This window comes from Elephas maximus, chromosome 5 (genome assembly GCF_024166365.1).
Source record: "Elephas maximus indicus isolate mEleMax1 chromosome 5, mEleMax1 primary haplotype, whole genome shotgun sequence".
Lineage (NCBI taxonomy): Eukaryota > Metazoa > Chordata > Mammalia > Proboscidea > Elephantidae > Elephas > Elephas maximus.
This window is the reverse complement of record NC_064823.1, coordinates 119,243,021-120,390,810: the sequence shown is the minus strand read 5'-3', so window position 1 is coordinate 120,390,810 and position 1,147,790 is coordinate 119,243,021. Positions and strand designations below refer to the sequence as shown.

Sequence of the window (1,147,790 nt, the reverse complement as noted above, 5' to 3'; positions counted from 1 at the left end):
CTTCTTTCCAATCCTCTGGCGATTGCCTTATTTCAGGCCCTTGTCATCTTTGCCTGGACTGCAGCAGTAGCACTCTAGCTAGGCCTCCTGTCTCCAGTTTCTTCCCTCTCTAGTTCATCTCCTTTACTGATGCCAAACTGATCTTGTGACTCTTGCACCTAGAACTTTTAAATGACTAAATACCTGTAGTATAAAGTCCAACTACCTTAATGTGATATAGAGATTAAACGTGTGTGTGTGATTTTTTTTCTGCTGCTCGTTTGTTCACACCCTGGAGTGTAAGTAAATTATCTTTGTGCCATAGAAAATACTGCTTTCCTATCTCTCTCAAAGGAAGTAATTAGAGTTTTCTATTGTGAGGGCCTGAGACCCCTGGAGCAACCAGAGCCTTTGTCATGGACATGGGAACAGAACAAGACTTTCAGTGTTTGAGGGTTAAAAATGGAGAAGCAAAGCTGGTTTTCCACAACAGGCATGTGATAGGCTGAGCTAGACATGTACTGTCTCTCCCCTGGGATGCTGGATTTTAAAGTTTATATGGAGGAGTAAATACCAAGAAAAATGTGAAAAAGAAGAATGGGAGGGAGTACTTACTTGAGAAGAAACTGGAGGCCCTGGTAAGCAAATCAAACTGGGATTGGACTAGGACTAGGTCCCCCCGCCTCAAAAAAAAAATCATTGGGATAGAATAGAGAATCTAAAAATGCTAATCTAAAGGTTACTAAGGTTACTGGTTTGAACTCATCCAGTGGTACCAGGGAAGAATAAGGCCTGGCAATCTGCTTCTGTTAAGACTACAGCCAAGAAAACCCTGTGGAGCAGTTCTGCTTTGTAACTTGTGGGGTTGCCACAAGTAGATATTGACTGCACTACAACTAACAACAAAAAAATATGAGAATTTAATACACTACAATGGAGGTAATTTGAATTAGTGGGGAAACGGTGTCCATGAAGGGGGGTGGGAATTGGGCCCCTACCTTATATAAGACACAAAAATTAATTGAAGATGGATTAAAGACTTAAATGTAAGAAACAAAATAAAATAATATAAATTCTGCAAGAAAATTTAGGAGGCTACTTGAAAGCGGCAGAAAGGATCTTGTTAAGAAAATTCAGAAACCAGAAGCTGTAAAAGAAAAGAAAAACATACATAAAAACCAGAAATTTTATGTGGCTAAAAAGAATCAATAAAAAAGTCAAATGATAAGTGATAGACTTGAATATACCACCGATATTGCTAATATACAAAGCAGTGGTACAAACTGACCAAAAAAAGTAAACAGTCCAATTAAAAAAAAAAAAAAAAAATGGAAAGGCAGTTCACAGAAAAACAAATCAATAGGACCAAAAAAAAAAAAAATTTTTTTTTTGGTCCTATTGATTTGTAGATGCTAAAGTAGACAAATAGTCCAGTAAACGTAAATGAACGAGATGTTATTTTTTACCCAGCTGACTGTCAACTATTAAACAAGATCTTAATGACATCTCTGGCTGGAGAGAATGGTTGAGCAAGGGGAGAATTATTCTCATACATGACTAATGGAAATTTGAAAGGTTACAACATTTTTATAAACCAACCTGGTAACATCTTTTAATATTAAAATTACACCATTTGTTTCATCAATACCACTCCTATGAAACAAGCCCATAGAAATAGAAGCACCAGCTGGTAAGAACATACCTCCAAGGGTGTCGGTCGAACAATGTTTATACTGATCTCAGCCTGAAAAAAAGTGTATAGCCATCAACATGGAAATGGTTGGATTAAACTATGGTGATCTACAGGGTGGAATATTATGTAATCAATAAAAATATTGATTTCGAGCTATATCAATTGAAATGAAGGGGTTTCTACAGATTTTGTTGAGAAAAGCAAGATATTGGAAATATCACACTTCTGTAAAATGAACAATGACAACATACATATATGAGTATGATTGATTAGAGACAAATATTGAAAAATAGATATCAGGATATTAACAAGGTTAAGGTAGGGGGATGCTTAGTAATAAGGGTTGAAAGAGGAGGATAAAAGGAAGGGAGCCAAGCATAAAAGAAAGACAAAGAATTGCACCAAAAAAGTCCAGTGTTTTCATATATAAAGAAAAAAATTTAAAGAATTTTAAAGATTTACCTTTTTCGCAAAGCTTCTCCTGTACTTCCAGGTTGTTAATTACTCTATCCTTTGTGTCTACAGCTTGTACTGATTTCTATATTCACATTTATAACACATTTAAAAATTGTAATTTTAAAATATACACAGCTGTGTCCTCTCCTGGATTGGGAGCTCTTGAGGACAGGAATTGCATCTTATTTGTCTTAACTTTCCCATTACCAAGTTGGGTATACAATAGACACTTGATAAAATAATTTTTTAGTGGAATTGAAGTCTTTTTTGTTGTTGATAGGTGCAATTGAGTTGGTTCTGACTCATAGCGACCCTGTGTACAACAGATGAAACATTGCTGGGTCCTGCGCTATCCTTGCAATGGTTGCTATGCTTGAGCCCATTGTTGCAGCCACTGTGTCAATCTATCTCTCCGAGGATCTTTCTCTTTTTTGCTGTCCCTACACCTTTCAAGCATGATGTCCTTCTGCAGGGACTAGTCCGTCCTGATAACATGTCCAAAGTACGTGAGATGAAGTCTTGCCATCCTTGCTCCTAATAAGAATTCTGGCTGTACTTCTTTCAAGACAGATTTGTTCTTTCTTCTGGTAGTCCATGGTATATTCAATATTCTTCACCTAAACCATAATTCAAATGCATCAATTCTTCAGTCTTCCTTATCCATGGTCAGCTTTGCAAGCATATGAGGCGATTGAAAACACCATGGCTTGAGTCAAGTGCACCTTAGTTCTCAAAGTGACATCTTTATAATCGAAGTCATAGAATCAGCATATTAAAAGAAAAATTTATAGAACTTTTAGCTAGCAACAAAATATTAGTGATCTAAGGGAATGTGTAATAAAAGCAAAATGTACACTAATTTTTAGCCAATAATTTATGTAAATTGGGTAAGTGCAGTAATAATAATACAGTAAGTAAATATGAGGGAAGTAAAGACGAAGATGATAGAAGTATTGATGTATTTAAATTGTGGTGCTGACAAAGAATATCAAACATATTGTGGATTTCCAGAAGAATGAACAAATCAGTCTTAGAAGAAATATAACCAGAATGCTCCTTAGAAGTGAGGATAGGAGACTTCAGCTCACTTACTTTGGACACATGTCATCAGAAAAACCAATCACTAGAAAAGGACATCATGTTTGGTAAAGTGGAGGTTCAGCAAAAATGAGGGGAACCTTCAATGACATGGACTAACACAGTAGCCTCAACAGTGGGCTCAGACATAGCAATGATCATGAAGATGGCCCAGGACCAGGCAGCATTTCATCTTGTTATACGTAAGGTTGCTATGGGTCAGAGCTGACTGGACAGCAACTAACAACAAAATGGACTTGGGGATTATGGGAGATGTAATAAAATATCTCTTTCCTTTTTACACTTTTTCCTTATTCAAATCACAGAAACCCAAGTATAATAAAATTTCTACTTTATACCATGAGCTGCTTGGCATGTGCCTTAATCACATTTAAAAACAAATGGCTCACCACAGGGTGGAAGCACAAAGATTAGGATTATCTGGAACTAGAACACAGATCTTCAAATGGGGGAAAGGGCATTGCCTCCATGGGACCCAGAAGAACAGAGAAGTGTCTTTGGTTCAAAAATATTATTCCATATATCTATTGTCGTATGCAGATGACACAAACTTGCTTGATGAAAGTGAAAAGGACTTGAAGCACTTCTTGGTGAAGATCAAAGACCACACACAGCCTTCAGTATGGATTACACCTCAACATAAAGAAAACAAAAATCCTCACAATTGAAGCAAAAAGCAACATCGTGATAACAGAGAAAATAATGAAGTAGTCAAGGATTTCATTTTGCTTGGATCCACAATCAGCGCCCATGAAAGCAGCAGTCTAGAAATCAGACAACACACTGCTTTGGGCAAATCTGCTGCAGGAAATCTCTTTAAAGTGTTAAAAAGCCAAGATTTCACTTTAAGGACTAAGGTTTGCCTGACCCAAGCCATGGTGTTTTTCAATTGCCTCAATTACATGTGAAGGCTGGACAATGAATAAGGAAGACCAAAGTAGAATTGATGCCTTTGAATTATGGTGTTGGTGACAAATATTGACTGTACCATGGACTGCCAGAAGAAAGAAGTCTGTCTTGGAAGAAGTACAGCCAGAATGCTCCTAAAACAAAACAAAAATCAAACCTATTGCCCTTGAGTTCATTCCAACTCATAGTGACCCTACAGGACAAAGTAGAACTGCCCCATAGGAAACCTCCAATGAGTGCCTGGGAGATTCCCACTGCCGACATTTTGGTTAGCAGCCGTAGCACTCAACCACTACACCACGAGGGTTACTTGGGATATGTTATTAGGAGGGACCAGTCCCTGGAAAGGGACATCATGCTCGGTAAAGTAGAGGGCCAGAGAAAAAGAGGAAGACCCTCAATGAGATGGATTGATACAGTGGTTACAGCAATGGGCTCAAACATAGCAATGATTGTAAGAATGGTGCAGGACCGGGCGATGTTTCGTTCTGTTGTACGTAGGGTTGCTATGAGTCAGAATCAACTCAAAGGCACCTAACAACAACAATGTTTTCATTATTTAAGCTACAGAAGCAAAGCTAATGAAATCTTGGCTAGTAGGGATACACAGAATTCAGTGTGAAAGCTTTGAAGGAGGCCTGAATTAAAAAAGAAAAAGGTTGACACACTAGGCAAGAAGAAACAAGAGTGGGATGCAGTAACATAAACTATAAAATGATTCAGTATTTTTAGGAGACAGTGAAAGTCTGATTCTTCTTTGGGTCTTGGGAACAACATTTTGACAATCCCTGAGTAGTCCCTTTCTGGCTATAAGCCAAGGAAGGGTTTTCTTCATCCCTTTCTTGTGGTTGGAGCCTGCTGGCCTCAGTCGTTTACAGAATCATAGTTCTACTTGCAGATTCCCAAGTTTAGAAAGTTGATACATAAACCCAAAGCAAGTGAATTGCCTTGTTTCAAGATCTTGAAGATTTGAAGAAGGGCTCTCCATCCCCACCCCCTGAGAGTCTTAATCAGATTGAAATGAATTCCAGGCCAAATTTGATGCTATGACCTTTGTTTTCTTAATTAATAAGTACTACACTTGAACTCTTGCAAGGGCTGAGATATGACCCATAGGTGTCCCTGTAATCCAGACAATGTGACTACAGAAAGGATTTGTCTTGTTCTGCCCCAGCTACATTGAATTCTTAATGGCTGCTTCTGTGAGAAGTAATTTAAGCTGTAGGAAAATCTGAGACTTCATACGTACTATAGCTGTAAAACATATAGCAATTCAGATTCTCAAATCTGATAACTGGGCCAAGATCCAGAGGCCAGCTAATGGCAGAGAAATGGCTGACATCCAGGTGTTCGTTGTCTCAGGAGTGGACTCTGAGCATTTCAATTCCTATCGTCTTGGGCCACTGCTGTTGAGGCAAAGTTACAGACACCAGCAGTTCTGTCTTCTCTTGAGGACTGGTTCTAACATTCGGTTCAACCCTTCTTAAGAGAATTAGGCAGTAATTTATACTATTCTGAACCATGTTCTGCAAATGGGACAAGTGCTTTACAAAGATTTGGGATGAGAGAGAATAAGAAGTGGAATAGCTTACCCTACTTTAACAGGAAACAAAATCTTTCCCAGAATTCCCAGAAGTGCTCCCTTTATATCTCATTGTCCAGAACTTGGTCACAGGTACAGTCCTCAACCAGTCATTGGCAAGAGGTGTGGACTGACATGATTGGTTTTAGAACTGTCAGATTTATTCCCTGGGGCTAGGGAAACCAAAACCAAACCTGATGCTATCAAGTTAATTCTGACTGCAGCGACCCCACGTGTTTCAGAGTAGTATATGGTTTTCATTGACTGTACTGTTGCAGAAAGGTCCCTGGATGGCACAAACAGTTTGTGCTCAACTACTAACCTAAAATAAAGGTTGGCGGTTTGAAACCACCTGGTGGTGACAAGGAAGAAAAGTCTGGTGATCTGCTTCTGTGAAGATTACAGCCAAGAAAATCCTATGGAGCAGTTCTACTCTGTAACACATGGGGTCACCATGAGTCACAATCGACTCACCAGCAACGAGTTAGTTTTGGCTTTTTTTTTTTTTTAATTTTTAAAATAATTTTTATTGAGCTTTAAGTGAACGTTTACAAATAAAGTCAGTCTGTCACATATAAGCTTATATACACCTTACTCCATACTCTCACTTACTCTCCTCCAATGAGTCAGCCCTCTCCCTCCTTCCAGTCTCTCCTTTCGTGACAATTTTGCCAGTTTCTAACCCTCTCTACCCCCCATCTCCCCTCCAGACAGGAGATGCCAACACAGTCTCAAGTGTCCACCTGATACAAGTAGCTCACTCTTCGTCAGCATCTCTCTCCAACCCATTGTTCAGTCCCTTCCATGTCTGATGAGCTGTCTTCGGGAATGGTTCCTGTCCTGGGCCAACAGAAGGTTTGGGGACCATGCCTGCCGGGATTCCTCCAGTCACAGACCATTAAGTATGGTATTTTTATGAGAATTTGGGGTCTGCATCCCACTGATCTCCTGCTCCCTCAGGGGTTCTCTGTTGTGCTCCCTGTCAGGGCAGTCATCGGTTGTGGCCAGGCACCAACTAGTTCTTCTGGTCTCAGGATGATGTAAGTCTCTGGTTCATGTGGCCCTTTCTGTCTCTTGGGCTCATAGTTATCGTGTGACCTTGGTGTTCTTCATTCTCCTTTGATCCAGGTGGGTTGAGACCAATTGATGCATCTTAGATGGCCGCTTGTTAGCATTTAAGACCCCAGATGCCACATTTCAAAGTGGGATGCAGAATGTTTTCATAATAGAATTATTTTGCCAATTGACTTAGAAGTCCCCTTAAGCCATAGGCCCCAAACCCCCGTGTTTTGGCTTTTTTAATCTTATAGAAGTGGATCACCAGGCCTTTCTTCCATGGGCCCCAGGGTAGATTTGAACCACTCACTTTTCAGTTAAGAGTGGAGCACATATTCGTACCACCTAGGGCTGGGGAACGGGTCCACTTTCCTCATCGCATTGCTACACTCCCAGTACCTGAACAACAGCAGGACTCTGTTGACAAGGAAGATTTTGTTGGGAGACCAACAGTGTGGGTCATAACATCATTGGAAAAAAAAATAGAAAATTTTGCACTAATTACTTCAGGTGTCCATATATCACCTTTTATATAAGAGGAAAAATACAAATTTGTTCCTATTTAACAAAGCAGACAGCAGCCTTGAATGGGGAGCAAAAACTATTCTCTAGGTTCAAGCTCTAACACGTATATGTTGCAAGTAACTCAATTATAGACCCCATCGTTGACCATGAGACCAATCAACCCATTGTAACATACAGTTGGTTACTAGAGCCAGACGAAAGTCTGAAACTTAAACACTTTAATCGTTTTTCCAAGAATGTGACTGCTTTGGTAAATTAAAAAAGAAAACAGAAGGGAGAAAACTAACTTTAAAAGTGAAGGAAATATTACGCCAACGTGAAAATCAGAAAAGAGAAACAAACTTAACGAATGTTGAACAGGACTTTGAAACTATATCCATTAAAGTCTTCCAAAATGACTGCAAATTACCAAGTATTACCAAGTTATGAGTAACACAAATAATGTAAAATGAAAGGCACTGCCGCAAAGGTTAAAATATTAGGCTGCGTTCAGTGCAAGTGATTAATTCTCTTTTTGAACGTACAGATACAATGTATATATGTGCACACACGCATACACATAGAAATGTGTGTGGTGTGTATATAATTTTATTGATAGAATACCCATTTATCTTAGCACCACTAAAATAGACAACAGACACATATTTACTGAGCGTTGCTTTGAAACGTTGCCTAGTTATCACTCTGCCTAGAGCATCCGTCTGGCTCTGTCAGTGAAGCAGCGGGGTGCCAGAGAGCTCTAGAGTCCTTGGCATTCAGAAAGCTGGCTCTGAGCAAAGGCTGCAGCATTATACCCATGTGAACTTGGGCAAATCTTAATCTTGGCAATTCTCAAATCCTCAGTTATAAAAGGGGAACAACATCTCGTGACATGCCTGGTTCAGAATAGATGCTCCCAACACGGTAAAACCAAAAAACCAAACCAGTTGCCGTTGAGTCAATTCTGACTCATAGCGACCCTATAGGACAGGGTAAAACTGCCCCATAGGGTTTCTAAAGAGCGCCTGGTGGATTCAAACTGCCGACCTTTTGGTTAGCAGCCCAACTCTTAACCACTACGTCACCAGAATTTCCCCCAACACAGTAGTTACCTTCACATTTGCTAGGAGCAGCAGCATCATTTGGGGATGCATTAGAAAGGCAGAGTCTGGGGTTTTACCCCAGGCCCACTGCATCAGAAACTCTGGGGGCCCCAGTTAAAAAATAGACAAAGGATATGAACAGACTTTTCTTCAAAGAAGATATACAAATGGAACGTAAGCACAATAAAAGATGCTCAACATCATTAGCCTTTAGGAAATGCAAAGCAAAACCATAGTGAGATACCTCTTCACACTGACTAGGATGTCTATTATCAAAAAAATAACTAGAATTGACAAGAATGTGGAGAAATTGGAACCCTCGTACTTTGCTGGTGGGGATGTAAAATGGTGCCTCCATTGTGGAAAACAATTTGGTGATACCTAAAAAAATTCAACATAAAATTATCATATGACTCAGCAATTCCACTCCTAGGTATATACCTCAAGAATAGAAAGCAGTGACTCAAACAGACACGTGTACATCTATGTTCATTACAGAATTATTCATAATAGCCAAAAGGTGGAAACAACCCAAGCATTCATCGACAGAAGGATGGATAAACAAAAAGCGGTATATACATATACTGGAGTATTAGTCACCCATAAAGAGAAATGAAGTTCTGATACATGCTACAAAATGGATGTACCTTGAAAACATTATGCTGAGTGAAATCAAACACAAAAAGACAAACATTATATGATTCCATTTATATGAAATATCTTCTTGTTAGGTTATTATTGTTGTTCTTGTTGTTAGGTGCCATTGAGTCAGTTCCCACTCATAGTGACACTATGTACCACAGAACGAAACACTGCCTGGTCCTGTGCCATGCTCACAATCCTTAGTATGCTTGAGCCCATTGTTGTAGGCACTGTGTGAATTCATCTTGTTGAAGATTCTTCTCTTTTCCACTGACCCTGTAGTTTGCCAAGCATGATGTCCTTTCTCCAGAGACGGATCCCTCCTCACGACATGTCCAAAGTATATAAGATGCAGTCTCGCCATCCTTACTTCTAAGGAGCATTCTCGTTGTACTTTTTCCAAGACAGAGTTGTTTGTTCTTTTGGCAGTCCATGGTATATTCAATATTCTTCACCAACACCACAATTCAAAGACATCAGTTCTTCTTCCATCTTCCTTATTCATTGTCCAGCTTTTGCATGCATATGATGTGATTGAAAATACCATGGCTAGGGTCAGGAGCACCTTAGTCTTCAAGATAACAACTTTGCTTTTCAACACTTTAAAGAGGCCCTTTGCAGCAGATTTTCCCAATACAATGCTTCTTTTGATTTCTTGACTGCTGCTTCCATGGGTGTTGATTGTGGATGGAAGTAAAATGAAATCCTCTACAACTTCAATCTTTTCTCCGTTCACCACGATGTTGCTTATTGGTCAAGTTGTGAGGATTTTGTTTTCTTTATGTTGAGGCATAATCCGTACTGAAGGTTGTGGTCTTTGATCTTCATCAGTAAGTGCTTCACTTCGTCTTCACTTTCCGCAAGCAAGGTTGTGTTATTTGCATAACGCAGGTTGTCGATGAGTCTTCCTCCAATCCTGATGCCGCATTCTTCTTCATATAGTCCAGTTTCTTGGATTATTTGCTCAGCATACAGATTGAATAGGTATGGTGAAAGAATACAACCCTGACACACACCTTTCCTCACTTTAAACCACACATTATCTCCTTGTTCTGCACAAACAACTGCCTCTTAATCTATGTAAATGTTCCTCATGAGCACAATTAGGTGTTCTGGAATTCCCATTCTTCGCAATGCTATCCATAATTTCTTATGATCCACACAGTCAAATGCCTTTACATAGTCAATAAAACACAGGTAAACATCCTTCTGGCATTCTCTGCTTTCAGCCAAGATCCACCTGACATCAGCAATGATAGCCCTTGTTTCACATCCTCTCCTGAATCCATCCTGAATTTCTGGCAGTTCCCTGTCGATATACTGCTGCAGCCACTTTTGAATGATCTTCAGCAACATTTTGCTTGCATGTGATATTAACGATATTGTTCGATAATTTCTGCATTCGGTTGGATCACCTTTCTTGAGAATAGGCATAAATATGGATCTCTTCCAGTAGGTTGGCCAGGTAGCTGTCTTCTGAATTTCTTGGCATAGGTGAATGAGTACTTGCAGATCAGCATCCCTTTATTGAAACATCTCAGTTGATATTTCATCAACTCCCGGAGTCTTATTTTGCCAATGCCTTCAGAGCAGCTTGGACTTCTTCCTTCAGTACCATCGATTCCTGATCATATGCTACCTCTTGAAATGGTTGAAAATCAACCAATTCTTTTTGGTATAATGGCTCTTTGTATTCCTTCCATCTTCTTTTGATCTAATAATTAAAAAAAAATCATTAGGTGCCCCCAAGTCAGTTCTGACTCATAACAACCCCCGAGTACAACAGAACAAAATACTGTCCAGTCTTTCACCATCTTCACAATTTTTGCCACTCACAATTTGAGCCAACTGTTGCAGCCAATGTGTCAATCCGTCTTGTTGAGGATTTTCCTCTTATTTGCTGACCTCTACTTCACCAAGCATGATGTCTTTCTTCAGGGACTGGCCCCTCCTGATAACACGTCCAAAGTAAGTGAGAAGAAATCTCTCCATCCTCACTTCTAGGAGCATTCTGGCTGTACTTCTTCCAAGATAGATTTGTTCCTTCTTCTGGCAGCCCATGGTATATTCAATATTCTTTTCCAACACCATAATTTGAATGCTTAGATACTTCTTGGGTCTTCCTTATTCATGGTCCAGCTTTGTATGCATATGAAGCGATTGAAAATGCCATGGTTTGGGTCAGGTGTACCTGAGTCCTCAAAGTGACACCTTTGTTTTTTAATACTTTAAAGAGGTCTTTCACAGCAAATCTGCCCAGTGCTATAGGTCATCTGATTTCTTGACTGCTGCTTTCATGGGCATTAATTGTGGATCCAAGTAAAATGAAATTCTTGACAAATTCAATCTTTTCTCTGTGTATCATGGTATGGCTTATTGGTTCAGTTTTGAGGGTTTTTGTTTTCTTTATGCTGAGGTGTAATCTGTATGGAAGGCTAGATGTAGCCTTTGATCTTCATCAGTAAGTGCTTCAAGTTCTCTTTGCTTTCATCAAAGTTGTGCCATCTGTCTATTGCAGATTGTTAGTCAGTCTTCTTCCAATCCCGATGCTGCTTTCTTCTTCATATAATCCAGCTTCTCAGATTGAATAAGTGTAATGAAAAGATACAACCGCGATGCACGCCTTCCCTGATTTTAAACCACGCAGTATCCCCTCTTCTGTTTGAATGACTGCCTTTTACTCTACATATAGGCTCTGCATGAACACAATAAAATGTTCTGGAATTCCCACTCTTCACAGTGTTATCTATAATTTGTTATGATCCACACAGTTGAATTCCTTTGCATAGTCAATAAAACTCAGGTAAATATTTTTCTGTGTTCTCTGCTTTCAGCCAAGATCCATGTGACATCAGCAATGACATCCTTCATTCCACGTCCTCTTCTGAATCCGGCTTGAATTTCTGGGCAGTTCCCTATTGATGTACTGCTGCAACCATTTTTTGAATTATCTTTAGCATAATTTTACTTTTGTATAATATTAATGATACAGTTCAATAATTTCTGCATTCTTTTGATCACCTTTCTTTGAAACAGGCACAAATATGGATCTCTTCCAGTTGGTTGGCCAGGTAGCTGTCTTCCAAATTTCTTGGCATAGATGAGTGAGTGCTTCCAGAGTGCCATCCATCAGTTGAAACATCTCAGTTGGTACTCTATCAATTCCTGCAGCCTTGTTTTTCACCAATGCCTTCAGTGAAGCTTGGACTTCTTGCTTAAGTACCTTTGGTTCTGGATCATGTGCTACCTCCTGAAAAGGCTGAACATTGACTAATTCTTTATGGTACAGTGGTTTTGAGTATTCCTTCCATTTTCTTTTGATGCTTCCTGTGTTGTTCAATTTTTTTGCCCATAGAATCTTTCAGTATTGCGATTCGAGGCTTGAATTTTTTCTTCAGTTCTTTCACCTTGAGAAATGCACTCTTCAGTTTGTCACACTGTGGTGGCTTGTGTGTTGCTGTGATACTGGAAGCTATGTCACAATTATCTCAAATACCAGCAGGATCACCCACGGTGGACAGGTTTCAGTGGAGCTCCCAGACTAAGACAGACTGGGAAGAAGGACCTGGTGACCTACTTCTGAAACAATTGACCAGTGAAACTTTATGAGTAGCCGAGGAACATTTTCTGGCATAGTGCCGGAAGATGAGCCCTTCATGTAGGAAGGCACTCAAAATACAACCGGGGAAGAGTTGCCTCCTCAAAGTAGAGTCGACCTTAATGACATGGATAGAATAAAGCTATTGGGACCATCATTTACTGATGTGGTATGACTCAAAATGAGAAGAAACAGCTGCAAATGTTCATTAATAATCAGAATGTGGATTGTAGAAAGTATGAGTCAAGGAAAATTGGAAGTTGTCAAAAATGAAATGGAATACTTTGAAGATCAATATTCTAGACATTAGTGAGTTGAAATGGACTGTATTGGCCATTTTGAATTGGACATTCATATGGTCTACTACGCTGGGAATGACAAATTGAAGAGGAACATCATATTCATCGTTAAAAAGAATCTTTCAAGATCCATCCTGAAATACAGTGCTGTCAATGATAGGATAATATCCATATGGCTGCTAGGAAGATTAGTTAATACAGCTATTATTCAAATTTATGTGTCAGCCACTAAGGCCAAAGATGAAGAAATTGAAGACTTTTCCCAATTTATGCAGTCTGAAATTGATCAAACATGCAATCAGGGTGCATTGATAATTACTAATGATTGGAATGTGAAAACTGGAAACAAAGAAGGATCAGTACTTGGAAATTATGGCCTTGATGATAGATATGATGTGCAAGATTGCGTGGTAGGATTTTGCAAGGCTAACGACTTTTTCATTGGAAATACACTTATTCTTCACTTAATGACTATCTCATTATCCGACATTTTACATTTATGTCAAGAGTAAAAAATCTACTACCCAACTATTTTGTGCATTAATAACGTACTTCTGGCAGTAAAAAATGCCAAGGTGTGAGGTGCAAGTAATGTTGGCTGTGATGGTTATGGTTACAAGTCAACTTGGCTGGGCCATGATTCTCAGTGGTTTGGCAGTTATGCAATGATATAATTTGGCAGTTACATAATGATGTAGTCATACTCTATTTTGTGATCTGATGTGGCCATCCTCCAATTTTGCGTAACGCCAATTTTTGCATAGCAATCTGGTCTTAGGAACTTAATCATGTCTATAAGTAAGGAGTGGATGTACCTTTTTTCAACACCGTGAATGGTGACTATACATATGTAACTTGCCAGATGGAATACACAGGAATCAAATCAACTATATCAGTGGAAAGAGATGATGGAGAAGCTCCATATCATCAGTCAGAACAAGGCCAGGGGCCAACAGCGGAACAGGGCGTCAAATGCGCCTATGCAGGATCAAGTTGAAGCTAAAGAAATTTAAAACAAGTCCACGAGAGCCAAAGTACAACTTTGAGTATATCCCACCTGAATTTAGAGACCATCTCAAGAATAGATTTGACATGTTGTACACTAATGACTGAAGAACAGACGAGCTGTGAGATGACATCAAGGACATCATACATGAAGAAAGCAAAAGGCCATTAAAAAGACAGGAAAGGAAGAAAGACAAAAATGGACGTCAGAAGAGACTCTGAACATGGAATAGCTAAAGCAAATGGAAGAAATGATCACATGAAGAGCTAAAGATAAGATTTCAAAGGGCGGCTCGAGAAGACAAGGTAAGTATGAAGTACATAGAACTGGCAAATGCATAGCGACAAAAATTTATTGTGGTAACCAGGGGTGGTTGGGAGGTGGCAAAGTGGAAGTTAAAAGAAAAGAAAAAGGCAAGGGCTAGCAGTCAGTGTCCTAATAGGCTTTTTGGGGGATTCTGATACATTAAAGTTGAGAACCACTGATGAAAAGCCTGGGCTTTTAGCCAGATTGCCCAGTTTTGAAACCAGCTTCACTTCCTACTCTCTGTGTGGTCTGCAGGAAGTTACTCAACTTCCCTATGCCTTAGTTTCCTCATCTGCAAAATGAGGATAATAGTTTTATCTATCTCATAGGGCTGCTGTGAGAAGCATATGAATTAACACATGTGAAGTGCATAAAATGGGGTCTAGCGCCCATAAGTGTTTAATAATGACAACTGATATAATTAATTATTAATAGCTCTATTATAGTTCTTATTCTTTTATGAATATTTCCAGGTCAAGGGCCATTTGGGGTGACATGGCAGGTACACTGTGATGTTGTTTTGATATCTGTCTTAGTTATTTAGCGCTGCTATAACAGAAAAACCACAAGTGGATGGCTTTGACAAACATATTTATTCTCTCACAGTTTAGGAGGTTAGAAGTCTGAATTCAGGGTGCCAGCTCCAGGGGAAGGCTTTCTCTCTCTCTGTCCATGACAGCATCCTTGAAACTTTCTGCCCTTCTGCTCTGCTCCCACCCAAACTGGTTTGAGGAAACTTGAAAGCAGCAGAAACGTATGAAAACATTTGTCTTTGCCAAGAAATTGCTAAGCCTTGCCATGTTGAAACAGTCAGTCAGCTGCTTAACTCAGATCCTGTTTGAACTATTTATTTTATTGCTGGTTTATTGTTTGAGCTGGTTCTTATAAGTTTAATTTTATTTTTAATTTTTTTAAATTTGAGAACCGATTCATAAAAAAAATAATACATGGATTTTCTAGGGGAGAATATTCACAAAAAGTGTTTTTAAAGGAAAATATAAATCACAATTCCTGGATATAGGCAATATTCTATTCCTTGAGCTGGTTAGTGGTTACATAGGTGTTAATTTTGTAATATTCCACCAAGCTGTTCATTTATGCAATTATATATATCTGTGGTGTATTTCACAGTAAAAAGCTGGGACAATGCATAGGAACGATAATTAAAAGAAAAAAATCCAGAGCCTACAAATACATCTAGAGAATCACTGTCACTGATTCTGACTATTCCTCTTCTTCTTTCCTTTGCATATATCTATGTATTTATTATGTGCTCATTCGTTCAACCAGTATTTATGGAGCACTATTTTTTTTTCTTATTGGGTTAGGAGCCCTGATGGCACAGTGGTTAAGAAATCAGCTGCCAACCAAAAGGTCAGCAGTTTGAATCCACCAGCTGCTCCTTGGAAACCCTATGGGATAATTCTCTGTCCTATAGGGTTGCTGTGAGTTAGAGTTGACTTGATGGCAACAGGTTCGGTTTTTGGTTTTACTGGTTTGGCAGTTTGAACACACCCAGAGGCACCTCAGAAGACACGTCGGATGATCTGCTTCAGAAAGGTCACAGTCTTGAAAACCCTACGGAGCAGTTCTACTCTGCACACATGGGGTTGCCATGAGTTAGAATCGACCAACAACAACAAAGAAGGTAATAAGTTGAATGGAAAAAAAAATCTTCCTTGGAATTTTCTATAACGTTATTATAGATTCTTAGAATTAAGATTATTGGGTCAAAAGACATGACTGTAGTATCAAAAGTTCTTAGTTGCAAGCAAAAAATCCAACTCTGATTCATTTATGCAGAATTAAGTAAGTAATTTTATTTTATTGAAAGACCAGTGAGCAGTGTACAGAATCTCTGAGAGGGCCAGAGAACTAGGCTTGAGGGCAACCCAATCCAGAACAATGCCTCAGATCATACAACAGAGCTGGTCATATGAATAATATGGTCACCACTGTGGGGCAAGGCCCTACAGTTTTTACTGCAGATAATTGCAGAGCTTGGGCATTGGTCACAGGCCCAGGACCACTTCCTCTGCTGCCTCTGCTGCTGCCAACTTTGCCAGCAGGTATTCCACAAAATCTCTGCATCTGGCTCCAGGTCAGGGCCAATGTGTCTATTCCAAAAAAAGTCACCAAGATGCTTTCATGAAATGTTGTGCCAATTTGTACACCCATCAGCAGAGTATTTGAGTGCCCATTTCATTGCACCCTCAGTTGCTATTACTACTTTTACTATCTGCATTCACCTTCTTGATAATCTCACCTGGCTTCATGGCATTAAAAATTGCTAATTCCAAATTCTTATATGTCCATCTTGATCACTCTCTGATCTGCAGACTCGTAGATCCAACTACCTTCTTCACATATCCATTTGGATGTCTAATAGACATTTCAAACTTAACATGTCCAAATACCAAACTGATATTCAGATGCCCAGCCCCCTCCACTGCAACCTACATCTCTCAATTGTCGTCTACCTTCAGTAAATGTCAACTCCATTTTTCCAGTTCTTGAAGCTAAAAACCTTGGAGTCATTCTTGACTCATCTCTTTTATCTCCCGTCCCAGGTCTGATCCATCAGTAAATCCAGTCAGCCCAACCTTCAAAAGATAGATGACTCCAACCCCTTTGCACCACCTCCACCACTATTACCTGGTCTTGTCTGGATTGTCAAAATAATCTCCTAACTGGTCTCCTGGTTTCTGCTCTTGAGAACCTCGAGTAAGAGTGATGCTGTTAAAATGTAAATCAGCTAGGAGCCCTAATATGTGGCATAAACAGAATACAAAACATAGCTAACAATGCACAAACACCAGAAGGGAAACTAGATAACTAGGAGCTCCTAAAAGTTGAGCACTTACGTTCATCAAAAGAGTAAAAAGACAACCTACAGACTGGGAAAAAATTTTGGGTATGACATATCCCATCAGGGTCTAATCTCTAAATCTACAACATACTGCAAAACCTCAACAACAAAAAGATAAATAACCCAATTAAAAAATGGGCAAAAGAATCTAGGATACTCCACTGGTCTCACCACTTCAGGAGCCAGGAAGAATAAAGAAAACTAAGGTACAAGGGAAAAATTAGTCCAAAGGACTAATGGACCACATCTACCACAGCCTCCACCAGACTGAGTGCAGTACAACTAGATGGTGTCCAGTTACTACCACTGACTGCATCAACAGGTATCACAATAGAGGGTCCCAGACAGAGCTGGAGAAACATGTAGGACAAAATTCTAACTCAAAAAGAAAGACCAGACTTGCTGGCCTGACAGAGACTGGAGAAATCCTGAAAGTATGGCTCCCAGACACACTTTCACCTCCGTAACGAAGTCACTCCTGAGGTTTACACTTCAGCCAAAGATTGGGTGGGCCCCTAGGACAAAAAGAGACTAAAAGGCACACCAGCCCAGGGGCAAGGACTAGAAGGCAGGAGGGGGCAGGAAAGCTGGTAATAGGGAACCCAAGGTTGAGAAGGGAAAGCGTTGAGATGTTGTGGGGTTATTAACAAATGTCATAAAACAATATGTGTACTCAGTGTTTAACAAGAAACTAGTTTGCTCTGTAAACCTTCATCTAAAGCACAATAAAAAAAAAAAAAAGAAAGCAAAAAAATGGGCAAAGATATGAACAGTCACTTCACCAAAGAAGACACTAACATATACAAGAGGAAATGTTCACAATCATTAGTCATTAGAGAAATGCAAATCAAAACTACAATGAGATATCATTTCACTCCAACAAGGCTAGCATTAATCCAAAAAATGCAAAATAATAAATGTTGGAGAGATTGTGGAGAGACTGGAACACTTACACACTGCTGGCAGGAATGTAAAATGGTACAACCACTTTTGGAATCAGTTTGGCGCTTCCTTAAAAAACTAGAAATAGAAATACCATACCATCCAGCAATCCCACTCCTTGGAATAAGAGCCTTCACATGAATAAATACATGCACTCCCATGTTCATTGCAGCACTGTTCGCAATAGCAAAAAGATGGAAATGATCTAGGTGCCCATCAACAGATGAATGGATAAACAAATTATGGTGTATTCACACAATGGAATACTGCTCAACAATAAAGAACAATGACGAATACATGAAACATCTTACAACATAGATGACTCTGGAAGACATTATGCTAAGTGAAATTAGTCACAAAAGGACAAATATCGTACTAGACCATTATTAGAAGAACTCAAGGAAATGTTTAAACACAGAAAAAAACATTCTTTAATGGTTACAAGGAGGGAGGGTGAGGGGAATTCACCAACTAGATAGTAGACAAGAATTATCTTAGGAGAAGGGAAGGACAACACAATACAAGGGAAGTCAGCACAACTGAACTAAACCAAAAACTAAGAAGTTTCCTGAATATAACCACTTTGAAGGACAGAGTAGCAGGGGTGGGGGTCTGGAGACCATGATTTCAGGGGGCATCTAGGTCAATTGGCATAACAAATTTTATTAAGAAAATGTTCTGCATCCCACTTTGATGAGTGGAGTCTGGGGTCTTAAAAGCTAGCGAGCGGCCATCTAAGATGCATGAATTGGTCCCAAAGCACCTGAAGTAAAGGAGAATGAAGGACACCAAAGACACAAAGAAAAAGCCCAAGTGACAAAAGGGCCACATAAACCAAAGACTTCACCAGCCTGAGATCAGAAGATGGTGCCCAGCTACCATCAATGGCTGCCCTGACAGGGAACACAACAGAGAGCCCCTGATAGAGCAGGAGAAAAGTGGGGTGCAGAACTGAAATTCACGTAAAAAGACCAGACTTAATGATCTGACTGAGACTAGAGGAACCCAGATGACTTGGCCCCTGGATTTTTTGTTAACACAGAGCTAAAACCATTCCTGAAGCCAACTCTTCAGACAAAGATTAGACTGGACTATAAAACATAAAATAATACTCCTGAAGAGTGTGCCTCTTAGTTCAAGTAGATACATGAAATTAAATGGGTAACTCCTGTTCAGTGGTGGGATGAGAATGTAGAAAGGAATAGGAGCTGGTTTAATGGACACAGAAAACACTGCGTGGAAAGGTGGAGTGTGCTGTCACATTATAGGGATTGTAGCTAGGGTCACATAACAATATATGTATAAATTTTTGTATGAGAAATTAACTTGAGCTGTAAACTTTCACCTAATGCACAATTTAAAAAAAAAGAGATAGAGAAAGTGTAAATCAGATTATACCATTCTCTCCCCAAAACCCTCCAATGGCTTCCTGTTTTATTAAGCGTTAAAGCTAAAGTTCTTACAGTGACTTACACCATTTGCTGTCAAGTTGATTCAAACTTATGGCAACCCCTTGTGTTGCAGAGTAGAACTATTTTCCATGGGATTTTCATGGTTGTGACTTTTCAGAAGCAAATCACCAGGTCTTTCTTCCCAGGTGCCTCTGGGTGAACTGGAGCCTACAATCTTTTGGTTAGCAGCTGAGTGTGTTAACTATTTGCACCACCCAGAGACTCCTACAGGGCCCTAGATCACCTGGACCTTATCCCTTTTCTCTGACCGTATCTCCTATTCTCTCCCTTGCTCACTCTTGTAGCTGCTCTGCCTTCTTGCTGTTCCTTAAACACAGCAGCCACATTTCTGCCTCAAGGACTTTGCACTTTCTGGAATCTCTATGGAGAGGCCCTTTTCCCAGATACCTGCGTGGCTCACTCTCTTGCCTCCTTGAGTAACTTACTCACCAGAAGCTATCCCTGGCCGCTCTGTCTAAAAGGTCATTCCCCAGCCCCCACCCTAGTGGCTTCCCCCTCCCGGTCTTTATTTTTCTCTTTAGCACTTATCACCACCTAACATACATATTTCATGTATTTATTTTGTTTATTGTTTGCCTCCGCCACTAGAATGAAAGCTTAAAAAGGGTAAGATTTTTGCCTGCTTTCTTCACTGCTGAAGCCCCTGGGGCCTGAACCATGCACATAGGCCTGCTAATATTTTTTTGTCAAATGAATGAATGGTTTGACAGGGAAAGAATCTGATTTTAATTTAAACGTATTTAGTTATCAGTGATACAGAACATTTTCTCCAAAAGTTTGTCAGTCATTTATATTTACTCCTCTACGTTTTGTCTATTCATGTTCTTTGGCCACTTTTAAACATTGGGATCCAGAGACAATGCTTTCCTACATTGCTACCAGCTCTCCTTGAACATTATCAACTGGTATGTGGTATATATATTAAAGAGATTAAACCCTCTGCCATATTTTATATGATTTTTTTAAACAAAAAAATTAACATTTTAATGTAGCTAAATCTATTATCAATTCTTCCTCTGAGGTGAGCTTAGCCTTAAAGCAACAGCTTTTGTAGGTCTATCAGTTTCCTTGGAAATTCACCCTGTTTACCTGGCTATGCTAGGCCCAAGATGGAGTCACTTATGCTAAGTCTCACATCAGAAACCTAGCTAGTTTCTATTTCCTGTAAATGCCTGACCTTCCCAGAAGCAAAAACTCAAGTCAATCAATCAACTCTCTCGGAAACGGAAACCTAAGCTAGGACTTGCTTGCTCAGTTTAACCTAGTTCAAAATTTCCCCTTGATCCCCAGTAAGGAAAGAAAATGCTCGACAGTCAATCCAAAATTTGCCCAGTGTAGCTTTTTTGTTCCTGTGTGTCTGTGCTTACAACAGCCCTTCCACTTGGTATGGTGCTTTGTGTGGAACTCTTGTCTGACTTCCAGACCAGATGTCCCCTGATTTATGAATTGAAAAATAAATCTTACAAGTTTGTATGCAAATTTAATATGGCAGAAATTTTAATTTTTAACAACCTTCATCTTATTTCCAGAGACCCCTCTGATGCTTTTTCATCTGAAACTCACCCACCTGGGGCCGATGAAAACGAGCTGTTTTCCTTCAAGGAGTAACTTCCCACAGGCTTCTATAGCAATGACCACAATGGATTTTCCCTCATGAAATCGTAATTATCAGGAAATGGTCATATGGATTTAACATTTTTATGGTGTCCTAGGCCCCATTCTCACCTGACTGGCTTTGGGCTGTGTGGCTGATGGATTTGCTTATGAGCCTCAGGTCTATTTCAGCACCAATGTGTTGTTGTTTTTGGTAGGTGCCATTGAGTCCACTCTGACTCTGGTGACCCCATGCACAACAGAACAAAACACTGCTCAGTCCTGCGCCATCCTCATGATTGTTTCCATGTTTGAGCCCATTTTTGTAGCCACTGTGTCAATCCATCTCATTGAGGGTCTTCCTCTTTTTCGCTGACCCTCTACTTTAATAAGCAATGTACAGAATTATATTGTTTTCTAAGCTTCCTCCTATCCATTCTCAAACACCAACCATTACCCTAAATAGCTACCCCTACTCTAACCAAGGGAACCCTGGTGGTGTGGTGGTTAAGACCTACAGCTGCTAACCAAAAGTTGGTAGTTTGAATCCAAGATGCTCCTTGGATACACTATGGGACAGTTCTGCTCCGTCCTACAGGGTTGCTATGAGTCAGAATCAACTTGAAGGCAATGGATTTGGGTTTTTTTTTTTTTTTTTTGTACTCTAATCAAACAAGTCCCTGGGTTGTCTAAATGTTTAACATGCCCAGCTACTAACCTAAGGTTGAAAGTTCGAGTCCACCCAGAGGCGCCCCAGAAGAAAGTTCTGGCAATCTACTTCTGAAAAATCAGCCATTGAAAACCCTATGGAGCACAGCTCTACTCTGACACACAAAAGGTTGCCATGAGTCCGAATCAACTTGATGTCCACTGGTGGTATTCCAACCCCAAACTGCTCAGTGGCCCCTGGGAAAAAGATGAGAAAGCAGAGACATAAATATTTAATTAAGGTCCTAAAGTTTAAACATCTCATTGTAAGTTGCCGGTGAGCCTGTTCCGACTCATAGCGACCCTATGGGACAGAGCAGAATTGCCCCATAGGGTTTCCAAGGAGTCGCTGGTGGATTTGAACTGCTGACCTTTTGGTTAGCAGCTGAATACTTAACCACTGCTTCCACCAGGGCTCCATATACCTAGTCAAAAACCAACCAAACCCAGTGCCACAGAGTCAATTCTGACTCATAGCGACCCTATAGCAGGGTGATATTCAAAATATTTAATGACTAGCATTGCAAACCTAGGTGTAGCAATGTCATGAGAAGAGTGAAGTCATGTGCACATTGGGAAAGGTGTAGTGTTTGGGGTGAACCGCAGTCAGGAGCAATTTTATGAGAAGGCAGAAGCAATTTACAAAGCAGCCTGGAACAACCATCTTTGAAAAAACAGTTGCCATTGAGTCCGACTCACACGGACCTCCTGTGTGTCAGAGTAGAACTGTGCTCCATACGGTTTTCAATGGCTGATTTTTCAGAAGTAAATTTCCAGGTCTTTCTTCCAAGGTGCTTCTGGGTGGATTCAAACCTCCAATCTTTTGGTTAGCAACCAAACATATTAACCATTGTTTGTACTGTTCAGGGACTCAATTGCCTATAGTGACAGGTTACAACATTCAGCATTCCTTAGGATTTTGAGAAATCTTTGGGAGAAAAATAGGTTTCCTGCAAATATATAAGGTGTGGTTTCCAATTTTTATTGCTTTGATGATGATGGTATTAACGGAATGGGTGAGCCTAGAAGAATGAAAATGTTTGGAATGCTTGGCATGGATACATTGAACAACCAGAGGAGGGTTGAAGAACATCCTCTGTAGAGTCAGACAGAGCTCTAGGCGTTACTTTACAAATGAAGTAACCTAAATCAAGCCTCCTTCCCTAAATCTCCTTAATCTGTAAAATGGGTTTAATAACAGCACCTACACCCATAGTATAGTTGTGAGGATTAGGGGAAATAGCACAGAGAATGGAATGTTCGGTCATCTACAGGCGTTGCTGCAGAAGGCAGTGACATCATCACCATCCTCATCACCATACTGTCTGAAGCATTTTGAGCCGTTAAAATTAAAGCCACAGAATAAAAGCCCAGGGTAGGGATGCTGGCATATTTCCTCCTAATCCCCAAATGACAGAGGAAGAGAAAGCAATGCTGCAAATCAGGAATGGGAGAGGCCAGACTAGAGAGCTATGAGAAAGCTGCTGTGGGCAGGGCAAAGGACTCTGAGCTCAGGAGAGTCCTCAGGATTTAAGGCAAGGAAATCACAAAAAATCACCGACAGTTTAATTTGACTTTAGGGAAGAAGAGATGTCCTTGGGGCAAGGGCTTGATTGGCCACAGACCTGATAAGAAAACTGGGAAGGAAGTTAATGGTGGTTATAAATGACCAATGGTCATGACAAGAAGCACCCCCCTCCACCCCTACAACACTCCCTCCCCCCCAAATAAGAGGGCTTCTCAATCTATCAAATTTTATGCCTTGCTTTTTTGTTACCTCCCCCAAAATTTAAGGTGGTCAAGGGGTAGGGCTAATCCATTTCATTTTTTTTTAAATTTATACAGTGCATCATCCATCGATCAGTTTGTGATACTGTGGTGGCTTGTGTGCTGCTATGACGCTGGCAGCTATGCCACCAGTGTTTCAAATACCGACAGGGTCACCTATGGTGGACAGGTTTCAGGGGATCTTTCAGCCCTGGAGGCGCAGTGGTTAAGAGCTCGGCTGTTAACCAAAATGTCAGCAGTTTGAATCCATCAGCCATTCCTTGGAAACTCTATGGGGCAGTTCTACTCTGTCCTATGGGGTCACTGTGAGTTGGAATCGACTCAACAGCAATGGGTAAGAAGGGCCTGGTGATCTACTTCATTAAATAAATAAATAAATTTTCCAAAAATTAGCCAATGAAAACTCTGTGGATCACAATATAGTGCTGGAAGACGAGCCCCCAAGGTTGGAAGGAACCGAAAATATACAGTGGCCACAACCATGGCTTCAAGCATACCAACAATTGCAAAGATGGTGCAGGACTGGGCAGAATTTTGCTCTGTTGTGCGTGGAGTCACCATGAGTTGAGGCCAACTGGACAGCAACAACAATGATTGATTGAAACATTTTCTAAATAATTTTGGTCAGCACTGGTCAGTCAAGGTGAGCTGAGGGGAGGCGAGATGAGGTGAGGTGAAGCAAGGTGAGGTATGTATTCTCATGACCTGCTGGAGGGAGTGTAAATCAGTAAAACCTCTTTGGAAAGCAACTTGACAAGATGTCTCAAAATGTCTTAAAAATGGCCATCCATGAATGCAAACTTTGGAGCTGTATCCTACAGAAAAGATCAGAAATTTGGCCAAAGAAAGCAGCTCCAACAGTAATTAACAAAAAGTACATAGGAAGAAGACTATAAAGAAACTCAGAAAATTTGAACAGTTGTTATATCTGGGTTTTGAAAAATTGCTTTAAAAATTTTCCTAAATGTCCCCCAGTGTTACTTATATAATAAGAAAAATATATTTAAAAATAAACCCATTAAAAAAAATTTATTTCCTCCTTTCCATTCCTCATCTACCTTCCTCCCTTTGCAAACCAAGGACCTAGTTATTCTGGTAATGACAGGGACACGATGACCTATTGTGAATTCTGTCCTTGATCCTTCTCTCCTCCTTTGTAGATTTTGCTGTGGGCTTTGGCCTGGGAGTAGACGGCTTCCTCCAACATAGATGTGGCTCTCCAGGGTGTGCCTCTCAACGGCACTGGTCCATGAACACCCTGCCCACGTTGCTTTTCATCAAAGCCAAACTAGGCAGGTCACCTTACCAGCAGGGATACTCAGGGCTTAACTCAGCATACTTTGTTTAGAGTTCATCTTGTTTCAGGGATACTGCAGTAGAGCTGGGATCTAGGGGAGAAAATGAGGATATTTTTCTTCTCTGGCAATATTTTTCTTTAGCAAGTTAAATCATACTTGGTTTCTTCAACTGGATGTATTTTGGCTGATAATGACCTGTTTAGTTTCATAGACCAAGGAGAACAGTGTGGTTGAGCTGACATTTTGCACAGGGGAGGTTCATTGATCCATTCATTCATTCACAGCTATTCATTAACCACTTCTGTGTCAATGACTGTCCTAGGCACAAGGAATATAGCTGAGAACAAACCAGAAACACTCTGTCTTGATGGAGCTTATGTTCTAGTAGGGGTGAGAGTCAATAGTCAACGTTGTTGTTGTTGTGTGCTGTTGAGTCAATTCCGACTCATAGTGACCCTGTAGGACAGAGTAGAACTGCCCCACAGGGTTTCCAAGGAGCAGCTGGTGGATTTGGACTGCCGACCTTTTGGTTAGCAACCTGAGCTCTTAACCACTTCACTACCAGGGCTCCTAATAGTCAATAGTGCAACAATTAAAGAAAATTTGATATATTCTATAGAAAATAGTACAAAAATGAAGAAAAATTAAGCAGGGTAATGGAAACAGAGAGTGATGGGATGAGGTGTGTGTGAAGTGAGAGAAGTGTTCCTTTAGACAGAGTGTTTTGGAAAGGCCTCTTGCTAAAGAGGCACTTGAGCAGAGACCAGAAGGAAGCGGGGCAGTGAGCCATGTGGACATCTGGAGGAGAAGAATTCTAGGTAGGGGCAATAGCAAGACCCCAAGGAAGAGCTTTAGAGGCCAGTATGGCTCAGAGGTGAGGTAGGAGTGTTATAGGAAGGTCAGATCATGTGGAGCTCAGCAGACCATTATAAAAACTCCGCCTTTGACTCTGAGTGAAATGAGAAGTCATTGAGGGTTTTGAGAAGAGAAGTGGCACATCTGACTGTAGTGGTTCTCATCCGTGGTTACACAGTGGGGTGTCCTGGGGAGCTTTCGACAAATCCCAATGTCTGAGTCCCACTTCTAGAGATTCTGAATTAATCGTTCTTGTGCAGCCAAGGTTGTGAACTACTGATTTTAAAAACTACCCTGGCTGATGTGAAGAGATAAGACTAGTGGGGACATGGGCGGATACAGGGAGACAATCAGGAAGCTGCTACAGTACTCAGGGGAGAGATAATGTGACTTGAATTTGGATGTAGTGATTCAGATGATGAGGAATGGCTGAATTACAGAAATAATTTGAAGGTAGAGCCCTAGCTCCATGTTGCTGCTATGGGTGAGGGGGGTAGTAAGGGGTGTGGCTTTCAGGACTCAGTATTAATAAGCATCTTGACCAACAGACCTAAATCCATATCTTCTAATCTAGAGCCTACTAGTAATAAAGGTGGTTTTTGTGGGCTTCATATTTACTGTGTTATTTCTCAACTTGCTTAGAACCTGGATGGGGAAAAAGGACGCTCTTTATTGGAAGAAACTCTCAGAGACCCATAATGAGTCAGCGTATGTATATGTTTTTCTCCAACCACATTCGTCGGCCCGAGAGCAGTTGCCAAATTGGTGGTGAATTAGACCTTACCAGGCTTGGGGCTTTGCCGGGAAGGTGATAGGGGCAAGGAAACTGAAGATGTATGTAAGGGAATGGTAACAACGATACACTATGACATCTGAGCTGGGAAAGGTGGCAGTTGAGAACATGGGGTGCAGTGGGAGTGGTAGGACTAATGGACTGTGGATCCTGGAGGAGTCGAAGAAATTTTAGGGTCTGGGTAAAGAAGCAGTAAGCTGGGAAGATAAAAGTGAGTGGTAGCTGAGATGCCTGAAAGTAAGATTATAAAGAGGCTGTTGGTAATGGCAAGGTCTAAGGTATAACCTGGAGCTGAAGGAGGACAGAGGACAAAATCCTCGAAGGAGTGGAGAAAAATGAAAACGAAAAAAGTGCTGAATTTGGAATCGGAAATCCTGAGTTTGAGTCCCAGTTTATTCACTGACTACCTGGACAACCTTAAAAAAGTCCTACACCATCCTGACCCTCCATTTCCTTGACTGTAAAACGCCATGGGTGATGGGAGGCCTTAAGTGACATAACATATGTGGAAGTGTTTTGTAGTCTGGAAAAATACTGTCTATGCTGAGGATCGTATCCACTGGCCAAAAGATGCAAAATAACCTTTCTGTTGTTAGGGAGGAAACCCTGGTAGCATAGTGGTTAAGTGCTACTGCTGCTAACCAAAAAGGTTGGCAGTTCGAATCCACCAGGCGCTCCTTGGAAACTCTATGGGGCAGTTCTACTCTGTCCTATAGGGTCGCTATGAGTCAGAATTGACTCGTTGGCAACGGGTTTGGTTTGGTTTTTGAGTAGTTAGAGAACCAAAGTGAGAGTCAGTAGAACTCTAAACTTCCAACCTCTGGGACACTAAATAAACTAAGAGACTGCCAAAGGGAAATAATAAATCCACCAAGTTGATGACTCTTTGGGACTGTCCTGTTGACAGTCTTTCTGGCTCTTTTTCTGTGGTGAATAGTTCTAAAAGTAGGATGTTTGATGACTTTATTCCCTTTTGTAGATAAAAGAAGTGGCTTTGAGGACAGGGAGTAGGCATAAGAACCGGGAAGACAACGCTGGTTAAGTAATTTAGTCTTTCAGTAAAGGAGTAACTGCTAGATTTATATTGTGTTGGAAGCAGTTTTCTTCAATTGTTTTCAAAGAATTTGATTTACTCTCAAATACAACCACTAGGAAAACAGGGATGGAGAAAAAGCAAACGTAAGAAGGAAGCTATTGTTTTGGAATACTTTGCTGAGAAAAGTCACAGCATACTTGCTAAAGAAGCCCACATGATATTAGGATATAGCATCATAAATATATATAATTTTTTTGGCTTTTTTAAAATTGTATGTTAGATGAAGGTTTACAGAACAAATTAATTTCTCATTAAACAGTTAGTATACACATTGTTTTATGAAATTGGTTAACAACTCCACGACGTGTCAGCTCTGTACCTTCTCAACCTTGAGTTCCCTGTAACTGGCTTTTCTGTCCATTCCTGCCTTCTAGTCCTTGGCCCAGGGCTGGTGTGTCCCTTTAGTCTCATTTTGTTTTATGGGCTTGTCCAATCTTTGGCTGAAGGGTAAACCTCAGGAGTGCCTTCATCACCGAGCTGAAAGGGTGTCTGGGGGCCATACTCTCAGGGTTTCTCCAGTCTCTGTCAGGCCAGTAAGTCTGGTCTTTCTTTTTGAGTTAGGATTTTGTTCTACATTTTTCTCCAGTTCTGTCAGGGACCCTCTACTGTGATCCTTGTCAGGGCAGTCGGTGGTGGTAGCCATGCACCATCCAGTTGTACTGCCCTCAGTCTGGTGGAGGCCGTGTTAGATGAGGTCCATTAGTCCTTTGGACTAATCTTTTCCTTGTATCTTTAGTTTTCTTCATTCTTCCTTGCTTCCGAAGAGATAAGACCAGTGGAGTACCTTAGATGGCTGATCACAGGCTTTTGAGATCCCAGACGCTACTCACCAAAGTAGAATACAGAATATTTTCTTTATAAACATGTTATGCCAATTAAGCTAGATATTCCCTGAGACCATGGTCCCCACAGCCCTCAGCTCAACTATTTGGATGTGTCTATGTAGCTTCCATGACCTTGCCTTGTACAATTGTGCTGGCTTCCCCAGTATTGTGTACTGTCTTACCCTTCACCAAAGTTACCACTTTCTATTAACTATGTAGTGTTTTTCCATTCCCACCCCTCCTCTCTCTCGTAACCATCAAAGATTGTTTCTTTTTGTGTGCAAACTTTTGCATGTGTTTTTACAGTAGTGGTCTCATACAATATTTGTCCTTTTGTGATTGACTTATTTCACTCAGCACAATGCCCTCCAGATTCACCATGTTATGAGATGCTTCACAGATTCATTCTTGTTCTTTATTGTTGCATAATACTCCACTGTGTGTATGTACCACAGTTTGTTTATCCATTCATCTGTTGATGGGCATCTAGGTTGTTTCCATCTTTTTGCTATTGTGAACAATGCTATAATAAACATGGACGTTCATATGTTTATTCATGTGACGACTCTTACCTCTCTAGAGTATATTCCTAAGAGTGGGATTGCTGAATCATATGGGATTTCTATTTCTAGCTTTCTAAGGAAGCACCATATCATTTTCAAAAATGGTTTTATCATTATGCATTCCTACCAGTAGTGCATAAGAACTCCTGTCTTCCTGCAGCCTCTCCAACATTTGTTATTTCCTGTTTTTATGATTCATGCCAGTAATGCTGGGGTGAGAAGGTATCTCATTGTGGTTTCGATTTGCATTTTTCTAATGGCTAGTGATGGCAAGCACTTCCTCATGTGTCTGTTTGTTGGCGGTTTAAATGTCTTCTTTGGTGAAGTGTTTGTTCATTTCCTTTGGCCAATTTTTAATTGGATTATTTGTCTTTTTGTTGTAGAGGTGCTGTATTGTACATTTTAGAGATTAGACCTTTGTCTGATTTGTAATCGCCAAAATTTTTTTCCTAGTCTGTAGTTTCTCTTTTTACTCTTTTAGTGAAGTCTTTCGATGAGTGTGTTTAATTTTTAGAAGATCCCAGTTATCTAGCTTATCTTCTGGAGTTTGTGTGTTGTTGGTTGTGGTTTGTATCCTGTTAATGCCATGTATTAGGGCCTCTAGCGTTGATTCTATTTTTTCTTCTATGAACTTCATAGTTTTTGGCTTTATATTTAGGTCTTTGAACCACTTTGAATTAATTTTTGTAAATGGTGTGAGGTACAGGTCCTGTTTCATTTTTTCGCAGATGAACATTCAATTTTGCCAGAACCATTTGTTAAAAACTGTCTTTTCCCCATTTGAGGGATTTTGGGCCGTTGTCAAAGATCAGGTAGCCATAGGTGGATGGATTTATGTCTAGGTTCTAAATTATGTCCCACTGGTCAATGTGTCTGTCGTTGTACCAGTACCAGGCTGTTTTGACTACCATAGCTGTATAGTAAGTTCTGAGGTCAAGTAGTGTGAGTCCTCCTACTTTATTCCTCTTCAGTAGTGCTTTACTTATCCAGGACTTCTTCCCTTTCCATATAAAGTTAACGGTAAGTTTTTCCATCACTTTAAGAATGTTGTTGGTATTTGAATCGAGATTGCACTGTATTTGAAAATCACTTTGGGTAGAATTGTCATTTTCACAATGTTGAATCTACGTATCCATGAGCAAGGTATGTTCTTCCATTTATGTAGATCTCTTTTGGTTTCTTGCAGTAGTGTTTTGTAGTTTTCTTTGTACACGTCTTTTACAACCATGGTTAGATTTATTCCCAAATATTTTATTTTTTAGGGGCTATTAAAAAAAATTTTTTTTTTTATTATAAATGGTATTTTTTTCTTGATTTCCTTTTCATCATTCTCTCTATTGGTGTATAGGGATCCAACAGATTTTTGTATGTTTGTCTTGTATCCTGCTGCTCTGCTGAATCTTTCTATTAGTTCCTGTAGTTTTCTCATGGAGTCTTTTGGGTTTTCTATGTGTAGTATCATAGCATCTGCAAATAGGGACAGTTTAACTTCTTCATTACCAATTTGAATGCCCTTATTTCTTTTCCTTGCCTTATTGCTCTCACTAGCACTTCCAGCACAATGTTACATAGGAGTAGTGATAAAGGGCATCCTTGTCTTGTTCCTGTTCTCAAGGGGAATGTTTTCATCCTCTCTCCATTAAGAATGATGTTGGCTGTTTGTTTTTGCACAGATGCAGTTTATTATGTTGAGAAACTTCCCTTCTATACCTATTTTACTGAGAGTTTTTTAATCAGGAATGGGGGTTGGACTGTGTCGAATGCCTTTTCTACATTGACTGATATGATCCTGTAGTTCTTCTCTTTCCTTCTATTTATGTAGTGGATTACATTGATTGATTTTCTAATGTTGAACCATCCCTGCATACCTGATATGAATCCTACTTGGTTGTGGGGTATTTTTTTTATATGATGCTGAATTCTATTGACGAGAATTTTGCTGAGAATTTTTGCATCTGTATTCATAAGAGATATTGATCGGTAATTTTCTTTTTTTGTGGTGTCTATGCCTGGTTTTTGTATCAGGGTTATGCTGGCTTCATAGAATGAATTCAGAAGTGTTGCTTCCTTTTCAATGTTCTGAAATAGTTTGAGTAGTACTGGCATAAGCTCCTTTCTGAATGTGTGGTAGAGCTCTCCAGTGAAGCCATCTGGGCCAGGCATTTTTTGTTGGGATTTTTTTTTTTTATTACCTTTTCAATCTCTTGTTATGGGTCTGTTCACATTTTCAACACCATTTTGTGTTAGTTTGGGTAAGTGGTATGTTTCTAAAAATTTGTCCATTTCCTCTAGGTTTTCAAACTTGTTGGAGTATAGTTTTTCATAATACTCTGTCATGATCCTTTTTATTTCAGTTGGGTCTATTGCAATGTCCCCCATTTCATTTCTTATTTGTGTTATTTGCATCCTCTTATGTTTTTCCTTTGTCAGTTTGGCCAGTGTTTTGTCAATTTTCTCGATCCTTTCAAAGAACTAACTTTGGGTTTTGTTGATATTTTCTGTTGTTTTCCTATTCTCTATATCATTTATTTCTGCTCTGATCTTTATTATTTCCTTTCTTCTGGTGGCTGTGGGCTTCATTTGCTGTTCTCTATTTGTCCAAGCTGTGTAGCTAATGTTTTGATTTTGTTCCTTTCTTCTTTTTTGATGTGTGCATCTATCGCTCTAAATTGACCTCTGAGGACTGCCTTTGCTGTGTCCCAAGGGTTTTGGTATGATGTGTTTTCATTCTCGTTAGATTCTAGGAATTTTTTTATTCCATCACTGATTTCTTCTATTACCTGGTGGTTTTCAAGAAGAGTGTTATTCAGTTTCCATGTAGTTGATTTTTTTCCCTTGCTCTTCCTCTTGTTAATTTCAACTTTGATGGCATTGTGATCAGAGAAGATACTTTGTATTATCTCAATGTTTTGGATTTTGTTGAAGGTTGCTCTGTGGCCTAAGATGCAGTCTATTCTGGAGAATGTTCCATGTGCATTGGAAAAGAATGTGTACTTTGCTGCTGTTGGGTGGAGTGTTCTATACATTCCTATGAGGTCATGTTGGCTGACTGTGCACTTTAGCTCTTCTGTATCTTTGTTGAGTTTCTTTCTAGATGTTCTGTCCTTTACTGAGAGTGGTGTGTTGAAGTCTCCTACTATTATAGTGGAACTGTCAATATCTCTTTTCAGTGCTGTTAGAGTTTGTTTTATGTATTTTGGAGCCCTGTCATTGGGTGCATAGATGTTTATTATGGTTAAGTCTTCATGATGGATTGTCCTTTTAATCATATAGTGCCCTTTTTTGCCTTTTATGGTGGATTTTGCTTTAAATTCTATTTTATCTGAGATTAGTATTGCCACTTCTGCTTTCTTGGTAGTTATTTGCTTGACAAATTTTTTTCCATCTTTAGATTTTTAATAAATTTATGTCTTGGTGTCTACAGTGTGTCTCTTGTAGACCGCATAGCGATGGATCCTGTTTTTTATCTTTTCTGTCACTCTCTGTCTCTTTATGGGTGCATTTAGGCCATTTACATTCAGTGTAATTATTGATATGTGTGAGTTTATTGCTGTCATTTTGTAGTGCTTTTTTTGTGGTGCTGATGCTTTGTTTGTTCCTCTTACTCTTCTGCCCTGAATTCCTTTTGTGGATTTCTTTTTCATTTCTTTTGTTTTTATTGAGACTTTATGTTATTCTTTATTTTGATGAGTAGGTTTCTTAACTTACTTTGTGGTTACCTTGAAATATACCCTTATCTTCCTAGGTTTGAACCAGTCTATTATTACTTGATATCACCTTGCCTTCCTTTCCATTAGAAAGTTCTGTACCTATACCATTTGTTCCCATTTTATTGTTCTGATGATGTTGTCACTTACAGATTAACCTTTCAGGTTCCCTGTTGTAATTCTTTTAGTTTTGGATGGTCCTTGAGAGTTCATTTCCTAGGTTGGTACCTGGCTGGTACAATCTTGCATCCAAGATTCGGGCTGTGGTCTGATGTTGTTTGTTCTCAGACCAAAGGACTCCCTTTAATAATTCTTGTAAGTTTAGTTTGGTTTTTACATATCCCCTTAATTTCTGTTTATTTGGAAATGTCCTAATTTCAGCATCATATTTTAATGAGAGTTTTGCAGGATATATTACTGTTGGTTGGCAATTTTTTTCTTTCAAGATTTTATACATGTCATCCCACTGCTTTCTTGCCTGCATGGTTTCTGCTGAATAATCAGAGCTTAGTCTTGTTTCTCCTTTGTATGTGGCATTTTGTTTTTCCTGAGCTGCTCTCAGGATTTTTTCTTTGTCTTTAATTTTAGCGAGTGTGATTATGATATGCCTTGGTGGTTTTCTTTTGAGGTCTATCCTATATGGGTTTCATTCAGCTTGGATGGTCAGCTTTTCATCTTTCATAATATTAGGGAAGTCAGCAATTCTTCAATGATCCTCTCTGTGTGTTCTGTTTTCGCCCTCTGTTCTGGAATTCAGGTCACTCATGAATTTTTGCTTTTTATTGTATCCCGCATAATTCTCAGGGTTTCTTCATTCTTTTTTCTGATTTTTCCTCATATGGAGTTGTGTCCAAATGTTTATCTTCAGTTTTGCTGATTCTGTCTTCCGTCATTTCAACCCTGCTCCTCAGCTCTTCTATGACACTGTCCATTTCTGAAATCTTGCTGTTTATCTCCTGGATTTCTAATTGTTGTTTTTGTATGATTTCTAGTTGTGAATTTATTTTGGCATTTTGTTCCTATTTTCCTGAATCGTTCCATGTTTTGGTCATATTTTCCGTTGATTAGTCTGCCATTTCCATGAATTTATCTATTTTTTCCTCATTTTGTCAGCTTTTTGCTTCAACTCTTAGATAGCTCTGAATATTTGATATTTGAATTCCCTGTCAGGTAGTTCTAGTGCCTTTTCTTCTACTGGAGAGTTGTCTGGTGTTTTATTTTGGATGCTTACTGGAACCATTCTGTCCTGTCCTTTTTTTTTTTTTTTTTTGAATATGTTTTGACATTGTCTTTGGGACATTCAGTGGTTATTTTTCTTCATTTATTGATTGCAGATCTGTGTGTTTTGTCCTGCCTTTTTTTTTTTTTGGTTATGCCTGAGCAGGGGAGCTGTGCATTCTTTGTTGTTTACTCATCTGTGGTCACAATGCTTTTCATCTCATTGTCCAATGGGCAGGGCCATTCACTCACCTATGGTGCAGCAAGGCAGGTCAAGCTGAAGGGGAAGGGCTGGGATGGGCTGTTTGTGGCATGTACTAGGGCTGACAGGGAGGGACAGGAACCAGTGCTGGGCAGGTTCTGCCTGTGCTGTTCAGGGCTGTGATGTTCAGTGCATGGTGCAGGTAGGCAGGAAGGAGGGGGTAGGTTGTGATGTGTGGAGATAATATGGGTATGGAAAAAAGGAGAGAGAGGAGAGAGAAACAGAAGCCAAAAATAAAACAAACAAACAAAAAAAGAGTGCTAAGGGACCTTGCCATTGGAGTGGAGAGATGAGAAACCAAGAAATGGAAAAAAGAAAAATATATATAACTATATAGAAATTTAGAAAGAAAAAAAAAAGAAAACCTCCCTGGAGCCCCATTGGTGTGGCTGTGAAGAATGGGGAAGTGGCTCCCAGGCTGCACAGTATAGCCTGGCTGAGGGGGTGGGGTATAGATATCACACAGTGCCAGGTATTCAGGAGACAGTAAAACAAGGTAAGTATAGAGAGATGAGAACTGAGAAATGAAGAAAGACAGAAAGAAAAAAAAAAAAGAAAGAAAGAAAAAAGAAATGCCCCCAGGGATCCCACTGACATGGCTGCACAGACCGGGGAAATGGCTCCTAAGCTATGTGGTATAGCCCGTCTAGAAATGGCTCCCTAGCCACGAAAAGAAAAAGAAAACAGAACAAAGCAAAAACAAACAAACAAACAAACAAAAAACCCCGGGGATCCCACCAGTGTGGTGTCTTGGGTCAGAGGAGTGGTTCCCCAGTTCAGCAGCACTTCACAGCCTTTCAAGAAGAAGCAAAGATGGCACACAGAGCTAGGTGTTCAAGAGAGAGGAGGGGAGGTGGTGGGAGGCACAGAAGAAGCCAGAAGAAATGGAAAAAAGCAACATCAGCAACAGACAAATGGCACTCAGGGAGCCATCCAATGTGGGTGGAGTGAATCCAAGCACCCTGGGGCTGAAGCAGTTGCCTCTTGGCCAAGAGACTGTGTCTGATGGGAAGCAGAGGAGGCCAAGGAGGGGAGAAGTTTGGGTTTAGGAAAGCATATATCGCTGGTTACTGGGAGCTCTGTCTCCTGCTTGGAAGCTGCTTTCCCATACTCCCTATCTGTCAATCTCCCATGTGGGTGCACTTCCCAGCTGACCAAGCCACAGCTGCCAGCCAGAAAGCAGAGGTAGAACAGGAGGGGGGAGAATGGGAGATGTGAAAGCATGTATTGCTGGCTACCAGGTGCTCTGTCTCCTGCTGGGAGCTCTGTGAAGCTGCTCTCCTGTGCTCCCTGCCCACTGATCTCTGACAGGAATCCAAGATGACATACCCATCTGATAGGGGATCTCTGCATGTATCTCTTCTTGCTCTCTCTTCTCTGTCAGTTTCTTATTTCGTTCAGTTCTTGGCTGAGTTCTTTATCTCTTCATTTCATACTTTGGGTTCCAGGATTGATGTTCATCTGTTTTACTTAGTTTTTTGGGTCTTTGCTGCGGAGGGACAGCATGGTGCTTCTGTCTATAGTGCCATGTTGGCTGGAAATCCCCCATCATAATACTTTAATATTTGTATAGCACTTTCACATTCTTCACTACATTTAAATTTGTCCTCTGATTCTTGCAACTTTAACCTTGTGCTCCCATGGTCAAACTCCCATCCTGTACCCCCTAATTTAAGAAGAGGACCCTGGGCCTACTTGGCTTTCCTGTCTAGTATGCTATTTCTCTGAAAATTACAGTCCTACATTGGTCCTCTTCCTACAGCCCTTGAAAGACTTGGATCCCTGACCCTGACTGCTGGTCTTATGCCTGGATCCTCCCTCTCAGCTTCTGAATCTCCCCAACTGCCCAGCAGCTTGCCCCAAAGGGAAATGCAGTATTATACAAAAGTGCACAGACTTCAGAATTGAAGATCAAAAGACAGAGATTCTCAGATCAGATTTTTTTTTTTTTTTTAATGACAATGATAACAATAAAACATCCTTCCCCACTCCAGCCAGTAATGTTTTGTCTGCAGGAGTGGTATTTAAAACAAAAGAATATGGACAGTTTGAAATTAAGTAATGAAAAAATATTAACAAGTATATTAGTATGAAAAAATGCTAGAAATAAACCAAAAGATAGCTGAGGTAGCAATTTCAACAACAAATGGAATATAAGATGAAAAATGACCATAAGGGACAAAAGGGGACATTTTATGCTGGTTAAAAGAACTGTCAATCAAAAATCATGAACAACTATGCACCCAATAAGATAGCTTTGAAACATATGAAGTAACAGCTTACAGGTTACAGGAATTTATCTCCTAAGAAACAGATAATTCAAGCAGGTTTTGGTGATGATCAAGCTGACCTGAACTCATATCCGTTTTTCATCTCTTACTATTTATGGATCTTCACTAAGTTACATGACCTCCATGATGCTCACTGTTCTCACCTGAAAAACAGGAATGATAACATCAGCCTCCTAGGATCATTATAAGCTTTGAATAAGATAATGCATATAAATTGTCCAGCACAGTGTTTGGCCCACAGCTGGCACTTTATAAGTGGCTACCATACAAAATTTTCCTTGGACCTCTGCAATCACCTGCCCTGTCCCTGTTGGGTCTCTTCGATTTCAGAGTACAAGCTATATCCTATGTCCACCTCAAATTTCTTTACCATCCAAGTGCTAGGGATACAGCAGAAAGCTGAAACAGAATCTAGAAAAACAAATTCTTTGTATAACTTAGGGATGATATTCAGCCAGTAGTACAAGTAAGTCTATACTGTTATATTACAGCTAGCATCCATTCTGACTGGTCAGAGCCTGTGCCAGTTATCAATTTATTATCTCTCAGCTCCAAATTCGCCTTTCTTTGCACAATCTTGTGATACCAGAGCAGGACCCTGTAAACATTTCTCCTTTGCTAGCTGGCAGAATGTTAGGTTTCATCAAGGAGCCATTGAAGTGATAGTGCAAGGATATAGAAGCAGATAGTTCTCTTCTAGGGTTTGGTCTTGTGTTATTATTGTTCAGTGGAAGAGTCCAACACCTGCATTCTGAGACCATGCTCTTTGTACTGTGACCTTTAAGCAGATCTAGTCTTCCCACACCCTCTGGCAATAGAAGGCATCTTCTAGGGAAGGCTGAACCCTCTGGTAAGTTTCTTCATCATGAGCAGGCTGTGTGTTAATATAGTAGCTACACTCTCTTTGAAGAGTGTGGGTAGTGGGGAGGGTTCCTAAGTCCTTGCTTTCCTCTTTTTCCACTCTCCCTCAGCCTAGAGGTTGAAGCTACTTTTTACTGCACCTGCTTCTTCTGGACCCTCCTCTTAATCCTTTCAGTTGTTAGTCATCTTCTGTTGTTTTTGTTAGATGCTACTTTTACTGAGTCAGTTCCAACTCATGGTGACCCAAGGTACAACAGAACAAAATGTTTCTGAGTCCTCATCATCCTCCAAATTGTTGCTATGCTTGAATGCATTGCTGCAGGCACTGTGTCACTCCATCTTGTTGAGGTCTTCATCTTTTTGCTGACCCTCTACTTTATCAAGCATGATGTGCTTCTCTAGGGACAGTCCCCCCAGATAATGTGTCCAAAGTATATGAGACAAAGTCTCACCATCCTTGCTTTTAAGAAGCTTTCTGGCTGTATTTCTTCTAAGACAGACTTGTTTGTTCTTCTGGCAGTCCATGGTATATTCAATATTCTTTGCCAACACCATAATTCAAAGGCATCAATTCTTCTTCATTCTTCCTTATTCATTGTCCAGATTTTGCATGCATATGAGGCCATTGAAAATACCACGGCTTGGGTCAGGTGCACCATAGTCCTCAAAGTGACATCTTTGCTTTTTAACACTTCAAAGAGGTTTTTGCAGCAGATTTGCCCAATGTAATACGTCGTTTCATTTCTTGACTGCTGTTTCATGGGTGTTGATTCTGAATCCAAGTAGAATGAAATTGTTGACAACTTCAATCTTTTCTCTATTTATCCTGATGCGCTTATTGGTCCAGTTGTGAGGATTTTTGTTTTCTTTATGTTGAGGTGTAATCTACACTGACAGCTATATGTACTCTTTGATCTTCAACAGTAAGTGCATCAAGTTGTTGCAGGGCAAGGCTTCCCAGCTCGGTACTAAGCCTTGCCTAGGTTCTTACCTTCTTCTGACCAAGAATGACCAGGAGAGGCTCAGAAGTTCCACACGAATAAAGATTTATTAGAGACAGAAAGAAAGTAAAAGGCTCACAAGGGAGAGAGAGAGAGGGGTTTCCATATATGTTAGCCTCCAGTCTCTCACTGAACAAAGGATTTCCTAGGGCTTATAAAAGTTTTTATGCAGGAAAAAGGCATTATCTTTATTCATTAGATGGGTGGAGGTTTCCAGGAGAAGGGGAGGGATTATGAAAATCAAATGTGAGTTTAGTTAGAAATCAAGATGGATTTCTTAGCACGGGTTGCTGGAAGTAAGATGGAGTCTGTCACAAAGGCTGCCGGAATGTTGAACAGGACTTATTCTGGGATGTTGTGTGTGCATGATGCCTCTGGATCTTGGTTGGAGCCCCATGAGGGGTCCCTGCTCATGTTTGTCTTATGTGGAAGGTCATTCACAGGCCACATTGATCTTTACTGCGCACACTCTGCACCTGGTGAGGCCTTGATAAACAACGCAGGAGATTATCAGTAATTTATAGCTGGTCAAGCACACAGGGCCTTGAAATGCAGCCCCTTATCTTGTCTAAGCACCTAGTTTGTTAATCACAAGTAGTTTTTGGGTGCCAGCAGTAAAAGTTATATGGTGGTCTGCACTTAGGTTTAGATTCAAAAAATACTGAGCCAGAGGCTATTTAATTATAGCTGGTCAAGCACACAGGGCCTTGAAATGTAGCACTTATTTAATTCATCCAGCCCAATTTCTTCCCTGTCTCAAAGTGCTCTTCATTTTCAGCAAGCAAGGTTATGGCATCATCTTCATATCTCAGGATGTTAATGAGTCTTCTTCCAATACCGATACCACGTTCTTCTTCGTATGGTCCAGTTTCTTGGATTATTTGCTCAACAGACAGATTGAATAAGTATAGTGAAAGGATATGGCCCTGGTAAACTCCTTTTCTGATTTTAAACCATACAGTATCCACTTACTCTGTCTGAATAAATGCCTCGTTGTCTATGTATAGGTTTTACATGAGCACAATTAAGTGTCCTAGAATTTCCATTCTTCACAAACCTTCTGTTAGTTAACAAGTCTTTATACTAAAGATTCCTTATGCAAACAGCTGGTGTGGTTTCTTTCTCCTTACTGGAGGCATTCCTGGTGCCTTTCTTAACTAAACTACAATTGTATCAATGATGAGTGACTGGGTACTAGGGAACAGTTTTATCATCATGTAAGTATTCTCTAAAGTAACCCCCTCTCCTGTTCCATTCTGCCCACTAAAGAAGAATCATTGCCGGCTTAGTTTCCTAGATCTCTTGTGACCAGAAAAACTAAGAATAGGTAGAAATACATAAGAGCAGTGAGAAGAACAGGAGGAAGACTTAGTAAGAGAAGTTAAGTTTATCTACATAAAAAAGAGCTGGGGAGAGGGAGAAAGAAGAGATGAAGAAAAATATCATAGGCTGAGTGTTGGAGAGAACTTGGAAGAAGTAGAAGTGGGAAGGTGTGCAGATATAAAAAAAATATGAGAAAAATGGGGAAGAGGGTAAAGAACATTTGAGAAATTTACTGGGGCCTACAAATTGGATTTCTGTTGATCTTTGAGAGACATGTAAGAAAATTTTTATTATTTTTGGTTTCAGAAATGTGCTTCCTGATTTGTGACTCTGTATAGAGAGTCGGCCACAGGAGCACCTGGCTTTTACTAGGGTTATACCTGGTTTCTATTTTGTTTAGGGAAATTTTTAATTTGTCCATACTTTTGTTTCTGACACCACGAACTAATATTATTAGTCACTTCAAAAGCTATCTGAGAGGTTTTAGGCAATGTTGAGAATTCCTTATGTAGGTGTCTGTTTTTAACTATCTAAAGAGACATCTGCTTCCTACAAATGCCCTCTTATTTGACTCTGGAAAACTCTCCCCTTTGGACTAAATTAATTTTTTATTTAAAAAAAAAAAAGAAGAAGAAAGAAAACCCTGAGGGACTAAATTACTGGGCTGAGGGCTGAGGACCATGGGCTCAGGGGACCTCTAGGTCAATTGGTATAACATAGTTCATAAAGAAAATATTCTACATCCTACTTTGGCATGTAGCATCTGGAGTCTTAAAGGCTTGCAAGTGTCCTGCACACAGTGTGAGAAAAACTAAAACAAAATTCAAACTCACAAAAAAAGACCAGACTTGCTGGTCTGAGAGACTGGAGGAATCCCAAGGCTATGTCCCCCAGACACCTTTCTAACTCAGAACTGAAGTCACTCCAGAAGTACACCTTTCAGCCAAAGATTGCACAGGTCTATAAAACAAACAAAAATTAAAAGGGGGTAAAAGAGCAGGGTAGGCATTTAACTGGGCAGAGTATAAAAAGCACTAAATTTAATCTGCGTGTGTGTGTGTGTACTTGCAAAAAGAAACATTAGAAAGATAAACTTGAAATTAATACAAACTAGGGGATGGGGAAAGCAGATAAGGAGGAAGTGAATTTTATAAAAATAAAATTAAAATAAAAAGAAGAGTACCAGATAGAGAGTCACACAGACTTGGGTTCAAATTCCAATTCTGCATCTAACTAGCCATATGATCTCGGAAAAGTTACTCAATCTCTCTCAGCCTCAGTTCCAGTAATAAAATTTATAAGGTTGTTGGGAATATCAAGTGAGATAACACCTGCGGAAACACATAGCCCAGCACCTGGTAAGTAATAAATGCCAGCTAAATGTTAGCTATAGTTAGTATTGTTTTGGCACAGCATGCAAGAACCTTGTAAGCTTCTTAAGTTTTGTAACTACCTTTTGGCTTATATTTTGTTGTTCCTCTGTTTGTCTTGAATTCTTAGGAAAAAAATCTTTAAAAGAATTGGTGGCATTGTTAATTGTCATCAAGTCAGCTTCAACTCATGGTGGCCTTATGTACAACGGAACAAAACATTGCCCAATCCAGTGCCATCTCAATGATTGTTCATATGTTTGAGTCCATTATTGTGACAATTGTGTCAATCCACCTCATTAAGGGTTTCCCTCATTGGCCTTCGACTTTAGCAAACATGGCATTCTTTTCTAGTGATTGATCTTAAAAGAATAAGGGCTTATATTTGTCTTTGTGGCCAACTGCAGTGAGATCTTCTTACTTCATAGTCATTTTAGGATGGGCTAGAGGAGTGATAAGAACTTCAGGGGATAGAGTGAATGAGAGTGGCTTTAGAAAGGACATGGAAACAGGATGAGTCCATGGTGCTTGTTGCAAAGACGTAAAGGCCCTGGACCTAGAAAATGGGAACCTACCAGAAGAACAGAGGGAAAATCCCCAAATCCACCATACATTTTTCCATTTCTCCTCTTTTATGATCAGCATGGAAAAGCAGGGAGGGAGTATGGCTATGTAACTTTCTCAATGTAGTTTAGAGTTCCAGGGTTGCCTTCTTTGTTCCAATAAGGAAACAGCCTTCAGCTTCCTCTCTCCCTCACTGAATGCTTCATTGTTCATGGTACTGTTTATAAAGTCAGTGCAGATTTTATAATCCAGGCAAGACCTCTAGCCTCTTTTCTTTTCTTTTTTTTTAAAGGAATCCAAGGCCCTTTTCTTCCTGACATTTCAAAACCCAACAGCTTCAAATACTTTGCCGCTTGTCTATCTGTGTGACCCTGGGTAAGTTTCTAAACCTTAGATTTGAACAGGCGGTTGTCCCTAATGGAAAGTGCCAGTAGCAGGACTGCCACCATTACTACGTGTGTGGCCAAATCAGTCTCTCAGCATCATGTAAGTGATTTCAACAAGTACGACAGACAATCAGTCGCTCAATGTATTTCCCCAGCATGTGTTCCATGGTGAAAGTTTTTATCTTTCATCATATGTACTCTCACATCTTCTGACTTCATAAGAGTCACAATTCAGGGGGATCCTAGCTTTTGAAAACTCACTGGCTTCTTCTGTTGGAGGCGAGGAATGATGCCTGTATCAGTTAGGCATATGTTGTTGGAGCAGGCCAAGAATGGCAGAAAAGGAACTTACCGGAAGGTTGCTCACAGATTTGCTGAGAAGGCAGGAGAACCCATCTTAAACCAGGGAGACCAAGCAACAGACACAATGTGGCCAGGAGGCTATCACCATTGCCCACCACGATCGCCACTTCCAGTCCTGACCTTAGTGCTAGACTACCTTAGCTGCCACCACAGGTCCAATATCACTGTCTCTATGACTTTGCACAGTTAAGACTGGCTGTCTTAGAACCTGTGTGCTCCCTTGGCAGCTGGAGACAAGAAGAGCAAGGATTTCTGCTTTTAGTCCTGTACTATGTGTGGTTGGTTAACAATCAGAAGATACAGCATAGTTACACTGGGTTACTCTGGTTCACTCTTGAGATCCTGGTGTCAGAAGAACACTCTGACTCAAAGGGAGAGTTCCTCAAAAGTAGAAAGGAGGGTTAGATGCTGGACAGCATGGGGAAAAAAAAAAAAGAATGTCCACTGAGGTGCTAGAAATTTGGGTATTGTTGTAAAGTGAATTTTCACCCAAGCCCTTTGCTTTGCTCTTCTCCTATTGGCATCGGGCCTGTCCAAGTCCTGTCATGCTTCAGTACCTAAGCAGGTGCATTTGCTCCCTTCTGGTGCCTGGAGTCCTGCCATCCATTGCTGAATTCCAACCTCTTGTTGTTTTAACATTGGGTCTCCATCCCAGGAGCCTTCTCCTGGCTGCTGTTCATGGAGTCAAATTTCCTTTCATGACGCTGCCTGTTGCCTGCTAAACCAATCATAGATCTTGGGACTTGGATAGAGATGATTTTTTTTTTTTTTTTTTTTTGCTTTTCTCGTTGAAGGTCTTCTCGCTAATCCCTAGATATGGAAAGAACACTAGGTTGAAGCCAGAAGACCCAGATTTGTTAACTGGGAACTTGGGCAAGTTTTTGTGGTCCTCAGTTTTCTTATCTGGAATATCAGAGGGGTAGTGCCTGTGAAGATTTCTTGAGCTGTGGAATCATGGTGATTATGATTCTAGCTTGAGCTTCTTTTTTCCCTCAGCTGAACTTCTTAGGTTTTTGGCTTCTGTCTTAGTTGCCTAGGGCTGCCAGGGCTGCCATAACAAAGTACTGTAAAGTGGGTAGCTTTCAACAACAGAAATTTATTACCTCACATTCTGGAGGCTAGATATCCAAACCAACATGTCAGTTGAGCCATGTTCCCTTAGAAGCCTCTAGGAAAACATCCTTTCTTGTCTCTCTGACCTTCTGGTAGCCTACGATGTTCTTTGGAGTGAACTACAGCATAACTCCATCTCTGCCTATGCCTTTGCATGGCGTCCTTCCTCTGTCTCCTGTGTCTCTTTTCCTTTTTTTAAGGACACCACTCAGGTTGGATTAGGACCCACCTTACTCTGGTATGACCTTATATAAACTTAACTGATAACATCTTCGAAGACCTTATTTCCAAACAAGCTCACGTTTACAGGTACCAGGATTTAGGATTTCAACATATCTTTCTGGGGAACACAATTCAATCCAGAATAGCTTCTCTAGATCCCCCGCTCCCACTTTTGGCCTGCATTATTTTTATCCCTTTTGTTCATTTAACACACCAGTTATGGAGTCACAGTCTAAATGGAAATTTTCCATTCTGCTATCAAACCAGAGTCCTCCCTCCCACTCGTTATCCTGTGCTCTTTTGCCCCAAGTCACTCTGTCTGAGGATTCTGACTTTTCTGGAGTCACAAGGGAACACTAGAGGGGATGAGTTCTCAGTGTTTGATCCTCACCCTATAGTGTGGGAGTCAAATATCCTTGTCATTTCTTGGTAAAACCTAGATGATCCTAGTTTATGTTATGTTCCTTTCTGACAGCATAGGCTGCAACTTTAAGATCATATTTTTGTTCCTTGGTTTACTTGGAAGGGGAAAAAACAGCCATACAAAGCGACCTTCTGTTTATTTTATATACTAGAGGTTTCTCTTACAGGTTTTTCCACTCTGCCTTCCATGTATTCTTTCAGGTTTCTATGTAAAGCAACAGCACTTGTAATAAAGAGCTACCATTTATTGACAATTTTCTGTATACCAGGCCCTGTACTTGGTGTGGAAACCCTGGTGGCGTAGTGGTTAAGTGCTACAGTTGCTGACCAAAAGGTCAGCAGTTCAAATCTGCTAGGTGCTCCTTGGAAACTCTGTGGGGCAGTTCTATTCTGTCCTATAGGGTCGCTATGAGCCGTGGACTCGATGGCAATGGTTTTTTTTTTTTTTTTTTGGTACTTGGTGTTGGATCTGTGCTGTGTTACCTTATGGAATAAACATAGGAGGTTTTACTCCAATTCCCAATCCTCTTTCTACAGGTGAGGAAACTGAGGTTTGGTTAAGTTAATCACCTATTTCTCAGGAGTACAGTCTAGCAGGCCCCATAGAGTCAACAAGCAGCCCCTCTGGTGGTTGCTTCTGCAACTTCCCCATCTCTGAGGCTATAGAAATCTCTGTTGCCTTTTCTGATTTTCTTCTTCCCAGGAGCCTCCAAGTCTCCTGAAATTTCCTAAACTTCAATAACTTGCTGGAAAGTATTCCACAGGCTCTTTTTAGAACCAAGGTCTTCTTGATCCTATAATGTTCTCTCTTTCACAGAGGTGACTACCCAGGGTGTGGCCCTGAAGAAACTCAGGTTAAAGAGCAGTTCTGACCACACACAAACTGGATTCCAGAATGGATGACCCTTACACCATCTCCGGACCTTCTCAGAGTTAGGGGCACAGGAGTGTGGTCTAAAAGAGGTTCACAGAGTCTTTTTAGTTCATCCCTCCATCTTGGGCATGATGACTTGTCTTTACTACAATTCCTGGAGTCCTTGGGTTGTGCAAATGGTTATGAGCTCTCTCCTAACCACCTAACACACATGGGGTCGCCATGAGGTGGAACTGACTTGACAGAAGCTGGTTTGTTTTTTGGTTTTACTCCAATTCTGAAGTATGGTTATATGCTCAGCCTCTCTCAAACTGCTCAGAAACATTTTCCGTTTCCAATTTGAACCAAGCTCTCCTTGTTTTACCCTATTAAAGCAGGGAATGATTAGTTATTATCTTCAAAATATTAATGTCCTTCTTCCCTTTACCTTCCCATATATATATATTGTTCTCATTAGGTACCTTTGAGTCAATTCTGACTCATAGCAACACTATGCACAACAGAACGAAACATGACCCATTTCTGTGCCATCCTCACAACTGTTGCTACGCTTGAGCTCATTGTTGTAGCCACTGCCTCAATCCATCTCATTGAGGGCCTTCCTCTTTTTTGCCGACCTTCTACTTTACCAAGCATGATTTCCTTCTCCAGGGATTGATCCCTCCTGATAACATGTCCAAAGTATGTGAGACATAGTCTCGCCACCCTTGCTTCTAAGGAGCATTCTTGTTGCACTTCTTCCAAGACAGATTTGTTCATTCTTTTGGTAGTCCATGGCATATTCAATATTCTTTGGCAACGCCACAATTCAAAGGCGTCAGTTCTTCTCAGGTCTTCCTTATTCATTGTCCAGTTTTCCCATGCATATGAGGCAATTGAAAACACCATGGCTTAGGTCAGGCTCACCTTCATCCTCAAGGTGACATCTTTGCTTTTCAACATTTTAAAGAGGTCTTTTGCAGCTAATTCGCCCAATGAGATACGTCTTTTGATTTCTTCACTGCTGCTTCCATGGGTGTTGATTGTGGATTCAAGTAAAATGAAATCCTTGACAACCTCAGTCTTTTCTCTGTTCATCACGACATTGCTTATTGGTCCAGTTGTGAGGATTTTTGTTTTCTTTATGTTGAGGCGTAATCCATACTGAAGGTGTGGTCTTTGATCTTCATTAGTAAGTACTTCAAGTCCTCTTCACTTTCAGCAAGCATGGTTGTGTCATCTGCATAACACAGGTTGTTAATGAGTCTTCCTCCATTCCTGATGCCCCGTTCTTCCTCATATAGTCCAGCTTCGTGGATTATTTGCTCAGCATACAGATAATGGGTATGGTGACAGGATACAACCCTGACGTACACCATTCCTGTCTTTAAACCATGTGGCATCCCTTTGTTCTGTTTGAATGGCTGCCTCTTGATCCATGTATGGATTCCTCATGAGCACAATTAAGTGTTCTGAAATTCCCATTCTTCCCCACAATGTTATCCATAATTTATTATGATCCACACAGTCAAATGCCTTAGCATAGACAATACATCTTTCTGGTATTCTGTTTTCAGCAAGGATTCATTTGATATTGGCAATGATATCTCTGGTCCCACGTCCTGTTCTGAATCCGGTCTGAATTTCTGGCAGTTCCCTGTGGATATACTGCTGCAGCCACTTTTGGAAAATCTTCAGCAAAATTTTGCTTACATGTGATATTAATGATATTGTTCAATAATTTCCACATTCAGTGGATCACCTTCCTGGGAACTGGCATGAATATGGATCTTTTCCAGTTGACTGGCCAGGTAACTGTCTTCCAAATTTCTTGGCATAGACAAGTGAGCATTTCCAGTGTTGCATCTGATTGTTGAAACATCTCATTTGGTATACTGTCAGTTTCCGGAGCCTTATTTTTCACCAATGCCTTCAATACAGCTTGGACTTCTACCTTTAGTACCATTGGTTCCTGATCATATGTTACCTCCTGATATGGTTGAATGTCGACCAATTCTTTTTGGTATAGTGACTCTGTATATTCCTTGCATCTTCTTTTGATGCTTCCTGCGTCATTTAATATTTTCCCAGTAGAATCCTTCAGTATTGCAACTCGAGGCTTGAATTTTTTCTTCAGTTCTTTCAGTTTGAGAAATGCAGAGTGTGTTTTTCCCTTTTGGTTTTCTATCTCCAGGCCTTTGCACATCATAATACTTTACTTTGTCTTCTCGAGCTGACCTTTGAAATCTTCCTTTCGGCCCTTTTACTTCATCATTTTTTCCTTTTGCTTTAGCTACTTGATGTTCAAGAGCAGGTTTCAGAGTTTCTTCTGACATCCATTTAGGTCTTTTCTTTCTTTCTTGTCTTTTTAATGACCTCTTGCTTTCTTCATGTATGATATACTTCATGTCATTCCACAACTTGCCTGGTCTTTGGTCATTAGCATTCAAAGCATCAAATCTATTCTTGTGATAGTCTCTAAATTCAGGTGGGATATATTCAAGGTTGTACTTTGGCTTTCGTGGACATGTTCTAATTTTCTTCAGTTTCAACTTGAACTTGCATATAAGTAATTGATGGTCTGATCCGCAGTCAGCCCCTGACCTTGTTCTGACATGGTAGTGAGGTTTTCCATCGTCTCTGTCCACAGATGTAGTCAATTTGATGGCAACTGTTTTGGAAGAATTGTCCTTGTCCCTCGAAAAGAACAAAAGTTACTATAAATTGAAGCAGGGATTAAAACAGTTATTTGTACACCAATGTTTACTGCAGCATTATTCCCAGTAGCCAAAAGGTAGAAACAACCCAAGTGTCCTTCAATAGATGAACGGATAAACAAAATGTGGTATATACATACAATGAAATATTATTCAGCTGAAAAGAAAAATGATGTTCCCTGGCGCTCACCTGGTGTCTGCATCAACATGGATGAGTTGTAAAACCACTATGCTGAGTGAAATAGTCAGACACCAAATGACAAATACAAAATATCTAGAATAGGCAAATGTACAGAGACCGAAGTTCATCAGTGATTATCAGAGGTGAATGGGAGGAAGAAAAGGAAAATATTGCTTAAGGAGTGCTGAATTATTGTTAAGGGTGATGAAAATATTTGGAAACAGTGGGGATGGTTGCACAACAGAGGGAACATAATGTAACTGAATCGTACGTGTAAAAATGGTGGAAATGGCAAATGTTTTGATATATATATTTCACCACGATTTAAAAAAAAGCTATTGTAATGGGAATAATAATTGGGAGGATTAATGTGCTTTTCTTTTTTGCTTTCCAATGACATGGCTTTCTCCCTACTTTCTGGAGAAATCCTTTTATGTGGAAGAGGAGGAGGGGTGATTGGAATGGTTCTGAAGGAATTTAAAGAGCAAGAAAGAGTTAATATTTAGTTTTTGACATTTAAAACAGGATTCAACACCACAACAATAACTTGAATACTAGGTTTGGGGTGAAAGAAGGATTTTTCTTCACAACTTTAGCTCTCAGTCAGCCCAGATCAGAGAGTTTCTCCCATAGGATAGAGAAGATAACCTTGTAATAATTTACCTTTAGCCGGGAGTCTAAACCAAAAATTCATACCAAACCCATTGACGTCGAGTCAATTCTTACTCTTAACGACCCTGTAGGACACAGTAGAACTGTCCCATAGGGTTTTCAAGGAGCAGCTAGTGGATTCAAATTGCTGACCTATTGGCTAGCAGCCAAGCTCTTAACCAGGGCTCCAGCCAGCAATCTAGAGGCAGGACAAAAGACACTATGAAGTAGAGGAAGTAAACAAGTTAGGCTAGACTTCTTGTCATGGGGGATTGTGGGAAGAGGAGGCAATGAACAGAAGCCAAGTTAGGAGGGGAACTGGCGAGTCATATGCTCTGACGCCCTTTGAAAGGCAGTGAGCCAGTTCATCAGGCTCACTGCACCAGGACAGCAGAAGGAGGATGGGGTTGAGCACTGAAGGGTCCACAGTTTAGGACAGAGCTGAGGTGAGGAGTCAAGGGATAAGCAAGAGAGAGAGCCCAGGCAGGCTCTTACAGGCATCAGCAGCAGGTGCCAGATGAGCATCAGGGACAAGCACCCATCTAAGAACCTGCACAAAAACAAGCCCTGGTGGTGCAGTGGTTAAGAGCTCAGCTGCTAACTAAAAGGTCAGCAGTTTGAATCCACAAGTCGCTACTTGGGAATCCTGTGGAACAGTTCTGCTCTGTCCAGAGCTGTTGCTATGAGTTGGAATCAATTAGTTGGCAATGGGTTTCTTTCCCCAGTGATGCCACAGGCCATAGATACCTTCTTACAGAGGAATAGGAGAAGAGCCAGCAGAAATAGGAGAGCCTAAGAAGTTCCCAAAAGGGGCCAATTAAATCACTGAATTTGACTAAGGTTTAAGTTGGAGTTCCTGGTGGCATAAGCAGTGAAGCCCTCAACTACTAGCCTAAAGGCTTGCAGTTCAAACAAACCTGGAAATCTGCTTCTGAAAGGTCACAGCCGTGAAAACCCTAAAGAGCAGTTTATTCCATGGTAGCTGGCAAAATGGCAATGAACAACGACAAGATTAAAGTTAAAGGTGATTGGGCATTTAGTTATATTTCTCCTCTCTAACTAATAATTAACAACAAATGAGATGACAACACAAATAAAATATTTTACCTGCATATCCAGGTTGGATGGTAAGATATTTAAGCCTGCCACTCTATATGTCAATTTTTTAAAAATAAGCCTTTTCTCTTTCAGGCTCAGTGGTTTCAGCTCTTTAACTTTTCCTCTTCTTTTATATTCTTGGTTCTAGTTGCTAACCTCTGAATTGTCATTCTTCTTCCAGTTGCCATCGAGTCGATTCCAACTCCTGGCAACCCCATATGTGCAGAGTAGAACTGCTCCTTAAAGCTTTCACGGCTCTGGACTTTTGGAAGCAGATCACCAGGCCTTTCTTCTCAGGCACCTTTAAGTGGGTTTGAATTGTCAACCTTTCAGTTAGTGGTTGAGCGCTTAACCATCTGTGCCACCTGCGGACTCTCAGAACCTCTGGATACATCCCTAAATTTTTACATCTGTCTGAAATTCTAGAGTACATTCTCCTGTCCCTCCACCTCCTCGTCAACATCAGCAACAACAAAGAGAAGCAGGAAAGCTCAACTTTCTTTGATTTTGCCCAGGTAACAGAATTGTGCAAGTTATCTCCCGTGGTTGAAGAAAGCCACAGCTACAGCTTATCATGGGCATACTTTTTAGAATGGTGGGGCATTCTACAAGGCTGATGATCCTGTTTTGCGGACTTTGTTGGCTATATTGGCATTATTTAGCATAAGTGTGGCCATGGTGTGATGGGTCAGTAAGCAGGTTAGTATTAAATGAAGGTGCATGATCTCTAAGTCCAGGCAGGAGACAAGTGACCAAGACAACCAAAGATGGCAGCTGGCTTGGGGCTGCGTGGGAGGTGTGCCTTGCCTATTCAAGCCACATCTCTGTGACAGATGCTTCTTTCACACTGAAGGAGAGGCATGGAATTAGTGGGACAGTATAAAATTGAAACGTGATCTTACATGTGTATCATGATACAAGCCATGTAGGGAAAAGCTGCAGGAAGTTTGTCATTAAGCGGAGTCCTTCCAGCTAAGAGGGTGACAGTAACCCTGCGACTTTTCGTCCAAAAGTCTGAGGTTTGAAAATGCTTAATGAGCAATGCTTCCTACCAGCTGGAAACCAGCTCATTAACTGACACCTGGAAATTACTAATAGAAATTAGGGAAGACTCAAGTACTTTGGACATGTTCTCAGGAGGGGCCAGTCCCTGGAGAAGGATATCATGCTTGGTAAACTAGAGGGGTCATGGAAAAAGAGGAAGACCCTCAATAAGATGGACTGACACAGTGGCTGCAACAATGGGTTCAAACATAGCAATGATTTTGAGGATGGTACAGGACTGAGCAGTGTTTCATTCTGTTGTACATGGGGTCACTATGAGTCAGAACTGAGTCAATGGCACCTAACAACAACAACCAAAAGAAACTAGACTCTGGGAAAACATGGATTGTAGAAAATGTGCTCTATATGTAATAATAGATTTTTTTCTATTTTTCTGTAGATGGGGTTGAACCAAGATATTCTGGGACTAAGCCAACCTGGGTTCTTCAGCATCCTGCCCCAGGGACCCAGGTCTGAAAGAAAGCAGCATTTCCCTCTGTTCTGTGTTAAAGGTGTTGTTCTTGCTGTTGTTAGTTGGCCTCAAGTCAATTCTGACATGGCAACCCCATGTGTGCAGAGTAGAACTGCTTCATATGGTTTTCAAGGCTGTGACCTTTCAGAAACAAATCACCAGGTATGTCTCCCAAGGCACCTCTGGGCGGCTTTGAACCACCAACCTCTCCACTAGTAGTTGAGCACTTAACCATTTGGGCCACACAAAGACTCCTGTTTTCAAGGTACCTGTCCCATTATGTGCCTGAGTTAAGGACATTAAGACAACTAGAAATATTGAGCAGGGCTTAAGAGCATAATAGGGTTTTACCTGCCTTCATGGAGTCCTTGAGTGGTGCAAAATGGTTAAGTGCTTGTCTACTAACTAAAAGGTTGGCGGTTCAAATCCAGCCAGAGGTGCTTTGGAAGAAAGGCTTGGTGATCATAACCATTGGAAACCCTACAGAGCACACCCAGTTCTACTCTGAGTCAGAATCAACTTGACAGCAATTGTTTTTTGTTTTGTTTTATTTTGTTTTAACCTGCCTTCAATCTATCCCTCCATCCTTTCTAACCAAGAGGCACAAATATTGGCTTTATCCAGACATCTCTCTCTCTCTCGCCTTATTATGATCATTCATAAGGCTTCATTTGGAAAGAAAAGCAATTGCCTCATTCAACAGGAGTTAAGATGGGAATTTTCTTCTGAAAGTGGAGATCTTTCTTATCCTTGTCTATTTTGAGGATGCAATCCCAGGAGATGGTGCTGGGACTCCAAAGAAATGTTGACATGTCTGTTTCGAAGGTGGCTGTTTCCAACACTGCCTTTCTCCTAGCCCTGTGGTTAGAGAAACATTGCAGCTTGCTCCTTGTCCCACAGCCTTGGGACTTGGCTAAAGGGAAGGGAGTGAACAAGCCACCTCAGCTGTCAAAGGTCTTTGCTATCTGAGCATTGCAACAGTGAAAACAAGTGGCCTGATCTCTTGTTTTAGATGGGCAGGGCCAGAACTGAGGCAAAGAGCCTTGTTCGTCATGGAAAAATAGAGTGCTAGAAAAGAAGACATCTCCAAGATTGTCTGGCCCACAGTACACCCATGAGGAAACTAAGACCCAGAAAGATTAAATAACTTGCCCAGGGTCACATAGGCAGTAATAGTAACAGCAGTCTCTTCCAATTTATTGAGCACCTACTATGTGCACCACGGATTTCCTGGGTAACACAAATGGTTAAACACTCAGCTACTAACCACAATGTTGATGTTTCGAATCCACTCAGAGATGCCTCAGAAAAAAATTCTTAGCAATCTACTTACCAGAGATCACAGCCATTGAAAATGTTATGGAGCCCAATTCTTCTCTGAATCTTGCCTCAACAGCAACTGGTTTGGTTTTTGGTTTACTACGTTGGCCTACTATTGGGTAAAGCATTTTTCCCTGTGACAAACTTACCAGGTAAGTACTATTATCCCTGATTTACAGACAGGAAATAAAGAGCTAGGTGCACAAAGCCAGTGTCACAGTATACTCTTGGCCACCACTCTCTCAGGTAAGACCCTGTTTTAGTGGGGTTGTTAGACGGCTGGATTTTCCATACCTAAACCATGACTGGCAGGTTGCTACTGCTGTTTCATAAGTGACCGGTACGCCAAGGGAAAAAACCCACTTGGCCTCCCCAAGTGAAAGGATTATACCTCTCAGCTCATCTTTCCACAGGCCTCTCCAAAGAGGCTGCAAAATGTTGACAAACGAGTTGAAGTTGGATCAAGTGCCAACCACTGTGCATTTACTTCCTGATTAATTGTATCCCTGGCCCTTCAAGTTGAGGACACAGAAAAGCAAAGAGGATGTTAGCTTTCTCACTGTATGCGTGTAATAAGAGGCTCCACATAGCCCTGGGAGAAGGGGCAGAGCCAGTTTTGTGTCCCTTCTTGCCCCTTGTGTCTCTTTCTGCTTGGGGTCCTTTCCTTCCTTCAGGCCCCAACAACCCCCTGCAAAGATCTGCTCCATTCAGAATCTTTGCCAGTCCTCGCTCCTTCTGCCCTGTATAGACCTACCTGACCCATGTGCCATTTCTGTAGGGCCCTGCTCTCTGCCCTGCAGACTGACCAATAAGCTGATCCATGTGATATATTCAAGGGGGATCCCTCCTGCCTTTAGGGAACATGTTTGACATTTAAAGGGTGAAACTATCAAGTTTTTGAGCAGTGTTACTGGGTATATATTTGGCGAGACAGAGGACCTCATAGGGGCCCCACAATCACAGTCTAACTTCCCAATTTCTACGGTTGCCATGAGCCTGGGACCCTGCTTGTCCTCCTCCCAAACTCCCTGGGGCAAGGTTTCCAATGTCCTGCTCATGAAAAACGTATAATAAACACAATTTATTTGCATCTGTTTCCTCAAATCAATTCCATACTTAACGTGGAACTTTATAGCTCCCAATTGTACTCAGAGTCATCTTGTCTTTCCCTGTACATAGAAATATTGAAGCTATGCTTAAAGCTATGGAAAAATAGTATTAAACTACTGTTTTTGAACACCTATTATGGATCAGATGCTATATATTTATCTCTAATCCTCACAACAACCTTGAGAGATTAATGTTATGATTCCGTTTTGTTGATGAGGACACTGAGGTAAGTTGGCTTGATAAAACTTTGACAGGAAGTAAGTCAGAGAGAAGTCTGACTGTCCCCATTCCAAGCTCTTTCCTTTATCAAGGACATGTGTGCGTGTCCCTTAGTTCGAAGTATGCCTCTCACCCAGTGTTGTGCTGGAGTTGGCTTGTGTTGGCTTGTGGGAGTTGACTGTTTAATTTTTAGGAATTTTGCCAGCCAGTTGTTAAACATACCCCTTGTTGAAAATCAAATTATATAAATTTAAAATTAAAGAAATTGTTAGAAACAAAGGTTATAGACATTCACCACTGTTATCTGTGCTCTCAAGGTTATTTACACCGATCATATCTGTACGGTAGAAATGAATGCTTCACCACTATACTTCTCTTTCCAACTCTGGCACGTTGGTACTTGAAATTAAGCCATGCAGGGAGTATTTACACCATAGAAATTGGCAAATGCTATAAATCAGACTGTTTTCTTTCTGGAAAGCCAGTAGTTCACCATTTACTAGCAAACCACTATTCTAGCTCTTTATCTCCTAATCACAAACATGGAACCTTTAAATCTTGGGGCTAAAAGAACCACAGAAAAAATCTAATTTTGTCATCTCTGGATTTATTTTATACTGGGGAAAATTATTTTACTTTAAAGCCCAGTACACAAAACAAGAAAAAGTAGAGCTGGTCTAGTTATTGTTTTAAGCTGCTAAGCTTTGGGTGGTCTGTTGTTAGCTGCCTTCAAATTGGCCCCTGATGCATGGCAACCCTGTGCACAATGGAATGAAATGCTGCCTGGTCTTGCAGCATCCCATGATTATCTATGGATTAGACCATTGTGATCCTATGGGCTTTCACTAGCTGATTTTCTGAAGTAGATCACCAGGCCTTTCATCTTAGTCCACCTTAGTCTGGAAGCTCCAATGAAACCTGCTCAGCATCATAACAACATGTAAACCACCAGACATATATGTGGTGGCTACATATGAGGAACATTGGTTGGGAATCAAACCCAGGTGCTTTGTATGGAAGATGAGAATTCTACCACTAAACCACCAATGTCTGTTACATAGCAATAAGTAACTGAAATGTATAGTTTTCTTTCTAACACTCTGACTATGGCTCAAGACCCCTGTACAGGTGCCTTTTCTTCTAACTGCCCCTAGTCATTGGTGTTTCCCAAAGTTCCATTCTTGACCTACCTCCTTTCTCATTTTCCACACTCTTTCTTTTTTATTTTATTTATTCAATTTCCTCAACTGCCAAATGTAGGTGTATCAAGTGTTGGTCTCTAAAACCAATCCCAATAAAGAGACCTTCTTTCCCCTGCCCTGCTAAAATGGAAGCTAAACACATACAAAAAAAAATTGTATTTGAAAATGAAATTAAAAAGTAATTTTATTTACAATAGTATCAAAAAGAATAAAATACTTAGGAATAAATTTAGCCAAGGAGGAACAAGACTTGTACATGGAAAACTATAAAACATTTTTGAAAGACCTAAATAAATGGAAAGATATCCCATGTTCATAGAATGGAAGACTTAAGGTTGTTAATGTGGCAATACACCCTGTCTTAGTTATCTAGTGCTGCTATAACAGACGTACCACAAGGGAATGGCTTCAAAAAACAGAAGTTTATTCTCTCACAGTCTTATAGGCTAGAAGCCTGAATTCAGGGTGCCAGCTCCAGCACTATTCTCCTGGCTCTTGGTGGTATGAGGTCCCCATGTCTCTCTGCTCGCTCCTGTGTTTCATATTTCAGAAGAGAATGGCTTAAGATGCAATCTAATATTGTAGATTGAGTCCTGCCTCCTTAACATAACTGCCACTAATCCTGCCTCATTAACATCATAGAGATAGGATTTAAAACACAAAGGAAAATCACATCAGATGACAAAATAGAGGGCAATCACACAATACTGGGAATCATATCCTAGCCAAATTGATACACATATTTTTGGGTGACACAATGAAATCCATGACACACCCTAAATTGATCTACAGATTCAAAACAATCCCTTTCAATATCCAACTGCCCTTCTTTTTGCAAAAATTGACAAACCCAGTGCCGTCGAGTCAATTCTGACAAGCTGATCCTAAAATTCATGTGGAATTGCAAGGGACACCAAATAGCCTAAACAATCTTGAAAGACAAGAACAAAGTTGGAGGACACACATGTCTCAATTTTGAAACTTACTACAAAACTACAGTAATCAAAACAGTGTGGTACTGTCATAAATAAGGACATATAGATCAATGGAATAGAATTAAGAGTCCAGAAATAAACTCTTACATTTATAGTCAACTGATTTGACATGGTTGCCAAGAGAATAACTCAATCAAGAGAAAATATAGTTTCTTCAACAAATGATGCTGGGGCAAATAGATAACTGCATACAAAAGAATAAAGTTGGACTCTTACCTCACACCAAACACAAAATTAACTGAAAATGGGTCAAAGACCTAAATGTAATAGATAGAACTATAAAACTCTTTGAAGAAAACATAAGGGTAAATTTTCATGACCTTGGGTTTTAGCAATGGATTCTTAGATATGACACCAAAAGCACAAGCAGCAAAGGAAAAAATAGATAAATTGGACTTCTTCAAAATGAAAAACTTTTATGTATCAAGGGACACTATCAAGAAAGCGAAAACAGAATCTACAAAACGGGAGCAAATATTTACAAACTATATATCTGGTAAGAATCTAGTATCCAAAGTATATAAAGAACTCTTACAACTCTACAACAAAAAGGCAAACAGCCCAATTTAAAAATGGGCAAAGGATTCTAACATTTCTCCAGAGAATATATACAAATGGCTAATAAGCACATGAAAAGATCCTCAACATTGTTAGCCGTTAAACCGGTTGCCGTCAAGTTGATTCTGATTCATAGTGACCTTATAGGACAGAGTAGAACTTCCCCCATAGGATTTCCAAGGACAGCCTGGTGGATTTGGCCTGCTGATCTTTTAGTTAGTAGCCCTAGCTCTTAAACACTACACCACCAGGGTTTCCCAGCCATTAGAGAATTGCACATCAAAAGCACAATGAGATCATCACCTCATACCCACTAACCAAACCAGTTGCCATTGAGTTAGCTCTGATTCATGGTGATCCCATGTGTGTCAGAGTAGAACTGTGCTCCACAGATCTTTCGATGGCTCATTTTTTAGAAGTAGATCACCAGACATTTCTTCTGAGATGCCTCTGAGTGGACTCTAACCTATAATCTTTCAGTTAGCAGCCAAACACATTAACCATTTACACCACTCAGGGACTCCTTCACACCCACTAGGATGGCTGTAATTTTTTAAAAAAGGAAAGAAAAACAAGGGTTGACAAAGAAGTGGAGAAATTGAAACTCTTATATGTGCAGGTGAGAATAGTAAATGGTGAAGCTGCTGTGGAAAATGATTTGGTTCCTCAAGAATTTAAACATGGAATTACTGTATGACCCAGCAATCCCACTCCTACTTCTATACATAGCTGAGAGAAAGAAAGAAAAAAAAAAAAAAACCCACAGAAGAACTTGTATATGAATGTTCATTTCATAGTAACATTATTCCTAACAGTCAAAAGGTAGAAACAATGCTCATCAATTTGTGAATGAAAAAGTGTGGCATATCCACACTTTTATTTTACTTGGATCCACAATTAATGCCCATGGGAGCAGCAGTTGAGAAATCAAACAACATATTGCGTCACGCAAATCTGCTACAAAGACCTCTTTAAAGTGTTCAAAAGCAAAGATGTCACTTTGAGGACTAAGGTGTGTCTGACCCAAGCCATGATATTTTCAATCACCCCATATGCATATGAAAGCTGGACAATGAATGAGGAAGACCGAAGAAGAATTGAGGCCTTTGAATTATGGCATTGGCGAAGAATACCATGAACTGCCAGAAGAACCACCACAAGTCTGTCAGTTTGTCATATTGTGGTGGCTTATGTGTTGCTGTGATACTGGAAGCTATGCCACCAATATTTAAATACCAGCAGGGTCACCCATGGTGGACAGGTTTCAGCAGAGCTTCCAGATTAAGATAGACTGGGAAGAAGGACCTGGTAGTCTACTTCTGAAAAAATTGGCCAATGAAAACCTTATGAATATCAGCAGAACATTGTCTGATATAGTGCTGGGAGGTGACCCCCTCAGTTTGGAAGACACTCAAAATACAAATGGGGAAGGGTTGCCTACTCAAAGTAGAGTCAACCTTAACGACGTGGAGGAGTAAACTTTTCAGGACCTACATTTGCTGATGTGGCATGACTCAAAATGAGAAGAAATAGCTGCTAACATTCATTAATAATCAGAACATGAAATATATTAAGTGTGAGACTAGGAAAATTGGAAGTCATCAAAAATGAAATGGAATGCATAAAGATTGATATCCTAGGCATTAGTGAGCTGAAATGGACAGGTATGGGTCATTTTGAATCAGGTAAGCACATGGTCTACTATACTGGGAATTACAAATTAAAGAGGAATGCCATCATTCATTGTCAAAACGAACATTTCAAGATCTATCCTGAAGTACAACATTGTCAGTGATAGGATAATATCTGAACACCTACAAAGAAGATGAGGTAATACAACTATTATTCAAATTTATGCACCAACCACTAATGCCAAAGATGAGGAAATTGAAGATATTTACCAATTTCTGCTGTCTGAAATTCATCAAAAATACAATCAAGATGCATTGATAATTACTGGTGATTGGAATGCAAAAGTTGGAATCAAAGAAGGATCAGTAATTGGAAAATATGGCCTTGGTGATAGAAACAACACAGGAGATCGCATGACAGAATTTTGCAAAACCAACAATTTATTCATTGCAAATACTGTTTTTTTTTTTTTTTAATTCTGCTGTAGATGAAGGTTTATAGAACAAATTAGTTTCTCATTAAACAATTAATACCCTTATTGTTACGTGACATTGGCTGCCAACCCCATGACATGTCAACACTCTCCCCTTCTCCTACCTTGCTTCCCCATTTCCATTCGTCCAGCTTTCCTGTCCTTTCCTGCCTTCTTGTCTCTGCCTCTGGGCTGGTGTGTCAATTTAGTCTCTTATACATGGTTGAGCTACATGTATTATTGTTTGTTTTATGGGCCTATCTAATCCTTGGATGAACCTCAGGAGTGACTTCAGTACTGAGTAAAAGGGTGTCTGGGGGCCATGCTCTCAGGGTTTCTACAGTCTCCATCAGACCAGTAAGTCTGATCTTTTTTTTTTTTTTTTTGCGAGTTTGAATTTTGTTCTACGTTTTTCTCCAGCTCTGTCCGGGACCCTGTAGTATGATCCCTGTCAGAGAGGTCAGTGGTGGTAGACAAGCACCATCTAGTTGTGCTGGACTTAGTCTGGTGGAGGCAAATACTGTTTTTGAATGACATAAAAGGCGACTATACACGTGGATGTCATGGATCGAAAACACATAAATCAAATCTACTACATCTGTAGAGAGAGACTATGGAAAAGCTCAGTATCGTCAGTCCGAGCAAGGCCAGAGGTGACTGAGGAACAGACCAACAGTTGCTCATATGCAAGTTCAAGGTAAAGGTGAAGAAAATTGAAACAAATCTGTGAGAGACAAAATATGACCTTGAGTATATCCCACCTGAATTTGGAGACCACCTCAAGAATAGATTTGACACATTGCACAGTAATGATGAAAGACCAGACCAGTTCTGAGATGACATCAAGGACATCATACATGAAGAAAGTGAAATGTCATTAAAAACACAGGAAAGAAAGGAAATACCAAAATGGATGTCAGAAGAGACTCTGAAACTTGCTCTTGAATGTACAGTAGCTAAAGCGAAAGGAAGAAATGATGAAGTAAAAGAGCTAAACAGATGATTTCACAGGGCAGCTTGAGAAGACAAAGTAAAGTATTATAATGAAATGTGTCCGGAACTAATTTGCTCTGTAAACCTTCACCTAAAGCGTGCACACACACAAAAACCTATGGAGCACAGTTCTACTCTGACACACATGGGGTTGCCATGAGTTAAAATCGACTCAGTGGTAACTTTTCAATGTTTGTTGAGTTGATTCCAACTCACGGTTACCCCATGTGTTAGAGTAGAGCTGCTCCATAGGATATTCTTGGCTATAATCTTAATGGATGCAGATTTCCAGGCTTTTTCTTCTGCAGTGGCTTCGAACCACCAACCTTTAGGTTAACGGTCAAGCACAAACTGTGCCATGTAGGGACCCTAAAAAAACCTACCATGGATGTATAATTGGGTGCCCCAGGAGGTAATAAAAGAGGTAAAACTGGAAAGAAAAACAAGAGACAGATCTTAAAGGACTGTCTATGCTAGACTAAGGTGTTTGGACTTTGTTCTAAGGAGAATATTTGAAGGGTTTTTAGTAAGAGCATGATAAAACCAATTTCTCTTATAACAATGTGGAGGACAGGTCAGGGAGGGCTGTGTGTGAGAAGGAGGGCAGGCTATTAGAGTAAGAAAAGATAGTCTCCATGGGGATGGCTATTTAAGTGGTAAAATTGATGAGAATATCTGGCTAGGAAAGGAGATGAATGAAAGTAAAAGATTAGACTGACCCTGGCAGCCAATGGGGTGATGTTGCAATTTACGAAGAAAAGGTATTCAAGAGGGCATTTGGATTAGGTGGTGCTTGTGGTGGAGAGTGGCAAAAGATAATTGTAACTATATTTTGTGCTATAGTTTTTGTATCTATTTCTCTTACCACCTTCTACTAGTCTGAAGTGATTAGAAGATTGATTTGAGGATCAGTTCAAATCTCAGCTCAACCACTTACTGGCTTTCTGAATGTATGAAGACCTCTTAATTTCTAGAAGCCTTGATGTTTTCGTTGGTGAAATGATAAGAATACTTATGTCACAGGGTTTTTGTAAGTGTTAAAAGAAAAAAATGCACAAAGAGCACCTCACATAAAGTGAGTGTTGAATAAATGGTGGTTTGAAAATAGAAAAAAATCAATGACACTGAAGGAAGAAGTCCAAGCTGCACTGAAGGCATTGGCGAAAAACAAGCCTCTAGGAATTGACGGAATACCAAATGAGATGTTTCGACAAACGGAGGCAGCACTGGAGGTGCTCACTCCTCGATGTCAAGAAATTTAGAGGACAGTTACCTGGCCAACTGAAAGGAAGAGATCCATGTTTATGCCCATTCCAAAAGAATGTGGAAATTATCAAACAATATCATTAATGTCACACACAAGTAAAATTTTGCTGAAGATCATTCAAAAGTGATTGCAGCAGTCCATCAACAGTGAACTGCCAGAAATTCAAGCCAGATTCAGAAGAGGACGTGGAAAGAGAGATATCATTGTTAATGTCAGATGAATCATGGCTGAGAACAGAATACCAGAAAGAGGTTTACCTGTATTTTATTGGTATGCAGAGGCATTTAACTGTGTGGATCATAACAAATTACAGATAATCTTATGAAGAATGGGAATGCCAGAACACTTAATTGTGCTCATGAGGAACCTGTATATAGACCAAGAGGCAGTCATTTGAACAGAACAAGGGGATACTGTGTGGTTTAAAGTCAGGAAAGGTGTGTGTCAGGGTTCTATCCTTTCACCATACTTATTCAATCTGTATGCTGAGCAAATAATCCAAGAATGTGGATTATATGAAGAAGAACGCTGCATCAGGAATGGAGGAAGACTCATCAACAACCTGCAATATGCAGATGACACAACCTTGCTTGCTGAAAATGAAGAGGACTTGAAACACTTACTGACAAAGATCAAAGACCACAGCCTTCAGTATGCATTATGACTCAACATAAAGAAAACAAAAATCTTCACAACTGGGCCAATAAGCAAAATCATGATGAATGGAGAAAATATTAAAGTTGTCATTGATTGCAGTTCCCTTGGATTCACAATCAAAGCCCATGGAAGCAGCAGCTAAGAAATCAAACGACATATTACATTGGGCAATTCTGCTGCAAAAAAAAAAAAAACTCTTTAAAGTGTTCCAAAGCAAAGATGTCATTTTGAAGGTGAGCCTAACCCAAGCCATGATATTGTCAATCAGCTCATATGCATGTGAAAGCTGGACAACAAATAAAGGAAGACGGAAGAATAATTGATGCATTTGACTTACGGTGTTGGCGGAGAATGTCGAATACACCATGGAAAGCCAGTAGAAAGAACAAGCCTGTGTTGGAAGATGTTCAGCCAGAGTACTCCTTAGAAGAGAAGATGGCAAGACTTTGTCTCGCGTACTTTGGGCATGTTATCAAGAGGGACCAGTCCCTGGAAGGACAGTGTGCTTGGTAAAGTAGAGGGTCAATGAAAAAGAGGAAGACTCTCAGTGAAATGGATTGGCACAGTGGCTGCAACAATGGGCTCAAACATAGCAACAATCATGAGGAAGGCACAGAACTGGGCAGCGCTTCCTTCTGTTGAACATAGGGTCACTATGAGTTGGAACTTACCACACGACACCTAACAACAACAAAAGCAGTCAGAACAATGAACAAATCTGTCTTGGAAGATGCACAGCTAGAATACTCCTTAGAAGCAAGGATGGCAAGACTTCATCTTATGTACTTTGGACACGTCAACAGGAGGTACGAGTTCCTGGAGAAGGACATCATGCTTGGTAAAGTAGAGGGTCAGTGAAAAAAAAGAAGACCCTCAACAAGAACGATTGGCACAGTGGCTGCAACAATGGGTTCAAATGTAGCAATGATTATGAGGATGGTGCAAGACTGGGCAGTGTTTCGTTCTGTTGTGCTGGAATATCAGTACGTGTCAGAACTGACTCAACAGCACCTAACAACAACAGCAATAATAGAATCAGAAATATGCGCTGAGATGTAGAACATAAATACAGTTTTCTTTGTTTTATGTAAGAGTTCTCATCTTTACCTTATTTTGCTGTGTAGTCAGAATAACAGCAACACTTGATCTTGCAATCAAAAGTACCTCTGGTTCTTTTGGGGCCCTGGTGGCACAGTGGTTAAGAGCTTGGCTACTAAACAAAAGGTCAGCAGTTTGAATCTACTAGCAGCTCCTTGGAAACCCTATGGGGCAGTTCTACTCTGTCCTATAGGATCACTGTGAGTCAGAATTGACTTGACGACAACAAGAGCCTCCCTACCTGGGCTCTTTCTCCCCTCTTGATTATGTATCTTCATGCTGGTCTATGAGTCTTTGCTGGTTTCTGATGAATGAGCTGATTTAATCCAATTCTTGGGTGTTTGGCCAATGAATTGGTCAGTGAAGCTGTGCTCGATTTTCTTTGCCATACATGGGGAGTTTAGCCATATCCTCCTTCCAGTTCACTGAGGCAATTGGTGGTGCTGGAGCTGCAAACACGTGGAGTCTCAGTCACTTCATCCAACTCTCCTCTGCCTTGGGTGTCCATGGCAACCTTGGCTGTGAGTCATCCCAGTTAACTTTTCCTGCCCCACTGGGTTGGTAGGAGGGGGGACCATGTGGGAACTTCTGGATCTCTTACACATCATAAGGCTGTGGAGAACCAGTAGCACTATCTCAGGCATATCTATCCAGTCATCTGCCTTCAACCACATCACTTTTTCTCTCTGTGCCATGATGGATATGACAGAGAAGCAGAGCACCAGCTGTAATGTTTTTTGACTCTACTTGAACACATGTGGGTTTCCTTTAGATTTTGGATTATCTCACTCTGCTCTTCTGCACCAAAATACTTTAAAAACCCATACTAACTCACTTTTCAAGTTTTTTGATCCTAGACCAGGACTTTCGTCATTAACTTCCTGTTCTTTCTCCTACATTTTGCCTTCTCCTCCTCCCTTCCTGTTGGGTGGGCATGACCCTTAGTCATATCCTGAGATCTCCATATCTGGGAGGGAAGATACTAAAAATATTTAACAAGGGGCATGACTCAGCATCCACCAGTCAGAATGGTTACTGGTCAATCAAAATGGATGCTAACTGACACTCTACTGGTGTGGTCTCAGCTGAACCATCATGAGAATGTTCAATGGTCTGAGTTGATAGGACTGGCCTTTGATGAAGGAACTGTCACAATTGAAAACTTTTCTCTTTTGCTAAAGCCTGCTTCTCAAAGCTATTTTCTCACAACCCACTGATAAGAAACAGATCTGGCAAGTGAAAGCTGAGCGACAACTTGGGACACCTTGCCTGGCATCTGCCCATTCCTGAAGCATCGAATTCCACTGGTTCCATATGTGAGGATCCCCAGAGCACTGGAATTTAAGGTGAATAAAAAACACATCTGTTTAGGAATATTACTCTGCCAAAAAGAGAAATGAAGTTTGGATACATTCTACAACATACGCTTGAAAACATTATGCTGAATGAAATAAGTCACTCACAAAAGGACAAGTAGTATATGATCCCACATATATGAAATACCTAGAATAGGCAAATGCATATAGAGACCAGGGTTTATTAGTGGTAACCAGGGCTGGGAGAAAGAGTGAAAGAGGGAGCCATTGCTCAGTGGGTGCTGAACTTCTGTTTAGGGCCATGGAAAAATTTAGAAACAAATAGTTGCACAACATGATGAATGAAATGAATGTCACTGAATTGTACATGTAAAAAGTGTTGAAGTGGCAAATGTTTTATTACATATATACTTACTGCAATAAAAAATACATTCATTTAAATAATTCAAAATAATAATTTATTATATAGGGTCATACTTTAAAAGTCCAGAGTTCTGCTCCACTCCCATATATCAACTACCTCTGGTCTTATCCTGGATATTCCACAGGCATCTCTATCTCAACATGTCCCAAACTGGCTTGTCATAGGCTCAATTGAACGTGCTGCTCTTTTGTACTCTCCATCTGAGTGAATTGCAATCCAGTGAATTGCAGTGGTTAAGAATGTGGATTCTGCAGTCAGACTGCCTGAGTATAAATCCTGATTCTGTCACTTACCAGCTGTGTGACTTCAGGCAAGTTACTTAACCTCTCTGTGCCTCAGGTTCCTTGATTATAGAATAAGAATAATACTGATAATTCATATAAAGCACTCAGAATTACAGAGTTGGTTGATGGTGCAAACAGTTAACATACTCAGCTGCTGACCAAAAGGTTGGAGGTTCCAGTCCACCCAGAGGCACCTCTGAAGATAGGCCAGGTGATCTACTTCTGAAAATTGTTCATTGCAGGCCCTATGGAGCACAGTTATACTCTAACACACATGGGGTTGCTGTGAGTTGAAATCAATATTGGCGATGTTTTCGGCTTCTGTTTTGGTATATCCTTTTGCTGTCTGGTTTTCATCAGTATTTTCTAAGGCATTTAGAATCTGAGTTTACAATATTGGGATTATACTCATTGCTACAGCACGTGCTTTCAATGTGTATTAGAAAGACATTTTAATACTCAATGATTGCCTCAATATGTTTTAAGAACTGCCCATCAGTGAGTAGAGGTGGCAAAAATGTGTAGAGTAACTGAACAGTAGAAAAAAAAATCAGCTGCTTCCAGACAACAATCTACTAAGTGAATGTGCGGCACGCGGTATGAAAATGGCATATTTACTACATTCTGAAATTTTCTGTTACATGCCTTTATAATGCCCTGACATATTTGGCAGCATTGTCTTAGGACTGGCCTTTGCACTTAGAAAAATCAATTTTGCAAACTTCACATAAATAATGAAGTACATGATTTGCAATTTCTTCACCAGTATGAGTTTTTAAGCTTATAAATGTGATAAATTGCTCAACAGGTTTTCCATCTGTTGGAGATACATATCTTAAAACAATACTTAGCTGATCTGTATGAGAAAGACCAGAAGTGGTCTTTCTCATACATATCACCAGAATCTACAGACAAACTGAAATATCGAGCTACACTTATTTCTCTGAAAATGGTTGATCGAACTTTATCACTTCTTTAGATTATTAATTAGATTATTAATTAGATTATTAATTCTTTGCATGTGGTTTTAGACTTACACAATGGGTTGTTCTTTCCTCTGTTACCACACTCACTTCATTTCTTCCTCAAAAAGATAGTCCATGTTCAGTATTTGTTATAACGACAACAATGTGTGGTTCCAGTTCGTGAGTTAAGCCAAAACCATGTCTTTGGTTTAAATATGACAATATGTAGTCTCTGTGAATTGAACTGTTTTCATGTTTATCAATCATATTCGAGTTGCACCAATTGTTAAAGCAAGCAAATCAAGAATTAAATGTTTTAGGACTGAATAGTTTGCAGACAAAACAATATACAGAGTCAACTAATGGAGGATATAGTACCCACTCGCTCTTATAATTTTCACGATTTGCTTTACACCCTAGAAATAAAGCCTGGCTACAGAATCTTGTTTGTTTACCATACAGAAATTTTCAACACAAATTTTCAACTGGTCCACTGTGACGTTGATGATAACTTCGCCCTTTTTTGATCCAAAAATTTACATCACTAGAAGAAAAATATTCCACAAAGCAGGATCTGTTATTTACGGGGTCTGCAGATGCGACAATTTCAGATTCTAGAATAGTTTCACTTTCTACAGCATTGTTAATATTTTTACTACAGCAAGGAATGGATGCAGAATTTGGAAAAAATACTGTTGTATTCATATTGCTATTTGTAATTTCAGCACTAGCGGTACTAGTACGACAATTTGAATGCATTAAACTTGAGCGTCCAGCGGAAGTCTCTTCTGATTCATTACATTGTTTTTTTTAATTTTTATTGTGCTTTAAGTGAAAGTTTGCAAATCAAGTCAGTCTCTCATACAAAAATTTATATACACCTTGCTATATACTCCTAGTTGCTCTCCCCCTAATGAGACAGCACACTCCTTCCCTCCTCTCTCTATTTTAGTGTCCATTCAGCCAGTTTCTGACCCTTCTGCCCTCTCATCTCCCCTCCAGACAGGAGATGCCAACATAGTCTCATGTGACTACTTGATCCAAGAAGCTCACTTTTCACCAGTATCATTTTCTCTCCCATAGTCTGGTCCAATCCCCGTCTGAAGAGTTGGCTTTGGGAATGGTTCCTATCATGGGCTAACAGAAGGTCTGGGGACCATGACTTCTGGGGTCATTCTAGTCTCAGTCAGGCCATTAAGTCTGGTCTTTTTATGAGAATTTGGGGTCTGCATCCCACTGCTCTCTTGCTCCCTCAGGGGTTCTCTGTTGTGCTCCCTGTCAGGGCAGTCATCGGTTGTAGCCAGGCGTCATCTAGTTCTTCTCGTCTCAGGATGATGTAGTCTCTGGTTTATGTGGCCCTTTTTGTCTCTCGGGCTCATAGTTACCTTGTGTCTTTGGTGTTCTTCATTATCCTTTGGTCCAGGTGGGCTGAGACCAATTGGTGCATCTTAGATGGCCGCTTGCTAGCATTTAAGACCCCAGACGCCACTCTCCAAAGTGGGATGCAAAATGTTTTCTTAATAGAATTTATTATGCCAATTAACTGAGATGTCCCCTGAAACCATAGTCTCCAACCCCCTGCCCCTGCTACATTGGCCTTCGAAGCCTTCAATTTATTCAGGAAACTTCTTTGCTTCTGGTTTAGTCCAGTTGTGCTGACCTCTCCTGTATTGTGTGTTGTCTTTTTTCCTCTACCTAAAATAGTTCTTATCTACTATCTAATTAGTGAGAACCCCCTCCATCCCTCCCCACTCTCGTAACCATCAAAGAATATTTTCTTCTCTGTTTAAACTATTTTTTGAGTTCTCATAATAGTAGTCTCATGCAACATTTGTCCTTTTGCAACTGACTAATTTCACTCAGCATAATGCCTTCCAGATTCCTCCATGTTATGAAATATTTCACAGATTCATCATTGTTCTTTATTGATGAGTAGTATTCCATTGTGTGAATATTCCATAATTTATTCATCCATTCATCAGTTGATGGGCACCTTGGTTGCGTCCATCTTTTTGCTATTGTGAACAGTGCTGCAGTGAACAGGGGTGTGCATATATCTGTTCATGTAAAGGCTCTTATTTCTCTAGGACATATTCCAAGGAGTGAGATTGCTGGATCATATGATAGTTCTGTTTCTAGTTTTTTAAGGAAGTGACAAATCGATTTCCAAAGTGGTTGTACCATTTTACATTCTCACCAGCAGTGTATAAGTGCTGCAGCCTCTCCACAACCTCTCCAACATTTAGTCTTTTGTGTTTTTTGGATTAATGCCAGCCTTGTTGGAGTGAGATGGAATCTCAATGTAGTTTTGATTTGCATTTCTCTAATGGTTAAAGAATGTGAGCATTTCCTCCTATATCTGTTAGCCATCTGAATGTCTTCTTTAGTGAAGTGCCTGTTCATATCATTTGCCCATTTTTTAATTGGGTTATTTGTCTTTTTGTAGTTGAGTTTTCGCCGTATCGTGTAGATTTTAGAGATCAGATGCTGATCGGAAATGTCACAGCTAAAAACTTTTTCCCAGTCTGTAGGTAATCTTTTTACTCTTTTGGTGAAGTCTTTGGATGAGAATATATGTTTGATTTTTAGGAGCTCCCAGTTTTTTTGGTTTTAGTTATCTAGTTTCTTTTCTGCCTTGCTGGTAATGTTTTGTGTACTGTTTATGCCATGTATTAGGGCTCCTAACATGGTCACTATTTTTTCTTCCATGATCTTTATCATTTTAGATTTTTATTTAGATCTTTGATCCATTTTAAGTTAGTTTTTGTGCACGGTGTGAGGTATGGGTCTTGTTTCATTTTTTTGCAGATGAATAAACTGTTATGCCAGCACCACTTGTTAAAAAAAGAGAGAGAGAGAGAGACTGTCTTTTCCCCATTTAAGAGACTTCGGGCCTTTGTCAACTATCGGCTGCTCATATGTGGGTGGATTTATGTCTGGATTCTCAATTCTGTTCCACCTGTCTATGTATCTGTTGTTGAACCAGTATCAGGATGTTTTGACTCCTGTGGTGGTATAATAGGTTCTAAAATCAGGTAGAGTGAGGCCTGCCACTTTGTTCTTCTTTTTCAGCAATGCCTTACTTATTCAGGGCCTCTTTCCCTTCCATATGATGTTGGTGATTTGTCTCTCCATCTCATTAAAAAATGTCATTGGAATTTGGACCGGGATTGTATTATATCTATAGATGGCTTTTGGTAGAACAGACATTTTTACAATGTTAAGTCTTCCTATCCATGACCAAGGTATGTTTTTCCACTTATGTAGGTCTCTTTTAGTTTCTTGCAGTAGTGTCTTGGAGTTTTCTTTGTATAGGTCTTTTACATCTCTGGTAAGATTTATTCCTAAGTGTTTTATCTTCTTGGGGGCTACTGTGAATGGTATTGATTTTGTGATTTCCTCTTCAATGTTTTTTTTTTTGTGATGATGTAGAGAAATCCAACTGATTTTTGTATGTTTATCTTATATCCTGATACTCTGCTGAACTCTTCTATTAGTTTCAGTAGTTTTCTTGAGGACTCTTTAGGGTTTTCTGTGTAAAAGATCATATCATCTACAAATAGAGATACTTTTACTTCTTCCTTACCAACCTGGATGCCCTTTATTTCTTTATCTGGCTTAATTGCTCTGGCTAGGAACTTCAGCACAATGTTCAATAACAGTGGTGATAAGAGGCATCCTTTTCTGATTCCCGATCTCAAGGGGAATGCTTTCAGACTCTCTCCGTTTAGGATGATGTTGGCTGTTGGTTTTGTATAGATGTGTTTTATTATGGTGAGGAATTTTCCTTCTATTCCTATTTTGCTGAGAGTTTTTTTTTTTTATCATGTATCAGTGTAGAACTTTGTGAAATGCCTTTTCTGCATCAATTGATAAGGTCATGTGGCTCTTATCCTTTGTTTTATTTATACGGTGGATTACATTAATTGTTTTCCTAATGTTGAACCATCCCTGCATACCTAGTATGAATCCCATTGGTCATGGTGAACTATTTTTTTGATATGTTGTTGAATTCTATTGGCTAGAATTTTGTTGAGAATTTTTGCATCTAAGTTCATGAGGGATATAGGTCTGTAATTTTCTTTTTTTCTGTAGTTTCTTTACCTGGTTTTGGTATCAGGAATATGCTGGCTTCATAGAATGAGCTTAGGAGTATGCCATCCTTTTCTATGCTGTGAAATACCCTTAGTAGTAGCAGTGTTAACTATTCTCTGAAAGGTTGGTAGAACTCTGCAGTGAAGCCGTCTGAGCCAGGGCTTTCTTTTGTTGGGAGTTTTTTTTTTTTTTTAATAATTTTTATTGTGCTTTAAGTGAACGTTTACAAATCAAGCCAGTCTCTCACATGTAAACTTATATACACCTTACTACATACTCGTATTTACTCTCCCCCTAATGAGTCAGCCCGCTCCCTCCTTCCAGTCTCTCCTTTCATGACCATTTTGTCAGTTTCTAACCCCCTCTACCCTCCCATCTCCCCTCCAGACAGGAGATGCCAACATAGTCTCAAGTGTCCACCTGATGCAAGTAGCTCACTCCTCATCAGCATCTCTCTCCAACCCATTGTTCAGTCCAATCCATGGCTGATGAGTTGGCTTCGGGGATGGTTCCTGTCCTGGGCCAACAGCAGGTTTGGGGACCATGACCACTGGGTCCTTCTAGTCTCAGCCAGACCATTAAGTCTGGTCTTTTTTTTTTTTTTTTAATAATTTTTATTGAGCTTTAAGTGAACGTTTACAAATAAAGTCAGTCTGTCACATATAAGCTTATATACACCTTACTCCATACTCCCACTTACTCTCCCCCTAATGAGTCAGCCCACTCCCTCCTTCCAGTCTCTCCTTTTGTGACAATTTTGCCAGTTTCTAACCCTCTCTACCCTCCTATCTCCCCTCCAGACAGGAAATGCCAGCACAGTCTCAAGTGTCTACCTGATACAAGTAGCTCACTCTTCGTCAGCATCTCTCTCCAACCCATTGCTCAGTCCGTTCTATGTCTGATGAGTTGTCTTTGGGAATGGTTCCTGTCCTGGGCCAACAGAAGGTTTGGGGACCATGACCGCCAGGATTCCTCTAGTCTCAGTCAGACCATTAAGGCTGGTATTTTTATTAGAATTTGGGGTGTGCATCCCACTGATCTCCTGCTCCCTCAGGGGTTCTCTGCTGTGCTCCCTGTCAGGGCAGTCATCGGTTGTGGCCGGGCACCATCTAGTTTTTCTGGCCTCAGGATGATGTAGTCTCTAGTTTATGTAGCCCTTTCTGTCTCTCGGGCTCATAATTATCTTGTGACCTTGGTGTTCTTCATTGTCCTTTGATCCAGGTGGGTTGAGACTCTTTGATGCATCTCAGATGGCCGCTTGCTAGCATTTAAGACCCCAGACGCCACACTTCAAAGTGGGATGCAGAATGTTTTCTTAAGAGATTTTATTTTGCCAATTGACTTAGATGTCTGTTGGGAATTTTTTGATTACTTTTTAATCTCTTCTTTTGTAATGGGTTTATTTAGTTGTCCTACTTCTGTTTGTGTTAGTTTAAGTACATAGTGTGTTTCTAGAAATTCATCCATTTCTTCTAGGTTTTCAAATTTGTTAGAGTATAATTTTTTGTAGTAATCTGATATGATTCTTTTAATTTCAGTGGGTCTGTTGTAATATCTCACATCTCATTTCTTATTTGGGCTATTTGCTTCCTCTCCTGTTTTTCTTTTGTCAGTTTAGCCAGCAGTTTATCAATATTGTTAATGTTTTCAAAGAACCAGCTTTTGGTATTGTTAACTCTTTCAATTGTTTTTCTGTTTTCTATTTCATTTAATTCTGCTCTAATTTTTATAATATGCTTTCTTCTGGTCCCGAGGGTTTCTTTTGTTGCTCTCTTTCTATTTGTTCAGTTGTAGGGATAGTTCTTTGATTTTGGCCCTTTCTCCTTTTTGGTTGTGTGCATTTATTGATATAAATTGACCTTTGAGCACTGCTTTAATTGTGTCCCAAAGATTCTGATAGGGAGTGTTTTCATTCTCATTGGATTCTATGAATTTCTTTATACCATCCTTCATGTCTTCTATAACCCAGTCGTTTTTGAGCAGGGTATTGTTCAGTTTCCAAGTGTTTGATTTCTTTTCCCTGCTTTTTCTGTTATTGATTTCTACTTTTATGGCCTTGTGGTCAGAGTAGATGCTTTGCAATATTTTGATGTTTTGGATTCTGGTAAGGCTTGTGTTATGACCTAATATGTGGTCTATTCTAGAGAATGTTCCATGTGCGCTGGGAAAGAAGTCATACTTGGCTGCCATTGGGTGGAGTGATCTGTGTGTGTCTATGCGGTAAAGTTGGTTGATTGTGGCATTATATCTTCCGTGTCTTTATTGAGCTTCTTTCTGGATGTTCTGTCCTTCACTGAAAGTGGTGTGTTGAAGTCTCCTACTATAATTGTGGTGCTGTCTATCTCACTTTTCAATGTTGTTAGAGTTTGCTTTATGTATATTGCAGCTCTGTCATTGGGTGTATAAATATTTAATATGGTTATATCCTTCTGCTATATTGTCCCTTTGATTACTATGTAGTGTCCTTCCTTATCCTTTGTGGTGGATTTAACTTTAAAGTCTATTTTGTCAGAAATTAACATTGCCTCTCCTGCTCTTTTTTGATTGTTGTTTGCTTGATATATTTTTTTCATCCTTTGAGTTTTTGTTTGTTTGTGTCTCTAAGTCTAAGGTGTGTCTCTTGTAGGCAGCATATAGACAGATCATGTTTTTTTTTTTTATCCATTCTGCCACTCTCTGTCTCTTTATTGGTCCATTTAGTCTATTTACTTTCATTGCAATTATGGATAGGTATGAGTTTAATGCTGTCATTTTGATGTCTTTTTTTGTGTGTTGATGACAGTTTCTTTTTCCCACTTAATTTTTTGTGCTGAGTAGTTTGTTTTTATATGTTGTCTTTTTCCTCTTATTCGTTATTGTTGATTTTGTTTCTGCTGAATCTCTATTTTTTCTTTTGATGTGTAGGATTGTTAGTCCCATTTGTGGTTACCTTAATATTTCTGCCTATTTTTCTAAGTTTAAACTTAACATTTCTTTCTTTCTATCGCCTTGTCTTCTCCATATGAAAGATCTATGACTACATTTCTTAGTCCCTGTTTATTGTTTTAATCTTGACTTCTTTTATGTAATGACATCATTGTTTCCATGTATGAGCATTTTTTAATCTTGATTTATTTTTATGATTTCCCTATCTGGGTTGACATTTGATTGCTCTGTTCAGCGTTCTAGGCTTGGGCTGATATGTGATATTATTGATTTTCTAACCAAAGAACTCTACAAACTACTTCTTGTGGTTTTGGTTTGGTTTTTACAAATTCCCTAAAATTCTGTTTAACTGGAAATGCCCTAATTTTGCCTTATATTTGAGAGACAATTTTGCTGGGTATATGATTCTTGGCTGGCAATTTTTTTTCTTCAATGCTTTATATAGTCATCCCATTGCCTTCTTGCCTGCATGGTTTCTGCTGAGTAGTCCGAGTTCATTCTTATTGACTCTCCCTTGTAGGTGACTCTTTGTTTATCCCTAGCTGCTCTTAAAATTCTCTCTTTATCTCTGGTTTTGGCAAGTTTGATTATATATTTTGGTGACTTTCTTTTAAGATCTACCTTAGGTGGAGCTCAATGAGCATCTGGGATAGATATCTTCTCATCTTTCATGATATCAGGGAAGTTTTCTGCCAACAAATCTTCAACAATTATCTCTGTATTTTCTGTTGTTCCTCCCTGTTCTGGTACTCCAGTCACTCATAGGTTATTTCTCTTGATAGAATCCCACATGATTCTTAGGTTTTCTTCATTTTTTTTTAATTCTTTTATCTGATTGTTCTTCGAATATATTGGTGCCAAGTGCTTTATCTTCAATCTTATCAATTCTGCCTTCTGCTTGCTCAATTCTGTTCCTCTGAATTTCTATTGAGTTGTCTAATTATGTAATTTTATTGTTAATCTTCTGAATCTCTGATTGCTGTCTCTCTATGGATTCTTGCAGCTTATTAAATTTTTCTTTATGTTCTTGAATAACCTTTTTAATTTCTTCATCTGCTTTATCTGTGTGTTTGTGGCTTGTTCTGTGTGTTGCCTGATCTCCTTCCTGATGTTTTGAAGAGTTCTGTATATTAATCTTTTGTATTCTGCACCTGGAAACCCTGGAGGGGTAGTGGTTAAGTGCTATGGCTGCTAACTCAAGTGTCAGCAGTTTGAATCTGCCAGGTGCTCCCTGGAAGCTCTATGGGGCAGTTCTACTCTGTCCCATAGGGTCACTATGAGTCTGAATCGACTCAATGGCACTGAGGGTTTTTTTTGGTTGGTTTATTCTGAAACATCTTGTAATTCCAGGAAGGCACCTTCATCCAGAAGTTCCCTTGATTCTTTGTTTTGAGAGCTTGTTGAGGTGATCATGGTCTGTTTCTTTATGTGACTTCATATGACTGTTGCCTCAGAGACACCTGTAAGTTATTGTATTAATTTATGCTTGTTTACTGTGTCATAGCATCTTGCTTTGTTTTGTTTTGATATGCCCAAATAGGTTGTTTGAGTAAGCTAGCTTATTTTTGCCTTTGAAGCTCTAATGTCCTGTCAGAAGATGGCTAGAGCTGTTATCAGGTATATGAGCCTAGGAGTTCAATCGCTTTTCCTGTATGGATTCAGCTCAGGTGTCCAGGTAGTTGGTCAGCAAGTGTGTGGTCCAGGCTCTGTCCTACAGTCTTAGAGGGGCAGTGGCGATTGGTGTAGGTACTGGTATCTTGCTGCAGCAGTGGGTCACTCTCTGAACAAGGTAGAGTGCTGGCAACCATCCCCAAGTGTCTGTGAGGAAAGTGTGTCCCTGTTCCCTAAAGCACACAAGTGGGTGGGTTCTGCAGATGGGCTCCCAATGCTTTGGGTTGTAAGAACTGGGAGGTACCAGTTATCCTTGGACCCCTATCACAGGCCAGTGGGCAACCTGAGTGGAGCCACCAGTCCTTATGCCCCTGATGTGGGTGGGTGAGGACCCTGTTCAATAGGCAAAGTGGTGTCAAACATCAAACATCCACCTCTCCACTCCACAGCTGAAACAGGTGCAGTCTGCCAACAAGGGCCTATTCTCCTGAAATTGGCCCACACAGGTCCATGCAGGGGGGAAATGTATTCAAAGTCCATGGACATTTTATGCCTGACAGGAGCTGCTTCTGTCCAGAGCTCCCCAGGTTAGTGGAGCTGGCAGATTATCTTTTCCCGCAATTGTGAATTTATTCCTTCTCTATGGCTGGGAGAATGGCTCAGGTCATTCAGCAGCACCTATCACCTGTCTAGGGAAATCAACAGCCACTGAACCTGGGTTGGGGGCTGGGAGTGTGGTAAGTTGTACTCAAGTACTTAGCTTTTGCTGAGAGTGACATTCTTCTCTAGTTCCGTGGGTGTGAGTAGGCTGTGCAGCTGGCTGTTTCTCCCTGAGGAAACTGCAGCCAAATGCTACCACCAGCCAGCCGCAGTTGCTCTTGGGGATGGTGCCTGAGGGTTCCCAGCAATTCAGGTCCAGCAACTCCTCTCCATTTCTGAACCATCTCTTCCTCCCCCTGCCAATGAGTCTGTTTTCTAACTTTGCCTTTGATGTTCAGGGCTCCTAACTTGTTATAAATACAATCATTTCACTTTTGGGGGGGGGTCTTTGTTGTAAGAGAGATCACTGGAAGGGTCTGACTACTCCACCATCTTGGCCCTGCCTCCTAATTCATTACTTCTTAAAAAGGAAGTTAAATTTGGAATTTTCTTTAGGGATTCACACATCTTTTTCTTTTTATCTCCTGTGAGCTTTTGTTTTTGTGCTCCACTTAACTGTTGCTCTCTCATTTTACCTGGATATAAAATTATGTCACTTTTTAAATTCAGTTCTACTGTAGCAAATAAATTTGAATATTTGCAAATAGATAAAACATAAAACAAGTAAAATTTATGAAAAAATTTACATTTCAATTTGGATGTTAACACAAAAATTTGTTTTTGAAAATTAGTAACTAAAAAATTGATTTGGAACATGTAGTTTTGTTCTTCAGGTCTGACATAGTCAAAAGAATTAGTACTTACTAGGCAGTCAGAAATAATTTCATTCATTTGTGGTACCATGTTTGTTGGTGGACCCTTCACAGATTTCCAGGAGTGCTTCTTATCTTGAAATAATACTTAAAAATCGCACACTCATTTTCTGTCCTTTGATGCTGTGTCTTCACGGTTCATTGGACTACAGCTGATATCCGACAGAGGCAAGAGTGATCCCAAAGAGCATGATACAAATTTCAGTTCCCTTTGCACTTTGCATTTTGGTTTGCTTTGCACAGGATCAGATATGTTGTGAGTTATGTGATTATAGTGTCACTGGTGCGTTCTTAAGTGGTCAATGGAGAGGACTGAATGTGAAGACATACCCTATTAATCCAAAATGAAAAGGAAAATATAATTGTTACCATATACAAAATTTATAAAATGGTAACAATTTCATTTAGAGCCCTGCCACTTCCCTTTCACTGTGGTGTTCATGTATGGGTCTTTGCTTTGGACAACTGGTGCCCCTGTTCTGTTGTTGCGCTAAGCACATGCTTATCTTGTTTATTGAGTAATTTATCCCTGAGGCATGTGATTGCCCTATGATGGGACTAACTTTGGGATAGGAACGGGTTCAGAAGCACTCAGATTACCAGGTGGAGCATTCTGAAAAGTGAAACTGGAGACTTCAGTGGTCAGTCTGGCTTCTATCTTTAAGGTATTCCGGCTCTTGTGGCCAGAGTGTTTAAATTAAAGCATCAAGTTGTTGCTTTTTTCCTAAAAATCCAAATTCTAAGGGCTTTATTTCCAGTTCAGTTTAAATGGTTATATTTTACATTTGGGTGAGGAAGCTGTTCTGTAAAAGATGCAGTGGAATGTCTGTTTAACTCAAGAACTCAGGCTTGTCCTTGAGCCAACAATGTCATTTGACAGGCTCCCACAGAACCATATGGCTCTTATCCTTGGATTATTTGGACTGAAGTCAAAGCTTCAGTGAGGACCATTCAGGTTTCAGATGGATCACTGATACTATTGATTTTTGGATCTGAAAGTTGGACAATGAATAAGAAAGACTGAAGAAGAATTGATGCATTTGAATTATGGTGCTGCCAAAGAATATTGAATATACCATGGACTACCAGAAGAACAAACAAGTCTGTCTTGGAAGATGTACAACCAGAATGCTCCTTAGAAGTGATGATAGCCAGACTTCATCTCACGTACTTTGGACATGTTATCAGAAGGGACCAGTTTCTGGAAAACGATATCATGCTTGGCAGAGGGTCCAGAAAAAAGAGGAAGATCCTCAATGAAATGGGTTGACACAATGGCTGCAACAAGGGGCTCAAACATAGCAATGACTATGAGAATAGCACAAGAGCAGGCAATGTTTCATTCTGTTGTAGATGAGGTCACTATGAGTCAGAACCAACTCATAGTGGCACCTACCAACAGCAAGGTTGTTCAATGGCACCTAACAACGACAAAGTAATGTTTAAGCTCTCATTCCCTGGAGTCAGACTTTCGTGGGTTTTAATGCTGGTGAGATGTTGGGCAGTCATTTAACCTATCTCTGAACCTAAATTTCTTTACTTGTTGGTGCAAATGGTTAACATAATTGACTGCTAACTAAAAGGTTGGCAATTTGAGTCCACCAGAGGTGCCTCAGAAGAAAGGCCTGGTGATATACTTCTGAAAAGTCAGCCATTGAAAATCTCATGAGGCACAGTTCTACTCTGACATACAGGGGGTCACCATGAGTTGGAATTGACAAAGTAACAACTGGTTTGGTTTTTGGTTTTATCAAATTCGTAGAGCTGTTGGAAGGATATAATGGGATACAGCATTTAAAGTATCTGGCACAGACACTGGCACGTTAAACAGTCACAGAATGTTATTTTAGATAGAGTAGCTTTGTGATCTTGGGCAAGTCAAGAATCCTTTTTGGGCCTCAATTTCTTCCTCGATAAAATGGAAATAATGCTCACCATGGTATGTCTAGGCCCCACCACAAAGCCTGAGACATAGTAGATGCTTAATAACAATTTCTTGAATGAATGAATGTTTAAACCAATGAGGAGAAGGAGAAGAAATAGAATGCCTTCTGCAACTATCTCACAAGATGGTTATGGGGCTCAAGCAAGATAGCGGTTAAGAAAGCAATATGTGGACAGTGAAATGTTACTGAAAGGTAAGCTATTATTATTAATAATAATATGATTAATGTTTTAGAATAAAGGAGATTTCTTGGTTGAAATGTCTTTCCAGTATTCTATACAGTAATACCCATATACCCATTGCCGTCGAGTTGATTCTAACTCATAGTGACCCTATAGGACAGAGTAGAACTGCCCCAAGGAGTGCCTGTGAATTCAAACTGCCAATCTTTTGGTTAGCAGCTGTAGCTCTTAACCACTACGCCACCAGGGCTTCCTTTTTATACATTATGTCCCATAATTGGACACTGGTCATTAACATTATTCAGTGAACTTTCCAGGGGACCAATTACTAGCCCCCCGGCAGACAACTCAGAATTCTTTTGTGGTACCATGTCATGGGCATGCCAAGGACCTTCTGACCCTTGAAGTCATTCTCTTTGATGAGCTATGGCCTTAAATCCATAATTAGGACTTTATTTCTCAGCTTATTGGACAGGAGATTTGTCCTCACTGAAAACACATAGCTCACCTCAGTGTGAATTAGTTTATACCTTCCCTTACTGGGTGCAAAATTACATAAAGTGCAGAGTGCAAGTTATTTGGAGGCTATGGGGAAAAAAGAAAATGTAGATAGGTCATCCTACAGGACCTGGAAACTCCAAAAGCTTGTGCATGCCATGTTCTGCTATCACCTACATGCATGTTGATTTCTCTTCTTTCCACTTGCTCCAGTGGCCTGTATGGTGAAAGGACTGTGTTAGGAGATTATTGTAACTTCTAGAACAAACAAATGAGTTTAAGCCCTTACTAAATGGTTAAATTATAATACCCTCCCCCTTCAACTTCTTCTGTGAAAGCTGAGTGGTAAACGACTTGGCTCTGGGGTTACATGACCTGAAGTCAAACCCAAGCTTTTTCACATACTAGGTATGTGGTCTTGGGCAAGTTATTAAACCTCCTTCTGTCTCCTTGATTTTTAAATGCAAAACAGGGACAATAACAGTACTCACCTCAAATATTAAAAAATGATCCACTGAAAACTAATTTATGCTGTTAGACATCACGATACTGGTTGCCATTGTTGAGAGGGCAGTGAGTGACTGCAAAGACCAGTTGGGAAGCTTCTGAAATGCTGGTCATGTTCTATGTCTTCATCTGACTGCTGGTTACATGGATGTGCTCAGTTTGTGAAAATTTATCAAGCTATATATGACACACGCATTTTTCTGTATCTACATTATTTTTTTAATAAAAGTTCAAAAACACCGTCCATGGCCATCCAAGGCATAAAAATCAGTGTCTATTCTCCTGAAGCAACAGAGGAAGAAGGAAAGTCAGGAATAGAAGGGAGAAATGGAATGTGTGGTTGATTACCTCCATGAACAGCTGCCTACTTTGCCATGAGACTAGAACTGGACGGTGCCCAGCTACCATTACTGAACGTTTTGATAAGGATTCTGTGGAAGAATCCTTATTAAAAGGGGGAAGATGCAGAACAGAATTTCAAATTCTTATGGACTCAATACTTTCTGGAGCCATGGAGGCTGGATGAACCCCCAAAACTATTGTTCTGAGATAATCTTTAAGACTTAAATCAAAAATATCCTCTGAAGTCTTCTTAAAACCAAACAGTAGTTTAGCTTAACTAGTAAAAAAATGCCTTCCTTGAGCACTATGCTCTTTTAAGAACTAGCTATATGGGATCAAATTAACAACAACTTGAAAGATTAGAGAGAAATCTTACGGGGCCGATAATGTTAACGGAGGAGGAACAACTCACAAAAGGAGGGTGAGAATGGTTGTACCACTCCAAGAATGTAATCAATGTCACTGAATGGTACATGTAGAAACAGTTGAATTGATGTATGTTCTGCTGTATATATTCTCAACAATAAAAAATAAGTTATAAAAAATTCATGTAAATTCTTGACATATTTCAGTGTTTAACTGGCATAAGGTCAGCTATTATCCTTATCTCCTGCTGAGTGATCACTCTCTTAGGCTATAAAATTATTCACAAGCATAAGGAAAATGAGGAAAAAGAAAATGAAATGCTCGCTGAGGGAAAGCCTTGACTGAGCACTCAATGAGTTGGACATTTGTACTTGAGGGCTGGGAAATTATACTGAATAGATCTTTGATATTCTCTTCTGCTCAAAAAAGATTCCTTCTAGAAATACTAGGGGTGGCACATACAGTTAAGTGGTCAGGTGGAAGGCTGCTCATTCATACCTGCCCAAAGGCACCTTAGAAGACAGGCATGGCGATCTGCTTCCAAAAGGTCACAGCCTTGAAAACTCTATGGAGCGGTTCTACTCTGCACACATGGGGTCTTCATGAGTCAAAATCAACTCAACAGCAAATAACAACAGCAATGCTAAAGAACTTTGAGAATCAGTTGCATTTCCAGAATTTCTCTTTTTAGGACAGCATCTTACAGAAATGGGAGATTAGGGGCTTTTCTGGAAGCTGAATTGGCATAGCACTTTACATTGAGAAAGAGTCAAACAGCCATATTTGAATTGGGATGGCAATGAAGGATGGTGAGGCTGATAGACATGATACCGTGCCCTGGTGACACCACAGTTTGGAACAAAGGTCCTTAAAAAGGAGAATAATCTCAGCAAAACTGAACTAGTTTGGCCCCATGTTATCATAATACCATAAGCTCAAAATGTCTTGACCCAGTACCCCCAGCAAGGTCATCTCAGAAACAGTTGGGCTTCAGCGACACGTCTTTCCTGCCTCAGAATGACTAAGGCCTATTTAAACCAAATGGTTGGTTAATCATTAATGAAGACTTTTGACAAACAAAGTAGAGCAAGCCAAGAAATAAGGGTGGCTAAAAATTAGCTCAGGTAAGGTCATATTTCTTGCAAATATGAGGTTTGCTGTTGCCTTTGATTGGGAGTAGAATGAAGCCCAGAGTGGAGTTGCATGGAAATATGATTCTATTGAGGTAGTCAATGCGACTGTGAAGATTTTACTTGGGACCCTCATCCATGGTCACAATCATCTGGAGGACTATAGGCCTCCAACACTTTTGTGAGAACTTTGCATTCCTGTCCCACAGAGGGTTTACCTAGGGAGAATGGGGACACCCTCAGAGATACTTGCAGGAGCTGTATGACCCAGAAAAGAAGGATGAAATGTCCCAGAGGCTGGGACCCAGGCCTGTAGAAGGAAGAAGCAGGCAGCCCTCAGAGTCTTGGCAAACTCTCCCAAGCATGATTAGGGTTGGTGGGCATCACTTGGGGCCAGAAAGGACTCAGGGAGAGAGTAACCCACTAGGGGGAGCTCTCAGGTGCACCATGCTGCTGACTGCTAAAGGCAACCCATCAGCTTCTATAGCTTAGATAAAGGTAGAGCGCTACCATTTTCTGAAAGAATTCAAAGTCCTAAGGAGGAAGGATTTAGGCTTCTCTCCATTTGGTTATTGGCTCCCAACTTCCTTGTTACAGGGACCAAATCTCTTCCTTTCACAGTGAACATAGGGCCAGGAACCATGTTTAAGGTGGAACCGGAACAAAGGTTGAGCTCTTCACACACTATTTCTCTTCTGAGGCAGCCACACTTAACTTCTTTCAGGTCCATGAATATACCACATTCTCTTTCTCTTGGGCCTGGGCACCACTTGTTCTCTGTTCTCTTTCCTCTTGCTTACCTGCCTGACTCCTACTCATCCTGTAAACCTCTGCTCAGATGCTACTTCCTCCTGAAAGCCTTCATTCACTCTTTGACCCTTAACCCCCTCTCCAAGTCTGAGTGGGCACCCCTCCAATATCACAGCCCTTGCTTCACTGTCTGAATCATGCCTGGTAGTTTAGGAGGGCAGAGATGGTTGATTTTATTGATCATTGTCCCCCTCAGTGCCTCGCACATAGTTGACACTCAAGTATTTGTTGAATAAATGGGTGAACAAAAGAATAAGGATGCTTAAAATGGAAAGGCTTGAAGGAATTAATATAGTGATACACATTCACACTACAGTTTAGAAAGGTGGAAGGAAGTGTTTCTTGAAGTGCCTACAATACACTAGACTTTTTTAGATTAACTCATCTGGTCTTCACAATAACTCCATGAGGTCAGGTTTTTATCTCTAATTCACCAGTTAAGAAACCTGTGCCCAAAGATGTGAGTTATCTTTTTTAAGGTCACACAGCTGGCAAGTAGCAAAGCTATGGTTCTATCCCTAAGCATTCTGACCATAAACCCAGCCTTGTTCCACTAGTCCACAGTGCTTGTTCATTGTGGTGTTTGGACGATCATTCTTTTCAGGTTTATGGTGTGAGGTGTTAAGAAATAGGAATACCAGGTATCTAGAAAGGGGAGAGAGTCCCTGGGTATACAAACGGTTAACACTTTCAGCTGCTCACCAAAAACTGGAGGTTTGAGTCCACGTAGAGACACCTCAGAAGAAAACCTTGATTTGCTTCTGAAAAAATCAGCCATTGAAAACCCCAAGGAGCACAGTTCTACTCTGACACACACAAGGTTGCCATGACTTGGAATCAACTCAGTGGGAACTGGTGTAGAGGAAGGGGTACAGACTAATGAGGGAAAGAGGAGAAAGAAAAGGCTGGAGGTGCATCTAGTCCAGCAGCTTAGAACTTGGAATTGAAGCAAAATATTTTGTCCCAGCTGCTTTGATGCTGTGGACGTTTCCTATGTCTCATCCTATACTTAAACTTAGTCCCACCTTTGACCTTGGGAGGTCACGGATGGTGGATGTGACAAGGAAGATGCAGGGCAAGGACAAGGTAAGATATCTGTGTCATATTACTTTTTTAAAAAGCTGAAGATGTACTTTTGGTGGGGGTGGCAGGGGAAAAAGTCATGATGTCATTTCATCAAAACAGCCATGCCAAAATGTCATACTTGGTATGTATTTTTTTTTAAAACAAAGTTGGATATAAAGGCTGAGTGCCCCAAAGACTTTACAATAAACACTGCTTAATAATTGGGATAATATCACTTGTATTCCTTTTGAATAGTCAAGTATCCTTGGTGCCCTTGAAAGAGGATCTAGTAAACCAGTAAAATCAATTATACCTAACAGTGTACCCAGCATAGTGCATGTCATGTAACAGCAACCCAAAAATGTTGAACTGTACATAGGATTACCCTTCACAAGAAAAGAAAAATCAGAACAATGTTTTTTTAATTTTCTGCACTGTAGTCATTAGTTTTTTACTTTCAACTCAGTAAGTCCTTAGGTTATTATGACAAATATTTTTGGAATTAAAAAAAAATGGGGCACCTATTCCAGGTGACTAACCAGAATAGTTGACTCCCTGTGATAGTCCTGCAGCCTCCTCCATAATCTTTGCGTAGCCTTGCAGATAGAATTCTTTATACATTTTTACTGGCCCTACTTACAGCTGCTATGTCTTCCTGGCTGAGTAGGCTTTTTCAGTCACACAGTTCCCATTCCCTGAGTAAAAATGTTGCTTATGACAATACACTGAAAGCCACCAGAAAAGAAACTACACTGGTAAAAAATGTTTGGCTTTTCTTTCACTTGGGCTTTGAAATTGGCCCTTGGCATGACTGGTTTTATCCGTTTCCAGGGGCAGTGTGGTGCTCGAAAGAACCTGGAAATTTAAGCCCTGAGCACAGGTTTGAGTCCTGGTTCTTACCTGTGTGACCGTGGCCAGTTGCATATCTGACTTAACTACATTGCAGAGTTACTGTTAGGTCCACCGGAGATTATGGAAGCCAGAGGCTTATGAACCACAGAAACACAGCATTTATCCCACCCAGCATACTTCTTACCTGTTCATCTTATCTGTGTTCTCCCATTAGAATATTTAAGTCTGCGAGTACAGGATTTTGTTGGTTTTGTTCCTGTTTTGGCTGTAGCACCTAGAATGAGGTCTGGCACCACGTGTTTTGCATGATTGTTAATTCTTTTTTTCAACTTGGTCAACCTAACTTTGAATGTGACCCTGAAACTTGAAGGGTGTCTGTACTTTTAACATAAAGGAACCAGCAGGTCTTGTTGCCCTTAAAACCAGTGCCCAGTGATCTGTCATCTTGGGAAGCTTCCCAGCCTGTTCTGCTTCTAAAAAGGCCTTTATCCTTTTAAGAGGAAGCAGGAAGTTAGAATTCCAAGAAACACAGATCAGAAGGCCATTACCCAGGCTCAAGATTAAGAAGGTAAATTCTTAATCTTAGTCTTAATCATTGGCAAAGGCAAGTTAGGCAATTTTTACAAGTAATTCCATTAAGAACCCACCACTTTCCTTTGAATTCTTTGATTGACTTTGCTGATGGATATTATTTGTCTCAAGTTATGGGGTGAGCTTTAGAAAAAAAAGGGAAGGAAATGTTCTGTCTAACCTTGCTATGCACTGTGAAAAGGAGAGACAGAAGGCTTTGGTTTCAGGTGCAGTGACCAACATCAAGGTCACCCCAGCACTTTTATGAGACCACCAAAGAACTCAAGGTTACAACAACTGCCTCCATGTAGAGTTCTGGGTATAAAGCTCCTGGGAAGATAAGAAACTTCAGTACTGAGAGCAATGACAGACTTAGCTGCATCCTATCCCAATTCAGATGCTGAGTCCTATTTGGTTGTTCGACTTTCTATCATCTGAGCTGAAGTTTAAGGGTACTGAGAATTCACAATTCAATTACTTACCTCATCTTCAACAGTAATTCCAAAGCAAAGAGATAACAACTTGTCAGTTTCTCTAACTAAAAATACTGCATTAGTGAATCCCCTCCATTCTGTAAGGGTTTTCCTGATTTTGTTACACAGAAAATCAGTATAAAGAAAACACAATTTAAAATAAGGTCTTCAAATTGCTTTAAAGAATGCTTTATTTACTACATCCTAAGAATGTACTGTAAGTAGAGAAAGACCTAAATAAATTTAAAGGCTTTTCAAGTACAAAGCATCTAAAGATAACTAAACTACTAGCATGTTTGAGACCAGGGAACACTAAAACTTTTTTTTTTTTTTCACATTTATAGTTTGTTCTTAACCCTAAAAAAAAAAAATAGAGTTCACATTTCAAGTTATAAACTTACCTCAGTAGTGTACGTGAAATGGTTTTGAAATAATAGGTACAGACAGACCACAGATGGGAGGCTCATTGATACTTAACTGGCTATATCACCAACATTTGTTTTTAAGGTAGTTTGGTAGTTGCCATGTTAAGGTACCATTTTTTTTTTCTTGCAAATAATTTACAAGCATATGTAAAATACAGTAAGAACACTGGGTCTGATTCTCATCTAGTGAACTCTGTGCTAATCCCTCACTGGAAGGAGGGTACTTCTTTCACACAAAGTCAAGGGATGAGGATCTGATCCAAATTGCATTCTGTTGGATGACTCATTCCAACAGATTTGAGTTTGGATGCAGCTTTTGGGTACACATTCGGAACATTGCACCATTACTGTGTGTCACTGAAGAACGATGGAAAGGATTGGTAGGAATGTTTAAAGGCCTTACTAGGCACGCAATACATTTTATAGAATAGTTAAATAAATATTGCTTATATATAAAAAATTCATCTCATCCCAAGATGGGGGGGGAGGGGGGTGAGGGACATTTGGGAATCTCTTAATTTAAATTTTAAAACAAAAGTAAAATATTTGCTAAGGGCATGATCCTATTACTAATCCACAAATAAGAATTTCAGCTGTCAGCAAAAATCCAGTGAGTGGGAAGATTCAATGGATCGCAAACATGACATAAAAATACAGTGGTATATTTGCTACCTATTGCACACCTCACTTCCTTGATAGAGCCTTTAAAAAAAAATTCCGAGATGATGTATTTCATAAAGTAGATGGCGATCTTCATATTTTACTGTATTTTACATTCATTCTGCTAAACAAAAGCCTTTAAACAGGCCACAAAACACTGCAACATGCATATACTTCCTAATAAAACAAACCTTTTTAATAACAGTGAAATAAAATGATCTTATTTTTGCAAACAACTACATACCATGAACTTCTGCAACATAAAATGACTTAAAAAACTGAGTATTAGAAGATTATCTACAAACTCTCTCTTAACTCCTGCTGGCCTCTCCTCCTCCCCCTGGGTGTGCACAGCTGAATCAGCTCACCTGGCAGGTGCACAGCAACGGAGGAAAGGCCTGCTTGATAAACATGTCTCCAACACCCCTAACCACCACAGACATTTTGCATGAAACATGATAAGGCAACTAGAAGCATAGCTTTCTGCTGGCAAGAGTCTCTGGGAGCGGCAGCGGGGCGGGGGGGGGGGGGCGTGGTCTTGTCTACAATAACATATATTCTCTGTCCTTACAACTCATACTTCAAAAATAAAATAAAAGCATTAGAAAGGAAACTAAAGTTTTCCCTCAGACCATTAAATAGCTATGCAAACCTTGTGCTTACACACACACTGCTATTGACAACAGCATGCACAGAAGATAATACCTCCCCAGCCAACAAACAATGAAACAAAAATCAAAAAACCCCGACGAAAGCCCAGGAAGAAGTAGAAAAGTCATCATCTGTTTGTTTTTTGTCTTTCCCCTCCTCTATCAGAATAATTCATCTGTCCTACACTTGCCAAACATCAGAGTTGGACTGAGCGTTGGAAGGACCGGGGCGCAAAGCCCCATGGAGAATGAGAAGAGGCCCAGGGTAATGGTGACAGGTAAAAGCTTTCCAGTTTTTGAACTCTGAAGTCTGACAAGTCTTTTTAATCTTGGGCTTCAGGAGAGGCTGAGTGTTTAATTTCTCTTAAAAAACAGAACCATCATGGATAACACACAACGGTAACCCCATCAACCCTTCAGGCCAGCAGAAATGCAGAGGTTTTACGCATTTTAAAATTGCACTTTCCAGTATAACTTTTAAAATAACTTCTTTTTTTATGTAGTAGTTTTAAAGCACTATTGTTTGTATCTTTAAATAGCTAATATATTTTTCAAAACAGTTTCCTAGCTGCTCAACTGTGCTTTTTAATATAAAGTTGATATATTATTGAAGGTACTACAAAATAGAAATCTCTGGAGTGCAGAAGTTAAGAAAATAACCTTCATACTGAAAATATATCCTTAAAAAAAACAACAAACCTCTATACAAATGTACTACAGTAGACAAACTTTTCAGAGATGGTATTAAGGCACGTGCCATGCAAGTCCCTTAGAAATGTATGAACACAGGCCTGCTAACTTTAAAATAGTCTTTAAAAAACTAATGAAAACTTCATGTATATAAAATATTTCAGTATGATATTTGATAACATTCTTCACTTTCAGTAGGTTTCATAGGTGTGCTAATCCAACACGGTCTTTCTTCATAAATAGTAAAGCGTTCCTTCAGTCGTATCTCTGGTTGGTCTCTGCTCTCGTCACCAGTCTCAGTATGTCTGGTAGACATCATGAATGGGAACCTGAATAGCAGCAGCAGGGAAGGCCTGAGGTATATAGCCTGCATATCCTCCATAGACGGCAGCGGTGGCTGCCGCGTTCTTCTGTAGTGTGGCGATCGTGGCTGTGGCTGGAGCAGCAGCAAATGGGACGTAACTGGCACCGTAGATCCCGGCAGTGGGAATTCTCTGAACGTTTGGAGCCACCGTGTATACTGGAGTTATTGGGCGGCCCTGAAGAAAGAGAGAACACATACATCCATGTGCCCATCCTGTTTAGTCATCCACTCAACAAATGTCTTGCAGGGGATGGGAGCACAAAGATGGAAAAGCCAAGATTTTCATTTTCAAGAGACAGATTAAAAAAACAAATAAACAAACAAACCCATTCCCGTCGAGTCCATTCTGACTCATAGCGACCCTACAGGACAGAGTAGAACTGCCCATAGAGTTTCCAAGGAGCGCCTGGCAGATTTGAACTGCCAACCCTTTGGTTAGCAGCCGTAGCACTTAACCACTAAGCCACCAGGGTTTCCAAGAGACAGACAGGAAAGCAAATAATTATCGTACAGGAGGATTTGTTATTGTGAGCTGCCTCATGGCAACTCCATGCACAATGTAATGATTGGCTGCGGATCAGACTGCTGTGATTCATAGGGCTTTCATTGGCTTATTTTCACAAGTGGATGGCCAGGACTTTCTTCCTAGTCTGGTCTTAGCCTGGAAGCTATGCTGAAACCTGTTCAGAATCACAGCAACACACAAACCACCACTGATGTGGCTGCAGAAGAGGTGCACTGCCTGGGAATTGAACCTGGGTCTCCACGTGGAAGGAGAGAATTCCTACCACTGAACCACCAAACACCAAAGGAGTGGGATATGTCCCATGAAAGGGTAAGATGGAGTCGTATCCTCAAGGCACTTAACTCATTCGAATCCAATTACAACTGGAATACTGAGAGAACATTTACATACTCCGGAATCTTCTACCCAGCATTGCACTCAATGAGTATATGCCCCAGAGTGAGCTAGAGAAGGGAGTTGAGAATCTACCATTCAGTTATCTCACAGTGGTAAACACAGCCCCTAAATACATGCCAGCTGCTTAACACATACTTAGCTGAAGGAACTAGAGAGGAAAACAGACTGTGCTAACTTAATGGAACAAAATATATCAGTCTACAAGAGGGACAGTATCATAAAGGATTTTCTGATCATACACATTTTCTGCCAATGTGATAGTTCCAATCATCTCCCACGTAAAAAAAAAAGATAAGGCACCACTATATATAAAAAAGGGTTGTGGAAGCTTAGAGAAGGGATCAACTAACTTGCAGAGTTAGAAAAAGCAACTCAAAAGTGAGGGCATTTGAGCTGGGTTTTGAAGGATGAGGAGGAGTTTTTCAAATGAGGAGGAGGTGGGGAAGGACAAGCTAAGTAAAAACTGCCGCCTCACTGTAGATGGCCAACACTGGCTCTGTTGAAGTCCCTGCTACTTCCTTCTCTCTACTAGACAGTGTACGAGTCTGTGTTTTCAGAACAAATAGGAGGAGGGGGAAGATTGTGGTTCAGTATTTCCCGAAGTGTTTGCCATGGAACAAATTCAGTGAGCTACTTCATGGGAAAGGAGATTTTCAGTAAACTAAAACATACATTTAACAAACTATCTGGTGCACCTTATATTCCACAGAATGCCCCGCAGTAAGGGCTACTGTGGTTTCTGCATCTTAACGAATCTTCAAAATATACAATTCAAGATATGTAAATGGATGATTAGACTGAAATAATTAATTCTTCCTGAACTTTAAACAAAGGGATTAGTTACCATACCTCAAACGAAATCTGCAAATCAAAGAGTCACAAAATTATGTTCAACAGAAGGAACCTTAGAACCTTCAGCTACAGTCAAAATAATATACTACTACTACTAACAATAACTAATCATAACTGAGAGATTACTGTCTGCCAGGCACTACTCTAAGTGCTTATTTGTATGACATTATTGAATCAACACAACCACTAATGAAGGTGGTATTATGACTACATGGAGAGGTTCACATGGGTAAAATGGCATGCTCAAGGTGACACAGCTTTTAAGCAATGGAAGCCCACACTTTGACTTGGGGTCCCAAACTTTAAGCCCTACATTATCTTGAATATCTCATCAGCAACCTTTACAACCAAGGAGAGAAGCTTCAGAATTGGGAACACTGTGGCTTATAGCAAGACACAAGCAATCTTTTCCAAGTGTATAACCCATTGCCATCAAAATAATTCCAACTCATGGCAATCCCATGTGCTACAGAGTAGGACTGATTCATAAGGTTTTTTTTTTTTTTTTTGGCTGTAATCTTTACGAAGGCAGATCACGAGGCCTTTCTTCCGTGGCACCACTGGGTGGGTTCGTACTGCCAATCTTTAGGTTAATGGTTGAGTGCAAACCCTTTGCGTCACCCACGGACCCCCTCCAAGTATATGGACATATGTAATTATGCATCGATATTAGGTAGTAGTAATTGCACAAAGGAGGAAATCACAGGAAGGCGACATCTGAAAGAAACTCAGCCCAACCCTGGGGTTCAGGCTGCTCATTCTGATAGAGTTCAAGAGCAAGTTACGCACATAAAAGTGTTCTGGCCAACAGCTTGGGGCTGGTGAATGACAGATTAGAGCCAGAAGCACTAAGAGTTCTGGGTTCCCTTAAGAGTTAGCTTAACCTATATGGGTAGATACATATGACTTTAGTGGTATAGATACTAAGAAAGACACCTTTACCACTGTGCCCTCAGCACAGTACCAGGAACAAGCACCTACTGAGACTCAGCAAGTAACAGTTGAGCAAATGAGTGACTCTGCCCTAGGCTATGTGTAGGTAATTTATAGCACACTTAAGATGCAATGAAGACCCGAAGAATCAATCAGGCAAAAACAAGTACTTTTTCAGCATCTCTCTACCATGGGCAAGGAGCTCTGGTGGCACACAGGTTAAGCACTTGGCTGCTAACTGAAAAGTTGGAGATTTGAACCTATCCTGCTGCTCTGAGAGAAAGACCTGGCAACCTGCTTCCATAAGGATTACAGCCTTGGAAACCCCATGGGACAGTTCTACTCTGTCACATAGGGTGGCTATGAGTCTGAATCTACTTGACGGCACCCAAGAACAATTACCACGGGCTGTAATTTATAAACATGCAGGTGGTTCATGGCTAAGCTGTATGGCAATCCCCACTGGACAGCTACTGCCCACCTGTACTCCTATTTTCCAACAAGTGTGAGTAATTTGCACCTCTGCTATTGGTCAGGGTGTCACAAGAAAGGACTGTGGAGTAAGAAATGCCTTCTCTTCACTCACTGGTGGGTTGGGTGTGGATATATGAATTTCCATGTACATACATTTACGTATTCCACGAATCTTTACTGAACACCTACTGTGGGCAAGGTACCCTTCAGTGGTCATGGACAAACACAAGACATGATCCTACCCACTTTCAGCTACCAGGATAACATCCTATCAAAGCTCCCTGCTTCTAATTTTAGTTACGCAGTATAGCATAAAAAAAACCAAACCAAATCAAACCCGCTGCCGTCAAGTCGATTCTGACTCACAGTGACCCAACAGGACAGAGTAGAACTGTCCCATAGAGTTTCCAAAGAGCACCTGGCAGATTCGAACTGCCGACCTCTTTGTTAGCAGCCGCAGTACTTAAACACTACACCACCTGAGTTTCCAGGGGGAGCTCTAATTCATGTTACCCACCAAATGATTTAAAGTGAGAGAGTAAATGAAACTCAAGTATGGCAGTCAGAATGATTTTTAGTAACTTCCATGTATCCATGGGAGGCTTTAATATGTATTTTCAGTCTCTTAACAGATAATTGTATTAATCATATGCCAAGTAAGAGCCCCGGTGGCACAGTAGTTAAGAGCTCGGTTGCTAACCAAAAGTTTGGCAGTTCAAATCACCAGGCGTCCCCTGGAAGCCCTATGGGGCAGTTCTACTCTGTCCTATAGGGTTGCTATGAGTCAGAATCAACCCAACGGCAACAAGTTTGGGTTTTTTTTTTGGGGGGGGTTTCTGTATCTACAGGACAAACTGTACCTTGATTATTCCTGTGAAGAGAGATGGGCTGGTAGAGATGTATGATCTGGAGGAGAAATGTGAAGAACTCTAAAGGAGACAAATGTGTCAAGTTTGAATGGTTTGTTTTTGTGTTTGCTTGCTTTGTTTTTGCCCAAGTAAGTTTTCCTTAAAGCCCCTGGTGTTGTGGTAGGGATACTGGGCCTCAAACAAACTGCATTGTTACCTGATTTTTTTTTCCCCCTAAACCCTTGTAATCTATGGAAGCAGGCCTAGGTGGGGTGCTCTGGCAGTACATTTCCTTCCACTGAGAAGGCAGTGGCCGAAGGAACGGCCCGAGAGGAGAAGGCAGAGGTCTGCTGTATTTGCACGTAGCACCGAAGAGCATTTAGGGTTCTCCCCTGCCTGCCTAACTTCTCTGAGAAAATCATTTCAGAGTCCAGGGAGTGGGGTGACAGAAATCCCTTTCAGGGCAGTGAGAAGTACTGGGCTCAAATTCCACTCTGCCTGCCTGAAATCAACAGCTAGTCACCAAAGTCGCGGTTTCTCTTTTCTCTCCCTCTGATGTCCCTTTTATAGATGGCATTATTGTGATACAACGACAGAGTATAGATCAGGGTTTGTCAAAGTCAAGAGGCTTGCCTTCAATCCCAAGTCTGCTCCTGGCTAGCCATGTGGCTCTAGGCAACCTGGTCACCACCCTGAACCTTAGTTTTCTTATCTGTCAAATGAGAATACATGTGAAAGCACTTTTGTAAAGAGCCAAGTGCTTAACAACAGCACTAATACAGCCTCAGTGTCATAAAAAAGAGGAGTCATTTCTGTTTATGGTGACAGAAAATTTGGCAACAAATACTGGTGATGGTTTCATGACATAATTGATATAATTGGTGCCACTGAATTGCACACATGAACAACGTTAAACTGGCAAATATTGACTTTATTTGTTATAATAGTTAAAAAAAAAAGGATTGCTACTTGCAAAGAGGAAATTCAAGGTTAAAAAAAGAAAAGATAAAGACAAATGAAGTGGTGGTGGAAGGAGAAACATTTATTAATCCATTTGACATCTTTTATAAGATGCCAAATTTCAGGTGAGGAAATTGAAGCTATGGGTTAAAATGGGATTAGAGCTGGTCTGTGAATTTCAGTTCCACCTGCAATCCCTGATTTTTGTGAGCACTGAGGCTTATAAGTAACATTACTAACAGCTCCCTACCAACCACCTTACTGCCCCCGCCCCCGCCATTTGTTTCATGAAACCAGTTTTGGTTCTCACTTCTCATCCCTCTAATTTTGCTAAAGATTCCTTTTGTATCAGGCTGAGTAACCATGCCTTTGCCACAAGTAATATTCCCAGGCAGGGCCAGCACCTGCTAACAAACTCGAGAAACACAGAAATCAGGAAACCCAGATTGTAGTCCTGGCTGTATTCACCAGGTATGTCATCTTGGACAAAGCAGCACATCCTGGGACCTTGGGAGAAGGACTTCAGTTTTCCTATCTGTCAAAGAGGAATGAATGGTAATACTTGCTCTACCTGCACCACAGATTTGTTGTGAAGACTGAGAACACTTTGAGAAAGCTACCTGAAAAAGTGAGTAAGTCTACACCAGCAAACATCTCTTTATTGCTCGTAAACCCGTTACCGTCGATTCCGACTCATGGCAACCCCATGTGTGTCAGAATAGAGCTGCTCCACAGGGTTTTCTTGGCTGTAATCTTTACAAAAGCAAATTGACAGGACTTTCTCCTGCAGTGCCATGGGGTGGGTTCAAACCACCAACCTTTAGGTTAGTAGCCTGAGCACAAACCATTTGCACCACCCGTGGACCCGTATTGCTTTGTAAAGGCTACATGAAATTTGGGATATAAAATAGCTGAACAGGAACACCTTGGAGCACCTGCAAGGATGGGGGAGGATGATCGAAGGTGCTACGCAGGTATGTTCTAGAGGCCATCCTGGGAGATCAGTGTCCAGTGGGGCTCCCACTCAGAAAGGTGTTCCACTTGTCAATTTGCAATGCTTAAGATGCTCCTTCTTCTGCTACAATTTGGCAAAGAATACAAGGGGGCAGAGGAGGCAGGGCTCAGAATAATTAGCTCGAGGGAGAGCACCCAGGCCACACACACTCAGAGAAGCCATTCTCAGGTTCAAAAGGAAGTAGCTTTAGGTGTTCTGCAGAATGTCCATGGAAATCAACTGACAGTGAATGGGCTTAGAGCAGATTCATAAGGACAAGACTCTGGACAAGGGCCCTGAATACCTGGTGCAGACTGAAATGAAACAGGAACCGTCTGGGACCCAGGAGATGATTACGGGGCCTGGAATTTAGACCTGAGCAGAACTGAAACCACACACCAAAGATAAAAGTTCACTCGTGTCTCAGTAAAGAGGAACTGGAAATTATTACCAGAATTCTACTAAGTATTGCTTATAAGTTAATGTAGGTATTCAAACTCTAGGCAGCAAGGAATAGCCTCATTTAGTTGTCATTTGATAGTGTAAGTCATTTATAACTTATTTCTTTTGTCTTAAGAATTCTTGATGACACACTGATATAAGAATAAATTTCACCGGTTGAGTAATTTCTCTATAATGCGGTCTTCGGTGGGCAAAGGCAGATCAACAGCATCTGCTGCAGTGGTTCGCGAGCCTGCCTCTGTCTCAGAATCATTGTAAAACTATGATTCTAGCCTAGACCTATTGAACTGGAATCTTCAAGGGTTAGAGTCTAAGAATCTCTGTTTTTAAACATGTTCCCTAGATAATTTTTATCCAATTAGATAAGAGACCCTGGGCCTCAGTATTTGTAATTGGTTATTGATGTATTGTTTGTGATTCATTGCCTCACAGAAAATAAGTCTACCAGGAATTTCCCTTTGGATGAATGACACAGCATTTATATGTACTCCCTATGTACTATGGAAGACCTGGTAGTGTAGTGGTTAAGTGCTATGGCTGCTAACCCAAAGGTCGCCAGTTCAAATCCACCAGGCGCTCCTTGGAAACTCTATGCAGGAGTTCTTCTCTGTCCTGTACGGTCACTATGATTCGGAATCGACTCAATAGCAATCTGTCTGGGTTCAGTTTTTAAGTGCTGTATGTGAGGAAACCTGGCTCCAAGGAAGAAAGATGTGTCAGTATGCTTCATAAAGATTTATGGGGCAGTTCTACTCAGTCATATGGGGTCGCTAAGAGTCGAAATCAACTTGATGACAACAGGTTTGGTTTGAGTTTTATGTACTATGCACTGAAGGTATAAATAAATATAAGGGATAGCTTTGGGCCTAAAGGAGCTTAATTTTAACTAGGGAGATAGACTATAAGAGCAGTCATGTGCCAAGTAATAATATAGGCAATGAGAAGCACAGGAGAGAGGATTTCCCCAGGCTTAGGTGGATGACAAAGATTCTACAGATGAGATGAGACTGAAGAAACTGCAGATAAAGAACAGAATTTTATGAACAGAGGGGGGCAAGGAGCCTGGGATGTTAAGACTGATTTGGGAGGAGATAAGACAATAGTGGGAGATATGGCTTAAGAAAAGGATTAAGGGCAGATATTGAAAGTATTATATATCTGGACACACATTGATACAGACATCTTTCTCCATGTGTGTATATGTACATATACATGTGTAGATACATATGCATATGAAGGGCAGAGATGCTTTAAAAATATCCCAGGGGATCTGCAATTGGAATATGAAATATCTCCCTGGATTCTGTGTGTCGGTCCTTAACAACAACAACAAAAAAACCAAACCATTGCCGTCCAGTCAATTCCAACTCATGGCAACCCCATGTGCTACAGAGTAAAACTGCTCCATAGGCTTTTCTTGGCTGTGATCTTTATGGAGGCAGATTGCCAGGCCTTTCTTCCAAGGCACTGCTGGGTGGGTTCGAACTACCAACCTTTCAGTTAGTAGCTGAGCACAAACCATTTGCGCTACCCAGGTGCCTCTTACAATAAGAACAGGATCCAGTATCATTTAAAAAAAGGTACCTACGATATTATCACACTGAAAAAATTACAGGCTATTTTTGCATATTATTTCCCATCATTAATACAGCAACAGTATTAGAAAATTTCTCTTTTTCTGTCGTGACTTGTATTAAAAAATTTTTCTGTCACCCACCCCATAGTTCCCCACCCCCATAGTCCTCAGAGAGAGCTAGGCATACAGTGAATTCTCCGTGCTGAACAGTAAATGAATCCATGCTAAAGAGAGGCTTCACACCAATTACAAGGTCTGTAGCAAGAGCCTTACCTGGAAAGGTGGAGGCGTTGACACGGTGGGAATGATGGCAGCAGCGGCGGCGGCGGCAGCAGCAGCAGCAGCAGCACTGGCTGGGTCTGGCTGCACAGCAATGGGGCTGATCATGTGCTCCATCGTGTGGATTTTGCCATCTTCAATCATTTTAGGAGCTGTAGTGGCCTGAAACATGGGATACTGGGCCCCGATGGCAGGGATGGCCACTGCAAGAAAAGCAAGCGGGAAAAAATCAGGTCAGACACAAAGGAAGGTCATCACTTCCTTGAAGATATTTTTAAAAACCAAGTTTAACAGTCATGAGTCTCTTCATGTTAACAAATGCTCTCAGTACAAGCCATGTAACGAGGTGCCACCCAATGGGAAGGGAGGGGAGGAAGCAGGGAACTCCCCATATCCGTCTCTCAAAAGGAACCAGCTGGGTATAGAGTCTTCCAATAGATCACCGTGGAGGGAGGCTCTAAAGTGAAGTTTCTGCAGTCTTTTCTACACCAACATTTTCTGCTATTTCTACAGAAAAATATTTTTGAATCTTACTCCTGGTATTCTACAGTTCAAGAAAGGGCCTTCTAGACTCTGAGAAAATAAGCTCAGTATAAGGGGTGAGATGAGAGGCTTGAGCAGGGGCAGATTATCCAACAGGCAAGGTAAGCACATTGCTTACTTTGCTTACCAGATCATCTGTAGTGAGCAATTTAACATTTTTTCACCACATCAAAGGTTCTGCTTCTAGGATGGCTGGCACTTGTCTCTATTCCAACCCCATAGCACCTTCTTACAGAATTAAAGCCTCTTTTGAAATTTACAATCCCTGACGGGGATGGATTAGCCATCAAACGAGGTAAGCATGGGCTTACTCGTGCTTGCTTACTCAATCTGTAGTGAACAATAATTGAGAGTCGATGTATCATACCCGTTGCCGCTGAGTCGATTCTGACTTATAGTGATCCTACAGGACAGAACAGCACTGCCACATAGGATTTCCAAGGCTGTAAATTTATTTATTTTTAAATATACAACTTAGTTTTATTGGTACGGCACCTGTTAGACACTTTGACAGATGTGTTATTTTATTACTCTACTTAAAGACTTGTTTTTCCCAATGGTGGAGCCAAGGCTATAAATCTTGGCGGAAGCAGACTGTCACACCTTTCTCCTATGGAACAGCTGGTGGATTCAGACCACCGATTTGTCGGTTAGCAGCCAAGCGCTTTAACCACTGCATCACCAAGGCTCCTCCAATGTACTGTAAAGAGAGATAAAAAGGAAGATACTAGCCCTGATTTGGGAGAATGCCATCTTGTGTGTGTGTGTGTTGAAAGGATAAGCAAGAATATGAAATATATACACAAAGAATTTTTTCAGTTATGTTTTTTCTCCAACTGTGGGTGTATTTAACTTAATAAAAACTAACTTGATCTAAGGTAAAGAAACAAATGACTGTAAGCTAAACAATGGTACAGCCATCCAACAGAAAATACCTAAAACCAAAACCAAATCTTTTATCTGTCTTCCCAACCACATCTTCCATTGGTCTTCCGCCAACAGATACTTCACTACTGCCTTGGTGCCTCTCCTAAAATACAAAGTTCTAATTTTCTGGATGAATCAGAAGTAGAGGCCAAGGGGATGGGATCCGGAGAGTTATCAATTTTAGCTACATGGGGGGTATTAAGTAACTCTAGATTGTTCTGGTTACCAGCCCATAGAAATTTCTCCTTCAGGTCCCAAGACACGACTTAATATGGCTAAAGGTTTTCCAGCAGTTCTTTTTCTCTAGTTAAACCTTAATCAATTGCAACTTGCCAACAGAGTTTTTCCCAGCAAGCAAAAGTGACAACTCCTGTATCCAGGCTCTATTTTACGGAATTATAGACAGATACAGAATCACTTTTACGTTGTTTACAGTGCCAGTGGCATTCATACAGAAATCCAGTCTAAGGAGTCATTTAATGGCGGAAAGAATTTCATAGGCAAAAATATTGTTACTGGATTACTTCAAAAGGAAGTTGTATTGGGAAAATGCCTTCTAGCCCTATGATGCCAAGGCAAACACAGGCTCCAAATGACAGGGTCTTTAACTCTTTTTTATCTAGCCAAAGGAGTGTACATTCCTCAACCAGAAGAAAATTAGGGTAGCTGAGCTTCGAAGCAAGGATTTGCTCAAAGAGCTCTGCAATCTACCTTCAGTGAAACCAGAAACAGGTTTGGTAGAGTATCACTCCAACTATCCACTGAGCAGATCTTCCATGTGTTTGGATGCATGTGTGGTGTGTGTTGACACTGAGTTTGTGCTACACTCACATGTGGAGTTAAATAAAATTCTTTGCAGTTTAGGATCTGACGACCTGACTCACATTAGGTGATCCAATGGACACTGATGATGTTGACAAACTGATTTGTGTGGCCTAGTGGTGGAAGCAACGTTCAAGGTTCCTGGCTTGGATTACTTGAGTGTTCCTATTCCCAATCCAGCAAGAAGAGGAAATAAACACTGGAAATTAGAATCCAGGGGATTAGCAGCTGCAACAGCTTTCACCGCTGCCTTGTTCCCAGATGTTCTTGTTTGCTAAGATGATGACAAGGGACAAATAGCGCTATTTGCTGTTGAAGGAGAATCTTCTACCTTCCCAACAATGCAAAATGGGCAACAGGCTATAGCCCCTGGTGTCTGATGGCCGGGTTAGAAATAGGCCTGAGTAAAGAAAAGACACGGAGCACTGATGGTGCAAATGGTTAACTGCTCAGCTGCTAAGGTTCGAACCCACCAGCGGGTCCATGGGAGAAAGACCTGATGAGCTGCTCCCATAAACATTACAGCCTAAAAAACACTGTGGGGAAGTTCTACTCAGTCATATGGGGTCACTATGAGTTAGAATGAACTCGACAGCACACAACAACAACAAAGGAAAAGAGTTTTTAGCTAACAGAAAAAACAGAGAGCCTTATAGTCTTCAATTTTCCCCCATCAGCTCTGCCTGCTCAGCCGTAGGTGGGAACAAGCCTAACAACTGGTGACAGACACCCATATGAAAAACCCATAACTGGAAAGTTTGATGTAAGCACGGTCAGAATTAGACCAACCCCAATAAAGTTCCAGACAAGACAGTCCAGGTGGCCGCTTTCATTTTCTAGCCTCTGGCTGCCTATGAGAAGAGGAACCCATGTGCCCAAGGAAGAGCCCAAAGAAGGCTTAGACTCACTGCAGAGAGAGGGCTGGGGTTCAGGCTGGATAGATGCATCCTCACTCTGGTTTATACTGACCTGCACCAGGTTTAATGGCAACGGGATTGACGGCAGAGAGTTCCAAATTTGGTACAAGCTCATATCCTTTTTCTTGCTGCTTTCCTTTCCCTTCATGATATCGGCTATAGATACCACGGCCGGCAGAATATCCCCCGAGGTAAGAACCCCTGGGCCCTGGGGCTCTGTTGCCAGCTGCACCTCGCCCTCGGCCTCTTATGCTGCCTGCTTATAATAACAACACAGAAAATGATGAGCGACCAATAGTGACAGTACAGGAGGCAGAGCTTAACCCAAGGCTCTTGGCATTTAGTGGTTTGCCTGATTCTAAGATGCAGGTGACTATACCTTTGTTCTTCAATAAGCTGGTAAAGATACATCTGCTTAGTGCAAATAGTGAAACTGCAGGGTGAGTAACCATCATTGTAACTGCAACTTCAGCAGAGAAAACATTCACAGACTACACAAAAGTTACATCTGGAAGGGGATCTGCTAATTTGCCTTCCTCATTTTATGCTCGAGGAAACATACCCACGGTGAAAGCGACTCCACTAAAGTCAAAGGGCCAGAACTCAGCACCTAAGTATTTTGGTTTTCACCTAATGCTTTGTATCATTATATCTTAGTCGCTGATTTTCTTAAAAAAAAAAAAAAAGTTATCCTCCACCCACGATATTTTAAAGACCTAATTTCACAAGCATGCTTTATCCAAAGTACTAAGAGATTAGCCGGCTAGCCCCAAATCCGGCAAGACAAAACAAAAAAAATGCAAGAAGAGCCTGCATACCCCCATGATTTTACCACTCAGCCCATAGAAAGGAATGACCTGTATCTCTCTCAATCCACCAAGGTGGAGGCCTTAAGTGACAGCAAAGAACGGAACCCAGAACCAAAACTCAAACGGAAGGAGGTTCACTGTCAGTTTAGTAAATTAAAGCCGGAACACCTCTGGGGCTGCCTGCTCAGTAGACCGAGCTTCTGGAGGCCTACCCGGGCGTAGAGCCCCACTAACCTTTCACGAAGTACTCCCTGTTGGGCCCGATGAGCGTGCTGTAGGGGTAGCCGTAGTAGGCCAGCGTGTAGGGGTCACAGGAGTACACGTAGCTGGGCTGCTGCGCCGCCGCCTCGGCCCCGCCGCCGCCCTTGGCCGCCTTCTGGTAGCGAGAGTACTGCTCCTTGTCCACAGGCTTGGCCAGGGTCACCTCGAGACAGGAGCCCTCCAGCTCGGTGCCGTTGAGGTTGTTCATGGCGTGCACGGCATCCTCGCGGCTGGTGAAGTGCACGAAGGCGTAGTCGCGGATCTTCTTGACGCGTTCCACGCAGCCCGGGTTGAACTGGCCAAAGCTCTTCTTGATGGTGTCCTCGGTGGTCTCGATCATGAGGTTGCGCACGTAGAGAATTTTCACCGTCTCCATCACATCCTCGTCCACGTCGATCTCAGGCTCGGCCCAGTCCACGGCGATCTGGTGGCCCCACAGCTGGATGCGGCCGGGCATGAGCTTGCGGCGCGCCATGGCAGCAGCTCGGTGGCTCTCGTACTCCACGAAGGCGAAGCCGCGATTCTTCATTTTGTCGGCCGCGCTGGCGTAGACGATCACATCGAGCACGCCCTCGGTGACCTTGGCGATCTCCTCCAGGATCTCCTCGCGCTTCTTCATCTTGGGGATGCCACCGATGAAGAGACGGCAGTTGTCGACGCTGCAGCACACACCGAGCAGGCGTCCCGGGCGGATCTCGTAGTTGTTGAGCTCGCGCACGGCGCGCTTGGCCTCGTTCTTGTGGCAGTACATGACGAAGGCGTAGCCCCGGTTCTTGCCGTCGAAGTCCATCATGAGGCGCAGCTCGTAGATGCGGCCCACCGCCTCGAACACCGGCACCAGCTCGTCCTCGTACACGTCGCGCGGGATCTTGCCCACAAAAACCTCGCAGCCACGCTGCGGGTGTGGCCCGTCCCAGCCGGGAGGCGGGCCTCCGTACTTGCGCTGCCCGTTCTCCTGCACCATGGTGTAGCCCGTGCGCTCCATCAGCGCCAGCAGCGCCGCCTCATTGGGCGCGCCGGCCACGCCCTCGGGCACCTTGGCCGAGGACATGGTGGAGTCGCTGCTCATGGCTGCGGTGGAATCCTCTGCAGTCATAATGTCAAAGGCATCCAGGGCTTGCGGAAACCTGCGGGAAGAAGGGAAGACATCGGTGAGTGTGAGATCTGCGCCAAAGTGATCCGGAACTCGACTGCTGGTGCTTTGTAAAAGTCGCAAGTCATGCTTATAATAAGCCATCAGGTGGTTGACATGAGAAATAAGAGACTTGCTCTGGAAATGCAGAAGCTCTAAGACAGTCAAGTTGCTTTACAGGAAAAACCAGAAGTGACTCGGAAAAAAAAAAAAAATCAGAGTGAGCAAGTACTTCCGCTTGATCAGTACCCCCAACTGCTCTGAAAGCATAGAAAACCTGAAGATCTTGGGTTCTTGCAGCAAATGGTAACATCTTTTGCTTAATTCCTGCCCTGTAAGCTCAGGGTAATTTCCTTTTAATTATAGCATTTAGCCCGTTTATTTCTTGGGTGAATACACCCCTTTTCTTTTCTTAAGATAGTCTTTTTTCATTGGAGGAACAGAAATAGAAGAATGAATTTACAGTGAAAACTGTTAAGGAAAACGTTAAGGAGGTGTTATATAAGAACAATAAAATACAAAACATATACTGAGCTGTGTACCGAAGCTTTTAATAAAAAAGTTATGAAACATCTACTTGCCAAGAACTTAGCCTAGGAACTGTGGTAAGAGTGGTAAGTCTGATTTTTTACGATGTCCTTCAGGCAAAATTCTTGTTCTGAACAGTAAGATTATCACAGATTTGGAATCAGTACACAGAGAGCAAGATTCAGTTCAAAATGAGAGACTTGTGAAGCAACACCTACCTGGTAAGCCTCACGATAGCATTTATCTCATTTGATCTTCTTAACCTGTGTACAAGGTAAATGGTAGTATGTCCCACGGGGAAATAGGCTCAGAGAGGTTAAGTAAATTGTCCCTTTCACACAGCAAGTATCCATTCATACTAGGACTTGATTCCAAGCCTTCTGGCTCCAGAGTCCATTTCTTCTAAACTCTCTGTGACAATGGAAATGTTTATCTGTGCTGCCTAATGCTGTCGTCACTAGCCACATGTGGCTACCAAATACTTGAAATGTGGTTAGAGAGATGGAGGAACTGAATTTTTAAAATTTTGTTTAATTTTAACTAACTGAAGTTTAAATATCTAGTGGTTACGGACTGGACAGTGTAGGTCTAAACCGTGCTGTCTTCACTCACATGGCACAGGGCTTGTGGCCATGATCCCAGATTATACAAAAGATTGGCAGTACGAGTTGCACACTATGCTTTTGGAATGAAAGGCTCTGACTGACCGTTTAAAAAAATGAAGTGTCATTCAGTTTTTAAACTATAAAAATAGCCAAGTAAATTTTATGGAAAATTAAAAAAAAAAAAGTAAAGAGGACAAGAAATCATCCCTGATTCTGCCAACCAGTGATAACAACAATTAAACATCTTTTTTGCGAGGTTGGTTTTTTGAGGGCAGGGGGAAGGTGGAGCTTGGCTTTTGACAAATTCATATCCTGCTTTTATTTTGTTTTATAAGCATTCCTCCGTGTTCTTCGAACTCTTTGTATAAGCATCATTTTTAATGGCTGCATAAGATTTCATCATTTACCATGGAACCCAGGGCATCACCCATTTTTAAAAGCTTATAACAAGAACATTAAGGGAAAATTCAAGGATAGTTGAGTTTGAGTATCTAAAGAAAAACAATAGAACATTTATCTGTATGAAACCAAAAGGGCAACATCTGCCCCAAAGCAAAGATGAGAAGGCCGGAAAAAGAGACAAATGGAACCAGGGGAATCAGGGTGGTAATGGGGAGAGCGCTGACATGTTGCGGGGACTGCCACCAATGTGAGGGGATGATTTTTATATAAATTGTTTAATGGGAAACTAATTTGCTCTGTAAACCTTCACCTAAAGCACAGTAAATGTTAAAAAAAACTGTAGTGACGAAAGAAATCTGAGATACTTGCCATTTGGCTAAAGCAATCCTTCTGGTTCATTTGCTTTCACGTAAAGAAGCAGTAGAGTTTTGCAGGTAAGCTTGTGGATTCTGGAGTCACACTGCATGGCTGTGTGTGAATCACAGCTCTAACACTACCTAGGTGTGTAACCTGGAGCAAGGAACTTAGCTGCTCCATACCTCTGTTTCCCTATCTGTAAAACGGGAGTGATAATGTTAGTATTAACCTCATTAAGCTGTTCAGAGGAGTAAGTGGGTTAATACACACAAAGCACTTTGAACTGTGTCTAGAACATTCTAAGTGCTCAAGAAATGTCCGTAATTATTATCTTCCAACCAAACTTCTGGTGAAAACTTTAGATGAATTCTTTCAATTTTAAAGTAATTTTTTAAGATAAACTTTCTCAGTTCTTTAAAAACACCTGTTTGATGTGGCTTCCTATTCTTACTTTTTATTGACTTTGCTCTTCAAATTCTTGAAAGGTGGTTTGAAAACACATCTAGTTAAAATGAATTTTTTTTTCTAGTATAAGTTTGAAAATGATACATTAGCTCCAATATCAGATTTGAACATGGAGTTCTTTCCCTCCTTCCAAATAGAAGAGAGAAGGATATATTCTTAAGAGAATCATTTGTACAGACAAATGTGTTTATACCTGTGACCTGCAAAGGAATTATCAGGTACATATATAAAATGCAAGGTCTCATGTGTTGTACTAAATAAAACATGAACCGACTAAAGTCTAACTGACTCTGTAGCTTACTGACTGCCCTGCTAAGATAGGTGGAGGTGACTCTGTTTTCCTTATTGTACTTTGAAACTACCATGTTATACGGAACAGTCTTAAAATGGTCAGACTGTGAGAGTCATTCGCATTTCCTACCCATTCATTTCATCAAAAATTCTGTTGGCTTTCAGTCTGAAATCTGCTGGTGTCAGTAACATAATCATCTCTTTAAAAAATTCAAAATAGTTATACTTATTTTTTACATTAATAGGCCAAGAAAAGCCTCCCTCCCCGATCCCCACCTTTTCATCATGTGGAAAAAATGAGCCATACTATTGGCCCTGTTTCCCTTTTTCCTTTGGCTACTAGGAAGTTTCCTTTTGAATTTTTCACTCTAATTTTAGTAAATGTATAGGACATTGCATCACACTTTCATTTTCATCTAATTTTGGCTATAGTTTCATTTTTTACTCTTTTTTCTATGTTCTCAATGCCGTGGATTTAGGCATTTATATTGTTCATCTTATTTTCTATGTGGTCTTGCAAGCCATCTCCATAGTTTTTCAGCTAAGACAGGAATAAATGCACACATACATATATATATACATACACGCACATACATAAATCTAATTTGCACCAGGCAAGCATTCAAGAATGTTAAGGTAAGTTAACCGTCTTTTACGTAACTACAAACACTGGCTTAAAAACAAGTGACGAGGCTTAAGTGATGCAAAACGGACAAAAATAAGGTTCAGTAAAATCAAAATTTCAATAGAGGCCATTAAAAATGCTACATTGGATTTACACGTTCAAGAAAATCTTGTAGTTTATAAACTCCACTCTCCTTATCCCTCTGTCTGATATCCCATAGTTAAATAAATTATAGGGTGTACTGGTAAATGAATTCTTGAGGCCAAAGGCTTAGATACATTAACAGATAAATGATCTCTTTAAAGAAGGGAACCACACAGCTGATGGAGTCCCTGAGTAGTGCAAATGGTTAACACTGAGCTGCTAACAGAAAAGCTGGAGGCTTGAGTTCACTCAGCCGCACCTCAGAAGGAAGTCCTGATGATCTGGTCCTGAAAAATCACCCACTGAAAACCCAGTGGAGCACAGTTTTATTTGGACACATGGGGTTACTATGAGTTGGGATTGGCTCAGCAGCAACTGGTTTCTGGTTTGGAGTACTTGGGTGGTGCAAACAGTTAATGCATTCAGCTGCTAACTGAAAGGCTGAAGGTTTGAATGCACTCTGAGGTGCCTTGCAAGAAAGGCCTGGCAATTCTTGGTTTAAACTCAATGGCAACTTTTGTTTTTTAAAGACAGGAAATACGACTCTCGCAGAGATGTAGGAGAATGTTTAACTTCAATTATACACGCAACCAGGGGTTGGCAAACTACAGCCTAGCCCATTGGCCCAACACAAACCGTTATCTGTTTTTCTAAATAAAGTTCTATTGAAACAACCATATCCAATTTTTTTTTTTTTTTTTAACATGTGATCTGTGGCTGGTTTTGTACTACAATAGCAGAGTTGAGTAGTTGAGATGGACTGGGTGGCCTACAAATAGATAAAATACTTACTATCTGGCCCTGTACAGAAAAAGTTTGCTGACCACTGGTCTAGAAAATGTGCAGAGAATATCATGGAGGCTAAATAACACAGATTTCTATTGCTGACTTTAACAGTCAGTTTTCCTGTGTTTACTACGCTGAGCAAGTTCAGGACCAAATTTTAGGACCTTAATTTCTGGACCAAATTCTAAATTCTGAGATATATTAAAGATACATGCCGCTTTCCTCATTCTAAGATGCTTTCCATTTAACTTCCATAGTCAAGTTTATGAGACCTGGAAGAAGGGCTGTCTATCTAAAGGTTGCTGGCTGAGCTCCTAAAACATACATGTAAGCAATAATTTCTTAGGATTTCAAAGGAGACACAGAAGGGTTTGTCTTCATTCATTCAGCAAATATTTTATTGATCACTGTTATGGATTGAATTGTGTCCCCCAAAAATGTGTGTTAACTTGGCTAGCCCATGATTCCCAGTATTGTGATTGTACACCATTTTGTCATCTGATGTGATTTTCCTATGCAAATCCTGCCTCTGTGATGTTGATGAGGTGGGATTATCGGCAGTTATGTTAATGAGGCAGGACTCAATCTACAAGATTGTGTTTTAAGTCAATCTCTTTTGAGATGTAAAAGAGAGAATCAAACAAAGAGACATGGGGACCTCATACCACCAAGAAACAAGAGCCAGAAGAGCTCGTCCTTTGGACCTGGGGTCCCAGTGCTGAGAAGCTCCTCGACCAGGGAAAATTCATGACAAGGACCTTCTCCCGGAGTTGACAAAGAGAGATAGCCTTGCTGTGGAGTTGGCACCCTAACTTCTAGCCTCCTAGAATGTGAGAGAATAAATTTCTCTTTGTTAAAGCCATCCACTTGTGGTATTTCTATTATAGCAGCACTAGAAAACTAAAACAATCATCTACTATGGACAAGGCACACTGCTAGCTACTGACGGTCCTTGTCCTCATGGAGCTTATCTCTGGGCTATGTGAACAAAAATAAAGAATTATACTTCAGATACTAAACCATTAAGAATTAATTTTTTTTTTATTCATACTCGGGAGTTCTGGTAGTACAACAACATCCTCAATGGTCAGAGACTGCCTCAAAAGGGTTGTACGTCAGTATTATGAACACTTCCTTTCTAATAAGTAAGGAATCCTGGAAGGAGCCCTGATGACGCAATGGTTAAGCATTCGGCTGCCAACCAAGAGGTCAGCGGTTGGACTCCATCAGCCTCTCTCCGGAAGATAACAACTAGTGATCTGCTCTTGCAAAGATTACAGCCTAGGAGACCCTATGGGGCAGTTCTGCTCAGCTTCATGGAGTCACTATGAGTCCAGCTTGACTTCTATGGCACCTAACAAGAAGGCCATAGTTCCCCAAGTAAAAAGCCAAGCTGCCACCAGCACTGTGCTTTTAAAAATTAGCTTAGAATACCCAATTTACAAAGGCGAGTGTGTGTTTGTGTGTATGGGGGGTGGGGGGGAGCGGCACGGGGCGGCACGGGGCGGGGGGGCGGACTGTCTAAAATAAACACGTTGCTGTCCTGTCGATTCCGACTCATAGCGACCCGATAGGACAGGGCAGAACTGCCCCATAGGATTTCCAAGGAGCGGCTGGTGGATTCGAACTGTCAACCTTTTGTTTGACAGCCGAACTCTTAACCACTGTGCCACGAGGGCTCCAAAAATCTGTTACCATCCAGTCGATTCCAACTAGTGAGAAATACTGTGTTGAGTGACAAGATTCTACTTGGGGTGGAGGTGTGGAACAATAACTTGTGGAAATAAACAATAAGTAGACTTCAAAAAGTGAATGTTGTCTGTCAGTGTAAAAATTAAAAAATTCTGGGTAAATAGTACAGGATCATGCAATTCTGGAAACCCTGGTGGTGTAGTGGTTAAGAGTTCGGCTGCTAACCAAAAGATTGGCAGTTTGAGTCCACCAGCTGCTCCTTGGAAACCCTATGGGGTAGTTCTAATTTGTCCAACAGGGTTGCTTTGAGTCAGAATCAACTCGATGGCAATAGGTTGGTTTGGTTTTTTATGCAATTCCATCTATTCAACATATGACAGTTTTTAAATGGATTAGGAAGTCTGATTTTAGGCCACATAGCATGTTGAATAAATGCATAGTTTTTCTGGGGTCAGAGAGATATAGGTCCAAATCTTGGTCTTCTGCTTACTAGCTGTGTGACTTCGGGAAAAGCCATTTAACCTCTTTAAGTCTTAATACTGTCACCTTTAAAAAGGTGAAAATAAAAGCTAAAATTTCTTGAGTGCCTTCTTATGTGCTAGGCCCTGTGCTAAATTCTTTACATGTATTAGCTCATTCCAGTCCTCATAATATCTGTATGAGCTATTATCAGATCCTCCATCTTATAGATAAGGAAACTGAGGCACAGAGATTAAGTAGATTCCCAGTTAATGAACATTGGAGCTTGCATTCGAACCCTGACAGTCTGGCTCAGAGTCCATACCATAAACCAAAACCAAACTGACTCATAGTGACCCTGTAGGACAAAGGAGAACTGTCCCATAGGGTTTTCTAGGGTGTAATCTTTAAGGAAGCACATAAAGAGAGAAAGCCACATCTTTCTCTCGTGGGGTGCCTGGTGAGTTTGAACCACCGACCTTTCAGTTAGCAGCTGAGCACTTACCTGTAGCTGTTCCTAAATAATTCTTATCATAGGGTTATGAGGATTAAAAGAACTGATACATGTAAAGCTCCTGGTGCAGAACCTAGCACTAAATGCTCAAGAACTGGTAGCCTAAGAAATTTGAACATCAGTTAAGAATCTTACAGGAAAAAGGCCAGAAGTCATCTCAGCCTACTTTAAACCAGTCAGTAGGAGAAGCTTGGGAGTTCTGGTGTAGACCGGCGTACCAGAATCTCCTAGATTCCATTCATCGCAAGTAAGCTGTCTGGCAGTGGGACTCACTACTGGTGATGTGGTTCGGGCAACCTAGTACAAGCCTGTTTCTCACCTAACCCTTGCCCACAGCAAATATGCAGAGGCTCTTTCAGAAAAGAGCCTGAAGAGACTTGCTGCATTGGGTGCAAAAGGTCCCTTGACTCATGTAGACACCAAATCCCCCAAGGCAGGACCCTCCCACACAGCCACACACACGCATACGCACACACACTTTAGTCTTCGTGCTAACTTAAACATGGCTGTGTTTGACAATACATTTGAACCGAATCATTTATATCAAAGTTTGGCATTTAAGACTAGCAGAGAAAAATATACTTCCAAATAAAGCATTCTGAACTATCAGCTAGAATTTTTGTTTTCTTTGTTTAAGTTTGAGCTTATTAGGTTAAAAAACATTTCAGGGTTAGTTTAGATTTAAAGCGAAAATCATCAATGATTTGCATTCCCTTTTTAGTACTGGAAACACCGGTTGCGTAGTGATTAAATGCTATGGCTGCTAACCACAAGGTTGGCAGTTCGAATCTACTAGGTGCTTCTCGGAAACTCAATGGGGCAGTTCTACCCTGTTCTTTGGTTCAGAGTAACTTTCATTAGGATTTTAACTTTGAACAGGGCCATTTTAAAGGGCAAGGGTTACCACTGTACTGGTAAATATTTCCAATGTTTACCAACCAGCCTTTACCTAGGATCAAAAACAGGGCATGAGTTAAGAATTATTCAAATTGCCAGCTAACTTTTAATTCACAGCTCTCGGTGTGTGTGTGTATGTGTGTGTGGGAGATGAATATACAATTTGGAATTCTTGGAAGAGTTTTATTTGCTGATCAACTGACAAAATGTAATTTGAAGATATATTCAGCAGGAAGCAGTGTCTTCCATACTTGTTAAAAATCTTGTTGCCTTTGGGATGATATAGAACTAGAACTCCCCACAGGGTTTCCAAGGCTGTAATCTTTATGGAAGTAGACTGCCACAGCTTTCACCCTGCAGAGCAGCTGGTGGGTTTGAAGGACCAACCTTTTGGTTAACAGCCGAGCTCTTAACCACTGTGCCACCAGGGCTCCTTATTGTCTTCCATACTACCCAGTGCCGTCGAGTCGATTCCGACTCTTGGCGATCCTACAGGGCAAAGTAGAACTGCCCCATAGAGTTTCCAAGGAGCACCTGGCAGATTTGAACCGCTGACCCTTTGGTTAGCAGCCATAGCACTTAACCACTATGCCACCAGGGTTTCCTCTTCCATACTAACTGGAACTTAATCCAGTGGAAAATTTTAGGATGTGTTTATCCAAGAGCTGTCTCTGCAGTTAGATTTCTAGTTTGGTGTTCCTTATTGATACCATAAAATTTCTGTGACTTCTTAAGTGTGACCTAGCACATACAATGTATGGCTATAATAAAATACATACAATGGTGGTTAAGAGCAAGAACTTTGGAGTCAAAGAAATCTGAGTTCAAATCATGACTGAGCCATTTACTAGCTATACTATATCAGCCAAATTACCTCAGCTCCATTTCCACATCTGTAAGATGGGTCTAGTCATAGCACCTAACTGAGAAGATTGGTTCCAGGGTTAAATGACATAATGTACAAAAGCACTTGACAATGTTTGGCACATATTATTTAAAAAAGAAAACCTAATTATCAATTTTTTTTAAAGTATTCAAGCTTTAGAAAGGTATTTATCATAGAAGTTTAGAATAACCTTATGGTTTACAACAAAATAATTTTATGAAGGCAGACATTCCCACATCAGAAAAGAGACTCAAAGATCATCTTCTGGAAAAAGTTTCCAAGGTTTGGCCTTACCCTAAGTATATCTTACCACCTTGTGCCAAGTCACCACCACCTACTGAACAGCAGAAAGAATACCCCACCAGCAGGCAGACCTCTGGTTTTGGGGGCACTTCTGTTACCTCAGATTCTGCAAGTGTAAAAGGAGATCCATTAAAAATGAAGCATTTTGCTGTGAGTTTCCATAGCTGTTGACTGTATACCACAAAAGAGGTAAAGACACCGGCCAAAAGGGGTAGAGTAGGGGGATTTTCCGTGAGTGTCTGGCAGCACACAAGTACCTCCTCCACTGACAGAGGGGGGTGGCGGCACATGAGGTGCATTAGCCAGAAATTGGATCTGGGTCTCCTGCCCCCATAAAGGGGCCTTAACTAGAACACCACCACCAGCACCACCAAACCCGCTGCCTTTCTCAGTTCGGACTCATGGTGATCCCGTGGGTGTCAGAAATAGCTACCATTTTCTGAGCACTTACTATGTACACAAGGCATCTTATGTAAGTTCTCTGAATTTTTTTTGATATCCCTCTGAGGAGAGGTTAAAAATGTGGGCTCTAGAGCAGGGGTTGGCAGACCATAGCTGGTGGACCATATTCAGCCCTGTTGCTGTTTTGTTTTTTAATAATTTTTATTGTGCTTTAAGTGAAAGTGTACAAATCAAGTCAGTCTGTCACATACAAGCTTATATACACCTTACTCCATACTCCCACTTACTCTCCCCCTAATGAGTCAGCCCACTCCCTCCTTCCAGTCTCTCCTTTCGTGAAGATTTTGCCAGTTTCTAACCCTCTCTACCCTCCCATCTCCCCTCCAGACAGGAGATGCCAACACAGTCTCAAGTGTCCACCTGATACAAGTAGGTCACTCTTCGTCACCTGTTGCTGTTTTTATAAAGTTTTTTTGGAACATAGCCACACCTATTTGTTTACTTATTGTTTATGGCTGCTTTTGTGCTACAATGGCAGCATTGAATAGTTGTCACAGAGATTGTATGGCCTGCAAAACCTGAAATATCTACTATTTGGCCTTTTCTAGAAAAAGTTTGCCAACCCCTGGTCTACAGTCAGACTGCCAAGGTTCAAGTCCCAGCTCTTCAAATGTGTAGCTATATGACTTTGGTAAGAACTTTAATTCTTAGTTCCTCATTATCCTTGGCTACAAAATGGGGATGGTGGCAACAATAATCACTATCTCAAAACAGTACTGTATGGAAAATGAGATAATATATGCCAAATTCTGAGAATAAAACCAAGCATATAATAAGGTTTCCATAAATGTTAGCTATTATTGCCCCTTTTCAAAGATGAGGAGCTTGAGGTAGGAACTTGCCAAGGTCATACAATTCAAACTCCATTCCATCTGATGACAAATCTCAAGCTTTCTCTACCAGGATGCTGTCTTTCTTCGCTACTTTCTTACTTCTAGCCAGCTTAGCTATAGCCAGTACTGCTAGAATAAAACCACTGATCAGGGAGAAATGGACACTGGCTGAAATAGTTGAAGGAAACTCAAGCATAGACCCACACTGGAGTTATTGGGAAACTAGCCCTTTTTACCATAGCCCATCACCTGATCTCACCACCCTCTCCCAAACTTTTAGAGAGTTCTGCAAACTGTTTCATACCATGGTGCTGGCCCCCTTTAAAGTAGTTAACATGTTTCAATTTTATTTTTACTTAAAAATCTATTAAATAAAATTATTTGATGGACATGTTTAAGGAAGAAAATTCACATAATTCAAATGTTTAATTCACAGCGGTGGTGGTGGTGTGGCGGGTGCTGTTGAGTCGATTCCAACTCATAGTGACCCCGTGTGACAGAGTAGAGCTGTCCCATAGGGTTTTCCTGGCTGTAACCTTTACGGAAGCAGATCGCCAGGTCCTTCTCCCTATGTAAATGAGAATATGAAACTATGACAAGGCAGTATAAATGCTGGTGACACACCCAGGCTCCGGAGCCAGACTTCCTGGCTTCTGTCCTGACTCCACAACTTTGAAACAAGTACCATCGCACAAGATGCTTAATCTCCCTGAGCCCCAGTTTCACCATTTATAAAATGGTGATAGTATAATATAACTCACAGTATTATGAGAGTTAAATGAGATAATACACATAAAGAACTTAGAAAAGTACCTGGCTACAGTAAATGCTCAAATCCCTTTATTATTATTATTATTATGTCAGTTGGTCAAAACAGTATACATTTTTCAAGGACCTTCTCTTGTAAAGAATTATACAGTTGTAGTTTATAATCACAAATTATCTGACATAAAATTAGTAAAATTAAAAAAATTACAATTTAAAGAACCTGAAGGAATTTACTCCTAAATTTTTGTGAATGAACTGGAAGGGAACTTATATAGCTATTTCTTTCAATTTTTATATGGGAAAATGCTGTAACACACTGTCCATATGAAATGCATGGTTATAATGCATCTTTAAAACTAATGATTACACAGAAAGCAAATACTATGTTCGGCTTTATATTTGTCCAATTGTTACAGTCATTTTATAACTACTTAGTATTCATGCAAGGAGCCTGGTGGCACAAAGGCTAAGCACTGGGTTGCTAATTGAAAGCCTGGCAGTTCAAAACCACCTAGCGACTCCATAGCAGAAAGACCTGGCTATCTGCCTGCATTAAGATTACAGCCAAGGAAACTCTACAGGACAGTTCTATTCTGTCACATAGGGTTGCTACAAGTCAAAAGAGACTTGATCGGCACCTAACTACTACAGTATTCATGTAATGATGCTTTATGCCTACAGGTTAAATATAGTGGGTAGTTAAAATTGTCTATTAACTATGAGATGTTAAAATTACAGGTGCAAATATAATTAAGAAACGTGGACATAGTATTCTCAGAAAAACATTATCTGCCAGCATTTGAATATATGAATTGGTGTTTGATGGATGATTTTTATTACAAAAAATATTCTTTAATCTGCAAAGGGGCTTACAATAAAATCCCTTTAGATCTGAAGTTCCCTGAGTCATTAGAATGTGATTCGAGTTATTGAAAAACTGATCTATATATACCTTCCCTATGTATCTATACATGCCTGCATTATTATGCAAAAATATTAGTCCCATTTTCTTGATGGAGAAACTGAGAATAAGAGTGATCATGTGCTTAGCTCAAAGTCATAATTATATAATGATAAATTTGGGATTATAATTTAAGGATGCCTTATATTTGTAGGGATAATTTCTAGTTTAACTTCTGTTTGGTAAAAGAGTCTGTTTATATACAAAAGAAAACCCAGACAGTCCAATCTGGTGGAGATTCAGATATATATGGCTTTTGAGAAACTAAAATTTATATTTCATTTGTTTTAGTTTCTTTGAATTCATGCCAAAACAGAAGACTTAGCAAGTGAACTTTCCCAAATATAAGCTTATATTTTATATAATATTATAAAGAAAATATTGAAGTTGTCAAGGATTTCATTTTTCTTGGATCCACAATCCACACCTACAGAAGCAGCAGTCAAGAAATGAAACGATGTATTGGACTGGGCAAATCTACTGCAAAAGACCTCTTTAAAGAGTTAAGCCAGGATACTGAGATTTCGTCTCGCTTACTTTGGACATGTTATCAGGAGTGACCAGTCCCAGTACAAGCACATCATGCTTGGTGAAGCAGAGGGTCTGCAAAAAAGAGGAAAACCCTCAACAAGATAGATTGACATAGTGGCTGCAACAATGGGCTCAAACACAGCAACAACTGTGAGGATGGTGCAGGACTGGGCGGTGTTTCATTCTGTTGCGCATGGAGTCACTATGAGTCAGAACAACTCGATGGCGCTAACAATAAAAACAACAATAAAGCTTATGCAGACTTTATGATGGTATATAAATGTAATTCTTTTCTCCTCAATTTCAAACTTTTAGTAGTTTGTAGGTAGTAGGTATGTAGTAACTATATAGAATATTACTATATCATATTATGCATCATTTCATGCTTTTTAGTATCACCTTCTGGCAGTATGTCAAACAGTAGAGTACAAGAGTATCATAGGTCTCTTGGTAAAAAAAAGTGACAAATTGCCTGTCCTGAAATAAAGGCTCTGAAATAGAGTCACATAGTCAAACATTAGCTTCAGTTTTAGGTGTGACCTTCTCATTATATTTGGTTAACATTAGTCATTTCTGTTGCAACTATGAAATAGTATCTGCCACCACAAGAAAACCAGATCCTGTTTAATGTGGTGTCCTTGTCTTTCATTGACCAGTATCTCAAGGCAATACTTACAGTGAAATAGGATTTGGGCAGGAATACATTCAACACTGAATAAACCATGGTTTACTTTAAGTTGAATGTGGGGGTATTTTTGAAGCTAAAAATATTTTCAAACACCAGAACAATATTTTATGACCATAATGACTCTAATAGGCTCTTTTTGAGGAAAAAAAACTAGGAAGGAAGCAAACTTTATAAAACACCAAACCCTGTTGCCATCAAGTCGATTCTGACTCATAGAGACCCTATAGGATACAGTAGTACTAACTGCCCATAGGGTTTCCAAGGAGTGGCTGGTGGATTCAAACTGCCACCTTTTTAGTTAACAGCTGAGCCCTTAACCACTGTTCTACCAGGGCTTTTATGACAATAATTACTCTAATAGGCTCTTTGTGAGAAAAAAACTAAAAAAGAAGTGAGCTTTATAGTGGGAGACAAAGTATGCATTCAAGTGCAACTTTAAAACTAACGCAGAGAAAATGCATATTCTTTCTATTCATTAAATGTTTAAATGGCGTTCTTCCTTCATCTAGCTTTCTAATTTTGTTTTTCTGCTAGTGACATTTGGAATTCCTTGAGGGGGCGGTGTGTTTTTGCATATAGTGAGAAATGAGAATAACAGCTTAATGAACAGATCTTTCTACTAAAGGAGTCCCTGGGTGGTGCAGTTTATGCTACAGTACTAACCTAAGGGGTTGGCGATTCAGACCCAGCCAGTGGCACTGTGGAAGAAAGGCCTGACGATTGGCTTCTGAAAGGTCACGGCCTTGAAAACCCTATGAAGCAGTTCTACTCTGTATATATGGGTTCACCGTGAGTCAGGATCAACCCAACCACAACTAACGACGACAGTAAGGTTAACAAACCCTAATACCAAGTACTTTAGCTCTTTACTATAAAAACTTAGAAAAGAAAGGAAGAACCATGAGTTCATTGGTATGAGAAGGAACTTGGGTCACCCTGTGATAGGTATTTGTGAATACTGTGGTATATTTTATCAACTTTATTTGTTTTTCAGTCTTTTCAAAGGACTTGATTAGAAAAGAGATCTTCTGAGAGAGGTCCCTTAACAACAGAAAAAGTAAAATGCACTGTCTATGATGAAGTGATTTGAGATATTTTTAGGATATTTTCACTTCCTCCTACGCTGTTTCAAATGTATTAGAAAAATTAAAGCATTAATATAATTTATTCCCTTACCTCAGTATTATAATTGGAACTTTTCAAAGGCAAGAACTGTAGTTTTATTTGGCATCCCCAGTGTCTAGCACCAAAGGAAAGAATGTTTGAATAAAAGAATAAACGAATGGAAGAATCAATGAATGAACACTATCTTCCATATGAAACATGACAGGACAAAGCTACAAAACAAGTTTTATTATCACACATAAAAACAAAACAAGTTTTATTATCACAGATAGTTACCACCAAATTGCTTTGGACATTTTCTCCAATTATCTTTTTATGTTTTATCCCTTTTTTAGTTTATTTTTTTCTTGAAACTGGAATCATACCAATTATCGTCTGAGGGTATGTCTGAGGGTGTGACCAAAAGCAGCCATTAAAGAATGGATAGGCCACCTTTGGTACAGGGAGCTGGCATTTCTAACACACACCTCGGGCATTAGAGAAGTCAAGGGGAAATACCACGCCAACAATTGATGGGCTATATTCAGAGCCAATGTTAAATTCCCTTGCCAAAGCAGGCACTGGTCAGACAACTCTAGAACTTCCGTGTCTTTTGTTTTTCTTTAACATCAAAACTCAACCATTTCATCCCATGGAAGTTTGTCAAACGTAAATGTGAAGACTTTTGTTTCTCTTATTTTCTCTTGTGTTTTATTTTTGCCTTCCTACTTGGAATACCTAACATAATAATAATAGACCAGTATTCTTAGCTTCTTCCATGCCGTCTCAGGAATTAGGTAGACATTTTATGCCTCAAGGAAATAGGCATATAAATGGAGCCTGACCACGAAGAGTGTTTTCAAATGCTCTTTTATTTGAAGGTATTTTAAGGGGCTGGGTATTACAGTGATTAAACTAACACACTGTGGCTGGACTGAGTTCAGATCTCACTAAGCCATGTGCCTTCTGACAGATGACTTAAATCTCCTGAGCCTCAGTTCCCTCAACTGGAAAATAGGAATAATAAAAATAACTATGGTATTGCTATAACATAGATGCGCCTTGAAAACAACATGCTGAGTGAAGTAAGTCATTCACAAAAGGACAAACATCGTATGATCTCACTTCCATGAAACAGACAAATGTATGCAGACCAACTGCTAACCAAAAGGTTGGCAGTTAGAACCCACCAGATGCCCCATGGGAGAAAGATATGGCAGTCTGCTTCCATGAAGATTACAGCCTTGGAAACCCTGTAGGGCTATGGGGTCAACATGAGTTGGAATAGACAGCAATAGGTTGTTCTTTTTAATACAGCCCGTAGCCTATTTGTGGCTACCAGGTGTGAGACAGAAATGGGGAGTCACTGCTTTGGGGACAGTGTGTTTCTGTTAATGGTTGTAGAATAATTTAGAAAAGGATAGCAGTAATAGTTGCAAGATATGGTGACTATAATCCACATCACTGAATTGTATGTTTAAAAACTGTTGAAGTGGCCAGTGTGTTGTTCTATATATTCTTGCTGCAACTAAAAGAAAAAAAAATTTTTTTTAAGGAAAAAACAACAACAAAAAAAGAACTATGCCATTTTGCGTATTCTCTCTTCTGTTTCCTGGTTTGCCTGGCTAGATTTTATGGATCTTTTCCAAGAACCGTCTTTGGTTTCATTGATTTTCTCTATTGACTTCCTGTTTTATGTCACTGATTTCTACTGTAATTTTTAAAAATTTTTTCTTCCGCTTACTTTAGTTTTAATTTGCTCCTCTTTCTCTCTAGTTTCCTGTGGTGGAAGTTTAGATTACTGATTTTGGATCTTTCTTGTCTAATACATTCATTCAGTGCTATAAATTTCCCTGTAAAGCACTGTTTTTATGGCATCTCACAAACCACAGAGCTGTACAGTACAGAGTGAACACTAATGTAAGCTGAGTTTTAATTAATAATAATAAAATACTGGTTCATCAACTGTGACAAATGTCCACCTTAATACAAGATGTTAATAACAGGGGTAACTCTGCGTGTGCGGAGGTGGCAGGGGGAGTGCTACTTTCTGCTCAATTTTTCTGTAAACCTAAAACAGCTCTAAAAAATAATATCTACTTAAAAAAAAATATGTCACAAGGGTGTTATGAGCATTAAATGATATATAAGTATGTAGACTACCTAGAATGGGCTAAAAACCTAGAATGGGCTAGCACATAGTAAATGCTCATATTAGCTAGCTATTAAGATAACTGTTCATTAACTTTATCTGCTAATTTAAAGGTGAATTCTCTATATACCTAATTTTAAATGTGGGAAGATGATTATCTGATTTTAAATGCAGAAAATGGACCAATGAACATGGATGCATTTGCTTTCTGTGGCTACTTGTGAGACTGAGGAAGGTACAGGACCTGGGATCGAGTTCTCTTCTCCCTAGTACTTTGCTGCTCCTGGGCGGTTCTCTATCACAGTGGTGGGTTCTGATGAGTTGGGAAGTGGGTCACAAGTGAATCTGATACCAACACGTGAATATAGAAGTTCACAAATGTATATATATGAAATCGAAAATTCTCAGTCCAGTGTCACTCACATATCTATTTCACCAATTCCATGAGAGGATGCCACACAGGGGAACACCATTGTGTTGCAGAGGGGGAAAAGCGGAGAAACAACACAATGAAATATGGTTTTAGTGAGGAGCCCTGCCCTCATCTTCCCACCTTGTTCACCTTTTCTTTGCCTTAAAAAAAATATATATTATTATTTTCCTTCTCCCATCTTAAATTCTGACTGAATAGTCCTGGCTTTCAAATGTAATTACCTTGGTTAATAAGTATCCCAGGTAATATGTCGGGATAGAGAGATGCTACTATTCGATTAGCTGTTTGCTTTAAAGCCCCATTTAAATTAAACTAAAAATATAACCAAACACTTTGAGGGACAGAGTAGCAGGGGCAGGGTCTGGAAACCGTGGTTTCAGGGGACATTTAGGTCAACTGGCATAACAAAGTTTATTTACAAAATGTTCTGCACCCCATTTTGGTGAGTGGTATCTGGGGTCTTAAAATCTAGCAACTGGCCATCTAAGATTCATCAATTGGTACCAACTCACCAGGAGCAAAGGACCATGAAGAACACCAAAGACACAAGGAAAATATTAGCCCAAGAAACAGAAAGGGCCACATAAACCAGAGACTCCATCAGCCTGAGACCAGAAGACCTAGATGGTGCCCGGCTACTACCAATGACCTCCCCGACAGGGAACACAACAGAGGGTCTCTGACAGAGCAAGAGAAAAGTAGGGTGCAGAACTCAAATTCTAGTAAAGAGACCAGACTTAATGGTCTGACTGAGACTGGAGGGACCCTGGAAGACATGGCCCCTGGACTCTCTGTTAGCCCAAAACTGAAACTTTTCTCCCAAAGCCAATTCTTCAAACAAAGATTAGACTGGACTATAAGACATAAAATGATACTTGTGAAGAGAGTACTTCTTAGCTCAGTAGATAAAAAAATACCTGAGACTAAATGGGCAGCTCCTGTCTGGAGGTGAGATGAGAAGGCAAAAAGGGACAGGAGCTGATTGAATGAACATAGGAAATCCAGGGTGAAAAGGAGTGTCCTGTCACATTATAGGGGGAGCAACTAGGGTCACATAACAATGTATGTATAAATTTTTGTATGAGAAACTAACTTGAACTGTAAACTTTCACTAAAAGCACAATAAAAAAATTTTTTTAAATTCTTTAATAATTACTCATCATTTGAGCAAAATGCAGTAATATATGGTTAAAAATTAGGGAACAGATCTCATTAAAATTATTTAAATGCTGAATTTAGATATAAAATAATGTTTTTGAGGTAGAGTTTGCAGACATTTGGAACAAGTACAGTTGTTCTATTTACTTCTGAGTAAAGACACTTATTAAAAGGAGGAGAAGACAGAAGAGGGATGGGGGAGAAGAAACTGTTTTACCAGTCTCTATTTTTTTTTTTTAATACAGGTAGTCCCTGACTTACATCAGGGCTGCATTCCAACGACCCGGTCGTAAGTCGGTTCTGACATAAGTCGAATACTTCTTTTTTTTTTTTAAGTTTTCCTTATTATTGCCTGTAGGCTCACTATGAGTCAGAATCCATTCAGTAGCAATGGGTTTGGTTTTATTATTGCCTTTTATTATCAGTACAGGCAGTCCCCAGAAATTTGAACGAGTTCTGTTCCTAAATCTGTCTTTAAATCGAATTTGTATGTCAGTTGCAACAGTTAGATATGGTTTGTATCTAACGTCAGTCAAATGGTTGTCTTAGTACATAGTATATAGTGTACACTTCTATACATAAAAAACATTGAAGAAACACTTCCAGAAACACTAAAACATCTTTAATATAATACAGTTAATAATAATGTTTGATGCATGCTGCAAAGTAGCACCTGTTTGTTATTATGAACCACTGTATGTACCTCAAATTGTTAATCTAATAGGCTTTACGAGGGTTGGTTCTACATAAGTCAGACATTCCCAACTGGGGAACTGCCTTTATCTTTATAAACCTGATCTTTGAACATCTGCAAGTGAACGTCTGAGAATAATAACATCAGCAAATTACTCACTGCAACACTGTAAGTACACATTACCAGCAATAAGATAAACCAAAAAGAAAAAAAAAACAAACCCTGACAGTCCTAAGTATGGCTCTTCTTAAATACACCGTAAGTTGGGGACTACCTGTAACTTAACTAGGCAGTTTAAGGTAGTTGGAAAACTTAAAAGAGACATTGAAAGCAGAACTATATTAATTAAAGAAGCTCATGGACTAACCCATCGCCATCGAATCAATTCTGACTCACAGCGACCCTATAGGACAGAGTAGAGACTTAAACTAAGAATAGAACAGAAAACATATATCCAGAGTTTTACTGAACATATGTTAATATGTACTGGATACAATGTTGCAGCAAGTAATTTGCTGATGCTTTACTGACCATCTCAAGAATAGATCTGATGTGTTGAACACTAATGACTGAAGATCTGATGAGTTGTGGAATGACATCAAGGATATCATACATGAAGACAGCAAGAGGCCATTAAAAAGACAGGAAAGAAAGAACAGACCTAAAGGGATGTCAGAAGAGACTCTGAAACTTGCTCTTGAACGTCAAGTAGCTAAAGCAAAAGGAAGAAATGACGAGGTAAAAGATTTGAACAGAAGAGTTCAAAGGGCGGCTCCAGAAGACAAAGTAAAGTACTGCAACGACATGTGCAAACATCTGGAGATGGAAAAACAAAAGGGAAGAACATGCTCTGCATTTCTCAAGCTGAAAGAACTGAGGAAAAAACTCCGGCCTCAAGTTGAAATATTGAAGGATTCTATGTGGAAAATATTAAACGGCTCAGGAACCATCAAAAGAAGATGGAATGAGTACACAGAGTCACTACACCAAAAAAAATCCATCGACGTTCAACCATTTCAGGAGGTATCATATGAGCAGGAACCGATAGCACTGAAGGCACTGGTGAAAAACAAGGCTCCAGGAATTTATGGAATACTAATTGAGATGTTTCAGCAAACAGATGCAGCACTGGAAGTGCTCACTAGTCTATGCCAAGAAATTTGGAAGAGGGCTACCTGGCCAATTGACTGGAAGAGATCCATATTTATGCTTATTCTCAAGAAAAGTGATTCCATCAAATGCAGAAATTATCAAAAAAATATCATTAATATCACAAGCAAGTAAAATTTTGTTGAAGATCATTCAATAGCAGTATATCCACAAGGAAATTCCAGAAATACAAGCTAGATTCAGAAGAGGATGCAGAATCGGGGATAACATTGCTGATGTCAGATGGATCCTGGCTGAAAGCAGAGACTATCAGAAAGATGTTTACCTGTGTTTTATTAACTATGCAAAGGCGTTTGACTGTGTGGTTCACAACGCATTATGGATAACATTGTGGAGACTGGGAATTCCGAAACACTTAATTGTGCTCATGAAGAACCTGTACACAGATCAAGATGCAGTCATTCAAACAAAACAAGGGGATACTTCATGATTTAAAATCAGGAATGGTATGCGTCAGGGCTGTATCCTTTCACCATCTCCATTCAATCTGTATGCTGAGCAAATAATCTGAGAAGCTGGACTATATAAAGAAGAACGGGGCATCAAGATTGGAGGAAGACTCATTAACAACCTGAGTTATGCAGATGACACAACCTTGTTTACTGAAAGTGAAGAGGACTTGAAGCACTTACTGATGATCAAAGACCACAACCTTCAAGTATGGATTACACCTCAACATAAAACAAAAATTGTCACAACTGGACCAAAAAGCCACATCATGATAAATGGAGAAAAGACTGAAGTTGTCAAGGATTTCATTTTACTTGAATCCACAATCAACACCCATGGAAGCAGCAGTCAAGAAATCAAAAGATGCATTGCATTGGGCAAATCTGTTGCAAAAGACCTCTTTAAAGCGTTGAACAGCAAAGATGTCACCTTGAAGATTAAGGCGGGCCTGAGCCAAGCCATGGTGTTTTCAATCGCCTCTTATGCATGTGAAAGTTGGACGATGAATAAAGAAGACTGAAGAAGAATTGACACCTTTGAATTGTGGTGCTGGAGGAGAATATTGAATGTATCAACGGACTGCCAAAATAACGAACAAATCTATCTTGGAAGAAGTACAACAAGAGCACTCCTTAGAGGCAAGAATGGTGAGACTATGTCTCACATACTTTGGACATGTTGTCAGGAGGGATCAGTCCCTGGAGAAGGACATCATGCTTGGTAGAGTAGAGGGTCAGTGAAAAAGAGGAAGACCCTCAATGAGATGGATTGACACAGTGGCTGCAACAGCCGGCTTAAACATAACAATGATTAAGAGGATGGCACAGGATTGGGCAGTGTTTCGTTCTGTTTTACATAGGGTCGCTATGAGTCGGAACCAACTCGATAACAACAACAGTTTAAGAGCTCAGGCTGTTAACCAACTCTATAACAACAATGGTTTAAGAGCTCAGTCTGCTAACCAAAATGTCAGTAGTTCAAATGTACCAGCCGCTTCGTGGAAACCCTATGGGACAGTTCTACCCTGTCCTGTACAGTTGCTATGAGTCTGAATCGATTTGATAGCATGCAACAACAACAATAAAGCATTTAGAATGGAATGTGCAAGTGTCAGGAAGCCTATGATTCTCTAGGTATATTAAATTCTTGGGAATGTTGTTGGACACAATTGCATCATGTCTCAAGTACCTCTGTACTTTCATTGTGTGCACTTAGTTAATATTTCAATTGAAAAATTAACATAGCAGTAAAAACACCCCTGTTTTGGGCTAGTCATTTATTCCTAGTCTCACAGGGAAGTACTGGAATGACTTTAATTCTCTGAGGAAAATATAGCATACCAGGTCTTGCAATTTGTTTTCAGAAAGCGTGGCCTATTTATCCCTACCCACATCAGAAAATTTTACAAGTTTCCCCCAGTACCAATAAGTAGACCAGTCCAATGAAACCTTTCCTAAGGTGAAATGGCATAAATTGAAGAAGCAATTACCATTAATTTATATGGGAAATTCTCTTGAGCATTCCCAGACACAAAATATAACCTACCAAATCATACCAAATAACACATAAAACCTAAAATACACTGGCATACGGTAAAAGATGATGAGTGTAGTTCCCAGGGAAGGAGCTTGGTGACACCGCTCTCGCTGCTCCGAGTGTGCGCTGCCTCATTAACTGCTCGCTGCAAAACAAATGCCTTTTTTCGTAAAAGTGGAAGTCCTCTTGGGATTTCTTTTGGTTAGCGAAAACAAGTACTAATGTAGGTCTTTCGTAAAAGCAAAGTGGCATAAATCGAGCTTTTGGCAAGCAGGGGGTACCTGTATTGGCTTAGTTATTTCCCCTCTCTCCAAGTTCCCTTTTATGGCAAATAGAAAATGAGGGTCTATAGCAGCAAATACTGTGTAAAAATCCCTCATAAACCAGTCCCCATGAAAACCAAGAAAGAGGTGGGTCAGGTCACATTTTCTTTTTCATAGGCTCTGAAGCTCCAAAGTCTTAGTAGATTTAACATAATTTATCTGGCATTTGGACATCCAACCGCCAATACTAAGTGTTCTAATGTTGAAAATCTCACTGAGAATCTTGTTCATGTGGAGAATCCTGCAACCGTCCGTTTTATTAGTATGGTTTGTTGTTGTTGTGTGTTCACAAATCAATTCCAACTCATTGCAACCCTATGTGACAGTGTAGAACTGCCCCATAGGGTTTTCTTGGCTGTAATCTTTATGGAAGCAGATTGCCAAGTTTTTCTCCCGTGGAGCCACTGGGTGGGTTTGAACCACCAACCTTTAAGCTGTTAGCAGCCTAGTGCTTAACTGTTGCTCCACTGGGGCTCCAAGCCCATCTGAGAACAGGCCCTTCAGTACTGGCCATACTTGGTGAGACAGCTTACACAGACTGGTGGTATCTTATTACTGGTCAAGATTCTGTGAGTGAAGGCTAGGCAGACATTTTACATTGTAAGCACACCTAGGTTCTGTCCACACTAGAAACACGGTTTGCCCACATAATTGTGGCTAGTCTATTTTTGTTTCTCTGAGGGAGCATGGAGAGAAATTTATTTTATTGTACAAAAGATGTTTTTATCTACTGTAGCTTACAGTTCACAGCCACAGTCGGTGTGGGGTGTCCTTTCTCCTTCCCTCTCCTGCCAATTATACATACACACATGCAACAACAAACAACTCATTGCCATTGAGTCAATTCTGACTCATAGCAACCCTGTAGGACACAGTAGAACTGTCTCATAAGGTTTCTAAATCTGTAATCTTTACGGAAGGAGCCCTAATGACACAGCAGTTAAGCACCCCATTGCTAAAAGAAAGGCCAATGATTCAAACTTACTAGCTGATCCTTGGGAGAAAGATGTGGCAATCTGCTTCCATGAAGATTTACAGCTTTGGAAACCCTATGGGACAGTTCTACTTACAGGATCACTATGAGTCAGAATTGACTTGACAGCAATGGGTAATCTTTATGGAAGTAGACTGCCACATCTTTCTCCCACAGAGCGGCTCATGGGCGTTTGATCAAGCATGTTTAAATCAAAATGCTTGCAGATCTCAGCCACTGCCCCAATGCTGTATCCTAGATACACGAGCTGAACCTTCAGTTCCCCAATCACTTCAACTTTCTCTCACCTGTCTGTTGGGAAACCACCTAAGCCTGCACCAGGAAGAATAATAATTCCGAATGGGTGTTCACTGCGAATATGTGGGGCATTTGTTTAACTGGCTGACACACACCTTCACTGAGACTTGGTAGGACTAAAAAGTACTTGTTAGAAAGATTCCTGGTTCTCTCTGAGGTAATGAAAGTTTTGGAAGTAAACCATGGTGATGGTTGCAAAACTATAACTAATGCCACTGGATGGTACCCTTAAAAATCATTAAAATGGCAAATTTTAGGTTATATACATATTTGACTACAATAATTTTTTTTTCCTTGAAGAAAAAAAAATTCTGAAAAGCCAGTAGGATTATAATATGGAATAAAAAGGAGGAAGGAGTACAAGTTTTTGAGGGAAAATGGGAAGATGATGTTCTAGGTTATGCTGCTTTTTATCTTCACGTTTGTGGTAAGAGATGGGAAAAGAAAGTCAAATAATCAATATGTTCGCAAATAAGACTTTTTAATAACTGGGTGAATGCCAGTCAAAAAGTGTCCTTGCTGTTCCAAGACTTAGTCTAGAGCTGTACTGGGTTGCTCTTACAATTACTTCATGCTTTTGGTGGTTGTTCTAACATATATGTAAATATTTTTTATAAAAGTATAAAAGAGATCAGTACTACAAAGTAGCACCAGGTGTGAATAGAGGGATATCCAGCAAGTATTTATGAAGCATCTGCTCTATGTTAACATGCAAGGAACAATCTACCTTAGAGAGAAATCTCACTTGGACAGTGGCAGACTTCCCTGCTCCAAGTTGGACCCAATCCCCGTGAAGCTGCTCAGTCTACTGCAGAAGTTGAGTCATACAATGTTAACATTTCTGGCAGGGGTAGGTGGTAACAGTGAAGGATAGCTATTTACTTCTTAAACCTGTTTGGTGTGTCCCCAAAGTTTGAACCTGACAGAAACCCCTGAACGCTGCAATTGTGGACTTTTAGTACGTGTATGATGTTTGGGGTGCAAAGGTGTCCAGGTGAAGGAGAATTTAGAATTATTCCTTAGAATCTATCACTTTAAGGCTCTACACCTCTTTTTTCCAAGTCCATTGATCATTCTCTTGCTTTGGGGTCCTCAGCATTCAGTGTTTTATCTGTTACCTATGAATTATAGAATATTAGAGCTGAAAAAAACCTTAAAGGCCATCTTGAGGCATTTTTCTATTACTTCATGTATTTAAAAGATGTTTAACTTGAACATTTTTCAAAGCACTTAGGGCGGGAAAACTTCCCTCCTAAAGAACCAGTGTGCTTTAACTGCCAGACCATGAAGGTTATACAAGACATCATGTTCCTCTGTTAACTAGGTCTCCAGGAAGCTCTCAGTTAAGTTTAAGTATCTGTATAATGGTCTTTATTGTGATTTGCACATATATAGAGTACAAATAATATACAGTCTAAATGTATACATGTAGACACAAACAGACATACACTGTGTATGTATTTTGACTGAAAACCACCTAAGAGTTTCTTTGAATATGGACTAGGTTCTAGTTGAACCCTACGTTAAAGAAACAAGGCTAGAAGAGTCAAGTGGCCTATTCAAGGTCATGTATTTTTTAGTTTGTTGTTTATCCGGTCATGTATTTCTTAGTTTGTTGTTTATCCTGACTCACCAACTAAATTTTCAGCTTCTTATAGATGGCAAAATGATCTTTTGTCCCCTTGAAGCACATGGCATGGAAATGAATAAAAGTGATGATAATAAACACCAAACTCATATATGCTTTTCCCCTATAGACTGAACTGACACACCATGTAGATTAGATAACATAATCTTCTACTTTAGAGACATGATATTGGTTAGGGGCGGGGTGGGTAGATGGGAGAGAATAAGCTTTTATTTCCTGAGCTTTTATAGAAATATTTATGGTTAAAATTTTAAATTGATAATCCTTGGTTTTAACATGTATGCAGTGAAATGAACATCGTCACATGTGATGGGTGGGGATGGATGGGAGGGCAAGTATAATTAGTACATTTCTGGGTAGAAATTTGACAATATCAAAGCTTTACACTGCTCATTCAATAGTTCATTTTCATTAGCCTAATAATTCCATTTATAGGAATTTACCCCCAAGAAAGTAATCAAAAACAAGGAAAAGGAAAGATTTAGAAGAAACTTTGCTCACTCTAGTAGTATTTATAAAATAATGTAATGACATAATAATACACATGTTCAAGAGTATGGAAATGGTTAAATAAACCATGGTACAGCCGTAGGTTAGAATACTTATTTCACATTCATAACTACATTAACCTTGTTAAACCACGTTAAATATATATATATATGAAATGTAAAAAAAAAAAAAATCAAGAATAAATATGATCTTGTAGTTAGTTAGGTGCCATTGAGTCAGTTCCAACTCATAGCGACCCCGTTGTGTACAAAAGAACAAAATACTGGCCAGTCCTGCTCCATCTTCACAATCGTTGTTATGCTTGAGTCCACTGTTGCAGCCACTGTCAGTTCATAATATTAATGACCATTATCTTTGAATTGTGGGGTTATACGTAATTTTTATACTTTTCTATAACTTCCTAGATTTCCTTCAATGAGTATACTTTAATAAAGAGAAAATAAATTACAATTAAAAAAAATTTAACTCTCTGAGACCCTGAATTCAATGGACAAAGTCCAGAACCTACCCTAAAAAAAAAAAAAAAAACCTAGAGGGTAAGAAAAGAAGGAATTTCTTTTTTTTTTCTCTTTTATGGGCTTGTTGGGCACATCTGTGTCACCAGCAGTTCATCTCTGCCACGCAGGGATCTGGTGTCTCCACCTTTCAGAGCTGTGTGAGTGCTGTGGCTACGGGCTGTGAAGGGCTGGCTGTCCAAGGTTCAGGGTGAGGCTGAGATAACTAGCTCTTGCTGTTTTTTGCTCCCTCCTCTGCCAGAGCAGGCACAGGATTATCACCCACAGAATAATAATACCTTCCTACCGTTGAGAATAAAATAGTTGTCGAGGTGCTTTAAATCATGTTGTAAGCCACTGAATTGCCACAACTTGGGAACGTCTCACCTGGCAGTTAATTTTATCCTTAGATGACAGGTGAGAAAACCAAATGTAGAGAAAGTATGAGGATTGTTGAGTTACATACAAGATACACACTGAATCCTGGTCTGGCTTGTACAAAGGACTCTGCCCTGTGTCCCAATACATTTGAAAGATAACTCTGATTGAAATACTGTTGACCCCTTTTTGGGGGGAGAAGAGGCAAATGTGTAAGCACTACAACATTACTCCTCATCTCTTAGCTCCTAAAATACTTGCACATGCCTAGAGCAGTGCTTTTTCCCCACAGGCCACGAAGATGTAAACTGAACAAAGAAATCAGGATTTATACGGTGGGTTCAAAATGACATGTTGTATATACATGTACTGTTGCCACATAAACACACACCAGGTAGACATTGTCTATGCAGCAGACATCTTGGGTGAATGAAAACATACGTTGATAGGAAAGAAAAAGACCTCAGGAGGTATACTCACCCAAACCCAACAATTTGATTTGTCCGATCCTTCACAGGATGTGGAATGGGAGTATTCAGGGAAATTCGGGCAGCTTGAGATTTCTCACTTCAATTTTTGAAGTTCCCTTTGAGGCAAATCCTAAGGAGTTAGAAGAAATGTTTTCTATTTCCATATGCTTTTCATATATGCATTAGATACTGAGGATAAAAACAAATTACCGTTACTCTGAGTGCAAGTTTTTGTACTATAAACCACGGAATGCTACCCTTCATTCCTCCTCCTGTCCTTGAAGGAACAAGGAACTGTACTCAAAAAAATGACCAATTTCTTCCATTTGTTGTATTTTTCTCACTACCTTCTTTAGAGGACCCCTGACTTCCAAATGAACATGATGTTTCGGAAGGAATACTAATGTCTAATGCCAACAGACTCACATTAAGTCACTCCATCATCCTCACCGACCCCTTGCACTGTGAGACAACTACGGCTTTTGCATACTACATCATGAAGTCTTTATGAAGACTCTTGGAGTAAATTCCTGATTCCAGTGGGAAGAAAAGCTATACTGAGCTGAACGACTGGCTGTTTTGGTTTTTTCAGGCAAGTGAATCTTAGAGCTGCTCATGGCTCCCTCGTTGGCCCATCTTCCACAAATGGCTGGATCTGGGGGCTAATATTTGTGGGGCTTAGTGATGCCCGTAGCATCATCTTATTTTGCCTACCCTGATTTTTTTGCCCCCCTCTTCTTTCTTTATCTCATTATAGCATATGCAGTTTGAAAGCTTTTTCAAATCTGTTTTTGGAATGAGGCATGGTATAAATAAATACATGAAATGGGTCTCTCTCTCTTTTTCAGAAAATGCTCCAGTTAATTTCAAGTCTCACGTCATGTTCTACTTCTCTCAGCTCTCAGTCACAAACCTAGGCTAAAAATAACTTTCTCACCTCTATCCTCCACCAAGAAACATAATATTGAGAACTCTATTTCTTAAAAAAAAAAAAAATCTCCTATGATAAACCAATTGCCCACACCGAGGGATACTGGTTAAAAAACAGCAACAAAAAAAAACTCATTGCCACCGAGTCGATTCTGACTCATGGTGACCCCATGTGCTACAGAGTAGAACTGAGTTCCAATGGGTTTTCTTGGCTGTAATCTTTACAGAAGCAAATTGCCAGGCCTTTCTTCTGTGGTGCTGCTAGGTGGGTTTGAACCCCCAACTTTTCACCTAGTAGCCAAGCACAGCCATCTGTGCCACTCATGGATGCTGGTTCATGAGCCTAAAGCTGCCAGGAGACCGCTGGGACAAGAGTAAGGTGACAGGGTTCTAATTTTCACTCTGCCACCATGGCACCGTTTGACCATGGGCATGCCACTTAACTTTCCAGACCTCAGCTTCCTCATCTGTAAACTGAAGCTAATGTTAACACCTCATGCGACAGTTATTTTAAGGATAAAATAAGATACTACACGTAAAAGCATCTTGTTATGCCAACCATCATCTCATGCCTAAACTGCAGTAGCCTCCCACTGGCTTCATCCTATCCACTCTTGCCCCTGGAATCAAGCTCACATGGCAGCCAAGGTGGCTTTTAAAAATGCACAATTTGATCATTTTCACCCTTCTGCTCAAATCTCTATACTCTCTTCCCCTAACCAAACTTAAACCCACTGCTATCGAGTCAATTCCAACTCATAGCAATCCCACAAGGTTTCTGTAACGGAAACACCACAAGTGGATGGCTTTAAGAGAGAGAAATTTATCCTCTCACAATCTAGGAGGCTAGAAGTACGAATTCAGGGTGCCAGTTACTGGGGAACGCCTTCTCTCTGTGTGTCATCTCTGTGGAAACGTCCCTGTCATCATTCTTCCCCTGGTCTAGTTGCTTCTCAGTGAAGGGACCCCAGGTCCAAAGGACGGGAGCTCCTGGCTCTTCTTGGTTGGTGGTAATGAGGTCCCCCAGTCTCTCTGCTCACTTCTCTCTTTTATATTTCGAAACAGGTTGACTCAAGATACAATCTAATCCATAACTGCCTCTAATCTTGCCTTGTTAACATCATAGAAGTAGGATTACAAACACATAGGAAAATCATATCAGATGACAATAATGGTGGACAACCAATTACAAAATACTGGGAATCATGGCTTAGCCAAATTGACACACATTTTAGGGGGACACAGTTCAATCCATAACAGTTTCCGAGGCTGTAAATCCCTACAGAAGCAGACTGACACACCTTGCTCCTGCAGAGCCACTGGTGACTTTGAATCACTGACCATTTTGGTTAGCAGTCTATCACTTTAACTACTGCGCCATCAGGGCTCCTTACTTTCTTCCCACTGCCCTTAAACATGGTATCCTAAAAAAAGTTCCATGAAGACGACTCAGGTTCCCCCTCCAGCCTCATCTTGTGTCACTTTTCCCTTTATACGTACTGTTCTGAAGGCTTCATATCCTCACCAACCCCCTACCAGCTTGTACTCCCTCTAGGAAGCCATTCCTGGAGCCGTTTCAATTTTGTTCCCACAACATCGTATAATCCGTAATAGCATTCATCATGACACTAGAGTGAACCATATGAAATTGCCATCTAGGGGGCTTAAAATGGTACAATATTGACAATTTCATATGGTTTGACTTTACAATGATTGGTGTAACAGCAGTTATCCCCAATTAGGGGGCTGTGATGATTCAGTGGTCAAATTCTTCCATGAGGAAGACCCAGGTTTGATTCCTGGCCAATGTACCTCAGGCACAGCCATCACCATCTGTCAGCGGAGGCTTCTGTGTTGTTATGGTGTTGAACAGAATTCAGTGGAGCTTCCAGACTAATATAGACTAGGAAGAAAGGCCTGGTGATCTACTTCCAATAATCATCCAATGAAAACCCTATGGCCTGATCCACAAGGCATCATGGGGATGGCACAGGACTGGGCAGAGTTTTGTTCTGCTGTGCATGGAGTCGCCATGAGTCGGGGGCTGGCTTGACATCAGCGAACAACAACAGGGTGGATTATCCGATAGGCAACATAAGCACAGTGCTTGCCTGGTCTACCAAATAATCTGCAGTGAACAATCTCACTTTTTTTTTTTTTTTTTTTTACCATATCAAAGATTCTGCTTCTGGGTATGGCTGGCATCTGTCTCTTTCCCAATCCCACAGCATCCTCCTACAGAATCAAAGCCTTTTTTCAAATTTACAGTCCCTGACAGGGACAGATTACCCAGTAAGCAAAGTAGGCATGGGTTTACTTGTGTTTATTTACTAATCTGTAGTGCACAATTTCACGTTTTTCCCAGTGAAAACTTGCTTATTGGTAATCTGACCCTGACAACAATAATCCCAGTGCCCCTCACCCAATTCCAGCACACAGCAGGTGCTTAATTAAAAGAACAATTGTTGAAATAATGTGATGTTTCTGCCTTTTTATTGCTAAACACACACATTTTAGATTGTATTGGTAGCGAAAACCATGTTTTTATTCAAATGCTACTTCTATGTTTCATAAGAATGAAATGAAGAACCAGAACAACAAAAAAAATCACTTTACTATTTTCATTTCTGGAATTTTAGGAAACCAAATTTTTTTTTTTTTTTTTTTTTTAATTGGGAATGGATTTTTAGCCCACTGGCTTGTGTTTTTTTTTTTTTTTAAATCTCAAAATGTCTCTCACTGATAAGCAGAATGAAAAGTAATTTTGAAACCAGATGACTTGGATTCGTATCCTTTAACAGCTTTTGCCCTGTGACAGGAAGTCAGCTGGGGAAAAAGTAATACCATCTTCTAGCCCCAGTGGGGAAGGAATGCTAGACTTGAAAATGAGGAATTTAAAAATACACTTGCCCATGACATTCAAAAGGAAAAGATCCTGAAACCATACCAAATCACCTTATCCAACCTTGCCATGTCTGTGTCTTTTGTGAAAGGATGGTATATAGGGAAAAAGGATAGGGTTATCCACAAACGAAGTAACTTAATATTAATGATGGTAATAATAGCTAACATTGATTGAACGCTTATTGTACATCAGGCACTGTGCTAAGCATTTCACATCCATTACCTTATTTAATCCTTACTACAACCTTGTGATGTAAATTCTATTATATTCATTCTGGAGATGAGGGGACTAAGGCACAGCAAGATCGCCCGCTTATTAAGGAGCCCTGGTGGCATAGTGGATAAGAGCTTGGCTGCCAATCAAAAGGTTGGCAGCTCAAATACACCAGCTACTCCTTGGAAACCTTATGGGGCAGTTCTACTCTGTCCTACAGGGTTGCTATGAGTCCGAACTGACTCGACATCACCTAACAGCAAACTAACAGCAAGGTCCTGGAGCTGTACGTGATGTGGCTGAGATTCAAACCCAGAAGGTCTAAAACCAGAGTCTGAAAGCATCCAATTGCTTCTGTACCACAGCTCTGAGAGGTAGAAAACTCGAATTTGTGTTATAATAAAATGACAAATTACTATATGTATTGCAACTTGAGAGTCACCTATAAAGAGTCAGAACTGTGACTGGTAAATCCACTGATGTTCCAGTGCCCACCATCTAAGAATTTTTTCAAGAGCTCCAATATTCACCTTTCATGCTGGGTTAGAAACAAAGGTAGTTCAACTTTTTGTGTGAAGAGTAGAGAATGCGAGATACTCGTAAATATCATGAGCTCAGAAAAACCTGGTTATTCGATTTGTTCCCTAGATTCTTCAAAAGCTGACACATTTTGAAAGGTTTTGGAGAAAACAGAGGCCCAGCAAAAGGATAAACAGAGCCTACAATCTCACTTTTTGCCTCTTAGTCACTAAATCAGCAATCTGACTATTCTTTCTTGCTAACATGTAACAAACTTATCTACCTCTTTTAGTAGCAAAGAAAATGAACATGAACGTACTACCATTCACACCACGGAAATAGGATTTTTAAAATAAACACAAATTAGTAGTTCTTTACATATGATTCATGGCTGGTGGTTATGAGATATCCCTCTCTGCCCGCCCACCCTCTTTGCGCGTTGACATTTGGCCCTTTTTATAATATGCACCTTGTACCAGTGAAACCTAAGGCTCCAGCTAGTTACTCATTAAGCTCGGGTGCCAAGGGCTGACTTGTACAAATTGCATTGTTAACTGCCCGGCTCGGTCTGTGTGCAGAAGTGGAAAAAAGCAATCATCATAGCTGTGAAATTCTGTCATATCGGCAGAACTGAACTACAAATTGCACCAATTCAAGTCTGACCTCTGCTCTGTGAAGTTAGTTGAAACCTTTGAACCACGGCTTGGAATTAAGAAATGTCATTTGCTTGTGCTGAAGGAGATGGCTACCAAGTGTTCACTGCTTTGAATAGTTAACACTGTGTCTGTCAGTGGCCCCCCCCAAACCCGCATCCCCCAAAGAGCCAACCACATGAGAGTTATGATACCATCTTGTGAGTAGACATCTCACAAAATGACGTTCTGAACAAATCTAGTAAAAGTAGAAAATGCCAGGATGCAAATCTTTTTACATGAGTCTGAAAAATAAAAGGGGAAATCTGAGATAACTGAAATTATTGGACATTTAATATGTGTGCTAAAATAATCTTTTTAGAAATTAGTTAAAAGCTAAATACTAAAATAAATAAATTTAATCAAACAGTACCATCTCTCATTTGTTATATTTTTAAAGAAATGCAGCATCTAATCTGTGTTATAAAATACAAATGCGTATTAAACCATCTCTGGGAAAAAACCATGGTGGGAAACCAGCTGTACTTTTCTTTGAACCCAAACCTTCTAGGTACTAAACATTAGATATAGGCTAATGAATAAATACATAATATATGTCTCTTATATACACATTTTGACATATTGATCCACCATATTTCATTCACAATGAAGAGGATTTTTTGTTTTGTTTTGAGGATTAGCTTCTAAAATACTGTTCAAAACTGCTACATTTCCAGGTTGAAAGAAATGACTAGAGATTCTATTTATCTGGTTTCTTCAAGTTGATATGAGAACAAATCTCGAATAGCACATAAGGCATAACGAAGGAGCTCTCATGGCACAATGGTTAAGAGCTAGTCTGCTAACCCAAGGTTTGGCAGTTCAAACCCACCCACCGGCTCTGCAGAAGAGAAAGACCTAGTAATCTACACCCGTAGAGATCACAGTCTAGGAAACCCTATGGGGCAGTTAGTTCTGCTCTCTCACCAGGTCGCTATGAGTTGGAATTGACACTCAGCAACAACAAATTATTATTTATAGTGACAGGGAGATTAATTCCATACAGTTTTTAAAGCATATAGCCTACTCTTGATTCCGTTTTATCAGCACAATTGTTGGTTTGAAAAAATAATAAGATAACCTTCTTATACCAGAAGTTTTCTTAGAGAGGAAAAGTCGTTATTGCTAATCTTTATGATAATAATGCTAGTTTCATTCAATTTTTCTTATTTTTAATTATCACATGTCTTAAAATCACAAACTTCTCTAACAACTGACTGAAATGACTTTGGAAAACAAATTTGGACATTATTGATAAACGCATTGCCGTTGAGTCAATTCCGACTCATAGTGACCCTATGGGACACAGTAGAGCTGCTCCATTAAGGTTTGAAAGGAGCAAGACTGCCGGTCTTTTGGTTAGCAGCCATAGCTCTTAACCATTGTGCCACCAGGGCTCTGCTTTTTTATCCCACTGTATAAATTGCAGCAAAGTAAGAAAAAATGACTTGGGGAAGACCTAGCTTTTCTAGTGTATAAAGAGAAAAGCTGCTAGACAAATTCACTTTTTTTTCCCGAAGTGTTCATACAATAATTTTGGTGTTACAGTTAGTAAGGCAAACCACACAGCATTTGAAATTCTTACACACTTCCTTTTTTGCCTTCAATTAAAAAACAAATGAAACGGGTCATTTGTTTATTTGACCTCATGTAAGTTGCCTTAACCAAACACAACCTTTTCCTCCTCTCATCCAATTGAAACAAATAAGGTTTCCCCTACCTTTCCAGTCTTGAAATCTGGATGCGACAGGCTAATAGCAACAAAACCAAGCAGCCTTCCTTCCTGGTCATGGGAACTGCGTAACTCTGTTATATACAGCCACGCCTCCTCACTGGTCAATGAGCTTTGGCCACTTAAATACCTTGGGAGTCATTTGCTAAGGGCACCTGGACTGAGCTCCAGTGGGTGGTACAGAAAGAGGGCGGCGTTAGAACTGCCAGATGCAAAATGCTCAGCAGCAGCCTGACAATTAATGGAAGACCTACCGTAAGAAGCGGGTTGGGGGAGAAAGAGGGTAAAAAGGCAAAAACACTGGGATGTCATAAGGAAGGCAATTTCACTGAAATCTTTTATTCAAACTCTTGTTGTTAAAGTGTATTGACTCGGTTTCGGCTGCGACCCCATGTGACAGAGTGGAACTGCCCCATAGGGTTTCCTAGGCTGTAATCCGTCTGGGAGCGGATCACCAGGTCTTTTCTCCCCAGGAACCGCTGGCGGGTTCGACCACTGAACTTTTGGTTAGTAACCCAGTGCATTAACCACTGAGCCACCAGGGCTCCTCTATTTCTGACTAAAAGGAAATAAATCATTTTTAAAATCCTCCTTCCTTGAACAAGACTAGTACCTATTAACTTTGTGCCGATTGATGCAGGTAAGAAAAATAATGATTCCTACATCATCCAGGTTGTGGCGGGGATGAAATGAATGAATACATGTAAAGCACTTAGAAAAGTACCTGGGACAAAGAAAATACTCAAAAAACGTTACTATGATTTCTTAGGAAGATCTAATAAAAGTAGAAACTTCCAGGATGCAAATCTTTTTACCCCAAATTTGTAGAAATAATAGGAAAAGGAGAAATCTGAAGTAACTGAAATGATTGGACATTTCAGCGAATGTTCCTTTTTTCCTTCTCTCCATTATATATGGGGCAAGTAATTCAGTAGGTTGTGTATACTCTTCTCACAATCACTACTGACAGTCATGTTTGCGATTAGTCTGGTAGAAGAAACTTAAGGGGCAAAAATCACACATTAACTAAACCTTCACGTTATTTAACTTATAAATTTGGAGTTTGGCATGGATTTACTGTTAAAAAGTGGAGTAAAACAGAAAGGGCCCAGAAAGAGAAAGAAAGAGCTTTTGGTAAAACATGATTCATGATAATAAAAACAGTCTGTACATAACAACGGATCGGGAGGACCTGAAGCTCTTAAGCAGGGTAAATACACTCCTTTTTAAGCAGTCAGGAGAGGCAACCTCATCGAAAGTCTCCCTGGAGGTTGAGTTTGTCAGTTCAGGCAAGTGGTGGATCAGAGAAGGCAAAAGAGGGACTCCAGACATGCTTCACAAACAGATGTGAAACTGGGGACAGGAGGCCTTCTGAGCCAGCATTAAAACGAACTCCACAGCATATAAAGAGAGAAACTACAATTTGTAACTCTGCCGCTTATGGATTGACTTGTGTCCCCAAAAATATGTGTTGTAAATTCTAACCCTATACCTGTGGTGATAACCCTACCTGGGAATGGGTTTTCTTTGTTATGTGAATGAGACAGTGTTAGTGTAGGGTACGTCTTAAATCAGTCTCTTTTAAGTTATAAAACAGATAAAACAAGGAAGCATGAAGCAGAGATGCAGGAAGAGGGGTGCCCAGCTACGTGAAGATTGCCCAGGAGCAGAAGGCTCAGAAGAGACAAGGACCTTCCCCTAGTGCTGACACTCTGAATTCAAATTTCCAGCCTCCTAACTGTGAAAAACTGGAGCCCTGGTGCCACCTTATTTAACAGGTAGGTTGCTAACCAAAAGGTTAGCAGTTCAGATCCACCAGCCATTCCTTGGAAACCCTAGAGGGCAAAGTGTTTTTTTTTTTTTTTTAACTGTGAGAAGAGGAGCCACTGGAGCCCTGGTGCCACCTTATTTAACAGGTAGGTTGCTAACCAAAAGGTTAGCAGTTCAGATCCACCAGCCATTCCTTGGACACCCTAGAGGGCAAAGTGTTTTTTTTTTAACTGTGAGAAGAGGAGCCCTGGTGGCACTATGGTTAAGTGCTCGGCTGCCAACTGAAAGGTCAGTTGTTTGAACCCACCAGCCACTCCATGGGAGAAAGATGTTGCGGTCTGCTTTTGTAAATATTTAAAACCCACTGCCGTCTAGTCAATTTCAATTCACATCCATCCTATAGGACAGAGTAGAACTGCTTCATAGGGTTTCCAACGTTATAAATCTTTATAGAAGCAGACTACCACACCTTTCTCCTGTGGAGTGGCTGCTGGGTTTGAACGGCCTGCCTTTGGGTTAGTAGCCAAGCGTGTATTTACAGCCTTGGAAGCCCTATGGAGAAGCTCTACTCTGCCCTATAGGGACTTTATAAGTCAAGATCAACTTGATGGCAATGGGTTTCGTTTTTTTGTTGCTGTTGTTGTTAACTGTGAGAAAATAAATCTGTTTGTTAAAGTCATCCATTTGTGGTATTTCTAAGCACTAGATAACTAAGACCCTGCCCAATACAAAAACTTCACAGCTGTGGTCCTGAGATTCACCTTAGTGGTTATTTGGTAATTATTAATCTTATTAAATTCTGTAAACCTAATGTGAAGTAGCCGAGTTGAAAATAAAAAGATCTGATTGACAGTAAAGTTTTTTAATCTTTTTTTTTTTAATCTACCTATTTATATTTTTTAAGGGCAGTTTCATGACACCTAAATAAAACTATCAATAGTGACTAGAAGATATCAGCAGGGTAATAAAGTGTCAAAATGCAAAACTGTTTTAAGATTATAATAATGTATTACAAATATTATATAAAACTAAATTGCTAGGTTCTGACTGACAGAAAACTGAAGTAATCCTTACAGTTACTAAAGCAGTGTTTCAAAAAAACTGCTGATTTTGGACTGTATTCTTCTTGATTACAAATAACCAAAAAAACCAAACCAAACCGTTGCCTTGGAGTCTATTCCAACTCATAGATAACAAATAGGACCCAGAAAGTCTGCTTTTGTATGTGAATTAGTAAAAATTCTGGATGTATGGTATGTTTTAAGGGGTAGAGAGTTATTTTTGGTTTGGAGGTTTGGTGTGTATGTATGTGTGTTCATGTGTGTATGTGTTCTAATAAAAATTATCAAAAACCCAAAACTTTGCCTGCCCCACTGATTTTGCACTTGCCTCACGTGAATTAATTTCTTCAGATGATTAATCCCCCCCCCCAAAAAAAGGCACAAAAATTTAGGAAAACTTTTATGTCAAGACAATAAATTTTAAGAGTTGGACAGTAAGGACAGGGCAGCTTTTCACTTAATAGCTGAAAACAATAATTAGAGTTACATCACAGCCTGCCCCAAACAAAAAATGTGCACATTTTTCCTGCTGTTGCTTCAAACAAAATTAATTTAAAAAATACATGCACACACGCACACTATATCTACGGTCTTTGTAAACACAATGCACACTCATTATAACAAATTCAAACAATATAGGAAAAGTACACAGAAAAAGTAAAAGTCACCCCCTCTCCTACTACCATTGACATTTTGGTGAACATCCTTCCAGATAACACCCTATGTAGCAAATTTATAAAGTTGCATATAAATGGTATAATAGACGTGCCACACTGCACAATGTTAACTTCTGATAGATCTGGCTTGTGGCAAGCTGAAGTCATCCCTGGAGCAGTGGGTCTTTGTCATAACAAGGCACCATTGCTTTTAGAGTGGAGTAACAGCAGGCAAATCTGAGGTCTGGGACCGTAGGGAAAAGAAAAAAGAAAAGAAACAACCACAACAACAGAGTTAAGATAGCAGCTTGGGACAATATAAGCTCTAAGGTAGATTTGGGAAGAAGAATAAGAAAGAGATTCCTACAGGTCTGGGAGATGAGAAAGTAGAATATGGGTGAAGATGTGATATGAAGCTGGGAACTTGTTATTCTAAATAACAGGTAATATGTATTTTTTTAATATGTATTAATGGAGCCCTGGTGGCTCATTGGAGCCCTAGTGGCACAGTGGTTAAGAGCTCAGCTGCTAACCAAAGGTCGACAGTCTGAATCCACCAGCCACTCCTTGGAAATCCTATGGGGCAGCTCTACTCTGTCCTAAAGGGTCGCTGTAAGTCAGAATCAACTCAGTGGCAGCGGGTTTGGTTTTTGTTTGCTTGTTGTTTTTTTTTTTTTAAATATGTATTAAAAGGAGCCCTTGTGGAAATACAGGGTGGAGAGAAGGAGTATGCTGTCACAAAGTAGGGAGAGCAACTAGGGTTACATAACAATATAGGTTTTTGTATGAGAAACTGACTTGAATTGTAAACTTTCACTTAAAGGACAATTTAAAAAAAAAGGAGCCCTTATGGTGCACTGATTAAATTCTCAGCTATTAACCAAAAGGTCGGCTGTTTGAACCCACCCAGCAGCTACACAGGAGAAAAGATTACAGCCTAGGAAACCCTATGGGGCAGTTCTACTCTGTCTTATAAGGTCCCTATGAGTCAGAATCTATTTCATGGCACCCAACAACAACCACATGTGTTCAGGCCAGCTTTACGCCCTACTTGTTGCTGTTCGCTGCCATGGAATTGGTCCCTGATGCATGGTGTCTCCATGCACAATAGAATCAGACCATCGAGATCCATAGGATTTTCACTGGCTGATGTTTCAGAAGTAGATCACCAGGCCTTTCTTCCTTACATCCTGCCAAGGCAGCATTATTTTTCTAATTTGTATAAATGCTAAAATACAGCCAATTCAAAGAGTATGCGAGAGTGTACTTATTTTTGTAACTACACATTTTGGATTATATACAATTTTCCAGATGTAGATTTTACACTTCAGAATTTTGAAACCTTTGCTGAAAGTATTGTTCATTGTATTATTGCATGACTAAAGACGGCACTGGTTTTTTTTTTTAAAGCATACAAGGAAGAAATTATTCCTTTTTATATGTAAGCATATATACAACCCAAAACTAAACCTACTGCCTTCGAGTCAATTCCAACTCATAAGCGTGTGTGTGTGTATATATACATATATATATATATGGAGGTGCCTATTGTCCATCTGAAAAGGTGTCAGTATTGGCACCCGTCAATATGAAATTGCCTAACAGCACAGATCAGCAATAATGGTCGGCCACAAATCTAATTATCCAGCGTTAGAAAAGTGAGCTTTACTTTGGTGAGTATCATCTGGGCTCTTAAAAGCTGTGAGTTGCCATCTAAGATAATTCACTGGTTTCACCCAGTCTGGAGCAAGGGAGAATGAAGAAAACCAAAGACACAAGGGAAATATTAGTCCAAAGGACTAATGGACCACAACAACCACAGCCCTCACCAGACTGCGTCCAGCACAACTAGATGGTACCCGGCTTACCACCACTGACTACTCTGACAGGGATCACAATAGAGGGTCCCAGAAAGGGCTGGAGAAAAATGTAGAACAAAATTCTAACTCACCAAAAAAAAAAAAAAGAAGGACCAGACTTACTGGTCTGACAGAGACTGAAAAAACCCTGAGGGGATGACCCCCGGACACTCTTATAGCTTAGTAATGAAGTCACTCCTGAGGTGCACCCTTCAGCCAAAGATTACACAGGCCCATAAAACAAAATGAGACTAAATGGGCACACCAGCCCAGGGCCACGGACAAGAAGGCAGGAGGTGATAGGATAGCTGGACAAACTGAAAAGGAAAGCCCAAGGTCGAGAAGGGAGAGTATTGACATGTTATAGGGCTGGCAACCAATGTCGCAAAACAATACGTGTATTAATTATTTAATGAGAAACTAGTTTGCCCTGTAAACCTTCATCTAAAGTACAATTAAAAAAAAATTAAAAAACAAAAGAAAAAGAAAAGTAAACTTAAAAAAAAGATGAATGTATGTATATAGATTGAACATATATGTATACATATAAGAGTCCTCTTAAATAATTTGACACATAGAACTGGCCAGAAGAATTGCAATATTAGAAATCAAGGTTAAATGCCACTGAGACAGCTTTTGGTGCTCACACAGGGGCAAATAATATATAGAGTAACACATACAAAGGCTTGGCCCTTTCTGTGCAAGTCATTAACATTGTTTTACCTGCCCACTTTCACCATCACATTAGAGTGAAATGTCTTTCTTTATTTTTATAGAGCAATACCCACAAAGCTATATGATTAAAGGCACCAGAGTATCTTATTTCAGTTAATTTGTGCATCAACAGACATGGAGAAGGAAGAATTAAATAATGGGCATTGCCATATCTAGGATAAAGAGTGTATCTTGTCAGACATTGGGAAGGGTCTGAAGGTTTTCAGTTTAAAACTTCAAACGTCATCCTATCAATCAGTAAAATTGCCTTGAAGAGTAAAATTATACTAATAACTAACATTTGTATATTTCACCCATTGAATATTCATCAAGGACCCTCTGTGTGTGAGACACTGTTCTAGGCATTGGAGCTATGTTGTTGTTATTCTGACTCATGCTGTGTTGTTGTTAGGTGTCATCGAGTTGGTCTGACTCAAAGCATCCCTATGTACAATGGAACAAAACACTGCCCAGTCCTGTGCCATCCTCACAATCCTTGCTATGTTTGAGCCCATTATTGCAGTCACAGTGTCAATCCATCTCATTAAGGGTCTTTTTTTTGCTGACCCTCTACCTTACCAAGCATGATGTCCTTCTCCAGGGACTGGTACCTCCTGATTACATGTCTAATGTATGTGAGACAAAGTCTCGCCATCCTCACTTCTGTGGAGCACTCTGGATGTACTTCTTCCAAGACAGACTTGTTAGTTCTTCTAGCAGTCTATGATATATTCAATATTCTTTGCCAGCACTACATAATTCAAACATATTGGTTCTTTTTTGGTCTTATTCATTCATTGTCCAGCTTTCAAATGCATATGAGGTGATGGAAAACACCATGGCTTGGGTTAGGTGCACCTTAGTACTCAAAGTGACATCTTGATTTTGAACACTTTGAAGAGGTCTTTGCAGCAGATTTGTCCAAAGCAATATATCGTTTGATTTTCTGACTGCTTATTCCACGGTTGTTGATCGTGGATACAAGAAAAACGAAATCCTTGACAATTTCAATATGCTCTCCATTTATCACGATGTTGCTTATTGGTCCAGTTGTGAGGATTTTTGTTTTCATTATGTTGAGGTATAATCCATAGTGAAGCCTGTGGTCTTTGATCTTCATCAGCAAGTGCTTCAAGTCCTCTTTGCTCTCAGCAAGCAAAGTTGTGTCATCTGCAAATTGCAGATTGTTAATGAGTCTTACTCCAACCCTCATGCCCTGTTCTTCTTCATATAGTCCAGCTTCTTGGATTGTTTGCTTGCATATAGATTGAATAAGCATGGTGAAAGGATATAACCCTGACACACAACTTTCCTAATTTTAAGCCACTCAGCATGCCCTTGTTCTGTTCGAACAACTGCCTCTTAGTCCATGTACAGGTTCTGCATGAGCACAATTAAATGTTCTGGAATATCCATTCTTTCAATGTTATCTATAATTTGTTATGATCCACACAGTTGAATGCCTTCACATAGTCAATAAAACGCAGGTAAACATCTTTCTCCTATTCTCTGACTCACAGTGACTTTATATGACAGAGTAGAACTGCTCCATAGTATTTCCTATGCTTATAGGGTCGCTATGAGTCGGAATCAACTCGACGGCACTGGGTAATCTTTACCAGAGGAGATCACAAGGTCTTTTCTTCTGTGGAGCAGCTGGTGGTTCAAACCACTGACATTTCAGTTAATAGTCAAGCACTTAATCATTGCACCACCAGGTCTCCTTACCGGAGCTATAGCAGTGAGCAAAACAGACTAAAGCCCCTGTCCTCATGAATCTTATAGTCTAGTAGGCGAGATAGACATTGAAAGATCATTAAAATACATAGTATATTAGAAACTTTATACATTAGTATATAAAGAAACAGCAAGGAAGGAGACAAGGGGCATGCATGTGTGTGCATGCGTGCATGCGTGTGTGTATATCTGCATGATTGCTAAAAATAATTACGAAGGACAGTATATTTATTAGTTATTATAAAAACTAAGTATGTGAATTCATAATTACATTTCTAGTGGTATGTGCCATTAATCTAAGCATATATCTAGATTCATTGAAATTATATCTCAAGTACTTCCTGCTTACATCGTAGAAGCTATTTAATCCAGACATAGGTAAGGCAGCAGCCATCTCATACACAGTACTAAGAATGAGGTATGTGGTATTATGGAAAGAAATGCAAGAGAACATAATACTTCAGGGTGTTTGTTTTTAAATAAAGCTGTAAGCCTAACATTCCATTTACTTCCTCAGGTTAGCAGGAACCGTCAAAAACCAAATCAACGCAGTTGCTGTGGAGTTGATTCCGACTCATGGGGACCCCACGGTGTCAGAGTAGAAATGCTCCACAGGGCTTTTAATGGCTGTGATCTTTTGGAAGTAGATCTCCAGTTCTTTCTTTTGAGGCACCTCTGGACATATTTGAACCACCAGCCTTTCGGTTAGTAGTCGAGTGCTTCACCCTTTGTGCCACCCAGGGACATCAGGAACTGCATGGGGTTTAAACTGGCCAGGCTGGGCTGCTCCAAAATTTCCACTCACCCTTACTCTGCCTCATCCTACCCTCTTTCTAATCACAGTCTTTACATAACCTAACCCGTTGCCATTGAATAGATTCCAACTCATAGCAACCCTATAGGACAGAGTAGAACTGCCCTGTAGGGTTTCCGAGAAGCAGCTGGTGGATTCTAACTGCCAGCCTTCTGGATAGCAGCCAAACGCTTAACCACTGTGTCACCAGGGCTCCCGGAGTCCTAAAGCTTTGTAAAATTACACGTTACTCTATGGTACAGCCTGGCTATAACTTCTCAAGGTGAAGTAGACAATTATCCAATGAATAATCCTCACCCATTCAGTTCATTCTCTCCCAGGCTTGACTCAAGCAAGTGACATTTTCTTTTCTATTTTTAAATTTAAATTTGTCACAAAAGCACAGTCATTATAATTGTTCTCTACCTTCCTGTGTGGAGTCTCTGAGTGGCGCAAACTGTTAAGTGCCTCCAAAGACAGGCCTGCACGCATGGGATCACCATGAGTCAGAGTCAATTCACAGGCAACTAACAACAACAACCTTCGTGTGCAGTAGAGACTCATGAAGAGACCACAGACTTCAAGCACCCATGTTTATTACATACAATGGGCAAGAGTACCTCCTGTGAGGCAGCCAACAAAGAGGCACAACAAGGCAGAATCATTACCCAAGTTTCTTATCTTTTACTTGCACTCATCACCTCCATCTATAATAACTGTAGCTAACTGTTATGTATGTTGTCAGCTGCCATTGGGTCAGTTCTGACTCATAGCGACCCTACAGGACAGAGTAGAACTGCCCCATAGAGTTTCCAAGGAGTGGCTGGCAGATTTAAACTGCCAACCCTTCGGTTAGCAGTCAAGCTCTTAAACACTATGCCACCAGGGCTCCAACGCTTATATATAGCCCTTGTTATGTGCCAGGCACTGTTCTAAGTGCTTCAGATACATTAACATATACAATTCTCATTAATACATTTTGAAGTAGGCAGTAATGTTATCCATTTTACAGATGAGAAAACTAAGGTACAAGAAATAAAGTAACTTGCCCAAGGCAAAGTTAATAAATAGTGAAGCAGGATTCCAAGCAAGGCATTCTAAGAGATCACACTTTACCACATTTAGGGAAGTCGATAGTCTTCCTTCTTCCCTCCCTCCCTTCTTTCTTCCCTCCTTCCCTCCCTTCCTTTCTCCCAACTGCTATCTATGAGGAGCCCAGATGGCACAACAGTTAAGCGTTCGGCTACTAGCCAAAAGGTTGGCAGTTCAAACCGCCCCCCCTCGGCTCCATGGAAAAAAGAGCTGGTTATCTGTTCCTGTAAAGATTACAGCCAAGAAAACCCCGCAGAGCAATTCTATTCTGTGACACATGGGGTCACTATGACTTGAAAACAACTACTATCCATATCTACAACCTCTATCTACCTGCCCTTCACCTTGCCCCTCTGACAGCCTGCTTACGGGAAAGCCTTGGAACTTTGGAGATGTTGAATTTGGAGCTAGGTATGAAAACCTTTAATATTTGGTGAGTGAACCGAGTTTAAATTTATACCTATTCTCTATCCCAGACAGCATTCCTCATTAATTGTTAGACTTTATTTATAGTGATTTCTTCCCCTCTAACAATTTAACACAACAGACTATAGCATCTCAGAAACCACGCTTTTACCATCTTGACCCCACATATCCTAAGACAGACCTTTTATTTTTAAACAGGAAGTTTGGAATAAATATTGAATGCAGGTGGAGAAAAGATATATATTAAAACCAAAAAAACCAAACCCATTGCCATTGAGTTGATTCCCACTAATAGCTACCCTGTAGGACAGAGTAGAACTGCCCCATAGGGTTTCCAAGGAACAGCTGGTGGATTCAAACTGCCGACCTTTTGGTTAGCAGCTGATCTCTTAACCACTGAACCACCAGGGCTCCAAGATACATATTACATAAACCAAAGCCAAATCCATTGCTGTCGAGTCAATTCCGACTCACAGCGACCCTATAGGACAGGGTAGAACTGCCCCACAGAGTTTCCAAGGAGCATCTGGCAGATTCGAACTGCCGACCTCTTGGTTAGCAGCTGTAGTACTTAACCACTACACCATCAGGGTCTCCACATATTGTATAGTCATAAATAATGTGTGAGATCCAAGCCTGTGTTCCACTTTTGCTAGAGAAAAGCTAACTACATTAAGTCCTGATGTAAAAAGTAGACTTTTCTCCCCTTAGACATTTAAGAAAGTCAGGTTAACAACAGCTCAGGAAGCACATGGTTTTGCAAAGTATTCTGTGAGTTTTACTCTTCAATAATTAAAATGATGTTTAAATAACATCTGCAACACTGCCACAGATATCCCCCACAATTCTGGTTTTACTGAGTATTATGCTTTTACATTCAAATAGGTGCTTTCTGAGCACCTTCAATAATACTCCGAGATTTATTGAGACACTCATGGGAAACACAAAGACCTGGACCATGATGTGGCCTCTGTTAACTAGAAGTTTATAATCTTTGTGGAGACACAATTAAATACAAAACAGTGGGAACACACAGAATACAAAGCAGCATGTGCTGCACAGGCAAAAATAGCTGAGGGAGTTAGGTAGACAGCTTTGTCTAGTTAGACCAGAGTTCAAGGGGGTAGCTTCCTGGAAGAGGTGGCACTAGCCTGCAATCCAATTTATAGCCCAATTAAATTACAAACATTATAGGCAATCCAAAGAGCCCTGGTGGTGCAGTGGTTAAGCACTTGGCAGCTAACCAAAAGATTGGCGGTTAAAGCCCACCCAGAGGCTCCGAGGTAAAAAGACCTGGTGATCTCTCCTATAAAGATTATAGCCTAGGAAACACACTGCGGCAGCTGCACTCTGTCACGGAAGGTCCTTATGAGACAGGACCAACTCAACAGCACTGAACAGCAATCGCACAGGCAATCAAAACACCATAACTTTAAAATATGCACTCGTCTGCTTACTTTGTATTTAAAAAAAAAACCTGTCCTGAAGAATGCTGTTATTTCAAGACATAGGTGTTATCAATATTGAAATTAACCTTAACTATAATATATTTTATGACATCTTGATCAAGCAGGAAATTGAATCTTGCCAGGGGCTTGATAAGCTGGCAAGTTACCAAATAAATTATGTTGAGTTTTTAAGATTGTGAACATCTATTTTTCTTACCTTTGGGTTCAGTTCTCATTTGTGCTTAGTTACCTGGTCAACATATTCTTTTACCACTTTCTAAAAAGGCCTCTTCCTTATTGAGATCATAAAAGTAGATATTCTAAGGAAATTTGAAAGGAATATGGAAATGATAGAAAACATGCAAAAAAATTAACAGATCAAAACCTTAGCTTAGGTGGATCTGAAAATATTTATAAAGTCACTAACGATTACAGGTGAAACTAGAAACGCGAAGACTTCTTTAAAATATCAATTGCAAGGTTCATCAGTTTAGATAGGGAGCTAAAATTAGTAAGGAATGTATGTTCAAGAAAAAGAACAATATAAAATACTACTGAAGCAAATAGTTTAGACACAATGAACCTAGTATTCTATGAACAAATGGTAACTTTGCAAAACATTCATTTGAATTGGTGGTGTCATTCAATCATTCAATAAATGGTTACTGATCACCTACTGGTTAACACTTCAAATCCACCAGGCACTCCTTGGAAACTCTATGGGGCAGTTCTACTCTGTCCTATAGGGTCGCTATGACTCGGAATCGACTCAAAGGCACTGGGTTTTACGAGGTCACCTACTGCGTGTGGCTTTGTTCTGGCCCCTGGAGACAGAGTGGTGACTAAGACAGACAAAACCTTGCCATCATGTTGGGAAAACACAATAAACAAGCAAATATATACCTATTGGGGAGGAGAGATAGTCATACATGCTAGAAGGAAAAATAAAGCAGAGTTAAGAGGGAAAAAGAAGTCCCAGAGTGGTACAAATGGTTAAGTGCTCAGCTACTAACTGACACATTGGTGGTTCGATTCCACCCAGAGCTGTCATGGAAGAAAGGCCTGGTGATCTGCTTCTGAAAGACCAAAGGCATTGAAAATCCTATGGAGCACAGTTCTACTCTGACATACATGCAGTCATCATGAGACAGAATCAACCTGACATCAACTGGTTTGGGTTTGGGTTTGCATGCAGGAGGAAAAAATGGGGATTGTTTTGGTTAGGGTGGTCGGGGAAGTCCTCCCTCTTGAGCAGACACCTGATGAAGTAAAGAAGCAACCAGTTTGAAGATCCAGAGAGAAAGCACTCCAGATGGAAGGAAGAGCACATGGAAATACTGAAGCAGGGGAACAGGCTTGGAGTATCTGAAGAAGAGCAAGAAAAGAGTGATGTGGCTGCAGTAGAATGAGCAAGGCAGGCAGAGGTCTAATAAGAAAGGACATTATCTATAGGCTCAGGCCAGGATGTTGGGTCCTGTGGGGTTTACTGTAGAACTGGGAGCAGAAAAGCCATACGATCTGATTTTCTTTTCATGAAGGCCCTTAAAAAAAAAACCTTTGCCATCGAGTCAATTCTGACTCATAGCGACCCTATAGGACAGAGTAGAGCTGTCCCATATGACTTCCAAGGAAAGCCTAGTGGATTTGAACTGCCAACCTCTTTGTTAGCAGCCGTAGCTCTTAACCACTATGCCACCAGGGTTTCCTTAGGCCCTTAGGTGGCACAAACGGTTTGCACTTGACTACTAACCTAAACGTTAGTGGTTCATACTCAGTCAGCAGTGCCAAGGGAGAAAAACCTGGAGATCTTTTTCCATAAAGATTACAGCAAAGAAAATCCTACGGTTCTACTCAGTAACATGTGTGGTCACCACAAGTCAGAATCAATTCAATTACAACGGGTTTGTTTCTGGGGGGTTTTGGTGTGCAGAACAAATCACATGCATCCAAGAGACTGTTTAGGAGGCTATTCTGTCATCCAGAGGTAGAATGATGGTGGCTTATGCTGCAGTGGTAGTACTGGGATGGTAAGAAGGAGAGAAGGTGACTTTGTGTTGTATTTTGAAAGCAGAGTTGACAGAACCGGAGAATAGATGGCTTGTAGGGCGACATTTTCCAGGATGACTCTAAAGTTTTAAGCCTAAGCAACCGGGGAATGATGTTGCCATAATATCATGCTAGTAATATGGAGCTAAACTTGTTTTTTATGGCCTGGTATTCAGTTACAAGCAGTAAAAACACAACTATATCATGTGAGTGCTGTTAATCATCAGGCAGCATATTGGAATGCTACATATAATTTTAAATTTATTTTTGTTGTTGTTGTTGAGAATATACACAGCAGAACCTATACCAATTCAACAGTATCTACGCGTATGATCCAGTGGCATGGGTTACATTCTGGGATGTTATATTTCTTAAAACCTAGGTTTTAACCAACCAGTGGAAACCCTGGTGGCGTAGTGGTTAAGTGCTACAGCTGCTAGCCAAAGGGTTGGCAGTTCAAATCCACCAGGCGCTCCTTGGAAACTCTATGGGGCAGTTCTACTCTGTCCTATAGGGTCGCTATGAGTCGGAATCGACTCGACAGCACTGGGTTTGGTTTGGTTTTGGTTTTTAACCAACTGATGTCCTTATTCCTTAACTTCATTGCTAACTACACTGTACAGAAACTCTACAGTCCTCTCGATTTCTAGTTTTCTCTGGGACTTTCAAGGTTCTTTAATTAAAAAGAATGTATACACTACGGAAAACTAACTTCAGAGCCCAGGCACACAAAAAACACACAAAATATAGTCACAGTGACCTACATTGCTAAAAGTGATAACACATAAATTTGAGAGACGTTTCAAGAATATGGAACGCCCATACTCAGAAAACGCTGCCAAATTTGAGTGAAACAAAGACTGGCATAAACAAGAGGCTGCCTGGAAAACTCTTGGGAAGTTCCCAGGCCTCATGAAAGCTGGAATTGGAGGATGTAACAAGTAAGTACCTCTCTCTTTCTCCAGATCACTTTCCTCATCCACCCATTGTCTGGCCTTCAACTCCACCTCTGCCTTCTTAGTTTTCTGCTCTTTGTCTGTTACATACTCTTTCCATCTTGGGCTTCCCAATCCCGTTCTTTCTTATTCCCCTCATGACTATGATCTACTTTTGCTGTTTTCTTTATTCCTCAGCAGGCTATGTTTTAGGATCTTACCCCTCTAAGTTCACTCCTCACAGCCACATCACTTGGCCTTTATTTTCCATTCTTATATTTATTAAAAATATTCCACAATCTACTTAGATATCTTTTTAAGCTCATAATATTAAGTATGTCTCTTTGTTGTCGTTGTTGTTAGGTGCCATCGAGTTGATTTTCGACTCAGTGACTCCGTGTCACAGAGTAGAACCGCCTGTAGGTTTTCTAGGCTGTAATCTTTATGGGAGCAGATCACCAGGTCTTTCTCCCACAGAGCCACTGGGTCAAAATCAAAGTATCTTTCTTTTATCTCTCATCTCTCCTCTCTCAAATTCCTATTGCCATTGCCATTCAATTTTCTAATAACACTACCCGTGTATATGTATCATATATATACATAATATGCGTACATCATATACATATCATTGTATCTATGATGCTGTTGGGTGCCGTTGAGTCAGTTCCAACTCATAGCAGCCCTGTGTTCAAAAGAATGAAACAATGCCTGATCCTGCATCATCTTCACAATCATTATTATGTTTGAGCCCATTGTTGTAGCCACTGTGTCACTCCATCTCATTGGGAGTCTTCCTCTTTTTCACTGACCCTCTACTTGACTTGTAAGAATTACCAAGGCTTTTCAAACTCACGGGAATGTTTAACCTCATTGGTAATCAGAGAAATACGAATTAAAGCAACAAAAATTTAAATAATTATCACTTTTAAACAATAAACTTAGCAAATATTTTTATTGACTATTGCCAAAAATGGAAACCCTGCTGGAGTAGTGGTTAAGTACTACGGCTGCTAACCAAGAGTTCGGCAGTTCGAATCCACCAGGTGCTCTTTGGGAACTCTATGGGGCAGTTCTACTCCGTCCTATAGGGTCGCTATGAATCGGAATCGACTTGACGGTAGTGGGGTTTTTTTTTTTTTTTGATTGCCAAAATATCATGCTTTGGTGAAATCAGTAGAAACTGATCAGAGCAATTCTGAAAAAAAATTATGTAATATATACGAAGAGCATTTTTTTAATGTTCCTCCTCTTCATTTAGCAATTAAATCACTAGGACTCTACCTTAAATAATAAAAAAAAAAAGAAGATTAGTTATGTGTAAAAGATGTTTATCTCAACATCCTTCAGAACTAATCTAGAAACAACCCAAACGTTCAACCTTAAGAGAATAAGAAGGAAAGAATAAATAAATGGTGGTGCATTGGCTATTAAAAATTACATTAATTGAAAAAAATTACATTAATCATACAGCCACTAAAAATTTATGAAGAATTTGAACGTCACATGTAAATACTTGTGATCTGTGAGAAAAAAGACAGTATAGAAAACTACACGCACAGCAGGTTCTCCAATGGCATGATATATATCGAAATAAAAACAAGACAAACGTGACAAAATATGGACCGTGGGTAGTAGCAATATGAACATGGGTGATTTAAATTTTTCTCTTAATGTATTTCTATATAGTAGCTGATGTTGTATTATATAATACATGTTATATTCGTATAACATAAATAACATTTACCATCAGAAAAATTTAAATGATGTGATAAAACAATTAAATCTCTTCATTCTAGTCCCATTATCTCCTTTTTAGTCCATCATTAAGTTCTGTCGATTATTTTCTCTCTCCTTTCTTAGCTCAGCACTAACCACACACAACCTCCCACCTATCCCTTTGGTTCCCTCGCTGCTAACCAGGTTCCCTGATAACCATCCTGAAAGCAGCAGAAAGAACTGTCTTCCTTAAGGATGGCTGGTATCATGTTACTCCTAGGAAGGCAATTTGATGCGATCCGTGGTCACCTATAACATTGCGAGCTTTTGATCATGAACTGCAAATCTTTGGTTAACTTCTGATTATAAACAACTGCATGATTTCCCTTTGTTCCCCTCAACCTCAGTACACACCTCCACACACATAAAATCCCTGAGACAACCTTTCTACTTTCTGTGTCTAAACACATTCTTGTCTTCCTTTGCAACTTTACTCAAGATACATCTTCCTCAGAAAGGCTTCTTATCCAGTCACCTACCCACCTTCCTCCAAGCAATTCTACGCTTCAGCATTCCTTCTTTTCTATATATTTGACAGTTGTGTGTTTGGCATTCAGTCAGTTAAAAAAAAAAGTCAGCATATGTAATCACGCTTGTGAAATGGATGGAAATTCTCATTTCATCATAATATTGTCTAAATAGCAAATGTTTTTCGTGTCCATTAACTGTAATTCTACATTTGAAAATTAAACTTTATACCTGATTTTAAGGTTCTCTCTTGTAAGACTCCCTGGGTGGTGCAAACAGTTAAGATGCTATGCTGCTAACTGAAAGGTTGGAGGTTCGAGCCCATCCAAAGGTGCCTTGGAAAGAAAAATCAGCCATGGAAACCCCTGTGGGGCAGGCACCCTGACACAAATGGAGTTGCTGTGAGTTGGAGTCAACTCCACAGCAACTTTTTTTTCCTTTCTTTTAAAAAGCGAGGTAAATATTGTCAAGGTTTTTGTTTGTTTACATGGTTATAATTTGTTTGCATGATAAAGTGATAGTTCCTTAAGGAGTATATCCAAGGTATTTGCTTTCAACCCCTCTCCCACGTCCAGTGCAAACATACATTCCCAAATTCACTAACTTAGGTACTCAATAATTATTATTGACAAAAATCCCAAAGTTTTGGCAAAATATTTTTGACTTACAACAATGAGCCATCAATCATAATCAAGAAATTTAGTTTATTATAAAGACCTCAATGGGCAATCACCTTTGGCTGTTTGGTGAACAACTATGAAAGCAGCTGTTGTGTGCTGTTGAGTCCACTCAGACTCAGAGTGACCCTATAGGACAGAGTAGAACTGTCTCATCAGGGTTTCTGAGGCTGTAATCTTTATGGGAGCAGATCTCCAGGTCTTTTCTCCCTTGGAGCCACTGGTGGGTTAAAACCACCTACCTTCTGGTTAGCAGCTGAGTACTTAACCCTTGTCCCACCAGGGCTCCTATGAAAGCAGTTAGAAAAACCAAACCAAACAAACCCATTGCCGTTGAGTCGATTCTGACTCATAGTGACAGAGTAGAACTGCCCCACAGGGTTTCTAAGAAGTGCCTGGTGGATTTGAACTGCCGACATTTTGGTTAGCAGCCAAGCTCTTAACCACTGCACCACCAGGGCAGCCAGGAAAGAGGAAGCCAAAATGGTGGTTATCTCTGAGTAGGAAGAGTATGAACAGGGGTGCCTCTTTAGTTCTACTGAGTTTATTTCAGGTTTTTGATTTGAAATCTGTATGTCCCCCTAAAACCTCAGTGCTTTGACAAGCACCTCATTTCTCCAGCTTTGTTTTACAGACAAGGAAACCAAAGAAAAGGTGATAGAGCAGCTTAACACCCTATGTTTTTAGAAATCCCATCACTGAAATTACCAGCCCCTAAATTCCAAGTGAAACTATTGTAAGAATCATACGAGAATCACTTTGATCTAAAGTGTTAATAAAAATAGTATTGCCAGACATGACTCCTGATAATAACTATTCAAATGGACAATTCTTTTTAAATTGAAAGAACACATTGCTGTGAGAATATACTTTTATAAAGGGGAAATAGATATATCCCCAGAACACACAAGCATGTGATTTATAGCAACTACTTATTAAATTTCTGTTGAGTGGTTGTCACTAATGCATTTATTGGAAGTAAAACTACCAAAAAAAAAAAAAAATGATGGCTAATTGAGTGAATAAAATGCTAGTGGTACTTAGTTATCTTTCAGAAATGAAGAAGGAAAAATTATGAAATAAGAAATCTGCATTTAAGACCTGTCTAGACACATACATACGTGCCAGAAGACACATGTAATAACTGAACTTGGCTTAGAGAATTAAACAGCTAAACATGATAGCTAATATGGAAACAGAAAATTTACCAAAATTTGACATTGAACTAAAAATTGGTCCCAATCATTTCTTTTTTACCAAGAGCTGTGCATTAAATGAAATTAGAAATACCTATTAAAACTAACTCAAAGACAAACTACAAATGGGGGTGAGTTGTAACATATATGAGTCAATTTCCTTAATATGCAAAAGTTCTTCCAAATCAATAAGAAAAACACAACTCAATACAATGGGAAAGATATGAAAGGCAGTTTGCAGAAAAAGAAACTTCTGTGGCCAATAAACATGAAAATATTTTCAACTTTATTCAAGTTAAACTTTGTTCAATTAAATAAAGGGTAATTTAGACAAAAAAAGTCCTTTCAGATCAACAAGAATTTTAAAATTTGATAATACCCAGTGTTGGTTAGGTCTGAGAAATGGGCACTTGCATATACATCCACATTCACTTATCAACACGGTTAGGTTCCAAAGACCAGATTGTTATGCAACAATTGGCGTTAGATGAAAATAAAGGATGACCACATCAGATCATAAAATGGAAGATGACTACATCATTACACAACTCCCAAATTACATCATAACACCAAACCACTGAGACTTATGGCTCAGCCAAGTTAACACACAACCTTAACCATCACAGCCAGTGTTGCTCTCGCCTCACACCTCACATTGCCAGATGTTATGTCGTTAGTGTGCAAAATAGACGGATAGTAGATTTTTTACTATTGTCATGAATGCAAAATGTTAGATAACCAGGCAGTCGACAAGTGAGTAGTGGGTATACCTCAGTGGGGATATAAATTGGTATAAGGACATGATAAAGAAGAGTTTTAAGACACCTGAGGACACAGATTAAAAGCTTTCCTGTACATATGTTTTGTAGTGCCTAACCTGCTGGCTTATTTACACACAGAAGATGCTCAATAAAATTTTGTTAAATAACAAATAAAAATATTAATTTTCCCATTTGCATGAAAGAACAATCTAGTTTCAGTTCCACTGAGAAAGAAAAATATGTTAATGTTTATTTGTAAGAGAAATTATCAATACTTGTATAGTGTTGTAGAATTCACAAGATCCACTCTTGTTCACGCTTTATCTCAGATTATACAGTTAACATACCCAACAAAACTTAGAGATGTATTATATTATTGTGTATTACATACTCTGTGTGGAATATGCAGTCCTTGGGTGGCGCAAGTGGTTAAGCACTTGACTACTAATTGAAAGGTTGACAGTTCAAACCCACTCAGAGGTGCCTCAGAGGACAGGCTTAGCAATCTGCTGCCAGAAGGTCACAGCCTTGAAAATCCTAAGGCGCATTTCTACTCTGTAAACACGAGGTCGCCATGAGTCAGAGTCAACTTAATGGCAACTAATAACAACAAGTATTATAATGTATTATGATATATTATGTTCTCAGCAGTTCATAGAAAGTTTTGTTAAATATTTAAATGTTGGAGCAGCCCGGGCCTGGACAGCTATCTGTGCTGCTGCTCCAAGGCCGCTCTAATGGACTAATCTAGATTCCAAGGCCAGGAAGGCTCCTCAGCACCCCCTGTGCCATCTTTCACATCCTTGTATAATTATTATTAAACAACCCCCCCAAAAGCTGATTATCTACTTGCAGATTAATGAGCTCTCTTCTTCTCTTTTTCCTTATTTTTTTTTTATTTATAGCCTAGTATTTTCTCATTTCTTACAACTATGGGGCTAGAAAAAAAAAGAGAACGCCACAATCCTTTTCATTACTTAGTGATGTTTTGATAAAAATATTTAATGGGACAGAGGGAGGGAGGGAGGGAGGGAGGAGAGGAAAATTGAGTACTGATTGTACTTATTCTACTAATTAGAAGATCTTAGGAAAAATCTCATTAGAATATTTTTTTTCTTCCTATAAGTAAGAAGAAAATAATTATTTCCCTACAACAACCTCATAGAGATGCAGTGAAGGGAAAAAATATAGAGTATTTTTGAAAATGTTCTGAATTTTCTGGAAGAGAAGCATTATCATTAGCCAAAACTTAGATATTAATACCAAAGCAATGCGCCTGACCCAAGCTGTGATCTTTTCAATCACCTCATATGCATGCAAAAGATGGACAATGAAAAATGAAGATCAAAGAAGAACTGACACATTTGAATTGTGATACTGGTGAAAAATATTGAATATACAGTGGACTGCCAAAAAAATGAACAAATCAGTTTCGGAGGAAGTACAGCCAGAATACTCCTTGGAAGCCAGGATGGCAAGACTTCTTGCTTACTTTGGACACATCATCAGGAAAGACCAATCGTAGGAAAAGGATGTCATGATTGGTTACGTAGAGGATCAACAAAAACAAAGGTACCCCTCCATGAGATGAATAGACACAATAGTTACAACAACGGGCTCAAACATACCAACAATTGTGAGGAAGGTACAGGGCCAGGCAATGTTGCATTCTGTTATACATAAAGTGGCCACGAGAGCTGACTAGATAGCCACTAACAACAACATTGTTATAATATTAAATATTATTATATTTAAAATTTTTAATGAACTACTATTGAGCTATGGTCAACAAAATAGTTTTCTTATTAAAATATTGCTTTGTTTGAAGGTTTCTAGATCATCTTAAATCATACCATTCATAAATACCTCAAGGCTGGTTATATTTTCATTTTAAGGGAGGCTAACTGAAAGTTTCCTAAGGAGGAATGATTCATACTTTTTTTCTGCTTGAAAAAGTAAGACGACACTTTGGCTGAAGGATGAGAACAAAAGTGTACATATTTTCATCCCTAGAAATGCCAGCGACACATATAAAAAGCAGCCAAGTTCCTTGATACTGCAGTGGGAAAACAGGCTACAGCCATGTACCCTCAAATAACACAATTATTACTGTTAACTCCTCTGGTAAGTCCAGAGAGGGGCATTTCCACCCCTCCTAGAGCAGAACTGAAGGTACTATGAAAGGTAAATTAGAATTTTTTAGTGAGTTCCATTTTCATACAGTTCCACCCTGAGCTTGTTTCAAGTTTGATTAGGAAAATACATGTCCTGACTTTGTTCTCATATCATCATTATAATATGGATGGATGCTCAAATAAGGAAGGTGTGTAATCTTTCTGAGAAAAAAAAGGCCTCTTGTTAGAAAGTAATATCCAGGGCTACCAGAGCCACAATAGAAAATGTGTCTTAGCACCTAGTACCAAATGCTGATGAGGTCATGGATGGGTGGCAAAGTGCTAATTAATGGAAGCAACAGGCTCCATAAGTACTTTCCATGGAGTTGGCTCAGCACAAGGCCACCTGACCTAATAACGACAACAATATAACAATAGTTGTTAGCTGCCTTCTGGTTGACCCCAACTGATAGCAATCCTAAGTACAGCAGAACAAAACACACCCCAGTCCTATGGATCATAATGCTGTGAATCCATAGGATTTATGTTGGCTGATTCTCAGAAGTAGATCACCAGGCCTTTCTTTCTACTCTGACCTAGTCTGAAAGCTCCACTAAAACCTGTTCAGCATCAGAACAACCTGAAAACCTTCACTGACAGATGGGTGGTGGCTGTGCGTGGGGAAAATGAAGAAAACCAAAGACACAAGGGAAATACTAGTCCAAAGGACAAATGGACCGCAACTACCATAGCCTCCACCAGACTGGGTCCAGCACAACTAGATGGTGCCTGGTTACAACTGACTGCTCTGACAGGGATCACAATAGAGGGTCCCAGACAGAACAGGAGAAAAATGCAGGACCAAATTCAAACTCAAAAAAAAAAAAAAAAAGACCAGACTTACTGGTCTGGCAGAGACTGGAGAAACCTGAGAGAATAGCCCCCAGACACCCTTTTAGCTCAGTAATGAAGTCACTCCTGAGGTTCGCCCTTCATCCAAAAGGATTAGACAGGCCCATAAAACAAAACGAGACTAAAGGGGCACACCAGCCGAGGGGCAAGGACTAGAAGGCAGGAGGGGACAGGAAAGCTGGTAATGGGAAACCCAAGGTTGAGAAGGGAGTGTGTTGACATGTTGGGGTGTGGTAAGCAATGTCACAGAATAATATGCATACTAATTGTTTAATGAGAAGCTAGTTTGTTCTGTAAATCTTCATCTAAAGTACAATTTAATAAAAAATCGTAACAACAGACAACCCAACCCACAGAATGAGAGAAGACATTTGCAATTCATATGATTAAAAAAAAAATCTGATTAGGGACTTGTAAATAGAATACGTAAAGAGCATATACAACTCAACAACAAAAGGACAAACTACTCAATTAAAAAATGGGCAAAGTATCTGAACAGACATTTCTCCAAAGGAGATTTTTAAAAAAATCATTGCTGTCGAGTTGATTTTGACTCATAGCAACCCTATAGGACACAGTAGAACTAACTGCCCCATGGGTTTCCAAAAAGCAGCTGGTGGATTTGAACTGCTGACTTTTTAATCAGCAGCTGAGCTCTTAACCACTATACCACCAGGGCTCCAAAGGAGATATACAAATGGCCAACAAGCACATGAGAAGATGTTCAACATCATTAGCCATCAGGGAAACGCAAGTCAAAACCATAATGAGATACCAAGTCACATCCACTAAGATGGCTATAATCAAAAAGACAGATAATAAACAGTGTTGGTGAAGATGTGGAGAGGTTGGAACCTTCATACACTGCTGTAAAAATGCAAAATGGTGCAGAACACTCTGGCAGTTCCTCAAAAAATTAAATACAGACATACCATAAACCCAGCCCACTGCCGTTGAGTCGATTCCAACTCACAGCAACCCTATAGGACAGAGTAGAACTGCCCCCCATAGAGTTTCCAAAGAGTGCCTGGTGGATTCGAACTGCCGACCTCTTGGTTAGCAGCCATAGTTCTCAGCCACTACACCACCAGGGTTTCCAAAGACATACCATATGACCCAGCAATTCTGCTCCTAGATATATACCCAACAGAAATGAAAACTCATGTCCACAGAACAACTTGTACACAAATGTCAATAGCCAAAAGGTAGAAACAACCCAAATGTCTAGCAACTAATAAATGGATAAATAAAATGTGATATATCCATACAGTGGAAAAATTTGGCCAAAAAAGAAAGAAATGAAGTACGGACAACATGATGAACCTTGAAAACATTAAGTGAAAGAAGCCAGTCACAAAAGAGCACATATTGTATGATTTCATTGATATGAAATGTCCAGAAGAGGCAAATCTATAGAGACAGAAAGTGGATTAGTCATTGCCAGGGGATTTGGGAGGAAGAAGGGGAGATGTTGAGAAAAGGAATAACTGCTAATGGGTATGGCTTTTTTGGGGGGAAGGGTAAGGAAAACATTCTGAAATTGACTGTGGAGATGGTTGTGCAAGTCTGAGAATATACTAAAACCACTGAAAGTATGCTTTAAATGGATAGATTGCATAGTATAGGAATAACATTTCAATAAAACTGTTATGGGGGAGAAGGATGTGAGACGAGAGTGGAAGAAGTATACCCCACTTCAGGATACATTTCAAAGGCTTCCCTCTAAATCTCTCCTATTCCAACCATTGTCTCCAGGGAATCAAATTAAGACGTGCAGCTGGGGGAGCTGTAATGTTCCAGTTACAAATTCTCTTCCTAATATCATTTCAGACTAGAGCCTTTACAGGTAAAATCTCATACAAAAGGTTCCATTATGACAATGATATTTTCATGTCCTGGTGCACAGCTTAGTGCTCCAGCTCTTTGCTATTCCTACAATGAATAGTTTTCTAAGAAAATGCTTTCTCTGGTCTCTGTTCATCCATCTGTGAAGAAAGTCCCTGTTGGTGTCTGTGTGCACATATGTGCAGTGTGCTGAGGAGGCTGGGGGTGGCTGAGGACAGGACAGGAGCTTTGTAAACTGCTTCTGTTCGTGGCTCCGGCAAGCAGCAACTCTGCTTCCCCTTCCCCTTCTCTTCCTCAAACATCCTAATCACCTCAGGCAGCGTAGCTTTCCCAAATTCCCAAGCTATATAAATAGCATGCTGTTTTTGCGTGCTGTTAAGTCGATTTTGAGTCACAGTGACCCTACATGACAGAGTTGAACTGCCCCATAGGGTTTCCTAAGCTGTAATCTTTACAGGAGAAGATTGCTTGGTCTCTTCTCCCTCAGAAACGCTGGGTGGGTTTGAACCGCAAACCTTTCGGTTAGCAGCTAAGTGCTTAACCATATGGCAAGCAGGATGGTTTGGCAAAAAGAAAACAGGCTTTGGAGTTCAATAATCATAAGCTCAAAAACTAACCCTTTCACTTTTCAGTCAGAAACTCTGGGTAAGCCTCAGATATCAAATTTGAAAAATAAAGATTGCAATACTCAACCTGTTAAGAAATACTTATTGAGCTCCCACTATGAGCTGGCACTCAAGAGGATACATGGCTGAATAAGACAGATTCTGCTGTTGGGAAACTCAACATAGAAATCGTTACAATACGGTGTGATAAATGCGTGATAGATGGTATCATGGAGGAGGGAATGCTTAATTCTCTTAGTGGCTGTGAAGTTGAAAGAAGGCTTTCTTGTGTGCCTGTGAGACTTAAGACAATGTGTCCACAGAACACTTGGCTCATAGCAAGTGAAGTTCTCTCCCCACAAAGATCCTTAGGAATTTAGAAGAAAAAAAAATTAATATGTTTTGGTGTTAAGAGGTAAGAAACTGGAAAAAGCTGCTTGCTACATTGGCCAGAATATTATCAAAGCCTAATTCAGCTAAAATAGGTTGGGCACCTGTTTCTTTCTTCCTGCACAGAAATACGCTAGATAGAAAGGCAATAATTACAATAAATTTATATTACAACAAGACAATCTGAGTGTGTTGGCTTCAATATTGTGAATTTCAACATACAATTCTTACTTTGCCAAATCAGAACATGCAGTAGAATGGCCATAAAATCCTTGTCTCCTCCTTCAATCACTCAACACACATTTATTGACCTTTTTTTACTATGTGTGGACTCAAAATACCAACAATTGTGCTGGTGGCACAGGACGGGCAACGATGTTATGTTGTGCATCAGGTTGCTAAGGGTTGGAATTGACTAGATGGCAGTTACCTGTCTGTCTATCTCTCTCTCTCAGTCTATCTCTCTGTCTCAGTCTGTCTATCTCTCTCTGAGGATGAGAAAACTAGGTTTTTCACTGGAAATGCTGGGTGTAATGACAATGTAAGCCCAAAATCTCCTTAAAAAAAACCAACAAAAAGATAGCCAACTGAGAGAATTAGAGAGAAAATACAGTCCTGATAACCTCTTTTGAATCCTTGGATCCAGCCATATTCTACCCTTTGGAATTTCCAGTTAAGAAAATATATTTGCATATATGTAATTTTATGTATATGTTTGTTCCTTAGACTATTTGGGGCTCGGTTTCTGGGAGCTGCAGCCCAAAAAAACCCTTAATTAACAAAGGGTCTTGCTGAGGATCTCCTCCTGGGTGTAAATTATGGGGCTGAGATAATAAAGAGGGTTACATAAAAATCTGGCCTGACTTCCCTTCCTATCCTTTTTCCTAACTCAACAAACACACTTCTTTAGGTCTCATGACAAATTGCCATTTTCCTACCTCACTTCCTTTCCTAAAATTGCATTCTTGGCTCTTTGCCATACTGAAAAGGACATTTAGTCTGTTTCTACAGAGTTTTTTGGATAACCAAAGATTGGTGCTAAACTAATGTTTCTTTGAGCAGAAGTGCTAGCATTGAAACAGAAAACTGACGAAGTGCATTCCAAATGGAAAAAGTTTCCTCCTAGAAGGCCTATTTCTTTTTTTTTTCCCTTGTGAAAAAATGGTCAGATCTCTTTCTGCAGGAGAAACTCATAGGAAGCTCTCATTTTCATGGAGAGTGCCTTCCTGCCATGATTACACTCCATTGCCAGTGAAATGCCGCCCCTAAAAGGCTATCTTACCTGTTGATCTCAGGTCCGTGTCTGCTCTCCTGAGCAGTAGCAACTAGGATCACTCAAAGGACTCAGAAGCAATTGATCATTTTTCATTTTTCTATTTCCTTTTATTTTACCTGCCTTCTCCCACCTTCCTCTGAGAAAAAGGCAGAGAGGGCATATAAAACTAAAGAACAAAACCTCCTGGAAGGCAACTTTCAAAGGGATTATGGAAAATCTATAAGAGAATTGTTTTTATCAGGGTTGAACAGATCGGCATTTATGGGGGCTAAGCAGTGGCTCACAGCAGGAATGATAGCTTCCAAACTGTCACTTGGTCTGAACCATTATATCTTAACTTTGGATGAACAACCTTGGCTTGAGAGCTTTTTAAAAAAATGTGTTTCAGAATCTTTATGGGTAAAAGCCTGGGCCTTGGTAATTTTTAAAAGCTCCCCCAAGTGATTCTAACATGTAGCCGTGGTCAAACGCCACCTGTCTATACAGAAATGAAAAATAAACTCTATCCAACCATTGTAATTATTCTAGACAATTTGGGCTATAACCAAAATGTACACCAACAACTACAATGTTCTCCCATTGTTGCCTCTTTACCCAGTGCTGTTGAGTCGATTCCGACTCATAGCATGTTGCCCCTTTAGGAGGAGATAATTATAGCAATTCGTTATGAAGTATTCACTATGTGTCAGGCCTGTACTAAGTACTCCACATATGTTATCTCTAATCGCTACAACAACTCTGGGTAGTAGTAGTTGTTCTTGGTAGTTGCTGTCAAGTTGGTTCAAGCTCATGGAGACCCTGTGTATGCAGAGTACAACTGCTCCATAGGGTTTTCAAGGTTGTGGAGCCCTGGTGGCGTAGTGGTTAAGAGCTCAGCTGCTAACCAAAAGCTTGGCAATTCAAATCTACCAGCCAATATTTGGAAACCCTGTGGGACAATTCTACTCTGTCCTACAGGGCGATGGGTTTGATCTTTCAGAAGCAGATCGCCAGGCCGGTGTCCCAAGGCATCTCTGGGTGGGTTCAAATCACCAACCTTTTGGTGAGTAGTTGAGAGCTGAATCATTTGCACCACCCAGAACCGACTCTGAAAATTAGTACCGTTCCCATTTTCAGAAGAAGAAATGACATTAAGAGAGGTTATGTAATTTGCTCAAGTCCGTAGAGATAATAAGTAGCAAAAACCAAACCAAACCCATCACCAAGTTGATTCCAACTCATAGCAACCCTATAGGACAGAGTAGAACTGCCCCATAGGGTTTCCAAAGAGCACCTGGTGGATTCTAACTGCCAATCCTCTTGTTAGCAGCTGAACCCTTAACCACTGCACCACCAGGGCTCCAAAAAGTAGCAAAGCAGGATCCAAACCTAAACTGGCTCTCTTACAACTTTAAGGAGAATCCCTCATCTCTGTGTGTCTTTATTCCCGGCTTTACTTTGCTTTGCTTTCGACATAATCCAAAGTGCTTTTAGTTAGTATCCTCTAATATGCCAGAAAGGGTGCAAATATATGACTATTTAAGAACTAGTGAAAAGTCAGAAAAATACTTATAAATTCAGAGCAAGTTTCCTTCAATTTACATACAAATGGCAAACGCTTTTCTCTCTTTTTTTTTTAATTCTAGAAAGCAGACAGAAATGTGAAGAGCTGTACCAGCCTACCTTCAAAACATCCACCTGCAATTTTAATTTCATTGAGCAAACTGGTTTTCCTTAGTCTGGTGGATATACAATGGTTTGGGCTATGTAATCAATGGTGAGCCTTCTGGAATTCACATCTCAGCACACCATTCATATAGAATTGACCCTTTAAATCCCTTTCCAGAAGATATTTATATCACTGGTAAATCTGGAAACTTCCCCCAGGGATGCTTGGAAAGCAAACAATCATATAACATTCTATTAAAAATTAAGTATGACAGCTGATGTAATAGCATCTAGTTGCTAGAGAACATAAAACAAATGTGTGTGTATAGATACACGTGTGTGTGGGTGTATGCATGTGTGTATATATAGAGAGAGAGAGAGAGAGAGAGAGTTGTGTGCCATCAGGTTGATTCCATCTCATAGTGACCCTAGAGGACAAAGTAGAACTGGTCCACAGGGTTTCCAAGGCTGTAAATCTTTATGGAAGCAGACTGCCATACCTTTTGCCCATGAAGCAGCTGTTGGGTTCGAACTGCTAACCCTTCGGTTAGCAGCCAAGTGCTTAACAACTGTGCCACCAGGGCTCTATGTGTGTGTGTGTGTGTGCGTGTATGTATGTATGCCCAGGAGTCCCTGGGTGGTACAAAGGGTTAATGCATACAGCTGCTAACCAGAGGTTGGAGGTTTGAGTCTACTCGGAGATGCCTGGGAATAAAGTTCTAGCCTTCTACTTCTAAAAAATCAGCCATTGAAAACCCTGTGGAGCACAGTCCTACTCTGACACGCATGGGGCCATAATGATTTGCGATTGACTTGTATATATATATATGTATTTATATACGTATATATATACATATATATAGTCCAAAAATACAGATTGTCATTTCTAACACAATGTGTAAACATAGCGTATTTGGTATCTTGATAAACTGGAAACGATGTGAGAGCCTCAGATAAATCCTCTTCTGTTTGGCTTATACGTCTCTTTGCAGTTCATCATCGCACACGTTACAGCTACTTATGTATAAATCTTATTTTCTCCTCTTGACTGTGACCTTCAGGTCAGGATTCATGCCTGGTTCTCCCAGAAGGCACAATGCCTTGTCTATAGGAAGTACTAATAAATACTTGCTGCATAAGTATATACCTAAAAGGAGGAAAACTACAATGCAGAGGTTGGGGAGGGGAAGCTACTTCAAACAAAAAACAAACCTCACAATCATTTAAAAAAAAAAAAATTAATTCGGGTGAAATTTATGATCCACAGCACATGGACCTGACACCTTCTCATGAAGGCTCTTAGAGCCAAAACTATGGCATTTATTTAAATTCCAGGTGCATGAAAATAGCATGGAGAAGTTTTCGTACCTCAGAAATGTGACTTGGCTGATTATTTTGACATGTTTCTTCCTAGAGACTCTAAAAGGAAGGAGTTACAACTTCAGAATGGCATCCCTCGTCTACGTCCCAAGCACGCTGAGTTTTTATCACAGCAGACGGGCTATTGTGCTTATATTACAGCTCCTTACAGACCTGTCAGGAACCATAGCAGCATTATAATATCCTTGAGGCTGGGGATTTTGCTTTCATTCATTCATTGACTATATTCTGCTTTGCTCAAAATTGTAGATCCAAAATGAATCTAACAATATAACAGACACTTACAGTTGGAGAATACCAACTAGAATGCTAAGCTGTGAACATCTTGAAGACCAAGATACATCTTATTCCTGTCTGTGTCTTCACAGCTTAGCACAAACTTGAGAAATTTTCATGAACTGAATTACACCTTAGAGATCATCTAGCTCAACCCCTCATGTGCCAGCGGAGATACAGGTATTTCTTGAGGTGACAAAGCTACTAGCTAGTGGTAGGGCAGAGACTAAAGGCCAGGATTCTTTTATCTCCATCCAAAGCTCGTGTAAAATTAATTTTATGATTGACTCCAAATCACCTGACATTGAAGTTGGTGCTGTGACAGTTAACTTTTTTTTAGCTTAAAAGCCCACTAATGTCTTTAGAGGCAAGTCTCTTCAAAGCTCTAATTTATTGGTTAAATACTGCATTTTCATGGGAATGCTCTTTATAACGGATCATTGTGAGTTTTTCCAATTGAGTGAAGTCCTTAAACACCATAATAATGAAGAGTGATAATTAATTAAACTATAAGGTAATATCCTAGTTATAAACTTTCTTATTTCAGTCTATAAAAAATGTTTGTGTACTACTAGTGATTTATCGGAGAGAGATGAAATCATACGTCCACAAATAGTCTTTACAAGAATGTATATAGCAGCCTTCTTTATAATAGCCCCAATCTGAAAACAGCCCAGTTATCCATCAATAGGAGAATATCTACAGGGTCAATATTTAATCTGGCCTCTGGCATCAGTTATGTTCTTCACTGAGTTCAGAATGTCAAAAAATAACAGCAATATAAAACAAGAGATCTCAGGTCACTGAAGTTTTAACTCAGAGTCCAAATGTTGCATAGAAGATCAGCTGATGGTCCCATTTATCATGAAGAGTGAACGAACCCCAGGAAAGTACTCTTGGTCTTAAATCATGCATAATCTAAACTTTAACTTGACCATCATAAGTTGGAGTCATATCTTATGTAACAACATGAGGCTAAAGGTTATAGTCGAAGTTAGACAGCAAAGAAGATTTGGAAAGCAGAAAGAGGGGTGGTAAACACAAGATGTATTTTATACGGTCAGATCCTGAAAACAAGTATCTAGACCTGTGTTGTCCAACAGACTTTTCTGTGATGATGGAGACATTTTACATCTGTGCTGTCCAATATGGTAACCATTAACAAAGTGTTACTGAGTGCTTGAAATCTGGCTAGTGGAAAGAAGGCACTGAATTTTTTTATGTCAGTTCATTTTAATTAATCAAATTTAAATAGTCGCATGTGACAACTGGCTGCCACACTGGACAGTACAGGTTTAGATTCATAGAGTTGCCCCCGAACAGAAAAACAAGAGATTTGGGGCAGTCTTAAGCTTCTTAGAAAGGTTCGATCCATTGTGTTAGGGGTCAAGAAGTTAATCTAATTAAAATAGTAAGGCAAAGGCTCCAGTACCATTTAATACACTATTGAAAGCTTTGGTCAATTTTTCTTGAGATTTAATAAAGGCTCAGATGATGTTAGATAGGAAGTTCAGGGAACTGTGAGTTTATGACAATGGGGGAAGAACAATTTGGAAAAGGAAGGTGAGAATGGTTGCACAACTTGAAGAATGTAATCAATGTCAATGAATTGTACATGTAGAAGTTATTGAATTGGTGTATGTTCTGCTGTGTAGAACATACACAACAAAAAATAAATAAAATAAATAAAAATAAAGTCTCAGATGAGAGCTATATGAAGCTAAGTAGCTCAAGTGATCTTTTTCTTCTTCCTCTCCAGAGGCAGAATTCCCTTTCTGACACTAACATTAATTGCTTACCTAACTATCCCCCATAAGCTCCCGCTGCATCCAGTCCCCAGCGTGTGTGCACACACGTGCATGTGTGCACACACACACACATTCTCTTCTCCTCATCTGCTTCTCCTAGCTCAAAAGCGTTCATTCAGGTAGCCTTGAGCACTAACTGAGTCTACAGCGAAAACACTCATTCTGCCCAACCAACTCATCGGAATAAATTTCACCCAGGTTAAGTTGGGGTGTTTTATCACCGTTTTTGATATAAGTTTAAAGCAGGTTTGACTGCCTCGCTTCTTGGGTTACAAGGGTGGGTATGCCATGTTGGGCAAATCACCTGTTATGCTGTAGTCATGTTGACATATTTCCCACAGCAGATTTGTTTGCTGTGTCCTTGTTACTCTGTTCAGAAAAAGGAGTAGAGAACTTCCCTGGATGAATCGGCCTGGTCTGCATTGAGGGGAAGTCAGGCATGAAGGAGGAAGTAGACTGAACTCCCTGGGAGTTGTTTAGAAATGTTTTCCCCAGGTAAGATGGTGTTTTTCCCATTTCTGTGGGGCAAGGGGTGGGGAGAGAGGCTAATGACGGCATGTGAATCAGTGAGTGTTCAATGATACAGAACTTGCAAAGAGTTCAATCTGTTAAGCCTGAACAGACACAGGGCAGTGTTGTGTCAGAGACTCAGAACCTGGTGACTAAAATCTGACATTATGTCTTCCCTTTTCCTTCACTCCCTGTCTTTGAAGTAAGAGCTACAAAGACTTGAAATCAGAATCTAAATCTGAGAGGGCAGAACAAATATAATAGAAGTACCATGAGTCTGCAATGGCCAGGGGAATCCTCCCCACAAGGTGTTCCCAAAGTGGAAGGAGGCTGGATAGAGTTGAGGTATGGAGAGATTTTTGGTGGGGCCCAGAGCCAGAGTGTCATTGTTGTTAGCTGTTGTGGAGTTGGCCCTTGACTCATGACAACCCCGTGTGTTAACAGAGCAGAACTGCTCCGTGGGGTTTTCTTGGCTGTAATCGATATGGAAGCAGATCACCAGGGCTTTCTTCCAATGGAGCCAGTGGGTGGGTCAGCCTTTAGGTTAGCAGCTGATCACAATCCACCTGTGCCATGCAGGTGCGTTCAGTAGCCAGAGTAGGTGACAGGAACTGGGAGGAGAAGGTGTACTCCAGATCATGGATGAGGAGTATTCTTGCAAGTTTGCCCTTGGGAGTGGGTGTAGGTGAGGTGGCAGAGTAATATCAGGCACACCCAAACCTGGGCATTCTGAAAGACTCAAGAGTATTAAAGAATTTGATGAGCACTACCAGTAGAGTACCAGTAGAGTAAGGAGCCCTGACGGCACAATGGTTAAACACTCAGCTGCTAACTGAAAAGTTGGCAGTTGGAACCCACCAATCACTCCACAAAAGAAAAGAGCTGGTGATCTCCTCAGATAAAGATCACAGCCTAGGAAACTCTATGGAGCAGTTATACTCTGTCCTATAGGGTCACTAGGAGCTGAAATTCACTTGATGGCACCCAACAAGAACAAAATCAAAAACCTTCCCATGTTCATTGCTCTTTGCTGCCCTTCACCTCGAACAGTGGTTACTGTCATTCTCTTGTAGATTTGTCAGCAGGCCATTTTTAATTTTTTCAGTAATTTTTAGAAATAACATTTTTGCATGTTTCTTCTGATTATTAAAAAAACCCATGTTCACGATGGGAAACACAGAAAAGCCTAAAGAGGAAAATATGTATATGTATTGTCGTTGTTGTTAGTTGACCTCGTGTGTGCAGAGTAAAAGTGCTCCACAGGTTTTCGAGGCCTGTCTTTTAAGGTGCCTCTATGTGGGTTCAAACTGCCAAACTCCCAGTTGAGTGCTTAACCATTTTAGCCGCCTAGGGGCCTTAAGTACATAAGTATATATGTGTGCATATGCATGCATATGTATTCATATATGCACATATATACATATACACACACACACCCATAGCTTCATAACTCACCGTATGGCAAGGTTTCTTATTGAAGACCATAAAAAAAAACCAAATCCATTGCAATCAAGTTGATTCAGACTTGTAGCGCCCCTATAGGACAGAGTAGAACACAGGGAAGCAAAATAGAAGATGGAAATATGGAAAATTAAATATGAAACTCTAAACCCTCCCATCATGGGTTAGAGTTGGGTTCCTGGTTCTCTACTCAAATTCCTTATTATGGTCACAATTTTTACATAGCCCAGAAAAAGATCACTTGTGAAATATCTGCAAATATTTGATTCTTTATTGAAGAAATGCTTAGAGGGGACTTCTGAAGGCAAATTGTAAAAAATAAGTAAGGTTTTTTGTTGTTTGTTTTTCGGGATGAGAACAAGGGTCTTCATTTTCCTTTATGCAAAGATAAAGAAGGGCTGGACTAAAAATCATAAACCAGGTTCTCCTGATAGTTAATTTCTATATAATAATAGTATCAAATCAAAACCAATTTTATTTCCTAGAATTAAAAAAAAAAAAGAAAACACTTCACTGTACAAAAAGAATACTCCTGAGAGCCACATAAGGTAGGGGTACTACAGGTGAGGCAGCAGCCAAAGAGCATGGAGAAGTTTCTCTGAGTCACAGAACTTGTTAAAGGAATGTTCAGGAGTGGATCTAGTCCCTCATTCCTAGTCTAGTGTCATTTTCACATCACCTCACTCCGTAAGGGAAACCCTGGTGGCGTAGCAGTTAAGAGCTATGGCTGCTAACCAAAAGGTCAGCAGTTCGAATCCACCAGGTGCTCCCTGGAAACCGTATGGGGCAGTTCTACTCTGTCTTACAGGATCACTATGAGTCAGAATCAACTCGACAGCAATGGGTTTGGTTTGGTTTTGGTTTCACTCCTTAAGGGCTTGATGGTTTTCAACATGAAACAATATTTAATTTTAAAACTTCAGTAAAATACTTGTCTGTTACTCAGTGCACTTAATAAAGGTTTTATCATATTATAAGTAAATGGGATTACATTCAGTCAATGATGAGGGACATGGAAGTCCTTCATGATATGATCTTACTTTCTCTGACACACCTAATTGTCAAACAGCAGCAGTGACTGTACACATGAATTGCTCTAATATTCCGATTAAAAAATGAAATAGTGGGCCTTTCTTATGACTTTCCAATAAGAGCCATTTATTTAGAAAAGCAGAATTTTGTTTTGTTGTCTGTGAGTGACACAGAGATGGCACTTACTTAAACAATGGCTAATTTAAATGTTGAGGTTTCATAATCCCTAAGGGAAAAAAAGTTACACGTGACAGCGTTCCACCTGTTGAATCCACTATTAAGAGTCCTGTTCCATTCACATGTGCAGACTTCCTTCCAGGGAATCCTGGTGTGAAGGAAGGCAAATCATCATCTGTCGGACATCCAGGATGTGCCAGATACTTTCACACACTGCACATTATCCCATATAATCCTAGCAATGATCATCAGAAGTGGGTACGTTCATGGAAAAAGCAAAAGCGCAGTACAGAGAAAGCCACTGCGCTGCGAAGGGGCTCACCTGCTGATGGGTTCTTTCATTCCCTTACACAGGTCAAGGCCAGCATGAGGTCAACCCCATGACCATGATTTTTGTACTAACTAGCATCCATCTATGAGTCAGAATCAACTCGACGTCACTGGGTTTGGTTTTTTGGTTTAGCATCCATCATATCTTTCTGGCTGGTGTAGTGTGTTTGTGAGACCATCCTATCTGCCAGCCACATTTGTAGCTGTCTTGAGTGCTTGGAAACCACTCAATTCCCCCTTTTCTGCTGCCTAAGACATTGATGGGGGAAGAGAATGACTTAGATGGAGCCAAATAGGCAGTAGCTTGAACTCTCCTCTCTAATTTTCCTTCATGGATTATTTATTTAGAATCACAAAAATCTAGAGAATTAAAGGGATTTTGAGGATCACCTACCAATCTCTCACCCAAGGCAAGAGCCCTTTCTCCAACATCCCTAACAGGTAATCAATCACCCAGTGTCGGTGACAGACAGACCCTCTGCAAACAGAACATGACCCTGTGAGAACCTTATCTGCTTTTCTTACAGTTCCAAGAGTTAAAACATAATTTTTTTTTTTTAAACTGAACCCAACCCAGTCCATGTCTCTGACCTGGCTCTAAAGAAAATGTCAATTGTCAGGAAGATGTGTTGAGGTTAAGTTAGGACATGTCAAAAATTTGTTTTAGGGTGCCTGCATCTATCTCAATTATAATTAAGAAAATAATTAAAAAATATTTTTGATGGGAAGCAGTTGGCATGGGGAGCCTAAATGGACTTTGAGGTCAAACTAATTTAAGTGTGAAAACAGGCTCCAACATTCATTAACCCTTGTGGATTTATTCAAGACACTTGATTTCTTAGTGCCTCAGTTTCCTCATTTGTAAAAAGGGATTCATGATTCCCAGCTATCAGGGATGTTGTGAGAATTGGTGTAATATACATAAAGTACTTGGGGGTAATGCCTGGCACAGAGTAATGCACCATAAATGAGTACGATTTGAGAAATCTGAAGGAATGTTGTTTTCGATGGTGACAGAGCTCATTACGCACTCTGTGGGGGTGGTGTGGGTCAGTGGGAAGAGCTGGGCACTGTGGAGGCGAGAAGTCTGCATGTCAGCTGTGTGACCCTAGCTTCTCGGCTTCAGCTCCCTCATAGTAATTAAAAAATGGATAACCATGAAAATTGTTTTAGAAAGTATAAAGAGAGAACATAGACAAATACCAGATATTGGCCCTGTGGCTGCTTAGGAAGTTAAAGAGAATCAGCTCAAAACAAACTTTGATGACTGCTTTCAATCCCATATGGAAGGAGCTTTCTACTAACTGAGAAAATAATAAAGCCTTTGAAGCAGACAGTCTGGGCTTTGCCTGCTCTTTCTAGAAGTGACTTAAAAAATTGCTTGAGAAACTATTGGGTTTTTTTCTTGTATTCCATTGGGCAAAGGGTCAGCTAATAAGTTTATTTGTAGCCTTGCTGAAATAGGCTGATTATACTTTCTTTACGAGGAGCCCCGGTGGTGCACTGGTTAAGCGTTCAGCTGCTAACCCAGAGATCAGCAGTTCAAAGCTACCAGCCTCTCCACAGGAGAAAGATGTGGCGGTCTGCTTCTGTAAAGATTACAGCTTTAAGAAACCTTATGGGGCAATTCTATTCCATCCTATAGGGTCACTATGAGTTGGAATCGACTTGACAGTGTACAATAACAACATAAATGCTTTATACTATTAATGTAAAGCTGAAAACATGACCTCTTTCATTCATAGTAAGAATAAAATCTAAAGGGTATATACTATCTTTTATTATTCCAAATGAAGGACATTCTGAGCAAATCTCTGGTAACTTTTTTGTAGTGAGAATGGAATACTGGTAAATGTGTGTGTATCTTTGTAAGATGGAATGCGCTTGCCTGCTAACCAAATCGTTGGAGGTTCAAGGCCACCCAGAGAAGCCTTGGGAGAGAGGCCTGGCAATCTACTTCCAAAGAAAATCAGCCTTTGAAAACCCTATGGAGCACAGTTCTACTCTGACACATATGGGGCAGCCATGAGAAGAAGTCAACAGCAACTGGTTTAGTAATGAAAAGGAAATTTAAAACCTTCAGCCACACCCCTTCGTCTCTGTTCTTTTTCGTAAGATGTTAAGAGAGCCGCTGCACCTGCGGCAACTGCTGCCAAGGTTCCAGCAAGAAGGTGATCACTGCAGGCAAGAAGGCTCCAGTCCGGAAACAGAAAGCTGCAGGCCAGAAGACAGGGCCCCCAAAAGCCTGGAAGAGTCAGAAAGTTCAAGTCCAGAAAGCACCTGCTCCAAAGGAAGACCTTAGGCAAGAAAGCCTAAGAGGCTGTTATAAAAGTAATAAAGTTACTTTTTGACACACTAGGGGAAAAAAAAATCAAGACGTTCAGTTGAAACAGAAATTTTGCCACCCACGGGTCAACCTGCAGAGCCTCCTGGGAGTTATATTAAGCACTTTTTTTAACTCCACTTTAAAGCACCTGACCTTTGACTCCCGGAAAAATTTCTAAGTAATTCTGACTTAAAATTCACCTAACTTTCTTATGGTGATTAAATATTTCTTTATATACAGATACTAAAACCAGATCTTAAAGACAAAAAAAGCTCTCAAAAGATGTTAAATATGAATAAAGCAAACAAAGATTTTGGAATATATACCATGTGCATCTGAAAATAAAACTTATTCATAAGCAAAGATGAAAATAAACAACACACAGAGACTTACTCATAAAACAAACTTCGAAGGGAAAGAAAGAGTAAATGACCTACAAAAGGTCATGTTAATACTGGCTTCTGACAGGAAATACACACGTCTGCACTATCTAACAGCCCTGGTGGTGCAGTGGTTAAGCGCTCAGCTGCTGACTTTAAGGTTGGTGGTTTGAACTCACCGGCTGCTCTGCGGAAGAAAGATGTGGCAATCTGCTTCCGTAAAGATTACTGCCTTGGAAACGCCACCGGGCAGTTCTACTCTGTCCTGCAGGGTTGCTATGAGACCGAATAGACTGCACAGCAATGTAGCACTATCATATAAAAACCAAGTCTGTGAAAAGGAGGTGGCAGAGCCTCAACAGTAACCTGGCCTCATCTTTACCAGGATGAGACTGCTATCTGGTGTAACTAACGAACCCAATACTGAAGTCATAAAACTTTTCTGGGCTCAGTTTCTTCATTTGCAAAACAGTGGCAGTCACCGTCTAGGGTGAAGGTTCCAGTTAAATAAACAGTCCCTTTACAGAACTTAGCAAATACACTCCCAGAAACAGACTTCTCTCCTTCCGCCTTTTCAATGATAACATTTCCATCTCGCCCTTTATGAGATCAGTTCACTTTAAATAGCTGGCATACACAGGAAGTGATATGCAGCTCATACGGTCATTTTTTCTTTAATTCTCCAGACTTTCTTAAATCGTGGCCCATTCATAAAAAGGAAGGTAATGCAGCCAAGAAAGAATAAATGACAGCTACATGTAACACATGGATAGTATCACAAGCATAAAGTAATAATGTTGAGTAAAAAAAGCCAGACACAAAAGAGCACACACTGTATGATTCCATTTTTATGAAGTTCAAGGACAGCCAGAGCTAATCTATGGCGACAGAAATCAGAATGATCTTTACCTTTCTAGGGCAGGAGAGTCTGACAGGGAAAAGATGCCCAAGAGAGCCTTCTGAGGTGCTGAAAATATTCAGTATCTTGATCTAGGTGGTGATCACACAGGTGCGTATACACGTAAAAATTCATCAAGCTATACAGTTAAGAGTTGCATTTTACTGCCTTTATCTTATATCTCAATAGATAACGTTACAGAATATTTTTTCAAAGCACTCATTTGACTTAATCTTCCTATGTGTATTATTTTCTTGCATGAAAATCTTCCAAGTGATTTATACTTTTCACTATCATTTGAAGCATAGGCTGTGGAGCCCATTCGTCTTCTTGGTGAACCAAGGTTACCCTTACAAACTTACGTGGTTGTATTGGGCTGAGACGGAGTGATAGCCTCAGAGACCATTGCTTCTATATGGATCACAGTAGTTTTTGTCCTATTTCTCCCTGCTGTATGCCTGCTTATAGCCACCTCTGTCCTAATTTGCTTTCACTCATTTATTTTTTCATGCATTTGGCACATATTGATTGAACATCTAGTGAGAAGCACTGGTGGCACAATGGTTAAGTGCTATGCTACTAACAGAAAGGCTGGTTGTTTGAACCTACCCAGCGGCTCCACAGGGGAAAGGCCCAGCCATCTGTAAAGATAACATAGGAAATCCTATGGGGGCAGTTCTACTCTGTCACCTGGGGTCACTATGGGTTGGAAATCGACTCGACGACAGCTAACAACAACTGTACATGCTAAGTGCTGGAGATATAAAAAAGGGGTGAATAATACACTCATGGTTCATGACCTCAGGGAACTTGCATTTTAGCCGTGGAGGCAATTATAACATGTGTGTAATAAATATCTTGAAAGAGGAAGTATACGACCTAATTTAAGAGCTGAGAAATACAAACCTAGCCCAAAGTAAACCCTTAATAAGTATTTGTTGAATGAATGAATGGTCATTAGCCAGGCAAAAAAGAAGAAAAGATTTCTGATTTATTGCACACTTCATGAGGAATTTTTACGGATGATATCAATAGGCACTGAATAAAGACCTGATGGACTTCATGGCACTAATTTTGGCTGCTGTGAGGGCTATTTTTCACTTTACTTAAGAGCTTGAGTTGCTGGGTAAGTGAAGGATTTTTAGTTGCTGCTCGGCTGACTTACACCTATTCGTTTTTGTATCATCCTAGAGAAACAAAACTGGCCACAAGTGTCTATGATAATTTCTCCAGGTTGCCTGCCTAGTTCTGACTCCAAGCTCCCGTAGAATGTGACTTCTCAGGCAAGGTAAGCAGACTAACCTTGAAAGGTTGTCACCACTCATGCCTCTGTGTGAAAGACTGTCCAAGTAAACCAAAACAGCCGTGACTCCATGGGCCTTATCCCATGTTGCAAATTACATTTGATTCAGAGTCCATTATTGTCCCTAGAGATTCCATCTTTCTGACATTTGACAAACCAAGAACCTACAGTCTAAAGGACAGAAGGAACAGATAACAACAACCTTTGCAGGGAGATTTTACTCAATTATGCCTTATAAAAAGGCAACCTGACATAGAACCATTATTATCATACTGTGTTTAAAAGCAGCAAAGCTTAAAATGCCAGAGATGTGGGCCAAGTTACTCAGGGCTTAATTTGATGCATGACTTGATCTGTCAACAAACTATCTTGTAACTGTAAGAACACCTAAAAAGAGGTATAAATGTAGGCTTTTGGTGATCTTAGCTTCTTGCAATTCTGTATCGATCTTTGGGACCTGAAATCTGAAAGGGTTAAACAAAGAGACTACACCAGATAAAGGACTTTTGCCAACAAAATACAGGAACACAAGGAGTGACAAGTATCTGGAAATGGTTTCCCAGAGTCTTCCAGCTCCTGATAAAATACCAGACTTAGAACTGCATCAGTCTACTTCAGAGACAGTGGTATTAATGTCTGACCTCCTTCTCTGGCCAGGACATATATTTTGGATTTATGTGGTATCACAGAAGGTCAAAGCCTTTGCAGACTCTGACGCAATCTAAGTGCACCTATAGGACAGCCCAGTAGACAGCATGTCTCCGTACCGCAGTTTGGAAGTCTTTAAAGAGAGGTAAGAAAAGGTTAATCCACTTGCCAGAAGTTACATAAAGTTGCAGTGGACAGAGCAGTGCAATGACTTGCTAAGCCAAATTTTCTTAAACACATACAAAAATAATCAAATCTGCCATCCCTCCAGTGAAATCCACGTCATTTGCCCTCCTCAGTTGGAAGGTTTAGTACTATTTGCCTAAATACACAACGCCACAGCCATGTTTTTCCCATGGAGGAAGTTTTTTCTAATTTTGAAACAATTGTTTCTTTTAGCCATTTTGCAATGACTTGAAACCTGTCAGAAGAAAAGCCATTGGCTTCTCACGACCAGGGTCCTGGGCAAAAACATACCCAAATCACGTTCTTCCAATAAGCGATGCGTTCTTAAAGCTTCGTACCAGCTTTACATCTGTATCTTCTACCATAGCATATAACAGGCCAGAGATCATATATATATTTGTTATATTATATTGCAAGTCCTTTTCTTATGAACTGGCTATTAGAGAAATCTTTTAAAGCTGTTTTTTTTGTTGTTGTTGTTGTTAGTTTTTTGTCCTCTGGATTTTCTTAGTTACTGCATGGGTTTTATCCACTAATAACACGGCTGTGTCCAGTATATCATTGTTACAATTGATCAAGTGTAAACACTTGACGAAGGCCATAGCTTTACCATAGATGCTCAAGTTTTCCACTAAAACAAAACAAAAAAAAACCCAGCGACAACAAAAATATATCAGAATATAAAGACTTAGTATTCCCAGAAAAATCTTTATTCAGAAGTTTCTCCAAAACTGTATGACCAGCTTATAAAAGTCATTCTCATCTGCTGTGTTCTAAAAACACCAATTTCAAGCTGACCTTTTATTTGTTGTTATCTTGTCTAAATTTAACAGAATGAGGGGGAGAGAAAGTTTAAACGTATTTTCACGAAACCAGAGCCACCATTTAGCTAAACCTTTTAATGGAATGAGTCACCGGGCATACATACTCCGAGTACAAATCACAAGGTTCCACGTCGCCTCCTGGAAACAGGGCACCTGGTTCTGAACTCTTGACTAAAGCAAACCTTAATGTCTGATTCAGTCAACAGTGAAGCCTCGAGCACAGGTCAATTTTACCTCACTCTCCATGACACTCACCTCCCTCTAGTAAAACCGAAAACAACGTTCAGTCGAAAGTAAAGGTTAAAATTATCAGGGGACTCCGAGACACAGAAAAACACAGTTTGCAAAGAAATTATGTTTTCCCCCTTCCTCCACCCCGCTCCCACCATCCCTTCGGCAGAAGGGAACCTGAATCTTATGCAATCTGAAATTTTAAATATTTATAAACAGTAAAGTATGAAACAAGTACCTGCCAAACACCTGGTGCTCTTTCCCCGGCTCCTTCTCTCCTCCCACACTCTGGCAACGGAATGCCCTTCAAAACCACGGCTCAGTGCTTTTGGTAAATGTTTTACGAGACACTAAACAGCCTTGCGTCCCACCCTCAGAGCAAACACCATTGAGAGAACACAATATAATGGTGGCAAAGATATCGTGTGATGTACAATAATATAAATGAACGAACAGGCTCTGTTTCCACACTTCCCCCACAGGGAAACAAAAATCCTAAATTTGCAGGCGCCAGGGGTGGGCTAGCAGGAAGGACTCACAGAAATAAACCTCTATGCTAGAAGTGCTGGGGTTTTTTTGTGTGTTTTCTTTTTTAAGGTGGATTTATGATAAGCTCATTGTTCTAATCCTCAGGCAAGCCTTGGCTTGCTAAACTGAAAAAGTGTCAAAGGCAAGAGTTAATAAAGGATAGAGTTCATCACTGGATCTACACACACAGTAGCGTCTGTATATACTTGATGTATTTCTATTTACCAGAGAAAGCAAACCTTGAAAAAGCTCTGGATAAGCCATCTTCCACAATAACAAAATGTACTGCCCATTTTCAATATCCTTCAAGTTATTCCCAGTTAAAAACCAACTCTGCTCCAAACCAGAAGTTTTGCATTCCATTCAAGTTAACAATTAGAACTGGAGGATAACAGAAACTTGCTGGCACAAAACCATTAGCATACCCAGAATGTCAGGTGCCTCTTGGTACCACCAGGGTTAACAACATAAAGGCAGTGTGCCTGGGGATCGTCTGCTTGGTTCTATAGAAACTACAGGTGGAAATTGCTAAGAGTCCCAAGCACATATCTGAGTCGCATTTACCTACCTGCCTTGAGATCTCAGAGTGGGGCATTCTGAGAACTATTTAGCCACCATGCAACCTGCTCGCGCTTAAAGGAGATCAGTGCTGTTTAGAGAGGAAGCAAGAGTACAAGCTCTCTCGTCCCACTCACTTCTGATTCCGGCTTTGGCTTTGGAATCACATATGTGGGCATGTTAGGCAAATAAAACAGCCCACTCTCTTATACCCACGTCCCACCACAGTCCCCAAGCATACTCAGAATTCTGCACTTCACACCTTCAAGAGGGTAAAGTCTGGTGGAGTAAAAAAGAATACTGAACTTAGAACTGGGATCCTAGCTTTTCTACATATCAGCTGTGTGACCTTGAGCAAGTCACTTAACCTCTCTGAGCCTGTTTCTTCATCTATAAAGACATCTAGAATCACAAAAGACATCTCTATGATCTCTTCCAGCTCTCTAAATCTGAGGGCCTAGAAATTGGCACAGAGCAGTTCTTCACATTTTCAAAGCATCTTAAGAGTTGCAACATTTTTTTCCTGACCCCCCTACCTTATGTGTATGGGTCCTATCTTACTTTCAATTTCTTCATGTTACAGACGCCCAGGTTAGTTCTGTGACTAAAAGCAATTGCCTTCCCTTCTCTCTGGCCTGACTAATTTGGGTGGATGCCGTAAATGACCCTTTATCAGCCTGCTCAGGGGTGTGGTGAGAGGGCCTCGGAGCCGCCTTCAGCCCAGAGCTACCATCTCCTTTTGCTTTCATAACACTCTGCCACCTCATGAATTCATCTTCCCCTCTAACACAATTAGCTGCCAGCCTCATAAAGCTCATCCTGTCCTCTCTTTCCCCTTTCTTCTCTATTTCTTTTTCTTTTCTCCCATTTTCTTTTTCCCTTTCCTTCCCCTCTTTCTTTCCAGCCTCGCTTTCCTGAGAGAAAGGTGATGGTAATGTGGTGGAGAGATTATTCTTCTCTTTCTCTCTCTTCTCTTATTTTATGGGACATATCAAACAACCCAGGGAGGGCGGTAAGAGAAATCTTGTCATCCATATTCTACAGATGAGGACACTGAGATATACAGAGATTAAAGAACTCGTCCGAGGTCACAGAGATTCCTGAAGGACCTGGGACTAAAGCTCAGCTTTCCTGACTAGGCCAAGAATTCCCTCTGGCCACTCTAGGCTTTGACCAATTCTTTGCCCTCATATGTACCTCTTTTCAATGTCCTGAAGTCCCCACCAGGTCTAATCCACTCTCCCTGCCAACTGTGGCATCTTTCTCCAGCTGCTCTTCACCCTCATCACCTTCCTTTCTCCAGATAAGCGCAGTCTCACTCTGTGTGTCAACCTTTTATTCTAATTTTACAGGAGCCCTGGTGGCGTGGTGGCTAAATGCTTGGCTGCTAACTAAAAGGTTGGCAATTCAAACCCACCAACCTCTCAGCAGGAAAAAAGACATGGTGGTCTGCTTCCCTAAAGATTAAAAAAAAAAAAAAAAGATTACAACCTTGGAAATCCTATGAGGGCAGTTGCACTATGTCCTATAAGGGGTTGCTATGAGTCGGGATGAACTCAATGGCAACTAGTTTATGTGCTCTACAGAGTCCCTGGTTGGTGCAAATGGTTAACATGCTCAGCAGCTAACTGAAAGTTTGGAGGTTGGAAATCCCGTGGGGCAGTTGTACTCTGTCCTGTAGGGTCTGTATGAGTTAGAATTGACTCGATGGCAATGGGTTTTATGTTTATCTCACTTGAGTCCTATAACCCACCTGGCTGCTCCTTGTCCTTTGTGTGCTCTTCTTTAAGCAAACCCAATTGGAGCAAACCCCAAAATGACAAAGATGAAAGACTGGGGGTTAGTTATTCACTTCACAAGAACCTTTCCTTACTAGCACTCTCCGGAGCCAGGCCTGACTTTCCACCAGCTCTGGTGTTTTTGTGTGCACTTAGGCTGCCTTTCTAGACCACCAGAGCATTCACTCTGCATCCATTAGCGTGGAGTCTAGGGCCTTACTACAGCATACCTGAATTGTGATAGATTAAAAAAAAAAAACTTTTGAAGACATAGTAACTGAATCCAAAGCAGAGTCTCGCTGGAGTGAATTCCAGCCTTAAGGGGAGGCCAAAGTTTGGGATTTTTATGTTAATTTATATATTTGAATGAGGGTGAGAAAGTGGGTTATAAAGACAAGAAAGAAAATAAACTAACCAACAAATCACATCATAGAACAGGCATCATTTATTAAGTGTCTACAATTGCCAGGTACTTGATATATGAGATCTTGGCCAGAGAGGCTGCCCAAGGGCACAGAGCTGATAACGGCAGACCTGAGCTTCAAAGCAGGTCTCAATCAGAGTCCTTACTCTGTCCTATGCTCAATGAAACCTACTCATCAACTTTGCTGGAAGTATGTCTATTGCCTAAGTCAAGGTTCACCTGCGTATATTTCCTGCTACTCTTTGCTCAGAAACGGTTCAACCTTGTTCATCTACTTCTTTTCCTTAGCCTCCCACCTTCCTTGTCTTCCTCCCTCCACCTTTTCTTCTTTCCTAATCCTCAAGACAATCTGTCCTGTTCCCTTTGAAATCTATTGACAAACTTTATTTACTATTGGGGCCCTCATTTGACCACAAGAACCAACCAAATAGATACTACGGGTTCTCCCATTTCAGGTAAGCCTTGTATGTTCATTTTTCCTGTGATCACACATTTGATATTTGAATTTAAACACTGTAGGCAGAATTCCCTGAGTAGCATACAGCACTTGGAATGCTATTGTTTTCAAATATTATATCTCAATCTGCTCACAGACTAAATTTTAACTAAAGGACTGTGTATCTGTGCAATATAAATGTTTTATAATGGCATTTCTCCACCCCCAGTCATACAATTTACCACCCGCCTGTCAGTTTGTCATGCTGTGGTGGCTCGCATGTTGCTGTGATGCTGGAAGCTATGCCACCAGTATTTCAAATATTAGCAGGGTCACCCACGGTGGACAGGTTTCAACAGAGCTTCCAGACTAAGACAGACTGGGAAGAAAGGCCTGATGATCTACTTCTGAAAATTAGTTAATGACAACCTTATGGATCACAACAGAACACTGTCCAATTTGCTTGCTTTGGATACACCATCAGAAGGGATCACTCAGTAGAGTAAGACATCTTGTTTGGTGAAGTAAAGGGCCAGCAGGAGCAAGGGAGGCTCTCAGTGAAATGTACTGGCACAATAGCCGCAATGATGGACTTGAACATTACGGCAATCAGGAGTTTGGTGCAGGACTTGGCAACATTTCATTCTGTGGTACATAAGGATGCCACGAGTCGGAATGGATTCAACGGCAGCTATCTATCATCTCTAGTCATACAATTCTATGCTGAGTTTTTGCCCTGTTGTCTTTGACATGCCAGCGTGTGCAGGTCCCCTAGAATTTTGGACTGCAGAGTTCAGGTACAGCAGGATATTTGGAACTCCAGTGATTGCTGCTCCATCACCGGGTCTGCTCCAGAGTGTCTCTCAGCAGTTCCTCTAGAGGCCCATTTCTAGCTTGGATACCTTTGAGGCCAGCATACGTTTAAACTGCAGGATTGTTCCAGAATCTCAAAGGTATCTTGAGCTCCCTAGGTAACACTACGGGATAGGAAAAGAGAAAGCACAAGAGGGAAGAGATGTGATTTTCAAACTTCCAAGTCTCCCAGAGTCTCCCAAAGGCCTTAGAACTCCGTTGAATTACTTCAGCCCTTCGGTTCTCTGGAGAAGGCTTCAAAGAGTGCTGTAAGCATTGCCCAGTCAGTCTAAATTTAGACCCTAAGAAAGGTCCCACCAACTCTTCATGTTTTCCCAAGTAGCCCAAGGAAGCTGGAACAAGCGAACACACGATTAAGCTACACTCCCCGGCACTGTCTTTGACTGAAACATCATCCAATAGACCAGTGGTTCTCAAAGCGAGGTACTTGGACCCTTGGAGGACTACAAGGCTCTTTCAGAAGTCTGTAAGGTCAAGACTATCTTCACAATAAACCCCAAAACCAAACCTGCTGCTATCTAGTTGATTCAGACTCATAGCAACCCTATAGGACAGAGTAGAACTGTCCCATATGGTTTCCAAGGAGCGCCTGGTGGATTCAAACTGCCAAACTTTTGGTTAGCAGCTAATACATATTATTTGCCTGTTTCACTATATTGACATTTGCACTTATGATGAAAAGGCAATGGAGGGTAAAACTGTTGGCACCTTAGTACAAATTAAGGCAATGGCACCAATGTGTACTTAGTGATCATATTATTTTCCATCACAAGGCACTCAAAATTCAAATTAAAAAAAAAAAAGTCCATTTTCCTTAAGAATGTACTTGATAAAAAAAAATTGATGAAGTAGTAAAAACTATTAATTTCATTAAACCTCAATTTGTGAATATGAATCTTTTTAATAATCTATGCAATGAAAAGAGAACTATGCATAAACAACTTCTGCTTCGCATCAAATCACCACGGTTATTTCAAGGAAAAGCACTTGTGTGATTTTTTGAGTTGCAAGCTAAACTAGTCACTTTTGTCATGGGATAAGATTTTTGCTTGAAAGAATGACAAACAAATCATGGTTATTGAGAATTGGGTATGTGGCAGACATTTTTCTCAAAGAGCAATGAAATGACACTTTTGCTTAAAACAACTGACAGTCTTTGTTTCCAATGACAAAATCCAAGCTTTCAAGCAAAAGTTAAAATTTTAGAAAACTTACATCTGACACCATGAATTTGACCTAACCTAACTTAGCCAGTTACTTTCAGATTGACTCTGGCTCATGGCAATCTTACACTCCACAGACTTTCCAAAGGCTGATTTTTCACAAGTAGATCACCAGTCCTTTCTTTCCAGGTGCCTCCAGGTGGACTCAAACCTCCAACCTTTCGGTTAGCAGCTAAGTGCATTAACCATTTGTACCACAGACTCCATGATCTTGACCAAACAAAAAACTAAACCCAGTGCCATTGAGTCGATTGCAACTCATAGCAACCCTATAGGACAGAGTAGAACTGCCCCATAGGGTTTCCAAGGACAGCTGGTGGATTCGAACTGCCAACCTTTTGGTTAGCATCCGCAGCTCTTAACCACTATATAATCAGGGCATAACATGAGCTTGATAGCTGGCCAATAATTAAAGACTCTAATGAAGAGATCAGTTGTGAAATTATCAAAAGTGGTTTCTTAATACTGTATAATGAAATGTGCCAACATTCGGAAGATCTGCATAACTCAGTATACCAATATTTTCCAAATGACTAATATATACTGTTACAAAATCATTCATGGGTAAAAGAGCCTTTCGAAGTGCAACATAGTATCATAGAATATTTACAACTATCTGAAAAGGTTACTAAAATACTCCTCCCTTTTCCAACTAGGTATCTTTGTAAAGCTGAATTTTCTTTACTTCAGCCCAAACAGCATGTCTCAACAAACTGAATGCAGGAGCTGATGGGAGAACACAGCTACTCAAGCCAGTTATTAAAGAGATTTGCAAAAACATAAACAATGCACTCTGCTCTCTATATTTTTTGTTTTGCAAAATTATTTTTCATAAAAATGTTATTTATGTTAATATAGATTATTATCCATGTTTACTATTTAACTATATCAACATAGGAGTTTATAGTTATTTTTTAATGAATTAATAAATATTTTTATATTTCCTAGTTTTAATTTCTAGTGTGGCAAATAGTGATAGATACAGCTCACATAAACAAAACCTCTCTGGGTTCCTCAATAATTTTCAAGAATGTAAAGATAGGGTTACCAGATTTAACAATAAAAATATAGGATGCCCATTGGAACTCAAGTTTCAGATGAACAACAAATAATATTTTAGTATATAAATATGTTCCATGCAATATTTAATACCTACTTATATAAAAACATCGTTTGTTGTTTTTCTGAAATTCATATGCAACTGGGTGTCTTGTATTTTATCTGCTAATCCTGTTAATTCATCCAGAGCCCAAAAAATTTGAAACGCTGCACTAGACTACAACTCTCACACATGTGCTAAAACACTGGCCAGACACAATGCTGATGTAAATCCTATGTACTATTATTAGCCCTATATTACAAATGATGAAATAGAAATTCAAAGAAGTCACACACATACCCATTGCCATCGAGTCAATCCCGACTCATAGTGACCCTACAGGACAGAATAGAATCGCCCCATAGAGTTTCCAAGGAGCATCTGGTGGATTTGAACTGCCAACCTTTTGGTTAGCAGCAGTAGTTCTTAACCACTACACCATCAGGGTTTCCCAAAGAAGTCCGGTGAGCTAAATATTAGTGGGGGACAAGACTGGAACCCACCCACCCAGACTCCGAAATCCCAGCTTATAACTACTAGGCTACATCAAACAATGGGAGATTCCCAAGGATGATTGGTTTTTCTGCATGTTTCCATCTCAAATTTTAGTAAATCAACTTCGGCTGCTTATCTTCTCACTCCTTCTCTATCACAGCTGTATGTTCTGCTATCAGAGCAAGGGTGAAAGCCAAGGTTAAAAGCACAGTGTGAGTCAGGGGTGAAAAGTCAACCCAGAACTGGCCATCAGCATTCTGACTTAGAGCAGGCTTTCTTAATGGATGCTTCCCTGAGCATAACAGCAGCACTGTTCTGGGTTTGGAATTCTAGACTGGAGCAACAGTGCACAGGTGCTGCTCATTATTACTCATTGAAAACTACTGGGAGCCCAGTGCTTCATTAGAACCATCCTTTAGGATAAGTTGGGAATTTCTCCAAATGAATCTGTACCAACTGAAGCAAATGCAACCATTGTGCAAATAAGCCAAGGTCCGGTGTTTTGCATGATCACTACTCAGACCACTGGATATATATTTTATGAGCTCAGGCTCAACAGCAAACAAACAAAGGAAAGTAAAAATTTTTATGATCAAGTATGGAGGCAAGAATATGCACTACACTGTTCTAGAGGGCCTGCAGATATAAAAATGAATTCACTTACAACCAACTAGCACGGGGGTCTCCTCAATTTACCCAAATTGCTAAAATGTTGTATAGGAAGTGATAAGCATGACAAGGGCAACAGTCTTTCATATGAAAATATTTCTTTAAAAAATATTTCTTTAAAAAAGGGAGGATTTACCTTCCAAGTCTTTTTAGTTTGTAAACTTGGGTTTTTATTAGATCTGAGGCACATTATATTATACCAAGGGTAGCTGTGTATACCTAGGAAGAAAGGCATGGCAATCTACTTCTGAAAACCCTGTGGACAATAACAGAAGATTGTCTGAGAACCCACTATCATGAAGATGGTGCAGGACTTGGCAACATCTGGTTCTGTAATGCATAGGGTCACCATGAATCGTTGCCAATTTGTAGGCAACTAACAACAACAACAGTTGTGAACACAGAAGCTAAGGGAACTAAAGATTTGAAAATTAACTTAGAGGAAAGAAGAGAATGAAGACAAGAGGGTAGATCAGAAAAAGGAAAGGTGCCAAAACTGAATTAAGAAGAGGTGCATTTTAGAATCCAAGACCGAATGAAAGCCCAGGTACAGAACAGGCCTAGGTAGAATGAGGGTTTGGCAAAGCCAGAGGACCCTGGATACTTGAGGGTGGGGGATCAGAAGGAAAACCTGAAGAGTCACTATGAAAAAATTGTCAACTTTGCAGTTGGTCTCAAGCTTAACTGGCAGTGCTGATGTCTGAGTTGAGATACTACCCAGCCTTGCCTTAGGTTTTTCCCCTCCTTTCAGTTCAGCCCCTTTATCTGCCCACTCAGTCTAGATCCCTCAGGCGCTGAAAGGAATGGAAGCAAGAGGAAAAAGAAAGACAAACTGAGTTGAAAGCGTGGGTGCCCTCCTTAGATGGTCTTAGATGACCAAGAATCCCTATGGCTTTTCTCTATGTGGAGCCTTTAAAACTTAGTCCTGTAAATGCTAAATGTCAAGGAGACAGCCAGCAACTGTGACTCATCAAATTTCCAAAGCCAAGACTAGAACACAGAGACCCTGGGTCCAAGGACTCGCTTTCTACCTTCAGTACACAAGTCACACAGTCCTACCTTCTTCAGCTTCATCTTCACATTCAGAGATGATGGAAGCCAAGTGCTGGTCTACTGCCCACCAGCCCAGCTGCCTTTCACCTCCTTTAAGGAGCAATAAAGTACACAGAACATGGAGTTTTATGCCATCGTGTTTGAGCCATTGTCCTTATTACATTTCAGAAAGTGACCTTCCTATAAAGACCCACTTTTTTTTTTAATTAACTTTTTGAGCTTCAAGTGGACGTTTACAAATCAAGTCAGACTGTCACATATAAGTTTATATACACCTTACTCCATACTCCCACTTACTCTCCCCCTAATGAGTCAGCCCTTCCAGTCTCTCCTTTCGTGACAATTTTGCCAGCTTCCAACCCTCTCTACCCTCCCATCCCCCCTCCAAACAGGGGATGCCTACACAGTCTCAAGTGTCCACCTGATATAAATAGCTCACTCTTCATCAGCATCTCTCTCCTACCCACTGTCCAGTCCCTTTCATGTCTGATGAGTTGTCTTCGGGGATGGTTCCCGTCCTGTGCTAACAGAAGGTTTGGGGACCATGAGCACCAGGATTCCTCTAGTCTCAGTCAGACCATTAAGTATGGTCTTTTTGTGAGAATTTGGGGTCTGCATCCCACTGATCTCCTGCTCCCTCAGGGGCTCTCTGTTGTGCTCCCTGTCAGGGCAGTCATCGGTTGTGGCCGGGCACCAACTAGTTCTTCTGGTCTCAGGATGATGTAAGTCTCTGGTTCATGTGGCCCTTTCTGTCTCTTGGGCTCATAGTTATTGTGTGACCTTGGTGTTCTTCATTTTCCTTTGATCCAGGTGGGTTGAGACCCATTGATGCATCTTAGATGGCCGCTTGTTAGTATTTAAGACCCCAGACACCACATTTTAAAGTGGGATGCAGAATGTTTTCATAATAGAATTATTTTGCCAATTGACTTAGAAGTCCCCTTAAGCCATAGTCCCCAAACCCCCGCCCTTGCTCCGCTGACCTTTGAAGTATTCAGTTTATCCCAGAAACTTCTTTGCTTTTGGTCCAGTCCAGTCCAGTTGAGCTGACCTTCCATGTATTGAGTATTGTCCTTCCCTTCACCTGAAGCAGTTCTTATCTACTAATTAATCGGTAAAAAACCCTCTCCCACCCTCCCTCCCACCCCGCCTCGTAACCACAAAAGTATGTGTTCTTCTCAGTTTATACTATTTCTCAAGTGGAAAGACCCAGACACTTTTTGAGGTAAGTAGCATTCTGAACCGTCAAGGACCAGATAGTAAATATTTTAGGCTTTGCTAGCCATACAGGTCTCTGTTGCATATTTTTCTTCATTTTTGGTCATGTCAGATTTTTTTGTTTGTTTGCTTGCTTGGTAACCCTTTAATAATGTAAAAATCATTCTTAAGGTAGCAGGTCATAGAAAAACAGACAGTGGACTGAATGTGCTTCTTTCTTCTGTCCACCATAGAGGAGCCCTGGTGGTGCAACGGTTAAGGTCTTGGCTGCTAACTGAAAGATTGTCAGTTTGAACCCACCCAGTGGCTCTGAGAGAGATCTGCTTCCATAGAGATTACAAAAAAAACAAAGAAAGAAAGAAAGCCATCAAGTCAATTCTGACTCTTAGTGACCTTCTAGGACAGAGTAGAAATGCCTCATGGAGTTTCCAAGGAGTGGCTGGCGGATTCCAACTGCCTACATTTTGGTTAGCAGCCGAGCACTTAACCACTACGCCACCAGGGTTTCCGGGTTTTTATACCTGTTTACGGAGCCTTGGTGGCACAGTAGATAGGAGCTCAACTGCTGACCAAAATGTCAGCAGTTTGAATCCACCAGCTGCTCCTTGGAAACCCTTTGGGGCAGTTCCACTTTGTCCTTGCGGGTTCACTGTGAGTTGGAATCGACTCAACCATGACTGATTTATACATGTTTACAAGGAGCCCTGGTGGCGATGTGTTTAAGTGCTCAGCTGCTAACCAAAAAGGTCAGCAGTTTGAACCCACCAGCCACTCCACGGAAGAAAGATGTGGCAGTCTGCTTCCACAAAAATTACAGCCTTGGAAATCCTATGGCGCAGTTCTACTCTGTCATATAGGGTCACTATGAGTTGAAATTAACTCGACAGCAACGGGTTTGGTTTTGGTTTATAACCTGTTTACACTTGAGAAAACTATCGTCATTTCGGTTACATGACATGTTTCAAATCACACAGTAATTGGCAGGAAAGCTGGGGCCAGAAACTTGGTTTCCTATTTCCCAAACAGTTCTCTTCCTACTACTCTATCACACACTATGAAATTAGTAGCATAAATTCAATTCAACAAATGCTTCTGAAGTATTTCTCACATGTCAGCATTGGCTAGGTACTCTAGGGATACAAATGAAGTATAAGAGAGGATTACTACCCATGAAAAGCTTTGGCCTCACTGAGAAAAAAAAAAAGAAACATACAAATGAAACAAATACATGCTGTCTCACATGGTTATGTAACTATGTGTCTAAAACATGGGCTGTCTAATACAGCTTTCTATAATGATGGAAATGTTCTATATCTTTGTTGTCCAACATGTCAACCACTAGCCACACATGTGCCTAATGAAACACTTGAAATATGGCTACTTCATTAGACATCACAAAAGAATGGTTAGAGATCTGGATGGAAAATACGTGACACAGGGACTGTCTATTCTGTCTTCCTCTGAGCATGGAAGGGCTCTTGGGATTCTCCATGCAACCATATGCCTGGAATTGGCATATGTAATAAAACCAGCCTCGATAAAGACGAAAGGTGACAAAGGTGAGCTGAAGGAGGAAGTGCTTGAGCTGAGCTTAGAAAGATAAGATTTGGACAAGAGGAAAGTACGGGGTTCTCCATGTACAGGACAGCATGAGCAAAGGACTGGATGGAACTCACCTGGCTCTGGACACAGAGGATACTGGCCCCACAGGGAGGTGTGTGTTGGATGCAGTGGGAGATAAGGGGGCAGGTAGAAGGGTGGGGCTGGATTAAGAAGATCTCTGAATTGTAGAAGTTTGGACTTGTTTCGTGCTCAAAAGGAGCCCCTGAAGGCTTTAAGCAGGCTAAGGACCAGAGAAAAGCATGTTTTAGGCAGGCAAATCTGATAGACGGCCCCAGAATGGGTTGCATAATGGACATAGACTGGTCTCAGTAAGACCAGTAAGGCGGCTATTGCAGTAAAGGTGTTTGTTCATTTTGCCTTTAGGAAAGTAATACTTGTTTATTAAAAGCAAAAAAAAAAAAAGAATCTTGAAATGAAACTATCCCTTGAAGACATCTTTAAACAAAACAAAACAAAAATAGTTTAAATCAAAAAGAATGTCATCCTTAAGGTTTTTTTTTTTTTAAATTATCTTTATGATACCAAAGAGATTACAGTAACTCTAAAGCATAGATAAGTTTAGGGGGCCAAAACCAAACCAAACTCATTGTCGTCGAGTTGATTCCAACTCATAGTGACCCTAAGGAAAGAGGAGAACTGCCCCATAGGGTTTCCAAGGAGAGCCTGGTGGATTTGAACTGCCGACCTTCTGGTTAGCAGCCATAGCTTTTAACCACTATGCCACCAGGGTTTAGGGTGCAGTGAGTCTAAATTAATGGGGGTGAAACAACTAGAGCAGAAATAATCAGAATGGTGACATAATATGAAGAATGTAACCAATGTCACTGAACAATATGTGTAAAAATTGTTAAACGGGAGCATGTTTTGATGTGTGTATTTTTACTAAAAGTAAAATCAAATTAAGTTAAAGAAATACAAATCACAGACAAGCAGATATAAAGAAAAATTATAATCAGCAGCCTACTATTCAAAAGCAAGCACTGCTAACATTTTGCTACAGTTTCTTACAGTCCCCCACCACCATGCCCCAATAGCTATTGCAATAACGCAAAAATGAAGTTACAGCTTGGACTAGGAAGGTGGTATTGTGAACGGAGGGGGAAGGCTACAAAAGAAATTTCTAAAGTGAGACAGTGAGGTAAAGAGGAAAAGATCATTAGCACCAACAGACCTGTGAGTTCTAGATCCAGCTGTTTCGTGGGACTTCCTCTCTCTTAAGCCTCAAATTTGGTTTCCTCATCTTAGAATCAAGGTATTGATCTAGATCAACCTCTTCATTACTTCTTAAAACAGAAAAACCAAACCAGTGGCCTTTGAGTAGATTCTGACTCATGGAGACCCATGTGTGTCAGAGCAGAACTGTGCCATCATAGGGTTTTTAATGTTTGATTTTTTGGAAGTAGATAGGCCTTTTTCAGAGGCATCTCTGGGTGGACTTAACCCTCCAACATTTAGGTTAGCAGCTAAGCGTGCTAACCGTTTCCACCACCCAGGGACTCCAACCTCTTCTTACTGGTGTCAAATTAAGGATCAGATGAGATTTTTGAGACCCCTTGCTCTTTTCAAGACCTAAAGTGGAACTAAAACGTGTGCATGTGAATGTGTGTATTTTAAGTGAACATCACATACAGCGGTGGTTGCCATAAGACAAAAATGTTCCCTTGATCTCCAGGCTGTACCAATAGCATATAGCCCATTGTGGTCTATAAGATTTTAAGTGTAGAGTAATTAAACTGTATATTCTCGCCAGTGTTGTTGGAATGATGTATAGTAGTTGTGACCCGTAGAACTCTGAGTAAACTTTAACAGTTTCTCCCTGCCAAACAGTTTTAAAGACAGAACTCATCTTCGTAGACCATAGGAAAAACAAAAATAAAAACAGCTGCTGGGGACCATGGTCTTGGGGGACATCTAGCTCAACCGGCATAACATAGTTTATAAAGAAAATGTTCTACATCCTATTTTGGTAAGTAGCATCTGGGGTCTTAAAAGCTTGTAAGCAGCCATCTAAGATACTTCACAGGTCTCACCTGGTTGGAAGCAAGGGAGAATGAAGAAAAACAAAGACACAAGGGAAAGATTAGTCCAAAGGACTAATGGAACACAACTACCACAGCCTCCACCAAACTGAGCCCACCACAACTAGATGGTGCCTGGCTACCTCCACCAACTGCCCTGACAGGGATCACAATACAGGGTCCCAAACAGAGGTGGAGAAAAACGCAGAAGAAAATTCAAGTTCACAAAAAAAGTCCAGACTTACTGGTCTGACAGAGACTGGAGGAACACTGAGAGGATGACCCTGCATACCCTTTTAACTCAGTACTAAGGTCACTCCTCAGGTTCACCCTTCAGCCGACAATTAGACAAGCCCATAAAAGAAATGAGACTAAAATGGGCACACCAGCCCAGGGGCAAGAGCAAGAAGGCAGGAGGGGACAGAAAAGCTGGTAATGGGGAACGCTAAGGTCAAGAAGGGAAGAGTGTTGACATAGGCTGGGGTTGGCAACCAATGTCACAAAACAACATGTGTATTAATTGTTTAATGAGAAACTAATTTGCTCTGTAAATCTTCATCTAAAGTACAATTAAAAAAAAAAAAAAAAGGCTGCTAGAGAACACTAATTGTGTTTCCATGTGGGAAAAAGCAATGTACAGCTATTCACTAAGTTAACAGGCAAAAGTCTAAACCAATGGTTGTCCACATGGGCTATACACTAGATTCAACTGTAGAGTTAAAAAAAAAACCATAGCTCCTCCTCTGACCAATTAAATGAGCCTCTATGAGTAGGGTTTGTTCATTGGTACTTTTTAAAAACGTTCTCAAAATAATAGAGACCAGAAGCACAAGCAGACATCCCAGAACAAGAAGAGTTCAAGCAGTACGGGATCCAGATCTGATGGGACTGTGCCCTTTGCCACCCTGGCTAAGGGTTATGGCCAGTTCCTTAGTGAGGAGGGCTGAAGGCCCATACAGAGCCCACTAGCCACATTAACGTTTGCCTGTTAACCTATATATAGTTTCTACTTTAGAGTGTGGGGGTAGTGGCGGCTCAGTGGTAGAATTCTAGCCTTCCATGCAGGAAACCGAGGTTCGATGCCCGGCCAAGGCACCTCATACGCAGCCACTATGCATCTATCAATGGAGGCCTTTGTGTTGCTGTGATGTTGGACAGGTTTCAGGAAAGCTTCCAGACTAAGACTAGGAAGAAAGGCCAGTGAAAATCCTATGGATCACAAGGATCTGATCTGCTACCAACCTTGGGGGTGGCGCAGGACCAGGCAGTGTTTCATTCCCTCGAGCCTGGGGGTGCCATGAGTTGTGGGTGAATTCAATGGCAGCCAACAACAACACAGTACAGTGTAGGTGCTATCACTTTCAATGCATTCCTTTTGTCATCTTCGCTAAACCCTGACTTAAAGAACTCCTTTGGACTCCAGCCAGAATGTCAATGAGCATGCCTCTTCCTCAGGAGCCCTTGCCCTATAAGGAGATAGGAGTTAAAAAGTCCAGACTCTGGCATCAGATTGACCTAGGTTTGTATGCCAGCTATGCCACTCACTAACATACCCTCTTTGAAACCTCAGTTTCTTTATTTGCAAAATGGAAATCCTAACGTTTTCTTTACAGGGTTATTGTAGACATTAAATGAAATCTCATTAAATGAGATTGTGCCTGGCACATAGTAAATCAGTGGCCGTTGCGTCATCCCGACTCACGAAAACCCCATGTGTGTCAGAGTAGAATTGTGCTCTATAGGGTTTTCAATGGCAGATTGTTCAAAGTAGATCGCCAGGCCTTTCATCTCAGGTACCTCTGGGTGGAGTTGAACCTCCCATCTTTTGGTTATCAGCCAAGCGCATTAACCATTTGTACCACCCAGGGACACCAGCACATAGTAAGCTCAAACAAATGTTTATGAAACTTTTGCTCTTGTGGATGAAATAATTTTAAAAAGAGAAATCTTCCAATTTTGGGTTAGCCTCAAATTCTCTGCTCTTATGCCCTTTGAAAACCAGTTTTTCCAAGTATCTGTTTGACTGGATCCAGGAAACAGACCTCAGCATCATCTTAATTGCAGGAACACCTTGTTATGAGTCACTGGTTGACCGCAGCTACAATAGGCTAAGTGTGAGTTGGGTCCAATTACTTTGACACCAAGTCCTGGAAAGTTCTCCAGCTTATACAGTCATGGAAATTACACATTTATATTTATAAATTGCAAAGGACTTTAGACTTACTTTTGTATAAATTCTCAAGACAAGTGGGTCCTCTGCCTGAATTAACACTGATGATGAATTGGATCATATATCAGACAAAAGGGAATAAAAAAGGACAAAGAGGGTCCAGAAAAGAAGACCATGAATTTACTCTCTGGTTATCTGGATACATGTTGAGAAAACGAATACATTAACTTTCACTGCATTTTAAAAAATATGATTAGATATTTGAGCTATGATATTGCTTGTTCTAGTATTTCTTATTAAAATAAATGCTTTGTTAATAGGATTTCTTATTAATTGAGTGCTTAAGTTTTCATTCTTAAACTCTTCTGGGGCAAGGACCATGTCTGAGTCATGTTTGTACCCCTCAAAAACATGTACCTTTCATATGAGGCCCTATGTAGCTTTATTCCACCACCTGCCAGTATGTTGTACTGTAGTGGCTTTGCATGTTGCTGTGTTGCTGGAAGCTATGCCACTAGTATTTCATACAGGGTCATCCATGGTGGACAGGTTTCAGCAGGCCTTCTAGACTAAGACAGACCAGGAAGAAAGGACTGGTAATCTACTTCTGAAAATTAGCCAATGAAAACCTTACCGATACAACTTTGTCCAACTTGCTTGCTTTGGACACATCATCAGAAGGGATCAATTGTTGGAGGAAGGCATCATATTTGGTGAAGCAGAGGGCCACTGAGGGTGAAGGAGACCCTCTGTGAAATGGACTGACACAACGACTCAAACATGCTGGCGATCATGAGGATATTATACATGCTCTCCACGAGTCAGAGTTGACTCAACAGCAGCTATCTATCTAGTTATGTAGGTTTATTAGTCGAATTAATAAAAGTTTATGAATCAAATTGAATTATTATGTATAGTAATTAAGTTATACCATATGAAGTAAATAGTGAGAAGTAATAAGTGATGGGGAAACATCTCTTCTATTTTCAGGTAAAGAAGCAGAAAAAGAACCAACCTTTATAAAGGGATGGCCTTTTGCAGCCTGGAGTCATTTTGTGACAGATCCCTATAGTGGCTGACTAATCAAGAGAGTCTGTTTCCACTCAGTCGTTTGACCTCTGTGTTTGTTCTTGAGCAAGTGTTCTTCATATGGACCACATGAGTTGTGCGACTCTAAAGTGCTCACCTTAAATCCTATTTGGGTTTTGATCCACCTTCTCGAAACAAAACACTGGGGAAGATCATATTCCAAAGGGTATTAATTCTGGTGATTTTTAGGGATATGGGGGGAAATCACACATCTAAGCAATCTGGCCATCTCAATCTTACTGATTTCTTACTCTTACCCTAATAAATCTGATTTCACATGAAAGCTACAATTCAGAAACTCCAAGAGCCATTTTACCACAGGAAACAGTCTTAAGCAAGCCCATCTTTCCACCTTTTCAAATGCAACTTGCATTTGCAGCTTATAGGTTAAACAATAACCACTTCTGAATGTATTAACTGATATGGAATGGAAATCTAGGCTATGATAAGTAGAAAAGAGTCAGCACTCAACATGTCTTACTATTTAAAGTTCCCATCAAGAACTCTGTAATTTTGTTCCCCTTCACCTTTCCTAGGGATCTTCCCATCTGACTTCTGATGCCCCTATATTGAGAGGGGCGCACACAATTCCTCTGTCTGGAGAAAAAAATCATGTAATGACCTGGACATTAATTTTTTAAGAGAAATGGCAAAGAGGTCGCCCAACAACACCATGAACTATTAGTCATACTAAAAATTCAAGTTTTTTAGTATCCATCGCAGTCAGTTGATTCTCCTTTCTTCTCTATGGTAAAGTCTGGAAAAAAACTGACCAGTCATATCTCACACAAAGGTATACATTTCCAAATAGAAGATTATAGGCCTGTTAAAAAGATTTACCTAGCTCTGGTCAGCCTCTATACTCAGCAGACCTTTCAGAAAATAACCACATGAAATTCACTCAAGAATAAAAACCCAGGAAGCTTGAGATGGCCAATTCAGCAGAACTGGGGTACTGTGTGTGTGTGTCTGTGTCTGTGTGTGTGTGTGTGTGTGTGTTCATGTAGGAATTTCTGAATCTGTCAGTTCAGTTAGTAAAGTGCTTCAGCTCAACAGGTAATCTTGATAGGACATGTCAACACAGAGCACTAAGGTTTGAAACCTGAGAATCTCACACTGATCCAAAAATGGAAGCAGAGTCAAAGGGTCAAGTAGCCGGCTCAACTACTACACGGCCTCTGTCCATTCTACTTAAGCTATCTGTTTTTGTTTTTTAAATCCAGCCTTTGGTGAGGGAATCATATACTACCACTGCCAATGATCACCTTTCCTTTATGCCATCAGATATGGGAAATAGAGGAAAAGAAAAGGGGACCCTTTGCTGGTGAAAACAACCTCTCATTAGAAGCTGATCTAGATTGGTTTTTATGTGCACAACGGGCATTTCAGCTCTTCCTATGGGAGGTAAGCGAGTGAAACTAAGAACACAGATTTAAGGGGAACTGAAAGGATTAGTAGCAAAACAGGACTTGGGGTCTAGCTCTAGAAAATATTGCTGATAGAGAAGGAAGAATGTCTGAACCACAAGGACAAAAAAAATCTGATCCTTAGCTTGAAAAAGAGTTCTTTAAGGGGTTTCTAAAGATCCTGCTAGAAATTCGAAAAAGTCCTTATTTTACAGAAGGCACTTGTTCATCCAAAGCAACTCTCCCTCTGCCTCTTCTCCATTAAGCTCCTTGAACCTGACCTTGACATCCTCACACAGGCTGTTCCTCATTTAGAACCTGCCTCTGATTCCCCTCTGCCTAGTAAACCATTCCACTTCCTTCAGGTCTCACTTAAAACATGACTTAAATTCCAAGAAACCCTCCCTGATTAGGTTAGGTTCCTTTGTATAAATCTCCTTTAACTCCTTTCGGAAACCCTGGTGGCATAGTGGTTAAGTGCTATGGCTGCTAACCAAAAGGTTGGTAGTTCAAATCCACCAGGTGCTCCTTGGAAACCATATAGGGCAGTTCTACTCTGTCCAATAGGGTTGCTAAGAGTCAGAATCGACTTGATAGCAGTAGGTTTGGTTGTTTTTGGTTAACTCCTTTTGGGAGCCCTGGTGGTACAGTGGTTAAGAGCTCAGCTGTTAACCAAAATATCAGCGGTTTGAATCCACCTTGCCGCTCCTTGGAAGCCCTGTGGGGTAGTTCTACTCTCTCCTAATACAGTCACTTTGAATCAGAATTGAGTCGATGGCAATGGTTATGGTTTCTTTTAACTCCTTTTGGAGTCCCTGAGTGGTGCAAACAGTTAACGCACTCGGCTGCTAACCGTAAGGTTGGTGGTTGGAGTCCACCCAGAGGCACCTCAGAAGAAAGCCCTGGTGATTACCATTGAGAACTCTATGAACACAGTTCTGTCGTGACACACACGGGGCCGCCACGAGTCAGAACCGACTCCACGACAACTGCTTCTTTTTGTTATTGTTTTTAAAACTCTTTTCAGTTCTTCAGCCCACTCATTGTCCCTTTCACTTCTTATATAATGTCTGCCTTGACTACTAGATCAGCACCATGGGGGCAGAAAACTTTTGTCTTAATTACTTCTTAATTATCCAGCATCTCGCACAGAATCAGGCACATAGTAGGTGCTCAGAAAATGTTTGTGAACTGATTCACCTGTAACCTCACCAATTTCAGAATCTACCACCCACAAGGCCCCATAACATAGAGGTTCTACAAATCTTATTGTGGTTGGGTTCCGTGGAGTCCATTTTGGCTCATAGTGACCCCATGTGACAGAGTAGAATTGCCCCATGAGATTTTCTAGGCTGTAATCTTTATGGAAGAACACCTCCACGTCTTTCTCCCATGGAGCTTCTGGGTTTGAACTGCCAACTTTTCTGTTAGCAGCCGAGGACTTAACCATTGCTCCACCAGGCCTTTTTCTACAAATTCTAAAGTCTGTATAATTCAGGCCCATGTGACTTGGGGAATCACATCCATTCATGACATTAACTCTAAAGATGCTATTTTCCCATGCATTTAATAGCAATGTGGATTTGGACTCACTCACAGATAAACAGATACTGACAAATCATTCGGGGGTACAGCTTGTAGTAATTGGGTCACAGACTCCTACTACACCAGTTCTGGAGAAGAACCTAGAAAAAATGGTTGATCCTGGGATCCCTTGCCTGGGAAGCAGCTCCAGTTATCTCACACTTGCTATTCTGGGTGTCAGCATTCATTGATTACAAGGGCCCCCAGGGGTACTAATCTCAAGACCACCATATAAAGTCACCCAAAAAAGTAGTTTAGGTTTTTTGTTTTGTTTTACAAAATCAAAAACCTTAATTCTTTCCTTGGTATGCACAGAGATCTTATTGATCTGGAGAATGGCTCTTTATCCCCCAAAACCCACTGCTGTCAGGTCAATTCCAACTCATAGTGACCCTACAGGATGGAGTAGAACCAGCCCGTAGGGTTCTTTACAAATCTTTACAGAAGCAGACTGCTTCTTTCTCCCTTAGGAGGAAAACATTCACTCACTACCCTACAAAAATGCACTTGCACCCTGCAAAATGGGAGAAAGGGACCACTTAATGTTGGTCATTTTGGGATTATCAGAGAAATTCTGTACTTCACCAAATCTAAAAGGCTCCATTGATTATAAGATGCATTCCAATTTCAGAGGTGTTAAATTGTAGGAGGGGGAAATTGCTGAGATGCAGTAAACACTACAGAAAAATTCATCACCAGATATTTTCATGCTAATCTTTATTAAAAGTGTTTTATCAAAATCATTCAAATATAGCTTTTGCAATTCTTTTTGACCAGGGGACCTTTCTGGAGACATTTAGGCCTACAGACATACAGGGCACTCTGGCCTAGAAAATTAAGGAAACGATATATGTTGATGTTAAAAAAAAAAAAAAAGGAAGAGATTATCACTAGGTAATATATAGGGTCGCTATGAGTCGGAATCGACTTCGACGGCACTGGGAGGTAACGTAATGTTCACCTCCTTTTCTCTACCCCTGAATTATGTTCATTTGAGGTATAGTAAGGACAAGCAGGCTCGACTTACCAAACCTCCTCAGTTAGCCAAGGAATCTCTGGTCCGTGGGGTGACCCTGCGCACGGTGTCCTTCTAATACCTCTGCTACCTGAACTGTGAAACGGAAAAGATAACATTGCTGACCCAGAGACAGGTAATGAGGAGTACACATTTAATGACCACTCACTGGAATGGAGGGGTGGGGGTGGGAAGGAGAAACACAGTGTGTTATTATTATCACATACATTTGTGTGTGCTCGGAATTGTAGGAAAGCTATATAACCGGACCAAAAAACCAAACCCAACTCCTTGCCAACAAGTCGATTCTGACTCATGACAACCTTGTAGGACAGAGTAGAACTGCCCCATAGGGTCTCCAAGGAGTGGCTGGTGGATTCGAACTGCCGAATTTTGGTGAGCAGCCGTAGCTCTTAACCACTGCACCACCAGAGCTAAGAAATTTCCACTGGCCCACATATACCTAGAGACGATAGGCCACTTCCTTTTGCCAATTTCTATAAGACCATTCAGGTTCTATTAGCTAGAGGACATTCAGGTGAAAAAATCTTACTGACAAGGGAAGAGAAGGGGGAAATGTTTAAGCCCAGGTTTTAACAGGTGTTTGAAGCTCAGCTCCACCACTTGGTGGTTTGGTGACCTTGGGCAATTTCACTCAACCTCTCTAAGCCTCCTTTTCCTCATCTGATATGGACCTAATACTCCCACCTGTTAGGGACATTGTGACAACAAATAATATGATAATGCAGAACCCCTGGGGCCTGGCACAGAGATTACTGCATTCGTTTAAAATTCTTTCTGCAGGAGCATGTTAAATTGCGGTTTCTAAGGGTAAATCTCCATACACACAAAATCATTTAAAGCACTATAAGCTTTGATTGTTTTAAATGTTTTTTCACCTTTGGCTTTTCTTCCCATAAAAACCAAAACCAAACCTGCTGCACTCGAGTCAATTCCAACTTATAGGGACCACATGTGTTACAGAGTAGATCTGCTCCACAGGGTTTGGTTAGGTGCTCAACTACTAAGCCAAAAGGTTAGCAGTTCAAACCCACCCAGAGGCACCTCGGAATACAGGCCTGGTGATCAGCTTCCGAGAGGTTGCAGCTTTCAAAATCCTCTAGAGCAGTTCTACTCTGCACACACGAGTCAGATTCAACTCAAAGGCAACTAACAACGATCTTTATGGAAGCAGGTTAAGCACAAATCATCTGCACCACCCTGTTTCTTCCCATATGTAAATAATACATCATATTTACTTTAAATACATGCACTTGATAACTAGATTGTAATACAGTAGGCTTTATACTACTAATCCACAAAGAACGAATAAAACTGTGACATCAGAAGCCCCCAGTGGTGACAAAAGCCTTGCTCTCGCCCCCTCCAAGAAAGACTACAAGTTTGTAACTTAACTCAGGGTAAGAAAACACCAACTCCATACATGGACGGTTGCTCAGAGTTCTGCTAACCCCGCAGTCAAATCAGTAATCCTTAGCTTCAAAGTTCTTCCCAGCTCACTGGCCTAATTCACTAAGGTTGAGCTTTTGATTAACATACAGTGCTTGAAGGAACTTTGACCCACAGAAACTTGGCATTTCACTTGCTTCTCTGAGTCCAATCTGTGTCACGAGGGCTGGTTTCAAGGGTAATAAAGGAACTGGCTGTTTGCTTACAGCAAAGGGAGGCAGTGCCATGTCAGTATTATACCGGCTTTCACTGTGCTGTCCACCAAACCCTTGGCAAAGAAAGTTTGCTGCCCACATGTCAGTTTGGGGAGTGAATAGAGTCAAAGAGTATCTATTTCCAAAGTGAAAAGCACCTAACTTCTACCTGGTGCTTTCACGAAATGTCAGTTGTTTAAGAAACATGAATATCGCCCCCAGATCAAAGTGGAGATCAGGCGTTTCAGCAGGTGCATGCACAAATCTGTCCGGATTCTGCTTTGGTCAGCAAGCTGCTCTCTCTTCCTGGTTTTTGGGCTCTCCTGTATTGACTTGTTATAAGACACGCATCAGGAAGAGACCTCAATACTTGACAGTCCTTGTCCCTGTCCCTCTCCGCACCTCCCCCTACCTTATATCTAACCATCTATCTCTGTCTTCAGCTTTTCAAGTTCTTGTAACCAGTAAACCAGTTACCTTTGAAATGATTCTGACTCACGGTGACACCATGTGTGTCAGAGAACTGTGCTCCATAGGATTTTCAATGGACGATTTTTCAGTATAGATAGCCAGGCCTTTTTTTTTAAGGTGCCTCTGGGTGGACTTGAACTACCAACCCTTGGGTTAGCAACGAACATGTTAACCATTTGCACCACCTAGGGTCTCCTATGTTCTTGTAGAGATTATTTTTGTTATTTAGCTAGTTCCTGTTTAAACAGTACTTTGTGTTTACAAAGAGGTCTCAGAGTATTTAACAGTTCAGTTTTCCCAAATTCACACAAGTCCTTTTCCTTAAAGGTTTTGTGTGATTAAGCGATTACCCAAGCCATTTGTTTTGCTTTTTCTTCGTCATCAACTTTGATGTTTCTGTCCCTTCAGCATTTATGACCTATCACCAACGTGAAACAGAAATCCCACAGGAAGTAAAATCTAAGCTCAGCCGACGCTAATTGTGAATTTGTAGCTTTAGCTGCTGTAGATGAAAACAAGTGATTAAAATAGTTTTTATGTTACCTGTGGGCTTTAATTTTTATTTCCTTCCCCATGAATCAGAAAACCGATTGCTGACTATATGTTTGATCATGGGAAATGTAACACATTCATTTGAAATCACAAATATTTTACTGCCTGATTTTCAATTAAAAGGTTCAATTTTTGTATCCTGAGTTCACTATTTAACCCACCTAGTTTGGATTTTATCCTTATGTGTGTTAATTCAAGGTGGGAAATATTCACACTTGTGTGACAGCCCTGCAAATAGAAGGACTTTTTTTTTCAATACTTTGTTTTTTTTATGGATAGTAGCAGTAATCTGGAAAACTGGTGGCGTGGTGGTTAAGTGCTAAGGCTGCTAACCAAAAGGTCAGCAGTTCGAATCCACCAAGCACTCCTTGGAAACTCTGTGGGGCAGTTCCACTCTGTCCTACAGGGTCGCAATAAGTTGGAATTGATTTGATGGCAACCAGTTTTTTTTTAGTAGTAATCTGGACACCTGGGGACATAGTGGTTAAAAGTTCAGCTGCTAACCAAAAAGGTAGGCAGTTTCAATCCACCAGCCACTCCTTGGAAACCCTACAGGGTAGTTCTACTCTGTCCTATACGGTCATTACGAGTTGGAATGGACTCAAGGGCAATGGGCGTAGTAGTAATCTAAGGAGCCTGGTGGTGCAACGATTAAGCTTGGCTGCTGACCAAAAGGTTGTCGGTTCGAACCCACCTAGCTGCTCCAAAGGAGAAAAACCTGGAGATCTGCTCCTGTAAAGATTACAGCCTGAAAAACACAATGGGGGCATTTTTACTCTGTCGCATGGGGTCTCTATGAGTCGAAATCCACTCGATGGCACCCAACAACAAGTGGTAATCTACATTTAGATTCATTTTAGAAAGTAAAAATTTTAAATAAAACACTGTCTTAAAAAGGAAAATCATTTGTCTTCAAAGCACAGGGCAGTCCTTCTAGGCCGGTAGTTTTGGCATCTGTGTGTATTTATATACAAAACACAGAGAAAGGAGCTCAGGTGGCGCAGTGCTTAAGAGCTCAGCTGCTAACCAAAAGGTCAGTGGTTTGAATCCACCAGCCGCTCCTTGGAAACCCTATGGGTTGGTAGAGTGATTCTTTAGAGTCCTAACATGTATAAGAAAAGCAACCTAATATAGTGGTGTATGTCTGCGTCCTTTGAGGATTTAAGCAGTCTCTTCTACTTTTCTGTAATTGCTAGTCAATACCAAATTTGGAATGAGGAGCATTCTCCAATAAGGCAATTTTTGATCCTGTTGGTTTTGGTGTTGTTGAATTGACAGCACTGTGGCTTTATATTAACCTTATGAAAGAGAGAGACTAGAAGGACCCATAACCATGATGATTAAAGGATCATTTTATTACTTGTTTTAAACTATAGACTGTCATTGTCCCCAAATACCTGTTCTCCATTTCTACCTTAGTAGTAACAAAATGCCCAATTTTTTTTAACTCCTAGTCTCCATTACAGCTGATGAGATGTATCTGAAAGTGTTATCTTCAAATTTGGGGAAATACTCTTCTTAAAGGGAGAAGATATTCTCTTCCTTGTCCCTCCCTCCTTCCTGGTGGCTGAAATGTAGATAAGATGGCAGATGGAACTCCAGCAGTAAGGATGGAAAAGTCATTTGTTGGAATAGAAAAGGACTAAGATGGAACGGGTAGCATACCAGCCCTGACTGATTACCTTTGCATTATCAAGATAATGTCAGAGAAGTAAACTATATTGTTTAAACAACTATTATTTTTAGATTTTCTTTCACTGGCAACCGCACCTAAACTTTTTTTCTTATCCACCACCAAATGAGCCCTGGTGGCACAATGGTTAAGTGCTCAGCTAGTAACTGGAAGGTTGGTGGTTCAAACCCACCTAGCCACTGTGTAGGATTACAGCCTTGGAAACCCTGTGGGGCAGTTCTACTCTGGGTAGAACTATAGGGTCGCTATGAGACAGAATCAACTCGATGGCAATAGGTTTGGTTTTTTTTAACCCATCACCAAGAGTCCATATTGACAGTAGACAGAACTTTCCCAAAATGTCTTCTGCAAACACTAGTCAGTATGATTCGTTCTGAGGGAGAAAAGGGTGTTCTGTGATTTTAAAATAATAGCAATGAAATTGTGGATTCATATCTCCCACCTGGAGAATCACTAATTAATGTTATTAAGTAACAACTCCAGGAAGTCCTACCATAAAGAACTGTATTGAACTTTGCTTAACCTGTTGCTCAAACTGATTTGATCATGGAGGTATTTGTCCACACGAGAATCTCTTATGGGGCCAATGCTGAACATTTAAAAAAAAATCTGCCCACATCTACAATGCTCAGTAACCTTAAATTGTTGGGCACAAACCTTGCTTTCAGGTTCTTAGCACTCTCATTCAATAAAGGTCATTAGCTAGAAGAGGTGGTGATGTGTTAAATCATCATCAATGCTTATTTTTTTAATTTCTAATTCTCTATGATTCTGACAATACAGCAGAAGCTCCCCCCATCTTTTTTTTAAAAAATATTAAGAAACATTTACTTCCACAAAAAGAAAAAGAGAGACTGTCTAAACCAGAGCTCGTAAACTCAAATGGCTATCAGGACCAAGAGAGTAACAAACTAGGAAAGTAGGCCAAGTGCAAGGTGGTAGGGATAGTGTGAGCAGTGGTAAGAGGGAGAGGCTCGCTCTACCTACAGGTGTCAAAGGCAGCACTTTGAAATACTGTGAGGTCAAACAAAATACGTCCATGGCTGGTGGCTTTTCAGTTTACAACCCCTGGAGCTAAACCATTTATATTAAACCATGTTTTACATTTAAGAACACCCACTACTCCTTGTATAAATAGTCCCCAACTTACAAAGGGGTTCTGTTCTTTCAGAAGTTGGTTCTGACAAAAATCGAATATCTCATTTTTTTTTTTTTTTTTAGTTTTCACTATTATTGCCTTTTCTTATCAGTATCTTTATAAACGCGGTCTTTTTTGTCTTTGGGGATTGGAAACATTGTATCTGAGAATGATAACATCAGCAAATTGTGCGCTGCAACATCGTATGTAGTACATATTACTAATGATAAGATGTACAAAAAAACCCCAAAAAGATGGTCGTGAGGTTCATAGTAACTTGAATATGTTGAAGTCGAGGACTACCTGTAAAAGCCCCCTGGGTGGGACGAGCAGCTCGATCAGCGGCTCACCTAAAGATTGATGGTTCGAACTTCCTTAAAAAGCTAGAAATAGAACTACCATACAATCTAGTAATCCCACTCCTTGGAAGATATCCTAGGGAAATAAGAGCCTTTACATGAACAGATATATGCACACCCATGTTCATTGCAGCACGATTTACTATAGCAAAAAGATGGAAGCAACCGAGGTGCCCATCAACGGATGAATGGATAAATAAATTATGGTATATTCACACAATGGAATACTATGCATCAATAAAGAACAGTGATGAATCTGTGAAACATTTCGTAACACGGAGGAATCTGGAAGGCATTATACTGAGTGAAATCAGTCAGTTGCAAAAGGACAAATATTGTATAAGACCACTATTATAAGAACTCAAGAAATAGCCTAAACAGAGAAAAAAATATTCTTTCATGGTTATGAGGCGAGGGGAAGGAGGGAGGGAGGGAGGAAGAGGGGTATTCACTAATTAGATAGTAGATAAGAACTACTTTAGGTGACGGGAAAGACGACACACAATACAGCAGAGGTCAGCACAACTGGACTAAACCAAAAGAAGTTTCCAGAATAAACTGAATGCTTCGAAGGCCAGCGTAGCAGGGGCGGGGTTTTGGGGACCATGGTTTCAGGGGATATTTAAGTCCGTTGGCATAATAAAATCTATTAAGAAAACACCCTGCATCCCACCTTGGAGAGAGGCGTCTGGGGTCTTAAATGCTAGCAAGCGACCATCTAAGATCCATCAACTGGTATCAACCCACCTGATCAAAGGAGAATGAAGCACACCAAGGACACAAGGTAATTACGAGCCCAAGAGACAGAAATGGAGGGTCACATAAACCAGAGACCACAGCCTGAGACCAGAAGAGCTAGATGGTGTCTGGCTACAACCGATGACTGCCCTGACAGGGACCACAACAGAGGACCCCTGAGGGAGCAGCAGAGCAGTGGGACGCAAACCCCAAATTCTCGTGAAAAGAGCAAACTTAATGATCTGACTGAGACTAGGACCCCGGTGGTCATGGCCCCCAGACCTTCTGTTGCCCCAGGACAAGAACCATTCCCAGGGCCAACTCTTCAGACAGGGATTGGACTGGACAATGGGTTGGAGAGGGATGCTGGTGAGGAGTGAGCTTCTTGGATCAGGTGGACGCTTGAGACTATGTTGGCATCTCTTCCCTGGAGGGGAGATGAGAGGGTGGAGGGGGTTAGAAGCTGGTGAAATGGACACAAAAAGAGAGAGTGGAGGGAGGGAGCAGGCTGTCTCATGGGGGGAGAGCAACTGAGAGTGTGTAGCAAGGTGTATATAAGTTTTTGTGTGAGAGACTGACTTGATTTGTAAACTTTCACTTAAAGCACAGTAAAAATTACAAAGAAAAAAAGATTGATGGTTCAAACTCAGCAGCTCCAGAGAAAGGCCTGGTGAATTGCTTCCAAAAAGATTACAGCCATGAAATGCTATGGAACAGTTCTACTCTATAACACATGGGGTCACCATGAGTCAGAACTGACTTGGCAGTAACGCACTTGCTATTCCTTGTGGTGATGGAAATGTTCTGTACCTTAACTGTATCAATGTCAATATCCTGGTTGTGATACTGTAGCATCACTTTGCAAAATGCTACCATTGGGAGAAATCGGGTAAAGGGTACATGGGATCTCTCTCTATTATTTCTAACCACTGCGTGTCAGCTTACAATTATGTCAAAATTAAAATTTTAATTAAAAAAAGTCCAGGCACAGAACATGTCTAATATACTACTTTTTATATAAAAAAATTGTAAGAAGAATCCGTTATTGTTTTACTGAAAATGACTAATGGAATGCTGGAAAGAGACAGAAGGAGTTAAAAATGTGCTCACCTATGGAGAGAGGGATGGAGGAAAAGTAGTGGTCAAGGACAGAAAGGAGACCTTTCACTGTATCCTCTTTTAACTTTCCAATTTGTTAACAATTCATATGTTGTTTATTCAAAAACTGAATTAAAAAATAGTACCCATTATCTGTTTTTTTTAAATCCCACTACGCATGCTTTCAACAAAAATTAATTCACATTATGCTGAGTGAAATAAGTCAATCACAAAAGGACAAATATTGATTGTATGATCGCATTTTTGTAAGAAGACAAGAATAGATACATAAACAGAGACCAACACTCCTTTGTGGTTACCAGGGATGGGGAGATGGAAAGAAGCACTCTGGATATAGGAGACACCTGTTATTTTTGGTGATGGAAAAGGTAGCATTAAATGTCGATGAAGTGCACACAGCTTGACCAAGGTAAATGATGTCACTAAGAAGTGCACTAAAGAAAAGGACTTTTCGGTAACGGATATGACAAATGTAATTTTGCACCAAACAAGAAATATGTGAGTGGTTATGTGAATATATACATAGGCATATTTGTGTATGGGAATGAATATATGGGTACATATGTGTGCACAGATAGACATCTCTATAGGTATATATATATATATATATACACATGTGTATGTTCATGCATGTATATCCATACATACAGTAAACCACATTGGGACAAAAAAATGAACTGAACTGCTACTACAGGTCAGGCCATATGCCAGGCACTAGCCACAACAGTGCTGACTGAAATAGATGTGTTCTCTGCCTTCATATACTTAGAGTCTGGATAAGGAGTCCAGGTACTGAGCTAGACTAGAAATATCAAGTTGAAAAGACAGAGTTTCTGCCCTCTAGGAGGTAACAGATGAGTGGGGCCCCTCTAGGAGGGAACAGATGAGTAGAGCTCAGAAGTAGAAAAAGACCATTATAAAATAATGTGACACCAGTTATAGCACATGGGGCAGTGAAAACTTAGAAGAATGTTCCAAGTTTGTCTGGGTTAATCAAAGAACACGTGGCTCAAGTCCTGAAGGATGAGTAACAGTGCATCCAGCAAGCAAGGGTTAAGGGTGAGGGCATTTTCTAGACAGAAGGAAGAGCCAGCTCCAGAGTGCAGGAACACGAGAGAATGCTGTGTCTGGAGAAAGGCAACTAGTTGAGGGCAGCCAGACTGAGGGTGGGCAGTAGAGAGCAGCAGAGGCTGAATAAGGCAAGGAACCAGGAGCTCACGTGCTATTGCAGAAAGAATCATTGAAGAATTTTAATCAGAAAAGTGACATTACTAGCACTGCATGTTAGAAAGATCACCCTGACCACAACACAGGGAAGGACAATACAGAGAAAGGAGGGGGTCTTAGGTTGGGTTCTCTAGAGAAGCAAAGCCAGTGAAGCCCATATATAAACAGAGAGCTTTTATCTCAGAGAAAGGCTCATGTGTTTGTAGAGGCTGGGAAGTCCCAAATCCATGGGTCAGGCATCAGGCTGGAGGCTTCTCCTGACTCACACAGCCACAGGAACTGATGAACCAAAGATTGGCAGGTAGATGGCAGGCCACTGATTCACAGGCTGTGGTGGATGATGAATCCCAAGAATGGCAAGCAATACAGCAGGCCGCTGGTTCAAGTCCCAAGAACTGGAGGTCAGATGATGACAAGCCAAATGCAGGATCCAGAGCAAGCTAGCAAGCTTAGCCAGAATGTCCATATATATATTGGATGCAGGCCACACCCCCCAAGGAAACTCCCCTTACAAATGACTGACTGATCATATCAGATCACATCATGGAAGATGACTACATCATTACATAACTGCCAAATTGTTATTGTTGTTAGGCGACATCAAGTCAGTTTTAACTCACAGTGACCCTGCATACAACAGAACAAAACATGACCCTGAGCCATCCTCACAATAGTTGCTATGTTCGAGCTCATTGTTGCAGCCACTGTGTCAAACCATCTCACTGAGGATCTTCCTCTTTTTTGCCGACCCTCTACTAAGCATTCTGTCCTTCTCCAGGGACTGGTCCCTCCTGACAACATGTTCAAGTTAAGTGAGATAGTCTGGCCAGCCTCGCTTCTAAGGAGCATTCTGGCTGTTTTTCTTTGAAGACAGATTTGTTCATTCTTCTGGCAGTCCATGGTACATTCAATATTCTTCGCCAACCCATAATTCGAAGGCATCAATTCTTCTTTGGTCTTCCTTATTCATTGTCTAGCTTTCACATACATATTGAGGTGATTGAAAATACCATGGCTTGAGTCAAGAGCACCTTAGTCCTTTGCTTTTTAATATTTTAAAGAGGCTTTTTGTAGCAGATTTTCCCAGTGCAAATTTTGCAGGTTGTTAATGAGTCTTTCTCCAATCCTGATGCCACGTTCTTCTTCATATAGTCTGGCTTCTCAGATTACTTGCTCAGCATACTGATTGAATAAGTATGGTGAAAGGATACAACACCCACACACACCGTTCCTGACTTTAAACCATGCAGTAACCCTTGTTCTGTTCGAATGACTGCCTCTTGATCTATGCACAGGTTCCTCATGAGCACAATTAAGTGTTCTGGAATTTCCATTCTTTGCGATATTATGCATAATTTGTTATGATTCACACAGTTGAATGCCTTTGCATAGTCAGAAAACACAGGTAAACATCTTTTTGATATTCTCTGCTTCAGTCAAGATTCATCAGATATCAGCAATGATATCCCTTGCTCCATGTCCTCTTCTGAATCCAGCTTGAATTTCTGGCAGTTCCTTGTCCGTGTACTGCTGCAGCCATTTTTCAATGATCTTCAGCAAAATTTTACTTCTGTGGGATATTAATATTGTTCCATAACTTCTGCATTCAGTTGAATCACTTTTCTTGGGAATAGGCATATTTTGTTGGATCATCTTTCTTTGGGATGGGCACAAATATAGATCTCTTCTGGTAAGTTGGCCAGGTAGCTGTCTTCCAAATTTCTTGGCATAGACAAGTGAGCACTTCCAGTGTTGTATGTGTTTGTTGAAATCTCAATTGGTATTCCATCAATTCCTGGAGCCTTGTTTTTTGCCAATGCCTTCAGTGCAGCTTGGACTTCTTCCTTCAATGCCATTGATTTTTGATCATGTGCTACCTCCTAAAATAGTGGAACGTTGACCAATTATTTCTGGCACACTGACTCTGTATATTCCTTCTTCTTTTGAAGCTTCCTAGGTCGTTCAATATTTTGCCCATAGAATGCCTCAATATCACAACTCGAGGTTTGAATTTTTTCTTCAGTTCTTTCATCTTGAGAAATGGCAAGCATTTTCTTCCCTTTTGGTTTTCTAACTCCAGTTCTTTGCACATTTCTTTATAATACTTTGTCTTCTTGAGCCACCGTTTGAAATCTTCTGTTCGGCTCTTTTACATGAGCATTTCTTCTGTTCGCTTTAGCTACTCTAAGTTCAAGAGCAAGTTTCAGAGTTTCTTTTGATAAATTACATCATTACATAAGTGCCAAACCACTGAGAATCAAAGCCTAGCCAAGCTGACATACAACCTTAACCATCACAGACAGCTAATGGCAAGGCGACCTGTCAGGAGAAGATGAAGGCAGGAAGCAGAGAAACAGTCCTGGGGATATTTGGTAGTCAAGGTCAGGGATGCAAAATGGGGATCATCATGGCATTCAGCCACGCATGGGTGACACCGCCAGAGGCCATGATACACGTAAAGTGAGACATTGGTTTTTAAGTTGGGGACTACTGGGATCAATAAAAACATACATTCGTATTTTTTAAAAAACTTTTAATTTCATATGAGGGTGCTAACACCCCTTATTTTTCTTAGTCAAAACCACCTGTGACTGTATCTCAGTCTCCTCACCTATAAATATGGATAGTAGTGGCACTTCCCTCATAGGGAGGATTCCCCGAGTTAATTCGTACATGTACATACTCAAGTTCAATAAAGGTTAGTTATTCTCTTCAGACAGGGATTGGACTGGACAATGGGTTGGAGAGGGATGCTGGTGAGGAGTGAGCTTCTTGGATCAGGTGGACGCTTGAGAATATGTTGGCATCTCCTGCCTGGAGGGGAGATGAGAGGGTGGAGGGGGTTAGAAGCTGGTGAAAAGGACACGAAAAGAGAGAGTGCAGGGAGGGAGCAGTCTGTCTCATTAGGGGGAGAGTAATTGGGAGTGTGTAGCAAGGTGTATATGGGTTTTTGTGTTAGAGACTGACTTGATTTGTAAACTTTCACTTAAAGCACAATAAAATTTTTTTAAAAAGTTAGTTATTATTACAGCAGAAATAAACCTAGGAACACATGGGTAATAATGATAGTGCAGTTAATGGACAGTTCTCTCTCTGTGAATATTACCAGTTGCCGTCAAGTGGATTTCAATTCATGATGACCCCATGTATGTCATGTGCTCTGTAAGGTTTTTAATGGCTGATTTTTCAGAAGCAGATCACCAGGACTTTCCTCCGAGGTGCCTCTGGGTGGACTTGAACCACCAACCTTTCAGTTAGCAGCCGAGCGTGTTAACCATTTACACCACCCAGGGGGCTCCCAGGGAATATTAGCCAGGTTAAAATGCCAGTCACAACTACAGAGAATAAGAAACATATATAACTTTATCTTAGAATGAAGTAGAGTCTGATTTCCTTTGGTCTCTCCAAAACTCAAGCAACATCTTATAAAGAAAGGGTCATAATATTTTTGCTTTATCATTACTTTAAATTTATAAAAAGTGTTGTCTCGGGTACAGCTTTTTCCAAGATTAAGGTCTCGAGCAAACCTGGAGCCTGCGCAGAGTGACTGTCTGCAAAAGGGGCTCAAGAGAACTTGCTAGAAAGATGGAAACTTTAATATCTTGATTAGGGTAGTGGTTTCACAGCTCTATACTTTTGTTAAAAGTCATCACTTAAAATGTGTGGGTTTAATTATGTGTAAATTGTACTTCAATAAAGACTGAATAAAGATTTAAGGGATGGAAGATGTGGGGAAAGGGATTCAAACGGAAATGGGTGTTTGTGTTCCAAAGAGAACAGAAATTAAATCTGCGGGAAAGAAGAAAGCGCCTTAAAACTTTTAATTTCTTTGAATGGAAGAAGCTGGCTAGGAACGTAAAAAAGCTCCCTTACGCAAGAAACATTTTTAAAAACGCAGCAGTCTGCACCCTCATTATCCTATGTCTAAAGAACAGCACTTTTCTAACCTTAGGTTCACTGGACAGCTGCCCTCTTGTGGTTTTGATATGTACTTTTTCTGAGCACAAAAGTGGGCAGTTATTAAGCTACTTCGGTAGCACTCTCTGACTGCCCACAAGTATTTCTCAAGGTAACCAAGAGTGGGTGTGCTGGCCTGCTTCTATGTGAGGGGATGGACTTAACACTGTGAACTCAGTCACGAGCTGAGTTTGAGGTAACTGAGAAAATAGCATTGTCACAAGACTATTCTGGTTTGAGGCTGACAAATTCAAAAAGGGTTTTCAATTTCAATTGCTGCTTAATTTTAATGTACTCTTGTACTTACTTTCACTTTTGCAGCATAGGATCAGAGTATCAGAAGCTAGTATATGCATCAAACAAGGTCAGTGCAAAGAAAGTCAAAATGAAAGCTCTAACGCTACCACCATCTCTGAATATTATTCAGCATTCCCAAGATAGCTTTGTACAAAGATAGGAAACAACAACCAAATTTTACCCAAACACTGGTTTTTATTAGCATTGGCACACAAAAGTAGGTGTCCAGTGAAATATTAAGCACTTGCCAAAGGAAGGGAGAGGAAAGGAGGAAGGCAGAGAAGAAAGAAGTAGGCAAGAAGGAAAGAAAGAAGATTGAGAAGTAGGGAGGGAGGATCAAATAACACATCTTTCCAAAGTTGCACTGGAAAAAGAAGATAAAAGATTACAGAATTAAGCTGGCAAGTTTTCCCTTTGTGATCTGTCTTTCTATGGCTTGAGACAGTAACAGGTGGCAGTATAGTTTTTAAGGAATATAATACAGACTCTAAGGACTTTTAAAAAGCTGTATGTCAGCTGTTGAGATGTTAAAAAAATTTTTCATCTTGCCCATATCCTGCAGTATTGGGCAAGATGAATTAACATACACCGAAGTTAGACTCACTCATGACAAAATGGATGCTGAACCCATTATTCTAGCACAGCAATTTTTAACAATTCAGTCACGCCACTTCCCTTCTCAAAACTTTCCAGTGGCTGCTCCACTAGGATTTTGCATGACGTGCCTCTGGTTTCCCCTCTGATTTCGTTACCTACCTCTCTCCCACTCCCTCACACCCCTTGGTTGTTCCTTTAACAAGCCAGCTCATGTCCCCACCCCCCCACCTTTACCATTCCGTGTCCTGTATTCTCCCTTCCCACACCTCCTCACGTGGCTCTCTCCCTCACTGGATTCAGGTCTCTGCTCAAATGTCACCTCCTCTAAGAAGTCTTCCCTGTTCCCTCTTTTAAAAAATCCCCACCACCACCTGTCTGCCAGTTTGTCATGCATGGTATGGTGGCTTGAATGTTGCTATGATGCTGGAAGCTATGCCACTGGTATTTCAAACTGTCACCCACGGTGGACAGTTTCAGCAGACCTTCCAGACTAACACTAGGAAGAAAAGCCTGGCAATCTACTTCCAGAAATTAGGCAATGGAAATCCTGTGGATCAAACAGAATATTATTCAATATAGTGCTGGACGATGGGCTCTCTCCTAAGAGAAAAACCACTCAAAATACACAGTGGCCCCAACAATGGACTTGAGCATACCAACAATGGCTAAGATGGCACAGGACCAGACAATGTTTCATTCTGTTGTACCTGGGATTATCATGAATTAAAACCGTCTCTACAGCAATTAACGACAACCAATTATCAACCCCATCGCTCTCTATCCACTTCCTATCTTTATTTTTCTTCTTTGTACTTATTATTATGTAAAATTACATTACTGGTATGTGTCCAAAAATCGTGTTGGAGCAGTGGTTAAGTGCTATGGCTCCTAACCAAAAGGTCGGCAGTTCGAATCCACCAGGCACTCTTCAGGGCAGTTCTACTCTGTCATATAGGGTTGCTATGAGTCTGAACCGACTCGATGGCAATGGTTTGTTTTAACCCATTTTTATTATCTATCTGGCCTCCTGAAGCATGAGCTCCATAAGGGTAGGGACTTTGTCTTCCTCACCAAGGTATCCCCACCTCCTAAAGTAGGGGCTGGCCCTAGTCAGTACTCAACTAATAACTGAGCAATGAAATATCCTTGCCATTAAAACCATTCCAATACTGACACTATCAACTAGTCCTTCCTTCAGTCTACCTCAAGTCCCTCTTGTTGCAATAAAAGCCCATGTGCTTTATTGGAATATGAGAGGGATGGATAGTGGTTGATCAACAATCTCTGTGAAATGGTTCTTAGGATCACAGGCTTCAGAAGGTTGAAATGGGGCCTTAGTTATAACCTACACCGCTCTTTTGTTTTGAAGATGAGAACACAGAGGCCCAGAGAGGTTAGCTAGTTTCTCCCTGCTCACACAGAAACAGCGATATACATCAGTAGCCTGAGTTGGTTTAAAAGGACCCAGCACATTACCTTATTCTTCATTGTAACCCCAGGACTCAGCACATGCCTGGCACAAAGAATAAGCTCAGTGGAAGTGAGCCTGAGGAATGAACACTCTCAATTCTGCTCTAAGTGTTCATTTGACTGAACTATACTTCCTCCTCTTCCGGTCCCAGCTATAACTTCCAATCTGAGGCTGTTTCCAGTCATTTGTGATTACTTCCTGTCCTCTCTCCTTTTAAAGTGCAATTTGACAATGTATGCAATGCAATAGTGTCTCTGGAAGCTGGCTTGATTCTAACACAATTCAAATAGTCCAGAATGGACAATATCAGCTGGCTTAGACATTTCCTAGGAAAAGGTGAGATGCACAAAACAAACTTAAAAAAAGAAGACAAAAAGCTGGCAGTGTACCTGGCCATTAATGCAAGACAGGAGCCCTGTCTGGCCCTGGTGATCCACTTCCAAAAAATCAGCCACTGAAAACCCTATGGAGCACAGTTCTACTATGATACACATAGGGCCGCCATGAGTCGATGGCAACTGGTTTGGGTTTTTGACTAGATAATGTGATCATGATCTGAAAAACAATTATTGTCTGAACTATTTTGCCAACATGGTTCCAGGAACCCAGGATTCAGCAATGCGATTGGCTGGAGTGGCCTTGTGTTGCCAACCATGAAAACCGATTCGGACTAGCAGTAACCCTGAGAGCAGTGAACTTCCCAGCAAGTCACACCCCTCATCTGGGAAAAGGGCATCCAAAGTCTTCAGTGACCAAAACTTTCACCTCTCTGAAATCCTCCCCAGGAGCTTGTGGGAAAAATTGGAGCGGACCCAACTGGGTATCTGAAATGATCTTTCCACGTTCTTTCTCAGATTACACTATGAGGTGACAGGAGTCCATGGCTGGTACAGAGAAGTCACCTGTTGGGTTGGAGGTTCAAGTCCACCCAGAGGCACCTCGGAAGAACTTTATAGAGCACAGTTCTACTCTGACACACTGGTTATAACAAGGTGGGATGGGAGGGTTGTGAGTGTGGTGTGGTGTGGGCGTGCACATATGTAGGTAGAGGGAGTATGTGGGTTTGTGCACATGTTGGGGAGTGTGTTTCCTGAAAACTGACTCTTCCTAATGTCAAGAACAATTATAAATTGTGTTTCAGTTTTTATTTCTATCCCCTAAACTAATTATCTGTGGAAATAAAAGATGTTGCTTAATTTGGGCCATCGGTGTTCTTGTTTCACCAAGTACTTTGGGTTGGCTCCATTTTTCAGGTATCAGTTCAAACATCACTTCCTCAGGGGAGTCTTCACCAACACCCCAAAATTATAGTTTCCTTCTTTTATTCTTACATCTCCCTACAAGCTTTCCTTTGTAACATTCATCATGGCTCGTTCTTTATTTGTTGTGTTTGTGTATTTATTCCTATAAATAAATGCTTACATCTCCCTACAAGCTTTCCTTTGTAACATTCATCATGGCTTGTTCTTTATTTGTTGTGTTTGTGTATTTATGCCTATAAATAAATGCTTATGTGTTATGAATGAAAGAGTCTTAAATTTCACAACATAAAACTAGGGGTTGGCTAGCACTTCACCCACAGACACAAGCAAGGCCTTCTCCTGCCTCTGCATTGTGAAAGCCTTATTGCCTGGGCTATCTTGTCTGGCTTTTCATCACATGCTGCTCAGGAATGTGTTATCTGCTGCGGTTTTGCATTGTTGCTTAACTTTATTATTCTTATTTAACTTTTAACCTGTTTCGATCTTTTCTCCCCAATCAGATTATAAACCCATCCAGGTTAATTATAACTGTCTTGAATTTCTCCAAACTCCTGGAATGGCGTTTTGAGCCTACCCTTTTTATACCTTTATACCGTTGCTTCATTTAGTCCTCGAAATAGGTATTCTTATGCTCATTTTGGAAACCCTGGTGGCACAGTGGTTAAGCGCTACGGCTGCTAACCAAAGGGTCAGCAGTTCAAATGCACCAGGTGTTCCTTGGAAACCCTATGGGACAGTTCTACTCTGTCCCATAGGGTCACTATGAGTCGGAATCGACTCAATGGCAATGGGTTTATTCTCGTTTTTTTACAGTTGGGGAAACTGAGGCTCAGAGAAACTAAGTGACTTGCTGTTAGTAGGAGGCTGAGTTGGGATTTGAATTCAGTATGCCTGACTCCAGAGTCTGTGTTCTTCCCTTACGATGGAGGTGTCTCATCGAAACAAGTTCCGAAAGCACTTTTCTTCCCTGTGAATTTTTCATCTTTCATCTGCTTTATTTTACACCATATTGGATGCTATGATTCTAAGATTTAGACATGCATTGATTCAAGCACTTATTCTAAGAAATGTTGACTGAGCACCTACTATGTGCCAAGCACCAAGCTAGACTCTGTGGTGAACAGGGCAGGCCCTGACTTCACCCATGTTAGATGAGTATAACGTGCTACCATTACATAGATACTGTTTTGCTCTCAGGGATGGTTGTTTCTTCAGAGGCTACCTAGCCAAGCTAGAACATAAGCTTGGAGAAAGTAGAGCCTTTCTCTGTCTTGGTCACAGGCCTGCATATAACTAGTAACCAGCTACTGCCAGGTCGCTTCTGATTCATAGTGACCCCATGTGTGTCAAGAGTAGAACTGTGATCCATAGGGCTTTCAGTGGGTGATCTGTCGGAAGCAGGTTACCAGGGCTTTCTTCCCAGGCGCCTCCAAATGGGTTTGAACCACCCATCTTCCAGTTAGTAGTTAAGCACTTAACCAGTTTCGCCACCCAGGGACCTATCTGACATATGTTGGTGTGTACCATGGATTCTTTTTTACCATGGATTCTGACTCATAGCGACCCCATGTGACGGAGCAGCATTACCCCACAGGGCTTTTCTAGGCTGAATCTTTACAGGAGCAAACTGCCAGATCTTTTCTCCTCCAGAGGAGCTGGTGGGTTCGAACCGCCAACATTTCAGTTAGGAGCTAAGCATGCTTAACTGTTCGCACCAGTACAGGTGGTTAATAGAGAATATAATATGGTTAGCCCATCGCGTGGATGTGATTTCAACAATAACTAAGTTTCATGGGTGTGTGATTCCTGTCTTCCCAAACTATGCAGATTGGCTGCATTTCTCCCTAAAGCCCTAAAATTCCAGACAGTGACAATTGAGAAAATCTGAAGCAAATCCTAGAGAGTCTATCTAAAATTTTTAAAACGTGTTAAGAGTGCCAAGGAAAAAAGACTGAGTGTCATGTAAATACAGAATACAGGTTCTAACTTTGCTCATATGGGTGACCAACAGCACTGCAGAGAAAATCTTGATTCAGCAAAGTTCTTTTTAGTTTCATGAAATATCCCCTCCACCATTCTCCAGGCCCCACCCATACCAAGAAGACTCTTGCTGGTGCAAAAGTAGGATTTTTGTTGTTTTGCTAAGTCAGGCCCTTTATTGCAGGGTAGAAAGAATGCTTGTTCCTGATTTCTCAATTCCTCTTTCCTGCTGGTAGCACAAAATAAACCCCATTCCTGACTCTCCGGCACTGGGTTTCTGACTCTCAAACCATAAGATGAATAGATAACTTGGTGTTCCTTCAAATCTATATATTTCAAGCAGCTCGCAATTATTTCATTTGTTTTATTTTGGGGGAGGGAGTCAAATTATTTATGATAGCCATTAGATTGATTAACAAATAGGTCTGTGAATTATTCACCCATAACCACGCACTCACTGGCAGCATTAGCCTGGCCCCTTTCTCCACCCTGGCCCTTGTGGAGGTTGTCAGCCTCACAGTAGAAACCAGACCAGTCAGCTAAAACGCTGCTGTCAAAACACAGCCAAACCACTCAGAGTTTTCACAATTTTCAGGAATTTCCTAACATGGCCAGGGTCACCAGCAGTTAAAGGTTTCACTACTATCACCTGAGAAATCAGAATGCACTCCATGAAAAGTGCAGAAAAGCCCTAAGATGCTGAAAATGCTCACTAAGATCAGATTTTAAAAGACCAGGCCCTGGAAACCATGTGATGGCCGTCTCCATGTTTCTAAGGCACAAGTGTTTCAGGAGTACAATTTCACATGGCCCAAGACTTTCTTCCTACTCTCAGATGACCAGTAGAGCTCAGACATTCTTCTTGCCAGGTTAAATTAAAAAAGCAAACAAACAAAAATCTAATTGGAGCTTACATTACTACCAATTGCTCTCAGTTCCTCCCAATGTGGCCTTCATCTGCAAGCCTGGGGTGGAGGCAGCTACAACAGCCAGGGGTGACTCCCAGCTGCCCTGCCTACAGTCACATCTTAAGATTTTACATATCCTGTTGTCATGTTTATCTATGTCCTCTTTGTTGCTGTTTTTTTTTGTTGTTGTTGTTGTGGTCATGTTTATCTATGTCCTCTTTGTTGCTGTTCCCTTTGTCTTTCATTATTCACCAAGTTTTCACCACTGGCTATGTGTCCTACAGGGTCACTATGAGTTGGAATCGACCCCACAGCAACAGGTTTGCTTTTGGTTTTTGGTTGTGCCAGACAGGAGTCATTGGATGGTGCAAATGGTTAAGCACGACTCCTAGCGCTTTGAACCCATTCATAGGTGCCTCAGAAGAAAGGCCTGGTGATCACAGCCTTCAAAACTCTATGGAGCACAGTTCTACTCTGCAACATGTGGGGTCGATATGAGTCAGAATCAACCCAATGGCAACTGGTTTGGATTTTGGTTGCACATGCCAGACACAGTGATAATCCTGACTATGCATCTGGTTCTAACCGTTCCAACAAACAAGCAAGGTAGGAACTGTTAAACCCTCTTTCCGTGAAGAAAACTGAGCCTTGGAGAGATTGTCCTTTTTAAAGGATTCTGAGAAGTAGGCTGGGACGTAACCCCAGGTCTTTCTGGCACTATCCCATTGTCTTAAAGTAAGAGGATCCTTCCACAAGAAGATCAGAAACCTGTCATTCATTCATTCAGCCAGCCAACCAGTTAACATTTAATTGACAAAGCCAGTTAACAATGCATGGTAACCCCTCAATACTTGAAAACCTGCTTCTTCCATTCTACAATGTACCCAATTTTACATTTTAACCTTTCTCAAATAATCAATATACATGTTTACTCTTCGTAAAAGCTATTATTAAACCAATGGCAGGTTTGACAATAGGTACAATGAGATTACAATCCAGGGAACAAGCCCCCTGACAGACAATCTGCAAGACCCACCAGATCTAAAAACATGCGAAGTCAATGGAAAGAGACCACCCGAATCCAAGACCAGCAGGAGGGGGCGAGTAATCAGGCTGTGGAATAAACATGATTAAAGAAGAAATGTGACAGTCAGAAGGTGGCCCTCCTTGGAAGCCTAGATAAAGCAGGAGAGTTGACAGCACTCACTGGAGGCCAGACCACGAGAGGAACTTCTGAAGTCACTGGTTTCCTGTCCCAAAGACGAGGTCATCACATACTGTGAAACAGACTGGAGTTGCACCAGGCCGAGGAGGGGGGCGTTAGATTTCTCCTCCTCCCCACCTCTAATCCCGTGCTCACCCAGTAGTCTTCTGAATGTGATTTGCCTTCCCATACCACCCACCCAGACTACCTTCAGGGACAGTATGTGCTTATTTCCCAAAGCAACCTCATTTTCCGTTTTGTTAGCTGCTGTGGATTCCGACTCATAGCAACCCCATGTAACATAGCAGACCTGTCCCATAGGGTTTTCTTGACCATAACCTTTAGGGATGACTGCCACCTGCCCCATGCCTACTGTCACATCTGAAGATTTTGAATGCAGTAAAACCTGCAAAAGCCGGAATCTGTGTAAGGCAGAAACCTGTCAGAAAAGGAAAACAAATATTTTCCACTAATACAGGGCGACAGAAAAATGGTAAGATGGCACCCTATCAAAGGCGGAAAACTTTTGAGACCCAGAAACACAAGGCAGTTCCATTGAGTTTCTATGCAGTGAAATCTGTGAATGCTGGAATTCGATGGGACTGCCTAGTTTTTCGGAAACCCTGGTGGTGGTTAAGTGCTACGGCTGCTAACCAAAAGGTTGGCAGTTGGAATCCACCAGGCGCTGTGTGGAAACCCAATGGGCCAGTTCTACTCTGTCCTGTAGGGTCACTATGAGCTGGAATCGACTGGACGGCAATGGACTTTGGGTTTTATGGGCCTTGTTTTTTCCAGGTCTTTCTCCCACGGAGTCACTGGGTGGGTTTGAACCACCATGCTTTTGGTTAGCAGCCAAGTGCTTACCCAATGCAGTCAATCAATATTGATGGATGGCCTGCTGTGCTAGGCGTTCACCCAGATCTTCTGCCTCCTGGGCCTTATAGTGACATTATTTCTCATTATCCCCACACTGCCCCTCACATGGGCGGCTACCACACTGTTGTTGTCATTGTTAGCTGCTGTGTCAAATTGGCCTTTGACTCATGGCGACCTCATGCACAAAGGAACAAAACGCTGCCCAGTCCTACATCATCCCCATGATGCCTTGCAGATCAGACCATTGTGATTCACAGGGTTTCCACAGGCTGATTTTGGAAGTAGACTGCCAGGCCTTTCCTCTTAGTCTTAGTCTGGAAGCTCCGCTGAAACCTGTTCAACATCATAGCAACACGCAAGCCTGCACTGACAGATGGGTAGTGGCTGCGCGTGAGGTGTACCAACCGGGAATCAAACCAGGCCTCCCACATGGGAGGCAACAATTCTGCCATCGAACCCCTAATGCCTCCTAGCTACAACATAGCACCTCCCTTTTGAAAAGTTGGGGACCACTGTACTGCAGCAGTGTTTCTCAGCTGTGCCCTGGAGAGTTTGTATTTTTAAATACCAGATTCTTTGGCCTCACCCTGGACTTTCTGCACCAGCACTACTAAAGAAAAAAAAAAAACCAAACCCGTTGGCACTGAGTCAATTTCAATTCATAGTGACCCTATAGGACAGAGTAGAACTGCCCCATAGAGTTTCCAAGGAGCGCCTGGAGGATTTGAACTTCCGACCTTTAGGTTATCAGCCGTAGCACTTAACTGCTACGGGGTCTGGAAATCTCTAATTTTCAACAGAGCCCCAGTAATACTTCTCATCAGACAAGTTTGACAAACATTGTTCTCTGGCAATTCTTTTATCCCATTGTGGGTGTGGGCCCAATAAGAGGCAAGGTATTAAATACAATATAATACAGTGGGGATTCAGGTTTTTTAAAAAAGGTTTTGGAGAAGTAACAGCATAGCTTTTATTGCTAAACCAATTCTCTTTTCCTCATTCCTTTTCCTAGATCCTAGCAAAGTGAATTTACAGAAATTCTGGCACGACGTGAAATGCAGAAGATCAGCTGATGTTAGTCCAAGCTGCCACTAACACTTGGAAACACTGACACATCCCTTAGCCCGACACCTTGAACATATGGGCACTCGATGTTTTATTCAAAAGCCTGGCCTGGCTCTTCCCAGGACAAAGCCTCTAGATGTTTCTATGTGCACAATACATTGTTCTTACGCAGACAACAGACTCACGTACACACACTGGCCCACAAATATCTACTTGCTAAAAACGAAAACACCTTTCACTGATTATATATTTTTTCAAAATTGAGTAGTAATGGTTCCATATACACGGCTGCTCAGAGGCAATATTATTTGTAGAAGGGACAAGAGCAATGGAGAATTCTCTCTAAGCGGTGAGTCATATTTGGTGAGCATGATGCCCCCAAATGCCACAGCCCAAAGGTCAAGCCCAACGGTAAGGCTAGATGAACAGGCAGTTTAAAATTATCCAAAATGAATGGCTCCACATGTTATATAAGATTAACATTTTTTTAGCCCTTGCTCAAATCAAAAGTACATTTTAGTGTGATTCCTGACCTTTTGAGCTCTTCATCACTCAAGTAGGATTGTTCCTTTTTGCTTTCTAAACAGTATTTAAATAAAGGACATAGATGATCTGTGGTATTTTCTTTTCTTTTTTTCCTTTTATTAAAGCAAAAAGTTATTAAATGACAGTAAAGGCTGTAAAACGTTCTGCAATTTGGTAACTGTGTTGTAATTACCCTACAGGATTGCCGAGGGGCCAAATTCTTAGAATCGCTCCATTTTAGAACTGGGAGATATCTTAAGATATCTGCTAGTCCAATCTAGATAAGAAAACTGATTCAGAGGGGCAATGTGACCTGCCCAAGGCCACACTGCCAGCCTGTGGTCATCTGGGCCCCGAACTGAGGCCTCTCCCACTGCACAGGTGGTGGATGCGTTCCAAGGCCTCCCATGGATGCCTGAAACCTTAGATAGTACCAAACCCTATATATACTATGATTTGTCCTATACATACATACCTATGGTAAAGTTTAATTTATAAATTAGGCACAGTAAGGTATCAACAATAACTAATAATAAAATAGAACAATTGTAACGGTATACTATAGTAAAAGTTATGTGAATGACAGAGCGGCACCGTGTGAGATTTCATCATGCCACGTACTCATTTAACATTTTCAAACCTTGGCGGATCGTGGGTAACCGAAACAGTGAAACCATGGATAAGGTGGGGAGGGAGGCTACTGTACTTAGAGAGTGGCGTCCACTAGACAGAGTATGGGTGCACTCCCACGTGCTGAGCTTCCAGCTGGCCCACTCTTTGGACTTGACTCTCCAGAGGGGCAATGAACATCCTTCCCAGTTGAGACTGAGTTATGAAGGCTACTTCTTGAAATTAAGACAAAGCAGTGACTGAACAGCAGTAGAACATCCCCCAAGTACACCCTTCAGGGGGCAGGCATATTTACAGCTGTAGCTGCCCCATGTGTTTGAATGGTTCAATACGAGGTATAGAGGGTGCCTTTCTGTGGTCCGCACTTAGGCTACATTTTCCACACTGCAGTTAGGTGTGACAACTTGACTGAGTTCCGGCCAGTGGATGGAGAGGATGTGATGTGCTGCACCACTTTCAGGCCTCAGCCATAAAAAATCTGCCTTCCACTATCTTCGGGGCTGTTTCCTCCCAAAGGCTGACTGGGATGCCACACCTAGGTAGCCTTGGACATCATGTGTTGAAAAGGCAAATCTGCTGTCAATCTGGATCTTCAAATGAAGTCAGTTTAGATGTACAAAAGATCCCTGCCAACCTGCATACAAGGAGCCCTGGTGGCCCAATGGGCTGCTAACCCAAAGGTTGGCAGCTCAAACCCACCAGTGGCTCTGTTGGAAACCCAGGTGGCATAGTGGTTAAGTGCTACAGCTGCTAACCAAATGGTTGGCAGTTTGAATATACCAGGAGCTCCTGGGAAACTCTATGGGGCAGTTCCACTCTGTCCTATAGGGTAGCTATGAGTTGGAATCAACTCGATGGCAACGGGTAATGGGTAGCAGCTCTGTAGGAGAAAAGATTACAGCCTAGAAACCCTATGGGGCAATTCTACTCTGTCCTACAAGGTCATGATGAATTGGAATTGTTGAACAACCAGCACGCACACCTAGAACTACTACTTAAGCAAGAAATAAATTTCTATTGGGTAAAGCCACTAAAATGTTGGGATCTATAGATGACTACCACCCATCCCATCCTAACTTATATACAAGAAAACTCTGAAGATTAGGAAAAATATGGTTTGATATAAACGGCACAGGTAACACATCTGTTGATTTATCACTAGACACAGAGTGACAGAAGGAATAAATGGGATCCGAGGTAGCGTAAAACACATAGAGAGTCCCTGGGCGGTGCAAGTGGTTCATGTTCTCAACTGCTAACAAAAAGGTTGGAAGTTTGACTCTACCCAGAGGCACCTCAGAAGAAAGGCCTAGCGATCCACTTCCGAAGAATCAGCCAATGAAAATCCCGCGGAGTGCAGTTCTATTCCAACATACATGGGGTTGCCACAAGTCGGAGCAGACTTGACAGCAACTAACAAAAGAACACAAGAAATCTCTACCTTATATTTAGAAAACATCATTTATGAGTTGCTTTTTGAAATATAGAATGGCTTTCCCAAAGGAAGAGTGTTGGAAATGATGTTCAGGACCCCATGTGCGATAGAAATGCTTCTAAAAGTAAGGGGTCTTGTGGGCCTCTGAGGCCTGAGGAACCTCAGGGAGGGAAAAGTGAAACTAGGACCCCAATGGCTAAAAGCCTAGAAGGCAGGTTATGGCGTGGATGGCTTGGACAGTGGGAGCGGGGATGGGGAAAGAAACTCTCCCTCCAGCAACCTCAGTTGGGGGAGAACACATGCAACATTCTTCATAAGGTAGGAAACAAACTCAGCTAATGTTCCGCAGTAACCTTCCCCAGTAACCTTCTGCAGTGTTTCTGACTTGATCCCAAATGACATTTTCCTTAATGAGCTGAGAAGTTATTTTCTTACTTGTCCTGAACTCCCCCATTGACGCTAAGCAGTCCTCAGCACGCCACTGGGTCCCAATGTAGCAGGGGTACCACAAGGCATGACACAGATGCCAGCCTGCCTTGGTCTGGAGCAGGGTCCTTGATGCCCCTGTTAGACTGAGAGGTAACCCTTTAGTTGCTGAGCAGGTCCAGTGGTTCCTGGGGAAGTGACTGAGGAAAGGGGACTAAGCTGGTGATGGTGGGGACACCTGGGAGTCTTGAGACAGCTGCTATCCACCAACAGGTACAGACAGATTTCAACATTTTAACTATCAGTATGGCTGCATCAGTACAGATAACTACTTACCAGCCCTGGCTCAAAGTGTAAGCTTTGGAAACAGATTTGAGATCTGTTACAATTCAGCTGTGTGAACTTGGGTAATTTATTACTTAAATTCTCTAAGTCTTTGTTTCTTCAACCGCAAAATGAACATGGATAGGAAAGCACTTGTTGCAAAGTCTGGGTTAGCAAATGCTAACCAAAAACCGTTGCCGTTGAGTCAATTTCCACTCGTAGCAACCCTATAGGACAGAGTAGAACTGCCCCATAGGATTTCCAAGGAGCAGCTGGTGGATTCCAACTGCCAATCTTTTGGTTAGCAGCCGAACACTTAGCCACTGTGCCACCAGGGCTCCAAATGCTGGTCTCCCAACTTACACCACCTAAACCCCAACTCATATCATCTTCAGAGCAAGCCCATGGCACAGGTACTACGAAAAAGGAAAAACAGAGAAATGATAAGGACTCGAATAAAAACAGTAGGGTGGGAAAGGGAGAGACAGGAGAAAAGAAAAAGCCAAGAGGGTCATGGGGAGGCTGCTGCACGTTGTTCTGGAGAATTCCCTCAGGAATAAGTCAGTGGCTCCAGTGGTAGGAGTTACCACGGGAAACTAGGCCATTGGGTTAGCTGGGTGCTCGTTCTTGGAATCAGTGAAGCTCTGCATCACATTGGAAATTGGACTTCGGGAGTCAGTTCTGAGGCCAACAACATTACTAGATAATTCTCAGGATCATAAGAAGCAACAGAGTATAGTAAGAGCCACACTGTCTCAGTTTAAATCCTACCTCTGTCCCTTTCTACTTGCATACCTTTGGTAAATTATCTAATCTCTGTATGCCTCAGTTTCTTCATTTGCACAATGGGGATAATCATAGTACCTGCCTTCTGATTAATAAGGGTTAACATAGGTAAAATGCTTAGAGAGGTACTTGCCTAGCAGGGACCATATACACGCATTCAACAAGTTGCTGTCCAGTCAATTCTGACTCATGGTGATACCATGTGTGTCAGAGTAGAACCGTGTTCCACTGGGTTTCCAATGGCTGATTTTCCAGAAGTAGATTATCAGCTGTTTTCTTCAAGGTGCCTCTGGATGGACTCGAATTCCCAAATGTTTGGTCAACAGCCGAGTGCATTAACTGTTTGCACCACCCAGTGACTTCAAGGTCACACAGTTAAGACGAGGTTCTCCCAAGGCTTTAAGGCAGTTCAGGAAGACACTGGTCTTGCTCTCTTAAGCACTGCACTATTGTCTCTAACCCTGCAATTCTGTAAAGGCATGGTAAGCATGCTTGTTGGATATCATGTACAATGGTTTATAACACAGCAAATGGATTTTAAGAAAGGATTACAATCCAGTGTCTGTGAAAACCAAAGAGATGAAGGGTTTTAATAAGTGAAGAATGTCATTTATAGGGTAAACACTAAAAAATATTTCCTTAAAAGATCCACTTCCAAACTAATAGAGGAAAAAATGGAATGATAAAATACCCCAAATACAGGAATAAACTACCAGCACAAGAACAATCAAAGCAATGGAATAGAATAGAAAATCTAGAAGTATAGCCAACTACACATGGAAATTTTATAGATGATGAAGGTGGCATCTCACACCAGTAGACAAAGACTATTCAGTAAATGGTGCTGGGACATCTAAATATTCATCTACAGAAAATAATGGATCTATACATCATATCTCATACCAGGATAAAGTCCAAATGGATCAAATACTTACATATAAAAAATTAAACCACAAAAGCTGTACTGGGAAAATGGTAGAATTCTTTTATAACCTCGACATGAGAAAGATTTTTCTACGAACACTTGTAATCCAAATGCCAAAATAAAATCTTGATTAATTCAACCACACACGAACTTTTTACAAAGCATAAACAAAATCAAGACAAGCAGTAAATAGAAAAATATCTTCAAATGGTAAAGAGCTAATTTAATATATATAAAGCTTGTACAAATCAATAAGAAAATACCAATAAATCAATAGAAACATGGGCAGAATATATAAACAGACAGTTGATATAGAAAGAAGTACAAATGACCTCTAACTTTATGAAAACAGGTAAATGAACCCATGCTGGAATACTCCTTACTTATCAGATTGGCAAAAATCCAAAAGCTGATAACATCCTACCCTGGCAAAGCTGTGGGGAAACTGGTATTGTCATACATTTCTTATGGGAGTATCTGTTGGTACCACCCCTATGGAGGACACTTCAGCAATATCTATCATAATCACTAATGTATATACTCTTGGATCTAACAATCTGCTCTGGGGCATTCATCCTACAGGTATATTTTATGCTTTTGAAATAATACATGTACAGGTAATTTATTACAGCATTGTTTGTAATAGCAGAACTGGAAACAAACAACATCCATCAACGGTGGACTTGTTAAATAAATTACAGTGCATCTGTACAATGGAACACTATGTCACTATTAAAAAAGGAAAGCAATGTAGAAGTTTTCAATGTGCTGATATTAAGAGATTTCCGAGATATATTGTTAAGTGAAGAATAACAAGCTACAAAAAAATCCATCTACTATTCTATGGTTTGTTGACTGAAAAGGAGGAAGGAAGAAGAAGCTATATGTATATTTGCTTGTATAGCATAAACACCCAAAGGATATTTAAGAACCAAGAACAGCTGGTAACCCTACCTTGTTTGTTTGAATAAACCAAACAACAATAGAAAGAAATGCTGCGTCTTCATCATTATGTATTCTTTGACAATTTAATTCTCCTATGAGACGTCTTTTGGACGATGAATAAGGAGGAAGACCGAAGAAGCGTGGGCTTAAGCCTAAAGACAGTTGTGGGGATGGCGCGGGACCGCACAGAGTTTTGTTCTGTTGTACATGGGAACCGACTCAACGGCACCTAACAACAGCATGAGACACCTGGTTTATTCACTTAAAAAAATATATTAACATTCACCACAAAATTGTAGAAGTATTTTCTATCCCTAGCCTAGTCACAAGTGAACAAAAGAAAACATAATCTGATAAAAATATATATTAAACCCATTGCCATCGATGCAATTCCGACTCATAGCAACCCTATAGAACGGAGTAGAACTGCCCCATAGGGTTTCCAAGGAGCAGCTGGTGGATTCCAACTGCTGAACTTTTGGTCACCAGCCGTGTCACTTAACCACTGCGCCACCAGGGCTCCAAACATATATTACATGTATTTTTTAAAGACATATATAATTTCAGCAGCAGTTATCTCTGGGTGGGATCACAGATGATTTTTATTTTCTCCTTTGTGTCCTTCTGTGTTTCTTGAGTAGCTGATGTTACTTTTATAATTAGATTAAAATTTGTTCTTATAAAGCAAATAGTATAAAGGGGAAATTAGCTTCAGTGGTTAAGAAAAAGAAAGAAACTTTTTATTCTGAGGGTAATTAAAAACTGGAACATGTTACTAATATAATTGGAATTTCCATTTCTGCAAAACTTAATAAAAATAGTATTATTCCGTATCTTTGGTTTAAATCTTCATCTGTCAGAGTTTAAGATGTGGCTCAGATGACCCTTTGCCACACAGTGGTCTTAGCAACAGCAGAGCAGTGCTTAGACTATTTTTCATTTAAATAATTAGAAAGAGCGGGGGCTGACTGTGCCACTACAAGGACCCATAAGGTACAAGCAGTCTTCAATCCTGCAGCCTTTATACCAGTATTGTGGGTGACTAAACTTCTGAGACACAAAATCTTCTTTAAGTACATAAGAAGCTGTGTACTCCTAAAGTCTTTACACAGACTATCATTTCATTATTTCAGAAAGAGTCCGGGCAAAGGTAGGACTTTGAGAGAAAACAAGCTTTCTAGTTCAGTAGGTTGAGTTTGATTTTGGTTTTTCTAAGAAACCTTGAAGGCTTTTATTTGCTTAATTCCAGTGAACTTTTGGGGACACCCTACTGAGACAAATGAAGAAGTGAAGAGGAAGAAAGAATTTCCACAGATTCTAAAGAGCTCAACAGAATGACTCTTACCAGACTGTTAGACAAACTTGCGTTCCATCGGTATGTTTTAGAATTTCGTAAGTAATCACGTGATCAGAGATGGCAGGGGAAGGAGATGAAAAGGGCAAAGCAGCTGTCAAAATTGGTTTTTAAAATATTGCAAGACGGGGAGGGGGTGGCAGGGAACCATACTAGAAAGTCAGATAAGTTGCAAAGATGATCAAGTGGATCAGTTTCCTTAAACATGGGGGCTGCTATGGATTTCAGAGTTGTGGTTCTCAGCTGCAGGGAATTTTCCACACCCCAACTCCCAGAGGATGTGACTGAAGTCTGAAGACATTTTTGGTTGTCACAAGTGGAAGGTGAAGGTTGATGCTAGTCAGGGATGCTGCTAAACATCCTACAATACAGAGAATAAAATCCTACAACAGAGAATTACCTGGTCCCAAATGTCAATAGTGCTGAGATTGAAAACCCTGACCTAGAAGGCTGATACTGGTCCCACAGAAACAACAAACCTGATAACTCACAAAGAATATATGTACCATAGCTACCTATAGGGAATAACACTGAGTTACCGAGAGAATATTAAAAAAAAAAAAAAAAAGTGTGTGTGTCAGAGTAGAACGGTCTATAGGGCTTTCAGTGGCTGATTTTTTGGAAGTAAACTGCCAGGTCTTTCTTCAAAGGTGCCTCTGGGTGAATTCGAACCACCAGCCTTTCTGCGAGTTAACCCTTTGCACCACGAGGGACAGGGACTATAAGTGAGGCAATAAGGAAGTACCACCAAGTTAGCTACCCTCAGATCTGACTATTTAATGGCTTTGTTCTGAATCCTCCTCGAGCACTTTGATAACGACCTGCAGTGTGGCAGTTGGAAACTGGTGGTGCAATGGTTAAGAGCTACAGCGCTAACCAAAAGGTCAGCAGTTCAAATCCGCCAGGCACTCCTTGGAAACCCTATGGGGCAGTTCTACTCTGTCCTATAGGGTCACTATGAGTTGGAATTGACTCGATGGCAATGGGTTTGTGTGTGTGTGTGTGTGTGTGTGTGTGTGTGTGTGTGTCTGGCATCTGGCAGGACGATCCTGGTTTTAACACTGAAAGTAAAACCACATTGTTGACCAAGGGAAATAAGAGAAGGACACCCTTTGGTCATTTGGAGCCATTTTTCACTAGGAGAGAAAATCTGGTTTCTTTACCAGTTTTCTCTATGACTTTTATCACACATAACAGGCTCCCGAGGCCTGGCTCCTGCAGGTAAAGAAAGAATTTTTACCTCTCAGGTGTTTTCAAGTGCTGAGAGGAAAGGCAGGGCAGGTGGCCAGCAGACCTGGTCGAGGCCTCCTTGCAGGCAGGGGCAATGGAAAGGTGGAGGTGCCTCTGGCTTGTCAACTGTTCGCCTGTTCCACCCCTACCCGGGGCAGTGGGTGTTGTTTTCCTTCTGTTAGGGACAGAGGGGAAAACATCACTGCCCTGAAGGCTCACATAACTTTCTAAGAGGCAGGTATTCAACCAACATTGTAGGGACAAGTCCACCTTAGCACCTTTCCCAAACCCCTCCTGGGCAACACTCCAGGCAATTAAGTGCATTCTTGCCTGTGAAGGCCTTACGTGCTTTCACCTTATCTTTTCTAGATTATACTGGCTCATCAGCCTATTTCTTGCAAAAGTGAAACATTCTAACTACAATCCTCTGACCAACTGACGTAAATATATGAAAGCATTTCATAAACTATAAAATACCCAACAAACATATCCTTAATATCATGATGAAAAATTATTTGTCTTTGAACAATTGATGGTTGTTCCTTTTTCTTGCTAAACACGATAGCCGTGTGGCTTTGTATGTGTTATCTTATATAGTATCCACAAGAATCCTATGAAGTATTATTATGATTACAATTATTTTTGTGCCCATTTTAGAGATGAAGAAACTGAGGTATTAAATGGCTTTCCTTCCTAGTGTCACAGACCTGGTGGAGTTGGGAGGTCAGAATCAGGAAAAACCAAAAAAACCCACTGCCGTCAAGTTGATCCCGACTCAAAGCAACCCTATAAAGCTGCCTCCAAAGTTCATGCTGGATGCTGCCTGTCACTCAAGCCTTTCCAGGAGAAAGAAGGGAGTTGCTCAAATAAAGTCAGAATCATTAACTTTCAGCACACCCCGTGCATTTGGTGGCCTGTGGGTCACCTGCTAGAGAAATCCTGCATGAGTCACCAAAGAACACATGACTGTACCCTTAGTTCCGTATGGTTTTGCTTCCTGAAACAGCCTTCCTCAAGAGCTGAGCCACCAAATGGATTACGACCAGTTTCAGTTCCGGGAAAGAGGCTAAACCCCATCTAGCCAATGACTGTACCCACACTCCAGCCCTCTGCATGCTAGTGACCCCGTCTAACACCAGCCATAGGTACTTCCTCAAACTGGGAAATGCCTACTCACGAGGGTCCTTATCAACAGCTTTTTTGCAGACTAAACACCTTGAGGGCAGCCCCAGAAAGATCAGGGAGTTAATAGTTACATGAAGACGGTTCTGGAAAACAGCTCATGTGGTAATCCAAACAAATGCAGATAGCATCATAGGTACCTGGTCAGATTCTACGAAAAAAGAAACAAGGATGTTCTCTTGTACTAGCGATTCCTTCCTCCTCCCTCCTCAATTTTTTTTTTTTTCAAATCCTGTTTTCCCTTCCCCCATCCTCCCTTATGGTCTTCCATGCTTTTAAAAAAATGTCTGGACTGACCTTATGGCTTACAAAGAGATGGGAATGCAGCCAAACGAGAAACCAAAAGCCCCAACTCTCTGCCTCATCACAGACAGTTTCCCTATTTGAGCACAAATCTCTAGATTAGATAGATGCAGTACCATTGTGCTATTTCTTGGTAAAGAAACCAACCAACATATACTTACAGTTTTCTCACTTAGCACTTAATAAATGTTTGTTGAAGCCCTCTGGCTTCATTTTCTACTTTGATTCACTTTCGCAGTTTTCACAATCGTACTCGTGTCAGAACCTACTTAAATTTCATTGTCCTTATATCTGAAAACTTGTCCTTTTTGGTCTTTTCTATAATTTTCTCTTTCCCTGTAATTCTTTGAGTTACCACATGGCTTAGGGTGTCAAGAGGGCAAGAGACATAACTTCTCTATGCCTCGGTTCCTCCATCTGTGAAATGGCACTGTAACAGTTCTCACTTAAGGATTGACAAAGATAATGCATATAAAATGCCTGGTACAAGGCCCGGTGCATAGTAGCTAGGGCTCAAAACATAACAGCTAAAATCCGTGAACAACAAAAAAGCAAAATCAAACAGGACCTACTAGTTTAGAAGATCTACCTAGGTGGAATTCTATTTACAATGTTTAAAAGTGACATCAAGAAATAAAATCGCTGCTTACGTGAAATTTTTTGAATAGGCAAATGTACAGACACCAAGGCATATTAGTAGTTACCAGGGGTAGGAAGGAGAGGGAAAGAAGGAATTATTTGGGGGTGGTGGGTGTGGGGGAAGCCATGAGCTTCTATTATAGGTGATGGAAAAATCTGGAAATGGAGAGTGGGGATGGTTGCACAACATGGTGAACATAATGTCACTGAATAGTACATGTAAAAAATGTTGAAAATGGCAAAAATTTTTGTATATATATATATAAAAAAACCCATTGCGATCGAGTCGATTCTGACTCATAGCGACCCTATTGGACAGAGTAGTACTGCTCCACAGGGTTTCCAAGGAGCAGCTTGTGGATTCAAACTGCCAACCTTTTGGTTAGCAGGTGAGCTCTTATCCACTGTGCCACCAGAGCTATATATATATATATATATATATATATATATATACATAAACCAAACCCACTGCCGTCGAGTCGATTCCGACTCATAGCAACCCTATAGGACAGGGTAGAACTGCCCCACAGGGTTTCCAAGGAGCACCTGGAGGATTCAAACTGCTGACCTTTTTGGTTAGCAGCCATAGTTCTTAACCACTATGCCCACCAGGGTTTATATATATATATATATATATATATATCCCAAAACCCAGTGCCATCGAGTTGATTCCGACTCCTAGTGACCCTACAGGACAGGGTAGAACTGCCCCATAGTTTCCAAGGAGCTATATACTCACCATAATAGCAAAATTAAAAAAAAAAAAAAAAAAATCTGAATTAAGAGGGGACAAGATTATCTATTTTGTGGAGTTGACCTGACAATAATTCATGGGCCCATTCTGTGGTGAGAATCCTATGAACCACAACATCCTATAGGCCTGTCGTTCCAATCCAATAAACCAATGCTGTCCATTAGCAAGATCATGTCAGCCGTCTACGTGATTTTAAATTTTCTAGTAGCACATTTAAGAGGTACAAATGAAATTAATTTAATAATATACTTTATTACACCCAGTATATGCAAAATATTGCCCCTGGGTGGCACAAATGGTTAAGCTCTTGACTACTAGCTGAAAGATTGATGGTTCGAACCCATCCAGAGGCCAGGTGGATCTGCTTAGGAAGGTAACAGCCGTGAAAACTCCATGGGAGCAGTTCTGCTCTGTACATGTGGGGTCCCCATGAGTCAGAATTGATTCGATAAAAATAACAATCCAAAATATTATCATTTCAACAGGACATCAACCTAAAAAATTATTAAGAAGCTACTTTACATTCTTTTTTCTTACTAAGTCTTCGAAATCTGGTATTTTGCACTTACAGCACTTCTCAGTTTGAATGCCATATTCTCCTCACAAAACCGTGATCTGTATTACTAAAAATTTGCAGTTGGAAATGGAGAATCAAATACCTAAGTTGCTCCAAACATACTTACAAGGTTCCCAAAAGAGTTATTAAATTAAAAAAAAAAAAAATTTTTTTTTTTTACACTGCACTTTGATCTTCAAATTCAAATTAATTAAAATTAAAAGTTCAGTTCAATTCCACTAGCCACATTTCCAGTAGCCACAAATGGCTAGTGGCTATTTTATTGGCCAGCATATTGGTAGACCTTTTTTTTTTTTTTTTTACCCACAAGCCCCAAATGGAAAGGTCAGAAAGTTGAATGAAGCATAGCTAATAATGTGAAGTGACTGCTCCCTACTCAAAGGGGAGAATTGGCTTTGCGTTCACTACTTGCATTTAAGTTGCTCAACCTGTAGTTGAAAAATAAGGCAGAGAAAATGAGTTTGAGGGACACAGTTAATCCATTACTTTGCTTTTTCTAACAGGTTTTACTTGGGGTCATTAAATGAATACCTATTCCATGTGACTGGACTACTTAAAAGATTTTGCTCCAACAAATCCTTGTTTGCAAAATCAAGAAAACTAAGAGGATTAGATGTTTCCATGTTAGTTAAACTAGGAAAACAGAGTCTCTGCTGTTTATTTTCAAACTTCACTGTGCACAGGAGGAAAAAAATATGGTATGGAATGGAATTCATGTAACAAATGAAAAAGGGGGGGGGCAATTTCCTTTGAATCTCTTATGTATCTTTTTCATTTCCCAGCACCAGAACAAGTTTGCAATCATCAAGAACTATCACTTTTATTGTAGAAGTAAGAAAGCAACTAAATTACCCCATATATATTCCTAATTGTTTCATTAGGCTCTATTAAGCCGACTTCTAAATGTCTTATGTAAAGAAAAAGTACATACATTACACAACTGCCGAGCATTACCTTGCCTCATACGGGCGATCTCGGTTAACCAGAGTAACCACAACAGTGGAGTTTCTCAGGACAAAACCAGCGTCAGCATTCACACTCAACCTCAAAAATCAAAGCAAATTCCAGGCAGCACCATAAAACCAAAGTGTTTCAGCACACGATCCAGCACAATAAACCACGTTCTATATTATGTTTTATATTACTGTTAGTAAAAGACCATGATAGGTTGTCCACCAAGCACTGTACAGAGGACATAAGCTCTTTAGGGCAGACACGGTGTCTACTTTGTTTGTTGTCAATCCCAGCATCAAATAATATACTCCCTAGCAAATAGTAGTCGCTCTAGAAATATCTGTTGAATCAGCAAACGAATGAATACATTCTGGGGAACAAAGCAGGGTAGTCTAGAAAGTGGTAAGCAAGATGGCATCATTATCTCTTCCCACACTACCCACATCCCTGTCCCTTGGCTTCTTCCACCCACCCAAGCTCCCTCCCTAACGTAAACTTAATGTGTCAAATCCATTCCGTTCAACACCTGTTCACTAAATGCCCAGCATTTTGCTAAGTACGGTGGGGCAGGGATCCATATGACGTATGTCGTTGCTGTATACCGTGAGTTCATTCCGACTCATAGCAACCCTGTATGACAGAGTAGAACTGCTCCTAGGCTGTAATCATTATAACAGCAAATCGGCAGGTCTTTTCTTGGCCTTTCAGTTAGCAGCCAAACACTTAACCATTGCACTGCCAGGGCTCCTTATATGAAGTATAATGGAGAGAAATCAGCCATTGAAAACCCTGTGAGGCACAGGTCTACTCTGACACACGTTGGGTCACCAGGAGCCAGGTCTATAGGACAACTGATTTTACACATCTTAGAGAAGTAACTGTTTAGGGTTGTTGTCAGGCGCTTTCGAGGCACTTTTGACTCATAGTGAGCCAAGGTACATAGAATAAAAAGCTGCTTGCCCTGTCCTGTGCCATCCTCACAATTGTTGCTATGTTTGAGCCCAATGTTGCAGCCAGTGTGTCAATCCATCTCGTTGAGAGTCTTTCTCTTTTCCACTTATCCTCTACTTTACCAGGCATGATGTCCTTCTCCAGGGACTGTAGGAAGAAGGGCCTGGAAATCTACTTCTAAGAAAATTGGCCAGTGGAAACCTGGTTAGGGAGATGTCACAAAATGACTATCCCCAACCTCCTAATCCTCTACAACGAGTTGAATGTGCAGCTAACTGTAGGTTCCTCTTGTTAAGGTTTGGGGTAAAGAACAGTTAAGTACTGGGCGGTGGGCGGGGGGGTCCCTTACCTAAAGAATATGGTGATTCCTAATGGTAAACAGCCTGAAAAGAAGAGGTTCCTCAAACGAGAAATGAGAATCTGGAAGGTGAATTTTGACCACAAGGAAAGGAAAACTATTTGATGGAGCAGGTGCAGAGTAAGACATGGTGACTTTTTGAAATCATACAAGTTGGAGGATGTTCTTGGATAACAGGGGTTAATAACCACCCCATTGCATGGAGATGGGAGGGAGCTAGGCTGAGGGTAGAGGCCCTACCACAAACAAAGATAGAAAAGCCTTAACTTGTTAACCAGAATATCTAGTTCCATATTACTTTCTGTGTTTGTTCCACCACCTCAAGCGTCCTATATCCATCTTGTATTCAAATTTTAAAGCAGAAGCAAAAATCCCAAGGGCAGCAACGTGGACCTAATGGTAATTGGTGAGAGATCTCCAAGGAGAAGGTGACCCTTGGAAACAAAGAAGTCCCAGCTAGGAGGACTAGGCGCTCCTGCCCACTGGCGACTCTCTCTCTACTACCAATTTGGAAGAGCTGAGTTGTCTTTTATAAACGTGTTTTTTGGTTTCCTTACAGAAGACATCACATCCACACATGCAGCAGGTAAAAACAAGGTAGTGGTGTCATGGGAAAGAACCCTGATGGGACAGTGTTAAACACCTGTCTGCTAATCAAAAGGCCAGTAGTTCAAACCCATCAGCCACTCCACGGGAGAAAGATATGGCAGTCTGCTTCTGTAAAGATTTACAGCCTTGGAAATCCTATGGGGCATTTCTACTCTGTCCCTACAGGGAGGCTATGAGTTGAAATAGAGTCGATAGCAATGGATTTGGGGTTTTTGGTTTTTGGTAGCGTGATGGGGTTTCTTTGTCTATATAATAGGCATAGTGTTACCTTTCTGAGGCAGTTGTGAGAATTAAATGAGTTGGAGGAAAAGGGGCCCTTCTAATTAGGATTGCTAATTAAATTAGGCAGATAAATGGTACTCCCTAAATAAATGTCAGTTACTGGTATTTCTGCAGTTTTCATTTCAGGAAAATAAAAAGGTAAATTTGCAATTCCGAGAAATTATAGTAGTTTGCCCAGGGCCAAGGTGATGAAGCCAGGCCTTAAAATTGGGCCTTCAGCTTCCCTCTGCCAGAATGTACCTTGAGTGATACTGTAGTCTCCAAAAAAAAAAAAAAAATTGCCATTGAGTCTATTCCAACTCATAACCCCATAGGACAGGATAGAACTGCCCCATAGGGTTTCCAAGGAGCAGCTGGTGGATTTGAACTGCCAACCTTTTGGTTAACAGCCGAGCTCTGAACCACTACACCACGAGGGCTCCAAATGTAACCTAGCATCCTATATTTTTGTTAAATATGGCAACCCTAGACCAATAGGAGGAAACCATAGTGGCGCAGCGGTTACAAGTTTAGCTGCTAACTCAAGGCTGTCAGCAGGTGAGTCCAAAGACTTAGAGAGAGAGAATAGCAGCTTCCCTGAGGTTTTCTTATTTAAAAGTCAATGCTTCTCCACCCAGGTATTTTTTCTGGGGCAGTTTACCTTTCAGGATTTAAAGTGTCACAGTTGAATACTCAGAATAAATGGCAAAACCTGGAAGGTCCATAGTACCAGTTGCCATCGATTTAAGCTCATGACAATCCCGTGTGTGTCAGAGCAGAACTGCGCTCCACAGGGTTTGCAATGGCTGAAATTTCAGAAGTAGATTACCAGGCCTTTCTTCCAAGGTACCTTTGAATGGACTTGAAGCTCCAACCTTTTAGTTAGCAGCCAACAGCCTTAACAGTGTGCACCACCTAGGAACTTTGGAAGGTTCTTATATATGTCTAATCCAAGCTGAAGAGTGCTGGTGGCATTGTGGTTAAGAGCTCGGCAGCTAACCAAAAGGATGGCAATTTGAATCTACCAGCCCCTCCTTGGAAACCCTATAGGGCAGTTCCACTCTTTCCTCAAAGAATGACCAATCCTGTCAAAGGGAAGTGCTAAGGGAGCCATGACACTCCCTTAAGAACACTAAAGCATAAAGCATAAAAAAATAAAAAAAATAATTTAAAAAAAGCATAAAGCATAGAGAGGATAAATGGTTTTGTTTCCTAAAGTTACATAGAAGGTCACTGGTCAGGATGACAGCCTTGAAGATTCCCAGGCATGATGCTTTGATGAAGGAGTAAATTTATTTTTACTGCAACTGAGTGCCTCCATTCTCTCTGATGTCCATCAGAGGCAGCTGCCTGGGTTTGTCTTAGGATGTAGCAATGAGTTCCTTACAACTATAAATCATTTTGCAAGAGTTAAGACTCCAAAGAAGGATTCTGTATTTATTGGCCCAAGGGAGGAGATTTCATCATGAGTTTTTAAGAGAAATTGGGTAGGGCAGTAAGCCAGGCTAAAGGGCAACAAGAAGAAGCAATAGTGGAGCTCCACAGGATCTCTCCACGTGAGACAATCTCATAAATCAGTAAGAACTGCCTTGGAATTTTGGCTGACTTGTTTGGTGTTGTGGTTTCTTTCAATCTCTTCTTGTGTATCATCGAAAATTCTGATATTTAATTAATGGTTGCTGGGGAGGATGGGGATATATAGGTCTGACAGCTAAAGGGTAATGGTTTTCTTTTTGACCCAAAACCCACTGCTGTCTAGTCAATTCCTACTCATAGTGACCCTGGAGGACAGAGTAGAACTGCCTCATAAGAGTTTCCAAGGATCGCCTGGTAGATTTGAACTGCCGACCTTTTGGTTAGCAGCCAAAGCACTTAACCATTATGCAACCAGCGTTTCCAGGTTTCTTTTTGAAGTAACGAAAATGTTCTAAAATTGACTGTGGTGGTGTTTGCACCTATACGCGTACATACTAAAATACACTGAATTAGACACTATAAATGGGTCAGTTACATGGTATGTGAATTGTATCTCTATAAGGCTGTTAAAGCTTTGTCTTTGGTATTTAGGAACGTGATAAACATTCTAGAAATACTGTTGTTGTTGTTGTTAGGTGCCATCGAGTCGGTTCCGACTCATAGCGACCCTACATACAACAGAAAGAAACTCTACCCTGTCCTGTGCCATCCTTATAATCATTTTTATGCTTGAGCTCATTGTTGCAGCCACTGTGTCAACCCACCTCATTGAGGGTCTTCCTCTTTTCCGCTGACCCTCTACTTTGCCAAGCATGATGTCCTTCTCCAGGGACTGATCCCTCCTGTCAACATGTTCAAAGTATGTAAGATGCAATCTCGCCATCCTTGCTTAAGGAGCATTCTGGTTGTGCTTCCTCCAAGACAAATTTGTCCGTTCTTTTGGCAGTCCATGGTATATTCAATATTCTTTGCCAACACCACAGTTCAAAGGCGTCATTTCTTCTTCAGTCTTCCTTATTCATTGTCCAGCTTTCACACGCATATGATGTGATTTAAAATACCATGGTTTGGGTCAGGCGCACCTTAGCCTTCAGGGTGACATCTTTGCTTTTCAACCCTTTAAAGAGGTCCTTTGCAGCAGATTTGCCCAATGCAATTCGTCATTTGATTTCTTGACTGATGCTTCCATGGCTGATGATTGTAGATCCAAGTAAAGTGAAATCCTTGACAACTTCAATCTTTTCTCTATTTATCATGATGTAGCTCATTCGTCCAGTGGTGAGGATTTTTGTTTTCTTTATGTTGAGGTGCAATCCATACTGAAGGCTGTGGTCTTTGATCTTTATTAGTAAGTGCTTCAAGTCCTCTTCACTTTCAGGAAGCAAGGTAGTGTCATCTGCGTAACGCAGGTAGTTAATGAGTCTTCCACCAATCCTGATGCCCCGTTCTTCTTTATACAGTCCAGCTTCTTGGGCTATTTGGTTAGCATACAGATTGAATAAAAATATGGTGAAAGGATACAACCCTGGCACACACCTTTCCTGACTTTAAACCAATCAGAATCCCCTTGTTCTGTCTGAACAACTGCCTTTTGATCTATGTAAAGGTTCCTCATGAGCACAATTAAGTGTTCTGGAATTCCCATTCTCAGCAATGTTATCCATAATTTGTTATGATCCACACAGCCAAATGCCTTTGCATAGTCAATGAAACACAGGTAAACATCCTTCTGGTATTCTGTGCTTTCAGCCAGGATCCATCTGACATCAACAGTGATATCCCTGGTTCCACGGCCTCTTCTGAAACCAGCCTGAATTTCTGGCAGTTCCCTGTCAATATACTGCTGCAGCCATTTTCGAATGATCTTCAGCAAAATTTTACTTGTGTGTTATATTCATGATAACCAAAAAAACCAAACCCACTGCCATCAAGTCGATTCTGACTCATAGTGACCCTACAGGAGAGAGTACAACTGCTCCAAAGGGTTTCCAAGGAGTGCATGGTGGATTCGAACTGCTGACCTTTTGGTTAGCAGGTGTAGCTCTTAACCACTATGCCACTAGGGTTTCCAATATTAATGATGTCGTTCTATAATTTCCGCGTTGAGTTGGATCACCCTTCTCAGGAGTAGGCATAAATACAGATCTCTTCCAGTCAGTTGGCCAGGAAGCTGTCTTCCATATTTCTTGGCATAGACGAGTGAGCACCTCCAGTGCTGCATCTGTTTGTTGAAACATCTCAATTGATACTGTCAATTCCTAGAGCCTTGTTTTTCACCAATGCCTTCAGAGCAGCCTGGACTTCTTCCTTCAGTACCATTGGTTCCTGATCATATGCCACCTCTTGAAATGGTTGAACATCAACCAATTCTTTTTGGTATAATGACTCTTTGTATTCCTTCCATCTTCTTTTGATGCTTCCTGCATCGTTGAATATTTTTCCCATAGAATCCTTCACTATTGCAACTTGAGGCTTGAATTTTTTCTTCAGTTCCTTCAGCTTGAGAAGTGCTGAGCGTGTTCTTCCCTTTTGGTTGTCTATCTCCAGCTCTTTGCACATGTCATAATACTTTACTTTGTCTTCTCAAGCTGCCCTTTGAAATCTTCTGTTCAGTTCTTTTACTTCATCATTTCTTCCTTTTACTTTAACTGCTCGACGTCCGAGAGCAAGCTTCAGAGTCTCCTGTAACATCCGTCTTGGTCTTTTCTTTCTTTCCTGTCTTTTCAATGACCTCTTGCTTTCTTCATGGATGATGTCCTTGATGTCAGTCCACAAATCGTCTGGTTTTCTGTCACTAGTGTTTAATGCGTCAAATCTACTCTTCAGATGGTCTCTGAATTCAGGTGGGATATATTCAAGGTCATATTTTGGCTCTTGTGGACTTGCTCTGATTTTCTTCAGTTTCAGCTTGAACTTGCATATGAGCAATTGGTGGTCTGTTCCACAGTCAGCCCCTGGCCTTGTTCTGACTGATGATATCAAGCTTTTCCATTTTCTCTTTCCACAGATGTAGTCAATTTGATTCTTGTAAGTTCCATCTGGTGGGGTCCATGTGTATAGTCACCATTTATGTTGGTGAAAGAAGGTATTTCCAATGAAGAAGTCGTTCGTCTTGCAAAATTCCATCATTCAATCTCTGGCATTGTTTCTATCACCAAGGCCATATTTTCCAACTACCAATCCTTCTTGTTTCCAACTTTCACATTCCAATCACAAGTAATTATCAATGCATCCTGACTGCCTGTTCGATCAATTTCAGACTGCAGCAGCTGATAAAAATCTTCTATTTCTTCATCTTTGGCCTTAGTGGTTGGTGCATAAATTGGAATAACAGTCGTATTAACTGGTCTTCCTTGTAGCTGTATGGATATTATACTATCACTGACAGTGTTGTACTTCAGGATAGACCTTGAAATCTTCTTTTTGATGATGAATGCAACGCCAGTCCTCTTCAAGTTTTCATTCCCAGCATAGTAGACTATATGATTGTCTGATTCAAAATGGCCAATACCAGTTCATTTTAGCTCACTAATGCCTAGGATATCCATGTTTATGCATTTCACTTCATTTTTGATGATTTCCAGTTTTCCTAGATTCATACTTCGTACATTCCAGGTCCCGATTTTTGATGGATGTTTCCAGCTCTTTCTTCTCATTTTCAGTTGTGCCGCATCAGCAAGTGAAGGTCCCGAAAGCTTTAACTCCATCCACGTCATTCAGGTCAACTCTACTTTGAGGAGGCAGCTCTTCCCCAGTCATCTTTTAAGTGCCTTCCAACCTGGAGGGCTCATCTTCCAGCACTATATCAGACAATGTTCCGCTGCTATTCATAAGGTTTTCACTGGCTAATGCTTTTCAGAAGTAGACTGCCGGGTCCTTCCTCCTAGTCTGTCTTAGTCTGGAAGCTCAGCTGAAACCTGTGCTCCGTGGGTGGCCCTGCTGGTATCTGAATACCGGTGGCATAGCTTCCAGCATCACAGCAACACGCAAGCCCCCACAGTACAGCAAACTGACAGAGACGTAGGGGCCAGAAACACTAATGAAGTCTAAATGTCTGCAGGGGCAGGGAAAGCAATGCATATGAGAGAAGCAGCTGCTTTCTTTTCTTTTTTTCCTGCTTTTAAGAGACATAAGGCCAAGAAAATTTTCATTTTCCTGTTATCTGTATTTTTAGCAAAAAACAGCAGCTCAAATGGCTTCTGACCTTTGTGCTTGCTAATAAGGGGTTTCCCCAACCGCAGGGGGCAGAAGCAGGCCATCCACACCCAGCACTGGCTAGTGATTGCCAGTTACTGACAAGGCTTTGGTTTTTGTGACAAGACAGAAATCTAGATGTGTGAGTGTGTGAGAGAGAGTATGTGTGTACACTGTCTTAAATTTTAAATGTGGCTAACCAATTTTTAAAGATTGGATGTGATAACACACATCTTCTTGTGAACCTCATTTTACCTGTGAACTGTGTGAAATTTCAAATCTAGGGTCTCTAAGCAAGCCTAGTAGCGGTCCCCCTTCTCCAAGCAAGGGCTCTGGTCTCCACCTTTAGACATACTGCCTCACATGGTGAATGACATTGTAAGTGACATATCAGCACTTAATTGTGATTTTCTTAAAAAGCAACAGCATCTGGGAGGAAGAAAATAAATCTGGGGGCAGAAAATCAAACCAAAACCAAACCCGTTGCCTTTGGGTTGATTCCAACTCTTATCAACCCCATAAGACCAGGGTACAACTGTCCCATAGGGTTTCCAAGGAGCGACTGGTGGATTTGAACTGGCACCATTTTGGTTAGCAGCCAAACGCTTAACTGCTGGGCCACCAGGGCAGATAGGTGGGGTAATTTCATGATTATCTTGACATGTGATGGGTTCTCCCTGGGATGACAGAGAAGGGCTTCCCAGAGGGGTAGGCATTGGAATGGAGTTCTCTAGCTAGAGAAGAAGGCACAGGAAACACAGAGGCAGAAAGAGTATGTACTATTCAGGAGCCAGCAAGAATCTGGTGGGACACACCGTGGGGAATGAAAAACTATTGTCATGGAACACTTTATGTAAAAACTATTGAACGGGAAACTAATTCGCTCTGTAAAGTTTCACCTAATGCACAATAAAAAAAAATTAAAAAAAAAAAAAAGCATTTGGTTGGAGGTAAAACTCTGTGGAAACTGAATCTCTCCAAGTTAAAATATATTTTGGATGCCCAGGAGAGATTCACTAAGGTGATTTCAGAGCGATTCATTTCCAAATATTATGTTTTATAATTCAGTGTGTTCATAAATAACGTGTGTGCTCATAAATAAAGCGGTGCTATGCTCGTTCTTAATAGGTATCAAGAACTCTACCAATTTCCAGAATTCCAGTATTTCCCAGCCGGATTTCAAATGCAGAACCTTTGACCTTTGCTTAAACGATCGTTTTTTTCTTTTTTCTCATAACCTTTAATCTTTTTTGTTGTTCTTCTTCACTGGACTGAGTAGATTTCAATTATCAGTACGACAAAAACTAGCTTTGATGCAGAGTACAAGAGAAGCATTAAATTATTTTTCACAATCGTTAACTTATTTTCCTCTTATTTATATCACTCTGTATCACACTTACTTTTTTTTTGGTAATGCATGGTTGGATTGTATCACTTAAAAGTGTTTTTCTGAAGGTTTCTTTCACACTTGTGAAGTAATTAATACAAAGTTTGTGAATTAACATTCTCTTACCTCTCTAAACCAGAAACCAAACCAGCTGCCACTGAGTCAAGTCCGACTCAGGGCAATCCTTAACTTGGCATAAAAAAGAATCAGTTCTCTTTTCAGACCTGTGTAAAAATGCAGATTCCCAGGCTTCGCGCCCAGAGACTCCCAGTCTGCCGGCCGGGGATGGGGAATCCAGATATTTCATGAGAGCCTGGCATGATTCGGATGCAGAGGCTCAGGCTGCACACACTTTGAGAAGCCCCGCTCCTTTGTGTCAACACCAAAATGGCGTTCCAAACCTCAGCCACGTCTACCAACCTCTTCATCCAATTTAGTATCAATGAAAACAATCTGGGGCATACTTTATTATAAAAACATTAAATAATTGGTTATTCAATGGGCCGATTTCATAAATAAAAGCATTAATACCTGACTGGAAGACAGAGACCCATGGAAAACCACTTGAGATGTACCAGAAATACTGATAAATATATATTCCCTACCGAGCCAAAGGAAACCCTGGTGGTGTAGCGGTCAAGATCTACAGCTGCTAACCAAAAAGTCGGCAGTTTGAATCCACCAGGCGCACCTTGGAAACCCTATGGGGCAGATCTACTCTGTCCTATAGGGTCACTGAGTTGGAACTGACTTAATGGCAACGGGTTTGGCTTTTTGGTTACCAATCCAAATTAGGAGCCCTAGTGACACAGTGGTTAAGCAATTGGCTGCTAACAGAAAAGTTGGTGGTTTGAACTCACTAGCCACTCAGAGGGAGAAAGATCCGGCAGTCTGCTCCTGTAAAGATTTACAGGCTTGGAAATCCTATATGGCAGTTCTACTCTGTCCAGTAGTGTGGCTATGAGTCGAAATCAGCTCAATGCAATGGGTTTTTATTTTTCATTTTTAACCAATCCAAAGGATCCCTGGTGGGGCAACCGTCAAGTGCTCAGCTGCTAACTGAAAGGCTGGTGGTTTGAACCCACCAGCAACTCTGTGGGAGAAAAGGCCTAGTGATCTGCTCCATAAAGATTACAGCCTTGGAAACCGTGTGTGACAGTTCTACTCTGTCCTATAGGGTCACCATGTGTCAAAATCAACTCGATGGCACCTAACACCAACAACAAATCCAAACAAGGGAAACCCTCAAAGAGATGGCTTGACATAATAGCTGAAACAATGGACTCAAACATACGAAAATCATGACGAAGATGGTGCAGGACCAGACATTTTATTCTATTATACATAAGGTTGCCAAGAGTCAGTGCTGACTCAATGGCAACCGACAAGAACAACCAATCCAAAGGAATAATTTAGGAAATCATTTTTTCTCTCCTCCCCTCCCCCACCTACTTCAAATATGAAAAATTCCACTCTGGCCTCTTTTGTTGCCCAGAACTGTGTAAGGGTAAGGAACAGAACAAAGACAGCATATTCTGCTATACTCAGGAATATTTCTCTTGATTTGAAAGTGATAATGGAGAGATGAGGGCTGTTGCACAATGCTTCCCAGATTGGTTCTTCCTGAGATATTTTGTAAAACAGCATGTTCCAGTCTTTCACATCTTCCGTACTAAGAAAATCTGCAAGAAGGGACATTGGACCAGCGTAAGAAAAGTCAAGGCCTTGTGGTACAGCTGTATTTTAGAACTAAGGCCAGAGTAGACTTGAAAGCTATAGTTAAACAGTTACACATATTACTGGTAGGAGTATATAAACTGTCATACCTACCAAACTCCTCTGTCTGGTATCCAAGGCCTTGACTAACTGGACCTCAGCCCTCATCTCACCTCCACTCTCACCTCTCCATCTGTGTGGTATAACTGAACCATTCTCTGTTCCTACATACAATCTGGAGTCCCTGGGTGGTGCAAATGGTTAACATGCTTAGCTGCTAACTGGGAAGTCGGAAGTTCGAGTCCACCTAGGTGCCTCAGAAGAAAGGCCTGACTATCTACTTCCAAAAAATCAGCCATTGAAAACTCTATGGGCGCTGCAACACTGTTCACAATAGCCAAAAGGCGGAAACAGCCAAAACGCCCATCAACAAATGAATGGATAAACAAAATTTAGTTCGTCCATACAATGGCTGACTACTCAACCATAAAGAGAAACAAAGTTTGATACATGACACAACATGGGTAAACCTTGAAAACATGCTGAGTAAAACAAGTCAGTAGCAAAAGGACAAATATTGTATGATTTCATTTACATGAAATAAGCACATACAAAGAAACCAAAGCTTATTAGTGGTTACCAAGGATGGGAGGGAGGGGGATAAGGGGAGTTTTTGCTTAGGGGGCATGGTTATTGATAATGCACAATTGGAAAGTGATAGGAAGAATGGTTGCACAGCTTGAAGAATATAATCAATATTACCGAATTATTCATGTAGAAATTGTTGAGATAGCATATGTTTTGGTATGTATACTTTCATCATCATGGGGGGGGAACCTAGGGAGTATAGTTCTACTCTGACACACATGGGGTCACCAGGAGTCAAAATGGACTCAATGGCAACTGATTATATGCAACCTTAAGAGCCCTAGTTGCACAGTGGTTAAGAGCTCTGCTGCTAACAAAAAGGTCAGCAGTTCAAATTCACTAGCAGCTCCTTGGAAACCCTATGAGGCAGTTCTACCCTGTCCTATACGGTCGCTACGAGTTGGAATCAACTCGATGGCAATGGGTTTGGGTTTGGTTTATATCTCTGTCTTAGTGCCTTTACTCGTACTGTCTTTGTGGCCTAGAATATTCTTTCTCTAAATTCCATTGTTCCAAATCTTTGCTGTCTTTCCCTGTCATCTCCTTCAATATGTCCTCTAGATTGTTCCCAGACGGGAATTAACCTCTTTCTCCTTTCTATCCCAATACCCTTTCTGTAACACTCTTGTAGCCTTTTACCCCTCTCCAATTTTGTTTTTGATCTTGTATTTATCATTTTCTGTTATTTATTATTTTATTTCACTTATTCTCTTGAAAGCATTAAGGTCAAAGGAATACTATTAATCTCTGTATTCTATCTTTTTTGTCAGACACCACAGGTCGCCTTTGCAATAGCCATTTCCCTCTTCTTTGCTAACAGGGCCCCAAGTTCTCACAGCTAACAGATGGACTGCCTGGTTTCCAAGACCATGAACCTCACCTCTGCACTATTGGGCACCCCTGAGTGCTTAGCACTGAGGTTCTTCAGCAGTTCTTGGAAAGTATCAGTTGGGACAATTGGCTGCATGATTCTGGCTTGGGAAAGGGGAACATCCATCACTAAAGAAACAAGGGAGAAGTATTATTTACTGATTTTTTGCAAAGGAAATTGAAATACATCAATTCCTTAGATTATTTATATTTAACTCTTTTGTCACTATTTTTCTGTTAATTTTTTTTTATATATGTAACATGTATTGGTATGCATACAAAGTAATTGAGTGTGCTCAAATTTTTGGTTGGTAAAATGGATCTTGAGAAATATGATCTGGTAATACAAGCCACCAATGAGGCCAAGTAGCACTGTGGCACCACCGATTTGTGGCAGGATGATATACCAATGTGACTTACATAAATAATTTCTTGCTGGAGCCTTTCCATTAGGTTACATGGACAACCTCTGGTTTTCCAGATATGACACAGAAAAACCAAAACAAATCCATCAGGGCTCCCTAACTATCACAGGAAAGCCATAATTATCTTTGCAAGCCTTATCTCATAGAAACAAAAGAAAACGTTTATAAAACTAACACATCCAGGAAGTATCACCTAATAGAACGTTCAAGCTACACAATGATCAGATTCCAACTCCGTGTGGCTGAGCTTCACACATTTCAAAAGGGGCCACCCACCTTGACGCTAAATGCATTGGAACTGGAATAATGCCTCACCTATAGGGTCGCTATGGGTCGGAATCGACTCCAGAGCACTGGGTTTGGTTTTTGGTTTGGTTCTGAGGTCCAGAGGCACAAAAAGTGGCTGGTATACTGTAATAAAAAATTATTATTATTTTTTTTTATACTGTTAACTCAATGGTAACAAAAGAGTGGCAGAGGAACAAGACATAACCATTCAGGGAATAGGAGCTGGGAGGCCAATTGTTGGTCTCTTGAAGACAGAGAAAGAGAAAGGAGAATTCCTGGGTTTAAAAAAAGAAAAGCGAACCTGGAAGGCATTATGCTGAGTGAAATTAGTCAGAGGCAAAAGGACAAATATTGTATAAGACCAGTATTATGAGATCTCGAGAAATAGCATAAACTGAGAAGAACACATACTTTTGTGGTTATGAGGCGGGGAGGGAGGGAGGGTGGGAGAGGGTTATTTACTGATTAGTTAGTAGATAAGAACTACTTTAGGTGAGGGGAAGGACAATACTCAATACACAGAAGGTCAGTTCAACTGTACTGGACCAAAAGCAAAGAAGTTTCTGGGATAAACTGAATGCTTTAAAGGTCAGCGGAGCAAGGGCGGGGGCTTGGGGACTATGGCTTAAGGGGACTTCTAAGTCAATTGGCAAAATAATTCTATTACGAAAACATTCTGCATCCCACTTTGAAGTGTGGCGTCTGGGGTCTTAAATGCTAACAAGCGGCCATCTAAGATGCATCAATGGGTCTCAACCCACCTGGAGCAAAGGACAATGAAGAACACCAAGGTCACACGATAACTAAGAGCCCAAGAGACAGAAAGGGCCACATGAACCAGAGACTTACATCATCCTGAGACCAGAAAAACTAGATGGTGCCCGGCCACAACCGATGACTGCCCTGACAGGGAGCACAACAGAGAACCCCTGAGGGAGCAGGAGATCAGTGGGATGCACACCCCAAATTCTAATAAAAATACCAGACTTAATGGTCTGACTGAGACTAGAGGAATCCCGGCGGTCATGGTCCCCAAACCTTCTGTTGGCCCAGGACAGGAACCATTCCCAAAGACAACTCATCAGACATGGAAGGGACTGGACAAGGGGTTGGAGAGAGATGCTGATGAAGAGTGAGCTACTTGTATCGGGTGCACACTTGAGACTGTGTTGGCATCTCCTGTCTGGAGGGGAGATGGGAGGGTAGAGAGGGTTAGAAACTGGCAAAATTGGCACAAAAGGAGAGACTGGAAGGAGGGAGCGGGCTGACTCATTAGGGGGAGAGTAAGTGGGAGTATGGAGTAAGGTGACTTGACGATTTGTAAACATTCACTTAAAGCTCAATAAAAATTATTAAAAAAAAAAAGAAATTCTGAAGCTGGCCACACTTAAACAAGAGAGTATGAATCAAATCAGCATTCTAATTCAGCGTTTGAATTATCATATAGTATGATTTTAATATTTTATGAGTAAAATAATTATGTTTGTTGTCTATAAATATATTATCATAGGATGCTTCTAACATACTTTTAAAAAGTATCAAGATTAAATGGAAATCGTAGCCAAAAAAAAAGAAAAGCCCTTGGAGCCTTTTGTCCGTTTTAGCCTCCTCCCGGCCATGGCACATACACATACGTTCATGTTACTCTTTCTCTAGGATCCTCAGTGGCGCAACAGTTAAGCTCTCAGCTACTAACTGAAAGGCTGGTGGTTCAAACCTAACCAGTGGTTCTGTGGGAGAAAGACTTGGCGATCTGCTTCTGTGCAGATAACAGCCAAGAAAAGCCTGTGGAGCAGTTATACTACGTGTACACGTGTGCATATACTAGACAAGGGGTCAGCAAACATTTTTTTGTAAAGGGTCGGATAGTAAATATTTCTCGGTTGCAATTGCTCAAATCTGCCATGTAGTACAAAAGCAGTCATACATATACGTGTTTACTCTGTGTTCCAATAAAACTTTACTTACGGACACTGAAATCTGAATTTCACAAATTGAGCATCACGGGAGATTATTCTCCTTTTGATTTTTTTTCTCAATCATTAAAAATGTAAAAGCCAATAGCCTATGTGTTGCTGTATGGATAACACCATGTTACACAAAGGCAAAAAGGCAGAATCACCACATTCAGGGTAGTGCTCACCCCTGTGAAGGAAGGAAGAGAAAGAGGACTGAGCAGAAGTTCACAGAGGATTTCCATTATCTAATGTTTTATTTCTCATACTAGGTCATGAATACAGGGCTGTTTGTTGCACCAGTCCCTATACTTTTCAGTTCACCCAAAATCAAAGCAAAAGCACGTAAAAGGAGTGTACCCCAAGATCACTGCTGTTTTTGCAATAATGACTGTTAGTTAAATAACAATAATAAAAAATAAACAATACTTGCCCATGAAAAACCCTCTTATTTCAGGTTTTGACTCTCAACACAAGATTTCCACCAGAATCCCAAGCAATAAAGAGCACCAAAAAAATGTAACAAAAAAACATTGTCATTGAGTCGATTCCAACTCATGGTAACCCTACAGGACAGAACAGACCTGCCCCATAGGGTTTCTAGGGAGTAGCTGGTGGATTCAAACTGCTGACCTTTGGTTAGCAGCATAGCTCTTAACCACTGCACCACCAGGGCTCCAACTAACTGCATGGCACCTGGCAAAAAGGAATTCCCACCTCTTAGCCAAACCACCTTTTGGTCCATTTTGCATACCAGCTGCTAGCCTATCTCCACCAAATGGAATATTTTTAAGGCAGAGAGCTATATTAAGTCCCCAGCATTTGTTTCCTGAAAATTCTTTAGTGTATTATTGCAGAGCAGAGTAACATGACAAGGATCAAAAGATTAGAAACCATTTCAATTAACTCCCTCTGTTAATAGTAAGCGGAGGGATGACCAGTGAATTCTGCCTCAATTTCTAATGGAAAACACAGTGCACACACAGATTTGTCATTGGCCAAAATTACAGAACTTTCAAATGCTGTTTCAGAATCAAAACACCATAAATGCTTTGCCTCCAGGATTGGAAACAAAGAAATTTATATAATCTGGTAACAGTACAAATCAAGTTATTTGTAAAAACCTTTTGATGTGGGGTTCCCATTCAATTTCAGTGTCCATCTGTCCTTTTTGTATGTGTGTTTAAGCTGCAAATGAATTATATCAGAAAGTCTTTGTCTGTCAGTCAAAAACAGAATCTGTCTTTATAGGACTATGAAACTAATAGGTATATCACAATTAGCTTCAGATTGTGTTGCATTGATTGTGGTATGGCTGCACATGTATGTGAACATACTAAAACCTTGAAGTGAACACATTTGTGGGTGAATTGTGCAGGTGAATTGCCTGCCCTGTGGGGCAGTTCCACCCTGTCCTACAGGGTCACTGTGAGTCAGAATCAACTTGGGTGTGGTTTGGTTTTAGACTGTTTCACAGATTGGCCTGGCCTTGTCCCATGTCCCTGCCTCTGCAGCACAGCTTGGTGTGGAGAGATTAGTTGTAGAGTCAGACTGTCTGGATTTGAACCCCAGTTCTCCTTTTACTAGTTAGTAACCCGAGCAACAGTTTTACCTCTTTGTGATTCAAATGATAATATTCACCTCACAGGGTTGTAATAAGGGCTCAGAAAGTTAATACAGGCAGTCCTCAATTTACAACAGGGGTTCCTTCCCAACGACTCCGTCATGTAAGTTGGTTCTGATGTAAATCAAATACTTTTTTCTTTTTTTTTAGTTTTCATTATTATTGCCTCTTATTATCAGTATCTTTATAAATGTGATCTTTGAACATCTGCAAGTGAACACCTGAGAATAACATCAGCAAATTATGTGCACAACATCTTATGTAGTACATATTACTAATGGTAACTTGTACCAAAAAGGGAAAAAAATGGATGATCATAAGTACGGTTCCTCATAACTCGAACACGTTATACGTCGGAGATTACTTGTATTTGTAAAGGGCTTGAAATGTGCCTGGCACCCATGAGTCAGAATCAACTTGATGGCAATTAACAACAATATGAATATTTGTTAAGTAAAATGATGAATTGTTTTCTTTCCTAAAATGGGCCTCCCCCTTCTATGCCTTGTAGACCCTTCCTATTTATTCAAAATCCAGCTGAACCCAAACACCCATCAACTGATGAATGGATAAGCAACATAGGGTATATCCATACGCTGGCATATTACCCAGCCAAAAAAAGGAATGAAGTATTGGTACTTGGTACAACATGGATGAAACTAGAAATCATTAAAAAAAAAAATAGAAATCATTATGCAACATTAAAGAAGCCCATTACATCCATATGTCTAGAACCAGCAAACCTACAGAGACAGAAAGTAATTAGTGGTTTTCAGGCGCTAAGGAATAAAGGGAATGAGCAGTGACCATCACTAATGGGTATGGGGCTTCTTTTTGGGATGATGAAGATCTCTGAATTTATTGGTAATGGTTGCACAGATTGTGAATACATTAAAAAACACTGAATTTTACAGTTTAAAATGGTGAGTTTTAAGATATGTGAATTATCTCTCTCCCCACCAAGAAAAAAAAAATCTAGCAGAAAGACCACCTCTCTTCCCCAGCTGCCCCCTTTTTGGGCTCCCTGTTCACATCATGCACTTTGCTGTATTACAGTGCATTGGATACGAGTCAGTTATCCCCACTAGAGTGTGAGCAGCTTGAGGGGAGGAAGCTTCCTGTTCATCTACACCTGCCCAGCTTTAGCAGGGTGCCCAGCACCTAGGAACTGCTCCAGTAAATGCTCATCAATGTAATAAATGGAGCATTACCGTTTGACTTCAGAACAGGTTGGAAGTGATTCATTTCCTCATGTGCAAGCTCTAAATTATCAGGGCAGTAGCAAAAGGTCTCATGTCCCTACACAGGGGCCAAACCCCTGTTGAGTATTAAGGCTGTGCACAAAACAGCATAAAAAGCCCTTTCTTTGGCCATTGAGATTGAAACAAGCTTAGACTTGGATTTCTTTTTCTCTCCTGTCAACTAGGCTTGTTTGTCCAGAGAAAATATGCAAGTCCTGAATTCAGAGACTGTTAGAGCAATAGCAATCTCGACTCTGATAATCACTGTTCTCCCAAAGCCACTGTTACTAAAGCAGGTAAAATTCTAAGATCCTGGCATGGAAGCCACACTCTGGGTGAGCACATGTTATGGAGTAAATACAAGCAGCCGAAATCCCACAAACATGGCCCCAGTTTCTCTGAATATCTTATATAAATGTACATTCCTTAGACTCAGTCTTCTACCCTTGCTATCATCACTGATTTGGAAAAACAAAATGACACAAAACATGTGAGCTATCTGCAACATTTGGCCACATTTCCATATTTCCCCTTTATATCCAGAAACCCTGGCGGCACAGTGGTTAAGAGTTCGGCTGCTAACCAAAAGGTCGGCAGTTTGAATCCACCAGCCACTCCTTGGAAACCCTATGGGGTAGTTCTATTCTGTCCTACAGGGTCACTGTGAATCAGAATCAACTCCATGGCAATGGGTTTGGTTTTTTGGTCCTTTTATATCCACATTTGCTGGGGACCAAAAAAAAAAAAACTAACCAAACTCATTGCCGATGAGTGGATTCCAAATCATGGCAAACTTACACAGGCAGGTCTGGAATACAAAGAGAATAGGGCATTGGAAGAAAAAAAAAATAGTTGTCAAGTCGATTCCGACTCATGGCGAACCCATGTGTTTCAGAATAGTACTGCACTCTAAGGGCTTTCAATGGCTGTGATCTTTTTGGGGAGCCCTGGCGGTACAGTGGTTAAGAGCTCAGCTGTTAACCAAAAGTTAAACAGTTCGAATCCACCAGTTGGTATCGACTAGATGGTAACAGGTTTGAGTTTTTTTTTTTTTGTAAAGTGAAAGTGAGGGTAACAATAGGACCTACCTCTTAGGGGTGGTTTTGTTGATTAAATAAGATCATACCTGGCATACAGTAGGTGGTCAATAAATGTCACCAACTAAAACTAAGCCATTTACCATCAAGTCAATTCCGACTCATGGCAGCTCCACGTGTGTCAGAGAACTGAGCTTCATAGGGTTTTCGATGGCTGTGACCTTTCAGAAGTAGATCACAAGGACTTTCTTCCAAAATGCCTCTGCGTGGACTCAAACTGCCAACCTGCCAACCTATTAGTAGCAAAGAGTTTAACCATTTGTGACATACAGGGGACTCCCAATAAGGGTTAGCCATTATCATTTTCTCTGTTTTTAACTTTCAGCTTCAAGTATTTAGTTACTGATAACTGTTCAACAATTACTCAGACACAAGCCTCCTCCTTTCTCTGAGTGATTGTTGCAGGTATACATTAAGGCAGTTCCTCACTGACGTCTCTTATTAAAAATAGAATTTAAATAAATGTGAAGCGTCAGGGACCACATATCCTGGCAACTATCTTATGCAAAACCAAAAACCACACCATTTGCCCTAATTAAGCAATAATAAATAGGATTACACCTCATGGGCCCCACTAGTGTTGACATACCAGAATAAAAAGATGTAGCCGTTGACAGTTTTTATGGCCATGATTGCAAAACATCATCCATTGTAACCTCTTCTCCTACCTCCACCCACCCCTAATGGTTTATGACTTTTTAAAACATCACTTCTTTGAACTGAAGTTTTCCATTGCTTCAGGCTCCAATACAGTATTTTTTTCCTAAGAATTTGAAAATATATGCTCAATATTTTTTCTTAATAACCATGGTGGGGGTTGCATGTGGGGGTTGAAGTAGTGGTAATAAAAGTAAACAAATAGTCACGAAAGGAGAGACTGGAAGGGCTGACTCATCAGGGGGAGAGCAAGTGGGAGTATGGAGTAAGGTGTATATAAACTTATATGTGACAGACTGACTTGATTTGTAAACGTTCACTTGAAGCTCAGTAAAAATTAAAAAAAAAAAGTAAACAAATAAAGCTTTGTCTTAGGCTGGGTTTTCTAGTGAAGCAAAACCAGTGAAGTGTATATAGACAGAGAGAGATTTATCTCAAGGAAATGGCTCATGTAGTTGCAGAGGCTGGCAAGTTCATGGGTCAGCATCAGGCCAGAGGGCTCTCCTGACTCATATAGCTGCAGGGGCTGATGAACCCCAGATGGGCAGGTCAGATGGGAGGCTGCTGGCTCACAGGCTGCAGAGGCAAGTGGATCCCAAGATCGGCAGGCTATACAGTAGGCCACCGGCTCAAGTCCCAAGAATCGGTGGTCAGATGATGACAAGCTGGATGGAAGGTCCAGAGCAAGCAAAAGCCAGTGAGCTTCCCTGGAAGTTCATACATATTGGACGCAGGCCACACCCTGGAGGAAACTCCTCTTTACAGCTGATTGGCTGATCACATCAGATCACATCATAGAGGCGGTTATATCACAAAATGGAGGATGAATACATCATTACATAGCGGCCAAACTACATCATTACATAACTAGCAGATCACTGAGACTCATTGCCGAGCCAAGTTGACACACAACCTTAACCTTCACAAGCTGCCACTACTATAATCTCAGAAAGGCCTATGCCTTGTCATCATATCCTCATCATATTCTCAAAAAAGGGGCTTCCTAGTAATACAAATTGCCTTTCATAGAATGGTATAAAGTGGGTCTGTATTGGCTTCCAATTTCCACCCACGTAATATGCACAAGCACAGCAGTAAAATTAAGTAAGGGAGAGACAAGAAATATTATTTGCATGTTCTAAATGGATCCTTTTTTATGTATCAATATTTAGAGGCATTAACTTGCATATCTCTAAGGAGCCCTGGGGAAACCCTGGTGGCATAGTGGTTAAGTGCTATCGCTGCTAACCAAAAGCTTGGCACTTCAACTCCACCAGGCACTCCTTGGAAATTCTATGGGGCAGTTCTACTCTGTCCTGTTGGGTTGCTATAAGTCAGAATCGACTGGACGGCAATGGGTTTGTTTTTTTTTTTTTAAGGAGCCCTGGTAGCGCTGTGGGTAAGAGCTCAGGCTGCTAACCAAAAGGTCAGCAGTTCAAATCCATCAACTGCTCCTTGGAAGCCCTGTGGGGCAGTTCTACACTGTCCTATAGCATTGCTATGAGTCGGAATTGACTCGATGACAACGGGTTTGTTTTTCTTGTTGGTTTGGAAGCGGATGTCGCTTAAAAGGAAATCCACTGTGTTTCAAACCATAGCATTTTCTTACATCTTTTGTAATTCTGGATGACTCCCTTTGCCCATAAAATGAACACTTGTCTTAGTTTTCAATGTTAAATATGTGTGTGTACAAACACGTGTGTGTGCATACCACCCACTCCCCACATACAGTTTCCTATACACATTAGGTGCTCAATTAGTGTTCAAATATTATTTTGTCCTTTGTGATATATATATATATAAGGAGCCCCGGTGGCACAGTGGTGAAGCACTCAGCTGCTAACTGAAATGTTGGAGGTTCGAACACACCAGATGCTTCACAGGAGAAAGATGTTGGCAATCTGCTTTTGTAAAGATTAACCCATTGCCATTGAGTCCATTCTGACTCATAGTGACCTTATAGGACAGAGTAGAACTGCCCCATAGGGTTTCCAAGGCTGTAATCTTTAGGAAAGAAGCCCTGGTGACACAGTAGATAAATACTAGGCTGCTGCTAAACAAAAAGTTAGTGGTTCAAATCCACGCAACTTCTCCTCTGGAAAAAGATGTGCCAATCTGCTTCCGTAAAGATTTACAGATCTAATTTAACATTTATGTGCCATTCATTTTTAATGTTCCACTCAGTACATATAGTAAACAATCAAGTGGTTTGCACAATGAGCTATAAATCTTAGCTATTTGTTTATTAGTTATATTTAGGTTTGTTTGTTTTTAACTTCCTCAACACTGTTGTCAAATTCTCCTGTTACTATCAACGGAGATGATGGCTTCCAAATCAATTTAGAAGTCAAAAAAAAATAAGAAAGAAAATAATCCTAAATTAGCCACAAGCCATGATCAGCAACAGTTAGAAATTACTAAACCCAGTATCTTCATCTACTCTCCGCAGAATTTATATGTGGTTACTTTTTCCTAACTGCAAAGAACCTTCCTGGAGTCTGTATTCACTTCAAGATCTGTGCTAGGATTTCCTAGTCTAGTAATCGCAGGCTTCGACCAGCCATTGGGGAAGCCATTTCCTGTGCCAAATTGTGGGTCTAAAGAAGGCAGGCGAATGCACAGAGGGAGACACATCTCCCAAGACCAAGAAAAGTATGTTGCCAAACCAAGACCACTGCCCAATGGGAGAGAATGAGGCCAGGGCTAGCAAGCAAGCATGACAGATCAGAGAGTTGTTTTGCCATTTGGAAAATGGCATGATCAAGGTTGCGTACTAAATTTCTGGGGAAATCTTAAAGATTCAATGACGCCACCACTCCGGTTTCATGCCAGGTCAAGGCAAAAATACCTAACTGAGCTCCACGACAGGGAAAAATCTAGACAGGCTCCTGCAGCAGCAGTTGGCTCTTGGCAAAACCTCAAAAGTCAAAAGAGATAGTTAAAAAAAACATGTCCTGACAGTTAATTTCAAAACAATCATTAATTATAATTAAATTACAATAGAAAAAAAAGATAAGTAATATCGTAACATGAATTATCCAAGCGTAATCATCTGTAGGGCATGCAATTCACAAGACTGGTTCAGAACAGAGGGAGGGAAGATTGAGATTGAAATCACAAAAAGATTGCCAAAGACAAGGCTTTGATTTGGAAACAAGGAAGTGCTGAAATGATTGCAACATCCCGCACAGCCTGCACATCACTTAGTCATCCAGCCTCCGTCCAGGGCCTGTGAAGGCAGAGAAAAAAATGAAACTACAGAAAGCATGGCGGCTTACTCAGAGAGGCCCAAGAGAAACCCATGCTCACTGACATTCAGAAAGACGTGTTCGTCAATTCAGAAAAGGAGGTAAGAATGTTTGCACTTAAGTAATCCATGTCACCGAATCGTACATGTAGAAATATTTGAATTGTTGAATGTGTGCTCTGCTGTATAGATTCTCAACATGAAAGACAAAACAAAATAAATTATTCAAAAAGAAAGATGTGTTTGTGGTTGTATTTTGATAAAATACACATTATACTACATGCTCAATCATACTGTACCGTGTGAAAGCCTGTATATTTCATTCATTCCTTCAACCAGTATTTACTGAGCACCAACTCTGTGGCCAACACTGCTCTCAGGGGCCTGGGCTACATCAACAAATAAAAGACATTCTGGTGGGGGAGAGACAGATAATAAGCCATACAACTATAATATTTGCTAAAAAAGCAATAGTAAATTTTTTTTAAAAAAAAAGCATTTGACTCTCAGGGCTGTTTTGGGGATCATGAGATAATTGTAGGGGTATGCTTTATGAATAGTGCAACACTATTCCTACATGGAGACCTGGTAGAGCAGTGGGTAAGAGCTGCGGCTGCTAACCAAAGGGCCAGCAGTTCAAATCCAATAGCCACTCCTTGGAAGCCCTATGTGGCAGCTCTACCCTGTCCTATAGGATCACTATGAGTCGGAATCGACTTGACAGCAAGAGGTTTGGTTTCTTTTTTTTTTTTTTCTGTTTGTTTTTGAGTGAATTTTGACTTGTGGTGATTCCATATGTTTCCAAGTAGAACTGTGCTCCATAGGATTTTCAGTGGTCTGATATATCAGAAAGAGGTTACCAGACCTTTCTTCCAAAGTGCCAACAACCTTTCATTTAGTAGAGAAGCATTTAACTGTGCACCCGGGGCCTCCTAAAAGCAATAAAAGTACTATATAAAAAAATACAACAGGGTAAGGTGATCATGAAGCACCCTGGTGACACAAACAGTTAAGCACTCAACTGCCAATTGAAAGTTTGGCAGTTGGAACCCACTTAGCAGCTCCACGGGAGAAAGATCTGGCAATCTGCTTCTATAAAGACTACGGCCAAGGGGACCCTATGAGGCAGTTCTCCTTTATCACATGTGGTCACCGCGAATCAGAATTGACTATATGGCACCTAACAACAACAGGGAGATCAAGAGTGCCAACAAGAAAGAGGAATTATTATAAGCAGTGGGGCAGAACAAAGACTTGAAGGAGGTGAAGGAGGGAAGATATGTGGGGAAGATGGTTGGGGAGAGGGAACAGCCAGTGCGAAGGCCCCAAGGCATGAACATGCCTGGCACAACTGAAAAGCAGCAAGGAAGCGACTGTGGCTGAAGCAGAATGAGTTAAGGGAGGTGAACGTTCAAGAGGCTTTGGGGCTAGAACACAGTGCCCCGTAAGCTTTTACCCTGGGTGACACAGTAAGCCGCTGGAAAGTTTTCAGCAAGATTGACGTGATCTGACTTAAAGAGTCAGTCTGGCTACCATGTCAAGAACAGAGTGTTCAGAACAGGAGGTGGGAAAAAGGTGGAAGCAGGGAGAGCAGGTAAGCAGCTTCTGCTATTTCACTGACTTCCATGTCTAGCCAATGGGAAAAGGGTGAGACATTAGTGGGATATGTGAGAATAAATATCCCTTCATATATTGCTGGGATGTGTGAGAACGTGGTGTTGGCCTTTACTTTCAACATCTGTGTGCCTCCTACAGTTCCCATTGGGGAAATGACTCTTGGGTTCCACTCTGAGGAGGGCCCTGGGAGACTTTTCCAGAACACTACCTTCCCAGGCTAGGTCTGGGGGCTGGGGAATGATTGTCTGTGACCATGGAGCAACTGCAGATGAAAGGCACAAACTCCGGGGCTCCTTAATGAACTATCTGAGCTGGCAGTTTCTGTTTACTCACTGGCAAATCTACATATACCTCCAGGTGGATCCTGGTTCCACAGCACAGAGTGAAAAGAAGTGCACCGGCCAAACTATTTGTTTGCACCAAGTGGGATGAGCTAACTCATTACTTGGTTCTCTTAGGTCTGCAAATTGGATTTCACTTAAGGGCAATTCTCTCAACGCTTCTTCAGCCACCTGTCCTCCTTCCTTGTCTTACTTCCTTAGCTAAGAATACACCACCATGGTGCCCATCAGGAAAAAACATACCATTGAGGCTCAGAGACTTGTGTATTCACCCCATACTGTGCTTTCTCCCTTGTTTTTTCTTTGCTCAATCTCCCTCATTTTAAGGAACTGCCTTTTCCCTTCTACTAACTATCTAATCATTTCCTTGTAATCTTGAGGAAATGCATTTTTTTCCTCCTTACAGTTACGGTGAAACCTGGGAGACCTGGAACTTGACAGGACTGCCTTGTTTTCCGGAACTCACAAGTTTCCCACTTTTGACAGGGTGCAGTCTTGCCACTTTTCTATTGCTCTCTACTGGTGGAAAATATTTGAATTTTCCTTCTCTAACAGGTTTCTGCCTTACACAGGTTCCAGCTTTCGTAGGTTTTACTCTATCTCTTTGAACAAATCTGAGCTTCTTAAAGTGTGCTAAAGAGAAGGTTGTTGTTCTGTGCAGTCAAGTCCATTCCAACTCACAGGGACCCTCTCTATGACAGAGCAGAACTGCCCTATAGGGTTTCCCTAGGCTATAATCTTTATGAGAGCAAATCACCAGGTCTTTTCTCCTGTGGGGTCTGGATTCGAACCACCAACATTTCAGTTAGCAGCCAAACGCTTAACCATTTCGTCACCACCAAACCCACTGCCACTGAGTCCATTCCGTCTCATAGCAACTCCACAGGGTTTCCAAAGCTATAAGTGGGGCCACTGGTGGTTTCAAACTGCTGACCTTTAACCATTGTGCCAACAGGGCTACTTAAAGGGAAGATAAAGAGGTGCAAACTTTTAAACAATATATGATGGGTGCCTAAACACTGTCACCATTCTTTCCCCTCTTTGGCCAGACTTTCAGAGGTGTGGCTGAGGATAGTGCTTCAGCTCTGGTTCGTTTCTACCTGATTTCACCACTCCTCCATTGAATTTCCTCTACCCCCAAATTTTTGATAAAACACTTAGAGAAGAAACAGTGAAAATCATCTAAATAAGTACGATGTGTAATACATATCTATGGAATGAAAAAATGCCCTTATTTTAGAGGGTAACGTAACTTATGTGTCTTGTGTTATTTACCAAGAACTCACTATAAAGTAGGCACAAAGGCACATTGAGGGATGCAAATATTACTCAGACAAAAATCCTGCCTCCAAGAAACTTAGTTTCTGTTTTGCAAAAAAAAAAAATTATTTGTACAAAAGTAAGAAGAGATATAAAATCTTTGGAAGCACACAGACAAAGCATTGTGGCAATTCTGAAAAAGGCCTATGTTATATAATTATGACTAGCTAATTAAAAGAGAAAAAAAAAGCTGCCATCAAGTCAATTCCAACTCATGGAAACCCCATGTGTGTAAGAGTAGAACTGCACTCCATAGGGTTTTTCAGTGGCGGATTTTTCAGTAGATCTCCAGGCCCTTCTTCCAAGGTGTCTCTGGGTGGACTCAAACCTCCAACCTTCCGGTTAGTAGCCAAGTGCCCGGAAGGTTGGTACTGTTTGTACCAACTAGGGACTCCTTGACTAGTTAATACTAACCAATAGAAGTCATAATAGGAACTACTCAGGTGTGATGTCATAAATTCTTATACACATCAATTTTACTTTGCGTCAGCCTTCTCCAGAATCCATGTTCCATTTCAGCAGAATGCTTGGCAGTGTCTCACCTGACAGATATAGTAGAATTGTTCCTTTTGTTTCTAATCAACACCTTAGAGTTTACTGAGGAAAAGAAATGCACTTGGGGTGGTTCTAAGTAATCTTTTCTCCCTAAGTCACACAACTAAGAAACGAAAGCCAAAAGAAACTTAGTAAAATATAGTGTCTGACTGTAATAGCAATGACCATTTGGTCAAAGCCAAGGAATGATGTTAGAATGAGACTCCTAGATTCCTACCAGCTGAAAGGGCCACAAAAAAGAAAACTCTTCCATGAACTGGGGTAGTGGGATAAGAATTCAAAGAGAAAAAAGAACCTAAACATGATGCATATATGGAGCTGATAAGTGCCAGGCACTGTTCTAAGATCTTTACATAGACTAACTTATTTAATCCTTAAACAACGCCGTGTTAATAGGTAGGAGTCCCTGGGTGGCACAAAGAGTTAAGTGCTTGGCTAATACCCAGAAGTTTGGTGGTTGGAATCCACCCAGAGGCATCTCAGAAGAAAGGCCTGGTGATCTGCTTCCGAAAGGTCACAACCATGAAAACCCTAAGGAGCACAGTTCTACAGTGTAACGCATGGGGTCACTATGAGTCAGAATCAACTCAATGACAACTTTTTTTTTTTTTTGGTACAGCAAGCATTTTACAATAGGGGAAAAGAGTTACAGTTCATAAGCGGCAGAGCCAGGATTGAAACCAGTTTATGCCCTTAGCCACTCTCTTACAGAGTTTGGATTTAGAGCAAAGAGTTACCCCCTTCCTCCAAATTGTCAATTTTACTCTAGCTAAACCCCTTTTATTTCTCTCCACATGTGGCCAAACTTTGATGATTGCCATGAAAACAAACTAGACCACAGAACTGAGTTCTCTTCTGAGACAGCAAGCTGCAGCTTTTTTGTCTTTTGTAGTCTAACTAAATTCTGAGAAAAATCCCCAACCACCACTCTTCTTCCCTAAACCCATTGCCATCCCTGGAAGAGTATAAAATAGTAAGATCATGGCATGGAGAAATAGTTCACAGATATTAGCTGATAAAATATAAGGAACAACAACAAAAATGTCCAGGCCCTTGAATTTTTGGTTAATAATAAGTTGCGCAGTGCCCCGTTGAGTTTTCTGTGTCACCAATCTTTCCAGTCGTAGTGACACAAAGGCGACTTTGTCTTGAAAAGGCTACTGAGAAAATGGGCCTAATCTTGGCAAGAGCTTGGTGTACCAAGAACCATGTTACTATTTTTTAAAAAAATGACAACAAACAAAAAGAAATATTATCGAAGCCATCTTTTCAAAAGTCACAGTGCCATTATCATCACCAATCAGGATGCCTACTTTTTTAGAAATGCGAATATTTTACCTGAGCTTAAAAGGCTGAACTACACTTTGTAAAAACTGGGAATCAAATTGACCTAAGAGAGTTAACACCTGAAAAACCCTCTTCATTTTATTAAATGCTCTCTCTGTCTCTGTCTCTCTCTGTCTCTGTCTCTCTCAGCATGTGAAATGCCTTCCAAAGTGACTGAGCTAGGCCTTGGTGCTCTGAAAGGTTTTTTTTTTTTTTTAGGCCTTGGTGCTCTGAAAGGTAGATGCTTTTTATTATAATTTTTGCAGGCTGGCATTTCCTTGGTCAGGTACAGGCGGCCTATCTCTGTTTCAGTTGCACAATGCCCTGTATTCATTGTACATCCACCCACTGTCCACAGGTACATATAGTTAACTCTTGCTCACCCATGTGTGGATTATCCCTAGCTCCTGGTATCAGTTCGTCTTCCACCACAAATGGTGGATACTTGAAGAATTGACTGTTAGCCAAAGCAAATCACAACCAGGAGGCTAAAGCTGCCAGCATATCCCCTTGTACACAACAGCCACCAGGCACCTGCTAGTCTGGGCACTGGGTCGCCATGTTCCTAAAAGAGACGTGCACACTTCACACATATAGAAACAGGAGACCACAAACCTACACTAGCCCCAAAGGCAAATATTGTCATTTGGGGAGACTAGTAGGTATTCCTTTCCTGATTAACGTGACTGACTATAATGTACAAAAAAATATACATTTTGCATAACCAGGAATCTGCTGAAAATAAAGAATTGCTGTTCACCCCAAATCACAAAGGGTTTTCAGGGTTACACTAGCATTTTGTCTTCTCCTGCTGTCATCTCTCTCAAATGGCCTTCACAAAGGTAGAAGTTATGCTTTTGATTTCTAAAATGCTCCCACTCTTAAAACCTTTGATAAAACCAAACCAAACCCATTGCTGTCAAGTGGATTCCAACTCATGGCAACCCCATGTGTTACAGATTAGAACTCAGTTCCACTGGGTTTTCTTGGCTGTAACCTTTACAAATGTAGATCTCCAGGCCTTTCTTCTGCAGCACCACTGAATGGGTTCACACCACCAACCTTTCGGTAAGTCCAAAACCAAAAAACCAAACCCAGTGCCATCGAGTAGATTCTGACTCATAGAGACCCTGTAGGACAGAGTAGAACTGCACCATAGAGTTTCCAAGGAGCGCCTGGCAGATTTAAACTGCCAACTCTTTGGTTAGCAGCCGTAGCACTTAACCACTACGCCACGAGGGTTTCCTTTGGTAAGTAGCTGAGTACAAATCATTTGCACCAAGAGCTACTATAGTCGATCATTTATATTACACTGTTAGTTTAATATGTTTTATCTTTCATAAGGAAACCCTGGTGGCCTAGTGGTTAAGTGCTGCGGCTGCTAACCAGGTGGTCGGCAGTTTGAGTCCACCAGGCTCTCCTTGGAAACTCTATGGGGCAGTTCTACTCTGTCCTATAGGGTCACTATGAGTCAGAATCGACTTGACGGCAGTGGGTTTGGTTTTTTTGGTTTATATTTCATAAACATAAATTATATATCATTATCTAAACACACTCACAAAATCATTTTTTGCATAAATTAAGTTCTTATGATGACAAACACTAAGGATGCAGAACTCCACCCACGCCCCCCAAAAATACTCGTACTATATATGCAAGCTACATAAACTGAACTGTGATTTTTTCTTCAAACCAATACAGAAAGCAGAGAAAAGGCAAGAATGGGAGTAAGGCTGAAGGACCCGGCTTTTTGTAATCAATTTACTTTTGGTTGCACCAAGAGATGATATATTGAACGCACTCAGATTAGCTGTCTATTGCAGTGCACTAGGAGCATTGGAATTACAAGAGGGGGAAATAAGCCCCAAAGCCTCCCAATTGCCAGTTAACCTACAATAGCTTGAGGGCATTGACAACCTCCATGTAAACCTTCTGGTAAATTCCACACTACTTTTTTATCATGTTCAGAACTCATTTACTGGCCATTCATTCCTCCAGACACTTTCTCCCCTTGTACTTTCACTGGAAAATTCCTCCCCCATACCTTTTATGGGGCAAAATAAAAGAGACTCTTAAAAAGCAGGTGTGCACTGACTTCAAGAGGAGACTATTGCCCCCATCCCCCTGATGCTGAAGGGGATAGAAGGGGAAACAGCTATGAGAAAAGCAGAAACAATCAGAAATCAAGCTCAGATCATCTCAGAGTTTTACTGACAGTGATCCAGGACCACACACCAAAAGTGGCCGGATGCCATTTCCTTCTGAATCCCTCCAGCATGACATGTTTCCAACAACTTGAGGTGGCAACTGGATAATTAATTATTATCATTTCTATGACAGTTCTTCCCAGGAGGTTCCAAAGGCCTCCTATCTTGTAACCCAAGTCATCCCTGCCTTGCCATTTATTGAAAATCTTTTTCCAGTTTTTCTTTGAAGGCATTATTTTGAACAGGTGGTTGTTATGATTAACACACACACTTTACAACATTAAACCAGAAAATCCACATCCTCATAAGACACCGAGACTTCTCCCAAGAGGAAAAAGATAATTTCTTAATCAATCCAGAGGTCGAAACCTGCCGATAGAATCTTTAACTTGGAATCATTCTGACAAGTACTTCAAGTTGCATTTCTGTCTCATTTGTAACCTTGTAAGAGTTTGGCATAGCAAAGTCTAGATTCATGCAAAACGCGCTTCTTTGCTGAGTCTTACCAATTCCAAATTTAAGCCTTCTTCCCAGGAAGTTTTTTCCGGGATTAAGTAGCCTCTGGGTTAACCTAATCAAGGCTTCACTTGAGCCTGGGTCCAATTTTGAGGACATCTCCTCCCCCCTGTCCTTCTATAGCTCCTAGTCCTCTGCCCTTTCCTAAAGGGAAAGAACTTAAAACATGAAACTGGAAACCAGTCTGAAATCGGTGAATACTTCTCTATAGCAGTTAAAGCTCCAGCATTTGGGACATAATCTACTTTTAATCTTCAGCTCACAGAGTTTGGAAAGCAAAGTCAGTCATTTTGTAAGAAAACAATTTCATCTACTTTAACCGTCTAAGCTTTTTTAAAACAAATCATTACCTAGAACAGGTTTGTTCACTAGTAAACCGAAGAGAACAGTCCAGTAGTCTGAATGCTCACATCACGTGAGGAAAAACAAGGTGAGTAGTCATAAACACTAGTTACAGCAAGTATATAGGACACGTGTCCAGAGGCATACAGCTTCTCTGCTTTCTGTCTTTATGTCATCCTCAGTATCACCCAACCGCTTCAGGCAGAATCATTGCAAAATGTAATCTTAGCAGCACAGTGGAGAACCAAACATAAATACGTTGACAATTAAAACTATAGAATACAGGGCATATAGGAGGGAAAACTGTAAAAGACTGGAGTCAAATGATGCTGAATTCTTACTCCTACAAACTTCTGAAAAAGCAAGAGCCAAGAGGAAGACAATACATCTTGAAAATTTGATTCATGTTTAGAATACATTAAAAAAAAAAACCTTGATCTGATGAACGTAACTCTAGCCTGGTCGAGCAAAGCCTGGCAGGGCTAAGCTAAGCAGCTTTGTTTTTGTCAGCTTATTTCTTAACTGGACAAATATTCGAAAGTTAATAATGACTTGTGAAATTATCTGATTCCCCCATTCTCCCAGAATGTGGTAATTAAGTCAAAGAGGCCAATGGGATGTATATCAGAACAGGGTGAAAGGTTAGGTAGAAAGAAAGAAGTCAAAAACCCAAACTACCTCCCCCTTTCTCTTCCTCCTCCTGTTTCTCTCTCAGACCAGCTTGGTTTTGTTTCCCTCCAAGATTTCAGATCATCAGTCTGACAAAGATTACTGCTTAACTGAAGAGCAAAACAAACTCCCACAAAGTGCTATCTTTTACTTGGCTGGGCATCTCGGTGTGTCTGGAAGCTGTGCTTAACGCCACACTGACCACCTTTCAGAATCGGCACCTGCAGTTCTCAAAGGCTCCTGGTGTAGTTAATGGCCATCCTACTTTGCTTAAAACTTCACAAACGCCTTCATGTTTGTGATGTCAACCTACTGTACAACTCTCTCCTTCTCCCCATCAAAATTCAGGTAACTCTGGCATTGAAACTTTTAAAGAATACATTTTTCATCTACATGCCTGCTGAAGAAAACTGAATGAGTGGATCATTAAAATAATCCTAGAAAAAAAGCATTTGATTTTTAGCTCAAATCACTCATGGCCTCTAAATAAGTATCCTTGAGGACAGTATCTTTCTATCACTGTGACAAGCCTCAGGAAAGAAGACATATTCCCAAATGCCTTGGGAGAGTAACCAGAAGAGCAGCTGAAATTTACCTAAATAAAAATTGAGTCATTTAGTTTAAAAATTCCACTTTCATTTGTTTTAACTGATCTCAAATATCCGGTGACTGACAATTCGTCAGCTGTCATAATTAGTCAGCCCTACATTTGTATACAGATGGAATTTTTAACTTTAAACAACTAACCCTCAGCTCAGTGTTACCTACAGAGGCAAATAACTACAGGAAGACCCCCTGCTATCTTGGCGAACATTTAAATGAGGTGACTGTCATGAATGTTTCCTCAATCTCACTTCAATAATTCTCAGTCTCAAAAGTCACCTGTGCCTCAGCCCAACTATGTGTTTTCAAAGGGTGAAAAACATCGGTTTATTTTATGGAAAAGGATTTATCACCACAGGAAACATGATGGGGCTGACTGCATATGAGTCTTCTGCTTTTCCAGAAGCTGACGTTTTAAAAATCTTTTTATCAACTATGTATTTCACACTAAATATACCAGAATCGGAAAGACAGTGGTTGAATAAAGAAGAAAAAAAAGGCTAAAGAGAAAAAAGAAAAAAAGGGCTGGGGGGGGGGTATGATTTCAAAATGGGACATGATTTCAAAATGGGACCCCAAAGTAAGCTTAAGGGGCAGGAATTAGAAAGATTGCGGAAAACCACCTACCTTTGTTAGGTATTTGGAGTAGCCCACTTCAGAAATTTACACCATTCACAGCCCGAATGCAATTGACTCAGCTAGAAGGTAACCTACAACATCTTCTCTGCCTCCCTCTTTTTAATGTAAAACCAAAGTGAAGAGTGTCCAGCTACGCCCCACTGCGCCGCTTAAAGCGGCAGATCGTTTCAGGCTTAGCTCTCTGGCTCTGGGAATTCCAGTTGGTCAGAATTTCTTAACCTTGGAAACCTGCAGAGAAAAGCTCTCCACGAGGAGAACTCCCCAAACTCCGGCTTCTCCCTGTCCCAAACTGCACATTCCAAAGTATGAACCAGGAGCGATAACCAGAAGGCACCTCTCGGGGGCTAAATTCCTGCCTGGAGCGAGAACTTGAAAGTGCGGCGAATCCACTTGCAGAGCCGGCCCCGGGTCCACGCCCGCAGAGACACGCCGCCCGGGAGTCCCGCTGGTCCGGCGCTGCGCACCGGGAGCGCACAGCGTCTGATCTCTGAGCTCTTCCCGGTTCCCTCCCTCCCTCCTCCCGCTGCCCTCCCCCTGCCGAGGCCAGTCGCCTCACAGTAGCAAGGTTGTCTCTCGTATACTCCCTTCCCTTAAACTCACCAAACCAGATTTTTACTCCCAACACCAGCAACTTCCCGTAAATCTGCACTGAAATTTTATCCTGCTCGCTGAGTCTCCGCTGGCTAAAGGCCAGTGCAGCATTCCTGTTGTTTTAGGAGCGCAGATACCCTTGCTGAAGGTTAAAAAAATCGGTCTTGATGGGAGAGATTTGGGGACTCCGTCAGATAGACATCTTTCCCCGCTCAAAGTCCCATCCATTTCAGACTTTCAGAAATGACCCCAGAGGTGACACCTGCCCCACCTGAGGGCATTTGACCTAGTCAGACGGCCGGCCCCCGTTGGGCTCTTCAGAGAAACCAACCCAGAACCAAGTTTGAGGACTAAGGAACTTAATGTTGAATTATAAACCGATCCGTGCCACCCCGCCCCCACTCCTCCCCCTAGGAAAGAAGTCACTGAACCTGGTACGATCGCAGCGAGCACCGCGGCGGGCCTCATGGACCGGGGGACCGCCCAGAGCGTCCTCACCTGAGGCCGAGCATTGCTTGGCGAGCGCAGAAAAGAACGTCACGCGCCCGAAGCCCTGACCTTTCCCGGGGCCTTCGCAGCAGGGCCTGCGGCCTGGGCGCTGCTCTTTCAGAAGTGGCTCATTTTAATGCGCTCTGACCTAAAGTTGCAGCTGGTTTCTAGAAAAGGGAACAAAAAAAAAACACTGCATTTAGAAACAGCAGCCAAGCCCTCCTCAACCTTGCCTGATCTCTGGAGAGTTGGCTCTAAACCCCCATCCTATTCCCATCCCAAAGAAACCCAGATGCCCGCAATCCTTGCCCCACCCCCTTCGCATTACCTGTTTATACAAGAGTTAAGGAGCCTCACGCATTTCAATAGAGCTCTAAGCCTGTCTGTAGGCGCGTAATCGGCCAAGAGGAATCGAATTCTGTGACTAAACAAACTAGAAGAGGAAGCAGACACCACCGGGAACCTAAAACGGAGTTGTGATTTCGGGTTGCAACGTCATTCAACTGAAAAAAAAAAAGTTTCTCGTTGGGCTACTTTAGTGCGAGAATATTCCAAACATGTTTTTTGGTGGTTAAATGAGTTAATACACACAAAGTGCTTAGGGCAGTGCCTGACACAGTGTTAGCTGCACTATTATTATTATTTGTATTCTGTGTTTGTATTTTTATTACTACGACTTTATTTCCTTAAGTGGAGAAGGTGTGGCCAGAGTTAGAAGTGGGTTCTAGACCCAGAACTGCCACTCACTAGCTGGAGAGTCATGAACAAATCATTTGACCCCTTCGGGTCTCAGTTTCTGGAAGATTCTAAAGATGAGATCTTGCAGTTTACATTCCTTGGGGACAGTCTTGAATACAATGGGAAATAAAGTCCTTGTGATGAAAATGGTGTCCAACTGATTTTCATCTCACTTAAAAGTTACATGACTGACAAGATAGATGGAGATAAATTGGCCTATACATTCCAAGAAGAATTGTTTACTAATGGAAAGGAAACCTGGAACCCAGCCATCAACTGTCCGTGTATGGTTAATTCTAATTTGGATTTAGGCACTTGACCTACTGTCTGACCCTGGGAAGTTACTTATTCTATTCAGTTAAAAGCTGAAACTGGACAAATAGTGGTCACTGGCATTTGAAAAGCAGTGTGAAATAGTCAGGGGAAAATCATTTAAAAAACTCAGAAATACTGAAGAATGGTTACTGAAGGCTAAAATGTGATCAGTGCCTCCATCCTTTTCTCTCCATTTAGCTTCACTTTTAAAGAAAGAAGCTATAATCCCCTCTATGAAGGAGGCCCTTCCTACTTTACAAAGTAATTTCACTCACCTTATCTGATCCTTACAATTGGATCCTATGAAGCTTTTTATCCCCATTTTGCAGATGAAGACCCTGAAGTCACAAAGACTAAATAGTTTTTGTCCGAGGTTTCATAGTTGAGTGAGTGGTAAGGCCGGGACTAGTTGCCAGCTTTTGTGAAATCTGAAATAGTCTTTTCCACTTTTTGTTGTTGTTGGGTGCTGTCAAGCTGGATCACACTCAGCGATCCTACCTATAACAGAACAAAATGTTGCCCGGTCCTGTGCCATCCTCGTTGCAATGTTTGACTGCATTGTTGCAGTCACTGTGTCAGGCATCTTGTTGAGGGTCTTCCTCTTTTTCACCCACCCTCTAGTTTACCAGGCATGATGTCCTTCTCCAGGGACTGCTTCCTCCTGATAGCATGTCCAAAGTATGTGAGACAAAGTCTCGCCATTCTTACTTCTAAAGAGCATTCTGGCTGTACTTCTTCCAAGACAGACTTCTTTGTTCTTCTGACACTCCATGGTATGTTCAATATTCTTCATCAACACCATAATTCAAAGGTGTGTCAGTTCTTCAGTCTTTCTTATTCGGTGTCCAGCTTTCTGATGCCTATGAGGCAATTGAAAATACCATGGCTTGGGTCAGGCACACCTTAGTCCTTCAAAAATTTTAAAACCAGTACCTACTCTGAAACATTTTAGTTTTCTGATCCCTTAAAACCAAGCTTCTTTGACCTTTCCTAAGGCAAGATATAACCCAGATCAATCATAAACATTTTCTGATTTTAGATACATTCCTTGTCAGTACAAGCCAAAGTGAAGTATGAAACAACAGCAGGTTTCAGTAGCAGTGAGAATAATCCTAGGCTATCTTGGTGGTGTAGTGGTTAAGTGCTACAGCTGCTAGCCAAAAGGTCGGCAGTTCGAATCCAGGTTTGGTTTGGTTTTTTGGTTATCCCACCAGAAGTAAGGGTCAACACCCTGGTCATAAGAAACACTCCATAACCTCAAGACAACTTGAAAAGCCCAGCTTCACTTTAGTCTGGATTTTTCTTTTCTTTTCCAGAAGTATCTGGACTGTGGCATCAAGAACCTCTCAGTATCAGAGACTCTTAAGCTAAAGGATCCAAGACAAGGCGTTCTCGTGCTCACAGATTTTTCCACCTCAGAACAGGTTTTTCTATGGGAAGCACTGGGCTGACAGCTGGGGAATAATGATCAGGAATGATAAAATGAATTTGGAAATGTGGAGGTCAGTGACTTCAGGTGAAGTGGAGCTGGACTCAAGGAAGACATTCCTGGAACAGACACAGGCCCCAGGAAGCAAGTCCTGGGGCAGTTCCAAGTCAGTCACTGTTTCTCAAGCATTGCTTGGCACCTCTGCTTCCTCTCTCTCAGTTTTACCCAACACCACCTATTAAAACCCACCCACTGCTGTTGAGTCAAGTCCAACTCATAACAACCCTATGGGACAGAGTAGAACTGCCCCATAGGGTTTCCAAGGTTGTAAATCTTTACAAAAGCAGACTGCCCCATCTTTCTCCTGCAGAGCAGCTGGTGGTATCAAGCTGACCTTTTCTGTTAGCAGCCAAGCGCTTAACCACTGTGCCACCAGGGCTCCTTCCCAGCACCTATTAAAAATGGGTATAATTCTTGTTCCTAGCTCCTTCCCACTGTCCTCCCCAGGAGTATGGCAAAAATAAAACCAATGTTAAAAGTGACAGGCTGAAAGAAATATGAGCTTTTATTATTTCTTCATGGTGGCTGACCTTGATACCTGTTGTTTTTTATCATTATTCTTTTCATTCTCAGGCAAACACCATACTTTTGGGCCATTTTAGTTGTGCAAACTCTAGCTTTTCATTTTCTGCTTCCTTCTTGACCTTCTACCTTTAAGCTGGTGGAGTCAGTGCAAAAAGAATGGAAATTGATTTCCCACAGATTTGAGTTTGAATTTCAATTTTACCTCTTAGTTATGTTTTCTTCTTATTTACGGACAAATTACTAACCTTCCTAAATTTCAACTTCTTCATTTATAAAATAATAACACCTACTTCTCTGGATTTCTGTAAGCGTTAAATGAGAAGTCAATCTTAGCACAGTTCTTGCCATAGAGAAGGTGCACAAGAAATGGCATTTCCATTTATACCTGGAAAAAACCTACTCTATAGCTTTAGAAGAATTGTCTTCTCCATCAAACGCATGAAAAGATGCTCAACATCATTAGCCATTAGAGAGATGCAAATCAAAACCACAATGAGACACCATTTCACTCCCATTAAGACAGCTAAGACAGAAAAGAAAACAGCAAACGACTAATGTTGTGAGGATGTGGGAAAATTGAAACCCTTACCCGTTGCTGGTGGGAATGCAAAATGGTACAGTTGTCCTAGAAAACAGTGGGGTGTGTCCTCAAAAAGCTAAGAATAGAACTACCATAACCAAAAACCAAACCCATTGTCATCAGGTTGATGCCAACTCACAGTGACCCTATGAGAACAGAGTAGAACTGCCCCATAGGGTTTCCAATGAGTGACTAGTGTATTTAAACTGCTGACCTTTTGGTTAGCAGTTATAGCACTTAACCACTGGGCCACCAGGGCTCAAGAAATTTGGAGCATTTCCAATTATATATTATAACTATTGATCGTCGCAACTGTGGGAGGTAAGTATAAGTAAGGCACAAATCTCGTTTGTATCATCTCGTTGCTCAGATTAAAAAATTGAGATTCTAGCAGTTGCTCCAAGTTGCTAGTAAGTAGCAGAGTCATTTTTTGATTGCTTTTTATTATTCAACGCTACTGGGACCATTTGCTACTCTCTTCTTACACCCATCTAAAGAGCAGAATCAAGGAGTTCCAAAAGATTGTTCTAGTAAGGAGTTGGAAGAAGACTGATAGGAAATTCTGGCCAGAGTTTTTGGACACTTGTCAGTTTGCAGGCACTAAAAACCACAGATAACCCCGTTAAAGACCTGTGTCCTGTGAAAAGTGAGGTGTGCTGACCCTATAGATTAAGCTTTCAACTCTACAATAAGCAGAATGACAAAGAAATAAAGAGCTTGGAGTCAAAATCAGGGAGTTAGAAGTTTGTATGCTAGCAGTTGTAGGACAAGCCTAACTGTCCAAGCCACAATTTCCTGCTGACAATACCTAACTGTAAGGTCATTGCCGTCTAGCACACTGCTCAACACACTATATGTTTTCCAAAAATGCTATTTTTCTTAAAGTACTAAAATGGTACTTGTGAGGCCTAAGTGAAGCAATAAATGTGAAACGCTTAGAACAATGCCTGGAACATAGTACCAAAAAAAAAAAAAAAAACAAGCCTGTTGAGGTCGAGTGGATTCTGACTTGTAGTGACACTACTGGACAGAGTAGAACTGCCCCACAGAGCTTCCAAGGGGCGGCTGGTGGATTTGAAAAGCCGACCATTTGGTTAGCAGAAGTAGCTCCTAACCACTAAGCCACCAGGGTTTCCATTTGCTATTATTGTTGTTATTTCTCTGTGTAACAATGCCTTATGACAGTGGTGAGGTCGTGATAGGTAAGCAAGGGACTTTTTGTGGGGGTCTGTTATTTATTTCTTATGGAAAATGACCATATTAGGTAGCATCCTAGAGTGTGAATAATGGTAATATCTTCTTGTGGTTTTAATTTCTACCTGTTTCCCTCATTCCCCCTCATTTTACTTGAAACAGAAAAATAATTGCTGGATGGGATAAAATCACTGGCCTGAACCCAAGCTGTTTACTGAAGCTGGTGATACATTTCCTAACATACATTATTCAGACAATAAACCATATTTTAACCCAGAACATGCAGCTTGACCCAGCGTGATCTCTCATCCCTACAGTTTCCACAATTTCCCCTTCCCACATGGCGGCAAAGAATAGTGAATGCTTGGGGACTACCAGAAGAATGAACAAGTCAGTCTTAGAGGACATACAACCAGAATGCTACTTAGAAGCAAGAACGGCAAGGCTTTGACTCCCTTATTTTGGACACATCATCAGGAAAGGCCAATGTCTGGTAAAGCAGAAGGTCAGTGAAAAGAAGAGAAACCCTCAGTGAGATGGATTGACACAATAGCCACAACAATGGGCTCAAACGTAACAAAGATCATGAAGGCTGCCATGAGTTGGAGCCCACTTTATAGCAACTAACAACAGCAGCTACCCATAGAAGCCTTCTTAAAAATCCTTTTGTGTGTGTCTGTTAAATACCCACTGGATATAATATGTGCATTTTTAAGACATGTTATTCCAGGACACCATTTAATCCAAATGATTTAGTACAGCAGCTAACCCAAGAGCCCAGTTGTCAGTCAGCCCACACGTAGAAGGAAGAGGGCCATTCAGAACTCTGTTAGAAGGGAATCTGGGTTTCCCCTCTCCATACCACACCTTAGGAGGCCCCTAAGTGAATTTTAAAAATGTACTGAGTTTACAGAAAAGGGAATTAAGTATAGCAGGGGTTCACTTCGAACATTAATTTCAGAAGCCAAACCCTTCATTTTGAGAAAGGCCTTCAATACAAGGAGTCCCTTGACCTTCGTTCTTCCTGCACAAATAGCTCTGCCAAAGCCTGCCTGATTAGACTGAAGTCTTCCCTGCAGCCTCCGCCTACCTGCTGAGATGGAAGGAGGGCTAATGTAAATTATGGGCCCTTAAAGGCCCACTGGAGACCAAGAAAATGGCTTTGTTATGGCAACAAATGCTGTTAATTCCTTTATATCCCTTTAAGACTTATTCCCTACCAGAGAAGATTTCCAGATTTCTTTTTATTTTATAATGGAAAACAGCCTCGCATAAGAAGCTCAATCATTCAGCAATAACTTATCAAAAAAGATTGCCAACATAAAATTGCTAACACTTATTAAGCGCTTACTGGACTATTTGCCAGACACTGTGTTAAGCACTTTACGTGTATTAACTAACTACTGAGTGCTGCTGGTAGCCCCATTTTATAGATGAAGAGATCAATGCACAGAGAAGATAAATGACACTGCTGTGGTCCCATACCTAGATAGTGGCAGAGTTGGGATTTAACCCAGGCAGTCTGGCTTCAGAGCCTGTGATCTTAATCACTCCATGACCTTGCAAAAGACTCCACAGGTATCTACAATTATATTCTATATGTGTGTATTCTAGTTGCGGTATTGTCAGTGACAAGTGAATGAGGATATGTATTTAAACATTATAATCTTAATATTTTAGAGATGTGTGTTAAGGGAGATAGTATCTAGCCTACCTACAATCCGAGGTTTACCAAGACTGGACAAATAGTGGTCATCAGCATTTGAAAAACAGCGTGAAATAGTTAAGGGTATATCTCTTTACTGGGTTTTTTATATCTCTTTAAAACTCATAGATATTAAAGAGTGATTCAGAAATCCAAACCCATTACCATCGAGTTGATTCTGACTTATAGTGACCTTATAGGACAGAGTAGAACTGCCCCATAGGGCTTTCAAGGCTGTAATCTTTACAGAAGCAGACTGCCACATCTTTCTCCTGAGGAGCTGCTGGTAGGTTCAAACCTCTGACTTTCTGGTTAGCAGCCAAGCACTTAACCACAGTGCTACCAGGGCTCCTAAAGAGTGGTTACTGAAGGCTAAAATGTGACCAGTGCCTTCACCGTTTTTCCTCCATTTTACTTCACTTTTAAAGAAAGAAGTCACAATCCTTTGCATTAGTGAGGCTCTTTCTATTTTACAAAGCAATTTCACTCACCTTATCTTAGCTGGCCCTTAGAAATGGAGTCTATCCCCATTTTACAGATGAGGACACTGAGGTCACAGAGGCTAAGTAATTTGCCCAAGATTTCACAGCTGAGTGGTGAGGCCAAGACTAGTTCCCAGCTTCTGTTAAATCTAAAAGCAGCCACCTTGAAGAAAATGAGTGTTTAAAACTAGTACCTATGAGCTAATTTGCAATGCATAGCACAGCAAAGGATTCTGAAACATTTTAGTTTTCTGATTCCTTTAAACCAAGCTTCTTTAATCTTCTTTCTTTCCTATGGAGGACAAGATTTAACCCAGATCAATTAAATACTTTCTGATTTTAGATGCATTCCTTGTTAACATAAGCCAAAGTGAACTACAAACAACAGCAGGTTTCAGTGGCTCTCCCACCAGAACAATGGGTTAACACTTCTAGGCAAGAGAAAGGGCATTTGAGAGTGAATAAAAGTGTATTTTCAAACATAGGCTTAAGGTTTTAATTTGATATATCCTGTAGGACATTAGTATTTTACAGGACAGAGTTAATTCTGGAGGCGGACAAATTTACTGATCATATAAGCCACGTACAATCTCAGCTTTGCTTGTTGTTTCTCGGCTTGGAATCCATCTGTGCATCACCACTAGAAGCATGGTAGTTAAGGGCACAGAGTCTGGAGCCAGAAGTCTGAGTCTGAATCCTGTCTCGGCTACTTACTGTGTGATCATGGGCAAAGAACCTGACCATTTAAGACCTCTTCAATACTCACCCCGGTGGCGTAGTGGTTAAGTGCTACAGCTGCTAACCAAAAGGTCAGCTGTTCTAATCTACCAGGGCCTACCTGGAAACTCTATAGGGCAGTTCTACTCTGTCCTATAGGGTTGCTATGAGTCGGAATCCACTCGACAGCAACGGGTTTGGTTTTTTTGGCTTTCAGTACTCACCTCAGAGGAGTGTTATGACAATTCCATGTGTTACCATAAGTGGGCTGCTGAGAATAGCACCAGACCAATTATAACGCCCATGTATTTACTGGTATGATTAGTCATCCACTCAGCCATTCTTTCATCCAAGGAGTATTTATGAGGCCCTTACTCTGTATGTGTCACGTTCTGTGCTGAAGATAGAAGGATAAATGAAACATGGTCCCCATTCTCAAGGAACCCATATTTTAATGGAGATGGAGAAGCAGCCAGCCAATGGCCATAAAGTGTGCAAGCCCAGGGTGCTGTGGGAATACACAAGGAAAGATGTAACTTGGACTCAAGGGGCCAGTCTAGGGGAGAAGATATTAAATCTGAAAGGCTTGAAGTTTGCCTAGGAGTTAGTCAGGTAAGGGAAGAGGAGACGTGAGATTCAGGTGAGTGAAATTACCAAGGAACAAGAGAGGTGTGAATTCAGGGGTATAAAGACCAGGAGTCCTCTATGGCTGGAGGGTCAGATAGCAGTGGTGTGAGATGAAATTGAAAGAGAGTGAGAGGCTGGACTACAAGGAGCATTCTCTGTCACGCCAGGGACTTCAGAGAGTTTTTTATGTTTTATTGTACTTTTGATGAAGTTTCCATTGGCTAATTTTCAGAAGTAGATCACTAGGCCTTTCTTCCCAGTCTTTCTTAGGCTGGAAGCTCCACTGAAACCTGTCTGCATGGGTGACCCTGTTGGTACTTGAAATACCAGTGGCATAGCTTCCAGCATCATGGCAACACGCAAGCCACCACAGTGAGACAAGCCGATAGGTGCGTGGTGGATCCTTATTTTACTTAACCCTTTTGCCTCACTTGGCTTTGTGAATATGCCTTCCTTCCTGAATCTATTTCTTTTTGTGTTTTAGATGAAAGTTTACAGCACAAATTAGTTTTTCTTTCAAAAAATTTATACACGAATTGATTTGTGACATCAGTCGCAATTCCTGCAATGTGTCAGCACTCTCCCCCTTTCCCTCTCCATCCTAGGTTCTCAGTGTCCATTCATCAAGTTTTCTTATAGGATAGAGTAGAACTGCCCCTAGGGTTTCCAAGGCTGTAAATCTTTACAGAAGACTACCACCATATCTTTCTCCTATGGAATGTCTGGTAAATTCGAACTGCCGACCTTTCAGTTAGCAGCTGAGTGCTTAACCACTGAGCCACCAGGGCTCTTTACTATCTAGACCTTGGAAAAATAGCAGTGAACAAAACAGGCACAAATCCCATCCTTACGGAGCTTACATTCTAGTCAGGGGAGACAGACTAAAACCAAAATAAATAAGTAAAATATATAGCATGTTTGATGATGAAAAGTACCAAGAAGAAAAATGAAGCAGGAGAGGGAATAGAAACCTCTAGGGCAGGCTGCAGTAATTCAAAGTGGTCAGAGAAGACCTCTCCGAGAAGCTGACACTGAGAAGGTCTGCAGGAGGTAAGGGACAGAAGAATGCAGACACTTAGGAAGTGCTCTCCAGGCAGAGCAAGAGTGTGCTTGGCATGTCGGAGAAGAGCGAAAAGGTCAGTGTGGCTAGACCAGGGGGAAGGAGGGAGAGAGTGGCAGGAGGTGAGGAAGGAGTGAGGTCCTATTGTGTACAGTCTTCTAGGCCATCAATGGAAGGGGGAGCCATTGAGCAGAGCAGTGACGAGCTCTGATTGTAGTTGTGACAGGATCGCCTGGGTGTCGTTTTAGCAAGCACTGCAGAGGATCAGGGCAGCAGCAGGGAGACCAATTGAGGAGATCATTGCAAATGTGTGGGAGTTAAGATTTGAACATGTTGAATTTGAGGCATCCGACATACACACAGACTGGCCTATGAGCAGTTCATCAAGTGCAACTGTATAATTGGGAAATGTCACATACATAGACACAGTTTTGGTGTTCTGGCAGCAAGACGGTGGTGCTGGAAGCCATGGTATCACCTAGAGTGGTAGAGGAATAACAGAAGAGGACCAAGGACTGCAACTCCGTCTAGCAAAGGAAGGGGAGCCCAGGAAGGCTAGGTAGAAGGTGTTAGCGCAGGCAAGAATTAGATCCAAGATGCCTCCACCAGTCTGAGCCCAGAAGAACTAAATGATGCCCAGCTACCACCACTGACCTCTCTGACAGGGATCACAATAGAGGGTTCCAAACAGAGTGGGAGAAAAATATAAAACAAAATTCAAATTCACACACACAAAAAAGACCAGACTTACCAGCCTGATGGTGATTGGAGGAACCTCCCCCCCCACTCAGTCTATGGCCCCTGGACACCCTGCTAATTCAGAACTGAAACCACTCTCAAAGTCCACCTTTCAGCCAAAGAGTATAAAGAAAACGGAGCCCTGGTGGCACAATGGTTAAGTGCTATGGCTGCTAACCGATAGGTTGGCAGTTCAAATTCACCAGTGGCTCCTTAGAAACCGTATGGGGCAGTCCTACTCCATCCTATAGGATCGCTATGAGTCAGAATCGACTCGACAGCAAAGGGTTCGGCTTGCTTTTTATAAAACAAGCAATAACACATGTGAGGAACATACTTCTTAGTTCAACCAAGTATATGAGACCAAATGGGCAACACCTGCCCAAAAACAAAGATAAGAAGGCAGGAAGGGACAAGAAAACTGGACGAATGGACACTGAGAACCTAGGATGGAAAGGGAAAGGGGGAGAGTGCTGACATATTGCAGGGGTTGGAACTGATGTCACAGATCAATTTATGTATAAATTTTTCGAGTGAAAAACTAATTTGTGCTGTAAACTTGCATCCAAAACACAATAAAATTTTTTAAAAAAGAATTAGATTCAAGAAGGAAGGCATATTCACAAAGCCAAGTGAGGCAAAAAGGGTAAGTCAAATAAGGATCCACCACCCACATATCAGTTTGTCTCACTGTGGTGGCTTGCGTGTTGCTATGATGCTAGAAGCTATGCCATTGGTATTTCAAGTACCAACAGGGTCACCCATAGGAACAGGTTTCAGCAGAGCTTCCAGACTAAGACAGACTAGGAAGAAAGGCCTAGTGATCTACTTCCGAAAATTAGCCAACGAAAATCCTGTGGATCACAATAGAATATTGTTTGATATAGTGCTGGATTGGTAGTTGGGAAATATGGCTTGGTGATAGAAACAATGCTGGAGATCACATGATAGAATTCTGCAAGACCAACCACTTATTCATTGCAAATACCTTTTTTCAACAACATAAATGGCGACTATACATGGACTTCACCAGATGGAATACACAGGAATTAAATCGAATATATCTGTGGAAAGAGACAATAGAAGACCTCAATATCATCAGTTAGAACAAGGCCAGAGGCCAACTGTGGAACAGACAATCAATTGCTCTATGCAAGTTCAAGTTGAAGCTGAAGAAAATTAAAACAAGTTCACAAGAGCTAAAGTATGACCTTGATTATATCCCTTCTGAATTTAGAGACATTTTACCTGAAGAAAGCAAAAGTCTATTTAAAAAAAAAAAAAAAAAACATGGAAAAATACAAGACCAAATGGGCAACACGTGCCCAAAAGCAAAGACGGGAAGGCAGGAAGGGACAGGAAATCTAGATGAATGGACATGGAGAACCCAAGGTAGAAAGGAACAGGAGGATAGTACTGACACATTGCGGGGATTGCAACCAACATCACTAAACAATTCTTATCAATTTTTGAGTGAAAAACTAATTTGTGCTATAAACTTTCACCTATAACACAATAAAATAAAAAAAAAAAAACAACAGGAGAAAAAGAAAAGACCAAAATGGATGTCAGAAGAGACCCTGAGAGTTGCTTTTGAATGCAGAGTAGCTAAAGCGGATGGTAGAAATGATGAAGTAAAAGAGCTGAACAGAAGTATTTCAAAGGGCGGCTTGAGGAGACAAAATAAAGTATTATAATGAAATATGCAAAGGCCTGGAGTTAGAAAACCAAAAGAGAAGAACACGCTCAGAATTTCACAAGCTGAAAGAAATGAAGAAAAAATTCAAGCCTCAAATTTCAATATTGACAGATTCTACAGACGAAATACTGAACCACGCAGGAAGTATCAAAAAAAAAAAAAAAAAAGAAGAAGAAGGAAGGACGACACAGAGTCACTGTACCAAAAAGAATTGGTTGACGTTCCACCATTCAGGAAATAGCATAAGATCAAGAGCTTATAGTATTGGAATCAATCCAAGCTGCACTGAAGGCATTGGCAAAAAACAAGGCTCCAGGAATTGACGGAACACCAATCGAGATGTTTCAACAAATGGATGCAAAGCTGGAAGTGCTCACTCATCTATGCCACGAAATTTGGAATAGAGCTACCTGGCCAACGGACTAGAAGAGATCTGTATTTGTGCCCATTCCAAAGAAAGGTGGCCCAACAGGATGCAGAAATTATTGAACAATATCATTAATATCACAGAGGAATTTTGCCGAAAATAATTCAAAAACAGTTGCAACAGAAAATTGACAAGGAAATTCAAGCCCCACTCACAAGATGATATGCAACAAGGGATATCATTGCTGATGTCAGATGGATCTTGGCTGAAAGCAGAGAATACCAGAAATGTTTACCTGTGTTTTATTTACTATGCAAAGGCGCTAGACTGTGTGAATGTGAAGAGGGCTTGAAGCACTTAAGGATGAAAATCAAAGACTACAGCCTTCAGTAAGGATTGACTTCAGCTTAAAGAAAACAAAAATTCTCACAACTACACTGATGAGCAACATGATGATAAGTGAAGAAACTACTGAAGTTGTCAAGAATTTCATTTTACTTGGATCCACAATGAACACCCATGGAAGGAGCAGTCAAGAAATCAAATGACATATTGCATTGGGCAAATCTGCTGCAAAGGACCTCCTTAAAGTGTTAAAAGCAAAGATGTTATTTTGAGGACTAAGGTGTGCCTGATCCAAGCCATGGTATTTTCAATTGCCTCATATGCATGTGAAAGCTGGACAATGTACAAGGAAGATGAAAGAAGAATTGACGCCTTTGAATTATGGTGTTGGCAAAGAATATTGAATATACCATGGACTGCCAGAACAAACAAATCTGTCTTAGAGGAAGGACAGCCAGAAAGCTCCTTAGAAGCGAGGATCACAAGACTTCGTCTCACACACTTTAGACATGTTATCAGGAGGGACTAGTCACTTGAGAAGGACATCATGCTTGGTAAAGTAGAAGGTCAGCAAAAAAGAGAAAGACCCTCAATGAGATGGACTGACACAGTGGCTGCAACAATGGGGTCAAGCATAGCAGTGATTGTGAGGATGGCGCACAACCAGTGTCTTTTTCTGTTGTACATAGGGTCACTATGAGTCGGAAATGACTCGACCACATCTTACAACAACAACATAGTGCTGGAAGATGAGTCCCCTAGGTTGGAAGGCACTTAAAAACACAGTGGCCACAACAATGGACTTGAGCGTAGGAAGGATCATAAAGGTGGCCCAGGACCAGGTAGTGGTTCATTCTGTTGTACATGGGGTCTCCATGTTATAACTGACTGAATGGCCACTAACAACAACAACAACAAGATAAGGATTGAAAAGCTACCATTCTGTTTAGCAACTAGGGCATAACTGGTGACCTTGAGAAGGGTGATGTCAGTGAAATGATAAGACCGAGCAGTGAATGGTTGGTGTAGGAATAGAGGTAGCAAATGAAGACAACCTCTCAAATAACTGGGCTATGAAAGGAAGAACAATAATAGAATAATAGCTAAAGAATTTAAGAACTTGGTTTTTGAGATAAGAAAGACATCAACATGTCTATAAGCTGAAAAGAAATGCTAATTAGGTGGGGCTGTGTGTCCCAGGCACCCAGGACAATGAATTAATTCATTAACTCATTCAACAAATATTTGTTGACAGCAACAAATAGTGAATGTCTACTAAGAATCAAGCACTGGAGACGCACAGATGAGTAGACCTGGTCCGATGACAAGATCAGAGTGTTGAACATGTTTAGCATCTGGTGTCACTGAAACCTGCAGATGTGGTGAAGTATCAGGATTAGTGGCTGGTGAGATGGTCTGGGGCCAGGTGGTTAAAAGCCTTGAAATGAAGTCCTTATTCTTATGGGTGACAGAATTTTGAGCAAGAAAGTTGATATGATCAGAAGTGTGTTTTAGAAAACTTAAGTGCAACTCAGAGGATTGAGAGACAGAGCTTGAAGCAGGGATACTAGTTATGAGGAAATTGAAACGGTCCAGGTAAGAAATGACAAGGGACAAAGGACAGCACCACTAAAGAGACATGGGATGTGGTGGATGTTGTTATTGTTGTTAGGTGCTGTGGAGTCAGCTCTGACTCATAATGACCTTATGCATAAGAGAATTAAATGTTGCCTGGCCCTGTGCTATCCTCACAACAGTGGGTATGTATGAGCCCATTGGTGGACACCATGGATTATTTCATTTGGAAACCCTGGTGGTGTAGTTGTTAAGTGCTACAGCTGCTAACCAAAAGGCCCGCAGTTTGAATCCACCAGGCACTCCTTGGAACTCTATGAGGCAGTTCTACTCTGTCCTATAGGGTCGCTATGAGTTGGAATTGACTTGACGGCAATGGGTTTGGTTTTGGTTTTCTCCTTCTAGTGTGCCTTCCTGTACTGCAGAGGCTGGAAAAGCTAAAAACTACATTTCCCAGACTACCTTTCTGGCCCTGTACTTTATTAAACAAGATGTCATCCTCCAGTGATTGATCTCTCTTGATGACATGTCCAAAGCAAGCAAGTCAGACAGTGTTTTGCTGTGATTCTATGTTTTCATTGGCTAATTGTTGTGTAGGATTTTATCTCTAGAAAATTAATAGAGAGATACTCAAGGCTGTCATTCACAGACTCATTTAGTTTATTGCAAGAGAGCTATGGCAAGGCACAAAAGTAAGACCTCCCAACATTCACTTAGAACTAGAGAATCGGAATTAACAATGTTAGTTCGAAGGTTAGAGTCCAAATCTTTAGACTTTAGGCTTTTACCTTTAATGAGAGGTTTCAGGAGAAAGGCTTAGCCACGGCTTGAACTCAGTGGGGGTCCCTCATAGATAGGGTCCAAGGTCAGTGGCACTGGGCAGAGTCTCAGCAGGTTCTTGGTGTTTGCATAGGCTTTTTTCTCAGTGAGTGAGCAGAACTTTGGGGTTTATATGTGAATTTGTCACCTTGGCTCCACAAGACAAGAGCCAAAGACATCAAAGTGTGACATCAAAAACTGGTATGTTAATGTCTTTTCTCCAGGGTTAGAGATTAGCCAAATGATACATGTCTTGTTCAAGATTAGGGAGCTTGTTTAGATTTCTGTCTCAAGGCTAGTGTACAAAGATTAACTATGTTATGCTTCTTTTATCACAGCACATCAGGTCAACTTATAGGTTGTTTACTGCATTCTTCATGTAATTCTATGTTTCTATGTCTAAGCTCAGAAATTTTCTAAATAACTTTCTCATGCTTTACAGGTTTCTTATGACTTTTAGTTAATGTTAGAGATCCTTGAAAAGGTAAACATACTTCTATTCATAAGTACATATTATGAGTGCTTATATACACATATTTTGAAAGCATAATAGTGATTTATACCTTATGGGACTTGGGATCATTACACAAACATACAGAACACATATTTTTGGAAGTAAAATACAGGCCTTTTCTCCTAGTCTCTCTTTGTCTGGAAGGAAGCTCTGCTGAAATCTGTCCGCCATGGGTGAACCTGCTGGTATTTGCCGTATTTAAAATACTGGTACCTAGCTTTCAGCATTACAATTACAGCAACACACAAGCCACCACACTATTACAAACTGACAGACAGGTGGTGGATATATATGTAATATGTATGTACACACACACACGCACACACACACACTAATGCTTTCTCTATACATATAAGCTGAAGTTCACTTTCTCCCTCTTTCTATCTATTTATTTGTCTGGAGAGAGAGAGAGAAAGAGATGGTTTACTCTCTCCCTCTTTCTATCTATCTATTTATCTGGAGAGACAGAGAGAGAGAAAGAGATGTATATATGTATCTTATTGTTTCTGTTTCTCTGGAGAACTCTAAGAGAGTAAGACTAGTGTTTTTGTTTTTTTAAATTTTATCGTGTTTTAGGTGAAAGTTTACAGCACAAATTAGTTTTTCATTCAAAAATTTTATGCATAAATTGTTTTGTGACCTTAGTTGCTAACCCTTACAATGTATCATCACTCTCCACCTTTGCCTTTCCATCCTGGGTTCTCTGCGTTCTTTCACCCAGTTTTCCTGTCCCTTCCTGCCTTGATTTTGGACAGGTGTTGTCCGTTTGGTCTCATATACTTGATTGAACTAAGAAGCACGTTCCTCCTGTGTGTTATTGTTTGTTTAATAGGCCCGTCTAATCTTTGGCTGAAAGGTGGACTTTAAGAGTGGCTTCAGCTCTGAGTTAGCAGCGTGTCCAGGGGCTACAATTTGAGGATTCCTGCAGTCACCATCACACCAGTAATCTGGCTTTTTTTTGTGAATTTGAACTTTGGTCTACATTTTTCTCCCGCTCTGCCTGGAACCCTGTACTGTGATCCCTGTCAGGGGAGTCTTTTTTTTTTTTTAACGGTAAGTTGCAATACAGTCCACCAGCATCTTTCTTTTGGCCCATAACTGACACAGTTTTCAAACAAAACAACATTCTAACTTCAGCTGATTGGCAATGACAACCAGTTCATGAGCCACTGACTCCCATGGCCCCTCCACTCAATAATATTAAGCGTATTGTTGTGTTTTTATGACAACAAACCCAAAAAACAGTAAGATTTTCTTTATTCTCCTTTTTTGCTAAAGCAGCTGGTTCCATTTATCTTTAGCCTAATACCCATATTTCCAAGGTTGCAGTTGTAGCTCAGGCCAGCTCCTTTAAACTCTTTGGACAAGTAACAGTCTGTTACCACAAACTTGAGACAGGAATATGTGTTTTCTGTTTTTATAATAAAATTCAGAGAGTTACACAATCATCATCAAATGCATGTCTAAGCATAATAACATGTTTAGTGCTTCTATGCTCCTTCTTTTTTTCATTATGTAGTGCCTGGGGCCTAAAGAGCCTGCAAGTGGCCATCCAACATACAACAATTGGTCTCTATTTACCTGGAGGAAATGGGATATGAGGTTAATTGGTTCATGAACAACTGCCTCCATTGTGAGACCAGAAGAACTGGATGGTGCCTGTCTACCTTTACTGAACATTTTGATCAAAGATTCAATAGAAGAATCATGATCAAAAGGGGGAACATGCAGCAAAAAATTTCAAATTCTCATGGAATGCAGACTTTCTAGAGCAACGGAGGCTGGATGAACCCCTGAAACCATCACCCTGAGTGAATCTTTAAACCTTAAATTTAAACCAAAAATATCTCCTGAAGTCTTCTCAAAACCAAGCAATAGTTTAACTTAACCAGTAAAAAATGTCTGCCTTGAGTATTGAGCTTTTTTAGACCTACCTATATGGGATCAAACTGATAACAGTAACTTGAAAGATTAGATACGAAACATATGAGGCAGTGAGTCTAAGTTAATGGAAGAGGAACAACTCAGAAAAGAAGGGTGCAAATGGCTGAGCAACTTGAAGAATGTAATCAATGTCACTAAATGTAGCAATTGTTGAATTTGTATATGTTCTGTTGTGTACATTGTCAACAACAACAACAAAAAAATAAATTATTAAAAAAAAAAGTGTGCCTAAGTAAATGTCTTAATGTACACAAGGATAGGAAGTAGGAGGCAGAAGTAGAAGAAACATTTGCAATGTGTTATAAGTATTAAAGCAAAAAAACCAAACCCACTGCAGTTGAGTTGATTTGAACTCATAGCGACCCTATAGGATAGAGTAGAACTGGCCCATAGGGTTTCCAAGGAGCAGCTGGTGGATTTGAGCTGCCAACCGTTTGGTTAGCAGCCTAACTCTTAATCACTGCGCCACCAGGGCTCCATTATATAAGCATTACTGCTCATGTTTAAAACAAAAAAGACTCTTGGTAAGACTTCAAGATGCATTTCAACATGCCTTTACTGAAGCGTTGGTGATATCTGATTACAGTTCATTAAATGTAAATATTTCTGCTCAGCTGGATTATGAGCCCTTCCCCCTATGAGACTGACATGTTGAGCTGTGTTTTCCCAGTGCCAAGTAGAAGTCTCCATGGTAGGTACTCCAGGAATGCTTGATGAATGACTGAAAAATGGAGTTTCTGAATGGGTTAGGTGGGACCATGTTTTAGTGTTGGCTCTACTTAAGTTTCCTCAGTTTTTAAGATGAGCTTTCAGGACATAACAGTACCAGCAATTGCCGTTGAGTTAATTCCAACTCCTGGCAACCCCATATGTGTCAGGGTATGTCAGAGTAGGGTTTTCAATGGCTGATTTTTAGGAAGTAGAACACCAAATCTTTCTTCCAAGGTGCCTCTGGGTGGACTTGAACTTCTCAACCTTTCACTTAGCAGTCAAGCATTTTAGCCATTTGCACCACCCAGGACTCTTTTAGGACATGTTGTTGCTATTAGGTGTCATGGAGTCAGTTCTGACTCATAGCCATTCCACATACAACAGAATGAAACACTGCACAGTCCTGCGCCATTCTCAAAACTGCTGCTATGCTTAAGCCCATTGTTACAGTCACTGTGTCAATTCATCTCATTGAGGGTCTTTACTCAATGAGAGACTTTACTAAGCATCAGGCCAAGGACTGATCCCTCTTGACAACATGTCCAAAGTATGTGAAACGTAGTCTTGCCATCCTTACTTCTAAGGAGCATTCTGGTTGTACTTCTTCCAAGACAGATTTGTTTGTTCTTTTGGCTGTTCATGGTGTATGCAATATTCTTTGCCAATACCACAATTCAAAGGCATCAATTCTTCTTTGGTTTACCTTATTCGTCATCCAGCTTTCACATGCATTTTCAGGACATAAGTTCTATTATTTCTAGGAAGGGCTCTCTATCTGTTAATTTTTTTTTTTTATCCCTAATGGGTAAAGGTAAAGAATTTCCTAAAGTTTTTGAAGTATACCAGTTTAATGAATTTAACTTCATCATGCCTCTAACAGGGGAATGGATTGAATGCCCCTGGGTGGCACAAACAGGTAAGCAGACTACTAGCCAAAAGGCTATCAGTTTGTACCCACCCAGAGGTGCCTCAGAAGACAGGCCTGGCCATATCCTCCTGAAAGGTCACAGCCTTGAAAACCCTATGGAGCAGTTCAACTCTGAAGTCACCACAAGTGGGAATTGACTAACAACAACAACAACAGAGATTCTTTATAGACTTTATAATAGTAGGAATCTATTAAGCTTCCCCTACCTTGATGTCTGTGTCAAAATCACCAGGGCTAGAGTCCCATTCCAGAAATGATTTTGCCTGCTGAATTATTTCTATTTTTCTCCTGTTTACCACAAGGATATTTCCCCTTTTCATGGGGATTTTCTGAAAAGGTCACACAACCACTTCAGAAAACTATCCTCTTGTTGAATGACAATGATGGCCTCTCTCTCTGGTTGGCAACCAGAAGCAACTGCTATCAGAACTAGGTAGAACGAGGGAGTTAGGCTGCTGCCTTGGCTAAACCAAGAGGGAAAATCCAGGCTCCTCTGATAACGTCAGAACAGCAAAAAATGTTAAAAAGTGGCAAGAGTTCCACTGAGGCCTTGCTAAAGCAGCAAAGGGTGATGGAAGCATCTTCTTGTGCCCAGCTCTTGAATGACAGGGAGAGAGTTCCAAAATACTTCAGAGCATTCCTGTCAGCAGTGCCTTTCTGGTCCACTTCCAAAATGCACGCACTAAATAATAATGCCCTTTCAAATCAGTGGTAAGCCTGCACAGTGATTGCTATGGGTAGAATTTTTTTGTTGTTAATTACCATCCAGTCAATTCCCACTCATGGATACTCCATGCGTGCAGAGTAGAACTGCTCCATGGGGATTTCAAGGTTGTGACCTTTCGGAAGCAGATCGCCAGGCCAGTCTTCTGAGGTGCCTCTGGGTGGGTTGGACCTGCCAACCTTTGGTTAGTGCTCAAGTGCTTTTCGAGCAACCTAGTCATTTATCATTCATTAAATACTTTCTGAGTCCCTGCTGTGTGCCAGACACTTCACTAGATGTTGAGCTGAGGATGGTGAATGAAAATACAGCCCATACATGCACAACTAATTATGCTAGCACACCCAGTTCCTGTCAAGTCGACTCTGACTCAGGGTGACCCCATGCGTGTCGGAATAGAACTGTGCTCCACAGGGTTTTCAATGGCTGATTTTTGGGGATTAGATTGCCAGGTTTTTCTTTTGAGGTGCCTCTGGGTGGAGTTGAACCTCCAATCTTTTGGTTAGCAGCCAAGTTCATTAACTGTTTGTACTACCCAGGAACTCCATACTAGCACAAGGGCCCTGTTATGCCTGGGAATACAGAAGAGGGAGCAACTCATTCACATCCCTGTACATGCTGCCCATCTGTCCACCCATTGTCTTGCCAGGGCCAGTGTCTGGGTGTAGTTGTGCCTTCTAATCTCACAATCTACCCTGCTTACGTGGCACTTGGCTCGTCTGCCCAGATTCCTAGTGACTCTCTATGCCCTGTCAAGTAAAGATCCAATTCCTTAGCATGGCCTACAATTTGGCCCTCAGTTTCGTTTTCAGCCTTGTCTCTTCACTGAATTGTCTGTAATCCACAGTGCTCTTTTCATATGTTAGCGCATTTTGTCACCTGTAGCAGATGCTGTGGGGCCTTGCTCACATCCTGGCTGCAGCTCCTGAAACCCCAGCTTCTTTGCTGTTCTGTTGAGATAACTGTGAGACGAGCTTTACACTGACTCCTGGAGCTGCCTATCAGGACTGAGCTTCAATTGCCCACCATGGCCACTGTTTTGATAACTCTTCTTCCTTTTCCTGTTGCATTTCCCACTTCCCTACTGTTGTTTCCAGGGATCATCTCCCAAATTAACTTCTTGCACTCAAATTCTTGTCTACTTCTGGGTCTACTTCTGAAGGAATCCAAACCAAACGGCCTTTTTTTATTTTTTATTGTGCTTTAGTGAAAGTTTACAAATCAAGTCAGTCTCTCATACAAAAATTTATATACACCTTGCTGTATACTCCTAGTTGCTCTCCCCCTAATGAGACAGCACACTCCTCTCCACTCTCTATTTCCAGGTCCATTCAGCCAGCTTCTGACCCCCTCTGCCTTCTCATCTCCTCTCCAGACAGGAGCTTACCACATAGTCCCATGTGTCTACTTGATCCAAGAAGCTCACTCCTCACCAGTGTCATTTTCTAACCCATAGTCCTGTCCAATCCCTGTCTGAAGAGTTGGCTTTGGGAATGGTTCCTGTCCTGGGCTAACAGAAGGTCTGGGGACCATGACCTCTGTGGTCCTTCTAGTCTCAGTAAGACCATTAAGTCTGGTCTTTTTACAAGAATACACTGCTCTCCTGCTCCCTCAGGGGTTCTCTGTTGTATTCCCTGTCAGGGCAGTCATCGACTGTATCTGGGCACCATCTAGTTCTTCTGGTCTCAGGCTGATGTAGTTTCTGGTTTATGTGGCCCTTTCTGTCTCTTGGGCTCATAATTACCTTGTGACCTTGGTGTTCTTCATTCTCCTTTGCTCCAGGTGGGTTGAGACCAATTGATGCATCTTAGATGGCCGCTTGCTAGCGTTTAAGACCTCAGATGCCACTCTCCAAACAGCCTTTTTTAATCTCCCCCACCTCAGCCTCAGCCGCAGCCTTACTCCATTTCTCTCCAATTAGTTGAACTCCTTATTCTTGAATGTTCTGCTGGACAATCACCTCCTCTGTGAGGCCTTCTCCCTTCCACCACATTGCATCATCAACAGTGTGAGAGTCTCCTTCCCCTGAGCTCCTTGGCCCTTTATGCAGATCTCTCTGATAATGTGTATCACATGGCACTGGAGTTATGTGTAGACGTAGTCAACTTTGCCCACTAGGAACTATGGCTTTGTAAACCTAGGCTGTAGCACAGTGCCTTCTACAGAGTTGCTGTTGTTTTTAAGGGCTGTCAAGTCAGCTCCGACTCATGGCAACCTGTGTATAACAGGATGAAACGTTGCCTGGTCCTGTGCCATCTTCATGATTGTTGTTATGTTTGAGTCCATTGTTGTGGCTATTGTGTCAATCCATCTCATTGAAGGTTTTCTCGTTTTTGTTGACCCTCTGCTTTACCAACAATGACTAGTGATTGTTCTTTCCTGATGATGTGTCCAAGCCAAGCAAGACAAAGTCTCATCATCCTCACTTCTAAGGAACATTCTAGTTGTATTTTTTCTAAGAATGTTGTGCACTGTATCCAGGCACTCGGAGGATGGAAGGGGGGCTAAACCTCCCACAACCTTAACAGGGGAATTAAGACCCCAAATACAGAAAGGTTAAGTGCCTCAGCCAAGGTCATCCAACTGAGCAGGGAAGGATCAGGAGAAAGTGTGAACAAGAGAGGGAAAGAGACTGACAGATGACAGACGCAGCTGGGGGGGCGGGGAGCAGAGCCCTTGGTAAGGGGGATGAAGGGGAGGCCAATGGGGAAAGGGAGCAGTCTGACAGTCCATGGTATTTTTAATACTCTTTATTAACACCTCAGTTCGAATGCATCAGTTCTACAGAGTAGATGCCCAATAAATATTTGATGGATGAATGACCCACTACTTTGGTTTCCTGGGTATAATCCTCATATACACAACAGAAAGTTGGGAGCCATGTTTCTGACCCAGCACCTCTGGGTCAAGAGGAATTCTTATGGTGCATTGACAGGAGGTTAGGAAACCTCTCCCTGCCCCTCCCACAGGGCTGACTCTGATTGGGATCTAATTGCAGAGGGGAGGCTCCCTTTCAATGCAGGGCAGTTCTCCAAGCTGACTTGCCCAGGCCATTAGTAATCCAGGGAATAAATTCCAAAGGTGTGAAGATGAGAGGCCTGAGGGCTGGTGACAAGGGTTTTAAATCCAGCTATGCGGCCATATGAAAATTGCTGTAGATAAGTCTGATGCATCTCAAAGATGCCATCAATCCATAAGAAAGCTGCCATTCTTGTAGTTTTTATTACAGGGTGACAGAGAAAGCTGCCTCCTCCTGGTAAACCAAGAGCTGAATAAACAGCCCAAAAGGAGATGCAATCCTGTAGAAGAACCCATAGCTGTTGGATGAACAGGCCTTTTGGGAAGGCTGGTTTTAGCTGATTTTCTTTGCCTGCAGTATTCTTTTAAAATCTCACTGCCAAGGAAGGGCCTGATGCCCTCAGAAGATCCAGGATTAACAGGAATAAAAAGAACAGGCTTATCCTCCCGCAATGTTTAACTTCAAACAAACAAAAACACAAGTTCCAGGAAAGTTGATCTTCCCTGCTAGGCTGAAATGGAAATGAGCCAACAAGCCTGAAGTGTAAGATATAGGCAGTAAAAACCAAAACCAAACCTGTTGCTGTCGAGTGGATTCCAACTCATAGTGATCCTGTAGGACAGAGTAGAACTGCCCCATAGGGTTTCCAAGGAGTGCCTGGTGGATTTGAGCTGCTGACCTCTTGGTTAGCAGCCGTAGCTTTTACCTGCTATGCCACCAAGGTTTCCGATATGCGGAGTAGGTATAGAAAATGAACCCGTGTTCAGCCATGTTGGGAGTGGGAAACAGAAAAGAACAAAAGGGAATTTGAAAAGGAGCAGAAAAAGGGAAACCTGTTGCCATCTGAAAAAGAGGCAGAGGAGGCACTTAAAAGGCCAGGAAGGGAGGGGCCTTTGCATTTATTAATGGCTGAGTCCTGGCACAAAGACCCAGCCATCTGCTCCTGTAGAGATTACAGCCTAGGAAACCCTATGAGGCGGTTCTGTTCTGTCCTATGAGTTGGAATCAATTCGGTGGCACACAGCAACAATTAGCATTGGTGGCGCAACCAGTTAATTGCTTGACTACCAGCTGAAAGTTTGGCAGTTCAAATCCACCCAGAGATGCCTCAGAAGATAGGCCTGGCAATCAGCTTCCGAAAGGTTGCAACCTTGAAAACCCTGTGAAACAGTCCTACTCTGTACACATGGTCTCCATGAGTCAGAATCGATTAACAACAACTAGTAATCAACTAACAACCACAACAACACTAGCCTGAAGGCTGGTGGTTCGGACTCGCTGAGGGATGCTGCAAAAAGAAAGGCCTGGAGATCTACTTCTGTAAGAATTACCGCCAAGAAAATCCTATGGAACAATTCTACTCTGTAACACACAGGGTGGCCATGAGTCAGAATTGACTCGGCGGCAACCGGTTTGGTTTTTTTGGTTTTGCTGAGTCACTGGGTGGTGCAAATGCTTAATCTCTTTGGCTGCTAACTGAAAGGTTGGCAGTTCAAGTTCACCAAGAAGCAACTAGAAGAAAGGCCTGGAAATCTACTTCCAAAAACTCAGCCGTTGAAAACCCCGTGGAGCATAGTTCTACTCTGACACGTAAGGAGTCTCCAGGAGTCAGAATCAATTGGACAGCAAGTGAGGATACTTGCCATGTGCCAGGCAGGTAGCGCTGATTTATTTTTCATATTCAGCCCTTTAATCTATTATTATTGCCATTTTAGAGATGGAAAAATAGAAGCTCAGAAAATTGAATGACTTGCCCGAGGTCTCCCTGCTAGCAAGTAATAAATTTAGGAATGAAATCTTGGTCAAAATGACCAGAAGAGCTTGAAAATAATTCATACACAGTTCAAAATGCAAGGTGGACATCACTGATTTTTATTTAGGTCACGTGCTCAAAATAGGCAGGATTCACACCATTACTCAAGAACTCTGTGCACGTATCTGCGCAGGGGTGAAATTGAGTGCCTTTGGGTGCATTGTGAAGTAGGCATTAGGACGGTGGGAGAAAGATGGGGGACTCTTTTAGAGGATCAAGTTTAAAGAAACCTAACTTTTGGGAAATCTCCAGAATTAGGTTTGGTAGTACTTAGCTAAGAAAGAATGAAGGATGGGAGAGAAAGAGGAAGGAAGAGGGAGAGGAGGGGAGGGAGGGAGGGAAGAACGGAGGAAGTGAGAAAAGAAGGAAGAAAGGAGAGAGACCTGGAAGCACACGACTTAAATTTTCTCACTTCCCAATAATGGTTAGGACCAGAGGGCGATACTGAAATACCAGGGGATTGGCAAATACTGCCCTATTTTCAATTAGCCCTAAGCAGGAAGGCTTAGATATGTCACGAGGAAGCCTCTTGTTACCACCCTAAGATCAGAACAAACAAATTGGGAGGAGACTCCCATCTTGACAGCTGTGATTTCCAAAGAAGCCTCGCTAGTCTTATGACTACTATGTCTCAAGTGTCACAACTGTATTACTTGCTGATACTAAACATGATCCTCAAACCCATCACATGGGATTATGAAGATAATGTATGTTAGCTTTCATAAAAGGGTAGAGGAGAGGTAAATCTCAATGAAGAGCACAGGGAGGAGAAGAGAAGCCTGAACTAGAAGTCTGGACGTGTGGATTCCAGTTCTGGCTCTTTCACTGGTTTGCAGTAAGAACTTGCACGGTAACTTCTCTGTACTCTCCTCTGCTTTAGTCAGGAAGCTGCGCTCCATGTCAGAAGGGATCATCCAGCTTCAGAGATCTAAGGGGAGGATCACTGAAAGTGTACAGAGGCTTTCAATGAGGCTGTTGAATGTAATTTGGAGCTGTCTGGCTAAAAGATAATGAATAGAAAATCAACCCAAGAAGTGTTTTTGGTGCTATTCATTTCAAAGCTTGTAATTTAAATTTTGGAGTCCCTGGGTGGAACAGATGGTTAAACGCTTGACTATTACCCAAAAGTTTGGCAGTTTGAACCAACGCAGAGGGGCGTAGGGCATCTGCTTCCTAAAGATCACAGCTTTGAAAACCCTGTGACACACAGCTCTACTCTGTAACACATGGGGTCACACGAATTGGAATCGGCTTGAAGGTAATGGGTTTACTTTGGTTAACTTGGGTACTAGTAAGTAAAAGAGAGAGAAAAAAACTATCAAGAGGTAAACAGAAATAAGGAAAACAACAAATTAAAAAAACAACAATAAATATCTTTTCTACAAGTTAAATAACAAAGGTAGACACTTTAGGCCCTGGGACACAGTGGTTAAGTGTCCGGCAGCTAATTGAAAAAGTTCGGCGGTTCGTGGGAAAAAGATGTGGCAGTCTGCTTTTGTAAAGATTACAGCCTTGGAAACCCTATGGGGCAGTTCTACTCTGTCCTATAGGGTCACTATGAGTCAGAATTGACTCAACGACAACGGGTTCGGTTTTGGTTTTAGGCACTTTAGTATACTAAAAGAATTCTTTTGGGTGGCAATGTCGTACCATGAAAAACCACAGACAGGCTTTGAATAGAGTAGACCTACATTCGAATCATAGCTTTATCACTTATGGCATAAGTAACCTCAAGTAATTCTCTTCATCTCTTTAAGCCTCAGTTTCCTTATGTAGAAAAGAAGCACAATTATAAAAACAACCATCATTTATTAGGTGTTTTATTTGCCAGGCACTGAGCTAAGCTTTTTGCATGATGTCTCTAGATCCCCCCCAACAACTGTGTGAATGAAGTATTCTTGTCGCCATTTTACAGGTAAAGCTATTATGGGTCAACGAGTCTAAATAACAGCTAAAGGGCAGCACTGGGATTCAAAACCAATTTAGTGAAACTCTGAAGCCAACATTGAAACTCTTATCCGCTTTCTCTTATTTTCCCAAAGGACAACAACCAGTTAAATCAGTCACTGGTGAGTCGACTTCAACTAACGGTGACCCCACATGTATCAGAGTGGAACTGTCCTCCATAGGGTTTTTAATGGCTGATTTTTCAGAAGCAGCTCACCAGACCTTTCGTCTGAGGTGCCTCCGGGTGGACTCAAACCTCCTTTCGGTTAGCAATTGAGTGCATTAAACATTTGTACCACCCAGGGACTCTTCAAAGGATAATAAAAAGCCAAAAAAAAAAAAAAAAAAACCCAAACCCATTGCCACTGAGTCGATTCCGACTCATAACGACTCCACAGGACAGAGTAGAACTGCCCCATAAGGTTTCTAAGCTGGTGGATTCAAACTGCCAACATTTGGGTTCACAGCCAAGCTCTTAACCAATTAGCCACCAGGGATAACAGTATGGATCAAATAAGGTAATATTTTAAAAGACACTTTGTGAATGGTAATATACAAATGTTCTATACAATACTCATTAGTAATAGAATAATGGTAATAATGCAGTAATAACAACAGCAAATTTTAAAAATGCTCATAATCAAAGTAAGTATCCAAATAGGAGATATGTATAATTTTAGATGTTTAGCAGTGGTAGTGGGTTTAATGTCTAGTCGGAAACCCTGGTGCCATAGCGGTTATGTGCTACAGCTGCTAACCAAAAGGTCAGCAGTTCGAATCCACCAGGTGCTCCTTGGAAACTCTGTAGGGCAGCTGTACTCTGTCCTATAGGGTCGCTATGAGTCGGAATTGACTCGACAGCAACGGGTTTGGTTTTTTGGTTTTAATGTCTAGTGAACCAGGGACTAGATGATGACCGCAGGCTAATCAGGCCCTGAGAGGTTCCTTCCTCAGTTTTCATTGTTGAATGTCTAAGTTTGTGGGCTCAGAAAAAAGTTTGCATACCCAGAAATGGTGAAGAAGACAGAGAACATAATGAAACTGCTTTGTGCTGTACAGTGTTGTCACCGAAAGTGCCATCTGGTCAAGCATATCAGAAAGTAACCAGAGATTACCAGAGATTACTCCTTAAAAATCAAGCAAAAGACTCAATAATCTGTCACTACACGAATTCTGCATCATAGTGAGAATAAAGTAGGTGACAAACTGCTCCTATGAGTCATCAAGCCCAGCAAAGAATTCCTCTGACTTTTAGAACCGGACTATATTAATTTGAAATGGAATCTTAGAATGGAGGGGTGGAGCATACCTCCTTTAAAAGAGGATGTGAGAGACCAGATGACTGAAGCAGGTGGCTCAGTCAGCCTGGGAGCCTCTGCCCTCACAGAAGCATCAATGCCTCTTTGAGGAACCCTCTTCCCCACTCACTAATTACTGTGATTTCTTAAATTCCCTTAAAAATTCCTGGCACTTTTCAAACTTATTAGAGACAGATACAGAATGTGAAATGTGAAACGGACCGTAGAGCTCATCTGGTCAAACGTTCTCATTTCACGGTTGAGAAAACCAAGGCCCAGAGAGGTGAAGTCTGAAGGCCACAAAGCTCATCAGTTGTGGAGGCAGAAGGAGAACATGAATCTCCACATTCCCCTTTGGTGTTCTCCTGGCATATGATGCTGCCTCATCCCATCGTTCATCTTTTAGTTGTTTCTGAGGCCACAATTTATTGTTGTTATTTCTCTCCTGTACCATCAATTCTAAGGAGCCCTGGTTGTGCAATGGTTAAAGTGCTGGCTGAGCTGCTAACAGAAAGGTCAGTGATTCCAACCCACCAGCAGCTCCAGGGGAGAAAAGACCTGGTGATCTGCTCCCATAAAGATTAAAAAACCCAAAACCAAACCTGTTATCGTCAAGTCATTTCCCACTTATAGTGACCCTGTGGGTCAGAGTAGAATTGTCCGATTGGGTTTCCAAGGCTGTAATCTTTACAGAAGCAGACCGCCACATTTTTTTCCCACTGAGCATTTGATGGGTTAGAGATACCAACCTTTTGGGTAGCAGCTGAATGTTTTAACCACTGCACCATCAGGGCTACTCCACAAAGATTATAACCTAGGAAACCCTACAAGGCCATTCTACCCTGTCCCACGGGGTTGTTATGAGTTGGAATTGACTTGACAGCACACAACCACCACCATCAATTCTAGAGTCTTCTCATCTTCAGTCAGTTCTTCGGCTTGTCTGGGTTGCTTTCCTACACTAATTTTTTAGTTTGACACATACGCTTTCATATCACTTGCAAATGCACCAAAACCTCTGGAAGGATAATAACCCCAGAGTATTCATAGGACATAGTCGTGCTTTCTACGTGCACAGTTCTAAGCATTTTATACATATCAACTCATGAATCTTTACAACAACCCTAGGAGGTCGTTGTACTATTATTATCTTCATTTTACAGAGACACAAAGAGGTTAAGTAATTTGCCTGAGGTCACACAGCTAGCAAGTAGTAGAGCCAGGATTTAAACCTAGGCCAGCTAGTTCCAGTTTTCATGTTCTCACCCCAGACAAAGATGTATAGAAATGATTAATGGTTGACTCTGGAGAGGATAAATTGGAGGCTACAGGCCTTGGGAGGGGAAGGCTTCCTTTTTTCTGTAAACTCTACGTTTTTACCCTATGCATATGTTGCCTATTCAATAAACAAATGTATAACAAAATAGTTCTAAAAGCCTTAATGGCAATGACAAGGAATGGGGTGGGGGGGCAATGTTTTCCAAGACTGAGCAGCATATTTTGGTTTGGAGCTAAATACTTAAAACCAATTTAGCAAATATTTACTGTACACCTTTTGTATACAAAGCTCTGTGCAAGGTATGGCTGGGTATTTAAAAATGATGCAACCACAGTCCTGTTCTAAAACACAATCGGAGGCTTTCAGTTTGGGTGATGAAAACTCGAAGTCAAGAGGAGGTGCTGCTTTTCAGTGAAAGATGATCCCTAAGGTGCCAAACGGGCATTGGTGTGCTTTTATTGATTTAATAAGCACTTACGTAACATTTACTCTGTGCCAGACACCTTTAAGTGTTTTTTACTGGTATGAATTTATTTAATCCTCACAACAAACCTGTTGTTGTTGTTAGGTGCCGTCAAGTTGGTTCCGACTCATAGCAACACCGTGTACAACAGAGTGAAACATCGACTCGTCCTGCGCCATTCGCACAACTGCTGCTATGTCTGAGCCCATTGTTGCAGCCACTGTGCCAATCCATTTTGCTGAGAGACTTCCTCTTTTTCACTGACCCTGTACTTTACCAAGCATGATGTCCTTCTCCAGGGACTGGTCCCTCCTGATAACATGTCCAAAGTATGTGAGATGAAGTCTCACCGTCCTTGCTCCTAAGGAGCATTGGGGCTGTACTTCTTCCAAGACAGATTTGTTCATTCTTCTGGCATATCTCCATCATACATCTGTGAAATTCAAGGCAAAGAGAGGTAAAGTAACCTGCCAAAGTCACACAGCAATAAATTGCAAAATCCAGATGCACACCCAGGCTGCCAAGTTACAGAGTCTATGCTCGTAACTGTTCCCTTATGTAACCCCTCTGGGACTGATTTATGAAACATCACTTATTTACTAATCAACTATCAGTACCAAAACCAAAAACCAGTTGCCGTCAGGTTGAGTCTGACTCATGGCAGCCCCATGTTTTGCAGAGTAGAACTGTACCCCATGGGGTTTTCAAGGCTGTGACCTGGAAACAGATTGCCAGGGCTTTCTTCCAACGTGCCTCTAGGTAGTTTCATATTGCCAACCTTCCTGGTAGCAGTTGAGAACTTAACAATTTGCACCACCCAGGGACTCTCCAATGACCAGTACCCAATGGAAAAAGCACAAGCTGGAACTGAGAATGAGATCATTTGGGATCCTGTCTCTCTCACTGCATAGCTTCATGCTGTCTCAGCCAGAACTTGCAGACCACTTACGTTTTTGGGTGACACTGAGCCAGTCACCTTTCTATGGACTTTTATGTCCTCATCCTTGAATTGAGAAGAATGAAATCTGCCCTACCTACCTGACAAGGTTATAAGGAGAATGAAAGAGATGATACATGTGAAAATGATTTTTTAACTTATTTTTGAAAAGGTAATGCACGCTTATGGTGAAAGGCCAAACAATACAAAGTGCTAGACTGTAAAAATGCAACCTCCCTCCCACTCTGATCCCCCAGGTTCCTAGAGGCTACTGTTATTTGTTGTGTATCTTTTCAGAGATATTCAGTGGATACACAAGCATGTATGCATATGTCCATTTCCCTTTTCTCTTTTTACATAACTGGTGGCATACTACCACTGTTCTGACATCACTTTTTCAGTTACAATGTAACTTGGAGATGGTTCTGTATGTGCTTATAAATCTGCCTCACTTTTTAAAAAGGCTGTTAATATTCCACTTGTAGATTTGCCAAAATTTATTTTATCAGTATTCCTTTTTATGGACATTTAGTTTGTTTCTGATCTTTTACTTTTGAAACAATGCAATACATATCCTTGGGCATATTTTGTGAACGTGTTTTCGAAAATCATTTTTAAGATATTATGGCATATACAAAGAACCCTGGTGGTGCAAAGTTCAAGTGCGTGGCTGCTAACCAAAAAGTTGGCGTTTCAGAAGGTGGCTCTGTGGGAGAAAAGACCTGGCAATCTGCCCTGTAAAGACTGCTGTAGCCTAAGACCCTACCGGGCAGTTCCACTCTGTCCTACAGTGTCGCTATGAGTCAGAATCAACTTGATGGCACACAACAACATGACATACTGTCCTATGACAAATGCATAACGTATTATTCTGTTTAAGAAAAGGAACAAAAAGTACTACTTTCTGTCACAGTCACATTATTGCAGATTTGCCTGTTCTCAGGGTACCTAGGAGAAACTCATATTCATTCTTGATAACTCTACTGATTTTACCACGTGACGCAACTCTTCCAAACCTTTATTTTTCCATTGACAATAAAGGAACAAGAACAACAAAACAGTCACATATTTTATTTTTTTCAATCTTTATACCTCCAGAGGAGCTAAAAGACCTGGGTTTGACCCCCATGCTCTCATTTACAAACTATGGGGCCATAGTGTTCAAGGGCATGAGCTCTTGGGGAAGACAGTCTGAATTTCAGTCCTGACTTTACCGGTTTCTAGAAATAGAGCCATAAATATTACTTAACCTTCATGCCTCAGTTTTCTCATCTGTAAAATGGAAATAATAATAATAGTATCTACTCATATGATTTTTTTCATTAACTTTTATTGAGCTTCAAGTGAACGTTTACAAATCAAGTCAAACCGTCACATGTAAGTTTATATACACTTTACTCCGTACTCCCACTTGCTCTCCCCCTAATGAGTCAGCCCTTCCACTCTCTCGAGACAATTTTGCCAGCTTCCAACTCTCTCTATCCTCCCATCCCCCCTCCAGACAGCAGATGCCAACACAGTCGCAAGTGTCCACCTGATACAAATAGCTCACTCTTCATCAGCATCTCTCTCCTATCCACTGTCCAGTTCCATTCATATCTGATGAGTTCTCTTCGGGAATGGTTCCTGTCCTGGGCCAACAGAAGGTTTGGGGACCATGAGCACCAGGATTCCTCCAGTCTCAGTCAGACCATTAAGTATGGTCTTTTTATGAGAACTTGGGGTCTGCATCCCACTGATCTTCTGCTCCCTCAGGGGTTCTCTGTTATGCTCCCTGTCAGGGCAGTCATCGGTTGTGGCCGGGCACCAACTAGTTCTTCTGGTCTCAGGATGATGTAGGTCTCTGGTTCATGTGGCCCTTTCTGTCTCTTGGGCTCTTAGTTATCCTGTGACCTTGGTGTTCTTCATTCTCCTTTGATCTAGGTGGGTTGAGACCCATTGATGCATCTTAGATGGCTGCTTGTTAGCATTTAAGACCCCAGACGCCACATTTCAAAGTGGGATGCAGAATGTTTTCATAATAGAGTTTATTATGCCAATTGACTTAGAAGTCCCCTTAAGCCATGGTCCCCAAAGCCCCGCCCTTGCTCCACTGACCTTTGAAGCATTCAGTTTATCCCGGAAACTTCTTTGCTTTTGGTCCAGTCCAGTTGAGCTGACCTTCCATGTATTGAGTATTGTCCTTCCCTTCACCTAAAGCAGTTCTTATCTACTAACTAATCAGTAAAAAACCCTCTCCCACCCTCCCTCCCGCCCCCCCAGTAACCACAAAAGTATGTGTTCTTCTCAGTTAATACTATTTCTCAAGATCTTATAATAGTGGTCTTATACAATATTTGTCCTTTTGTCTCTGACTAATTTCGCTCAGCATAATGCCTTCCAGGTTCCTCCACGTTATGAAATGTTTCACAGATTCGTCACTGTTCTTTATTGATGCGTAGTATTCCATTGTGTGAATATACCACAATTTATTTAACAATTCATCCGTTGATGGACACCTTGGTTGCTTCCAGCTTTTTGCTATTGTAAACAGAGCTGCAATAAACATGGGTGTGCATATACCTGTTTGTGTCAAGGCTCTTATTTCTCTAGGGTATATTCCAAGGAGTGCGATTTCTGGGTTTTATGGTAGTTCTATTTCTAACTGTTTAAGATAATGCCAGATAGATTTCCAAAGTGGTTGTACCATTTTACATTCCCACCAGCAGTGTATAAGAGTTCCAGTCTCTCTGCAGCCTCTCCAGCATTTATTATTTTGTGTGTTTTGGATTAATGCCAGCCTTGTTGGAGTGAGATGGAATCTCATCGTACTTTTAATTTGCATTTCTCTAATGGCTAATGATCGAGAGCATTTTCTCATGTATCTGTTAGCTGCCTGAATATCTTCTTTAGTGAAGTGCGTGTTCATATCCTTTGCCCACTTCTTTATTGGGTTGTTTGTCTTTTTGTGGTTGAGTTTTGACAGAATCATATAGATTTTAGAGATCAGGTGCTAGTCGGAGATGTCATAGCTGAAAATTCTTTCCCAGTCTGTAGGTGGTCTTTTTACTCTTTTGGTGAAGTCTTTAGATGAGCATAGGTGTTTGATTTTTAGGAGCTCCCAGTTATCTGGTTTCTCTTCATCATTTTTGGTAATGTTTTGTACTCTGTTTATGCCTTGTATTAGGGCTCCTAAAGTTGTCTCTTTTTTTTCTTCCATGATCTTTATCGTTTCAGTCTTTATGTTTAGGTCTTTGATCCACTTGTAGTTAGTTTTTGTGCATGGTGTGAGGTATGGGTCCTGTTTCATTTTTTTGCAAATGGATATCCAGTTATGCCAGCACCATTTGTTAAAAAGACTATCTTTTCCCCAATTTACTGACACTGGGCCTTTGTCAAATATCAGCTGCTCATATGTGGATGGATTTATATCTGGGTTCTGAATTCTGTTCCATTGGTCTATGTGTCTGTTGTTGTACCAGTACCAGGCTGTTTTGACTACTGTGGCTGTATAATAGGTTCTAAAATCAGGTAGAGTGAGGCCTCCCACTTTCTTCTTCTTTTTCAGTAATGCTTTGCTTATCCAAGGCTTCTTTCCCTTCCATATGAAGTTGGTGATTTGTTTCTCTGTGACATTAAAAAATGTCATTGGAATTTGGATCGGAAGTACATTGTATGTATAGATGACTTTTGGTAGAATAGACATTTTTACTATGTTAAGTCTCCCTATCCATGAGCAAGGTATGTTTTTCCACTTAGGTAGGTCCTTTTTATTTTCTTGTAGTAGTACTTTGTAGTTTTCTTTGTATAGGTCTTTTACATCTTTGGTAAGATTTATTCCTAAGTATTTTATCTTCTTGGGGGCTACTGTGAATGGTATTGATTTGGTGATTTCCTCTTCGATGTTCTTTTTGTTGATGTAGAGGAATCCAAGTGATTTTTGTATGTTTATCTTATAACCCGAGACTCTGCCAAACTCTTCTATTAGTTTCAGTAGTTTTCTGGAGGATTCCTTAGGGTTTTCTGTGTATAAGACCATGTCATCTGCAAATAGAGATAATTTTACTTCCTCCTTGCCAATCTGGATGCGGTTTATTTCTTTGTCTAGCCTAATTGCTCTGGCTAGGACCTCTAGCACAATGTTGAATAAGAGCGGCGATAGAGGGCATCCTTGTCTGGTTCCCATTCTCAAGGGAAATGCTTTCAGGCTCTCTCCATTTAGAGTGATGTTGGCTGTTGGCTTTGTGTAAAAGAAAAGATGCCCTTTATTATGTTGAGGAATTTTCCTTCAATTCCTATTTTGCTGAGAGTTTTTATCATAAATGGGTGTTGGACCTTGTCAAATGCCTTTTCTGCATCAATTGATAAGATCATGTGGTTTTTGTCTTTTGTTTTATTTATATGGTGGATTACATTAATGGTTTTTCTAATATTAAACCAGCCTTGCATACCTGGTATAAATCCCACTTGGTCATGGTGGATTAATCTTTTGATATGTTGTTGAATTCTATTGGCTAGAATTTTGTTGAGGATTTTTGCATCTATGTTCATGAGGGATATAGGTCTGTAATTTTCTTTTTTTTGTGGTGTCGTTACCTGGTTTTGGTATCAGGGAAATGGTGCCTTCATAGAATGAGTTACGTAGTATTCCGTCATTTTCTATGCTTTGAAACACATTTAGCAGTAGTGGAGTGTTAACTCTTCTCTGAAAGTTTGGTAGAACTCTGCAGTAAAGCCATCCGGGCCAGGGCTTTTTTTTGTTGGGAGTTTTTGATTACCGTTTCAATCTCTTTTTTTGTTATGGGTCTATTTAGTTGTTCTACTTCTGATTGTGTTAGTTTAGGTAGGTAGTGTTTTTCCAGGAATTCATCCATTTCTTCTAGGTTTGCAAATTTGTTAGAGTACAATTTTTCGTAATAATCTGATATGATTCTTTTAATTTCAGTTGGGTCTGTTGTGATGTGGCCCTTCTCGTTTCTTATTCGGGTTATTTGTTTCCTTTCCTGTATTTCTTTAGTCAGTCTAGCCAATGGTTTATCAATTTTGTTAATTTTTTCAAAGAACCAGCTTTTGGCTTTGTTAATTCTTTCAGTTGTTTTTCTGTTCTCTAATTCATTTAGTTCAGCTCTAATTTTTATTATTTGTTTTCTTCTGGTGCCTGATGGATTCTTTTGTTGCTCACTTTCTATTTGTTCAAGTTGTAGGGACAGTTCTCTGATTTGGGCTCTTTCTTCTTTTTGTATGTGTGCATTTATCGATATAAATTGGCCTCTGAGCACTGCTTTTGCTGTGTCCCAGAGGTTTTGATAGGAAGTGTTTTCATTCTCGTTGCATTCTATGAATTTCTTTATTCCCTCCTTAATGTCTTCTATAACCCAGACTTTTTTCAGGAGGGTATTGTTCAGTTTCCAAGTATTTGATTTCTTTTCCCTGATTTTTTTGTTATTGATTTCCACTTTTATGGCCTTGTGGTCTGAGAAGATGCTTTGTAATACTTCGATGTTTTGGATTCTGCAAAGGTTTGTTTTATGACCTAATATGTGGTCTATTCTAGAGAATGTTCCATGTGCGCTAGAATACTCATATGATTTTTATGAGGTTGAAGTGAGATCATCTGTTAATGCACCCAGTGTAGTCATTGGCATGTTGTTTTTAGCTACTGTCATGTCAGCACCCACCTCCTGGCAACTCCATGCCCAACAGGGCAAAACCAGACCCTTGTGATCCATAGGGTTTTCGCTGGCTGATTTGTGAAAGTAGACCCCCAGCCCTTTCTTTCTAGTCCCTCTTAGTCTGGAAGCTCCACTGAAACCTCTTCAGCATCAAAGCACCAAGAAAGTCTCCACTGACAGATGGTGGCTGCGCATGCAGTACATTGCCTGGGAATGGAACCCAAGTCTCCCACATGGAAGGCTGAGCGTTCTACCACTGAAACACCAATATATAGAAAGAGTTTAAACAGTGTCAGCTCTTAGTACTATTATGTGATTCTTCATAGATTCATTTTCCTCATTTGTAAAACCAGAGGCTTGGATTAGATAACCCATAGATTCTATAACCAGGAACAAATACATATGTTTTTATATACAAGGCATATCAGGTGGTGAAAATTTTATGAGAAAAATAAAGCAGGGTAAAGAGTTAGTGACAGGGGAAGGAGCCGTGGTGGTACAATTTTTAAGTGCTTGGTTCCTAACCAAAAGGTTGGTGGTTCGAACCTACCAGTGGCTCCAGTAGAGAAAAGACCTGACAATCTGCTTCTATAAAGATAACAGCCTAGGAAATCATACAAAGCAGTTCTACTCTGTCCTATAGGGTCACTATGAGTTGGAATTGACTCAGTTCACACACAGCAACACAGACTTTACAACTAGGAAATGAAGTGGTCTTTTCTCCATTTTGCCAATGAGTAAAGTGAGGCAAGGCATGTTAGAATGACTAGCTGAGGTTCACAGAATGAGAAAGTAGTAGCCTCAGATGAGAATGGGTGAGTTCTATTTTGAAGTGACAGGCCTGCTGGGCTTGTCTGAACTCCAGACCACACTGTGACTCCTGCCACAGGTCTCACACTAGCAGTGTGTTGGAGCCACCATGTACCGGCTCATACAGACTAGTGGGAGCAAATTGTTAAATTTTCAGAAAGATGGGGAGTCAAGTGGTAAACACAGCCATTATTAAGACTAAATTTTATAAATTTGCAATCAAATAAATTACACTGAAAATGAATAAATACTTAAATGCATCACTTTCTGATTATTTTACTACATTTTACTGTTATCTGTAACAGGATATTTACATCAACTGTATCTTTATGTTGTTAAACTATATACCCATTTGCTATTGTGCATCTCTTTCTAATTCCTCATTAGTGATGTCTGTTTAAAATCTCATAGTTACCCTATAGGACAGAGTACAACTGCCCCACAGAGTTTCCAAGGCTGTAATCTTAAAAGAAGCAGACTGTCAACAGATGGGTTCAAACCACCAAACTTTTGGTTAGCAGCCTAGCACTTAACCACTGTGCCACAAGGGGTCCTTGACGTCAGATTCCCGAATAGGTCCCGAAGGGTCCAGTTTTGCTCGAGGCAATTCTCACTCATAGCTACGCTATAGGACATAATGTTGACGTTAGGCTAGTAGCTTGAAATCAGCCTGAGTGGGAACATTTATACAACAGAAATCGGCAAACACTAAGTATCAGTCCCTCCCTCCCCTTCGAAGCTGGTTGCCATACATTTACCAGCCCTCTACTAGTTCAAACCAGCTTGGGCAATCAAGTTTCTTGGAAGAAACTTCTTGTTTCTCATAAACAGAAGCATGCATGGTTATCATCTCATTGCATGTGAATCAGCGCCCTGTGAAGAAATTGTGTATTAGATATGACCCTCTTACCCTCTGTTTCCTCAACCAAAATAAAATAAGTAATTCTGAGGGCTTGGCCCACAGCCAAAGACCTCTAGTGTTCAGTTCTTCATTCCCTTTGTGCAAGAGCTAATTATAGTGAGGGAAGCGCCAAGCAACAGTCTTTTGTGTTCAGGGTGAAATACTGGCTTAGTCACCCTTGCGTTCCATTTCATTTTTGACAAATTCCTATTTTCCATACTTTGTACATTCCACATTCTGATTATTATTGGATGTTTGCAGCCGTTTCTTCTCATTTTCAGTGGTGCCACATCAGTAAATGAAGGTCCCAAAAGCTTTACTCCAACCACATCATTAAGGTGGACTCTACTTTGAGGAGGCAGCTCTTCCCCATTTGTACTTTGAGCGCCTTCCAACCTGAGGGGCTCATCTTCCAGCACTGTATCAGACAATGTTCTGCTGCTACTTATAAGGTGTTCACTGGCCAATTTTTTCATTTGTTTGTGGATTTCTTTTGTTTTTTATAGATTTTGTTTTTATAGAGACTTTGTTTTTCTTCTTTATTTTGATGAGTAGGTGTGTTAACTTTCTTTGTGGTTACCCTGAAATTTACCTGTATCTCCCTTGGTTTGAACCAGTCTATTATTACTTGGTATCGCCTTGCCTTCCTCTCCATTAGAAAGTCCCATAACTACACTGTTTATTCCCTTTTTTTATTGGTCTGATGTTGTTGTCATTTACAGATTAACCTCTCTGGTTCCCCATTGCAATTCTTTTGGTTTTGGATAGTCCTTGAGAGTTCATTTCCTACATTGGTATCTGGCTGGTACAACCTTGCTTCCTAGATTCAGGCTGTGGTCTGCTGTTGTTTGTTCTCAGACCAAAAGACTCTCTTTAATAATTCTTTTAGGTTTGGTTTGGTTTTTACATATTCCCTTAATTTCTGTTTATCTGGAAATGTCCTAATTTTACCATCATATTTGAATGAAAGTTTTACATGGCATATTATTCATGGTTGGCAATGTTTTTCTTATATATATCATCCCATTGCCTTCTTGCCTGCATGGTTTCTGCCAGTTAATCAGAGCTTAGTTTTATTGTTTCTCCTCTGTATAGGACTTTTTGTTTTTCTCGAGCTGCTTGCAGGATTTTGTCTTTGGTTTTAGAGAGTGTGATTATGATATCTTTGGCGTTTTTCTTTTGAGGTTTATCCCAAATGGGGTTCGCTGAGCTTCTTGGATGGTCAGCTTTTCCTCAGTCACGATATTAGGGAAGCTTTCTGTCAGTAATTCTTCAATAATCTTCTCTGTGTTTTCTCTCCCTGTTCTAGAGCTCCAATCACTTATAAATTTTTGCTTTTGATTGTATCCTACATAATTCTTAGGGTTTCCTCATTTTTCTTAGTTCTTTTTTCAGGTTTTTCCTCAAACAGGGGTGCATCCAAGTGTTTGTCTTTGATTTCTCTGATCCTGTCTTCCATCATTTCAAACCTGCTCCTCAGTACTTCTATGACTCTTTCCATTTCTGAAATCTTGTTGCTTACCTTTTGGGTTTCTAATTGTTGTTGTTTTTGTATGATTTCTAGTTGTGAATTTATTTGGGCATTTTTTTCCTATATTATTTTCCTGAATTCTTCCATTTTTTGGTCTGTATTTTCCATGAATTTGTCTGCCTTTTCCAAAAATTTGTCTATTTTTTCTTCATTTTTGTCTGCTTTTTGCTTCAACTCTTGGATAGCTCTGAATATTAGAGATTTGAATTTCCTGTTAGGTAGTTCTATGCCTTTTCTTCTACTGGAAAGTCATCTGATGTTTTATTTTGGCTGTGTACTGGAACCAACCTCTCTTGCTTTTTAATATGTTTTGATATTGTCTGCTATCTTCGGGACATTCAGTAGTTATTTTCTTTGTTTCTTGATCGTAGATTTGTTTGCTGGGTCCTGGCTTTTTGTTTTATTTGGTTATGTCTGAGCAGGTGGGCTGTGCATTCTTTGTTGTTTGCTCATCTGTAGTCATGATACTTTTCAACTCCTTGTCAAATGGGTAGGGCCAGTCACTCAGCTATGGTGCAGCAGGACAGGCCCAGCTGAAGGGGAGGGGCTGGGATGGGTTGTTTGTGGCACTTACTAGGGCCAACAGGGCAGACCAGGAATCAGTGCCAGGCAGGTTCTGGTAGGCCATGACTGTGTTGCTCGAAGGTGTGATGCTCAATGCATGGGGCAGGTAGGCAGGAAAGAGGGGGGAGGTTGTGATGTATGGAGCAAGTGTTGGTATGGGAAAGAGGAGAGAGAGACATGAGCCAAAAAGAAACAAAGGGAAAAAAAAGCACTCCCCCCCCCCAAAAAAAAAGAGTTCAAAAGGAGCTTGCCATTGGAGTGGAGAGATGAGAACCCAGAAATGGAAAAAGCAAAAAGGAAAACAACAAAAAAAAAAAAAAAATGGAAAAAGAAAAAAATAATAACTAGACAAAAATTTGGAAAGAAAAAAAGAAAAGAAAAGCCCCCAGGGGTTCCACCATCGTGGCTGTGAAGACTGGGGAAGCCTCCCAGGTTGCAAAGTATAGCCTGCCTAGATGGGGTATAGATGTCACACCAGATATTCAGGAGACTGGCAAAGAGAGTAAGTATACACAGATGAGAACTGAGAAATGAAGAAAGACAGAAAGGGAAAAAGAGAGAAGGAAAAAAAAAAAAAAGGAAAAGAAATGCCCACAGATCCCACCTACTTGGCTGTGCAGATTGGAGGAGTAGCTCCTAGGCCGTGCAGTGCAGTCCGGCTAGAAGGGGGCCCCAAGTGCAAAAAGAGAAAGAAAACAAACAAACAAACAAACAAAACAGAACAGAACAAAGCAGAACAAAGCAAAACAAAACAAAAAGCCCCAGAGATCCCACCAGCATTGTGTTACAGGCTGGGGGAGTGGATCCCCAGTTGAGTGGGGCTTCACAGCCTTTCAAGAAGAAGCAAGGATGGCACATGGAGCCAGGTGTTCCAGAGAAAGGAGGGGGAGGTGATGGGAGGCTCAGAAGAAATGAAAAGAGTTGGAAAGAAGCTACAATAGCTCAGGGATCTGGCCAGTGTGGGTGGGGCCAATTCAAACCGCCCAGGGCAGAAGCAGTTTCCTCCTGGCCGGTAGACCATGGCTGGTGGGAAGCAGAGGAGGCCCAAGGGGTAGGGGAAGAAGGGTGGGGGCTAGAAAAGCATATATCACTCATTACCAGGTGCTCTGTCTCCTGCTGGGAACTTTGTGAAGCTACTTTCCTGTACTCCCTGTCCACCAATCTGCCATGTGGGTGAGGTGAATCCAAGTGGCACCAACTCTGCACCACCTGGCTGTGGAGCCACCACAGCCAGCCAGAAAGCTTAGAGGTAGAGGAGCAGGAAGAGAATGGGGGTAGGAAAGCATGTATCGCTGGTTACTGGGTGCTGTCTCCTGATGGGAGCTCCGTGAAGCTGCTTTCCCATGTTCCCTATCAGCCGATCTCTGACAGGAGTCCAAGATGGTGAATCCATGCTGCCTTAGCTGATAGAGAACCTCGGCAGGTATCTCTCCTCGCTCTCAGTCCTCTGTTAGTTTCTTATTCCACTTGGTGTTTGGCTGAGTTCTTTGTCCCTTCTTTTGACACTTCAGGTTCCAGGAATGACATTTGTCTTTGTTTTACTTAGTTTTACTTAGATCTTTGCTCTGGAGGGATGGCATGGTGCTTCTGTCTATGGCACCATGATGGCTTGAAGTGACTGGCCAATTTTTTTAGAAGTAGATCATCAGGTCCTTCTTCCCAGCCTGTCTTAGTCTGGAAGCTCCACTGAAACCTGTCCACCATGAGTGGCCTTGCTGGTATGTGAAATGCTGGTGGCATAGCTTCCAGTATCACAGCAACACACAGACCACCACAGTATGACAAAATGACAGACAAGTGGTGGAACATCATGATAAATGGAGAAAACACTGAAGTTGTCAAGGATTTCATTTTACTTGGGTCCACAACCAACACCCATGGAAACAGCAGTCAAGAAATCAAACAACATGTTGCATTGGGAAAATCTGCTTCAGAAGACCTCTTTAAAGTGTTAACAAACAAAGATGTCACTTTGGAGACCCAAGTCATGGTATTTTCTGTCACCTCATATGAATACAAAAGCTGGACAATAAACAAGGAAGACCAAAGAAAAATTGATTCCTTTGAATTATGGTGTTGGTGAAGAATATTGAACATTCCATGGAATATTCTTGGAAGAAGTACAGCCAGAATGCTCCTTTGAAGCAAGGATGGTGAGACTTTGTCTCACATACTTTGGACTTGTCATCAGGAGAAACCAGTCCCTGGAGAAGGATATGCTTGGTAAAGTAGAAGGTCAGTGAAAAAGGGGAAGACCCTCAATGAGATGGATTGACATAGTGGCTGCCACAACGGATTCAAATATAGCAATGATTGTGAGAATGGCACAGGACCAGGCAGTGTTTTGTTCTGTTGTACACAGCGTCACTATGAGTTGGAACCAACTGGACAGCACCTAACAACAACAGCCACCTGTGAAAGCATGAAGGCTCTATACTTCTTAGTTCAGTGAACAAAAATTCCAATCTGATGACGTGTGATTATTTTTCTTTTTTCCAATGAATCAGACTTTAAGAGGTTCAGCTTTCTTCTACCTGTTCCCATGCCAGTTAGCATATTTTGTGTTTTTCAGTCTGAACTGACTCACCAATAGTTTTAGGGGCATGTTGGTTCAAATGGTTAATTCTGATAACATCAGAAGGAGCTGACAGCTATGCTTTGCAAACTAGTTGATAAAAAAAAAAATTTTTTTTTTTTTTATAGTACAGCATAAATTAGAGTTTGTTTTTGTTTAGGGAGAAACCAACCCACTCTTAAAACAGAGATCTGAGCCCTGGACTTAGGAAGGGAATCTTTTCTCTCCAGGTTTCTGGGGCAAAGCTAGGGCAGCGAGCCAACCTGACCAAAGGTTCAATGCCAAGCCCTATAGGCCCACAGCACTCCAGAGTGGTTTGAGCTTCTCAGTGGACTACCATTGGATATAGTTATTAAATAACTACCAAGACTAATGACCATAAACACTGGCAGATTCTGGTGCCCACCAAACCATAATTTTTTAAAAAAAACAAACCAGTTGCCTTCTAATCAGTTCCAACTCATGGTGACCCCATGTGTGTCAGAGTAGAACTGTACCCGTATTGTTTTCAATGGTTATGACCTTTTGGAAGATCTCCAGTCCTTTCTTCCTTGAGGCACCTCTGGGTGAATTCGAGCTGCCAATCTTTTGTTTAGTAGTCAAGCGCTTAACTGTTTGTACCACCCAGGGACTCCCCTCCAAACCATAGACAATTCAAAATAAAATTTGCCAAATAATACAACACCTACGTGGAGTGCCCTGGTGGCATAGTGGTTAAGTGCTACGGCCGCTAACCAAAGGGCTGGCAGTTCAAATCCACCAGGTGCTCCTTGGAAACTCTATGGGGCGGTTCTACTCTGTCCTATAGGGTCGCTATGAGTAGGAATCGACTTGATGGCACTGGGTTTGGTTTTTTTTTTTTGGTTATATGGAGTTCAAGGTGGTATCTTGGATGGGTGTATGGACTGTAGAGCCAGACTGCCTGAGTTTGGACCCTGGCTTCCCCACTTATCAGTTTTATGACTTTGGGAAAATTGCTTAATCTCTGTGTCCCTTTTTTTTTCTTCTGTAGAAGAGGTATAATAGTACCTGTGGCAATCTGCTTCCATAAAGATTACACCCTTGGAAACCCTATGGGGCAGCTCGATTCTGTCCTATAGGGTCACTGTGAATTGAAATTGCCTTGAAGGCAATGGGTTTTTTGTTTTTTTTTTTTACCCTCACAATGTTGTTGTGAGAATTAGATATGTTAAAATTGTAATATGTTTAGGGAAGCGCCTGGCACACAGTAAAAAAAAAAACCACAAGTTGCACCAAGTCATTTCGGCTCATGGCGACCCCATGCGTGTCAGAGTCGAACTGTGGTCCATAAGGGTTTCAGTGGCTGGTTTTTCTGAAGTAGATCACCAGGACTTTCTTCTTGAACCAGAAATTGGAGTACTTTTTAGTAATTTTTATTGTGCTTTAAGTGAAAGTTTACAAATCAAGTCAGTCTGTCACACATAAGCTTATATACACCTTACTCCATACTCCCACTTACTGTCCACCCAGTGAGTCAGCCCGCTCCCTCCTTCCAGTCTCTCCTTTCGTGACAATTTTGCCAGTCTCTAACCCTCTCTACCCTTCTATCTCCACTCCAGACAGGAGATGCCAACACAGTCTCAAGTGTCCACCTGATACAAGTAGCTCACTCTTCGTCAGCATCTATCTCCAACCCACTGTCCAGTCCCTTCCATGTCTGATAAGCTGTCTTCTGGAATGGTTCCTGTCCTGGGCCAACAGGAGGTTTGGGGACCATGACTGCCGGGATTCCTCTAGTCTCAGTCAGACCATTAAGTATGGTCTTTTTATGAGAACTTGGGGTATGCATCCCACTGATCTCCTGTTCCCTCAGGGGTTCTCTGTTGTGCTCCCTGTCAGGGCAGTCATCGGTTGTGGCCGGGCACCAACTAGTTCTTCTGGTCTCAGGATGATGTAAGTCTCTGGTTCATGTGGCCCTTTCTGTCTCTTGGGCTCTTAGTTATACTGTGACCTTGGTGTTCTTCATTCTCCTTTGCTCCAGGTGGGTTGAGACCCATTGATGCATCTTAGATGGCCGCTTGTTAGCATTTAAGACCCCAGACGCCACATTTCAAAGTGGGATGCAGAACGTTTTCGTAATAGAGTTTATTATGCCAATTGACTTAGAAGTCCCCTTAAGCCATGGTCCCCAAACCCCCGCCCTTGCTCCTCTGACCTTTGAAGCATTCAGTTTATCCCGGAAACTTCTTTGCTTTTGGTCCAGTACAGTTGAGCTCACCTTCCGTGCATTGAGTATTGTCCTTCCCCTCACCTAAAGTAGTTCTTATCTACTAACTAATCAGTAAATAACCCTCTCCCACCCTCCCTCCCTCCCCGCCTCGTAACCACAAAAGTATGTGTTCTTCTCAGTTTATACTATTTCTCAAGATCTCATAATACTGTTCTTATACAATATTTGTCTTTTGCATCTGATTAATTTCACTCAGCATAATGCCTTCCAGGTTCCTCCATGTTATGAAATGTTTCACAGATTCGTTACTGTTCTTTATCGATGCGTAGTATTGTGTGAATATACCATAATTTATTTAACCATTCATCCATTGATGGACACCTTGTTTGCTTCCAGCTTTTTGCTATTGTAAACAGTGCTGCAATAAACATGGGTGTGCATGTATCTGTTCGTGTAAAGGCTCTTATTTCTCTAGGGTATATTCCAAGGAGTGGGATTTCTGGGTTTTAAGAAAACGCTAGATAGATTTCCAAAGTGGTTGTACCATTTTACATTCCCACCAGCAGTGTATAAGAGTTCCAATCTGTCCGCAGCCTCTCCAACATTTATTATTTTGTGTTTTTTGGATTAATGCCAGCCTTGTTGGCGTGAGATGGAATCTCATCGTACTTTTAATTTGCATTTCTCTAATGGCTAATGATCGAGAGCATTTTCTCATGTATCTGTTAGCTGCCTGAATATCTTCTTTAGTGAAGTGCGTGTTCATATCCTTTGCCCACTTCTTTATTGGGTTGTTTGTCTTTTTGTGGTTGAGTTTTGACAGAATCATATAGATTTTAGAGATCAGGCGCTAGTCGGAGATGTCATAGCTGAAAATTCTTTCCCAGTCTGTAGGTGGTCTTTTTACTCTTTTGGTGAAGTCTTTAGATGAGCATAGGTGTTTGATTTTTAGGAGCTCCCGGTTATCTGGTTTCTCTTCGTCATTTTTGGTAATGTTTTGTATTCTGTTTATGCCTTGTATTAGGGCTCCTAACGTTGTCTCTTTTTTTTCTTCCATGATCTTTATCGTTTCAGTCTTTATGTTTAGGTCTTTGATCCACTTGGAGATAGTTTTTGTGCATGGTGTGAGGTATCGGTCTTGTTTCATTTTTTTGCAAATGGATATCCAGTTATGCCAGCACCCTTTGTTAAAAAGACTATCTTTTGCCCAATTTACTGACACTGGGCCTTTGTCAAATATCAGCTGCTCGTATGTGGATGGATTTATATCTGGGTTCTGAATTCTGTTCCATTGGTCTATGTGCCTGTTGTTGTACCAGTACTAGGCTGTTTTGACTACTGTGGCTGTATAATATGTTCTAGAATCAGGTAGAGTGAGGCCTCCCACTTTCTTCTTCTGTTTCAGTAATGCTTTACTTACCTGAGGCTTCTTTCCCTTCCATATGAAGTTGGTGATTTGTTTCTCTGTCACATTAAAAAATGACATTGGAATTTGGATCGGAAGTGCATTGTATGCATAGATGGCTTTTGGTAGAATAGACATTTTTACTATGTTAAGTCTTCCTATTCATGAGTAGGTCCTTTTTAGTTTCTCGCACGAGTACTTTGTAGTTTTCTTTGTATAGGTCTTTTACATCTTTGGTAAGATTTATTCCTAAGTATTTTATCTTCTTGGGGGCTACTGTGAATGGTATTGATTTGGTGACTTCCTCTTCGATGTTCTTTTTGTTGATGTAGAGGAATCCAAGTGATTTTTGTATGTTTATCTTATAACCCGAGACTCTGCCAAACTCTTCTATTAGTTTCAGTAGTTTTCTGGAGGATTCCTTAGGGTTTTCTGTGTATAAGATCATATCATCTGCAAATAGAGATAATTTTACTTCCTCCTTGCCAATCCGGATGCCCTTTATTTCTTTGTCTAGCCTAATTGCTCTGGCTAGGACCTCTAGCACAATGTTGAATAAGAGCGGTGATAAAGGGCATCCTTGTCTGGTTCCCATTCTCAAGGGAAATGCTTTCAGGCTCTCTCCATTTAGGGTGATGCTGGCTGTTGGCTTTGTATAGATGCCCTTTATTATGTTGAGGAATTTTCCTTCAATTCCTATTTTGCTGAGAGTTTTTATCATGAATGGGTGTTGGACTTTGTCAGATGCCTTTTCTGCATCAATTGATAAGATCATGTGGTTTTTGTCTTTTGTTTCATTTACATGGTGGATTACATTAACGGTTTTTCTAATATTAAACCAGCCTTGCATAAGAATATGGCTGGTATAAATCCCAGTTGGTCGTGGTGGATTATTTTTTTAATATGTTGTTGAATTCTATTGGCTAGAATTTTGTTGAGGACTTTTGCATCTATGTTCATGAGGGATATAGGTCTGTAATTTTCTTTTTTTTGTGGTGTCTTTACCTGGTTTTGGTATCAGGGAGATGGTGGCTTCATAGAATGAGTTACGTAGTATTCCATCATTTTCTATGCTTTGAAATAACTTTAATAGTAGTGGGGTGTTAACTCTTCTCTGAAAGGTTGGTAGAATTCTGCAGTGAAGCCGTCCCGGCCAGGGCTTTTTTTTGTTGGGAGTTTTTTGATTACCGTTTCAATCTCTTTTTTTGTTATGGGTCTATTTAGTTGTTCTACTTCTGATTGTGTTAGTTTAGGTAGGTAGTGTTTTTCCAGGAATTCATCCATTTCTTCTAGGTTTGCAAATTCGTTAGAGTACAATTTTTCGTAATAATCTGATATGATTCTTTTAATTTCAGTTGGGTCTGTTGTGATGTGGCCCATCTCGTTTCTTATTCGGGTTATTTGTTTCCTTTCCTGTATTTCTTTAGTCAGTCTGGCCAATGGTTTATCAATTTTGTTAATTTTTTCAAAGAACCAGCTTTTGGCTTTGTTAATTCTTTCAGTTGTTTTTCTGTTCTCTAATTCATTTAGTTCAGCTCTAATTTTTATTATTTGTTTTCTTCTGGTGCCTGATGGATTCTTTTGTTGCTCACTTTCTATTTGTTCAAGTTGTAGGGATAGTTCTCTGATTTGGGCTCTTTCTTCTTTTTGTATGTGTGCATTTATCGATATAAATTGGCCTCTGAGCACTGCTTTTGCTGTGTCCCAGAGGTTTTGATACGAAGTGTTTTCATTCTCGTTGCATTCTATGAATTTCTTTATTCCCTCCTTAATGTCTTCTATAACGCAGTCTTTTTTGAGCAGGGTATTGTTCAGTTTCCAAGTATTTGATTTCTTTTCCCTGATTTTTCTGTTATTGATTTCCACTTTATGGCCTTGTGCTCTGAGAAGATGCTTTGTAATATTTCGATGTTTTGGATTCTGCAAAGGTTTGTTTTATGACTAATATGTGGTCTATTCTAGAGAATGTTCCATGTGCGGCTTGAAAAAAAAGTATACTTTGCAGCAGTTGGGTGGAGTGTTCTATATAAGTCTATGAGGTCAAGTTGGTTGATTGTAGCAATTAGGTCTTCCGTGTCTCTATTGAGCTTCTTACTGGAAGTCCTGTCCTTCTCTAAAAGTGGTGTGTTGAAGTCTACTATAATTGTGGAGGTGTCTATCTCACTTTTCAGTTCTGTTAAAATTTGTTTTATATATCTTGCAGCCCTGTCATTGGGTGCATAAATATTTAATATGGTTATATCTTCCTGGTCAATTGTCCCTTTAATCATTATGTAGTGTCCTTCTTTATCCTTTGTGGTAGATTTAACTTTAAAGTCTCTTTTGTCAGAAATTAATATTGCTACTCCTGCTCTTTTTTGCCTGTTGTTTGCTTGATATATTTTTTTCCATCCTTTGAGTTTTAGTTTGTTTGTGTCTCTAAGTCTAAGGTGTGTCTCTTGTAGGCAGCATATAGACGGATTGTGTTTCTTTATCCAGTCTGAGACTGTCTGTCAAATTTGAGTACTTTTACAGAGGTTTATAGCTTTCTGTTTCTTCCCTGGGAGGTCTGCAAGATGGAAAAACATCTGTAATTCAATTTTGATCTTAATTGTTTAAAAATAAAATTTCTATTCCCGTCTAAGTGGGTAGCTTACTTTTGAACCTTCAGTCAATTTTATTGGTCCATGAAATACTGTTTGCGAGTTTGTGCCTTGAGCAGTTTGTTCTTATGCCACTATCTTAGTTATCTAGTGCTGCTATAACAGAAATACCACAAGTGGGTGGCTTTAACATACAGAAATTTATTTTCTAACAGTTTAGGAGGCTAGAAGTCTAAATTCAGGGTGCTAGCTCTAGGGGAAGGCTTTCTTTCTCTGTCAGCTCTGGGGGAAGGTCCTTGTTTCTTCTACTTCTTCCTGGTTCATTGGTGATCTCCATGTGTCTTGGCATCAATCTTCCCCCATCTCCGCTTGCTGGCTTGCTTGTTTAATCTCTTTTATATCTCAAAAGTCATTGATTCAAGACACACCCTACAATAATCCTACCTCATTAACGTAACAAAGACAACCCATTCCCAAATAGGATTATAACCACAAGCGTTGAGGTTAGGATTTACAAGCATAGAGTTTAGGATTTGGGAGACACAGTTCAATCCATAGCATTGACATAACTGTAATCTATAAAATGATAATGAGAATTACCAAGGAATTTGTCTGTATGTTAATCAACTACAGTATAAAACTAGAAAGTACATTTTCAAGAATAGCCTCAAGATTTGTTTTTAATATAAATATACAAAGAAAAAGCTGCTAAAATCGTTTCTTAGACAAGGAATATATAAAATTAAGTATGTGTCCCAATTCCTATTCTGATAAAGTAATGGCTAACAATTATCGAATCCCTGAGCCATGCAAATAGTTAGCATTCGACAACTGACTGAAATGTTGGTGGTTCAAACCCACCCAGAGGCACTTCAGAAGAATGGCCTGGAGATTTGCTTCTGAAAGTTCACAGCCTTGAAAACCCTATGGAGTGCAATTCTACTCTGCACACATTGGGTCAGCATGAGTTGAAATTGACTTGATGGCAACTGGTTTGGCTTCTTTTTTGTTTGTTTTAACAATTATTGAGACCTTGCACAGATATTACGCTTAGTGTTTTATATGCATAATTTCATTTGACTTATTCATTCATTCATCAAATATTGAGCACCCACTTGTGCCAGACACCATTCTGGACACTGGAGTAATGGCAAGGCACAAAATCGAGAAAATCCCTGATCTTATGAAAATGGCTGTGTAATAGTCAGGTGGTGATAAGTGCTATAAATCAAACAAGGCTAAAGGTGGGAGGGGTGAAGGATGCCTTTGAATGGCTATGCTGTTAATTTATAATACGGTGATCAGAGAAATGTTTTCTGATAGGATGACAGTAGTTATCTGGGGGAAATTATTTTTAGGTAGAGGATACAACATACAGTAGGAACTTGCTCAGCATTTAACTTTGTAAGATAGATACTAATCTGTAGATAAGGAAACTGAGGCTCAGGACATTGTTATTATTTTATATGTCCAGGTCACATAAACAATAAGGGACACAGCCAGAACTTGACCTCAGATCCATGCCTTACTCTCCCAGATACCATTAGCTTTACTCATCCTAACCAAAAGGGCTACTCTTAAAAGATTGGCAGAGCAGAGGAGTACAAGGAATTAACTGGTGCTGCTGTTAGCTCTATAATTTACTGTAGCCTTAGGCAAGCCACTGACACTTAACTTGCTGTTCTCCAGAACCTATAAAATGGGGTTCAGGTAATTAACAACTCAGAACAACTCTTGTAAGAACTAATTAGCTACTGCTTACAAAATATGTTTAATAAGAGTGTCTTCACTCTGACCATCATATTTTCCTCTAAATTTATAGTGAGATAATGGTACACAAGTCATAGGATTCTGGAATTATAAAGCGGAAGAGGCTTGGCATGATCAAAATGACACTCTAGATACCCCTATCTCTACCCATTCCTGACTTCCACGCTTTGTCCTCCCAGACTTTCCTCCATTGCCAAAACCAATTACAGTACCCAGTTACTAGAGCCAGAAGCCTGGGAGCCATCCTTAACACCTCCTTTTCCTTTACCACATATGTTCCCAAGTCTTGCCCATTGTACCTGCAAAATCCATCTCTTCTCTCCATCTTCATTGCCACCTCTCTATTTTAGTGCACTCTGCTAGCTTACATGGATGATCGCAGTAATTGGCTAATTATCCCCCCCTTTTTTTTTCCAGCTTGCTCCTCTCCAATGCATTTGCCACACAAAAGCCAGAGTGACATATGAAAACAGAAATCACAACGTATCATTTCCCTGCATAAAACCATCAGTGCCCACCTATTGCAGAAAAAGGAAACCCCAACTCCTTACCATGGCTAAGGTGATCAGCTCATTCCGTTTTTCCCAGGACTTTCCCAATTTTAGCACTAAAAGTCCCATATCCAGGGAAACCCCTCAGTTCCGGACAAACCAGGATGGATCGCCATCCTAACTATGACCTCTAAGCCCTCACTCACTGCCTGCCTTACAGCCTTGTCTCAGGCTCCTGTCCCTTCAATCACTACATCCTGAACACACTGTCCTATGTCAGGTCCTGGTGGAGCGGTGGTTAAAGCGTTTGACTGCTAAGGGAATATCAGAGTTCAAAACCACCAGCCGTCGCTGGGAGAGACTGGTCGCCTGGTGGCTCACGACAGGCAGTCAGGTAGAAGAAATCCCCTCGGCATCCCATGGTTCTGGGTTTTCTAACAAGGAACACACATGTACCCGAGTCTACATGACAGTGTAGGTGTGTCTGTTGGGGGCACAGACAGGCAGAGCGTAAACCCTGCCCACCTTCCTGGAATGCTTATTTGACTTGACACCAAGATTTGTTGTCAGGGGGTCGAGAGAACCTATTATTTTATACTGAAAACAACATAGAGAATGGGAAAGTGCAGAAGAGAACTTTTTAGGATGATAAAAATGATTTTTGCCTGATCATGGTGGTGGTTACATATGTGTATAAATTTGCCAAAACTCATCAAAAGATAAACTTAAAATGGGTACATTTTATCATCTGTAAATTATATCTCAATAAAGGTGATTTTTAAAGGTGATTTACAAAACAACAACAACAAAAAAAAACCCACCAGCGGCTCCACAGAAGAAAGATGTGGTAGCCTGCCTCTGTAAAGATGTAAACAGCCTTGGAAACCCTATGGGGTTGCAATGAGTCAGAATCAACCAGCCTGCAGTGGGTTTGGTTTGGGTTTGATTTTCAGCCTCAAGGCCTTGATTGTTGTACTTGCCTTTCCCTTTTCCTAGAATACCCTTCCCCTGACTAAATGTCTCCCATTCTTTGTGGCTCAACTTTACAGGCCCAGAAAGGCCTGACTTGTTAACTCAATAGTTCCATCTGCTATTCTTCATTTTAACATCCTGCTACAGTATTCCCTTTCTAGAACTTAGCAGAGTCTTGATTTATTTCCCATTTACCTGTTTACTGTCTATTTCCTACCACTAGAATACAAGAGACCAGGGACCTAGTCTGCCATGTTCATTTCCATATTCCCAGTGCATAGCATCTGTAAAGTGCTTAGAAAGTATTTATTGAGTTGACTCTTCATTCTTGATCCTCATCCCCACTAGACAATAGGCAGACCCAGACTCCATAGGAACAGAGATTAAGGCCTAAAAACACCAGAACATCTGGTTAACCCAGGTCCTTTCACCTCCCCTCCCAACTGGTAACTGAACTTGACCTCAAAATGACCTCAAAGAAATTTTGTTTATCTAGAGGCTCAGAGAGGTTAAAGGATTTGCTCTAAGTTACAGTTTACATTTAACAACAGTTTACATTTAACATCCAAACATCAGTTTACATTTAACATCCAAAAAAAAAAAAAAAAAACCAAACCCATTGCTATTGAGTTGATTCCGACTCATAGTGACCCTATAGGACAGAGTAGACCTACCCATAGGGTTTCCAAGGCTGTAAACTTCACCAAAGCAGACTGCTACGTCTTTCTCCTGCAGAGCAGCTGGTGGGTTCAAACCACCAACCTTTTGGTTAGCAGCTGAGTGCTTTAACACTGCACTACCAGGGCCCCTTACATTTAACATAGCAAAAAACCCAAACCTGTTGCCATAAAGTCGATTATGACTCATAATGATCCTGTAAGACAGAGTAGAACTGCCCCGTAGGGTTTTCAAGGCTGTAAATCTTTACAGAAGTAGACTGCCACATCTTTCTCCCATGAAAAGGTTGGTGGGTTCAAACCACAGAACTTTTGGTTAGCAGCCCAGTGCTTAACTACTGCATCATTGGCTAAAATCCATATTTCCTGATTCCCTGAAAACTGAGTTTTACTTTCAAAGGATCTTAGAGTAAGGAGAAATCTCCAAAATCCATTTGATCTGACCTCTTCAAACAGGACCCTACCATTATCTCCACTTAAATGAAAAGACATCTGAGCCCAGGGAAATGAATGACTTCTCCAAGGTCACGCAACTATTAAAAGGAAAGGAAAGGACTTTTTGTTCTCATACTACACTATCTCTAGTTTTTAGCCTTTTTTATTCTGGGCTTCATGTAACAGTGCAATCCAGTACATTTTCCATATTGAACTGCTAAGCAAATGGTACCACAAAAGTAAAAAAAGAAGAGTAAGGTGCAGAGATACCTCAAGAGTGACAAATTTTTATGTTAACATATACACTGCTTTTGTTTCCAAGTCATTAATTCATTCAACAAATATTTGAGGTCCTACTTGAGTTGGTGTTGTTGTTAATTGCCTGTCGAGTTGGCCTGATTCATGGGGAACCCACGTACAATATGATTGGGCTGTAGATTGCCAGGTCTTTTTTCCTAGTCTGTCTTAGTCTGGAAGCTCTGCTGAAGCTTGTTCAGTATCATAGCAACACACAAGCCTCCACTGATGGACAGGGGTGATGGCTGGGAATGAGGCGCATTGGCCAGGAGCTGAACCTTGGTCTCTCACATGGAAGTCAAGAATTCTACCACTGAACGACCCCAGCACCCTCTTTTTTCCCCTTCAGCAAGTTCCTACTATGTGTCATGAATTCTTATGGACACTGGGGATACAGCGATGAATAAAACAGACCAATTCTCTCTGCCCTCAAAGAGCTTACATTCTAGTGTGGGAGACAGGCAATAAATGAACAAATATGTATATTTTTATATACAAAGCATATCAGATGGTGACAGTGCTATGAAGAAAAACAAAGCAGGGCAAAAAGGTAGTGACAAGCAGAGAGCACTGTTGCTTAAAATAAGATGGCTATGGAAAGACACTCTGGTAAGATGGCACTTGAGGCTAGAGCTGAGTGAATTAGGGCAGGAGGCCTGGGGGAACAGAAATGCAATGTCCCTGAAGCAGGACAGGGTTTGGTGTATTCAAGGGAGGCCCAGAGGCCCTGTGGTGGAGTGGAAAGAGGCGGAAAGAGGAGGAAAAAGTCAGATCCTGATGGAAACTGCTCTTAAAAATGTCTCCTTTTTAAACTGGCATGTCTTTATGAAGTCTAATATTTACAAAGCCTGGCCTTGGAAAGAAGAATTCAATAAGTGTGTCCATGTGTGTGTTTCAACATATCAACAAGAGCTACAGGATTTGATTTTTTACTCCCAACTGCCTGCTCCTGTTAGAATGTTAGTCTAAATCCATTCAGCTCTGCTAGTTTGAGAATCAGTGGCGCTTGTAGCTAAAAAACAAGGCCAGGGAATACATCTCAATGGAGCAGAAACTGGGGGCCACTCCCACGGATCAGGATTACTGCAGAAACTCCAGCTATTGTTCAGCCAATAGTTTCAGGCTGGTTTCTAAAAATAAGTAAGAAGTTGAGTCATCCCTTCCTGAGTCAGAGGGAGCTTTATTCTTGTTTCGCCCTGTGGCTATTGATTGGTTGGCACATTACTTAGCAATGGTATGGGGGCCTCTCTCCTCCCGTCCTCGTCCTTGGTGGTGAGACAGTGAGGGAGGAAGGCCAACTGTCCCTGAAGTCAGGCTAGGTCAAATCCTGCCCCTCTTCCCAGGTTATGAGACAGCTTTAACCAATTTGTTTAGTTTCTTTGAGTCTCGTTTTCCTCCTTTGTGGAAGGCGCATTAGCGCTGTATTAGTTTCCTACTGCTACGTAACAAATTACCACAAATCTAAAGGATTGAAACAACTCCCATTTATTACCTCACAGTTCTGTAGATTAGAAGTCCCAGATGGCATAACTGGGTTCTCTGCTCAGAGCCTTACGAGGCTGAAATCGAAGTAACAGTTGGCTGCGTTGTCGTCTATGGTTCTGCATCCTCTTCCAAGCTCATTTCTGTTATTGATCACATTATGTTTCTTGCAGTTGTAGGACTGAGATTCCCTTTCCCATATGATCACTCACATTTCCTAGCAAATGTAGCAACAGAAATAATTAGGGGTGTTCTTATTCATAGTCACAGCCATGATAGTGCAGGTGAGCGGACCTCTGGAGACCAGGTGCCTTTAAGGCAAAGGCTAACCAAATCCAGCCTCTGTCCCATTCTCTGTGGTAACAGGCTAGCTGTCACTGTAACACCAAAAAGACTTTCCGAAGACAGAGATTCAGTTAAGACAAAAAGGACAAAGATTCACCTGAGACCAGAAAGGTCTTCCACAGACAAGCAATATACCTTCTGCTCTGGGTGCTTCCTGTGAATCCCCTAAGATCCACATGCTATGTAAATGGTGGAGCACTTGCTGTTTTTGTACAAGAACATCTGATCCTTTTATTCTGAAGATAGCTCTTTACAGGTACAAAAGAGCCCTTTGTATTGAGAAGCCAGGCCAGCCAAAACACCAAATTACCCAAGAATTGCCAGTCAACAGTGAGCACAGTCAACTAGGAAAATGTTGTACTCTGTGACTATCTGCATTCAGCAATATGGCTCCTCGAAGACGGCTGTTCTTGGCTGAGAAGTATCATGTGTCCCTGCCCGGGAAGAACCTGTGGCTATCAGTGCATTAAGCTAGTGAAAGAGGTTTTTCTTCCTTTGACTAATATTCCAAACTACTCATTTTTGGTAATAGTATAAAAAAAAAAAAAATAGTATACTTTATATTATTCACATAATTAATAGCACGCAGTACTGTAAAAGTGATCTTATGTACCAGAATAGGAACAATTCTGTTTTGGCACATAATTAGAAGAGACAGATGCCGCAAGCCCAGATAAAAATCCACTTCCCTAAAAGTAATAAGGTTTGAATTATGGATCTTACTAGTGGAATTATATATAGCTGTGGTTTAGATCTTTTTGTTCCTTAGTCTTATTGGTAAGGCTTATCAGTTTTTGAAAAATTTGTCTTTGCGCTGAGAGTTCATATACTCGTTTTGAATCTTAATCCAGGTTGGTTGGAAGTTTGATAAAACTTTAAATCTAGTCTTTTTTTCTTTTCTAGGTAAGATTTTCTTCAGATTCCAGTTGTCACTCAATAACACTGAACTCTCCCTACCATCCTTTTTTTTTTTCCCCATGACAACTGCATCTAATTCATGAGGACTGATGTCATGTCACTTGTGTGGGGGCGGGGGGAAATAATTTGGTACTTAGTGTAGGTTTGCTTTTCCCTAATTTGCATGTCAAAAAACAGGTGAATGAACTCTCCATTTGATCTCGAACATACTCTGTAGGGATGATTCCACAGATGTAAAAAATTCTACCCGGCAACCTGGATATCTTTGATATGTAACTCCGTGCTGACTGGAACATCAAAATAAGCAGCTAGCTAAGAAGAAGTACTTCAATCTACCAGTGGGTATTCTTACCAGTTGCTGTTGAGTAGACCCAGACTCATGGTGACTTCATGGGTGTCAGAGTGGAACTGGGCTCCAAAGGGTTTTCAGTGGCTGATTTTTCAGACGTAGATCGCCCGGCCTTCCTGGTGAACTCAAACCTCCAACCTTTCAGTAACCAACTGAGTAAGTTAAGTGTTTACATTCCCCAGGGACTCCTGGGTGTTCTTAGGAAGTGGGAAATTCCTGGGTCAGTGCTTATTTGGGTGTCCAAGCTAAGCATCAACTCTGAGTTATCAAAATTGAATAATGCTACCTACCTTACAAGTTGTCCGGCCTGGAGTGATTCTTGTACTGTTGACCAATGGCAGTTTGTAAATCCTACAGAGAAAGAGAGAAGTATAGTGTGATCTTCAGGAAGCACTATAGAATTTGGATAAGTTTTTGACCACGACGAGCTTGTGGGAAGATGTAACTTTTTGAGTGAGTTGACTCCTGTTGATTTGAGGGTGATTTCCAGAGAAGGTGACAGCTATGCGTTATTAGGAGTCAACACCTACAGCAGATGGGAGATGGGTGTACTAGCAAGAAAAAGGAATCTGGGTATGGTACCTACACTTTCCACTACACATACAATGTTGTGGGGGACTTCGGGCTTGCTATAAAAATGCTGGTCAAGATGCATCTCCTACCCTCCCCATCCAATTAAATTGTTTCTACTAAGTACCTCCTATAAAGAAATTCTAGATCTAATTCTGGCCAAATATGTCCATTTTCCTAATGTGTGTCTGAAGTCTAATTTTGTTCAAAGGAAAGCATCTGATAAATTACACTGTCCCTGGCATTTCCATCTCTCAGATGGTGGCTAAAAAAGTAAGGGGAAATACTATTCTGTCCTTAATATTGACCACTAAGCTAGAACGGGGCACTGAAGGATGGACAAATGTCATGATAAAGAAGATAGAAAATCCTAAATTTTGGGAATGCCAATTTCAGAGAGCCCCCAGAAAAGGATAGCTCTGATTCTCTAAACAGACACTCTCAAAGGGAGATTAAAACTTCTAAAATATGAAATGTCTGCTGTTGATTCCAACTGTACGCACCAGGTGACTCCCAGCAGCTGTATCTATACTCTGTGTCCTGCCTTGCTGGTCATTGCTGGTCCAGGAGTAGATAACTGACCCAAGATGGGCCGATCAGTTTGTTGGTCCAGGCAGACTGGACTATTGAACCAAGAGTCTAGGAGTCATGGTGATGCCCATGCTCTAGAGAGGAGCCATGAACTCCTGCTGACTGTGACCCTGCCCTTCCCAAGGCTTGGTGTTCAAATCTTCCAAGAAGCCTTATAATTTACTCTGGCCAGAGTTTGTTTCTGTTACTTGCAACCAAAGAATCTTAAGTAATACAGATCTTCAAGTCTTGCCTAAATATTGAGTACACCTCACACGTAGCTTTATTTTTAAAAATATCTATAGATAATGCTGATTAACAATCTATAATTTAATTCTCAATTACTAGGTAGACTAACTTTTTGGCCATTATGTGCTTTTTTTTCATTCAATAAATACTAAAACCCAATTAATGCAAAAATGTGTCGATGTTAATACGGAAATTCCAGTAAAGGAAAAGCTTGGAAACTATTGAAGTGAAACTTTTTGACAATGTAAGGAGTTTCTTTTTGAAATAATGACAGAGAAACCTACAAGGCCGACAGATGTGCGTTTAAGGCAGGGGTCACTGGTACCTGTTTAAAGTGTGGTGGTCTAACCAGACCAACTACATGGCTCAGTGGAAGTTCTTGCAGATGGGAATGCTTGCAGGTGCACTTGTAACAATTTTACAGTCTAGTCTCAGTCTGATTCTACTATCTGGTGTAAGTAAGCTTTGAGTGGAGGATTCAGATAAGCCAGCTTGGGGCTGTGCAATGTACATGAAAGGGCCTGTGCTTCCCCTGTGTACTTCTTATGAGAGTTTATGTATTCTGGGAGCTTGCTATAACAACACTCTTCCTTTTGAACACAGTTACAGTGTGTGGAGGTTAGAAGTAGTTTGTGGATTGAAAGCAGACAGACCTTACCATCTATGGAAAAGGACCACTGGGATGTTGGCTATGTCCCTCTTGCTATTAACAAGGGGGAAACCTTGAAGAAAGGGTAGCAACTCTTACAGAGTAAAATTTGAGAGTCACTAGTAGATTAGTAGATGGGTAGAAAGATTTCAATTTTATTGTTTCCCTTGACTTTGACAAAAGACCTCTTTAAAGTGTTAAAAAGCAAAGATATCACCTTGAAGACTAAGGTGCACCTGACCCAAGCCATGATATTTTCAATCGCATCATATGCATGTGAAAGTTGGACAATGAATAAGGAAGACCGAAGAATTGATGCCTTTGATTTGTGGTGTTGGCGAAGAATAGTGAATATATCATGGACTGCCAGAAGAATGAACAAATCTTTCTTGGAAGAAGTACAACCAGAATGCTCCTTAAAAGCAGGGACAGCAAGACTACGTGTCACATACTTTGGGCATATTATCCGGGGGGACCTGTCCCCGGAGAAGGACATCATGCTTGATAAAGTAGAGGGTCAGTGAAAAAGAGGAAGACCCTCAACAAGATGGATTGACAGCAGTGGCTGCAACAATGGGCTCAAGCATGGCAATGATTTCAAGGATGGTACAGGACTGGGCAGTGCTTCATTCTTTTGTACATAAGGTCACTATGAGTTGGAGCTGACTCAATGGCACTTAATAACAACAACTTCACATTGTAGTTTTAAAGGATTATAAGTATTGCAAGTTATAATTGACCTATTTAAAGCCTTATGCTGTACCCTTCCCAAAAGGTAGTTTAAATAAGGGTCCCCCATAATCCTCATGCAGCATACGGTCCATTTTAACCAATGCATTCATTTAATAAATATAAAAATCTCTCACCCTGCTTTAAGGTCATTTGAAACTTAAAAATTAACTATACATTATGATTAAAAGTATATATAAACAACAATAATATTAGGATATGGTATTTCCAGCTACATGCCACCACCATCACCACTGCCCACACCATCCTCTGCCTGTGCTTGACCCGCACTGAGTCAGAGAAACAAATACTCCCTGAGTTCAGGAGCGTTAGTAACCAGTCATAGAAGCCATCCTGCATAGCTGCTCATCCTGTCTCACCAATTTCTGACTCCTTACATTGGCATGCTCCCAAGGCAGAACAGTTTTCAAGTCTGTTTTGAAGATGGACTTCCTTTGTCTCTGGTTTTTCTTGTAAAAATTTTCAGTGTGGCCTAGTTCTCTGTCACAGAGTACTCCTGATTCCCAGGCTCACACAGTGGTTCCAGCTTTCTCTACAACAATTGAGGAATTCTTTGCCATTGGGAAAAATTGTTATTTTCAGGTAATATTGCTGAAAATGTAGATGGTCTTTCATCTCTTTCTAAAATTGGAAAGAGTTATTTAGGTTTGAAGTTGAAAATGCAAAGACACTCAGGGAAATTTATTTCTTGACCAGAGTCATTTTTGACATGCTTTTCAAGCTGCCACAGAATCAGCAGGTGGAACAGTGCCAAACACTGAGAAGACACATCCTAACCCCTGAAACCCTAACGTAATAAAAAAAAAAAAGTAATACCAGCGAACAATTCCACCAGACCTCACCATTTCTATATTTGTTCATTCATTTTCATCTGAAATAACAAAGACTGGTCAGCCCTATTACCTGAAACAAGTTTAGAAAACAGAAGATCAAAAACTACAGCATTGATCTGAACTGATCAATGGGGATACCTTTGCTAATAAGATTTAGTTTTGTTATGTGATCTGATGTGGCCTCTATTTAAAGTATATGTGTTAGTCATCTAGTGCTGCAATAGCAGAAATATCACAAGTGGATCGTTTTAACGAAGAGAAGTTTATTTCCTTACAGTAAAAACCAAAACCATTGCTATCAAGTCAATTCCAACTCATAGTGACCTTATAGGACAAAGTAGAACTGTCCCATAGAGTTTCCAAGGAGCACCTGGTGGATCTGAACTGCTGGCCTTTTGGTTAGTAGCTGTAACACTTAACCACTACACCACCAGGGTTTCCTCCTCGCAGTAAAGTAGGCTAAAAGTCCAAATTCAGGGTGTCAGCTCCAGGGTAAGGCTTTCTCTCTCTGTCAGCCTTCTTGTCAATGTTCCCAGACCAGGAGCTTCTCTGGGCAGGGACCTTGGGTCCAAAGGATGGGCTCTGCTCCCAGCACTGCTTTCTTGGTGGTATGAGGTCCCCATCTCTCTGCTCTCTTCTCTTTTATATCTCAAGAGATTCCCTCAAGACACAATCCAATCTTGTAGGCTGAGTCCTGCCTCACTAATACAACTGCTACCCATCCTCCCTCATTAACATTACAGAGGCAGAATTTACAACATATAGGGAAATCACACAATACTAGGAATCATGGCCCAGCCAAATTGATACACACATTTTTGGGGGGACATAATTCAGTCCATGACAGTATACCTGTCATTGCTAATAGTAAACAACTCATATTTTCAGAATGCCTTATACCCAGAGAACTGACCACAGAAACTACATTCCTTTTGTCTTTCCCTTCTATCTATTCAGTCAGTTTCTTCATAAAAAGGGGAAAAAACAAAACAAAACAGGAACTTCTTCTCTGTGACCATGAAATTGTTCTGATTCTGCAGAAGGCATAATGCACTTGTAAAAGGTGATTATCTCAATACAAGTTCCCACAACCGGAAATCAGGCTGTACTCCGAGCTAATTTTCTACTAGAAGTGTGTTTTCTCATAGAAACACTGGACTGGTCCCCTTGATAATTCCACAGGCGATTTAAACCTCGCGAAGCCCTGGTGGTACAGCGGTTAAGAGCTCAGCTGCTAACCAAACAGCCTACAGTTTGAATCCACCAGCCGCTCCTTGGAAACACTATAGGGCTGTTCCATTTTGTCCTATAGGGTCGTGACTCAGAATCAGCTCAGCGGCAATGGGTTTGGTTTACAGGTTTATTTAGATCTAAAATGTAGGCACGGTTACCACATCATATAATATGCTGTTCCAACCAATGTTGACATGGCTGTGCTGCTGCTTAAATTCTTCTTTATGTGGAATTTTAAGTATCCTTTTTGAAATCACTGACCATTTGCTAAAGCTGTTTTTGTTTTTGGAAGCCAAAAGAAAACCAACCCTCTGTCACTGGTGTTTTGGAGGAAATAAGTATTTTTGGAGGTGTCCTTTTGCCTTCCCAGAATGGAGCTTCTGCCCTTCTCTTTCCTTCTCTCTGCTAAGTGCAGTTACCTCCACCGCCCTAGGTCTAAGGGCTGGGTCACGTGGTTGATGCCAGTTTTTTCCTTTAAGGTTTTTAAATGCCGGGTCATGCCTTTCCTTAACCAGCAGCTACACTGATTTCTTGATTGTTGTTGGTAGCTACTATTGAGTTGGCAAGGGAACAAAATGCTGCTGATTGGTCATAGATCAGACTATTGTGATCCACAGGGTTTTCCTTGGTGATTTTCAGAAGTAGATTGCCAGGCCTTTCTTCCTAGTCTTAGTCTGGAAGCTCCACTGAAACCTGTTCAGCATCACGGTGTTGTTGTTGTTGTTGTTAGGTGCCATCGAGTTGGTTCCAACTCATAGCAACCCTACGTACCATACAATGAAACACTGCCCTGTCCTGCACCATGCTTACAATCGTTGTTATGCTTGAGCCTGTTGTTGTAGCAACTGTTTCAATAAATCTCATTGAGGAGCTCCCTCCTTTTCATTGACTGTCTTACCTAACCAAGCATGATGTCCTTCTCCAGGGACTGATCCCTCCTGACAACATGTCCAAAGTATGTAAGATGCAGTCTAGCCAACCTTGCTTCCAAGGAGCAATCTGGTTGTATTTCTTCCCAGACAGATTTGTTCGTCCTTTTGGCAGTCCATGGTATAGTCAGGACTCTGCCAACACCACGATTCAGAGGCGTCAACTCTTCGGGTTTCCTTACTTGTTCTCCAGCTTTTGCACGCATATGATGCCACTGAGAATACCATGGCTTGGGTCAAGCGCACCTTAGTCTTCAAGGAACATGCAATTCACCACTGACAGGTGGGTGGTGAATGTGCATGAATTGCACTGGCCAGGAATCAAACCTAGGTTTACTACATGGAAGGCGAAAATTCTACCACTGAACCACCGCTGCCCCTTATCTCTTGATTAGCCGTGATTTTCTTTTTTTCTCAAGACTTAACCTGCACAGAGAGTTTCCTATCTGAATACATTCTCCAGGTCACTCCGGGCACCTGAACTCTACTACACACAAGTGTATACAGATTGATTTATGCCCAGGTTGCAGAATTCCTTATCTTATTAATTATTGTGTGTTCTACCTACCTCAACCCCTGCCCATCTGGTCCTTATAAATTTTTTGAGAATGTATTTCTTAGGATTTTGGAGTTCTCTTATTTAGAAATTTTGCTATTAGGTTAACCCAGCCTTGAAGAACTATTTTAGCTTAGTGGCAGTCGACAAGGGTTCTGGAAGTTGTTATGGCCTACGGCAGCCAAATCATGGGCTTGTGAAGCAAAAGTTTTGTTGGAAAAATCTCAGCCAGCACCCTTTGTAATGGCTATGGACCTGATGATAGAAATGGAGGTTAATGTTCTTTGAAAACTCAGTAAAAAAGGGTATGGTTCTTGGCAACACAGATGATAAAAAGCTGTCAGGAAAGCTGCAGATTACAGGAACAATAAAAATCTGCCATGGACAAGGCAGCAATCCTTCTAGAAAAGTAACTGCAGTATAAATAAGATGTTCAAGGCTAAAACCACAATATGTAAAAAAAGTGCTGCCAGAGACCATGGTCTCAGGGGACATCTAGCTCAACTGGCATAACAGAGTTTATAAAGAAAACATTCCACATCCTACTTTGGTGAGTAACATCTGGGGTCTTAAAAGCTTGTGAGTGGCCATAAAAGATACTCCACTGGCCCCACCTCATCTGGAGCAAAAGAGAATGAAGAAAACCAAAGATACAAAAAAAAGATACAAGGAAAGATTAATCCAAAGGACTGATGAACCACAACTACCACTGTTTCCACCAGACTGAGTCCAATACAACTAGATGGTGCCTGGCTAGCACCGCCTGGCTGCCCTGACAGTGATTGCAATAGAGGGTCCCAGGCAGAGCTGCAGAAAAGTGTAGAACAAAATTTTAACTCACAAAAAAAGGCCAGAGTTACTGGTCTGACAGAGACTGGAGAGACTCCAAGAGAATGGCCCCGGATGCCCTTTTAACTCAGTACTGAAGTCACTCCTGAGGTTCACCCTTCAGCCAAAGATTAGACAGGCCCATAAAACAAATGAGACTAAATGGGCACACCAGTCCAGGGGTAAGGACGAGAAGGCTGAGGGGACAGGAAAGTTAGTAATGGGAAACCCAAGGTTGAGAAGGAGAGAGTGTTAACATATCGTGGGGTTAGCAACTGATGTCACAAGACAATATGCATATTAATTGTTTAATGAGAAACTAATTTGCTCTGTAAACCTTCATCTAAGACAATTAAAAACAAAAAAAAAGAAAAGCAACCAGAGAGTACTAAATAGACATATATAATCCTGAGGTATTCTACCTATTGACGGTTTGTCTTTTCATTTCATCAAAAATATTGCCGTATAAAATACAGGTAGTCCCTGGATTATGAACATCCAACTTAGGTACACCCCGTAGTTATGAACGAACTCCTGTAAAGCCTATTATATTAAAAATTCAAGGTACATACAATGGTTTGTAATAACAAACAGGCGTTTCTTTGTGACACACATCAAAACATTACTATTATTATCAGTGTATTATTATATTAAGGATATTTTCCTGCAACTGGAAGTGTTTCTTCAATGTTTTTTATGCATAGAAAGGTACACTATATACTAAGATAAACATTTGACTAACTGGAATTGGATATGAACTGTACCTAACTGTTCTGATTTATGTACAAACTCGACTTAAAGACAAACGTAGGAACAGAAGTGGTTCGTTAATCTGGTGACTGCCTGTATCTCAGATAGTCCAAATATATATAAAAAAAAAAAAGCATTTTATGCAATATTTATCTCCTCTACTTAGTACATTTTTTTTTTCTACTTCGTACATTCTACTTCCACTTATGTGACAACCATATTACTGAATTTTGGAATTAGTATTGGAATTCGCTGAGTAAAAACTACTGAACTACAAACTATCTTAGTTTGCAATGCTTTATATTTTGATTTTTTTTTTCTGTTTTTAGGTTATGTTACATCTAAGAAGAAAAACTGGAAACTTGGTCCACATTGTATTAGAAACAGAATATCAATAACTATTCATTTATTCATTCATTTCTTTTTTTTTTTTAATTTTTGTTGAGCTTCAAGTGAACGTTTACAAATCAACTCAGACTGTCACATATAAGTTTATATACACCTTACTCCATACTCCCACTTACTCTCCTCTAATGAGTCAGTCCTTCCAGTCTCTCCTTTCGTGACAATTTTGCCAGCTTCCAACCCTCTCTACCCTCCCATCCCCCCTCCAGACAGGAGATGCCTACACAGTCTCAAGTGTCCACCTGATACAAGTAGCTCACTCTTCATCAGCATCTCTCTCCTACCCACTGTGCAGTCCCTTCCATGTCTGATGAGTTGTCTTCGGGGATGGTTCCTGTCCTGTGCCAACAGAAGGTTTGGGGACCATGAGCACCAGGATTCCTCTAGTCTCAGTCAGACCATTAAGTATGGTCTTTTTGTGAGAATTTGGGGTCTGCATCCCACTGATCTCCTGTTCCCTCAGGGGTTCTCTGTTGTGCTCCCTGTCAGGGCAGTCATCGGTTGTGGCCAGGCACCAACTAGTTCTTCTGGTCTCAGGATGATGTAAGTCTCTGGTTCATGTGGCCCTTTCTGTCTCTTGGGCTCATAGTTATCGTGTGACCTTGGTGTTCTTCATTCTCCTTTGCTCCAGGTGGGTTGAGACCCATTGATGCATCTTAGATGGCCGCTTGTTAGCATTTAAGACCCCAGATGCCACATTTCAAGTGGGATGCAGAATGTTTTCATAATAGAATTATATTGCCAATTGACTTAGAAGTCCCCTTAAACTATGATCCCCAAACCCCCGCCCCTGGTCCGCTGACCTTTGAAGCATTCAGTTTATCCCGGAAACTTCTTTGCTTTTGGTCCAGTCCAGTTGAGCTGACCTTCCATGTATTGAGTATTGTCCTTCCCTTCACCTAAAGCAGTTCTTATCTACTAAATAATCAGTAAAAAACCCTCTCCCACTCTCCCTCCCTCCCCGTCTCATAACCACAAAAGTATTTTTTCTTCTCAGTTTATACTATTTCTCAAGATCTTATAATACTGGTCTTTTTTTTTTTTTTCATTAACTTTTATTGAGCTTCAAGTGAATGTTTACAAATCAAGTCAGACTGTCACATATAAGTTTATATACATCTTACTCCATACTCCCACTTGCTCTCCCCCTAATGAGTCAGCCCTTCCAGTCTCTCCTTTCGTGACAATTTTGCCAGCTTCCAACTCTCTCTATCCTCCCATCCACCCTCCAGACAGGAGATGCCAACACAGTCTCAAGTGTCCACCTGATATCATTAGCTCACTCTTCATCAGCATCTCTCTCCTACCCACTGTCCAGTCCCTTTCACGTCTGATGAGTTGTCTTCGGGGATGGTTCCTGTCCTGGGCCAACAGAAGGTTTGGGGACCATGACCGCCGGGATTCCTCTAGTCTCAGTCAGACCATTAAGTATGGTCTTTTTATGAGAATTTGGGGTCTGCATCCCACTGATCTCCTGCTCCCTCAGGGGTTCTCTATTGTGCTCCCTGTCAAGGCAGTCATCGATTGTGGCCGGGCACCAACTAGTTCTTCTGGTCTCAGGATGATGTAGGTCTCTGATTCATGTGGCCCTTTCTCTCTCTTGGGCTCTTAGTTGTCGTGTGACCTTGGTGTTCTTCATTCTCCTTTGCTCCAGGTGGGTTGAGACCAATTGATGCATCTTAGATGGCCGCTTGTTAGCATTTAAGACCCCAGACGCCACATCTCAAAGTGGGATGCAGAGCGTTTTCATAATAGAATTATTTTGCCAATTGACTTAGAAGTCCCCTTAAACCATGGTCCCCGAAGCCCCGCCCTTGCTCCACTGACCTTTGAAGCATTCATTTTATCCCGGAGACTTCTTTGCTTTTGGTCCAGTCCAATTGAGATCACCTTCCATGTACTGAGTGTTGTCCTTCCCTTCACCTAAAGCAGTTCTTATCTACTAACTAATCAGTAAAAAACCCTCTCCCACCCTCCCTCCCGCCCCGCCTCGTAACCACAAAAGTATGTGTTCTTCTCAGTTTATACTATTTCTCAAGATCTTATAATAGTGGTCTTATACAATATTTGTCCTTTTGCCTCTGACTAATTTCGCTCAGTATAATGCCTTCCAGGTTCCTCCATGTTATGAAATGTTTCACAGATTCGTCACTGTTCTTTATTGATGCGTAGTATTCCATTGTGTGAATATACCACAATTTATTTAACAATTCATCCGTTGATGGACACCTTGGTTGCTTCCAGCTTTTTGCTATTGTAAACAGAGCTGCAATGAACATGGGTGTGCATATATCTGTTCGTGTCAAGGCTCTTATTTCTCTAGGGCATATTCCGAGGAGTGGGATTTCTGGGTTGTATGGTAGTTCTATTTCTAACTGTTTACGAAAACGCCAGATAGATTTCCAAAGTGGTTGTACCATTTTACATTCCCACCAGCAGTGTATAAGAGTTCCAATCTGTCCGCAGCCTCTCCAACATTTATTATTTTGTGTTTTTTGGATTAATGCCAGCCTTGTTGGAGTGAGATGGAATCTCATCGTACTTTTAATTTGCATTTCTCTAATGGCTAATGATCGAGAGCATTTTCTCATGTATCTGTTAGCTGCCTGAATATCTTCTTTAGTGAAGTGCGTGTTCATATCCTTTGCCCACTTCTTGACTGGGTTGTTTGTCTTTTTGTGGTTGAGTTTTGACAGAATCATATAGATTTTAGAGATCAGGAGCTGGTCAGAGATGTCATAGCTGAAAATTCTTTCCCAGTCTGTAGGTGGTCTTTTTACTCTTTTGGTGAAGTCTTTAGATGAGCATAGGTGTTTGATTTTTAGGAGCTCCCAGTTATCTGGTTTCTCTTTGTCATTTTTGGTAATGTTTTGTATTCTGTTTATGCCTTGTATTAGGGCTCCTAAGGTTGTCCCTATTTTTTCTTCCATGATCTTTATCGTTTCAGTCTTTATGTTTAGGTCTTTGATCCACTTGTAGTTAGTTTTTGTGCATGGTGTGAGGTATGGGTCCTGTTTCATTTTTTTGCAAATGGATATCCAGTTATGCCAGCACCCTTTGTTAAAAAGACTATCTTTTGCCCAATTAACTGACACTGGGCCTTTGTCAAATATTAGCTGCTCATATATGGATGGATTTATATCTGGGTTCTGAATTCTGTTCCATTGGTCTATGTGCCTGTTGTTGTACCAGTACCAGGCTGTTTTGACTACTGTGGCTGTATAATAGGTTCTGAAATCAGGTAGAGTGAGGCCTCCCACTTTCTTCTTCTTTTTCAGTAATGCTTTGCTTATCTGAGGCTTCTTTCCCTTCCATATGAAGTTGGTGATTTGTTTCTCTATCACATTAAAAAATGTCATTGGAATTTGGATCGGAAGTGCATTGTATGTATAGATGGCTTTTAGTAGAATAGACATTTTTACTATGTTAAGTCTTCCTATCCATGAGCAAGGTATGTTTTTCCACTTAAGTGTTTCCTTTTTAATTTCTTGTAGTAGTGCTTTCTAGTTTTCTTTGTATAAACATCTTTGGTAAGATTTATTCGTAAGTATTTTATCTTCTTGGGGGCTACTGTGAATGGTATTGATTTGGCGATTTCCTCTTCGATGTTCTTTTTGTTGATGTAGAGGAATCCAAGTGATTTTTGTATGTTTATCTTATAACCTGAGACTCTGCCAAACTCTTCTATTAGTTTCAGTAGTTTTCTGGAGGATTCCTTAGGGTTTTCTGTGTATAGGATCATGTCATCTGCAAATAGAGATAATTTTACTTCCTCCTTGCCAATCTGGATGCGGTTTATTTCTTTGTCTAGCCTAATTGCTCTGGCTAGGACCTCTAGCACAATGTTGAATAAGAGCGGTGATAGAGGGCATCCTTGTCTGGTTCCCATTCTCAAGGGAAATGCTTTCAGGCTCTCTCCATTTAGAGTGATGTTGGCTGTTGGCTTTGTGTAAAAGAAAAGATGCCCTTTATTATGTTGAGGAATTTTCCTTCAATTCCTATTTTGCTGAGAGTTTTTATCATAAATGGATGTTGGACTTTGTCAAATGCCTTTTCTGCATCAATTGATAAGATCATGTGGTTTTTGTCTTTTGTTTTATTTATATGGTGGATTACATTAATGGTTTTTCTAATATTAAACCAGCCTTGCATACCTGGTATAAATCCCACTTGGTCTTGGTGAATTATTTTTTTGATATGTTGTTGAATTCTATTGGCTAGAATTTTGTTGAGGATTTTTGCATCTATGTTCATGAAGGATATAGGTCTGTAATTTTCTTTTTTTGTGATGTCTTTACCTGGTTTTGGTATCAGGGAAATGGTGGCTTCATAGAATGAGTTGGGTAGTATTCCGTCCTTTTCTGTGCTCTGAAATACCTTTAGTAGTAGTGGTGTTAACTCTTCTCTGAAAGTTTGGTAGAACTCTGCAGTATAGCCATCCGGGCCAGGGCTTTTTTTTGTTGGGAGTTTTTTGATTACCGTTTCAATCTCTTTTTTTGTTATGGGTCTATTTAGTTGTTCTACTTCTGATTGTGTTAGTTTAGGTAGGTAGTGTTTTTCCAGGAATTCATCCATTTCTTCTAGGTTTGCAAATTTGTTAAGAGTACAATTTTTCGTAATAATCTGATATGATTCTTTTAATTTCAGTTGGGTCTGTTGTGATGTGGCCCATCTCATTTCTTATTCGGGTTATTTGTTTCCTTTCCTGTATTTCTTTAGTCAGTCTGGCCAATGGTTTATCAATTTTGTTAATTTTTTCAAAGAATCAACTTTTGGCTTTGTTAATTCTTTGAATTGTTTTTCTGTTCTCTAATTTTTATTATTTGTTTTCTTCTGGTGCCTGATGGATTCTTTTGTTGCTCACTTTCTATTTGTTCAAGTTGTAGGGACAGTTCTCTGATTTTGGCTCTTTCTTCTTTACGTATGTGTGCATTTATCGATATAAATTGACCTCTGAGCACTGCTTTTGCTGTGTCCCAGAGGTTTTGATAGGAAGTGTTTTCATTCTCGTTGCATTCTATGAATTTCTTTATTCCCTCCTTAATGTCTTCTATAACGCAGTCTTTTTTGAGCAGGATATTGTTCAGTTTCCAAGTATTTGATTTCTTTTCCCTGATTTTTCTGTTATTGATTTCCACTTTATGGCCTTGTGCTCTGAGAAGATGCTTTGTAATATTTCGATGTTTTGGATTCTGCAAAGGTTTGTTTTATGATCTAATATGTGGTCTATTCTAGAGGATGTTCCATGTGTGCTAGAAAAAAAAGTATACATTGCAGCAGTTGGGTGGAGAGTTCTGTATAAGTCAATGAGGTCAAGTTGGTTGATTGTAGTAATTAGGGCTTCCGTGTCTCTATTGAGCTTCTTACTGGATGTCCTGTCCTTCTCTAAAAGTGGTGTGTTGAAGTCTCCTACTATAATTTTGGAGGTGTCTATCTCACTTTTCAGTTCTGTTAAAATTTGTTTTATGTATCTTGCAGCCCTGTCATTGGGTGCATAAATATTTAATATGGTTATATCTTCCTGGTCAATTGTCCCTTTTATCATTATGTAGTGTCCTTCTTTATCCTTTGTGGTGGATTTAACTTTAAAGTCTATTCTGTCAGAAATTAATATTGCTACTCCTGCTCTTTTTTGCTTATTGTTTGCTTGATATATTTTTTTCCATCCTTTGAGTTTTAGTTTATGTCTCTAAGTCTAAGGTGTGTCTCTTGTAGGCAGCATATAGACGGATTGTGTTTCTTTATCCAGTCTGAGACTCTCTGTGTCTTTATTGGTGCGTTTAGTCCATTTACATTCAGAGTAATTATGGATAAGTATGTGTATAGTGTTGTCATTTTGATGCCTTTTTATGTGTGTTGTTGACAATTTCATTTTTCCACTTACTTTTTAGTGCTGAGATGTCTTTCTTTGTAAATTGTGTGTTCCTCATTTTCATAGTATCTGACTTTATGTTTGCTGAGTCATTACGTTTTTCTTGGTTTTTAGTTTGAGTTATGGAGTCGTTATACCTCTTTGTGGTTACCTTAATATTTACCCCTATTTTTCTAAGTAAAAACCTAACTTGTATTGTCCTATATTGCCTTGTATCACTCTCCATATGGCAGTTCTATGCTACCTGTATTTAGTCCCTCTTTTTGATTATTGTGATCTTTTACATATTGACTTCAGTGATTCCGTTTTGAGCGTTTTTTTTTTTTTTTTTTTAATTAATCTTAATTTGTTTTTGTGATTTCCCTATTTGAGTTGATATCAGGATGTTCTGTTCTGTGACCTCGTGTTGTGCTGGTATCTGATATTATTGGTTTTCTGACCAATTTCCTTTAGTATTTCTTGTAGTTTTGGTTTGGTTTTTGCAAATTTTCTAAGCTTGCGTTTATCTGTAAATATCTTAATTTCACCTTCATATTTGAGAGAGAATTTTGCTGGATATATGATCCTTGGCTGGCAGTTTTTCTCCTTTAGTGCTCTGTATATGTCATCACATTGCCTTCTTGCCTGCATGGTTTCTGCTGAGTAGTCTGAACTTATTCTTATTGATTCTCCCTTGTAGAAGACCTTTCTTTTATCCCTGGCTGCTTTTAAAATTTTCTCTTTTTCTTTGGTTTTGGCAAGTTTGATGATAATATGTCTTGGTGTTTTTTTTTGGATCAATCTTAAATGGGGTCGATGAACATCTTGGATAGATATCCCTTCGTCTTTCATGATATCAAGGAAGTTTTCTGCCAGCAGATCTTCAACTATTCTCTCTGTGTTTTCTGTTATCCCTCGCTGTTCTGGGACTCCAATCACATGCAAGTTATCCTTCTTGATAGAGTCCCACATGATTCTTAGGGTTTCTTCATTTTTTTCGTTCTTTTATCTGATTTTTTTTCAGCTATATTGGTGTTAATTCCCTGGTCCTCCAGATTTCCCACTCTGCATTCTAATTGCTCAAGTCTGCTCCTCTGACTTCCTATTGTGTTGTCTAATTCTGTAATTTTATTGTTAATCTTTTGGATTTCTGAATGCTGTCTCTCTGTGGATTCTTGCAACTTATTAATTTTTCCACTATGTTCTTGAATAATCTTTTTTAGTTCTTCAACTGCTTTATCAGTGTGTTCCTTTGCTTTTTCTGTATTTTGCCTTATTTCATTTCTGAGGTCATCCCTGATGTCTTGAAGCATTCTGTAAATTAGTTTTTTATATTCTGTACCTGGTAATTCCAGGATTGTATCTTCATTTGGGAAAGATTTTGATTCTTTAGGTTGGGGGGTTGTAGAAGCAGTCATGGTCTGCTTCTTTATGTGGTTTGATATCGACTGATGTCTCTGAGCCATCACTAAGATATTGTAGTGATTTATTCTATATTTGCTCACTGAGTCTTATCTTGTTTTGTTTTCTTTCAATATACGTAGATGGGCTACTAGATTGCACTGTCTTGATTGTTGTAGCCCTTGACTCACTTATGACCTATTACCAGCTGGTTTGGGCTGTCACCAGATATATATGCCTGAGTCCATTCACTATTCTTGAGTAGAATCTGATTTTGGGTCATCAAATGTGTGATGCAGACTGTCACCTCTCCACCTTGAGAAGTAATGGTGCACCAGATTCTAGTAGCAGCTGGGGTTCACACTCTGGGGTGGGGCAGGATGCTGACAGGCTTCCCCCAAGTGTCAGTGAGGTAGGTGTGTCTCTATTCCTAAAGCACCTTGGTGGGTGGGCTCTGCCGCTGTACCTTAGGCCCCCAATGCAAGTACCTCTACAGATTGGTAGGTGTCACCCTCCTTAGACCCCTAAGGCAGGAGGCTAGGAGGTCTGGGGGGAGCTTCAGCCCTCAGTTCCCTGTTGTGGGTCAGTGAGGGCTCTGTTGAATACGCTGAGATATCAGACCTGGGAAACTTGTCTTTCCAGTAAATCCGCTAAAACAAATGCAGTCAGATCCCTATCAGAAAAGCCTTTGCATTATAACAGCCACCTTGTTCCCTGTAGGGATGAAAGCCCAAGACTGTGGATCACTTATGCTTGGCTGGAGCTGGTTCTGTGTTTTTAGTCCAATTAGGGAAGGATTTTTCGTCCCTGGGTTTTTTGTGGTTGCTTCTCTCAGGTCAGAAGAATGGGTTAGGAAAAGACCGGAAAAAAAAAAAAAAAAGGAAAAGAAAAACTGCGGAGCAGTTCTCCCTCTGGCTCAGGAAATTCCAATGTTAATGAAGCCACCTGGGAAGGGGAGGGGAGGGTTCAGAAAAACAGGAGAGAGTAGCACCCCATAATATAGACAAAGTTACTTATCTTGCTTGGGATGACTGTTTTATCTGAGATTCCCGAGGGTCGTGTAGCCTGTGTGCACTGGCTGGGTGGAGATTGCCCCCGAGGGTCAGGACCAGCTGTCGTGCTCGCGCTGTTTCAGAAGCCACGGTCAGTTCCTCCACTGCCAGTCCAAAGCCCAGCGTCAAGGTTCCCCAGGTGGGACGCTGCACTCCTGGCTCCAAAAACAGTCGCTGCCTCCCGATGACTTCTCCTCCCACCAGCCGCGTCACCGCGCCACCTGCGCAGACCAGCTGGGCCCCCCCAGGTCAGTTCAGGGGGCTGGGGCTGGGGCTGTGCCCCGTGTTTGCACTCTCACAGGATGTCGTGCTCAGCTCCCATGTGCTCAGTCCAAAGCCTTGCGCCAAGGTTCCCCGGCTGGGACGCTGCACTCCCGGCTCCAACACCAGTCGCTGCCTCCCGGCGACTTCTCTTCTCTCCAGCCATGTTGCCACGCTGCTTGCGCGGACCAGCTGGGCCCCCTCCCAAGGTCAGTTCGGGGGGGTAGGGCTGCGCCTCTTGTTTGCGCTGTGCTCAGCTCCCCTACACCCAGTCCAAAGCCCTGCGCCAAGGTTTCCTGACTGGGACGCTGGCTCCAGGCTCCGAAAACAGTTGCTGCTTCCCCGTAGTTGTTCGCTCCCGGTCTCTGTCACTCAGGTTAACTCTTTAAATCTGTGTTTGTTGGTCAGGGTTCGTAGATTGTCATGTATGTGATCGATTCACTTGTTTTTCTGAGTCTTTGTTGCAAGAGGGATCCGAGGTAGCGTCTACCTAGTCAGCCATCTTGGCCCCCTCCCCTCATTTCTTAAATGAGTATTAAACACATTTAATCCTGGCTCCTGACAAGCACAATGCCAGGCACTGGGAATATAAAGATGAAGTGGGTTTTTGTTATATATATTCTTAATAAGAACAAAAAATAAAATAAAATATTTTTTTAAAAAAAAGATGAAGGGAGCACAGTCTTTGCCATTGAGGGTCTCAGTATAATGAAAATACACAAGCAAAAAAAAAAAAATAGTGCACAATAGAGAGCTGTATATAACTCCTACTAAGGGTTAAGGGTAGCAAGAAAGAGTCATGAAGGAGGTGTTATGAATTGGATTGTGTCCCCCTGCAAAATATGTATTGAATTCCTGGTGCTGGAACCGGTGGATGTGATTCTGCTTGGAAATAAGGTTGTTGTTTTGTTATGTTAATGAGGTCATACAAGTATAGGATGGGTTCTAAGCCTAATCACCTTTGGGTTGTAAAAAGACCAGAATAGACACAGAGACACACGCGTGGGGGGAAGACAGATGCCATATGAGAACTGTCTACAAGTGAAAGAATGCCAAGAAATCAAGGAATAATTTGGGCTACTGACAAGGAAGTTATCAACACGGCTGAGACCCAGATTTGGACTTTTAGCCTTCAGAACTGTTAGACAATAAATTTCTGTCCTTTAAAGCCACTCACTTGTACTATTTATGTTATAGCAGCACCAGGTAACTAAGACAGAAGGTGATCTTGGCACGTACTTGAAGGATGATAAGCAGCTTGCCTGGTGAGCAAGGGAAGGAAAGGAAATCCAGGCAAATGGAACAGTATTTGCAGCTCCATGGATGTGAGAAAGAGCATGACAAGAATAGGCAACAACTGGTTCTTTAATATGGCTGGATCCCAGGGGACCCTTGGAGAATTCATGGGAGATGATGCTGGAGAGATGGTGGGGGGTGGAGGTGAGGGTCTAGGCTTTCAAAGGTCTTGATCCTTGCTAGGGAATTTAGGTTTTTTTTCTGGAAGACTATCAGGAGAAATTGAAGAATTTTAAAAAAGGAAGTAGAATGATCAGATTAGCATTTTAGGAAGATCACTCTGGTGGCAGTGGAGCGAATGGAATAAATGGCACAGGGTCAGAAACAGATGGTTAGGAGGCTATTAAAAGGCTTAAGCAAGAATGATAACCACTAACATATATTGAAGGAGTTCTGGTGGTACAATGTTTAAATTTTTGGCTGCTAACCAAAACGTCAGTGGTTCAAACCCAACAGCAGCTCTGCAGGAGCAAAGAAAGGCCTGCCGATCTGCTCCCATAAAGATTGTAGCCTAGGAAACTCTCTGGGGCAGTTCCACTCTGTCCTATAGGGTCGCTATGAGTCTGAATTGACTCGACCGCCCACAACAACAACACATACTGAGGGCTTACCACGTATCTGGCACTTAACAGGTTGCAGTGCAATGAATTACTTAACATAGCCCTCAACCTAGCCATGGTCTTTGTGACTCACACACAATGACTGAGTGGGACTACACAAATAAAGTACATGGAACCTGTGATGGTTGGGGTTATGTGTTAACTTGGCTAGGCCTTGATTCCCAATATTGTATGATTGTCTTCCGTATTATGTGTTGTAAGTCCTAACCGCTACATGTTATTGAAGCAGAATTTGGGTGGGGTGTATCTTGAGTCACAGCCTTGTAGTAGGGCATGACTCAAGTCCTACCCTTACTCAAGTAACGCCCTTCCCTGGGATGTGGCCTGTATCCAAGGTACATATTTGGATACTGTAGAGGGGCTCTCTCTCTGCATCTGGACCCCACATCTGGTTCGTAATCATCTAACCTCCAGCTCCTGGGACTTGAGCCAGTTATCTGACCTGCCAATTCTGGGATTCACCGGCCTCCACAAACCCTGAAGCCTTGTGAGCCAGCAGCCTGTGATCTTATCTACTGGTTTGGGTTCATCAGCCTCTGCAGCCATGTGAGTCAGGAGAAACCTATGCCTGATCCACGGATTTGGGACTTGTCAGCATCCACAGCCACATGAGCCATTTCTTTGATATACTTCGTGAGTTCTTGAGACATTGCAGCAAATTACAGAACACAAAGCCTGGAGGGAGAGTGCTGAGGAAAGGAGGAGTAGTTGATGTTAGAGATGATGGAATGGTACAACAGTTTGGAAAAGTTGGACATTTGGGGCATCTTTAACCTCCACCTCATAGGAAGCAGCTTTGTGCTGATCCTTATAAGTTATTCATTTACATGTGTTATCTTGTTTAAGCCTCATGACAATTCTACAAGGTAATGTATTAGGACAGGTTAGGTTATGCTGAGACAAGAAATAGCTCCCAAATCTCAGTGGCTAAAAAACAATAAAATAATTCCTCTCATGCCACATGTTCCATGTGATCTTGCCAGGGAGCTCTGCTCCTCATAGTCATGTACCCAGAATAATGAAGCCCTGGTGGTGTAATGGTTAAGAGCTCAGCTGCTAACCAAAAAGGTCTGCAGTTCGAATACTAGCCGCTCCTTAGAAACCCTATGGGGCAGTTCTACTCTGTCCTATAGGATTGCTATGAGTTGAAATTGACTAGATGGCAATGGGTTTGGTTTTGGTTTGACTCAGAATAATGGTGGCTTCATCTTAATACCCACCGAGTGCCGTTGAGTTGATTCCGACTCATAGCAACCCTATATATGCTTCTATAATTATTACAGCAATGGGAAGGGAACGTAGCTAATTGTGTATGGATTCTAAAAATTCTGTCCAAGTATCACACAGCCACAACCTACACAAAGGGATCAGGGAATTTAAATTTACTAGATGCCCCAAAAGAGAACCAGAAATATTTAGAAATTAGTGCTAATTACTACCACATCCTAGTTTTGGGCACAGGGTAAAATTGTACATTTCTGATATCCTCCCAAAGTTTGATGTGGCCATGTGACCTAACTGGGTCAATAAAATGGCAGAAGCTTTAAGAGTTAATACCTGATTTGCCAGGCTCTTGCTTTTCCTCTGTCACGGCAGTTGGCAATATTCCAGATAATAGCTGCTCCATCATCCAGAGTCCCAGGGTGAAAATAGTAGATAGGAGAGCCTCTAATGACTTCCAATGAGCAGGTGGTATGAATTGAAATTTTAAGTCACTGATTTTTGAAGAATACTTGTGGTAACTGTAGTATAACCCAACCTATCTGGGCCTGTTATAGAGGAGATGCAATATTTCTATACGGTCTTTTAAAAAAATCTCCACAGATAGATATATGATTATCATCAGCATTCCCATTTTACACATCAGGAAACCAAAGCTCAGAGAAGTCGAAGAATGTGCCCTAAGTTGCACACCTCATAAGTGGTAAAGCCAAAATTCAAACCCAGGCAATCCGACTCTCAAAGCAGAGCCTTAAACTGTTGCTAGCAAGAGACCGAAGCAATGTAATGGTAGTGGAGATGAAAAGGTGGGACTAGTTTAGTGACATTGTAAAAGTAAAATAAAAAAGATCTGTTAGATAATGATATGAGGATGGAAGAGAAAGAGGAACCTAGGACAATCCTGTTTTCTAGCTTGGAAAATCAAATGGGTCATGACCAGTAATTCAGATGAAGAACAGAGAATGATGAGCAATTTAGGGAGTGGGAAGGCAATGAGTTTGGTTTTTAACTCTTTCTTTTGGCACTTTGAAGTTGCCATTCCATTACCTTTGTCCTCCATTGTTTCTGACAAGAAGCCAGCCATCGGCATATAGTTGTTGCCCTATATCTAATGTGTCATTTTTCTCTGGCTAATTTCAAAATCTTCTCTTTATCTTTGGTTTTTGGCCATTTGACAATGATGTGCCTAGGTACAGTTTTACTTGTATTTATCTTTCTTGGGGTTCACTGAACTTCTTGGATTTGTTAATTTGGCATTTTTCATCAATTTGGGGAAATTTCCAGCCATTATTTCTTCAATCACTTTTTTCTGTCCCATTCTCACTGTCTTCTCCTTTTGGGACTCCAATTACATATATGTATAATATTGTCCAGCAGGTCTTTGAGGCTCCTATTCAATTTTCTTCAATTTTTTTTCTCTTTTCTTCAAATTGGATAATTTCTATTTTTTACCTTCAGATTCACTGTCTATTACTTCTACCATTTTCTACCTGCCATTAAGCTTCTCCAGAGAATTTTCATTATTTTATTATAATTTTAAGTTCTAGAATTTGTATTTGCTTTTTTTTTTATAGTTTCCACTTCTCTGCTGAGATTCCCTATATATTTACTCATTGAGATAATAGCTTAATTTATTTAAAAAATATTTTCCTTTAATTCTTTGAATGTCTTTGTAAAGCTTTAAAGCCTTTGTCTACTAAATCTAACATCTAAATAATCTTAGAGTCAGCTTCTATTGACTATTTTTGTTTGGCTATAGGTTACATTTTCCTGTTTCTTTGCAGGTCTAGTAATATTTTATTTTAATACTAGACATTGCAGGTGATGTAGAGATTCTGGATTCTTTTGTCTTCCTCTGAAGAGCTTTTATTTTTGTTCTAGTAGGCAGGTCAGTTATTGTCTGGTCACTTAGAAATAGTGCAGGCTTTGTTTAGTTTAGTTTTGTTTTTTGAGGGAGGTTGCTTTGTTAGGGTAGATCTTTGGAAAGCCCAAGATATTCCTCAAGTCCCTGTAACTTGGTGTGCTCAAACTTCAAACTCTGTTTCCTCTCTGGATCTTGTCAAGGCTTAGTTTTAAGTTGTATTAGGACAGGTCTGTGTAGGCCTTCCTCTAGGGTTCTCAAACTTAGCATGTATCAGAATCATCTAGACAGCCTGTTAAAAGACAAATTTCTGGGCTCCTTTGCCAGAGTTTTGATTCAGTAGATTTGAGGTGAGGCCTTGGAATTTGCTTTTCCAGCAGTATGTTTAACAAATTTCCAGGTCATGCTGATGCTGCTGGCCCAGGAACAACACTAAAAAATATTGCTGTAGAACACGGTCCTTAGTTTTAAGATGTGATCTTTCTGATATCCCAACTGGATGCCTAGGGTGTTATTAATAAAGTATTAACAAGGTTTCTCCACTCAAGCTGAGTCAGAACTCTAATGTTCCCCATCACTGCTTGACCTCTAATATCTCTGTTCTGCTTTCAACCTCATAGCAGCTGGTATCTGGAAATCCTTGGTAGTCTCTCCTTACACATCTGCAACTCAGCCCTTAGCCAAGGACTCACAGGAGGCCCCGACAAGGATTTTTGGAATGATGTTTCTTCCTTTCTAGTTTGGTACTGTGCAGATTATAGCTACTTCCCAATGCAACCAAACCCACTGCTGTTGAGTCGATTCTGACTCATAGCGACCCTACAGGACAAAGTAGAACTGCCCCATAGAGTTTCCAAGGAGCACCTGGCAGATCTCACCTGCTGACCTCTTGGTTAGCAGCCGTAGCACTTAACCACTATACCACCAGGGTTTCCACAGCTACTTCAGCTGCACCAAATTCTCTTCTCTTCAGCTCAGAGGGTCTTCCTCTTCTTGCTTGGACTCCAACTCACTGTTTCTTGGCCAGGAAATTGCCCTTGGATAAAGAGCCAGGGTTATTCTGGGGCTCACCTCTTAAGTTTCTGTTCTCTCGACAATCATGGGCTTGTGCTGCCTGTTAGCCAATGCCTGAAACAGCTGACTCATGGATTTTATCTAGTTTAATTTTTTTTTTTTTAATGACAGGATGGCTGGACTTGTACCATTACCACTCCGTCGTATCCATAGGTAGAATGCTGGTTTCAGACCTTTTTTTTGATTTAAGAAACTTGGACCATCCAGATGGAGATATCTATAGAGAAAAGTTAGCCTAGAGATAAATGTTGTATAGATAGTAATTAAGAGCAAGAGCATGAATCACCTTGGAAGGTTATACATGATGAGAAGAATGGAGTGTCTAAGATAGGATCTTGGGAGAATCACCAACTTTACATGGGTGAGTGAAAGAAGAGGGCAGGCAAAAGAGGCATAGAAGGAGTGGTCCAGCAGGCAAGAGAAGAGCCAAATGTCCCAGAATCCAATAGAGAAGAGTTTTATAAAAATATTTTCAATTCCTACTACATCTCCCACCTGCTAAGAAATTTATGAAAAGTATTATTTTTTTTAATTTAAACAACACAGTAACATAGTACTATTATCAAATCCATTTTATAGATAAAGATGAAGAACCTGAGAAGTTAAGTGATTTGCTCAAGGTCATGTAGCTGGTAAGTGGCAGAGCCAGTACTTGAATCCAGGCAGTCTGGCTCCAAACCAAACCAAAACCAAACCTGTTGCTGTTGATTCTGACTCACAGCAACCCTACAGACACTATAGAAGGATTTTTGGAGTGAAGTTTTTTTATTGGAGTCTGGCTCCAATACTCTGAAAAACCACAATCAACAATCCCACTTCAAAAAGGAGAAAGTGGCAAATGCTACAGGGCGACCCAGGAAGTTGAGGATTGAAAGTGTCCATTGGATTAGGTAATAGGTGAGTTTGGTAAGAACAGCATGATAAACAGTGTTGTTGTTGGTAGGTGCCGTCTAGTCAGCACCGACTTATTAAAAAAAAAAAAATAGCAACCCTATATATAACAGAAAGAAATATTGACCTGTCTTGTTCCATCTTCACAATGGTTGCTATGTTTGAGTCCATTGTTACAGCCACTGTGTCAATTCATTTCATTGAGTCTGCCTCTTTTTTGCTGATCCTCTACTTTACCAAGCATGATATCTTTCTTCAGGGACTGGTCCCTCCTGATGACATATCCAAAGTAAGCAAGATGATGTCTTGCCCTCCTTGCTTCTAAGAAGCATTCTGGCTACCCTTCCTCCAAGAGAGATTTGTTCATTCTTCTGAGAGTCCACGGTACATTCAATATCCTTTGCCAACACCACAATTCAAATGTGTCAATTCTTCTTTGGTCTTCCTTTTTTATTGTCCAGATTGTACATGTTTATGAGGCAATTGAAAAGACCATGGCTTGGGTCAGGTACACCTTAGGCATCAAAGTGATATCTTTGCTTTTTAACACTTTAAAGAAGTCTAATAAAAAAAAAGTAGGTGCTAATTAATTGTTCAACATTATTAGTTCCTGGGCTTCACTATTCTTTTGGTGGCCAGCAGAGTCCCACACACACAGCATTTCTCAGCTGCTGCTTGCATTGACCTCTTCCTTAGAAACCTTCAGGTTTTTGCTCTGAAAAAGAAAAGCATCATTCCTTAACTGTGTTCAGAGAAGACAAGGTCCATCCCTTTAGCTTCCTAAGGGGGTGAAGAGAAGGGTGCATTGCCTATTTATAACTCCGCATCTGTGCCCAAGCACAGATTTACACGCATTTGAACTGACCATCAACTCAATTACCTGTGTGCAGATTAGTCTCAGCAAATCTTTAAGCCCTCAGAGTTGTCTTCAGGTGTTGAGAGGATTATTATGGGGAGATGTTGATCAGCTGTTCTCCATGTCTCCTGTGGGCAGAACAAAAGGAAAGAAGCTTAAATATTAGCAAGGGATTTAGATGTAAGTGAGAACTCTGTGAGGCATGGAGGTCTGTGTACCCAAGCGTTTTCAGCCTTTCTGTCTCATTTAGTGCTAAATATTCCCTTCCCCACGCCACCTCTTCCTGTTTACTATAACAATAAATGTTTATATAATTCTTGCTTTGTGCCAGGCACTGTTATTAAGTTTTTAACTCATATTTACTCATTCAGTACTCACAGCAATACTATGACATAAAAGCTATCGTCATTCCCGTTTTACAGATAAGAAAACTGAGACATAATGAGGGTGAATAACTTGCCAAAGGTCACACAGCCAGCAAATGGCAGCCCCAGGATTTGAAGCCTCATGCCAAAGTCTATCCTCTTAACCACAACCTTACACTGCTAATTGGTCAACATTGCACTAAAACAGAATTCAAAATAGGGCAGAGCATGGGGAGATGCTAACAGATTGGCATGGCAGCTGTGGTAGATTGTTACAAAATGGCCCTAATGAACCATGCCTTCCTGAGTTCATACTATCGTGTACGCCCCTTCCACAATGAACCTGTGGCAGAATACTAACTTGCTTGAACCCATGGGATGTAATGGAAATAACTTTCTGGAACCTTTCAGCTCAGGCCTGAAGAGCTCTGTAACATCTACTTTCTCTCTCAGAACCCAACTGCCCTTTAAAGAAAGTCCAGGCTGTCCCTGCTGCAGAGAGAGGTCACATATAGACAGAAACTTGGAGGTTGAGAGACCACGTAGCAGAGAACAGAGGCACCCCAGCTAAGAGCCAGCACCAAGGTGGTACATGTCTTGGACCCTCCAGTCTTAGTCAAACCATCCCAGGAAACATCAGATAGGGCAGAGATGAGCCAAACCTGCTGAGCTCTGCCCAAAATCCTGACTCTAAAAGGGTTATAATTTTAAGCCACTAAGTTTTAGTGTGGTTTGTTAGGCACCAATAGATAACTTATACAGATAGCTGATAGATTTAATAACCTGCTTTTAGAATGTATTGTGTTTGTTAGGTGGCATTGGTGGCTCAGTGTTAGAATTTTCACTTTCCATGAGAGAGACTCGGGTTCATTTCCAGCCAATACACCTCATGCACAGCCAACACCTGTCTGACAGTGGCGGCTTGCATGTTGCTATGATGCTGAACAGGTTTCAGTGGCGCTTCCAGACTAAGATGGACTAGGAAGAAAGGCCTGGTGCTCTACTTCCAAAAATCTGCTAACGAAAATCCTATGGATCACAGTGGTCTGATCTGCAACCGAACAAGGGGATGGTGCAACATTTCATTCTGTTCATGGGGTTGCCATGAGTCAGGGGCCGACTTGACAGCAGCTAACAACAACAAAAATGTATTTGTTAGTTTGTTAAATGCAAGAGAGTTTTAGAAGTATCAGAATGCAGCACAGAGCTTCAGTTCAGTTTGTCATTTGTACATTTAATTGTCGTGTGCCATGGCCTACAGTGTTAGAGCTAGAATTATAATTACACCTAATGTCTGCCTTAAAGCTGAAAAGGCAGTTTCACATTTAATTTATGATTTAACTTTCACAACAGCCCGGTGAGGTAGAATTTTTTTTTTTTCATTTTATAGATCAGGGGACAGAGGACCAAAGAGTTTAAGTGACTTGCCCTAGATCATAAAGCAGAATGGGTTGATCTGCAACTATTTATTGATAACTCTTACTTGAGAAGGGAAGTAGGGAAGTCACCCAATTCACCAGCTTGAAAGAGGAAAAGCAAGCATGGTCCTAAAGAGCATCTATTTTTGTGGGAAACACCCATGAACACATCCACAGGAAAGCCCTTCAATAACGCTGCATACCAACCAAGATGGCTCCCAATGAAATGTTTTATAGGGTGTAGCTGGTTCACACATTAAGAAACAAATATGCTTGGCTATATTTTGGTTAGAAATAGCACAGTGAGGAAAGCCAGGTACATTCCCACTACGTAAAGCGACAGAATCATGTCCCATTCATACAATGGACATAAAATCAATTCAGTGGGTCACAAATTTAATTTTAAAAAGTGAAATACAGCAGAATTCATTGCAATAGTAAGGGTGAATACTTTTCTGTGGAACATATTTCAGTTATATATGTGTACACATACATGCACTTTCATTGTTGTGTCATTTGTAAACTAGGTCGCTATATGCAAAGTATTTCTTCTTACTGTGGATCTTGGTAAATGCACTTGAAAACTACTGCCCTGCCCCACTTTTCTCCTGGCCACGGCTCCGTCAAAGTGTAAAAACAGCCTACACTCTCTGGGAAAGTATAGCCTGTCCATATGCACTGGCCTTGTGCAAACACAGTAGAAAAGAGGTTTTATCTTAGCATGAGTCCCTGGGTGGTGCAAAGAGTTAACATGCTCAGGTGCTAATTGAAAGGTTAGAGGTTCAAGTCCACCCAGAGGCATCTCAAAAGAAAAGTCTGGCAATCTACTTCTGAAAAATCAGCCATCAAAAGCCCTATTCTACTCCCTATTCTACATCAAAAGCGCAATTCTACTCCGATACATGTGGGGTTGCCAAGAGTTGGAATCAACTGGATGGCAGCTGGAATGGAGAGGCATGTAAAATTTTGCCTATGTGCCAACGTGATTTTATGGCATAGAGGTGTGGTGATACAATGCTGGAAGCACTGGGATAGGCACGGGGAGACTAAGGTTCCAGTCTCGGTTCTCCATCAGCCTCCTATACTTCACTGGGGCTTTCTGGGCCTCCATTCCCTCATCTCTAGAACACAGGAATCCAACTAAATTCCTTTAGGTAAAATTGTCCATCAAGGGATGGAATGCTGATAAGATTTATATCACTGTCTCCTCATTTTCCCAAGGAGGGGCTCTGGGATAGAGAATGAAAAGGGGAAGACTGTCTCTCTTTTTTTAATGTGTACAGTTTTTTATTTCTATTTTTTCCTGAGTTTAGTAGGGACAGACAAACACCACCTTTGAAAGATAGTTAAAGTACATTTCTGGTTTGAAGTGGGTACCTTTAGCAGCCCTCCTAGACCTGTGTTTCCAAAATCATAAACCTTGTTATTTGCTGTTGAGTTGGCTTTGACTCATGGTGATCTTAAATACAACAAAATGAAACATTGCCCTTTCCTATGCCATTTTCATGATTGTTTGGTATGTCGGCACCCATTGTTGCAGTTATTGTCTTAATCTATTTCACTGAAGGTTTTCCTCATTTTCGTTGGCCCTCTACCAACGTGATGTCCTTTTCTGTCTATTGGTCTTTCCTGATGTTGTGTCCTAAGTAAGTGAGTCAAAGTCTTGTCACCCTTGCTTCTAAAAAGCATTCTGGTTGTTTACTTCTTCTAAGACTTATTTGTTCGTTCTTTTGGCAGTCCATGGTATATTCAATATTCTTTGCCAGCATCTATGTTCTTTGCCCAACTCTCTTGATATGAAAAAATAAAACCCTTTGTATCCCTGGGAGGTGCAAAAGATTAAGTGGTATTCTGACTTACAGCGATCCCATGTATTATACAGGAGAACTGCTCTATAGGGTTTCATTAAGCGCTCAACTACTAGTCCAAAGGTTAGCAGTTCAAACCCACCCAGAGGCACCTTGGAAGATAGGCCCGGCAATCTGCTTAAGAGAGTTCACAGCCTTGAAAACCCTATGAAGCAGTTCTACTCTGCACACATGGGGTTGCCATGAGTCAGAATCAACTCAATGGCAACTGACAATAACATCATGAACTTCAGATCATTTTATTCTCATGAATTAAATAATAAACTGTAATCACCTATGTTCAAGGTGTGACAATAAAGTCATGACACCCTCATCATACATAAACTCAGTCTCTATAATTAAGCCATGTATATAAAAGCCAAAAATCCAAAAAAAAATCAAAACTGTTGCCATTGAGTCCCTACTGACTCATAGCGACCATATAGGACAAAGTAGAACTGCCCGCATAGGGTTTCCAAGGAGCAACTGGTAGACTCGAACTGCCAAGTTTAGCGGCTGTAGCTTTTAACCACTGTACCACCAGGGCTCCCGTACACAAAAAGGCAGCTGGAATTCCTCAGGAGTTGAAAGCACAGGATCATGGGGATTCTTCACCCTGAGCTGAGGAAACGTGAGCTCCTTCTTATTGGCAGAAATTCAATTCCTAAGGTCATACAGAAGGAAAGGATCTGGGCCAATAACCACTGGCAGCCCCTGGACGTTAAGAAAGGCTCTGTGGCAAAAGGAATGGGAGCTTGGCCATTGCCAACAGTCACTGGTTAAAAAGAGTCAGTAGAGTGTCAGGTCATCCAGAATAATGGCTCTGCTTCTGCCAATATCAGCAGGGAGGCGGAAGTGGAGAGCTCTGAAAAGCTCTTCCAGTCATAGACATGGCCCGAGAAAAGTCCCAGAAACCCATGTTTCTTGACATTCTGGACTGAATCTGGAATGATTCTAGGTATATTTAAATGGGCCTGAGGTGACATATGAATCCAGCAGCTTGGTTTGCAACCTACTAGTGGAAATTGCTTTTCATCAAACGGAAAACATCCTTGTACATTTGAATGTCAAACAAAGTAATGCTGTTCAGGACTGATACAAGCAAATTCATTTTCATTGGGGAACTCCATATCTTTGTTCAATTTAGAGAGTGTGTAAAAGAATTGCTCAAATTGCTTCATTTATATTTTCGAATGTTTTAGAGACATGTATGCTGTTAGATGTTTAATTTTTTATGGTAATTCTTTAAAATTACATAGAATGGATATTGCCCAACTATTTGGATAGGATAAATACAGAGCATGGAAGGACACAAATCAAAGGGGGAAAGCAAGAAAACATGTATGAGTTATATCATTAGAACCAGTGACTGCCTCCCTCCTCTAAAACTAATCCCAAGTCCAGCTTATCTAAGTAAAGAGAAGGAAATTTAATCTTAGCCTCTGCTATATATTCAGTACATCCTGGCTGACATTTTAAACCCGTTCGAAATCTGGTTGGCTTCCAAGCACATGCAATACTAGAATGGAGAAATAGCATAGATAACTATCTCATTTTTCTTTCTCTCTGCAAACACTGACAATGATTCTTTGTAAAATGTCTCAGAACATTGAAGGAAGTTATCGACAAACATTTTCAAAAATCTGTCAAGAGCTGATTATTGCAATTTATGTAATGTGGATATTCCATTTCACAGACATCATGTGTTATACGATTAAAACATGCAGGAAAAGCAATGGAGTCTACCAGCTTCCAAACATACAAGCACCCAGGAATCAAAGAGCAGGTTTGAACACAGCAAACAGTAACAAGCAAAATGGGAGAAATCCATAACTTCCTGTACTTCTCTGAAATCCTTGCAAACATGCTGGTTTCAATGGGGTGAACATTAGCCAAAAAACTAACCGGTTCCTGTTGTGCTGATCCGACTCAGCGCAACTCCATTTGTTTCAGAATAAAGTGTTCTCCTTAAGGTTTTCAATGGCTGTAATCTTCTGGAAGTAGATCTCCAGGACTTTCTTCTTAGGCGCCGTTGGGTGGATTCGAACCACCAACCTCTTGGTTAGTGGCTGAGCTCATAACCGTTTGCACCACCCAGGAACTCCAGAGATGGCAGACACTTGAAATTCACAGTAAATATCGCCCTTATTTTAGCAATAGTTTCAAGTCATCCTTCAGCAAATCTGCTAGCTTAAACACTGCTGTAACCAAGGCCCACACCGTAGTCAGGGTCCCACCCTTTGCCCTATCCACATCCGGCAGAAGGAACTGCTACTGAGCTAGGGATTGCATGAAGAAAGATGCCAAGGCCACGGCTTAGTCTCAAACTGGATGATAACCCTTTGGAAACTGAACATTGTGGGGCAGCAGGAAGACTTCATTATAGTGTCAGTCAGCACAACCGGGTTACCTGATTAATTCTCAGAATCAGCTACCCAAGGCAATTTTAGATTTTTTTCTTTGATAAGGCTCAAGTCTTTTTGATGTGTGGACAGAGACTTAGAGATTATTAAATTCTACTTGCTGTAAGGTTTTTTGAGCCCTGGTAGGGCAGTGGTTAAGCACTTGGCTGCTAATCAGAAGGCCAGTAATTTGAACCCACCAGCTGCTCCCAGGGAGAAAAATGTGGCAGTTGTCTTCTGTAACAATTACAGCCTTGGAAACCCTATGGGGCCGTTCTACTCTGTCCTATGAGTCAGAATTGACTCTATGGCAGTGGGATTGGTTTGGTAGGGTTTTTATTTGGGGTTTCACCTATGCCCACCTACTCTTTTCCCCAGAAGCAGAAGACCTGTTTCACCACTTCTCTAGTTGTACACAGTAATTTTATGCTTGCAGGCGACAAATGAATACTACGTTTATGTCTCCAATGCTCTTCAAAAAGGATGATGCCATTTTCTTTTATAACATTCTACTTTTCATGTTAATCTTAATTAAACTATGTGTTTAGATTAAAATTATGTGCCATATGTATTTAAAGCATTTCTGGGTGCATGCTTATTTTAAATAGCACACATATACAATCAAAGCAACCATTTTTAAAAATATATATCTATTTTATTGTGTTTTCACTGAAAGTTTATACAGATTCCTATTAGACAATTTCTACACAAATTTTTCAGTGACTTTAGTCACATTTTTCACAGTTTCTACATTCTCTTTAATTGCATTTTGGTTGTTCCATTTCCAGTATGTAGTCTCCCTACTGGTGTATTTTCTCATCTTCGCTTTAGAGTAATTGTTGACCTTTAGGTTTCACATTCATGTTTTTTTAATAGGGCACTGTACTCATGGATAATATACTTTATTTTGTGGGCCAATCTGTTATTTTGCTAAAAGTTGACTTCAAGGGATAGTTTTCCTTCAAGGTTTAAAGATTATCTCAGGGTGATTGTCTCAGAGAGTCCTTGGTTTCAACTAGTCCAGTAAGTCCAGGCTTTTTAAGAATTTGAGTTCTGTTCTGTGTTTTTCTCTCCTTCTATCAGGATCTATCTATTGTGGCCCTGAATGGTTGGTAGTGGTAGCTGAGCATCATCTAGTTCTTCTGTTCTCAGGGTAGATGAGGCTGTGGCTCATGTAGGCTATAGGCTCTGCAGACAAGTTTATTTTCTAAGACTTTGGTGAGGCAAACATTTAAAAAAAATAAATTCTTCTGGAACACCAGAATTTCATGCACCATGACTGTGTAAATTCATCTTTTTTGGTTATTAAAACCAAAATCAAACCAATTGCCATCGAGTCAATTCCAACTCACAGCAACCCTATAGGACAGCGTAGAACTGCCCCATAGGGTTTCCAAGGAGCACCTGATGGATTCGAACTGCTGACCTTTTGGTTAGCAGCTGTAGCTCTTTGTTTTTTTTAATTTTTATTGTGCTTTAAGTGAAAGTTTACAAATCAAGTCAGTCTCTCACACAAAAACTTGTACACACCTTTCTACATACTCCAAATTGCTCTTCCCATAATGAGACAGCCTGCTCCTCCCTCCACTCTCTCTTTTCGTGCCCATTCCACTTGTTTCTAACCCCCTCTTTCCTCTCATCTCCCCTCCAGACAGGAGATGCCAACATAAGTGTCCACCTGATCCAAGAAGCTCACTCCTCACCAGCATCCCTCTCCATCCCATTGTCCAGTCCAATCCCTGTCTGAAGAGTTGGCTTTGGGAATAGTTCCTGTCCTGGGCCAACAGAAGGTCTGAGGACCGTGACCTTTGGGGTCCTTCTAGTCTCAGTCAGACCATTAAGTCTGGCTTTTTTACAAGAATTTGGGGTCTGCATCCCACTGCTCTCCTGCCCTCTCAGGGGTTCTCTGTTGTGTTCCCTGTCAGGCTAGTCATTGGCTGTAGCCGGGCACCATCTAGTTCTTCTGGTTTCAGGCTGATGTAGTCTCTAGTTTATGTGGCCCTTTCTGTCTCTTGGGCTCATAATTACCTTGTGTCCTTAGTGTTCTTCCTTCTCCTTTGGTCCAGGTGGGTTGAGACCAATTGATGCATCTTAGATGGCCACTTGCTAGCGTTTAAGACCCCAGATGCCACTCTCCAAAGTGGGACGCAGGATGTTTTCTTAATAGATTTTATTATGCCAATTGACTTAGATGTCCCCTGAAACCATGGTTCTCAAACCCCCGCCCCTGCTATGCTGGCCTTCGAAGCATTCAGTTTATTCAGGAAATTTCTTTGCTTTTGGACCAGTTGTGCTGACCTTGCCTGTATTGTGTGTTGTCTGTCCCTTCACCTAAAGTAGTTCTTATCTACTATCTAATTAGTGAATACTTCTGTCCCACCCTCTCTCCCCACCTTATAACCACCAGAGAATATTTTTTTTCTCTGTTTAAACTATTTCTTGTGTTCTTATAGTAGTGGTCTTATACAATATCTGTCCTTTTGCAACTGACTAATTTCACTCAGCATAATGCCTTCCAGATTCCTCCATGTTATGAAAAGTTTCACAGATTCATCACTGTTCTTTATCGATGCATAGGATTCCATTGTGTGAATATACCATAATTTATTTATCCATTCATCTGTTGAGCACCTTGGTTGCTTCCATCTTCTTGCTATTGTAAACAGTGCCTGCAGTAAACACGGGTGTGCATATATCTGTTTGTGTAAAGGCTCTTATTTCTCTAGTATGTATTCCAAGGAATGGGACTGCTAGATTGTATGGTAGTTTTATTTCCAGCTTTTTAAGGAAGGGCCAAATCGATTTCCAAAGTGGTTGTACCATTTTACATTCAGCAGCTGTAGCTCTTAACCACTATACCATCAGGGATTCCTTTGGTTATTAGGAGAAGTTAAATGGCTAAAGGTAGTCAGTTTGTCCATGCCATGAAAACACATACATAATTGAATATCTCTCTATGGACAATAGATATTGTGCTCATTTTTTTACAGAAATGCAAAGTCCAAAAATGCATATAGAGGTTCTTTTCCTCACCTCTGTTGAATTTTGTTCTCCTTACTAGGAGAAGCTTTCATTTTATCAGGCATTTGAGAGATTCCATGCTTATGATCGTGTCTACAACAATCTCTGTGTAGGAATAGTATTGCATAATTGACAAAGCATGCCTCTATTATTATCTCATGATCCCATAACAGCCCTGAGAGGCAGGCAGAGCAGGATTGATATTCCTATCTACAGATGGGAAAACTGAAGCCATTTGTGTAGTCCCTAATCCAAGGCTCTAACATACACCAAGTCACAAGCCAGGAGTCAATCCCAGGCCTTTTGATTCCTAATCCATGCTCTTTTCTGTATATTATGCTTCTGGGGGTAGGGAGAGATTCAGTGCTTTTGAGACAGACTAAAAACTCCACTTGCTTGATTCCTCCTCTAAAATCAGAAATCAGTAAATGGCTCATCAGATGAGTTCAACACAGGCAGCACCTGTGTGTTACTACCAATGTAGGGAGACTCATTAAGACTGGCATCACAGGCTAAAGTTTATGCAGTGTGGTTGTTGTTAGGTGCAGTCAAATAGATTTTGACTCATGCCACGTATGTGGCAGAGTAGAACTACCACACAGGGTTCTCTTGGCTGTAATCCTTATGGGAGCAGGTTACCAGGTCTTTCTTCCTTAGAATTACTGGGTGGGTTCAAACCACTAAACTTTCAGTGAGCAGTTGAATGCTTAATGGTTTGCACCACCAGGACTCCTTCTATGCAGTGTGGCAAACTCATTGCCATCGAGTTAATTCTGACTTATAGTGACCCTGTAGAACAGAGCAGAACTGCCCCATAGGCTTGCCAAGGCTGTAATCTAGATCCTAGGCATTAGTGAGCTGAAATGGACTGGTACTGGCCATTTTGAATCAGGCAATCATATGGTCTACTATGCCAGGAAGGACAAATTAAAGAAGAATGGTGTCATATTCATCATCAAAAAGAACATTTCAAGACCTATCCTGAAGTGCAACACTGTCAGTGATAGGATAATATACATATGTCTACAAGGAAGACCAGTTAATACAACTATTATTCAAATTTATACACCAACTACTAATGCCAAAGATGAAAAAACTGAAGATTTTTACCAATTTCCACAGTCTGAAATTGATTAAATATGCAGTCAAGATGCATTGATAATTACTGGTGATTGAAATTCGAAAGTTAGAAACCAAGAAAGATCTGTAGTTGGAAAATATGGCCTTGGTGATAGAAAAGACACCAGAAATTACATGATAGAATTTTGTGAGACCAAAGACTTATTCATTGCAAATACTGTTTTTCAACAACATAAATGGTGATTATATACATGGACCTAGCTGGATGATATACACAGTAGTCAAATTGACTACATCTGTGGAAAGAGATGATGAGGATGCTCGATATCATCTGTCAAAACAAGGCCAGGGGCCAACTGTAAAACAGACCATCACTTGCCCATATGCAAGTTCAAGTTGAAGCTGAAGAAATTAAAACAAGTCCACGAGAGCCAAAGTACACATTGAACACTAATGATCGAAGACCAGACTAGTTGTGGAACAACATCGAGAACATCTTATATGAAGAAAGCAAAAGATCATTAAAAAGGCAGGAAAGAAAGGAAAGACCAAAATGGATGTCAGAAGAGATTTTGAAACTTGCTTTTGAAAGTAGAGTAGATAAAGGGAATGGAAGAAATGATGAAGTAAAAGAGTTGAACAGAAGATTTCAAAGGGCAGCTTGAGAAGACAAAGTAAAGTATTATAATGAAATGAGCAAAGACTTGGAGTTAGAAAACCAAAACGGAAGAAAACACTCAGCATTTCTCAAGCTGAAAGAACTGATGAAAATATTTAAGCCTTGAGCTGCAAAACTGAAGGATTCTATGGGTGCAGTGGTTAACTGTTCAGCTGCTAACTAAAAGGTCGGTAGTTTGAATCCACCAGCCACTCCTTGGAAATCCTATGCAGGCAGTTCTGCTCTGTCCTATAGAGTTGCTATGAGTCAGAATCGATGTGACAGCAATAGGATTTGTTCCGGTATGGGCAAAATATTGAACAACACAGAAAGCACCAAAAGAAGATGGAAGGAATACCCAGAGTCACCGTATCAAAAAGAATTGGTTGACGTTCAACCATTTCAGGAGGTAGCATATGAATCAGGAACTGATGGTATTAAAGGAGGAAGTTCAAGCTGCACTGAAGGCATTGTCAAAACACAAGCCTCTGGAAACTGATGGAATACCATCTGAGATGTTTCAACAAACGGGTGCAGCACTAGAAATGTTCACTTGTCTATGCCAAGAAATTTGGAAGATACCTACCTGGCCAACTGACTGGAAAAGATCCATATTTATACTCATTCCAAAGAAAGGTGATCCAGCAGAATGTGGAAACTATCAAACAATATCATGAATATCATATGCAAGTAAAATTTTTCTGAAGATCATTCAAAAATGGTTCCAGCAGTACATTGACAAGGAACTGCCAGAAATTCAAGCCGGATTCAGAAGAGGATGTCAAACAAGAGTTATCATTGTTGCTGTCAGATGGATCTTGGCTGAAAGCAGAGAATACCAGAAAGATACTTACCTGTGTTTTATTGACTATGTAAAAGTATTCTACCGTGTGGATCATAATAAATTATGGATAACATTTTGAAGAATAAGAATTCCAGAACACTTAATTGTGCTCGTGAGGAACCTGTACATAGATCAAGAGGCAGTTTTTCAAATGGAACAAAGGTATACTGCATAGTTTAAAATCAGGAAAAGTGTGCATTAGGATTATATTCTTTCACCGTACTTATTCAATTTGTGTGCTGAGCAAATAATCTGAGAAGCTGGACTAAATGAGAAAGAATGCGGCATCACTATTAGAGGAAGACTCATTAACAACCTGTGTTATGCAGATGACACAACTTTGCTTGCTGAAAGTGAAGAGGACTTGAAGCACTTACTGATGAAGATCAAAGACTACACCCTTCAACATAGCTTATATCTCAACATAAAGAAAACAAAACCCCTCACAACCGGATCAATAAGCAACATCATGGTAAATGAAGAAAATACTGAAGTTGTTAAGGATTTCATTTTACTTGGATCCACAATCAATGCCCATGGAAGCAGCAGTCAAGAAATCAAATGACATATTGCCTTAAACCCTGGTGACATAGTGGTTAAGTGCTACGGCTGCTAAGCAAAAGGTCAACAGTTTGAAACCACCAGGCGCTCCTTGGAAACTCTACGGGGCAGTTCTACTCTGTCCTATACGGTCGCTATGAGTCGGAATCGACTCGATGGCAACGGGTTTGGTTTTTTTGGTTTTTGTTGCATTGGGCAAATAGGCTACAAAAGGCCTCTTTAAAGTGTTAAAAAGCAAAGCTGCCGCCTTAAGGACTAAGGTGTGCCTGACCCAAGCTGTGGTATTTTCAATCGCCTCATATGCATGGGAAAGCTGGACGATGAATAAGGAAGACTGAAGAGGAATTGACACCTTTGAATTGTGGTGTTGGCAAAGAATATCGAATATACTGCCATGGACTGCCAAAAGAATAAACAAATCTGTCTTGGAAGAAGTACAGCCAGAATGGTCCTTAGAAGTGAGGATGGCGGGACTTTGTCTTATGTACTTTGGATGTGTTGTTAGGAGGGACTAGTCCCTGGAGAAGGATATGATGCTTGGTAAAGTAGAGGGTCGGCAAAAGAGAGGAAAACCCCCAAGGAGATGGATTGACACAGTGGCTGCAATGATGGACTCAAGCATAGCAACAATTGTGAGGATGGCACAGGACTGGGCAATGTTTTGTTCTGTTGTTCATATGGTCGCTGTGAGTCAGAACCAACTCAACGGCACTGAACAACAACAACTAATCATTATAAGCAGACTGCCACATCTTTCTCCTGTGGAGTGGGCTGGCAGCTTTAAACAGCCAACCTTTCAGTTAGCAGCTTAATGCTTAACCACCACGCCACCAGGGCTCCTTCTATGCAATGTTAGGGGGAAAATTTGGTTGGCAGCAGATGCCCTGTGTGCATCCTTGAGGGCTTGGTTCCAAATCTCTCCAGCTGGGCTGCAGTTGTGAAATGTTCCTCCCAATCCTGTCCCTATGGCTCCCAGCTGTCCTGTTCTCACCCTCTGCTAAAGCACAAAAGTAGAGGAGTATACAGCTGGCACTGGGAACAGTTGGTACTGCAGATACCTGAGGTGGGGAAAGAAGTAGAAGATGAGAAAGGCTGGCCACAATTCTTGGCATTTGCCCCAAGGGAGGGGGACAGAAAACTTTTGCACAAAGTGGCATAACACGAAGTGTTGGTCCTGGTTCTCCAAATAGAGTCAGTAAGCTGGGAAAGAATTTTGAGAAGTCATCAGATCCACCCCTTATTCATTCATTCAACAAATAATCATTGAACACCTCCAGGTGCTGAAGATACAGTAGTGAACAAATTAAAGTCCCTGTCCTCATGAAGCTTACATTCTAGTCAGGAGAGGTAGACATTAAGCAAGCAATCAAATAGTTTATCTGATGGTGACAAGTGCTGTGGAGAACATCAAAGAAGATTAAGAAAAAAAGAACTGTTGGGCTGAGGGAAGTAATATCTTAAAAATGTTAGGGACTGACTAACAAGGTACTGCCCACTGCAATGACATTTGAACAGACTTGAAGGAGATAAAGGAAGGAACCTGAATTTCAGGCAAAGGGAACAGCAAGTGCAAAGGCACTTCTACAGGCAGTGCTCAGTATGTTCAAGGAACAGCCAGGAGGCCAGTGTGGTAAGAGCGGCATGGGGCAGAAACTTGTAGGAAATGAGGCCAGAGAAATCATGGAATCCAAACAACAGAGGGTCCTGTGGGCCAACGTAAGGCTCCAGTGAGATGGGGGCCCACCCACTAGAGGGTTTTGAGCAGGGCAATGATAGGATGCAAATTTTTATCCCCTGACTGCTGTGTTGGAAAACATCTTGGGGCTATGCCATGGAATGTGATAAAAATCAACTTTATTCTTTAAAGACCTCGTATATTACCCAGTTGCCCTCATATCTTCCAGTTTGCTTCTCCCTAGACATATTTCCATTCACTTGTTTTATGTCCAAATTATCAGATTCTATAAAATTCAAAGTCTGATCCTGGTATCACCCCTGCCCCTCCTTCAACTTAAAACTTTTCAATGGCTTTCACTTGCTCTTAGGAGAAAGTTGAAACTCCCTATAACCTAAAAGACCTGCAAGGTTTAGCTCTTGCTCACCTCTCTTTCCTTTTGTGTTCCCCACCATCTTCCTCTTCCTACTTCAGCCACATTGGGTCTCTTTCCATTCTTTCTAGTCATAAGACCGCCCCACAAACCATTTCTTCTTCCTGAAATGTTCTTGCTTATGTCTTTGCTTAAGAGCTCCAGAAATTTGTTCAATTAGTTAATTCAGCAACCACATGTAGTACATAAAATGAAGTCACTGTCAGCTCTACTCTTTGGAGCTATTTCTTTGTTAGAAGAAAGCTTAGATTTCACTAATTCTAAAAAGACTAATAATAATGAATAAATTTTACAATTATATCTTGGAATACCTTTCCTAGAAGTTATAATTTTAGTTCACTTTCCCACATCATTGCAACACGATGTATTACGTAATAAATCTTGTTAATATAGGCTTGTTTGTCATAAATTTCCGTATGGCTCTTTACCTATTATGGATTTCCCCATTTTGGTATCTTATTAGCAATCTGAGAGATTCATTCTCCCTGTTACCAGAGCTATACTATTTTGTCTAATTCCTCATTGATAGCTTTTAAATTCTGGAGTTGTACTGTTCAGTATGGTAGCTCAGCCACACATGTGGCTTTAAATTTTAAATTAATTGAAATAAAATAGAAAAAGCTCAGTTCCTCAGTTCACACATGGCTAGTGGCTACTATATTGGTTAGCACAGATATAGAACAGCTGTCATTGCAGAAAGTTCTATTGTACAGTATTGTTATAGAGCCTACCTTTCACTTCTCCCTAGTCTCTTGATAAAGCTTCTATTTTTAAGGTGCTATCCACAACCAGGAAACCCTGGTGGCATAGTGGTTAAGTGCCACAGCTGCTAACCAAAAGGTCGGCAGTTCAAATCCATCAGGCGCTCCTTGGAAACTCTATGGGGCAGTTCTCTGCCCTATAAGGTTTCTGTGGGTCGGAATCGACTCAACGGCAGTGGGTTTGGTTTTTTTTAATCCACAACCAGGTGGCAATAACTCTATCAATTAGCCTTCTTTCAGTGTCTAGTTTGTACCAAGCTGTGTAGAAACAGAATAACTCATACACACTCATGTTTTCTTATTTACTTCTTACAGGATTAAGCCATGGGCCAATCCAAGGAAGCCATTTCATAATATCACCAGGATAAATCAGAAATTCAATGCCTATTAACTCAGGTTTCATACTGAACTTCATCTCCTTAATCAGCAACAAAAAATATAAATTGGTCCCTGTTACAGAGTGAATTGTGTCCCCAAAAATGATATGTTGAAATCTTAACCTCTGTGCCTGTGAATATAATCCTGTTTGGGAACAGGGTTTTATTTTGTTATGTTAATGAGGTCACACCAGAGTAGGATAGGTCCTAAATTTAATCACTTTTTTAACTTTTAAAAATTTCTTTATGGAAGTATCATACATACAGTAACATGCATAAATCCTAGATACACAGCTCAATTAATATTTATATTGCATACATCCCTGGTGACACAGTGGTTAAGAGCTCAGCGGCTAACTAAAAAGTCAGCAGTTCAAATCCGCCAGCCACTCCTTGGAAACCCTCTGGGGCAGTTCTACTCTGTTCTATAGGGTCGCTATGAGTCAGAACTGACTTGATGGCAATGGCTTTTTTTGTTTGTTTGTTTGTTTTAATATCCATGCAACCACCATTTAGACCAAGATATAAAACTTTTCCAGAACCGCAGAAAACTCCCTTACACTCTTTCCAAGTCAATAATCCCCTCAGCAGAGGAAACCACTTCTACTAGCTTAGAGTAAGTTTGCCTGTTCTTGAGCTCAAAATAAGCAGAATCATGTAGTATATGCTGTTTTGTCTCTGGCTTCTTTCCACTTTCTGCCTTTGAGATTCATCCATGTTGTTTTGTGTAACAGTTTTTTTTTTCCCCTGTGTGGAATTCCACTATATAAATGTTGTTGCTGTTGTTGTTAGTTGGTGTTAAGTCGATTCTGACTCATGATGACCCTACGTGTGCAGAAGAGAACTGTTCCATTCGGTTTTCGAGGCTGTGACCTTTTGGAAGCAGATTTCCAGGCTTAAATCTTTTTTTTTTTCCTTTCCTTTTTTGCATGTCCGGAAATATCTTTATTCTGTTTCGTATTTGCTTGATAGCTTGACAGGCTTATTTTCTCTTAGAACCTTGATGGTATTTCTCCATTTTTAAAAAATTTTATTGTGCTTTAAGTGAAAGTTTACAGAGCAAATTAGTTTCTCATTCAAAAATTCGTACACGAATTGGGCCATCTAAGATACTCCACTGGTTTCACCCCTTTGGGAGAAAGGGAGAATGAAGAAAACTAAAGATACAAGGGAAAGATTAGTCCAAAGAACTAATGGACCACAACTACCACAACCTCCACCAGACTAAGTCCAGTACAACTAGATGGTGCCTGGCTACCACCACTGACTGCTCTGACAAGGATCACAATAGGGGGTCTCAGACAGAGACAGAGAAAAATGTAGAATGAAATTATAACTCTCAAAAAAAGACCAGACTTACTGGGCTGACAGAGGCTGGAGAAAACCCAAGAGTATGGCCCCCGGACACCCTTTTAGCTCAGTAATGAAGCCACTCCTGAGGTTCACCCTTCATCCAAAGATTAGACAGGCCCATAAAACAAAACGAGACTAAAGGGGCACACCAGCCCTGGGGCAGGGTCTAGAAGGCAGGAGGGGACGGGAAAGCTGGCAATAGGGAACCCAAGGTGGAGAAGGGAGAACGTTGACATATCGTGGGGTTGTTAACCAATGTCAATATGTGTACTAACTGTGTAAATAAGAAGCTAGCTCGTTCTATAAAACTTCATGTAAAAGTACAATAAAAAATTATTTAAAAACCACCAAATTTATACACAAATTGTTTTGTGATATTGGTTGCAATCCCCACAAAATGGCAGCAATTTCCACCCCAGTTTCCCTGTTTCCATTCGTCTAAGTTTTTCCTGTCCCTTCCTGCCTTCTTGTTTTTGCTTTTGGGCAGGTGTCGTCCATTTGGTCTGGGATACTTGATTGATCTAAGACACATGTACCTCACATGAGTTATTATTTGTTTTGTAAATTTGAATTTTGTTCTACATTTTTTTCCTACTCTGTCAGGGACCCTCTATTGTGATCCCTGTCAGAGTGGTTAGTGGTGGTATCCAGGCACCATCTAGTTCTCCAGGGCTCAGGCTGGTGGAGACTGTGGTTCATGTGGTCCATTAGTCCTTTGGACTAATATTTTCCTTGTGTCTTTGGTTTTCTTCATTCTCCTTGCTCCGGACAGTATGGGACAAATAGATGTATCTTAAATGACCACTCAAAAGGTTTTAAGACCCCAGATGCTACTCACCAAATAAGATATAGAATATTTTCTTTATGAACTATGTTATGCCAACTGATCTAGATGTTCCCCGAGGCCATGATCTCCAGCCCTCAGCCCCAATAATTTGGTCCCTCAAGGTGTTTGGCTGTATCTAGGAAGCTTCTATGATTGTGCCCCATTTGTGCTCTATTTTATATATATATATATATATATATATATACATGTTTATACATGTTGTAAAAATACCCAAAGCCTAACCTATATATGTACATGGGCATAATCCTATATGCCCTCCTTATCCTATTCAGCACACGTATCTGCCTATGTATCTGCTTTTAAGTTAGTATTTGTTTTCACGCTTGTTGTAGGGTTGTATATGCTATAGTATTTACTGAGGTTGCCTCTTTTTTTTTTTTTGTCTTGTGTTCCTCTAAGTGTCTTCCTTTGCCTTGCCTTGCACTGACTTCCCCTAAATTGTGTATTGCCTTTCTCTTCACCAAAGTTAACATTTGTCTACGATTTAGTTAGTGATTTCCCCTCCCTACCACTCCCTTCCCATTAAAGATTGTTTCTTCCTGTGTGTAAACCTTTTCTTGAGTTTTTATGAAAGTGGTCTCATTCAACATTTGTCCTTTTGTGATTTACTTATTTCACTCAGCATAATGCCCTTCAGATTAATCTATGTTGTGAGATGCTTCACAGATTCATCATTGTTCTTTATGGTTGTGCAGTATTCCATTGTGTGTATGTACCATAATTTGCTTATCCATTTATTTCTTAATGGGCCCTTAAGTTGTTTCCATATTTTTGCTATTGTGAATAATGCTGCAATGAACATGGGTGTGCATGTGTCTATTCTTGTGATAGCTCCTATTTCTCCAGGATATATTCCTAGGAGTGGGACTGCTGGATCATATGGTATTTCTGTTTCTAGCTTTTTAAGGAAGTGCCATATTGTTTTCCATAATGGTTGTACCATTTTATGTTCCCACCAGCAGTGTAAGAGAACTCCAATCTCCCCACAACCTTACCAGCATTTACAGTTCTCTGAATTTTTGATCAGTGCCATCCTTGCAGGGGTGAGATGGTATCTCATTGTGGTTTTGATTTGCATCTGTCAAACAGCTAATGGGATTGAAAAGCACAGATGTCACTTTGAGGACTAAAGTGTCTTTGACCAAAGCCATGGTATTTTCAATCGTCTCATACACATGCAAAAGCTACACAATGCATAATGAAGACCAAAGAAGAATTGATGACTTTGAATTATAGTGCTGGTGAAGAATATTGATTATACCATGAACTGTCAGAAAAACAAACAAGTCTGTCCTGGAAGACGTATAGCCAGAGTGCTCCTTGGAAGCGAAAACATCAGGAGTTTGTCTTCTGTACTTTGGATATATTATCAGGAGGGACCAGTCCCTGGAGGGGAACATCATGCTTCGTTGGGTAGAGGGTCAGCAAAAAAGGGAAAGAAGCTTGACGAGATGGATTGACACAGTGGTTATAAGAATGAACTGAAACATAGCAACAATTGTGAGGATCATGCAGGACCAGGCAGTATTTTGTTCTATTATACATAGGGTTGCTATGAGTTGGAACCAATTCAACTACACCTAACAACAACAATGGTTAATTATGGTGAGCATCTTTTCATGTATTTGTTGGCCACCTGAATGTTCTTTCTGGTGAAGTGTCTGTTCATGCCCTTTGCTCATTTTGTGATTGGGCTGCTTGTGTTTTTACTGTTGAATTGTTGAAGTTTTCCAAGTATTTTAGAGATTAAACCTTTATCAGATATGTCGTTGCCAAAGATATTTTCCAAGTCTTTAGGTTCTTTTTTTCCTCTCTTGGAAAAGTCTTGTGATAAGCATAAGTATTTAATTTTTAGGAGGTCCCAGTTATCTAGTTTATCTTCTGGAGTTTGTGCATTTTTAGTTATGCTTGTTATTCTACTTATGCCATAAATTAGGGCCCCTAGAATTGTTCCTATGTTTTCTTTCACAGACTACAGTTACAGGTTTTACATTTAGGTCTTTGGTACATTTTGGATTAGTTTTTGTGTATGGAGTGAGGTATGGATCCAGAACATCGTCTGATATAGTGCCAGAAGATGAGCCCCCCAAGTTGGAAGGCACTCAAAAGACAACTGGGGGAGAGCTGCCTCCTCAAAGTAGAGTTGGCCTTAGAGACGTGGATGGAGTCAAGCTTTCCGGACCTTCATTTGCTGATGTGGCATGACTCAAAATAAGAAGAAACAGCTGCAAACTTCCATTAATAATTGGAAAGTGGAATGTATGAACTATGAATCTAGGGAAATTGGAAGTCATCAAAAATGAAATGGAACGCATAAACATCGATATCCTAGGTGTTACTGAGCTGAAATGGACTGGTATTGGCCATTTTGAATCAGACAATCATATAGTCTACTATGCTGGGAATGACAACTTGAATGGTGTTGCATTCATTGTCAAAAAGAACATTTCAAGATCTATCCTGAAGTACAACGCTGTCAGTGATAGGATAATACCCATACGCCTACAAGGAAGATCAGTTAATACGACTATTATTAAAATTTATGCACCAACCACTAAGGCCAAAGATGAAGAAACTGAAGATTTTTACCAGCTTCTGCAGTCTGAAATTGATCGAACATGCAATCAGGATGCATTGATAATTACTGGTGATTAGAATTCAAAAGTTGGAAACAAAGAAGAAGGATCGGTAGTTGGAAAATATGGCCTTGGTGATAGAATATTGGAGATCACATGATTGAATTTTGCAAGACCAACAATTTCTTCACTGCAAATACCTTTTTTTCACCAACATAAACAGCGACTATACACACGGACCTTGCCAGATGGTATACACAGGAATCAAATTGACTACATCTGTGGAAAGAAACGATGGAAATGCTCAATATCATCAGTTAGAACAAGGCCAGGGGGCCAACTGTGGAACAGAGAACCAATTGCTCATATGCAAGTTCAAGGTGAAACTGAGTAATGTTATTCAGTTGTATGTTCTGGAATACTGCAAAGTGAAAGACAATTCCAAACAGCTGTGAGCAAGAAATCCCTTATTTCGAATATTAAAAAAGGGGGAACAATTATTTGATTCAATAGAAAATTAGTCTTGCTTCGCCCTTCCAAATAAATAGTGTCTTAGTTATCTAGTGCCACCATAACAAAAATACCACAAGTGGATGGCTTTAACAAAGAGAAATTAATTTACTCACAGTCTAGTAGGTTACAAGTCCAAATTCAGGGCGTCGGCTCCAGGGGAAGGCTTTCTCTCTCTGTCGGCTCTGGAGGAAGGGCCTTGTCGTCAATCTTCCCCTGGTTGAGGAGCTTCTCAGGCAAAGGGACCCCGTGTCCAAAGGACACGCTCTGCTCCTTGTGCTGCTTTCTTGGTGGTATGAGGCCCCCAACGCTCTGCTTGCTTCTCTTTCCTTTTATCTCTTGATATTTCTTTTATCTCTTGAGAGATAAAAGGTGGTGCAGCCCCCACCCCAGGGAAATTCCTTTTACGCTGGATCATGGAGGTGACCTGAGTAAGGGTGGTATTACAATTCCACGGTAATCCTTTTTAGCATAAAATTACAATCACAAAATAGTGGACAACCACACATTACTGGGAATCATGGCCTAGCCAAGTATGATACACACGTATTTGGGGGGACATAATTCAACCCATGATAAATAGCAAACAAAAATTTAAAGAATACTGGTTTGAACCAAAGTCACCAAATTAATATCTGTAGTATCCTTATGTCTTGGCTTGGTCTCAGAGCTAAACATATTTACTGCCATTTCCCAGATGGTAAAACTGATGTTCACAGAAATTAAGTTTTATATTTTATGGGTAATAAGTGGTGGAACCAAAAGTGAAACCTAGTCTAATCAACTCAAGAATTCCATTCTGATTTGATATAATGTAAAATTGGATCTGACTCATCTTTCTTTAATTTATGTGGTTCAAATTTTTACTGAAATCCGAACACTGGAACAATATTTTTAAAACCGAAGTTGTACTTGAAGGACATTTCTGATACAAGAGTAGCTCAGTTTTTGATTCAGGATATTCTTCTATTTCACCAAACTCATTTTAAAGATTATACTTCAACATATTGGGAAATACCTAGAATTGTTTTTATTTATTTAAAAGCTTACATATATTTTCATGTCATATAGTTGAATAAGGTTCTTTCATCCATTTAATGATCTAAAGCAGAGGTCAGCAAACTTTGTTCTGCACGGGGCCAGTTAGTAAGTATTGAGGGCCATATAATCTGTTGCAACGACTCAACTCTGCAGTTGTAGCGTGAAAGCAGCTAGAGAAAAAACATAAACAAATGATCCTGGCTGTGTTCCAATAAAACCTTATTTATGGACTCTGAAATTTGATTTTGATATAACTTTTATGTGCCATCAAACATTATTGTTCTTTTGATTTTTTTTTCCCCCAGGAGAAAGATATGGCAGTCTGCTTCTGTAAAGATTACAGCTGTGGAAACCCTGTAACGTAGTTCTACTCTGTACTATAGGGTAAGCCATGAGTTGGAATTGACTTGATAGCAGTAGGTTTTTGTTGTTGATGTTCTTTTGATTTTTTTAGTTATTTGTAAATACAGGTAGTCCCCAACTTATGATGGGGCTCCATTCCAATGATTCTGTCACAAGTCAGTTTTGACGTGAGTTGAGTACGTCTTTTTTTTTTAGTTTTCATTATTATTGCCTCTTAGTATCTTTATAAATCCAATCTTTGAACACCTGCGAGTGAACATCTGAGAATGATAATATCAGCAAATTATGCACTGCAACATTGTATGTAGTACATATTACTAACGATCAAAAAAACCTAGATGGTCGTAAGTGTAGTTCGTCGTAACACGAGTATGTTGTAAGTTGGGAGCTACCTGTATAAAAGCCACTCTTACCTAATGAGTGGTATACAAGCAGGGTTGGGCTAGATTTGGCCTGTGGTCCATAGTTTGTCACCATCTAGTCTAGAGCATTAAATCAAAACCTGGAGAAACTTGCACAAGAATATAGATGAATCAGTACTACGCTCCATGTTTTCTGCTTACCCAGCTTAATGAATTATAGCCTGTGCTATGGATTGAACTAAGCTCCCCCCAAATACCTGTTGTGAATCTTAACCTCTATGCTTGTGGTTATATCCCATTTGGGAATGGGTTGTCTTTGTTATGTTAATGAGGAAAGATTAGTGTGGGGTGTATTTTGATTCAATCTCTTTTGAGATATAAAAGAGTTTAAACAAGAAGCAGAGCAGAGATGGGGGACTATAGATACTAACACACATGGCGATCTCCAAGGAACAGGAAATATAAGCTGAAGAGACAAGGACATTTCCCCAGAGCTTAGAGAGAGAGAGAAAGCCCTCCCCCAGAGCCGGCGCTCTGAAATTGTACGTCTAGCCTATATTTATGCCTATTCCCAAGAAAGGTGATCCAACCAAATGCGGAAATTATTGAACATATCATTAATATCACAAGCAAGTAAAATTTTGCTGAAGTTCATTCAAAAGTGGCTGCTGCAAAATATTGACAGGGAACTGCCAGAAGTTCAAATCGAATTCAGAAGAGGATGTGGAACCAGGCATATCATTGCTGGTGTCAGATGGATCCTGGCTGAAAGCAGAGAACACCAGAAGGATGTCTACCTGTGTTTGACTGACTATGCAAAGGTATTCGACTGTGTGGATCATAACAAATTATAGATAACATTGCAAAGAATGGGAATTCCAGAACACTTAATTGTGTTCATGAGGAACCTGTACATAGACCAAGAGACAGTCGTTCGAACAGAACAAGTGGATACTGCATGGTTTAAAGTTAGGAAAGGTGTGTGTCAGGGTTGTATCCTTTCACCATATTTATTCAGTCTGGATCCCAAGCAAATAATCTGAGAAGCTGGACTATATGAAGAAGAATAGAGCATTAGAATTGGAGGATGACTCATTAACAGCCACCGTTATGCTGAAACACAACCTTGCTTGCTGAAAGTGAAGAGGACTTGAAGCACTTACTGATGAAGATCAAAGGCCACAGCTGTCAGTATGGATTACACATTAACATAAAGGAAACAAAAATCTTCACAACTGGACCAATAAGCAACAACATGATAAATGGAGAAAAGATTAAAGTTATCAAGGATTTCCTTTTACTTGGGTCCACAATCAATGCCCATGAAAGTAGCAGTCAAGAAATGAAATGACATATGAATGCTCCTTAGAATCAAGGATGACAATACTTCGTCTCACATACTTTGGACATGTTATCAGGAGGGATCAGTCCTCTGGAGAAGGACATCATGCTTGGTAAAGTAGAGGGTCACTGGAAAAGAGGAAGGCCCTCAACGAGATGTATTGCCACAGTAGCTGCAACAATGGGCTCATGTTTAACAACGATCACAAGGATGGCACAGGACTGGGCAGTGTTTTGTTCTGTTGTACTGTTGGAACCAACTCGACAGCACCTAATAACAACAACAACAGTGGGTGAGATGGCTGATTTTTTCATAGAATAAATTATCATACTGTGTTTCCATTGCTTTGGTTCCCATCCCCTAGTCCAACAATTGAAATGACAGTGGTGCTAAAACTCCTTCCTTCATCAGCATGTTTTTTCCACTTCTGATTTATGGTTTGGGGTGAACTGTACTTTGATGTTTTTTTAGGGTAGTTTCCAGTAAATTAAGGAAGTCCCTGGGTGGAGTAAACAGTTAACACACTGAATTGCTAACTTGAACTGCTAACTTTAAAGGTTTGAGTCCACACAGGGACACCTCAGAAGAAAGACCTGGCAATCTACTTCCAAAAAATCAGCCATTGAAAACCTGTGGAACACGATTCTACCCTGACACACATGGGGTTGCCACTTCGCAGCAACTGGAAAGAAAAAGAAAGGGTGGTGGCCCTGGGAATCCCATTCAATAACATCCCCTTCACACTCATCTCCACCCCTGCTAGTCCAACAACCTCAGGGCTTGGTTCAAGGTAAGAATCTGAAATGAACAGAATCAGAGCTGGCCAGGGACCACCCTCATAGTTTTCATCTAGTTTTGGCAGATCCTGAGAAGATGGCGTTTTCTTGTAAGTTTTCAGGTTGGCTACAGGCTGGCACACAGAATTCTCTTGTAACGATCAGCTTCTGGACCAATACTAACCAGGACCTGCAGTTCTGAGGTAGATACTGATACTGGCATGATTCCCTTGAAGCACAGAGTGTGGAGGAACGTGGCAGCTCCAATGACAACACACAGATAGCTCTCCCCACCCCTTCAGCACACGTTTTAAATCCCAATACACCTAGGCCTACACGTAGCCAAAAACCAAACCAAACCCATTGCCATCGAGTCGATTCCAACTCACAGCAACCCTACAGGACAGGGTAGAACTGCCCCATAGGATCTTTATGGAAGCAGACTGTTACATCTTTCTCCTGTACAGTGGCTGGTGGGTTCAAACCACAGACTGACTCTTTGGTTAGCTGCTGAGCACTTAACTACTGCACCATCAGGGATCCTTAGCTACAATTACAAGGTTCTTGATTTACTTTCCATGAACTTCTTTGGCAGTCTGGTAAAGCCAAAATACTGTCTCTAAGGGCAATGTTTTTAAAAGAATAAAACAACATATATATGATTTAAAATAAATTATACTGAACTGCAGCTATCAAAATATTTTTTAATATAGTAATGTGTGTGCTTTCTTGTTAACACATTAAATAACAAGATCTGAGTTCTAATAACTACCACACATTTGAAATAGCTTAAAGGATATTTCTAAGATATTTGTAAGGACTGTAATGTGATATGGAAATATCTGCGATGTTTTTAGTGAAAAGTCATAGGTACTGCTAATACTACTGCAGTTTATTGCCTACATTCATTATTGAAAGAATTGCTAAATTTTATCCAGAGGTTAGGGAAAATAAAAATTTAATTATTTTCATCCAAGATCTTGGGCCCCAAGTTAACAACCCCTGATATGTTTGAAAATAAAAAAGCAAACTAGCAGAGTTAAAGACTATCTTAAATATCTAGTGCTGCTTTAACAGAAATACCACAAGTGGATGACTTTTACAAACATTAATTTATTCTCTCATAGTCTAGGAGGCTAGGAGTCTGAACTCAGGGCCTCGGCTCCAGGGGAAGGCTTTCTCTCTATCAGCTCTGAGGAAGGGTCCTTGTCATCAGCCTTCCTCTGCTCTAGGAGCTTGTCAGCACAGAGACCCTGTTTCCAAAGGTCACGCTTCACTCCTGGTGTTTCTTTCTTGGTGGCGTGTGGTCCCTGTCCTCTCTGCTTGATTCTCTCTTTTGTATCTCAAAAGAGATTGACTCAAGATACAACCTAATCCTGTAGATTGAGTCTTGCCTCATTAACATAACTGCCTCTAATCCTGCCTCATGGGTAGCAGATAGGTTAGGGTTTACAACACATAAGATAATCACATCAGATCACAAAATGGTGGACAACCACACAATACTGGGAATCAAGGCATGGCCACGTTGACACACATTTTGGGGGGACACAATTCAATCCATAGCAAAGACCCAGCCACCAAATGAATGAAAAAAATCTCCAGCCTGGGGGTATCACTTACAGTTCTTTGTATATTCTGGATATGAAACCCTTATCAGAGATATGATTCCCAGAAATTTTCTCCCAAGCTGTACATTATCTCCTCATTTTGTCCTTTGATAAACAAAAGTTTTTAATTGTTATGAGGTGCCATTTGTCTATTTTGTCTTTTACTGCTTGCACTTTTGGTGTCATATCTAAAAACCCATTGTTTAAAAACTAGGTCCCAAAACAATATCCCCATGTTTTCTTCTAAGAGATTCATGGTTTTGGTTCTCACATTTAGGTTCTTAATACATTTTTTTTTTAATAACTTTTATTAAGCTTCAAGTGAACTTTTACAAATCCAATCAGTCTGTCACATATAAGTTTACATACATCTCACTCCCTACTCCCACTTGCTCTCCCCCTCTTGAGTCAGCCCTTTTAGTCTCTCCTTTCTTGACAATTTTGCCTGCTTCCCTCTCTCTCTATCTAACTGCTGTTATTGCCAAAAATGATAACAGTATTAACAGCAATAATAATGCCCAAATCGCTGTCCTTATACAATGAAAATATTACCACAAAGGTTAGCAAGTGGAACTTTCGGGTCCTAAACTTCAGCAGTGATTTTTTTGTCAAAATAAGTTTCGAAATCTCAATGAATGGATAAAAACTCATAGAAAACCAAACCCGTTGCTGGTGAGTTGATTCTGACTCTTAAAAATTCTATAGGACAGAGTAGAACTGCCCTCACAGGGTTTCCAAGGAGCAACTGGTGGATTCAAACTGCCGATCTTTTGGTTAGCAGCCAAGCTCTTAACCACTGTGCCACCAGGGTTCCAATTAATGGGTAAGGAAATGTAATTTCGTTTGTATCCTTGATTTTAAAAGGGGTACCACAAAATGCCAGTCAAAAGAAATGAGGGCTTCCTGTACGTAATAAAAGTATATTGTGTAAATGCTCGTATAAACGATCAGCAGTTAGTACTGCTAGCACAGTGACTTTTACACATGAATGTGTGTGTATAATGCCGCAAAGAATGTACAAATGGTTTTAATAGCTTTCAAGGACACAACTGCTTAGTTAGACAAAGAGAATACTGTGCTTTATTCACAGTACAAATTCAGATAGTTAGCTCATATCAAAAAATGTTTTCGTAATAATTATCCACCATGTAAATAAAACTTCATTTTTTAAAAAGGCACCGATCTAAGCTGGGCTTTATTCTTTGAGAATAATATCTTACTTAATTTGACAAGTTAAAGAAAAAATGAAAAGTTCTTGATATAAACCTTGACATTTGAACTGGGGCAATCGTAATTCCAGATATAGCTATCTGTCTGGAATCATAAGCAAACAAGTTACCAAATATCTGGAAGATTTCTGACAAACTAAACCATTGAGAAATTGCTTGTTTCATATGTAAATTTGGCTAAGTGCAAAATTGTTGACTTTGTTTAAAATTGAGACAAAATTGTCCAATTTTTATTTGTTTTTTAGTATTATTAGCTATACTTTCTTGCCTCAGTTAATTGAAAACACTGATTTTTCCCTGAAAAAATAGCACTGAATACAGAATTGAGGTTTTGTGTAAAAACCATACTCATTAACAGAATGGTCTATTAATTTGAAATTGGTTCCTCCGTGTCCTTTATTCAAGCATTCCAAAATGATAAATTAAGTGCCTTGAAGCATGCAACACTACCAGACTCTATTTGGAATCTACTATTTTCTAGTTCAAACTTAAGTAAACAAAATATAACATGATGAACAAGTTCAACAAGCTTACAAGATACAAGACCAATATACAAAAATATTTCTATATATTTGCAATGAACAACACAAAAATGAATTAAAAATAATTCTGTTTACAATAGCATGAGAATACTTAGGAATACATTTCACAAAAGAACTGCAAAACTTATACTCTGAAAACTACAAAATATTGTTGAAAGAAATTAAAGAATATTTAAAAATAATAGAAAAACATCCAGGTTCATGATGGGAAGATTTAATATTGTTAAAATAGCAATACTCCCCAAATTGATCTATAGATTCAACACAGTCTTTCAGGATTCTAGCTGATTTCTCTGTAGAAATTGACAAGCTGATTATAAAATTCATGTGGAAACTCAAAGGGGTCAGAATAACCAAAATAACTGTGAAAAAGAAGAAAAAAGTTGGAGGACTCACACTCCCCAATTCCAAACTTACTACAAAGCAACAGTAATCAAGATGGTATGATACTGGCACAAGGATAGATATATAGTCCAATAGAATAGAACTGAGAGTAGCAGCAGCATTCAATGGAGGAAAGAATAGTCTTTTCAACAAATGGTGCTGGGGCAACGGGATACCCACATGCAAAAGAATAAAACTGGATCCTTAACCTCAAACCATATATAAAAACTAACTCAAAATGGATCAAAGACCTAAATATAAGAAATAAAACTATAAAATTCACAGAAGAAAACACAGGGTAAATCTTGGATTTGGCAAAGGATTCTTAAATATGACACCAAAAGTACAACCACAAAGAAAAAATAAGATAAATTGGACTTAATAAAAATAAAAAAACTTTTGTGCTTCAAAGGACATTATCAAGATAATGAAAAGACAACCCACAGGCTGGGAGAATATATTTTCAAATCATATATCTCACACCAAAAAAAAAAAAACCACCCCACACAAACCCATTGCCATTGAATCGATGCCAACTCATATCTCTTAAGGGACTTGTATTTAGAATATACAAACAGCTAAAAAAAAAGAAAGGGCAAAGTCCCTGAACTGACATTTCTTCCGGGAGGATATACAAATGGCCAATAAGCAAATGAAAAGATGCTCAACATCATTACTCATTAGGAAAATGCAATTTAAAACCACAACGAGATACCACTGCACAGCCAGTAGGATGGCCATAATAAAAAAAAACATCAAACAAATGGATTTGGAGAAATTGGAATCCTCATACATTACTAACAGGAATGTAAAATGATGCAGTCACTGGGGAAAACAGCCAGACAGTTCCCCAAAAAGTTAAACATAGAGTTACTATTTGACCTAGAAATTCCACTTCTAAGCATATGCCCAAGAGAAATGAAAACATATGTTCACACAAAAACATTTACACAAATATTCATAGTAACATTATTCATAATAGCCAAAGGTAGAAACCCAAATGTCCATTAACTGATGAATGACAAACAAAATATGGTATATCCACAAGTCTTCTTCTGGGTTCTCTAGAGGAGCAAAACCAGTGAAGCGTGTATAAACACATATAGAAATTTACTTCAAGGAAATGGCTTACGTAGTTGTGAGGAAACAGCTGATGCAATTGGGGAGCTGGCAAGTCCCAAACTGATGGGTCAGACGACTGGCTGAAGATCTCTTCTGGTTCACATCGTTGCAGAAAATCTGCAGGTTAGGTGGCAGGCTGGAAGATTCTGCTGGCTCACGGGGTTGCTGGGGTTGGTGAATTAAAAATCTGTAGGTCAGCTGAGAGGTCAGAGACTTAGGCAGATTTAACATCCCAAGAAACGGAGGTCAGGTGAGGAGAAGCGTGCAGGGTTGAGAAAGCAAGCTTTGCCAGAACATCCATTTATATACTGGAGGCCGACCTCGCCCCCCAAGGAAACTCCCCTTTCAACTAATTGGGTGCTCACGTCAGATCATGAAATGAAAAGTGATTACATAGTGTCTGCCAAACCACTGAGAATCATAGTCTAGCCAAGTTGATATAACATTAACCATCACACCATACAATGTCATATTATTTGATCATAAAAAGAAAGGAAGTACTGATACATGCTACAACATGGATGGATGTTGAAAATATTATACTAAGTCAAAGAAGCCAGCCACAAATAAACACATTACATAATTCCATTTATATGGAATGTCCAGAATAGGCAAATCTATAGTGACAGAAAATAGATTAATGATTGCTTAGAGCTGGGAGGGGAATAGAGAGGATGGGGGAATGTGAAAGCTAAAGGGTACAGGGTTATTTTTGGGGGTGATAGAAATGTTCTAAAATTGATTGTAGTGGTGGAAATGTATGAGGGTTCTGATTTTGCCACATGCTTGTCAACACTTGGTATTGTCTGACTTTTTTATTCTGGACATCTCAATGTGTGTTGAAGTGGTATCTCATTGTGATTTTGATTTACATTGCCATGATGGCTAAAGATGTCAACCATTTTTTTCATTTGCTTATTGAACACTTGTCCATCTTCACAGGAGAAATGTCAGTTTAGAGCCTTTGCCCATTCCACCCCCTCAACCCAACAGTTTCTACATGTACCATTTAGTGACATTGATAACATTCTTCAAGTTGTGCAACCATTCTCATATTCCTTTTTTGAGTTATTTCTCCCCTATTAACATAAATTCATTGCCCCCTAAGGTTCCTATCTAATCTTTCCATTACTGTTGTCAATTTGATCCCATATAAATAGTACTTAAAAGAGCATAATGCTCAAGGCAGACCTTTTTTACTAGTTAAGCTAAACTACTGTTTGGTTTTAAGAAGACTTCAGGGGATATTTTTGGCTTAAGGTTTAGATTATCTCGGGGCAATATTTTCAGGGGTTTATCCAACCTTCATGGCTCCATGAAGTCTAGAGTCCATGAAAATTCGATATTCTGTTCTGCTTTTTGCCGTTTTTAATCAGTGTTCTTCTATGGACTCTGATCAAAATGATCAGTATTGGTAGCTGGGCACCATCTAGTTCTTCTGGTCTCATAGCAAAGGAGGCAGTTGTTCACGGAGGCAATTAGCCACACATTCCATATCCTTCTCCTATTCCTGACTCTAAACATGTTATTAGGCCAATTAACTGGATTGTCCCATACAACCACCACACTAAACTGCTAAAAAAACCAAATCCCATGAGGTGTTTGTACATAAGCAGCCTCAGCAACAACTCTTTCTTTTTGTTGTTGTAAATATATCACACAACGTTTGCCAATTCAACTTTTTACAGGTGTACAACTTATTGACAGCAATAATGGGTTGTGCAACCCCACTCTTAATCAATGCAATATTTCCATCCCTGTTAACACTCCCTTTTCCCATCCCTCCAGCTCCTGTTGTTGTCAGGTGCCATTGAAGTCAGTTCCAACTCATAGGGATGCTACTTAGGACACAAAACAAAACAAAAACACTGCCCAGTCCCATGCCATCACAATTGATGCTATGTTTGAGCCCATGGTTGCAGCCGCTGTGTCAATCCATGTTATCAAGGGTCTTTCTCTTTTTTCACTGACCCTCTACTTTACCAAGCAGGATGTCCTTCTCCAGGGGCTGCTTTCTCCTGATAACATATCTAAGGTACAAGAGATGCAGTCTCACTATCCTTGCTTCTAATGAGCATTCTGGCTGTACTTCTTCCAAGACAGAATTTTTCATTCTTCTGCAGTTCATGGTATATTCAGTATTCTTCACCAACACCATAATTCAAAAACATCAGTTCTTCAGTCTTCCGTATTTATTGTCCAGCTTTCACATGCATGTGAGGTGATTGAAAATACCACGGCTTGAGTCAGGCGCACCTTATTCCTTAAAGTTACATTTTTCCTTTTTAACACTTTAAAGAGGTTTTTTTGCAGCTGATTTGCCCAAAGCAATGCATCTTTTGATTTCTTGACTGCTGCTTCCATGGGCGTTCATTATGGATTCAAGTAAAATGAAATCCTTCATAACTTCACTATTTTCTCCATTTACCTTGATGTTGCTTATTGGCCCAGTTGTGAGGATTTTTGTTTTCTTTATGTTGAGATGCAATCCATACCGAAGACTGTACGTAGTCTTTGATCTTCATTAGTAAGTGCTTCAAATCCTCTTCACTTTTAGCAAGCAAAGTTGTGCCATCTGCATATCGCAGGCTGTTAATGAATATTCTTCCAATCCTGTTGCCACTTTCTTCATATAGTTCAGGTTTGCTCAGCATACAGACTGAATAAGTATGGTGAAAGGATACAACCCTGACGCACATGTTTCCTGACTTTAAACCACACAGTATCCCCTTGTTCTGTTCGAACATTGCCTCATGGTCTATGTACAGGTTCCTCCTCAGTACAATTAAGTGTTCTGAAATTCCCATTCTTCACGATGTTATCCATAATTTGTTAAGCTCCACACAGTCGAACGAGTTTGCATACTCAATAAAACACAAGTAAACATCTTCCTGATGTTCTCTGCTTTAGCCAAGATCAATGATATCCCTGGTTTCATGTCCTTTTCTGAATCTGGCTTGAATTTCTGGTGATTCCCCATCGATGTACCACTGCAACCATTTTTTAATTATCTTCAGCAAAATTTTACTGGAGTGTGTTATTAACAATATTGTTTGATAACTTTCTCATTCTGTTGGATCAACTTTCTTTCAAATGGGCACAAGTATGGACCTCTTTCAGTTTGGTTAGCCATCTCATTGGGAGTGAAATGGTATCTCATTGTGGTTTTGACTTGCATCTCTCTGATGGTTAGTGATGCTAATCATCTTTTCAAGTGTTTGGTGGTCATTTAAATGTCCTCTTCGGTGAAATGTCTGTTCAAGTGCTTTGCCCATTTTGTGATTGGGTTATTTTTCTTTCTGCTGTTGCCAAAGTTTTATATATTTTTTGGTTATTAGTTCTTGTCAGATATGTGGTTTCTGAAGATATTTTCCCCATTGGTAACTTACCTTTCACTTTTTTTGGTAAAGTCTTTTGATGAGCAAAGTTTTTAATTTTTATGAGGACTCATTTATTTATTTTGTCTTTTGCTGTTTGTGCTTTTGTTATTATATTGGATAATCCATTTTTTTATTATTAACTTTTACTGAGCTTCAAGTGAACATTTACAAATCAAGTCAGTCTGTCACATATAAGTTAATATACATCTTACTCCGTACTCCCACTTGCTCTCCCCCTAATGAGTCAGCCCTTCCAGTCCCTCCTTTCGTGACAATTTTGCCAGCTTCCAACTCTCTCTATCCTCCCATCCCCCCTCCAGACAGCAGATGCCAACACAGTCGCAAGTGTCCATCTGATACCATTAGCTCACTCTTCATCAGCATCTCTCTCCTACCCACTGTCCAGTCCCTTCCATGTCTGATGAATTGTCTTCGGGGATGGTTCCTGTCCTGTGCCAACAGAAGGTTTGCGGACCATGACCACCGGGATTCCTCTAGTCACAGTCAGACCATTAAGTATGGTCTTTTTATAAGATTTTGGGGTCTGCATCCCACTGATCTGCTCCCTCAGGGGTTCTCTATTGTGCTCCCTGTGAGGGCAGTCATCGATTGTGGCCGGGCACCAACTAGTTCTTCTGGTCTCAGGATAATGTAGGTCTCCGGCTCGTGTGGCCCTTTCTGTCTCTTGGGCTCTTAGTTGTCGTGTGACCTTGGTGTTCTTCATTCTCCTTTGCTCCAGGTGGGTTGAGACCAATTGATGCATCTTAGATGGCCGCTTGTTAGCATTTAAGACCCCAGACGCCACATTTCAAAGTGGGATGCAGAATGTTTTCATAATAGAATTATTTTGCCAATTGACTTAGAAGTCCCCTTAGAGCATGGTTCCCAACCCCCCACCCTTGCTCCGCTGACCTTTGAAGTATTCAGTTTATCCCGGAAACTTCTTTGCTTTTGGTCCAGTCCAGTCCAGTTGAGCTGACCTTCCATGTATTGAGTGTTGTCCTTCCCTTCACCTAAAGCAGCTCTTATCTACTAATTAATCAGTAAAAAACCCTCTCCCTCCCTCCCTCCCTCCCCCTCCTCCTAACCACAAAAGTATGTGTTCTTCTCAGATTATACTATTTCTCAAGATCTTATAATAGTGGTCTTATACAATATTTGTCCTTTTGCCTCTGACTGATTTCGCTCAGCATAATGCCTTCCAGGTTCCTCCATGTTATGAAATGTTTCACAGATTCTTCACTGTTCTTTATCGATACGTAGTATTCCATTGTGTGAATATACCACAGTTTATTTACCCATTCATCCATTGATGGACACCTTGGTTGCTTCCAGCTTTTTGCTATTGTAAACAGAGCTGCAATAAACATGGGTGTGCATATACCTGTTTGTGTGAAGGCTCTTGTTTCTCTAGGGTATATTCCCAGGAGTGGGATTTCTGGGTTGTATGGTAGTTCTATTTCTAACTGTTTAAGAAAACGCCAGATAGATTTCCAAAGTGGTTGTACCATTTTACATTCCCACCAGCAGTGTATAAGAGTTCCAATCTGTCCGCAGCCTCTCCGACATTTATTGTTTTGTGTTTTTTGGATTAATGCCAGCCTTGTTGGAGTGAGATGGAATCTCATCGTAGTTTTAATTTGTTAATGGCTAATGATCGAGAGCATTTTCTCATGTATCTGTTAGCTGCCTGAATATCTTCTTTAGTGAAGTGTGTGTTCATATCCTTTGCCCACTTCTTGAGATAATCCATTTTTAAAAGCTAGGCCTGACAGCACTGCCTCTGCTTTTTCTTCTAAGAATTTTATGGTTTTAATTTGCACATTTAAATTCTTAATCCATTTTGAATTTATTTTTGTGTAAGATGTGAGGCATGGATCCTGTTTTATTTTTCTGCATGTGGAAATCCAATTTTCCCAGCACTGTTCTTTGAAGAGACTCTTCTGTCCCCATTAGCTGGACTTAGCACCCTTGTCAAAAATCTATTGGCTATGGATGTATGGGTTTATTTCTGGACTTCCAAATCTATTCCATTGGTCTATGTGTCTATTATTATACCAGTGCCAGGCTGTTTTGATTACTATAGCTGTATAAAAAAATAGCTGTATAGTATGTTTTAAAATCAAGAAGTGTGAGTCCTTCTATTTTGTTTTTCTCTTCCAACATCGCTTTGGCTATTCTGGGCCTCTTGTCATTCCATATAAAGTTGAGGATTGCTTTTTCTACTTCCGAAAACAGGCTGTTGAAATTTTGATCAGGATTGTGTTGAATCTACAGGTTGGTTTGGGTAGTACTGACATCTTAACAATATTAAGTCTTCCAATCTATGAACATGGAACCTCTTCCCATTCATTTAAGGCTTCTTTAATCTCTTTCAGCAGTGTTTTATAGTTTTCATTGTATAAATCTTTCACATCTCTGGTTAGATTTATTCCTGGGTATTTTATTCTCTTAGATACTATTGTAAATAGAACTGTTTCTCTAATTTCTCTTTCATACTTCTCATTGATGGTGTATAGAAACCTAACTGATTTTTGTTTGTTGACCTTTTACTCTTCAACTTCTGCTAAATTCCTCTATCATCTCTAAAAGTTTTCTTGTGGACTCCTTAGGATTTTCTATATATTGGTTAATATCACCTGCAAACAGAGAAACTTTTACTTTTTCTTCCCCAATCCGGATATCTTTTGTTTGTTTTTCTTGTCTTATTGCTGTGGCTTGGACTTCTAATAAAATATTGAATAGAAGTGGTGAGAGCAAGTGCCTTTGTTTTGTTTCCGATTTCAAGGGGAAAGCTCTCAGTCTTTCTCTATTAAGTAAAATGTTGGTTGTTGGCTTTTCATATATGCCCTGAATCATATCGAGGAATTCCCCTTCTATTCCAATCTTCATTTAGATTTTCATCAAGAAAGGGTGCTGGATTTTATTAAATGACTTTTCTGTGTTCGTAGAGACAATCATGTGGTTCTTTTCCTTTGTTCTATTGATGTGTGCTATTAGATTGATTGATTTTCTAATGTTGAACCATGTCTTAGTCATCTAGTGCTGCTAAAACAGAAATGCCACAAGTGGATGGCTTTAACAAAGAGAAGTTTATCCTCTCACAGTCCAGTAGGCTAGAAGTCTGAATTCAAGGCACTGGCTCCAGGGGAAGCCTTTCTCTGTCTGTTGGGTTGGGGAGGAAAGTCCTTGTCATCAGTCTTCCCTTGGCCTAGGAGCATCTCAGCACAGGAACATCAAGTCCAAAGGATATGCTTTGCTCCCAGCGCTGCTTTCTTGGTAGTATGAGGTCCCCATGTCTCTGCTCACTGCTCTCTTTTATATTTCAAAAGAGATCGGCTTAAGACACTATCTGATCTTGTAGATCTTTTCAATATAACTGCTACTAATCCATCTCATTACATCATAACGATAGGATTTACAACACATAGGCAAATCACATCAGGCAAAATGGTAGACAATCACACAATACTGGGAATCATGGCCTAACCAAGTTGACAGATATTTTGGAGGAACACAATTCAATCCATTACAAACCATTCCTGCATTCCTGGAATATATCCCACTTTGTCATGTTATGTGACTTTTTTAATATGCTGTTGGATTCTGTTTGCTACTACCCTGTTGAGGATTCTTGCATCTATAGTCAGAAGAAATATTGGCTTGTAATTTTCTTTTTTTGTGGTGTCTTTGTCTGGGAACCCTGGTGGCATAGTGGTTAAGTGCTATGGCTGCTAACCAAAAGGTCGGCAGTTCGAATCCACCAGGTGCTCCTTGGAAACTCTATGGGACAGTTCTACTCTGTCCTATAGGGTCGCTATGAGTCAGAATTGACTCAATGGCACTGGTTGGGTTGGGTTTGCCTGGTTTGGGTATCAGGGTTATGTTTGCTTTATAGAATGAATTAGGGAGTACTCCTTCCTTCTCTATCTTTTGGAAGAGTTTAAATGTATTAGTGTCAGTTCTCTAAATATTTTGTCGAATTCCCCAGTGAAGCAATCTGATCCATGACTTTTTTTGTGGTGGCCAGGCTGTGGTGCCTGCCATTGGGTGGAAAGGAGGGTCTCTGCTTTGACCAATGGGAGAGGGAAGAAGCTGCAAGGAGCCATGAGGGGCAGGGCCAGGAGAGAAGGGCAGTGTTGGCTGGGGAGCTCAGCCTTGTGCAGGGGTGGGTGATACCATGAGCTACCACACTGGGTGACACCCATCGTAGTGATGCCACTGAGAATTTGTCCATTTCATCTAGGTTATCCAGTTTGCTGCTGAACAGTTGTTTATAACATTTTGTCGTAATTCTCTTTATTTCTATTGGGTCAGTTGTAATGTCGCCTCTTTCATTTCTTATTTTGGTTATTTGCATATTTCCTCTTCTTTTGTCAGTCTAGCTAAAGGTTTGTCAGTCTTGTTGATCAGTTCAAAGAACAAACTTCTGGTTTTATTGATTCTCTCTATTGTTTTTCTGTTTTCAATTTTATTTATTTAAGCTCTGATCTTCATTATTTCCTTTCTTCTGGCAGGTTTAGGCTTAGTTTTCTCTTCTCTTTCTAATTCCTGGAGATGTTGATTTAGGCTGTTGTTTTGAGATCTTTCGTTTTTCTTCATGTAGCCATTTATTGCTATAAGTTTCCCTCTGATTACTGCTTTCACCAGGTGGAATAAATGGTTTGAGTTGGCCTGCTAACTTAAAGGTTGGCGGTTCAAACCCACCCATAAGTTTTAGTATGTTGTGCTTTCATTTCCATTTGACTCTAGGAGATTTGTGATTTCTCTTTTGATTTCTTCCTTGACCCCTTAGTTGTTTAATTTCCATATGTTTGCATATTTTCCAGGTTTTTTTTTTTTTCAATTATTGATTTCTAGTGTGATTCTGTTGTGGTCAGAGAAAATATTTTGTGTGATTTAAATCTTTTTAAATTTATCAATTCTTGCTTTGTGACCTAACATGTGGCCTACCCTGGAGAATTATTCACACGCACTGGAGTAGAATGTATAGGTATGTGGGTTAATTTCTGTACTGTGATTTCTCTTCCATTAATCTGTATGTCTATCCTGGTGCCTATACCAAACTGTGATGATTACCCTTGCTTTGCATTAAGTTTTGAGTTGTCCTACTTTGCTTTTCATTTTCAAGATTGTTTTGGTTATTCTGTTGTTTTTGTTAGATGCCATCAAGTTGGTTCTGACTCATAGCAATGCTATGTACAACAAAAGGAAATACTGCCTGGTCCTGCACCATTCTCATAATCATTATGCTTGAGCCCATTGTTGCAGCCACTGTGTCAATCCATCCCGTTGAGGGTCTTCCTCTTTTTTGCTGATCCTCTACTTTACCAAGCATTATGTCCTTCTTCAGGGACTGAGCCCTCCTGATAACATGTCCAAAGTATGTAAGATGCAGTCTCCCTATCCCTGCTTCTAAGGAACATTCTGGCTATACTTCTTCCAAGGCAGATTTATTCATTCTTCTGTAGTCCATAGTACTATTTTCAATATTCTTTGCCAATACCATAATTCAAAGGCATCAATTCTTTCTTATTCATTGTTCAGCTTTCGCATGCACATGAGGCGATTAAAAACACCATGGCTTGGGTCTGGTGCACCTTAGTCCGCAAGATGATATCTTTGCTTTTTAACACTTTAAAGATGACTTTTGCAGATTTGCCCAACACAATGCATCACTGGATTTCTTGACTGCTGCTTCCATGGATATTGATTGGATTGTGGATCCAAGTAAAATGAAATCCTTGAAGACTTCAATATATTCTCCGTTTATCATGATGTTGCTTATTGGTCTAGTTGTGAGGGTTTTTGTTTTCTTTATGTTGAGGTGTAATCCAAACTGAAGGCTGTAGTCTTTGACCTTCAACAGTAAGTGCTTCAAGTCCTCTTTACTTTCAGCAAGCAAGACTGTGTCATCTGCATAATGCAGGTTGTTAAAGAGTCTTCCTCCAATCCTGATGCCCTGTTCTTCTTCATATAGTCCAGCTTCTCGGATTATTTGCTCAGCATACAGATTGAATAAGTGTGGTGAAAAGATACAACCCTAATGCATACCTTTCTTGACTTTAAGCCACGCAGTATCCCCTTGCTTTATTGGAACAACTGCCTCTTGATCTGAACACAATTAAGTGTTCTGGAATTTCCATTCTTCATAATGTTATCCATAATTTTTTATGATCCACACAGTCAAATTCCTTTGCATAGTCAATAAAACCCAGGTAAACATCTTTCTTGTATTGTCTGCTTTCAGTCAGGATATGTCTGACATCAGCAATGATATCACTGGTTCCACATCCTCTTCTGAAGCCAGTTTGAATTTCTGACAGTTCCTCTCGATGCACTGCTGCAACCGATTTTGAACGATCTTCAGCAAAGTTTTACTTGCATGTGGTATTAATGATATTGTTTGATAATTTCTGCATCCAGTTGGATCAACTTTCTTTGAACTAGGCGTAAATATGAATCTTCCAGTTGATTGGCCAGGTAGCTGTCTTCCAAATTTCTTGGCATAGGCAAGTGAGCACTTCCAGCTCCCTATCTGTTTGTTGAAACATCTCAATCGGTATTCCATTGATTCCTGGAGACTTATTTTTTGCCAATGCTTCAGTGCAGCTTGAACCTATTCCTTCAGTACCATTGGTTCCTGATCATATGCTACCTCCTGAAACAGCTGAATGTTGACCAATTCTTTTTGGTATAGTGACTCTGTGTGTTTGGTTATTCTGGGTTCCCTGAAATTCCATATGAATTTTAAAATCAACTTCTCAATTTCTACAAAGAATTCTGATAGTGATTGTATGGACTCTGTAGGCCAATTTGGGAAGTACTGCCATTTAAAAAAAAAATTATTTTATTTTTGTTGTTGTGGTTGAGAATATACACAGCTAAATAAATGCCAATTAAATAATCTCCATATATACAATTCAGTGAAGTATTGCCATTTTAATAATATTGGGTCTTCCAATCATGAACGTGGATATCTATTTATTTACATTTTCTTTAATTTGTTTCAATAATCTGTTATAGTTTTTGTTTTGTTGTATTTAATGCTGTTGATTTTTAACATTACATCATTATCACATCTAAAGCATTTCATTATAAAAGAATGATCCCTTTTTAAACACAATCAATTGAGTCACTTCCCTGCTCCAAAATCCTTAGGCTTTGCATAATACTAAGAAGGAAGTCATGAGTTTTTAAGATGGCCTGTAAGGCCCTTCTTGATGTGGCCCCTGCCCTCTTGAGTCTTTTTAATGTTTTGTAGTTTTCAGAGTCTAAGCTTTGCACTTCTTTTTTAAGTTTATTTTTAAATATTTTGTTTTTGATACTACTGCAAATGGAATTGTTTTCTTAATTTCATTTTGGATTACTTATTGAAAATGTATAGAAATACAATTGGTTCTTGTAAATTGTTCTTGTATTCCACAACCTTACTGAACTACACAGCTGAAATGTGGCTGGAGCCTTAAGAGTGATGGGAGGTTGTAGTTGAAGTGAAGGATAGGTAATGGAGGGTTTTGTATGATATGAAGGAGAATTCTTTTGGTAGAAAAGGAAGAGTTGGAAGCCAGGGCACAAAATGGTCCGACTTATCTTTTTATGAAGACTAGTCTGGCTGCTATAGCCTGGATTTCAGAGGGAAGAGCCAGTAGACATGGAGCCCATTTAGAAGGTTGTTACAGTGATCCAGAGAGGAGCCAATGAATGCTTTAACTAGGGTAGAGGGCCAGAGTGATAAGAAGAAGGTAGACAGATTTAAGAAATATTTAGAAAGTAGAATTTATGTTGGTAATTTGATTTAAAGTGCAGTCTATGAAAGAGGTAGGAATTCAGGTTTCTAGCTTGTGCAAAGTTGAACAGGAGACAGGAAGAGGGGCAGTTTTGTGAGAAAATCAGTTCGGGACATGTTAAGCTTGAAAAGCCAGTAGAACATAACCCAGTAAGAGAAGCTCAGCAGGCAGAGATATAACTCATTACATCGGGGAGAATTCTGTACTAGAGTTATAGACCTTTGGGTCATTGCCATAAGCTTATACTAGTTAAAATTGTGAGTATGAGGTATGAGTGAAAGGCAGTGTTTTTGTGAGGAGAAGAGGGAGGAATGCATTTATCTTTACAAAGGACCAGATTTTAGATTTATTTGGCCTTTCTATCATTTTTATTTGTTTTTTATTTAACTGGATTCAGATTTTAGCTTTATTAATTCCTTCTCACTTATTTCTTTGGCTCTTCTGTTTTCTTTTATTTCATTTCTAATTTCTTAAAATGGATTCTTATTTCCTTTTATTTTTATTCTCTAACGACTCGAGGGCACTGGGTGGGTTAATGATGATTAAGTCCATTATAAACTTTTGTTATCTTTATTTTAATTTGTGTTTCTTCTATTCTCCATCCCTAGGTGGAATAAATGGTTTGAGCTGGCCTGCTAACTTAAAGGTTGGCGGTTCAAACCCATCCAGAGGTTCCGTGGAAGAAAACACCCGGTGGTCTGCTTAAAAAACCCTATGGAGCACTTCTACTCTGTGACACAAAGGGTCACCAGGAATCAGAATCAATTCAATGGCAACTGCGAACAACAATAAGTCCTTAAAAAAAAAAAAAAAAAATTTTTTTTTTTTTTATATGTTCATTATTTTGTTTGGTGCTTTCAGTCTTAATTTCATGTGTCTGATGTTAATATTTGCAGCCTTGCTTTCTGTTTCTTTGCATATGCTATCTTTGGCACTTTGTTTCAAGTATGTTTCTTATAACTACCAAATAGTTGAATTTTGCTTTTTAAACAAATCTGACATTTTCTGTGTTTTAGTGGGTGGATTGCATCTGTCACACCAATGCTCCAGCCACATTGAGCTGCGTAGTTCAGCAAGGTTGCAGGATACAAGATCAATTTAGAAGAATCAACTATATCTCTATACATTTGTAATAAGGAATCTAAAATGAAATTCAGAAAACAATTCCATTTACAATAGTTTCAAAAACAATAAAATATTTAAAAATAAACTTTATAAAGAAGTGTAAAACTTACACTCTGAAAACTGCAACACATTAAAAAGACTCAGGAGGGCAGGGGCCATATCTTACTCTGTATTTATCAATTAATTTAGATTTTGGTTTCCTATTTTCCTTTTTCCCTACATTTGCTTACACATAAGTTAATATATTTGCCATTTTCCTTTTTTTAATCTGAAGTTTCACTTGCATTCTTCCCCCCTTCCATGAATGGCTACTTCCCTTTCTTGAGCATCTATATCAGAATACATGTCTTTACTATTATTTATAAACAAGTCACCAACTGTTTCCCACCTTCAGATGATGTGTTTTGCCCACCACAATGTTGTCATTTAGCCCTACTGTCTACCAACTTTCCTGCACTGCATAGGTAAGATCTTTAGAACATTTCTACTCATTTTGCTTTTCCACTATCCTCCACGTTCCCATGAAACATCTGGTACCTCCTCCACAGTCTTCAATAGACAGAAGATCTATTACCTCCTAGCTTCATTTAAAAAAAAATTTTTTTTTACATTTAAAGTGACTAACAAGTCCAACTTTACTTATTTTGTTGGCTAGTTGGAGGCCAACATGAGGAAACTTCTGTGAAGGTGTTTTGTGAACTGCGAAATAATGTATAAGCATTAGGGAGAGACGATTTGTAGGAGGACGTGGTCTGTCTTGGTCTCAACAAAGTGGGATTAGAGTCTCTATGCTTCTGAGTCATGAAGAAAAAAATACTCCAGCTGTATTATCAAACACAAAATCACCACTATACTGTATATTTCTCTTAGAAAAGGAATTTTATTTTTTGTTGCTGTTGTTGAGAATATATACAGCAAAACATGCACCAATTCAACAATTTCCACATGTGCAATTCAGTGAATTGATTACATTCTCTGCATTGTGCAACCATTCTCGCCCTCCTTTTCTGAGTTGTTCCTCCCTCATTAACATAAAGTCACTGCTCCCTCTGGTTCTCATTTAACCTTTCTAGTTGCTGTTGTCAGTTTGATCCCTTACAGATAGATCTTAAAAGAGCATAATACTCAAGGGAAACATTCTTTATTAGTTAAGCCCCACTGTTGTTTGGTTTTAAGAAGACATCAGGGGATATTTTTGGTTTAAGGTTTAAAGATTATCTCAAGGCAATAGTTTTAGGGGTTCATCCAGCCTCCATGGGGAAGGTATTTTACTAAAGGGCAAATACATTTAATGGATGCATTTTAAAGGGTGACATCTTAAGCCATCAGAATCTATTAACATCTTAGAAAGCTAACTATCCTGCAGAAAAAGGACTCTGAGGAGGAAAGTTCTGATAGAATGGGATAGTTTTGATGCGTGGGGAACTGCTTGGAAGTAACCTTACAAGGAAGCTGTCTGGGAGGGAGAGCTCCAGGAGAAGTTGAGGGAGCAGGCAGTAATTAAAGGAAGAGAGAGTAGCAGAAGTCAGCATATTTTAGCTTTTTTACAGTGTTGCCTCCTACCCATGCTGATTATTTTTAAAAAGTAAAAAGAAATATGAAATTAATTTTAATAATATATTTTATTTAACCTAATATATTGACTGGTGGCACAGTGATGAAGAGCTTGGCTGCTAACCAAAATGTTGGCTGTTCAAATCTACCAGTCACTCCTTGGAAACCATATGGGGCAGTTCTACTCTGTCCTATAGGGTCGCTATGAGTTGGAATCAACTTGACAGCAACGGGTTTGGGTTTTTGCTTGTTTGTTTGTTTAATATATCCACATCATTTCTATTTCAACATGTCCTCAGTATAAAAATTATTAATGAGATATTTTACATTCTTATTTTCTTACTAAGTCTTCAAGGTCTGGTGTGCATTTTACATTTCACAGCACATCTCAGTTTGGACTAGCCACAATTCAAGTGCCTGATAGCCACACGTGGCCAGCAGCTGCCTGATTAGATCGCGTTGCTGTACAGCAAGGTCCCCAGGTGATGTAAATGGTTTGCTCACAGCTACTAACCTAAAAATTTGGTGGTTCAAACCTACCCAGCAGTCTTAAACACTAGGAAGTGGCCATCTAAGATGCATGAATTGGTCTCAACCCACCTGGAGCAAGGAAGAATGAAGAACACCAAAGACACATGGTAACTATGAGCCTAAGAGATAGAAAGGACCACATAAACCAGGGACCATTTCAGCCTGAGACCAGAAGAACTAGATGGTGCCTGGCTACAACCGATGACTGCCCTGACAGAGAGCACAACAGAGAGCCCCTGAGGGAGCAGGAGAGCAGTAGGATGCAGACCCCAAATTCTTGTAAAAAGGCCAGACTTAATGGTCAGACTGGGACTTGGAGGACCGCAGAGGTCATGGTCCCCAGACCTTCTGTTAGCCCAAGACAGGAACCATTCCCAAAGCCAACTTTTCATACAGAGATTGGACTGGAATATGGGATGGAAAATGATACCGGTAAAGAAGGAGCTTCTTGGATCAAATAGACACATGAGACTATGTTGACATCTCCTGTCTGGAGGGGAGATGAAAGGGCAGAGGAGGCCAGAAGCTACCCGAATGGACGCAAGAAGAGAAAGTGGAGGGAAGAACTGTGCTATCTCATTAGAGGGAGAGCAATTAGGAGTATATAGCAAGGTGTATGTAAATTTTTGTATGAGAGACTGACCTGATTTGTAAACTTTCACTTAAAGCACAAAAAAAAAAAAAAAAAAAACCTACCTACCCAGCAGCACCACAGAAGAAAGGCCTGGCCATCTGCTTTCATAAAGATTACAACCAAGAAAACCCTATGGAGCAGTTCTACTCTGTAACACATAGGGTCACCCATGAGTCAGAATCTACTCATTGGCATCAAATTTGGGTTTTCTGTTTGTTTGTTTGTTTTTTCTCTACAGTGAGGGTGATAAATACAGCACCCTGCTGAGCTCAATCATCCTTCACCTCCAGTAGAGTCCTCATTCAGCCACAGAACCCTTTCTTCATGAGTCCTCTTATGATCTCGCAATCCTTATCACCACAGCCTGACAGACGGGCCTTCTATTAGAGTTTGTACTCCAACAGAAGGTAAATTCCAATAGAAGGTCAGCTTCATGAGGGCAGAGCTTTGGTCTGCTTTATTCACCGCTGCATTCCGGCACCTAGAGCAGTCCTTGGAACATAATGGGCAATGAATATATATTTATCAAATTAATTGTGTCTGTTTGCCATCCTAGTTGCAGAGCTAGTGAACACAGCTTATTTCTAATCATTATTTCTGCCTGAGAACAATTATAGATAAAGCCTAAATATTACAAAAGGAACATTTTCAAAACTTGTGAATTAAAAAAAAAATCTAAATCAGTTTTAAAAATTGAAAGGAGCAAACCTTCCCCTTTTTTCACACTCACAGTGGTACTGCCAATTACTAAGTTTAATCTTTAAAGATTTTCTAGTAGTGTTACACTACAACAAAAAAAGTAAATGGGCTCACGACTGTATTTATTACAATGCCTATAATCACATTGTTTGCTGAATATATTACTGCAGTACAGTTAAAATCTAAACACGCTGCCACATTCTCTATAATTTCAAGTCGATTTCTTAAATGCCTTTAAGAAGCACATGATCAAATATGCAGGCTCATTTGCAGCAATTGATCACGATACTCAGAGTTAGGTCATTACATTTTAGACTAAAAAAAGGCTCTAACAGAGCTTTAATAATATAATGATTATCATAATTATTATAATAACTATCACGTGTTAAGTGCTTATTTTATTTCAGGAATGATGCTAAGGGTTTCACATATATTATCTTATTAAAGCCTTAAAATACTCATAAAAGTCATTTGCTTAAAGTCACCCAGCTAATACATGAAACAGCCAGGATTAAAACCCTGGTCTGCCTGAGTTTCAAGTCTGGAATCTTGTCCACTCGGTTAGTCCACACTCCTCATTTTTGTGAGTGGGAACACTGAAATCCAGAAAAATTATGTGATCTGTCCAACGCCACACGACTGTTACTTGGCAGAGCCAGAACTGAAATCTGTATCTCCTATACTCAAGGCTAGATTCTCTCAATTGTATAACATAGCCTATCCACACGCAGAGGGGTCCTTGGGTGGTGCAAACGGTTAACTCTCGGCTGCTAACCAAAAGGTTGCAGGTTGAGTCCCCTCAGAGGCACCTTGGAAGAAATGCTTGGCAATCTACTTTGGAAAAAATCAGCCATCAAATAGAGCACAGTTCTACTCTGACATACGTGAGATCACCATGAGTAGGCGTCAACTTGACCATAACGGGTTTGGTTTCATAAGCAGTGCATGGGACATATAAATTATTCAAAAATATTTTTAAAAGTTATTCAAATTATAATTTAACCTTTACATAGAGAAAGCTAGTGACTAATGATTTTCAGCCTATTTTGCAATTAACAGCAAAGCATAGTATTCAGTAGCCAGGCTGGGGATTAGAAAACCTAAAGTGAAAGCAGGATGAAGGTATGAGGTAGGGTATATACCCATCCATCCGGGTCCCCAGCTAAGTGAATGAAGTGAAAAAGTATCTGTACAAGTGGTTAGTAGTCAAAAATTACTGTATCATAGCCACAGCCGAGGAACTTCACAGAAGAGCCTAGAAAGCTTTGCTTGGAGCTAAAAAGAATAAAAAATTATTTAACAGGGAGGGAGCTGCCTTGGATTACAAATTCGTGGTGTGGGAAAAGTCTCCCTAAATTCCTCCTGAGAGATCATCCTGCACCTTCTCTCCCAGCACCTGCATGGCCAGGGGCCAGAGCCTGAGGGAGTGTCCCAGCCCTGGGTGTTTTCAGGGCTGACCTGAACTTTCAGCTCTGGAAAGTAGCAGGTGCCTTGTCAATCTCCCTAAGCCCCAGAAGTACTGGGAACAATGGCCTACTCAGTCCTGGCAGTTGTGGCCCACTGTCCTCAAGGCCACCTCCTTTCCACTTAAGTCCTTTTTTATTGAAGTCAGTTGAATATTGTCTTATCCGCATTAAGGGGGCTTGGGCTACACCCGGCTACAATTAGGTTCTTATGCCACCTGGGCATAGGAAAGTTCACTTCATTTTCAATCTCTTACCACTTCAGTATGTTTCTTACTTTGAAGCTCACAGTATATTTTTAGTCAGCAAGCTATTAGATGAAAGGAAAACTAGCTGGTACACCCTGTGTTACACAGAAAGTCCAGTGCAAGAGCCACAGGGACTAATAATCAACCACGAGAGGTCTGCACACCTGAATGGCTCAGCTCAAACAACGGTAATTGTTCCTACAACTCCCCCTTGCTGGCCAGTTTGAAGAGTGACACAAGAAAAAACATATCTGCAGACTTCCTGCCTACTCCTGGCAATTCTTCCTCTTACCTCAAGCCCTAATAGTTCAAGATTAGAAAAAACAAAAGGGAGAGAAAAGGAACAAATCTAGTGTGAGGGGATTAAAATTGATAGCTTTATTTGCTATGTTTTGAGAGGTAGGCTATTCAAATGGGAAAGGCGAGATAATTATTTGATGAAAAAGAAAGCGCCCTTCCCAGTGTAAAAACTTCACTTACATCATAAGAAAGAAAGTTACACAGGCAAGATTTACACCTGTAGCACCAAGGAGTCTAGATATTTCAAACTCATAACATACCACAGCTAATCACTGGGCAGTGGATTAAATGAATTATATTTTTTGTTGAATTTGGCATTAATCATGATGAACTACAAATACAAGAGTACCATTAATTCAGTAATCTCACTGAAATGACATGTTTAATTCAGAGAGAAAATTTCTATGACGTATGTGTACCGAGAAGTTAAACATTTGCACTACACACAATCTGTTCAATCTTATGGAAAGGAGACATGGGAAATGTACTCCCCCAAATACACAAATTTCTGACAGTTACAACTCATTAGAATGTATTGGAAGTCATAAGTATCAGCTATAAAAATAAATTGTCATTTAAAGTAATAGCTCATACATCACTGGAGTCTCCTCTTTTAACAGCAAACTTGTTCTTTTTTGTGGTTCTGCTGCCATTAACACTCTCATCACTAGGTCAGCTTCTGATGAGACTTCAGAAACAAATTCTGTATAAACAATCTACAATATAAATTGTATAAAACTGATCTTCTCCCGAGTGGTTAAGCTACTCTGAGGGAATAAGCATATTTGAAGGCCATTTTGAGGTTTTACGTTAATTCTCTGAAGTTCCAACCATGTTACTTAGTACCTTTATGCTCCTGAAATAATTTGCAAAGATGTCACCTTGAAGACTAAGGTGCCCCTGACCCAGGCCATGTTGTTTTCAATTACCTCATATGCAGGTGAAAGCTGGAAAATGAATAAGGAAGACCAAAGAATTGATGCCTTTGAATTACGGTGTTGGTGAAGAATACTGAATACACCATGGACTGCCAAAGATTGAACAAATCTGTTTTGGAAGAAGTACAGCCAGAATGCTCCTTCAAAGCTAGGATGGCAAGACTTGGTCTCATATACCTTGGGCATGTTATCAGGAGGGATCATTCCCTGGAGAAGGGCATTATGCTTGGTAAAGCAGAGGGTCAGCAAAAAAGAGGAAGACCCTCAACAAGACGGATTGACACAGTGGCTACAACAATGGACTTAAGCATAACAATGATTGTGAGGGTGGCGCAGGTCTGAGCAGTGTTTTGTTCTGTGGTACATAGGGTCTTTATGAGTTGGAACCAACTCGATGGCACCTAACAACAACAACAACAACAATAGTAATTTGCAAATTGATACCCCCATGGCAATTGTATCATCTATTGGTGACCTAGAATAATTATATATATTACAGGATATCAATGATTGTTCATTGGTGATTGTCTTGGTTATCTAGTGTTGTTATAACAGAAATACCACAAATGGATGGCTTTAACAAACAAAAGTTTATTCTCTCACAGTCTAGTAGGCTAGAAGTCCAAATTCAGGGTGTCAGCTCCAGTGGAAAGCTTTCTCTCTCTGGGGGAAGGTCCTTGTCATCAATCTTCCCCTGCAGTAGGAGTTTCTCAGTGCAGGAACCTCAGGTCCAAAGGATGTGCCCTACTCCTGGCATTGCTTTCTTGGTGGTGTGAGGTCCCCATGTCTCTCTGCTAGCTTCTCTCTTTTATATCTCAGAAGAGACTGATTTAAAACCCAACTTAATCTTGTAGATTATGTCCTTCCTCATTAATATAACTGCCTTTAATCCCACCTCATTAACATCATACAGGTAGGATTTACAACATACAGGAAAATCACATCAGATGACAAAATGGTGGACAGTCACACAATACTGGGAATCACAGACTAGCCAAGTTGACAGATATTTTTGGGGTGAGGGACACAATTCAACCCATGACAGTGGTGTTGATTCATTGGCTAACGTAAAGCAAAAAGATTTTCAAATATCAGGTCATCCTCCAAAATGTTAAAATCAGCCTTAACCTGCTTCAGCTCATTTATCCTGTGATGTTAATAATCTTAAATTCTTCCAATGACATTGGGCATTGCAATCTTTACATCATGATGCCCAAAATAAGGACAATGATAACCCTGGTCTTGTCTTTAAAGGAGCATGGTATAAGATTAAGGAGTTTGGATCAGGATGCCACATTCTAAAAGAGGTGTTGTGGAATGGGAAGGCCAAACTGTAAAAATGAGAGCCAAATAATGAGAAGATTCCAGGAATACCAGGAAAATATGATTCCTCCACCTTCTCCTTAGAATCTCTGGATGGTACAAATGGTTAATTCAATCAGCTGCCAACTAGGTTTGAGTTCACCCACGGGTGTCTTGGAAGAAATGCCTGGTGATTTACTTCTGAAAAATTAGCCACTGAAAATCCTACGGGTTTTCAAAGAACTTTATCAACAAGTGAAGAGACAATCTACAGATTGGGAGAAAATTTTCAGGAGCCATATATCTTATCCAAAACCAACCCATTGCTGTCGAGCTGATTTTGCTGTAGGACAAAGTAGAACTGCCCCATAGGATTTCCAAGTCTGTAAATCTTATAGAAGCAAACTGCCACATCTTTCTGCCGAGGAGTGGCTGCTAGGTTTGAATGGCTGAGCGCTTTAACCACTGTACCACCTGGGCTCCTATATATCTGATAAGGGTCTAATATTTAAAATATACTAAAAAAAAAAAGAAGACTATGGTTTCAGGGGACATCTAAGTCAATTGGCATAATAAAATCTAATAAAACATTCTGCATGCCACTTTGAAGAGTGGCATCTGGAGTCTTAAACGCTAACAAGCAGCCATCTAAGAGGCATCAATTTGTCTCAACCCACCTGGATCAAAGGAGAATGAAGAACATCAAGGACACAAGATGATTATGAGCCCAAGACACAGACAGGGCCACATGAACCAGAGACTACATCATCCTGAGACCAGAAGAACTAGATGGTGCCCGGCTACGACTGATGACTGCCCTGTTAGGGAACTCAACAGAGAACCCCTGAGGGAGCAGGAGAGCAGTGGGATGCAGACCCCAAATTCTCATAAGACCAGACTTAATGGTCTGACTGAGACTGGAAGAACCCCGGTGGTCGTGGCCACCAGACCTTCTGTTGCCCCAGGACAGGAACCATTCCCAAAGCCAACTCTTCAGACAGGAATTGGACTGGACAATGGGCTGGAGAGGGATGCTGGTGAGGAGTGAGCTTCTTGGATCAGGTGGACGCTTGAGACTATGTTGGCATCTCCTGCCTGGAGGGGAGATGAGAGGGTGGAGGGGGTTAGAAGCTGGTGAAATAGACACAAAAAGAGAGAGTGGAGGGAGAGAGCAGGCTGTCTCATTAAAACCCAGAACCCAGTGCCGTCTAGTGGCGTAATTGGGAGTGTGTAGCAAGGTGTATATGGGTTTTTGTGTGAGAGACTGACTTGATTTGTAAACTTTCACTTAAAGCACAATAAGAATTATATTAAAAAAAAAAAAAGACTTCTACAACTTAACAACAAAAAGACAAACAACTGAATCGAAAAATGGGCAAATGATTTGAGTAGACATTTCATCAAAGAGGATATCCAAATGGTCAACAAGCATTTGAGAAGATGCTCAATTTCACTAGCCATTACCAAAAACCAGACTCACTGCCGTCGAGTCCATTCCGACTCATAGTGACCCTATAGGTCAGAGTAGCACTGCCCCATAGAGTTTCCAAGGAGCGCCTGGTAGATTCGAACTGCCTACCTTTTGGTAGCAGCCATAGCTGTTAACCACTACGCCACCAGGGTTTCCCCACTAGCCATTAAAAAAAAAAAAGCCATTAGGGAGATGCAAAACCACAATGAGATACCACCTCACCTCTATTAGAATGGCAATGATAAAAAAAAAAAACAGAAAATAACAGGTGTTGATGAGGTCGTGGAGAAAAAGGAACCTTCATCCATTGCCGGAAGAAATGTAAAATGGTACAGCCATTGTGCCAAACAGTTTGGCAGTTCCTCAAAAAGTGAACATAAAATTACCATATGACCCAGCAATCCCAATCCTAGGTATATACCAAGAAGAAAGCAGGAATGCAAATAGAAACCTGTACACCAATGTTCAGTGCAGCACTTTTCACAATAGCCAAAAGGTGGAAACAACCGAATTTTCCATCAACAGGTGAATGGATAAACAAATTGTGGTATATACACGGAAACCCTGGTGGCAGAGTGGTTAAGTGCTACAGCTGCTAACCAAAAGGTTGGCAGTTTGAATCCGCCAGGCGCTCCTTGGAAACTCTACCTGGCAGTTCTACTCTGTCCTATAGGGTCGCCATGAGTCAGAATCAACTCGACGGCAGTGGGCTGGGTGGGTGGTATATACAGACAATGGAATACTACTCAGCCACAGAGACTGATGCATGCCACAATGTGAGTGAATCTTGAAAACATCATGCTAAATGAAATAAGTCAGTCACAAAAGGACAAATACTGTATGATCTCACATATATGAAATATGCAAATACATAGAAACCAAAGATTATTAATGGTTATGGGACTGGGAGGGAGGGGGAAAGGGGAAGTATATTCTTGGGGGCCATTAGGCTTATGTTAATGGTGGTGGAATGAATTGGAAAAGAACAGTGAAAATGAGTGTACAACTTGAAGAATGTAATCAATGCCACTGAACTGTACATGCAGAAATGATTGTGATGGCCTATGTTTTGTTATGTACATTTTCACCACGATTTATTAAAAACAAAACAAAAAAACTATGGAGCAAAGTTCTACTCTGACACACATGGGATCACCATAAGTCAGAACTGACCTGATGGCAACTGGTAACTGGTACCTTCTCCTTATCTATCGCCCTCTTCTGTCTTCACCCATTTTCCTTTACAGTGTAGGTTCCGTAGCCTATTACTTCAGCTACTCTCTTGCAAGTAGTTTTGTCATCCTTGCTCCATTCCATTCTTCCATCACAACTGCCAGGCGAAAGATTGGTTCTGGATCAATCTAGCTGTTTACTTCTCTGCAGGGATCCCTGGATGCTGAGCTTATAGTAGAAGTGACACAACTGCCTACATTTATGCCACCAGAGGCTAATGGTCCCCAAACTTGACTGGGCCTTAGTACAGCCTGACAGTCATGTAGTATTTTCCTAGGTGACTTCTTTCTTTCCCTCTCATTCTTCACAAAACTCAACCTCTCAATCCTCTGACACCAACATACAACCTCCATTGCTACCCAACAAAAAAGACAGGTCTCCAGGTGGAGCAAATGGTTTGTGCTCCACTACTAATTTAAAGGTGGCATTTTGCACTCACCCAGTGGTGCCACAGGAGAAAGACCTAGCAATCTGCTTTCATAAAAATTATAGCCAAGAAAACCCTATGGAGCAGTTGTACTCTGTAACACACGGTGTAGCCATGAGTTGAATCAACTGGGCAGCAAGTTAATTAGATAGGAACTCTTTCATTCTCCTAGGGTGACCAGTGATGTGTTGGTAAATACCTAATAACTGATTCTTTGAGGAGTAGTGGAGGGGAGCCCTGATTTGTAGTGCTTGCTGATTTCCATGGTGTAAATATTCTCACTGTGGTCAATTTCAATCTACCAATGTGACATCAACCATTTTGATGTCACAAAATTTCTGGATATCTGACAATTGGCTCCTGTGAGCTAGTAGGAGCTGGCTCCAGCACACACTGCATGAAGCCCAGAAACTTGAATGCATCCAAATCATCCTTTCCTCCTTCTCGTTACAATGGAAATGAGATCTCCCCTCATAAAAGTAAATGCCTCCTACTGCTGAACATTTGGATCAAAGACTCTATAGAAGAATCCTGATCAAAAGGGAGAAAATGTAGAACATGCGTAGGATTTTATCTTAGAAAATTGTTGTTAGGTGCTATCTGGTTGGTTCCAACTCATAGCGACTGTATGTATAACAGAACGCTGCCCAGTCCTGTGCCATCCCCACTGTCTTAGTCATCTAGTGCTGCTATAACAGAAATAACCACAAGTGGATGGCTTTAACAAAGAGAAATTAATTTTCTCACAGTCTAGTAGTTTACAAGTCCAAATTCAGGGCGTGAGAGAGAGAGAAAGCTCCAGGGGAAGGCTTTCTCTCTCTCCAGCGGCTCTGGAAGAAGGTCCTTGTCCTCAATCTTCCCATGGTTGAGGAGCTTTTCAGGCGCAGGGACTCCAGGTCCATAGGACATGCTCTGCTCCGGGTGCTGCTTTCTTGTGGTATGAGGTCCCCAACTCTCTCCTCGCTTCCCTTTCCTTTTATCTGTTGAGAGGTAAAAGGTGGTGCAAGCCACATCCCAGGGAAACTCCCTTTACATTGGATCAGGGAGGTGACCTGAGTAAGGGTGGTGTTACAATCCCACCCTAATCCTCTTAACAAACACAAAATGGAGGACAACCACACGATACTGGGAATAAGGGCCTAACCAAGTTGACACATATTTCTGGGGCGGACACAATTCAATCCATGACACCATGATCATTGTTATATTTGAGCCCATTGTTGTAGCCACTGTATCAATCCATGTCCTCAAAGGTCTTCCCTTTTTTGCTCTCTACTTTACCAAGCATGGTGTCCTTCTTCAGGGAATGATCCCTCCTGATAACATGCCAAAAGTATGTGATATGTAGTCTCGCCATACTTGCTTCTAAGGAGCATTCTGGCTATACTTCTTCCAAGACAGATTTTTTTGTTCTTTTGGCAGTCCATGGTATAGTCAATATTCTTTGCCAACACCACAATTCAAAGTTGTCAATTCTTCAGTCTTCCTTATTCATTGTCCAGTTTTTGCAAGCTTACGAGGCAATTGAAAACACCATGGCTTGGGTCAGGCACACTTTAGTCTTCAAGGTGACATCTCTGCTTTTTAACACTTTAAAGAGGTCTCTTGCAGCAGATTTGCCCAATGCAATGTGTCTTTTGATTTCTTGACTGCTTCTTCCATGGGTGTTGATTGCGGTATGGACCTAAGTAAAATGAAATCCTTGACAACTTCCATCTTTTCTCTATTTATCATGATGTTGCTTATTGGTCCAGTTGTGAAGGTTTTTTTTTTTTTTTTTATGTTGAGGTGTAATCCATACTGAAGGCTATAGTCTTTGATCTTCATCAGTCAATGTTTCAAGTCTTCTTCACTCTCAGCAAGTAAGGTTGTGTTATCTGCATAACACAGATTGTTAATTATTCTGCCTCCAATCCTGGCCCCATTCTTCTTCATATAGCCCAGCTTCTTAGATTATATGCTCAGCATACAGATTGAATAAGTATGGTGAAAGGATACAACCCTGACACCCATCTTTCCTGACTTTAAACACGCAATCGTTCTGTTCAAATGGCTGCCTCTTGATCAATGTGTAGGTTCCTCATGAGCACAAGTAAGTGTTCTGGAATTCCCATTCTTTGCAATGGTATCCAAACTTTGTTATGATCCACATAGTCAAATGCCTTTGCACAGTCAATTAAACACAGGTAAACATCTTTCTGATATTCTCTGTTTTCAGCTAGGATCCATGTGACATTAGCAGTGATATCCTTGGTTCCATATCCTCTTCTGAATCCATCTTCAGTTTCTGGCAGTTCCCTGTTGATGTACTACTGCAGCTGCTTTTGAATGATCTTCAGAAAAATTTTTCTTGCCTGTGATATTAATGATATTGTTAGATAAATTTCTGCATTTGGTTGGATCACCTTTCTTGGGAATAGGCCTAAATATAGATCTCTTCCCAGCAGTTGGGCAGTAATTGTCTTCTAAATATCTTGGCATAGAGGAATGAGCACTTCCAGCACTGCATCCATTCATTGAAACATCTCAATTTCTGAAGCCTTGTATTTTGCCTGTGCCTTCAGTGCAGCTTGGACTTCTTCCTTCAGTACCATCAGTTCCTGATCATATGCTACCTCCTGAAATGGCTGAATGTCAACCAATTCTTTTTGGTATAGTGACTCTGTGTATTTCTTCGATCTTCTTTTTACGCCTCCTGCGTTGTTTAATATTCTCCCCTTACCCACCCACCCACTGCCATCTAGTCGATTCCAACTCATTGCAACTCGAGGCTTCAATTTTTACTTCAGTTCTTTCAGCTTGAGAAATGCTGAGCATGTTCTTGCCTTTTGGTTTTCTGACTCCAGGTCTTTGCACATGTCATTATAATACTTTACTTTGTCTTCCTGAGCTGTCCTTTGAACTCTTCTTTCAGCTCTTTTACTTCATCATTTTTTCTACTCACTTTAGCTACTCTACATTCGATAGCAAGTTTCAAGGTCTCTTCGGACATCCATTTTGGTCTTTTCTTTCTTTCCTGTCTTTTTAATAACCTCTTGCTTTCTTCATATATGATGTCCTTGATGTCATTGTACAACTCGTCTGGCACATCAAATCTATTCCAGAGATGGTCTCCATCTTCAGGTAGTATATACTCAAGTTCATACTTTGGCTCTCATGGACTTGTTCTAATTTTCTTCAGCTTCAGCTTGAATTTGCATATGAGCAATTGATGGTCTGTACTGAAGTTGGCCCCTGGCCTTGTTCTGACTGATACTGAGCTTCTTCCTTTTCTCAAATGTAGTTGATTCAATTTCTGTGTATTCCATCTGGCAAGGTCCATGTGTATAGTAGTTGTTTATGTTGTTGCAAAAAGGTATTTGCAATGAAGAAGTCATTGTTCTTGCAAAATTCTATCATGTGATATCTGGCCATATCACCAAGGCCATAATTTCCAACCACTGATCCTTAGTCTTTGTTTCCAGCTTTCACATTCCAATCACCAGTAATTATCAATGAATCCTGACTGCATGTTCAATCAATTTCAGACTACAGATGTTGGTAAAAATCTTCAGTTTCTTCATCTTTGGCCTTAATGGTTGGTGGGTAAATTTGAATAACAGTCATATTAACTGGTCTTCCTTGTAGGTGTATGGATATTATCCTATCACTGACAGCACTGTACTTCAGGATAGATCTTGAAATGTTCTTTTTGAAGACAACTGCAACATCATTCCTCTTCAAGTTGTTATTCCTGGCATAGTAGACCGTATGATTGACCAATTCAAAATGGCCAATACCAGCCCTTTTAATCTCACTCTGCCTAGGATATTGAGGTTTATGTGTTCCATTTCATTTTTGGCAATATCCAATTTACTTAGATTCGTACTTCGTACATTCCATGTTCTGATTATTAATGGATGTTTGTGGTTGTTTCTTCTCAATTTGAATCATGCCACATCAGCAAATGAAGGTCCTGAAAGTTCAATTCTGTCCATGTCATTAAGGTCAACTCTACTTTGGGGAGTCAGCTCTTCCCCAGTCATCTCTGAGTGCCTTCCAACCTAAGGGGTCCATCTCCCAGCACTCTATGAGACAATGTTCTATTGCTGTCCATAAGGTTTTCACTGGCTAATCCTTTTCAGAAGTAGACCACCAGGTCCTTTCTTCTAGTTTGCCTTAGTCTGGAAGCTCGGCTGAAATCTGTCTGCCATTAATTAGAAAATTAGTAGAGAGGTATTCAGATTTAGGTTTATCATGCATAAGCTTGTTTAGTTTATTGCAAGGTAGTGATGGTAAGGTACAAAAGTAAGACCTCAACTGGAGAATCATAATTAACAATTACAATGTTAGTTCAATGGTTAGAGTCTAAATCTTTAGACTTCCAGCTTTTACCTTTAACAAGAGGTGTTGGGAGGAAGGCTTTACCACGCCTCTAATCTGGATGAGGTCCCTTGTAGATATGGTCCAAGGTCGGCAGTGGCGGATAGAATCTCAGTTCCATCTCTGCCTTCCCTCAGTGAGTGAGCAGAAATTTAGGGTTTATATGTGAATTTGTCACTCTGGCTCCACACAAGGGCCAGTGTGACATCAAAGACCAGTATTATTACGTCTTTTCTCCAGGATTGAAAAGTAGCCAAGTGATGCATCTTCTCTTCAAGGTTAGAAATTAGGGAAGTTGTTTGAATTTATATTTCACTGCTAGTTTACAAAAATTAACTATACTATGCCTTTTTTATCACAGCATGTCAAGTCAAAATGAACATAAATGTTGTTTATGTTCTTTACATACTTCACATGCTTCTATGTTTCTAAGTTTAGAAATTTTCTAAATAACTTTCTTATGACTTACAGGTTACTAATAACTTATGGTTAATGTTAGGGAGTCTCATGAAGGTATACATATTTCTAAGTTCATATTATGAGTGCTTATACAACTGTATTTTGAAAACATAATAGGGACTTGTATCTTACGGGATTTGAGATCATTATAGAAACATAAAGTAGAGAACAGAATTTCAAATTCTCATAGAATCCAGACTTTCTGGAGCCATGGAGGCTAGATGAACCCTGAAACTATTGCCGTGAGATAATCTTTAAACCTTAAGCCAAAAATACTCCCTGAAGTCTTTTTAAACTATTTAAACAGTAGTTTAACTAGTAAAGAATGTCTGCCTTTACAAGCGGCCATCTAAAATGCAGCAATTGGTCTCAACCCACTTAGAGCAAAGGAACACATCAGAGAATCCCTGATGGAACAGGAAAACAGTGGGATGCAGATCTCAAATTCTTGTAAAAAGACCAGACTTTATGGTCTGACTGAGACTAGAGGGACCCTAGAGGTCATGGTCCCTGGACCCTTTGTTAGCTGAGGATTGGAACCATTCCCAAAGCCAACTGTTCAGACAGGGATTGGACTGGACTATAAGATAGATAATGATACTGGTGAGGAGTGAGCTTCTTGGCCCAAGTACACACATGAGACTATGTGGGCAACTCCTGTCTGGAGGCTAGATGAGAAGGAAGAGGGGGACAGGAGCTGGTTGAATGGACACGGGGAATACAGGCTGTGGAAGAGGAATGTGCTATCTCATTGGGGGTGTATAGCTAGGAGTACATAGCAAGTTGTATATAACTTTTTGTATTATAGACTGAATTGATTTGTAAACTTGCACTTAAAGCACAATAAATAAATACATATTTTTAAAATAGCAAGAAAAAAAATAATGTCTGCCTTGAGCATAGTGCTCTATTAAGAATTATCTAGGAGGTGGGTCCAAGATGGTGGAATAGCCAGATGCTTCCTGAGAACCCTCTCACAACAAAGACCTAAAAAAACAAGTGAAACAATTATGACAACCTAGAAGCCCTGAACATCAAAGGAAAAGTTAGAAATTGGACTGACCAGCAGGGTGAGAGAGAGTCGGTTCAGAAGCAGAGAGGAGTTGCCAGACCTGAATCGCCAGGATCCCTCAGGCACCACTCCCGGGAGAGGTGGTGGTGGGCTGGTAGTAGCCTCGGCCGCAGTTTCCTCAAGGAGAAGCAGCCAGCTACACAGCCTACTCGCACCTCTGGAACCAGAGAAGAACGGCACTCTAGGCAAAAGCTAAGTACTTGTGTACATTTTACCGTGCCACCCACCCCCAAGCCGGCTTCAGTGGCTGTGATTTTCCTGGGCCTGAGATAGGCCCTGTTGAGTACCTGAAGCCGCCCTCTGGGCCTTGGAGAAGGAATGAATTCACAATTGAGGGAAAAGATAATTTCCCAGCTTCACTAACCTGGGGAGCTCAGGACAGAAGTGGCTCCTGTCCAGGCATAAATGGTCCTTGGACTTTGAATACCTTTCCCCACTGCATGGACTTGTGTGGGCCTATTTCAGAGAAATAGGCCCTTGTTGGCAGACTACAACTGTTGAAGCTGTGTGGTAGAGAGGTGGGTGTTTGATGTTTAACATGGCTTTGCATATTAAACAGGGTCCTCACCTACCCACATCAGAGGACTAAAGACTGGTGGCTCCATTTGGGTCACCCAGCCACCCACAACAGAGGTCTAAGCATAACTGGTACCTCCCAGTCCTTATGAACAAAAACATTGGGTGCTCAAGGTCTGTCGCCAGAACCTACCCACCTGTATGCTCTAAGGAACAGGGATGCACTTTCCTCAGAGACACTTGGAGGAAGATTTTGAGCCCCCTGCCTTATTCAGAGCATGACCCCCTGTTGCAACCAGATATCGGTACCTACACCAATCACCCCTGCCCCTCTAAGACTGTAGGACAGAGACTGTACCACACAGTTGATGATCAGCTTCCTGGACACCTGAGCTGAATTCATACAGGAAAAGTGAATGGACTCCTAGACTGATATACCTGATAACAGCTATAGCCATCTGGTGACAGGACGTCAGAGCTCCAGAGGCAAAAATAATCAACCTAGCTCACTCAAGCAACCCAACTGGGCATATCAAAACAAAACAAAGCAAGAAGCTAGAATACAGTAAGCAAACATAAAATAAACTAATACAAATAACTTACAGATGGCTCAAAGACAACAGTCAATATCAAGTCACATAAAGGAACAGACCATGATCACTTCAACAAGTTCTCAAAACAAAGACTCAATGAATCTTCTGGATGAAGGTGCCTTCCTGGAATGCAGAATTCAAAAGATTAATATTCAGAACTATTCAAGACATCAGGAAAGAAAAGAGGAAGAAGACAAGACAATATGCAGGACAAGCCAAGGAACTCAAAGATAAACCAATTGAAGAAATTAAAAAGTTATTTAAGAACATAATGAAAAATTTAATGAGCTGCAAGAATCCATAGAGAGACAGTAATCAGAAATTCAGAAAATTAACAATAAAATTACAGAATTAGAAAACTCAATGGAAAGTCAGAGGAGCAGAATTGAGCAAGTGGAAAGCAGAATTGGTGAAGTTGAAGATAAAGCTCTTGGCACCAATGTATTTGAAGGAAAATCAGATAAAAACAATTTTCAAAATGAAGAAACCAAAAGAATCATATGGGACTCTATCAAGAGAAATAACCTAGGAGTGATTGGAGTACCAGAACACAGAGGGATAACAGAAAATACAGAGAGAATTACTGAAGATTTGTTGGCAGAAAACTTTCCTGATATCATGAAAGATGAGTCAATACCTATCCAATATGCTGATTGAACTTCACATAAGGTAGATTTTCAAAAGGAAGTCACCAAGAAATATTATAATCTAACTTGCCAAAACCAAAGATGAAGAGAGAATTTTAAGAGCAGCTAGGGATAAGCAAAAAGTCACCTGCAAAAGACAGTCAATAATAAGCTCGGACTACTCAGCAGAAACCATGCAGGCAAGAAGGCAATGGGATGACTTATATAAAGCACTGAAGGAAAACAATTGGCAGCCAAGCATCATTTATACAGCAAAACTGTCTCTCAAATATGAAGGTGAAATTAGGACATTTCCAGATAGCAGAAGTTTAGGGAATTCATAAAAAACAAACCTAAACTGCAAGAAATACTAAAGGGAATTCTTTGGTTAGAAAATCAATAATATCAGGTATCAACCCAAGACTAGAACACTGGACAGAGCAATCAGATGTCAATCCAGACAGGGAAATAAAAAAAATAAATCAAGATTAAAAAATGCTCGAAACAGGGTAACAACGATGTTATTAAGTAAAAGAAGACAACATTAAAAAAAATAACAAGGGACTAAGAAAAGTAGTCATAGATCTTTCATATGGAAAGGAAGACAAGGTGATACAAAGAAATAAAAGTCAGCTTTAAACTTAGAAAAATAGGGGTAAATACTGAGGTAACCACAAAGGAGACAAACTATCCTACACATCAAAATAAAATACAAGAAAAAAATAGAGACCCAGCAGAAACAAAATCAACAACAACGAATATGAGGAAAGACAATATATAAAGATAAACTACTCAGCACAAAAAATTAAGTGTGGAAAAGAAACTGTCAACAACACACAAAGTCATCAAAATGACAGCACTAAATTCATACCTATCCATAATTAGGTGAATGTACATGGACTAAAGGCACCAGTAAAGAGACAGAGAGTGGCAGAATGGATTGAAAAAACATGATCTGTCTATATGCTGCCTACAGGAGATACACCTTAGACTTAGACACACAAATAAACCAAAACTCAAAGGACAGAAAAAAACACATCAAGCAAAGAACAATCAAAAAAGAACAGGAGTGGCAATATTAATTTCTGACAAAAACTGTCTTCAAAGTTAAATCCACCACAAAGGATAAAGAAGGACACTTTATAATGATTAAAGGGACAATATAAGACATAACCATATTAAATATTTATGCACCCAATGACAGGGCTGCAAGATACATAAACTCTAACAGCATTGAAAAGTGAGATAGACAGCTCCATAATTATAGTAGGAGACTTCAACACACCACTTTTGGTGAAGGACAGGACATCCAGAAAGCAGCTCAATAAAGGCACGGAAGATCTAAATGCCACAATCAACCAACTTGACCTTATAGACATATATTGAACACTCCACCCAACAGCAGTCAAGTATACTTTCTTTTCTAGTATGCATGGAACATTCTCTAGAATAGACCATATATTAGGTCATAAAGCAAGCCTTAGCAGAATCCAAAACATTGAAATATTACAAAGCATCTTCTCTGACCATAAGGCCATAAAAGTGGAAATCAATAACAGAAAAAGCAGGGAAAAGACATCAAACACTTGGAAACTGAACAATACCCTGCTCAAACAAGACTGGGTTATAGAAGACATTAAGGACGGAACAAAGAAATTCAGAGAATCAAATAAGAATGAAAACACTTCCTATCAGAAACTTTGAGACACAGCGAAAGTAGTGCTCCAAGGCCAATTTATATCAATAAATGCACGCATCCAAAAAGAAGGGCCAAAATCAAAGAATTATCCCTAAAACTTGAGCAAATAGAAAGAGAGCAACAAAAGAAACCCACAGGCACCAGAAGAAAACAAATAATAAAAATTAGGGCAGAATTAAATGAAATAGAAAACAGAAAAACAATTGAAAGAATTAACAAGACCAAAAGCCAGTTCCCTGAAAAAAAAATTAACAAAATTGATAAACCATTGGCCAAACTGACAAAAGGAAATCAGGAGAGGAAGCAAATAACCTGAATAAGAAATGAGATGGGCGATATTACAACAGACCCAACGGAAATTATAAGAATCGTATCAGATTACTATGGAAAATTGTACTCCAACAAATTTGAAAACCTAGAAGAAATGGATGAATTCCTAGAAATGCACTACCTACCTAAACCAACACAAACAGAGGTACAACAACTAAATAGACACATAACAAAAGAAGAGAATGAAAAGGTAATCAAAAAACTCCCAACAACAACAACAAAAAAAAGCCCTAGCCTGGATGGCTTCACTGCAGAGTTCTACCAAACTTTCAGAGAACAGTTAACGCCACCACTACTAAAGGTATTTCAGAGCATCGAAAAGGAAGGAATGCTCCCGAACTCGTTCCATGAAGCCAGCACATCCCTGATACCAAAACCATGTTACGACACCACAAAAAAAGAAAACTGCAGACCTATATACCTCATGAATGTAGATGCAAAAATCCTCAACAAAATTCTAGCCAGTAGAATTCAACAACATATCAAAATAATAATTCACCATGACCAAGTGGGATTCATACCAGGTATGCAGGAATGGTTCAACATTGGAAAAACAATCAATGTAATCCATCACATAAATAAAACAAAAGCCAAAAATCACATGATTCTATCAATTGATGTGGAAAAGGCATTTGACAAAGTTCAACACCCATTCATGATAAAAACTCTGAGCTAAATAGGAATAGAAAGAAAATTCCTCAACATAATAAAGGGCGTTTATGCAAAGCCAACAGCCAACATCATCCTAAATGGACAGAGTTTGAAAGCATTCCCCTTGAAATCAGGAATCAGACAAGGATGCGCTTTATCATCACTCTTATTCAACATTGTGCTGGAGGTCCTAGCCAGAGCAATTAGGCTAGATACAGAAATAAAGCACATCCAGAAAGGTAAGAAGTAAAAGTATCTCTATTTGCAGATGACATGATCTTATACACAGAAAACCCTACGCAATCGTCAAGAAAACTACTGAAACTAATAGAAGAATTCAGCAGAGTATCAGGATACAAGGTAAACATACAAAAATCACTTGGATTCCTCTACACCAACAAAAAGAATATTGAAGAGGAAATCACCAAATCAATGCCATTCGCAGTAGCCCCCAAGAAGGTAAAATACTGAGAAGTAAATCTTACCAGAGATGTAAAAGACTTATACAAAGAAAACTACAAGACGCTACTGCAAGAGACTTACATAAGTGGAAAGACATACCTTGCTCATGGATAGGAAGTCTTAACATTGTCAAAATGTCTATTCTACCAAAAGCGATCTATAGATACAATGCAATTCTGATCCAAATTACAACAACATTTTTTAACGAGATGGAGAAACAAGTCACCAACTTTGTATGGAAGGGAAGGAGGACCCGGACAAGTAAAGCATTACTGAAAAAGAAGAACAAAGTGGGAGGCCTTATTCTACCTGATTTTAGAACATATTATACCGCCACAGTAGCCAAAGCAGCCTGGTACTGGTACAACAACAGATACATAGACCAATGGAACAGAATTGAGAATCCAGACATAAATCCATCCACATATGAGTGGCTGATATTTGACAAAGGCCCCAGATCAGTTAAATGGGGAAAAGACAGTCTTTTTAACAAATGGTGCTGGCATAACTGGATATCCGTCTGCAAAAAAATGAAACGAGACCCATACCTCACGCCATGCACAAAAACAAACTCAAAATGGATCAAAAGCCTAAATAAAAAATCTAAAATGATAAAGATCATGGAAGAAAAAATAGGGACAACACTAGGAGCCCTAAAACATGGCATAAACAGTATACAAAACATTACTAACAATGCAGACGAGAAACTAGATAACTGGGAGCTCCTAAAAATCAAACACCTATGCTCATCCAAAGACTTCACCAAAAGAGTAAAAATATTACCTACCCCCCCAAAAAAACAACCAACCCTACAGACTGGGAAAAAGTTTTTAGCTATGACATTTCCTATCAGGGCCTGATCTCTAAAATTTACAGGATACTGCAAAAACCCAACTACAAAAAGACAAATAACCCAATCAGAAAATGGGCATAAGATATGAACAGGCACTTCACTAAAGAAATTCAGGTAGCTAACACATACATGAGGAAATGCTCATGATCATTAGCATTTAGAGAAATGAAAATCAAAACAACAGTAAGATTCCATCTCACTCCAACAAGGCAGGCATTAATCCAAAAAAAAACAAAATAATAAATGTTGGAGAGGTTGTGGAAAGGCTGAACACTTCTACACTGCTGTCATTGTTGTTGTTAGGTGCCGTCAAGTCAGTTCTGACTCATAGCGCAACAGAATAAAACACCTCTAGGTCCTGAGCCATCCTTACAATCATTGTTATGCTCGAGCCCATTGTTGCAGCCACTGTGTCGATCCACCTCGTTGAGGGATTTCCTCTTTTCCTCTGACTCTGTACTTTGCCCAGCATGATATCCTTCTCCAGAGACTGATCCATCCTGACAACATGTCCAAAGTATGTAAGATGCAGTCTCGCCATCCTTGCTTCTGAGGAGCATTCTGGTCGTACTTCTTCCAAGACAGATTTGTTCTTTCTTCTGGCAGTTCATGATATATTCAATATTCTTCGCCAACACCACAATTCAAAGGCATCAATTCTTCTTCGGTCTTCCTTATTCACTGTCCAGCTTTCATATGCATATGATGCAATTAAAAATACCATGGCTTGAGTCAGGCGCACCTTAGTCTTCAAGGTGACATCTTTGCTCTTCAACAGTTTAAAGAGGTCCTTTGCAGCAGATTTCCCCAATGCAATGCATCTTTTGATTTTTTGACTGCTGCTTCCATGGCTGTTGATTGTGGATCCAAGTAAAATGAAATCCTTGACAACTTCTATCTTTTCTCCATTTATCATGATGTTGCTTATTGGTCCAGTTGTGAGGGTTTTTGTTTTCTTTATTTTGAGGTGCAATCCATACTGAAGGCTGGGGTCTTTGATCTTCATTAGTAAGTGCTTCAAGTCCTCCTGACTTTCAGCATGCAAGGTTGTGTCATCTGCATAACTCAGGTTGTTAATGAGTCTTCTTCCAATCCTGATGCCCCATTCTTCTTCATATAATCCAGCTTCTCATATTATTTGCTCAGCATACAGACTGAATAGGTATGGTGAAAGAATACAACCCTGGCACACACCTTTCCTGACTTTAAACCAATCAGTATCCCCTCATTCTGTCTGAACAACTGCCTCTTCATCTATGTAAAGGTTCCTCATGAGCACAATTAAGTGTTCTGGAATTCCCATTCTCAGCAATGTTATCCATAACTTGTTATGATCCACACAGTTGAATGCCTTTGCACAGTCAATAAAACACAGGTAAACATCCTCCTGGTATTCTCTGCTTTCCGCCAGAATCCATTTGACATCAGCAATGATATCCCTGGTTCCACGTCCACTTCTGAAACCGGCCTGAATTTCTGGCAGCTCCCTGTCAATATACTGCTGCAGCTGCTTTTGAATGATTTTCAGCAAAATTTTACTTGCGTGTGATATTAATGCTATTGTTCAGTAATTTCCACATTCAGTTGGATCACCTTTCTTGGGAATAGGCATAAATCTGGATCTCTTCCAATCAGTTGGCCAGGAAGCTGTCTTCCGTATTTCTTGGCATAGACAAGTGAGCACCTCCGGCACTGCATCCTTTTGTTGAAATATCTCAATTGATATTCCTTCAATTCCTGGAGCCTTGTTTTTCACCAATGCCTTCAGAGCAGCTTGGACTTCTTCCTTCAGTACCATCAGTTCCTGATCATATACCACCTCTTGAAATGGTTGAACATCAACTAATTCTTTTTGGTATAATGACTCTGTGTATTCCTTCCATCTTTTTTTGATGCTTCCTGGGTCATTTAATATTTTCCCCATAGAATCCTTCACTATTGGAATTTGAGGCTTGAATTTTTTCTTCAGTTCTTTCAGCTTGAGAAATGCCAAGTGCGTTCGTCCCTTTTCGTTTTCCATTCTCCAGCTCTTTGCGCATGTCATTATAATACTTTACTTTGTCTTCTCAAGCTGCCCTTGGAAATCTTCTGTTCAGTTCTTTTACTTCATCAATTCCTCCTTATGCTTTAGCTGCTTGATGTTCCAAAGCAAGTTTCAGCATCTCCTCTGACATCCATCTTGATCTTTTCTTTCTTTCTTGCCTTTTCAATGACCTCTTGCTTTCTTCATGGATGATGACCTTGATGTCATTCCACAACTCATCTGGTCTCTGGTCACTAGTGTTCAGTGCATCAAATCTATTCTTCAGATGGTCTCTAAATTCAGGTGGGATATACAAAAGGTCATATTTTGACTCTCGAGGACTTGCTCTGATTTTCTTCACTTTCAGCTTGAACTTGCATGTGAGCAATTGACGGTCTGTTCCACAGTCGGCCCCTGGCCTTGTTCTGATGATATTGAGCTTTTCCATCATCTCTTTCCACAGATGTCGTCAATTTGATTTCTGTGTGTTCCATCTGGTGAGGTCCATGTGTGTAGTCGCCGTTTATATTGGTGAAGGAAGCTATTCACAATGAAGAAGTCGTTGGTTTTGCAAAACTCTGTCGTTTGATTGCCAACATTTTTTTCTGTCACCAAGGCCATATTTTCCAACTACCGATCCTTCTTCTTTGTTTCCAACTTTCACATTCCAATCACCAGTACTTATCAATGCATCCTGATTGCATGTTGGATGAACTTCAGACTGCAGCACCTGATAAAAATCTTCTATTTCCTCATCTTTGGCCCTGGTGGTTGGTGCCTATATTTGAATAGTAGTCATATTATTTCTTTCTTGTAGGCTTATGGATATTATCCTATCACTGACAGCATTGTACTTCATGATAGATCTTGAAATATTCTTTTTGATGATGAATGCAGCACCATTCCTCTTCAAGTTGTCATTTCCAGCATAGTAGATTATATGATTGTCCAATTCAAAATGGCCAATACCAGTCCATTTCAGTTCACTAATGCCTAGAATATCGATGTTTATGCATTCCATTTCATTTTTGACAATTCCTAATTTTCCTAGATTCTAGGTTCTGACTATTAATGGATGTTTGCAGCTGTTTCTTCTCATTTTGAGTCGTGGCACATCAGCAAATGAAGGTCCCGAAAGTTTACTCCATCCATGTCATTAAGGTCGACTCTACTTTGAGGAGGCAGCTCTTCCCCAGTCATCTTTTGAGTGCCTTCCAGCCTGGGGGGCTCATCTTCCAGCACTATATCAGACAATGTTCCACTGCTATTCATAAGGTTTTCACTGGCTAATGCTTTTCAGAAGTAGACTGCCGGGTCCTTCTTCCTAGTCTGTCCTAGTGAGAAGCTCAGCTGAAACCTGTCCTCCATGGGTGACCCTGCTGGTATCTGGATACCAGTGTCATAGCTTCCAGCATCACAGCAACATGCAAACTCCCACAGTACGACAAACTGACAGACACGTGGGGGTCTACACTGCTGGTGGAAATGTAAAATGGTACAACCACTTTGGAAATTGATTTGGCACTTCCTTAAAAAGCTAGAAACAGAACTAGCAAATGATCCAGCAATCCCACTCCTTCGAATATATCCTAAAGAAATAAGAGCCTTTACACGAACAAATATATGCACACCCATGTTCACTGCAGCACTGTTTACAATAGCAAAAAGATGGAAGCAACCAATGTGCCCATCAATGGATGATTGGATAAATAACTTATGGTATATTCACAACAATGGAATACTACACATCGATAAAGAACAGTGATGAATCTGTGGAACATTTCATAACATGGAGGAATCTGGAAGGCATTATGCTGAGTGAAATTAGTCAGTTGCAAAAGGACAAATATTGTATAAGACCACTATTATAAGAACTTGAGAAATAGTTTAAACAGATAAGAAAATATTCTTTGATGGTTATGAGAGGGCGGAGGGAAGGACAGAAGAGGGGTATCGACTAATTAGATAGTACATAAGAACTACTTTAGGTGAAAGGAGGGACAACACACAATACAGGAGGGTTCGCCACAACTGGACTAAACCAAAAGCAAAGAAGTTTCCTGAATAAACTGAATGCTTCAAAGGCCAGTGTAGCAGGGGTAGGGGTTTGGGGACCATGGTTTCAGGGGACATCTAAATCAACTGGCATAATAAAATCTATTAGGAAAACATTCTGCATCCCACTTTGGAGAATGGCGTCTGGGGTCTTAAACGCTAGCAAGCGGCCGTCTAAGATGCATCAATGGGTGTCAACCCACCTGGAACAAAGGAGAATGAAGAATACCAAAGACCCAAGGTAATTACAAGCCCAAGAGACAGAAAGGGACACATAAACCAGAGACCGCACCAGTCTGAGACCGGATGAACTAGATGGTGCCCAGCTACAAACAATGACTGCCCTGACAGGGAACTCAACAAAGAACCCCCGAGGAAGCAAGAGAGAAGTGGGATGCAGACCCCAAATTCTCATAAAAAGACCAGACTTAATAGTCTGACTGAGACTAGAAGGACCCCAGTGGTCATCGTCCCCAGATCTTCTGTTAGCCCAAGACAGGAACCATTCCCAAAGCCAACTGTTCATACAGGGATTGGACCAGACAATGGGGTAGAAAATAGTGGTGAAGAATGAGCTTCTTGGATCAAGTAGATACGTGAGACTATGTTGGCATCTCCTGTCTGGAGGGGAGATGAGAGTGGAGAGGGGGTCAGAAGCTGGCGAAATGGACAGGAAAAGGAGAGTGGCAGGAAGAAATGTGTTGTCTCATCATGGGGAGAGCAATTAGGAGTATATAGCAAGGCATATATGAATTTTTGTATGAGAGACTGACTTGATTTGTAAACTTTCACTTAAAGCACAATAAAAATTAAAAAAAAAGAGTATATGGGATCAAACTGACAACAGCAACTCGAAAGATTAGATAGGAAACTTAGGGGGCAATGAGTTTAAATTAATGAGGGAGGAACAACTCAGAAAAGGAGGGTGAGAATGGTTGTACAACCCAAGGAATGTAATCAATGTCACTGAACTGTATATGTAGAAATTGTTGAATTTGTTTATATTCTCAACAAGAAAAATAAAATAAAGTATAAAATTTAAAAATTAATAAAAGTATTACAGGTTGACATTTTTAAATTTAGGGATACAGAGGAGAACACAAAACTACAGAAAGTATAAAGCAATTTAAAATCACTTTAATGTTCACTGTTAAGATGTATAGCATTCGAGTCTTCCTATGGACACATATTTTCTTTAAACAAAACCTGATTCATACTGTAAATAAAATAAATGCCTCCTGCCTTCTATAACATCTTGTTCTTTCAATTAAACTCTTTCATTCCTGCATCTTCAACTTCTTTATTGCTTAAGTACCTTTTTTCATTCAAACTTAGTTAACGCTATTCCACCACCCCCATCTCTCCTCCCCCCTTTCATTAAATAATATCTTATTGAGTTTTTGGTGACAATTTACAGATCAAGTTAGGTTTTCATTTGATAATTTCCACACAAATTGTTCAGTGACATTAGTTACATTTATAACAATATGTGAACATTCTCTTTAATGTGTTCTACTTGTTCCCGTTACAGTACTCTAGATTCCCTGACCCCTTATCCTCTGATTTTTGCTATTAAGAAATTGTTGACCTTTTGGTCTTGTACTGATTTTTTTTTTTATGTAGGTCACTGATCCTACAGGTAATATCCTTTATTTTGAATGCTATTTCACTAAAAATTACTCTCAGGAGATAGGGTTGGTTCAAGGTTTAAAGATTGTCTTAGGGTGAATAATTCAGCGGGTCCTCTGTTCTCTACTGTTCCAGTTTGTCTGGCTTTTTTTTTTTTTTCAAATGAGAATTTGAATTTTGCTCTATATTTTCTTCTCATTATATACAGAACAAACTATTGTGGTCCCAGTTAGAACAGTCTGCGGTGGTAGCCGGGCACCATCTAGTTCTTCTGGTCTCAGGGTAGATGAGATTGTGGCTCTTGTAGCCCTGTTTCTTCTCTTGCCCTTTTGGTTGCCATCTTATTGTTTTGCTCTTGGTGAGTTAAGACCTGTAGTTGTGTCTTAGATGGCCGCTTACAAGCTTTTAAGACCCCAGATGCTACTTGCTTCACCAGGATGCAGATCATGATTTTTGTGAACTGTGTTATGCCAATTAACTAAGTTGTTCCATGACACTATGGTCCTAAGCCTTTAAATCTAGAAAATTAATGTTGGAAGATAAACAATTTCTTTTATAAGGATCAGCACAAAGCTGGTTTCTATGAGGCAGAGGTTAAAGATGTCCCAAATGTCTAATTTTTCCAAGGTGCAGTACCACTCATCATCTCTTTTAAGGCAAAACTGACCAATCCCCTTGGTAGGCCACAATTACCCTATTACACAATCTCCGGGGTCGGAGTTACAAGACCATGGCTATAAAGACCACACACAAAAATAATTAATCTACCACAGAAGGTATTCGGTCATGTATGAGGAGTATCCATATTTATGTCTCAATGAATGTATGTGCCTGCACCCGCATATTTGTGTTTACACATACCTATAGATACTTCTATCTGTTCTTACCTTTGTATGTATCTGTACCTACTAATATACCAATTTGCCTATACCCATCCATATGTGCTCAAACACTTGTTATTACTTTGGTTGTGCTGTGTTCAGTACATCCACCATCAGTGCCAGCTTTCCCAACACCAAAAAACAGCTAGTCTCTACTGTATAAAGAATATTTTACCCATGATATCATCCCCTTCCTGTAACCACCAAAGAACATTGTTTTCTCTGTATTTATCTATTCTTACCTTCTTATAAAAGAATGATCATACAATGTCTGTCCTTATATGCTTGACTCATTTCACTTAGCATTATGCTCTCTAGGCCCATCCATGTTATGTTTTTGGACTCATCATTGTTTTTCATGGTTGTGTAGTATTCCATTGTATGTGTGTACCACAGTTTGCTTATCCATTCATCTATTGATGGACACTTTGGTTGTTTCCATTTATTGCTATCGTGAATAAAGCAGCAAATGAACATAGGTGTGCATATGTCTGTTCGTGTTATTACTTTTAAATCTCAATGGTCACTATGAGTAGAAATAGACTCAATGTAATTGGGTTTTTTAGGGTATATGCCTAGGAGTGGGATTGCTGGATCATATGGTAATTCTATTTCTAATTTTTTTGAGAACCCACCATACTGTTTTCCATAGTGGTTTTACCATTTTACACTCCCACCAGCAACGGATAAGGGTTCCAATCTCCCCACATCCTCACGAACATTTGTTGTTATCTTTTTTTTTTTTTTTAAATCAGTGCCATTTTAGCTGAGGTAAAATGGTATCTCACTGCAGTTTTGATTTGCATCTCTCTGATGGCTAATGATCATAAGCATCTTTTCTTATATTTATTGGCTGCTTGGATATCCTCTTTGGTGAACATTCTATTCATGTCCTTTGCTCATTTTGTGATTGGGTTGTCTTTTTGTTGCTGAGTTGTTGCAGTTTTCTAGAAATTTTAGAGATTAGACCCTTATCGGATAAATTGTTTCTGAAGATTTTTTCCCAGTCTGTAGGTTGACTATTTACTCTTTTGATAGCCTTTTGATGAGCATAAGCTTTAAATTTTTATGAGGTTCCATTTATCTATTTTGTCTTCTTCTATTTGCATAATTGTTATAGTGTTTGTTTTCCTATTTTTACCAAAGATTAGGTCCCAGAGTTCTTTTTTTTCCCCCCTATTTTGTCTTCCAGGAATCTTATGGTTTTAGCTTTAAAATTTAGGTCTTTGATCCATTTTGAGTTAGTTTTTGTGTATGGTGTGAGGTGTGGATCCTGCTGCATTTTTCTGCAGGTGGATACTCAGTTTTGCCACTACTATTTATGAAAGAGACTATTTCTGCCCCCACTGAACGGACTTTGACCCCTTGTCAAAATCTGTTGACCATAAATGGCTGAGTTTAATTCTGGGTTTTCAATTCTATTCCACTGGTCTGTATGTCTATCATTGAACTAATACTAGGATGTTTTGATTACAGTGGTTATATAGTATGTTTTGATATCGGGGAATGTGGTATCTGCTTTGTCCTTTTTCTTCAATATTACTTTGGCTATTTGGGGTTTCTTTCCTTTCTATATGAAGTCAGTCAACAATTTTTCCATTTCAGAAAAGAATATTGTTAGAGTTTATATTGGAATTGCATTGAATCTGTAGATTGCTTTAGGTAGAATCAACATTTTCACTATATGAAGTCTCCCAATCCATAAGCACAGGGTATTTTTCCAGTTTTGTAGGTCTCTTTTAGTTTTCTGTAGTAGTTTTTTTTTTTAATAATTTTCATTGCATACATCTCTTATGTCCCTTGTTAGGTTAATTCCTAGATAGTTTATCGATTTGGAGGCCATTGTAAATGGCATTTTCTTGATTTCTTTTTCAGAGTGGTCTTTATTAGTATAGAGGAACCCAACTGATTTTTGTGTGCTGATTTCGTACCTTGCAATGTTGCTAATTTTTTAAATTAGTTCCAGCAGTTTTCTTGTGGAATCTTTAGGGTCTTCTATGTATAGGATCATGTCATCTGCAAATAGAGATAGTTTTACTTCTTTCTTTCTAATTTGGATACTGTCTTAGCTATCTAGTACTACTATAACAGAATACCACAAGTGGATGACTTCAACAAAGAGAAATTTATTCTTTCACAGTTTAGTAGGCTACAAGTCCAAATTCAGGGCATCAGCTCCGGGGGAAGGTTTTCTCTTCTCTGTTGGCTCTGGAGGAAGGTCCTTGTCATCAATGTTCCCCAGTCAAGGAGCTTCTCAGCTCAGGGACCCTCATCTAAAAGATGCGCTATGCTCCCAGTGCTTCCTTCTTGGTGGTATGTGGTCCCCATGTCTTCTCTCTGCTCGATTCTCTCTTTTATATCTTAAAAGAGATTGGCTCAAGACACAATCAAATCTTATCGATTGAGTCCTGCCTCATTAACATAGCTGCCCATGATCCCACCTCCTCGACATCATAGAAACAGGATTTATAACACATAGGAAAATCACATCAGATGACAAAATGGTGGACAATCACACAATACTGGGAATCATGGCCCAGTCAAGTTGACAGGTATTTTAGGGGGACACAATTCGACCCATGACAGATACCTTGCATTTCTCTTTCTTGTTTTATTGCTCTGGCTAGGACTTTCAGTACAACGTTGAATAAGAGTGGTGATAATGGGCATCTTTATCTCATTCTAGTTCTCAAAGGGAAGGCGCTCAACCTTTCTTTGTTGAGTATAATGTTGGCTGTTGTTTTTGCCTATATGTCCTCAATTATGTTGAAAAATTTCCCTTCTCTTCCTATTTTGCTGAGAGTTTTTATCAGTATTGGGTGTTGGATTCTATCCAATGTCTTTTCTGCATCAATTGATACAATCATATGGTTCTTTTCCTCATTTTATTTATGTGGTGGTTTACATTGATTGATTTTCTAATATTGAACCACTCTTGTAATCCTGGGAGAATTCCACTTGATCATGGTGTTTTTTTTTTTTTTTTTACATGTTGCTGCAGTCTGTTGGCTAGCATTTTGTTGAAAATTTTAGTATCTATATTCATAAGGGATATTGGTCTGTAATTTTCTTTTTTAGTCTGTCTTTTCCTGGCTTAGGTATCAGGGTTATGCTGGTTTCACAGAAAGAGTTTGGTAGTGTTCCTTCTTCTTCTATGTTTTTGAAGAGAGTAAAGAAAGAATTTGGTAGTGTTCCTTCCTCTTCTATGTTTTTGAAGAGATTAAAGAGATTGGGCAGGCTTAATACCAACTCTTCTCTGAATGTTTGGTGGAATTCTCCAGTGTAGCCATCTGATCCTGCGCTTTTTTTCTGGCAGTTATTTGATGACATCTTCTATCTCTTCTTTTGTAATAGGATTGTTTAAATTTTCTACCTCTGTTTTTGTTAGTTTGAGTAGGTAGAGTGTTTCTAGAAATTTGTCCATTTCATCTAGGTTTTCAAATTTGTTGGAGTACAATTTTCATAGTATTCTCTTATGGTCTTTATCTCTGTTGGATTGGTTGTAATTGTCACCAGTTTCATTTCTTAATTTGGTTATTTTCCTCTTCTGGTTTTTTTTTTTTGTTAATCTAGCCAATGGTCTGTCTAATTTATTGATCCTTTCCAAGAACCAACTCCTGGTTTTGTTAATTCTTCCAATTGTTTTTGTATTTCCAATTTCATTTATTTCTGCCCTGACCTTTATTATTTCTTTTTTTCTGATAGCTTTTGGTTTCTTTTGCTCTTCTTTTTCTATTTGTTCAAGTTTTCAGTGTAAGATAATAATTTTGATGTAGGCATTTATTGTTATAAATCTCTCTCTGAGTACTGCTTTTGCTGTGTCCCAAAGGTTTTGATATGTTGTGTTTTCTTTTTTTTTTTTTGATTCTAGGAATTTTTTAAACTTGGCTTTGATTTCTTCTACAACCAAATAGTTTTTTAGTCATGTATTATTTAGTTTTCATGTATTTATTCTTTTTTCTTTATTTATCCTGTTGTTGATTTCTACCTCTCTCACTCTTTTTGTTTGCTTTAAGAAAACTTTATTTGAATCCGTATTTCTCTCCAACTATGTCACAGACCCATTTCTTAAAAGAATTGTTTCCACTGCTTTATCTTCAGCTCCCTCAGCAACTTACTGAAACCTAGGTTTCTGCTCAAATCCCAAAGTCACCAACAACTTCCTTGTTATTAAATTCAATAGCAAATTCTCAGTTTTTGTCCTACTTGACCTCTCTGGCCTTTGACACACTTGACCACTTCTCCCTTCCCTTGGCTTCTGCGACAAATGATCCTCTGATTCTCTTCCTTTCTCTTGGACTCCTCTCCTCTTTCTCCTTTGTAGACCTCTTCCTTCTGCCCTTTCCTTACTTGTTCATGTTCCTCACCGGAGGTCCTGTTCTATCCTGAAGTCTCTTCTCTTCTCACTCTACTTTGCTTGGATTTCCTCCAGTGGCATTAATTACCATCTCTAGGTTAATGACTCACTAGTGTTTGGCTCTTAGCCAATCTTTCTCCTGAGCTTTAGACATGTACAACCCACTGCCTACCAGACGTATTAATGTGAATATCTTTAGAGATACCGCAAACCTAACATTATTCCAGAAACTTTGGAATAGTCCTTGACTCCTCTTTCTATATAATACCTCATTTTAATTCATCACAAAGTCCTGCCAACTAGACTTCCAAAGTATCTCTTTCGCCTGTCTACTTCTCATCATCCTCATGACCACTGCACTGGTTTGGACACACTATCTCTCACCTAGATTATCCCTCTAGCCTACTTAGGTAGTCTCCATGCCTTCCACCTTGTCATCACCATAATCCATTCTCCATTCAGCAGTAATTTCTCAAAAACTGAAATCTAGAATTCAACAACATGTCAAAAAAATAATTCACCACGACCAAGTGGGATTTATACCAGGTATGCAAGCCTGGTTTAATATCAGAAAAACCATTAATGTAATCCACCACATAAATAAAACAAAAGACAAAAACCACATGATCTTATCAATTGATGCAGAAAAGGCATTTGACAAAGTCCAACACCCATTTATGATAAAAACTCTCACCAAAGTAGGAATTGAAGGAAAATTCCTCAACATAATAAAGGGCATCTATGCAAAGCCAACAGCCAACATCATTCTAAATGGAGAGAACCTGAAAGCATTTCCCTTGAGAACGGGAACCAGACAAGGATGCCCTCTATCACCGCTCTTATTCAACATTGTGCTAGAGGTCCTAGCCAGGGCAATTAGGCTAGACAAAGAAATAAAGGACATCCAGATTGGCAAGGAGGAAGTAAAATTATCTCTATTTGCAGATGACATGATCTTATACACAGAAAACCCTAAGGAATCCTCCAGAAAACTACTGAAACTAATAGAAGAGTTTGGCAGAGTCTCAGGTTATAAGATAAACATACAAAAATCACTTGGATTCCTCTACACCAACAAAAAGAACATTGAAGAGGAAATAACCAAATCAATACCATTCACAGTAGCCCCCAAGAAGATAAAATACTTAGGAATAAATCTTACCCAGGATGTAAAAGACCTATACAAAGAAAACTACAAAGCTCTACTACAAGAAATTAAAAAAGACCTACAAAAGTGGAAAAACATACCTTGCTCATGGATAGGAAGACTTAACATAGTAAAAATGTCTATGCTACCAAAAGCCATCTATACATACAATGCACTTCCGATCCAAATTCCAATGACATTTTTTAAGGTGATAGAGAAACAAATCACCAACTTCATATGGAAGGGAAAGAAGCCTCGGATAAGCAAAGCATTACTGAAAAAGAAGAAGAAAGTGGGAGGCCTCACTCTACCTGATTTCAGAACCTATTATACAGCCACAGTAGTCAAAACAGCCTGGTATTGGTACAACAGACACATAGTCCAGTGGAACAGAATTGAGAACCCAGATATAAATCCAACCACATATGAGCAGCTGATCTTTGACAAAGGCCCAGTGTCAGTTAATTGGGGAAAAGATAGTCTTTTTAATGAAGGGTGCTGGCATAACTGGATATCCATTTGCAAAAAAATGAAACAAGACCCATACCTCACACCAAGCACAAAAACTAACTCCAAGTGGATCAAAGACCTAAACATAAAGACTAAAATGATAAAGATCATGGAAGAAAAAATAGGGACAATCCTAGGAGCCCTAATACAAGGCATAAACAGAATACAAAACATTACCAAAAATGACGAAGAGAAACCAGATAACCGGGAGCTCCTAAAAATCAAACACCTATGCTCATCTAAAGACTTCACCAAAAGAGTAAAAAGACCACCTACAGACTGGGAAAGAATTTTCAGCTATGACATCTCCGAGCAGCACCTGATCTCTAAAATCTACATGATTCTGTCAAAACTCAACCACAAAAAGACAAACAACCCAATCAAGAAGTGGGCAAAGGAAATGAACACACACTTCACTAAAGAAGATATTCAGGCAGCTAACAGATACATGAGAAAATGTTCTCGATCATTAGCCATTAGAGAAATGCAAATTAAAAGTACGATGAGATTCCATCTCACTCCAACAAGGCTGGCATTAATCCAAAAAACACAAAACAATAAATGTTGGAGAGGCTGCGGACAGATTGGAACTCTCATACACTGCTGGTGGGAATGTAAAATGGTACAACCACTTTGGAAATCTATCTGGCATTATCTTAAACAGTTAGAACTACCATACAACCCAGAAATCCCACTCCTCGGAATATACCCTAGAGATACAAGAGCCTTCACACAAACAGATATATGCACACCCATGTTTATTGCAGCTCTGTTTACAATAGCAAAAAGCTGGAAGCAACCAAGGTGTCCATCAACGGATGAATGGGTAAATAAACTGTGGTATATTCACACAATGGAATACTACGCATCGATAAAGAACAGTGAAGAATCTGTGAAACATTTCATAACATGGAGGAACCTGGAAGGCATTATGCTGAGCGAAATCAGTCAGAGGCAAAAGGACAAATATTGTATAAGACCACTATTATAAGATCTTGAGAAATAGTATAAACTGAGAAGAACTCATACTTTTGTGGTTACAAGGGGGGGAGGGAGGGAGGGAGGGAGAGGGTTTTTTACTGATTAATTAGTAGATAAGAACTGCTTTAGGTGAAGGGAAGGACAACACTCAATACATGGAAGGTCAGCTCAATTGGACTGGACCAAAAGCAAAGAAGTTTCCGGGATAAAATGAATGCTTCAAAGGTCAGTGGAGCAAGGGCTGGGGTTTGGGAACCATGATGTAAGGGGACTTCTAAGTCAATTGGCAAAATAATTCTGTTATGAAAACATTCTGCATCCCACTTTGAAATGTGGCGTCTGGGGTCTTAAATGCTAACAAGTGGCCATCTAAGATGCATCAATTGGTCTCAACCCACCTGGAGCAAAGGAGATTGAAGAACACCAAGGTCACACGACAACTAAGAGCCCAAGAGACAGAAAGGGCCACAGGAACCAGAGACCTACATTATCCTGAGACCAGAAGAGCTAGTTGGTGCCTGGCCACAATCGATGGCTGCCCTGACAGGGAGCACAATAGAGAACCCCTGAGGGAGCAGGAGATCAGTGGGATGCAGACCCCAAATTCTCGTAAAAATACCATACTTAATGGTCTGACTGTGACTGGAGGAATCCCGGCGGGCATGGTCCCCAGACCTTCTGTTGGCCCAGGACAGGAACCATTCCCGAAGACAACTCATCAGACATGAAAGGGACTGGACAGTGGGTAGGAGAGAGATGCTGAAGAAGAGTGAGCTAATTATATCAGGTGGACACTTGAGACTGTGTTGGCATCTCCTGTCTGGAGGGGGGATGGGAGGATAGAGAGAGTTGGAAGCTGGCAAAATTGTCACGAAAGGAGAGACTGGAAGGGCTGACTCATTAGGGGGAGAGCAAGTGGGAGTAAGGAGTAAGATGTATATAAACTTAAATGTGACAGACTGACTTGATTTGTAAACGTTCACTTGAAGCTCAATAAAAGTTAATAAAAAAAAAAAAAAACTGAAATCTGATCATGTCACTTGCCTCCTTAAGACATTTGGTAGTTCCTTGTTTTTAGGATATAGTCCAAACTCCCTGATACAACATGTGAGTCCCTGTGTGATCTGACCCTGTATCTGGAGCCTCTACCTGCTTCCTACCCTGTTCCCTCTCATCTAAATTTTTATTTTTCAGTTTCCTAGTCATATCATGTGCTGTTTCATCACTGAGCCTACTGTTTACATTGCTAGAAAAACCATAATTTACCTCCTGCTGCTTCCCATCCATCTTCCTCTGACTAACTCTTACACACTCTTCAAGCTTTGGCTTAGAAGTCACTTCCCGTGTAAGTGCGGATGACTCAACTTCCTTTACTTTCCAACCCATTGCATTTAATACGTTGTACTGCAATAATTGTTTTACTTGTCTGTCTCCTTATGGGCACCAACCTCCAAGAGGCAGAGACTGTGTCTATTCTCTTCACCATTGTATTCTCACTGATTTAAATAAAGAAACCCCGTATCCATTAGCACCACTCCCATTGCTCCTGCCCCCAGCCCCTGGCAACCACGAATATACTCTCTGTCTCTATGGAATTCACCTCCCTCTGCAAGTTGACAGTGGGAATTATTGAGCCTGGATCTAACTTTTTTCTTTTTTTGTGTGTGCGCATCAGGTGAAAGCTTACAAAGCAAGTTAGTTTCCCATTTGACAGTTTGTACATAAAATGTTTCATGACCTTAGTTTCATTCCCTACAATATGCTACTGACTTTTAAAATAAGAATACTAAGTTAGCAACTCAGGGCAAATATCATTAAACCATATTGTGTCTTATTTGCCTTAACTTTGAAAGGAGGCCTACTCATTCAGGGGCCCAGGCCATAGAGGACTTGCAGTGTTTATAAACCAACTATGTATTAACTGACCAGATGAGTTGTGGGATGACATCAAAGATATCATACACAAAGAAACAAAAGGTCATTAAAAAGATAGGAAAGAAAGAAAAGATGAAAATTGATGTCAGAAGAGACTCTGAAACTTGTTCTGGAACATAGAGTAGCTAAAGCAAATGGAGGAAATGACAAAATAAAAGAGCTGAACAGAAGATTTCAAAGGATTGCTTGAGAAGACAAAATATCACAATGGAATGTGCAAAGAGTTGTAGTTAGAAAGCCAAAGGGGAAAAACACACTCAGCAATTCTCAAGTTGAAAGAGCTAAAAAAAAAAGAAAAATTCAAACCTCTAGTTGCAATATTAAAGGATACTGTTGGCAAAATGAAGTCCTGGTGGTGCAGTGGTTAAAAGCTTGGCTGCTAACCAAAAGGTCAACACTTTAAATCCACCAGCTGCTCCTTGGAAACCCTATGGGACAGTTCTACCTTGTCCTATAGGGCCACTATGAGTCGGAATCAACTTGATGGCAGTGGGTTTTTTTTTTTTAATTGAAATAATTTTACATACATTAAACCAAATTGTATCTTATTTTCAGTCTTGTAATAATTTAAATTATTGGGATTTAAATGCCTGGCACATATCAGGGACTTGCTAAATATCTATTGAAGAAGATGATGTGTTTGCCCTTTTTCTGAACTTGATGGTACTTACTTCCTCAAGTCGGGACCTACTCTCTTTTTATCTTTAAAAAGAGAAGTTTGGGATAGAAGAGTATCACGGAACATTCAGCATTGTAATTCTCTGACCCCACAGTCTTGCACACCATTTAGTCCTAAAATACGTTGCTCCTTAACTATTTCAGCTATGTTGGTCATGTTTCCTTAACCAGATTTTAAGCAGGGACTATTGTTCAGTTCTTATGTAAGCCCCCTGGAGCTTAGCACAGTACTGGTCTTACAGCAGGTAATCTATCAAAAAGCTCACGTTCTCTTACAAATTGTAAAGGTTTAATATTTGTTAATACAGTTATGAAAATTATTTTCATTTCATACATTTTGTTGAAACCACCAACAGCTTCTGTCCTTTTTAATACTCATAAATTACAAGTTTTATTTTTCCCCAGGTTATCACAAATTAATAAATAAGTTATAGTTTTATACTTAAATTTTTAAGCCAGGTAATCATATAGTATGTAATAGCATTGCAAAGAATTACTTTAGTGTCTCCTTTATGTTGATAAATCAGACATAACATTAATTTCATTGCATGGTCTACATGGATTTGATCTCAGCCATATACTAGCATTTCTTTCTCATACAATTTTTTTTATTGAGATATAATTCACATACCCTAAAATTCACGTTTTAAAAATATACAACTCAGTAATTTTTATTATGTTCACAAAGTTGTGCAACCATCAACACTAGCTAACCCCAGAACATTTCCATTACTCCCAAAAGAAGCCCCTTACCATTAGCGGTCACTCCCAATTTTTCTTTCTCCCCAGCCCCGTCAATCACTTATCTACCTTACTGTCTATGTGGATTTGCTTATTCTGGACAATTCACATAAATGGAATCATATAATACGTGGCCTTTTGTGTCTGGCCTTTTTCACTTAGCATAATGTAACATGTGTCAGAATTTCATTTATTTTCAAGGCTAAATAATATTCCATAATATGCATATGCCACATTTTGTCTATCCATTCATCAGTTGAGGAACATTTGAGTTGTTTCCGCCTTCTGGCTATTATGAATAATGCAGCTGTGATTATTTGTGTACAAGTCTTTGTGTGGATATATGTATATACATATATATATTTAATAATGTTATTGTTTTCAATGAAGGCTTAAACAGTAAATTAGGTTCCCATTTGACGTCTATACGAATTGTTCAGTGACAGCAGTTAGATTTTTCACAATGTGTTGATATTCTCTTTAATTGAGCTGTTTGTTCCATTTCCAGTGCTCTAGTTTCCCTGCTCCCTTATCTTCTCATCCTTCCTTTAGAGTAATTGTGGACTTATTGATCTTATAGAGTTTTTTTTAATAGAGCACTGTACTTACAAATGATGACCTTTACTTTGTGTTATTTTGCTAAAAGGTGGCCTCGAGATAGTTTCTGTTCAAGATTTTTTTTTCTTTTTTGTTTTTATTTAATTTTTATTGTGCTTTAAGTGAAAGTTTACAAATCAAGTCAGTCTCTATACAAAAATTTATACACACCTTGCTATATACTCCTAGTTGCTCTCCCCCTAATAAGACAGCACACTCCTTCCCTCCACTCTCTCTTTTCGTGTCCATTCAGCCAGCTTCTGACACCCTCTGCCCTCTCATCTCCCCTCCAGAAGGGAGGTGCCCACATAGGATCATGTGTCTACTTCAGCCAAGAAGCTCACTCCTCACCGGTGTCATTTTCTATCCCATAGTCCACAGCCCAATACTTGTATGAAGAGTTGGCTTTGGGAATGGTCCCTGTCTTGGGCCAACACAAGGTCTGGGGGCCATGACCACTGGGGTCCTTCTAATCTCAGTCAGACTGTTAACTCTGGTCTTTTTATGAGAATTTGGGGTCTGCATCCCACTGCTCTCCTGCTCCCTCAGGGGTTCTCTGTTGTGTTCCCTGTCAGGGCAGTCATCGGTTGTAGCAAGGCACCATTTAGTTCTTCTGGTCTCAGGATGATGTAGTCTCTGGTTTATGTGGCCCTTTCTGTTTCTTGGGCTCATAATTACCTTGCTCTAGGTGGGTTGAGACCAATTGATGCATCTTAGATGGCCACTTGCTAGAGTTTAAGAACCCAGATGCCGCTTTCCAAAGCGGGATGCAGAATGTTTTCTTAGTAGATTTTATTATGCCAATTGAGTTATATGTCCCCTGAAACCACGGTCCCCAAACCCCTGCCCCTGCTACATTGGCCTTCGAAGCGTTTAGTTTATTCAGGAAACTCCTTTGCTTTTGGTTTAGTCCAGTTGTGCTGACCTCTCCTGTACTGTGTGTTGTCTTTCCCTTCACCTAAAATAGTTCTTATCTACTATCTAATAAGTGAATACCGCCTCCCTCCCTCTCTCTCTCCCTCCCCACTCTCCTAACCATCAAAGAATATTTTCTGTTTAAACTATTTCTTTAGTTCTTATAATAGTGGTCTCATACAATATTTGTTCTTTTGCAACTAATTTCACTCAGCATAATGCCTTCCAGATTCCTCCGTGTTATGAAATGTTTCACAGATTCATCACTGTTCTTTATAGATGTGTAGTGTTCCATTGTGTGAATATACCATAATTTATTTACCCATTCATCAGTTGATGGGCACTTTTGTTGCTTCCATTTTTTGCTACTATTAACCGTGCTGCAATGAACATGGCTGTGCATATATCTGTTCATGTAAAGGCTCTTATTTCTCTAGGATATATACCAAGGCGTGGGATTGCTGGATCGTATGGTAGTTCTATTTCTAGCTTTTTAAGGAAGTGCCAAATTGATTTCCAAAGTGGTTGTACCACTTTACATTCCACCATCAGTGTTGTAAGTGTTCCAGTCTCTCCACAGCCTCTCCAACATTTATTATTTTGTGTTTTTGGATTAATGCCAGCCTTGTTGGAGTGAGATGGAATCTTACTGTAGTTTTGATTTGCATCTCTCTAAAGGCTAATGATTGTGAGCATTTTCTCATGTATCTGTTAGCTACCTGAATGTCTTCTTTAACGAAGTGCCTGTTCATATCTTTTGCCCATTTTAAAATTGGGTTATTTGTCTTTTTGTAATTGCTTTTTTGCAGTATCATGTAGATTTTAGACATCAGGCCCTGATTGGAAATGTCATAGCTAAAAACTTTTCCCCAGTCTTTAGGTAATCTTTTTACTCTCTTGGTGGAGTCTTTGGATGAGCACAGGTGTTTGATTTTTAGGAGCTCCCAGTTACCTAATTTCTCTTCTGGTGTTTGTGCATTGTTAGTAATGTTTTGCATACCGTTTATGCCATGTATGAGGGCTCCTAGCATTGTCCCTATTTTTTCTTCCATGATCTTTATCGTTTTAGATTTTATATTTAGGTCTTTGATCCATTTTGAATTTGTTTTTGCGCATGGTGTAAGGTATGGGTCTAGTTTCATTTTTTTGCAGACAGATATCCAGTTATGCCAGCACCATTTGTTAAACAGACTGTCTTTACCCCCATTTAACAGATTTTGGGTCTTTGTCAAATATCAGCTACTCATATGTGGATGGATTTATGTCTGGATTCTCAATTCTGTTCCATTGATCTATGTATCTGTCGTTGTACCAGTACCAGGCTGTTTTGGCTACTGTGGTGGTATAATAGGTTCTAAAATCATGTAGAGTGAGGCGTCCCACTTTGTTCTTGTTTTTCAGTAATGCTTTACTTATCTGGGTCCTCTTCCCGTTCCATATGAAGTTGGTGACTTGTTTCTCCATTTCATTAAAAAAATGTTGTTGAAATTTTGATCAGAATTTCATTGTATGTATAGCTCACTTTTGGTAGAATAGACATTTTTATAATGTTAAGACTTCCTATCCATGAGCAAGATACGTTTTTCCACTTTTGTAGGTCTCTTTCGGTTTCTTGCAGTAGTGTCTTGTAGTTTTCTTTGTATAAGTCTTTTACATCTCTGGTAAGATTTATTCCTAAGTACTTTATCTTCTAGGGAGCTACTGTAAATGGTATTGATTTGGCAATTTCCTCTTTGATATTCTTTTTCTGGTGTAGAAGAATCCAACTGATTTTTGTAGTTTATCTTGTATCCCGATACTCCGCTGAACTCTTCTATTAGTTTCAGCAGTTTTCCTGAGGATTCCTCAGGGTTTTCAGTGTATAAGATCATGTCTTCTGCAAATAGAGATATTTTTACTTCTTCCTTACCAATCTGGATGCCCTTTATTTCTTTATCTAGCTTAATTGCTCTGGCTAGGACTTCCAGGGCAATGTTGAGTAAGAGTGGTGGTAAAGGGCATTGTTATTTGGTTCCCGATCTCACGGGGAATGCTTTCAAACTCTCTGCATTTAGGATGATGTTGGCTGTTGGCTTTGCATAAATGCCCTTTATTATGTTGAGGAATTTTCCTTCTATTCCTATTTTGCTGAGAGTTTTTATCATGAATGGGGTGAACTTTGTCAAATGCCTTTTCTGCATCAATTGATAAGATTATGTGGTTCTTGTCTTTTGCTTTATTTATATGATGGATTACATTGTTTTTCTAATGTTGAACCATCCCTGCATAGCTGGTATGAATCCCACTTGGTCATGGTGAATAATTTTTTTGATATGTAGTTGAATTCTATTGGCTAGAATTTTGGTGAAGATTTTTGCATCTAAGTTCATGAGGGATATAGGTCTGTAATTTTCTTTTTTGTGGTGTCTTTACCTGGCTTTGGCATCAGGGATGTGCTGGCTTCATAGAATGAGTTTGGGAGTATGCCGTCCTTTTCTATGCTCTGAAATACTTTTAGTAGTAGTGGTGTTAACTGTTCTCTGAAAGTTTAGTAGAACTCTGCAGTGAAACCATCCAGGCTGGGTTTTTTTTGTTGTTGTTGTTGTAAGTTTTCTGACTACCTTTTCAATCCTTCATTTGTTATGCATTTATTTAGTTGTTCTACCTCTGTGTTAGTTTAGGTAGGTCGTGTGTTTCTAGGAATTCATCCATTTCTTCTAGGTTTTCAAATTTGTTAGAGTACAATTTTTCACAGTAATCTGATATGATTCTTTTTAATTTCAGTTGGGTCTGTTGTAATATCGCCCATCTCATTTCTTATTTGGGTTATTTGCTTCCTCTCATTTTTTTTTTTTATGTTGTTCTTTTGTCTGTTTGGCCAATGGTTTATCAATTTTGTTAATTTTTTCAGAGAACCAGCTTTTGGTCTCGTGAACTTTCAATTGTTTTTCTGTTTTCTATTTCATTTAATTCTGCTCTAATTTTTATTATTTGTTTTCTTCTGGTGCCTGAGGGTTTCTTTTGTTGCTCTCTATTTGTTCAAATTGTAGGGATAATTCTTTGATTTTGGCCCTTTCTTCTTTTTGTATGTGTGCATTTATTGATGTAAATTGACCTCTGAGCACTGCTTTTGCTGTGTCCCAAAGGTTCTGATAGGAAGTGTTTTCTTACTCATTGGATTCTATGAGTTTCCTTATTCCATCCTTAACGTCCTCTATAACCCATTCGTTTTTGAGCAGCGTATTGTTCAGTTTCCAAGTGTTTGATTTCTTTTCCCTGATTTTTCTGTTATTGATTTCTATTTTTATGGCCTTATGGTCAGAGAAGAAGCTTTGTAATATTCTCATGTTTTAGATTCTGCTAAGGCTTCTTTTATGACCTAACATGTGGTCTGTTCTAGAGAATGTCCCATGTGCATTTCAAAAGAAAGTATACTTGGCTGCTGTTGGGTGTAGTATTCTGCATATGTCTATGAGGTCAAGTTGGTTGATTATGGCATTTAGATCTTCCGTGTGTTTATTGAGCTTCTTTCTGGATGTTCTGTCCTTCACTGAAAGTGATGTGTTGAAGTCTCCTACTATAACTGTGCAGCTATCTCACTTTTCAGTGCTGTTAGAGTTCATTTTATGCATCTTGCAGCCCTGTCATTGGGTGCATAAACATTTAATATGGTTATATCCTTCTGGTATATCCTCCTCGTATAGTGTCCTTCTTTATCCTTTGTAGTCGATTTAATTTTGAAGTCTATTTTTTCAGAAATTAATATTGCCACTCCTGCTCCTTTTTGATTGTTTTTTGCTTGATATATTTTTTTCCATCCTTTGAGTTTTTGTTTTTATCTCTAAGTCTAAGGTGTGTCTCTCGTAGATGGGTTATGTTTTTTTATCTGTCCTGACAATCTCTATCTCTTTACTGGTGCATTTAGCCCATTTACATTCAGCATAATTATGGATAAATATGAGTTTAATGCTGTCATTTTGATGTCTTTTTTTGTGTGTCCTTGACAGTTTCTTTTTCCCACTTAATTTTTTGTGCTGAGTAGCTTATCTTTATATATTGTCTTTTCCTCTTATTTGCTGTTGTTGATTTTGTTTCTGCTGAGTCTCTATTTTTTTCTCGTATTTTATTTTGATGAGTAGGATTGTTAGTCTCCTTTGTGGTTACCTTAATACTTACGCCTATTTTTCTAAGTTTAAACCTAACTTTTATTTCTCTCTATCGCCTTGTCTTCCTCTCCATGTGAAAGATCTATGACTACATTTCTTAGTCCTTCTTTATCGTTCTAATGTTGTCTTCTTTTGCATAATAACATTGCTATTTCCCTATTTTTGAAGGTTTTTCTTATCTTGATTCATTTTTGTGATTTCCCTATTGGGGTTGACATCTGATTGCTCTGTCCAGTGTTCAAGTCTTGGGTTGATACCTGATATTTTTTATTTTCTAACCAAAGAACTGCCTTTAGTATGTCTTATAGTTTTGATTTGTTTTTTATGAATTCCCTAAACTTCTAATTTCACCTTCATATTTGAGAGACAGTTTTGCTGGATATATGATTCTTGGCTGGCAAGTTTTTCCCTTCAATGCTTTATATAATTCATCCCGTTGCCTTCTTGCTTGCGTGGTTTCTGCCGAGTAGTCCGAGCTTAATCTTATTGACTGTTCTTTTTAGGTGACTTCTCATTTATCCCTAGCTCTTAAAATTCTCTCTTTATCTTTGGTTTTGGCAAGTATGATTATAATATGTCTTGCTGACTTTCTTTTAAGATCTACCTTATGTGGAGTTTGATGAGCATCTTGGATAGATATCTTCTCATCTTTCATGATATCAGGGAAGTTTTCTGCCCCAAAATCTTCAACAATTCTCTCTGTATTTTCCGTTATCCTTCCCTGTTCTGGTACTCTGATGACTCGTAGGTTATTTCTCTTGATAGAGTCTCTCATGATTCTTAAGGTTTCTTCATGTTTTAAAATTCTTTTATCTGATTTTTCTTCAACTATATTGGTGCCAGGTGCTTTATGTTCAAGTTCAACAATTCTGCCTTCCACTCGCTCAATTCTGCTCCTCTGGCTTTCTATTGAGTTGTCTAATTCTGTAATTTTATTGTTCATCTTCTGAATTTCTGATTGCTATGGATACTTGCAGCTTATTAAATTTTTCATTATGTTCTTGAATATCCTTTTTAATTTCAACTGCTTTATCTGTGTGTTCCTTGGCTTGTTCTGTGTATTGCCTTATCCCCTTCCTAATCTCATTCCTGATGTCTTGAAGAGTTCTGAATATTAATCTTTTGTATTCTGCATCTGGTAATTCCAGGAGGGCACTTTCCTCCAGATGATCCCTTGATTCTTTGTTTTGAGAGCTTGTTGAAGTGATCATGGTCTGCTTCTTCATGTGATTTGATATTGACTGTTGTCTCCAAGCTATCTATAAGTTATTGTATTAGTTTATTTTATGTTTGCTTACTGTATCGTAGCTTCTTGCTTCGTTTTGTTTTGATATGCCAAAATGGGTTGCTTTAGTAAGCTAGCTTGATTATTTTTACCTTTGAAGCTCTGACATCCTGTCACCAGATGGCTAGAGCTCTTATCAGGTATATCAGTTGAGGAGTTCATTCACTTTTCTTGTATGGATTCAGCTCAGGTGCCTAGGTATGTGGTCATCAACTGTGTGGTACAGGCTCTGTCCTAAAGTCTTAGGGGGCAGATGTAATTTATGTAGGCACTGGTATCTGGTTGCAGCAGAGGATCACACTCTGAACAAGGCAGGGGGCTGAGAACCATCCTGCAAGTGTCTGTGAGGAAAGTGCGTCCCTGTTCCCTAGAGCATACAGGTGGGTGGGTTCTGCAGATGGACCATGGGCATCCCATGCTTTTCGTTGTAAGGACTGGGAGGTACCAATTATCCTTGGACCCCTGTCACAGGTGGCAGGGTGACCTGAATGGAGCCACCAGTCCTTAGGTCCCTGATGTGGGTAGGTGAAGATCCTGTTTAATAGGCAAAGCGGTGTCAAACATCAAACACCCACCTCTCCACTGCACAGCTGATACAGTTGCAGTCTGCCAACAAGGGCCTATTCTCCTGAAATAGGCCCACACAGGTCCATGCAGGGGGAAAAGTTATTCAAAGTCCATGGACCATTTGTGCCTGGACAGGAGCCGCTTCTGTCCTGAGCTTCCCAGGTTAGTGGAGCTGGCAAATTATCTTTTCCCCCAATTGTGAATTTACTCCTTCTCCAAGGCTCAGGGCGCTCAGCAGAGCCTATCTCAGGCCCAGGGAAACCAACAGCCACTGAAGCCAGCTTGGGGCGGGGGCGTGGTAAAATATACGCAAGTACTTAGATTTTGCTGAGATTGCCGCTCTTCTCTGGTTCTGGAGGTGTGAGTAGGCTGTGTGGCTGGCTGCTTCTCCCTGAGGAAACTGCAGTGGAATGCTACTACCAGCCCACCACAGTCACTCCCAGGAATGGTGCCTGAAGGATCCGAGTGATTCAGGTCCGGTAACTCCTCTCCGCTCTGAACTGTCTCTCCCTACCCCACCGGCTTAGTCCATTTTATAACTTTGCCTTTGATGTTCAGGGCTCCTAGCTTGTCATAAATATAATCTTTTCACTTGTTTTTTTAGGTCCTTGTTGTAAGAGAGATCACTGGAAGCGTCTAGCTATTCCACCATCTTTGCCCCACCTCCTGTTTTTTTGTTTTTAATTGTACTTTAAATGAAGATTTACAGAGCAAACTAGCTTTTCATCGAACAATTAACACACATATTGTTTTGTGACAGTGGTTGCTAACCCCATGACATGTCAACACTCTCACCTTCTTGACCTTGTGTTCCCCATTACCAGATTTCCTGTCTACTCCTGCCTTTTCATCCTTGTCCCTGGTCTGTTCAAGATTTAAAGAGTACCTTAGGGTGATAGTCTCAGGGAGTCCTCTAATTTCCATTGGTCCAGCAAGTCTAGGCTTTTTAAGAATTTGAGTTCTGTCCCACAATTTTCTCCCATTCTGTCAAGGTCTATCTATTATGGCACTTATCAGAATGATCAGTAGTGGTAGTCAGGCACCATCTAGTTCTGATTTCAGGGTAGATGAGGCTATGGCTCACATAGGCTATTAGCCTTTTAGCCTAGTTTCTTCTCTGAGACTTTGGTCTTCCTTCTCCCTTTTTTGCTCCTGATGGGTAGACACCAATAGTTGTATCTTAGAAGGCTGCTCACAATCTTTTAAGACCCAGGGTACTACTTACCTCACTGGGATGCAGAACATGAATTTTGTGAACTATATTATGCCAACTGACTGAGCTGTCCCATGAGACTAAGGTCCTAAGCCTTCAAACTCAGAAAACTAACTTCTTAAGGTGTTTGGTTATGTCTAAGGGGTATCTGTAATTGTGTCCTCTATAAGTTGGAATCGACTTGACAGCACTGGGGCTGGGATGAATATATATGCTTGCACATGCATATATTTACTTATGCATATATATGTACTTATTTTTATCTGTGCACACATATATTGTGATTGTTAAGGTTGTGCGTCAACTTGGTTAGGCCGTGACTCTCAGTGGTTCAGCAGTTATGATGTAGTTTGGCAGTCATATAATGAAGTAATCACCTCCATGATGAGATCTCATACAATGTGATCACCTCCATGATGGGATCTTCTGTGAGTAGCCAGTCAGTTGAAAGGGAGTTTTCTTGGGGGTATGAGCTACCTCCAATGTAGGTGGACTTTCTGGCAAGGCTCGAGTGCTTTTGCTTGCTCTGGATCCTGCAGTCAGCTCCTGTTCATATGACCTCCAGTTGTTGGGAGCTGAGTTAGCAGCTTACCTGCCAATGTTGGGATTAATCAGCCTTTGAAGTCTGTGAGTCAGCAGCCTGCCAGTTTACCTGCCAGTCTTGGGATTCATCAGCCTTCGCAGCCTGTGAGCCAGAGGCTGTTGTCTGACCTGCTGATCTTGGGTTCACCAGCCCCTTCTGTTACTTGAGTCAGGAAAAGCTTCCAGCCTGACCCAAAAACTTGGGACTTTCCAGCCTCTACAACCTCATGAGCCATTTCCTTGATATAAATCTCTCTCTTTGTATATATGTATATGTGGATTTGGTTGAATTTTATGATAATTCTATGTTAAATTTTTTGAGGAATGACCAAATTGTTTTCTAATGTAACTACATCATTTTACCTTTTCACCAGCAATGTATGAGGGTTTCAATTTCTCCACATCCTCAACCCAAAACCCACTGCTCGTGAGTCAATTATGAACTCATAGCAACCCTATAGGTCAGAGCAGAACTGCCCCGTAGGGTTTCCAAGGAGTGGCTGGTGAATAGGTCAGAGCAGAACTGCCCCATAGGGTTTCCAAGGAGTGGCTGGTGAATTTGAACTGTTGGCCTTTTGGCTAGCAGCCATAGCACTTAACCACAGTGCCACCAGGACTCCCTTTCCTCAACAGCCCTTGTTATTGACTGACTTTTTTATTCTAGCCCTCATAACCAAAAAAACCAAACCCAGTGCCGTCGAGTTGATTCTGACTCATAGCGACCCTATAGGACAGAGCAGCTGCCCCACAGAGTTTCCAAGGAGTGCCTGGCAGATTTGAACTGCTGACATTTTGGTTAGCAGCCATAGCACTTAACCACTACACCACCAGGGTTTCCCTAGCCCTCATAAAAAAAAAAAAAAAAAAGCCCTCATAGTGGGTATAAAATATCTCATTGTGGTTTTGTTTTGCATTTCCCTGATGACTGATAATACTAAGCATCTTTTCATGTGTTAATTGGGCATTTGTATATCTTTCTTGGAAAAATAGCTTTTTAGACCCTTTGCCCATTTTTTATTTGGGTCGTCTGTTTATCATTGGGCTATAAAACAAACAAACGAAACGCATTGCCATTGGGTTGATTCCAGTTCATGGCGACCCCACGTGTTACAGATTAGAACTGATCCATAGGGTTTTCTTGGTGGTAATTCTTACAGAAGTAGACTGCCTTTCTTCCACAGCACCACTGGGTAGGTTTGAACAGCCAAGCTTTAGGTTAATAGCCAAGTGCAAACTGTTTGTGCTATTAAGTGTTCTCTATAAATTCTGAATAGAAGTTCCTTATCAGATATATGATTTGCAAATATTTCCTCCCAACCTGTGGATTGTGTTATTGTTTTGTTTTAAATTTTGGTGAAGTCCAATTTGTCTAATTTTTCTTTTGTTGCTTGTACTTTTGGTGTCATCTTTAAGAAACCATTGCCTAACACAAGATCACAAAGATTTACTCCTCTGTTTTCTTCTAAGAGTTTTATAGTTTTAGCTCTTACTTTTATGTCTTTAATACATTTTGATTAATTTTTGCATATGGTGACTACACTAGCACACATAGCTATTTTGTATAAGGCAGAGAGGAATGGAATAAGAAGGGGGAGAAGGAAGACAGCAAGAAAAGGAATAGGAAAGAGGAAGGAAAATGAGAAGTAGCAGTAGAAGAAGAAGTAGGGGAAGACTAACATCACATCACAAGGAGTATATGGTGATAGGGCAGTGGGTATGCAAAACTAAAGGACAAAAAAAAAAAAAATTCAGAAAAGATCAACTTTACCCAAAGAATTGGAGTGACAGGAGAATATTATATTAAAAAAAAACTTGGATATGTGATGAAGGGGAAACCCTAGTGGCGTAGTGGTTAAGAGCTTCAGCTGCTAACCAAAAGGTCGGCAGTTTGAATCCACCAGGTGCTCCTTGGAAACTCTATGGGGTCGTTCTACTCTGTCCTACAAGGTCAGAATCAACTCCATGGCAACGGGTTTATGTGATGAAGGATGTAAAATTTACATTAGTCAATAAGCTTATTCCCTGGTTCCATAGATTCATAGAGTATCTGCTTTTTGGAAGGGAGATCAAAAAAGTTGTTTGGTCACATAAGCCATATCTGATGCTTGAATCCACAGAAAGGCAAACTTTTTTTTAACTTGTGTTTTAGATGGAGGTTTACAGAGGAAATTACTTTCTCATTAAACAATTAATACACATATTGTTTTGTGACATTAATTGCCAACCCCAGAACGTATAAAGAGGGAAGAGAAAGGCAGAGATACAAAGAGCAAGGTTGTGGAGGCACTTGTTCTTTCAATACTACTAAGTGCCAATTCCATGTCAGAGACATAAAACGTTGAATGAAACATAGCCAGGGATGGATTACCTAATAAGCAAGGTACACATGGGCTTACTTTTGCTTGCTTACTAATCTGAAGTGCACAATTTCACCTCTTTTTGACCACATCAGTCACCTATGTGAAACTGTGCACTACACATTAGTAAGTAAACACAATTAAGCCCATGTATACCTTGCTTACTGGTTAATCCGCCCCTGAACCTACCTCTGTTCTCCAGGACTTCATTGTCCAATAACAGGAGAGAAAGATATATCATCAAATAATTAGAATACAATCCGGATGCAATCAAGTTTTATTGAGCATCTACAAAGTGACATGTACTTTCTAAGAAAGACAAAAGCAGCCCTTTATATTGGGGAACCAACCTGACACAGCCAGGCCTCCATCTTGTCAGAGCTTGCCTGGAGCTCAGAGTGAGGCCTGGTTATTCTCCTATTGGACATAAACAATCTCACAGGACACCAACGCCAGTCAAGAGACCATGACAAAGTACTTGATAATTTTTTCTAAGCACAGACAAAAGCAATGTCACTGTGCAACCCACAAAATATCAAACAGCCCTTTCTCCTAGCTAATAACAGTGCATAAGTGCTTCCTTACTTTTAGAATTTTAGCCTTGCTTTTTTTTTTTTTTTTTGAGTCTGCCCTCCTGTTATGGATTGAATTGTGTCCCCTCAAAATATGTATTGTAAATCCTAACCCCTATAGCTGTGGACTCACGCTAATAGGAATCAACTAAACAGCAATGAGTTTGGTTTTTGGTTTATATCTGTGGGAAGGAGCCCTGGTGGCACAATGGTTAAGTGCTCTACTGCTAACGAAAAGATCGGTGGTTTCAACCCACCAGCCACTCTTCGGAAGAAAGGTGTGGCAGTCTGCTTCCGTAAAGATTATAGCTGTTAAGATTACAACCCTGTGAGGCAGTTCTACTCTGTCCTATAGGATTGAAATGGGTTGATGCCAACAGGTTTGGTTTATACCTATGGATGTGATCCCATTTGGGAGTAGGACTTTCTTTGTTATGTTAATGAGGCCGTATCAGTTCAGGATGTGTCTTAACCCAAACAGTTTTGAGATATAAAAAGAGCAGATTAGGCACAGAAGCAAGGAAACACAGATGGGGGAAGGTAGATGCTCTGCCACATGAAGATCACCAAAAGAACTTAGGAACAGAAGCTGAAAAGAGACAAGGACCTTCCCCCAGAGTCAACAGAGAGGAAGCCTTCCCTTGAATTTGGACTTCTAGCCTCCTAGCCTGTGAGAAAATAAATTCTGTTTGTTAAAGTGACCTACTCATGGTATTTCTGTTATAGCAGCACTAAGACACTAAGACACCTCCTAAGAGATAAGATTTATTGAGATACCCAATCATAGAATTGTCCCTGAATTCTGACAGCATACAATGCACAGTGAAACCCTGCTTTCTTGGACCTTCACTCAAATCCCTTTCTACATTCAAAATCCTATAATAGGTCCTTTCCAACACCCTGTTACTGAGATACCCACAGTTCCCCATGGTGTGCCTACTCTCTTGCTGCAATGGGTAATAAACCTAACTTGTTCAACTACAGGTGTGTTTTTGACGGCATTTGGCTGGAGGACATTGACTTTTCGTGTATATTATGTAATCTTTATAACAAGAGTATAAGCCTGAACTTACAGAAGATTTTAAGGCTCCCACTGTTGTGTTCATTTGCTGTTGAGTCATCTCCAGCTCATGGTGATCCCATGTCTAACAGAATTAGACATCACCAGGTCCTGTGCCATCTTCATGATTGTTGGCATGCTTCAGTCCAGCGCTGCAGCCACTAAGGGGCTCATCTTCTAGCACCACGTTGGATCACTCTGCTGTGATCCACAGGTTTTCACTGGTCAATTTTCCGAAGTATATCGCTAGGCCTTTCTTCATAGTCTGTCTTAACCTGCAAACTCCATTGAAACCTGTCCATAGGTGGTATTTGAAATAATGATGATATTTGGAATACCAGTGTATACCAGTGGCATAGCTTCCAGCACCATAGCAACATGCAAGCCACCACAGTACAAATGACAGACAGGTGATGGAAGGCTCCTATAGGTTAATTTAATTCAGAATTACAGATAGAAAGAGACAAAGCTGAGATTTGAGCACAGGTCTATTAACCCCAGTCCCTTTCAATGTTTCTCATTACCTGACTAATTAAAGACTGAGAGCAAAATAGGAAACCCTGGTGGCACACTGGTTAAAAGCTACGGTTGCTAACCAAAAGGTCACCAGTTTGCATCCATCACGTGCTCCTTGGAAACTGTATGGGGCAGTTCTACCCTGTCCTATAGGGTTGCTATGAGTTGGAATCAACTCGATGGCAACAGGTTTGGTTTTTTTTTTTTTGGTTTGAGAGCAAAATATAGAGGGAAAGAAACACATCCAAAATCAGACAAAAACTTTAGTTTCCTTACTCACTTTCACTACCACATTCATGGAGCAACATCTCCACCTTCTGCCATTTTATAATACAGGTTTTAAATAAATTGGATTTTTGCAACTGTAGGCAATCATTCAGATGCAACCAGTATTTAAGAGAATATATCTTCTTGTTTTCTCCACAAGCAAAATAAAATCAAGTCATTAAATTAAAAACCACAGATACCTATGAAGAAGGAATTGTCTTTCTATTTATTTATTTTCTGAGAGACAATCCTACTGCATTTTGCCACTTTAAAATAATGTGCTTCTTTAAGATGACTGAAGATCAAATGTAGCATATTGGTTGCCTCTGCATCACATCAGGGAACTTTGGGTGCCTGGAGAATAGAGGCAGAGCCTTGTCACTGAATAGCCACTTTCATTTTTCAAAAATTTGAAACCATGTGAATGTATTATTAACAAATTTAAAAAATTAAAGATCAAAAATAGAATATGCATGTATATCCCTTTTATTTTATTTCATGTTTTAGTGCTTTAGTTGCAAGTTTACACCTCAAGTTAATTTCTCATTCAAAAATTTATACACATATTATTTTGTGACATTAGTTGCAATCCCCACAATGTGACAGTATGCTCCCCCTTTCCACCCCGGATCCCCCATGTTCATTTGTCCGGTTCCTTTCCCTTCTTGCCTTCTCATTCTGCTTTTGGACAGGAGCTGCCAATTTGGTCTCCTATATCTGATTGAACTGAGAACCACATTCCTCACGTGTATTATTTTTTGTTTTATAGTCCTGTCTAATCTTTGTCTGAAGAGTGGGCTTCGGGGATGGTTTCAATTTTGGTTTAACAATGCGTCCAGAGGCCATAGTTTCGGGGGTTCCTCTAGTCTCTGTCAGACCATTAAGTCTGGTCTTTTTACATCAATTTGAGTTCTGTTCAACATTTTGCTCCTGCTCTGTCTGGGACTCTCTGTTGTGCTCCCTGTCAGGGTGCCATAGCCGGGCACCATTTAGTTTTTCTGGTCTCAGGTTGGTAGAGTTTCTGGTTCATTTGGTCCTTTAGTCTTTTGGGCTAGTATTTTCCTTGTGTCTTTGGTTTTCTTCATTCTTTACTCCAAGTGAGATGGGACCAATTGATGTATTTTAGATGGCTGCTTGCAAGCTTTTAAGACCCCAGACACCACTCACCAAAGTGGAATGTAGAACATTTTCTTAATAAAATATTTATGCCAAACGACCTAGATGTCTCCCAAAACTATGGTCCCCAGGCCCCTTTTACTTTATTTTTAAAGGCAAGTAGAATTTGCAACCAATCGATTCTCTTTTGAGTTTTCACTCATCAGTTTTAATTGACCTGTTGTTGTTGTTGTTAGGTGCTGTCAGGTCGGTTTCAACTCATAAAGACCCTATGTACAACGGAACGAAACACTGCCTGGCCCTGCGCCATCCTCACAATCGTTGTTATGCTTGAGCCCACTGTTGCAACCACCATGTCAATCCATTTCTGAGGGTCTTCCTCTTTTTTGATGACTCTCTACTTTACCAAGCATCATGTCCTTCTCCAGGGACTGACCCCTCCTGATAACATGTCCAAAGTATGTGAAACATAGTGTCATTATCCTTACTTCTAAGGAACATTCTGGCTGTACTTCTTCCAAGACAGATTTGTTTATTCTTTTAGTAGTCCATGGTATATTCAATATTCTTTGCCAACACCACAATTCAAAGGCATCAATTCTTCTTCAGGCTTCCTTATTCATCATCCAGCTTTCACATGCATATGAGGTGGTTGAAAACACCATGGCTTGGGTCAGATGCACCTTAGTCTTCAAGGTGATATCTTTGCTTTTTAATAGTTTAAAGAGGTCTTTTGCAGCAGATTTGCAATTGACCTAGATCCCTTAAATGTGAGACCTTAAGAGCAGGGAAGACATACACAGACAGGAAGAAGAGCTCAGGGAAGAACAGACAAAGAGCCAGTTATAAGATGAAATGGAGAAGACTGACACTTTATATTAGAGCAATGTGAATACAGCAATTAATATATTACCAAATAACCACACTATGCGGACTTCAAGTAAACATTTCCTGAGTTACTGGAAAGTATAATTCTGAATTTAAAACAAGGCAGTATTGACATATAGAATAAGTATTGTAGTGAACTACTAATAAAAAAACTAAAATTGTTGTTTATCTGAAATTCAAATTTAACTAGGCATCCTATATTTTATCTTTTAACTGTATGACCATTTAGAAACTAAAAAAAAAAAAAAAAAAATCATTGCCAACTCATCAATTTACCAGCAGATGGCTCCCCAAATCTAGAACAAAAGTGTCTACCTAGTGATGATTCACTATTGCTTCAGGACTTCTCTTGTTCTGAGTGAGTGAGTGATTGGCCTGGTATGGATGGGTTAGTTTGGGGGAGGGGGGAGTGGAAAATTTTTATTTACTTATATGAAAAAATAGCTGGTCCCAACATTTTATATGATTTCATGATCCTTAACTTTAGAATTCAATTAGAATGGAAACCATATTTAATTTTTTATATTTTCTCAAGCATTCAAATATTAAGGCAACATGTACAGTTTCAGTGTAAGGTGCCTCTGACATTACAGAAGGGAATTCCATACCTCTTAGATTATGCATTAGGGCAAAAATCTCCATAAAGCCACATCTTCTCCTCTTTCATGCAGTCTGATTTGCTAGAATATTCCAGCATTGAGGCATGAGTTTTTGGTCACAATGCCAGAATGTTTCTGAAGAATATCTAGTTTAGACTGCAGTGAGAAACTCAAAAACCACTGCCAATAAATACTGAAAATTAAGTTGCATTTCCTTTGTGATTCCAACATTTCTGTTTATATATAAAGTACTGTTACCGGGTGGAAACCTCAGGCATGACTTGTATTGGCCAATAAACGAGAGACTGAGGTGGGAGAACAAGATAGGAACCTTTATTTCATTGTACAAGGAAATGGAGTCAGTCAGAGCTCCTACTGCCAAGACCTCTTGCCAAGGGTAGGCAGGTAAGTTACTTTTAAAGGGGTTTACAAGTGAGGAGTTCATACAAGTTATGTCAGCAACATTCCTACTCACACAAAAAAAAAAATTAAAGGGGTTTACAAGTGAGGAGTTCATACAAGTTATGTCAGCAACATTCCTACTCATACTATGCAGGCCCAAAAGCAGGGTTCAAATGCAAAGCTGACAGGGAGGAGCCCAGCAAAGGAAAGGATTTTGCAATACAGCACTGTAGGGGAGGGAGGAAGCCGGGTAAAGAATATAGCACTGTGGGGGACTCTGTCCCAGCACAGTTATATTTAAAAACTCTTTAAAGCTACAGTTCTGTAATATTCATTCTTAGTTCCCTGCTGGTTTCAAAAAAGCTTTAAAGATTGCAAGTGCACAGAAACCAAGATTATCCCATAAAAATGTTACCTGTGTTGCAAACAAGTTCGGTTTGAATTTTTTTTTTTTGTACAGTAGTTTTTTTTTTTTTAATAACTTTTATTAAGCTTCAAGTGAACGTTTACAAATCCAATCAGTCTGTCACATATAAGTTTACATACATCTCACTCCCTACTCCCACTTGCTCTCCCCCTCTTGAGTCAGCCCTTTCAGTCTCTCCTTTCTTGACAATTTTGCCGGCTTCCCTCTCTCTCTATCCTCCCATTCCCCCTCCAGACAAGAGTTGCCAACACAATCTCAAGTGTCCACCTGATATAATTAGCTCACTCTTCATCAGCATCTCTCTCCCACCCGCTGACCAGTCCCTTTCATTTCTGATGAGTTGCCTTCGGGGATGGTTCCTGTCCTGTGTCAACTGAAGGTCTGGGGAGCATGGCCGCCGGGATTCCTCCAGTCTCAGTCAGACCATTAAGTTTGGTCTTTTTATGAGAATTTGGGGTCTGTATCCCACTGATCTCCTGCTCCCTCAGGGGTCCTCTGCTGTGCTCCGTGTCAGGGCAGTCATCGATTGTGGCCGGGTACCAACTAGTTCTTCTGGTCTCAGGATGATGTAGGTCTCCGGTTCATGTGGCCCTTTCTGTCTCTTGGGCTCTTAGTTGTCGTGTGGCCTTGGTGTTCTTCATTTTCCTTTGCTCCAGGTGGGTTGAGACCAATTGCTGCATCTTAGATGGCCGCTTGTTAGCATTTAAGACCCCAGACGCCACATTTCAAAGTGGGATGCAGAATGATTTCATAATAGAATTATTTTGCCAATTGACTTAGAAGTCCCCGCAAACCATGTTTCCCAGACCCCCGCCCTTGCTCCGCTGACCTTTGAAGCATTCATTTTATCCTGGAAACTTCTTTGCTTTTGGTCCAGTCCAACTGAGCTGACCTTCCATGTATTGAGTGTTGTCTTTCCCTTCACCTAAAGCAGTTCTTATCTACTGATTAATCAATAAAAAACCCTCTCCCACCCTCCCTCCCTCCCCGCCTCGTAACCACAAAAGTATGTGTTCTTCTCAGTTTATACTATTTCTCAAGATCTTATAATAGTGGTCTTATACAATATTTGTCCTTTTGCCTCTGACTCATTTCGCTCAGCATAATGCGTTCCAGGTTCCTCCATGTTATGAAATGTTTCAGAGATTCGTCACTGTTCTTTATCGATGCGTAGTATTCCATTGTGTGAATATACCACAATTTATTTACCCATTCATCCGTTGATGGACACCTTGGTTGCTTCCAGCTTTTTGCTATTGTAAACAGAGCTGCAATAAACATGGGTGTGCATATATCTGTTTGTATGAAGGCTCTTGTATCTCTAGGGTATATTCCCAGGAGTGGGATTTCTGGGTTGTATGGTAGTTCTATTTCTAACTGTTTAAGATAACGCCAGATAGATTTCCAAAGTGGTTGTACCATTTTACATTCCCACCAGCAGTGTATGAGAGTTCCAATCTCTCCGCAGCCTCTCCAACATTTATTATTTTGTGTTTTTTGGATTAATGCCAGCCTTGCTGGTGTGAGATGGAATCTCATCATAGTTTTAATTTGCATTTCTCTAATGGCTAATGATCGGGAGCATTTTCTCATGTATCTGTTGGCTGCCTGAATATCTTCTTTAGTGAAATGTGTGTTCATATCCCTTGCCCACTTCTTGATTGGGTTGTTTGTCTTTTTGTGGTTGAGTTTTGACAGAATCATATAGATTTTAGAGACCAGGCGCTGGTCGGAGATGTCATAGCTGAAAATTCTTTCCCAGTCTGTAGGTGGTCTTTTTACTCTTTTGGAGAAGTCTTTAGATGAGCATAGGTGTTTGATTTTTAGGAGCTCCCAGTTATCGGGTTTCTCTTCATCATTTTTGGTAATGTTTTGTATTCTGTTTATACCTTGTATTAGGGCTCCTAGGGTTGTCCCAATTTTTTCTTCCATGATCTTTATCGTTTTAGTCTTTATGTTTAGGTCTTTGATCCACTTGGAGTTAGTTTTTGTGCATGGTGTGAGGTATGGGTCCTGTTTCATTTTTTTGCAAATGGATATCCAGTTATGCCAGCACCATTTGTTAAAAAGGCTATCTTTTCCCCAGTTAATTGACACTGGTCCTTTGTCAAATATCAGCTGCTCATACGTGGATGGATCTATGTCTGGGTTCTCAATTCTGTTCCATTGGTCTATGTGTCTGTTGTTGTACCAATACCAGGCTGTTTTGACTACTGTGGCTGTATAATAGGTTCTGAAGTCGGGTAAGGTGAGGCCTCCCACTTTCTTCTTCTTTTTCAGTAATACTTTGCTTATCCGGGGCTTGTTTCCCTTCCATATGAAATTGGTGATTTGTTTCTCTATCCCCTTAAAATATGACATTGGAATTTAGATCGGAAGTGCGTTAAATGTATAGATGGCTTTTGGTAGAATAGACATTTTTACTATGTTAAGTCTTCCTATCCATGAGCAGGGTATGTTTTTCCACTTAAGTATGTCCTTTTGAATTTCTTGTAGTAGAGCTTTGTAGTTTTCTTTGTATAGGTCTTTTACATCCTTGGTAAGATTTATTCCTAAGTATCTTATCTTCTTGGGGGCTACTGTGAATGGTATTGATTTGGTTATTTCCTCTTCGGTGTTCTTTTTGTTGATGTAGAGGAATCCAAGTGATTTTTGTACGTTTATTTTATAACCTGAGACTCTGCCAAACTCTTCTATTAGTTTCAGTAGTTTTCTGGAGGATTCCTTAGGGTTTTCTGTGTATATAATCATGTCATCTGCAAATAGTGATAACTTTACTTCTTCCTTGCCAATCCGGATACCTTTTATTTCTTTGTCTAGCCTAATTGCCCTGGCTAGGACTTCAAGTACGATGTTGAATAAGAGCGGTGATAAAGGGCATCCTTGTCTGGTTCCCGTTCTCAAGGGAAATGCTTTCAGGTTCTCTCCATTTAGAGTGATATTGGCTGTTGGCTTTGCATAGATGCCCTTTATTATGTTGAGGAATTTTCCTTCAATTCCTATTTGGTAAGAGTTTTTATCATAAATGGGTGTTGGACTTTGTCAAATGCCTTTTCTGCATCAATTGATAAGATCATGTGGTTTTTGTCTTTTGTTTTATTTATGTGATGGATTACATTAATGGTTTTTCTGATATTAAACCAGCATTGCATACCTGGTATAAATCCCACTTGATCAGGGTGAATTATTTTTTTGATGTGTTGTTGGATTCTATTGGCTAGAATTTTGTTGAGGATTTTTGCATCAATGTTCATGAGGGATATAGGTCTATAATTTTCTTTTTTTGTAATGTCTTTACCTGGTTTTGGTATCAGGGAGATGGTGGCTTCATAGAATGAGTTGGGTAGTATTCCGTCATTTTCTATGCTTTGGAATACCTTTAGTAGTAGTGGTGTTAACTCTTCTCTGAAAGGTTGGTAGAACTCTGCAGTGAAGCCGTCCGGGCCAGGGCTTTTTTTTGTTGGGAGTTTTTTGATTACCGTTTCAATCTCTTTTTTTGTTATGGGTCTATTTAGTTGTTCTACTTCTGAATGTGTTAGTTTAGGTAGGTAGTGTTTTTCCAGGAATTCATCCATTTCTTCTAGGTTTGCAAATTTGTTAGAGTACAATTTTTCATAATAATCTGAAATGATTCTTTTAATTTCATTTGGTTCTGTTTTGATGTGGTCCTTCTCATTTCTTATTCGGGTTGTTTCCTTTCCTGTATTTCTTTAGTCAGTCTAGCCAATGGTTTATCAATTTTGTTAATTTTTTCAAAGAACCAGCTTTTGGCTTTGTTAATTCTTTCAATTGTTTTTCTGTTCTCTAATTCATTTAGTTCAGCTCTAATTTTTATTATTTGTTTTCTTCTGGTGCCTGATGGATTCTTTTGTTGCTCAGTTTCTATTTGTTCAAGTTGTAGGGACAGTTCTCTGATTTTGGCTCTTTCTTCTTTTTGTATGTGTGCATTTATTGATATAAATTGGTCTCTGAGCACTGCTTTTGCTGTGTCCCAGAGGTTTTGATAGGAAGTATTTTCATTCTCGTTGCTTTCTATGAATTTCCTTATTCCCTCCTTAATGTCTTCTATAACTCAGTCTTTTTTCAGAAGGGTGTTGTTCATTTTCCAAGTATTTGATTTCTTTTCCCTAGTTTTTCTGTTATTGATCTCTAGTTTTATTGCCTTGTGGTCTGAGAAGATGCTTTGTAATATTTCGATGTTTTGGACTCTGCAAAGGTTTGTTTTATGACCTAATATGTGGTCTATTCTAGAAAATGTTCCATGTGCGCTAGAAAAAAAAGTATATTTTGCAGCAGTTGGGTGGAGAGTTCTGTATAAGTCAATGAGGTCAAGTTGGTTGATTGTTGTAATTAGATCTTCCGTGTCTCTATTGAGCTTCTTACTGGATGTCCTGTCCTTCTCCGAAAGTGGTGTGTTGAAGTCTCCTACTATAATTGTGGAGGTATCTATCTCGCTTTTCAATTCTGTTAAAATTTGATTTATGTATCTTGCAGCCCTATCATTGGGTGCATAAATATTTAATATGGTTATGTCTTACTGATCAATTGTCCCTTTTATCATTATATAGTGTCCTTTATCCTTTGTGGTGGATTTAAGTCTAAAGTCTATTTTGTCAGAAATTAATATTGCTACTCCTGTTCTTTTTTGCTTATTGTTTGCTTGATATACTTTTTTCCATCCTGTGAGTTTTAGTTTGTTTGTGTCTCTAAGTCTAAGGTGTGTCTCTTGTAGGCAGCATATAGATGGCTCGTGTTTCTTTATCCAGTCTGTGACTCTCTGTCTCTTTATTGGTGCATTTAGTCCATTTACATTCAGGGTAATTATAGATAAATAAGTTTTTAGTGCTGTCATTTTGATGCCTTTTTATGTGTGTTGTTGACAATTTCATTTTTCCATATACTTTTTTGTGCTGAGGCGTTTTTCTTAGTAAATTGTGAGATCCTCATTTTCATAGTGCTTGACTTTATGTTAGTTGAGTCGTTACGTTTTTCTTGGTTTTTATCTTGAGTTACACAGTTGTTATACCTTTTTGTGGTTACCTTATTATTTACCCCTATTTTTCTAAGTAAAAACCTAACTTGTATTGTTCTATATCGCCTTGTATCACTCTCCATATGGCAGTTCAATGCCTCCTGTATTTAGTCCCTCTTTTTGATTATTGTGATCTTTTACCTATTGACTTCCATGATTCCCTGTTATGTGTATTTTTTTTTTTAATTAATCTTAATTTGTTTTGTGATTTCCCTATTTGAGTTGATATCAGGACGTTCTGTTTTGTGACCTTGTGTTGTGCTGATATCTGATATTATTGGTTCTCTGACCAAACAATATCCTTTAGTATTTCTTGTAGCTTTGGTTTGGTTTTTGCAAATTCTCTAAACTTGTGTTTGTCTGTAAATATCTTAATTTCGCCTTCATATCTCAGAGAGAGTTTTGCTGGATATATGATCCTTGGCTGGCAGTTTTTCTCCTTCAGTGTTCTGTATATGTCGTCCCATTCCCTTCTTGCCTGCATGGTTTCTGCTGAGTAGTCTGAACATATTCTTACTGATTCTCCCTTGAAGGAAACCTTTCTTTTCTCCCTGGCTGCTTTTAAAATTTTCTGTTTATCTTTGGTTTTGGTGAGTTTGATGATAATATGTCTTGGTGTTTTTCTTTTTGGATCAATCTTAAATGGGGTTCGATGAGCATCTTGGATAGATATCCTTTTGTCTTTCATGATGTCAGGGAAGTTTTCTGTCAGGAGTTCTTCAACTATTTTCTCTGTGTTTTCTGTCCCCCCTCCCTGTTCTGGGACTCCAATCACCCGCAGGTTATCCTTCTTGATAGAGTCCCACATAATTCTTAGGGTTTCTTCATTTTTTTTAATTCTTTTATCTGATTTTTTTTCAGCTATGTTGGTGTCGATTCCCTGGTCCTCCAGATGTCCCAGTCTGCATTCTAATTGCTCGAGTCTGCTCCTCTGACTTCCTAGTGCTTTGTCTAATTCTGTTATCTTATTGTTAATCTTTTGGATTTCTACATGTTGTCTCTCTATGGATTCTTGCAACTTATTAATTTTTCCAGTATGTTCTTGAATAATCTTTTTGAGTTCTTCAACAGTTTTATCAGTGTGTTCCTTGGCTTTTTCTGCAGTTATCCTAATTTCATTTGTGATATCATTAAGCATTCTGTAAATTAGTTTTTTATATTCTGTATCTGATAATTCCAAGATTGTATCTTCATTTGGGAAAGATTTTGATTCTTTTGTTTGGGGGGTTGGAGAAGCTGTCATGGTCTGCTTCTTTAAGTGGTTTGATATGGATTGTTGTCTCCGAGCCATCACTGGGAAACTAGTTTTTCCAGAAAATCCGCTAAAAAAAAATGCAGTCAGATCCCTATCAGAGTTCACCCTCTGGCTCAGGCTATTCAGATGTTAATGAAGCCGCCTGGGGAGGGTAGGGGAGGGAACAGAGAGATAGGAGAGTAGCACCTCAGAATATAGCCAGAGTTGCTTGTCTTGCTTGGAATGACTATTATATCTGAGACTCCCGCGGGGCGCGTCGCCTGTGTGTGCTGGCTGTGTGGAGACTGCCCCCGGGGGGTCTGGCCCGCTGGAGTCACGGTCAGATCCTCCGCTTCCAGCCCCACGCCCAGCGTCAAGGCTCCCCTACTGGGACGGTGCACTCTCGACTCCAAAATCAGTCGCTGCCTCCCGGGGACTTCTCGTCCCTCCAGCCGCGTGGCCGTGCCGCCTCCGAGAACCAGTTGGGCCTCCTCCCGGGGTTAGTTCAGATGGGTGGAGCAGGTCCCCGTGCTTGTGCCATGACCGAGTGTCCCGGCTGGGACGCTGTTCTCCCCGCTCCAATACCAGTCGCTGCCTCCCAGGGACTTCTCCTACCGGTTGCGTCCCACGCCGCCCGCGCGACCCGGCTGGTCCCCTTCCCGGGGTTAGTTCAAGGGGGTGGAGCAACTCTCCGTGTTTATGCCATACCTGCGTCCAGTCCAAATCCCTGGGGGATGGTTCCCCGTCGCGGACGCTGCTCTTTCTGCTCCAAGACCAGTCACTGCCTCCCGGGGACTTCTCCTACCAGCTGCGTCCCACGCCGCCCGTGGAACCGGCTGGTCCCCCTCCCGGGGTTAGTTCAGGGGGGTGGAGCAGCTCTCTGTGCTTGTGCCGTACCTGACTGGTACGCTGGCTCCAGGCTCTGGAAACAATCGCTGCTTCCCCGTATTAGTTCGTTCTCCGTCTCTAAATCTGTGTTTGTTGTTCAGGGTTCGTAGATTGTTATGTATGTGATCGATTCACTTGTTTTTCCGTGTCTTTGTTGTAAGAGGGATCCGAGGTAGCGTCTGCCTAGTCCGCCATCTTGGCTCCGCCCTCGAGACTCTGTACAGTAGTTTTTAAAATTATTTTATTGTGGTAAAAATACATATAATAAAACATTGGCAAATTCAACATTTTTTACATGTACAATTCAGTGACATTAACTGCGTTCATCGTGTTGTACAACTATTACCCCATGCACTTCCAAGTTATTCCGCCACCATTAACAGATTCTCAGGTGTCTCCTAAGCAAAATTCTCCTTCCCCCCTTCCTCCCACTCCTGGTAAACACTGATAAACTTTGGTCTCTATACATTTGAGTGTTCTGATACTCTAGGAAAGGCACTATTTTCATGTGGCATTTATAATAGTAGCATTTACGCTGCTCTAGAAGGAATTTCCATCCTTCTCCACATGCTCTGTGGCAAAGGAGGCTTCCTAGAAGGGAACATATGAAAGGATTTCCTTGCCTTCAGGCTACTCAGCTAATGGTAGGTCCTATAGCAGATCTGGAGGGTGGAAAAGGAATGAGACCAGAAATTAATTTTCTCAGCTCCCTCCCTACAGAGTTGCCATGGCTTGGCTGCAGTGCTGCATGGAAGGTCACAGGGCCTATCAGATGACCCTTTTTAAATAAAAACTTTCCTGGCTACCTGACTTTTCCCCTTAAATCTTGGCTAGGGCTTACTACTTGTTCCATTGGACCCTTTGCATAGCTGTATCCCTATACTGGATTATAATTTTCCGCCCAGCTCTTGCAACTGTAAGCTCCCCCTCACAAGACTGTCTTATTTTTGTTCCAATGCCTCATAAATGTAGACACTAAATAAATTTTTACTGCATTTGACGAAGGGCTTAGTAATAAAGAGTATTTCTCTATCTCCTTCCACATGTAAAATATGCTGTATCTTAAAAATAAAAAGAAATGGGGAATTCTGAACAAGTCACTCCAAAGGCTGATTTAATATTCTTCCCTTAACAAAGTAGTAATAATTTTAAAAGATGATAAAAAATTTAAAAGCGATTTTAAAACATAAATGAAGAAAAAAATGACAATATTTTATATTTAACATGTTTTACAATCTTCTATAACATTTAAGAGCCCTGGTGGTAAAATGGGTAAGCACTTGGCTGCTAACCCGAAGGTTGGCAGTTTGAACCCATCCCCTGGCTCTACAGGAGAAAAGACCTGGCAATCTGCTCCCATAAAGATTACAACCCACTCTGTCACATGGGTCATTATGAGTCAAAAATCAACTCAACGTTACCTGTTATGGATTGAATTTTGTCCCCCCAAAATATATGCTGTAAATCCTAACCTCTATACCTGTAGACCAATGAGCAACATCATGATAAACAGAGAAAAGATTGAAGTTGTCAAGGATTTCATTTTACTTGGATCCACAATCAACAGCCATGGAAGCAGCAGTCAACAAATCAAAAGACCCATTGCGCTGGGCAGCTCTGCTGCAAAGGACCTCTTTGAAGTGTTGAAAAGCAAAGATGTCACCTTGAAGACTAAGGTGCGCCTGACCCAAGCCATGGTATCTTCAATCACATCATATGCACGTGAAAGCCGGACAATAAATAAGGAAAACCAAAGGATAATTAACGCCTTTGAATTGTGGTGTTGGCGATGGATATTAAATATACCATGGACTGCCAAAAGAACGAACAAATCTGTCTTAGAAGAAGTACCACCAGAATGCTCCTTAGAAGCAAGGATGGCGAGGCTGCATCTTACTTACTTTGGACATGTTGTCAGGAGGGATCAGTCCCTGGAGAAGGACATCATGCTTGGTAAAGTACAGAGTTGGCGGAAAAGAGGAAGACCCTCAACGAGGTGGATTGACACAGTGGCTGCAACAATGGGCTCAAGCATAACAACGATTGTAAGGATGGCGGGGGACAGGGCAGTATTCCATTCTGTTGTGCATAGGGTCACTATGAGTCTGAACCAACTCAACTGGCACCTAACAACAGCAACAACATGCCTGTGATTATAATCCCATTTGGGAAGGCATTGTCTTTGTTATGTTAATGAGACAGGATTAGTGTAGGGTGTATCCTGAGTCAATCTGTTCTGAGATAGAAAAGAGATTAAACAAGCAAGCTACTCGAAGCAGAGATGGGAGAATATTGATGTCAAGACATATGGAGATCTCCAAGGAACCAGGAAGCAGAAGTTGAAGAGACAAGGACCCTCCTCCAGAGCCAACAGAGAAAGCCTTCCCCTAAAGCCTTCACCCTGAATTCAGACTTCTAGCCTCCTAAACTGTAAGAATATAAATCTGTGTTTTTTAAAGCCATTCACTTGTGATATTTCTTTTATAGTGGCATTATATAACTAAAGCAGCACCACTACCAACAACAATAACAATAACATTATAACCTTGTATGACCTTGCATATGAGGTCAATGAGTATTTTCGAAGAGCTCATCATGGTGTCATCTGAATCCGTGGGAACAATGTTCACTAGGCGTGTTGGTACTCATCGAGATAAAGTATGTTTATTTAAAAGAGAAGATTTGAACCATTCCTACAGGACTCTTGGGAAATAGCACACTTTTCTTTCCTTGGGTAAAAACTTAAATCATTTGTAATAGGATCATACTTCTGGTGATATTATGAACAAATGGTGTCGATTAACAAACTGTGAATGACAAATGTGGCATTTATCTAGTTACTTTGATCAATGCAAAATAGTTGATCTGCATAATTCCAATGAAAATGACAAATTCATTTTAGGCCCTAAATTTCTGAACCAACATTACATATTGATTACACTAACCAGAAAAATGACCAAAGTCTGTTTTATTATGAATGTACAAATATAGCTCTGGAGTAAGAATAGAACCATTTAGCATTTTATAATGTTTAACATTTCAAGTTCTTTGAAACTCTGATGGGAATTTTACTTCAGCATGGAGTTTCTTTTAGTAATCTCTTCTACTGCTTTAGAAATTTCAACATATTATTGTTTTCAGTGTAGTTAAATACACTTGTTGTTTGGTGCCATTGAGTCAGTTCGACTCATACCAACCTTATGTACAACAGAATGAAACACTGCCGGGTCCTGCCCCATCCTCACAATTGTTGCTATCTTTGCAGCCACTGTATCAACGATCTCATTGAGGGCCTCCCTCTTCTTCTCTGACCCTCTACTTTGCCAAGCATGATGTCCTTCTCCAGTGTCTGGTCTCTCCTGATATATATCCAAAGTATGTGAGGCAAAGTCTTACCAGCCTGGCTTCTAAGGAGCATTCTGGCTATACTTCTTCCAAGACTGATTAGTTCGTTCTTCTGGCAGTCCATGGTATGTTCAATATTCTTCACCAACACTATACTTCAAAGGCATTAATTTTTCTTCGGTCTTCCTTATTCATTGTCCAGCTTTCCCATGCATATTAAAAAAAGCATATTAGGCAATTGAAAATACCATGGCTTGGGTCAGGTGCACCTTGGTCCTCAAATTGATATTTTTGCTTTTCAACACTTTAAAAAGGTCTTTTGCAGATTTGCCCAATGCAATACGTCGTCTGCTTTCTTGACTGCTGCTTCTATGGGTGTTGATTGTGAATCCAAGTAGAATGAAATCCATGGCAACTTCAGTCTTTTCTCTGTTTATAATGATACTGCTTATCGGTCCAGTTGTGAGGATTTTTGTTTTCTTTATGTTGAGGTGTAACCCAAACTGAAGGCTGTAGTCTTTGATCTTTACCAGTATGTGCTTCAAGTCCTCTTCACTTTCAGCAAGCAAGGGTGTGTTATTTGCATATAAACAAAGAAAAACCGGTTTCTGTAGGGTCCATTCTACCTCATAGCAACCTACAGAGCAGAGTAGAACTGCCCCTTAGGGTTTCCAAGGAGTGGCTGGTGAGTCCAGACTGCCTACCTTTCAGCTAGCAGCCTGAGCTCTTAACCACCGCACCACCAGGGCCCCACAAATAGAATAAGTATAGTGAAAAATACAACCCTGACAGATACCTTTCCTGACTTTAAACCACACAGTGTTCCCTTGCTCTGCTCGAATGGCTGTCTCTTGGTCTAGGTACAGGTTACTCATGAACATAATTCAGTGTTCTGGAATTCCCATTCTTTGCAATGTTATCTATAATTTGTTATGATCCACAAGTCAAATGCCTTTGCGTAGTCAATAAAACACAGGTAAATATCTTTCTGGTATTCTCTGCTTTTAACCAAGATCCATCTGACATCAGCAATGATATCCCTCATTCCACGTCCTCTTCTGAATGTGGCTTGAATTTCTGGCTTGAATTTCCCTGTTGATGTATTGCTGCAACCATTTTTGAATTATCATCAGCAAAAGTTTACTTTCGTGTGATATTAATGATATTGTTTGATAATCTCCACATTCTGTTGGATCACTTTTCTTTGGAATGGGTACAAATACGGATCTCTTTCAGTCAGTTGGCCAAGTAGCTGTCTTCCAAATTTTTTGCATAGATGAGTAAACACCTCCAGCCTTGCATCCGTTTGTTGAAATATCTCAATTGGTATTCTGTCAATTCCTGGAGCCTTATTTTTTGCCAGAGTCTTCAGTGCAGCTTGGACTTCTTCCTTCAGTACCATAGGTTCTTAGTTTGCCTTCTCCAGCTGCCTTTGAAATTTTCTGTATATCTCTTTTGCTTCATCATTTCTTCCATTTGCTTTAGCTACTCTACGTTCAAGGGCAAGTTTCAGAAGCTCTTCTGACATCCGTTTTGGCCTTTTCTTTTTTCCCTGTCTTTTTAATGACCTTTTGTTTTCTTCATTTATGACATCTTTGATGTCATCTCACAACTCACAACTTAAGATGCACAACTTAAATGCAGAAGCTTTATTTATATTTGCATTTCACCACCTCGGACTATCTCTACAAAGATCTAACTCAAGCTAATCAATTTATAGAGGGAAAATTATTGACAAAAAAGGGAGGGGGGAACAATTTAGCAACCATGCATTACAGTTCTTCATTTAGACATGAGTATAAATGTGGTGTGGTTAAGAATGACTTTTAAATATTGGGTTTTTGTAAATAAGGTTTTTCTTTTTAAAAAATTTTATTGTGGTAAAATATATATACCAACATATTTGCCATTTCAACTATTCTTATATGCACAATTCAGTAACAATTACATTTGCTGTGTTGTGCAATAATCACGATTTCCAAGTTTGTTCATCATCTTTAAAAAAATTCTGTACTTTTTAAGCAATGTGATCTCTTTCCTCTCTCCTGTCTGCCCCTGGTAACAACTAATAAACTTTAGTCCCTATGCATTTGTCCATTCTGGACACTCTATATAAGTGAGATCATAAAATGTTTGTCCTTTTATGTCTGACTTATTTCACTCAGCATGTTTCTGAGTTCATCTATGTGGTAGCATGTATCAGAACTTCATTTCTATCCAAGCTCCCTGAGGGACCGAGTTCCTGGGCTGAAGGGCTAGAGACCATGGTCTTAGGAGACATCTAGCTCAACTGGCATATCATAGTTTATAAAGAAAATGTTTTACATCCTACTTTGTTGTGTAGCATCTTGGGTCGTAAAACCTTGTGAGCGGCCATCTAAGATACATCTACCAGTCCCACCCCATCTGAAGCAAGGGAGAATGAAGTAAACAAAAGACACAAGGAAAAGGTTAGTCCAAAGGGCTAGTGGCCCACAGCTACCACAACCTCTACCAGACTGAGTCCAGCACAACTAGATGGTGCCCGGCTACCACCACTGGCTGCTCTGACAGGGATCACAATAGAGGGTCCTGGACAGAGCTGTGGAAAAATGTAGAACAAAATTCTAACTCACAAAAAAAGGCCAGACTTGCTGTTCTGACAGAAACTGGAGAAACCCCAAGAGTATGGCCCCAGGAAACCCTTTTAAATCAGTCCTTTTAAGGCACTCCTGAAGTTCACCCTTCAGCCAAAGATTAGACAAACCCATAAAACAAACAATAATACACATAGCTTAACTATGTATATGGGATTAAATGGGCACACCAGCCCAAAAGCAAGGACAAGAAGGCAGAAGGGACAGAAAAGCTGGACAAATGGAAATGGGGAACCCAAGGTCGAGAGGGAAAGTATGTTGACACATTGTGGAGTTAGCAACCATGTCACAAAACAATATGTGTATTAATTGTTTAATGAGAAAATAATTTGCTCTGTAAACTTTCACCTAAAACAGAATAAAATAAATAAATAAGAACTCTATTTTTCTCTGTGGCTGAATAATATTCCATTGTATGGATATACCACATTCTGTTTATCTATTTACCCTGGTGGTGCAGTAGTTAAGAGTTTGGCTGCTAACCAAAAGGTTGGCAGTTCGAATCCACCAGGCCCTCCTTGGAAAACCTATATGGTCAGTTCTACCATGTCCTATAGAGTCGCTACGAGTTGGAATTGACTCGACGGCAATGGGTTTGGTTTTGGTTTATTCATCTGTTGACGTATGCTCGGGTAGTTTCCACCTTTTGGCTAGTATATGAGTCTTTGCTTTCATTCTTTTGAGCATATACAGTGTCAGGCTGGGTTCTCTAGAGAAGTAAAACTAGTGAAGTATATATGTATGTATATACACACACACATATATCTCTCCATATATATACATATATATATGGAGAGAGATTTATCTCAAGGAAATGGTTGTAGACGCTGGCAAGTCCCAAGTCCATGGTCAGGAGTCAGGCTGGAGGCTCTTCCTGACTCATGTAGCTGCAGGAGCTGAAGAACCCAAGATCCACAGGCCTGATGGAAGGCTGCTGGCTCACAGGCTATAAGGGCTGACGAATCCAAGATCGTAGGGTAAGACAGCAGCCTACTGGCTCAAGTTCCAAGGACCAGAGGTCAGATGTTGATGAGCTGAATATAGGATCTGGAGCAGAGCAAAAGCCAGCAAACTTTGCCAGAAAGTCGGCTTATATTGGATGCAGGTCACATCCCCAAGGGAATTCCCACTTAACTGACTGGCTACTCATAGCAGATCTCATCATGGAAGTAATTACATTGTAACAGATCTCATCATGGAGGTGATTACATCATTACATAACTGCCAAACCACTAAGAATCATGGCCCAGCCAAGCTGACTCACGACCATAATCATCACAGTCCGCCCCTTCTCAACTTGGCACCTGTACACATCTCCTTAAATTGTACATAATCTCTAAATAAAGACAATTATAAAGTCATATTTGTGCCTAATATGATACAACTAACACACACAACTGAAAACACACTAACCTTGTTTACATCTTATATTTTATAAGTGAAGAAAACAAAAATATTTGATGCACTCATACAAGGAAGAAATACTCATAACAACTACAGTAATTTTTTTGCAACTCATGTGCTCAGAACTTGTATTTAGAACTACCTTCTTCCACCGCCCATTCTGTATTCCCTTTACCCTGAGCAAGCGCTTTAGCTGGTCATGGTTTTTGCATGGTGGGGCGGCCCAAACCTTCCTTCCTGAAGGGTCTGGGCCATTAGTAGTCATGTTGGAATTGGGTTGCTAATGTTTTCCATTGACTTTAATCACAAGCGATGGTGTAGTAAGAGACACCCTAAGGGATCTCCTACATTCCAGACATACTCTTCTTTACCTCCATTATGTAATGCCAATCTGATTTCCTTTTGGTAGTCAGGGTTAATCACGCCAGCCAATATGGTAACTCTGTCTTTGCCTGTTGATGTAGAGGCATAAGGAACCCAAAGTGGCCAGCTGGCATTCTTAACTTCCAGTTTGATGGAATCAGTGTTGCGTCTCCTGGTAGGAGCATTCCACCCTTTGGAACTAAGACCTCTAGACCTGCAGAGCATAGGGTCGTGGGGACAGGAAGCAAAAATTTTGTGAGTAGGTCTCTAGGGGTAATAGTGAGTGGGCCACTTTCATTTTTACCCCTTGATTCCTGGACCCATGAATCCTGGCTATGGGAGAAACAGCTCCATATATTGGATTCTGGTTTAGAGTATATACAGCCTTCTGGAGAACACTGCCACCTAGCTGGCACTGTAATTGTGTCTTTAGAAGGTCATTCCATCATTCTGTCAAGCCAACTGCTTCAGGATGATGGGGAACAGTGAATTCCATGAGCATGGGCCCATTACTCCACTTCATTTATCATGAGGTGAGTCCCTTGATAAATACTGCTCTTTCCATGATGGAAGTGGTCCAATGTAATCAACCTGCCACCAAGTTGCTGGCCGATCACATTGAGGTATGGTGCCATATTGGGGACTCAGTGTTGGTTTCTGCTGCTGGCATATCGGGCACTCAGCAGCTGACTTGCCTTGGTGAGTTGAAGTCCATGTTGTTGAGCCCGTGTATAACCTCCATCCCTGCCACCATGGGTAATTTGTTCATGAGCCCACTGGGCAATGACAGGAGCAACTGGGAAAAGAGGATGACTGGCATGGAAAGAATGTGTCATCCTATTCACTTGATTGTTAAAATCCTCCTCTGCCGAAGTCAGAGGCTAATGATCACAAGCATCTCTTCAGGTATTTGTCGACTGCCTGAATGTCTTCTTTGGTGAAGTGTCTGTTCATGTCCTTTGCCCACTTTTAAATTGGATTGTTTGTCTTTTTGTTGTTGAGGTGCTGAAGTTTTCCATAAATCTTAGAGATTATTCCCTTGTCAAATATGTCATTGCCAATAACTTTTCCCGTCTGCATGTTCTCTTTTTACTCTTTGGGAGAAATCTTTTGCTGTGCATAGTGTTTAATTTTTAGGAGATCTGAATTGTCTAGTTCATCTCCTGCTGTTTGGGCTTTTTTAGTTATATTTGATAGTCTATTTATGACATAAATTAGGGCCCTTAGGTTTGTCCCCATTTTTTCTTCTATGATCTTTATAGTTTTAGGTTTTACATTTAAGTCTTTGATCTATTTTGAGTTAGTATTTGTATATGGTATGAGGTATGGATCCTGTTTCATTTTTCTCCAAATGGATATCCAGTCATGCCAGCACAATTTGTTAAAGAGACTATCTCTTCCCCATTTAATGGGTTTTGGTCCTTTGTCAAAGATCAGCTGTCCGTAGGTGGATGGATTTACTTCTGGGTTCTCAATTCTGCTCCATTGATCTATGTGTCTGTCGTTGTACCAATACTACAGTGTTTTGACTACTGTGGCTGTATAGTAGGTTCTGAGATTGTGAAGTGTGAACCTCCTACTTTGTTCTTCTTTGGTAGTGCTTTCTTATCCAGGGTCTCTTTTCTTTCCATATAAAGTTGGTGATTAGTTTTTCCATCTCTTTGAAGAACGTTGATGGAATCTGGATTGGAATTGCATTATATCTATAGATCACTTTGGGTAGTATTGTCATTTTCACAATGTTATGTCTTCTAATCCATGAGGATGGTATGTTCTTCCATTTACATAGATCTCTTCTGGTTTCTTGCAGCAGTGTTTTCTTTGTATAAGTCTTTTACATCCTGGTTAGGTTTATTTCTAAGTATTTTGTCCTTTGGAGGGCTATTGTAAATGGTATGTTTTCCTTTCCAAAGTTCTCTTTGTTAGTGTAGAAGAATCCAACTGATTTTTTGTATGTTGATCTTGTACCCTGCCACTTTGCTGAATCTATTAGTTCCAGTAGCTTTTTTTGTAGAATCTCTGGGATTTTCTATGTATAGGATCATATGATCTGCAAATAGGGATAGTTTTACTTCTTTCTTACCAATTTGGATGCCTTTTATTTCCCTTTCTTGCCTTATTGCTCTGGCTAGTACTTCCAGTACAATATTGGATAAAAGTGATGATAAGGAAGGATGAATTCTTTATTGGAAATCTTGGTTTCAACTGAACAAAAGAATGTTTGATCAATTAACTATTCTGGGTAGAATAGTTATTGAAAATTAAATTGGTTCAATTTTTATCATCAATTAGTTCACCACTGTAACTTGTAGGTTATAGAATTATCCAGGGAGAGTGGACAGCAAAGTTTAGATCAAAATATTTAATCTGTTTTTAAAAAACTTGTACAACTGTTCATAGCAGCACCATTCACAAGAGCAAAAAAGTACAAATACCACAAAAATGTGACATACCCATAAAATGGGATATTAGTAATCCAAAGGAATGAAGGTACTCATAGATGCTAGACAATAGATGGATCTTGGAAACATGCTAAGTTTAAGAAGCTAGACACAAAATGCCATCTATATATATGAAATGTCCAGAATAGGCAAATACAGAACGCTCTCTGATTAGGGTTGCCAAGAGCTGAGGAATCCTTTGCAGATTGATATAAAGTAGTGAATTTGTCTAAAAAAAATTAGGTATTTGAAACATACCCCTCAGATGCTTTCCTCAAACAGTGGCTCCAACTAACTATTGAATTCAAATCTCTTAATTCAGTGTTTCCCAAAGTGTAGTGTCAGCACCACCAAAGGTGTGGGAGATGACTTGAGGTGGTTTGCAGACTTGGCATTGAATGACATTTAATGACACAGTAAAAAAGCTACATTTTCTAATGCTCTTTTGCTCCTTCTCACAAGGAGAAAGCCTCATTTCAGAACCAATGCTTAAGCCTTTCTAACATTGCCCTTCTTCCTTCCTAACAAATAACAGTCAATTTCAGGACTGTTGCCTGAATTTCATAATATTGTTTTTGTTTTTGTTGTAGTTACCTTCATTTATATGAAATGACACTGATTATCCATTTATAGTTTTCTATTTAAGTAGAAAAGTAAATCTGATTTAAAATAAAATACCGAGTAAATAATACAAATGATAGTGTATGAATATGGCAAAATGGTGCTTGAATGACTGCAGTATGATGGATCACTTTTGTGTGGCCTTTCTAGCTATGGTCTTATAACTCCCACCCAAGTGATTGGGAAGGACTGTGTGATAGGGTAATTGTGGCCCACCAAAGGGATTGATCAGTTTTGCCATCCCACTCGGTTTGAAATGAGCAACCCCAGAGGCAGGAAAGAGAAAACCTCACCACCACCAAGGAAGGAGAGACCGGCAGGAGAGACCCACAGGAGATGGTGCATTGGGCTTCCTGGCCCCCAGAGCAAGAAAGCTAAGTGCCTTTGGGCAGAGGCTGAGGGCCAGGGAGAGGTGTGCCTTTGAACACGCCAGCAAAGAAGCTGTCTTGATGGAAGAACTGGTATCCTCAGTGTTCCTGAGCCTGAACTGTAACTGTTACTTCCCTAATAAACCCCATAACCGTGAGTATCGTCTGTGAGTTCTGCGTGACCATTGCAATGAATTATCAAACCCAGCAGAGAAGTAAGTAGAGGATGCTGTGGGAAGGCTGATTAGTGTCAGAACTGGTAAAGATGGCGGAGGAGGCATGTTTAACCTGCACCTTATAGGAATCAAGCCTTGAGCTGTTGATCTTGATTCTCCTTTTCCCTTGTGAAGTTAGAGGTCAGACACTGCCACCACACCATTTTTACAATGACCAACATCTGGGAAACACTATGTTTGTAAAATCTATTATACATGGTTGCTATTGTAATCCTTGTTTCTCCCAGGCCACCCAGAACAGTCTCCTGACTTCTCTTTTCCCCTTGCATCCCAGGTAACTCAAATTGCTCCTTAGTTGCTGTTAGCATTTTTCTAAAGCTCAGAATGTTGTTTCTAATCGCACTGTTCTAATCTAACTGACATGTTCTGGAGTTTTGTTTCTCTCTACTTCCCCCATCCTTCAGGAATCTTTGCCTTACCCCAATCTTCTGCTGCTCCCAAATTAATGGAGCCTTTTTTCCCCTCTGCAAGTATTTATGGCTCTTCTGGCTAATCTTTGATGGTCACTTGTTAAAGAGCCCATAACCATATTTTGATTCTCCCAAAGGAATCTGCATTATCAGCTTACCATTTTCTTTTCAAATTGTTTAGGGCAGGTTTCCTCAAGGACTGGACAAGTGAATGCTACCCTCTAACATATGTAAAAGGTCCCTGAGTGGCACAAATGGTTTGCTCTTTGCTCTTTGCTCCTAACTGAAAGGTTGGGGGTTTGGACCCATCCAGTAGTGCTACAGAAGAAAGGCCTGACCATCTGTTTTCATATGGTTACAGCCAAGAAAACCCTGTGAAGTCCTACTCTGAAACACATGGGGTTGTCATGAGTAAGAATCAACTTGATGACAACTTTTGTTGTTTTTTTAAAATCATATAAAGCATTCCTCCACACCAACTCTCACCTAGTATCAGATGATTTTCACTTACCTCAGGGTGAGCTTCTTGCCTTCTTGGGCATCTGTCCCACAACTCATCGTCTGTAGATATTATTGTTGTTGTAAGGTTCCCTCAAGTTGGTTCCATCTCACTGCAACCCTATGTACAACAGGATGAAAAAACTGCCCGGTCCTGCGCTATCCTCACAATCACTGTTATGCTTAAGACCACTGTTATAGCCGCTGTGTCAATCCATCTTGCTGAGGGTCCTCCTCTTCTTCGCTGACTCTTTACTTTGCTAAGAATGATGTCCTTCTCCAAGGACAGATTTCTCTTGATAATATGTTCAAAGTATGTGAGATAAAGTCTCGCCATCCTTGCTTCTAAGGAGCATTCTGGCTATACTTCTTCCAAGACAGATTTGTTCGTTCTTTTGGAAGTCCATGGTATGTTCAATATTCTTTGCCAACATCACAATTCAAAGGCCAAACCAAAAAAACCAAACCCACTGCCGTGGAGTCGATTCCGACTCATTCAAATGTATCAATTCTTAATTCATCATCCAGCTTTTGGATGCATATGAGGCAACTGAAAACGCCACGGCTTGGGTCAGGCACAACTTTAGTCTTCAAGGTGACATCTTTGCTTTTCAACACTTTAAAGAGGTCTTTTGCAGCAGATTTGGCCAATGTGATGCATCTTTTGATTTCTTGACTGCAGCTTCCATGGGTGTTGATTGTGGTGTGGATCCAAGTCAAATGAAATCCTTGACGACTTCAGTCTTTTCTCCATTTTTCATGATGCTGCTTATTGGTCTAGTTGTGAAGATTTTTGTATTCTTATGTTGAAGCATAATCCATACTGAAGGATAAAGTCTTTGATCTTCATCAGTAAGTGCTTCAAGTCCTCTTTACTTTCAGCAAGCAAGGTCTTGTTATCTGCATATTGCAGGTTGTTAATGAGTCTCCCTCCAATCCTGATGCCCCCTTCTTCTTCATATAGTCCAGCTTCTCAGATCATTTGCTCAGCATACAGACTGAATAGGTATGGTGAAAGGATGCACAGTATCCACTTGTTCTGTTCAAATGGCTGCCTCTTGATTTATGTACATGTTCCTCATGAGCACAATTAAGTGTTCTGAAATTCCCATTCTTCACAATGTTATCCATAATTTGTTATGATCCACATAGTCGAAAGCCTTTGCATAACCAATAAAACACAGGTAAACATCTTTCTGGTATTCCCTGCTCTCAGCCAAGATCTATCTGACATCAGCAATGATATCCCTCATTCCATGTCCTCTTCTGAATCCATCTTGAATTTCTGGCAGTTCCCTGTCTATGTACTGCTGCAACCACCTTTGAATGATCTTCAGCAAAACTTTACTTGCGTGCAATGTTAATGCTATCCTTCAAGAATTTCTGCATTTGACTGGATCACCTTTCTTGGGAATAGGCATAAATATTGATCTCTTCCAGTCGGTTGGCCAGGTAGCTGTTTTCCAAATTTCTTGGCATAGACAAGTGAGCACTTCCAGCACTACATCTGTTTGGATAACATCTCAATTGGTATCCCTTCAATTCCTGGAGCCTTGTTTTTCACCAATGCCTTCAGTGCAGCTTGAACTTCTTCACGACCATCAATTTCTGATCAGATGCTGCCTCCTAAAATGGTTGAATGCTGATCAATTCTCTTTGATATAGTGACTCTGTATTTACTCCATCTTCTTTTGATGCTTCCAAAGTCATTTAACATTTTCCCCCATAGAATCCTTCACTATTGCAACTAGAGGCTTGAATTTTTATTTCAGTTCTTTCAGCTTGTGAAATGCCGAGTGTATTCTTCCTTTTTGGTTTTCTTTCTCCAGGTCTTTGCATAGGTCATTACAATACTTTGTCTTCTCAAGCCATCCTTTGAAATCTTCTGTTCAGCCCTTTTACTTCATCATTTCTTCCTTTTGCTTTAGCTACTCGACATTTTCAAAAGCAAGTTTCAGAGTCTCTTTTGACATCATTTGGGTGTTTTCTTTCTTTCCTGTCTTTTTAACGACCTTTTGCTTTCTTCATGAGTGATGTCCTTGATGTCATTCCACTACTCCTCTGGTCTTTGGTCACTAGTGTTCAATGCATCAAATCTATTCTTGAGATGGTCTCTAAATTTAGGTGGGACATACTCAAGGTTGTACTTCAGCTATCGTGGATTTGTTCTAATTTTCTTCAGTTTCAACTTCAACTTGCATATGAGCAATTGATGGTCTGTTCTGAAGCTGGCCTCTGGCCTTGTTCTGACTGATGATATTGAGCTTTTCCATCATCTCTTTCCACAGATGTAGTTGGTTTGGTTCCTGTGTTTTGGATGTCCACGTGTATAGTCGCTGTTTATGTTGGTGAAAAAAGGTATTTGCAATGAAGAACTCACTGGTCTTGCAAAATTCTGTCGTTTGATCTCCGGCATCATTTCTGTCACCAAGGCCATATTTTCCAACTACCAATTCTTCTTCTTTGTCTCCAACTTTTACATTCCAGTCACCACTAATTATCAATGCATCCTGATTGCATGTTTGATCAATTTTAGACTGCAGAAGTTGGTAAAAATCTTCAACATCTTCATCTTTGGCCTTAGTGGTTGGTGTATAAATTTCAATAATAATCGTATTCACTGGTCTTCCTTGTAGGTGTATGGATATTATCCTATTACTGACAGCATTACACTTCAGGACAGATCTTGAAATGTTCTTTTTGACGTTGAATGCAACACCATTCCTCTTGAAGTTGTCATTCCCAGCATAGAAGACTATATGATTGTCTGATTCAAAATGGCCAATACCAGTCCATTTCAGTTCACTAATGCCTAGGATAACGATGTTTGTGCATTCCATGTCATTTTTGACTATTTCCAATTTTCCTAGATTCATACTTCATACATTCCATGTTCTGACTATTAATGTTTGCAGTAATTTCTTCTCATTTTGAGTCATGCCACATCAGCAAATGAAGGTCCCAAAAACTAGACTCCAAACACGTCATTAACATCAACTCCACTCTGAGGAAGCAGGTCTTTCCTAGTCATATTTTGAGTGCCTTCCAACCTGGGGGGCTCATCTTCCTGCACTATATCAGACAATCTTCCACGGTTATTCATAAGGTTTTCACTGGCTAATTCTTTTCAGAAGTAGCTCACCAGGTCCTTCTTCCTAGTCTGTCTTAGTCTGGAAGCTCAGCTGAAACCTGTCCACCATGGGTGACCCTGCTGGTATTTGAATACAGGCGGCATAGCTTCTAGCATCACGTCAATTGCCAAGCTCCTAAGTACGACAAACTGACAGACCTGTGAGGGTCTGCAGATGGGACGTTTCAGTATCTGACCATTAGTTCTAAAGTGTACTTTATCCACGAGGCCCTAAGGATCCTAATGCACCAGAGTTCCAAGTTAGACATGTAGGATTAGGTTTACAACAAATAATGTCCAAACCCATTGCCATCGAGTCTATTCTAAGTCATGGCTACTCCACGTGTTAAAACAGAAACGCTTCATAGAGTTGTCTTAGATGTAATATTTACAGAAGTAGATCACCAGGCCTTTCTTCAGCTTCAACACTGGGTGGGTTCAAATCAATAACCTTTAGGGTAGCAGCCAATCACAAACTGCTTGTGCTGCCCAGGGACCTAGGACTACAACAGAACACTAGGTAACTCTACAAAATACAAAAGAATAAGGAAGAGAATTGTGTGTTGTAAAGAAAATCAACAACATTACTTACTTCTAAGTAGCAATGGCTTGAAATTGAATCATGATGTTTAAATAAACAAGTTACAGTTCGTTTCATATGCTTTTTATATTTTTATAATAGACTTCAGAGGAACTGAGCACAGTTTTATATGTCCATATAAAATTGAAGCAAGTGAATAAATGCAGTTTGAACATCTACTTAGCTAATATACACTGGATACTCCTAGTCATATGCGAGGAATGCTAATTTAAAAATGTTTCAAATACTCTGTTCTACCCCCTGGAGAAAGAAAATCACTCCTTTAAGTTCTTTTGGCTGAAAGCTCCAGGTAACCAACTTTTACTTTTCTACACCATCTCTGATTTAATGTTCTTATCATATTACAGGGTGTGACTTAAACAAAGACTACATTTTTTAGTATCCTGCTTTCCCAACAGTTGAATTCACACATCTATCTCTATGGTTACTTTTTTACAGTGCTCACTGATATTTAATATGCCCCCCTTTGGCCCTTTCCTTCAGTACTTTATGTCCACAATGAGGCCATAAACCAAGAGCTATGATTATCCACATGATTAAAGTAAATAGTAACCATGAATTCACTAACCCACAACTGTTTGCCGAAGCTCTACTTTGGGAATAGAGACTCTCTTTTTAAATCTTGTTTTCGGTGTACAGTGAATTTTCACTTACTTTGAACTATCAGAAATGAACAAGAAGCTCGCCAAACAGTGTTTTGAAAGACAATAGTACTTTAAAGTCTGTAACCAGCTATTGCCTCATATTTTCTGAAGACTGTGCTATGTACTGTATAATATATGATAAAATGAATCATGACCCCTGAGGCACCTTTTGTATTTGTAATTTGTATCTGTGTGTGTGAGAGAGAGAAAGAGACATTTTCTGAGTATTTGGAAATAAAAAGATATAATAAATACTTACTTTAATATAGTAAAATTATATATGATAAAGTAGAAAAACATAATAAAACAATCTTGGGGTGTGATGTTGAGTGGGTTGTGTGGGTAGAAGAAGGGCAGTATGTGGAGAGGATAATATAGGTATGCACACAAATATTTATGATGAAAATTGAAGAGTGCCAAAATGAGAGTATATCCATCTATTCATTTCTCGGGGGCAAGGCCCTTGATCATTTTATACATTCATTGTTTTACTTCTGGGGCTGAGCACAGTGTCAGGCACACAGTGACATTTTACTAAATACTTGTTAAATGACTGTATCTATGTAAGCACAAAATGCCATGGGAAGATACAAGGAAGGCTTGACATTCTGGGGATCACGAAAGTGGGTGGGTTGGTAGGTGAAGGTGGGGGGTGGGGAGGTTTGTATCAGAGACTGCTAATTGTTTCCCAATATCCTTTGTCTCCTTCTTCTATAATACTGTTGTTGTTGTTATGGGGTGCCATCGAGTTGGGTCCGACAACAGAACGCAACACTGCTTGGTCCTGTGCCATCCTCATGATTATGATTGAGCCCACTGTTACAGCCACTGTGTCAATCCATCTCGTTGATGGTCTTCCTCTTTTTCGCTGACCCTCTACTTTACTAGCATGGTGTCCTTCTCCAGGGATTGGTACCCCCTGATAACACGTCCAAAGTATGTGAAACGAAGTCTCGCTATCCTTGCTTCTAAGGAGCATTCTGGCTATGCTTCTCCCAAGATATATTTGCTCATTCTTTTGGCAGTCCATGGTATATTCAATAATCCTTTGCCAATACCATAACTCAAAGGCATCAATTCTTCTTCGGTCTTCCTTACTCATTGCCCAGCTTTTGCATGCATATGAGGCAATTGAAAACACCATGTCTTGAGTCAGGTGTACTTTAAAGTCCTTAAAGTGACATCTTTGCTTTTTAACACTTGAAAGAGGTCTTTTGCAGCAGATTTGCCCAATGCAATGTACCATTTGGTTTTTTGACTGCTGCTTCCATGGGCATTGATTGTGGATCCAAGTAAAACGAAATCCTTGACAACTTCAATCTTTTCTCCATTTATCATGATGTTTTTTATCAGTTCAGTTGTGAAGATTTTTGTTTTATGTTGAGGTATAATCCATACTAAAGGCTGTGGTCTTTGATCTTCATTAGTAAGAGCTTCAAGCCCTCTTCACTTTCACAAAGCAAGATTGTATTATCTGCATAATGCAAGTTGTTAATGAGGCTTCCTCCAGTCCTGATGATAATACTAATCCCCTTGATTTTCAGTTGGATATATTTACCAACTTCCTTTGCAGCGAGGTATGCCACGTGACTAAATTCTGGCCAACTAAATGTGAGCAAAAGCGATATGCACACCATTTTAAACCATGACCTTAAAAGGAATAGCATGCCCTGCTTTTTCTCTTTGTCCTCTTAACCACTGGCTGGAAATGGACAAAGAGGATGAGGGCAAAGCTCTGAGATGCAGCCCCAAATAGGAGTCTGGATCCTGACAAATTTGTGGAGTTCACCAACTGGACTTTATGGGAGAAGTAAGCTTTTATTTTGTCATTAACTGATTCTCTGTCACAAAGGCTAAATCTACATTCTAACTAATACGGTGTTCTGTTTTTATCCATAAGGTTTTCACTGGCTAATTTTTTTTTTTTTTTTTGCAGAAGTAGATTGACAGGTCCTTATTCCTAGTCTGTCTTAGTCTGACTAAAGCTCAGCTCCACTGCAACCTGTCCACCATGGGTGACCCCGCTGGTATTTGAAATACTGATGGCATAGCTTCCAGGCTCACAGGAACATACAAGCCACCACAGTACAGCAAACTGACAGGTGGTGGCACAGGAATGGGCAACATTTCCTTCTGTTATATATAAGGTCACCATAAGTCAGAGCTGACTCTGCAGCAACTAATAAAAACAACTAATACAAGCGACAGGAAAGGCTTTTACAGAGGTGATGCTTCAGCTGGGTTTAAAAGATTGAGTAGTATTTCACCAGGTGGGCGAGTCTACGTATTTTAAGACTGAGGAAACAGCACGTGAAAAGATAAGGACACTGTCTGGCCTGCTAAAGACTGGAATTTTACCCTGTATGAGTCGGAACGGCAGCGGGTAGACAAGGAGAAGATACTGTGTAAGGGGTGTACTGGAGGATGAAAGGAAATCTCACAACTCACATGTAAAATAAGTAGGGATAACCAACTTTACAGGAGAGGAAATGGAATCAAGAAAGGCTAAATGGCTTTTCCAAGATCACAAAGCCAGTCAGAGGCGGAGGTGCAATTAGAACCAGTGTTCTTTTCATTATACCAGTTTTTCAATATACAGTTTTTCAAACTGTGGCCTTAAACTGGCTACATCAGAATTACCTGGGTAACCTGTGAACAAATTCCTAGGTCCCACCCCAGATATAATGACTCAGGATCTCTGGGGATGGGTTCCATGAATTTGCATTTTTAACAAAGATGTCAGGTGCTTGAAATCTGAAAATCACTGAACTGTACAGGCTACTTCAAAATATCTCCTAGTGTTTAAAAACAAAACCAAGTATGTGAACTCGAATAAAATTTTTTAAGTGTCAGTTAAGGAGACTGCTCTTGACATATACCATCTCATTAAATCCTCACAAGCAACATCTAAGGCAGGCATTACTATCTCCACCTTACAGATGCAGAAATCAAGGCCAAGAGATGTGAAGGACTTACCTAGGGTTACAGAGATATGTCTATCACACGTCAAAATCTTCCCCACCTGTGTAGTGAACACAAATCAGAATCCCTGAGTGACCGTAACCGACATTAATGTTCAAGTAAATTATGTTTATTTTCCAGATTGGACCACTTCTACAAAGTAGCTGGATAAATTTCTGAAGTTCTCAATCAGGAATCAGTAGGGTCTCTGGGGTTATTTAACTCTAGAGTATATTCAGCACGCTTTTTGTTGAGTTTGGGACTTGCACCAGCAAGCTTTACATATGAAATGCTATAAATGAAGTGTTTAAAATGCACATTATTCAATACGAAACTTCAATCTCAGTCATTTGGTTTTATTTTAGAAATTAATAAAGTATTTTTCTACGACATTTAAAAATCAACATGGCTAATTTTTCTTTGAAACATTAGGGCTCAGATTTAACTCTTGGGCTCTCAAAAATTAAAGGAGCCACATTAAAATCCTTAAGAGGGGTTTATATGTATTTCCAGTTCCATTCTATAACTTGGAGGCCGGACGAATTTAATCATTTGAAGGCACATTTCAGCAGTGTTTCTCTCTGCAAGGCAACTCCTGGAGAACAGAGATAGGACCTTAACTTTATCTGATAAAGATATTTATACAACATGCCCTGGAGGCGTCCATCTAAAGTGATGTTTATTATTCTAAAAGGCATAGAAATAAAGTAGGCTTGCCTTTTTCACTTTCTTCAGAACTCCTACAACCAAATGTCTTAACATTTGACGGGCCTCTGCTAAACTGGATGTTGCAGGCGACACAAAATCCTTGTTTTCTTGGAGACCACAGGGGACGTGTCATACAAGCAGGGCCACGTGTGATGATTCTTCAAGGACCCCTGGGTTCAGTGTGGTTCACTTATGGAAGGCGCTTCGACTTCCTTGAGGGGCAGAAACAGAGGGTTCGGGCTGGAGAAACAGCGCCTCGCTTAGCCAAATCCCGCGGGTAGGTCAGTAGTGCGGCGCCCTTCGGCTCCCGGTTGCCATGGAGACCCAGGCCGGGGGACCTGACGACGCCCAGAGAGGCGGAAGCCGAAATTTCGGCGGCCTGAGCCGATCGCCCGCGGGCCTCGCCCTCAAACCCTCTCTGCCGCGGCGTCCGCGGGGCCCGGCGAGGCCCCGAGGCGCGCCCTCCGCCCGGAACTAGGGCGAACGCAGCAGCGGAGGTCGCGACCCCCGGCCCGGTACCCGCCGGTGGGAGTGGCCGCATGTGAATCAAACGGCCTTCGCGGCAGTCGCCGCCGCCCCGCCGTCCTGGGGCGCCTGAGGGCACTGTTCCCGACTCTCGCGTCTGGTGGCCGAAGTGCAGCGGCTGCCGCGTCTCGGTCCCCCAAACCCCGGAAACATCCGCCCTCTGGGGTAAGGGAGGATTCGCGGGAGCCGGTGAAAGGGCGGGGGCTGTGGGGCCTCAGACCTGGCGCACGGGGGTCTCTGCCCCCAAACTGCCCAAAGTCAAAGTCGCCCGTCTCAGGCGAAGCGACTCAGGAGCCTTCTCTCTACCCCTCTTCCTTTTTTTGTTTGTGGACGTTTCCTTGAGGCAAGTGTTGCTAGAAGTGTGGGATGCTTGAGTCGGCTAGTAAATGTCACCTCCTCCTAGTCGTTAAGGCCACCACGATTGTAGACCACTAAGTGTGATGTTGCAGAAATAGTGATTTACCGGGATAACTTTTTCTTTTCACAGAAACGATGCTTAAGGTGCAAGGAAAACCACTCCCTGGAACATCTGAGCTTTAATTTAAGCCTACGTTACTGACGGCAATCAAGGGGCAAACATGCTTAACTCCCCAAGTGAACTGGAGTTTTCGAACCATACAAGTTCGGAGGAAATCTCACAGCATGCTTCCCTGGAGCTGTCATCCAGAGAAAAAAGCTCATCATGTTCAGCCGAAAAAACTGGCTACCCCGACTCCATTTATGTTATGGCAGCCAACATTTTTCAGGGTATTCGATTTGAAAAGTCACCAGAGAAGGTCTTAATCAAGTATGGGAATGAACCCCTGCCGTCCTCGTCTGAGTCGGAGGATGAATCCTTCCAGCGTTTGTCCTATGAACTGGCTTTCAGTGCCCTGAAGTGTGAGTAGTACCAGTCTTTGAAGATCAGCACTAAAAGAAAAGAATAACAAGAGAATTTGTGGTGTGCAGCCCCTCCAACCCCCATACACACCAGGTTCTGTTTTTATGCGTGTGCGTAAAACAACAACAAAAACCCCATTGCTGTCCAGTCAATTCAGACTCATAGTGACCCTATAGGACAGAGTAGAACTACCCCATAGGGTGTCCAAGGAGCAACTGGTGGACTCAAACTGCTGACCTATTGGTTAGCAGCCATAGCCGTTAACCACTGTGCCACCAGGGCTCCATATTATTAGTAAATTCCAAATGCCAGGGGATTAGGAGAATTCCAGTGAAACAAGCTCTTTCAGGCCTGGACTGCTTTTCACCCCTAGATTTCCCTGTGCCTAGTACAGTGCTTTGTTCTTAGATGGTTGTAATGCTTATCATTGAATTGAAACCTGTTGCCCTTGAGTGGCCTCTGACTCATAGTGGTCCTGTAACAACAGAGTAGAGCTGCCCCATAGGTTTTCCAAGGAGCGGCTGGCTGGTGGATTCAAACTGCTGACCTTTTGGTTAGCAGCCAAGCTCTTAACCACTGGGCCACCAGGGCTCCAGATTAAATTGAAGGAGGAAACAGTTCGATTCCTTGGGAGAACAGAATTCATGCTGAAATATCCCTTTGTAGTTCCCCTCCACTGTGTAATTCCATTCCCTTTGTTTATATCTTGTGTTTTATGAATGTTTATAAACTTTCATATATAAAAACACCAATAAAGGCAGGGGAAGGAACTGAGATGGAATAAAAAGAAAATTTGCAATATTAAAAAAGAAAATCAAAGTTAAATCAGCCAAATTAAGATTATCCCATTCATGACTAATAGCTTTAATTTTCGGAGCTCGTGATTTTATTCCTCCAAACTTTTGTAGAATTTCCCTTTTTCCGATTTGCCTCCTGGGTTTGAGGCAAATGTTTCAGACTCCTTCAATGGGGGTTAATTATCAACCTGAGTGTACAGTTGACTCTAGGAAGACCAAAAATTGATACTATGAGGAGAGCAGTCAAAGTGCCTGGAGATTTTATTTTTTATTTTTACTAGATGTGACTATAAAGTCTACAGAGGTTAGTATATGCACTGAATGTACGTGGTTGAAATGATGAGCGTATGGTTTCCTGCCCCTAACCTTGACAGAGCAACACTTATTTGAATGTATTTTCTTGCATATTCTTGCACATAGAAGGCGGTGAAAACTTGGTCAGTTGAATTAAAATGTTCTACTGATTATTTAGACATGGAGAGGTATTTTTGGATGTCTACAGAGATGATGTAGCCCAGCTCAACTCTGAAGCCAGGAAATTGTCATCACAGAGAAAAATTTGTGTGGTGTCAACAGGCAACTTCTCTTTAGTTTTCATTTCTTTTTCTCCTGCTCCTGATTTTTTTTTCTTTCTAATGATTTTTCCTCCTCCAATTTAATCTTTCAGATTCCATTTCATCTGCCCCCCCACCTTTAAAAAATGTAGTTTTAAAGATGAACCAAAGTGTTGCATTTAACAAAGTGAGTCAAATGAACATTTTTATGTTTTCTCTTTGCAACAGTGGGCAGCTGTGTTGACTAATTGCTGTTTAATATTAATGCCAAAATTCTATTATAGGCAATTTGTATTCCTAATAAAATATTGAAACTTACCTTTAGAAATCAATAGAAAAAGCCTGAAATTATTCTATGTAAAATTAATACAGTAACTAATTGGTCATGTTATAATGATGGATGTAGTAGAGCATCTTTTTCTTCCTCTAAATCCTTATTTCTACTTCATGAAAGGATCTTGTGACTATTTGATACTTTTAAATAACCCAGAGAATTCCATTCAGATAAATTATTGTTGTAAGGCCTTTACAAACCTGTTTTTCCTTGAAATTGTCATTTTTATAAGTGGTTTGGTTTTTTATCTGTTAAAAATATTATTTTTCTTCCATAAGAATAACTTTTTGCTTTAAATTATCTTCTGAATAATATTTGATTGCTCTTAAGGAATAAAGTCAAAATTTGTAAATGCAGTGGGCTTTCCAAGATAGTTATAAACTTGATATTTTACTTTAAAAAATATTGGAGGCTTTTGGGCATTTCAGTTTAATCTTCTATGTTATCAGTGTGCTATCAACACTTTTACATGTACTGTTTTGTAAACTCACATCTGATTTATATAGTATAGGTTCAGGGAATCATGCTTTAGAAAAAAGAAAACCTGGAATTTCTTCTCTAAGGATTTATAGGTGCAGAAAAGCTGAGAAGGTTAATGCACAAAGTAAAGAGAGCCAGGGTAACAGTCCTTTTTGTTCATGAGTTTGTAAACAGGTGATTAGATCATATTATCATCTCTTTTTGAGGAGGGGAAAAGGAGAAGAAAAAGATAATAGAGACAATTTCTTAATTATATGATCGTTAAGTATATCCCTCTGGTTGTCTTTTGTATGTGTTTTAATTTTATTATTTGCTCCTTTGTTGATGATCTTCTTTGTGTGAAAGCTCTTTCAGCACGGGGAGTGTATTTGTCTGATTAGCCTTTGTGTGTGTGTGTGTGATATATATATATTTTTTGAACATTTTATTGTGCTTTAGGTGAAAGTTTATGCAGCACATTAGTTTCCCATTCAACAATTCATTCACAAATTGTTCTGTGACGTTGTTTGCTATCCCTGCAATGTGTTAGCACCGTCCCCATTTCTACCATGCTTGCCCTGTTTCCGGAGCCCTGGTGGCATAGTGGTTTAGATCTATAGCTGCTAACCAAAAGGTCAGCAGTTCAAATCCACCAGTTGCTCCTTGGAAACCCTGTGGGACAGTTCTACCATGTCCTATAGGGTCACTATGAGTCAGAATCAACTGGATGGCAGTGGTTTTTTTTTTTTTTAATAGGAATCTTCTAAGTGAAAAAAAATTTTTTTTAAATAGCGTTAAGCATATAGCTCTAAAATTTAACTGTCACTGAGTAAAACCAATTTTTGATCACTTCTCATTTTGTCTGCCCTTTCCTATAAAAAATTCCTGTATACACTTCTTAAACATTCTTGCCACCTTTGTCAGCTATTTTCAGGAAAGCAAAGGCTGAAACCATTCAAACAACTTTGAAAATTACTTATTTGCATCAGTGAGTACATGATCTTTGTCTTAGTTGGCCCAAAGTATCTGTGTGCCTGGGGGAGATTACAATTTTATTACATAGAAATACAAATGGAAAGAACTAGGCTTCTGAGCTGAGAGTGTCTTACAATAGGTTTGAAAGCCAGGCTTTCTACATAAGAGATGATTTGTGGAATTCCTTTTGCTCTCGTTTAAATTATCAAAGGCTGAGACTGGAGGACTCAGGTAATAGCATAATAATAAAAAAAAAAAAAAAATTTTTTTTTTTTATATTTATTGAGCACTTTAATCTATCAATCACTGTTCTAAGAAGCTGTTTACATAACAACCCAATGAAGCGGGTACTGTTATCATTTTTTTTCTTTCAGATGGGAGAATTTAGGTGCAGACAGGCTTAAGGGACCTGTGTAATGCCATAGAGCTAGAAACGGGAGTAGTCAGAATTCAAATTCAGGTTGTATAACTCCAGAGCCCAAGCTTTAGGCATCCCTTCTACTTAGGACAGTGAAACTTGGCTGAAGTACTCTGGTGAAGTGAGAAGCTGGACTATGGAAGAAGAACTTGGCATTGGCATTGGAAGAAGACTCATTAACAACCTTCATTATGCAGATGACATAACCTTGCTTGCTGAAAGTGAAGAGGACTTGAGGCAATTACAGATGAAGACCAAAGACTATAGCCTTCAGTATGGACTACACCTCAACATAAAGAAAACAAAAAGTCCTGACAACTGGACCAAAAAACAACATCGTGATAAATAGAGAAAAGATTGAAGTTGTCAATGATTTTATTTTACTTGGATCCACGACCAATGCCCATGGAAGCAGCAGTCAAAAAATCAAACATTGCATTGCGTTGAGCAAATCTGCTACAAAAGACCTGTTTAAATTGTTAAAAAGCAAAGATGTCATTTTGAGAACAAAGGTGCAGTTGACCCAAGCCATGGTATTTTCAATCACCTCATACACATGTGAAAGCTGGAGAATGAATAAAGAAGGCAGAAGAAGAATTGGTGCCTTTGAATTATGGTGTTGGTGAAAAATACTAAATATACCATGAACTACCATAAGAACAGACAATTCTATCTTGGAAGAAGCACAGCTAGAAAGCTTCTTAGAAGCAAGGATGGCAAGGCTTTTTCTCTACAGGGCAGTTCTACTCTGTCCTATAGGGTCGCTATGAGTTGGAATCGAACGCAGTGGGTTTGGTTTTGGTTTTTTGGACATGTTATCAGGAGGGACAGTCTCTGGAGTAGGAAATGATGCTTGGTAAAGTAGAGGGTCTGTGAAAAAGAGGACGACCCTCAACTAGATGGATTGACACAGTGGCTGCAACAATGGGCTCAAACATAGCAACGACTGTGAGGATGGCATGGGACCAGGCACTGATTCATTCTGTTGTACATTGAATTGTTATGAGTTGGAACTGACTTGACGGCACCTAACAACAACAACATTAGATATCCGAGAAGAAATGTTGAGTAGTTAGTTTGACTTAGGAGTCTCAACTTTGGGAGAGTGATCAGCCTTTGAGACATAATTTTGAAATTATCTGCATATGGATGCCAAAATTAGTTATTAAAGATATGACATAGTGAAAATGAAAGAGCCCACACCTTTCCAGTCATGAGAAATTGTGGGATGGGGAGGAGCAGAAGCAATCAGATAAATGTACCCTCTGAGTTAAATAAGTAAGGATCTTGCCCCTGTTTATTATTTGTGTTTCTGGAGATCCACCTCAGTATCTGCCTCATACCAGTACTGGGCAACCTGTGTCCCAGGTTGGGCCATTAGGATGGGTGGCAATACATCAGAGAAAAGTTGATGGAGCAATATGTCATGAGATGGGATCTGAGTTTCAGCTTTGCTGAGCTACTCTCAGTTCCTTTCTGGCATAGTTAGGTCTCAGGAGGCTCTTTCATGGAAGTCTTAACTAATCTCAGAAGGGCTAATGCAAGGTTAGGCTGAGTCAGCCAGGGAAAGCCTCAGGGCACTAACCAAGTGAGAAAGACTGGACTATGATTTTATCAGCAGCAGAGTTCAGCTGAGAATGCTAGCAAGGCAGGTAGGAATAGGACAAGCAAGAGTCATGGCCTGAGAGGCCAGGGAGCCACAGGTATTACTGTGTAAGCATTTCTGATTCTCTAGATTTCTCCCTTTCCCCATAATACACACTGTGCCACCTTCTGCCTTGACACATACCTGATTGCACTGTTGTCAGTATAGTAGCTTTCCCCCTCTACCCAAACAAATAGAGGTTCAGATAATGCAAATCTATTCCCAGTTAATCAGGCACATTTACTGAGTTCATATTATACACACTCAATTCATAATATACTATAGCAGAAATGCCTGTGTTTACTGAGTGAATGGCAGAGAAGAACAGTAGAACAGTGCTGAGAAAATAAATACGGAAAAATTAAAGCCAAAGTGTTTTAATTAAGAGTCTTAGCTTGCAAATAATGGAAGCCATTTTCACTTAGCTTGAACATAAAAGGAGAATTTTCTTACAAAGATACTGAGATATCTCATGCAACTGAAGGGCAAGATTTTAGACTCAGGAAGAGAATGAAATCAGGAATTGGAAAGACATCAGCCCTTTCTATATCTCTACTTCTTTATCCCCGATCTTCTTATCTCTCCTTCTTTCTTAGTATCTGCTTTATTATCTTTTTCTCTGCAGACCTGCTTTCTCTGCTTCTGTCATCTATGTGGAAAAAGCCATCCTGTTACACTCCAGTTCTTGAGCTTGTATGTTAGTTACAGTTGTATGTTAGTTTCTTCACTTAGACTAATTTTATCTCTTAAGTCCCAATTCTAAATTGCCATAAGAGGGAATTTAATTGGCTCATTGTGGGTCAGGTGCGTAGCCAATGGAGTGCAGTTCTGAACTGCAAACAAACAGGAAGCCAACCCCTATAGAAATTCTGGGGTTTGAGGCTGGGCAATGTTGTTCCCAGGGAAATGGAATTGTTGTAAGCGAGAAATATTCCTTAATATGTGTCTACTGAGGGAACTAAGACTAATTTTAGAGGTGATAGAGGAAGTAAAGTTATTTTTAGCAAGAAATTGAAGGAATGATTTCCTTCTTATGAATATTGTCTGATTTTTTTTTGGTGTCTTTATCACTTTATGTACCAATTTGTGTCTTTTCCTTCATTTATTCATAGTTTTAGAAATGTAACCTAAGATGACACTTAGTGTCATTTTTGACACATGCAAGTTCTTTCTTTAAGAGGTCCGTAGGTGGTGCAAATGGTTTGCTGTCCCTGGTAACCAAAAGGTAGGCAATTCAAACCCACCTAGTGGCACCATGGAGGAAAAGACCTGGCAATTAGCCAAGAAAACCTTATGGAACAGACTCTATAACACATAGGGTTGCCATGAGTCCGAACTGAGTTGCTGGCTTAACAACAACATCTTGAAGAATACATTTCTTGCATAAAATCTAGCTGTCTTTATGATAGTTGTGATTAGGTTAAAAAAAAAAAAAAAAAAAGAGTATATGGCATCTTCCTTTCTGAAACCCCATACCCTCACACCAGCCCCAGAATCTGTCTCTGCAAATAATTTGTTGAACTTTTGTGAGACAAAATTGGAGAATGGTCAGTGAGGCAGGAGAAAGGGCAAGACTTAGTGGAATAGGCTAAGCATTTCCAAAGAAGGGGGGGAATAATATGAGATAAAAACCCATGAACAAGTGTTGAGGGGGCATTTTGGCAAAAGAGACACTCGAGCGTTCTGGGGTATGAGAAAACTGGGGAGGACAAGAAAAGGGAGATGAGAAAGTTTACTCAAGGTTATAAATTAGGTCCTCTCTGATGTTTTTCAAAGGATATCAATTAAAGACTGGAATTCCATTCTTACTCATTTTGACTATTCGGATGATCCTCCTTTGGCTAGGAGTCTGTATGGAGTCATGAGGGTCATGAAGGTCCAGGATTCATAAAGATTAAAATATTTCATCATAATAGTGTAACTTATGTCTTTATCGATAATTGCAATATATTGTAGATATAAAAACAAAAGTGTATTATGGCTTTGTTTAAAGTGTTTTTGATTACAAAACTTTCGTTTTCAACTTTGGTATTTTCAGTAACAGACATTTGCCTTGTCTTGCAGATCAAGATATTTTGGAAAGTATATTAATAGACAGCTATATCTTTCCAAGTACCACAATAGTAAGTAGACAATTTTTAGGTAATAAGCTTGTCTCATGCTTATTATTTGGAAAATATTTAAAAAAAAAAAAACCTTGAGATTTAAATAATAGCTAGTTTTCTTAATGCTGTGAGACCTCTTCAAAATATTTTCCTAACTCTTTCCTACTTAGAATCCTGACCATGTGTCCTTTCATTTTAATGAACATACCAAAAATTGTCTTTTTTTGAAAGTTTTATTTTTTACTAGCTTTTTTTCTATTTTGGAGACCTGTCTCCAAATAAAACTAGACTATATAAAAATAGTCACATTTCTGCACCCTTATGAGAAATAATGGAATGAAAAATACTGCTATTAGATATTGTTTTGCATACTTTGCTTTCTGTGTTTCCCCCGGTAGCCAGATCATTTGAGCAGTCTTATTATTGTCATGCTGTATGATTTCCAAGATAGAAAATTTCAAGCTCGTCTCCTTTCTGATAATGAAGACTCTATATCGGAAGTTCAAGAAGTAGAGACCCTTCTTAATAGGTAATTGTAAAAATGAAAAGGATGTTTTATATGAAATCAGTATTAGTATTTTGTATATAGTGTAATATGTTAAAAATAGAGAACAAAGTTCATAAATTTCTTGAGTCCCTTTAAAAACAATCTTGAGTAGTTAAAAATTCTGTTTTAAAATCAAGCTTCTTTTGAAAGCTTGAATTGCAAGATCCAACTTATAAGTATGTGGGAAGTCATGAAAAATTGCTAATAATTTTTAGTATTTATATAAAATAAACTTAACTTGAAACAACTATTATTTATTACCTAGCTTTATTTACAAGTCTTTAAAAAAAATCTAGCATGTATCAAATGAGAAAATCCCAACAGTAGATAAGAACCCACTATTTTGCCAATTGGGGGAAAAAAAATACTTTTAAGATCAAACTAACAGGTTTTAAATTTGTTTTCTTTTTATCCTAGATAAAAAGGAAACCTATCATGAAGATAATAATAGTACCTACCTCAAAGAGTTCTTGGGAAGACTATTTAAACTAATGCGTGTAAAATACATAGTTTAGAGCAAGACATAGTAAATGGTCAATAAATGTTAAGTGCTACTATTGTTATGACTTTTGTTGAATTTTAATAGAAAGCACAGTATAACAACAATCTTGTGAGAAATTTTTTACCTAGTAAATAGTCTGGAACAGTGTTGTTAGTATCATATCTCACTTTATATATTTACGGGAAATATAAGCAGTTCACTGAAGATTATCTTTAAGAAAATATTTAGTTTATATTTAAAGAGAATCATATTTCTTATGTGTTAGGCATTCATAATACACTAAAAAACTTGACTTCTTTTGTTCATTGTTGGGTAAAATTTCTTGAAAATTTTGGAGCCATAAAGGAGTAAAACTGATTTATTTAAAAATAGAGGGAAAATGGTGTATTAGGATTCTTTTGCAACTGACAAATCCCAATTCAAACTAGATTAAGCAAAAAGAAGAATTTATTATAAGGTATCTCATGGAAGAATTGAACATTGAGACTGCAGGAAGGGCAATGATGTGTCCATGTTCCTACCAACTAGAACCCATAACTCAATCATCATCAGGACTCTCAGCTCTAGTCTGCTTTTCTCTGAGCTTTGGCTTTGGTATTCTCTCTCCTTATTCCTAGAACGGGAAACTCAGCTGCCAACAACTCAGACGCTTCCCATCTTACAGTGTTAAGCGCTAGAAAGACTGGCTCGATTCTTCATTGCCACATTCAAAAAAATCATTTGACCCCAGTTTGGGTCAAGTGGCCCAAGAGACAGGGACACCTCTTATATACTAGTAAATTTATTACATTTATAATTACATTTAGTTCAGCTTTAGTTTTTGATACATTGGCAGTAAGCAAAGATTTGAAAACGGAAGTCATAATAATCACAAACAGTTATAGAATCCCTACTATGCACTAGATTGTAAGCACTTTATATGGGTTATTTTATTTAATATTTATAGTAATCCTATTAAGTATAGTTCCTGTAATTGTCTCCACTTGTATAGATGAAAAAACCAAAGTTTACAGAGGTTAAGTAATTTGACCAAAGAGCCCACACTTCTAACCACTATGGTCTTTGGTTCATACTGTATATTAAGTAAAACAAGTTTTTTCTGAGGACTTAGTGGCCTCTGCTGGTGAGCAGAACTAGAGAGTTGCAGCTCATTTTCAGAAAATGAGGGTAAAAATAATTGAAAAACTCATTCAATAGAATTGTTGCTGAAACTTTGTTTAAATAGTCTTATTTTCTAAACCATTAGTCTGTTTTTTTACTGCACATCAGAAGTCTCACATACTTTGGACATGTTATCAGGAGGGACCAGTTCCTGGAGAAGGACATCATGCTTGGTAGAGTAGAGGGTCAGTGAAAAAGAGGAAGACCCTCAACAAGATGGATTGACACAGTGGCTGCCACAATGGGCTCAAGCATAACAATGATTGTGAGGATAGGGCAGAATTGGGCAGTGTTTCGTTCTGTTGTACACAGGGTCGCTGTGAGTTGGAATTGACTCGACGGTACCTACCAGCAACAACAACAACACCGTATGTCAGATTTATCATCTTTAAGGACTTCTGCAAACACAGAGACAGGCGGCTATAACTTTAACATGTTTAATTTCTTGATTTCTAAAAGTAGACTACTTTCTATCATATGCTATAAATGAAGACATCTAAAAAAATCAAAAAGTAAGAAATGATAGGTTATGTATAGGCAAGAGCCTTGAAGAGTGGATAACCTCGATACTGTCTTAACTTCTATTCCTGACCTAAATACTTCAAGGTATTTTATATTCCAGATATTAGAAGGTACCTTTCCAACATTACTGAGTAGGCTACCTTTTTTATAATCTGAATGTAACCCTTGTACCTTCAGCATAAAGAACCTGGGTCATCCTTAGTGGGTGCATTTTTTTTTTCCTTCTTAGCTTAAACTCACTAAAAAGCCTAGGGAGTTAGTTCTGCTTCCCTGATTACTATGGAGCTTGTCATTTGCAGCCAAATAAGAACCTTTGGAATTATAATAAACAGGCGACATTATCTGATGTCAGCAGGTATACTACCCCTATTTAGAGATCTCTAAAGTAATTTTTTTTTTTAAAGTAACTCAGGAAACCCTGGTGGCGTAGTGGTTAAGTGCTATGGCTCCTGACCAAAAGGTCGGCAGTTTGAATCTGCCAGGTGCTCCTTGGAAACTCTATGGGGCAGTTCTACTTTGTCCTCTAGGGTTGCTATGAGTCGGAATCGACACAACAGCAGTAGGTTTGGTTTGGTTTTTTGGTTTAAAGTAACTCAAGGAGCCCTCCCTGGTGGCGCAGTGGGTAAGAGCTTGACTGCTAACCAAAAGGTCAGTAGTTCAAATCTACCAAGGAAGCCCTATGGGGACAATTCTACTCTGTCCTATAGGGTCACTATGGGCAGAGGGTTGGGTTTGGTTTGGTTCAGGTAACTCACTGCTTTTTATTGATGTATCTGTTTCTACTGTGATATATTGTCAACGTCCTGCCCTCTGCTGTTAAAAAGGGCCACCTTTTGAAGTCTCTTATCCTCTATGGATGGTCACATCTTTCTGACTTCATTCTATCTTTCATCAGACACTGGGGTGATTACCAGAAAGGAGTCTAGAATTTTTTTTTGTTTTAAGCTATTGTCTAGTTAGTCACAAATTCTTTCAGTAGAACTTACAGCTCTTGCTGTAAAAATAACTTTACTTTGGGTGCTGACCCATTTGTTAAGTCTCATTCTCCTCCGTGAGTCATTCTCAGAGCCTAGAAAAACTGCAAACTGGGAACTGTCCTTCTCTGGAGTTATTTATTTTCTAAGTTGATTAGTGGGTCATACTCATGAAGAATATAAAAAGCCATGTTTTAGAATAATGTCTCTGGATACAAATACCTATATACATGTTGTCCTTAGATGTCCTCCAGTTGGTTCCGACTCATAGCAACCCTATTTACAACAGAATGAAACACTGCCTGGTGCTGCGACATGCTCACAATCATTGCTGTGTGTGAGCCCATTGTTGCAGCCACGGTGTCAATCCATCTTGTTGAGGACCTTCCTCTTTTTTGCTGACCTGCTACTGTACCAAGCATGATATCCTTTTTCAGGGACTGATCCCTTCTAGGTACATACCCACTGCTGTCAAGTCGATTCATAGCGACCCTATACATAGCAACTGATAATAAAACGGCAGTGATGTCTTTGGCAGAATTTTATCTAGGTCTTTGTATATCTCCTGTACCTTCTGCCTTCTTGTGGCTTTGATTTATTTCTGACTCCTAGTCTCAGTTCATGATTTAACCTGTGGATTTGTATTCCTCTGTTATTGGCTTAATACTTTGGCTTCTTAGCTTTCATTGTAGATTCACAGTTTTGTCTATTTCTACTTTACTTGCCTTTGCAACCTGATTCCTTTCTCAGGAATTTTCCAGATTTTGTGTTAATCTGTTTTCTATTCTCCAGTTTTCAGTTTCTTCTCTTTAGCGTGGGTGGGCACCTACACACCTGAGAGCTGACCTTTTGCTGTGCTTTTGGCTCCCAACTTTCTATGTCCAACAAACATTTTTTCCTTTTTACCATTTTCTAAAATTGGGAATAAAAATTTTATTTATTCTCACTTATTTTGTGTAAAGAATATAAGGAATGTCTTGGTAAGGAATGTCTTCTTTGTAGTTCTTGCAGACTTTGTGTTTGATAACATTCCCTCCCAGCCAACAAGGCTCTAGTCCTCTGCACCCTCACCCCCAGACCCAGCGTATAGGCTGTTGCAGTGTGACGTAGTTCAGGTTATCCTTCCAGTTTTCTTTAAAAGATATTAAAGTATCCTTTATTAGTGACTAAGACTTCTCAGTCTTTTTCCTCTAGGTGTCAGTGCATCTTATACAGATGAAGCAACCCCTACTCTTAAACCTTACCAACAATAGTTTTGCTCTCATCGCTTACATTTGTGCTATTATATCTTGGCTCTGAGAGATTTGAATGTAACAGATTGCCTGATTAATTAGGAATATGGAGTTTTTTTTTTTTTTTTTTTTTTCCTGCTTACCACTTTCTATAATTGGGAGTGAATATTTATTTTCACTTATTTTATGTGGCCCCTTGGTAAGGAATATCTACGTTGTAGTTCTAGCAGGCTTATTGTTTGATAACCCTTCCTTTTCTTCCCCAAGGACCCCTCTGTGCCTATGTATGTGTTCTTGTGTACTCTCTTGCTCTCTTTCTCTCTCATGCATGCAAACATTCACATACAAACACATTCTGGGATGAAGGGTTCTCATTCTATTGAGCAGATAAGAAGCTTAAACTAGAGAGATTATAGGCATAAGGAAAAGAAAATAGTATTTAACAGTTGGTGCTAAAAAAAAATTTAACAGAAATGGTCATATTCTACCCTTGCTCTGCTTCCAACATTATTTGAAGCAATTTAGGTGGGCCTGACGCTGATTCCCTGAGAGCATCCTCCTCTCTCTGTAGCTGCACTCACCACTCAAGTTGTACTTGACTACTTTTGTGGTATCTCTTCCCCATTTGTCATTCAAAATTGAGATTTATTTAAATTAGATTTCTACTGTGAAAATGCTATGAATATGGTACAAGAGTAAGGCCTGTACTTTCATTTATTAAAAATTTGGGCTGTGAGATCATGACAAATCATTGGGCCTTCTTGGTGATGGTAACTGGTTCTTGTTTTTCTTCTCTGTTATTTGGAACTTTGAAGCATGAGATATCTAGAATGGGGAAGGCCGTCATATGGATTTATGAAAGTACCTTAATTTTATCAGTACTATCTTGTTACCATCTATGATGACAATATTGTTGTTAGCTGCCGTCGAGTCGGCCCCTGACTCATGGTGACCCCATGCACGAGGGACTAAATGCTGCCCTGTCCTGTGCCGTCCTCATGATTGGTTGTGGATCAGACCATTATAATCCGTAGGATTTTCAGAAGATCGTCAGACCTTTCTTCCTACTCCATCTTAGGCGAGAGGCGCCACTGAAACCTGTTCAGCACCAAAGCAATGCATGAGCCTCCACTGGCAAGATGGGTGGTGGCTACTAATGAGGTGCGTTGGCTGGGAATCAAACCTGAGCCTCCTGCATAGAAGGCGAGAATTCTACCACTGAACCACCAATAACAAGCTTTTAATACCAGAGACTCTGCTAAGTATTTTATACGTATGATTGTTAATCACTACATTAATAGCAAAGTTGGCCACATTTGTAGATGAGAAAGCTGAGGTTAAGAGAGGAGATTAAGCAACATACCTGAGGTCACATAGCTAGTAAATGATAGGACCTGAATTTAATTCCAAGTTTTTCTGATTCTAAATCCTACACCTTTTCCACTAGATAAAATTTGTCTGTCAACCAGCAGTTGATACGAATATCTGAGGAGATGCAGAACTATACAGAGGCAGGAAAAAGGATACAAGATACAAGATTATTGGATTTCTGTTTTCAAATATGGCAAATTTTTATTTTATATTTCAAAAATTTGAAATCAAATTATGGAAGAATTTGTAAAAATTTTGAATGTAAATTGTTTACATTTCTAGTGGGAAAATTGATAATCTTGTTTCAAATGCAATAGTCACCAAGAATGGATTTTCTGTCTCTAGTTTTAAGACAAAATTGGCTGCATCATTGGCAAGATGTCGAATCAAACATGATGCCCTTTCAATTTACCACATTTTACCAGAAACAGTTAGAAAACAGGAACTAAGGGCCTCCACTTTGCCACTTTATGCTTGGATAAATACTTGTAAAGTCAGGTAAGACTTATAAACAAATCTTTTATATTTCAAGTTTCCAGCCTTCCAAAATAATGTGATAAGAAATATTACCTTTTTTGAGGGGTGAGGTAGAGGTGGTGGTAGTTGGGGAATTATAGTTTAATTCAGGATCTTATCACCAAATTCTGAAAAGTAATTACATAATCATGTTCATTTTTCTGTTTCTAATTATCTTTTATTGGCTAAAATTGTAAGTTCTTTATGATATAGTATATACAGGTTTTGATATTTTGGTATTTTTCTTTATTGCAAGAAAAGGATATTAGTGTTAAATATATTCTAATGTATTATATTTTTAATTACAACCTAATGTTGTATATTTACAGCCCTGAAGAAGTTTATAGTAATTTGAAGAAAAAAGGCTATCATAAAGTCAAATCTGTATTGCATATTGATGATAAAGTCTTTGCTGTGGACAAACATTGCTATGATGTCTTAATTTTCCCATCTCATCTTAAACATGATCTTCTAAGTATAGATCTTTTCAAGGATTATAAACTTATATTTCAGGTAAACTGGCATTACTTTCATTGTGAGCCTTATCTAACAGTCCTACTTAGTCAAAGAATTCTCCATCTAAAAATAGAACCTAACGCTGTTTCTACTTTTTATGGGTTATCAGGGAGGTTTATAAGGCCTAATTGTCACCTTTTAATTAAAATTAATCAAAAGGTCGGCAGTTTGAAACCCTATGGGGCAGTTCTACTCTGTCCTGTAGGGTCAGTGTGAGTCGATACCAACTCGATGGCAGTGAGTTTGGTTTTTTTTTTTTTTTTTACACTCAGTGCTCATTTTATACCTTGGCATCTTTAGTCCAAGTGAAGTTGTAAAGACCATATTCTCCTCCTCAGACTTCACAGATTGGAAGACTTATATTGCTGGCAGCCGAAAGGCTGTATTTTTCTCTCCTAAGGGAGAATTCAAGAGAAAGTACAATGACACTTTTTCTTCCCTCCATTTCTGAGGAGGATGCGTTGCTAGTGCATCCTGTATAGGAAAAAGCAATGTGTGATACTTTCCCATACTCTCTTTTATAGTCTTAACAGCTTTGACTTATAAGAGGTAGATCCCTGGTTGGTACAAACAGTTTGCAGTGGACTACTAACGGAAAGATTGGTTTTTCAGACCCACCCAGTGCTGTCACAGAAGAAAGTCCTGGCATTCTGCTTCCATAAAATGTTATAGCCAAGAAAACCCTCCGGAGCAGTTCTGGGCTATAACACAGGAGGTTGCCGTGAGTCAGAATTGACTTGGCAGTAATAGGCTTAGTTTTTTTATGTAGTGAAACCTATAAGAGCCGTAACTTGACAGGACTGCCTTGTTTTTCCAGGTCTTGAAAGTTTTCCGCCTTTAACAGGGTGCAGTCTTGCCACTTTTCTGTCGCTCCCTATTAGTGGGAAATATTTGAGTTTTCCTTCTATGACAGGTTTCCACCTTATACAGGTTCCAGCTTTCACAGATTTTACTGTATCATGGCTGCTGATACAAGAAGAGAATGCAAGGTCTAGTATGGATTCAGTACAGTAAAAAATAAAAGGTCTGAAAGGTTAAATTCATTTTTTGTCCTTAGATTCCACTACTTGTCTCAGATTCACCTTGATCTTCCTTACTACCATATTCTTGGGCAGAATCTCTTGGCCTTTTTTGTAGTGACACCATATTAAACACTGAGATCAACTGCAGAGATCCAATCTGTCAAAATCTCTTTTATAAGCTTCTCAAACTTCTGTGAGCTACCAGTAATTTAGATGACAATGTAATGGGAAGAAAGAATAGCAGGAGTAGATAAATGGATTTTCATGAAGGGGTAAGAGTAGGAGCTAAGACAGGACATCACTCATCTAGCAATTACATCTTTGTGATTTTGGGATTGCCTTATCATTATATGAAAGTTAAATGATAGTAGTCATAATCTAGGCTAAACAAAATTATAGTTTTTTTCTTTAATATAGATGTTATTTTTATTCATTTTTTATTTAGACATATATTCAGATGTCTTAAACTAAATGGATTAGGTATCTCTTCAAGATTCCCTCCAAGTATTTTCTTTTTTCTAAGGTAAAAAGATGTTAGTTCATGCTTCTAGTCATACCCTTTGAAATTTTAATCACACCATTATCTTGTAGGACAAATCTCGAAGTCTTGCTGTCCATTCGGTAAAGGCTTTATTGAATATGGATGATGACATCTTAATGGTCAATACAGGTTCTTGGTACACAGTTGCCCATATGTCAATCTTAACAAATAACAACACCTCAAAAATATTTGTTTGTGGAGTAGAATCACAAGCTAAGGATCCTGACCTGAAGAGCCTTTTCACAAAAATGGGATGTAAAAGTACGTACAAATATTTGTTAGGTGATTATAGTTTTACAAGAGATTCAAAATGTTAAAAATGTTTAAATTTGTTATTTTTTTGTAAAGTAAAAATTATATATATAAACTGTACTCTTAAAATCCTCACTAATCCGCATTATATAAGGCTGTTCTTTTTGCTTATTTTTGGTTGAACAACTGTAGGTTAAATTAATGAATGCATTGGTACTTTGGTATAGTGCTTGACATTTAGCTACTATATCATTTGAGGCTCAAACAATAATTAGCTGAGGTAGGTGGTAGAAACTATCATTTAATAAATAAAGACAGTCACAAATGTGCTTGAGGGACAAAGATAATATCTAGGACTATGAGTTAAGTCCCTTAGCCTTCTTGTTTTAAAAAAAATTTTCCATTGGTTCATGCAGTGGGTAGAGATCACATTATATTATAGGTTCAATGAGAGTGAGAAGCTGAGTAGAACTTTTGACAGATTCACAGGGTTAAATAGTAGAATTCAGGGCTTGACCAGAAATAGCCTGGTAAACACCCAGGATTTTACATGGGGGCATAGAAAGAGTATATCCTGTGTAGAGGTAAGTTCTACAATGCATTAAAGCCCAGATTTCAGTCATCTGAATTCCTAATTGGATTAAGGTGATCTGGGATTGCTAATAAGTGATCTCTAGAAGTTGATACATCATCCTTGGTCTCAAATTATCTCCTAAAATTTCTCAAATACAATGTCTGGCACTCAGTAAAAAATGATGAGGCAAACAAGAAGATATGACTGAAAATCAAGAGAAAAATACTACACTAAAAACAGACCTTCAAAGAATCCAGGTACTGGAATTATCAGACATTGTGATAGTTTTATGTGTCAGTTTGGCTAGGCTATGTTGTTGTTAGGTGCTGTCAAGTTGGTTCTGACTCATAGAGACCCTGCGTACAACAGAACAAAACACTGCCTGTTCCTGCGCAGCCCTCACAATCGTTGCTGTGTTTGAGCCCATTTTTGCTGCCATGGTGTCATTCCATGTCATTGAGGGTCTTCCTCTTTTTCACTGACTCTTTACTTTACCAGGCATGATGTTCTTCTCCAGGGACTGGTCCCTCCTGAAAACACATCCAAAGTATGTGAGACGAAGTCTCGCCATCCTCTCTTTTAAGTAGTGTTCTGGTTGTACTTCTTCCAAGACAGATTTGTTCGTTCTTTTGGCAGTCCATTCTTTGCCAACACCATAATTCAAAGGCATAAATTCTTCTTCAGTCTGCCTTCTTCCTTAATCCAGTTATTTAATCAAACACTAACCTAGGTGTTCTATGAAGGTATTTTGTAAATGTGGTTAACATCTGCAATCAGTTGATAAAGGAGATTACCTTCTATAGTGTAGGTGGGCTTCATTCAATCAGTTGAAGGCCTTAAGAGCTAAAAGTAAGCTGTTTTTTTTAAGTAATTTTTATTATGCTTTAAGTGAAGGTTTACAAATTAAGTCAGTCTCTCACATAAAAACTTATATACACCTTGCTACATACTCCCAATTACTCTTCCCACAAGGAGACAGCCTGCTCCCTCCTTCCACTCTCTCTTTTTGTGTCCATTTTGCCAGCTTCTAAGTCCCTGTATCCTCCCATCTCCCCTCCAGGCAGGAGGTGCCAACATAGTCTCAAGTGTCCACCTGATCCAAGTAGCTCACTCCTCACCAGCATCCCTTTACTACCCATTGTCCAGTCCAATCCATGTCCGACGAGCTGGCTTCTGGAATGGTTACCGTCTTGGGCCAATGGAAGGTCTGGGGACCATGACCACTGGGGTCTTCTAGTCTCAGTCAGACCATTAAGTCTGGTCTTTTTATGAGAATTTGGGGTCTGCATCCCACTGTTTCCCTGCTCCCTCAGGGATTCTCCGCTGTGTTCCCTGTCAGGGCAGTCATTGGTATTGGCCAGGCACCATCTAGATCTTCTGGTCTCAGGATAATGTAGTCTCTGGTTCATGTAGCCCTTTCTGTCTCTTGGGCTCTTTATTACCTTGTGTCCTTGGTGTTCTTCATTCTCCTTTGATCAGGTGGGTTGAGACCAATTGATGCATCTTAGATGGCCACTTGCTAGCATTGAAGACCCCAGATGCCACTCTTCAAAGTGGGATGCAGAATATTTTCTTAATATATTATATTATGCCCGTTGACTTAGATGTCCCCTGAAACCATGGTCCCCAAACCCATGCCCCTGCTTTGCTAACCTTCGAAGCATTCAGTTTATTCAGGAAACTTCTTTGCTTTTGACTTAGTCCAGTTGTGCTGACCTCCCCTGTATTGAGTGTTGTCCTTCCCTTTACCTAAAGTAGTTCTTATCTACTATCTAATTAGTAAATATCCCTCTCCCACCCCTCCCTCCCTCCCCCCTCTCGTAACCACAAAAGAATGCGTTCTTCTCAGTTTAAACTATTTCTCAAGATATTATAACAGTGGTTTTATACATTATTTGTCCTTTTGCAACTGACTAATTTCACTCAGCATAATGTCTTCCAAGTTCCTCCATGTTATGAAATGTTTCACAGATTCATCACTGTTCTTTATTGATGCGTAGTATTCCATTGTGTGAATATACCATAATTTATTTATCCATGGATCCATTGATGGGCATCTTCGTTGCTTCCATCTTTTTGCTGTTGTAAACAGTGCTGCAGTAAACATGGTTGTGCCTATATCTGTTCGTGTAAAGGCTCTTAATTCTCTAGGGTATATTCCAAGGAGTGGGATTGCTGGGTCATATGGTAGTTCTATTTCTAGCTTTTTAAAGGAGCGCCAAATCAATTTGCAAAGTAGTTGTACCATTTTACATTCCCACCAGCAGTGTATAAGTGTTCCAATCTCTCCACAACCTAACATTTATTATTTTGTGTGTTTTTGGATTAATGCCAGCCTTGCTGGAGTGAGATGGAATCTCATCGTAGTTTTGATTTGCATTTCTCTAATGTCTAATGCCTTCAGAGCAGCTTGGACTTCTTCCTTCAGTACCATTGGTTCCCAATTGTATGCCACCTCTTGAAATGGTTAAACATAGACTAATTCTTTTTGGTATAATGACTCTGTGTATTCCTTCCATCTTCTTTTGATGGTTTCAGCGTCGTTTAATATTTTTCCCATAGAATCCTTCACTACTGCAACTCGAGGCTTGAATTTTTTCTTCAGTTCTTTCAGCTTGAGAAATGCCGAGCATGTTCTTCCCTTTTGGTTTTCCATCTCCAGCTCTTTGCGCGTGTCATCGTAATACTTTGTCTTCTCGAGACGCCCTCTGAAATCTTCTGTTCAGTTCTTTTACTTCCTCAATTCTTCCTTTTGCTTTAGCTGCTTAACGTTCAAGAGCAAGTTTCAGCGTCTCCTCTGACATCTATCTTGATCTTTTCTTTCTTTCTTGCCTTTTCAGTGATCTCTTGCTTTCTTCATGGATGAAGTCCTTGATGTCATTCCACAACTCGTCTGGTATTCGGTCACTAGTGTTCAGTGCATCAAATCTATTCTTCAGATGGTCTCTAAATTCAGGTGGGATGTACTCAAGGTCATATTTTGTCTCTCGTGGACTTGCTCTGATTTTCTTCAGTTTTAGCTTGAACTTGCATGCGAGCGATTGATAGTCTGTTCCACAGTCGGCCCCTGGCCTTGTCCTGACTGATGATATTGAGCTTTTCCACTGTCTCTTTCCACAGACGTCGTCAATTTGATTTCCTTGTGTTCCATCTGGTGAGGTCCATGGGTGTAGTCTCCATTTATGTTGGTAAGAGAAGGTATTTGCAATGAAGTCGGTCTTGCAAAATTCTATCATTCGATCTCCAGCATAGTTTCTATCACCAAGGCCGTATTTTCCAACTGCAGATCCTTCTTCTTTGTTTCCAGCTTTCACATTACAATCATCAGTAATTATCAATGCATCTTGACTGCATGTTGGGTGGATTTCAGACTGCAGCAACTGATAAAAATCTTCTATTTCTTCATCTTTGGCCCTAGTGGTTGGTTCATAAATTTGAATAATAGTCATATTAACTGGTCTTCCTTGTAGGTGTATGGATATTATCCTATCACTGACAGCACTGTACTTCAGGATAGATCTTGAAACTTTTTTTTTGACGATGAATGCAACACCATTCCTCTTCAAGTTGTCATTCCCAGCAAAGTAGACTATATGATTGTCTGATTCAAAATGGCCAATACCAGTCCATTTCCGCTCACTAATGCCTAGAATATCCCTGTTTATGCGTTCCATTTCATTTTTGACGATTTCCAATTTTCCTAGATTCACACTTCGTACATTCCAGGTTCTGATTGTTAATGGATGTTTGCAGCTGTTTCTTCTCATATCGACAGGGAACTGCTAGAAATTCAAGCCAGTTTCAGAAGAGGATGTGGAACCAGGGATATCATTGCTGATGTTAAATGGATCCTGGCTAAAAGCAGAGAATACCAGGAGGATGTTTACCTGTGTTTTATTGACTATGCAAAGGCATTCGACTGTGTGGATCATAACAAATTATGGATAACATTGTGAAGAATGGGAATTCCAGAACACTTAATTGTGCTCATGAGGAACCTTTACATAGATCAAAAGGCAGTTGTTCAGACAAAACAAGGGGATACTGATTGGTTTAAAGTCAGGAAAGGTGTGCGTCAGGGTTGTATTCTTTCACCATACCTATTCAATCCGTATGCTGAACAAATAATCCAAGAAGCTGGACTATATGAAGAAGAATGGGGTATCAGGATTGGAGGAAGATTCATTAACAACCTGCGTTATGCAGATGACACAACCTTGGTTGCTGAAAGTGAAGAGGACTTGAAGCACTTACTAATGAAGATCAAAGACCCCAGCCTTCAGTATGGATTGCACCTCAACACAAAGAAAACAAAAATCCTCACAACTGGACCAATGAGCAACATCATAATAAATGGAGAAAAAATTGAAGTTGTCAGGGATTTCATTTCACTTGGATCCACAATCAACAGCCATGGAAGCAGCAGTCAAGAAATCAAAAGACACGTTGCACTGGGTAAATCAGCTGCGAAAGACCTCTTTAAACTGTTGAAAAGCAAAGATGTCACCTTGAAGACTAAGGTGCACCTGACCCAAGCCATGGTATTTTCAATCGCATCATACACATGTGAAAGCTGGACAGTGAGTAAGGAAGACCGAAGAACAATTGACGCCTTTGAATTGTGGTGTTGGCAAAGAATATTGAATATACCACGGACTGCCAAAAGAACGAACAAATCTGTCTTAGAAGAAGTACAACCAGAATGCTCCTTAGAAGCAAGGATGGGGAGACTGCATCTTACATACTTTGGACATGTTGTCAGGAGGGATCAGTCCCTGGAGAAGGACATCATGCTTGGCAGAGTACAGGGTCGGCGGAAATGAGGAAGACCCTCAACGAGGTGGATTGACACAGTAGCTGCAACAGTGAGCTCAAGCATAACAACGATTGTAAGGATGGCTCAGGACCGGGCATTGTTTCATTTTATTGTGCATAGGGTCACTGTGAGTTGGAACCAACTCAGCGGCACCTAACAACACAACAACCGCAATGGGTAATGATCGAGAGCGTTTCCTCATGTATCTGTTAGCCACCTGAATGTCTTCTCTAGTGAAGTGTATGTTCATATCCTTTGCCCATTTTTTAATTGTGTTGTTTGTCTTTTTGTGGTTGAGTTTTAGCAGAATTATGTAGATTTTAGAGATCAGGTGCTGGTCGAAGATGTCATAGCTGAAAATTTTTTCCCAGTCTGTAGGTGGTCTTTTTACTCTTTTGGTGGAGTCTTCAGATGAGCATAGGCGTTTGATTTTTATTAGCTCCCAGGTACCTGGTTTCTCTTTGGCATTTTTAGTAATGTTTTGTATTTTGTTTATGCCATGTGTTAGGGCTCCTAAAGTTGTCCCTATTTTTTCTTCTGTGATCTTTATCGTTTTAGACTTTATGTTTAGGTCTTTGATTCATTTGGAGTTAGTTTTTGTGCATGGTGTGAGGTATGGGTCCTGTTTCATTTTTTTGCAAATGGATATTCAATTATGCCAGCACCATTTGTTAAAAAGACTATCTTTTCCCCAATTAACTGACACTGGGCCTTTGTCAAATACCACCTGCTCATATGTGGATGGATTTATATCTGGATTCTCAATTCTGTTCCATTGGTCTATGTGTCTGTTGTTGTACCAGTACCAGGGTGTTTTAACTATTGTGGCGGTATAATAGTTTCTAAAATCAGGTAGAGTGAGGCCTCCCACTTTCTTCTTCTTTTTCAGTAATGCTTTACTTATCCGGGGCTTCTTTCCCTTCCATATGAAGTTGGTGATTTTTTTCTCCATCTCATTAAAAAATGTCATTGGAATTTGGATCGGAATTGCGTTGTATGTATAGATGGCTTTTGGTAGAATAGACATTTTTACAATGTTAAGTCTTCCTTTCCATGAGCAAGGTATGTTTTTCCACTTACGTAGGTCCATTTTGGTTTCTTGCAGTAGTACTTTGTAGTTTTCTTTGTATAGGTCTTTTACGTCTCTGGTTAGATTTATTTCTAATTATTTTATCTTCTTTGGGGCTACTGTGAATAGTATTAATTTGGTGATTTCCTCTTCGATGTTCTTTTTGTTGGCATAGAAGAATCCAGCTGATTTTTATATGTTTATCTTGTAACCTGATACTTTGCTGAACTCTTCTATTAGTTTCAGTAGTTTTTTTTAGGATTCTTTAGGGTTTTCAGTGTATAAGATCATGTCATCTGCAAACAGAAGTACTTTTACTTCTTCCTTACCAATCTGGATGCCCTTTATTTTTTTATCCAGCCTAATTGCTCTGGGTAGGACCTCCGGCACAATGTTGAATGAGAGTGGTGATAAGGGGCATCTATGTCTGGTTCCTGTTCTTAAAGGGAATGTTTTTAGAATCTCTCCATTAAGGATGATGTTGGCTGTTGGTTTTGTATAAATGCCCTTTATTATAAAAAAAAAAAAAAATTCTTTATTATGTTGAGGAATTTTCCTTCTATTCCTATTTTGTTGAGAGTTTTTATCATGAATGGGTGTTGAACTTTGTCAAATGCCTTTCCTGCATCAATTGATAAAATCATGTGGTTCTTGTCTTTTATTTATATGATGGATTACATTAACTGTTTTTCTAATACTGAACCATCCTTGCATACCTGGTATAAATCCCACTTGGTCGTGGTGGTTTATGTTTTTGATATGTTGTTGAATTCTGTTGGCTAGAATTTTGTTGAGGATTTTTGCATCTATGTTCATGAGGGATGTAGGTCTGTAATTTTCTTTTTTTGTATTGTCTTTTTTTTTTTTTTAGCTCGTTTTGGTATCAGGGATATGGTAGCTTCATAGAATGAGTTAGGGAGTATTCTGTCATTTTGTATACTTTGAAATACATTTAGCAGTAGTAGTTTTTTTTTAGTGTTAAGTCTTCGAAGTGAGCTTTTTGAGGGACGAAGAAATTCTGCCTCAAGACTGCAGGCTTGACTCCTATCTGTGTCCAGCCTGTCCTATACATTTTAGACTTGTCAGCCTCCACAGTCATGTGAGTCATTTCCTTAAAATAAATACATTGACTCTGTTGCTTTGGAGAACCTTACTGATACTAATGTAGACTTTAAAATAACTGTGATTAATGTGCTCAAGTTTTAGAATTTCATCAGAGAACAGAAACTACAATTAAAAAGAGGCAAGAGAAAATTCTAGAACTGAAAAATAAAATACATGAAATTAAGAAATAAAATTAATAGGTTTAAAACCGTAGATTACGCACAGCTAAAGAAAGAATAAGTGAACAGACAGGCCAAAAGAAAATATTCAGCTTGAAGCAGGGGAGACAAAAGGATGGATAATATAGAAGAGATCACAAGACACACATAAGATCCAGTGATTTCATATATGTTCTAATTGGAATCTCAGAAAGATAGGAGAAAAGGAATTGGAATGAATTAATATTTGATGAATTTCAGGCTGGGAATTTTCCAAAATGAATGAAAGACACAAAACTATAAATGTAAGAATCCGATAAACTCTAGAAAAGATAAATATACAGAAAACTTACTTAGGCACATCAAAGCATAACTTCTGAATACCACAGACAAAGAGAAATTTTAAAAGCAGATAGAAATAACAGGCAAATTACCTTCAAGGGAATAAAAATAAGACTGAAAACTTAAGCAGAAACAATTGAAGCCAGAAAACTATTAAAGAATATCTTCATAGTGCTGAAAGAAGCCGCTAGGCTAGGTTTCTATATCCAGCAAAAAATAACCTTTAAAATGAAATGAAATAAAATTATCCTCAAACAAAATCTGAGAGTTTCTCACTAGTAGACACAGTAAAAGAGACACTAAGGATTATGGTTCGGGTAGAAGGAATATTATTGCATACAGAAGTTGGTTATGCTGGAAGAAATAACAATGGAAAATGTAAAATATATAGGTAAATCTAAATAATTATAATCTAGTGTCTCATGGGGTGGTAAACTAATGTCTTCTGAGGTTAAAAATATGTGTATTATATGTAATTAAATTACAATAATGGTACATACTTTGGGAGAGAGGGGAATGAAATTCATGTGTTGTATGGTCTTTGCTTTGTCAAGAAAGTGACAAAAGTAGTAAATTATATTAAGTAGTTGTATGTGTTATAATTTCTGGGGTAATCGATAAAAGAATAATAAAAGAATATGTAACTAATAGCTAAGGGGGAGGGGAATGGAATATTAAAAGTACCAATCTAAAAAATGGTGAAAAGGCAGAAAAAAGGAATATAGAAAATGACAGATAGCAAATAGGATGGTAGATTAAACCAAAATAAATCAGTAAGCACACTAAATATAAATGGACAAAACACTTGAAGTAAAAGATAAAGAGCATCAAGACTAGATTTATAAAAATCAAGTATATACTATTGACAAGAGATACTACTTAAGGATACAAAAAATCTTAAATGGGGCTGGGAATCTGGAGGCCATGGTTTCAGGGGATAGCTAGGTCAATTGGCATAACAAAGTTTATTAAGAAAATGCTCTGCATCCCACTTTGGTGAGTAGCATCTGGGGTCTTAAAAGCTAGCAAGTAGCCATCTGAGATGCATCAATTGGCCCTAACCCACTTGGAGCAAAGGAGAATGAAGAACACCAAAAGACACAGGAAAATATGAGCCCAAGAGACAGAAAAAGCCACATAAATAAGAAACTACATCAGCCTGAGACCAGAAGAACTAGATGGTGCCTGGCTACCACCACTGACCCCCCTGACAGGGACACAACAGAGAGCCCCTGACAGAGCAGGAGAAAAGTGTGGTGCAGAACTCAAATTCTCATTAAAAAAACCCAAACTTAACGGCCTGACTGAGACTGAAGCAGCCCCAGAAGACATAGGCCCCGGACTCTCTCTTAGCCCAAAACTAAAACAATTCCCGAAGTCAACTCTTCAGGCAGAGATTAGACTGGACTATAAGACATAAAATGATACTCATGAAGAGTGTGCTTCTTAGTTCAAGTAGATACAGGAGACTCAATGGGCAGCTCCTGACTGGAGGTGAGATGAGAAGGCAAAAGGGAACAGGAAGTGGTTGGATGGACCCAGGATATACAGGGTGGAAAGGAAGAGTGTGCCACCACATTGTAGGGAGAGCAGTTAAGGTCACATAACAATGTATGTTTAATTTTTGTATGAGAAACTTGAACTGTAAACTTTCACTTAAAGCACAATTAAAAAAAACTTAAATGGACGGAAAAACTATGCAATACAAATATTAACAAAAGAGCTACAGGCAAAGCAGATTTAAGTTAAGAAACATCACTAGAGATAGAGACTTTTATAATTATGAAATGTTCAATTCATCAGGAAAATAAAACATTTTTTAAAATGTGTGTACCTAAAAAGTGCTGAATGTATGCATTAAGATTTGTACGTGTGCAATAATCCACCAATCTTTTAACCCATTATCAATGTCCGAGCTACATAATAATTATCTTTCTAGCTGGAGTTTGTTGTGGATGCATTCCACCTGATAGTTCAGTTTTTCTGTTTGAAGTCCATTGTATTAGTGACACTATGGCCCCTCTATCTGCCCCTGACTCTTCTGGCCTATCTACCCTTATAAGTGGATTTTGGACTCTGTTTAGATAATCACTGTCCATTATGTTTTTCTGCAGATGCCAGCAGAATTGCCTTTAAGTGATTTCCCCTGACTTTATTTGCAGTGAGCTGAACTAATGAACTAAAAATAAGTTAGTGTTTTATGTTTGTATAAAATATATACACGAACAGTCTGCTCTTTCTGTGGCTCAAAGGTAGCTGAAATTTTAAATATTTGTGAAAATAAATATTTCTCTTACTAACAACAAAAAAAAAAAAGCCAAACGTGTGTACCTAATAATGTGGTCTCAAAGTATTTAAAGACTAAATTGACCAGAACCAACAGATGACATGATCTTGGGTTTAGAAAATACTAAGGGATTCATGAAAAATTATTAGAACCAATAAAGGAATACCACAAAGTTGGCTCATTTGTCCATTGATACATGGACAGTATACAAAAATCAATTTTATTTCTATATATTCGCTGTGAACATTCTGGTTGTATCGGCCAGAATGCTCCTTACAAGTATGGCAAAACTTTGTCTTGCTTATTTTGGGTACATCATCAGGAAAGAACAATCACTAGAAAAGGACATCATGTTTGGTAAAACAGAGGGTCACTAAAAACGAGGGAGACCCTCAATGAAATGAATTGACACAGTAGCTGCAACAATAGGTGCCAGTATATCAAAGATCATGAAATAGGCACATGTACATAAGGTTACCATGAGTCGGAACTGACTGAGTATAACAACAGTGATGAACAATTTGCAAACGAAATGGGAAAAAATCTATTTAACAAAATAAATAAAATAATAAATTTAGTAAAAGAAGTCAACTCTTATACATTAAAACTACAAAACATTATTTAAAAAAATTAAAGAAGAACCAAAGAATTGACAACAAAACAAAACAAAAACCTCCTGGAACTAGTCAGTGATGATAGCAAGGTTGCAGGATACAAGGTTAATACACAAAAGTCAACTGGTTTCTTATACACCAGCAATGAACAATTGGACTTTGATATTAAAAACACAGTGCCATTTATATTAGCTCCAAAGAAATGTAATACTTAGGTATAAATCTAACGAAACATATACAAGATCTGTTTGAGGAAAACTACAAATATTTGATGAAAGAAATCACAGAAGATCTAAATAAATGGAGAAACATTCTGTTTTTATGAAGTGGAAGACATACATTTATTAAGATGTCAGTTCTTCCCAACTGGGTCTATAGATTCAACACAATCTGAATCAGAACCCCAGCATTTTATTTTGTGGATATTGACAAACCAATTCTGAAGTTTATATATGGTAAGGCAAAAGGTCCAGAATACCCAACACATTACTGAAGAAGAAAAGAGCTGGAGGACTGAAATAAAAGAAAACTTGAATAAAAAGAAAGACATTTCATGTTCATGGATCAGAAGATTTAATATTGTTAAGATGGTGATACTCTCCAAATTAATCTACAGATTTAATGCAATCCCTGTAAAAATCTCAGCTGGCTTTATTTTTTTGGCAGAAATTTTTGAGCTTATCCTAAAGTACACATGGAAATGCAAGGGACCAAGAACAACCAAAACAATCATGTAGTTCTTGATATCACAAAGTCAATTTAATGGAAGAATGTGACACTGCCTACGAAGTAGGTTTGTCCCTCCTGGGGGGGAAAAAAGAAGGAAGGAAAAAGAAAAAAGGAACTTAAATCTAAGTTTCTAAAAATCCAACTGCCAATTTTTGGAAGTATAAAAGAGGAACTTGTTAAACTGCACCCTAAGGAAGCAATCGGCAAAATGCAAACTCTGGGAAACTAGTACCATTAACCAAGTTTCATTAGGAAATAAATTGTAAGAAAAAATGGAGGGAGCACCTATAGATAAAAAGACATTTAAAATAAGACTTATCAACCACCTGCAATGTATATATTTTATCTAGATCCTGATTAAGACAAATGAAAACCACCATTACATGTGTGAGACTACTGGGAAATTTGTACCACAATTGAATTTTTCCTATAAAAGTTAAAAATGGAAAGAGAAAAAAAAAAAACTCACCTGATTTTTAAAAAAACAATTTGAAAAGAGAAGGTAATAGGAAGAGGGGAAATATTGATCAGGCAAAAGAGGGTGGTTGGGGTAATTTCTGGAATGACTCCTGGAGCCTTGTTTTTTGCCAGTGCCTTCAAAAATAAATAAATAAATAAAATTAAAAAATTTTTTTCAGTGCAGTTTGGACTTCTTCCTTCAGTACTATCAGTTCTTGATCACATACTACCTCCTGAAATGGTTGAACTTCAACCAATTCTTTTTCATACAGTGACTGTTATTCCTTCTATCTTCTTTTGATGCTTCCTGTGTCATTCAGTATTTTGCTCATAGAATCCTTCACTATTGCAACTCGAGACTTGATTTTTTTCTTCAGATCTTTCAGCTTGAGAAATGCTGAGTGTGTTCTTCCCTTTTGGTTTTCCAACTCCAGGTCTTTGCCATTTCATTATAATACTTTACTTTGTCTTCTCGAGCTGCCCTTCGAAATCTTCTGTTCACTTCTTTTACTTTATCAGTTCTTCTGTTCATTTTAGCTACTTGACATTCAAGAGCAAGTTTCAGAGTCTTTTCTGACATCAATTTTGGTATTTTCTTTCTTTCCTGTCTTTTTAATGACCTCTTTCTTTCTTCTTATATGATGTCTGTGATGTCATTCCATGACTCATCTGGTCTTTGCTGCCTCCTCAAAGTAGAGTTGACTTTAATGACAGGGATGGAGTCAAGCTTTCGGGACCTTCATTTGCTGATGTGGCATGACTCAAAATGAGAAGAAACAGCTTCAAACACCCATTAATAACCGGAATGTGGAATGTACAAGGTATGAATCTAGGAAAATTGGAAGTCCTCAAAAATGAAATGGAATGCATAAGGATCGATATCCTAGGCCTTTAGTGAGCTGAAATAGACTGGCATTGGTCATTTTCAACCAGACAGTCATGTGCTGGGAATGGCAAATTGAAGAGGAATGGCATTGCATGCATCATCAAAAAGAACATTTCAAGATCTATCCTGATGTACAGCGCTGTCAGCGATAGGATAATATCCATTCGCCTACAAGGAAGACCAATCAGTATCCCCTTGTTCTGTCCGAACAACTGCCTCTTGATCTATGTAAAGGTTCCTCATGAACACAAGTGTCCTGGAATTCCCATTCTTCACAGTGTTATCCATAGTTTGTTGTGATCCACACAGTCAAATGCCTTTGCATAATCAATAAAACACAGGTAAACATCCTTCTGGTATTCCCTGCTTTCAGCCAGGATCCATCTGACATCAGCAATGATATCCCTGGTTCCACGTGCACTTCTGAAACCAGCCTGAATTTCTGGCAGTTCCCTGGATATACTGCTGCAGCCGTTTTTGAATGATCTGCAGCAGAATTTTGCTTGCGTGTGATATCAATCATATTCTATAATTTCCACATTCGGTTGGATCACCTTTCTTGGGAATAGGCATAAATATGGATCTCTTCCAATCAGTTGGCCAGGAAGCTGTCTTCCATATTTCTTGGCATAGATGAGTGAGCACCTCCGGCCCTGCATCTGTTTGTTGAAACATCTCAATTGATACTCCATCAGTTCCTGGAGCCTTGTTTTTCACCAATGCCTTCAGAGTAGCTTGGACTTCTTCCTTCAGTACCATCAGTTCCTGATCATATGCCACCTCTTGAAATAGTTGAATACCGACTAATTCTTTTTGGTATAATGACTCTGTGTATTCCTTCCATCTTCTTTTGATGCTTCCCGCATCATTTAATATTTTCCCCATGGAATCCTTCTCTATTACACCTCAACATAAAGAAAACAAAAATCCTCACAACTGGACCAATAAACAATATCATGATAAACGGAGAAAAGATTGAAGTTGTCAAGGATTTCATTTTACTTGGATCCACAATCAACGGCCATGGAGGCAGCAGTCAAGAAATCAAAAGACATATTGCATTGGGCAAATCTGCTGCAAAGGACCTCTTTAAACTGTTGAAGAGCAAAGATGTCACCCTGAAGACCAAGGTGCGGCTGACCCAAGCCATGGTATTTTCAATCGCATCATATGCATGTGAAAGCTGGATGATGAATAAGGAAGACCGAAGAAGAGTTGATGCCTTTGAATTGTGGTGTTGGTGAAGAATATTGAATATACCATGGACTGCCAAAAGAATGAACAAACCTGTCTTAGAAGAAGTACAACCAGAATGCTCCTTAGAAGCAAGGATGGCGAGACTGCGTCTTACATACTTTGGACATGTTATCAGGAGTGATCAGTCCCTGGAGAAGGACATCATGCTTGGCAGAGTACAGGGTTAGCGGAAAAGAGGAAGACCCTCAACAAGGTGGATTGACACAGTGGCTGCAACAATGAGCTCAAGCATAACAACGACTGTAAGGATGGCACAGGACCAGGTGGTGTTTCATTCTGTTGTGCATAGGGTCCCTATAAGTCGGAACCGACTCGATGGCACCTAAGAACAACAACACAAGGAAGACCAGTTAATATGACTATTACTCAAATTTATGCACAAACCACTAAGGCCAAGTGGTTTGTGCAGCTGAAATTGATTGAACATGAAATCAGGATGCATTGATAATTACTGTGGATTGGAATGCAAAAGTTGGAAATGAAGAAGGTAGTTGGAAAATATGGCTTTGGTGATAGAAATGATGCTGGAGATCGAATGATAGAATTTTGCAAGACCGATGACTTCTTTATTGCAAATACCTTTTCTCAGGAATGTAAACGGCAAGTGAACACGTGGACCTCACCGGATGGAACACAGGAATCAAATCGACTACATCTGTGGAAAGAGATGATGGAGAAGTTCAATATCATCAGTCAGAAGAAGGCCAGGGGCCAACTGTGGAACAGACCATCAATTGCTCATATGCAAGTTCAAGATGAAGCTGAAGAAAATTAAAACAAGTCCATGAGAGACAAAGTACGACCCTAAGTATATACCACCTGAATTTAGAGACCATCTCAAGAATAGATTAGACACATTGATTCCTTAGTAGGTGAGGGGAATGGGAGCCACTGCAGAGGAGGAAGGATTGTTCTTAAGATAGAAGTACAGATAATTGTAACTTGACAGAAAGCAGACTTTGTTAAATTATAGGGTCCCTGAGCATATGGATCATATTTTACATCAGTTTGTATGGGTTCAGCACTTTAGACTGTACCTCAGAAATGATACTGGAACCCCTTTTTATAGGGAAGGTGGAATACATAAGGAAATAAAAAATGTGACAAAGAAATGATAAATATTGAGCATTTACTGTAAGCCAGCACTATGCTAAGCTTAATTACTTTATTTCAATCTTTACCATAATTACATAAGGCAGGCATTATTAGGAAATTCAGGTTTTGAGAGATTAAGCCACATGAAAAAAATTTTTTTTTTTTAATAGCTAGTAAATAATGATGTCAGGAGTGAAATTCAGGCCTTTCTGTCTCCAAAGCCCATTCCCCCCACCATATTGTGCTGCTATAAGTTGAACCTGAAGTTCAGAACGGGAAATTTAAATTATATTTTATGTAGAAGATATTTAAATTTCAAAACCATTCTGAGGTAAAGGGGAAAGCACTCTGTAATTCCTATATTAACTTTGGGAAGCTAACCAGAGGATAATAGCCCTCTTTTCTGAGTACATTAAAATGAGTTTTTGTGGGGTTGAGGATTTAAAAATGAACAAAGACCAAATAGATATAATCACATACTGCTTATTTTTAATTAATGTTTTAACATCAATTTTTCTTTGTTTTTTTTCTATCAGATATTGAAATACTTCATGAGCCATTTATTAAGATTGAATCCAAGGATCATAGGTTACAGAAAGTTAAAGTGATTCTGCTTCTACCTCGTTGTTCAGGACTGGGTGTTAGTAATCCAGTAGAATTTATTTTAAATGAACATGAAGGTAATTGGTTAATTTTAAATTATTGAAATGTGTTGATAATAATTAAAAAATAAAATTATTTAAACTTCTTAAAGTGACATTGGTATCAAATATATATGATTAAATAATAATATCTACCATATATGAAATATTTATTATGTGTAAAATACTTTACATCCATTACCTCACTTAATGCTTCTATAAAGCCTGTGAGTTGTGGGCAAGGGTGATATAAAAAAAATTAATAATTGAAATGATGTAGGCACCAGCTAATTAGAAAAAATGCTGGCCAGTATGCTATTCTGGTATGTACCAGAGCTCTAGATGTAAGTATTAAAATTTATTAGCATTTTATGGACAAAAAAGCCAAGACCCAGAAAGATTAATTTATCTTTATAAGGTCACATACTAGTTAGTAGCAGAGCTAGAACTCAGATTTAGAGCTGCCTGACTATAGAACCTGTGTTCTAAACACAATCCTAATTAAATAATTACAGTAAGATTATATCATACTCAAGACTTTTCTTAACCACGAGCATGTGTGTTTTATACTATAAATACTTCAAACTAAATATTAATGCTAAGAATGTTTTAGTGGCTTTTAAAAAATTTCACCAGAATAATGAGCACATATATGTAGGATGGAGCCCTGGTAGCACAGTAGTTAAGCAATCAGTCCTAACCAAAAGGTTGGCAGTTCAAATCCACCAGTTGCTCCTTGGAAACCCTGTGGGGCAGTTCAGCTGTGTCCTCTAGGGTTCCTATGAGTAGAATTGACACTATGGCAATGGGTTTTTTTTTTTTTTTTTTTTTATGTAAGGCACTGAGCTGGGTAGTTTACTTGAACTGTTTCATAAAATCCTCAGAACTCGATGATGTGGTTACTCTTATTGTCTCTGTTTTACAAATAAGGAATCTGAGGCTCGGAGGGGTTAATGAAGTTGCCCAGAATCAGACAGCTAGTAAGTGTCAGAGCCTGGATTCAAACACAAGCAGTCTGACTCCAAGCCTGGCACTTTTAATCACTGTTAATCCTGACATTATAATGCCCTGAATTAACTAAAACTGATTCTTTCTCCAGTACTTTGTTTATATTGAAAGGCATAGAGAAGATTAACTAGAATATTGAAAAAGAAGGCATTCCATCAACTAGAATATACTGTTTCCTTTTTCTAGAGAGGACAGAATTAAAAATGGAGGAAAGGAAGTGGAGGGCAAGGAGCTAATATTTATTGATGACGACTATGTGCCAGGCGCTATTCTAGGTAGTGCCTCTGCATGATCACTTAATGATCTGCGATAACTTTTTGTTTTGTTTTGTTTTTTACTTAAAACAACATTTATTGCTCATGATTCTGGGGTTTGGCAGTTTTGGGCAAGGTTCAGCTGGAGTGGCTCCTCTCTGCTCCATATGGTGTTGGCTAGGCTACGGTTAGGCAAGAGGAAAGGTCAGTTGGCAGGTTGGCTAGGGGCTGGCTGGTACCAGATGACCTCATTTACACATCCGGTGATGGGCTGGGGTTGTTAGCAAGGTGTCTCAGTTCACCTCTACATAACCTATCTAGCAGGTTAGCTCAGGCTTCCACATGAGGCAGCTAGATTCCAACCACAATAACTTTAAAGGATAGTGTTATATTATTACACCTATTTTACAGAGGAGAAAACTAAGACACAGAGAAATTAAGCAAGTTGCCTAAGGTGTCTCGTAAGTACCTAGTAAGCAGGGAAGCTGGAATTCAAATACAAGTCAGCACATTTTCTTTTCACTAAACCACACTATCGATAACTGAGATTATACTGTGCCATGTGGAATTTTGATTTGTTATAGAATGTCTTTCCAGTGAGAATTAAACAGAGAATGTGGTTGGTTTAGAAAATTCCTACACTCAGTTTGGGAAATGTTTGAAGAAGAATTAGACACTGAAAGAAAAAGGGAAGAAAGCAGCAATTATAATAAACATAGCAGTTAGGAAGCCTAGAATTTAAAACTGTGAAACTCTGGACTTATTCTGGGCTAGCTTGGGTGGACTTGAACCTCCAGCCTTTTGGTTAGCAGCTGAGCATGTTAACTGTTTGCATTACCAGCAAATAAGGTGTTCCTGACCTAAGGACTACAGTAGACATATTAGTCACAAACTTGGTGGGTATGATCCAAAAGATTATTTTATTGGACTTAGACACTTGGTGGAAGACAGCAATAATGAGTTAGTTTTAAAAAATATTTTAACCTTTAAAAATATTAGCACCATCAAGGAATATGTCAACTTGGTCATTGCTAATAACAATTTAGGATTATTTTAAAATGAGATTAAAGAGGTGGGTGATATGGTTTTAGAGTATAATATGTAAACAAACAGTCCTTTAAAAAGCGATGAGTAAATGGTTTAGAATACAGATAGAAAAACGTGAAGTGTAAAACTAAATTGGGAAGAAATGCAGCTTCATTAAACATTTGTGATATTACTGGAATGGAGGATGCCAAATACATGATATAAATAATTGGCTGTTGTACTACTGGGAGTTCTGGAGACAGAGTATAATATAGAGGTTGGAATTTGGGCTCTCTGGCCAGATTTTTGGAAACCCTGGTGGCGTAGCGGCGGTTAAGAGCTATGGCAGCTAACCAAAAGGTCAGCAGTTTGAATCCACCAGGTGCTTCTTAGAAACCATATGAGGCAGTTCTGCTCTGTCCTATAGGGTCACTGAATTGATCGATGGCAGTGGGTTTGGTTTGTGTGTTTTTGGTCAGTTTTTTGGACTACAGTCTTGGCTCTGCGTTTCGTAGCTATGTGACTTAGACAAGTTATACAATTTTTGTTTAAACAGTTTTCTCAATGGTAAAAGGGAAAATAATGCTTCAAAAGGTTGGTAAAATAATCCATGTAAAGTAGCATCCAGTATATCTTATTAATATTTTCTCATTACCTAATGAATGATATTAACACTAATAATACTATTATATTTGTTATAATTATAAAATAGTATGTTAAAATTTATTAATAATAACATTAATATTAATATCATTACCTTAGTATTATCAAGGTCAAAGATATCTTAATATTGTTAAGAAATATGTTGAAATTTTTCAACATTTAAAAAATATGAGATTATTTTTTGATTTATTGTGAAGACATGCGTTTGCTTTTCTCAACTTTTTCTTCTTTTGATGAGTTAATGTTTTTAACCATGTCCTTTCTTGGGTTTCGTTTTTTACTCAGATTTGACTACAGCTCATCAATTTCTACTTTGGAAAATAAAGATTTTATTTTCTTTTTCTGTATTAGTCTCCAGACTGGCTGCATTCTCTCTTCTGTACCTAAATGATTTCTTTGGCTAGTTGGATGACTATCTCATAAGAACTTTGAGAAAAAAAAAAAAACAGTATTAAAACTGAACAAAGTTACCTTTATTTACCTTTTTGAATTTTTAAGCCAACTTTTTTATAATATCCTGTATTTAGTTTAGATAAATATTTTCCACAAAAACTTTCATTAATTGATAAGATGTTTGAAAAATTAAATAATGTGACAATAGCAAAATGTGAAAAATACCTAATAGTGATCTATTTAACAGCTTTAATTTGCTTTATTAAATTTAGATACAGATTTACTTAAAGATTTCTCTCAAGGAGGAATATCAGAAGATAAACTTCATGTTCTTGCTCAGCAGCAATATGAACAGCTAACACATGCTATGAAATGTAAGTTTGTCATCAGAACAATCTTTTTAAAATATCTTGCAAATCTTAGAAACATTAATACTTAACTTATCTCTTATAATCAGGCAATGAAGTGTGAACCTGAAGTGAATTTTCCAGAGCTCTAAGTCTTAACACCTTCAAGTAACAGTATTTATTTTTACCAATTTAATATAAGTTTTTAAAAGTATTTGTTTTACTATCATTTTAAACATAGGTTATCAAATATAACTTAATGACTTCCTAATGGTGAATTGAAATAATTTTGTAAATCTATGATTGTACAGTTCATCTTTTCTCTTTCTTCTCTTTGGTTTCTTGTTGTTGCTGTTAGGTGCATATGAGTCTGTTCCAACTCACAGAGACTCCTTGTACAACAGAGTGAAATACCGCCTGGTCTTGTGTAATCCTCACAGTCGTTGCTGTGTTTAGCCCATTGTTGCAGCCACTGTGTCAATCCATCTCGTTAAAAGTCTTTCCCTTTTTTGCTAACCCACTATTTTACCAAGCATGATGTCCTTCTTCAGGGACTGGTCCCTCCTGATAACAAGTCCAAAGTACTTGAGATGAAGTCTCACCATCCTCTCTTCCAAGGAACACTCTGGCTGTACTTCTTCCAACACAGACTTGTTTGTTCTTCTGGCAGTTCTTTGGTCTTCCTCATTCGTTGTCCAACTTCTGCATGCATATGAGGTGATTGAAAATATCATGGCTTGGTCAGGCCCACCTTAGCCCTCAAAGCGGCATCTTTGCTTTTCAATACTTTAAAGTCTTTTGCAGCAGAGGTCTTTTGCAGTAGATTTTCTCAGTGCAATACATCGTTTGATTTCTCGACTGCTGCTTCCATGGACATTGATTGTGGATCCAAGTAAAATGAAATCCTTTACAGCTTCAGTCTTTTCTGTGTTTATCATGATGTTGCTTGTTGGTCCCGTTGTGAGGATTTTTGTTTTCTTTATCTTGAGGTGCAATCTATACTGAAAGGCTGTAGTCTTTGATCTTCATCAGTAAATGCTTCAAGTTCTCTTTGCTTTGACCAAGCAAAGTTGTGTCAACTGCATATTGCAGGTTATTAATGAGTCTTCCTCCAATCCTGATGCCCCATTCTTCTTTATATATTCCAGCTTCTAAGATTATTTGCTCAGCATACAGATTGAATTAGTATAGTGAAAGGATACAACCTTGACAAACACCTTTCCTGATTTTAAACCACGCTGTATCCCCTTGTTCTATTCGAACAACTACCTCTTGGTCTATGTACAGGTTGTACCTGAGAAAAATTGAGTGTTCTGGAATTCCCATTCTTCACAATGTTATCCACAATTTGTTATGATCCGCATAGTCAAATGCCTTTGCACAGTCAGTTAAACACAGGTAAACATCTTTCTGGTATTCTCTGCTTTCTGCCAGGATCCATCTGACATCAGCAGGGATATCGCTCATTCCACTTCCTCTTCTGAATTTGGCTTGAATTTCTGGCAGTTCCCTGTTGATGTACTGCTGCAGCTCCTTTTGAATGATCTTCAGCAAAATTTTACTTGCGTGTGATATTAATGATGTTGTTTGATAATTTCTATATTCTGTTGGATCACCTTTCTTGGGTAGGCATAAATACAGATCTCTTCCAGTCAGTTGGTCAGGTAGCTGTCTTCCAAATTTCTTGGCATAGATAAGTGAGCACTTCCAGCGCTGCATACATTTGGTGAAGCATCTCAATTACCATTCGGTCAATTCCTGGAGCCTTGTTTTTTCCAGTGCCTTCAGTGCATCTTGGACTTCTTTAGTACCATTGGTCCTGATCATATGCTACCTCCTGAAATGGTTGATGTCGACCAATTCTTTTTGGTATAGTGACTCTGTGTATTCCTTCCATCTTCTTTTGGTGCTTCCTGCATCATTTAATATTTTCCCCATAGAATCCTTCAATATTGCCACTGCAGGCTTGAAATTTTTTTGGTTCTTTCAGCTCGAGAAATCCTAGGTGTGCTCTTCCCTTTTTGTTTTCTAACTCCAGGTCTTTGTACATTTCATTGTACTTCTCTTTGTCTTCTCGAGCTACCCTTTGAAATCTTCCATTCAGCTCTTTTACTTCATCATTTCATCCATTTGCTTTAGCTACTATATGTTCAAGAGCAAGTTTCAGAGTCCTTTCTGACATCCATTTTGGTCTTTATCTTTCCTGTCTTTTTAATGACCTTTTACTTTCTTCATGTATGATATTTTTGATGTCATCCTCCCACAACTCATCTGATCTTTGATTATTAGTGTTCAATGTGTCAAAATCTATTCTTGAAATGGTCTCTAAATTCAGGTGGGATATACTCAAAGTCATACTTTGGCTCTCTTGGATTTGTTTTAATTTTCTCCAGCTTCAACTTGAACTTGTAAACAAGCTGTTGGTGGTTTGTTCCACAGTCAGCCCCTGGCCTTGTTCTGACTGATGATACTGAGTGTCTCCATCGTATATTTCCACAGATGTAGTTTATTTGATTCCTGTGTATTCCACCTGGCAAGGTCCACATGTATGGTCATGGTTTATGTTGTTGAAAAAAAGTATTTGCAACGAAGAGGTTGTTGGTCTTGCAAAATTCTATCATGTGATCTCTGGCATCATTTCTATTACCAAGGCCGTATTTTTTAACTACCAATCCTTCTTTTTTGTTTCCAACTTTCACATTCCAATCACCAGTAATTATTAATGCATCTTGATTGCATGTTCTATCAATTGCAGACTGCAGAACTTGGTAAAAATCTTCGGTTTCTTCATCTTTGGCCTTAGTGGTTGGTGTGTAAATTTAAATAATAGCTGTATTAACTGGTCTTCCTTATAGGCGTATGGATATTATCCTATCACTGACAGCATTGCACTTCAGGATAGATCTTGAAATGTTCTTTTTGACAGTGAATGCAGTATCATTCCTCTCCAGTTTGTCATTCCCAGCATAGTAGACCATATGATTGTCTGATCATAAGTGGTCAATACCAGTCCATTTCAGCTCACTAATGCTTGGGATATTGAATTTGTTCCATTTCATTTTTGACGACTTCCAGTTTTCCTAGATTCACACTTCATACACTCCACATTCTGATAGTTAATGGATGTTTGCAGCTGTTCTCATTTTGAGTCATGCTGCACCAGCAAATGAAGATCCCGAAAGCTTTACTTCAGCCACATCATTAAGGGCAACTCTGCTTTCAGGAGGCAGCGCTTCCCCAGTTGCAGTTTGAGTGGCTTCCAACCTGGGGGGCTTATCTTTCTATAGTATATCAGACAATGTTCTGCTGCTAATCATAAGGTTTTTACTGGCCATTTTTTTCTAGAAGTAGTTTGCCAGGTCTTCTTCTTAGTCTTCCTTACTCGGAAGTGCCACTGAAACCTGTCTACCATGGATGACCGTACTGGTATTTGAAATACCAGTGGCATAGAGAATGGAGAGATGCAATTATAAAGTCTAGATCTCTTGATTTAAAGTCTGAGTAACAAAGCTCTTTAAGTACTTATTATTTTGCTTTAGTCATTCCACTAAAATCTTGAATATCTTATACAACTGCCCGTCCATATGTGGAGGCGGAAATCTTGATGTCTCTGAGAAATTACATAAGGTTTTATTAATTCAGTGCATGTTTATTAAGTGCCTATTCTGGGTCAGACATTAAGCTGGATGTTATATATGAGTGGGAATAAATCCTGACTTCCAAAATCTCAAATGTAAGTTTGTGGATATAGATAATTCAATATATGAAGAAATAGCATACATGAAGTAGAAATAAGGCAAAAAAGTCACAGAGAAGGTCAGCCCTTCTGGTTAGTTAATGCTGGAAATAAACGTTAACTTGAACATGATAGTGTGTGTATGAAATACGTTAGAAGATTAGAAAGTTGTTAGGTAATAAATGTTTATTTGATATATTTTAATTAAGTGATACATTTTGATACATTTTAATTAAGTGAGTTTTTAAAGCTTAAAAGAAGCATGAGAAGCAAAGAGATTTTAATGACATAAGCTCTTTTATGATGCCAAGTAAACATAATGTTTGGCATCTCTTGAAATTATGACAGTTTACACTACTGGAAAACATACTGTAAATCAAAGCAGGTTTTATTTACTTTTCCCATAAAAACAATGCTATGTTAGGTAGTTAGGTGCCTAATCAGAAATTTGATTCCAAATTTTGATAGAAATAATTAAAAGACCTGTTTAAAATCAAACATGTAATAAATGATAACTATGCTCATAGTTGTAAAAATAATTTTTTAGTATTCAGACACTTATTGATCACTTATTATATCCCAGGAACCCTGCTATTTACTTTATATGTAGCATTTCATTTAATGCTCTCTAAATCTTTTAGCTTCCTTGCCTTCTTTGAACAGAGTGGCAAAGGGGCTCAGGACTTCCTACACCTCTTATCTCCTAAAACCCATACCCTTGCCACTACCTTAAAATTATAACAAGTATATCTCATTGTGCATTTTATACCTATTTATGACAGTAACTTCAGGAAGCCCCAACTCTGCGGTCATACCTTATCTCCTGTACTCTGGTTCCTGTATTTCTCTTCATATCCCCTCATCTGTCCCCATCTCCCACTTTGTGCTCTCTAGAACTTACAGCCCATCATCACCAAGATAAATCCCCTATATTTTAACCTCTTCTTTGAATGTTCCTTTCCTTCTTTCTTTTTTTTTTTTTCTGTAACTTGCCTTTCTCTTGAGATAGTGCTCTCAAGATGGGGGTAGATGTCATCCCTGCTCCTCATTATTCCTTCCCCTGTTTTTCTAGTTACCTGCTGATCTAGGTGCTAGTCATTCTCATTACTTAAAGATTTTAGCTCTTGGCTCATTACTGCTTTCTCCAGCACTACTGCCTTAATTCTTGGTGAGTTCAGTATCTGCATAGATGATCTCCCCATCCCTTGGCCCTCTCAGTTCCTGACCTCTTCTCCTCCAATGATTGTGTCCACTCCCTGACCTCAGCCTCACTCCTGTGGTCACACCCTGGACCTTGTCATCACCAATGATGGTAACTCCACCATATTCTCAGTGTCAAGCCTGTCATTCTTCCTTTGTCACCCCCCGCCACATTCCCTCTAGTATTCCAATTCCAGAAACCCACTGATTCTATTACATTTTCACTGTCCCTTCTCCTTCCCCTACATGTCCTCATTTCCCTTCTAAACCTTGGTCCTAGATCATTCCCATCAGTATACAAATATGCCAAGCATGCTGTTATTTCTCCTGTCTTAAACAAAAACAAAACATTGAAAATAAACTCTGGATTCCACTTTTTCTTTTAGCGATTGTCATATTCCACTGCTTTCTTTTACAACCAAACTCTTCAAAAGAGTGGTCTATATCCAGTTTCCATTTGCCCAGGCTCTCACCTGGCTCCTTTTTAAATCTTTCCTCTCATTCTTTTTTAAGCCTATTACCATCACGCTTTCAATCCTGCCACTAAACAAAAATGCTGTTCTTAGGAATACAAATGACCCTCATGTTATGTCAGTTCACAGTCCTCTAACTGTAGCAGCTGACGCAAGTTAATCACCTCCTCCTACTTAACAGACTTACTTCACTTGTCAAGATGCCACATTCCTGGTTTGCATTCTTAACTCTCTTGGGGCAAGTGGGAAACCTCCTCTTTTCATCTTCTTTGCGGGAGCGGGGGGAGTTCCCTCTTTCCCCACTCTCTTTAATATTGGAGTATGCCATGGTTCAGGCAAGGAGCCCTGGTGGCACAGTGGTTAAGTGCTCAGCAGCTAACTGAAAGGTCAGCAGTTTGCTTCGGTAAAGATTGCAGCCTTGGAAACCCTATGGGCCAGTTCTACTCTGTCTTATAGGGTTACTATGAGTCAGAATCAACTCATTGGCAGTGGAGGAAGAAGAAAAGGGTTCAGGCCTTGGATTTTTTGTCTGTATCTTCACTTACTCCCTTGGTGATCTCATCCAGTGTTATGGTTTTAAACACCTCTCTGTGGCTCCCAAATTTACATTTCCAGTCCAACCCCTGCCCTGAATTTTTGCCTTGTGTCGCCAACTACTTACTTTCTTGATGTCTTCATTTGGTGACTCATTGGCATCTCTAAGTTATCATGTCCAAAGTGGAAATCCTGGTCTTTTTTATACCATACCTGTTCCTTTTACAGTGCTGCCGTTTCAGTTAATAGCAGTTCCAACTTTCCACATGCTCAGGCTGAAAACTGTGGCATCATCCATGACTTCTCTTTTCATACCCACAGCAAGCCTGTCAGCAAATGGGGTAGGCTCTACATTCTACATATATCCAGAACCCATTCACTGTCACCGTTACCACCGTGTCCAATCCACTATCATCTCTCACCTGGAAGACCGCAATACTCCCCTACAGTGTATTTGTAACACACCAGTTGGAGTGATCTTGTTAAAATATAAGTCATACAGGGTCAGTCCCCTGCTCAAAACCCTCCAGTGGCTACTCCCCCACCTTTTTTTTTTATGGCTTCCTGTCCTAAGCAGAGTGAAAAAATGTCCTTCAGTGGCCTACCAGGCCCTGTACTATCTGGTCCTCAGATCATACCTTCTGACCTCATCTCCCAGTACTCTCTCCTCATTCCCTCTGCTCTGATCAGAGGAGCCCGCCCCTTTGCTCTCCTTGGGCATGCCAGGCCTCCTTCCATTTCAGGGCCTTTATACTTGCTGTTCCCTTGGCTTAGAATATCCTTCCCTAGCTATTTATATGGCTGGCTCCCTAATTTTCTTCAAGCCTACTCACAGTTTGTGTTCTCAGGGATGCTTTCTATGACTACCCCAGTTAAAATTAAAATATTTTTTCCTGGAACTCTCTATTCTCTATACCTGTTTTGTTTTTCTCTATAACATTTATTACCTTCTAATAATACCATGGAAACTCTGGTGGCGTAGTGGTTAAGTGCTACAGCTGCTAACCAAAGGGTCGGCCGTTCGAATCCTCCAGGCACTCCTTGGAAACTCTATGGGGCAGTTCTATTCTGTCCTATAGGGTCGCTATGAGTCGGAATCGACTTGACGGTGCTGAATTTGGTTTTTTGTTGTTGTTGTTTAATAATACCATATAATTTCTCTATTTATGTCTTACTGTCTTTCTCACACTACTAGAAAGTAAGCTCCATAGGACAGGGATTTTGTCTGTTTTGTTTACTGATGGGTCTTGAATGCCTAGAACAGTGCCTGGCACTTAGTAGGTGTTTGATATATGAATAATGTGTGAGTTGCCATTTACTTCATTTTACAGATGAAAAAATGTGAGACTTTAGGTAATTCTTACAACAGTAGGAGCCCTGGTGGCTCAGCGGTTAAGCATTCAGCTGTTAATCAAAAGGTTGGCAGTTCTAATCCACCAACTGCTCCTTGGAAACCCTATGGGGCAGTTGTTTTCTGTCCTCTAGGGTCACTATGAATTGGAATCAACTTGATGGCAGCAACTTTTTAAAGAGTATAACAGTAAGTGACAGAATTGGGATTCAAATCTGTCTATTTCTAGAGTCCTTTTAATTAGTTAGAGGGCATTTGTGGTTCAGTGGTAGAATTCTCACTTTCCATACAGGAGACCTGGGTTCAATTCCTGGCCAGTGTGCCTCATACACAGCCACCACACATCTGTCATTGGAGTCCTGTGTGTTGCTATGATGCCGAAGAGGTTTCAGCAGAGCTTCCAGATTAAAACAGACTAAGAAGAAAGGCCTGGTGATCGACTTCCAAAAATCAGCCATTGAAAACTCTACGGATCACAATGGTCCAATCTACAACTGATTTTGGGATTGGTGCAGGACCGGGCAGTGGATAGCTCAGTTGTGCAAATGATTGCCATGAGTCGAGGGCCAACTCAACGGCAGCTAACAACAACATTTAACTAGTTATGTGATACTGCTTGTGAAGGAATGGCTGAAAGTATCGAGTGCATTTAATCTGCAAAAGGCCTCTCAAACGTTCTATCAATGTTTGTATGTGCTGCATTTCCTAGTATATTTATTCCTGTTTGTTACTAGGTTGAAGACATAGATTGCATTTTTAATTCCTGTATAATCCAGTTAGATTTACTTCATTTATTGGCCACAGACTACATCACTAATTCATGCTTTTGTTTTTAAAAGGGAACCATGCAAGCATCTATGGGAATCATTCCTTTCAAAACCTTGTGGTGTTAGTATCAAAAAGATGTTTGGAAATAGCAAACGTGTATAGGGTTGTTGGAAACCCTGGTGGCGTAATGGTTAAGTGCTACGGCTGCTAACCAGAGGGTTGGCAGTTCAAATCTGCCAGGCGCTCCTCGGAAACTCTATGGGGCAGTTCTACTCTGTCCTACAGGGTCACTATGAGTCGGAATCGACTCAATGGCGCAGGGTTTATAGGGTTGTTGATGGATCATTATAGTCATTGTATTTTTTTTACATATAGTTACTAAAGCTCAAGCAGTTGTTTACTGCACATGTTCGGTTTATCCAGAAGAAAATGAAGCTGTTGTTAAAAAAGCACTGGAATTTCAAGACCCTGGGAACAAAGTACAACCTTACAGGTAAGAAAGGAAAGAATTCTTCTGAAGAACTCAAATAATCAAATATTTTTGAAAGCGAAAAGTTATGATTTTCTAAGTTGTATACAGACATTCCACTTCCTTTTTTTTTTCTCTAAATTTTAATATGATCAAATAACCCACCCTTTTACAACTTTAAGGTAGATTCAGTAGAGCCTTTACAACTGCTCAGCACAAGCATTTTCTTGTACATTAAAGACCCTTTTGTTTTTTTTATCATTGTTAAACCTCAAGGTATTTTGGCTTTGACTTGGTTGGTTTCTAGATTAATTGGGCCCAAATTTCATATCCCTGTTTTTAGATACATGCATGCTTCAGTAGAAGAAAAATAAGGATATAAAATATCTGTAGACAGTAAATTCAATGTTTATTATCTGAAAATTTTATACATTTTTTTAGGCTCTTTTAACCTTTGGTACCCACCAGGACTGAGGTAAAAATATCCTGATAACTATAGTAGCTTCTGGGTAAAATACTGCAATAAACTAGGGATAGAGAGGAAGAGTGATAATACTACAATCTGAACCATGGATATCAAGATAGGGAGTAGCTCTAAGAATATATGACACCAGTTAGTTCTTTAAGACTGTGACACTAAGTTAATGTAAAACATGTTCTGAGCTTTTCTTCTAATAAAGTACATTTTTAATATGTATGTAGTTTGCTCTCTCCTTTTAATTTGATATTTTCTCTGTGCTATTTCACAAGTGACCTGTTAGTCACACCTGTATTTCCCTCCTTGCTGGCTTTACTTCCTTATTTAGTAGTTCTTCTAGTTGGCTGCCAACCTCAGGTTCTCTAAACTTCTCAACAAGGCATTAGCTAAATCACCATCTAGTGGCAAAGAGGGTTTTTGCAGGTATATAACAATGAAATCCGTGAATGTGGAATGTTATCACTCTTGATTTGTCAAGTATAAGGCTTCTAAGAATATAATATGGCAAAAGTAGAGGAATATCTGTATTCTATTTCAGAAGGTTTTATTTCAGGTAAGCTATTATTGATTAATCCATATTATAGTATAAAAGACCCAAGTAATATTTAGAAAAGAAACACACACTAATTCATCATCTTCATTGGTTTGGGACTTAAACTCAGATCAGAGAGTATATACTCAAGAAGCTTGTAACTATTTGTGTGGGAATGCTTTGAAAATAAATTATGTATTTCTTAGGGAAGCATACTACATGGCCTTTTAGAATCATTTCTTGATCCCCCAAAATATTAGAATTTATGGTTGAAAGCAGTATTACATATCATCTAGCCTACTCACCTATCTGTTGCTTCAATTTCCTTTTAATATTCTAGGGATATCCAGGTCATTTTGGACTTGAGCCATGGTGATGCTTACCTTCACTCTATGCAACTTTAAACCCGCATTATAAAAACCTGAAACATCACAGAAATATTTACAAAGTAAAACTTTTCAAATCCCATCTTCTTAGGTATAATCACTTTTAAGAGTTTGATTTGTAGTCTGTCAGGATTTTCCAGCACCAAAAAAGTATATGGTTTAATTGATACTGTCAAATTGTCTTCCAAAATATCGCTTCACCAATGCTACATTTTATCAGGCTTTTAAGTCTTTACCATTCTGAGAGGTGAAAAGATGAAATCTTGTTGCTGATTAAGTTTTCACTTCACTATTAATGAGGTTGAGCATGTTTTCCTATTTATTGCCTGGGCAGTGTAATGTGGAGTAATTAAGATTGTTAGTTCCAAAGCTGTGTTTATCAAATATTCCTAAAAATTTTGGGGTATCTATGTCCCCTTCTGTATATTTTAAAGTTGACATCTAATTTTTTATCATAAGTTTAAATAGTTATATATGTGATCATTAAGGCTGTGTGTCACCCTGGCTAGGCCATGATTCTCAGTGGTTTGGCAGTTATGATGTAGTTTGGTAGTTATATAGTGATGTAATCACCTCCGTGATGAGATCTGATATAATGTGATAACCTTTATGATGGGAGCTGCTGTGAGTAGCCAGTCAGTTGAAAGGGAATTTTCTTGGGGTTGTGGCCTACATCCAGTATAGGTGGACTTTCTGGCAAGGCTTTTGCTCTCCCTGGATCTTACAGCTGGCTCCTGTTATCTGACCTCCAGTTCTTGGAACTGGAGCTAGCAGCTTATCTGACGATCTTGAGATTTCTCAGCGTCTGCAGCCAGTGAGCCAGAGTCCTGTTGTTTGACTTGCCAATCTTGCGTTCTCCAGCCCCTGCAGCTGTATGAGGCAGGAGAAGCCTTCAGCTTGACCCGTGGACTTGGGACTTTCCAACCTCTACAACCAAGGGAGCCATTTCCTTGATATAAATCTCTCTCTCTGTATATATATATACGTATACACACACTTCACTGGTTTTGCTTCTTTAGATAACCCAGCCTAAGACAATATGTTATTTCTGGAATATTATATTACACGTGTTCTTTAAATATATTTCTATTAAATCCTTGGACCTGCAGAATTATCTCATTCAATTTATGGGAAAATACTGACATGTAGCCTATTTTACAAAACTAGTTCTCATTGTAAAACCAGATTTACCTTGTCAGAAAAAGTCTGACTTTAAGTCAGATAAATAGGTTAATATGTTTTGGTGATTTTCTCCTAAATTTTAATTCTAATATAGATATATAAACAGAGAGAAAGAGACAGAAGTTCATGAACAGAGCTTTGCTGAGAGTTTGATACCTCTTAAATGTTTTTTACCTGAATTCTTCTTGCTTTGCCATGGGACTACCCCTCAGGAGAGCCTTCTTGAATTGTTTTTTATTTACTCTATTTACTGGGATGGTGGGTAGGTGGGTGGGGAGCAGTTCTGCACTACCTACCCTACTGGCTAAGGAACCAAAGTTAGGGTTGTGCCTACTACCGAGTATATCTATTCCAATTATGCGTTCAAGGACTGGGAAATAACCACTGGATGAATCCACTGTGAGCCAGACCTGGGCCAGAAGTCCATTTGTTACTTGCCCCTTTATGCCCCTATTCTAACGGGGGAGAGGTATAATGATGCTCTTATTCTTTGGGTATCAGTGTCAACTGGTATCCTGTGGCCTGCAGTCTTTGAAGTGTTTGGCTATTTTCCTTTCCCTAGAGTACAATGGCCATAATTAGAGGAAATGGCCATAGATCCCTTTGGAAAGCACTAGAGAAATCATTGCCTTGTAAGCTTGCCATAATGTTTTCTTCCTTCTAGAGACTCAGCCACTCTTGCAGGCAGTGGGTTCTGGGTCTGAGGACTGGCCTAGGTCTGGAAACTGGGGCAGTTCCCTCAGCTTCTTGAACATCTGTGCATGATTTCTTTTAATTGTACAGATTGAGAAGCACTGTTGTTAGCTGAAAACCAGGTTCTTTTAGCCATTTCTGTAACTCTGTGGTCCAACTTCTTCCCATCTTCCCTTTGGCTGCTACTTTAGCCTTGTACTCATGATAATCAATAATCACATATTCCTGGCTTCTGATGGCTAATTTGCATTCACCTGGCCTCTGTTTTTCAGAATGCAATTATACTCATTGCTATGAGGCCAGTTCTGCAACGGCATCTCCTACGTTGGCCCTGGCCTGTGGAGGAGCGGCACCACTGAACTCCTTAATGTTACTGGTGCCCCATTTATCAGCACATTCCTTGTTGATTTGGTAAATAAATGGTGTGTCCTCCATGTCCTCCTCTTAACATGGTCCTCTGGTGGGTTTTCTAGCCATAATAGTATACCCATTATAGCAAGCCCACTTTTCTGAGTCTTCTAATCCTTTTCGAAATGGCAGCCTAGCATTTCTACCACACTTCATGTGAGCCATTGTGTATTAGTTTTCTATCTCTGCTTAAGAAATTATCACAGATTTCACACCTTAAAACAATATGCATTAACTAGCTCAGTTTTGTGGGTCAGAAGTTGGGCATGGTGTGATTGGAATCTCTGCTGAGGGTGTCACTGGGCTGAATTCTTCTCTGAAGGCTTTGGGGAGAAATCTGCTTCCAAGCTCATTCTTGTAGTGGTAGGAGTAAGATCCGTGTTTTCTTGCTGGCTGTCCACCCACGGCAGCTCTTAACTCCTAGAGGCTGCCTTCATTCCTTACCATGTGGTTCCTTGTGTCTTCAAGCCAGCAGTGGCATGTCAAATTCTTCTTGTGATTCCAATCTCTGACTAATTCTGACATCTCTGACCTCTAGGCTTAGATTTAAAGGGCTCACTTGGTTAGATCAGGCCCACCCAGATAATCTCCCTATTTTAAAGTCAACTGAACTGGGATCTTAATTACATCTGCGAAATCCCTTTGCTGTGTGTCTTAGGCTAGATTTTCTAGAGGAACAAAACCAGCGAACTGTGTGTGTGTGTGTATATATATACACACACACGTACACACGTATGTATGTATGTATATATAGAGAGAGGGAGATTTATTTCAAGGAAATCGCTCATGCAGTTCTGGAAGCTGGCAAGTCCCAAATCCGTGGGTCAGACGTCAGGCTGGAGGCTTCTCCTGACTTACATTATTGCAGTGGCTGACGAACCCAAAATTGGCAGGTCAGATGGTAGGCTGTTAGTTCATGGGGCTGTGGGAGCTGGTGAATCTCAAAATCTGCAGGTCAGATGGTAGGCTGCTGGCTCATGTCCCACGAACTGAAGATCAGAGGATGACGAGTCAGATGTAGGATCCAGGAAGAGCTACCTTTAACAGAACATCTCTATGTATTGGATGCAGGATACATCCCTAAGGAAACTCCCCTTTCCACTGATTGCTCACATCAGATCACAAAATGGAGGATGATTACATAGTATCTGCCAAACCACTGAGAATTATAGCTGAGGCAAGTTGACACATAACCTTAACCATCACAGTCCACCCCTTGTCAACATGGTACCTGTACACATCTCCTTAAACCATACATCATCTCTAAATAAAGACAGTTATAAAGTTATATTTGTGCCTAGCATGATACAACTAATGTGCGTACAACCAAAAATGCACTAGCCCTGTTTCCATCTTATATTTTATAATAAGTAATGGAATAAGGGAGGGAAGAAAACAAAGATACTTGAGATATATATAGATATATCTATCTATCTACATTTATATGTATATTTATTGTTTTTGAGTAAAACAATTACAGTCCTAATTTCTGCAACTGGTCACATCTTTAGCTGGTATTTAGAACTGTCTTCTTCCGCCACCCATTTTGTATTCTCTTTGCTCTCAGCAAGCACCTCAGCTGGTCATAGCTCTTTGCATGGTGGAGTGACCCAAACCTTCCCTCCTGAAGGGACTGGACCATGTTGGAATTGGGTTGCTATAGTTTTCCATGAACTTTAATCACAGGGCATGGTAGTACTAAGGGATCACCTACATTTCATATATACTCTTCTTTTCCTCCATTAAAAAAAAAAAAAAAAATTTGATTTCCTTTTGGTAATCAGGATCAATCACACTACCCATTATGGTAACTCCCTTCTTTGCCTGTTGATCCAGAGGGATGAGAACCCCAAAGTGGCCGGGTGGCATTCTTAATTCCAGTTCAGTGGAATCAGTGTTCTATTTCCTGGTGGGAGCATTCTTCCCTTTGGAACTAAGACGTCTAGACCCACAAAGCATAGGATCATAGGGACAGGAAGCAAAAATTTTGTGACTGGTTCACTAGGGGTGATAGCGAGTAGTGCCATTTCCATTTCCACCCCTTAATTCCTGGACCCATGAATCCTGGCTATGGGAGAAACAGCACCATATATTGGATGCTGGCTTATAGCATATACAACCTCCTGAAGAACATTGCCCCAACCCTGCAAGGTATTGCCACCTAGCTGGTGCCATAATTGTGTCTTTAGAAGGCCAGTCCATCGTTCTATCAAGCCAGCTGCTTCAGGGTGATGGGGAACATGGTAAGACCAGTGAATTCCATGAGTATGGGCCTATTGCCGCACTTCATTTGCTGCGAAGTGAGTTTCTTGATTTGGGGCAATGCTGTGTGAGATACCATGACGGTGAATAAAGCATTCTGTAAGTCCATGGATGGTAGTTTTTGCAAAAGCATTGTGTGCAGGGAAGGCAAATCCATATCCAGAGTAAGTGTCTATCCCAGTAAGAACAAAACACTGCCCTTTCCATGATGGAAGTGGTCCAATATAATCAACCTGCCACCACGTTGCTGGCTAATGGCCCTCAGGAATGGTGCTATACTGGGGACTCAGTATTGGTTTCTGCTGCTGGCAGATTGGGCACTCAGCAGTGGCTGCAGCCAAGTCTGCCCTGGTGAGTGGAACTCCTTGTTACTGAGCCCATGCATAACCTCCATCCCTGCCACCATGGCCACTTTGTTCGTGAGCACAATGGGCAGTGACAGGAGTGGCTGGGGAAGGAGGATGACTGGTATCCACAGAATGCATCATCGTATCCACAGAATGCGTCATCATATCCACTTGATAGTTAAAATCTTCCTCTGCTGAGGTCACCCTTTGGTGAGCATTCACATGAGACACAAATATCTTCACTTCTTTGGCCTATTCTGAGAGGTCTGTCCACATGCCTCTTCCCTATACCTCCTTGTCACCAATTTTTCAGTCATGTTCCTTCCAAGTCCCCAGCCATCTAGCCAAACAATTGGCCACAGCCAATGAATCAGTACATGGTTGCACATCCGGTCATTTCTCCTTCCAAGCGAAATGAACAACCAGGTGCACCGCTCAAAGTTCTGCCCACTGGGAGGATTTCCCTTCATCTCTGTCCTTCAGGGAGGCCCAGAAAAGGGCTGCAGTGCTGCCAGTGTCCACTTCCAAGTGGTGCCTGCATATTGCACAGAACCATCTGTAAACCAGTCATGACTTTCCTTTTTCTCACTCAGCTGGTAGTAAGGAACTCCCCATAAGGCCATAGGTGCAGACTAGGAGAAACAAGGTAATGTGTTATGAGTGGGGACCATGGACATTTGGGCCACTACCTCATGTAACTCGCTTGTGCCTTCAGGTCCTGTTTGTGCCCAATCTCGTATATACCACTTGTATTTAATAATGGAGTGCTGCAGTGCATGTTTGACTTTACAACTCTGTTGGTCAAATGACTTTATGATGGGCAGCTCAGGCTGTGTGATGGTTAAGATTGTGTGTCAACTTGGCTGGTCCATGATTCTCAGTGGTTTGGCAATTATATAGTGATGTAGTTTGGCAGTTATGTAATGATGTAATTTGGCAGTTGTGTAATAATGTGATCATCCTACATTTTGTGATTTTATGTAGTCATCCCCCATTTTGTAGTCTGGTATGAACAGCCAATCAGTTATAAAAGCTGGACAAGTCTCCAGTCTGACGTCTGACCCACAGATTTGGGACTTGCCAGCTTCCACAACTGCATAAGTCATTTTCTTAAGTTAAATCAATTTCCCTCTCTCTCTCTCTCTATACACACATATATACATATATATGTATATGCATATATATATACATATATATATACACACTGACACATGCACACTTCACTAGTTTTGCTCCTCTAGAGAACTCAACCTAAGATAGGTCACATAGTGACTAGGTAGCCCATGGTCAATCATTCAGTCTATTAAGGCACCCAGTAACAAGCAAAAAGCTGTTCTCAAAAGGAGAGTAGTTCCTGCAGAGAATGGCAGAGCTTTGTTCCAAAATCCTAAGGGTCTGCACTGTGATTCCAAAGACTATAAACAGCATCTCTATCTGTCACTGACGCTTCAGGTATCACTGGATCAGCCAGATCATATGGCCCAAGTGGCAGAGTGGCTTGCACAGCAGCCTGAACCTATTGCAGAGCCTTCTCTTCGTCTGGGCCCCACTTAAAACTAACAGCTTTTTGAGTCACTTGATATATAGGCCAGAGTAGCATACCCAAATGAAGGATATATTGCCTCCAAAATCCCAAAGAGGCCCACCAGGCATCGTGCTTCCTTTTTAGTTGTAGGAAGGGCTGGATATAATAACTTACCCTTCACTTTAGAAGGAATATCTCAACATGCCCCACGCCACTGGACCCCCAGAAATTTCATTGAGGTGGAAGGCGCCTGAATTTTTGTGGGATTAATTTCCCACCCTCTAGCATGCTGGGTTTGGTTTTTTTTTAGCATGCAAATGTCTTACCAATAAGTCTAGAGTCATTGATACTTCTTGCTCACTAGATCCAGCCATCATAATGTCATCAGTGTAATGGACCGGTGTTACGTCTTGTGGAAGAGAAAGGGGATCAAGGTCCCTGCGGACTAAGTTATGACATAGGGCTGCAGAATTGATATACGCCTGAGATAGGATGGTAGAAGTGTATTGTTGGCTTTGCAGCTGAAGGCAAACTACTTCTGGTGATCTTTCAAAACAGGAATTGAGAAATAGGCATTGGCCAGATCAGTAGCTACATACCAGGTAGCAGGGGATGTATTAATTTGCCGAAGCAATGAAACCACATCTGGAACAGCAGATGCAATTGGAGTCACAACCTGGTTAAGTTTATGATAATTTGCTGTCATTCTCCAAGATTTATCTGTTTTTTGCACAGGCCAAATAGGTGAGTTGAATGGAGATGTGGTGGGAATCACCACCCTTGTGACCTTCAAATCCTTGACGGTGGCAATAATCTCTGCAATCCCTCCAGTAATGCAGTATTGCTTTTGGTATACTATTTTCCTAAGTAGGGACAGTTCTAATGGCTTCTGCTTGGCTTTTCCTACCATATAACCCTTACACTACATGTCAGGGATCTAATATGGGAGCTCTCCAAGTTGCAGAGTATGTCTATTTCACTTATGCATTCTGGAACTGGGGAAGTCACTACAGGATGGGCTCAGGGACTCACTGAACCCACTGTGAGACAGACCTGAGCTGAGACTTCATTAATAACCCAACCTCCATATGCCCCTACTCTGACTGGTGGGCCACAGGGGTGTTTTGGGTGTCCTGGAATTACCATATTTTTACACAAATAACAGGTGCCTTCTGAGTTTGTTTGCCAACTGCTTCCTCCCTCTGTGAGGTATTTTTGTAAGCATGCTATGCTAACTTTTTTTTATAGTATCATGTGGAAGAGGACTGGCATGGTTGCACTTGTGAGGGTGTCTCACACGGGGAGAGCACAGCCAGCAAACAAATGCAGAAGGCACATGTTATTTGTGTAAAAATACAGTAGGGTCAGTCCAGAGCCAGTGTCCAGTAATCCTTGAAGAGTCAGTCTTGTAAAAGGCCATAGATCTCTTTGGGGATGGCTGGGAGAAAGATTAACGATATAAATTTTTGGCAGTACAGTGGGGTCCTTCCTCAAGGGTACCTGGCCTCCCCTTCATTCAAGGGGTTGTGGGTCTGTAAACTGGCTCAAGTCTGGGAAATTAATGGAGGGCTGTGACTCTCTATTCTGGCTATTTAAGTTAGACTGCCATTCACTTGGCCTAGTTCTTCCACTTGTGCAGATCAAGTAAATAGTAGATTTCCTATCTGTTTCACTCCTAGGGACACTATAACTAAGTAGCCAACGCCATAAGTCCATACGACTCAGACTATTCTGATTGCTGCTTTGACTCTAACGTCTTTTATGGTAGCATGCCCACCTTGTCTTTGTTAATTAAGTGCTTGCCTCTTCGCCCCTACCACCACATGGTCCAATCAGCCCCATTGTAGTTAGGTGTCTTAATTCAGTTAGGGCAGTTCCCACTGTCAGATCTGTCTTAAATAAATTAGTAATCACAGCAGTCTTCAAGGATGCTGGGGCGCTCCTTTAACAAATTTGTTTCTCACTGTGTAGTAAAAGGTGTGTCCTCTGGGCGCTCCATGGGTGGGTCTGTGGGTCCAACATGATAAATCAACTCTAACATGCCAATTTCTCCAAGCCTTTGGATATCTTCTACAGTATACCAACGCAGATCTGGCACTTCATTTTGATTTAGTGCAGGCCACTGCTTAATCCATGCTTCAGTGAACCAACCACATAAACTATAAGATCCTTTTTTAACCTCTGGAGCTGAAACACTAAATGAAGAATATGTGCTTACTGGGCCCAAATCAGTAAACTCAGACTGATGCAACTTGATGTGCCTTGCACCATTATCCCACCATTAATAGCCATTCCCATACATATTACCCAGATTTCCATTTGTATAGGAAAAATTAAGCAGTTCTTTTGGAGTGTAGCATACCTCCTCCTGGGTCATACTTTGTACTTCAACTCTTGGTGCTCTCTGGGACTTATGTCTAGTTACAGGTCTACAAGCAAAAATGGATGGAGGAGTGGGTCCTGGGGACATTGATCAATTTCTTGTAAGGCATCTGCCTCAGGTGATGCTCCAGGTACCACCCCAGGCAATATCTCAGACAAAGACTCTCAGGCACAGCTGGGCTAATCTCATCAGATGGGGGTGGAAAGGATAATGGATTTACTGGGGAGGGTGGCTTAGCAGACAAAGATGGAGTAATCTCTTCAGATGGGCGTAAGAAGGATGGTTTTGTTGGCAGGAGTGATTGAATGGAATTTAGGGGCTCAGTGTCACCAGCTTCCTGATTAAAAAAAAAAAAAATTATCTGCCCATATATCTCCATCCCAAGTTTCAGGGTCCCATTTCTTCCCCATCAGTTTCCCCACTTCAACTTCAGATACCATTCAAGGTTGGAAATTCAGTTGATGTTGTAATTAAACCATTCTTATGATAAGACTCAGGGTTTGGTTTTTGGTAGTATCACATCTGTTACTCCAATACAAAAGGCTTTCTTGCAGGGCACGTGGCAACTTTCAGGTCTTTTACACGGCACTTAAGCTGTGACTCTGAAGCCCTGAGCTCCTTTCTTTCTTTCACCACTTTGTTTAGTGAAAGCAGGACCAACCAACAAGCCGCCTATACTTCTTATTCTGACAGAATTGTAGAAAACTATCAAACATAGGATCATTCAGAGCCTTGTTTCTCAGAAATATTTTATCCATTGGTGGTGATATTTTGCATATTTCTGTTGCTGCCTCATGTTACGGATTAGCAGTGCCCTCTTTACTACTGGAGGCAGAGTCACCAGCACCTTTAAGACTAGCCGGACTTGAGAATCAATTCAGAAAACTTATCCTTACAATTTTATTCCTCTCGAACCACACTTGGCACCAAATGTCTTAGGCTGGGTTCTCTAGAGGAGCAAAACCAGTGAAGTGTGTGTGTGTATATATATATATATGGTGTATATACATATGTGTGTGTGTATATATATGTAGTGTATATATGTATGTTTATGCAGTGTGTGTGTGTGTGTGTGTATAAAAAGAGAGAGGGAGAGAGAGATTGATTTATTTCAAGGAAATGGCTTATGTAGTTGTGGAGGCTGGCAACTCCCAAATCTGGGTCAGACGTCAGGCTGGAGGCTTCTCCTGACTCATGTGTTTGCGGAAGCTGGCGAATCCCAAAATCTGCAGGTCAGACGACAGGCTGTTGGCTCACTTCCGAATAACTGGAGGTCAGAGGATGATGAGTTGGATGCAGCATCCAGAGAGGGCAAGCTGTGTCAGAACATCTATACATATTGGATATAGGCCACCGCCACAATGAAACTCCCCTTCCAACTGATTGTCTGCTCACATCAGATCACAAAATGGAGGTTGATTCCATAGTATCTGCCAAACCGCTGAGAATCATGGCCTAGCCATGTTGACACATAACCCTGGCTCTTATACCAAGTAACATGACTTAATTACAGGACTGATATTGTATTCAGAGTTTTTGTTGTGTTTTATTTTACAGCTTTTACTCTCCATTCTGCAAAACCTTTTGTCTTCTTATTGGCTGTCATAATTCTAAGCAATTATTCTCTCTAAAGCTCTTTTATCTTCTTCCCAGTCTTAGTAGTAATTCTGTTTTCTGCTGAGTCACTGAGTCTCCTATCTGTGGTAGAGGGAGGGGCTCCCAGAAGGGTATTCTTAATTTCTTCTATGCTCCCACACACCTGTCCCATGCAATTTACTTTACCTTCTTCCTCATTGTTCTGCTTTCTCAAGGAAGGGGGGTGGGTTGTTGTTGTTGTTAGGTGCCGTCGAGTCGGTTCCAACTCATAGCAACCCTATGCACAAAAGAATGAAACGCTGCCTGGTCCTGCGCCATCCTTACAATCATTGTTATGCTTGAGCTCATTGTTGCAGCCACTGTGTCAATCCACCTCGTTGAGGGTCTTCTTCTTTTCTGCTGACCCTGTACTCTGCCAAGCACGATGTGCTTCTCCAGGGACTGATCTCTCCAGACAACATGTCCAAAATATGTAAGATGCAGTCTCGCCATCCTTGCTTCTAAGGAGCATTCTGGCTGTACTTCTTCTAAGACAGTTTTGTTCGTCCTTTTGGCAGTCCATGGTATATTCAATATTCTTCGCCAACACCACAATTCAAAGGCGTCAACTCTTCTTCGGTCTTCCTTATTCATTGTCCAGCTTTCACATGCATATGATGCAATTGAAAATACCATGGCTTGGGTCAGGCGCACCTTAGTCTTCAGGGTGACATCTTTGCTCTTCAACACTTTGAAGAGGTCCTTTGCAGCAGATTTGCCCAATGCGATGCATCTTTTGATTTCTTGACTGCTGCTTCCATGACTGTTGATTGTGAATCCAAGTAAAATGAAATCCTTGACAACTTCAATCTTTTCTCCGTTTATCATGATGTTGCCCATTGGTCCAGTTGTGAGGACTTCTGTTTTCTTTATGTTGAGGTGTAATCCATACTGAAGGTTGTGGTCTTTGATCTTCATTAGTAAGTGCTTCAAGTCCTCTTTACTTTCAGCAACCAAGGTTGTGTCATCTGCATAATGCAGGTTGTTAATGAGTCTTCCTCCAATCCTGATGCCCCGTGCTTCTTCGTATAGTCCAGCTTCTCGTATTATTTGTTCAGCATACAGATTGAATAGGTATGGTGAAAGAATACAACCCTGACGCACACCTTTCCTGACTTTAAACCAACCAGTATCCTCTTGTTCTGTCCAAACAACTGCCTCTTGATCTATGTAAAGGTTCCTCATGAGCACAATTAAAAAAAAAAGGGGGGGGGAATTCCCATTCTTCGCAGTGCTATCCATAGTTTATTATGATCCACACAGTCAAATGCCTTTGCATAGTCAATAAAACACAGGTAAACATCCTTCTGATATTGTCTGCTTTCAGCCAGGATCCATCTGACATCAGCAATGATATCCCTGGTTCCACATCCTCTTCTGAAAACAGCCTGAATTTCTGGCAGTTCCCTGTTGATACTGCTGCAGCCGTTTTTGAATGATCTTCAGCAGAATTTTGCTTGCGTGTGATATTAATGATATTGTTCTATAATTTCCACATTCGGTTGGATCACCTTTCTTGGGAATAGGCATAAATATGGATCTCTTCCAGTCAGTTGGCCAGGAAGCTGTCTTCCATATTTCTTGGCATAGACGAGTGAGCACCTCCAGCGCTGCATCTGTTTGTTGAAACATCTCAATTGATACTCCATCAATTCCTGGAGCCTTGTTTTTCGCCAATGCCTTCAGAGCAGCTTGGACTTCTTCCTTCAGTACCATCGGTTCCTGATCATATGGTACCTCTTGAAATGGTTGAATATCGACTAATTCTTTTTGGTATAATGACTCTGTATATTCCTTCCATCTTCTTCTTTTTTTTTTTAATTAACTTTTATTGAGCTTCAAGTGAACGTTTACAAATCAAGTCAGTCTGTCACATATAAGTTTATATACACCTTACTCCGTACTCCCACTTGCTCTCCCCCTAATGAGTCAGCCCTTCCAGTCTCTCCTTTCGTGACAATTTTGCCAGCTTCCAACTCTCTCTATCCTCCCATCCCCCCTCCAGACAGGAGATGCCAACACAGTCTCAAGTGTCCACCTGATATAATTAGCTCACTCTTCATCAGCATCTCTCTCCTACCCACTGTCCAGTCCCTTTCATGTCTGATGAGTTGTCTTCGCGAGTGGTTCCTGTCCTGTGCCAACAGAAGGTTTGGGGACCATGACCGCCGGGATTCCTCTAGTCTCAGTCAGACCATTAAGTATGGTCTTTTTATCCTTCCATCTTCTTTTGATGCTTCCTGCATCATTTAATATTTTCCCCATGGAGTCCTTCACTATTGCAACTTGAGGCTTGAATTTTGTCTTCAGTTCTTTCAGCTTGAGAAACGTCGAGCGTGTTCTTCCCTTTTGGTTTTCCATTTCCAGTTCTTTTTACATGTCATTATAATACTTCATTTTGTTTTCTCGAGAGGCGCTTTGAAATCTTCTGTTCAGTCCTTTTACTTCATGAATTCTTCCTTTTGCTTTAGCTGCTTGACGCTCAAGAGCAAGTTTCAGAGTCTCCTCTGACATCCATTTTAGTCTTTTCTTTCTTTCCTGTCTTTTCAGTGACCTCTTGCTTTCTTTATGAATGATGTCCTTGCACAACTTGTCTGGTCTTCGGTCACTAGTGTTCAATGCGTCAAATCTGTTCTTGAGATGGTCTCTAAATTCAGGTGGGATATATTCAAGGTCATATTTTGGCTCTCACGGACTTGCTCTGATTTACTTCAGTTTCAGCTTGAACTTGCATATGAGCAGTTGATGGTCTGTTCCACAGTCGGCCCCTGGCCTTGTTCTTACTGATGATATTGAGCTTTTCCATCATCTCTTTCCACAGATGTAGTCAATTTGATTTCTGTGTGTTCCATCAGTCACTGTTTATGTTGGTGAAAGAAGGTATTTGCAATGAAGAAGTCATTGGTGTTGCAAAATTCTATCATTCGATCTCTGGCATTGTTTCTATCACCAAGGCCATATTTTCCAACTACTGATCCTTCTTTGTTTCCAACTTTCGCATTCCAATCGCCAGTAATTATCGATGCATCCTGATTGCGTCTTGGATGAATTTCAGACTGCAGCAGCTGATAAAAATCTTCTATTTCTTCATCTTTGGCCCTGGTGTTTGGTGCGTAAATTTGAATAATAATCGTATTAACTGGTCTTCTTGTAGTCATATGGATATTATCCTATCACTGACAGTGTTGTACTTCAGGATAGATCTTGAAACGTTCTTTTCGACGATGAATGCAACACCATTTGTCTTCAAGTTGTTATTCCCAGCATAGTAGACTATAAGATTGTCCGATTCAAAATGGCCAATAGCAGTCCATTTCAGCTCACTAAGGCCTAGGATATCCATGTTTATGCATTCCATTTTATTTTTGATGATTTCCAATTTTCCTAGATTCATACTTTGTACATTCAAGGTTCCGATTATTAATGCATGTTCGCAGCTGTTTCTTCTCATCTTGAGTCGTGCCACATCAGCAAATGAAAGTCCCGAAAGCTTTACTCCATCCACATCATTAAGGTTGACTCTATTTTGAGGAGGCAGCTCTTCCCCAGTCATCTTTTGAGTGCCTTCCAACCTGGGGGGCTCATCTTCCAGCACTATATCAGACAATGTTCCGCTGCCATTCATAAGGTTTTCACTGGCTAGTGCTTTTCAGAAGTAGACTGCCGGGTCCTTCTTCTGAAATCTGTACTCCATGGGTGACTCTGCAGGTATCTGAACACCGGTGGCATAGCTTCCAGCATCACAGCAACACACAAGCCTCCACAGTACAACAAACTGACAGACAGGGTGGGAGGTGGGATATTCTAGAATCTTCTTTCGGAGTGGTCCCAATCATTCTGTATTATCATGCTTAAGAAGTCTGTGATTTTAGGGCTGTTGCATATGCTTTGCTTGAGTTTTAGCCTCCCTCCCCTTTTTTTTTTAAGACTTACAAAAACTTTTATTCCACTTCTTTACAGATAGTAACACATTGCTTTAGTGATAAGGTTACTTAAGCGTTAACAATGCTTCATTGATAATGCAGAGCCCTCTGCATGTGCAGGGTTACGGGGACCATAAATGATATTTAATAAAAGTATTATTTTCAGTATTGAACACTCTGTGTTACTTTTTCCTTCAGTCTACAGATCAACTCTTGCTTTATTTCTGGAAAATTTCTTGAATTGTATCTTTAAGTAATAATTTTCATACATTGTTTTTTCTTCTGTTTTCTGTATCTGATCATTTTTTTGTTGACTCTTTTTACCTCCGTATTGACATTCCATTTTGGTTAATTTTCTTATTTCTGTCCTCTCTGTCCCCATTTTCAGCACTACTCATGCTTCCTAGTGCTATTTTCCAATATTGACCTAATTTCTGGAATTTTATATTTTTTTACTGCTTTCCTCAACTCGGCCATTTTCATGTTTTTGTCACAGATCTGTCTCTCTCTGCCTTGTTAATCATTTTCTTGAGCTCTTGTATCTCTTCATTATCTTCTAAGTTTGCATAATTTGTAGCAAAAATTTTGGTTACATTATTCATCTGCTCTGTGGCAACATTCTCCCTCTTTTATTATTACTATTATTAATATTTTGTAGTATCTTTTACTTGAATAGACACTTCACCATAGAAGAAATGAAATGGTCAATAAGCACATGAAAAGATGCTCAACATCATTAGTTATTAGGGAAATGCAAATCAAAACCACAATGAGCTGTCACTTCACGCTCACTAAGATGGCTATGATTTAAAAAAATTGAAAACAACTGGTATCGACAAAGATGTAGAAAAATAGGGATACGAGCATCTGTTAAGGATGATGGAAAAATTTGGAAACAGATAACAGTGATGGCTCCATAACCTGATGAACACAATTAATGTCACTGAATTGTATATGTGAAGAGGATTGAAATAGCAAATGTTTTGTCGCCTATATATTCACCACAATAAAACAAAGAAAAAAAAATACATATACATTTTGACCCAGAAATTCCACTCTTATGCTTCTATTTCATAGAAATAAAAATGCTAATAAATATAGACACGTGGTTAAAAAAAGTTATTTCCTTTTGCTTATTCTGTTTGGTATTAGGGGGAGGGGAGATTTTTTAAAAAATTATTTTTTTAGATGAAGGTTTACAGAACAAAATAGTCTCTCATTAAACAGTTAATACACATATCGTTTTTGACATTGGTTAACCACCCCTCGACATGTTAACACTTTCCCTTCTCAACCTTGGGTTACCTGTTACCAGCTTTCCCGTCCCCTCCTGCCTTCTAGTTCTTGCCCCAGGGCTGGTGTGCCTCCTAACTCGTTTTGTTTTATGGGTTTGTCCAACCTTTGGTTGAGTGACTTCATTACTGAGGAGTGAGTTCATTACTGAGCTGAAAGGGTGTCCAGGGGCCATACTCTCAGGGTTTCTTCAGTCTCTGTGAGTCCAGTAAGTCTGGTCTTTCTTTTTGAGTTAGAATTTTGTTCTACATTTTTCTCTAGCTCTGTTGGGGACCCTCTATTGTGATCCCTGTCAGAGCAGTCAGTGGTGGTAGCTGGGCACCATCTAGTTGTACTGGACTCAGTCTGGTGGAGGCTGTAGTAGATGTGGTCCATTAGTCCTTTGGACTAATCATCCTCTTGTATCTTTAGTTTTCTTCATTCTTCCTTGCTCCCGAAGGGGTGAGACCAGTGGAGTATCCTAGATGGCCTCTCATAGGCTTTTAAGATGGGGTGAGATTCTCAAGGCTGTATTTCTTGTTATCTGTCTTTGAAAGACTTTTCTCATGGTGTGTCAGTCAGTCTAGGTTTTATAAGTCTCAGCGGGTTTTCTGACATCTTGAAAATAAATTCCAAGAGGATGGTATGCCTCCCATTTGGATGTGTCATGTCTATCTACAGCCTTTCAAATTTCAATAAGTACACATTTAATCTTGGCCCAAGCAATGAATAGCAAAGTTTGAGACCCCAAATGGTAATCACATATTGGTTCCCTCCTGTTAGTGCCCTTGAGCAGAAATCAAAGTTACTTCACAACAGCGTGCATTTGGTTTTACTAGAATTCAGTTCTTATGTAACTAGCTGTTCAGTGAAACGGGCCATGAGCATAAAATTTATTTGAAAATAATTTTATGTGGGGGTAATTTATGTAAAGATTTCTCGTTGCTGTTGATTCCAACTCACTGTGACCCTGTAGGACAGGGTAGAAATTCCCTGTAGGACAGGGTAGAACTTCCCTGTAGGGTTTCCAAGGGTGTAAATCTTTACAGAAACAGATTGCTATATCTTTCTCCCGTGGAGCAGCTGGTGGGTTTGAGCCGCCAACTTTTCAGTTAGCAGCCAATCACTTAACCACTGCACCATGAAGGGTCTCTGTAAGGATTACAGCCAAGACTGTGGAACTATGGAACAGTTCTACTGTACACATGTGGGGTCACCTTGAATTGAAATTGACTCAACAACAATGGGTTTAGTTTGGTTTGGTTTTTCGTTATTACTGTTTTTTAAGAAACAACATATATGTAGCTAAAGTATATAATAATCTTACTAAACATGTATTTATTGAGTACCTACTATGTACCAGGCACTCTTCTAGATGCTAGGAATATATTGGTGGATTAAAACCAACAAAAAATCCCAACCTTCATATTTACACTCTAAATACATACCAAATCGGTAAGAATAATTTTCTCTAATGCAAATAAGTGAATTTTTTTAAGAGTTTCATTTATGTAAACAGCAAGCATATATAAATAGATCTCAGAAATTCAGTTAACTGGTTACAAGGCTTGGAGAGAGGAGAGGCTAACTCTCTTGCTTTTAGGACCTACACAGATATTATATTTCAGCTTGTTGTTGTTAATGGCCATTGAGTTGATTCTGACTCACGGTGACCCTGCATATGTACCACAGAACTGCTCTATAGGGTTTTCAAGGCTGTAACCTTTTGGAAGTAGATCACCAGGCCTTGTCTTCCAAGGTGCCTATAGGTGGGTTTGAACAGCCAACCTTTTGGCTAGTAGTGGAGTGCTTAACTCTTTGTGCCACCAAGGGACCTATATCTTGCCTTAGTTTAGCATAAACATTTATTAAGCACCACCATGTGCCAGACTCTTTGCAATGTCATTTGGGGTCGTGTGTGTCTGCCCCCATTCTAAGTAACCTCTGTATCTCCTTACTTGCCTTATGCTCCAGCCATCTGGAAATATACATGCTGTACCCTGAACGTGTATTTCAGTGACTCTTCTGCTTTGGTTCATGCGTTTGTCTAGAATCACCTTCTTTACCTTACTGGAAATTTACTTATTCTTCAAGACATAGCACCAATGCCATTCCTTTGTGAAATTTTCATATTTGGTATTTCCCATGGGCAGAAGTGGAAACCCTGGTGGTGTAGTGGTTAAGAGCTACGGCTGCTCAGATCCACCAGGTGCCCCTTGGAACACCTAACAACAACCAGGGGTGGTGGGAGGAAAAAGAGGGAGTAATTGTTTAAGGGGCACTGAGTTTCTGTTCAGGGTGATGAAAAATTTGGAAACAGACAGTGGTGACAGTTGCCCAGTATGGTTCAAATGCACCAGGTGCTCCTTGGAAACCCTGTGGGGCAGTTCTACTCTGTCCCATATGGTCACTATGAGTCAGAATTGACTTGACAGCAACAGGTTTGGTTTTTTTGGTTTATGGGCAGAATTAATTGTAATTTTGTTTTTGTTTGCTTCATCATTCTTATTTGGTCTTCTTTATATTATTGTAAACCTATTAGTTTCTCCAATGAAATTGTAAACTATTTAAGAGAATTAACTATGTTTATGTGCTTTGCACATAACCCTGTTGCCATTGAGTCGATTCCAACTCACAGTGACCCTATAGGACAGAGCAGAACTGCCCCATACGGTTTCCAAGGAGCACTTGGTGGATTTGAACTGCCAACCTTTTGGTTAGCAGCCATAGCTCTTAACCACTACACTACCAGGGTTTCCTGCTTTGAACATAGTAGGCAAATAATAAATCAGTAAATAAATATAAAAGATTTTTCTAGCATTTTTTAACTGCAAAATATAGCCAAACTTTATTATGATGAATAAGTCCGGTAACTTCAACCGTAATGAGGGCATAAAAGAATATGTCTGAACTCAGGGCATTCCCTGGAGTGATTTTCTTTTTTTTAATTGAGGTAAAATATATATAACAAATCATTTGTCATTTCAATCATTTTTATGTGTACAATTCAGTGACATTAATTACATTCACCATATTGGACAACTATCACCACTATCTGTTTCCAGATTTTTCATCACCCTTAACAGAAACTCAGTGCCTTTTAAACAATTACTCCCTCTTTTCCTTCCCACTGCCCCTGATTGTTGCTGTTGTTCGGTGCCATCAAGTGGGTTCCAACTCATAGCGACCCTTTGTACAATAAAACAAGACACTGCCTGGTTCTGCACCATTCTCGCAGCCATTGCCATGCTTGAGCTGGTTGTTGTAGCCACTGTGTCCGTCTGTCTCATTGAGGGTCTTCCTCTTTTTTGCTAACCCTCTCCATTACCAGGCATGATGTCCCCCTCCAGGGACTGGTTCCTCCTGATAACATGTCCAAAGTATGTGAGATGAAGTCTCGCCATCCTCACTTCTAATGAGCATTCTGACTGTACTTCTTCCAAGACAGATTTGTTCATTCTTCTGGCAGTCCATGGTATATTCAGTATTCTTTGCCAACACCATAATTCAAAGGCATCGATTCTTCTTCAGTCTTCCGTATTTATTGTCTAGCTTTCACATGCATATGAGGCAACTGAAAACACCATGGCTTGGTTGAGGCGCACCTTAGTCCTTACAGTGACATCTTTGCTTTTTAACACTTTAAAAGACATCTTTGCAGCAGATTTGCCCGGTGCACCATGTTGTTTGATTTCTCGACTGCTGCTTTCATGGGTGTTGATTGTGGATCCCAGTAAAATAAAATCCTTGAAAACTTCAGTCTTTTCTGTGTTTATCATGATGTTGCTTATTGGTCCAGTTGGGAGGATTTTTGTTTTTTTTATGATGAGCTGTAATCTTTACTGAAGGCTGTGTGGTCTTTGATCTTCATCAGTAAGTGCTTCAAGACCTCTTTACTTTCAGCAAGCAAGGTTGCGTCATCTGTGTATTACAGGTTGTTAATGTCTTCCTCCAATCCTGATGCCCCGTTCTTCTTCATATAAACCAGCTTCTTGAATTATTTGATCAGCATACAGATTGAGTAAGTACGGTGAAAGGATACAACCCTGACACACACCTTCCTGACTTTAAACCATGCAGTATTCTCTACCACCAGTGGCAACCACTAATAAACATTGGTCTCTATGGCTTGGTTTAGTCTTGGTATTCCATGTAAGTAGGATCATGTATTTGTCCTTTTTTGTCTGACTTAATTCACTCAGTATAATGTTTTCAAAGTTCATCCATGTCTTAGCATGTATTAGAACTTCATTTCTCTTTATGGCTGAGTAATATTCCATTGTATGGATATACCACATTTTGTTTATCCATTCATCTGTTAATAAACACTTGAATTGTTTCTACCTATTGACTATTGTGAATAATGCTGCAGTGAACATTAGTGTATAATATCTCTTTCCATCCCTGCTTTCAGTCTTTTGGGAATATAACTAAGAATGGAATTGCTGGGTCATATGGTAATTCTGTGTTTAACTTTTTGAAGAACGGTCAAGCTATTTTCCACAGCAGCTGCGCCATTTTACATCCCCACAACAGTGGATGAGGTTCCAATTTCTCTACATCCTTGCCAGTACTTATTTCTGATAATAACCTAACATTTTAATTCATGTGGAATAGTGTTAATTGCTTTGCCTATTATATTGATTTTAAAAGCATAGAAATGTAAGAATTAGAATTATATTCATGAATGAACCATTATATTATTAAGTGTTAAATATAAAAAACAAAATTTTACTTGAAACATATTGATTAAAGATTTTTATATTTCTGATGCAAAATCTTTTCTTTGTTATGTACTTCCTTGAACAATACATAACTCATCCATTAATACTCAAAAAGTGATTGGGAAGAATAATGTAGTGAAAATGATAGGCCATATTTTTATATTGCAATTGTGCAAAAAGTAACCAAAAGAAGGAAATCATGTCTTTTGTATATTTTGACAATGTGTGGAAGTATAGGAATTTTTGGATTGTACCTTTATGATTACTATACAGATTTGTCTGTTTTGATAATGGAAGCCTTTTGTTAACATATTAGTGACTTGGAGAAGGAAAATTTTTACTTTGTTAAAAGGTTGTTAAACTTGGCAGAGTTGTTTAAAGACGGAGAGCTTGGAAAGTACAATAAATTATGGATAAATATGAATTATTAAAGCTTTTAATTTATAATAATATTTTGGGAAGGACTGCTTCAGCATTTTACTCTGACTTGGAATTTTGGTTTAAATGATTGATAAAACGTAATAGATGAAAATTTAGTTACAATTTACTCTTTCTCTCTCCATTGGCAAATGAGTCATTCTAACTACGACATGTTTGTTCATTTCTACTATAGGCTTAGTCCTCCTGTACTTCCGCTGTGCTCCTTAAAGGAAATACATTTGTCTACTGATAAATTTTTCAGAATGGAACCATCTGAAATTACCAATGGTTGTTTTCTTTCTATTCTAACAAGGGAGGTAAGGAAAAAAAAAAAACCAATCCATGCAATACTTGGGATTAAGAAAAAACAGAGCGTCATAAAAGAAACCCAGAAACCTTTTAGACATCTTGGAGTGGTGCGCTTATTTCATAAATAGCTAAAAGATAGGAAAAATAATTATTATCATATGGCAAATAATCCATTAGTCTTTATATTTCTCCGTATTGTTCCTCCATTGCTTGCCCTCCTCCTCCACCTCTGCAAGCATTTTGTTAACATCTAGTGCATTTAACCTCACACATGAGAAGTAAGCTACGTATTTTATTTTTTTCCTCTGAGGTTTACAGTTAAGTATAAAAACGTCATTTGCTGAGGCTTATGAGATATATTAGGGACTAAGTTCTAGCAACCATTTCTTTTAGTTGTAACAAAAATACTCTTATTTTTATGAAACATTGATAAACATTTATAATATACATAATAGTAGTTAACTTCCACATTTAGTAACTGCTTCTTTAATTATAGCGGGACCCATCTGAGACAGTGTCTGTGAAAGATGTTTTGGCCCGTGCTGCAGCAAAGGGACTCCTGGATGGGATTGATTTGGGTAAGTCATCAAAACGTGAGAAGAAGAAGAAAAAATCAAAAACATCATTGCCAAAAGCTTCCACTAATGATAATAACTGCATCCAAATGAGAATTGCTGAGTTCCTGAATCGAGAAACTGAAGCAAATGCTAATCAATCAGAGACAGCAACAACAAAAACACCTCTTCCACAGAAAAACACAGCTCAAGTTGGTGCTTCCTCACAGATCAGAAAACCCACCAAACCTGCCACAAATGCCTTAATGCCGGCATTTATGAAGAACCCATCTCCCTCCAGACCGTGTGAGCGGCAGACCAACTTCGTACGACCTCGACCAGAAGATAAAATGATTGCCCTGAAACCCGTAGAGATTGTTTTGCCTCCAGTAATGATGCCATTTTCAAGTCCCCAAGAGATGAAATCAACTCAGCATTGTTGCTATCGTTGGGTTGCACCCAAGCCTCTCGTGCCCACCTGCATTCCCATACCTTCAGTATCCCGAAGAGGGGAAAAGCCTAAAGAAAACTTACCTTCCTCCCTACTCAGGCATCCTCGACCATGGCTTTAACTGCCTTGTTTTTTGTTACAAGGATTAAGAGCAGTTAACTTTTTCGAAGTCTGACATTTCTCTGAGGGCTAAACATCCCTACACAAGATACTCATGGTCACTTAGTATCTTCTAAATGTGACATTACCTTCAGAGAATTAAGACAAGTGAGAAGCAGTAATGTGTGAGATTCAGCAAGGCAGAATTTGGTAATTTCAGTGGCTCAGTGCTGAGGCTGTTTTAGAATGTCACTTGTACTCAGTATCAGTTGTTAGAACTTGTCTTATTCCTGTTAACTTTTAGCCTGAACTTAACACACCAGGGTTTTTAAAGAAAGCCGCCAACTATTTTTTTTTCTGAAGAAAAACACTTGTTGCCTTACGACACGCTTCTTTTCAGACCTAATTGGCAAGGCAATTTATTAGAAAGCATAGGCATGGAGAAGATGCTGGCCGTCTCCCACTACAGATTGCTCTTCAGCATCCGGTCAGTTGTAGTTTAACATTTTCAATCACTATCAAGGTTGATTTAAAAAAAACAAAAACAACCAAAGTATTCTTTAAACAGAACATGACAGAAGGTTTTGTAATATAACTGAGGTTGAGTATGAGTAGGAAGAACAGGGAGTTCTGAAGTGCCAGGTGTGTGTAGCTGAGATGGCCGTTTACAGAGCGAAGACTGTTTTCTCACTGGAAGAGCTTCTAGGACCCTGAGTAGAGCTGAACATAATCAGCTCTCCCTTTTGACCATTTATGCCCAATACTGTTGTAAAAATGACTGAAAGCAAATCTCCGTCTAAATATTAATAATTTTGAGGAAGAGGCAAAACTGTTGAATACAACTGACACATATTGTTGAAGAAAGCCATAAAAATTCTGATTTTATGCAAAGATTAGGTGATACAGTAAAATCAACAAGTCATTTCAAGTTGGAAACAGTAATCACTTTGGCAAATCATTTCTGATGCACAGTCTATTCAAATATATTGTAGCAGTATGTTAATTATAAAAAACTATTAAAAGTCAATTCATCTTCAATGTACTATCAATTGCCTACCAAGAATTAGTATGATTATCATTTCTGGGTCTACTTTTTTCATCATGCCAACAGAAATTGCCTGACATTAAGTTACAACTATAAATCTTACTATTAAAAAAAATGTTCATAGACACATAAGTTCAAATTTTCAGAATTCAGTTGTATCAATGTTGAGTGAATTCCTAAATGTTCACTTCAGATGGCATGATTTTAGTAGAATATTACCTTTTTCAAAATGAATATTTAGGTCTATTTCAGCTCTAAATGTCCTATTCTTTCTTTTCTCACTTAAAGTGAGGATTAAAAAATGGTATATTTCATTTTAATAGTAATAAATTATTTTTAGTGATTTACATTGTAGGTAAAATGTGTCAGCGAAGAAAAGAAACAAGACTTTTTATACTTGAATGAGGCTTATTATTTTCACTTCCAAAAGTATTCTTCATGTGTTAATTATGACTTTTTAAAAAGGAACATGTTTTAAATGTTCATCTTTACTAATTTCAAAAATTGAAAACTGTATATCTCTTTGCTCTAAAAATTATAGTACATGTTTCATTCTTTCTCCCACCCAAATCTCTATCTGGCTAGAATGTTCCATGCCTCTGGGAGTCTAGTGCAGCTTAATTTAACATTGTTCAGTAAAGACATTTTATATCCCAGGAATATCTTACCCATTTCTGGCCACTCTGTCCCTGCCCCAGGCTGAAGAATTCCATTGTCTAAAAGTAGCAGTTAGAGATTTTTAAGTGTATTTTCTGTGATAAGTTATAAAAAGAAAACTCGCTGTTATGAAACAGTTCAGGGTATTTTTCCAATCTCTGTAGCAGCATCTAATTGCTGTCATGTGACAACTTATAGCCACTGGTTTTCAGTATCTCATAACATGTGTCTTGGCACTGTTTTTCCCTTTAGACATTTATGGAAGTTTCCGAATTAAACCATTCCTTAATTAAGCCTGCAGTTTTTTCCTTTGAGAATATTCTAATAAGGACATGATCAATTATTTAAATACTTCGGTAGCGTAAAAAGGGAAACATACTTTGGATAAAAGCAATGAGAATTCTAGAGAAGGAAAATATTGATCACATTGAGATTTTTAGTTTAGCATTTTACTTAAGCTCCTTAGAGAAAACTGCTGCAAAAATTTAAAATAATAAAATTATTGGTATTTAGATACTCCAATAGCAAATTTGGATTTTAATCTGAAATTATTTGCCAGTATATGTAATACTTGAAACCAAAATATTTTGTTCACTTATTTCCTTCAGAGTTAACTGCCTTGATAAAGAGGTAAACAACTGGGGGAAACGGAAGATGAATGAAAAATGGCTACTTTCAATTCTAATTGATCTTCCATGTGTCTCACACTTTAGACTCAAATGATTTATTTTTCTAGTTGCCTCTCGTTTTGGATTTGGTGCTTGTACAACTCTTATCTGTCATTCTTTGATGTCAGGTTCTTAAAGGAAATGAAAGACCTAAGTAAATTTCTTAACTCTAGAAAGATTGGTTAGGAAAGACTTGAGTTGGGTGACTGAATAGCCATCTGTATCTGGGTTGCCAGCTGCCCATCTTTACCACCAAATAAGGACAGTGTGATGTATTAGTCAAAGGCAGAATTTTACATTACTAATATTTCTAAAGTTCGAGGTAGGTGTAATTTAAAAATAAAATGGCTAGTTTGGAGACTCTAAGTTTATTCATATTTCTGTTTCTTGCATGCATGACTGGGATGCCAGATAAATGAGCCAAACATTTTATGCAGCTAAATTTATTCTCACAACATAGTACATTCAAACGTGTAAACGTGGTCAGCAGCAAAAGGGGCAAAAAGGAAAGCAAATCATTTTTTCAGGATAAGTAGCTGCTCTGGATGGCTGAGAGTGCCTAACTGGTGACGTGTGATCAAGTATCTTTCCCTAAGGTGAAATAAGTTAAACTTTGTTTTACTGGCGTGTAACACACCTTAGCCACGTTTTATTATTAGGCTAAGTCTGCAAATAGAGAGCTAATGGTTTTACTAAATGGTTTTAGCATCAGTTAGGGAAATGCTGTCTATGAAACCTTGAATTTGTTTGCAATGCTTATGAAACAAGTGTCACTGAGGAAAAGGAGGAAAGAAAGATTTAGGATTTCTAGGAAGTGACCCTGTGCCGAAGATTATTATAACTGACCATCTTAAAGTCACAAATTTTAAATAAAGTAGCAGTGCGAACAGTTTATCACCAACAACTTGTTTTAATGGAAATGGGTTTAATGTCCCTTCATGCATTAAGACAGATAAACAAAAAATAATGTTTCTAATTAGCTATGGGTGATCTTATATCCAGGTGGAAACCAAGGTCATGTGGACATGTATCTCTCTGTTAGATGAAGTCACATGTGTTGTGAAGGATATAAAAATGAAGCACCAAGCAGTGCTTTAGTCTGCAAAGTAAAGTTTTTAGCCATAGGCATGTTGGCTAGTCCCCTTGACGTTGTCAAGGAGCACATATATGAGGTGGCAAGTCTGCGTCTATCTAGCTGCTTTTAAAAAATAAAAAGAACTTTAAACATTTTGCCTTTTCTTCTACATATTCCAATAAAAATGTGATTACAGATCATTACAAAACCACCTTTTAGGCAACATATAAGTTCACTGGGATTACTTAGACCTGGATACATTGCAAGATAATACCCAGTAAAGATAATACATAAACACAATAATGCAGTATATTTCAGTAAAAATAGAATAAATAAAATAAAAATATTTTAAGCTGCATTTACCGGTTAATTAAAAAAAATGGTAAGACATACAAGGCATAGTGAACATGGCTGCCTGTTTACCGAATCACAGATATAAAGAATGCATAGATAACTGAAGTGTCACTACAATATTGGGTAAAACACTGGCATCCTTTCACAAACAAAAACACACATACTTTCATACATACTTTTTGGCCATGGCAGAAAGTGTCTGAACACACTGTTTAACATAACTAATTTTACAAAATAAATTTGCATTTAGTATGCAAAGCTATTTTCCAAACAAAATATCTGCAGTAAAATTTTCAATATGTAAAGGCTATCATTCATCTTAATGCATCCTATAATTGCATATATAAATCAGTGTGCTACTTAAAGCTAGCTCAGTATTCTTGATCCTGAAAACAAACAAATGTATGCCTTAAAAAATGAACAGGGGTAGAAATTTCCAATATAAAAGTGGGTTATTTCTTCAGAATTTTGAAGGTTATCACATGAAAACTTTTCACTCTGGAAATCAAGATGAGAGATCAGCACGACTGTATTTCTAACAGCTTTTCAAAGGGTGCAGTCAGGATTTTCTTAATGCAAACGTTTTCTATGATGGCATTGGTTATTTCAGATAGAAGAGTGTCTAAGTTGAGAAATGTAATGCATTTCTAAAGTGGTATTGTTTTAGGCGCAAACAATTCCTGGGTGGTGCAAGTGATGGTGCTAACCAAAACGTTGGAGGTTCATGTTCACTCAGAGGTGCCTCAGAAGGAAGGACTGGGGATTTACTTTTGAAAAATCGGCCACTGAAAACCCTATGGAGCACAGTTCTACTCTGAGACGTATGGGGTCATCATGAGTTGGAACTGACTTGAATGACAACTGGTTAACCGCCCCCCTCCTCCCCGCTCCTCCCGAAAATGAATTGTGAACAGGGACAGCAGGGAGGAGCACGCCTTTTCATTCCCTCATGTTCTCTGGCAGCCAAGTACCATGAATTAAGAATATTTCTATCACAAGTAACATCATCTCTGGAAAATTTCATAGGTTGAACAGGCTGTACTAAATGTAGAATCCTGTCCTCTAAAACACACTGTAGGAAAAATGTTCTGGACTGAGAGCAATGGTTTTGTAATACCATTGCATGAATAATTTGGACACATTTCCCCTCTTATATAGGGAGTCCTAAGACTGCCATACCATTGCATGAATAATTTGGACACATTTCCCCTCTTATATAGGGAGTCCTAAGACCGCCTGACAATGAGTATTTCTAGACCTACTCTTTGTATTTACCCAGAGTCATTTTGGAAAAGCTCTCCCCGACTGATGTGGAAGCAGCGTATCACAGTCAGAACTGGGTCGGGAAGCTTGGGTCCTGACCCTGGTTCTCACTAACTTTAGTAAGCTCTTGGGCCAAATGATTTAGCCTCATGGTACTTCATAAGTTTCATTTCTCAAATGCGTTTAGTCCCTTCTCTACCTTATAAGGCTCAACTGTGATAAAAATGTGGAAATCATTTTTGACAAGTACATAGCAGTATATAAATGTAAAGCATTACTTTTATAACTGGCTGCTTCAAAACACTAACTGACATTTAAAAGTGAACAAGAAGACTAATATTTAAGTTGATCTCCTTAGCAACTTTCTTTTAAAACAACAATGTCAACAGGAGTCTAAATTTGTTTATCTACAAAGAAAAAAGCAAGAAAGTGCTACACTGGGGAAACTTGTTAAATAGTCCATTGTTCCTATGTATATTTTGCTTTGATATGAAATTTTAAAATCTTGAAAATAAAATGGAAAGCATATAAATTTAAAAATAACAAATTTTAATATTAAATACATAAATTCAAGAAAGGTTCAACTTAATGAAATTTGTTGCCATGGACTATATGCGATGGACAGACAGCTTTCTGGGCAAAATGCACTGTATTAAGACTGGGCTAGTGCAGAATCCTAGCAGAATAGGAGGTGGTCTAACAAAAATAATGTGGTGGATATCTAAAATAATCGTGTATAACCGAAGTACAGATGACATTTCCTCAACTCCAAACTGCATATTGGCTAATTTTCAAACTTAAGGATGAGAGGTTTATGAGGACTATTTCATTTTAATGTTGTTTAGTAGAGAATGGGCATAGTGACCTACAATTCTCTAGCTGCACTGTACACTGTAAGGCAGAAGTTGAAATATATCCCCACCTGAAACGCCTTATGCTTTTGTTAATTTCTTTCTTTTTTTTTTTTTTTAAATAATCAGTTTGAAACTCATCTGATTAGGAAGGCTATTTCCTTTGAATTTAATTCCTCAAATTTAGTACTTTTTTCCTCAATTTTGAAGTTTCGCTTTTTTTCCAACATCCTACAAACAGCTGTAGATATGAAACGGTGTCCACGTGTTAAAGAGCTTGTCAAGGAAAGCTGCCAGTTGGTTTCTACATGGATGCCAATACCCAACTTTGTCAACCCACAGGTTCCATTTTATGAAAAACTAAAACAAAACCTCGTCATCCTAACTTTAAAGCAATAGTATCTGGTATGCAGTGTCTACGCCAATGTTGAAAACTGGGCAGGGTGCTGTAGGACGTCGAGGTTGCGTGTGCCAGGTGCAGCTCAAGGAGACAGTGAAACTAACTCAGGCATCATTCACTCCAAGGACTCAGCATCAGTTCACTCAGAGGACTGTGGCCACATTCTTCTGTGTGTGTGTGTGCGTGTGCATGTGCGTGACGTTTAAGTGATGTTCACGGTATTTACAATAAGAAAAAGGCCTTCCACTGCTTGCAGTGTAACTTACGGACAGCAAAAACAATTACTCATGCTTCTTTTCATATCACGTGATGGTGGCAAGACGAGAGAACATGCTTGTCTAACACTGCTGCGTTAAGGGTAAATTCTCTGAAGACAAAGCATCAGCAACTGAATGGAAGGCCAGACGTCAGCTTGTTTTCCTTAGTGTAGCTATTCGATCTTCAGGTAAGTATTACAGAATCCTTTAACATATGCAGCTATGGCATTTCTGTGACAGGACGTTTCTGTTTCAAAGTGTCAATGAGGGATAAGACCCCTCGTTTTACATTGGTTGTGACTCTTCTAGTCATTGAGTCTGCCGGCGGAGGAGGTGGTCGAACTTTCTGTGACGGCGGCCTGGCTACCAAGCACTTCTGGTATCGTAACTGAAATAAAACAAAAAATGGTCTGTGGTAGTTAATAATATAACATCTCTTCTTGTTTAATGATTTTAATTAATCACAAATACATTTCTTCCTGAAAGTTAAAGACCTAGATCCTAAACATAAATCCAAGAGTTTTTTTTTTTTTTTTTTTAATGTAGGTGTTTTAAATTCTTCTAAAAGGTCATAGGCTCAACAAGGTGCTTCAGCCTTTGACATCCCCGTCTTCCCTCCATCTCCAAGCTCTACTTGATTTCTGTATTGACAGGCTGCAATTAATATGCCTCAAAATCAAACAGCCAGTGAAAACAAAAAGGGTGGGGAGAGATGGTATTAATTAAAATTTTCATCAGACACATAGGTCTAGACAAGTGCTCCTGGCTAACTGAGAGACAATATGGTACAAAGGGCCTAGTTTGAATCTAGGAGCTAACCCTTGTGAACCTATGACCCCAAGCAACTTATTAAACCTCTCTCAGCCTCAGTTTGTTCGACTGTAAAGAGGTCTAAGAATGAGGGCCTTTACAGAGGGTGTTATGATTAAGTAACGAATGGTTGTAGAATGCCTAAAATAGGCCTAGCATGCAGAAGCACTTATAATAGAAAAGAATGATGACTTAACATTTCAGGATACATAAGTCTAAATCCTAATGGATTCATGGAAAAAAAAAAAAATCTGTTAGCATTGGCCCCACAGAAAATATCTTCAGAAATAAAACAATTTTTCTTAATAGTAATTTTTTAGAAATTAAAAGGTGAAAATTTATCAAATATTTTTCTAATCCAAGCACTTTTTTTTAAGCACTTTAAGATAACTCCACAGCTGATTTTTAAAAACCAAATATTAATAGAGCCCTTAGTACAGTTTGAATCATGCTGAAGGTTCCCCCTAAGCAGCATGTCTATAGCTAGCCTTGGGGAGAAGGATGGTCCGCTGTGTTACAATGTCTCGTCAGACCCTGCAGGCCACAAAACTGGCCCCTTTCAACTCATTCATGTGAAAAACGATTTCTTACGTCTCCCCTGTGTAGGGCATGTTGCTAGGCCTGGATCACAAACAAGAACACATACCTAAAGCATGGGTTTCTAAACGGGCAGATGTGGCAACCTGGACACTGGACTTGGAATTTCAAACATTAGTTCTGTATGTCCAGTGTGAACCAAAAGTGTACCTGATGGATGGGTTTCATTAAGGATCCCTCCCTGGCCTATCAAGTTTCACCAAAATATCTTCAGCTGGGCCTATACCACACAGTTGCAAGATACACCTAAAAATTAAGTAGATTCAGAAGAATGTGTTAATGCCGAAGATATTTCAGATGGTACAGATTCAGAGAACCAAGCAGATTTGAATCAAGAGGAAGGACACTGCGTTAGAAATGCTGGATTTGAAGTGGTGAAAAGGGCCTGATGGTATCAGTCTGCCTTATACTGCACTGGCTGAGCTTCCACGGGTTGTACTGACACAATTAAAATAGGAAGCAAATGAATAAAAACTGTTTCCAAGAGAGAAAATGAGTGGGAATCAAAAACACACTATAACCAACGATAAAGCTAATTATTTCATTGTCATCAGCATTTAAAAGGAATAATTAAGGCTGAAAACCATTTTATGACTAAAACTATCTGTTAGGATCCATTTGAATTTCATAAAATAAATAATCAGCGTCCATTTCTGCTTGATTGAAATCTCCCATGTACTGTCTGTAAAAAGCAGACAACTCCCTTAACTTCCCTTCCATAAGCCTCCCCCTAATCTTGGATTCTTAGCACCTTCTGGCCTGTCCCAAAGCAAAGATCTCTCTAACACAGAGGCTAAGCCCCTCCCCTAGGCTCTTCACCACCACCATTTTCTGCATGCCTCAATGATGCATATGGCCCCCACTCCAATCCAGCTTTACTGGCTCATTCCCCTCAGCTTATAAAATGTGCATTGACAGTTGGAATATGGAGGTGATTGATGGCCTTGACCAGAGCAGATTCAGTGGGGTGGTAGGGACAAAAGCTAGTCTGGAGTATGTTCAAGAGAAAATGGAAAGAGAAGAATTGGAGATGACAAGGAATAAAAGTAAATCAATTGGATTCAGAACTAAGTCATATATATAGCTCAACTCTTAGAATTCAGTGGCCAATTCGTGCCTCTTGGGCTTCTTGCTCATTCAGCTCACCTCTAAGCTATTTCATTGTATATAAGCAAAACCTGGTATTAAATATTTATCTTTTTAAAATTGGAAATGATGAGAAATACATTTTAATTTCACTCCTTGTTAATGACCTCCAGGAAACAATTTAGGTTGAATAGAAAGGGTGTGGTAAAACAGGGTGGAAAGAATGGAATAAAAGGTATTGGTATGAAATCCGGGTTTGCAATTATTCCATTGATCCATTCTGTGGCTTTTGAAAAAGACACAAGAGTATCATTTAATCTTTTACCTGAATTATTCAATATGCTGCATTTTTTTAAAGTACTGAATTGATTCCAAACAGCACCAACTCATGCCTGATCAACATTTTCTGATTACATATGAAACAAGTTAGAAGTCAAGAATCGATAATCCTCCCATCTGCGATTCTGAAGATCGTTCTCTTTGTTATGGATTGAGTTGTCCTTCTCCTTCCTCCCCCGATGTGGTGGAACCCTAACTCCTATTCCCTTGGATGTAATCCTTTTTGGAAATAGGGTTCTCTTTGTTATATTCATGAGGCTATACTAACGTAGAGTGCATCAAACCTAATCACTTCTGAATGGTTATAAAAAAACCAGATTAGACATAGGCTGGCTGAGAAACTGGGGAAGACAGATGCCATGTGAGGACTGTCTACAAGCCAAGGAACCAAAGAACTCCCGGGGCTACTGACAAGGAAGAAATCTACACATCCAAAACCCCGAGTTGGACTTTTAGCCTCTGGAACTGTGAGAAAATACATCTCTGTTCTTTAAAGCCATCACTTGTGGAATTTGCATTACAGTAGCACTAGCGAAAAAAAAAACCAAGACACTTTTTTTTTCAAAGAAAATTATTCATCCCTACAGTTGCAGTGTCTAATAAATGTTAGGTGCTCAAGAAGTTTTTTTTTAAGACATTCTTTAATGTGACTGGACTCTCTACAGAATCTAGCTTCAGCCAGCTTGGCTTCTTCCAGGTGTCCTGGCCTTTTGAGATGTGCTTATCAATTTATCCTGTCCAAAAAAAAAAAAAAAATTTTTTTTTTTATAGACATGAAGGTGTTATAAAGTAAAGCAATACTTTAGAAATCTGTTTTTTTTTTTTTTTTTTCTTTTAGAATGGGCATTCATTCTGCTCTAATATCAAAGCAAGGACTTGAGGGTTGAATACTTTGCTGGACCGGGATTACTCACCATGCAGGCAGCCTGGACTGCCTCGGACACATTACCCGCATTCGGCTCGCACCAGAACACGTGGCACTCAAAGTGCTGGTTCCCAGTGTCCATGATGAAGGCAAATGTGTGGACATCCTTCCCGACGCCCATGAAGGACAGGAATCGCACACGACACTCCACTAGGATTTCCTCTTCATTCTGCAAGAGAGATCACTCAACGTCCTGCCCTTCTCTGGGAACCAGACAACAGTCACAAACATTTTTAGATCTTAAACAAATCCTAGAATCAAGTGGAAAGTGGCAGCACATAGGAACTGGTATTAAAAAAAAAACACAGCCAGACTGAGTTCAGAAAAGACTTGTGCTTTTCTAGAAAGGCAAGTTTCTAGATGTGTCTGGAGTGGCCCTCACTGCTGTGGGTATCTTATGTTGGCATCTCGACTTGCTCTGAACTCTGCTGCTGTCACAGTGTGTAAGGTGCGCTCGGTTCTCTCACCACTACACCCAGCTTGTGAGCTCACCATGGGTAGGAATGACACCATTTATACTTCTTACGTACTACCCTACACAGGGCACCTCGTGGCTCAAAACCCATTTCCCCAGATGAATTCACTGGAAACCCAAGGGTGTAAGAGAAAAGGATCCACAGTATCACTTTTCAACTGGCTCTTACCCAAGCTAAATAGCACATTGAACCACCTTTCTTTCCAAAATCATGTAAAACAAAAAGTCACCAAATCAACAAAAAGTTGCCAAATTCTGTTTTTTTCTTTTTACATTGTACTTTAAGTGAAAGTTTACAGCTCAAGTTAGTTTCTCATACAAAAATTTATACACATATTGTTATGTGATCCTAGTTGCTCTCCCTAAAATGTCAACACACTCTTCCTTTCCACCCTGGATTCCCCATGTCCATTCAACCATCTCCTGTCCCCTTCTGCCTTCTCATCTTGACTTCGGAAGGAGCTGCCCATTTAGTCTGATGTATCCACTTGAACTAAGAATCAGAAGCCACTCTTCACAAGTATCATTTTATGTCTTATAGTCTAATCGAATCTTTGTTTGAAGAGTTGGCTTCAGGAATGGGTTTAGTTCTGGGTTAACAGAGAGTCCAGGGGCTACATCTTCTGGGGTCCCTCCAGTCTTAGTCAGACCATTAAGTCTGGTCTGTTTACTAGAATTTGAGTTCTGCATCCCACTTTTCTCCTGCTCCATCAGGGACTCTCTGTTGTGTTCCCTGTTATTTTTTTTCTTTTTAGACTGTCTCATATGAGGCAGTCTAAAGAGATGCTCAGGATGCATTCTCACAGTTATGACACCACATCCTTTGTAATGTCTGTATGCAGTGTTAGAATTAGTAAACACACCCAAAATACCCATGTTTGGATTATTCACATCTTGTCTTAGTCAATGTTCATTCAAACGTCTTTGGGTACCCACTCCAGGCCAAGCCCTGTGCAATACCAATAATGGAGTGGGGAGCCAACCTGATAAGGAGCCTGACTCTGAGGAGCTTACAGGAGTCTGGGGAGGATAACCCTGTGGTGGCTAACGCTATAGGAATGCTTCAGGCAGCCTCATCTAGTGTGAGGGGTCAGGAAGGTTTCTTGGAAGAAATGACGTTTAAGTGGCGCTCTAGAGGAACAGTTGGGTAGGCAAAGGGGTGGACCAGAGAAGGAAGAGCAAGTGCAGAGGCCCTGCTGAAGAAGGCAAGGGTGTGGCCTGTTGGAAGAATTGAAGACAATCCAGCACGTCAGGCTGGAGGGGGAGCCAGGGCCAGTGAGCATCCTACTCCTCCTTAAACAGTGAATTGGGCCTGAAGGTGAAGAGCAGGCGAAGAGCTTATGGTCTTGCCATGAGTTCAAAGAGGCAGGAACGTGCCACACCGCCTGGATTTGAATCCTGCCCCTGCTACTTTCTAGCTGTGTGATCTTGGACAAGCTTTTTAACCTCTCTGTGCTTCAGTTTCCTCAAGCACAAAATTGGGATAATTTGGGTTGGGGCTAATGCTAGTCTCTCTCAGATGAGCAATGCACCCTGCTACTACTGACAGAACAAACCGCAGAACCTTCCATAATAGGAATATCTCATACAGCCCAACCAAAGTCAGTTCTGGAGCTCTGAGATTCATCAGCCAGAAAACCAAAGCCCATTAGTAAGCTAGTGTTGCACAGCCACCTCTAGCAAGGAATTTCAATCTCTTGGGCATATAAAGAAGAAAGAATCGGGGAAACCAGAATAGATGCTTCTGAGTCCAGAGCAAAGCCAAGGTATGCACAGATCCCGACACATACAAAGGGTAAAACAACGTTTTAAAACAATGCAGGCCATTGTAATCCCAAGTAAGCACAACTCCTTAGAGGGTAAGTGTTGGCTATGTTTCTAAGTTCATGGAAGACTGCTGTACCCAAACATCACTGTATCCCAGTGGGGCCAACGGCATCTACAATTCCTTCTTACTTTTTCACTGATGACAGTCACAGTAGCATCGGCCACATTCATGTTCACCGATGGCCAATCCTCCTTGTTGGATGAGGTCATAAGACTTTCTATAGCGCTGTTCAGGGTATCCATTCCTATAGATGGAAAGGATAATTCAAAAGAGTCCCAAAGCTATTTATCATTATCAAATGTGGGCCCAAATCACCTAGTAACAGTTAACATCAAGGCCTTTTTTCTAGATAAAGTTCCTTAACAGGTTTTTCTGATACAAACCTAAAGCTTCCTTTTTCATGTTTGTTCAAAAGCAATGTCAGAGGTCATGAATGCCTCCCAGAGATGCAAAGGATGTGAAGTCGCTTCTAATTAGACCATCTTCTTCATCTCTCTCCAAACATGCCCCGGTGTATAAACACTATCCCCAAGTGTTTACTTGAGTGCTCATGTATCTGCTACCTTCTTCTGAGCAGGGAGCCTTGGAACAGAAGACCTAGCAGAAGCCAGCATCTGCCAGGACACCCAGGTCTTCCTTTTCTTACTTTGTTATTGTTATTTAAATAAGACCAAATTTGGATGACACTTTTATATGAATAATATGTGCTGTTCAACAGGGCCTTTTTAATGGGCTTTCCCACAGCCTTTTCTACCCTAGCTAAAGGCTACATTTCCCAGCTTCCCTGCAGCTTGGTATGGCCAAGCGACTAAGTTGGTGAGCTGATTGTTGTGTGTGCTCCTTCTGGGTTATATCCTTTACAAGGAAAGCAGGAGGGCTCCCTCAGCCCTTTCTCCTGCTCCACCAGCTGACCGGAACTGAAGCAGGTGGCCTGGCCCCAGAGATGGAAGTCCCAAATTGAGAACGGCGCCCTGGATTGCACATCTCTGGACTGTTGGGTGATGCAACTAGAAATTCATGTCTATCTTGTTTAAGTCCCTGTATTCTCAGTGGTGCAAACAGTTCAGCACTTGGCTGCTAACCAAAAGGTTGGAAGTTTGAATCTACCCAGAGGCACCTCAGAAGAAAGGCCTGGTGATCTACTTCTGAAAAATCAGCCACTGAAAACCCAATGGAACACAGTGCTACTCTGACACACACGGAATCGCCACGAGTTGGAACTGACTCGGTGGCAACTGGTTTTGTATTCTGGGGATCACACACCAAGAGGCTTAGCTTGTCCTCTATTGCTCTTTTCATCAGGACTGTTTATGTGTTCTCACTGTGACAGCGCAAGGGCCTGATTCCAGACGAAGCAAGGGAATAAAGCATAAGACCCCACAACCTCTTGTTAGGGCGAACACCTCCCAGGAGCTCCCAAACGCTTACAAAGTGGAAAGACAATAACTGCTTTACATACCAACTGGTTTATCTACAGGTAACATGCCCAAGTACTGCACGTGGAACTTCTGGACCAGCTCCGTCTTTGGTGTTGGGAAATCTACTACAGGGAACAAAAGCAACACATCTTTCTCAGTGGTTCCAACGCACATGTAAAAAATAGCCATCACTCTGTGCCACCTGAAATGACCAGGACACACCTATGTCACAAGGCCCCATGTGTCTAGACATTAAATGTGGCAATTGTTCTATAAGAACAGCATTAAAAAAAAATTTTTTTTATTGTCCTTTAAGTAAAAGTTTACAAACCAAGTCAGTCTCTCATACAAAAACTTATATACATCTTGCTATATACTTTTAGTTGCTCTCCCTCTGAGACAGCACACTCCTTCCCTCCACTCTCTATTTTCAGGTCAATTCGGCTAGCTTCTGACCCCCTCTGCCCTCTCTTCTCCAGACAGGAGTTGCCCATATAGTCTCATGTGTCTACTACTTGATCCAAGAAGCTCACTGTTCACCAGTATCATTCTCTATTCCACAGTCCAGTCCAATCCCTTTCTGAAGAGTTGGCTTTGAGAATGGTTCCTGTCTTGGGCTAACAGAAGGTCTGGGGACCATGACCACCGGGGTCCTTCTAGTCTCAGTCAGACCATTAAGTCTGGTCTTTTTATGAGAATTTGGGGTCTGCATCCCACTGCTCTCCTGCTCCCTCAGGGGTTCTCTGTTGTGTTCCCTGTCAGGGCAGTCATCGGTTGTGGCCAGGCACCATCTAGTTTTTCTGGTCTCAGGCTGATGTAGCCTCTGGTTTATGTGGCCCTTTCTGTCTCTTGGGCTCATAAGTATTTTCTGTCCTTGGTGTTCTTTATTCTCCTTTGTTCCAGGTGGGTTGAGAGCAATTGACGCATCTTAGATAGCCGCTTGCTAGTGTTTAAGACCCCAGACGCCACTCTCCAAAGTGGGATGCAGAATGTTTTCTTAATAGATTTATAAGCCAATTGACTTAGATGTCCCCTGAAACCATGGCCACCAAACCCCCACCCCTGCTATGCTGGCCTTCGAAGCAAAGAACAGCATTTCTTACTCCAGGCATCAGGGCTGCTGTCAGTCAAATACTCATTCAACTTTCATTTCTAGGGAGGAAAGCATTTGAAAGCAGAAGCTAGAATCTATGTGTTAAAGCCATTACTGTCTCTTTGATGTGTGCTAAGTAACAGCTTTTGATGTTCTATTTCTTAGGAGTGGTCGATGGCTGGAGAGAATTTAATCACAAAGACCACAATCAGAGAAATGGGAAAAACAGCTAGAGAAAGCCCCCCAAAACCATCCCTTCACTCAGGCTGCACATGAGTGATAAAACCCTAAAGACAATATTCTTTCATCACGTCCAACAGCAGCAAAAAAATCACCCTGGTGCTTTATGCCTAATCCTATCGACACAAAATCCTGTGCCACTGCAGAACCCAGAATGGCCGCTCAACATGGATTTGCTAAATCGGACAAGCTTCTTAGGGAGAAGAGTAACACCAAGGAAACTCCTGAGACCCTCCTCTTCTGGACTAAGACTGACAGTGGCACCATGAAGAGAGAAGAAGGCGCCACCCTACCTTGCAAAGGAACGTCAAGATTCACATTGGTCTTTTCCTGTAAGGAACTGCAGGCCAAGGCTTTGGCATTCTTCCGTTCGGCCATAATCTAAAGATGAAGAGAACACACAGGTTTGGTTCATGGTTATAGGCTCTGTGTCTTCAGCTACTCCAGCGCCAATGTCTGAGCTGATTTCACTTCCAATTTAAATAAGCCTTAGTCTATTGCCTGATTTCCCATCCTCCATCTCTGGGCTACTTATTTTATTAAAAAATTGTGCTCATCTGCTCTGGGATAACATGTAAATCATTATTCCTCAGACAAACAGCAATATCCTAATTGTTTGGAATTTACTTCCTCTATTCACAAGGCTCTCACTTCTACTGACAACAACCCAAACAAATATCCCTGGTCACGGGTGGACGTGCTGGCCCACTGTGATCACCACAACACAAAGCAGTGGATTTCCCCGTTTCTTCAGATGCTGACTTTTAGATGGGGACACATTACATGGGTTCAAATTCCACTTCCACCAATTACTAACTGTGTGACCTTAGGCAAATTGCCTGACTTCCATGTGTCCATTTCCTCTTCTACACACAGGGGTTAATAACAGTATCAATGTCAGAGGGCTGTTCTGAGGATTAAATGAGTGAGTACATGTCAAGGCCTGGGCAGAGTCAGCACTGTGAAATATTAGCTGCCATTGTTGTGTGTTGTCATGATGCTGGAAGCTATGCCACCAGTATTTCAAACACCACTGGTATTTTAAATACCTGCAGGGTCACCCATGGTGGACAAGTTTCAGTGGAGCTTCCAGACAAAGACAGGCTAGAAAGAAAGGCCTCGTGATCTACTTCAGAAAAGTAGCCAATGAAAATCCTATGGAGCACAGAATATAGTCTAAGACTTTTACTTGTGTACTTTGGATGCACCATTAGGAGTGATCAATTGCTGGAGAAGGACACACCAACGATCACGAAGATGGTGTAGAACTGGGCAATGTTTTGTTCTGTTATACATAAAGGTGCCATGAGTCGGAGCCAACTCAATGGCAACTAGCAACTAACAACATCATTGTTGTTATTCTCAGATGGTTAAAATCCAAGTTGTCTCTCTCCTTCTGGAGACACTGACCTCTCCTTTGCTTAATGCTCATCATTTTTCACTCCTGTTTCCTGGTCAGTTACACAGTGCCGTGGGTTTAGGAACCGAAAGAAGTCCACCCAAAAGTAATGACTCCAAAAGTAACTCACATCTCCATCCCAGTCTAAGCTTTCCATTCCAGGTGGAACGGAAGTTATTTCCTCCCCAGAGGTCCTCTTCTTCCATTGCCAGATCTACACCTGGGACAGCAGGCAAGAGGGTTGCTAACAATAATAAAACCTAATATTTATTGAGCACTTACTCTGTGCCAAGGTCCCGGTGGTGCGAACAATTTGTGGTTGACTACTAACCTGAGGTTGGAGGCTCGAACCCACCCAGTGGCGCCATGGAAGAAAGGCCTGGTGACCTGCTTCTGGAAAAATTACAGCCAAGAAAACCCTATGGAGCAGTTCTACTTTGTAAGACATGGGGTTGCCATGAATTAAAATCTACTCCATGGCAACAGGCTTGGGTTTTGGTTTGGTTATTCTGTGCCAAGCCATGTTCTAGGGGCTTTATACCACAGCATGAGCTTCATAAGTGCAAGGAATCTTTTCTGTTTCGGCCTCTGCTGTATCCTCAGTGCCTAGAATAGTGCCTGGCATGTAAATGGCACTCAATTATATTTGTTGTGTGAGTGGATGAAAATAAAACCTGGTGAGCTTGCTTAATGCTGTAAATGGTAGCAAAAGGTGCAGCCATGTCCCAGTAGCATCACCACAAGAACGTAAACATGGACCGGAATAAATGTGGTGACCTCTAGACCAGCACCCATCCTGCACACCCTGTGATGTGGTTCAGAGCCACAGACTGTTGAGCTATTCAGTTTTGAGGCTGGGGATAGCTCTCTGCCCCTACCCCTCCTGTGGGCTCTGTGGCTTCCACCTGGTGCTCCTGGTGCTCAGATACCAGAGGATTTGTGAGAATGAGGCTGGGGTCATGACATCAGCCTAAAACCAGGAAGGTGACATTTGACAAGATGATGATAAGGTTCTGTATTTACAGTTGGTAAATTAAACAAGTGTGGGTAGCGGAAAGGCCTGGCTGAAGGAAGTTGGTGTGACAGTGTCCTGGAGGGTTTGCTTGACCACCATCTGAACACACAACAGTAGGTGATATGGTTGCTGAAACCTCAAAAATCCCAACACTGTACTTTTGGAGGTTAAGGGAAAGAGCAGCCATGGTCTCCTTTTGGCCTTGGCTGGCTCACTTTTGGAATACTGTGTCCATATGGGGGGAACCAACCACAGTGTGCCCACAAGAGGGTGGTAAGGAGCCTGGGAACCATGTGACACAAAAAGAGGCTGCAGAGACTGGAGAAGGGAGGAAATGAAGTAGGAAGACTGGACATCAGCACCTGGTCAAGCACCTTTAAAATATGCCAGGCATGGCACGTGGCCTCAGATGTCTGGAGGGCTGTCCAGCAAACAGACAAACCAGAGGGAACCTCCCCTGTTGCTACAGCAAATGGCAGATCTCAGATAAATACACGGAGGTTCTGGGGAGCTAGAGCTAGAGTTGCTCAACGATAAAACAGTCTCTTGAAAAGTAAGGGGCTTCAGCAATGGTGGTGAGGATGGAGGCGTCTGTATCGGGAACACTGTGCTGGAGGGACGGAGTGAGGCTGGACTGGTGATGCCCGACTGTGTGTTCTCATTCTAAGGCTCTGGGACTCGGATGAGGGAAGTGGGACCCTTAGCAGCATGTGGAAGTGACAGTGACTGCAGCCCAACCTCACAGCCGGTCAGAGATGCCTCGAGCTGATGTGTGGCCTCGTGAAGTCTGGTAGATGTGCATGGTGAAACCCAGCTGTCTGCATTCTTGCAGACACCTGTGTGGTTTCTCACCCTCTGTTCCTATCCCCTTTCTACCTGCTTTCACTCTCAGCTCGGGTGGCCTTCCCCGGGAAGTTGGCCTTGACTCCTTCTCCCATTTTCCGGCTGGGCTCAGTGTACACACCTCTGCCCCGTATTTGTTATTGTTCTGTCCACCTCTTCTACCCCCTGACTGTGGGAGGGACATTCAGTAGAGGGACTGTCACTTAGAGCAATGTCTGCCTGCCTCTCCCCAAGCTCGGTGTTCAGGTCAGTGTTCCTACCTCCTGCCCTCTCACATCCCTTTACCTGCTCAAGCAGTGAGAAAAAAGACAGGTGGACCTCTGTGCCCTCACCCACCTTACCTTGGAACAGATTTCATGGAGACTTGTGGCGATGGCTTTTGCTGGTGTGTCACATCGAAATACATGACATTTCAAAATTCTTGTATCTTTGTCTCTTGCTACATAAGCAAAATCCCTGTGCAAACAAAATGTGTCAGTACGTTAGCAAGGCGCCCTTTACCGATGCACACTCTAGTTAGGAAGTTAACTGACTTAGTAACCAGCATGTCAGTGGTAAACACTGTATGTGTGGGTTATAAGAACAAAATCACATTTCAACAGCTAGCTAACACAGAGGGACAGTTTTACATGGATTATATTAGGAATTAATTCACTTCTGAGTAAAACAAATACAATGTTCTCCAAGTCTAGTCTGCTGAACTCTTGGAAGGTCTAATGACCCTCCATGAAAACAGAATTTTTCAAAAATCTTCTGTCTAGTGCAATAACAAATATTATGATTATAAAACAGAAAACAGGCTTGAGACAGGCATGAATTTTTATGAGTGATTCAACAACAAACACGGTGGTGCAGTCAAAGCAAAACAATGGGCTCTGATGCGTGAACATGTGCACAGAGAATGGATCAGACCCACAGCTGCTGCAGACAGTTGACGGGCAATCAGGGCGTGCTGGCACACAGAGATGCCCAGGCTGAATTCCTATCAAAGCCGTTTGATTCTGCTCAACGCTCTCAGCCTCCAGATCTCAGAGAGATGGAAGGGTGATGACGGCAGCAGCCTCACATCACATGCTGTTAACTGAGATACCACAGTACGTGTGTGGCTGATGCTGGATTTTAGCATCTGTTTTACTGATGAAAAGAATATTGACTGTAACATGACTTGGCTTCAGAAAAACCATGCAACTCAACTAAATTTTTCACTGCCATGATTGGAAGACAGTGGTTTCAAGATCAAAGTGTTTATGAAAAATAAACGCCCAGATATACTCATCTGTTGATGAATTGTAATGATTTCTTTGTATCTGAGGCTAAGCAAGGAGACTGTAGATAGAACTACAGACGAGTTTGTTTTTATTTATTTCTATTAACATAAGAACTGTAGTTCTTTCTAGACTATTAAAGATACTTTCCCCAGGAGCTCCCTGGCTTCCTTGGGAAGGCACAGGGATCTGTCCACTGGGGGCGACTGGCCATCACAAAGGTCTAGCCAGAAAAAGCATGGGGCTCAGGAGAGGGAGACTCAGTGGACTGGCCAGAAAAGCCTGTCCTCCATCACATTGCCAGACCCCAAGCAGCCCCACAGAGGGGATACTGAAGCCCAGCCTCCAGGTCAGGGGCCATCTTTACCCACCCACCCCACAGGTACTGTCCACGCAACCTGTCCACACTTGGCCCCATCATCTGCTTTCCCCAACCTTCTCCTTCTTCCTCATATTCTAGCTCAGTTGGTGTCATCCACGCAAAACCCAGGAGGCCTTCTCAACTCAACCTTCACCCTCCATATAGTACCGAATCCCCACATTTGACCCATTTTACCTGCCCTACCACTGGCTCAGGTGTTCTAGGTGGGCTTTTGCCCCCCTGCCTTTGCTCGTGCTGTCTCCTCCCCATCGCCACTGTTTGAGACTCAGCTGAAGCCGGTATGACCACCTCTGAGCCACCTGGTGGGGTAAGCACCCCTCTCAGCACTTCCATGATTCCCTATATACACTGCATGTACCATATGGTACCTAAGTGTCACCTTAGGAGGAGTCTGTCTTGCCCACAGCTCCTTGAAGCTCCATGAAGATGATCTGGGCCTTACTCATCTCCAACAGCTAGTCCAGGCCTGGCCAGAGTAGGTACCAATAAATGTTTGTTAACTGAGTGCTCCTTCCTTTCTTAAGCATAGGACTTGGAGCAGGCATCCCTATATCCTGTTGGGAAAGCTGACTCTCAATCAGCTGTGTGGATGGAATCCATGATGGTGGGCTGAGGGGCAGGTATGGGTGAGGAGTTGGGCTCAGCCCTTGAGAAGTGAGCACAGTAGTCTTGTTCCACACTATGTTCTCTGAGACCCCTCCATCTTAATCTCAACCACCATTAAGGCAACATAATACTTACAAAAGAAATAAAGAGAAGGTTTCACTGTTGGAGACCATGCTCAAGGGAAGCCCTGTTTTCTGTCCCCTTTGACCACTTTCCGTAAGGTAACATAAACAATGTCTCACCACACACAACTCTCTTCCTCCAAACTTCCGTGTTCAGCTGTGATTTTTCTGAGGCCAAATCTCTTTGAGGCTCCCCATAACCACTCACGTAAAGTCCAAAGACCTTTGCTGGATTTCGAGAGTCCCACAATGTGTTCCCCTTGGGCATCATTCCAACAACTGAGGAGCTCTCCCCTCTTCTCCAGAAAGGCCGGTCACCAAGCTCAGTTGTTACAGTATCTTCCCTTACTTGGTGACCATTGCCAAGGTCCTTCCTGCACTGCCCAGAGCACACCCATCTACTCCATATGGACCAGCGTCAAGGCCTGCCGGGCCACTCTGGCCCCCAGGACCTTGCTTGTGTCTAAATGTTTAGGACATTTAAATTCTGCACCACAAAGGACAAGAGCTCACTGCATACTGTCTTTTGTAGTTACTCTACAGGGCTCAGTGCAGTCTGTACTTGCTAAGAGATGGTAAGTAAGGTACTGCCAGAAAGGCACTGAATCAGGATTTCAGGATTTAGGCTCAAATTCTAGTCCCATCCCTGGCTACCCTTAGCTGTCAACCGTGGGCATGGAGCTGAAAAACATGATTTCCAAAGCCCCCTTTTGGGTCTGACATTCTTCTATGATGTAAGCTTCCAAGATTCATCATCCTCTCTGACTGCTAGCAAGCCCACCAGTGTAACAATTCCAAGGTGACCAGCAGGGAGGATAAAACCGGCCCTGGTCAATAAGCGATGGATCTTTCCTATCAAACTTCAGCTTTGTGTCCTCTGTTCTTTCACATGCAACCTCTTAGGAGCAATCTAAAAAAAAAATTATTATTATTAATCTTCATTGTCTTCTGGCTCAAGGGAAGGTAATTAATGCCTCAAAGGGAACCATCTGGAACCCACATCTCCCCAAAGGAGACGCTCGGTAGCCTCAGGCTTTGGGGGATTCTGACAATTATTTTTACAGTCTTATCTTTTCCTTTTCCCTCCCAGGTACCCGGCTAATTGATCAAGGAGGTATAAATCTGTCACCCATGACAGTAGATGAGACTGCGTAACTAACCCTTCTGGGGGTTTCATCTACTTCCCAGGAGAGGACAAGTTTTCTGTATTCACTGTGGAGGTCAAGAGATGTACATGTCTTCTGGTTTATCCCCATGGAACATATCATGAGTCACCCTAAAATAGCTGAGAGCCCTAAACATGGGGATTGGTAAGAAGAGGGAGGCTGTTATTTCAGACCAGGAGCCCAGACAAGCTGAGTGACTGCCTCTGTGCACAATGAAATATAGGGCTGATCTAATCTCATTATTATTCAGAATGAAATCCAAACATCTTTTAACTGGTTGCTTTAAAAGCTTGGCTTTTCAGCACCTGACTTGTGAAAAAACCTGTTGTGGTAGACAGAATAACAGCCTCCCAAAGATGTCTATGTTCTAATTCCCTGAATCCATGAATAGGTTACCTTACACGGCAAAAAGGACTTTGCAGATGTGATTAAAGATTTTGAGATGGGGAGATTATCCTGGATTACCCAGGTTGTTATTTTTAGTCGCCGTCCAATCGATTCTGACTCATGGTGACCCCATGTGTGCTGAGTATAACTGCTCCACAGGGTTTTCCAGGCTGTGACCTTTTAGAAGCAGATGGTTAGGCCTGTCTTCCGAGGTGCCTCTGGGTGGGTTTGAACAGCCAACCTTTCAGTGAGTAGTACAGCCCTGCCACCCAGGGTCCCCTGATTATCTAGGCAGTCCAGTGTAATCAGGGGGTCTATAAAAAAGGGAGGCAAGAGGGTTAGCCACAGAGAAGGAGACATGATGACAAAAGCATAGATCAGAGAGAGAAAGAGATTTGAAGATGCTAAGCTACTGGCTTTGAACATGGAGGAAGGTTCTACAAGCCAAGGAATACTGGCAGCCTCTAGAAGGAACCAGCCCTACCAACATCTTGATTTTAATCTGTAAGACCCATTTGGTCTTCTGACCTCCAGAAATGTATGATAATAAACTTGTGTTGTTTTAAGCCACTAAGTTTGTGCGGATTTGTTATGGCTAACACAGCTGCTATTTGGCTTTATATTTGACCTAAATTTTTATATGGTACTAAACCCATTGTCATCGAGTCAATTCTGACTCATAGCGACCCTACAGGACAGAGCAGAACTGCCCCATAGAGTTTCCAAGGAGTGCCTGGTGGATTCGAACTGCCGATGGTACTAAAAAAAAATTCACTTCCACAAACATCTGAATCTCTATCATGTTCCAGGCACTAGTGATGCAAACACAAACAGACAAGGTTCTGACCTGGGAAGGCCACATGGGCAGTAGCATTTAAGCAACATGTTTAAGCACAACTGGGATCACGCCAGGCTAAGAAGGGTAGTGATGGTTCAAGAAACATTCAAATGAGCACGGGCAAAGCCAAGCAGGCAAGAAAGCCCATGGTGTGTTTTGAAAGAACTAGTAGTTCATCCTAGAAGGAGCCCTTGTTGTGCAAAGGTTCAGTGCTTGGCTGCTAACCAAAAAGCTGCCGGTTCAAAAGCACCTCGTGGCTCTGCAGGAGAAAGACCTGTTTGCTTCAGTAAAGATTACAGCCAAGAAAACCCTATAGGGTAGTTCTACTCTGTCACATGGCATCTCTATGAGTTGAAAATCAATTCGACAAGAACAGTTGTCCCAGGCATGTACCAGTGATGCTGTGCTGAGGAGCAGGGTCTGGCTGCAGAAACGCTCTACAGGAGCCCAGAATCGGTTTGCAGAGCTTCCTGTGTCCTGCCAGGAGTCTGGCCCTTACTCTGAGCTTTGTAATACAGCATACGGTCCCTTCAGGTGTGTGTTTTAGAAGACTCCCTGTGGAGGAACACAGTGGATGCACAGAAGGAGACCACAATGGGCTATTGCTATTCTCCTGGAGTCCCTGGGAGGTGCAAAGGGTTAACTCACTCGGCTGCTAACTGAAAGTCTGAGGGTCCAGTCCACCCAGAGGCCCCTCAGGAGAAATGGCTGGTGATGTACTTCTGAAGAATCAGCCACTGAAAATCCTGTGGAGCACAGTCCTACTGACACACATGGGGTTGCCATAAGTTACAATCAACTTGATGGCAAATGGCATTGCCGCTGTCCAGTGAGAGAGGATGAGAGGCACAGGCTAAGCCAGCAGCCATGAGCGCAGGGTGGAGAAGACAGATGGAAAAGAGGTGTTGGGAGTGGGGCTGGCAGGCCTAGCAGACATGTTAGATGAGGGAGAGACTGGAGAATGACTCTGGAGTCCCTGCTAGGATGACTTAAGTGCCTCTTTTAGAGGAGGGACAGCAGGTTTGGGGAGGGAAGCTGATGAGCTCCAGGTTGGACAATTAACATGAGGTGCTCTGTGGAGTGCCAGGCGGTGAGGCCCATCAAAAAGGTGGACATGTAGTCCCTGAACTCAGGCCTGTGGTTTGGGCTGCAGACATGGATCTGGGAGCCAGCTGAAGTCAGGGAAGCAGAAGAGTGGAGAGTGAGAAAGACCAGGACTCTGAGGAACATTTAAAGGCCCAGCTGAGGCAAAAGGACCAGTGAAAGGGTAGAGAAAGGGTGTTGGGGCAGAGGGTGGGGAGGAAGGCCAGGAGAGGCTGGTTCCAAAAACATCAAAGAAAAGGTTTCCAGTGCTGCAGAGGCCAAGAGTAGGAGACAGACCATGTGGACTGGGCGACAGGGAGGTGGATGGTAGCCTTTGCCTTCTGGGCAGCTTTCCTGGGGAAGGGAGTTTGGGTCATCAGCTACAGGTGACTGAGGAGTATAGGAGTTAAAAGAACAGAGTTCATCTGTCCTTTTTCCCCCTAACTTGTCATTCAGGAACTTTTCAAACATACACAACAGTAGGGAGACTCATCAATGAACTTCCATGTAGCACCCAGCTTCAACAACTATCAAAATGCAGCCAAATTCTCCCAGCCTTTTAAATAGACTTCGTTGTTAATCAGTGTTATGATGCTAAAAGATGTTAACTGGTTGCCATCGAGTTGATTCCAACTCATAGTGACCTTATAGGACAGCAGAACTGCCCCCAGAGAGTTTCCAAGGAGCTGCTGGTAGATTTGAACTGCCGGCCTTTTGGCTAGCAGCCAGGCTCTTAACCACTGTGCCACCAGGGCTCCTAAAAAGATGTTATGCTCACATAAAAGAATAATTTAATATTTCCTAAAGATGTTTCTGAATTCTGAAGGTGACAAGAAATTGCTTTGTGCACACAAACCTCCAAAGCATACTGTGCAGACGCAGACTGCAAGGTCAGCCTAGGTCCACACATGGGAAGCAGCAGGCCTGAATTCAGAAGGAAAGGAAAGAGGGGGCCAAGTGGCCCCAGGGAACCATGGAGGCCGTCTGAGCCCACAGGAGGGCATGAGGGGGGAGCTGACTGGCCCACTGCAATGGGCATTTTAAGAGCTTCCAAATACATGGCCCTCGACAGCTCTCCTGCCCCCCCCGCCCCCCTTCTTTCATCAGAGCTGACAGCAGCACTCAGACTACAGCCATCTGGTTTCCACAAAGCACAGACCCGCCCATTTCAGACATGGGCTTCTATGCTGCCTCCAGTTGACTGGGCACCTTGGCAGTCACCCATCCTCCAGGGCCTCAGTGTCCTCATCTATAAAACCACAGGAAAAAACCAAACCAGTTGCTGTCGCGTTGACCCTGAATCATGGTGACCCCATGTGTGTCACAGTAGAACCGTGCTCCATAGAATTTTCAGTTGCTGATTTTTCAGAAGTAGACTGCCTTTCTTTTGAGGCACCTCTGAGTGGACTTGAACCTGCAACCTTTTCGTTAGCAGCCAAGCGTGTTAACCATTTGTACCACCCAGGGACTCCAAAAAACCACAGAGTTGGCCAAGTGATCTCCAAGGTCCAGTCAGAATATAATCCTTGTTTTTTTCCACAAATGCTTATAGGCATCTTTCTGTCTGAGACGTTCTGTCTAACACACTCAGCAGCAAGGAGCATTTTTCTCCCTCGCTCCAGCTCCTTCCATTTACAACCGGGACTAGAAGCCTAGTGCTGAAAGAGATGCCCAGCAGGTCCCTTGCTCCCCATCCATGTGTCACACCCCATTAATTCCTTGCAGTCATTGGAATCACTGGGTTTTCTTTGACAAACCTGAAAGAGAAACATTTATAGATGTGGTTTCTTGTATCCTTTAAACTGTAACTGCAGCAAATACCAGGAATGAACTACTTTTCACCATTTGTCTACCGAGCCCTTGTGTTCCCTTTTCTTTTTAATTGTTTTTCCTGCTTTTTGCTGTTCTCCCCCATAATTATTCCCCCAGAGGACCAGTCTCGAGTTCTGCTCGAGAAAATGTCAGTGCTAAGACATCTTATCTGACAGCCTCAAATTTCTTAATGGAAAAGAAAAAAAAGCAAAAGATTGCTCTTATTGCTCTCAATTGTACAGCCTTCTAATTACCCTTTATGCAATGAATGAATAAGTGATTCTTTACTCAAATGGATTCTATTAAAAAATAGCCAAGATGGAGTTACCCACCCTTCCCTTCAATCTCTCCTCCTCTTAGGATAAATGGAATTTGCTTGTGTGTTTACCCCTCCTCAAAAGGAATTGAAGAGGCATCTACAGCCTCTTAGTTGTTACCTGGACTAACTTCTCAAAGTCCCTTCTACACCAATCCCAACAGGTAGTAAGTACCTAGAATGTTTCCAATGATATGAAATCTCATTTCCTTAATGAATCACAGCCTGTTCCATTGTTTGAAGGATCTTGGTGGCCCAAAATATATTTTTCTGAGTGACAGTCTGACACTTTTCCCTGTAGCTTTTGCTTGTTGTTGGATCTAGTCTAGCTTTCTGGAGCAGCATAGAACATGCTGACCTTGCTAGCTACATGGTAACCCATACTTGTCCAGCAGTAATTCTTCCTGCCCCCTTCTCTATTAGACTCACTTTCCATTCAGTCTGTTACCACATCCTTCTGCTAGTACTTCTTCCTTACCAAGTCTCCACAATTTCATAGAATCCTTTGTATGATACATATTTGTTTGGGCCAAGAACATGGAATATATGCAGAGAATTGGTGAAGACCGGTATAGTCTGGTACATGATAGGCATTTGCTAAATGGTTGTTGTTGTTATTAGGTGCCATCAAGTCGGTTCCGACTCATGGTGACCCTATGTACCACAGAACGAAACACTGCCCGGTCCTGCACCATCCTCACAATTGTTGCTATGCTTGAGCCAATTGCTGTAGCCACTGTATCAATTCATCTCATTGAGGGTATTCTTCTCTTTCGCTGACCTTCTACTTTACCAAGCATGATGTCCTTCTCCAGTGACTAATCCCTCTTGATAACATGTCCAAAGTATGTGAGACATAGTCTCACCATCCTTGCTTCTAAGGAGCATTCTGGCTATACTTCTTCCAAGACAGATTTGTTCGTTTTTTTGGCAGTGCATGGCATGTTCAACATTCTTTGCCAACACCACAATTTGAACGCATCAATTCTTCTTTGGTCTTCCTTATTCATTGTCTGGCTTTCCCATGCATAGGAGGTGATTGAAAGCACCTTGGCTTGGGTCAGGTGCACCTTAGTCCTCAAGGTGACATCTTTGCTTTTCAACACCTCAAAGAGGTCTTTTGCAGATTTTCCCAATGAATGGTCCGGTAAATGGTAGTTCCCATTATGATAAATGAGGAAAAACAGCCAAAGAAGAAGCCCACTTTGAAATAGCTACCTAGCTATCTCTTGGTTTTTTTTTTTTTTTTTACCCAGCTAGCTACCAGTTGCTGTTATGACAACTCTGACTCATGGCGACCCCATGTGTGTCAGAGTAGATAAAACTGTGCCCCATACAGTTTTCAATGGCTGATTTTTCAGAAGCAGATCACCAGGTCTTCCTTCTGAGGTGCCTCTGGGTGGACTTGAACCTCCAACCTTTTGATTAGCAGTCGAGCACATTAACCGATTATACCATCCAGGAACTTCCACTTTGCAACGCTCCTTGGGAATCCTATGGGGCAATTCTACTCTGTCCTGTAGGGTCACTATGAGTGGGGATCGACTCGATGGCAACGGGTTTGGTTTTCTGGTTTACCCATAAAGGATGTTTTAAGAATTATTTGCACTTATAGGAATTATAATGAGATTCACTAAAACATACCTAATGATCCTTTTCTGTTGAAGCCACTATAAGCCTGCAGAGGGCAGGTCTCATCTGCAAATAAGGACAAAACAATGGGAAAGGGCTTTGATCCAAACATTACATTTCTAGCCCATTATGACAGTGGGTTTTCTCTCTTCTTTGTTTCACCTGCACAGGGCCTAGCACAGGACCCACAGTGGACATTAGAAGGTGGCCCCTTGTGAGAACACAGAGTAATTCTGGGTGGCACCAAAACATGGACTGTTGCTAGGATGCACTAGGCGTGGAGGGAGAATGCGTCCCGTGCTGAAGAAGCAGTCTGCTCTTTGTCTGCGTGCTCTTCTTTCTGATTGTACTTTGGGTATCTTGTTTTGGGGGAGGGAGGAGCAGGGAAGAGGAGAAAGGGATGAGAAATTTCACCTTCCTAGATGGCCAATCCAGAATTTTACAGACACACACACAACTTTGTTTTTTAAATTTTACCCAAAAGGACAGGCACCATATGCAGGCATCACTCATTTTGCAAAGCTGACTCTAGTTTGGTACACTCAACTCTTTTCTCCTTCTTTGCACACCTAAGAAGATTCTAAGTTTTTAAGCTGTGTGAGGAACCCCAGCCACTCATCACCTGGTAAACACATTTTCCATGAGACCCTTTCAGGAGACCCACAGATTGTATAAATGGCAGATCTGAAATCCTACTACCTCCAAACAACCAAGGTGGCTTGGTTAGGGCAGACGAGAATTTGGGTGCCTTTCCAGAACACAGTCTTGCTGTTTATATTCAGGATTAACTGATTCCCAGTGACAAACTCTGAATAAACAAAGAGGGTGGGAGCTAGCCAACATGTGAAAATATCCTAGCTTAGGTGGGACTTGTTACTTTAGTTGGTCCAAGCACAATCCTTATCACCCAGAAGTCTCTACCTCCTTCCCAGGTCAGAACCTCCTCAAAAGTGATTAAAAACTCAGTCAAGCTTGCAAATTCTCCTTTTTCTACCCCCTCTGGGGACACCTACCCAGAAGTGCTACCTGCCAACCTATGATATCTCCCTTTCCCCCTAACCAAGGAGCAATGACAGGAGGTCACTGTAAGGGAGAAAAACGGCCATCAGCCAGAGACAGCTGACGTTCAGGCTACTTGGGCCTAACCAGGAAGGGAGTTTACCTGGTATCATTCCAACGCAAAGAGGAGACCGTCTTCATGTCTCCTAGCTTTGCCAAGTAGCAACTGCCATCATTCTTTCCAGGAGGATAATTTCAAAACTCCCTTCTCTCACCCAATATGGAGTTTTTATTAAGTGTTACAGCTATGGAATAGTGGAGCTTAAAGCTCCAAGTCAGCCAAATGAGCAGGCTGACATTCAGACTACTGGACACACACACATCTGAGGTATAAATACCTTTCATTTCATAGTTGTAGCCTTTATAAGCCACCTTGTTTTATTTGTGGGGAAGGGGAGGAAGGGAAAGAATACAAGACATTTTGGCAAATAATCAGTATGAAAATTGAGTCAGTTCTGGCTATTAGCCTAGTGTCAAACTTTAGCGACAAAATTCTAGGGAATATATAATATAAACAAGTACTAATATTAATTCCTCAAGAAGCCAGAAAAAGCCCCTATAAAAAACATGGTGCATAACCTAAATATTTCGATCACACTTACTCCCTAGCATGCTAATTTGGTTTTCCTCAGCCACTTGTGAGAGTGATCAACTTCCTGTTATACTTAATCCCTCTGCCCACCACCTTCCCTGAACAGGCTCAAACCCGGCAGAGCCTTAGGAACCCAGGTGCCGTTCCATACCCTGTTTAAAAACGCAGGACACGAGAATGATGGTGATGGAAGCTTACACAAAACAAAAGTTCTGCTTTCCAAAGACAACAATGGCTGTGACGATGGCATTACAGCATGAAGAAAGCCAGTGAGCCTGCCAGACACATAAGACATGGTGAAGGGGGGGGGGAGTGCAAATCAGTTGGTTACCTCTCTCTGAATCCAGGAAGGCATGAGGGAACAGAGCAGAAACAGCACGTTAGCATTCACACGGCATCCAGTAAATAAAACAGCACCGTTAGGCGCAACTCCGAGTGCAGACATTCCGGCTTAGTTTCCAACTTTGCTGCAATTATAGCCTTTCTGTGCTTATTTTAGCTGAACTTGATCACACAGATGTGTGTATTTTGAGCCACGTTACGATGGTGCCAAGAGATACCAGCAACATATCAACCAGGGGAGGTAATCGAGCTTAAAATATCACAGTCAAATACTGGGAAACTGTTGCAGTAAACCCTGGCAGGGCACTTACCTTCATTTTCCACCTCCACCTGCTCCCAATTAAAAAGAAATACAGAAACAATGACATGGCAACACAGTCTTACCTGTTTCACTAACAATTCTGAGATTCTATCAATGGGACAACGACACTGAAATCTGCTTCATTCTTTGCATCATTATAGGGGGCAAAGCGGGAGGCCGAGGGCAGAAGAGGACAGCAAGAAAGATGGGAAAAGAAAGGTGGAAGGTGAGGAAACAGAGCTGGGCCAGGGAAGAGAAAAAACAAAGGAACGTGGGGACCCAGAGGAGCAAAACAGGCAAGACGAGGTTGGGGCCATGCGCCTTCAGTTCCACCCCAAAGCTGCCAAGAGCTGCTGGGGTGACCCCGATGAGGTCATTTAACCTTCTGATCTAAAATGCTTCCCATTCTCTTCTGGTCTTGTCACAACCGAATAAAGTGGCCTCAGCGCAGACTCCCCCAGCAAGCCGATCACATGGCAAGCATTACACACAAAGCATATGGAGAGAAGAGTCAGGGACCACCATATCACAAGAAGGAAAGGAAGAAGCGGAATGTTCACAGAAACCTGTTCTTTGAGGCGCCCTGTGGCCAGGGTCATGGAGCAGCCAGCTGAAATCATGGTGTGAAATACTGAGTCCACCAGTGAACCACAAAGTCAGCAAGTGGAGGTGGGGCTGCACATTCAGATATAGAACAATGACCGTGGCATATTACTAAGGGGGTCTGGGGGGGATAAAACCCAAGTTGCAGATACACGATCTCATATGAAACACCTCAGAAAAGTTTGAGCGTGTATCTTAACATGAGCATAATAAGAAATCTGGAAGAATGTAACACCTAGAGTGTCGACTGTGATTATCCGGCGGGAGGACTGTGGAGAATCTTGTTTAATATATTTGTAAGTTGTCTATTATACAATGAGCAGCTATGACTTTTGTATTAAGAAATATATAAATAAAATACCTTCCTCAGTATTTGAGGGAGAACATTTCTATAAGAATACGCCAAGACACATGTAACAATGCTATAACATATACAACTATAATCACAATCTTAACAACTACTATTCATTGAGCTCTGGCTCTGTGTTGGTCCAACCTGACAAGGTAAGTATGACTGTTGTCATTGACAGATGAGGAAACAAGTCCAGAGAGGTTGAGGAACTTGATCAAGGTCACACGGCTAATACATGGTGACGGCACGATGTGAACCTAGGCCTACAGGACTCTAATTTGAGTCTTCTTCGAGTGCTCTTATGGTGGATACCCAACACTTCTAGATAGTCCTGCAGAGCCCTCTAAGGGTTTTGCCCCCCAAGTGGCCCAGAAGTTCCCTATGCACAGGTCTGACAAAGAACCTGGGATTTTACATAAACTGGGGAATGGCTCCTCCCTTTCCTGGTTGACCTGTGAACCTTTGTGAGGGGAGAAGAAGGCTGAAACCTCCAAAGAGAGGTTCCTTAGGCTAAGGAGGAGACAGAGCTGCGTTCAAATCCTGCTGGTAACCATGTTCCTTCGGGTAAGTTACTTACCTTCTCTTCGTTCATTTAACATCTAGGTAATGGGCTCCCTCTACATGCCAGGCACTCTGTTAGATGGTGTGCTCTTGGCAGCTGCTTCCTCATCAGTAAAAAGAGGATAAGGATACATGGCTCAGGGTTATCATGACAATTAAAAGATGTGTACCAGGTATCTAAAAAGCCCTTGTGATGCAATGGTTAAGCGCTTGGCTGCTAACTGAAAAGCTGGCGGTTTGAACCCACTCAGCAGCTCCATCGGAGAAATGATCTAGCGATATGCTCTCGTAAAGATTATAGCCTAGAAAACTCTATGGGGCAGTTTGAATCAATGGCACTTAACAACAACCAGGCATGTAACAAAGATTCAATAAACCGCATTTTAATAGTTATTAACACTAAGTCATCTGATGGGTTAAAGTTTCAGCTGAGTCGTGCCGGGTAGCATTTGTGATAAAATGTCTCCCCTTGAAGGAAAAGTCACCTGGGAAAGTATCTGCAGCCCTCTCCTCAGATTTACTGGATACTGTTTACCACAGGATGAGGGAAAGTCACCTCAGGCTCACGGCATCTCCACACTACTTGACACCACCTGTGAAAGAAAGCCAGCCTTCGGAGGGAACTCAGATCATCAGCAAAAGCTCCAAGACCTGGATTCTAATGCCAGTTCGAGTAAACAGCTGTGCAACATTAGGCAAGTCACTTAACCTCTCTGAGCCTCAGGTTTCTCACCTCAGATGCTCTCTGGGGGCCTTCTAGTGCTCTGATTTTTATCAAAAAGGATTTGTTAAGTACTTTGATTCTTACTACAAAGAAGAATGAGCAGGCAATCATGGACTAGTTTTTGATTTCTCTCAAAAGCTTTTACTTTTTATTCTTAATAAAAAGCCTATACCTCGTGTATGTCAAAAACTGTCCCTGATAACCTCAAATCTAGAGACATCAGAAGACAATCTGTTTCTTTTCTGTATAATTATTATCATAGCCTTGGATATTTTAAATCATTACTAGTGGTTCACTTAAGGAAATAACATCGATAAGTAGCCACTGTGTTTTTCCCTGAAGGCAGAACTCAGAAAAATGATTCCACAAACTTTTAACAAGGTTATTCTGTTTGAATTAACAGGCACCAAGTGACTTACATGACAAAGTGAAAACCAGCCATAAATAGAGACTTCTGAGTGATCTCTGAAATGTCATTCAAAAATCCAGAAGAGTCACAGACAGTGGCAGCTGCTCCACCGATTGGGCACCTCGCAAATCTGCCAGAAAAAAACATCAGCCCAAAGCTGGGCTTCCGTACGAGACAAACGAGTCTGAGAATGGAGGAGGCTAGATTTAGAGCCAGGCACGAGCTTACTCCCTTCTTGCTGTACAAGATGCCAGTGAGAAGAAACACACACCAAGATTAATTCCACACGAACTGCACACACCAAGGCTGCCCGATCCGCATGCTCTCGGCAGCTGTTCCTTGGGAGAGGGAATATGGGCGTAACTGGCAATGTTTTCATTAAAATAAGCCTGAAACAACAGAACTACTTGGCATGTGTAACTGGGCATCTGAATGAATAAGAAATTCCTCCAAAAACAAAGCACACTAGCATGACAATGTCTACTCCAGCTTTCTGGAAAACAGGATGCCACCTCCTGTGCCTCGCGATATGGCCACCTACTTCTTATGCAACTCACAACCATCCGCTTTTCACAAACTGAGCACGCCAACCAAAGACTTGGCAGTGTACTTCTCTCTCCATTTCTGCAGCACTCTTCTATTTTTTGGTGCTCGCCTTTCATCACTGGGGGGGAGGGTCTTCTGAGTCTTGTAACATCAGTCCAGACCAGCATCATCTGCATTACCACAAAGTAAAACGATAAAGCCTTATGCCATAAAACCTCTCACACCAACACCTGAACTTTATTTATTTTTAGCTTCTTTTTTTTGCAGGGGTGCCAACATTTGTGAGTTGAGCTTCTTTGCGCTTCGGTTTCCTTATCTGTGTTGTTGTTGTGGTTAGCTGTCATTAGGGTGACCCCCCCCATGCACAATGAAACAAAATGCTGCCCGGTCCTGCACCATCCTGGTGATTGGTTGCAGACTGAACCACTGAGATCCATAGGGTATTCATTGGCTAATTTTCATAATTAGATCACCAGGTCTTTCTTCCTAGTCTATCTTAGTCTGGAAGCTCTGCTAAAACCTGTTTAGCATCATAGCAACATGCAAGCCTCTGCTGACAGACCGGTGGTGGCTGTGCATTGAAGGGCATTTCTGAGATTAGAACCTAGGTCTCCTGCATGGAAGGCGAGATTTCTACCACTAAACAACCACTGCCCCCTCCCTCATCTGTAAAATGGAAGTAACAGTGGTACTTACCTCCTAAGAGTGTTCTGAAGATTTAATTAGTTAATCCATATAATACTCTTACAACAGCAGGTTGGCAATGTGCACATGATATACATGTTAGGCAGTATGATAATTATGTGACCCTGGTAGCATACTGGTTAAGAGCTATGTCTGCAAACCAAAAGGTCAGCAGTTCGAATCTACCAGGCTCTCCTTGGAAACCCTATGGGGCAGTTCTACTCTGTCCTATAGGGTCACTATGAGTCAGAATTAACTTGATGGCAACAGGTTTGGTTTTTTTTTAAGGCACAAGTGACAGATCTGCCAAGAGGAAGGTTCTTAATCTGCTTTGGTCATGGAATCTTTTGGATCTGGAAAATACTCCAGAAAAAATGTGCACAGACCCAAATTTTAGGGCTGGAGAAGAGGTTCAGTAATCTTCAAAATTCATTCACAGAGTCCCTTTAGAATCTATAGGTTTTTTTTTTTTTTTTTTTTACCCTGCAGATGAGGACCTCTAATCTGAATGAACACTGTATGCAAATCTACCACCTGGATTTCTGGTGAGTTTTGGAGAAATCAACTCAAGAAAAAGCTCAGTCATTCTCAGGACAAACGGGCTACAGAAATACCCGCCTCTGACCAAGGTCACTTTACTTGCCAAAGCAAGTTCCCTTTCTACTTCGCTGTCCCTGCTCACCAACACCCCACAGCTTGTTAGGAAATTCACAAACACAAAGGTGAGAGTCGCACCAGGCTCAAAGTGAAGTTGAGGATTGAAAGTGGTTTAAGGTAATTGAAATTCAAGGCACATTCTTCTAAACAAAGAACTTTCGCATGCCAGCGGAGTAGAAGACACAATAGTTACGAGTCAGCTTACTAATGAGGGAAAAAGGATATTTAAAAGTAACCAGGAAGCGAGTATTTTTTTAAGTCCAGCTTTGAAAAGTGCGAGCGCTAAGGAGCTTCAGCTTTCCTTTGTGCTGTATTACAGACAAAAAATAAAATAAAACAACGAACAAAAAGCCCTGCTTCTCTGAATATCTGAGAGGAAGGAGAACACACACACCTTATATTTAGTTCTCCAGGAAGAGATAACTCATCCATCTCATGGTTTTTGGGTATCAAGTTATGATATAATCAAAGGCAAAATGGTAAAATTATATAAATTATACCTAATTTGTGAAACCATGGGCTGGTTTGCTTCCTGAAAGTAGAGATGGTAAAACAAAAACAAAAAACCAAGCACTTGACATCCAGGAGGCTCCAGGAATGCGTGAACATAAGGAAGACAACAGCTCTCCACACGGTGAAAGTGGTTTCCATACACGAAGTGCCCATAGGGCACAAACCTCCAGCAGGTATAAACAAGACGCCTAGTTATAACCACTGAAAGCCTGTGGGTGAATTCTCTTAAACTCCACACCCCAGCCACTTTGGGAGGGGTGTCTTCTTGTGGGTAAGGCACAATTTCCAAATTTCCAAAGGGATTTGAGTTTATCACTATGCAAGTCCTAGTATACCAAAACCAAATCCACTGCCACGGAGTCGATCCTCACTCGTATCGACCCTACGGGACAGGGCAGAACTGCCCCGTAAGGTTTCCAAGACCACAATCTTTATGGAAGCAGACTGTCACATCTTTCTCCTTCGGACCGGCTGGTGGGTCTGAACTGCCAAACTTTCAGTTAGCAGCCGAGCACTTAACCACTGTGCCCCAGGGCTCCTTTAGTATAGATACCACAAAAAGTCAAAACATTTGGCCTTCATTTGAATTTTGGCAACTTCTATCTTAGATGGAGCCCTGGCAGCGCAGTGGTTAAGAGCTCGGCTGCTAACCGAAAAGGTCGGCGGTTCGAATCCACCAGTTGCTCCTTGGATACCCTATGGGGGCAGTTCTACTCTGTCCTTTACAATGGCTATGAGTCGGAATTGACTTGACAGCAATGGGTTTTTTTTTTTTTTTTTTTTTAATCTTAGATACTCACATTCTTGATATTCTGTAAACTCAATAATACCCAAAGAAAAATAGACATAAACACTGGAAGACTGGTTGCTAATAATAAGGTAACAATGGCAGCCAGCCTCCATTTATTAAACATTTCTACCCAGCCAGGCTCTGTTCTTTACCGACAAACCCCATAATAACTCTGCAGGGAAGTATCACAACTCTCATTTTACAAATCAGGAATCTAAAGGTAACTTGCTCAAAACCTCACAGCTGGCAAGTAGCCGATCTGCAAATGGAACACAGTTCTGTCTGGCCCCACTCTTCCCCTCTGTGGTGTGATTTGGGGGCACCTGGCCTCCATTCCTCTCGATCAATCAGCTCTTCTCAGGACCTACCCTCTGTTGGTGAGAGAAGAGATCTCTCACCTTATTGGACTTTTGGTTCCATCGCTGCTGGGCATGGCAACAATAATTAAGTGCGGTGTTTTGGTCTAAATAACTTCACCACGCAAAGTCTGAGGGATCCTATCCTCCATACGGCAGCACTTAATCACTCCCTGTCCTACCAGGAGCCGTGGTGGCACAGTGTTAAGTGCTCGGTTGCTAACCAAGAGACTGGCAGTCTGAACCCACCAGCTGCTCTGCGAGAGAAAGACGTGGCGGTCTACAGCCTTGGAAACTCTATGGGGCAGTTCTACTCTGTCACATGGGATCATTATGAGTCAAAAATCAACTTGAGGCCACCTAATCCCTGCTTATTATGCCTGTTGCCGTTGAGTCAGTTCTGACTCATAGTGACCACGTAGGACAGAGAACTGCTCCATAGGGTTTCCAAGGCTGTAATCTTTATGGCAGCAGACTGCCACAGCTTTCTCCCATGGAGCGGCTGGTGGGTTCGAACTGCTGATCTTTTGGTTAGCAGCCAAGCGCTCTAACCATTGTACCACCAGGGCTCCTTCCCTGACATATAAACCGAAGAAACAAAACTGTTGCCGTCAAGTTGATTCTGATTCACAGCGACCCTGACACACAGTAATTAATATTTTTGAATGAATGAATAAATAACTGAATAAGGAAAAAGAAGACTTCCCCTCTTATTCCTGATTACTTTGGTAAAAACCTAAGGGCACGATTTGCTGTGGATAACAGGGAGGTGGCTGGATTTTTCTCCTGCTGTTGTTTATCACAGATGGCACTTTAGAGATGACTTTTAGTTCATATTTCGTTTTCTTGTCCTCTGAAACAATGTTAATAAAGCATATATTTCATCCAAATGGGCACGAGGCAAGTTCTGAGACGATTATTAATCTCTGGTGACTTTATTTGAAAGCAAAGCAAATCTATACACGGATCGTCTCCAGCAGAAACACGAGTAACGTTTCCAGAGTCCCTAACTAGATTCCTTCTTCGGAACATTTGTCTAAATGAAAAATGGCTCCTCGGCTCCTAAAGAAATCGATATATAAATTTCCCTTGTATATTGATTCCTATCAAGATTTACTGACTCCTCAGATAATTTTCTTTATACTTGTATTCTAAGAGAAATAAACCTTTGCTTATCATTTAAAGAAAAGGTCAAAGACAACACATTCCCATACATGGTGAGCAGAGGATACCCTGAAGAGCTGCCCTGTGAGGCAGCCACAGAGCGCCCGCCCCACAAAGGTCACTCACCCAAAACACGGTGCTGTCGAGTCAATTCCGACTTGTAGCGACCCTATAGAACAGAGTAGAGCTGCCCCATAGAGTTTCCAGGGAGCGCCTGGCGGATTCAAACTGCTGACATTCTGGTTAGCAGCTGTAACACTTACCACTACGCCACCAGGGTTTCCATAAAGGTCACTAGATATCTTAAAAAACAAAATAAAACAAACAAGCAAAAAAAAAAAAAAAAAATCAGCTGCTGTTGAGTCGATCCTAATACATGGCAATCCCACGTGTGTCAGAGTAGCACTGTGCCCCAAAGGGTTTTTAATGGCTGATTTTTCAGAAGTAGATTGCCAGACCTTTCTTCCAGGGTACCTCTGAGTGGACTCAAACCACTAAACTTTTAATTAGCTGTTGGGCATGTTAACAATTCGCGCCACCCAGAAACTTCAGGAGGTATTTTAGCAGGAGTTAACTTCTTGATACAGGCTTGAAAGAATATACATTCTTTCTATTCAGTAAAGTTACTTTTCAGAGGCATTTCTTCAACAAGATGGATTGACACAGTGGCTGCAACAATGGGCTCAAGCATAACAACTATGCAGTGTTTCTTTCTGTTGTACACAGGGTCGCTATAAGTTGGAATGGACTCGACGGCACCAAACAACAGTCTTCTTAGTAGTCTGAGTGGTACTCTTAAGCACTGGACTTCTAGCCAAAAGGTTGGTGGTTCGAGTCTACTCAGAGACACCTTGGAAGACAGGCCTGGTGATCTGCTTCTGAAAGGTCACAGCCTTGAAAACCCTGTGGAACAGTTCAAGTCTACACACATGGGGTTGGCATGAGTTGGGACTGACTCCACGGCAACTATCCATAACAACAGCCTCCTTGTTACAGCATCTTTTGTCCTTTCCATCAAATATAAGAAACCTTAAAAACATAATCTCATAACTATAACAACCTGTTTTTACTGTTTGAGTTTGCCTTCCCTTTGTTGTACATATTTGTTCATATTTTACAAATAGAATAAACGTAACTTCTTAAAGGAGAAGCTCACCAAGTGTGGGGCCGGGGATGTCTGAACCATTTGCTACAGTACCTGCAACAGCCTGGCCTTCTCCAGGGATTCTCCTTGGAGGCTGTTGTTACCACAGCACAGAGCTGGCCAAAGGTGGCTGTGCCTTACTTCCAAAGGACAAGGTCCTTATTTCGATTATCACCATGGGTTCAGTTCAGGTCTTTTAGACCAGAGGTTGGCAAACTCTGGCCTGTGGCCCTAATTCACCCTTCTGTCCATTTTATAAGTTTCACTGGGACACAGCAGCACTCATTCATTTAAGTACTGTCTGTGGCTGTTTTTACTCTACAACTACAGAGCTGAAGAATTGGGACAAAGACCATGTGGCCCACAAGGCCTAGAGTATTTACTCTCTGGCCTTTTAGAAAGTTTGCTGACCCCTGCTCTAGATGACAGTCTGATTCAGACTTAGTGCAATATGCAATGTGTACAAACACTTGGATTGTTGCTGTTGGCTGCTATCAAGTCAGCCCCCTACTTATGGTAACCCTGTATAAAATCAGATTGGACCATTGTGATCCACAGGGTTCTCCTTGGCTGATTTTCGGAAGCAGACTGCCAGATTTTACTTCCTAGTTCATCTTAGTCTGGAAGCTTCACTGAAACCTGTTCAGCATCATAACAACACTTCACTGACAGATAAGTGATGGCTGCGCTTGAGTTGCATTGGCCCAAAATCAAACGTCCCGTGTTCGATTTCCATGGAAAATCTCCTGCATGGAAGGCGCTACTTTACTACTGCCCTCATAGACTGAGATTAAAAAACAAACAAACAAAAAACCCGTTGCCATCAAGCCGATTCCGACTCATAGTGACCCTACAGGACAGAGCAGAACTGCGCCACAGTTTCCAAGGAGCGCCTGGTGGATTAGAACTGCCGACCTTTTGGTTAGCAGCCATAGCTCTCAACCACTACACCACCAGGGTTTCCACACAGAGATGAGGACCAGCTAAATAATTTGCAGGGCCTGGTACAAAATGAAAATGTGAGGTACTCTGTTAGAAATTACAAAGAATTTCAAGATGGGGACAGCAGAGAATTAAACCAAGCACAAGGCTCTGTGTGACTGACTAAGATTGTGGAATGATCCTCGTTACAGGTGACAAACTCTAAGGCCAGGACCAGGTGGAAGCTATTCCACCCGTATGTAGGAATAAGAGACTTTCCAATTTGCAAGTTCATTAGAACCAAGGAATCTTTTGCTCAACTGAAATCTTACATGGATGCCAACGTGGGAAACAGCCTCAATGCGGAACTCTGTTCCTACCCAGCCATTTTATTTCCAAAAAACAAACCACAGCAGGCTATAGCTCTTCTTAGAATGTTTTAAGAAAGGAATAAAAGAAAAACCAAAACATACCAGAAGCCTTGAAAACAACAAATAGATGTATGTTTTAACATGACAGAATCAGGCCAAATCAGCCCCAATTGTAAACCGTGCTGTCTGCAGCTGCTCTTCTATCATAATTATTTCAACTGTCATAATTTATTCATCCCAAGACAGACTTACATGTTCTAGGGTAACTAGTCCAAGCTTCCAGATCACAAAGCCTGGCAGCTCCGTCACTCCTGCCCCTCCCATCTGCCCAAAATACTGACTGCACAAGGAGTATTTTCTACATGAATATATATTTTTTTGCAAAACCAAACCAAAGTTGGTTTCAAAATCAAAGTTCCCTGACAAAGACACTGTGAGTTCAAAACAGTGGAGCCAAAAATCCCCTCAAAAAGTAAATATTTTGTTTCTCTATAGATTCCCTTCAGTGTTACCAAGGAAATCTACTCTTTCTGATTTGAAGTATGTAAGGAATAGGTTTTATTTATGACAGATTACCAATTGTGGGAATGGTGGGGATGCCACAGGTGAAATAAATAACTTTAAATGCAATTATCGATGGTTTCTTATAAAACTGGGGCACAAAGATAAAGTAATTCCATATGGATTAAGCCTTAAACCTGCCTTCTTTTTTACCTTTCTTTATTTTTATGCCAGAACAAAGGAAATGCTCAGAGGTCTGAGAACCATTTGAAAAGGGCAGTTGGGGCACTGAAGGGTGAAAACGTCTTAAAAGTGGCCAATTGCACAACATTCCACTGGATATGTCTACTCATCCACACTGTAGAATAAGACAAAATTAAATCCAGGTCTCAATGCACAGATTTAAAGTGAGTTGCTCCATTGCTTCATAACTTTGTCCTTATACAGTTTATTTCTATAAATATATATTTCCAACAGAAATAAACAATGAATGCAAAAACCTAGGTGTGGTCCTAGATTACTTCCTTCCCTTCGACTTCTACTACAGTTAACCTAACACCAATCTCGCCAATTCAACCTCCAAAACGTCACCCTGATCCACCCCCTTCTCTTCATCCCCTTTGCCATTACACCTTGATATTTCCTGGGCCAGGACTTGTCAACTGTGCTCTTGTTTCCACTCTTGCTCCCAGTATCCACTCCTCTTACAGCACTTATTGAGAAATCTTTTTTATGAAATAAATTCAATCATGCTATTCTCCTGGCTACCGTCCTTCAAAGGCTTCTCAGGGCAATGAAAATAAAACCCAAACCTTCAACCATGACCAAAGCCCTATATGATCTTGTCTCAGCTACCTCTTGGACCCCAGTGCATACCACTGGCCTTGCTCCTGGCCTAGCCACATTGGCCTCCCCTCAGGTCCTCAAACATGCTGAGCTGTTCCACAGGAGTTCCCTACTTGCTCTCCACATGTCTGGTTTCTTCTTAGCCTTCCAGCCCAGCTCAAATGCTGCCTCCTAGAACGGGCTGCCTCTTGGTCTGCTCCCTCACTCACCCACCAAGCTACTCTATTGCATCATTCCATTGATCTCCTTCACGGCACTGAGCATAATTTATCATTTGTTGTTTCCTGAATTATTTTTCCAGTTTATCTCCTGCCTCTTTGAACAGGGACCTTGTCTGTCTCATTCCCTAGTGTACCTCACATATGCCTGATGCATAGTATTTTCTCCATATCTGCTGAATTGCAAATTAACCTACAGATTATAAATATCAAGCACATGGAAGGGTCATAGCTAAATTCTAAAAACAGAAAATGAAATCTTTTCATCTATATTCATTCGTTTGCCCATTTAACAATTCAATTATTTATGAAGGACATCTTTATACCAAGCACTATGCTAAGGCCTGAGGAATCCAAAGGCCTAAGAATTTCTCAAAAATGTTATATCCTGTGTTTCAAGTAGACACTTAGAAAAGAACAAGTACATTACTATCTGGTATGTCTTCATGAGGTCCTAGGGATTTGTGGAAAAGTCTGAAAACCCAGATAAGTAAGAAGTCACATGCCTTCAGTCTACTCCAAAAACCCATGAAGAGGACAGAGAGCATCAATAGGGGTTTTCTAGCCATCTTCCAAGTCCCTAGGCCTAGGAATCACCTCTTAAACTTGGGAGACAGAAAACAGATGTAAAGCTTTGCTCATCAGTGCTAAAGAATGAAATTCATTTCTCCGAGGGCTGTTCAAGATGAAAGTGGTTTAGGTGAGACTAAGAAAGAGAGTAACTGATAGTTCTTAAACAGACTGGAATCACCACATCCACATATAACGATGCCAGTGTTCAAACCATTGTAGGACTCAGCTTCTGGCCCTTTTTGCAGCTCCTTATTCCTCATCAGTGCTCCTTTGAGGTATCCATGATCAAGATGAACAATACCACGTTGGGGTCATTAACCAAGGTAACCAAGTTCAAGGAGACTAATGCAAGTGATCACTAAAGGGAAAAGTTCAGGTTTTCTGGGCATATCATCTTTCAGGTTGGCAATCCCTGGACACTTAAATTCTTCTCAAGGGCACTGTTAGGATCCAGGACAGGAAGATCCACTGGTCTGATCAATACCTTTACCCTGGAGTGGGGGTGACCTGGGTCCCATCTGTTTGCCCCTATAACCCTGAACTAAGATGACCTCCAGTGCAGCACGTGACAGCAGCATCCTCTTGCTTCACCCCCGTGTCCTCCACAGTGCTTTCCAGATATGTTCCAGTTCAGCAGACCTCAAATGGGCCCCAAACCGGCATGGCGCAAGCTATATGAGGGCAGGAAGGTGCCTGTCATGTTTACTGCTTAATTACCAGAGTCAACACCCAGCACACAGCAGGTGTTGATAAACACTTGTTAAATAAATTACCCTCAGTGCTCAAAAGCTAGGACTGGCCAGGATCAGAGAACTCACAGATCCACCAGTTATCAGAAAGGTGGGGTTCCTGACCAAACCAGCACATAGTGCATGCTCACACTCTGGGCCTCACGCACCACCCAGCCAAGAACAAGGGCGCCTTCTTTGAAGATAAAGCCTTGTGCTCTGTGGAAAGTCTCTCCTCCATTAAGCTCTCATTCACATACTTTTTTGGACAACACAGCTACTGATAATAACGTAGTCTGATTCACAGGCAAAGTTTACAAACACAGATTTAGGGCTGTTTTCCTTCACAATACTTTTTGTTTCTTACTTCTTGGGAAAGGTCTCAGGATACTTCTTAATAATTCCTTTCAGAAAGCATATTACCACTGAAAGGGCATAGTATAGAGCTGACCAAGGTGCCCCGATGGCACAACAGCTAAGCACTCAGCTGCTAACCCAAAAGGTTGGTGGTTCAAACCCACCCAGTGGCACAGAGGAAGAAAACCCTGGCAATCCGCTTCTGTAAAGATTATAGCCAAGAAAACCCTATGGGGCAGTTCTACTCTGTCACATGGGGTCACTATGAGTGGGAACTGACTCGATAGTACACAACAACAAAGAGCTGAACTTTATGGAGAAAACTTAGGAACCGTTCTTGTGTCAGGGCAGGACTGGGGGAAGGAATGGACTACTCAATGGCCTTGTACTAAGAAAACCAAAGAGGACAACATGAGGAAAGCAGGCAGAACCCACCACTCACCACACAAGTCAAAGCCAGGCGCGCAGCTGCAGAGTTATAAAAAGAAAGAAAAAGATTAATGGTATTGCTGCCTCCTCTGCCATCTCCCACCCAAAGCAGTAATGAAGATTCACGGCTACACATGAATTAGGGAATCCACAGACAAGAGCTGGTTACAACACTGGCTCAGGGAAACATAACAGAGAGAAAAGGCACAGATTCCCCAAGAACCCAATCAAACGATGCAAGCAGTATTTAAATCATTACGGTTATTTTTTCAAAAAATACTACATCTTTGGCACATGGTAAATTGGCTGCTTTTCTACATTTTGGAAAATTGACACATTTTCTCACATGGAAGTCACATTGATATTCTGAATCCCAATAACAAAAATAATTTGGAAATGCAACCTTTCTACACATTTCTACAAAGCATATTGCTTTTAATCCAAAAATTTGATTACTACAATCGTGCAATATTTTTCACTCCTTATACAGACAAGAAGACACAAATGTGGGTTTACCTGGGGGCATGTGAGATGAACGCACCTAATTTACTCCATCATATAACACTGCCCACAGCAGAAATGCCCAGTGCAGACCACCCATGGTTCCCGGCTAAAGAGCTTCCCGCCGCACAGACCCCTCCGTGGCCCTTCCAGCCGCCCACTACCCAGCATCTCGCCCAGCGCTCACTCGGAGGAAGGGAGGACGCAGCCTTTGTCCCACAGAGCTCCCGCACGCGCCTCGCTGTCCCCGCGCGAGAGCCTGGGCTCCCACCGGTTACCTCGGAACGCACCTGCAAACAAAGACGCGCCGTCCTCTCAGCAAGTTCCTCACCTTAGTCTCTTGGTCTGCCCCGGACTGGGCTGGGGTGCCGCCCCCGGCACTAGGCGAGGCCACAGGCGCCGGCACCGGCCAGCCCGGGTGCCGTCGTCCGACGAGCAGCAGTGCATTCACTCCTTCTCAAGTTGAAGCGAGCGGCGCCCGCGCCTCCTGCGCCCCAGCCCGCCCTCGCTCCCCGCCCGCCGCCGCCCATTGGCTGACGGGGAAGCGCGCAGGGCCGCCGCCTGGCCGTGCCCCCGCCGCGCTCCCGCCAGGTGTTTCCGCCAGATGCTCTCGCCAGGTGCTTCCAGAGGCCCGTGGGCGAGCAAACAGGGGGATGGGGCCCCCTCTCCCCCGTGGGGACAACCTCCCTCATACATACCCCTTTCTGTAACGAACATTCCCTTTTTGGTCTCTCAGGACTTGGAAAGTTCATTCTAAGTCCCACTGAGCTTGCAGAACCTCTTTAGAAAGTTGGTGTGCTGGGGCTGGGTTTCTGGTTTCTGCCTGTTTCCTGCAGGGTAGGGGTGGGGGAGGTGGGGACTGCAACCCACAGCCTTTGCAATGCCAGGACAAAGCAGAAAGCAAACGGTAGTAGTTTGCTATCAGAATAGCATAACTGGATTTCAAGAAGCAAAAAGGTTTGAAGTGAGCTGGAAGGCATTTTGCAGACTGCCTGCCAGTGTACACAGAGCACTTAACAGTAGTTCACCTGCACTGTCTCTTTCCATCCTTGTCATTGTTAAGGTACCTTTTGTTTAAAGCCGACTTGAAGCCAAGACACTGGCACGCAGAATTGTCATCTCTAGCTGACAGCTCCCCCCATATAAATGGAGGCAGAGAAGTTGCCATTGGCTAAGTGACAGCATTTTAAATAAGACTGCTGGCTGGCCAGTGGCCAAAAGAGAGTTTGAAAGGAAAACCGGGGGTCTCTTGGCTTTAATACCAAAACCAAACAAACCTGTTGCCATCGAATTGGCTCCAACTCGTAGCAATCCTGTAGGACAGAGTAGAACTGCCCCACCGGGTTTCCAAGGAGCACCTGATGGATATGCTATTTCCTGTGTGGGCTGAAAGTACTTCCTCTTTCTAATTGTTTCAGGGCAAGAATACAGATTTGGTGGAACAATTAAGATGCGAAATAGGCAGGGGATATCAGTTGTATTTTCTGCTAGAGTCAAAGTCCCAAATTATCCTTTTATAGGGAGAGAACAGAACTGATGAAATAAATACACATGTGAAATTAAGGAAATATCTAAGCAGGAGGTCTTGTCTGTGTCACACACTATAGGTGTGCTAGAAACTTTTTAAAAATGTTTATGTTTTAAAAGAGGATTAAACACCAACTCATTCAACACTTATTAAGTTCTGTTCTGTCCAATAGGCTTGCTCTGAGTTGGAATCGACTGATGACAATGGGTTTGGTTTGAAGTACCAGGTTCTGTGCTGATGATTTTACGTTAGGCTTTTCTGGTTGTGTTTCGAGAGGGGCATGATTTAACTCATGGTGTATCTGAATCTATGACCAGTAGCACCTTGGCTACTTAAAGGAGTCATTTACAGTGTTCTGGCAACCACAATTGTGCGGAACACACCTAAACTGGAATGGGGAGTGGGGTGAGGTTTGGGGTCAGCAGCCAGAACAGGTATCACCAAGTCCTGAGACATGAACCAATTTCACCAGATTGCACCTGTCACCCCTTCAGCGGCTGCCCCTCCTTCCTTAGACAAAATTCGAGTGAGTCTGGTTATCTGATTCTCTGCCTAATTGCAGGGTGGAAACAAATCAGATGGGGCTGCCAGATGCCCACAGGGTGATGGCACAGTGTAATGCTGAGGGTCTTTTGGCAGGGAAGTCATGCTTGACACTGCTCCCTTCTCTCCAACCCCTCCCCCCATCTATCACCCAAAAAGTCCTGCCGACTCTACCTCCTAAAGCTCTCTCCAACTCCAATGCCACTGCCCTGGTCCCAGTCACTATTATTCTTCCATTGAGATGGTTGCAGTAGTCTCCTAACAGTCTCCCTGCTTCCACTCTTGTCCTCGACCAGCTATTATCACAGCAGCCATATGTGTCCCTTAAAAAAAAAAAAAAAAAGCACAAATCATGTTGCTACATGCTCTTGCTTCAAAACCCTAAAATGGCTTCCTATTTGTCAAGGATTGAATTGTGTCCCCACAAAATACATGTCAACTTGGCTAGGCCATTATTCCCAGTATTATGTGGTTGTCCCCCATTTTGTGATCTGATGTAATTTTCCTATGTGTTGTAAATCCTAATCTCTGCCTGTGGTTAATGAGCCAAGATTAGGTTTTGTTAATGAGGATTAGGTTGGGATGCAATAACTTTACTCAGGTCACAGCCCTGATCCAGTGTTAGGGGAGCTTCCCTGGGATGTGACCTACATCACCTTTTATTTTACAAGAGAGAAAAGGAGAGAGAAGCAAACAGAGAGATAGGGAACCTCAATACTACCAAGCAAGAAGAGCCAGGAGTGGAGTGTGTACTTTGGATCCAGGGTTCCTACGCTGAGAAGCTCATAGATCGGGGGAAGGCTGATGACAAGGACCTTCCCACAGAGAGTGAAAGCCTTCCCCTGAAGCTGGCACCCTGAATTCAGACTTCTAGCCTCCTGGACTGTGAGAGAATAAATTTCTGCTTGTTAAAGCCATCCACTTGTGGTATTTCTGTTATAGCAGCACAAGATAACTAAGACACTACTGCACCAGAGATAAATTCCAAGATCCTTTTGAGGGTCTATGAGGCCACTGGTCACTGCTTCCCTCTCCAGTCTTCTCTGCAACTACATTCCTTCTTCTTCCTCTCTGCTCTAGCCCCCCCAAACCTTCTTTCTGTTCCTGGAATGTGCCCAGCTGCTTCCCACCTCAAAGCCTTTGCAATAGCTGTTCCCTACTCCCAAAATGCTCTTCCCTGCACTGCTCACCTGACTAATTCTTCTCAGCCTTTCGATCTCAGTCCATACGTCACTTCCTTGAAAACTCTTCCCGACTGGCAGCATCCAGAACTTTTTCTTCATGCTATTCATACAAGTCTGGCATTATACTTGGAAAATCATCCATTTCATATTCATTTCCCTCACTTTATGGTTCCTACGCTTACAATAGAGCCTGATGTTGCTCTCTGTTGTATTTTCAGCATGGAGCACATTTCCTGACGTATAAGTAAGTGCTCAATGTATTTAGAATTTTAAAAATAGATTTTCATTGTACAAACTCCTACTTAGGAGTCAAGATCCAGATCAAATGTCATCCCTTCCATGAAGCCTGAACTCCCCAGGGGTCATCATAATTTGTGTTCTCTGGCCCACTGCTCTGCCATAGCAGCAGTCAGCGGTACAGAAACATCTGTTTTGTGAAGAACCTATGTTAGATCATCTATACCCCTAGCACAGAGCAGGCACACAAAAGGTGTTTGTAGAATGAAGATACACTTTTGTTTAAAGGTTTGGCTGATAGAAAAAGAGGTTCTGTTTTCTGTGAAATTCTAGTACATATTATAGCTCGTTCCCTGGTAAATAAGGGAGCTGTTACTGTAGTGACAGTGACATTGGGGTTCTACTCTATTATTTTCTTTTTTCTTTCTAAAAATAAAAACATTCTTCAAAATTATTATCCACTTTAAATACTTGACGTTTTAAATAAAAAGACGGAAGCTGGTGATTCAACTTTTAAAAGTCATCTGGCTTCCTAATTAGAATGAAATATTATAGCTTATTTACATAATACATTAAGAAAGCACACACACACATAAAAACAACCACTAATCTTTCTCTCCCCGATACAAACCTAATTGAAAATTCAACCAGCACACCAATAAACTATGATGTCCCCAAGTAGTGGGGAAAAATCAATTTGATTTCCTTCAGACCTGCTTTTAAACTGGATAATAACTGCTATAATGTGCAACAGCCATAATCCAATTTTAATTTGTTTGATTAGATGTGTATAAACATTAAATAAGAAAGTCACGGGATTGTCATAACGATGTTCACACTGCTACCTCGTTATAGAACAAAGCATTTTAATATACTCCTAGAAAATATGCTATTAGAAAATATATAAATATGAATTTGAACTATCCTTAGATACCATCCATAAGAGATCTTTACACTGCCTCAACCAAACATAAAAGCAGCTCTGAGCCCAGAGAGCACTTCAAAGTCTACCTGAATCTGGGATAAGGAAAGCCCTTAAATATGTGAGATTGTAATTAATCAGAGCTTGGCTGCTAACCAAAAGGTCAGCAGTTCAAATCCACCAGCAGCTCCCTGGAAACTGTATGGAGCAGTTCCACTCTGTCTGACAGGATCACTATGAGTCAAAATTGACTGGATGGCAATGGATTTGGTTTTTTATTTTTGTTCTTATCACATTAAATATTCACTGACGATATCAAAGCAGAAGTGATTCTCAAATTATAACATGTACTGTTGTGTGCCATTGAGCTGATTCTGATTCATGGAAAACCTACAGGACAGAGTAGAACTGCCCTATACGGTTTTCAAGGCTCTAAATCTTTATGGAAGCTGACTGCCACATCTTTCTCCTGTGGAGTGGCTGCTGGGTTTGAGCAGATGACGTTTTGGTTGGTAGCTGAGTACTTAACCATTGTACTACCAGGGCTCCTTATAACATGCACACCCATTGCTGTCAAGTCCATTCCGATTCATAACGACCTACAGAGCAGAGTAGAACTGCCCTGTAGGATTTCCAAGTAGTGGGTGATGGATTTGAACTGCCGACCTTTTGGTTTACCTGGCATAGCTCTTAACCACTGCATACCAGGGCTCCATAACATGCATAATAACCATTAAAGATGCCAAGGTCTCACCCTGTGAGTATGGTTCAATAGGTCTGAGGCTGACCCCCCACTTTGTTTCACATATGCAGGTTTGGTTGATGATTGGAATGCAGGTGGCCTGGATGCACAATGGGAAACCCGATTCCAGATCAGGGGACTGATATTATGTGTGGGTGAAGAAAATCAGACAGCACAGATGAAGGCATTGGACAATGGGATGCTGTAGCTCTTCTGTGTCCCTCTAGACTCCGAGCTCCCTGAAGGCAGCAACCCTGCTTTATTCATTTTTGTATCTTTAGTGCCTAGCCCAGCACTGAGCACTTAATAAATTAAGTTCATTCACAGCAAAGTAGAACGTACCCACAATTAACACCTACACAGGTGTTAGGATCAGTCACCAGGTGTTACAGATTGAATTGTGCCCCCCCCACCCCAAATAGGTATTGGAATCCTAACCCCATACATGTGAATATGATCCAGTTTGGAAACAGGGGTTTTCCTTGTTAATTAGATCATACCCAAGTAGAATGTGTCCTAAATCTAATCACTTCTGAGTTATAAAAAGAGCAGATTAGGCACAGAGATATGCACAGATGGGGAAAGACAGATGCCACGTGAAGACTGGCAAAGAACCAAGGAATGCTGAGGCTACAAGGAATGAATCGACAGGGCTGAGACTCTGATTTGGACTTTGAGCCTCCAGAAGTATGAGAAAATAAATATCTGTTCTTTAAAGCCATCCACTTGTGTTTCTGTTGCAGCAGCACTAGGTAACTATGACAGTAGGGATACATATCTGAGGGTACACCTGATCCTAACAAGGTCATCAACAGAGCAGGAAAGAATGTTGGAGCAAGACCTTGACCTAACTTCAGTGTGCAAATGGGTCACCTGAGGTTTGTTAAAATGAAGATTCTGATTCAGTAGGGGGCTGGGGCCTGCATTTCTAACAAACTATCAGGTGACACTGATGCTCTTGTCCAGAGACCCAACTTTGAGTCACAAGGACCAAGATATAAATCACCCAAACAAGGGCCACAGGACAAACAACAGAAAAGAGAACTCAAGCTCAGACCCATAATGAACCTGGACAAGGGAAGCCAGTGAGTGGCGGACGCTGATGGTTGCTGTTGCAATCCATAACGTGCATTTGTAAAAGAAAGCCCCTGCCCTCTTACAAAGCTTGTCAGATACTGCAGAGGCTACGCTTGCACTCATGGTAAGGATGCAACCTCTATCCTAAAGGCCTCCAGGTTTTGCTATAGTATTTCCTTACCTCAGCTCTAACAAAAATTTTGCAGGGGGAAAAAAAAAAAAAAACTCATGCCCACTAGCCTGGAGTCTTTCTGCTCTGCCCTATAAAACACAGGGCTATATATAATAAATGTGTACACCAAAAATCTTTGTAAGTGGAAGAGATTTCTAAGCCCTAGGCAGGCAGCATAGCTCATTTTCTTTATGCAATATTTGGCAGACAAAAACTCCCACCAAACCAAAGACCATGGGCAACTCCCTGGCATTCACTGCACTATAGAGAGTTTTGACTTATGCTCCTCCCCCTATAGTTCCCGTGTTCCCAACTGCTGGGGGTGGGCATAAATTTATTAGCCTCTATGATTCAGAATCCGAACAGAAGCAGCACACACTCAATTTTTAAAAATGCATCCACTCAACCGTCTCCCTACTCACTTCCTGGTTTGCTCTGGCCGGAAAGCAGAATTGCTGGCAGGTTTATAGGAATGAGGAAAGCCTGAGGATGAAAGGCAGGACCATGCTGTCTTTAAGCCCTCTCAGGGATGAAAATGGAGGGCAAATGGAAATGCCTGCTGTCTGCCAACTTCCATGATTAAAATGACTGACAAACCATGCTTATATCTCTGCATTAGAAACGCAAGCTTAAACGAATACTAAATCCGGCGAGGCTGGGAAGGTGGGGGCAGGGGTAAGCGAAAAAGGGGATAGGGCTGTGGAGTGAAAGAAAGGAAGTGATGTGAAGTTATTGAAAAAACATATTTTGCCCCACCTTCAGTCCACCACTGATCAGGTGTCTATCTCTATAGTTTTGTCTTTTCCAGAATGTCATATGAATGGAATCAAAGAGTATGCAGTTTTTTTTTAACCGAGCTTCTTTTACTTAGCTCAACTGCTGAGTGTATCAGTGGTTCATTCCTCCTTATTGTTAAGTAGAATTCCATTGTATGCATGCACCATAGTTTCTTCACTTATTCGCCAGCTGATGGATATTCGCATTGCCTCCCATTTCGGAGCGATTACGGATAAAGCCAGTAAAAAGAAACGGAACAAACACAATTATTAAAATGGGCAAAAAATTTGGACACCTGACCAAAGAAGAGAGATGGTAGGCAAATAAGCGCATGAAAAGATACTCAATATCATTGTTGTTGTTAGTTACTGTTGAGTCGGCCCCTGAGTTATGGTAATCCTATGCACAATGGGATGAAACCTTGCCCTGTCCTGCACCATGCCCATGATCAGCTGGTTTACGCTGGCTGATTTTTGGGAAGTAGAGCACCAGGCCCTTCTTCTCAGTCCATCTGAAGCTGGAAGCTCTGCTGAAACCTGTTCAGCATCATATCAACACGCTAGCCCCCGCAGACAGACAGGTGGTGGCTGCGCATGAGGCGCACTGGCCAGGAACTGAACCGAGGTCTCCAGCATGAAAGGTAAGAATTCTACCTCTGAACTACCACTGCCCTCTCAATATCATTGTTGTTGTTAGTTGCCATCGATTCTGACTCATGGTGACCCATATGTGCAGAGTAGAACTGCTCCATGGTATCTTCAAGGCTGTCACCTTTTGGAAACAAATCACCAGGCCTATCTTCCAAGTCTTCTCTAGGTGGGTTCAACCTGCCAACCTTTCACCTTGTAGTCTAGCACTTAATCATTTGTACCAGCCAGGGCCTCCCTCAATAGCGTTAGTCCACAGGGAAATGTAGATTGAAACCACAATGAGATACCACTTCAAACCTTTTAGAATGCTAAAATAACAACCATAACAAACCTGGAAACACCAAAGGCTGCTCAGAATACTGAGCACCTGGAACTCTTACACATTGCTGATGGGAATGCAGAATGGTACAGCTACTTCACAAAGCTGTTTGGCAGCGTCTCAGAAAGTTAAACATTCCCTTAGCATAAAACACACCAGTCCCATTCCTAGGTATTTACTCAAGAGAAATGAAAACCTACGTTCACACAAAAACCTGTATATGAATATTTATAGTAGTTTTATTTGTGGTTCATGAATAACGCCCCTTTTCAGGTGTGTGGCCAACTGTCTTTTTTAATGGGTTTCCTAAACTCTTCTTACCTCATTTTTCTATGTTCATAGACCTGGGCATATCAGCGATCTTTAAAAAAAGAATTAGGAGATTACAAAATAGAACTACTTTAATTTCTTGGGGTCACAAAACTCCATTTTTGGGAGCTTGTTGCTAAGCTTGAGTCTCAGTGGTAAATTTAAGCAGGAGCTTACTCTGTTATCGCCACTTCCAGTGCCAGGAAGGATCGAAAAGAATAAGCTGATGTTTTGACCCTTAGCTGTTTGTTCTTAACTTCACCTCCTTCCTTCTCCCCAACTTTGCCTTTCTTGTTTCACCTACATGTCCTCATCCCCCAAAGAGATATCAGCTGTACTAGCAGACTATAGAAATGAAAGCAGACAAAATTTGTCACATTTTGATCCTTCAGTGTTGATTTTAAATAAAAACATCATTTGTACATCATTTTACAGGACCCCTGTCAGCGCAGTGGTGAAACTGCTTGGCTGCTAACCAAAAGGTTGGCAGTTTGGACCCAGCAATCGCTTCTTGGGAGAAATACGTGGCAGTCTGCTTCTGTAAAGATTTTACAGCCTTAGAAACCCTATGAGGCAGTTCTGCTCTGTCCCGTAGGGTCGCTATGAGTCTGAATAGACTGAACAGCAGTGGGTTTAGTATTCATTTTATCTTCATGCTCAGCAAAGGACACTGTCATTTTGGATCCATTTTGGCTCATCATCTAGCGCCACACCTGCGTTTGTAAATAAAGTTTTATTGGAACACAGTGACACCCATTCATTTACATCTCATCTATGGCTATTTTCGTCTAACAAAGGCAGAGTTGAATAGTAAGACAGAGACCACCTGACCTGCATAGCCGAAAACATTTACTGTCTGGCCCTTCATAGAAAATGTTTGCTGACTCCTTATCTAGCAGAATGGCCATTTAGTCAGGCCACTGGTATACTACAGTATTTGTATAGCTACTAATCACTAATATTTGTGAAGCATTTTATATTCTTCAGAGCATAAAGCATATCTCCTATTATTTCATTATATCATCCTATTAAGCTTACCCTTGTTATTATTACCATCCCCTTTTTGCAAAAGATAAGCTCAGAGAGAATGAGTACATTTAATTATAAGAGGTGAAGCCACAAGCTGAGCCTGTCTTATTCTCCAAATCTCCTGTTCTTGTTGCAAATCAATGGAAACACCACACGCAGCAAGCTGATCACTTAGTAGGTGGCTGAGATCAACTGGAATCGTCATCTGCTTAAATGTTCGACTGAACTCACTCAATTAAATAAGTCCTACTCAAGGTTCACATATGTGGCTCGTGTCCTCTGAGAGGATGTCTCCATGTACTCTTATCCTGGCATGCAGGTATTGCTTAAGCTACTAAAAACTTCTCTTTGTCACAAACTATATTCCAGGCTTTGTGGAATCTAAAGCTTAGGCAATTTTGGGGAGGCTCTTTAAGGAAAAGAATACAAAAACATCTTACCTTTGCAAATTGCATAACAATGGACGACTAAGTGGACATATTCTAGGCTTCCTCCCAGGGCTTTGAAAGGGGGCTCTAAAGTTCAAGCTTCCTTATCATAATGGTTGAAGGGGTCCTGGGTTGAGAAGTAGTGAAAGCACTCGGCAGCTAATTCGGCTGCTAATGAAAGGTCAGTGGTTCGAACTCACAAGCCACTCTGCAGATGGAAGATGTGGCAGTCTGCTTCCGTAAAGATTTCTGCCTCAGAAACTCTACGGGCAGTTCTACTTGGTCCTATAGGGTCGCTATGAGTTGGAATCGACTCGATGACAATGGGTTTGGTTTTCGGTATTACCATACTAAATCCTCCTCTGTGTATTATCTTTCCCCTTAAAAAAAGGAAAAGTATATATTCCAAATTAAGCTCCTAGCAAAGTGGAGCCTTCTTGATGAAAAAACTATTTAAATCTGCCACTTCACTTTCCCTCAAAGATAAAAAGACTGGAAGCACCCATGCTGTTATGGATTGAATTGTGTCCCCACAACAGATTTGTTGAAGTACTAACCCCTGGACCTGTGAATGAGACCATGTTTGGAAATAGGGTCTTTAAGATGCTATCAGTTAGGTTAATATGAGGTCTTAAGAGAATAGGGTGGGCCCTAATCCTCTCTGAGTAGTTTCTTATAAAAGAGGAGAACAGACACAAATAGAGAGAGAGAAAGAAAGGCCATGTGACACAGAGACAGATGCAGCTACAAGACAAGGAACCCCAAGGATTGCTGGTAGCCACCAGAAGCTAGGAGACAGGTATAAAACAGTTTCTCTCTCAGGATCCTCAGAAAGAATCAACATGGGCAATGCCCTGATTTGGACTTTTAGCCTCCAAATTTAAGACAATAAATTTCTGTTTTTTAAAGTCACTACTTTGTAGTATTTAGTTATGACAGCCCTAGGAAAATAAGACACATGCCTATTCAGCAAACTTTTTCTTCAACCTAGAGCAGTAGTTTTCATTGTGGTCCACAGACAAGCAGAATTAGCATCATTTAGGAACTTGTTAGAAATGTAGATTCTCAGGCCCCATTTCTGGCCTACTGTCTTAGGCTGGGTTCTCTAAAGGTGCAAAACCAGTAAAGTGTATAAATATACAGAGAGAGAGATTTACATCAGGGAAATGGCTCATACTGTTGTAGAGGCTGGAAAGTTCCAAGTCTGTGGGTCAGGCTGGAGGCTTCTCTTGACTCACATAGCCGCAGTGACTGTTAAACTCAAGACTGGCAGGTCAGCCAGCAGGGCTCTGGCTCACAGGCTGCAGAGGCTGACAAATCACAAGATCGGCAGGCTAGACTGCAGGTAAGCTGCTAGCTCAAATCCCAAGAACTGGAGATCAGAGAAACAGAAGTCACCTACAGGATCTATAGTGAGCAAAAGCCGGCTGCAAGCTTTGCCAGAAAGTCCATTTATATTGGATGCAGGCCACGCCCTCAAGGGAACTCCCTTTCAACTGACTGGCTGTTCATAACAGATTTCATCATGGAGGTGATTGCATTATATCAGATCTCATTATGGACGGGATTACACCATTACATACATCATGACTCCCAAACCATTGAGAATCATGGCCCAAAAGCTGACACAACCTTAACCATCACACTTACTGAATTAGAAACTTAGAGGATGGGGCCTGCTAGTGCTGCTATAACAGAAATATCACAAGTGGATGGCTTTAACAAAGAGAAGTTTATTCTCTCACAGTCCAGTAGGTTAGAAGTCTGAAATCAGGGCATCAGCTCCAGGGCAAGGCTTTCTGTCTCTGTTGGTTCTGGAGGAAGGTCCTTGTGATGCATCAGTCTCCCCTTGGTCTGGGAGCATCTCAGCACAGAAACCTCAGGTCCAATGGGCGTGCCCCACTCCCGGCATTGGTTTCCTGGTGGCATGAGGCCCCATGACTCTCTGCTCACTTCTCTCTTTTATATCTCAAAAGAGACCAGCTTAAGACACTATCTAATCTTGGAGACCTCATCAATATAACTGCCACTAATCCATCTTACTACATCAGTGATAGGATTTACAACATTTAGGGAAATCACATCAGAAAATAAAATGGTAGACAATCATATCAGGGAATCATGACCTAGCCAAGCTGACAGATATTTTTTGGGCAACACAATTCAATCCATGACAGGGTCCATGCATGTGTGTTTTAAAAAGCTCTGCAAGGGATTCCGATGTGCACTCAAATTTGAGAATCACTGAACTACTAGACCACAGATTCCACTTTATCCACTCATGTAGGAAACCTTTTGAGGAAAAGAGGAGAACCTATAGGTAATTTTAAGAGTAAGCAATCCCATTTTAGAATTTTAGAAAAATCTGACAGGATTTGTCAAAAGAGAGAAGCAAATGTTCATTGCTCGAAGTCTACTTTGATGACTTCTGAGTACACTGATGATAAATGAAGTGAATTCATGACTTATTAATTGGATGGAAAATACATATTTTAATACTACTGACAGAGCTCAGACGACTGAATCAATAATACCAAACTATGAATCATCTTACAAGTTGAAGAAATTTCCTATAAAGGAGCTAACTTAACTTACTTCAACCAAAATTCCTTCTTTTTAAGGAGTAGTGGTTGGACCAAATTGGCTCTTTAAATGACCAAGGAGTCCCTGAGTGGTGCAAATGGTTTAGTGCTCTACTACTAGCCGAAAGGTCAATGGCTTACACCTACCCAGGGGTACTTCAGAAGACAGGCCTGGTGACCTGCTTCTGCAAGGTCACAGCCTTGAAAACCCTATGGAGTAGTTCTATTCTGCATATATGGCGTTGAAGTTGACTCAAAGTCGGAATTGACTCGAAGGCAACTAACAACAACAAAATGACCAAAGAGCCATTTTATTATTTTAGCCTTCAAGGACCTCTTATTTTAAACTAAATTTCTTGTACATATAGTAAAACCAAAGCCAAACCAAACCCATTGTGATTTGGTCGAGTCCAACTCATGGTAACCCCATGTGTTACAGAGTAGAACTGCTCCATAGGGTTTTCTTGGCTGTAATCTTTATAGAAGCAGAGTCTTAATTTGTCCCCATACCCCTTTTTTTTTCTGTTAACAAAGGTATACTTAACCAGTAATCATAACTTCTGATCAGCATTAGTTAACCCACACTGTTACCCTGAATTGATACATTTAATTCCCAACAGAAGCAAAAACCCTTAGCATTGTAGTTGACCTGTGCAACCTTACATTTGCATAAATGTATAATTTTCCCTTTGGCCTCTCCTCTACAAGGTGCAAATAATAAAACCTGTCCCCTAAGGTTGTTGGGAAGGCTAAAGCTAAAAATAAAAAAAAAAAACTAGATGTAATATAACTAGCACTGTGCCTGGAAATGACAGGTGCCTGAATATGGCAGCTGATATTCCTATGATTATTAATTTGCCTGTCTGAAATCCTGAAAGGAGGTCTATTGCAGACACTTGTTGACCTACCTATCCTGGCCCTCTTTTCTGGAAAATACCACTCCACCCCATGGAACAATGGCCCCTTGGCTGACACTTTACATGAGGTGAGCCTGGTCAATTAATTTAGACCAAGGTGGGCACCTGGCCTAAAATGGGTTCAAGTCTCTTCCCTTGTGAATTTGAAATTAAAAGCCTGTTCTCTTAGGCTGGCTGGAAAAGAAATGTACATGACCGTTTTCTACCAAAGAGCTAAGAAGCAGAGGAAAGAATAAAACCAAGAGGAGAGGTGAAAGATAGAACTGCATCCTGACATTACTTCAGGTCCTGGTCTGTCCTCGACGCTTGGCTACCCTCTGCCTGAGGGTTCCAGAAGACATCTAGATCACCACCTGCTTAGGACTGGTCAAATTGTTTTCTGTTGCTTACAATCAAAGATCTCTAACACTCTCCGACTACCATCACCAGCCACCACTGTGAATGAATGCCATGAGGTCCGAGGTCATTCACACCCCAAACACCATATTACTACTCCAAAAGCAATCTCTGTTGGGATGGCTGTATGCGCAGCACATGTCCCAATTATTGCTGTTAGCTGCCATAGAGTGAACTCTGACTCACAATGGCCTTATGTACAAACAGAATAAAGTGTTGCCCGTTCCTGCATCATCCTCACAATCACCATCATGTTCGAATCCATCATTGTGGCTACTGTACCAATCCACCTCATCAAGGGTCTCCCTTACCTTCCTTGGTTCTCTACTTCACCAAACATAATATCCTCTTTTAGCAACTGATCCCTCCTCACGACATGTCCAAAGCAAGGGAGTCAGACAACATTCTGTTGTGATCTCTAGGGTTTTCATTGGCTAACTTTCAGAAGTTAGATCACCAGGCCTTTCTTCCTAGTCTGTCTTAGTCTGGAAGCGCCACTGAAATCTGTTCACCATAAGTGACCATGCTGGTACTTAAAATACTCTTGGCATAACTTCCAGCATAACAGCAACACACAAGCCATCACAGTTTGACAAACTGATGGATGGGTGGTAGCATGTCCAAGTAGACCCTCCAATATTGGGGGTTCAAAAAGGAAGGGGGTCCTTAGGCAATACATTGTAAATTCAGGCTAATTAGAGTTGAAGATATAAACCCATCTAAATTAAGAAAGGCTTGGTGGTCTAATTCTGTAAGATCACAGCCATTGGAAACCCTATGGAGCACAGTTCTACTCTGATACACATTGAGCAACATTGAGTCAGAATCAACTCAATAGCAATGGGTTTAAAAGGTTGGTAGAAGGAGGGATTTAGTGAGAAGGGTCTTATGTTGGGGTCCGTCACCCACTAGCTGTGGGATCTTGGTTAATTAACTTCATCTCCTGCACGTCTGTTTCTTTCCAAGTTTCCTCTGAAGTCTATGACACGACGATGACAGTAAATACTTACATGGTATTTATCAGTCATGGCATAACCGAGGTGGCGGGGGGGACCTCTAAATATTTGAAAAAGGAATTTAATGAAACTGGTGACACGGGTGGGAGAAGAGCTGAAAAGTAAACAGGATAGTGAGGTACTCAGAGACTGTCAACAGCAGGAAGCCACCTGCCACCCCCAGGCTGGAGGGCTCAAGAGAGGAGATGGTAGAACCAGGACCCAGGGACTACCCACAGCAGAGCTGTGCAGAGGCAGTGGATGCTGTAAGGAGACACAGCTGCTGTGGGAATGCTACCTGAAGCAGAAGGTGGTAGTGGTAAGCACGCCTCGGTTTCTCCTTCCTCCATCCCCAGTGCCTCCCACTGGCCAAATCCAGGCAGGGCCTGGAACACCGTCTGCAGGGGTCAGAGACCAATTGAGGAAGGACCAGGAATGGAACTGAGGGCAAAAGGACTAGTACACTTACTATGTTTATGTGCCAAACGCTGTTCTCAAGTCTTGACAGGAGAAACCCATTTACTCCTAGGAGGTAGGCAATGTTATTCTCAGATGAGGAAACTGAGGTACAGAGAGAGTAAAGTAACTTGCCCAAAAACAAATAAACAGTAAGTGACAGAGCTGGGATTCAAATATTTTTTTTTTTAAATTCTAAAATATTTTATTACGTTTGTTATATCATATCTCTTCATTTCTCCATCTAAAACTTATTACTTTTTGATGCTTTTCAAAGTAAATGCGACATCAGTGCAGTTCTTCCCTAAACATTCCAGCATGCAGATTATAACGTAATTTTTTTTAAATTGTGGTTTAAATGAAAGTTTAAAAATCAAGTGACTCTCTCACACAAAAACTTACATACACCTTACTACATACTCCCAATTGCTCTCCCCCTAATGAGACAGCCCACTCTCTCCCTCCACTCTCTCTTTTCATGTCCATTTCGCCAGCTTCTAACCCCCTCCACCCTCTCATCTCCCCTCCAGGCAGGAGATGCCAACATAGTCTCAAGTGTCCACCTGATCCAAGAAGCTCACTCCTCACCAGCATCCCTCTCCAACCCATTGTCCAGTTTAATCCCTGTCTGAAGAGTTGGCTTTGGGAACGGTTCCTGTCCTGGGCCAACAGAAGGTCTGGGGGCCGTGTAGGATTCAAATCTTAAAAGCCTATTTTATTGCCTCCAGTGGCATGGCAAAAAAAAAAAAAAAAAAGTCTGAAAACCGCAAGGATGGCACCTGGGTTCAAATTCCACTTCCGTCACTTGCTAGTTGTATGCTCTTAAGCAAATAATTTAACCTTTCTCATCTTCAGTTCCCTCATTGACATAATAGTCTGTGGTGAGGATTCATGAAGTAATGACCGTAAAGCTCCCAGCTTTCTTGTTGTTATTAGTTGCCACTGAGTGGATTCAGGCTCATGGTGATCCCATGTGTGCAGAGTAAAACTATGGTCCACAGGGTTTTCTTGGCTGTGCCCTTTTAGAAGCAGATCGCTAGGTAAGTTTGAACCTCCAACGTTTTGGCCAGTAGCCTACTGCTGAACTGTTTGTGCCACCATAGGACTCCTCTCCAGCTTTCTTGTTGTTGTTAGGTGCCATCAAATCAGTTTTGACTCATAGTGACCCTATGTACCACAAAACGAAACACTGCCCAGTCCCGCACCATCCTTACAATCATTGTTATGCTTGAGCCCATTGTTGAAGCCACGGTGTCAATCCATCTCACTGAGGGTCTTCCTCTTTTCCGCTGACCCTTTACCAAGCATGATGTCCTTCTCCAGGGACTCATCAGCTTTCTAAAAAAAAAGATACTTAATTCCTTCCCCCTCCTCACCCTCCATGTCATCTTCTCCCAAATGAAGCATCTGTCGGTATCTTTTCTTTTTTCCCCTGCAAACTTGGTGTATGCAAGTCCTAAATTTGAAGTTATGCCACTGAATAATATTATATACATTCCTCCAGAGGAAAATTAAGTCAGAATTGAAGAACTTATTTTAAATGAAGGTGACTACCTTAAGAATAAAAAGAGAACTTGGCCAAGTGGTGTTTTACAGGGGATGATATAGTACTCAGAGTTTACATACAAGTCCACATTCCTATAGCACGCATTCTTACAGCTTGCAAATGAGCTGCAAAACCTCTTCAAAATGTTGAAAAGCAAAGATGTCACATTGAGGACTAAGGTATGCCTGACCCAAACCATAGTGTTTTCAATCACCTCATGTGCATGGGAAAGCTGGACAATGAATAAGGATGACTGAAGAAGAACTGACACCTTTGAATTGTGGTGTTGGCAAAGAATATTGAATATACCATGGACTGCCAAAAGAATGAACAAATCTGTCTTGGAAGAAGTACAACCAGAATGCTCATTAGAAGCAAGGACGGCAATACCGTGTCTCATACTTTGGACATGTTATCAAGAGGGATCAGTCCCTGGAGAAGGACACCATGCTTGGGAAAATAGAGGGTCAGCAAAAAAGAGGAAGACCCCCAAGGAGATGGACTGACACAGTGGCTGCAACAGCGGGCTCAAGCATAGCAACAATTGTGAGGATGGCGCAGGACCAGGCAGTGTTTCGTTCTGTTGTGCATAGGGTTGCTATGAGTCGGAACCAGCTTGATGGCACCTAACAACATAGCACTTGAAGACACTTTATGGAAGCTTATTCTTCCAAGTTATTATATCTTTCCCTTTATTTTCTCTAGGAGCCCTGGTAGTGAAGTAGTTAAGCTCTCAGCTTCTAACTGAAAGGTTGGTGGTTTGAACCCACCAGCTACTCCTTGGGAGAAAGATGTGGCAGTCTGCTCTCACAACGATTTACAGCCTTGGAAACCTTATGGGGCAGTTCTACTCTTTCTTATAGGGCTGCTATGAGTCACAATCGACTTGATGGCAATAGTTTCTTTTTTTGTTTTTTTGGCTCTTTTCTCTGCTTTCCCCCATCTCCTAGTTTGTTATAAATTTATTTAGCAAACTTCTTCACAAATACTGTTAAAAGATAAATTTCACCCTATTCCCTATCAGAATTAGAAACTGTGAATTAGTTCCAAAATTATGTCACCACTGAACAAATGTTTATGGATCTGCATCCCACAGTATTAATGCTAGTTCAAAGTGACATATATTTAGCAGAAGGTCCCATCTAATTTTATATGTGTTTTTTAATAAATTAATCACTCAAAAATAATTTAATTTTAAAATTGAGTTATTAAAACAGGCATGACAAAAGCAGAATTAGAGTATCAACAAAAAAACAAAAACCCGTTGCTGTCGAGTCAATTTCAACTCATAGCGACCCCACAGTATGGAAGGTTCCAAGCATGGGTCTGCTCCCCAGCTGTAGGGCAAAGAAGACTGCACACAAATGAAGACTAATTCTACTCTGATGGAGGCAACTAGCTGGGAAATGTAAGGCCACATTGTTGCAAGAACTGTGTGTCTGTTGTTAGAGGATGCAAATGATTTAAGGATTTAATATTTGAACACTGCATTTATGCTGTTTACCCCCAATGGAATGTACAGGGTGTTCTCAGCTCATTGGTTCTGAACACTGCATGCCGCTCTGTGCCGGGAGCCACTATGACCTTGGAGCCTCCTGATTCACAACCAGTTCCCAAAAAGCAAGTTTTCCCTTTTTGAGCATGATTACAGTCTTCTAGGAAAACAATTCTCTCCTTCCTTTCTTCCTTCAGTAGATATTTGTCGAGAAACTACTAATGCAGACAGATGTTAGGTATTGAGAGCATTCAACATTTGACAATATTTTTTATAGTTCTTACCTTTGCTGTATGAGTTATTATTAACTGATGACTCTGGGGCAATCTGAGTATATAAGGGCCTAAGTGAAGTACATTCCAATAAATTACTTGTTCAACAGTCATGTTGTGTCATTCCTTTACCCTCTTTATCCATGTCCATGACAGACATGACTAACTGATCACAGAACTCCCTACCAGGCCTGGTTTTAGACTGTTGGTTCTTCTGAACTGAGTACTCCAGGCCCCTACTGTTATTAGATCAGAGATGGCAAATGAGAGAACCCCTACTTACTGTTCTAGCATTACAATAAAGATTTTCTAAAAATAAGGCAAGAGTCTAAGAGGACTGCTTTATAAACAAACTAGGCAAGAATTCGAGACCCTGAAGGCAGACAATGAAATAATATACATGAAACTGCAAAACTTTCTGAGAGAAAAGTGGCTTTGATATTTCTTAGTTTATACCTTTGTATCTGGGAGCCCTGGGGGCGCAATCGTTAAGTGCTTGACTGCTGACCGAAAGGTTGGACGTTCGAACCCACCCAGCTGCTCTGTGGGAAAAAGCTCTGGTGTTCTGCTTCTGCGAAGATTCCAGCCTAGAAGACCCTACAGGGCAGTTCTACTCTGTCACATGGGGTTGCTATGAGTTGAAATAGATTCAACAGAATACAACAGCTTTTGTATCAGTTTCCTTGCCAAATATATAATTATTTTCTTCACAGGCTTATTACCATAATACCAAAAGTTACTGGAATTTATGAGCACTAACATATGTCACTAGTTTTTTTTTTTTAACATATGAGGTTCTACAAACGATTTTAGAAACGGAAAAACATGAGGTCAAAGAGTGCCCGGTCACCGCACAACATGCATCTCTTGAAATGAACAAAGTGGAAATGAATACGCACTACGCTACCTTTGAGTTCAAATGGCAGAGAGAAAAAACATTCAAGTGTCTAAAAACTTAGATATCAAATCGTGTTTTACATCATTTTGGGGGAAGGCACAGTTCTCTGGGAATAAACTGCTCACCCATGAAATGAAGCAGCCCTTCTAGGAAGGGATGATTAATTATTTAATAAACACTGGAGGCTTTTAACTTCACTGGAAAAATAACCGGGGGAGGGGGATGTGCTAGGAATTTCAATAGGCAACTCCTCTGCCTCCAGCCCTCCAGGCCCGACACTGGGTGCAGATGAGGGACAGTCTGAGTGATGGTACATGCACTGGGAGGGGCAGGGTTCTCTAATGAGTGCCCATCAGGGGCAGGCGGCCATGCCAGCCCCTACCCGCAAAAAGGGGCACCACATTAACTGCTAAAAGGAATAGCAAAGCACTAGTCCAGAATATATGGTCTCAAACATAGCTCATCCGTGATTTTTTTTTTTTTTTAAAGATTTTTAGGAACTTTTTGTTTGGAAATGATTATAGATTCAAAGCAAGTTGCAAAGATAGTACAGAGAGGTTCCTTGTATCTTTCACCTAGCTTCCCTCATTGGTTATATCTTACTTAACTATAGAATAAGATCAAAACCAGGAAATTGATGTTGGTATAAAGCGTGTGTGTAGTTCTATGTCATTTTACCAAATGTATAGATTTGTTTAACCACTGCTGTAATAGAACCAACTATTTTATTTCACCCACTTTTCTCTTTCAAGAGGTGCTTTTTTCTTACTGAACCATGTTTTTCATGCACCACTGGGCCAGTTAAGTAAAGGTTCTAGGTCTCAACTTCCTCATCTTCAAAGGTGCATAATAATTTGTCCTTTATTCCCTGAAAGGACTGAATGAGATAATGTTCACAGGCATTTAGCACACTATAAAACATCCATTCTCTCTTTCATACAACCAAAAGCATTTTTAAAAATCTACTATAAGGAGTCCTGGTGGCACAAGGGTTAAGCGCTTGGCTGCTAATTGAAAGGTTGGTAGTTCGAATCCACCAGCCACTACACAGGAGAAACGGCCTGGTGATCTGCTCCTGTAAAGATTACAGCCTAGGAAACCCTATGAGATAGTTCTACTCTGCCTTAAGGGTCACTATGAGTCAGAATCAACTTAACAGCACATGACAATATAAGGATGGGGACAGCGGTGGTTCAGTGGTAGAATTCTTACCTTCCACGCCTGAGACCCGGGTTTGATTCCTGGCCAATGCACCTCAAGCACAGCCATCACCTATCGGTGGGGGTTGCATATTACCACAATGCTGAAGAGATTTCTGTGGATAGTCTAGACTAAGACAGGCTAGAAAGTCCACCAGCAACCTACTTCTGAAAAATCAGCCAATGAAAATCCGATGGATCACAATACTTCGATCCTCTTGTGCATGGGGTTACCATGAGTAGAGGGCTGACCTGATAGCAGATAACAACAACAACGATATAAGGGCAGCATCATGTCGCATTACATATAAGGAAATACATGGTGCTGGTTTTTGAGGAATTTACAATCTAACTGGTGAGACATACACATCCACGTTAAGTGACAACACAAGGTTGAAAAGATTAAGTACCAGTAAGATTTATACAAGTACAGAGATGAAAAAGATCACAGTACACTGGAATGGGGTGAAACTTTATATTATTCTTTCCCAGTATCCAGTCCTCTTCCTAGGGCAGGAGTATATTTCCCCACCCCTTGAAGTCAGGCTTGGTCATGTAACTTGCTTTGGTCTATGAGATATGAGCACAATGGTAAATGTCATTTCCAAGCAGAAGTTTTAAGAGTGGGTGCATCCTTCACCATATACCCTTTTCCCACTGTCATCATGGCCAGTAGTGCTCTAGTTTAGATGGTGGCTCTGTCATCAGTCTTGGATACAGATGAGGACAATGACGACAAGGAGCCATGCTCCCAGCCAACCTGAATTGGACATTTGGTAGTGGCTTTAAGCCACTGAGATTGTTGAGTTGTTACTGCAGCATAACCTTGCCTGTGCTGACTGATACAAATAGTAGTAAAAAGAGCTAACAGAAGAGACAGGACCTGAGCCATAAAGATAGCAATGTCATCTAATGCTTGCACAGGGCTTGACTGTTACATTACAAAGTGCTTCATGGGACTCAATGGCGCATGTAAATTACTTGCCTATTCCACTTAGAGAGTATGTTCAACAAGCACAGGGTTCTTGAAGTCCTTATTCATGGCTGCATCCTTGGTGCTCAGCACAGTGGCTGACACGTTGTTATTAGTTGCTGTTTATTTGGACTCATGGCGACCCTATGTGTACAGAGTAGAACTGTGTTGCATAGGGTTTTCAAGACTGTGACCTTTCAGAAGCAGAATGCCAGTCCTATTTTTCGAGGTGCCTCTGAGTGGGTTCAAACAGTCAGCCTTTTTGGGTAGTAGTCAAGTGCTCAACCATTTGTGCCACCCAGGGACCTCTGGCTAACACATAGTGGGAATTTAATAAACGGGCATCTAGTAAACCCCCCAGAGGGGTAGGCAGAGCCAGGCTGACAGATAATAGAGGAAAAGAAGGAGGGAGAAAAGAAATTCCAGGTAGAGGACACAGCTTGAGGCATCAAATTAGCAATGAGAAAGATGTGGCCTTGGGCACTGCCTTAGTTACCCAGTGCTTCTGTAACAAAAATACCAGAATTGGGTGGTTTAAAGAACAGGAATTTACTGTCTCAAAATTTTGGAGGCTAGGAATCTGAACTCAGCGTGCTTGCACGGCTAAGCTCTACCTGCTCTTGAAGATCGTTCCTTATCTCTTTCAGCCTCTGGCAGTCCCAGGCGTTTCTTGGCCGGCCTTCGCTGTAGATGGTCCTCACATGGCATCTTCCCCTTGGGTGTGTGTGACTCTGTGTCTGTTTTCCCTTTTTATAAGATACCACTCAGAAGGGATGGGGTTTAGGACCCACCCCACTCTAATCTGACTTCTTAACATAATAGCAACTATTAAAAAAAAAAATCCTATTTCCAATCAGGGTCACATTCACAGGTATAGGGCTTAGGGCTTCATAAAATTTGGGGGGACACACAATTCAATCCATAGTAGGCATGGAAAAAGCAATTATGGATCACTTAGAAATACATAGGTATAATTATAGTTACATTATAGTTATCAAGCTTAAAAAAAAAAAGTGTCCCTTCTAGACAATGACAGCCATTTCTCTTCTCCTCTTTCCCTGATTAATTTTTTTGACATAATCTGCTCTGACAGCATGGTTCCAAGACATAAGAGAATAATTAACAATGTTATGATTAAAAGTGACCCAAGATTTGAAGACTTAAGCTATATTCCATCTTCTTTTCCTTTTTCTTTTTTTGAGAAGCACTTTAATTTGTACAGTGCAGACGTATTTAAAACTTCCCTTTCATTCTCAACCCCTGACTTAGTGAGTTTTAACGAACAGTATTAGGTTTCATCTTTCTTAATAAATATCTTCTATAGCTACTCTATCAATAAAAAAGGCAAAGCAACTCTTAAGCTACAGGCTATATAGACATAAATCAGAACATTTCTTTTACGCAAGGAAGGGGCAGACAATTATTCTAGGCCACCATATTTGTGGAGAAAATATGTTAAGAAATTCCACAGTATCCATTAGATATAATCGCTGCGTATCTCTATACTGGAATTCCTGGTGGTGGAGAAAACCAGTTTGGCAAGCAAATACCTTCAAGGCAGAGGTGGTTTCTGTGACACTATTATTCTCCAACTCATGTAGAAAGCCACAGTTGTCATTTGAATTGGTCAACAAATATTGACTGTAAAGACGTATTTTTAACTTGGCTGTTTTTAGCTGCTTCGGGATTTTATATACAGAAAACCCAAACACACAATAATCCTGTACAGTATCTCTCAATTACTGAATAATTGGTTAATGGGACATTATAATTGCACGGTTTTAATTAATTAATACATATTTATTTATTTAAATGTATATCTAAATTGCTTCCAAAAAGAATTACAGTGGTTTACGATAAAAGGCACACATTCTGTCACACTCTTAAATTAGAAAAGTAAAATTTAAAATAAAATAGGGGAGAGAGAATTCTGTAAGTCAATTAATTAGGCTAAATATTCATTTCGACCACATTTCTGATCTACAGAGGTTTCACATTATGGCAGCTGAGCATTTAACTTTAAACTTCCTGGCAAAAAGGGAACGATAACAAAGTAATTTCCACTGTTAACCAAAAAGATAACATTCCAATTCTCTAACAGAGGCGGCATTTTCTAGATGCTAAAGTCTAAAAGATATTTGCGTATCTGTTTTTTACAACCTAACAATATAAAGGACAATGTCCTCAAGGATTAAAAACAAACAAGGATAGCATTACCAAAAAAGTAGAAATTTTGTTCATGTGTTCATCACTTATAACTGAGGCGACTGCAATGAAAACTAAGTTCATAAGAACACAGCACTTTTCAGAGAAAGCATGGCGGGGGAGGAGTGTTTTGTAATTCCAAGTCTAAAAATACAGCTTTGTTAGAATACAGTAAAACCTGCAAAAACGAGAACCTCTGTAAGGTGGAAATCTGTCAGAGAAGGAAAACTCAAATATTTTTCATTAACAGAGAGCAACAGAAAAGCGGTAAGACTGCACCCTGTCAAAGGTGCAAAACTTGCCAGACCTAGAAAAACAAGGCAGTCCTGTTGAATTCTGGTTCTCACAGGTTTCACTGTCTTCTTGTCTAATGAGAGAGGCTGGTACGGGAGGAGCACAGAAATGTGGGCTCCTGTGGGAAGCTGCCCAGCCCCCTGCTGACTCTCTGGCCCTAAGAGCTTACATTTTGTCTCATACATGACAGCAGCAGCAAGTCAGGGAACCTAAGTGACTAGATGAAAAACTCACTACTGGATAATTTCCATAAATTCTCACTTTTGCCAATTAAAAAATAATTCCTCAAAATACAATTCATTCCAAAGCTTTAAGTCACAGCTTGGACACTTAAACACTAAGTCTGGCTTAATAACAGGGTCACAAAAATACAAAGCCACTTTGGGGGGCTCTAAATACCAACTTTAGCCTTTGAAGGGGTAGCCACAGATGAGCTCTGGGGAGCTCTATGAAGAGTTGTCAACTCATCTGTCAAGACTCACAGTGAACCAATAATAATGGATAATGAAAAAGGAAGACTAAAGAGCTGATGCACCTGAACTGTGGTGCTGGCGAAGAACACTGAATATATGGCGTACTGCCAAAAGAACAAACAAATCAGTATTAGAAGAAATACAACCTAAGTGCTCCTTAGAAGCAAGGATGGTGAGACTTTGATTCATTTACTTTGGACATGCTATCAGAAAAAACCAATTACTAGAAGAGGACAGCATGTCTGGTAAGGTAGAAGGCCAGTGAAATCAAGGGAAACCCTCAATGAGATGGAATGATGCAATAGTCAAAATGATGGACTCAAGCTTACCAGTGATTATAAAGGGGCACAGTACCTGGCAATGTTTCATTCTGTTATACTTAAGGTTGCGATGAGTGAGAGCTGACTTGATGGCAACTAACAACAATTTCAGGTAATTAAAGTCAAAGAATAATGCCAACTCCAGTATTTTTAAACTTCTCCCAATTTTTTATAATAGGTATGGCTGATCCAGGTCAATGTTCCAAGGAAAATTTACTATGTTAATAAAAATAGTACACGAGGTCCAATACACAAAACTTCCACCAAAGTACTTCCACGTCTTTGCCATCGCAGAGATGATCCCCACTGCAGATAGAAAGACTGGGATACTAAGTCATGTGCTTAACTTCAGTATAAGGGAAGAATGGCGATTATATTGCTAATGTTGAGATTCCTTCTCCAGTATTCCTTCTCTTGACCTACTCTAGTTCTCAAAAGTTTGAAATAATTGTACATGGCGAGACTCTTTGAGTTCACCCTAGTGTTCTCAAATCCCTTTTCCCTGGTGATCAATTGTGCCACATTATGCTTTCAGTCATTGGACCACCATGAAGCCAAAAATCCCAGGACGATTACATTTGAGTAAAAAGGCTCAAGGTGACAACTTGTGTATGAAAAGCAGTGACTGCACGTTCACCTGCAATAACATGAGGCTTTTAGCAATTCATCAAACACCTAATCATTTATGGGGCTTCTGCAACACACCAGTAACCCAGCGAGGTTCTGGGTTACAAGAGTTACACAACTTTCTCTCCTCTCAAAGACAATAATCCACATTTACACGGGTTATTAGGCTACTTCTCCGCTAAAACTATTCTTCCTTCTTTTCTTGGGATGTTCTAAGTATTCCAAGAACACTATGGTACTTTGAGGACTGACACGGAAAATCACGGCAGCTAAGCATGATAGGTCACCCCCAGACTACATTCAGAAGGGCCCATTCCTCATCTGGCTTGGGACTCAGGGGAAGTGCAAGATGAAAGTTGTTCAGGGATCATCACCGGCATTTTCTGCCCCTCTTAACATGGCAGCCTCAAGCCTCTACACTTCAATGATTGGTGCGGAAACATGCTTATGAGAAATGTGGGATTAAGTACTAGAACCGGTGTCACCAAAATGGATGATGCATTCCTCTGACGAAATTGCCGCCTTCCTATGTTCATCAACAGGGACAACGCCACCGTGACTGATAGGTTCGAAAATGCCCTCACACATGCTTCTGAGGGAGGCTTTTCTTGGACGATCACTCACACAATGTCTTTCCTTAAAGGTTATTCTAAGCTGAGGGTATCACCAAGCATTCCAGTGTGATTAATAGGAAGAAGGAAGTCACCTTTAAAGACATAAAATATAACCACTGTATAAGTCAGCAAAATGGTCAAGTAAATCCTGATGCCTCTGCTTATCGTGGTACTGTATTAAAAAGAAATTAACTCTAGAGGTCAAGATAATACTGTAGCATTGGGAGAGAATTATTGCTTTCTCCCTGTAGGCTCTTCTCCCTGAGGCAAGACAGCACATACTCTAGATCAAACTTTCATCAGCAGACCTCGGGAGTCCATCAATCTTTCATTACTGTCTGGCTTAAAGAATCCTGACCAGATGCCAGTGAGAAGTGCTCCTCCTCCAGGCTGAGACCCCACCAAGTTACTCATGGGAAAAGAACAATGGTGGGGCAAAAACAGAGAAAACTTTCAGGTTAGCTCAAAACCCAAGAGGCACCCTATTTCTAAATTGCTATCTTCTCACACAGAAATGCTCTTCATCACTACAACTGCTACCAATTTAGAAAAGAAATCTTCTCAGCACAAGCACTGCTGTGTGCCTGCAATGTGGGGTAGCTAAGCAGAAAGAACAGCCTAACTCATGCGTTCAAAAAATAAGCTCTCGTGAACGCCCTCCGTATGGAAGACACACATTCTCAACACTGTGTAAGTGGCCACCTCCTTTATTCAGTGCTAATTCAATCTTGGTGGTTGAAGTTAGCATTGCTGAGTCGGCCTCAACTTATGGTGAGACCCCACGTACAACGGCATGAAACACTGCCTGGTCCTGCGCCATCCCCGTGATTAGTTGTGGATCAGACCATTTTGATCCATACAGTTTCAGTGGCTGATTTTTGGAAGTAGTTTGCTAGGTCTTTCTTCCTAGTCTGTTTTAGCATGGAAGCTCTGCTGAAACCTGTTTGTGTCATTAGCAACATGCATGCCTCCACTGACAGATGGGTGGTGGCTGTGCACGAGGTGCACTGGCGAGGAAAGGAACATGGTCTCCCACAGGGAAAGCGTGAATTCTACCACTGAACCACCAAGGCTCCTCTGAGTCAATCGTAGGGGCAGATAAAGGAGTGTACAAGGCAGGGTCAGCCAGGAGACAGACAGGCAAGAAACAGAAACCACACCAGTTATTTCAACAGAGAGAATATAAAAAACTGTAACTAGGTACCTAAAAAAAAAAAAAGAGAATATGAAGTTATTATCATGGAGAAAACAATTGCAAGAGGGAGCTGTGACCTGTAGGGTTGAGGGAACAAAGGAAAGAGGTTGGAATTATTAAAACTTAGAAGCTTGGAGGAAGCGACACACAGACAACACCTCTGGCCACTGAGGAGGCAGGACCCAGTTGGCTGGTGCCTCTGGGTTTGAAGGATGTACCCCAGACCTTTAACGAGCTCATGGCAGCTGGTTGCGCTGGTGTCTCTGAACCAGGGACTTCATAAAGCTGGCTCTACCTTTCTTCAAACTGCAAACTGGATTCAGCTGCTGCTATGAGAAACTGGGATGAAGACACGCTTCTAGAATGATGCTCAGAGAAACAGGAAGGAACAAGTCCCTCTTCTTCCTCCAGCCTCACAGGCTCGTTCTAGTGCTCCACATTCGCCAGAGTCTAACAGGCAGCAAACTAGAGAGGCAGAAGGGTGTTGTGCAGAGTCCCAGCCCCAACATCACAGAGCATGGGATGCAATAAGGCATGGATTAGGAAGTAAGGTTAGTTTTTAGACTGCATCAGAATGCTAGTTGTTTCGCTTCCTCTTCTTGGTTTGTTTTTGTTGTTGTTAGTTGTTGTCGAGTCAATTTCAACTCATGGCAACCCCATGGGTTGCAGAGTAGATGTAGTTCCACAGGGTTTTCTTAGTTGTAATCTTAACAAAAGCAGATCACCAGATCTTTTCTTCTGTGGTACCTCTGGGTGGGTTCAAACCACCAGCTTTTAGGTTAGCAGTCGAGTACAAACCATTAGTGCCACCTAAGGACCTTCTTTCTTGGTAACAGAATTTTAACTTGGCAATTGTTCGCCAGGCTAGAGACTCCATTTCCCATGGCCCCTTGCAGCTGAGTATGGCCAAAGGGATGTGAATAGAATGTGAGCATAAGTAAGGTGTATAAGTTCTAGGTCATTTTCAATGTAAAGACAAGTCACTTGCCCTCGTTAGAGCAAGGTAACATTCGAGGGATGGCAGAGTGACAGCCTAGGAGCGTTGTCCCTGAGTGCTGGTGGCTGAGAGCTGCCCTTCCAGATGGTACTGCTCGCTGCAGACTGCCACATGAGAACTAACCTCTATTATTTAAGGCAGTGGACTTCAGGGTACTTGTTGTAGCAACCTGGTCAGTACCTTATTTAATACACAAAGGTTTAGCTCTGAGGAACAGTAACAGGGCTGAGCAATGCTTTCAGGCACCCCAGTGCTGCTGGAAGAACTAAGACACAGGTAGGAAAGAAAAGAACAACAGTCCAAAAGAAACCCATCCGTTCCACAACATCTTCCTACAATACCCAGAAAGACCTGACTCTATTCTGAATATATTGTTATTCTAATGCTCATTTTATAAAGAGTCTGGTCCATGCCTTTTGGGTCTTTTCCTTCTTCTTTTTTTTAAAACCAATACCAATCACCATCAAGCTGGTTCCAACTAATGGCAAGTCCACATGTGTCAGCATAGAACTGTGCTCCACAGGGTTTTCAGTGACTGATTTTTTGGAAGTAGATTGCCAGGACTTTTTTCCAGGCCCCTCTGGGTGGATTTGAACCTCCAACCTTTTGGTTAAGCAGCTGAGCAACACTAACCATCTTCCCCACCCAGGGACTCCTTGTTTAAATAATCCTTTAAAAATGGACAAACCATTCTTAACTTATGGGCCATAAAAAACAGGCCTTGGGGCTGTAGTTTGCTCTCGTTTCACATGTGTGTCCCATTTGCTCAATAAGAAGGTCAGATCCTTAAAGGCAGGGGCCATGACACAGACTTCTGTCTCCCTGCCTAGCAGGGTATTTTAGGTACATTAAATCTACTCCCCCTACCACTGCTGGTCCTCGTGTCTCTCTCACCACCCATTATCTCTTGTTGGGATTAACGGAGTAGCTTCCTAACCAGAAGCAGCCCTGGTGGCACACAGGTTAAGCGCTTGGCTATTAACCAAAAGGTCAGTGGGTTGAACCCACAGCTGCTCCATGGGAGAAAGATGTGGCACTCTGCTTCTGTAAAGATTACAACCTTTGAAACCCTATGGAGCAGTTCTACTCTGCCTATTGAGTCACTTAGAGTTGGAATTGACTCAACGGCAGTGCGTTTGTTTCTCCTATGCAGATTGGTGAAAATACCCACATTCTGTTCACTCTGCACAGACTAGTTGGGTCATCTAAGGCAAGGCGAAAGAAACTTCTGCCCTTAGTTTCCTGATCTCTTAAATAAGAGGGAAGACATTGATTACTAAAGCACATTTAAAATTTAAAAGCCTATGAGTTAAAGTTTTGCATATTCCAACTAATTAATCCCAATATTTATCAGGACAAAAAAAAAATTAAGCAGTGTTTTAAAACACAATGAAACAACACTGGTAGGAAAACAAGAGCGTGAACGATGTGTGGCAACAGCCTTTTTAAACACCAACTTAAACCTGGGTCTTGGTGCATAAAACCAGTTAGGAATATCCTAGAAGAGACTATGAAGCAAATACTCAATACATTTGAGACTTTATTCTTTAAATAAAAGGTCAAAGTCAAAGATAAACTCTTTGGAAATTTATGAATAATCTATCATACAGTGAACTTGTATTGAAAATCATTCATAAGAAAAAGAAGAGATGTATAAAACACCTCCTAGGAAGTCCTTTTCTCTACAAACTACAAGCATAAACAAAATTACAAGGTAAACAGTTTAACCTGCACATGAAAGCACTTTTTAAAAAGCACTTGAGCACAATGGCTGTTGATAGCTGCTATTAATTATGAAGGAGTTTTATCTTTATTACAGTAAGCCCAGTGGGATCGCTACTTAACATAGTTATATATTAAAATTATTTCAGTTTTGTTTAAGAAAAAAACAAAACAAAACATGCACACACAGCAATCTAGCACTGCCACTAATTTAACATAATGAGTTTTCTCATCAGAGCAGCATTTCCCAAAGTGTGTTCTGCATGACTGCAGTTCCATGAAGACAACAACCGTTCCAAAGTCAAGTCTGGGAACTGCTTTCCTGGATACCACAGTGCACATGAGTGTGGGCAAGTCTCTGTGAGGGTCTTGAGGAAAGTGGCCTGTTAAGCTCTGTTTAACTCATTGTTTCCCAACTGATCCCACCAGTTACTGGTTGCCGTCAAGTTGACTCCAACTCATGTCAGCGTAGAACTGTGCTCCATAAGGTTTTCAGTGGTTGATTTTTCAGAAGTAGATTGCCAGGTCTTTCTTCTGATGTGTTTCTGGGTGGACTTGAACCTCCAACCTTTTGGTTAGTCGTTGAGCACATTAACTGTTTGGCTCCAACTGATCCTAGAACCACCCCCCCCCCACCCAAGGAAAGCCAATGAAAATCTCACCTGATTAGTGTTCCATAGCACACCTACCTCTAAGCCTCTTGGAAAGATACCATTGCCTAGCAATTGACAAGGTAACTGACAACAAGCACGTGAGCTAGCTTATGTAAAGGGCCAAAAAGCAGAGATTTTTTGGCTGAGAGGGATGGTGTGTCCATTAGGATACAGAAACCCCACACCAGAAACCCTCCCAGACCCAGGTTAAAGAACTATAAACATGCTAAGAGCTGTTGTGATGCCAGCCTAGAGCTGGGGTTGGCCAGTAGCTATCCTGGAGTCTTTATTGGCTGAAGAATTTCCTAGCTGATGAAGGGAACGATGTGCTCTCTGCTTTGGGGACCTATCCAGACCTTGCCCATGTACCTTTTTCATGAATTGTATCCTTATGATCCTGACACTGTTCCTGAGTTGCATCCCAAACTGTATCCTATTACTGCTGTGTTGTTACCCTAGGAAAGCACGAACCGTGTGTATAGTCTATGAGTTGTGTGTGACCATTTCAGTAAATTATCAAACCCAGCGGAGAAACTGAGGGTACCATGGAGACAGCAGCTGGTACCAGGAATAATGGGGAAGTGGGAAAGTGGAGATATACTTGACCTCAGCCTCTGAGAAACCAGCTTTATGCTGATTCTTATCAGCAAAGTAATGAGACAGACAGTAGTAGTTATCCTCGGATTATGATTATAGTCGTTATCTTTCACTGCTCTAGTCACTGAGGACAAAATTTCGGATCTAAGGCCCAAAACCATTTGCACCCGTAAAGAGGCCCTCCTTTACACAGAGGACGGAAAAAGTGCAGGTCAAGTCCAGGTGGTATTCCTGGTGCTGTATTTGATTGGAAATACAAGGCTTATAAAACCTCTTTCACCAATCTCTGTCTCTTGGAGCCTTGAGATTTGTCTGTGATCAAAAGGAACCAAAGAACAGGATGGCTAAAAGAGAGGAGGCAGCTCTTACTTTGGCAGGCAGTACAGAACTGTGCTCTGAGCAATGCCATAATACTTCTGCTTTACCTTTTATTTGGAGATTTTAGTCCATTTATGTTTAATGTAATTACTTTACATTTGGGTTTCAATATTCTTGTTGTTGTTAGGTGCCATTAAGTTGATTTCAACTCATAGTGACTGCATGTGACAGAGTAGAACTGCTCCACTGAGTTTTTTAGGCTGTAATCTTTCTGGGAGCAGATCACCAGGTCTTTCTCCTACGGAGCTGCTGGATGGGTTTGAACCTAAGTGCCATTAGAATGATAGGCATGACTGTCAACAAAAAGACAAAAACTCCAGCCCAGTCATGCAACAACCAAAACTCCACAGAGAACCTATATTTGATCCAACGGTAACTCCTCACACTGTTCTTGGTAAGGGGTTTCTCCAATCAACCTTGAGGATGGGAGCTGGAGGTAGAAACAAACAGATTACTTCCTCACCCAAGGTAAACATACTCCATAAGAAATTTCTTCGAATCAAATCACGACCACTTGAAAGCCTTAAGAAAACGTTAAGCCCAAAATACCTTAATAAATTCTGAAATTACATGGCTCAGCGAAGCACTCTGGATTTCAAGAAAGATTCTGTGCCCTTCAAGCCTCTGATACACATACTTACTCATTATAACCACATCAAGAAATCCCTAAGGGATTCCATTTTCTTAGCAAGGAAAGTTACAAATGAGAATGTGAAATGGGCCCATTTTCACAGGCAAAATGAAACACGTTTATGTTTTATTCATGCAAAGTTAAAACCCTTTTCTCTTCTAGCCTTAAAATTGAATTTGCTCTTGTAAATTGCTGTTAAAAAAAAAAAAAAGAATCAAGAGCAAAGGAAAGTAAAAAAGCAGGAATACAAAGGCTCTTTCTTCTAGGGAATGAAAACTTGGGGGACCAATGGGAAGAAATACAACCTTTCACTGACAAACATACTTTTTATTTACTGCTTCCAAAGGCAATCCAGCTCAAGGGTTCCCAACAACCACAGGAGCTTGCTGAGATCCTTATGGCTTAGGAGGAAACCCGAGTGTATTTCTAAATCACACTTAGATGCTGATATTGAGCAAGATGTGGTTTAAAAAATACAAGTAACCTGGCCTATGTTTCAAAAACATAACCAAAGCAATGTAGCCTAATTTACACTGCTATCATGGCGGGAGGGGCTCTTTCTACTTTTTAAGAGGTTCCTTCTACCAAACTCAATGTCTGGAACAGCCTCTCATCCTCTGAATAAAATGATAATGTGTTCTTGAAGCCTTTCTGAGGTCTCCTTCTTTTGCTTTCAACTATCTTCGAAAGGAAGGAAGCCACATAATTAGCTGCATCTGTTAGTGTACGTTGCTTTAAAAGATCAAGAGCTAACATTTATTAAGCATTTGCTATGCCTGCATTATTGTGCAAATTACTACATTTTGTGTGTGTGCGTGTGTGTGTGTGTGTGTGTGTGTGTGTGTGTTTTGTGGTCCTTACTACTGCTCCCATTTCACAGATGGGAATAACTGAGGCTTAGAGACCTTGAGTAATTCTGTCAACCGGGTGTTTGAATTACATAGCATTTGGCTTCACTTTAGAGGTTTGGAGTAGGATGACAACCTGATGGAATCAAATATACTTACAACTTATCTAAAGAAAACACAACCCTATCTAGGTGCACGTGTATGTAATAATCTCCATCTTGGCTCCTGTTTAAAAACAAGCTTGGAGGACAGGAACCAGGAAAGGATCAAGAACATTATACCCAGGGCTTCCCACCAATGCTAAAGGTCTTTAATGACAACAAACATTACCAGATATCTTCCTTGTAAAATTAATCAGGTCATGCCAATGCATCAACTCCAGGGTTATAGCTCTGCCAAGCAAGAAAATGACAAGTGTGTACACATAATCTACCCACTAATATCCCCAGAGCACCTGGCCCGGCTGTCGCCCCCCTATACTCTGTTATGAAAACCTCAAAGACACACTGTACTCCCAGCAAATTTATCCAATCAGCAGTTAGAAGACACATTACCTCCCTCTTTTGCAGATGATTTCTCATGTCTGGTTCCAGCATAAATTCATGCTCTCCAGCTGATAAATACTTAACCTGATCCTTCCTTTCTGGCTTAGGACTTGGAACCAAATCAAAGGGCAATCCAATCCACTAATGTCCAGTCTTGGTAGACAAAGGCTGTGATAAGCCCATGTAAACGCCCCAGAAGAGCACGAAAAGACCCAATCAACCAGAATGCCCGGGAATGGAACCACAGCCCAGGAAAGCCATCTCTCTATTGTTCGGGATTTTTTCCCATTTCTTCAATGCTTTTGTCCATTTTCAGCAAAGTGAAAACTAATCATCCTGCAGATTATCCCTAAATGCCAGAAGATCCTCGGTACCTTGAGAATGGCCAAAGGTTGACTCTAACTTAAGGGTAAAATGTATTTCATGTAGCCCAGTCACTTAACAATGGTATCCAAGTATGAGGTCTCTGATTTCATTTGCTAGTAAAACTGGAATACACGTTAAAAACCAGAGCTTGTTTGTTTCCTGTCATCCCGAAGAACAGAAAATTCACAACACCTCTAAGCAAGTAGCAGTTCCTATCAATGCCAAATTTTTGGTAGGATTTTAGAAAAATACACATTGAGTGGAACTGTGGCATGACTGATGTTTTATGTGTTAAAAATATTAATAAACCGTAAACAAATTTCATCTATTGCAAATCCCAAGCCCCCAAAGTTCCCAATAGTCATGATTTAATGATCTAAGGCTTGTCGCTAAAGACTGTACAACTTTTTCCCTTCTAGCAAGCCCTCTGTAATTGAAAACACCAATGGGGTGGGAGGGGGGAACCTGAACCTGAAATGGCTGAAACTCAATGGAATGCACGGAGGATTAAAACAAACTACAGAAAAGAAAGGAAAAAAAAACCCAGGGCTCGGAGAGTCTGGATGAGTTGGGAACTTGGATGATGAGGGTGGTCAGGAAGGGAAATATGCAGAAATTGAAGGCAGGATCCAGAGTTGCCAAAAGGTCTGAGGTACAGAAGCCAGGAAGGGAAGCAGCTTGGAGGGTATATGAACTGGGAAATAAAGATGTGCTTTAATTTTTTATATTTCTAAGCAGCATCTACTGTCAAGTTCCACATTCGGTGAAGCATAATAATGGTTAGAAACCGTAATCTGTGTTAAGATAAAACTGGGGCACTTGGTAAGTGGCACAAAGCCACAGCACGCAGTGGACTCACCGGCCGTTGTCGCGGCCCACACCCCACACGCGGATGCTCACGATGGGCTGTGAGTGGAGCACCGTACGGTCCATGGGGTCCACCAGGCTGAGCATGTCATTCTCCAGGATCAGGTACATGTCCTTCCCCTGGGATTCAATGAGAAAACATGCTGTCTTCCTCATGCAGTCTACAAAGCCTTACGATGTTTGCGGGTATCTAGGGGTGTCATTTCAACGATCAAAAGAAGTCACCTTTGGGTCTATATTTTGTTTTCCTAGGAGAGAAACATTCTCTCCTGACTAAAATATTCATAAATCTGTCATATTCCCTACACATACCAATTTCCTTCTCCCTCTCCAGGTTCTCTGAAATGTGTCCCTTGCCAGCTTTCTAGTCGGCTCTTATTTTTAATTATTTACATTTCTGAATTTTTATTCTAAGATAAAAAGCTAATGACAGGTTCCCTGGTGACATCTGGTATTTTACTAACCCCATGCACAGTGTACCCCTCAGTAACCCCTCTCTCCCCATGCCTCCCTCTCTGGCCAGACCCACACCTATGTCTGTGTCATCTCAACTTTTGCAGCACTTCATATTTGTGTGACTTGCCTGGCAAACAGCAGGCAAAGCTTCATGATGTTCCTTAGTACTGTCGACAGCTAACATTTATGTGACCATTTATTATATACTAGATATTATGCTACCTGCTTAAGGTGTCCATAAAATCGCTCAACATGAGAGCTCAGTTTGTTATTATCTCCATTTTACAGATGGGGAAACTGAGGCTCAAAGGTTAAATAATTTGATCCAGGCCTGTGATACCTTTAGCTACACACGTGCTCTAGTAATACCAATAAAAGGGAGCACCCAGGTCTTTCATTTCTTGCATCGCTATTCAGGTTTTCATGCTGTGGTGTCCTGTCTCCCTACATAAGCTGGCTCCTGAAGGCAAGGACATTATTCAACTTTATCCCCCAACCGCAACTGCACAGGCATAATATTAAGAAACCATTCAACATGTGCTGTATGACTGAAGGGCTGTCTCTCATGAAGGTGACTTGTAGTCCAGAAGCTGTGGAATTGAAGCTGGGAGGTCTAGCTGGGCAGGAACAGGAAGGCTTTTTGGTGGGTCTTCAAATCCCAGGGTGGGGCAGATAACTGCTCTTTGGCAGAGTCTTTGAGAAGGATGTTTTAGGTTCCCTTCAAAGGTTCTCAGGAGCCCTGGTGGTATAATGGTTAAGTGCTCAGCTGCTAACCCAAGGGTCAGTGGTTCAAACCTATCAGCCACTCTGTGGGAGAAAGACGTGGCAGTCTGCTTCCCTGAAGATTTACAGCTTTGGAAACCCTATAGGGTAGTTCTACTCTGTCCTCTGTGGTCGCTATGAGTCGGAACCTACTTGATGGCAATGGGTTTTCAAAGGCTCTAGGAGTGAATGCAGCCCTGATGTTTATGGGTGGTAGAGATAGGTATGTCAGAGTCTCTGTGGTGAACAGTTAAGCTGTGGCTTAAACCTAGCCTTCAGCTGAAATCCAGGATGGTCTAAAATCTTCCCAAAGGGCAGGAGAGCCACTTACAGATTAAAAGCACTGGTAGAAAATACTTATTCAGAGTGTTGTAGCTGAACAGACTGCACAGGGCCTGGAGCAAGAGCTTGCACAGAGCTTCAGACCTATGGTGCCTCCAAATGGCTTTGTGGAGGAAGTGCAGCTCACTCCACTTGCTTCAGGCAGGCCCTGTGTCTGTGGACACCCTGGGCAAAGTCAACTCTCAGTTAGCCCACCTACAGATTAATCATGATTGAGGTGCAGGTTTTGGGAAGGACTCAGGTTCCCAGCACCTCACAGAGGCTGGGGAACTGGTCAGTAGCTAAGCAATGGTTAGCAAAGCCAAGGACAGAAGCCCAACTACAGTGGTGGGCTGCAGCCCTCCACTCCATACTTCAGTGAAAGGCTGGGCTCCTTGATCTTTAGTTGAGGCTGCCACATCAGCAGGACAATCACTGAGCCCTGGAGAGCTAGGGCACCTGACAGCTGTGCAGAACCCAGGTCAGCTGCGACAACTGAGATCTCCTGGAGATTTTCGGTGCCTCTTCTTCTCCTCACTCTTTGCCCCTTCCCACCATTGACTGTAGCCTAAAAGAGATCTTCAGGCAGACCCATAGTGAGCAGCCCCCAGTACAGCTCCTGACTCCATTCCGTGTGGCTGTTTTCTGTGGCAAACACCTTGCAGGTACTAACAAACTCTGAAAGGCTTCATTTTGGCTGCTGCCATCGTCTAATATGCTAAATGTGCTTTGCAGGATGTGGCTCACAGTGAGGTTAAGTCCTACCCTTCCTGAGCTGGTAACGCATCTCTTTTGGGCTGATACAGCTTAGAAACCACAGCTGGTCCTTCTGAAGGTGACAGAGGCCATCTTTGCTGCCTAACTCTACTGATAATGTCTGCATTATTGAAGGGAGCCAGCGACAACGAGTAGCTTGTAATTTAACACAAGAACGGCTGGCTGAGTGTGAAGTTTCCCTGAATGGGGACAAATTATGGCTTCTGCCAAGTTGGTTTAGCAAGCTCACGTTCTTCCCATGTGACCCTTTCAATTTCTTCATCCACACACAGCGGCTCTAGGTTGAACATCCCAAAGCCTTGCTAATTGGTTTCCTTACCCAAACAGCTAATGCTTATGCAGAAGTCAACTATAGCCGAGACATTCAGCTGAAAGTCATGACTTCATTTTCAGTCAGTCAATCAACAAACATTTAAGGAGTTGTGCTATGCATGGTGGAGCGTACCACAAAGTCACAGTTCACAAGCCTAAGCATTCTTGAGCTATGCTTTGTATATAAGCTATGAACTAGGAACACTGCCTAGAAGAATTTTGGTTTCAGAAGTAGAGGAAACTGGTAAGAAAAACAGGAACAGCTTAGGGGGATCATTAGGAGGGAAGGCATAGCAGAGCTCCAGGAATTGCTGCCCCCTTCCTAGCTCTCTCTCCGCTGTTGGAATCCCATCAGTTAGAGATTCCTTTAGAATCTTAATGATCTCTTCTAAAAAGGCAAATAGATGGTGGTAGACATTAGTCATTCACACATCAGTAAAAATTACACCAACCTTCCTTCTAAATCCTAGTTGAGATTTGTTCCTTTGGAAGAAGACTATTTTGACTGAAGAAGAGAGAAGTGGATCATTTGCGGGGGGAAGGATAACCCTGGGTATTTGGGCAAGGGATAGAGGTACTTTCTCCTCTCTCCCCATGCATGGGATCCAAAAGTCTGGTTGAGAATGTAGTTTGGCACAATTTTAATAAGGTAGACAGGCTTCCACCCTGGGAAGCCTTGGCAACCTACCTCCTATTATGACAGCGCTGCTAGGATAAAATATGAGTGGCATTTCCAAGCAACCCAACAACCCAATAAAAAAAGCATTGCTTCCAATGCTCTGTTACCTGGAGATGGATGGAGTGGAGCATGTCTACGCAGTCAGCAGTATTCTGAGATGCTCCTTGGTATGCTTATATCTACAGGCCTCAGCACACAGGGAAAAGCTGCTTTCCCCAGTTGATGTAATTTTCAAGTTTGGTATTGTTTACTTATCACTTCCCTTTCTGAAATTATCCCAAATAGCGTTTCAAAATGGAATTCCTCCATTGAAGAGACAGACTATGGAGGTAACAATATTGCAACCCACATATAACATGGATCTTTAGATTGTAAGTAGAGTTTTATAGAAGGATAATTTGTCAACATCTTTGTGTGCATGTGTAGGGTCACGTTTCCCTTTGAGAACATACTAGCGCCGTGAGACTTTTTCCCTGAAAACTGCATATGCACTGGCACCCCTAATGGTCATGCAAGTTTAGGGTTTTCTGAGTCCTTGAAGCCCGTCCAGGGATCCACTGGGGAATATGGAGATATAAAGTCAAGAACCTGTCATTCAGACAGGGTGCTGGTCCTTTCTGGGATCTGGTGGTGCCAACGGAAAAATCACAGGAGTGCACCATGGCTACAATCCCTGCCCTTACAGGAAAACACACCTGATAAACACCTCCAGGGCCCCACAGGGCCATGCCTCACAGAGCTGTGGGGGTTCGTGAAACACAAGGGGAAGAAAACAAAGTCTGTCATTTATTTACATGCATCACTTACCTCTCCCCAAATGCCGACTGTATCTCGGATGTCGTTTTTGCAGTAAGAAAGCTGCCTGATGCAGTTGTTGACAGCAACACTGCTTTTACCAGGGGCGAGGTCCTCCTCTGCCATCTCCACCCACCCCAGGGAGCGCACGGCAAAACACTGGAAGACAAAGTCAGAGAACTTGAATGACTTACTGGCCGCAGGTCAGTCCAGACCAACTGATACTACTAAACTCCTCAGGCAATTAGAAGGTATTCTTAATGCATCTAAAATTACCACATAATGTTCCACCATCTGATTTAGTTAACAAATCCTCTAAGGTTGGAAAGTTGTCGTGACTATTTCTTGCTATTAAAAAAATGCAATGATGAGTATATTCTTGCCTAGCTTTTTTTTCTGTGTTCAGATTTTTTTTTCCTTAGAAAAGATTACTAGAAGTCGAATTATAGGGCTAAGAAACCTGTCTTAGTCATCTAGTGCTGCTACAACAGAAATACCACAAATGGACGGCTTTAACGAAGGGAAATTTATTTCTTCATGGTGAAGTAGGCTCAAAGTCCAAATTCAGGGCATCAGCTCCAGGGGAAGGCTTTCCTCTCTGTTGGCCTTCTCATCAGTCTTCCCCTGGACTAGGAGCTTCTCTGCACAGGGACCGCGGGACGGGCTCTGCTCCTGGCGCTGTTTTCTTGGTGGTATGAGGTCCCCTGTCTTGCTGCTCTCTTCTCTCTTTCATATCTCAAAAGACATTGCCTTAAGACAAAATCCAATCTTGTAGATTGAGTCCTGCCTCACTAACACAACTGCTGCCCATCCTCCCTCATTAACATCATAGAGGCAGGACTTAAAACATACATGAAAATTACACAATACTAGGAATCACGGCCCACCCAAACTGATACACACGTTTTTGGGGGGACAAAATTCAATCCATGACACACCGAAACTAAACCCACTGCCTTCGAGTCGATTATAACTCATAGCGACCCTACAGGATAGAGCAGAACTGCCCCATAGGGTTTCCAAGGCTGTAAATCTTTATGGAAGCAGACTGCCACATCTTTGTCCTGCAGAGCAGCTGTTGGATTCAAACTGCTGACCTTTCGGTTAGCAGCTAAGCACTTAACCACTGTGCCACCAGGGCTCCTCATAGGGCTAACGGATATAAAAATTTCTGAGCTCCTGTTCCCTCTTATAACCAAACCAAAAACAAACCCACTGCTGTTGAGTCGATTCCGACTCATAGAGACCCTATGGGACACAGTAGAACTGCCCCATAGGGTTTCCAAGGAGCAGCTGGTGGATTTGATCTGCTAACCTTTTGGTTAACAACCGAACTTTAAACCATTATGCTACCTCTTATAAGGCAGTTTTTTATAGTCAGAAATACAACCCCATGAGATTGGTTACTTGGTAAGAATGGAGGAGGGAGAAAGAATTAAATACACATTAGTTATTTGTTTCTAACAGCAATGAAGCAAAATGTATTCTCTAATATCCAGAAAGAAATAGAGACGGGAGGTAGGGACCCTCTCTCATGGTAACAATAGGTTCCTCTGGCATGTGTTATTAGCACCAAATGCTGAAAAGCTGTGGAATGGGATTTGTGAGACACTAAAGCACAAACACCAATTATCCTTTTATTATTTAGAAGTCTTATTTGAGATCATGCCCCTTGTTTTCCTTTCAAAAAGTTCTGTTGTTTGGTTTTATTTGTCTACTTTAAAAAGTACTGTGTGCTTATTATAGCAAGCAAACAATCCAAAGATATAAAGAAAAAAATTCATGGCGCATGTGAGAACTGTAGCATGTGCCCCGCTACTGATCGCCAGGGCCTCTGGGCTGCTGGCTGCCTGAGCTGGGGTCCCTCATCCCCCCTGCAGCCCAGGTTCCCTTCCAAGTTATGTAGTCAGCTAAAGAGGATACAGCTCAGGAGACAGGGGCAGACAAGGAGCCAGACTTCCATGGGAACGACGAGACCAACCCTCAAAGAGCATCTTGTAAGGAATCAAAAGCAAACTGTCCTAAATTCACCACATCCCATCTAGTCCAATCTTCCCCGTTCCAGCCTCCATGACCAGGCTGGGCCCTCCTTCCCAAATTGCTAATTATACTTTCTCATGGGAAAAAGCACCAAAATACCAAAGACAAAGGCCTGGGATAGCCATTCCATGGAAGCCACCCTCATGTTCTAGAGTGGAAGGCTGAGAAACCAACTAAAGCAGAACAGCTGACACGCATACATACGGTGCCTTTTACAAATAAACCAAGAACAGAAAGGAGTCCTTGCAACAGCTGCGAGTGCTCCCCAGAACCAGGTGTCCAGGTGATGGGTTCTAAGGAATGGCTTCACATTTCATTTGCACGTGCGTACATGCTGCTGAGAAATTCCTTGCTGGGGAAGAGAAAGCCATGGCACAAAGGCTGGTGGCCAATTTGGGAATGGCTGTTAAACACCAGCTAAGCTGTTTCTTAGCTGGCTGGCCTGCTCCTTCTGCAGCTCTGCTTCCTTAGTTTACAGACTGTCATGAATTGTGTTCCCCAAAAATGTGTATATCAATCTGGCTGGGCCATGATTCCTGGTATTGTGTGACAGTCCACCATTCTGTCATCTGAAGTGATTTTCCTGTGTGTTGTAAATCCTGCCTCTATGACATTATTGAGGGGGGATGGGTGACAGATGGTGTTGGTGAGGCAGGACTCAATCTATGGAGCTGGATTATGTTTTGAGCTGTTTCTTTTGGAGTGTAAAAGAGAGAAGTGAGCAGAGAGACAAGGGAACCTCGTATCACCAAGAAAGCAGAGCGGGAAGCAGAGCACATCCTTTGGACCCAGGGTCCCTATGAGGAGAAGCTCCTTGTCCAGTAGAAGACTGATGGAGAATAAACTTGTTAAAGCCATCCACTTGTGGTATTTCTGTTACAGCAGCACTAGATGACTAAGACACAGACCAAAGTGAGTTTTCTGCAGGTGGATATGTCAGATTTGTCCCAGGTGTACACCACCATACATCTTCACTGTTTTATTACAACTCACGACTTCATGGGTCTGGGCCCCTAGGAACCCTTTCTCCACTATTGCCCCATGGAGACTGGGTAGATCACTAACCTCCCTCCCTTGTTGGTTCCCAACACAGCCCCCAGTCAGTAAAACCACAATGTCACAGCCTACCCTCCTGCCTGCCATTTCAAGAGTATTTCCTACCACCTCCAGTGCGCCCCCTACTGCTACCTCAGAAAAGAAATAGAAACTCTCGATTTAGGGAACATTTAGATTATCTCAGCCTAGTTTAATAGCAGAAACCCTGGTGGCATAGTGGTCAAGTGCTACAACTGCTAACCAAAGGGTCGGCAATTCGAATCCGCCAGGCACTCCTTGGAAACTCTATGGGGCAGTTCTACTCTGTCCTCTAGGGTTGCTATGAGTTGGAATAGACTCGACGGCACTGGGTTTGGTTTGGTTTGGTTTGGTTTAATAGCAGAAAATAGGAACAGCATAATTGCTTCATCGGACAGTAAACAAGGTATTGTTCAAACGTTCAAACATTTTAACTCATTTAATCCTTACATCAATCCCTTGAGGTAGACCACTATATTTTTATACAAATAACGCACTCTCATGTTCTGTTTACCAGCCGCCACCACCCCCACGAATTTCGTAAACTCGCTATGCTAATTTTTTTTTTTTTTTTTTTTAACAGCAACGACTTTGTGAAGAGATCTTACATATAAAAAACAAAACATTGCCTGATCTTGCGCCATCCTCACAATCTTCGGTGTTGGAATCCATTGTTGTCATCGCCATGTCAATGTATCTCATGAAGAGTTTCCCGTTTTCACTGACTCTCTGTTTTACCAAATGTGATGTCCTTTTCTAGTGATTGGTCTCTCCTGGTGATGTGTCCAAAGTAAGCATGACAAAGTCTTGCCATCCTCACTTCTAAAAAGCCTTCTGGCTGTACTTCTCCAAAATTGACTTGTTCACCCTTCTGGCAGTCCATGGTATATTCAATATTATAAGACACTAATACTGCTGTACGAAAAAAACCCAAACCCGTTGCCTTCGAGTCAATTCTGACTCATAGCGATCCTAGAGTGGGATGGTCAGATACCCTTAGGACTAGGCACCAGGAACACATTTTCTGTCTCTAGCTGCCTACTACAAAATCCTATAATCTGTCAATACTCAGAAGAATTCATTAACAAACAACGAAGAAGGTAAAAAGGACACTGGCTGCTTTTATTCCTCCGAGTCCAAGAACACATGAATTTCAGTCTTAACAAGCTCACTAAAAATCAAAAGTATCTCCCTTGATTAAGAAATGAAAACCAGCCAGCACCACCACAGCACATCAAACACACGGCTTTGACACTGATAAAAAGAAAATAAGAACTCTGAATACATTCTCATAATGAATTTATTTTAAAACAGTTTTTTCCTTGGGCAATCCTGCTGTGTGTTTTTTTTTTTTAATTTCTAATCTGAAAAGCTTCACCATCATCCATGTGGCCAAAGGAAAAGGAAATTGGTGTGTGGGGAGCAGACACAGCTTCCTTCCAACGGAGCCGCAAGGAGCAACCTGCACTGTTTGGTGCCTCCCCCCTGTGGCCAGGAATGTCTACAAACACCAGCATTTTTCCTTGAACTCAGGAAATAATGGTACTTGGTGTAATCAGCTCTGAGAATAAACACTCATTTCAGAGTATAGGAAGAGCTCAAAATGTTTAACCAAATCATCTGCCTTTTAAATGCTTCGTCCAAATTTTGAGAAAAAAACAAAAACAAAAACATTTACACTTGGATTGATATTCATTCTTTAATAGCTCTTTAACAAATGAGCAAAAACAGTAACAGTTCAGAATATGGACTCTGTCACCAGGTGGATGTGGATTTAAGTCTCAGCTTTGCTACTTACGAGCGTTGACCTCTAAGCCTCAGTTTCCTCACTATGTTCCTAGTATAGCAGTATTCACAGCACTGCTCAACATGGTGGCTAGCATAAGTAAAGACTAAATATGTTTATTATCACTATTGTTATGATACATTTTAACTATTTTCTATTCGTAAATCTTGAAGATTTCTCTAGTTTAATAGATTCCAGTCAAAGCTAACATGTGAAGGAGCTATACCACGGTACATGCAAACCACATAGACTATAATACATGCAAACAGAAGGCTCTGCTTAAACACAGATTGCTGGGCCCTTCCCCAGAGTTTCTGACTCAGTAGGTCTCGGCATGGCCCAGGAATGTGCATGTCTACCAGTTCCCAGCTGATGCTGATGCTGATGTTGTGGGTCTGGGGCCCACACGCTGAGAACCACTGCTACAGATGGATGGCCCTTTTTCTTACCCAAAGTTATGTTGTTCCTAAGACAGGCCCTGCAAGTAAAATCTGCGTGTAAATTCTAGGACAGCCATTTGATATTTGTGCTCTTAGGGAGTTCCTTAACCTCTGCGTGCCTCAGTTTCCTCATATGTAAAATGTAGATACTATAAATACCTATCTCATAACAACCTATCACATGTTGTGAGCATTAGCTGGGCTACATTACAGTTTGCTGCTGCTCCTGCTGCTGTCAGCTGTTGTGGGATCGGTGCGTGGCTGAACTAGGACTGCAGCTTTGGCCTGGGCTTCCTATTCTCCCACCTGTTCTCTTCCCCTACACTGCAATCATGTTATCGTACCTTGTACTACAGAAACACATCCTATTTGCAAATTCTATTTCTTTGAGTCCTGTATTACAGACATATGACTAGAGAGAACTTCCTCCCAAAACATGTGCAGTGGGGTTGTTATTGCTGCTAGCTGCCGTCAAGTTGGTGCTGACTTACTGCCACCCCATGCACAATGGAACATGATCGGTAGCAGATCAGACTGTTGTGACCCATAGGGTTTTCTGATTTTCAGAAGTAGATTTCCAGGCCTTTCTTCCTATTCTGTCTTAGCCTGGAAGATTCACTGAACCCTGTTCAGCATCAGAGCACCACACAAGCCTCCACTGAGAGATGGGTGGTGGCTAAGCATGGGGTGCACTGGGGTTGTTATTGCTGTTAGGTGCTGTCCAGTTGGATCTGACTCATAACAACCCTATATACTAAGAATGAAACATTGCCCAGTCCTGCGCCATGCAGTCACTATATCGATCCATCTTGTGGAGGGTCTTCCTCTTTTCCACTGACCCTCTACTTCACAAGCATGATGTCCTTCTCCAGGGACTGGTTCATTCTGATAACATGTCCAAAGTACTTGAGACAAAGTCTCGCCATCCTCCCTTCTAAGGAGCATTCTGGCTGTATTTCCTCCATGACAGGTTTGTTCATCCTTCTGGCAGTCCGTGGTATATTCAATATTCTTCACCAACACCATAATTCAAAGGCACCAATTCTTCTTTGGTCTTCCTTATTCATCGTCCAGCTTTGCCATGCACGTGAAGCTATTGAAAATACCACGGCTTGGGTCAGGCGCACCTTAGTTGCTTTTTAACACTTTAAAGAGATCTTTTGCAGCAGATTTGCCTAATACAATGCATCGTTTGATTTACTGACTGCTGCTTCCATGGGCATTAATTGTGGATCCAAGTACAATGAAATCCTCGACAACTTCAATCTTTTCTCCATTTACCATGATGTTGCTTATTGGTCCAGTTGTGAGGATTTAGGGTAGGATACAGTATAGAACCTTGGTTTTTATGATCTGACTATCCTGAGTTTGAATCCCTGTACCCCAATCAGCAGGTGTTCAGCTCCCATTAACCTAAGTTTACTCACTTGAAAAATGAGAATACTACCAGGCACCCTGAACTGCAAGGGATCCCAAAAGAAATGAAGAAGACAAAGCCACTCGCACACTGTTCACTTCCTTTCTTTCTCTCTGGTGCCTGAAGACTCTGTCATTTCATTCTTTGTTTCCCCATAGCCTTCCATTTTTCCTTACCCCACCTAAATTTCTAGGTCTCTGTCTTTTTCCTTCCCCTGAGCCTTAACAGGGCAAGCAAGGTGAGAGCATGATGGCAGAAAACTGGGGGATCTCCTCCCTGGACATGTGGTGGGGATAGGGATGGGGGGAGGGAAACACCAGGGAACTGGAGCCACGGAGGAGGATGATCTAGGGCCTTGCTTCCAGATTGGCGTGCCAGCCTCAGTGTATGGTGCCAAGGGAAATGGTGGTTAAACGAGATAACATTCATAAAAGAGCAGGACCAACACCCAGGGCACAGTCAATGCTTATAATTGTTGAGGGATAATGACGAAAAGGTAAATGATACTAGAATCGATAAAAACACTAAATTACAGATATTAAAAACCTAAGCAAGTATACAGAGATAAGCTTAGGGGACACTGAACTTTCACTAAGGGTGACGGAATAATCTGGGAACAGATAAGGGTGATGACTGAACAACATGATGGACACAATTAATGTCAATGTCATCTAATAGTACATGTGAAGCCTGCTGAAATGTCAAAATGTTTTGTATACAGTAAAACCTACGAAAGCTGAAACCTGTGTAAGGCGGAAACTTGCCAGAGAAGGAAAGCTCATATACTTTCCATTAAAACGAGTGACAGAAAACTCGCAAGACTGCACCCCGTCGAGGTCAGAAAACTTCTAAGAGCTTAAAAAACAAGGCAGTCCCATTGAGTTCCAGCTCTCACAGGTTTTACTGTATATTTACCACAAAACAAAACCCCAAATTTGATCCAGCTCTATAAATGTAATCCTAATTAACACTAATTTAATCCTAATTATCATTCATAATCCTAATTACCCTGCTGTAACATAATAACAACTGTGTATTCAAGTCAATAAACATTTACTGAGTGCCCATTACGTCCTGGAGACATACAGAGAGGAGTCACATACAGTTCTTATTCTCAAGCAGTTTAGAACAGAGTAGACGCACAGCAGAAATCTATAACATTGCAACATGAAATAAATGTACACAGAGGCACCAGCATGTGTAGGATGCTCTTGGGAGCAAGAGGTTTTGAATGCAGAGAGGGAATTACGGACTGCTTCCTGAGTACTACATGCCGGAGCCCTGGTGGCATGGTGGTTAAGAGCTTGGTTGCTAACCAAACGGTCAGCAGTTTGAATTCACCAGCTGCTCCTTGGAAACCCTATGCGGCAGTTCTATTCTGTCCTATTGGGTAGCTAAAAGTCAGAATCAACTTGGTGGCAGCAGGTTTGGTTTTTTGAACACTATGTGCCAGGTAATATCTCTGATAACAGGCCGGCAGCCAGCTATGTCAATCCTGTTTTGTTTTTCTAACTACTGGTTGAGCATCACTAAGGATGTACCTTGGGTGGTCTGGGGAAGGGAGGGAGCCATGAGGCCTGACAAGGAGGTAGGGGGTGCTCTGTCTTCTTTGAAAGGGCAGGCTCCATCTCAGCAGTCCACCTCAGGGCTCTTAACCAAGAGTCCACAGACCTAGGAGATCCATAGATGGGCTTTAGAAAGTTCTAAATTCCCTAAAAATGCCCCAAATTGTGCGTGTGTTTGTATAGTATGAAGAGAGATCCAGAGCTTTCAACAGGAAAACCTTACTAGTTGACATTACAGTAGTTCTTTTTAGAGAAAGGGATGAGGAAAATGGCTGAATGGCTCTATGTAAGTAATGATCAGGAATTTAGAAGTGGACAAAAGAGATGGGTATGAAAGGAAAATAGAGGGAGAGAGAACGGGCTGCATAACACCCAGAGGGAGGAGCCAGAGCCTGAGCTGGCAGGCATGCATGAAGGACTTGCAAAGAAGAGGGAGGTCAGTACCAAATTTCTAAAAAAATGTTTTGTTTTGTTTGTTTTTCAGTGCAATGTAACTTCCCTCTGTGTTACCCTTGATGCTCCAGCAAAAATCTGTTACAAAGAGATGGCCGATAATTTTTTTTTTTTGGGGGGGGTGATTAAAGGAGAAAGGGTGTATCTGTCCCCTGGGGTCATGTTTGGCAGAGAAAAGGAAACAAGCAAAATCTCAGAGCAGAGAATAAGAATTCAACAAAAGAGAAAAATAAGCCCCGGATTTGACAGAACTGTGGGGAGGACATACAGAATTTCATGGGACGTAAGATTTTAGCCCCGTCTACCCTAGATCCTAAGAGCAGTGATACCAGCTGCTGCTTGAGGTACATGGGGAACTGCTTTATGGAGACTTTTCAAATCTGTGCCCTTAGAGTCAGACGAGTAAAGATTCATGTATTCTTGCTATGGGAGCTCCTGGATGGTGCAAATGGTTAACCACTTGGCTACTAACTGAAAGGTTGGAAGTTCAAATCTACCCACAGGTTCCTTAGAAGAAAGGCCTGATGTTCTACTTCCAAAAAATCAGCTGCTGAAAACCCTATGGAGCACAATTCTACTCTGACACACATGTGGTCACCATGAGTCAGCATCAACTCGATGGCAACCGGTTTGATTTATTCTTGCTCTGTGTGAATACAAAGAAGGACCTTTTTAATACTTAAAAAGCCCACAATATAATATCCTTTTTAGTTTCATATCGATGGCCAGAATAATGTAGTATTTTAGGGTAAAACATTCGTTATATTCGGTATTTATGTCCTGTGATCTTTCACTAAGGATAACAATCAAGACTTAAGCACTATCCCCGGCCTTTTCATTTCCAACGGTTACTGTGGGCATTAGAGACTGAGCAATGAACCTGAGTCTGCCCAGAGGCCAGACAGTGTCTTTTGACCGTCCAGGTTTAGCTGAACAATAAAGCAGTCAGTGAGTAAAGGGCTGTGACCTAAAATGACTTTCGCAGAATTTGTTCTAAAAATGGGCGGGCTTTTTCAGGTTCACAACGTCTGCCTTGGATGTCACCTTCATAACAGGGAAGTCTTCAGTAAATTGGCGCTTGTGGTCATTACATGCAGAAACAAATGACTGTCATTATGGGCAGTTTTAAACAAAATTCGGCTTTATCTGTTATTGCTTTGCAAAACTGGAACACTTTCTAAATTCAGCATCGCAGTGAGTTCTGCCCGAGAGGCGTCTGGGGACTCTCTGGAGCAGCGCCTGACCTAGTTGAGGAACCCAATGGATTACTTAGTGTGACAATGACCTCGGCGGCCAGGGAGGGCCCACAGAGCATTTCTACACTGACCCCAATGAGCTCTTCATGGCTTCCTGCTGTTTGTCCCACACTGTCTACGACATGGTGAGCATTTGGGCAGAAAACAAGATGCCTGGCCCTTTGGAGCCCTGGACCCACCAGTGCCATTTACTTAACTTTCCCCCTTTCAATGTTTTAGAGCAAGACAATCCTACTGGAAAGTACACCCTATGCTGACATCTGTCAGGCCCTTCTACAAAGAGGGTGGTCATAGTAACCACAGCTAACATTCAGGGTAGCCCTGGTGGTGCAACAATTAAGCACTAGGCTGCTAACCAAAAGGTTGGTGGTTTGAACCCCACCCCCAACAGCACTGCTGGAGGAAGACCTGGCAATCTCCTTCATAAAGATTAAACCAAACCAAATTTGCTGCCGTTGAGTCAATTCTGACTCATAGTGACCCTATAGGAAAGAGTAGAGCTGCCCCAGAGGGCTTCCATGGCTGTAATCTCTACGGACGCAGACTGCCACATCTTCCTCCCAAAGAGTGGCTGGTGGGTTTGAACTGCTGACCTTTTCGTTAGCAGCTGAGCATGTATGTACTGCACTACCTCACTTCATAAAGTGGGCTCCTCACTTCATAAAGATTACAGCCTAGGAAACCCTATGGGGCAGTTCTATTCTGTGGCATGGGGTCATGATGAGTTGGAATGACTCGACGGCCCCCAACAACAACAATTTTAATTCTCACAGCCAAGTGAAAGAGGTCATCCCCCCATTTTGTGAGAAGGGAAGCAGATTCCTAAAGGAGCCCTGGAAAGTTTCTCAAGGTTTCATAAAACATTTTGAAAAATCTAAACGTGGTATACTGTGGTAGTCACACTTAGTCCTAACACATTTGTGAATGTGGTGCACAGGGAAAGACTGAAAAGTACCAGGCATGAGTGTTACACACATGAACTTATTACGAGTTTGTATATATGTAAATGTATATGTGAATTTCACCATAAATTGGAATTGATTTGATGGCAAGCAACAACATGTATAGTTATGTATGTATATGTGCGACGCACTCAGCCTGATACTTTTTTTTTTAACATATCTTATTTAATCTATTTAATTCATATGGAAGCATACGAGGTAGATATTATCATTCCCATTATACAGATGAGGAAACTGAGACACAAGGTAGAGTGAATATAAACTTAAGTTCACCAGCTTGCACATGGTAGAGCTGGCATTCAAACCCAAATTTAGGTACTGACAAGTTCCTGTCATCATGCCATGATGCCTCCTGGGACTGGCAACAATGCTGGCTTTCCTGAAGGAGAGAAAGAGCCAGGCATGCCCCACTCCACACCTAGAATCTCAGAGAAGACCTAGGAATCTCAGAGACCTAAGAACCCCTTACCTGACATTCATGTGCATGAGTACATGTGTACACACACACACACAAACATACACACACACTCTTTCTCTCTCTCAAGTACCCAACAGCTAGACCAGGCTGATACCAGACATCAGGGAGACCTTGGTTCCATTCTAAAGTGGTCCCAGCAAATTCAAGGTCAGGGTACACTGAAGAGAAGAAAGCCTGCTGCCATCGAGGTGATTCCGACTCACAGCGACCCTACAGGACAGAGTAGAACTGCCCCATAGGGTTTCCAAGGAGTGCCTGGTGGATTCAAACTGCCAAGCTCTTGGTTAGCTGCTGACCTCTTAACCTTGAATAGGAAATGAGTTTAGATTTAGAGCTTCAGGCTGCCCCTGAGAGTTCTCAGAGGTATAGCAGGGCCTGCTGGGGGAGCCTTCAGCACAGGCACTTACTCCTCAGTCTGAGGTGGTTTGGCTGCCCTTGTGCATACTGACCACCAGAGGGCGCCATCACGACCTTGCCTGCACTTTCCCTTTCTCCCTCTCCCTATCTTTGGTGTTCCATTCCTGCAGGTAAGGAGTCCCTATGGATACAAAGGAAATATAACTGCAACCAACTGCCTGTTGACTGTGACCTCCTCTCTCCCAGCCATAGCACTGATTTTCACATTGTGCTCTGGGGAGACACAGGACTGTTAGGCTGAGGGACAATCTGCAGGAGCCATGGGGCAGCCCTCTGGAGGGTATGAGGGTATTGAAGGCCTCTGGGCTGCTTAGTCAGTGCATCCCTGCTCCGTGATGTTCCCATACCACATTTCCATCTGCAATTTCCCTTGCAGAAAAGGGCTTCTGCTGTTAAAGAAAAGCCAGAGCTCCACGGCAATGACAAGTCATCTACAATGCACGGTCCAGAGCGACCCTCGTTAATCTGCTGAGTGGGCCGAGTCATCACCACAACATGAGCATTTATATTAAATTAAAAAATGAAAACCAGAATATCAATTTATTAATTTACAGAGAGAAATGCAAGTATCAGTCTGACTGAGTGCTCGTGTGGGCTAATAAGACGATTCGTTCTCTGGAGGAAACCCACTCCAACTTTTAATCACTAGCACACTGCAGGCTGATGAGTAATGATGCAGACAGGAGAGCCTGTTTCAACATCTTAGTGGCCTGGATACTCCAGGAGCCCAGCTGGTAATTCCACAAGGAGATTCTTCACTCATGCTGGAGACAGGTCTCCAGTTGTGATTTAGTACACAAAGGGTTAATCGTATTATCCATTTCCTGCCCAGGAACAAGAACGGCGTTATGAGGCCAATTTTTATCAGTGGTAAAAGTTGAGTAGAGGTGGAGTCCGTCAAAAGACTTAGTCCAGTATTTCTAGAATGTCACTTGACAAATTAGACATGTATACACATATTTAAACATAAACTTGTAGGAATATCACATTAGACATATTCACATATAATCATCATCATCATCTTGTTGCTGTTAGTTGCCTTTGAGTTGGCTCCAACTCAGGGCAATCTTATGTGTAATAGAACAAAACATTGCCCGGTCCCGTGCCATCTTCACATTCTGGTATGATTGAGCCCACTGTTGCAGCCACCATGTTCATCTATCTCTTGGACGGCTTCCCTAGTTTTCGCTGACCCTCTACTTTACCAAACAGATCATAATGCAGAGGTCCCCAGGCTGCAGAAAATTCTACTACAGTTTGCTTGGTCAGCCTCACAATTTTTGCACCAGAATTCCAGCCCCATTGCTTGGCCAGCCTTGCAATTTGCATATCAGAATCCAGCCCCTTTGCTCAGCTGGCCTTGTGATTTTTGCATTAAAATTTCAGTTCCTTTGCTTGGCCAGCCTTGCAATTTTGCATTAAAATTGCAGTTCCATTGCTTGGCCTGCACTGTGAAAATCCTGGTGCCTGCACGGTATGATTAAAAATGTTGCTGACGTAACTTGTATGAACTCCCTACTTGTAAATCTCTTAAAAATAACTTTTCCCCTCGCCCTCTTGGAGCAGTCTTGGTGGCAACAGCCCCGACTGCTGCCTTTCCTTGCGCGACAAAATGAAGGTACCTTTCCACTCTCCTGGAAACCCTGGTGGCATAGTGGTTAAGTGCTATGGCTGCTAACCAAAAGGTTGGCAGTTCGAATCCGCCAGTCGCTCCTTGGAAACTCTACGGGGCAGTTCTACTCAGTTCTATAGGGTCGCTATGAGTAGGAATCGACTCGATGGCAGTGGGTTTTTTTTTTTTTGGTGTTCCACTCTCTCACCTTGGTTTCTCATTTATTGGCCAATACAAGTCATGCTAAGCAAAACCTGGGGTTTCCATCCAGCAACAATCACACCAGCAGTGGCCATTTATTGAATGCTTCCTGTATGCTGAGTGTACTACATGCAAAAGTAAGAGTCTGGACTTAGTGGGCAAAGCAAGAAGGAGGGCACTGACATTGTCACTTTCCAAATGCTACAAACTTTATGTATTAATGCACCCAGTCCTCACGCCAACCCTACAAAGTAGGTGTGATAGTTCTCATTTTATAAATGAGAAACTGAGGTTTGGAGAGCTTAAGCAACTTGCCCAAGGTCACATAGTAAATAAGCGGCAGAGCCAGAATTTGTCCTGAGGGTTTAATCCTAGGGTAGATTATTGTCTTGATTTCACAGAAGAGGAGACCAGCTCAGTAAAGTTCAGTAAAGTGACCTAGCAGCAAAGCAAAAGGGAGTCCTAACCCTAGTCTTTTTTTTTTTTGTAAAAAATATATTGTCACGGATTGAAGTGTGTCCTCCAAAAATATCTGTCAACTTGGCTAGGCCCCGATTCCTAGTATTGTAGGATTGTCCACCATTTTGTGATTTTCCTGTATGTTGTAAATCCTGTCACTATGATGTAATGAGATGGATTAGTGGCAGTTACATTGATTAGATCTACAAGATTAGATAGTGTCTTAAGTCAATCTCTTTTGAGACACAAAAAACAGAAGTGAGCTGAGAGGCAGGGGACTTCACACCACCAAGAAAGCAGCACCAGGAGCACAGCGCATCCTTTGGACCCGAGATTCCTGTGCTGAGAAGCTCCTAGACCAGGGGAAGACTGATGACAAGGACCTTCCTCCAGAGCCAACAGAGAAAGCCTTCCACTGGAGCCAGCACCCTGAATTCGGACTTCTAGGCTACTGGACTGTGACAGATTAAAATTCTCTTTGTTAAAACCATCCACTTTTGTGGTATTTCTGTTATAGCAGCATCAGATGACCAAGATAGAACTTGGTATCAGGACTGGGGTGCTACTCTAACAGATACTCAAAATGTGGAAGTGGTTTTGAAACTGTGAATGAACAGAGGACCTGCAGCAGCAGAGGACTGGCAGCAGCAGAGAAGCAGCAGCAGCAGAATGAGGAGACCAGTGCCAGACACTGCTAGAGCCAACCCACAGAGCTAGTGCCAACCCACAGAGCAAGAGAGCTGAATGCCTTTGTGCAGGAGGCTTCCTGGCTGGCGGGGGTGCAGGGGGGTTGGTTCCTCTGGGCACTTATCAGTGGAGCTGGGCTTGCTGACTCACGGAGCAAGAGAGCTGAGTGCCTTCTGGCCGAAGTTTACTGGTGGAGTAGGTGCCTCCAGACACTTAACAGTGGAACTACAGAGCTTTGGAACACTTGCCGCAGTAGGGCAGATGCGGGTGTGAGGCCCGAGGGCCGTGAGGCCAAGGAACCAGGGAGCAAAGTTGAAGAGACAAGGAACACAAGAAGCCAAGCTGCCTCAGTCTCAAAAGGTATGGCCAGGACCTCTGGAGCTTCAAAGGGTGGAGCCATGACCTCTGGTGTTTCTAAGGGTGGAGTTGCCACTCAGATGGACTAGAAGAATGGTGCGCCTAAAGCTGAGGAAGCAGAGTTGTCGTCCCAGTGAGCCTGGAAGGTGGAGCTGAAGCCCAGGGCTGAGGGCCTCCACTCAGAATCCAGAGAGTGTAGCCAATACCTACAGTCCAGAGGGCAGGGCCATTGTATAAATGGTCTCAGAGAACAGATGATTATTTCCAAAGCTTGGAGGGCTGATGTAATATATTCTGCTGACTTGCTTGGTGCCTGTTGTGCCATGGTACTTCGGAAGCAGATAGCTTATATTCTAGATTTCACAGATAAACAGGAATTTTTAGATTTTGAACTTGGAATTGAATTAAGACTTTTGCTATGATATGATGGGGTATGTTTTACATGTGGCAAGGACATGAATTTGGGGGGCTAAAGGGTGGAATATCATGGATTGAATTGTGTCCTCCAAAAATATCTGCCAAATTGGCTAGGTCCTGATTCCCAGTATTGTGTGATTGTCCACCACTTTATGTGATTTTCCTACATGTTGTAAATCCAATCACTATGATGTAATGAAATGGATTAGTGGCAGTTATATTGATGAGATCTACAAGATGAGATAGTGTCTTAAGCCAATCTCTTTTGAGATATAAAAGAGAGAAGCGAGCCAGGAGACATGGGGGCCTCATACCAGCAAGAAGGCAGCACCGGGAGCAGAACATGTCCTTTGGTTCCTGTTCCGAGAAGCTCCTAGACCAGGGAAAGACTGATGACAAGAAACTTCCTTCAGAGCCAACAAAAAAAGCCTTCCACTGGAGCTGGTGCCCTGAATTCGGACTTCTAGCCTACTGGACTGTGAGAGAATAAACTTCTCTTTGTTAAAGCCATCCACTTGTGGTAATTTTGTTACAGCAGCACTAGATAACTAAGACATATATATAATATTTGCCAATTTAACATTTTTCATGTGTACAATTTAGTGACATCAATTACATTAATAATGTTGTGCAACCATCCCCAATGTCCATTGCCAAAATTTCCATCACCATAACCAGAAACGCAATACTTCCTAAATAATGACTTCCCTCTTCCTCCTCCCTCCTAACCCCCTAATAAAGTAACCACTAATAAAGTTTGGTCTCTGTACATTTGCCTTCTCTAGATATCTCAAGTAACTAACCCTAGTCTTGATGCCACCATCCTTTCCTCTACATCGGTTGTTCTATAAGCAGGGGCACTCAAGCCACAGGAGGCTCCTTGAGGTCAGGCCTGTTCTGTGGACCTCTGTATGCCCAGCACCCAAACCAGGGCTCAGCACATACTACGTGCTCAACAGATACTTGTCAGATGAAGATACCTGATTGCAAGACAGATTGTGGGCTCATGGTAAGAGTGGATCAGACCTGGTTTGGAATCCTGGACCACCACTTCCTAGCTGTGTCCTCGTCAAGTTAATCATCCTCAGTATCCTCATCTCCCTCACTGGAGGGATAACACTGCCCTTGCAGGCACTGGTGAAGATTCAAGGGAATGTGTGCTGAGCCCTGGCAGAGAGCCTGGCCCAGGCCACGGGAAGCAGCTGTTTCTACTATAGCAGGAATGTCTATAGGATAGTCTGGGCTCTGAAGCCAAACGCCCAGGTTTGAATCCCAGTTCCCCGCTTAGTAGCTGCGTAACTCAGGGCAAGTTATTGATCCTTCCTGTGCCTCAGCTTCCTAATGTGTAAAACACAGACAATAGTAGTATTTATGTCCTAAGGAATGTTGGGATCAATAAATAGTATTGTACAAGTAACATGCTTAGGACAGCAGGTGGTAGATGGTAAGTGTTCAATATGTGTTAGCTATTATTATTATTAGTTCCAAATTATCAACAAATCCTGATCTAAGCCATCCGAATGATATACAAATCATAAAAAAAAATCCATCTAGCCAGTAATGGGACCTAGGGTTGGATATCAGGTCCAACTCCATATGTCCACACTGTATGACCAGAGGGCCACTCCCTCCCTCTTCCTCAGGCCAGCTCAGTGGTGGGCACTGGCATCTTCCAAATGGTGGGCTTATCCCTGCCCAGTGCCCAATCCAGTCCTTACCAGGCATATCATGGGCCTCATCTTCACTAGGTGGTGGAACTTCGAAACAGGCCTGCAGACCAGGGCCCACATTTAAGGATCCTGAGACACCTGGACAGAGAAGCATCCTGAGCCCTTGCTGTCTTGACAGTTCTTGTATCTGGGCTTCTAGGCCTTAATTCCTGATCGCACTGCAGGCACTGAGCTGGACCCAGAGTCTGTCCCCGGAGACTGGCCTCTAAGCAGAGCTTTGTGCTAATTCCCTCTCTAGTGACCAGCAGGATCTAGACAACTCATTGTCACGATGTCACCTCCCTCTGCCCCAAACCTGATTCCGAGTTTCATCACTACTGAGACACTCATGCTACAGGGGCTTACCCATCATATGAACCCTCTGATGCAATAGGCCCACAGGCCCTTGGAGAGCAGGATTTGGACTATTCCTGCACTCATCTCTGCAAAAGGACACGTAGGAGACCGGGTTTGGTTCTGGGCCAACCCACCTCATGTGTAGTCACTATCTGTCTCAGTGGAGGCTTGGGTGTTGCTATGATGCTGGACAGGTTTCAGCAGGGCTTCCAGGCTAAAGTGAACTGGGAAGAAAGGCCTGGAGATCTACGTCCATTGAAAACCCCGTGGATCACAACAGTCCAATCCCCAACAGAGCATGGGGACGGCACAGGACCAGGCAACATTTCGTTCCCATTGTACATGGCGTTGCTATGAATCAGGGGCAGACACAAAGGCATCTAACAATAACAACAAAGAACTCAATAATATTTTAACTCTTTAAAAATCCAAAAGCCTTTGCAAAAGACTGCTTTTCATATAATGTGAAATGGTGGCTCCCTTATGAAGAGACGGGGTGGAGAGGATGGAAGAGGGACTCCTTAACTCTGATCTCTGGCATGTCCAAATTAGGGCCTTTGTCAACCCCTCATCTGAGCTCCCGGTCTTGACCCCTCCCAGACAGCCAGAGTGGGTTAGGGCTGTCTGTGGTTCCCTATGAGAACCACAACATGACAGTGGCCACAGGAACGTGTCCTGGTGGGACAGTGAACATGTTACACAAAAGAAAACCAAACCTGCTGCCAACCAAATCAAATGCCAACAAAAGCTGAGTTGGTAGCTGTAAACATGATTCCCATCCCACACTCTCAGGCTTTGAGTAACAGCCCAGGAAGCCCAGGCCAAGAAGCTGGCAAGCAGATTCCTGCTTCTATTCCTGCAGATATGCAACAGATGTCTCCACTACTGGGAAGCCATTCTTACTCCCTGCAACTGTGAACGTATTTTCATCTTCCCCTGCAGGAGTCTTGGAAAAGACTGAGAGGCAAGTCCTAAGGGCCAAGCAGCTGATTTACATTACCAATTATACTTCTGCTGCTACAAAGTTCAGAAACATATTTGTATAGTGTCTTAGTCATCTGGAAACCCTGGTGGTGTAGTGGCTAATTGCTACGGCTGCTAACCAAGAGGTCAGCAGTTCAAATCTACCAGCTGCTCCTTGGAAGCTCTATGGGGCAGTTCTACTCTGTCCTATAGGGTCGCTATGAGTCGGAATCCACTCAACGGCAGTGGGGTTTTTTTTTGGGTTAGTCATCTAGTGCTGCTGTAACAGAAACGCCACAAGTAGATGGCTTTAACAAAGAGAAGTTTATTCTCTCACATTCTAGTGGGCTCTAAGTCCAAATTCAGGGTGCCAGCTCCAGGGGAAGTCTTTCTCTGTCAGCTCTGGAGGAAGGTCCTTGTCATCAATCTTCCCTTGGTCTGGGAGCCTCTCTGTGTGGGAACTCCAGGTCCAAAGGACACGCTCTGCTCCCAGTGCTGTTTTCTTGGTGGTATGAGGTCTCCATGTCTCTCTGCTCACTTCTCTTTTTCATATCTCAAAAGAGACTGGCTTAAGACACTATCTCATCTTGTAGATCTCATCAATATAACTGCCACTAATCCATCTCATTATATCATAGTGATAGGATTTCGAACACATAGGGAAATCGCATCAGATGACAAAATGGTAGACAATCACACAATACTGGGAATCATGACCTAGCCAAGTTGACAGATCATTTAGGGGGATACAATTCAATCCATGACATATAGTAAGCATACGGTAAAACCACAATGAACATCCAAGATCTGAATGTGAAGTGGGACATTTTATTTTGCTGGGCAAGTAAGATGGGTACGTGAGCTCCAGGGAGGATACTGCTCCAAACAAAGGAGCAGATAGAGTCTGAAGTCAGGAGGTGAGCTGTACCCTTTGGCCTAGGGGCTGAAAAGCAGGGAATGGTCAGAGCTGGGACACTGTGGAAGGATAGAGAAGTTGCACAGGCCAATCTCAACTAGCAACAAGCCTATCTGTAATATGCAATACTGGGAAACACAAGAGTATCATTCTTAACAACAGTTTGTCACAAGCATACTCTATAGACAGTATATGAGGCAACTGAAAGCTAATTTGATCCTCTTATCTATCCAGTTGCTCCTTGGAAGAAAGGCTGGCAATCTGCTTCTGTAAAGAGCACAGCCAAGAAAACTCTACAGAGCAGTATTACTCTGACACACATGGGATTGCCATGAGTCAGAATCGACTCAATGGCAATATTATCCTATCATGTGCCCTAGTAGATGTCTCCACCAAGAATGACCCCTACTGGGGTCTTAAAAACAGCTCAAGTGCAAATATCTGCCCTCCTTCAGGGAACAAGGATGGAGGAGTACTGGGGAGGGTTTAATCACTCCTAAGCTTTCTGGGTCTTGGTATAGTGAGGTACAGGCAGGTCTAGGAACCATGAAACCCTGGGTTCTTGTCCTAGTACTGCCACTAACTGGCGACTTTCAGGATGTAATCTGATTTATTCTCCGTATCTGACAGGGGAAGAGAGAGTGAGGAGCGCTTGGGCTAAAAGATCTCTCAGGGTGTTTCCCATTATAAAATACCTCTCTGACATTTTTCCTACTCCTGGGTCCACCAGGGAAGGTCCCTGGGTGGCGCAAAGCGTTTGCGTTTGACTACCTCAAGGCTGGCTGTTTGAATCCACTCAGTGGCACCAAGGAAAAGTTCTGGTGATCTGCGTATATAAAGATTAAAAAAAAAAAAAAAAAACCTACTGCTGTCAAGTCGATTCTGCCTCAGAGTGACCCTATAAAAAAAATAGGTCAGAGTTAATTCCTAGGCTGTAATCTTCACAGACGTGTATTGCCACGGCTTTCTTCCTCAGAGTGGCTGGTGGGTTTGAACCATCAACCTTTCGGTTAGCAGCAAGCACTTAACCACTGTACCACCAGGGCTCCCTCTATAAAGATTACAGACAAGAAAACCCTGTGGAGCTCAGCTCTACTCTGTAGCTCATGAGGTCACCCTAAGTGGTAATCAACTCTATCCCAAGAGGTCTTTGTTTTGTTCCCACCGGTCACTCACTTGGCCCCAGCCACACTGGCTTCCAGGCTGATCCGCCATCCACCAGGCACACCCTCACCTCTGCCGTAGGCACCTGTCCGTCCCGTTATCTGCCTGGCTCCCCCACTCACCTCCTACTCACTGACTACTGAAGATGACGACTCTGCCCACGACTACCTGCCTCTCTTCCTGCGTAGTGTTTCCCCACAGCAGGTACTTTCGCCGAAGGCACAATATATTCTACTTCTGTGTTTTGCTGTTTCTCCCTCTGCCCGCACTGGAATGTAAATCACACCAAGGCAGGGGCTGGATGTTTCTGGCCCACTGCAGTTTCACTAGTCCTTAAAGAGTCTGATTGTTGTCAGGGTTAAATAAGTTAACACATGCAAAGCCAGGCTTAGAACAGCACCTAGTACCCCATAAAACTTAGGTAGAATCATCACCAACAATGGGAATAATTTTTTTAAATTGTTGGTTTATGAGGAAAGTTTCATGGCCCTACTGAGACACGAAAAAGCTGCCGTTTTGTACCAAGTGTCTGAGCCCAACTCAGTGAGCTGGTTAAGTGCGAAGACCCACAAAGACCTCAGCTAAAAGCACTGCTGTTAGCAACCCTAAGAAGAGCACTTAGGATGCTTTAGTTCTTGAAGCTGACTCCTAGAATTCTACGCTCTGCCCACATAGGAGAAGCATTTAACCATGGCCCAAGACTCAGCACACAAGGGCTCTGGACACCTCTGAACCCGACCACCACATTTCACAAGCAAGTAAACCTGCGCCTCGGGTGTATCAGCCAGAGTTGCTGCTAACAAGTATCTGCTTCAGTGCAATGGCGCAGGCACCATGGGCCTAATGTGAGCGAAAAGCTGTCTTTGAAGCGTTCCTTTACTAACAACCCAACTTACTGAAATGGGCCTGACCAACTGGCACTTAATAATGCAAAGATGACATAAGTATGACCAAACACTCTTTCAAGACATTTATGGCTATTCAAGAAGGAAGAAAAATTTAAGCCACTCTTTAAAAAATTGTGTTAAATTAGATATATATTTAATTCTAAAGAGTAGGAATGTATGTACACAGAACTGAAATATTAAAAAGGAGGACATTTTCAACAACACACTAGAATGAAAGCAACAGACGTAATGCCAGAGCTGAGCAGGTACTTGTGGCACAGAAGTATTTGAAGACAGACAGGACAGATGAAGAACAGACCCTATGGCTTCTCCTCACAAGGAACCACAAAGCAGATGCTGCCTCTTGCAAACCAGCCTGAGAAACATGTGTCAAGTTCCTAAGAAAGTGACTTGCTACTTTGTTTTTTACCTGGCGATTGGCGGATTTTATCCTGGATTATTAGCTGAGCTGTGTTTGCAGAATGCAAAAAGATGTGGCTCCATTTGAATGGAACAGCTTCGGACTACGGAGACTTAGTTGGTTTTCCAAACAGGTCATACTTTCTCAAGTAGAATCATATTTTACCCTGTGTGTGTTGGCACAAGGAAAGATGGTGTTGTGGATTGAATGGTGACCTCCCCGCTAAATATGTGTTGAAATCCTAACCCCTGTGCCTGTGAAGGAGCCCTGCTGGCACAGTGGCTAAGAGTTCAGCTGCTAACTAAAAGGTCGGCAGTTCAAACCCACCAACTGCTCCTTGGAAACCCTATGGGGCAGTTCTACTCTGTCCTATAGGGTAGCTATGAGTCAGAATCGACTCAACAGCAATGGGTTTGGTTTTTAGTTTGGTGCCCATGAATATGACCCTGCTTGGAAATAGGGGTTTTCTTTTGTTATGTTAATAAAGTCATACCAGTGTAGGGTGGATCCTAAACCTAATCACTTCTAAATTATAAAAAAAGACCAGAACAGACACAGACACACGCATAGATACCACGTGAGGATATTCTACAAGCAAAAGGTTGCCAGCAGTCACCAGAAACTACGAGAGAGGCCCACAGAAAGAAACAACACAACCAAGACTCTGATTTGGACTTTTAGACTCCAGAACTGCAAGAAAATAAATCCCTATTTTTTAAAGCTACCACTTTTGGTACTTGTTATAACAGCACTAGGTAACTAAGACAGACAGGTAGAGGGAAACTTGAGGAAGTCCAATAGCTCTAAGAAAGAGAAACTATTCTAAGAGCAGGCATGACTGACAGCCCTAGAGATCACACAAAATAATCAGTGAGAAGGAGAGACCCAGAGAATGTTGCAAGCCAATGGATTCTCTCCAAGAGGAGAAGTGACTCTGCAGATTCAAACTGTCACAAAGCCTTGTGGTGACCATATACTATAATGAGATGGTAACAAGGCATAGGAGGCCCTGGGTGGTGCAAGCAGTTAACATGCTCAGTGTTAGCAGTTCGAGTCCACCCAGAGGCACCTCGGAAGAAAGGTCTGGCAATCTACTCCTGAAGACTCAGCCATTGAAAAGTCTACGGAGTGCAGTTCTACTATGACAAACATGGGGTTGCCATGAGTCAGGCAGCGACTGGACTGAGGCATAACAAGGTACATAGTTAACCGAGGCAAGGTGTGACAAAGACCTGCAGAGAGGAGAAGCCCTGGTCAGTGGCATGGAAAAGTCAGAGTGAAGGAGGGTAAACTTCAGATTATAACATATCCACAGCAGACTAGCCATGGCACCATGTCCCTGGGTCTCTGCCACACTGCAGACTTTTGCAGGCCCCCTCGAGGGGCAAGGGCTCCCAAACAGGGATTAAGCCAGAGGAGCTGTTGTCTGCAGCTTACTACCGCCACTTGTGGGATACCTGGGACTGTCCCCTGAATGGACCTGGCTTGGGTCCAGCAATTTGAGGCCTTGGCAGAAATTACTGGACAGAGTTCAAGGGGCAGCCTCCTTCCCAAACTCATGTCCCCTTTTTCTGAACTCCTACTGCAGATATTCAGTAGCTCATCTCTCAAGGCTTTGCTTTTCTGCGAGGTAATCCAGCTGCCTGACCAGCCTTTGAACCTTGCCTTTAGAGCTGAACTCAAAACTTTTCTCGTCCTGCCTGCTTGACAGATGAGGAAAGTGACTTGCCCAAGGTATGAAGGCCCATGAACGGCAGAACTAGGTGAGTACTCAGATCTCTGGGTTCTCCTTCACTACCCCCTACATCCTCCCCACAACGCCCAGAGGTCAGAGGGCACAATGCCTAGCTAAATGTCAAACACATAGTCAGCAATTAAAAGCCATTGTTTATTTTTTTTGTCTAACACGAAGAGAACTGTCTTAACAATGTGGCATGGGTCCCATGAATTTACTGGAAAGGTGGAGGAAGTGGGGATCATTTTTTCAGAGAAGAATGAAAAAGGTATCGTTTCCCATTCCAGCTGAACCATTGAGGAATTCTGAACTGATGACTGCATACCCTGGTGGCGTAGTGGTTAAGTGCTACAGCTGCTAACCAAGAGGTCGGCAGTTCAAATCCACCAGGCGCTCCTGGGAAACTCTATGGGGCAGTTCTACTCTGTCCTATAGGGTCGCTATGAGTCGGAATCAACTCGATGGCAGTCGGGTTTTTTTTTTTTTTTGCTTTACACAAATGTACTCTAAGGGGAAAGGAACAGGTGAGTTATTTGTTCTCTGTAAACCAAAAAAATCACTCCTATGTATGTGCGCGTGCACACACACACACGCACAAACTGCAACCGGTCAAAAGACTGTTTCAGGGCTTGTTTTGTCTTTAAGATGAGGTATCAGACACTCAGTTCCATTCAGACACAGGAAATTCTTTATGCATACCATCACTGTCTCCTTTCTGGAAATGAGATTAAAACTTCCCACATAACTGACATAAGCATGCACTATTTGCATTTTCATTAATAACCAGTATACTACCAGACATTTCTCATTTTTATTTTTTTCAAAGTCTGGGAAAAGGAAATTTATGCTGCTTGATTTAAGCTATGCCATATTTTTAAACTCTAACTGCTAAAATAATCATTCCCAAGCTCAGGGACTAGAGGGAGGGAGGGTAGCCTTTGAGATGGCATACCTGGGACTGGCATAAACCCCACATGGCTTCTAGCTTCCTTGATCTACACAGAAGCCAAAATTGCTAACTCCCCGTGATTGACTACATTGTTGGGAACTATTACGTTAAAATATTAGAAAAACAAACAAAAAACTTTTGGAGGACAAAATCATGCTTTATGTTTAAATAGGGCTGTAGAGTTCTCAAAGTGTTTCTACGTGCATCTCATTTGGTCTCACAATGACACTGTGAGGCTTCTGGACTAGGTATTGGCTTCAGCCCATTTTACAGAGGAGAAAAGTGAAGTCCAGAGAGGTTCAGCGACTTAACCAAAGTTACACCGCTCATCACCAACAGAAGTGGGAGTGTTGTTATTGCTGTTAGGTGCCATCAGGTCAGTTCTGGCTCATAGCAACCTGATGTGTAACAGGATAAAACACTGCCTGATCCTACCCCATTCTTACAATGTTATGCTTCAGGCCATTGTAGTAGCCACTGTGTCAATCCGTCTTGTTAAGCGTCTTCCTCTTTTTCTCTGGCCTTCTATTTTACCAAGCATGATGTCCTTTTCTAGGGACTGATCCCTCCTGATAACACGTCCAAAGTATGTGAGAGGAAGTCTTGCCATCCTTGCTTCTAAGAAGCATTCTGGCTGTAGTTTTTCCAAAACAGGTTTGTTCTTCTAGAAGTCCACGGTATATTCAATCCTCTTTACCAACACCATAATTCAAATGGGTCAATTTTTCTTCCCTCTTCCTTATTCATTGTCCAGCTTTCACGTGCATATGATGTAATTGAAAATACCATGGTTTGGGTTAGGTGCACTTCAGTCCTCAAAGTGACAGCTTTGCATTTCAACACTTCAAAGATGAGCGGCAGATTTGCTGGATGATTTTCTGACTGCTGCTTCTATGGGCGCTGATTGTGGATCCAAGTAAAATGAAATCCTGGACAACTTCAATCTTTTCCCTGTTTATCATGATGTTACTTATTGGTCCAGTTGTGAGGATTTTTGTTTTTTTTTAGATTGAGGTGTAATCCATACTGAAGGCTGTGGTCTTTGATCTTCATCAGTATGTGCTTCAGGTTCTCTTCATTTTCAGCAAGCAAGGTTGTGTGATCTGCATAATGCAGGTTGTTAATGAGTCTTCCTCCAATCCCGATGCCATGTTCTTCTTTATATAGTCCAGCTTCTTGGATTATTTGCTCAGTATACAGATTGAATAAGTATGGTGAAAGGATGCAACCCTGATGCATACTTTCACTGACCTTAAACCACTCAGTATCCCCTCGTTCTGTCTGAACAACTGCCTCTTGGGCTATGGAACTGGGGCTAGAACCCAGTATTCCAGCTCCTACTTGATACTTTCTCCACTTGGAACATAGCCCCGCATTAGGAAACAAAGACTCTGGTTGGTTTTTCCACTTTTGTCATTCTCTGGGAGTCAACTGCTTGGGTACTCAACTAAAAATAAAACACCTGAAAGGTATTTTCTATTTGTTCTCAATCTTTAAAACAGTTGTGTGGCCTCAGGTGAGCCAGAGCCTATGGTACGGAATTCCCACCACAACAATCCCACAGGGAATCAGAGGTCCAAACCCACTGCAGGCTTGAAAGGCCATGGGCTAGGCTGACCTACGTAGAGAGGTGGGATAGCTTGGTGATTAAAAGCTCCAGCTCTGGGACCAGACTGCCTGGGTTTAAATCTCAGGCATGCTTTTTAACAAATCTTGGGCAAATCACCTATTACTCTGTGTCTCAGTTTTGCCAACTAAAAAATAAGGTTCTAGGTTTCATGAGTCATTTACATAAGCCTTGTGTGAGGAAACAGCATGAGGCTCTGTGAATGTTTGCTATCATCATTTACAGGTGTGGTAAAAGGGCCCAAAAGACAGAAAACTGTGCTTGTCAATAAAAGCCCCAACCACCTTTGTGTAATTGTGCCCAGTTTATATATTAAACACTCAATGAATGTTAGCTATCACAGTCATCATCATTCAATTATTGGCAAGAACACGGCTCTGGAGTCTGCCTTACTCAGGTTCACATTTCAAGCTTTGTGATTTTAGGAAAGCTACTTAGGTTCTTTGAATCTCAATTTCCTCACCTCTAAAATGGGAATAATAACGTTACCTGTTCTCCTGAGAATCAAATGAACCAATGTATTAAAATCTCCCAGTAGATGGCTGGCATATAGCTAGATGGGGCTGGATAAATGTTAGCTTCCTTCTCCATCCACTCTCCACAGTTGTCACGTGATGAAGATCTACACTGGCTTTCTATTCATTCCATTGTTTCTAGAGCTCAACTAAAATATGGAAGAGATGCATAAAAATATCTGAAGCAGGAGAGATGAGCTTCATATAGTATTTTAATTACTAAATACTGGCTTATCTCATTAGTGAAGAGGAAAAAACAGTAGTTTCTACAAAAAGGTCTAGATTGCTATAGCTCTCATCTGAACTTGTAACACTAAAAACATCATGGCGCTCAGAAAAAGGGCTTTTTGAGAAATCATATATTCTTGGTTCGAGGTTTCATGAGTCATTTACATTGGCCAACTTTCCAGCTTTGCTAGAGACAGTTGCTTACTGGTCGACCTGATGATTGGTAATATGGTTTGAACAGGAAAGTGGGCCCTGGGCGGGAGAACCTGAGCAGCAGGTGCGCTAGGAAAATGAGAGACTATAATGGAACCGAAAGGGAAACTGTTCTGGGCCAGCGATGGAGGGTGAAGTAAGCAATGTCTAACTAAAGACCTGGCTTAGGAATGTGTTGGCTCAATAGCGAACATGGTCTTAATGAAGCAATCTATAGTTTCAGCGTCTCTTTAAACCAACTGAAATTATTTATGTGTCTAAGATGGACTAGGAAGAAAGGCCTGGAAATCAACTTCTGAAAATCAACCAATGAAAACCCTATGGATCACAATGGTCTGATTTGCAACTGATCATGCGAATGGCTCAGGACCAGGCCACAATTCATACCGTTCTGCACGGGTTTGCCATGAGTCGGGGGCCAACTCCACGGTAATTAACAACAACACAAACAACTGATTAGTGAAATTATCTCAAATGTTGCCTTCAAGAAGAAGCCACTGAGACTGCATGTACAGTTGCAACTAGTCTCTTCCTTTTTTAATTCCAGTGTCACTGGGGTCCTTGTTCTTACACGGTATTACCACTCTCCTTGCTGCGTTGTTCCACACGGCCCCTCCTTTGTCTGACTGATCTCATACACCTTGCATGTAATAGCTATTGACTAATAGATGCTGAATGAGTGGATGGATAAATCTTCACAGACAATTGTTGAGATCTGTCACTCTCGGTGTCAGTTTGGAGACTGACAATCTGGAAGCCTGACTACTCATATAATTTCCTTATATGCACCACAGCCAGAAGCAGAGAACCAACTGAGAACCTGATTTTTGTGGCTTAACTATAGGGCCTTACGCTTCAATGAGATTTTAAGTAGAAGCTCAGGAGTGAAGGGGAGGTATGGCTTAGCTCAAAACGGCTTGATATCTGAATCGTTCTAATGGCCCTATACGAGGAACCCCCCTTCTCTATCATTTTTATTAATCACAAATAAAAATGTTTTCATTACAATAAAACTATCTGGCACTAAATTCGAAGGCCACAACCTAAGAGAAATCAGGGCCTGATAGTTGTTAGCTCTTTTCTGGGTAGCCTTGGAATCCCACCTTCAGGACTTAGGACTTAGCCAGATGGCCCTGTCTGGGGGACTCAGCATTGCTGGATACCGCAAAGCTGCTTCCTCTGCCTGAGGCTGCTCAGTTTGTCACTATCACTGCCCAGGACTCTCTGCCAGGACCCCGCAGGGCCAGGGTCACACACCTGCTCCCCAGCCCTCTCAGGATTCCCAGCTTCCCCACCATTGCTTGTTTCCTGCCGCATGGTCCTTCAGGGGAGGAGGGACGTCCCCCTCTCCTTAGTTAGCGTTTGCACACATCTGCCCACCACAAGGCACAGCTGCCAAGAGCTGGATAATAATGCCTTTTGTTTCAATAGTGCCCTTCAAAACTTGGGGACTCACATACAGCTGCCAATTCCTTGACTGCTCGCTCAGGCAAGTGCAGTGACCAGGAGTCAATCAGGGAAAGGAAGCCATGGCTCTGCCAGAAACATAGCATTGTGCCTGGCCATGTTGGCAAGTGAAGGGAGGAAAACACTTTTAGAAACATAAAAGCTGTCCTCTGGGCTAGCAGGCAAAATGAGCATTCAAGGCCAATAGTTACATGTACAAAGGCAATCAGTGTCAGCCCCATTCACTGGGAAATGACACTGGCTGAGCGGTAGGAAACCTGGCTTCAAGGCTGTTCTTCTGTGTCCAGCCACGTGCTCTTGAGCAGATGACTTTGCCTCTCTCTGCTTTCTACATTTCTTAAGAATGGAGTGAGATAACCCACGTTTTCCCTCTGCGAATGCTGCACTGAAAGCTGGAGACTATGAATGCAAGGCATGATTCTCATCCTGCCTGGACTTGGTAAGTTAATTGTTGCCTCTGTGCCTTGGTTTCTTGATTTGACATGTTGATAATCATTGCCCTTCACTGGAGGCATTTTCTGAAATATGGGAATGACACTGGTGGCAGACTGTGCTTCCCAAAGGTGGCCACAATAAAGCCTCCCATCCTATGTGCTTTCCTGCAGTGTGACCTGGTCACACTCCCAGCAAGAAGAGAAGTCTATTTCTCTACCCCTTGAAACTGGGCTGTGACTGTCTTGACCAATAGAATACGGTGGACATGGTAGAAGTGATGCTGTGCCATTTTCAGGCACAGCCCTTGTCTCAGGTGGAGGCTTCAATCTTCTGCTTCTTGAAAGCAGCCACTACATAAAAAGTATGACTGACTACTTGCAGACCACCACTGTGTGAAGAACAAGCCACATGGAGAGGCCCTGGAGGGTGAGATGCCACATGAAGAGAGGGAGAAGCCAAGAGCACTGGGGCCCCAGATACCTGAATGAAGGCACCATCTTTGAAGTGGATCCTCCAACCCCAGCTGCCACATGGATCAGAGGGACCACGCTGCTCCACCCTTCCTGAATTCTGAATCCAGAAAATCGTCAGCAAAATAAATAGTTTTGGGGTAGTTTACTACACAGGAATAGGTAACCAAAACAACACTATCTGAAGTATTAGAGAAATACAGGTGGGCCTCATCTTAGAAGATCAGTTCCTAAAAGTGTTTGCTGAAATCAAATACAAATTTACACATAAACTTCTTGCTAAAGCTTCCCCACTTGCATTTATTTAAAGGAATCGAGGTCACTAAATCTTGTAACGCAAGTGCACCCACTAGCTGAGGCATCATCTCCTTCCAAGAAGTCACGTGTGCCACCCCTTACACACAGCCAAGGTAGGTGCCCCACCTTAGCCCCTATGCATCACGCTATAGCCCAGCACTTACCACAATACACTCAATTTACCTGTTTTTGTCTGCTCCTTAGAGGCAGGAGCCATATCTTATTGTTCCTTATATACTATTTGTAGTAGCAACAGTAGTAACGGCTAATGCATAAAGATTGCATGTGTCAGGGACTGTTCTAAGCACTTGGTGTATATTTTGTTTATATTACTCACTTGATATTTGCAATAACCATGTGAATGAAGTACATACTACTATCACCCCCACTTTACAGATGAGGAAACTAAGGCACTAAGAAGCCAAGGAACTTGCCCAAAATCATCTAGCCAAGAAGTAGCAGAGCCTGGCTTTCCACCCGGGCAGTCTGGTTCCAGAATCCATGCTCCTAACCATTACACTATACAGCCTCTCCTTTAGCATTAAACATTCAATACATATTTTTGACTCAATTAATAAATCAACGACACAAATCAAATCCAATCTTCTCACACAGATCAGGATTTCTGAAAGAAAAAATCTATACCACATGAATAAAAATCAATTATAAGAACGACATGCAGGCATAAAATCCCATATAAATGCTAAGTAATGATAATGAATTTGCTACATGGACCAGAAATAAGTCTACAGGAGAAAAGACACTCCCCACCACTTCCTGTTTATCTATTAGCAGTAATCAAGTCAGTAGCCTCTAATGAAATTACTTCATGAAAATCTCTGCTAATAGGAAGGGCACAGATAAATAAAGCTCACAGATGAATAGTAGAACCTCATGTTCTTCGACCATTCATTTCAGGAAGTTCCTCATCTCCTTCCCCTTCCTCTCCATCTGGGCCAGGTCATAACCAAAGGGTAAGACAAGCAAAGATTTCACAAAATCCAGTGTCTGGATAAAATCTGTAGGCAGCTGAGCTGTTTGCAAACTGCTGTGACGGAACTGGAAGACACTATGTAGAAAGACTCTGTCTACTTCCCTGCAGAAGATACATGAAAATGATGCCCTATGTATCAGGTTGCAAACTTTATAGCTTGCATGTAAGTGCCAGGAACAGCGTGGGGCACATGTGGAAGACGTGTAGAGACAGAGAAAGACCCCTCTCTCTCACTCCTCCAAGTGGGGTCTGGAGACCAGCAGTATCAGCTTCACCTGAGAGCTTGTTAGAAAAGCAGCACCTTGGCTCTGCCCCAGAACAACTGAGTCAGAATTTGCCCATATGTCAAGTTTGAAAAAGGAGCAACGGTAAAATGCTCAGCTGTTAACGGAAAGGCTGGCAGTTCAATCTCACCCAGTGGGTCTGCAAGAGAGACCTGGTGGTCTGCTCCTGTAAAGATTATGGCATAGAAAACCCTATGCAGCAGTTCTGCTCTGTCACGAGGTCGTTGTCAGTCAGAATCGACTCGACAGCATCCAATAACAACACTGAACAACAACAATAAAGCTTGAAAAGCACTGCAAAGAATTGGACCACATGAGTCTGGATGTTGGTGATCAGAAAGAAGAGTCTGTCCTCAAGCAATGCCCCTTCGTAAGTCCAGCATCTCTACCACCTCAATCCAAAATACCCAGGCAGCCACAATTATCTTAAAGCTCAGGGGAGCTATAACTGGAAGCAGGTGGACATGACACTTTCTTGGGTGTTGGAGTCAAATGCATCTGAGTTCAAAGCCCAGTTCTACCAGCTAATAGCTGTGTGATAAAACAAATTACTTAACCTGTGCAAAGCATCTGTTTTCTTATCTATAATACGGGAAAAATAACTATGATGCCAGGCGTCTGCAGGGTTTCCAGAAGACTGCATGCAAGTGCCTGGAACAGCGTGAGCCATATGTGGAGAGTATGTTCAGAAAGGCGAGCCCCCATCTCTCTCCAACCCTGGTTCAAAGTGCATTTCTTTTCCTTCTCAGACTTGAATTTGATCAGGCTGAACTACTTCAGCTCCAAGTGCTGTAGATCAGGACTGCTATATTTAATTTAAACCAAAACCAAACCCGTTGCCATCAAGTCAATTCTGACTCATAGTGACACCACAGGACAGGACAGAGCTGCCCCATAGGGTTTCCAAGGAGCAGCTCATGGATTCGAACTGCCAACCTTTTGGTTAGTGGCCTGAGCTCTTAACTGCTACACCACCAGGGCCCCACCTTTCATTTGGCATCTTAAAATTTCTCAGAACTGAAAGAGACTTCTGATATGACAACACTCTCAGATGAGATGGTGAGGAAGCTGAAACACAGAAGATTTAATGCTGTTGACAATATAGTCTTCCTTACCAGTTCCTCTATTATGTATTTCAAACAGCAATGGTATAAAGGCAGTTCTAAAAGCTTTTCCTCACAAATATCCTGACAAGATTTGCTATGCATAGAGGGAAGTCCCACGAAGTGCAGGAGACCCGTCTTTGAACGCCATCTCCACCACTAACTAATTGCGTGGCCCTGGGAAGTTATTTACTTACTTTTTTATCTGTAAAGGAGGCCCCATAGATTATCTCTAATGTTACTTCCAGCTATAAGTGCTTCTGTGATTCCAAATGGAACAACTAGTGACCAATTGTTGTTGAGTCAGCTCCTACTCGAGTGGGCAACTCCAAGTGTGTCAGAGCAGAACTGTGCTCCAGACGGTTTTCAGTGGCTGATTTTTCGGAAGTAAATTGCCAGCCTTTTCTTCCAAAGTACCTCTGGGTGGACTTGAACCTCTAACCTTTCATTTAGCACCCAAGTGACTCCAAATGAAACATTAATCAGTTGCAGTTGAATCAATTCTGACTCACAGAGACCCCATGTGTGTCCACAGAGTTTTAATGGCTGATTTTTCGGAAATAAATTGCTAGCCTTACCTTCTGAGGCACCTCAGGTGGACTTGAATCTCCGACCTTTCGGTCAGCAGCCAAGCGCCCATTAATCCTTTGCATTACCCAGAAACTCCAAATGGAACATAAAGCAAAAAAAACCAAACCCTTTTCTTGCAAATTTCTTTAAAAGATACAATTTTCAATATTGCCCACAAGGTGGCGGAACATTTCCTTTGCAGAAATCTGAACAGTTACACAAAGGAAAAAACTCTAAGGAACTGGTACATATTTTCAAAGCATTAAGTTTTCTACAATTTGTTGTAACTCTTTCTTATTTTAATGGTAATCCTCTTTATCAAGCCTTTGGCCAGGACTGTGCCAAGCATTATTGGAAAAGGAAAGCTTTTCAAGGCTAAATTTGGATTATTAAGTATCAATATGGGGAACTCTGGTGGCATAGTGGTTAAGAGCTCAGCTGATAACCAAAAGGTTTGCAGTTCAAATCCAGGAGGTGCTCCTTGGAAACTCTATGGGGCAGTTCTACTCTGTCCTATAGGGTTGCTATGAGTCGGAATTGACTAGATGGTAACGGGTTTGGTTTGCGGGGCGGTGGGGGAGGGGGGTGGTTAAAATAGTATGAGAACAGGTGAAAGTCTACAAAACCAGGACCGCCAAGTGGAAGCTATCTGGCCTCCCAAATATGGTAAAGGGTTGCCTTCTTGACTGATTATGCAAGAGAATCAATTATCTACAAAAGGTGGATAGGTTTGAACACATAGAAATTTTAAAAATATTTTCACATGGAAAAGTGACACAAAATAGACAAAGAGGAAAGGAAATAATTAGATAAAAATATTTAAGATTTCAACCGTGAATAAAGTTTTGAACTTAAAAATACACAGGGACTAAATGCAACATGGTATCTTGAATTATTCTGGAAGAGAACAAGGGCATTTGAAGAGAAACTGGTAAAATCTGATGAAAGCCTGTAGTTTAGTTAATAGCTTTATCCCAATGTTAATTTCTTAGTTTTGACAAATGTACGCGATTATTTAAGATGCCAACATTCAGGGAAGCTATATGGGAACTGTCTACACTCTCCTTGTAATTTTTCTGTAAATCTAAAATTATCTCTCAATTAAAAAAAAATTTTAAAACACATACACAGAGAAATAAGATGGAAAAAAAGCTCACATGCAATAAAACTGTTGTTACTAGGAGCCACTGAGTTGATTTTTGATTCAGAGCAACACCACGTGACAGAGTACAGCTGCCTCGTAGGGTTTTCTAGGCTTCAGTCTTCACAGAAGCAGACTGCCAGGTCTTTCTCTTGCGGAGCCACTGGGTGAGTTCGAACGGCTAGTCTTTCAGTTAACAGCAAATGCTTTGCTGTTGTTGCCACCAGGGCTCCTTGCAATAAAACTAGGACAAATAAATTAAAATGACAAAGCCTGGAGCAAAATGGGGTGTGGACAAAGGGGTATATTCTAAGATGTTACTGGTAGAATTATGTTCCTGCAGCCTTTCTGAAAAGCAATTTTGCAATAAGTGACAAAAGCCATACAATCAAGAGCCTTTGACCTGCTAATACAACTTTTAGGAATCTATGCCAAAGCCATTCTTTAAGAGAAAAAAAAAAAAAAAAAAGTCATCCATTTGTATGAAGTTGTATCTCTGCTCCACAGTACAGTCCCTACACAGGCAGATTTCGGTGCTAGGAATTATACAAAGACATATGTGAAGTGATAATTTTTACAATAAAGAGCTCACTAAATACAATGTAGCATCTGAGACTGGGTCTGGGAACAGGAAAATAACATTAGTGAAAAAAGTGGGAAAATGTGAATAAAGTCTGCAACTTAGTTAACAGTGTGTGATGGGTGTTAATTTCTTCATTTTGAGAACTGTACCATGGTTTTGCAGATGTTAATATTAGGGGAAGCTGGGTGAAGGATATATGGACACTCAATCTTTGCAACTCTTCTCTAAATCTGTAATTATTTCAAAATCAAAGAAGAATTCAGAATTATAAATAAACACACATACCTGTTGTCATCAACTACATAAAAGATTTCTTGTATTAAAGATGAGGAAGACTTAAAAACCACCATGAGAGTTACAAAAATATTTTGCTTTTTAGGGGACTGGGTGTGCACATGTGTGATTATTTTATTGCTATTGCTGGTAGAGATTTCACTGAACCCCTAATTGTCAAGCTGTCTGAATTCAGAACGTTGGGGAGGATCTGAAAGTGTACACGTCCTGGTATTCTAACCATGATTTTTATTCTTTCAGCATATAAGTTTCACTAGGGGAGTAAGAAGAAATTTTCTCTAATAACCTTTTCAGTAATCATTCCCCAAGGACTATATTTAAATTCCATTATATACACATACACACGCACACATTTTTTATTTAAATAAAGAATACTTTTTACCTATTTTGGGGGCACCCAGTTCACTAGTCTCCGGCCAACTGGGAGAATGTAACTTACTGGGAGAAATAAGCATCCTGGATGCTTCGGCATCTGGGAAAACCTAGGCCACGCCACTTCTCCCCTCTTAGATCCTGGCTCTGGGCCCTGGGAAGCTTTAAACAGGCGAGGATGGGAAGGGCAGCTGCCTTCCCTCTTGGCTGCCCAGACTGGCTTCACTAAAGTCTGTTCTAAACTCACTGACTTCTACAAAAATTAAAAAAAATAATAATTCCATTTATGGCTGTTGGGTTAAAAAAACAATATCAATATTTTATGAATAATGTTATTGTGGACAACAGTGAAGGTATCTTTGCAGTGATGTTTCTGGGCAGAAAGATTTTTCCACCTAAAGATGTCCAGCCGAGTTGTTTCATACAAAAAAATGAAATAATTTCTCTCTAAATGTAAAGGGAAAATATCTGATACAATGTTGCCAACACTTTTAAGAAGTTGCTTTGTATTTTTATGGCTTATTTTTCTTTTTAAGTGTGGTAAAACACACATAACATAAAATTTGCTATTTGAACTACTGCAAAATTTCAGTGATAGTAATTACATTCACCATGCTATGCAACCATTACCACCATTTCCGAAAGTTTTTCATCACCCCAAACACAGCTGCAGTACCACTTAAGCAGTAACTCCCCATCCACCACCCTACCCTCTGCCCCAGCTCTGGTAACCACTAATAAACTTCTGTCTCTATGCATTTGCCTATTCTAGTTATTTCATACAAATGGGAACACACAGTATTTGTCCTTTGGTGTCTGACTTATTTCACTCAGCACACTTCCAAAGTCCATTCATGTCATAGCATGTATCGGAGTTTTACTTCTCTTATTGGATGAGTACTATTTCATTGTACATAATATACCACATTTTGCTTATCTGTTGTTCATCTGCTGATGGACACTTAGGCTATTTCCCCCTCTTGGCCATTGCGAATAGTGATGCAACCAACATCGGTATACAAGTCACCGTTTGAGTCCCTACTTTCACTTCTTTTGGGTATATACCTACAATAGGAACTGTTGGGTCATATAGTAATCCTGTGTTTGACTTTTTAAGGAACCACCAAACTGTTTTTCACAGTGGCTGCATCATTTTACATTCCCGCCAGCAACAGGCGAGGGTACCAATCTAAGGCTGCTGTATTTTGAACTGTTTTAATTCTAAAAGAACATTTTGGCCTTGCCGGCAGATTTCCCTGGCCCACTTCCATTGGGTGGTGAGGTAACCATATATCCAGAGGAAAAGCACAGCAAGACTGCTCCAACTCCACAAAGGGATGTCAACCTGCCATTAGCGTGGTTGGTGGATCTAGAATGTATTGAGCTGCCATTCCTGCAAGGCAGATTACCTTAACTCCAGCCCCTGTTTCTTCCCATCCCAGGCCCAACTTGCATCATAAGCCTACTTGAAATTACACTAATGAGGGATGGTCTGGAAAAACCTGTAGCTCATTCATTCCACTTCTAGATCCTAGAGTTTATTCCAGCCTCAAGTCAGAGCAGAAAGCTTGAAACCTGGACCATATTGTTATAGTTTTCCACCAATGTACTTGAAATGAGTTTTGCTTGGGTATCTGCCCTTTGCTTCCAATGAGTAATGCTATGAAATATATACTTGAAAAGTCTGATTTTATATATACCTCAGAAGAACAAATCAGTCTTAGAAGTAATACAACCTGAATGTTCCTTAGAAGCGAGCATGGTTAAGACTTTAGTTCACTTACTTTGGACATGTCATCAGGGAAGACCAATCACTAGACAAGGACATCATGTTTGGTAAAGTAGCAGGGTCAGTGAAAATGAGGGAAACCCTCAATGAAAATGACTGACACATTAGCCACAACGATGGGCTCAAACATACCAACGATCACAAGGATGGCACAGAACTGGGCAATGTTTCATTTTGTTATGCTTAAGGTTGCCATGAGTCAGATTCAACTCAACAACAACAATATATATTTGGAACATTGTTGGGACTTTGACCACGTCATTTGTTGGTGGCCTCTAAATGAAGCTCCAAGTGACTGTTATCTTTTAGAAAGACAATCTAGTAAGCATGGGCTCTGGAGCCTATGACCTGGGTTCAAATCCTGGCTCTACTGTTTACTAGCTGTTTAATTTTCCATGCCTCAGTTTTCTCATCTGCAATATGGAGATAGTGATACTTAGCTTGCAGAATTTTTGTGAGGATGCAGGTCAACAGAAATAAAGCCTTTGGAACAGTGCCTGGTAAAAAGTTAGCACTCAATAAAGATTATTGTAATTATTTTAGACAAAGCAGTAGAAAAACCTTACATTCCATAAGGAATGGGGGTGTTTCGGCCTTACACACTGTGTGATTCATATAGAGCAGTGTCCTGAAACCCTTTCCCCCCCTCAATACCCTTGTGGTCTTCAACATACTCCCACTTATCGAAAAGGAACAAATTCATAATAGGTGTTGCAACAGACTCTGGCAACAGAAAGGCGGCAGGTGGCAGATAGAGCATTCAGTAAAGAACACAACTGGGGAAAAAAGGGAGAAAATCTGACCCACAGACTGCGGTAATATTTCAACCATCCCTCCTATTCCTGTTACCAATTCTATCTCCACCCCATGTAGCATCCGCCTCACCCACGCCTGTCCATTTCACACCCTAGCGTCCCAGATACCGGTGCTGCAGCCCTTGGTGATGGGGACAGACACTGATGTTGCTCCCTTTACTCTAGCCTTTGCTGATGGCCCTTGTCAAACACAGTAGCACAGCAAATTACTCACAGTCCGCCTTCCTGTTTTACTGCGCCCATCTCTTGCCATAAAATTTATCTTCAAAGGTCCAGCATCTTAACAGCAGCCCAAGGACTTGCTTAGAATGCTCTGGAGTGACTGTTCTCCTATCAGGCTGCACCCAGAATGAAGCTGAATACACTACGAGGAGCGGAGATTTCACTGGAAGCCCTGGCTTTCTCATAGAACCAGCTGGCAATAGATAAGTTGCAGGCAAAGGAGTCAAGGTTTTGAACCTGCATGGTGTTTCCCACTCAACTACTACTAAGGGAACCCACTTGCTATTTTATCCATAGAAACAGGTCCGCTTTGGGATTCAGAAAAGATTAAAAAGGACCTGGAAGGCTTCCTTCCCTCTCCATGACACAGGAGGTAAAGAGAAGGGGAGGCAAAGGGGTTGCAGTGCACATAATGGCATTCCGTGGTGGCTGGTACCCAGGACCAGTTACATAATTTGCAAGGATCAGGGTAAAAATGAAAATGTAGGACCCTTTGTTCAAAAAGTGAAATAAAGTTCAGTACAAAGTACTAAACCATAAAGTTTTCTCCATTCTTTTTCTCCATGCTCCTGCAGTCTCCCTCTCGACCTGTTAGGGTGTTTTTAAATTGCTACTTAATGTTGTGCTCCGTTGGGGATGGGGATATTTGCAGAGTGAGCACAGACCCTAACAGGTGCCTGGGGTCCTGCTCATGACTTAGTACATATATGCAGACCGTCAGCTTCTGGGTTCCCCTCCTGCCAACCTCAGACTGATACACTGTGCCCTGGCTGGGTGTGGGGAAGTCAAGCCTGGGGTCTTTCCTTCCTACGGGCCCACCACTCCAACCCATGGCAGACGGGTGGCCCAAGTGTACTACAACCTCTGCACTGGGACACTCTAGGTACCTTGACTGGGACCAGGCAAGAGGTTCCCCTTACTGAGATGCCTGCTGAACACAGAGTGGTGCTGCCAGCCTGGACTGGGCCAGCCACCACGATGCCCCGTCCTGAGGCACCATGGGGTATGCACACCTGACCCAGACCCTCCCCATGCCATGCCCAGGCCCCTGCTGTGGCAGAGGGCAGCAGCAGGAGTCATGGGGCGGTGGGGGGGGGGGGGACAGGGGCAGGGAGGTCTGGCAGGGCCTGGGGCACTAGGGGGCAGGGAGGCAGGTACCCAAGAACCTGTCCTGGGGAGTCAGGGGTGGCAGGACCATGCATGAACCAAGGCTCAAATCTCAGTGCAGGCCCCCTTCTCATCGGATTTCACTTAAACCTGTTACCACTGAGTCAATTCCGACTCATAGAGGCCTTCACTTAAAAAACACAAATGCAAAGATAACATTAGGAAGAATTTCAAGAAGGCAGCTGAACAGCATTAAAGCCCACGCACAGGGCCCTTCTCAGTGTGGGCCCTCTGTTAACTGCACTGGCCACACACCCATATGCTGACCCTGGCGGTGCTCCTTCAGCAGTCCAGAAGCAAAATGGGCACAAGTTTGTCCTCACTTTCCATCATAAGACACACGCCTTCAACCTGTGTTTATGGCTGCAATGGCAAAGCAGTTTCACCTTGCTACAGGTGTGAAGCTACCCCGGAGGGGGAGGGTGGTGTGAAGGGTCTTGTACCTGCCTGGTCAACCACCTGTCCCGTTGCTCTTCAAGGCAGAATGCGGTTCATTTTTAAAGGCTTCTGAAGCCCACCCGTGTGAACAATAATCAGAGCTTTCTTACACTGTGCAAAAAGCTAATGTAGTAAGATTCAGGCAGTCTTGATGGTTACAGAAATCCTCCCAAACCTAACTTGACCTAGAGCTTTGCCTAAAGTGTGGGGGAGGTTAGGAAATAGAGATAACTGAGAGAATATTAAGTGGCTCTGGGCTGGTGGTCTGTAACAGCTGGGCTATCATCAAAAGCTAGTACTACTTAGATGCAAGAACATAACCTGGGCACTGAAAGCATGCTTCTTACAAACCTTGGCTTCTGGGTCGCTGTTGATACTACAAGAATCATCATCGTCAGCATGCGGGACATTTCTATGAAGAAAAACATAAAATTGGTCTTAGAATTGGGGTACAAGCTCTAGCTACACAAAGCCACACGTTAACGGCAGACCCTCCCAGTGTTCTACCTGAGTTTCAAAGATGCATAGCGTAGCGTTGCTCCTTCAAACTCTTTTAAACTGGGGTCTGGGTTGACAGTTGCTGCATGCAAATCCTAGAGGAAAACAGACATCAGTTAATGCAGACTGGAGGAGGGCTCCATTACACTCCCTCCAACATCAAAGGGGAGACAAGCCCTCTGGGCCAAGAGACACAGGGTGTGTGTGAGCTGAGGCAGAAAGAAGCATGCAAGGGCTGCTGGGTGCCAACTCGGTGCAAGCGTCTGGTTCTTACAACACAACAGGTGACCTGGGGCAGCCAGCTGCAAGTCATTCACAATGGGAGACATCGGGAAAAAGGCAACATGTATGTGAGCTGGCCATCCCTAGCAAGAAGCCCCTCACTCCGTCCCTGCAGGATATTCGCGAAGAAGAAAAATATACAGCCACAGTCATGCAAAAAGGAAAAAAAAAGAAAAACTTAAATAATCTAAAATCTGACAAGATACTTGCCTTCCAAATGTCACTATTAATCTTTCCCCCATTCAGAACAGCAAAATCACTCCATGGCTGTTTCTAGACATATAATTATTCAAATAGGAAAAAGCACATTGATTTAAAAAAAAAAAAGAAGAAGAAGAAGAAGAAAAGAAAAACAAAACAAAAACACAAGACACTGTTGTTAGCATTGATATTCACAGGATGGGTTAGGAACAAATTAACTCTAAAAGTAACTTGTTAGTTCATTCTAGTGTAGGTCTAGATTGTCATCTGAAGAATGGGATGAGGGGAAAGAGATGGCGCTATAATTACTTACCAAAACAAACGACTGAACAAGGAAAAGCCCGTATGTATTAGAAACAGACAGTAAAGTTATTTTCTAAATGTGGTCTCAAAAGCAAACAAAACGCTTCCAAGCACTGATTACCTAGCACTTCTAATTTCATATTAACTTCCTTTTTTTTTTTTTTCCTATTAACCAAATAATTGTTTTCTCTAGGTGGCAGTGAAATCAGGGATGGTATTTCTCAATGTGCTAGTTTGGAAAATGGGAGTGTCCATAACTAAGGGCATAAAAAGCTGGAGTCAATTTATTTTCACATAAAAGGAAAAAGGACAATGAAGGGGCTAGGTGACCAACGGTGGCTGGGAGCAGAGACAGGTATCTACACCTTGCTGAGACTGAAAAAAAAAACAAAAACTAGCTTTAAACAATCTAACGTCAATTCCTCTAATTTACGAAAAGCTCTGTTACCATGCTACACACACCTCTTTACAAATCAACATTTGATCATGAAATGATCTTCTAAAGCCAATTAGAGTACCAAGCATGAAGCCTTAACCTATTGGGAGAACTCATGTAATGGTTCTTTGAATTTAAACAACTTCCATTCACCTCAGACAATAAGGAAGCATTTTTCTTTCTACTATGCTGAGTGAATATTCCAATATTTTACATCTAAGATTAGGTGAAATACGTGAGACTAATAAAACCCAGGAGGCACCCTTATGAATGTGTTCCACTGACCTGGCAGGTAAATCTCTTTCCTTGGGTAATAAATCAACAATGGAAATTCTTTAACTAATGTTCTTTTAAAAATGAGAAGGGACTATTGACCCATAACTTTTGCTCACGACATATAACACGATTTTTAAAACCACTATCAGCAGAAAGCACTACATTCAAAGGTCCCACATGTTGAAAGATACATTTAACTCTTAGGGACACTATGGGGGCAAAGTGACTGCAAATGTAGGTCCCTTATCATGACTGCACAGTTGGTGTCATTGTTGCCTTCTTTTGGGGGCTAGGCATTCGAACTGCAGTTTTTCAAAATAAAAAAGAACTTACACCACTGTATTTATTTTAAAAATAATACTTTCTCTTGTTAAATAAAGGAGCAAGAATGCCACCCCAGTCCCTTACCTCTCTCCTTACTCTACCCCCAAATAAAAGTTTAGTCCTTCCTGAGGAGAAAATCAATAAAATTGTTGTTGTTGCTAGGTGCTATTCAGTCGGTTCCGACTCATAGCAACCCTGTGTACAAAGAATCGAACACAGCCCGGTCCTGCACCATCCTCACAATTGTTGCTATGTTTGAGCCCACTGTTGCAGCCACTGGGTCAATCCATCTATTGACATTATGTCAATAACACAGGAGAGTTTTAATGTATTAGCTGAGGGGATCTGTGGGCACCCCGAAATGGGGTGCAATGTTTTGTGCATATGTGAGTTTTCCTGGGAAGAGGGTCCACAACTTTCCTCATATTCTCAAAGGGGCCAATGGCCAAAAAAGATCCTCCACCATTGTAAGAGTCCTGATAAGTACAATGATATATGCTTGAAACATCAAGTACAAAATAAAACTTCAGGGTAGAATTTTGTTTTAAAAAGGAAAAGAATCTTATTTGGCCCCATACTGTCGTCATTGTTTATATATAAGCAATATTTGTTTCATTGAAGCTGAACTTTGAAAAAGGATAAAAGATGATGAATTAGGAAGACTCTTGAGATAACTCTGTCCAGAGAAATAAGAATTTCAAAAAAAATTAACAAAAGGAGTGGGTATTTGATAGAAAGAACCTGAAATCAGAAATTATCCTAAAGAGACACTATGTGTTGGGACTGCAAAACATGGAAGAGCATTTTTAAAAATTTTAGAAAAGCCGTTAGCTCTTAATGAAAACAGTTCTCTGTAAGTGTGAGTAGTTTTAAAACTTTTCATGTACAGATAGTTCCTGACTTACAACATATTCGAGATATGGCAAACTGCACTTACAGCCATCTGTTTGGTTTTTTTTTGTACATCTTATTGTTAGTCACACATACTACAGACTGTGGTATGTACACAGAATGTACTACACACAATGTGGCAGCGCATAATCGGCTGATGTTATCCTTCTCAGATGTTCACTTGCAGATATCCAAAGATCAGATTTATAAAGATACTGATAATAAAAGGCAATAATGATGAAAACTTTTAAAAAAAAAAAAAGGTATTCGACTTACATCAGAGCCAACTTAGGAAAGAGTCATCAGAACGGAGCCCTGTCGTAAGTTGGGAACTACCTGTACTTGGTTTTTGGACTTAGGTATCTGAGTAAAGTAAAAGATGATTGCAGCTCTAAATAAGACAGTGTGAATTCAGCTCTCTTGCTAGGGAAACATGAGTTCACTGACAAACTTCCAATAACCACCTCCCAAAGATTTATATAAACAAAGACCCTATAAAGTAATTTTGCAAAAACTTAAAATAACATGAGTAGTCATAAAGAGGCCCTTTTGCACAGAATTCAAGTAAGGAAATTCAATAAAGGGGACTATCATTATATATGCTATGACTAAGCCAAATACATTTTTCCCCTCCTCTGTATAAAAAGGAAACCAAAAAATATTCATCTAGGCCAAGGATAAGAATTTTTTCCCTCCCATCCCTGACCATAATTTTTCTTTTTTATATAAGACCAAAACCAACTCATCTGCAGTCTAAAGAACTATATACTCTATTGGCCTACTTCTTGATATTAAGAAGAGAAAATGAACATTTTAGCTAATAAATTTTCCAAGAAAATAACACAGCAGAGATTCTTTGATTCTATACAAAGTCTGCAGCTACTCCAGTCTGCAGTCTGGGGCTCTGGGTGAGAGATGAAAAAAGAGAAGAGACAAAGAGAATGAAAGAGGAAAAGGCAGGAGGAGACATGTTTAGGGAGAGACAATGACACATGAGCAGGAAAAAGGGTAGGAAAGGACCAACAAGACCATCTTTCATGAGCAGCAACCTTTCAGGCAAGGCAGCCAAAGTCTTGCATGGCCAAGTGATGCTTTGTTGCTAGAGTTACAGCTTGAGATATACTCTCCTGGTGCTTGTCCTGAGCTGGCCTAGGCTGCAAAACATCCCCACCCTGATTACTACAATCAAGCTCAGTTCTGGAAAGCCCTGCAGCCTTAGCTCCTCAGTAACAGTTTTCCTTGGGGGCTGGCTTGGTCCCCGGAGCATGGCGCCTTTCAAGATCCTTCAGTACCGCACAGAAACTGTGCAAGGTGGACCCACTAAGGGAATACAATCGTATAACCTGTGACTACTGACAGCTTTCTTCTTCCTTGTTATTTCCCTTCTGGAGCCTTGGGAAGCAATTCCACAAATCAAACCAAACTGATGCATTGTCCTTCCGCTGGAAAAATTGGCTAATTTGGAGTTGATCCTTTGACAATGTCAGCACAGAGGTCTTGGGGATACAGTCTGAGGGACTGAGAAAGAATCTATGAAGGGACTTTCTTTAAGGTCTCTATGAAGTGGTATCAAAACACAAACTACAGAGCAGGTTGTAGAGGGCTGAACCTACTGAGAACTGAACAGGAGGGAAAGCACTTGAACATTCCACAGGTGCTTTGATAGAAGTTGTAATCACATCATCTCTGTGTACACTTAGAAGTTCTGAAGTTACCATGTGCTGGAAAGCCCAGGACCAAATCCTGCTTCTGCTCTCATTTCCTCTGTGGCCTTAATTTCCTTGTATGTAATTCAAGACTACGAAGACCTCCCAGCATAGCATGGTCAAGAGGACAGGTGAGACCAAGACTGTTGGCATAGGGATTAGCTACCCAAAGACGACCAGGAAATGGCAGTTTCCCTGTACTCTGCTCTTTCTTCTGATTAGATATTTGGTATATTTGGTAACTAACATATCTTAAACCATGCAGTCCATAGAGAAAAAAAAAAAAAACAATAAAAAGTTTGGGGATTTCTGGACTAAAACGTGTTATAAACTATGCTTCTTAATCATGTGTTGTCAGGAGTTGAGCGTCCATATCTGTGGCCCTGATGACAAATGGCAGAGCAACTGGAATTCTGGAATGTTCGAAGGAATAAACCAGGCAATGCTAACAGGGCTTGTACCCATGCATTGTTGCTGTCGTTAGGTGCCGTCGAGTTGGTTCTGACTCATAACCACCCTATGCACAACAGAATGAAACACTGTCCAGTCCTGAGCCATCCTTACAATCGTTGTTATGCTTCAGCTCATTGTCACAGCCACTGTGTCAATCCACCTCGTTGAGGGTCTTCCTCTTTTCCACCGACCCTGTACTCTGCCAAGCATGATGTCCTTCTCCAGGGATTGATCCCTCCTGACAACATGTCCAAATTATGTAAGATGCAGTCTCGCCATCCTTGCCTCTAAGTAGCATTCTGGTTGTACTTCTTCCGAGACATATTTGTTCATTCCTTTGGCAGTCCATGGTATATTCAATATTCTTCACCTACACAACAATTCAAAGGCATCAATTCTTCTTCAGTCTTCCTTATTCATTGTCCAGCTTTCACATGCATATGATGTGATTGAAAATACCATGGCTTGGGTCAGGAGCACCTTAGTCTTCAAGGTGACACCTTTGCTCTTCAACACTTTAAAGAGGTCCTTTGCAGCAGATTTACCTAATGCAATGCGTCTTTTGATTTCTTGACTCCTGCTTCCATGGTTGTTGATTGTGGATCCAAGTAAAATGAAATCCTTGACAACTTCAGTCTTTTCTCCGTTTATCATGATGTTGCTCACTGGTCCAGTTGTGAGGATTTTTGTTTTCTTTATGTTGAGGTGTAATACATACTCAAGACTGTTGTCTTTGATCTTCATCAGTAAGTGCTTCAAGTCCTCTTCACTTTCACCAAGCAAGGTTGTGTCATCTGCATAATGCAGGTTGTTAATGAGTCTTCCTCCAATCCCGATGCCCCGTTCTTCTTCATATAGTCCAGCTTCTTGGATTATTTGCTCAGCATACAGATTGAATAGGTATGGTGAAAGAATACAACCCTGACGCACACCTTTCCTGACTTTAAACCAATCAGTATCCCCTTGTTCTATCCAAACAACTGCCTCTTAATCTATGTGAAGGTTCCTCATGAGCACAATTAAGTGTTCTGGAATTCCTATTCTTCGCAATGGTATACATAATTTGTTATGATCCACACAGTCAAATGCCTTTGCATAGTTAATGAAACACAGGTAAACATCCTTCTGCTATTCTCTGCTTTCAGCCAGGATCCATCTGACATCGGCAATGATATCCCTGGTTCCATGTCTTCTTCTGAAATCAGCCTGAATTTCTGGCAGTTCCCTGTTAATACACTGCAGTAGACGTTTTTTAATAATCTTCAGCAAAATTTTGCTTGCATGTGATATGAATGATATTGTTCTATAATTTCCACATTCGGTTGGATCACCTTTCTTGGGAATAGGCATAAATATGGATCTCTTCCAGTCAGTTGGCCAGGAAGCTGTCTTCCATATTTCTTGGCATAGATGAATGAGCACCTCCAGCACTGCATCTGTTTGTTGAAACATCTCAACTCCTGGAGCCTTGTTTTTCACCAATGCCTTCAGAGTAGCTTGGACTTCTTCCTTCAGTACCATCAGTTCCTGATCATACGCCACCTCTTGAAATGGTTGAACACTGACTAATTCTTTTTGGTATGATGACTCTGTGTATTCCTCCCATCTTCTTTTGATACTTCCTGCATCATTTAATATTTTCCCCCATAGAATCCTTCACTATTGCAACTCGAGGCTTGAATTTTTTCTTCAGTTCTTTCAGCTTGAGAAATGCTGAGCGTGTTCTTCCCTTTTGGTTTTCCATCTCCAGCTCTTTGCACAGGTCGTTATAATACTTTATTTTGTCTTCTCGTGCCAACCTTTGAAATCTTCTGTTCAGTTCTTTTACTTCTTCAATTCTTTCTTTTGCTTTAGCTGCTCAACGTTGGAGAGCAAGTTTCAGAGTCTCCTCTGACATCCATCTTGGTCTTTTCTTTCTTTCCTATCTTTTCAGTGACCTCTTGCTTTCTTCATGGATGATGACCTTGATGTCATTCCACAACTCGTCTGGTCTGCGGTCACTAGGGTTCGATGCGTCAAATTTATTCTTGAGATGGTCTCTAAATACAGATGGGATATACTCAAGGTCACATTTTGGCTCTTGTGGACTTGCTCTGATATTCAGTTTCAGCTTGAACTTGCATATGAGCAACTGATGGTCTGTTCCACAGTCGGCACCTGGCCTTGTTCTGACTGATGATGTTGAGCTTTTCCATCATCTCTTTCCACAGATGTAGTCAATTTGATTTCTGTGAGCTCCATCCGGTGAGGTCCATGTGTATAGTCACCGTTTATGTTGGTGAAAGAAGGTATTTGCAATGAAGAAGCTATTGGTCTTGCAAAGTTCTATCATTCGATCTCCGGCATTGTTTCTATCACCAAGGCCGTATTTTCCAACTACGGATCCTCCTTCTTCTATGTTTCCAACTTTCGCACTCCAATCGCCAGTAATTATCAATGCATCTTGATTGCATGTTCAATCAATTCCAGAATGCAGCAGCTGATAAAAATCTTCTATTTCTTCATCTTTGGCCCTAGTGGTTGGTGTATAAATTTGAATAATAGTCATATTAACTGGTCTTCTTTGTAGGCGTATGGATATTATCCTATCACTGACAGCATTGTACTTCAGAATAGATCTTGAAACTTTCTTTTTGATGATGAATGCAACACCATTCCTCTTCGAGTTGTCATTCCCAGGATAGTAGACTATATGATTGTCTGATTCAAAATGGCCAATAGCAGTCCATTTCAGCTCACTAATGCCTAGGATATCCATGTTTATGCGTTCCATTTCATTTTTAACAATTTCCAATTTTCCTAGATTCATACTTCGTACATTCCAGGTTCCAATTATTAATGGATGTTTGCAGCTGTTTCCCCTCATTTAGAGTCATGCCACATCAGCAAATGAAGGTCCTGAAAGCTTTACTCCATCCACGTCATTAAGGTCGACTCTACTTTGAGGAGGCAGCTCTTCCCCAGTCATCTTTTGGGTGCCTTCCAACCTGGGGGGCTCATCTTCCAGCACTATATCAGACAGTGTTCCACTGCTATTCATAAGGTTTTCACTGGCTAATGTTTTTCTGAAGTAGACTGCCGGGTCCTTCTTCCTAGTCTGTCTTAGTCTGGAAGCTCAGCTGAAACCTGTCTTCCATGGGTGACCCTGCTGGTATCTGAATACTGGTGGCATAGCCTCCAGCACCACAGCAACACGCAAGCCCCCCACAGTACGACAAACTGACAGACACGTGTACCCGTATGTGTGTCTATATTTTCCTTTTCTTTTTAAAACACTGTGTTTTGTTGGATTAAAATACCATCAGAAGAGTAGGGCATTACGCAAACACAATTCAGAGAAGTTAAAAAAAAAAAGAGGAAAACTAAACTGACAAAAGCTCATGCAATTAAGTTAGTCTAGGTGGGAGCAGCACCCCCACATAGAAGCTGTAAACTAAGGAGAAGTCAGGAGAGCCCGGCTCTAGTCCTGGCTTTGCCGTGACAGCAAGTCAACTAACAGCTCCCTCGGCAACAAGCCTGGTTTATTCATTCATTCAGCAAACATTTAATGAACTTCACCATGTAGCAGGCACTGTGCCAAGTACCAGGGACACAAAGATGAAAGAGACATGCCCCAACCCCAAGGAGCTTCCTGGGAGGGAGACTGGCTTGCCAGAAGTAATAATACTCCAAAAGGACACTAGGGAATAAAGAACTTAAAGCAGAAGAAGCTAGGGTGAGGCCAAGGAATTCAAGAGGAAATGGCACATAAATAAAAATAGGGGGACTGGATTCACTAGACCACTGGCTCTCATAATTCATGCAGCATAAAATCACCTAGAAAGCCTATTATAAAGGCAGATTCCCAGCCCCTGCCCCTAGAGTCTGATGGCGGGAGGCTTTCGGGGTGGGACCTGGGCATCAGCATGGTTTACAAGCCCTGCGGTCATTCTGGTGGTGGTCCTTGGCTCATGGGCTGAGAAATATGGCCCTAGAGTTTGCCAGGCCACTTTTCCAAGGTTCTTTCCAGCTGTAAACTGTCACTATGAGGACTTTATCAGGTCAAAAAAGAAAACCCTCCTCCCCCCAAAAAAAACAACAACCCATTGCCATCAGAATGGTCCTTTTACGTTGTCATTTTATTTGTACATATGATGTAATATACGAAAACACATAGCTTCTAACACAATGCGTGGACTGTGCCCTTCCTGAACTCACTGCTTGGAGCATTCATAGAGCCATGAACACGGCTGCAAGAACAGAGCGATTCATTGCCAAGAAGAAATCATGGTTCTGAGAAACAAATCCATCTTCCCTAACTTCAGATCCACCTTCTCCTCCCCACTATCTGCTCAAGGCATCAGGAAAATACCTTCAGTTGAAAAGATTAGAAGTAAGACTTGGTTACGGGCCAACAGTTTTTTATAAAAGTATTTTATGAACCTCCTTTTTCTCTCTAAAACTTGACATCCAATGTAATTTAGGAGATAATATGGAATAAATAACTGGTTTGGCAGAAGAGGGCCGTGTGCCAAATTTCAGCAGCAAATGCTTCCTAACCAGTTTATAAACTTTCAGATCTACTGCTGGCATGTGCCGGGGAAACATTATCCTCTGCGTTTAACACTTCCCAGATGAACTTTGGAATGTGAAATGTAAAATCTTCAAACTGTAGGGAAGCCTTCAGCCCTAAACTTCTGAGAAGCTTAGTTAACAGATTTGGCACTTATTTATTTTATTTTTTTGGCCAGCTCAGGAAAAAGCTGAATAAAAAAAGCATTTCTATCATCACGTATTGTAGATTTCTTAACATTTTACTTTCTCTCATGCTTCCAAAATTAGTTGAAATAGATTCTATTTAGAGATCAAAGAAATGGTGTTAAAGAAATAATCATTTCTCTTCAACTTTCATTAGTATCTGAGACAATGCTATCAAGAGAAGCTATTTTCTAGAAGGTTCTGTCTGTGACACACTCTTTCCTTGGGGTGAGATGAAGAGATTTGAGACCCTCTAAGCCCCATGATATACAGTATTGTGAAGCTTGGGATGGGAGTAGGGGTCAGCAGACCTGATTCAGACTTGACTCTACCATGTATTAGCTGTGTGATCTTGGGCAAACTTCTTAACCTCTCTATGCCTTGTTGTTTGTTATTGTTAGGTGCCATCGAGTTGGTTCCAAATCATAGCGACTCTATGTACCACAGAACAGAACACTGCTCAGTCCTGTGCCATCCTCACAATCATTTTATGCTTCAGCCCATTGTTGCAGCCATTGTATCAATCCATCTTGTAAGGGGTCTTCCTCTTTTTCTCCAACAAGCTACGTCACCCAGCATGATGTTTTTCTCCAGGGACTGGTCCCTCCCGAATGCATGTCCAAACTATGTGAGACAAAGTCTTGCCATCTTCTTTCTAATGAGCATTCTGGCTTGTACTTCTTCCAAGACAGATTTGTTCATTCTTCTGGCCTTAGTGTTTTCAAATGTGAAAACTCAGATGCATAAGGATTTTGTAGGGATTGATGCGAAAAGGCGCAGGCCTGGCACTGCAAACACTCGATTACCATCAGTGCGGTGTTAGTATCAGTGTTGGCATGTGCACAACCTCTTCCAAATTCACCTGGGTCTGCGGTGGGTTGAGTTTTTTTTCTTAATTCTCCCACCGCTCTTCTTTCTACCTGCTCATCCCTTTGCTTCTTAAGATTTCCATTTATTGCCTTTTAATCTGCGTGGTTCTCTGACTTAACAGAAGGCCTTATGTACCAGAGGGAAAACGTGGTATGACATGAACAATCAAGAGGCTGATCTGAAGACTTTCTATCCCATGGGTCTGCCAATGTGCTGGATACGAGGGACTCCCTCTGAAACTTCTGAAAACACATAGCCATTAACAAAGTTCCTTGCAGGAATCAGACTTTGTCAACACAATGGCGTGGTTTGCAACAGAAGAGAGGAACGGAACCAATCGCCATGTGGAACTTCACATAGTGCTGGGGACAAAGCACAGGATCTAGAGTCAGAGGGCTGGAGGTGGTCCACTCTAACAGCAGTTCCGTGGCTACAAAATGCATTGAGCCGTAGTTACCGCTTATCTTAAATAGGAACATAAGAGCTGCCTTCTCTGTCACATTAGAGTCTTGAGAGGATCATATGAAATGATGTTTATGAAAATACCCTGAAAACTACAACAAATCACGAGTGGTAGCCAGGAAGCTGAGCGGTGGAGATGTAGAAGGGGTGAGTTTAACTCCAGGAGTGGGTGAACCATGGTACAAAATCTGAGCCTGGGAAAAGGCCCCGAGCAGTGGATGGGAATTGGGGATGGGGTGACGAGGGGCAAGTAGGGCCAGAGTAGGAAAAGAATAGGCAAAAGTAGGTACCATAAGGATACTTAGAGATTAGAGATGAACCCTGCAACCTGACAATTTTACCCTGGACCAGCTGCCCACTTGTGCTGTATTCTTTCTAAGACTTACAAAAAGTAAGGTAATGAAGTCTACCATATTAATCAAACAAATAGCAATTAGAGCCACATAACACTCAGGATGCCCTCCTTGGACTCCAGCACACTCAAGCATTGAATTCAGCAGACACGCTTTGAGAAGGACTTCATTTCTTCTACATACATAGCACATGAGCTTCAAAATAACCGAAACCCTATCTCTAAATTCCTCTAATCTCCTTGCATCTGGGACAATGAGGAAGCAGGGTGTCTTAGTTATCTAGTGCTGCTACAACAGAAATGCCACAATTGGCTGGCTTTAACAAACAGAAATTTATTCTCTCACAGTTTAGGAGGCTGGAAGTCCAAATTCAGAGTGCCAGCTCTAGGGGGAGGCTTTCTCTCTGTCGGCCTTGTCTCTTCAGCTTCTGTTTCCTGGTTCCTTGGAGATCTCTATGTGTCTTGTCATCTACCTTACCCCATCTCTCCTAAGCTAGTTTGTTTAATCTCTTTTATATCTCAAAAGAAACTGACTCAAGATACACCCTACACTATCCTGCCTCATTAATATATCAAAGACATCCCGTCCCCAAATGGGATTATAACCACAGGCACAGAGGTTAGAATTTATGATACATTTTTTATGGGGACGTAATTCAATCCATAACACAGTATAAACTAAAACCCCAAAGCTAAGGAAGTTTAGGGAGAAGAACTCTGGAGAACTTTGGGAGGATTCGAGAGCTCCAAGTCCTAGACCTGTGGCCAGTACTGATCTCTGACTTCTCTGCATCTCAGTTTCCCTGTAATATACAGATGTTGGTACATATGAACCTTACTACCCTAGCATTCTCTGGTTGTAGGGCACTCCTGACAGGTAAGATGGTAGAAGGGCTGCAATAGGGGAATACAGAATTAGAATGGTGAAAGAGATCCTAACAGAGATGCCAATAGAAAAGATGAACAAGGAACAGTGAGAATATCTGAGCCTTAGTGAGAGCAGAGGCTGCATCCTGGCCTCTGTTCTACGAGGCCATTGTGTACGCAGGAAGGGATCCCAGAATGCTGCTGGGCTGGGACATGAAGAAGGCTCCACTTCATGCTAAGTCCTTTGGGACTGGGGCTGTGTGGGTTCATCTATACCTCCCAGGACACCTAACACAAGATGGACAAATGATGGAATGGAAATTCCTCAGACAGTGTGATACTATTCTTCAACAGAAGTTATAAAAATTGCCTAGTAACAATCAACAACACCCTGTGTGGTTCAGTGGTACTGAATAAATGAAACATATGCCTGATTACTAGGAGTACAAATAAACCAAGGTCCTCCTCTATCAAGGAAGATATAGCTTGCCTCAACCTATCATTTTAAAACGGAGAATCTGAGGCGCAGCCACGGTAAGTGAGATGCCAAAGCCCTGTGCTGTTTTAGAGGTAGAAATGAGCTCGGGATTCAGGTATTTCTTCCTCACAGAGAAGAGCAAGTGAAATAATCAAAGATTTAGGATAAGATATTGTCTACTTTTAAAGATGGAAAGGGTAACAACGGCTGCAAACGTATAGAGAAGATCTGCAGGCAAGAGATCCAGTCCACACACCCTCCACATCCTCAAAGTGAAAGAAATGGGCTTGCTTAAAGAATAAATACTGTAGCCAGAAAAAGGCAGATACGCCTGACAGTCAGGGATCAAACCACCTTTCTCAAAAAAAAAAAAGTCACTACTTAATTGTGATGTTCTCCAACTGTAATTCTCTTGAATCAGTTGTTATCAGGATTTGCAAAGGTTCACTGCAGGAATCTATTAATACCTACCATGATGGAACTCTTTAATGCCTCAATTATTTGTTTAAACATCCAGATTTCTTCCTCAGGGATAGCAGGAATTTACGCTGCTAATTATTTCTAAAATAATGTCACTTGTGCTAAACAAACTAATGCTTTTTTTTTTTTTTTTAATAGGAATTAAACACTTAAGGCCTCTCAAGGGTTATTCTTGCAGACATCTTCCCCACACTATCAAATGAACCCAAAGCTAATAAGACGTTCAGTAATTATAACATGTCTGGCCAAGAGAATTCTGTGTGTAAATATCTTATGGAGCCAGCACCAGGCAATGGTACCTGCAGAGTAAAGTACTGCCTCAGTGAGCACTGGGGAATCTTAGCCACTTCTCATTAATCAGCCCCTCTTGCTTTCTGTAGCTGGAATGGTGTTTCAAGAGACCAAAGGCCATTAAAAAATGAAAATATTTCCGAAAGATGAATACTAACACTATTTTCTAAAAGGAAGCATTACTGAGATTTCAAATGCACCATGCATGGTAATCAAAACACTTACCTCAATGACCTGTTAGGGCAGAAGTAACTAGTCTAAAGAGAAATCACGAGTTACATCCACTCATAAGCCATTAAAAAAGGCACTCTGTTTTACCTCATTCTCTGGGGTGGGAGATGGCGTTACAGAACTAAATGACCCTTTCCTAGAGCCCTGAAGGTCTGCTGGGATGGAGACTGGGCGCTCCCACTGAGTCGTTCCCGTTGGTATGTGCCAGTAATAGGTCCCAGCGATGTCGTTGATTCTTTTCCAGCCAGGTGGCAAATCTGGATCAGTCTGAAATGAGTGATCACTCCATACATCTGCTGGGAAATAGAAAGACAGGGTTTTATTAAAAAAGGAAACAAATTACACTCCTCCAATTTTAGTACCAATAGTCAGGGGAAACCCATAGGTCCACAGTCCAAAAGAAAACTAAAGTCATCCTATAGACACAAAGTACGATAAAAAGGATGATACGGAGAGAAAAAATGACCAAGTTGAAAAGGTAGGTTGACACTGGAGAATATGGGCATGAAAGCCTCACCATTACGACCATTGGGTTATCTTACAGCTCCAGGAACCCTATGACAAGCTAAAGCTCCATTAACCAGAATCAATCATCCAGGTAAAATCTGCATGGTTACACACAAAAAATAAAGTGTTTTATGGTTACACACAGAATGTACTAAATCCCTCTATAATTTAGTAAGACTTACTACTTCGCATCATATCTTATCCCAAGCTATGAGTACAACTCTTTCTTTAACTGTTTTCTATAAATGAGTTGTTGCTGCCATCAAATTGGCCGCTGAGTCGTGGCAACCCCATGCACAGTAGGACAAAATGCTGCCCAGTGCTACATCAGACCCATGACTGCTTGCAGATTAGACCACTGTGATCCATTAGGTTTCCACTGACTGGTTTTTTAGAAATAGGTTGCCAGGACTTTCAACTAGTCTGTCTGAGTCTGGAAGCTCTGGCGAAACCTCTTCAGTATCATAGCAATATGCAAGCCTCCACTGACAGACAGGTGGTGGCTTCACACGAGGTACACTGGCCAGGAATCACACCTGGGTCTCCCACATGGTAGGTGAGAGTTCCACTGTATTTATCTTTCATGTGCTTTTAACAACCCTGCCCATTTGACTGTAAATGCCTACAAGGTAGCAATGTCTTTTGTAATACTCTACAATTCTAGATTGCACACTGACGATGCCCAATGAAAGCAAACTGAAAAAGCCTTAGAGCTCAACAAAGCACTAGATTGACTCTAGAAACAGGCCAGTAATGTAAACACGTCAAGTAGGGCGGGTGTGAGACAATAAAGAATGGCGGGGCCTGTGGCAAACTGGGAAGCATTTGCATGACCCAAAGGCATTCAAATTTAAAAGATGATTTTTTTAAGCAATATGGGGACCAAATGAAATATATCTACTGGACAATTTCAGCCATCCTTGGCTTATATCAATATTCTATCAGTTTACTGAATAACTATTTGCTTTTTAAAAAAACCTCACTCTTGGTCTTCGAGTTGAACGTGAAATGGATTAAAATTCTGTGAGAAGAGAGGAGAAGGGAGAGGGAGCAGAATAAGAAATTCAGAAAGAATAAGGCATAATGGGGGAAGGATAGGCAGTTCCATCAATGTAGGTAGGTAGAAAAACTTGAGCTCTGAACCTGGGGGTCTCTTTATTCTAAGAATTAGGCAGAAGGGTGCATTTTATAGCAATTTAAACGAGAACATGTGTGGGGCTTGCTCTGTGCAAATGTCATTGCATCACATGGGCACGCGTCACTGAGGCTGTTACAGCTCAAAAAGAAACAAAACAAAGAGGCTGATTAAGACTATGGGCACAGATGTGCATTCATGTGGTTACTCGGCATCTCAGCATTCACTTTTCTCATTTAAATCTGCCAGAGGCAAAAATGCCACTTGTCTCAAATTATCATGGAAACCTTCCCCTCCCCTACAGGAAATTAAGCATGATTAAGTAATTTCAAGTCACCCGAATTTTGCAGAAACAACTAGAAACAAACATGTGTTTATACTCCTTTGTTTTATCTCCTTGGGAGAATGGGGATGGGAGGTCATTATCTGCTGTTATTCTGTTTTCAGCCACCCAAGTGAGGCAGGAAAGGTAAAATACACAGGTCTGGGGATAAAGCGGGAGAAAAACCTACCACACCAAGGGAGTTCCCTTGCCCCCTTTTAGTCAATCATAGACAAGGACCTCTGGGGTTAGAAACAGAAAAGACTGAAAGAGGCTATGAGTTACCATTTCTGTGGTTTATGAGATCTGTGGGCCTGGACTTACACGTTTATCCTAGTTGTCTTTACAAGCTGGGACACTGCCATGTATGAAGAACAGTAACACACCACTGTCAGAATATGAAATCATGTTAGATCAAGGACAGAGACCAAGGTCAGTGGCCTTCCAAAGTTGGCTGTTTGAGGAGGTAACTCAAGGGTAGCATAAAAGAGGCTTTGGGCTACATGGCAGGATTTGGACTGCTTTACTGGGAAACCCTGGTGGTGCAGTAGTTAAGAGCTATGGCTGCTAACTAAAAGGTTGGCAGTTCAAGTCCACCAGGTGCTCCTTGGAAACTCCTACAGAGTCACTATGAGTCAGAATGGACTTGACAGTTATGGGTTTGGTTTTTTTTTTTTTTTTTTTGGACCTTCAACCAGAGGAGTCCCTGAGTGGCACAAACAGCTAAGTGCTCAGATACTAGCTGCAAGATTGGTGGTTCAAATCCACCCAGAGGTGTCTCAGAAGAAAGGCCTGGTGATAATTCCAAAAGATCACAGCCATTAAAAACCCTATGGAGCACAGTTCCACTCTGAGACACATGGGGGTGGTCTCCATAAGTCAGAATCGACAGCAACTGGTTTGGTGTTTTTGGTGTCTTCAACCAGGCCCACTCCACTTTTATTTGGTTTATATTTTGGTTTTCTGCTAGGATTTTTTTGGAATAAAAACAAAAAGAGGTCTATTCTGATGCCAAAAATAAACAGTGATTATGATGACAGAGAAGGATGTGAGGTGCGCCATCTACAATATTATTAACAGTTCCAGAATCATTCATAGAGTTCCTTCCACATCATCCCACATTGGTGTGAGGGCAGGCAAATACCACGTGTGTTCTGTTCTCCATTATATTCCCAACACCTAGCACCACAGGTGTTCAGGAACGATTGAATGATGGATGGAGAGAGAGATGAGTGCATAGAAGAATAGGGAGGGAGGGAGGGAGGGAGGGAGGGAGGGAGGGAGGGAGGGAGGGAGGGAGGGAGGGAGGGAGGGAGGGAGGGAGGAAGGAAGGAAGGAAGGAAGGAAGGAAGGAAGGAAGGAAGGAAGGAAGGAAGGAAGGAAGGAAGGAAGGAAGGAAGGAAGGAAGGAAGGAAGGAAGGAAGGAAGGAAGGAAGGAAGGAAGGAAGGAAGGAAGGAAGGAAGGAAGGAAGGAAGGAAGGAAGGAAGGAAGGATGATGTCTATGAACGTCTCAGGGATAAAAAAAATACAAAATAAAAAATTTAATACAATAAATTAGGAAGAGTCTTGGGGTGAAGGCCAAGATACTTTGAGTTGAGATTTTGTTTCTTTTTTTTTATTAATAGGTTCTAAGAAGAAGAGGGAAACCCTTGTGGCGTAGTGGTTAAGAGCTGCTAACCAAAAGGTTGGCAGTTCGAATCCCTACTCTATGGGGAAGTTCTACTCTGTCCTATAGTGTCGCTATGAGTCGCAATCGACTCAACGGCAGAGGGTTTGGTTTTGGTTTTTTTTTAAGAAGAAGAGTAGGAAATATACCTCTGAAGCATCTCAGTCCCATTGTATTTCCTTTTTTAAATCATCACAGCCCCTATTTGGTCTGTTCTCCAACATAAAACTATGTAAACATTTAAATTCATACTTTGTAACTTACTCAAGAGTCAGTGGTTTTCCGGTTGTTCTCAAATTCAGGAGAAAGACGCTGATGCGGGTAGGAGTAATTCCAGGCCCTTTCTTGCCCCTTCAACCACAGAAGTACCATTTTCATCTGCTTCACATATCGGTCTTGTACGTATAATTTTCCTTGAAAACTGTTATCATTTTTTAAAAAATTTTGCTTGAGATAAAGTTTGAAACTTTAGCTAAAGCAATGGTAGGGCAGGACCAAGATATCTAAATGCCAAGAAGCTGCTTCTACCTTAAGATTTTATCAGCGGGGTCTTAAAAGCCTGTGGATGTCCATCTAAGATACTCCATTGATCTCACCCCACTGGGTGCAAGGGAGAATGAAGAAAACCAAAGACACAAGGTAAAGATTAGTCCAAATGACTAATGGACCATAACTACGAGAGCCTCCACCAGACTGACTTCAGCACAACAAGACGGTGCCTGGCTGCCACCACTGACTGCTCTGACAGGGGTCACAACAGAGGATCCTGGACAGGGCTGGAGAAAAATGCAGAATGAAGTTCTAACTCACAAAAAAAGACCAGACTTACTGGCCTGACAGAGACTGGGGAAACCCCGAGAATATGGCTCCCGGGCACCCTTTTAGCTCAGTAATGAAGTCACTCCTGAGGTTCACCCTTGAGCCAAAGATTAGATAGGCCCATAAAACAAAGCAACACTAAAGAGGCACACCAGCCCAGGGGCAAGGACTAGAACGCAGGAGGAGAGAGGAAAGCTGGTGACCGGGAACCTAAGGTTGAGAAGGGAGAGTGTTGACATGTTGTGAGGTTGGTAACCAATGTTGCAAAACATTATGTGTACTACTTGTTTAATGAGAAGCTAGTTTGTTCTGTAAACCTTCAACTAAAGTACAGTTAAAAAAAAAAAAAAAAGAAAAAGATTGATCAAAATATCTTAAATAGTTGAGAATGGCTGCCCTCAGATGGGTACCACAGTGGATAAGGCATGAGGGAGGAGATGAAGAGCAAATGAAAATGCGAAAATTTGCAAATAGCAGGTGATTAGAGGTGAAAGCTTTAGGCCCTTTCGTTTTCAGAATATTAATCAGTGAAGCTTTGCTGAAGACAAAGCAAGGAACTGATGCTGTGCAGAGAAAACGGCAGCTGACTGTTTCATCGCTTTTCTGATTCATTGCAAGTTTTCTCAACACTGAGTGCCCACCATGTACTCCTTGACAGCTCTGCTTAGAGTTTGGAAATCACAGCATAGCCTTCTCAGTTTTCAGCAGGAATATCTTAAGAGACCTCCATACAGGAGACCTTTTTTCTCTTTGGGTGAATTATTGTGCAACAAAACCTTGGGAAATTGGATTCAGCATGTGGATAGCACAAAGCACACCAAAGGATTCCATCTCAGTTACTCAACTTCAGAATTGGAACTGAGACCAGCAGTGAGGATTACTTCAGGGAATATTTATGTTGTTGCTGTTGTTAGATACCCTCAAGTCGGTTCCAACTCATAATGACCCTATGCACAACAGAACGAAACACTGTCCGGTCCTGCGCCATACTTACCATCGTTGTTATGCTTGGGCCCACTGTAACAGCAACTGTGTCAGTCCACCTTATTGAGGGTCATCCTCTTTTCCGCTGACCCTGTACCTTATGAAGCATGATGTCTTCTCCAGGGACTGATCCCTCCTGACAACATGTCCTAAGTTCTTTTAGCATTCGACAGTACATTCAATATTCTTCGCCAACACCACAAATCAAAGGCGTCAATTCTTCTTTGGTCTTCCTTATTCACTGTTCATTCAGCTTTCACATGCATACGATGTGATTGAAAATACCATGGCTTGGGTCAGGAGCACCTTAGTCTTCAAGGTGAACGTCTTTGCTTTTCAACACTTTAAGGAGGTCCTTTGCCGCAGATTTGCCCAATGCAATGCATCTTTTGATTTCTTGACTGCTGTTTCCATGGCTGTTGATTGTGGATCCAACTAAAATGAAATCCTTGATAACTTCAATCTTCTCTCCGTTTATCATGACGTGGTTTATTGGTCCAGTTGTGAGGATTTTTGTTTTCTTTATGTTGAGGTGCAATCCATACTGAAGGCTGTGGTCTTCGATCTTTATTAGTAAGTGCTTCAAGTCCTCTTCACTTTCACCAAGCAAGGTTGTGTCATCTGCATAACGCAGGTTGTTAATGAGTCTTTCTCCAATCCTGATGCCCCCTTCTCCTTCATATAGTCCAGCTTCTTGGATTATTGCTCAGCATACTGATTGAATAGGTATGGTGCAAGAATACAACCCTGACGTACACATTTCCTGACTTTAAACCAATCAGTAGCCCCTTGTTCTATCCAAACAACTGCCTCTTGATCTATGTAAAGGTTCCTCATGGGTACAATTAAGTGTTCTGGAATTCCCATTCTTCGCAATGTTATCCATAATTTGTTATGCTCCACATAGTCAAATGCCTTTGCATAGTCAGTAAAACACAGGTAAACATCCTTCTGCTATTCTCTGCTTTCAGTCAGGATCCATCTGACATCAGCAATGATAACCCTGGTTCCACATCCTCTTCGGAATCCGGCCTGAATTTCTGGCAATTCCCTGTAGATACACTGCTGCAGCCGCTTTCGAATAATCTTCAGCAGAATTTTGCTTGCGTGTGATATTAATGATATTGTTTGATAATTTCTGCAGTCGGTTGGATCATTTTTCTTGGGAATAGGCATAAATATGAATCTCTTACATTCGGTTGGCCAGGAATCTGTCTTCCATATTTCTTGGCATAGACGAGTGTACACTTTCAGTGCTGCATTCGTTTGCTGAAACATCTCAATCGATATTCCATCAATTCCTGGAGCCTTGCTCTTCACCGGAAACCCTGGTGGCGTAGTGGTTAAGTGCTATGGCTGCTAACCAAAAGGTCAGCAGTTCGAATCCGCCAGGCACTCCTTGGAAACTCTATCGGGCAGTTCTACTCTGTCCTATAGGGTCGCTATGAGTTGGAATCGACTTGACAGCAGTGGGTTTGGTTTTTGGATTTTTGCTTTTTGCCAATGCCTTCAGTGCAGGTTGGACTTCTTCCTTCAGTACCATTGGTTTCTGATCATATGCTACCTCTTGAAATGATTGAACATCGACTAATTCTTTTTGATATAATGACTTTGTGTATTCCTTCCATCTTTTTTTGATGCTTCCTGCATTGTTTAATATTTTCCCCATAGAATTGCAACTCGAGGCTTGAATCTTTTCTTCAGTCTTTTGGCTTGAGAAACACCGAGTGCATTCTTCCCTTTTGGTTTCCTATCTCCAGCTCTTTGCACATGTCATTATAATACTTTATTTTGTCTTCTCAAGTTGCCCTTTGAAATCTTCTGTTCAGTTATTTTACTTCATCATTTCTTCCTTTTGCTTTAGCTGCTCGACGTTCGAAAGCAAGTTTCAGTCTCTTCTGACATTGATCTTGGTCTTTTCTTTCTTTCCTGTCTTTTCAATGACCAAGTCTTCCTTTCTTGTATGATATCCTGATGTCATTCCACAATTTGTCTGGTCTTTGGTCATTAGTGTTCAACGTGTCGAATCTATTCTTGAGATGATCTCTAAATTCAGGTGGTATGTACTCCAGGTCCTATTTTGGCTCTTGTGGACTTGCTCTGATTTTCTTCAGTTTTAGCTTGAGCTTGCATATAAGCGATTGATGGTCTGTTCCACAGTCGACCCCTGGTCTTGTTCTTATTAATGATATTGAGCTGTTCCATCCTCTCTTTCTACACATGTAGTCGATTTGATTCCTGTGTGTTCCATCTGGTGAGGTCCATGTGTACAGTTGCCGTTTATATTGATGAAAAAAGGCATATGCAATGAGGAAGTCGTTGGTCTTGCAAAATTCCATCATTCAATCTCTGGCATTGTTTCTATTACAAGGCCATATTTTCCAACTACCAATCCTTCTTCTTTGTTTCCAACTTATGCATTCCAATCACCAGTAATTATCAATGAATCCTGATTACACATTTGATCAATTTCAGACTGCAGCAGCTGATAAAAAATCTTGTATTTTTTCATATTTGGCCTTAGTGGTTGGTGCATGAATTTGAATAACAGTCGTATTAACTGGTCTTCCTTACAGGCATATGGATATTATCCTATCACTGACAGCATTATATTTCAAGATAGATCTTGAAATGTTCTTTTTGACAATGAATGCAACACCATTCCTTTTCAAGTTGTCACTCCCGGCGTAGTAGACTATATGATTGTCCGATTCAAAAAGGCCAATACCAGTCCATTTCAGCTCACTAATGCCTAGGGTATCAATGCTGATGTGTTCCATTTCATTTTTGATGATTTCAATTTTCCTAGACTCACACTTCGTACATCCCAGGTTCTGATTATTAATGGATGTTTGCAGCTGTGTCTCCTCATTTTGAGTTGTGCCTCATAAGCAAATGAAGGCCCCAAAGCTTGACTCCACCTGTGTCATTAAGGTCAACTCTACTTTGAGATGCCAGCTCTTTTGAGTGCATTCCAACCTGGGGGGCTCATCTTCCGGCAATATATCAGAAAATGTTCCGCTGCTATTCATTAGGTTTTCACTGGCTAATTCTTTTCAGAAATAGACTGCCAGGTCTTTCTTCCTAGTCTGTCTCAGTCTGGAAGCTCAGCTGAAACCTGACCTATTTGGGTGACCCTGCTGGTATCTGAATACCAGTGGTATAGCTTCCAGCATCACAGCAACACACAAACCCCCACAGCACAACAAACTGACCGACACGTAGGGGAAGGGAATATTTATAGGAGAGTTAAAATGGAGAAATCTATAGAAAATCGCAGGATATCTTAAAATATCTCAAAGGTCACAACACAATAGATGTCCTTACATATCCACCAGATTGGCAAAAATTTCAGAGTACGACAATATCAAGTGTTGGTAGGCATGTAAAACAATGGAAACTCGTATACACTGCTAGGAGAAGAGGAGTTTGGTACAATCACTTTGGGAAAAAACAGTAGTAGCTAGTAAAGTAGAAGATTACTCTACGACCTAGCAATTCCACACCTAGTATACACACCTTAGAGAAACACACATGTGTGTAGCTGTAACGTATTGATAACAGCATCACTGAAATAACTAAAACTTCAAAACAAACCAGACACATGGTGACAGGAGAATGAATAAATTGTGGTATATTCCTATTATGAAATACTATACAGCAATGAGAATGAGTCAAGTACAGCTACACATAGCAATATAGATGAATTTCACAAACATAGCATTGACCCAAAGAAGAAAGACATAAGGTAATGCATTCACTAAGATTCCATTCATATGAAGTTCAAGAACTAAACTATGTTATTTAGGGATAAGACACAGATTGTAAAACTATAAACAAATACAAGGGTACAGTTGTCACAAAAACCAGAATAATGAATACCTTTAAGGGCGAGGGGAAGGTTTATGATCCGGGAGTGTATATCAAGGGCTTCTGTAATGCTGGTGATGCTTTTTGACTTGGATGGTAGTAACATGAATGTTCACTTTATAATTACTTCTTAAACTGTACACTTTTATGCATGTTTCTGGCTGTGTGTTGTTTTTCACAATTAAAAAACAATACCTCAGGGGGATCCTGAGATTAAAAGCTTCAGGTTTTTTTTTTTTTTTTTTAAGAAATATGCAGAAGAGAGATGGCCAAGTCAAAGTATCTTTCAATACCAAGAAAGCTAATCCAAGCAAAGTGAAGAGATATATTAAAGACCTTGGTTGTTCCAGAGAAACTAGAAAGGAGGGCAATCAGCAAAGACCTCACCTGTGCATTACACAGCCTGACATGGAAACTGAGAGTGTGAACTCCCTAGGTGACTGTCATACCTTGGCTCAGCCACTTACCATCTGAATGACCTTGGACAAGTTACTCAACTTCTCTGGGTTTCAGAGGCTTATCCGTATAATGGGGATTATAATAGTACCCATCATATCAGGTAGTGTGTAAAGCAGATAGGTAGGGTAGGTATGGTAGGTGGGTGTGTGAGTGAGTGGGGAGGTGGGAGGGTGGGTAGGGAGGTAGATAGATAGGTAGGTAGGAGGGTAGACAGATACAGACAGACAGACAGATAGATATAGACAGACACGTACTATAGGTCCCCAAAACCAACAATATTACTATATGAAGATCTCCAAGCCATAATAAAAATATATTTTCATATGTCCAAAGGAAAATACCCAACTACAGAATCAACGGGATTAAATGATCATCATGCTTCAAAGAGTAAAGATAAAAGAAGATAAATCTATTGGTCACTCTTTCACTGTAGAAGACAGGTCAAAGCAGGGTGGACTCTGAGGACCTATGGAGGTTTCTGGGCCTCTTCCCATCATGCACCACGGCCCTGGCTGGTTCACCCTCCACTGTTACATCCATCTTACCTTCTTCTCTAGATAACCACCTCTCTCTCAATATTAAAGTAAAAAATAAATATTTTACACTTTTAAAAAGAAAGATGTAAGTCCTCTCTTCTCTATTTTTAAGCTGACTTTTTAAACTTTTTCTAGGTTTCTCTCAAACACAAGCTAACCCCACGTGAATAAAGGTGCCCTGTGTCTGTATGATTCTCGAGTGTTTCCCCCAGTGTCAGTCTGCGGCCTTCCTTAGGAAAAAAGTTCCCCACCCATAAAGTGAAGCTCATTTTCACATACATTACCACATGGAATGCTCATATCAATCCCAGCTAGAAGGCAAGGGTGGAAAAATTAGCAAACCAGCATTAGAATTCAGCTCTTTCAAGGCTTAAACCCAAGCATTGTTTAGAACTGCTATGAGGTTCTAAAAGCTAACGACAATAACAGAAACAATCACAACAAGGGCGCTGGCACTGACAGGCGCAGCATCACACACCATCCGTGTGAGGGGTCACAGGGCTGCCACAGCGGGCCTGTGAAGGAGGCACTTTGTTATCGCCGTTTCCAAGGCTCAGAGATGACAGCACTTTGGTTTAAAGCCAAGGAAGTAAACTATGCCCCTATTTAGAAACAGATTTTACTTTTTCAAAACACTGAGAAAAATATATATAGACAGTTTGGGGGCTAGGAGACCAGGCAGTTGATCACCTCAAGGTCAAAGAGCCAGTAAGTGGCAGCACCCAGGTCTGCCCCAGTGAATGATGCACCCCACAGTCTGGGTCCATCAACACGAGCACACTTCTAACACAGGCATTCACACAGGGCCCTGCTGTGTAAAGTGCCTTCTCCTCCCTATCCTGCTTCCTGTAAAACCAGGCCGGCCATTCCAGCTGGGGCATGCCTGGTCCACATATCTGCGAAACCCTATTAGAAGCCTTAAAGGTCAAATTCCACCTTCAGGCACACCGCAGAGACCAAGATACAATCACATGTATTCTCTCCCTCCAACCCTCCCAAAAGCAGCCCCAGTGGTGAAGCAACAGTTAAGTGCTTGGCTGCTAACTGAAAGGTTGGCAGTTCAAACCTAGCCAGTGGCTCCTGCTCCATGGGAGAAAGACCTAGTGATCTGCTTCCCATGAAGATTAAAACCTAGGAAACCCTATGGGGCAGTTCTACTTTGGAACACACGGGGCTGCTATGAGTCGAAATTGACTCAAGGATACCGCACGACAAGCACTCCCAAAGGGATCTTGCACCTAAGATGTGTCCCTTGTGTCTCCAGCCTCCTGTCAGCAGAACACCTCGCTGAAGGCGCTGTCACGTGGTGACTGCAAACGGTTCAGCCAATGGAGCTGAAAGTCATAGGTGTCCTTTCAAAGTGCTCTGTGGCCCCGTGCTGTTTGTTTTTGTTCTTTTCTGAGGGAACAGGAAGCAGGGCCTGGAAGTCAGTCAGAGTGTAAAAATAGCAGGGCTGAGAGCCTCACAAAGTCTCTCTTGTGCTTGGGGACGCAAGCCAAAAGCAATACTTGGCGGGAGAACAAGGAGCCCATCTGTGAGCAGCAGCGACCTGCCCCTTCCAGCCACCTCGGGCGCCTGTGCTACTGGCCTGGGTCCACCCTGGGCTGCAGGGACCCGCTCCCCAAGTGTGGCCAGTGTTGAAGCCAGCTCCCCTTTCATCATCCTCTCCCCAGGCTTCACCTGCTGGAACGCAAGGGTTAAATGAAAACAAATTAGCACCTATCAAAACCAAAAACCAAACCCACTGCCTTGGAATCAATTCCGACTTATGCCAACTCTATTGGACAGAGTAGAAAACTGTCCCATAGGGTTTCCAAGGCTGTAAATCTTTACAGAAGCAGAATACCACATCTTTCTCCTGCGGAGCAGCTGGTGGGTTCAAACCACCGACCTGTAGGTTGGCAGCTGAGTGCTTTAACCATTGCGCCACAGCTTCCTGCTGTGGAGGCCACAGGAAGCAGGCATAGGTGAGCTGGGATTCTAAATTTGGCAAGGCCTACAGTGTACAGCACAAAAGATACCCCTCAGGTCCTCGGAACGGCATAACCCTCCTGCCCACAACGCTGGCCAACCCAGTGCCTAAACAAGGAGAGGGAGCCAACCTTGAGAGGAGCCCAGGGAAGAGCATTCCTGGCAGGAGGAATAACAAATGCAAAGGTCCTGTGGCAGGAAAGAGCTGTTGTGTCATCAAAACAGATAAAGATTATAGAAACGACAAATGTTCTGTTATCTATATACTTACTACAATAAAAAAAAAAAAACTTACCAGATGGTACACCAGATGGTACAATTATATGTCAATTATATCTCAATTTAAAAAGAAACAAAAAAAAACCCAAAAGGATAGCTGGAGTAGAGGCTGATTGGCCTGTGATAAGGTTTATGGTCCCATAAGCTAAGGATTCGCCCTGTAAACAAAGGAAAACTTTTAAAGAACTTGGATGATATTTGATTTAGAAAGATCAGAAGTAATTTACACAATGCTCCCATTATTGGAGAAGAAAAAACTTTCATCTCTTTGAAAGTCTTAGTGGCAGCTGCTGGTAGCTACTTTTGAGCAATGTTATTCATGATGGAGCCAGACGCTTCAATCCAAACCATCTGAATTTAGCTTTAAAACTCTTTCTGATCACGCTATGGTCTGCCTCCTTTGCCTCAGTCTTTTCTCTGTCGATTTCATCCCTCCATTTCTACTGGGCCCAAACTTCTTTATCAGAATACAGCAAATAAGGCTCTTCATGCCCTCTAGACAGTACCTCGCCAGCTTCTGAAGACAACAGCACATAGCCAGGACTCTGGGTCCAGTTCGTTACAGACTTGCTCAGCGAAGAGAGGCTGCTCAGAAATTGGCATGAGATTGTCCTCAGCAAAAGGAACTGGCACAAATGGCAGGACCCCTGGCTATGGCAACAAGGGGATGAGCCCCAAAGTGCCCAAACTCTGTGAGCTCCCAGAATCCTGACCTCTGGTTTGCCAGTCAGGGGGGGAGGAGGGCATGCTTCAGGGACTCTTATATTACTACTTACTTACTTGCAAGGCATAATTAAGACCCTGAAATGTCTATCACAGCCTTAGAAAAATCACACACTGTAGGCAACAGCGCTTGCCTGTGGTAACACTATTTTAACAGTTGTGATAAAACAGTTTTGGGGGTGTTAATTTCCTAACACTTTTTCCCATATTTTTCTTTAAAAAATTAATATTAAGATGTTTTAATGTCCTTGAAATAGAGTTATTTGCAGCTGAGGATTTTTCTGTGATAGATTTTTCAGTACATATTCCAAGAATACTTCATATTTAGATGGTCCTTAAATTTGGGCCATTTAACGCCACATAACACTACATACTTTGTACATTTTTATCAAGTATTTTGACACAAGATCAAGATAAAATTTCTTAATTTAAACTCACTGGAGACACAGTATTTGCCAGGCTAACTCTACTAGTTTTTTCTTAGGGTGGAATTACTATGACGAACAGTAGCCCTGGAGTCGGACAGACAGCTTGAGTTTGAATCTTACTCCTGCACTTGCTAGCTGTGTGATCTCGAACAATGCGAGTTTCTTCATTGTAAGACAGGGCTGGTGATAGCTCCTACCTCCTAGGGTTGTGGTGGAATTATGCTTTTGTAGGAAAGCACCCAACACAGAATCAGGCTCAGACTAAGTACTCAGTAAATATTTAACTATTATCACTAGCTATTAATTGCTTCATTGAAATGTGGCCTTGGGGAAAAATACTCTGTAATACAAAACACTATCGAAATGGCATCAACCACTGTGCATTTCTTCATAAATGAATCTCAGAGTTTGCAACAACCAAATACGTTTATTTGTTTTAAAAAAGCAATTTTTAAATCAAGAAAACTAGGTGATAACACTGGTCGCTCACATGTCAACTTAGGAATAAGGTACATGAGAACACACTGGTTTGAGTATATTAAAAAAAACAAACCAGTTGCCATAAAGTCATTTCAATTCATGGTGACTCCATGTGTGTCAGAGTGGAACTGTGCTCCATAGGGTTTTTAAAGGCTATGAACTTTCAGAAGTAGATCAACAGGACTTTCTTACCAGGTGCCTCTGGGTGGACTTGAACGTACAACTGTTTGCTTAGTAACTGAGTACTTGACCGTTTGTACCACCCAGGGGCCTTTTGAGTATATGTTGTTGTTAGGTGCCGTTGAGTCCATTTTTGACTCACAGCAACCCCATGTGACAGGGCATAACTGCCCCGTAGAGTTTTTTAGGCTGTAATCTATACAGGAGCAGATCGCCAGGTCTTTCTCCCATGGAGCTACTTGGGTGGGTTCGAACCACCAACCTTTTGCTTTGCAGCTGAGTGCTTAACCAACCTATTGTTGTGTGCTCTTGAGTCAGAAAGAAAACAGCCCTCAGTGGGCTAATTCTGCCAACCCATATTCAAACCCAAATTGACAGGCATCTAAATTACAGAGTTGTGATAAGAAACCCAGTCCCCTGATTCCCAACTTGCCGAGTACTCTTCCTAAAACACCATATTGCTGGAACATAACTTCATGAGTTACGACTCATTCATTTCCAAGGACCTCCCCAATCCAAGCATCTTAACCTCACCTCCAAGCTTTGCCAAAAATACCAAACGAAGAAACTGTGTTGGGCCTAATTTTCCACAAACCTCAAGAAGTTGCTACCAAGATTCAACCATCAACAAGTAAAATCAAGCCACTCATTTATTTAAGGCTTTTAATTCTTTCATCTGCATTATCCCTGCATACTCCCACCCCTTACAATTCTAGATCAGGAGAGAAAAGCAAAGATTCTCCAGGGGAAAACAAAATGACAGAACCAATTAGCTGCTACACACCTGCAGAAGAGCTTGGCTTTTCTTTTTCAGCAATGAAAGAGTGATATGCAGAACTCTTGAGTTTTTCTAAGACACTTGGGCTCTTGACAGAAAAGAGGCAGGGGTATTTGTCGATCCCATCTGCCAGGGATATACATGCAAAAAGTGTCAGTTTTTTACATTTCTCAAAATAGAATCTAGCATAAGACAACATTAGGTAATTGAGCTAAAATTCTAGGAAAGACAAATGGAATAATTGTTCTTAAAACTCTCAAACAATAAATGAGTGCTCAAATTTAGATGCACATCTTTTCTGTACAGATTAGAATATGGAACTATTTAGTGTTTAAATTCCAGGTCCCCTATAGCGAAAATTCATCGCTTGCTGTTGTTAGCTGCCACCGAGTTGATTCCAACTCATGGCGACCCCATGTGTGCAGAGTAGAACTGCTCCATACGGGTTTCAAGACTTGACCTTTCAGAAGCAGATCGCCAGGACTGTCTTCAGAGGTGCCTTTGGGTGGGTTCAAACTGCCAATCTTTCAGCTAATAGTCAAGTGCTTAACTATTTGCGCCACTCTGGGACTGAAAAAGTTCATAAAAGTTTTCACATAGATGCAAGTCGTTACTAACTAAACAGATCTAAGGTCCTTAAAGCAAAGACCGGGTTTGTCTTTCTTTTTATTTTAATCAACCATGGTACCACAAACATGTCACACACAGTAAGTGTGCAGTGCACATTTTCTGAATGTAAGCGATGTAGTTGTGCGGGGCAATTAATTACTTTTGTGTGTGGCCTATCTACCCATGGTCTTCTAACTCCCAGGCAGGTGATCATGTGATAGGGTAACTGTCGCCTACCAAGGGGATTGGTCAATTTTGCCTTGAAAGAGAGCCAATTCCAGAGCAGAGAGAAGAGCCCACCACCAGCAAGGAAGGAGAGACCAGCAGCAGAGACCCATCAGCAGGAGATGGCTCGGTGGGCTTCCCAGCCTACAGAGAGAGAAGATGAGTTCCTTTGGGCAGAGGCCTAGTATCAGGGAGAGGCGTGCCTATAGCACAGCTAGGAGGAGGCTGTCCTGATGGAAGAAGTGTACCACGAGTGTTTCTGAGCCTAAATTGCAACCTGTTACTTCCCTAATAAACCTCATAATCGCGAGTGTGGTCTGTGACTTCTGTGTGGCCACTGCAATGAATTATCGAACTTAGAAGTAGAGAGTGCTGTGGGTTGGTGTCAGAATTGGTGAAGATGGTGGAGACAGGAGGCACGTCTGACCTCCACCTCATGGGAATCAGCCTTGGACTGTTGGTCTTGACTCTCCTTTCCCCTTGTGGGGTTGGGGGAGGTCAGACACTGCCCCCATGCTGTTTTTACAAGTTGACATAGACCCCTTTTTCATATCTTATTCTTTAAAATTGCAGAGGATGACTTGAGAATACCTAAATGAATGAAAGCTATGCAAAAGGGGTGAGGGAGTGAGGGAAGGAGGAAGGAAGGAAGGGAGGGAAAATGGGGCAAGAAGAGCACATAGCACTAAGCATCCTGTCTACTGAATCCAAGTCCTACCTTGCTGTGACATCCAAAAAAGGAACTAGAATCGCTGTTTGCTACTTTTCATTCACCCACAAATGGACTGACTAACCCACTAGGCCTCAAACTCTCAGCAATATGCTAAAACTATTTTCCTACTAGAAAAATGTTCTTGACATGTTAGAGGTTTCTTATCTCAGGGTGCCTGGGAAGGATTCCAAATTTATTGTGCAACAGCAATAGTTCTGTGTTTTTTTTTTCTTCATTTAAATAATCTAAGCCTCTCACTTGTGAAAACTCTGATCCACACAGTATTTGTCCAGATTAGCTCAACTGCCTTTTTCCTAGATCTATTGGTAGTTAGCGTCCATTTGTAAACGATGGTTAATTAGTTCTTGAATTCTGGTATGTTCTAAGCATGTCTTTCCTTAACTTGTCCCGTTACTTTCTCTATGAGAGAAATTATAACTTCTAAGCCTTTGAGAGAAGACTCTGCTCTTCACACACAAATTATACTTAGATCTCAGAAGTGGGTACAGAGGAACATTTTCCGGAAGCAAATGAATCGGGATGCTGTATCAAAGTCCTCCTTGTTGCAGACAAAATAGATTAATATCAGTGGGGACCAAGTATAGACTCTGTGGAGAACTTCATTCTAGGCAGTTATTTGTGCTTCTTTCCTCCCAGAAACAAACTCTATGTGTCTTCCTGTGTCACAGACGTGCTTTGAAGAATAAATTGAAAGCATTTACCCCTCCTTTTAGAAAACATTATAGAGGGAAGAACCCAACCATGGAGCCAGGAACGGAAAGAGCTGGGTGAACAAAAACACTGTTTTTGTTTTCTTTTTTTAAAATTCCCTATAGAGAAACAAACATTCCAAGTTATTTTTTAAAAATAACCAGGCATTTTTCACTGTAAAATTTTCATTTTTTTTTTCTTTGCTTGTTTGTTTAAGGGTGATAACTTTTTTTTCCCTTTGTTTCAATGACTAATTCATTTAAAAACACATATATTCTGCTCTGCTGATAGGGCAAGGACCCTGCAAATTTTCTTATTACAGATAAAAACTATACTTAGCTCAGATTTCAACTATGGACTCTGGGAAAAGCTTGGCCTTTTGCAGAGCCACCAGTATCTGTCTGAGAAACATATCAGTAAGGACAGAATTGGTAAGCTAGCCCTATAAAAATAAACCACAACTTGATTCATTCCACCCCATAAAAAAATCTGATTCAACAAAACATTGCAATGCTGTATTTTTAACTGAACCAAACCATCTAAAAGAATATCCATATATTCATCCATAAAAATAAAATACAGAAATAATTTTTTTCAAAATAAGTTAATAGTATATACTCTATGAACCAACAATACTAAGTATATACATCCCAAATACCTTCTTAGAAGACACATGTGAGGCTGTTCCCTGCAGAATTCTTTGTGGTGCTGAGGAAATGGAGGCAAGTTGGGAGTCCATCACTCTATGCGGGGAAGGATAAATGTGCTGGATTCATACAGCACTGGATTAGATGTGCGCATGGCATTATGGATAGATCTTAAAGCATAGCAGATGGTAAAAAAGTGAGAAATATGTAACTCAATACCCTTTAAGTAAATTAAAAACACACACAAAAACCAACAACGCATATTGCAGGCACACTTTCAAACAAAAAGTTAGACATTAAACACATTTGAATGATTGCCTATGGGTAGAGAGCGTGGGAGTGAGGTAAGAAAATAACAGCAAGAAAATAAATAAAAACACAAGACAGATGTTTTGCCTGTGATGAAGATACATCATGAATTGGGGCATATGATTAACTCAGTCCTCTGCAACTGAGGTCTGAAATAAACCAATTTTTTAACATTTACACATTTGTCTTAACAATAAAAATACTAATAAAAAATGATCAACAATACAGAAATTGCTCAAGTAGCTACTGAAGTCACCCAGGGCTCTGAAAAGCCAAAAGTTCTAGAGCTGAGCTGTCCACTATGGTAGCGACTTGCCCCAATGGCTCCTAAGCTCATGGAATGTGGCTAACCCAAATGGAGAGGTGCTAAGAGTATAAAACACAAACTGGATTGGGAAGACTCACTATAAAAAGAATATAAAATATCTTACTAATAATTTTAATATTGATAATATATTGAAATAATATTTTAGATATATTGGCTTAAATAAAGTACATGATTAAAATTAATTTCACCCATTTTTTTAAATGTGGCTATTGAAAAATTTAAAATTATACAAAAGTGGCTCACATTATATTTCTAATGGACAGTACTATTCTAGAAGCTTCTAGTAAGCCAGGGATTCAAGAGGGATCTTTTTGGTAAAAGCTTCTTTGTAGCCTCAGATTGGAAGCCCTTGAGAAACATAATGTGGTCCCCTGAATGGAAGGATATAAAAGTGATTCAGGATTAAATATTAAGACTCTAGGTCAGGAAGTGCCAACAATTTTGAAGCACTCACATCTTTCCATTGCTCTCATTTTAAAACTTCTCTAGGATTAATGCTATTCTTCAGAAATTCAAGTCCAGTCCTTAAATTTCTTCTGAAGGAAAAGAAAATTTCTACTTCAACTCATTCTAAAGCTATGATTTAAAATAATAAGGTATAGTTGGATAACCTGATACAGTTTATCATTATACCAAAACCCATTGCAGTAGAGTCAAGTTTCGACTCCCAGCGACCCTATAGCCTCAGAGGCTTTCCAAGGCTGTAATCTTTAAAAGCAGACTGCCACATTTTTTCTCCCGTGGAGTGGCTGGCGGGTTCGAACCACTGACCTTCGATTAACAGCTAAGCGCTTAACCACTATACCACCAGGGCTCCTTTTTATCATTATAGACACACAAATATGTAATTTAAGCATCTGCTACTATGAGGTGTGTTAAAAAGCAAAGATATCACTTTAAGGACTAAGGTGCACCTGACCCAAGCCATGGTATTTTCAATTGCCTCGTATGCATGTGAAAGCTGGACAATGAATAAGGAAGACTAAAGAAGAATTGATGGCTTTGAATTATGGTATTGGTGAAGAATATTGAATATATCATGGATTGCCAGAAGGCTAAACAATGAAAGACCCTCAATGAAATGGATGGACGTAGTGGCTGCAACAATGGGCTCAAACATGGCAACAATTGTCAGGATGGTGCAGGACTGGGCAATGTTTTGTTCTGTTGTACATGGGGTCATTATGAGTTGGAACCAACTCAATGGCACCTAATAATAACAACATGATGAGGTGTTTTTAAAATCAAAATGACCTTGGTATTAACAATTAAAAAACTAAGTATTAAGTAATTCCCTCTCTGTCACATGTGGTCCTTTATCACATGTGGATTTTTGCTCCCACACTTTTTTGTACGGAATAACTGCTACCTAATAAAGGCCTCTACCCTCCTTTACGACAAGATGCTTGCATCTCACCTTTATCCCAACACTGAACACAATGCTTAGCATATAATGATGCGCAACAAATATACCTGCAAGTGTAAGACACTTCAGTTCCTAAAGACTGGAGAGTCAAGGACGGTTGATGTGTGGGATCCATAAAGCAAGCTGATGAGAAAGAAAGTTTAAAGGGAGTGGAAGCTATTTTTCACAGGGTCCTACATACCACAATCATGAGTTTAGAATTTATTATACAGGTAACAGGATGCCATCAAAAGTTCTGATGGGGAGAATCCATGTGTTTTGAGAATATTACTGACAACACAGAGAGCAGATGAAATGGAATTGTATCTAATTGGAAAAATTATCATTAACTCATGTTCAAAAATTATATTATCAGTAATAGTAGTGAAAATACAGAGACAGAACATATAATTACAAATTCTACATCCCTATTTAATTTTACTGTCAATATGAATCAGTGATAAAAACCCAGTGACTTGCCGTGAGAGTCCTTCCTCTCAGTGTGTGACTGTTGTCATGACAACATGACTTCCTGCTGTATCTCTGAACAAGCTTATGTTGAATGGGGGAGCGTGAGGATCAGTCAGGTTAAATAAAGAGCACATTGACCAATTCTGGAATGTAAACGAAAACACGTCTCAACCCAAGGTTAGCTAACATAATCTCTTTAAAAATCCCCTCAAGTAATGGAACAAGGATGGGCTTTATTAATCAGTAAAAACTGTGCTTAACATTTGTATTCTTTAGATATAATAATAACATACACTTAAGGAAATCCTGGTGGCGTAGTGGTTAAGAGTTCAGATGCTAACTAGAAGGTAGGCAGTTCAAATCCACCAGATGCTCCTTGGAAACCCTGCGGGGCAGTTCTACTCCATCCTATAGGGTTGCTATGAGTTGGAATCAATTTGATGGCACTGAGTTTGGTTTTTTAGGTTAAGGTCTACACACCAGCCTTGTAATTACTCACAGATTCTTCAAAACATATCCAACCCTTACTCTTACTGATCTTATCCTAAACCTGCCTAAGTCAGAAGTTGCCCACCTTCTTCTGCCTCACAATCCTTCTTAAGGATGAACTCTCATTAGGAAATGGTTCCTGATTGAAGGAGATGGGATGGGAATAAGAACAGAGATGTATCCCTTCCTAAGGAGGTCCGTTATCTCTCCTATCCTCTTAAGTTAATTAAATGTTGGACATCTTGGCATGACTGTATAAATTAATTTGAAAACTCTATAAAAATCAGTAATTACTCTGAATAAAAAAAAATAAGAGCCACAAATGGATAAGAATTTGACTAAAAGCTCATAAATGGAATCAACTTCCTAACTTGTTCTATGCACTCGATTATCATTTAACACTGCCACCTCTCCCTGACCCTCCTTTTTAGCCAAAAGCATTTAGACTAACTATATTTGGGTTTTTGTTTGTTTCAAGTCTGAGGAAAACCTCATGCATACATCTTACTTCAGCAATGGTCAGCCAATGGGACCAGACTGCCCCCAACACCATGGGCCAGACTCAGGGTGGTTTTCACCAGGGACAGTTCTTTCCCTTAGGGGGCATTTGGAAACCTATGTGAGGGCTCAGGATTCTCACAATGACTAGGTAGGGGGCACCACTGGTGGGCAGGGGCCAGGGATGCTAAATGTCCTACAATGAATGGAGCAGTCCAGCTAGGGTGACCAACTGTCCCGTTTTGCTTGGGACACATCCATTTCTAGCACTGTAAATCTGGTGTCTCAGGAAACTCCTCAGTCCCTGGCAAACCATCACCCCAACTCCAGCACAAATGAAAGATTGTCCTTGCCCAGCACTGGAAAGCTTCCTCTTTTGCAGACAGTACATATATTTGCCCCCTATATCTTCTCATTCTCTGTGGTTTCATAACTCTTCAGTCCCTTCTGACTGTGCTGTTTAGTTTATATATCTCAGAGGGAAGGCAATTTTTCTCATAAATACTTGTAGACATAGAAGATCCTAAGACGAGTGAACCCTCTAGGTAGCATCTGTGAGAATAACTCCTACATCAAGGCTATGAAATATCTTAATGCTCAGCATATTTCAGTTGACAAATAAACTCCAACACAACCTAACAACAGGGGATTATAAGCACAGCTCTTCCTTATGAGCCTCAAACTCTAGCAGGAAGGAAATTTTTTTAATCCTGTCTAGGCATTTTGAGAGACAGAACCACGATTTTTCTAACTTGCCTTCCCTTATCTTTGGCCTCCTTCATTAATTCCTTTACAAGTAATTTCCTCAATTACTTTTAAGCTGAGAGAGCATTTTATCCTACTGACAAGTGTAAAAACTAAATTCTCCACTTACTCATTTGAATGAAGGACACAATAATTGGAGTGAGACTCTCTAAGGATCACATTATACATCTTTATGCAAAAAATAGTAGAAATTTTCTGCAGGAAATGGTAAGCCAGCTGCTTTTCATTCTCTTTGAATTTTCCCATTCTGGGGCTATTAGACAACACAATTGCTCATCAATTCTGTGATATTTTTCCTAGAAGTCTTCCCCTTTTATGGTCGTTAAAGCAGTGGTAGTTTTTGTTTAGTAAAGGTACTCTGTAAGTACACTTAACACCTCAGAAAGCAGGGAAGGAAAGCCTACCCATAACTGCTTCTTTAAACACCTTTTGATTCTTAAAAGGTGGTAGATATTTCGCTTTGACATTAAAATTAGTAAAGGTATCCCTCTAAATTCTTGGTCTAGATTCAGACTAATGTTGTTGTTAGGTGCCATTGAGTTGATTCTGACTCACAGCAACCCCATGTGACAGAGTAGAACTGCCCCATAGGGTTTCCTAGGCTATAATCTTTACTGGAGCAGATCACTAGATCTTTTCTCCCGTGGAGCTCCTGGGTGGGTTTGAACAGCCAACCTTTTGGTTAACAGCTAAGTGCTTAACCACTGCACCACCAGGGCTCTGTGAAAAGGCTATAATACATAACAAATCCTTTTGTATTCATATTCGAGCTATAATTTAACTTTAGCGTATACTCTTATGGGTCAATGAGTTTATAAGAACAGTGAAGAAAGAAAACAAAAGACATTGGTTTCAAGTTTTAAAATTGAATAAAGGTGCTCTCAACAAAAAGTAAAACTCCCCAAAATAAAAAATCCAGATTTACAAAATGGATAAAAAACAAACAAACAAACAAAAAAAAACCCAGTGCCGTCGAGGTGATTCTGACTCATAGCAACCCTACAGGACAGAGTAGAACTGCCCCACAGAGTTTCTGAGGAGCGCCTGGCAGATTCAAACTGCCGACCTCTTGGTTAGCACCTGTAGCACTTAACCACTACACCACCAGGGTTTCCATAAAATAGATAGATACTGTTTTTAACATGCTTGTCTTCGTAAAGGATTCATCCAAATAATCATTTAAAAATTGCAAAATTCCCTGAAACACTTAATTTGTCCACTTTTTTACATTTTAAGCCACCCACCCATTCTTTGCAATGCTATCCATAATTTGTTATGATCCACGTGGTAGAATGTCTTTGCATAGTCAATAAAACACAGGTAAACATCCTTCTGCTATTCTCTGCTTTCAACCAGGATCCATCTGACATCAGCAGTGATATCCTGGGTTCCATGTCCTCTTCTGAATCCGGCCTGAATTTCTGGCAGTTTCCCGTCGATATACTGCTGCAGCCACTTCCAAATGATCTTCGCAAAATTTTGCTTGCATGTGATATTAATGATATTGTTTGATAATTTCCGCATTCGGTTGGATCACCTTTCTTGGAAATAGGCATAAATATGGATCTCTTCTAGTTGGTTGGCCAGGAAGCTGTCTTCCATATTTCTTGGCATAGACGAGTGAGCACTTCCAGTGCTGCATCCATTTGTTGAAACACCTCAACTGATATTCCATCAAATCCTGGAGCCTTGTTTTTCGCCAGTGCCTTCAGAGCAGCTTGAACTTCTTCCTTCAGTACCATTGGTTCCTGATCATATACTACCTCTTGGAATGACGGAATGTCGACTAATTCTTTTTGGTATAATGACTCTGTGTATTCCTTCCATCTTCTTTTGATGCTTTCTGCGTTGTTTAATATTTTCCCCATATAATCCTTCACTATTGCAACTGAAGGCTTGAATCTTTTCTTCAGTTCTTTCGGCTTGAGAAACACCTAGTGTGTTCTTCCCTTTTGGTTTTCTATCTCCAGCTCTTTGCACATGTCATTATAATACCTTACTTTGTCTTCTCAAGTTGCCTTTGAAATCTTTTGTTCAGTTCTTTTACTTCATCATTTCCTATCCAATCTGTATGCTGAGCAAATAATATGAGGAGGTGGACTATATGAAGAAGAATGGGGCATCAGGATTGGAGGAAGACTCATCAACAACTTGCATTATGCAGATGACACAACCTTGCTTGCTGAAAGTGAAGAGGACTTGAAGTACTTACGAATGAAGATCAAAGACCACAGCCTTCAGTATGGATTACACCTCAACATAAAGAAAACAAAAATCCTCACAACTGGACCAATAAGCCACATCATGATAAACAGAGAAAAGACTGAAGTTGTGAAGGATTTCATTTTACTTGGATCCACAATCAACAGCCATGGAAGCAGCAGTCAAGAAATCAGAAGATGCACTGCATTGGGCAAATCTGCTACCAAGGACCTCTTCAAAGTGTTGAAGAACAAAGATGTCACCTTGAAGACTAAGGTGCACCTGACCCAAGCCATGATATTTTTAATTGCATCATATACATGTGAAAGCTGGATAATGAATAAGGAAGACCAAAGAAGAATTGACACCTTTGAATTGTGGTGTTGGTGAAGAATATTGAATATATAATCAACTGCCAAAAGAACGAACACACCTGTCTTGGAAGAAGTACAACCGGAATGCTCCTAGAAGCAAGGATGGCTAGACTCTGTCTTACATACTTTGGACATGTTGATAGGTGGGATCAATCCCCGAGAAGGACATCACGCTTGTAAAAGTACAGGGTCAGCAGAAAAGAGAATGACCCTCGATGAGATGGACTGACACAGTGGCTACAACAATGGGCTCAAGCAAAACAACGATTGTAAGGATGGCGCAAGACCAGGCAGGGTTTCGTTCTGTTTTACACAGGATCACTATGAGTCAGAACCGACTGGGTGGCACCTAATAACAACGATGATCTCTTTCCACCTAAGAAACCATGTTAGAAACATGTCTAAATGAGAGTAAATAGGCTCTGAGCAAGGGTCTGGAGGCTTTCTAATAATTCAGGTGAAAATGCTTTTGTACAGGGACAGTAAGACATCCATTTTTGGCTTCTCAAAAGACTTCTGCCCTAATTTCAGTGTCAGCTCACTGATCTCATTCTCCTCCCACCCCATGTACCCCCATAGTTCTCTATGTGGGTAGTAATCACAACTAATTTTGTCTAATTATATGTTTAATTATTACCTGACTCCTGCACTAGAACTTAAGCTTCTTGAGGCTATAAACCTCAGGACCTACCTTTAGCACCTTGTACAATACCTGGTACAGGCTACATGTTGTTAACAGATATCTTCACCTTCTAGCATTTACGAGCCCTTACTACTCCAGGCAACTATGAAGCACTCATATGCTTTATCTCATATAATCTTAGAGTTGGCCTGGAAGGGAAGCCATTATACCATACAGCTTCCTGTGTGCACATAAACAGCTTTCAGGTAAATAAGGGACTTGAATGTAATAAAATAAGGAAATCCTACTTTCTTCTACATAAACTTGTTCCTTATAAAAATGGAGAATAAAATCTTCACTTATTTCTTAACCCAGGACTTGGATTGACTCTAATTCTAGGAAATCTCACGAATACCTGTATTCTTATTTAATCTAAATCAGTAAAGTGAAGTCACTCAGACTTTTAAAAATAAATTTGTATCCTTCTTTCTGGCCAAAATTACTAGGAAAACTATCAGCAGTAATAAGGTTTATGCAAGGTCATAAAATATTTACAATATTTAGGGCTATTTTTGTTTCCCATAAAACAGTTATTATTTTTCTCCTCTACAAAATTCAGTGCTGCAGAGTTAACTGTATGTAGAAAATTTACTAAAATTAGACTTTATTTAGATCTGGGAAAAAGGAAAAACAAAAAACACCCAATAATGTTAAGTACAAGTCCAATATCCCAGTTTTGCCGTAGCAAGTCAGCAGTGATTCTGGAATGGTACATATTTCAATTTGAAATGTATAATTTACTGTAACAATAAGATAGTAAAATTAACGTTTCGTTCAATATGAGAATGAGCCAAGATGCTAATGCTTAACCTGACACCAGGTGGCAGCCATTTTGCTCTACTATTAACATTAAAAAAAAAAAAAAGGTATCCCCTAAATCCTTTGGTTCAGGGACTGGAGGCCTCTGGATCATATTAGTATAGGAATTCCCAATTTTTCAAAAGTATGAAATGTATACAGATGATAAAAAGTGGTTCCCAAAAATGCTTATCATTTGCAATAACACAGCCTTTGACCACTAATGTATTTATTGAGCCTAGTATATGAGGGTCATGGATAGACACAGGGTCATAGACCCAGGGATCAGGAGCTACCAGTCCAAGGGAAGAGGTGAACGTTAATGGGATAGTCACTGAATAATTAAAGAACTGAAATTGTTATAAGTGTTACAACAGACAAGCACTGCCAGCTTCCTTTGCATACTTCACAGAAAAGACACAGGGCCATCAGACTTCAGATAGTGAAATGTCCCAAATATCTCAAAATGCAAAGCACCTCACTAGATACTGACGGGCAGTGGGCGCAACATTCAAGCATGAGGATGTCTTTTATCGTATTCTTAGTAGGTTGTTGTTGTTAGCTGTCAGTTAGTTGCCCTGACTCATGGTAACCTCAAGCACAACGGAACAAAATGCTGCTCAGTCCTGTACCATCCCCATGATGGAATGGGGATCAGACCATTGTGATTCATAGGGTTTTCAGTGGCTGATTTTCAGAAACAGATTGCCAGGTCTTTCTTCTAGCCTGTCTTAGTCTGGAAGGTTCGCTGAAACCTGTTGAGTATCATAGCGACATGCGAGCCTCTGCTGACAGGTGGTGGCTGCATATGAGGTACATTGGCAGGGAATCAAGCCTGGGTCTCCTGCATGGAAGGTAAGAATTGATTAAAAAAAAAAAAAAAAAAAAGATTCCATTGTAATGAATTCAGAGCCCTGGTGGCATAGTGGTTATGAGCTTGGCTGCTAACCAAAAGGTCAGCAGTTTGAATTCACCAGGCGCTCCTTGGAAACCCCGTGGGGCAGTTCTACTCTGTCCTACAGGGTCGCTATATGTCAGAATCGACTCGATGGTAACGGTTTGGTTTGGTTTTGATTTATGATGAATTCAGTATACTGTTGAAGAAATTTGTATTTTAATTCATCTTAAGAGCATCTTTTGAAAGAGTCACACACATATAAAATACTCAGCGCACATACAGATTCTGAATATCACCTCATTCCCAGAGGCCTGAGGCCCACAGACTGGGAACTACTACAGTGTGATGGATGGGAAGGTGATCAACAGAAAGGCACAAGGACACTGTCCCTGACCTCAAGGAATCTACATTCTAATGGATATAAAATGAACGTGCAAATAAGTTTCACAAAAAGTAGGTATAAAACTGTAAACCAGGTATAAAACGTGTTCCAGGGCTCAGGAGGGCATGACATAGCAACACGGCAGGTAGTAAGAGGCTTCATAGCAGAAACTGGGAAAATAGTTCAGCCGTTCTCACGTGAATATAACAGAGATATCTTTGCTTAAGCCTATAACCAAGGACTGAAGTACAAGAAAATGAAAGAGAGGGTAGGCAGACATAGCCTATGGCTGTGTTATTTTCTCAATCTTGGGAATTTACCCCACAAACATGCCTTGAAAACTACCAAAGACAGGCATGCCTGACCCAAGTCAGCAGTCCCTTGCTTCACCCCACATCAGGCAGCTCTGTGGCTGGGCTAAGTCACACATTATTCTAGTCACACATGTTGGCTAAGTACATCCTGCCCCTACTTGACCACACCCCAGTCTCCATGCTGCGGCAATAACTTAGATTCATATTTGGTAACAGTCTCTCTGCCAAGTTAAGTGTGAGTATCCACCTGTGAGGTCATTTAGTGGTGGGTAGTCCGGAGAGAAAGTTTAAACTACAAACCATAACAGAAAAATACTGTCTTGTCAACCACAAGACTTTTACTCCAGAGGAATGGCAAAATAATTACAGGAATACATCCATTGTTCTTTTAAAAAAACACTTATATTAATCATCACTGAATACTTAGGAAAAAAGCATGAGAAAATATTTATTGGATGTCAAAGTTTTATTTTTAAAAGGGTTTCTCGTATGATAGTTGGAATAAATAAGCTTTCCCTGGTCCCTCTCCCTACTCCCAGCTCTACAATTCCTTGACTGTGTGAGTCATGAAAATCATGACAATAATACACACACAAAGGAACAACCAAAAGCTCACTTTACCAAGATTCCATTTCACTTAGTAACTAATTCATAAACACATTAGAAGAATGTTCTAATTCAAGGTGGTAATAAGAAAACAGTGAAAAATACTTATTATTCAAGTCAATGAGTTTCAGACTAATAAGAGTACTTGAAGCTCATCATATTAAAAAAAAATTAAAGTCAAAGAAAAATAAATGATAGAAAGGGCCCTCCCTGGTGCAGGAGCCAGGAGATCCCTCTACTCCGTGACCTTGGGAAGCTGCTTCTGCTGATGCTTAGTTTCCTCATCTTCATGATGAGTGTGAGCAACTGGATGAGCCCTGGTTTTTCTAGCATTCTGTGATCTTAAATTCTAGAAGAAAAGCCTAAATCTTCTCCTTAGTAACATTATCAAAAAAGCCACAGATTAGAATCCATGCAATTAATCAGAGATTCCCAGAAATTAATATATTTATAGAGTTTCCGGCCAACTGAAAGGCAAGATTTGGTGCTCAACATACAATAAACAATCTTTGGAAATGCAGTAAGCAGAATTCTAAGATGGCCCTGAGATTGCTGCCTGTGGTCTATGTGCCCTGTATAATCCCTTCCCCTATGGGACCTATGGGAAACACTGGTGGTGTAGAGGTTAAGTGCTACAGCTGCTAGCCAAAGGGTTGGCAGTTCGAATCCGCCAGGTGCTCCTTGGAAACTCTATGGGGCAGTTCTACTCTGTCCTGTAGAGTCACTATGAGTCGGAATCGACTCAACGGCACTGGGTTTGGTTTTTGGTTATGGGACCTATGAGTATTACAGCTACCACTTCGGAAATTATGTTGAGTCTTCTGCACACTAATTTTGAAAATGAAGACTCTAACTCAACCAATCCCATCCTTTTACAGATGAGGAAGATAAGGCTAAGCAACCTGTTTGTAGTGACAGGGTTACAAAGGAAGAGAGCTAGAATTAGAATCCAGAATGTAAAACCTAGTGAAATAGACCAGGAAGCTGAAAACGAATCAATACCTTGGTATTTTCCCACACTAATATTCTCCTCCATTAGTACAGATAATTGAGCACTAAGGATAAAATGACTTTGTAGTGACAACAATATGTAAACACATTAGGGGGAAATTTTTCCATTTCACAAAGGTCTGTGGTTAGTGAGCATTTTATGGCTTGTGCAAAATTTGACATGACACCAAATTATCACTAGGATGGTTTATAAGAGAAGGTTCATGGTTGAACCCCTCCTCTGTCCCAACCACTCACCCAGTCTGTATAACACATGTCTGTTGTGGCTACACACAGGATCTCTGCCTCCTGTAGACAATGAGGCTACCGTGATGATCCGTACACTGCCCTATTCACTGTAACCACAGCCTAGGTAATCCTTCCACCGCAGCAGGTACATTCTTGTTTTGGGCCATGGTTCTCTCGAGTGCAGAGTTCACACAGTGAAGCAGAGGTACCTTAGAATACCTTCAATTTCACTCTATTTCCAACAATTCCTATTCATAGTAACAACCCTTATCGAATATAAAATCCCTTGAATGATAACCAGAGTGAAGAAATTAGATGTTTGAGATTGCATTCCAGCTACCCTTCTCTTCAGACAATGCTGATGGGTTTTCTGGTTATAGCAACAGCTTTTTCTTTTTTTCTTTTTCCCAAATTTAGAAAATATATCTATTTAGTCAGAAACCCTGGTAGCACAGTGGTTAAGAGCTATGGCTGCTAACCAAAAGGTTGGCAGTTTGAATCCACCAGGCACTCCTTGGAACCCATATGGGGCAGTTCTACTCTGTCCTATAGGGTTGCTATGAGTCGGAATCAACTCGACGGCAACGGATTTTTACGGGTTATCTATTTAGTGAATGAAAAAAAACACCCCGTGTTTTCCCTGCAAATGTTTAAATTTGAGTAATTCTTTGGTCACAAAGAGTCAATGACAACAAAAAAGATGTATATTGATCACTTCTGCTCATCACCTAAAAATAAATCTTAATTTTTAACAGTTAAATCTAAACACATTAAAAAAAAAAAAAAAAAAAAAAAACCCATACAGAAGATCAATTCAATGGAAGGAGAAGCAGGAGCACCCCACTCCCCCAGGACTGATATTCAATAACTCAAGTAAACAAAGGCTGGGACACAACTGTGTGGCCAGGTATTCTCTCTTTCTGTACTCCCACTAGGATACAGCCTGTAAGCAATGTCTCCTCCCCTTCCCCAGAGATGAAATATTGAAGTTCCAAAAGTTCTCCTGCTTGTTCAAATGCAGCAGGTATATAAGTAGCAAACCATCCCACCTTTGGGATCAACAGGTGACAGGTACCTAACATGTAGCTAACATATCTCTCGCTTTAAACCACCACTGTGTCTTCTCTAGGGAACTGGAACTGCCCTTTATCATGCCATTAGCCTGGCCCACTGAACTACAGCTTAGAGGGAAAAAAGTATGACAGCAGACAAGGCAGCCACATTAGCTATATTCAGGATTGCAAAAATAATGTTTTGTTGTTAGCTGCCATTGAGTGGGCCCTCAACTCATGGTGACCCATGTACAACAACACGAAATGCTCTCCAGTTCTGCACCATGTCCACAACTGGCTGTGGATCAAACCGTTGTGATCACAGGGTTTTCACTGGCTAATTTGCTGAAGTAGATCACCAAGCTTCTCTTCCTACTCCATCTTAGTCTGGAAGCTCCGCAAGACACAAGTCTCCGTTGACAGATGGTGGCTGTGCATAAGGTAAATTGGCCCGGAATCGAACCTGGGTCTCCTGAGTGGATGGTGATAATTCTACTACTGAACCACCACTGCCCCCTGTAAAAACAATAGCAGCCAGCATTTATTGAACAATTACCAGACATGGTTCTGAGTACTTCATGTATATTACTCATTTGATTCTCAAAACTTCCCGTTTCACAGACCAGGAAAGTGAGAAGCAAGTTTAAGAGGCTTGCCTCAAAGACATATCACTAATAAATGGTGGTGCTGAGATTCAAACCCACGCAGTCTGTGCTCTTAACCATTACACTCTTTGCTTTCCCTTAGAGCTGATACTATAGCAAAGATGATTTTGAAGCAGTCTTCCAGTAATCAATCCTCCCACCCATGTCCTGAAGAGTGTCTTTTCTAGAGAAAAGAATGAATCATACATTTCTATAATTTAAACGTAAAATATTGGGAACTAGCAAACACTTCACAGAAATTCTCTTCCCCACCATTCAATGAGGGAAGTAAATATTATTTCTTTCAGTTATGGAAAAAACATCTAAAGCTTTAAAAAACAGACATAGTACGACGTCTTAGAAATTCCAAGACCCTAAATGCGGAGTTGCGTTTAGTATGGATTTTTGATTCCTGCATCACAAGGCCTCTTGTCGGGGAAGAAAAAGAAAGGTTCCTACTTGCAACGCTGCTAGTGAATTCAATGGTTAATGAAATGATCCAAAGAAAACCCTGCATCAGCAGCCATCTGGTTAATGTGCTGTGGGTGGACTGTTTCACACATTCAGAACTCAGTCTTCAACCCTGGAGACAAGAGAAGGCAGCAGAGCACAGCTACCTGTGCAAAGGCTCACTGAATAGGGCTTAAAAACCAATGGTTCATCAGTCTCAGCAGTCACGAACCACAGGCACAAGAAGCCTTTTTCACAGCAGCTATATTCGGAAACCCTGGTGGCGTAGCGGTTAAGTGCTACGGCTGCTAACCAAAGGGTCGGCAGTTTGAATCCGCCAGGTGCTCCTTGGAAACTCTATGGGGCAGTTCTACTCTGTCCTGTAGGGTCGCTATGAGTTGGAATCGACTGGACGGCACTGGGTTTGGTTTTCGGTTTTGGTTATAGGCAGTATTCAAGGCTGAATCCCATAGAGGGCTGACCTCTGGGGAAGCTGCCCGTCTCAGGGTCTTTAGCATTCGTGTTGTCTCACAAATTTTCATGTAACTAAGAAGCCCTGGTGGCACAAAAGTTAAGTGCTCAGCTGCTAACTGGAAGGTTGGCGGTTCGAACTCACCCTGCAGCTCCATGGGAGAAAGAGCTGGTGATCTGCTTCCATAACAATTACAGCCAAGAACACCCTGTGAGGTAGTTCTACTTTGTTACCACATGGCATTGCTATGAGTCAGAGTCAGCTTGATGGCACCCAGCAACAAAAAGCTTAGAATCAGTTATCTTCGAGTGAGATCACAGCCTTCTTTCTACCTTTCAGGAATCTTCAAGAACCCAATTTCTGTGAAAAGAGGCCAAAGTTGATGAGGTGAAGTGTGGATTTTGGAATTTTGTTAGAGGGTGCAGAGTCACTGGGCAAATAAATTATTCCACCAAGAAGACAGGGAAGGTGGAGGGAGAAGGTGAGGCAGGATCTGTTACAGACTGAATGGTGTCCCCCAAAAAGATACACTGAAGTTCAATCCTCTGGTACCTGTGAACATGACCTTGTTTGGAAATATGATCTTGGAAGATGCTATCAGCACTTATAAAAGTGAGGAAGAGACACAGACAGAAGAAAGATGGCCATGTAAAGATGCTCCTACAAGCCAAAGAATACCTGTGGCTACCAGAAACTGGAAGAGACAAGAAAAGATTTTCCCCTAGAGCCTTTGGAGAGAACATGGCCCTTCTGACATCCTGAATTCAGGCCAGTAGGCTCCAAAATTGTGAGCATAAATTTCTGTTGTTTAATCCAGTTTGTGACATTTTGTTACACCAGCCCTAAGAAGCTACTACAGACACCTGGTGGTGCAGTGGTTAAGAGCTTGTCTGCTAACCAAAAAGGTCAGCAGTTTAAATCCACCAGCTGCTCCTTGGAAACCTTGTGGGGTAGTTCTGCTCTGTTCTATAGGGTTGCTATGAGTTGGAATCCATTCGACAGCAACAGGTTTGGTATTTGGTTTTTTTGTAAGGAACTAATACACAGTGTGACCAGGAGAGGGCTAAGTGGCAGGTGGGGTCAGCAAGGCAGAGTTCCCTGATGTCCTCACTCGAAAGCGTTTTGCTCTGTGAAAATAGCCCAGGCCAGAAATGGTTGTTTCATTCACTACAGAGTGGTAAGTGTCCTTGTAGTGACACCCAGGCCCCTGGGACCCCATGAGGTAGAGCAACGGCTAACCAGCAGCAAAGAGGCACAGAAAACCCCACCCAGAGGAACCTGGAAATGTGGTGTGCTGCTTATTTTAACTTTGTTAAAAAACAGTTTACAGTAAAGATGTACACATATCCCAATATTTCGGGGAGGGTGTAGTATATGAAATTAATTAAAAAAATACATTTCCCTAAGTTTTTTTTTTGCTTTTAAACTATACCGTCTCAGTGAATACAGTATGTAGCATCATTTCTGAGACCATGAGACAGGGAAACAGCAATTCACAAACAGATGCTTGTCACAGCCGTGTTTACAGCAGTAAACCTTCTTGGAATAGGAGTCTTTCAAAAGTTCTTTATGAAGGTTTTTCTAGAAAAATACTCACGCATATTCACGAGATGTGCAAGAATGTTCACAGAAGACTGGTTTGTTATGAGGAAAACAAGAAATAACCTAAATGCCTAACCCAAAATCAAGACCATTGCTGTCAATTCTGACTCATAGCAACCCTACAGGACAGCACAGAACCATCCCATAGGGTTTCCAACTGCCACATCTTTCTCTGACAGAGTGGCTGGTAGATTCGAACTGCTGACCTTTTGATTAGCAGTTGGGCACTTAACCATTGCACCAACAGGGCTCCTTTAAATGCCTAAAGGAATAGCAAAATAAATGTAACATACCTGATATCTCTACCACCCACCTGTCAGTTTGTTGTACTATGGTGGCTTGCACGAAACTGGGTCACCCATAGTGGACAGGCTCCAGTACAGCTTCCAGACTAAGACAAACTAGGAAGAAAGCCCGGTGATCTGCTTCTAAGAATGAGGCAATCAAAACCCTGTGGATCACAACAGAGCACTGTCCCATACAGTACTGGAAAATGGCACAACAATGGATTCTAACATACCAAGCAGGACCAGGCAAAGCTCACCCTGTTAGACATAAGGTCGCCATGATTTGGACCCAACTTGACAGCAACTAAGAACAAGATACCTGTAACTAAATTACTATCCAGCAGAATGATTGAGGTCTTTGTATTACACTTGGAATCTGAAGCTAGGCTTCCTGTATTCTAGTACCAGCTCTACTATGTATTGGACAGACACCTCCTCCAAGAAGTTTACTATTGTACACAAAGCTGTGACAAACATCTATTCATGAATCATTATTTCCCTGTTTAGGGTCTCACTATATGACCTTAGGAAACTTTTTTTTTTTTTTTTAACTCTCTGAGCCTCAGTTTTCCAACATGATAAAATGCAGATTATCATAGTACTCTCCTTTTAGGGTTGATGGGAGGTTTTTAGGTGTTTAATAGATTGTCAGTCAAGGAGTAACGGCCATAGAAGAGTTTGCTATCAGTATAATCTATGATCCATGTCAGGTATGCGTATGTGTGTGTGGAGTCCCAGGGTGGTACAAATGTTTAACGCGCTCAGCTGCTCACCAAAAGATTAGAGCTTCGAGTCCACCCAGAGCTGCCTCAGAAAAAGGCCTGGCAATCTACTTTGGAAAAATCAGCCATTGAAAACCCCATGGAGCACAGTTCCACTCTGATACACATGGGGCTGCCATGAATCAGAATAGACTTGACAGCAACTGTTTTTGTTTTAATGTGCGTGGGGTGGGGGGGTGATGGCGGGGGGAAGGTGTGCCTATGGAGGAGATAAAAAAATACATAAAGCATTATCCCATTCATATAAAATAAAACTAACAAGCCACAACCACATATTTCTCTCTCTGATAAAGGTTTAGGGGGCTGCACTAATATATAAATGTTTTTCATCTCTAAGGAATGGGGAAAGTAGGATGGGTTTGAAAGTGGCTTTTCACTTATAAATCTATCCATCAGAACTGTCTCGATCTTTTTTAAAACCTCAAATATCTACAATGGCTTCCTACCAAGTCCTCACCTCCCATTCACTCCTAATCCTACTCCAAACCGGATTCCACCAACATCATTTCTCCAAAATTGCTCTCCTCAAGCCATTAATGACTCCATGATGGTAAATTTAAGGCATATTTTTCAAATATTATTTTTCTTCACCTCTTAGCATCCTTCAACCCTATAGACAACATCCTCCATATTAAAAATGTCTCTAAAAAAAAAATGGCTTCTAGGAAACCACACCCTCCTGGGTATTCTGCTACTTCTCACCAATTCTCAGTCTCTACTATCTCATCCCCTCCTCCTGGGTTTTCAACGTTGACAGCTGATTCCTGGACCCTTTTCTTACTCACCTGATTCAACTTTTGAGCAATCTCACCATTGCCAATGGCTTTAAGTACCACCTCTAGGCAGATTCCTCTTAAACTTACATCCCCAGTCTAGACCCCTCCTCTGAGCTCCAGACAACATTAACTGCCTATTTGACATCAACAAACTTCCTATGTCCAAGGTCGGGTCCTCCCTCTTCCATTGTTCCCTATCTCATCCATCTAGCCCATACTTACTGCTCCTCCTGACAAGCCTTCTTCCTCACACTCCGAAGTCTAATCCTATAATGGATACCAGCTGTATCTCTCTCATATTTGACTCCTTCATTCCACCTCTACTGCTACCTTCCTCAGCCTAACACAATCTCTCACCTGAGCTATTGCAATTGCCTCGTAACTGGCTCCAGGATTTCCCTCTTGCCTTCCTCTTAGGGGTTCTTCACCTGGGTTCCATGGACCCTCCTATATAGAGTCTGTGACTAGAACTCAGCTGGTCCATGAACATGGATGGGGAAAAAAACTGTATATTTATTTGCATTCATCTCTAACTGAAATTTATCATTTTGCTCAATTATGAATATGAGTAACAAGCCACAATAGTATTGGGAGAATCTGTGATTTTATCACCAACGGAATTCAGATATTCTCAAATCACATGACAGTTGTTACATACATTTTTACTTTCACTACAACTTTGAAATTATAGTAGCTATTAGATTTCACCCACTAAATCATATTATTTAATGTGCTAATAAAGAGGCACATATACTGCTACATCGCAAATGTGTGGTTAATAGTTTATTAACTGTATCTTAGTATACTTGGTCACCTTTGTAATCCTGCGTGTTTTATTTCATGTATTTAAAAACATTATTCTTAGAAGGTGCCCATAAGTTTCATCAGACAACCAAAGAGGTTCATGGCACAAGACAGGTCAAGAACTCCTGCTAGCTGATTTTTCACATCAAAGCCACAACTGTCTTTTCAACACACAAATCTGATTATGTCACCCTCAGATGATGGCCCACTGTCTTGCTAATAAAGACCAAAGTACTCACAAATCTGGCCCCAACAACCTCTCTGGCCTCAGTTGGTACCACTTTCCCCTTGTTTTTCAGGTTGTGGGCACACTGCTGCCTTTTAGAAACTCAAGCTTGACAGCACCCCCCCCCCCCAAACACATCAAGGTCTTTGCTCATACTTGTCTCTGCCTAGAAGGCACTTCCATGCAACCTCTACTCCCAACAATTGACACAATTAACCACTCTCCATCCTTCGGATCTCCTGCAAACACCACCTCCTCAGGACACAGCTAACCATTTTTCACCCTTCGGATCTCCTGCAAACATCACTCCTCAGGGCACCCAAAAAACCCCACTGCCATAGAGTCAATTCCAACTCATAGGAACCCTAAAGGACACAGTAGAACTGTCTCATAGGGTTTCCAAGGAGCAGCTGGTGGATTTGAACTGCCGACCTTTTGGTTAGCAGCGATAACATGCTGTAACTCTTAACCACAGAGCCACCAGCGCCCCCTTCAGGGCACAGCTAACCATTTTTTTCATCCTTTTGATCTGCAAGTATCACCTCCTTAGGGAGGTCTTTCCAGGTCTCCAGGTCAGATGCCTTCCCTTGGCTCTACATTCTCAGAGCAACTAGAAATTTCTCTTCTCCAGTGATCTGTAAACTGCATGAGGCAAGGACCATAAATGCTTTGGTATCTATGCTACTGCTGACACATGCTAGGAAAGAAGTTAATATTTATCAAATGAATGAATTGAAGGAAAAAAAGAACCTAAATGTCCAACAATCGAACTAATTAAATAAATTATCGTATTCCACAGCCAAGTTGCTGTACAGCCATTAAAAATTGTATAATGAAAGTGTATTTGCTGACATGAAAATGTATCAGTATATCTAATGTTTAATGCAATAATAAGTGAAAGTTATCAAATAATACGTTCAACAATTTTGCTTTTGTTAAGAAGGAAAAATGTATCAATATATGGAGAGAGAAACCAACCAAACCACTGCCGTCAAGTCGATTCCTACTCATAGCGCCCCTATAGGACACAGTAGAGCTGCCCCATAGAGTTTCCAAAGAGTACCTGGAAGATTTGAACTGCGATCTCTTGGTTAGCAGCTGTAGCACTTAACCACTATGCAACCAGGGTTTCCATATGGAGAGAGAGAGAGAGAATTAATTCTATAGCACATAGTCTGAAAGGTTACTTAAAAAATATAACAGTTCTTCCCTTTGGGTAGTAGAGTTACAGAAAATTTTTAATGGTATCTTCATGTTTATCTACGATCCCTAACCTTTTCTTCAATGAACAAAACAAAAACTAAATCCGTTGCCATGGGGTCAGCAAGGCAGAGTTCCCTGACATTCTCACTCAAGAGCATTTTGCTCTGTGAAAATAGTCCAGGCCAGAAATGGCAGTTTTGTTCACTACAGAGTGATAAGTGTCCTTGTAGTGACATCCAGGCCCCTGGGGCCCCATAAGGTAGAGCAACTGCTAAAAAACCAAAAAAAAAAAAAAAAAACCCAAACCCACTGCTGTCAAGTCGATTCCAACTCACAGTGGCCCTATAGGACAGAATAGAACTGCCCCATAGGGTTTCCAAGGAGCAGCTGGTGTAGTCGAGCTGCCAACCTTTTGGTTAGCAGCTGAACTCTTAACCACTGTGCCATCAGGGCTCCTCTTCAATGAACATGTACTGTTTATGCAGTTAAAAAATTAATAAAATTTCAAACTACTAATTTTAAAAATAACTAAAAATTATTTTTTAAAAACAGACAACCTTTAAATGGTAAGCTGATGAGGTAGGACTGGGCAGTATTTTGTTCTGTTGTACGCAGGGTCGCTGTAAGTTGGAACTGACTGGATGGCACCTAACAACAACAGGTGGTAAACTATGTTTAATTGAGTCCGCTAAGGTCCATTTCAGCAGGATTATCTTTAGGAGAAAGGCAGCACTTTTCAGGGGATTACAGAAAGTATCGGAGTACCTAAGTGTGTACCTAGTGGTAAGCGCGGTGCCAGCTGTGAGGTGTCTGTGACAAGACAGGTCATTTCGGGTTACTATTGATTTCATTATCTTGTAAAATCCCTTCAGCTGTGTTGAGTCATGTTCACTACATTAACTACATAAAAAAAAAAAATAAAGGATAGGACAAAAATCAGGGTAATTTTAGTCACTACTAAAGGCAGATTTCTTACCAGATATACTGAAATTAAAGCAATTTTTTTTTATTCTGTTGCAGTTTCACCACATTAAATTTCTAAGTATTAAAATGATAAAGCAATAAGGCCATGAAAGCAGTTAATTTGGGTTAAAATCAAGCTGGGTAAAAAGATGAACAACAGTACTTTCTGGAAACTTGAGCAAAGTACCATTTTTAGATATAAGTCAAATTGTGTACAAACAGCAGCACTGATAATAATTCCAAGTCTTAAGATCCTGTTTATACTTCATTATAATGAAAAGTTACTTTGCCCTGAACTACAGCATTTGGCTGGAATAAACCTGCTGATACATGTTATCTTGAGTATAGACTTCTTCTACTTCAGTAACTTAATAGGTCACCCCAGAGAAGAAATTAGTGACACATGAAGGAGAAAACAGACGTTTTGTGGTGGATTCTAGTTCTGCTTGAAAGCCTTCACGCTCCACAGATCACAATGTCCAAACTTCAACACGGGGAAGCAAAGAATTTTAATTAGAAACAACTCTTTTCAAGTACTCCAACAATTCAAAATTGCTTATTTCCTCTATTTATGATTTCCCCTGCCAACCTAACATATGATATGGTTAAAAAAAAACAAGTTCTGGAGCAATCAAGACCCAAGATACAATCAATGAAGTACTGTACATAATAAGAGATTACTTACAACCTCTAGATGTCCCTGAGAGGTATAAATGGTTGACACATTCAGGTGGTTACTGAAAGGCTGGAGATTCAAGTTACCTAGAGGCACCTTGGCAGAAAGGCCTAGTGATCTACTTCCAAAAAATCAGTCATTGAAAACACTGAGGAAGACAAATAACCCAATCAGAAAATGGGCAAAGGATTTGAATAGACATTTCACCAAAGAGGACATCTGAATGATCACCAAACACATGAAAAGGTGCTCAGCATCATTAGCCATCAGAGAGATGCAAATCAAAACTACAATGAGATTCCATTTCACTCCCACTAGGATGGGTAAGATTTTCTAAAAAAATAACCAATTTTGACAAGGATGTGGGGAAACTGAAACCCTTATTCATTGCTGGTAGGAATGCAAAATGGTACAGTCGTTGGGGAAAACATTGTGTTGGTTCCTCAAAAAACTTAGAACTGCTGCTCCAAAAAAAAAAAACCCATTGCTGTAGAGTCACTTCCGACTCATTGCGACCCTATAGGACAGAGTAGAACTGCCCCACAGAGTTTCTAAGAGGCACCTGGTGGAATTGAACTGCCAACCTTTTGGTTGGCAGTGTAGCTCTTAACCACTACGCAACCAGGATTTCCAGAACCAGCATGTGACCCAGCAATTTCACTCCTAGGTATATACCCAAAAGGCTTGAAAGCAGAGACTTCAGAAGAGACTTGTACACCAATGTTTACTGCAACACTATAATAGCCAAAAGGTGGAAACGACAAGCCTATCAACAGATGAATGGATAAACAAAATGTGGTACAGACATACAATGGAATACTACTCAGCCAGTAAGAGAAATGAAGTCTCGATACATGCTACAGTATGGATAGAGCTTGAACACATTACGCTGAGCAAAATAAGCCAATCACAGAAGGACAAATATTGGATGACCTCACTTACATAAAAAGACAAGAAAAGGCAAATACACAGAGACCTAAGTCTGTGAGTGGTTACCAGGGGTGGGAGGGAGGAGAAAAGAGGTTACTGTGTATGGAGTATAGAGTTTCCGCATATGGTGATGGAAAATCGCATTGATTAAGGGTAGGGTTGCACAGCTGATTACTGTAACTAAGTTGTATACCTGTAAAAAGTTGAATTGAAAGAAAAAACATATATATTAAAAAAGCAGGGTGTCTTCAGCCAAAGACTAAAAAGGCCCATAAAACAAAACAGGACTAAAGGGGCACACCAGCCCTGGGGCAAAGACTAGAAGGCAGGAGGGAACAGGAATGCTGGTAATAGGCAACCCAAGGTCGAGGAGAGTGTTGACATGTCGTGGGGTTGTTAACCAATGTCATAGAACAATTTGTGTACTAATTGTTTAATGAGAAACTAGTTTGTTCTACAAGCCTTCATCTAAAGTAAAATTAAAAAAAAAAAAAAGCAGGGTGAATAAAAAAGAAAATTTTTTTTTTCTTAGAAGGCACAAAATAAGAAGGTTGAAACGAATAAAAAAAATTCTAATTAACCATTCATACAAGCAAAATAAACAAATACAATGTTTGCTGAAAACAAAAAAACAAACACTATATGGATCATAGGTTTACTCTGATATACATGGGGTCACCATGAGTCAAAATCAACTGGAAGGCACCTGGTTTTACAACCATGACTATGCATTTCATTTTCAGCTGACACACTATCAGCATACTTTGGGGTTTTCAGCTGCATTTCTCAGCAGTTTTCTATCCTCCTCCATATGTCTCTAAATCAGTTTCCCATTTGAAGCAAGCCAAGCAGCTTTACGTATAAACAAGAATTTAGTCAATTAGCACTAGTAGAATCGGGTTTTGTGCAGGAGAACAAAACAACCTCTCCTAAACACATTTGCCTGGATACCCTATTGTTGAAACCCTGCATGCAAATAGAATCTGTGCCTCCTTGTCTTGATGAGCTGAGGACAAAGCAGTTAGGAAAGGCTGGGTTCTCCATTATTCCATTCAAGAGAGGAGATGTTGAAACAAGGCATTTGGACCACAAACCTACTGTTATCAATTCATCACCTACGACTGATACCAAGTAGCCACCTAAACAGCAAAACCCTTCACACGCACCTCTCTTTCAAACACGAAACCATTAAAGAAAGGTCTTTGTTTCAATCTGTTTTGATCAACATGGAGGGTGAGGGATTTTTGTCTTAGAAATTATGAAAAATTATGCAGACAAATTTAGGAGACAAAAATTCTTAGCAAGGCTCTTAACCTTCAAAACTGCAAAGGAGTGCAGCAGGAAAAGTAGACATTGATTTCATAAAAGGCTATTAAAAAGAGTGCTGTTCTCATCAGAAAGGCCCTCCCCTGTCTAATGTAATCAATAATTTAAAGCAAAGCCAAAAATCACATCAGCTAAAATGACTAAGAAAACTTTTTTTTTTGTATACTGCTGGAGAAAAATTAAGTTAGTATCTACGAATTACTTTTAAGAGACTTATTAGATAAAAACTTGAACTCTTTACCACAGCTTGCCATTCTACTTGCTTGAAAAGTTAAGGAAAATGAAAAGCTGAAAATTAAATAATATGATACCAAGTATACATTTCAAGCAGCCCTGGTGGCATAGTGGTTAAGAGCTTGGCTGCTAAACAAAATGTCGGTAGTTCGAATCCACGATCCACTCCTTGTAAACCCTGTGGGGCAGTTCTACTCTGTCCTACAAGGTCACTGTGAGTGGGAATTGACTCAAAGACAATGGGTTAATATATCGAAATAATAATAAATGTATCCTTTTTATTATTCATATTTGATTTTCTGTCAAAGTTTGAAAGATTGATTTATAACTTGACAGGCACAAAACGTATTTCAGAATTTGGCAATATGATCGTCCAAAGTTGTTTTCTTCCTCAGTTCAGCCAATTTCTTAATCTAAAGTTACAAAATAATTGGTATGATTCTAAATTTTACTGAACAAGTTCTTTAATATGTCTTGTTCTCTTTAGCTATTGATTTGTGCCCTAAGGGATAATATAGCCTATTTAATATTTCATAGGACTTTTTTTTTTTTTTAGATTTGGCATTTCAATCCAATGACGAACTCTTCGAAATGTGTTTAAAATTAGAAAGCCATCTTTTCTGCAAATTGAACGAATGAACACGAGCTCTGCATGTCTAACTCTCCTAACTAGAGCATGAGAAGTCCTAAGATGCTTCTGGTTGGTGACCAGAACTGTTTCACAAAATGGAAAACGCTGAAGGAAGGCTCTGATGAGTAGATACATACCACCATGCTCATGGCTGCCCCTGTTTCTAGACCTCCTTCCAGTGTGAAGGATTCTGTGAGCCATCGAGCTCCCCTTCAAGAACGGAATGGATTCATTCTAAGCATATGCTTTACGACCACGTCTCTAGGATGGACCACACGGATTAGCAGGGAGAGTGCTGTTGCTGTTGTTAGTTGCTGCTGAGTCAGCTCCAACTCATGGTGATTTTATGTAAAACAGAAGGGACTGTGCCATCCTCACAACTGTTGGTATGTTTGAGCTCACTGTTGCAACTATTGTGACAATCCATCTCACAGAAGGTCTACCTTATTTTCACGGACCCTCTACTTTACCAAACATGATGTCTTTTATAGCTATTAGTCCTTCCTGATGGTGTGTCCAAAGTAAGCAAGATGAAGTCTTGTTATCCTTGTTTCTAAGGAGCATTCTGGCTGTACTTCTTCCAAGACTGATTTGTTCATTCTTCTAGCAGTCCACGGTATATTCAATATTCTTTGCCAACACTGCTTAGATTAAATCTAAGATCCTTTCAGATTCTAAGATTCTGTGGTCTTGTCTTTTACTAAAATGTGATTGTATACATAAATATTAGCATTTGCCAACCCTGGTAGTGTAGTGGTTAAGAAATATGGCTGCTAACCAAAGGGTCAGCAGTTCGAAGCTCCTTGGAAACTCTATGGGGCAGTTCTACTCTGTCCTATAGGGTCACTATGAGTCGGAATCAACTCAACGGCACTGGGTTTGGTTTTTTTTTTTTAGATTAGCATTTGCCAGAAAAAAAAATTAATCTCTCCAAACCTCAGTTTCTAGGTCTAAAAAATGGGAGCAATTATATCTAGGATTATTGTGAGAATTAAAGAGATAATGGATGTGAACCAACTGTTCACGTTGAAGGTGGGCAACAAATGGTCTCCATGAGTAAGTGATTATGCCCCAAAGATCATCCAAGTCAATTCTGACACAAGAATTTCAAAACCATACCACCACCACCATACACACACAGTCCCCACAACTATAGAGCCAGACTCGATCCAAGATGTGGCATTCCCATTGCACTTGTGCTAAGCACCTTTATTTTGATAATACACTGTATTCAAATGTGAAGGAATTAAAGCCTAAGTCTTCCCAACAACCCACTCTTTTGTTTGAAAATGCCAACGGCTAGCGCATGGTTAGCATGCAATTAATATTGTGGCAATGAATGCAGTTTTCTTCATTACTGGCCAGTGGATTTTTCAACGGAGGAGAGGAGAGAGAGAAGGTGGGGAACGTACCCACTTTTCCACCTCATTTACTGAGGCACAGTATTAACTGCGCCAGGATCATCATTACTAGTTGAACTGTCAAAGGAGGCAACCCTCCCATGACGTCTTGGCTCTTACTGCACTTCCCAGGGGTCTGAGACTGAAGCAGAGTATAGAACAGCTGCTCAAGGATGCTTTCTCCTCTTGACTGCTTGCTGTTGCACACCGGAGTAGACATGAAAAATGCCTTCTAGAGGTGGGCGCCTCCTCTGGAGAAAGGGCTCATTCCCTGGAAGAAAAACCGAAATCTCTGCATCTAAAATCCATGCTTACAAAAACCATGGCCCTTCTGTCACCACTTAGCTTGGATAACAATGTGCAGATGAGCTTAGTGGAGATCAATAAAGCACAAGAGTTTTTAATTTCCCTCGAGTAGTACAGAAGTGCATTCTTTTCCAAAGCCATCCTCAGTGTGTGACACTGCTGGTTTTTCAAACTAGCTACCTATTTATTTCGTTTGTTATATATTCCTTCTTTACTGTCCTCCAATAAACAATGTACAGTGACTTACAGAGGTGCATGCATTGCAGGCCACTATAAAACCTCCTACTGAACCTTGGTCCGTGTTATTATCATGCTGAGCTTCAGGGTGATCACAGTGCCACTACAGCCTCATCAGGGCAGGAACGTGTTTGCTCTAGGGGGTGGTGTCACAGACACCACAGTCATAGATTAAATATCACCCCAACCAGACTTTCTAATCCAAAGACAACAGAGACAAAAATCAATGGGTATTCAGGAAGAGCAAACCCTGGTCTCAAAGAGATCCTTAGTGGACTGTCTATTCAGTTGGATAAAAGAATGAACACAAAATGCTAAAACTATGTTACCAAAGAAGGGATCCAAGAGATGGGGTTGAGGACCTTCTTTAGTGCTCTGGAAGCAAGCCCCTTCCCTCTATTGTTCCATCTTCACCCATCTGACTTTTATTCGCATTTTCAGAAATTCAATAATAAAAGAAGGGGCAGCATGGCCTCTAAGGGAGACAGGCCTCAGTGTGAATCCCCATCATTGTGGTCACTTAGCTATGTAATTTCAGCCACGATTCTTTGTATAGCTTCCTGAGCCTCAGCTCCCTTATCTCTTTTAAAAATGATAATATCTACCCTGCAGGACTCTGGGGAGGATTAAATTCCATCGTGCTTATACAGAGCCAGGCATACAGTAAAAACCAATCAGTTGCCGTCCAGTTAATTCTGACTCATGGTGACCCCATGTGTTACAGAGAACTGTGCTCTGTATGGTTTCCATGCCTGTGACCTTTCAAAAGCAGATCGCCAGGCCTTGCTTGCAAGGCACCCCTGGGTAGGTTCAAACCACCAACCTTTCAGTTAGTAGATAAGCATGTTAACCGTTTGCACCACCCAGGTCTCCCTGACACTCAGCAGGCATTCAATAAATGATGGCAACTGTCACTCCAATAAGGGGAGTATTGCCAACACTGTTTCACAAACGAAGAGATTACTGAAAGGTTACTCAATGGTTCTCAAGCCCAGCTGCTCAATGGAGACATCTGGAGAGCTTTAAAGAATACTGAGAGCTTTTAACAAATATTGCTCCCATCGCAAACCAGTCAAATCAGAATCTGTGGTGAGAAAACCCCAGGACAGATAATTTTTTAAAGCTCTCTAGGAGATTACAATGTACAGTCAGGGTGGAAACCATTGGGCTGAATCCTTGCCCAAGAACAACCCACCCGTTTCTTTTTATGACCCATTATTTACTTATCTACCTGTCTACCACAGGTCTTTGGCCCCCACCTGCTACACCAGCAGCCTCTAAAGTAGGAAGGACAAAAAACGGCCCATTGGAATCAGGGAGAAAGTATGACATCTTCCATTTAGTTTTTTATCTTATCCCTTTTCCATTTCTATTTTTGTTTATTGTATGTATGCACGTAATATAATGCTGTTGTTGTTGTTAGGTGCCATCGAGTGAGTTCTGACTCATAGTGACCCCAGGTACCACAGAATGAAACACCACCCAGTCCTGTGCCATCCTGATGATCACTGCTACTCTCCTTTCATATAGTCCAGCTTTTTGGACTATTTGTTCAGCATACAGACTGAATAAGTATGGTGAAAGGATACAACCCTGATGCACACCTCTCTGACTTTAAACCAAACAGTATCCCCTCATCTTGGTCCTAGAGGCATACAGTTTAGCCACAGAGGCTCTGGAACTCTTACTAGAAGATCTCTGGCGTAGCCTGAGCTTGTTTCAGTTATTAAAGGGTAAACCTGAACATATCTGTGTGTGCTGGGAAAAAGCATCCCCTGGAAAAATGTCCTGATGCATTTTACTAACCAGGACCAGGGGCTGAAGACTGGAACTACTATGTGACAGACAGACTCTGCCTAGTTGTCGTAGAGCATCATGGGAACATTCCAGCTGTATCCATTGTCTAATCTGAGTAAAAGTGTCCTTTTTACATCTCTGCCAAAAGGAAGCGGTAAAATCTGCTCAAAGCTTTTTCATGAAAGGCGCTCGTGCCGTATCCACTTTTTAAACAAAAAAAGAGCTCAGCTAACAGCTCAGGATTTCAAAAGCCTACCACTCCAAACCTCTCAGACGTACAGAAAGTTCTTGATGGATCTATGGTAAGCTGAGGGGAAAAATGATTCACCCTGATGGAATCCAGACTAAATATGCCATCGTCCAGGAAATGCCTGGCGGGTACAAGTGTGACCATATGGGTAAAACGACACAGATTAAACAGCAATGTATTTCAGTCCAAACTACATCCACCGTTTTTAAAATCACATTTTATCACATTACTCCAAACTGCATATGGCATCTTCTCTTCCTCTTTCTGCCAAGGAAAGCAGAGATTCTACAATTTAGCTCATAAAAGCTCAAAATGGGTCTGTCTATATGGAGTCCTCGGGTGGTGCAAATGGCTAATGTGCTCGGCTGCCAACCAAAGGGTTGGAGGACACCTGGGGGCACCTCAGAAGAAAGACCTGGCAACCACTTCCAAAATATCAGCCAGAGAAAACCCTGTGGTGCACAGTTCTATTCTGACACATATGGGGTCGCCATGAGTCAGAATCAACTCGATGGCAACTGGTAAACTGGAAATATGTATTATGGAAGCAAATGGAAGAAATGGAGGAACGAGGATTCAGGAAGAAGCCTGAATAGAGAGTGGAGGTTGGGGGATACAGCCAGCTGACACCAAGAATCCTGGTCATTTTGGATCGGGTTTTGATTTTTAAATTTTTAGTTTGCTTCCTGGTATTGACAAAAAGCCCCCTGAAGAATGTCATGTATTTTGAAACTCTCACAGCTCTAGTTAAATAACCTGTTCCATCTTTAAGTACAGCTTTCGAACTACTTTACATGACATTATAAAAACAAAACAAACAAACAAACAAACAAAAACCCCACTGTTGTGGAGTCGATTCCGACTCATAGCGACCCTGTGACACCATAGAACTGCCCCACAGAGTTTCCAAGGAGTGCCTGGTGGAACTGAACTGCCAACCACTTGATTAGCAGCCGTAGCACTTAACTACTATGCCGCCAAGGTTTCCAATGACATATAAAAAAAACCTAGTGGGCTAGAATAATAAATACTAAGTGATCCTGTTTTTATTTATTTATTTTTAATATCTTACATCTTCAAATATCTTTTTTTTTTTTTTAAATATCTGCAAAGGGCATAGAAAAAGAATACATGTAGATCTCTAACTACAGTAAGTCACTGGATTACCAAAAACTGACTTGCCCTTTGTTTTTTTTGTGTGTGTGTGTTTTTAAAAATAATTTTTATTGTGCTTTAAGTTTACAAATCAAGTCAGTCTCTCACACAAAAACCCATATACACCTTGCTACACACTCCCAATTACTCTCCCCCGAATGAGACAGCCTGCTCTCTCCCTCCACTCTCTCTTTTCATGTCCTTTTTGCCAGCTTCTAATCCCCTCTACCCCCTCATCTCCCCTCCAGGCAGGAGATGCCAACACAGTCTCAAGTGTCCACCTGATCCAAGAAGCTCACTCCTCACCAGCATCCCTCTCCAACCCATTGTCCAGTCCAATCCATTTCTGAAGAGTTTTGCCCTTTGTTTCGCTTCCAATTCATAGCAACCCTATGTATAACAGAATAAAACACTGCCTGGTCTTGTGCCATTCTCACAATTCTTGTTATGCTTAAGCCCATTGTTGAAGCCAATGTGTCAATCCATCTTGTCCAGGGTCTTCCTCTTTTTCACTGACTGTCTCCCAAACATGATGTCCTTCTCCAGGGACTGGTCCCTCCTAATAACATGGCCAAAGTATGTGAGACACAGTCTCGCCATCCACCCTTCCAAGGATCATTTCGGCTGTACTTCTTCCAAGACAGATTTGTTCTTTCTTTTGGCAGTCCGTGGTATATTCCATATTCTTTGCCAACACAATAATCCAAAGGCATCAGTTTTTCCTCGGTCTTCCTTTATCATTGCCCAGCTTTCACATGCATGTCAGGCAACTGAAAGCACCATGGCTTGGATTAGGTGCACCTTAGTCCTTAAAGTGACATCTTTGTTTTTTAACACTTTAAAGAGGTTTTTTGCAGATTTGCCCAGTGCAATGCATCATTTGATTTCTTGACAATTAATGGGTGTTGACTGTGGATCCAAGTAAAATGAACTCCTTGACAACTTCAATCTTTTCTCCGTTTATCATAATGTTGCTTATTGGTCCAGTTATGAGGATTTTTGTTTTCTTTGAGGTGTAATCCATACTGAAGGCTGTAGTCTTCGACCTTCATCAGTAAGTGCTTCAAGTCCTCTTCACTTTCAGCAAGCAAGGTTGTGTCATCTGCATAATACAGGTTGTTAGTCTTCCTCCAATCCTGACACCCTGTGCTTCTTCATATAGTCCAACTTCTCATATTATTTGCTCAGCATACAGATTGAATAAGTATGGTGAAAGGATACAACCCTGATGCATACCTTTCCTGACTTTAAACCATGCAGTATCCCCTTGTTCTGTCCGAACAACTGTATAGTTCCTCATGAGCACAATTAAGTGTTCTGTGGTTCCCATTCTTCACAATGTAATCCATAATTTGTTATGATTCACAGAGCCTAATGCCTTTGCATAGTCAATAAAACACAGGTAAATATCTTTCTGGTATTCTCTACTTTCAGCCAAGATCCATATGACATCAGCACTGATATCCCTAGTTCCACATCCTCTTCTGAATCCAGCTTGAATTTCTGGTAGTTCTCTGTCAATGTACTGCTGCAGCCACTTCTGAATAATCTTTGGCAAAATTTTACTTCTGTGTGATATTAATGTTATTGTTCGATAATTTCCACATTTGGTGAGAGCACCTTCCAGTTGGTTGACCAGTTAGTTGTCTTCCAAATTTGTTGGCATGAGTGAGCACTCCTAGAGCTGCACCCATTTGGTGAAACATCTCAACTGGTATTCTGTCAATTCCTGGAGCCTTGTTTTCCGCCAATGTCTTCAGTGCAGCTTGAACTTCCTCCTTCAGTACCACAGGTTCTTGATAATATGCTACCTCCTGAAATGATTGAATGTCAACCAATTCTTTTTGGTACAGTGACTCTGTGTATTTCTTTCACCTTCTATTGATGTTTCCTGCATTGTTCAGTACTTTGCCCATAAATCCTTTGCTATTGCAATTCGAGCCTTGAATATTTTTCTTCAGTTCTCTCAGACTGAGAAATGCCTAGCCCGTTCTTTCCTTCTGATTTTCTAACTCCAGGTCTTTGCACATGTCATTGTAATATTTAACTTTGTCTTCTTGAGCAGCCCTCTGAAATCTTCTGTTTGGCTCTTCTACTTCATCATTTCTTCCGTTTGCTTTAGCTACTCTACATTCAAGGGCAAGTTTCAGGGTCTCTGCGGACATCCATTTTGGTCTTTTCTTTCTTTCCTGTCTTTTTAATGACCTCTTCCTTTCTTCTTATATGATGTCCCTGATGCCATTCCACAACTCATCTGGTCTTTGGTCATTAGTACTAAATACATCAAATCTGTTCTTGACATGGTCTCTAAATTCAGGTGGGATATACTCAAGGTCGTACTTTGGCTCCCGTGGACTTGTTCTAATTTTCTTCAGCTTTGACTTGAACCCGAATATGAGCAACTGATAGTCTGTTCCACAGTCAGCCCCTGGCCTTGTTCTGACTGATGATATTGAGCCTTTCCATTGTCTCTTTCCACAAATGTAGTCGATCTGATTCCTGTGTATCCCATCGGTCAAGGTCCACGTGTACAGTCACTGTTTACGTTGCTGAAAAAAGGTATCTGCAATGAAGAAGTCATTGGTCTTGCAAAATTCTATCATGTGATCTCCAGCATTGTTTCTACTGCCAAGGCCATATTTTCCTACTACCGATCCTTCTTTGTTTCCAACTTTCACATTCCAATCACCAGTAATTATCAATGCATTCAGACTGTATTTTGGACCTGTTTCAGACTGTAAAAGTTGATAAAAATCTTTAATTTCCTCATCTTTGTCCTTAGTGGTTGGTGCGTAAAGTTGAATAATAGTCATATCAACTGGTCCTTCTTGTAGGTGTATGGATATTATCCTATCACTGCCAGCGCTGTGCTTCAGGATAGATCTTGAAATTTTTTTTGAAGATGAATGCAATGCCACTCCTCTTCAATTTTTCATTCTTGGCATAGACGGCCATATGATTGTCTGATTCAAAATGGCCAGTACCAGTCCATTTCAGTTTACTAATGCCTAGGATATCAATGTTTATGCGTTCCGCTTCATTTTTTTGATGATTTCCAATTTTCCTAAATTCATAGTTTGTACATTCTATGTTCTGATTATTAATGGATATTCGCAGCTCTTTCTTCTCATTCTGAGTCTTTTTTTTTAATAACTTTTATTGTGCTTTAAGTGAAAGTATACAAATCAAGTCAGTCTCTCACATAAAAACTTATATACACCTTGCTACATACTCCCAATTACTCTCCCCCTAATGAGACAACACACTCCCTCCCTCCACTCTCTCTTTTTGTGTCCATTTTGCCAGCTTCAACCCCCTCCTCTACCTTCTCATCTTCCCTCCAGGCAGGAGATGCCAACATAGTCTCAAGTGTCCACCTGATCCAAGTAGCTCACTCCTCACCAGCATACCTGTCCAACCCATTGTCCAGTCCAATCCACGTCTGATGAGTTGGCTTTGGGAATGGTTCCTGTCCTGGGCCAACAGAAGGTCTGGGGGCCATGACCACCAGGGTCCTTCTAGTTCATTCTGAGCCATTTTGAGGGTCTCAAAAGCTTGATTCCAGCCACATCATTAAGGTTGACTCTACTTTGAAGAGGCAGGCAGCTCTTCCCCAGTCGTCTTTTGAGTCCCTTCCAACGTGAGGGGCTCATCTTTCTGCACTATATCAGACAGTGTTCTGCTGCTATTCATAAGGTTTTCACTGGCTAATTCTCTTCAGAAGTAGGCCGGCGGGCCCTTTTTCCTAGTCTGACTTAGTCTGGAAGCTCAGCTGAAACCTGTTCACCGTGGGTGACCCTGCTAGTATTTGAATACCAGTGGCATAGCTTCCAGCATCACTGCAACATGCAAGCCCCCACAGTACAACAAAGTGACAAATGTGGTGTAGGGGACCTGCCCTTCAATGGTGTGTAAATTTGCCCTCGCTTTGAAATGACTGAACCAATCACTACTCAACCCCTATTCACAATAAATTCTTCATCACGATCACCTTCCAGTTGCTGCACATTTAGCTTTTAAATCATTGAAAGGCTCGAAGCAAACAAGCAAACCTGTTCCCGACTCCTAGCGACCATACAGGATACAGCAGAACTGTCCCATAGGTTTTCCAAGGAGTAGCTGCTGGATTTGAACTGCCGACATTTTGGTTAGCAGCTTTAACTCTTAATCACTGCACCACCAGGGCTCCACTTGCACTAAAGTAAGATGAAGTCAGAACCGTATGCACTTGTTTCAACTTACCTACAAACTCGACTTACAGACACAGTTAGGAAAGGTATCGTTCATAACTGGGGACTAGGGACTGCCTGCATAGCAGCTCTCTCCAGCTTTGTAGCCATGAGTTTGACGTGAGGCAGTTTTGTTTGTTGTTTTGGACAAATAAGCAGAAAAAGAGGCAAAAAGTACAGATAAAGGTCTTGAGTTTTTATCTCTTCCTCCAAAAATAAACCTACTTTTTAATTTACAGCCCTGAAAAATTATCTGCATAGTTCTCCTTTGCTAATTTAGCTTATCCCTCAGTTTTCTAGGTTTCTTCTAGAATCTACACAACTCCAGATGGTATTTGAATTGAAGATGCTATTCATTTTACCCCTTCAAAGGGTGGGCTATGTGGCTCCCTTTAAAAATCTTCTATGAGTATGCTCAGAATAATCTGAAACTAGGTTATTAAAATCCTACCAGTGACAGTGCCACACAACTAGCAGAAGATTTATTTTCTCTCTCTGTCACACACACACACTCACACCGATACGCACACACAAAGCTTGTATTGAGAGTAACAAAGCTAAAAATTCCACAGACAGAAGTGCATCTCTGCTGATACTTTCTACAGTTAATACGCGGAACAATTCTTTGAGAACGAAAGCTTCAATAGCTCACCAGACTTCTTATCGATGCAGTTTTTTTTAGTTCACTTTAGCAGCTATAGCACTATCTCCTGATATAATTAAACAGCATTTTAAATATCTCCTGGACAGCGTTCTTAGATGTCTTCTAACATACCATGAGGAAGAAAGCAACCTGATCCTTGGAAAATTGTTCAATAAGGAAATGTGGGATGACTGGATGGAAAGGGTGGTGCTCTCTGCAAGTGACCCTGGCATGAAGCTAGTGAGTGGCAGTGCCAAGGACAGAATCGAAGTCCCTAATGGCCAGACCCACTCCTGTTTTCCCCCACCCTTTCAATTGAGGGTGATCCTCACAGGCATGTCCTACAAGCTAAACTCTACAGAGCTTGGTGGAAATCAGGCCAGTCTTGAACATGTGCCTTTCACTTGCAATGAATGTCTCCAACAAGAATTATCTCCTTGACCAGAACCATTCCCGAAGCCAACTCTTTAGACAGGGATTGGACTGGACTATAAGACAGAAAATGATACTGGTGAGGAGTGAGCTTCTTGGGTCAAGCAGACACATGAGACTATGTGAGCAGCTCCTGTCTGGAGGTGAGATAAGAAGGCAGAGAGGGACAGGAGTTGACTGAATAGACGTGGGGAATACAGGGTGGAGAGAAGGACAGTGCTGTCTCATTAGGGGCAGAGCAGCTAGCATAGCAAGGCATAAGTGAGTTTTTGTATGAGAGACTGATTTGATTTGTAAACTTTCACTTAAAGCACAATAAATTAAAAAAAAAAAAAGGAAACAAAAGAATTGTCTCCTTGAGACTACAGCCTCCGGACACCCTGCTCAGAACTGAAGCCAGTCCCAAAGTCAACCTTTCAGCCAAAGATTAAACAGGCCTATAAAACAAACAACACACATGAGGAACATGCTTCTTAGTTCAATCAAGTATACAAGACCAAATGGGCAACACCTGCCCAAAAGCAAAGACAAGAAGGCAGGAAGGGATAGAAAAACTGGATGAATGGACACAGGGAACTCAGGGTGGAAAGGGGAAGAGTGCTAGCACATTGTGGGAATTGCAACCAATGTCACAAAACAATTTGTGTATAAATTTTTAAATGAACAACTAATTTGCACTGTAAACTTTCACCTAAACCACAATAAAAAAAAAAAAGACTGGTCTCCTTGCCTTCAGGTTCTATCTTGTTTTTGCTACTTACCTGAAGTTATTTTATTTTTGTGCACACAACCATAGTTTCTCTTTTACTCCCTGCTTCCCTTTAGAGAATTAATTTTCCATTTGAGAACACTTACAAAATCAAATTTTTGGTGAGCCCCTAGTACATGCCAATCACTGTGCTGAGTGCTCCCTGTGCCTTATTTTTATTTAATCATCACAACAACCTTGTGGGGCAGGTATTAATCGCACTTTACAGAGGAGGAATTGTGTGATGTTTAGTAATTGCCCATTTAGGAATCACAGAGCTGGGAATTTAAATAGTCAGTCTTCCTGCTGCATCAAAGCATATGTCACAGATTCCACTTCAGGGTCAAGAACAGAGAAGAGGGCTCTCGTGGTTTCACTTCTGGAGCACATAAGCAATTAAGAACTCTTCTCCTTGCCACCACCAAAAACAAAACACTGTTTTTTTCCCAAGAAAATGAATGTTTTACACATGTTATTCATTAGGATTGTAATTCTTGTAAAATTTGGTCAGCTCAGTATCCTCTCTAACAGGAATACCGCACTTGAACCCCAAGGGAAAGCCTACACTAAGCAGATCCTATGTCACAATTAGAGCTGTGGTTCTTTCAAACTTAGCGTACAGAAGGATCCCCAAGAATGTAGTTAAAATGCAGGTTCCTGAGACCCACCATTTTAAGAAAGACAGTATCAAACAGAAACCTAGGTAGATTAGAAAAATTTGATCATAGATTCAAGCTCCAAAAAAGAGAGAATCTTAGCCAATAAACTTCAAGGTCCCTGGTAACATGACTCCAAGCAGAAGGAGAAGAGGACTAATCAGGTTATCCCAGGGTGATGGTATTTAAACATTAGATTCATCTGACTCCCCTATAAGTGAGAACATGTTCCCCAAGGACCCTTCTACTATGCCCGGGTTCCCATATGTCCTGTCTAGAGGGAGAGAATGCCTAGTCATGCAGTTTGGGGCAAATCAGGCCCTGTGATAATTTATTTCTGGTTATGAAATAATACAACGACATTGAGAGCATGCACTGTCCGTGAAGCTTCAAGAAATTTAGTACCTGGGAGAGTGACCACTCTCATCACAAATTAATAATTTTGGTATTACAGTATCAGTCTCATGAACATGATTAATGAGTCTACCCCTGAGAAATGGATTTGCTTTTAGGGCCTATATCTGGAGCATCTCAGCCTGACCCCAGGCCACCTAGTAATGTCTTTTGGGTGTATTACATAGGAGAAACTGAACATCGACTTGTAGGTGGGAAAGCACACTTGCTTTTCTGCAAGTGGCCCCCTACATGGTACTATGTTGTTTTGTCATCAAGTCAGCCCCAACTCCCGGTAACCCTGCACCCTTGTAACCCATAGCTGTCTTCTGGGAGTAGATTGCCAGTCCTTTCTTCCTAGTCTATCTTAGTCTGGAAACTCTGCTGAAATACGTTCAGCATAACAACACGCAAGCCTCCACTGACAGACAGGTGGTGGTAGTACATGAGGTGCACTGGCCAGAAACCATAACTAGGTCTCCTGCATGGAAGGTGAGAATTCTAGCACTGAACCACTGCTGCTCCCACTGTACTATAAACCAAAAAAAATCAAACACATTGCTGTCAAGTCAATTTCAACTCATAGTGACCCTATAGGACAGAGTAGAACTCCCCCACAGAGTTTCCAAACAGTGCCTGGTGGATTTGAACTGCTGACCTTCTAATTAGCGGCCATAGCGCTTAACCACTATGCCACCAGCATTTCCCACTGTACTACACAGAAGTAAAAAGAAGAGAAATGGAATGTGTCAATCGCCGAATTTGACAGCTCAGTTATTGGTGAATAAGATGTTAGGCATTATTCTAGAAGTACGGTGTGTCCTCCAAAAATATATGTATCAATTTGGGTAGGCCATGATTCCCAGTATTGTGTGACTGCCTACTATTTTGTTATCTGATATGATTTTCCTATGTGTTCTAAATCCTGTCCCTATAATGTTAATGAGGGATAGGCGGCAGTTATGTTAATGAGGCAGGACTCAATCTACAAGACTGGATTGTGTCTTGAGCCAATTTCTCTTGGGATATAAAAGAGAGAAGCAAGCAGAAAGACAGGGGGATCTCATACCACCAAGAAAGCAGTGCCAGGAGCAGAGGCATCCTTTGGACCTGGGGTTCCTGTGCGGAGAAGCTCCTAGTTCAGGGGAAGATGGATGAGAAGGACCTTCCTCCAGAGCTGACAAAGACAGAAAGCCTTCCCCTGGAGCTGAAACCCCGAATTTGGACTTCTAGCCTACTAGACTGTAAGAAATTAAATTTCTTTGTTAAAGCCATCCATTTGTGGTATTTCTGTTAACACAGCACTAGATAACTAAGACATATGGCTAACACAAGTTTAATATTTTCTAGGGGAAAAAGAACAAAACTGATTCAAACCATTAAAACTATTATCTCGTTGTTTCAGCAGCCCTCCAAGACTACCCAATCTGGTTAAGTCAGCCATGACTCACCCCATTCTTATCCTATCTCTGACGGCACTGGTTTTTGGGTTCTTCTAAATCAGTGGGTTTTAGTGGGTAAATCTAAGTAAGGCTAAAACAATGCAACACACCAAGAAGAATACAAAAAATATTATCAGAAGTCCTGAAATAATTTGGTGTCCAGGTGACAAAGTCAGAATCTAAGAGTCGTAACTCTAACTGCAGGATACACCCCCTGGCTATTCCCATAACACCTCAAACTTACACATCTACAATCAAACATATCATCTTTCTCCAAAGACTAGTTCTTCCTCCTAATGTTTCACTATTTCTAAAAAACAATATTTTCTTAAGTCTTCAAACTATAAATCTGACATCTTTGATTCTACTCTTTCCATACCACCAAGTCAATCACTAAATCCTAGAGATTTGTCCTTTTCTCCACTTCCATTCTATTTTTAAAACTACTAGCCCTATCCAGTCATCATCTCAAATGGAGTACTAAGAGCCTCCATAACTACCTCTCTCCTGTGCTCTTCCAACACATTCTAGTCACCATTGTCAGATAGCTCTTCTTCAAACTTCACCTTACAAATGGCACTTCTTTTCTCATAGCTTTTTATTGTCTTTCACTAACAAAAGAAGTTCACGATTGAACGTCAACATTCACCAATCAGGCCTCCGCCTACCTATCTGATCTCCTCTTTCAAATTATCCATCATAGACTCTCCAACTAAATTGCTGGAAGCACTGGTCCTCATGCATAGAGCAGCAAGTATACAATGGGGACTTCAGGGGGCCTCTGAGGTCAAACAATTTTCATATGTTGTTGTTAGCTGCTGTCCATTCATTTCCAACTCATGTGTTCCATATGGTTTTCGAGGCAGTGAGCTTTTGGAAGCAGATCACCAGGCCTTTCTTCCAATGTGCCTCTGGATGGGTTGGAACTCCAACCTTTCAGTTAGTGGTCCCGTGCTAACCATTTGTGCCACCCAGGGACTCCTATTTTCATAATACTAAGACGCTATTAACAGCTTTTTTCACTGATTGACATTTAATTGATGGTACACACATACACACACACATACACATACACACACACACAAAGGTGGATAAAACTGCTGGTTACCTAGCACAAATCAAGGCAACGGCACAGGTTGTAGTAGTTACTGTATTCCCCAAGACACCTGAATCCCAGAAAAAACAATGCCAGCTTCACCTTCCCAGTAAAACCCAGTGCCATCGAGTCAATTCTGACTCAAAGTGACCCTACGGGACAGAGTAGAACTGCCCCCATAGAGTTTCCTTAGAAGGTCCTTAATGAAGCAGTGAAAGTTGTTAATTTTATCAAATATCAACCCTTAAGTGTATGCCTTTTGAATGTAAGTACGAAGAACACACTTCTGCTGTACGTAGAAGCATGATGGTTGTTTCAAAGAAAATTGTAACTGAGTTGCAAGCTGAACTATCTGCTTTTTTCCTTTTTATTCAAAAGAGTGACTAAAGGACAAACTCTAGCTATTCATATTTTGATACTGGCAGACATTTTCCCAATAATGAACAAAGTAAGCCTGTCACTTCAAGGAAAACAACTGATGGTATTTGTTGCCAAGGATAAAATGTGAGCTTTCAAGCAAAAGTTAGAATTTTAGGAAACTTGTACATAGCAGTGTGAACCTGACAGCTTTCCAATAATTAAAGACTTTTCTAATGAGAAGGGTGGTGATATTAACAAATGCAGTGTTTTGATACTGCATAATGAAATGTGTCAACATTTGGAAAATCTTCATAACTCACTGAACCATTATTTTCCAAATCACCAGTGTATGATGTTACAAAATCATGTAAGGTATCCAAAGAAACTATGATAGACCAAAGAATTTTAATGTTGTTGTTGTTAGGGGCCATCGAGTCGGCTTTGACTCATAATGACCCTATGTACTATAGAAAGAAACACAGCCCAGTCCTGCACCATCCTCACTATCATTGTTATGCTTGAGACCATTGTTGCAACCTCTGTATCAATCCATCTTGTTGAGGATTGTCATGGATTGAATTATGTCCCCACAAAAATGTGGCTATCAATAGGGCTGGGCCATGGTTCCTCGTATTGTGTGATTTTCCTATATGTTGTAAATCCTGCCTCTATGATGTTAATGAGGGAGGAAGGGTGGCAGTTGTGTTAGTGAGGCAGGACTCAACCTGTAAGACTGGATTGTGTCCTGAGGCAGTTTCTTGAGATATAAAAGAAAGAAGCCAGCAGAGAGACAAGGGGACCTCATACCACGAAGAAAGCAGCACCGGGAGCAGAGTGCGTCCTTTGGACCAGGGGTCCCTGTGCCTGAGAAGCTCCTCTACCAGGGGAAGATTGATGATGCGGAAATCTTCCTCCAGAGCCAAAAGAGAGAGAAAGCCATCCCCTGGAGCTGACACCCTGAATTTGGACTTGTAACCTACTAGACTGTGAGAGAATAAACTTCTCTTTGTTAAAGCCATCCACTTGTAGTATTTCTGTTATGGGAGCACTAGACAACTAAGACAAGGGTCTTCCTCTTCTTCACTGACCCTCTCCTTTACCAAGAATGATGTCCTTCTCCAGGGACTGGTCTCTCCTGACAACATGCCCTAAGTATGTGAGACGAGGTCTTGCCATCCTTGCTTTTAAGGAGCATTCTGGTTACACTTCTTCCCAGATAGTTTTGTTAGTTCTTTTGGCAGTCCATAGTGTACTCAATATTCTTCACCAATACTATAATTTAAAGGCGTGAATTCTTCACCAGTCTTCCTTATTCACTGTCCAGTTTTTACATGCATATCAGGTGATTGAAAACACCATGGCTTGGGTCAGGTGGCGCACTTCAACCTTCAAGGTGACATCTTTGGTTCTTAACACTTCAAAGAGGTCTTTTGCAGCAGGTTTGCCCAATGCAATGAGTCTGTTGATTTCTTGACTGCTGCTTCCATGGGTGTTGATTGTGGATCCAAGTCAAACGAAATCTTTGACAACTTGAATCTTTTCTCCGTTTATCACAATGTTGCTTATTGGTCCAATTGTGAGGATTTTTGTTTTCTTTAGGTTAAGTTGTAATCCATACTGAAGGCTGTGATCTTTGATCTTCCTCAGTAAGTGCTTCAAGTACTCTTCACTTTCACCAAGCAAGGTTGTGCCATCTGCATAATGCAGGCTGTTAATGAGTCTTCCTCCAATCCCAATGCCACATTCTTCTTCATATAGACCAGTTTCTGGGATTATTTGCTCAGCATACAGATAGAATAAGTATGGTAAAAGGATATAATCCTGACGCACACCTTTCCTGAATTTAAACCACGCAGTGTCCCCTTGTTCTGTCTCTTGGTCTATGTACAGGTTCCTCATGAGCACAATTAAATACTCTGGAATTCCCATTCTTCTCAAAGTTATCCATAATTTGTTATGATCCACACAGTCGAATGCCCTCGCATACTCAATAAAACACAGGTAAACATTTTTCTGGTATTCTCTGCTTTCAGCCAGGAGCCATCTGACATCAGCAATGATATAGCTGGTTCCATGTCCTTTTCTGAATTTGGCTTGAATTTCTGGCAGCTGTCTGTGGATATGTTGCTGCAACTGCTGTGGAATGGTCTTCAGCAAAACTTTACTTGCATGTGATATTAATGATATTGTTTAATAATTTCCACATTCAGTTGGATCAACTTTCTTGGGAACAGACATAAATATGGCTCTCTTCCAGTTGGTTGGCCAGGTAGCTATCTTCCAAATTTCTTGGCATAGATGAGCGAGCACTTCCAGCACTGCATTCGTTTGTTGAAATATCTCAATTGACATACTGTCAATTCCTGGAGCCTTGTTTTTCGCCAATGCCTTCAGTGTAGCTTGGACCTCTCAGTATCATCGGTTCCTGATCGTATGCTGCATCCTGAAATGGTTGAACATCGACCAATCCTTTTTGGTATAATGACTCTGTGTATTCCTTCCATCTTCTTTTTATGCCTCCTGCATTGTTTTGTATTTTCCCCATAAATCCTTCAATATTGCAGCTTGAATCTTGAATTTTAATATAACAGTACCAAAAAAGCTCATTATTATGGTTTCTGATTTCACTTTGTAGCTAACCTTTAAGAAACAACTATGTATTGAGTTTTTTGGCATATAAACGGAATATCCCCAATTATTTGAAAAGTCTATTAAGATATTCCTCCCTTTTCTACCTACATAACTATATGAGACCAGCAGAATTTCTTCATCTATTTCAACCAAAACAATATATTGATACAGACTAAATGCAGAAGCAGATATGAGAATCCAGCTGCCTTCAATTCAGTCATACATTAAAGAGATTTTCAAATATATAAAACAATGTCAATCTTGTCTCACTAAATTGTTGTTGGTTTGGGGGGAAAAGTTATTTTTCATTTATAAATGTGCTATTTTCACTGCAGATACATTTGGTGGTGGATATTTCTACATACATGACTGCAGGTGCTCAGCATATATTAATACAGACAATAGCCCACACAGGGGCACAGTCAAGAAAATCTCTTAGACATAATCAAACACTGGCGGGATGAAGTTCCTGTTCTCAAAGGCAAAAGACCACAGACTCGAGGGTCATCTACGCCAACTGGCACAACACAGTTCATAAAAACAATGTTCTGCATCCTACTTTGGTGAGTAGTGTCTGGAGTTTTAAATGCTTGTAAACAGCCATCTAAGATATAACTATTGGTCTCTTCCCACCCAGAGCAAAGGAGAGTGAAGAAAACTTAAGACTCAAGGGAGCAATTAGTCCAAAGGACGAATGAACCACATGAACCACAACCTACATGAGCCCAAGACCAGAACTAGATGGTGCCTGGCTGCCACTACCAGCTGCTCTAGCTGAGATCACAACAGAGAGTCCTGGATAAAGCTGGAGAAAAATTTAGAACACATAATCAAATTCATAAAAGAAGACCAGGCTTACTGATCTGACAGAGACTGGAAGAACCCCCAAGTCTATGGCCCTAAGACACACCCTTCTGACCTGGAACTGAACCCATTCCCAGAGACCACCTTCCAGTCAGTCAAGCAACAGACAAGCCCATAAAATAAACAATACCCAAGAGGAACATGCCCCTTAGAACAATCAATTATACGAGATCAAAAGGGTAATATGTGCCCAAAGCAAGATGAGAAGGCAGGAAAGGGCAGAAAATCAGGACGAAAAGAAATGGGAAACTCAAGACTGAAATGGGGAGAGTACTGACACATCGTGGGGAATGAAACCAAGGCTATGAAACAACTTATGTACACACTATCGAATGGGAATCAGATTTGCTGCGTAAACTTTCACCTAACGTACAATAAAAAATAAACAAAATACACATGCTCTAAAAACGTGCTATTTTGTTAACACTCATGGGTTTCTTACTATATTTTAAATGTATAAATGTTTCTAAAATGTCTGTTTTAATTTCTAATGCAGTAAATATGGATAGATAAAATCCACATAATCAAAAGATCTTTGGGGTTCCCAATAATTTTTGAGAATGTAAAGGGGTACCAAGACCAAAAGTTTGAGAACATTGCCCTAGAGCAATCCCTTCTTTTGCTTGCTTCCAGTCTCTTTTTCCTGTGTCCCCTCGGCTCCTTTGCTTCTCTAAATCCCATCAATCTTTGCACTGTACTCTCTTCTTGTGTCACGATGAGACCTCCTGGTCAAATAACACCTTGTTCTCTGGAAACTACATGACCCTTATCTGTTCTGTACACTTATCACTTGACAAAAACCTACTAGGTCTCACTATTTATGTTCTGGGTAAACTTATTCATTTGAAAAATATTATCTGAACAGTGAGCATGTTCCAGGCACTATATTTATTCTAGGTGCTGAGAAATGTGTGAACAAAACAGACATAGCCCCTTTACTCTTTCAGCTTCCTGTCGAGCCCCGCCACACAAAATGTGACTGAGCACCAGAAGTATCAGCATTGCCTGAGAGCTTGTTAAAAATGAAGAATCTCAGGCCCCAAGCCCAGACCTACAGAATCAGAATCTGCTTTTTAACAAGATCCCAGGTAAATCTTCCCCGCATTACAGTCTGAAAAGCAGAGGATTTATTCATCTCCTTAATTATCATGAAATTCTTAGAGATAAACCAATATCTTCTACCTGTTATATTGCTAGTATAAATACTAAAATTTAGTTGTCTGCTAATTAGGTATGAGTACCCATTGTATGAGCTCTTTTTGGGGGATTAAAAAAAAGAAGATGAACAAAAATAAAATGGTCAATATCCTGAAGAAACTTTCTATCTTATAGCAGAGATAAGATGATAATTATAATGATAACAACAAACAACAACAACCCACTGCAGCTGAGTCAATTTCAACTCATAGCAACGCTATAGGACAGAGTAGAACTGCCCCATAGGGTTTCCAAGGAGTGCTTGGTGGATGTGAACTGCCGACCTTTTGGTTAGCAGATGTAGCTCACCATAGCTCTTAACCACTTAAAGTAGGTTCCATGGTGTTTAGTAAGACCACTCCACATGTCCATCAGGGATTAAATAGGCTTTCATAAGCCATCTATCTTGTATACCTAATCATCACATATGCTAGCATGTATATAAGAAAAAAATGTCCTGGTAACCAACAAGCAACAGATCAAAATATTGGCTTTCCAGACAAGACACTTGACAGGATTGAGGTCTACTGTTATAATATCCCAGGTATACCAATTCAGTGCATTTGTATATGAAGACTTCTTCAAGCAACACTGAGGTAGAAAAAAGTCAACTAACAATGTCCCTAATGATACTTAGGAAGAATCCTTGTGATGGTCAAATTTCAACATATTCAAGAGTAAAACTATGGAAAGCTAAACAAACAGAAAAAGACTGAAAGTTCACACACAGTAAATATCAACTACCACCCCAGATATCAATGCCAATGGTTTGGAGTTGCAGTCCTTCTGCTCTCTCAGCTTTTGGCCACTCCCCGTGGAATGCTGACCACTTATGATTTTTTAATTCCCAAATAACTCGATTTTTCCAGCCAAATCTTTTTGAATATGGAGCTTTTATTTCAAGCTTTTATTGTTCTATAGAGAACGATAAATAAAAGTAAGCATAATCCGTAACTACCCTTACATTTATGAAAATGATCTGCGTATACTAACTGAGTCAGACTTGAGACACAAAACTTAGGAACCACCCACATCACAGCTTTTCAAAAGCTAATGTTTTCCCCCCTCTAACCAAATTAACAGATGGAGAGCTCTGAGAAGTCATGTAAAGATGTCTTGGGAAATTTCAACCATGTTTTGCTTAACAGTTCATGTCACACTTTATGATTCTACCAGAAGGCAAGAGACTGAGAGCAGGACAACTATGATTAAAAGAAGTCTGTAGATTCCCAGTCCAAGGATGTTGCTACTATGGTGTTTCGTTTGTATATAGCTGTAACAGCCAAGACTAACATTAGCCTAGTTGTTTTTATCATAGTAATCCCATGTGTACACCATGGCTGAGTCAACTGACACTTGGAACAGGGGTCCACAAACTCAACACCTTGAGCTGCAGAAGACAGGACCCATCTAAAAGGGGGCTGTCACTGTTGAGCACAAGATGACTGTTCTCTTGTTGGCATTTGGGCCGAGTGTTTTGAGATTTCTGAATTTAAAAGAGAAATGAGACCCACATTTTTATGTAAAATATCTCAATTTCTAAGCACTGGCATCAAATACAAAGTTTTCTAAAACACTCTGCCCACCAAGTAAAATATGTTTGTGGGCACAGGCTCCCCAGCACCACCCATTTGTGAGCTCTGAAGCTTCTATGATATCATCTTACCCTGGCCATTTCTTTAAACTGGAAGCTCCCCAAGGTCGAGATCATATTTTTTCTTATATATTCCACAATAGCTCCTAAGAAAATTCCATATATTCAGTAAGCAATAAAATGTGTCTTAAATAAAGAAGTCCTCGAGTAGCAGAAACAGTTGAGTGCTCAACTACTAACCAAAAGGTTGGGGGTTCAAAGACACCTCAGAAGAAAGGCCTGCTGCTCTGTTTCCAAAAGGTCATGGTCTTGAAAACCCTGTGGAACGCAGTTCTACTCTGAAACACCAGGGGTCGCCATAAGTCTAAATCAACTCAACGGGCAACTGATTTTAGTTTTTTTTTTTTTTTTTTAAACAAAGGAAAGAAAAATATGGTTATTATTATATCCCTGTCTGTATATTCTCAAGCTTTGATCAAAAGAAAGAACCCATTTCCACATGCCAAGTTCCCTGAACTATCCCGCTCTCTAGCCACTGACACGGTGCCCGCAACAATGGGCTCAAACATACCAACTATTGTGAGGATGGTATAGGACTGAGCAACATTTCATTCTGTTATACATAGAGTCTCTATGAGTTGGAACTAACAAGGTGCCGACTCAACGACACCTAACAACAATAACAGAGCTGAGCCACACTGCTAAATGTTAAACTTCACTGTGTCTTTATCATATTCTTCTGCCTTTTCCACACTTAATCTCAGTTGGGATCTGGGGTTCAGGTTCACCAGTATCAGGTCCATATCTCAATTTCCTCATCTCTACAATGAAGGATTTAGGCTTAGTGTTTTCTGAAGTTTCCTGCAACATATTTGATGTGCTATCAATTCTCATAAAACCAGCAATTGAGAGCTTTTCCTCTGAGAAAATCTGAATATGATAGTTTTTGCAACTATCCTCTTATATCTCCTCTGTGTCGCAGACATTAAGGAATTAGATATGAACACATGTAAACATCTGCACTCTTCTTCGCTCAGAAAATTAGGGTACCAGGAGTCTGGGGGCTTTATCCTTTCTTCATTCTTACTGATGTGTGATATGTACAAAACGGGATGAAGAAGATATGGACACATTTTGGAAGGCACTCTCCATATGGTGGGGCCTTCATCCATAGAGACAGTATATGAGCTATTTGAGGTCAAAGAGTGGCTCTAATTTATAACTATGTCTTGGGTGACCAGCACAGTACACAGAGTACTATTAAAAAACAACTGACATGTATATGTACATATGAATTAACAAATGAAGGAATGAATGAATGAACAAAGGAACAAAAATGATGAACACATTCACGAACTGCTGAACTGTTGTTAACCTACACAGAAACAGATGGATTATACTGCTCAGAGGAAATCTTGGTGATGCCACAGATCTATTTCCGTTTCCCAAAGACACAGACTTGGTGACTATCTGCATATTACTGAAGCTCTCTGCCTTTTAAAGCCATAAACCTCTCGATAGATAAGCAGATGGATGGATGGATGGATGGACGGACGGACGGACAGGTGAATAGGTAGATAGATTAAAAAAAAAAATCCATTGCCATCGAGTCAAGTCCAGCTCATAGTGACCCAACAAGGCAGAGCAGAACTGCCCCATAAGGTTTCCAAGGAGCAGCTGATGGATTCGAACTGCCAAAGTTTTGGCTAGCAGTCGCAATATTAATTTAAGATTCTTTGGTAAGGATAATGAGTCTGGGCAAATAGTTCAGGATGGAATTTGGCCAGAAAATTTTCTGAAAGTGGCCAGTAGCATTTGTTTTTCTAAGATCTCATGGAGTCACTCCTCACAACCTTGGGAGCTGCCTCATAGCAGCTACCTGCCCTCCTCCACAGGTGTGATGGCATTACCCAGCACTTCTGGGAGCACCTCACTAAGGACTAACCAGAGGACTCCTCCCAGTCTGCATGCTAAGGAGCCACTGTCTGTCCACACTATCCTCTCTCCAAAAGCTGAACTACTTGCCAAACTGAAAACTAGAATTTTTATCTTTTAAAATATCAGTAAAGCAGAGATAAGCATGGGAAAAACATAAATTAAACTTATTCGGTGATTAAAAAAAAAAGAAAAACTCCTTACTTTTCAACAGTTCTGAGGGGTAATGATTTTCCCAGATTTCTATTGGCTGGAAGTCTCCTCAATCTCTAACACAGATAAATTCAAGCATCCCAACATCAAGACCCTCAATCGATTTGGTTTTCTTCCTCCCCGGGGTACCCCACACCCCACAGCACTCCAGCCTCTCATAGCTCTTCCCAGGTTCTACCTTGAAAAGGCATATACCGCCGATGCTCACTGGAGTCCCTGGGTGGCACAGTTTGCACTCGTCTACTAGCCTAAAGGTTGGCTGTTGGAACCTACCCAGTGGCTCCATGGAGGAAAGGGCTAATTATTCCAAAAAGATCACAGCCAAGAAAACCCTATGAAGCAGCTCTGCTCTGTAACACGTGGGGTCACCATGACTCAGAATCAACTCGATGACAGTGGGTTTGGTTTTTTGGTTTGTGCTTACCATCAGACTATTAGGGTTCTGTCGCTATTCATCTCATTGCACTGGTCTTTTTATTCCCTGAAGTACCTAGTATAATACTTTGTAGATGGAAGGCAACCCAAAACTATCATCAACATTCCACTGAATATATTTTTTTTTGACTAGAATTTTCCAAAAAACCATTAATTGAGCAAAATCATTTTTTTCCTTAAGCTCATGGGGTGAGATAAGAAATATTTTTATACATCTTACCTCTAAGGTACTAAAATCTAATTTGAAAGCATACCATCTACCCCAGAACACATTGTGCTTGAGCTATTTTGGAAACCTCTCACATCTGTCTTCCTGAACTACTCCTGTCACATCATGGAACTCTCCACCAAGAAGACAAGACAGAGAGGCTAGTGAATCACTAAAGGGTGCCTGAAATATTAAAATTAATTCAGCAAGCCAAACAGCTGAAAACTCGGCCAGCACTATATCCTGGAATTTTAAGAAAGTACAGATGAATGCTTCTTAAAAGTAATTTTAAAATTATTTATGGTTGAAATTACCAAAAAAAAATTTGAGATAGAACGAATAGCTCACATATTTAAAAGAAGTTTCGAAGAGTGCTAATAACACAAATGTATCCAAAATTCTAACACTCTTAAGCTAACCAGGCCAGAAATAAGAAGTGCTATCAGTTGTGTTGACATAATTAGCTCTGTGCCTTGGCTTTCAATCTCATTAGCTATCCAGCTAGCAAAAAAAAAAAAAAAAAAAAATTCCACTTAGCTTGCTTCAAGACTAAAAAATCAATTTAATACATCAAGTAATTCAAACTCTATAGCAACATGGATCAATTTGCTATGCAAGGCAAAGTGTAAAGGCAACTAAAACCAAAATGGCCCTTGTCCTTGACAATGGCCCTTCTGACTCATAGGCCTATAGACACAAACAAAAAAGATGTTTGTGGTAGACTAAATTACTGGCCCCAATTCTTCACCTCTCCCTGTACGTTAGAATATACGAATAAGAATTACTCTATCCAGATGTTACAAACAATTATTTTATAAACACTTTGCTTATTTTTTTCTATTTATATAGGGTGTGCTGATGTAATAAACATGTGACATGCTACAGCATGCTTGCAATCAAGCTCCATCCATCCAACCAGCGAACTGTTAGCATTCATGGAGTCTCTTACAATGAGTCACATACCAAGTAAGGTGGTACACAAACATGGATAATGAAGACCTAGCTCCTGCTTTCATGGAGCTGAAATTCACAATTAAGAGAAATCCAAACTTTTACATGGTAAACTACACTCATAATGATGATCCCTATAATAACTGTCACTAATATTTATTATGTTCTTGTTATATGCCAGGCACTGTTACAGGACCTTTTTGAAGACGCTCTCACTTAATCTTCAAAACAGATCTATGACAAAGATGTTATTATCACTTTCATTTTAGAGGAGAAGCCAAGTGAACTTCCTAGATGTAGCAAAGCTGGGAGTTGAACTCAGGATGTTGAACCCTAGAGCCTATGCTTTTAACGATAAGTCAATGAAGCATTAAGCCACTGCTGCACCATCTAGATTTGGCTTCCTCTGTGCATAATCCTGCTTTTAAACACTTTACCAATAAATCTAATTTCATCAAAATGACTATGACACAAAATCCATCTAGTTTCATACCCCATGTCTTCAATTCTGGTATATCACAAATCCAAGTTACATGTTGGCACCACTGAAAACTATACCCAAGTGGCTTGTTACAAAATGTTGTATCTTTCAAAACTTTTCATGAAGCAAACATAAAACACCGATTAACAGAGATTAACGTATTTATCTGAGCCACTGGGCTTATCTGGGGCAACTGAGGGAACCATCTCTCTGACAAAACCACAACTAGATTAAAAGTTCTCACTTTCAAGAACCAAAATGATACAACCCTTTCTTTTAGAATTGAAGTGAAGGCACTCTTTTTAACTTTTCTAAACTCCTAGGACAACTCTGTAATTTTGCCGATGTCTTTCTTTTTCCTAATAGCCTCCTTGGTTTCTCAAAGGACAAACTACACAGGAGCAAAAGAGCAGCAGCATATTGTATACATGATTGATAGTATAAAAAGAATTCTGAAAAGCTGGAGGGGGCAATTCAGAAAGAAAGGGAAATAGAAAATAGTCAATCTCTGGGTTAGGCAGTGCATTTTATAAATAGCATTCTAAGAGGGAAAGGATGCCCTTAAGGTAGAAATGACTCTATTTTTCCAGGCTCCCCAAAGTACAGTCTACAATCAGAAGACAATTGTGTCATGATTTAGGTATAAAACACACACCACTGTGATGAGTACTCACTTAACACACAGCAAATAAATAAGCAAATACACACTTCATATACATGTACTATGGCACAGCGCTCTAATAGCTTACAAAATACTTGCTCTTTTTATTGCTTCTCTTTCAAACAATATTCTAGTGTTTACTATATATATATACATACACACACACACACACACAAGCATATGTTGTTGTTACTTGTTGTTGAGTCTTTTCTGACTCATGGCGGTACAAACGTATGTGTGTGTGTATACATATATGGAGCCTTGGTGGCATAGTGGTTAAGAGCAGCTTGGCTGCTAGTGAAAGGGTCGGCAGTTCAAATCCACTAGCTGCTCCTTGAAACCTATGGGGCAGTTCTCCTCTTTTCTATAGGGTCACTGTGAGTCGGAGTCGACTGAACAGCAACGGGTTTATATAATACATAAAACATATATTATGAACAATAATTTTACCATGACAAGTGAAACATACAATGTTTAAACAACTGTGATCATTTTAAATGATCAAGCTAGAAGTATGTTTCACTAGAAAGATGTAATCAAAAGAAATACCAATGCTGAATAATCTATTTTATTTTACTCACTAATTTATATAGTGGTTGCTATCTGAAACACTTAAGTATGATCGTGAAGTAAAGAGGTTTCTTTTCAGCAGGGTTCACAATGGGTTCTGAGGCAATTCCAAAGGAAAGCTGTCGAAATTATCAGTATTAATATTTTGGGACATTGTAGCATGCTGAAATAGTGCAGTGTAGTGCTCCCAAAGTGACCATTTTGAAAGACAGCACAGGTTTGGATTCTCCAATGTTTTTTAAAAACTCAAATCTTATTGCTTTAAAGTCATAGCTAACACACTCTTACAAGGGTATTTGATTTACAATGTCTGTCCTTAGTGACTCATCAAAAACACCCAGTTGCCCTGAAGTCGATTCCAACTTGGTGACCCCACATGCATGTATCAGAGTAGAGCTCCATAGGGTTTTCGGTGGCTGATTTTTCAGCAGTAGATTGCCAGGCTTTTCTTTTGAGGTGCCTCTGGGTGGACTCAAACCTCCAACCTTTCTGTTAACAGTAGAGCACGATATCCACTTATACTATCCATGGACTCTGAAACTCACCAAGCCCACTGCCATCAAGTCGATTCCGACTCATAGCGACCCTAGAGGACACAATAGAACTGCCCCATAGAGTTAACTCACCAAGGGCCTCATAAATTGCCATCACCATACTGTTATCCTAACTTTAAAATTCAAAAGTCTTCAAATCAGACTTTGAGAGAAGAAACTGATCGCATCTTCCCATCCCACCAAAGCACGATAATGGGTCCTGTGGAGAACCCCAACAGAAAATAACACCAGGACACTGAGCAAACAAGTGGTATCAGAGCAGAGTGGACCCTGAAAGGCTTCCTGGAGAAGGGGAGGTAGAGACACTGGAGTCCCAGTCGATGGAATGGCATGCACATTTTCAGATTAAACTTTGTGCCCTCCACAGGCCCTTACAGAAACCAGCACTCAGTAAGTGAAGAGGTTACAAATAGAAAAAATCTAAACACTCATTCGCAACAGGATGGTTAAAAAACCATGGCCCTTGAACACAGTAGAACAGTAAGCATAAACCACTGAAACCTGTGAGAGCTAGGACTCGATGGAGCTGCCTTGTTTTTCCAGGTCTCGCAAGTTTTCCAGTTCCGGTTTTCACAAGTTTCATGATACTTAAAAGACTGAGGTAGAAAAAACTATATGTGCTGATCTGGACTAATCTACAAAATATATTCTTAAGTGGAAAAAGCAAACTATTCATAAAATAATCCAATTTGAGTAGTTTTTTTCTTTCAACCTTTTTTTAATAAAAAATTTCAAAGAGAAAATAGAATAATGAACCCTCATTATTCTTCAGAAACACTTCCAAATTGCACAATGTTTTCACGAGCCTCACAAAGTAGTGCGTGCATTCTTTATTACAAACCATTGTATTCAACTCAAATTTTTAATATGGCAGGTTTATAGCAGTCTGTTCTTATGTACCAGTTGTTCATAAGTCGGATGTCTATAAGCGGGGACTGTCTGTATTTAAATAATATTGCGTTTGTGATTTTCTTCAAAGTAGCTGGAGTAGGGGGTAAAAAAAAAAAAAAAAAAAACCATCCCCATCTGATAACTGTTAAAGCTGGGTTTCATGGTGGTGTATGAATATGGTGACCACTATCATTTATCTATCTATCTACCTGTCTGTCTATCTACTATCTACCCATCTATCAAGCCCTTTATTTATTTTTGTATTTTCTTCCAGCAAACAGTCACTCTGAGTCAGAACCAACTCGACAGCAACAGGTTTGGTTTTAATGATCAGCATCGGGAAGGGGACTAGTGTGAGGAACAGGGGAAGGTTTACTATTCATTTAATAGCTTTCAGTACATTTAAAATTAAACTACGACAACACACTGCCTGCAAGAGTCGAAGAAAGGCTGCTGTAACCAGAGGAAGACAGTGAGGCGTTAGCAGACCACACTGAAACCAGGAGGTAGAGTTTGACTGTGGGATGCTCAAAGGTTTTTTACGTAGATTCACACACCAGTAGGTGATGATGTCCATCAGCTACAGGATATGAATTCTCTAAATGGGTCAAAAGTAATAACAGAGTTACGAATTCAGGGACATTACTAAATGTAATTATGAGTCCAAAAATGTGTAGGTCCAGACATTTCTGAGATGAAACAGACTCATCTCAACCTCCCTATTCCTAATCCAGCAACAGCAGGCTGATGAAATACATAATTTAAAGTACTGGGATTTTAAAGGACATCTCAGAAAGTTTTATTTATTTTTGTTACAAGTTAACATCTTAGCTTTCTCCTATTCTTTTTCTTATCTGTACTCCTTGCAATTTCTGTGCCTTATAGATTGGAAAAAAAGGTTATTTTCTTCTCTGGTGTTTCTGTTTTATTTGTTATATCTGCATAACATTAACACAGCCATGGGACCCACTCGCTCAGAGACTTCAAAGAAGTAAGTCTTTTCATATTCAATATGGATACAAAAAAAAAAACTTCACATTTTAAAATCTTATGATCGTTTGACTTTTAGGACACTTAAATTTTTGCAACTATTTTGACACTTTTGACATTCAAAGACGTTACAAATACAGACAAAAAAAAGACTGATCTATTAAAATTCTAAACTTCTGAATATATATGTTTTTAAAAACATAATTTCCTCACTTTAAAATATCACTCGAACAAGACTCATAAAACAGTTCCCAGAAAAGTCCAACAGGAAAACGTCTTTAATGAACAGACTTCTAATTTCTCATTACCTTGGGCATAAATATATTCTTCTGAGAATTTTAAAACAGTTGCTTCTCTTAATCAGTTATATCCTGCCTCTGGCAACTATTTCTTTTTATTATTTTGCTTAACAAAACCCAGTATTTCTAGATAATATACAGAAATCGTTCTTTTAAGCACTGGAAATACGAATCCAAAATAGATGATGCCTTACTGTAGTTAACACCAAGGATCTATTTCTGTTACAAAAATGCTTACCAGAACAAGTTATGTATGATCCAAAATGAAATCAACCTAAACTGTGGTAGACAGGGGAATCTAACAATACTTTTCACACAAATCACCTATCTTACCCTGAGAGACTCAAGTTCTTCTCTGCCTGGAAATGGACTTTTTTGTTCAGTCTAGAGGTTTATTCATTAATAATTAAAAACATGAACACAAAGTGCCACCTTAGGCTACACCTTTCCAGAAGGTACCTGTTTCATCCGGGGAGCTAGGGGAGGCGCTGTCTTGAGACAAGGTTGTCCAGCTTGACTCCTCGTCGCTTGGTGCCAGGTTTTGGATCCGGTGGAGTGCACAGTCAGTTTTAGCCCCTGTTTTAGGATGATCCTTCTTGGTCTCTGGACTGGACGACACTGTGGCGACTTGGCCACCTTCAGGGCTGGACTGGGGCTTGTTTGGTTTCTGCAGCAGCAAATCCCCGTTCTCAACAATGGTGGAGGCCTGGCCCTGGGCTGGCTGGGATTTCTCTTCCACGACCCCATGGTGGTTGCCTAGATTCTGCTCGAGTCCTCTGGCTGAGGTTTCCAGGTCTGCATAGTAATTTAGGAAGCTCTTGGTTCTCCTGGGCTGGGAGGGTAAAATTTCACAGCCCGAGGGATCCTGTGGATGGGGCTCTTTCCCCTCTAACTTCTCAGAAGTTATGTTTATGACTGCAGTGGGGCTGACATTTTTGTTGGGGTCCTGCTGCTGGCCTTGTTCTGCAGCCTTTCGGAGCTGGTTCTCTCCATTTTTCACCAGTTTGATGTTGGCAGAGCCATTTCCCAGCAGGGGCTGGGCCGCCGGATCCGAGAGGCCCATGGCTGCCTGGATGTTAGTCAATGCATATTTTTTCCTGCATTTGGGAGGTGTGTTGTTCTTGGTCTCTGTGTGTTTTATTTCAGCATTCAACAGTTCATTGTGGGAGGAACGGAGGTTAAGGGTATTTGGTGGTGTGGCTGGGCTGTTTCGATTCGCAACATCTGTGGTTCCGCTGCTGGCCATAAACCCTGCCACGGAGTCTACACCTGAGTCAGCTGGAAAAAAAAAAAAGGAAAATGGTCATTAGAAGCCCGCCATGATTAAACTACTTAGCATGCAGAGCGAGCAAACATGTTTACAACGAAAACTGAAAGAATTAATGCTTTGATTGCATGATGCATTCTTATAGAACTGACCCATTTTCCTGTCTATTTCACTGTCTGCTCATATACTAAATAGAAGCAAAGAAAGGTCTTAATGTAGATATGCAAAAGCCAATTTACAGAAAACTTTAAGAGGTCTGAAGGTCTAAATTTCACTTAGAACAAAAAAAGCCTTCTCTTTTGAATTCATATAAAAGCATTTTCTTCTGGTGGCTGGTCTTCATTACCCACAACCTTGACAATCATTCCCTTTCTAAACATTTATACCACGTTTCTATTCTGTAATTCCCTCAGGCAACAAGAAAAAAAAATTGCTAAAAATTCATCTGGGCTCTGGCTTTCTTAATTAACCTGAGAGGTCACTGTCCAGTGATGCACCATAAGGCCAGGGTAATGTTTCTCAGCCATGTTTAGAAATTGTGTTCTGAAAGCCTGGAAAATCAAACCTCCATTAAAGTTTGCTGATGTCTTTGTGATCATTTTTGACCTCGCCTTAGTGTTTGTACTAGACAGAAATTTTGAGGAAATGGCTTAATTTCTCAAGAACATGCACACAACTATTACCAATAATGTAACATTGAGTCCTTGGCTACAGACATCGTCGTAGAGTCCCCAGAGGAGTTTGAATACATTCCTCTGAATGAAAATACAGACTCAGCTGTCTGCAGTCATCATAGGTCCTCACAGAACTCTAAGGACACTATCTGACAGCTGCATTTATCTCAAATATTGTTCACACCATCAGTGATTTATTCCATATGTCTCCTGCTAAGAAGAAAGGAAGGTTTCTCAGACTAGAAGGGCATCAAATCCCATTAGCAAGAATTCCTGAGGCTTCAGATTTCTCAGTCTGTGAGGAATGACTTCTCTCTTATCTGATCCTTTGCCTTCCATGGAGTTCTCTTGAGTTCTACAACAGCAGCAGAGGAACTAAAAAGCACACCTCCTAACATTCCTGAAATAGTATTCTGACAATGCTCCCTTCCTCCCCCAGGCGAAACAGTAACTTAAGCAGAAGAGGAGGACAAGAGTTTTCCCCTACTGGGGAGCTTACAGCTATCTCTTTCTATCATCAAATACTCAGGCTGGGCATTTTTTTTTTTTTAAGAGTCATTCAATCCTAGAATCCATGGGCTTCTAGGAAGCTAGGTAATGTCTAGACTCACTAGGCAATGTCTATATTTTCCATGGAGTGACTGTGTGGCCTACAGTGATAATATGTAGGGCCTATAGCCCCAAGTGGTTGGAACTTGGGCCCCATTCCTTAAAGCTGTTATTCATAAGGATTCTTGTCTACTTGGCCTCCCACCTCAACTCTTAGACCTCGTTTTATAGGAATATAGAATCTAGTATGTTCCTCCCCTTTAAACTGTGCTGACAAGTGAATTTTCTTCGAGTTGTTTTGTCTTCTCTTTTGGCTACTGATGGAAAACATTTGCTTCAGTTTATAATTCAAACTCACTCAGCAGTGGCATTTGCTAAGAGAAGGGCCTACCCTGAACCCAAATGAAGTTTTCCCTGAGACACACGTCCACGCCATAGACAGACAAAAGGAATTATATTTAGACTCTTCGGTACTTAGTGTGCATTATTATAAAAAGGCTGGAAATCTGATGGTTTCTTAAAAGACAAGTCAAAAAATGTCTATGAAGCAGTTTTATGATGTTAGATACTATATTCCAAGCAATGTTATTAGGCAGAAATAATATTCAGAAAGAATACCATTGGAATTGCTAAGTAATCTAATATTTAAGTAGCTTTTATATCCCAGATGTGACAAATAAAAACTTTTACCTGTGTTAACACCAGCCTTTTAAATCCCTGTCCTTCCCTGTGCCCCTTTTAATTCTTCTGCTTACTAGAAACCATAGGTAGAGGGAAGGGATGATGGGGATAGAGACAGAACAACAGTACCATCCAATACAAATAGTTCTGTAAATGCTGTTTTTATATACCAAAGCCTGAACACACTTTCAGTATGTCTGAGGTATTAAACAATGATATCTAATGGTAAAATGGAGCCCTGGTGGCACAGTGGTTAAGAGCTACAGCTGCTAACCAAAAAGTCAGCAGTTTGAATCCACCAGCTGCTCTTTAGAAAACCCTCTGGGGCAGCTCTACTCGTCCTATATAGGGTCTCTATAGTCAGAATCAACTTGACAGCAATGGGTATGGGTAAAGTCAAAATAAAAGGTTTAGTCCTAGAAATAAGGCAGACAAGCTAATTCTATTAAGTATACAATTGCCTTCAGGATCTAATATATCAGCTGGAAAGTCATCTAGGCTCTAAAGGGTCATGAAGTAACTAAATCGAAGCCAAACCCTTGCCGTCAAGTCAACTCCTACTCATGGCAACTCTAGCTAGAGGTTAGAAAAATCCTAGTGATTTAGGAAGTAAAATTGGAGTCATTATTCCCTGTTCTTGAACATAGAGAATGTGACCCATCTGCAGCCAGACCCACAAGGACTCACAAGGGCACATCAACTGGGCCCTGAGGTATAAAAACAATAATCAAAAACTCACTGCCGTCGAGTCGATACCAACTCATGGCGACACTGTAGGACAGAGTAGAACTTCCCCATAGGGTTCCAAGGAGCGCCTGGCAGATTTGAACAGCTGACCTCTTGGCTAGCAGCTGTAGTACTTAACCAGTACGCCACCAGGGTTTCCATAAAGACAAGAGCTAGGACAATCTTGGGAAATATCTTTTAGGGAATCTTTCACATAAACCAATCAAAAACAGAACACAAAAGACTTTGCACTCTTATCTTTTTCTATTAGCATTTAGTGAATACAAAATTTGTTGGACCAATGAAAAAACCCTCCTGACTATCATTCCTGAAACCTGTACCAGTGATTCTTAAGAAAGACAATTCAAAACGTAGGATCACAATTTCTAGCCAACCTGTGAAGCTTTCCATGGTTTTTGTTCATTTTTGTAATTTTAATATATACTGGGCATTCTGTAAGGTTCCTGGGACTAAGAAAGACATGGCTCTAGGTGCATGCTTGTCTGTTTCCCCATTCTTGCCTATTCTGTAATATTTCCTTGGACTCAGGCACACATGGCTGTGGCAGCATGCTTATCCATTTTCTCACTTTATCTGATTCTGTAATATTCCTTGGATTCAGGCAGACATGGCTCTGGCAGCATGCTTGTCCAATTTCCCACTTTTGCCTCTCTCAACATATGTCGCATAAAACCTTCTTTTGCTCTACTAAACTTTATGAAGTTTTTTATCCTCCAACACTAGAAAGATCAAAACTGTAGGTGAGAGGGCTCAGCCTTGTCCTTGCTGCTTAGTAGCTGAGGGATCTAGGAGATCTTGGCCTTCAGATTTCTTATCTGAAAAATGAGGACAATAATACCTGGTAGGCATGAGTATGAAAATGAGAAATGCTTGCAGAATATTTAGAACAATCCATGACAACAGTCCATGACAACCAATGAAGATCAAAGACCACAGCCTTCAGTATGGATTACACCTCAACTTAAAGAAAACAAAAATCCTCACAACTGGACCAATAAGCAACATAATAAACAGAGAAAAGATTGAGGTTGTTAAGGATTTCATTTTACTTGGATCCACAATCAACACCAATGGAAACGGGAGTCACGAAATCAAAAGATGCATTGCATTGGGCAAATCAGTAGCAAGAGATCTTTTTAAAGTGTTAAAAAACAAAGATGTCACCTTGAGAACTAAGGCTCACCTGACCCAAGCCATGGTGTTTTCAACAGCCTCATATGCATGCGAAAGCTGGGTGATGAAAAGACCAAAGAGTTGATGCCTTTAAATTGTGGTGTTGGCAAAGAGTATTGAATATACCATGGATTGCCAAAAGAACAAACAAATCTGTCTTGAAAGAAGTACAACCACAATGCTCCTTGGAAGCAAGGATGGCGAGACTGCATCTCACATACTTTGGACATGTAGTCAGGAGGGATCAGTCCCTGGACAAGGACATTATGCTTGGGAAAGTAGAGGGTCAGCAAAAAAGAGGAAGACCCTCAACAAGATGGATTGATGCAGTGGCTGCAACAATGGGCTCAAGCATAGAAACAATTGTGAGGACGTTGCAGCACCGGGCAGTGTTTCATTCTGCTGTGCACAGGGTTGCTATGAGTCGGAACCGACTCAACAGCACCTAACAACAATAACACAGCAACACAACAACCAGAGTGAACACCCTTCAACTTTTTTTACCCTAAGTCACAAAGCACAGGGCTGCCTGCCAAGGCCCTCAAACTAAGCACCACATTATGTGGTCTAAGTGGTAGAAATGGTCCTGTTGCATAAAGACACACAGAGAGCAAACAGATTAGCAAAAAGAACAAAAGAGTTGGGTCTATTAGGCTTATATATGAAGAAAAAACACACTCCTCAGGTTTAAGGAGGAGGATTCTTGCATTTTTTTTTTGACAGGAAAGAAAGTCTTATAATGTCTCTTTAAACCTCTTATTATTTAGCTGTTTTCTTTGGAATTAAAAAGCCTAAGTCCAAACTCCTTAATGTGACAGATAAGTAATTTTAACTCCCCATGTCTTTGTCTGTAAAATGGGGATAATAGTATCTGCATCTCAATGAGCTGTGGACTGAGAGTAATAACTGCCAAGTATTTAACATAATGCTCTGCTTATTATAAGAGTTCAATCCATGTTGTTGTTAGTTGCAGAGTCAGTTCCAACTGATGGCAACCTTATGTGTAACAGAACAAAATGTTGCTCGTTCTGTGCCATCTTCATTATCAGTGATATGTCTAAGTCCACCATTGAGGCTATTCAGTACATGTTGGTGATTACTATTTACAGCTCCCTCCCTTCCCTGCACACTTTTGTAGGTGATCACCACACTCTGGGCCACCACTTATTGAGTACTTTCTTCTTGCCAGGCACCATGTTGGGAATGAGGAAACAAAGACACAAAAGACTAGCCCCCGAATTATAAGTGCTTTTAGCCTAGTGGAAGACAAACACATGGATGAAAAACAAATTAACACAAATATTAATGGTGCAGCTAGAGAACTCAATCAGGGTGGAAGGGGGGACAAAAGAGTAAGCGATCTTCTTAGCTCAGGGTGGGAAAGACCTGAAGGTAAGAGAGACTGGGTTTGCTACATCAGGGAAGCCTGAGCAAATCAAGACACGAAAAGAGAGGCGGTACAGGCAGGCAGAGTCCTATAAGGCATGCCCCAAGAGTTTGGACTTAACCCTAAGGCAAAGAAGATCGAGTACCTCAGCAGCAGTGTGCAGAGCAACTTGAAGACTGAAGTGTATGAGTATATATGTGTGTAGAGCACACATGTGTATGCTGGGAGCAGACATCTTCTCCTCAGTACAGTCTCCAAGAAGGAGATGAGTATGAAGAAAAGGCATTAGAGAAACAATGTGAATTACGCAATTAAAACATCAGCTGTCACCAGAGAAACAGTGGAATGAGGTAGAACAAGGCCCTCTCCCTCACCAACCAAAAAGACACCTGGTCCTATCTTTGTGTTCGTTTTGTCTAGAGTTAGAAATTGACTCTGCTTCTTAACAACAGAGAGTAAGACTTGGGGCATGACCAGCTGGGAAGCTATTGCAATAGCCCAGTCAAGACAGTAGGGCGAGGACATTGAGGGCATGAGGGACTAGGTATGGGAAGGAGCCTCTCTCTCCCACTGATGTAGGGTTGTCTCTGGTCACTCATCTCTTAACCAGAGCATGAAGATGAGGTTCCCATCAGCCACCTGGATCTAGAGGTGAAGACTAAAAAGAGCCCAGTGAACTCCATGATTAGGACACTGGTGACTTTTGGCAGACTCTGGGTACAGACTGACCTTTAAGGAGCTTGACAATGAACAAAGTGGGGAAGAGAGAACTAGAGGATGAGCCAGGATTATAGGAGGGGATTTTTCTCTCTTAAAGACGAGTCTTGGCCATGTTATATTGGTTATAGGCTGTAAAAACAGAAGCTAGTAGAAAGGAAAAAGGTGGAAACATAAAAGAGATAGACCAGTAAGATGGAATGCAGATGAAGAGAGGAGAGGAGGGCACCATAGCAGATGTGGAACGGCTGTCCTTGCCCAGGACAAGGGGTGATTCTTCTTGGGAGAAGACAGGAGAGGGAGAAAGGATGTGAATAGACAGGCCTGTAACTGTGGTGACACAAAACTGGGGGAAAGCAAAACACATAGCCTTTGTTTTCTTTATGAAGATGGAGAGTCTTCCCCTAAGAGAGCCAAGGAGAGTGGTCTAGTAGGCAACATGACGAGAAGGACAGAGGTTAGAAATAATCACAAAGGAAAATGTGATTAACGTGTCAAGTGCACTGACATGAATAGATGATTTACGCACTCTAGGATGTGGCCTAGAAAGGACAGGGAATAAACCCGTAAGAAAAGTGAAGAGCTAAGAAAAAAGAAAGAAACCAAGAAATTAGACGTCTGAGAAAAACTGAAGAAGGATCTGAGAGGAATAAGGAATTGCTCTCAAACTTGGCTGCATATTACATTCACTTGGAAAACTTTTAAAAAGTAGAGATGCCAGGGTCCCACCCCCAAAGATACTCCAAAAGATCTGGATTTAGTTCTGATTGAGACAGTCATGCCTATTAAAAAGTTCTTCTTTTTTTTTTTTCTTAATAATTTTTATTGTGCTTTAAGTGAAAGTCTACAAATCAAGTCAGTCTCTCACACAAAAACCCATACTCACCTTGCTACACACTCCCAATTACTCTCTCCCTCCACTGTCTCTTTTTCTGTCCATTTCGCCAGCTTCTAACCCCCTCCGCCCTCTCATCTCCCCTCCAGCAGGAGATGCCAACATAGTCTCAAGTATCCACCTGATCCAAGAAGCTCACTCCTCACCAGCATCCCTCTCCAAACCATTGTCCAGTCCAATCCATGTCCAAAGAGTTGGCTTCAGGAACGATTCCTGTCCTGGGGCAACAGAAGGTCTGGGGGCCATGACCACCAGGGTCCTTCTAGTCTCAGTCAGACCATTAAGTCTGGTCTTATGAGAATTTGGGGTCTGCATCCCAGTGCTCTCCTGCTCCCTCAGCGGTTCTCTGTTGTGTTCCCTGTCAGGGCAGTCATCGGTTATAGCCAGGCACCATCTAGTTCTTCTGGTCTAAGGATGATGTAGTCTCTGGTTCATATAGCCCTTTCTGTCTCTTGGGCTCGTAATCGCACTGTGTCCTTGGTGTTCTTCATTCTCCTTTGGTCCGGGTGGGTTGAGACCAATTGATGCATCTTAGATGGCTGCTTGCTAGCATTTAAGACCCCAGATGCCACTCTTCAAAATGGGATGCAGAATGTTTTGTTAATAGATCTTATTATGCCAATTGACTTAGATGTCCCCTGAAACCATGGTCCCCAGACCCCTGCCCCTGCCACGCTGGCCTTCAAAGCATTCAGTTTATTCAGGAAACTTCTTTGCTTTCGGTTTAGTCCAATTGTGCTGACCTCCCCTGTATTGTGTGCTGTCTTTCCCTTCACCTAAAGTAGTTCTTATCTACTATCTAATTAGTGAAGGCCCCTCTCCCACCACCCCTCCCCGAAGCCACAAAAGAATGTTTTCTTCTCAGTTTAAACTATTTCTCAAGTTCTTATAATAGTGGTCTTATACAATATTTGTCCTTTTGCAACTGACTAATTTCACTCAGCATAATGCCTTCCAGGTTCCTCCATGTTATGAAATGTTTCACAGATTCCTCACTGTTCTTTATCGATGCATAGTATTCCATTGTGTGAATATACCATAATTTATTTATCCATTCATCTGTTGATGGGCACCTTGGTTGCTTCCATCTTTTTGCTATTGTAAACAGTGCTGCAATATACATGGGTGTGCATATATCTGTTCGTGTAAAGGCTCTTATTTCTCTAGGATATATTCCAAGGAGTGGGATTGCTGGATTGTACGGTAGTTCTATTTCTTACTTTTTAAGGAAGCACCAAATCGATTTCCAAAGTGGTTGTACCATTTGACATTCCCACCAGCAGTGAAGAAGGGTTGCAATCTCTCCACAGCCTCTCCAACATTTATTATTTCGTGTTTTTTGGATTAATGCCAGCCTTGTTGGAGTGAGATGAAATCTTATTGTAGTTCTGATCTGCATTTCTCTAATGGCTAATGATCGTGAACATTTCCTCATATATCTGTTAGCTACCTGAATGTCTTCTTTAGTGGAGTGCCTATTCATATCTTTTGCCCATTTTTTAATTGGGTTATTTATCTTTTTTGCAGTTAAGTTTTTGCAGTATCATGTAGATTTTAGAGATCAGGCACTGATCAGAAACGTCATAGCTAAAAACTTTTTCCCAGTCTGTAGGTAGTCTTTTTACTCTTTTGGTGAAGTCTTTGGATGAGCATAGGTGTTTGATTTTTAGGAGCTCCCAGTTATCTAGTTTTTCTTCTGCATTCTTAATAATGTTTTGTATGCTGTTTATGCCATGTATTAAGGCTACTAACGTCGTCCCTATTTTTTGTTCCATGATCTTTATCGTTTTAGATTTTATATTTAGGTCTTTGATCTATTTTGAGTTAGTTTTTGTGCATGGAGTGAGGTATGGGTCTTGTTTCATTTTTTTGCAGATGGACATCCAGTTATGCCAGCACCATTTGTTAAAAAGACTGTCTTTTCCCCCATTTAACTGTTCTGGGGCCTTTGTCAAATATCAACTGCTCATATGTGGATGGATTTATGTCTGGATTCTCAATTCTGTCCCATTGGTCCATGTATCTGTTGTTGCACCAGTACCAGGCTGTTTTGACTACTGTGACGGTAAAATAGGTTCTAAAATCAGGTAAAGGCCTCCCGCTCTGTTCTTCTTTTTCAGTAATGCCTTATTTATCCGGGGCCTCTTTTCCTTCTATATGAAGTTGGTGATTTGTTTCTCCATCTCATTAAAGAATGTCTTTGGGATTTGGATCGGAATTGCATTAAATGTATAGATCACTTTTGGTAGAACAGACATCTTTATAATGTTAAGCCTTCCTATCCATGAGCAAGGTGTGTTCTTCCACTTATGTGAGTCTCTTTTGGTTTCTTGCAAAAGTGTACTGCAGTTTTCTTTGTATAAGTCTTTTACATCTTTGGTAAGATTTATTCCTAAGTATTTTATCTTCTTGGGGGCTACTGTAAATGGCATTGATTTGGTGATTTCCTCTCTGATGTTCTTTTTGTTGGTGTAGAGGAATCCAACTGATTTTTGTATGTTTATGTTGTATCCCGATACTCTGCTGAACTCTATTAGTTTCAGTGTTTTCTGGAGGATTCCTTAGGGTTTTCTGTGTATAAGATCATGTCATCTGCAAACAGAGTTACTTTTACTTCTTCCTTGCCAATCTGGATGCCCTTTATTTCTTTATCTAGCCTAACTGCTCTGGCTAGGACTTCCAACACAACGTTGAATAAGAGTGGTGATAAAGGGCATCCTTGTCTGGTACCGATCTCAATGGAAATGTTTTCAAGCTCTCTCCATTTAGGGTAATGTTGGCTGTTGGCTTTGTATAAATGCCCTTTATTATGTTGAGGAATTCTCCTTGTATTCCTATCTTGCTGAGCGTTTTTATTATGAATGAATGTTGAACTTTGTCAAATGCCTTTTCTGCATCGATTGATAAAATCATGTGATTGTTTTGTTTTATTTATGTGGTGGATTACATTAATTGTTTTTCTAATGTTGAACCATCCCTGCATACCTGGTATGAATCCCACTTGGTCATGGTGAATTATTTTTTTGGTATGTTGTTGAATTCTATTGCCTAGAATTTTGTTGAGGATTTTTGCATCTAAGTTCATGAGGGATATAGGTCTATAATTTTCTTTTCTTGTGGTGTCTTTACCTGGTTTTGGCATCAGGGATATGGTGGCTTCATAGAATGAGTTTGGTAGTACTCCATCCTTTTCTATGCTCTGAGATACCTTTAGTAGTAGTGGTGTTAACTTTTCTCTGAAAGTTTGGTAGAACTCCGCAGTGAAGCCGTCCGGAGCAGGGCTTTTTTTTGTTGGGAGTGTTTTGATTACCTTTTTAATGTCTTCTTCTGTTATGGGTCTTCTTTGGGTGGTTCTAGTGCGTGATCTGGTGGTACAATGGTTGAGTGCTTGGGTGCTAAAGGTTGGAAGTTCGAACCCACCCAGCTGCTCCCAGGGAAAAAAGACCTAGGATGTCTTCTTGGGAAGATTACAGCCTAGGAAACCCTGTGGGGCAGTTCTACTCTGTCATGCAGGGTCACTATGAGTCTGAATTGACTTCAGGGCACGCAACAACCACAATGTGTGGCCAAGGCTGAGCACCACTGGAATAAGGAAGTGAGAGATTTGGAAGAACAGGGTGATACAGATCTGAGTTAATGCCTTCTGAAGTGCTTTGAATACTCTGACCACGCATGTCATCTTCTAGCCTTTGCACACATTCTCAGCATCCTTCCCACATGCCTGGAGAATTTCTACTTCTCCTTTAGGATTCAGGGCAGATGTTATCTCTTTGTGAAGACTTCTTTCCCCCTCCAGGCAAATTCCAGGGCTCCTTCTTCTATAGACCCAAACCTTCACAAACATCTCTCTATTACAGCATCACTCACACTGCTTTATTTTTTATCTGTTTGATTTTCCTAGGAGATCCTGATCTCCAGCAACCAGCACAGCAGCCTACCACAGGACAGATACTCAAATGTTTGTAAAATAAATAATGAATAAAATGAAAAAGACAAGTGTCTCAGTATCTCAAGAAATGTTTACAAAAGAGGTCCGGGCAGAAGTTTTTAGTTCTCATTTAAAAATTCAAAAGTAACTATCATGATTGTCTAAATAGTTAAATCAATGAGAAATTCATTTTCCTTTCCTTGCAAAAGCTAACGATATCAGAAAGGGAAAGAGTGATCAGTTATCACAGCTCTCACCCCATGTAGCTTCTAAGCAAGACTGAAATTACAAAATCCTTCAATATAAAGTGGAGATCAATTTATTTTTGGATCCTCAGTTTCAGCTTAAGGAAATTCTTGCTCAATTCTGCCATAACTCCCTAAACAAGAAAATACTATTTAGAGTCAAAGATGTATCTTTTGTGACACAGACTATATTGCTGTACTTCACTGCTGAACACAATTTCTCATCATATCAGCTCAAAGTTCTCCATGATTTGGTGTGAAACACACACACACATGCACACACACATGCACACACGCACACTCTGGTCAGCTCCACGGTCCCTCCCCACACCCACTCCCAGGCCTCCTTCTTCCTCATCTCTTCGTACAGAGCATTGGCATCATTAGTTAACAATGAACAGAAGAGAATTAAGAAAAATGGGAAATAGCAACATAATAATATAAATGCAACAAATTATGGAGAAAAACTAATACTCTATGGACATAAAAATAAAAGGATGATTCTCTTCCTTTCCCAGCTCAGGACACCCTTGCCCCCTTTTGCTTTCTCTAGTCCACATGTAGGATATTTTAGCCTGCTTTCCAATATGGAAGCTACGTTGACACACTAATAAAAAGTTAAGCTGGTTCCATTTTTCTTTGCTTCACATGATTTTACTACAGATTCTCTATGAACTAATGCTTGATTTAATACTCACTTCAAGTCGGGGTGGCAGGTGTTAAATTCACTTATACTTTTGCTGGATCCTAACTGAGAATTCATAGCATCATCATCTATTATGGATTGGCCCCTCAAAATATGTATTGGAATCCTAACCACTATACCTGTGATGTAATCCTGTTTAGAAATAGGGTTTTCTTGGTTACGTTAATGCTATCACCTCTCCAGTAGGGTGGGTTCTAAATCTAATCACCTCTGAGTTTAACAAGAACAAAAAAACTGATTAGACAGAGAGAGAGACATAGATGGGGAAAAAGAGATGCCATATGAGAAATGCCTACAGGCCAAGGAACTCCAATGAACCAAGGAAAGCCAGGGCTACCAACAAGGAAGGAGTCAATACAGCCGAGACTCTAATTAGGACTTTCAGTCTCCAAAACTGTTAGAAAATATTTTTAGTCTCTTAAAGCTACCAACCTGTGGTATTTCTGTTCCAGCAGCACTAGGAAACTAAGACTTTGTCCTAAAAGTCTTGGAATCTTGGAAAGCTAGCCCTTCCTGAGTTCCTTATTCCAACACATTCTGTTGACTTTAAAATGTTTCTCTAATACACTGAGTTCCTCCTTCCCATCTCCTTCTTCCTCTCCATGCCTAATTTCAAGCCCTCACCACTAAATATAAGTTTTCTCATAGTTTTCCCTGGCACAATGGCTCTACCCTGGTACTTCACTCTACCCTGACACATTTTTGTCCCATGTTGTTGTTGTCAGGTGCTGCTGGTGGAGTTGGTTCTGACTCATAGCAACCCTATGTACAGCAGAATGAAACATTGCCCAGTCCTATTCATCCTCACAATCACTGTTATGTTTGAGCCCACTGTTGCAGCCACTGTGTCAGTCCACCTTGTTGAGGGTCTTCCTCTTTTTCGATGACCCTCTACTTTACCAAGCATGTTGTCCTTCTCCCGGGACTGGTCCCTCCTGTTAACATGTCCAAAGTACTTGAGACAAAGTCTCACCATCCTCGCTTCCAAGGAGCTCTCTGGCTGTACTTCTTTCAAGATAGATATGCCCCATATCTTTCTAAACACAAATTGATCGTGTAGCTCTCTTGCTTAAAAATGTACACTGGCTATCTGCTGTCTAAATTCTTCAGCTCAGTTCAAATAAGGCCCTCCACATTGTCCTCTGCCAGGCTCAGTGCACCCTTTTATCACGTCTCCTATCATTGTACTCCCCAGCCCAGCCACGCTCCCTCTACTGGAGCCACAATGAACTTCCCTGAGGCTGCCAAGCCACTTCACAACTCTTGGCTTTTGCATATAGTTTGTTTCCTCTACACAGGAATACATTTTTTACTCTCTTCTCTCCACTTCATCCTATTTCAAGCTTGATAAACTCCTATAAATCCTTCAAAACTCAGCTCACATATCATGCCCTCCTTTAGGCCTTTCCTGGCCCCCGCACACAATGACGGTTGCTCCCTTGTCTGTGCTAGGTATGTGACATGCTGCTAATATCGGCTTTTCAGTATGACACTATACGTATCAACTGAGGCGTCCATCCCCTAGACAGCAAGCTCCTTGAGGGCAGCAACTGTCTCATTCATTTTTGTATAACAACTTTATAGAGACATAATTTGCATATCATAAAGTTCATACTATTAAAGTGTATGACTCAGTGATTTTTAGTACAGGAAGTCCCCGAGTAGGACGTTTTTGAGTTACAGCAAACCACAATTTTGAACGTCCATTCTTTTGTTTTTGTTACTTTTTTTTTTTAATTGTGCTTTAAGTGAAAGTTTACAAATCAAGTCAGTCTCTCACACAAAATTTATATACACCTTGCTATGTACTCCTAATTGCTCTCCCCCTAAAGAGACAGCACACTCCCTCTCTCCACCCTGTATTCACCATGTCCATTCAGCCAGCTCCTGTCCCCCTCTGCCTTCTCATTTCACCTCCAGACAGGAGCTGCCCACATAGTCTCATGTGTCTATTTGACCCAAGAAGCTCACTCCTCACCAGTATACTTTTCTATCTTATAGTCCAGTCTAATTTGTCTGAAGAGTTGGTGTTGGGATAGTTCCTATCTTGGGCTAACGGAAGGTCTGTGGACCATGACCTCTGGGGTCCTTCTAGTCTCAGTCAGACCACTAAGTCTGGTCTTTTTATGAGAATTTGAGGTCTGCATCCCACTGCTCTCCTGCTCCCTCAGGGGTTATCTGTTGTGTTCCCTGTCAGGGCAGTCAGGGGTTGTAGCCGGGCACCATCTAGTTCTTCTAGTCTCAGGCTGATGTAGTCTCTGATTTATGTGGCCCTTTCTGTCTCTTAGGCTAATAATTACCTTGTATCCTTGGTGTTCTTCATTCTCCTTTTTTCCAGGTGGGTTGTGACCAACTGATGCATCTTACTTAGTTGGCCACTTGCTAGTGTTTAAGACCCCAGATGCCACTCTCCAAAGTGGGATGCAGAATGTTTTGTTAATAGATTTTATTATGCCAATTGACTTAGATGTCCCCTGAAACCATGGTCCCCAAAGCCCCACCCCTGCTATGCTGGCCTTTGAAGCGTTCAGTTTATTCAGGGAACTTCTTTGCTCTTGGTTTAGTCCAGTTGTGCTGACCTCTCCTGAATTGTGTCTTGTCTCTCCCTTCACCTAAAACAGTTCTTGTCTACTATTTACTTAGTATGTTTTGTTTTGTTTTTTAGTAATGGAGCTCTGTTGGTGCAATGGGTAATTGCTTAGCTGCTAACCAAAAGGTCAGCACCTCAAATCCACCAACTGCCCCTTGGAAGCTCAATGGGGCAGTTCTACTCTGTCCTGTAGGGTTGCTATGAGTCAGAATTGACTCCACAGCAATGGGTTATCATTAGTAATATGTACTACATACAGTGTCGCAGTGTGTAATTGGCTGATGATATCATTCTCAGATGTTCACTCCCAGATGTTTACTGTTCAAAACACTGCCGTATAGCTTGAGTTTTCTCAACTAAATTAGGGGTTTCATTTGCTCTAAAACATGGACCCAAACACGGATAGCTTTGCTAAAGCCAAAAGGCAGATTCAGTAAGCAGTAAGATGTAACTGCAAAACACATTAAGGAAAAAAGAAAAGGACCATACAGACAACTTTCACTAATTTTCTGACTAAAAACATCATCCCCATTTCCAGAGATAATCCAGATGGTCCACGGCTTTCTACAAGAGGAGTTACTATTGCAACTAACTAAATGCCAATGTGGTCTAACTCTTCTTCATCGTTGCAGTAAATTTTTATGATTTGTGTATTTTTTATGTATATATGTAGGTATTGAAATATATTTGTAAGTTTTTATGTAATGCTTCCAACCCCAAAGACATATAAAGATCAGATTTATAAAGATGCTGAAAATAAAAGGCAATAATAATGAAAATAAAGAGGCATTTGACTTACGTCAGAACTGACTTACATTACTTTCATTGGAACCCTGTCGTAAGTCAACGACTACCTGTATATTCACAGAGTTGTGCATCTATTGCTACTATCTAATTTTAGAACATTTTCATCAATCCAAAAAACAAACCCCATACCCATTAGCAGTCACTCCCCATTTCTCCCTTTCCCAAGTCCCTGGCAACCACTGATCTGCTTTCTGTCTCTATGAATTTGCCTATTCTGGATATTTAATATAAACGGAATCACAAATACGTAGTCATTTGTGACTGGCTTCTTTCACTTAGTATAATGTTTTCAAGGTCATCCATGGTGTAGTATATGTCAGTACTTCATTCCTTTTTATGACTGAATAATATTCCACCGTATGTGTATACCACATTTTGTTTATCCATTCATCAGTTGGTGGGCATTTGGGTTGTTTTGACTTTTTAGCTACTTTGAATAACGCTGCTATGAACAACCATGTACAAATACTTGTATGGACATGTTTTCATTCACCTTGGGTACATACCCAGGAATGGAACTGCAAAGTCATATGTTGTTGTTGTTGTTGTTGGGTGCCATGGAGTTGGTTCTGACTCATAGCGACTCTATGTACAAAAGAAGTCATACAGTAACTCCGTATTTAACTTTTTGAGGGACTGCCTGGTTGTTTTACAAAGCAGTTGTGAAGTTAGTATCACTGCTGTCCATGCTTTCATGAAAGCCTGGTGGAGAAACATCTGTTATAGCCTGTATTTCTCCCTTTCTGGTAAAACCAAAAAACCTGTTACAGTCGAGTCGATTCTGACTTATAGTGACCCTATATGACAGTAGCCTTACATGCCCCATAGCATTTCCTAGTCTGTAATCTTTATGGAAGCAGGCTGTCACATCTTCCTCCTGTGCAGCGGCTGGTGGGTTCAACACACCAAACTTTTGGTTAACAGCCAAGTCCTTAATCACTGTGCTCCCAGGGCTGCTTCCTTTCTGGTAACAGCCCCTCAATTTTTCTTGGGAAATCAACCTTCCCCCATTCCCATTCACTCATTCAATAGATTTTTTTGGGCACCTACGATGTGCCACATAATGTTCTATGTGCTATGGATACAGCAGTGAACAAAAGTGACAAAATAAAAATACCTACACTCATGGAGCTTGCATTCTAGGGGTTCTGTTTGTGTTTAAGGCAGAGATGACTCCACCCCTTACTTTCTGGGCCACATGACCCAGGCCCAGCCAATCAGAGCAGCAAATCCCTATGGCTATAGTGACTAGTTCTAGGAAAACCAGGTGGCCCACACAGAGTCAATTCTAAGACTTTGTCTGGAAGAGCAAGAAGAGAGGTGCTCTCTTTTCTTTTTCTTGAACTAGAAGATATAAGTCTAGAGCCTTAAGAGGCCAAAATAAAGACAGAGCCTGCCTAATAATGAACTTAACAAATAAGAAAGCAGAGCCAAGCGATGGAGAGAAAGTAACCAAGCCCTAATGACATTGTTGAGTCTCCGAAACAAGCTATATCTGAAATATTATATCCCTGGACTTCTCTGGTATTCAAGCAAATAGTTTTGTTTGTTTGTTTTTGCTTACGCCACTTTGCACTGGGTTTTCTCTTTTTTGCAACTAACAAAGCCCGAGCATTTTTTTTTTTTTTTAAAGAAGCCCAAACAAAAGTCAAGATCACTTCAATTTCACAATTAACACAGCATTTTGCAAACCCAGAGTCACAGGGGCCCTAGCACTGAGATGAAACCAGACAGATTCTCCCAGGAACTCAGATTACGTACTAATATAACCCCATGCTGGATCCTGTAGTTAAACCTGGCCCCTCACCTCCTCCCTTTCTCTTTCCTAAGACCTCTAGCTTCTGTCAAAGAAAAAGTTTGTCTCTTCAATAATCTGCTTCTCTCCCTCTGCTTCCATGACATGTTTATAAAATTGGAAATTGAAAAATGGGCCTAGGGTTGACAAATGGACCCAAGGCTGGCAAATGGGCCCAGAGAATTCCCAATGTTGCCCTATTCTTGAATAAGACTTAACATTTCCTTCATTTTAATTTTTCTATTACACAATTGTATTCCACTGAGGAGCTAACAGCAAAACATCTACCCTGAGGAATGTTGCCTTTTGAACTAAACCTCAAAGTATTATGGAAATAAAATAAACTCATATTTGCCATTCCCTTTCAAGAAGGAGAGGCAATATGAAGGCAGTTTCCTGAAATTATTCATGAAAGAAAATTCTCAGTGTGACAAAATTGATAAGAACTACTCTGAACAAAAGAGGCAAAATGTTACTAGGAGGCAGCTTGGGTCATTGGGCCAGGGAGCTCACAGGCTTAAAATCGTTAAAGTCCTGAAGTGGGAAGGGGACAACTTCACACTGTTGATTCACAGGCAATTTCCCCAGTCTCTAAGATAAAGGGGTGATATCTCCAGCTAGATCTTACCCAGCTGAAGGTTTCCCATGCCCCACGCAACTTAATCGCTTGAGGGCTTCCTCTGTTCAACAACTGTTCCAAGAGAACTGAGGAGATTTAAGCCAGACTTAACCAAATACTTTAAGAAATTCAAAGTCAGGCTGGGTAGTGGGAAGGGAAAGTTACTAAACAAACTGACAACAGATGAAGTAGACAGAGGGTCTTATTAGAACACATTACTGGGGATGAGGAGAGAAGTTCAGGGAAGGCTTCCCACAAAAGGAACAGCTGAGCTGAGTCTTGAAGGGTAGGTAGGAGTCCACCAGGGGACAAGGAAAAGAAATATACTTCAGATGGGGGGAAAGCCCAGCATTCCAACATCACAACTGGCAGATGTGATAATTGTGTATTTAAGAAACATAAAGCAGAATTTGTGTATCCGAATAAAAATTATGACCTTTGTTTGAAGTAGTCACCTTGAGAAATTATATGCTCATTCCAAGGCTATTTCTCTACCAAATTTTAAGCTGCTTTCACTCTTTAGAAGATGAATTTCTTTTTAAAAACAGCTTTAGACTCTCATGGCCAAGTATGACATTGATGGACAATGATCAAGCTTGGAAATATTGCTTTAGGTCAAAAGGTAGGTGAGCTATAAAGTAACGAGAAAGGTCTTCCTGAGTGACTGAACAATTGGACCTAAATCAGGTGCAAAAGAGAAAAGAAAACATCAAACTATGGAAGAACCCTTGAAATAGGGTGACTACTTGACTATTTTATGGACTAAGACTGACTTGGAAGAGACTCCTGTGCTGAATCTTGAAGTGTGAACAGGAATTTTCTAGTGACATGGAAGTATAAATTCAGGTATGTTTGTTTTTAAAGAGCCTGCCTATAGTCACAGCTCCTGTGAGTTAGAAAACAGGACTGAAGACACAGCATATCCAACTGAAGGACCCAGGCTCTCCCTCATTAGTTGCTATTTGACTTTTCTAATAAAAAAAATGGCTAGAATACGATACCCCACTGAAACAAGAATATTGCTTTCTTTGTAAAGTGTGTCGTATGCTACAACAAAGAATGATAGTAGCCCTGGATAACAGTTCCATTATCTCTCATTAAGTGAAACTTATGAGAGCTGGAAGTTGATGGGACTAAATGTAATTAAGGATATACATATTTGCCTTGATTTTCTAAAAAGTTAATACACCTATTTAACTACATATTTACAAAACAATTCCTCTCCTTTTCCCATTACGTAGTATAAATGGATGGCCTCTAAGCATCAGTTCTAAATTCCCAATTTTCTGGTGTGAGCTTAGTTAGGTTTATCACGTTATTTTTGGCTGTTTCCATAAAAAATAAATTTCTTGTTACTCATATACCCCTGCTACACTCAGTGTTTATTTCATTTGTATTACTTGAGTTCTTTGCTAAGATGGAGTCCTGGTGGCACAGTGGTTAAGAGCTTGGCTGCTAACCAAAAGGTCAGCAGATTGAATCCACCAGCCGCTCCTCAGAAAGAAACAGTATGGGGCAGTTCTGCTTGGTCCTATAGGGTCACTATGAGTTGGAATTGACTCAAAGATGCAACATGCAAAGTGTTATACAAAAGGAGCCAAGAGTTTGAACGTATTTTATAATAATAAGATTAACTTCAGAATTTGAGACATTAGTATCTATTTGTCCATGGATTAAGTAAATTTATTTAAAAACTTGGGGCTTGTTTAGTGGTACGTATCCTAAAAAATACAGAATCTACCCAGATGTATCTGCTGCTCACAATTCTATACTACTTTTTATTTTGAAACGTTACTGCAATTGCTTTCTCATTTATTATTGTGAGGCTGAAAATTAAATCCCCCCACATCACGTGTAGACTCGCATCCATTATGAAACAAAAAAGTACATACAATAAAATTAAGGTGGTTTTCTTAAGGCCTCAAATTAATCAGCATTAGATTCAAGGAAAATAATGAATTGGGAGCTCTATTCAAGATAAAAGGAGCCCTGGTGGTACAGTGGTTAAGTGCCCAGCTGCTAACTGAAAGATAAGGTGTTTGAACCTACCAGCTGCTCCATGGGAGAAAGATGTGGCAGTCTGCTTCTGTAAAGATTTAGTCATGGAAACTCTATGGAGGCATTTCTACTCTGTCCTATACGGTCACTAGGAGTTGGAATTCAACTCGATGGCAAATGGGTATTGTAGACAAATCCCCCAATGGCTAAGATGTGGTTTACACCTACTCTTTTGTTCATTTTTCAACGGTTCACATGCTGTAATGTATGATGTTAAATAATAAAATGTGACAAAATTTTAACTTCCTGTTAGAGTCAATTAAAAGGGTTTTTACATCAAGTCAAGCCATGCAATTATTACCTGAATGTCTAACTGATTCTTTCACCTTGTCTTAAAGATTCATTTTTCTATTACATTAAAAAATTAGTCAAGTATAATTAAAAATATACATGTTACTTTAACAAATCACAAGTTTAACATTAAAACAAATACCTATCTTTTTTTTTTTTTTTAAGTTCTAATATTCAGCTGCTTCTCTGCATTGAAACATGTGAAAGTGAATCTGACCTGGAAGTGCTTCTGACATGGATCACTGAGTGTCGGCCAGTGGTGCAGGAAATGGGTTATAACCTGAAATCTGAAAAGAGGGATCATTTGATAAATTAAATTAAAACTCCAAATAACAAAGCACAGAAGAAAAAAAAAGCATAGCATTGAAAATCCTTCCACAAGTTGTAAAACATGCTAAACACATTTTGGCAGATAACGTCCAAATTTTTGTTTACTTATACTTGGTCATTCTACTTACAACTAAAATTTGAATTTCTACTTAAGCACATTTCCCATAAGCATTTATCAAGAACTTTTTTTATGACAGGTTTAGTATCTATCTGTCTGTGTGTCTGTCTCAAGTTACTACACACAATTCAAGGCCATTTTACCACATAAATATTAAAACCTTGTGTTTATAAAAAAATGAGTATAAACACAGGAAAGAAAAAGGGCTAATTTTCTTTATGTAGAAAGAGCTTCTAGAAATCATTAAGAAAAACATGAACATGTATTTAGGAAAATAAGCAAAGCACAGGAACAAGTACCAAAAGAAACACAAATGTCTGATAAACACATAAAGAACTAATCTCACTCAAAACTAAAGAAAATGTAAATTCATTTCACAAGGACTTACTGGTTTTCCCATATCAGACTGCGAAAACGAACAGTCTTGATAACACATAGTCTAAGGCAAGGAAACTGGAAACGGAAATTTTCAAACCTTGATGATGGAAATAAAAACTGGCAATTCTATTTGGAGTAGCATTTAGAAATATCTAAGCTGGGTTCTGGGTAAGCAAATTTAAATGCTCCACAGCTTAGCAATTCTACTAAGAATATATTTTTTCGATAAACTCGTATGGACACTATTGTTCTAAAAGCAAAAGACCAGTAACAACCTAACTGTTCCCGGGAGGACAGCTGGTTCATTACATGATGCCTTCATACAATGGAGTTTTGTACTCCATAGGAAGAATGAAACAGATCCACGGGAGCTGATAGGAAAAGGGCTTTTAAGACATATCACTGAGATGTTAAAAAAGCAGAGCATGATGTGATCTAGTTTGAGTACGATTTTTAAAAGCATATAAATACATGTGCATACACAAACATACACAAGCACACGTTCACATAGAAAATTTCTAAAAGGAATCAAAAGGAACTAGAAACAGTGATAAACTTCCAGTTTATGGAATTAGATACATAATAAGGAAAATTTCTTCATTTATTATTAACAGACCTTGTTTTCAATGAATTACTATCAGGAATATTATTCAGAATGATAAACTATTAAAATCAAATGCAGATATTTCACGATTCTGGTTAATCTAGTACAAAAACAGGAAAAACCTATCAAGTCAGGATAACGGTTTACCCTGGGAGGGGGGAAGAGGAGAGGGTCTGGGATGCTGGTAATGGTAAATAATGTTTCTGGATCTGGATGTGAAAATTCATCAAGCTGTACCCTTATTTGCACATTTCTATATGTGTAATACACGTTCCATAAAAAGTTAACAGAAAAAGGTAAATGTTATACATTTTCTAAAACACTATCAAATTGAGAAACTTTATATTTATCAGACTCTGAGTTCTAATTTAACCTTTCCAAACCGGTAACTTTCAATGGGGAGGACTTCCAACTTTATGATTCAGGTGATGACCTGACAACCTGGTCTACTGGCCCACAATACATTTTTAACTATGATTTCACATACTGCAGGTAAGGCTCATTACTCTGATATAATTAAAAGGGTGAGTTTATTTTAAACTGTCCTGAAACAGCAAGAAGTGCTTCCTCAATGCATCTTTGCCTTCATCCTATGCCTTTCTCAGTTCCTTACCAGTTTTGCACAGTTCTGTCAATTACTCAAATCCTTCACTGCCGTCAAGTCCTATTTTCTTAGGCACACCAACCCAGTGGTCTTCAACCCTGTCAGCCCCAACAACCCCTTTATATAGCAAATACTTTATAATAACCCCTTTATAATCTTGAATGTCCTGAGTGGTGCAAATGCTTTGTGCTTGACTATTAACCTAAAGGTTGGTGGTTTGAATTCACCCAGTGTTACCACTGGAGAAAAGCCTGGTGATCTGCTTCCGTAAAGATTACAGCCAAGAAAACCCTATGGAGTAGTTCTACTCTGTAACACATTGGGTTGCCATGAGTCAGAATTGACTCAATGGCAACAGGTTTCTTTTTTGGGTTTTCTTTTGTGTGTGTGTGTGTGGGTTTTACAATCTTGAAGTGAAGTTCCAAGATAACATAATCTATCTACACACATAAATTCCAGAATAGGAAAAATAAAAGGAGGGATACTTTTCAATAAATGCAGATTCTTGGGTGTGACTACACTACAGTCATAAAGAACAGTCATCAGGTGCTTGTGTCTATGTGTAGAGTCACTGTAAGTGCAATAGCTGTAAGTGCAGACTGACCAAGACGTCAGGAGCCCTGGTGGTGCAGTGGTTAAAGTGCTCCGCTAACCAAGAAGTTGACAGTTCAAACCCACCAGTCGCCCCACGGAAGAAAGATGTGGCAATCTGCTTCCATAAAGCTTACAGCCTTGGAAACCCTATGGGGCAGTTCTACTCTGTCCTATGGGGTTGCTATGAGTTGGAATCAACTTGATGGCAGTGGGTTTGATTTGGTTTTGACTAAGGTGTGTGTTGTATCGTCCACTCAGATATAATGTACATTGCTGTTGACAGCATCATTTTCAAAATGCTAAACACTCTAAAAATTCCAGATAGGTATTCAACACAATAATCTCTCAATTTAAAATGAGCTTCTACTTCTGGAGTATAGATGCATACTAAAACCATGAAAAAATATGTTTAGGCTCAGACAAGTATGTTGTTCACCTACATGAGTATCTGGTAGGGCATCTGAAAGCTTTGCAGAGTAAGACAATTCTTTGTTGTACAGGGTTGTCCTAGGCACTGTAAGACATTATCACATCCCTAGCCTCCACCCACAAAATGCAATGAGTGGGCCCCCTTCCACACTTCCTAGGGGGTTCTCCAGCTACCTCCAAGCCCTTAACTTTGAGAACTACAAACTCAACCCAGAGTTATCTCTTCCACCCCTTAATTCATTTGACATACATGTCCTGTAGATCTTGATCCACTACTTAATGCCTGTAAGCCTGTCCTATTCAACTATAAATTATGGTTACCATCTACCTGGCAGTTACAAGAATCAAATGTGATATCATAGGTAGCTCACTTGCTTAGATTAGCAGTTGACACATACTAAACATTCCATCAATGCTAACTGCTACTGTTGTTATTATTATTATTATCTCTTACACATATGACCTGTTTTCTCAACTAGGCTGTCAGCTTTCCAAAGAAAAGTGTCTTGGTCTTTGTACACCCATCATAAGTATCAACAAACATCGACTGCCCACATCTTTCCTCTCCCTATCCTGTCCTATTCTCTTATGAAAATGTTCACAAATGGTAGGTTGAGCCCAAAGACAGTCACATAGGAAGGGAGTGAGGGAGAGAGAAATGAAGGCAGGGAGGGAATTGAACTAAGAACTGTAATTATAATGGAAACTTTATTTCTGCCATTACTGAAATTGACATTGTAACCTGCTAAGCACAGGAAAGGATGTCGAAAAAACATGTCAGCTTGCACTTGCTCTGGAAGATCTACAGGGCTGTATTAGTTGAAAAATACTTTTAAAGTAGACACTACATTCCAGTGTCACACCCATCTACAAGTACACCCTGATTAAATCTTATTGTTCTAAACATTTGTCCCTGAAGAACTTAATCTCTATTTCCAGACCTATAAAACAAGAACTTTGCATCCGATGACCAGAGTTCCTTCCAGTACCAACAGTATATAACATTTATTGAGCACTTACTATCTGAAAGGCATTGTGCTAAGTGGGTACTTTATAAGGATTATCTCATTTATCACTTTCAACAACCCTATAAAACAGGTGCCATTACTACATCAATTTTACAGATGCAGAAATCGAAGCACAGAGAATTAGGTAGCCTGTTGAAGGTCACAAAGGAGGCAAGTGACAAAAGTGGTATCAGGACCCACATCTTTTTACCTCCAAAAAAGCATGCTCATAACCACTACACTATGTTTCTCAAGACTCTCAGGCCACTCAAATTGTCTGAATTAATTAATTCTACAAGACATTTTAGCTATATTATCAAGATTCTTTGAAGTTTGTGTCCAGTGTAAATACAACCAAAGGGGCTCTCAACTGCTGGCAAGCAAAAGCTGAGTCCTTTCTTTCCTTATAGTTCAAAAAAATAAAACCAAATATAAATATGTGAAATTTTAACTCATTTTGGGGGTGGATTCTATAGTCAGAAAATAAGGCAAAACTCAACAACATTCAAAATTACCTTTAAAAATCCTTCGAATTGCCTATTTGGTACAATAAACACAGTTTCAGTTAAATGGCTAAAGTGTGTATAATTTTGAAGACTATTTGATAAAAACCTATATGCAAAATACTTTTCCAGTATTTCTCATTTCCGAAGAGAGGGAAGGTTAATATACTAAATTGGCATATCATATTGAACTCTATTGGAATAAACTTGAAGTTTTTTCTTTCTTTTTTTATCTCTGGGTATTATTAGCCACCCACATGTCTGGTGCTGCGTACCTACTGTTGAGAATCACTCTTCTGAGAGATCTTACATTTACCACTTATATTATTTAAAGGATACCAAAACCAAAAACCCAGTCCTGTCAAGTCGATTCCGACTCATAGTAACCCTATAGGACAGAGCAGAGCTACCCGATAGAGTTTCCAAGGAGTGCCCAGAGGATTCAAACTGCCGACCCTTTGGTTAGCAGCCGTAGCACTTAACCACTACACCACCAGGGTTTCCATTTAAAGGATACAGACAAGAAGAAGAAAAAAAAAAATAGCAGCAATAAAGGCGCAAGGAGTAATCCTATCTCTAATTTCTATATTTTAAGCAAAACACTTGATAACTTTAATTTGGGATTGTAGCTCTTTATCTTACTCTATTCAGTGTTCTCAAAGTCAGATTTCAAAACCAATTCCAAGAACACTATCAAACAAAGAAAAATATGCACAGACAGGGAAAAGCCTATTTCCTGAGCCATATCCTGGGGAGAAACACCAGGGACTGAAAAAGAAATATTTTCAAGGCAAAATATTAAATGTAGAGTTTCCATTTAAGAGTTCTCTTTATAACTCTTACCAAGAAATTTTTTTAAATGAAGCGAAAACTTTGTTATCTTCCACAAATGTACTCGATTCCCATTTCTCATATTTCAAAGGCATTACATATGCAGTTTAGAAATAAGAGCACGAGCTAATGCTTCTAAGAAGTGTCAATTCAAAATATGCTTCGGGACAGCTTGGGGGGACTGACTGCATTAATGGCGCCTCTCTGTATCTTCACCCTCTGCTCTGTAAATCCATCCCTTCCTTCTGTCTCTGGGCCGAGCTCTGCTAAGTGATTTGATCAATGGGATATTAGCAAATGGTATGACACAGAAGCCTGAAGAAACATGTCCATTTCCAGCCTACTGGAAACAGAGGACTCCCACTGTTACCACGAGGTCCCTAGGTGGTACAAAAGGTTTACCTCTGACTGCTAAGCAACTGAAAACTACACAGTGGTATGGCAGAAGAAAGACCTGCCGATCTGTTTTCATGAAGATTACAGCCAAGAAAGCCCTAAGGAACAGTTCTGCTCTGTAAAACATGGAGTCGCCATGAGTCGGAATGAACTCAACAGCAATGAGTTTCAGTTTTTGTTTTGGTCATTGCCATGAGAACATGCCCAGGCTGGCCAGTCGGAAAATTTAAACTTGGGTAGAAGAGCTGAATCCTCATGGTCAAGGCCATTTTAGACCAGCCTAGACCAATAGACCATCAAACATATGGAAGAGCCCTGACAAGATCAGCAGAGGTACCAACAACACCCACAGCTGACTGTGGATACATGAATGAGCCCAGCAGAGACTGGGAGAATCACTCACCACCCAACAGATACTAATCGCTATTGTTTGACCTACTGAATTTTGGGGTGGTACATTTTGCAGCATTATTGTGGCAAGAGATAAATGATACAATGATTATACTCACAACAGCCAATATGATGACGTAGAAAAGCAAATGTGATTAAGTTCAATTTGTTTCAGGGGCTATCTGTTGCTAAGTGAGAATCCTCCTACGGGGACACCAGCCCTTTCTTTGAGCTCTAAGCTCTCACTAGGTTACACACAGCTGTCTTGATCAATATAGGCCATACTTTTAGCCTCTACTTTAGTCTCTACTGCTAACTGTTCATTCACAATACATAACCTACATTCTGCATGTTAGAACACCTATGACCAAACAAATATTAAGAGTTTATCATAATGACATAAGAATATTTATTTCTATTAGGAGAAAAAAAAATAGGAGGCAGGGCCAAGATGGTGGAATAGTCACATGCTTCCGGTGAGCCCTCTTACAACAAAGACCAGAAAAAACTAGTGTAACTATTACATTTATGACAAGCTAGAAGCTCTGAAAATCAAAGCCAAAGTTAGAAAACAGACTGAGAGGCAGGCGGAAGGAGAGGCGGTTCAGAAGCAGAGAGGACGTGCCAGACCTGAATGGCCAGGAACCCTCATGCTGCGGTGGGCTGCTGGTAGCAATCAGCTGCAGTTTGCTCTGAGAGAAACAGCATATGCACACCTCTGGAACCAGAGAACAATGGCACCCTCAGCAAAAGCTAAGTATTAGTGTATATATTACCACATCCCTAGCCCCGAAGAAGGCTTCAGTGGCTGTCAATTTCCCTGGGCTGGAGAAACATCATGTTGCCCGCCCTGAGCCATTCCCCTGGCCGTGGAGAAGGAATAAACTCGCAATTGGGGAAAAGATAATCTGCCAGCTCCACTAACCTGGGGAGCTCAGGACAGAAGCAGCTCCTGTCCAGGCATAACTGGTCCATGGATTTTGAATACCTTCCCCCCTGCATAGACTTGTGTGGGCCCATTTCAGGAGAATAGGCCCTTGTTGGCAGACTGCAACTGTTTCAGCTGTGCAGTGGAGAGGTGGCTGTTTGATATTTGATACTGCTTTGCCTAAATAACAGGGTCCTCACCTACCCACATCAGGGGCCTAAGGACTGGTGGCTCCACTCAGGTCACCCATCCAACCACGACAGGGGTCCAAGGATAATTGGAACCTCTCAGGCCTTACACTCAAAAGCACTGGGTGCCCAAGGTCCGTATGTAGAACCCACCCACCAGTATGCTCTAGGGAACAGGGATGGGATTTCCTCACAGACACTAGAGGGACAGTTATCAGCCCCCTGCCTTGTTCAGAGTGACCCCCTGCTGCAACCAGATATCGGTACCTACACCAATCACCCCTGCCCCTCTAAGACTATAGGAGAGAGCCTGTACCACATAGATGATGACCAACTACCTGGACACCTGAGATGAATCCATACAAGAAAAGTGAATTGGCTCCTGGGATCATATACCTAGTAACAGCTCTAGTCATTTGGTGACAGGACGTTAGAACATCAAAAGCAAAAATAACCAAGCTGGCTCACTCCAGCAACCTATTTGGACATATCAAAAAAACACAAAGCAAGAACCTAGTATACAGTAAGCAAACATAAAATAAACTAATAAAGTAACTAAGACATGTCACGGAGAAAATGGTCAATATCAAATCACATAAAGAAGCAGACCATGATCAATTCAACAAGCTCTCAAAACTAAGAATCAAGGGATCTTCTGGATGAGGGTGCTTTCCTGGAATTACTGGATGCAGGATACAAAAGATTAATCTACAGAACTCTTCAAGACATCAGGAACAAGATCAGGATGATCAGGTAATACACAGACCAAGAAAAGGAACACACAGATAAGGTAGCTGAAGAAATTAAAAAGGTTACTCAAGAGCAAAATGAAAAATTTAATAAGCTGTAAGAATCCATAGAGACAGCAATCAGAAATTCAGATTAACAATAAAATTACAGAATTAGACAACTCAATAGAAAGAGGAGCAGAATTGAGCAAGTGGAAGGCAGAATTGCTAAACTTAAAGATAATGCACTTGGCACCAAAACAAGTGAAGAAAAATCAAATAAGAGAATTTTTTAAAAAAATGAAGAAACCCTAAGAATCATGTGGGACACTATCAAGAGAAATAACCTATGAGTGATGGAAATACCAGAACAGGGAGGGACTACAGAAAATACAGAGAAAATTGTTGAAGATTTGTTGGCAGAAAACTTCCCTGATATCATGAAAAAACAGAAGATATCTATCCAAGATGCTCATTGAACTACACATAAGATAGATCTTAAAAGAAAGTCACCAAGACATATTACAATCAAACTTGCCAAAACCAAAGATAAAGAGTGAATTTTAAGGGCAGCAAGGGGTAAGTGAAAAGTCACATAAAAAGGAGTATCAAAAAGAATAAGCTTGGACTACTCAGCAGAAACCATGAATTTAAGAAGGCAGTGGGATGACTTATATAAAGCATTGAAGGAAAAAAATTGCCAGCCAAGAATCATATATCCAGCAAAACTGTCTCTCAAATATCAGGGTGAAATTAGGACATTTCCATATAAATAAAAGTTCAGAGAATTTCTAAAAAACCAAACTAAACCCACAAGAAATACTAAAGGCACTTCTCTGGTTAGAAAATCAGTAATATCAGATATCAACCCAAGACTAGAACACAGGACACAGCAATCAGAAGTCAACCCAGGTGCCAAAATCGCAAATATAAATCAAGACTAAAAAGCTCAAAACAGGGAAGGAGTGATGTCATTATGTAAAGGAAGACAACATTAAAGCAATAAAGAGGACTAAGAAATGTAGTCATATCTTTCATATGGAGAGGAAGACAAGGCGATATGAAGAAATAAAAGTTAGGTTTAAACTTAGAAAAATAGGAGTAAATATTTAAGGTAACCACAAAGGAAACTAACAATCCTACTCATCAAAATAAAATATAACAAAAAAATAGAAACTCAACAGAAACAAAAACAACTAGAACAAATAAGAAGAAAAGACACTATATAAAGATAAGCTACTCAGCACAAAAAATTAAGGGAGAAAAAGAAACTCTCAACAACACACAAAAAAAGACATCAATATGACAGCATACCTATCAATAATTATGCTGAATGTAAATGCACTAAATGCACCAATAAAGAGACAGAGTGGCAGAATGGATTAAAAAATACGATCTGTCTCTATACTGCCTACAAGAGACATACCTTAGACTTAGAGACACAGACAAATTAAAACTCAAAGGATGGAAAAAAATACACCAAGTAAACAACAATCAAAAAAGAGCACGAGTGGCAATACTAATTTCTGTAGACTTTAAAGTTAAATCCACCACCAAAGAGAAGGAAGGACACTATATAATAATTAAAGGGACAATGTACCAGGAGGATATAACCATATTAAATACTTATGCACCCAATGACAGACAAACTCTAATGGCATTGAAAAGTGACATAGACAATGCCACGATTATATTAGGAGACTTCAACACACCATTTACGGTGAAGGACAGAACATCCAGAAAGAAGCTTAACAAAGACACAGAAGATCTAAATGCCGCAATCAACCAAATTGACTTCATAGACATATATAGAAAACTCCACCAAACAGCAGTCAAGTATATTTTCTTCTCCAATGTACAAGGAACATTCTCTAGAACAGACCACATATTACGTTATAAAGCAAGCCTTAGTAGAATCCAAAACATCAAAATATTACACAGCATTTTCTCTGACCATAAGGCCATAAAAGTAGAAATCAATAACAAAAAAATCAGGGAAAAAAATTAAAAACTTGGAACAAAACCCTGCTTGAAAACGACTGGGTTATAGAAGACACCAAGGACGGAATCAAGAAATTCACAGAATCCAATAAAGGAAATCCTGGTGGCGTAATAGTTAAGTACTATGGCTGCTAACCAAAGGGTTGGCAGTTCGAATCCGCCAGGCACTCCTTGGAAACTCTATGGGGCAGTTCTACTCTGTCCTATAAGGTCACTATGAGTCAGAAATCGACTCGACAGCACTGGGTTAATGAGAATGAAAACACTTCCTATCAGAGCCTTTGAGACATGGTGAAAGCAGTGCTCAGAGGTCAATTTATATCAATAAATACACACATCCAAAAAGAAGAAAGGGCCAAAATCAAAGAATTATCCCTACAACTTGAACAAATAGAAAGAGAGCAACAAAAGAAACCCTCAGGCACCAGAAGAAAACAAATAATACAAATTAAAGCAGAATTAAATGAAATAGAGAACAGGAAAACAACTGAAAGAGTTTACAAGACCAAAAGCTGTTCTTTGAAAAAATTAACAAAATTGATAAACCACTGGCCAAATTCACAAAAGAAAAACAGGAGAGGAAGCAAATAACCTGAATAAGAAATGAGACGGGTGATACGACAACACACCCAACTGAAATTAAAAGAATCACCTCAGATTACTATGAAAAACTGTACTCTAACAAATTTGAAAACCTAGAAGAAATGGATAAATTCCGAGAAACACACTACCTACCTAAATAAAACAAACAGAGGTAGAACAAGTAAATAAACCCGTAAGAAAAGAAGAGATTGAAAAGGTAATTTAACAAGTTTCATTGGATTCAGTTGAATCTCTATACCTTTTTCAGGAGTAGAGACATTTAATATCTTAATAATATTGATTTTTTTAATGTATAAATACAGTGATTTTCTCCATTTGTAGGTGCACCTTTAACTACTCTAAGTAATACTTTGATGTTTTCAATATAGAGGTTCATGCATATTTTAATAAAATTATCCTTGATAGTGTTTTTATATTACGGTGAAATGTATCTTCTAGTTTTGTTTTCCTTTTTTAATTTCTAGTAAATGGTAATAAAACGATTTTGAATGTTGGAAAAAAAAGAAAAGGTAATTTAAAAAACTCCCAACAAAAAAAAAGCCCTGGCCCAGATGGTTTCACTACAGAGTTCTACCAAACTTTCAGAGAAGAGGTTGCACCACTACTACTAAAGGTATTTCAGAGCACAGAAAAGGACAGAATACTCCCAAACTCACTCTATGAAGCCATCATATCCCTGAAACCAAAACCAGGTAAAGACATCACAAAAAAAGAAAATTACCGACCTATACCCCTCTTGAACTTAGATGCAAAAATCCTCAACAAAATTCCAGCCAACAGAATTCAACAACATATCAAAAAAAATAATTCACCATGATAAAGTGGGATTCATACCAGTTATGTAGGGATGGTTCAACATTAGAAAAATAATTAATGTAATCCATCATATAAATAAAAGACAAGAACCACATGATCTTATCAATTGATGCAGAAAAGGCATTTGACAAACTTCAATACCCGTTCATGATAAAAACCTTCAGCAAAATAGGAACAGAAGGAAAATTCCTCAACATAATAAAGGGCATCTATACAAAGCCAACGGCCAACATCATCCTAAATGGAGAGAGTCTAAAAGCATTCCCTTTGAGATCAGGAACCAGACAAGGATGCCCTTTATCACCACTCTTATTCAACATTGTGCTGGAGGTCCTAGCCAGAACAATTAGGCTAGATAAAGAAATAAAGGGCATCCAGATTGGTAAGGAAGAAGTAAAAGTATCTCTGTTTGCAGATGACATGATCTTATACACAGAAAACTAAAAAATCCTCCAGAAAACTACTGAAACGAATAGAGGAGTTCAGCAGTGGATCAGGATACAAGATAAACATACAAAAATCCGTTGGATTCCTCTACACCAACAAAAAGGACATTGAAGAGGAAATCACCAAATCAATACCATTTACAGTAGCTCCCAAGAAGATAAAATACTCAGGAATAAATCTTGCCAGAGCTGTAAAAGACCTATACAAAGAAAACTACAAGCACTACTGCAAGAAATAAAAAGAGACCGCCGAAAGTGGAAAAACATATCTTGCTCATAGATAGGAAGACTTAACATTGAAAAATGTCTATTCTACAAAAGCCATCTATAGATACAATGCAATTCCCCTCCAATTTCCAACGATATTTTTTAACAAGATGGAGAAACAAATGACCAACTTCACATGAAAGGGAAAGAGGCCGCAGGTAAATAAAGCATTACTGAAAAAGAAAAACAAAGTGGGAGGCCTCACTCGACCTGATTTTAGAACCTACTATACCGCCACAGTAGTCAAAACAGCCTGGTACTGGTACAACAACAGACACACAGACCAATGAAACAGAATTGAGAATCCAGACATAAATCCATCCACATATAAGCAGCTGATACTTGACAAAGGCCCAAAGTCACTTAAGTGGGGAAAAGACAGTCTTTTTAACAAACAGTGCTGACATAACTGGATATTAATCTGCAAAAAAAAATGAAACAAGACCCGTACCTCACACCATGAACAAAAACGAACTCAAAATGGATCAAAGACCTAAATATAAAATCTAAAACGGTAAAGATCATGGAAGAAAAAATTAGGGACAATGCTAGGAGGCCTAATACATGACATAAACAGTATAGAAAACATCACTAACAATGCAGAAGAGAAATTAGATAACTGGGAACTCCTAAAGATCAAACACATATGCTCATCCAAAGACTTCACCAAAAGAGTAAAAAGATTACCTACAGACAGGGAAAAAGTTTTTAGCTATGGCATTTCTGATCAACATCTGATCTCTAAAATCTATATGATTCTGCAAAAACTCAACTACAAAAAGTCAAATAACCCAATTAAAAAATGGGCGAAGGATATGAACAGACACTTCACTAAAGAAGACATTCAGGTAGCTAACAGATACATGAGGAAATGCTCATGATCATTAGCCATTAGAGAAATGCAAATCGAAACTACAATGACATTTCCTCTCACTGCAACAAGGCTGCGTTTATCCAAAAAACACAAAACAGTAAATGTGGGAGAGGTTTTGGAGAGACTGGAACACTTACACACTGCTGGTGGGAATGTCAAATGGTACAACCACTCTGGAAATCGATCTGGCGCTTCCTTAAAAAGCTACAAATAGAAGTACCATATGATCCAGGAATCCCACTCCTTGGAATATATCCTAGAGATATAAGAGCCTTTACACAAACAGATATATGCACACCCATGTTCACTGCAGCACTGCTTACAATAGCAAAAAGATGTAAGCGACGAAGGTGCCCATCAACAGATGAATGGATAAATAAATTATGGTATATTCACACAATGGAATACTACGCATCAGTAAAGAACAATGATGAATCCGTGAAACATTTCATAACACGGAGGAATCTGGAAGGCATTATGCTCAGTGAAATTAGTCAGGACAAATATTGTATGAGACCACTATCATAAGAATATGAAAAATAGTTTAAACTGAGAAGAAAATATTCTCTGATGGTTACAAGAGCGGGGAGGGAGGGAGAGGGGTATTCACTACTTAGATAGTTCTTAAGAACTATTTTAGGTGAAGGGAAAGACAACACACAATACAGGAGAGGTCAGCACAATTGGACTGAACCAAAAGCAAAGAAGTTTCCTGAATAAACTGAACATTTCAAAGGCCAGTGTAGCAGAGGCAGGGGTTTGGGGACCATGGTTTCAGGGGACATCTAAATCAGCTGGCATAAACATCTATTCAGAAAACATTCTGCATCCCACTTTGGAGAGTGGCGTCTCGGGTCTTAAATGATAGCAAGTGGCCATCTAAGGTGCATCAATTGGTCACAACCCACCTGGATCAAAGGAGAATGAAGAACACCAAAGACACAAGGTAATTATGAGCCCAAGATACAGAAAGGGCCACATAAACCAGAGACTACATCAGCCTGAGACCAGAAGAACTAGATGGTGCCCGGCTACAATGGATGACTGCCCTGACAGGGAACACAAGAGAATCCCTGAGGGAGCAGGAGAGCAATGGGATACAGACCTCAAATTCTCATAAAAAGATCAGACTTAATAGTCTGACTGAGACTAGAAGGACTTGGATGTCATAGTCCCCAGACCTGTTAGCTGAAGATAGGAACCATTCCCAAGGCCAACTCTTCAGACAGGGATTAGACGGCAGTATGGGATAGAAAACAATACTGGTGAAGAGTGAGGTTCTTGGATCAAGTAGACACATGAGACTATGTGGGCAGCTCCTGTCTGGAGAAGAGATGAGAGGGCAGAGGGGGTCAGAAGCTGTCTGAATGGACACAAAAATAGAAAGTGAGGGAAGGAGTGTGCTGTCTCATTAGAGGGAGAGCAACTAGGGGTACATAGCAAGCTGTATGTAAGTTTTTGTATGGAGACTGACTTGGTTTGTAAACTCTCACTTAAAGTACAATAAAAAGAAAAAAATCAGAAACAAGTTAAATTTCCATCAATAGAAAGCTGATTAAATAAATATGACATCCATACAACAAAATAGTTTGCACTGCTTAAAAGAGTATTTCTATATTTTATTATATAAACACCACTATTAAATGTTATTGAATAAAAAAAAAAAACTAGCTATCTAAAAATAAACAAACTATCCTGAATTTATAGCAAGAATTTCTTTGCATTTCTTTATGATTTTATTACTCAAGTGTGCATCCCTAGTCAGTAGAGTTTAGTCTTGTTCATTATTTTAAGCTTGATAGGTCTCCTATGTTTCTTTTAATCTATTCCCCCCCTCTTTCCTTTTCTTTTCCTTATAATTTACCAAAGAATCCAAGCCATTTTAGCTTCAGAGTTTCCAGTCTGGAATTTGTTAACTGGATACTCATGGTACAGTTCAACACCTTTCTCCACCCATTGGATTTCCTACAAATTGACAGCTGGATTCAGAGGCTAAAACAGACAGTAGTTCAATCCATTTGGTGGTAATGTGATCCTTCATCAGGAAGCATATGATGCCTGGTTTTCATTAATTTGTTTTCTAATGTTAGCTGTCATCGTTGCTCAGTAACAAAAAAAAAAATCCATTAAACCAATATTGTTGTTGCTGTTGTTGTTAAGTGCTGTTAAGTTGGCTCCAACTCATAGTGACCCTATATACAACGAAACAAAACACTGTCCAGTCCTGTGCCCTCCTCACAATGGTTCTTATTTTTAGCCCATTGTTGCAGCCACTGCGTCAGTCCATTTCACTGAGGGTCTTCCCCCTTTTGGCTGACCCTCTACATTACCAGGCATGATGTCTCTCTCCAGCTCTTGGTCCCTCCTGATGACATGGCCAAAGTAAGCAATACAAAGTCTTGCCATCCTCGCTTCTAAGGAGCATTCTGGCTCTACTTCCTCCAAGACAGATGTTATGGATTGAACTGTGTCCCTCCAAAATATGCACTGTAAATTGTAACCTCTATGCCTGTGCTTATAATTCCATTTGGGAATGGGCTGTCTTTGGGACATGGGCAGGATTAGTATTGAGTGCGTCTTGAGTCAATCTCTTTAGAGATATAAAAGAGATTAAACAAGCAGGCAGGCAGATCAAAGAGGAGGTAAGACAGATGTCAAGACTCGCAGATATCCCCAAAGATCGAGGAAGCAAAAGTTGAAGAGACAAGGACCTTCCTCCAGAGGCCACAGATAGAGAAAGCCTTCCCTTAGAGCTAGTGCTCTAAATTTGGACTTCAAGCCTCCTAAACTGTGAGAAGATAAATTTCTGTTTGTTAAAGTCACCTACTTGTGGTATTACTGTTATAGCAGCACTAGATACCTAAGACAACAGATTTGTTCATTCTTCTAGCAGTCAATAGTACATTCAACATTCTTCGCCAACACTATAATTCAAATGTATCAATTCTTCTTTGGTCTTCCTTTTTCATTGTCCAACTTTAACATGCATATGAGGCGACTGAAAACACCATGGCTTGGGTCAGGTACACCTTAGTCATCAAAGTGACATCTTTGTTTTTTAACACTTTAAATCAATGAAGGTTGCAAAATGGTAGCATTCTAATTCTTCCAATTTTCATCAATAAGGTAAAAAAGGTTTTAGGAGATATTTGGTTACCTATACAGTTCATATAGGAAAGCAAAATAAATGGTTGATTCTTTTCTAACCAGTCTTAAGATAAATTGGTTTTCCATCTTCAGAGGATGACTAGGTTTTTTGTTTGTTTGTTTTTCGTATCATTATCTCCTCATGGGTTTAAACATATTTGAAGTTCTTATTTTTGAAGCTCAAATTGCCCTGTTTTGGTTAGTGGGAGCCTCTTTGAGTTGGCTCCTGAGTCCTTTACATGGCCCTAATAATCTTTGGTAGCTTCCTTGCTATCTGGTATTTTGAGATGTCCCAAGCTCAATTTATACATTTCCAGTTATTTTTGTTGTTTGAAGCTCATGCCAAGTAGATTCCTTAGGAAGAGCTCATAGGAACAGTATTTCCTTCCCTGACTTCTTCCATGTAGATAACAGTTTGTGCCCTTTATACCTGAAGGTCAATTTTGCTAGATATAAAAGCCTTGGCTCACATTTCTTTCCTTTGAGTACCTTAAATGTTATTCCATTTTCTTTTGGCGTAAAGAGTTTCTGTCAAAAAGTCTGGAACAACGTAATTTTACTGTTGCCATTTTTTTTTTCTTTTTGTCTACACGCCCAAAGAATATTTTCATTTTATTTAAAATCGCTACGAGTAGGAATTGACTCGATGACAACAAGTTTGGTTTTTTTGGTTTATGTCTTGGTGTTGGTTATTCTGTACCGCCATTATAAAATAAACAATTTGCTCTTTCAAAATGTAGTTTCAATTTTTTTTCTTCCAGGAAAGTTTTCTTGAAATACATTATTTGTACTGTTCCCTTGCTTTGGTTTTCTTCTTCTATTATCTGTACGTTGGATCTTCTCTCCCTATCTTCAATATTCCACTTTTTCCTAAATTTTATTTCTCCCAAATTTCATTTCTTTCTTCATTTCCTTTTAATTTATACATTCTTCATCCACTTCATACCATATTTCTCTTAGGGAAATATTTGTGGTATTTATTTTGTATGTCTTCTAATTTAGATTTCTAAAATGATTTTTTTATTATTAATTCTTCTGTTCTGCTATCTTGTCTCTGAGTTTTTCTAATTCTGAATTACATTGCTCTTTCATGCCTTAAATAGTTTTTTAAAGAATCTTTTTCACCTTGTTTTGAAATAATACGATTTTAATCTGTTTATTGAACATGTCTTTTTGGCATGCTTTCATTGTCTTTAGGAATATTTCTCTGTTCCTTATTTTTTTAACAGTAAGTTTGTCTAGATTTAACCTTGCTAGTTTTCTGTACTGTTATCAAACACACACATGCACACATACATGCATATATAAACTGAAAACCAAACCTGTTGCCATCAAGTTAATTTCAACTCATAGTGACCCTATAGGACAGAGCAGAATTGTTCCACAGGGTTTCCAAGGAGCAGCTGGTGGATTTGAACTGCTGACCTTTTGGCTAGCAGTCAAAGTCTTAACCACGTAGCCACAAGGACTCCACATACATATACATATATATATGAATGTTATACATTATACATGGGTTACTTACATAATATCTTTCTCACCCAATTGGTAAGCTCCATGAAGGCAGGGACTATACCTACTTTATTCATTAATATATTCCTAGTGCCTAATACATGGTGGAGCCCCGGTGGCACAGTGGTGAAAAGTTATGGTTGCTTATCAAAAGGTTGGCAGTTCAAATCCACCAACCGCTCCTTGGAAATCCTACAGGACAGTTCTACTTTGTCTTACAGGGTCACTATGAGTTGGAATTGACTTGACGACAATGAGTTTCAGTTAACACATGGCAGATATTTAATAAATAGTTGCTACAGAAAAAAAAAATTTTTTTTTTTTTTTTTTACAGGTATGAAGGAGCTCTGGTGATCCAGTACTTAAGTGTTATAGCTGCTAACCAAAAGGTAGGCAGTTTGAATCCACTAGCTGCTCTTTGGAAGCCCTATGGGGCAGGTCTACTTTGTCCTATAGAGTCAGTATGAGTTGGAATCTGCTTGATGGCAATTTTTTTTTAAGACGAATGAATATAAAAGTTCATCAAAATATTAACAGTGACAATCTCTAGGTGTGGTGGCAGGATTTAGAAAAATATCCTTTTGCTTCACATGATGCTGATCTGTTTTTTTTTTTTAATGAGCATGAACCACTTTTATATTCAGAACAAAATGCCATTTTCAGTTTAAAAAAATCAAAGTTTGTACAGGAAGCTAGACAGATATATGCATATGCCATGTATCTTTAAGAAAATAAATAAAAGGGAGAAGTAGCCTTTCCCTTGGTCCCCCATCACATATGTCTTTTATTAATAAATGAAGGCTTTGGGGTAAAGGAAGATGATATGGCTGAGTTTTACTAAGGAAGACTAGATTTGGAGTTTATGAAAAGGAAGACTGTAGCCACCCATCTGCTTTCCATGCTATATTTGACAGATTTTACTCTGTAGCTCAAAAAACATGTTAATAGGACTTCTCATGGTGATAGAAAAGGATTAAAAAAGCAGAGAACCCTTTTGTGACAGTTTGGCACTATATGGAAAATGGTTCACTCACTGTGCCTGCAATTCATGGAACAGAGATAATATCTTCTTTTCATAAAATCTACACTTACTGACATCGCAAATATACGATCAAGAAATACTGATGGCAGTGACTCAAAAGCACCAAACAGAATGATCCCAAACAAGAATGAGATGAACCCCTAATTTGTTTAACTAGGCCTTCATATAGCTATTAGAGAAAACATACAAGATGAATTGCCTCATAAAGCAGATGGTCTTCTCCAGTTCCTTTTTTTTTTTTTCTAAATAAGATAATTAAAGGAAATGAAAGAGCAAGAATCTTGCTAAATTGGCCAAGGAAAATGATTTAATCTAAAGTAGAATTCATGAGTTTCTGAAGAAAGGATTTCAAATTTTCCCATAACGCTGACATGGGTCATTTGATAATGCCTTCATCAGAAAGGAAGCCATTCCAAGGGCAATTGCCTCCCAGACAGCATGGAACACCCCGGAAGGCTCTATTAACAGAGGTGGGAAGGAAGGCCAAGGGGTAACATGGCCTTGTTGAAAGAGCACTGGAGTGGGGAGCCCAGAACACATGGCATTTCACTTCTTGATTTGTGGTTCTGAGGAACCTAGTTCAGTTCTGTCACCTGTTAATTTTTTCTTACAAAAAATCCATTATTCGTTCCTCCATCCTACCTTGGTAGTGAGAACAAATGGAATAATGAGAAAATCTCTGTATAACACAGCCCAGAGCTGCAAAATTGTTGGTTTATAGTGGAATTTTGTTTAAATAGCTTCATTGCTAGATATAGAAGTCCCATCGTGTGGTATTGTTGTGAATTAAAAATTGGGGGGTAACGGGGATAAAGGTCAAGGCATTTTGAACCCAATAGAAGAAAAGAAACTATGTCCATTTCTGTTTTCTTCCAAGCTCTAAGACATCTTTTGAGGGAAAGAAGAGGCAGTTACAAGTATACCTCAAAGGTAACTTAGAATCCATGCCAGATTCTTGACTGAGACAGTAATAGGGGTCAGGAGTCTTTTATAGTTCCGGCCAGGATTCACCCAGGAAAGGCTGTGTCCCAAAATGTTACCACTTTTGCCTTTCCTACAGGTTGGTTTTCAACCAAAGCCAAGGAATAGGGCCCTGGGTAACTTTAAGTAGCTAACTGTACTCATTTCCTAGGGCTGCTGTAACAAGGTACCATAAACTGGGTGGTTTAAAACAACAGAAATGTAATCTCTCACTGTGCTGGAGGCTAGTTTGAAATCAAAATGTCCACAGTGCTACACGCCCCCACAATGCCCTAGGGAAGAATCCTTCTTTGTCTTTTCTAGCTTCTGGTGGTTGCTGGCAATCCTTGGCATTCCTTGGCTTGTAGCAGCGTAACTCCAATCTCTGCCTCCATCTTCACATGGCCTTCTACCTTGTGTTTGTCTTTTCTTCTCCCACATCGCAACAGCAACACAAGTTTTCCTTCTAGCCTGCCTCCTGGTTGTCTCAGGATCTCTTCTATTCTCTCCTCATTCCCCAAATCTTCTTCTCTCCTTTTGACTCTTCCTGACACTTCTAACATCACTTCTCCAGTCTCTCTCCATGAAAACCAAACCCAACCTAGATTTTAAAAATCATAGTTAAATCCCATGTCAACACATTATGTATATGAATCAATTCTGCTTTCACAGTATATGGGCTTGGGAGACATTTGGCAGTTTGCTTCATTATATAATTTCTAGTACTTACATCACACTATTTACCAGGCACTGTTTTACATGGTCTATAGTGTCACTACGAGTTGGAATCGACTCAATGGTAATGGTTTGTTTTTTCTGGTTTTACATATTAACCATTTCAATCCTCATGATAACCCTGTGAGCAGGGAACTCTTATTATCTCCTTTTTATAGATGAGGTAACAGAGGCAGAGAGATATAAAATAACCTCCCAAGGCCACACATCCAGCATCTAGTAAGGGATGAAGCTATTTCCTTTTAAACCTCTCTGAACTTCAGTTTTCTTATTGCCAATATAAAAACAATAATATTTACCTCACATGGTTACTGTGCAGAAATGGAATAAACATGCATGAGGCAAATTTAACACAACACATAGTCCCTTTCCTTAGAAGTTCTGAACTCACAGAATCCAGAAATGTTTAACAGGGTGAAAATGAGGCAACAAGAGAAGTGCTTCCTATTCTCTCAGACAGATTGTCTCATTCATGTGTCACAACATCCCTTTAAAGTGAATATTGTTGTCGTCGTTGCTGTTAGCTGCTGTGGAGTCAATTACAATTACTGGCAACCCCACGTATGCAGAGTAGAACTGCTCCACAGGGTTTTCATGGCTATCACGTTTTGGAAGTAGATTGCCAGGCCTGTCTTCCGAGGTGCCTCTGGGTGAGTTCAAACTGCCAACCTTTGGGCTAGTAGTGAAGTTGTGCAACCGTTTACACCATCAGGGACTCCTAAAGTAAATATTACCATCCCCATTTTATAGACGAGAGATCTGGGAACTTGTGCAAGAACATTCTGCTGATAACTGAACCAGGATGAGAATCCACATACGCATATTGTTTTTCCAGTGAGAGTGTTTTTAAGGGGCTTGAGGCCAAGGACAGCCATGCCTTATACTTCTCTTCATCTTCCCACGGAGCTGTGTCTAGAACATTGCTCTGTACAGAATCCACGTGCGTTCAGTCAATCAATGCATACGGGATTTGCCAAGTCAATGCTACCTTTCCTTCAGAAATCAAGATTGAAAGCCATAATTGAGGACAAAAATAGGTGCAGTCACATTTACGGACCCTGCTCAATTAGAAATTCATCTGATGGGGGGGTAAGGAGGAGGAGGAAGAGGAAGAAGTAGAAAAGAAGAGGAAAAAGAGGGTGAAGAGGCTAAACGAGAGGTAAGGAGGGGAAGCGGCGAAGGAAAAAGGGAGGAGGAGAGAGGGGAAGGCAGGGAGAAGAACATGTCTTGGGCTACAGAAATGATAAAGCATAAACCCAATTGCAATCTCTCTGGTCTTTCATCCACTTCAGAACTTTCCCCCCAAAGGTATCCGCTAATTGGAACAACCTGATGTCCCTTCTGGGCCCATTAGCTAGGGCCTGCATTTAAGGCCTCAGGGAAGACCCGCTGGCTAGGATCACATTTCTCAGAAAGGTAGCAGGCGGGAAGAGAACTCACTCAGCCCTGAATAGCCTCTACTTCAGGAACAGGGCGTTTCTCCCTATACAGGATGCACATTCTCAAGAAACACCAAGGCTGGTCCTCTATCTCTAGGCACAATGGGTTTTCCTGGGCAAATCTCAGGGCAGGCAGGAAAAAGGAAATCAAGACTCACCGCCAGAGAGGCTAAAACAAAGGTGGATCCTAAAATGCAAACCACACCCATCATTTTTCTACCTCCTGCTCTCACACCCACACATTCTGAGGGCTGGGAAGAGGATACACTGGATTTTAAATGCCTTGGTCACAAACTCTGTGAGCACCTACAATGGGCCCAATACCATGCTATGACAGATGAGCTGTGAAGAGTCCATAAACTCACAAAATTTGTTAGGACATTCTCACATGCATTTTTTTCTATGTAGCTTTCACCTCATTACCAGAAAAGGTTAGGGACATTGCACTAGTTGGTCACAAAGTGAGAAAACAGGGCTCTGTAAGTCAACACCCTCCCACCATATCCCCTTCTCAACTTCCCCATTTCGGTTACTGGCACATCCAGGAGTCTTTCCTGGCATCTCCGACTCCATCTATCTCTGGTCTCATATCCAGTCGGGGGCCTGGCATCATCAATCCATCCTCCAAAGCTACTCACATCTGAACTCTCCTCCCTTTGATCTTCTCTGTCACCACGTAGGCCAGGCTTTTATTAACTCCCCTGGAAACCCACAATCCATGTCCTGATCACCATCTGCCCTCACTCCAATCCAGCTGCACACTCCAGCAGATCCATCTTCCTCAGAGAATCCACTACCCTCATCAGCCTTTATCTACACCATACTCAGTCTCCCAGCACAGTAAATGCCGTGATTCTAGTACCAGGCCGTCCAGGTGTGAATTTTGTCTCCATTACTTCCTAGGTGCATCTCTTTGGGCAAATGACCTAACTTCCATCTCTCAGTTTCCACAACTGTAAAATGGAGATAAACAGACAATCTATATCACCGACTTGTGGGAATTAAACAGACCAGTGTGTGTGATGCACTCAGGTCAGTGCTGGTACACATAAATGGCTATGTAAGTGTTAGCTATCACCGCCATCAACATCATTGTTATTTTAAGAGCTCCCCACCGGCTACCAAATAAAATCCCCACTCTACTCATGGACTCTAAAGATCCTTTACAAATCGGTCCCAACTCACCCCTAATCTGTACAGACATAAGCCATTACTCCACAGCCTGATCCCAACGGGGCACCAGACTGTGCTTCTCATTCCTTACTGAATGCACTGAAAATTTCCCACTTGCACACTTCTACCATTTGGTCTGCTTGAGATGCCATGCCTCCTAAATGTCAAAACCCATCACCAGCTCTCAAGGATCATCTCAAACACTGATCCTACATAAGGCACTATCATCACAAATTCTAACAGACACACAAGCATTAATGCACCTAACAGGTTTTGTAGTTCTGTACCTACCTGCTCAAGAGCCACTTCTGGTCTATCTCAAAAAAATAATCTTTCCCCTCTGGGCCTCAGTTCCTATCTATGAAACGAGGGAGTCAGAACAGATGACTTATGAAAGCTTCTTTTGAAAGTCCTTGAGGTTGCACAATGTTTCTTCATTCCTTCGGAATGATTTTTCAATAAAGAAGAAGAGAGCCCATAGGGTAACCATTACATTTTATTAAATGAATTGAGTGAAACTGCTCTAAGTCTCAATTCTGAGGCTATAAAAATCGTGGGGTTATACTAGATGATCTCTAAAATCCCTTTCTCATTACAACTTGATGACCCTATGACTTGTAGTGTCTTTATTCCTGATGGCTTCAAAGGCAATTTTTATTTTATACCTTATTTTATCCCTGTAATGCATAACACAGGGTCATTCCTACCTTCAAAGTCTATGATGGTGAATAAAAAAAAGAAAGGAAGAAAACAAATCACTTGCACCCCCTTCCCAATTTAGCAACTGAGATTCCAGGATAAACTGTTTTCTGTAATAATACAGAACCAGCCCTCACATTTCTTGAAATCACCAGCTTGGAACCTAGCCTCAAAAAAAAAAAAAAAAAGCCTCAAGAAGTTTGAAAATTAGCTGAAAATGTAATAATACCATTACCCTGAAATCCAATAAAGTCTGTTGGAGCTTCACATTTCTAAGAAAATCAGACTATTTATGCTATTACCCCAGTATTGCTATAGTTTCTTATAAAGCTATAAATGCACACAATGTAGTTCACCAGAAAACTAAGACTATCATTAAAAAAAAAAAAAAAAAAGCCATAAGGAAGATACTACCCACGAAGTATGGCTCCATGGTACTTGCTACAGCGAGTTCATGCAGACAAATTCATTTATTTTGAAAATTACATTTCTAAGTCTACAACTCATTACTTTTAACTGTGAAAAGCTTTTAAAACAAGTTAGAACATTCTTTGCAGAAACTATTTTCACACCAGCTAAAGGCCATACTGGCACGTGGCAGTGGAGGCTCAGGGACAGAATCCTCATGTTCCATGTGGGAGACCCTGGGTTGGATTCCTGGCCAATGTGCCTCATGCTCAGCCAACACCCATCTGTCAGTGGAGGCTTGTGTGTTGAATGGATGCTGATCATGCTTCAGTGGAGCTTCAGGACTAAGATGGACTACAAAGAAAGGCCAGGTGATGTACTTCTTAAAATCAGCCAGTGAAAAACTATGAATCACAGTAGTTCAGTCTGCCACCAATCATGTGGACGGTACACGACCAGAAGCACCATAGGTCAGGGGCCAACCCGATGGCAGCTAACAACAATGGTCATGTTAAACATCAAGGAACATTTATGAGGTTATCATAGCATATCAAAAAAAGGAAAAAAAAAAGCTCATAACACCTTTATCTTTGTATTTGTTTTGTTAGCATTGTGTTTAGCTGTAAGTATAAGAAAGACTAACGGTGGATTCAACAAATAAGGAGCAGCTGGACAATTCAGGACTGTTGGTGTTGGTTCAACAGCAACAAAGTCAGGGCAGGCATCTCTGCGCTTCTCTTGACCTTTCTTTCATGCTTGTCACTGCATGATGCCATGATGGCTGCTGTAGAGTCAAGCATCTCATCTGCATTCAAGGTAGAAAGTAGAGGGAAGCAACGAAGCGGACTTGACAGGCTTATCTATCTGGTTTCATCAGGACAACAAATGCTTTCCCTGAAACCTTACCCTCATACTATTGGACATATGTTCAGGTTTCACTTGCCAGAACTAGGTCCATGGACACACTAACTACAAAGAAAGCTAGGAAATCAGGAGCCAGGATTGGTATGTTAGCTCAGACCAACATGACAAGGCTGTTAGCTGTTGATTCCGATGCCACTACAAATTAAATATTCTGTTTGCAAAAAAAAAAAAAAAAAGAGCAGGAAGTAAATATTGAGGGGAAAATTAATTATGTCTCCATTTTGAATCTCTACCTTGGGTATAAGAAAGACATCCAATAAACAGAGAAGAAAATTACAGTATTTCCAAAGTGTTTTCAGCTCCCCATATGAAAAGCAACTACTATATACAAAGCAGTATTTTAAAAACTCTGATGCCTATAATAACAAATCCACCACGTGTCTATCAGTTTGTCATACTGTGATGGCTTGCATGTTGCTGTGATACTGGCAGCTTTGCCACCGGTATTTCAAATACCAGCAGGGTCACCCTTGGTGGACAGGTTTTGGTGGAGCTTCCAGGCTAAGACAGACTAGGAAGAAGGACCTGGGAGTCTACTTCCAAAAAAACTGGACAGTGAATACCTTATGAACAGCAGCACAACACTGTCTGATACGGTAGGAAGATGAACCCCTCAGGTTGGAAAAAAACCAAACCAAACCCATTGCCATCGAGTCAATTACAACTCATAGCAACCCCATAGGACAGAGTAGAACTACCTCATAAGGTTTGGAAGGCACTCAAAATACAACTGGGAAAACCAGAGTTGACCTTAATGATACGGCACCTTCATTTACTGATGTGGCAGGACTCAAAATGAGAAGAAACAGCTGCAAACATCCATTAATAATCAGAAAATGGACTGTACAAAGTATGAATCTAGGAAAACTGGAAGTTATCAAAAACGAAATGGAATGCATAAACATCGATATCCTATGCATTAATTGGTAAGCTGAAATGGATTGGCCCTGGCCATTTTGAATCGGACAATCATATGGTCTACTACACTGGGAATGACAAATTGAAGAGGAATGGCATCAATTTATCATCAAAAAGAACATTTCAAGATCTATCCTAAAGTACAACACTGTCAGTAATAGGATAATATCCATACAGTTACAAGGAAAACCACTGAATATGACTATTATTCAAATTTATGCACAAACCACTAATACCAAAGATGAGGAAACTGAAAATTTATGCCAACTTCTACAGTCTGAAATTGATCAAATATGCAGTCAAGATGCATATTGGTAATTACTGGTGACTGAATGCAAAAGTTGGAACTAAAGAAGGATCGGTAGCAGGAAATAATGGCCTTAGTGATACAAACCATGTTGGAGATTGCATGATAGATTTTTGCAAGACCAATGACTTCTTCATTGCAAATATTTTTTTTCACCAACATAAACAGTGACTATACACATGGATATCCAAAACACAGGAACCAAATTGACTACATCAATGGAAAGAGATGGTAGAAAAGCTCAGTAACATTAGTTGGAAGAACGCCGGGGCCAACTACGGAGCAGACCACCAATTGTTCACATGCAAGTTCAAGTTGAAGATGAAGAAAATTAAAGCAAGTCCACGAGAGCTAAAATACAACCTTGAGTATATCCCACCTGAATTTGGAGACCATCTCAAGAACAGACTTGACACACTGAACACTAATGACCAATGACGAGACAAGCTATGGGAAGATATCAAGGGTATCACAAATGAAGAAAGCAAAAGATCATTAAAACAATAGGAAAGAAAGAGAAGACCAAAATGGGTGTCCGAAGAGACTCTGAAACTTGCTCTTGAACACAGAGTACCTAAAGTGAAAGGAAGAAATGATGAAATAACTAAGAGCTGAACAGAAGATTTCAAAAGGCAGATCAAGAAGACAAAATAAAGTATTATAATGTAACCTACAAAGACCTGGAATTAGAAAACCAAAATGAAAGAACATGCTGGGCATTTCTCAAGCTGAAAGAACTGAAGAAAAAATTCAAGCTTGGAGATGCAACTTTAAAGGACTTTATGGGCAAAATATCGAATGATGCAGGAAGCACCGAAAGCAGATGGAAGGAATACACGAAGTCACTGGTCCACATTCAATCATTTCAGGAGGTAGCATATGATCAAGAACAAATTGCATTGAAGGAAGGGGTCCAAGCTGTACTAAAGATACTGGCAAAAAAACAAGGCTCTAGGAACTGATGGAATATCAACTGACACATTTCAACAAAGGGATGCAACACTGGAGGTACTAACTTGTCTATGCTAAGAAATTTGGAAGACAGCTACCTGGCCAAACAACTGGAAAAGATTCATATTTATGCTTATTCCCAAGAAAAGTGATCCAACTGAATGCAGAAATTATCAAACAGTATCATTAATATCACGCACAAGTAAAATTTTGCTGGAGATTATTCAAAAGCAGTCGCAGCTGTACATCCACAGGCAACTGCCAGAAATTCAAGTCAAATTCGGAAGAGGACGTAGAACAAAGGATACCATTGCTGATGTCAGGTGGATCCTGGCTGAAAGCAGAGAATACCAGAAAGATGTTACCTGTGCTTTTTTGACTATGTAAAGGCATTCAAGTGTGTGCATCATAACAAATTATGGATAACACTGCAGAGAATGGGAATTCCAGAACACTTAATTGTGCTCATAAGGAACCTGTACGTACACTAAGAAGCAGTCGTTCAAACAAAGCAAGGGGAAACTGCATGGTTTAAAATCAAGAAAGGTGTGTGTCAAGGTTGCATCCTTTCACCATACTTATTCAGTCTGTATGCTGAGCAAATAATCCAAGAAGCTGGACTATATGAAGAAGAATGTGGCATCAGGATTAGTGGAAGGCTCAATAACAACCTGTGTTATGCAGATGACACAACCTTGCTTGCTGAAAGTGAAAAGAACCTGAAACACTTAATGATGAAGATTAAAGACCACAGCTTTCAATATGGATTATACGTCAACATTAAAAAAAAAAAAAAATCCTCACAACTGGACCAATAAGCAACATCATGATAAATGGAAAAAAGACTGAAGTTGTCAAAGATTTCATTTTACTTGGATCCACAACCAACAGCCATGGAAGCAGCAGTTAAGTAATCAAAATATGCATTGCATTGGGAAAATCTGCTTTAAAGACCTCTTTAAAGTATTACAAAGATGTCACTTTGAGGACTAAAGTGCACCTGACCCAAGCCATGGTATTTTCAATCACGTCATATGCATGATAAAGCTGGACAACGAACAAGGAAGACTGAAGAAGAATTGATGCCTTTGAATTATGATGTTGGCAAAGAACATTGAATATACCATGGACTGCCAGAAGAAGGAACAAGTTTGTCTTACAAGAAATACAGCTAGAGTGCTCCTTGGAAGTAAGGATGGCAAGACTTTGTCTCACGTACTTGGGACATGTTAGCAGGAGGTTCCAGTCCCTAGAGAAGGACATCATGCTTGGTAAAGCAGAGAGTCAGGGAAAAAAAGGAAGACCCTCAACAAGATAGATTGACACAGTAGCTGCAACAATAGGCCAAATGTAACAATGACTGTGAGGATGGTGCAGGACCAGGCAGTATTTCATTCTGTTGTACATAGGGTCGCTATGAGTAGGAACTGACTTAATGGCACCTAACGACACCACCACAATAACAAACAAAATATTTTTACCTTAGGTTCATATAAAAAAACCCCATTGCCGCTGAGTTGATTCCGACTCTTAGTGACCCTATAGGACAGGGAATAACTGCCCCATAGGGTTTCCAAGGAGCACCTGGTGGATTCGAACTGCTGACCTCTTGGTTAGCAACTGTAGCTCTTAATCACTACTCCATCAGGATTTACTAGGTTCATATAGTTTATATATATATATTTTATATTTATATTTATAAATTGACAATCAAATGGCTAAAAGGTGGGTGTGAAGTCTTGTTGCTGTGAATTCTGATCACAATCTGAATACTAAGAAGCTTTTTTTTTGCTTGTAGTGAAGTTCATGCAACCCTGGCAGAAAGGCATGTTAGCTGCAATTCCAACTTCTAAAAGGTACCAGATGGGAGATGCCACCTAAACATACTTTCTTTACCCTGTTTTCCTCCGCTGTCATCCCTTTTCCAGCCTCTCCCTGTTTAAATAGGTGCATCCATTTAACACCCCTGGATTTTCCATGGATTTTGTCACCCACCTGCTCAACCTTTGGTGATTTCCAAATGCTCTTAGGAAACAATCTAAACTCCTTATCATGGCCTTCAAGTCTGATTTGGTCCAGCCTCCTTGATAAGCCTCATCTTCTACCAAATCTCTCAGTGCTCACCACTCTAGTCACTCCTATTCATTCCCTGAACGCCCCTCATTCCCTTGGCCTGGAATGAGCTTTCCCCAGCTCTTCACATGACTGGGATTTTCTCGTGCTTCAATGTCTCCCTTGGGAGACCTTCCTTGGCTACCCCATGTCGTGTGGGCCCTGCCCTGTAACTATCTCCTATCACACTATTCTTTCCTATACAGCACATATCACAACCTAGAATCATCTTCTGTCTGCATTGGATGTCTTTATTATCATTTGCCTTCATCACTAAATGAATGGCAGCTTAATGGGAATGGTGACCTTACCCACCTTATTCATCGAAGCTCTATCCACAATGCCTGGTGTGCAGTAAGGGCTCAAGACTCTTGGTTTTGCCATCCTGGCTCCAGGATTTGCTCAATGCAGTTGAGCTCTAACCCCCCTCAACATCACTAACTCTTCAGTGCGGCAACTAAATGGATACCGCATCCCTAGGACCTGCTCCCCTGTAATCCTGACCTTGGAACCTCCTCTCTCCCACCACAACTTCTCTTGCTTATAACCCCCTCCTACTCCTCTCACATCTACTGAAGCATGTACACAGTGGTTAGGAGGACAGAGCCTGGAGCCAGATGGCCTGGGTTCAAATCTCAACTCTGCCACTTACTATCTGTGTAGTTAGTTAGCTCCTCTGTGCCTTGGTTTCCTCCATCTCTAATGTGGGGGATAATAATCATGTGCCAATGTCACAGAGCTGTCGTGAGGATTAAACGAAAGCACATAAAGTGCTTAGAACAGGGTCTGGCTATGAACATGTTGCTTATTACTACTACTAATTTATTATTATTATTATGATAGCACTCTTTGTTTTCACCAGGATCTGTACTCCCCTGGACCCTTCCTGTCTCACCCACATCCATTAGCTCCCATTTCATTTGCTCTTCAAATATCAGCCATGGTGCCTGTAGTCCCATGCCTGGTCTACCCCTTACATGATCTGAACCACACCTATTGCCAGACTGCTGTGTCCTATTGGAGAAAGATGCTCTCAAAACTTGTTTTTTCTGCTTGACCACGGAGTCCCTGGGTGGCACAAACGGTTAATGCACTCGGCTGCTAACCAAGAGGTTGGAGGTTTGAGTCCACCCAGAGGCATCTCAAAAGAAAGGCCTGGGGATCTACTTCCAAAACATTAGTCATTCAAAACCTTGTGTAGCACAGTTCTATTCTCACATACACGAAATCACTGTGAATCGGAGTCGACTTGATGGCAACTGGTTTCATTGATAACTCACATCTCTGGTGGTCTTCCTCTCCTTTAAACTGCTACACCACATAACTTGATTCTTAATAATATAGTTACTAGTTTTAGTCACATCTACACATGAGAAAATAAACTCCTTGAGGGCAACATGTAACTCTTCTCAGTCCTCCAAAGAAGCCACCAGAGCATTATGAATACAGTAGGTGCAGAATCAATCCATTGCCTGGCTGGAATCGCCCCTTCTGCCTGAGCCCCACCGGATCCCTCAAACAGAAAAAGTAGTAAAAAGGGGAAGCCTCTTTAAAACTTTTGCTTTTATTAGGTCCTTCAGTGTACAGGAACAGCGATCTCAAAAATAAAAAGCTTCCACGTCTTAGTGTTCAAAATCAAACAGAAAATTCTCTTTACCCCTTACCACACCCCAGCCACAAGGACAGGGTGGCTGCAGGCATGCATGAACATCGGAGCTGGCCAAGTCATACTGGACGTACTGGTATCAAGTTCCAAATATACAATATGTAACTTAAGCTTTTTGGAGAGTTTTCCTTTGCTCTGGAAGACTGGGATCATCTGCCCATAATCTAACATTCCTACGAAAGAATTCAGGGAAGAAAACAAATGTAATCCTATGGATTTAAGCATTTGCCATAAAACAGAAAGACGAAACTAAAAATCCTAGCTCTCCTTTAAACAAAGCATTCTCTATGGAATAGTCAATAGTGCACACTTGCTATTTTATACTTCTTAGTAGATATACATATTCATAACAGAGAGGTCTTAGAAGGTACAGAGGCTAACAACAAACTGACCTATCTTGTGACTCTGAAATATGCCAAGTAATTCCTTTCAGAATTCAATTGGTTTCATTTTACAAAGATTTCTGTGGCCTTCATTCAGGTCATCAGAGTTCACTTCCTCCAAGTACAATTTCTGGTTCGCATAAATGAGCAAGGGTCCAGGAGACCTGGAAAAATAAAGTTTATCTGCTTTGCTTTCAAAATTGCCCATAAAGGTACGTACTTCTCTCCTTTCCTTTCTGGTGGCTGCCCTGCAATGGGTTTTAGGCTCCCAACATTTCCCTGGGTCTTACCTCCCAGCCACTCCTTTAGCAGAGCCATTGCCCTGAGGACAATATATTCTTCTGATCTCTTTCTGAGCCACAACCTGTCCTCATACACAGAACCGACCATTTCTAATCTACCCCCGCCTTCCAAATCCTCTTCATGTGGAGTATGGGAATATTATGGATTGATGTGTCTCCCAAAAATATGTGAGTCCCAACCCCTATACTTGTGGATGTAATCGTATTTTAAATAGGGTTTTCTTTGTTAATGAGGCCATATCAGTGTAGGGTGTGTCTTAAATCTAATGGTTTTTGAGATATAAAAAGAGCAGATTAGGCACAAAAGATAAGCAAGCCCATATGGGACAAGACAGACATCAAGCCCAGGAAACATAAAGAATTGCCAGGTACCACCTGAAATAGACAAGAAAAGACTCCCCCTACAGCCACACACTGAATTCGGACTTCTAGCCTCCTGAAAACGACAAAACACATTTCTGTTTCTTAAAGCCACCCACTTGAGGTCTTTGTGTTACAGCAGCACTAGGAACTAAGACAAGGGAGAAGGCTGCACAAGAACCCTTTATTGTTGTAGCCCAAAGATGCTGGGCATGACACCTGCAGGCATTCACTCCCATACAAACAGCTATTGTTGGAACAGAACGCTAGGCTATGGAAAAGGAAATAGAAAGCCACACATAACACCTTCCAAGGACTACTCTGCCACGTTTTCCAGAGTCTCATTCAGCAACAAAAGCAGACATCAAGTAAGCTTCTTTTCAGGGTACCTGATTCCTAATATTGAAGACTTGTCATGGGCTTCTTAGTTCTGTTCTATTTGTTACTACAAGGGAAACGGGTTGATCCAGGGCATATGAGCAAAGAGGAGGTTTTTTTATTATAAAATTATTAAATTTCAATTCTCCATCTCAGAAGAGGCAGATTACAAAAGAGGTTAAAAGAGAAGAATAAAAGCAAGACAAAACTACAAAAAGATTTTTTAATTTGTATAATTTGCACTGTCAGAATTTAATTTCTGTCTTCAGAGGAAGATAAATATATTGAAGTGACCTTCCTTTAGTAGCACTAACATTAAGACATAATTTTACTTGCTAAACACATGAAAGCAAGATCCATATTTCTTCTAACTACCAAAAAATAAAATAAATAAATAACAGAGTAGTCAATAGCCTGGGCCTATATGTCAGGTAAAAATCTAGAACCTAACTTACTGTTTCTGAGATATAGACAGTGGTGTTTCATGAGCAATGGGGTAGCCATCAGTGAGACTACTATTCATGACACTATAAAATACGTGGTTACTCAGGGACATAGCATTTCAGTAGAAGCATCTGCAGAACAACCATTTATTGAATTAATATTTACTTAACACTTATTATGTTTAAAGTTCTATGGAAATCAGGGCTTGTAATTCGGTGATTCGAAGGTCTTAAAATTCTTTAGTCAGGCTGTGGTAATAAGGTTTCCAGTCAATGGATGACAGAGAAGCCTCTGCCTGCTTCAAATACATCAAAAAACTGAATAAGATACAACTACCAATTTTTTTTAAAGACAAATTCAAAATCATGAGAAATAAATCCCTAGGCTAGAACGGAAAAAAGAATTCAAAGTTGAGTGAGAGGTGAATTTTTGAAGACAAGGCTATTAGAACACAGTACAGCCTTAATGTCTAAGGGCTAAGATGCCAATGATCCACTGAAAGGGCAGGGACCTACAGACCATAGGATCCATGAATTTGGTTAACTAGGCCGGAGCTATCTGCTTTATCCTGTCAGTCACAAAGGCCCATCCCACAGTTAAACAAGGTCTAGAAAATGTTAACACCCTCACTCACCCACCCAGCGCCCCGGCCTTGCAAGGATGCTTTTGTTCGGTGCTAGGACCAAACAAAAGTCACCAAAATGAAATCCAAAGCCCAAGACTGCTCCCACATGAAGATAAGACAAACAAATATATACGTCCATGTAAAAAAAAAAAAAAAAATTTTTTTTTTTTAATGTCAGATTCCCAAGTCAAGAAAATAATACAAAACCTGGTTCAGAAGTATGAGGCAAATGAGAAAGTGACAGGGGTTCACCAGGGACTCCTATGGAAAACAACCCCCCAATGAAGAAAAACGCTCATAGCCAAAATTTAATACCAAACAAAAACAATCTATAATGAGGAAGAGTCAGCCAATGTAACAAATGGCAAAATCTTCACCCAAGAAATAGAAATAGTATACCAGCCTGAAAAAGACTTTAAAAATATATTTGAACAATTGAAAAAGGCAAGTATAGGACAATATAAAAGGAAGACAGGTGAATTTGGAAGGAAGGATGGAAGGGGGGAGGGGGAAAGGGAGGGAGGGAGGGAGGGAGGGAGGGAGGGAGGGAGGGAGGGAGGGAGGGAGGGAGGGAGGAAGGAAGGAAGGAAGGAAGGAAGGAAGGAAGGAAGGAAGGAAGGAAGGAAGGAAGGAAGGAAGGAAGGAAGGAAGGAAGGAAGGAAGGAAGGAAGGAAGGAAGGAAGGAAGGAAGGAAGGAAGGAAGGAAGGAAGGAAGGAAGGAAGGAATCATATACACATAACTGGAATAAACTCAATGAGCATACACGATCAGTATCAAAATCAACTCACTTTCTGCTCAATTTTTCTATAAAACTAAGAGTTTTAAGAAATAAAGTCTGTTAGTTAAAAAAAATGCAAAACAAAATCTAATCAGCTCTATTCCTATACACTAGCAATAAAGTCTAAAAATGAAATTAAGAAAAGAATTCCATTTATAAAACATCGAGAAGAATAAAATACTTAGGAATAAATTCAACAAAAAAAGTACAAGACTTGTAAACTGAAAACTGCAAAACACTATTGAAAAAAATTAAAGAAGACATAAATAATGGAAAGATATCCATGTTCATGGATTGGAAGACTTAATACTGTTAATGGTGAAAATGCTTCCCAAATTGATCTACAGATTCAAAGTAATCCCAGTCAAAATCTAGCTGGCTACTGGATATTATTTGGCCATAAAAAGGAATACAGTAGTGATACATACATAGTACAACATGGATCAACCTTGAAAATATTATGCTAAGTGAAAAAGACAGTCACAAAAGGCCACATATTATATGATTCCATAGGCAAATCCATAGAGACAGGATGTAGATTTACGGTGTCTGATAAGTAGGGGGTGGGGAGAATAGGGAATGACTGCTAAGGGGAATAGGATTTCTGTTTGGGATGATAAAAATATTGTGGAAGTAGATTGTGGTGATAATTGCACAATTCTGAGAATATATTAAAACCCAATAAATTGTACGTTTTAAAAGAATGAAGTTTATGGTATGTGAATTATGTCTCAATTAGAAAAAAAAAAAACTCAATGAGCAAGTTCAATAATAGAAGAGATATAGTCAAAGAGCAAACACATGAATTGGAAGGGAGTTTGGAGGAAGACTGTTTTGTTTTTTTTTTTTCTTTTTGACCCTACTCAACAAACTAGTAGGGTCTGCTCCAATTGCAACTGAAGATTTGTCTACAAAACAGTGTCTTGGAATTTGGAATTTCTTTATATTCCCCTTTGTACTATACCCTTGCCCCTTTGTCCTATGAGGTAATGGGTAGTCCTATACTTTTGGCTAGGGTACCTAGCATAGGAGTTCAAGGATGGGTTTTTTAATTGGAAACTAAGAACTTCTGACCTCTTGGTTAGCAGCTGTGATGGTTAAGATTGTGTGTCAACTTGCCTGGGCCATGATTCTCAGTGTTTATATGCGATCACTCCCATGATGGGGTCTGCTGTGAGTAGCCAATCAGCAGAAAGGGAGTTTCTTTGGGGGTGTGGCCAGCATCCGAATATAAACAGACATTTCAGCTTTTTGCTCGCTCTGCATCCTGACAATTCTGAGTTCGTCAGCCCCTGCAGCCATGAGTCAAGAGAAGCCTCCAGCTGACACCTGACCCACGGACTTTGAGAATTGCCAGCCTCTACAACAGTGTGAGCCACTTCCTTAAGATAAATCTCTCTCTCTCCCTCTCTCTACATATACATATATATATATATGTTTATGTGTGTGTGTGTATTTTACTGGTCTCGCTTCTCTAGAAAACTCAGCCTAAGACACTTTATATGGAAAAATGGACTCTGCAGATATGATTAAGTTAAAGACCTTGAGATGGAGACATATCATAGATTATCTAGATGATCCTAAATATAATCATGTCCTTATAAAAAGGAGCCCTGGTGGTACAGTGGTTAGGTGCTCAGCTGCTAACTGAATGGTTGGCAGTTCAAACTTACCACCTGCTCCATGGGAGAAAGATGTGGCAGTCTGCTTCCGTAAAGACTTACAGCCTTGGAAACCCTATGGGGCAATTCTACACTGTCCTACAGGGTCATAGTGAGTTGGAATCAACTCGACAGCAACAGGTCTGTTTTTTAGCTTTTTTTAAGAGACAGACAGAGGGAGATTTCACTATAGAAAAAAAGGTAATGTGAGCAGAGATTAGAGTGATAGACTCTGCAGATGGAGGAAGGGACCACAAGCCAAGGAATACAAGAGGTGGCTAGAATCTGAAAAAGGCAAGGAAACAGACTTCCCTTCAGAACCTCCAGAAGGACACAGCCCTGTCTTCATATTGAGCATAGCCCGTGAAGACTCATTTTGGACTTCTGGTCTCCAGAACTGTAAGAGAATAAATTTATGTTTTAAGCCACTAAGTTTGTGGCAATTTGTTATAGCAGTAATAGGAACCTAATACAGGAAAAAAGAAGAATAAGAGGATTTTACAATTTAGTTCCAGCAGAAGTAAAGGAAACTACTGATCTCAAAACACAGCAGAGGGAACTGGAACTGCTTCCCAGTCCACAGGAAAGGACACTAAGGAGATGAGAATAAGAAGAATGATAAAGTCAGGTGGGTTCAAATTACAGGTGCTATTATGTTCAGAATGGAGTTATCTTGAACAGTGTTAAAGCCATAGAACCATGTGTGTTGGAAAAGAAGATCTGGTGAAACTTTAAATACACAAGCAATTTTTCTCCTTATCAATGCTAAGTTCTCAAGCAAGAACTTTTTTATTCATCCATTCGATGTATACTTACTGAGCACTTGCTATGTTTCAGGTCCTGTACTTAAATCGCTTCCTATCAGAAGGATTTACATGATTACACCAGGAAATGAGTGCTAAGCTAATTAGATAAGCCAAGGCATTATCATGTAAAAGTACTTTTTATTTTTGTCACTGCTGTTATATACTAAGGAGCCCTGGTGGTGCAGTGGTTAAGAGCGATGGCTGCTAACCAAAAGGTAGGCAGTTTGAATCCACCAGCCACTGCTTGGAAACACTATGGGGCAGTTCTACTTCATCCTATAGGGTCGCTATGAGTTAGAATCAACTCAACAGTGACGGGTTTGGGTTTTTTTTGTCGTTGTTGTTGGTTTTCTATCTAGATACTCATATTGTTGATATTCTATAAACTCAATAATATCCAAAGGAAAAAAAAAAAGAAAAATAGACATCAACAATAGGGAGATTGATTGTTAATTATAAGGTAACAATAGCAACCAGCCTCCATTTATTGAATATTTCTACCCAGCCAGGCTCTGTTCTTTAGCGACCAGTACTAAGGAGCCCTGGAGACACAGTGGTTAAGAGTAAGAGCTCGGCTGCTAACCAAAAGGTAGGCAGTTCAAATCCACCAGGCACCCCTTGGAAATCCTATGGGGCAATTCCGACACAGTTCTGGACCCTATTCTGACCTACGAGGTTGCTACGAGTCAGAATTGACTCGAGCCAGAAATCAACTCCACAGCAACAGGTTTTGGTTATATACTAAAGTGTATTACTTGTACTTACTTGGCTGTAACCATTCTAGTTTAAATGCTTTTTATCTCAGCTTATTTGCAGGTATTTTAAACAGTTAGAATCCCAAGGTTAAACACTACTTCGCTATCCATTAATTTTCTGAGTTCCATGTTTTGAATGTATTTGCTCTGCCTATGGCTTGGTTCTCCCTAGAGCCAACCCTGGATTGCAGTACTTGCTCTGGAAAGCAAATATAATAGAATTCTTGAATTTTTTGAACTAGAGATTCCTTAAATATCATCCAGTCCAATCCCTTGATTCACAGATGTCAGATCTAAGACCCAGTCTGGTCTAATGACTCTTTCATGGCCCTCAGCCCAGAAATGTCTGGGTCAAGGCTAGAAACCAGGCCTCCCATCTCCCAGTCCAGGGATTTTCCCAGAATCACAGGCCACCTGCCCTTTAACCCAAAGTCCTAGGCCCTTTCTCATATTTCAACTAAATTCCCCAACTATGTGATCTGTAGATCAATGTGACTATTGTGCTATGACAACCCTAGCAACTTGTCTCCTTGAAGAATCACAGCTTTAGCTTAAAACCAATATAACAATGAAAACTGGACACATTATCACAAGTCAAATTGACTTTTTTTCTCATTGGCATAAAACATATTTAATCTGCCTGATTTTTGGCCACTGACCAGATTAAAAAAAAAAAATGTTAACCCTCAATATTAGGAAAAAGTAAAGAAATACAAAATAAAAAAAACAATAAATATAGCATATTTCACCTATCAAAATTGGAATTTTTTTTCCTCTCCTTCTGTCTCCAAAGTAGGAAGAAATGAGTGTTCCTTACACAAAGATAGTAAGATGGAAATGGATAAAACTTCCCCAAGGACAGTTTGGACACACACCCTGTCATGGACTGAACTCTATCACCCAAAAATATGTGTCAGCTCGGCTAGGCCATGATTCCTAGTATTGTGTGATTGTCCACCTTTTTGTCATCTGATGTGGTTTTCCTATGTGTTGTAAATCCTATCTCTATGATGTTGATAAGGCAGGATTAGAGGCAGTTTTGTTAAGGAGGCAGGACTCAATCTATAAGACTAGGTTGCACCTTAAGTCAATCTCTTTTGAGATATAAAAGAGAGACGCCAGCAGAGAGACATGGGCACCTCATACCATCAAGAAGGCAGTGTCGGAAGCGGAGTGCATCCTTTGGACCCAGGGTCCCTGCGCCTGAGAAGCTCCTAGATCAGGGAAAGACTAATGACAAGGGCCTTCCCTCAGAGCCAACAGAGAGAGAAAGCCTTTCCCCGGAGCTGACACCGTGAATTCAGACTTCTAGCCCCCTAGACTGTGAGAGAACAAATTTCTCTTTGTTAAAGCCATCCACTTCTGGTATTTCTGTTATACCAACACTAGATAACCAAAACACATCCCAATGTCTTTAAAATGTGCAATCAAACCCTTTCATAAACTTTGCAATTTCACTTATATATTTTTTTTAAGGAAAAAAACAAAAGCCTATGAACAATGACTAATCTAGAAGAACTCCAAAGACTAAAAAAGATCTAAATGTTGAACAAGAATTGATTGTTATTATGCTATATCAACTCAATGAAATATAAAATATTTTAAAATCACATACTAGAAATTTAATAATTTCAGAAAGCTCCATGATGAATTAAGTGAACAAAAATAGGGTTATAAAATAATACGTACAGTATGATCACAATAATGCTTAATATAAAGTTATGGATACATGCCTGTATACACACATACTTATGGTCTTATAAAAACACACGTAAAATGTTAAGGATGGTTTTTCCTTTGAACATTTCGGCATTTACATATTTTCTAAAATAAGTGGATTTGTTTTTTCTTGGTCAGAAAAAAAAATCTAATCAATATTATTTTAAAAATCTGGCTGTCTTTTAACCTTTCCCAGCTCCCACATTCTAGAATCTTTTTAATAAAATGGTGAGACTCCCCCGAGGTTCCCCTGCTGTGATCACCAGCATCTGGACAATCCTGCTTCACTCCCTCCCACACCAGGAAAGTCAATTAAAACCAGCGCAGAAAGCCCCTCTCTTGAAACATTACATCACATCCTGGTAATTCTGGCTGGTAACATCCACTTAGCTATTAATGATCTTGAGCACTGTTCCCAGACTCCTGGTCATAACTCAAATCCCAAATGTTTCCTCAAACCCCATCTCAGTTCTGAACTCCCTCCATACCCCAAACCTCTGATTGTGCTTGCCCTCCAATGTTTTGTGATCCCTATCAGTTGCTGTCTAGTAGATCCCAGTTTACAGCGACCCCATGTGTGTCAGGGTAGAACTGTGCTCCACAGGGTCTTCAGTGGCTGATTTTCCAGAAGTAGACCACCAGGCCTGTCTTCCAAGGCACCTCTGGGTAGACTCGAACTTCCAACCTTTCAGTTAGCTGCCAAGCCCATTAACCATTTACTCCACCAAGGGACTTGTGATCTCTAAGCCAGTGGTTTTCAAAATGAGGGTTGAGATCCAATAATGGATGGTAAAAATCAATTTAATGGGTCTTCACCAGCATATTTTAACCATCATAAAAGTTCTTCTTCATACTAAGGTGAATCAGCCCCCTACCCTCAACTGCTTTTATCACCTTCCTGTAGAACATCACATAAATAAGTCTACCAAGTATCACAGTTATTTTTGAGTTGCTATGAAAGATGAACCTTTCAAAGTTTATCCAGTTTGAAGTAAAATACTTAGGAAAATAGAGAACTCAGTGTGTGGCACAGAGTAGTACACCTCAGACAAAACTAATGCCCTTCAGCAGTGAGAGTGAGGAAGTCAAGGAGGGAAGGTGTCTGCCTGTTACTACTTAAACTTTTGAGATTGCAATCCCTTAAGCGTACAAAGAGAGGAAATGTCCACCTTCTACGTAAGAGGAATGGAAAGGCAGAAAAGCGTTCAGGGTGGGTGAGTGGCATACAGTGCCCCTCCCAACATGGGCTGCCCTGAAGCCCTGAATTTTTCCCACTTAGCCCTGGCCTGCACAGGCTCTTCCAAGCCTCTGGAAAACGCCTTTCGGGGGCTTCCTGGGAACAGTTATTCTCCAGCTCCATCGTTAAGCCCAAGGTGATTTCCCAAATATGTGAGCATCTACTACGGATAAAGTACTGTCCTTGCCAACAGAAGAGAGGAGGACAATGAAAAAGATCTCAGTGTTGAAGTTCAGAAACAGTATACACACGTGCCAAAATACAATGATTTAGGACACAAGCTTCCAGAGGGAGACTGTCGAAGAGTTGTAGAAATATATGCTCCCAGCTGGGAAACTAGGGAAGGCTCCCTGGGGCAGGGGGCGACTGTGCTGCATACTGAAGCCAGAGTAGGATTTTAGTAGGTTTTCAAAAGATGGGCCCACATATCAGAGAGGGAACAAACAGCATGGGACACAACACAGAGATTCAGAGCCACAGCGTATGTCCTATAGGAGCAGTCCACTTAGGCTGGCATTAGATATCCACTGAAGGGTAATAACACTAGCAACAACAATTATTAACCATGAGTAAGCCATAACCTGTTGCCTTCAAGTCAATTCTGACTAATGGTGACCCCATGTGTTATAGAGTAGAACTGCTCCATAGGGTTTTCTTGGCTATGATCTTTAAGGAAGGAAATCACCAGGACTTTCTTCCATGGTGCTGCTGGGTGAGTTCGAACTCTTAACCTTTAGGTTAGAAGTCAACTGCAAAACGTTCGCACCACCTGGGGACCTCCAGTCATCATGAGTAAAGGAGCTCCAGTGGTGAGGTGGTTAAGTGGTCGGCTGCTCGCTAAAAGGTTGGCGCTTCAAACCCATCAGCTGCTTTGTGGGAGAAAGATGTGGCAGTCTGCTTCTGTAAAGATTTACAGCCTTGAAAGCCTTATAGGGCAGCTCCACTCTGTCCTATAGAGTCATTATGATTTGCAATCGACTCAATGGTGATAGGTTTGGGGTTTTTTGGTAAAGGATATCAAGGATAAGCAGTAGTGAAAACAAACGTGGAGGGCTGGAATGTCAAGGTTCTTTTGGCTAGGCCTTCTGGTAATGCATGACACATTCTCTGCAGGGAAATGGCATGACCAGAGCTGCGTTTCAGCTAGATCAATTTGGCCACATGCACGGGTCAAATTTACAGGGAGACACAGGTACACCAACGTTCACTGAGGCACTATTCACCATACCCGGAAGGTGGAAAACCCAGATGTCCATCGGTAGATGAATGGATACACAAAACATGATATACACATGCAGTGGAATGTTATTAAGCCCTAAAGAGAGATGAAATTGTTATACATGTTACAACATGGATGAACCTTGGAAAACATTATGCTGAATGAAGTAAGTCAGACACAAAAGAACAAATGTTGTACGATTCCATTTATGTAAGGTATCTAAGTTAGGCAAATGCATAGAAACAAACCTTTATTGGTAGCTACTAGTGGGGAGGGGAAGAGGGAATAGGATTTATTGCCCTGAAGGGGTATTGAGTTTCTGTTTGGGGTCAAAGAGCCCTGGTGGCACAATGGCTAAACACTTGGCTACTAGCCGAAAGGTTAGCAGTTCAAACCCACCAAGCTGCTCTGTAGGAGAAAGACCTGGTGATCTGCTTCCATAAAGATTTTAAAAAATTACAGCCAAGAAAACCCTATGCAGCAGTTCTACTCTGTCACATGAGGTCACTGTGTGTCAGAAGCAGCAGCAACAGTGCTTCTGGAAATGGTTAGTGGTGACGGTAGCACGGCATGGTGAATGTAATTAAGGTCACTGAGTTGTACATTTCAAAATGATTAAAATGGCAAAATTTTTTTCTTACCTTTTTTTAATTGTACTTTAGATGAAGCTTTCTCATTAAACAGTTAGTACACATATTGTTTTATGACATTGGTTAACAACCCCACAACACGTCAACACTCTCCCTTCTCGACCTTGGGTTCCCTATTACCAGTTTTCCTGTTCCCTCCTGTGAAGTGGCAAGCTTTTTGTTGTACATATTTTACAATAAAAACTTTTTTTAATGAAAAGAAATTTTCACAGGGATAGAGACTGCAGACAAGAGGCCCATCAGGAGATTACAGGAACAGTCCAGACCTGTGGCCCAGGGCCAGAGCAGTGGCTGCAGATGTGCAAAGGGAGGGGCAAGCATAAACAAAAATCAACAAAGATGTAATTTTGTCAGCAATTCCCAGGAGAATTAAAAATTCCAGTCTTAACTCAAGCACAAATATCTGTATGAAAATTCAGGGGCAGTCAGCTCCAGCTATTTACTTTTTATTTTGGTGCTCAGCGGCTGCCACTCCACACTCCACCAAAGAACATCTTGTTCTAAAAGAAGATAGCCTGGAAAGGAAGTACGATGACCCCAAACCAGAAAGAAAGAAAATCTGCAGCTCCAATTTGCCCCATAAGCCTCACAAACCATTCAGGGAATAGCAGTATGTGCTGCCAACCATTGATTGATGGTTCTGATCATACTTAATGATAAAATTATAAACTCCAAAGGATTTTTCTTCCCCCCAGAAATAGCTTCCTTTCTCTAGGGAACAGTGTGGCCTTATTCAGACCCAGGCCTGGCCCAGTGGCCCCACGTCATCCTAGATTTCTTGCCTTAGGTGACGGCAGAGAGAGCAGCTGAGGTTAATGTTTTCTCCAGCTAAGAGTGCCCACTAAAGAATGTTGGCTGGAGGTTTTAACAAGCAAACATGATTTAATAATCAGGAGCAGGGAGGTACAAGAAAGGTGGAAAAAGAATGGAAAACAGATCACACAAAACAGATGACAGTTTTAATGTGTTGGACTACAGGATGAACAATGCTGAGATAAATCAGAGATGAAAACCACAAGAGGGTGGGGACTACATTCTAGTTCTAGTGGAAAACATTTTGAGCAACATGTTATACAGATACTCTGCAGGCTAAGGGATCATCGCAGGGGCCCAGAGGCTGCCATTCACCACGTGCGATCACAGCCATCTCTATTCTAAGAATGGCTAGCACGTTGCTGGTACCCAATAATGGTAAGACAAGTAGACGATTTCCATCTCAAGAGCTCTAGGTAAGAGACAAGCCAAGTGAAAAACAAAAGATTTTCTTCAGCTACTTGGCAGCACAGAACTCTGCAGCTAGAAGCCCTCTGGTGAGCTCAGAAGAGGTACGTGGCTAATGGATGACGCATCACTTACCAAGATGGCAAAAATGAGCAGGGCCACATGTGTCAATTTTCCAGATAAATTTACATTTCCATTCCAAGAGGCCAAAGGTTAGAACTTTATAAGAAAATGTTCCTCAAAACATATGAGACTAGACTATATAAAATTACTATTTGGGGAGGTAAAAAATCAGTTAAATACAAACAATTTCAATAATAATACATGCCTTCCAACTTTCATCTATAGCACGAGTGGGCAAAAAAAAAATTTTTTTAATGGGCCAGATAATATATATTTTAGGTTTTTAGAGCTAAGAGGCAAAACAGAGATTGTTGTTAGTTGCCATTGAGCTGAATGCGACTCACTGCAACCCCATGTGTGCCAAGTAGAACTGCTCCATATTGTTTTCAAGACAAGAAGCAGATGGCCAGTCTTGTCTCCCAACGTGCCTCTGGGTGGGTACAAACCGCCAACCTTTCAGCTGGTAGTCAAGCGCTTAACCACTCGTGCCCCCCAGGGACTCCATAGAAGAGATTATGTAGGTGCTTCTAAGGCAATTTAAAATGTAAACACTTAAAAATACAAAAACCATTCTTAGCGCCTACAAAACCAGGCACAGGCTGGATGTGGCCCAACGGCCATAGTTTACCGACCAAAACCCTGATGGCATAGTGGTTAAAAGCTACGTCTGCTAACCAAAAGGTCAGCAGTTCAAATCCACCAGGTACTCCTTGGAAATTCTATGGGACAGTTCTACTCTGAACAATAGGGTCGCTAGGAGTCAAAATCAACTCTATAGCAACTTTTTTTTTTTTAATTGCACAGTATACAAATCTAACCCTTTTTTGATGATGATCATTATGAAAATTGCTAATAGTAATATAGTAATTCCCTTGGAGTCTGTGGATGATACAAACAGTTAACACACTCAGTTGCTAAATGAAAGGCTGGTGGTTCAAGTCAACCCAGAAGTTCCTTGGAAGAAAGGTCCAGAGATCTACTTCCAAAATATCCGCCATTGAAAACCCCGTGGAGCACGGTTCTACTCTGACCCACTTGGGGTCGCCATGAGTCAGAGTCTACTCTGTGGCAACTGATCACTGGTTAATGCCCTGGGAGGCCACTAAAAAAATGTATTAAAGCTGTTTACCCCAACACTATTGGCTTTAACGCTAAAAGCTGGCCTAATCCCCACTCCGTCCCCACTGCTGTTAATATCCCACTACTTTTGACTATCTGACTTATTTCACAAGCACCTGCCTGGGTAAGAACTTAAGAGTGGTTCTACCTTGTGTATTAAAAGAAAAAGAACTGAGTACTGTAAGAAAATGGGACTTGAAGGTGGGGGGGCAGCATTAGAATATTAATAAATATAACTACAGAAAATACATAGGAGCAAAGATACTCCGGGGAATTATCCCAAACACAAAAAAGGTGATGACTCCTGACTTCCAACCAAGTTTTCAAGGGTCCAAAGGGAAGTAACAAAAACAAATATCTGAATAGTTGGCCCAACACTGAATAGCTAAAGGGAACAAAAAGTAAGTCTGAGATAAACTATTCTTTACATAAATTAAGAGAGATCATTAAATGGGTAGTATTTTTCTCCTGCATAAATCAGGATTAAAGACAAAAAAGGAAAAGATTGCAATTATAGCAGTTTTCACAAGACTTTTGGAAAAACTTAGATGTGAGACACTGAGGGTCTTCGCTGAGGGACTAAAGAGTTTCTGTTTTGGAGAATTTAAGAAATCAGAGCTAGGGACACTCTCTAATACATACTAAACAAAGACATACCCAGAGGACATCTCTTCTGGGTCCATGCATCTTCCAATTTGAATGAAATTAAAAGAATCAGTGGGAAATGTTTTTGATGCCATCACTATTGTTCAAGATATTATATACGATGAAGATAAACAAAAGCTTTAAAAAAAAATTCCAGTGTATGAATAAATGCATTTAAACAGAAAAGGGAGATTGTTAATACACACTTTTAATCTTACAGGGCCATGTGATTATTAAAATTCTAATCTAGATAACATTTCCTATGATTCCATATGAAAAACTTCCCCTAGAGCGATCTATTCTTTCACATTTCTAAACACTCTCATTTAAACCTTACAAGCCTTTACCAGTTCAGTGCCCTGCAATATTCTACAATGAAAATTTAATGGTAAAAATAAATAAATAAAAGAGAGAGACCAATCTCATACGTACATGAGCTGCCTGGACGACAGTGACCCTCTGGGTACCGTCTGCCCATAGCGACCAGTCAGCACATTAGCAGGGGCTTCGGCAGTTTCCAAGTACTCAGGAAAGACAGAGGTGTGTAACTGGGGTGGGGGGAGACAAAAAAGGGAAGAAACAAAACAGAGATTTAGGATAATGACTGCCGTTATTTTTTTTGCTTTTTGTTTGTTTGTTCTGTTATCATTAAAACGCTAATGATGACCCCAAATTTCCAGATAACCACGTTTATGAATTATTCAGTCACATTTGAGTCACTGCAGGCAGGCACTGAGCTTGCCTGTGATTAGCATGTGGACCCTTAAGAACTGAGACAGAGTGCAGGTCACTGCAAGTCTATCCATCAGGCCTGAACCTCACAGGCGCTCTTTGGAAGACTGGGCAATCCCAGCTTCACTAATGCTTTCTCATCTTGCTCTTCCTTAACATCTAGGAATAGCACTCTCATAGTTCTTTGTGGTGATATCTGAACTAATATCCTGTAAAAACTCCTAAAGCTAGAAAGGAAAAAAGAATTTTCTGTATTGGTTAGGTTAGACGTCAAAAAAATTTTTTTTTTTAATTTTCATTGAAGTATAACATATACAGAAAAGTACACATATTGCAAGTAGACAACTCAATAAATTTTTTCAAATTAAAAACACCAGATCAAAAACCAAAATATTACTTGTATCCCAAGAGTCCCCTTCATGCCTTTTCTTAAGGGTAACTTCTCTATGTAGATTACTTTTGCCCATTTTTTTAGATCTCAAATTGATTTACTATTTTTCATTTAAAAAATATGTTCAAAGAAGATATTTAGAGGGTAAATAAGCACACGATAAATGCTCAATAGCATACGTCCACATGGAATTGCAAATCAAAACAACGAGATACCCATACCCACCTATTAGAATGGCTAAAATCCAAAACACTGACACCCAATGCTGGCAAGGATGTGGAACAACTGAACCTCTCAGTCACTGCTGGTGGGAAGGAAAAATGGTCTGGCCACTCTGGAAGACAATCTGAATGCTTCTTACAAAGCTAAACGTAGGCTTCCATTCCATCCAGTAATCATGTTACTATCTATTTACTCAAGTGAATTGAAAATGATGTTCATGTAAAAATCTGTGCAAGAATGTTTAGAGCAGCTTTATTCATAATTGCTAAAAATCCAAAGTGGTTAATTACTCCCCTTGTCCAATAAGATGGATATGGTAAACAAACTGTGGTACATTCATACAATGGAGAATTATTCAGTGATTTAAAAAAAAGAAAAATGAGCTACTGAGTTACAGAAAAACATGGAGAAACTTTAAAAGTATATTGACAAGTGAAAAGAAACCAGTTAGAAAAAGCTACATACTGTTATGATTCCAACTATATGACACTCTGTCATAGAAAAACTAAATGACGTTTTACTGTCTATTGAGACAGTAAAAACATAAGTGGTTGGCAGAGGTTCAGAGGGAGGGAAGGAGGGAAGAATAGGGCAAGCACGGGGACTTTGAGGGAGGTGAAACTGTTATGTATGATGCTATAATGGTGGACACGACATTATGCATTTGTCAAAACCCACAGAACTGTACAATACAAAATGTGAACCTCAATATAAACTACAGACTTTAGTCAAAAACAATGTATCAATAATGGTTCATCAACTGTTACACATATAGCACACTAACACAAGATTAATAACAGATAAAACTGTACGTGAATGTGGGAGGTATATGTGGAAATTCTCTGTACTTACTACTCAATTTTTCTTTAAACCTAAAAAAAAAAAAGAAGTCTATTAATTTTGAAAAGTATATATATTGTTGTACACCTACTATGTGCCAGGCTATATCCTAGAGCTATAGTGATGAATAAGATGCCATCTCTGTCTTTACGGAGAGTAAAGTCTAGCGAAGCTAAGAGAGAGACACTCAAACTGACCCCCATGAGGCTGTGTGATATGTTCAATGATTGAGATTCGTGTCAAGCAGGACCCCCTGACCCAGAAACAGAGGGGTCAGGGAAGGCTTCTGAGAAAGAGGGATGCCTAGAATGTACTAAGGGTTGGGTAGGACTTAGCCAAGCTGGGGATAGAAGACAGGACAATGAAAGAAAAGGCAGAGGTAAGAAATTGCATAGTGTAATTCAGTGTTGCCAGAGTCTCAAGGATGAGGTCAGCACTGTGAGCCTAGGGGAGAAGCCAGGAGCCAGCTGGCAGCCTTGACCGCATATCAAACAACTGACTTTATCATGGTTACAGGCAGCCACTGATAGGTCAGATCTCAGTTTTAGATAGATACGTTACTCTCTAAATGGGCTAAAAGGAGGCAGAAAGGGAGACCAGGTAGGCCTGGTCTGTTTACAGTTATCCAGACAGTAAACGACAAGGGTGAAGATTAGCGCAACAGAAGTAGGCAGGAAAGGAGAAAGAAGAATTAATACTAGGGAAACATCCAGAAGCTAAAAGAAGAACAATGTGATGATTAACTGCATGTGAGTGAATGGCAGTGAGGTAGAGAACAGAGGAGAAAGAACAGGTTTAATAAGGAAGACAAGTAGTTTAATTGGGAACATTAGAAATCTAGATATAGAAAATTTGAGTGGAGATACCCAGATATTCTTGAGTGTGAAGCTTGGGGAAGAAGTCTGAGTTGGAAGTAAAGTCATACAAGTGACTATTACATAGAACAACAACATTAGAGTAGTGGAAACCATGTCAGTAAGTGTTATTATTGAAGGAACATGGACAAAGTAAGAAAATTACAAGATTAGTGCCAAAAGAAGAACCCCAGAGAACATGAAAAGAGCCATGATGGCACCACAGTTAAGCACTTGGCTGCTGACTTAAAGGTTGATGGTTTGAACACACAAACAGTTCCACAGGAAAAAGGCCCAGCTATCTGTCCCAGTAAAGACTACGGTCCAGAAAACCCTATAGGGCAGTTCCACTCTGTCACATGGGGTCACTATGAGTCGATATAGACTCAACAGCACTTAACAACAACAACCACAAAAGATGAACAATTTTAGAATCGGCAGAGAAAAAAGATCTTGTGAAGAAGGACAAAAAAGAATGGCAGAGAGGTACGACGGGCTACAAAGAGATCAATAAAGAAATGAAAAACATACCTTTGGATTTGACACTTAAGAAGTCACTGGCCACGCTGAGTGATGGCAGTTTCAGTAAAGTGGTAAAGGCAGAGATAGTAGAATGGACAGAGCACATACATGCCAGGGTCCTGGAGAAGAGGAAGGAGAATGGGTGGCCACTGGAGGTCAGAAGGGTTGAGTACTAAGGGAAGAACATGTATCTATAGGCTGAAGGAATCAGTAGAAGGAAAGGCTGAAGGCCCAGGTAGGAGAAGGCAAAGAAGGAATAAGTTCCCGAAGAGGTGAGAGGAGCACCAGAAGTACAGATGAAAGGGCTGCCCTTGAAGAGGAACGAGAAACCCATGACCCTCTGATATTACAGGAAAGAAAGTAAAGGTAAATCCGGCTCTTACAAGGAATCGTTTAGAAAGCACCAAGTTCCTGTTTATGGCGATGAAAGCTGGCAATCGATACTGGTGATATTGCACAACATGATTGGTAAAATTAGTGGCACAGAATTCTACACACGAAAAATGTTAAACTGGCAAATGCTGTGTTGTATTTATTTTGGCAATAATTAAAAAAAAAAAGTTTTCAGCTATTCCATAAAAAAAAAAAAAAAAAAATCTGGCTCTCATAAGTTCGTAGTTAGCAGTGTTGGGATACTGGAGGCAAAAAAACAGCTGACATCAATTTTCTCAATAAAATCGCTGGCAAGGCTCTTTGCTGAGATGAGGTGACAAGTAAATCTTCGAGGACACAGAGCTTCAAATTCTTGGGCTCTAGAATGCTACCCAAAAAAAGTGAGAGTAGTCTAACCCTGTTTTAAAGTAAATAAACATACATTCCAGTACATATAAGGATGGAAAAGGGCATTTGTGAGGAAATCCTACCCATAGCAGAAGTTAAGAGAATCAAAAAATACCATATTAGCAAAAGTTTCAAAAGACAGCTCTTCTTCCCATGAGTTTAGCTTTTAGGTACCAACCTTTCCAAACCACTGTCCATGATCATACAAGGCTTCTTGAGAAGCTCCAATTCAAGGATCCTTCCTAGTGTGACTAATCTAATGAAAAGGAAAACATGGAAGTAAAGGCAAGAAGTGGGGGGAACGTGGAGCTGGCAATGGCACTTGCCCTTGACATTTCCTATCATAGTGCATCTAAAGACAGCAGCTATGCCATCTCACTTCAGTCACCTATCCATTCTTCTGCCTAGGGCTTGACAAATCCACAAGTGGGCTGGGGTGACCCAGTTCTTGGTAAGTGTACCCCCATATTGCCAAAGGAAGCAAGATTCATTAGAAAACCTAATGCAATGGAATACACTTTGAAGAGTAGCTTTTAGGTTCTCCAGGCACCCACTGGTAGCCCTGGTGGTGCACTGGTTAAGAGCTAGGGCTGCTAACCAAAAGGTCGGCAGTTCAAATCCACCAGGTGCTCCTTGGAAACCCTGTGGGGCAGTTCTACTCTGTCCTATAGGGTCACTATGAGTCAGAATTGACCCAACTGGCAATGGGTAAGGCAGCTGTTGGGATCTCTACAGCTGCCCCAGTTTGTTTACTTTGTTACCATGAATGAGAACCAAGCCATCTTGGGAACATGTAAGAATTTTAGAACTAAATTATCTTCATTGAAGTCAGCCAGGATAGATAGATTTGGTTCCAAAGCCAGCAGATGCGTTCTGACTTGGTCATTTATCTTTGTACCCCAGGGGCATAGGATATAGTAAGCAGTCAGTAAATGTGGAGTTAATGAATAAACCAATACCTAAGTGAAGAGTTCTCACAATTATGAGGTAAAGAGGCCAATTAAACGGTGGGAATAGAAATAGTCCTTCCTTTCTCATCCTAATTGACTCAAATCAAAGCTACAAATCACATTCAAATTCATTTACTTTTCTCTTCACAGAAGAAAATCTTTAGGGACTCTTACATAAATAAATATTGTATGTTCAGAAGGAGGGTTAAGAAACTATGAAATCTTACATAAATTAAAATAATGTCTCTTAAATGGGAAAATAGGGAAGTGTGAACATTTTGAGCATACAAAGAAATAGAAGTTACAGACTTATATTTGTCTGTTTATTATCCTGCTGTGCAAAGGACAGGACACCATTATTCTAACAGCATGGTCCCTCTCCTCCCAGATGCTTATTCACACAACAACTTGCTCAGTTTTAACCCTCTGGGGCCACAGGAACAAGATAATCAAGTCTTCATTCCTTGAAAATTCTGAGAATTTACCTCAGCTATATATTTTTTTTTTATAGGTCTATGTTTATGGCCTAATCAGAATCGACTCAATGGCAATGGGCATATATTTATATTACTCACTTTTTCATTTCTTTTAATACAGAAACTCTGAGATATCACTGATCACATTTAACATGGTTTATATACTACATACCAACACATTGTATGCTATAAATATTGCCTGAAGATTTATGATGAAATATTTTGAAAAATGAGGGGTGTTTTTTATTTTTGTATGAATATGTACTATGTGATTTTTTTTGAACTGTTAAAAAATAACTTGATCCTGAAAACATCAAAGCTTTTTCTGCCCATCTATCAGCAATATCTCCAGAAAGAAACAATTCTTTGCGATAGCTATTCCCTCTTGCCATTCTTGATTAAGAAAGCTAAGAGACCAAAATGAAAAAAAGCACTACTCACTTGAATGCAAGCCATCAAGGGGAGGAAGGGAATATATTTGCCAGTCTACAAAGTGTTTAGTGTGCAACTTTTTAATTACTATAATTATGGTGCTACCCATAATATATTCATTACCATAAATGCTCTACAAAAACAAACAAAAAAGCAGACCTGTTAACCATCGAGGCAATTCCAACTCATAGTGAACCTAAAAAGGACAGAGTAGAACTGCCCCATAGGGTTTCCAAGGAGTAGCTGCTGGATTCGAACTGCCAGCTTTTTGGTTAGCAGCCAATCTCTTAACCACTGTGCCACCAGGGCTCCCCATAAGGACATCAGTCCTCAATAAATGCATTAATGCCCCCTCTTCCACTAATTCTTATGACGCTGATATGGGGCAAGCATGCCAAGAATTCTCTCCAAAATAAACACTTCGTGTCAACATCCACTCATTCTACTACCTTCTTTTAACTATTTTAAGATATCATAATATCCCTGCTAAAGCATTTGTTGCTATTGGCCAAAAAGGTGAACTTGTAAATGGAAAAAAATCACTTTGATTTTTTACAAAAGCTGTTGTAAGCTACTAAAAAGGTTGTTTGTGCTCTTCGAAAATAATATATTCTATAGCTCATTATTGCTCTCTGCGACACTCTGCAGTTACAACTCAATATAATTTCCGCTTTTCAGAAACCTCAAGGAATAAGACAGAAACTGATCAAGATTTTCCTAACGCTTGAAGGGTTACCCATCCAAATAATAAAATGTATTTAAATTCAACCACACTACATTAATTTTTTTTTTTTCTAAAAGGTAACACTGTCCTCAGAGAATCCAGAATATGAATAATCTTTGGTGACACAGGATCATCAATACGACTATAAATTACTTTACTCTGTTGGAACACAAGAATACTACCTGCAAGGAAAAGAAGCTGGCCCAGCAGATAGTAGGCAGGACTTGGGTTTGTACCATCAAGAAAAGGCCAGGGTAGGATGTTCCTACGAAATCAATAGGGCACACTGAGAATCAAAAGGAAGAGATAGCTGAAGTTCACACACCAGGGAAAGCACAGATAGAAACACACTTTGGAGGGCCAAAGGTAAAATCCAAGTTACAAGTACAGGTGTAGAGCTAAGATAAATAACCAAGTAGAGCTGGATCTGGGTAAAAGAAATCTATGGGACAGGATGTGAGTTTACCTGAATGCATGTGCTGCTGGTAACTGGGCAAAACCTGCCTATAAAGGCCAGTGGCAAGACAGATGCTTCCAGAACCTTCTGAGGCACAAATGCTCTTTGCTCCTCTACTTGAAGGCTGCTGGCTGCTAGGCTTTAGGGGATATTTTGGCTGCCTTTTATAGTTTAGCTCTCTCCTGTCCCTTACCCTCAGGAGTCGTGTCTCATTGCTGTTAGGATGCCAACCTTCCCCTTCTTCAAGTCAGTTATGATTTTGGAAACCAAATAAACTAAAGAAGTATGAGAAAATTAAACTTAAAATACCAAGCTCCTGATAAAGGTCTGAAGGGCTCTGTGTACACACAGTGCACAGGCTAACACTTTGGCTGTTGAGATGCCTTTTTTATTTCTCCGTTCTTAGAGAATTAAAATAGTATTCCTTAAGCAGACATCATTTGAAGTGATTTAACACAAATACAGGCAAGCCTAAAACATGCCCTGGGAGTGTTATTTGTAAGCGACCACTGTTATTTAACAAGGACCTCTTTTAGAGAAATCCAACAAGGAGACTCTCCAGAAACACAACTGAACCAATTGCTCTAACGTGAAGTAATTGTGGAAATGGGAAGACAAATTTAAAATCTGTAAAGGGGATGGCTTTTCCACTGGCTAGGTAATTGGTTGTGGGGCAACTCAGTTAGTTTTTCAATGTCTCCTCTGAGGGGGTAGTGGTGGTTCAGTGGTAGAATTCTCTCCTTCCATGCAGAAGCCCTGGGTTCGATTCCTGGCAAATGCAACTCATACACAGCTACCGCCCATCAACAACCTTGTGTGTTGCTATGATGCTGGCAGGTTTCAGTGGAGCTTCCAGACTAAGACAGATTAGGAAGAAAGGTCTAGCGATCTACTTTCAGCCCCTATGATCCTTATTTAGAGCTGGGAAGGTCATCTAGTGGTTTCTATCAGATTCTTACCACCTCATATGACAACATTCTTTCTTCAAATTATTTTCAACAGAACATTCCTTCTGGTTAGTAAATAAAATAATTGTTAACCCAACTGCTTAACAGGGAAGTACAAGTACTACTGCACTTTCAGATTAAAAAAAAACTATAAAAATTCCCCGTTTTCCCACATTGTTTCTTCTTCCTTAACTTCTTCTCGTCCAAGCTATTTCTTTTCCTTTTTTCCCATTTTTTCTTTAAGGCATCTTTATGGACTTTTTTTCTCACTGGTGAAGGATAAGTTCAATCCTTGCAATAACAATAACTAACACCTGTATATGGGGCCCTGGTGGAACGAACACTGGTTAAGTGTTTAGCAGCTAACTAAAAGGTCGGCAGTTCAAATGCTACTTTGTAGTGTGCAAAGTACTTTCACATACATTTCTTTATTTCCCTTAAATTACTTCTATTTTCTTCTTTCTATTCCTTTTGCCCCACATTCAGAAACACAGGCAGAACTTTCTAAAATTAGCAAAGAAGCAATTTTTCTCCTTCCAACTACCAACACCTAATACACAATACCTCACAGAGTTGTCTAAAGCAAGTTAGATTACATACTGTATACCTAAATCCTGATGCATCCAATCCTTCTTGCGAATAATTTTTTCTCTCCTGACAACAATCCCTTGAAGTGAAAACACAGTGAGAAATGTGTAAATGTAGCAACATGTTAAATTAAGACAGGTGAATACCTTTAGAAATCATCAAAAATAAAGAAGGAAGACTTTGGTGAAGGATAAGACAGCACACAATACTGGAGAAGCCAGCACAACTTGTCCAAGGCAAGGTCATGGAAGTTTCATACACACATCCAAACTTCCTAAGGGACTGAATTACCGGGCTGACGGCTGGGGGCCATGGTCTCAGGGGACATCTGGCTCAACTGACGTAACATAGTTTATAAAGAAAATGTTCCAACATTCTACTTTGGTGAGTATCGTCTGGGATCTTAAAAGCTTGTGTGAGTGGCCATCTAAGATACTTCACTGGTTTCATCCCATCTGGAGCAAGGGAGAATGAAGAAAATCAAAGATACAAGGGAAAGATTAGTCCAAAAAGACTAATGGACCACAACTACTACAGCCTCCACCAGACTGAGTCCAGGACAACTAGATGGTGCCCAGCTACCACCACCAACTGCTCTGACAGGGATCACAACAGAGGGTCCTGGACAGAGCAGGAGAAAAATATAGAACAAAATCCTAACTCAAAAAAAAAGACCAGACTTACTGGTCCGACAGAGACTGGAGAAATCTCGAGAGTACGGCCCCCGGACACCCTATAACTCAGGACTGAAGTCACTCCTGAGGTTTACCTTTCAGCCAAAGATTTGACAGGCCCATAAAACAAAACAAGATTACATGGGCACACCAGCCCAAGGGGAAGGACGAGAAGGCCGGAGGGGACAGGAAGGGTGGAATGGGGAACCCAAGGTCAGGAAGGGAGAATGTTGACATGTTATGGGGTTGTTAACCAATGTCACAAAGCAATATGTGTATTGATTGTTTAACGAGAAACTAATTTCCTCTGTAAACCTTCATTTAAAGTACAAAAAAAAAAATAATGAACAAAGAATAAAAGGAAGGAGAAATGAAAAGATGTGAGAAGAAAATAAAAGAAATAAACTTGTTTAACTTTCAAGAAGGTTTTCATTATCTATCTTACCAGAGCTATTTCTTCCCAAGCTCTGCGTTAAATAATCTGATCATTAAATCTGTGGAAACCGCAAGGGATACACACATCTCGTTAAAGAAGATGATCTTTTGAGCTATGATAATGAAAACAGCATCTATTTTTGGTCTTAAGGACAGAAGCACTTGGTGCTCAGAAGCAGCGACACTTCAAGGAAGCTTTAGAGCAAAACAGATGCCCTGACGATCTTCACCGATAACGATGAAAACAGAAACCTTCAAACAGAAATGTGTCTTCTCAGAACCTCTACATACTCTCGATCTTGATTTATCAACAAAGGACATGAGGTGTCTAAAACAGGAAAATATTAATTCTAGCAAGCGAAGGTAAATATTTAAAAAAAAAAAAAAAAGATTCTGTACACTCTAGAGTAGGAATCAGACTCCACTCTATCCATCCAAACCCTGCAGGATAGAAACATTTTAAAATTTGAATTGCCTGCCTGTCCTTTTCCTTTACAATGGTTTCATAAGGCTAGAAGTAATCTGATAGAAATCCTTGCTATACTGTGTTTTTACACAAATAACGCATGCCTTCTACGTTTGTACCCTCCTTCCCTGTGAGGTATTTTCATAAGCACCCCATGACAATTTTTTTACATGTTGCTGTAAAAAGAAACTAGCATAGCGTGCTTACAAAAATACCTTGTGGGGACAGGGCGCAGTTGACAAACTTAGAAGACGTGTGTTATCTGCATTAAAATACAGTACTTTAACAATACATTAAACGTTGTAAAAAAAAAAAATAGTGTTACTCTGAAATATGGAGTACTTGTGTTTACATGTTCACTACTGTAAGTCTTGACACATTTACAAAACCTTCTGCATTTTGGAAGAAATGCTCTAAGTGATTTTATTATAGGAAAGGAGAAGGATGTCATGATCTGAAATTCTTCTCTAGGATCTGTACAGATACCTCTTAGAAGCTCAGTTCCCTGCAGAACACAACTGGGACCACTGGATAAAGTGGTTCTTAGAATAGAATATTTTTTCAGCTTGGATGAAACTTAAGTCAAACTAGTAGGAAATCTAAGAAAGGCTGATCCAACTGGGATTCTGGCTGTGGAAAACCCCAGCAAACAGAGTTCATTATAACATTCCTTGTAATGTTGAAAACTCTGTGTTATACTTGGGACTGAGTTTGAGGTCAAACTTGGAATTTATACTCTGAAATAATGAGCCCTTTCTTCCTATTATATATCAAAACGAAGAAAGAGTAACATCTAGTTCATTTTGACAATGACAGTAACAACATCTGAATAAAACTGAAATGTATAGTAAGTGGAATTCATCCTAATGTGACCAAATTGGTCCTACTTTAATGGACCTGACAACCAAATTGAAGGGCTAAATCTGAAAAGTTGATTAACAGGGATCTTGAATTATATGTAGTAGACTATCATGAGTTTATGTCCACTCCCTCCCAAAATTCCCCTAAATAATACTAAGGGTGAGGTGGGATAAAACTCACAAAGAAAAGGAGAATGGAAGAGGAAAAAAGTAATGGAAGAAATTTTTGCAAAATGGAAAGCAGATAGGCCAGTGATGAGTGAATTTCTAAAGCAGGGAAATATAAACTAATATGCCTATGGAAAGTGGTGTGAAGTTGAAACAAGCCACCATGGGGCAGAGAACCGTAGGAAAGTGCAAGTTAAGGCAGTTACATCTGAAGTGTGGGTGTGATGGAGGGGGCAGTGTGGATGAAGCATTAAAAACTGGAGGACTGCTTGCAATTTGTTCTAAGGAGTAAACCTCCAGATCCTTTCTCAACCATGAAGCTTGCCACCTGCCCCTACTCCCACTCCAGCAAAAGCCCACAGGTCTGCTCTTTGCAAAGGTTAAACAAGAGAAAATCTGAACTCTGAACTCAGGAAACTTGGAATAGCTATAGGGTAGGGGTGCAATAATGAAAGGAAGGGAAGAGGACTGAGCAAAAATGTGCACTCTGAATGGAGAGAACAACAGCCCTTTCCTGTACTAGATTCCCAGAGCATTAGCTAGGTAGGAGACTGGAAGGCTCTTCTGGAGAAACTAAGCAGCCGAAGAAAAGAGACCCAGAGTTACCAAAATTGGGAGGAAGAGTTTGCAAAAAGAGCTGGTTATCCCACGGTAAGAGCACCAGTTGACAAGCCTTGTTTGTTCACAGAGAACTTGCAATTAGTTGTTGTTAGGCGCCATTGAGTCAGCTCTAACTTATAGCAACCTTATGTGTAATAGAACAAAACATTGCCCACCCTCACAATCACTGGCCAGAAAGGTTCATCCAGCCTCCGTGACTCCAGTATTTCTGGAAACCATGAGATTTTTAAATTCTGTTCTATATTTTCCCCCTTCTAAAGTAATGGTATCCAAGCACCATTCATTTCTTCTGGTCTCATGGCAAAGGAGGCAGTTATTCATGGAGGCAATTAGCCACGCATTCCATATCCTCCTCCTATTCCTTACTCTCCATCTTCTTCTGTTGCTCCAGGTGAATAGAGACCAATTGCTGTGCCTTGGATGGCTGCTTACAAGCTTTTCAGGCCCCAAGCACTTCACCAAGTAGGAGGTAGAAAAAAGTACTGAACATGTTATGAGGCCAATTACCTGGGATAGTTCATGAAACCATGACCCTAAATCTCCAAACAAAGAAAACAAATCCCAAGAGGTTTTTGGTTGTACATAAGCCACCTCAGCAGCTCCTTTCCCCCCCCCCATCATTGTTTTAAGTATATCTATTACATAACTTTTGACTTTTTACAAGTATACAATTTACTGACTGCAACTGCAATAATGGCTGTGCAGCCCTCCCTTTAATCAATGTGATTTTTCCTCCTCCTTTCTCCCTTCCTCTAGACCCTGGTAGCCACTAATAAACTTTGGTCTCTATACATTTGTCTTTTCTTGTCTCTTTATGTAAGTGAGGATATATAATATTTGTCCTTTTGTGACTGACTTATTTCACTCAGCTCCATTCATATTGTAGCATGTATCAAGGCTTACTTCACTTCTCCTACTGGGTAATATTCCATTGTATGTACATAGCACATTTTGTTTATCCATTCATTTGCTGATGCGCATTTAGGTTGTTTCCACCTTTTGGCTATTGTTAATACTGCTGCAATGAACATTGGTATACAAGTCTCTGTTTGAGCATCTGTTTTCAAGTCTTTTGGGTATACACCAAGGAGTGGAATTGCTGGGTCATATGGTAGTTCTACTTTTAGTTGTTTTAAGGAACTGTCACGCTGTTTCCCAAAACAGTTGTACCATTTTGCATTCTCACCAGCAATGGATAAGGGTTCACATTTCCCCACACTCTCACCAACATTTGTTATTTTCTGAGTTTTGTTGTTGTTTGTTTGTTTTTATCTTAGCCATCCTTGCTGTTGTTGTTAGGTACTGTTGAGTTTGTTCTGAGTCATAGCAACCCTGCATACAACAGAAAGAAACGCTGCCCAGGCCTGCGCCATCCTCACAATCACTACTATGTTTGAGCCCACTGTTGTAGCCACTTTGTCAATCCATCTCATTGAGGATCTTCCTCTTTTTGCTGACCCTCTACTTTACCAAACATGATGTTCTTCTCCAGGAACTGTTTCTCCTGATAGCATGTCCAAAGCGTGTGAGACCAAGTCTCACCATCCTTGCTTCTAATGAACATTCTGACTGTACTTCTTCCAAGACACATTTGTTCACTCTTCCAGCAGACCATGGTATATTCAATACTCCTTGCCAGCAACATAATTCAAAGGCATCAATTCTTCTTCGGTCTTCTTTATTCTTTGTCCAGCTTTCACACGCATATGAAGCGACTGAAAATACCATGACTTGGGTCAGGTGCACCTTAGTCCTTAAAGTGACATTTTTGCTTTTTAACATTTTAAAGAGGTCTTTCACAGCAGATTTGCCCAATGCAATACATCGTTTGATTTAACTGCTACTTACAAGGGCATTGACTGTGGATCCAAGTAAGATGAAATCCTTGACAACTTCAATCTTTTTTCTGTTTATTGTGATGTTGCTTATTGGCTAGCTGTGAGGATTTTTGTTTTATGTTGAGGTGTAATCCATACTGAAGGCTATGGTCTTCGATCATCATCAGTAAGTGCTTCAAGTCTTCTTCACTTACAGCAAGGAAGCAACCTGCATATGGCAGGTTGTTATCGAGGCTTCCTCCAATCCTGATGCCACGTTCTTTTTCATATAGTTCAGCTTCTCAGATTATTTGCTCAGCATACACATTGAATACGTACGGTAAAAGAATACAACCCTGACACGTACCTTCCTGATTTTCAACCACACAGTATCTCCTTGTTCTGTTTGAACGCCTGCTTCCTGGTCTATGTACAGGTTTCACATGAGTACAATTAAGTGTTCCAGAATTCCTATTCTTTGCAATGTTATCCATAATTTGTTACGATCCACACAGTCAAATGCCTTTGCATAGTCAATAGAACACAGTTAAACATCTTTCTGGTATTCTCTGCTTTCAGCCGCCATCTATCTGACATCAGCAATGATATCCCTTGTTCCATGTCCTCTTCTGTATCCAGCTTAAATTTCTGGCAGTTCTCTGTTGATATAATGCTGCAACTGCTTTTGAATGATCTTCAGCAAAATTTTACTTGTATGTGATATTAATGATATTGTTCAAATATTTCCACATTCTGTTGGATCACCTTTTTTTGGAATGGGTACAAATATGGATCTCTTCCTGTCGGGTGGCACAGACAATTGAGTGCTTCCAGCGCTGCATCCGTTTGCTGAAACATCTCAATTGGTATTCCATCAATTCCTGGAGCCTTGCTTTTCGCCAATGCCTTCAGTGCAGCTTGGACCTCTTCCTTTAGTACCATAGATTCTTGATCATATGCTACATCCTGCAATGGTTGAACACAAACTAATTGTTTTTGGTACAGTGACTCTGTGTACTCCTATCTTCTTTTGATGCCTCCTGCATCATTTAATATTTTCCTACTAGAATCTTTCAATATTGCAACTTGAGCCATCCTTGTTGTTGTTGTTAGGTGGTACTGACAACATAGTGACTCTATAGAACAGAGTAGCACTGCACCCATAGGGTTTCCAAGGAGCAGATGGTGGATTTGAACTGCCAGCCTTTTGGTTAGCAGCCAAGCTCTTAACCACTAAGCCACCAGGGCTCCTGGAGCCATCCTCGTGGGAGCAAAATGGTATCTCATTGTGGTTTTTATTTTCATCTCTCTGATGGCTAATGATGTTGAGCATCGTTTCATGTGTTTGATGGCCATCTGAAGATTCTCCTTGGTGATATGTCTACTCAATTAAAATTCTTAGACGAAAATGCTGGGGCAGTGCTGTCTGGTCTAGCTTCTAACAATGTATTATCTAATAAAATAACAAAAAAATTTAAATAAATGGAATCTCATAACAATTTAAAATTTTTATTCATTAAAGGACTTTATCAAACAAGTCAAAAGACAAGCTACCAACTGGGAGAATATATTTTGAAACCATATATCCAATGAGAATCAAAATATACATAAAGTTTTAACAACTTAAACTATAAAAAGACAAATAACACAGTTATAAAATGTGCAAAGGACTCACTTTTTAACATTTTAAAGAAGTCTTTTGCAGCAAATTTGCCCAATGCAATACATCATTTGATTTCACGGGTGCAATGCAATAGATCACTTTTATATTTGCCTTTCTAACCATGCTCTTGTAACTCTCACAAAAAGATTGCCCTAGACTATACAAATTAAGTGACTTATGATCTAATGAGGAGACTGGTCAGTTTGCGGTTCCGTTGGGAGGGCCATGCCTTGAAATTGACACGGTTGAGAGGGGACCTCAGTACCATCATCCTGCTGGTGAGGCAAGGCCCAGTGAGGCCCAGCTGCAGAGCAGAATTTCAGCAGCCATGCAATAGTTAAAAGCTATGGCTGCTAACCACAAGGTCAGCAGTTTGAATCCACCAGCCGCTCCTTGGAAACCCTATGGGGCAGTTCTACTCTGTCCTATAAGGGCACTATGAGTCAGAATCCACTCAACAGCAATGGGTTTTTTTGGTTTGTTTTTTAAAGTCTGTATCAATCATGTGTGAAGGAGACTTAATGATATTTTCACACCTGTCAGATCTCAAAAGAACAAAATTTCTTCATATGTACTCTTTCTCAAGAAGCAACTGAACAATATGCCTCCCAAAAAGAGACACTAAATCAAGACAGATGCTATCCAGTAAACAGGCTAACCAAGAACTTACATCATGATGATAAAGGAAAATTCCAGGTCAACAGCTATGCAGAAGGCCTCAAGAGCAAACATCCAGAATGGAGTTGGTGAGAAGTGGGCTTCAGGAAACATGTCACACACTCATAAAGGAACTGAGACACAAGCTACTGCGTCTGACCTTATCGGAGAATTTGGGAGTGAAAAAAATAGTACATAAACAGAATACTAAGCAGACAAAAAATTTTCTGGATATGTCGTATAAGAAAGAAAATAAAATCATAGTAACTGGTATAGCTCAGGTATGAAAAGCGGTTACAGTGAAAGCAATATAAATAATAAACTTGAACCAAAAACTGATGTCTTTTAGAAAGTGAAGGGCAAGGAGAATAAAAGAGAGCTAAACCCTTAATTTCCAGAAGAGAAATTCAATGTCTAATGCCTAAAAATGGAGGAAAAAAAAAAATCAAGAAATATCAATATACATCTATCAATCAGCTATATGAAAGTAAACACAGAAGAGCTAAATAAATTGTAAGTAATCGCCTCTAAGAAGTGGAAAATGGCAATGCAAGTAAGTGTGGCAGGAATTCCTAAACTACATATATGTGTCTTATTGTAATTAAAAAATGAAGTTTAAAAAGGGTTGAAAGTGATTAATAATACATATAAACCACCCTATAAAAGACAAACTGATACTATGAACTTCATTTTATACTATAAACAAGGAGTTAGATAAGACTTAATCTGTTCCTAATTAATCAAACTGTTAAGATTCAATTTAATGCATTTTATCTTACCTCTATAAGGAACACTCTAGAGGTCAAACATGCCTAACTCATCAATTGACACCTCTAGCTTTAGTGAGCATATGGTGAAAGGGTCTCTGGACGCCAGAGCCCACTAGGAATCTGCCATTGTTTTTATCATAGAGTTAGTTAACTGCAGCTTCAGGTGGATAAATATGTTGGCCAACACCATCACTTCCTCCTCTACCAGAGCCCTACTGTGGTTTCTTATAGCGCAATTTTGCATGTTTAAGGGATAAGAAACGTCCAGCATCAGTATCCCTTTGTTACATTTGGGGAATTCTCATCATACAAGTACTGATAACAGACATATCTTTCAATGCAGAAACAAAAATGGTTGAACACTCACCTTCCCAGACTCCCTTGCAGCTAAGGCATGGGCACATGATTAGTCTTAGCAAGCTCTGAATCTAGAGCTACAGACACAAAGAGGCAAGAACAGAAGGGAATTCTCATGGGTGAGGGCAATGGCAACAACATCCAGTGCCCTGATGCAGCAAAGGCTGAGGCACCAGAGTTATAGTGTTCAATATCTTGTCCCAGTGGAGTAGTCGGCACAGACAACAATGTTTAGCGTTCAGTGGCAGGGTCTACCCTGCACAGAACCAATCATATTATATAACTTTGGCTGTGACTCTGGCTGAGTAATCTCTATTTGTTCCTGCCCTTTTCCAAAGTTCCAGCAGTTTGAGAAACTACCCAATATCCTCTCAGTAAATTGCTTTCCTGATTAAATCACTCAGCCAGTTTCTAGTGCTGCCAGCTAAGAACGTTGACTGATACACTGCCCCGGGATATACGGTAGAGATGGATGGCTGCCTAATGAAGTTAAAATTGAAAATGTACAAGTTCTCTAAGGTCCCAAAGCAGAACCAAGGACATTTGCCCCCAGAGAAACATGGTTAATAAAGGTTAGGTTTCAAGAGACAAATAAAACTATCCTTCTGAAACATTATGGGTTAAAGAAGTTTTGGCAGACTCCTATTCTTTGTATTTGCCGTCAGAAAACACATTCCAAGTTCTAAACTACTAACTGGCTTTACAACAATCGGAGGAAATGTAATCGGTTTGTGAAATGGGAGCTGCTACAATCCGCATCTGGCACAAAGACAATGCTCACAGTTCTTACTGTTGCAAGTGGGCAGAAGAGCAGTGGGTGAGAAAGAACAATTTTCTTTGCCTTTCTACTTACGCAGAGCTTGCTGAGAGTTGCGGTGCTTTGAAAACCAGTGTTCAAGAACTACACATGAATATGGAAACGCAAACCAAGGCATCCAAAGATTTATTTTCAACGGAAGAAACATCAATATTGCTGGAAAGCTGCATCCATCAGTTCAGTGTATGGCAGCCTATTTAGTTCCAAGTCTGAGAAAACTTAGCCCTAGGCAATTTCTCTGCATATGTCTCAGGCTAACCACACAAATTCTGCATACCAAGCTCGAAGTGAAGATAGCTAGAATGCACTGTTGACGTGACCAAAGGGGCTTCGTCCAAGAGCCAAATGGAGTAATGACATCAGTAAAAATATGGATGCTGAGAAAGCAAGCCCCTCTCTGTGGTGCCCTGTTGTTTTGGGAAACTGAGGAAGGCTTTCATGACAAGGTACAGCCACCTTTTGTTGTACAGAACAATATTATACATATTCTACAAAGGAGGCTTAGAAAATAAGTGCAGTAAGTCCCCTTCCTGTGGTGTTATTTCATAAAGACTCGCCAAGAGATCAGTCTCTCAGTCACAGAAGTCAGACCATAAATCAGGCTATAAATTTAGAAACAAATTTTCTTTCATTTGGTGATGTAAATGCTACTACAAATTCTACAGACTCGCCAAACCATCTTTACCATATATCCTTCTCCTGTGCAGTCAGCCCCCACGAGAGAGGCCGTGGCTGCTAAAACAAGATGTTTCATTCCACAGTTGTCCAAGTGAATTATACTGTGCTCACATGCGATTTTGAAAAGCTGAAATAAATCTATCTCAGTCAATCCAAGCTTTTCTCCCTTTGTTTCATTTGGAGATCACAATGGGACACAGATTCCACACAGCAATATGTGTGGGCATCACAGTAAATATGCAATCTAATCACCACTGCCCTGGAAAGCACAAGGCACAATTATGCTATATTTAGTTTTTGGAAATGAAAAGAGAAAAAGGAAAAAAAAAAAAAAAAACTCCAGAGAAATCATTCTAGAAGGCTGTTTCCAAGGCTACATTTCTGAGAAATTTTAAAATAAGGGTCAGCTTTTTTATACACACGTTTTTGTTAGGCGCCATCAAGTCAATTCCGACTCAAAGCGACTCTATGTGAAACAGAATGATTCACTGCCCAGTCCTGCGCCATCCTCACAATCCTTGCTATGCTTAAGCCCACTGTTGCAGCCATTGTGTCACACATATAAGGAATGCAAATTCATAACTAGCTAACAAACCTCAAAACGGTGAAACAATAAAAGGCTATTGCTAAAGCAGAATGATTGACGCCAAGTCCTGAATTAATACTTAGCTATATAGGGTCGCTATGAGTCGGAATCGACTCGACGGCAGTGGGTTTGGTTTTTGTATATAGAAACAAGGTTCCTTGATGGCACGAATGGTTTGCACTCAACCACTAACCTAAAGAATGGTGGTTCGATCCCCCTCTCCCAGTGGCAATGTGAAACAAAGGCCTGGCAATTTGCTTCTGTAAAGGCTACAGCCCAAGAAAACCCTATGGAGTAGTTCTACTCTGTGGCACACGGGGTCACCATGAGTTGGAATCAACTCGATGACAATGGATTGGTTGATTTATATAGAAAAATATTTTTCCTCCTCTACAGAAGCTTAAGACGTTCTCCAGAAATTTACACGGAGGGGTTTCATTTTGCCCCGTGAAGGTTCTGCTTCCACCCATCCTAAGTAGCAGGATTTTAAACTTTTACTTTAAGAATATCGATTGGATGGATTATGTAATCTCTAAAACACCTTCTAAATCTGAAATTCTTTTTCTTAATTGAACAAATATGGCAAGATGTAATTAACATGTCACTGACTTCGTCAGTATCAAAATATAAATTGATAGTCAATGACGTTTTAATGAAACTGTAAAATAGTGAAACACTGTCATTCATTTGAAAAACAATTAACTGAAACCAAGTCAAATGAACCACCAATACTTTACTGCCTAGTACAAACACAGCAACTTGCAGTAGGTGTGGAGCAGGAATGAGATATGGAACATGGTTACTGGCAACAGGGAGCTTGCAGGTTGGAAAGACAGGATGCGTGGAACTCTGGACTGACAGTGGATCACAGACCTCTCGGAAAGCAGGTTTAGATTCGAGGCACACAGGTTGGATAGGTCAGATAAGGTCACTTTCTATCAGCTAAACCTATTATATACATTCAAACTTTTGTAAGTGGCATGAATATGTCCAATGGTCTTAGATCTTAAAGGGCAACAATCAATTATGTTGTCAATTTCATGAAACTAATGAAGTTAGTCCATACCTTTCCAACATCCCTCCTCACACTGCAGTATTTATTTTTGTCAAGTCTGAGTCTCCCACTAGATTATGAAGCACTAGAGGCCAGAGAGAATGCCCTATTAGACCTTAAATCCTTAGCACTTGGCACCTATCCGAACACAAACTATTCCAATATACTGCTGATGAATAAATGAATGGATAGATGAATGAATGAATGAATGAATGAATGAATGAACAGTGCTTTAATGTCTCTATTTATTTGAATATAAAAATTGATTCTTGACAGTAAAATACAGTCCAAGGGCTTCTACAAAATATTTCATAAAGAAAATGGTCATATGCAAAAATATGTAGAAAAGTATTCACTGAAACATTATTCATAATATGAAAATATGGCAACAATATAAATTTTCGACATTTTAAAAATACAATAAAGGAAATAAATAAAAATAAAGGAGGATCAAAATAGGATGTATATATAACTACCAAACCAAAACCAAGCCCACTGCTATCAAGTTGATTCCAACTCACAACAACCCTACAGGACAGTGCAGAATTGCCCCATAGCGTTTCCAAAGAACAGCTGGTGGATTTGAACTGCCGATCTTTTGGATAACAGCTGAGCTCTTAACCACTGTGACACCAGGGCTCCTGTGTAACTACAATCACATGAAAATATGCACACATATGAGAAAATGGAATATATACAAAAATACACGTTTGGAGTATATATGTATGGAATCTACAAGTGATCTTTTTCCACTACAAACTGTAATACTGCCATTTATTGGCCCTATTTAAAAAAAAAAAAAAAAAGTAGGAGTCTCTGAGTGGCTCAGCTAATTAAACACTAGACCACTAGCTGAAAGATTGGTGGTTCAAACCCACCCAGAGGCACCTCAGAAGACAGGCCTGGCAATCTGCTTTCAAAAGGTCATAGCCTTGAAAACCCTAAGGAACAGTTCTACTCTGCACACATGGGGTCACTGTCAGTCAGAATAGGTTGGACAGCAACTAACAACAACAACAATTTTAAAAGTAACATTTTAACAGTAAGTTTCTAACAGTAATTATTATAATGACCATTAATGGTACCTTATTGATTGAAAGATGCACCACTACTTCATGTAATAAAAGTGAAAAACGCTGCTGCCAATTTTAATTGTAAAATGTCAGTGATTGTAAGACACAGAGTTGTTGTGAAGACCAAAGAAGTTATCTAGCAAAGTGCTTGTCACCATGCTTGATACATAGTAAGGGCTCAATAAATATTAACTGAGAGAGAGAAGTGAGAAAAAGACAGGCTGGAGGAGATTGAGACTGCTAGGGAGTTGGCATCCATTCCTTCTTTTTAATAAATTTCAGTGGTGAATCACCCAGTTTACCAACAGAACCAAACCACACCCATTGCCATCAAGTTGATTCCAACTCTTAGTGACCCTAGAGGACAGAGTAGAACTACCTCATAGGGTTTCCAAGAAGTAGCTGGTAGATTCGAACTGCCAACCGTTTGGTTAGTAGCCTGGGCTCTTAGCCACCATGGCGCCACTTATATTTAAATTACAAAGTAATATATTCAACGTCATGAATTGGAAGCCACTAATCCATATGAACACCCAAGAGTCTTAAGTTTAAAATGAGGTGGCATAATAACGAATGTTCAGGCTGACAACAGGCCAAACTCACAACCTCTTGCAAGAGATGATCCCAGAAAAAGCTAGTCACAAACCAGGGGAGTTTTAAGAATGGTAACCACCATCATAAGGTACAGACAGGTTGAATCTGTTTATTTGTGAAATGGTATTACGTACTTTTAGAAGTAATTACAGAATCGCAGAATTTTTGACTAACAAGGACCTTTAAAATCATGTTAATGTGAAAATCACTTCATGGCTTAAAAAATAAAAAAAGGATCCCTGATGTGTCCAAGGTCACATAACTAACAGGGAGCAAAACCAGAATTAGACACAGATTTCCAATACCTCCCTTCTTCCCTAATAATACTCCTGAGCTAAAGGTCAGGTACTACCTTTCTGTCTCAATTATTCACCTTGGTCTATTGGCCAAAAAAGTCTCCACAACGTAATTTCCTAAGGATTCTTATCTATGTCAGTATATGCCCAATAGGATTAAACCAACTCACTCTGCCCCAAGAAAAGGAGCTCCTAGGATTATACGGGAAGCTTCTGTACTGACACTAGACTTTAGTGACCGCTGTGACTATTCTCTAGGTCCATGAGTGGCACAAACGGTTTGTGCCTATCTACTAACCTAAAGGTTGGTGGTTCGAATCCACCCTTGCAGCACTGTGGAAGAAAGGCCTGGCAATCTGCTTCTGTAAAGATTGCAGCCAAGAAAACCCTATGGAGCAGTTCTACTCTGTAACACATGGGGTCACCATGGATCAAAATCAACTTAATGATGACAGGTTGGGGTTTGGTTTAGTGACTATTGTGGTTCCATTCTGTAGAATGGAATTAGAGTCTGCCCTGTGGGAGGTGGGCTTTCCAACATCAATTATCCTGAGATGAGGCAGTGTCTGAAATAACAAATGGGAATTAGCAAGATTTGTGCAGAAGAAAGAGGTAAACCCTCCTTCTCCCGGGGCCTCAATCTCTTCGATGCCTGGGTTCTACATCTAGACGTGTTGATGATCACTTCTGGGAGCAGGGGTGGGATGACCAAAGAGCCAGCCTTTTAGAGGGCCTGGTGTGGATGTGCCCAGGGCTGCAAACTCTGAAAGCTGCCATATCTAGTAGCTAAATTTTTGAGACTCTCAGGAGCACTGGTGGCGTAGTAGTTAAGTGCTCCACTGCAAACTGAAAGGTCGGTGGTTCAAACCCACCAGACGCTCCATGGGAGAAAGATGTGGCAGTCTACTTCCATAAAGCACAGCCTCAGAAGCCCTATTGGGCACTTACACTCTGTCCTATAGGGTTGCTATGATTCAGAACCAACTCGATGGTAACATGTTTTTTTGGTTTCAGGGTTTTGTTAAAAGTCATACACTCAACTTCCATCTGCTGTAGGGAATTAAGAACACATTTCCAGATTAGGGCTGGAGTGGAAACCAGGAATGTAGAGTCCTGGAAGAGTCCTCACGGTACTGGCAGCAACAACTGGCAAGATCTCCAAAGAAAAGGGGAAACTTTGGGACAGGAATCCAGGAAGGCAGGCCAGTCCTATCTAATCATATGAAGATGGTTTCCCTACCTGAGCATCTCAGAGGAGGAGGCATTAATTTAACTTAGAGACCCAGTGGGTTTCCTTGCAAGTCATTACAGGTTAAACACAGATTTCTGGATGCCAATAAATCAGGCTGATAGTCAGTAGGTAAGCACTATGATGACCACTTTGGAGGTAAAGAATTAAGCTCCACTCAAAGAATTTGGTCTTTGGCCTTGATTCCTGAGAGATAACCTATAATACCTTAGTTTTCCCCACTGATTGAAATGTCTTTTATCTATAAAGGCTTCAGACTACACCTAACAGGTTATGCTAATGAAGTAACGCTTGGATAGGAGCTAACCAGACCAGAAAGACCCACCTCATGGTATCAGCTGACCTTAGGGGAAGGGGCATGATTCACTCAACCATGCCTACTTAATGAGGCCCCAGTAAAGGCTCTGGACATGGAATTTCCATGGCCTTCTTGGTTGGTGACAGATACTGATAAAGGTAGGAGGGTAGTAAGTCCCTTTTTGGAACATGGAAGCTCTGCACTGGGAATTCTCCCAGTCTGGCCCTATGCAACTCTTCATTTGTACCTTTTTTGATATAATAAAACTGTAATCCTAAATAGAGCACTTTCCATGAGTTCTGTGAGTCATTTTAGGGAATTAATGAACCCAAGGGAGTAGTGAGAGGCAGATCAGAAGTGAGGGGGCTCTAGGGGCCCCCAAGCTTATGGCTGGCATCCTGAGGCAGAAATGAAAGCCCCGATTTTGTATCCAGCAGGTCAAAAGTGAGGGTGTTAGAGAGTTCACCAAGCTTGCAGCTGGTATCTGAGGTCTCAGGCAGACTTGGCAATCCTGAGGATTGTGCCCTTTAACTTGTAAGGTCTGACCTAGCTCAAGGAAGAAATCCTGCATTCGCAATTTAATTGCAACTGAATAGAACTGCATTGAGAAGTGGGAAATGATTTAATTCCGAGCAACCGTCCAAAATGTTTATAGTCATCATGTATTCTGATTGGCCAGAAATTGGTTGTTAACTATTTTGACTATCACCCTTTCAACAATTACACGTGTGTTTCTCCATCCTCAGTATCTGCTATTGATGCCTTAGCCTGAGAAAACACTAAACTCTTTGTTACTTGTTTAGTGCTTATCCCAGATCCAGGAATTAATAAATATCTATTAATAAATTCTAAGCAGGCAATATTATTATTCCCATTTTATGGAAAATTTTATGTAGACAATTGAGGTTCAGAAAAAAGAACTGACTCATAGCCAGTGGCAGAGCCAGAATTTAACTCCAAGATGAACAGAATTTTAGGGTTATATAGAAACTGTTTTAGTCATCTAGTGCTGCTATGAAAGAAATACCACAAGTGAATGGCTTTAACAAGGAGAATTTTATTCTCTCACAGTCCAGAAGGCTAGAAGTCTGAATTCAGGTGCCAGCTCCAGGGGAAGGCTTTCTCTCTCTGTCAGCCCTGGAGGAAGGTGTTTGTCATCAGTCTTCCCTTGGTCTGGGGGCATCTCTGCACAGGAACCTCAGGTCCAAAGGACACACTCTGATCCCCGCGCTGCCTTCTTGGTGCTGTGAGGTTCCCATGTCTCTCTGATTCCTTCTCTCTTTTATATCTCAAAAGAGATTGGCTTAAGACACTACCTAATCTTACAGACTTCATCAATATAATCACCGCTAATCCATCTTATTAAATCATAATGATAGGATTTACAACATATAGGAAACTCACATAAAGTGGTAGACAATCACACAATACTGGAATGCATGGTCCAGCTAAGCTGACAGATATTTTGGGGAAAACAATTGAATCCATGACAGAAACAATCCCTATACTCTGCAGATCTACCCTCCTAGGAAAGACAATACTCCAGGAAACAAGCAACTATGGAAACTGAAGATAAACACATAGCTATATCTTTTTATATCATAAAATATTAATATGAACAGACTGACCATAAACATTTTTTAATCCTATATTCAACCCTCATACTGTAATTATTGTCAACTATTACCTGAATCCTGAAAGCTTTTACATATATTTTTATGGAAAATACTACCTTTTTTCTTCAAATTCATCTATATGAACTATCAAGCCAATTTAACCTTATTTATTAAGAGGAAAACCCCAAAATATGTTCTATTAATGCCCTTTGAGTCCCTATGTGAATATTTCATTTGATTAAAACATTATCCCAGTTTACATCAAAAGACATAATTTAACAAAAATTTTAAGGAAAAAACCCAGAATTTAACAATTCTCCCTCTGGTCATTTCTTTAAATCTCTGACAACACCCTTGTTCTAAGAAATTTTTTCTTTACTCTCTACTTAGAGAATAAATGAAAATGCATCTGAATTAAATTACCACTGCTGTGGAAACACCGAAACTCTAAATCAAAACTAGGATGATGACAAGATTTTCTCCAAGGATTCTACACTCCATAAACATTACTCCTTATCATGATAACCTTTAAATACCCTTTTTCATAGGGTTATGCCAGCAATTAGTTGTAAAGTTCACTTTGTTGAAACCAATTTATGTCTCTACACCTGACACTTTTCAGCTACTGCTCATTTTCTCTTCTTCCTACTTATTATAAGACATCAGACACTAGCTTAAAATATCACTTTATTGGTATTGAATCCATGTTAATTCATCAAATAATCTTAATGCTATATAGTTTTTTGTTTTTTTTTTTAAGATACATCAGGCCACCAAATTCCCTTATTAGTAGGGTGACCATTTAATTTATCTTCCAAACCAGGACACTTTTGATATTGAAAGGGGATAGTCTCAACAATTATACCAGAACCACAGGCATAACTGGGACTGTCCCAGCAAAACTGGCACATATTGCCACCCAACTTAAGAAACCAAAACCTGCCCTTAAAAGCTGAAGACTTGGAAAATTAAATTAAGACCATGGTGGGGATGGGGACATAGAAGGTTCACATGTGGGCAGAAAGAAGAGTCAAATTAGAAGATCAAAAGAAAGTTGCAGTCTCTCTCAAGTACAAAAACCCAGATCTGCAAAGCACATTTCCTCCTTCCCTGGTTACTGAAACAGTTTGTACATTTGAATTAAACTCGTCATATGTCATATGCTCCCTTTGTTCATTCATCGTTTATTCCACTGCCACCCTCCCACTCATCCTTGATACTACAATACCTTATCCTCCTCCATAATTTATTTCCCATCACTGAGCCAATCAACCAGAGCTATTGGGTATTTGGTATGCAACAGGCATTGTGTTAAGTACTTCCTACACAAAATGAGAAATTCAAAGCTGAATTAGATTCAGTCCTTGCCAAGTGATTGTCCAAATATTTTGTTTGTAAGACTTTGATGAAAACTCAGTGCAGTTTCATGCCAACCTCCATTTCTGCACGTCCAAAGTAGCTCAAGTGCGGAGTTCAACTGCCAAATATTCTAGGGAAGCCACCCCCTGCTTAGCTGTAGATAATTTAGTGTAACATTAACGTAAAGGGATAACAACTGAACAACCTTTGTTAAGGGGTAAAAACTTCTACATCTTGAGCAACTTTGTAAAACTCTCCCAACCAAAACCTTGTGGCCTTTTGGGAGAGTAATATATCCTGCACTCTTTTTCTTGCATCTCTGTATCCTCCTTGAAGCTGGTGAGGGATTGATTACATCTTGCCCACCCTTTTAGTCTTCAGCACCTTGCAGAGTGTCTAGCACAAAATGGGCACTCAGTAAAATCCGTTGAGTAAATGAATTAATAAGATGTCCCTGGGTGGCGCAAATACTTAAATGCTCAACTACTAACTAAAAGGCTGGAGGTTCAAACCCATCCAGTGGTGCTGCAGAAGACAGGCCTGGCAATCTGCTTCCAAAAGGTCACAGCCTTGAAAACCCTATGGATCAGTTCTACTCTGTACACACAGGGTCACCAAGAGTCAGAATCCACTTGACGGCAACTAACAAGAAGAAAAAATGAATGCATGTGAGGCTCAAGATTAACTATTTTTTCTTGATCTTTGCTCCACGAATTAACAAAAAACAAACGGTTACTGCTGAATTGATTCTAACTCACAGTGACTCCATGTGTTACGAAGTAGCGCTTGGCTATAATCTTTACAGAAGCAGGTTATCAGGCCCTTCTTCCGCAGCACCACTGGGTGGGTTTGAACCACCAATGTTGAGGTTATTAGTCGAGCATAAACCACTTGTGCCACCTAGGGACTTATTGCCTCTTAAAAGGCAGTCTCACTGTAGTAACAACTTTGGGTAAGTCTAAACACCCAGATCAAATCCCCAGCCACTTAACAGCAAAGGGTCTCTGAGCACATTTTCTAATCACTCCACATGCCTTATACTTATCTACAAAGTAGTTCTAATCACTCTAGAAGCCTTATTTTTCTTATCTATAAAATAAAGGTAGTATTATCTAGTTACCAAGGTTTTGTGGTATTTGTGAGATTTGAAAACAACTGACATAAAGAGCCAGGCAGGAGCCCAGTAAATGTTTACTGAATGAAAGAACAAATTGCCATGCTCTGTTGTGGCCTGTGATGGTTAAGGTTATGTGTCAGCTTGCCTAGGCCATGATTCTCGGTGGTTTGGCAATGTTATGTAATCATCCTCCATTTTGTGATCTGATATGAGCAGTCAATTTGTTGAAAGGGGAGTTACTCTGGGGGCATGGCCTATATCCAATATATACAGACGTCCTGGAAACCCTGGTGGCATAATGGTTAAGAACCATGGCTGCTAACCAAGAGGTCGGCAGTTCAAATCTACCAGGTGCTCCTTGGAAACTCTATGGGGCACTTCTACCCTGCCCTATAGGGTCACTATGACTTCGAATTGACTTGATGGCAAAGGGTTTGGTTTTTTTGGTTTTGGTGAAGCTCGCCCTCTCTCAATCCTGCATCCAACTCATCATCCTCTGACCTCCAGTTCTTGGGATGTGAGCCAGCAGTCTGCAGTCTGATCTGCAGATTTTGGGACTCACCAGCTCCCGCAGCCCCATGGTTTTGTATATATATTTGTATATATACACTCCACAGGTTTTGCTCCTCTAGGGAACCCAGCCTAAGACATGACTCCAGATCAAAATGCAACCATCAAAATCTAATTTGCCAAAGCTGATCTTCACTCAAGCAACAGATCTGCATCAAGGGCTATAATACACTGGAGGAATTTGTCTGCTGTTGAACATCAAAGGAAACATTTAACATCTGCTCTTTAAATGTAGGGAAACAACAATTAGTCCACAAGTAAAAGTAAAAGGGCAAGGTGTACAATCAGATCTCATTTTCCCTACTAAAGTATCTGAGTATTAAGGGATTAACAGTTTACAGCAGACTGAAGTTTTTTTTTTTGTTTTGTGTTTTTTTCCAAGGGTCACATAACAGGAAAGGCAGCCCTGGAAATGGTTTTTAAGCTCAGCAATTATTGATTGTTGTTCTTGTTAGCTGCTGTTGAATAGTCCCCCAACTCATCATGACCCCATGCACAACGGAACAAAATGCTGCCCAGTCCTGCGCCATCCCCACGGTTGGCTGCAGATTGGACCATTGTGATCCACAGGGTTTTCCTTGGCTGACTTTTGGAAGTAGATAGCCAGGCCTTTCTTCCTAGCCTTAGTCTGAAAGCCCCACTGAAACCTTTTAGCATCATAGCAACACACAAGCCTCCACCGACAGATGGGTGGAGGCTGTGCATGAGGTGCGATGGCCAGGAATCGAACTCAGGTCTTCAGCATAGAAGGCGAGAATTCTACCACAGAACGACCGCTGCCCCCCACCTGCTTTTCACTGTCAAAAATGTACAGGCCCAGGTTGACTAAGGCAATGCCCTTACTTAAAGTACAAACGTATGCGGCCACAGGCTACAAGAATAAGATTTAGTCTGAGCAGTGTTTTCAATCCCCTGTGCTTGCTCTAGAGGAGCCTGGAGGCACAGTGGTTAAGCACTAGGCTGTTAATCAAAAGGTCAGCAGTTGGAACCCATCAGCTGCTTCACGGGAGAAAGATGCGGCAGTCTGCTTCTGTAAAGATTTCAGCCTTGAAATCCCTGTGGGGCAGTTCTACCCTGTTCTACCAGGTCGCTGTGAGTCGAAATCAATTCAATGGCAATGGGTTTGGTGTTTGGTTTGGTACTTGCTCTTCCAGCATCCTAAGGTATCAAACCTCAAAAGGGAGAAACATCAAGGGTTTTTGTAATACTTTAAATTTATGAGACAGAATGAACTCTGTGACAGGCAAAAGCTTGTGTGGTTGCTGAACTGCAATGTTCAAAGAGACCCAAACTGCTGCTACTTCACTTCCCCTTCAGCCTAGCCAGTAGCCAATGGGAGTCAGATGGTCCCTTGTGTTGTATTTGCGGCACACCTGAATCTCACTGTCCACTGAGACTACGGAGCTATTCAGAGGCCCTTACCTTCCTCTTTTCCAGTAATGGCAGCAAAGACTTCCCCTAGGGTTTGGTTTCCTTTCACACAGCTCGTGTATGCTATTCTCCTGGAAGATGAAAGAAGCCCCAGGAGATTTTCAAAGCCCAGAAGCTATGGTGATCTCCAACAACATTTTCCATTTTTAAAAAAGCCATCATTTCCTTCTCTACTCGGACACACAGAGCACGAAGCAAGACCAAGGCTACCTCTTCACGGCTCACAAAAGTAGATGCAGTGGTAACAAGAGAAAGTGAACTCTGGTTTAAAAACAGCAAAAGGCCAACGTAGGATAAACAACTCTGTCCTACCACAAATAGACACATGTACACCAATGTTCACTGTAGCACTATTTACAATTGCCAAAAGGTGGAAACACCCTAAGTGTCTATCAGTAGATGAATGAATTATACGTGTGTCTGTATATATATACACACACACAAATATATACGTATAGTATACATATACAATGGGATATTAGCCATAAAAAGAAATGAAGTCATGATGTATGCCACAAAATGGATGAGCCTTGAAAACACGCTGAACAAAATTATTCACAAAAGGACAACTACTCCATGATCTCACTTATATAAAATATCTAGAATAGGCAAACGTAGAGAGAGCAAAGTTTATTGGGGTTTCCAGTGGCGGGAGAGGGGGTAAAGGGGAGTCATCGTTTAGGAGGCACTGAGTCTCTGTTCATATGGTGATGAAATCTCGCAACAGATATGGGTGATGGTTGTACATGTTAATGTAATTGATGTCACTAAGATGTACATGTGAAAAGCATTAAATTGGCAAATGCTGTGCAATATATATTTTTACAACAATAAAAAAAAATTTTGTCCTACGAGTTTGCAATTTGGGCCTCCTTCAAAGATGATCTCAGCAAAAGTGACTCCCATCTAGAAGTCGATTTTTTTCCCCTAAATTCCCAGTGAACTTGGCTCATGAACCTATCATCACAACCCGCTCGCATTTCATAGAGTCTTTCTTTGCCAGTGGTCTCAGAGTTCGTAACTGGAAGGGCTCTGATATAAACCTGGACAGTCCTGCCCCTGGGTTTTTGATAATCACGAGCCTTGAACTAGGAAAGCACAACTACTTGTTTTCTAAATCTGAGTTCAGCAGAAACCACCAAAAGGTTCCAAGTAAGTCTACACACTGAGGTCTTTCCCCACAGTAATGACGATGCAACATCTTTATGGATACAAAACATCATTTAAGACATTTGTGTTTTAAACCTCTCACAGCAATGAAGCAGCAAGCTCAGCTTTATCACCGCCACACAGGGCTTGCAAGAGGTCCGTTTTGATCTATACTTCAATCTTTGACAGCAGGTCACAAATTCTTTTTCATATAAAATGGGAATTAGGAACTTCAGGAAACTTTAGCAATCAACCTAGATACCAAACTAGAATCTCAATGAGTTCTTAAGTTCTACTTGAATGTAACTGCAACCTGAAGCTCTACATATGTCATAAAGAATTACTGAATTTTAAGAGATGGAAGGAATCTTAAAGATTATTCATCCTATCAACACATATTTTATTGAACAAGGAACTATGGAAGACAAAAATATTAATGAGACCAATCCCAGCCTTCAGGATCTTATTATAGTCTTAATAAGTTATATAAAACACTATGCAAATACCTATGACCCAATTTAAGTTAAAAATAATAAAAGATAAAATCCAGGTATATTATCAGAGAGATTCCAGTAGGATATTAAGGGAGTTCAATGTATAGAAAAGATTACTTCTAAGTAAAGCATGCAGGTTGAACTTTCACAGTGGCTGAAGTATAATAATCTTTTGAGTCATTCAGACCAGGGTTCCTGACTCTGCCGCTTCCTGGCTGTATGGCATTAGACAAGTTATTTAACCTCCTGGGTCTCAGTTTCAAAATCTTTAAAATGGGGTAATAAGCTTACCTCTCAGGACTCTGGTGTAAGGATTAAATAAGATAAAACATGTAACGTGTAAAGTTCTTACCATGGTTCAGTATATATATACACACACACACACACACACAGAGAATCCTATATATTATAAACCAAACTAAACCCATTGTTGTCAAGTCAATTCCGACTCACGGCAACCTCACGTGTTACAGGGTAGTGCTGCTCCCTAGGGTTTTCTTGCTAGAAACTTTATGGAAGCAGACCACCAGGCCTTTCTTCTGGAGCACAGCTGGGTGGGTTTAAACCATCAACCTTTAGGTTAATAGTTGAGCACGAATTGTTTGTGTCATCCCGAGAGGGTCTGTGTCTGCCTGTCTCTTTCATTCTCTCTCTTTCTACACACACACACACACACACAGAGACACACACAGACAAACATATATACGATAAATAATACCAATCATCTTATTGGTTCTGTTTCTCTGGAGACCCTTTACTGACGCAATGGGGCAATGGCTTTGAGAGGATGGGGGACAAGCAGAAAGTCACCTAGTTAATAAGCAGACCACACCACACTGACCTCCAGACTCTTAGGCCCTAGCGTACACTTTTATATCTTTAGTTGTGTAATCCCTGCTATTATTTTATAGGCAATTAAAAGGCAAACAGAGAATCTTATCGTGCAAAATAAAAAAATGCCCTCTCTGGGTAGACCCAGCCCCAGAATGCACAGCTTGGTGAGCAACATGGTGGACGGTTATCCCTCCTCCCTACCCCCCTCTCATACACACACTGTGTACTAAACAATCTACATAACCTTACATGGTCATGGTAGTCCTGGGGCTCCCACCTCCAGTTTTCTATTTTGTAGTCTATATTCCACATTGCTGTGATATTTGTAAAATTTCCATCTAATTATGATATTTCCCCTACTTCAAAACTCTCAATGGTCATTTACTGTTTAGAAACCACAAGTCTCAAGCATGGCACACACAGCCCTCCTCACTCTGGCATCAGCCTGACTTACATCTCAAGCTCAGAGTCTACTATGTTCCCCACCATGCCCCATACTCTAGACGCAATGGCGTTCTGGCCACCCTGAACATGCCATCAGCTTCCATTCCTCCACGCTGTGGCACATGCTTTTCCTATAGCCCCAAATGCTCTCCCTCTTCCTCTCTGCCTCATAACTCTGTCTTCAAGATTTACGTCAGTGCCAGCTCTTCAGTGCGGCAGACACACATTTCCTGATTCCTCAGCCGAAATGAGTGCCCCTTCCTTGGCATGGCCATAGCATTTATGAGCCTACCATCCCCATTGGCTCATGGAAATCAGAAGGATATTGCACGGGATTTAAAGTTAGATAGTTTAGAACCAGAATCCTGACTTGAACATTTTCTAACTGGGTGAATGTAGCTAAGTTACTTGAGTCCTGAGTTTCAATAATCCCTACTCCCAGAATTATTGTGAAGATCAAGTTATTTAATGCTCTGGTTTTGAAACTTGTTTGGACAGTAAAGCACTCTAAGGATAAAACAACATGAAATCCTGATATATGTAACTGTACCATTTGGGCTAAGAACTATTCTTCTAGAAGAAATTTTGGCTACATTATTTGTATATAGGTTTCCAAACATAAAAAATATATATGTGTATGCATGTGCACAAATGTATATATTTATAGGATCATTGCTCTAAGTTTATCAATTAAATATTTGATATTTGCTTATTAACTGTCTTTCCATTTGCCTATTTAACTTAACAAGTATTTGTATTGGTTGTTGTTGTTGTTGTGTGCCACTGAGTCAATTTTCAACACACAGTGACTGTGATGGTTAAGATTGTGCGTCAACTTGGCTGGGCCATGATTCTCAGTGGTTTGGCGGCTGTGTAACGTTGTGATCACTTCCCTGTTGAGATTTGATACGTGATCACCCCCATGATGGGATCTGCAGTTCAAAGGGAGTTTCCTTGCCTGTGTGGCCTGCCCTGAATATAAACATTCTGGCCAGCCTCTGGGGCTTTTTGCCTGCACTGGATCCTGCACCTGGCTCCTGTTCGTCTGACCTCCAATTCTTGGGACTTGAGATAGCAGTTTACCTGCAGTCTTGCCCACTGATCTTGGGATTCATCGAGCTTCACAGCCTGTGAGCAACAGCCCTGCTCTCTGACCTGCCGACCCTGAGTTCGCCAGTCCCTGCAGCTTCATGAATCAGGGGAAGCCTCTATCCTGACCTACAGATGGGTCTACAACCATGCAAGCCATTTCCCTGAAATAAATCTCTCTCTCTCTCTCTACATATACATATATATATATACACACACACACACACACGTATGTATACGTATGTATGTATATGTATACTGTACTGATTTTACTTCTCTAGAGAACCCAGCTTAAGACATTTGGTACTGAGAGTGTTCTAGTGAAACAAAATTGTAAGGATGGGTTTTCTAAATTAGTTCTCAAGTTTGGTTAGTCTTAAAGACATTGCTAACTCTGCTTCCAATAGTAAAGAGCGCACTACTAATCCACGGCATGAGGTGGCAATACAAATATGAAAAATATCACCACCCATAGGTCAGGTTTTAGTGAAAGGTGAGGCTCTGGGTGACTGCATGTGTGATATCTTTCTACAATTCCATCATAACAAAAAGTATAAGGAAGCTGGTTTGTTGGTCCTACTTTCACTAGACAAACTAGTGAAAGAAAGAGATAAGCTCAGGGCTTCAGAGTCAAAGCACAAGTGCCACATAAATGACCTCAAAGTTTCCACTTCCGCTTTGAAAGAAAGCCTAATTTCTTGTAGTAACAGAGTTGATATTGTGGAAAACCAAATCCAGGGTCTTATTGTAAGAGTGGCTGACTTACAAAACCAACTCAATTGCCAACCTCAAGAGGTGTCTGAAGTTAAAATGAAGACATTGATTGGGAAGAAACGGGATCCTGAAACTTGGGATGGAGACCACATTACCACCAAGCAAGAAGAGCCAGGAGTGCATGTCCTTTGGACCTGGGGTCCCTGCACTGAGAAGCTCCTCGAGCAGGGAAGACGGATGACAAGGACCTTCATTCAGAGTCGACAGAGAAAGAAAGCCTTCCCTTGGAGCTGGCATCCTGAATTTGGACTTCTGGCCTACTAGATTGTGAGAGAATAAATGTCTGTTTGTTAAAGCCATTCATTTGTGGTATTTCTGTTACAGCAACCCACTGTGATAGAGTAGAACTGCTCCATAGGGTTTTCTAGCTGTAATCTTTTCTTTTCTTTTATCGTGCTTTAGGTGAAAGTCTACAGCTCAAGTCAATTTCTCATACAAAAATTTACATACATACTGTTATGTGACACTAATTGCTATCCCCACAATGTGACAGCACACTCCCCCTTTCTACCGCGGGTTTCCTGTATCCATCTAACCAGGTCCTGACCCTTCCTGCCTTCCCATCCTGTCTCCAGACAGGAGCCGCCCACTTGGTCCCCACGTATTCGCTTGAACCAAGAAGCACGCTCCTCATGAGTATCATTTTATGTTTCACGGTCCAGTCTAATCTCTGTCTAAAGAGCAGGTCTTGGGAATGGTTCCAGCTCTGGGCCAACAGAGCATCTGGCAGCCATGGCTTCAGGGGTTCCTTCCTTCAGTCTCAGTCAGATCATTAAGACTTTTTACACGTGAATTTGAATTCTGCTCCATGCTTTTCTCCTGCTCCATCAGGGACTCTCTGTTGTGTTCCCTGTCAGGGCAATCATTGCTGGTAGCCAGGCACCATCTAGTTCTTCTGGTCTTAGGCTAATGAGTCTCTGGTTTATGTGGCCCTTTTGTCTCTTAGGCTCCTATTTTCCTTGTGTCTTTGGTGTTCTTCATTCTCCTTTGCTCCAAGTGAGTTGGGGCCAACTAATGTATCTTAGATGGCCGCTTGCAAGTTTTTAAGACCTGAGACACCAGTCACCAAAGTGAGATGCAGAACATTTTCTTAATAAATTTTGTTATGCCAATTGACCTAGATGTCCCCCAAAACCATGGTCCCCAGACCCCAGCCCCAGCTACTCTATCCCTCAAAGTGTTTGGTTGTGTTCAGGAACCTTCTTAGCTTTTGGCTTAGTCTAGTTGTGCTGACTTCCACACAATACGGGGGAAGTCAGCACAATTGGACTAGGCTATAATCTTTATGGGAGCAGATCACCAGCTCTTTCTCCTGCAGAGCTGCTGGGTGAGTTCGAACCACCAGCCTTTTGGTTAGTGGCCGAGCATCTAGCCATTGTGTCACCAGCAGGTACCAAAAGTTTAAGAAAATACAATGAGAGAAAATAAACTTCAAAAGATTAGACCCCACTGCTGAATGTGACTGGCTTCAAGGGAAAAACAAAAACAAAAAAAGATAAAAATTTATTTATAACTTCTTTTGAGTGGTAAAGGGGACTGAAAAGATCACTACTGAATTTCAGTGGCCAAACACCTCACCTAAGAACATCCAGCACCACTGCCGGTCACATGCCACATGCTGAAAAAAGGTTATTTGAATCTGAATTTGAAGCTCAAATTCCCTGAAGGCAAAGACATATTTCATTCATCGTTGAATAATGAGCTCCTAACACAGTGACTAGAGGAGCCTTGGTGGCACAGTGGTTAAGCACTCAGCACTCTGAGCCCACCGCTGCTCCTTGGGAGAAAGATGTGGCAGTCTGCTTCTGTAAAGATTTACAGTCTTGCCCTATGGGCCAACTCTGCTCTGCCCTATAGGGTCCCTATGAGTCAGAATCAACTCAAAGGCAATGGGTTTGGTTTGAGAACACAGTAAGTGACACATAGTAGGTATTCAACCAATGAACTTAAAAATGAGAAGTATGCAAAGGTCTATAAGACATTTTGCATCTCTAATTAGGATTGCAACTTGCTTCATCAATAAATTATAGTCCAATGTCTACCAAACAATCCTTCTGTGCCCACCAGCTCATCTAAGAAATTTAGGGTTTTTTGGGAGCGAGATCTGTGTAGGTAGAATCATCCCTTAGGTATAGATAGAAACATTGAGGAAGACAGCTGGGTGGGAAGAACATGTCACCTGCATTCCTGTAACATAATAAAGGAACCAAAGAAGACACAAAGCTTTATACAGAGTACCTGTCAGCCAGTGACACAATTTTGAACACGTGTTTAGTCTCACAAGGATTCTATTCAGAATGTGTCTGGTTACAGTAAACACTGTAGAGATTTTAGAAGGCAAATCCTATTCTACTTTCTGTTCTCAGATAAACACCTGCAACACATACTTATACATCTTTCTGACTGAAGGCTAAGGTAGCCTCAAAGTAAGCAAAAAACTGAAATCCAACTGTTCCTCTTTCACTAAAAAATGATGTAAGTAAATATTTCTTAGCATGGATACCCATTACTTATTGTTAAGTGGGAAAGGCAGTTCACCAAGCAATCTATAATATACACTACTTTTTAGTATTAACACAGAAGTAAATATATATATGCGTATTTTTAACAGGATAATAAAATAGAAGTTATTTTTCAGTTCTTTTAAAACAGTACATGGCTATTTTTTTTTTAAGTACAGCTACAGTCTGTCAACATTACAGACTCAAACATTTAAAGTAATTTTTTGAAATCTACCTGAAATAACTAGATGTTTGAAATGAGGAAGACTTTAGAAACATATTTGTGATTAAGAAAAAATAAAAGGAGAGGACAAAAAAAACACAAACTCATTGCCATACAGTTGATTTCGATTCACAGCGATCCTACAGGACAGAGTATAACTGTCCCAAAGAGCGGCTGTTGGGTTTGAACTGCCAACCTTTCAGTTAGCAGCCTAGCGTGTAACCACTGTGCCACCAGAAAGAAACTACCAATACGTATATCTTTTACAGTTTTCAAAGTACAGTCAGAAACACTCTCTCATGACTTAATTTCAGAAAGGACTCCATCAGCCATGTGAACTTCTATCAACCTAGGTCTTCAGAACTACATTTATATGGAGCACACTTAGGCATTATAATCTTATCTCCTTTAACATAAAAGTGAATTGTGGATATCCTTCCTTGCCTACAAATACTCACCAATGACATCAGTTTTAAAAGCAGAGATCTCTTTGTCATGGTCTCTCTGATAACACTGGGGCTGTCTTTAGCTGATTGTTGTGACCAAAACTCCTACAGATGCCTTGCCTCTACAAAATGGAAAATCGCTTTTACAACAATGCTACAATGTATCCCAAACGGGAATATTTTGGTATAATGGAAGGAAAATATTTCCCCAGAGAATACATTAAATTTTAAAGAAAAGCTAAATTATTTGAAAAGCAGTTAAAGTAGCTTCCTTTCTAGAGCTAAGTTACATTTTCAATATAAACACCACTGCAAATATCTGGATGCTGAAAGCCAGAGAACTACTACTCTTTAACCCTCCTCATTTCACTTCTATGGGCAAATTAGTGACTTCCAAGGTAATCCTCTTTTAAATAACCTTTCAAGATGGAATAACAACTACACAACATAGGATTTCAAGATTAATATGTGATTAGTATGTCTTATAGACAACACTGACGATAGCTTTCCACTCCTTCAATCATTCATTGTAACAACAAATGTTTTCAGAGAACATTTTCAAAGTCTTTGCTTTCAATGGGTTTATATTTTAGCAGATCGTCAGAAGCCCTCAGAAACCATATTCATATATGCATATATATGTATATTATATACATATGTCTTTTCAGTACATGTAAATGTCTTCTTTAACTTCAAATAGGTTTCACAATTAAAGACCCTTCACTTTATTATAATTATTACCAAATAATACGTAGTTTAATTATGAGTAAATTTATAGTAAACAAAACATAACCCACCACTGCCGTCGAGTCGATTAAACAAAACATAACGATTAAAAAGAAAAAAAAAACTGTTGCCGTTGAGTCAATTCTGACTCACAGCAACCCTACAGGACAGAACATAACAAGAGAATCTATAAAATTGATCTTTGTATATTAAATACTAACACAGTATATTAATACAACTATGGAACTTATAGAACAAAGTTTTATTGTTGTTGTTTTTCTGCCTTGCTTTGACTTAAATGTTTTAACTAGTTCATTTATACTATCAGAAAGGAAAATGAGATATAACACAGAAAAGCAAATAAAGTTAAGAAAACTTTCCAGTAATTTAACGGCAGAATGGTTCTGACTGTCAAGGATAATGTTTTTGGAACATGCCATAAAGGAGATTTGTGTGTCTGTGACTTGTCTTGCTTACATTCTTATGGGTATTTGTCATTCATTCTTCCAAGTAGTATCTACAGAAGAAGTACACTGACTAAATTATTTTTAGGGTCCATTCAAGGATCCCTGGTGATGCAATGGTTAAATGCTTGGCTGCAAGTCAAAAGGTTCAAGCCCACCAGCCTCTCAGCAAGAAAAAAGAACTGGCGATCTGCTCCCTACTACAATCTAAGAAACCCTATGGGGCAGTGTCCTATCAGGTCACTGTGAGTCACAATCAACTAAACAGCACACAACAACAACAACAGGGTCCTTTTGACGCTAACGGTAGGTAATTAAACCAAGAAATAAAATTGAGAGTTCTAGCACCAAACCTTTTTTTCTAAGAGATAGCAAAAACATTCATACAGCTGTTTCACTTAGACTATCTTCAAGTACCTCAAAAAAAGGTGTAAAACAATAAAACTGAGAGGTGCATCAATTCTTCCAAGACCAAACTATATGAGGGATTTATTGAACAAGCAATTCCACATCTTGTTTTCCTCTCCAGACAATAAAAAGATCAAGTGGATTCCATTCTTATTGTAAAATTTCACAACCAAAGAGGCTATCCAAAATATCCAAAAGTCTAAAACGCCAGAAGATAAGAAAACTGATCTCTTCTGTCATGTCACATTATATTGCTTTACCTTTAAAGTTTATTTCATAGACTGCAAATCTGATAAACGTTTTAGCTGGACCTTGAGGACTCAGTTTATGAAACACAAGAGAAATGGCAGAATGAAGGAGGTCATCCTAATTTTTTAGAAGGTTTTTAAGAAGAGGTCTCCTGAGTTCCCTTCCAACTTTCAAGTCCATAAGAGCATATGAGATGTACTAAACCAGGAACAAAACAAAGTAGAAAAGCCACAAATCCATTGTTAACTTTCCGAGGGAAATATAACAAAATTTTTTTTTTTAAGTAAGCTAAGAAGATTACTTACTTTTCCCAGGTCTTTGGTACAAAGCTCAGAAGGCAAGCTCCCTTTTTCCCACAGAGTTTGTTTATTAATAGCAATCACCCAAGGAAGTCAGGCAGCCCAAAGATACCTAGAAATTGTGTGGAGACAAAAATTTTAAATTCAAAGTCAGATTAGAAATTAAAAATCAAAACAGCTCATTGCTATTCAAAGTATCTATGTGTAATTAAAATAATGATTTCACTGGAATACCTAAATTATGAGATAAGTAAGTTATTTTCCTTTCGTAATATACCAGCAAGGTTTCCTAAATCTAGATGGTATTTTGATCTTAGTTTCTAAAGCAGGAACTAGCATAGCTTCTTCAGCAACCGTCCATGTTAAAAACGTCTTTCTCAGGAAGTCATAAAAAGAAACTGAGGGAGGATCTGGATTTCTAATTATACTGTGACTCAGGAGGGAAGGTCTTCTGAAATTGCACTTGCTAGCCCCACCTTTCAAAGATGAGCTCAGGTCACAAACACAGAAGCGGTCGTCAATAGGAGCGAACAACAACAACATACGGAAAATTATCCACAACTTTTAAACACTCTTCATATATATTCACTTAAGCAGACTTTACTTTTGCAGGTGGGGATGGGAAGATAACTTGCTTCTCCCCAGTAACCCTAAAATGGATGTTGCTGTTGTTAGCTGCCTTCAAGTCAGCCCCTGGCTCATGGAGGCTCTGCACACAACGGAACAAAATGCTTCTCAGTCCTGCAGCACCCCCTTGACTGGTTCAGACCGTTAGGATCCACAGGGTTTTCCCTGGCTAATTTTTGAAAGCAGGTCTCCAAGCCTTCCTTCCTAGTCCATTTTAGTCCACTAAAACCTGTTCAGCACCATAGCAGCACACAAACCTCCACTGATAGACAGGTGGTAGCTGCACGTGAGGTGCACTGGCCAGGAATCGAACCTGGATCTCCAGTATGGAAGGTAAAAGAATTCTACCCTGAACCACTAATAGCCTCTGTAAATGGATGCATAATAATTCATTAAGAAAATAAAACACTTTTGCAGAACAGGTGCCACAGGTAATCCATACCTTAAAGCCTGTGCAGCCCTCAGGCTCTCATTCTGACATTACTTTAGATGTAATTCTAAGAAGCTTGATGAGTAATTTACAAGCTGCAAGAGCTTGAGAAATTAGTCAGTTAGGAGGAGGCAGGAGTGCCACTACAAGCAGTCATAATTAAAAAGCAGACAGAACCCATAAACACCAATAAGCATCATTTATTATTATTGTTATTGCTAACGATTATATAGCACTTACTCTATTCCAGAGTCTTCTCTAAGTGCTTAACATGTATTAATTGTACTTAGGATAGGGACAAGCAGACTACCATGTCTCAGTTACCCCAGGACACCACTGTATGACCACACAACACTTAACCTTTCTGCTGCTAAACAAAAGATAGGCAGTTCAAATCCACCCAGTGACTCCATGGGAGAAAAACTGGCAATCCGTTCCCATAAAGATTAAAAAAAAGAAAGAAAGAAAGAAACCTACAGCCATCAAGTTGATTTCAGCTCATAGTGATCTAGTGCGATAGAGTAGAATTGACCCACAGAATTTCCAAGGCTGTAATCTTTACAGAAGCAAACTGCCACATCTTTCTCCCATGCAGCAGCTGATGGGTTCAAACCACCGACCTTTCGGTTAGCTGCCTAGCACTTCACTGTGCAACCCAGATTCTTTTCTGTAAAGGTTACAGCCTAGAAAACCCTATGGTGCAGTTTTACTCTGCTGCACTGAGTTGCTATGAGTCAAAATCGACTCAACAGCACCTGCTATGAGATTTGCATTTGTTCCAAGATTGATACACTAGCAAACAATTTGAATCTAACCCAAATTTCATGCTTGCTTATGCATAATTTCATTGTAAGAAACACTAGGTGGTAACAGAAAACTGTACCCAGCTGCATAAGGATACATGGAAGGCATACGACCTCCCCACCCCAAACATCTACCAGCTTTACCTCAGTTTTCACGTCTTATGAGCCACACCCATCCACATCTGGTCTTGCAATTTTCTCTCTGATTCCAGGTAATCCTTCTCCCACCACTTCACAATACCTCTCAAGCTGCAACCATAACCCTATGGGGCTTCAAGGATCACTATGAGTCCTGCAGGGTCAACTCGGAATCAACTCGATGGTGATGGATTTGTTTGTTTTTAATCTTTTGTACTTTTTTTTTTAACATGTCACTAATGAAGTTTTTGAGTGCCATCTTCCCATCCTCCCTTCTAAGGAGCATTCTGACTGCACAACCCGAGACATACCTTTTCTGACTTTAAACCACACAGTATCCCCTTGTTCTGTTCGAATGACTGCATTTTGGTCTATGTACAGGTTCCTCATGAGCACAATTAGTCTTCTGGAATTCCCATTCTTCACAATGTTATCCATAATTTGTTATGATCCACACAGTTGAAAGCCTTTGCATAGTCAATAAAACACAGGTAAGTATCTTTCTGGTATTTTTGCTTTCAGCCAAGATCCATCTGATATCAGCAACAATATCACTCATCCCACTTCGTCTTCTAAATCCAGCTTGAATTTCTGACAGCCCCCGTCCATGTACTCCTGTTGCAACTATTTCTGAATTATCTTCAGCAAAATTTTAATTGTGTATGATATTAATGATATTTTCAATAATTTCTGCATTCTGTTGGATCACCTTTCTTTGGAATGGGCACAAATATGGGTCTCTTCCAGTCAGCTGGCCAGGTAGCTGTCTTCCAAATTTCTTGGCATAGAAGAGTGAGCAGTTCCAGCATTGCACCCATTTGTTGAAACATCTCAGTTGGTATTCCATCAATTCCTGGTGCCTTATTTTTTTGCCAATTCCTTCAGTGCAGCTTAGACTGCTTCCTTCAGTACAGCTGGTTCCTGATCATATGATGCTTCATTAAATGGTTCAATGTCAACCAATTCTTTTTGGTACAGTGGCTCTGTGTATTCCTTCCACCTCTTTTGATGCTTTCTGTGTCATTCAATACTTTACCCATAAAACCAAACCAAACCAAACCCACTGCCGTCGAGTCGATTCCAACTCATTGCGACCCTGATGGACAGAGTAGAACTGCCCCGTATAGTTTCCATGGAGCGCCCAGTGGATTCGAACTGCCGACCTCTTGGTTAGCAGCCGTAGCACTTAACCACTATGCCACCAGGGTTTCCACTTTACCCATAGAATCCTTCAATATTGCAACTCAAGACTTGAACTTTTTCTTCATTTCTTTCAGCTTGAGAAATACTAAGCGTGTTCTTCCCTTTTGGTTTCTAACTCCAGGTCTTTGCACATTTCATTATAATACTTTGTCTTCCCTTGCTGCCCTTTGAAGTCTTCTGTTCAGCTCTTTTATGTGATTATTTCTTTTTAATGGTGGAGGTTTAAATCCCTGACATGCAACAGCATCACAATTACTAAAGGTTTCACCTACATTTACTTGTGATGAGCTAAAGGTGAAAGACACAGTAATGGGGGATGGAGTGGCCTCTGAACTTGCTTGATATGGGAGTAATGCTAGTTATAATTTCCCTCTTCTCCATAGGAAAACTGAAGTGTTACTGAAACCCAGGAAGCATTAGAGAGATTACTGACTTTTTTAAAATTTATTTTATTGTGTGTTTACATAGCAAATTAGGTTCCCGTTTAACAATTTTTTTTTCCACCCCTGGTCTGTCAGTCTGTCGTACCATGGTTGCTTGCATGTTGCTATTATGCAGGAAGCAGGGTCACCCATGGGGGACAGGTTTTAGTAAAAAAAAAATAATAAATAAAAAATATATTTTTTTTTTCTAGGCTAAGACAGACTGGGAAGAAGGAGCTGGTGATATACTTATTTAAAAAATTGGCCAGTAAAAGCCTTTTTAATAGCTAAGTACATATTAACACTAAAAGAATTTTTATTTTCTTTGTATTTTCCTATGGTGCCCAACTTTTCTATAATAATCACACATACTTTTATATTAAAACTGATAATTTGCTATCTAAAAATAACACTAAGGCATCTGATTGGGGAATCCTCTTTTTACTCTAATCATTTCACATTCAAACCCAGCCAGTAGAATGAAGATGTCAGGAACAAGGGACATCAGAAGCTCCTTGTCAACCGTAAGTATTAATAGATCCAGTCAGATGATTAAACTCTTGAAAATATTTTTACCTCGCAATTCAAGGACAAATCACAGTCCCAACAAGGCTGACTAAAGCATATAAACTCATTATACCAAAGCAAACCAAACTCATTGCCGTCGAGTTGACGCTCCACTTATAGCAACCCTACACAACGGAGTAGAACTGCCCCATAGGGTTTCCAAGGAGTGGCTGGTGGATTCGAACGGCCAACATTTTGGTTAGCACCTGACCTCTTAACCATTGTGCTGCTAGGGCGCCATAAACTCATTACAGAGGCCAAAGTATAACTTGTTCTTACTGGTTACAACAGTTATGGAATTAGCAAAATCCAGATTAAAAAGGTTTTTAATTATATTAATTGCATCCTAGCTGTCTTAATATCTGAAAGAAATTTTGTTTTGAATAAGGCATATGTTTTTTGGATAAAGCTCTTTCAGACAAGATCATGATTAAACAAATACAAGGAGGAATGGATTTGGGCGTGGAGATGAGCTTCTCACTTGAGTGTTAAACGGAAAATATGAAAAGAGAGATTGATCTTTTTTACCACCAAAAGAACTTGACTATATTAAAATTTTCCCAACAACAACAAAACTTGACTTTGAAAGTAACCTATTCGGCTAAGATGAAAGTGTTTAGTTTTTAATTCTTTATACTGACATCGCTTAAGACCTGAATGTTGAAGGTGCTTAGGAATCAAAGGCCAAGTTGGGACAACCCAGCCACCGCACACCTGAGTTCATTCATCCGTGCTCAACAATTAAATTATGTGTTCCTTTCCATTTTCAGGTTAACCTTCCAGGCATACAGCATGCACAGTAGCTATGTGGTGCAGGGCAGTTACTTGATATGACTCCTCCTTCTCAAAATTGTGCTGAGAATTAAACGTCACTGGTCGTATGTTGTGTGTGTGTGTGTGTGTTTCCTAAAATTACAAAATATCTGTAACATTCAGTATACACAGCTGAATAATCACCATATCCCTGTCGTACAAAGTACTGGTGTAGTGATCTGTGTTTTCTGTTTTGTTTTGAACTTACAAAAATGCTGACTTAGACAAAAACAAAAACAAAACCCTTATGTTTCAAATTTGCTTTTGTATTTTCACAGGCTGCCTTACAAAGACCAACACAAAAGCTACTACCTTCCTGTTGTGTTTCATTTTCAAGAACAATAAAGCCAAGATGAATATTTTAAGTATGCTATTATACGTAAAGAGATCACAGAGGAGATAGTGAGTTCCAGAAAAATCAGGCAGAGCTCAATATCTCCCCCAGACACTCTACCATGATATATATCAAAACACCCTGCCTACTCTTGGCTACTGTGTCTCTTAAGTCACTGCCTAAAATGTTGCACACATACACTTTAATAAATAACAACCAGATATTAGAGTCAGCAATAAATTCAGATACTATATTCAAGTATGGTTATTCAAATGAAAACTATGAATTTTAATTTTTAACAGGAGACATGCTCAAATATACAACCATCTACATACCTCACAGTGACTTGGAAAATATAGAGCACTAAGGAATTCTTGGTATGGAAACTATATTTCTTAAATTGCTTTAAAATTAGCATATGTACACCTCAAAGGAATATACTCTCTTACCATCACCAGATATAAAAAACCATAGCCAATGTTCAGAGGCTACCTGGAAAAAAAGCAAAAATCATTTTCTCAGGCTCTCTAGTCACTCCCTGGGCACAATTCCAATGTAATATAAATTCATCTCTGGGACCAACTCACTTCCGTTTTTGCATCCCTGTGCCACCTCCAGCCCAAAGTCCAAAGACATTCACTTTGGAATGTCTCATCAGACCTTTACTTCCAATATCTAAAGTCCTAGTGTCACCATTATATAATAGTCTTAGCAAAGGGTGCCAGGAAAAAAAAAAAAAAAGGATCTTAAACAAATGATTAATGTCTTTAACTTTCTCTGGATTATATGCATTTTTATTATTAACTTTATTAAGCTTCAAGTGAACCTTTACAAATCCAATCAGTCTGTCACATATAAGTTTACATACATCTTACTCCGTACTCCCACTTGCTCTTCCCCTATTGAGTAAGCCCTTTCAGTCTCTCCTTTTGTGACAATTTTGTCAGCTTCCCTCTCTCTCTATCCTCCCATCCCCCCTCCAGACAAGAGTTGCCAACACACTCTCAAGTGTCCACCTAATATAATTAGCTCACTCTTCATCAGCATCTCTCTCCCCCCCGCTGACCAGTCCCTTTCATGTCTGATGAGTTGTCTTTGGGGATGGTCCCTGTCCTGTGCCGACAGAAGGTCTGGGGAGCACGGCCGCCGCGATTCCTCTAGTCTCAGTCAGACCATTAACTATGGTCTTTTTATGAGAATTTGGGGTCTGCATCCCACTGATCTCCTGTTCCCTCAGGAGTTCTCTGTTGTGCTCCCTGTCAGGGCAGTCATCGATTGTGGCCGGGCACCAACTAGTTCTTCTGGTCTCAGGATGATGTAGGTCTCTGGTTCATGTGGCCCTTTCTGTCTCTTGGAATCTTAGTTGTCGTGTGACCTTGGTGTTCTTCATTCTCCTTTGCTCCAGGTGGGTTGAGACCAATTGATGCATCTTAGATGGCCGCTTGTTAGCATTTAAGACCCCAGACGCCACATTTCCAAGTGGGATGCAGAATGTTTTCATAATAGAATTATTTTGCCAATTGACTTAGAAGTCCCTTCAAACCATGTTCCCCAGACCCACGCCCCTACTCCGCTGACCTTTGAAGCATTCATTTTATCCCGGAAACTTCTTTGCTTTTGCTCCAGTCCAATTCAGCTGACCTTCCATGTATTGAGTATTGTCTTTCCCTTCACCCAAAGCAGTTCTTAACTACTGATTAACCAATAAAAAACCCTCTCCCTCCCTCCCTCCCTCCCCCCCTTCGTAACCACAAAAGTATGTGTTCTTCTCAGTTTTTACTATTTCTCAAGATCTTATAATAGTGGTCTTATACAATATTTGTCCTTTTGCCTCTGACTAACTTCGCTCAGCATAATGCCTTCCAGGTTCCTCCATGTTATGAAATGTTTCACAGATTCATCACTGTTCTTTATCAATGCGTAGTATTCCATTGTGTGAATATACCACAATTTATTTAACCATTCATCTGTTGATGGACACCTTGGTTGCTTCCAGCTTTTTGCTATTGTAAACAGAGCTGCAATAAACATGGGTGTGCATATATCTGTTTTTGTGAAGGCTCTTCTTTATCTAGGGTATATTCCGAGGAGTGGGATTTCTGGGTTGTATGGTAGTTCTATTTCTAACTGTTTAAGATAACGCCAGATAGATTTCCAAAGTGGTTGTACCATTTGACATTCCCATCAGCAGTGTATAAGAGTTCCAATCTCGCCGCAGCCTCTCCAACATTTATTATTTTGTGTTTTTTGGACTAATGCCAGCTTTGTTGGAGTGAGATGGAATCTCATCGTAGTTTTAATTTGCATTTCTCTAATGGCTAATGATCCAGAGCATTTTCTCATGTATCTGTTGGCTGCCTGAATATCTTCTTTAGTGAAATGTGTGTTCATATCCTTTGCCCACTTCTTGATTGGGTTGTTTGGCTTTTTGTGGTTGAGTTTTGACAGAATCATATAGATTTTAGAGATCAGGCGCTGGTCTGAGATGTCATAGCTGAAAATTCTTTCCCAGTCTGTAGGTGGTCTTTTTACTCTTTTGGTGAAGTCTTTAGATGAGCATAGGTGTTTGATTTTTAGGAGCTCCCAGTTATCGGGTTTCTCTTTATCATTTTTGGTAATGTTTTGTATTCTGTTTATGCCTTGTATTAGGGCTCCTAGGGTTGCCCCTATTTTTTCTTCCATGATCTTTATCGTTTTAGTCTTTATGTTTAGGTCTTTGATCCACTTGGAGTTAGTTTTTGTGCTTGGTGTGAGGTATGGGTCCTGTGTCATTCTTTTGCAAATGGATATCCAGTTATGCCAGCACCATTTGTTAAAAAGACTATCTTTTCCCCAATTAACTGACGCTGGTCCTTTGTCAAATATCAGCTGCTCATACGTGCATGGATTTATATCTGGGTTCTCAATTCTGTTCCATTGGTCTATGTGCCTGTTGTTGTACCAGTACCAGGCTGTTTTGACTACTGTGGCTGTATAAGAGGTTCTGAAATCAGGTAGAGTAAGGCCTCCCACTTTCTTCTTCTTTTTCAGTAATGCTTTGCTTATCTGGGGCTTCTTTCCCTTCCATATGAAATTGGTGATTTGTTTCTCTATCCCCTTAAAATATGACATTGGAATTTGGATCGGAAGTGCGTTGTATGTATAGATGGCTTTTGGTAGAATAGACATTTTTACTATGTTAAGTCTTCCTATCCATGAGCAGGGTATGGTTTTCCACTTAAGTATGTCCTTTTGAATTTCTTGTAGTAGAGCTTTGTAGTTTTCTTTGTATAGGTCTTTTACATCCTTGGTAAGATTTATTCCTAAGTATTTTATCTTCTTGGGGGCTACTGTGAATAGTATTGATTTGGTTATTTCCTCTTCGGTGTTCTTTTTCTTGATGTAGAGGAATCCAAGTGATTTTTGTATGTTTATTTTATAACCTGAGACTCTGCCAAACTCTTCTATTAGTTTCAGTAGTTTTCTGGAGGATTCCTTAGGGTTTTCTGTGTATAAGATCATGTCATCTGCAAATAGTGATAACTTTACTTCCTCCTTGCCAATCCAGATACCCTTTATTTCTTTGTCTAGCCTAATTGCCCTGGCTAGGACTTCTAGCACAATGTTGAATGAGAGCGGTGATAAAGGGCATCCTTGTCTGTTTCCCGTTCTCAAGGGAAATGCTTTCAGGTTCTCTCCATTTAGAGTGATATTGGCTGTTGGCTTTGCATAGATGCCCTTTATTATGTTAAGGAATTTTCCTTCAATTCCTATTTTGGTAAGAGTTTTTATCATAAATGGGTGTTGGACTTTGTCAAATGCCTTTTCTGCATCTATTGATAAGATCATGTGGTTTTTATCTTTTGTTTTATTTATGTGATGGATTACATTAATGGTTTTTCTGATATTAAACCAGCCTTGCATACCTGGTATAAATCCCACTTGATCAGGGTGAATTATTTTTTTGATGTGTTGTTGGATTCTATTGGCTAGAATTTTGTTGAGGATTTCTGCATCTATGTTCATGAGGGATATAGGTCTATAATTTTCTTTTTTTGTAATGTCTTTACCTGGTTTTGGTATCAGGGAGATGGTGGCTTCATAGAATGAGTTGGGTAGTATTCCATCATTTTCTATGCTTTGAAATACCTTCAGTAGTAGTGGTGTTAACTCTTCTCTGAAAGTTTGGTAGAACTCTGCAGTGAAGCCGTCCGGGCCAGGGCTTTTTTTTGTTGGGAGTTTTTTGATTACCGTTTCAATCTCTTTTTTTGTTACGGGTCTATTTAGTTGTTCTACTTCTGAACGTGTTAGTTTAGGTAGGTAGTGTTTTTCCAAGAATTCATCCATTTCTTCTAGGTTTGCAAATTTGTTAGAGTACAATTTTTCGTAGTAATCTGAAATGATTCTTTTAATTTCATTTGGGTCTGTTGTGATGTGGTCCTTCTCGTTTCTTATTTGGGTTATTTGTTTCCTTTCCTGTATTTCTTTAGTCAGTCTAGCCAATGGTTTATCAATTCTGTTAATTTTTTCAAAGAACCAGCTTTTGGCTTTGTTAATTCTTTCAATTGCTTTTCTGTTCTCTAATTCATTTAGTTCAGCTCTAATTTTTATTATTTGTTTTCTTCTGGTGCCTGATGGGTTCTTTTGTTGCTCACTTTCTATTTGTTCAAGTTGTCGGGACAGTTCTCTGATTTTGGCTCTTTCTTCTTTTTGTATGTGTGCATTTATCGATATAAATTGGCCTCTGAGCACTGCTTTTGCTGTGTCCCAGAGGTTTTGATAGGAAGTATTTTCATTCTCGTTGCTTTCTATGAATTTCCTTATTCCCTCCTTGATGTCTTCTATAACCCAGTCTTTTTTCAGGAGGGTATTGTTCATTTTCCAAGTATTTGATTTCTTTTCCCTAGTTTTTCTGTTATTGATTTCTAGTTTTATTGCCTTGTGGTCTGAGAAGATGCTTTGTAATATTTCGATGTTTTGGACTCTGCAAAGGTTTGTTTTATGACCTAATATGTGGTCTATTCTAGAGAATGTTCCATGTGCGCTAGAAAAAAATGTATACTTTGCAGCAGTTGGGTGGAGAGTTCTGTATAAGTCAATGAGGTCAAGTTGGTTGATTGTTGTAAGTAGGTCTTCCGTGTCTCTATTGAGCTTCTTACTGGATGTCCTGTCCTTCTCCGAAAGTGGTGTGTTGAAGTCTCCTACTATAATTGTGGAGATGTCTATCTCACTTTTCAATTCTGTTAAAATTTGATTTATGTATCTTGCAGCCCTGTCATTGGGTGCATAAATATTTAATATGGTTATGTCTTCCTGATCAATTGTCCCTTTTATCATTATGTAGTGTCCTTCTTTATCCTTTGTGGTGGATTTAAGTCTAAAGTCTATTTTGTCAGAAATTAATATTGCTACTCCTCTTCTTTTTTGCTTATTGTTTGCTTGATATATTTTTTTCCATCCTTTGAGTTTTAGTTTGTTTGTGTCTCTAAGTCTAAGATGTGTCTCTTGTAGGCAGCATATAGATGGATCGTGTTTCTTTATCCAGTCTGTGACTCTCTGTCTCTTTATTGGTGCATTTAGTCCATTTATATTCAGCGTAATTATAGATAAATAAGTTTTTAGTGCTGTCATTTTGATGCCTTTTCATGTGTGTTGTTGGCAATTTCATTTTTCCACATACTTTTTTGTGCTGAGACGTTTTTCTTAGTAAATTGTGAGATCCTCATTTTCATAGTGTTTGACTTTATGTTTGTTGAGTCGTTAAGTTTTTCTTGGCTTTTATCTTGAGTTATGGAGTTGTTATACCTTTTTGTGGTTACCTTATTATTTACCCCTATTTTTCTAAGTAAAAACCTAACTTGCATCGTTCTATATCGCCTTGTATCACTCTCCATCTGGCAGGTCAATGCCTCCTGTATTTAGTCCCTCTTTTTGATTATTGTGATCTCTTACCTGTTGACTTCCATGATTCCCTGTTATGTGTATTATTTTTTTTTTAATTAATCTTAATTTGTTTTTGTGATTTCCCTATTTGAGTTGATATCAGGATGTTCTGTTTTGTGACCTTGTATTGTGCTGGTATCTGATATTATTGGTTTTCTGACCAAACAATATCCTTTAGTATTTCTTGCAGCTTTGGTTTGGTTTTTGCAAATTCTCTAAACTTGTGTTTATCTGTAAATATCTTAATTTCGCCTTCATATTTCAGAGAGAGTTTTGCTGGATATATGATCCTTGGCTGGCAGTTCTTCTCCTTCGGTGCTCTGTATATGTCGTCCCATTCCCTTCTTGCCTGCATGGTTTCTGCTGAGTAGTCTGAACTTATTCTTATTGATTCTCCCTTGAAGGAAACCTTTCTTTTCTCCCTGGCTGCTTTTAAAATTTTCTCTTTATCTTTGGTTTTGGCGAGTTTGATGATAATATGTCTTGGTGTTTTTCTTTTTGGATCAATCTTAAATAGGGTTCGATGAGCATCTTGGATAGATATCCTTTCGTCTTTCATGATGTCAGGGAAGTTTTGTGTCAGGAGTTCTTGAACTATTTTCTCTGTGTTTTCTGTCCTCCCTCCCTGTTCTGGGACTCCAATCACACGCAAGTTATCCTTCTTGATAGAGTCCCACATGATTCTTAGGGTTTCTTCATTTTTTTTAATTCTTTTATCTGATTTTTTTTCAGCTATGTTGGTGTTGATTCCCTGGTCCTCCAGATGTCCCAGTCTGCATTCTAATTGCTCGCGTCTGCTCCTCTGACTTCCTATTGCTTTGTCTAATTCTGTAATTTTATTGTTAATCTTTTGGATTTCTACATGCTGTCTCTCTATGGATTCTTGCAACTTATTAATTTTTCCACTATGTTCCTGAATAATCTTTCTGAGTTCTTCAACAGTTTTATCGGTGTGTTCCTTGGCTTTTTCTGCAGTTTCCCTTATTTCGTTTGTGATGTCTTGAAGCATTCTGTAAATTTGTTTTTTATATTCTGTATCTGATACTTCCAGGATTGTATCTTCATTTGGGAAAGATTTTGATTCTTTTGTTTGGGGGGTTGGAGAATCTGTCATGGTCTGCTTCTTTATGTGGTTTGATATGGACTGCTGTCTCCGAGCCATCACTGGGAAACTAGTTTTTCCAGAAAATCTGACTGGTACGCTGGCTCCAGGCTCTGAAAACAATCGCTGCCTCCCCGTATTTGTTCGTTCTCTGTCTCTAAATCTGTGTTTGTTGTTCAGGGTTAGTAGATTGTTATGTATGTGATCGATTCACTTGTTTTTCCGAGTCTTTGTTGCAAGAGGGATCCGTGGTAGCGTCCACCTAGTCCGCCATCTTGGCCCCGCCCCTCTATATGCATTTTTAAAGAGGAGTCAAAACACCCAGATCGAGGTTTCCAAAGAACTTAGCTGACTGGAGAAATGAATGGTTGGTTCCATGTCTGGTGCAAGGAAAGTACAAGATAAGCCTAGAACATCTTACTATGCCAGGAGGCAAGGAAGTACTCAAATATTAATCCAACATGCCCAGAGGACATAAAAGCTGCCTTGAAAAGGTTCTCCCTGGCCAAATTTATGACAGTTTGAACAACAAAAGGAATGACAGTGATGAATTATAACCAACAGAATAAAAAAAGAAACCATGAGCCCATAGTGACTGACATTCAAGGATAAGAGGGTTGTTGGGAGAAGCTGCCCTTTACAAGAGTGCTGGCTAATAAATGTCAAAGAAATAGCAGGAATAGGAAACCCCACTTTGCAACCACCAATGCAATAATTGACTCAGTCAAGAATCATTAATGGATGCTAAAACCATTGGGGAAAGGGCTGCTGGAGAACTCACACAATCTCAGAGCATCACTCCCACAGATTACTTATCATTTACCTATTGGAATAGGTATTTTTACAGAGGAGATCTCTGGCAAACCATCTTAACCAAGTGATGGTAACCAAACAGCATAATCAATTTTAAGACAACTGGACATCAAATGTCTCCACAGCAGCAATGTCATAGTTTTGCCAAACATCCTTAAACTGAATCTAATCTTAAAGTAACAACCAGACAAATCCAGATTGTGAACACTCTACAAGACAATTGTCCTGGAATCTTAAAAACTGTCAGTGCCAGGAATAATAAAAACAAAACAAAAAAAATGATAACTTCTAAATTAAAGGGAACTGAAGGGACAAAATGCAATAAACGACCACTGATGGGGTGGGGGAGGAATAAAAGACATTATTGGGATAACTGGAGAAACCTGAAAATGGTCTATGTATTAGATATTATTGTTTCTTAGTGATAATGGCACTATAGTTATGGGACAGAATATCCTTGATCTTGGGAGATACAGTATGCTGACATATTTGGTGTAAAGGGTCATGCCCTCTATAACAAACTCAACCAGTTCAGCAAAAAAAATTTTTTTCAACTCCACCCCGGCCATTGCTCGGAGCAAAAGTGTGTCTGTCTGTCTGTCTGTGTGTACCTGTGTGTGTGTGTGTGTGTGTGTGTGAGAGAGAGAGAGAGAGAGAAAGACAAAATTAGAGCAAATTTGGCAAAATGCTAACAATTTAGATGGCAGGTTAGCTCTAATACATAAAAACCTGTAGCCATGGTTAGTTACACTCTATACCCACCCAATATAAAGAGAGAACATAAAGGAGGATATGGTTGAAAGGAATATAGTCCATCGCTGTTATTTAGTTCATTTATCAAAAGAAAACTTTTTCGAATTCTGTTTCTCTTCTGAAAAATTAATGGTCCTTAGTTGGGAGGGAGACAAAAAGTAAGAAAAAGAAACCTAACAAAGAGGAGGACAATGGGTAAAAACTAGCAGCAAAAAAGCTCAGTTCTCCTCCACCCATTCTGAAGAAGAGGTGGAACTCAGAGTTTAAAAACCCTGCCCTTGTTTCCTATCTTGGTGAGAAAACCTACGCAGGTGTGGACATGTCCAACAAGCCAGAAGATGTATACTGACAAAGACCCTGGCCAGGAAAAGAGGGGCACTTCATTTCAAGTACACCCCTGGCCATCCCTGGAGCAAGGGGCATGCTTCTGCAGAACAGTCCATGTGAGCAAACTCGCACCCCAGACCTACAGCTCGAGTGATTGTCTCAAACTTGGCTTGCCTGAAACAGAATTCACCCACTGAACTTGATCCCTTGTTTCTAGTACCTCTCCTATTAGTCCATCCAGTCTCAAATTTGCAACTGCTTTAATTTCTCTCTTCCAAGAAGTCCTTGAGTGGTACAATCAGTTAACACACTCAGATGCTAACCAAAAGGTCGGAGGCTTTCAGGTCTACTGTGGAAAAAAGACTTGGTGATCTACTTCCAAAAAATTAGCCACTGAAAATCCTAAGGAGCACAGTTCTATTCTGACACACATGGGGCTGCCATGGGTCAGAATCGTAGAGAGTAACAGGGTTTTGTTTTGTTTTTTTCTTCCAAATGGCCCATTCTTCACACCTCCTCTTCCTCATCTGAGTCTTTAAGATCATATCAGCCACAAAGTCACCCATAGCTATCCGAGGTAGAAATGACCACTCTTTTCTCTGTTATTCTTCAATATGTGCCAGCTTGGCACTTTATAAAAATATCTTTCCCACCCAGCATTGATTTTGTACCCAGTGTGGGTTAAGTGCTTTGCCATGTTATCTCATTTAGAAATCTCTATAATTCTGTAAAGTAGTTTACATTATTTTATCCCCATCTTAGAGAAGAAATGGATGCTCAGAAAGTTGAAATAACTTGCCCAAGGTCTCAGAGTTATAAAGCTGATATCCAGCCCCTGGTGTTCTGGTTCCACCCTAATACTAGAGGGATAGTATTGTCATTCATAAGGTTTTCACTGGCTAATGCTTTTCAGAAGTAGACTGCCGGGTTCTTCTTCCTAGTCTGTCTTAGTCTGGAAGCTCAGCTGAAACCTGTCCTCCATGCGTGACCCTGCTAGTATCTGAATACCAGTGACATAGCTTCCAGCTTCACAGCAACACGCAAGCCCCCACAGTACGACAAACTGACAGACATGTGGGGGACAATGAATAAGGAAGACCAAAGAAGAATTGACGCCTTTGAATTGTGGTGTTGGCAAAGAATATTGAATATACCATGGACTGCCAAAAGAACAAACAAATCTGTCTTGGAAGAGGTGCGACCAGAATGCTCCTTAGAAGCAAGGATGGCGAGACTGCATCTTACATACTTTAGACATGTTGTCAGGAGGGATCAGTCCCTGGAGAAGGACATCATGCTTGGCAGAGTACAGGGTCAGTGGTAAAGAGGAAGACCCTCAACGAGGTGGACTGACACAGTGGCTGCAACAATGAGCTCAAGCATAACAATTGTAAGGATGGCTCAGGACCGGACAGTGTTTCGTTCTGTTGTGCATAGGGTCGCTATGAGTTGGAACCAACTCGATGGCACCTAACAACAACAACAACAGTATTGTCATTAGGTCCCTGAATGGCGCAAGCAGTTTGTGATCAGCTGCTAATTTAAGGGTCGGTGGTTGGAACCTACCCAGCGATGCTGTGGAAGAAAGGCCTGACAATCTGCTTCTGTAAAGATTACTGCTCAAAAAACCCTATGGAATAGGAGGTCACCATGAGTTGAAATTAACTCAGTGGCAATGGGTTTAGTACTGTTATTTATAACTTATTGTTATTTATAGTTTTAGTTTATACCTTTAAGTACTAGCTCTTATCGTTAAATCAAACATAAGGCCCTGAAGGAAAAGATTCACTTTATCCATCTTTGTGGTCTCTCCAGAACCTAGCAATACTCATGCTCACTGGTTTATACTTCAAGACACAGCCCAGAGACCATCTTTCTTCCAACCTCCCACCTCCACCCCTGCAGAACTCCAACCATCCCCTCCTCCCTCACCCTCTTTATGTTTCTACTGCAGTATATGCAAGCCTCCAACGCAGGGCTCAGTGACTGCCACATATGAACCTGGTACACAGTAGGCACTTAACGTTTACCCATGAGAGAGTCAGATTTCTTAGCAGAGCTGACGTGCCTTGCTAAAAAAATTGACCTCATTTTTATCTTTATCACATACTGAGGAAAATTATTTTAGGAAAGGGTGACAGAGGGGAAATGGAGAAGAAAAAATGAAGAGTACAGGCCTTGGCCCCTCCTGGCCCAATCCACTTTGCCTGCTGCCCTGGGTATATTCCATCCTAGAGCAGCAATTTTCAAATTTTAACGTACATGCAATATCGTTACATACAGATTACAATTCACCATGTCTGAATTTCTAACAAGTTCCCAAGAGATACAGATGTGGCTGATCCATGGGCCACACTTTTAAATAGTGAAGTTCTAGTCAGTTGTAGTGAAATCATGCCTATTTAAAGAGATATAACATGGAGACCATAATTAGACATAAATTCACAGACTGTTAAATGCTAGTTATTTCTGGGTTCCTTCTTTCTCCATTTCTACAATTTCCAAGTATTCTACAATGACTCTGGAGAAAATCAAAATTCCACATGCTATATATGCACACACATTAAAAAAATGTACCCATAAAAGTCTACATTTCAGCAAATCCTTTCCGCGTGACTACATCTTTATTTAAGCAACAAATACACTTAAAAGGACTAGACTTGAAAGATAACAGGCTGGTGAATTTAGCAATTCCCTCTCTACTCATTTTAACATGCAAATTAACATAAAACTGCAATTTCCCTTAACAAGCAGTCACCATCACTGGCATTGTTTTTCTCAGGTTCCTTCCTCTTAAAAGAAAGGGAAAGAATCCATTCAGCTGGAATATAATAAAAGGCAAACCAAATTAAGGTCAGAAGAAAAACTGAATCTTTTCCAAGTGGGTCAAAAGAACCACATGGAAGCTGAGCCAGCAGTGGCAATGGTTTTCTCACAGCAGAGGCAGGCTGGGCTGAGATCCCCAACAAGGCTAAGTGGAATAAATTAAAGCAGCACTCACTGTGTACCTGCAAGTGAGGTGGAAAGAAATGATCCTCAGAGGACCCCCACTTCCAAACATAACAAGGAAAGATCATTAGGAAAAGGCAATTAGAGGGTACACATTTGCCAGAAAACCTTCCCAAAATGCCCACCCCTTCACTTCAGTGGAGCTGCAAGAGATGCCAGGTTGTACTGCTTGAGTTTCAGAGGTGCAGCCCCAGCAGGTAGGAGTTCCACGCCCACTTGATGCCCACAGTCATTCCAAATACTTTCCCCACTCTAGGCTACTGAGACATGGAGTGGATCATAAACAAAGAAGTAGCCCAATGACCCGATAGCATTAGCACGGCATTTCTGGTTAAACTACTGGGTTAACACTGCCCTGCACCCTCTTGCTTTGCAACTCCCTTCCTTCCCAGGTAAGTGTTTCCCATCACAGGTTTCTAGTATTCATACCATGATTCCACCAAGAGTCCTAACTGACTTTTTGCCTTAAAGAAATATTGTGAAACTCATCGTGAAATACTCCAAGAGTTGAGATTCAGCGTATGGAAGCCTTACATATACAATAAAGCCAAAAATCGCTTCTGCAGTGTTTACGTGATACTATTAAGGATGTGGTTTCATGTTTGTGAAGTTTAGACATATCAGACATCAGGCTCATCTGAACACAAGGTCTCATAGCATCCACTGAATTGTGTGAGCCTGAGGCTGGGGTGGAGTGCCTGTGTACAGCAAACAGTTAAGCCCTGGTCTAATAACCAAAAGGCTGGTGGTTCAAACCCACCCAGAGGCACATTGGAAGTCAGGCCTGGTGATCTCTTCCAAAAGGTTACAGCCTTGAAGACCTCATGGAGCAGTTCTACTCTACATACATAAGGTCACCATGCGTCAGAGTCGACTTGATGGCAACTAAAACAACAATGCTGCATTACTCAAGGCAAGTAAGCATATACTGAGTTATTTTTTAATGTGATTACTTGAGATTTCAAAACTAGGCATCAAAATCATCCTCTTGGTGAGGAAAAACGTCAGAATTTATCTGGACTTCCTTACATTTATTTTATAATCCAGTATTGTTTTTATTCTGAATTATATCTGAGGTAGATGGGGTGGACATGGGGAAGAGTAACACAATGTCAGCGATCCAGAAGCTAAAAATCTGAATATCTTAGTTGGAATTTTAAAGAGGCCTAAAGAGGCATGACAACCAAATGCAATGCAATATATGATATGCTGCTTAGATTATGGTTTAAAACAAAACAAAAAAAAGCTAAAAATGTGGGGAACAAAGGAAATTTGACTACAGACTGATATGAAATGTTATTTGGGAAATATTGTTAATTTTGTTGGGTGAGCCGACAGTACTGTGTTTACGTAAGGCAGCTTGGTTTTTGGAGATGCATGCTAAAGTATTTAGCAATAAAATGTCAGAACATCTATAATCTATTTTTAAATGGTTCAGCAAAAAAAAAAAAAAGTACATGTATATAAGACAAACAGAACAGAATGTTAGTATTGAATGTTAGTACTGAAAGTAGATGAGAATCATAAGGGTGTTCGCTGTATTATTCATTCTACTCTTTTCTGCATTTGAAAATCTTTAGAATAAAAAGATTAAAATATACAAAAGTAAAAAACACCTATGGTCTTATAGCTTTATGATTTCCCTTGTTCTTTCTTACCATATTAGACTGGAGTCCATCTATAACAGATTACTTTCTTTAACCCAGAAGACACTGTCACACCTTCCCACCTCTGTATCTCTGAGTATTACGTCCTCTCAACCTGGCTTTTCTCCTCTGCTTATAAGGTCCTACAGCAGTTCTACTCTGCCCTATAGGGTTCCAATGAGTCAGAATCGACTCAATGAGTCAGAATCAATGGCAATGGGTTTTTACTGTCCCTCAATGGAGCCCAGGTGATGCAATGGCTAAGCGCTCGGCTGCTAACCAAAAAGTCGACAGCTCAAACCCACCAACCAGTACGTGAGAGAAAGACCTGACAATCTGCTCCTGTAAAAATTATAGCCTGGGAAACCCTATGAAGCAATTCTACTCTGTCATATGGAATCACACAGTAACAACATTGTCCTTCTAGGTCCCTCGGTTGCACAAGCAGCTTGTGTTCAACTACTAACTTAAAGGCTGGCAGTTTAAACCCACCCAGGAGCACTATGAAAGGTCTGGCGATCTACTGCCTTAAAGATTACAGTAAAAAAAAAAAAAACTATGGTGCAGTTTTACTCTGTAACACATGGGGTAACCATGCCTGGTATAAACTGCTCCATCCTCTTCGATCCATCTCAAACGACTCCTCTAGGAAAACTTTCCTAACTCTATCCCCCAACGTTTTGTGGTCTCCCTTTTTCTGACATTCTGTACCTCTCATCCCACTTGTTATATTCTATGTAGCATGAGAAAAATATCAACTGATATTTACTGGGAGCTCCCCACGTATGAGACACTAGTCTAGACATTCTCACATCTGTTCTTTCCTTTAATCCTCATCTTTTTCCTACGTCAGTGATGTAGGAACTATTATTATTTTCTTTTTACAGATGAGGAAACAGACTTTGAGGGGCTGAGTAACTTGCCCAAGTTCATAAATGGCAGCACCAGGGCTCACTCAAACTCACCCACATCTGCTTCCAAACTCCCAAGCACTAGTGTACATGTCATTTGCCCAGGGGTCTGATCCTTTCCTACAACACTGTAACAATTTAAGGACAGGAAGAGAGTCTTATTTATTTATTCATTTAACAAATTCTTGCTGAATAGCCACAGTATGTCAGGCACCAACTATTCTAAGTGATGGGATAAAATAGTGAGTCAAAACAGGCAATTTTTGCCCAAGGTAGAAACTAAGCAAATCTGAATAAACTATGGATTTTAGTTAATAATAATGTTTCAATATTGGTCCATTAATTTAACAAATGCACCATACTAATGTATCCATTTTACCTGGATCCACAATTAATGCCCATGGAAGCAGCACTCAAGAAATCAAACAACACGGTGCACTGGGCAAATCTACTAAAAAAAACCTCTTTAAAGTGTTGAAAAACAAAGATGTCACCTTGAAGACTAAGATGCGCCTGACCCCAACCATGGTGTTTTCAATTGCCTCATATGCATGGGACAGCTGGATGATGAATAAGGAAGATCAAAGAAGAACTGATGCCTTTGCATTGTGGTGTTATAGAAGAATATTGAATATACCATGGACTGCCAAAAGAACGAATAAATCTGTCTTGGAAGGAGTACAACCAGAATGCTCCCTAGAAGCAAGGATGGGGAGACTACATCTCACATACCTTGGACGTGTTGTCAGGAGGGATCAGTCCCTAGAGAAGGACATCATGCTTGGTAAAGTAGAGGGTTAGCAAAAAAGAGGAAGACTCTCAACAAGATGGATTGACACAGTGACTGCAACAGTGGGCACAAGCATAACAACGATTGTGAGGATGGCACAGGACCAGGCAGTGTTTCGTTCTGTTGTACACAGGGTCGCTATGAGTCGGAACCGACTGGATGGCACCTGACAACAACAATATAAGATAACCAGTGCCCTGATGGCGCAATTGTTAAGTACTCCACTACTACGAACCAAAAAGTCAGCAGCTCGAAACCTTATAAAAGAGGAAAATTGAGGCTTCAGACACACAACTCATTCAAATTCACAACTGCTAGTTCCAGGAGCCCAAGTGGCATAGTGATTAAATTGCTCAGCTATTAACCAAAAGGCTCAAGGTTTGAACCCACCAGCTGCTCTGCAGGAGAAAGATGTGGTAGTCTGCTTCTGAAAAGATTTACAACCTTGGAAACCCTACAAGGCACTTCTACCCTGTCCTGTACAGTCACTAGGAGTAAGAATCAACTCAATGGCAGTGGGTTTTTTGAACACTGCTCCCTTGTGATCCTCCCAGGACTGGCTCAAGACCAGCTGTATTTTTGCTCTCTTCAGCCAGAAAGACAGGGCCCCTCTCCCCTTGTAATTTTCCACAGTATTCCCCTCATCTTGGAGGCACTCTCTCTTCCTCTGCAGCCACTATGTCACATGTGCCTCTAATCACCCAAGCAGAATTATGTACACCAGCTCAGCACCAGGACACTAACCTACTCATGCTTACAGCACCTCTATGTTAACATGATAAGCACTCACCAAATCCAATGGCCCATGACTACACGAATGGTCTTATGCCGCAAAGCTTACTCTTGGGCAAGAACCATGAAACAAAAACACGCCATACTGTTCTGGTTCTTAAAAACTTATAGGAATTTCAAGTTGACTTTTTTTTTCCTTGACTTTAAAGCAAAATAAATAATGGTTAAGCTTTACAACATGGCTGATAACCATAAGTAGAAAAAAACAAAGAGTTTTATTTTCCCTATACATAGTTCTTAAGCCAGGCCTCCAATCTGGGGCCAGGAATGTTCAGGGAATGTGTCTCCGTTCTTGGTTTTTGGCCAGATTCCAGAAAAAGGGGAAAGGGAAGTTTTACTGTCCATCAGCTTAGGTTCTTCCCACCCTCAATAAAAAAAAAATAACACACCGAATCAGCTTCTGCATATTTCTCTTTTTATAGACTCATTGGCTAAGTTGACCACTTTGTTATTAGAACCTTTGGTTCTCAAAACCTAAATCAATTGAAATATCAAATATTTTTAAATAATCAAATTATTTTAAAAATGTAGCCTTTTCCCCGGTACTAAATATAAAGTTCCTGATTTCACACAGAGAGTGAAAATTCAAGGAGTTGAACTGCTTGTGTCTAGAAGGAAAGCAAAGGTTTCCAGTGGCCAGGACACCACAGAAGTGCTGAAAGAAGCAGTTTACCGAATGGCACTTCTGAGTCTTCAAAGTTTCAATATTCTCTACAGTGGAAAACTAAACCTTTCAGATCAGGTGGCTAAAATTCAACGCTTGCTTTGTTTGTTTTAGCTAATAACCAAAACTGAAAATATTTTGCCAAGGGTTTTCATTCCCTCCTCACTGCATTTTTTTCCTTCTATGTCCAGTGTATCCAACTTTAAAAGATACTGGTTTCTGTGTGTGTCTATTTAATAAAAAGTTTAGTTGTAGCATTAGTAGTACATGTGCATTGAATTTTTTTATCAGGAATGAAAAAATGAGATGTGTTATACTTAGTTGCTGTTGAGTCTCCTGACTCATGGCAACCCCATGTATAACAGAACATGGGGCCCTGTACCATCTTCACAATCCTTGGTATGTATGAGTCCATTATTGCGGCCACTGTGTATTTTCAGTGCCTTCCAACCTAGGGGGCTCACCTTCCAGCACTATATCCAACAATATTCTGTTATGATCCATGAGGTGTTCATTAGCTAATTTTCAGAAGTAGATTGCCAGGCCTTTCTTCCATCTTAGTCTGGAAGCTCCACTGAAACCTGTCCACAATGAGTGACCCTGCTGATACGTGAAATACCAGCGGTGTAGCTTCCAGCATGATAGCAACACACAAGCCACCACAGTACCACAAAACAACAGGTGGTGGATATGTAGAGCTATCCAAAACCTGCCTTGTATATCCGATGGCATATTACTATAGAATCAAACACCACAGAAATAATTAGAAATGTCCTCAAATTTCATGGTTAATAAATGTGCTCCTCTGCCCCAGTCAGAAGAGGGATCATAGAATATCAGAAAGGACACAAGAGTGAGTAAGTGTGTGTGAGAGAGAGAGAGAGAGAGTGCTCACATGCCTGTGTTCGAATCTGTCATGTGTCTGGGGATGAGAGCGTACAGGAAAAGAGCAAACAAAGGGATGGAACTCAGAAAAAAAATCTCAAGACATCCCCTAAGATGCACACTGTCATTTGTCCCGCCATTTTTCCACCTTCCTCTGTATTCTGGGAAGTTGACCTGTTTAACAGGCTCCCTTAGGCTCTGGCTCCCAACGGGGTTCAGCCAATGGGGCCTCCCACAGGAAACCACAAGGAGGGAATAGAACAGCTACCTCCCTGCAGGGTCTCCTCAGGTCACAGCTCTCCTCAGGTGGCCCTCTACACAGAGCTCTCTTTCTCCACAGAATCACTCCCTCCCTCAGGAAGAGCTCTGCTGCTACTAGCCCCAGGGTACCACACTCTCCTTTGTGGTTTCCCTATACTGCCCACGTTCCCAAATTGAATGTTTCTCCTGATAGGACCCTGACTGATACACAAACACCTACCAGAGACCACTCTGCACTTACTATTGTTTTGATCCTACTTTTTTTTTTTTAATTTATTTATTGTGCTTTAGGTCAAAGTTTACAAATCAAGTCAGTCTCTCATACCAAAAGCCATACACACCCCGCCATACACGCCCAGCTGCTCTCCCCTTAATGAGACAGCACATTCCTTCTCTCCACCCTGTATTCCCTGTGACCATTCAGCCAGCTCCTGTCCCCCTCTGCCTTCTCATTTCACCACCAGGCAGGAGTCACCCACATGGTCTCATGTGTCTACTTGAGTCACAAAATTCACTCCTCACCAGAATCATTGTCTATCTTATAGCCCAGGCCAATCCCCGTCTGTTTAGTTGGTTTCGGGAAGGGTTCCAATCTTGGGCTATCAAAGGGTCTGGGGACCATGACCGTCAGTATCCCTCTGGTCTCAGTCAGACCATTAGGCTTGGTCTTTTTACGAGAATTTAAGAACTGCATCCCACTGTTCTCCTGCTCCATCAGGGATTCCCTGTTGTGTTCCCTGTCAGGGTAGTGATCGGTGGTAGCCAGGCACCATCTAGTTCTTCGTGATCCCACTTTTATATGGCAGCCTTGAATTAGGTCAAAGAAAAGTCACTTGAAAATATTTCAGCATCTTTTTAATCTAACTGCTTTTGGCTGATGTACTGACAGGTTTTTGTTTTGTTTTTTAATTCACAAAATGCCAACATCTGCAGTAAACCTCATAGCAGAGAAAACAGACTTACAGCTTAAGCGATCCTTTTAAAAGCATAATTCAGATCAAGTCAGCTCTCTGCGCGAAACCCTCTTACTGCACTCAGCATAAAAAAACCTTGAGGTCCTTATTCTGTCTGGCAGTACTCATCATAAACCGCCATCACCCCACAGTCACACCTCTCTGACATCACCCAGGCTCAGTCTTCCCTCTGTTCACACAGCTCTAGCCAATCAGGCCAACCTCCCTCCCACCTGGGGGCCTTTGCCCTTGTAGTTCCCTCTGCCTGGATTCCAGCCTCCTGGGTGTTGCCATCACTGACCCTGCTCAATTGTAACTGCCCAAGAGGCCTTTCCCCATTGTTGTTGTTGTTCTTAGGTGCCACCAAGTCAGTTCCAACTCACAGCGACCCTATGTACAACAGAATGAAACACTAGCCCAGTCCTTCACCATGTTCACAACTGTTGCTATGCTTCAGACCACTGTTGCAGCCACTGTGTCAATCCATCTCGTTAAAGGTCTTCCTCTTTTTCACTGACCCTCTATTTTACCAAGCATGATGTCCTTCTCCAGGGATTGATCCTGCCTGATAACATGTCCAAAGTATGTGAGACATAGTCTCACCATCCTTGCTTTTAAGGAGCACTCTGGTTGTAAAAAAAAAAAAAAAAAAATTTTTTTTTTTCTGGTTGTACTTCTTCCAAGGCAGATTTGTTCGTTCTTTTGGCAGTCCATGGTACATTCAATATTTTTCGCCAACACCACAATTCAAAGGTGTCAATTCTTCTTCAATCTTCATTATTCATTGTCCAACTTTCACATGCATATGAGACAAGTGAAAACACCACGGCTTGGGTCGAGCACACCTTAGTCCTCAAGGTGACATCTTTGCTTTTCAACACTTTAAAGAGGTCTTTTACAGCTGACTGTGCTTAGTACCCAGATATACTATATATTTGTTTTTTATCCATCTCCCACTAGAATGGATGGTCACAGAATGTTTATATTGTTAGCTGCAATCAAATCAGCCCGACTCATGGCGACCCAATGTGTGACAGAGTAGAAATGCCCATAGAATTTGCTTGGATGTAATCTTTACAGAAGCTGATCGCCAGGCCTTTTCTTCCTCGGAGCCACTGTGTGGGTTTAAACCACCAACCTTTTAGGTTAGCAGCAATCACAAACAACGTGCACCACCCAGGCTCAAAGTTTCACTGTTCTCACTGCCTAAAACAGTAGGTGACATAATGTTGGCACTAAATAGTTGTTGAATAAATAAATGATTCAGTTAGGGAAAAAATGAAAAGACCTGCTTTTTTAATGACTGCAGCTAACTTTCCAATGACCAAGAAGGTATTCAATGTCCACCTTTCAGAGATGCTACAAAAGAGATTCCTACTTAAAAGATGAGATGATGGAATAAGCTGCCATCCTACCTCAAAGTTTTCCATATTGCACATCAAAACCAGCACAGTACAGAGCAAACAATCAAAAATATAAATAAGTTTAAATGTAAACAATTATTTAAAGCCGGGTGGGCAAAGATTTTCTGTTAACAGCCAGTTAGTAGTAAATGTCTTATGCTTTGTGTTCCATACAGCCTCTGTCCTAACTATTCAGTTCTGCTGTTTGAGCATGAAAGCAGCCAGAGACAATGCACAAATGAATGAGCATAGCTATGCTCCAATCAAACTTTGTTTACAGACACTGAAATATGAATTTCCTGTAATGTTCAGGTATCACAAAATATTACTATTACTCTTTTGATTTTCTCTGCCAACCATTCAAAAATATAAAAACCCTTCTTAGTTCATGGGCTGTATATAAACAGGCTGTAGGTCAGATTTGGTATAGTTTGCTAACCCCTGGTTTGAGTCATTTCTAAGGGTGGTTTTTTCTATAGATAAAATACATTTCAGTCCGTGAATCTGTTGGATATTCGACAATTAATTAGGCATGGAACAACTGTTATTTGTTAAGCAATAACAAGCTAAACAGTTTATTTGGGTGAATCTACATCACTAACTTATCCTCCTAGGACTATCCACCTAGAGCTTAATCATGTCCCCCAGCAACCTCAACACCTTTCTCCCCATCTAAGCATCCTCATTTTACATCTACTGAGGAAAGTCCATCTTACTCCTCCTCCTTTTATCAGAAATGGCAACTGCTATACCACATTAAGATAGAGAGAAGAGGGAGGCTTCCAGGTCTTTGGGGCATGGCAGATTCCAGTACATTGTTTTACTGTTAAGTAGCCAACTGTTGCTTACACTTGGCTTTCAAGTAGAGGTACTTTGAAACACACCCTGCTGTGTGGGCCCTGGAATGAGAACTATTTTGATTGCAGGTGCTGCTGGAATTCAGGGTCATCTGTCCCCAGGAGCCATAAAATTGCTGAAAAGGCCAGGTTGAGAGATGGCACAGACAAGACATGTTATTGCATAACTTGAAACAAATGATATTAAATTTCACTTAATTATGACACCCTTATTCTTCTTACGTAATAGCAATACGCAAAAATATGGAATCTTAAGATGCGTTCTTCACGATGTTGCTTGGAAGAGTCAACCAAACATGGGAAAGGGGTGTGATTAACATCAAATGTGTCTATTTGACCCTAGATACACAGCAAAAAATGGGAACACTCTGCTTCTTTGTCTCCAGATGTTTCAAATATCCTCTGAGTTCCAGCAATCCAATTAAGAAACGATTCCAGAGCAAAGTTCCAACATTTATGCCCCTCATTTTCTCTAAGCCTAGGAGACACAGAACAGACCCAAACTTGTTATAACCTGATTTATTACAGACACCCCCTTTTCCTACCCATTTTGAAAGCAGGTATACTGGAGTGTGAAATGAACATTTTCAAGGTTCTCTGAAAGAACTATGAGTGCTCTGCTTCTTGAAGAATTTCCAAGTAAATCAAATTCAAATAAATAGGGCAGAGGAAGCCAACAGTTTTCCAACTCCTACTGTAAGTAGCACACCCTACAGACGGACTGTGAAAACCAGGGATTCAATTAAGCTTCATTTAAATTGCAAGCTGCCAGGGGCAGTCTTTTGAGAAAGCAGGCTTGGCTTTAAACTCTGGCATCTCACGTACATGGTCCAGTTCACACCAAAGACAGCTATCCTCAAAGCTGTCTGGACTCAGCAGGAATCTCCTACACTCTGCTGAGTTTGGGCTATCCATGTAAATGAAAATTGAGTCATCAAAGCATAGAAAGTTGTTAGATGAGCGCCTCAGCTTCATCTCATGTTCTTAATTGAGTTTTTGAGGAAAACGAAAATGTGGAGAAGGCATGTAGCTTCAAGCAAAAATGATCAGAAATGCACAAATATACCAAGGAATCACCACTGTGATTACCTGGCAATTCCATGAGCATTTAGTAGCTGTTCTTTTGGGGGGACTTTCCAGAATATTACTAAGTCGCTCTCTTCCAGACTTCTGGGAGACCGTGATGCTGAAACTCGGTGATAAAGTTAATGGAAGCAAGTTTCCCTGAACAATCTTGGTTTCCTGACAGAACCACTGCCAAGACAAAGCTCTATTTCGTTTATTCTCACCAGTGCCACGGGTGTCAAATAACTCAGTTCTCACGTCTTTGAAAATCAACTACCTTTTCTTTTACAATAAAGGGTATTAAACAAAGAATACTCAACAACGTCCCAACACCACCCTAATTTTGACTACAAAAAGCAATAAATCTTTTTCACTGCCTTCATGAAATACTTCATTACATACCAAATCCAATCCTAATAAAAAACTTTTTGGAATTGGGGAGAAACTCAAAAGCTGTTTAAGCGCCAGTTGCCAGCCCACATTTTATAAGTAATTTGCACGGCAACCATGATCCAACACAAGAAAAAATCATGACATTCAGCTGACATTCACCATAATGCAGGGCGTGATGGTTAAGATTGTCAACTTGGCAGGCCCATGATTCTCAGTGTTTATGTGTGATCACTCCCACGATGGAATCTGCTGTTAGTAGCCAATCAGTTGAAGCGGAGTTTCCTTGGGGGTGTGGCCTGCATTCAAATATAAGCAGACCTTCTGGCTTCTGGCTCACTCTGCATCCTGTGGCCGCCTCCTGTTCATCTGACCTCCAGTTCTTGGGACTTGAGCTAACAGCTTATCTGTCAATCTGGGGATCAGTCGATCTTCACAGCCTGCGAGGGAGAGCCCTGCCCTCTGATCTGCCAATCTTGGGTTCGCCGGCCCCTGCAGCTACGTAAATCAGAAGGAGCCTTGTGGTCTTGCCGGCCAATCTTGGGATTCATTGATCTTCACAGCCTGTGAGCAAGAGCCCTGCTATCCGACCTGCTGATCTTGGGTTCACTACGCGAATCAGGAAAAGCCTCTATCGGAATCTGCACACTTGGACCTTCCGGCTTCTACAATCACGTGAGCCATTTTCTTGATATAAATCTCTCTATATTTATATGTTTTATTTTTCTAGAGAACCCAGCCTAAGATGGGAAGCAAGTGTATAAAAAATACATTTTTCACTCATTTGATGTGTGTCTTTTCATGTAAGTGTTCACCTACACAAAGTATTACCTATTGCTGTTAATCTGCACTGCCTACTCCCAACAACAAAACAGGTTTAATAAATAATAACACTATTAGAGATCAAGACTTCTATTCAAAACAGGTATGCAACCAGGAATATCATCAGTAAAATGTACCATTGTAAACAGTTCTATAAATGATCACTAGAGCCTTTTAAGAGAAATACAAAAATAATATCATTGAAATGACCGATCTCCACTTAAAAGGATGCGCTCATCTCCCGGAGCTTCTTCTTGGTGGTATGAGGTCCCTTTCCTCTACGCTCGATTCTGCCTTTTGTATCTCAAAAGTGACTGACTCAAGATACAACCTAATCTTATAGATTGAGTCCTGCCTCATTAACATAACTGCCTCTAATCCTGCCTCATTAACGTCCTAGATGTTAGGATTTACAACACATAGGATAATTACATTAGATCACAAAATGGTGAACAAACACAAAATGCTGGGAATCACGGCCTAGACAAGTTGACACATATTTTGGAGGGACACAATTCAATCCATAACCATCATCAAAACTCTACTGACTACACAAAACATTGCTGTCAAGTTGATTCCAACTCATAGTGACCCCATGTATGTCAGAGTAGAAGTGCTCCATAGGGTTTTCAATGGCTGATTTTTTGGAAATAGATCCCCAGGCCTTTCTTCTGAGGCATCTCTGGGTGGATTTGAACCTCTAATCTCCAACATAGTCTACTGTGTTGACCATCTGCCCCACCTAAGGACCCTGACTATAGTGAAGCACCCATTTGTCCTTGAACACCTTCATGCACATGCATGCCTCCACACTTTTTTGTTGTTGTTCCTTATATTTTTGTTATTGCTGAAAAAACACACAGCAGAATATAAATCATTTCAACAATTTCTGCATGTACAATTCAATGACACTGGTTATATTCTTTAAGTTGTGCAACCATTCTCACCCTTCTTTTCCAAATTGTTCCTCCCACATTAACATAAACTCCCTGGCTCCTAAGCTTCCTATCTAACTTATTGGGTTGTTGTTGTCAATTTGATCCCATATAGATAGTTCTTAATACAGCACAATGCTCAAAGCAGACATTCTTTACTAATTAAGCTAACCTTTTTTTTTTTATTGTTTGAGGAGCCCTGGTGGCACAGTAGTAAAAACACTTGGCTGCTAACTGAAAGGTTGGCAGTTTGAAACCACCAGCTGCTCTGCAGGAGAAAGATGTGGCAGTCTGCTTCTGTAAATATTTACAGCCTTGGAAACCCTATGGGGCAGTTCTACTCTATTCTATAGGGTTGCTAAGAGTCAGAATCAACACAATGGCAGTGGGTTTGGTGGGTTTTTATTGTTTAGTTTTAAGACTTCAGGGGATACTTTCGGTTTAATGTTTAAAGATTATCTCAGGGCTATAGTTTTAGGGGTTCATCCAGCCTTCATGGCTCCAGAAAGTCTGGAATCTGTGAGAATTTGAAATTCTGCTCTACATTTTTCCCTCTTTTGATGAGTATTCTTCTATAGAATCTTTGATCAGAATGTTCAGTAATGGTAGGTGGGCACCATCCAGCTCTTCTGGTCTCATAGCAAAAAAATAGCAAAGGAGTCAGTTTTTTCATGGAGGCAATTAGCCACACATTCCATTCCCTCCTCCTATTCCTGACTTTCCTTCTTCCTCTGTTACTGCAGAATTTAGACAGTTTGCTGTACCTTAGGTGGCTGCTTGCAAGCTTTTAAGACTCCACATGCTACCACACTTTCATTCACACTGCTCTGTCTCCCTGGAATGTCATCTCTCCCCTACCCTTGTGTGCCTAGCAAAGTCCAAGTCAACACTTAAGACTTGGTTAAAACAAGAATTACTTGCTCCTTCACTTGTATTTGCACAGGGTCCAATGTGGCCTGATCTTCTGATATTTCCAGAGAAAGCAGGAATTTGGATTTTTATGCGGCTTCTCCAATTTTTAAGTGTTGACAACACTTTTTAAAAAATTAAAACGTTGTACTATTGCACCTATTAAGTACATGCATGTATTATACTTGCATGTATTGAGTATAAAACGTACTCTTGTACGCAATACTCATATTGTATTAAGTCAATATACTTTGTTTACCTGGCTGTTGTCCCCACTCAGCCATGTGCTCTGAAGACTGGGCCTGTGTATTATTCATTTTTTAATTCTCATTGCCTGACATATAGATATTAAATGGATCTTTATTTGTTCCTTCAACAAATACTTATCAAGTACCTACTCCTCACCAGGCACCATTCTAGGTAATGGGGATACATCAGTGAACAAAACTCCCTACCCTATTAGAATTTATAAGGAGCCCTGGTGGTGCAATGGTTCAGTACTTGGCTGCTAACCAAAAGGCTGGTGGTTTTAATACACCCAGCGGCTGTGAGAGAGAAAGATCTGGCGATCTGCTCCTGTAAAGGTTACAGCCAAGAAAACCCCATAGGGCAGTTCTGCTCTGTCTCATGGTGTCACTCTGAGTTGGAATCAACTTGAGGGTACCTAACAACAACAACAATTAGAATTTATATTCTAATGAGGGGATAGAGATAATAACTTAAAACATACATAATTTATATACTGTGTTAGAAGGAGGTAAGTTCTGTAGGGAGAAATAAAAGAATCTAGGGAGGGACAGCGGGAAGGTTTACAATTTTTAATACATTAATCCAGGCAGGTTTCACTGAGAGGATGGCCTTGAACAAACATTTGAAGTAGAAGAGGAAGTCAGCCATGTGGGTATCTTAGGAAGAGCTTATCAAAAAGATGAAACAGCCAGTGGAAAGGTCCTGAGGCAGGAATATGCCTGGTGTAATTAAAACCAAAGACCAGTAAGGCTAGAGTAGTGTTAGCCAGGGGAAGATATGAGCAAATAAGGTCAGACAGCAAAGGAGTTGGGGAGGGCACATCATACAGGGCCATGCGGGCCATCATAAGGACTTCATCTTATACTGTGAAAACACAGAAGTCAATGCAAATTTTGAGCAGAAGAATGTCACAGTCTGACTTAAGTTTTAACAGGACCACTATATTGAAAATAGAGTGTAGAGAAGCAAGGATAGAATCAAGGAGAGCAGTTAGGTTGTTTCTGGGATAATCCAAGCAAGACAGAATGGCAGCTTAGACCAAGGTATAAAGGTTAGACCAGTGGATATAAAAGTTGAGTCATTACGGTTTCCTGATGGACTGGACCTTGAAACATTTCTATATTTCTTCCTTTTCATTAATAATGACTAAGCCCTGGCCCATCATGTGACCCCACATGTACAGAGAAGAACTGTCCATAAGGTGTTCAAAGGTGTGATTCTTATGGAAGCAGGACGCCAGTCCTGTCTTTCCAGGTGCCTTGGAGTGGGTTTGAACAACTAACCTTGCACTGGTAGTTGAGCAGTTAACCATGTGCACCCCCAAGGACTCCACTACTGCATAGGCAGCAATTAGGAGATAGTTGTTAACAACTAACATCACAGCAAAGAATGCAAGAGTACAGCGTTTCAATTTTTTTTTTTTTTAACTATGTTGTCAACACTTAAAAATTTGGAGCAGTCACATAAAAATCCAAATTTCTGCCCTCTTCTGAAATACTGGAAGATCAAGTCACACTGGATCCAATTCCTGAGTAGCAGAAGTAGGGAAGCTCAGTGGTAGCTGTACCCTTCGTTGTCCTTATGCCCCAGTTCACCCATTTACTTTTCTGTTAGGTCCCTGTAGACATTTGAGTTTGCAAGCCCTGTATTAGATATTGGTTACACTGCATTTTTATATGATCTGTTTCTTTTGGGAACTGAGAATTTATTGAAGATAATATCAGTTTTTCTCATTCATGATATCAAGTGACAATGATACTGTTTTGGACTTTTCTGTATTATAAATAATCAACTACAGACACACACATACATGTGGATTTTGAAAATTGTCTCTTTAATCTCCCTGACCCTTACCAGAAAAATCAAACCGGTTGCCATGGAGTCAATGCCAACTTATAGCAGATTTCAATTCCTACACAATGGCTCACATACCTTAAAATACAAGCATTATACTTCTTGGCCTGGCTAAGTTTAAGGGGGCCAGATATCAGCAAAGAAGTCATAAAGAAAGAGAGATAAGGCAAAAATAAATATTACTAGTTCTGATGAGCTATTTATCAAAACATTTCAGGGAAAAAAAGGAGTTAAAAAATTATTCTGCAACTAGAAAAATTATGTGGCTTGTTGATTTTTTTTTTTAATGAAACATCAGGAATCATATATTAGAAAATGGGTAGATAAGGGATATCACAGTGGCTTTATGCTCCAGACCACACTCGCCTACATTCTAAAGAAAAACTGTCATCTTTGTATTTATCATTAAATTTCAACACTCAAACTAAGATCAAGGAGGTAAGTGACACCATAGAGAAAATGAACACAGCAGTTTCCAGAGCCGCCTATCAAGAGTTAAAGAGTTGCACAGTTATTGCTATTAAAAGAGTTTAGTGGGAGTCATCTCCTTTGACCTCTGACCCTTGAGTTTTAATTAAGAGAAAAGTAAAATCTAGGCACAGGAGTGAAAAAGGCATTTAAAAGTTGTACTAGCTTTATCTGAGCATCAGTCATTATTTCAAGCTCAGACAGGCAGGCCTTTTTTAGCAAACAGCTTCCCTGATTAGCAATCAGGTTTTGAAGACTTGCACAGCCACCTCCAGCCACGCGCTCTGGAAAGCAAATAGAGTCCAGGCCAAAGCTCGTATATAAAGCAAACAAACTAAGCGCAGAGGTACACCTTCAGACACACTTCAGCGAGATGGGGATCTTTGTCCTTCAAATCACATTTGGTGAATATCTGTCTTTTCTTCTTTCTATTCCTCAACTCAATGTTTTCACTAATAAGCTATCAAGGGACTATTTGCAGGTTTGACATATACTTTACCATCCTTCCTACAAAAACTATCTATTTCCTCGGCATGCACAAAGGACAAGAAAGGCTGACAAATGAACTTTAGGAAAAAATATGCAACGTTTTTAAAAATATTTAGTAGAGTCTTACAGAATACGTTGAAATATAAGGAAGTAAAATGGTCCATGATCATACTTCCCAGCTAGCCCCTGTTGTTTTTTTCAAAAAAGGAAAGAAAATAAATGAACATGGTTAGAAAAGTCAAACAATACAGGAAAAAAAAAACACACATATATATACACACATGAGCATACATGTGTGTCTTTTTTTTCTTTTTTTTAATTTATACAACCCTTGCCGTCAATTCCGACCCATGGCGACCCCATGTGTTATAGAATAGAACTGTTCCATAGGGTTTTCTTGGCTATGATCTCTATGGAAGCAGATCACCAGGCCTTTCTTCCACTCTACGACTGGCTGGGTTTGAATGCCAACCTTTCGGTTAGTAGGCAAGCGTAAACTATTTGTACCACCCAGGGACATAATTTATAAAAATGGGAGTAATATTCATTTGATTCTGCAAATGTTTTTCATTACATATGTATATTCTTTACGCTCTTTCCAAATTAGCACATAAAGATCTCCTTCATTCTTTATGAACACGCTGCAATATATCTTGCAGAAGTATCATGGCAGTTTTATGTGAACATTATTTATGAAATTGCTGGTGATTTTAAGATCTGAAATATATTGCTGAATTACTTTCTAATTGTGTCTATTTTTAAAGATAATTTAATCTCAAACAGTAGTCTATTTTCTGCGTGTGTTGTTAAGTATCATAAATGACCTGCTTTGTCTCAAACTGCATCACAGGGCTGCCAGACCACCAAACCTTTGCAGAGCAAGTGAAGCTCTTCTAGACAACAAAGGCTCCACGAATCTAACCAAGAAACATCTTGGAGGAAAGCTGGAGGTTGACAATCACAGCCTTATAAAAGTTTCTGTATATCTTATCTTTTACTTTGTTAGTTTCTACATTCTTTGTCTAAGAGGCAGACTACTGCAGGAAAAATAAAAGACCAGAGGGGATGGGGAGAGAAGGACAGGGAGAAGGGGGGCTTTAAGATCCCCAGGTGATCCAGTTAATACACTTGGCTGCTAACAGTAAGGTTGGAGGTTCATCTCTACCTGGAAGGAACCTCAAAAGAAAGGCCTGGGGATCTACTTCCCAAAACTCAGCCACTGAAAATCCTATGGAGCACAGTTCTACTATGACACAAACAGTGTCACCATGAGTTGGAGCTGACTCGTTGGCAACCTTGTTTTTCGCCACTTAACTGAAAATACTACCAGTTGAAAGTACTACGAAAGCAGTAGATACCTATCCAGATTCAACCAACATAGAGTTGAATACCTTGCCTCCCCCCACCCCCTGCCCATTGTCGAACCCTAGTGAGCTCAGATAGTAATCAGTGCAAAGTTCAGAGTGGAAGCTTGAAGCTCCCAAACAATAAGCTTGGGGAGGGGGAGGGGGGCAATCAGGAATGTCCAAGGCTTAGCTTTGTCCTTCCTTCTCTAGGTAGTTGCTTTAGAATGTCTGGTCCCCCTGGTTTAAAAAAAAAAAAAAAAAATTTTCCCACTGCCATCAAGTTGATTCCAACTCAGAGGGACCCTATAGGACAGAACAAAATTGCCCAACAGGATTTCCAAGGCTCTGTAAATCTTTATGGAAACAGACAGCCAAATCTTTCTGCCAAGGAGTAGCTCTGGTGGGTTTGAACCACCGACCGACCTTTTGGTTCGAGGCAAGGAGCTTAACCACTGCACCACCAGGGCCCCTTGGTTACCAAGATGCCTCTGGGTAACACACAGCAAGTTGAGGGAATGCATGGCTGGGCCATATACCTTGGCTGTGAAACCTACAGCTGGCTTCCCAAACATACCCTGCATTTTTACTTCTACTTCTGAGGGTCTGGTTAAAATGCTGGAAAACCTCCATCCACTGACAATCTCCTACCTCCTACTCGTTTATCAAAAATAGCCAAAACAGAGAACTTACCATTCATTGGTTAGGTACTTTACAGACAGTGCTTTTATTTATACAGGCATATGATGGAGTTTGAGGGAAAAAAATTAGGATTCAAATTTAAATTTGTGACTGTGGGACTTGGATAAAATCATTCAACCTCTGATCCTGAGTTTCTTTCCTTATAAAACGGGGATAACACTGTCATAGGACTGTTGTGAAGATCACATAAAGTAACCCACGTCAAAGCCTAGAGAGTGCTTAAGTGCTTACTATACAGGACACGCTCAGTTAGCAGCACCCAGGGACTCAGTAGAATGTTAGCTCTCCCCAGAAGGAGTTGCATTCTGACTGCCTCCCAGGAATATTTCATTCTATTCCCTGCAGCAACTAACAGCCTTCCAAACAGCATGCTGTGAACAAGCGCTATTGGAATTTAACTGAACTAAGCGAAATTAATTCAGCACCCTCTATGACTCACAAGTTCATACCTGCTCAAAATCAGTGGACATCTTCAATCCTATTTTTTAGAATCCTGGTTGGAACACCAGACTTTTTATTTCTAAGACAAGTCTTTGGTAAAGTCACTAATCACTCTCTTACTTTCCTAGACACTCTCATGCTTTACCCAGATGCCAGAAAACAGCCACAGCAGAAACAAGCCATACAGAGGGTAGACTAGCACATTGTACAGAGCAATTTTCTAATGCAGGCTAGACTGATGGTGATATTCATTTTTCATAAATTACTGATTTAGATACTGTCTATGTAAAAAGTTCCAATAGATTGCTTTTGTTTATGAATGAAGCTGAGGATCAATACTTATCTCAGCAAATAATAAAAATCAATTTGGAAATTTCAGAAGCTCTGAGCAGCTATCGTGCTGTGAATACAGATTTTGTTTGGGCAGTATTATCCAATTAAATGTTTTATTCATTACAGGTCACTATGAGACTGCAAAACTACACTGCGTGCTCTTATGTCAGTAACTGCATTAAATAAACACAAATTGACTACATGTCACTCGAGGATGGTATCTTTGATGTCTTTTAAAGGAAACCTAATACATCTCAGATTATTTAACATAAGAAATATAAAAACAAGCAAAAACCCAAAAGATGTAATATTTCAAACTTTATTAATGCACTTCTAATAAACATTCTTTTTACAGATTTACATAAAAATATAGTTTCTGCTAGTGAAAGTGAGTTACAGATACTCTCTGTATTCTTATATTGGTTCACTGAATATGACTAAATTGATTTCATTTTGCTTCAACGACAACCAAATGATTATAAATAGACCAGAGCCTTCACCAATGTAATTGTGCCACAACTCAAATTTCAATGGTTCAGTCATTCTAAACCCAACACTTGGATCAGCAAAACACTCTGTTCAAAAGAAAGAGCTGTTAAGAGGTTACCCTCACCCCAAGTCATGTTTTGTTGTAATTCCCAAAGATAAACAAGACCAAGAAGACTACATGCTCCTACACCTTTATACTCCACTGCTCATAGGGTCAGTCTGAGAATACAGCGCCAAACAGAAAGGAATACTTAAAGGAGTGACTTGGTTAAAAGACTCATAATACCTTCTGGGATCCTAAAGATATAGATAGATAGATGATAGACAGAATTTCATACGTTATAGATATTCATATATTATATAGATATATTCCTATGTATTATAGATGTAGATATTTAAGCTTACCTTTTTTTAAGGCATATATATATGTATTTTTTTTTATATAAAACTCAAAATCAAACCCATGGCAGTCAAGTCAATTCCGACCCACAGCGACCCTACAGGGCAAGGCAGAACTGTCCCATAGGGTTTCCAAGGAGTACCTGGTAGATTGAAACTGCCGACCTTTTGGTTAGCAGCAAGCTCTTAACCACTGCGCCACCAGGGTTCCTATATATCGATATATAGAAATATACATAAGTTTTACCTAAGGCTTTTTCTTTTAAATAAATAATAAAAAGAGTAATTTCACGTCACTCAAAAATGCATTTTCATGAAGTGACATCAGCCAAAGAACTGCTGGGGCAAGACAAGGGGCCAGGTAACAAACATGTCAGTTCCCACCAGGCTGCTCTAACCTGGTTGAAATGAGAAGATTACAAAGGAAGAACAGGAAGCAGATAAGCCACCCTGGAGAGCTGAGCCCTTGGGGAACCAGGAGGAACGGCTTGACCCACTAATGGAACCACAGAAAACATGTTCTATATCTAATACTGTGATTTTAATCCCCAATTAAAGGCCAGTTGCAGAGGCCAACTTTTAGGTATATGCCAGAGAGGGAAAACGTCTCTGAATTCCACCAAATTCATATATTTTTTCAGATTAAAAATAAAAGTCATTCCCCAAACAAAATTATAACTTCACTAAAAAACAAAGTAAGTGGAAATGGTCAACTAGAAATCAAACATCGCAATAAATAAAGCACTGACAATTTTTTATTTTCCTTTCAATCTGTATATATCCATAATTTTTAGAGTTCTAATCAAAGTAGAGACATAAATTTGCAGTCCTCACATTTGTAATACTATCATTTTAATGTCTGCATACAAGTCCACTGACAGCCATACTACTAAAAAGACAAAAATACAAGTACAAGAATACAGCAAGCATTTTAATTACACTATTAAAAAAACCCACTTTCCATAAAACATATATAACTACCCTGTGTTCCTAAAATCAAGACGTTTTAATTCATAGGTTTTTCTAATTAGTAAAGTAATAGTTCGGTGAAATTAATCTTATTCTGTATTAGAAACCCAACCCATATAACCACTAATGAAAATTCTAAAAATAATCTACCAGACTTGTAAATCTATCAGTGGTTATTGGAAATGATTAAGACAGAAGTAATGAGAAAATAAATGTTTTATTTAAATGGTAATGGCCATAAAAATGCATATCACCTTAACAAAACATAAATCATTATTTAGATTTAAAGTAATATAAATAGTAATCTAGAAAAATACATTTAGATTCTATATTCTCCTCTACCATTTCACAGTCACATAATTATGCCAAAGAGAAATCACCAGAGACTAGTACTTTTAACAAGGTGACTCAAAAAAGAATGGAGAGGAAAAGGAAAGTAGCAAAGATACAATAATAAACAGATGAGGAATTACTGCAATTTAAGTCCATTCCTTGAGCAAACCTTTTTCATACAAAAACTGCATTGCAAAAACTTAAGTCAAGTGTGCCAAAGATGTAATGATAGGCATATAGATCAAAAGACCAGATTTGATAGTCCAAAAAGAAATCCTTACATTTATGCTGGATTGATTTTCTACAAAGCTGCCAAGACAAGTCAATGGGGAAATGAAAGCCTGCTTGGCAACTGGTACTGAGACAACTGGCGCCCTGGTTGCACAGTGGTTAAGACCAACAGGTCGGCAGTTCAAATCTATCAGCCACTCCTCGGAAACCCTATGGGGCAGTGACTAAGAGTCAGAATGGACTCAACAGCAATTTTTTTTTTTTTTTTTTTACTGAGACCACTAGATATTCATACACAAAAAATAAAAAAAGAACACAGACCCGTGTGTGACACCATACACAAAAAAGTAACTCAACTCAAAAATGGAGCAATGATGTAAATGTAAGAACTAGAACAACAAAAGTCCTAGAAAGAAAGACAGGAAAAATTCTTCCTGACCTTGGTGTAAGCAGAAAGGTTTTTTAAATGATACCAAAATCATGAACTTTAAAGAAAAAATTGAGCAATCGAGTTTCATTAGAATTAGAACTTTTGTGTTTCAAAAGACACCATTAAGAAAGTGAAAAACAGGAAGAGATTGGGAGAAAATATTTGCAAATCATTTATCTGAGTCCAATAAAAATGTATCCAGAATATATAAAAAACACTTAGAACTCTAAAATAAAAAGACAACTCAATTTTAAAATAGGCAGAAGATTTGAATAGACATCCCCCCCAAAAAAGATGCTCATTAGCTAATGTCATCAGTTATTAGGGAAATGCAAAGTAAAATCATAATGAGATATTACCTCACACCCACCAGAACGACAAAAAGATTAACAATAACAAAGGTTAAGAGGTAGAGACACTGAAGCCCTAATATATTTCTGATGCAAACATAAAATAAAATACTTCTGCAATTCCTCAAAATGTTAAACACAGAGTTACAATATGATCCAGCAATTCCACTCCTAGATATGTACCCCAAAACTGAAAAAAATGTATCTTTACAAAGACTTGTACGCAAATGTTCAGAGCAGCATTATTCATAGTAGTCAAAAAGTAGAAACAACTCAACTCAAATGTCCTTTAATCAATGAATGGATAAATAAAATGTGGTATATTGTGTGGAATATTATTCAGCCATAAAAAGGAATGAAGTACTGATTCATGCTACAACATGAATGAATCTTGAAAGCAGTATGCTAAGTGAAAGAAGCCAGACATAAAAGGCCATGCAGTGTATGGTTTCATTTATATGAAATGTCCATAACAGGCAAGTTCATAAAGACAGAAAGTAGATTAGTGGTTATTAAGAGCTGAATAGCCCTTAAAAAGCAAAGATGTTGCCTTGAAGTCTAAGGTGCACCTGACTAAGCCATGGTGTTTTCGATTGCCTCATATGCATGCAAAAACTGGACAATGAATAAGGATGACCAGAGAAGACTCGATGCCTTTGAATTGTGGTATTGATGAAGAATACTGAGTATACCATGGACTTCCAAAAGAATGAACAAATCTATCTTAGAAGAAATATAGCCAGAACGCTCCTCACAAGCAAGGATGGCAAGACTATGCCTCACATATTATGGACACATTATCAGGAGAAATCAGTTCCTGGAGAAAGCAACCATGCTTGATAAAGTAGAGGGTCAGTGAAAAAGAGGAAGACCCTCAACAAGATGGACTTACACAGTGGTTACAACAATGGGCGTAAGCATAACAAGATTCTAAAGATGGCCCAGGACCTGGCAGCATTTCGTTCTGTTGTACACAGGGTCACTATGAGTTGGAACTGACTCGACAGCACCTGACAACAACAAGGGCTGAAGAAGAGGAAATGATAAGTTATTGCTAACTGGCAGGGGGCTTCTTTTTGGGATGATGAAAATGCTTAGAATAAGACAGTATGATGGTTGCACAACTCTGCGAATATACTAAAACCACTTCACTGTACACTTGGAAAGCGTGAATTTTATGGTATGTGAATTATATCTCAATAAAGCTGTTATAAAACATAACGATGATGAAGAATAACATTAAAAAAAGGAAATAAACATTTAAATTCACTGACGCACTCAAAATTCTGCTTAGAACAGCCAGCCAGTTGAGGTTTTGGTGAGAAGAGCAGCTGTTACCCTGTGGTGTTAAAATAAACTCGAGACAGCTTTCTGATAACCTCTCATTTGGCTGCTCCTGAAACAATCGTATTTACAGTAAATACCAAGATTCTAATACGAGCCAAGCTCTGAAATTATCTTCCTTATCTGCAATTTGCCTTAACTATAGGTTCTAGAAACCCTTCCTTTCTTTCAGGCTCAAAAAGCAAGTAATTGAATTAAATATATCTTTAAAAATGTTCCCAAAGACTAAGTCCTATTTTACTCCTTTGCTAAATAACCGTGATTTTTTAATAGCCTCGTGCTGTTCAAATGCATTCACAGATAATGGGTATTTACAGAATTTAGTCACTACGTGAAAAGACTTACAATTTTAAGAATTTTAAGAGAGAGAAAAGTCCTGCTTTAAATTTGGGAGATGGGGATATAGTGATAAAGATAGAGGTGTTTATATATATACATACAAATAAATATATAGTGGGGTTCTTATACGTGTGTACATATTTATAAAGTGTATCCTTTAAACTTGAAAATAATACAATATTTCTGATGGTTACTGAATTTATGTGCATAGATACAATTAAAAAGAAAAAAGCAATTAACAGCCAAAGGTCATTATTTATAAATTTTTAAAACATATTATTTCAGATTATTTTTCTTTTCCAATGGCCCAAGGTCTCTGTAGAAGTCCTAAGATGCTCATTTTTTTATTTGTAAATCTTAGACTAGTATACCTACAACATTCATACAGACTCAGAGTATAAAAGGGACAGTATCAATTTCTAAAGAAAAAAATCCAACATCAGTAAGATGAGTCCAAAACTGGATATTCTAGCTTAATAAATGATACATCACCTCCAAAACACTTAGCCTGGAATATAATCAGTTTTGACTGGGCAGTTTTTGACTGGACTAGGTAATTGCAAATTGATGTCAAATAAACGAAGGTGAAAATTAAAACCTAAGTGTGTGGACCCGCTGATTACTATAACTTTATAGATATATGAATAATGATAAGAACCCAAACTAACATCAAGTAATATAAATAGTTGGTGGTTTAAATTGATGAGGATGGTTTTTTTTTTTCCTCTCCTTACAAAGAATACACCAAAAATTCAAAAATAAAAAAAAAACAAAAAATTTTAGGATTTTTACTAAGAAAAACCGATATTAGCCATATTTTCAGAAGCTTTTGGTTGGCAAGAAAAGCAGATAGAGAGGGGCGCGGGAACATTTCTATTCAGATGTTTGAATACTGTTCTGAGCATATAAAATAAAAACACACACTGTGTGGTTTCTCATAATAAACTGGGAAACAAGTACAAAAAAATTTAAGAATTAGTGCATTTACAATATATTTAATTTTTGAGAACATGTATCCTAGGTTGGACACAAATTATTTGATCTAGAAAGAGCCTTAACAGTGTTTTATCCCATTCAATAGATGTAGGAGGCATCGATTTAAATATATATACTACCTAGCTTTGAAGGAGACAATCACATGGCCTCCGACAGAGGAAGTTCACATCATATTTTTCAAGATACACATAATCACCTTCCTCTCCACACACAAAAGCACGTCTTACATTTTTGCTTTCTCTCAATCAACTCAATCTTTTGCCAGACGGTGCTAAAGGTATGTCCACTTTGCTCGAGGTTACATTTTAAGATAATAAGTATCTGTCTTTTTTAATCTGTCCAATTAAATGCTTCCTCCTCATTACAACCTTCCCCAAGAGCCCTCTCTGCTAGTCCCTCCATTAGCTAGCAGAATTCCTAACTCCATCTCTTCTCCCACAGAACTTTGTTCTTGCCTCTAGGGATACATTTTCACACTTTATGTCAGCTAGCTGAATACCTGTCTAACCTACCCCACACACTGGGAGCCCTTGAGGACAGGGACTATGCCACAGCCATTTCATACAAAGGCCTCACACAAAGAGGGCATTTACCAATCAGGATGTCTTTGGTTGTGACAGACACTTACTCCAGCTAATTGGCTAACCTGCCAGGGAAGTGAAACGGACCATACATTTTGAGTGTGTGCTGTGTGTGGTATATGCATGGGGGGTGTGTGTGTGTAAGCATGTGCACGTGGTGTGTGGTGTATGTTTTGAGTATGGTGTGTGTGGTCTATGTGTGTCATGTGTGTGGTGTGTGTGTGTCGTGTGTGTGGTGGATGTGGTATTTGTGGTGTGTGTGGTGTGTATGTGTAGTGTGTGTGGTATATGTGTGTGGTGTGTATGTGTGTGTATGTGGTGTGAGGTGTGTGTGGTATGTGTGTGGTGTGCGGTAGTATGTGTATGGTGTGTGATCTGTGCTTGTTGCATATGTGTTGTGTGTGTTTGTGTGTACGTGTGTGGTGTGTGGTCTGTGTGTGGTCTGTGCTCTGTATGTGCATGCATGTTTAGGTGTGGTGTGTGTTGTGTGTGTGGTATGTGTAGTGTGTATACATGGTGTATGTGTGTGTGATGTGTGGTATATGTGGTACATGTACACGGTATGTGTGATGTGTGTGTGGTGTGTATGGTGTGTATGTGTGTCTGTATGTCCGCCCCTCCCTTCCCACCTCTTCTCCCTCATCTCCCTGCTCTGATTTCCTCTCTTGGCTTCATTCTCAGACAGACTTTCCATAACTGGCCACTAGCAGCTCCAGGTTAGCAAATGCACAAAAAGGAAAAAACATTTTCCTAATAGTTTCAACAAAAGTGCCAGGGCCCCTCTGTAAACTGATCACTGTGATCCTGACTGGCCAAAATTAAGTCAAATGCCCATAACTGAGGCAGTGGGGTCACCTCCCTTAACTACACAGGCTGAAATTTAGGCAGGGGTGTTCACCCAGGGAAAATCTAGGTGATTTAATAAAAGATGGGGGGAAAGGATGCTGGGCAGGCAGACAACAAATGTTCACTATTTCATAGGTTCTTAAGACTGTTTACTCTCTCCTTTTCTAGTGAATACTTATTACCTGCTGACTATGTGTTATGCATATAAATGCTGTGTTACCTACTGAATATCCAATAGAAATTGTTTGCAGTGCCTATCCTTACACATGAGCCCTGGTGGTGTAGTGGTTAAGAGCTCGGCTGCTTAACTAAAAGGTCAGCAGTTCGAATCCACCAACCACTCCTTGGAAACCCTATGATGCAGTTCTACTCTCTCCTATAGGGTTGCTAGGAGTCGGAATTGACTTGACAGCAATGTGTTTTTTATTTATCCTTACACAGTATACTTTCTCTAAATGGATTACTTTCCTCTTTACTCCCACATGTGAGGTTGCTCATGCTGTTTCATTCTCCTGATCTACAGAGAGGCCATTATGCATTTATTTATACTCCTGTTATTTTCAGGACATTTTTTCCCCACAATTCTATACGAATAATTCTTAATGTCAAATGCACATGCTGTCAAAAGTGTATGTGTTCACTAATTAGATAGTAGATAAGATCTACTTTAGGTGAAGGGAAAGACAGCACACAATACAGGGGAGGTCAGCACAATTGGACTAAACCAAAAGCAAAGAAGTTTCCTGAATAAACCGAATGCTTCGAAGGCTAGCGTAGCACCGGCAGGGGTATGGGGGCCATGGTTTCAGGGGACATCTAAGTCAACTGGCATAATAAAATCTATTACGAAAACATTCTGCATCTCACTTTGAAGAGTGGCGTCTGGGGTCTTAAACGCTAGCAAGCAGCCACCTAAGATGCATTAATTGGTCTCAACCCACCTGGATCAAAGGAGAATGAAGAACTCCAAGGACAAAAGGCAATTACAAGCCCAAGAGGCAGAAAGAGCCACATGAACCAGAGACTACCTCATCCTGAGACCAGAAGAGCTAGATGGTGCCCGGCTATAACCAATGGCTGCCTGACAGGGAACACAACAGAGAACCCCTGAGGGAGCAGGAGAGAAGTGGCATACAGACCCCGAATTCTCATAAGACCAGGCTTAATGGTATGACTGAGACTAGAAGGACCCCAGTGGTCATAGCCCTCAGACCTTCTGTCGGCCCAGGACAGGAACCATTCCCAAAGCCAACTCTTCACACAGGGATTGGACTGGGTTGGAGAGGGATGCTGGTGAGGAGTGAGCTTCTTGGATCAGGTGGACACTTGAGACTGTGTTGGCACCTCCTGCCTGGAGGGAAGATGAGAGGGTGGAGGGGGTTAGAAGCTGGCGAAATGGACACAAAAAAAGAGAGTGGAGGGAGAGAGCAGGCTGTCTCATTAGGGGGAGAGTAATTGTGAGTGTGTAGCAAGATGTATATGGGTTTTTGTGTGAGAGATTGACTTGATTTGTAAACTTTCACTCAAAGCACAATAAAAATTATAAATAAAGTGTCAAGTGTTGCAAATGGTACAGCCACTGTAGAAAACAGTTTGGTGGTTCCTCAAGAAGGTGAACACAGCACTACCATATGACCCAGCAATTCCAATTCTAGGTATACACCCAGAAGAAGTGAAGGTAGGAATGCAAACAGACACCTGTACATTAATGTTAATTGCAACATTTTTCACCACAGCCAAAAAGTGGAAACAGCTGAAATGCCCCTTGATGAATGGATAAACAATATGTGGTACATGCACACAATGGAATACCAGCCATAAAGAGAAATATGCATGCTACAACATGGATGAACCTTGAAAACATCATGCTGAGCAAAATAAGTCAATCGCAAAAGGACAAATACTATATGATCTCACTTACATGAAATAGGCAAACATATAGAAATGAAAATTATTAGTGGTTACTAAGGGTGAGAGGGAGGGGGAGAAGAGGAGTTTTTGCCTAGGACAAAACATGTTAATGGTGACGGAATAATTTGTAAAAGGATAGTGATAATGGTTGTACAACTTGAAGAATGTAATCAATGTCGCTGAATTGTACATGTAGAAATTGTTGATTTCCTATATGTTTTGTTATGTGTATCTTCACCACAATTTTTTAAAAAAGTGTATATGTTGCTAGCTTTTTTGGGTTTTTTTGGGGGGTGGGGGGGTGTTAGGGAGGAATAAGTAAAATCTTACCAAGCCAGGCAAGGGAGCACAGCCAGAAGGACTCCAATAGAAACATCAGGTCTCCATTGACTCATCCTTTATAGTGTGAAAAGAGAACTAAGAACAAGTCTTTGAAAGCAATTCAACACCAGCCCAAGTCCTTGAGTCTGGACACTGCTTCCTATCCAAAGTAAAGCCGAGGTTGATGTTGTTATGGGTGGCCCCAAGTTGTGGGTTTTTACACACTTGTGCTGAAGATCTTTCTCTATTCTCTGAGAGGAAGATGAGAGGGGGGATGAGGTGGAAGAGAAGGAGAACAGAAGGAAAGGAAGATAACAACACACTACACAGAGAAGACTGTCAAGATAAATCTGCCATTTATACGATCCTACGAATCTCTCAGATAACTGGGAATAATTATCTTTGGTTGTCTCAAAAATGCTTTATGGAATGAATACAATAACTTCTCCCTATGCAGCCCAATCCACATTATCCAGTCTATCTTCACTCATACCAACCTGATTTTGCTTAAGTTATCCTCTGTCTCAGGCTTTCACAGAAGCTTTCTTTTATGGATTTTCCATCCAGCAAATGTTTCTCTTCCGCGGCTGGGCAGATCCGACCACAGCATGCTTGGCTCCGGACCACAGAGCTCACCCACAGCAGCTCCAACCTGGAGGGGCAGAGGCCGGAAGCCAGTATAAGGATTCAGGTTCACAAACTTTCATTCTCTCTCAAGGGTATATGAGTGGCAGGATAACCCCAAACACCTTCCAAATGTTGAAAACCATTAATGAACAGAGACAACAGCTTATCAGGAGACCTAAAGACAAGTACAGGTTATTCAGAAGGGAGGACTGAAAAATTTAATCATTGAAAAGTTTGACCGAATGACCATGCTCTATTTGTGGAAAATTAAAGCCAGATGTTTTAATTAACCACAGAAAACACGCGCTGTAACTAAAATTTCATGAACACACTGATCTGCCCTGTGGAAAACCACAGGAATGTTCTGGCAGAGCTCAGGCTGAATTCCTGGGACACAGAGGGCTGGAATCATTACCCTTAGGAACTCAAACAGAAAATTAACTTGCTCAATATGTTTAAAAAAGCAAAATGAGACCCAGATTTAATTGCCATCAAATATAAAAACATTTCAGAACTTCAAAGAGCACCACCAGAAGACACAGAGGAAAGGTCATAAAAAAAATTCAAATACGGTCAGAGTTTAGAACTCACTTCTAATGCAAAGTGAACAGTGGACCAGACAATTTTATAGGCTAAATAACCCAAAGGGGAAACAAATAATCTTTCATTTCCTGGTAAAGGAAGTGATATATGAAACCAATATTCGACAAGTGAATCATAAATATCAAATGTATACTATATATCCAGGCAAAAGGAACCTCCAAACTGTACTGTTACTTGTCAAATGTGTGGCCTGGTCCACTCTAGCCAACACACTTCAGCTTGAGAAAACGAGGTGTCCAGAAGCACAGAATTAAAATAATTCATGCTCAATGATGCTGCAGCAAGCAATTCTGGCACAGAAAACTCAAATGCAAGAATCTCATAAAAGCAATCGGTGAAAAAATAAGAGGTAATAGAAAATAAAGCATTATAACATCATCTATGCTGAATGCTGAAAGCCGAAAGCCTATGCAAGAGGGAAGAGGCCAAATGCTGTTTTCACACACTGGGTTCATAAGGAAACCCTGGTGGCGTAGCGGTTAAGTGCTACGGCTGCTAACCAAAGGGACGGCAGCTCGAATCCACCAGGTGCTCCTTGGAAACTCTATGGGGCAGTTCTACTCTGTCCTATAGGGTCGCTGTGAGTCGGAGTCAACTTGACAGCACTGGGTTTGGTTTTGGTTTTTTTGTCAGTCCATAATCCTATTTCTGTAAGTCAAACAGACCTGTCACAATGGTGTCAACTACAATATTACATTAGTCTCTACCTTCATTTGAAATCTCAGTCCCAAAAAATCATCTTAAAAGGAACACAGCAGGAAAAAAAAAAAAGACATCGAGTTATGTATGTATGGTATGATCCCATTTTGTCCTGTAAACTGAATGCATGTAATACAGACAGGCCAAAATGTGAACAATAGCTATTTCTGGGACATAAGATTAGAAGTGATTTGTATTTCCTTCTTGATATTTTCCAAATTTTCTACAATTAATACGTATTGCTTATAGAATTAGAATTTTTTAATTTTTTTAAGAATATGGGAATATAACACAAGAAGTGCTAATAGATAAGTCTTCATTTATCTGCACTTAGAAGTTAACTTAGACGTTTAAAAATCAAGTATTGAATAACATTTCCAGAGTTGAACAGCAGTACTTTCCATGTACATGCAGTTGTGTGCTGTTGAGTCAATTTTGACTCATAGTGAACCCATGTGACCGAGCAGAACTGCCCATAGGATTTTCTAGGCAGTAACCTTAACTTTGGAAACCCTGGTAACACAGTAGTTAAGAGCTACGGCTGTTAACCAAAAGGTCAGCAGTTCAAAGCCACCAGGTGCCCCCTGGAAACCGTATGGGACAGTTCTACTCCGTCGTACAGAGTGGCTATGAGTTGGAATCGACTCGATGACAATGGGTTTTTTGGTTTTTTAACCTTTACCAGAGCAGATTACAAGGTCTTTCTCCCGTGGAGCCACTAGGTGAATTCAAACTGCCAACTTTACAGTTTGCAATCGACCACTTGACCATTGCAACACCAGGGCTTCTTTCCTAGAAATGACATTTAATTTCTTATTCTGCAAACCTGCCACAAAGAGGACAGGAGAAGACTCCATAGTTATTCCCTTCCCTTAGCTACCGCATCCCTCAGGATCTCTACCTTTTCCAAACTCTGCTACCAATCACTGGCCATGCTGTACAATTGCCGCTGGTAACGGTTTTTATAGGAACATGGACGCTAACAAACCTCGCCATGTTCTATTTCCGAAACCCCTGGTCCCCCACAAAACACAATGGTGAAATTTTAATGCCAAGGGAACTTGGCAATCTATTACTCCAAGAAACCCCCAAAAAACTAGTTGCCGTCGATGCCAACCCATAGCGACCCTATAGGATAGAGCAGAACTACACCATAGGGTTTCCAAGGAGCAGCTGGTGGGTTCGAACTGCCAACCTTTTGGTTAACCTCTGAGCTTTTAACCACGACGCCACCAGGGCTCCCCAAGAAACTCAACACCCTCAATTTACGGATGAGGACACTGATGCCCAGAGAGACAGGAGGACTCTCCCAAGGCTGCACAGCCAGTAGAGCAGGGAGGAAGGTCCAGATCATCTGGCACTACCTTAACCAAGCACTCCTTCCACACCACAACATCTCGGCAAGCACTCCTGGAAATAAAGTGTGTACAGATCCCATGCCTGTGTCAAACGCGCATCAGCAAAACCAGAAGAACAAAACAGAAATGTTATGCCAAAAATGAAATGCATGCAGGAAAAAAGTGACCCAGGCTAACAAGGAGCTGGTTCTGCCCAGAACACGTTCACCCAGAGAAACAATACTTGTACTGTGCGTTCGGGCAGCAGGTGTCCTGAACAGAAACTGTCTGTCACCCCGAAAGCTCTCTGGTCCTAGTGCTCGCTCTGCTGATAACAGCATAGTCCACTGTTTGAGGCAGGAGAAAAGGTTTTCAACAAGATAAAACTACACTGGGATCAAGCCACCCACAACAGACAGGAACCACACATGCACACCCCTGTATGGAAATAAGTGATTTATGGCATCGAGTCCTACCCTTTTTTTCCCAAAATGACCTGAGTCTTAGAGGAAAGACATCAGTGGATCTAAAAATTAGAAACCAACAGCATCACTAAGTGCTAAAATAAAAAAAATCGAATACTTCATGTCTTATTTGACACAAGCTTACACTGGGCTTTTTTTTTTTTTTAGAGTGAGCAGAGTTTTTCTCTTTTCTTCACAATTATTGTGAATTCACAAATATTGCTCATATCCTCTTCTTTTTTAGTGTCCACCTATGGTGTCCACATCACCCCAATCGGAAAGCTAAGACTATAACAGAATGATGTGAATAGTGAGGGAACCAAGGGCAATGACCAACTAAGAACTGCACACTGAAAGGCCTTTATTGAGCTCACTTCTTTTCCACTCTCCCTGCTCTGCAGCAGGACAATAAAGGCATGGACTGTGGGGTTGCAAACAAAAAAAGCCGCATGGAGGGATGGCGGGAGAGAGGGCTCACTCTGTAAGAGCCCAAACAAACACAATGGCTCTGTCCCACATCATCTGAGAAGACACTAAGGACTGAAAGCTGCTCCTGAACTCCCACCATATATTTACATGCCTGGGTGCTGGAAGGGACACAATACTGGCAATTTATTCCCTTCCATGACTCAGTTCTAATACTGAAGATGAATGTCCACGGCAGGCAAAAGGAATTAGATTCTTGTTGATATTTCACAATGAAATCAAAGCTTTGTGCTGGCTATATTCAAGTAACTCAAGTCATCGGTAGGATAATGATCTTAAGTTTAAATTTAGCAGTTTGGTAGGATGAACTCTGACCTACTAATTACAAATTGGATAAAATCTTGCTGAAGTCTCCATATTATAATCTTTTAGAATAGAAGACTAAATAGAAATAAAATTAATAGTTTTTTGGTTTTTTTTTTTAATCCTTTCTTACTTGGAACCTTGGCTGGGTGTTGTTTGGTCTTCGGCTTCAGTGACATGGCTTTGGTAAAATGTGCACTCAAATGCTGCCACCATTTCCCTCCCCCTACTTTTCTAATGTAACAAGGAAGGTTTCAGTTTCTCCTTCCTAAACCTAATTTCAGAAATATCAACCAAGCCTATTCAGCACTGTTGAAATATGCTGGAGAACATTCCTCTCATAGCTTTAGATATTTATCTTTAAAAACTAAGATTCACGATATTGATAAATGTACATCTTGAAATGTTTAGGAAAGTATAGATTGTTTGAATGATAAGGACTACTTAAAAAAATAAAAATAAAGAGCCTTGGTGGTGCAATGGTTAAGCACTCAGCTGTTAACCGAAAGATTGGCAGTTTGAACCCACTCAACAATTCTGCAGGATAAAGACCTGCTTCTGTAAAGATTAAGTACAGCCAAGAAAACCCTGTGGGGGCAGCCCTACTCTGTACAGCTAATATTTCCCTGTTAAAACTGGACTTGGTGTTAGATAGATTCCAGTATGTATTCCTTTTCCCTGGGAAGAAAAAAAGTGGGGGCGGGGGGGGGAGGTTTCTAGGCTAACTAATATAGCCTCTTTACTTTTTTACATCATCTGGAAAACTGAGATGACAGTATCCGCCATTCTCATGGGGTTGTCAAACTAATTAAACCAAATAAGAAAGCAATATAGAAACTATAAAGTACGATGTATTCATTCAACAAATATTAACTAAGAAACTACTATGTGCTAGATACGGTACTGTGGATACAACCATGAACAAGAGAAACACAGTCCCTGCCTTCAAGGATCTACAGTACAGTCTGATTTGGAAGCACAGAGGGCTACTGGAATACGTGAGGTGGTCCCTAGCCAAGACTGTTGTGAACTGCCCTGAGCCAGCCCCTGACTCATGGTGACACTTTGTACAATGGGATTAGACCATTGTGATCCACACAGTTTTCAAGGGCTGATTTTTTGGAAGTAGACTACCAGGTCTTTCTTCCTGGTCTTCCTACTCTGTTTCAGCTTCGCAGAAGCCAGTTCAGCATCATAGCAACCTGCAATCCACCACTGATAGATGAGTGATGGCTGCGCTTGAGGTACACCGGCTGGGAATAGAACCTGGGTCTCCTAGATGAAAAGCGAAAATTCTATCACAGAAACACCACTGCCCCCACCCCCAGCCAAGATACCTAACTAGTATCAGGTATTGTTACCTTTACAACAAGTCCCTGAGTAAGTTTATCAGTGAAAGGTGGTAGATGTGGTTTTTAGTTCTAGTTCTTTGTTAGCTCACTCATTTAGTACACATTTATTGAACACTTGTTATATGCCAGGCACTATTCTAGGTGCTAGGGATTTAGCACTGGACAGTTTCTGCCCTAATGGAACTGGCTTTTCAGTCATTCCTCATACATATGAAATGTAAAATGCATGTACTAAATAGATTTAAGCAGCGCTGCCTTTACTGCAATACAATTACTTTTTGTATTAAAGTCACTGGTAAAAGCCACACGTCATCCAATATATGTACACACAAAAATTTAAAGTAATATTCTATTCCATCTAAACACAGTAAGTGTTTCATTTCTTATTTTAATCTCCAGGGCACATTTAACTGCCACCATATGAAAGACACTCTTGGCTTGAGGGGTTATAATTTATGTATGTTTTGGCATGAAAAAACTCCCCCCACACTTTTTTTTTTTCTTCGTAAGGAAAAGGAACACATACTGGAACCTATCCAGTAACAACCCCAGTTTTAAGAAGGGAGATATCAGTTGTGTTAGAAATATTTTCCACAGTCATTTTTTAAAGGGCTAAAAAGGTTGAATTATTTGTTTTAGAAACTAAACTCAAGTTTAATTTTAACATGCCAAATATCTGCCTTAGGAAATTTTCTTTAAAAAAAAAAAAAATCTGTTTTACTTAAAAAAGAATTCTCTTTTTAAGTCCTGAGAACTAGGTTGTCTAGGGCACTATCAACCCTGCTGCTCAAAAATTCAATATGGGAAGGATGGAGGGGCTAGGGAGAGAATGATAGAAGTGGGGAGAGAGGGCAAGGATGGAACAGGGGAGAAGATTCACACATGGTTTACTCTTTAGGATCAATAACCTGAATACTCATGTTCTCAACAAATACTAAGAGCAAGAGTTCAAAATATTACATAACAAGGAAAAAAGTCAATATCCAGGTAAAAGTGACCAAAATGCTACTCAGCTCCATTCAGAACAAGGGTTCCCAAACCTGGGGTGCCTATGAAAAATGCAAAGTTCGAAACCCAGGTGCTGTGAAGTAGTACCTGAGAATCTGTATTTTTTAAATGTCCTCAAATGATGCTGATATGCAGCCATGGTTGGAGAATACAGTAAAATTTACTATCTTTCCTTATTGAAAAAAGTATTGGAATTTTTTAAAAATAATAATGGGTAACTGTTTTGCTAAGCTGAAACCCTGGCGGCATAGTGGTTAAGTGCTACAGCTGCTAACCAAAGGGTCAGCAGTTTGAATCTACCAGGAGCTCCTTGGAAACTCTATGGGGCAGTTCTACTCTGTCCTATAGGGTCACTATGAGTCGGAATCGACTCGACGGCACTGGGTTTGGTTTGGTTTGGTTTTGCTAAGTGTTTTCCATTAATCCTCACATTGAACCTAAGGCAAGAACTATTACTATGAGGCACTGAGAGGTCAAATAATTTGTGTAATGTTACACACTCTGTATTTTCTGAAAGTATATTTTTTCTTCTTTTTGAATGATAGTTTTCCAGGGTATACAATTGACAGTATTTTCTTGTAGCATCTGGAAGATATTTTTCCACTCTTTTCCAGCTTTCATTGTTGTGTTGAGAAGTCAGCTGTTAGTCTACTATTCTCTTATGAGTGATGTCTTTTATTGCTTGATAGTCTTAAGATCAACTTTTTGATCATGGTATACTGCAATTTCTCTACGTATTTAAGTGTGGATTTCATTTTATTTATACTCAGTATATGTTATGCTAAGGTCCCTGCGTGGCATAAATGGTTTGCTTTCAGCTATTAATCTAAAAGTTGGCAGTTCAAACTTACCCAGCAGCTCCAAGGAAGAAACACCTGGTGATCTGCTTCTCTAAAGATTACACCTAAGAAGGCCCTAAGAAGCAGTTCTACTCTGTAACCAATGGGGTCATCATGAGTCGAAACTGACTCAACAGCAACTAGAAATGTTATGCTTCCTTATCTGTCCATAAATTACTTGGATTTAAGGAACACTAGTCATTCATATACTTCATAAACTCTCTCTGGAAATTATTCATCAATTAGCTCTTCAAATATTGTCTCCTTCCATTTGTTCTATTATCTCCTTCTGGGAATCTGAATAGGTCTCATTCTAGGCTTTATATCCTTTGACTGCACCTTCATTTTTTTCATCTCCTTGTTTCTATGCTGCATTTTGGTTAATTTCTTGAAATCTTTTTTCTAGATCATTAATTCTTTCTTCAGCTGTATGTAATCTGTTGGGTTTTTCATTTCCATGATTATTTTTTTCCTTAAGTGTTGTTTTGTTTTCAAATCTGCCTGGTCAATTTTTATAACCTAATGATATTTGCATTAATTTAATATTACATATTTTTTATTTCTTAAAACATTTCAAACACAAATATTTAATATTTTGTATCAGATAATTCTAATATTTGAAGCATTGGGGTTCTAAATCTATTTTTCTTTTTTGCTTCTGTTGACTCTCACTCCTGGTGGCTTGTTTTCTAATAGGATTGGAGATTTATTTTGAGCTCACAATTGGTTGATCTTAATCAGGAGAATCCTAGGGTCTAAACAGGGATGCCTTTCTCCAGAAAGGACTTGCATTTGCTTCTGCCAGAAATCAAGGGACACTATACACTTGAGACCATTTTAGCTCCTTTTACGGGTGCTAGTGTGGTGGCACAGTGGTTAAAGCATTCAGGATGCTCACTAAAAGATTGGTGGTTCAAACCCACCAGCTGCTCCATGGGATAAGGATGTGGTAGTCTGCTTCCATAAATATTTACAGCCTTGGAAACCCTATTGGGCAGCTCTACTCTGTCCTATAGGGTCACTATGAGTCAGAATAGACTCAATGGCAATGGGTTTAGTGTAAAGTAGGGTCCTCTATCTTACCACTGGTCCACGGCTTAGTCTCCAACCCCAGGACTGATATCAACATTTGCCCTTAGGGCAAGCTGCCTTTTGTGTTTGCTTACACACAAAGTCCACAGCTTTAGTTTTACCTCACCTTCTGATGGCTGATTGGTCTAATTGAGGGGGGAGATCTTGGAGATGTATTAGTTCCTGTATACCCATATAGTTACTTTGCAGTGGGAAAGTGTGTCAGAGTCTTCAGTCCACCACACTGCCAGAAATTCAAGTCATAAGCCAGTCATCTTAGCCCAAAGCTACTTTTCCTCCTTTGTTCCATTTTTTGCTGATGGCATCATTAACTCTAACCTAAATCTGAGACTCAATACTGCAGATGCCAATGAAGCCTATTGCTCCTCCACTACCCCAGATACAACTAGGCACCAAGTCCACAACTTCTTGCTTGATCCAAAATGAGTTTGTATTTACATTTCTATTCCACTTGACATCAAATAGAATAATTTTAACCATCAAGGCCAAATAAATGAGGCATAATTAAAACCTAAGTCATGCACTCCTGCCCAAAAAATGGTGCTTTATATGAAGGAAGGTTTGAATACAGGGAAATGGAGGGAGAACTGAGTTTCACACAGATCTCAAAACAAATGGCACTTCAGCTATCAAAAACACAATCACATTTTCAAGGAGAGGTTTAATTCTAGTCAAATAAAATTATCTGTCACATTAATGCTAATTTGGATTTTATTGGTTTTTGTAGTCTTGTTTGAATTTACTCTATAAATTTGTCATTGTTTTATAGTTACATAAGAGCTAGGAGCCTAAGGAGTTTATACCTAGTTTTATGATGGGGCATATTTAAACTACTTCATAATAAAAATATTTATGTCAATACTGGAGACTTATGAGATTTTTTTTTCCTTTAAGTAAAGAGGTCCATAAATTACCAAGATTTAACAAACACTGGTCTTTATATATTTGCCACCTTTGATACATTCATCATTCTCTCTGTAAATGGATAGATAGAATGGAATACAATAGCATAAGCAAGAAATCATTTGCTAAATTTCAATATCTTCCCAATTCTCCAGCTGTTTGAATTAGGTCAACCATGATTAATATTTTAGGGGAGCATGCTTTGTTTCTTTACCCTCAACAGAAGTGGTTTCTAATATGTCGGACAAGTAGAAACACTACTTGGTCCAGCTACCACCATCAACCCCTTCTACTAGAATTTATAAAATAGCACAAATGTATCCAACAAGAGTACAACAAATAAAACGTGTCAAACAAAGAGTAGTTCTTTCCTTAAAGAAGTCTATTTCCTGCCTCAGTTTCAATAACCAGAAATTTTGGGGGGGAACGTTGCTGTTGTCAGGTGCCGTTGAGTGGGTTCAGACTCATAGCCACTCGATAGTACAAAACAATGCCGTGTCCTGTACCATCCTCACAATTGTTGCTACGCTTCAGCTCATCGTTCCAGCCCCAGTGTCAGTCTATCTCATTGAAGGTCTTCCTCTTTTTTGCTGACCCTCTACTTTACCAAGCATGATGACCTTCTCCAGAGACAGGTCCCTCCTGATAACATGGGGACCAGAAGTCTCACCATCCTCCCTTCTAAGGAACATTCTGGTTGTAACTCTTCCAAGACAGATTTGTTCAACCTTCTGGCAGTCCGTGGTATGTATATTCAATATTCTTCACCAACACCATAATTCAAAGCCATCAATTCTTCTTTGGTCTTACTTATTCACTGTCTGGCCTTTGCATGCATAATGAGATGATTGAAAATACCATGTCTTGAGTCAGACACACCTTAGTCCTCAAAGTGACTTCTTTGCTTTTTAACACTTTAAAGACGTCTTTTGCAGCATATTTGCCCAATGCTATACATCATTTGATAGTTTTGGGGGGAGGATACAGCATTGTTTTTCTGAATGAGTACAAGAAACTCCCAGTCATTTATTTTTAAACTTTTATACTCATATTCTCTATGGACTATATTTCCTTCAACCTTCAGATACCGCATTTTAAAAGCTCCACTGCCAAGAGAAAACTAGTCTCTCCAACATATGTCAGCATCTTATGCTTCTCTTCCCGCAGGGTCCAACTTGATCAGAACCGGGAGATCACAGCACAACCATAAACAAAACCAGCTGTCATCAGGTCGATTCCAACTCATGGGAAGCCCAGGTGTGTCCATAGGATTTTCAATGGTTGATTTTTCAGAAGTAGATCACCAGGCCTTTCCAGGCACCTCTGGGTGAACTCAAACCACCAAACTTTCAGTTAGCAGCTGATCGGGTTAACTGTTTGCTCCACCCAGGGACTCCTCAACACATCCATGCAACCCTTTATAGGACAGATGAACACACAGGGGCCCACAGCATGTAAAAGGCTTGTCTGGAACCCCGTAGTTAAGTGACAGAGACCAGAAACCAAAGTCTATCCAGTCTTGCTACCCAGTCCAACTCTGTGACTTACGTGACTCATTTTAAATTATAGTTTGAACTAAGATTTAAAATTAAAGAGTCTGGTCATCATTAAACTTTATATTAAGATATACAATCAAGTAATTTGACATTTTGTTAGTAATTTGAGGATATCTACAGTGCTTGAAATACCACTTCACATTTCAACAAAAATCTAATGAAAGTTTCTCAAATTCTGAAACATAGCTCCAGGATTCATATTCAGAAATGTTATTTATTTATTTTGCATCAGAGTAATCAACTCGGGGGGGGAAAATAAGATTACCTTTTTTTTTTTTTTCTCTTTTTCAAAGAGAAACAGAACATTCTACCAATAGTTTAAAAATAAAACAGTGATCACATAAACTCCATTTCAGCAATTCTCAAATTCAAATTCTTGGGTGGGGAACAAGAATGTATTTTTAACACGCACCCCAATGATGATGGGTGCTGATGATCTACGGAAACACTGATCTATTCAAGTAAAAAAAAAAAAAAAATTTAGTACTATTTCTGCCTAGCCAAGAAGGACAGACAAAGGAAGGGAGTAAGAGAGAATCCAAAAGGCACCCAAAAGACACACCACACAGACAGACTACACAGACAGACAAGCAGACATGGTGTTACCCTTCAAGCATGAGGAAATATGGGTTTTCATGGAACAACATTTCTAAATGCTAGCCTAATAAATTATGCTGAGAGCTGCTGCTAAGAATTTTAAAACCAACTCACAGCACAAATGGAGTTATCACCCAAGAAACAGATGAAATCAAGTCACCGGCAAATACATGGTTTGGCAGATCTCAGGCCCTCAAGAAATATTTGTTTAATTAAGAAACGAGTCCAGTGCTAGCTAAAAATCTATTTAGCCACAGAAGCGAAATCATAATTAATGTGATCACATCTTATTTTCTCCTGTGTTTGTTTCCTCAGGGCATCTATAATAGCTGAATTGGAAATGAAACCGTAAGTGTTAAAACAACATTTACTGAAAGGCTCATCCTATATTTTAGTTGTTCATAAATTGATGGATATGGCTTTATTAATTGTTCTCAGGCTTCTTCAAAGAAATCTGAACTTTTTACCTCACATATGTTATTCATCTTAAGCCAAATAATACTGGCAAGCAAAACCTTCTCCTAGAAAGAAAGGGTGGGGAAAAAAAGAAAAAGGAGACTAAGAGATACAATTAATTCAGGAAAAAAATCAAGAAGACAGGAATTAAATGTAATTACAAATACAAATCACCACTTCATGGTCCAGATACTGTGATGCATCATTTTTAACAAAAGAGAAAAAGAATCTCCAGCAGATCTGCTCAAAAGCAAATTCTCAAAGCTCCTGAATACACAAGAGGAAGAGGGGTGTCTCTGTGCCACTATCAACAACTACACTCCTATTTATCAGTCACAGTCCTGCTTCACTCATTCACTCATTTCTTTTCATTTCAGGACACTTAAAAAAAAAAAAAAAAACCCCAGTGCTGTCGAGTCGATTCCGACTCATAGCAACCCTACAGGACAGAGTAGAACTGCCCCATAGAGTTTCCAAGGAGCACCTGGCAGATTCGAACTGCTGACCCTTTGGTTGGCAGCCACAGCACTTAACCACCACGCCAGCAGGGTTTCCTTCAGGACACTTAGCAGTGTTTTATTTTATTTACTTATTTCATTTTAATGAAAATCCTCTTGTTAAGGGAAAAAAAAAAAAACTTATTTGGCAAAGTAATGTCTGCAGTGAAGCAGAATGCACGATTTTCTTCCACAGAAGAGTGGGTGAAGTACTGTTGAAAGCACATGGGCAATGGAGTCTGAAACAAACAAGTTCAAATCCTGACTGCCCCATTTATTATCTATGCGATCTCAGGACTCATCATTTACCTTTCAGAGCCCATTTCCTCCTCTACAAAGCAGGAACCACGACCTTCCCGTGGAGCAAAGATAAGTGATGATTTTAGCACACAGCAAGTGGCCCTGGGTGGTGCAAATGGTTAAGCACTGGATTACTAACCAAAAGATTACCATATTTTTTGCAAATAACATGCCCACATAAATAACATACACAGCATGCTTAGGAAAATAACATGTGAGGGGGTTGCGCAGCTGGCAAAAAATGTTTAACATGTACATTATTGTGCAAAAATACAGTAGTAGTCTTTGGTGGTTCAAACCCACACAAAGGCACCTCCAAAGTAAAGCCTGGTAATCTGCTTCCAAAAGGTCAAAGCTTTGAAAATCCTATGGAGCAGTCCTACTCTGCAAACACGGGATCACCGTGAGTCAGAACTGACTGGACGGCAACTAACAAGAACATCTGCCTGAGGGCTCTACAATTTTCCAGTTTGGGCAGGTCAGTGAGTCAAAGGCAAGTATTCCCTAAACTATTTTAAACATCTATCCAGGTTACAAAGAATTCAGTAAGAAAGCCCTCCTCAAACAACCATCTAACCCCAGGCTTGTTAAAGCAGCATGCACACAGACCCTTGGGAGCCATGTTCTGTTCTCTACCAAGCACGGATGAAAGGAAAGCCATTCTCCTCAGGTTTTCTCAAAGGACCATCTACCCTCAAAAAGCGCTTAGTATATTATTTTAGCTATATAGTAAATGGAGCCAAAGAAATGAATCCAATTTTTCACCCTTGGAGCAAGCTAATCCCAGACACTTTAATAATAGGTGAGAGTGCAGAAGGAGGGAATATGTTAAGCGAGATTTGGAAATTTGCTCCACCATTACCACCACCCCTCCAAGCCAGCACACACAACTGCTCTGATGTATGAAAAAAAGTATGAGTGCTCCTGAAATCTGGACCTGGGCAGGATATATCAAGGCACAATAGAGTAGGAACTACATGTCAGTAGAGAAAGAAGCTACTGGTTCTTACCAAATTTCCATGGCCCTAAATAAGGGCTGGAAACCCTGGAGGCACAGTGGTTAAGTGCTACAGCTGCTAACCAAAATGTTGGCAGTTCAAATTCATGAGGCTCTCCTTGGAAATGCTATGGGGCAGTTCTACTCCATCCTATAGGGTCGGTATGACTTGGAATGACTGGACAGCAATAGGGTTGCTTTTGTTTGTTTGTTTGTTTTTAAGATAAGGGCTGGAGTCCCTGGGTTGTGCAAATAGTTAATGCTCTCAACTGCTAATGTAAAGGTTGGAAACTGGAGTCCATCCAGAGGCACCTCGAAAGAAAGGACTAGCGGTCTGCTTCTGAAAAATCAGCCATTAAAAACCTTATGGAACACAGTTCTACTCTGACACACACGGGATTGCCATGAGTCAGAATCAACCTGACGGGAACTGGTTTGGTTTAGATGAAGAGCCACAGAATCCAAAGACCATTTCTAAGAAACCCTTCCTGTAATTAAGAGAGGTGGACAAGGGCACAAGGGCACTGACTGTGGAGCCAGACCACCTAGATTCAAAACCTGACTCCATCCCATCGTAGCTGTGTGACTTTGGACATGTCATGCAACCCACAAACCACTGCCATTGAGTCGATTCCAACACATAGCGACCCTACAGGATAGAGCAGAACTGCCCCATAGGGTTTCCAAAGCTGTAATCTTTACAGAAGCAGACTGCCACACTTTTCTCCCGTGGAACAGCTGGTGGGTTTGATCTGCCTACCTTTAGTTAGCAGCCAAATGCTTAACCACTGTACCACCAAGGCTCTATATCACAAAGAAGGGGCATAATGATGGCACCTAACTCATAGGGTTGTTGTGAGGAGGACTGGATGAGTTAATATGTATAAAAGCACTTGAGTTAACTATTATGTTAGCTATGAAAGCATTACTCCCCATACTCACTACTGAGGCAGAGGTGGCAAAAGCATGCTCTATTCTCAGAAAACCACTGCCGTATCCCTAACAGGCTACATCCAAGTTAAGTTTCTGTGAATTGAATCACATTTGAAACACACTAGAAGTCGTCCCAGGTAGCATCAGGAGCACCTGGGAAGCTTTTCCAAAAGGCACATACCTGGGCAGTAGGTCTGGTTTGGAGCCCAGAAAGTGTATTTTGACAAGACAAGGCTGCTCTCATGCCTACCCGGAGGTGAGAAACACTGGCTGAAAGCAAGTCCCAACTCTACGAGACTGGCCTTTCCTGGCAGTGGGGGATAGCTCAGGGATACGTAAAGAGTACTACCGCAGCCCGCAAAAATGCCTCTACAACCTATCTGCTGCTGCCTGAAATTCCTTTAGCAGGACTTCCTTTCCACATATTAGAAAAACATGTGAAACTAGAAAAGCAACTAACTGCATGTTGTGACGACATGTGTACCACATGGCAGGCCCTTTATTTATATGTCCTTTCCTCAAGATCACCCCATGGCATAGCTACTGCACAGTAAGGAAACTGAATTGCAGAGAGGTCCTACGGCAGAGCCAAGATTCTGACCCCTGCCTGTGTGTGTCTGCCCACTGCTTCCTGGTCTATCACCTGTTCTCCCCCATCTCATCCCCAGGTTTTCTCCTCAGGTTGTACTGAACCAGGGATAGTGCTGTTGTTGGGTGTGTCAAGTCAATTTTCAACTCATAGTGACCCTATGTGACAGAGTAGAACTGTCCATAGGGTTTCCTAGGCTGTATGTCTTTTTGCAAGCAGATGGCAAGGTCTTTCTCCCACAGAGCCTCTGGGTGGATTCCAACCACCAACCTTTAAGTTAGCAGCCGAGTACTGAACTGTTCCCCCAACAGGGCTCCTTGAACCAGGAATAGAGCAAAATTAAAAGAAGATAGGAGTCTTCCACTCAGTCTGTGACTTCTGGAGGTGACAGATTCAAGATAAGTCTCAAACTCACCAGAAATGTATTGGCACAACAAAAACACATTAGCCTTAAATTACTCCAAATAATAATAATAATTACAAGGCAAAAGGAAGTGAACAGAGTAGATGAATGGAAGGATATGGATAGTCAGATGGAGAAAATGACCTACCTGCCCCCAAAAAGTTACTTAACTATGAAACTCAAATCAGATCACAATATCCAAAATAATATAAGCTAAGATTTACCGAATGTAGTTGATGTCAAGGCTACATCATCTCTAAACAAAATGTCGTCCATCCATACAAGGGAATATTACTCAGCCTTTTTTTAACCCTGGGTGTTGCAATCGGTTTGCATTTGACTACTAATGTAAAGACTGGAGGTTCGAACCCACCCAGCAGCACTTCGTACAGCAGAAAGGTCTGGCGATCTGCTTCTGTAAAGATCACAGCCTAGGAAACTCTATGAAGTTCAGTTCTACTCTGTCACACGGGGTCGCCATGAGTAGGAAAGGACTCTATGGCAACAGATTTACCTTTTTGTTTTTTGTTTGTTTTGTTTAAGAGAAATGAAGTCCTAATACACACAACAACCTGGATAAACCTTGAAAACATTATGCTGACTGAAATAAGTCAGTCACAAAAGGACTAATACTATACGATCTCACTTGTATGAAATATGCAGATATATAGAAACCAAAGCTTATTAGCGGTTACCAGGGGGAAGGGGGAGTTTTTGCTTAGGAAGCACTGAGTTTATGTTAACGGTGGTTGAATAATTAGGAAAAAATAGGGACAGGGTCTATGCAACATGAAGAGTATAACCGATGTCACTGAATCAGACACGTAGAAACTGTTGAATTGGCAAATGTTCTGTTGTGTATATTTTCATCATAACAATAAAAAAAAAAACGACAACCCCGTAGAGATGGACAATATCACTCCCATATTTCAAATAAGAATACTGAAGTTAAAAAGAAAAAAACTTGCCCAAAGACCCACAGTTTGTGAAGGAAAATTCAAACCCAGGATGAAACCTAGCCTTTTCAACTCTTGAGCCCATTATGCTAGCCTGTCAATAAAATCACTGTGTCATCTGTCAAATCTCATACAGATACTGCTTTCTTCCCTTCTTATGTAATTCTAGTGAGCTGCGAAGTGGCCTCAAAGCTGCAGGAAAAGCAAAGGGATGTGGATAATCTATAAACTAGAGTCTCATCCCTGGAATAAATGAGAGGCTTGTAAACCTATTTTCAGCTTAATGAGCAGAAAATAAATAGAAGCCTCCGAAGAAAATGAAGGCAATCAAGAAATAACATAAAGAAAAAAAAACAAAAAACATAAAGAGGGAAGCAATAGGTGTAGGGCAAAAAATAAATAAGCCACAGGATGTGGTTTCATGGGTGCTAGAAAAACAATACCATTGGGAAACTCCAAGATAAAGCAGAGAGGCAGGGAGGTGACTCAGGCAACACGGCCCTGGGCCCCCAAGGCCTCACAGGTGCTGCCAGCCTGGACAAGAGGACAAGGGCCTGAGATCACCAAGTCTTAAGAGAGGAAATGACGAAGCCCTACTGCTTAAGCGGTTAGTCAGGGTGCTGAGGAATATCACACTACTTCCCATTTCCCCTCTCTGCAAATGCCTGAGAATTACCAGACATTCCTTCTCAACAGGGGATTTTTCAAATATTAGCTAAACTAGACAAACAAAATTTTTCTCTCCATACTGCAGCCTAGTCAGCCATCAGGATGCCAAAGGAGACTTCAGGAAGCTCAATATTGCAGCAGAAATAACCAGCAGTCAGGATTTGAGCACCCAGGTTTGAGGTGTGGCTCTACCACTAAGGCCCCGGCTATGCCACCTTGGGCAACTCAGATGCTCAGCAGTCAACTGCTGGGCAGGACAGGATGACCTCTAAGGGTCTGTAGTTCTGGTCGCTAACTCCCTTCCCAGGCTACTCTGGTCTCCCTCTCACCTTCATGGTCTGAGGAGAGTGCTCCAATGTGTTTCCTGCCCAAAGAAGGGAGGAAGGACGAAACCAAGGACCACAAATAGTTTAAACCTCAACAAGCCTACAAGAACTGGAAATCCAAAACATAAACAAAACTAATGGAGCCAAGGAAAGTGATATCTACCCTTTGTTGAGCTGTTACTATATTCCAGGCATTGTTCAAAGCATTTTGCATGTATTAGCTCACTTAGTCCTCACATCAACATTTTAAGGAAGGAAACGAGTTGCTTGGAGTCAATCCCGATCCCAACTCATGGTGATCCCATATGTGTCAGAGTACAACTAGGACGCTCCAAAGGGTTTTCAATGGCTAAGTTTTTGGAAGTAGATCACCAGGCCTTTCTTCTAGGTGGCTCTGGGTAGACTTGAACTTTCAATCTTTCAGTTAGTAGCCAAGTGCATTAGCCATTTGCACCACCCAAGGACTCCCTAAAGAAGGAAGGTTAAGAAAATTGTCTCAGGTGACACAGCTTGTGCTGGAGCCTTAGTTCTTTATCACTACACATGCTTTGGGGATGAGACTACCCAGCTAATTATGATATGACATTGCTTTGCTTTGGGCTGAAATTATATCAACTCATAAACACTCAGCTCTTAACCAAAATGTCGGAGGTTCGAACCCACCAGAAGCTCTAAGGGACAAAGATAAAGCAGTCTGCTTCCATAGAGATTATGGCCTAGGAAACCCTATGGGGAAGCTCTACTCTGTCCTATAGGGTCATTATGAGTTGGAATCAACTCAATGGCAATGGGTTTGGTTTGGGTATATCAACTCAAACTGACAACATGTATTACCGGATGCTGCTGGGTTCCCTGGGGGAAAATGAAGCGGAAAGTTTGGAACTCCGGTCTGGCAGATACACAGCTTAAGAGATACCATGACCCTCACAGACGTCACTCCTTGACTTTGGAACCGTTTTCTCCGAGCTCAGGCTCAAAGTCTCTCAGCAGTACAGCACTCCAGGTGAACACTGACGATCAATACCTCACCCAGTCAGCCCCTTATTTACTGAGGGGAGTCTGTGAGGCCCAGAGACACTGAATGAGTGGCTCAAAGACATACAGGTAATTCAAGAGAGAGCCAGGGCTAGAATCTAAACCTGCCAAATCCTAATTCAATGTTCTTCCAGTTCTTTGTAAATAAGATCTATAATTTTTTACCTTTCATTATAGAAACTTTTCAAACACATACAAAAGTAGAAAGAATGCTAAATAATAAAGCCCATATACCCATCATCCAGGTTCAACAATTATCACGGCCAACCTTCTTTTATCTCTGTGTCCATCACTGACCCCTCCCTGGGTTATCTGGAAGTAAACCCCAGACATCATATCCTTTTATCTGCAAATACTTCAAGAATCTCTTGATATTTGCAAATATTTAAGTATCTCTTAAAAATAAGGATACTTTAAAGCATAATCACGCCAGCATTATCACCCTTATAAAAATAATAATTTCTCAAGATCAATTATCTGGTCAGTGTTCAAGTTTCCACGACTGTCTTATGTTTTTTTACACTGTGTGAGTCAAAATGCATACATACAAAGTACATACATCGCAACTGTGCATACAAAGGGCGTGCACTGCAACTGCTGCCACGGAGTCCTACCCACGGCAACCTCGTGTGTGTCACAGCAGAGCCGTGCTGCTCCATGAGGTTTCCAATGGCCAATTTTTCAGAAGTAGATCAGTAGTCCTTTCTTTCCCGGCGCCTCTGGGTAGACTCAAACCTCCAACCTTCTGGTTAGCAGCTGAGCATATTAACCATCTGCACCACCGAGGGACTCCAATATATTTTAAGTCTCATTTAGTCTCTAGATCCCTGTTCATCCCTCTCTCTCTTTTTCCCTAACAATTTATTCACTGAAGAAACCAGGTCAATGGTCCTGTAAGGTTTCCCATTGTCTGGATTTTGCTGAGCTTTCTTTTTATCTCCCCACAATGCTCTGCACTCTATCTTGCATAAAGGGAATCTGCTTGGGCTTGCCCATGTGCATTCTCTCTCCCTCTTTGTTTAAAAAAAATAATAAATTCCATTTAATTCTTGATTCAATTCAACAAATATCTACTGAATGTTAATAGGGACAAAACCTATGAAAAACCAAGGTGAGTAAGACATGATCTTTATCTCTAGGGAGGCACAATCCAATGAAGGTGATAAACTCCATAAAGCTAATTCAAGTAAGACAGGTGTATTAGTCTACAGTATCTGAGAAGACTACAGAAGAGTTTCAAGGATGAGGTAGGACCTACGCTAAACTTTGAAAAAGATGATCTAGCCGACATGGAACAAAGGACAATCTGACAGAGAACAACTTGGGCACAATGTTAACACAGTGGGAATGTTTCTGGCATACTTAAAACGGTCAGCAGTGCTGGTGGGCAAAAGATTTTGTGGGAAACGAGTTTGGTAAAATAGGAAGAGGTCACACAGTGAAAGACTCTGAATATCTGCTAAGGAATTTTTCCTTACTCTGTAAACTAATGAGAATCATCAAGCATGTCTGAAGGAGAATGACATCAGATCTTTATCACAGAAATAGAATTAGTAGAATATGAAGAATATATTGACCAGTGATGGGGATTCCACCTTGAATTTCAATAATCCAGCTGATGGGGCCCTGAATTGGGCCAGTGGGACTGACCAAGGAGAGTTGGGGCCAGAAGGTAGCAAGAATAAAAACCAGCTAAAAACTGATTTGCAGCTTTGAGAGAAAGGCAATGATTTTCTTGAGGAAAGAAGAATTATTTCCATAGTATCTCAAGAAAATACATACACTTTTCATATAATAAACGAAGTATACCAGATCCTAGTAAACATCAGCTCAATCTACTTTCTTAAATATGATCATAAATCATATTTTGGTTTTCCTGAGTCTATCCATACTGTGGACATGTCAGTCTAAGACAAAAGTGTCTTTTCCATTTTAATTTTATGATCAAAAAAATTCAAGCCTGAAAATTCTGAGACCATCACTATACTCCAAAACCTCAAATACATATGTTATTACATAGTAAATAACATACAAGTATGTTACTTACATAGCTTTGTATAAAATCCATGTCAATTAAAATATTCCCATGGTTCAGAGACAAGGAATGGAGGACAAAGAAAACTAACTGCAAAGAAAGATAAATCCTAAAAGGCTCTATTTATATTGGGATAAAAGGTAAGAGCGTTTACATTACAATCCCAACCCCTTAATTCACAACCAATTTTGAATGTAAACACAAATTATGATGAGCATTTTAGGATTACTAATCTCCAAAACACTAACACAAAGCACAAGAGAAGGCTCCTTTGATTTGGAGAAGATCCCAAGATATATAATTTCTCTTTTATCTAGTTAAGAGACCACAATAGTTTGTACTAGACAGCACAGTCCCAATTTAGTGCTTAACAGATATTTTTTGTGATGATAAATTCCTTTAACAAAAAATGACTGTATCAAAAAAAATTACTTTTTTAAGCCCTCTAGTTTAAAGATTGCCTGAAAAAGTAAGATAATGATACAATTTTTCCTTAAATGCTAACCTTCAAATAACCAAAACTGATATTTTAACCTTTGGATTTCAAAGCCTACGTCATACTAGCTTTAATACATACACAAAGAGTAATAAATTCCAGATCTTTTTAGAACCAGCAGAAGGCTATGACTTAGAAATCGATTCTTTTAATTTAGAATATTCTTCAGCGATTCCTTAAAACATGGCTACTTTTTAGAGGGCTAGATTGAATTCAGTGTTTCATACATATCAAGATTTATATAAATGTCCACTGTCTGTGAATAATTCTGGATTTTCATTTACATTTTGTTTTATTTTACAAAGGAATTTCAGCGGGTCTATTTTCCCTTTGGAGCCCAGGTGGTGCAGTGATAAAGCGATCGGCTGCTAACCAAAAGGCTGGCAGTTCAAATCCACCAGTGCTCCTTGGAAGCCCAATGGGGCAGTTCTACTCTATCCTATTTGCTCACTATGAGTCGAAATCAACTTGATGGCAACAGGTTTGGTTTTCTGTATTTTCTTGTTTTTTGTTTTTCCCCCTTCAGCCCCAATTACAGAAAGTGTCACCGTCCGTGTAATAAACCACTTCCCTATAGGGTCACTATGAGTCGGAATCCGTTCAGCAGCAATGAGTTTTCTAAACCATTTATTCTGTAACACTTTTCTCACAAAAATATGGATTCTTTTATATCTTATTTAACCATTGGAAATGTCTGAAAGACACCCATGTAGCGCAGAGTGCTTGAGATTTGGAACTCAAAGACCCCCAAGTTCACCTTTCCTAGCCGTCTAACACTGGACAAGTCACTCACCTTAGTCTGTTTCCTCAGCGTGCACTAAGGTCCTAATAGTACAGCATCTCTTGGGGATGTTGTAAGAACTAAATATAAAGTGTAAAGCACCATATAAGTGGTGATTACTGGTATTTTTATTAATATAAAACAGTAGTCAGTATTGCAGGCACCTCCCCAGCACTGTACAGTAGTCACACGGTGTATGTGAGACTGACCTGCCCCCCCACCCCCCCATTTCTAGGGCCTTCTAACAGTTAATGGTTAAAGAATAGACAAATTTGAGCAAGGAGCCAGTGGCAATACCCTGATCACAGTGAAGGGCTTTGAGTTGGTCCAAACAGTATGAAGCTCAATACTTTTGCTCAGTATTTGGAAGAACTCTCCTCTAGATTTGAACACCATCTGTCAATTTGTTGTAACTTGCATGTCTCTGTGATGCTGGAAGCTATGCCATCAGTATTTAAAATACCAGCAGGGTCACCCATGGCGGACAGGTTTCAGCAAAGCTTAGGAAGAAGAACCTGGCAATCTACTTCCAGAAATTAGCCAATGAAAACTTTATGGATCACAACAGAACATTGTTTGAAACAGTGCTAGAAAATAGGCATGCAAAGGATCAGTCAGCCTTTTGCTTGCTTATACTTAAGGTCACTGTGATGGTTAAAGTTGTGTGTCAAGTTGGCTGGGCCATGATTCTCAGTGGTTTGGCAGTCATACGATGTTGTGATCCTTCCATGATTAGATTTAATATAATGTGATCACCTCCATGATGGGATCTGCTGTGAGTAGCCAATCAGTTGAAAGGAAGTTTCCTTGAGCATGTGGCCTGCACTGAATATAAATGGACATTCTGGCAAGGCTTGTGGGCTTTTGCTGTCTCTGGTTCCTGCGGCTGGCTCCTGTTAGTCTGACCTCCCGTTCTTGGGACTTGAACTATCAGCTTACCTGCAGTTGTCTTGCCTGCCAATCTTGGGATTCATAAATCTGAGCAGCCTGTGAACAAGAGCCCTGCTCTCTGACCTGCTGATCTTGGGTTCACCAGCCCCTGCAGCTACGTGAATCAGGACAACCCTCTATCCTGATACATGGACTTGGGACGTTCCAGTCTCTACAACCATGTCAGCCATTTCCTTGATATAAATCTCTCTATATACATATATTTGGAGACCCAGTGGTGCAGTGGTTAAACGTTTAGCTGCTAACCAAAAGGTGAGTAATTCAAATCCACCAGCCGCTCCTCGGAAACCCTATGGGGCAGTTCTATTCTGTCCTGTAGGGTCACTATGAGTCAGAATCAACTTGATGGCAATAGGTTTGGGGTTTTTTGTTTTGTTTTGTTTTTATATATATGTTTACGTGCTTTGTTAGTTTTTCTTCTCTAGAGAACTCAGCCTAAGACAGTCACTATGAGTTGGTATCAACTTGCTAGCACCTAACAACAGATGTGAACAAAGACATACATCAGAGTGGAAGTTACTGGCATTCATTTTGCCAGTCTGAGAAGAGCCACACTGAAAAAGAAGCTGGCAGAAGAGACCAGCTCCCGATGCAGTACTGTTTAAATGGTTAACAGTCTGTAATAAGGTCAGGACAGAAATTGAGAACAAGCATGCTTAGAAATGTTCACAACAATTTGAAAAAATAATTTCGTATCTGTTGAATTTAATAATTAAAATGCTATGGTTTATATTTATCTTTTTTTTTTCTACTAATTCATTTGTATTGTATTTCACAAAAGAATTGGTCTAAATTTGTTTAAGACCAAACCAAATTCACTGCCGTTGAGTTGAATTCCAACTCACAGCAACTCTATAGAACAGAGTAGAACTGCTCCATATGGTTTCCTAGGCTGTAATCTTTAGGAAGCAGACTGCTACATCCTTCTCCCACAGAGTGGCTGGTGGGTTCGAACTGCTGGCCTTTCAGTTAGTAGCTGAATGCTTAACCACTGGACCAACAGGGCTCCTTTGTATTTGAAAAGCACTGGCCTAAAGATCTGAAGAGAAATGATACCGCTGCCCTGATCAAACCTTACCTAAACCTGATTCTTAATATCTACTTTTTAGTTAGGCGAGTCAATGAATTCCCTTTGTTGCTTAAGCCTGGTTAAGTTGAATTTATCACCATTTACAATTGAAACTATTGTCCCTGATACAGGAAATTAATTGCCCGCCTAAAGGAAGGTGAAGGAGAGGACAAAGATGAAGGTAAGATACAACACAGACAAAGGTACAGAGGTAGCATTCTTATGGACAAAATTCCAATCATTACATAAAACTCACATGAGATTGAAAAGGAAAAAAAAATCCATTCAAATATGTGTAATCAGATAAAGGCTTTCCACAGCCCTGAAATTAAATGGCCACCTTGAAGGATCTCCTTCCTTTAAACAATGAAGGCATGCAAACATGCTGCACACAACCCAGTTCGGTAACCGCCAATTTAGAGCCAAATGAATTATCTTCAAGCAAATGTCACACAGTGGGTAGTGATATCATTTTCCTAAATTGTTGTCAAAGCTTTGCATACAGAAGGTTCCAAAAAGGAGAATTGGAAAAATTACAATTTAGAGGTGGGAAAGAAACATGAGTTATTTCGAAGTAGGAGTCTGTGGTAGAGCGAAATCTTTCTTCCAAAGCATCTCCATTTAACATTTTCCAAACTGCAATCATCTCAACTACCTCTTTTCACTGTATTTATGTTAAAATTTAGCTGACTTATTTTTATAGTATTTTATGAGAGAGAAGAGTCAAAATGATTAGGAAAAAGGCGGTGGGCGGGGGGAAGACATTACTATAGGTTTAAAGAAAGTAAAGACAAGAACTAGAAATGGAAGGAGTCAGGCAAGAATGAATTTTATTAAGAAAAATATTGACTAGTTTCATTTCTGTTTTATTAATCTTTGCTATGGGGACCTACGGGTGGCAGACAATCCTAAAACATAGTGAGGTTACTCTAAATTAAAAGCTAATATATAATGAGTGAAGTGAGTGGGTCATATGGGAAAGTGTTATTGTTGATTGCAGTCAAGTCGATTCCGACTCATGGCGACCCCATATGTGAAGAGTAGAACTGCTCCATAGGGTTTTCATGGCTGTGACCTTTTGGAAGCAGATTGCCAGGCCTGTCTTCAGAGGTGCCTCTGGGTGGGTTGGAACAGCCAATCTTTCAGTTTAACAATTTGTGTCACCCAAGGGCTCCTATAGGGGTATGAACCCTAAATAATCTGTGCAAGGCTGGGGAATTTCCAAATCCCTCATTGAGATGGTCCGGTTTCTGGCAAGTGAGGCAATTAGCACATGTAAAGCCATAGCCTCCTCCAATGTTTCCCCAACTGGAGGTTCCAGATACATTCTTCCCAGGGATCTGAGGTCTATATACCATTTCTTTTTCTATTTTTTATGATGATTTTAAAAATCATTATATGATAAGGCTACCCCAGGCCATCCAGACACTGACCTTATTACAGCCCTTGAACCTCAATTCACACATTTGCATTTATAAGCACACTGGCACCAAGATTACTTAAAATGACAGCATTTAACTCTCAATTCAGTGCTTCTCAAGCTGTGCTGCCCCACCCCCCCACAGAGTCTCAGAGGTCAACAATATCTCAAGTTTGAGAAACTTGAGCCTAGTTAACTACATCATATCCATTTAGAAAGAAAAAACAAATGAATAAATTACAGTTAAAAACAAAGAAGGGTGATATGATGCTCTCAGAAGGATACAACATCACTTTCACAATATTCTTAACAAAAAGTATACGACCTTTATTTTATCATAAGGAAACAACCAAGAAACTCAAATCGAGGGACTGTTCTGCAAAATAACTGGTCAGTACTCTTCAGAAAAGGAACACTGGTGGCACATTGGTTAAGTGTTGGGCTGCTAACCAAACAGCTGAAGGTTTGAGCCCACCCAGTGGCTCTGGGGGAGAAAAACCTGGCCACTGGCTTCTGTAAAGATCAAACTGTTGCCATCAAGTTAATTCCAACTCATAGCGACCCTATAGGCATAGAAGAAATGCCCCAGAGGGTTTCCAAGGAGTGGCTGGTGGATTTGAACTGTCGACCTTTTTGTTAGCAGTCAAGCTCTTAAACACTGCACCACCAGGGCTCCAACCTAGAAAACTCTATGGGGCAGTTCTACTCTGTCACATGGGGTCACTATAAACTGAATCACCTTGACAGCACCCAACAACACTCTTCAGAAATGCCAATGCTACGAAAGACAAAGAAAGCATAAGGCATTGTTCCATGTTAAGGAAGACTGAGGAAACATGGCAACTAAATGCAACTGTGATCGTTGATTAGACCCTAGACCAGAAAAACGACGTTAACGGGACATTTACTGACAAAGTTTGAAATAGGTCTCTAGATGACAGTATTATATCAACATTTACTCCTAATTTTGTCAATGCAAGACGTTGCCATTTAGAAAATCTAGGCGAAAAAAAAAGAAAATCTAGGTGAAGCGTGTAGGGGAATTTTTTATACTATTCTTGCAACATTTTGGAAAACCTGACATTTCAAAATGAAAAGTTAAAACCAATAAAAATATTAAAATATACAAGAAAGGGTGTGGATGAACTTCAAAAAGGAAGCCCGAAGGATAAGAAAGTATTACTGTGTACAATATCTAATAATATCTAACCAACTAACATATCTGGTCCACTTGGCATCTCTGCAGAAATGGCTGTGAAGATCTAACCAACTAACTCTTGACAGCTTCTCATCTGGCTTCCCATGCAGGTTTGCCTCCAGAGCTCCTGTCCAGACCCTTTCTGGCCCTAGTCTTCACTCTAACATTAATCATTTACCATTGGGTTAAGAAGAACCTGTCCTCCAGAGTCCAATCACTTTATAGGTGTGCTGAGAAAAGGAATGATTTTCCAAATTATCAGGCTGAGAGCCAGACCCTGGACTTTGGCAATAAAGAGCTGTAGACCCTGCTCAACTACCATTCAGCAAGCCTATAGCACCCATAGATTGTTATTACTCCACAGCTTTTTACAAAGATTATAGACAGCTTTTGAACAGTTTTCAGCAAAATTTTACTTGCATGTGATATTAATGATATTGTTTGATAATTTCTGCATTCAGTTGGATCATCTTTCTTTGAAATAGGCATAAATATGGATCTCTTCCAGTCAGTTGGCTAAAGATTCTGCTGGAGATCATTCAAAAGCGGCTGCAGCAGTACACCAACAGGGAACTGGGGAAATTTAAGCTGGACTCATAAAAGGACATGGAACGAGGGTATCATTGCTGATGTCAGGTGGATCCTGGCTGAAAGCAGAGAATACCAGAAAGATGTTTACCTGTGTTTGATTGACTATGCAAAGGTATTTGACTGTGTGGATCATAACCAATTATGGATAACATTGAGAAGAATGGGAATTCCAAAACACCTAATTGTGCTCATGAGGACCCCGTACATTGATCAAGAGGCAGTCGTCCAAACAGAACAAGGGATACTGCATGGTTTAAAATCAGGAAAGGTGTGCATCAGGGTTGTATCCTTTCACCATACTTATTCTGTACGCTGAGCAAATAATCTGAGAAGCTGGACTATATGAAGAAGAACATGGTATCAGAATTGAAGGAAGGCTCATTAACAACCTGCATTATGCAGATCACACAACATTGCTCGCTAAAAATGAAGGGGACTTGAAGTACTTACTGATGAATATCAAAGACTACAGCCTTCAGTATGGATTGCACCTCAACATAAAGAAAACAAAAATCCTCCCAACTGGACCAATAAACAATATCATGATAAAGAGAGAAAAGATTGAAGCTGTCAAGGATTTCATTTTACTTGGATCCACAAACAGTGCCCATGGAAGCAGCAGTCAAGAAATCAAAAGAAGCATTGAATTGAGCAAATCTGCTGCAAGAAATCAAAAGAAGCATTGAATTGAGCAAATCTGCTGCAAAAGACCTCTTTAAAGTGTTAAAAATAAAGATGTCACTCTAAGGACTAAGGTGGGCCTGATCCAAGCTATGGTGTTTTTAATCACCTCATATGCATGAGAAAGCTGGAAAGCGAATAGGAAGACCAAAGAAGAATTGATGACTTTGAATTATGGTGTTGGCAAAGAATACTGAATATACCATGGGCTGCCAGAAGAACGAACAAAACTGTCTAGGAAGAAGTACAGTCAGAATGTTCCTTAAAAGAAAGGATTGTGAGACTATGTCTCATACACTTGTGACATGTTATCAGGAGGGATCAGTCCCTGGAGAAGGACATCATGCTAGGTAGATGATCAGAAAAAAGAAGACCCTCAATGAGATGGATTGACACAGTGGCTGCAACAACGGGCTCAAGCATAACAATGACAGGGCCAGGCAGTGTTTCTTTCTGTTATACATAGGGTCACTGTGAGCAGGAACAACAGCAGACAGCTGCAACAAGAGACTGTACAGGTAGGTAGTCCCCGACTTAAGATGGGCTTCCATTCCAACAACTGTGTTGTAAGTCACTTCTATTGTAAGTCAAATACCTCTTTTTTTTTTTAAGCTTTCATAGCCTGCTATACGGCAATGTTTGAATAGTAAATGATAACATTGACCATCTGCGAGTGAACATCTGAGAATGATAACATCAGCAAATTACGTGCTGCAACTCTATATGCAGTACATATTACTAACGATTAGATGCACTAAAACAAAAAAGACAGTAGTAAGTGCAGTTCATCGTAACTCAAATACATCATAAGTCAGGCACTACCAGTACTTAAGGTTAAGTCACCTTGTAAAGCAGGGGAAGGTCTCAGCAAGTAAGCTTTGAACATTGTTGAATAAACAGGATTATGGAGGATAAAACGGCCAAGGGCAAGGGCCAAACTTACACATAACTCAGCAAAGGTTTAGTGGATTCTTTGAGTTGCGTAACCATTTTATAGGGTTCCATGAGGGCTGGTATCTATGGTGACCCAGAACGCTTCTTATAAAACATAAATCTATCCATGTCTCAGGAGTCTCTGGGTGGTGCAAACAGTTAAAGCACTCAGCTGCTTACCAAAATGTTGAAGGTTCAAGTCTACCATAAGGTACCTTGAAAGAAAGTTTTCGTCATCTACTTCCAAAAAGTCAGCCATTAAAAACCCTATCAAAAGACCAGACATACCAACCTGACAGAGACTGGAAAAACACTGAGAGTATGGCCCCCGGACACCCTTTCAGCTCAGTAACGAAGTCACATCTGAGGTTAATCCTTCAGCCAAAGAACAGACAGGCCCGTGAAACAAAACGAGACTAAAGGGGCACACCAGCCTGGCAGCAAAGACAAGAAGGCAGGAGGAGACAGGAAGGCTGGTAGTGGGGCAACCAAGGTCAAGAAGGGAGAGTGTTGACATGTCATGGGGTTGTTAACCAATGTCACAAAACAATATATTTACTGTTTAATAAGCTAGTTTGTTCTGTAAACTTTCATCTAAAGTACAATAATAAAAAAAAGAACCAGATGAGAGAATGCTTTCGTTCTCTAATGTAAACATTCCCAGAAATATGATCATATAAATACATTTCTATGTGCTTGTATCTAAAAATAAGAGCAAATAAAGAGTAATAATTAAAAAAAAACACTATTGAGCATAATTTTACTTTGACACACATGGAATTGCCAGAGTTAGAATCGACTCGATGGCAACTGGTTTTATCCATGTCTCTCCCCCACTTAAAATCCTTCAATAGTTTCCCATTTTTGCAGTAAAACAAAGACGAAATCCCCTGTTCTGGTCCCTGCCTACTATTCCAGCACCTCACCTAGTGTCCGTCCCCCTTGCTCACTATAGCCCCTGAGCCGGTCCTGATCAGCATTTTAAAACCTTTGTGCAAATTGTGACTTTTTTTTTCAGAATGTCTTCCCACCTCCCACCCCGCAACTTCAGCCTAGCAAACTTCCACATGTAAGTATTTACTCAAGTCTCAGCTTAAATATCACTTAATCAGTAAAGCCTTCCCTGATCAACCATGGAGACTAGATCAGTACCTCTGTTTTACATTCTCGTACCAACTATGAGTTTTGACAATGTATTGAATTCTGTCTCCCAAAAATATGTGTCAACTTGGTTAGACCATGTTTTCAGTATTGTGTGGTTGTTCTCCATTTTGTGATTGAGGTAATTTTCCCATGTGCTGTAAATCCTAATCTCTGCTTTTGGTTAATGAGGCAAGATTAGATTATGTTAAAGAGGATTAGGATGAGATATAATCCCTTTACTCAGGTCACATCCCTGATCCAATGCAAAGGGAATTTCCCTGGGGTGTGGCCTGAATCACCTTTTATCTTACAAGAGAGACAAGGAAAGGGAAGCAAGGAAAGAGTTGGGGACCTCATACCACCAAGAACCAAGTGCCAGGAGAACAGTTCGTCCTTTGGACCTGGGGTCCCTGGGCTGAGACGCTCCTAGGCCAGGAGAAGATTGGCGACAAGGACCTTGCTCCAGAGTCAACAGGGAGAGGAAAGCCTTCCCCTGGAGACGATGCCCTGAATACAGACTTGTAGCCTATCAGACTGTGAGAGAATAAACTTCTGTTTGTTAAAGCCACCCACTTGTGGTATTTCTGTTACAGCTGCACTAGATGACTAAGACAAGTTTACTTCGACCCATGGTGATGCCACGTGTGTCAGAGTAGAACTGTGCTCCGCAGGGTTTTCAATGGCTGATTTTTTAGCGATAGACTACCAGGCCTTTCTTCTGAGGCACCTCTGGGTAGACTTGAACCTCGAACCTTTTGGTTAGCAACCAAGCACACCAACCATTTGCACCACCCAGGTACCCTCTGTGTTCTCAGCATCCCATAGTTTCTCTTCACATCATTTACCACGGTTTCTAATTACGTATTTGTAAGGTTCTTTGTGTCTCCGATTGGATTAGGAGCATCCAGAGAGCAGGGACTGAGTCTGGTTTGCAAAACACCAAATCCCAGTACTGAGCACAGTACTTTGCACTCAGTACAACTGGGGTGGATGATCTTACCAACATCTTTGGCTTTATTTCCAGGCTTAAAGGAAATAAACTATGTCATGCATACAGATATGGCAAGTACTCAATAAATAATACCAAAAACCAAACCCACTGCCGTTGAGTCGATTCCGACTCATAGAGACCCTATAGATAATAGGTATCAGAACTATGTCAAAATAACTTTGCTCTAAATGTGTTTGAAATTTACCACTGTGCTTTCTTCACCTGGTGGGGTAAAAAATAAGCCTGGCAAAAGATGCCAAGTTGTCACTTTTTCAATGATACTTTTTGATTGTCAAGTCAGCTTATTTTAGGTTACTGCAAAACTTCAAATTGCAAGGTAGAACATCAGGAAACACAATGCTTCTAAAATTACCACACTATACTTGTTTTTACTCTGAGACAAATCCGTACTCCTCATCAAGTACATTTTCACTTCTCTCTGCAGCCTTCATTGTCACCTTCTTTTTCAAAATCCTGGTTATTTCCACTAAAAGGGCATTTGGTCTTTTTTTCAAACAAAAAAGAACTACTAATAACCTTCATAAAAATTAATCTCAACCATGGCTAAAGATTCATTTGCTTTAAACACACACATACACACACAAAAAAAAAAACTTGCTTCTATCTCAATTAAATAATAAAAGCAGGATAAATCACAGCTATCTATGAGTCGGAATCAACTCGACAGCAGCGGATTGGTTTTGGTTTGGTATCCCACGTAGTCCTTGTTCATAGAAAGATTATAATTTAAATTTGTGCTTTAACTAAAAGATAAAAATGGGGGGACTGAAACACCCAAACTGATCATTTTTGCACGACACAGTTCACTATAAGAGCATCTAAATTCTCCTGGGCCCAGGCAACATATTCAGGCAAAAGGAAGAGACTAAATACTAAGGGTTTTTAAGGGACACCTAGAAGGATTCCTACTGACCAGCAAAGAAACTTGAGAATTTAATGGTGTGCTGGTTCTGTAGAAGCAAACTGCACTTTAGTGACCCTGGCTATGGAAAAGGTCTCCACCAAATGGCTAAATTCAAGTTATATGTACTATATGCACCAATACCTAGCAGCTATGTGCACTGCTGGTTCAGGGATAGAATTCTTGCCTTCCGTGCAGGAGATCCGGGTTCAATTCCAGGCCAGTGTACCTCATGCTCAGACACCACTCGTCTGTCAGTGGAGGCTTGCATGTCGGTATAATGCTGAACAGGTTTCAGCAGCGCTTCCAGACGAAGACAAAGAAGAAAGACCTGGCAATCTACTTTCAAAACATCAGCCAGCGAAACCCCTATGGATCACAACAGTCTGATTCACAACTGATCACAGGGCAGCATTTTGTTCTGTTGTGCATGTGGTCACCACGAGTCAGAGGACGACTCAACAGTAGCTAACGACAACATGTGCCAATCCAGTGCTAGGCCTGTGGGTAATTCAAAGATGGATGAAAGCATGATCCCTATTCTCACAATCATGGGATAAACAGATACATAATAAACACACATATACATAGATACTGACTTTTCAAGTCAGAGAATCTCATGAAAGCAATGGACCTTCTCCCCAGGGGGAAACAAAATGTCTACACAAAAGGGCTATCCTAACTGACCTCCATTTAAACACCTCGCCAAATTAACCAGCATGTTCCACTCTCTCTACAGAACATAATGACTGATGTCTGAAACACACCAGCAGCTCACAACTAGGAGAACACTCTACTTGAGCACACTGCTACTCAAAGTGTGGTCTGCAGACCAGTGCCAAGCTGCAAGCTGTTTGCTACCATCTACCCATGAGATAAATACAGAAATGGAGAGTGAGCACTGAGAAACGTGGATAGCCATCAGACATGGTCACAATATCCAAGTGTATGAATGGTGGACTCATCTCATTGACTAGTTCCAGTATCACTCACCTTGCCAGACGAGCTACATGTGGCATCAGCTGACTACTAGTCAAGTACTACAGAACCACATGACCACACGTGATAGGTTAGTCTGTCAGCTTTAATATGAAAGTATTAAAATCCAGAATCCATTTCTTTCACTGAACCAAAAACCTGTTGCCATCGAGTTGATTCCAACTCTTAGCAACCTATAGGACAGAGTAGAACTGCCCCACAGGGTTTCCAAGGAGTGCCTGGTGGATTCAAACTGCCAACCTTTTGGTTAGCAGCTGTAGCTCTTAATCACTATGCAATCAGTGTCTCATTGAAAGATAATTTAAATTTAACCATAAGCTTGAAGGATAAATTGTTGGAATTAGTAATGAAAGACTGAAAATGAATGTTGGAAATACAGCATCACTTACTTCATTTTGGATAACAGTTAAAAATGAGTATCTTGAGTTTGCTGAAATTGCTTTGAAATTTCTTCTTTCATTCTCATCAACATCCCCCTGTAAGACCAGTTTCTCTGTACCATGAGTGTTAGTAAAACAAAAGCAAAAAAAGTTTAGATACACATTATCCCCAAGATGAGCAGTCGCCAACCTAAAGTTAGAAAGAAGCAAGTTCGTTTGTGACTTTAAAAATATTAAATACTGATATACATGGAGTTTGTTCAACATACGCATATAGGTGTTTAATATGGGGAATCACCGTTTCACCCATGACTTTTTGTTTAGTTATAACTGGAATAACAAAGCAACAAGAGCAATAGGGATTTTTATGAGCGCTGCCTATATGCACACATTCAATGAACATGTACAGCTTTTGTAATTTTTTTCCCTTTCCATCTTATGTTGCTTATTCTGATTATATTTACTAAAATATAACTTTATTTCTATTGATTCTTATAAGAAATTATAACTTGTATTTTATATGTCTTTGCTATTTCATTCTTTTTTTTTTTACCTATTTCATTTTTCTACTAATTCATTGTACTTTATGAACATATAGGTTCACAAAAGATGGAAATAAAAATAGACTGAACTTCACCACATACAGGTTAAGAAGCAGTGATCTTTGGCTCTCACCAGTCAAGGTGAATCCTTCCCTCAGGTCAGCTGTTTAAGCAAGTTTTGTAATTTAATTTACTTGTACATGTTGCTGCTTATTGCCATCGAGTCAATTCCAATTCATGGAAACCCCATGCATATAAATACATATTCACTAAATTGTATATAAGCATAAAATATGAATTCAGGAAAATCAATGTCTATGAAAATAAAGTCGAACATTTGATTATTTTGGAATAACTCAATAGAAGTAAGGCTTTTTTGTTTAATCACCACTCTGTTAGGTGTGAGCAAGACATTGCAAAGGACTGGGAGGCAAATCACAGAAATCTGGAAGGATTCTGCACACAGAGAGTTGAAAGGCATCTTAAAGTTCCTATAATACATTAAAGCAATCCAAACTGATAGTGGCTAGACCAGGTCATGGTGAGGTTTATGTACAAACAACAACATGGAAATCACTTATCAGAACCCTAGTCAAAGAACAAGGTCTCTGGATGGCACAAAAAAGGTTGGCAGTTTGTGTCTACCCAGTGGCACTGTGGAAGAAAGGTCTGGTGACCTACCACCCTAAGACTACTGTCATTGAAAATCCTACGGCACAGCTCTACCCTGAAACAGATGGAGTGAACATGAATGGACTCAACTTGACAGCAACAGTAGTCAAAGAACATACCACTGTCCTACATGAGAAATTAGCCCCCCCAAAAAAGTACACTGATGTCTGAATTTAAAATAACATGTTTAAGAAATGAATGTAACATTTTTTATATTTTTCCACTTTAAATAACTTTTAAAATTAACTGACCAGTTGCTGGTCATAACTGTCCCAGATAAGAGAGCTTATACTGTAAAAATAAAATTTTGACCCCCTGTGGAGCCCTGGTGGTGAAGTGGGTAAGAACTGTGGCTGCTAACCAAAAGTTTGGCAGTTCGAATCTACCAGCTGCTCCTTGGAAATCTTATGGGGCAGTTGTACTCTGTCCTATAGGGTCACAATGAGTTGGAATCGACTCAATGGCAAAATGTTTCGGTGTTCTGGTGTTTTTGTTGTTGTTAAGGTCACGCAAGGAGCCAAATCCTAAATAAAAAAACCCTGCTCTACTATGGGACATAACTGGTAAATGATCAAACAGGGACAAAATAAAATGTATAGAAAGACTCACACCAGTCACAGGAAGCGTAAGTCCAAAAAGAGATTCTAACCAAATTAAGAAAATGAGACAATTTGTGAAACTGCAAACCATATGTCTCTTTATTAGTAGTAATACATCCACACCCGATTCACGCAGAGATTGTACTTTTTGGCAGTAGACAGCATTAACCAAATTAAACAGGAGCCCTCAAGGGACAAACTGGGTTACACTAGACAGAAAACAGCATTTTTCCCAGGAGAGCCCAAAGGTCGGGAAACAAAAGTTCAATCAAAAAGTAATATATAAAAAGTCCTTTATGAGGTACTGTCTCAAATATTTTCTCTGTCTACATAAAATGTCAGTGTTCTGAGCCATAAACCAGATTAACCCAAAACCACGCATTTAGTTTAATTCTGAACTCAGATTTTTTGTAGTTTATCCACATTTGCCCATAGCTCAGGGCTCAAGTTTTAATTTAGTGTTAAGACAAATACATGAAACAAATGGAAAACGTAAGAGTGTGATGAGGGAAGTCAATGCTGCAGGTTCAATTTAATAAAGTACTTGTAGTTGACAAAAACTGAAATTACAGGAAAAAAAATTTAAAGATTTTGCTAATGCTTGAAATGATCTGAACATGAACTCATTTTGAACTAAGAGCCAGAGCGTGTCCCTCCCTCCACTTCACAGCATCAGGACTTAGCTGAAGCTGAAGCAGTACACATTTCACCATCTATTCCATTACGCAAACGCAAGAGAATGGAAATAATACGCCAAAGTGGGGGCAGCGGCATGGAAACCCCGTACAAGGCCTAAAAGGCTATGGGGAGAATGCTGGACTGACCTTCTGGGTTCTGGTCTCTGGCTCAGGCTCTCCCAATAATTGTTGTTACTGTTGTTAGGTGTTGTCGAGTCTTTTTCGACTCATAGAGACCCCATAGGACATAGTGGAACTGCCCCATAGGGTTTCCAAGGAGTGCCTGGTAGATTCGATCCACCAAACTTTTGGTTAGCAGCTGAGCTCTTAACCAGTGTGCCACCAGGGCTCTGTTAAAGATTACAGCCTTAGACACCCTGTGGGGCAGTTCTACTCTGCCCTATAGGGTCACTATGAATGGAAATCTACTCGACAGCAGTGAGTTTGATTTTTGTCTTTTTTGAAATATTTACAGAATCAGAGGTCTTTCACTTGCAGAGCCGCTGGGTGGGCTCAAACAGACAACCTTTCAGTTAGCAGCCGCTCAAGTGCTTAACCATTGTCACCAATAATCAGCCCCATGCAAGAGGCTTACCTTAATCGCAGCATCCTCATCTGTAAACTCCGGCAATCAGCTTAGGAAATGCCACAATTCCTAGCCACTCTAAGAGTCTACAGTCCTACGACTACACGCAAGGAGCCTAGTGGCACAATGGTTAAGTGCTCGGCTGTTAACCAAAGGCTCACCAGTTCAAACCCACCAGCCGCTCTATGGGAGAAAAACCCGATGATCTGCTACAGTGAAGGTCACAGCTTAGGAAGCCCCATGAGGCAGTTCTACTCCATCCTACAGTGTCACTATGAGTTGGAATCGACTCAACGGCACGCAGTAACAACAACACAACTAAATGCACAGTTGGTAGTGGAACTGAAGCCTTTATGGGCATGACAGATGGGAACCAAGCGTAAGATCTACCAGCGTGAATAGATTTGGACATTCATGACTCAGCTCACAGTTATTCTGGTCATGACACAAAGGAAACCACAGGGAGATACGGAGCTCCGAAAGCAAAGTCGCTGTCTATTGAGCTTTAATTACTCTTCATTGCAAAATTCATAAAACTACAACATAACTTTTTAAAAAGTGTTTTGCCTTAAAATAGATATTTTTTTCCTAATTCTGTAATAAACAAAAATTTCTTCTAAAACAAAGAAGTAAAGATATATACTGAGAAAAAGGTATTCCTAATGGTTATTTTAAATTGTTTTACTGTCTACTTTATCAGAAACCCTGGTGACATAGTGGTTAAGAGCTATGGCTGCTAACCAAAAGGTCGGCAGTTCGAATCCACGGGGCACTCCTTGGAAACTCTATGGGGCAGTTCTACTCTGTCCTATAGGGTCATTATGAGTCCAAATTGACTCGATGGCAGCGGGTTTGGTTTTTTTTTTTTTTTTTCCATCTATCTTCTCTAGAATGTTAAATCAATTATTTGCTTTTTAAATGAAAAGGTGATAATGTGGTGACTAAGAATGCAGACTCTGGAGCTATAGGGCCTGAGTCCAAATCCACTTACTAGCTATGTAGCCTTGGGTAAGTTTCTCTTTCTTCATGTTATCAGGAGGGTCCAGTCCCTGGTCAAGTCCCTATCATGCCTGGTTAAAGTAGAGGGTCAGTGAAAAAAAGGACGACCACCAAGGAGATGGACTGACATAATAGCTGCAATGATAAGCTCAAACAGAGCAATAATTATGAGGATGGCACAGGATGGTGCAGGACTGGGTAGTGTTTCATTCTGTTATACACAGGATCACTATGAGCTGGAATCAACTCGGCAGCACCTGACAACAACATCTGTAAAATGAGGATAACAGTGCCCACCTCACATGATTGTTGGGCATTAATGTGAGTTAATATGTATAAAACACTAAGAAAACTCTGGCACATAAACCAAACAAAAAACAAATCTCTTGCCGCCAAGTCAACTCTGACTCATACTGACCCTACTAGACAGAGTAGAACTGGCCCACCGGGTTTCCAAGACTGTAATCTTCATGAAAGTGGAGGGCCACATCTCCCTCCTGCAGAGCAGCTGGTGGGTGCAAACTGCTGACCTTCTTCTGGTTAGCAGCCAAGCACTTAATCACTGCGCCACCAGGGCACCTCTGTCTGGCTCGTGGAAGAACATACATATATGTTTGCTAATATTTTATGTTAAACAACTTTATATGTAAGTAAAAATAGATGTCTAGTAACATACCAAAACCAAACCCTCTGCTGTCGAGTCGATTCCAACTCAGAGCGATCCTATAGGACAAAGCAGAACTGCCCCACAGAGTTTCCAAGGAGCGCCTGGTGGATTCAAGCTGCCGACCTTTTGGTTAGCAGCTGTAGCACTTAACCACTACACCAAGTAACATACCAAATGAAAACCATTTAAACATCAAGACCCCAGAAAATCTCCAAATAAAAGCATCAACATTAAAATAATTCCGAGTAAGATATATATGTATACAGTTGTTGTATGCCATCGAGTAGATTCCAACTCATAACGACCCTAAACGACAGAACAGAACTGCCTTGAAAAGGTTTCCCAGGCTGTAATTTTTACAGGAGTAGATCACCAGGTCTTTTCTCCCACAAAGAGACTGGTGGGTTCAAACCACCAACATTTTGGTTAGCAGCCAAGCTCTTAATCATATATATATACATGACAGTATTTTCACTTAACTAGTCTCCCAGACCCTAATCTTTTCTTGACCAATCCATCCTATATGTAGCCACTAGATTAAACTTCCTAAAGCACTGTTGGGTTCATGTCACTGCCTACTCCCTACGCTGAATCTTTAAAGACTCTGCAGGGCCAACAGCAAAAACCTCAAACTCCAGTGCAGAGAATTTGCTGGAGGATTACTGTCTTGAAGGTTACCTCCACCCAGACTGAAATGGACCTCCTGTTAAACACCCTCATAGCATCCTGTACTTCACAGTCCCCATCAAAAGATTACAGCCAAGAAAACCCTATGGGGTTGCAATGAGTCAAAACTGGTCGACAACACCTAATGACAACAACAAATACATATTTGAATCATTGTTTGATTAATACTATTCTCACCTACTAGAATGAAAGTCCAGGAAGTAAGGTCTGTGTTTTACTCACCACTGTATTGCCAGAGTCTATGAAAGAGCATGACCCACTGTAGTTGCTCAATAAATACTCGTTGGGTGAATGAACCTCATCATCCATCAAGGCTGGCTGTTTTTGTTGTTGTTAGGTGCCGTCAAGTCAATCCTGACTCACAGGTATCCTACGTGCAACAGAACGTAACACTGCCGGATCCTGCACCATCCTCACAATCATTGTCATGCTTGAGGCCATCGCTGCAGCCACTGTGTCAAAGCCACTGTATTGAGGGTCTTCCTCTCTTTCGCTGACCCTTTACCAAGCATGATGTACTTCTCCAGGGGCTGGTCCCTCGTGATAACATGTCCAAAGTACAGGAGATGAAGTCTCGCCATTCTCGCTTCCAATGAGCATTCTTGCTCTACTTCTCTCAAGACAGATTTGTTCGTTCTTCTGGCAGTCCACAGTATATTCGATATTCTTTGCCAACACCGTAATTCAAAGGCATTAATTCTTATTCGGTCTTCCTTATTAACTGTCCAGCTTTCACATGTGTATGAGGCGACTGAAAATACCATGGCTTGGGTCAGGTGCACCTTAGTCTCAAAGTGACATCTATGCTTTCTAGCACTTTGAAGAGGTCTTTGCAGCATCTCTGCTAAATGCAATACATCATTCGATTTGCTGACTGCTGCTCCCATGATTCAAGGCTAGCAACAAAACCTTAATACATATGACCTATCACAGTTTGTAGAATACTCTCATGTAACTTTTCTCATCTGAGCTTCACAATAAATAACCCTTTGAGGAAAGGCAGGGCAGATAAGAAAACCAAGGCCCAAAAATTCACGGAGTCATTTAAGGTCAAAGAAGCAAAGTGTGTTAACTCCTAGTCTGGGGTTTCTTTCAGAACATTCTACTGCCCGAGTTAAATCCAAGACAAAATACTCAGGCCTTGGCCTGGCCTGACACTTTCCAGTTTGTGCAGTTTTTACTTTTCCCTTCCACCCACCTAGACCTGCCTCCTATCTCACTTCCCACTTTTCATTCATTAAACAAACATTTCTTAAGGACTGGTATAAGTGGGAAAATCCTCCTCCTTGCTCAGCTGTGTTGTATATATGCCACTTCTACTGCATGGACAAAAGAGGAAGACCCTCAATGAGATGGAATGACACCGTGGCTGCAACAATGGGCTCAAATAGTAATGCCTGTGAGGATGGCGCAGAAGCGGGCAGTGTTTTGTTGTATGTAGGGCCGCTATGTATACAGGAACCAACTCGACAGCACCTAACAACAACAGCAACTGCATGCACACCCACTCACTGACTCAACAAAACGTTTTACATCGTACAGATATTTATTTGTTCTTTCAATCTAACCATGAGCACTTGCTAACTGCCAAACTCTCTGTGAGGCTCCAGATGAGATGCGTAGTTAGGATACTGGTATCCTAGAGGTCTATAAAACTAGTGAAGTTTCTAGAAGAGACAAACAATGCAAATTAATCTGCTTTTAAAAAATAAATAATAACAGTACAACTACTGCCATTCACACAGCCTGTGATGTCCCAGGTTCCTCAGTTGAGAACTAAAGCAAAAACCAATATCCACCAAAAAACATAGATTATATCTGAATTCTTTTAAAAGAATAAATTTACCTTTTTTTTTTTTTTTTTTTTTAAAGGATTTACACAATAACATCCACAAGCAAAGTATTCCCAGGTATACCGGACCAAAGTAGTTTTTACCCTTCAGGTCTGTTAAACAGTTAATAGTCCTTCTCAAACCTCTCAGCTCAAAAGCACACACAATTAAAAGGAAAAGAAGAGATTCAGGGATCTCATGTCTCTGAATTACTAGCGCAGAACCGTAACTCTAAATACAACAGCAATAAACCTGCAATAGTCCTCGTGAAATATAGCATCAATTAAATGTTGGTGCAAGAGAGGTAACGCAGAATTACTGCCATATTAACACTCCCTGAAGCTAAATCACCAAAGACTTTAAACAAGTGGAAATCGATTCTAGGAATATTTAACACAGCTGGCTTTATTTAAAATTTCCCATAGCAGACATACACTGACATGAAAAAGAACTCCAAAGGGTTAATAATGCTAGCTTACACATGAATTCAGAAGTAAGGGAGATGCTGACTGGGAACCTTCCTGATCTTAGAAATTATAATATTTTAAAACCTTGGAGAAGGCATACAGAACAGCATTCCACAATATGCTAATTCATTATAGGATTTACTACAAATGATACCCAACCAAATCTCCTCTTTTTTCATACCTAAACTTCAATGCTGAATTTGAGAGGCCAATCTCACACAAGACAAACAGGGTGGTTGCAAGAACAACACAACTTTTAAAATGGGCAAAAACCTGAGAAACCATTTGCATTCACAGGTAAAGGTTTGGGTCCATGTGGGTATGTGAAGAACTTCTATCAATATAAGTGGCATGTTCTGTCTCCCACCTCACTAACACCTACAAGGACACAACTACTCCTACACACAGTGGTGCCGGGAGTCTTAAATAAGCCTCAGTAAACCTGCATGACTGTGTTCTTACATTTCTGTGTTTGCTTGATTGAGGGTCTTTAAAAGTAGAGTTAAATTTGCCCAAATGTTTATTATATCTGCCAATGGATCAGACAGACATCCCATACGGTCTGTTGATCGGTCACACACCTAAGTCATTTACATGCATTCAAAAGTTGGATAACGACCTGCATGGTGCCTGGCTACTATTACTGAACATTTTGATCAAAGACTCTTTAGCAGAATCCTGATCAAAAGGGGGAAAATGTAGAACATAATTTCAAATTTTCATGGAATCCAGACTTTATGGAGCCATTGAGGCTGGATTAATCCCCAAAACGATTGCCCTAAAATAATCTTTAAACCTTAAGCCAAAAATATCCCCTGAAGTCTTCTTTAAACCAAACAATAACTAAGCTCAATTAGCAAAGGATGTCTGTCTTGAGCACTGTGCTCTTTTAAGAACTATATGGGATTAAATTGACAATAGCAACTTGAAAGGTTAGATAGGAAATTCAGGGGCAGTGAGTTTATGTTAATGGAGGAGAAACAATTTGGAAAAGGACAGTGAGAATAGTCATACAACTTGAATATAATTAATGCCACTGTAGTGTACATGTAGAAATTGTTGAATTGGTCTATGATCTGTTATGTGTATTCTCAACAACAAAAAATACACTTAACTTTTCTTTGAAAGTTGGATAATGAAAAAGGAACACAGAATAATTTATGCATTCCACTTGTGGTATTGGAGAAGAATACTGAATATACTGTGGACTGCCAGAAAAACGAACAAATCAGTTTTAGAAGTACAACCAGAATGTTCCTTAGACACAAGGAATGCAAGACTTCGGCTCACTCTGAACACATCATAGGAAAGATCAAAGCTAGAAAAGGACATCATGTTTGGTAAAGCAGAGGGTCAGTGAAAATAAGGGAAGCCCTCAATGAGATGGACTGACACACTAACCACAACAATGGACTCAAACATACCAATAATCATGAAGATGGCACATGGCAGGGCAACTTTTCTTTCTGTTCATGTTACACCCTGAGTAGGGGCTGCAACTAACAACAACAACCAGTCAAGTACAAGGGAGTGATTTCTAAATTCTCCAGAGAAGCCATGGCCACCCTCAATAAGTCTCAGAGGAAAAGCTTCCTTTTATTAAACCTAAAGCTTTTCTCTCTGTGCAGTTTAATTCAACTCTTCCCCCACACCCCAACTCGTGAATTCAGTGGAGGGGAACAGACCCTTAAAAGAAAAAGTCCCTTTCATCTCATAGAAATAATGACATTTGGTCAAATGAATTCTGTGAGTTAATACAATAGGTGAGCTCTTTAAAAGCTGGGTCTTCAAAAAGAGGAAGATGTCAACGAACAAATTTTATTCTGTCATTTACATTTTTTAAAAACCAGACTTAATGCTACCTTGTAGAAACTAAGCATTTAATATCTCCTTTGATTCCGAAATTGTAGCAGTCTCCCTAAAAGTTTAAGTTCGTGCCTTCATCCCCTTTCAAGTCTAGCAGGCAAAGAGAGATTTTTCTAAATGGTTTCACTGAGCCATTGAGCTTGGGGGGAGGGAGAGTGGGATGAGCTGTACCTCAAGAGCACTATATTTCACTCCAGTATTTCTTCAGTTGTCGTTTTGGGTGTTTTACTCCCTTACCTTACTAGGCATGGGAAAAAAATGAAAGGAGAGGAAACTCAAGTCTTTAATTACATTCTGCTCATAACTCTTGATTTTAAGATATGTGAAGGAGGAAATTGAAAAGCAGCTAAAATTGTTTTTGGATGTAAATTACCCTGAGAGCTAATTATGTATAATTTCTTCATTTTCTTTATTCATGCAACTGAATCCCAGATAAATTTTCTTTTAGGTCAAATATTTCTTCCTTTATGACTTTAGGACTAACCCTATGCAACCCTAACACTCCCTTACTCACCCTTCAAAGAGCTCAGTACTACTATACTATACTGTTAGGCGGAAAAGAGCTAAAACTTGTCTGAGAGAGGCTAATGCAACATACTTTGGCAAGAAGTTATCATACTGGACAGTTAACTCTACAACAGAAAAGGGGAGAGAGTCTGAGAAATGCCTGACCACCATTCTAAGAAGGTTACTTAAAGGTTTCCCAAAGGTTTTTCCATCTCTAACATTCTAGTTACTCTGCATCTCTGGGTTGAAGATAGAATCCCACCCCCCAGGAAGCAGAGTCAAACAACTAGTCATAAAACAAAGAGCTGTATATATTTACAATCTCTACTTTTTCTCCCCCCATCCTTTCTTGAGTTCACTCTCACTAGACTTTCATTCCTACCATTCTATTAAAACTCCTCTTGTCAGGGTCACCAAGACCTCCATGTTACCAAAAGCAGTGGTCATTCTCAACCCTCATACTACCGGATGACTGCTCTGTCTAGAAACACATTCACTGCATATCTCAGGAGATTCCCCCCCTCTTTGGGTTCTCTTCCTACCTTACTGACTCCCCTTTCTTAGTCTTTTTTGCTGTTTCCGTTCTCATCTCTGACATCTGGAGACATGGAAGTATCCGAGGGCTCAATACTTTTATGTATCTAATCAGACCTACTACCCACCTACACTCTCTCCCTTGGTGATCTCATCCATTGTCATAGCTTCAAATACCTTCTACATACTCTTGATTCCCAAATTACATCTCTAGCCAAAACTTCTTCCTTGAACTCCAGTTTCCAAAATCTCTCATATACCCATATATTTAACTGTATACTCAATATCTCCACAAATGTCTAGTAGGCATTACGAATCCTAAATCAAATTCCTAAGGTGGATTTGAACTGCCGAACTTTGGTTCATAGCCAAGTGCTTAACCACTGCGCCACCAGGGCTCCAATGTTAAGCCCAAACTGACTCCTCCCACAACTTGCCCTTCTCAGTACACGGCAAGTCATTCGTCCAGTTACTCACTATGTACCTCTAGCACCATGGTCCAAGCCACCATCTTCTCTTGTCTGGATTAATGCAATGGCCCTCCTCCTTCCCTTGCCTCCCTTCATTGTATTCTCCACAAAATGGAGTGGTAGTTTTAAAACGTAAGTCAGATGCTATTAATCCTCTGCTCAAAACCCTGTAACAGCTTCCCACCAACAAAGAATAAAAGGTGAATTTACAATGGCCAAAAGACCCTGCATGATCGCACCCTTACTCATACACTGGCCTCCACTTTGTTCTTCCGACACACCAGGCACACACTTCCTTATGGCCTTGGCTCTGGCACTTTCCTTGGCCTGATATACTCTACCTCCAGAGCCCTTAATTCCTGCAGATCTTTCTAAAAGTATCTCCATATTAGAGAGAACTTCTCCTCTCTCCAATACTCTCACTCGAATTCACCTTTACCTTTCTCCATCAGGTGCCACTACCATCAGACACTTTAAATATGTACTGTGGTGGACTGGGGGGATGCACAGCTAGATCCCCGTCAAGGAAGGGCTTGCTGACCAGCTGCAGGAGTACGGCCTCCAGTGCTCAGCTCTGGCCTTACTGCAGAGAGCAGCCTCACCTGCCCGCCTGAGGTTGCATCCCTTTGGGGCAGCCTGCGCCTGGTAAATGAGCAAGGTCACCATGTGGTGAGGGATAGTCGGACAGCAATATTCACTCCAGAGCTTTCTAAAGGGTTGGGAGTGGCTTTGTCAGAGCTGTAGCACAATTTGAATTCTTCCTCTGCCCAATCCTGTTTCCGTTCCCTTCCATTCACACATGTTGATCCTAAATAAACCTCGTTTCCCCAAACTCCGTCTTGCATCTACTTCTGGAGAACCCAATCTGTGACCCTTAATGTCTACCCCCCCGCCCCAACATAATCTCATTGAGGGCAGGGGTTTTGTTTCCTTCATGGCTGCATCCTCAATGCCTAAAACAGAAAATGAATGAATGGATATATTAAATGAATGAATGACCAGGAACGAGGCAGGCACTGACTGTTTAGATAGACAGTTGTTGTTATTGTTAGCTATCATCGAGTCAGCCTCCAATTCATGGTGATCCCATGCACAACGGGATCGGACTATCGTAATCCATAGTGTTTTCACTGGCTGGTTGTCCAGAAGCAGAGCACCAGGCCTTTCTTCCTAGTCTGTCTTAGTCTGGATGCTCCACGGAAACCTGCTCAGCATTATAGCAAAAATGTTGTTTTTGCTGTGTGCCATCGAGTCAATTCCAAATCCTAGTGACCCTGTAGGACATAGTAAAATTGCCCCCATAGGGTTTCCTAGGCTGTAATCTTAATGGAAGGAGCCCTGGTGGTACAGTGGTTAAAGTGCTCAGCTCCTAACCAAAAGGTCGCAGTTTGAGCCCACCAGCTGCTCAACAGGAGAAAGATATGGCAGTCTGCTTCTGTAAAGGTTTACAGCCTTGGAAACCTTATGGGGCAGTTCTACTCTGTCCTATAGGGTTGCTAGGAGTGGGAGTTGACTCAAGGCAATGGGTTTGGTTTGGTTTTAATCTTTAAAGGAGCAGGCAGCCAGGTCTTTTCTCCCACGGAGCTGCTGATGGGCTCAAACCTTTAACCTTTTGATTAGCAGCCAAGTGCTTAACCATTGTACCACCAGTGCTCCTTATACCAATAAGAGACCCCAGGAAAAAAGAAAAAAGTCTCTTAACATGGTCATTATCTGTCACAAAGCAAAAGAAATACACACTATTACAATGAAACTATGAAGTTTCTAATGAGCAATGAATTAAAATGAAATTGTATGGTACCGGTCATGGATTGAACTGTGTCCCCCAAATATATGTGTCAATTTGGTTAGGCCATGATATCCAGTATTGTGTGGTTGTCCTCCATTTTGTGATTGTAATTTTCCGTTAAAAAGGACTAAGGCAGGATTGTAACACCCTTACTAAGGTCACATCCCTGATCCAATGTAAAGGGAGTCTCCAAGCAAACAGAGTAGGGGAATTCACACCACCAAGAAAGCAGTGCAAGGAGCAGAAGGGTATCCTTTGGACCCAGGGTTCTGTACGGAGAAGCGCCTAGTCCAGGGTAAGACTGATGAGAAGGACCTGCGTCCAGAGCCAAAAGAGACAGAAAGCCTTCCCCTGTGGCTGACACCCTGAATTTGGACTTACAGCCTACCAGACTGTGAGAAAATAAATTTCACTTTGTTAAAGCAATCCACTTACAGTATTTCTATTATAGCAGCACTAGATGACTAAGACAGTACCCATTATTACTATTTTAAGATATTTTAAAATGTTACGGGCATTCTCTTCTTTTAGTGTGCTTTGTTGTCACCTTTAAGAGATTTTTCAAAAAAGAACACAAGTTTCCTAAGATTCATTATCTTGATACCCCTGACTGCCCCCACCCAAGACTGTAAGTTTTACAACCTCAAGTTCTACCACCAAGAAGGTTTCAGGACTCTAACCTTTAAGGTAGGAAAGATACTATATAGTTACATTTCAACAGATTTGTAACATCTTAGATGTTACCACTTAGTTCCTACTTGAAAGAAACTTTGCTCCGTATTTATTATTACAGTTTCTTACAGCTTTTCCCTTTATTGACTGTGTCTTATTTCAAGTCTCATTCAAAATATTTCTCCCTTCTCAGACAACTGTCTTGCAACTATATCGTAATACTTTAGTTGCATTCAGCTCTGGCAAGTGGTATAACATATATTTTCCATGTTCTATAGACAGCTACTCATTCAGGCCCGAATAAAGATGACTGCTATCTGGTCACATAAAACCAAAAAAAAAAAAAAAAACCCATTGCTGTCAATTCCAAGTCGTAGCAACCCTACAGGACAGAGTAGAACTGCCCCATAGGATTTCTAAGGAGCACCTGGTGGATTCGAACTGCTGGCCTTTTGGTTAGCAGCCAAACTCTTAACCACCACACCACCAGGGGTTTTGCATACCTTACACCAGTTCAATCAAGAATGTACGAGGTCTGACTATAAAGTAACAAAGCTGGGGTTTTTGTATTTGGTTAATAGAATAACTTTCATTTCTTTACATAACATTATGCAATGAGATTCTAAGAGAAAAAATGTAAAGTCTTATTTAACACCAAAAACAACAACAAAACCATACCACACTGGAGCTACTACTATTCTTTACTGGTCTGTCAGGACTCTACAACAGCAACTAGTTAGAACACTCTAAGACAAATGGATTCAGAACATTGTGTATTTTACAGCAGAGGAATGTTTTACACAGATGTACCTGAAATATTCTAAAACCATAAATATGAGTAACAAAGTCTTCCCAGTAGATCTATCTAATTTCATCAGGCTTCTGAAATTATATCTTTTGCTAAGACAGCCTTAGGGTACAAATGCAGTAAGACAACACTAATTAAAATACGTAAAACCATCCAGGAGTAGCAAGGAGTATACTGCTTTTTTCTGAAGGTCAGAAATTGAACTAAAAATAGTAATCACCATTTCGCTAGTTTAAAAAGCTAGGTCTCACATAGTGCCTGCAGCTACAATTCTACCAGACTTTCTCCAAGGTAGGATAATAATTAGTGTTATTCATTCGTCTGGTATGCACCTAACCCTGCAAGGCTATGTGTGCACGCTCACTGTACAGCCTCGAGCTTCTGTTTTCTGCTACACATCTGCCATTAAGCAGGATTCCAGAAGCTCCAAAGTACAATGTACCATCCCTTACCACTATGCCAACAATTTTACCATACAAAAAATGAAGATTCTATGCGACCCTAACAAGACACCTCGTTGTCATCACCGCTGAAGTTCAGATTACTACTTCACTTGGAAACAAATTACTGCTGACCATAAACAAAGAACCATCCTAACTATTATTAATAATAACCACAACTGCCTTGGCACTTACGTGAACTCATTGGCTCTTCACTGCAACCTGCAGAATAGAGACTATTCCAATTATTCTGAGGTCCAAAGTAGTTGAAAAGCTTGCTTCAAGGCCTTACAATTAGGAAGTGATGGAACCAGCGCTGGAACCCAGGCTTGTGGGACTCCAAAGCCCATGCACTTAACTCCACCATCTGTTCCTTTGGAAATTATTTCAAATGTAAGCAAATATTTAAGGTGCATAGACACGAAGACCTTAATTTTATCAGAAAAATTCATGGCCTCTGCACATGCACAGGTATCATCAATGTGAGAACGTTATTTTATATCATGCCTTTTCAGCTAAGGTTACTTTAGGTATTAGCATCCCAATAACCACAGCACAGAAATGCAATCAGGTCAGAGATGAGTTTCAGCCAGAATTCTGTTTCCTAATGAAGTGAAGATATGATTACACAAATAGGATCTCAGGTAACAGAAGGCAGCAGTCCTTTGCTTTACAAATATTAAAAAGCAACACCTTGTAAGATAGAAGAAATAAACACATTGATTTTTTTAAAAAGTAGCACCTATCTAGATGGTGGGGTCTAGGGTGATTTTTTTCTCTTTTTTATATTTTGTTATGTACTGTTGTGCTTTTTACTAAAACTTGTACCATTTTTATAACATGAGAAAAGACAATAAGCATATTTTAATTTGAGAAAAATAAAGAAATACACACATATTTGTGTAAATTAGCTAATAAATATTATATTAAATCTACATACAAATGGTGGCTATGGATGGCACAAAAGATATGCGCTCAACTATTAACCAAAAGGTTGATAGTTTGAATCCACCCAACGGTGCTAGAGAAGGAAGGCCTGCTGATCTATTAAGATTACAGCCATTGAAAACCCTACAGAACAAAGTTCTACTCTGCAACACATGGGGTCTCCATGATTCAGAATCAAGCTACATATAAACTACTGACTCATAAATTCAGATCCTGCCTAAAGGGGGCATATATAGACAGGATATAATTTAATTTAAATGACCACATGCTCTGAAGCCAGAAGGCATGGCTGTATGTACCAAACTATCAAGTACTGTCCATGTTACCTGGGGTGAGTTATTCAGCCACTCAGAGACCTCATTTCCTCACCTGTAAAAAGAGGATGCTATAATACTACCTATTTAATACGGTTGGTGTAGGAATTAAATGAAAAACACATGGCGCTATGGTTAAGCACTTGGCTGCTAACTGAAAGGTCAGCAGTCAGAACCCACCTGCGGTTGCACGGGAGAAAACACCTGGTGATCTGCCCCCCGTAAAGATCACAGCCTAGGAAACCCTACCGGGCAGTTCTACTCTGTCACATAGTATCGCTTTGAGTCAGAACCCACTCAACAGCACATAGCAAAAACAGTAACATACACATTCTTAATTGAAGTACCATTCAAAAGTTTTTTATTATTAACAATCAAGATTTTTAAAATCTAAACTACACAATCCTTAAATAAAAAGTACTCACATTAGTTTCTGTGACATGAATTTATCCTTTCCTATTTTAGGCCCTCTTATAATCCAAATCTTACTGCAGAGGCAAAGGGCAAAGTTATCTCTCTCATTTTGTATGTGTACGTACACATACATGTATATTTTCAAATGGTATCCTTAGTAGACTGAAAAATCATTACTCTTTAACATTCCAATATATATTTATGCAAAGGAGTTTAGGCTTTACATTTAAGCCAGTGTTAAATCAGATTCCCATTCAATTCACATTAAAGAGTCTACGAATTGTGATGGGTGCTTTGAGTTAAATATCTTTATACTGTAGGGGAACATTTGAAGGTTGGCTTGTAGGAAAGAAAGTCTAGAGACAGAACAACCAGTTAGCTGGCTTTTGCACTGTCAAGGTGAGCAAAAGGTGAAGACATTTGGGGACTAAAAGAAAGAACAGAATCCATGAACATCAAAACATTGGCCATTTCTGAAAACTGGCCATTGTTATTGACCAACTACCTGGATGGGGCAAAAGAAAAAAGCTTTCAAGAGGCAGGAAGTCTTCCATCTTTGATGCCTGTGGAGATGTTGGTGCTGTTAACTATGGTGGGGAACACAGGAAGCCCTAAAAGGGTTCTAGCTGACAGAATGTAAATTGGAATGGCCACTTTGGAAGAATGGGAAAATCTATCAAAAAGTCTATATGTATGCATTCCTTACAACTCAGTCATCCACACCTATGAACATACCACTTAAGAGAAACACATTTTTAAGTGTCCACTGAAAGGCATGTACAAGAATGTGCATAACATCATTATTCCTAAGAGCCAAATGTCCATGAACAGCAATGTGGGTAAGTTGAAGTATACTCAAAAAATGGAATATTACATACAAGGTTGATGGTTCGAACTCACCCAGCAGCTCTGCAGGAGAAAGACCTGGTGATCTGCTTCCATAAATATGACAGTCTAGAAAACCCTATGGGGGCAGTTCTACTCTATCACATGGGGTTGCTATGAGTTGAAATCGACTTCGCAGCACCTAACAACAACAATGTACACAAACCAAAAAGTTGGAGGTTCAAGTCTACCCAGAGGTACCAGGGAAGAATAAACTACTGCCACTCACAAAAACATGAATGGCTGAGCAGAAGGCATCTAACACAAAAGAGCATATATTGTATGGTTTTATTTATATGAAGTTCAAAACAGGCGAAACTAGCCTACAGCGACAAAGGTATGTTGGAAGGGGTACTGTCTGGAAGGGGACTTAAGGAAAGCGGCTAGAAAGATGGCAATGTTCTTTACCTTGATCTGGGTGATGGCTACACAAGTACATACATATGGGAAAACTCATAAAGCTATACACTTAAGATTTATACACTTTAAGGTATACTATTTAAGCTATATCTTAATTTAAAAAAATTAATGAGTAAATAAACTCCTCCCAGGCCTGCAGCATTATAGTGATGGTAAATCCTCTCCCCAAAATAGCTTGGCTGACCACTGCTACCTGATAATAAAACAGCCTCACTTTGGAAATCAAGCAATCAAAGCATCTCAACAAACCGAAGTCCTCAGTACAAGTAAACATATGTGCACTCAGTTTTCCTGAGGGTCTCAGTTATCTAGTGCTGCTATAATGGAAATACCCCAAGTGGGTGGCTTTAGGGAACAGAAATTTATTCTCTCACAGTCGGGGATGCTATAAGTCCAAATTCAGGGTGCCAACTCTAGGGGAAGGCTTTCTCTCTGTGTCGATTCTGGGGGACGGTCCTTGTCATCAATCTTCCCCTGGTTTAGGAGATACTCAGAGCAGGGACCCCAGGTCCAAAGGACACAGTCCACTCCTGGTGCGTCTTTCTTGGTTGTAATAAGTTCCCTCTCCTCTCTGCTTGCTTCTCTTTTTTATATCCCAAAAGACATTGACTCAAGATACAACCTAATCCTATAGATTGTGTCCTGTCTCATTAACAAAACTGCCTCTAATCCCTCCTCATAAACATCATAGCTGTTAGGATTTATAACACATAGGATAATCATATCAGATCACAAAATGGTGGACAACCACACAATACTGGGAATCATGGCCTAGCCAAGGTGACACACATTTTTAGGGGACACGATTCAATCCATAACACTGAGGAAGTTACTAGCTCAATATCCTGGACACGGTTTAAATTCTTAAGATGTAGAACCATGGCTTGGCCATAGTCTGTCATCCATTCCCTCTCTTCTATTCTCTTTAAACCCCAGGCAAAATTTATTGACCCTCTTCTGCATTACTGGAACACTTGTCATCTGTGAGGAGTTCTCAAGGTGGGCAAAAGCTTGAAGTACTCAAATGCTAACCAAAAGGTTGGATCTTCAAGTCTACCCAGAGGTGCCTCGGAAGAAAGGCCTGGTAACCTACTTCTGAAAAATCAGCCATTGAAAACCCTACAGAGCACAGTTCTACTCTGACAATGGGATCACCATGAGTCAGAGTCAACTTCATGGTGACTCAATTTTTTTAATCATCTGCGAGTCCCTGAAAGACAGGCCCAGAGCTCATTCACTTTTGTCTCCTAAGCACCTTGGACAGTGTCCTAACATGGGGTTAGTGCTCAGTAAATGTTTATTAGACTTTGTTTGAGCAACTCAACATGTCTTCAATAAAATTCCCCTAAAACTTCAGGGCTAAAGATCAAGTGTCACATTTTTTTTTACAATGATCCAAGTAGCTCCAATCCTACAGATACTATTATTTTTTCATTAAAAAGTTGACTTAATCCTCCAGTGTTATTTTTTAAGAAATAAAACTGTCCCACAGCTTCACATACAGCTTAGTGTAATATAAACGAAGTGTATTTACTTTCTAAAATTTACCATATCAAAAGAATTTCCTACACAAGCTATTTCTTACAATTCTGTTTGTGATCATCTCACCAGAGGAGGTAAGAAAAGCAGAGCACGTATCAGCCAGGAAAAAAGGGAAACAAGTCCCCTTTTACATAAAAAGGTTTGGGTATTGAGTATGTTTTGGTTTACAATGTTTTGTTGTACAGAAATGCATCAGAGATAGCTTCACGTTGGTCATATTAGTCATGTATGTATTGTTGTTGTTAGTTACCATGAAGTTGGCTCTGACTCATAGCCGCCTTAAGTGTAACAGTACAAAATGTTGCCCGGTCCTGTGCCATCTTCAGGACTGGTGGCACGTTTGACTCCATCGTTGTGGCTATTATGTCAATCCATCTCATTGAGGGTTTCCCTCATTTTCATTAACCTTCTACTTTACCAAAATTGATGTCTTTTTCTGGCGATTAATCATTCCTGATGACATGTCCAAAGTAAGACAGCCAAAAGTCTCACCATCTGCTTCTAAGGAGCATTCTAGTTGTATTTCTTCTGAGACTGATTTGTTCATTCTGCTGGCAGTCTCCAGTATTTATTATTCTTCACTAACACCACAATTTGAATGCATCAACTCTTCTTCTGTCTTTAAGTCATTTATACCTGGTCCTAAAAATACATACCTGGCCAGATGTGACTCCTGGAGTGAGCTAAGCTTTACCTCCCAACCAAGATAAAGCAGTTGAGCCAACAAAAAGTAAGACCTTTTCTGAGAAGACAAAAAGCCAACAAAGCTAAACTCCCACTTCTGATGATAGAGTTTTGGAAAAATGAACCCGGAAGCAGCTCATATCTTCCTGATGGACAAGGAGCTGGTATCTTTTTGATGCACAAGAGTAGCATAAAGGCTGGGAGAAGAGGAACCCAGGCCAGCTATAAGATTGCTTTGAGATCCAACTGTATCAGTATAACTCTCTCTAGGGAGAAGCTCAGCATGAGCATGGACCCAACAGAGTCATGTCATGTCATGTCTAAGAAGTCACAAACATCACAGTGATAGCAGCCTCATCACTGTGAAAATATGTCACTCACGATATTAGGAATGGGAGACTGGGGGAGTGGAAAACTTGGACCACATATATTTTCCTTCTTTGTCCACTTTAGCCAATAAACGCCCCCCCACCCCTTTTTAATGCCTGTGTGGTTAACATGACCAAACCACATGGCTAGGTTATAAACACTTGGCAATAGTCTATTTAATTCCTCTGCCTAACTTGGGAATTGGAAACCCTGGTGGTATAGTAGTTAAAAGCTATAGCTGCTAACCAAAAGGTTGGCAGTTTGAATCCACCAGGTGCTCCTTGGAAACCCTGTGGGGCAGTTCCACTCTGTGCTGTAGGGTCGCCATGAGTCGGAATCGACTCAATGGCACTGGGTTTGTTTTTGGGGGGATCCACTGACAGCACTGATAGCTATTAAACTCTTTTCCAAGTTCATTTCCATGAATTTACTTACTTTTACTTTTTTTCCTCCATGATCAAATCATGTGGATAGATTATGAACAATCTGCAACAGCCTACTTAATTCCTCTGCCTAACTTGGGATCCACTGACATCAGTAGCTACCGAAATCTTTTGAAAGTTTATTCCTATGCATTTATTTATTTTTATCTTTCCCTCCAACCCTCTTTAGAAAACCCAAGTGTAAAAGAAAGATGGTGCTTACAATTGCAAGTCACTCACCAAGTGGGATGGCCAGCTTGAGAACCACTGGTACAGGGTGCCATTCTATTGTACCTCTGGTATACTAGGTGGCCCTGACTCAGTGACATCCCCCAAGTGCAGTGACCAAGGAAGCATAGTTAATATCTGGTCATCAGCAAACATCCATACTGATTATTTCACAGCAATGACAAAATAAAGGAAGTTGGTTTTCCCACTTTTTCATTTTCAACCTCCTCATTTCACCACTGCAATTAAGGACCTGTTTTCATAAAACCATAGCTGATGTCATCTGGCCAAACCAATTGTGTCTGACAACTGAGACCACACCAACCATGCTGAGATGGATTTGTACAGGTGCTATTCTCTCCTGAGGCAGAAGCATAGGACAGGTAGGACACAATGGTCACGTTGTTGTTGTTACTAACTGCCACTGAGTTGACTGCAACTCATGGCGACTCCACGTGTACAGAGTAGAACTGCTCCATAGCGTTTTCAAGGCTGTGATCTTTTGGAAGCAGATCACCAGGCCTGTCTTCCAAGGCACCTCTAGGTGGGTTTGATCCACCAACCTTTTGGCTACTAATCAAGCACTTAACCATTTGCGCCACCCAGGGGCTACTACAATGGTCATAAGAGAGGCCATATTATTAGCTACTCTTTTCCAGAAGACCATCAAACACCTGGTAGTGGGACTTAACAGTGACCCCATTCACAGTGAAACCTAAAAGCTTACTGTTTGAGAAACTGGATTTAAAAAACACATAGAGTTCTAGCCTCAGTTCAACTACTTTATATGCTAAATGTCTTTAATCTCTTGTTTTTCTTTCTAATCAGGAGAGTATATTTACTTAAATAATTTACCTCCGCACCTTTTTGATCCACCAATAACAGTAAAAAAGGAAAAAGGTGAGAAAGACCTGGGGCAAAAAGAGCAAATATATTTGGAGTATTATCTCCTGCAATCCTCATAATACCGTTTTACAGTAGGAATTATTGTCTCCAGTCTGTGGATGAAGAAAACTGAGGTGCACGAAGGGTACGTGACCTGTCCAGGGTCACAGTGAGTGACAGAGCTAAGATCTGAAGCAAGGCCTGAAGGGTATCACAGCACAGTCCTTTCCCTAGACCATGGTCCTTGCACTGGCATTCCTGAACTCTCCAAATGCAAACCTGGGGCTCCCTAAGGCTACTTTCATCAGCAAGTTTAACACATTCCTTGTGTAGACCACTGTTTTCTGCATCATTACTGCTGCGGGTCTCCTAGGATCCAGCTGGATACTTTGGTGCTATCACAGCAGCTGTCTGAAAAATATAGCGCAGCCTTGGCCAGGGTAGAGAGTCTGGGTAGAGAGAGAGCACACACAAGAGTGCCCACAAGCAAGAAGGTATACGTGTATGTGTTTAATGACACAATACAACAGAACTTAAGAACTTACTGAAGATAAATTTCAAAATACCCAGAAAAGTGGTAACATTTGCTTAATACAGGGAGTTAAGTACAAAGTATTTAGTACATTAGTCTCCATCATTTGAAATATTTTTATATTTGGAATATTTTGTTAGAGAGAAATGTACAGATAGATACAGATACACAATTATCTATACAGATATATGTTGTTGCTGTTAGCTGCTGTCAAGGCCCCTAGTCATGGCAACCCCATGCACAACAGAACAAAACACTGCCCAGTCCTACACCATCCCATGATCGGTTACAGATCAGACCATTGTAATCCACAGGGTTTTCACTGGCTGGTTTTTGGAAGTAGGTCGCCAGGCCTTTCTTCCTAGTCTGGAAGCTCCACTGAATCCTGTTCAGCATCACAGCAACACACAAGCCTCCAGTGACAGATGGGTGGTGGCTATGTATGAGGTGCACTGGCCGAGAACTGAACCCAGGTCTCCTGCACGGAAGGTGACAATTCTACCATTGAGTCTCCACTATCGTCACACACATAGATACATAAAAGTCACACACATAGATACATACATACTCGCAAACACATCTGAAAGGCTACACAGGCTACTACTAACAACGCTACCTCAAGAGAGTAGGAAAAGAGGATGTGGCATTTGTACTTATTAATACAATTCTGTGTGTCTTAAAAATAAGTAAGATAAAACTTAAGGTTTTCAGTGATAATTACTAGTTAATACAGAAATGCAATTTAGTTTTAGGTTTGACCCAGCTGATCACACCACTCCTTGATATACATCTGCACTTGGCTTCTAAGACACTACACTCCCACCGCAGTGGCCAGTCCTTTTCAGTCTCCCTCACTTATTCTTCCGCATCTCCCCAACCTCTTAACTTGCCAGTGCCAGGACTCTGTTCTTGGACACCTCCCTGTCTTCACTCCCTCCCTGGGTGATCTCATCTAGGGGGAAGCCTTTAAGTGCCTTCATTACACCCCCAGACCTATAGCTCCAGCTCAGACCTTTCCCTTAGGCTCCAGACTGGTAGATCCAACTGCCTGGTCAACGTCTCCACTTGGATATCTAGTCATTACCATTTCTAGTTGTCACTGAGTCAATTCCAACTCCTGGCAACCCCATGTGTGTCAGAGTAGAACTGTGCTCCATACGTTTTCAATGGCTGACTTACCTCTGGGTGGACTCAACCCTCCAACCTTTCAGTTAGTAGCCAAGTGTGTTAGCCCTTTGCACCACCCAAAGACTCTCTGAGTATCTAGTAAATACCTCAAATTATCATGTCCAAAGCCCAACTCCTAATCTTCTCTCTACTAAGACTTGCTCCACCGGATCAGTCTTCTCCATTTTAAATCAGAGCAGATTCACACTTCTAGTCACTCAGACAAAAAAAACCCGTTGGCATTGTCCTTGGCACCTCTCTCTTATCACGCTCCACATTCGACCCATCAATAAATCCTGTTGTACCACTTTGAAAACATATTCAGAACCCAGTGATTTCTCCCCACTTCTACTGCTACCACCGTTGTCCAAGTCTTCCTCATCTCTCAAACCAGACTGCCAAAATAGATTCTTAACTGGTCTCATTGCTTCCACCCCAGCAATCCTAAAAACTATTCTCAGCACAGCCACCAGGTAATTCTTACAAACACAAGTTGGATGGTGTTATTCACAGCTCAGACCCTTCCAAGGGCTTCACATCTCAACTGCGGTAAAGTAAAGGCCTTTTCAATGAAATAAGCGGCTCTGTGAGGTTCTGCCACCTTGGTCCCCACCACGTTACCTTTCTGGCCTCTATCTACTTACACTCCATTCTGGTCATGCTGCTAGCTTTGCTGCTCCTCGAACACCCTAGACCCATTCTTACCTCAGGCCTTCTCACCTGCTCTCACCTCTGGCCCAAATATGCACAGGGAATCCTTCCTCGCCTCTTGCAAGGCTTGACTCACATACCACCTTCTCTGTAGGGTCTTCTCTGACCCCCTATTTAAGTCATATCCTCTCCTCCTAGTTCCCGCTTTTCTTCCTCAGCCCCCTAGTCTGGTCTGTTTTTATCCATAGCACTCATACCTTCTAATGTTATCTATTTAGTCTATCATTCTCTCACTGGGAACAAATTCCACAAAAGCTCAGATTTTGTATGTTGTATTCACTGTTGTATCCCTAGAACCTAGTCAGCATTCAATAAATATAAGTGAATGAATAAACAGAAAACCTTTACCCGTCTACTTACTATTATTAACATTTTAAAATATTTTAAGGTAAAGCCATTCCGTTATTGCCATCATGTATTTTCCGCCTTAGCTGCACTTGCAGTCAAGAAAGCCTTAATTTTTTTGCTAGTGGAAGAGGCTTAGAAGTCTTTATCCCAAATGCTAACAATTATTATCTCCAAAAGCTGCAATTTCTGGCGGTTTACTTTTTTAAATTTCTGCCTGATTTTCTCATAATGAGCACATGTTACTTCCATGATCAAAAGAAACCACAAAGTTACTGCTATTTGGAAATAGTTCCTCTCCCTACCTCCCAAAAAATAGTAAGTGGGATCATGGCAGAAATCATTCATTTTGCCATCTTAACTCTAGGACATGCGGCGGGAGAAATCCCAAGGCCCAGACACTTGCTTTTCACCTCTGAACACACACTGACTGAGGCACCCACCACCAAGAACTTCGTTCAGGTGTTTTTTTTAATATTACAATTGGTTCAGAACACAGACTGACCATAACTTGGATACAATTAACCACACCAAAACCAACTTTAAATTGATTGCTTTTTTTTTTTTTTAAAGATACAGGTGGTTCACTATATTTAAAAACAAAACCATGTTGGCTCAACATGCTGGGTTTTTTTTTTTTTTTTTTTTGCCTCATCAGCAATCTGCACATAACTTTGTGCCAATGCCTGGCTTATTTTATTCATTTTCTCTTCTACTTAAACAACGTACACTGTATGTTCATTTTCTTTGCACTATCTAATTAAAAAAAAAAAAAACAGCTGCCATCAAGTCAACTCTTAACTCGTGGCAACCCCACGTGTCAGAGAAAAAGTATGCTCCACAGGGTTTTCAATGGTTGATTTTTTTTGGAATAGATAGCCAGGCCTTTCTTCCCAGGCAACTCTGGGTAGATGTGAACTGCCAACCTTTAGGTTAGCAGTCAAGTGCATTGCCCATTTGTACCACTCAGGGACTTCACCTCCTAATGCTAACGTTCAAATGGTGAAAGCTGTTTTCAAGAGAGTACATCGACTCAAGCGTACAGCATGAATTCAATCCAACCGGAATTGCTGAAACACTAGATAAAATTCTTAATCCCTTAGAAGGATGGAAAAAGGCCCACATCAAGGCCCATTAGGATTCAGGGAAGAGTCCAAAAGCTTCCAGAAGGAGGAAAAACTGGTCACATTCAAAATACTGGAAGAGAGAAAGACTGACTTCTCAACAGCAACCTGAGAAGCCTGATGTCTGTGAAGGAAGACCTTGAACATTTTGAGATTCCACTCCTAGGTATACACCCAGAAGAAATGAAGCAGGAACGCAAACAGAAACCTATACACCAATGGTCGCTGCAGCACTTTTTTCACAATAGCCAAAATGTGGAAACAACTGAAATATCCATCAAAAGATCAATGGGTAAACAAAATGTGGTATAAAGAAAAACCAAGTCCTAATGGATGCCACAACATGGATGAGTCTAGAAAACATTATGCTGAGTAAAATAAGTCAGTCGCAAAAGGATAAATACTGCATGATCCCACTTACATAGGAAATAAGCAAATATATAGAAATCAAGGGTGATTAGTGGTTACCAGGGGTAGGAGGGAAGGGTAAAGGAGGAGCTTTTGCTTAGGAGGCCCTAAGTTCATGTTAATGGTGGTAGAATACTTCAGAAAAGGATAGCAAGAATGGTTGCACAACTTGAAAAACACAATCAAATTTATACACATAGATATTGTTAAATTGCCATATGTTTTGTTGTGTATGGTTTCACAGTAAAAAAAAAAAATCCTGAGAACAATTTCCAACCTAGAAGGTTCTAAACTCAAAAGTAAAAGTGAAGTAAAGACATTTCAGACACGCAAGGCTTCAGAAAATCTAGCTCTCATGCACCTTTTCTCAGATGCTCCTGGAAGAGGTGTTCCCCCGTGAGAAAGAAAAATCAAGAAGGAATCCAAGGGATCCGGGGAACCGGAGATACAGCACTGAAGAGGGGCCTCTCAGAACCAGAGCTGGGTAGCCATTCCAGATGGAAACCGGGCAGAGGGCTCCAGGAGGGATCTCGCAGAAAAAAAAAACTGATCTATTACCTGATACATTTATATATAATAGCTATGCATACATTATTTTATCTTCAAAACAAATATAGGAAGAAGGTATTTTCTATTCCTATTTTACAGATAAGGAAACTGAGGCACAGTGAGGTTCAATATTTGCCCATGCTATTATTCCCAGCTTTAGTATGTGAAGCCAGGAATTCGAACCCAGGCAGTCTGACTCTAAAGCCCTGCCTCCTGCACTATATAGGAATACAGGTGTCTCTGATGACCTAGGAATGCCTTTTTTTTTTTTTAAATATACATAAATTTACACAGTTACAGTGTATAAAACTGACTCCAGAGACTCAGAGAAATGACTTGGTTTCTCTAACCAGTTACTCCTTTCCTAATCCTTGCTTAATCCAAGATTTGCCAGTTCTGAAATTCCCCTCTGAATAAGAAAATAATTAAAGATTTAACGCTGAAGTGTTTCTTTACATCCAAGGTAAACAGAATACAACAGAAATGTAAACACACTTTCAGTGAGAAACTTTAATATATTAAAAAAAAATAGTTTCCTAAAACAGAAGCCAGTTAATATACCAGAAAACTTCAAAACATAAAATACCAACAATCTGCTTACCCTCCAATTTTATTAAATTATGCACCTCCATTTCTTTCATTAATTTTGACCAAAAACAACCATTAAGCAATATTCCATGATAAACCCAGTATATTATTTATATTATTCCATAATAATAACCTATAATCATTTGCTATTTTATTTCTTAAAATTCTTAATAGACGTGCTCATTTGTTTCAAAAGCTAATAATTCTTTCAAAAGCTAATACAGCGAGCAGTTTAAGGTGATATGCAACTTGGAAATTTTGATTAACCTGACAAATATTAGCCTTCAAGGAGAAACGCAAAAGAGTTAAACAATTACTCAAGTCAGAGGGTGTGTTTTAAACTTCTCCCATTGATAGCTTCACTATCTGCTAGTGTCAAATGTCAAACGTACACTGCATTCACTACAAACCAATTGTGCTTTGTCCATCTGTTAACCATGCGAGACACATTCATCACACACTAGAAGCCTGATTTTCCCTAATTGAATGAATATATTATATTAGCATCACCCAGACAGGGAAAAGGACCACATAAGTTGCCTTAACTCATTTTAAATATCAAAATATAGCATTTAAGGCAAGATGTACTGTAGGGTAATGCTGGTCGAAGCAAAAAATTTATAGGGAAAATAATTCCTAAAATCAAATTCTTGATCTGAAATTCAATCTGCTTTCTTGTATTTTATCAATTTTCCTGACTCAAAATAAAGTGGATTTACTAATAGGTTATTCTTAAGGACAGATCCAATTATTTTAGAGAAACATAGAACTATATATTTTTCAAACATTGCAGTAACAGTCTTCCTCTACAAAAAGATCACTATTAACATGGAATATTTTAGCAAATGAAATTCCATTTTACTGGTACATCACATTAAAATGCAATTTTCAGATTAATACATTTAATCGAGACCTCCAGCTGCTCTCCCCTGGTGGCTGCAGCTTATCCCCTGTAATTATACTGAACGCATCCTCGGGACAGAATGCTCAGTGATTAGAGAAAAAATTGCTTTTTTACTAAAGAAAAGCATCACAATGCCACTTATATCCCTTAAAAGTATGTATCACCCTACCAAGAGTATAGACATTTGCTTAGTTTAAAAAAAAGCAATTAGAAAAAAATGCAAAGCAGCTACAATTACAACCAAATACAGTCAGTACTTCAGACATGCGCTTTCTTATACCAGTGGGTCCTTTGACACTCTCCATCCTCCTGGGAAATTCCCCATTTTGCAATCTAGGAACTCTTGTGTCTTAAGGAAATATTAATTTCAGAGAAGTGTGTGTGTGAGTGTGTGTGTGCGAGTGTGTGTGAATGTGTGTGTGTGAGTGAGTGTGCGTGTGTGCGTGCGTGCTCTACAGGGTTTTCAATGGCTGATTTATTGGAAGTAGATCATCAGGACTTTCTTCTAAGGTGCATCTGGGTGGACTCGAACCTCCAACCTTTCAGTTAGTAGCCAAGCACATCGACCATCTGTACCACCGAGGGACTCCTAAGTCTTCCAAGTCTATGTCTTTTCCTCCAGTACCATAGCAATATGTCAAATTGCATGCGCGAATACATCACACTGTAATACCAGGTATGGAGCACACCAAGGGACCACCATTCACATTCTCTAAAGACGGTAAGGGGTGGGAAGAGAACAGATAACAACCAAAACTAAGACCACGTAGTTAAATATAAAGCATTTAAAATACTACCAAAAACAAACAACAACAATAAAAAAAAACTATTAATTACAAGTCTTTTCCCATCAACCTTTTTTAAAAGAACTTTTTAAAAATCTTTAATCCTAAATACTACGTAAGTTTTTAATAAAGGGCCATCTTCTATGCATAGAAACAAATGTGAAGTTAACTGAGAACACCTGATTTATTCATCAGAGAAAATAAACCTATTTCAACAATAAATAGGAAATCAAGTAAGTAAATATTTTGATGACTTACTCTATAGCAAGTATTTATCTATTATCACAGTAAACCATCCCAAAAGCATGTCTAGGGAGGTATCACTGTAGACATTTTATAAATGGGGAAACTGAGGCTCACGGGAGAAACACAATTTATCCCAGGACACCCACCTATTCCAGGGAAGGGCCAGAACGCAAACCTAGACAGGTCTAGATCTAAAGCCCATGCTCTTTTTAGCACATAAACTCATTAACAACCAGTTGCAGCTGAGTCCACCCCATGTGTGTCTGAGCAGACTGTGTTCCACACATTTTCAAAGGCCTTTTGGTTAGGAGGTGAGCATTTAACCACTGTGCCACCAGGGCCCCTTGGAACATAGACAAGGCAAAAAAAAAGTAAGGCTATCTAGTCACTTGGCTTTGAGGGTATACTCAACAGAAGAAATAGGAAAAGCACCACAGTTTTTGAGGACATCCCAATTAGGGTCCATTTCTAGCAAATTAATTCCCCTCCAATGCAGACTGAGAAATATACACAGCCAAAGATACGCCTCACATAGATCACATCCAATTCACAACTTCAAAGCTGTCTGGATGAGTACCTGTTTCACACAAAGGAGAGCTCTTGGAAAGACATGGCACTAGAGCTCAGCACCAGGTTCAGGTGAGTGTCATCTACCCTCCAGACTCCTGTGATCTGTACTCCCTCCACCCCTTGGAGCTTCAGACCCCATGGCAGGATGCACTGAAGTTAGACCATGCCCTAAGAGCCTCAGTCCAATACAAGTTAATTTCTCCTGCAAGTTCTAAAACAGAAATAAGGCAAGACTCCTCAGGTCACAGTACCTGGGCAGGTGGGGCCCCAGGATCAGTTATCTGGTTCCCAGTTAGTCTCCTTGAAGAGGCACCCTTGAAATACACATCCTTTAGATGAAACAAAAGTGAATGCTTGAGAACTTTTTTTCCTTTGACTCGTTGCCAAAAGAATATAAAAACAGTAAGACTGTTTGGGGAGGGAGAAGGGGGAGAAAGAGTCAAACCAACAAAAATCCACAGTCCCACCACTGAACCACGCTATTTTCATTTCTACTCATTCTGTCATAATCTTTTGCTTCGTGCAAACCACTTTTTTTTTTTTTTTTTTTTACAATTATATCACATTGGGTATCCTCCTTCTTTAACTTCGGTCAAAATCATATATCTCCAAGAGTTTCAAAAATTACTTTGGAGGTCAACGCTAAGGGAAAATAAATGCGCTTCAGTGGAAAGGTGTATCCACCAAGCTCTCCAATGGGAGGAAGAAGTTAAAAAATTGCACGCCGTTTCATTCTGCGATAAAGCACTGTGTTGTTTAATGGTTGATGCTGGAGAAAGAAAGCAACACCTTCACAAAGGTTCATTCAAAATCATTTAAATGTTAAGCAAAAACTTACGTAAACTCCAAATGCCGCCATCCACCCCATTAATATCTCTCTCCATGGAAAACAGCACAACGGGATCTAATGAAAATCCTGTTTTCTGTACACGAAATAAAGATACTAATGCCACAAATCAACATTGTCCCCAGCTTTTTTTTTTTTCCTACAATCCACATGCTCTCAGAACTAAAAAAAAAAAAAAAAAGGGAGGACAAAAGACAAAAATTCAGTAAAACTCCACATGTTACTTTTGTTTATTTCTATTTGTGGCTGATTTTACAATATATACATGTAACAGCAGGATCTACTATCGGTACAGGAGAATGATTCAAACTGAGATAAAAATCAAGTCAGCAGGGGACGATTTTGCTCATGAGAAAATTATATGTAAGTTGATGGAATGCAAGACTTTATTTATTTTAGTAGAAATAATCTCAAGTCCTGGGAAAAAAAGGCATTTTTAGAAAATGACGCTGACCCAATTGCTAAGTCTCACAAATAAGAGCAATAAGTGTTAGTTCTGTTGCACCGTTCGCTACTCATATATTTTCTGTTCAAACCACTGGAATACATTTATGTGGAATGTGGAGATTTTCTTCCCCCTGAATTCTGGTGACTAGATAAGGGAAGACATGGAGACCCACCCACAGTAATGGTTATCCAACATGTTCACTGTTCATACTATATTTTGTCTCATTTATTGAGAACACAAACACCGTGAAAACAGAGTGCATCGACAAGGGTTATATTAGCTTCCTTCTTGGAAACCCTGGTGGCGTAATGGTTAAGTGCTACAGCTGCTAACCAAAAGGTCAGCAGTTCGAATCCACCACATGCTCCTTGGAAACTCTATGGGGCAGTTCTATTCCACCCTTCAGGGTCGCTGTGAGTTGGAATAGACTCAACGGCAACAAGTTTGGGGTTTTTTTTTTTTTTTTTTGGTTTATTGTCGTTAGCTGACCTTGAGCAGGCTCAGACTCATGGTGATCCTAGTTTCCTAGGACTGCCATAACAAAATAGCACAAACAGAAAATTACTGCCTTAGCATTCTGGAGGCTGGAAGTTCAAATTAGGCTGTCAGTAGCGCCAAGCTCACTCCAAGACTTTCGGGGAAGATCCTTTTCTAATCTCTCCCAGCTCCTGGTAGCCCCAAGCGTTCCTTGGTTTGTAGCAGCATAATTCTGATCTCTGTCTCCACATGCTGTCTTCCCTCTGTGTCTCTTCTTTTTTTTTATAAGGATACCAGTCACATTGGATTAGGGCACCCCCGACTCCAGGATGTTGTTGGGTGCCGTCAAGTTGATTCCTACTCACAGAGAATCCATGTGATGGAGTAGAACGGCCCCATAGGTTTTTCTTGGCTGTGATCTTTACAGAAACAGATCACCAGATCTTTTTGCCACAGAGCTGCTGGGTGGGTTTGAGCCACCTACCTTTCAGTTAGCAGCCAAGAGCTTAACCATTATGCAACCAGGACTCCTTTGGCCTCATGTTAACCAATAAAATCTTTAGAGGCCCTACTGTCAAACAAGGTCACATTTACAGGTACCAGGGGTTAGGCCTTCAACATACCTTTTATGGGAGACAGAATTCAACCCATAACAAAAGGGAATGGAAAGTACCTATTAAAAGTCTAAGTTCCTAGAACTAGAAGGAACCCCTAGGGACTCCAAGCCCTCATTTCTCCCAGCATGCAGGCCTGGCTCCCGTCCTGTGTGAGTAGTTTCTGGGGCAGTTCTGTCCATGTGTCCAGCATCCTTTATTCTCTTCTGAATCAAGCATCTTTCTGGAAATTGTCCCAAATCTAACAAATCACAGAACAGGATAGGGACCACTTTCCTCCCCTGACAACTGAGCCAAAGGCTACTTTCCCTTCTCTTTTCTCTCTTAATTATTTTACCTAGACAAATATTCTTTTCAGAAAGACTCATTCTGGATTTCAAATTCTTAAAGATTCCAGAATTACTGGACCCACTGAGACAGGAGGAGCCCCTGAACCCACTCCCTTAAAAACCCACTCCCTTAAGAGACTCTTTAAACCTTCAACCAAAACTATCCCCTGAAGTCATCTTTAAACCAGTTTATCTCAACTAGTAAGGAACATAAGCCTTAAGTATTGCACTCCTTTAAAAGATTTTATATATGAGAACAAATTAACAATAGTAACTCTAAAGCATAGATGCTTTTTAGGGAGCACTGAGTCTGAGTTAACAGCGGTAAAACAATTTTAATAGAATTAGCAAGATGGTTGACACAAAATGAAGAACGCAACCAATGTTACTGAACTGCACATGTAGAAATTGTTGAATGGGGGCATGTTTTGCTCTGTATATTTATTTTCAACAAAAATAAAGTAAATATTTCATTTATTTTATTTTTACTTAATTTTTTAAAAAAACAAAAAGGACTCATTCCAGGATCTCCTTCGAATAAAAAATTTTCAGGGAGCTTGTACCACCTTGCCCCTTTCCCAGCTTGCCATGCTAAACTCAAGCAAAGCAATAAATCATCTTTATTATAATTATTTAAATAATCTTTCTTAGAATAAACCTATTCACTAATTCAGGGCTAGTCCATCTGCTCTGACTTCAGAAAGAACCAAAACTAAACACATGTCCATAGAAAAGCCAGTATTTTTTAAGCTGTGATTAAGATTCCAAAATACCAGCAAAAACCCAGTTAACCACTTCTGACTACAAGTTTATTTTTCTCATATCCAGTGCTTGCCCTCAGCGACTCGACTGCTCAGGGTCACCTGACACCCAAGACGATGTCTATGCACTCAAAAGAAGATACGATGAAATCATAATTTGAACAATTCAAGTCAAAATCACTATGCATCAAAATAACTAAAGCCAAAGCACATGCAGAAACGGCTTGGGACCCCCCATGACATTATAGCCAGCGCCCTCCTGAACACAGCAAATGAGATATGATCTCTCGGGTTTTGAAGGCCATTTATCTTCGGACTCAAGTTACCAGGGCTGATCAAGTGGGTACAAGGCACAAGGAAAACCAACATGAAAACCCGTCCCCACCAAAACCTCAGATGAAAAACATCTTGCAGGGCTCCACAAAGATGAGAAAGGCACTGGACGGTGAGTGACCGGTGGAGAGTAGTCACGGGAAACCTTTTTTTAGGTGTGTGCAAAGCAGTACCTTTAGAACTGGTTGTCCAAGGCGTGCACCAAGAAACAAGTTCAGAGGACAGTAAGCACAATGGACCCACACACAAATGCTGGATTGAAGTTAAACAAGCAGGACTTTCTCCGTTAATGCACGGGGATAGAGAACACAGTTTTCCAAATTTATTTTCTTCACAGATATTTCCAATAACTTGAATTTCACGGAACACACCTTGGGAAACACTGCTTTAGAATCATGGAAGTAAGGTTAGAGCCTAGGCCTGGATAAGCAGGCACAATGATAATGCAATGTTGCTCCAATCTTTAGGGCTATAAACCAGAGTTGCCATCAAGTCGATTCCAACTCGTCAAGTTGACATACTCCCCGTGTGTGTCAGAGTAGAACTGTGCTCCATAGGGTTTTCAATGGCTGGTTTTTTGGAAGTAGATCACCAGGCCTTTTTTCCAAGTCACCTCTGGGTAGATTCGAACCTCCAACCTTTCAGTTAGCAATCGAGGGCATTAACTATTTGCACTACCCAGGGACTCCTTCAGGAGGATAGGAGCATAGGGCCCCTTAAAGAGGTGTTTTAAACAGAGGCCCTGTGCACGACTCTTTCAGCCCCAAATTGCTCCTCTATGTGATCTTGCCCCAGCTATCACTAAAGCACAACGTATAAAGCACAATGGTCACCTACACAGGTCACTTGATTTAAATGAGCCCACTAGGCACTCTGCACCACCATCACCCTTCTCTATTTTTTCCATAGCACCTTACCCCAATGAACCCTGATGGCACAATGGTTAAGCGCTCAGCTGCTAACTAAACCCAAACCCATCCAGTGGCTCCATGTGAGAAAACACCTGGCAATCTGCTCCCATTAAGATTATAGGCTAGGAAACCCTATCGGGCAGTTCTACTCTGTCATATAGGGTCACTATGACAACAACACCTTCCCCCCAAGGGAACAGATTGTTTTACTAATTGCCATATCCCTAGGGCCCACTGGCACATAGTGGGTGCTCAATAAACATTTGCAGAATGAATAAGTGAATTAAGTATTCTAGCTATCCCCTCCTATGGCCTGAAGAATTGATTAAGCATCTGGATACGTTTAATTTTACTTCACTGTGATTCATTTTTTTCAAATAAAGAACCCATGCTATGGCTGCAAAATTAAACATCTGTATTTCCATTGAACATATATTTTCTTTCAAACATATACATAAGCCATACTGAGCCATCACAAGAGAACTACATATTTTCTTAGTCATTCCAGAAACAATAACGGGTTTAAAGTGAGCTTCTCCATCATACCTTTCTGGAATTTGTACACAAAACCACGAAAACTGGTCCTATATTAACCAAACTGATGCTGACATCACGCTACAGGCCAATGCCATCATAAGTGGGGATAAATTCTCAGAAAAACTACATTACATGCTGAATATGTTCTGGGGCATACTGATCAAGGCTTCCAATGATAAAAACTCTTTTTCAATCATACATTCATTCATCAGCAAATGCTTATTAAGGAACAAGTCCTGGGAACACAAGATGAAAGAAAAAGTGTCATCCCTCATGGGGTTTACAGAGGAGAATGGAAGCCAGGGAGGCAAAGAAGACAAGAAGTATAACGTAAATGACAAGAAGTATAATGTAAATGCGGGAGTGAGGAGTACTCAGCGAGGTGGTGAAGAGTCAGCAGCTCTGTCCTGGGTGATCGTATTAAAAAAAAAAAAAAAAAAAAGTTGACAGCAAGTGGATTCCAACAACCCCATGGTTGTCAGAGTAGAACTGCACCCCAAAGAATTTTCGATGGGTGATTTTGGGGAAGCAGATAGCCAGGCCTTTCTCCCGAGGCACCTTTGGATGGATTTGAACATCCAACCTTTCAGTTAGCAAATGAATGTGCTAAGCATTTGTGTCACCCAGGGAATGGTGGTTGTATTAAAAAAAAAAAAAAAAAAAAACCACTGCCGTCGAGTTGATTCCGACTCATAGCAACCCCATAGGACAGAAGTTGAACTGCCCCATAGGGTTTCCAAGGAGCGACTGGTGGATATGAACTGCCAACCTTTTGCTCAGCAGCTGAGCTCTTAACCACTAGGCCACCAGAGCTTCTGGTAGTTATATACACCAGTGGTTTTCCAAGTGAGGTCGCAGACCAGCAGCATCAGCATTACCTGGGAAATTGTTAGAAATGCAAACTTTCATTGGTCCCACCATAGACCTACCGAACCACACACACTGGGGCCGTGTGTTTTGGGCACGCCCTGGGGTGATTCTAAAGCACACTGCAGTGGATGGTGATTAAGCTACTTCCTGGAGGGAGGATAAAAATCAGGCTCTTATCAATCATCTGTCTATCATCTATTCATATTCTATCTATCAAAGGTAGTGCTAATATCTTCTGGATTTACTAATGAAGAAACTGACACCCCCAGAAAATACAACACCTTTCCAACCAAATAGCAGTACTAGGATACAAACTCACGTTTGTATGGGTCCTAAGCTCAGGCTCTTATTTCCTAAAATATTTTGGAATAGGTTCTCCTTTACATACAGCTAAATTTACCAAAAAAAAAAAAAAATTTTTTTTTTTTTTTTTTACCAAATGTACCTTCCTTGCCTTTCAATTTTGGTCACATATTGACTTTAGGCAGGAGGCAGGAATGACTTCAGGCAGGAGGAACAGGGGATAAAAGCCCCAAAGCCAGAGAAAATTGGGCATGTGTGGCTAAAGCCTCAAGCATGAGATCAGTCAGACATGAGATGCACAGAGTCCCGAGATAAAGCAGCAGAGGTAAACACAGCAATCATGAAGGGTCACATGAAGGGTCTTCTTGAGTGCCGCACTAAAGAGGTAAACTTCATCATGACAGCAGCGAGGAGGCCAGGAAGGGTTTTAAGCATAGGATGAACATGCCCGGCCTTACAGAACACTTCTGAAGACAACCTTGGATGTAGTGTAGAGAACAGACAGAGGCCATGGAGAGGCAGCTGCAGGCTCCTAGATGAGATGCAGCAGTGGTAGAAAGGAAAGTAGGGGCACCTCCACTTTCCACAGGAACAGCAGGGCTCTGTGTGGGAGCTGCTGAGTCAAGGGTACCTTAAGCAACAGCAAATGTGGCGGCTGGGTGAGTTCAAGGATGGAGGAGGATAGATTAAGCATTTCCTCCCCTGGGAAGCCTTGCCCAACACAACCCCCAAGCTCAACAAGGGTACCAGGGGAGGTTCTTGGTCTGGGAAATACTAAGCATTCTTCCTCATAACACACATCACATTTTCACACTAATGACATAACTAGTTCCTTCACTGTCAGCCTTTCCCTATAGACTGTGCGCTCCAAGCAGGCAGAGATAGCAACCACCCTGGTCGCCTTCCATGTGCAGCGTTTGGAACAGCGCCCAGCACTTGGGAAGCCAAGTCGAATGAATGGAACTGGACAAGCTGGGAGGCTACTTACAGATCGCTGCTAAAATTCAGGGGAGAGACAACTATGTTGTGGGGAAGGGATTGGAAAAGATGTAAAAACTGAACTTCTTGATTTTTTTTCTAGTTTGCTGATACCCTTTCAAAACACTGAATGAAAATCTTTACCGTTATGAAAATTCAACAATAAATCTGATCTGTTGAGTTTAGTCTACAAGCTCTTCTTCCTGTAGCAAGTCAGGAACAGCCATGGCTTGAGTACCTTTGCAAATGAAAAATAAGACGACATTATAGACCACAGAGAGAATGCCACCTATTCGAGATAAAAAGTTTGCTTTCTTACTTTTTCAGAACTCTGCAAAGCCTTAAAGCCGAGGATGGAAACATTTCAAATCCCGCTGACATACTCTGCATCTTTGCTTTGGTGTTGAGGAATGATTCCAAGCAAGCAGACAATACTGTGACCCAATTACAAGGTATTTTGGAAATAGCAGGGACCTCACAAAAAAAAAAAAAAAAAAATTTTTTTTTTTTTTTTTCACTCGGAGGTGGAGCTGGTGGGGGTAGAGGGAAGAGTTACTAAGCAGGCGCCACCAGCTGTGTCTCAACAAACCTTCATGGAATTCTATAGAGAAGGGAACTGCGACAATCAGGAAGTCAAGCAACAGTCTCCTCTGACCTGCTTCCCGTTTTCTCACCAGTCCCGAAATAGACAGAGCTAAGGAAAATCATAAATATAATTTTCAGTCCTCTAGGGGAAGGCTCATTAAGCGCATGAATTTGGGTACCTGGGGGGAAAAAAAAAGATGAAAGACAAAGCTGTCAAGAGGTGGAAATTCTGGAAAAATAAAACCCACGGACAAAAGGGAACCAGAGAAACACAAAAACAATGGCCAATTCTTATGCCAAAGAATACTGAGAGGCAGTGCCACAGCTCAGCTGGCCTGGATTCTCCAAACCAGTGAAATACTAAACTCAAACTCTTTAAAGCCAAAAGATAAAAGTTTTTGTTTAAAACTAAGCACAATAACTGTTAAGGTCTTACTTCATGCCAAGTATCGTTCTAAGCACTTATCACATATTAACTCATGAAATTCTTACTAAAACTCACCGCCATGGAGTCGATTCCGACTTATAGCAACCTCATAGGGTTTCCAAGGCTGTAAATCTCTATAGAAGCAGATTGCCATATCTTTCCCCCACAAAGCCTCCGATGGTTTCCAACCACTGATCTTTTGGTTAGCAGTCAAGTGCTCTAACTACTGCAGGCACCATTACCATTAGTACCCATACTTCCAGATGAGAAAACTGGGGCACAGTGATGGTATAATCCTGTTGCCCAAAGTCACGTGGCTATTAAATTACAGGGTAGTATAGGGTCACTGTGAGTCGGAATCAACTCGACAGCAACTGGTTTGGTTGGTTTACTGGAACCACGGAGCCCTGGTGGCGCAGTGGTTAAGAGCTCGGCTGCTAGCCAAACAGTCGGCAGTTTGAATCTACCAGCTGCTCTTTGGAAACCGTGTGGGGCAGTTCTACTCTGTCCTATAGGGTCGCTATGAGTAGGAATCAACTCGATGGCAGCAGGTTTGGTTTGGTTTTTGTTTTGTTTTTTATTGTGCTTTAGATTAAGGTTTACAGCAAATTAGTTTCCCATTGAACAAATAAAACACATACTGTTTTGTGACACTGGTTGCCAACCCCACAGTGTGTCAATATCTCCCCTTCTCAAAGCTGGGTTCCCCATTACCAGCTTTCCTGTCCCCTCCTACCTTCTCATTCTTGCCCCTGAGCTGGTGTGCCCATATAGTTTCATTTTATGAGCCTGTCTTATCTTTGGCTAAAGGGTGAACCTCAGGAGTGACTTCAGTACTGAGTTAAAAGAGTGTCCAGGGCCATACTCTTGGTGCTTCTCCAGTCTTTGTCAGACCTGTAAGACAGATCTTTTTTTGTGAGTTAGAATTTTGTTCTACGTCAATCTCTAGCTCTGTCCAGGACCCTCTATTGTGATCCATGTCAGAGCAGTCAGTGATGGTAGCCAGGCACCATCTAGTTGTGCTGGGCTCAGTCTGGTGAAGGCTGTGGTACTTGTCATCCATTAGTCTTGGTTTGGTTTTTATTGGAACTGCTAACTGAAAGGTTGAAGGTTCAAACTCACCCAGTTGTTCCGCAGGAGAAAGATCTGGCAATCTGCTCCCGTAAATATGATGACCTAGAAAGCCCTATGGTGCAGTTCTACTCTGCCACATGAGGATGCTATGAGTTGAAAATCAAGTCATTGGCATCTAACAACAACGCTGGAACCGTAAGAGTCTGGTTCTTAAATACCAAACCCCCACCACCTCCCTATAGTGCTCTTCTGTGCCTGCGCTGTAGGATGTTTTTAGCAGCATCTGTGGCCTCTACCCACTAGATGCCATTAGTGCTGGAGCAAAAATGTCTCCAGACATTGCCAGATGTTCCTTGGGGGGGCTATGGGGTCAGGCAAAATCACTTTTTCTTCTCCTTCCAACTCCCTACAGCCCTCCTTCCACTCTGTCCCCTCAGATCCTCACACATATGCCTCTACTGCAGCACCTTATAATGGACACCCTGATACATTCCTCTTGGTCTTCCTAAACAGCAGAATGGCTAGCACAGAGTATGCGCTCAATAAAAATTTACCAAACAAAAAAGGGAACAAACGAAGCTAGGTTTCTGGATGTCACTAAATGAATGCATATCCCTCTTATTACTGATCTGGAAAAGGTATAAATAAATAAAACTTGGTTCTTGCAGAGAATACAAAGTTCTGGTCAGACAGAAAAATCTCGGGTTGAATCAGTTTCCCACACCCCTACTCCCAAGGTCACAGTGAGTGTCCAGCTTTCTATGATCAGGAACTGAATTTTATAAGTTCACCCAAGAGTAAATCAACCTAAGAAATCTAACTCAATCTGCTAAAGGTGATGAAAAATTTGACCATGGATATGGGTTGATGGTTACACATAGTTAATGTGATCAAGGTCATAAAAAATGCTGAATTGGCAAATTTATTATTTTACCAACAACAAAAAAAAAAACCCTAACTGAAACTAAGGGAATTCTAATGTTTTCGTTTACACTGAGAAACAGTGCTTCCCAGCAAATCAGGATACTCAAAATGGGAGGTCAACTGCCTCTCTTTATCAGGACAAAAGTCTACTTGGGAAACTGAATGAAGATCAGAAGCTACTTGCTGAGGACAGAGTTAGCACCGAGGAGCAAGCAGGACACTTGCAGGGAGAGGCACTGACGTCCAGCAGGCTGGGGTCCTCTCTCCAGACCTGCCCACCACCCCAGAAGCCAGAAGTCTCAAATCAATCACAGAGCTGCTGGAGAAACACTGAAATCCTCTCCTTTCTCCAGTCATCAGAAGCATCTGTCGTCCCCATGTTGCCTCATGATTGGCATGTGACAACTAATCAGATTATGGTGTATTTTACAATAGAAACGTGCTAGACTGTAGACCGCCCAAAGAGATTTAACAGAGCAATTCCATATTTAGAAATTATATTGGGATTGTCGTACTATTCAATTTGCGTTCAGATGAAAGAAATGTACATCAGGATCATAATTTGGAGGAAATAGCTCTACAGGTGAACATACAGATTCAAGTTAATATTCATTTTCAAAGGTGAAATTTTTCACCTTTTCTCCAAATGCTGAATATAGGAAGGTTTCATGGTGTGGTGGAAAGAATAAGAACACAGGCTGTGTTTAGGGCCTGGGCAAGTCCTGTAACTTTTCTGAGTCATGGAAAAGGGGAATTAAGGAGGATGGTTTAAAGGATGAAATGAAATGTTTCCTGTACAGCACTTGGAACATAGTTGGACCTTAATTAATAAATGTTAGTTCTTCATCCTGACAGTTCTCACCAGCCCATGGTCTCCTCTGTATTCTACAGAGTTTAAGGCAAGTATCATTGTTCACTTACATAGCCTTAAGTAAAAAGTATCTATTTCCTTATCTCTAAAATGGGGATGGAGTTTCTGGGTGGTATAAAGGGTTAACCAGCTGGGCTGCTAATCGAAAGGTTGGAGGTTCAAGTCCCCACCCAGAGGTACCTTGGAAGAAAGGCCTGGCAATCTACTTCCAAAAAAACCAACCACTGAAAACCCTATGGAGCACAGTTCTACTCTGACACACATGATGCTGCCATGAGTCGCAATCCAAATCAACTTTACAGCAACGGCTGGTTAAAATGGGAACCACACCAGTGTTTTTGTGAGGATTAAATAGGATAACAACTACAAAGCTCTTAGAAAAAAGTAAAAGCTCCACAATAATACTGATAATATGTTATTATGACCAGTGAGATCCAGATGTCAGGAAGCACAGATTTTAAAAGCTTCATCTGAAAACACATTTATTTTCTTAAGCTACTATTTAAAAATTCAGAAATTAATAGAGTTGGCTTTTTTTAACTTTCCCTGCCCCCAAACAAGAACCAAAATTCCCAGGCAGAAGATGCAAATTATTCTTAAGCTTCCTCTAGCTTTCATCAAGGCTCACCCTGGAGGGCACGATACTCCAGAACTCCAAACACAAGCTGGGTATCACACAATTACTGGTTCCAAGGCTTTGACTCCATCAGCATTTGCTAGAATCAGCAAGCCCGAATTGCTAAAGCATGCTATTTTGGCAGAAAGAGTCTACATGTAAAGAAACAACCGCCAAGAGACATCATTTGGAGGTCTAGCCTGCTGAAATTCACATTTCAATCACTTGTCCCTTCTGTTCTCTTTGACCCTCATCTTTTATCTTGGCACTTTCCTTGCCATTCTTAGTCTATAATTCAAAACTGCTTGCTGGTTCCCAGAGTACTTTCAAAATTAGCTCCTTCTCATGAGGCTCCTAGGATGTTGGGTCTGTACCAGTGATTCCACACTCCTGGAAGGCTCAAGGGCCCCTCGGAGAACCCACAGATCCCACTGGTATTTGACTTGGCCTACAGTACCCGACTCAGTCCCTTGAGGACAGGGCTCTCTGCAGCTCAGGGGCTCAGATTCCCAGATTTATCAACTTCATGGGCTAATAATAAGTTTCCCAGTAAAAATATTTCCCCACAGAAACATAAATAAATAATATTCCCATCATTCATAAAAGGAAATCTTACCCAAAAGCTGAGAGGATGTAATCTCATAGAAAAGGGAGCATCCTTTGATTTTAACACACTTAGAAATATTCACTACACCTGGTCATTATCATCATTTTGATGAAGTGAAAACTTCATCAATGGATAAGAGCCTGCAGGCTTTGCATACAGTAGACACGATGTTAATTTTAAATTGTGTGGAAACTGAGCTCCGATTTATGGGGCAGCAATTTTAGAAACACTTCCTTCTTAAACAATAGCATTTCCGTTCCCTCTGGAGCACTTCAAGTTCTCTCCGACCTCATCCTCCTGAGCTCCTCCTGAGCACACACTTCTCCAAAGCTCTGCATTCCTTTAGTCAATTTAAAAGAAAAAAAACAAACTTACTCTTCCACCCACTCCAAGCATTCCTGACGCATTCTCGCCAATAGATACACTTCAAAAATCTCAGTTATTCCGGAGAGCAGTGGGATAAAAAAATGCAGACCCCAAATTCTCATAAACAGACCAGACTTAATGGTCTGACTGGGACTAGAAGGACCCCGGTGGTCATGGCCCCCAGACCTTCTGTTGGCCCAGGACAGAAACCTTTCCCAAAGCCAACTCTTCAGACATGGATTGGACTGGACAATGGGTTGGAGAGGGATGCTGGTGAGGAGTGAGCTTCTTGGATCAGGTAGACACTTGAGACTATGTTGGCATCTCCTCCCTGGAGGGGAGATGAGAGGGTGGAGGGGGTTAGAAGCTGGCAAAAATGGATACGAAAAGAGAGAGTGGAGGGAGGGAGCGGGCTGTCTCACTAGGGAGAGAGCAATTGGGAGTAGGTAGCAAGGTGTATATAAGTTTTTGTGTGAGAGACTGACGTGATTTATAAACTTTCACTTAAAGCACAATAAAAAAAAAAAAAATCTCAGTTATCACCTAGCAGACATTTTCCACAAGAGGAAAAGGATACATATCTATCCTTTTAGCTTCACTCACAATTCTTCTTTTAACTTCATTTACAACCACTGTCAAATCAATAATAATAAAAACTTCAATCCATAGTCTCATACCCTTCGTTGTTTTCCATGTTTCTTCCCATGTTTGGTTTTCATGGCTGTGAGTTTTTGTTAAAAAGGTCCCTAGGTTGTACATAGAGTCACTATGAGTTGGAAGTAATTCGATGGCACCTACCAACAACAACAGGTGGTACAAATCGTTTGAGCTTAACTACAACCTAAAGGTACAAACCTACACAGCAATATCACAGAAGAAAGGCCTGGCAATCCACATCTTGGCTATAATATGATTACAGCCAAGAAAGCTCCACGGAGTTTGGTTCTTCTCTGTAAAACATGGCATCACCATGAGTCAGAATCGACTTGACAGCAATGGGTTTCATTTTTTGTTTTTATTTTGACTTTTCGAAAGCATATCGCCAGATCTATTGAAGCACCTCTGGGTGGTTCAAACCACCAATCTTTCCACTATCAGTCGAGCACTGAGACATTTGTGCCACCCAGGAACCCCGTGCCTGTCCACCAAACCCGAACCCATTGCCGTCAAGTCGATTCCGACTCATAGTGACCCTACAGGACAGAACAGAACTGCCCAATAGAGTTTCTAAGGATTGCCTGGTGGATTCGGACTGCCAACCTCTTGGCTAGCAGCTGTAGCTCTTAACCACTATGCCACCAGGGTTTCCTGTCTGTCCACAGGAATCTGTAAATTTTATATACCAATAAATTATACATGGAAATGTTTTCTCCTGATTATTAAAGTAATACGTGTTCATTATAGAAGGTTAAATAAGATTCAAATATTATGGGAAAACATTATGCAGAAAAGGAATGTCTCTGGCAACTACACCCCAAGACCTCTAATACCTTTAAACTAAGCCAGGCCTCTTCCTGCTAATTTGGGATGACTTCACTTTTCTACTCTTACAACTCTCATCTACTGCCTGGATTTACTGCCCCACTCCTAGCAGGAATCCAGGAACCCGGAGCCTGGTTATGATCAGAGGCACCGGAGTCACTGGCCACTTACTGTTAATTATTTAAGTAGGATAACAACTCTGGCTACTTTTCACCTGCCTCACTTAAAGGTTGATAAGGCTGAGTTTGGTGAGTGTCTTGAAAGCAAAGCACACTAAAAACACCAAATGGGATGGGCTTCTTTTGCTCTCTGTGGGTCATCATAGCTTGCCAAAAAAAGTTCACGATCTTGCCAACAAGGAGGAGGCGTATTCAGAAAGCCATCATTCCCGCCACTGCAGCAGTTAACCATGGGCACCTGCCCAGCCCAGTGATGGGGCCAACCTGAAATGCTAATGTTATTCTAGGGGCCAAGTGCTGCATTTCAAATCAAGGGGAGAAGACAGAGGACAGGGACATGGGAAAGCCTAGCCAAAATTTCTGATGGATCTCCGCAACCAAGGCACAGGACACCCTCCTCTGCAGGCCTGGTTGGGGCTTCCTCCTCAACTAATCTGCATCCCAAGACCAAAAAATCTTCCCTCAGAAGATGCTATAAAACAGTTTCAAAGATTTAATGTACTATATCCAAATCTAATCATTACCTGATCACCTACCTAACAGTTGATTTTATGACGACCATTCTATTAAAATATAAAAACTGAAGAACCAGCTGCCACCGAGTTGATTCCAACTTATGGCATCCCCACGTGCACCAGAGTAGAACTGTGCTTCACAGGGTTTGCGATGACTGACTTTCCGGAAGCTCACCAGGCCTTTCTTCTGAGGTGCCTCTGGACGGCGCGAACCTCCAACCTTTCAGTTAACAGCCAAGTACATTAACCATCTGCATCACCCAGGCACTCCAAAACTAAAGGGGGAGGAAAGAATTGGGCAAAAAAGCGCACTGCACAAAGTAGGGAAAGGCCAGACTGATTAGCGAAGCAAGAAAGCCAAAAGCCAGCTTCACATCCTCTAAACGAAGTCCCCTCCTCTGATGGCTGCACACAGACCTCCCTACTAGGACAAGAGGGACTCAACAGACACCCAAAGGGTGGCTTCTACCACAACACCCTCGTTTTACAGATGGGAAAACAGGCCCAGAGAAGTGAACTGATTTTCCCAAAGTCAAACAGTAAATTAAAGCAGCAAACAAGCCGGGCTGAGAAGGCAAGTCTTCAGAGTACCCATTTAGTGGTCTTTCATCAAACCTCACCAGGCCCTTAGCTATGAAGTCTGTCACTCTGCCTCTGACAAACCATTTCAGCTAAGCCAAGTGCCATCAACATGTATCAACATGCAGAATGTGCACTAATCACACACTGTATTAAAAATGAGTAATCCAGATTTATCTTCCTTACATTTATTTTTATTTGTTGGTAGTACCTCACTGTTGAAAAATAAATGAACACAAAACAATTTTTAAATTTTTATGGAAGCTATTCAAATCACTTTGAAGACAGGTTGTGTCAATCAAAACTAATTCTAAAAAAAAAATCAAAAATGTTTTACAAGAGAAAGGTTTTGAGTAACAATGCACCCAGTTGAAGATATCCTCATAGGAGATAAAACTTCAATATTCAACTGTTGTGCAATAAAGGTGTGTCTGCCCCCTCAAAGGGGCTCCTTGGGAAGCTGCCATTTATTCCAAAGATGCTGACGGCATAAAACAGTATACAGGTAGTCCCCGACTTATAACAGATTCAAGTTACGACAAACCACACTTGCAACCATCTGATTTTTTTGGGGGGGGGGGCTATATTCTACTGTTAGTAATATGTACTACACATATGTTGCACCACATAATTTGCCGATGTTCTCATTCTCAGATGTTCACTTGCAGATGTTTACATGTACTGCTTCCAACCCCCAAAGACAAATAAAGATCAGATACATAAAGATACTGACTGAGGAAACCCCGCTGTAAGTCAGGGACTACCTGTGTATGTGAAGAACTTAATGTCAGGCTGGACACATAGCAATCATTGAATAAATGCTAGTTTCCTTAACCTGGAGGTGGGAAAATAAGTATTGCCTGTTAAACTAGTAAGGTATATAATACTTTCTTATAATACTTTAAGTCTGTTCTGCACCCCTAGAAAACTGAAGGTACTATGTTATAAGAGTATTATCAGTTTTAAAACAGGAACTGAAAAAGGTTTAGAGAAAACATTCCAGTTTTCTTAAAAGATAAATTTAGATATCCAGTATCATGGTAATCAGCATAACATTATTCTATTATTAGAGCAAGTTTTTCAGTATAAATTGCTGCTGTAACAGTAAAAAAAAAAAAAAGAAGAAGAAGAAGAATTCAATGTTTGTTGTCATTTCTCTGATGGCAGGAAAAGAAAACAATCATCAAAAAGTTGAAAAATTACATAAAAAGAGTAACAGTCTTAAGATACTTTATCTCTGTACATTGTGGACTCTTGCAATAGTTAGTAGTCTTTTCCTAAATAATCTTGTAGTCGGTATTCATATTAATCCATTTAAGTGTAATATGTCGGTCTTTCACACTTTAGCTCGCCAAACTTTTCAATTACCATTTTACATAAGTTTCAGAAAGCCAGATCATGCTGGCTCCTCAGGGGTGAATTATTCAGTTAAAAGTATTCATTCAAAAAGAATAAAAATACGAGATATGAACACCTTCCCTGGAAAGGGATCTCAACTTTAGAGTCCTTTTTAAAAGACCCCGAGCAAGTATCTAGGGGCGTAATTACAACCCCAACTTATGAAAACTCAGTGATTTTTTCAGGGTTATGCTGTACACCAGTGAAAAACAGACAGCAATAGAAATCTTGTATCTGTTCTCCCCTTGGAGGTGTGACTACCAGCCCACTTGACTCTATTGCCGCAGGTGTTCTCTCACTATTTTCCCCAGTCTGGAGATTCCTCCATCCTCTTTTGACAAATATCATCCTTTCAAGATGGTGCCATTTTTTAGGATTCTGCAAGTTATGACAAACAATTGTTGAACAAATATTGCTTTCAAGGTACAAACTGAAAACTCAACAAGGCTGCTACCTAAGTTCATAAAGAAATTCCACGTCAAGGAATCTGTTTACTCCTGAAAGGCCAGCTACATTAATTCAAATACTCTTACTAATCATGGTCATTGAAGGACAAGAGCTAAAACATAAATCCAAATAGCAAGAAAAAGAAATCAAAGATATAAGAGGCCAAAATTCAGAAATAACAGATCAGGATGCCAACGTTTTGTTGTTTCTAAAAAAAAAATCAGTGAAATATTAAAACCAACTAATGACAAGCCAATGCCAATCTCACAAAGTTTTCTCATTTCTTGGAATTCGAACACCACAGCTGGCATCATTTTATGGTAATTCTTTAGGTATTCCCACAATGTAAAACCATCCCACAAGGTAAAACCAGTGACTAACGGACTTCTCAAACACAACTGTCCTCTCCCAGAGCCCAATCTTATCAAAGATTCTGACACTGACTTTATTATGTTCCTCTCAGTTTTGACCATTCTCAACCACAATCAATCCAGAAACGTCTGTGACAGTCGTAGCTCTAAAACTGTGCAGAACTTGACTACTAAACAGTCACAACTCTATATGTGATTTCTCCAGACAATTCATTTTCCTAAATCCAAGTTCCACCCTGCCTCCGCCCTTTGCCCCTCACCCTTTGCCGAGGTGGAGACCACCTTTCATTGTTTCTATGGGACTCCGCATCCCTCCCTTCGACCAGCTGTTCGCATCGCACAAATGTCATTTCTAACATTCATCCCTCCATTCCTCCCGGTGAGCAGCAGATGGGCTTTCAGGACTCGGTGACCAGCTTCCCTGATTTGGTCCCCTTCGCACAGCCATCTTCTAGTTAAAACGCTCGCTCTGCCTCCGAGGGGGGAAACGAACTTTTCCCCCTTTCATCTTGCAGCAGCTTGTCTCCAACCCCCGAGCACCGTCTCCAACTCCCCGGCAGGAGCGCGCTGCCGCCCGGGGAGAGACAGCCCCGCCGCGCGGCGGAGGCCGGTGCCAGGGCAAAGGGGTGTGCGCTCTTCCCCTCCGGCGCCCACCCTCGCTTTGCCCCTCCGCAGCCCCCGCCCGGGTGCACCCCCTCCCCAGCTCCCCCGCCTCAGGCCCTGCCAAGCCCGGGCTGCTGAGGAAAAGGGCTCCGGGGAGAAGGGATGGAAGTCAAGGAGTGAGTCCGCAGTCGCCGTGCCACCCGGCCCTGCGGCGCGGGCGCCGGGTGCACGGGACTCCGCAGCAGGCGCCCGCTGCAGATGCGGCGGCAGCTGCTGCAGCTGTGGCTGCGGCTGGGCGGGCGGCACTGGCCGCGCAGCCCTCCGGCCAGGGGTAGAGGAGCAGCCGCCCGTGGCACGCGAAACCACTCGCCCGCACGCCGCCGTCGCTGCCCGGGCTCTCCCCAACACTCCCGGGCCACCCCGAGACCCGGGACAGAGGAAAGGAAGAAACCAGGCTCACCAGCAGTGCGCGCGGCGCTCACCTCGGTTCCAGAGCCTGGCGGCTCTGCTCTGATCTTGCCCTCCCGGAGCGCCCAGATCAGCTGCGGGTGCAGCGCACGAGCTTCCTACTTGAGACTAGACCGGGCTCGGGCGACTGAGCATGCCCAGTGCCGCTCCGCGAGTCCCGCTCAGGGAGCGGCGCCGGCGGAATTCCACTTCTCCAGGCTTTAGCGGAGGCTGCGCGAGGAGAGCTGGAGGGGCCCGGTGGGGCGGGAGCTGAACGGGAGAAAGGCGGGGCCGGGGGCGGGGGCCGGGAGGAAGGGGGGCGGGCCGCGCTCCTAGCGCGACCCCTACAGGTGCCGGCTGCGGGGCCTCGGGCACGCGCGGTCCCCCAATCGCTTCGGAAGATGTCAGGAAGGCAAAGGGTGCCAAAGGCTGGGGGGTCGCAGTGCAGCCCCAATATTCCCTCCATGTGGCCTGGCGTTTGTCTAGACCAAAAGGCAGTTGGGTAAGCTTATCCTGGGCTACAGTCTCTCCCACATCTTTGCAGTTTCCTACAATGGGAAAATGTCCCCAGATGAGCGCTGCCCACAGCCAGCCAGGCTAGCCACGAATTGTAGGCAACACCTTCTCCTTCCTTCTGCCTCCTCGCCCCCAACCAAACACATATCACACACACACACCATTCTTCCATCCGAAAATCACAGCAAGATGACCTCGAGGGGAGAAATTTATCTGCCAGAAGCAGGAAGCATAATTTCCTTGCAACCCCCAGGATAGTATCTACAACTCGAACTGTAGGGGGGCAACCAGGGCTCTGTTAAGAGTGGATACTAGTAAGTGGTCATTGGTGCTCTGCCCGAGACACTGAATGTTAGTGAATGACATGCCCAAAACATCCTCTCATCAATGCAGTGATTCTCAAACTTGAGCCTCCTTCAGAATCACCTGCAGGGCTTTCTGGGTTCTACTGCCAAAGTATCTGAATAGGTAGATCTGTGGTAAAGGACCCCTGGTGGTGCAGTGGCTAACAGTTCAGCTGCTAACCCAAAGGTCAGAAGTTCAAACTCACCAGTTGCTTTTCTGGGGTTGGGGGGAAGGTGTGGCAGTCTGCCTCCGTAAATATTACAGCCTTGGAAACCCTATGGGGTAGCTTTATAGCATCAGTATGAGCCAGAATCCACTTGATGGCAAAGGTTTGGTTTGGTTTTTGGTTAGCTCTGTGGTGGTGGTCAAGAATCTGTGTATCTAACAAGTTCCCAGGTGATGCTGATGCTGCTAGTCTGAGGACCACACTTTGAGAACCGTTACTCTACACAACAGCCAAAACATGGTTTCAAACATACCAAAGATTGTGAAGGTGCTGCAGGGCTGGGCAATATTTTCTTCTGTTATACATAAAGCTGTCACCAGTCTCACCCAACTTGGCAGCACCTAACAACAACCCTAAACGCGCACACACACAGCCCTACCCCAATCTTTTTTAGGAGAATCCCTTGGGATGGAGTCAATTCCGACTGGTAGTGACCTTATGGTAAAAGTTAATGAAATACCTCCTTACAAACAGCTTGTCCCCACACAGCCTCCTTTCCAAAGCCCCAGAATACACTCCTTCCTCAAAGGTAAACCCAAACCCCGGCATTCCTTATTTTTCACTTAAGGACTCTGTGAAGTGGGGCTTGGCATTACTTTATTCCTTCATCTATCTTGAATTTATTGAGAATCCAAAACCTGCCTGTGGTAGGCCTGAACAAAAAACCCCTGGGCAGGACCTGCCTTCATGAAGCTTACACTGCAGTCCAGTGGGTGGGCAGACATCCATCAAATAATCACACAAAAATGTCATTTCAAATACGGAGAATGCTAGGAAGGAATAGTACGAGAGTAGTACAAGACGCCAAGAGAGTGTATAATGGATACTCTGATGGTGTCTCGGAGTGAGGTTGGAAGGCATGGGGTGGGTTATCTTGGGGGAAAAGGTTTTCTGGCTTTTACACCCTATAAAAAATTATTTCCACAAACCTAGCTAGAGGCCAACAATCATGACAATCCTCCCTGCAAAATCACAGGAAAAAAAAATTGCCACTGGGATATATCTATAAATTTATGAAAGTGCACACCCTTGTGGCTGAGTGTCTGCACCCCAAGATCTGATTATCAAGCTTGTGGCTCATGGACAGGTGCGGGCCGCGGTTTAGCCCATCCTGGGTGTCTTAGTTATCCAGTGCTGCCATAACAGAAATACCACAAATAGATGGCTTTAACAAAGAGAAATTCATTCTCTCACAGTCTAATAGGTTACAAGTCCAAATTCAGGGTGTCAGCTCCAGGGAACGGCTTCCTCTCTCTGTCAGCTCTGGAGGAAGGTCCTTGTCCTCACTCTTCCCCTGGTTGAGGAGCTTCTCAGATGCAGGGACCCGGTGTCCAAAGTACACACTCTGCTCCTGATGCTTACTTTGGGGCATGAGGTCCCCAACTCTCTGCTTGCTTCCCTTTCCTTTTTACCTCTTGAGAGATAAAAGGTGCCACAGGCCAAACCCCAGGGAAACTCCTTTTACATTAGATCAGGGATGTGACCTGGGTAAGGGTGGTGTTACAATCCCACCCTAATCCTTTTAACATAAAATTACAATCACAAAATGGAGGACAATCACACAATACTGGGAATCAAGGCCTAACCAAGTTGATACACGCATTTTTGGAGGGACATAATTCAATCCATGACATTGGGAAAATAGACTGTGAGCTGGAAAGCCTTCTGGTTTCTAATCTTCAAGCCCAGAGACAAGGAAAGTAACCCAAGACCACCCTGCCCATCAGTGGCTGAGACAAGATTGGTCTCTCCTCTCCAGCCTTCCAGGTGGGTTCTCTTTCCAAGCCCCCCAGCTCTCTCCGGTCCCCTCCCCCCCCCCACCCCCCGCCCCAGCTCCCCGAGACCCGCCCAGCTGCCCCCAAGTCTCAGGGGTCCCCAGCCGGCGAGCAGTGTCCGCCCCTCCCCGCTTGGTCTCTTCCAGACCGGGAGGAAAACCCGCGGTGGAGTCCGCGGCGGCGGGGTGGGGCGACGTGCGCAGGCGCAGTGGCCGCCAGGTTGGGCCAGGAGGCTCCCCACTCCACACCTGATGCAATCAGCCTTCCGGAAACGGGCTTGGCCGCCGGGCTCACCCGGGAAACGCTTCCGCGCCCTTAGCCGGCCGTCGCATCTCCCGCGTGGGTTCCCCGCTTCCCGGCCGCCGGATTTGGGCGACGTCTGGTGTCTGGGGGACATCTGCAGGAGGAGTCAGGAAGTGGCCGCCTGGGGAAACAGAATTCCTGGATACCCCAGTAGTGACGTGGAAACCGCCACCTTGCATTTCGTTGGTGCAGGAGGAAACTCCCTTAATTAAGTATTTTCAGAGGGGACCGGGGGCGAGGGAGGGAGAGATCTTTTAACCTTCCTTTACTTCTTTACCTCTGCCTCCCAATAGACATTTCTTCCTCTTTCGCCGTTTATAGTTAAGAGCAGTTTTAAAGGGGGGGTGGCAGAGTGGATAGGATATAACAAACAGCACGTTACAAAGCCTTCCCTCTTATAAATAAGTAATCAGTTTCTCTATACCTTATCATTTAAGATTACAAAGGAAATCATTTCCCATTTCACCATCTTATGCAATTTTGATATTTTTTTATTGTGAGTGGGTTCTTTCCTTCATGCTGACTCATCCATGAATTGTTTTCCAAGGAAATGAAATAGTCAAATAATATACCAAGAGCATGTTTTTAAAAGCGTGGAAGAAAACTCTGAATAGATAAGATTGCTTCTTTAAGTCCCTTAAGGCCAAAGGTCCTCCTAAAAAGAAAAAAAAGCAGATTCAAAGAATGGTAGTTGGAAAGATACTTAGAGATCATTTTAGAATCGAGTCTAGGTCTATTCTTGGATTTTAGGGATGACATTGACTTCTCTGTGGCCCAGAAAGGTAAATGACTTTTCTTTCTTAAGGAGCAAATCAGTGGCAGAACTTGCACTTGAAGCTGGTTTTCTGGACACCCCAATCTAATGGGGGAAACTTTTGTTTTTGCACAAACACTCTAGGAAGTGCAGGACTACATTACAATACCGTTTTTCAACCCAAAGGTTACAAACTACAAAATCAGTGATAACAAAATTGATCCTATTGCTTTTTCCTACTTCTGAAATCATTAGTCTTTAAATAGTCCTTGATCAACAACCTATCCAACCATTTTGAAGATGACCAAATACTAGAAATTAAACATTTCCACTTAAAAAAAAAAAAAAAAAAGCCATTGCCTGTGAGTTGATTCTGGTTCATAGTGACCCAATGGGACAGGGTAGAATTGTGTCTATGTTTAAAGTCTCTAGTATTTTTGTTTGATCATGTAGTGAATGAACTCTTTGGGATTAAACTAAGGAAATTTTTATGATCACAAAATATTGGGGTCATGATTTGCCTCTGCCCAGATGTAAAATATTTTATAGAAGTGAAATACAAAATTAACTGCAAAACTCATGCCCACAAAAGAGAATATCTAAATAACTTTTTGGAACTTTACCTTTTTATCTTGATGAAATTTCTTTTGGGAATGTTCTGACATTTGGAGATCTGGGAGCATACCTTTTCCTTAAGCAAAAGTAGAGTCAAGTACATGTCAAAATACAGAGGCACTAAGTACATGTCCACAACATGGTACTAGTTATAGAATACCTAGCCTTTACTAAGTGCTTAGCATGTGCCTGATATAGGCTGTTTTACATGAGTATTTAACTTAATCCTCACAGCCACCCTACCAGGGAGGTACTGTTGCTATTCCTGTTGTACAGGTAGGGAAGATGAGGCTCAGGGATATGAAGTTACTAACTCAAGGCACTGATTTAGGAAATAATATTGAGCCATTCCAACTCCTAGCAACCCTAAACGAGAGTAGAATTGCCCCATAGGGTTTCCAAGGAGCGCCTGTTGTATTCGAACTGCCAACCTTTTGGTTAGCAGCTCTAGCTCTTAACCACTTAGCCACCTCGGAATCAACTTGATGGGAACAGGTTTGGTTGTTTTGGTTTATTGGAGCCATTATTCCCTCTCTTTGAGCAAAGAGAATGTGACCCAGCTGGAGCTGGACTCACAAGGACACATCAACTGGGCCCTGAGATATAACGATAATAGCTAGGACAATCTTGGAAAATACTTTTTAGGGAAACTTTCATATAAACCAAGCAAAACACAAAAGACTTTACACTCTTATCTTTTTCTACTAGCATTTAGTGAATAGAAAATTTGTTGGACCAATGAAGACCCTCCTGACTGTCATTACTGAAACCTGTACCAATGGTTATTAAGAAAGATGATTCAAAATGTAGAATCATGTTGATCTAGTAGTTTTTGGCCAATTGGTGAAAAGGTGAAGTTTTCAATGATTTCACCCATTTGCAATTTCCCTAGTCCTTAAGTGTCCAATAGCCACATACTATATCGTAATTCAGTTTAAATAAATTAGAATTAAAATGTCAGTTCCTCAATCACACTAGCTACATATCAAGCAGTCAATAGCCAGATGTGGCTAGCGGTTATTGGATTGGGATGTGCAAATGTGAAACATTTCCATCATCGCAGAAAATTTCATCGTGCAATGCTGCTCTATTCCCTTATCCAAATAGCGTAAGGCTTCAGTCTCTCTTCACTCTACACTACTCCTGGGAGGATCACAGTTCCAACTTTACCTTTCCTCTGAATTTCTATCTTATTTTTCCAAACAAATTATTATCAGAGTGTACAATACTATTAGGAAAAGAACACCGGCTTTGGATTAAGACCTTGTTTCACATCCTAGCTCTGTTATTTACCAACTGTGTGACACTGGGCAAGTTACCTAACCTTACTGAAACTTTTCCTATCTGTAAAATGGGGATTTTAATCTTTTCGTCACAGGCTTGTTGAAGACTAAAATTAAATAAAACAAGTAAAGCCTCTAGTATGTTTCACATAGGATGATTTCTTTCCTCTCATTCCTATTTTAGTCGGTGACATCACCAGTTACTCAGGTTTCCAAAGGAGAAGTCTCAGTCATCCTCAACTCTTCCTTCCCCCTCAAACACCCGCTTCAAATTAGTTGCCAAGCCCTATCGCTCTCATTTGAGGGATGCCTCTCTGACTCTACTTCCTTACTGGCTTTTCAGGCACTATTTTGGCATCTGCCTAACTGACCTTGGTGACACCCATGACTCCCAATCCAAGCCCTTCCTCGCTGCTGGAATGATCCTTCTAAAAAAAGATGCTGATGATGTCATTCCCCTCATTTAAAACTCTGATGACTTCCAGTTGCTTAAGGACAAAGTCTTAACTAAATCTGAGGACTCACATGACCCAACCCCTCCCTCCATTTCAAACCCACATTTGGACTCCTCTCTGCACACACACACACACCACCCTTGCAACCTGTATTCCAACTTGACTGGATCAGGGGGCATTCCTGGAACATTTCTTGGCCTTCCTATGTCTGCCCTTGCACACTTGCACACTCTTCTCAGGCTTAAATGACCTTTTTACACCTTTTCTACCTGGAAATCAGACTTACCCTTTAAGGTCCAGTTCAGATATTACCTCTTCTATAAAGTTCCCTCAATTCTCCCAACAAGAGGTGATCACCAGCTCATCTGTGATGCCATAGATTTAAAAATGTAGATGCTGCTTTCCAGCTACCCAGGTTTGAATCCTAACTGCATCACTCTCCCACTGAGTGGTTTTGGACAAATGACTTAACCTCTCCTGACTTCAGGTTCCTCATCTGAAAACATTGATAATTACAGCATGTATGTCTTAGTGTTGTTGGGAGCAGATAATGAGAAAATGTGCACAAAGCTCATTATAATGTGCCAGGTTCATAGGTAAGCATTCAATATGTTATCTTAAAATTATTATTAATCCAATTAAATATCTATCTTATCCTTTTGTCCTCTATATTATTTTTTTACATTTTAAATACATTTTTTATTTTTTTATAGCACTTCTCGTTTTTCACATTTATATTTGACTTTAAATGAATGAAGTGTGTTTTATTGTAGAAATAATTCATATTCATTGAACAAAAATTAGGAAGTACAGATAAGCAAACAAACAAACAAAAAAATTCCCGTGATGGTTAAGATGGTGCGTCAACTTGGCTGGGCCATGATTCTGTTTTGGCAGTTGTATAATGTTATGGTCAGTTCCCTGTTGAAATCTGATATATGATCACCTCCTTGATGGAATGTGCTGAGTGGTACCACTGGGGGGCGGGGCCCGTGGTAGCTCACCGCCCCCTCAGCCTTCATCTCTCCACCCTCCCCCACCTATTTCCTGCTTGTCTGGCCAAGGCTTTTGGCTTGTTCCAGATCCTTCAGCTGCCTCTTGTCATCTGACCTGTAGTTCTTGGGACTTGAGCTAGCAGCTTATGTGCTAATCTTGGGATTTGTTGATTTTCACAGCCTGTGAGCAAGAATCCTGCTCCCCAACCTACCAATCTTGGGTTCGCCAGCCCCTACAGCTACGTGAATCAGGAGAAACCTTGCGACCTTGCCTGGTGATCTTGGGATTTATCTACTTTCACAGCCTGTGAGCAGGAGCCCTGCACTCCGACCTGCTGATCTTGGGTTTGCCAGCCTCTGTGGCTGTGTGAATTGGGAGAGACCTCTATCCTGATCCACGGATATGGGATGTTTCAGTCTCTACAATCACGTGAGCTGCTCATTTTTATATATTTACATGCTTTACTTGTTTTGCTCCTCTAGAGAACCCAACCTAAGACAATTCCTTATCATTTGAGAGACTTTTCAGTTATAAGCAAAAGGAACACACTCTAGTTAACTTATCCAGAAAAAAAATTTATTGGAGCATTGTCAAGTAGTTCATTGTATCAACCTGAAGAAAGAAACTTAGGCTTAGTAAAGGGTCAGGATCTCTGGAAGGCTGGCAATAAAAAACACAGACAAGGCTATGGCACAGTATAACACCGATGGCACCACTCCACTGGCCACTTGCTGGGGCCACTGCTTCTGAATCTTTGCAACTTGGCATCACCCTCTCCATTGCAAAGAATGGGAATTCCAGAACACTTAATTGTGCTCATGAGGAATCTGTACACAGATCAAGAAGCGGACGTTCAAACAGAACAAGGGGATACTGTGTGGTTTAAAGTCAGCAAAGCTGTGTGTCAGGGTTGTATCCTTTCACTATACTTATTCAGTCTGCGTGCAAATAATCCAAGAAGCTAGGCTATGTGAAAAAGAATGGGACATCGGGATTGGGGAACTCTCAGTAACAACTTGTATTCTGCAGATGACACAACCTTGTTTGCTGAAAGTGAAGAGGACTTGAAGCACTTACTGATGAAGATCAAAGACCACAGCTTCATTATGGATTACACCTCAACATAAAGAAAACAAAAATCCTCATAACTAGACCAGTAAGCAACACCATGATAAACGGAGAAAAGATCGAAGTTGTCAAGGATTTCATTTTACTTGGAGCCACAGTCCACAGCCATGGAAGCAGCAGTCAAGAAATCAAAAGACGTATTACATTGGGCAAATCTGCTGCAAAAGACCTCTTTAAAGTGTTGAAAAGCAAAGATGTCACGTTGAAGACTGAGGTGTGCCTAACCCAAGCCATGGTGTTTTCAGTCACCTAATAAGCATGTGAAAGCTGGACGATGAATAAGGAAGACCAAAGGAGAATTGATGCCTTTGAATTGTGGTATTGGTGAAGAATATTGACTATTCCATGGACTGCCAAAAGAATGAATAAATCTGTCTTGGAAGAAGTACAACCAGAATGCTCCTTAGAAGCAAGGAAGATGAGACTGTCTCACAAACTTTGGACATGTTATCAGGAAGGATCAGTCCCTGGAGAAGAACATCATGCTCAGTAAAGGGTCATCGAAAAAGAGGAAGGCCTTCAGTGAAATGGACTGACACGGTGACTACAGCAATGAGCTTAAGCATAACAACAATTGTGAGAATGGTGCAGGACCAGGCAGTTTTTGTTCTGTTTAGGGTTGCTATGAGTCAGAGCCAACTCGACAGCACCTAACACCAACAACATCACCCGCTCCGCATTCCATGTCACAAGTGGAAGCATCTGAGTATCTGAGCCAAGATCTTATACCTGTGCCCTAGCAACCTGAAGGTAGAGAGAATGTTTGCCTCCCTTCAGGTTCCATATTGGGAGGTGATGCCCTCTCCAACCTAGATTCATATAGGAGGGGATTCACCAAAACTAGGAAGGAGTTCTTATCTCATGTACCTCCCCTACTCCACAATGCTTTATTTATATTTTATCACTCATTGGAAAACACATCCTGTATTTCCATGCTTTTGTGCCTTTGCTTATGCTGTTCCCTTTTCCCGGAATACCTTCCCTTCTTTACACATTGCCCCACAACTACCTTTTTCACCTTGTCCATTTCTCAAAATCATACGCATTCTTGAAAGGCCAACTCTGAAGCCTTCCTTGAATCTACCACACAAATTAACTGCTCACTTCTTGCTTCCAGAGCACTCATAGACTTTCCTAGCACCTCATACACACAGTTAGATGTATCATTCTTTTCTGCTTTACTGTGAGCTCTTATTTCTGTCTTTTTCACATAGAGGACACTTGGTAAATACCTGTTCAATGACTGAAGGAAAGGAAAATTAGCTTTCATTAAGGCTTCTTATGTTATGAATTGAATTGTGTACCCCCCCACCCCCACCCAAAGAGATATGTTGAACTTCTAACCCCTGTACCTGTGATTGTGGCCCTGTTTAGACATAGGGCCTTTGAAAATGTTATCAGCTGCATAGGTCATACTGGAGTAGGGTGGGTCCTAATTCTATATGACTGATGTCCTTATAAAAGGGAAGAAGATACACAGAGACAGGGAGACAGAGGAAGGATGCCATGCAGCTGCAAGCCATGGAATGCCTGGACCTAACAGAAGCTAGAAGAGAGCCATGGAACAGTTTCTCTCCCAGAGTCCTCAGAAAGAATCAACGTGGCTGATACCCTGATTCCAACTTCCAGCCTCCAGAAGTGTGAGACAATACCTTTCTGTTCTTATAAGTCACCCAGTTTGTCATATTTTGTTACGGCAGCCCTAGGAAACAAAGTCACTGCGCTAAGTATGATAAGTAAACTCAATTTATCCTCAACTGGTACTGAATTTTTCCTGAGATGGAATGTATCACCATTTTACCAAAGAGGAAACTGAGGCACAGAAGAGTTACTTTCCTGAGGTCACACAGCTAATAAGTGACAGGGACAGAATTTGAACAAAACAGTCTGGCTCCAAAGCCTCACCTCTTACCTAATAAGATGTTATGTCTCTGTGAAAGGTAGGACATGATGTTTTTGTAAAGAACTCACCCTATAGGGCAGTTCTACTCTGTTCTATGGGGTCTCTATGAGTTGGAATAGACTCAACAGCAATGGGTTTACACCAGGTAGTTTTTTTAAAAAGCCCTGACAGATTCCTGATAAGAGGAGAAAGCTAATTATTATTTTTTTTTTGTAAAATTTCACTGTTGCAAAATATATTTAGTACATTTCATAACCCCTTATCCCATGGTTCTTGATCAATGATGATGGATGAGCTCTATAGAGAAATTTATAGAAACTCAATTTATGAGCCCAAACGCACACAATAAAATTCATTACACTCTTTGTCTCTGTCCTTCCCCCAGATTACCAGGAATTGTTATGGCAGACATTGGCATTTCACTGAACTGGCTCTGGCTACAAAAAAATTTATATTCCTATGCTGAGGGCAATCTCTTTTCTTGGCTATATGATATCCTCGCACCTCTCCCCAAATCTTTTTTTTTGCTTATCATCAGACACCAGAAATTTGAGTCCAGAGTACCAATGTGCATGGTGTCTGCACAGATTAGGGTAAGATTTTAAATCTTGTGAATGGAGGGAAGACATCACCTTCATGTTCAAAGGGTACAACATAAATAATACCATCCAACCTGGAAAAAAATAACCAATTTTAAATTCATATAAACATTATTAAAACAGGAAGGGTAAAATCTGAAATGAAGAGGTGCTACAAGAGAGAAAAGGCTAAAAAAGAACTAGAAATCACTTATAAGAGAAAAATCCCTTGCTCTCCACTGGAGATAAACAAGAAATATATTGCTAGTTTGCAAAGGAACTGATTTCTGTACTTGTTCATGCCAACTGTCTTCCATCTTTGGGTCTACAAAAAAGAAAGGAAAATGGAGAAAAAACCCAATGGCCTCTTTAAGAGATTATTATAATAACTAAATATCTGTCATTAAGTTAAATGAAAGTTAGCTCCTTACAAATATCTGATGGTATGAAAACTGAATTTGGTACAGGGTGTGGGGGAGGATGGGGAGGAATGGCATTAGTGTAGGAAAAAAGTGTGATTAAAAGTAACGGAGCAGCAAAAAGATAAATAATCATAAAATGGGTTTCAAAGGACTTGAATAGAGATTTCACCAAAGAGGACATTCTAGTGGCCACCAAACACATGAAAAGATGCTCAGGGATACAAATCAAAACTACAAGGAGATACCATTCCACACCCACTAGGACTATCAGTTGCCATCGAGTCGATTTTGCCTCATAGTGACCCTATAGGATAGAGTAGAACTGCCTGTGATGGTTAAGATTGTGTGTCAGCTTGGCTGGGCCATGATTCTCAGTGTTTTGGCAGTCATATAATGTTGTGATCACTTCCCTGTTGAGATCTGATATGTGATCACCTCCATGATGGGATCTGCTGTGAGTAGCCAATCAGTTGAAAGTGAGTTTCCTTGGGTGTGTGGCCTGCATTGAAAATAAGAGGACATGCTGGGAAGGCTTGGGGGCTTTTTGCTCATGCTGGATCCTGCTGCTGGCTCCTGTTTGTCTGACTTCCAGTTCTTGGTACTTGAACTAGCAGCTTACCTATGGTCTTGCCTGCTGATCTTGGGATTTATCAATCTTTGAAGCCTGTGAGCAAGACTCATGCTCACTGACCTGCCAATCTTGGGTTTGCCAACCTCTGTGGTTATATGTAGGAGAAGCCTACATATCCTAGCCCACAGACTTGGGACATTGCAGCTTCAACAACCATGTGAGCCATTTCCTTGATCTTTCTCTCTCTATATATATATTTATATGCTTTACTGGTTTTTCTTCTCTAGAGAACACAGCCTAAGACACTGCCCCAAAGGGTTTCTAAGGAGCAGCTGGTGGATTCGAATTGCTGAGCTTTTGGTTAGCACTCTCTTAACTACTGCATGCCGGGGCTCAGAAAATAACAAATGTTGGTGAGGATGTGGGGAAATTGGAACCCTTATTCATTGCTGATGGGAATGCAAAATGGTATACCCTGTTGAAATCAGTGTGGTGCTTCCTCAGAAAACTAAAAATAGAAACACCAATATGACTCAGAGTTCCACTCCTAGGTACATACCCAAAAGACTTAAAAGCGGAGACTCAAAAAGAGACTTATACACCAATGTTAATTGTAGCACTATTCATAATACCCAAACAACCTAAATGTCCATCAACAAATGAATGGATAAACAAAATATAGTATATATGTAAAGTGGAATACTACTCAGCCAATAGGAGAAATGAAGTCTTGACACATGCTACAATATGGACGGAGCTTGAAAACCTTATGCTGAGAAAAAATAAGCCAATTACCAAAGGGCAGATATTGTATGACTTTACTTACATAAAAAGACAAGAAAAGGTAGAATGTAAAATTAATGGTTACCAGGGACAGGAGGGAGGGGAAAAAAAATGGTTAATTATAATAGAAAAATTGAATTAAGAGTAGGGTTGCACAGCCTATTATTGTAATTGCCATCAATAAGTTGTACACCTGTAAAAAGATGCATTGGCAAAAAAAAGTAATAGTATGAAATTAATATGTAACTTGAAAGTTAGATATTAGAAAAAGAGATTCTTGGTAAGGCCAATTAGATAAAAGGGAAGACTTCAAAGGGATGTAACAAGTGCTCCATCTCTTGAGACATTTAAAATTAACCTAGACGAAGAACTAGAATATATTCTGAAGAAAGCAATCCTTTCTGACAGGCTGGTAGATCAGCTCTAATTGATTTTTCCCACCTCTAATTTCTCTGAATCTCTGAAATGGTATTCTTAGAAGACAAATGAGTTTTCTTTGAGGATGAAGTTCCTGTCTTTATTTTAATCAAATGAGATATGAGTTCTCTGGGAAGTAGTTTCCAAGCTAATGACTTTGCAAGTAATAGATGTAACTGTTATTTAGACTACGAAAATTAAAAATCAAAGTTACAACACTAGTAAACATGATAAATCACAATATGTTTGCTCCTGTAATATACTGGCAATAGTCTAGGAACACAGTTCCAGAGCAGGAAAAGTGGAGCAGACAAATACCCTACCAATTTTTACCTTTTGGTTTTAAGTTGTATCCTATCTAGAAAGTAATCACTAAGAAGAAAACACTTGGTTCCACTGAACTTACGTGAAAGTTTGTATTATTGAATCAGATGTTATTTTTGAAGACATACTATTTATTTTAATAGAAGAGCCAAGTTGGAAATGCACTAGAAGAAAGTAGCCTGCTGTCTTTGAATTTTCTTTGGGAAAATTTTGCTTCCAAAAATAAGAGAAAGCAGATATAACAGGGGGTAGGACTCTTTCACCTTATATATATTGTTATTTTCAAAGCAATTCCTAGATGCTTTCATAAATTTATCATTTTTACATGAATGAATATATGATTGCAAAAAAAAAAAAAACTTGATTAAGAATAAGAAAGCTTTTATTTTTTTAAGCCCTCAACCATAAAGATATTTTTCCCTTTTGTTTTCTTTTTACATTCAGGTTCATAATTTGTTTCTCTCTTCCTTGCCCTGCTTTATCAAAGCTACCTAAGCTAGATTGATCAAGAAAAAATATAAAGAGAGAATATACAAATTACCAACATGAGGTTAATAAAGGAATACCATTAACAACTTTATGCTAATAAATTTGAAAAACTAGATGAAATGAACAAATTCCTCGAAAGTCAAAATAACCAGAACTAACCCAAGAAGCAATAGAAAATTTGAAAAGCTGAATAGCCCTATATACTTTCAAGGAATTGAAAACTTCAAGTCTACAGGTGAATTTTATAAAACTTTAAAAGAAGTAGTTCCACTTTTACACAAATTCTTTCATAAAACAGATGACAAGAAAAAATTTCCAACTCATTTTATAAGGCCAGAATCACTCTGGTTCCAAAACCAGACAAATACACCAAAATAAAAGAGAACTGAGGTCATGGTCCCTGGATTATCTTTTAGCCTGAAACTAAAACCATTCCCGAAGCCAACTCTTCAGACAAAGATTAGACTGAACTATATAAGACATAAAATGATACTGGTGAGGAGTGTGCTTCTTACCTCAAGTAGACACATGAGACTATGTGGGCAGCTCCTGTCTGCAGGCAAGATGAGAAGGCAGAGGGAGACAGGAGCTGGCTGAATGGACACGGGAAATACAGGGTGGAGAGAAGGCGTATGCTGTCACATGTAGGGAGAGCAACTAGGGTCACCATAACAATGTGTATAAGTTTTTGTATCAGAAATTGACTTGAATTGTAAACTTTCACTTAGAGCACAATAAAAAAAAAAAAAGGAAAAAAAAAAAATAAAAGAGAACTACAGAGAATGTGGAAACCCTGGTGGTGTAGTAGTTAAGTGCTACGGCTGCTAACCAAACGGTTGGGAGTTCAAATCTGCCAGGCGCTCCTTGGAAACGCTATGGGACAGTTCTACTCTTTCCTGTAGGGTCGCTATGAGTTGGAATCGACTTGACGGCACTGGATTTGTTTTTTGGTACAGAGAATGTTTAAAATCCTTAACACAATTTTAACAAATTGAACCCTCACACTTACACAGTTGTATATGTATATGTGTGCATACTAAAAACATAAAAGGAATCCAGATTTAAAAGGAAGATATAAAACTCTGTATTTGAATATACCCCGAAGTGTACTGTGGGGGCTTGCATTTTGCTGTGATGCCAGAAGCTATGCCACCACGATTCAAATACCAGCAGGGTCACCCATGGTGGACAAGTTTCAGCTGAGCTTCGAGAGTAAGACAGATTAGGAAGAAGGGCCTGGCAGTCCACTTATAAAGAAAATTGGCCGGTGAAAACCTTACTGAATAGCAGCAGAACATTGTCTGATATAGTGCCAAAAATGAGCTCCTCAGGTTGGAAGACACTCAAAATACAACTGGGGAAGAGCTGCGTCCTCAAAGTAGAGTCAACCTTAATGACGTGGATGGAGTCCAGCTTTCCGAACCTTCATTTGCTGATGTGCACAACTCAAAATGTGAGGAAACAGCTGCAAACATCCATTAATAATGAGAATATGGACTGTACAAAATATGAATCTAGGAAAATTGGAAGTTTCAAAAACGAAATGGAATGCTTAAAGATAGATATCCTAGGCATTAGTGAGCTGAAATGGACTGGTATTGGCCATTTTGAATCAAACAATCATATGGTCTACTATGCCAGCAATGACAAATTGAAGAGGAATGACATCACATTCATTGTCAAAAAGAACATTTCAAGATATATCCTGAAATATAACAGTATTAGTGACAGAATAAAAGCCATACGCCAACAAGGATGACAAGTTAACATGACTATTATTCAAATTTATACACCAACCACTAACGCCAAAGATGAAGAAATTGAAGATTTTTACCAACTTCTGCAGTCTGAAATGGATCAAAGATGCAATCGAAATGCATTGATAATTACTGGTGATTTAGATGTGAGTAGAGAGGTAAAAAGAGAAGTAGTATCTAGGTTAGAGAACTCATTGGCAACTGTAATATTTACAAGTAACTTTAAAAGAATATTGAAATAGAAGAAATTTTAGAGCAACTGGCTGTATAAATCAGAACATAGTTCTTACAGGAAAAGTCAATATAAAATATCAGATAACAGAAAATCTGGCAGGAAATAGTGAAGCAGAAGAAAGACATTTGAGAACCTATTACATAGCTCCAAAATCTGACTGACATGAAGTCCCTTTCCTAAGCTGGGATGTTCCCAAAGAACTAGAATTGCTATTGTTTTTATACACTCTGCCACTCAGGGTATGGTAAACATTAGGTCTGTTCACAAGTATTCTACTTCGCTTTCTGGTCACAAGGTAGAACTGCATTTTTCCACCCCGTCTGAAGTCAAGCACGGCCATATGAAGCAGGAATGGAAATGATGTGATTACTTCCAGTTGGAAACTTTAAGATCCTGTATGCCTTTGCTCATGTCAGAGTGACATCTCCAGCAGACTGGGTCCCTGAGGGTGTGCAAGGAGTAGAGCCTTCTACTGACCTTCTTTGGATTCATGGATGAGTAGCTAATAAATCGATGTTTTAAACCACTAAGATTTGGCGATTGGTTGCTGCCCGGAGGATAATCTGTTTTATTATGAGATGATATGTATGGTTTCACAGCCTTTTTTTTTTTTAAATGAGAATTGTGACATCTAAGAAACCACATCCCAGAAAACAATGTTTTGTTGAACTCTGTAACTAGTTGACCACTACTCATCTGACAGTTTGTCATACTGTGATGGGATGCTGTTGCTATGATGCTGAAAGCTATGCCATCAATATTTTAAATACCAGCAGAGTCATGCCTGATGGACAGGTTTCAACAGAGCCTCCAGACTATGATGAACTAAGATGAAAGACCTGTCAATCTCCTTCTGAAAATTAGCCATTGAAAACCTTATGGATCACAACAGAACACTGTCTGACTAGCTTGGTTTGGACACATCTCCAGGAGGGATCTATTGAGGAAGACATTATGTTTGGTGAAACAGAATGCCATAGAGGGTGAGGGAGACCTTTGGTGAGATGGATTGTCACAGTAGCAGCAACAATGGACTTGAACATGCTGGTGATCATGAGGATGATGCAGAACCAGGCAATGGTCTGTTCTTTCATACATGGGGTCAGCATGAGTTGGAGTCGGCTCAGTGGTAGCTAACAAGGTAACTAGTTCATAAGGCATTTTCCAAAGGTATCTGTAGCTAGTATTTTGCAGTTTATAAGCTGGTTTGTAGCATCCGTAACACTGAAGTCATCCTAATGCCTGAAGTCTCATTAGTCTTCGTGTCACCTCACCTGAAGCATAAACCAACAAGAGTTGGCTGAGCTAACAGTACTGAAAAACCAACATTAAACATTGAAAATGTTAGAATGGCAAAGTTCTTGCTGGATTATGGTCATCAGAAAACAAACACTTTGGCTCCCTTTTTATCAGGGTTTAAAAACGTAAAACAACTAAACCAAAAAAACCTAAACCCATTGCCATTGAGTCAATTCTGACTCATAGCAATGCTATAGGAGAGAGAAGAGTAGAATTGTCCCATAGAGTTTCCAAGGCTGTAATCTTTTTGGAAGCAGACCGCCACATCTTTCTTCCTCAGAGCAGCTGGTGGGTTCATACCCTAAACTTCCAGTTAGCAGCCAAGTGCTTGACCACTGTGCCACCAGGGCTCCTTGAAAACAAACACACACGAAAAATAAAAGAATGTCATGGGTATATGCAATGAGGTTCATGAGGTGCATGAGCTACGATATGTTCATAAAGATCACCTTTAATATAAATCACTTAGTTATTAAGCAACAATCCCTTGTCCATGGCCTCTTTAGTATTTATTACAGAAATTTCAAGAAGAAGGGGTAGGAACATCACGCAGTTTGCATATGTTTAAGGCATAATATGCATGTGCATGTAAGTTGAAGACACTGTTGGCAGGTGCCCTCGAGTCAGTTCTTACTCGTAGCAACCCTGTGTACTACAGAACAAAACACTGCCCGGTCCTATGCCATCTTACAATCGTTGCTATGTTTGAACCCATTGTTGCAGCCACTGTGTCAATCCATCTCATTGACGGTTTTCCTCTTTTTCACTGACCAAGCACGATGTCCTTACCACACATAATTTTAGAGTATCAATTCTTGTTTGGTCTTCCTTATTCATTGTCCAGCTTCCGCATGCATATGAGGTGATTGAAAATATGCTTACCTTAGTCCTCAAAGTATTATCTTTGCTTTTGAATACTTTAAAGAGGTCTTTCGCAGCAGATTTGCCCGTTGCAATACATTCTTTGATTTTTGACTGCGGCTTGCATGGGTGTTGACTGTGGATCCAAGTAAGATGAAGTCCTTGACAATGTCAATCTTTTCTCCGTTTATCCTGATGTTGCTTATTAGTCTGGTTGTGATGATTTTTGTTTTCTTTAGGTTGAAGTGTAATCCATACTGAAGGCTGTAATCTTTGATCTTCATCAGTGTTTTAAACCCTCTTCACTTTCACCAAGCAAGGTTGTGGCATCTGCATATTGCAGGTTGTTAATGAGTCTTCAGTAAGTGTTTCAAATCATCTCCACTTCACTGGCCAATTTTTTCAGAAATAGATGGCCAAGTCCTTCTTCCTAATCTTAGTCTGGAAGCTCTGCTGAAACCGGTTTACCATGGATGACCCTGCTGGCATTTGAAATAACGATGGCTTAGCTCCCAATATCACAGCAACATGAAAGCCACCACAATACGACAAACTGACAGATGTGTGGTGCAGTTGAAGAGGTGGTGAAGGAAATAGGCAATAAAGAAACAAACAAAGGTTAGACACAATATAGAACAGTAGAGAAACTAAGAAAAGTAAGATTAAACAAAGAAGAATGAGATGAAAAGAGTATTCTTTCAGAAGTAAATATGTTTTTGTTGAGAACACTGAGTTTACATTAATGGTGGTAGAATAATTAGATAGGTATAAGGTGTGCACAACATGAAGAGTATAATCAATGTTATTGAATTGTTTACATACAGACTGATGTATTGGAGAATGACATCTTGAATATATTTGCTCCGCTACAGAAAAAGCAAATACCTATTAAAAAAAAAAAAGTAATGAAAATATTTGATTCATGGGAATTTATTAATTTTGGAACATATCAAAACCAGATTTTTTACACTGTCATCATTGTTGTTAAGTGCTGTCGAGTCTGTTCTGGCTCATAGTGATCCCATGTACAACAGAATGAAATACTGCCCGGTCCTGTGCCATCCTCACAATCCTTGTTATGCTTCAGCCCATCGTTGCAGTCACTGTGCCAAACCATCTCACTGAGGGTCTTCCTCTTTTTTGCTGACCCTCTACTTTACCAAGTGTTATGTCCTTCTCCAGGGACTGATTCCTCCTGATAACATGTCCAAAGTATGTGAGACATAGTCTCGCCATCCTTGCTTCTAAGGAGCATTTTTTATATATATACTCCCATTAAATGAGTCTCAAAATGCATTATTTCTCTCTCTATCTCACCCCCTCTCTATCTCTGTTTCACTCTCAGTTTTCTTGGTCTAAAAGTCTTTCACAAATATAAAGCATAACTTTACTTCAAATGAACAACATTTTCTTTTTGAAGTTTTGATGTAACGTGGAAATAATTATGGTCCAAATGAACTCCATTCTCCCAGTAGGCTTATTTATCTCAATAACTGGCGTAGGAAAGGGGTTTTCCCTCTTCTCAGAACTGCTCAGTTCTTATGTGGCAACCAATCATAATCTGACCCATTCAGCAGGCTAAAGGTTGAATTCCTTTGTTTTTAGTCCTGAGCTCATTGGTGGCAACATTCACTCAGCAAACATATTTGAGTCCCTACTGTGTACTATGGAAACCCCGGTGGCGTAGTGGTTAAGAGCTACGGCTGCTAACCAAAAGGCTAGTACTTCAAATCCACCAGCCACTCCTTGAAAACCCTGTGGGGAGTTCTACTGTGTCCTGTAGGGTCGCTATGAATCGGAATCAACTTGATGGCATCGGGTTTATGTACTATGCAATAAGGTAGGCATTGTGCTATTTGGCCTGCCATTCCAAAAAAGTTAGACTATCAGGGTATGATAAAAGACACAAGCCATTATTAGGCTCATCCCTGGCCCTCCACTCCAAATAACTTTTATAAACATTGTACAGGAAATTTCATTAACATAAACTAGTATTTCTATGCTTTAGAGATTGTCAGAGGTATCAAAGCTAAAATAAACTCTGAAAAGTTCTTACAAAATGTTATCCTCCATTTCTATGCTAACATGTCGATGACACTAAAAACAAAAACAAAAAAAAAACCTCCCTAGATGCAGAGTTATTTTATCTCCACTTTATTTCAGTATTGATTTTGTAACAATATATAAAATGAACAGCATATCTGTTGAATGGATCCTCCTAATGTAATTTGCAGGAACTAGAAAAACAATAAATATCTCAATTTTTAGAGTGAAATCTCCCACAGGTATCAGCCTCACAAAGTGTTCTATATTTAAAACATAATTAATACTTTTTCGCTGCATTTAGGAACACAGACATGTACTTCATACAATGATCTATGCTTACAAAGCGATTCTCACTATTTTTTTTATTGGAGTTAGACAGTAGAAAGAAACTTATTAATTAAAGCTGACCCACCATATTAGCCAGGGCACACTGAGTTGTAGGACCAGAAAACCAACTCAAGTAGGATGACACAAAAAAGGGAATGCATTGGCTCATATAAGTAAAGAATCCAGGGGTAGGTCAGGATGGATCCAGGTGATATCATCAGAACTGACTCTTTCTCCAGCTCCATGGTCTGCCCCTCTGCTACCTCCTGAGCCGAATCCCTCTGGCAGGGCACCTCCCCACAATGACCCCCAGCTGCCCTAGACCTTCACTCTCCTGGCCAATAATCTCATCAAGTCTGCTCAAAGCCCTGGAATTGCTAGTCTGGCCTGGATCTTGTGCCCACCCTGGAGCCATAACCAGCAGAAACCAAATGACTGGGAACTGGTGAGGGTGGCTGCCTCCCCACCCAAAAATGACACGTAATAAAAGGAAAGCAAATGTCGAGTAAGCAAAAACAACAGACATCCACAACATGAACCAATGAAATGTTCTCTAAAATTAATTACATTTGTTAAACATATAGAAAACAGCCTCTACACCCTCAAGCTCCTCACTCTCTCACTATTGCCGTAGAGTCTATTCTGACTTATGGCAATTCCATGTGGTGTAGAGCAGAACTGCTCCGTAAGGTTTTTAAGACCGTGACCTTTCGGAAGCAGATTGCCAGACTTGCCTTCCGAGATATCTCTGGGTGGATTCAAAGCACCAACCTTTCAGTTAGTAATTGAGCACTTAACCTTTTGTGCCACCCAGGAACTCCATAGATGAGATTATATAGGTGCTTCTATAGCCATTTAAAACCTGAATATTTAAAAATATAAAAATCATTCTTAGCTCCTACAAAAACAGGCACAGGCTCTTTTTCTCACTAAACCAAAAACCAAACTCAATGTCGTTGAGTCCATTCCTACTCAAAGCCATCCTATAGGACAGAGTAGAAATACCCCAAAGGGTTTCCAAAGAGTGGCTGATGGATTCGAGCTGCCAACCTTTTGGTTAGCAGCAAGCTCTTAGCCACTGCACCACCAGGGCTCCTCTGGCTGGTAATACTTATTTACAGATATGTCTAACGCTCTTAAACTGGAGAAAACACAGATGGAAATTAGAAAAATAATTAACCCAAACAGTAACCAAAGGGGGGAACAACCCAAAGTCAGTAAGTTCATTTAACCAGGATCCCTAGATTAAAGTAACTAAGGAACTCTATAGCGAGGACAGTTAACTTCCATTTCCAAATTGTTACAGCTTCAAGAAGTGATGTGAATTAAGCCCATTCCCCAACATAAAAATGATCCTGTTAAGCAAATAACAAGTAAACCTATCAATCAGAACTGGAAGACTTCACGGTGAGTACAAAGAAGTCCCTATTCTCAAAAAGCGTGCAGTCTAAAAACAGTGTTTCACAGTGGGGTATATGAACTCCTGAGCTCAGAGTCAAGCAGGTAAAAAGACTTTCCAAAGAATACACTAGCGTGGTTGACTGAAAGAAAATTCATTTCCAAGATCTTCCACATGTACTCTGTCCTAAAACCTGCCTGAGAATGTGCCTGTGTCAGGGTAGTCCTCCTTCCCCATCTTCCCTTCCATGTTCACCTTTCATCCTCTTCCCAGAAGAAAGGCATACCTCTCTCCCAACCTGAATCTGACTCAGGTGTGAAACAAAGGCACAATTCAAAATGCCGCCAACAGTGTTGAGACAGCTAAAAGCTATAAAAACTGGATAACAAATTGTTTTACAAGTCCAGAGATTTCCAATTCTTTGCTTTCAACAAAAAAAAAATTGAAGATGGAAGGAGTGAAGTTGTCAGCTGCTGGATCATCAAACATATTTTTTATGATTTTTGGCATATAACTTGGAAGGAGTATAAAAACGCAGTAACATTGCTACAATGAAACTTCCCTTCCCACTTTTTTTTTTTTTAATGTGAATAAGGTTTCTCAGAGCTTATATCTACAATACTGAAAAACAGGAATAAGATGGTTGCTAAAACCAGTCTCCTTCAAGCAATAGTAATACTTTTATTCATCCAGAAATACATAAGCTAATTTTTAAATGTGTTGTTGTTGTTAGGTGCCGTCGAGTCGGTTTCGACTCATGGTGACCCTGTGTACAACAGAATGAAACACTGCCCGGTCCTGAGCCATCCTTACAATCATTGTTATGCTTGAGCTCATTGTTGCAGCCACCATGTCAATCCACCTCGTTGAGGGTCTTTCTCTTTTCCGCTGACCCTGTACTCTGCCAAGCATGATGTTCTTCTCCAGGGACTCACCCCTCCTGACAACATGTCCAAAGTATGGAAGACGCAGTCTCGCCATCCTTGCTTCTAAGGAGCATTCTGGTTGTACTTCTTTTAAGACAGATTAGTTTGTTCTTTTGGCAGTCCATGGTATATTCAATATTCTTCACCAACACCACAATTCAAAGGCATCAACTCTTCTTCAGTCTTCCTTATTCATTGTCCAGCTTTCACATGCATATGATATGATTGAAAATACCATGGCTTGGGTCAGGCGCACCTTAGTCTTCAGGGTGACATCTTTGCTCTTCAACACTTTGAAGAGGTCCTTTGCAGCAGATTTGCCCAATGCAATGCGTCTTTTGATTTCTTGACTGCTGCTTCCATAGCTGTTGATTGTGGGTCCAAGTAAAATGAAATCCTTAACAACTTCAATCTTTTCTCCATTTATCGTGATGTTGCTCATTGGTCCAGTTGTGAGGATTTTTGTTTTCTTTATGTTCAGGTGTAATCCACACTGAAGGCTGGGGTCTTTGATCTTCATTAGTAAGTGCTTCAAGTCCTCTTCACTTTCAGCAAGCAAGGTTGTGTCGTCTGCATAACGCAGGTTGTTAATGAGTCTTCCTCCAATCCTGATGCCCCGTTCTTCTTCATATAGTCCAGCTTCTCGTATTATTTGTTCAGCATACAGATTAAATAGGTACGGTGAAAGAATACAACCCTGACGCACACCTTTCCTGACTTTAAACCAATCAGTATCCCCTTGTTCTGTCCGAACAACTGCCTCTTGATCCATGTAAAGGTTCCTCATGAGCACAATTAAGTGTTCTGGAATTCCCATTCTTTGCAGTGTTATCCATAGTTTGTTATGATCCACACAGTCGAATGCCTTTGCATAATCAATAAAACACGGGTAAACATCCTTCTGCTATTCTCTGCTTTCAGCCAGGATCCATCTAACATCAGCAATGATATCCCTGGTTCCATGTTGATCTTTAGCAAAATTTTGCTTTCATGTGATATTAATGATATTGTTCTATAATCTCCGCATTTGGTTGGATCACCTTTCTTGGGAATAGGCATAAACATGGATCTCTTCCAGTCAGTTGGCGAGGAAGCTATCTTCCATATTTCTTGGCATAGACGAGTGAGTACCTCCAGCGCTGCATCTGTTTGTTGAAACATCTTAATTGATATTCTATCAATTCCTGGAGCCTTGTTTTTCGCCAATGCCTTCAGAGCAGCTTGGACTTCTTCCTTCAGTACCATTGGTTCCTGATCATATGCCACCTCTTGAAATGGTTGAATATCGACTAATTCTTTTTGGTATAATGACTCTGCGTATTCCTTCCATCTTCTCTTGATGCTTCCTGCATCATTTAATATTTTCCCCATGGAATCCTTCACTATTGCAACTCGAGGCTTGAATTTTTTCTTTAGTTCTTTCAGCTTGAGAAACGCCGAGCATGTTCTTCCCTTTTGGTTTTCCATCCCCAGTTCTTTGCACATGTCATTATAATACTTTACTCTGTCTTCTCGAGAGGCCCTTTGAAATCTTCCATTCAGTGCTTTTATTTCATCGATTCTTCCTTTTGCTTTAGCTGCTCAACGCTCAAAAGCAAGTTTCAGAGTCTCCTCTGACATCCATGTTGGTCTTTTCTTTCTTTCCTGCCTTTTCAGTGACCTCTTGCTTTCTTCATGGATGATGTCCTTCATGTCATTCCACAACTTGTCTGGTCTTCGGTCACTAGTGTTCAATGCCTCAAATCTATTCTTAATAGATTTTAAATGTAGCCTTGTTCATTTCATTAAGAGTTGCATTTTAATAACATTTTACTTTTTATGGTTGAGTGTGGTTCATATAATTTGTGATGAAAAATCCATATAATTTGTGATATATTTATGGTATTTTGATTTAATCATTGTGTTAGTTTCTTAGGGCTGCCATAACAAAGCACCACAAATCCAGCATCTTAGAAGAACAGAAATACACTGTCTCATAGTTCTGGAGGTTAGTACAGGCAGTGCCTGGGTTATGAACCTTTGACTTATGGACAACTCCCACCTGCCCTTTGTGTTATGTAATTCTGCCCTCACTTTGAACCAATTGAGCCCACTCTACTCACAACAAATTCATCACAATCACCTTCACTTGCTGCACATGCACCTTTTAAATTATTGAAAAGTCTTCCAGCCTTTCCTTGCACTAATCAAAATGAAACCCATTGTTGTCCAGTTGATTCCAACTCATAGTCACCCTGTAGGACTGAGTAGAACTGCCCCACAGGACTTCCAAGTAGCGGCTGGTGGATTCAAACTGTCGATCTTTTGATTAGCAGCCAAGCCCTTAACCACTGCATCACCAGGGCTCCTTCCTTGCACTATAACACCAAAAAACCCACTGCCGCCGAGTCAATTCCGACTCATAGCAACCCTATAGGACAGAGTAGAACTGCCCCATAGAGTTTCCAAGAAGCGCCCAGCGGATTTGAACTGCTGACCGTTTGGTTAGCAGCCATAGCACTTAACCACTACGCCACCAGGGTTTCCTCTTACACTTCAAAAAAAAAAAAAGAAACCAAGTAAAAAAAAACTGGTTTTTTTTAGCTAAATAAGGATCATATGCACTTGTTCCGATTTACCTACAAATTTGACTGAAAGACACAGGAACAGATCTCATTTGTAACCCAGGAACTGCCTGTAATGCAACTTCACAGTGTCAGTAAAACCATGTTCTCTCAGAAGGCTCTAGAGAAAGGTCTTTCTTGTCTTGTCCTCTTCCTGTAGCCCCAGGTGTTCCTGGACTTGCAGCCGCAGCATCACTCCCTGGTTACATGTCTGTCTTACCTCTGCTGTGTCTCTTTTCTTTTATAGGACACCACTCAGTCTGGATTAGGACCCATCCTACTCTGATACGACTGGTGTTAGCTGATAACCTTCAAAGACTGTTTTCTAAACAAGATCACATTCACAGGTACCAGGGATTAGGACTTCAACATAAATTTGGGGGGGTGGAGGAGGATACCCACAAGTTAATCTCTTACAATCTCATATACTGATAATAAACCAGAAGATGTTTTCTAAATCACAGGTAATAAAAATAAAATTTAATTTCCATTTATATATATGTATGGGTAAGCATACTGGTTGCAGAGAATTATGTTAGAATGTTCAGTAAAAGACTTTCAAGCGTAAAGATATATTACAATAGGATAAAATTTTCTGGGAGAAATGGAGTGGAAATATGAATTAAAGGACAAAAAAGAACAATGTAAAATTTTTAACCATTAATGAACACCTGGCTTAACTATCTTAAAAATACATGATGTGCCTATCAAATTGCTACGGCATTTAATCCCACTGCATACATTTAAAAGAGTGACATTTATTTTTAAATATCAATATTTCTAATGCTCTAGAAATTACATTCTTCACAATGATTTAAATTTATTATAAAAATTTTTAGATGTCAACTTAAAAATGTGTGAGGACTGTGAAATGTGGCGTCTGGGGTCTTAAATGCTAACAAGTGGCCGTCTAAGATGCATCAATTGGTCTCAACCCACCCAGATCAAAGGAGAATGAAGAACACCAAGGTCACACGATAACTAAGAGCCCATGAGACAGAAAGGGCCACATGAACCAGAGACCTACATCATCCTGAGACCAGAAGAACTAGTTGGTGCCCGGCCACAACCGATGACTGCCCTGACAGGGAGCACAACAGAGAACCCCTGAGGGAGCAGGAGATCAGTGGGATGCACACCCCAAATTCTCATAAAAAAGACCATACTTAATTGTCTGACTGAGACTAGAGGAATCCTGGCGGTCATGGTCCCCAAACCTTCTGTTGGCACAGGACAGGAACCATTCCCGAAGACAACTCATCAGACATGAAAGGGACTGGACAGTGGGTAGGAGAGAGATGCTGATGAAGAATGAGCTAATTATATCAGGTGGACACTTGAGACTGTGTTGGCATCTCCTGTCTGGAGGGGGGATGGGAGGATAGAGTGAGTTGGAAGCTGGCAAAATTGTCACGAAAGGAGAGACTGGAAGGGCTGACTCATTAGGGGGAGAGCAAGTGGGAGTATGGAGTAAGGTGCATATAAACTTATATGTGACAGTCTGACTTGATTTGTAAACGTTCACTTGAAGCTCAATAAAAGTTAATAAAAAAAAAGTAAAAAAAAAAATGTGTGAGGAGCACATAGGTTTTTAAAAATTACATTATGGGGCATGCTAGCCAAAAAAGTTTGAAGAGCACTTATCTAAAGTGATGAATATTTTAAAACAAAGTAAAATAATAAGGCAATATATGAATACTAAATGAGCCCACAAAAGGAGCCCTGGTGGCACAGTGGTTAAGTGCTTGGCTGCTAACCAAAAGATCAGCAGTTCAAACCCACTAGTTGTACTGTGGGAGAAAGATAGGGCAGTCTGCTTCCGTAAACATTACTGCCTCAGAAACCCTGTGGGGCAGTTCTACTCTGTCCTATACAGTCCCTAGGAGTCAGAATTGACTCGATGGCAATGGGTTTTTTGGGTTGGTAAGTGAGCCGCTTATATCTTGGACTGCCAAAAGAACAAACAAGTTAGTCTTAGAAGAAATACAACCAGAATATTCCTTACAAGTGAAAACGGTGAGGCTTCGACTCGCTTACTTTAGATACATCTTCAGGAACGATCCATCACTAGAAAAGGATATAATGATTGGTAAAGTAGAGGGCCAGTGAAATTGACAGAACCTCAGTGAAATGGATTGAAACAATAACTGCAACAATGGACTCAAACATACCAATGATCATGAAGACGGTGCAGGACTGGGCAAAATTTCATTCTGCTATATACAAGGTCACATGAGTCATAGTGAACTGGACAGCATCTGACAACAAGTGAGCCAACAGACAAGAAATGTTTAGGAGTTGGTTGTACATGTTGGTTTGAAAGAAGGTATAGGAGGAAAGACAGCATCCCCAGGGATAGAATCCAACTGGCTGCCAAAGCTGGGTGAGAGTTTCAGCTTTTAGTCTCAGAAATTGATTTGGTTGGAATATTTCAGGAGGAACATATTAACTATGCTCACGGAGACAGATGTTTCACCTAGAAAGCCTATTTGTTAATTTATAGAAAGAACTGCAACTATCACATCACATCTGGCATTAGAAGCCAACTTATAACCAGAAGGTCATTTGCTAGGTCCAGTGGAATTAGAATAAGAAGTGAGAATTGCATGAAGCCAGAGCATAAGAGCCTGAGGCTGTCACAGCCTGCTGTGCCCATCTCAAGGCAGCAGGACCCCTGGCACAGCGTTGGAGGACTCCAGCTCCAGGGTCAGGATGCGCCCATGGGCAGGGCTGGGAGGGGTCCTGCCAGCCTCTGGCTCTTGGAACTTCCTTGTCTGTGCTTAGGCAACGGTCCTCATATCCACTAAATCAGAATGACAGTAAGATTTTAACCATAATCAAATTCTAATCCTGTCTCCTTCAGTTTTCACGCAGGTCAACTAAACTGATGTTTTTTTGTTCATTTTACTTTATTTTTTACACTGATGCTTTGAGCATTCTCATTGTCAATCACATTTGCAGACAATATCTTGGCCTTATTCCAACAGAAGATGAATTACATCCATTACCTGTGGATTTTTCTTATTGAGTTATTAGTAAAATTTTATTTCCAAATCTCCATGGAATTAGGGATGGTGGGGACCTCAGGCTCATGTACCATCTATAAAATATGTAACAAAAGCAATTATAAAATTCACATATGAGAAGAAGATTGAGCATATTGATTCATCAAAATAAGAGCTAATTAAGATTATAGCCACTTTGAAGACAACTGGCTACTAAGGAAGTTAAATTAATTCAGCCTACATTTACTGAACACCAACTAATGCAATGAACCATGACAAGATCAGAGGACAGGATGAGAAGTAAGGCAGACTCTTGAGGCCTCCCATGTAAGCAGGTAATTACAGTATAGTCAGATAAATGTACAATTGAGGAATAAAAGAGGGCAAAAGGAGCAGAAAAGGTCACTAGGTAGTGCAAACAGTTTGTGCTCAACTGCTAACCTAAAAATTGGTGGTTTGAACCCACCCCAGCAATACCACAGAAGAAAAGTCTTGGCAATCTGCTTCCAGTTCAGATTACAGCCAAAAAAAAAAAAAAAAAAAGAAACCCTATGGAGCAGTGGAGCAGTTCTACTCTAACACATGGGGTTGCCATGAGTGGCAATCAACACAATGACAAGCCACAACAACAAAATAGGAGCACAGGTGTAACTGAATGGTTAATGTGCTTGGCTGCTAGCCAAAAGTTTGGAAGTTTGAGTCCACCCAAAGGTGCCTCAGAAGAAGGGCCTGGTATCTACTTCCAAAAAATCAGCCATTAAATTTCCTATGGAGCACAGTTCTACCCTGACACATAAGGGGTTGCCATGAGTTAGAGTCGACTTAACAGCAACTGATGGTCGTGGAGGACAGGAGCAGAGTAGAGAGGAATGAGGGACAGGCTTCATAGAGAAGAAGACATTTTAGTTTTATCTTGAAGCATAAAAATTTACTAGGAGGTGAAAGGGAATACCAAACAAAACAAAACAAAAATAGCCAAACCCAGTATCGAAAGTGTGATCATTATCTGGAAACCCGCAAAGGCATCCTATCTGTCGTGAATGGTAAAAAGTTTAGTGTTCGTGGAACACAAGCTGAGGAGTGTGTGTGTGTGTGTGTGTGTGTGTGTGTGTGTGTGAAGTTAGGGAAGTTTGGATTTTACCAGCCTGCAATGGGAAGTCAGCATCGGTTCTTACACGTGGGGATGGCATAGTCCTGTTTGCTTTTTAGGGTCTGTGCTAAGGCAATGCCAGTGGGGATGGGAGTCATGAGGATGAAGGCCAGATGAGAGATTTTTCTTTTTTTTTTTAATTTTTACTATGCGTTAAGTGAAAGTTTACAAATCAAGTCAGTCTCTCATACAAAACCTTGTATACACCTTGCTATACAAGCCTAGTTGCTCTCTCCCTAATAAGACAGCACACTCCTCGATGAGAGATATTTTGAAATGAATCCATCACACTTAAGGCTAATCGGATGTGAGAGGCAGGGGAATAAGGTGTCCAAAAGGATTTTGTGGCTTCAGGGGAAATGGTCATGCTGTTATGCTGTTTGATTAGACAGGATGGATTTCAGGAGAATGTAGAGAAATCACTTTGAGACATATAAGCACAGGTGTTCCAGGTGGTATGCTGGCCCTTAACCTGTTTGCTATCAGATCCATTCCTTGCTCTTCCCCTGCTGTTCTTTGTATTCCAAAGGGGACCCCTGAGACTGCGTTACCCAGGATGGGTTTGGCACTGGGTTGGAAGGAGAGGGGAAGAGAGAGCTAGGGCATCTCTCATTCTCCCTTTCTGCCCCGGGCAGCATCTCTGGCGGCATGACATTCTGCTGTGGTTGACCCAAAATCTGGGCTCTGGTACACTGCTTCCTCTTGCTGCCAGCCTAGGAACAAAGAAGCAAGCTTCTTGCCATTGCTAATCTCTGGGTTGCTTCACCGTCCCATCTGGTTTCTCAGGCAGTCCATCACCTGTGTAACATAGAGACGTTTCTCTTTTCTGATAGGACTCTGAATTATACAGATAGATACCAAACTACTTTTTAAAATTTCTAAGTCTTTTATCATAAGGTTTCTCCCACCTAGATTGCCTGTCTCCCTTTTCCTGTCTTTTAGGGTTGCATCAGGCAGCATCTCCACTGGGAAACTCATTCATTCAAATGTTTAGCCTATTATACATCAGGTAAATTTTACTGTTCTAGGCACCAGCAACGCTGCCATCTACGAAGCAGACAAAAATCTTTGCCTTCACAGAGCTTAGATTCTTTTGGGAAAGAGAGACAATAAATAAGATAAATAAGTAAAATACACAGTACATCAGATGGAATATGTACTCAGCAGGAAAATAAAGCAAGAAAGGGTTAGAGATGATTGCGGGTGGGTTGCAATTTTTGATAGTCCTTAACAATGACTTGAGCACTTTTTCATCTGCTTATCGGCCATTCGTATATCTTCTTTGGGGAAATGTCTATTCAAATCCTTTGCTCATTTTTTAATTGGGCTGTTTGTCCTTTTGTTGTTGAGTTGCAGGACTAACTTTTTTTTAATGGGCTCATTCTTGCTTCTGTGTTGATAGAACATAAGTGGCAGATAAGGGCAAAAGCAGGAAGATAAATTATAAAGCTAACAAAATAATCCAGATAAAAGATGTGTTAGCCAAATTCCGCTATCAGCAGTAAAGGTAATGATAAATTGTTAGAATCTGAATATATCACTACATATTATATATCACTATATATAATACTATATATAGTGATATATATTATATACAGAATATTCACTGTATATTCAGGTTTTTTAGTTTTTTAGTATGTAATATATATTCACTATGTATAGTATTCAGAAACCCTGGTGGCATAGTGGTTAAGTGCTGCAGCTGCTGGCCGAAAGGTCAGAAGTTTGAATCCACCAGGTACTCCTTGGAAACTCTGTGGGGCAGTTCTACTCTGTCCTATAGGGTTGCTATGAATCAGAAGCAACTCGACGGCAACAGGTTTAGTTTTTTTGTTATATATAGTATTATACATAGTGAATATGATATTCAGATTCTAAGAATTTGTCATCACTTCAACTGCTAACAGCTGGATTTGACTCACTAACATCTTTCACCTGGATTATTAGTGAATATACAAATTTTTTTTTTTTTACAAATATTAGGAACCCTGGTGGTGTGGTGGTTAAGAGCTTGGTTGCTAACCAAAAGGTAGGCAGTTCAAATCCACCAGCTGTTCCTTGGAAACCCTATGGAGCAGTTCTACTCTGTCCTATGGGGTCGCTATGAGTAGGAATCGACTCGCAGGCAACGGATTTTTTTTAATACTGGATATTAAGATTTGCTATCAAATTGGATGTAGAGTGTGAAAGAAAAAGGGGAGTCAAGAATAACTCTGAGGTTTTTGGCTTAAGCAATGAAGACTGGATTTCCACTAAATGAGACAGACAAGACTAGGGGTAGAACAAATATCATGGGTAGTAACACAAGTTCAGATTTAGTCATTTAAACTTGAGATGCCTATTAGTATATGTAGAAGAATATATCAACCAGGCAATTGTATAGGTGATTTTGATATTCAGAAAAGGTCTGGGATAGGGATATAAACGTTGGAATCATCAGCTTATAGATGGGGAATATCATCAAGAAAATGAGTGTAGTTAGAAAGGAGAAGTGTCTGAAGACTGAACCTTGGAGCAATTGGAGAGGTTAGAGAGATGAGAAGATGTGACCACAGAGAACTGAGGGAAACCAATCGGTGTTACTCCACCCCCTGGTAGGCAAGGGATATGCCTTACTAATCTGCATTTTCCTGAGGTTTACTCTACTGCCAGTTACTTATCAGATGCTCAGTAAACATTATGTAAAAGGGAGGGCCCTCCTAGTTGACTTGAGAAAATATTTGAAAATCATGTATCTGATAAAAGACTTATATTAAGAATCTATATAGAATTCTTACATCTCAAAACAAAAAAAAAAATCAGCAAAGGATCCGAATAGACATTCCTCCTGAGAAGATATAAATATGGCCAATACGCACATGAAAAGATGCTCAACATCATTAGTCACCAGGGAAATGAAATCAAAACCACAAAGAGATGCCACTTCACACCCACCGTTGTTGCTTGTTGTTAGGTGTTGTCAAGTCGGTTCCAACTCATAGTGACACTATGTACAACAGAACAAAACACTGCCCGATCCTTTGCCATCCTCACAATTGTTGTTATGCTTGAGCCCATTGTTGCAGTCACTGTCAATCCATCTCATTGTGGGTCTTCCTCTTATTTGCTGACCCTCTACTTTACGAAGCATGATATCCTTCTCCAGGAACTGATCCCTCCTGATAGCATGTCCAAAGTATGTGAGACATAGTCTCGCCATCCTTGCTTCTAAGGAGCATCCTGGTTGTACTTCTTCCAAGACAGATTTGTTCATTCTTCTGGCAGTTGGTGGTATGTTCAATATTCTTCTCCAACACCACAGTTAAAAGTGTCAATTCTTCCGTCTTCCTTATTCATTATCTAGCTTTCACATGCACGTGAGGTGATTGAAAACACCATGGCTTGGGTCAGGTGCACCTTAGTCTTCAAAGTGACATTTTGCTTTTTGACATTTCAAAGAGATTCTTTGTAGCCGATTTGCCCAATGCAATACGTCATTTGATTTCTTAACTGCTGCTTCCATGGGCATTAATTGTGGACCCAAGTAAAATGAAATCCTTGACAACTTCGATATTTTCTCCATTTATCCTGATGTTGCTTATTGGTCCAGTTGTGAAGATTTTTTTTTTTTCTTTTTTTATGTTGAGGTGTAATCTGTACTGACGGCTATAATCTTTGATCTTCATCAGTAAGTGCTTCAAATTCTCTTCACTTTCAGCAACCAAAGTTGTTAATGAGCCTTCCTCCAATCCTGATGCCACATTCTTCTTCATATAGTCCAGCTTCTCGAATTGTTTGCTCAGCATACAGATTGAATAAGTATGATGAAAGGATACAACCCTGACACATACCTTTCCTGTCTTTAAACCACGATGTATGACTATAATAAAAAAGATAGACAATAACAAGTGTTGGTGAGGATATGGAAAAATGGGAACACTAATGTACTGCTGGTGGGAATGTAAAATGGCAGCCACTTTGGAAAACAGTGTGGCAGTACTTCAGAGGGTTAAACATAGAGTTAATATATGACTCAGCAATTCCACTCGCAGGTGTATACCCAAGAAAAATGAAGATACACGTCCACTCAAAAACTTGGATATGAGTTTTCATAGCAGCATGATTTATAACAGTTAAAAAGTGGAGACAACCCAAATGTTCAACAGCTGATACATGGATAAACAAAATATGATATATCCATACAGTGGAATATTCCAAACAACTAAACCTGTTGCTGTGGAGTCCCTATAGGACGGAGACCCTATAGGACAGAGTAGAACTACCCCATAGTGTTTCCAAGGAGTGACTGTTGGATTCGAACTGCTGACCTTTTAGTTAGCAGCCAGATTCTTAACCACTGCCCCACCAGGGGTCCAAAGTACCAATATATGCTACAACATGAATGAACCTTGAAAACACTGTACTAAATGAAAGAAGATAGTCACGAAAGACTACTTATTATATGATTCCATTGATATGAAATGTCCAGAATAGGTAAATACATAGAGACAGAAAGTAGATTAGTGGTTGCTTAGGGCTATGCGGGTGGCGGGAGATAAGGGGATTGGGGAATGATAGCTAAAGGGTTTGAAGCTTCTTTTTGAAGTGATGAAAATGTTCTTAAATTGATTGTGGTGGTGGCTGCACAACCCTATGCATATACTAAAAAACACTGAATTGTACACTTTAAATGGGTTAATTGTATGGCATGTGAATTATGTCTCAGTACAGCTGTCACCAAAAAGCAAAAAAAATCATTAGTTTGCAGCACAAAAAATTACACAGATTTGATGTCTTCAGCAACCAAAGAGAAGTTGGAAACCTAAAAGTAGATGAGAACGTCTAGTACCAGTGATTTGCATGGGCAAATGGCACTAAGGGAACTTCTGCCTTCACTCTGTTATTTAACATTTATTACACATATAAAATGAGCTGTTACTGGACTAGCCACTGAGGACACAGTGAAGAACAGATCAAAAATTCTCTCTTTAAGCTCATAAGCCAGATGAGAATGCTGTGGAAATACACTCCCCAATTTCCCCTTCAAGGAAGGCCTTATTATCCAGCTGCAGGGAGTACAGTCAGCAGATAGCTGTCAGTCCCTTCAGGCTCTTCCTAGCTGCACAGAGCTACCTCACTCTGTGTCACATCCTTCCTAGGGCAGCCCGCATCTGGGGTAGGAAAGTCTAGCCATGTCAGTCCACTGCAGGATAACTCAAATGGGCAGTGCTCACCCCAGAGCTCCTTGCCAGCTTGACTAAGGCTTCATTGTTTCTGCTGATCCCTAACAAACATCTCTTACCCCAAAATCCATCTCAGTGCCTACTTGTTTGTGGAGGATATAACCTATGACAGTTGGTATGAGGAAAGGTCTGAGAAAGCAGGAAATAAGATGGAATTTTGGAGCTGGACCACTCCTCACTGCAGGAAAACTATACTTCAATGGACCTGAAAGAACTAGCTAGCACGTACTAGCAGGAGCTAGAAGAGTAAGCTTGAGAATAGATTCCGAAAGTCCTTGATTAAGGAAGCACTAACGTAAAACTTAGGGAAAAGTTTATTGACTTGGAAATGCTTTTCCAAATGACAGGATTTAATACACTGGTGAGGACCCAGGATGGATAGGTGACTTTGCTACTAGGAGGGCTCCTAGAACTATGGGGGGAAAAAAGTGATAGCCCAAGCTGAGTGTGATCGTTACAGTTCTGTGTCGACTTGGCTGGGACATGATTCTCAATGGTTTGACAATTATGATGTAGTTTGGCAGTCATGTAATGATGTGATCACCTCCATGATGAGATTTGATATAATGTGATAACCTTCATGATGGGATTTGCTGTGAGTAGGCAATCAGTTGAAAGGGAGTTTCCCTGGGGGTGTGGCTGGCATCTAATATAAGTGGAATTTCTGGCAAGGTTCGTGCGCTTTTGCTTGCGCTGGATCCTGTAGCTGGCTCCTGTTCATCTGACCTCCTGTTCTTGGGATTTGAGCTAGCAGTTTTCTGCCATCTTGCCTGCCAATCTTTGTGTTCATCCATCTTCACAGCCTGTGAGCCAGAGCCCTGCTGTCTGAGTCGCCGATCTTGGGTTCTCCTGCGGCTATGTGAATCAGGAGAAGCTTCCATCCTGACCCATGTTCTAGCCTCTACAGCTGCATGAAACATTTCCTTAATATAAATCTCTCTACATATACATTTATATATTTTACTTGTTTTGCTTCTCTAGAGAACCCAGCTTAAGCCATTTAGTACTGAGAGTGGTTCTAGAGAGACAAAATTGTAAGGATGAGTTTTCTAAATTGGTTCTCAAGTCTGGTTAGCCTTAAAGATGTTGATGGCACCACTTCCAGTAGTAAAGAGGGTGCTGTTAATCCATGGCATAAGGTGGCAATACAAATATGAAAAATATCACCTCCAATATCAAGTATTGGTGAGAGGTGAGGCTCTGGGTGATTGCATGATTGATATTTTTCTACAGTTTTGTCATAACGAGAAGTATAAGGAAACTGGTTGGTTGGTCCTACTTTCTCTAGACAAACTGGTGAAAGAAAGAGATGAGCTCAGGGATTCAGAGTCAAAGCTCAGGTGCTGTATAAATGACCTCAAAGTATCCACTTGTGCCTTGAAACAAAGCCTTATTCCTTGTAGTAACAGAGCTGATAATGCTGACAATCAAACCCAGAGTCTAATCGTAAGAGTGGCTGTATTACAACACCAACTCAATTCCCAGCACTGATTGGTGTCTGAAGTCAAAAGTGAGGGCACTGATTGGGAAGAAATGGGACCCTGGAACTTGCAATGGGCACATATGTGCAGATAATCAGAAAGCTGGGGACACTGAGCCCCTAAATGTTGAATCACTCTTGCCAACAGAACCAGTGCTCTCACACCCATCTGAAGAAATTACTCCATCTTTATGTGCTAAGCCAATCTCTCCAGTAAAACCATTAGTCCCTCCACCCCACCTAGTGAGATTAACCCAGCTGTGTCTGAAGATCCTTTATCTGAGTCATTGCCTGGGGCATCACCTGAGGCAGATGCCTTACAAGACAATGCTGAATGTTCTAAAAACACAACTCCACCACCAATTTTGGCTTCTAGACTTATAACTAGACTTAAATCCCAGCAAGCCTCAAAAGGGGAAGTACAAAATGTGACCCAGGAAGAGGTATGCTACACTCCAAAAGAACTGCTTGACTTTTCTAATACGTACAAACAGAAACCTGGGGAATATATGTGGGAATGGCTATTAAGAGTGTGGGATAACGGTGCAAGGAACATAAAGATAGATAAGTCTCTTATTGATATGGGCCCACTAAGCACAGATTCCTCATTCAATGTGTCAGCTTGAGAGGTTAGGAAAGGATCTAATAGTTTATTTGGTTGGGTTGCTGAAGCATGGATTACATGGTGACTTACGCTAAATCAAGTTGAAGTACTGGACCTGGCTTGGTATACTACAGAAGAAGGTATCCAAAGGCTTAGGTAAATTGGCACAATAGAGTAAATTTATCAGATTAGACCCATAGACCCACACATAGAGTGCCCAGAGGACACAACTTTTACCACAATGGTGAAGAACAGATTTGTGAAGGGAGCCCTAGCATCCTTGAAGGCTACTGTGATAGCTGTTTTACGTAAGTCAGATTTGACAGTGGGAACTTCCCTAACTAAATTAACACACCTAACTACAATGGGGTTAATTGGCAGCACTCAATTGACAAAGACATGGTGGGCATGGTTACCATAATGGATAAAAACCAAAAACCAAACCCAGGGCCATCGAGTCGATTCCGACTCATAGTGACCCTACAGGACAGAGTAGAACTGCCTCATAGAGTTTCCAAGGAACGCCTGGTGGATTCGAACTGCCGACCCTTTTGTTAGCAGCTATAGCACTTAACCACTATGCCACCAGGGTTTCCACCATAATGGATAGCAGAGTCAAAGCAGTAATCAGAGTAGCCTGACTTATATGGACTTATGGCATTGGCCATTTAGTGATGGTGTCCCTAGGAGTGAAATAGATAGGAAATCTACTAAATATTTCCTTGATGTGTACAAGCAGAAGAATTCTAGGTCAAGTGAACAGCATTTTAACTTGAATCACCAGAATAGAAAGTCATGACCCCTCAATCAATTCCCAGACTGGAATGAGTTTAAAGAACCAGAATTCCTTGAATGAAAGGGAGGCTGGATCCCCGTGAGGAAGGACTCCAATACACTACCAAAAATTTATGCCGTTAATCTTTCTCCTAGCCTTCCCTAAAGGGATCTACAGCGTTTTATGTGAGTGACTGTTCACTGGGGAAAAGGAAATAATGAGACTTTTGGGGGATTACTGGATACTGGCTCTGAACTGACACTAATTCCAGGAGACCCAAAATGTCACTGTGACCCACCAGTCAGAGTGGGAGCATATGGAGGTGAGGTTATTAATGGAGTCTTAGCTCATGTCTGTCTCACAGTAGGTCCAGTGACTCCCCAAACCCATCCTGTAGTGATTTCCCCAGTTCATGAATGCATAATTGGAAAAGATATACTCAGCAACTGGCAGAACCCCCACATTGAATCTCTGACAAATGGAGTAAGGGCTATTATGGTAGGAAAAGCAAAGTGGAAGCCATCAGAACTGCCCCTACCCAGGAAAATAGAAAACCAAAACCAATACCACATTCCTGGAGGGACTGCAGAGATTACTGCCACTATCAAGGACATGAAGGATGCAGGGGTAGTGATTCCCACCATATACCCATTCAATTTGCCTATTTGGCCTGTGCAAAAAACAGATGGATCTTGGAGAATGACAGCAGATTCTCAAAAACTTAACCAGGTGGTCATTCCAATTGCAGCTGCAATTCCAGATGTAGTTTCATTTGCTTGAGCAAATTAATACAACTCTCAGTACCTGGTATGCAGCTGTTGATCTGGCTAATGCCTTTTTCTCCATATCTGTTTCGAAAGACCTCCAGAAGCAGTTTGTCTTCAGTTGCCAAGGCCAACAGTACACCTTCACTTGCCTACCTCAGGGCTGTATCAACTCTGTCAAAATTTAGTCCACAGGTACCTTGACTGCCTTTCCCTTCCACAAGATGTCACACTGGTCCATTACATTGATGACATTATGCTGATTGGACTTAGTAAGGAAGAAGTGTCAATGACTCTGCACTTACTGGTAAAACATTTGCATGCTGGAGGGTAGGAGATTAATCCCACAAAAATTCAGGTGCCTTCCATCTCAGTGAAATTTCTAGGGGTTCAGTGGTGTGGGGCGTGTCGAGATATTCCTTCCAAAGTGAAGGATAAGTTATTGCATCTGGCCCCTCCTACAACTAAAAAGGAAGCAAAACTCCTAGTGGGCCTCTTTGGATTTTGGAAGCAACATAGCCTCTTTTGGGTGTGCTACTCCTGCCTATTTATCAAGCAACTTGAAAAGCTGCTAGTTTTAAGTGGGGCCCACACCAAGAGAAGGCTCTGTAACAGATTCAGGCTGCTGTGCAAGTGGCTCTGCCACTTGGGCCATATGATCTAGCTGATGCAATGGTGGTCAAAGTGGCAGTGGCAGATAGAGATGCTGTTTGGAGTCTTTGGAAGGCCTCTGTTGGTGAATCACAGTGCAGACCCTTAGGATTTTGGAGCAAAGCTCTGCCATCCTCTGCAGATAACTACTGTCCTTTTGAGAAATGGCTTTTGGCTTGTTACTGGGCCTTAGTAGAGACTAAACACTTAACCGTGGGCCACCAAGTCATCATGTGCCCTGAGCTGCCCATCACGAACTGGATGTTGTCTGACCCACAGAGCCATGAAGTTGGACATGCACAGCAGCACTCCATCATTTAATGGAAGTAGTATATACAAGATTGAGCTGAAGCAGGGCCTGAAGGCACAAGTAAGTTGCATGAGGAAGTGGCCTAAATACACATGGTCTCCACTCCTGTCACATTAATTTCATCTTCCAGTCTGCACCTATGGCCTCATGGGGAGTTCCTTATGATCAGTTAACTGAAGAAGAGAAAACCCGTGCCTGGTTTACAGATGGTTCTGCACGATATGCAGGCACCACTTGAAAATGAACAGTGGCAGCACTACAGTCACTTTCTGGGACTTCCCTGATAGACTGTTGTGAAGAGAAATCCTCCCAATGGGCACAACTTTGAGCAATGCAACTGGTTGTTCACTTCGCTTGGAAGGAGAAATGGCCATATATGTGACTGTATACTTATTCATGGGCTGTGGGCAATGGTTTGGCTGGATGGTCAGGGACTTGGAAGGAACCTGATTGGAAAACTGGAGACGAGATATGGGGAAGGGGTATGTGGATAGGCCTCTCTGAATCGGCCAAAGAAGTGAAGATATTTTGTCTCATGTGAATGCTCACCAAAAGGTGACTGCAGCAGAGGAGGATTTTAACAATCAAGTAGACAGGATGATGTGTTCTGTGGAAACCAGTCATCCTCTTTCCCTAGCTACTCTCGTCACTGTTCAATGCACTAATGAACAAAATGGCCATGGTATCAGGGATGGAGGTTATGCATGGGCTCAGCAACATGGGCTTCCGCTCACCAAGGCTGACTTGGCTACAGTCACTGCTGAGTACCCAGTCTGCCAGCAGCAGAGACCAACACTGAGTCCCTGATATGGCACCATTCCTAGAGATGACCAGTCAACAACCTGGTGGCAAGTTGATTACATTGAACTGCTTCCATCATGGAAAGGGCAGCATTTTGTTCTTACTAGAATAGATGCTTACTCTGGATACAGATTTGCCTTCTCTGCATGCAATGCTTATGCCAAAACTACCATCTGTGGGCTTACAGAATGTCATATGCACCTTCATGGTATCCCACACAGCATCAGTCAGATGGGACTCACTTCACAGCAAATGATGTGCAGTAATGGCCCCATGCTCATGGAATTCACCAATCTCACCATGTTCCCCATCATTCTGAAGCAGCTGGTTTGATAGAACGATGGAATGGCCTTCTAAAGACACAATTACAGGGAAAGCTAGGCAGCGATACTTTGCAGGGTTGAGGCAATGTTCTCTAGGAGGCCATATATGCTCTAAACCAGTGTCCGATATATGGTGTTGTTTCTCTGATAGCCGGGATTCATGGATCCAGGAATCAAGGGGTGGAAATGGGAGTGGCACCACTAACTATTACCCCTAGTGGCCCACTTGCAAGATTTTTGCTTCCTGTCCCCATGACCTTATGCTCTGTGGGTTTAAAGGCCTTAGTTCCAAAGGGAGGAATGCTCCCACCTGGAAACACGTCACTGATTCCATTGAACTAGAAGCTAAGAATGCCGCCCGGCCACTTTGGGCTCCTTATGCCTCTGGATCAACAGGCAAAGAAGGGAGTTACCATCCTGGCTGCTCTGATTGATCTTGATTACCAAGAGGAAATTGGATTGATATTACATAATGGGGATAAAGAAGAGTCTGTCTGGAATGTAGGAGATTCCTTAGGGTGTCTCTTGGTACTACCATGCCCTGTGATTAAAGTTCATGGAAAACTACAGCAACCAATTCCAACATGACTGCTAATGGCCCAGACCCTTCAGGAATGAAGGTTTGGGTCACCCCATCAGGCAAAGAACCACAACCAGTTGAGGTGCTTGTTGAGTGCAAAGGGAATACAGAATGGGAGGTGGAAGAAAAAAAGAAGAAGGTAGTTCTAAATACCAGTTACGACCATGTGACCAATTGCAGAAACAAGGACTGTAATTGTTATGTGCATTTCTGCTTTGTATGTGTTTGGAAACTCTATGGGGCAGTTCTACTCTGTCCTACAGTGTCGCTATGAGTCGGAATCGACTCAATGGCATTGGGTTTTGGGTTTATGTGTGCATCAAATATTTTTGTTTTCTTCACTTATAAAATATAAGATGTAAATAGGGCTAGTGCATTTTTGGTTGTATGTGTGTTCATTGTATCATGTTAGGCACAAGTATGACTTTATAATTTTTATTCAGAGATTATGGTTTAAGGAGATGTGTACAGTTGACAAGAGGTGGACCGTGATGGTTAAGATTGTGTGTCAACTTGGCTGGGCCATGATTCTCAGTGGTTTGGAAATCATGTAATGTTGTGATCACTTCCCAGGTGAGATTTGTTATGTGATCGCCCCCATGATGGGATCTGCTTTTGAGTAGCCAATCAGTTGAATGAGAGTTTCCCTGGGCATGTGGTCTACAATGAATATAAGTGGACATTCTGGCAGGGCTCAGGGGCTTTTTGCTTGCTCTGGATCCTGCACGTGGCTCCTGTTTGTCTGACCTCTGGTTCTTGGGACTTGACCTAGCAGCTTGCTTGTGGTCTTGCCTGCCAATCTTGGGATTCATCAGATCTTTGTAGCCTGTGAGCAAGAGCCCTGCTCTCTGACCTGCTGGCCTTGGGTTCATCCGCCCCCGTGGTTATTTGAGTCAGGAGAAGCCTTTATCCTGACCCATGGACTTGGGATATTCCAGCCTCTAAAACTGTGTGAGCTGTTTCCTTGATATAAACCTCTCTCTCTATATATTTATGGGCTTTACTGGTTTTGCTTCTCTAAAGAAGCCAGCCTAAGACCAGACCACATCCCTACTTGCCTCTTTACCCTTCCGTTTTTTTCTTTCCTCCCTCCTTTAAAGGGTTTTGCTAGAAAGCATTCCTCAAATCATGGTGTGCTGAATTCCTCTCTACAACTCTGCTTCTATGGGAGCCAACCTAAGACGGCCAACAATGAGGAAATGTCCCTGAGAGGAGGCATCCAGAGAAGTGAATATCATGCTGGCTACAGGTCCAGGGGGAGATCATTTCCTGCTTGAGCCAAAGGATTTGCCTTCATTGACTCTTCTTGACTGAGCAGACCCTAAGGGCTCCTGTTAGTCTCTGTTTCTCAAACTAGGTTCTTTGTACTCCAGGGATATGCAATCACATTCTAGGAGTTATTGGAAACCATAGCAAAAACCCACATCCTCCTACAGTAACAAATGTAATATAAGATGTGGGAGAAATATTTCACATTAGAAAAAATGCATATCTATTATGAAGTAGGGTACAAAATGAGCAAAAGAATTTTAGATGGAGTGAGCCTTTGTTAAAGGTGATGGAAAAATTTGGTAATGGATAATGGTAATGGTTGAACAATGTGATAAACATAAATAATGTCACTGAATTATACACATGAAGATTGTTGGAATGCAACCTACCACAAAAAAAAATCTATGTACATTTTTATATTCTACTTGATTTATATATCATAACAATGTTTTCTCCCAATTTTCCCGTAAAAATGATCCTCCGGGAAAAAAGAAAAAGGAACTTTTAGATGGAACACAAGATCTCGAAAGGCACATCTCGACTGGAACAGGCAACTAAGGAGCCTCAGGGCCTGAGGTTCTTCTGCCATAAGTGGGTATTTCTGTGGGAAAATTTGATGAGTGGTAACAGACAGAGTTGGTGATGGCCACTTTGAAGAAGAGAGGGATACAGGCTCAGTCCTGCAGACCCGGGCAACAAAAGAATGAGAGAGCCTGGAGCAAGCCTGAGCCTTCATGGTTCCATAGTTCTTAGCCCTCCTTGTAGGAACTAGCACTTTTGAGGGCTTTCTATATGCTAAGCACTTTACATGCATAAACTCACTTAATCCCAGCAGCACTCTGTGAAGTGGGGGCTATGTATGAGTAAGCAGCCTCATTTTGCATATGGGAAAAGTAAAGTTCAGAGAGGTAAAATAACTTAACCAAGGTAGCTGTAAAAACAACTGAAGTAAAGTGAACATGTGGGTATCCTCATCTATTCCCACATTTTGTATCTTGTCCACTCCTTGTGCCCTAGAATGTAGGACGTGTAAAAATAGAGAACCAGAAACTCGATGTCAATAGAATAAAATGCTATTTTTTTACTAAAGTAAAAAAAAAAAACAACTGACCTCTAAAGAGAGGTCAGTTAGAACATTCCATTTCCCACCTTGTACTCCAGTGTTTGTTTTATACTTTTATTACCTTGGTTTCATGTTTTCTACTTACGTATTTTAAACTGAAAATTTGATTTCTTTCTTTTATCATGCTATACACATTTCTCTCTTATCACCTATTTAAATTTCTCCCTGTGTATAATCTCATAGGCCTGGTATGCTAGACAAAAATAAATAAAAGATAAGTTTGAAAATATCAGAGATCTGAACAAGCAGGTTTCACAAGTATAGAAGTTATAAAGAATCTCTTTCTAAAGGTTACATTTTATTTATTTCTTTATTAAAAATTAGCTAAGTTTCACGTATACAGTTAATCTGGCTCTAAAAAAAGATTTAAATGCTATTTGAAAAGCCAAAAACCAACCCATTGCTGTTGAGTTGATTCCAACTTATGGCAACCCCATGTGTCACAGACTACAAATAAGCTCCATTAGGTTTTTTGGCTGTAATCTTTAAGAAAGCAGATTGCCAGGCCTTTCTTCTGTGGTACCATTGGGTGAGTTCTAACTGCCAACCTTATGGTTAGTAGCCAAATACAAACCACTTATGCTACCCAGTGACTTCAAATGCTGTTTCAGGGTCTCATAAATACAAGCTCAAATCTATCACTTGGAATTCTTCAGGAGAAAGTATTGAGACTGACTTGCCCTGACTACCCTATCAATTTCATCTTGCTGAGTTGCTGGGCATAAATCCAGGAGTATGAGGCATATTTAGTCAGACTCTAAAGATGATTTCCATTCCTTTCTGGCTTACAGTTTTATGTCTGTCTCATGTATCAATTAATATACATATTGACCTATTTTCCCAGAATATTCTAGCTTGCATTGTGACACGGGAACTGCTATCACAGTTTCTTGTATGTCCTTAAAGACTTTGCCCCAACGGATATAAAATATTATTTTTCATAGGTTTGCCAAGATCCTCAGGATCTTTGTGGAAACATATGGTTTCTGACATTTAATTTTGCAAGCATAAAGTACAATAGTAGCACATAATTAAAATCATTTTTTTAAGCCTATGATTTAAAACACTATAAAGGTCTTTTCCTTGCCTTTCTGAAAAATATCCAATAATTTCAAAGACCTTTCCAGGATAACACTTTATTGCTTATAATATGAATTGTTTTTATTTTCTGAAATGTGTTTTTCAATATGTAAACAATTAAATTTAGCAGAAACTAAAAAAGTTTCCAAGATAAAGTTTATGCAATAAAGACATCATATAAGGCTAATAGATTAGTTAGAAAGCAGGCTGCAACAATGTGGCAGTTTTAGAGAATCACAAACCAACCATTTTTGCTCCAATTTCATGCATTACTCCAGCAGTCTAGGCCACCTAGAGTGTAAAGCAGTGGTAAAGAAAGTGATGATGAGGAATCACACTGCAAATGAATAATTTCAAAGAGAAAACTGAAAAGAAAGAAAGAAAAAGAGAGGGGGGAGAGGGAGAAAGGAAAGAATGGAGGACAGGAGGGATGGAGGGATAGAGGTAGGGAAGGAGAATATGAGAAAAGAAGGGAAGGGGGAAAGGAGGTAATGAGGGAGGGGAGGAGATAGGGAGGGAGAGGAAGAGAAAGGGAGGAAGGGGAGGAGAGAGAGAGGCAGGGAGGGAGGGAGGCAGAAACTCAAACAACCGAGCGTTCCTTTAACCTCAGTTCAAGTATTGTTCTCCAAAGGACGATAATCCAAGGAAAATCAAAACCAACTTCTAAAGCAAGTTTCTCTGAGAAGTAGGAAAGAAACTGTGTTAAAGGAAACTTTTGGCAAAGCATCCACTTCAGATCTTCTGTTTGAGGCCATCATCAAGGTCGAGTTAACGGCTGGGGCTTTGTGCAGTCTTTGTGAAATCTGAAAGGAGCCATAATGTTCTCTGCAATAGTCACATAAATAACCAAGAGGTATGCGGCATCGTGGATTTCTGTCCTACTTTCACCACTCACTGGCATTATAACTTTTGTTCAGCCATTTAACCATTTGGGGCTTCACTTTTAACATGTTGAAGTGACAGACCAACGGTTGGAATTCCAGGTCCATCTCTTGTTACTGAATAATTTTAAGAAAGATACATAATTTCCATGAACCTATTTCTTTAACCATAGAGGTGAATATCAAAAGGTTGTTCACAAGAAGCCAAATAAGAAAGAAGTACATAATGTATGATTTCATTTATATAAAACTCTACAACATGCAAATTAATCTGTTTAAACTCATCAGTGGTTGCTTAGGAAGCAGGGCAGTGGGGAGGGCCAGGGGAGAAAGATTACGAAGAGGCACAAGGAAACTTTTGAGGAGGTGGATATGTTTATGATACTGATTGTAGTGATGGTTTCACAGGCACATGACTATGTCAAAATTGATTAAATTGCACCAAACACATGAAAAGATGCTCAGCATCATTAGCCATCAGAGGGATGCAAATCAAAACCACAATGAGACACCACTTCACTTCCACCAGGGTGGCTAAGATTTAAAAAACAAAACAAAACACAGAAAATAACAAATGTTGGCGAAGATGTGAGGAAATTGGAGCCCTTACCCATTGCTGGTGGGAATGTGAAATGGTACTACCGTTGTGGGAAACAGTGTGGTGGTTCCTCAAAAAAACTAAAAATAGAACTACTACATGACCAGCAATTCCACTGTTAGGTTGTCTCAGTTACCTAGTGCTGCTATAACAAAAATACCACAACTGAATGGCTTTAATAAAGAGAAATTTATTCTCTCACAGTCTAGGAGGCTAGAAGTCCAAATTCAGGGTGTCAGCTCCATGGGATGTCTTTCGCTTTCTGTCGGCTCTGAAGGAAGGTCCTTGTCATCAATCTTCTCTTGGTCTAGGATTTTCTCCGTGCAGGAACCCTGGGTTCAAAGGACACACTTTGCTCCTGAGGCTGCTTTCTTGGTGTTTATGAGGTCCCCCTGTCTCTCTGCTTGCTTCTCTCTTTTACATCTCAAAAGAGATTAGTCTAAGACAAGACCTGATCTTGCAGATTGAGTCCTGCATCATTAACATAACCGCCAATAATCCTGCCTGATTAACATCACAGAGGTAGGATTTACAACATGTAGGAAAATCACATCAGATGACAAAATGGTGGACAGTCACACAATACTGGGAATCAGGGGCTAATGAAGTTGACAGACATTTTTGGGGAACACAATTCAATCCATGATATAGGTATATACCCAAAAGCCTTGAAAGCAGAGACTCAGAGACTTGTACGATGCTCACTGCGGCACTATTCATAATAGCCAAAAGGTGGAAACAATGTAAATGCCCATCAACAGATGAAAGGATAAACAAAATGTGGTACATACATACAAGAGAATACTACTCAGCCAGTAGGAGAAATGAAATCTTGATACCATGCTACAATATGGATGGAGCTGGAAGATGTTATGCTGAGTGAAATAAGTCAATCGCAAAAGAACAAATATTGTATTACCTCACTTATATAAAAAGACAAGAAAAGGCAAATATGTAGAGAACAGTTTATTAGTGGTTACCAGGGGCAGGAAGGAGGAGGAAATGGGGGGTTAATGGTGATGGAAATATCGCATTGATTAAGGTAGGACTGCACAGCCAATGGTTATAATTACTGGCAATAAGTTGTACACCTGTAAAAAGCTGAATTGGCAAAAGTTGTGTTATACATATACACCAAAACCAAAAACCTACTACCATCGAATTGATCCCGACTCATAGTGACTCTATCGGACGCCTGGAAGATTCGAACTGCCGACCTCTTGGTTAGCAGTGGTATCACTTAACCACTACGCCACCAGGGTTCCATATATATATATATATATATATATATACACCACACCAAAAAACCTGTTGCTGTCGAGTCAATTCTGACTCATAGCGACCCTATACGACAGAGTAGAACTGCCCCATACGGTTTCCAAGGAGTGCCTGGTGTATCTGAACCGCCAACATTTGGTTAGGAGCTGTAGCTCTTAACCACTATGCTACCAGGATTTCCATATATATATATATATATATGTACCCCCACATGTCTGTCAGTTTGTCGTACTGTGAGGGCTTGTATGTTGCTGTGATGCTGGAAGCTATGCCCCAGGTATTCAGATACCAGCAGGGTCACCCATGGAGGACAAGTTTCAGCTGAGCTTCCAGACTAAGACAGACTAGGAAGAAGGACCTGGCAGTGTACTTCTGAAAAGCATTAGCCAGTGAAAACCTTATGAATAGCAGCGGAACATTTTCTGATATAGTGCTGAAAGATGAGCCCCCCAGGTTGGAAGGCACTCAAAAGATGACTGAGGAAGAGCTGCCTCCTCAGAGTAGAGTCGATCTTAATGATGTGGACGGAGTAAAGCTTCCGGGACCTTCATTTACTGATGTGGCATGACTCTAAATGAGAAGAAACAGCTGCAAACATCCATTAATAATCAGAACCTGGAATGTATGAAGTATCAATCTAGGGAAATTGGAAATCATCAGAAATGAAATGGAACGCATAAACATCGATATCCTAGGCATTAGTGAGCTGAAACAGACTGGTATTGGCCATTTTGAATTGGACAATCATATAGTCTACTATCCTGGGAATGACAACTCGAAGAGGAATGGTGTTCCATTCATCGTCAAAAAGAACGATTCAAGATCTATCCTGAAGTACAACGTTGTCAGTGTCAGGATAATATCCATATGCCTACAAGGAAGACCAGTTAATACGACTATTACTCAAATTTACGCACCAACCACTAGGGCCAAAGACGAAGAAATAGAAGATTTTTATCAGCTGCTGCAGTCTGAAATTGATCGAACATGCAAACAAGATGCATTGGTAATTACTGGCAATTGGAATGCACAAGTTGGAAACAAAGAAGAAGGATCAGTAGTTGGAAAATACAGCCTTGGTGATAGAAACAATTCCAGAGATCGAATGATAGAATTTTGCAAGACCAACGACTTCTTCATTGCAAATACCTTCTTTCACCAACATAAACGGCGACTATGCACATGGACCTCGCCAGATGGAACACACAGAAATCACATTGACTATGTCTGTGAGAAGAGACGATGGAAAAGCTCAATATCATCAGTCAGAACAAGGCCAGGGGCTGACTGTGGAACAGACCATCAATTGCTCATATGCAAGCTCAAGCTGAAACTGAAGAAAATCAGAGCAAGTCCACGAGAGCCAAAATATGACCTTAAGTATATCCCACCTGAATTTAGAGACCATCTCAAGAATAGATTTGACGCATTGAACACTAGTGACCAAAGACCAGACGAGTTGTGGAATGACATCAAGGGCATCATCCATGAAGAAAGCAAGAGGTCATTGAAAAGACAAGAAAGAAAAGACCAAGATGGATGTCAGAGGAGACTCTGAAACTTGCTCTTGAGCGTCGAGCAGCTAAAGCAAAAGGAAGAATTCATGAAGTAAAAGAACTGAACAGAAGACTTCGAAGGGCTTCTCGAGAAGACAAAGTATTATAATGACATGTGCAAAGAGCTGGAGATGGAAAACCAAAAGGGAAGAACACACTCGGCATTTCTCAAACTGAAAGAACTGAAGAAAAAATTCAAGCCTCGAGTCGCAATAGTGAAGGATTCCATGGGGAAAATATTAAATGATGCAGGAAGCATCAAAAGAAGATGGGAGGAATACACAGAGTCATTATACCAAAAAGAATTAGTTGATACTCAACCATTTCAAGAGGTGGCACAGCTGCTCTGAAGACATTGATGAAAAACAAGGCTCCAGGAATTGATGGAATATCAATTGAGATGTTTCAACAAACAGATGCAGTGCTGGAGGTGCTCACTCATCTATGCCAAGAAATATGGAAGACAGCTTCCTGGCCAACTGACTGGAAGAGATCCATATTTATGCCTATTCCCAAGAAAGGTGATCCAACCAAATGAGGAAATTATAGAACAATATCATTAATATCACACAAAAGCAAAATTTTGCTGAAGATCATTCAAAAACGGCTGCAGCAGTATATCGACAGGGAACTGCCAGAAATTCAGGCTGGTTTCAGAAGAGGACATAGAACGAGGGATATCATTGCTGATGTCAGATGGATCCTGGCTGAAAGAGAATACCAGAAGGATGTTTACCCGTGTTTTACTGACTATGCAAAGGCATTCGACCGTGTGGATTATAACAAACTATGGATAACACTGCGAAGAATGGGAATTCCAGAACACTTAATTGTATTCGTGAGGAACCTTTACATGGATCAAGAGGCAGTTGTTCGGACAGAACAAGGGGATACTGATTGGTTTAAAGTCAGGAAAGGTGTGCGTCAGGGTTGTATTCTTTCACCATACCTATTTAATCTGTATGCTGAACAAATAATACGAGAAGCTGGACTATATGAAGAAGAATGGGGCATCAGGATTGGAGGAAGACTCATTAACAACCTGCGTTATGCAGATGACACAACCTTGCTTGCTGAAAGTGAAGAGGACTTGAAGCACTTACTAATGAAGATCAAAGACCACAGCCTTCAGTATGGATTACACCTGAACATAAAGAAAACAAAAATCCTCACAACTGGACCAATGAACAATATCACGATAAATGGAGAAAAGATTGAAGTTGTCAAGGATTTCATTTTACTTGGACCCACAATCAACAGCCATGGAAGCAGCAGTCAAGAAATCAAAAGATGCATTGCATTGGGCAAATCTGCGGCAAAGGACGTCTTCAAAGTTTTGAAGAGCAAAGATGTCACCCTGAGGACTAAGGTGCGTCTGACCCAAGCCATGGTATTTTCAATTGCATCATATGCATGTGAAAGCTGGACAACGAATAAGGAAGACCGAAGAAGAATTGACGCCTTTGAATTGTGGTGTTGGTGAAGAATATTGAATATACCATGGACTGCCAAAAGAATGAACAAATCTGTCTTGGAAGAAGTGTAGCCAGAATGCTCCTTAGAGGCAAGGATGGCGAGACTGCATCTTACATACTTTGGACATGTTGTCAGGAGGGATCAGTCCCTGGAGGACATCATGCTTGGCAGAGTACAGGGTCAGCGGAAAAGAGGAAGACCCTCAACGAGGTGGATTGACACAGTGGCTGCAACAATGAGCTCAAGCATAACAATGATTGTGAGGATGGCACAGGACAGGGCAGTGTTTCGTTCTGTTTTGCATAGGGTCGCTATGAGTTGGAACCGACTGGACGGCACCTAACAACAACAACAATATATATATGTATGTATGTATAAAACAATAACAAAAAAAAAAGGTAAGAAAAAGAGTAGCTGCTGTGGCTGCTTACGTATAATCAAAAACCACCTGGGATTTGTTTTCTTGGGTTTGGAGGTTTAGGGTCATGGTTTCATGGGCTATCCCAGTTAACTGGCCTAAAAACATGTTTAGTGCTTCTGTTCTACCACCTGGTTCGTTGTGTAGTTCGTGGGATCTTCCAAGAGGTCATCCAAGGCAGAACAACTGGTCTCTTTTTGCCTGGAACATCAGAGGAAGAAGAAGCATAAGGAACAGAAGAAAGAAAAGAAATGTGTGGCTAACTGCCTCCATTAACAACTGCCTCCTTTGTGATGAGATCAGAAGAACTAGATAGTGCCTGGCTACCATTACTGAAATTTTGATCAAAGATTCTGTAGAAAAATCCTGATCAAAAGAAGGAAAATGGAGAACAGAATTTAAAATTCTCATGGACTCCAGACTTCTGGGAGCCATGAAAATTGGATGAACCCCTGAAACCACTGTCCTGAGATAATCTTTAAACCTGGAACCAAAAATATTCCCTGAAGTCTTAGTAAAACCAAACAATAGTTCAACTTAACTAGCAAAAAATGTCTGCCTTGAGCATTACGCTCTTTTAAGAACTACCTATACGGAATCCAAGTGACAAGAGCAACTTGAAAGATTAGATAGGAACCTCATGGGGCAGAGAATTTATGTTAATGGAGGAAGAACAATTCAGAAAAGGAAGGCCAGAATGGTTGTACAAGGCAAGGAATGTAATCAACTGGACTGAATGGTGTACGTAGAAACTGTTGAGTTGGTGTCTATTTTGATAATTTTCCATTCCATTGTTTATTATAACATGCCTGCATGTTATTTTTAATGACTGCCTCATGACATTTTCATTGGAGAGGTAAGAATTATTTTGAAGGAAGAGCTGCCAGGGTTTATTGATAGTTTAGATTTGGGAAATAGAGAAAGAGGACTCAGGGATGATGCTGAGGTTTTTGGCCTGAGCAATCAGAAGTTCAATGAGGGCGATATTTTCTGAGATGTGAAAGAGTGCATCAAGGGTGGATTTGGAGAGGGAGATGATGAATTCGATTTTGAAAAGTTAGGTTTCAAACATCAAAATGGAGATATAGAGTAGGCAGTTGGACACAAGATCAGAGGAGAGGTCCAGCCTGAGATACAGAATTAGGATTTTTTAGCAATCTGCTCCCTTAAAGACTACAGCCTAGGAAACCTATGGGGGCAGTTCTACTCTGTCATATACGGTTGCTCTGAGTCTGAATCGAGTCAGAATCAATTAGACGGAACATAACAACAGCAACTAGTGCACGGGTTAAACACTTGGCTGCTAAGTGAAAGGTTGGAGGTTTGAACCCACCCAGTGGCTTTGTAGGAGAAAGACTCGGAGATCTGCTCCCAATAAAGATTCCCATTGCCATCAAGCCAATTCTGACTCATGGCGACCCTACAGGGCAGAGTAGAGCTGTTCCATAGGGTTTTCAAGTTTATAATCTTTACAAAAGCAGATTGTCACTTCTTTCTCCCATGGAGTGGCTGGTGGCTTCAAACTGCCAGCCTTTTGGTTAGCAGCCAAGCACCTAACCACTGCACCATCACCTTCCCATAAAGATTACAGCCCAGAAAACCCTAAGAGCAATTCTACTCTGTCACATGGTGTCGCTATGAGCTGAAATTGATTCGATGGCACATAACAACAACATAAAAATAGAATTTACAGCCATGAGCTGGATGACATCACCAAGGGCATGAGTATAGATAGAGAACAGCAGAGGTTCGAGGACCTGAGTCACCCAAAACCAAAACCAAACCTGTCATCATGGAGTCTACTCCGGCTCGTAGTGACCCAACAGGACAGAACAGAACTGCTCCATAGGCTTTCTAAGGTTGAGCCCTGGTGACACAGTGGTTAAACACTCAGCTGCTAACCAAAAGATTGGCGGTTCATACCTACCAGCCACACCTTGGCAGAAAGAAGTGGCAGTCTGCTTCCATCAAGATTTACATCCTCAGAAACCCTATAGGGCAGTTTTCTTCTGCCCTATAGGGTCTCTATAAGTTGGAATCCACGATGGCAATGGGTTTTAATCTTTACGGAAGCTGACTGCTGTATCTTTCTCCTGTGGGGTGGCTGGTGAGTTTGAACTGCAACCTCTCTGTTGGCCACCGAACACTTAACCATTGCACCACCAGGGCTCCTTGACCTGAGTCATGGGGGCCCTTTAATGTCTAGAGACTTTAGAGATGAGGAGGAATCAGCAAAGGTGATTGAAAAGGAATGAGAGTAAGTAGAAAGGAAATTCATAAGAATGTACTATCCTGGAAATCAGGTGAAGAAAATATTTATGGGAGAGAACAGCTGCTGATCATTCAGCTAATGAGAGGACGAAAAATGTTTCTTGAAATCAAGGGTAACTGTATCAAGAGCAAATTGGTAGAGTGCTGGGAGCAAAACTATGACTGGAGTAGATGAAAAAGGTAATAAATGAATACACATGTCACCAAAGAAAATATACAAATGGCCAATAAAAACACAAAAAGATGCTCAACATCAGTAGCCATCAGCAAAATGCAAATCAAAACCACAATTAAATACTACTTCACATCCACTAGAATGACTATAATAAAAAAGACAGACAATAACTAGTGTTGGCGAGAACATGGAGAAATGGGAACCCTCCTACACTGCTGCTGCAAATCTAAAATGATACAGCTGCTTTGGAAAACCACCTCACAGTTTTTCAAAAGGCTAAACATAGAGTTACCATGTGACCCAGAAATTAAATTCTGAGGTACATGCCCAAGAGAAATGAAAGCATAAGTTTACATGAAAACTTGTACATGAATATTCATAGCAGTTTTGTTTATAATAACCACAAAGTCAGAAAAAAACAAATGTCCATCAACTGAAGAATGGGTAAATAAAATGAAATATTACCTGGCAATATAATACGTGTTACAACATGGATGAACCTTGAAAGTTTTATGCTAAGTGAAAGAAGCCAGCCACAAAGGACCATGTATTATATGACTCCATTTGTACGAAACATCTCGAGGCAAATCCATAGAGAAAGACTGGCAGTCGCCTAGGGTTGGAGGGGGTAGGGGAGGATTGGGGAGTGACTGTTAATAGGTATGGGGTTTCTTTTTAGGGTGATGAACATGTTCTAAAATTGATTGAGGTGATGATTACACAACCATCTGTGCAATATAATAAATAATAAATACTCCATAAATATTACTAAACACCAATGAATTGCATACTTTGAATAAGTGAATTGTATGATATTTGAATTACATCTCAATATTTAATAACAATAATATCTTAATAATGAGGGTGAGGATGCTACCTTGCCTTTTTGAAAAATTTATTGAATTTTTTTTCCCTGAGAATACGAATTTTCTATTTGTTGGATTATCTCTAATTGTTTACATTTATACACTTTTTTCTTTTATTAATTTCCTTTTAAATTTTAACATGATTATTTAATGTAACAAAATCTAAAGTTAAAAAAATTCTTAACCTCTCCCAGGACAATGAAAGGACCTTCAAATACTTTTACTATAATTGCACTTCCTCCCATCATATAATTATTGTACAGAACGATATTTTTTATAATATCCTTTCATTAATCTCATAGATTAAATATTGTTATTATGCACAGATAATATTTCTTTGGATTTTCATATATGTGTCCACTGAACACTCTTTTCTTCTTTTTTCTCAGACCATCCTACTGGATCATTTTCCTTCATTAACTATATCCTTTAGAAGTGTTTCTTTTGTGCAGGTCTCTTGGTACTACACTCACTTCCTGTTTATCTGTAAATGTTTTTTACCTCACTCTTGTACTTGAAAGATTGTTTTGCTAGATATGCAATTTTAAGCTGGTGGTTGTTTTCTCTCAACTCTTTGGAGGTATTTTTCCATTGTCTTCTGGCTTCCTTGGTTACTGTTGAGGAGACTGCTGTCATTTTTATTTATGTTTTCTTTTTATGGTTGATTCTAAAACATTCTCTTTGTCCTTGGTGTTCTGCAGTTTCATGACCTTGAGTCTAAGCACAGATTTCTAAATTTGACCGTCTTGAATTACAATATGCTCCCATTCTCCTTACAGAGAGAGGCATGGGACATGGTTCTGTCCAGCTGGACACAAGAGCAGTTTTCAAGGGGTGGGGACTGCAGTTGAAAATTTGGTAGCTGATAAAAAGAAACAAATATGGTATCTTCTTCTGGCATGATGGCTGTGGGGCCCTTCCACTGAAAATCTACTCATAAACTGCTGCTAGTTGTGGAGTCTTCAATGACTCGTGTCAATTCCATGTATGTCAGAGTAGAACTGTGCCCCACAGAATTCTAGTGGTTGATTTTTTTGGAAGTACATCTCCAGACCTGTCTTCCAAGATGCTTCTGGGTGTGCTCAAAACTCCAACCTTTCAGTTAGTAGATGGTTGTTTGCATCACCTAATATACTGCATGTTGTTTTGTTGTTAGGTGCTGCTGAGTCAGTTCTGACTCATAGCAACCCTACAGGACAGAGCAGAACTGCCCCATAGCATTTCCAAGGAGTGGCTGGTGGATTTGAACTGCCGGCCTTTTGATTAGCAGCCGAGCTCTTAACACTATTTGAAATATTGTTGATCTCATAAGAGATAGAAGAGGTCTCCAAGGAACATCACCTCTTTCCCTCCCCTCCCCCCAAAATAAAATAGATTTGAGCTGGGGATGGAGCAAGAAAATATGGAGGTAGAGCCAGAGCAGTAGGCAGTCAGGTTAGGAAGAAAGAAGAGAATACATTTGGATTGGGAACCCAGGAGAATTTGCTACACACATGGCCAAATACTAAAGGAAATGTGTGGGAAATGAAACCATAAATTTCTTAAGGTTGTGGATTTATTTAATTTAACTTTCTTGAGTGCTCCTTTTTTTTTTTTTTTTCTTTTAACTGCTTCATATTCTTAGGCCACTGAAGCTAAATGTCCAGCTAGGACCAAGATGCTAGAAATCTAAATATTGATTTATTCACTCTGAGGTCTCTGAAAAATGCTTTGTTAGGTCTTAGAACTCAGAAATGTGCTCAGGAAAACATTTCTTCATGGTATATTTATAGATTTAAAAAAATGTCTGTCACCGTCCTCACAGACTATACTCCTGGTAAAAGAAAATATATACCAAACAGCTCAAAAGCACACCCAGAAACCAATTTTAACTGAGAAATCTTATTTATTATATCCCAGCGACATAACAAAGGCTTACGAGCCAAATGAAGGAATTAGAGATGAAAGTAGACTTAACCCAAACTTGTATGTGTCTGGGATATCCCTTTTATTTTCTGCTCCTTGAGGTCCTTGGTATTCTAGCATTAGAGGGAATCTTAGAGATGATCAAATCCTCATTTTACTGTTGAGGAAACTGAGACTCAAGGAAGTTAATTAACAAGCCTCTGTTCACACCATGGGGTCCCTGGATAGTGCAAACAGCTAATGTGTTTGGTTGCTAACCAAAAGGTTTCCAGTTCAAATCCACTCAAAGACACCTTGGAAGAAAGGCCTGGCATGCAACAAAAATAATAACAACCAAAAATGTATATATGTGTGGTTACATAGGTAGATACGCATGCATATATGTGTATGGGAAGGCCCATGTGAGTATATGGATGTGCATGTACAGGCGTATCTGTGTTGTTGTTGTAAGGGGCCGTTGGGTCAATTCCAACTCATAGCGACCCTACGTGCAACAGAACGAAACCCTGCCTGGTCCTATGCCATCCTCACAATCGTTGTTATGCTTAAGCGTATTGTTGCAGCCACTGTGTCAAACCATCTTGTTGAGGGTCTTCCTCTTTTTCCCTGACCCTCTACCAAGCATGATGTCCTTCTCCAGGGATTGATCCCTCCTGATAACATGTCCAAAGTGTGTAAGACATAGTCTCGCCATCATTGCTTCTAAGGAGCATTCTGTTTGTACTTCTTCCAAGGCAGATCTGTTTGTTCTTTTGGCAGTCCACGGTATATTCAATATTCTTCACCAACACCACAATTCAAGGGTGTCAATTCTTCAGTCTTCATTATTCATCTTCCAGTTTCACATGCATATGAGGCAATTGAAAAGGCCATCGCTTACCTCAGGCACACCTTAGTCTTCAAGGTGACATCTTCGCTTTTCAACACTTTTTTGCAGATTTTCTGTAGCAGATTTTCCCAACGCAATGAGTCTTTTGACTTCTTGACTGCTGCTTCCATGGCTGTTGATTGTGGATCCAAGGAAAATGAAATCCTTGACAACTTCAATCTTTTCTCCGTTTATCATGATGTTGCTCATTGGTCCAGTTGTGAGGATTTTTGTTTCCTTTATGTTGAGGTGTAATCCATACTGAAGGCTGTGATCTTTGATTTTTGTCAGTAAGTGCTTCAAGTCCTCTTTACTTACAGCAAGCAAGGTTGTATCATCTGCATAATGCAGGTTGTTAATGAGTCTTCCCCCAATCCTGATGCTCCATTCTTTTTCATATAGTCCAGCTCGTCAGATTATTTGCTCAGCAAACAGAATAAATAAGTATGATAAAAGGATACAACCCTGATGCATACCTTTCCTGACTTTAAACCACGCAGTATCCCTTGCTCTGTTGGAATGACTACCTCTTAATCTATGTACAGGTTCCTCACGAGCACAACGATGTGTTCTGGAATTTCCATTCTTCATGATGTTATCCATAATTTGTTATGATCCACACAGTCAAATGACTTAGCACAGTCAATAAAATACAGGTAAACATCTTTCTGGTGTTCTCTGCTTTCAGCCAGGATCCATCTAACATCAGCAATGATATCCCTCATTCCACGTACTCTTCTGAATCCGGCTTGAATTTCTGGTAGTTCCCTGTCAATATACTGCTGCAGCCACTTTTGAATGATCTTCAGCAAAATTTTACTTGCGTATGATATTAATGATGTTGTTCCATAATTTCCACATTCTGTTGGATCACCTTTCTTGGGGATAGGTATAAATATGGATCTCTTCCAGTTGGTTGCTCAGGTAGCTGTCTTCCAAATTTCTTGGCATAAATGAGTGACTACCTCCAGCGCTGCATCCATTTACTGAAACATCTCAACTGGTATTCCGTCAATTCCTAAAGCCTGGTTTTTGCCAATGCCTTCAGTGCAGCTTGGACTTCTTCCTTCGGTACCATCAGTTCCTGACCATATGCTACCTCCTGAGATGGTTGAACATCCATCAATTCTTCTCGGTATAATGATTCTGTGTATTCCTTTCATCTCCTTTTGATGCTTCCTGCATTGTTTAATATCTTCCCCATAGAATCCTTCAGTATTGCAACCTGAGGCTTGAATTTTTTCTTCAGTTTTTTTAGCCTCAGAAATGATGAGCGTGTTCTTCCCTTTTGGTTTTCCATCTCCAGGTCTTTGCACATGTTATTTTAATACTTTACCTTGTCTTCTCCAGCCACCTTTTGAAAACTCTTTTACTTCATTTCTTCCTTTCGCTTTAGCTAGTCTACATTCAAGAGCAAGTTGTAGAGTGTCTTCTGACATATATTTTGGTCTTTTCTCTTTTTTTGTGTTTTTAATGACCTCTTGCTTTCTTCATGTATGATGTCCTCGATGTCATTCTACAACTCATCTGGTCTTTTGTCATTAGCATTTGGCCATATGCATTTGGTCAACGCATAGGTGTACCTGTAGGCATATTTATATACATGTTTATGTGCACTACAGATATATTCAAACATATAATGAACCACGTAGGGGGTACAGTTACAGATTCTTTCTGGATATAACAAAACACCTCGCAGGATTGGTTTACTGGTTTTGAAGGCTTGGGACCATAGTCTTGGGGACAACTTGGTCAATTGGCATAATGTAGTTTATAATGTTCTAAATCATAGTTTGGTGAGTAGTATCTGGGGTCTTAAAAGCTTGTGAACGGCCATCTAAGATACAGCTGTTGGTCTCTACTCATCTGGAACAAAACAGAATGAAGGAAACCAAAGACTCAAAGAAGAAACTAGTCCACTAGCCCACGTAAACCACAGCCTCATCTAGCCTGAGACTAGAAGAATTAGATGGTGCCTGGCTACCGCTACTGACCATTCTGACCAGGGACACAGTAGAAGGTCCTAGATAGGAGAAAAATGTAGAACAAAACTCAAATTCCTAAAAAAGGCCAGACTTACTGGACCAATAGAAACCAGAGGAACCCTTGAGACTATCACCTTAAAATACCCTTTGAATGTAGAACTGAAGCCACTCCCAGTGGTCACCTTTTAGCCAAATAATAGATTGGCTTATAAAATAAACAATATCACCCGTGAGAAATGTGCTTCCTTAAATAATCAACTATATGAGAACAAACAGTCAACATTTATCCTAAAACAAAGGTGAGAAGCTAAGGAGGGACAAGGAAGCTAGATTAATGGGAACAGAACAAACAGAATGGAAATAATGAGAATGTTGACACATTGTGAAAAATGTAACCAATGTTATGGAACAATTTGTACAAAAATTGTTAAATGGGAATATAATTTGCTATGTAAACTTTCACCTAAAACACAATAACATATCGAAGGAAGAAAAAAAGGCCAGACGATCTACTTCCAAATAATCAGCCACTGAAAACCTTACAGAGCACGGTTCTACTCTGACACACACGGGGTCGCCATGAGTGGCACTGACTTGGTGGCAACTGGTTTGGCTTTTTGGTTCACACCATTAATGGCTGATCTAGGCCCCCCACAGTCCTCTTATTTCCAATTTTACAGCTTCACAGGAAAAGTAACTGAGGAACAATGGGCCAAGATCTCAGGGTCTATATTTCACCTGTACTGAGCGCACCTCTCACTCCCTCCTACCAGTTATGTCTTGTTTCTCCTATGTCCTCAGTCCTTTCTCTACTCCCTGGCAACATAAGACATTTTTCTTTCATTGTGGATGGTACATATAACTTACAATCCTGAACACAAATTGACTTCAAAAAGCTTGATAAAAAAGATCTAGTGCTTTCTTGTTTCTAAGATGCACCGTTTTTCATGTTTCATCAGCTTTGAAAAGAAAAACACCTTAACATTGATGAGTCCCTTTAATGTATGGAGTCTTTTCTTTTTCCCTGAAAAGCAGCTCTTAAGTTGATGGTTTGCCTTTAAATGGATGACACCTTAAAAATCTAGGAAACATGGTATATGTTTACTTGTGTCACTATTTCTTACCTGTCATCTGCCAACCCCATTCGCAACCCAGGTAAGCATAGCATAGTGTCTGGCATATAGTAGGTGCTCAAAAATATTTGTTGAATGAATTATATGAAGTCAAGTATAATTAAATGACAACATGTACTTGCTTTCCTCACATTTATCTTCTTCTCCCTCCAGATATTTTTATGACCACCTAGTTAATGAACTGCTTTTAGGAAACTGGAGAAAAATTGACTTTACCATGGGAACTAAGTGCTGTAACTTCTTTGTATTATATATCATTTTTATTGTGCTATTTTTAACTTTAAAATATCTGGATGTCAGAACCTTACTTCTGGGGAAACATTATTGATGGAGGAATTGCCAACTAAATTTCAAAATGTTGAGGAAGTACTCTATTAATAATTAATGCCAGACTAAAAGTAATAAATTATAAATTCAAACTAGACTCTTAAATGTCGAGGTAGGCCATGTTTATTGGAGAGTCAGGTAACCTTCACTGGCCCTGGACATTGTGGAAATCGAAATTTAAGTTCTTTCATCTCAGCTGCTTAGCTTAATCCATATTTCCAGTGGTAATGTTTAAGGCTAGGCCTGGGACTTAGATGGGTGGCAGGCAGGAAAACTGAATGTGCACTGACTTTGAAATCAGATGGAGCTGGGTTCAAATCCTTACTTGGACACTTAGTTGCTGTGTGACCTTCAGCAAATTAAACAGTGTTCCTGAGTCCTCAGTTACTTTTCTGCAAAAGCATGGTAAAAATACATATATCAGAGGGTTGGTATAAAGATTCAATAGGGATTCTATAGATAACATCCTCTGTATAATAAAAAAAGCTAGTACTGTTTCCTTCCACATGTCCCTCCTTGAGTCACTGATGGCTTGAAACTGAAATACTTCTCAAAATATTTGGGAAGCACTACTTCAGTTCTTGAGTATCCTGCCTTCGTAATATTCTACCCCTTCAACTAGTGAGAGAGCACATTTCTTCGTCATAAGAGCAGAATTATCCAATTTTCAGGATTTGTGAATGACTCCTGTGATTTTTATCATGTCCACATAGAACAACAGTATAATTTACTCAGTAAATTTTAAACTTGCCCAAAGATTGAACATCTGTGAAATTGTAAATTTGATGTCCTAATTTTATATACACACACACAAAATTTTTTTTATTATATACACACAGTTTTTCGGATATGCATTATAGAAAATAAATAACTATTACATGTTTGTGTTTCACCTAAAATTATCTCATGCACCACTGGTGATATACTTGCAGCATATCAATACAGGGGTCCAAAATGACTATGGGTATTTAAAGCAGAAAGGGGTTTAATACAGGAAATTAGGTGCTTGCAAAACCGCTGCAAGTGTCAAATAACTAAACTCTGAGTTGGATCTCGAGGACTCACTGCCATGACACTGTAGAACTGAACTTGTAAGGAAGCTACAACCTCTGAGATCACCACTGGAACTACTGGACTCAAAACCAAAATGCCATAGCTTCTATCTAGGGATCTAGAATCTGCCATTGCTGCTGCCATCACCAGAACTGCCTTTCCAAATGCACAAAACTTGTGAATGGACACTGGACATGGAGTTCAGCCTCCAATTGTGCGGCAACTTCCTCTAAACATGCGGAAAGCTGAAGGACAGACACTAGGATGCTGCTTTAGAAAATCCTTATAACTCCATGATCTTGTTTACCAGCAGAAAACAGTCAAAAAGATAGAAATATGGCTTCTTTCTCACACCCACCTTTCAAACCTGATGCACTTACATACAAATGGTGAAAACAAACTCCATCAGAAACTCTAGCTGCAAGGGAGTCTGAATGATGTGGCTTTTAGTTCTCCAGCCTCTAAGATACAAGAAGGCGCATTGAAAAGTAGGCTGAGTAAAGAGTCGGTGATACTGACCACAGATCACATTAAGTCATATACCTTGTTTCAGGGCATTGGAGTTTGTAAGTAGAAGATAGAGAGCAGGGTTCTGACATTTCCCTAACTTCACTATTCATCATCTGGCCAGTCATCACTACCTCCAGTGCTCTATTTATACTAAGTTCAATTGGTTAATACCCCATTTGCTTTTCTTCTTAACATTCTTGATCAAATTTCTCATTGTGTTTAAGACCAACACAATAGAAATCAACTAGAAACTCTTTGTTTTTTGACATTGCACATGGTCGGCATGTGATAAACTACATTATCCATGTTTCACTAGCTATCGATTGGAGAGAAACCCTATTACCTGCACACATTAGCTAAAGAGGAGGGCAATGACATTCTGAATGGCCATCCCATTTAAGATCTCATAGAAAAGTGAGTCACACAAAGAACTAGCATGTCAGCAGACTTGAGAGATTAGAGCCACAGATTATTTAACAATGGACAATTGCTCCTGACTTCTACTCTCGCTATTCTTGGAAATTTAGAGGTTGATATAGCCAACTGAACATATGGAATTGTTTTGCAAATATTTAATACATACTGTATGTATTTTTTTTGTATGTATATCATATCCTCTTTGTGAAGTGTTATAAATTGCCACTTGTTTGAGTGACAAAGAATTAGGATTGATATATCTGCTTGAGTCACAAATGTCAGGACTATTTTGTCTTGAATGAGAAAAATAGGGGAAAAGTCAAATTAACAGTCTAGGAAAAAGATTCTTTTTGGTACCAAAAAAAATTGGTCGATGTTCAACCACCTCAACCATCTCAGGAGATCAAGAATTCATGGTATTGAAGGAAAACATCCCAGCTGCACTGAAGCACTAGCGAAAAACATAGCTCTGAGTACTGAGGAAATATCAACTGAGATTTTTCAACAAACAGATGCAACACTGGTAGCACTCACTTGTCTATGCCAAGAAATTTGGAAGATAGCTACCTATCCAACTGGAACCCTGTTGCCATCGAGTCAATTCTGACTCATAGTGACCCTATATGATAGAGTAGGACTGTCCCATAGGGTTCCCAAGGAGCGGCTGGTGAATTAGAACTGCCAACCTTTTGGTTAGCAGCTAAGTTCTTAACCACTGCACCACCAGGGCTCCATTAACTGACTGGAAGAGGTCCATATTTGTGCCCATTCCAAAGAAAGGTGATCCAACAGGATGCGGAAATTATTGAATAACACCATTAGTATCACACACAAGTAAAATTTTTCTGAAGATCTTCAAAAATGGTTGCAGCAGTTACATCAACAGAGGACTGCCAGAAATGCAAGCCAGGTTCAGAAGAAGACGTGGAATGAAGGATATCATTGATGATGTCAGATGAATCTTGGCTGAAAGCAGAAAATACCAGAAAAATGCTTACCTGTATTTTACTGACTACGCAAAGGCATTCAACTGTGTGGATCATAACAAAGTATGGATAATATTGTGAAGAATGGGAATTCCAGAATGTTTAATTGTGCTCATTCAGAACCTACGCATAGACCAAAAGGTACTCATTCGAAAAGAGCAAGGAGATACTGCCTGGTTTAAAATCAGGAAACGTGTGTGTCAGGGTTATATTCTTCCACCATACTTATTCAATCTGTATGGTGAGCAGATAATCAGAGAAGCTGGACTATATGAAGAAGAACATAGCATCAGGATTGGAGAAAGACTCATTAACAACCTGCGATACGCAGATGATACAACCTTGCTTGCTGAAAGGGAAGAGGACTTGAAGTACTTATTGATGAACATCAAAGACTACGGCCTTCAGTATGCAAAGAAAACAACAATCCTTACAACAGGACCAATAAGCAACATCAGGATAAACGGAGAAAATATTGAAGTTGTCAAGGGTTTCATTTTACTTGGATCCACAATCAATGCCCATGGAAGCAGCAGTCAAGAAATCAAACAACACATTGCATTGGGCAAATCTGCAGTGGGTTTTTCAAAAAGTGTTAATAACAAAGATGTCACTTTGAGGACTAAGTTGTGCCTGACCCAAGCCATGGTATTTTCCATCACCTCGTATGCATGTGAAAGCTGGACAATGAAAAAGGAATACTGAAGAAGAATTGATGCCTTTGAATTATGGTGATGGCAAGGAATATTGAATATACCATGGACTGCCAGAAGAATGAACACATCTGTCTTGGAAGAAGTAGAGTCAGAATGCTCCTTAGAAGGGAGGATGCTGAGACTTCATCTCACATACTTTGAACATATTATTAGGAGGGATCAGTCCCTGGAGAAGGACATTGTCCTAGTTATCTAGTGTTACTATAACAGAAATACCACAAATGGATGACTTTAACAAAGAGAAATTTATCCTTTCACAGTTGAGTAGGATAAAAGTCCAAATTCAGGGTGTCAGCTCCAGGGGAAGCCTTTCTCTCTCTGTTGGCTCTGGAGAAAGGTCCTTGTCATCAGTCTTCCTCAGGACTAGGAGTTTAACTGTGCAGGAAACCTAGGTCCAAAGGACATGCTCTGCTCCTAGCACTGCTTTCTTGACAGTACAAGGTCCCTATGTCTCTCGGCTCGCTTCTGTCTTTTATATCTCAAGACAGATTGGCTTAAGACACTATCTAATCGTGTAGACCTCATCAATACAACTGCCATTAATCCATTTCATTAACACCATAGTGATAGAATTTGTAACACATAGGGAAATCACATCAGATAACAAAATGGTAGACATTATGACTTAGCCAAGTTGACAGATATTTTGGGGGGACACAATTCAATCCATGACAGATATCATGCTTGGTATAGCAGAGGATCAAGGAAAAAAAGGAAGACCCTCAATGAGATGGATTGACATAATGGCTGCAACAAAGAGCTCAAACACAGCAATGAGTATAAGGATGGCACAGGACTGGGCAGTGTTTTGTTCTGTTGTACGTAGGATAGCTATAAGTCGGAATCTACTCAACAGCACTTAACAATAACAGAAGGAAAATGAAATGCTACAGGAGATAATCAATCACTCAGTACTATCCTAGAGAAAGGAGTAGAAAGGGTGTGATTTACTGATTAGGTCAACAAACTCTGTACTCATCCTTCTCAGGTTTAAATCCTATCTCTATCATTTATAAGCTGAGTGACCTTAAGCAAGCTTCTGCATCTTGCTAAGCCTCAGTTTTCTCATCTGTAAAATGGACAGCATAATATTACCTTCCTCCTAGTGTTACTATTGGAGTTACCAGTCGAAGCAAAACTAAATCCATTGCCGTTGAGTCGATTCCGACTCATAGTGACTGTATAGGGCAAAGAACTCCCACATAGTGTTTCCAAGGCTGTAAATCTTTACGGAAGCTGACTGCCACATCTTTCTCCTATAGAGTGCCTGGTGAGTTCGAACTGCTGACCTTTCAGTTAGCAGTCAAGTGGTTAATCAATGCACCACCAGGGCTCTTATTGAAATAACTGTGTGTGGTATATGCAAAAAGTGCAGTAATTAATACAGGATTCCTGACTATGAAGGAGTGAAGAAATCAACAAATCTTCTCCCCCCAAAAATATTTATAAAACTGGACAAAATTGTCAGGAACTATTATTTTAGGGTTCTGGAAATGAACTAAGGGCAAACAATAAACTGAGAAGCATATATTCACATGAAAAAACTGCCGGACTCTGGGTAAAAACAGCAGTTGATGTGGCATTTGTGTATGCTCTTGCCTAGGGATGCCTCCATTCTCCACCCTAACTTGGTCAGCACATAGTTCTACCAAGGTGAGGCTGGCCATGAAAGCCAGCAGTAGACAGAGGGCAATGACTTGGTTTAGAGTGAAGAGCAGGTAACCTATGCCCACTGGTGAATGGGAAAAGCCTTCAGCTCTCCTAGCCTGAGGCAGCAGTTCTAGTTGGGGTGAGTGGCAGACCAGAGGACTAGCTAGAAATTTAAATGGGAGCTCCTGAAAATGAAATAGCCATGGAGGGTTTTATAAACTCTCATCTATACAGTCTGGGAGCCTGCATCCATGTGGACTGGAGACCTAAGAGGGCCTAATGGGAAGTAAAATTCCCAGCAGAACTGAAAACTTCCCACACTTGTAATGCACTCCCTATACCAAACAATTCCAGCAAAGGTGGAAACATTACAGGCTCAGTGTTTGAGCATAATATCTGACCAATCCTTGGCTGACCACTAAGCTATGAGACACTGTGGTGACCCTCAGGGAGTCAAGCAACAAAATAAAAACAAGAATTAAAAACAAAAACTGAACAGAGAACATCATTGGCTACACACTGAAAAGGTGCTCCTGTATGTAGAAAATCCTAAAGCATCATCAATAACAACAAAAAAAAATGACTAGAAGTAATAAGCATGTTTAGCTAGGTTGCAGAAATATAATAATCAATTATATGCTTAGGGGACACTGAGCTTCTGTTAAGGGTGATGGAAGAATCCAGGAATGGTTAATGATGATGGTTGAACAATGTGATGAATGTAATTAGTATCACTGAACTGGAGAAGTGAAGACTGTAGGAATGGCAAATGTTCTGTTACCTGTACATGTGCCACAATAATAATAATAATAATCAATTGTATTTCTATGTATTAACTATGAAGAATCTGAAAGTAAAATTAAGAAAAAAATTTCAGTCACAATGACATCATAAAGAATAAAGTCATAAATATATTTAATAAAAGAATCCCAACGTTCATACATTAAAAACTAAAAAAAAATTCCAGAGAGAATTTTAAAAAGATCTAAAATAAACAGAGAAAAAATTTGATGTTCATGGTTTAGAAGACTCAATATTGCTAAGATGACAACTTTCCCCAAATTAATATACAGATTCAACTCAATCCCGACCAAAATTCCAGAAGATTTTTTTTTCTTTTTAGAAATTGACAAGCTGATTTTAAAATTTATATGGGAATGCAAAGGATCTAGACTAGCCAAAACAATTTTTAAAGCAAAAACAAAATTGAAGAATTTACACTATCCTATTTCAAAACTTCCTGTAAAGTAGAAGTAATCAAGACAGTAGTATAAAAATAGACAAACAACTGAATGGGAAAGAATCAAGAATCCAGAAATAAAAAACTCACAGCTAACATCATACTGAATGGAGAAAGAATGACAGCTTTCTCATTTAGATCAGGAGCAAGTCAGGGATTCCAACACTTACCACTACTATTTAGCATCATTCTGGAAGTCCTAGTCAAAGCAATTAGGCTAGAAAAGAAAATTAAAGGTATCCAAATTGGAAAAGAAGTAGTAAACCCATCCCATTTTGCATATGACATGATCCTATACATAGAAAATCCCAAAGATTCTACAGGAAAGCACTGATAAATGAATTTGGCAAAGCGGTAGGGTACAAGCCTAACACATAAAAATGTCAGTTGGATTTCTATACATTAGTAATGACCAAGTAGAAAAGGAAATTAAGGAACCATTACTATTTATGACAGCATCCAAAAGAATCAACACCTCCCTATCAGGAATAAGAGGTGCCCTGGTGGTGCAGTGGTTAAAGTGCTTGGCTGCTAAACAAAAGATCAGTGGTTCAGACCCACCAGCTACTCCATGGGCAAAAGATAAGGCAGTCTGCTTCCATAAAGATTTACAGCTTTAGAAATCCTATCAGGCAGTTCTACTCTGTCCTACAGGGTCACTATGAGTTGGAATCAACTTGATGGCAACGAGTTTGGGTTTTTTTGGCATCATGAATAAATTTAACCAGGAATGTGAAAGACTTGTATACAGAAAAATATAAAACATTACTAAAAGAAATTAAAGAAGACCTAAATAAATGGAACTACATTCCATGTTTGTGGATTGTAAGGCTTAATATAGTTAAAATGTCAAGACTACCCCAAAGCAATCTATATATTCAATGCAATGCCCATTAAATTCCAATAGCCTTCTTTGCAGAAATGGAAAAGACAATCCCTAACTTTACAGGGAAGGGAAGAGACACCGAATAGCTAAAGCAATCTTGAAGAAGGATAAAGTAGGATGTGTTTGTCATCTAGTGCCGCTATAATAGAAATACGACTTTAACAAAGAGAAATTTATTTCTTCACGGTAAAGTAGGCTGAAAGTCCAAATTCAGGGTATCAGCTCCAGGGGAAGGCTTTCTCTCTCTGTCGGCCTTCTCACCAATCATCCCCTGGACGAGGAGCTTCTTTGTGCAGGAACCCCAGGTCCAAAGGATGAGCTCTGCTCCTGGCATTGCTTTCTTGGTGGTGTGAGGTCCCCCCTTCTCTATTTGCTTCCCTTTCCTTTTGTCTCTTGGAAGATAAAAGGTGGTTCAGGCCACACCCCAGGAAAACTCCCTTTACATTGGATCAGGTCTGTGACCTTAATAAGGGTGTTTCAATCCCACCCTAATCCTCTTTAACATAAAATTACAATCGCAAAATGGAGGACAACCACACAATACTGGGAATCATGGCCCAACCAAACTGATACACACATTTCCGAGGGGACATAATTCAATCCATGACACAGGAGAACTCAAGACAAAAGGCGGAAACAATCAAAATGTCCAACAATAGAAAAATGGATAAGCAAAATGTGGTACATACAGTGAAATATTACTCAGCCATAAAGAGAAATGAAGTTCTGATATATGCTACAACATAGATGAAACTTGAAAATATTATGCTGAGTGAAATAAGTAGTTGCAAAAGGACAAATGTTGCATAAACTCACTTATATAAAATAAGCAAATACATAGAAACCAAAGATTATTAGTGGTTACCACGAGTGGGAGGGAGGGTGGAAGGAGTTTTTGCTTAGGCAGCATTGAATTTATGTTAATGGTAATTGGACTAATTTGGAAAAGGATAATGATAATGGTTGCACAACATGATGGACGCGATCCATGTCAATGAGTTATACATGTAAAATTTTTTGAATTAGTGAATGTTTTGTTGTGTATTCTCACCACAATTTAAAAAAAAAAAGTAAAGGCACGAAGAAAGATAATCCATTCTAACACTAATCAAAAGAAAGCTGGAGTAGCTATATTAATTTTAGACAAAGCGGACTTCACAGCAAGGAGAATTATTAGGGATAAAGAGGGGGTATTACATAATGATAAAAACCAAACCCACTGCCGTTAAGTCAATTCCAACTCATAGCGACCCTACAGGGTTTCCAAGGCTATAAATCTGTAGGGAAGAAGACCACCACATTTTTCTTCTGTGGAGCCACTGGTGGTTTTGAACTGCTGACCCTTGGGTTAGCAATTAATTACTTTAACCAGTGTGCCACAAAGGCTCCTTTACATGACGATAAAGAAGTCAATTCTCTAAGAAAATATAACAATTATTAATGTGTATGCACCTAACAACAGAGCATCAAACTACATGAGGTAAAAACTGAAATAAACAAATCCATCATTATTGTAAGAGGTTTCAACACCTCCCCAACAGCAATTAACAGATCCAACAGGCTGAAAGTCAGTAAGGATACAGTAGAATCTAATTGACATGAATAAAATACTTTATCCAACAGCATTATATACATTCTTCTCAAGCTCACATGAAACATTCGCCAAGATAAACCACATTCTGGACCATAAAACACACCTTAACAAATTAAAAAAAATAGAAATCCTCAAAGAATGCTCTCAGATCACAAAATATTTGGGGATTAAACAACACACTTCTAAAAAACACATGAGTCAAAGCAGTATCAAGAGAGACTAAAGAATATTTTTAACTAAATGGAAATTAAAATACAACTTATCAAAATCTGTGGGATGCAGTGAGAGGAATGCTGTGAGGGAAATTTATAGTATTAAATGCACATATTAGAGATGCACATAATATCAATAATCTAAGCTTCTACCATAGGAAACCTGAAAAAGAAGAGTAAACTAAATCCAAAGTAAACATACAAAAAGAAATAATAAGAATTAGAGCAGTAGAATAAAACTAGAAATCAATAATAGAAGGAAAACTGAAAATTTCACAAAAATGTGAAAATTAAACAACACACTACTAAACAACCAATGGATCAAAGAAGAAACCACAAATGAAATCGCAAAATACTAGAGATGAATGAGAATGAAAGCACAACATACCAAAACCAATGGGATGCAGTAAGGGCGGTAATCAAAGAAAAATTTATAACTGGAAGCCTCTACAATAAAAAGGAAGAGTCCAAATCAATTAACTTAACTTTCCACCTGAACAAACTATAAAACGAAGAATAAAGAACCAGAAAAGAAAAATATATGCATATCAGAGCAGAGATAAACAAAATAGAGAACAAACCCACTGCCGTTTAGTCGATTCCGACTCATAGCGACCCTATAGGACAGAGCAGAACTGCTCCACTGTGTTTCCTAGGCTGTAATCTTCACGGAAGTGGGCCATCACATTTTTCACCTGCGGAGAAGGGTGGTGGGTTTGAACTGCCGACATTTTAGTTAGCAGCCAAATGCTTAACCACTGTGCTACAAGGGCTCTTCAAATAGAGAATAGAAAAGCAATAGAGAAAATTAACAAAACTGAAAGTTGGTCTTTTGACAAAATCAACAAAATTGACAACCTTCTAGCTAGAGTGACAAAGAAAAAAAAGAGAGAAGGCACTAGTAACTAAACCTTTTTGACAATGAATTCTATGCCATTCCTCTTCACTTTGTCATTCCTGGCATGGTAGATCACATGATTTGATTGATTTAGAATGGCCAATACCAGTCCATTTCAGCTCACTAATAACCAGTATAACTATTTTCAAGCATTCCATTTGATTTCTGATAATTTCCAATTTTCCTAGCTTCGTACTTCATACATTCCATGTTCTACTTATTCATGGATATTTTCAGCTGTTTCTTCTCATTTTGAGTTGTGTCACATCAGCTAATAAAGGTACCGAAAGCTTGACTCCACCCATGTCATTAAGGTCAACTCTACTTCGAGGAGGTAGCTCTTCCCCATATATATTTTGAGGGCCTTCCAACCTGAGGGGCTCATCTTCCGGCACTGTATCAGACAATATTACCCTGCTATTCATAAGGCCTGGCCAATTATTTTTGGAAGTAGATTGCCAGGTCCTTCTTCCTAGTCTGTCTTAGTCTGCAAGATCCACTGAAATCTGTCCACCATGGGTGACCGTGATGGTATTTGAAATTCTGGAGGCATAGCTTCCAGCATCACAGCAACATGCAAGCCACCACAGAATGGCAAACTGACAGATGACTGGTGATATATGATCCTGCTTACATGAAATGTCTAGAATAGGTAAACCCATGAAGACAAAAGATTACCAGTTACTAGGAGACCGGCAGGGAGGAATGAGGAGTTTTAAAAAAATTAGAGCAGAAATCAGTGAAATTGTAATCAGGGTATTAATAGAGAGAATCCATGAAACAAAAGGCTGGTTCTTTGAAAAGCTCAATAAAATTGATAAACCGGTAGCCGGGCTAAGCAAGAAAAAAAAAAAAAGACAAAAGTTATCTAATATCAGAAATGAAAACGGGTCATTACTACTGATGCCATGGCTATTAAAAGGGTAATAAAGGAATATCATGAAAAACTCAATGCCTAGAAAATCGATAATGTAGATGAAATGGACCAATTCCTTGAAAAACGCAGTATGCCAAAATTCACACAAGGAGAAATAGATAACTTGAATAGGTTTTGAATCAATATTAACAACCTCCAAAACAGAAAGCCCAGGCCCAAATGTTTCTAACAAACATGTAAGAAATGATACTAATTTTCTGTCATCTGTTCTAGAAAATTGAAGCAGAAGGAACACTTCCTAACTCATTCTATGAGGCCAGCATTACCCTAATACTGTACCAAAACCACACAGAGGCATTACAGTAAAGGAAAACTACAGACCAGTATGTCTTATTACAGAGATGTAGAAATGCTCAACAAAAGATTAGCAAATCAAATCGACAATAGCCAAGTGGGATTTATTCCAGTCATGCAAGGGTGGTTCAACATTTGCAAATCCATTAACATAATCTATCACCTTTTTTTTTTATCACCTTAATAGGCTGAAGAAGAAAAATCACATGATCACATGTAGAAAAAGGATTTGACAAAACCACAGCACCCATTCATAATAAAAATTCTCAACAAACTAGGAGTAGAGAGTAATTTAGTGAAGAATGTTTACAAAAAACCTGCAGGTAACGTCATACTTAATTGTGGGAAACTACTTGCTTGGACTTTCACTTAAAGCACAATAAATAAATTAATTAATTATTTTTAAAACTCCGGTTGTTTACTGACGGTACATAGGAAAGCAATTGACATTTATATATTAACTTTAGATCGTTTAACCTTGCTGTAATCACTTCTTAGTTCTAGTTTTATTTATTGTGCTTTAAGTGAAAGTTGGAAACCCTGGTGGCGTAGTGGTTAAGTGCTACAGCTGCTAACCAAAAGGTCGGCAGTTCGAATCCGCCAGGCGCTCCTTGGAAACTCTGGGGGGTAGTTCTGCTCTGTCCTATAAGGTCGCCGTGAGTCAGAATCAACTCGACGGCAACAAGTTTGTTTAGTTTTTAAGTGAAAGTTTACAAATCGAGTCAGTCTCTCACACAAAAAGTTATACACACCTTGCTGTGTACTCCTAGCTGCTCTCCCCCTAATGAGACAGCACATTACTCCTCTCCACCCTGTATTCCCCGTGTCCATTCAACCAGCTCCTGTACCCTTCTTTCTCATCTCACCTCCAGACAGGAGTTGCCCACATAGTCTCATGTGTCTACTTGAGCCAAGAAGTTCACTCCTCACCATTTTCATTATCCATCTTATAGTCCAGTGCAATCCCTGTCTGAAGAGTTGGCTTCAGGAATGGGCTAACAAAGGTTCTGGGGACCATGACCTGCAGGGTCCCTCTAGTTCCAGTCAGACCATTAAGCCTGGTCTTTTTATGAGAATTTGTGATCTGCATCCCACTGTTCTCCTGCTCCATCAGGGATTCTCTGTTGTGTTCCCTGTCAGGGCAGTGGTCAATGGTAACAACTGGAATTTTTAATTAAAAACACAACACCATTTACATTAACATAAAAAAGAAAGAAGTACTTGGGTATAAATTTAACCAAATATGAAATAAGCATATAATCTATATTAAAAATAAGCACAAATAGGAGGCAGGGCCAAGATGGCAGAATAGCCAGATGCTTCCTGCGATCCCTCTTACAACAAAAGCCTGAAAAAAACAAGTGAAACAATTATATTTATGACAAGCTAGTAGCCCTGAACATCAAAAGAAGAGTGAGAAAATGGACTGAGCGGCAGGGGAAGGGAGAGATGGTTCAGAAGTGGAGAGCAGTTGCTGGACCTGAATCACAGGGATCCCTCAGACACCATTCCTGGGAGTGGCCGAGGTGGGATGATAGTAGCATTTGGCCACAGTTTCCTCAGGGAGAAGCAGCCAGCCACACAGCCTACTCACACCTCTGGAACCAGGGAAGTATGGTGCTCTCAGCAAAAGCTGTGTATGTTTTACCATGTCCTCACCTCCAAGCCAGCTTCAGAGGCTGTTGATTTCCCTGGGCCTGAGATTGACCCTGTTGAGCACCCGGAGTGAACATCCCAGCGTTGGAGTAGGAATAAATTCCTAACTGGGGGAAAAGATAATTTGCCAGCTCCACTAACCAGGGGAGCTTAGGACAAGAGTGGCTCCTGTCCAGGCATAAATGGTCCATGGACTTTAAATACCTTTCCCCGCTGCATGGACCTGTGTGGGCCTATTTTGGGAGAATAGGCCTTTGTTGGTAGACTGAAACCACCTCAGCTATACGGTGAAGAGGTGGGTGCTTGATATTTGACACCGCTTTGCCTATTCAGGAAACCCTTGTGGCGTAGTGGTTAAGTGCTACAGCTGCTAGCCAAACGGTCAGCAGTTCAAATCCGCCAGGCAGTCCTTGGAAACTCTATGGGGCAGTTCTACTCTGTCCTATAGGGTTGTTATGAGTTGGAATTGACTCGATGGTATTGGGTTTGGTTTTGCTTTGCCTATTAAACAGGGTCCTCATCTATCCACATCAGGGGCCTGCGGACTCTTGGCTCTACTCAGGTCACCCAGCCACCCACAACAGGGGCCCAAGGATAACTGGTACCTCCCAGTCCTTACAACCAAAAGCATTGGTTCCCCATGGTCTGTCTGCAAAACCCACGCACCTGCACATTCTAGAGAACAGGGACATGCTTTCCTCACATATGCTTGGGGGATGGTTGTCAGCTCTCTGCCTTGTTCGGAGCGTGACCCTCTGCTGCAACCAGATACTGGTACCTACACCAATCACCCCTGCCCCTCTAAAACTGTAGGATAGAGCATGTACCACACACTTGATTACCAGGTACCTAGACATCTGAGCTGAATTCATACAAGAAAAGTGAATGGACTCCTAGACTGATATACCTGATAACAACTCTAGCCATCTGGTGACAGGAAGTCAGGGCCCCAAAGGCAAAAATAATCAAGCTAGCTCACTCAAGCAACCCATTGGGCATATCAAAACAAAACAAAGTGAGAAAAGAGGATAAAGTGAACAAACATAAAATAAACTAATACAATAACTTATAGATGGCTCAGAGACAACAGTCAGTATCAAACCGCATAAAGAAACAGACCATGATCACTTCAACAAGCTCTCAAAACAGAGAATCAAAGGATCTTCTGGGTGAAAGTGCCTTCCTAGAATTACCGGATGTCGAATTCAAAAGATTAACACACAGAACTCCTCAAGACATAAGGATGGAGATCAGGAAATACACAGAGGAAGCAAAGGAACACACAGATAAAGTAGTTGAAGAAATTAAAAAGGTTCTTCAAGAACATAATGCAAAATTTAATAAGCTGCAAGAATCCATAGAGAGACAGCCATCAGAAATTCAGAAGAGTAACAATAAAATTATAGGATTAGATAACTCAATAGAAAGTCAGAGGAGCAGAATTGAGCATGTGGAAGGCAGAATTGGTGAGCGTGAAGATAAAGCACTTGGCACCAATATATTTGAAGAAAAATCAGATAAAAGAATTAGAAAAAAAAAAGGAAGAAATCTTAAGAATCATGTGGGGGCTCTATCAAGAGAAATAACCTACGAGTGATTGGAGTACCAGAACAGGGAGGGACAACAGAAACTACAGAGAGAATTGTTGAAGATTTGTTGGCAGAAAGCTTTCCTGATATTGTGAAAGATGAGAAGATATCTATCCAAGATGCTCGTCAAACTCCACATAAGGTAGATTTTAAAAGAAAGTCACCAAGACATATTATAATCAAACTTGCCAAAACCAAAGATAAAGAGAGAATTTTAAGAGCAGCTAGGGATAAATTGAAAAGTCACCTACAAAGGAGAGTCAATAAGAATAAGCTTGGACTACTCAGCAGAAACTATGCAGCAAGAAGGCAATGGGACAACTTACATAAAGCATTGAAGGAAAAAAATTGCCAACAAAGAATCATATATCCAGCAAAACTGTCTCTCAAATATGAAAGTGAAATTAGGACATTTCCAGATAAACCAAAGTTTAGGGAATCCTTAAAAACCAAACCAAAACTACAAGAAATACTAAAGAAAGTTCTTTGGTTAGAAGATCAATAATATCAGGTATCATCCCAAGATGAGAACACTAGACAGAGCAATCAGAGGTCAACTCAGACAGGGAAATCACAAAAATAAATCAAGATTAAAAAAAACACTCAAAACAAGGAAACAGCAATGTTATTATGTAAAAGAAGACAACATTAAAACAATAAAGAGGGACTAAGAAATGTAGTCATAGATTTTTCTTATGGAGAAGAAGAGAAGGTGATATAAAGAAATAAAAGTTAGGTTTAAACTCAGAAAATAGGGGTAAATATTAAGGTAACCACAAAGGAGACTAACTATCCTACTCATCAAAATAACATACGAGAAAAAAATAGAGACTCAGCAGATGCAAAATCAACAACAACAAATAAGAGGAAAAGACAATATATAAAGATAAACTACTCAACACAAGAAATTAAGTGCGAAAAAGAAACTGTCAACAACACACACAAAAAAGACATCAAAATGACAGCATTAAACTCATGTCTCTCTATAATTACACTGAATGTAAATGGAATAAATGGACCAATAAAAAGACAGAGAGTGGCAGAATGGATTAAAAAAACACGATCTGTCTATATGCTGCCTACAAGAGACACATCCTAGACTTAGAGACACAAACAAACTAAAAGTCAAAGGATGGAAAAAAAATATATCAAGCGAACAACAATCAAAAAAGAGCAGGAGTGGCAGTATTAATTTCCGGCAAAATAGACTTTAAAGTTAAATCCACCACAAAGGACAAGGAGGGATACTATATATTGATTAAAGGGACAATATACCAGGAGGATATAATCATATTAAATATTTATGCCCCCTAGTGACATGGCTGCAAGATACATAAAACAAATTTTAACAGCACTGAAAAGTGAGATAGACAGCTCTGCAATTACAGTTGGAGACTTCAACATGCCATTTTCAGTGTAGGACAACACATCTGGAAAGAAGCTCAATAAAGACACAGAAGATCTAAATGCCACAGTCAACCAGCTTGACCTCATAGACATATACAGAATACTACATCCAACAGCAGCCAAGTATACGTTCTTTTCTAGTACACATGGAACATTCTCTAGAATAGACCACATATTAGGTCATAGAGCAAGCCTTAGCAGAATCCAAAACACTGAAATATTACAAGGCATTTTCTCTGACCAAGAGGCCACAAAAGTAGTAATCAATAACGGAAAAAGCAGGGAAAAGAAATCAAACACTTGGAAACTTAACAGTACCCTGCTAAAAAACAACTGGGTTACAGAAGACATTAAGGATGGAATCAAGAAATTCATAGACTCCAGTGAGAATAAAAACACTTCCTATCAAAACTTTTGGACATAGCGAAAGCAGTGCTCAGAGGTCAATTTATATCAATAAATGTACACATACAAAAAGAAGAAAGGGCCAAAATCAAGAATTATCCCTATAGTTTGAACAAATAGAGAGCAACAAAAGAAACCCTCAGGCACCAGAAGAAAGCAAGTACTAAAAATTAGAGCAGAACTAAATGAAACAGAAAAACAACTGAAAGAGTTAACAAGACTAAAAGCTGGTTCTTTGAAAAAATTAACAAAATTGACAAACCACTGGCAAAGCTGACAAAAGAAAAACAGGAGAAGAAGCAAATAACCTGAATAAGAAATGAGATCAGTGATATTACAACAGACCCAATTGAAATTAAAAGAACCATATCAGATTACTACGAAAAATTGTACTCTAACAAATTTGAAAACCTAGAAGAAATGGATGAATTCCTGGAAACACACTACTTACCTAAACTAACATGACCAGAGGTAGAACAATTAAATGGACCCATAACGAAAGAAGAGACTGAAAAGGTAATCAAAAAACTCCCAACAACAACAAAAAAAGCCCTGGCCCAGACGGCTTCACTGCAGAGTTCTATCAAACTTTCAGAGAAGAGTTAACACCACTACTACTAAGGTATTTCAGTGCACAGAAAAGGATGGAATACTCCCAAATTCATTCTATGAAGCCAGCATATCCCTGATACCAAAACCAGGTAAAGATACCACAAAAAGAGAAAATTACAGACCTATATCCCTCAGCAACTTAGATGCAAAAATCCTCAACAAAATTCTAGCCAATAGAATTCAACAACATATCAAAAAAATAATTCACCATGACCAAGTGGGATTCATATCAGGTATGCAGAGATGGTTCAACATGAGAAAACTATTAATGTAATCCATCATATAAATAAAACAAAAGAACCACATGATTTTTTCAATTGATACAGAAAAGGCATTTGACAAAGTTCAGCACCCATTCATGATAAAAACTCTCAGCAAAACAGGAATAGAGGAAAAATTCCTCAACATAATAAAGGGCATTTATACAACGCCAATAGCCAACATCATCCTAAATGGAGAGAGTCTGAAAGCATTTCCCTTGAGATCGGGAACCAGGCAAGGATGCCCTTTATCACCACTCTTATTCAACATTGTGCTGGAGGTCCTAGCCAGAGCAATTCCGCTAGATAAAGAAATAAAGGGCATCCAGATTGGCAAGGAAGAATAAAAGTATCTCTATTTGCAGATGACATGATCTTATATACAGAAAACCCTAAGGAATCCTCCAGAAAACTACTGAAACTAATAGAAGAGTTTAGCAGAGCATCAGGATACAAGGTACCCAAAAACCCAGTGCCATCTAAACATACAAAAATCAGTTGGATTCCTCTACACCAGCAAAAAGAACATCGAAGAGGAAATAACCAAATCAATACCATTTACAGTAGCCCCCAAAAAGATAAAATACTTAGGAATAAATCTTACCACAGATGTAAAGGACCTATACAAAGGAAAGTACAAGACACTACTGCAAGAAACCAAAAGAGACCTACATAAGTGGAAAAACATACCTTGCTCATGGAAAGGAAAAGTTAACATTGTAAAAATGTCTATTCTACCAAAAGTGATATATAGATATAATGCAATTCCGATTCAAATTCCAATGATATTTTTTAATGAGATGAAGAAACAAATCACCAACTTCATATGGAAGGGAAAGAGGCTCCAGATAAGTAAAACATTACTGAAAAAGAAGAACAAAGTGGGAGGCCTCACTCCACCTAATTTTAGAGCCTATTATACTGCCACAGTAGTCAAAACAGCCTGGTACTGGTAAAACAACACATACATAGACCAATGGAAAAGGATTGAGAATGCAGACATAAATCCATCCACATATGAGCAGCTGATATTTGACAAAAGCCCAAAGTCAGTTAAATGGGGAAAAGATAGTCTAAAAAATGGTGTTGGTACAACTGGATATCCATCTGCAAAAAAATGAAACAAGACCCATACCTCACACCATGCATAAAAACTAAGTAAAAATGGATCAAAGACCTAAATATAAAATCTAAAACAATAAAGATGATGGGAGAAAAAATAGGGACAATACTAGGGGTCCTAATACCTGGCACTTCCTTAAAAACTAGAAATAGAATTACCAACAATCCAGCAATCACACTCCTTGGAATACATCCTAGGGAATTAAGAGCTTTTACACAAACAGATATATGCACACCCATGTTCACTGCAGCACTGTTTACAATAGCAAAAGGATGGAAGCAACCAAGGTGTCCATCAACAGATGAATGGATAAATGGTATATTCACACAATGGAATACTATGAATCGATAAAGAACAACAATGAATCCATGAAACATTTCATAACATGTAGGAACGTGGAAGGCATTATGCTGAGTGAAATTAGTCAGTTGCAAAAGGACACATATTATATAAGACCATTATTATAATAACTGGAGAAATAGCTTAAACAGAGAAGAAAATATTATTCAATGGTTACGAGACGGGGGAGGGAGGGAGGGAGGGAGGGAAAGGAGTTTTCACTGGTTAGATAGTGGATAGTAATTATTTTGGGTAGAGGGAAGGACAATACACAATACAGGTGAGGTCAGCATAACTGGACTAAACTAAAAGCAAAGAAGTTTCCTGAATGCTTCGAAGGCCAGCAGAGCAGGGGCGGGGGTTTGGGGACCATGGTTTCAGGGGACATCTAAGTCAATTGGCATAATAAATCTATTAAGAAAATATTCTGCATCCCACTTTGGAGAGTGGCTTCGGGGGTCTTAAACACTAGCAAGTGGCCATCTAAGATGTGTCAATTGGTCTCAACCCACCTGGAGCAAAGGAGAATGAAGAACATCAAAGATACAAGGTAATTATGAGCCCAGGAGACAGAAAGGACCACATAAACCAGAGATTGCTTCAGCCCCAGACCAGAAGAGCTAGATGGTGTGCGGCTACAACCGATGACTGCCCTGACAGGGAGCACAACGGAGAGCCCCTGATGGAGCAGAAGAGCAGTGGGATGCAGACCTCAAATTCTCATAAAGAGACCAAACTTAATGGTCTGCCTGAGATAGAAGGAACCCAGAGCTTATGGTCCCCAGACCTTCTGTTAGCCCAAGACAGGAACCATTCCCAAAGCCAACTCTTCAGACAGGGATTGGACTGGACTATGGGATAGAAAACGACAGTGGTGAAGAATGAGCTTCTTCGATCAAATAGACACATGAGACTGTGTTGGCATCTCCTGTCTGGAGGGGAGATGGGAGAGCGGAGGAGGTCAGAAGCTGGCCGAATGGACACAAAAATAGAGAGTGGAGGGAAGGAGTGTGCTGTCTCATTAGGGGGAGAGCAATTAGGAGTATATAGCAAGGTGTGCATAAATTTTTGTATGATAGACTGACTTGATTTGTAAACTTTCACTTAAAGCACAACAAAAATTCAAAAAAAGAAAAAGAAAAAGCACAAAACTCTGATGAAAGAAATCAAAGAAGATCTAAACAAATGGAGATATTGTTTGTTCATGGATAGGTAGATTCTATTAATAACTGTTATATTGGGTTCCCAACCTGATCTATAGATTTAATGCAATCTCAATCAAAATTCCAGGAAGTTATTTTGTGGATATCAACAAATTGATTGTAAAGTTTATATGGAAGCGCAAAAGACCCATAACAGCCAACACAATTCTAAACAACAACGTTGGAGGACTGACACTACCTGACTTCAATACTCACTATAAAACTACAATAATCAAGGCAGTGCAGTATTGGTGAAAGAACAAACAGATCAATCAAACGGAATAGAGAGCTCAGAAATACATGCATACAAATATAGTCAAATGATCTTTGACAAAAGAACAAATGGAATCCAACAGAGAAAGGGTTGTCTTTTAAACAATGATGCTGGAACAACTAGTTATTAACATGTTAAAAAAAATAAAAGAACCTAGAAATAGTATCTTACATCTTTTTTTTTTTATCTTTTACAAAAAATAACTCAAAATGGATCATAAACCTAAATGCAAAACTAAACAACCTCTAGAAGATAACTGTCATGGATTGAATTATGCCCCTCCCCCCTCAAACGTATGTATCAATTTGGCTGGGCCATGATTTACAATATTGTGTGGTTATCTTCAATTCTGTGATTGTAATTTTATGTTAAAGAGGATTAGGGTGGGATTTTAACACTCTTACCCAGGTCACATTCCTGATCCAATGTAAAGGAGTTTCACTGGGGTGTGGCCTACACCACCTTTTATCTCTCAAGAGATAAAATGGAGAGGGAAGCAAGAAAAGAGTTGGGGACCTCATACTACCAGGAAAGCAGTGCCGGGAACAGAGTGTCCTTTGGACAGGGGGTCGCTGCATAGATAATCTCCTAGGCTGGGGGAAGACTGATGACAAGGCTAACAGAGAGAAAGCCTTCCCCTGGAGCCGACACCCTGAATTTGGACTTTTAGCCTACTTTACTGTGGGAAAATAAACTCTTTTTTAAAGCCATCCACTTGTGGTATTTCTGTTATAGCAGCACTTGATAACTAAGACAATAACACAGGAGAAAATTTAGGTGACCGTGAGTTAGGCAATGAAACCAATGAGCCATGAAACCAACCTTAGTATCACCAACCTCCTGTCACCTATTTAAATAAAACAATAAATATTCTTGTGCTTTAAGTCACTCTTAGTTGGAGGCTGTGTTCTTTGCAGAGGTTGTATAATAGAGTATAATGATCAAGAATGCAGACTCAGGCTGCCTGGGGTCAATTTCAGCTCTCATTATTTGGGTAACCATAGGCAACAGATTTAATTTTTTCTAATCCTCATTTGTAAAATGGGGATTATAATGGATACCTACCTCATAGGTTATTATGATGATTAGAAGAGTTAATATATTAAAGGAGATAGAACCAGTGCCTGGCACACTGTAAGCAGTCAATAAGTGTTAGCTATGATTGTTTTTTTTTTTTTTGCTCCTAAAAGCATGTTCATTGATATACTTGGAGAACTCACATAAATGCTGAATTGTTTCAATTATTAAGTGCTTTCTTATATAAGCTAAAATATTCCTCTGACTTTGAGTCGGAATCGACTCAATGGCAGTGGGTTTGGTTTTTTGGTTTTATACCCATTTGTCCTGTACTCTTATGTAGTCACAAAGATTATTCCCTTCTTCTCTGAATTATTGAGCATAGCTATAACACAATCATCTTCCTCCCCCCACCTCCCAACAAACTCTTCTCTTCTCCACTTCATATATTCTCAATTTCCTCAATCATTTTTGTTCACTGTTTGGCTCTGTCCCTTTGCAATTATCAATTTATCAATGTCTCTTCTGAAGTATGGTTTTCAGAATTTTCAGTTGGAAAATATTCATTGAGTTCTTATTATATACCAGACGGTAGGCACTATAACCCAGTTATAGTTCGGCCAATTCAATGGGTGGAATTTCCTCCCCTGATTAAATCATGAACATTATGTTAGTCTTGCCAAAGGACAACAAATATCTGGTTACCATTGCCATTTGCCTTTCCCATACTCATGGCAGGCATCACTAATCAATCACAGCAGGTTTTCTTCACTGGGCTCAGGAATCTTTCCAAGGCAGTAACCCAGGAAGCCATTAGGATTAAAATTAAATTGTATTTTTCACTCTTGGTATAGATGAAGATTGTATTAGGTTTATATTCAAGTAATGAACAGCTATAACATTTGATTCTTTTCCTCATGAATTGCTCACAAAGCCAGTTCTACCCCAGTAATACGTTTTATTGTTTAAAAATGTTTTTCCTTATGATCTTTATTTGTATACTCATTTTTAAACGATTATAATAGAAGTGTTCTGACTTGTTTTTCACCTGACATTTTTTGATATTATTATATACTCTTTGTAACTACAGAATCAAGGAAAAAGTTATTATATAGGTCAACTATAGTATGATAATTGACTTGTTGTTAGGTGCCGTTGAGTCGGTTCCGACTCATTGCAACCCTATGCACAACAGAATGGTAATTCCGATAATTGGCTTACACATCATTATGGACTGAATTGTGTTCCCCAAAAATATGTGTTGTAAATTCTAATCTCTATGCCTGTGGTTATAATGCCATTTGGGAATATGTAGTCTTTGTTATGTTAATAAGACAGGACTAGTATAGGGTGTAATTAAATCAATCTATTTTGAGATACAAAAGAGATTAAACAAGCAAGCCAGTAAACCTGTTAACTTTAGTGATGAAGATTAAAGACCATAGCCTTCAATATGGATTACACCTCGACATAAAGAAAGAAAACAAAAATCCTCACAACTAGACTGTTTTAGTAAGCTAGGGCTGCTGTAAGAGAAATACCACAAGTGGATGGCTTAAAAAAAGAGAAATTTATTCTCTCACAGTCTAGTAGGCTACAAGGCCAAATTCAAGGCGTCAGCTCCAGTAGAAGGCTTTCTCTGTCGGCTCTGGAGGTCTTTGTCATCAATCTTCCCCTGGTTAAAGAGCTTCTCATGTGCAAGGACGCTGGGTCCAATTGATGCGCTCTGCTCCCAGTGGTGCCTTCTTGGTGGTATGAGGTCCCCAATTCTCTAATTGCTTCCCTTTCCCTTTTATCTCAGTGCAGGCCACACCCCAGGGAAACTCCCTTTACATTTGGTCAAGGGATGTGACCTGAGCAAGGGTGTTACATCCCACCCTAATCCTCTTTAACCACAGGCAGAGATTATGATTTGTAACACATAGGAAAATCACAAAATGGAGGACAACCACACAATACTGGGAATTGTGGCCTAACCAAGTTGACACATATTTTGGGGGGAAACAATTCAATCCATGATATAGACCAACAAGCAATATCAGGATAAACAGAGAAAAGATTAAAATTGTCAAGGCCTTCATTTTATTTGGATCCACAATCAACACCTATGGAAGCAGCAATCAAGAAATCAAACAATGTATTGCATTGGGCAAATCTGCTGCAAAAGACCTCTTTAAAGTGCTACAAAACAAAGATGTCATTCTGATGACACCTGACTCAAGCCATGTATTTTCCATTGCCTCATATGCGTGTGAAAGCTGGACAATGAATGAGGAAGACCGAAGAAGAATTAATGCCTTTGAATTATTGTGTTGACAAAGAATATTGAATATACCATGGACTGCCCGAAGAACGAGCAAATCTGTCTTGGAAGAAGTATAGCCAGAATGTTCCTTAGAAGCAAGGATGGTGAGTCTTTGTCTCACATACTTTGGACATGTTATCAGGAGGGATCAGTCCCTGGAGAAGGACATCATGCTTGGTAAAGCAGAGGGTCATTGAAAAAGATGAAGGCCCTCAAGGAGATGGATTGACACAGTGGCTGCAACAATGGGCTCAACTACTGCAGTGGTTGTTGAAGATGGTGCAGAACCAGGCAGCTTTTTGTTCTGTTGTATGTGGGGTTACCACGAGTTAGAACCAACTCGACAGTACCTAATAACAACAATAAAATTCCCCTATCGAATCCTTCTTACTGGTATTTTTTTCCCTCTTGTTTCTTGGTGAAGATCTTTTTTTCTGATGGTAAAAAATGGAAAGAATATAAATGGAATACAGTAGAATCATGGATAGAGAATGAGCATTTACAGCCTGACTCACCAGGGCTCACTTCCAAGTTTTACTTTTCTAATTGTGACCTTAAGTATACCAATCTCTCTAAGCCTTGAATTGGAGGGCCCCGGTGATGCAATGGTTAAGCACTCAGCTGCTAACCAAAAGGTTGGTGGTTCAAACCTACCCAGCAGTTCCATGAGAAAAAGACCTGGCGTGTTAGTTACCCAGTGCTGCTATAAAAGAAATACCACAACTGGGTGGCTTTAACAAATAGAAATTTATGTTCTCATAGTTTAGGAGGCTGTTAAGTCCAAATTCAGGGCACCAACTCTAGAGGAAGGCTTTCTCTCCCTGCTGGCTCTAGGGGAAGATCCTATCTCTTTTCAGCTCCTGTTTCCTGGTTCCTTGGAGATGTCATGTGGCGTGGCATCTATCTGCCCCCATCTCTGCTTGCTTGCTTCATTGCTTGCTCCATCTTCTCTTTTTATATCTCAAAAGAGATTGACTTAAAATGCAACCTACACTAGTACTGCCTCATTAACATAACAAAAAAAACCCATTCTCAAATGGCATTATAACCACAGGTATAAACCAAAAAACCAAACTCACTGCCACTAAGTCAATTCCAACTCATAGGTACTGGCAATCCCCAACTTATGACAAGGTTCCATAAGGCTAATACTTTTTTTTTTTTTTTTTTAGTTTTTATTATTATTGCCTTTTATCACCAGTATCTTCATAAATCTGATCTTTATTTGCCTTTGGGAGTTGGTGTGGGAATGATGACATCAGCAAATTTTGAGCTGCAGCATTGGTAGTACATATTACTAATAATAAAAATGGCCACAAAAAAAAGGAGGGTCCTAAATGCAGTTCACAGTAACTCAAATAGCCCTAAATCAGGGACTACCTGTATAGGGGTTAGGATTTACAACATATTTTGGGGCGACACAATTCAATCCATAACATCTGATGACCTGTTCCAAAAAGATTAAAAAAAAAATAATAAAGATTACAGCCTAGAAAACCCTATGGATCAGTTCTACTCTGTCATATGGGGTCACTATGAGTGGGAATCAACTGGACAGCACCCAGCAACAAGCCTTGGATTCTCCTCTGTAAAATGACACTAATAAATTTCTCTTTTGGATTCTCTGTGGATTAAATGAGATGACATACAAAGCATCTAACACACTGTAGAGGCAATAACTAAAATAACGTGGATTTCCTCCCTTCCCTCTGTCATCTGTTAACTTTGGACCCCGAAATAATAGGTCTAGTCCTTCATCAACATCATCATTTTGTTCTGAGCATATTTTTAAAAATACCCAACCTTCCAGCTTCCTTAGCGTGTCTACTAGCCCTGGGTCATTCTGAGGGTTTAGCTTTTCTGGCACTATTCTTACAGATTTTTGCCACTTTTTTAATTCATTCTTGGGCATTAGCTTTTTCTCTCCATCTTTTGAATATGCTGGTGGGGTGGGGGGTCGGGGGGAGAAGCCACCTTCTATCATTAGAAAAATGTGTTTACTTAATTGCCATACCCCTCTTCACTGGGATTATTCTACTGTAAACTCAGAATTTTATTTTTCAAAGGCTCACATTCTTTTAAAAATGCTTTTCCGTTTACAGCCTCTCTTCTGGAGAGCATACCTATCTTTTCTCTGGATCTGTGTGCTCAAACCTCTGACTGCCTGCCTTCTCTGTGCCTTCTATGCGGCTACATCCCCCAGGTTTCTACCGTTTGCTCATAATCACTTCTTCCTCGGAGTCACATTACATCAGCATTACTAATGCGTTCTATGTTGTAAATCAGATTCTTTTTTATTCAAGTCGGTCAATTAAAAACGAGGCTCAGCACTTGTATGATTAAACATGGAGGATGAATTGCTATGGTAAAATGCAGACCGCTGAGAGATTTGGAGAATATATATTTATAATCGACTTAATTATGTACCTGTTGAGTTTGAGCTTTTTCTCAATGCTTCAGAGAACCAGAGCTTCCGGGTGACTGGGATGATAAAAAGGGGGGGGGGGGTCCAGAAACTCCGCAAGAAATTAAAGACTGCACCAAAATGACTGCTCAATACACTGAAGGAACACCCACCTGCAAAACCCATCTCCACCACCACCAGATTATCTCACCAGCGAGTGAGACTGCAAGGTTTGGGGCCTCGGCTGTACCACTTGGCGCTGCGCATAGGGGGTTCGTGCCCATCTGACTGCGCTTGGCCGTTTCCCCTCGTTTGATTTTGCCTCTGCTCCCCCTGCGCAGGCCCCACAGTGCGTCAGGCCGGGGCTTTATAGCTGCAGCCTGGGCGGCTCCCCTTGCTGTTTTTCGTCTTCTCGCGGTTGTGGTTCGTCTTGCTCTTCTCGAAGATGCAGCTCAAACCGATGGAGATTAACCCCGAGGTGAGCGCCAGGTGCACAGATGCCCAGGGAGTGCAGGCGCAGGTGCAGCCTTGGCTAGGCAGCCGTATCCTGGACTGATTTTATTTTTTTCCTTTGTATTTGCCTTTCAGATGCTGAACAAAGTGAGTGGCTTCTCGGTTGCCTCTGTCCCCCTCCCCCAGGAGCGCCGAGGCGGAGGCGCCCACGGGCTCCGGCCGCTTCGCGGAGACTGAGCCGCGCCGTGCGCACTCCAGAGGCGGCGGGCTGGGCGCCTTCTCCCTGCCCCTGCATTTGGGTGGTGACTCTGCTAAACTGGTCGTGGGGGTGGGCTAGGGATGGAGGAGGCTGCGCTCAGATGCCAGCGCCGGGCCGAGCTCCCGAGGGCGTGACGCGTGGCTCTAGAACTCCGGTGCCCGGCTTCGCGAGAGCCACGTGTGGGCCGCACTTTGTGCTGTGTCATTGCGCCGGGAGGGTTGGGGGGTGCGGGGCGGAGCTCGGCTCCTCCCAGGCTTGGGTGGGAGCGCAGAAGGCGCGCTGAGCAGTACCTCCTTCTGAGCAAGTGCTAGTGATTGCCTGCCCCCGTCCACCTGTTCGCCTTGTTTCCTCTCCGCAGGTGCTGGCCCGGTTGGGGGTCGCCGGCCAGTGGCGCTTCGTGGATGTGCTGGGGCTGGAGGAGGAGACTCTGGGCTCTGTGCCAGCGCCTGCCTGCGCGCTGCTGCTGCTCTTTCCCCTAACGGCTCAGGTAGGGCGTGGGGCCCGACAGTGCGCACTGCTCCCAAACCTGAGTGAGGTGTGGAGGACTGTAGACCTGGCTCGCCTTCCCACAGGGGATAAAGATCGTGCCCCCCGCCCCCCGGGAAGGGAGGAGCCTGCCCTTCCATGATAACTTACGCATTAGGATCGCTGCCTTTTGACATAACCAGCCAGTGTTGCCTTAAATTTGGAAGAGAAGTAGCGTCTCAGTTCTGTCTTCCCAGTTATCTAGGTAAATAACTCATCCTACGCCTAAGTTCGCTTAAACCTAGATAGTTAGCCTGTAACACTTAGAGCCATTTCTGAGACTTCCATGCCCGAGAATAGCTGGTTGGTTTTTCTCTTTCATGGCTGTAAACCTAGTCAGCTCATTGTTTGATTCTCAGACTCCCACCTTGCCTTAAAATGGAGAGGAATGGGCGTGCCTAAATCACTGGGAAACAATAGGTTCTGTAGTTCTCCATCTCCCCTGCCTGCAAAGGCTGGGTTTCCAGGTGGACTTGGGATTTTTTCCATTCACCCGTCCCCTCTCCAGTCCCCTTTATATCCCGCACAACATTCACACTCGGTTTTCAGGCTCCTGAATGTCTTTTAAGCTTAATATTTGTGTATGGTTTCTTTGTGGGTCTTTCAGCACCTCCTTCCACCCCCTTTTATCCTTTCTGACCTTGTAGCTATAAGAAATACGTGGTATTAGAGCAGGTTTGGAAACACTTTTTCATTTCCCTTTAGGTGGTGCACCTCCTACAAGTGTGCATGGATATAGGTACCCCAAAGCCTGAGCACCAAGTTTAAGAAGGTAGCTGGGATAATTGTTGTCTTGCGATGTATGGAAGCCCAACTAATTAGCATGGCATTGTCTGTTTCCTACGGTTAGCAAAACCTGGGGCATTAGCATTTGGGGCATGACTCCTAACATAGTGAGCTTAACTGAAGTACCACCATAAGGCTGGGTGTGGCAGATAAAAAAAAAAAAACGCAGCATAAATCAGTCCCTATGGGATGCTCCAGACCTTCTTCCTGGTAAATGAACTAAGTGTTGTGGATTAAAAATGCCTATTAAAGCTATTAGAATAATCCCACTGACATGTTTTTATTGCTAAAGCCTTTACTTTAGGCAAAAAGGGAGCTGTCAAATAACTGCAAGTCACAAATTGTCTTTCCCTTTGACCAAATGAAGGGCAATCTCTGTCTTTCACTTGAGTGTCTCAGAGCTTTCTTATTAGAGGAACCATGATGACTCGGAGGTTTTGAGCAGCATTCAGCGGCAAGGCCTTCGGGAGGCAGTAGTGGGGCGTGTTTTGCCTTTCGAAAGCTCGCTGGTCTCATTTTGCTGGATCAGGCAGCTTTTGTTCCAGAACATTCTGGTTTGAATGCCTTACGTTTGAAAGAGCTCCAGTTTATTTCATCGGGTTTATTGTGCACTCGAAGTAAAACATCTGCTGGGCAAAACACTGAAGCAAATTCAAAGAAAAGTTGAGGTGGTATAGATTGATCTCCAAACAAGCTGATATCAATTTAGAAAGCATCTGATTTTGGCTCTGGGAACATTATGAAATCCTAAATGGACCATTTCTAAAACATTAATTTTAAGTCAGAATGAAATATTTACAGAAGTGTCTCCATGCAAGAGCTGTAAAGGGTGGTGCTGTTCCCCAACCCACCCCCCTTTTAGTTAACCTAGGAAAGTGAAAATTCTTAACAGTCCGTGAGCAACAATTTAAGGACCTGTATGATGCCAGAGCTTCGTACTAGTTGCAGCTTAAGTTCTCGTGGCTATGGCCACTTGTGGGGTGGTGCAAATCTTAAATTAGCAGAGAGGAGATCTTGTTCTCTGATAGTGCCACAGAGCAGGCTTAAACTCAAACTTCAGTGCCATGTGTAATAATGCAGAGCTACTAGAATTGGGAATATGCTTCTGGTGTTCTGTCTGAATCTTGCTAGTTATGGGGAATTGGTTTCTATATCGTTAGCCAAAACAAACAACAAAAAAAATCAAAATGTGTTGCTTTCAAGTCGATTCTGACTCAGAGACCCTATAGGACTGAATAGGACCACCCCACAGGGTTTCCAAAGAGGGGCTGATGGACTCGAACTGCTGACCTTTTGGTTAGTAGCCCAGCTCTTAACGACTGTACCACCAGGGCTCTCTATATAGCATTAGCACCCAGGTTTTTGACTGAGAAGTCAGACCAAGGTCTTTAAAAACTGGTTAATGAAAGGTCCAGCAAGCGCACTAAGTTACTTTGCAAAAGAGAAAAACCACCTTTTAGTCCCATTTGTTTACTGGTCTCTCCCCACCCCCCAAATTGCTAACATACCCTCAAACTATAGCTGGCAAGGCCAAACAAGTGTCACACCTACCTTTTGTAGGATGAGTTTTTGTAAAAAGCACAGCCAGATACTCTAGACCTGTTGTCTTTCCTTATTCCCCCCCACCCCCCCAAAAAGGAAATAGTTAATTTCTTTAAATTGCTCCTTTAAACAGTTAAGCTTTGTTTCCTTTATTTAAGAGTAGTTTTTTTTTTTATACTTGCACTGGGGGGCTGGGCGGGGGGGGGGGGCCCTGGTTGCTCAGTGGTTAAGCATTCTGATGCTGACCAAAAAAAAGTTTGGCAGTTGGAATCCACCAGCTGCACCTTGGAAACTATGGGGTAGTTCTGTAGTGTTGCTGTGAATCAGAAACAACTGCCAGCAATGGGTTTGGTGGCTTTGGATACTTGGGCAGAGTGAAAGTAAAGTTTTGAATAGTGAAGTGTAAATCAGTCTAGCTGGTATTCTAATTGGGCATTAAATGGACGAAGCTTGATTGGGAGGCCTATATGAAATACTATCACTGTTAGTGTTAAAGAAAGAAAATAATGAGCTAGTCTGTTTTTTTGACTTCATAACACCATCCATTTGGATCTAAAAGGTTGCAGCAGTGTCTAGACAAAGCCTTGGGCAATATCCAAGGCAGTTACTGCAGTGCAGCACCAGGGTGGAGTCTCCGAAGCTCAGAGCCTCACGGGCTGATAAGAGTGTGGGAGACAGACAGGCCAGTCTCTGGGTATTGGCCAGAAGCTAGAATCAAGGCTCCTGGTCACACATCTCACTTCCATTTCCTTTTAGGTGGTAGAACTCGCCATGCTCCCATCTGTTAGTTCTTTGCATTTTTTCTTTGAAATAGAAAAATGTCTTTTACATTCACAGCATGAGAATTTCAGGAAAAAACAGATTGAAGAACTGAAGGGACAAGAAATTAGTCCTAAAGTGTACTTCATGAAGCAGACCATTGGGAACTCCTGTGGTACAGTCGGACTTATACATGCAGTGGCCAATAATCAGGACAAACTGGAATTTGGTAAGTGTGGGTTTTCAGGCCTGCCCTCCTAGTTACGTTTTGAATGTGAAGTTAAGAAAACAGAATTAACTCTTCATTCCAAAAGCCCTCAGGTTCTATTCAGCAAAGTTATTGCCTTAAAATTACTTGAAACCGGTTTAAGTCACGGATACTACTTACCTAAGGAGCCCTGGTTGCATAATGGTTAAGCACTTGGCTATTAACCAGAGGTTGGCAGTTCCAACCTACCCAGTGGCTCTGAGGAAGAAAGACCTGGCAGTCTGCTTTCATGAAGATTAGGGCCAAGGAAGCCATCTGAGCAGTTCAGTTCTGTCACATGGGGTTGCTATGAGTCAGAATCAACTTGATAGCACACAACAACTTAACCAGATATAAACCAGTGGGTGAATTATTATTCCTCTTTTTTGAAGGAAGGAAACTTATTTGCCAAAAAGCGTGGTTTGGTATTGTCCACCTGGTGTGGACGAGTGAGTGATAAACAGTTTCGTACTGCCTCTTCAATATGCTCTTCCAATTTGCAGATCGCCTAAATGAGGGGAGAAAAAGAGCACTGGAGGGCCAATTGTTGTAGAGATTCTTAGATTTTTCCATTTCATTCTTAATAACAAAGTGTTAGAGATGATATTAAGACATGATATATTAATGGTTAGAACGGACACAGCATAGAGCAGTTAGATGTGAACGTTCTTAGAGGTGGGCATAGCAGCTGCAGAAGGTTCTTGCAGGTAGGCATAGCAGCAGGTCGAAACCCTAGAAGAGCCAGCTGTGAACAAAATCAGGTGATGGACATTAGCCCTTGATGTCCCTAGCCCTGATGGATGCCATGGAGGATACAGAAGAAACAAGTCTCAGCCCTTACACTTGTCCGAGGAACAATCAGCAGCACTAAGATATCTTAAAATAATGTGGCCATTATGTATAATTTAAGCCAAGGGTCAGCAAACTCTTTTGTAGAGGACCAGAGAATAAGTATTAGGGTTTGAGGACCGTGCAGTCTCTGCTGTTGCAGAGCAAAAAGAGAAACGATAGACGAGATATAAACAAATAGATGTGGCTGTGTTCTAATAAAACTTAATTTACAAAAATAGGCAGCCGTAGTTTGCTGACTTCTGATTTAAGACAATGGGTGGTGATGTTAACAATTGAATAACTTCAACTAGTAGCCCATGCTATTGCTTCTAGCAGGACAAATACTGTTTGTATTTTTATGAGGTAAGTGTGGCCAAGCTTCTACTCTTGATATGCTTTTAAAATTAAATGCCTTCTCTGATCAAGAAAACTAAAGACATGAGGGAAAGATTAGTCCAGAGGACTAATGGACCACATCTACCAGGCCTCCACCAGTCTGAGTCTAGTACAACTAGTTGGTACCTGGCTACCACCACCAACTGCTCTGACAGGGATCACAATAAAGGGTCCCAGACAGAGCTGGAGAAAAATACAGAACAATTCTAACTCCAAAAAAAAAGGCCAGACTTACTGGCTTGATAGGGACTGGAGAAACCCAGAGAGTATGGCCCCTGGGCACCCTTTTAGCTCAGTAATAAAGTCACTCCTGAGGGTCGCCTTTCAGCCGAAGATTAGACAGGCCCATAAAACAAAAACAGACTAAGGGGGCACACTAGCCCAGGGGCAAGGACTAGAAGTCAGGAGGGGACAGAAAAGCTGGTAATAAGGAACCCAAGGTCCAAGAAGGAGTGCTGACATGTTCTGGGGTTGTTAACCAATGTACCAGTGTCATAAAACAATATGTGTACTAAGCATTTAATGAGAAGCTAGTTTGGCCTGTAAACCTTCATCCAAAATACAATAAAAAAAGGATGTAAAATATCTCATAAACATTTTTTATGTTGACTACATGTTGATATAATATTTTAAGTATTTTGGATTAAATAAGATATATTAAAATTAAATAAATAAATGGTTTCTCTGGCCATAACCATCCAGATCTTCTAGGTTGTCTTTTCAAATATTGACTTGCCTGAGCCATATTAAAAGTTGTAGCTTGACTTCTTTCCAGTTTTTCTTTACTAAGTCTCACTCCACTTAGGGTGCTGCCATCTTGATGACCCCAGGGATACTGTAGCACTTTGGTCGCTGTGGTAGTGATGGCGTCAGAGGCTTAATCTGAGCCATAGTCCACCTCATAAAGTGAAGAGAATTCCTATCACTTCAAGTTTTGAATGGTCTTCATTTAACAGCTAAAAAAAAAGTGTAGAGCTGGAGATTCAAGTTAAGGTCTTTTAAAATATAAATTGTTCTTGCTATGTAATCAGTGTCTCCTAGCTTTATACTTATTGAGCAAAAATGAAATGCTTATACCAACAGTCAGTTGCTTCTAGGCTGGGCTATATAGTTCTTCGTATTTTTATTTAAGATCTTTATGTTAATGTCTGTCTAGATAACTAGATTAACTGAGGTTCAGCTTTCTACTCTGGAATAAAAATCTTGGGTTGAGAGCTGTTTAGATGAGAATGTTATTGTAGAGTCATGAATGCAATAAATACTAATTGTGTATTGTTCTGGGTGCCGTAGATACAGCAATAGGCAAAATAGCTGTGTCCTTATGGCACAAAAAAATCTCACAAATGATGTGTTATAAATGGGTGAGTGCTGGGAGAAAATGGTAAGCTGATATTTGAGGATGAGTGGGAAATGGCCAGATGAATGGGGTCGGGGATGGCAGGGAGCAGAGGCAAGAAAGAGTGTGGCAGTGGAGGAATAGGGAGGCCACTCTGACTGAATGAGTTAGGAAGAGGCTGGGGAAGAGGGACAGTTTGTCCATATTTGGGAGGCTCTATTGAGGATTCAGACTGATAAACCTGACCAGTTGTGCAGTGGCTTAAGTCAACAATAAATGTGAACTCCTTTGCATTATTGTCTCTATACTAATACATACGTTTGTATTTAAAAGAGAACGGGTCAGTCCTGAAACAGTTTCTTTCTGAAACGGAGAAGATGTCCCCTGAAGACAGAGCAAAATGCTTTGAAAAGAACGAGGTAGGAATCCAACTTCAGAGCATTGCTTTTAAACAATCTTGGATGTTTTTGTGTTAATTTTCTCATTTTTTCCAGGCCATTCAGGCAGCCCATGATGCTGTGGCACAGGAAGGCCAGTGTCGAGTAAGTGCAAATACAAATCAGAGCCTGGCAGTCCAGGTGCCACCTGTGTTTTAACGGAAATATGTGTGTAAACCTGTTACAGGAACCCAGCAAATGTTATTCCCTCCAGGCCAATTAATGCCAGAAAATTCTACCTAAAATTTCTGCCTGAATTCTATCTAAAATTCAGTGATCCTTTGACTAGCCCTGTTAATAAACATGGCCCTTCGGAAATCTAGTGGGCAGTTAACATAGTCTTTAGTAAATTCAAAGGATAGTATTTTGCTTAGATCCCAGTGCCTGTTACAGAGTGACTAACACCTCTCCTAGTAATTGCACACTTCAAATACTCTTCTCATCCACTGTTTGGGGAGAGTAAGATACACCAACGAGGACTGACAATTTCTGGAGTTCTTAAAGGCACTGTAATCTGAACAGAATCTCCAAGTCAATTGTTGAGTTAGATTAAAGTCAGTGTTGCGTGCCATTGACTCCATGTGACACAGTAGGTCACCATAGGGTGGGTTTTCTTGGCTATAATCTTTATGGGAACAGATCAGCAGGCCTTTCTCCCACAGAACCACTGAGTGGGCTTGAACTGCCAACCTTTCCGTTAGCAGCCATGCACTTAACCGTTTGTGCCACAAAGGCTCCTGTTAAAGTCAGTATCCTTAAAACTGCAGTTGGCTCTGCCACTTCCCAGTCTTGATCTTAATGCTTGTATTCCCTAAGCCTTAATTTCCACCTCAGTAAAAAGTATGCAGAAGTAGCTACCTCACAGAGAGTTGTTTTCACAGTTATACCATATCTACTGTAATGAGCTTAGAACAGGACCTAGTATGTAAGAAATACACAAATACTAATTTTTAACTAAAATATGAGCAAGTTGGTTCAAGCATATTGCACTCAAATAATGAGAGAACTTATTTGTAACAAGTTCAACTTATAAAATATGCATTTTAAAAAACAAATTCTTACTCTCTTCAGGTAGATGACAAAGTGAACTTTCATTTCATTCTGTTTAACAACGTGGATGGCCACCTCTATGAACTTGGTATGTTTCACTCCATTTCTGGAATCTGATAATGGTTTCATGTATTCTTCAGGCTTGGTACATGGCTTTGTGGCTCTTTGTGTCATTGTTAATGAAGTCAAAACAATGGCGTGTTTTATGAAGTGTTTGTTTTTTATTTTTATTTTTGGTGAAAATACACACAACACGTACACCACTTCAAACAGCTTCTACATTTACAATTCAGTGACGTTGATTACATTCTTCAAGTTGTGCCACCTTTCTCGACAGCCTCTAATAGACTATTTCACCATTATTAACACAAACTCATTGCCCCCCTCCCCACAAGCATCTCTTCTATCCTTTCTAGCTGCTCTTGTCAGTTGAATCACATATAGTCAATTCTTTAAAAGAGCATAGTGTTTAATGCAGGCATTCCTTTTGAATTAGGCTAAGGTACTGTTTGGTTCTAATGAGGGTATTTAGTCCTTTATTATACCCAGAGCGTCCCCTGTAGGCAGCTGACTTGCAAAATGAATGCCTTTAGTCACAAACCAGTAGAGTAGATTGGCACCTGTGCAGTGCCTAACATTATCAGAATTACTCTTTTTGTTTCACCCAGCATTACCAGTTATTGGTCTCTAGCATCATCCTTTTCAGGCACAGAACACTTTGAGAAGAAGATCACTTCTTGAATATGACTGTGTTTGTGTAAAAGGAGTGTGTATGTTTGTCAGTGTGATTTCTATTCTGACGTAAGGCAATAAGAAAGATAATCCATCTTGGAACGTTCATCCCCTTTGTATTAATGGGGAAAGACTTGCAGCTGTGTTGCCTCAAGTCAAAACACTACAGACACTACCTATGGGCGAACAAGGGCAGAGGAGACTTGGGGTCAATCAGCAGTCACTGAGGAGCAAGTGAAATCTCAAGGATGCCTTCTTTACCTCCACCCTCCTTACCACAGAGGCTGCATCAAACGTTTGCTTTGTGGTCCTTACCTGGAGATGGGGTACAAGCCCCTGTATCAGGGTAGCTGGATGGGGCTTGTTTGGCCTTATTATAGATTCAGATTGCCTGGGAAGGATATGTAGGAACTTTTGAACATCATGCCCTGTCTTCCATTTGTGGGAATGGCAGTGGTATTCAGAAGAGTCTAAAACTTTCCTGGGCTGGACAAGCACAGTAGTCAGAAAATGTACAGAGAAAATTGACAGGGCTGGCTTCTTTGTTCTAGATGGACGAATGCCTTTTCCAGTAAACCATGGCACCAGTGCAGAGGACTCCCTACTGCAGGTAATCTTTAGAATCCATCTCTCTCCTCTAGGGACCATGTTTCTTTAGCCAAATTGTCTAAAGTGCTGACACTTGTGTACGACCAGCACCAATGGTCCAGGTTAGTAGCAGTCTTTCAGACTTAAAGATCATCTTAAGTAATTCTGTCTATCTCATTTTATAGCCCACAGTTTTAAACAGGATCCTTCAGAGCAGCCTTGACTAATCTGTATCATGTGTTGTCTTTAACCCACAGTTGGAATTAGCTGGGAGCCGTGCTTTACTTCAGTATGTGACTAAGGTGACCATTGTGCAGTTGTCAGATTACGTCAAACTGATGACTCAGTAACTGCTACCTGACCCCTTCCCAATTGCTCTAAGACAGCTGGGTTTGGCTTAGACTTAGATAGTGTACTGGGGATTCTGGTTGGGCAGTCAAGTGCAAAAGTTTTTTTTCTTCCCACGTGGGCCCACAGTTCCAGAACTAGAGTAGCGGATTCAAAACATGCCTTAGCAGAACTGCAGCATCCAGGATCAGTATGTAGCCCTCCTAGTACAAGTGACCATCAAAACTCTTAATTCTAGATAAAAGTTCATAGAGTGCTATTGGCCTTTTCATGCTAGAAATGAGCCTCTAGAGTTAATGTGCTGTTTGTCTTAGGCTGGGTTCTCTAGAGAAGCAAAACCAGTAAAGCATATAAATATATATATTTATATCAAGGAATTGGCTCATGCGCTTGTAGAGGCTGGAACGTCCCAAGTGCATGGGTCAAGATGGAGGCATCTCCTGATTCGCATAGCTGCAGGGGCTGACGAACCCAAGATTGGCAAGGGCTCTTGCTCACAGGCTGCAAAGATTGACAGATTACAAGATCGCCAGGCAAAATCCACAGATAAACTGCTAGCTCAGGTTAAGAGAACTGGAGGTCACATAACAGGAGCCAGCTGTAGGATCCAGAGCAAGCGAAAGCCCATGAGCCCTGCCAGAATGTCCACTTGTATTCAGTGCAGGCCACATGCCCAAGGAAACTCCCTTTCAACTGATTGGCTACTCACAGGAGGTCTCCTGGAGGTGATCACATGGTATCAGATTTCATCATTGAAGTGATCACATCATATGAATATCAAACCACTGAAAATCGTGGCCTAGCCAAGTTGACATACAACCTTAACCATCACGCTGTTGTATAACAGAAAATTGCTAAATTATGATAAACTCAAAATGCTGTTAAAGTATAACTATTACATTTGTAGTTATAATAGCTAATCTTTTTTGAGTATTTACTGTATGGTTTTTTTTTTTTTTTACTGTATGGTGGGCCAGGAGTTGACAAACTTTTTCTATGAAGGGCCAGATAGTAAATATTTTTGGCTTTATGGGACATAGGATCTCTGTTGCAGCTACTTAGCTCTGCTGTTGTACACCCACTCCTGATTTATCGACATGATCGTTATGTAAAAATTGGCTTTATGCAAAAATGGAAGATGACAGCATCATTACATAACCACCAAATTACATCATTATATAACTGCAAGACTATGAGAATCATGGCCCAGCCAAGCTGATGTATAATGTTAACCATCACAGCCAGTGTTACTCTCACCTTGCACCTTGGTGTTCATTACTGCCAGATGTACCTCATCAATGCACAAAATAGTTGGGAAATAGATTTTTTGCTGTTGTAACTGCAAAATGTTGGATAGCAAGATAGTCAATAAATGAGGGGTAAGTGTAGTTCCAAAGCCATTATACCTCCAAAGCAACCTAGACAATATATAAATGAATGGACATGGCCGTGTTCCAGTAAAACTTAATGTACAGAAACATGCAGCAGGCTGGATTTGGGCCTTAATTTGTCAGTCTCTGCACTAGACAATATTCCAAGTGATTTATATCTATTATAGGATCTCTATAATGACACTAATGTAATAGATATTATTACTGCCGTTTACAGATGAGGAAACTGAATTGCAAGAGATGTTAAGTAATGCCTAAGGTCAATGACTTAAATAGCAAAGCCAATGGTTCAAACCCAGAGAGTCTGTTCTTGGCAACTGTACAATACTACTATACTAGACCTGTCTTTGGAACATCAGGGGCCTAATAACCTAAAAGTGCTAGTGGATCAAATTATGCCACTCCAGGAAGGAGTGTCACTTTGTCTAGTCAGCCCAGATTTTGTTAAAGCTCCTTCTGCTATATGCAAGGGGTGTATGGGAATAGTAATATAGTAATATGGAATGAGAGAGAGACCTGGGAAGAGCAGGTGGAGGGATTTGCATGAGAGTCAGAATAAAGAACAGAGGCAGAATTTCTGGACTTGACCCATTTAGGGGAAAGACTGGTCCTTGTAGTAAAGCTTCTGAAGTGCATACTAACTCATACCTAATTCCATAGTGGGGAAAAAAAAAATTTTTTTTTTCCACTATAAAGTACGCCTCACATATGCATTACCTGTTGCCATTGAATTGATTCCGACTGCCCTGTAGGGGCGAGTAGAACTGCCCCATAGGGTTTCCAAGGCTGTAATCTTTATGAAAACAGGTTGCCACACCCTTCTCCCATGGAGTGGCTGGTAGGTCCACACCACCAACCTTTCATTTATCAGCTGAGTGCTTAACCACTGTACCACCTCACATAGGATAACGAAAACTGTATGAGTAGAATTATTTACAATTTGGTGAATAACTAACATAGGGATCAATTTTCTGTTATCAGCCTTTGTCATCTGGGTCTTAGAATTAGTACCACATGTCATTCCTCCACAAGTAACTAAGAATCTATTACTTGTCTCTGCACCTGAAATGCCAAGTGTTTACTTTAAACCTTAAGGCTGTTTTGTAAAATGTTTAATTAGTAGAAATTTGTTTTCACTCTGGAAATTTCTGAGGAGAACTTTTATGCGCCCTTATCAAAGAGAGATCAGTTTTCTGTCTTGTTTAGGTTTGAGGAAAAGAATAATAGTTCTCTTGGCAAACCAGGCACAAAATGGGGAGAAACCCAGAGCCATCTGGTGGAAGCAATAAAGGAGTCAAGGCATCGGAAAAGCCAGATCTGTGATATGTGTGTCTGTCTTTCCACCACCTGATTGTGTTCTCTCTGTCAAGCCCTAGGAGGGACGGTCACTGTCTCTGTCCACTCTCATCCCCTACCTGAGATCAGTTAAAGCTAATCCCTGCGTGTACAAGGGGCAGATGGAAATAGGAACAGGGAGTGGGAAGTAGACCTGGAGAAGCGAGGGTGGGAGGGGTTTGCATGAGAGAATAAAGAACAGAGGCAGAATTTCTGGACTTGACCCATTTGGGTCAAGGTTAATGGAAGATTTAGAATTGATCAGGGTGAACTTAGGCCTTAGAAGTACTTTCTGTTTGAAACTTACCTCTTGAGCTGGTGCTGTTGGGATAGTAATGATATTCCTCTTTTCAGGATGCTGCCAAGGTCTGCAGAGAATTCACTGAGCGTGAGCAAGGGGAGGTGCGCTTTTCTGCCGTGGCCCTCTGTAAGGCAGCCTAATGCCCTATGAGAGGGATTTAACTTTTCCCTCTTCCCTTCAACGTGAAAACATATACCTTTCGATGCAGTCTAAAGTGCTTCAGTACTTGTAAAACACAGCTGTCCTTCAGTTCTGCAGAAATGCTCGTACCTTCACCTACAGTCAAGCACTAGCAGAGCTCCACTGTTGATTCCAGCAAGGTTTGGTGTAAGCTTCAGATGGCGAAGCATTTCCCCCAGATCCACTATCGTGTGTCTCGTACTTTAATATCTACTGCTTTAAATGGCTACTTTGGTTGATGTCTGTAAGTTAATGCCTTGGATGTGGTTTAACTGTCATTAAAGGAATAAAACTTTTCTGCTGATAAGAGATAAGCTTATGGTGGTTTTTACTTATGGTGGTTTTTACTTTGTTTTACTCTTTCTCAACATATTTCAAATTTTTATAGTAATATATGAATATGTCTACCATCAAAGCAGTTCAACACAGTACAGGTACAGAAATTACCATAAAACTAAGTATCTTTAGAGTTTCTTCTGTGTATTTATATTCCTGTGTCTACGTGTAAACCTGTTGCTGCCAAGTCAATTCCGACTCGTTGTGACTGTAGGACAGAGTAGAACTGCCCCATAGAGTTTCCAAGGAGTGGCTGGTAGATTCGAATTGCTGACCTTTTGGTTAGCAACTGTGCTCTTAACCACTGCACCATTACGGTTCCATGTGTGTACCTGTAGAAGCTTAAAAAATTTTTTTAAATAGACTTATATACTTTAGAGCAGTTCTAGATTTTAAATGCTTGAGAAGATACTACAAAGAGTTCCCATATACCCCATCACCCAGTTTCCTCTACTAACACGTTAGTCTGCAATGTTTGTTACAGTTGGTGAACCACTGTTGATACATTGGGAGTCCTGGTGGTGCAGTGGTTAAGAGCTCAGGCTGCTAACCAGAAGTTCGGCAGTTCAAATCTACCAGCTGCTCCTTGGAAACCCTATGGGGCCGTCCTTTGTCCTGTAGGGTCGCTGTGAGTTGAAATTGACAGCACACAACAACATTAATACATTATTGTTAACTAAAGTCCGTAGTTTAGTCAGATTTCCTCAGGTTTTACCTAATGTCTTTCTGTTCTAGGATCCCATCCAGGATACCACATTATGTTTACTTGTCATGTCTCTTAGGTTCCTCTTAGCTGTGACAATTTCTCAGACTTGGTTTGATGATCTTGACAGTTTTGAGGAGTAGTGGTCAGGTACTTTGTAGGATGCCCTGCTATTGGAATTTGATGTTTTTCTCATGACTAGGGTTATAGGTTTTTTGAAGGAGCCCTGGTGGTACAGTGGTTAAGTACTTGGCTACTAGCCAAAAGGTGAGTGGTTGGAACCCACCAGCGCTCCAAAAGAGAAAGATGTGGCAGTCTATTTCTGTAAAGATTACAGCCTTGGAAATCCTATGGGGCAGTTCTACTCTGTCCTACGGGGTCACTATGAGTCAGTTGACTCAGAGGCAGTCAGTTTATGGGTTTCTGGGAGGGAGGTCTCAGACATAAAGTGCCATTTTCATCACATATCAAGGGTACATATTAGTGTGATTTATCACTGCTGATGTTGACCTTGATCACCTTGCTGAGGTGTGGTTTCTCAGGGTTTTCCATGTCAAGTTACTCTTCCCTACCTCCCTTTGCACTGTACTCTTTGGAAGAAAGTCACTCTTTGCAGGCCACACTTAAGGATTCTGTTTCCCCTCCTTGAGAAGTATCTGCCTAAATTATTTGGAGTTTCTTTTGCGCAGATTGTCTCTTCTCCCTTACTCATTTATTCGAGCATGTATACCAGTGTGAACTCATGGGTATTTAGTTGATACTTTGGGTTATATCCAATACTATCATTTTGTTGCTCAAGTTGTTCCGGCTTTGGCCATTGGGAGCTGTTTTAGTTGGCACCTGTGTCTTTTCAACATACCCCCATCAATGTAGGGTTGTTTATTTTTGGGCACTTTTTAGAAACTAGTTTTTTAACCAGTGTCTTTGGCATTTGTTCTTAAACCTAACAATCCTTAAACCTTATTCACTTATAGACTTGAATTAAAAGTTAAGAACGGTTGATAATTTGAATAGAACAACTCCTTTCTAATTGCATGAAATAAGGGCAATGGGGAAGAAAGACACGTTCCCTACCTTAATTGCAGTCATCACAGTAAGAACCATATCCTTTCTGTTTCAAGGAGTCCAGATAACTTGCATCTCAGGTACCTTGATCAAAGTTTTTAGCTCTGATTATGGTGATAATATTTCTGATTGCCTCTCCCAATTGAATATTTTTGTTCCTAGGAAGAAAGTGATGTCTACTATTGACATCCTTTTAAACACCAAATATGCAGCGATTCAGGTGATTCCAGTTGTTTTGAGTTGAAGCGGTTGTTAGGTGCCATGGAGTCAACTTTGACTCATAGCGACCCCATGTGACAGAGTAGATCTGCCCCCAAAGGGTTTTCTAGGCTTTAATCTTTACAGGAGTTGATGGCCAGGTCTTCCTCCCGTGGAGTCACTAGATGAGTTCAAATCACCAAGCTTTCGGTTAGCAGTCAAACACTTAACCATTGTGCCACCAGGTCTCCTTTAAAGTTGAAGCTAGTGGGATGCATTGTAAAATCTAACTTGGTATGTAACTTATATACACTCAACTTCAAGGTTCGAACAGAACAAGGGGACACTGCATGGTTTAAAGTCAGGAAAAGTGTGCGTCAGGGTTGTAGCCTTTATATGCTAAGCAAATAATCCTAGAAGCTGGAAAATATGAAGAACATGGCATCAGGATTTGAGGAAGACTCATTAACAGCCTGTGACATGCAGATGACACAACCTTGCTTGCTGAAAGTGAAGAGAACTTGAAGCACTTACTGATGAAGATCAAAGATCACAGCCTTCAATATGGATTATACCTCGACATAAAGAAAACAAAAAATCCTCACAACTGGACCAATAAGCAATATCATGATAAACAGGAAATATTGAAGTTGTCAAGGATTTCACTTTACTTGGACCCACAATCAACAACCATGGAAGCAGCAGTCAAGAAATCAACACGTTGCATTGGGCAAATCTGCTGCAAAAGATCTTTAAAAGCAAAGATGTCACCTTGAAGACTAAGGTGTGCCTGACCCAAGCCATGGTGTTTTCAATCGCCTCACATGCATTTGAAAGCTAGACGATGAATAAGAAGTTGGTGTTGGTGAAGAATATTGCATATACCGTGGACTGCCGAAAGAACGAACAAATCTGTCTTGGAAGAAGTACAACCAGAATGCTCCTTAGAAGCAAGGATGGCGAGACTGTGTCTTACATACTTTGGACAGGTTGTCAGAAGGGATCAGTCCCTGGAGAAGGACATCATGCTTGGCAAAGTACAGGGTCAGCGAAAAAGAGGAAGACCCTTAACAAGGTGGAATAACACAGTGGCTGCAACAATGAGCTCAAGCATAGCAAAGATTGTGAGGGTGGTGCAGGACTGGACAGTGTTTTGTTCTGTTGTACATAGGGTCCCTTTTGAGTTGGAACTGACTCTATGGCACCTAATGACAACAACAACAACCTCGAAGGTTGATTTCAACAACCAACCCATTGCTGTTGAGTCAGTTCCAACTCATAGAACCCTATACGACAAAGTAGAACTGCCCCATATGGTTTCCAAGGCTGTAAATGTTTACGGAAGCAGACTGCCACGTCTTTCTCCCACGGAGCACCTGGTAGGTTCGAACCGCCACCTTTTGGTTAGCAGCTGAGGACTTTAACTACTGTTTCACCAGGGCTCCTTTTAAGTTGCAGCTAATGGGATGCCTTTTAAACTCCAACTTTGTGTCCCCTTTATATACTCACCTTGAAGGTTGACTTAGGGGAAGAGAAAACAAGACTCCTTCCTGCTTATGGGCGCTGGTGAAAAGATTGTTTCTGGCCTCAGAAATACAAATTACACCACTAAATACAGCTGTGAGAACTTATGTTTCATATATTAAAAAAAAAAAAAAAAACTGCCATTGAGTCAATTCAAACTCATAGCAACCCTATACAACAGAGTAGAACTGCCTCATGGGGTTTCCAAGGAGCGGCTGGTGGATTCAAACTGCCTACCTTTTGGTTAGTTGATGAATGCTTAACCGCTATGCCACCAGGGCTCTATTTCATATATAAGAAATATATTTATTAAAGAACAAACCTCATAAAAGTTTATAAAATAGGAAATGTATGTGCTTGATTGCAGCCCTGGAGGCACCGAGAAACTTCAGTTTCACTGAAGAAACAGGCACAGAGGTTAGGTTACATGCCCAGATTTTCATGGCTAATCACTATGGAGAAGCCCCGGTGGCACAGTGGTTAACAGCCTGGCCACTAACCAAAAGGTCGGCAGTTCAAATCCACCAGCTGGTCCTTGGAAATCCTATGGAGCAGTTCTACTTTGTCATATAGGGTCTTTATGAGCCGGAATTGACTTGACTGTAATGGGTTTGGTTTGGGTTTTTTTTTAAATCAATATGGAAATCAGGATATAAATCATAGATTGACTACCTAAGGGTGTCTATCGCAGGTTGGGAGTCAATATAATGGGTTTTAGAGTTTATTGAGCCTGTCTTTGATTTCCACCTCTGCCTCTTGGTAACATTGGGCAAAGGAATTAACCTTCTCCCACCTGTTCATTGTTTCATGTTAAAATAGACACAGAATAAGGATTTCTGGTAATGGCCTGGTCTCTAGAGGTTTCCATCTAGACCATCATCTCTTCCCCACTGCTCTTCCTTGGGCCTAAGTAACACATAGCCCCAGGGGATACCATCCCATTTGTGTTCTATGTGGAGCCAGTATGCCCTGGAGTTATGCAACTCAGAGGCCCTAGTTTCCCCAACAAGTCCTCTTAAATGACATCTTGGATTGGTCAATTGATTATTACCTAAATGTTACTAGTATGGTGATGAAGATGACTTTGTAGTGCTTTCAACAGGCAAAGTCATCTGATTCTAAGTTTCTCCCTTTTTTAAAAGCTCATTGCCAAGACCCTGAATGTCCAATTGAGGAGTAAAATAAGTTATGCGCCTATTCAGTGTCATGCTGGCTCTACCTTAAAGACCCAAGAATATGGAAAAATGTTCATGCATGAGATGTGTGGTAGCTTTATAAAATATGTATTTGTTTAGAAAAGACAGGACAGTAATAGCTAAGTGTTTAAGTTCTAAATGTTTTACACCTTTTAGTTAGTCCTCATATGAGGTTGATATTATCCCCATTTTATAGATAGAAACCTAAGGCACAGAGAAGCTTAAACAACTTGCTCCAAGTCATTTGGCTGGTAAATGATGTGGCTGATATTCAAACCGAAGCAGACTGGCTTTAAGAGTCCGTAACGTTAATGATTACAGGCACACCACGTTTTATTGCGCTTCACAGATATTGCTGTTTTTATAAACCGAAGGTTTGTGGCAACCCTGCCTCGAGCAAATCTGTTGACACCATTTTTCCAATAACGTGCTCACTTCGTGCCTCTGTGTCACATTTTGGTAATTCTCACAATATTTCAAACTTTTTCATTATTTTTTAAATCTGCTATGGCGATCTGTGATCAGTTATCTTTGATGTTACTATCGTAATTGTTTTGGGGCACCACAAATGGTGCCCATATAAGACGGTGACCTTAATCGATGAATGTTGTGTATGTTCTGAGTGCTCCACCGACCAGCTGTTCCCCATCTCTGTCCTTCACCCTATTGCCTGAGACACAACAATATTGAAATTAGGCCAATGACTAACCCTGAAATGGCCTGTAAGTGTTCAAGTGAAAGGAAGAATCTCATATCTCTCACTTTAAATCAAAAGCTAGAAATGATTAATTTTAGAAAAGAAGGCATGTTGAAAGCCCAGGCAGGCTGAAAGCTAGGCCTCTTGAGTTAAACAGCCAAGTTGTGAATGCCAAGGAAAAGTTCTTAAAGGAAATTAGAAGTGCTGCTCCAGCGAACACGTGGATGATAAGAAAGCGAAACAGCTTTGTTGCTGATATGGAGAAAGTTTCAGTGGTCTGGATAGAAGATCAAACCAGCCACAACATCCCCTTAACCCAGAGCAAACCCCTAACTCTCTTCAATTCTATGAAGGCTGAGAGAGGTGAGGAAGCTGCAAAAGAAGTTCGAAGCTAGCAGAGGTTCGTTCATGAGGTTTAAGGAAAGAAGCCGTCTCTATACCATGAAAATGCACGGTGAAGCAGTAAGGGCAGATGTAGAAGCTGCAGCAAGTTATCCAGGAGATCTAGCTGAGATAACTGACGAAGGCGGCCACACCGAACAACAGATTTTCAGTGTAGATGAAGCAGGCTTGTATTGGGAGAAGATGCCATCTAGGACTTTCATAGCTAGAGAGAAGTCAAAGGACAGGCCAACTCTCTTGTTAGGGGCTAACGCAGCTGGTCGCTGTAATTTGAAGCCAATGCCCATTTACCATTCTGAAAATCCTAGGGCTCTTAAGAATTATGCTAAATCCACTCTGCATGTGCTCTATAAATGGAAGAACAAAGCCTGGATGACAGAACATCTGTTTATAACATGGTTTACTGAATACTTTAAGCCCACTGTTGAGACCTACTGCTCAGAAAAAAAGATTAATTTCAAAATATTACTGCTCATTGACAATGTGCGTGGTCACCCAAGAGCTCTGATGAAGATGTACAAGGAGATTAATGTTTTCATGCCAGCTAACACAACGTTCATTCTGTAGCCTATGGATCAAGGGGTAATTTCAGCTTAATTAAGAAAATACATTTCGTAAGGCTATATAGCTGCCATGGGAAACCCTGGTGGTGTAATGGTTAAGTGCTACAGCTGCTAACCAAAGAGCTGGCAGTTCAAATCTGCCAGATGCTCCTTGGAAACTCTATGGGGCAGTTCTACTCTGTCGTATAGGGTCGCTATGAGTCGGAATCAGCTCGACAGCACTGGGTTTTATAGCTGCCATAGATAGTGATTCCTTTGATGGATCTGGGCAAAGTAAATTGAAAACGTTCTGGAAAGATTCACCATCCTAGATGCCATTAAGAACATTTGTGATTAGTGGGAGGAGGTCAAAATAATCACATTAACAGGTGTTTGGATGAAGTTGATTCCAGCCCTCATGGATGACTTTGAAGGGTTCAAGACCTCACTGAAGGTAGTAACTGCAGATTATGGTAGAAATAAAAAGATAACTAGAAGCGGAGACTGAATATGTGACTGAATTGCTGCAATCTCCCGATAAAACTTTAAAGGATGAGGAGCTGCATCTTACGGAGGAGCAAAGAAAGTGGTTTCTTGAGATGGAATCTACTGCTGGTGAAGATGGTATGAACATTGTTGAAATGACAACAAAGAATTTAGACTATTACATAAACTTATTTGATAAAGCTGCAGCAGGGTTTGAGAGGATTGACTCCAATTTTGAAAGCCCTGTAGGTAAAATGCTGTCAAACAGCATTGCAAACTACAAGAAATCTTTAGTGAAAGGAAGAGTCAATCGATGCGGCAAACTTCATTGTCTTATTTTAAGAAGTTGCCACAGCTACTCCGACCTTCTTTTTTACTCCGACCTTCAGCAACCACCACCCTGATCAGTCAGCAGCCATCAACATCAAGGCAAGACTGTCCACCAGCAAAAAGATTATGACTCTCTGAAGGCTCAGATGATGGCAATAAAGTATTTTTATTTATTTATTTTTGGCTTTGACAAACAAATTTATTTTCTCACAGTTAAGGAGGCTAGAAGTCTGAATTCAAAGTGCCGGCTCTACGGAAAGGCTTCCTTTCTGGAGGAAGGCCCTTGTCTCTTTGAGCTTCTGTTCCTGGGTGATCTTCATGTGGCTTGGCATCTCTCTTCCCCCATCTCTACTTCTCTCATGCTTGTTTAATCTCTTTTATATCTCAAAAGAGACTGACACACTGTACACTAATCCTGTCTCATTAACATAGCAAATGCAGCCCATTCCAAAATGGGATTATAACCATAGGCATAGAGGTTAGGATTTACAATACATATTTTTAGGGGACACACATCAATCTATAACCTTCCAACCTTCCACCCTTTAGCCCCCTAAAATTCATGTCCTCATCACTTGGAAAACACTTTCACCCCATCACATCATCCCAAAAGTCTTAAATCAACTCCAAGTCCAAAATACAATAAAGTATTTTTAAATTAAGGTAGGTACATTGCTTTTTTTAGACATAATGCTATTGCACATTTAATAAACTACAGTATAGTGTAAATGTAACTTTTATAGGCACTGGGAAACAAAAAAATTAGTGTGACTCACTTTATTGCAGTGGCCTAGAACCACACCTGCAATATTGCCGAAGTATGCCTGTATCTCTGGGCAGAGTTGGACCTAACTTAAAATGAATGAAGGTTAAGCCTTAGCGACCTACACTTAATGGTCCCTTTCAAGATCCTGGCTTATGTGTTCTTATAAAATTTGCAATATAAGATATTTTTGTATGTTTATTCTCAAAAACAAGGGTCTGCCTTTGTCTCTGGGTGTTGAGATTATGGATAGTTTTAACCTTATATTCTAGCTTTCTAAAATTACTGTATTAATTTTATAATTATACACTTAAAATTTTCCTAGGAACGCAAACTCTGCAATGAGCTCCTGCTGGTTAATTCCAACTTAATTTCAAGTTTCTTCAGTTTATAACTGAAGCCAGTGCAGTTTATTAATTAAACTTCTGTCTTCCTAAACAACCTTCAGAGGGCTCCATTATAATGCTACTTTAGAACAGAAAATAATCATCTTTACGCTCTTCTAAACCTCAACTTCTTTGGCACATGTTCAGTTTCCCTCACACCCTGCCAAGTTAAATAATGATTTGACATGCTAATTTGGCAGAGTTAATTTTTTGTCCCTTGAATGATGTGATCTCATTAATTCATTTGTACAAGACCATTAAGTTGTTCACCTGTTTAATTTCTTGACTAGACTTGGCATTCACTAAGGAACAAGGCGTGGTTTGGGAGAGCAGTTAAGAGTGAATTGCCATGAATTGCCTCTGTAGTAAGACTGCCTAGTGAAAACCTGGCTTCAACAATTATCACGCAATTCTGTAGTGTGGGAATGATAGCACCTCTTAATGAGGATTGAACTAAGATAATGGACATAGAGCTTACTGTTGTGTGCTGTTGAGTTGATTCTGACTCACGGACACCCCACGTATTACAGAATAGAACTGCTCTATAAGGTTTTCTTGGCTGTAATCATTATGGAAGCAGATTGCCAGGCCTTTTCTTTCTTGGTACCATGGGGTGGGTTCAAACTGCCAACCTTGCCAGCGGAGGGCAAACCGTTCTCCCAACCCAAACCAAAAAAACCAAATCTGTTGCCGTCAAGTGGATTCCGACTCATAGCAACCCTATAGGATGGAGTAGAACTGCCCCGTAGAGTTTCCAAGGAGCATCTGGTGGATTTGAAATGCTGACTTTTTGGTTAACCACTTTGCCACCAGGGTTTCCCTCCCAACCCAGGGATCTTTATATAGAATTTAAACCCATTGCCATCGGGTCGATTCTGACTCAATTGACCGTACAGAGCTTGTCATTGTTTTCAGGTGCTGTCGAGTTGGTTCCAACTTGTAGTGACCCCATGCACAACAGAACGAAACACTGCCTGGTCCTGCACCAAGCTTACAATTGTTGCTATGCTTGAGCTCATTGTTGCAGCCACTGTGTCAGTCCATCTCGTTGACGATCTTCCTCTTTTATGCTGACCCTCTACTTTACCAAGCATGATGTCTTTCTCCAGAGAATGATCCCTCCTGACAACATGTCCAAAGTATGTGATATGCAGTCTAGCCATCCTTGCTTCCAAGGAGCATTCTGGGTGTATTTCTTTCAAGAAAGATTTGTTTGTTCTTTCGGCAGTCCTTGGTATATTCAAAATTCTTCACCAGCACCACAATTCAAAGGCATCAACTCTTCTTCAGTCTTCCTTATTCCTTGTCCAGCTTTCACATGCATATAAGGCGATTGAAGACACCATGGTTTGGGTCAGGTGCACCTTAGTCCTCAAGGTAACATCTTTGCCTTTTAACACATTAAAGAGATCTCTTGCAGCAGGTTTGCCCAATGCAACGCGTCTTTTGATTTCTTGACTGGTGCTTCCATGGACATTGATTGTGGATCCTAGTAAAATGAAATCCTTCACGACGTCAATCTTTTCTCTGTTTATCATGATGTTGCTTATTGGTTCAGCTGTGAGGATTTTTGTTTTCTTATGTTGAGGTGCAATCCATACTGAAGGCTGTGGTCTTTGATCTTCATTAGTAAGTGCTTCGAGTCCTCTTCACCTTCAGCAAGCGAGGCTGTGCACTCTGCGTATTGCAGGTTGTAAATGAGTCTTCCTCCAATCCTGATGCCTCATTCTCCCTTATATAGTCCAGCTTCTCAGATTATTTGCTCAGTGTACAGATTGAATAGGTATGGTGAAAGGCTACAACCCTGACCCACACCTTTCCTGACTTTAAACCATGTAGTATCTCCTCTTTCTGTTCAAAAGACTGCCTCTTGATTCATGTACAGATTCCTCATGAGCACAATTAAGTGCTCCAGAATTCCCATTCTCCACAATGTTATCCATAATTTCTTATGATCTACACAGTCGAATGCCTTAGCATAGTCAATAAAACACAGGTAAACATCTTTCTAGTGTTCTCTGCTTTCAGCCAGGATCCATCTGACATCAGCAGTGATATCCCTGGTTCCACCTCCTCTTCTAAATCCGCCTTGAATTTCTGGTAGTTCCCTGTCCATATACTGCTGCAGCCAGTGATGTTAATGATATTGTTCGATAATTTCCGCATTCGGTTGGATCACCTTTCTTGGGAATAGGCATAAATATGTATCTCTTCCAGCCAGTTGGCCAGGTATCTGTCTTCCAAATTTCTTGCCATAGACAAGTGAGCACTTACAGTGCTGCATCCGTTGAAACATCTCAATTGGTATTCATCATTTCCTGGACCCTTGTTTTTCACCAGTGCCTTCAGTGCAGCTTGAACTTCTTTCTTCACTACCATCAGTTCCTGATCATATGTTACCTCCTGAAATGGTTGAACGTTAACCGATTCTTTTTGGTATCATGACTCCGTGTATTCCTTATATCTTCTTTTGAGGCTTCCTGCATCGTTTATTTTCCCAGTAGAATCCTTCAGTAGGCAACATAAGGCTTAAATTTTTTTTTCAGTTCTTTCATCTTGAGAAATGCTGAGTGTGTTCTTCCATTTTGGTTTTCTATCTCCAGCTTTTTGCACATGTCATTATAGTACTTCGCCTTCTCGAGCCCCCTTTGAAGTCTTCTGTTCAGCTCTTTTACTTAATCATTTTTTCCTTTTGCTTTAGCTACTTGGCATTCAAGAGCAAGTTTCAGAGTTTCTTCTGACACCCATTTAGGTCTTTTCTTTCTCTCCTGTCTTTTTAATGACCTCTTGCTTTCTTCATGTATGATGAACTTGATGCCATTCCACAATTTGCCTGTTTTTTTTTTTTTTTTTTGGTCATTAGTGTTCAATGCGTCACATTTATTCTTGAGATGGTTTCTAAATTCAGTGGGATGTACTCTGAGTCATACTTTGGCTCTCGTGGACTTGTTCTAATTTTCTTCAGTTTCAACTTGAACTTGCATATGAGTAATTGATGGTCTGATCCACAGTTTGCCCCTGGCCTTGTTCTGACTGATAATATTGAGCTCTTCCATCATCTCTTTCCACAGATGTAGATCTGATTCCTGTGTATTCCATCAGGTTAGGTCCACATCTATAGTCACTGCTTATGTTGTTGAAAAAAGTTATTTGCAGTGAAGAAGTCTTTGGTCTTGCAAAATTCAATCATGTGATTTCCAGCATCGTTTCTATCACCAAAGCCATATTTTCCAACTACCAATCGTTCTTCTTTGTTTCCAACTTTGGAATTCCAATCACCAGTAATTATCAGTGCATTCTGATCGCATGTTTGACCAATTTCATACTGCAGAAGTTGGTAAAAAATATTCAGCTTCTTCATCTTTGGCCTTAGTGGTTGGTGTGTAAATTTGACTGATAGTCGTATTAACTGGTCTTCCTTGTAGGTGTATGGATATTATCCTATCACTGACAGCACTGTACTTCAGCATAGATCTTGAAATGTTCTTTTTGATGATGAAAGCAGCACCATTACTCTTCAAGATGTAATTCCAGGCATAGTAAACCATATGATTGTCTGATTCAAAATTACCCATACCAGTCCATTTCAGCTCATTAATGCCTAGGATATCAATCTTTATGGATTCCATTTCATTTTTGATGATTTCCAATTTTCCTAGATTCATACTTCCTATATTCCGTATTCTGATTATTAATGTGTTTGCTAACTCTCTTAGGAATCATATGTTTTCCATCGTGTTGATCATCCTCTAAAAGGCAATTTTCTATACCAATGTTCATTGCAGCATTCGTCACAATAGCCAAAAAGTAGAAACACCCAAATGCCCATCAACAGATGAATAGATAAACAAAGCGTGGTACCATGGAATATTATTCAGCAATAAAGAGAAATGAAGTTCTGATACATGTTTCCACATTGGCGAACCTTGAAAACACTATGCTGAGTGAAATAAGTCAGATACAAAAGAAGAAATGTTGTATGATCTATCTCACTTATATGAAATATTTAGAAAAAGCAAATGCACAAAGACCAAAGTTTATTAGTGGTTAACGGGGGCTGGTGGAAGGAGGAATGGAAAGTTATTGCTTAAGGGTACCGAGATTTCCGTTAATGGTGGTGAAGAAATTTGGAAATGGATGGAGGTGATGGTTGTACTACATGGGGAGTGCAATGTCACTGAATTATACATGTAAAAAAGGTTGAAATGGCAATTGTTCGTTATATATATTTTACCGCAATAAAAAAAATTAAGTTTCTTTTTGTTAACATCTTACACTAGTATGGTATATTTATCACAATTGTTGTTAGGTGCCATTGAGTCAGTTCCAACTCACAGCGACCCTATGTACAATAGAACGAAACACTGCCCAGTCCTGGGCCATCCTCAAAGTCATTGCTGTTTGAACCCATTGTTGCAGCCACTGTGTCAACCCATCTCGCTGACCATCTACTTTACCAAGCACGATGTCCTTCTTCACGGACTGGTCACCCCTGATAAATATGCAAAGAACGTGAGACCAAGTCTCACCATCCTTGCTTCTAAGGGGCATTCTGGCTGTATTTCTTCCAAAGACAGATTTTTTTGTTCTTCTGGCAGTCCATGGAATATTCATTCTTCGCCAACACCATAATTCAAAGTTATCTATTCTTCAGCAGTCTTCCCTATTCATTGTATGGCTTTCTTATGCATATGAAGCAATGGAAAATGGCATGGCTTGGATCAGGCACACTTTAGTCCTCAAAGTGACATCTTTGCTTTTCAACACTTTAAAGAGGCCTTTTGCAGTAGATTTGCCTAATGCAATGTGTCGCTTGATTTCTTGACTGCTGCTTTCATAGGCTTTGATTATGGATCCCAGTAAAATGAAATCGTTGAGAACGGCAATCTTATTTTCCATTTATCATAATGTTGGTTATTGGTCCAGTTGTGAGGATTTTTGTTTTCTTTGTGTTGAGGCATAATCCATACTGAAGGCTGTATGTAGTCTTTGAATTTCATCAGTAAGTGCTTCAAGTATTCTTCACTTTCAGCAAGAAAGGTTGTGTCTTCTGTATATCACAGGTTGTTAATGAATCATCCTCCAATCCCGAGGCTGCATTCTTCTTCACATAGTCCAGCTTCTCAGTTTATTTGATCAGCACACATATTGAGTAAGTATGGTGAAAGGATTCAACCCTTACATACACCTTTCCTGATTTTAAACCACGCGGCATCCCCTTGTTCTGTTCCAATGACCGCCTCTTCGTCTACAAACAGGTCCCTCCTGAGCATAATTAAACGTTCTGGAATTCCCTTTCTTCGCAGTGTTATTCATAATTTGTTATGATGCACACATTCAGATGCCTTAGCATAGTCAGTAAAACACAGGTAAACATCTTTCTGGTATTCTCTGCTTTAAGCCAAGATCCATCTGACATCAGCAATGATATTCCTCATTTCACATCCTCTTCTAAATCCAACTTGAATTTCTGAAAGTTCCCTGTCAATGTATTACTGCAACTGCTTTTGAATTTTCTTCAGTAAAAATTTGCTTGTGATATCAATAATGTTGTTCGAAAATTTCCACATTCTGTTGGATCCCCTTCCTTTGGGATGGGCACATATATGGATCTCTTCCAGTTGGTTGGCCAAGTAGCTGTCTTGCAAATTTCTTGGCATAAGCAAGTGAGCTCTTCCAGTGTTGCATCTGTTTGTTGAAACATCTCAATTAGTATTCTGTCAATTCCTGGAGCCTTGTTTTTTGCCAATGCCTTCAGAGCAGCTTGGACTTCTTCCTTCAGTACCATTCATTCTTGATCATATGCTACCTCCTGAAATGGCTGAACATTGACCAAATCTTTTTTGGCACAGTGACTCTGTGTATTCCTTCCATTTGCTTTTGATGCTTCCTGCGTAGTTCAATATTTTCCCATAGAATCATCCAATATTGCAACTCAAGGCTTGAATTTTCTCTTCAGTTCTTCTAGCTTGAGAAATGCTGAGTGTGTTCTTCCCTTTTAGTTTACTAACTCCAAGTCTTTGCACATTTCATTTTGATACTTTGTCTTGTCGAGCTACCCGTTGAAATCTTCTGTTGAGCTCTGTTACTTCATCATTTCTTCAATTTGCTTTAGCTACTGTACATTCAAAAGCAAGTTTCAGAGTGTCTTCTGACATCCATTTTGGTCTTTTCTTTCTTTCCTGCCTTTTTAATGACCTTTTGCTTTCTTCATGTGTGACGTCCTTGATGTCATCCCACAACTTGTCTGGTCTTTGGTCATTAGTGTTCAATGTGTCAAATCTATTTTTGAGATGGTCTCTAAATGGGACCATGAGATGGGATCTATTCAAGGTTGCTCTTTGGCTTTCGTGGACTTGTCCTAATTTTCTTCAGCTTCACCTTAAACTTGCATATGAGCAATTGATGGTCTGTTCTGCACTCAGCCCCTGGCCTTGTTCTAACTGATGATATTGAGTTTCTCCATCACCTCTTTCTACAGATGTAGTCATTTGATTCCTGTGTATTCCACTCGGCGAGGTCCACATGTATAGTTGCTGTTTATGTTATTGAAAGAAGGTATTTGCAAAGAAGAAGTCATCGGTCTTGTAAAATTCTATCATGTGATCTCCAGTGTCGTTTCTATCACCGAAGCCATATTTTCTGACTACTGATATTTCTTTTTTGTTTTCAACTCTTGTATTCCAGTCACCAGTAATTATCAATGCATCTTGATTGCATGCATGTTCGATCCATTTCAGACTGCAGGCATTGGTAAAAATCTTCAATTTCTTCACCTTTCGCACTAGTGTCATAATTAATGAGCTAATATTGATACATTATTATTAACTAAAGTTCATACTTTATTCAGATTTCCTTGGTTTTCACTTAATGTCCTTTTTCCAATACAAGGTTACACCTGAGATGCCACATTATATTTAGTCATCATGTCTCCTTGGGCTCCTCTTGGCTGTGAAAATTTCTCACACTAAAGGGCAGTTTTTTAATCCCCTAACTGCTGAGAGTCAGAATTGAGTCAGTGGCAATGGTTTAAATGCTCACTAATTAACAATGATGACAGCTCTAAAAAAAAGTCAGGAGTAGAGAAAACTCACTCATCTAACCAAGTCAAGCCCAAGCTCCCACTAGGCATTGCTTTAGGAATGCTTCCGGTGAATTGGTGTTTCTCCTCACCTGGACTTACAAGGGTGATTCGTTGGCTTGATTTGTTAAGCTAAACCAATTATGTTGACCCGGGGTGCTTCTGTGGCTTTTTCTCCTGACAATTCTGCTTTTCCTTGGTCTCACGAGTCCAGGCCTGCTGAGGTAGTATTGCTCAGTGGCTCAGAGCATGGCCTGTGCCCTCAGCTCCATCATCTACTAATGGGGTGCCTTGAGCAACTCAGTCCCTCGAAGCCTTGATCATCTCATTTATAAAATAAGGACAGTGATTGTCTCAAGGTCGTGGGCATCAAATGAGAATTTTTGGAAGTTTTTCAGGATGTGGCTAGAATGTAATACATGCTATTGCTTTTATTTTTGTCACCACCTATCTTCTTTGCATCCCTCTCTCCTTTTTCTGCAGTTTCAGTCCCAGGGTACCAAAATGCTTTTTTTTACTTTCTGCCAAACCACATGTCATTTCCTGGGGATAATGCCCATTTCCAAAACAACTTTTCCTTAAAGTTCTCCTCAACCGTATTCCCAGTCCATGGGTACCTAGCTCTTTGCAGTGAGAATGGCACATTCTTTTTCACATTAAGAAGTGAAGAATATATGTATCATCCTTCTTACAAGGTAGGGACTTTTAAGGAGTTGCAACCATATGATTTCAGCTATAATGAATAATTTTCTAAGGACAGAAAGTATATTTTGAAAAGAGACTGATAGGTATGTTTGCTTTGGTTGACATTAAGGTATCTCTAATCATTAAAATTGATTTGGTTAGCTAAATCAATCAGAACAGAGAAAAAACTGAAATTGTCAAGGATCTCATTTGACTTGGATCAATGATCAAAGTCCATAGACTCAGTAGTGAAGAAATCAAATGACATACTTCAACGAGCAAATCTGCAGCAAAAGGCCTCTTTAAAGTTTTAAAAAGCAAAGATGTCACATTGATGGTATTTCAGTCGCCTCATATGCATGCCAAAGCTGGACAGCGAAAATGGAAGACAGAATTGATGAATCTGAATTGTGGTGTTGTCAAAGAATGTTAATACCAGGGACTACCAGAAGAACAAACAAATCTGCAACCAGATTGCTTCTTAGAAGTGAGGATGGTGAGGTTTTGACTCGCTTAGTCTGGACACATGACTAGAAAGACCAGTCACTAGAAAAGGACATCATGTTTGGTTGAGAGCCAGAGAAAATGAGGGAAACTCGATGAGATGGATCGGCACAATAGCCACAACGATATGTTCAAACATACCATTGACCATGAAGATGGCACAGTACTGGGCAATGTTTCTTTCTGTTACACATAAGGTCACCATGAGTCAGAGCTGACTTAACAGTAACTAACAACAGTAATTAAAAAAAAAAGCAAAAAACCTTTTGACTGGAGAAACCTTGAGAGTATAGCTCCTGGACACCTTTTTAACTCAGTACTGCAGTCACTCCTGAGGTTCACCTTTAGGCCAAAGATTAGACAAACCCATAAAACAAAACGAGTCTAAATGGGCACACCAGCCCAGGGCAAAGATGAGAAGGTAGGAGGGGACAAGAAAGCTGGTAATGGGGAACCCAAGGTCAAGAAGGGGAGAGTGTTGACATGTGGTGGGGTTGGCAATCAATGTCAAAAAACAATATGTGTATTAATTCTTTAATGAGGAGTAAATTAAGAAAACTTTAACAAATACTCTTTAAATGTCTAGTATTTTGATATTTGAATCAAAATTGAGTGGCTAATGCTCAAATTCTCCATTTCGTATCCAAACACACTGAATAGGAGAACAAATGCTTTAGTTAAAGCTATACTTACGACAGCCAGTAGGTGGGAGCATAGGGAAGGTTATGGCACTTACGCGGCAAGGCAGGTTTGAATAAAGTTCAGCCAGGAAAAGAAATACTACCAGTAGCTATTAGTGACTGTGGCCTTTCTGAAGCAAGATGGAGAAGTGTTATAGTATATGGGCCTTTGTTTTGGTTAGTCCAACTATACACTAGCCAAAGCCAGCCCTGTGAGTTTGGATGTGCTTGTTGGACCATCCACAATTTTGCTCGGGCTCTATTTTATATGATAAAAATAAACTAAATTATTTGAAATTGCTGTAAGTTTACTATAATATATGAATGTTTACTCTGCTGAGTAGTGTTAGATATTATCCCAAATATAATTCATTTGTATAATCAATTCTATTTCTAGTGAAACTTTGCTTTCAACTCCATTTTAACATTAGAAAATAGTGGAATTAAATGTATATCTTAAATTGTTACATTTTATCTCATAAAATTGTTTCTTGGGAAAATAGTCTTATTCTTTAATACTACCATTTTCTCAAGAAATTTTAATAAAAAATATTTTCAGAGCTTGTGGTACATAAATTTATAGAGATGTAAGGGACTTTAGTGAGCTGTGAGTCTATTTAATATTTTCATTTTAAGAGTCTATGAGTCTATGCAAAGACAGAACAATAATTAAAAAAAACAAAAAACAGTTGCTGTCAAGTTGACTCCAAGTCATGGTAGCCCCATGTGTGCAGAGTAGAATTGCTCCATTGAAGTTTCAAGGCTGTGACCTTTCTGAAGCAGAGGAGGAAGTGGGGCGACTAAGGGTCATATCACTGGTTGCTGGCAGAACCATCACAGGCAACAGTAACGCTGCTCAGGTGTGGGAATCCCTAAAGCTGAACTTCCTGATGGCTCCTCTGGGTTTTCAGGAAGCATACTTGAAGACCTAGTTTACAAATATGTGTAAATGTTCTCTATTGCTATTTTGAGTTTACAATGAGAAGCAGTATTAAGTTAGTAGGAACTTCAGATTGAGAAGACCTGGACTTGAACCTTGCCTCTCTCACTAACTGCATGTATTCCCTTGAGCAAGCAGCTTAACCTCTCATGATGATCATAAAAATAAAAAAAAAACATATTTGAGGATTAAAGGACAGAATGCCTGTAATGCACTTAGCAGGGTGCCTTTGACTGCCTGCTTGGTACAGAGAATGAATTTTAATAGAGGCAGCTAATCCAGATTTTAAATATAAATCTAAAACTTTACAGCCACATTGGCCTTTTTTTCCCCTTGTTCCTGAAACCTGCTGAGATCCTCCCTGCCTCTGGGCCTCTGCACTTGAAGTTGCCTCTACCGGTTGTGCTTTTCCCCTAGATTTTTGAAAGGCAGGCTCTGTCTCAGTCTTGAGAGTGCAGGTCGGTTATCGCCTTGGCAGCCACATCTAGAGAAGCACTACCATCACCTTCATCACCAGCACTGCCACCATCCCCATATCATCCTCTGTCATTTCCCTCACTGCATTATCACTCTGTGATACTATCTTACAAGGTTCCTATCATCCTCCAGTTAAAAACTTCTTGAGGTTAGGGAAGGAGCCCTGGTGATGCAGTGGTTCAAGTGCTCAGCTGCTGATAGAAAGGTCAGCCATTTGAACCCATCAGCTGCTCTGTGGGAGAAAGATGTGGCAGTCTGCTTCCGTAAAGATTTATAGCCTTGGAAACTTTATGGGGTAGTTCTACTCTGTCCTCTAGGGTCGCTATGAGTTGGAATCGACTTGATGGCAGTGGATTTTGAGGATGGGGACTTGTCTCTTTTTCCACCACTTTGTTCCCATGTCTAGAACAAAGCTTGAGAGGTTATAGACCTCGGTAAGTCTTTATCTCAGAATTTCTTTTCCTAAGTGTCTTCCTGTGAGGTATTGCCTCGTTTTTCTATCTTTTATTTAACTTTATGTAGTCTACCAGCGTCCCTGTAGGACTGGTTCAAGCCTGTGTAATGGCTCAAGTGCTTGGCTGCTAACCAAAATGTCAGTGGTTCGAACTCACCCACAGGCTCTATGGCAGAAAGACATGGCAATCTGCTCCTGTAAAGACTGACAACCTAGGAAACCCTATGGAACAGCCTACTCGGCCCTATAGGGTGGCTGTGAATCAGAATCGAATCCATGGCGCACGACCACCAGAGTCCCTGGGTAGTGTAAACAGTTAATGTGCTTGGCTGCTAACTGAAAGGTTGAAAGTTCAAGGTTACTCACAGGCACCTGGGAAGAAAGGTCTGGTGATCTGCTTCTGAAAAATCAACCACTCAGAACCCTATGGAGCACAGTTAGAGTCTGACACACATGGGGTTGCCATGAGTCAGAGCTGACTAGACAGCAGCTGGTATATTTAGTCTACCACCTACTCATTTTAAAATCAATGGGAGTAAAACACTGTAATCAATTGGCCTGGAGAATCTCACATTACAGCTTCTGAGAAACCAGCAAAGTTTAGAGTAAAGAATTTCCAGCCACAGTCTGAAGATCTATAGAAGACCTTTTTGAGCGTCAGTTTCACCACCTGTAAATTGTGGATGAAGTTATTTGTCCTTTCTACCTCACAGGTGAGATGAGACTACAGATGTAAAAAAATGTTCTGGAAATTTTGAGCATGTTTTGGAAGTGTGTGTTCTCCTCTTCCTGTGTTCCCTGTCTTGGGAAATGATGCTACTCGCTTCCAAAGACAGAAACCTGCAGGCCTTGATGTGTCCTCCTGCCCCCTCATCTCCACACCGGGTCTTACTGATTTCCCTCCCAAATTTGTCTCCTGCTCCATCTCCACTGACACCATCTCAGCTCAGACTTAGTTTTTTCTATTTGGATTATTACAACCTTTGATGGGTTTGCCTCAAGCCTGGAGCAACAACCCTTTGCAAATGCTTAAAACTCTGCTTATTGCCTTCAGCAGAAAATATACACAAGGCTGTAACCATCCATTCCTTCTCCAACCCCATCCCTCCATCCTTCCATCCTTCCCTACTTCTTTGCAACACCATCAGGCTCTAACTGTCCTGAACTGAACATTTTCACAATGTTTTCTCTCTGCCTCAAATGTTTTTCCCCCATCTTTGCAGGTGAACTTCAAATAACACTTCAGGACTCCACTCGTGTCAACTTTTGCAATGATTGATCTGAAACAACCTCTCCCATTTCCAGTATGTATTAGATGAGGGGTCAGCAAGCTATGGCCTTTGGGACAAATCCAGCCCACTGCTTGCTTTTGTAAATAAAGTCTTCTTGGAACATAGCCAGACCCATTTCTTTATGTACTGTTTACGGCTGCTCCTGTGCTACAACGGCTATGGCACAGTTGAGAGGTATGACAGAGACTGCGTGACCCACAAAGGCTAAAATATTGACAATCTGGCTCTTTCAGAAAAAGTTCGTGGACCCTGCATTAGATGCTCCTCTTTATGTACTCTGATTGCACTGTGATAGACCACGTCACAGTGTAGACCACCTTGTATGTCTATCTTCCCTCTCTATTCCCACTGACAGGATAGGGACTGTACTAGCACAGTGCCTGGCACATAATTGGTGCTCCATGCATGTCTATTGAATTAATAAAAACATCGCTTCCTCCAAGTACCATTATAAACCCTGTGATCCACAGGGTTTTCGTTGGGTGATTTTTGGAAGTAGATCTCCAGGCCTTTCTTCCTAGTTTGTCTTAGTCTAGAAACTCTGTTGAAACCCGTTCAGCACCACAGCAACACACAAGGCTCTGCTGACAGATGGGTGGTGGCTGCACATGAGGTGCACGGTTTGGGAATAGAATCCAAGCCTCCCTCATGAAAGGCAAGAATTCTACCACTGAACCACCACTGCCCCATTACATGGTTACTCTATAAAATCGTTCATTCCTTTTTTCCCATTTATTCACTAAATGAGGATTGCTGGAGTCATAGCGATGGCTAGACCCATGGGAAGGGTACAAAAGCAATAGGAAAATCAGTCATCGTTCCTTAAGAGAACGTAAAGAATTCACAGGTTCTTGATGGGACATGAGAATCAAATTAAGAAGTGCCTCAAAAAGAGAATGGAATAGATCAAAGTGAGAATGTTCTTAGGGATGTAGGGTTGCAGGAGGATGTGAGCCTGTGGGGTTCATTAACAAAGGCTTCCCGGATCACAGGAATCTTCAGTGATTCCAAACTTGGCTGCACACTGCAATCACCTGGAGGCTTTAGAGTACTGAGGCTGGATTGCTCCCAGGGACTCTGATTTATTTGGTTGGGGTATAGCCTGGGCACCTGGGTGCTTTAAAACTCCCCAGATGATTGTAATGGCAAGCCAAAGTTGAGAATAACTGAGTCCCTATTATCGATTCTCTGATAAGAATCATGTGGCAATTTTTATTAAGTAAATAGATTACCAGGCCTCTGAGCCAGAAATTGTGATTCCCTTGGCCTGGGTGGGGTAAAGGATCTGTGTTTTCATCTAGAGCCCCAGGTGATTCTTATCACAGGGACATTTGGGAAACATGGAGTAGCCCAGTACTTTCCAAGCTTGTTCAATCATAAGAATTACCTGAGTCTCCGGTAAACTTCCAGATTCTAGAGCCCCACCCCACACCTATTAAATCAGGATCTCCATGGGAGGGGTGGGACTCAGTGGGTTTAACAAGCACTTCTGGACCAGGCAAGTTTAAGAAACACCACCTTAGTCCCGTGGTCAATATTGGTTCCTCTACAAGCTATCTTGCAAACTTAAAAAAGAAATAAAGTTACATTGCTTTCCCCCAGAGGTGCTGATTCTGGGGGCAGAGACAAGCACTCATCCTTTTTTTTTTTTTTTAAGGCATCATCTGTGAGTTTGAGAAATAACTGGGCTGGTGAATCACTGTTATAGCCATTCTTCATGAAAACAAATTGCCCTTAGGATTCACGGTTACCTACTGAATCATTGAGCGTGTTCGGTTCTACACAGTGCTGTATCCAAAGGGGAGAATTAAAAAGGTAAGGGTTCTGGTCCTGCCAGCTCAAGTGGCTGAGAAGACAGTCACAGAAGAGAGAGAGGCATTAAGATGTACAAAAAATAAAGAACTGGAACCCCCAGTGATAGCTTGCTGATGGGTGGGGGAAAGCTGAGATCCCTGGTGAGCTCTGACATCACCACAAAGGGTCACAGTTGACATTGTGTCCAGGCTGGTCTTGGGGGATGATTCTGCTGGGCTGTGGCCATCTTCTAGGCTGGTCCCAGGACAACTCTGATTACAGGAAGCTGTTTCTACTTTCCTCCTAGTGAGCGTGCTCAATGATTGCTTCTGCCCATAAGATAGCTCTGCCTTCAGCAGAAAACTCACAGGAAGATGAATTCTTTTCTAAAAACCTGTGAAAGCTGGCACTTAATGGGACAGCCTTGTTTTTCTGGGTCTCACAAGTTTTCCACTTTTGACAGTGTGCGGTCACCACTTTTCTATGTTGTTGTTAAGTGCTGTCAATTCAGTTCTGACTGATAGCAACCCTGTGTACGACAGAACGAAACACTGCCTGGTCCTGCGCCATTCTCACAATTGTTGTTATGCTTGAGCCCATTGTTCCAGCCACTGTGTCAATCCATGTCATTGAAGGTCATCTTCTTTTTCTCTTTTCACTTTTCTATATCTCTAGTGGAGGGTATTTGAGTTTTCCTTCTCTGACAAGTTTCGGCCATATATATAGCTTCCAGCTTTCTCAGGTTTTACTGTATCTTCTTGGGCTTGACAGGAAAAACAACTGAGTCTAACAGTCAATTGGAGTGAATAAAAATTGATTTGTTTCAATACTCTTTATACCTACATAAGGCATTCCTCAGTTTTATTCTGCCTGTTCAAGCTGTGGGTTTTAGATGGTCTTCTAGAGTTTTTTTTTTTTTTTTTTCTAGAGTTGTCAGAACTGCTTCTTTGCTTCACCAACATCCATATACACTTATGTTGAGGGGTGTAGGGGAAAACAGACACAGCCATGACCTTTGTCCCCTAGCACCTTGCACAGTCCTCAATTAGGACCAAATACATAACACATGCAGATGGAGAGCAGTCCAGCCAAAGCAGTGACCCACAGCTCTGCTGCTTACCTGCCTTTTCCCATCTGGCCATTAACATCTTGGCTGACATGATCAGGTAGGGATCAACAATCCAGCATTTCTTCCAGATGTGAAGGAAATAAATTATGTTGTTGTTGAGTCAGCGCCTAACTCATGGTGATCCTATGCACAGTGGAACTAAAAGCTGCCTGGTACTGAGCCATCCCCATGATTGGTAGTGGATTGAACCCTTGTGATCCATAGAGTTTTCATTGGCTGATTTTCAGAAGTAGATTGCCAGGTCCGTCTTTTTTTTTTTTTTTTTGTAAGATGGTGTTTTTATTTTTGGGTGTACAATTTAGTGCCATCAATTACATTAATTATACTGTACAACCATCACCCATAATTATTCCCAAATTTCCCATCACCTTAAGCAGAAACTCACTGCTTCCTAAATAATAACTCCCTTTTTCCCTCCCTCCCACCCTTGCTGTTAGTTGTTAGATGCCAGAAGTTTAGACTCATAGTGAACCCATGTGACAGAGTAGAATTGCCCCATTGGGTTTTCTAGGGCATAATCCTTATGGGAGCGGATGGCCAGATCTTTCTCCCAAGGAGCCGCTGGATTGGTTCGAACTGCCAACCTTTCAGTTAGCAGCTGAGTGTTTAACTCAGGCTCCTTGTGCCACAGGGCTCCTTCCTGCTCCAGGTAACCACTAATAAACTTTGATCTATACATTTGCACCAGGCCTTTAGGCTACCGGTTTAGTCCGGAAACTCTGCTGAAAGCTGTTCAGCATCATAGCAACATGCAAGCCTCCACAGACAGATGGGAGATGGCTGTGCCTGAGGCCAGGAATTGTAAACAGGTCTCCACACAGAAGGCGAGAATTCTACCCCCGAATCATCACTGCCGCTAACCCAGTTGCCGTGGAGCCTGTTTTAACTCATGGCAAGCCCATGTGTGTCAGAGTAGAACTATGATCCACAGGGTTTTTAACGACTTTTTTTTTTTTTTTTAATAGATCACCAGGTCTTCCACGGTGCCTCTGGGTGGGTCTCAAACCTCGAACCTTTCAGTTAGCAGCTGAGCATATTAACCATTTGCACCATCCAGGAATTAAATTATAAGTGTTAGAAATTTCCCTGTAAATTACTTATTCCTGAGAACAGGAGCCTGACTTTATTTATTGTTATGTCTCCAGCAATTATCTCAGGGTCTGGCACAGACTAAAAAAAAACAAAACCTAGAGAGTTATAATTGTTGGTTAAATGAAAAAATGAGATAGGGACTTTGTCTCTTTAGAAATCACCACATCATGTTAAGTCTAAATTTATAGGTGGAATATAAACTGCTCCATAAATAACAATCCATCACTTTGATATGTACATATCTGCATTCTGCAAATACTGATCCAGAGGCGTAGCATCCCCAAATAAATACTTTTTATACCGACTTCTGCTGTTAGTCATTAACATCTGCTTCATATGGCTTAATTCACCTTTTGGTTTTTGTTCTACTCTCAGTTGTTATGATTTGAAGAAAATGTACTTGTTCACGCTTTCATAATCTGCTTTATTTTGTCAGTTGCTTTTTTCATTTGTCAAATTCTATTTATTCCTCTAGTAGTTCAATTTCTCACCAATTGCAGCACATTTTGAATTCCTTTCCCTGCTGGATTTTCCACCTTTAATAATAATATAACATGAAAGTGGAGCACATAGAAACTAGACATTAAACCTCAGCCTAAAAGCATAATAGGAAACCCCAGGAATGTTTACCTCGTACAAAGGAAAACCACCACAACAATTACCATTGGAAAATGATAGTGTTGCTTAGAATCACCATCAGTGACCTAGTTTAGGCAGAGGCAAGCCATTGTGTTCCTGCATCCCCCTAACATAGCACCTGAGTCAGCGTTCAGCAAAAATACTCATTTTCAATGTAAGCTCGAACTTGGATTTCACGTGTTTGTGTTTACCGCAGTTTAATTTTTTTTTTTTTTTCTGAAGGATCTATGCCTTCATCTAAACTAAAACTGACATCATGGTACTTAAAATGCAAACCATTCAGAAACAACAGAGAGTAAAAAGAATGGACTGAGTCTCAGATATGTAAAAAAGACAATGAATAGCACTGGCAGTCATTTTATATGGGACTCTACCTCATATGCTAAGATTTTTCAATATGAAAAACTCAGGTTCAAGTTAACACAGAGGAAATATCTTGTTTCTGACTTTGGGTCAATGTGGAGATGAAACAGAAACACCTTCTCTTTCAATTATCCAGGAAAGCCATGATGATATTCTTTGAAAACTTCATTTGCTAGTAGGCTCTGATCACATCTGGAGAACTAATGCATTGCATTTCATAGACCTCCAGTGGTTAAGAGCTCAGAAGGTCAGCAGTTCGAATCTACTAGCTGCTCCTTGGAAACGCTACAGGGCAGTTCTACCCCTACAGGGTCTCTCTGAGTCAGAATCGACTCGACAGCAAAAGGGTTGATTTTAATACACTATTGGTTATTTGGACTATTTTTCAAGTACATCCCAAACTTCAGGCTGGTCTTACCTATTGATTGTAGGCTTCAATGATGACTTTTTTGTATTTGTGTTTTGACAGGAGCCTGGGTGGCACAAGCACTTTGCAAATGGCTGCTAACCTAAAGGTTGGCAGTTTGCATCCACTTAGCAGCTCCACAGAAGAAAGGCCTGGTGACTGCTTCTGTAAAGATTAGCCAAAAAAAAAAAAAACCCTATGGAGCAGTCCTGCTCTGCAATACACGGGGTCATCGCGAGTCGGGGACCAACTCGATGATAGCTAACAACACCATCCATTTAGTATAGAAGATTTAGAAGAATGTTTGTTAATAGAGCACTAGAACACCCCAACACTTACACCAGTCTTCATCGTCCAGAAGCATCAGTGGCAGACATCTGTGTCTCATGCCCACTCCTCTGGGGGTTGTGCCCTCTCTTACTTACATGGCCATTGTGGAAGGAGCCATGTTCTTATGTGACCCTGCCCCTAGTCCAAGGAGGGTAATAAGTCCCTTTTTTAAATTTATTGTAATATGGAGAGAACCAGAACGCAGTGAGAGAACATAGAGCCCAATGCAGAGAGAGGCTGAAAAGAGAGAAGAAAAGAGGGGCGGGCCCTGGCTGTTTTTAGGAGCCTGGTTCCAATCATTCCTTAGGCTCCACAGCATCCCTACTTTTCCCATGGTTTGGTTGTTTCTCACTTTTCTTGGCTTCTGCAAACCAATAAATTCTGCTTTCTAAGTTGCTCAGAGAGGTGTTTCTATTACTTGAAACCAGGCAAATATAACATCAAGAACTGTTTAGTCACCTCCAGGAAAAGTTCTTTTTCTGGAACTTGATTGATTTGTATCTCTATACTCTATCTGGTTGCCAGAAACAGTGTTATCTGAGTTGTTCTCTTCATTAGAATTTGCTGAAGGAGATAAAATGGGAGAATTAAGCTCAATAATGGTTTGTTTTTTCCTTAATACAAAAAGATGCTGTTATTTCTAGAGTTGGCAAATTCATAGAGACAGAAAGTAGATTAGAAGTTACCAGGGGCTGTGGGGAGGGGAGACTGGAAAGTTATTGTTTAAGGGGTACAGAGTTTCTCTTTGGGGTGATGAAAAAGTTTCAGAAATAGTGGTAATAGTTGTACAATGCCGTGAATGTAATTAATGCCACTGAATAGTATACTTAAAAATTGGCTGAAATGGCAAAATTTGTTGTATATGTTTTACCACCCCACACGAAAAGATACTATTGCTGACACACAGAGTAACTTTTCCAACAATGATGATTAATTTTAATGCAACTCAAACTGGGATGCAGTAAATACCTACTATGTGCTAGACACTGAGAATGCAGAGATAACAGGTCCAGTTTTCTTCACGAGAAGCTTATGGTCTACAAGCTCATAAAACAAACAATAACACACGTAGCTCAACCATCTATATGAGGCTAAATGGGCACACCAGCCCAGGGGCAAGGATGAGAACGCAGGAAGGGACAGGAAAGCTGAACAAATGGAAATGGGAACCCAAGGTCAAGAAGGGAAGACAGTTACCATGTCACTGGGATGGCAACCAGTGTCACAAAACCATATGTGTAGTACTTGTTTAATGAGAAATTAATTTGCTCTGTAAACCTTCATCTAGAGCACAACTGAAAAAATGTTTACAAAAAAAAAAGAAACCTATGGTCTAGGGCTGTGGTTCTCAAAGTGGTCTTCCATATTGGCAGCCTCGGCATTTCCTGGGAACTTGTCAGAAATGCAAATGAACTGGAAACTCTGAGGGTGCGGCCCAACAATCTGTTTTTTAATACCGCCTCCAGGTGATTCTGATGCAGCTAATGTTTGAGAACTTTATTTATATACACCTCCTCAGGCAATGGAGCCCTTATGGAGCAGTGGTTAAGAGCTAGGGCTGCTATCTAAAAGATCAGCAGTTCTAATCCACCAGAACGAACCTGTTCGAAGCCCTGGGCCCCCTCCCTCTTTAAATGATTGGAAAATGAAAACCATCTTGAGCTTTCAGAACAACAAGTCTGAAAGTAGAAATCCTGCGGAAATCCTTCACCCTCTTGTCTAAGGGCCAACAAGAAAGAAAGGTGTCTGTTCCAAGCCTGTCTGAAGTGGCTCCAGTTTATCGAGGTAGATAAGACAAGGTATGGAAATAACTGGGATGGGTTAGTCCCTGCAGGCCTGGACTGCATCTTGGCACTGCCTCACACAAACCCAATCTATAAGCAGGGGGTCTGTGCCAGGGCCACTGTGGCAAGGTATCTGAGAAAAATCGACCATTATCGGCCCTCAAGCCACATCAGAGGGCTCTTGCCTGCTTCTTCCTCTAGTAAAACTTGCCACTTGGTGTGAAAAGAGAGATAGAGGGATAATTTGAGAACTAACTAAAATCAAAATGCTTAGAAAATGTAAGAATTCTTGTACCTTGAAAAGTTCTAATTGGCATTTCTTTCTGAAAACTGTCTCCTAGCTGCTTTCCCTTGTGGAACTTTGTAATTTGTTCTTTTCTGTCTTTGTGCTTTCTCATTTCCCGTTACTCAATTCAATTAAACAAAGATTTGGTGAGTGCGTACCGTATGCCAGGCACTGAACCAAGCATAACATGATGAGTAAGACTTAGTACCTGTTCTCAGGAAGCACATAGTCTAGTTGGGGATACCCCACAACCAGTCGACCACTTTTTTTTTTTTTATACATGCTAGGCATTGAGACTGGTTCTGGAAATTCAATAATAAATACATAGGCACAGAAGGACAAAGTGTATAATTATACATATGAAATACCTACAATGGGCAAATTCATAGGGGTAGAATGTCGATTACAGGTTACCAGGAGCTGCGGAGAAGGGTGGACAGGTATTTATTGCTTAATGTGTAGAGTTTCTGTTTGGGGTGATGAAAAAGTTTTGGAAGTACATGGTAATGAAGGTTATGCAACATTGTGAATGTAATTAATGCCACTGAACTGTACACTTAAAAGTGGTTAAAAAAAAAAAAAAAAGCCTTTGTCATCAAGTCAATTCTGACTCATAGCAACCCTATAGGAGAGAACAGAACTGCCCCATAGGGTTTCCAAGGAGTGACTGGTGAATTTGAACTGCTGACCTTTTGGCTAGTAGCCATAGCTCTTAACCACTGCACCACCAGGGCTCCAATGGTTAAAAATGATTAGAATGGCAAATTTTACTGTATATATTTTACTACAAGAAAATTAAAAAAAAAATACAAAAAACCAAATGGTCCATCAACAGATGAGAACATAATCAAAATGTGGTATATACACAACAGTAGAATATAATTCAGCAATAAAAAGGAATGAAATTCTGATATGTGTTACAACATGTGAATCTTGAAAACATCGTGCTAAGTAAAACAAAAAATCACATATTGTATGACTCTACTTAGATGAAGTATCTAGAACAGGCAAATTCATAAAGACAGAAAGATTAGTGGTTACCAAAAACTTGGCGGGGAGAGGGGAACGGAGAATTATTAATAGGTATAGAGTTTTTGTTTGCGGTGATGGAAATTTTTGGAAATAGAGAGCAGTGATGATTGTAGAACATTGTGAATTAGATTGTCACTGAATTGTACGTAAATGATTAAAATGACAAATTATGTGTTACATATACTGTACCACAATAAAAATATTAAAAAAAAAATACAACTGATACCTGCATTGAAGGAGTTCACTGTTTAGAGGAGATAGACAGAAACCCAATGTGGTAAGAGCTATAATGGAGATTAGAACAAGTGCCAAGATAGCACACAGGCAAGAGTGGTCGGCTCCACCTGAGAGAGTTCAGGTAGGCTGAAAGGAAAATATGCCCTTGGGTTTAGGTTCACCACAGACAGAAAGGTAGGAAGGAATGGCATGTGGCACGATGCTGTGTCCAGAGAAAGGGGAGAAGTTCCTGGGGGGTAGAGTGTAGGTTTTATGGTTGAAGATTAGTCTGGAAAAGTAGCCTAGGGCTAGGCTTGAAGAATTTCATATGCCATACGGCAGGGTAAGGAGTTTAAACCTATGAAGAATAGAAGTTCATCAGTGTTTTCTTAAGCAGGGAAGAGATTTGGTTAGATCCAGGCTTTAGAAAGACTTGAGAAGCAGTGTGGATGATGATTTGAGGGATTAAAAGCAAGAAGTGAATGTTTTATTCATCACTGTGGAACAAATGACTCCAAACTTAAAGAAACAAAATCAAAGCCATTGCCGTCAAGTCGATTCTGACTCAGTGACCCTATAGAGCTGCCCCATAGGGTTTCCAAGGAATGCCTAGTAGATTCAAACTGCCAACCTTTTGGTTAGCAGCTGAACTTTTTTTTTTATAATTTTTATTGTACTTTAAATGAAAGTTTACAACCTAAGTCAGTCTCTCACACAAAAACTTATATACACCTTGCTACATACTCCCAATTACTCTCCCCGAAATGACACAGCCCGCTCCCTCCCTCCTCTTTCTCTTTTCGTATCCTTTTTGTCAGCTTCTAACCCCCTCTACCCTCTCATCTCCCCTCCAGGCAGGAGATAACAACATAGCCTCAAGTGTCCACCTGATCCAAGAAGCTCACTCCTTACCAGCATCCCTCTCCAATTCATTGTCCAGTCCAATCCATGTCTGAAGAGTTGGCTTCGGGAATGGTTCCTGTCCTGGGCCAACAGAAGGTCTGGGGGCCATGACCACCAGGGTCCTTCTAGTCTCAGTCAGACCATTAAGCCTGGTCTTTTTTTTATGAGAATTTGGGGTCTGCATCCCACTGCTCTCCTGCTCCCTCAGGGGTTCTCTATTGTGTTCCCTGTCAGGGCAGTCATTGGTTGTAGCTGGGCACCATCTAGTTCTTCCAGTCTCAGGATGATGTAGTGTCTGGTTCATGTGAGCAGCCGAACTCTTAACCACTATGCCACCAGGGTTTCCAAATAAACAGATCATTAAGTGCATTGGCCAGCATGGAAGGTGTGAATTCTACCCCTGAACTACCACTGCCAACTCCAAATCTAGTGGCTTAAAACAAAGATGATCTGTTATTTCTCACAATTTGTGAGTTAGGTGGGTGGATCTGCTGGTGTTGACTGGGCTTCCTCAGGTGGCAGCATTTATTAAGCTCATGGGTTGACTGAGGGTCAACAGAGACACCAGAATGGCTCTTTACCCATGTGGTCTCTGTCCATGCTTGTCATCGTTGAGTAGTCTAGATCAGACATTCTTTCATAGTGTTGAGTGCATTCCCAGAAGGGGAAGCTGAACTTATAAATCTTCTCAAGGCTTATTCTTGGAGACTGCACAATGTCATGTCCACTGCATTTTACCGGCCAAAGCCTTGGGGGAGGAGGAGATTACACAGGGGTATAAATAACATGGCTCATTGGGGACCACACAACTAGGAAGTCATTTTCAGAGAGTAGGCAAGACACAATGAGGGGCTGAACTAAGTTAGCAGCTGTGTGAGAGGAAAGGAGCAGATATTTAGGAAATGGAGTCTCTGGGTAGTGCAAATGGTTGACATGTTTGGCTGCTAACCAAAAGGTGGGAGGTTTGAGTCTACCCAGAGTCACCTCAGAAGAAAGGCCTGGCAATCTACTTTATAAAAATCAGCCATTGAAAACCCTATAAATTAACTAAATAGAAGGTTAACTCATAAAGTAAAGAATGTCACCCTTGAGTATCGTACTCTTAAAAAATATATTTATATACATATGAGACCAAATGGTCAACAGTTACTCTAAAGCATGGATGAGGAGGATGAGGGGCAGTGAGACTAAGTTAATGGGAATCGAACACTAGAATCAAAATAATGAGAATACTGACACCATGGTAGGAATGCAACCAATGTCACTGAATAATATGTGCAGTAATTGTTGAATGGGAACCTGTTTTGCTGTGTATTCTTTCACCAAAAATCCAATAAAATATTTAAAAAAGAAAAAGAAAGCCCTATGGAGCACAGTTCTACTCTGACACACATGGGGTCACCATGAGTTGGAAATGAGTGATGGCAACTGTTTAAGAATTAGTCATGTACTAGGGTTTTGGGTAGGGCATTGTATTAAAGCTCAGATGAGGGTTACAGGCAAAGTGCTATTGAAGAACAGATTGCAAGTTTAGTGGATGCTGTTGACTCCCCTCCCCCCAGTCCAATTTATCTGCCTACACACCCATCCCCTAGCTGCTGTGAGTGTTGGTGGATAACAAGTCACATCTGTCCCCTTCTCTGGAAAATAGGTGTTGACCAAACAGGAGCTTCGTGCCAGGGAGGTGATGTACCTCGCCCTCATGGCTGATTGGCACAGGGTACAAAAGGCCTGCCCCTTGCCTCTAGATAGGATTGACTCAGCAATATGTGCTCCAGAACTTTCTTGTGGGGTCAGACTGAAGCTTTTCTCCAGGTACAGAGAATATATGTCATGTCTGGTGGTCATAAGTCCTATGAACAAAAAAGAAGCAGAGTAAGGGTGTTAGAGAGTGATGGGGCTGATATTTTAGGTGGAATGTTAAGGAAGACCTCTTCGAGGAAGGGACATTTGAGCAGAGACCTAAATGGAGTGAAAAAGTGGGTACGTAGGTGTCTTAGTTATCTAGTGATCCTGTAACACACATACCACAAGTGGGTGGCTTTAAATTTATTTTCTCACAGCTCTGGAGGTGAAAAGTCCAAATCAGGATGTGGGCTGTGTCGATTCCTTCCTTGTTGGCAGACCCAGGTCTTCAGTGGTTCTTGGTGTTCCTCACATGGCATCTGCCTTCCCCAGTATGTGCTCACATCTGTGCCTAATCTGCTGTTTTTATAACTGGGAAGTGATTTGGTTTAGAACATACCCTACACTGATATGGTCTCATCAACATAACAAAGAAACCCTATTTCCAGACAGAATTACATCCACTGGTATGGGGGTTAAGATTCCAACACATATTTTGTGGGGACACAATTCAATCCATAACAGCAAGGATTGCATTAATTTCCAACATTCTCTGTTGAGCACTGTGTTCTCAACTTTAGAAATGGCTCTGAGATTAAGCTGCTGATAGTACCCAGGAGCCAAGAAAACTTGGGAAGGGGGACAAATTCTCTCGTCACCGTCCCATGGGGGCATCTGAACTTTGAAGATGGCCTTTCAGGCCCGTATGAGTCTGAAAATGCTAGCAGGCCTCCCCTCGTTCCCCTCCTTCCCCAACATAAATTCTTCCTTTGATCACTGTTGCCTGAAATACCAACAGAAACCATTGCCATTAGCAAAAGATGTTTTCTGGCTAAATGTAAGCACAGTATCTGAACACTAGAGCAATGGTTCCCAAACCTGGCCATTCATTAGAATCTCCTGGAAAAAACTTAAATGTACCAATTCCGGAGTCCACTAAATCTACTGAATTGGACCCTCCGGACATGAGCTTCCAGAATCTACATTTTGAGAAAACATCTCACAAGGTTTTGAGAAAGTTGGCCGAGCATCTCACAATTGATCCTGCAGCGGTTTTTGGGAACCACTGATCTATACCATGGAGCCCTGGTGGCACAGTTGTTAAGAGCTATGGCTGCTAACCAAAAGGTCAGCAGTTCAAATCTACCAGCCACACCTTGGAAATCCTATGGGGCAGTTCTATTCTGTCCTTATGGTCACTATGAGTCAGAGTTGACTCAACAACAACGGGTTACAGAAACCTGTACCATTAGGGTGTGTGAGGATTTCAGAGTCTTTCCAGACAGTGAGTTTCAATGGAGGGAAGGGAGGGAGTAGGGAGCTATTAGCTCACAATGAGCCCATTTTCCTTTCCGCTGAGTGAGATAGTGCTGAGATAGTGCTTCCCAGCCTCTTTGAATGCCTTCTTGATCCTTAGCCCGAAATTTCGTTCCCATCACGTCAGCCTTGAGGGGGGAGTGGTCTGTCAGCACCATGGGCTTGTGACTAGAGCCATAGAACCAACTTTATCTCCTTGGCTTCAGACTCTTCCATGTGAATCTATGGGGCGGGGGTGGGGGGTGGGGGGAGGTCCAGTGACTCATGGCTAAGAGAACACATGGCCATTTCTTGACACAGATAGATGTTTTCTCTTTTTAATAAAAGGACACAAAGCCTCATAGAGGCTGTTAATGTAGATGAGATTACAGTTTATGGACTGGATGGATCTAGAGTCTGTTTTCTCACCTTTGGAAAAGTATGCAAGGCATGCAAAAATTCTTCAAAGCACATTTTAATCACAAGTATTTATTTACTTATGCATTCACTTGACAAGTATTTGTTGAGCATCTCTGACCTTATCTCTTTCTTGCTTACTCCACTCTAGTTCACTGACCCATTTGCTATTGCTAGAACAAACCAGGCACGATCCTCCCTTGAGGAATCTGCTCTATTTGCTCCTGGGCCCAGAACACTCTTCCCCTGGTATCTACTTGGCTAATTTCCACGCCTACCACTTGTCTGTCACTTTGTTGTGCTGTGGTGGCTTGCATGTTGCTATGATGCTAGAAGCTATGCAATTGATACATCAAATACCAGCAGGGTCACCAATGGTGGACAGGTTTCAGCAGAGCTTCCAGGCTAAGACAGACTAAGAAAAAAAGCCTGATGATCTACTTTCAAAAATTAGCCAATAAAGACCTTATGGATCATAACAGAACATTGTCCAGCTCACTTACTTTGGATATGTCATTAACCAACCAGTTGCTGTCGAGTCAATACCGACTCATGGTGACCTCATGTACATCAGTCTAGAACTGTGCTGCACAGGGTTTTCTATGGCTGATTTTTTGAAAGTAGACCACCAGGCCTTTCTTCCATATGTCATCAGGTGGGATCAGTTGCTGGAGGAGGACATCATTTTTGGTGAAACAGTAAGGGTAAGGGAGACCATTGATAAGATGGATTTGCACAATAGGCACAACAATGGACTTGAACATACCAGTGATTATGAGTATGGTGCAGGACTGGGCAACGTTTCATTTTGTTGTACATAAGGTCTCTATGAGTTGGAGTTGACTAAATATCCATCTAACTTCCTCACCTTCTTCAGGTCTCTGCTCAAATCTCATCTTCTCAATAAGGCCTAACCTGACCAACCTATTTAACACTGCAATCAGCCTTCTTTCATATTTCTGATAACCATTACCTTGCTCTATGTCAATGGATTGAATTGTGTCTCCCCAAAATGTGTTTCAACTTGGCTAGGCCATGATTCCCGGTATTGTGTGATTGTCCACCATTTTATAATCTGATATGATTTTCCTTTGTGTTGTAAATCCTACCTCTATGATGTTAATGAGGCAGGATTAGAGGTGGTTATGTTAATAAGGCAGGACTCAATCTACAAGATGAGGTTGTATCTTCAGTCAATCTCCTTTGAGATGTAAAAGAGAGAAGTAAGCAGAGAGACAGAGAGACTACATACCACCAAAAAGGAAGTGCCAGGAGCAGCACATGTGCTTTGGACCCGGGGTTCCTGTACTGAGAAGCTCCTAAACCGTGGGAAGTTTGATAACAAGGACCTTCGCCTAGAGCCCACAGAGAGGGGAAACTTTTCCCTGGAGCTGGTGCCCTGAATTCAGACTTCTAGACTCCTAGACTGTGAGATAATAAACCTCTGTTTGTCAAAGCCATCCACTTGTGGTATTTCTGTTACAGTACCACTAGTTAGCTAAGATGCTCTACATAGCACTTTTCATTTCTTAACATACTACATAATTTATTGTTTATCATTTATTGTTTGTCTTCCTTCTTGAGGGCAAGAGTATTTGTCTGTTTTGTTTATTATGCACCCAAGTACCTAGCACAGTGCCTGGCGCATAACATGCTCAACACATATTTGTTGAATCAATAAATCAAATGCTGATATAGTGGAGGACAATAAAAATGTCATCACTGCTCTCACAGGGCTTATGATTTATAGGAGACTGTTAATAAACAAATAATTACACAAATGCTTACTTGATAATAATTGTGATAGCTAAAAAGGAAATATATGGAGTTTATATAAACTGAGAATGTATGAGGGACCCAACCTACCTCAACCTCGGGGGTCAGGCAAAGTTTCTTGAGGAAGTAACATTTAGTTAGCCTGAGACTAGTATATTAAGTGGAGTAACCTAACCGAAGGAAGGAGGAAGGTAGAAGAAAGAACCTCCCTGCTTTTTATGTGGTTTTTAGTGGCCTAACTTCTTCTAATGATTGAGGATGCCTACAACTCTGAGTAGCACCACCCCTTTCTAAGGATCTATTCAAATTAAGTTTCTAAATGTCTGTAAACCATTTATGCCCCCTTCTGGTGTCAACAACGGAACATCAACTTCAGAAAATTTCTTCTGCTACAGGTGGATATCCTTTGGTGAATAACATCCTTTATTTCTGAATTTCTGCTTAATCAGGTCAAAACAAATTAAAAAAAATCAGTTTTCAGATCTCATAGATCAGTCCACTGAATAAGTAAAGCTTAAATAATATTCTTGGCAGTGAATTAAGACTTTCAGAAACATTGTCCCCCCGCCCCCCCCCCCAAAAAAGAAAGAAAAATCCAAAACCACATCAAGGCTGAGGTAAAAATGCTTCCTCCTGAAACGAAAGCCTTAGACGATGAGACGAGTAACTCTCCAGGTATTCTTCTGAACACTCGAAAGAAAGTACTTCGTACAAGGCAATGAAAGAAAATGTGGGGATTAGAAGGTCAAAATTATAACAATTAATCACCTGGTAGAGGTCACCTGACTGTACTAGGCAGTTCCTTTCTCAGAAGAACAGCAAAGGTATAAGAAAATATACAAGTGCAGAATAATGAGTCAACAGCAAATATGGTGAATAAGATTAGAGAACTGCATGAGCACCAATGGATCTTAAATCTTCACTTGTTAACTCACCTGTGGGAACTCAGTCTTGAACTGGAAATAGGAATATCAACGTCCTTTCTTCAGCACTGTGTTCCCAGCTTTAGAGATGCCCCTGAGATTAAACCACAGATGGCTCCCAAAAACCAGACTAAGTGCTTGTAGGAGGAACATCCAGGAACCTTCATCAGAGAACTACAGCGAGATCTTCATTAATGAAGCCTCTGGGAGCTCAGTATTCTTTTTGTTTTATGTCTTGTTTTTGCCAAGTTAGCCAGGTTATGGAGAGGAACAGTGTAACCTCCATTGAAGGTTGTGGTTGTTGTGACCACATCAAAGGATTTCCCTCTGTATCAGCCAGGAGAGGCTAGATTATGCTGCAGTAACAAACAACCCCACAATCTCAGTGGCTTGAAACAATAAAGGTTTATTTTTCACTCAATGCTATAAGTCCATTTTGGGATGGGTAGGGGGAGTGAGCTCATCGTACCTAGGAACCCTTGCTGATAGAGCAGCCATTATCTTAAGCACAGTGGGTTCCTGTGCCAGAGGAGAAAGAGCTCTGGAGGCTTTCATACTGGGAATTAATTGGTCATAACTCATTGTCCAGGACTAGATACATAGTCCCAGGGAGTGAGAAAGTACAGTCTTACCATATTCTTAGAAAGGAGGAAAACCAGAACTATTTGGCAAACATGCTGATCCTGATGTGGCCATTTGTCACTGAGTGTAAAATCCTTTCTGAAAGAGATGGGAGTACTTCTTTGCAAGGGTCAGAAGAGCCTGGAAATTGCTGTCTCTCTCTCTGATCTTAAATGAGAAGGGCAGAATAAGTCTCTACTGAGTCCTAGGGGGAGGCAGAGAAAGAGGTAGAGAATTCACATCCTGTTATACCCCTGTAATTTCTACTTCTGGAAAAGACTTGTGTTATTGCCATCCGTCATCTTCTTTAATACATAAATACTGGTGGAACTGAAGCCATTCCTGGAGACCACCTTCCAGCCAAACAATAGACAGCCCCATAATATAAACAAAAACACCTGAGAGGAACATGCTCCTTAGAACAATCGATTATATGAGATCAAAAGGGCAACATATGCTCAAAAGCAAAGACGAGAAGGCAGGAAGGGGTAAAAAATCCAGATGAAAGCAAACGGGGTACCTAGTACTGACACATTGTGGGGAATGCAACCAATGTCATGGGATACTTTATGTACAAAGTATAAAATGGGAAACTAATTTGCTGTGCTGTCTGTCAATTTTCACCTAAAGCACAATAAAAAATTGAAAAAAAAAATACTGGTGGTGCAAACTCTTAAGCACTCAGCTGCTAACCAAAAGGTCAGTGGCTCGAACTTATCAGTTGCTCTTTTGGAGAAAGATGTGGTAGTCTGCTTCCACAAAGATTACAGCCTAGAACTTTGGGGCAGTTCTACTCTGCCCTATAGGGTTGCTATGAGTTGGAACTGACTCAACAGCAATGCGTTGCTTTTAATACATAAATACATAATAGTGTACTGATTTTAGCCAATTATATATGTCAGGCTAGGCATAGCTTTGCTATGGTTACAACTAATCCCCAAATCTCAAGTGCTTACTATAACAAAAGTTTATTTCTCATTCAAGCTACAAGTCCACTGTAAGTAGGTAAGGGAGGTTCTGCTGACCATAGTCATTCAGAGGCTCTCAGTGACGAAGGCTCCATCACTGCTATCACCCTATCAGTTGGAAAAGGATATGGACTTCCCCAGAATGGCTCTTAAAACTTCTTGATGGGAGTGACACACATCAGTTATACCTACAATTCCTTGGCCAAAAACAAGTAGCATGGCCAAACCTAAATTCAAGGGACCAGGGAAGGGCAATCCTATCATGTGCAAAAGAAGAAGAATTGGGAAAGGCTGATGAATAATCTAAAGCCTACCATTCTAGTCAGACAGGGAACAAAGGAAAGAAAACCCTTAGTTGGAATCACTGTGATAATCTCTAGGCAGGCCCAGGGTTGAGGACTAATGCCACAGAGTGAGACCGCACATTTGAGCAGAGCTTGACTTTTCCAGAACAGTTTAGAGCTCAAAAACATTTCTACATTTTTTCTTTTTATCTTTACAAGAACACCGTGAGATAAACCAGACATGAATTATTATTCCCATTTCAAAGAAAAGAGAGGCTCCAAGAAATGACATGTTTTTGCAGATTCCACATTGCTCAAAATGGCAAAGTCAGGACAATTACCAGGGCTCTGATTCAGAATCCTCTCGAGGGCACACTATGTGTCAGCCATCGCTCTGGGTACTTTCTCAGGCATTACCAGTGAGTCTTATGCCCCAGAGGCATTGGTGGTATAGTGATAGAATTTTTGCCTTCCATGCAGGAGACCCAGGTTTGATTCCCAGCCAGTGCATCTTAAATGCAGCCACCACCCATTGGTCAGAGGAGGCTTGTGTGTTGCTATGATGCTGAATGTGTTTCAGTGGAGCTGCCATGCTAAGATGGATTAGGAACAAAGGCCTGGTGATTGGCTTATAAAGTCAGCTAATGAAAACTTGGGATCACAATGGCCTGATCTGCAACTGATCATGTGGATGATTTAGGATCATGTTCTGTTATGCCAGAGTCCCATGAATCCGTGGCCAACCAGAGGGCAGCTAACAACAACAACTGAAGCACCAATCTCTGTGCTAAGGTAAGGAGTAATGTGGGAGATTGGAGTGAGAGCTACAAAGCAGGAAGGCTGGCAATTTGTTTGATGTTTTAAATGAAAAGATGCCTAGTGCATCACAAACGTAATTAGAATTTGACATTACTTTTAAAATGTAATAAATGCTCATTCTAAGAAAATTTGATAATACAAAAAATATTCAGAAGACTATAACAATCACCCACCCACATATAAATACTGTTTCCTTAAGCTTCTTGTTCAAATGAGGATTTTAGAGCATGTAAAAATATATAAAAAAATAATAGAAGAAGCTGAAGTTTACTTACTGTACATCTTAAGAAAGTAAACAATTATCATTGCAGGTGAAGACCTGTGTCATTCCTTCCTAATCCTCTTGCTTTTCCTCTAGAGGTAACCAGTATCTAGAATTGGATGTTTATAAAATTCTCTGCATGTCCTTATGTCTACTAACCCACTACTGTCAAGTTGATTCCGACTCATAGTGACCCTGTAGGACAGAGTAGAACTGCCCCATAGGGTTTCAAAGGCTGAAAATCTTTACGGAAGCAGGCTGCCACATCTTTCTTCCTCAGAGTGGCTGGTGGGTTCGAACCGCCCACCTTTTGTTTAGCAGCTGAATGCTTTAACCATTGTGCCTCCAGAGCTCCTTCCTTATGTCTACCACACATGAATATATTCATAAAATATATAACACTGTTAGGCATGTTTTCAAATTTTATATAAATGGCATCATACTATGCTAACCTTTGACAATTTGTGTTTTTTTTTTTTAACAGAATATTATGTATTTAAGTGTTATCCAGGTTGACACGAGTAGCCCTAGTTCATTCATTTAACTGCATAGAACAGTGCCTCTCAAACTTTAATTGGCACATGAATCACCAGGAGATCTTGTGAAAATACAGATTCTGATTCAATTGGCCTGAAGTAGACACTCAAGGTCTAAATTTCTATCAAGTTACGAGGCGTAGCCAAACTGGCTGCTTGGGAATCACATTTCAGGAAGCAAGACTATATAGTATTTGCATCACATTGAAGCTTTGAATGTGATGCAATTTATTCATCTCTTCCCCTGTTGATAGACTTTTAGCTTATAGATGGAATTTACAGTGAAAGGCTACCCGGTCCTGTGCAATCTTCACAATTGTGTCAATCCACCTCATTGAGGGTCTTCCTCTTTTTCGCTGACCCTCTACTTTACCAAGCATGATGTCCTTTTCCAGGGACTGATCCCTCCTGATAACATGTCCAAAGTAGATGAGACAAGTCTTGCCACCCTTACTTCTAAGGAACAATCTGGCTGTACTTCCCCCAAGACAGATTTGTTAGTCCTTCTGGCACTTCATGGTATATTCAATATTCTTCACCAAAACCATAATTCAAGGGCACCTTCTCTGGCCTTCCTTATTCATTGTCCAGCTTTACATGCGTGCGAGGCGATTGAAAATACCATGGCTTGAGTCAGGCACACCTTAGTCCTCAAGGTGACATCTTTGTTTCTTAACACTTTTAAGAGGTCTTTTGCAGCAGATTTGCCTAATGCAATGTGTTGTTTGATTTCTTGACTGCTGCTTCCATGGACGTTGATTGTGGATCCAAGTAAAATGAAATCCTTAACAACCTCAATGTTTTCTCTGTTTATCATGATGTTACTTATTGGTCCAGTTGTGAGGATTTTTGTTTTTGTTATGATGAGGGCTGTAGTCTTTGATCTTCATCAGTAAGTGCTTTAAGTCCTCTTTACTTTTAGCAAGCCAGGTTGTGCATTCTGCATATCGCAGGTTGTTAATGAGTCTTCTTCCAATCCTGACTTTGAGTTCTTCGTATAGTCCAGCTTCTCAGATTATTTGCTCAGCATACAGACCAAACTGGAGCCCTGGTCATGTAGTGGTTAAGAGCTTGGATGCTAACCAAAAAGTCGGCAGTTTGAATCCACCAGCCGCTCCTTGGAAATCCTATAGGGAGGGTCTACTCTGTCCTATAGGGTCACTATGAGTAGGAATCGACTCAACAGCAACGGGTTTGTTTGTTTGTTTTTTTCATATAAAGCGAATAAGTATGTGAAAATATACAACCCTGATGCACACCTTACCTGATTTTAAACCAAAGTTTACAACCTAGGAAACCCTAAGGTGCAGCTCTACGCTATTCTACAGGATTGCTTTGAGCTGGAATTGATTTGATGGCATACAAGAACAACACTTGGAAATGTTGCCTCGATTTGCAAATCATATATTAAGCAGATATCCATTTCTATTATCAGCTTAATATTAATTTTATTTGAACAGTTTGCTTGCATTATTATTATTACTATTATAACATTGTAAAAGCAATGTTATAATTGTATATTTCTTGGTATTCCTGTGAAAGAGTTCTCTAGGGTAGGTACCTAGGAAGGCAATTGCTGGGTCATAGGGTCTTCAACTATTCAATTTTACTAAGCCATGGTAATTTTGTTCTCCAGAGTGGTAGTTGCAGTTGACAAGTTTACCAGCAAGTTAAAAAAATTCCTTTTGTCCCACATCCTTGCCACATATAGTATTATCAGGAAAAGGGGTGTGCCATTTCATTCATTTATTGGACATTTGATTCCTTTAGTCTTTTTTCTATTTCTAGTACCTTATTATAGTTTTTTTTTATTATAGTAGGTTTTTTAATCTCAGTCCATAATATAAAAATATATTTTCTTGTATATACACACACAAAAGAAGTTTTGATAAGTGTTATGTTATATATAATTTTACAACAAAATAACCCAAATACATATGTGTGTGTATGCATGTGTGCATATATATCTGTAAATATATGTATCTGTAAATATCTATATATGTGCCTGTAAATATACATCTTTATCTCTAAATCTATATAATAAAACAAATAAGGGTCACAGAAACTGATACTTCTTAGACACCTCACAGGGTTAATTTTCTTGGTTTGAAGACTTAGGATCACAGTACTTGGTCAATTGGCATAATCAGTACATAAAGTTTATGTTGCACATCCTGTCCTGGTGAGTAGCATCTGGGGTCTTACAAGTTTGTGAGTAGCTATCTAAGATACAACTATTGGTGTCTACTTCTCTGGAGCAAAAGAAAAAGAAGGAAACCCAAGATTCAGAGAAGGAAGTGGTCTTCAGGACTGATTATCTACATTAACCATGGCTTCCTCTATCCTGAGACCAGAAGAACTAGATGGTGCCTGGCTACCAGTACTGTAAGTTCTGGTCAGAACCACAATAGATAGATCCTGATTGAAAGGGAGAAAAATGTGGAATAGAACTTCAAATTCTCAAGGAATCCAGACTTACTGAAGCCATTGAGATAGGGCGAATCCCTGAGACTACTGTCCTGAGATATTCTTTAAACTTTGATCTGAAACTACCTCGTAAGTTACCTTTTAGCTAAATAGCAGGTTAGCTCAAAAAGTAAAGAATGTCACCCTTGAGCACTGTGCTCTTTTTTAAAATATCTATATGAGACCAAATGGTCAATAAATACTCTAAAACATAGAGGAGAAGGTTGAGGGGCTGTAAGAGTAGGTTAATGGAAACAGAACAACTAGAATGGAAATGAGAATGTTGATACAAGGTGAAGAATATAACCAATGTCACTGAACAACATGTATAGAAATTATTGAATGGAAACCAGTTTTGCTATGTATACTTTCACCAAAAATACAATGTTATTTAAAATATATATTTTCTTCAATTTGCCAAAAGCCTACTTAATTTGAATTTTGGAACTGTATTTTGCTATACTGGTAGAAAATTAATCAGTTTGAGATTCCCACACTTCTTCTTTACCCTGAGATTAAATCTAAATTCTAGGAAGTTTATGTAATTCCAGGGTGAAGGTCCCAGGTCCTTCATTTCTGTACATTGTCACTGAGATTTCTCTCCTTCCTGCCAACCTGACCCTCCTGTGTCAGCTGAACCATCTGTTTTCTTACCATGCTGGCACAGGAAATATCTGCAAGTCTCGAAAGACCCAATTGCCTAGATTCTGTATACAGCAAATTCCTGGCTAAGCTTGGTAGAGCCTACTCAGTCAGAGAAGCTTGCTGGTGCTCCACAAAACACCTTTTGGGACCCACTAACAACTGTCTTCTCAACTCTTCTCCTCCCAGCCATGGAGGAAACTTTTCTTTGTATTGAGGATGGGAGTGGAGGGGGATAAAGGAAGTCTTCCCTCCAATTCCCTTTGCCTATTCTGTGAGTCTTCATTGGTGCCCTGGAGTGTAGGCTCTTGGAAATGAAAGTTGGGAACACTCCTTTTTTTTTTCTTTCAGCCCAGTCATATCCTTCCCCTGAGGGAATGGGAAACGAAAGACCTAGCTGCTTGCATGAAGAGAAGGAGGAAGGATGGGGAGAATGGAAAAAAGTAAACCAATTTTGGGCATGTAAAAGGGTGCACATGGGGTTGCCATGAGTTAGAATCAACTTGATGGAAACTAACAATAACAATGACAAAATGGTGCTGCCACTTGGAAAACAGTTTAATAGTTTCTCAAAAGGTTAAACAGGGTTACCATACGATCCAGTAGTTTTGCTTCTGCATATACACCCAGGAGCCTTGGCAGCACAGCAGTTAAAAACTCGGTTGCTAACCAAAAGGTCGGGAGTTCAAATTCACCAGCTGCATCCCAGGAAACATTATGGGGTGGTTCTACTCTGTCCTATAGGTTCTCTATGAGTCGGAATCAACTCAATGGCAAGGGGTTTGGCATATATATATATATACCCAAAAGAAATGAAACTATATGTCTACATAAAAACTTGGATACAAATGTTCATAGCAAAATTATTTATTATAGCCAAGAATTGGAAACAACCCAAATGTCCCTGAGTTGATGAATGGATAAATAAAATGTTATATCCATACAGTGGAATATTACTTGGCAATAAAAATGAATGAAGTTCTGGTACATACTACAATATGGATGAATCTTGAAAACATTACTGTAAATGAAAGAAGCCAGGAACAAAAGACCACATATTGCATGATTCTATTTATATGAAATATCCAGAATGGCGTAGTGGTTAAGAGCTTGGCTGCTAACCAAAAGGTCGGCAGTTCAAATCCAGGAATTGCTTCTTGACAACCCTAGGGGGCAGTTCTATTCCATCCTGTAGAGTCGCTATGAGTTGAAATCAACTCAATGGCAATGAGTTCGGGTTTTTTTTTCTTGTTTTGGTGTAGAGACAGAAGGTCCCTAGGCAATACAGTTTGCGCTCATATACTAACCTAAAGATTGGTGCTTCGAATGCACCCAGAGGTACCATGGAAAAAAAGACCTGACGATCTGCTTCCGTGATGATTAAAGCCAAGACAATCCTATGGAGCATTTCTACTCTGTAGCACATGGGGTTGCCATTGACTACACAGCAACAAGCCTGGTTTGTGTGGTTTTACAGAGACAGAAAGTAGATTAGTGTTGCCTAAGGCTGGGGTGGGGCAGGGAGGTTGTGGAAGAATTGGGAGTGATTACTAATGGGTGTGGCGTTTCCTTTTGGGGTGATGAGTTGTCTAATTCTGTAATTTTATTGTCAATCTTCTGAATTTCTGATTGCTGTCCCTCTATGATTCTTGCAGCCTATTATATTTTTCATTACGTTCTTGAATAACCTTTTTAATTTCTTCAAGTGCTTTATCTGTGTGTTCTTGGCTTGTTCTGCATTTTGCCTCATCTCATTCCTGATGTCTTAAAGAGTTCTGTATATTAATCTTTAGTATTCTGTATCTGGTAACTTCAGAAAGACACCTTCATCTGGAAGATTCCTTGATTCTTTATTTTGAGAGCTTGTTGAAGCAATCATGGTCTGCTTCTTTATGTGATTTGATATTGACTTTTTTTTTTTATTGTCTCTGAGCCATCTATAAGTTATTGTATTAATTTATTTTATGTTTTCTTACTGTATCCTAGCTTCTTGCTTTGTTTTGTTTTGATATGCCCAAGTAGGCTGCTTGAGTGAGCTAGCTTGATCATTTGAGCCTTTGAAGCTCTAACATTCTGTCACCAGATGGCTAGGCCTGTTACCATGTATATGAGCCTAGGAGTCCATTCACTTTTCTTCTGTGGATTCAGCTCAGGTGTCCAGGTAGTTGGTCCCCAAGTATGTGGTGGAGGCTCTATCCTATGGTCTTAGAGGGGCAGGGGTGATTGGTGTAGGCATAGGTATTCAGTTGCAGCAGAGGATCACACTCTGAACAAGGTAGAGGGATGACAACCATCTCCTGAGTGTCTGTGAGGAAAGTGTGTCCCTGTTCCCTAGAGCACACAGGTGGGTGTGTTCTGCAGCCGGACCATGGGCACCCAATGCTTTTGGTTATAAGGACTGGGAGGTACCACTTATCCTTAGTTAAGTTGCAGGTGGCTAGGTGATGTGGGGGAGCCACCAGTCCTTAGGCCCCTGATGTGGGTAGGTGAAAAAAAAAGCAAACCAAGCCTATTGCCGTCGAGTTGATTCCAACTCACAGTGACCCTAAAGGACAGAGTTGAACTGCCCCATATGGGTTTCCAAGGAGCACCTGGGGGATTTGAACTGCTGCCCTTTTGGTTAGCCATCATAGCTCTTAACCACTATACCACCAGGGTTTCCAAGGACCCTGTTTAACAGGCAAAACAGTGTCAAACATTAAAAACCCCACCTCTCCACCACACAGCTGAAACAGTTGCAGTCTGCCAACAAGGGCCTATTCTCCTGAAATGGGCCCACACAGGTCCATGCAGGGGGGAAAGGTATTCAAAGCCCGCAGACCGTTTGTGCCTGGACAAGAGCCACTTCTGTCCTGAGCCCCCCAGTTTAGCAGAGTTGGCAGATTATCTTTTCCCCCAGTTGTTAATTTATTCCTTCTCCAAGGCTTGGAGAATGGCTCAGGGTGCACAGTAAGACCTACCTCAGTCCCAGGGAAATTCACAGCCACTGGGGATGGAGTAAAATAAATGCAAGTAACTTAGCTTTTGCCGAGAGCGCTGTTCTTCACCGGTTCCGGAGCTGTAGGCAGGCTATGCAGCTTGCTGTCTCTCACTGAGGAAACTACTTCTGGAATGCTACTGCCAGTCCCACTGCGGTTGCTCCAGGGGCATGTGCCTGAGGGGTGCTGGCTTCAGGTGAGTCACGTTTGGCAACTCCTCACCACTTCTGAACTCTCTCTCCTTCCCCCGCCACTCAGTCCGTTTTCTATCTTTGCCTTTGATGTTCAGGGCTTCTAGCTTGTCATATATATAATCATTTCACTTTTTTTTTCTGGTCTTTGTTGTAAGAGGGATCGCCGGAAGCGTCTAACTACTCTGCCATCTCAGCCCCACCTCCCCTCTAGGGGTGATGAAATGTTTTAAAATTGATTGTGGTGATCATTGCTCAACTATGTGAATATAGTAAAAACCACTGACTTGTGTGGTGTAAGTGGGTGAATTCTATGGCATGTGAATTATTTCTCAATAAAACTTAAACAAAAAGTGGACTAATAGAAAAATATTGATTTTCTCCCTAAAACTATTTTCCAACTACATGTATATCACATGTATTACAGATATTTAAAAAATTGGAATCAGACTTTATATATAGGTTTATCCTACTTTCCCTTCAAAATATGTATTAGGTTCCTACTTTGATCAAAGTACCATGGTAGGTATTGTTGAAATACAAAGATGAATAAAGCATGTCCCTTCTGTTGAGAAGCTTACCATATGATTGCTTCCATTCACTTGACTTTTAGCTGCTGTGGTCTGCAGGTGGTATTACTTTTTTTTTTTTTTTACCTGTCCAAATTAACATCACTAAACTTGAGTGAGTTGAGAGCAGCAGTTAAAATAATCAAGAGAATAGAAGGATTTTGTAAGAAGGCATACCGAAAACATTTAAACTTTTTAGTCAGCAAAGACAGATGTGCAGAGGAGCTAAGCTAGCTTGAACTGAAATGCATGCTCCAAATCTAGGAATTCTCAACCTTGAAGCCTTTGATGAATCCCTGCTGTATCCTAGCTTCATTAAATCAGCGTCTAGGGGTGAGACGCAGGCAACCGTAGGTTTTCAAAGCTTCCCACTTGATTGCAATGTGCAGATGAGTTTGAGAACTACTGGCCTAAATGCTTGAACTGAGGAGTTTCATGGCAAAATAAGGAAACGTATTACTTTGTAAAGTGGGGAGCAGCAAACCCACCAGTACTAGTTTCCGTGGGGTTGATTCTGATTTATGGCAATTCCATGTGGGATATGAAACTGTGCTCCATGTCAATGGCTAACTTTTCAGAGGTAGATTGCCAGGCCATTCTTCCAAGGGGCCTCTGGGTGAACTTGAACCTCTAACCTTTTCCAATTGAGCATGTTGGCTCCACAGAGGGACTTTGGCAGTAAACCTAGGGATTCCTTTATCCTTCAAAGTGTAGGTCTGGTGGGGTGGCCACGCAAATATAGAAGGCCGTTCCCAGCATCCTGATTGTGATAAAGACCTGTCAGAGGCACATATGAATTTACAAACTAAGAAATGGAGCCAAGGGTCAGAGGCCAGGAAAAGCAGCCATTAGTACATTAAAATGGAGTTGCTAGACCAAAACAATGTCCTGAAGGATATCCAAGAGGAACTGAAAAAACCTGTTGTCTGTTGCTGTTGAGTTGATTCCGACTCTAGCAACCCTATAGGACAGAGTAGAACTGCTCCATAGAGTTTCCAAGGAGTGGCTGGTAGATTTGAACTGCTAACCTTTTGGTTAGCAGCTGAGTTCTTAAGTAGAAATTTCAGGAGTTAACCCCTTGAATGCTGGATGATGATTATGCATGGCCCAGTGTATTTGGTTGGCTTCAAAGTGGAAGTGTTATATGGCAGAGCTGGGCTTGTGAAGACTTACAGGCTACAATCAAGGGCAATTAGAGATATTTGGGGTCTACCGCTATCTTTTGGCCTTTACATCATGAAGGGCAACCACATCATTCCTTAAAACTCCCTAGACTCCACTCTCATAACAAAATACTTGGCTGAACAGATTGCCCTCCAATCTGGTTCAGTGGTTCCAGTAGAACTGCCCAATGGGGTCTTCAAGGCTGTAATCTTTGCAGGAGCAGACTGCTGTATCTTTCTCCCACAGAGCGGCTGACGGATTTGAACCGTAGACCTTTCGGTTAGCAGCCGAGAGCTTAACCACCACCAGAGCTCCTCTTTTATTTACTTATTAGAATTGATTTGCATGTCCTAGAAGGAGAAGAGCATTACAACTGGAAGTCTTTGTCCACCATTTGATACAACTAGGGACAAACGTTTCTGTGTTTGCTCAAGGCTCTATGCCGAACAGGATGCACTTTAGACATCACGGTTTTTTGGCAAGGCATTATTCCTTCAGTAGCAGTGGAATTAACCACAGAATGTCAAACTCCATATGATTGGGGTCTTGGCACTGGAGTCATAGTCTTGGCACTAGAACTATTTCCTGGCACAGGAACCTTGTGGAATTGCTTTCCTGTTATGTTTCAGCTGTCCAACTGTACTATCTTCACTCCCAAGGGAAGCCAGAGAAGTAGGCTAACTTAGTTGTGGGGAAACCCCACCCAGGCTTTTAGAACTGGTAAGCGATTTCCCATGGTGGAAACCCTGTCAGAAAAGCAGGAGCGGAGCAAGCATTGAAAGGGTCCAAGAGAGGGTCAAATTCCAGAGCAAGAGAGGACCCTGGCTTAAGGCTGGGCATTCCCTAAGACGTTTGATTTAGAATCAAGTCAGGATATTCCAGCAACTCTGAAATAACCCTAACCTGAATATCTGAAGAGGGTGTGGGGCGGGGGGGGGGGGGGCATTTGATAGTTCCTTTTTCTCTTTGATTACATTTTAAAGTACATCTTCACCCAAGTTTTAATTGCTTATAGGATTTAGTCCTGGTACTTTGAAAAGTCAGCATATTAGAGATTTTATAATCCATGTGCTGGGAAAGATAACAGAACCCCAGAATTATAGTTCAGCTAACACTATCACAAGAGACGATTGTAGTTTTGCAAAAGAAAATGTGTTTTGTGTTTTTTTTTTTCAATTTTGATAGAATGGATTGATATTGACCTTGAAGCTGGAGAAATGAGTGAGACTTTGAAATAAGGGACACTGTGCTTGTGTTATCTTTTCTAATATCTCTTTCCTTGGCTACTGGTTAAATCCCTGGGTTGAAAAAATAAAGTAGTTGGTAAGTGTTGGGATTGTCTCTTAATTTTCTTTTTACTTTTATATGTTGACGCTGTTTGATTAAAGCAGTTGCACATTCAGTTTATTTTCTTAAAGTTTGTTATAGAATACCAAAATTCTGCAGATTTGTAAATAAATTATATCTAACTGTACATAAGCTGGGTTACATTCTTGTGTGAATCGCATCAACACTGGCAAAATGTTTAAATAAACATGCTGCAGAAGGTTAAACAGAGGTTACACAATTTGTTCTCCCCCCCCTTTTTTTTTTCATACCAAGTTCCTTAGGCTCTTGGATTCATTCTTAGAGTTTCTATTTTGCTCAACAAAAATTTCAAGAACAAAAAAATTTCACAGTCAATCTTAGCAAGAACTATTAATATGCCTTGATATGCAGCATGTTAAAAGGTATATTCATTTACTTAATCTAAACAAAGTCATGACAAAAAAATTCACTGCTCCAAAATCAGGATATAAGGCATTCACGATATAAAAACTGTTTACTAGAGAGATTTTTTCTTTACAACATCAACAGAAATTTCAACTCTTAACAAAATTTAGGGGTGGAGTGAGTATTGGGTTAAAGGGATATAAATAATTGGAATTCCTTTGTGTGTCTAGTGAGGCCCACCACCCCCACCTTCTTTATATAATGGGACCTATTCTCTTGACCATGAGTCCCTGGGTGGTGCAAACGGTTAATGTCCTCTAGGCCGCTAACAGGTTGACAGTTGGAGTCCACCAGAAATGCCTGGAAAGAAAGTTCTGGCAATACACTTCTGAAAAATCAGCCACTGAAAACCTTATGGAGCACGGTTCTACTCTGACACACACGGGGTCACCACGAGTTTGAATTTTCTTCATGGCAATCGGCTATTCCCTTGACCACAGGGGTTGACGCATGACTCATGTCGGGCCAATCACAGTACCCTATTCTCTCAGGTCCAGGATAAACATGCCAAGCAAGCTGCAACAATTTTAGTCCTTTCCTGGACTTACACAGCCTGGAGCTGTAAGTAAATAATTCTTTTCCTTCTCTAGTCAAGGAGCTATTGAAATGTGAGTCTGTAACCATAGGCTACCACTTTTCTCTTTGCGTGAAGAATGTCCTTTTGGAGAAGGGGAGTATGAGGGCAACATGCAGATAAAAGCAATGAGATGGGTACAGTCATTGGAGGATTGTGAAAACTTGAAGACACTGGAGTTACTGAGTTATAAATCATTGATTGGAGGCAGTGTTAAGTGTGGCGGGAAACTGTTGTATTTTTCAACCAAAACCAATTGCAGTTGAGTTGATTCTGACTCATGGTGACCCCATGTGTTGCAGAGTAGAACTGTGCTCTATACGGGTTTCCAAACTGTGACCTTTCAGAAGCCCATAGCCATACTTTTCTTCTGAGGTGCCTCTGGGTGGGTTTGAACTACCAACCTTTCTGTTAGTAGTCAAGTACTTAACTGTTTGTGCCAAAAAGGGACTCCATGTTGTATTTATTACTGGGTGTTATTGAAGATGTTCATCTATTACATCATTCAGTGTGTCCTTTGTAAGTAAATACATTCCTACTCCTGTTTCCTTGTGGAGAGAGATCCTTAGTGTCACGCTCTTGGTCTCCCTTGCCACTTATTACTCTTCACCCATGGCAAGAAGAGTGCCTAGTTTAATTGGTGAGTTGGGAAGAAGGAACGGAATATGCTCAGCTAACCTCCTCCCTCTTTCCTCTCTGTGGGGATCTTTCTGGTTTAATGACATGCATACTGAAGTACTTAAAAAGTACTTAGGAGAAGGAAAAATAAGGTGGATTCATGGATGGTTAGAAGGATAGATTGATGCATAATTACAGAATAAAGTAAGAATAGTTAAATGTTAACTGTAGAATTTAGGTAGTGGGTATATGAGTGCTAATCGTAAAATTCTTTCAATTCTACTGTATATTTGAAATTTTCATAATAAAATGCTGGGAAAAATCAGCATGCATCATGATGATTTATCTTGACACAGACATTTGCTGTAAGTTGGGAAGCAGACAGTCAGTGAAAAAGAGCCTTGTACTGAGTATTGAGGTGTGCAGATCACATTGGGATTACAAACAAGTGTAAGTCTAGCTGGACAGCTTCAAAAAGTGGCCAAACAGGTCATGCTAGCGATTGTCTATGAGCAGCCATTCTTCCTCACTTGTGAAAGCTATTGCTTTATTCACTGACATGAATTATGAAATCTTACTGTCCTAACAAGAAGGCCAAGCAATGGAAACTGAATATTTGGGTAACCAATGGGAGGTGGAGTGGGGTGGGAGAAAGACACTGTATAACTTAATTGAGATAATGCTTGTGCAATGTGTAGCATGTTGTTCTCTATGATTATAATTAGCTTATTACCTAAAAAGAAAATTATATAAAGGTATGACATTGTAATGGGCTGAATAATGTCTCCCAAAAGATACGTCCAAGTCCAAACTCTCGGTACCTGTGAATGTAACCTTACTTGGAAATAAGATCTTTGCAGATGTTGTTGTTGTTGTTAGGTGCTGTCTAGTCGGTTCCGACTCATAGTGGCCCTGTGTACCACAGAACAAAACACTGCCCAGTCCTGTGCCATCCTTACAGTTGTTGTTATGCTTGAGCCCATTGTTGCAGCCACTGCGTCAATTTACCTCATTGAGGGTCTTCCTCTTTTCTGCTGACTGTGTACTTTACCAAGCATGATGTCATTCTCCAGGACTGATCCCTCCTGACAACATGTCCAAAGTATGTAAGACGCAGTCTCATGATCTTTGCTTCTAAGGAGCGTTCTGGTTGTACTTCCTCCAAGACAGATTTCTTCCCTCTTTCGGCATCCCATGGTATGTTCAATATTCTTCGCCAACACCACAATTCAAAGGCGTCAATTCTTCTTTGGTCTTCTTTATTCACTGTCCAGCTTTCACATGTATATGATGCTATCGAAAATACCATGGCTTGGGTCAGGCGCACCTTAGTCTTCAAGGTGACATCTTTGCTTTTCAACACTTTAAAGAGATCCTTTGCAGCAGATTTGCTCAATGCAATGTGTCTTTTGATTTCTTGAGTGCTGCTTCCATGGGTATGCCACCGGTATTCAGATACCAGCAGGGTCACCCATGGAGGACAGGTTTCAACTGAGCTTCCAGACTAAGACAGACTAGGAAGAAGGACCCGGCAGTATACTTCCAAAAAGAATTAGCCACTGAAAACCTTATGAATACCAGCGGAATATTGTTGCAGATGTAATTGAGTTAAAAATATCAAAATGAGATTATCTTAGATCTAGTTGTTGTTAGTTGCTGTCGAGTTGGCTCGGATTCATGGCAATGTCATGTACAACAGAACAAAATGTTGCCTAGTCCTGCACCATCATCACGATTATTAGTATGCTCAAGGCCACTGTTGCATCACTGTGTATTTTGAATGCCTTCCAACCTAGGGGGTCATCTTCTTAGGCTATATTCTGTTGTGATCCATAGGGTTTTCATTGGCTACTTTTTAGAAGTAGATCACCAGGCTTTTCTTCCTAGTCTGTCTTAGTCTGGAAGCCCTGGTGAAACCTGTCCACCAAGAGTGATCCTGCTGGTATTTGAAATAGTGGTGGCATCGCTTCTAGTATCACAGCAACACACAAGCCACCACAGTACTACAAACTGACAGATGGGTGGTAGCCTGTATTTAGGGTGGGTCCTAAATCCAATTACTAATGTCTTTATAAGAGAAAAGAGAGAGACACAGGAGAGAAGGCCATGTGAAGACAGAGGTAGAGGTTGGAGTTATGCTGCCACAAGCCAAGGAACACCCACAGCCACCAGAAATGGAAGAGGCAAGAAGGATTCTCTCCTAGACCTTCAGAGACAGTGTAGCCCTCTGGACATCTTGATTTCAGATTGCTGGACACCAGAAATGTGACAGAATAAATTTCTGTTGTTTTAAGCCATCCATGTTTGTGGTAATTTTTTTATGGCAGCCCGAGGAAATGAATAAATACAAACCTTAAACCAAGAAAAAGGGCGTGACAAGGAACTATGTAGTGTATTACAACTGAACGGTATTAATCACCTTGAGGAGGTTTCCATCCTTAGTGTCTCCTCCTCACTAAAGGAGAGTATATTCTACTTTGAAAATCACCAACTTCTTGGGAGTATGTGGTGCCCTCAATAGTGTTGTCTCTAAACAAAAGTATGAAAACCAGTGGTATAGATAATAATTGTGGTCTATCAGATGGCTAACAGATAATTATCCTCTGAGAGAAATGCCACTCTATATTTTGTTGCCTATACAGCGTAGGCAAAGGAAAATATATTATCTGCATTTGAACCATTTACATGGGGACAAGAATGTTACGATATTGGCTCTAGCATTCATTTTCAAGACCTTTCGGTGCCTACTGGTAGAAAAAATATCGCAGTGAGTCTTACAGAGATGGTGTTTGTTTCTTGGAATGTCACAAAAATGTCTATGTGACTTATAAGGCAGAACAAATGTCACTCTTTGGACTTATGATCTGAACCCTAAGTACATTTCCATTTCCCACTCTTGTCATTCATCCACAGTCAGGGTATGTTTCAGTCATCCTCAATTACTTTTTATTTTTTAAATAAAATTAAGATAATAGTAACACAAGTAATTCATACCCATTGCAAAATAATTAGAAAACACAGGGAAGTCAAATGGAAATAAAATTTAAATTATGTTAGCCAAAGATTGCTACCATTAACAGATTGGTACACACCCTCACAGAATTTTTCTATCCACGTATAACTGTATATGTAGTTACAAGAATTTGATCATAATATACATACCATTTGAAAACTTGCTTTTTGCCCCTTAAACTATATACACAAGGATAGCGTATGTTAATAGGCATAGAACTACCTCAATTACTTTTTATGGCTGCATATTACTCCATTTTAAAAATTTACTATAATTTAATGAATACCCTATTGTTGAAGAGAGGTCCCTGGATGACTCAAACAGTTTGTGCTTGACTACCAACCAAAAGATTGGTGGTTCAAACCTACCCAGCAGCATCTCAGAAGAGAGGCCTGAAGATCTGTCTCCATAAAGATTATAGCCAAGGGAACTCTTTGGAGCTTGGTCCTACTCTGTAATACGTGCAGTTATCCTGAGTTGGGACGGACTTGATGGCAATGGATATGGTTTTGGGTTCATTTATTCAACATATGTTACTGTAATTACTATTATAAACAACATTGAAATGAATATTCTTTATGTATTAATCTTGAGCGCATGTCTAATAATTTTCTTAGAAGCAATATATGGTGCCAAAATGCCCACAGGCAAATTTATATTGGTTTACTCTCCTACCAACAGTGTTTGTGAATTCGTGTTTCCCCCACAATCTCACAAACTGGGAGTTATCGACCTTTTTAAGGCTCGTTAGTTTGCTGAGGCAAACAAATGGAATTATATCATAAGTTATATTTCTGTGATTATAAGTGATTTAAAAAAAAAGATGAAATGATGCTCATTCTACAATTCAGGAGTGCAAAAGGCTCACTTTCTTTACTCAATTCATTTTTCACAGTCTTTGCATTCTCATTCCACTGCGGAGGTGGAAACACAATCTCAGTCCCAGATTCTTTTCCCTGGGATCACAGCCAAATTCGAGGAGACTCACTAAGTGCTAAGCATTGGGTTTGTATATTGGGATGTGAGGGAGGATTCAACTGACTGCGGATGTACATACTAGTGTGTGATGAAATGAGACGGCCATCTACCCATGCACGATGAGGGGCAAGAGCTGTTGTTCATTGTTAGTTGCCGCTGAGTCATCTCCAACTCACGGTGACCTATATATAACAGGAAAAATGTTGCCTAGTCCTGCGCCATCTTTATTCTAGTTGGTATATTTGAGTCTACTGTTACGGCTATTTGATCAATCCATTCCATTGAGGGTTTCCCTCATTTTTGTTGGTCCTCTACTTTGCCAGACATGATCTTTTTCTAGTGATTGGTCTTTCCTGATAACATGCACAAAGTAAGCAAGCCAAAGTCTTGCCTTTCCCAGAAGGAACAAGAAGGTGTCCCTTGTTCCTGTCCATGAGGATCTTTCAGTTTTGACAGCTCACTTCTTTGCTTCCTCACAAAGAGGCCCTCTTTGGGGGCACAGGCGTCGTTCTGCTGCCCTAGCATGTGGGAGTTATCGTAAGGTTCTCAAAGGCTCCATCTGCCTAGACACACCACCACTTCCCTAAGGCAGGGAATATGGAACCCTGGCTGTTCAAACGCAGGGAAAGGCGGAGGGAGAAAGTAAATACCAGCTAGGAAACATCTACTAATATTTTAGAATATTATCTTATCACATACTTATTAGTCAATTGAACTACTTGTTTTGTGAAATGCCTGTTCTTGTCCTTTGCTTACGTCAACTACTTTGAATTGTCCCAAAGCACCATGGTCTCTCATACTTCCAAATGTCTCTGTGCAGACTATTGCATCTTTTTTTTTTTTAATTTTTATTAAGCTTCAAGTGAACATTTACCATTCCAATCAGTCTGTCACATGTAGGTTTACATACATCTTACTCCCTTCTCCCACTTGCTCTCCCCCTATTGAGTCAGCCCTTCCAGTCTCTCGTTTCGTGCCAATTTTGCCATCTTCCCTCTCTCTCTATCTTCCCATCCCCCCTCCAGTCAAGAGTTGCCAAAAAACAGTGGTAAAAATATACATAATAAAACATTTGCCAGTTCAACAATTTTTACATGCATTAGTCCCTCATCCTGCATGGGTAGATGGCCATCTCATTTCATTACATACGTGACATTGATTACTTTCTTCATGTTGTGCAACCATTATCGCTATCCTTTTTCAAATTATTTCACCACCATTAATATATACTATTGCTTCTGGTACAGGAGCCCTCGTGGCGCAGTTGTTAAAGTGCTCAGCTGCTAACTGAAGGGTTGATTGTTGGAACCCACCAGCCACTCCGCAGGAGAAGAATCTGGTAGTCAGCTTCCATAAAGATTTACAGCCTTGGAAACCCTATGGGGCAGTTATACCCTGTCCTATGGTCACTGAGTTGAGATGGCAGTGAGTTTGTTTTTTTTTAGGGTTTGGTATTATTTCTGGTACTCTATGTAATTCTTATAGCTCCTAATATCTCCCTTTATCATAACTATGTGTTATAATATATATATATTTATCATAACACATACTGTAATTACTGTATTGTGATTGCATATTTATTTGCCTATGGGCAGTAAAGGCAATAAAACCTACTACAACAATGGTTCTTGTCACTGAAATTCTATAGGCTTTGAAAGTTAAGAGCTACGTCATAGACTTTTTTTTTTGCATTACACACATATTCTATCACAAAGTAAGAAATATTGTAAATAGAGTTTCAACCCTTGGTGAATTCAGTTACATGAGGACAGTGAAACAAGCAATAGTGGTTTAATGTAAGCTCTAGAATTAACAAAATCGAATGAAGCTAGGCTTTCTTATTTGGGCAAATTATTGATCCTCCTATACCTCTGTTTTCTTATCTATACAATGAAGATCCTTATAATGACGATTGATATGGAGTTGCTGTAAAGCACAGTGCCTGCCACACAGCAAACAACAAATACAGGCAATTATTCTTAATAAGTATTCTTAGGTGGAAAGCAGAAAGGCTGATGTGCCCACAGTCTTCTACTTTGCCGATTCTTGATGGGCACCACTGCAAATTACTTAACTCAAGTAACTTATGCCAGAGAGTAGAGGCTCGAGAAGCAAACAAAAGTGATAAATATTTAATTTGCTACTGTGTGTCTTAAGCTGATAAAAATATTGTGTTAGCACATGTCTGAGTTTTCGAGCTTATGCATTACTCCTTAGGAGGTAGGCATTGCAAGAATTTAAGGCAGGAAATTGTGCATGCGAATGTTCCAGAGGCCAGGCAGCTAGCACCAATGAATGAAACCCACCAGTGTGAAAGGCTAAGAATTGACAGTGATTGTGGCAAATGGAAGGGCCACGCCTCTTCCCAAGGGAAAGGCTGCTACTGAGCAGGGCTTTGACAATGCAGGAATGCAAACCCAGCCACATCTTTCAAGTTTCCAAGAGAAGTTGGAAATCTAGAGGTTTTTTTCCCCTTTATCATAAAGT

General features: G+C 40.6%; 4 protein-coding genes and 1 long non-coding RNA gene across 27 annotated transcripts; 2 read left to right on the top strand and 3 right to left on the bottom strand.

The window, feature by feature from the left end:
* Positions 1-84,733: 84,733 nt before the first annotated feature.
* On the bottom strand, positions 84,734-268,474 carry RBM47 (RNA binding motif protein 47). Of its 15 annotated transcripts, none has more exons than XM_049886960.1 (8): positions 268,354-268,474; positions 268,035-268,192; positions 229,408-229,572; positions 198,252-198,335; positions 99,849-101,002; positions 98,858-99,061; positions 95,591-95,799; positions 84,734-87,471 (listed from the first exon to the last, which is right to left on the bottom strand). In XM_049886960.1, exons 2-8 carry the CDS (start codon positions 268,046-268,048, stop codon positions 87,229-87,231), a joined length of 2,073 nt encoding a protein of 690 aa, XP_049742917.1. In that variant the 5' UTR covers positions 268,049-268,192; positions 268,354-268,474; the 3' UTR covers positions 84,734-87,228. The 15 variants fall into 15 exon arrangements, with proteins under 15 accessions (XP_049742917.1, XP_049742919.1, XP_049742916.1 ...); XM_049886959.1 differs by having other exon boundaries at positions 84,735-87,471; positions 98,858-99,064; XM_049886963.1 differs by lacking the exon at positions 229,408-229,572 and adding an exon at positions 128,026-128,145 and having other exon boundaries at positions 84,736-87,471; positions 98,858-99,064; positions 267,968-268,192; positions 268,354-268,473.
* Positions 268,475-297,747: 29,273 nt separating this feature from the next.
* Positions 297,748-324,656, bottom strand: LOC126077461 (uncharacterized). The gene is made up of 3 exons (XR_007517751.1): positions 324,524-324,656; positions 322,919-323,125; positions 297,748-298,070 (listed from the first exon to the last, which is right to left on the bottom strand). It is a non-coding gene; the product is annotated as an uncharacterized LOC126077461 (long non-coding RNA).
* A 151,095-nt stretch (positions 324,657-475,751) lies between these two features.
* On the top strand, positions 475,752-546,144 carry NSUN7 (NOP2/Sun RNA methyltransferase family member 7). Its single transcript, XM_049886958.1, has 12 exons — positions 475,752-476,098; positions 476,421-476,812; positions 484,060-484,118; positions 484,499-484,629; positions 490,755-490,907; positions 491,255-491,438; positions 493,055-493,265; positions 509,183-509,326; positions 512,904-513,005; positions 521,416-521,533; positions 543,873-543,996; positions 544,485-546,144. The coding sequence occupies exons 2-12, from the start codon at positions 476,512-476,514 to the stop codon at positions 545,112-545,114; spliced, it is 2,157 nt and encodes a 718-aa protein (XP_049742915.1). The 5' UTR covers positions 475,752-476,098; positions 476,421-476,511; the 3' UTR covers positions 545,115-546,144.
* A 1,205-nt stretch (positions 546,145-547,349) lies between these two features.
* APBB2 (amyloid beta precursor protein binding family B member 2) lies at positions 547,350-990,407 on the bottom strand. Of its 9 annotated transcripts, XM_049886951.1 has the most exons (19): positions 990,195-990,407; positions 908,309-908,463; positions 861,854-861,959; positions 859,714-859,823; positions 822,039-822,154; positions 776,370-776,439; positions 755,483-756,301; positions 682,633-682,841; positions 669,398-669,460; positions 668,915-669,000; positions 668,759-668,819; positions 628,674-628,820; positions 624,552-624,679; positions 564,072-564,186; positions 560,767-560,854; positions 559,182-559,265; positions 557,851-557,966; positions 555,409-555,588; positions 547,359-552,050 (listed from the first exon to the last, which is right to left on the bottom strand). In XM_049886951.1, the coding sequence occupies exons 6-19, from the start codon at positions 776,386-776,388 to the stop codon at positions 551,883-551,885; spliced, it is 2,283 nt and encodes a 760-aa protein (XP_049742908.1). In that variant the 5' UTR covers positions 776,389-776,439; positions 822,039-822,154; positions 859,714-859,823; positions 861,854-861,959; positions 908,309-908,463; positions 990,195-990,407; the 3' UTR covers positions 547,359-551,882. The 9 variants fall into 9 exon arrangements, with proteins under 9 accessions (XP_049742914.1, XP_049742911.1, XP_049742912.1 ...); XM_049886954.1 differs by lacking the exon at positions 859,714-859,823 and having other exon boundaries at positions 547,358-552,050; positions 682,633-682,838; XM_049886949.1 differs by lacking the exon at positions 859,714-859,823.
* Positions 990,408-1,076,769: 86,362 nt separating this feature from the next.
* Positions 1,076,770-1,090,183, top strand: UCHL1 (ubiquitin C-terminal hydrolase L1). The gene is made up of 9 exons (XM_049886976.1): positions 1,076,770-1,076,858; positions 1,076,969-1,076,980; positions 1,077,451-1,077,579; positions 1,080,783-1,080,933; positions 1,083,848-1,083,933; positions 1,084,009-1,084,056; positions 1,085,023-1,085,089; positions 1,086,285-1,086,343; positions 1,089,750-1,090,183. The coding sequence occupies exons 1-9, from the start codon at positions 1,076,826-1,076,828 to the stop codon at positions 1,089,834-1,089,836; spliced, it is 672 nt and encodes a 223-aa protein (XP_049742933.1). The 5' UTR covers positions 1,076,770-1,076,825; the 3' UTR covers positions 1,089,837-1,090,183.
* Positions 1,090,184-1,147,790: the final 57,607 nt, after the last annotated feature.

Bases quoted from the DNA above. Each gene is read 5' to 3' on its own strand.
- UCHL1 (XM_049886976.1), top strand. From the start codon at position 1,076,826: ATGCAGCTCAAACCGATGGAGATTAACCCCGAG. The intron at 1,083,934-1,084,008 runs GTAGGAATCCAA...CATTTTTTCCAG, and splicing joins AATGCTTTGAAAAGAACGAG to GCCATTCAGGCAGCCCATGA. The intron at 1,084,057-1,085,022 runs GTAAGTGCAAAT...TACTCTCTTCAG, and splicing joins CACAGGAAGGCCAGTGTCGA to GTAGATGACAAAGTGAACTT.
- RBM47 (XM_049886959.1), bottom strand. The intron at 99,065-99,848 runs GTTAGTGGGGCT...TGTTATTATAAG, and splicing joins CAGGGAGTACTTCGTGAAAG to CAGGCAGCATAAGAGGCCGA. The intron at 87,472-95,590 runs GTAAGGCTCTTG...CTCTTTCTTCAG, and splicing joins CAACGCCTCCACCTTTCCAG to GGCCGCCCAATAACTCCAGT.
- APBB2 (XM_049886951.1), bottom strand. The intron at 564,187-624,551 runs GTGAGTCCACTG...TTGTTTGCACAG, and splicing joins GTGGGCCGCGACAACGGCCG to GGATTTTGCTTATGTAGCAA. The intron at 560,855-564,071 runs GTAAGGTGGGTG...CTTCATCTTTAG, and splicing joins TCCATGAAATCTGTTCCAAG to ATTATGGCCGAACGGAAGAA.
- NSUN7 (XM_049886958.1), top strand. From the start codon at position 476,512: ATGCTTAACTCCCCAAGTGAACTGGAGTTTTCGAACCATACAAGTTCG. The intron at 490,908-491,254 runs GTAAGACTTATA...GTATATTTACAG, and splicing joins ATAAATACTTGTAAAGTCAG to CCCTGAAGAAGTTTATAGTA. The intron at 521,534-543,872 runs GTAAGAAAGGAA...TTTCTACTATAG, and splicing joins AACAAAGTACAACCTTACAG to GCTTAGTCCTCCTGTACTTC.